At 40.6% G+C, this 1,015,582-nt stretch overlaps 1 protein-coding gene, 1 long non-coding RNA gene and 1 other non-coding gene across 3 annotated transcripts; 1 reads left to right on the top strand and 2 right to left on the bottom strand.

Annotated features, from left to right (window-relative positions):
* Positions 1-62,225: 62,225 nt before the first annotated feature.
* Positions 62,226-63,552, bottom strand: LOC137501880 (uncharacterized). Its single transcript, XR_011018668.1, has 3 exons — positions 63,218-63,552; positions 62,740-62,898; positions 62,226-62,452 (listed from the first exon to the last, which is right to left on the bottom strand). It is a non-coding gene; the product is annotated as an uncharacterized lncRNA (long non-coding RNA).
* A 4,047-nt stretch (positions 63,553-67,599) lies between these two features.
* Positions 67,600-910,234, top strand: LOC136859346 (peripheral plasma membrane protein CASK). The gene is made up of 10 exons (XM_067138692.2): positions 67,600-67,631; positions 68,128-68,240; positions 422,150-422,255; positions 525,670-525,747; positions 644,531-644,712; positions 822,357-822,532; positions 851,730-851,852; positions 861,717-861,906; positions 897,797-897,918; positions 910,013-910,234. Exons 1-10 carry the CDS (start codon positions 67,600-67,602, stop codon positions 910,232-910,234), a joined length of 1,344 nt encoding a protein of 447 aa, XP_066994793.2.
* On the bottom strand, positions 806,658-806,731 carry TRNAL-CAA (transfer RNA leucine (anticodon CAA)). Its single transcript has one exon. It is a non-coding gene; the product is annotated as a tRNA-Leu (tRNA).
* Positions 910,235-1,015,582: the final 105,348 nt, after the last annotated feature.

The following is a 1,015,582-nucleotide window of genomic DNA, read 5'->3' as shown; positions in this document are numbered from 1 at the left end:
ATTGATACGTGACGTGGCTCACGTACCTATAAGCTTCCACTCGGGAGGCAGTGGGTTGAAACTCCACTGCCGGCAGCCCTGAAGATAGTGTTGCGTGGTTTCCTATTTTTACACCATCCAAATGCTGGGGCTGCTCCTTAACTAGACCTGCCCGACCCCATCGTCGCCATAGGAACTGACTGTGTCGGTGCGATGTAAACCCAAAAGAAAAAAAATAATTTTCGTATTTATTCCATTCAAAAACCGTGTTCATATCTTGCAGTAATTTGTCCACTTCTTCTACAGACTCGGGTAAAGTAACTATGTCATAAGGAAATCTCAGTTTTGATTTTGTCTCCTGAACTGCGATTCTTTTCCGAGTTTCTGTTTTCTTTATATTATTCTATATAAACCTTAAAAAGTAGAGCGACAAACTTCAACCCTACCTCGCTCGTTTAAGGATATTTGTTTTTCTTCCATACTCATCGAAATGGTATACATTTTAAAATTTGAAGTTTTGAAATACTGAAGTGAAGGCGCGACACTGATAGAGTTCTATTATATGGTAGGCACAGGTGAAATATTTCAAGTGCACACATAAGGGTTTATATTCTTCCAGGAGTGAGAGAAAGCGAATCCTGAAGTAGTTAGAATATTGAGTTTTCATCCGTGATCTATATTTTAAAAGGAAGAAGGTGTTCTACGAATCAGATATGTCCTATCTGGAATTCAGACCGACCTTGTTGTAGGGGAGTGGACGTTTATGAATAAGCCAGTGTTAAGTCTATTTGACTTCCGTTTCCAAGTAGGAGAGTCGGTCTGTTTACTAAAACATGTAGGTCTTTGCTAAGGCCTTCGATGCGGTGTCTGTTGATTATGTACTGTGAAGTACCGTTCTCTACCTCGTTGTAATCTGCTTCAGCACTGTAGTATGATGTAACTTTAAGCCCCATCCTAGAATCCCCGTTACACAAATTCTCTCTCTTGCATTATGCGCATTATCCATTAATATTTAATTTATTCTGGCTCGTTCCTCTAATATGACCCATTAGGAACTACCAAACTCCACATTCAACCATTTGGACATTCTTTGGATATAACGGGTAGTCAAATGAAAACAAGCCACCCCCCAGAGCATTTTTTATCTCAAAAGTAATCACCAGAACTGTTAAGACATTTATCCTACCGGGTGATGAGACGGTCAGTCCCGTCCTCGAAACAGCTGACGGAACTGCATCTGTACTCGAACACATACGCCGTAGTCCGATGCAAACAGATGTCCACGAATTACTTTCTTCATCTCTAAAATATTTAAAAATCACACAGGTAGAGAGATCTAGGAGGTAGAGAGGTTGTTGAAAATGTTCGTACCCAAATCTCTGAAGCGTATTTCATGGCGAACGCTTCACTGTCTTTCTTTCCAACTGTCTTCATGTTCAGAAGAAGCTGACTGGTAAATTGATCTGGGATCACTTTGTGTTTCAGTTGAGACACCGCTGATGTTCTTCAGGGTCTTTCTGGCACGTCTGCTATTTAACTTCATGCCGAGGCTTTCGACAAGATTACACAATTTAGCTTTCTTTCCCTGTGCAGTTGCCACCATTAGTTCTCCCACTTCTGTAACTCCCACGTCGAAAGAGTATTTTTCATAAAGGCACTGGTACCTGTCGAGGAGTGGCTTCGAATCTCAATGCTCAGTTTATTCCGGCTCCTTCCTTTAATATGACCTATTAAGAACTACCAAACTCCAGATTCAGTGATTTGGACATCTTGGACATACTGGGTTCTACTTGGGACACTTCTTCTGATAATTTGTTCGATAAGAATAATGAAGTCATTGTAACTCGCAGGGCGTGCGGTTACAGCCTCAGCAGCTTCGTAAAGATCTGCAGCTAACTTCTTTCAATTAGCCTTCTTAAAATTGAATGCCCTTTGTAAATGTACTACTTCTGGTTTAACAGCTGCCTGCAACGTGCGCTGAATAGGCTTGTGTTGAGCTCGGGGTATTTAGGTCATCTGTGTACTTTTCGCACTGGGCTGCTATCCTTGATGTAACAAATGTATTACCTGGATTATTTCCTTCCTCTCCGTGGCACTGTTAAAGCGAGATGATAGTTTCGAGTTATGGATCAACAGTAAGTCCCTCGCGTCTGCCCAGGATTGAAGTCGGGTTTGTAGTGCTAATAAAATACGACAGTTGAAATTCTTACATATTTCAGATATTAACATTTTCTCAGTGTCGGATAATTCCTCAGTCCTAATTGAGATCATCATTAGGGTTGGTGTTAAAAAGGACCTTACCGAGCCCGATAGCTGCAATCTCTTAAGTGCGGCCAGTATACAGTATTCGGTAGATGGGTTCGAATCCCATTGTCGGCAGACCTGAAGATGTTTTCCCGTGGTTTCCCATTTTCAAATGCTGGGGCTGTACCTTAATTAAGGCCACGGCCGCTTCCTTCCCACTCCGAGATATTTCCTGTCCCATCGTCGCAATAAGACCTATCTGTGTCGGTGCGACGAAAATAAAAGAAAAAAGGACCTCATTGAGAACACACCTAGCTTTGACCTGGTATTGGGAGGATCAGCCGCAGGATTGCTCCAACGTTGCCCAGGGTACGCCCGATTGTAACTCTTCCTTCTCGTATGGTAAAAGCAATCTTCATGGAGGCTCATTCTGTGTACCCCACATTACCTTCTCATTTATATCCTTACTACTAGTTACATGCATATTCTCTGTTTTCACCATCTTTAAATATCTTTTACCACATTCTTCTGATATTTTACACAGCTTCTCTTTTCTCCCTCGTTTCTACTCTTTGTAAAGTTTAAGCATATCTTAAATAATCATCACTATCCAAATATTTGAGTACGATTTGCTATAGTTGTTGTTATATAAATTTTCTGTTAGTGAGTATACTCTTAAGTATTTATTACGGGCCGGCCTGACGCGCGTGCCGAGAGTGGCCGACTTGGGTTGTTCAAGATAAATTATCAGTGGGTGATAGAGAGGTTCCATATAGAACGTAAAAAATTCGATAATATAAATATCCTCAACGATATTAAATTATAAGATGAAGCAAATTTAGAAACATCGTACCCCAGCACGGGTATAAAAGGTTCTAGCGCAAGGTCACGTGAGACAGTATTTGAAAAAGGTGTTCCGCCTGATCAATTAAAAACAACAAATCCTACTATGTGTATACAATTTCTCTTGGTTATTTCAATCAAAAGTTGTTAATTTGCAATGCTGATTCAAATTTGCACATGTATTTTTATTGTTTGAGATGCCAGTTTATTGTGAACAGTGGTGCAGTACACATGCTTAAAATGCCTTCGCAGTATACAGTGTAATAGGGAAATACAACCTGTGACAATAAAGTTCGGTGAATGAAGTCAGAACGGTCGAACCGGCAACACTGGCGACACACAACGCTGCACCTGCTTAGCAGCAGGTTTTGACCACCTGCTCCCAACGTTGTTCAGTTGAGCATCGTGTGTGTGCCGTGTAAGACCAGTTTGACACAGTGCGTGCTTAGTGCGTTGGTTCTGAACCGCGAACAGGATCATGAACGACCAAAATATCAATGTACAGCTTTGTTTTAAGCTTGGCAAGACACCGAAAGAAACGCACGCGATGCTGGTACGTGTTTATGAAGATCAAGCACTGTCCTTGAAGTGTGTGTACGAGTGGTTCGCCCGTTTTCGAGGAGGCCGGGAAAGTGTTTGTGACAAACCCCGTAGCGGAAGACCGGCGACCGCTGTCAGTGACCAAAACATTGAGAAGGTGAGGACATTAATCATAGCGGATAGGGGATGAACTGCAGATTAACCGTGAATCCGTGCGACAAATCGTTACCCAGAAGTCAGGGAAAAGGAAAACGTGTTCTCTTCTTGTGCCACATCACTTGACTGACGATTAGAAGCAGGCACGTTTAGAAGCTTCACAGGATTTTGTGGAAACGGCGGGTGCGACACCGAATTTTTTGAGCTGTATTGTCACTGAGGATGGAACCTGGAGTCTCAGGTACGACCCTGAAGCGAAACGGCAAAGAATGGAATGGCGTTCTCCGGGATCCCCTCGTTGGAAAAAGGTCAGAGCCGAAAATTCATGCATCAAACTCGCTTTTAAAGAAAGAGGTTTGACGATATTCCTGACATCCAACGAAACGTGACGATGCATTTGAAAACGGTTCAAATTCCATTACAAGATTATATCTGTATTATTATTATTATTATTATTATTATTATTATTATTATTATTATTATTATTGTATCCGTCTTCTTCTTATTATTATTCAATACAATTCTGTAATGATTATCGCTTGCTTCATGATAGTTAATTTGTTATGTATGTATGTATGCGTGTGTAGATTAACATTAAATACGTGTAAAGTAGAGTTGCTGTATAGTATCAGATGTGGATGTATTCTGTGAAATAACTTTTGATATTGCAACATTGCACAATACTGCTAGCGTAACTGCCGAGTCATCGCTCGGTCATTGTGTGCATTTAGCGACGAGCTCATTTTTAGGATATACCTTGATCGCCTTGGGGCTTTTTAATAAAAACCTACAACACTTTGAGTTGGGTAGGCGTGACATCATAGTTATTTCTGGAGATTGCGTAGGTGTGTCAGCTAATGGCTATTTAAGCTAGCCGTATATTATAGTGTTAGTCATTTGAATGGAGAGGGCTCAGTCGGTCAGTCATATGGATGGAAACACTTGCCAAGGAGTGTTGTAGTGAAGTGGTAGTGGGGAGTCATTTGGAGTGAGGAGTTGAACGGAGAGACTTGCCATGAAGTTAGTGGGATACCGAGCCGTGCCGTACGGACTACTACTTAGATGATGGTAGTCAGTCATCTGGATGGAGAAGCAGTAATTACATGGATACTTAGTCGTCAGTCACCATATGAATTAAATATTCGGAGTGTGAATCTAAATTTAAGCCATGCTATATTTCGTCAGTGAAACAAAAAGGATACATCACCAAATTAGGCTTGAGACACCTACAGCAGACACCAACTCAAAGGAATACGTCGTAATTACACTCAAAGTGTTGATGGTACAGTCAAGTGAACAGTGAGAGATAATTTTTTGTAAAACTTTTAAGAGGAATTCATATTTAATGCCTAGTTTCTTTCACTTGTAATGTCATACTTTTATATTCTTATCTGTTTTATCGCAGCAAGTCTTACTATTTTTGACATAATTTAAAAAAAATTCGTTCAATATTAAATTAATTTATCGTTTTATTTCGTTGGTAGAATTAGAAAACCTCAAATTCAATGGGGAAACAAAACGACAATCTTATTTTCCTAGAACCTATATGTTACGCTGTCAAAAGTAAGCTTATTACCCTACACCCTACAGATATTCAAGACTCTCATTCTCTTATTGCTGCATTGAGTTGTAGCTGGCGACCATCAAATATTGTATGTGTAAGTAATCAGGTATGAACTGAGTGTGAGTACAAGGTCCGACGACTGAGAATTGTATTTCATGAATAATTTAATATTTTTAAGTTTAATTCAAGATTCTTCATCTATATGTTCGTTACATGTAGTTGTGACCTTATTAGTTACACACCATCCCAAAGGAAGTCTTCTTGCAGAATTTTTCCAGGACATGTATCGCCGATCTCAGCAGTGCATATTTATGGGAGGGGACTATTTCGAAGGACAGTAAGGTCACTGTCGTGCATTGTTCATCTATGTTGATAATACAGGACTATTCACCGAACTTTATTGTCACAGGTTGTATAATGACGAATGCAATAAGAGACGGGTGCAAGCTGCTGAAAGGTTAATTAGAGTTCCTAAATCTATTGCTGAACGAAATAGAGCATATCGGGAAGACTACGACTGAAGAAGCCAGAAAATAAACATCAAATTGATTCTTTCATTGGTTACGATAAGTTGTTCAATTGACCGTTAGCGACTATGACTTAACGGTTTGATAATAGGTGTGCCACTTCCATATCTTTATTGCATAACATTCATTAGTTTTATTTCCTTCTTTTATGGTTTAATTCTTTAATATTACCACCAACCACCAAACTGTCTTCATTTCCCTTTTAGTTCGGTCCTTTCATCGCATTTTTTACTTATTTTACAGAAATGTACTATTTTTCGCTTACATTTTGTTCTTATTGGGTGTCTTTCTGTACGCCTACCGTTCACTATTTAGTCCACCTTCTTACACAATCGCTTTGTCATCGTTTAGTTAAATTTATTTCCTGGTAATAATCCATTACTTCCAAACAGGTTAGCTCAGTGTGTTGCGGCACGGCCAGCTATGGTTGCTGGCTCTGTACTCGGGAGACAGGCGGGTTTGAATTCCCCGTCGGCCATCCTTGAAATGGTTCTTACCGAGCTCGATAGCTGCAGTCGTTTAAGTGCGGCCAGTGTCCAGTATTCGGGAGATAGTAGGTTCGAACCCCACTGTCGGCAGCCCTGATAATGGTTTTCTCTGGTTTCCCATTTTCACACCAGGCAAATGCTGGGGCTGTACCTTAATTAAGGCCACAGCCGCCACGTTCTTACCAATCCTAGCACTATCCCATCATCGCGCCCTCGAAAACAGTCGATATGTTTGTAAAACGTTAAACCACAAGCCAGAAAATAGTCTCTTTTTCGTGGGTAGATTGAAAATGTACGTTATGTTATTCTGCTTTATAGACTGTTATGATTTTCAGCGTTCAGTCTTCAGGCCTCTGTGGACAAACTATGCGCCTAATGTCTAATGTAATACCAATGAACATTAATATCGCTTTGTCGTAAGATCTGGAGAACAAAGTTACTGCCGAACGATTGGACAAGGTCTCTGTTTTCGTGCCACTTTTCATAAAGAGGATCATAGGGATTGTTCAAACTATCGCACAGTTGTTTAATTTGATATACCAGAAAGATATTGCTAAAAATCATGCAGAAATGCATTTCTGTAATTGTGAACTCCCAGAAGTACAAGGGACATGGGCCTGGAGGTCAAATCTCAAATATCAGGTGGATTATGGAAAAGGCCCATGAATACCAAGAAAGTTACATACCTGACCTTTTTGACTGTAGTCGAGTTGAATTTGTGGAAAATGAAAAGCTGTGGCAAAGTCTCACGCAGACAGGAGTCCCCGTACGTCTGGAGCATCTGATACTGTCAAGGCTGTACTCTATTTGGCTATATTGATTCAGGATCGGTAATGATGAAAGATATAAATAGATCTTAAGACCGGCCTTATTCAGTTTATATGCTGAATTGATAATGAGGAAATGGTGCTTAGAGGGTTCTGATATCGGTTTGAAAATTGGAGGCATAAACATGAACAACCTGCGTTATGCCGAATACACAACTCTGCTGGCCTCTGATTTTTAGAGTCAAAGCAGAAAACGAAAGGACAGGCCTATATCCAAATATCAATAAAATGAAAATCCTGACAGCAGTGTTGAATGACACCACTGCTATCAAAATCAGCAATGAAAGCATAGAAGACATCCAAGATGTCATCTTCTTTGGAGTAAGAATCACCATGACAGGGAATCCGGATCTGAAATAAAGCACAGCATAGTCCTTGGCCTCAATACAATGCGAAGTTTGAACAAGTTCTCGACAAGTAAAGACATTAGCATAGCCACAAAGTCTCACATAGTCACTGCCACTGTCTTCTCCATTACAAGCTATGACTGATACGGTGGTCGACGAAGAAAGTTCACCGAAGGAAGATAGACGTCTTCGAATTTCGGTGCTGGAGGATACTTCTGCGCTTTCCGTGGACCGTAAAAATTACGAATAGAGTTGTCCTTGACCATATCAGACCAAGTATGTGTCTGGAGGGAAAAATAACAGAACAGTGGCTCTCATATTACGACCCTGTAACGCCTGCTTGGTTACTGGAGTAATCAGTTATGCTAGGATCAGTCCGCAGCGAACGTAGACCAGGTCGCCAAAGAATTCGCTGGACTGACACCATCAAAGTAGACAGCAAGATGGGAGTGGAACAGATGAAAGAAGTAGTGCTAGGGAGAGCAACGTGGCGAATCATGATCCATAAAGTGTCCAAGAGCCGACATCGACTGAACGGATAGTGATAATGCTTGTCACACTAACGACTTTTATAGTTTTCTGAAACACCGACGTACCGGAAGTTCGTCCTATGGGAGTTTCTTTGTGTAGGTACCGATAATCCACCAAGGCTGGCGTACTTTAGTACCTTCAAATACTAACGGACTGAATGTTGAATGTGAGATGAGTAAATCGAATCACAGTTGACGAGTTATTGAATCAAACTGGTGAGAGGAGAACGATTTAATGGAATTGGATCAGCGAAAGATAGTGGTAGGGCACATTTTGAAACGCCGAGGTCTTGTTCAGTTGTTTTTTGAGGGAATGGGAATGGTAGAAGAAAGTACAAGACATGAATAAGACAAAGTGATTAGATTAGATTAGATGTAAGATCTTATAATCACGCAGAGGTGAAGCAGTCAGCACAGGGTAGTGCTGTATCAAGTTCGTTCCTTAACTGACGACCCAGGGAACAAATGTCAACCGATTGTGCCAGGATTCAGTACCGCTCGTTAGTATGGAAGGCGAGAGCCTGAACCAAGTCTGGAGCAGGACAGCCATGTAGCATCATCATTTGTTTCTCACGACGGCGGTCATAGTTTGAATCCGATCAGTGCATGTGGTATTTTTGAAATAAAATATTACGTCCGTATGGCTCGGATCCACGCAAAAATGGATGTCGCGTCACTATAATAACGACATCGACACCTCATGAAACTACAAGCTACCTTGCTTCCTGAAACAACTACGCTGTGCAGTCGGTCTCGTCCCGACTGTTGTCAGAGAAGACAGTCCGAGGCTATTTTAATCGTGTTGAGGATCGTGGCCATGTACGCTTATCGATCTTTTAACAGCTATGGTGCACAGGTGCGGACGAAATGGAGTAGGCAGAGGCGTTTGTGCTTCTTATTGTTCCCCTCTTCGTTACTTCTTAGCTGCAGTACTGCTGTGTGTTTTGAGCTTGCGTAATGTTTAAATGATAAATTTATATGACTTAAGGACTGTATTCTGACGTACTATGCATTTTCCTCTCTAATTAACACATTGGCATCATGCAATTCCTTTCGTAATCTTTACATTTTAACGTTCAAGACCTCTACCTTCTGTTCAAATTATCTATGGCAGCTCAATATCTTCAAGTGTGTGTTTCTCCCTGACGAATGCATAACATATGAATTTAGTTTGCACGATGACTTGTTGGCCCTTTTTCTTGTTATGAAAGATGTTTATGTTTAAGATAAAAGTAAAATGTCGTTCCACATCCATTCCTACGGTGATACCCCTTTATTTGATCTGCAATGCTTGTTCTTCCTTGTTCGTTATCAGATTCATACGAAAAGGTGTTGTTTACGGGAAGCCTTTCATCAACTCGGGTTATGTAACCTCCATTCTTGATAAATGTGCCTTTCAAGGTTGGCTATTTTTGTAAACGGTGTGTACATTCCTTGCGAAGATCTCTCCAGTGTGCTTGCGTATGAACTCGACTTCCAACCATGAAATAAACCAGTTGTTAACCGGCGACGAGAGCTAAATATATGACCTAAGAGGAAAAGGAATATGGGCTCCAAAGAACTCGGGAAGAGAGACGTCAGAAGTATTGACAACTCGTACAACCATGCAAACAATAGCACATATCACTCTCCACTATTGGAAGTGCCGATAGGACAAGCGCGCGCAAAGTAAACATGCCGTGTAATATGTGTGGATGTAACAGGGACACAGCTTGAATTCCTGGAAATGTTGCAAAAACACTGAGTTACCATTATTTGGTATGTGAAAATGTAAGAGAATTTCTAAATCAGCTTTAAGTTTCTAACTTCATCGTGCACTCTTCGGCCAAGAACTTCCCCTCACAAAATTGCAATTGAACATGGCCATTAAGGGATTAATGGTAGATTAATGAAAGCAATGAAAGACATTTATGTTGACAATTATTTGGCTACAATGAGAATTGGTGGTAGAATGACTTTAGGTTCTATATTTTCAGGGCTTAGACAAGGCTGTTATCTTGAACCTTTGTTGTTCATAGTTTACATGGATCATCTGCTGAAAGGTATAAAGTGTTGCTATTGGCTTTACGTTGCACTGACACAGATAGGTCTCATGGCGACGATGGGACAGGAAAAGGCTAGGAGTTGGAAGGAAGCGGCCGTGGTCTTAATTGAGGTACAGCCCCAGCATTTGCTTAGTGTGAAAATGGGAAACCACGGTAAACCATCTTCAGGGCTGCCGGCAGTGGGGTTCGAACCCACTATCTCCGAATACTGCATCCTGGCCGCACTTCAGCGACTGCAGCTATCGAGCTCGGTACCCTGCAATCTAATATCTTTGAACTTCTGATAGGTGAAGTGAGTATGATATGAAAATTAGCTTTTCCCAGGCTAAACAGATGTCGGTAGAGCAGAAACATCGGGAATGTCAGGTTGGGAATACAAAACTGGAACAGGAAGATAATTTCGAGTACCCTATTTGGGATGTGTATTCTATGATGGATGACAGTTTAGTAAGGCCCGGTTTCACAGTTTGAGTTTAAGCCGAAGCTTTAGTAAGCCACGCACGCCGCTTAAGCAAGGCTTACTCTTTGGCTTAAACACTACGAGTTTCACAGTACGGGGACCATGTGCAGCTTTACTAAGCTGGACACCTCCGAAGTTGGTAATGCTTGCGCATGCGCAATGATTCAATTCTCATCTTTGTTTACATCCGTAGCCTATGATTGATTGACTTGTAGGTTATACATCCTTTATCAGCCAAGATAATTTAGAAAAATGAACGGAAAATGTGATTCCAATAATAGTAACAAAAATCAAGTTTAAAAAAGGTCACTCGCCCGTCCTGCTGACGCGTATTACCACTACAGTCTAAAATGGCCATAACTTCTGAACCATTCATGCAAATAATGTCCTGACAAGGTTATTGTAATCCTTATAAAATACTGGAGGAGGTCAAACAATTTATTTCGATGAGGAATTCGAGGATAATATCGAAATATTTATTTAATGTTAAGGAGTTATTTTTTTTACCGCTGAGTACAGCATAAAATCGCTTCTAGAGGGCAAACGGTTGGAAATAGGTATATACCATCCCGGACTTTCTTGTAGAGGTTTCTATGCTCTACAGTTCGTACGCTTACACTTGGGGTCTATCGTTGGTGGTTCACGCAGCGTAAGCCAAGAAAGCAAGTGACCAACCGACATTTTTTCTCTTTGACTGTATATCGGAACACGGAAACTGTATTATTTCACGAGCCTCGAAATATATTCAGAAATATAAGTTATTTAATGTAATGTTATTGGTTTTACGTCCCACTAACTATGAATTTGAGCACCTTCACCACAGGACTGAGACAGGATCGAACCTGCCAAGTTGGGCTATAAGAAGGCCAGCGCTCTACCATCTGAACTGAATCTTTAGCTTAAACCTCAGTTTCATACAGCTTAAGCCAGTTACAGATAAGCTCGGCTTACCACTTGCACTCCCCACTGTGAAACTCGTCCAGAGTTTAAGCTCCCGCTTAAGCCCGATCCAAGGCTTAAGCGTATACTGTGAAACCGGGCCTAAGTGAGATTGAGTCAAGGTGCAGCAAAGTTAATGCACTGAGTTCGCAATCGCGATCAACAGTATTTTGTAAGAAAGAAGTCAGCTCCCGAATAAACTATCTTTACACTGATCTGTTTTCAGACCAAATTAGCTGTTCACGAGTGAAAGCTGGGTAACTCATTCATGAAAGCAGTGAGAATGATCGCTGGTACAAAACAGATCAGAACAATAACAGGAGAATACTCGGAGTGAGGAGATAAAGACTAAGTTAGGAATGAACCCGACAGATGAAGCTGTATGCATAAACCGGCTTCGGTGGTGTGGTCATGGCAGGCGAATGGAGTAGGATAGGTTACCTAGGAGAATAATGGATTCGATTGTGGGGGATAAGGAAAGTAGAGGGAGTCCAAGACGACTATGGTTAGACTCAGTTTCTAATGATTTAACGATAAGAGTTATGGAACTAAACGAGGTCAGAGAGATAGCTGCAAACAGGGGATTTTGGAGGCGTTTTGTAAATGCATAGAGGCTCACAGACTGAATGGTTAAAGGCATAACAGTTTAAAAGTATGTATGTATGTATGTATGTATGTATGTATGTATGTATGTATGTATGTATGTATGTATGTATGTATGTATGTATGTACTAGCAGTTACCCGCTGCTTCGCTCGCGCGGACTTCGTAATGTGATAAAAGTAATTGTTCCTCGGTACTGTACTAAGACATGTGAAAATACCAACAGTATAAAAACTATCACAGATATTTTCATTTAAGAAATATTTTCATTTTATATTTAAGAAATTGTGTTACGAGAAACTTCTATTACGCTCTCTCACAAGACTCTAACAGACACTTGAAGTGCGCCTGCGCTGTGAGTGAGTTTCTACATTGGTTGTTCCCCCTCCTGTCCCTTCCCCCTCCCTTCTCAAACGTAGTCTTGGTGGCTGGTTGCATCCAGCGTTAGACTCTCACTATGTATTTGTCGCTCTCTTGAGCAACTACTGGGAGGTTCCTTTCGAACCCAAGGCTTCTGGGTTGCGAACATCGGAGCGTAAGTCGTGAGTGAATGTTGTATGTGTGTGTATTGAGTGAGAGGTTAATGCTTGTGGCCGCGAATGTGTGTGTGCAAGTGGATTTGAGTTGTGCTTCTGTGTGTGCTGTGCTGTTTGGATTGGCCGGGTTCGTAGTCCAGGGGCCTATGGCCAGTTGAAGGCCGTTTCTTTTTCTTTATGTTAACGTTTAATATTACTTTCTAGTACTACTTGTTTCCATTATATTTTCTGGAGATAATAGATCTCCTGTTCTTTCTTGTACGTAAGAGGCCAATAGGAGTTTATTGGTTTACTTTTGAAAGAGTGCTTCAGTTATAATGTTGTACATATGTTGTTGTCAGTGAATAAAAGACAGATGGATTTACAGATGGAAAGCTCCCTCACCTCGGTCCACCTAGCTTCCTCTCTGGGAATGTTCCTATTTTCCTAGGCCCTTATGTTAGCACCTTCTCAAAACTCACCGAGAAATTGAGTTTCATTTACCCCAGAAACTCTTTGTAAACCGCATTTGTGGTATTGCCTTTTGGGGCTAAGATGGCCATGTGACATACTGTAGAACTGTACATGTGTGAAACAGTCTCAAGCCGAAAAAGTACATGTTTCTTTATTTTTAAAGCAGAATCCAAATACCTATTTCCACGTCTGTAATCTCGTCAGTTTTTGAGATATAAGTATCCCCATAAAAAGAATTCAACCGCCTTAGCAGTCCCCGCCAAGTTGATTTTTACCCGAAAATGCTTGTTTCTTTATTTTTAAAGGAGATTCCAAATACCATTTTTCACGTCTGTAACTTGTTCGGTTTTGAGATATAAGTATCCTCATAAAAGGTATTCAACCCAATTTTCACCTTTTTTTCACTCCCCTTAATGGGGTTTTCCGAAAACAAAAAAATGTGTTTCTTTATTTTTAAAACATAATCCAAATTCCAATTACTAGGTCTATAAACTTTTAAGTTTTTGAGATATAGATATGCTCATTTAAACAATTCACCCCCTTTTCACCCTACTTAGCGATGGATCCAAAAATCCTCTTTTGGTAAGCACCTACACTCTAATATAAATTTTCTTCTTCCTTTTCTACCGCTTTTCCCACACCTGTGGGCTCGCGGGTGCGAACTGGGTCGCATATGTGGATTTGGCCTTGTTTTACGATCGAATGCCCTTGCTGACGCCAATCCTATATGTAGGGATGTAATCACTATTGCGTATCTCTGTGGTGGTTGGTAGTGTAGTGCGTTGTCTGAATTTGAAGAGGAAGTGGTGGGACAAACACAAACACCCAGTCCCCGGGCGAGAAGAATTGATCAGAGGCGATTAAAATCCCCGATCCGGCCGGGAATCGAACCCGGGGCCATCTGGACCGAAGGCCTCAACGCTGACCATTCAGGCAATGAGTCAGACCGTTCTAATATAAATGTATCCCCAAAATTTCATTTCTTTATGTCCAGTAGTTTTGGCTGGACGATGATGAGTCAGTCAGTCGGTAATTTTATGTATATAGATGAATGAATATAAGTTATAAAAACATTAAATACATTGCTGCATATGACTTTGAGCCTGTCAGAGAATGACTGAATGGTAGCCTAGCCTGTATATGAGCACCCGAATGAGTGAATTAATGTTCCTTTTTTACCCTCATTTTCCCTTCACCCTGGTCAGATCGCGGTGCAAATTATGTGGCACAAGTTGATTTGGTTCTGTTTTACTGCCGGATGTCCTTCCTGATGCCAACTCTATGCGGAGTGGTCCATTCACTACTGTGTATTTCTGTGGTGGTTGGTAGTGTCTATAAACTTGTAAGTTTTTTGCGTTGCGTTGCGTTGTATGTGTATGAAGAGGAGTGCATTGGGATAAACACAAATACTCGGTCCTCGATTACCTATCCCAGCTGGGAATCAAACCCGGGGCCGTCTGAGCTGACCATTGAGCCAAGAAACTGGACGAATGAATTGCAATCGTTTGAATTAAATTTTCTTATCTAGGTAGACATCATCTCGTAAAGTATCCTGAATGAAATCATTGGGTTGACCTACTTTCAGACAGTTCTTATTGATATACTGTTCATACCGGTATTTGGTAAAAAAGAATTACGAAATGGTCAGAAGATTACTCTATACTCTCAGTGTATCAGTCAGGATTTCGGAAAGGAATGAGAACCATGATTACAAAACAATGGATAAATATTTAAAGAGGAAAGAAGATAGATTATATATTGCAGCAATAGACCTTCAAAACCTTAAGATTCGGCTGGCAGGCGGGCTGTCGTTGCGAATTTGGCTAGGGTTGGGATGTCAAGTAAAATGATAAAAGCCATAGAAGAACCATATGTAGGAGTGATATGCTCAATTAAAGTAAAGGGAGATCTAATGGTAAGCAAGATACATTCGAATATCGGACTTAGCAGGGATGTATATTATCACAAATATTGTTTTTACTTTTTATTAATGATGTAATGGACTGCAAGGGAAAGGAGGAAAGGACAAGCCCCTGCTTAAATAACGAAGAAATTCCTTGCCTAGTTTTCGCAGATGACATCTTTCTGCTCTCACTAATAACAGTCGGTATGCAGATCAGTCTTAAGAAAAGTGCTGAATATTACAAAGTATGGAATTTAAAATTTAAATCAAGAAAAGTAATGGTTTGTAAAATAGGAACTAAATTAAGTAGAAACGAAAGGCGGTGATGGTTAGAAGGTGCAGAATTTGTCAATAAATTAGAATATTTAGGAATTATAATAACATCATATGGGATGTGGAAGGGACAGATAAGACGTACCAAAATGAGGATTGGCCGCCTTATCAAGCACAAGGTCGTAATAGAGGAAGATGCCAAATATTGAATACAAGTTGCACAAAAATATTTTAAATGCTCTTGTGATACGAGCACTGTATGGAACAGACATATGGGGTATCGAAGTAAACAAAGAAGAATTATATGTAATAAGTAATAATTCTGTAAAATAATAATGAGTCTACTAGAATGCACAGCTAGAAGACTATGCGAAGTTATCAGCATCCAAGCAGATATAATTGAGCATATAATCAGATATAATAAGTAGTAAAATATTGGTTAAGATTAAGAAGGGGGAGTTGGGAGGGAAATATTTAACCTAGCATACCAACACCAGATGAAACACCTAGGTGACGGTTATTGGATGACGAAAGTGAAAAGAATACTGGGATAAAATGATGCACAGTAAAGAGAAGAGATTCATCAAAAAAGTAACGATCAGAGTGAAGAATAGGAAGAAACAGATGATTAGGGCAGAATGTGGGACTAAAAGAACAGAATCAGAATTTCGTGAAATTATTCAAAATATGTCAGTAAGGAAAGAAAGACTCCAAAATAGAGAACTAAGAGGTGTAGCGTGGTGACTAATGGGGATATATAAAAGAAAGGGGGCTGAGAGATAAATTATTGTTTGCTGTGTGGAGAAATAATGGAAGAGGCTCATCTGTTGAGAGCATGTAGGGGAACTGATGCACTTAGAATTAAATATTTTGGTGGTGAATACAAATTAAAAATAGAAAGAGAGAAGGAATTCTATAGAATAGCTAAATTGTTAAACAAAGAATGGATCACACCAGGACGAATAGCAAAGTTCGGTTTTTTTTTTAAAGAAGTATGTGACAGATGGAAATGAACAGAGATTAGCACTAACTAAAAGTATGAAAAGAAACCAAGAACAAAACCAACGTTTAGAATCATGGCTGTATTGTAAATGTAACTGTTAATGAATTCAATTGCATGTGGATCTGCTTAGCTTGCAATGGATGAACTGTATCTTACTCAGCTGCCAGAATTCCGTAGCTGTAGGTTGGGAATTCCCGGTGTCTATTGTAAACTGAGGAGAAATCTATTCGGACTCATAACAAACAAATACTCGTGCCAATTAATAGTAAAGGTAAGATACATGTTGTCCTAGACAATAAAACACTGTTAATGCCTAGGGCAAAAATAGATAGTTTATTTCTTTTTAAACTGCAATTTAAAAATCAGGTGGAAATAGTAATAAGGTGTAAGTGTAATGTTTAAGGTAGTAGTAGATATATTTAAATGTAGTAAAATTATGCATATACCAGAATAATATGAATTGCAATAACTGAATACTCTCTCCTCAGTTCCAGGCGATCCAGAACAAGGGGATGGGAGTATTCTAATCTATTCTATTATGTTGATAAGTTAAGTTAGGAATGAAATTTCCCTTTCTTAATACGCAACACTCGTTCTTGTTAATATAAAATACTAATAATAGTAAGCTTCAACTGCCGTGTTGCAAACGTTCTAAAGAAGTGCCATAAAGGCGGCCTGAATATCGATTTCGACATAGCAGCGAAAGCGGAATGCTACTACATGATTCATGTGGTTGAGTTCATTCAATCGGGTAATATTGATTGGGTTAGAAGAGAACTTTAATATGCCAACAAAAATGACAGAGTGCCAGGATATTTGACAACCCTTCAAAAATCGGCTACGTCAGCCGGCATCGAAACCTGCGAACTTATAAAATGTGAGGAGGCCGCCTGGAATACTGTAATATCATCGTTTAGAACTATGTTACATTGGAGGTTTATCAGTTCTCTTAGAAATCTGATTGGAATCTACTGAAAATTTACAGAAAATGTGTCATAAAACTGCCTAATTCAGACGACATCTTCGTCATTTCGAATCGTTGTCAAATTGTTTAAGGGCTTCACAGTAACTATCAGTGTTGCAAACGGACAAGTCACATGATTTTAAAGAAGAAAATTCTTCACAATCTTGCTCCTGTAATTACTTTTCTAACAATGGAAGTTCAGTCTTATAAAAAAGCAAGAATTGTATCCCACATAGCACCAACCAACACAACTTGTAATGAAACTTTTTAATCAATCTGTGTGATGGTAAACCAGCGTGTACGCTATTAAATCACTACAACCGCAGCGACCAAGAGTGGAGGTGCCATGGGCACTCACGGGGCTGCATCAGGGCTCCCTAGCCCTCAACGCTGTGTTGGAATGGCCTGACGCAACGTACACGCTCAAGCACCAAAATGTATATTTCTGCAAGTGTTGTCAATGTTTGCTGCGTCCTTGCTTTTGTCCAGAGTACCATTAACAAGTCATGTATCTACAGGAAGATACCTCCATTTTCTTTATGCATTCTCGTCAATATGCGCTTGGCAAGAAGAATGTGTTTCATAAGGATCTCTCAGGATCCGCAGTTGCAACACACACAGTGCTCTGCAGTTAAGCGTTGAGTACCCAGCGTCTCTAGCCCTCTGTTACTTAATCGATCAATAATATACATAGTTATTAGATAATATACCAGTTCATCGACTATGCCTAATGTCTAGGTTCAACTCTTTTAGATGAAAGAGTATTTCGATTCATATAAGTTTTAGTATTAAACATTTATGTGTAATATATTTTATAGACCAAATACATACATAGTTACGAATTGTCATCCATGTTGAAGATCGTGGATTCGATGACGTTTGTGGAAAATGCTGGAATCCTTTTGTTGGTAGATTTGCTAACACGGAAAGAAACTCAAGTGTGCCGACGTGGATGGCTCAGGCGGTAGAACGCTGGCCTTCTGAGATCAAGTTGGCGGGTTCGATCCCGGCTCAGTCCGGTGGTATTTGAAGGTGCTCAAATATATCAGCCTCGCGTCCAAAGATTTACCAGCACGTAAACGAACTCCTTCGGGACAAAATTCTGGCACTTTGGCGTCTCCGAAGACCGTTACAGTAGGTAGCGGAACGTAAGACGAGTCATATTATTTAGTGGTTGTAGCAGAGATGTTGTGGTATTTACTCATAATGAAGACTTTTAGCTGTAGTTTTTAACCACGAATTATTCTATTTCAGGCACCTGTATTGACATCTAACGTTCGCATTACAGAAAACTGAAGATGACTTTCAATAAAGTTGAAACTTGAGTACCTGACGTGGAAGAATTCGTCGTAAAAACTACATCTAAACCCCACTATTATTATTATTATTATTATTATTATTATTATTATTATTATTATTATTATTATTATTATTATTGTTGTTGTTGTTGTTGTTGTTACGGAGTTATCCGTGGTAGTTAGAGGTGAAAGAAGGTGCGGGCGGGAATAGGTCTCAACTTACGAAATTAAAGTTAATTTAAAACTTTAACAAAGGTTATATTTTCTTTTCAAAATCAACAGATGACAACAGATAACAAAGATGTAACAGGTATCAAGTAGCAGGTTAACAATTTAAGAATTTACAGAGCCCCAAGATTAATTTCTGAGCTCTCAGCTCACCACCACAATAGCTAAAGGGCAGAAAAACCCCTAAGTACGAGGCGCATTTGCTCCTAATTACCAAGTTAAGAGGAAAAGAGCAGACCCGCTCTCAATTTTACAAGCCTATCAAAGGCTACAACAACCTTCATTCCTAACTGCCCTTAAGGCACACATACAGTGAAACGGGGGTATCTTGTACCCAACCTACCGGGCCTTCACATGAAGAAAACACTCTCTTGGTTAATTAAATGGCCCAAAAAACCAAATTGACTGGAGGCGTAGCTTGCACTCCTACATGAAACTTCTTAAAACCTAGGTGGCACTCGGCCAGTTATACAGGGGCTAATCCCATACTATGGAGGTGACACGATAAGAAAACTTTATTACATTACGAAGAGAAGAAAAACGGTTATGAAAACGTAGTCACCTCAAAACAATATGAGTGGGAGCTTGAGAGGGTTACGCACTCTCTATCCCAATTTGTAGTTAAAGAGACGAAATTTTACCAAATGTCTATTAAATTTTAAAGATAGGTTACATGAGAAAAGTTTCGAACCTGCCCCGAGGGTTAAACTGCTCAGCTAGCAAGAAATAAAGTTATTAAACGGCCATTACCTAGTGGATGAACTTCTGCCCGAAGAAAGAGGCGCTTCCCGCCCCCTGCTATATATGTTCACACACTGCGAAAGATGTTACTGAAGTGACCCCGAGACAAGAAAATCAGCAGTTTATATACCCTCGTGGAACATTCGAGACCTTTCATGAATGAAAACAACCCGCCCACAAACTTTTATTGGCCGACAGCAAAAACTGATACACAAGACCTTATTGGTGGAAAATTAATTGCAGAAATTTACGATTGGCTAATTTCAAAACTGGCGGAAGGAAAGGATTATATAGCCAACCAACAAACCACAGAACAAAATTTAGTAAAAATAAAACTAAGGAATACAATATTTCTTCAGGAAAGTTCATTCCATTGCACCAGAGTGTGTTACCATAGTTTTGGGTAGCGACATCTGTTAGAGAATGTTCAAACTTCTTGATACGGAGCAAACAACCACAAATCAAAATAGACACAGTTCAGAACACTTCAAGATTACCAAATTTACAGTAGTGACATCTTCCGAGAAACCGTTGAGTTAATACAGTTATTAAAGTTCAGGGTTTCTCCTGTAGATAGGTTTCAACTGGCGCAATATTTGAATTCGCGGCGTGGAGGTGTACCGCCCGGTACAATTATTATTATTATTATTATTATTATTATTATTATTATTATTATTATTATTATTATTATTATTATTATCATAAACTCAAGTGGATCAAAATTCCCGTCTGAAGACGGTTGGTTGTTGGAGGAACGACGAATTTGTGTTAATAAAATGAGTTTCCTTATTTACTTAAATATAAAACAATTAATAAATTAAAGAAATACATTTACATTTCATTTTAAATTAATTAAGTAGTATATATAATTATTTCACTACAAATGTGATACGTTTTCGAACGCCGGGAATAGTGTGACCTGGAAAGCAAGTTTTAAGACACGAGAAGTAGACTTTTGAATTTCTCCTTTATTCTATACCTGACGTTTTGTTGCAGATGCCTGTAGTGATATGGTGCTAAACTTTTAAATCTGTATTGGTTGTGGAAGTTTCTTGAAAATTCACTGGCATGTGAGAACCATAGCTCACTGCTGATCTACTTCTCTGTTCCGACCGCAAACTCATTTCGAGTTAAACAGCGTGTTGTGAAGAAATATGGCTTTGTCTGTCTCGAGGCGTTCCGTTCGCTACTTACCTTGAATCACGTAGCACCGACAAAAGCTGCCGGCTCCCGAGGGGTACCGTATATTGCGGCCCAACCCACGTTCACACAAGGATTTTACAGATTTCTTGCAGGGAACACTGTTTTACAATACCAGAGTATTACTTTCGAAGGAACGTTCATTGGCCTACGTGAGATAATGAGCCGCAACGTTCATTGTAGTGAGCATTTAACTTTTTAAATGTTACAGAAATTATTATTTTCAGTTTAGTTTACCATTTGACTGCCAGTTGAAAGCTTAAATGAGTTTTCCATTGAATATGGAACACACGGCAAAAGCTATAAAGAACCCTCATTTATTTATTTATTTATTTATTTGTTTGTTTGTTTGTTTGTTTGTTTGTTTGTTTGTTTGTTTGTTTGTTTGTTTGTTTGTTTGTTTGTTTATTTGTTTCGGATCACCAATCTTTGGGGTACGTCATATCAATCACTTCTTAAATGCTTGTGCTCTTTTCTTCTCCCAGTAGCTCTTCATTCTAACTGATCTTCTCCTCCTTTCTTCCTCGTGATATCTGAATCGGTTTCCTGGTGTTTTTCTTAACGTGAAACCTCTTAGTTTTGTCTTTGGTCACGGTTTTGACTGTACCATTCTTTAACATGAGTTCGGTAATCTTAAGATCTCTCAGATCCTTTTCAACTTTCTTAAACCAAATGGGTTTAGCCTTTTTTTAGAAAAGTAGTCAAAGATCTGTTTAGTTAATGTCAGGATTCATTCGGAATATGTGTTCATAGAAATCAATCCTCCTTTTCCTCATGTTATCCGAGAGTCCCTCCGACTTTACGTAGAGGGATTCGTTTCTATAAAAAGCTTGTTTGTTATTTTGGAATTTGGGACCCATGATCTTTCTCAATATTTTCCTCTCCTCGATTTCCAATTTCTCCATTTGCCCTTTCCTCCCCATGACATGTTTCGTTCTACAAGAACATCCTCAGATTCTATCAAATCACTTAAAACATGCTTATATATGTACAGTATTGTTGTCGTTGTGTAAATGTACATGAGCATGTTTTAAGTGACTGCCCTTGAGGCGGTAGAGGTGGGATCCCTCGCTGAGTCCGAGGGAAAAACCGACCCTGGAGGGTAAACAGATTTTGAAAGAAAGAAAGAAGAAAAGGAAGGAAAGAATAGAAAAAACAACAAAAAATAATAAAATAGTTGATGTAATCTAAAAAATAAGTATTGAATCAAAAACATGACATTTAAAGAAAAAAAGGAAGAAAACTTCGGATTTGAACTCGGAAACTTCAGTTCCCAACGTCAATGCGCTAGCGACTAGGTCACGGAAACAAATCAGAAATATTTGCGGGAATAAGAGTACAAAAGTTTGAGGATAGATTTTGAATGTAAAATTTTGTACAAAATAAGGCCTATTGGCAAAAACGCTCGAAGAGGGCTAAAGTATTTCTTAATGAAGGGCAAATCCTCAAAATTTTAACAGTTTTCTAGAATACCACATGTCGACCTCCTCTTGTTAGTGCGGAGGTCAAATAATTCCACTCCTCCAGGGCCCTTTCGAGACCTGCATGAAGATGGCTTCGTTTGCTTTTGATGACTATTGTGTATGAAGTCATTTCTGTTAACTGCACGTGTTATAATAAGGATATTCTCGTCGTGAGGTTAATTTGGCTGGAATAATATTGCAATCATATTCCTTAATGTGTTTTTACAGTATGGTTACACTAAACGTGTACTTCGTAAGACGCCTTGTTTTCTGCGTTGTGCGATTGAAATCCTGCGTGAGACAAGACCTAGAGAGTAAGCCTAAATGTAATTAGAAGGAGCACATCTGCTAACATTGGGCTTATCTTAGATATTTTCTCATTTCCTTGGTGTTTTGCGCTGGAGCCTTCTTACTGGGAGGCAATAAAATATTCTGCGACAGCAGCCGGTACTTAAAACAGTCCCGGGTATTTATGCTGCCTCTCATGGGAGAGCCTCAAAGTTTACATAGCAATGTTCTCTCCGTGGTGTTGTATAACCTCATTCTAGAAACTCACATGTACGATACAATACTGTAAAGCACACACACACAGGCAGCAGTGGATTATGAACAGAAAACCCGACCCTTTTACATACTTAAGTACAACAGCCAAGTTTTCGTTCGTCCTAATTAAGAAGATATGCTACACATTTTCATCCGTTGAATTACTAACTGGTTTAATGACAGTTAAATGTAAGACGTGCCATCTCAGAGGCTCACCATTAATGAGGCGTTTATGACGGTCTCAAGTGACATATTTGGTGTTCGCTCGACAAAATTGAATCTTAGCCATAGACCCCCCAAGTGGATTCAGCTGATTTAAAGCATCATTTACGTTTACTCTGCGACTTTAACTAGTTGCTACATGCTAATTTTATTTTAGAGATTGTTATCGCCACAGAATTAGAATATTTCGGTAGTGCTTCACAAGACCAGCACACGACACACTCCCACAACGAACGCACAGTGCATCGAACAAGCTCTCCGTTTCGTAAACTAATGACGTCACACACACTCACTCATCTCGTTCTACGCCTGTCCACGTATTTTTGCGGCTGGGTGGCGCTCATCTCTGCGCATTCTCAGCCGACCCACAAAAGCACAATCGGGCAGACGCCTCGTTGGCTGTCGCCTCCCCGCCATGTCTTCTTCCTGTCTTGTCAAGAACGTGGACACCGCCTATTCCCCTGAAGCGATTCGTCAATGGCTTTGTCACTCAGGGGTCGCCGTTCGAGTGGTTCTCCGTCTTCAGGATGCTTCCTCTGGCCAGCCCTCACCAGATATTGTGGTCTTCTTCCACGACCCACAACTGGCCTATTATGCCGTCGTCCGTGGTGACCTCCTGCTCTTTGATCGCGGGTATCAAGCTCTTCCTACTGCTGACCATATTTTGCGACAATTGGCCTCCGATCCTGACTTCCCTCTCACTGTAACGGCTCCCCCCCCCCCCCTACTCCTCCCGTCACCCCTCTCACACCCCCACTGTCTACTACCACCACCACTGTTGTCACTACTTCTGTTCGTCTCTCCCCGTCTTCTTCCTCTGCCACTCTTACCTTCAGTCATCCCTCTCCCATCATGTCTACCCCACCCTCCTCCCTCTCTACGCCCGTTCCCAGTCCCGCCCTGCCCCCTCCGGAGCTCATGGATACCGCCACCACTGCCCAGCTGGCCTCTGCAACTGCGTCTGGCGATCCTGCGCCTGCTCCACCACCTACGTCTTTCAGCTGTGTTCTTCGTGGCGTTGACCCTGCTATTGCCGAACACGACCTCTTGCACGATCTTCACCAGGCAGGAGTTCCGGTACGGCGCGTCTTCCGCATCCTCAACGCTCAAGGCTCGACGTATATGGTTCGCCTTCAGCTGCCCACCACTGTAGTGTTGGCTACTGAATGCATGATTCGAAGCAGTGTATCGATTCATTCAAGTGTCCGAGTGAATCGATTCGCAGGAACGGCGAGCTCACGGCACACGATTCAGCTTACTCCCCGCGGACAGTGCTGAGTGGCGCACTCACTGGACGTTGACGGGGAGCCGAACTTCCGCTGCAGTGAGACAGTGAATCATGGCACACCGAAAGAATCGTGAACGAGCGCGGCTCAGTGAGACACATGATACACACGGCTCCTTATCGGCTCACTGGACACGCGGAGAGCCGAGCTTCCGCTGCAGCGAGACAGTGAATAATGGCACATCGAAAGAATCGTGAACGAGCGCGGCTCAATGAGACACATGATACACACGGCTCCTTATCGGCTCACTGGACACGCGGAGAGCCGAGCTTCCGCTACAGCGAAACATACAGTGAGCCATCGCACACGGAAAGAATCGTGAACGAGCCGGCTCAGTGAGACACAAGATACGCACGGCTCCTTATCGGCTCACTGCAGCGAGACATACAGTGAGCATGCTACACTGAAATAATCGTATGCTATAATGGACTCTCGAGCTCAGCTCATTTGAAAATAATACCCATTTGCGTTCACTGTCCTCTTCTTACAGGGAGGTTTAAATAATAGATGGATTTATTTGCAGTGTTAAAAAGGTAGTCACAACATAATTCTGAAGTAGCTAATAAGTAGGTAGGCTATTAGGTTATACTATTTATTAGTTTAATGAATCTTAGTATTATAACTTAGTTGACATTTGACATTTTTTTTTGGCTATTTTGTTTTACGTCGCACCGACACAGATATGTCTTATGGCGACGATGGGAGAGGAAAGGCCTAGGAAGTGGAAGGAAGCGGCCGTGGCCTTAATTAAGGTACAGCCCCGGCATTTACCTGGTGTGAAAATGGAAAACCACGGAAAACCATCTTCAGGGCTGCCGACAGTGGGGCTCGAACCCACTATCTCCCGATTACTGGATACTGGCCGCACTTAAGCGACTGCAGCTATCGAGCTTGGTCACATTTGACAATTAAACTCGACTCTAGCCTTCCCTATGACTATGAGTCATGCTCATGACCACTCAAAAGTACCTGTTTTATATTGGGAAGAACGGCTCAGTATTCTCTCAGTTCATATGTCACATCGTTGCACAAGACTTCAATCATATGTGGACAGACGCAATAACAGTATGTTGAATCAGAAAACCAGCGGGCTACTGTACATCTCGGGTAGCCTATACAAAATATAACGATTTAAAAAATCCTCAGCTGATAGAAAAATACTTTTTTTTTAAAATGACTGAGCGAGTTGTTATGCGGTGAATATCGCGTGGCTATACGCTTGCATTCGGGGGATGGTGGGTTCGAATCCCACCGTCGGCAGCCGTTAAGATGGTTTTTCCGTAGTTTCCCCATTTTCACACCAGGAAATGCTGGGACTGTACCTTAATTCAGGCCATGGCTGCTACCTTCCTAACCTTTCCCACCCTGCGTCGCCGGAAACCTTCGATGTATTAGAGTAACTAGCATTTTTTCTAAGAAAGGAGTTCATAGTATGAAGACCAGATGGCAGCTGCGAGCATTGAATGCTGTTGCTGCTGTCTTACCAGCACATACTACACAGATGCAGTAGGAGCGGTGACCAATGAGCCGTGAATCGGATCACTGTATCGATTCAGTAACGTGAACGGAATCAAATGAATCGATTCAGTAAAATGAATCGAATGTCCCATCACTACACCACTGAAGACGTCCACCGCCTGCTTACTGATGGCGTTCATCTTCACCGGCGAACCTATCGTGTGGAGCCTTCTCGTTCCCCTCCCCGCACCGTCCGCTCTCCTCCCCACCCCACCCTTTCTCGCTCACTCCCTCCACCGCCACCCACCCAACCGCCGCCTCCTTCCAGCCTCCCGCCTTTCTCTATCCTGGAAATTCTCCGTCTCCTTGCCACTTCCATCACTAACATCACCACCAACCTCTATTATCTCCTTCTCCAATCATACCCGTGTCCTTCTCCCTATACCTTCCCCCCCACCACCCTCCCCGTCCCACCACACTCAATGTAAATACTATTGTAGATATTCACTGTAACAATCTCTTTCTGTAATGCGTGCCCGAGATACGTTACTCTTAATAAAATTCTCCTCTCTTTCCCTCTTGTGTTCGCGGGGGTTTGCCTTCGCGGGGTTCTTTGGGGGGCCTCGCCCTGGGTCCCGGCTTGTTGTGATGGTGCCCTTACGCCAGATTCTTTAACTTTTTTTCTTTTCCGGTGTGTACGACACACACCTAAGTTCTTCAGTTTCTAACTCTTCCATTATTTTCCCGCTCTAAGGCCTAAGAGCTCCTTAGTAGAGCTGATGGCCCGCCCCTCCTTGCTTGAGGAGGGGAATGAAATAACTTGTTTAAGTAATTAAGTAACTAATGACTCACGGATCGAACCGCGCCTTAATGTTTTTTCACAGGCTACCGATATTCTTCATTCCTCTTGTATGAGTCTCTTATACTGCGAAGTGTATTTCCACCGGCAGGTTAAAAACTTTGTTAGGAAACTTCAGAATTGTGCCTACTTCGTCGAAGGCGGCAGAAAAATTAATTCTAGAGAAGATGAATACGACTACATTATATTATTCACCATCAGCTGTCTGTAAGTCCGGCTCCATGGCTGAATGGTTAGCGTGCTGGTCTTTGGTCACAGGGGTCCTGGGTTTGATTCCCGGCAGATTCGGGAATTTTAACCATCATTGGTTAATTTCGCTGGCACGGGGGCTGGGTGTATGTGTCGTCTTCATCATCATTTCATCCTCTTCAGGTCGCCTACGGGAGGCAAATCAAAAGACCTGCACCTGGTGAGCCGAACATGTTCTCGAACACTCCCGGCACTAAAAGCCATACGCCATTTTTAGCTATCTGTAACATAAATATTCTAAGATAGAACATGTTTTGCAGCCAGCCTTCATGTTGACAGAGGAACGTTCATGAACGTGAAACATGTATGCTTTGCGATGGACAGTTTGAAAACTCCTTGGGGATGTGTGTTCGATGTGCTACAAATGATCGCTTCTCATGTTTTTATAATCAGTACAACCCTATTCACGTAGCCTCCTCCTCCTCCTCCTCCTCATCATCATCATCATCATCCTACTCCTACTACTAGTACTACTACTGAACCCTTCCACATTCTTTCTAATATGTTCACACAACCATAGTTAGTGCTAAAGTTTACAGGCACTCTGTTTTCGTTTTTTCTACATACTTGATACAAAATGTCTATTCACTATATCATCATTTTGTACCGTAAAGTAGCAACCATGCCGAGCTCGATAGCTGCAGTCGCTTAAGTGCGGCCAGTATCCAGTATTCGGGAGATAGAAGGTTCGAACCCCACTGTCGGCAGCCCTGAAAATGGTTTTCCGTGGTTTCCCATTTTCACACCAGGAAAATGCTGGGGCTGTACCTTAATTAAGGCCACGGCCGCTTCCTTCCCACTCCCAGTCCTTCCCTGTCCCATCGTCGCCATAAGACTTATCTATGTCGGCGCGACGTAAAGCAACTAGAAAAATATGTAGCAACCTTCGCAATCATGAACATTGTTAAACGCATAAAGTGGACTGTGTTGATAATCTCGTTGTCTCAGTTGTAAATGGAAGACACGACTTACTTTTATTGCCCAGAAGAAATTACTTCTCGGACATCCTGTATTTTATTTGGAGAGTATGGGTTTGATTACAGTTCCTGACCGGAAATATCTCTAGGAGCGGGGACGAATATTCCTTGACCAGGACCCTTATGCGTACAGAAGCGTTGATGTGTTTATTGGATGTGAAAATTGAGTTACCGTGTTTGTGTTCTGTTTAACATGATTATTATGTGTACACGAGAGCACGGCATTGACCTGCTGCTGGTGTTGAATTCGTCACTTCTAAACCAGATTGGCTTCCATTCCGACTGCGAACATTAATGTGTGTTGTCAATTCTTTCCACCAGACTGCTTTAACACAGTGTTACAGGCTCAAATAGTAGAGCTCTGGTCTCCTAAGCTGCAATTGGTGGGCTCGATTCATACTGAGTGCCGTGTTATTTGTACACTCATGTTCTTAAAAACCAAAACACATTGAAAGACTAGAGATAGGAAGCTTACATTAACAAGACATGTGCATTAGTATGTTGTGAAGGAACGATTAGCATTTGAACCATATCGGTCCTCACGTTCAAGGTCCACATCGATATCTCGGCGCACCACTACCGACTGGTAGAATGTGCCTGCGGCTCTCGTTGTCGCTATAAACCGAAGTTAATGGATCAGTGTGACTTGAGCAGACGTGCAGATTGCCTCGCAGGCGTATGCGAGATCCCTACCGTCAAATGAGTGAGTTTGAAAGGAGGGCGCATTATTGGCATGAGAGAACATGGTGCATCCATCCGGAAAATTGCTACTCGTGTGGGACAAAGTGTGACGGCAGTGCAACGGGTGTGTACAGAATGGTTCACACGAGGCTGCACCACCCAGATTGCCCCCCCCCCCCTCCACCTCCACCCCGATAAGATCAACACCTCATCCGAATGGCATTGCCGGACACATTTGTGTCCTCCTCGGCTGTGGCGCAACAGTGGTATAGTGTAACACATCGTATACTATAGGAGTGACAGCCCGTCGCCGTTTATTACGGTCTGGGTTACCGGCGCGTCGTCCACATTTCCGCCTACCTTAGACTAATGTGTATAAACATGTTAGACTGCAGTGGTGTATGGAACGACGTCACAGGGAACAGGAATGGCAGCAGATAGTGTTTTCGGACGAATCCAGGCTCTGTTTGTTTGAAAATGATGGCCGCATTTTGGTTCGCCGCAGACAGGGGGAGACGCATCACATTGACTGCATTCGCACAAGTCATACAGCGCCAGCTCAAAGCCTTATGGTGTCGGGAGCTAACGGGTACAACCACAAATCACAGTTTGCGTTGCCTGTAAATGGCGCCGGAATGTGCGTGCGGAACACCATAGGTCTGTGTTCCATGTGCGAATTTCATTACCTGTGAGTAGTACCATGATGTGTGGAATACCGTGAGTCTACGCTACTTTTGATTAGTACCGCAACATGGCAAACACCATGGTTCTACTATCCGAGTGATAAGTACCATTATGAGGGGCCGATGACTTGGATTTTGGACCCCTCGTAATCTGCAGGCCTCCGGGCTGAGCAGCGGTCGCTTGGTAGGCCAAGGCCCTTCAAGGGCTGTAGTGCCATGGGGTTTGGTTTGGTTTGGTTAAATACTACAAGCATCATCGATTCAGTATTGTGCTATAGAAGCAGTCCCTAGGTCAGTAATACTATTGTTTTACGTCAGTTTCTGTGAATGTGGGGCATTGTGGGTCGGATCCACTTATTGTTTTAAATTCACATCCGTCCGTCCGTCCGTCCGTCCGTCCATCCATCCATCCATCCGTCCGTCCGTCCGTCCGTCCATCCTCACGTTTTGAATTCTGGTCAGTGGAGGATTTTGGACTTTTAATTTGTCATTAGATTTCATCTCATTTCGTACCATTATGGGCCGATGACCTAGATGTTAGGCCCCTTTAAACAATCATCGTCATCAGACACACAATAGGTTTTTAATTAGTATCAACAGAGGGTGAATCAGTATGAGTTTTACAGTACCCGTGATTGGTACCACTATATGCGGAACAACATATGCTTACGTTGTCTGTGATTAGTACGATTGTGGGAAACATCACGGGTCTGGGAGTTGCCTGTGATTAGTACCACTATATGAGCGACACTGTGGGTCTGCGATGCTTGTTAGTAGTACCCACTATGTCAGGAACACCACGGGATAGTAGGAGTCCCTGTGATTAGTACACCTATGTGAGGAACACCATGGGTTTGAGGTGCTTATGAGTGGCGCCGTAATGTGAGAAACACCGTAGGTCTGCGTTCCCTGTGCGTATTATATTACCTGTGAGTAGTACCACAATGTGCGGAACACCGTAAGTCTACATTACTCATGATTAGTACCGCTACATGAAAAATACCATAGTTCTTACTTTCCTAGCGATAAGCACATTGTGAGGGGCCGTTGACCTGGATTTTGGACCCCTTTAGACAACGAGCATTCATCGATTCAGGATTGTGCTTTCGAAGCAGCTCCTTGGTCAGTATATACTATTGTTTAAGATATTTTCTGAGAAGGTGGAGCATTACGGGTCGAATCTACTAATTGTTTTAAGTTCATAATCATTGTTCATCGCCTCTTTTTTTAAATTCTAGTCAGTGGATGAATTTTGGAATTATTTTTAACTTTCACTACTGTGAGATGGATCCGCTGATTATTTTAAATTCAAATTCATCCATTCATTCATCATCACGTTTTAAATTCTGGTCAGTGGATGAGTTATAGACTTTTAAATCATTACATTTCATCTCTTTTCGTACCATTAGGGGATGATGATCTAGATGTTAGGCCCCTATACACAACAGTCGTCTTCATCATCAAGGATCCGGACCAATTATATTATTATTATTATTATTACCATCTGTGGATTAGCGGTTGAGTGTCATCCTCAAGATCTCGGGTTCAAACCCGGTAGAGGTAGTCGGACTCTTGAAGGACGGAAAGAAGTCCATTCGGTACTCCATGTCGTTCGATGTCGACATATAAAAGATCTCTGGTAACACATTTGGTTTTGCACGACAAAATTATATCTCAGTCATAGATCGTCCAACAGAGATCCGTCTGGAAGACTACAAATGGATCTAGACAGTCCAAATGGCGTCAGATCAAAATGCCTGTACATGGTAGCTCAGGCCACAGATCAGTAATAATAATAATAATAATAATAATAATAATAATAATAATAATAATATTATCCATTTTTGTTGCTTAAAATTGTTGTAGAACACACAGTATTATTGTTATGGAAATCACCTCCGTGATTTTCTTCGTTAAGTTACATAGTGACATATTTACTGCCGTGACTACTTGCAATTACCGGGAGGAACTGGAGTAAATACTTTTTTCTATGAAAGCAATGTTTTTGTACAGCAGCTTTCCACCTCGTAGGATGTTTAAAGGGGAGAGGTGGTAGTGGACGAAGCATTCCTCTTACCAGCGATGATAAAAGCCGGTCCTATCGATTGTGTGGAGAGCCTTTCGCTAATATGAACCATTAAGCTAATGAAGTACTAGGTCTACGTTGTTAGACCAGTCGTTAGGAACCCAAGCTACACGGTCCAGTCTGATTCCATCCTCGCTTATTTCTGCTCATTGATCTTCGGTTATGGCGGTATTACTGTTGTCTCCATGGCGTACTAATAAGCTTATTGGACGATTAAGTAGGAACTGTGTTTTTCCGTCTCACTGAAACGCGTGTTGTAAAGTTATATCCTATCTGAGCCCTACGCGTATCGGTAATGCTAAGAGAGGATTACCTCCGTAATATATCTGACCTCGGATTGAATGCAGCGAGTCAGGAGAAAGTTCTTATCGGCCATTAGATTTGTGTTTGTTGGACGTCGGGGTCTAGACAAAGGCTTCCATCGCATCTTTATACATTTTCCTTTCTCATAATACTTGCGGGCATATCCGAGATGAGAAATGGAACATAATCGAATTGCGAGGTTGTCAAAACGAAATTATGGTATCGCGATATTAAAATTATCGTACACCAATATTTTTTCAACAAAACATAAAATGAAGAAAACAGGTCATTATGGTCTTCGAGCCTACCAAGACGACTGCTGCCCAGCCAGATAGCTTAGTGTCATATGATAAGATTTTTTCTATTTCCTTTACGTCGCACCGACACAGATAGGTCTTATGGCGACGATGGGACAGGAAAGGCCAAGGAATACGCTGGACGCGGCCGTGGCCTTAAGTAAGGTATATCCCCAGCATTTGCCTAGTGTGAAAATGGGAAACCACGGAAAACCATCTTCAGGGCTGCAGACAGTGGGATTCAAACCCACTAGCTCCCGGATGCGAGCTCACAGCTGCGCGCCCCTAACCGCACGGCCAATTTGCCCGGTATATATGATAAGATTAACAAATTCGGTGTTTCTCATATTTACCAGATATTGCCTCAGATTATCTCAAAAGAACTGAGTGAATTCCGTCAAGAGCAGGATCAAAAGGCTTGAACGAATTGGGTAATAGCACCCGAGGCCTCTGGGTAACAGATGGGGACTCTATCACTATATGAGATACATATGAGATCAAATTATTGTTTTCTTAAAGTTAGTTGTAGACGAAATAGTTTCGTTTGAATAGAAGTAGGTCTATGTATGATGTGGGCGTTCAGATCTCCATTGTCGTAAATGGTAGCCCAAATTATACTGAAGAGAGACTTGAGTGGCGGTATTTGTCCTATCCTCTGATCCTTTAAGATTAAGGTTCAAACGAAAGATTTGCTTTTTCCCCCTGAAAACTATCGCTCAAATCAGGAAATATCGTCGTGAGGGAAATAACATCTCCACTCACATGTTAGGACGAATTACTGCTCTAGTAGGGGTCAGACAAGGAGACGGCCTATCATCGATCCTCTTTAACATCGGTCTGGAAAAAAATCACGAGAACCTGGAAGGAAGCTTTGGAAGTGGAAGGAATGAAGGGAATACACCTTGTGAGGAAAGAAGAAAACATAGAAGTGAAATGTTTATATTTTGCTGTTGGTCTCGTCATCTTAGCCAATAGCCGAGAAGATGTCCAAAAAATGGTGGATAGTCTTCATGAAATCGCTGATAAAAACCGATCTTAGATTCTCCTATGAGAAGAAAGAGTACATGGAATACAGATATCAAGGAGAGAGAGACATGGAAGTGAAACATGGAACCATCATAACAACCAAGGATCAAATGTCTAGAAAAATGGACACAACGGTATAGGTTGAATGAAAAGGCAAATAAGGCAAGAGCTAGAGAACTGGAACTGGCCTACAGACTAACTCAGAACAGATACAACAGTCGAGCAATATTCTACAAGGCTAAACTTAGACACTACAGCACATTTCTTTATAGGAAGGGAAGTTAGGGATTGGAATAACTTACCAAGGGAGATGTTCAATAAAATTCCAATTTCTTTGCAATCATTTAAGAAAAGGCTAGGAAAACAACAGATAGGGAATTTGCCACGTGAGTGACTGTCCTAAATGCAGATCTTTAGTGATTGATTGATTGATTGATTGATTGATTGATTGATTGATTGATTGATTGATTGATTGATTGATTGATTGATTGATTGATTGATTGATTGATTGATTGATTGATTGATTGATTGATTGATTGATTGATTACTAAAATCAAACTGTCTCTAAGGTTCGGAGTGCCTTACCCTGAATAAGAAAGGAGAAGCGCAGGGGTAAGAATTAAAGAATGAAAGGAAAATCTGGAGAAAACGTCTAGGGCCACTAAGAGAATGCTGATGAGATATGGAAGAAATGAAATAGCGGGTACGCTGAAAATCACTGTCTCAATGCGGAAACTGAAGGTTGAAATTCTCTGGACACCTGTTGAGAATGGACGAGAATCGATTGACGTAAAAAATCTTTAAGTACATCACAGGACTGATCGCTACAACGAACTAGGTGGAGGAGATGAAGAAGGATGCTGAAGAAATTGGACTTACAGCAAATTGATCAGCAGCAGAAATGAGTTCAGAAACCGAATTGATGCCATCAAGACATTCGCAGAGAAGCCACCAAAGAAACGTAGGCCCAAACTGATAATATCCGAGGAGCAGGGAAAGGTCAGAAGTGAAGGAATGAAGAATTTCTAGGAAGAAGAAGAGATTGACCAGATAGCTTTAGGTTCTATGCAGTCCATAATTGGCGAAATTCGGATTTTAAAGAATATGTTCTAGCAGAGGTGGTACTGTAAATGCATGTTCGGTTCCTATGAAGGGACATGGCTTTAATTTCCCGTTAGGAAGACGAATTTGAAAACGAGACTTTCACTTCTGGATAGACGTATAACCTTGAGATACACTGAGCCTACACCAAAAATAAGTTCCTGGTTAATTCGCAGGAGTTAAAGCGTCCGGATATTGAGCTAACCGCTTTTGCCCATGTCATAGTTACGAGTTGTAGAAATCCCTACCTTTCACTCACCTTTTGTATGAAAAAGGTTTAAGCGCAGGTAGTTGTAATCATCCGCCGTATGTAGGCCTATTTCTTGGTATTTATACAATCCACCGTTTATCACCTAAGTTGAAAACATCTTCCCTGTAGTCCGATGGTAAGTTCTTGTGTAGGTACATGGCTTAATATTCCGGTACTGGTTGCTGACATACTAGCAATAAGCAGGTAATAATGAATGAACGCTGGCAACTGTACTATAAAATGCTCTGTGTTGATCATAAACTGGGTTGATGCTGCAAGAGACTAATCCTTGGCCGCGGTGCTCAACGACCACCGCTGTGTTTTGTGTTCGAAGGTTCGAGCCCCGTGCTGGTTTTTACTTATTTATGGGTGAGTATGAAAAGTAGCCTATATGTTTTCAAGAAATAAATCCTGTTAATGGAAGTATCCTACAATTTTGTAAATAATGCAGCTTTCTGGCAATTTGAAAATCTGTATTCTCGTAGAACTATGCTGGCTTAAAATCGTGAAGTGATACCATCAGTTTTTACAGCGTTGAAATGACGACTATCGTAGAAGTATGCAAAGCGATAAGCAAGAGAAAATCCAGTTATCCATTGCCTGGTCACTACAGTGGGCGAAGTAAGACGTCTCAGCCAAATTCGTACTACATTCTGTGGGTGTCGAAAGACACACAAAAGTTTTGCCTATTGTCTTAGATGAACATGCCACTCTGGTATATTCTGCCGAATAACTTGGAAACAATTTCTTCTGCTGACTACAGAACACAACGTACAGTCATAAATTGATCATCAAATTATGTGGTAGTCGCTCGTAATGCAGAATGCTAGACACAAACTCTGCATTCGTATGTTTGTGTCCATCTCTGCTCTGCTTGGTTTGTACAGTGCTTGAGATCTAACAGGAGTCGTAACTGCAGTTTTTTGTCACTCATCGAATAATTTATTGGGTGTATAATGTGAAACAGGAGGAGGCGACTAAAAAGGGCCCTGGGGGCTGTCGGAATGTAACAGCGCTGGAGAAGCAATTACGAGACGAAAGATTCCTGCTGCCATGGTAACGGAAATCATGTCGCCAGGAACGACCGTATACCTATTATTATATTTAGCGCTTTCTTGGTAATTATTCCCCGTATTTCATACATTGCTCTATTTAGAAAGATAAGTAAAGTTGGTATTATGTATTATGAAGCTTTGTTCTTCTTCCCAGCATTGTAAGATGTTCAATTAGAAAAATACATAGACAGTCAAAATATTTTTGAAATGACCGAATCTGAAATATTTACAGTAACCATGGTTATCAATGAGATATACATGAATGAGCAACTGAAAGTGTAAACGAGAAGCAGGTCTTCTTCGCACAAATCTGTGGCTTGGTTCTAAAAGGGCCAATGTCAAAAAACCTGTTTTTGTGCTATGAGCATTTGAAGTTTTGCTTATAGTTTTCGTATTCTTTTTTTCAACAACTAATTTTAAATAACTTTATAATGTCATGTTCCCATTCTCGTGGATCGACCAACAATACGAACACAGGACCTTGCAAAATTCAGCCAGTGTTGTGATTCTTACTGTGAACACTTATGTTCCTTTTATTTTCATGCGGCATGGACGAAATTTCGTAACGCGTAACGTTAACTTGTGGCTTTGTGTTCAATATTTTATTTAATAATATGGAGTATTGATTATAAATTAAATATAAAATTATAAATAATTTTCCACGTCACCTTGCAAATCATTAATATTTGACTCCTGCTGTGACTGTTTTGTTTGGTTGTGTGTGTATTGTTATGAAAAATGAGAGGTGTACTGCATATGGAGTTATGTGATATATATATGTACTGTTTACTACTTCAAGTAGTAAACAGTACACTAAGCTGTTAAAGTAGTGAACATTGTCCTCGGGTCCTGGATTAATTAAGCTGATGCAGAATTTATGATCTACTCTATGTGATATGTGTGTGTCGAAAAAGATTAACTTATGCAATATTGAAGATGGTCAAGGGTGCAGTTTACTTAAGCTGGGAATGCAGAGCCGCCATTTTAGGTGTAGATGGGTACTGAACCACAGTGCTGCATTTGGATGGAGAAGCAATTCAACAAGGTTCAGTCTGGTATTCACTGATTCATAGTCACTCAGATTATCCGTGTTTGCATTAGTCTGAAGCATATTTCCACCAATCAGAGACGATTTCTAATCAAAGAGTCCGGTAAATAGTTACAGTGCCGTAAAGTGTCATTTTCCGTACGTTTTTGAGTACGAAAAGAAGTCAGTTATGTCATAGTGAAAATGAAAGCCTACAATCTGTTTTCCAGTCCTTGACCGGGTCAGGGATGTAATGAATGAACTAGTTATAGGCTGTTATTACGATGGGGTCGCCACTCCCAAGGTGATTATTAATGACTGATAAATGGTATGAAATGAGTATGAAGAGTGTTGCTGGAATGAAAGATGACAGGGAAAACCGGAGTACCTGGAGAAAAACCTGTCCCGCCTCCGCTTTGTCCAGCACAAATCTCAGATTGAATGATCGAGATTTGAACCACGGTATCCAGCGGTGACAGGCCGACACACTGCTGTCTGAGCCACGGAGGCTACTTATGTCATAGTATGAAATAAAATTTGTGACTACTGGTAAGATCCAGGGTCTTGGCTCTTATTTGTTAACGAGTGCCAGTCATTGGGTTCAAAGAGCATTGAATGAAATTAATATTCAAACATTGCAGGGAAAGGGATATGATTACGTTTAAAAGCTCTTATCAAACTTTGAAACCATGTATATGTAATTTCATGCTTTAGATGGTCGCCAGCCATTGCGTTCAGTGAACTAACAGCGTTAAGAGGATAACTTAGTACGCTGATGTTAATACGTTTAAGGTAGGAATGGCAATTCATTGTCTGTTGTGCTAAACATCCTGCATGGTAGCATAGTGACAGAGGTCGTTCGCAAATCCATTTCTGTCCTTGTTCTTTGGACCTGGTGACAGATTCAGATTGAATTATAAGAAGAGTGCAGTCAGAACAACAGTGATGACATTACGAATGTGGTGTTCATTACTCCTGTTCCTGTCAAGCAGTCTCTTGGCGAAGTTAGCGAAGTTTGGATTGATATAGAGGCAGCCCATTAGAGAAACTTGCCGTCTTACCCTCTGTCACATCACAGACTTCTTACGAGTTGCTCAGCTTGTATAAAATATGCCTTTGTAGAGTTTGTGTATTTATCGGTTTCTTCCATTGTACAGTTTAGAAATAAATACACACTTCAAGGTACCGGTAATACTGAAAACGTAATTAATCTGCAGGGTGGAAAAAGGAATTTTTCAGTCTATTTGGCACATGACATTTCATCCCGGTGAATACTCATAGCTACCGAGCGAGTTGGCCGTGCGATTAGGGGCGCGCAGCTGTGAGCTGTGGGTTTGAACCCTACCGTCGGCAGCCCTGAAGATGGTTTTCTGTAATTTTCCATTTTCACACCAGGAAAATGCTGGGACTGTACCTTAATCAAAGCCACGGCCGCTACCTTCCCACTCGTAGCCCTTTCCTATCCCATCGTCGCAATAACACCTATATGTGTCGGTGCGTCGTTAAACCACTTGAAAGACAAATGAACATTTGGAATTATATTAGAGCTAAGGGAGCGTACGCGTAGTGGTATAAACGATATCAAACTCGAGCGATACATTCAATAATAAGTCGAGTACTAATGATCTATCGAAGATTTCATTGGAAGGGTGGCATCATTCAGTTACAGTCTTAAAGCAGTTCTGGACTAAGAAAAGCCTGTGCTTTAATATTGGAATTTATTCTGTGCTTCCTGTTCAGAAATCCAATCCTTTCACATCACTCTCTGATATTAAGTTCGTATTGCGTGTGATTATTGAATACAAACCTTTTGTGGTCCAGTTCCTAATTATGGTTGAATTATTGTGATTGGTACTGATATATTGCACGTAGACGAAAACACATATATGTAGAAAAACAGATATCGTGGAAGTTAACTCATTGATGATGAAATTATGTAACAGGATTTATATCTCATGCGCTCCCTATGCCTCTTTGTCGTAACATGTAAGCAATAACAGCACGTCTTTTCAGGATCCTTTGGCCGTAACCTTATGCGTTACCTCGCGCAATACGCTGAGTAATCGTGTTAAATTTTGTTAGGTGTTGATATAAGGAGGGGCTGCCTGGCCGAGGCGGTAAAGGCGATGGATAGGGGGCCCCTCATCGGCTTGCCGGCGGACTTGAGGGAAATAACATACCTCTCGTGGACCAAACATACAACCCCCTGTGGGTGGGGACTCAGACGAAGAATACACCCACGGTATCCCCTGCCTGTCGTAAGAGGCGGCTAAATGGGGCGACAAAGGGATGATCAACTTAGAACCATGCGACTACTTGTAATTAGTACCACCACGCGGGGAACACCGTGGGTCGCTTTTACTTGCGCGTAGTACCACTATGTCAGGTACAAAATAGGTTTGTGAATAGTAGAAAAATACTGCGTTGCCGGCTTTTACAGTACCTCTGGTTAGTACCACCATGGCTGAGCGACACCATGGTTCTGGCTCGCCTATGATTAGGAACACCACGGGGTAGTACGAGTCCTTGTGGTTAGTACACTTATGTGATGAACACCATAGGTTTGCGTTGCCTGTAAATGGCACCGCAATGTGCGAAACACCATAGGTCTGTATTACATGTGCGAATTTCATTACCTGTGAGTAGTTCCATAATGTGTGGAATACCGCGAGTCTACGCTACTTTTAATTAGTACCGCAACATGGCAAATACCATGGTTCTACTTTCCTAGCGATGTCCCCTTATGAGGGGCGGATGACTTGAATTTGTACCCCTTTAGACTATAAGCTTCATCGATTCAGTCTGGTGTTGGTTCTAGTCCGGTGTTTTACGCCAGTTTCTGTGAATGTGAGGCAATGCGGGTCTGTTCCACTGACTGTTTAAAATTCATATCCATCCATCCATTCATTCTTCGTCCTCATGTTTTGAATTCTGTTCACTGGATGATTTTGGACTTTTAATTTATCATCACTTTTCGTACCATTAGGGGCCGATGACCTAGATGTTAGGTCCCTTTAAACAACAATCATCACTACTATAACATTTCCGTTTTTCAAAGTACATTCGTAGGGAGGAAGCACAATGGCGGAAACAGCCATGTGCGGTCCATTTCCTGTTGTCGTTGTAGCTACTCCAACCACTACTCTTATACCTTCATATCTTCCACACAATATACATAACATTTGTTTGAGCGCCAGTTGCTTTTTAAGAAAAAACAACATAATTTGGTAGAGCATGCCTCTTATATCAATTATCTCAAGGCGCGAGGTGATAAACTCACACATCTGGCAATATACAAGGACTAGCGAATGTACCCGTGCTTCGCTACGGTATTCTACATTGTATTCGAATATCGAAGCAAATAGTGTACATGCAGTAAATAAGATTGTTTTAAAATTTCATGTCTCTTAGCGTTATCCGAGAAAGAGCATGGGGAGGTCCCCGTACGTTGTTTCCAATGTAAAGTGTTTGTTACGGATTTGTGATATAACGACAGGCTCACTTGCTTACTGCCATTCACAATCGAGGTGGGAAGTTTACATTATAATTGCAGGCCCCATTGCCTACTACGTGGACAGAATCGATTTGGGGAGTTTTCGTTAAAATGACAGCCCCCTTTCCTACTTCCAGACAGATTACAGTTGAGGAGTTCCTATTATAATGGCAGGCAATTACCCTACTATCACTCGAAATTGAGTTGTGCAGTTATCATTATAATGCCAGGCCCATTTTCCTACTGCCAGCCAGCTTACTGCCAGTCACACCAAGTTGGTGAGTTTCCATCAAAATAGCAGGCCACTATGCCTAATGCCAGTCACATTTTAGATGAGGACATTTCTTTATAATGGCGGGCACCCTTGTCTACTGCCAAACACAATCGGGTAGGGGAGTTTTGAACAAAACTGCATGCTCACTTGCCTTCTGCAAGTCAAATCGAGAAGTGAACTATTCATTACAATTGTAGGCCTTCCTTACTAATGACAGTTACACAGGAGTTGGAGAAGGAACCCTTTCCTACTGCCAGTCAAAGTCGGTGTGGGGAGTACTGATTACAATAGCAGACCCACCCTTTCTCAATCGCTACAAATCGACATCAGTGAATATATATAGATCGACATACGAAAGTATATGCGTGTTTACAATATTGAAGACATTCATTTACAGATTAACTGCTACTAAACGTACGTCATATCGACAAAGGATTATACCATAAGACACGCCGGATTTAGTGGCCTAAATGGCTGGTCCTATGATATGTCATCTATTCTTGGGTCAGATTGAGTTAGAAACGTGGAACAGGGTAAAGGTTTTGTAAGATTATCTCACATTACATTACTTTTCGGATAATTATGTGACAGCTACATACAGAGCATTTGGTTCACATATGGCTACTGGGTGGGCCAATTTTCGTGAAGAGTTTGATGATTCTGTATTTGATATAAGTAATTGAAAGTATGAATTATGCATGTGAAAATTCCAAATTGACTTAACATCGATTAATAGAGAAAAATCAAACGTAAAAGGGATACAGATACGGCAAAAGTCATAAGACCAAGGTTGTAGATCATTCCAAATTGAACGGAGATTGTGTAATGCGTTATGTGATAGGAATTACCGAAGGTCTGCACCATCATTAAAATTGCCTGCATATTTCGATATTCTTCGCGGATAAAAAGTGAAAAATTTAATGATCTTGGATGTTTTCCGTTCGTTACAGGCTTAAACGTATAATTTTGTCAAATTTCAATTATCTTCTTTTTCTTTTGGCAGATTATGCCGCAATCTGGATTTTGGGCGAGGCGGGTAAAAATTAGGACTTTCAGGAAACTAAACAAAAAATTATGGAGATGGTCATTATTACCCCTTAAACGGAAAGCTGTACGAAAATTTCGCCAAAATAGTCAGTGTAGAGGCACACAATCGTTACGATTTGATTTATATAGATAAGGAATCTGCTCCATGTAAAACACCTTTTGGGCTATGTCCGCTGGACTTAACCTGCAAAACTGATCATTCATGACATCTCCCTTATTAATCCTCCTGACGAAAAAATGCACATGAAAAAAAGGTTTAGAGGTGGAATTCCATCACGTTTGGTCGATTTCCAGTCAGGTTGGTCTTGTTCTGTATATATTGTGGAAGAGTAAAATCACCATTTCGATTCCCTATAAACCGCCAGTCCATTCCGGAACATGAAATGTTATTTACGTTTAAAACCTACCTTTGGACAGGTGGATGCTAAATATAATTTTTGGTTCGAATGTCTTCAGTAGTTTTCAAGTTGTAAGGAATACGCTTTACACGCACCCGCTCGTGAGTTAAGTCTCCCTGATTAAACCTCGTATCGAAATGATGCACATGAGAAAAAAGGTTTAGAAATTAATTTCTACCAAGGTAGGTAGATTTCCATTAAGTTTGGTTGTATATATTTTGTGGAAGTGAAAAATCACTGTTTCGGTCTCGTATAAACCCCCAGCCTGTTCAGGGATTTAGAAACAATATTTGCCCTAAAACCTATCAAGGACAGGTGTATTCTAAATATGAATCTTGGTGGAAATACATCCAGTAGTTTCTAGCACTCGCGTACATACGGCGTAATTAAGGAAGAAAATAATACATTTAAGAAAGTCGAAAGTAATAGAAAATGGATTATAACTGAGGAAAGGCGGATAACGACAAATGTGTAAATGCCAAGTTAATGTATTGGAAAATCAAATGCCCCTCAATAAATTATGCTAGTGTGAGTTATGGATATAATAAAGCGGTAACAGAGGAGAAATTTAGGTCCAGTGATTCTTAGGTAAACAAATAATAAGAAGATGACTAATGGTGTTATTACTTAATCTATTCGAGGGCGGTTATAACCTCCAAAGATATTCCGCCAATATCCCGCAGATAGGCCGTTTGACGCCTCAATTGCCTTCTACCCAAGGAACAACCACGAATTTGAAAGCATGATGAGGAAAATGGCAATACGTTACTTCCCTGCTGGCATGCAGTCAGAGACGTTGCCATGGTTACCTGTAGGTTCGTTGTCGGTCTGTTGGTCACTCAATGCAGAGCATGGTACCAGCAGAAAATTGTAAATTTCTCCGTCATGTGAAGAGTAAGGTAAATTATGAACAAAACGAAAGTTGTTTATAATGAAGAGACGTTTCACGTACGGTAAACGACGTTTACAGAAAATCGATAGTATAAGAGAAAATGGAGGAAAACCATTCTGGTTTTCCTATAAACGCCCCGTCTATTCAAAGATTTTAAAATGATATGCATATCGAAACCTTCCCCGGGATGAGTATACTCTAAATATGAAGTTTGGTTGAGATCTATCCAGCCGTTTCGACGTGATGGTGGAACAGACAGACAAACAGACAAACAGACACGAAAAGTAAAAACCACCGATTCGGTCTTGAGTTGACCTAAAACGGATAAATATCAGAAAAATTGGCAAAACAAAAGAAATTACAGGCAGCGGACCCCCTACAATTTTTTTATATAGATATGGATCAGGACAATATTAGATTACGGTTGCATTTCCACAATTGAGGATTGTACATAAACTGGAATCACTTATTATAATTAGAATAAAACTGAGTTTATGACTATAATTTACGTCACAATGAACAAGCATTGACGTCTTTTAATTTGACAAAAAATATATATAGGCTAGTGAGATTTGCGGTAATATTAAAAGGAAAATTTAATCTAAACAAAAAAAAACTTGAAATGAACTTGAGGTGAGATGTGATATCGCCGCTGATTACATTCTTCTTCATGTTATGAATGGATAACATGTCTGATGCTTTAATTACCTGATGTCTGCATACACCGCTGTTGAACTTGAAATTCCTGGGAAAACCTATGAGTTGAAGTCGGGAGCCGTCTGCTGTTATCTTCTTATATAACAAGGAGTTGGCCTACATACCATGTACGCGTGTAGAGAGCTCCAATGTAATTACGTCCACTCAATATATTATAAGAAATTGGAAAATATTATTGAAACATCTTGTGAAGTCCATCCTCACAAGAAGATGATGTTTCTTTATCAGCATAGTACCCGTCTCTGCTCGGATACAACCACCTCCTTGTAGACCTCCTTGATTATTACAAGACTTCTTCAAACACAACTCTTAGCTCTGACCATCACTCTAAGACCACTTCTTCCATTTTATACATCTGACTGATACATATGATCTGATAGATATGATTGATGTGATATCTCTCACCACCGTTGCTTCGACTTTTATAACCTCGCGATGACGACTCATCTCCCTACTCTCGGTCATCCCTTCCACCTCAACATACAGTAGCTGGCGAATACTGACACTTGGTCGCAATCACGTGCCCACGCACTGATGTCATCAGTCATGTGTCGTCTAAGCGTGCCCAAGCGGATTACAGAAGACTATATTGCATGCGTCACCGGGAAATCTACTTGCACATAACATTCTCAGTTAAACTTAGCCTCTATTGCAAAATACTCTGCCAACACATCTGGCTAGAGTTACAAGCCACAGAATGACTATATCAAACCAACAAATCTCACTTACTAATATACAGCATAATTACAAACATATTCACTTAACCTATGATTAAATACAATAATATGCGTGATACCTAATAATTACAGTCTAAATGATGAGAAACAGAATATAAAATCTCATAAATCGGTTTCATAATAATAATAATAATAATAATAATAATAATAATAATAATAATAATAATAATAATAATAATAATAATAATAATAATAATTATAATAATAATAATAATTGTACCAGGCGGTACACCTCCGCGCCGCTAATTCAAACTTTGCGCCAGTTGAAACTCCTCTACTGGAGGAAGCCTGAACTCTAACAACCATGTTAATTCTAAAGGTTATCAGAAGATGTCGCTATCTGTAAATTTTGAAGAGTTCTGAACTGTGGCTTTTTCGATTTATTTTTGTTTTCTCTGTAGTGAGAAGTGTGAATATTCTCTTCTAGATGGCACTACTGAAGAAATACAACGGTGCACCCTAGTGCGAAGTGAAAGAACTTTTTGTCAAGAATTTTAGTATGCATAAGTTTGTTCTTTGTTAAATTTCTTTCAGTCATTGTTTAGGTTGGCTGTATAACCCTTCTCTTTCCGCCAGTTTTGAATTCGACCAATGAGTAATTTTTGTAATTAATTTTCCACCAATCCTGGTTTTCTTCTTCAGTTTTAACTTGTAATGTTTTGGCCGTCCAATAAAATGCTTGTGGGCGGGTGTTATCATTCATGAAAGGTCTCGAATGTTCCGCGAGGGTATATAAACTGCTTATTTTTGGGTCTCTGCGCCACTTCAGTAACACCTATCATTGTGTAAATTATGTAGCAGGGGGCGGGAAGTTCCTCTTTCTTCGGGCAGCAGTTCTTCAATAAGGTAATGGCCTTCTAATAACTTCTTTTCTTGCTAGCTCAGCAGTTGAACTCTCGGGGCAGGTTCGTTACCTCTTACCATGTAACTTTCCTCTAAAATGTAAAAGACTCTTGGTATAAATTCTATCTCTTTAAACTACAAATTGGGATAGAGAGTGCCTAACCCTCTCGAGCTCCCTTCCATATTGTTTTTGAGGTGACTACGTTTTCTCAACCATTTTTCTTCGTTTCGTAATGTAATAAGTTTTCCTATCGTGTCACCTCTTTAGTATGGGATTAGCCCTTGCGTATGCGGCCTAGTGCCAAATAGGTTTTAAATAAAGTGTATTAGGAGTGCAAGGACGCCTCCTCTCAAGTTGGTATTTTGGAGGCCATGTAATTGTCCTGTTTCTTTATTGAGTAGGCCTCAGTAGGTTGGGTATTTTTACCCCTGTTTTCATGTGCTTGGAGGTAAACTTGAAGGTGAAGTTTGGTGTGGCCTTTGATAGGCTGGAACTTTGAGAGCGGGTTGCTCTTCCCAAAGAAATTGTTTCTGCGTGCCTCGAGGAGGCTTTACTGTGTAATTGGGAGCAAGAGCTCCTGGGCATGATTGGGGTTTTCTGCCCCTTTGTCAAACCTGGTATCTGGCTAAAGTTGGGCTAATTGCTCAAGAATTATGTGTCTGGCTCTCGGAGTTCAAATCCTGTAACGTTGTAATTGTACATGCTCGATTTGTTACTAGGCTACTGAGTACCTGGTATATTTGTTATTTCTTGATCTTAAAAAGAAAATATAACCTTGTTAAATTTTAAATTAACTTTAATTTCGTAGATTGAGACCTATTCATCCCAGCACCTTCTTTCACCTCTAACTACCACGGATAACTCCGTAACAACAACAATAATAATAATAATAATAATAATAATAATAATAATAATAATAATAATAATAATAATAATAATAATAATAATAATAAATACTGAATGGAATCTGTAACCCTGTTGTACGGTTACACTCTGCTTACTCGTAACTTTTAACTTTTGGACTCCAGTGTACATACAGGCAGAAATTACGAAAAATTAAAAAGTGCATTTCCTTGTTACTGTGGAAACGACCAATGCAGAAATGCCATTCTTTTTAAATCCTGAACAATGTACAGACAAAACTCTTATTTTATATATATATATAGATAGATAGATAGACAGCAGAAAACAGAAAATGAAAATAAGTAGTAGTAGTAGTAGTAGTAGTAGTTTTTGTTGTTGTTGTTGTTGTAATAGTAACCAAACCAGTGTGCGGAAAAGTGCGAACACGGAAATTTGTGAACACATCATTAAAGCGGAAATTCGCGCACACTAGGGATTATTACTACCTGACTAGAGTTTCCCAGGTCTTGGTAAGTATTTCGTTGCCGGAAATTTGCGAACACTATCTTCGAAAAAAGAAAAGAAACAAGACATGTAATGTAAGCGATTCCTGTAAATAATACAATTTTTAATCCATACAACTTATTGAAACTGATATCGATCGCACTGTCAAAGTGATAATTATCATCTTACCATTTTGGCGTGGTAAAAATCAGCCTTTATATGCTTCGTAATTTTTTCATACATTTGTTGTTTAAAATCGGCTGTTATAGGCTTCGTCATTTTTACATACGTGTATGTTTACATGTGGCTTACCGTAATTTAGCTTAATTTCTGATTATGGGAAATGGCTTTTAAGCAGGACCTAATGTCTCTTCACATACTTTTATGGTTTTTTCAATGCTGTCGTCCAGTTTCAAATACTTCTCTTTCTCTTCTTCCCTTCAGAATGTGTTTCTAACCTCAGTTTGTGTGTTCCGCTTCCTTCTTGAAACATTCCACCAGCATGTTGACTCTGGGGTGGGGGTTTCCAACGATAGTATTTAATTTGTTGTGCCATCCTTCTACAACATTCGTGGTTCTGTGTCTCTTCATTTTGTAGCCATGTATCCACAAAGTAGTCGAAAAACTCGGAGTTTTTGGTTGTCTGAAGCTTCCGCATGAATCTGGAGCCATCCGTCATCTGCGTCCTCCGGTTTCAAAAATGCCACTGCCGCACATATGGTGACGTGAAGCCTTAACTCTTCATTCTGACGGTATTCCTCTTGTAGACCCAGACTTTGAATTGTTCTCCATAAGCATTCCTTCATATGGGAGTGGCACCCACTCACTTGAGTTGAGGGAAAAATTTGATGTAGAGCCGATGTTGCAGCTGCCTCAAAATCGACATTGACTTTACTGGGACACAGCTGCGGAACTACTTCTTCAATAAGAAGGAACAGACGAATGTACGTTTCTTCTTATTAGGAAGTAGAGCAAATATCACAGTAAACATATTTGTTTCGTGAGGCCGGCCTCCTACGTCTGCGTGAACAATGTAGACTTGTGCAAACTGTTTGCTGCAACATCTAAATGTATCATCCATAAAAAAACAAAAAGAAGTGTAGATGTTAAACTTTCTTTTACTTTGTCTCCACTGAAAACTAGGATTCTTTCTTCTAGTCTGTCATCTACAAGAAGAAAACTGCTTCCATTGGCCATTTTCAAGACTTCTTCACTGAGAATAATGTCACCACGTTCTTTTCGTTAATTTCCACGCTCGTTACTCCGCTAATTTCGCAATGCCCTCTTCGACGATTCTGCGTGGGGCATTTTTGTCACAAAGTCATAACCTGAAACGACCATGTTGATTAATTAAAAATAATTCTTAAACCGACCTCGATAGCTGCAGTCGCTTAAGTGCGGCCAGTATCCAGTATTCGGGAGATAGTGGGTTCGAACATCACTGAAGATGGTTATTCGTGGTTTCCCATTTTCACACCAGGCAAATGCTTGGGCTGTACCTTAATTAAGGCCACGGCCGCTTCCTTCCCAGTTCTAGTCCTTTTCTGTCCCATCGTCCCCATAAGACCTATCTGTGTGGATGCGACATAAAGCCAATAGCAAAAAATAGCAAAGTATATTGTCTCAATCTTATTTTTCTCATTTCTGACCTTACGATGCATTTTTCAAAAAATCATATTAACCAATTTTGTAAAGCTTATTACGCTGTATAACTTTTGTTCAGTCAAAATTTGCATTGAAGTTCCATCTAAAGCTAAAAATCACAACAACAACAAAAAAAAAAACTTTTCGTCAAGAGAGTAGAAGAGCTCCAACAATTTTTCCGTATATACAGGCTATGCCAAGTAATAGTACCCTATATTAGTTGAAAATATATGAATTTTCGTAAATATAGGCCTACATTACGTATTCTTATTTATTGACTTGTAATATAATTTGTAATACAAAATTCATTCTTGCTTTATGTTATCATATGGCATATGTACTTTATATTAATAAAATATGAAAGTTATTGTAATATAAATAAGTACGTTTCTTTACTAACTTTTATTATGTAGGTTTCCTATTTCATCGATGTATATCTCACATAACTGTGTAGTTTCTCCTCGAGCCCTCTTCTTGTCATTACACACTTGCTTCTTCGCTTCTAGAGCGGCGTCATCAGGTGGTCCTCACAAATGTTCGGATACATAAAGTACTTTTTCATTCTTCCACCGCATCAATCCCTTACAGTTGCATGACTTTTGGCGTAAACATAGCCACGTACAACACGTGCTTTTGTTTCTCTATACTTCGGTACGCATAACCATTACAATAAGCGGAGGGCCTACCCCTGATCATGGTAATAATTTCCATACTCAATATTGCTTACGCTATGGTTAGAAGTAAAGTGAGCGTAAGTACTGGTATCACCCCGAACCGGTGGTGAAACCGGCCGCAGCGGAAATCCCCACTATTATTCCCATTAGTTACAAAACTACCTGGTAGATGGTCTTGACATGGTATGGGAGGTTGCAAATACAGTGTCAGTGTCAAAATCGGAAAGCTAATACAGGGTGGATGCGATTCTCAGATTCTCTGGATAGTGTTCGCATGTATTCGGCAACGAAATATTTACCAAGACCTGGGAAACTCTAGTAGGGTAGCAATAAACCCTAGTGTGCGCGAATTTCCGCTTTAATGATGTGTTCGCAAATTTCCGTATTCACACTTTTCCGGCATCCGTTATTCTTGGCTTTCTAGACCGGGGCCGCTATGTTATCTCACAGTCAGATAGCTCCTCAATTGTAATCATGTAGGCTGAGTGGACCTCCAATCAGCACTCAGATGCAGGTAAAATACCTGACCTAGCCGGGAATCGAAACCGGGGGCTCCGGGTAAGAGGCAGTCACACTACCTCTACACCGAGGGTCCAGCAGTAGTAGTATTCGGAGAAGAATAATTCGGTAATACCGAAGGTAGTCAAAGTAAGTGTACCTAAGCGTTATCACTCCTACCGGGTTCACTCGTGACAGTACCGCGAATTGTAAACCAGTCTGATATTCTTGAACGGGTTGTATTTAGCCTCAGGAATACAAGTAATTCGAAAAGTAAGTTAAAAGACGACTCTTGGCCATCCTACAAGTTAGGCCACGGCCTAGCCCCGAAACACTACAAAGGGCACCCAGTGCATCGGTACAGACATCGCAGTCTTAAAACCTATCAGTCTTATCTAGCAATTTGGCTGAAGGAACGACGTCAACAACAACAACAACAACAACAACAACAACAACAACAACAACAACAATCATTAAGTGTTCGTGGTTCATGTGTACTTGTCTATGAAAAGCTCCCTCTATGGATATCTCGTAGTGGTAGTGTGTCGGCCTCCTGATCCAAGATCGCGGGTTCAAGCCCAGCAGAGATAGTCGTATTTTTGAAGGACAGAACAAGTTTTTTCGACATTGCACGTCGTACGATGTTGCCATGTGAAAGATCTCTTGTGACACGCCTAGCGTTCACGCACCAAAGTTAACTAAAACTCAGTCATAGATCGCCCAAGAGAGATCCGGTTTAATCTGCATTTTTTTTTTTTTTTTTTACAATTTGTTTTACTTCACACCGACACACTTTGCCCGGTACTCTGCAATCTGATGGAGTAAAATTGAACCTTGAAATTTGACGCGCAGTTAACCTTTATGGTGTCAAATCAAAATGGCTGCACATGGTAACCTGAGGTCATGCGATTATTATTATTATTATTATTATTATTATTATTATTATTATTATTATTATTATTATTATTATTAATATGTTAAGATACAATGCATGTTCCCATTTTCTGTCTGACATTTTACCAAAAGGCGCTTTCATGTTACGTAACTACACGGAGGAATTCAAAGTTTTCCTTTCAATAATTTGGGATAGAAATAGCTCCGAAACAAACTATCTCACGGATATTATTTTCACTTCAATGCACGCATTATTACTAAGTTTCATAAGTATCAGATATGAGGTAGTCGCGGGGCTCCCGTGTGAGACTATCACTTCATTGATTGTGAGTTCTGCTTTTTAATGTAGAACATCTTGCAAGAAATGAAATCAAAATGTCAATTATGTCATTCGTGTCATTCTCAGGCTTATCCTGACGCACGGTTTCTTCCTAGACTAAACTTTTGTAATCAAAAGTTGTTGCATTGCGGTCTACTTTATTTTCTGTGCAACCTTTTGAATCACCCAGCGTGTATATTCAAGAGTAAGCGAGAAGGGTTTGAATAATCACTCAGTTGTCACGTTCATGTGACTGAAATGGGCTTGTATTCTGCGACTGTAGTGATATTCTGCCGCAGTTTGTCATTACTTGTACTAGACATAAGGGATGACTGCTGCTCTCTCTCAACGAAATTAATGGGACAGATTAACTAATTGCGGACTACCGGTCGGAACTTACGAGAACTTGCTAATGACGTTTCGGAAACATTCAGGGAAAATTTTGCTTTTGCCCATCCATCTTATCTTACAAAGTAATTTGTCGGCCGTATATCTGTAATCCAAGACGTTTGCTCTTCATCATTGGCCATTAGAAGTTGATAATAGTCGTTAGCAAGTGTTAATTTCGTTCAATTTGGTACTGAGGAAGATTTGCTTAATACGTTGTAACATTGCTCTCTTTGTTGTTCAGCCATTTAAACATTCACCCGACTAAATAGAGGTGAGGAGGCAATTTCTTACAAAATACTCCAGATATGTGAAAATAAATATTCTATGATTTGATGACTTGAATGATTTATCAAGTTAAAAATGTACGACGTCATCTATGACATCAAATCCTTAATCTCTTGAAGAGTGATATTAATGAGAAGAGGAGGAAATGGAGCATGATAAATAATAATATCCTTGATTCGTTTGCTAAGAATGGCCGCAGTTCTATTCTCTGTCAACGTAGTGAGATTTTCGAAGTAGGTAAAATGAAATGGACCGAGCTCGATAGCTGCAGTCGCTTAAATGCGGCCAGTATCCAGTATTAGAGAGATAGTGGGTTCGAATCCCACTGTCGGCAGCCCTGAAGATGGTTTTCCGTGGTTTCCCATTTTCACACCAGGAAAATGCTGGGGCTGTACCTTAATTAAGGCCACGGCCGCATCCTTCCCATTCCTAGGCTTTTCCTGTCCCATCGTCGCCATAAGACCTATTTGTGTGTCGGTGCGACGTAAAGCAGATAGCAAAAAAATAAATAAAAATGAAATGAAATGGCGTATGGCTTTTAGTGCCGAGAGTGTCCGAGGACATGTTCGGCTCGCCAGGTGCAGGTCTTTTCATTTGACTCCCGTAGGCGACCTGCGCATCGTGATGAGGATGAAATGATGATGAAGACGACATCTACACCCAGAACCCGTGCCAGCAAAATTAACCAATGATAGTTAAAATTCCCGACCCGGCAGGGAATCAAACCCGGGACCCCTATGGCCAGCACGCTAACCACTTAGCCATGGAGCCGAACTTCGAAGTAGGTGACTACGTGTGACTAATTTAAATTCCACCTAAAACCGTAAATGCGGTAACTTATGACATTTGATTAATGTTTTGGATACAAATTCAAAATTCCGTGCTTGGTGAGCTCTAACCCCTCCATTAGCAGTATTGAAGATGGTTTTTATCCATGGTTTCCCATTTTCATAACAGACACAAGCTAGGGCTGTATCTTAAATAAGGTAACGGTTCCTTCGTTCCCTGTCCTAGTCCTTTCCTACCTCCTTGTCGCCGTAAACCTATGTGAGTTACTGCGACGTTAAATCGCTTGTCGTAACTTCGCGTTCAGTTCACAGTTTGATTCAGTGTCAGGATGTCGAAACAATTAGAAACAAAATTTTCTCATCTGGAGTACATGGCCGTGGGGTTCCTTCGCCCTACACCAGGAATACCGCGTCAAGATGGTCGGATATTGAGCTAATCATTCTATTCCACTTAGCCGGTTCCGTGGTGTAAGGATGGCTTGCCTCCTCTTACCCGGAGGTCCCAGAGTCGATTCCCTGCCAGGTCATAGAGTTTTACCAGGATCTGCGGGCAGGTTCGAGTCCACTCAACTTACGTGATTATACAGTTGAGGAGCTATGTGATGGTGCCTAGAAAGCCAAGAATAACGGCCGAGAGGATTCGTCATGCCGACCACATGCTCCCTCGCAATCTGTACGTCTCCGGGCTGAGCAGCGCTTGTTTCGTAGGCGATGGCCTTTCGGGGCTTTAGTGGAACTCCAGCTTCTTAGCTGAATGGTCAGGGTCTGGACCTTCGGTTCAGATGGTCCTGATTTTGATTCCCAGCAAGGCTGAGGACTCTTTTCGTTCGGGAAGTGGTTGTCTGTGTTCGTCTTAATGCATTTCTCTTCATTTACATACAACACACTACACTACTTACCACCACATAAATACAAAATAGTGGACACCCTCACTATAGGATTAGCGTCGGTAAAGGCACCCGTCCATAAAACTGAACCAAAATAATATCAAGTGCCAACCCCAATAACTTGAGGCCAGGAAGGATAAGAATAAGAAGTTATTACATAAAGTGAAAGACTTTACCTACCACTCCTTTGCATTTTTATATCGTCGGAGTTCTTGAATTCTACAGTGTTCTCATTTTACGAGGAAACGCCCGACGGTCGACTTTCTTTCCCGCGATCGCAGCGTGCGAAGCTAGGCGGCGGGGAGCATGTCCCATTACTACCACAAATCAAGACATTTAGCAACTACAGAATCGAATTATATCTCGAATTTAAATATTATTAAAAATACTGTATATGCCTACAGGTTTATTTATTTACTTCACACACATTTGGAAAGGACCTCCTGCCGCAGTAAGACATGCCTCGCATAGTAATAACAAAGTATTTGCCATTTTCTGCTATTTTACTTCGGTAATGGATTATATTGCACGTCTTATTTCGACCTACAGTTCTTCTGTAGTACGGGAATTATTTCTGTAAACTATACCCATTAGAATTCTCCATAGATAATAATAACAGTAAGTTATGTCGGCTTATCTATGGGGTCATAAACCTGTACTAATTATTCGGTCGTCAAAAGCTGTATGTTAGGTTTGTCTATAGAATGAAGAGCGGTTTGGACTGCGGCACTGTCCTGTTGAAAATATCCATACTCATTATCTTCCTGCTTCAATTCATTAACAAATTAACGCAACATTGTTCTCACGTATACATCTGAATTCATGCGGTAATCGAAAGACGTAGGTTTAATTATCTACCGCGCTATTACCGCACATCATACGCCTATTGTAATCGGAAGGCTCTTCCTGTAAAATATGCAGATCCTCAAAACGCCACAATCGCACATTTTTACAATTTAGATGTCCAGAAAGATGGGCCCATGCCTCGTAAGATGTAACCATTAGCCGTGGATCCCAATTTCCATTGTGAACATTTTAACGAAACTGATTACAGAACCTTATTCTTGCGGCAAAATCTGTCTCGTGAAGTTCCTGCAAAATCTTATTTTATATCATCGAAATTTCAGCAGTCTGTTCTTTTTGTGAGCCGATCCCATGGATATGTTCGTTTCGCGCGCTGGACGATTAAGTGATTTTCTGGGACTTGCTTCTAACCAGGCCCGAATATTACCAAACTTATCTTCATAGAGAGCGTGTTTTTTCCACTTCCTATATACATTAAAATCTGAACTTGCTATACTATATGCCACTTTTTCATCATATTCAAAATGCAAGATTTTGTAGGAATGTTAGTCAGGATATCTAAGGATAAATCTCTGAACGATATGTTTTTTCAAGTAAATTTCCACCAATTAAATTCGTTGCTCTATCGAATATTTCATTTTCCAATCAGTATGGTTCATGATGTGGGTTACTGTAGTTACATCCTAGTTCGTGAACCATGGGCAACGGCTGAGTGGCCAAGTAAGTAGTCCTGAGAGTCGGGATACCAGTTGCTACGGAATGGGATTGGGCATCTCGGACATATTCTGATTCATGGCCTTCCTTGTGCTCAGGCGGCTAGGACTACAAAATCAACTGGTGCTCCCTAACCCGTTAGAGGAGAGATCCTCACTTGGACTATGTGTAAGTAGGGTAGCGTCCTGCTTCATGAATTTACCGAGCTCAGAACATTTTAAGCAAGCCTTGGACCTATGGTAGTAACGGAGTCCCACTCTCATTTGACAAGCGAGGGGACTCCTTGGAAACAACGTGGTGAACGAAATGGAATTCGATGGGGAGCTATCAATATTAATGGGGCTTATGGGAAAAAGAAAGTGGAACTGGCTAAGTCAGCAAAGAGGATGCATCTGGATGTGCTAAGAGTAAGTGACAGTCGGGTAAGGGGAGATAACGAGGAAGAGATAGGAGATAATAAAGTGTACTTGAAGGGGGTTAAAAAGGGAAGGGCAGAGTACGGGGTAGGGCTGTTCATCAAGAATACTGTTGCATGCAACATAGTTTCCGTTAGGCACGTAAACGAGCGAATGATGTGGGTAGATTCGGCATTTGGGGAATTAGGACGAGAATTGTCTCAGTGTGTTCACCATGTGAGGGTGCAGATGAGGATGAAATTGACAAGTTTTATGAAGCATTGAGTGACATCGTAATCAGGGTCAACAGAAAGGAAAGGATAGTGCTAATGGGCAATTTCCATGCGAGAGTTCGAAATAGAACTGAAGGATACGAAAGGGTGATTGGTAAACGTGGGGAAGTTATGGAAGCTAATGAGAATGGGAAGGAGGGTGCGATCAGTCGTTGAGAGGAATTTAGATGAAAACCAGCGTGGTTTTAGACCACAGAGAGGCTGTCAGGATCACATTTTCAGTATGCGCCATGTAATTGAAAAATGCTACGAGAGGAATAGACAGTTGTGTTTATGTTTCGTAGATCTAGAGAAAGCATATGACAGGGTACCGAGGGAAAAGAAGTTCACCATACTGGGGGACAATGGTATTAAGGGTAGATTATTAAAATCTATCAAAGACATTTATGTTGGCAATTGGGCTGCAGTGAGAATTGATGGTAGAATGAGTTCTTAGCTTAGGGTACTTACAGGGGTTAGACAAGGCTGTAATCTTTCACCTATGTTGTTCGTAGTTTACATGGATCATCTGCTGAAAGCTATAATGTGGCAGGGAGGGGTTTAATTAGGTGGAAATGTAGTAAGCAGTCTGGCATGTGCTGTTTACTAGGTCTTAATGGCAGATAGTGCCAAAAGCCTGCAGTCTACTATCTTGCAACTTGAAAATAGGTGCAGTGAGTATGATATGAAAATGAGCCTTTCAAAGACTAAATTGATGTCAGTAGGTAAGAAATTCAACAGAATTGAATGTCAGATTGGTGATACAAACTGGAACAGGTAGATAATTTCAAGTATTTAGGATTTATGTTCTCCCAGGGTGGTATTATATTGGGATTGAATCAAGATGTAGTAAAGCTAATGCAGTGAGCTCGCATTGGCGATCAACAGTGTTCCGTAAGACGGAAGTCAGCTCCCGGACCAAATTATCTTTACATCGGTCTGTGTTCAGACCAACTTTGCTTTACGGGAGCGAAAGCTGGGTGGAGTCAGGATATATTGTTCACAACTTAGATGTAACAGACATGAAAGTAGCGAGAATTATTGCTGGTACAAACAGGTGGGAACAGTGGCAGGAGGGTACTAGGAATGAGGAGATAAAGGCTAAGTTAGGAATGAACTCGATGGATGAAGCTATACGCATATGCCGCCTTCGGTGGTGGGGTCATATGAGGCGAATGTAGGAGGATAGGTTACCTAGGAGAATAATGGACACTCTTATGGAGGATAAGAGAAGTAGAGGGAGGCCAAGAGGACGATGGTTAGACTTAGTTTCTAACGATCTAAAGATAAGAGGTATAGAACTAAATGAGGCCACAGCACTAGTTGGTATGGTGATTTGTTCCGAGCTGTCCATGGAGAGGTGACGTGCAATGACATTTGTAGACGAATACATTTTAGTGGTGTTTGAAAAAAAAGGAACGATCAAAATATGAATATAACGTTGGATTTCAAGAGGACAAATTGGGGCAAATATTCGTTTATAGGAAGAGGAGTTAGAGATCAGAATAATTTGTCAAGGCAGATGTACTTTAAATTTCCAAATTATTTGCAATTATTTAAGAAAAGTCTAGGCAAACAAAAGATAGGGAATGTACCACCTTGGCGACTGCCCTATATGCAGATCAGTGGAGATTGATTGATTGATTGATTGATTGATTGATTGATTGATTGATTGATTGATTGATTGATTGATTGATTGATCGGGTATCGCAGCAGTGATCGAGAGTGACCGGGAGAACTTCGCCCATCCTTCACGGCCTGTGACGTAGTCACGTCACTGTAGTTGAATAGCATACGCTGTGCTCATCACCTGCCAGCCCGTACACTTACAGTGCTGGCCGCCCGCGGGACGGAATGCCCAGCGTGAGCACCTCTGTTTTACAGTAAGAGGAAGTGCAATTGTCAACACTAATCAAAGGAAAATAGAAGCACACATTGGGCATGAAAATGAAAGTCGCCCTTGGTTTCGCAAACCTAATAATGTCGGTGACAGTGAGGTCGAATAGGAAATATGAAAACAAGAAGCCTGGCGCAAATAAGTGGAAGCAATGTCAGACTCGGCTATGGTCCCCGTGGTTGATAACCTTTGCCCCCAGTATGATAGCCCCACTTAGTCGCCTCTTACGACAGGTGGGAGATACTGTGATATATTCTATGCCCCCAGCCATGGGGGGATTTATCAGAGGCAAAACAAACTGGATGGCGACGATTTGGAGACAATGTACACTATCTTTGCCATTTACATGGTAGAAATGCCACAACATGATCATGGCTACTGCAAGTAATTCCGATACAAGGAGGAATTCACGAACCAGTATGTTAGTGCGCATATCGTAGTCATTAGACATCCTACGAACTAGTTGGAGAAGTGAGAGGGTTGCTTAACTGAACTGCTTCCAATGATTGCGAGGCTTTCCTTCTGAGGGCTCCATTAAGTGTTAAATTATCCCTCTCTCAGCGAGAGCCAGGCAGTATTTCACGGCGACGCTAAATGGCATGAGCTGTCGGCTAAAAATGACCTTGACGGCGAGGGGTCTCCTGGAGACCATTTCTCACTACGACCCGTGCAACCCACGAGACACTTGACTCACTAAACGGACAAGAATCTGTCCAGAGCCCGCAGATGACGGCTGCAAAAGACAATAGAGAAATATTTGCATATTTTAAAAAACTTTATTCTCCATATCATATTTAAAAAAAACTTTATTCTCCATATCGGTACTTACAAAAATATTTTTTTCTGTTGAAAAGATCTGCTTTATTTCATTATTATTATTATTATTATTATTATTATTATTATTATTATTATTATTATTATTATTATTGCCGGGTTGACTGGCTCACACAGAGCCCACGTTGGCGGGTTCGATTCCTGCTCAGGCCGGTGATATTTGAAGGGGCTCATATGCAACAGCCTCGGGACGATAGATTTACCAGTGTGTAGAAAATGTCGTGCGGTACAAAATTGTCGAGTTTTAATCAATATTGTCGGGCAAACACAGAAAGTGTTCCTTAGATCTTTTACAAGTAACGAAATCGTAGTTCCGTCCTTCAGAAATCAGACTACCTCTGCTAGGTTTAAACGCACAGTCTTGAAATAATAATAATAATAATAATAATAATATTCTTAGGGGCCACACTTCGAGGCCATTTCCTCCAGTAATCATATTATTTCGTGGGATGTATTATTATTATTATTATTATTATTATTATTATTATTATTATTATTATTATTATTATTATTATTATTATTATTGAGGTCAAATTGATTAAACAAATGCCTCGTTTCCATAGATAACGGTATGCAGGAACCGAATATTTACATTCCTCCATCGCATTATATTTTTCACCTAAGTGATAAAAGGATAACGTGTTTTTGTTTATTTTACTGCAAATTAGTTCGTGATACTACGACAGCAATGGTACTACGCGTGCGCTTGTTTCCAGTGGAAGATTCCAGTATTTCAAATTTCCAGATTGTTCTGGGTGCCTGGTCCATTATTAATCAACTGCCAGCGTCTTCTAGAAGCTTCTAAACAAATCACCGGCGCTATTTGTTTTGTTCACTGTTCCACATTTTCACCGTTGCGCCGGCATTACTATCTGTCGCTTGCATTATTGCCGGCTGACCCGTACCCTTCATTGTTACAATATTTATATCGTGGTTGCGCCTGTGAAAACCGCTTTGGGGAAATGTTTCTGCTTAGAACATTGGCTTCTAAGCCCGCTGTCACACAGGGCATCGAACGATCAAGAGCGACCAACTGGCATCGAGTACTAACGACTAAATTCATTTACCTTGTCACACTGCTCATCGATCGAGAGGGATCGACTGCACGGAAACAGCTGATATTCCCGCCCAGTACCGTACAGGCTACAGACGTATTCATATTCACGGGAGAAAAAGAATGTGTTGTGAAAGCGATAATTCGGGTGGAAATATGATTCTAACCTATGAATATATTAGGAGAAAGGAAAGAACCAGACGATCGCAGTGGACGAGGTAAAGAGCCATGGAGAATTCCACCAAAGTGTGCCTTCGTTGTGGAATGACGAAGAAAAATTCAGGAACTAGTACCGAATGTTCATCAATAATTACGGTATAAGGAATTAGAGGAAAAAATGTAGTCACTAATAAATATCAGGCAAACAAATTACAGGAAAAGTATAAGTTCTGAGGAAAGGCTGACACTATCGTTAAATTCAATATTCACAACGATTTTTTTAGGTTTAAAGTCAGAAGTGATGTCCACCTCCGAAACAACTACTGTATATCCGTGGCAAAATATATCAAATAAAGGATTAGTGGCAGGTACATTTCTTTGCATTCTGTAGGATTCTAATAAAGTATTGATAAAAAAGGACTGAAAACGGTTATGTAGCCTACATCAATTTGAATTCATAATTTGAAGGTGCTACAATGACCAGTGGAAATATATTTATTTAGGCCTACAGGTTTCTGGACATTGGTGACTCATACAGATTTAGGATTGCTCACAATACATCAGTGGATTTGTTCTATTATATGTGATGCCATTCATAGAGCACTACAGCCAGAATTCTTGACAGGGTGAAAGTTCCAACAAAAGCCTCACAGCAGTGGCTCATTGTACTTCAAATATAAGACTAATACCATTTATGCTTATTTGTTTTAATGATGCTGGATCTTGGAGCATAGTTACTGTCTTTTCAAATGATATTTTGAGGTGTTTATTTGATGGAGGTTAACAGCTTTTTTTTCGATACCACTTGGTGAGATCCCACCTACCAAAACAATAGACATATCAAGAAATGCTTCCAGTCAAAATTTACATTACCTAATGTAGAAATAATGTGTCAAGTTTCATTACAATCCTGTAAATAATTTTGAAAGGAAAAAAAATGCACATATGCTCTGAATATTGTGAAAATGATAAAAGTATTGGAGTTCCTTACACTGTTTCTCTCCCTCATGATCCTCTGCAAATCTCTTGTTGCCTCTCCTCTTCTTTGTTATTGTGCCATGTTCAGAATAGTATCATATTGCTTTCATGACAAAGATGTTGCTGAATTTCTGTAGGCCTACTGTGTTTTGTGCAAAGAATCCAGGGCCATATCCAAACTTTGCAAGAATGACAATCCTGTCTTAATTTATATCATTGAAGACTACAGCAGCTTCAAAAGCAGCTAATTTTACCAAATGGCTGTGAAGAAAGGTTGTCTATGGACATCTCTTCCAAAGTAAATTCTCTTTGGGGTTCTGTGTATTCACATATGTGTACATTTCTTGAGGAGTTCAGGTGAGGCTAGTGCTCTACACTAGCTTAATAACTATAGGAAAAGCTTCTGGAATATTGTTCTAATAAGTTGGCAGTGTAATAGACTGATACTTGTCACAACTACATGTAAATTACACACAGCCGGGCTGAGTGGCTCAGACGGTTAAGGCGCTGGCCTTCTAACCCCAACTTGGCAGGTTCGATCCTGGCTCAGTCCGGTGGTATTTGAAGGTGCTCAAATACGACAGCCCCGTGTCGGTAGATTTACTGGCACGTAAAAGAACTCCTGCGGGACTAAATTCCGGTACCTCGGCGTCTCCGAAGACCTTTAAAAGTAGTTAGTGGGACGTAAAACAAATAACATTATTATTATTATTAAATTACACACAAGGTCTTGTTTATTACCCTCATCACTAAGCATAAAGTACTGTCCCCCCAAACTTCGCACTGGCAAGCTGCTCTAATTGCTCACTTGACAATAATAAACCAATTAATATAAATCCTGCACTTCCATCCAAGTTACTGGTAAACTCCTTGGTACAGAGTAACAACTTTTTCCGCAAAGGTCTGGTAGGACTCTCTTTCTTACCTCAACGTTGATTTTGCCTTTCTGTGTATTGTTCATATGTAACTTCTTTACTGATATGAACACTACCAAGCCTATCTATCCATCCTGAAATACTTTCCTTATGAATCAGTTCAAGGAAAATGAAAACTTTGCCTTCAATTTAACCCAAAATGAGAACCAAACACTGCAAAAAATAATAGGTGCTAATAACAAGCACCTTGCCTTCTATTTTTAGAAGTGAAGAGAGTGCCTTTCTAACAACTAAATACTATTGCCATCTACAGTAAAATGTTATTTAGGCCTGTTGCTCAGGTGGTAAATGATTTAATTTTGCTATATCTTACATTGCCTGTCAAAACTGTTTGTAAATACCAATTATATAAATTAATGTTTGACAGAGTAGGGTGTATGGGTCTTTTAAGATCTTGGATTGACTTACAGGGTAATTAATCTACTCAACCTTTCATTACAAGCATGTAACTGTCATATGGATATACTTTTTATAAATATGTACATGTTCTGCCATCATATCCCCTTAATATCACATCCCGCAAAATACAGTTTTTTTTTATGTTGTAGATTAAAATCTACAAAACTTTGGTAGAAACACCTGTCAAAATAGTTACAAATGAATTTTTCATCTTTGTTTTTCATTGTTTATATGGATCTACAGCACAAGAAATAAAATAATCGGTCTACCTTGATGCCCCCTGTAGGCCTATATGTTATTAATAAATTATAAGTACGGTGACAGACATGAAAGTAGTGATTGCTGGTGCAGACAGGTACCAATGGCAGGAGAGTACTTGGAATGAGGAGATAAAGGCTACCTAAGTTACAAAGGTATAAGGTGGCAGGGAGGGATTCTGTCAGGTATAACTCTAGTAAGAATTTTGTCCTATGCAAACGACTTGGTCTATTGAAACTGTGCAATCTAATATCTTGCAACTTCAAAAAGGATGCAATGAATATGACATGAAAATTAGTCGTTTCAATTCTAAAGTGATGGCAGTAGGGAAGAGTAGTAGAACTGAATGTCAGGTTGAGAATACAAAATTGGAACAGGTAGATAATTTCAAATAGGTATTTAGGATGTGTATTCTTCCAGGATGGCAGTCTAGTAGGCAACATTGAATATAGATGCAGTAAACCCAATGCAATGAGCTTGCAGTTGTGTTCAACAGTATTCTGTAAGAAGACAGTTAGCTCCTGGACAAAACTACTCATGTCTTTACACTGGTCTGGCTTCAGACCACCTGTGCTGTACATACCTAATGCAATGAGTTTGCAGTTGTGATCAACAGTATAGGTACCAAAAGAAGGAAGTCAGCTCTTGGACAGAACTATCAATACGCCGGTCTGGTTTCAGACCACCTGTGCTGTACAACTGCTTACTACATACACACAGAAGGGACCTACTACATGTATTTCAAAATACTCCTTTCCTTGTAAACCATACATGTTCTACCACATAAAATATACAAATTAAGATGTTGTAATAATGCTAATAATTTTAAAAAATTGGAGTTAAGGTTCTTTCCCATCAGGTGCTAATACACATAACTCACTGAGGATTCAAATAAATATTGATAGATAAGTATAACAAAAACTGATTTAATTAAAAAAGTAGAACATTTCTCAAGAACATAAATTTTATTTGATTCTTTCTTGATCTAACACTGTATACAACAGTTCCTGAATTTTAACTTTGAAAACCCTTCGACCTAGTACACTCATTCTTTCCATGTCATCACAAAGACACTAAAAATAACACTGATTACATTTTCTTTTCAGTTTTCAGTATCCTTTCTAAATATTCACTTAACACATCACTGTCACTTTCACATTTCTGTTTCTTTTATTTTTAACTGCTTGCAGAGCTGTTTGTAGAAGCAGAAGCCACTGGACTGGAAGTTGAAGTCCCTTCAGTAATTTCTGAACTGCAGGAGTTAGACCCCTCCAACACAAATTATTTCTGCTTCCTCCTCCTCTATTTCAGCTTGGTGAAAAGGCTCTCACACATCAGGTGCCACTTCCATAGATGTGTTTGTTACAGAACTGAAAAAAATGAACAACATATTAATGCAATTCTTCTAAATTGGAGCTATATTTTAGTCTGAACACAAGCCTTCTGCTTAAGAAATTGTTACTTTCAATAATTATTTTAGTAAGATGATTGTTAGGTTGGATTATATTATATTACTTTCAGTTATATCTGATAAATTAATGAACAGATGGGTGGAACTTATGGCCTACAGACTGAATCTTCCCCTCACTCTTTCACAACTATAACACTGGTCTGTAGTGTAGGCCTACTTTTAAAAATAAATATTACAGAATTGTACCTTTTTCCAGCAATGAAGAGTTCCAGAAAGTTGAGAGCATTGAAGTAGACCCATTTTATGTTTTCTGTACAGCAGAACCTGGGAGGAGAGGGAGGATGTTATCTCTCCAAGTTCGATATCCAGCCTTCAGAATTTGCCTTGTTTTGGCACAACTTTTTCCTGAAACAATGAATCAGAATATTGTGACAAAGAAAATATACATGTAGTAGGCCTACTTATGGCATAGGCCTACACTTATTTGTCATTAAAGCGAACAATGGTAGGCCTATTCATTTCATTAGGTACCGGTACGAGATGGAGGTTAGGAAAGCACTGCTTATGTTTTCCAAACATTTCTTCAATTAAGTTACAAGAATGATAATTACTAGTTCTCCTAGTATAACTTTTTTTTACCAATCTATTCCGTATAATATATTTTATCAATAAATAATCTAAGATAACACTATTCATAAGATAATCGTAAAAATATAATAATTACCAGTTTTTGTCCCAGTTCTCGACGCTATAGAATGCCATACAAAATTCACGGTCTCCCTATTACTATATCCAGGGAGTCTAGGATTATACACCACTTTGTTTTCATACACTAAGCAAATTAATGTTTCGATTTCATCAACAGATGACTATGTTGCGTCCGCCATCATCGAACGACTGCGACTGAAAAACGGACACGTTTGTTTTCACAAACCAGTCGATCTTCATCGCTCGTAGTTGATCGCTGACGATCGATGCTGTGTGACTGGTGCCACTGCCCTCTGTAGGTTTGTTTTCTTAGTCGGTTGATCGCAGTCGTTCGATCGAGCCTGTGTGACAGCCCCCTAAGGATGTCATCTACGGTTCAATATTGTGCGACGGTACTCGAAGAATTCTCGTTCTCAATGCGCTGCGGGTCAGTATTTATCCAATACATAGCGCTTTTTTGCAGGCGCAACGACGATATACTGTTTGTACTGTATGTAATCATGTAATTGTTAATTACGTTACAAGGGCCGACAGTGAGGTTTTACGTTTGAACCGAGATGCAAGGCGATGGGCGAGGGCTCACTTTTGGAACGAATACGTGAAACATATTCACCCTTGCAAAGTATACAATAATTTATTTTATACCACGATGAACAGTTGATACCATCCATTAAAGAATCGATATCGTTCAAGAATGAGTTGATTGATCTATTGACTCACGCACATGACGCAGTGTAGCCGTCTTGTAATGATCTATTTTATATGCATTGAAAAAGAGGTTTAGTTTAGTTTTGAGAACTTTTGGAATTCATACTATGTTAAGGATTCCTTCCTCCCTCTTTTTTTTATCCCACAGTGCTGTTTGTTCTTGGCCGGGATCCTGTAGAACACCTCTCTGTGTGCTGAAGCTCTGCTTAATGGATTCCAGTTGAATAGGTTCAGCACCATGGCAACAGCACGCGGATACTCAACCAAGCCAGAACAAACATGCGACAGCTCCGTTAACAGGTTTACTGCATCTGGGGGTAGCTTACTTAGGAACATAATCTTCACCTACTTTCGGTCTTCCAGACGGTGGTTTGATCCCTGGTAAAGCTGCAGTCGGGTCATTAATGTGTAGACCGGACGGTCTGGTTTAGTTCAGCACTTTGAAGCATGCTGACAAATAAGGCCACAGCTGCTACATTCCCACTCTTTGTTAAGCCATCGTCGTTGAAAATGCATGCGTTAGAGCGTTGTTAAACACACAGGAAAAATAAAAAATAAATTCCAGTCGTACATGAGAAACTTCTTCGTGGTACGAGTAATGTAGAAATAAGCTTGGATATGAGAAGTGGTGGATTCGTACCCCTCCGTGGACAGCCCTGGATGTGCATTTGCCGTTTTCACACCAGATGAACGTCGAGGATATACTAAAGCTATGATCGCTACCTTCTTCTGCGGATCCTACCGTAAAAGCTTTATTTCTGTTTGTTCTTTTCCATTTGTATTCTCTAGTCGCTTTATGCTTCCAAAATTTGTCAAATTTGTAATGTATTTCGTGTTTTTATTCGGCGGCGTTGCAATTGCTTAATGATCCTTCTATAATTCAATGGTTTTACAACTTTTACTACTACTATTATTATTATTCTGAGTTCCTGAGTTTCGCCGGTGTACCGTTACATTAGGCCAAAGTATTATCTAGCCCTAATGACACTATTGATCTCTTAACGTTCTTCAGGTCCGGATCCTTCGAGCCCGTATTCAGCACTTTCCTCATAGTGCACACCACTATAATCTGTAGCTCAACGTAGTTTGTCTTTGAGATTTAGCAGGTGAATTGCATAGTACTGTATATATTCCCGTTCCAGTACAGTTTCTACTTCTGATTATTGTAAACCGGTTGTGGATGTTACTGATGAGACCTCTGGCCAAACATATCCCCTGATGAATGACGCCAGTGTTATCATGCCGTTGTATCTACTCAGCAGGGTCTATTGTAAAGCAGCCACTTACGATGTGCCATGTATTTTCTCTGCCTACGTTACACATTTGGCAAAGGTCACTTGGAAGATCTTGGTCTTTGAGGATGTGCTTTTGGTAGTTCTTTGTAGCTACCACTTGGTCTTGTATGGCCACCATGAATCCTTGTGTTTCACCGAAAATGTTAACCACTTGCAATCACTTAACATGATTCATCAGTCAATATCTCGCTGGTTCAAGGAGGCCGGTTACCTATGTTGGAGCTATTTACGTTTTCACAGTGTCGTCGTCGATCTTGCTGTCTGGTGCGTCTGCTAGTCGGAGGGATGTGATGCGCACATCGATTTTACATACTGCACTATGCAACGTACTGTTTCCACTTCGTTCATGGGAATGTTGCTCTTTATTTCATGTTGCATCAACACAGACAGGTCTTATGGTGATGATGGGATAGGAAAGAGCTAAGATCAAACAGGCCTTATGAAGGTACAACCCGAGCGTTTGCTCGGCGCGAAGATTGTAAACCACGGAAAACCATCTTGAGGGCTGCTGACAGTGAGGTTTGAATCCATTATCTCCCGAGTGCAAGCTGACAGCGAACAGCGTAGCCATCTCGCTCGACAGTTCTTAGAAATACTTCCTCAGTAGAGTGATTTGCCTGTGATGGAAAATGGCAATGTCAGTCGCCTGTCTCCCATCTTACCTTCTAGGCAGCCGGGCTGAGTGGCTCAGGCGGTTGAGGCGCTGGCCTTCTGAGCCCAACTTGACAGGTTCGATCCTGGCTCAGACCGGTGGTATTTGAAGGTGCCCAGATACGTCAGCCTCGTGTCGGTTCATTTACTGCCACGTAAAAGAACTCCTGCGGGACTAAATTCCGGCCTCGGCGTCTCCGAAAACCGTACACGTAATTCGTGGAACACAAAAATCAATAACATTATTCCTTCTTAGCAGATGGAATCTTTCACTTTGGATGTCGGATCCAAAGTTTTATTATTTTCAATTTGCTTTACGTCGCGCCGGCTCGGATAGGTCTTATGGCGACGATGGGATCGGCAAGGGGTAGGAGCGGTATGGAAGCGACCGTGGACCTTAATTAAGGTACAGCCCCAGCATTGGAGTAAAATGGGAAACCACGGAAAACCAGCTATCTCCCGAATGCAAAGTGATAGTTACGTGATCCATACCACGCGGCTAATTGCTCCGTTTCTTCTTCTTCTTCTTCTTCTTCTTCTTCTTCTTCTTCTTCTCTGCTTAACATAACGTTTCTGCCTCTTAGGACCACGGTTAACACTTGTCAGCCTTTTTGGATTTCCAGCACAGTAGAGGTCTCGGTAATTCGAGGTGGATTGGACCGACACTACCTCAAAATATAGAAAAAACTCGGACTTGCGAAATAACATGAAAAAGTCTGTGTACATGACAAAATTCACTTATGTTAAACATTACAGCACAGTAGTTACGGAAAAGAACAGACACATTGCCTTACACTATAACTAATTGTTAAGAGTCATTGAATAAAATAAATCGGCATAAGTTAAACATTAGTGTACCTATTTCAGTAGTGATGAAAATAAAAACACTAATTTCGTTGTAATTAAATAATTGTCGAGTGTCTTCTGTTTTAACGAACTGCACCGTTTCCGAGCAGCGATGTCACGCCACCGTCTAAACGGCAGGTTTCCTGTCAGTGTCGGGCATAAAGGGCCCATAGACTTGCAATATTATTGCGCAAAATGGATTGCAATATATTGTTAGCTGCCCACAGACGTACAATATTACTGCACAACAATCGGGTTTGTGCAATAAATAGAATCGTGTGGAGATAATATTGTTGGTTGTGCAATATATTGTGCAAAGCGCTCGTAGACGTACAATATGCGTGGCAATATATAGGTAGTCCATGCCGCTATTTTGTTTGGTGAACACTCTTTTCTGTATCAGGAAGCCGCTTCACTTCCTTCCGAAAGTTTGTACGCAGAGAACTGATTTTTAAAAATAACTTCTTGCTTGCCAGCGTTCGGATATTTTTCGCGATATTTCTCAATAAGCACCTTGTTCTGTTCACCTTTTTTTTAACTCGATTACTGTAATCTTTGCTCTTAACGTCCCATAGAACCGGAAGGCCATGGTACACTCCGATAAAATCCAAAATAAACTTTTTCACCTTCTGTTTGTCTGCCATTACGATACGTTCTCCCCCACTTGCTGATACCAACTGGCGGGAGGACGGAATATTGCACAATATTGCCAACACACGGCACAGTATTTTGCTATTTGCGCAATATATTTCAAACTTTTTGATTTCGTACAATATATTGCACAACCCTTCAATATTAAATACACAATATCAATTATATTGCACAAACCCCGATATTGCGCAATAATATTGCACTTCTATGGGCCCCTTAACGCATAGCTGCCACTAGTGGGAGGGGCATGGTTAGGGGAGCTGCCAAACTGCGTTCAAGGTCAGTCCCCGTGTTTTGTGTTCAGCTTTCGCCTCGTAATAAGACGCTCGCACACTGAATATTGACGATTTATTATTTTTGTTAGTCAAATATTTCATCAGGGATTTATGGGAGTATCGAGCTATGGAGACTCAAAATAACGAGACTCTACTCCCTTATCTTGATGGAGAATGCAGTTCTTCGCTCTTCGGAACATTTTGCGACCGGTCGTCTTCTCACGCTGGATCCTTTATTTCGAGTATCCAGGTCCTGAGTTTATTTCTTTCTTGAACCAACGTCTCAGAGACATCGACCAGATCCTCCTCCACTGTGTTGAAAAGCTTCTGTACATACAGGATCAAAAATAGTTACAGTGGAAAGAAATCATATTATGGACTTGTGACATGGAGAAGTGTTTACCTGTATATATTTTCCGTCATAATATGCTTAATGTCGAGGATGTTATAGCTCTGTTACTGTTGTAACTACATTTTTTTTCTCTTTCTGCTTGTTCCAGAGGCCCGTTCAGCGTAGTACGGAGATGTCTGCACCGGCAGACACAACAGCAGTTCGCGGTGAAGATCGTGGATGTGGCCAAGTTTACATCGAGTCCAGGCCTCAGTACGTCAGGTAAGTGCATAACATGTACCACTCCAGACTAGAACGCCATCATATCGCGGCGCGCGCATCTTTAATACTTCAAGGCACAGAACCCCGCAGGTTACCGTTCGTCAACTGTTAGAAATACTGTATTTCTGCTGAATAATTACATAAGTATGACTGCATATGAAATGAGATCACCATTAAGTCTGAGATCATAGATGTACCGGTACCTACAAATGTGACTCAGCTTCAACACCGTCTTTGCTTTTTCGCCAGCTGCCAGGACTGTTGTGATGGATGTCCTGAGTTACACTCTAAATTTATGTCCAAATGTAACTGCTTTAGAGGATTGACTGCCAGCCTTGTGGCGTATGGGTAGCGTGTCTTTCTCTTACGTGAAAGCCCTCGGTTTGATCCCCGGCCAATCCAGTAATTAAATTTTGAACTGAAGGTTGAAACGGGGCTCAATATTTTCGTGAGTTTGAAGTAAGAAACTGCCTGATATGAGAGACAGCGGACTCTGTCGAGAAATACAGTGACTACGTGACTGCGATGTCTGTAGGTCATCTAGCTGGGCAACTATCGTCTTGGTAGGCTAACACCTTCAACGAAGCAGCAGCAGCAGAAGAAGAAGACCGTATATTCCAAAACAAATTATTTTCTCTTTCGTTTATAATATCGATACTGAAGAGCAAAGATAATCTTGTTGACTCTTACTTTCATGAAACTAGAAGTATTCTGATTCCTACGCGAGTAAACTCTTACAATGAATAATAGCATAGTGTACGTGATGTGATATCCGTCGAGATCAACTGGTATTTATATTGTTTATATATGCATAGCCGATAAGTACCTTCAATAATTGTTGACGAACAGTTCATTTCCAATACCGGTTAGCAACTGCACCGGACGGCACCAATTTTTAATCATACCAAAATATATCGTCACACACGTACACGATTATGCGTACGCACCGTTATCATCGTCAAAAAAATGTTTGTATATATACTCGTTCGGTGCCTTACTTACTAAAGCACGAGTCTAATAGAGTTATATAGGAATGTTTTAAGACTGGCACATATTCAACAAATTTAACCAGAAAAAAAAGTTTATGGATATACGAATTCGAAGAATGTGTTTGTACTCCTGCAGAGAGTTCATCCAGCTCCATACCGGCCGTCCAGCAGTTTTCATCTCTCTTGCACTTTATTGTAGCACAGAATTCTTTCCCGGAATATCTAAAGTTGGGCTGGAATTGTGATCTTCCTCGTCAGTGAATTCCACGCTTTTGTTCGTCAGAAATTGCCTTGGGAAATAATTTCATTCCTTGGAATAATTGAAGCCGAAATATGCGAAACACGTACTAGGTCCCTTCATAGTCTCATTGACTTGCTCCATAAATAAAAATTAATGATCGGCGTTACGAGAACTTCCTAGTTCACTCAGTTTACTTACCTTAGCATAAGCAAGTGCAAAAAGAAATGATACATAGGCCTACTTCAGGGTAATTACTGTACTCATCGATACTTAATTCTTTGCTCGCTATCAAGCTTCTTGGCCGAATGTTCAGCATACTGCCTTTCGGTTCAGATGGTGCTGGGTTCGATTCCCGACTGTGTCGAAAATTTTCAGTGCGTGTGGCTGTCCTCTGGCTCGGGGACTTGGTTTTTGTGTTCTTAATACACTTCTCTTTAATAATAGTAATTATGTGTGGCCTCCGGAGAGGTCTTGTGCAGGTTTTTCGAGTTGACGCCGTGCAGGCGACCTGAGTGTCTATGAGGATTGGGCCCTACCTAAGATTAATTCTAATGATGAAGACTGCACAAACACCCAGCCCCCAAGAGAAGAATCAACTAATGGAAGTTAAAATAATCGACCCAGCCGGGAATCGAATCCGAAACCCCTTGGACCAAAGCCCAGTATGCTAACAATGGAGCATACTTAACTATACGCCGAAAACATTGGATGTGTTAGTGGAATATTAAATCACCACCTCTTCAACTGTATACAGTAAACCTCATAATAACCACCACAGAAACACACAATTCGGAATGTATTCCTTCACATGGAGTTTTCGTCAAGAAGAGCATCCCGTCGTAAAAATGGGTCACATACAAATCAATTGCCGACCCCAATTAATTGATAAGAAGACCAGGAAGAAGGAAAAGAACAACAACAAGAATAAGAAGAAGTAGAAAATTATCTGCTGATGAACTTTCTCATAAGTGATCGAAAGTTAAGTGATTTATCGTTTGTACCCTACGATTTCGCTGTATTTATATTTTTGGGAATTCAAGGGATATATTTTGTACTATCAAATGTTCCAGTGCTACGCTACGCTATTCTCCATTGTATACGGATTTGTACGTAAATTACTGTACACGCAGTGAGAAAGATTTTATTAAATTGCATGTCTGTTAACGTTATCCGAAAAACACTACGGGTCGGTCCTATTACGTTGTTTCCAATGTGAGGTGCGCGTTGGGGAGTTTTGATTATGATGTCAGGCCATATTTCCTGCTGCCATTCACAATCGAGTTCGGGAGTTTATACTATAACTGTATGCTTACTTGCTTACTGCCATTCACAATCGAGTTGGGGAGTTTTCACTATAATGACATGCCCCTTTTCCTAATCCCAGTAACAATCCAGTTGGGGAGTTTTGATTATAGGGACAAACACACTTGCCTACCGCTAGTCATAATCGAGATTGCGAGTTTTGATTACAGTGGCAGGCCTCCTAGAGTACTATAAAATATGCGTGAAAAAAATAAAAACTTAACCTACAATCGAGAAATCTAAGGTATAAGTGATAGAGATACTACAAAAAGTCATAGAACCTAAGTTGTAGATCTCTCCGAATTGAGCCTCGAATGCACTGTTTTGTGATATGACTTACCGTTTAGAAAACAGTTACCTCCAAAAGAAGGTCTGCACCGTCATTAAAATTGCCACTATATTTCGATGTTATTCGCAGCCAAAAAAGTTACCCATTTGAACATCTTGGAATTTATCCGTCGGTTACAGGCTAAAATCAATCATTTCGCCAAATTTCAGTTTTCTAGCTCGTCTGACAAATGTGTTAACTACCTTTATTGGGGAGACTAAAAAATCGGACTTTCAGGAAACTGTTCAGCCCATGAAAACTACTGTATAGCTCATCGCTTTGGAATAATATACCCCACTGGGTGAAAGAAATGCTTACACTTGCGTTCTTATGCTGAGCCCTGAATTCCAAAACCGTTAGTGGGTTTGATCCTGCCTCAGTTCGATGGTATATGAAGAGGTATCGCTCGTGGGAAGCTGGAAATCTGCAAAGCTCGTATCGTTAGATCTACCTGTACATTAGTGAACTCTTGCCGCACAAAATATCCGGCTCCTCGGTGTCCTCCGAAAACTTCGGACGCAAAGCATCATTATTGAAAGCAGGCTCAGACGCCCTAGATTTTCAATGACCTCCTCTCTGCGAGAAAAGAAAAGCAGCTCGATTTGTTCTGGGTGATTTCCAACGAAAGAGTAGCGTTACAAAAATGTTGCAAAGTTTGGGCTGGGAAGACTTGGGAGAAAGGAGACGAGCTTCTCAACTAAGTGGTGTGTTCTGAGCTGCCAGTCGAGAGATGGCGTGGAGTGACATTAGTAGACGAATAGGTTTGAGTCGTGTTTTTAAAATTAGGAAAGATCACAATATGAAGATAAAGTTGGAATTCAAGAGGGCAAACTGGGGCAAATATTCATTCATAGTAAGGGGAGTTAGGGATTGGAATAATTTACTAAGAAGTTCAATTAATTTCCAATTTCTTTGCATTCATTTAAGGCAAGGCTAGGAAAACAACAGATACGGAATCTACCACCAGGGCGACTGCCCTAAGTGCGGATCAGTAGTGATTGATTGATTGTTTGTTTGTTTGATTGATTGATTGATTGATTGATTGATTGATTGATTGATTGATTGATTGATTGATTGATTGATTGATTGATTGATTGATTGATCTGAACCTGACCTGCTATCAGCATCGCTCCCCCAATGTTTTCCTAAACTGAGCACATTCAAACTGGCCTCAAGTTCAGAAGCATTCTCAGACGCCCTAGACGTGGACTGGTGTTTTCAGGCTTCGACTAAAGATTTTCCACGGGCATCTAGGTTTTTAGTTGCCATGGAAAGAGGCTCCACGTCTCAAAAGTGTCACAACCTACCCGCTGACTCTAAATAATTTCCAGTTAACGGTATGTTATGCCACTTACGAAATCATAGACTACGAAAGAAAAAAATGCGCAAAGGGAATAGTGCATTGTAACACTCAAAGGAACGAGAGTCCAGATTTTGGGATTCACACTCACATACATTTAGAGAAATTAAGAAAGAATATAAGACAGTTAAGAAAGTCGAAATTAATTGAGGACAGCCGGATAGGACAAATATGTAAATACCATGTGGATATATTGGAAAAATGAAATGTCCCTCACTAAATTGTGATGATATGAGTTACTGATTTAAGAAAGCGGCAACCCAGGATAAATTTAGACGCAGGCATTCTTAGGTAATCAGATAGGAAGATGACTTATGGTGTTATTACTTTAGCCTAAAGAAGCAGACGCAAGAAATTAAAGACGAAAACGGAAGTAAAAGAGAAATACAATTAAAATTATAGCAAATGTCAGAAAACACCTTGCGGTGTGAAATAATGGGTACACTCCGCGGTACTGTTGAAATATTAACAGCCACCCTTAGTACTATTCGAAAGCGACTGTAACCCACAAAGGTATTCCGAAAATATTCCGCAGAATGGCAGCTTGATGGCTCTCTGGCCTTCTAACCAACGAAAAACCACGAGTTTACAGGTGTGATGACGAAAATGGCGTTGCGTTACTTCACTGCTGGCAAGCAGCCAGAGACGTTGCCATGGAAACCGATAGTTTCATTGTCGGTCTGCGAGGGTGTCCAAAACTCAATGCAGAGCAGAGCATGATCCCGCAAAAAATAGTTATTTTCTCCTTCATTTGAAGAGTAAGCGAAATTATGTAGGTAAGAAAAATATTTAAAATGAAAGGACGTTTCATATATTGTGTACCGAGCTCGATAGCTGCAGTCGCTTAAGTGCAGCCAGTATCCAGTATTCGGGAGATAGTGGGTTCGAACCCCACTGTCGGCAGCACTGAAGATAGTTTTCCGTGGTTTCCCATTTTCACACCAGGCAAATGCTGGGGCTGTACCTTAATTAAGGCCACGGCCGCTTCCTTCCCACTCCTAGCCCCTTCCTGCCCCATCGTCGCCATAAGACCTATCTGTGTCATTGCAACGGAAAGCAACTTGTAAAAAAAAAAAAAAAAAAAAAGTGTAGAGATTTTACAGTGAGTCGATAGTGTATGAGAACATTTCAAAAACTCGTTTGATCTCCCTATAAACCCCAGTCTGTTGCATGATTCTTTAATCATGTGCATATGAAAACCTGCTCCTGGATGTGTAAACATGAAGTTTGGTCGAGATCTGTCCAGGCATTTCGCCTTGATGGTGCAAACGACAGTCAGTCAGACAGACAGACAGACAGACAGACAGACAGACAGACAGACAGACAGACAGACAGACAGACAGACAGACAGACAGACAGACAGACAGACAGACAGACAGACAGACAGACAGACAGACAAGCTAAGGACCACTGTTACGGTCTTGTGTTAACTTAAACTGGATAAATGTCTACGTCTACTGTAGACGCAGTTGCCAAATCATCTAAGGCACTCAATACTAGGAAAGAGTAAAAACTGAAAAAAAGTGGTTTGGCAACCTCTTCACACCAAACAAGGATCACTTAGAACTCGTTAACTTGGCAGGATGCACGGTGTGATTGACGGCTGGCTTCCAGCTCGCTTCCAGGAACCGAGGCCGTCATGTTTTGTCCCCCAGTACTACCTTACAAACTTTGATGATTAGGCCAACTACTCCAGGACCGAAAAATCACCTAATTAGCATGTCCGCATGGCTGTATCGAACAGACAGACTACGCAAGAGAACAGCAAGCAGGTCGAAAGTGGTACCTCTTGAGGAAGGGTGGTAATACAGTATCGGGAATACCAGACGGATCCAGTTCGAAGGGACGCTGTGTTCCCTACTGTTGAAAGTAAGAGTACTCTATGCGCAGGCGGAAAAATGATCGTCATTACCTCAGGGGGTCAAATCTGAAGGAAATCCTTAGGGAGATCATAGCGTAAGACGTAGTAGACAAAATGTCCCACTGGTGAAAAAAGAAAACTTCCATCACAATTATTATGATCATATTACTTACTTTTCCTGGGACATACACGAATGCAACAGTTCTGGGCAGTATCTTAAGAACTGCAAAATTAAGAAAAGATGATGTGACCATTGTATTTCTCGACAGTACTAAGGCGTTGGATATGTTAGGGCATCTCCATATCGAGAAAATCTGTAGAATCACCATTCAAACTAAAGCAAATAATAGTTCAGTTGCAAACAGGTAACTCGACTGTTATAGAAGCAAATAGGGAACGGTCTGCATCGATCCGACTTAGAAAAGGACTTATGCAAGGTGTGCCACTTTCACAACTCTATACAACTTAGCTACCGACTTCATATTGAATGAACTTTCGGAGCAGTCGATCTCCTCTTCAGGATTTCAGAAGCTCACTTGCATGGCGTTTGCAAACGACACCGTTAAAATAGCCAATAGCCAAGGACACGCCGTTGTACTAACTGGCATGGTTAACGAAGCGTTTAGAGAAATTGGGCTTCAGCTAAATCTGTCTAAATCAGTGGCTATAAATATTGTAAAGGAAAGGCTTACTTACTGTCGTTTGGTAATTGAAGAGAGTATCTTTTACTATTCGACACCTTGAACCGGACGAAAATATTCGATATTTGGGAGTCAACTTTCACGACAATATTATTTTCGATCATCGAAAAGTTATAAATGACCTAAAATGCAATATCGACAATTTAGCAAAGAGTCCTCTGTTAAAAGCAGAGCAAAAGTTCTTGGTTGTAAATCAGTTCATTTGCCCTATTATATACCCTCTGCAGAACGCTAATGCCACTAAAATTCCGCAGTCTTCCTTAATTCATGTCGACAGGATCGTGAGAAGCACAATGAAAGGAATTCTGTTACCTACAAACACGCCAGACAGAGCTCAATACTCTGCAAGAAAAATAAAGGGGCTTGGGCTCTGGTAGGCAGAATAGGCGGCGCCACTTCAACATCTTAATATCTGTCACTTACTAGAGAAGGCTGGTAATGTTTACATATCATCATTGCGCAATCTAATAGAAGGGAAAAAATAGTGTGTTCGGAGACTTGACCTAAGAAATGCAGATAACATTCAACTCTAATAACTTAGCGCAAGGATGTTAAGGGAAATGCTAAGGAAAAAAGAGTATACCAAATGGTGTGAATTAAGAACTCACGGTAAAGGAGCCGTCTCTATTAGGAATACACACCGGCTAACCGAGAGGTGCTCACGCTGGGCATTTCTTCCCGCGGGCACACAGCACCGTAAGGGTACGTCCAAGATGTACGCTGGTTTTCTGAGTCAGACAGTCAGCGCCGAGTCGGCATAAGTATATCCTTTGTTGCTAAGCGGGACTGGCCATAATGCACCTGCGCGCAGGAAGCCTGCGCACTGGTAGTCTGACTCAGATGTTTACCGGAATGATTAGTTCATTCTGGTTTCAGACAACCTGCCGCGCAGGCTGTTGATTTTCGTGTTGAGTGTGTTTGACATTAAAAAAAGAGTGTTTACTTACCTCAAGGTGACAACCAATCTCTCTTCCGGAAGAATAGGGGTTTTGTGGTAATTCGCCCAGTTCTTCGTAAGCCTGTGTTCAATTTTTAACAAAATAAAATGAAACGCATCCGAACTCATTCTGAAATATTCGAAAAATCTGTTTTCGTCGGCAGGTAACTGTAGAAAAAGGTGTTTGTACTTCCCGTAAATACTGTAGATCTTAATTCATTAATTGGATGTATATCACTTCTCATTCGTTTTAACTTGGTTGTAACATTGTCACTTAGCAGTAATAGAGCTGCAGCCTGTTCTCTTGTTAGTTCCATGCTACACTGATCAGTTGTATCTCATATCTTTTCTTTTGTGGCTGCTCTGTCTGCGCTGACAACCAGCTTTTTATCATGGTCACACCCCACCTGCCGCTCGGAGTCAGACAGTTCAGCGCCGACTGTCTGACTCAGACAACCAGTGCGCATCTTGGACGTACCCTAAGCGAGCTGGCAGGCAGGCGATGAGCGTATGCTATTCAGCCACAGTGACGTTATTGGTTACGTCACAGGCCGTGAAGGCTGGGCGAAGTTCTCCCAGTCACTCTCGATCGCTGCGGTGATACCCGAGTGTGAAATGGAGGCAAAACATAGTTAAAGGAGGGAAGAAATCTACGTCATTTGTAAGAAATAAGTTATTTATGTTCATTGCAATTACGTGTTTTGACCGGGTGCAATAACGAGTTAGGCCTACAACATCAGATATGTTTGTACTGTATTTAATGAATTACAATATTCACTGTTATATTTTAAGAGGTGCTTCAGAAACATGCCTAATGTAATACGGAGTTAAGATAGATAAGCTGTGGCTTGTGGTTGCTTGGGTTTAAATTATCTAACAAAATCACCAAGAATCCTATCATATTTACCAGGAATAACATTAGTTCGGTTATTTATTTGAAGGAATACTGTATATCGCTGGCCCCATGGTGTAGGGGTAGCGTGCCTATCTCTCGCCCGGAGACCCCGGGTTCGATTCCCGGCCAGGTCAGGGATTTTTCTCTCGACCTGAGGGCTGGTTCGAGGTCCACTCAGCCTATGTGATTAGAATTGAGGAGCTATCTGACAGTGAGATGGCGGCCCCGGTCTCGAAAGCCCAGAATAACGGCCGAGGGGATGCGTCGTGCTGACCACACGGCCCCTCGTAATCAGCAGGTCTTCGGGCTGAGCAGCGGTCGCTCGGCAGTCCAAGGCCCTTTCAAGGGCGTTAATTGCCGTGGGGTTTGGTTTTGATACTGTATATCCATTTAGTATATGCGTGTACATTGTTGTACTTTAATCTTGGATAGTAAATATATATGCCCTCACCCGTGATGAAACCCCCTCGCCTTTTAGAGGCTAGATATTATTTCCAGAAATTCTGTGAACAGGGAAAGTCACTTAACACTACACACTGTGTTCAACTTGTTGAATTATGTATATATGTTACGTTCTGCGGAATGAATATCATGAATTTTACTTTTTTGAAAATACTGTTATTCCCATCCGAGAAATAGTAAATCGTAGTTTGCACGCTTAATCCCTGTATCTTTGTAAATTGTAAAACAAAAATTATAACGTCTCAGTTTTCTTTGAATAAACAAATACGGCAAAAGAAAAGAAAACTGACTGTTTATATCGAACGCGGTTTAAATCAAACCGGAATATCTTGAAAACGTCTGTCTTCATGCGATTATAGCGTACTTTTTGTAATACTGCACCACATTCAGCATTTCGCTGAGTAGTGGAGGAGGGTTTTGTAGTCATAATTGCACGTCACTGCTCCCTTCCCTGCAAAGAGTGTTCGCTCTCTCGCTTGTTTATGACGTAAGCGTGCTACGTAAGCTACCCTCATTTACATCAGGCTAGCCTCAAGGGGCGGCCATCTAAATAACTCTGAACTAACCGATGGATCGACACCCTAAATGGACTCTCCGGGTCAGAGCGGAAATGCAATACAACGTGGTTCCTGTACGGGCCCTCCCTGGTGGTAGCCGGGATGGAGTCCACTGTAGACACAACATTGAGCCTGAAACTCTAGCTCATGTTCTTGGTTCATATCCACGGGGGACTTGTTTAGGAATGTTAGACACAACAGAATGAGATGTAAAATTGCAGCAGCACTCTCCCAGAAAGATTACGAAGAGGTGGCATGTGTTGTGGACGGTGGAAGCAACAGGAGAATAGATATAATCGCAATTGACCACAAGAAAAGGACTTTGAATATATTCTGGACCCCACCATTAGATTTGAGGTCGACTTCAGTCAGTCAGCAGAGGTAGACGCGGAGAAGCGAGCCATCTATAAACCAACCAGCAGCTACTTCAAAGAATCAATGGCAAGTCAATGAGTGTCTGAGATTTTGCTCAAATTGTTTTTAGGTTGGCTCTATGGCACTGTGTACTCACCAGCCACTAAATGGCACCGTTGTCTACGTCTGTGGTAGGTTTTAGCGTTATATGATCAGAACAGCTTGCATTGTTGCGACGTAAAGGTGGCCGCGCCACTCTCTGTTTGCAGCAAGGAAGAACAGCGTTCCGCAATCCGTTTTTGGTGGTCTGAGGGTGTACCAGGGGCGAAAATTCATAGGATACTTTCAGCACAATACGGGGACAATGTTTTACTAAAGTGAAGTGTTTACCAGTGAATTGACCGGTTTAAAAGAAGCCACACGAGCGTGAAGGATGAGGAAAGATCAGGGCATCCATCTGCAGCCGTAACTGATGCCAATATTGAACAAGTTCGTGATATGATCCTGGATAACAGACGAGTGACTGTTGATGACGTGGCAAACCATATGCACATTACCTAACCATGTTTCTGCATGTGAAATCATGCACAACAGCCTTAACGTTCCCAAAATCTGTTCGAGATAGGTTCGAAAACAACTAAATGAAGAGGAGAGGCGCAATCATGTGAGAATCTGTCAGCACCTATTGGGCCGTCATGCTAACGAAGGTGAAACATTTCTGAAACGGATCATCACTGGAGATGAAACATGGGTTCACCACTTCGAACCAGAGAGCAAACGTCAGAGCATGGAATGGAAGCATCCAAGCATCCCGGATCCCCAGTCAAAAAGAAATTCAAGAGTCAACCTTCTGTAGGAAAAGTGATGCTCAAAGTGTTTTGGGACTCTCAAGGGCCAATCCTGGAAAAAGGGGGAAACATTAAACAGTGAACGTTACTGTGATATGCTGGTAAACAATACGCAACAAATGCAGAGGTCGATTGTCGGAAGGAGGTCTTTTGTTGCTTGACAATGCGCGTCCACATACCGCCGCCAGCACCTCTCAGACTCTTAAGATGCTGCATTTCGAGGTGTTAGAGCATCCTGCGTACAGTCCCGATCTCGCCCCGCCGGATTAACATCTGTTTGGTCCACTTAAAAATGCTCTAAGAGACCGTCGATTCAGCTCCAATCAACAGGTGAAGGACGCGGTGCATACGTAGCTTGCTGCGCAACCAAAAACCTATTTCTGTGGCTTGGTTCTAAAAGGGCCAATGTCAAAAAACCTGTTTTTGAGCTATGAGCATTGAAGTTTTGCTTATAGTTTTCCATTTTTATTTCAACAACTAACTTTAAATAACTTTATACTTTCTTTGTGGAAGTCACCTTATTAAACGCTAATTTTTTCTATCGTATTCTTTAAAAATTGCCAGGTCTCTAATCTTTATTGGTAATCTAACATTATTGGCAAGGGCTTATTTAATTGAAAGTTAACTGTTCGTTTAGTACTTAACAGAGACATTGGCCCTTTTAACATGTTGCGAGCCAGGATACAATGCGTTTGTATCAGTTAATATCTCAATTTCGATTTTAAAAAATGGCATTGGCCCTTTTAGAACCAAGCCATAGATTTTTTGAAGAGGGTATCAGAAAGCTTGTGAAACGGTGGACCATGTGCATTGAAAAGCAGGGTGACTACGTTGAAAAATTATATCAATAAACTGTGTGTACTCTTCGTAATAAATTACAAAAATTGATTCCAGATACTTATTGAATTGCTCGCATATCCTGTATAAGGGTTGTAAAACTTTTCAACGGAGCAAAAGGAACCATATCAAAATTCTTAGTTGAGTTTTTCCAAAGTGTGGGCTTTCCCAAAAATCTATACAATGATTTAGCCGCCTTAGTCATTAAAGGCTCCATCCACATTTTTAGAAATCTCCTCTGTAGTATTGCATACGAGAAGGATTGACTCCAGAAATCTCTTTATGGTTAAACATACGTTCAATATTTTAGTGTTATGGTATACTTTCTCAGATTTAGACAGCCTGTCATTGTAGGAAGTGAAAAGTAATTTGTTTATACGCATTCCTCAACGTTTCACACCTTGGCGAGGAGTGTTCATTCCAGCAAGTGCTCTGAGTGGAGAGAGGTTGAAAGAACGTGTGATAATTGTAGTACTGTGTGTACATTTTTCGCGAAATTCACCGCTGATTTTGTGGCCGCACGGGAGATTCCGATTCAATTCGAATTGTTGCTCTGCTGATCGTATTAGCCGCGATCCCTGTCCGACAACGGCGTACATCAAGCTTAGAATCCCACGAGGATTTCTCGATACAGTGGATTAAATGTGAGAGCTGTAGTCTCAACGACTGTGCTAGAGTTTCATTTAGCTTCTCTGCATTCGTTATTTTAAATTTTGCTCCTAGCATAGATAATTTCTCCTGAATTACTACTCTCAGGAGATAGTGATCCTGTCAGTTGAATGTTACTTATGACTACATATTCCACCGCACGTAGCTTTTGAAATTACAAGTTGTAGCGAAACGCACTGGACTTTCAGCTAATTTAAACTTAGTAGTCATTTTAATTCACATTTACTACACATTATTAAGAGCTTTAGTGAAAATATCCCGACAGGACGTTCAAACTTGGTAATATTTTGATTAATAATATTTATTTTTTGTTTGTCTATCGGAAGGAATGTGTTCATTTATCCGGAAAATGTCCCCGCTCCGTACCTCATTTAAATGTATACAAGTCTTTGAAATTCTGTTTAGATTTCGTAGGATGTGTGGGACAGTCGCATAGCCAGGATCGGCCGATGGAGGGGTTGTAGTTACAGAGTGATGGTAGAACACAGTGAAGATGCATGTATGATTTGTCATTACAAGGACACAGATACAAGTGAATTACAGATCTGTCGGTTCTACAATATTATGTCTCTGTTTATTTAGTTTATTGTCAGTTTCCGTAGATGTTCTTTTTGTAAAAAATTCCATAGGGGGTGTCTAACCCTCATTACCCCCTCTCCGGCTACGCCGCTGTGTGTGGTTGACAGATAAAGGTGTATTTAACTCTTTTCAAATGGTAAAACACTTCATCATTGTATATTCAGTCCACAGACTGGTCTGTTGTCACAAAATGATGCCAAGCTGTACGGTTGTTGGAGCCTTTTTCATTGTTACGTAGATTTCCATTCCGGTATCTTCCGGGATTTGTTGTAGAAATATATATGCTGGTCTTCCTTGAGGTCGCTTTCCGTTAATGAGCCCTTCCACAATAAGTTTCATCAGCTGAGAATGGCGTAAACAAGAAAGACGTCTTTTTTGAATAATTTCTATCAGAGATCTCTTCCAATTTACTATGTGCAGTATCTCGGTATTTTTCACCCGCTCTGTCCACGAAACTTTAATGATCCTACGGGAACATCACATTTCTAAGGCCTTAAGATACTTTACACAAATTTTGTTTGTTGTCCATATTTCTGAGGTGTACTGTAGACGAGTCTTAGTTTGAGCAATACGGCTCTTCATCTCTGTCATACTCCTTCCATCCTCAGTTATTTCTTGGCCGAGATAGGTAAACGTTTGGACTTATTTCATTATGTCATTGTAGATTATCAAGTGGAGTTGTTTTGGTGATTGCGATATGGCCATGCATTTTGCCTTCGAGATGTTTATCTTCAATCCGTATCTTTCCACAGTGGATGTTATTCAAGAAATCATTGATTGATTGTAATGAAGATGCACTACCTGCTAGTAAGACCTGATCATATGCAAACTTTGTTATCCTGACGAATTTTCCATTTACATTTATACCCATATTTCATCCTTCTAGTGCTTCTTCCATCACCAGTTCATCAAAAGCATTGAACACTGCTGGTGAGACGGGACATCCCTGCCTTACACCCTTCTTGAAGGATACAGTGTTCGAATGGCCATTCTTTAGGAATACTACAGCTTTTTGAGGTAAGCTGGTCTTCCAAACCTATCTTGTGTTTTGACCACGATACAGATCCCAAATTAGAGAGGTAAGATGGTCTTGTGAAGTAGAGGGAACACATTATGTCAGGATACTCTATTGAAGGCCATTTCATAATCAATGAAACAAATGTACAAGGTTATTTCTGTCAATCATGCGTTCTGTTAGGATTCTCAACTAGACAATAGCATCTATCGTGCTCACAATCCGACGGAAACCAAACTAAGTTTCATTAAGGTAGTCATTTACTTTCCCTACCAGTCTTTTCTTTATCTTATTCAATAGGATCTTGGATGCATGCAGGATCAAGCTCATAGTTCTGAACATTTCGCATTTAGTTGCATTTAATTTCTTCGGAACTGGTATTATGACCGATTTACGAAATTCACACCACCCTGGCAAATTGCTTGACTGAGATCGTAGAGTAGATAGTTTAGCTCATCATTCGCTGCTTTAAGAAATTCAGTGATGTCACTGCCTCATTGAATTCCTGTTTAGTCACAGGTATAGATCGTTCTTATTGCTGATGTGAAAACACTGCAATAATAATAATAATAATTGTTCCGGGGTTTTTGTGGATCGCAGAGGGATAAGAAGCGCCACGGGTGAATTGGTGGACAATGAATTAACTAGAGCAGAAATTAACACACCAAATTTTGAAATTTTATTTCTTTCCCTTTTTTTCTAGTTTAAAACTTGATAAATAGAAAATCTGAATGAACAACAACAATATTAATGAGTTCGTCAGCTCTAGCAATAAGAAGGACTTAAAAGTCAGAAAATCAGGCACAAAATTTACAATTGTTAATAGTTTGGTTGATTTACATAGAAAAGAACGTTAGTGCTCTTGCCAGGTACAAAATTTTATAAGATCTAGAAAAGCTCCAGGAACATACACTTCGTAGGAGTGTGCGCTGCAACTATATCATAGTCCCGCCTCGCAGAGGCATCATATTTCTAATGGCACACTTAAAACCTATCGGTTGTCCTCAATTAACGTATATACACACTGTTGCCCCGATGTGGGCTTATCTATTGCTCAACAGTTAAATGTTTCACTGTTCCCAAAAGGGGACTAATACCAAAACAATTACCGACTAAACAGGGACATGATTTGCCCATACTAAATGGCCTTAATGTAAAAAGGAAAGGTTGAACATGATTGGCCATAAAACCAGGCTAGAAAGTGAAACACTTGCCCTCCTTATAGAAATAATTAAAACTCTAAGTAGGATTATGGCCCAATGATACATAGGCTGAACCTATTCTACACCGGGATGACTAAGTAAGAAATATTAATCCCAAACCTGATTAAATAAATTTAGAAGTTTTGAAAAACTGTAGTCACCCCGTGGCAAGTTGAGTGGGAACCTACAGAGAGTAATCACTCATTGTTCCCTTACATTACGTATTTTCCAGTAGAGAATAGGATAGAGTCCTCAGACTTGCGAAAATTCTACTTTTCAACCGCCAAATTTAGAAATTTTCATAAATAAAAGAGTTAGAAAACTTCCCCCAAACTATGCGCAGGAGCTATCACATAACTATGAAAATTCTGCCATTACCTTGAGTTGCTGGGCCTTCCTAACGCCGCCCGCGCCCCTGCCTCCTTGTTCTCGTGAATACACCCTCCTCACACTGGAGCTATTCAGATCATACGCCCCTAAAGCGCCCAGCTTTTATAGTATTTTTAGGGGAACTTTCCAGAATTCTTTACTGATAGGCTGGATTCCTGTACACTCCCCCCCCCCATTTTAATTGGCTAGAGAAAATATTTACAATTTTCTGATAGTTTGATTACTATTGAAGAAGGAACCAGCAGAAGCGTTGACAACTTTGACACACACACACACACACACACACACACACACACACACACACACACACACACACACACAAAATCCTCAAAACCTAAGGTTTCTCAACTGCAAAAATTAACATTTCTTTATACAATAATTAGAGTTCGTCTCGCTAGGGGTGCCAATTAAAACGCTGATAGAGACGTCTTATAGTTGAATACCAAAGTATCTTGTAGTACAGCAGTTCAAGTTTGTTTACACAGATGGCCTTATGGAAGGCTACTTTTGCTTTGTACAGAATCAGAAGTAAACTACGGCACTTAAAAAACCTCAGCATTGAAGTGTAAAGCAAATTGGGGGAGAAAATAGAAATTTTCTTTTTTGCGGGCTTGAGGGCTGAGGAATGCATTTACTTGCATTTAATAAATTTCCCCAGGCAACGAGGGGTACTAGTGTGCTGTCGTATCGCTCACAAAAACAATAGTAAAAATTAAAAGCCTTCGCGAAGAAAGTGGTAAAATTAAAATACGCTATAGAAAGAACAGATAAATAATAAAACCAAGCTCACATAAAACACATGGCTTTTTTCTATCAGTGCACGTTATGCCATGACGTATCGCTGCACACCACAACACCAAAATCTTCAGTACCGGGCGAGTTGGCCGAGCGCGTAGAGGCGCGCGGCTGTGAGCTTGCATCCGGGAGATAGTAGGTTCGAATCCCACTATCGGCAGCCCTGAAGATGGTTTTCCGTGGTTTCCCATTTTCACACCAGGCAAATGCTGGGGCTGTACCTTAATTAAGGCCACGACCGCTTCCTTCCAACTCCTAGGCCTTTCCTATCCCATCGTCGCCATAAGACCTATCTGTGTCGGTGCGACGTAAAGCCCCTAGCAAAAAAAAAAAAATCTTCAGTAACAACTTCTGTATAGTACGAAAATAATAGAACACTCACAAACGCTACGCAATGTATAACCAGCTCTCACTCAACACAAGACAAGTACGCACTGATTTGAAGCCTAAAAACACACACGGAATCAAATAAATATTGTAGATGACTTCACTACAGAAGTGAGCTGCCGGCGGTTCACAGAGTGAGGGACTACCCGATGCTTATAACAGAGCAGCACAGTAGAAGGAAAATGAAGGAAGGCAACGAAGCGACGGCTGTTCCTGCCACTGTGCATCCTCCCTACGAATATATTTATGAAAAAGAAAATGTTGTGTAGTTATTTTAATAACTCAGAGCAAAAATGCTTCATCCTTTTTATCTGTCTTTCATAATGCATTACAAAGTATAGTATAATATCCCGTAATCACGAGGAATTATGGGGTCTCAGAGGGGTGTGTGTTCACTCCTTGTAGGTCCATTGGAGCAGTACTGTTTTCTTTACGTGGAATGAGCTATAGGTAACGTATCCTCCTCCATTCGCCTCACATGACCCCACCACAGAAGCCGGTTTATGCGGACAGCGTCATCCATCGAGTTCATTCCTAACTTAGCCTTTATCTCCTCGTTCTCACTATCCTCCTGCCATTGTTCCCACCTGTTTGTATCAGCTATCATTCTCGCTACATTCATGTCTATTATTTCTAACTTATGAATAAGATATCCTGAGTCAACCCAGCTTTCGCTCCCGTAAAGCAAAGCTGGTCTAAAAACAGATCGATGTAAACATAGTTTCGTCTGGGAGCTGACTTCCTTCTTACAGAACACTGTTGATCGCAACTGTGAGCTCACTGCATTAACGTTACTACACGTTGATTCAATCTCGCTATATTACCATCCTGGGAGAACACACAACCTAAATACTTGAAATTATCTACCTGTTCCAGCTTTGTACCACCAATCTGACATTCCTTTCTGTTGAATTTCTTACCTACTGACATCAATTTAGTCTTTGAAAGGCTCATTTTCATACCATACTCATTGCACCTATTTTCAAGTTGCAAGATATTAGAATTCGGGCTTCGGCACAATCTGCCATTAAGACCAAGTCGTCAGCATAGCCATACTGCTTACTACATTTCTACGTAACTGAATCCCTCCCTGCCACTTTATACCTTTCAGCAGGTGATCCATGTGAACTACGAACAGCAAAGGTGAAAAATTACAGCCTTGTCTAACCTCTGTAAGTACCCTTAACCAAGAACTCGTTCTGCCATCAATTCTCAGTGCAGCCCAATTGTCAATCTAAATGTCTTTAATTGCTTTTAATAATCTACCTTTAATTCCATAGACTCTCAGTATGGCGAACATCTCTTCCCTCGGTACCCTGTCATATGCTTTCTCTAGATCTACGAAACATATACGCAACTGCCTATTCCTCTCGTAACACTTTTCAGTTACGTGCCGCATGCTAAAAATATAATCCTGACAGCCCTTGTGTGGTCTGAAACCACACTAGTTTTCATCCAACTTCCTCTCAACCACTGATCGACCCTCCCTTCCAAGATGCCAGTGAATACTTTGCCTGGTATACAAATCAATGAGATACCTCGATAGTTGTTGCAATCCTTCCTGTTCTCTTGCTTATAGACAGGTGCAATTACTGCTTTTGTCCAAACTAAAGGTACCTTACCAACATTCCATGCTAATCTTACTACTCTATGAAGCCATTTTATTCCTGCCTTCCCACTACACTTCACTATTTCAGGTCTAATTTCATTTAATCTATTCCTGCTGCTTTATGACAATGGAATTTATTTACCATCCTTTCCACTTCCTCAAGCGTAATTTCACTAACATCATTTTCTTCCTCCCCATGAGCTTGATTGTTCGCTACACCCCCAGGAAGATTTCCTTTTACGTTGAGAATATGTTCAAAACATTCCCTCCACCTGTCCGGTGATTCTCTAGCATCAATTATGAGTACACCTGAATTCCCCAAAATACTGTTTATATCCTCTCCCCCTCCCCCTCCCTCCTTCGTAAGATTCTTTACTACTGTCCAGAAAAGTTTCCCTGCTGCTTGACCTAGCCTTTCCAGGTTATTACCAAAATCTTCCCTCGACTTCTTTTTGGATTCAACAACTATTTGTTTCGCTCTGTTTCTTTCATCTACATACAGTTCCATGTCTGCATCGACGCTTGTTTGGAGCCATTTCTGATAAGCCTTGTTTTTACGTTTAAAAGATGCTCTCTCTTCATCATTCCACCAAGATGTTCGCTTTTTTCCGTCTTTACACGCAGTCGTTCCTAGGCATTCCCTTGCTGTTTCTACTACAGCATCCTTGTATGCCACCCATTCTCTTTCTATATCCTGAACCTGCGTACTGTCCACTGTTCGAAGCTTCACATTAATCATATTCATGTTCTTCTGTCTAATTTCCTCGTCCTGGAGATTGTCTACCCTTATTCGTTTCCAGACAGGTTTCACTTTCTCTATCCTTGGCCTAAAGATATAGGGTTCACTACAGATTAGATAGTGGTCTGTATCATCGAAAAATCCCCGAAAAACCCGTACATTCCTAATAGGCTTCCTGAATTCGAAGTCGGTTAGGATATAGTCTATTATGGATCTGGTAGCCCTAGCCTCCCATGTGAAGCGGTGAATAGCCTTATGCTTGAAGAATGTATTCGTAACTCTAAACCCATACTAGCACAGAAGTCCAGCAAACGCTTCCCATTACCATTAGATTCCATATCTTCCTCACTTTTACCAATCGCCATTTCGTATTCTTTAGTTCTATTTCCAACTCTCGCATTGAAATCGCCCATTATCACTATCCTTGATCCTGACTACAATGCTTCATAAAACTTGTCAACTATCCTCATCTGCACCCTCACATGGTGACTACACTGAGACAATTCTTGTCCTAATTCCTCCAACTGCCAAATCTACCCACATCATTCGCTCATTTTGGTGCCTAACAGAAAATATTTTCGTGCAATGGTGTTGCTGATAGACAGTCCTACCCCATACTCTGCCCTTCCCTTTTTAACACCCGTCATATACAATTTTATAATCTCCTATCTCTTCCTCGTTATCTCCCTTACCCAAATATCACTTACTCCTAGTACATCTACAAGCATCCTTTTTGCTGACTCAGCCAGTTCTACTTTCTTTCTTCCATAAGTCCCATAAATATTGATAGCTCTCCATCGAATTCCATTTCGTTCGCCAAGTTGTTTCCAAGGTGTCCCTCGCCTGTCAAATGGAAGTGGGACTCCGTTACTCCCATAGGTCCGAGGCTTTTTTAAAATGTTTTGAGCTCGGTAAATTCATGAAGCAGGGTTCTACCCTACTTACACAGAGTCCAAATGAGGATATCTCATCTAACGGGTTAGGGACCAACGGTGGATTGTATAGTCCTAGCCACTTGAGCACAAAGAGGGCTATGACTCAGAATATGTCCGAGATGCCCACTCCCATTCCATAGCAACTGGTTTCCCGACTCTCAGGACCACTTAATAGGCCACTCAGCCGTTGCCCATGGTTCACGAACTAGGTCGTGACTACAGGAACCCTCACCATGAACCATTAATAATAGTAATAATAATAATAATAATAATAATAATAATAATAATAATAATAATACGAAGAAAACTTAGATATATTTAATTCTGGCCACAGATATTTCGATTAGATTGACAAATATATTATCGGAAAAGTGTCGGAACTTCGTGAATCGGAATTTTGTGGAATTTTCCCTCACAGAATCATCCCGTGGTCATTGCAATTCGTCAAAGTAAGATTTTGTGAAAGTTTTGCCCGAGAGAGAACCACAAGGCAGACCTGTTGGAGTTCTGACAATGTGCGCTAAAGCTCCTGGGAATCCCACTGAAGTGCCTATAGGTACAGTAATTTCGGAACTCTCTCGATCTGGAGAAATATATTACACAAAAACTGAAGAACTGGTTGGGGATCACGACCATGACGGGATAAAGTCCATTTTACTTGATGAAAGGAATTCAGAGTGCCTCAGATTCGTTTCAGCATTGCGAACGATCAAATGTAACAGATATACAGGGAGAAAGAAAGAAAGAAAGAAAGAAAGAAAGAAAGAAAGAAAGAAGGTTGTATGTAATCTGAAAAATAAGAAATATGTATAGAATGATTCCTTAAATATCGAGATAGAGGCTGTGTTGGTTGGGTTACGTAGCTTTCAGCTTGCATTCTGGAGATAGTGGGTTCGAACCCCACTGTCGGCAGACCTGAAGATAGTTTTCCGTGGCTTGCCATTTTCACACCTGGCAAGTGCTGGGGCTATACCTTAATTAAGGCCACGGTCGCTTCCTTCCCACTCCTAGTCCTTTCCTATCACATCGCCGCCATAGGACCTATCTGTTTCGGTCCGACGTAAAACACATTGTAAAAAACAATCCTTAAGTGATGGATGACAGTAGACAGTTTTTTTTTTGCTAGTTGCTTTACGTCGCACCGATACAGATAGGTCTTATGGCGACGATGGGACAGGAAATGGCTAGGAGTGGGAAGGAAGCGGCCGTGGCCTTAATTAAGGTACACTCCCGGCATTTGCCTGGTGTGAAAATGGGAAACCACGGAAAACCATCTTCAGGGCTGCCGACAGTGGGGTTCGAACCTACTATCTCCCGAATACTGGATACTGGCCGCACTTAAGCAACTGCAGCTATCGAGTTCGGTACAATAGACAGTAGAACATTATCTGGTTATTCTAAGATCCCTTCAGTTGATATAGATCTTACGAGTTGTTGCATTTAAACACCTTCAAATGCCGCAGAACTAAGGCAGGATTGACCCTGCTATGTTGATAACAGGAAAAGGACGACTTCGATCTGTTCGTTCTTTCGAGAAGGATCATGACGTTTTCTATGTGAATGGTGAAGTCGTTATTATAAAATAAAATAAAAAATCCAGAGATTGCTATGTAGCCTACTTCCAGAAGTTAATGTGACTTTCTTTAATGCTATTTTATTTAGTCATATGGGGGTTGAACGTGTAGGCTAACTGCCCAACACGAGAAAGGAAGTCGAAGGCGTCGGACAAAAGTTAAAATGTAAACAAAATTAAGAATTTTTTCCTCCTCCTTCTTCTTCTTCCTTCTATTTATAGGAAGCAGGTATTCAACATACCTTCTACCTACTGATCTGCATAAATTATCATGGCACGTTTCAAATTGCCACCACTGAAATGATTTGCTCTGTTGCCTACTTCTCATATCGAATTGTTATTTTCGTTCCATCGACAAGAATGGTGCCGAAGAAGTAAGCATTCATTTTTATTCCTTAATTACATACCGCTAAGGAGTTTAAAGGACTTAGACTTTTTTTAAGAAAAGTTGGAAGCAGCCCTGCAGCCACGATCTTGCACAGAACACTTGCAACGTACTACGTAGATCAGGTAAGAGAACGAAATGAACACACTGATGCAATAAGAATCAGTAAGAAATCTGCAGGAAAGAAGCAGCAAACTGCGTATCAACATTGGCATTGGCAATCTTCCCGACAATGCCTCCAGATCGCAGATACAAGAATGTATGTACAGCACGTTGAAAATTAGGAGAGCTCTCAGGGTGCAGGAGTATAAACACTGATGTCAACGAAGTCAGAAATGGAGAGGTATTAGCCTCTTTAAAGAGTTCACCGATAGGATAACAGGGAGGATTTACTTGTACTGAAGAGAAAGATGCACAGAAAGACAGCAAACATCGCACCTGTACAAGGTGTTCCAGGCAGATCTAAGGGTGGTAACGATTGCAGTGGGTGCGTTGAGATAGAAATATTGGCTCACGTGGTAGGATAGTGAGATTACAGCCAGTGTGTAAGGAAATCAAGAAACCAAAGCATCTGGTCGTCTGTGGCTGGCACACTGCGGGAAAGAAGAAGTCCACGATCTTCCAACTGGCGGAGGAACTAGAAGAGCCGACATAAATATTTTCAAAACCTGCTGAGAAGAAGAACTTTATTCATGATCCGAATATAAAATTCGAAATCTATACAGAACAACCTCATGAAGTGGATGGAACCAGGCAAATGCTGGGGTTCTTCCTTAATTGAGGCAACGACCACTTCATTCCACTTCTAGGCCTTTCCTAATTCATCATCGCCATAAGACCTACCTTTGACGATGTGACATAAAGTAAGTTGTAAAACAAAAAAAATGTGGGCCATCGTCAAATATAATTAATTGGAAGATATCGATGTCAGCGGGCTCATGTTGGGAGTGAGAGGATTTATTCCCGAACTGCTGGTCAAAGGATAAGACGTTACGGTATACGAAATGCTGGGCTGAGTGGCTCAGACGGTTGAAGCGCTGGCCTTCTGACCCAACTTGGCAGGTTCGATCCTGGCTCAGTCCGGTGATATTACCGGGTGAGTTGGCCGTGCGGTTAGGGGGCGCAACAGCTGTGAGCTCACATGCGGGAGATAGTGGGTTCTAAACCCACTGTCGGCAGCCCTGAACATAGTTTTCCGTGGTTTCCCATTTTCACTCCAGGCAAATGCTGGGGCTGTACCTTAATTAAGGCCACGGCCGCTTCCTTCCTAATCCTAGCCCTTTCCTGTCCCATCGTCGCCATAAGACCTATCTGTGTCGGTGCGACGTTAAAAGAAATAGCATAAAAAATCCGGTACCGAGCTCGATAGCTGCAGTCGCTTACGTGCGGCCAGTATCCAGTATTCGGGAGATAGTAGGTTCGAATCCCACTGTCGGCAGCCCTGAAAATGGTTTTCCGTGGTTTCCCATTTTCACACCAGGCAAATGCTGGGGCTGTACCTTAATTAAGGCCACGGCTGCTTCCTTCCCACTCCTAGCCCTTTCCTGTCCCATCGTCGCCATAAGACCTATCTGTGTCGGTGCGACGTAAAGCAACTAGCAAAAAAAAAAAAAAAAAAAAAGAAATAAAAGTCCGGTGTTATTTGAAGGTGCTCAAATATGTCAGCCTCGTGTCGGTAGATTTACTGGCACGTAAAAGAATTCCTGCGGGACAAAATTCCTGCACCTCGGCGTCTCCGAAAAGCGTAAAAGTAGTTAGTGGAACGTAAACCAAGTAGCATTATTATTATATTATACGAAATGAAACAATCATTAACTGGGACATCCACACACTGAATGATTCAATATATATTCGAAACAGACTTTCAACGTATTAGGTCGTGTTACGTACATGTAGTACGTGTTGAAGAGATGTTAAGTACAGAACAAAAATGGCCAGCCGGACACCAGTGGGATCCGAACCCACAACCTCCCGATTTCGCATAGGTTGCTCTACCAATTGAGCTATGGTGGCCTAGGCCATCTTTGTTCTGTTTGAAAGGATCTGAGCTACAGGTCCGGCACTGCTGCTAGCACACTGTAGAGTGCGTTTAAGTCGCCCGTTGTGGGGCATGTCAATGACTATTGAATTTTCACGACCGCATTGTAATCGAAACAGACTTTCAACGTATTAGGTCGTGTTACGTACATGTAGTACGTGTTGAAGAGATGTTAAGTACAGAGCAACCGACGGGAAATCGGGAGTTGTGGGTTCGGATCCCACTGGTGTCCGGCTGGCCATTTTTGTTCTGTACTTAACATCTCTTCAACACGTACTACATGTAGGTAACACGACCTAATATGTTGAAAGTCTGTTTCGATTACAATGCGGTCGTGAAAATTCAATATTCATTCTATATATATCTTTTCCACATCTTAGAGACCTGTTAAGAGTATTCATTTCATCTGTAAGCATATTCGTATGAGGCGTGATCAAAAAGTTTCCGTTTGAGGGCGTTGCTGCAGCGGACATGCAACGTAGCGCGACTCCGATGCGGGTATATAAGAACGGACGTGTAGACAAAGGGATTAGTGTTGTAGTCGTGTCGTTCCGAGGTTCGTGAGTTAAATGCGGTGACGTGAACTATAGCGACGTTATTACCAAATGTGTCCAAACAGGACCAACGTGTTATTCTGTTCTGCCGAAGGACAAACACTGGTGGACATGCATCGGAGAATGAAGACTATGTATGGGGCAGCATATCTGTCGAAAAACCACCGTTGTGGAATGAACCACCAAGTTCCGTGCCGGTCGCGTTTCGGCACAAGACGCCGAAGGACAAACACTGGTGGACATGCATCGGAGAATGAAGACTGTGTATGGGGCAGCATAGCTGTCGAAAAACCACCGTTGTGGAATGAACCATCAAGTTCCGTGCCGGTCGCGTTTCGGCACAAGACGCCGGTTGATCTGAGAGGCCAGCCTCATACATTGCGGACAACAAGCGGGCGGTGACCTATTGTCCCGATCTCTCCCCATGCGATTATCATGCCTAGGTCCCCTCAAAAAGGCCTTGAAGGGTCGACGCTTTCTGCCGGCGAGGATGTGCAACGGGAGATTACGGGCTTCTTCACGCAGCAGAACACGGTGTTTTACCATAAGCCTGGTGTGTCGGTGGGATGAGTGCTCAAGTGTTCACGGCGATTTTGCTTGACTGGCATCCCGATTCAGGACCGTACGGCCGTCGAATGGAAACTTATTGATCGCCCCTTATATATTCGTGTAGCAGATATCAATGATGTATTTACGTCCTTTCCTTACCGATTTCGGAGCACTGTCACAAAGAAATTGATCGCTATTCTTTGTCCTTTTCGACATCCTCAAGAGTTTGAGAAAGTTAAAATTGCTCTTATAAACCACTTCTGTATTTGACCGCAGGTAAATTTTGAGTAGTTCTCACAAAAATGATCTACAGCCCACTGCAGGCTGTAACCGCTGTCAGCTGTAGCCACACTATATCCTTCCAAGATATGTGATGCTAGTTACGCGGTCTCTTGTTACGATTCTGTTAACCAAAATGACTGTATTTCCACATGTGAGTGGGCTTGTGATAACTGACCACTGTCTGTCCCTTGTGGCCCCAAACTCAATAATACAGTAACTTCATTACTGCAGTCGCTACCTGCTATCACACTCCGGACAGCTCGATATTCATTACTGGTACTGCTGCGTTAAATCGTACCTCGCTATCCCGTCCTCAGTACACGCTTATTTGTATTTCATAGCCTGCTACCTAATGACCTCCAAGTACTATTTGAAGCCGGGCTGAGTTGCTCAGACAGTTGAAGCGCTGGCCTTCTGACCCCAACTTGGCAGGTTCCATCCTGGTTCAGTCCGGTGGTATTTGAAGGTGCTCAGATATGTCAGCCTGGTGTCGGAAGATTTGCGGTCACATAAAAGAACTCCCACGGGACTAAATTCCGGCATCTCTGCGTCTCCCAAAACCGCAAAAGTAGTTAGTTTGACGTAAAAACAAATAACATTATTATTATTATTATTATTATTATTATTATTATTATTATTATTATTATTATTATTATTACCGAGCTCGATAGCTGCAGTCGCTTAAGTGCGGCCAGTATCCAGTATTCGGGAGATAGTAGGTTCGAACCCCACTGTCGGCAGCCCTGAAAATGGTTTTCCGTGGTTTCCCATTTTCACACCAGGCAAATGCTGGGGCTGTACCTTAATTAAGGCCACGGCCGCTTCCTTCCCGCTCCTAGCCCTTCCCTGTCCCATCGTCGCCATCAGACCTATCTGTGTCGGTGCGACGTAAAACAAGTAGCAAAAAAATATTATTATTATTATTATTATTATTATTATTATTATCAGGCCTATACTATTTGGACTGCAGCTGGTGGAAAAGTGTATTTTTGTATGAAAAATTAATGTATTCTCTTCAGTGATCCCCTAGAAGCAGTTAAATCAACCAACCAACTGTGACTGTTGATATTCTCAGCCGAGCCTGTCTTTTATCCGAAGGATCCGGTTCAATCCCAGCCAGACCAGGGTTTTTCACATGAGTATGAAGGCTGGTTTTAGGCCCATTCAGTCTACTTAAAAACAACTGATGAGCTATCTGATGGCGAGATAGCAGTCTCGGTCTAGAAGAAATAACGGTCGAGAGGATTCGTCGCGCTGACCATCTGCCATATGCAAGCCATCGGGCTAGGCAGCATTCGCTTGGTAGACCAAGATTAATCAGTGCTGATTTTCACTGTTGTTGTTGTTGTAATAATAGCCATGGGACCTCCAGTTTTACGTGGAATTGGAACCATAGGGACGCGGCTTTCATTTCAGAAATTCTTCATGCATTGGCTGAGACTCGTACCGCGGACGCCTCCCTTAGAATGTAGTGATGATATCACTCGCCTCTCACGCGCAGGTAAACCGATTTACTTGAACTTTAATGCGGGTGCTCTTCTAAGGACCTGTCTTTATAGTCACGCGCACATACCGTTAGCAGAAAAATCATTGAACGTTGTAGTCCGTCGTTCCTCGTAAACACGTAATAAACTCGGCCCTAAAAGCTACAAACTCAGTCACTTCATTCAAATGACTGAATAATAATTCATTTCAACTTCCGGCCATAACTTTTAGTGTTCCCTATTTTTAGTTCATATAATAAAATGGACTTTTCTGTCTGTCAACCCGTGATAAATTTTCAGTTGAAGTCAACTGGTTATCAGTTTGTTGAAATGTAAAAGCTCACGTTAGGTATAAATAAAACATACAATAATTAATAACACCATTTGCTTGGAAAGCCGGCCTCTTGGTGTAGGGATAGCGTGCCTGCCTCTTACCCGGAGGCCCCGGGTTCTATTCCCGTCCACGTCAGGGATTTTTACCTGGATCTGAGTGCTGGTTAAGGTCCACTCAGCCTATGTGAATAGAATTGAGGAGCTGTCTGACGTTGAGATTGCGGCCGCGGTCTAGAAAGCCAAGAATAAAGGCCGAGAGGATTCGTCATGTTGACCACAAGACACCTCGTAAAATGCAGGCCTTCGGGCTGAACAGTGGTCGCTTGGTACGAGGGTTAGGTTAGGTTATTTTCTTGGAAAAAAGGATGTGGAACTGAAGAATGTAAAATTTTAAATAAATAAATAAATAAATAAATAAATAAATAAATAAATTAAATACCACTAAGATGATAAAATGTACACTTTCATTAAGGGTAGAGTTTTAATTACTGCGTTGATGGGGTGAAAGTTCCTTTTGGGGATCATTGTAAGTATCTGGGTGTTAATATAAGGAAAGATCTTAATTGGGGTAATCACATAAATGGGATTGTAAATAAAGGATACAGATCTCTGCATATGGTTATGCGGGTGTTTAGGGGTTGTAGCAAGGATGTAAAGGAGAGAGCTTGGCCGGGCTGAGTGGCTCAGACGGTTGAGGCGCTGGCCTTCTGACCCCAACTTGGCAGGTTCGATCCTGGCTCAGTCCGGTGGTATTTGAAGGTGCTCAAATACGTCAGCCTCGTGTCGGTAGATTTACTGCCACGTAAAAGAACTCCTGAGGGACTAAATTTCGGCACCTCGGCGCCTCCGAAAACCGTAAAAGAGTAGTTAGTGGGACGTAAAGCGAATAGCATTATTATTATTATTATTATTATTATTATTATTATTATTATTATTAATAATAATAAGAAGAGGGCTCATAAATCTCTGGTAAGACCCCAACTAGAGTATGGTTCCAGTTTATGGGACCCTCACCAGGATTACTTGATTCAAGAACTGGAAAAAATCGAAAGAAAAGCAGCTCGATTTTTCTGGGTGATTTCCGATAAATAGCGTTACAAAAATGTTGCAAAGTTTGGGCTGGGAAGAACTGGGAGAAAGGAGACGAGCTGCTCGACTGAGTGGTATGTTCTGAGATGTCAGCGGAGAAATGGCGTGGAATGACATTAGTAGACGAATAAGTTTGAGTGGCGTCTTTAAAAGTAGGAAAGATCAAAATATGAAGAGAAAGTTGGAATACAAGAGGGCAATAATATTCATTTATAGGAAGGGGAGTTAGGGATTGGAATAACTTACCAAGGAAGATGTTCAAAAAAATTTCAAATGTCATTGAAATCATTTAAGAAAAGGCTAGGAAAACAATAGATAGGGAATTGCCACCTGGGCGACTGCCCTAAATGCAGATCAGAATTGATTGATTGATTGATTGATTGATTGATTGATTGATTGATTGATTGATTGATTGATTGATTGATTGATTGATTGATTGATTGAGAAAGAAAACGTTTCCTCCTTTATACTAAACAAGTGAAAAACCATCTCAGTACAGACCATGAAGGATACTGGAAGGACGGGCAGTAAAAGTTTCCACTAAATGTAAACTCGGCTCCAAAAAGCAATAGAGTAATTAGTCCTATGTTCGCTTTCTTTGCCTCCTGCTATTAACATGATACTCATTTCTAGTGTTGGTTGAGTTACACCCTCAGCCATATGCCTGTCTAATATTGAAAGTATCGTTTCAAAATTTTCCAAGTTCCTGAAGGGGAATTGAACCTGCGTTCTTCCAAGTGAATCGTGCAGGCCCCTAACACCATTTATTAACCATTTTTCAGAGCAAAATTTCGGCATTCCGACGTCTCTTGAACGTAATAATAGACGAAGTGACGTTATACACGTTTCATTATTATTATTATTATTATTATTATTATTATTATTTCGGAATTTACACTTTCAATAACGAATTCACTGCAAATAATTATAGCATACCTGGCTGGCATAAACCACAAAACATACTATTCCACATACTCAGTAATATTACCTTCGTTACCCTGCGGTTTCTGGTCTTTGCGGTCTTAAACTCTCTCTAAAGAGCTCGTGGATTTTGATCAAGATATCCGAACCACCACCACAATATAACACCCATATAATATTGCAGACATATTTAACGTCACTTCAAATATTGTAGCATTTAAGAGACGACGGAATACCGGAAATTTGCTCTAAAATGAGTACTATTTTTTTTTCCTGCTAGTTGTTTTACGTCGCATCGACGCAGATAGGTCTTACGGCGACGATGGGACAGGAAAGGGCTAGGAGTGGGAAGGAAGCGGCCATGGCCTTAATTATGGTACAGCCCCAGCATTTGCCTGGTGTGAAAATGGGAAACCACGGAAAACCATTTTCAGGGCTGCCGACAGTGGGGTTCGAACCTACTATCTCTCGTGTACTGGATACTGGCCGCACTTAAGCGACTGCAGCTATCGAGCTCAGTATTCACTCTATCAAAGTTGGTTTCTTGCATATTTAGAAAACCTGCATCGTATTTATATCAGTGGGTGAAATGTGTATAACTACGTAGCTGGTAATCAGTCTTTCAGTCATCGAGCTCGAAAGCTGCAGTCGCTTAAGTGCGGCCAGTATCCAGTATTCGGGAGATAGTAGGTTCGAACCCCACTGTCGGCAGCCCTGAAGATGGTTTTCCGTGGTTTTCCATTTTCACACCAGGCAAATGCTGGGGCTGTACCTTAAGTAAGGCCACGGCCGCTTCCTTCCAACTCCTAGGCCTTTCCTATCCCATCGTCGCCATAAGACCTATCTGTGTCGGTGCGACGTAAAGCCCCTAGCAAAAAAAAAATCTTTACTATGTACAATACCAAGTAAGTTGCATTATTACAATATACTAAGACTGTAAATGTTATATAATGGATCACAATCCAAGGAGAGGAAATCAAAGCCTTGAGATTTGCTGATGGTATTGTTGTTTTATCTGTGACTGCAGAAGATCTGGAGAAATTGCTGAATGGTATGGACAGAGTCTTGGAAAAGGAGTACAAGATGAAATAATAGTAATGGAGTGCATTCGAACGACGTCAGGTGATGCAGGAGTATTAGATTAGGAAACAATGTCTTAAAGGAAGTGCATGAATATTGTTACTTGGTTAGTAAAATAACTAACTGGCAGAAGTAAGTAGGACATAAAATACAGACTAGCACAAGCAAATAAGGTCTTTCTTAGGAAAAGACATCTGCTCACTTCGAACATTGATATGGGAATTAGAAAGATGTTTTTGAAGACTTTCGTCTGGAGCGTATGGAAGTGAAACATGAACGATAATTATCTGAGAAAGAAATAGGATAGAAGCTTTGGAAATGTGGTGTTACAGAAGAATGCTGAAGTTGAGATTGATAGATCGAATCACGAATGAAGAGATACCTAATTGGTGAGAGGAGATCGATTTGGCTAAATTTAATCAGAAGAAGAGATAGAATGATAGGACACATCTTAAGACACCCAGGACTTGTGCAGTTGGTTTTTGAGGGAAATGTAGGCGGTATGAAGGGTACGGGTAGGCCAAGGTATGAATATGACAACCAGATTAGAGTAGATGTGTAGGATGTAATAGTCACGTAGAAATGAAAAGTTTAGCACAGGATAGGGTGGCATGGTGAGCTGTATCAAACCAGTCTATGGACTGATTACTAAAACAACAACAACAACAACAACAACAACAACAACAACAACAACAATGGATATCGTATTAATAGCATTCAATTCTCCTTTTAAAACACGTACATTACTGCACATAAATTATACAGATTAATAACTAGCTGTAGTACCCGCCATTACTCGGATAGGTTTTTTGATTTTTACCTTTAAGATTTGTATTACCAGTTAGTTATCCGGTTCCATGGCTAAATGGTTGCCGTGCTGGTCTTTGGTCACAGGGGTCCCGGGTTCGATTCCCGGCAGGGTCGGGAATTTTAACCATCATTGGTTAATTTCCCTGGAACGGGGGCTGGGTGTATGTGTTGTCTTCATCATCATTTCATCCTCATCATCATTTCATCCTCATCACGACGTGCAGGTCGCTTACGGATGTCAAATCAAAAGACCTTCATCTGGCAAGCCGAACCCGTCCTGGGATCTCCCGGCACTAAAAGCCGTACGCCATTTCATTTTTCAGCAGTTAGTTATGTGCGAAGTGAATGTTTATAGCACCACTCAGCCTTGCGACACCAAAAGCGGTGGATTCAACATTAATCTCGGTCATTTTATACTACTTTTAAACCACTCTCAGCCCTCCGTTTCAATGGAGGATGAACGTGGACTTAAACAGTATCCAAAGCGTCAAAATTCGTATCAGCGACATTAATATAGGTTATTTTCCATCATTTTTACACGTCATCCCATCCCATTCCCCACCCCCAGCGGGGGCTGTGATGTTTCATCTCAATAGTATTTCTTACTAGATGGTCCTGTGTGTACCTTGTTTCGTTGAGAGCTATTTTTACATTCATTTTCACCACTTCTCAACCTCCATGCTGATTGCGGCTGAATTATGACTTAACCATGCAGATTGCCACAGTTCCACTCAGCTACCTAGTAAACAATGTATTCGACATTAATATCAGTCATTTTCGTTTATTTGTATATTTCACCACCTCCCCTAGGAATTGTAGTGGTGTTTTACTCAACACTATTTTTTTTTCAGATAGTAAGTCATGTGTACCAATTTTGCATGAGGACTATGCTGGAAGAAACACACATACATCGGTAATTTCGGTCATTTTGAACATTTTCTTTTCCACCCCTTCTCATCTCAATGTCCGATGGGAGCTGAACATCGACATCCGGAGTGTCATTATTCACCTCAGCAACTCCGAAAGCTATGGACTGTACATTAATATTTGTCATTGTCTATTATTTTTATATTTAACTCACCTTTCTGTGTTTTTTATAATTCATCCCCGATCCTAGGGATGCTAGGGGTATCTTACCCCCATAGCAATTTCTTCTATATTGTAAGTCATATGTGTACCAACTTTGGTTGATAGGTATGCTAGAACATACACACGTAAGTGCTTAAACTCGGTCACATTGGACATTTTCTTTCCATCACCCGTTTTCACCCCCCACCCCGTCCGACTGGGACTGAATTTTATCTTAAACGGTAACCATAGTGTCACAATTCATCTCAGCCACCCCGAAAACTATGGTTTAGACACAAATGTCGGTCATTTTCGGGTTAATTTTTACATTTCTCCCCTACTTTAGGGGCTAGGTGTCTCTTATCCCTAAGGTATTTTTCCAGATTGTAAGTCCAATTTAGATTGAGAGCTATGCTGGAGCATACATATATACGTCCATTATCTCAGTATTTTGGAAATTTTGCTTTTCACCTTTTCTCACCCCTATGCGAATGGAGGCTGAACTTGGATGTCTAAAATTTACGGAGCGTCACTATTAATTTCAGCGACACCGACAAGAATGTATTCGACACTATTTTCGATTATTCCTACATCTCACCCCCTCGTAAGGGTGCTAGGGTTGCCATACTTCCACGGAGTTTATCTCCCGATAGTAAGTACCAAGTACCAAGTTTGGTTGGTATCACTTCCGTAGTCCCGAAAAGTATGGATTCAACAATGATAGTGTCGTTTTTAATTATAAGTATATTTCGCCCTAGGGTTTCTAGGGTTGTCTTGCCCCCACAGTATCTTTTTCCAGATAGTAGGTAATATTTGTACCAAGTTCAGTTGACAGCTGTACTGGAACGTACAAACATCCATAATATCGGTCATTTGGATATTTTCTTTTCGTCACTCCGTCTCACTTGCCTGCAATTGGGGCTCAGCTTGGACTTAAATGGCATCTGGAGTAACACTATTCATTTCAATGACACCCAAAACTATGGATGTAACACTATTTTCGATAATTTTTATATTTCACATACTCCAGCACCTACCCCAAGAGGTGCTCAGAGGTTGTCGTTCCTCCACGCGGTTTATTTCCTGATAGTAAGTATATCAGGTTTGGTTGGAAGCGCTGCATTAGTCCCGAAAACTGGCGATTCGACACTATTATTGATGATGACGTTGATGCTTGTTGTTTAAAGGGGCCTAACGTCTTGGTCATCGGTCCCACACTATTTTTACCTCATATTTCATTATACATTTCACCTCCTCCACTAGTGGTTCTAGGAGTGTCTTTTGCTAAACAGAACTTCCTCCAGATAGTAAGTCATATTTGTATCAATTTTAGTTGATAACTACGCTGGAAGATACATAGACTACGTCCATTATCTCGGTCATGTTGGACAATTTTGTTTTCACCCTTTCTCAAACCCTTATACCAAGTGTCACTGAAAAATATGGATTTGACATTATTTTCGACTATTTGTATATCTCACACACTCCCCTTGGCACCCCCACAAAGGGGACTGAACTTGGCTTAAAATAATTCCGGATTGTCACTGTTCATCTCAGCGACCCGAAAAGTGTAGATTCGACATTATTTTCAATTATTTTTATATATCATGCCCATCGACCCCCCCCCCCCCCCACCCCAAAGGTGTCTGAACTTGGACTTCATAGTAATCCGAATTGTCAATATCCAATTCAGTGACCCCTAAAACTATGGAATCGACACTGTTTTCGATTATTTTATATATCACTCCCCCCAATTCCCCCTCACCCCCACCCAAAGGGGTCTGATCTTGGACTATTAAAAAATCCGGAGTGTCACTATTCATCTCAGCGACCCCGAAAAGTATGGATTCAACACTATTTTCGATTATTTTTATATCTCGCCCCTCTCGCCCCCTCGCCCCTAAGGGTGTTTTGGGTGTCTTACCCCCATGCGGTTTGTCTACTTATACTAAGTCATGTCATAAGCGTACCAAATTTGGTTGAAAGCGCTCGAGTGGTTTAGGACGAGATGTAATACATACCTGCATACATACCCATACATGCATAATTACCCACAAACAATGATATATATATATATATATATATATATATATATATATATATATATATATATATATATATATATATATATATATATATATATATATATAAACCCAATGGCACTACAGCCCTTGAAGGGCCTTGGCCTACCAAGCGACCGCTGCTCAGCCCGAAGGTCTGCAGATTACGAGGTGTTGTGTGGTCAGCACGACGAATCCTCTCGGCCGTTATTCTTGGCTTTCTAGACCGGGGCCGCTGAATTGAACTATGAATTGATACAGGACTAGATATTTCATACATATTTATCAGAAATGGATATCAGGTTATCACAATAAAAAGGAAATTGAGAAATGTTTTCACGTATCATTATTTCAAGTTTCACTTTCAGATTTAAAATTTAAAAATTAGTGAAATATTTTACAATTCTTTAGAAGTTAGGTCTCTTTCAGCGGCTGCACATCATCATAATCATCATCATCATCATCATCACCATCATCATCATCTGTGTCAGGTCTGTTTCGTTCGTTTCGTTTCGGACACCTTTTAATTACTCTATTTCGAGGATAGCTATATTTAACGTCAGTAAGTTGCACGACTCATGTATTCTCGCTGTTGACCGTGCGTGACTTACTATTGCTTTCTTTGTCGATGTATGAGGGTAATCCAGATTAATTCGTCTCAGGGATCTCTCTAACATATACTATCCCGCTTGGGGTTAGTTAACTTTTTCAGCAGGCTGATTGTAAAACCGGGTGCCTGTGGATTGATCTGTCTGCGTGTACTATTGATTAAAATGTCAGTTTATATGATGGATATGATAATTACTAGGAACGAGAATGTGGAATGTGTTATTAAATTTTACTTGTAGTTGATTTTCTTTTCAGCAAGTTGACCACAGCTCTTCACTGTGGCTTATTTCATTAACATTATTAATAACTAATATACCAATTTCTAAGATGATATGTAATATCCAAACAACGATTATAGATTTTTGAACGTAAATAAATAAATAAATAAATAAATAAAATAAATAAATAAATAAATAAATAAATAAATAAATAAATAAATAAATAGATAAATAGATAAATAAATAAATAAATAGATAAATAAATAAATAAATACATTTTGCAACACGATATTTTTGAACCCATTCAGTTGTAATTCACGAGTCTATGCTAAATCAAATGCTACCTCACCATATCATTAAAACACATATACAAAATAAATAGATAATTGAATCGGTTTTTTTTCAGAACGACATACAGTAGTATATGTAGGCTACGGTTTTCAGTTAGACTCAGATGCGAATATAGAATGAATAAACCCTTCATTTAATTAAGAAATGATTTATCTCGACTGTTTATTTATCTGCTAAACAGGGCTTCAAAGTGTTCGGTTATGTGCTAGCAGTCCCGTAGTTTATAATCGGCTTAGTGGCCTAGCAGTGGTCAATGTAAAGAAGGTTGGAGATCTAGGGAAACTTAAGGAGTGTACACGGGGTTAAGAAATCTTCTGTGAGAAGATATTCAACTGGCTCACTGCTAATACTGTACTTTTTCCTGTCTCTGATTTTGAAAAAAATTCTACAAAATTAATGAAATTTAATCGTGAAGATGGAGTATATACATCACTGCAAAGAAGACTGAACATCTCGTGAAGCTTAAGGATACTAATGAGTAGGGCCCGGAGTTTTAGGTGGCATAAACCTTCACTTTAGGTTTTTTGTATTCTTAAAATAGGTTATTTTAGGTTTTGCCACCAGGCAGCAATATTTTTTGGTTTTGGTACTTCTGTAAAATTTATTTATGTACTTATTTCACAAAAGTGTACATTGTCATATTCATAAAAATACACAGAGAATACGCTGTACTGTTTCCTTTGTAAGTTACTTTTTGGCATTGCAGTAAATAACAACGTACATACCCAAATTGTCTGGCGTAAATGATTTCCTGTTGTCACGTAACACATTCTTGTATGACGAAAAAGTTCTTTCAACGGAACATGACGTCGTTGAAGCGTAGTACATAGATGCTAATGCATTAGGTTGTAGGGGTAATTTTCCTGAATACTTTTCTCCCTGTAATACTGAATTGATGACTTCATATCTTCAAAAGCAGGATTGCGTTGAAGAATCTTCTGAAGCTTCGAAGAACATGCCACTCCCAATGGCCCAGGTATTTCTCTTCTGGGAACATTGCCAATGATATCCAGGGAATCTTTGAGTGGCAAGGTTGCACCTTCCAACTGGAGAATAGCTTCTGGTATAAAACAAAAATGTGTCTTAGTATATGATAGGGAAGCGACGAGGGTCGGGCACTCGAGCGATTTCTTGGCCTTTGCGATGCAGGAAGCTTCTGTTTCATCCAACTCATTGACAACATTTTAATTCCTTCTAGGTGCTCAGCATAGTAAATAGCAGCAGACAACCAAGTTCCCCAGCTGGTAAGTATCGGCTCAGGTGGAAGAGGTGTTGTTGGTAGTTTCTTTTTAAACAACTGTATTGGGGCTTTGAGGGAAACTTTCTTGACTGAAGAAACCACGCTGTTGACGTCACTTAAGTTGCTTCTAATCTCCTCCGCAAGGCGGTGCAAGCCGTGGGCCAAACACGTAACGTGTAGCATGCTCGGGTAGGAGGACTGTAGAACCTGCCGTGCCTTCAACATGTAAGCAGCACTGTCTGTCACTAACAAAAGGAACTTACTATCTTGATTCTCTGTTGGCCACAATATGCGTAAATCATCTCTCACAGCGCAGGCTATTGTGCTGTTGTTAGTTTGTTCTATTTCTTTACAAAGAATTAGATGAGCGTTACCTGGTTCATTTTGATCCAGCTTACCTCCTACCACATTCACAATGAAGCAACCGCAACTGTCAGATGTTTCATCGACAGAACACCAAATATAGTGATCGCCTATATCTTCCCTTATTTCATCTAATGTCTTCTGGTAAACAGGATGCAAATAATTCTTCCTTAAAGTCGATTCATTAGGTATACTGCGGCCGCTGATGTCTCCTAAGAATGTTTTCATGGTCAGGTTACTTAGCACGTTCCATGGGACGTTTGCAGGCACCAACGCCTGACATAGGCGAAAGTTAAAGTTATCTTCAGGCTTGCCAACTGTGGAAGAAATAAACGTTTGCTTACTGTTGCTGCTGTACTTATTTCTCCTCGCTACGCTAGCCATGTGGGCAGCTGCAGATTTATGCTACTCAAGATGGGATTTCTGCTCACATTTAACCTGAAATGAAGAATCCAAATCCTAAGTACTCTTTAGTGAGTTAGGGTATTGCGATGCAGGTTTTAGATAAGTTACGGGAAACTAACTTCTTTGGAGCATGCCTGACAGAAGACTACTCGACCGTCTGTAGTGAAGTGTCCATCTGTAGCAATCCATTTTCTCAATAAGTGCGATTTAGGCATTGTTTCGCTATACAGCAATTACGGTTAGAAAATACGGCAGGAACCAGTCACCACACACACTGCCGGCTCTACTCTCTATGGACGACTGGAGGCGAAACTGTTTACGTTCCTCCTGACCTTCTATCAGATGCATCAAGGAGCCATCAGATGTCACATATGTAGTGGAAAGCATGGGATGTGCTGCGTTTAACGGTAGTAACATGAACTATCTCCGTCCTACTGCTTGTAATTGCGGTGGAAATAACTTTGCAATGCAAGGAAAATGACATTCTTTATTTGAAGAAGGTAAAACAGCTATTTAGGTTATTTTAGGTGTCAACCATTCATTTAGGTCTTATTAGGTGCAATGAAATTCACATATTCTGCTCCAGGAAGTGTGAGACGAACAAATATATCCAAATTTGTGAATTAAATAGCGAGGAAAAAATAGGTTAAAACCTAAAAATCTAATGAGTTATTAAATCTTCTACATCATAGGTAGGGCGTCATTCTCACAGACGCGTAGGTCGCCTATGCGGCGTCAACTCGAAATCAATCAATCAATCAATCAATCAATCAATCAATCAATCAATCAATCAATCAATCAATCAATCAATCAATCAATCAATCAATCAATCAATCAATCAATCAATCAATATTGCTCTGCATTACGGGCAGTCGCCCAGGTGGCAAATTTCCTATCTGTCGTATTTCTATCCTTTTCTGTAATGATCGCAAATAATTTGGAAATTTATTGAACTTCTCCTTTAGTAAATTATTCCAATCCCTAACTCCCCTTCCTATAAACGAATATTCGCCCCAATTCGTCCTCTTGAATTCCAAATTTATCTTCATATTGTGATCTTTCCTACTTTTGGAAACACCACTCAAATTTATTCGTCTACTGATGTAATTCCACGCCATCCCTCTACTGACAGCTTGAAACATACCACTTAGTCGAGCACCTCGTCTCTTTTCTCCCAAACCGGGCGAGTTGGCCGTGCCGTTAGAGGAGCGCGGCTGTGAGCTTGCATCCGGGAAATAGTGGGTTCGAACCCCACTGTCGGAAGCACTGAAAATGGTTTTCCGTGGTTTCCCATTTTCACACCAGGCAAATGCTGGGGCTGTACCTTAATTAAGGCCACGGCCACTTCCTTCGCGTTCCCAGGTCTTTCCTATCCCTTCGTCGCCACAAGTCCTATCTGTGTCGGTGCGACGTAAAGCCAATAGCAAAGAAAAAGTAGCCTTTCTCCCAAGTCTCCCTGCCCAAAATTTGCAACATTTTTGTAACGCTATTCTTTTGACAGAAATCACCAAGAACAAATCGAGCTGCTTTTCTTTGGATTTTTCCACTTCTTGAATCAAAGAGTTCTGGTGAGGGTACGATACACTGGACCCATACTCTGGTTGGGGTCTTACCAGAGATTTACATGTCCTCTCCTTTACATCCTTACTATAACCCCTAAATACGCTGATAACTATGTGCAGTGATCTGTACCCTTTATTTACAATCCCATATATGTGATTACCCGAATTAAGATCCTTCCTTATATTAACACCGAGTTACTTTCAGTGATCACCATAAGGAACTTTCACCCCATCAACGCAGCAATTGAAACTGAGAGGGCATTTCCTATTTGTAAAACTCACAACCTGACTTTTAACCCCGTTCATCATCATACCATTGCCTACTGGATCTGCACCAGGCCTCTTCGGAGGCCACACGCCATGAAACAAAATTAACGTACGATATATACATGATTAGGAACGTTAAACATTATCATTAAACCATCAAGAACAGGAATGATGGGTTTTCTCTATTGGCAATTTTTTTTTCGAAATGATTTGTTTCGTGATGAAATATTACAACCTTCACAGTAACAAAGAATAAGAACTATTAAAAATGTTTAAAGTGACAAAGAAAACTGTAGGCAACCAAAACTACTTAATTGGATTTACCTTCCATATTGTTATTTTTTCATATGCTTTGTCGATTATCGAGCCTTTCACTTTCCCTATCTTGTCGCAGCTCGAAGGTAAACCTTCTTAGAAAGAAATGGATTTATGCTGAATCCCGCTTCGCCTCTTCTGCGCTCCGTTTACTCACAAAGTTTGTATGTAGTTACGCCGTCACGCTTAAATGATGTAGTTTCTTTTAAAAATAATATTTGCTTGCTTTCTGGAAAGTAAATATACATGTTAAAGTGATAGAGTAGTCAGTTTAGAAGTGCTGTCGAAAGGGCAGTATAACATGAAGCTCTTTGATCTTTTTTAGTATGTTTGATTTTAAAATGAACTCGACTCTGTGTATCTTCCGTACAGATACCTGCAAATTGTAACACAATAACAGCTGTCTGCCAGTTTGTTAAGGAGGTGTGATGAGTAAACGAGGGTAGTCAGTTAATGAGTGTTTAACGGAGGCGACGTTTAAGTGGTTCTTAGGACTTTGTTTACTGCTTGAACTATATTTGATACAGTAATTTTTGAAAGGGCCTTACTCGAAAACCTTAAGTTTTCAGGAGCAAAGACAAACATTCTGTGGGCGAGTGTATGGAATGTAACAGGATGGGCTATCCAATGTTGAAAGAACATAATAAAATGGATATATTTCCATTACTGCAGTTGCTAAGTGTTGCAATCTCTTTGACAAAATAAGTCCAAAATCTTGGAATAAGGTCCTTTCCTTGAGGAAGTAATTCATACGCATTGTCAAATTATGCTTTAGTAGTGTTTTAAGTTGCTTCTTTATTTATACATTGTCACAGTATTGGTTGTAACTCTAATCAAAGTATATACAAAATGGCTTCATTGATCATCATCATTATCATCACGATCATCATCAGCAGCCGCGTTACGTACAGGCCATTTCATCAAATCATCGTAGAAATATCTATATTCATGCGGAATATAATCAAGTAAACATTGAATGTCTTGCATTTTGTTGCTGTTAATAGCCACTCGGCCAGTGTAAGCCTTCTCAAAATTAAAAACAGTGGACACTCCCAGAAATAAAATATCGAATGTATGCTTCTGTAATCATTGTATGTATTCAGAAGCCACAACATCTGACTGTAACGTACTATGTTCAAAATGCATAAAGGAATATGGTTGAAACCTGACTTTCTGGCTTTTTGGAACATGTCTATCTTGTGATTCGTTCGACAACCCCCTTTTCCTATAGTATGTTGGCCACCACCTAGAGAAGTTGAAGATATCTTCAGTTTCTATTAGCTTTAGGGTGAACTTATGATATTTTGAAGCAATGGCAATCATTTCACAATATTCTTTCACCGTATACACTCTATAGGCTCTTCTGATTATACGTTTCACCATGGAAAATTTCCTATCACATACATTATATGAATGTCCACAAATCAGAAAAAAACTGTTCCATTTTATCAAAGCGTTTAGTGTCCACCAAAGATGCACACATTCGAATCATACAGTGATTCTTATTTTGCCCAACGCAACCGTCGGAAAACAAATGTAGCTTTTTGACATTTTCTGGTACATATTCTTTATAATCAAACAGTAAGGAGCACACTTAATTTGCTCCTTTCTTCGCAATGCCCTCATGGTATACATGCATTATAGACTCGTTACTCTTCATGTTATGGATACAAAATACATTTACACATACCTGCCCAAGATAAAATACATCCTGTATAGGCAGTTTTGGCAGTGGCAAGTTTTGCATGAAGTCAAAACAAATAGCAAGAATTGAATCACTATATTTGCATTCTTCTTTAGTAATTTTCATGAACTTGTAGAACTTTCCAGCTCGGCATTTGTGTACAACAAGCTCCGTAGCAGCTACTCTTTTAGCAGTATCATTCAACATAGGACTATTCATTTTTCATTTGAGTTCTTCGCATTTCATGCATGTGTCAACTAGTGGTGGACCGAATGACTGATTGAAATGTTTCCTGAAATATTTGGGATGTTTTGTTTGAAACAAGTCGTACATACCTTGAATTGTGAGCCTGAAGTCCAAATATCTAAATTCACGTGAGTACCTTGACTCTTGTACAGGAAATGACTCTATGTGATCATGAATGAGTTTCACGCGAGCAGGTGCCACAGCACGGTTCTTATTACCAATTCCCCGCATATCTCGTGGACTCATCTTCTGAAGCATTAATGACTGAAGTCTCCTTACCCTTTCCACTGTTATACCAAAGAGAGAAACGAAAGCCGTACGGCACACTGTACGTCGTTTAGTGTTTACTGGCACAAAAAATTCATAGGAAGACGTCTGTGACCATTTCCTAGTATACTCATCCCCCGTGGCCGTCCTACATATTGGTTTTGTACCAAGAAAACCGATTAAATATGCGTTCTGTTGATTTTTTGAGTTAAACTCGTTCAAGCGCTATAGTATATCAATTCAGTCATTTTCTGTGAGCTTCCCAAAACACTTGTCACGGCAACTAGAAAGAAGCAAAACGAATAAAACATTACTTTGTCACTCTACAGGGAGAATAATTTAAGTGTTCAGACTTCTGCTCGCATGCCGTGGGAAGTCCCGAGCTAGCGCCATATGGCTTCTGTTAACACTGGCGAGATAAGAAGTGTTCACTGCCAGCTCGCAGCTGTTTAGCACTCTGTCCCTCAGTTCGCTAGAAACTATTAGACTTTTAAAGTGTGTTGTGAGGTTATTATCACGATAGTTAAATACACTGTAGAGCAAATAATATTTTTGGTCGAGTGTTATTTGCACAAGAAGAAGAAATCAGTTAAAAGGTGCCTTCGAAAATTCCGTAGACAATTTCCCAGTGCGACAGTACCTTCAAAACGTTACGTGCATCAGGTCGTTTACAAGTGGCGTAGTACTGGTTCCGTAAGCAATAAGAAAAAGAAGCGAAGGAGAACAGCTCTCACACGGGAGAGGTTAGAACATATACAGGCAAGACACCAGGTCAGTACACATAAGTCAGTTCGGAGAGTAGCTCAGGAAAGTGGTATTTCACCTTCTTCATCACGTAATGCAACAAAATTGTTACATTTAAAATCTTATCAGACTCATTCAGTCCATACATACTGCCTACAGATTTCAATGCAAGAATACGATTTTGCAATTGGCTAATGAATAGTATCCACGACGGTATTGTGGATCCGAACTTTCTTTTTATGAGCGACGAAGCCTGGTTTCATTTGAGTGGATATGTCAGTTCACAGAACAATAGAATCTGGGATACAGACAACCCGCACATTTTACAGCCGAGACCTCTGCACGACGTGAAGGGGGGGGGGTGCGCTATCATTGCCCGACGAATTATCGGTCCGATATTTTTTCAGGACACGATTACTTCTGACCGTTATATTCACAACATTCTGGAACCATTTTTTGCTGAACTGACTGCTGTTTCCAGCAGGATAGTGCAACGGACCATACGCCTGATTTAAGCACATGTGATTTTTATCTATAGGGAAATCTTAAAGGAAAAGTTTACAGGAATAATCCTCGAACTGCAAAATAAGTAAAAACTGAAATTAGGAACATTGTGCGTTCTATTGTGTCCATGAACTGCAAAGTGTGTTTCGAAATCCCATTACAAGATGTGAAGCTTGCATTGCAGCTGAAGGAGAACACTTTCAGCATCGTCTGTAAATACTGGTGAGTCAGTTTAATTTCCTAGTTGCTTTATTTATTTATTTATGTATTTATTTATTACTGGCAAGTTCAGTTTAATTTCCTAGTTGTTTTTTTTATTTTTTTACTCATTTACTTATTTGTCCAGAGCATCTATGTAGCCGGTGAGTTCAGTTTCGTTTAGTTTCTATGGGCATAATCATGCCGCTTCTTTGAGCCGACTGTGTCTGCTTGTCATGGCGGGCACTACGCTCGCTGTCTCCGCTTCCCAGCGCGCCTAATCCTCGGTACTCCGCTCTGAATTTTCAAATTAATCATCCTGTATATTCAGATGCAATATGCACCCATAAAAGTAATAATATTTTGATACAGCTATGAAAGCATTGTACTGACCTGCATTGTTCACCGGTTTTTCTTTCTGCAACATCTTTTCCTTTACGGGTAGAATACTCATGACCTTTCACTCTTGCTGTTTTTATAACATTCTGTTCCTAATTTCCATCATTACGTTCACCTTTCTTTTCTTGGTACTCTCACTACGTTCCAACTCAATACTTGAGGACATTTTTTATCTCACAATACATGTTCAGAAATTACAACAGTTGAACTACGAAAAGCGAAACGTAACGCATAGTGCATTTGGTATTCGATAGATGGCATGCGATGATGTTCATCATTGAAAGGGCATTATTCCTGGAGTAAAGCCCTTTCAAAAATGACGTCACTATAACGAAGTTGCAAACACACACTTACAATGTGTGGAATAACGTCCTTTTAATGCAGAAAGATGTATTTATGTGTATAGACTCTGGTACCGTTCTTAACTCATTTTGTAAAATTTGGAATAAGGCCCCTTTAAAAATGACTGTATCATTTAGTTAAATTTTCGGCGAAATATACAGTGCACACTTTTAAAAATACGCAAGTACGTCTTTACTTTAATTGACCAAATTACTTGCGCATTGTGAATGCCAGCGGGTGATGGGATTCACCACTATAGCTAGAGTACACGTAGACTTCGCGGGTGGGGTGGTGGGCATGTAACTTCTAATTCCACCGTGGACCATCATTGGGATGTTTTTCCTTAGTCCCTCTCCATCATTTGTAACAGCTCTTCATGATGTCTCTCTTCAGCGAGTACTTGTGGCGGCATTTGTTCCGCATTATTTGTTTTGCGTACGCCAGATTTGATCTTCTTCTGCAATTCCTCCCTTCTACTTGCCCTATCCAGTTGTTTCTTCTCCAAGTTAGTATGCCCCATAGACATGGCTTCTCTCCGATCCTTTTCAAGTGTTTCTTCATTCCTTATGTTATCCACCCTTGATATTTCCAGCATCCAGCGCCACATCTTGAATGCTTCAGTCTGTCTCTTAACGGCCAAGTGTAAGGTGCAGCTGTCACTTCCATACAACAACAATATACTCCAAACAATTACTCTCACCATGCATATCCTAAGGCTGTATATTGATGTTGCTTGATGTGAAGAGCTTTCTTTTCTCATTGAATGCTGCTTTAACTTGACTGATGCGACTGTTCGTTTCTGTTGTACGTATTCTGTCGCCTGTTATTTTGCTGCTGAGGTTTGTGAACTTAGCACATTTTCCAGTTGTTCACCCCATAAAATACACTGCGCTACTGAGAAGGACCTTATAAAAAAGTACACGTAGGTATTTACTTTTGCAAATTCCTGTGCTGTACGGATGCCAACGAGTGTAGCTGTAGCTGAATAATAATAATAATAATAATAATAATAATAATAATAATAATAATAATAATAATAATCTAAAATTCCATCATAACAGAAGTATTTCGGCAGGTCTCGTGAAAATTTCACTAACTCGCGTCCATCTTATCACCGTCATTTCAGAGCATAATGTAACGTGCTCCAGTGACCGAAATCCTTCTCGTAGCCTCTTTCGGTATTTCCTGGAAGGGATGAATGAATCCAGCCGGGGACTTCCAGCCGGCCTGGGGATATGGCCGGCTTCTTCTTTTGTTGTATTTTCGTCTGGTTTACCCCGTTGGCTTTCTGGAATGCGAAACGAGAAAGTTCCATTTCTGGTCACACTCTGAACACCGATATAAAAAAGGAGGCTAGCCGCAAATTGAAGTTGGGGTGGGACAGCAGTAGTGGTGGCTGTCGTCTGAGCGATTGTGGGTAGTGTGTGTATCACCAGAGTTAGTATCAGCGTCAGTAGTGTTGGAGTGTTATTGTCGTCGTTGGAGCAATTGAACAGTTGCATTGCACGTCGTGGTTGTCGTCGCTGAGTCTATTGGAGAAGTACGTCGGAGAGTTATGTTCAAGTGCGGTCGCTGCTATTTAGTGGTGTTGTGTTGTTGTCATGCCGATTATATATGCTGCCATGTAAAACGATTGTATTAATAACGAACTTCCCTGGGTTCGAAGCAAGGAATGCTAATAGACTGTGTGTTCCAGGCTGCATGCGTGAAGCTGCTGAGTTGAGTGACTGAGCGTATGAAGCGAAGTGAAAGGTGAGCTATTAATCAAAATAAAGGATGGGTTCCCGTTCAAGGTAAAGACTGCCCAATTGAACACGTATTGTCAGCACTAAATAGTTTGTAAATAATCCATTCTGAAATATATTTGTGTATATATGTGTATGTCTAACTTAGATTAGAACAGTAAAACAGACTTATTCGTAACACTATCATTCAGCACATTGAGCTGTTCGTCTCTGAAGAAATATTGACCGAGCGAGTTGGCCGTGCGATTACGATCACGTAGCTATGAGCCTGCATTTGGGAGATGATGGTTTCGAATCCCATCGTCGTCAGCCTGAAGATGGTTTTCCGTGGTTTCCTATTTTCACACCGGGGGCTGTACCTTAATTAAGGCTACGGCCGCGTTCTCCCAATCCTAGCCATTTCCCATCCTTGCGTCACCGAAAACCTTCAGTGTGTTAGTGCGATGTTAAATCACTAGCAAAAAATAAAATGAAAAAATATTGATGTGCGCAAAGGTTTTCTCGTATTAGATACCGCCCCAAAAGTCGAATAATATATTCGTCGCATTTAATTATTTATGAACAGCAGAGTGCATACTCGCAGATTAATTGCATTAGCTATAAGTTAGCTGTAGGACACCTTAGAATATATATATATAACTGTAGGAACACTGCATTATCAAATAATTAACAGAAAACCCAGTAATATATCATAAGAGGTGAATTCTTGTGAGTTCTATGTTGGGTGTTCTTAAAATTGTAGGCACAGTCTGTAGGTAGTTAAATATTCTTATATGCGATGGACTTACACTAATGTTTTTTATTGGAACTCTAAGGGGACTTTAACGGGGAATAACCAGCTGCATGGTGCAGGAGTAGCGTGTCTAAATTTTATCCTAAGGTCATGACCTTCATCATAATCCTCCTCCTAATCATCATCATCACCTTCGTTGCGTTTTCTCATTTATGTGGGGTTGCCTTCTTACAATGTTTCCTCCACTTCAATCGATACATGGAGTCACAGGGGCTGTATTTTGTGAGCCACATGTCATTTCTCACACCCGGTCAAGCCAGCGTGTTTGAGGTCGCCGTCGAGGTCGGCGACCCTCCTCGTTCAGTTGAAGGGGAGTCTTTGCAACTAAGATTTCATTGCTACGGAGTACATGCCCATACCATGGCAGGCGTGATTCACGCGTTTTCTCTGTGAATGGGGAAACCTTGAATTTCTTTCACACATCATAGTTCCTGATATTGTCCAGTTGAGTCAAGCCATTGGACCATCGTAGCATCTTCATTTCCATTGCATGAAGTGCCCGTTCATGCTTCGATATTGTAGGCCAGCATTGAACTCCGTAAAATGTTCACCGGTCTGACCACTGTGTGTCCGAATTTAGATTTTAGATATAATAGAATTTTCTTATCGCCCAGGACTCCAGTAAATTGGTGCCATTTCATCCATGCAGCACTGACTCTTGTCTTGACATCGGGAATCGTACTGCAGTCCGAGGTGACGAATGACTCGAGGTATTTGAATGAGGACACTTTATTATGTTGAACCCTGCACACAGTGATTGTGCATCAGTTTGGTCTCCGCATTCTCGGTACTCCGTCTTCTTTAATTTCACCCTAAATTCTTCGAGACGTATCTTCCACTCTTGTATTTGCTGTTCGAGGCTCTTACGTGTCTCGTTAGCTAACACGACACCGTCAGCGTATAATACCGTCCACGGATGTCTCGCCTGGATGTCATTTGCAGTGACGTTCATGCAGAGCAATAGGAACTAGGCTGATTCTTGTTGGACACCAAAGTTGATTCGGAAGGTACCGGATATTCCGGCTGCACACCGTACTGAGCTTGTGGACTTGGGTACATAAGTTCTACCCAGTTGGTATAGGTTTCAGGTGCATTGTGTAGTCTCATTGCCAGTGAAATGAGATCATGTGGTATCCTTAGTGATGGGATAATCGAATACAAAATAATCGCTTATTCGATTCTTTCATTTTATTCGATTATCCTGTTGAACGCCTTTTCAACTCAAGAAAGGTCAAGTGAACGGTCTTCTCGTGGTGTCTTTCCGTCGATAGACAAAGGCGCCTGTTGTTCCGCTGTCTTTTTAACAAAACCGCACTGGTTAGATGAGCCAGTGTTACGTAGCTATAATAACCCTACGAGTCTCTTTAACTCGCTTTCGAACACTTTAGATTTTAAACATGTAAAATGCTCTGTTGAATGGCAGACTAACGTTATGGTCTGTATGGCTCTTGAAAGTTGTGCGCTTATCAAGATGACTGCTGCCCAGCCAGATAGCCTGCAGTTTTTGGAGTTGTACGTGATCAGCGCAACGACTTTTTATGCATATGTCTTAGCTTTCGTGACCGGGTCTGCAATCTCCCATATCGAAAGCGTCTCAGTTTACCGCATATGGCTGATTGAATTGCGCTCCATCCAAGGCTTAAATCCTTGGATGAGCTAGAGATCGAATCCGCGGCCTTGAGGGTAAGAGGCTGGAATATAGATCTTATACCCCAGGGTTGGCAGCACTAAGGTATTTTTCATTGTTCCAAGTGGTGGTGGTGGTGGTGGTGGTCGTCGTCGTCGTCGTCGTAGTAGTAGTAGTAGTAGTAGTAGTATTAGTAGTAGTAGCAGCAGCACCCATTTCCTCATTAAGAGGCCTTGGGCCTACCAAGCCGACAGCCGACCAGCCACGTGGCCTGCATATATTGGAATGTTACGTGATCAGCGCGATGGCATGCTCAGCCATATTGCTTTACGTACTTGAGCCGGTCTACTGCCTGTCACGTTAGAAAACTCCTTAATTATCTTGGGGAATTCAAATCGATCCTGAATGCGCTTTCCATATCGAAAACATCATGGAAACGGGGACTTAGTTCGTATTGAGTCTCAAAGTTGATCCTACTAGAAAGTGGAATCGAATCGTACTCAATACGGATATAGTATCATGGAAACGCGGAACGTATTGAAATCGATTTGAAAATGCTATGGATGCTCCGTTGTAGTTTGTTTATCGAGTGCTTCCTGTGAATTCGTTCCTGTTCAGTTGATTTCAGCTTACTGCTCCTTATATATTTTACCATCTGTGGACGCCGGAGGAGAGTATAACGTTATTGGAAATAACACGAGAAAAAGGAAATACACAACCTCTTCGACGGAAACTAATTTGCAAAAATTCTATATTCAGCACATGAAGCTAATTTGTGCAAAGCTATCCCAATTTTTCCTCAACAGACATTGGTTTGCTCACGAAAAACTTGTTTGATTTGAGGTGTGGTTCAAGACGCAGACATATGAACTTAAATGTCGAAGAACTCATCCAAAAGTTGTCTGACCAATCATCTTCTATGAAATAACGTTGTAGTATACGCTCCCACCAGGCCTTACTCCTTTCTTTTACCCAGTACCACCTTTTCTTCATATGTTTCATATGCTTTCTTTTGCTTAGCTTAGACTGAAGAAAAACCATATTCTGCGCCTGCTGCAGGAAGAATGCCGCTTCCCTCTGTCGCTCTAATCGTTCATTCCCCCATCTCTCAAATGAATGGATGAAATTTACGAAAACCTGATACACTATTAGGCATAATACCACAGTTTTGAAAGTCCATTGCTTTCGGGGGTTGTACGGGCTGTACAAAAAACAAGTTTGTATCACGGACTTTAAATTCCTTTGGTAATAATCCACGAGGACTTCTGTATTTCCTCTGCTTTGGTTAGGGTTGGCCGTTGCTGTCAAGCGCTACACGTCGGATTGTTCTCGTACGGCCTCGCGCGATCTCGTAATCTACGAGTGTCAAGACTATCGTATTCAAGTCGATCTGAATACGAATTGAATCTTACATGGAAACAGGTAAAATACTGAGTACGGAAAGCGTATTCAAATCGATTTCAATCCCCATGGAAACGTGGTATACTGTATATGTCGCGAGGCTGAGTGAGCCCCGTTCCAACCGCAGGTTAGGAATGAAAGTCTTGCTTGAACCGGAAATCGAATCTGGGGCCTCAGGGTATGAGGCTAAATGTTACGTTAATACCATGTGGTTGTCATTGAATGAGGCATTTCATCATTATTATTATTATTATTATTATTATTATTATTATTATTATTATTATTATTATTATTATTATTATTATTATTATTATTATTATTATTATTATTATTATTATTAATCGTTATGGCCACTAAGGACCGTGAGATCTCAACTGTTAGTCTTCTTGCGGGCCTACCAGGTTTTTTATCCTTTCGGAGTGTGCTTTCGTCCATGCATCAGAATGGATATGCTTCAGTCGAGTTGGGACTTCTTCATGAACCTTTCTAAGGGCCTGTACTACGACAGCCAGATAAAACTGCGGCTATAAAATTTATGTGGTAGTTTGCACATTTATCTAAAAGTTTGGTTGAAAACGCGTATACTACAATTTGCGTTTATGTGCAATCTGGGAGAATATTCTTCAAGTTTAGCTACTGTACGCGAACCTTTTCGTGATACCTGTGCTCCCTCGTGTTGCATCGGTAGACCTCGGTTATCTTCGAGATTCGTATTAGCAACCTTTGACGCACAAACTATGAATCGTCGTGAGACACTTTACGTACTAATACTGTTGTTGTTTACACAGCAAAGCCAAACTATAGAATTCATACTAGGAACAAGATTCGCATCGAGAAATGTTGTATAATTTTATATAATGTGTGTGACACAGTTGTTGGCTTGAGATAATAAAGGATAAGAAAAGTCCTATCGATCGATCATACTCTCGATTCAATTCAGATTTCATTCCCATTCAATTGGCAGTATAACCGGAAACGGGAGAGCTCCCTTCTTACTCCTCATCCCCGTAAAACCTGGTACCAAAGAAAGGTTCGCGTACTGTATGTCAAAGTTGGAGAGGCAGTTAACGCTGTTATCTGGAACGCTACTGTAAGAATCAAGATGGCTACAAATCAAGATAAATCTACATCTGCATGATGTCGTACGAAAAATAAGTTGTTGTAATGTAATCTATGTATATATTTATAAAATATAGCATGCTCCCTGTCCAGCTAACACAGAATTTTTAAAGATTTCCCAAGCTAGCAAGTTGTTGCTATTGACAATCGGACGAATCACGATTTCAACTGCATCATGCCGATGGGAGGCACCGTGTATGGCGCAGACCACATGAAACGATGGATCCCGCCTGCCTCGAAGGCGTGGTCAAGGGCGCTGGTGTCTCTGTTATGGTCTGGGGTGCATTTTCCTGATATGGAATGGGCCTCCTAGTTGTTCTGGAAGAGACTTTGAATGGTACGCGATATGTTGAGCAGCTCGGAGTCCATCTCCACCCACTTTTGGCCTTCCAGCGCCCAGACGGTTCTGCGGTGTTTCAAGATGATATCGCGCCGCCACATCGCTCCCACGTCGCCCGGGAATGGTTCCAGGAACATGCAGCGGAGGTCCAACGACTGCCATGGCCACCCAGGAACCCCGATATGAACCTTATTGAGCATATCTGGGATGTCCTGGAACGCAGGTTCCGTGCCATGGATCCTGCACCCACGAACAGACCAGCATTGGCGGCCGCTCTGCAAACGATTTGGTGTCAGCTGCGTCCAGAGGACTAGAAGGGACTTGTCGACTCACTTCCACGGCGTCTCACTGAAGTTCGCAGGGCCAGAGGAGGCCCCACATGCTATTAGGTGACTATCCCATGACATTTGCTAAGTCAGTGTATAAGTTGCTCGCAAGCAATTTTGCAGCGAGCTTCCTAGGTAACCGTAGTCGTTACGGCAGCATCAAACGATGTGGTTATTTATGGGTTCGCGTCCCAAGAGTCCAGCTTTTTTTACTTCCTAAATGTTAGTCGGTAGGGTACTAGAGGTGGTAGTACACATTTCCTAATCATTATAGTACGTGTCTATAGCTTGGGTTCTATTCCAAATCTATCCGCCACGTTTTCTTGGAAAAAAAGAAACTATCCACTTATTAAATTAGCAACAATAAATTGAATTAATAACAAAATCAATGATCCTTCGCTGCATACAGTGGCATTAATTACAAATATAAACGTTACTTTCGCCGTAACTCACATCCTCGAAAATAGTATTAGACCAGAAAATAATTATACCGTGTGGTATGAATTACTTGATAAGACACATAACCGTATTGCGTCCAGGTTACATTTTCAGTATTTTTATTTTCTACAACATTTTCTGAGTTTCATTTCATAGTTAATTCATTTTAACATTTCTTCGTATGTGTAGATTTCAGTCCTGGTTCTGATTTTGACCTGAACTTCGACATTACAGCTTATTAAGAGTCTAATATTGGACTCTTAGTAATACAATTGTAAAAGGAATAGCGATAAAGAAACGAAAACACCAGGGAACTCGTATACCATCACGCTAAATTGCACTGTATTTGCAGTAACTTTATTACCAACACTACATATTCCGTATAATAATACCGTCGTTAAAATCTGGTGGTAATTTAACTTCTAGTTCGCAAAACTGCAATCTACAGTCGTAGTGCGGGCCCTAAGTTTGTGTTTGAGTGGTGCTCGGAGTTGAATGACTGTTTCTGTGATTCCATCTATATATATAAAATAAGAGTTTTGTCTGTACATTGCTCAGAATTTGAAAATAATGGTATTTCTGTATCGGTCATGTCCATAGTAACAAGAAAATGCACTTTTTACTTTTCCGTAATTTCTGTCTGTCTGTCTGTCTGTCTGTCTGTCTGTCTGTCTGTCTGTCTGTATGTATGTATGTATGTATGTATGTATGTACACGCATCACGAGAAAACGGTTGAAGAGAATTTAATGAAAATCGGTATGTGAAGTCGGGGGATGAGCCTCTACAATCTAGGCTATAAATCATTTCACTCACGCTGAGTGAAATGGTAGTTTAGGGGAAGGCCTAAAATTGAGTTCTCAACTATTTATGTTATTAGTGGTCTAATGAAAATCGGTATGTGAAGTCGGGGGATCAGCCGCTACAATCTAGGCTATAAATCATTTTACTCACGCTGAGTGAAATGGTATTATGGTGTTATTAGTAGTCGTATTTGAAAGAAAATGGGTATGCAAAGTTAGGGAATAAATTGCTATAATGTAGGCTGTCAATAATTGTATTCACGCTGAGAAAAATGGTAGTTTAGGCGAAGGCCTAAAATTTAATTCTCAAATATTGTTGTTATTAGTAGTCCTATCTTGATGAAAATCGGTATGCAGAGTCAGGAAATAAGTCGCTATAGTCTAGGCTGTAAATGATTTTATTCACGCTGAGTGAAATGGTAGTTTAGGGGAAGGCCTAAAATGTAATTCTCAAATATTTCTTATTAGAAGTGTAGTCGATGAATGCTAGATAACTAAGGTTATATAGTATTAAATTTCCTATTATTCATGTCTTATACATTGTTACCGTACTGGCTATGATCACCAAGATATTCATGAATTTGAATTTTTGTTACTAAGTCCATATCAGCGCCAAGTAACGAGAAAATGGGTAAACAATATTTAATGAAAATCGGTATGTAAAGTCGGAGAATAAGAAACTACAGTTTACGGTATAAAATATTTTACAAATCACAGAGTCGAAAGAAAACTAAATGTGTAGGCCTACAATATAGAAAGCTCATAACACTGATCAACAATAACATTACATTGACCATTGTTTGTCGTGATGTGCTTTGTGTCTTCTGTTGCCCCTCATCTCCGGTAGATAGGATTACTGCTGCGTACAGAGTATTTTTATTTGATTTCCGTCGCACCGACATAGATAGGTTTTATGGCGACGATGGGATAGGAAAGGGCTAGGAGTGACTTAGGCCTTAATTAAGGTACAGGCCCAACATTTGACTGGTGTGAAATTGGGAAACCACGGAATACCATCTTCAGCGCTGCCGACAATAGGGTTCGAATCCACTATCTCTCGGATGCAAGCTCACAGCTGCGCACCGCTAACCACACGGTCAACTCGCCCAGTCGGACAGAGTGTAACAGCCTGCCTGAATACTGATGGGAAGTAGCTGGTGAGTTAGATAACTTTCTTCTTTAGCATGCCATTCCCCTAGTTTATAAATTTTCTGATACTATTGGTACGTAACACGCTGGATCATCATAGCATTTGGGCTATTCAATCCCTACTCTGAGGTACTGATTGGAATGAACAGTGTGCATATTTAGCGGAATAATGACAGATGAGTGTTCATGGCAATCTGCGGCCTGGTCATCCCAGCTCTGGAACTTTGGACTATTAGATTGGCACCGCAATCTAACCGCAGCACTGTTCGTTAAAAGTTATAAAACGTGCGGCTTTCCATTTGATCGAGTATTTTATATGAGAGCATTGCTTTTAATCGCTACATTCATACTTACGTTTTTGTAATGACCTATGTTGATTTCAATTAGGAAAACCACAAAGTCAGTCTTTCTGAGAATCCCGTAAGAAAGCACGGGTACATCAGCTAGTACTTTATGAGATTCTTATCGATCTCCACCAATCAAGGAGAAATCGTTTTGAGACGTCTCAGTAGGATAACAAACGTTTACAGATTCTTTCAGCTGGTAATCTTGAAGAGGTGAACGTAATCCTTTTCCGGTGTGGGGTATATTTCTAAGTTGCTCCAAAGTCTGTAAACACCATCTTTGAGGTTGGGACCAAGAATTTTTTGGATAATCCTTCTTTCCTTAATTGCCAGCTTTTCAAGTATGCTATGTGTTCGAAGCGTTAAACCTTCTGCTGCATATAATAATAATAATAATAATAATAATAATAATAATAATAATAATAATAATAATAATCCTTCTTACTACTAACCCTTCGGATACCCTTATCCAGTTCTTCGCCGAGCGATCCTTCGCACACAAACTCTGAGTGTTTTACGCGACACACAAGCAGAAAATTGCAACGTTACACTGAAGGAAGCTATTGGCACAAGAACGATTTGCCATGAAGCCATGGTTTCCCGCGAATACAATCGTTATTCTGAAATGCTTTGCGGAAACCATTAATCAGAACTAATGTATCGGTTGAATGGGTATGAGAGCGCCGCTTTTGCTCGGAACATAACGTGATGTACAGCCATAGATAATGTTTATTGTTTATATATTCCCCCTCCTAAGTTCTGAATCCCTGCTGACGACAAGGTGTGATTAATATTCAGCCTGTATTCTACATCTTGCGGCGCTGCAACAGGGGCTGTAATTCGCAGTAGGTATTTTTAGGTTGGTGGAATAAAGGGCAAAAGCAGCTTTCGGACATATTTGACTGTTTCAAATTCATTGTCTTACGTAACGCTTGGGGACACTATTATATTCGTATTTTTGGCATAGAATCAGTATCGGCAAATATTATTATTATTATTATTATTATTATTATTATTATTATTATTATTATTATTATTATTATTATTATTATTATTATTATTATTATATAGAAGAGCACTTATGAGATTATCAGCAAACTAATTTTGTCTTGTAAGGGAGCGTAGAATTCATACGTAGTATTCCGAACTGTCAGAAAAGGCGACTAACAGGGACCCTCAAGGGGTTTTCAAGTTGGAATTCTTGTTTTGCGACCACAAAGTCCCTAACTGAATCTGATATTTCTCCTTCTTATGTGCACTAGGTTGTTCACTTTTATCTTTCTGTCTCACTTACCTTGGTCAACTCTTGTGCTTTTTTTCAAATTTGTATTACGTCGCACCGACACAGGTAGGTCTTACCACGATGATGGGATAGGAAAGGGCTAGGAGTGGTAAGGAAGTGACCGTGGCCTTGATTAAGGTATAGCCCTAGCATTTGCCTGGTGTGAAAATGAGAATCGCTGACAGGTACTCGCTCGGTAACTGGTGTTCTCTTCAGTTACCAGTGGTAATAGGTTCCGGGGCCTAGGGAGCTATGCCATTTGTGTCCCCTTCCTTCCTTTGATCGAGACCTTTATTTCCTTCCTTTTTACACGTTTCCACTTTTAGTTCGAGAGACGATGAAATGTTTACCTTTTTGTACTTCTCCTTAAGACCACTAAATCACCAGCACCAAATGCATCATTATTTTTGTCTGTGGCGAAGTGGTATTTAATGTTGTGCTCTTGTCTGTTATTATTGAGTCTATTCTATGGGCTGCGTTTAAAAATTAAAGGTATTTCAGGAGGAAGAGTAAATATGTCAGAAGGCAGTAGTTTGGACTACTACGAGTAAAAATATCATATAAAAATGCGTTCAGTTTGGAATTATATGATACGCGTTAGACCCACCTTACAAAAATTTGTTTTTGTAAGATTGTTCTTATGCGTACCTTGCAAGTAGCTATAGTTCCACACACATTGGACGTATGTTTATAATATGACTATTTTTTACTTGAAATAGCCCATACTACTGCCTTTCGAAATATTTACTTTTCCTCTTGAAACACCCAGTATATCTCAGATATAACTTGGGCCATTTCCTCTTGATTTCCTTTTCATGGACTCCACCAAGGCTGAGTTCAAAACTCGACTGGAGGTTTAAGACCGGATGCTCATTTTCCTGCCTAAGTGAAGATTCACAGGAACTCACTGTAAAGTGAACGTGGGCTCTAGGGTTGGGACTCTAAAGAGTCTAGATAACTACGCAAGCACTCCTTCCTCCATTTATTCTTTAATAATAATATGGGAAGTGAACTCATGACATACTTGATCGATGCTTTGAGAGCAACCGACAATGATTGTTTAACACCGCTGAAACATCATATCCACGGTTACCTTGGCTAAAACGGATATTTTGAAGGGTACAGCATTAAAAATACCCACTGATAACTTTTCGATAACTGAACATATCACGACCTAGAGGAAACAATATATTTTGCTTATCTTGACTCCAGGCAGTTGTTAGACGAGATGATGAGCCTGAACTAGCACGTACTCTAGGTTAGGTAAACAATATACCTGCGTCCAAGACTTGCCCTAGATGTTCAGGGTGATAAGGAATGATTGTGGAGTGTTACTGAAGTGAGATTTATGGACTGTTTGAATTACTTTTCGTGATTAATTTTCACATGGAATCCCGTCTGGAAATTCTTCGGGACATGGTAAGTTCCGTTCCGAGATGGCAACTCACTATACAAAAAGTATTTTCCTTCCCATGTTGCGGAATTAAGACTGACTGTAACTTACTATGAAAATTGTATTTGGAACTGTATTCTTACAAACATGCCGGCTGAGTAGCTTATAGGGTAGAGCGCTGGTCTTCTGACTCCCAAGTAGGCCGATTCGAACTTGGTTCAGACCGGTGATATTTGAAGGTGCTCGCTATACTTACCCGTACTAAAAGAACGCCCGCATTGAAGGCCACTATGTTTACCATTCATCCACGCAGGTGGAATAATAATAATAATTGTTACGGAGATTTGGTGGACCGGCAGAGGTGAAAGAAGGTGCTGGGTGGAACAGGTCTCAATTACAAAATTAAAGTTAATTTAACATTTAATAAAGGTTATATTTTCTTTTCAAGATCAAGAAATAACAAGTACAACAGGCACCCAGTGCCATATCAACAAATTAAGAAAGTACAATTACAGTTTGTTACTAGATTTGGGCTTCGAGCCCCAGACTCACAACCCTTTGAGCAAAGAGCCCAACTTTACCTACATAAGGTTCAACAAAGGGGCAGGAAACCCCAATCATGCCAAGGAGCACTTGCTCCCAATTACCCAGTAAAGCCTCCTCGAGGCACACAGAAAATCTATTTTTAAGAAAGAGCAAACCCGCTCTCAAAATTCACGCCTATTCAAAGGCCACACCAAACTCCACCTTCAATCTGCCCTCCAGGCACACAAGAACAGGGGTAATAATACCTAACCTACTGAGGCCTATTCAGTAAAGAAACAGGTCAATTACATGGCCCAAGATTCTGAGTTGAATGGAGGCGTAACTTGCATTCCTAATACATTTTTAAAACCTATTTGGCACTAGGCCGCTTATGCAAGGGCTAATCTCATACTACGGAGGTGACACGATAAGAAAACTTAATTACATTAAGAAAGGAAGAAACGGTTGTGAAAACAAAGTCACCTCAAAACAATAGGAGTGGGAGCTCGAGAGGGTGTAGCACTCTCTATCCCAATTTATAGTTAAAAAGCCAAGATTTACCAAGTGTCTATTACATTTTTTTAGATAGGTTACATTAGAAAGGTTTCGAACCTGCCCCGCGGGCTAAACTGCTGAGCTAGCAAGAAATACAGTTATTAAACGGCCATTACCTTATGGATGAACTTCTGCCCGAAGAAAGAGGCGCTTCCCGCCCCCTGCTACATAATCACACTAGGAAAGATGTTACTGAAGTGGCCCGGAGACCAAAAAATCAGCAGTTTATAAACCCTCGTGGAACATTCGAGACCTTTCATGAATGATTACAACCCGCCCATAAAATGTTATTGGTCGGCAAAAGATTACAAGTCAAAACTGAAGAAGACATCTAGGATTGGTGGAAAATTAATTACAAAAATTACTCATTGGTCAAATTCAAAACTGGCGGAAAGAGAAGGGTTATACTGCCAACCCAAACAATGACTGAAAGAAATTTAACAAAGAACAAACTTATGAATACCAAATTTCTTCAAACAAAGTTCCTTCACTTCGTACTAGGGTGCACAATTGTAGTTCTTAAGTAGTGCCATCTAGAAGAGAATGTTCACACTTCTTACTACAGAGAAAACAAAAACAAATCGAAACCGACATAGTTCAGAACACTTCAAAATTTACAGTAAAGACATCTTCTGAGAAACCTTAGAATTAATGTGGTTGTTAAAGTTCAGGCTTTCTCCAGTAGAGGATTTTCAACTGGCGCAACGTTTGAATTAGCGGCGTGGAGGTGTACCGCCCGGTACAGACCTCCCCCCCCCCACAAAACAAAAGTCCTTCCAAGGGGTGACACAGAAGAACACCAAATTTTGTTTTAAACAAGGTCCAAGTTATGATGTTGATATAGAAATTAATTGCAGAAGGATTCACAAAAAAGTTTTCTTAAATTGGTTTGATCCAGTTTCAAAATTCTTTGTAGTAGCTTTTGATGAAATGTCTTTATGCTTGTAGTAGTTGAATTCAGAAAGAAAAATTTTTAATTCTGGAAAGGGGAAAAAAAAATTCTACGTCCACCTGATGTTGCAGTTGAGTCAAAAAGTGTAGTAATTGTGGATATGGAATGTCCATGTAGCTGGATAAGTACATTAGTTGCCTATTACTTTGATGGCGAGACCAGCCGCAGCAGCTTGTGTCCAGAGGAGGGCGCTCGGACCCCTCAAGTACCCTGAGATACCGCTCTCCCGCACTATGAGAGGGGTAGTGGTGGTGAAGCACGCCGCACACGTAACGATTATTTACAGGCGGCGGGCAGTTTGCAGGAGGTGCATCGCACATCAGCCTTGGCCGGGAGGAGGGCTCCGGCTCGCCGTACACTGGTTGACCTCACTGGAGTAGATCGGGCCCGTTCTCCACTACAGTAGCGGTACGGCGCCGCACGGCTGCGGGGGCACTGAAACATTAAGATCTCGGCGGCAGAATTTTGTTGGACCATAATGATTTTAGGGTACAGTCTTTGTGGTGAGGCTGAGGGGCCAGCGGCGTGGAGGTTTTTATTTCATTTTAATTAGCCACTGGCGTGTTTGAGCAGGAGACGGGAGCATGGTAATGGCCATGGCAAGGACAGGATAGCAGTTTAACTGGTCGGGGGAGGTTGTACAATGAATATTTTAATACAAGAAACCTAATTCAAGGGGCAGAAGGCCTAAAAATGAAACAAAAAAAATATATCCTTCCGAATTCTTTCAAAATGTAAAAAAAAAAAAAAAAAAAAAAAAAAAAACCGGCTAAGTTAGCGCGGAAGTCACACAGGTTTCACCTGCGACAGGTGAACCCTAAATACCCTCTCGGTGGCTGGATTGCTTAGTAATAAGGTAGCGGGTGTAAGGAAATCGAGAATAATACACGGCCCATGAAATCTGGGGGCAAGCTTGCCCGCGGGAACAAAATTCTTGATCATAGCGTGGTCGCCTACCTTCAAATGGGTGGGTCTCCGTCCACGATCATATCTTTCCCTAACCTTTTCATGGGACACTTTAAGATTGGCCTTAGCCTTCTTCCAAAGATCTTTAATGTTATCAGGATCTATTGTCTCAGGTAGAATATCATTCAGAGACCAAAGGTTAGAGAGCGGCGTGTTTGGAACAAACTTGAACATCAAAGAAGCTGGAGTAAATTTATGGGATTCATGAACCGCCGAATTCAAAGCAAAAGCTAACCAGTGCAGGGATGTGTCCCACCTAGAATGATCTTCATGATGATAGGCAATAAGAGCCGACCTCAGGTTACGATTGACCCGTTCAGCCAGGGATGGTTGAGGATAGTAAGCAGATGTTGTTACATGAGAAATAGATAGATCAAAACAAAATTTACGGAAAAGATTTGAAGTGAAAGCTTTAGCGTTGTCGGACACGATATATTGACAAGGACCAAAAGAAGCAAAGATAGAATTTAAACAGGAGATGGTGGACTGGGCGGTAGCCAGCTTAGTTGGAAATAACCATGAAAATCGGGTGAAGCCATCTACGCACACAAGGATAAACTTATTGGCATTCCCTTTTGACTGGGGAAAGGGTCTGACGTAGTCAATATAGAGTCGTTCCATGGGGCGCGACGCTTGATGAGAAGACAAAAGCCCTTGCTTAGTGGACATGGTGGGTTTACTAAGCCAACAAGATTTACAAGATTTTACCAATTCACGGATTTCTCCGTCCATACCCTTCCAGATGAACATTTCACGAATCTTTTCCCGGGTTTTGAAGATGCCTATATGCCCCCCTAATGGGGTTTCATGATAGTACTTGAAGATCATAGGTACAAGAACAGCTGGAACTACAACTTTCATTTTTTTATCATGCCTCGACGGGCAACATAAAACACCATTCCTCAATGCATAAGGGACGACATGTTCCCCAGAAGAAAGGGTTTCCATGATAGGGACCAGCGTCGGATCTTTCCGTTGATATTTTACAAGATCCCTAAACAACATGGGAGCATTAGTAAGAATAGCATTAACCTTGGGTAGTATGGACTCGGAAGGTGAAGAACTATCGACCAGTTCGTGGGTCTCTACATCATTGGAAAACATACGGCTTAGTCCGTCTGCCACAACATTTTCAGCACCTCCTATATGCCTAACGTCAAATTGGAAGGCAGAAATTCTAATGGCCCACCGGGCTATACGACCAGTACGACGCGGCCTAGCTAAGACCCAACTTAAGGCTTGGTTGTCTGTCTCCAAGTCGAATTTGACATGTTCCAGATAGAGACGGAACTTTTCTAAAGCAAATAAGACTGCCAAACCTTCGAGCTCATAGATGGAATACTTGGCTTCTTGAGCCGATAGAGTCCTAGAGGCATAGGCGATGGGACGCCTGCCTAGTTCAGTCTCTTGAAGAAGGACTGCCGCTACCGTGGACGACGACGCGTCGGTTTGGACGGTGAATTTCTTCGAGAAATCAGGCATAGCAAGAACAGGGGCATTACAGAGAGCTGATTTAAGATCTTCAAAAGCGGCTTGTTGAGAACGTCCCCACTCAAATTTGACGCCTTTCCTACGAAGAAGGTTCAAGGGCGCCGCTCAGTTAGCGAAATTTGGAATAAATTTCTTGAAGAAATTCACCATACCAATGAATCTGGCAATACCTTTGATGTCCTTGGGAGGTTTGAAATCACGGATGGCCTGTGTTCTGGAATGATCCACTGCGACACCATCGGGCGAGACAATATGCCCTAGGAATGACATGGAAGGCTTAGCGAAGGCTACCTTGGACAACTTCACAGTTAACCCAGCCTTACGAAGGCGATTGATAACTTCTTTCAGATGATCTAGATGTTCTTCGAAGGTCTCCGAAAAGACGACATCATCAAGATAGTGGTACAAGTACTCAAACTTAATGTCGGAGAAGACCCTGTCTAGTAGCCTCGTAAGCACAGCTGCTCCTGTGGGGAGCCCGAAAGGCACGCGGTTGTACTCATACAAATTCCAATCCGTGGCAAACGCTGTAAGATGTTTAGATTCTTCAGCCAGAGGAATTTGATTATAAGCCTGATTAAGATCCAAGATGGTAAAGAACTTAGCCTTTCGAAACCATGAAAAACAAGAGTGAAGGTCTGGAAGGGGCACAGATTGTAACACCACCTTCCGATAGAGGGCCCTATAATCAATCACAGGCCTGAAGCCACCTTGGGGTTTCGGGACTAGAAAAATAGGCGAAGAATACGCCGACTTAGAGGGCCGAATGATACCATCCTTTAGCATTTGATCGATGATTTCCTTCAAGGCTTTCATTTTAAGAGGAGACAGCCTATAAGGTGGAAAACGGACCGGAATCGAATTAGTAACCTCAATCTTGTATTCAATAAGGTCAGTAACACCAAGAGTATCAGAGAACACCTCTGAAAACGACTGACACAACTTACGAATACTGTCAGCCTGCTCCTCAGGTAGATGTCTAAGGTCTAACAACATCTCATCCTGGGTAGGCGAAATAGATGAACATGATACAGAACTACACTTTAACAAAGGGATTTTACAATTAGAAGCAAATTTGAATGTGCACGACCTGCTCTGGATGTCGAGCACTAGACCAGTAGAAGACATGAAATCCGCTCCCAATATAATGGGGCAAGACAAGTTCTTAGCCACAAACAGTCTAACTTTCCAAGTAAATTTAGAAATCCGAATTTTGGCTTATAAAAAACCTAAAATTTCTAGTGGAGAAGAATTAGCCGAAACATATTGAACTGAAGATGAGCAATAGTCAGGAAGTTTACAAACAGTTTTCAATTTGGAGTACCATTCAGCCGAAATAATAGAACACACACTGCCCGAATCTAATAAAGCTGTTACAGGTTCATTATTCAGTTCAATCTTAAGAAACGGAACAGGTGCGGGGGTATCCGCCGCAATCCTAAGGCATTCTTTAGGGCCTTCAAAAGCTAAATTCGAAAACTGAGTTTTCCTTGGGAATTCGGCAGTTTTACTTGGGGCTGAGCCTCGGAATGAAGAGTTGGTCGACTCAGCCGAAGCCACTAGTCATTTTTGATTGTTGTTGGAAGTTGCACCAGAAGTTGAGCAGGAGGGGGTACTGTTCGAATTTGGGCAATTCTTGGCGATATGGGAAAACGCGCCACATTTAAAACAACCTTGAGATGACCCAGCTCCATTCCTTGCCCTACTAGCTTTAATCAGCGGACACTTGTCCCGAAGATGGTCAGGCGACCCACAAGCATAACATTTACGGGCAGTGACGGTTCGGCGGGGTGGAGGCCGAAAATTACTAGAGGATGGAAGGGCTTCTTTCGCGACACGCAGAGTGTCCGCATACTTAACCCCTTCGGGTGATACAGTCAATGCTTCTAGCTCGGCAAAGGTTTGCGGGCGCGCCACAAAACACAAGTATGACCTGTACGATGGGGAAATGCCTTCCACAATGGCCTGTACAATCTGGTCTTCAGGAAAATGAAGAGCAAATACCCTGGTGTAAAATTTGATGTCCTGTATGGAGTCTGCCAGGTTTTCATCAAGTCGCTGCACTCTATAATTGTACTTTTGAATCAGAGATGACCTTGCACGAGCGGGAGTGAAATTTGCAAGAAGGTGTGCATGAAAGTCTTCAATCGATGACTGTTCAGCTATTGCCCTAACAATCTTGTCCGAGAGGATACCTATGGCATACGGATATATAATTTGGAAAATTTGCGAAGCAGAGAGGGAAAACACTAGAGCATGATCGTGGAACTCAACTAAAAACCTTAAGAAAGCAATGACATCGGTTGTGGAGTTAACAGAAAACTTTGAAATCCCTCTGAGTAACATAGCTAATGGATGGGGTAAACTGCTGAAACTAGGTGACATAGTAGAAAGGGGCTTAAGTGGCGGAGAAGCAGATTCCGAAGGTGCCCTATTTAACACAAAGGGTGGAATGGAAGTGCGACGATCGGACTCAGTTTCTAATGGGGCAGATGTTCGTTGGGTAGTCGCCTCAGTACTACATCCTTCCTCTTTAGAGGAATCCTCCACATTTACGATATTTACGACCATAGACTGGTCGACTTTGGGAATCGCAGATCCAGATAACAACTGACTAACTTTACTAGACATTTTGGACAAGTTTTCGGCAAGGGCACTAGCTTCCTTACCCTGAAGGTCATTTAACTTCAGAGACAATAGATCACACACCCTATTATAAAAGTGGTACAACCTGGCCTGTACTCTTTTGAGTTGATTAGGAGATGGATCACTTACTTCAAAAAAACTAACTACAGATGCTAGCTCAGTAGTATTATCATTGATCGTGGAGAGAGCGTCGTCAATCTCTTTCTCTCCCAAAGTTGGCATGGTAATCGGCAAATCAAGGGAATCTTTTAGCTTATTGGAATCGACTGCAACCGTGCCTCCAGATTGAACGTTCCTGAGAGATAGTTCATAAATTAATTCTTCTTTACGCAAATAGAAAGGATGGAGAACCTCGCGAGGGCCGGACATGATGACAGAATTTTTTTAGAAAAATCAAAAAAAAATTCCAGCAACTGAAAAAATTGTTAGAGTTCGAATTAAAAACAATGTTTAGCCGTCAAGAGGGGCTAAATTGAGACCCATTCAACCACGCTCTGCTGCCACTTGTTACGGAGATTTGGTGGACCGGCAGAGGTGAAAGAAGGTGCTGGGTGGTACAGGTCTCAATTACGAAATTAAAGTTAATTTAAAATTTAATAAAGGTTATATTTTCTTTTCAAGATCAAGAAATAACAAGTACAACAGGCACCCAGTGCCATATCAACAAATTAAGAAAGTACAATTACAGTTTGTTACTAGATTTGGGCTTCGAGCCCCAGACTCACAACCCTTTGAGCAAAGAGCCCAACTTTACCTATATACAAGGTTCAAAAAAGGTGCAGAAAACCCCAATCATGCCAAGGAGCACTTGCTCCCAATTACCCAGTAAAGCCTCCTCGAGGCACACAGAAAATCCACTTTTAAGAAAGAGCAAACCCGCTCTCAAAATTCACGCCTATTCAAAGGCCACACCAAACTCCACCTTCAATCTGCCCTCCAGGCACACAAGAACAGGGGTAATAATACCTAACCTACTGAGGCCTATTCAGTAAAGAAACAGGTCAATTACATGGCCGAAGATTCTGAGTTGAATGGAGGCGTAACTTGCATTCCTAATACATTTTTAAAACCTATTTGGCACTAGGCCGCTTATGCAAGGGCTAATCCCATACTACGGAGGTGACACGATAAGAAAACTTAATTACATTAAGAAAGGAAGAAACGGTTGTGAAAACAAAGTCACCTCAAAACAATAGGAGTGGGAGCTCGAGAGGGTGTAGCACTCTCTATCCCAATTTATAGTTAAAAAGCCAAGATTTACCAAGTGTCTATTACATTTTTTTAGATAGGTTACATTAGAAAGGTTTCGAACCTGCCCCGCGGGCTAAACTGCTGAGCTAGCAAGAAATACAGTTATTAAACGGCCATTACCTTATGGATGAACTTCTGCCCGAAGAAAGAGGCGCTTCCCGCCCCCTGCTACATAATCACACTAGGAAAGATGTTACTGAAGTGGCCCGGAGACCAAAAAATCAGCAGTTTATAAACCCTCGTGGAACATTCGAGACCTTTCATGAATGATTACAACCCGCCCATAAAATGTTATTGGTCGGCAAAAGATTACAAGTCAAAACTGAAGAAGACATCTAGGATTGGTGGAAAATTAATTACAAAAATTACTCATTGGTCAAATTCAAAACTGGCGGAAAGAGAAGGGTTATACTGCCAACCCAAACAATGACTGAAAGAAATTTAACAAAGAACAAACTTATGAATACCAAATTTCTTCAAAAAAAGTTCCTTCACTTCGTACTAGGGTGCACAATTATAGTTCTTAAGTAGTGCCATCTAGAAGAGAATGTTCACACTTCTTACTACAGAGAAAACAAAAACAAATCGAAACCGACATAGTTCAGAACACTTCAAAATTTACAGTAAAGACATCTTCTGAGAAACCTTAGAATTAATGTGGTTGTTAAAGTTCAGGCTTTCTCCAGTAGAGGATTTTCAACTGGCGCAACGTTTGAATTAGCGGCGTGGAGGTGTACCGCCCGGTACAATAATAATAATAATAATAATAATAATAATAATAATAATAATAATAATAATAATAATAATAATAATAATAATAAGAAGAAGAAGAAGAAGAAGAAGAAGAAATGTCATCAGAGACTTGGAAAAGGATATCACAGTCATGAAGATCGGGACTGGTGGAAACAAAATCAAAGTGAAATGCTTGGCTTTCGGAGATGACCTAGCTATCATCACTAAGAACAAGGAGGCAACTAGGTGTGCTATCGAGACATTCCACAGAATAGCATCACAGGCAGGCTTTCATATATCATTCGAGAAAACCAAGTAGCCTATGTGCAGAATTTTCAGCAAAAGTGCAAGAAAGATAAAATTAAAACGGCATATGGGAAAATTTCACAGGTATCTTTGTAAATACCTTGGAGAAATAATTATTCCTTCGGGATTAGAAAGTCTAACCAGTACAGAAAGGGTATCAAAACTTCAGAGGGCGTCTAGATTAACGTGAGATCACTAGAATAAACGAGTAATGTCACGTAATGCTAAATTGAAACATTACAAAACAGTTATCCTACCGGAAACTCTATATGTATCAGAAAACAACTTTACGAGATCATTCTAAACTTGAAGATATTGAACAACATGAATGTAAAATTTTTAGGACAATTTTCGGTCCCACACGGAATTGGATCAAAAGGCAAACTACAGACCTCTATAGTCACACAGATGGTTTCATCAGTACTGTAATACTGTACGGAGGAGACGTTTGCAGTTTTTTGACACATTTTTATTAGACTCACAAAAAGATTATTCAATGTAATAAATTCCCAGAACAGGAAAATAAATTGGCTGGAGCAAGCAACAAGAATAATAAATTTTATTGGCTTTAAGTCCCACTAACTTCTTTTACGGTTTTCGGCATTTAGTCCCGCTGGAGTTCTTTTAGGTACCAGTAAATCTGCCGAAACGGGGTTTACGTATTTGAGCACCTTCAAATAACACCGAACTGTGCCAGGATCGAACCCGCCAAGTTACGGGTCAGAAGGCCAGCGCCTCAACCTGGCGAGGAAGCAAGAGGAGTCCTGAATGAATGGAACAACAGGGAAGACATGAAAAATCGTGGTCTTCAGTACTTCATTGAGTAATCATACATTTGTGTTCAAAAACTAGCAGGGCTGGGCTGAGTGGCTCAGACGATTATAGCGCTGGCCTTCTAACCCCAACTTGGCAGATTCGATCCTGGCTCAGTCCGGTGGTATTTGAAGGTGCTCAAATACGACAGCCTCGTGTCGGTAGATTTACTGGCACGTAAAAGAACTCCTGCGGGACTAAATTCCGGCACCTCGGCGTCTCCGAAGACCGTAAAAGTAGTTAGTGGGACGTAAAGCAAATACCATTATTATTATTATTATTATTATTATTATTATTATTATTATTATTATTATTATTAAAAACTAGCAGAAGGATTGGTACAAAGTGGTTAGAAGAACGGAAGAGGCAACACAGTGAGTTCATGAAGATTTTTGGAAGAATAGGAAGGCGAAAGTCATCATGTCAATGAAAAAGTTCCAACGCATTCTATGAATGGACGTAAGAAAACAACGACAATAATAATAATAATAATAATAATAATAATAATAATAATAATAATAATAATAATAATAATAATAATAATAATAATAATAATAATTGAAGCTTTTGAATGTATCTGGTGGTACAAGAAAGTGATGTACAATCGCGATCACAAGAATTCCGGGTGGGAAAGGAAACAGGTTACGTTGGGCAAAGATTTTGGCCAACCCTAAGGGTGAAGGCGAAGTAACCAAGGCTACGTCACATGCGCTTGTCTTCCAGGTGTGGCTTGCGACGTTGCGCACTCAGACGTCACTCCCAACTCCATTTGTTTGGGAACTGATTACGGTAAGATGTTTAAATGGTTAAATATTCTGGCTATACTGGCTTTTCCTAATCAAGGAAAGCAATTAAGTAAGTGTAATTTAATTGCAATGAAGTGTGCACGATGTAATCCCACCCCAATATATGGCATTTCAATGTTTGATCAGCGCTGACAATAACTTCGTAGGAACGGTTTTCCAAACGCCCTTGCGTGTCTGATAATCATAATTATTTAATGCCAGGTTACTTTTACTTTGGTTTTTGAGGATTATTATTTTTGTTATTATTATTATTATTATTATTACACTTGAAGGAGCCGTATGGTTCTTCCCTTCATTGTTGAGGCAGTGGGACGTGTGGGCAGGCGCGGAAGCAAGTACCTTCCCCTCCGCGTGTGTTTCGTTTATGCTAGATATCCTCGTACTTTGTTTTCTCCACCTACCCTCACTCTTCAGATGTGTGCATGTGTTAACGCGTCTAATGGATGTGACCAATGAGAGAGAGTGTGTAAGCAGGTAGTGGGGGTTTCTGAGGGCTGTACCAATTTCTTGCTGAAATGAATATTTCTGGCCATGAGATGCTAAAGATTTCGAGTGTACGTGGTGAAATCAGTGTTCTGAATCTTAAGCTGGAAGCCACAGGTAAATGTTTGTTTTTGTAGTATTGCTATAACAGAAGGAAAATTTTAACTGTCCAGTGTAAGGTATTGTGGAAGAATTTTCATTTTCTTTGTATTAGCATAAAATCACGAAACTAGAAGTCAAACACATGGGTGTAAAAATGGCTGCAACCTACTAGCCTCGCAGACGGGTGTTCATTTGTCTAACAGCCGGTTCAACCATCTGCTCCTAAATTGGATGGCAGCTACGCGGGATATAAACTACCCAGGGGAGTAAATCACCTGGTACTTTGAATTGCTTGCTACTCTAAAAATAAAAACAGATTTAAAAAATATATATCATGAATGCTATAACTCTTTGTTTCTTAAGATCAGTCACTTTTCCCCGTCTTCACTTTCAGGTGCTTTCTTAGAGATTATTCATGAGTTAGTCTTCATCCACTCGTTTCGAGTACCTTCCTGCCATCGTTCGCACCTGTTTGTACCAGCAGCTGTAATAATAATAATAATAATAATAATAATAATAATAATAATAATAATAATAATAACGGTCGTCATCGTCACCATTATCGACAGCAGCAACTGCAACTGCTAGATAGAGTCGAATGTTTGTGGATCAGGAGATGAAGTGTAACATTGGAGTTCATGGTGTGGGCGACATCGCCGGTTAACTAAATGAGACTTGACACAATCGCGCCTTGATGTAATGAAGCAAATCACTTAAGCTAATAGAAGTGGGACAGAAAGAAACTTGCCGTCCCCTCTTCGCTCTTCTTGATACTAGAAGTGGACTTGTCAATGGAAGAGCTCATTAACGTCTTGCACGCGTTGTCTGATTGTTCAGTTACACCCATTCAGCGCGAGGGGTGTAGGACACTCTTACATTAACCTTTCCACATAATCATATTGACCGACTGAAAGAGCTTGGGTGTCTGCAACCCATCTCATACCCCAAGGAGGTCAGACTTGAAGGTTAAACAGGCATACTAGTTATTATTATTATTATTATTATTATTATTATTATTATTATTATTATTATTATTATTATTATTATTATTTCCACCTCCATAACTTAGTGGCCAGTGTCTTGGCCTTCGGGCCTCGGGGTCCCGAGATCAGTTTCCGGCCGGGTCGTGGGATTTTAATCGTTGATGGTTAATTCCTTTGGCTCAGGAACTGGGTTTTTTTACTGTCTCATACCTCAATCACTCTCACACAATACAAGCCACGGATGAGACTGAAACATAGAAATGAACGTAACAAACTTGATGTAGCCCGTACTAGGAGACTCATTACACTCAGTATACTGTATCTCACCAGATTTATAGGGTGTTTCCGTGGTGATGATACAGAATTTCATGAGTGGTGGAGAGAGATACATGTGTAAATTTGAGATAGCGGACAGAAACACCTCAGTCGTATCTTATACGCCAGAGCTGTTTTTTGTAGGTCGCAGGTTTGCCACCGCATGTGGGTTCAACATAATGCGTCGCCAACCTACTTTACACATGCTGTTAGAGAATTTTTTTTTTTTATCAGGCGTTCTCGGAAAAGTGGATAGGAAGAGGAGATCCTCTTGCATGGCCGCTCATTCGCCTAATCTGATCCCACTTGATTTCTTCTTGTGGAGTTATGGTAAGAGTCTTGTCTGCGAGACACTTTCATGGACTGACAAAGATCTCCTGACAAGAATCCTCACTGCTAGTGACATTGTTAGAACAACGCCAGAGATGTTGGACCGAATATGCCAGAACATATTGCGATCTTGTCAAAGCTGGGAGACGCTATTTTGAACAACTGTTGTTCATGTCTTCATAGCGTGTGCATGCATTGCAGGTAATAAAAAGGTATTAGATCTCCACACCAAGATTATTATATTATTAAAATTCCACGTTCGTAAGTATCCCAAAACAAATGTGGTTTATATCTCAAATATCACAGAAACTCAGATAGGTCTTATGGCGACGATGGGATAGGAGTGGGAAGGAAGCGGCTGTACATCCATAGCATTTGCCTGGTACGAAAAAGGGAAACCATGGAAAACCATCGTCAGGGCTGCCGACAGTGGGGTTCGAACCCACTATCTCCCGAATACTGGATACAGGCTTCACTTACGCGACTGTAGCTATCGCGCTCTGTTGTTTCTCATTCTCACACCAGGAAAATATTGGGGCTGTACCTTAGTTAAGACCTTTCCTATACCATCGTCGCCATAAGACCTATATGTGTCGATGCGACGTAAAAAAAGAAATAAGACAAACCGACCAATCCATTCAAGTGTTTTGCACCTCACAGTCTTCATCTTTCGGTAGATCTGGCGTTGAGATAATTGTTTTAAATATGCTGGAAGTATATTCCAACATCAGCAGATCGGCTGTAAACTCCTGACGATTAGATGATAGTGTTCCTGAGAACATGTTTTTTATGTGCATGCGAGATGGCTAGATAGAATGATTTAACATACACAAATAAATTATCAGAGTTTTTCACTACCGCAGTTTTTGTTCTCCCCATTATTATTCATTTCTCTATTTGGTTCTCCTTGTATTCTGCAAAATAATATTAAAATATTGGTCATATTCGATGTCCTTAACAGCTCCATGGCGTAGAGTATCTGCTTCTTACCCGTAAGCGCCGTGTTCGGTTACCAGCCAGGTCTGTTGAGCACAATGTCTTTAATATCATTAAAACTGCCACACAGCGTTTAGTTCGCATTCACAGTTTTACCTGTAATGCAAAATCTTTTCCACAGGTGAACGATGAAAATACATACATACATACATACATACATACATACATACATACATACATACATACATACATACATACATACATACATACATACATACATACATACATACATACATACATACATACATACATACATACATACATACATGGTTTCCCATTTTCACACCAGGCAAATGCTGGGGCTGTACCTTAATTAAGGCCACGGCCGCTTCCTTCCAACTCCTAGGCCTTTCCTATCCCATCGTCGCCATAAGACCTATCTGTGTCGGTGCGACGTCAAGCCCCTAGCAAAGAAAAAAAATATTGTGGTAAATGTTGCCTTTGGTTACTGAACCCAACTCGTCGAGTTGCTGGTTGTATACATACATACATACATACATACATACATACACACATACATCTTTATTATACTGTGAGCTGTTGTGCCTCTCAGTGTTCAGTCTGCAATCCTCTGTGAACTAAGCGCATCCGCAATCCTTTGCAAATAGCCCTGTGGCCTCATTTAGTTTTACACCTCTTATCCTATCATTGAATCATTAAATACTGTGTCTGACTGTCATCACCCTTGGTCGTCTTGTACTTCCCCTAGTCCGAGTCTGTTATTCTCTGAGGTAACCTATCTTCCTCCATTCACTTCCCATGACTCCACCGCCGAAGCTGGTTTATGCGTACAGCTTCAAATGGGAGTAAAATCTGTGCTAGAAATCGGGCTTACATTTAGGGGATTCAGAACAGTCTTTCGGAAGGCTTACTTCGTCTTGATGGCGGAAATTTAACTATCGGGTAAACACCGATTTTTTTCAGTGTAATATTCGTTCCATTCTTTTTTTAAATCGTCGTTATCAGCCTGTCATGACCCAAATATGTGGACATAGTTTATTTATCTCGGAGCATTGTTTCTGCAGATCGAAGGCTCTAATAGCCTTAACTCACCACGATTTTTCACTTAGTATCTTCGGTTGGAGTTGTGTTGACTTCAATTTCAGGGGAAAATTTGGACGATACAATTACATTCAAAATAATGACAGAACACATTCATGGTTTATTTTGAATTCATCGCCTTCCTTAGTTTAATTTCTGGAAGAATGGACTTCTGAATGTATCAACTGTACTTGCCAACGTTTCTTGGGCTGTTAATACTCTTATGTATTACATCTGCTTATTTAAATGACATGTTAATAAAAGGATCCTGGGACCTTAAAGTCGCTCGAAGACCAGTTTTATCTCTCTTTGGAAGAATACTTTTCGTTATATTCCTCGTCGTACTCAAATTAAAAGTTCTGCTGCAGAGTATGGCTTCTGTCTTCAATCACTACCGCTTCCTTTATTCACTGGACGAATATTCAATGAAAGTCTGTGGAGACGTAAGCACGGTGTATAGAACGAATGAGATTAAAGGGGAAACGCAAATGTGGAGGAAAGCAATTTATGGAGTGAATACCACGATAAAAGAATCAGACTTAATCCAGAAATGTTCTTGGTAGTTAAGTGTAACTTTATTTCACTGGCTTGTGAAGATCGTCGTTCATGTAAATGTTGAGAGGGAGAGGAGAACTTAGTTCTCAGTTGATTTTCTCGGTCCTCAGTCGTTTGAGGAACTTTAATACTGGCACCCTCAGGAATTTACTTCCCCTTCGAATCTAAAATACATAATTCATTCGGGGAGTTTTCTTTACAATTGCAGGCCCCCTTTCCTACTTCCAGACAGATTACATTTGAGGAGTTTTATTTTAATGGCAGGCACCTTCCCTACTGCCAATCAAAATTGAGTTGTGCTGCTATCATTATAATGACAGGCCACTTTTCCCACTGCCGGTCACCCTGAGCTGGCGAGTTTCCATTAAAATAGCAGGCCACTATGTCTAATGCCAGTCACATTTTAGATGGGTACATTTGTTTATAATGGCGGGCACCCTTGCCTACAAACAAACACAACCGGGTAGGGGAGTTTTGAGGAAAATTGCATACTCCTTGCCTTCTGCAAGTAAAATAGAGAAGGGAATTATTCATTACATTGGTGGGCCCTCCTTACTAATGCCAGTTACACAGGAGTTGGAGAAGGACCCCATTCCTACTGCCAGCCAAAATCGATTGCTACAGATCGACATCACTGAATATATTTAGATCGACATACGAAAGTATATGCATGTTTACCTTCATTTACAGATTAAATGCTGCTAAACGGTACGTCATATCGACAACCGGATTGTAACATAAGACGCCTTATTTAGCGGTCTAAATGTCTGGTCCTATGATATTTTCTCGTATCGTATCTCATCTGTTCATGAGTAAGATTGAGTTATAAACGCTGAATAGGATGAAATTTGGGTAAGATTTTCTCACAGTGCATTACTTTTCGGATAATTATGTGACAACTACAAACATAGCATTTGGGTTACATATGGCTACTGGGTGGGCCAATGTTCGTGTAGAATTTGATGGTTCAATCTTTCCTATAAGTGATTCAAAGTATGAATTATGCGTGTAAAAAGAGCATTACTTACTTACAATAGAGAAAAAGAGACAGGTCTAACGTATAAGGGGTAGAGATGCGACGAAATGTCATAGGATCAAAGCTGTAGATCACTCCAAATTGAACTGGAATTGTGCTATCCGTTTTGTGATAGCACTTACCGTTTAGCCACGAAATACCTCGATACGAAATGTAAATATCACGTACAACACCTTTTGGGCTATGTCCTCTAGACTTAGCGTGCAAAACCGACTGTTCATGATATCTGCCTTATTAATCCTGCTGTCGAAAAATGCACATGAGAAAAGTGTTTTGGAAATGGATTTCCTCTAAGGATGGCAGATTTTCATTAATTTTGGATATGCATATTTTGGGGGAGTGCAAACTCACGGTCTCGGTTTCGGAGAAACCTCCAGTAAATTTAGGTATCTATAAAAACAAAATCGTAAAGACTGTTTGTCTGTACATTGACTATTTTGGCGATATTTCCGTACAGTTACCCGTTTCAAGTGTAATAATGACAATCTGCATATTTTTTAGATTTGGTTTCCTGAAGGTCCTCATTTTTTTCTCCCCCAAAGCAAGATTGAGGCACGGTCTGCTAGACGAGCTAGAAAATTGAATTTTTGCAGAATTATATGTCATATCCTGTAATCGACAGAAAGCTTCCAAGATTTTTAAATATTTCATTTTTTAACCCCGAAAAATTTCGGAATATTGAGGCAATTTTAATGTCCGTGCAGACCTCCGTCTTGAGATATTTTGTGGCTAAACAGTAACTGACGATGATGATGATGATGCTTATTGTTTAAAGCGACCTAACATCGAACGTATCGGCCCCTATAAACTGTAAGTCTTATCACAAAACGGATGGAACAATCTCAGTTCAATTTGGAGTGATCTACAACTTTGGTCCTATGAGGTTTCGTCATATCTCTGTTCCTTATATGTTAGATTTGTCTCTATTTCTCGATTATACCTACCTTCTGCTCTTTGTACCCGTATAATTCGCAGTTCGAAAAGCACAATTATCTAATTGTACACGAACATTGACCTACACAGTATCCATACATGAGCCGAATTCTATGTTTGTAGCTGTCATATTAGTACCCAAAAGTAATGCACTGTGAGAAAATCTTACCCAAATTTCACCCAGTTCAACGTTTCTAACTCAATTTTACCCATAAATAGATGAGACAGGGGAAAGTATCTTAAGACCAGGCATTTAGACCGCTAAATGAGGCCTATTATGGTACAATCCGTTTGTCGATATGATGTATCGTTTAGCAGCAGTTAATCTGTAAATGAAGGTTTGCAGTATTGTAAACATGTATACAATTCATATGGCGATCTATATATATTCATTGAAGTCGATTTTTAGCGGTGAGGAAGGGTGTGTTTGCCATTATAATTAATATTTTAAATCGTTAATGACTCTCAGCAGGGGGGCGTCTCCTATTGCAATCATTACTCTCCACATCGACTTTGACTGGCAGTAGAAATGATATCCTTCTCCAACTCCTTTCTAACTAGGATTAGTAAGGACGGAGTACCATTGCAGTTAATAATTCTCTTCTCAATTTGACTGCCATAAGTCAAGGGAGCATGCAATTTCGTTGAAAACTCCCCTAACAGATTGTGTTTAGCAGTAGGCAAGTGTGCCCTCCATTATAAACATATTCACCCATCTAAAAAGTGACTGGCATTAGGCATAGTGGCCTTGCTATTATAACGGAAACTCACCAACTCGGTGTGACTGTCGTTAATAAAAGGGGTCTGTCATGATAACGATAACAGCACAAGTCAAGCTATTATAATAAAAACGGCTGAACTTGAATCTGTCTGGAAGTAGGAAAGGGCGTGTGCCGTTGTAAACTCCCCAAATCGATTGTGACCGCGCAGTAGGTAATAGGGCCTCCCATTATAATGAAAACTTACCTACACGTTTGTGAATGGCAGTAGGAAATTGAGCCTGCCTTTATCATAACAATTCCGCAACTCGCACTTTACATTGGAAACAGTGTATACGAACCTCTCCCTACCGTTTACGGATAACGCTAAGAGACATGCATATTAAAAAAACTTATTCACTTCATGTACAGTAATTTACTTCGATATCCGTACACACTGTAGAATACCTTAGCGAAGCACGGGTACATTTGCTAGTTCAGAAATAATATTGACCTTAAAGCCTACCCAAGGACAGGTGAATTCTAAATACCAAGTTTGGTAGAAATATATCCAGTAGTTTCAAGTTATAAGAACTCAGACAAACAGACACACAGACAGACTCCAAAGCTAAAAAGTATACAGATGTTCGTTATTACACCGGAAACTGTACGGGTATTTCGCCAAAATAGTCAATGTACAGACACACGATCGTTACGATGTTATTTATATAGATTATACATCTCTTTAGCTTTCGGACCGCTTGTTCTACAGTAAAACAGTACTTTTTATTCGAATGCATTTTGAACAAACTGAGAAAATATTTCTTTTGTGTTGGTAAAATTTATCGATTTCCAATTTCTCTTCCGATGGCAGTGAATACCGAGCAAACGAAGTTACAATATTCTCTGCTGCTTCTGTATGGTATATTGGATCCGTTATTCTTTTCATCTGTCTCTTCTTTTTCAGGATCCTCAAAATGTTTTGTAGTTAAATTTTGAATAACTCTCATCTTTTCACTTTATCCCACACGTGCCAAGATGCTGCCTGATCGCTGCCTTCCTGGGAAGGGAAGAGTCATCGCTGGTCAGTGATTGGTCCAACTGTCAATGCTGATTGTTTATTAGGGTAGGAATAATCATTTATTTCGGGCCAGATAGATCTGTGGTTATTCTCACCAGACAGAACGTTCCCTTTCTTGAGCAATCAGGTCGCTTATATTTGTAGTAAAATATGGGATAGTACCTCTTATTCTCTAACCTCTAATTGACAAATCAGGATGTCAGAAAATTTGAGCGAGAAGAAAATAGGTGAAGCATTATTTGATCTTGTAATGATGAAGAGGGGAATTCCTCGTGGTGGTATCATTGGACCTTTATGTTTTCTTATGTAGAGTGCACTAGCAAATGTACCCGTGCTTTACAACGGTATTCTGCATTGTTTACGGATATCGAAGTAAATTACTGTACATGCAGTGAATGAGATTTTTTAATTTGCATGCCGCTTAGCGTCATCCAGAAACAGCACGGGGAGGTTCTCATACGTTTTTCCAATGTAAAGTGCGAGTTGCGGAGTTGTGATGATAACGGCAGGCTCACTTGCCTACCGCCATTCACAATAGAATAAGAACGTATTCATTATAATTGGATGTTCCATTACCTACTGCGCGGTCACAATCGATTGTGGGAGTTTTCGTTAAAATGGCAGGCGCCCTTTCCTACTTCCAGACAGATTACAGTTGAGGAGCTTTTATTATAAAATAAGACACCTTCCCTACTGCCAGTCAAAATTGATTTTGCTGTTATCATTATAATTACAAGTCCCTTTTCTTAATGACAGTCACACCGAGTTGGTGAGTTTCCAGTATAATAGCAAGAACCGTATGCCTAATGCCAGTCACAGTTTCGATGGGTAAATTTGTTTATAATGGACGGCACACTTGTCTACTCCCAAACACAATCGGTTAAGGGAGTTATGAACAAAATTGCATGCTCCCTTGACTTCTGGCAGTCAAGTTGAGAAGTGAATTAATATTTACAATGGTAATCCCTCGTTACTAATGCTAGATATAAATGAGTTGGAAAAGTATCCCATTCCTACTGCCAGTCAAAGTCCATGGGGAGAGTATGATTACAATACCAGACGCCCTCCTGCTGAGAGTCACTATCGGTGTAAAATATTAATTATAATGGCAAACACACCCTTTCTACATCGCTACAAATCGGCTTCAATGAATATATATAGATCGGCATACGGTGTATATGCATGTTTACAATATTGCAAAACCTTCATTTACAGATTAATTGCTGCTAAACTATACATCATATCGGCAAACGGATTGTCCTACAAGACGCGTTATTTAGCGGTCTAAATGGCTGGTCTTACGATAGCATTACTTTTGGGTACTAATATGACACCTACAAACATAGAATTTGGCTCACGTATGGATACTGGGTGGGCCTTGCTCGTGTAGAATTACATGATTCTACCTTTCGTATAAGTGATTCGAACTACGAATTATAAGTGTACAAAGAGCAATATGTAGGTATAGTCGAGAAATAGAGACAAATGTAACATATAAGGAATAGCGATACTACGAAACTTCATAGGACAAAAGTTGTAGATCACTCCAAATTGAACTGAGATTGTGCCATCCATTTTGTGATACGACTTACGGTTTAGCTGCGAAATGCCTCGAAACAAAGGTCTGCACCGTCATTAAAATTGCCTAAATATTTTTCGGGGGTAAAAAATGAAGTAGATGGAAGCTTACCGTTGATTACAGGTTAAGACATGTAACTTTGCCAAATTTTAATTTTGTAGTCGTCTGGCAGATTGTTCTTCAATCGTGATTGGCGGAGGGGGTGGGAGTTAACAATTTAGGGCTATCAGGAAACTATAGCTAACAATTAGCTAGCAATAAATATTGCGCGCGAGAGAAGAATGTTGATTCAGAAAAAGCGAGCAGGAGCCCAGGCGGGTTAGTGGGAATACCCTGAGATTAAGCTAATGATGCCCACCCCTGCTGCAGTGACCGCAAATCTCCTGTGACTGCTGGGGAATTTCTGTGAGTGGTCACAAGTTTAACTCGGTGACCGCAAATGTCCGCGACCGCAAATAACTGGCAACCATATTGCTTTATCCTCACCCACTCGCCCTCTTTAATAGAAATTATTTGGCAAAAATACATTTTACATTGATTTCAAAGGCATTTTATGCAGTGCTACTGTCTTTGGAGGGGATCAAGGTGTTTTCTGCCCCCCCCCCCCCCCCAAATGATCTTATTGGGGCAGAGTGCCATTTCCTCCCCTCCCCTCCCCAAACATGCTCCTCCTAGATGCTGAGTCTCCTTACAACGTGGAGTTTGGTAGTCTTCGGAGACTGCTAAGGCGTTAAATCTGGAGAAGGTGGTAGATGGTTTTATATCAAGAAATGAGATTAGAAAGCGGGCATTCCTTCAGAGAACTACATTTCCAATCGAGACTGTCCAGGCGGTACATTTGGTGGTGGAGCTTTTCACATTTAGTATCATGAAATGCATAATATACAGTAATGGGACATTTATTAAGAATATATGAAATAATCACAAGTAAAACAATTAGAACTTTTTCATATAAAGGATGAACCGAAATTCGCGCACTCGGGCGTCGCAGCGCGACTTCTCACACGCCAACAATAAAAAAAGTCTCTCACAAAAGTTCGTCATGCGAGTATATCCGGCAGAAAAAGGACGTTGAAGAGTGGCCATCTGGCATCACTACAAACTCATGTAGGATAACTACCTCTGTCAGCACATTATGAGTAGTGCTGTACAGTTGGTGCAGTGGATAGAGTTTTGGGTTAGCATGCAGGAGGTCGAGGGGTCGATCCTGGGTTGAGGCGTATGTTTCTTATTTCGTAAATGTAGTCCAGGTGGTATGGTATGTGGCAACTTAATCGCCAACAGCGATTGCAGCGAGTCCTCTAGAAACCATCTGCACTTACATACTACGTTCCTAGAAATGGACGAACAATCGTTTTCATTGGCCAGCTTTAAAAGACGCCCTTTCCACATCGTGGGCGTGAATTTATTCGCCGTTGACGATTAAGATGCCAGATACCATACCATCTGGACTACATTTACGAAATAAAAAACACGCCTCAACCCAGGATCGACCCCTCGACCTCCTGCATGCTAACCCACAACTCTATCCACTGCACTAACTGTACAGCACGACTAATATTTGCTGACAGACGTAGTAGCCCTAAATGTGCTTACAGTGTTGCCAGATTGCCACTCTTGAACGTCCTTTTTTCTGCTGGATATACTCGCAGGACGAACTTTTGTGAGGGACATTTTGTTTATTGCTGGCATGTGAGGAGTCGCGCTGCGACACCCGAGTGCGCGAATGTCGGTTCATCCTTTATATGAAAAAGTTCTAATTGTTTTACTTGTGATTATTTCTGATAACCTCGTGCATGAAACATTCCTTCAAAATACTTATTTATGAATCAAGTTCCATGTTCCTGTTTACTTGTGAATATTATTCAAAACTCCGTACATAAGACTCGTTCAGAAATGTATTTGAGAAACAAGCTCTATTATTGTTCTGTATTTTTTCTGTTTGTTTGTGAATATTTTTATTATATAGGTAAAGGTAAGAGTGTATTCTATCCGAAGGTAGGTCCGAACCTCCGCAGAGGTGTCCCTGAGCTGGAGTTTACGTACGGTAGGATGGCCAATTCCTTTCCGCTCCTCCATTCCCTTACCCCCGCCCCAGCAGCGCGTGGCAACCCGTCCAAAACTTGACCACGCCCAATGATGCTTAACTTCGGAGATCTGACGGGATCCGGTGTTTCAACACGGCTACGGCCGTTAGCATTATATAGGAATGATTCCAATAATGGTTGTTCCTCATTTCACATGCCTGCGTTCATGTTAATGATGCCCCTCCAATAATTACCCGAAGTCGGTGCGCCTGATTTCATGGTATTTCAGCCGCACCGTCACTGTGAAAAACTGTATAAGGAGTCAGCTTGCTTTGAAAGAAAATTGGATACTGACTGGTAAAATAATCTAAAATGGTAAAACAAAAAATTCAAGCACTGGAGAAACTCATTAAAGACATCATTTGAAGTTGCCGTACCGGGCGAGTTGGTCGTGCGGTTAGAGGCGCGCGGCTGTGAGCTTGCATCTGGGAGATAGTGCGTTCGAACCCCACTGTCGGCAGCCCTGAAGATGGTTTTCCGTGGTTTCCCATTTTCACACCAGGCAAATGCTGGGACTGTGCCTTTATGTAGACCACGGCCGCTTCCTTCCAAATCCTAGGCCCTTCCTATCCCATCGTCGCCATAAGACCTATCTGTGTCAGTACGACGTAAAGCCACTAGCAAATAAAAATGAATTTGCCGTCATCAGCCGTCAATTTGTACTGAATGGATCAGTACCTCAGCCAGAGGGAACACCGTTTTTCAGTCGTCAGTGGCTGCTGTACACAAAATTTACTTTAATTTAATGAAAAGACGACCTGTGTGTAATTGGTGCTGTTATTAGTTTGTGTAAGACAAGAGGTAAGACTTCACTGCTTGGCATTCTTTATTGTCCCCGTGCTTGATTTAATTAAAACGGTTTACGCTAGAAAGCGTGGAACTCCTGCGGTATATTAGCCAGGCTCATAAAGTCTCCGAATAATAAAGAAAGAGAACACCATATCGGATATCGAAACTATAAGCAAACGGCCTCTTTGCTGTTCATGCAAAACACATATGGTGCAATCTAGTGCAACCTGGTGCCAAACGTAAAATAATTCGCTCACTTCTGCAATGAAGTATTGTCTCATTTTTCAGGTAAATTTTCAGTGACCGGTAATTTATGGATTAAATTTTAATCTCAATTCTTGACTCGAATTAAAAGTACAGAATGACATTTCACAACTGAAAACGATCTCAATTGTAGGAAAGCTTCAGAAGTCGTATTGGTGAAATGTCCTCATAAATATCCTGTCACGAATGAAACAGTGATTCGAATCCCGCTTATTCCCATATAACTTGGAGATAGATTAACCGTTTTCCTGCGTCTAAAGAAGCACAGGACAGTAGACCGAGGGTCAGCTATGTCCTAGGCAGATCTTGCAGGGGGCTTTATTCCAGTCTTCTTCTCCGAGTGGTATTACGATATTCGAGTTCATGGTGTTACAAGTTTTGCACTAGTCGGCTGGGTAGCACTTTTCACTAGGTATTCCTCTCTTCGTCTCCAAAATTATTAGATTAAATCCCGCCTTTTCATCGACATTTGACAATACGAAATGTAGGAGGCTGATATCAGTAGATATATTCGCACTTCAATGAACCCTCTCATGGTAAGTTTCCGGTACTCTAGAGTCCTGCATAACATTAATATATATATTCTAAAGAAATCAAACATTTTCTATCCCGTCATATCTTCGCCCTATTCTCTCACTGCCCTTCGGATAAGACAACCCCAGTATGTTGAAGGCTACCGATCTCAGTGGCGCAGTTTGTTGGGTGGGTAAATACGCTTTTCCGTGCAACCACGAATATTCGCCTGATGAAGCAGCGCTCTCGCTACTTTGCGATTTGGACCTACAAATTGTCCATCATGTGATTTTCTGTGATTTTATATTGGACTCCTCTTTCTCTTCATCATATTTATTCCAATATTGAAGTCATCATTTTCGAGTCTGTATCTCTGCGAAATCAGATACTGTAGTTACCAAATTGATTGACGTGCCAAATATACAGGACTGATCATTGATATCCCAAATCTTGAAGTTTCGAAAACTGTCTAATTTTAAAATGTATTTAGTTTTCTGACGAAAATTATAAGTGAATGTATTCAAATGCCTGAGACTAAAAACAATCCTTCAGACTGAACACAAAAGAAGAAGCAACAGCTACTAAGACCAAATTCGACATTAAAGAACTGTCGAGACTTCCCGTTCAAACAGCCATGTCAGTTTTCATTGCCAAACTACTGCTTGTCCTCACTTAAAGAATCGAGGTAACATAGGAGAAATGAAACATAAACGATCTCCACACCTTAGAAGCCGTGAAGGCGCACATGCTGAAAGATGCCATTGGTAGGTCCAAATATAAGCTCTCCAGATTGGTTTAAGAGCTTTGAAAGAAGACATTCGTGATTGAATACTTACGAATTAATTTTGACCTACCATGTGTAGAGCCCTGCACGGATGCGGATATCCACGAAGTTAGTGTCTTGGCGGATACAAATTGTATGGCAGTGCGGATAATTTTGCTGATAATTTCTAAATAATGAGGTTTATTAATTTTCACTCAGGTATACTCTTATTTTTGCTTGTGGCTAGGCTATCATTGACGGTGGTGTGGGAGAGTGGTGATATTATATGAAGAACCTTGAGACCATAAAGCCGTAAATCTGACCTAAGCCTAACTAGCTCCTGACCGCAATTAACTGAAGGAACAAAGGTCATTACGTCGGTAGTTGTCGCAAAAGAAAATCCATCATAAACCTGTGACTGTAGGGGTTCAGGTGCCAGGTGTCAGTCCTGTTGTATTATGTTAACGGATCGATCCGTTTCAGTACCTTGGGTGTAATATACTGTAGTTAAATACTTATACTATCTGCGGATAACCATTCGCGGGTGCGGAAATTATTTTGTATATCCGTGCAGGGCTGTAACCATGTGCAGTCTTACCGGGCGAGGCTACAACAAGAAAGAGCGGAAAAACGGAAGGGTATCTGGATGGATTTCTTATTCGATGGGGGTCATGACGAACCAGTCTTGGACAGATGCCGTGTTGTGAACTCACTGGCGGTGCATGGTCACCACTATAAACTGTGCAAAACAAAAGTGCACCACTAACCTGGCCTAACACTTTTTTTTCCATCGGATTATGGGATATTTCTCGTTTTCTGCACAGGTACGTCCTAGGCCAGGTTCGTTTTCCACTTTTGTACAGCCAATTCAATAAAAGAATACACTCACTCTTACTTCGTGCGCGCTCCATCGTATACAAAGTATATAAATGTTTCCTATGTTTGTTATAATTCGTACTAATCTTGTTCTTGTTGTATAACAATAGACGCTGATGGCAGGAATGTGATCTGAAATGTATGTATTTTATTTCAGGTAAGGAAACCTTGTCTCTAAATCGAGTATGACTACAACTGGTTCTGCAAGCTTATGCCAGTTTTTAATTAAATAAGGTAAGATAATCACTTAGTTACTTGTATTGCAGTGTAGTATTTCGTCTTAGACGGGATGGCATTCAAAACGGTGCATCCAAATATACATTTGCCAGTAAGATACTTGCTCCACCTGTCTACCTTGCCGACCCAAGGAGCTCAGCAAATTGGCAAAAAATAAGTCATGACTGTAGGAATTCCTTCATCATTTGCGCTGAATGAGATAAAATATAATAGTATATTGTGGAAGACAGCTAGGCTTAAATAACCGTAGTTCGATGTTAAGAGATTACCGAGTTATACCTAGATGTGTTTGTAAACTATACTCTTAACAGGGGTTGCTTTATTACCGGTCTCAGATAATAGAGCCCTGGTCTTTAGAATCAAAGCTGTTGATTTCGATTCCACCTCAGTCCGGGGGTATTTGAAGGTGTTCATATAGGCCAGCCTCGTTCGGTAGGTTTACTGGCTCATAAAATAACTCCAGCAGGACAAAATTCCGTATCTCGGCGTCCCCAAAATCCATAAGGGTAATTAGTGGAAATTAAATTATTATTATTATTAGTATTATTATTATTATTATTATTATTATTATTATTATTATTATTATTATTATTATTATTATTATTATTATTATTATTATTCAGCTCGAATACGAGTTAGTTTCCAATGGGATTTACTATTAAGATCGTCTTGTTGTTTTCCGGAATGTTACATTGCTTACATCACAGTTACTTTGTTATTAACATTGATGCTTTCACAGTCCGTACTTGTAGACCCCCAAAGAGTTTCACCTTCTTTTCTTGACACGGCATAAGCCCAAAAGCCCATATCATGTCTACAGTTACTTTATTGTGAATGTGAGCTGCTTTATATAGTTTTAGTAGTTATTCGTAATAGTTATTTTGATCATTTTATCAGTGTTCTCTAAGAGAGATGGCTACATTGTACAGGTCATGTAGTTGTGTGCTTGCATTGAAAAACCCCGCCGGTGAGAGCTTGAAGGCGATGTTCCATGGTTTCTCATTTTCAAACCAGGCAATTGCTGGAACTCGTACATTCACAGGCATACCTTTTTCGATCTCACCGTCGACGGAAACCTGTGCTAGAGCGACGTTAAACCGGTAGAAGAACAGGAGTAGACTGCATCGGAGAGGTTATATACGTGAATATATTTCCCGGAATGGAATTTTAACACACTCATATTTAGTAGTGCACCAGGATGGATGGCTGATTCCGTCTCTCATCAGATCGTCCAGACTATAATACATTTGTTGTGTAGTTTCAAGTTTATGGTGTCTTCACTGGAAAAGAGCGTACGCTTTCACAGTTGCTGATACCATGAACTATGAGTTGTTGCCCACCTCACACGAGCTGCCCTGTGGTGTGGTTTAAGAGGAGCTTTTGCTGCTGCCGCCTTGCTTGTTATCAGTCCTCCGTCGTACAGTTGATCTCGCACAGTTTTATCTGTCACAGTCACTCAAGTGGACTTCCGAGGATCTTGGTGGAACGAGGTGGTAGCGACAGTCGATCTACGGCGTGATGAAAGCAACGAATAGGCTACCGATCCTCTCTGCGAGTTGTTTTGCTTGATCGTTTCGGTCCATTGTCGATCAGAAACCATTTATGTCTCCCTGAACTTCTCCTAAACTCTGAAGACTTTACTATGATACATTCCAACAGACAATATGCAAAATTTTGAGCACTGCGTTATAAAGTTTTATGCATCTCTTTTCTTCAGACTAAGTATGGACCTAACAAGTGACCAATAAGCTCCAATTCGCCCTAGTTTTGTTGTATTATGCTACTGCAAGATCACCTTTTTATGTGGAGTGTAGTTTTCCAATCACGGCTTTCACGGACACAGGTCAGTAAATCAGGAAATGTACGCATCGATCAAGTGTATGACAAGAAATACTTTCGCCATGTCGATGTCTAATACGCACTTTTGCTATAGTATTTGTGCGATTAACGTGTGAGTTTGAATGTGTATTAAACCGAGTACTAACATCGTAGTCATATTACGATACGTCGTTCAGACTTGAGGCTAGTAAAACCCAGCCCACTAGCTCGTCGATCTATTACAGCTTGGCGATCTGCGCTCAGCGCAGCGGGTTGAATTAACTCCGACGATCTTACAATAAAGGCCGCTACACACGACCCAATCTGCTGGGCCCGATCTGCAGGGTCCCTGCAGATTGAGTGGTGTGTAGGTTTGTTGGGACCAGATTGGCCGACAAAACTCATGTTGGGTGGTTGGTCGGGCCGATCACACAATCTCCTAACTTACACTCCGGATGTCGGCCGATAAGCTATCAGTTGCCTCGTCGCCACCTAGCACGTGTGACGTGTGTCAGAGGGCAGTGAGCAGATTCAGTCAGATTAATAGTTCACTATACACAATAATATAGTTTAGATTAATTTAGTTTATAATTTTAGGTTAGTTTCTTCTCGTATTTTATACTCATACGTAATTTCAGAAATAAATACTCTTACATTATAAAAATATATATTTTAATCACGTATCCCTTCAGACTATTGAAAATAGCGCAAAATGTTTATGGAATGATTTTAGACAAAAGCTGTAGTAAACTCAAATGAAATGGCGTATGGCTTTTAGTGCCGGGAGATCCCAGGACGGGTTCGGCTTGCCAGGTGAAGGTCTTCTGATTTGACTCCCGTAAGTGACCTGCGCGTCGTGATGAGGATGAAATGATGATGAAGACAACACATACACCCAGCCCCCGTGCCAGGGAAATTAACCAATGATGGTTAAAATTCCAGCCCCTGCCGCGAATCGAACCCCTGTGACGAAAGGCCAGCACGCTAACCATTTAGCCATGGAGCCGGGCAAAAGCTGTGGTGACACGGCTGCACTAAATTGCAAATCTCTGTAAGTCGCTCAAGTAGCTAAAAATCTTAGAGTCACGATTAATCGCTCTTGAACACTCATACTTTCCCCCATTATAGTGTCTTGTTTCTTTATTAAAGGCGCCACCAGGTAGAGCAGATCAGTGAGAGTGTCGATATCCATTCGCAGAAAATTTCTAAAATCGAATGATTCTAGTTCTTTCATAATATTTGTATGACAATTTCTTTCTCTGTAATAACCACCTTTTAGCCCAATATTTTCTCTTTCGTATCGACTTCTCAATGATAAGGGAACAGGGAACTGGAAATCAAGTAGGGATGACATATAATTGTTAGTGTTGAACTGTAGAAGTATTGTAAAGAACGGAATAGAATTAATTTAATAGATATATATTTACCAGATATTGTAATAGGAGTTGAATCATGGCTGAGAAATGATATAATGGATGCTGAAATTTTCTCACGGCACTGGAGTGTGTATCGTAGAGATAGGATAGGAATGGTGGGAGGGGGAGTATTCATTCTGGTGAAAGAAGAATTTGTAAGCTACGAAAAAGTTAAAGATGAGACACATGCAATTCTAGGTGTAAGGCTCATTTCTAAAGATAAAAGACAACTTGATATATTTGGAGTGTACAGACCGGGAAAGCGTAGCACTGATGCGGATTGGGAATTATTTGATAGGATAGTCGGCTATGTGGGGAAACGACATGGAAAGAAATGTGATTGTAGCGGGAGATCTGAATTTGCCAGATGTCAATTGGGAAGGAAATGCGAACGACAGGAAGCATGACCAACAAATGGCAAATAAGTTAACATGGGAAGGACAGCTGATTCAGAAAGTGATGGAACCAACCAGAGGGAAAAATATCCTGGATGTGGTGCTGATAAAACCAGATGAGCTCTATAGTAAAACTGAATTAATGGATGGTATTAGTGATCATGAAGCTGTTTTTGTCGTAGTTAAAAATAAATGTGATAGAAAGGAAGGTCTTAAAAGTAGAACTATTAGGCACTGCCATATGGCTGATAAAGCAGGCATGAGGCAGTTTCTAAAAAGTAACTATGATCGGTGGAAAACGGTAAATAAAAATGTAAGCAGACTCTGTGATGTGTTTAAAGAAATTGTTGAGGAATGCGAAAACAGGCTTGTACCTTTAAGGGTGGTAAGGAATGGTAAGGACCCACCTTATTATAATAGAGAAATAAAGAGACTAAGAAGCAGGTGCAGACTGGAAAGAAAAAGAGTTAGAAATGGCTGTGGAAGTAAGGAGAAATTGAAGGAATTTACTAGAAAACTGAATCTAGCAAAGAAGGCAGCTAAGGATAACATGATGGCAAGGATAATTGGCAGTCATACAAATTTTAGTGAAAAATGGAAGGGTATGTATAGGTATTTCAAGGCAGAAACAGGTTCCAAGAAGGACATTCCAGGAATAATTAATGAACAAGGAGAGTGTGTATGTGAGGATCTTCAAAAGGCAGAAGTATTCAGTCAGCAGTATGTAAAGATTGTTGGTTTCAAGGATAATGTCCAGATAGAGGAGGAGACTAAGGCCAAAGAAGTAATAATATATATATGATAACAATGACATTTACAATAAGATACAACAGCTGAAAACTAGAAAAGCGGCTCGAATTGATCAGATTTCTGGGGATATACTGAAGAAAATGGGTTGGGATATAGTACCATATCTGAAGTACTTATTTGACTATTGTTTGGTCAGAGGAGCTATACCAGGTGAATGGAGAGTTGCTATAGTAAGCCCTGTGTATAAAGGAAAGGGTGATAGACATAAAGCTGAAAATTACAGGCCAGTAAGTTTGACGTGCATTGTATGTAAGCTTTGGGAAGGCATTCTTTCTGATTATATTAGACAAGTTTATGAAATTAATAACTGGTTCGATAGAAGGCAGTTCGGTTTTAGGGAAGGTTATTCCACTGAAGCTCAACTTGTAGGATTCCAGCAAGATATAGCAGATACCTTGGATTCTGGAGGTCAAATGGACTGTATCGCGAATGACCTGTCTAAAGCATTTGATAGGGTGGATCATGGGAGACTACTGGCAAAAATGAGTGCAATTGGACTAGACAAAAGAGTGACTGAATGGGTTGCTATATTTCTATAAAATAGATCTCAGAGAATTAGAGTAGGTGAAGCTTTATCTGACCCTGTAATAATTAAGAGGGGAATTCCTCAAGGCAGTATTATCGGACCTTTATGTTTTCTTATATATATAAATGATATGAGTAAAGGAGTGGAATCGGAGGTAAGGCTTTTTGCGGATGATGTTATTCTCTATAGAGTGATAAATAAGTTACAAGATTGTGAGTAACTGCAGCGTTACCTCGAAAATGTTGTGAGATGGACAGCAGGCAATGGTATGTTGATTAACGGGGTTAAAAGTCAGGTTGTGAGTTTCACAAATAGGAAAAGTCCTCTCAGTTTTAATTACTGCGTTGATGGGGTGAAAGTTCCTTTTGGGGATCATTGTAAGTATCTAGGTGTTAATATAAGGAAAGATCTTCATTGGGGTAGTCACATAAATGGGATTGTAAATAAAGGGTACAGATCTCTGCACATGGTTATGAGGGTGTTTAGGGGTTGTAGTAAGGATGTAAAGGAGAGGGCATATAAGTCTCTGGTAAGACCACAACTAGAGTATGGTTCCAGTGTATGGGACCCTCACCAGGATTAACTGATTCAAGAACTGGAAAAAATCCAAAGAAAAGCAGCTCGATTTGTTCTGGGTGATTTCCGACAAAAGAGTAGCGTTACAAAAATGTTGCTAAGTTTGGGTTGGGAGGAATTGAGAGAAAGAAGAAGAGCTGCTCGACTAAGTGATATGTTCCGAGCTGTCAGCGGAGAGATGGCGTGGAATGACATTAGTAGACGAATAAGTTTGAATGGCGTTTATAAAAGTAGGAAAGATCACAATATGAAGATAAAGTTGGAATTCAAGAAGACAAATTGGGGCAAATATTCATTTATAGGAAGGGGAGTTAGGGATTGGAATAACTTACCAAGGGAGACGTTCAATAAATTTCCAATTTCTTTGAAATCATTTAGGAAAAGGCTAGGAAAACAGCTGATAGGGAATCTGCCACCTGGGCGACTGCCCTAAATGCAAATCATTATTGATTGATTGATTGATTGATTGATTGATTGATTGATTGATTGATTGATTGATTGATTGATTGATTGATTGATTGATTGATTGAACAAAGTCAATGCAATTCCTGTTTTTTGAAATTTAGAAAATGAAGGAGCCATGATCACGCGTTTCCATGCCAGAGCGAGCCAGCCTACTGCAGATTGTGCCGTGTGGAGAGCAGCACCCGATTTTTACTACGCCAACTGCCTGCAGATCGGGCCCAGCAGATTGGGTCGTGTGTAGAGCAGCACCCGATTTACCGCGCCAACTATCCTGCAGATCGGGCCCAGCAGATTGGGTCGTGTGTAGAGGCCTTAAGCCAGCTCGCCTGGTACGATTCAACTCGCCGTAAGCAAATGGCGCGAGCTGTATGAACTCTATGAGCGAGTTGTTCGCCTCTCTGCTACCAGGAATTATTCCGGTAAGTGAACTCGTACTATCATCCCGAGGTGGTGCAGCTCTTTGCAGGCACACCCCCAATGAAGGTGAGCTGCATGTACGATTTTAACCACATACCAGCCCTCCTGCCATTCTTAAATCTCTGGCAGTACCGGGAATCGAACTCAGGCATCCGAGGACGGCAACTAATAATACTAACCGTTACGCTACTGATTACTATTATTCCGGTAATCGGGTAACAATAGAGTTGAAACAGCAAACGTGTTGCAAATGTAATAATTGTGGACAGGGGATCTTTCACCTTGGCAGGAAGGTGAGCACATAGAAAAGCGACAATTTCATCTCAAGAGGTACAGTAAGTATTACTCTGACACGACGACGACGACGACGACGACGACGACGACGATGATCAGCACTGAGTTCATCGGGCCGTACTATGCAGACTTAATAATAATAATAATAATAATAATAATAATAATAATAATAATAATAATAATAATAATAATAATAATAATAATAATAATAATGTGTCTGGTCTTAAGTCCCACTAACTGCTTTTCAAGGTTTTCGGAGACGCCGATGTGCCGGAATTTAGTCCCACAGTAATTCTTTTACGTGTCAGTAAATCTACAGACACGTAGCTTACGTATTTGAGCACCTTCAAATGCTATCGGGCTGAGCCAGGATCGAACCTGCCATGTTGGGGTCAGAAGGCCAGCGCCTCAACCGTCTGAGCCACTCAGCCTGGCACTATGCAGACTTCAAGCGAAAGGTGAACAGAGGGTAAGCTCTAATTTCTAATAAACTTTGCTAAATATCAGACTCCATGAGGACACGAAATGAATATATCAATATACTGTATGTATCGTTAAACGTAAATGCCTCTAAATACGGGAATACTTTAATATTAAAGGGAGTATAGAATGTGGTATTGGTAAAAATGCCAATTTTAGTTTTTTATGTAAAATCGTTACTTGGAGTTTTCTCTTTAATTTGATGTATATTTCATTGATTTTTGATGACCGAGCTTGATAGCTTCAGTCGCTTAAGTGCGGCCAGTATCCAGTATTCGGCAGATAGTAGGTTCGAACCCCACTGTCGACAGCCCTGTAAATGGTTTCCGTGGTTTCCCATTTTCACACCAGGCAAATGCTGGGGCTGTACCTTCATTAAGGCCACAGCCCCTTACTTCCCACTCCTAGACCCTCCCAGTCCTATCGTCGCCATAAGACCTATCAGTGTCAGTGCGACGTAAAGCAACTAGCAAAAAAAAAAAAATTGATGACTACAAATATTTATAAATTTAGAAAAAAAATCTGTTTCTGCACAAACCATTTCTCCAGATTTCATGAGCACTTTTCCAGTTAAGACAAGTTATCTCGCGAACTATTTATGCTAGAAGACATTAATTTATGTTGATAAAAAATAAATATTCTGCTGCATAAGTTGGCTACTTTGGTTGCTGCGATATCACTGGCTGTCTGGTTTTTATATGGTAAGAAACATGGCAGTATCCACGTTTTGTAAGTGGCATTACAATTTCAAGTGTGATTTCTTAAAAACTACATCTTTTTTGCGAATGCTTCTCATTTTCTTAGAAGATACTTAAGCTAGAGCTCTGAATTTTTTTACCTCTCATTAACAGCATTATTGGTTTTATCTGGATCTTCAATGGTAGAAAAATCAAACATAGTTTGATCATAAATGTGTTTTAAAATAAATAAATTAATAATTTAAGAACTTGATTTATAAATCCGCATCTTGATTTTTAATAAACCCAGAACGTAGATCAATAAATGCATTAAATATTAATCTATATCCTATCAACATTTCGTTTCGTTACCTTGGGCAGTTCGAGAGAAACCGGGATTTAAATCTGTTAAATTTAGCATTATAAGGATAGGCCTTTGATACTCCCCTTAATAAGGCCAGATCCTGCATATTCTTCTTGAGAAATGTGATATTAGAAAATATTATAAACATATTAGAGAATATATTAGAAATTTAAAATAGATTTTTTTCTAACAGTGTGTTATACAACTTAATGTGCATTAAATACGTCCTTACATGGATAGAATATTTATCCAAAGGCAATATTTCTAAACAGTTTATTTGTCTTGTTTCGGTCTTTGTTTGAACGGTACCAAGTTGTATTTCGAAGGTAAACCTTGCAAAGCATATATCTTAAACTTGTGAGTAAGTTTCTTACGTTTATTTTGGCAGAGTAGTCGTTATTCTGAGCTTATGATAATGATTCTGTAACTTTTCTTCGTGCGTCGTAAATAAGCTCCCTGTTTGTGAGACTGGGTTTGAAGAAGCTACGTAATATTCTCTACTCCTAAATTCACTTCACTGTTCTGAGAATATTACCTTTGTTCCAGTTATGGGCTATTTAATGGTAAGTTACATCTGTGGCAAACACTCAGAATGTGGAGATAATGTACGGTCGGATTTTTCAACTTTCAAAAAAATCTACCGCACTGCGATAAAAGAAACAGAACTCAGGAACACAGTCTGTAAGTAGCTCTGTAGCTTGCTACTTGCTCAGTTTGCAAATGTAATAATTATGGATTTTAAAGCTATGCCGTTGTCTGACAGTGTCATGTGTGAAGTAGTTCGTGTCATTGATGTAATGTGTCCATTATTTACTGTACAACGCAGAGACATTGGTTCATGAAACGTATTTTCGGTAGATGCATTAGTACTCATCTGCTCCATCAAATATGTGAATTTGTGTTTATTCCTGCAACGGTATTTCGGTTTAATGTTTTCATGTTTCCTGTAGTAGATTATATCAGACTTAACTACAGATCTTGCTTCGTAGAGAATTAATAATAATAATAATAATAATAATAATAATAAGCGTATGGCCTCAGCTACCGTGTACAGACATTTCGATTTGACGCCATCTGGCTGTCTGCTCGTCAATTTCGACGTTCCGTTTTACTCTAGGTCCGCTAGATGGCAGACAGAGTAAACCGAATCTCTCTTGGGCGTCTATGGCTGAGATTTAATTAATTTTGTCGGGTAAATACCAAATGTATCACCAGAGATCTTTTACATGCCGACATCGTACGACATGGAGTGTCGAATGGACTTTTTTCCGCCCTTCAAAAATCTGACTACCTCTGCCGGGTTTGAACCCGCTATCTTGGGATCCGGAGGCCGACACTCTACCACGGATCCACAGAGGTAGCTGTAGAGAATTGATTTCACGGTATGTATCATGTAAATTAGCACCTTAGCCCTGAATGTGATTTTCCATGGCTTCCCATTTTTCATCAAGCCATCGTCGCTACTTCCCCAGTCCTTACCCTTTGTCATTCCACCGTAGCCGGGAACCTGTACATTGTAGTGCGATGTTGAACGACCACCAAAGATTCTACTTAAATAATTTCTTAGCACGCCTCAGTAATTTTCATATTGTGAAAGCCAAGATTGATAAAAGTTGCGTACTGCTTCTTGCGTTTACCACCAGCAGACATGTTGCACTGAAATCAGCAGGCTAAATCTCAACAGAGGGTAGTAGTAGTAGTAGTAGTAGTAGTAGTAGTAGTAGTAGTAGTAGTATCAACCCTCGCTACAGTGCCACCGTCTCTTCCGTAATACTTCATGGCATAAAGCGGGGGTGGCAAAAAATGAAATTTCAATATTAGAGTACCATAATTATAAAGTAAACTTTTACGTCCTTTTATGAGGAGTATATGCTTAATGTCTAATAATACGAAGCGAATTTTTTGGAACACAATAACATATTGTTTAAACTGTATTAACTATTAAAGCATATACTGTATCGAGATATAAAAATAACAGTAGCTCATCTTTATTTTTTGCCGAAGAAGTATGTGATGGGTAACCGTCCCTTCTTATTTTAAAGCATCCACTGCACATCACTTTCCTGTACTACACTACCAACCACCACAGAAATACGCAATAGTGATTACATCCCTCCATATAGGGTTGGCGACAGGAAGGTCATCCGGCCGTAAAACAGGGCCAAATCCCCATATGTGTGACACTGTTCGCAACCGCGCCACAGATGTGTGAAAAGCGGTAGAAAAAGAAGAACATGAACCACTTCCGTGTCTCTCTAAATACAACCGTACTTGTTACCTGAGTTAGCATCAAACTTGTCTGACTCCAGCAGTTACTAATGATCGTTAAAGTTACTTCGTCCCATGACCACTTTATCATGAAAAGTGCATCCTTTAGTGAAGGGCTGATTGGTTTGTCTCCACTAATGCAATGCGGTTTCTAACCTGGTGTCGACGATAATGTGAAGCACTTTTAAAGTTGAGAATGAGAAACATGGAATTCTGGATGTAAGGCACATCTGTAAATAGGCAACTTCATGGTTTTGGGGTGTACGGACCTGGAAGGAGTGACGCTGACTCTGAATCGGAATTATTTAATTAATTAGATAATCAGCTAAGCGAAGAAGGCCCCAGAAAATAACGTGAATGTAGCGGTTGATCGTTCTTTACCAAATGTCAGATGGGAAAGTATCGCGAGTGTCCAACATAAAAGCAAGGCTCATGATACTACAACCCTGATGGGCCTGGGCCTACCAAGCAACCGAAAACCTGCAGATTACGAGGTGACACGTGGTCAGGGCGACGAATCCTCTCGGCAGATATTCCTGACTGTCTATACCGGGGCCACTAGCTTGCTGTCAGAGAGCTCTTCAGTTGTACTCACGTAGGCTGAGTGGAACTTGAATCAGGCATAAGATCGAAGCGCACGTCCCTGACCTGGCCGGGAACCGAAATCGGAACTTGGGAGTGAGAGTTTCGCTATCCCTAGACTGTGGGGCCGGCAAGTAGTTTCAGGGGATGATGATCTTGTTTTACCCTTCAGATGCGTCGTGAGATTATACTTTCGCCGTTATCTCGACGTATATTTACTCTGCCTGCCTACTTAACGTCCGGACGTCTTAGCAGTACAGTGAGAGTGTACTGAGAGTGCGAGTGCTGGCTGTAGCTGGTAGTCCAACAGGAGGTCAGGCCCGCAGCGTGTATTGATCTACAGTGTCGCGTCTACTGCTCTCTCTACCGTACTACGCGCTGCACGGAGCTGCGTTAATTAGTCATAGTAAACTACTTTTCTTAGCGAAACTTACAAACATAAACTTCCTGGGTCAGTTTCACCGTGGCATAGTGTGTTCGCCCCTAGCTAGAGATGAACTTGTCCATCCTATTACATAATACTAGTTGTATAAGTGTAGGGTCCACTGTTCTTTGCGAAACAAAAGTAACTTCGAAGATAACACGTGTTCGCTGTTTTGATTTCTTTAAACTTACCTTCATGATCATCATCATCATCATCATCATCATCATCATCATCATCATCATCATCATCATCTTCTTCTTCTTCTTCTTCTTCTTCTTCTTCATATTCTTCATCTGCTTCCTTCACTGCTTTTCGCACACTCTGGTGGAGTCGCGGGTGTAAACTGTGTCAGATATGGGGATTTAGCTCCGTTTTACGGGCATGTCCTCCCTGACGCCAACCCTTTATGGGTAATATAATCATTGCGTGTTTGTGTGGTGGATTGGTAGAGTGGTGTGCGTACATGGAATCGAACCCATGGCTCTCTGAAGCGAAGTCTTCGACACTGGCTATTCACCCAACAAGCCAGGCTATTTCTTTCAACTAATGGATAGCATGGGCCTTAATCCAACATACGTGAGGAGCAAGACTGTGTGTGAAGTGAGGGTTATTACCTTATTTAAATATATTGCTTTAATATAAATGGCATATGGCTACCAGAGAGGCCTGGTAGAGAACTTTCGAACTAAGGCCAATAGGCGGCCTGCACGTTTCTCCTATCTAGGATGAAGTCTAACGTTTAAGACGGCACACATATCTAGTCCCCAATCCAGAGGAACTAACCATTGAAGGTTAAAATCTCCGATCCGGCAGCAACTCGAACCCAGGACTCATTGGAACAAAGGCTAGCGTGACAACCAGTTAGCCATGCAGCAGGATAGGTGCTGTGTTGATAGACTACTCCTGGATTCACTGCTCCTAGGTCGAATCAAGAGTAATTTTCAGTCCCGACAAAATTTTCATTCCGGTTTGAACAGTTAATTTGCGAAGAACGGGAAATCTGCTTTCCTTCAAGTAACGTAGGCTACGTTAGCGTGCATATAGTGTCCGACAAATGGGGTTTGTGACAGATGGTATCGGTGGATTATTCGTGATATTCAGGGTCGTTCAGAGGGAATGATATCTGAGTAAGACTTAGTAATCAGTAAAAAGAAATGAGTCGAAATGGTAAGAAAGTTCTACGATTTAAGTAACTGTTCACTGTTTGTTACACCACCACCACCACCACCACCACCACCACCACCACCACCACCACCACTTATAATAATAATAATAATAATAATAATAATAATAATAATAATAATAATAATAATAATAATAATCAATACCTAGTTGTACTTTCTCTTTAAAAATCACCACAGGAAGAATACGTGCAGGAAAACCACTTATTCCAAGGAATTCGAGAATTCTGCAGGAAACTAGAGTAGCTGACTTTCATCTTCACTAATTATTCTGTTAACGCGAATGTATCTTTATGAACTACCGAGTATATGCTTAATGTCTTTCTAATTCATTTCATTATTAGTGTTTCTGGTGTAAGAATAGCAACTTTCGAGAATTTGATGACTTGTTTTGCAAAAGTAAATATTCTGCCACAAATTTCAGTCATGATTTTATCGTGTGCTAAAATTCTGGCTGTTGATTCAGTAACATTTGATACCACACCATCTACTGAGGGTTAGTAGTCGTCGTTACTAATTTCTTCCAAAAATCAGCGATTTCCACTTCTTTGGGTTTTGCGGGCGTATTTTTATGAAAGCGATGTATTTCGAAGAAGGGTCAAAGAGGAGAGTATTTAAATACAATTATGAATAATTGTTTGGCGAGATGCGTGTGGCTCCATCAGTTGAGGATAGCCGACCGCCCAGTCGAAATATCATAGTAACTGTATATTCGTTTATTGTTAGGCCGTTCCTGCTCGCCCAGTCTATTAATCGATTAAAAGCTTCCTGTAGTTGCCCATTGTTTTGGATATTAGAACCATATCATCGGCACATGTATACTTTTTCACCTGATCGATATTTACAGATTCTACTACATCGTGTGCGACGACATTAAACAGCATCGGGCTTATTAGATATGCCTGAAGGACTCCCACCGTTTGCAGAATGGACTTGCAGAATCCGAAAGGTGATACCGAGATATCTGAAATGATTTACGGTTGCAAACTTTGTCCTATGGAAATATACATTGTATTATTCCTTATTCGACATATCGAAAGTAGGTACACATTTTGCTGTCTTGTCCATTGCCGTTATTCTCAAACAACGAACAAAATGAGAAAGAGACATAACCATTAGACTTCTAGAATTTGTTTCGTCCAAATGACCAGTTCTCAGTATTAATAGCTACAGTAGATGTCGGTTGGCGGAAATTTCTCCATTTTTTAAATATTGGTTCGAACTTAGGGACTCTTCATAAAAGTATTATCGTTGTAAAGCAAAGCAAAGTCATCTCCGTACAGGCCATGAAGGCCCTTGGTGTGGTGGAAGGTAAAGGCTTCCACTGTTCGTAACCTCGGCACGTGATGGGGTAGAGTGGTTAGCTCTACGCCCGGCCGCCTTTGCCCCTAGGAATAACCTGGTACTCATTTTTTATGTAGGCTGAGTGAACCTCAGGGACATCTCGTTTCTTAAATTGTACGACTTCCTGACGGGATTCGAACCCTCGTCCTTCCGGGCGAACCGAGCCCGCCTTTACCGCCTCCGCTAGGCAGCCCCTATTATTGTTGTAGGTAGCGAAATAATATAATTTCTCATTCTCATTCGCTACATTTCCTAATCGAAGTGGACAGGAACACGGGAGAAATTGAGGTGATTTGAGCGGATGCCCTACAATCGCCCCTGTTTCGAATGTTTATACGCCTCTCGAAAATTATGAAAAGAAGTCATTTCGCTATAGTACGAACAACAGGAAGAATAACCGTTTAAGTTTTAAATAATTACGAATGAAGCGTTTTGTGGATAGTTGTTATGATGAGTTTGCAGAACGTGATGTTCATACTATGTTTTTAATTGTTTTTTTTTTTTGTTAAGAGGATAATTTTTAACCACGTCATATTAATATTCACAACTGTATATTACTCCCCAGTCTGAAACACGATTTAGTGTTTATATAATACAACGATGTGAAAACTAATCGTAGTAGAAAGTTTGGGCAGAATATTATGCTCCAATTAGACAATTACTAACCTAAATTTAAAGAGAGATATCATGTGCCTGGCGCTCAAGCCTGTTACCTATTCTAGTAACGGGTGTTAACGTGTATTCTCGGAGTTCAGATATGTTGTGCTGCCACTGAATGATGTAGAGTACATACTGCATTTATGGTAGCTCCGGACATAAATAAAAAAGGATGAGTGGTCAGATCTGAATACCTCAAGTCTGGCTGCCTTCGGTTGTGGTTCCATTTGCAGTCTCGGTGTGATTCAAGCCTCCAGTAGAAATGTTGCTATCGTGTTGCTGGGAGACAAAGATGTCTACTGGATGATCTCCTCACTTATTACTACGTACGATCGTGGGCGAGGGGTATCGTAATTCCTTCATGTTAGGTTGACCAAGATTCGATTCCTGGTTATGACCCGAATTTAAGGTTTTCATTTTCGGTTCAGAAATTTGATGCCACTCAGCTTGGGATCATAACTACGAATCTCACTTTCCATCATATTCAGAGTAGTTTTCCATTCCCTCCCCACCTCCTCCTGCCCTGATTTTTACAACAGGTGTATCTTGGGGTTGCGCCTTAATTAAGGCCATAACTTCTACCTAGTCACTTCTAGCCTTTTCCTATTCCAGCAAGACCGAAACACTAGTTCGTTAGTGCGACGTTAAACAGACACCTGAAAGGAACACCACAACCCCACAGTTTGGACAGATTTTACGCCAAACGATATGGGGATATTGACCACAATATCTCAGGCCCCGAACATGAAGCTGCTACAACAACAACATCAACAACAACAACAACAACAACGTGTTAAGACATAATCTTTGACTCGGTTTATAATCTTCTTGTGGCAGGCAGGTGAGTTAGTGCAAAAGTAAAGGTGTATTGCATTTAAATCGAGCCCACATTGCAATTTGTGTGGTTTGATTTTTCACAAAAATCTCAATGTCTCAATTCGTCGCATGTGTTCAATAAGGATTTCATCTCGTCGATTACAGTGCTGTAGTGGACTTTCAAGGAAGGTCGTGAATGAAGAAATTGCCCGAGATATGAACAAAGTCATTGTTCCACAGAGCTGATCGCAGTTGATTAGTGACTACGTATCAATCAACTGACTGAAGATGGGAGCATCAGTCAGGTTTGATTCACTCCATCAAGCGTGAACGTCTGTCTTGTGGGAGAGCTGGTAGTTATACTTATGTAATTATGATGCTGCAACCAAAGTCGTTAGCTGACCTAGAGCGTGTGAGTACTTCACTGTACACCTCTCCCTGACAATTGAATTGGTAGCTTTGCTTCTCAGTGGGTGAAGTACCTTATTTGACTGGATGTGGCGTTATTAGACTTGGATCTACAACTTTACGAAACCTTTCTTCCTCACTTTCTTTTCCAAATCGAACTCGTTGAAAGACATTATTGAGAAAATAATATGATTAACCACAAGGGATCAGAGAATGTCACAGACGTTACTCGAATGGATATTGTAATCCAACAGTGTCTGAAAACATAACTGGTGAAGTCTTATGTTATTTCAAATCGTGCCTTCAAACTGTAGAAAATGCTGAATATTATAATGAATAATAAATACATTTGAATAAATATTTATAGAATTTCTAGAAACAAAATGTGATTTTAATATAGAAAAAATTCGGGTAGGTAGAAATCATAACCTACTGTTAACAAACTGAATGTGTCGATTTTACATTTATTTCCAAAGAGAAAAGCATAATATTAAGGAATTTTGTTTGAAGCACTGAACCACACCCCTCCCTTACCGATATAATAAGACACGATATGATATACCCACATCGGGAGAAAATGAGGCCTGAAACGCGACTAGGAAAGGCCGAGACACAGCCCTGAACTGGAGATGTCCCTCGTTATCGGTGAACAAGGAAATGTAACTAACACTATACCAATAAAAATCAGAATGAAATTTACATGGGGTTTATTGATTAAATAAAATTCAAACAAAGGTCATAGCGAAAAAATCCAGTAATGAAAAGATGGTTTAAGGATTCAAACAACAGCATACTTTGTTGAAGAATTCTCTCAACATCATTAAGTGAGCGTGCCGTTATTACACTCCAAGATTAAAATTAAAATTGCCACATAGCTCACCTCCTCTAATAGAAACTTGGTACATCCTGTGGCATTATCACAATTTACACGGCACAATAAGGTCGTTTCTTTCACGAGATCCCTTTTTTATTCATAGTACTCGCGTGTTTACACGCCATTATTCACACAACAATAGTCTCATCTCATCAAAGCCTCCACGCATCAAGGAGAATAAAGGTAGCAAGAAGAACCAAAACGTTAGATAATAACATCCCATAGAACATCTCTGTACCAAAACTCAAAGATAAAAATCCCAAAGACCCAAAGGAATAAAGTAAACAAATATGGCGGCCTCACGGGCGAGCTATCGGCCAAGATTAAGACATACGCAGTATCGAGAATAACGCAGTATCGAGATAAAACACAAAACACACAACCAAGATCAAAAGTGAAAATACAACTGACCGATACGTCACCTTCGCACTCTTCTGACTCATGGACATGCACTCACACATTCATACATCTGCCGGCATGGGCAAGAAATATGAGCGGCAGCTCTATTTTAATAGTTTAACACCAGTCCACATAGTATAACTCACCTGGTCACAACAACGGGTCTCGCATCAAACAGCTAACAGCGTGCACAGTCCAAACCATTCAATAACGGGATCGGATAAATATTCCGTACTCAAGCCCATCGTGTCTAGCGCTCCGTAAGACTAGAATGGAGCTTCGAGTCGACACGGCGTGCTTATACGCATTGGATGTCAAAATACCATACGACGCAGTGCACATCAAAATCAGTTTGAGACCCAGTTACCACCATCGCATAATCTTAATAATAACAACATATACACATTCCATTCATTCTGTGGGCCGGAAGACGCGTATCAATCAGCAATAATTAAATCAAATGAATATCTCGGCGATAAAAGTAGAATCAGTACAAACAAGAATCAACGTACCTGGCATATGAATAATGAAATCAATAAGAAGTAAGCTAGAATAGAGTAAGTTTATATATGTTAAATAGCCATTTGAAACACAGGAAAGCTGCTCCCATTTGCGTGGCCTCCATTGTTAGTTCATCTCCCCAGAACAAAGCCAAGATTCTCTTCAAAGAGATAAAACTCCTAATCTCGTAAAAGCAACGATCTTCCTTGTTAATGACAGACAGTACTGCTCTCTCTGGTGCGTTGATACAAACATATAAGTTGTACGCACTGAGGCTGAATGAAGTCATTTACATACGAAAAACGTCAGATTAATAAACTTGCCTCATGAACTTCGTTTACATGCACTTTCAAACCTGCCTTAACACCTGCTTCGGTACGTCAGGGGTAGGTTGTCCGACTCATGATCCCAAGTTCGATCCGCCGATTTCTGAGGGGCTGCATCTGCTCGATTAAATTAACTCAGCTTTAAGATTACCCAGCAGAGCTTTCTTTCTCTACTAGATGGCTGCCAGTCAGAACGTCGATTTTCGTACGTATACCGCTGAAGTGGCAACCCGGTAGCTGAATCGGATTTTTTAAAAATCGTATGCCCTCCTTAGCAGCTCGATTGAACCATCTTAGCTGATGTGTTGGCCTTCTTCTCCTCCCAATATCTCTTCATCCTCTCGCTGAGTTTCTTCTTTCGTTCTTCTGTCCGAGTTATAGTGGCTCTGGTTTGTCTTCAAACTTTTGATTATCGAATTTGCTTCTGAATTTACATCTGCCATGTACTATGTCCTCCGAGATGTTGACTTCCTGTAGATCTGTTTCATTTTCACGAAGCCAGCTGTTATTGGTTTTAGATGAAAGGGCGAGGTAGACAATTCTTTTAGTTAGTCTTTTACTGTTCATTCTGATAATGTGTCCATAAAATAGTCTTTTCCGAAAAGTGTGAGATACCTTTTTTCAGAATGACAGTATATTTTCTGGGATGATTTTTTCCCTCCATATTCCCTCTACACAAACTGGGCCAAAAATTATCTTAACATTTTCCTTTTCAGTTTCTCTATGTCTTTGGTTAGAGAACCGCCACCAATGATTAAGGTTTCTGAAATATATAACGCTTCAGGTTTGATTACTGTATTATAGCGTGTAAGTTTTGCTTTCCGATATATTGATTTTTTTTATTGTACCAGCCAAGTGATCCTGTAAGCTTTCTGTAATTTGGAAATTCTCTCTTTATTTGCTCATTATTATTATTGTTTTATATAATGTATTTGTGCAAGTATCGCTAAAAAATACTACTTTTCCTTGGTTTTGAATATTTCAGAAATACAGTAGGTTTAAATTTACTCCATACGTCCACGGTATGTTATCCGTTTTATTAGTTCATTGTAACTCTCAGTCTTTTAATTATAAATCAACATATCCAAACATAAATCACACCCGATCGACTTACGGTAATAGACAGTACAGGGATCTGTTCATCGCGGCATCCCAAGCAATAACATTTTTTTACAAACGTGTAAACTTTGTCTTATATCAACCAAATTACGCCTTCATTTCTTCCTACACACTAGGAAGCGCATTATCGCAACATTCCGAAATTCTTCTTCCGATATCCATGGTTTTTTTAAGCTGATGTTTTGTGAATGCTATTTCACGGTGGGATATTGATATCTCCTTGCTAAATGTCTCAATTAATTATGCACCTTATCTGTATTTAAACCTCCGTACTTGCACTTATATACACATTTGTACGTATATACTGTATAACTTATAGAAGTAATTGTCAATAATTTTAAATCTGAATAAAATATTATCCTGATCTATGTATGCCACTTTCCTTAGAACTATTCTTTATTTTTGTGTTATTTTTCCAAATTGTTGTCATTGGAGTCCAACTCTGTTGCAGGCATAAATCTAATCAATCAAATCAGTCACTACTGATCTGCATTTAGGGCTCGCCCAGGTGCAGATTCCCTGTCTGTTTTTCCTAGTCTTTTCCTTAAATGATTTAAAAAAATTGGAAATTTATTGAACATTTTAGTTGGTAAGTTATTCCAATCCCTAACTCCCCTTCCTATAAACGAATATTTGCCCCAATTTTTCCTCTTGAATTCCAACTTTATCTTCGTATAGTGATCTTTCCTACTTTTAAAGACACCACTCAAACTTATTCGTCTACTAATGTCGTTCCACACCATCTCTCCACTGACAGCTCGGAACATACCGCTTAGTCAAGCAGCTCGTCTCCTTTCTCCCAGGTCTTCCCAGCCCATAACTAACTAAATAACTAAATAAATAATATTTTATTATATGGTATAAGTATGAATAGTTCTTTATAAAATATTTATACTCTCCTATGACAAGGAGGACTTAGAGCCATAGATCTAATGCACTAATATCCTCTAGGACTATAGGTGTTACCAAGAAGAAAATTGTACGAGTCTCTTTATCTTGAATTTGGAAACAATGTGCTGAATTGTCTGTATGGGCGCAGTGAAGTCTCAATGAGGAGATGGAATATTCCCTCACTTGTAAAGGGATTCAGCACAAATTCCATGAATACTGTCAAAAGCAGTTCATGTTTTCCTTCTAAAATCAAAACCAGGTGCAGAGCTGCTTGTACTTAAATAGGGAAGGAAATGAAGGCTGATGTTCAACCCTGTTCTTCTCCACTGGGTATCTGCGCCAAAATGGCTCTCTGTTAAGTACTAGGCATAATTAATTGGGAGATGTGTAGACTTTAGCCGGTTCTTATTGAGATCAGGGATGTCATCATGAATAGGAAGGTCTTAGTTTCGTTAGATCTACTTCTATGCTCGAGGACCTACATATTATGCCCCTTAAAGCAACAGTTGTCATTCTCATCATCATAATCATCATCTGTATTCTCCAATCAGAACATCTTTTCCACGTAGATGAGGTGTTCTGATATTGCTGAGGAATGGAAGCCAATAGGTAGGAATCGGTGTGATTAGGCCAGTCTTACGGAATTATGTTGGATGTTCACTAACCACAGAGAGGTGTTCATCAAACTGGGGCACGGTATTCAGCGTAATATATTCTTATACACGCTCGTGTTTTGATTACTTTTATGTTCCGCTTCCAAGCCACCTGTTGTGTATCAGTTTGTAAATCTTTAATTCGAAACCTCCGCAGCATCTGAAAAGTGAAATAAAAAGAATTTAGCTTTGCTGGATAATATTCAGTGCTTATTCATCAGAAATCTCATTACCACTTTGTGATGTGGTTTTCCCTGTCTGTCTAAAGCATCCTCGTGCGGTTAAGCTGAGTTTCTCTCCGTGGGAACTAGCTCACTTGAACGGTCGATAAGTACGTCGAGGAATGGGAGGTGTTTCGCTTTGTTGTGTAATCACCTTCCGTTCAAATTAGAGACTCTCGTCTTGTTGATGAGGAAAACTGTGAAATTGTGAGGAGCCTGATTAACTCTATGCCCTCTCTCACATAAGATATATTTATTTTCTCGCACCGCCACCAACTGAAATGTCCATACTTCGAGCGTTCGTCTTGAGTGTTGGCTATAACCACATGCCTCATGTTTAAACCACAGAAACATGTCATAAATTTGACACTCAAGTTATACATTTCGAAAATGTATCAAAAATAAGGTTCCTAGAGGGAAACCATAATTTAAATTCATCGATTGCAAATGAGGGGCTGCCTGGCCGAAGCGGTAAAGGCGTTCTCGGTTCGCTCGGAAGGACGTGGGTTATAATCCCCGACAGGAAGTCGTAAAATTTAAGAAACGATATTTCCACTTCCGGAGGTGCATATGGCTCTGAGGTTCACTCAGCCAACACCAAAAATGGGTACCAGGTTAATTCCTGGGGGCAAAGGCGGCCGGGCGTAAAGCTAACCACTCTACCCCATCACGTGCCGTGGTTAACAATGGTGGAAGCCTTTACCTTCCACTCCTCCAAGGGCCTTCATGGCCTGTACCGAGGTGACTTTGCTTTCGATTGCAAATGTTAAAATCATTTAAGCTCTTTAGGCTTTTCCAACCGTGAAATTACCAGCGTTTCGCCCCAGTGTAGCAGTGGGCTCATCAGTTGGAATGGTGCACCTTTCCAAGACGCTGGCGGCGAGTGCGCCGTTGAGACACCACTGCAAGTGAATAGCTGCAAATTGCTTGCTCCACTATGTCAGTATTGTCAGGACATAGCAGAAGTAACACACTGCTCCACAGGAAACCTTTCGCCGTAAATCGTACCAACAACACCAGAAGCCTGCTTTCAGGAAGGAGCTACTGGGAGACATTCGCTCTATATTCTAAGAGACCTATGTTCTTTAACCTGCCAGTAAATCCACTGACTCGGGCATCTCGTGTTTAGTTTCCACATATGTGTGAGAACGAGGCTTGAATACAGCTAAGGTATCTCTCACATGTCACGCGAGGGAAGTAAATGAATGGATCTATTTAGCCCACATTCTCTTATTGTACCTTGAGCAACAATAAAAGGATTAAACTGGCACGAGCTAATATCTGGTCAGTCACTCAGGAAATTAGCTTTCCTGGCCATCTCCTTTAACTTGTTTCAAGTCCTTAAACCCTCACGATCCAAGCAAGGCTTATACCGGCTCTTCTTTTACATTCTTTGTTCGGGTCTTCTCATCATAATGCTCATCACCTGCGGCCGATAACCACACAAATCATGGCTTCGCAAGTCTTCATCTAACTTATACTGCTGACGTAGAATATGATTTATTATTATTATTATTATTATTATTATTATTATTATTATTATTATTATTATTATTATTATTATGTGTTGCTCTAAGACAGGGCCTCTCAAATGCCCAAAATCTCACGCGTGCAAATCCAGGCGCAAGAGCTCCGTGCACTGTGCATCGTTTCCGCTCGGCTCGACTCGGACCAACGCTTCGTCTCTGGGCTACTTGGGTAAGCTCGGCTAAGCTCGCCTAAGGTCGGCTCTACTCGGCGCAACTCAGCTCGGATTTGGAGCGCTACGTAGCAAGTGTTGTAGAGGGTGACGGGGGGAGCGAGCGAGATAGGCGTGAGGAAAGAGAGAGTAAGCGCTATTGCTCCAAATCGAGGAGTGGGGGTCTGCACTCTGGTCAACCAAGCGAAGTCGTCTTTTGCACCGTGCACAGTGCATGCACCAGGCGCATGCACTCTGAGAGGCCCTGCTCTAAGACTCGGCCCCTGGACCTAGAAGAGCACACCAGGTTGAATGTCATTACCACACAACACTCCCACATGTCCGTAACAGAAATTTTCTATTTATGATTAGGGTAGTGATATGAGTTAATAATTCTTCGTGATACGGGAAGGATGTAGCATGTATACATTTTCTCTTCGACGGATGATATTAAGATGAGAAATGTTTAGAAACGGTGACAGGAAGATACCGGGACATTGTGTAACCTTAAGGATTGTTGGGACCAAGAGATGGAGATTACATTGAGAATAAATTAATGGTGTTCATGTTGACGAAAACTAGGCATTTTCTCTTTTTTTTTATAGGCGTAACGCTGAAAAACAGACTAATTTTATACTACATACTCTGTTGGAAATATATGAAGAGGAATCCTTAACTTTCATCAAAACATGCTAAAAGAACGCTGAAGTCTTAGTAATTTGTATTTAGTGATGGCTGCTTAGATTAGTATGGGTTGACCATGTGACCACAGTCAAGAAGTATTAGCGTGAATGAATAAGGAAAAAGAGCCGCTTAACACTATTAAGCAAAGGAAGCCGGAATACTTCGAGCGTATTGTGGAGAATGAACGAAAGGCCCAAACAGTCCAACTCGCCATTCAAGGAACGATCCTCGGAAAAAAACTGTCGAGGACGCTGCATGATCTCTTGATTGAGGGTATTACGACACGTGAACTTCACTTTCTATAGATAGGATTGTCTTCCTTCACAGCAAATACTCGATGTGTCAGCTCTATGAAACATCTACTGCAGCTCAGACGGTTACGACGAGTACTCTGTAATTAATGCCCTTCTTGAGAGAGAACGTTATTTTATTTAGTTAGGATACCTCGATAGCCAGCTAAATGGACTATTCCGTCAAAACCAACGATCCTGGAAAACTGTAATCGAGAAATTGGTGGGGGGTCCCCTATTGATGCACTCCATCGTGGGTTATATACATTTGTTGGGCCACAATTCAAGTATTGGGAACTTATTGGGAGAAAGAGCGCCAGCTGCGTGGCTCAGCTGGATAAAAGAGCCCCTTCTATGATATACATTGTGAGATCGAATCCTAGAGTAATTGATTGACATTCAAGAGTGTGTAAATATGAAATGATTGTCGGTACATTTACGAGATAAATAATAATGATAATAATATTAATAATACAGAATGAGTAAACAAAGGCTTAGTTATGAATGAACTTGATTGATGAAACGATGCCTGTAAACTGGCTTTGGTGGTGTGATCATGTGAGGCGAATGGCGGATAGGTTACCTTGAGAATAAGAGACCTAGCTGTGGAGGTTAACAGAAGCAGAGAGAAATTAAGGGGACGATGGTTGGACTTAGTTTTTAATGAACTAAAGAAGAAACGAGTGAAACTAAACGAGGCCACGGAGCTACAATAGAGGATTCCAAACTGAGCACTTAAAGGCGTAACAGTCTATAATGAAGATGTATGCACAGTATGTTATTATTATTATTATTATTACCGAGTGAGTTTCCTGCGAGGTTAGATTCACGTAGCTTTGAGCGTACATTCGGGAGGTCCCACCGCCGGCAGCCCTGAAGATGTATTTCCCATTTTGACACCAGGCTGTATTTTAATAAAAGGTTACGGCCTCTGCCTTCTCAGTCCTAGCGCTTTCCCATGCTTGAGTCGCCGGAAACCTTCAGTGTTTTAGTGAGGCGTTCAAGGACTAGCACAAAATAAAAATAAAATAAAAATATATGGTTACTCTCAGTTTTGGAGGATGAGAAGTAAAGAATGCTAATGTTGTTGTGAATGCTTGTGACCAAGTGGCGTGACTAACCTCACGTTCAACAGAGGGTGAAAACGTCGTGTATTTTCTTTTGATCAAAACTGTGACTGTGTTCCTCTCAGTGAGTCGACGAGAATTTCTCCTCTGACCTCGTTACGGAGTCTCTGAAGAGTAGTGATTGATGTGTTTGAGGATGACTCCAGGGATATCTTACACCATCTCGACAAGGCAAGTACCAAGCTCGATAGCTGCAGTCGCTTGGGTTCGAACCCCAACTGTCAGAAGCCCTGAAGATGATTTTCCGTGGTTTCCCATTTTCACACCAGGCAAATGCTGGGGCTGTACCTTAATTAAGGCCACGGCCGCTTCCTTCCCACTCCTGGCCCTTTCCTATCCCATCGTCGCCATAAGACCTATCTGCGTCGGTGCGACGTAAAGCAACTTGAAAAAAGAAAAAAGGACAAGGCAAGTGGTAGGATTCTTTCTTCTAGACTTTCCCGCTTGAATGTCTACGTATTTCTCTCTGATAATATGGAGATGCCAACAATTAGGGATAGTTTTCAATTGCAGGAAACTAACAAACTTAGCATCAGGAAACTCCGCTAAAACTACATCATACATTCTCGTAGATAATGAAACGTCTGCTCATAATACTTACAGATGTACTTCACTGTATACGAGTGAAAGCTGGGTGGGCGGTGAAATAGCGAGAATGGTTACAAACAGGGAGGTTTTCTTTACTTTTTGTTTTACGTCGCACCGACGACGATGGGAGAGGAAAGGGCTAGTAATGGGAAGGAAGCGTGCGTGGTCTTATTTAAGGTACAGGCCTGGTATGAAAATGGGAAACCACAGGAAACCATTTTCAGGGCTGCCGATAGTGGGGTTCGAACCCCCTATCTCCCGAATACAACATGAGGGACTAATTCAGGACAAAGGCTATCAGTAATGTAAGATAACTTTGTGGTAGAATTATTTGATGCTTTAAGGAGCAGAATATTAATAGTGCGAATAATGAAGATTTCTGCAAAAAATGTTTTGGTTAAAGAATAGATTATCGAAGATCTTACAGACATAAAATAGTGAGGTGACAAAGAAATAAGCAAGGCTCAAATAATTTGGAGAAAAGGGAGACTGTAGTCGTCAAAGCCTCCTGATATATACTCAACGCACCATATTGTCAACTAATACACCAATAATTAATTGTTGAATACTTTTCACGTCAAGAATACGTATTATACGTCCATAACACTGGATGCAGTTCACAAGTGTGGCATAGTTAGCGCTCGCAGCCCCATCAGAATATAGAAGAAGAAGGCCTTGTGTAGTATTTGTAAGGAACAACCTCCAGTGAGGGCAGAACGCGTCTGCAGTGTACTGGAAACTGTGTATTTGTTTGGAGTGTGAGTTGCAGAGTTGCCGAGAGTTGAGAGTTGATATAGTTATGCTCACCGGCATATCACAGAGTGAACATGAGTGTGTTTCAGCAAAATAAGAGTTCTACTTCGATGGGACAATTTATTTACTCGACCAGTTGCTGTGACAATATTTCTAATGCAGTCCAAGGAAGATTTAAAAAAATGACAACTTCATTGCAACGCCTCGTTTCCACAGATTTGAGAAGAGTAACATATAAACACCCAGTTTCAAAGATAAGGTAGTTAACTGCTTGAGATTAAAACCTTATGACCCGGCTGAACATGGAACGAATCCATCATCCGGGGACCTGCGATCCATGGCGCTGACCATTCAGCCACGTATGTGTGTGTGTATTTCTTCCAAAATCGTGCAGTGTGAGGATTGCAAATAGAAACCACACTCATGTACACTCTCTCCTGTTGTTACAGGAACAGTGTTTCACGTAGGTATAAGCCTAACCAGCTTTAATGGTAGAGGGTGAGACTTTCAATCATGTTATTTGTGATAATTCTGGATTTGATTCCCCATGTAATTTCACAAGTTAACCTCTTGCAAATTTATCATTCGCCCTGTGGAGGGTGTGTCATATTCACCATCACCAATGCTGCCTGATCTTCAGATGTATTGATTATGTAAGCTACCTCGGTGGTTCAGTAGAAGTGTGTCCGACTCATGATACCAAGTTTACGGGTTTGATCCCGGCTGAAGCAATCGATTTTGGAAGGTCCGTCAAAAATCTTGCCACTCCATGTCATTGAGGTTGACATGCTAAAGACCAGTAGTGCACTCATTGTTACCTGACAAAATTAAATCAACTCAGCCATAATACCCGTTCCAGTACAATTCCACTCTCGTTGCTAGATAGCAGCACAATCGAAATGTCAAAATTGGTAGGCAGGCCACCAAGATGACACCACTTCAGAAGGTTTGCACCACTGTAGCTGAGGCCATATTATTATTATTATTATTATTATTATTATTATTATTATTATTATTGGATCGCGCAGGTAGTTCTCAGAAACTCTTTTTAAGTTATTGCTGGGCACCAAATATCTAAAGTGAGGAATTTGACAAATATGTTTTATGCTGAGAGTGCTACTTTGATTTTCTTCCATGACTGTCACGTAACGTCACTTCATGCAAAATGTATGATGCAGTGCATACTCCGAGTTCATTGCTTCTTCTGATGGTATTCAGTGTAAAATCTATGGCTGTAAATTGGTAACCATTGCTTATACACCTCTGCTCAGCAGTGTTGCCTGTATGTCAGGCGCAAGAAGGTTTACTCCGTCACTACATTCCCACCACGATGAAAGAAAAACTTCATAGCGGATCATTGTCTTCAGAATAGCTTCTATATGACTTTCTTCGTGAGCTCGGAACAATCTATCAATCACAATCGTAGGGCATTTTTTGTACTCTGTAATAAAGAATGAGGAAACTGGTGAGTGCTGGAGAATTTTGTGCTAGTAAGCAGCGCTTTGCATTAAGTGTCTCATAAAAGGCTAAGATGACGCATCACTCAGTATGAATGACATTTCATAGCATACCTAATGAACGCTAAGCCAACCTCTTTCTATGTAATGAACCTTGTAATTCACCCTTACGTCGTAAGTGGCGACTTAAAGGGGAAGACTCCACGGTGGCTCTGAACTTGGAAGCTTGAAGTGTCAAGCACGGGAATCGTAGCTGAGTCTGTCATCGTTTTCACTTACATGTGCTAAGTTCCTCACTTTCTACATTCCTATCCGACCTACCTTGCTCAATTGTTGCTTGATTCTGACCCTAACTGTATTTCGTCTGCGAGACCTTTTAATTCCTTTTGCTGATATATTCATTCAGGCCGCTTCCTTCTTCGTCGATGAATGGATTTTAGAGGGAGTATTAATTTATCGTACTTCCCATTAAAACTGCCATCACCATTGCATAATCGTTTCTCTACTTAAAGTTATTTTAGAGGTTTTTGACAAACGTTATAGCAGAAAATCATTGCCAAATACCTAATATTTTATTATCTTTCTTTAAATCACCAGACCCACGGTCCAGGAGTAGCGAGCCTCTCTCTTAGCTGGGGACGTCGGGTTCGACTCCCGATCAGATTAGAGATTATTACCTGGAGCTGAGAGATGACTTTGAGGTCCCCTCGGCCTACATAAGGACAATTTAGGAGCTATCCGAGGTGATGCAGAGGCCCCGGTCCAGAACTCCGAGAATAACAGCCGAGAGGATTTGTCGTGCTGACCACGCGACACCGCGTAATCTGTAGGCCTTCGGGCTGAGCAACCCAAGTAACAATATACATCTGCTTCGTTTAAGGCTTAATTTCCTAATCTAGTAATCCCTGCACCACTTGACTTCGTTTTACTGCACTCCATGACTACGTTTTTTTGCTTTCTTTATTTTCATCTTTTACTCCTTCTCTAGGACTGTGTCCATAACATTCAGCAATATTTCCAGATCTCCTGCAGACTCAATAAAATAAATAACAATATCATCGGAAAATTTTGATTTCCTCTACTTCGATTGTGTTTCTCTTTCCAAATTCCTATCTGATTTCCTTTATTAACTCCTGTTCTATATTGGGTGGTCCACCAGCCCCTTTCGATCTAGTTTTATGCATCCCGTCGCTTTTACTACAAATCTGAAATACATCGGCCACTCTCCCTAAAACGGAGTACAATAACGAAATTTGTGGTTACGGGCTAGAAGACAGAAGGAAACGTGAGCGCCACTATTAATTCGTTATGGGTACCTTGATTGAAGTCTTAAAACGAGCACAGATACGAACACGTACCTTACAACAGGAGGTGCACACACAGACGAGGAACAGGTATAGTATAAAGCTGGGAACTGTGCGCTGCATGCTAGTCTCGCAGAAGCTCACATATCAAGTGTGCGGTGAGAAATGTCATAGATAGTGACAGTGCTAGAAGATTCTAATCCCACGCAAATATATATATATATATTACCGCCAATTGCCTGTGATGTGCTAAGGTTGCATGCTTAGTAGCTTCCAGAGACCGATTTGTTTACTTGCCCTGTAAAGGGCCGTATATATCGTGACATAGGGTATGGAGCTGGGTTGGACACAGGTCACAGGAAACCAGCGAGCTATGTTGTACATGTTCCAAGCTTCGTAGACCCGAGCCAGGGCAAAGTGAATCTGTTCTTGGAACGATAACAGCATCCAATGGCAGGTAGCTGCGTGAACTCTCTTCCTTCGAGGCAAGTCACAACACAACAGAAAGCTTATTCACTGCCTCAAGTTGTATTCCAGCGACGAGTATGTGGATATGTTACTCATCTGTGGAGAAGCTAGACAGAATGCATGCCATACTCAACACCTGTGTCAAGAACGCTATCCAGATAGACTACAGCTGACAGGCATCACATTTCGGAGTGTGGAAAGACGTCTTTTGGTTACTGCGTCTCTGGGAAGGACACGGCTGTTCCAAATCATCCCGTGACGTCTGCTCACAATGAAGAGGTTGTGTTGGACGCTGTCTGGCATTACCCTTACAATGGCAAACGGGCCATTGTTCAGGAGATGAATATCAGCCGGGCGTTTGTTATGCGGATATTGCGGTTTCACTCGTACCATCTGCACGAATACCAGGAACTCCACGGTCATGATTTCGAGAACCAGGTGGCGTTTTATCAATGGACCATAAAGCATGTGGACACTGTTCCTGCCCTTTTAACGATCATCTTATTTCCGGACGAAATGCTGTTCCACAACAACGGAACCGTTAATCACCGTAATATGCATTACTGAAGTGTGAATAATCACCATTGAGTGCGATAGGCAGATTTTCAGTTATTGTGGAGCGTGAACGTATGGTGTGGCATTGTGGGTGATCACCTCATTGGCACCCCCTTTCTTTGAGGGACCTCTGAGGGGAGAACGCTATCTGCGGTTTCTCCAAGATGAACTACCGCCGTTATTGGACCATGTGCCACTCCTTGGCTGTTGAAGAATTTGGTTTCAACATGACTGAGATCCACGTTTGACAGGAATATTAATATTTTCAGTATATATTGTCAATTTTAGTCTATAAATGGCTGAAGATGACCCGTATTGGGGTCGAAACCGGTACCAATGTGTAAGTAATTATATGACATATTGAACTGTATTGAATATATGGATCTACATTTTAATTTCTTATTAATATGAACGTTTGTCAATACGGATCATGCTGGGGCTGTACCTTAATTAAGGCCACGACCGCTTCCTTCCAACTCCTAGGCCTTTCCTATCCCATCGTCGCCATAAGACCTATCTGTGTCGGTGCAACGTAAAGCCCCTAGCAAAAAAAATACGGATCATGATGAAGTTTACATCCTACCATACTAAAGTTAACGAAGCAATGAAAACGGCCTATCGCTATTTAGAATAATGTTATTGTTTTAACGTCCCACTAACTACTTTTGAAGGTTTTAGGAGACGCCGAGGGGCCGGAATTTTGTCCCGAGGGAGTTCTTTTACGTGCCAGTAAATCTACCGAGATGAAGCTGACGTATTTGAGCACCTTCAAACCACCGGACTGATCCAGGATCGAACCTGCCAAGTTGGGGTCACAAGGCCAGCTCCTCAACCGTCTGAGCCACGCAGCCCGGCTATCGTTATTTAGGTCTAAAATCAAAGTAACTAAAATTGGCAAGGATATTGACATTTGCAATATATATTGTAATTTTTTGTTTATAAATGGCTTAAGATGACCCATAATGGGGTCGAAACCGGTACCAATGTATAAGTAATTGTATTACATCATATTCGATTGTATTGAATAGGTGGACCTTAATTTTAATTTCTTATTAATGTGTACTGTAAATATTATTAACTAGCTGTACTTCCCATCGCTTACAGGTAATTAAAGTGGACATACAGTACTTACAAGCATTAGGGTTGGCGGGAGAAGCTAATTAGATACCACACTGTTGACCTTGATCAGTAGAGGATGCTGATCACATAGTTTTGTACCTTGAAAAGCCATCGCCAGTTAAATCGTAATCATAGATTCTGGTCATTGATGGACTCAACTACACAATTTTTTAAAATATCTGTGTTATCATAACTCATACGGTAAAACTTTATGGGACATAAAATATTGAAAAGTAATTTTTTTTCAAGTTTGTTAAGTACAGGTTTTAGATTCTTATTATAATTATTATTTTCTAGTAGCCAATCTTGTCTTCCACTCGTGCTTTTCCTCCGACAGCTTATTCATCACCAGGCATGAGGAGCAGCGCAGGTCCCTGATGATCTGGATGATGTACTCCAGTCTGGGTCTGCCCTTCACATTGGAGCCGTCTACGGCGCCCTCCAATAGGGTGGCCACCTTCGTGAGCGGGTGGTGTTACATAGACAGGACACCTCTTTCATCCTGCGCAGGAAATCCTGATTGGAAATCTTGTCTACCCTCGATAATTAGAGGATCCTCTGGTAGTACGACGTCTCAACGGCATCAATTTTCTTCATTCCCGTTCATCCAACAGTACAGGTTTCACTGCCATAGAACAGTACGCTTCAAGCAAATGTCTTGAGAAGCTATTTCTTTAGGCCCGGATCGTCGTTGTTGGAAGTCGTTCTTGTTGAAGGCTGCCTTGGCTTGGTTGATCCTAGGTAGAATATCCACCATACTTCGGTTATCGGATATTATCCTCCTTCCTAGATGGGTAAAGTCATCCATGTTCTTTAATCTGTGTCCGCCCAGGACCACGGCGGCCTCAATCCCGTGCGTGCTCACCACGAGGGTCTTGGTCTTTTCCTTGGTTATGGTCATGTTGTATCTGATACTGAGTGCGGGCTTCCAAGTCAGTAAGCATGGATGTTGATTGCTCGTCAGTATCAGCCTGGACTGCTACGTCATTAGAACGGAATGTAATTCAACGGAGACAATCCGGCTTTTATGAAAAATATAATAATAATAATAATAATAATTATTATTATTATTATTATTAATATTAATATTATTATTATTATTATCTCCGTTATTATGCTTCGTGTGGTACAAACGCATGGAACATAAATGATAGGAAATTATATTTTTCGGAACTTTTATTATGTACAGTTTTTCGATATGGCTGATATTGATGGCGAAATTTGGTATTTCCTATTTCCCCTCGCGTAATATTGCTGCACTACTGTTAAATCAAATAATATATAGCTTAGGGCATGAGCAGTATATCCCCGAAGTTAAATATTGAGTTTCGAAAAATTATGTTAAGCCGTGTACTCGTGATGCCATAACAAAAACAAACAAAGATTGAAGTGAACCATCTTCGAGTTCTATATACCTAATCCTAGACGAAAAGGAAAAATGAGGCTAAGATATGTGTACAGAAAAAATTATAATTTTATATAGGCCTGTTGTATTTGTTGGTAAGTTGACGTGGTCCACGTCGGAAGAAGTTATGAATATTAACAGCATAGACCATGTAAGTAGACGAATGAAAAGCGTTATCATTCAAGGTTTTCAGCCTCTTTCTTTGAAGGCAGAATTTCAATAGCTGTTATTGGAGTGAGTCCCCCATCACCCGGCTTTTTCCTATCTAAATAATTTCGAATACCGTAATGTGTAGTTTGAAACATTCGTCTCATAAAAAATGCACGACTCTACAACGCAGTGCACTGTCGTGGCTTTATACTCAGAAGAATGAGCAGATGGATCGATCAGTTAGATAACAAAAAGTTCTGTTCGCATTTCTTTTCTTACCTTCCCTTTTTCACTTCGCCTCTGATGAAGGTGTGAAAGGTGAGGCTGTCAGCCAGTGACGCCTTCGATTGCTGCAAGAAATTGAGCAAGCAGGTTGATGTGATGGCTGAGAAGGATTTGATTAGTTTCCAGGAAGAAGAAATGTATTTGGCACTTCACTTAAAAACTTTTCTATTTTGTAACCTATCTCATCCTTTTTTCAATTAAAGAAGTAGATTTTAACGGCAAGTCTCAGGATATGGAGAATTATTCCGTCTATCACGAGTGCATTTTTCTCCTGCTTAAGGACAGGCCGTAGTCATTAGAAAGTATGGCATTTTCTATTTCTTTCAAAACTGCCTTTCAATAAAAGTAGCCGCACACTACTCAGTACACTCACTAACATAAATTTTATATCACCGCTATAACACATCTTAATAAATATTCGGATTGAAATGGTGATTTAAAATACAGAATAATATTCCTTTGAAACTTGATGCAGTAACACAACAAATACTCGAATACGACTGTGTCACGACTAAGTCCGCACGTTTTGACTTGGAATACGTACAGCGTGATATATGCTGTCTAAAGCGTGCCTCCATATCGGAAACGTCTCAACTGTACAAACGGTAGTCGTGGAGAAATCAGTCTCTCTGTGAATTCATCCAAAGGTGGTAAATCTGGTTTGACCGAACTCGATAGCTGCAGTCGCTTAAGTGCGCCCAGTATCCAGTATTCGGGAGATAGTAGGTTCGAACCCCACTGTCGGAAGCCCTGAAGATGGTTTTCCGTGGTTTCCCATTTTCACACCAGGCGAATGCTGGGTCTGTACCTTAATTAAGGCCACGGCCGCTTCCTTCCCACTTCTAACCCTTTCCTGTCCCATCGTCGCCTTAAGACCTACGTGTGTCGGTGCGACGTAAAGCAACTAGCAAAAAGAAAAAAATCTGGTTTGAGTTGATTATTTGACGCCATTTGATCTTGACAACGGTGAATTTTTCCAACAGAAAAATTACTACGGAAGTAACTGCACAACCTGAAACATTAGGCATTGTATTCCGGAACCACTTGTCGAAACTGGAGAATCACTTCGCCCGTGATTCGTTTGGAGTCATTCTGAAACCACAGACGGTGGCAAACGTCGCAAAGATATCCAGATTAATTGCTGTAGGATACTGCATTGAAATGTGTAGTTGATGATCACGGTTAATTTTGACACTTTAGTACTTCTATTATGATACTGAGACAATGGTTTCAGTGTGAAGATTTTGGCGGTGTTGATCCAGACTGGAGAAATGATGGTTTGTTATAAGGTGTTTGGCAAACTCCGACTCTGTGGGCTTACTAATGTGTAAATCCCACATCATTTCTACTACAACCATTAAATATCCCAAGCCTTAACTCATTCATTCTGAATCACCCCGTATATCCTGTTCTGCTGTGTTACTGTTATAGTCCTCCGTTTCTAAAACACCTTCGATGACATTATTGCTTTAAAATGCCATTTCGGAGTCGCCAAGTATGGTGAATATAGCAGTATCATCTGCACAGATTTGTATAAAGCTTTTCACTAAGGTTGCTTTTAGGCCGTTTACACATTTTAAAAGATGTTTAATTTAATCCTGGACGTTAGTGGCCTACTCTCTGCACCAAGCTCAGCCATGATTGACTAATGAGGCATTCTGTCCTAATTTTATTAGCGGTAAGGTGGTCAGTTCCTTTATGCTTCTCCTCTAGCCATCAGCACGTGAGTTGCAGCGTCCACGGGAACCGCTGTGCCAGCATGGCAAATACAGTACAGCAAAGCAAAGCAAAGCTGTTGCCATCCAGGACATAAAGACCCCCGGTTACTTTGTGAGATAGAGTGGTTAACCATGTGTCCGGTCGTACACATTTATGAAGTAAGCCGAGTGAACCCACGAGGCCACGTGCGTCTCCAGAAATAGAATTCTCGGTTCGAAATTTCTCGACTTCTGGACAGGGATTCAAACACACGTCCTTCCCATTTCGGCTAGTCGGCCCCTGCAATTATATAGGCTTAATATTAACTACTCTATCGAGTGCATCATTTTTCATATTATTAATTTTTTTAGACATTTTGTACCCCCTATCTCAATTTGAATCTGAGACTTTGGATGGTCAGGAGCTACGTATTTCCAGCACTGATGTAAGGATGAACTATGCCGCAGACCCTGTTCAAAAGACTGGTAGCATTCGAAATGTGGGTCTATTGGAGATTGTTACTTATATTTTAGAAAAATGAGTGAGAAATTCTGAGGTGATGGCTAGACTAGGAAAGAGAGGTGCTGTTTTCCATGTTTTTAGAAATGGATACTCGAATATTTCGGACACTGAAGTGAAACAATATGTTCAGCCTCTGCCAACTACCGTAATGATGCAGGATAAGATAGAAGACCGACGAAGACCAGACTGAAGAAGAACAATTTGGATGATAAAAACCTCAGGAACAGGTAGGGGCTGGTCGTCCCTCAGGGACTGGTAGGGCATGAGTATGGTTTCAATTTTACGCGTTGCAACCTCGAAAAAAGAGACTGCCATGATCACAAACTTTCGATGAAAAGGGCGCAAGAAGAAGAATAAGAAGAAGAAGGAGGAGGACATTTTTAAAGATATTCCCCAAGTATGTCACGTGGTTACGTCTCACCTCGACGTAACAAATCTTGCCTATTACTGGTTTCAGATGTGTAAATAAGAATAAGGTTAAGAATATAAAAATAACCCCGCATAGTCGAGCGTTTGGAAATCAATTACCACGTTGTTCGGCCCCTTAAAACATTGTTATCATCATCATCATCATCGATATTATCATTGAGTGTCTCAGAGATTCCTACCAAGCCAATAATCAAAGGCCTTTCTTCATACTACTTATTTTCAATACCGTGGATCAACTTCTTCTGAACATCCATTACCTGGTATGTCTTAATGAGTCTCACCTATTAGTATCCAGCTTGGTACTTTACTCATGTTAATCCCATTTCCATAATAACTTCCTAACCTTTCCCCACAATGATATTTTCTTGTGTAAGCTAGCACTATCCTTAGAGACTCACGATTAACATACAGTTATAGCGAGTAACGTATCCTCTGAGGATAATCATCGGAAACTTTGATCCCACATCGTCACGCCGTTACAGTAGATTGAACAGCCCACAGGTGAGCCCCACAATGCGTGTAGACATTATCCTATATAGTAGACCTGAGGGGCGAACTTCCATTCACAGCTATGTAAAGATATTGTAATCAGAACTCTACTTCAGCGAATTACACCAAGTTTTCCCAGAAATGTTACTGGTTTCTATCCTAAAGTATTTGTACTGTTGGATCTGTGCAGAACACGGATAAATTTGATTATTGGCACTGTGTCTGTGAGTGTAAAAAAATGGATCACTAGCAGCTCGATTTCCGTACTGCTAACACAACTGAAACCAAAAGTACGTATACGTTTGACTGCAAACTTGCTAGATATTAACATTAACCACTTACGTCATTCAGGAGTTATCACATCATATTAAAAGTGCGTACAATTCAAGGACACCAGCTCTAACAAAATCGAAGATTACAGTAGTATTGTACAGTGGAGTGGCTTACGCAAGTGGAGGGGTACCGGGTTTAATTCCCCCCTCCACTGAACATCCGAGCTGAAACATGAAACATCGAGGTCGATAGCTGCAGTTGCTTAAATGCGCCCAGTATCCAGTATTCGGGAGATAGTGAAAATGGTTTTCCGTTGTTTCCCATTTTCACACCAGCCAAATGCTGGGGCTGTACCTTGATTAAGGCCACGGCTGCTTCCTTCCCACTCCTAGCTCATTCCATCGTGTCGGTGTGACGTTAAACAACTTGTAAAAAAAGTAACATAAAACAATATACTGTATATTAATTATTATTAATTGAATCCCTTTCTTAATTTCTCATATTCAGAGTACACTCGCGGCTAGATATAATAATAGCCTAATGATAATAGTAATAATAATAATGGCGAGAAGATTGACAGACAACTTTCAAACTCTTGGCTGTCTATAGGAGAGTACGAAACGACATATTTCCAGACAACACATGCCACGAGCGTTCATTATCTCATTGTAAAGAGGAAGAGTTACTAACATCTCCATGTTGCACGACCAACAATTAATGTAGCTCTGAACTCCGCCTTGGTCGCATGTCGTGTGAAATTTCGGCTGATTCGTCCCAGTAGGTTGCACACATATACTTAAAGACCAAAATCAAATATTGAACATTTAAGAAAATTTTGGAGCGAAGAAGTGCCAAAAATTGGGTTTTTTTTTCGTAAGTTATCACGACATATCGTCGTGGCGCCTGCAAAAACCGCTATGTGACATATTTTAGCTTAGAACTTTGTCCAGTAAGGTTCAGTATTGTGTAATTTAAAAGATTTCTTGCTCGCATGATGTTTGTGCTGCGGGTCTGTATTACCACACAGCGGTTTTCGCAGGCGCAGTGACGATGTGTACAATACATGTCTTCAGTACTATCGAAAACGCATTCGAGAGAATGGAGCGGGTTTTCAGAATTTTAAAAATTTCCAAAATTACCAGTGTCGAGCATCGAGCGAGTTGGCCGTGCGGTTAGGGTCGCATAGGTGAGAGCTTGCATTCGGGAGATGGTGGGCCCGAATTCCACCGTCGGCATCCCTGAAGTTGGTTTTCCTTGATTTCTCATTTTCACACTAGCCAAATACTGGGGCTGTATCTGAATTAAGGTTGACAGCCGCTACCTTTCCAATCCTAGCCCTCTCCTATCCTTGCGTCTCCGAAAACCTTCGTTGTGTTAGTGCGACGTTAAACCAATAGCAAAAAGAAAACACAAAGACAAACAAAATGTCGAGCGTCATAATGCTTGAAGGGAGCGTCTCAGAGTTAAAGAGATGGAACGTCGTCAGACGAGTTCCGCGCTTCTGGACCTCCAGCCGAGCACATTTATTGCCCCACTGGTGGAGAATGATTTGGAACTCACGGTCTTGAATACATGTACATCTGTTTAGACTTCAGAAATAAACATTTCTTCAATAACGTTTCAAACCGAAACTGATTAGGTCATTTATTTTGACAATGATTCTTATCTTGCTGTGCGTATGTTATGTCTGTGATTGGACATAGCCCCATTCGAAAGTTTTTCGTGTATAATTCCTTTAATCATTGGGATGTCTTTATTTTCCTTCTTGAATCGCCTCGTCCTCTCTCTGGTATTGTATACCTTATTTTAAAGAAAGATGTCGACGGTAATACTGTAGATTCCCCTGATGTGGCGACCGGCTAGTTTGATGGAATATTTTACTTATACAAGTTTTGTTGCCCTGAACTTGTTTGTAATAATAAGGCAGACATTATGAGGTTTGAATTGTTCGATCCTGAGTTTTTGGGACTCTTGAGTGTGTAACGGCGAACGTATCGCGCTCGTGCAACAACAGGTTTTTTGAGTGTGTAACAGCGAACGTATCACGCTCGTGCAACAACGGTTTCTTCTTCTTCTTCTCCTCCTCCTTCTTCTTCTTCTTAATCTGTATGCCCTCCAGGGTTGGTTTTGCCCTCGGACTCAACGAAGGACCCCACCTCTACCGCCTCAAAGGCAGTGTCCTGGAACGTGAGACTTTGGATCGGTGGGATACAACTGGGGAGGAGGACCAGTGCCTCGCCCAGGTGGCCTCACCTATGCTGAACATGGGCCTTAATGGGGAATGGGAAGATTGGAAGGAATGGAGAAGGACGAGGGAAGGATGCGGCCGTTAGGTACCATCCCGGCATTTTCCTGGAAGGGAAATGGAAAACCAATTCCAGTATGGCTGAGGTGGGAATCGAATCCATGTCTCCTCATTTGATCTTCGGAGGTTGAGTGGATCCCGTTCCAGTCCTCGTACCACCTTTCAAATTTCGTAGCAGAGCCGATAATCAAACCCGGGTCTCCGGGAATGGCAGCTGATCATGCTAACCACTACACCACAGAGGCGGACGCAACAATAGGCCTACGAGTCAAAATTCAAAGAATAGAAGGCTCATATAGCCTATAAAGAAGAAAATGAGCCATACTAAAGTCGGCCCAGAATTATTTTCGGATTTATTTCAACTTTTAAGTGTGATCTTAGCATATTTTGATTCGATTATTTAGAGTAATTATAATACGTTCTGCTAAGTATTAATGTACTGTAACCTAATGAAAATGTTCATAGTATCTACGTTTGTGTGAATGTAAGTCTTAGTACAACGTATGTCACCGCTGTAACATCCTTCGCCTTGTAGGCGACAGGCTACAGCCGTTCCGTCGCCCACAGTTGCTGCAAGACGCACATATTACATTTGAGTGTCTCGGATATAATTCTAGCAAAGAAATAAACACATTGAAGTATACTGTATATTTCGACATGGGTTAGACCGCATTTTTTTGTCTTGCTTTCAACGTCGTATCTCGGCGTCGTCTTGGCTTTGACAATAGAAAAGTGACTGAAGTATGAGCGATATTTTATACGTCAAGTCAAGAACCACGGAAAATATTCTTCCCTCCTTCGGACACCTGTCACTCAGTTCTCTGACAGACTATTTCAGCTGCTGTTTGCTTACTACTGTGCTACCGTGCCACACTTTTGATACTGTATATCCTGCATTTATCCATCTTAAAAGTCTGATGGCTTAGAAATGAACCATCTCCGGTCCCGTGGTGATGAAAAATATTTTTCTTCTCCATACATTTTTGTTACCCATATTGTATAGTGGAAGCGGACAGTTACAGCTCTAATCCACTAGTGAACTTCGAAGACATCGGACAGCGAACCTTTCAAAAACTTCGGTGAAACGTTAGGAACTAACATGTCCCACTAGGACGCAGTATACAAACCTGGAAATTTTCTATTTAACTGCCCCGATGGATCAGTACTAGAGTGTCCGACTCATGATCCCCAAGTTCGCGCATTCGATCCCGGATGAGGTAGTGGATTTTTGAAGGACAGTCAAAATCTTGGTACTCTATGTAATTGTTGTTGGGATGTTGAATGTCTCTGGCAGCACACTCAGTGTTATCCGACAAAATTGGAATTAACTCGGTCGTAGTACACCTGTTCCAGTAGAATTCTGCTTCTGTTGTTAGATAGCAGCACAATCGGAATGTCGAAATTTGTAGGCAGACCGCCCAGATAGCATCACATAGTCCAAGTGCATAATGCACATTTACCTACTCCATGGGATTTTTTTTGTGAAGAGAAAGGTGCGACTATGTGGAATCGCTTTATCGTATGCTGCATAAAAGTCTAATAACGGGTATACTGTTGCTTCACGTCCGTAGGTTAAATCTTAAAAAGCCCTACACGCGACCCCTCGGTGGTGCTAAGGAAGCAACAACATTGGCTGCTGGACCTATCTTCTAAAGATCTCCCAGCAAATATGCAAACTGTACAAACTGTACTCAACGGCTCTTTTAACAGCCAATTGACTCGAAAGCTTGGACATGGTATTAAAATTTGCCAACTGAATATTGAAGGTATCAGTAGATCTAAGTGTGATGTTTTGTCAAAATTGCTACGTAATAATGACATTGATCTGGTACTCATTCAAGAAACACATGCTGCTACAGAAGATGAGCTAAGCAAGAGAGGGAAGATTTGTGGTTATAGTATTATTGGTACTACCTTTGACAATGTAAATAGTATTGCTACATATGCCCGTAACAACTTGGAGCAGGTTGAATTCATATCATCTAGTACAATTAATAATATTCATACTGTAACAATAAAACTGCAAGATGTAACCACCGTAAATATCTACAAACCTCCAGCCATCTGCTGGTCAACCCCAGCTCTTCCAGATGTAAGTCATCCAACTGTCTATGCTGGCGACTTCAACAGCCATCATGAAACTTGGAAATATGCAAGAAACGATGATTGCAGCATATCTTTAGTAGAATGGTCAGATGACCAAAATGTTCATCTCATATTTGATGCAAAAGACAAAGGCTCTTTTAGATCTGCTGCTTGGAAGCGAGAGTCCAACCCAGACCTCTGTTTCGTCACATGTGACTCTGTTGGCAACCCTCTACCCATGATGAGAGAAGTTTTGGGGGACTTCCCAAATAGTCAACACAGACCAATCTTCCTTGAGATGGGCCTCTCTGTTCCCTTAATTAGATCTTTCCCACGTCCACGCTGGAACTTTAAAAAGGCAAACTGGACGAAGTTCTCTGAAGAGCTGGACAAATGCGTCAGATGGATTCCGGCAACCAGCGAGAATTATCAGAGATTTGTAGGTCTTGTGAAATCTGTAGCCAAAAAGCACATCCCAAGAGGCTACAGGAAAGAATACGTTCCTGGATGGAGTGAACAGAGCGATGCCCTATACAAAGATTTCCTTGAAATAGGTGCCCATACGACTGGTGAGGAGCTATTACGGAGTCTGGATGAAAATCGTAGACAGAAATGGACAGAAACAGTTAGTAACTTGGATTTCTCTCATTCCAGTAGAGAAGCCTGGAGCCTATTGAGAAAACTTGGAGGAAGCTCGACGGTAGGTAGAGAGAAGTCAACTATCTCACCAAACAAAATAGCCTCCCATATTGTTTTAACTTCAGGGGTTACTAAAGATAAAACATACAAAAACAGTGAAAAAGAACCTAAGGATTCTTAAACGTACCTCTCCAACCTCTTCCGAGTACTCTGAAGCCTTCACGATCGATGAGGTTGATACAGCATTAAAGGATATGAAAGTTGGTAAGGCACCAGGTTTTGACGGAATATATCCTGAATTTATCGTAAAATGCGAGGAGGTGATTGACGTGCTTCTTTACCCACATACTTCAGACAGGTATTCTTCCTAAGGAGTTTAAGAAGACTAAAATCCTTGCCATATTGAAACCTGGCAACCCAAAAGATATCCACAAAGCTACAGACCAATCGCTCTCCTCAGTTTTTGCTATAAACTCCTTGAAAGACTACTATACAACAGATTTAGCATTGTAATTAATCAACATATTCCTATTGACCAAGCTGGTTTTAGGCAGAATCGTAGCTGTTGTGACCAAGTCTTTACACTCACAACATGCATTGAAGCAGGTTTTCAGCAACAGTTGAAAACCTCTGCTGTTTTTCTGGATCTTTCTGCTGCTTATGACACGGTTTGGAGAGAAGGGCTGCTGTATAAACTTCTTCAGGTATTACCATGCAAAACCGCGGTACAGTTATTTGGAAACGTGCTGAATAATAGACTCTTTCAGGTTGTTCTATGGAATAGGACTAGCGAGCTGAGAAGATTGAACAATGGTCTCCCTCAAGGATCAATCTTGGCTCCTCTCCTGTTCAATCTGTATATATCAGATTTGCCACCAACGAAATCTAGAAAATTTTGCTATGCTGATGATATTGCTTTAGCTACAAGTCATAGTAACCTGAAAGAAACGGAGGACATATTAACTGATGACCTTTCCATTCTTGGTGACTATTTTTGGAAATGGAGACTCCAACCAAACACCAGCAAAACTGAGGTGTCCTGCTTTCATCTAAATAATAAAATGGCAAACTGTACTCTCCAAGTATCTTTTAACGGTAAGGTCCTCAGACACAATAATTACCCAAGGTACTTAGGTATAACATTAGATTGGACACTCTCCTTCAGGCAACATCTAGTAAATACAGCAGCAAAGATTAGGAGCCGTAACAACATTCTGCAGAAGTTGTGTGGTACAACTTGGGGTACTTCTGCAACTACCTTGAGATGTTCTGCCCTTGGTTTAGTTTTCTCTGCGGCAGAATATTGTGCTCCTGTGTGGATCAACAGCTGCCATGTGAAACTTGTGGACACTCAACTCAACAACACAATGAGGATTATTTCAGGTGTAATAAGATCAACTCCTACCCACTGGCTTCCTGTCTTGAGCAACATCATGCCTCCTTCATTCCGTAGAGCACAAGCACTGTTGAGAGAATACTCCAAGATAAATGAGAACCCTGACTTGCCCATCCACTCCAGTATTCCTGACCTTCAGAGGAACCGGTTGAAATCTAGACATCCGCCAGTTAAGTTTGCTCAGAAGCTCACAGAAGACAACTTCAACCCCTATGCCCAATGGAAGGAAGATTGGATCTCAAAAACAGGTGAACATCTCTGGCCTTTCTTCCCACCTAATTCGAGGTCTGATCTCCCAAGTAGTACTTGGACCATCCTTTATAGGATTCGATGTGGTCATGGTGTCTGTGCTCCGTCCCTGTATAAATGGGGAAAGATACAATCCCCCGAGTGTGACTGTGGTGCTCCTTTTCAAACCATCGAACACATTGTAAAGGAGTGTAGCAGAAGAGCCTACTCTGGAGATTGGTTTGATTTTCTAGAGGCCAGTACAGAGGCTCTAGAATGGATAACATCTTTGGACATTAAAATATAATGTACTTGCTTTCCTGTTTCTGTATATATGCCATACGATAAATAAAAAAATGGTTCTGTTTATTTTTTAGAACGTTATCAACTCAAGATGGCCGCCATATGTGGCATTTATTCATTATATTAAGAATAACACCTTCCAGAGTGCTCATACGCAAAATGTACTTAGAACATTTACTGATGTCCATGATCCAACGAACAAATTTAGTCATATCAGTTTTGTCATATCTCTTACCGTTTGTGAGTTATACATCAGTTTACCTCCATGAAACATATTTATTAATCTACATTTATTGCCTAGACTCTATATTGCCCTGTTTGTCTGCATATCAATCATTGGTGAACAAGCCAACGAAAACATGAGGGTTTGCGTGCTTCTTCTCATAGAGAGTAGTCCAAAAACTGTTTCCACACAGGTAACGTGTATGGAAAGGTTGGAAAGTGACAACCGCCATTGTAGGTTCAGATTAAAAAGCTGTTGTCTCGTTCGACCTTGGTCTTTATAAACCAGTTTGTCATTTAGCATAGGCAAAACCATATCTCTCTAAAAATTGGGTGTTGAGACCAGGAGAATTGCACATACGAATGGCAATGCTAAGAGCAATACGTACAATTGTAGAAGGTACAGGACTTGAATATGCGTTATGTGTTTTATATGCTGATTCAGTAATGTCACAAATCCTGACAGGAAAGCATGTGATACGAGGAACTGAAGCGCATACAGCACTTCTGGTTGCTTTATTTAAGTGCTACACTGACTTATTTTCTACCCAAAATCAAGGTATAAAAGATTAATTTGGTAGGGAGAACAAAAATTGGATTGCTGCTCTGCAAACAGGCAACGTTACAGATATTAATTCAGTCCACAAACAGACTGATTTTGCTCTAAAGAACTTGAAAATTCTGTCTAATGTGGAAGAGTTTGATAATGCTGAAGGAGAGCACAATCTCTCCTTTAAAGTTGCTCGCCAATACATGGAAATGGTTGAGACTATGTTGAGTTACATACGATCTGTAAAAACTGATAATTGGGAGCTACATCTAGCTTCATTGGAAGATTTTGTCAGATACTTCTTTGCTCTTGATCTAAGAGATATAAGATTTAGCTAATATAAGGCAGATTAAAAAGACAAGCCGAAATCTCTGGGAAGATTTAATGAAAGAGAACTGGGTGGTAGTCAAGAGTAAGATACCATTTTGTGGCCTGGGTGCAGACGAGGTTCTAGAACACCAAAATGAAAGTAGCAAGATGTCTTGTAAATATTACCCAAAAGAGAAGTGCACTAACAAGGTTTTCTTAACCGCTCCTGAACTCTCAAGGCTAGCCACAGAAGCAAAAGCTTGACGGTAATGACAGAATAGTCTCATTTAAATCGTAACAATCTTTCTACGTCGGAGTCGAAACTCCAAATTTCTGACGTGACTACAGTGTTCAGTGCCCCGAATAATTCAGCGGACCCGATTTCATACGATGGTAACTACCTTATCAATATCAGCACAAGGGTTTTTTCAGCGAAGGCATTTAGATTGATGCAACAGGAATGTGAGCACTTGGGAAATAATTGTACGTGTCAGCTTCAAAACTGAGCGAATTGAGTCTGAATTAACGTATTTCTGGGCGAAAATAAAGCAAGTTTAATTAAAGTAGTGTAAATCTGCTTTCAAGACAGTATCAATAAAAGTGGGAGAAACAATTGTACAACCGGTAACCGTCTGTTTTCTAAAATATGAACTGCTTCCTCTCATGTACAATTTTATAAAGACTTAAACTGTAATTCGGGGATAGAGAGTGCGTTACCCTCTCGAATTCCCCTTCAATTTATCTTGAGGTGACTACGATTTTTTAACTGTTTCTCTTCCTGTAACGCATTAATTAACCTTTCTTTCTAGTCACCTCAGTAGTGTGGGATTAGCCTCTGCATCATCGGGCCACAAGCCCAAGTAGAGTTTTAAACTTGGTTTTCAAGGAGCGCAAGTGAACGCCTCCATACATTTTGAGTTTGATGATGATGATGCTTGCTGTTTAAAGGGGCCTAACATCGAAGGTAATCGGCCCCCATTTTGAGTTTGGGCCGGTAATTTAACCTGTTCTTCCTTTCCACGAAGACCCAGTGGTATGGGTACTAGATACCCCTGTGAAAACTAAATTGTAAATTGTAGGTTGTGCCTAGAGAGGCCACTCATTGAAAGGTTTTATGTAAAGTTGCCTTGAGTAGGCGTCTCCTTGGTTGAATTCGGAGAGCATGTATCTTCTGGTATTTGTGTAATATTGAGTGGTGCCATTAGAAAGGACGTAACTTGTTACTGTTGGAACCAAGTGCTCTTGAAAATTGTGTATTGGGAGATATCTCCCGTTATCTAACCTAACGCATTAGTGACGTTCTGAACTTGTAAATTTGGAGCTTGAAGCTCAAAAACATGTAAATTACCTATCCTTGGGTTTTCTATTCTAGAGTCAAAATTGTCATTGTGTATCGGATACATTGTTGTTTTCAGTAAATGAAGAATTGTTAACAGTTGATTTTCTGAAAAGAAATATAACCTTTATTTTAAAATTTTAAATTAATCTGTGACTTTCGTAGATAGACCCATTCCAGCCCGCACCTTCTTTCACCTCTCTGCGTTCCACAGATAACCCCGGAACAATTATTATTATTATTATTATTATTATTATTATTATTATTATTATTATTATTATTATTTTATAAATGATTTGCCGCCCGTATGTATTACAATAATATAGTTCCTTCATATTCACCCCCTAATGATTCTGTAATAGAACCTTGTTGTTTTCATATATAATGGCAAATATTTATATCACATGTATTTTGATGACACATGTCAACAAGTATATACTTAGAAACTACTGGACTAGTAGATCGGTGGAGACTGCCAACGGTCTGGGCTATGTTTTTCGTTGTCAAATTAGGTGGTTTAAAATCCTCTTTCGCGATAGATTTATAGATTTCACCGACAATATTTATGTGTCATTGATTTCGCCAATCCTTATATCAGTACGGCGTTTTAAAAACAGAAATATTTCCTTCTCGATCTCCATCTGAACCCTTGTTTCAGAGCCATTCACCTCCGTGCTCCAAATATATGTTGTAAAGAGGTTGTTACTGTATAATCCTCTTAAGGTATTATTGGACTGCTACAGAATCCTAGCGTTCTGGAATGTAGTTGCTGTTTTATAGATCACCATTATCTCCATCCTTGAAATATAGCTGATTGATTAACGGAGCTTTGAAATACTTTGCAGTTCTATTTTAATTATTACTATTGTTAAAAGTGAATAATGGTTTTCATTCATCTCTATTCAATGCTTCTTCATGCTTTCCCTCGTGCAGTGTAACTTCCAATCAATTAATTCACTCCACAGATATCGTAAGTTTTATTTTTTGTACTCTACATGAAAATACTTATTGCTGCAGTCTTGCGACTGCATTATGTTAATACATTACTATACAACAGAGGTGCTCACGCTGGGCATTCCGTCCCGCGGGCGCCCAGCACTGTACGTGGGCGGGCTGGCAGGCGATGAGCGCAGCGCATGCTGTTTAACTACAGTACGTTGCGGCTACGTCACAGGCCGTGAAGGATGGGCGAAGTTCTCCCGGACACTCTCGATCACTGCGGCGATACCCGAGTTTGAAACGGAGACAGAAAAATAATGAAAGAAAGAGGGCAGAAATCCACGCCATTTTCAATTTACTTTGTAAGAAAGTTACTTACGTTAATTGCAGTTTATGTATTTTGACCGGATACAATAAAAAGTTAGGCCTACAATTTCAAATATTTTTGTAACGTACGTAATGAATTACAATTTTCACTATTACATTTTAAGAGGTGCTTTAGAAACAGTTTTAATACAACCTGTGTCCGACTCGTTGGCTGAACGGTCAGCGTACTGGCCTTCGGTTCAGAGGGTCCCGGGTTCGATTCCCGGCCGGGTCGGGGATTTTAACCTTAATTGGTTAATTCCAATGGCGCGGGGGCTGGATGTGTGTGCTGTCTTAATCATTTCATCCTCATCACGACGCGCAGGTCACCTACGGGTGTCAAATAGAAAGACCTGCACCTGGCGAGCCGAACCCGTCCTGGGATATCCCGGCACTAAAAGCTATACGACATTTCAATACAACCTGTGACAATAAGGTTCGGTGAATAGTCCTGTACTATCAACATAGATGAACAATACACGACAGTGACCTTACTGTCTATCAGAATAGTCCCCTCCCATAACTACGCACTGCTGAGATCGGCGATACGTGTCCTGGCAACTTTGCAAGAAGGCTTTCTTTGGGATGGTGTTCAAAAGCCTCGTCACATTTCGTTGGATGTCAGGAATATCGTCAAATCTCTTTCTTTTCAAAGCGAGTTTGAGTCGTGGGAATAGGAAGAAGTCTGGAGGATTGAGATATGGTGAGTTCCGTTGAATGCTGCACAGTACATTGAAATCTTGACCCGTTTCATGAAACGTCTACGCAGGGTACGACCCCAGTACGCACAACAAGGTTTATGGTTTATGGTTCATGACAACACTCGACCACACACAGCAAATATCGTCAAACAGTTCATGGGAAAAAAGGGGGTGGTGCAACTTGAACATCCCCCATACTCGCCAGATCTTTTGGTCGTTCATATTCCTGTTCGCAGTTCAGAACCAATGCACTAAACACGCACTGTGTCAAACAGGTCTTACACGGCACACACACGATGCTCAACTGAACAACGTTGGGAGCAGGTGATCAAAACCTGCTGCTACGCAGGTGCAGCGTTGCGTGTCGCTAGTGTTGCCGGATCGACCCTTCTGACTTCATTCACCGAACTTTATTGTCACAGGTTGTATAATACGGAGTTAAGTTGGATAAGCTATTGCTTGTGGGTGTTTGGGTTTAAGTTTCCTGATAATCTCACCGACAATCCAATCATGCTTACCGGGAATAACATCAATTATGTTACTTATTTGAAGGCATACTATACATCTACCTTATAGATTTATTTACGTTGTTGCTGTGATTTAATCTTGGATAGTAAATATCTATGTCCTCACTCGTGATGAAACTCCCTCTCGCTATTTAGAGGCTAGCTAATTATCACCGGACGCCTGTTAAATTTTTAATACTATTTTCAGAAATTCAGTGAACAGGGAAAGTCACACAACACTACAACAGTGTGCAAAATAATTGTTGCATTTGTAATTATATTAATTTTTGGTTAACGAATAACATGACTTTTACTTCTTTTAAATGAAAGTACTATAATTCCAATGCAAGGAATTGTAAATCGTAGCTTGTATGCTTAAACCCTGGGTCACTTTTCTCTGAATGAATGAATGAATTAATTAATTAATATAAGAAAATAAAACTGAGTGTTTATATCGAGCGCAGTATAAATCAAACCGGAATATCTGAAAAGGCCAGCTTTTTGTTGCGATTATATTTATTTTAATGTATCCCAGTTAGCACTTCGGTGATTAGTGAGGGAGAGCTTCGTAATCACAATCGAACGTCAATGCTCCCTCGCTTTCCTGCAAAGTGTGTTCGCTCTCTCGCTTCACTGTGACGTATGCGTGTTACGTAAGCTGCTCGCACCTACGTCACGCCAGTCAGGCCGCACTGAGCAAGCCTCAACGGGCGCCCGGCTGAGCACCTCTGCTATACATTCGTCCTAAAACCACGAAAAATTGCTGTATGTATAACGGGCAATAAAGTGTCTCGCCAGTGTGAAAAGTTAACCAAAATGGACACAGGTGATTTCACTCAGACCGTTATTTTTGTCTTTCTCCATGAGTTAAATAGAAGAATAGGATTTGAACTCTCTTCGTTTCCGAATATTGTTTCCTGGGATAACCCTTCGTAATCCTCAAGTAGAGTTATAACTCTTCCCTGCTCTTTCGGTCCGAAGTAGTCAGCTATAGCAATCTAATTACAAACAATAATTAGAAGAGAAACATTATTGTAATTTTCTCACTTCTATTTCTAAATCAGTTACAAGGTGTTAAGTTTTATATTTTTCTTATTTTATGTTTAATTTTAGTTTGGGAGAAAGTAGTTTGTAGTGGTCTTACATAACTTGCAATTGAAAGGTTTTATAGTCGTCTCACTTTATATAGCCTATAGTTTAGAAATGTTCCCATCGGGCTGAGTGGTTCAGATGGTAGGGTTGCCCTTCGAACTGGCGGGTTATATTTCAGCTCAGACCGGTAATATTTCAAGCTGATCAAATACGCTAGCTTCATGTCGGTAGATTGACTGATAGGTAAAAGTCCTCCTGCGGAACTAAATTGTGTCTCCCTTGCATCTCCAAAAACCGCAAAAGTAGTTTGTGGGACGTAGAATCAATTATTATTATTATTATTATTATTATTATTATTATTATTATTATTATTATTATTATTATTGATGATCAAATTTGGATCAGATTTGGTGTTTTATACTCGCCTAAATTTATATATAACTTAATTTTAGTTTAAAAATTTATTTTATAATAATTTTTTACAGTTTTCAAATTTGGATTATGTGTTCTATAGTCGTCTTTATCTTCCAGAATATGCATTGATTAATTGATTAACGGAGATTGTCGTTTGTTTTATAAGTCCCAGAGCCCAGAGGAATTATCTAATATTCACCAACATTCACACATTGATTCATTACTCTCACTCGATGTGCGAAGAAAAGTTACGTCCGAATCCGATCTCAGAGAAAGCCCCGTCGGGGCCTCAAATTGCCGTGCAACTCTTAGCATTAACGGGGATAATTGTTCCTTTAATAATCCCAGAGGAGTTACCCAATATTCACAAAAATTCACACAGTGGTTCATTACATCCACTCCGTGCGAACAAAAGTTTCGTCGGGATCCGATTTCGGGGAGGGCTCCGTCGATACCACAAATAGCCATGCAACTGTTATCAAATCATGGCAGACTCCATGACGAAAGTTCCTGTCACCAGAATTTACACAGTGATTCATTAACCCCAACTTGATGAGCAAACAAACGTTTCATCTGGATCCGATCTCATAAAGGGTTCTGTCGGGGCCACAGTTGGCAACGAAACTGTTAGCAAATAATGGCAGACATGTTTTGATTGTTTCTATTTTTCTTGCCAACCTTTGTCTGGTGGGTTTATGTCCCGTAAATTTAATTCATATTGGAGTAAACCATGTTAAAGGTATTTTGAAGTCATTTTTAATCACCAAATTCTATAATATTTGACAGTACTACAGTTTGAAGTCGCTTTAGACTAATTGTGATGCCATAGTTTTCGTCCCCTGTTATCAGCTATACAGAGTATAACGAAAATGTACGGCAGGACACATTCCTTATACATAGATGAAGAAATTATGTTCTATGAACATGGGTCCGGAAATGCTTTGTTTCCATGTTACGCCTCATTGTCTCCAACTGATTAATCATTTGAAACACGCAAGGACAGAATGTACCAGCATACCACATGCAACTCTCTATTGTAGGAGATGTTCAATATGCCCTCCGTGACCTTTGATACATGCTTGCCAAGGTCGTACTGATCACTGGAACAGTTGATGTTACCTGTAAACGAGCAATGACGTAAGTACCATGGCAAGAGGGACATGTAAAACAAAACACAACACTGACAATGCACCTGCGATACTGACACCGTTACCAGATGTAACAAAGAGTGCATATTTCCCATGACTAATGAGTTGGAGAAAATGAGGTGTAACATGGAAACAAAGCGTTTTTGGACCCATGTTCATAAAACATCATTTCTTCGTCTACGTATAAGGAATGTGCCCTGAAATTTCTGCCGTACATACTTGTTACATCCTGTATATAACTTCTTGATTCTCATCATGGTGGTGCCACGCGGTCGCGGACGTGGTGGGTCCTAAAATAATCACGGGAAAACTTATCCTATCAGTAAACGTAACAGATATGTATTTGTCGATCACAGTCACAGCTGTCGATCCACCTCAGACATTCTTATCCGACACGTTGGAGGAAGATCAACTTTTCAGTCTCCACTGATGACTGTCAGAGTCTACACCTCAAATTGTGAGACGGTCTGCTTGATCATGCAAGAGATTACTCTCATGACTCTCCTCGGGGCGATATCGTGGTATTTGTGTACGGAAATATTCTTGAGTCTCAACGGCAGCGCGATCATTGTTCACACGATCCTCGTGCCCAAGAATAAGGACTGAGCTGAAATCAACCAGAAAGTCCTTTTATCCTAGCCCGGCGAGTCTTGCGAGTATCTCTCAGTTGAAAAGATCATCAGTGATGAGACTGGCGCCGAGCTTGAGTACCCGACGGAGTACCTGAACTCTATCGAGGCATCGGGTGTACCACTCCATCGTCTCCATCTATAGGTGAGTGCTATCGTCATTTTGATGTGGAACTTCAACACCACCAAGGGACTTACTTAGATAATCGCCCTCTGCTGAAACTGTGATGTTGACTGTCCAAAAGGAGGTAATAATCCCACGAGTCAAACTTACACCAATTAAAGGTCTCTTTCGATTCCAAGAGCGTTTGCAGTTTCCTCTCCTTCAGGTTTCCGCGATGACCATCAATCGCTCAGAGAGCCAGTCTCTTTCTCTGGTTGGCTTTTTTCTTCTCAAAGCCGGTATTCACGTACGGCCAGCTCTATCTCTATGTTGCCATGAGCCGCTCCCGTTTCTCGGATGGTGCACGACCTTTTATCGCCCAAGGGAAAAGACCAGGAAGTTGCCGAAAATGTGTTCCTTCCGAACCAAGAATGTGGTCTATCATGAAATCTTTCAATTACTTTGTACATATTAATTATTAATAAGAGATACGTAATTTATCTTTGTCATTTCGTGTTACTTTAATTTACTCAAATTTAATTTTTTAAACATTGATGCACATTAATAAAACCTCTCTGCTATATGACTTGAATTTAGAGCGTTTTAAAAAATTTCTTGCCGAAATCGGATATTGGTATACTAGTTAAGGTATTATGTTCATTCGGGGTAAGTTACTTCAGAACACTTTCAGTTTATTTAAATATTTTAAATTTGTATTGGATATTTTATTGTCGCTTATATATCACTTTTCATTATTTATCATACCATATTCCTTATTTTACGTTTCATAATTTCTTTGTGCACGTTTTAAACATGATATTGTTGCATTGTAGATAATTTTGTTGTGCATAAAAATGTTACCAAAATTGCTGATACCGGGCGAGTTGGCCGTGCGGTCAGGGGAGCTTGCATCCGGGAGATAGTGGGTTCGAATCTCACTGTCGGCAGCCCTGAAGATGGTTTTCCGTGGTTTCCTATTTTCACACCATACAAATGCTGGGGCTGTACCTTAATTAAAGCCACGGACGCTTCCTTCCAACTCCTAGGCCTTTCCTGTCCCATCGTCGCCATAAGACCTATCTGTGTTTAGCAAAAAAAAAAAAATGCCGATACATTATTAGTCGGTACTGTGACACTAATATTAGAAGTTGCTGAAGATACGTTATACCGTGCTTCTGGATGATACAGAAATAAATACAACAGTACACATACAATTTTCAGCTGGCACTTCACATAAAATACGTGAAAGAACTACTTGCTACTAGTATGTCTAAGTTCGTATATTTTAAACATCCCTTTGGTTTATGAAGATAAACCCTGCTTATGTTCTCCCTAGCTGTCGTTTCCTGTGAGGGAGAGCGACATATGTGTCCGGAATATGATAGTATGGCCATGTTGAACATGATTATGCCTTTCCAGGCCTATTCACTAGCAAGCTACGAGCGTCGGTTATAGACATCATAAATAGCTGCGCCCCTATGGTATAGTAAACCGCGACGTTGGTGGACTGTGGCGTAGCCGTCGGCTAGAATTGAATTAACCCGGTCATATCGTACTCTTTGTCGTACAGTGGTAAGAATGTCAGCCAGCCCAGTGGTGGTGTGACAGCGTTCATGCCTGGAGGCCCTGGGTTCTTTGACCAGTAATCCGCTGACCTTCTGAGCCCAACATGGCAGATTCTATCCTGGCTCAATTCGGTGGCATTTGAAGGTGCTCAAATATGTCAATCTTGTGTTGGTATATTTACTAACACGTAAAAGAACTCCTGCTGTTCAAAATGTCGTTTCCTATGCGTCTCCGAAAATCATAAAATTGTAGTTAGTGACACGTAAAACCAATAACATTATTATTATCTTTTATTAGTTAATCTAAGAATGTTAATCCTCATCTGAAGTTTGGAATGGGATTCACTCGGGCTCTTGACGTCACATGAGGGCAATCTGTTACGATGGCGCATGTTCAGTCAAATGGGCGGAGTAGTCAAGTTGAGCACGTGACATTCCAGTACCGTGTTGTACATTTTATTGTTTTCATTAAAGAAATAAATTTAATAAATTTATCTTGACGGAGTTCTGGATGAGTATCGACAAGGAATTTCCAACTTTGAGCCAGAAAACACAGGAGACTCTTATTCCTATCGCAGCACCTTACGTATGCAAGGGAAGCTTTTCTGCTGTAGCAGCAATTAAGTCAAGGTATCGCCTAAGACAAAATATTGCAAAACAATTGAAGAGTTGTCACTTTGATAAACTTAGTTGTTGAAAGCAGGCCTATAAGCAACGTTTTGGGTAAATCAGTTTAGCTCATATTAGACCCTAGGAAATCACTGGACGGATGGAAGAAAAAATTGAAAACCTGTTCAGTGTTAAAGGAAATATTCCTGATGAATATTTCAATCACAGATTTCCATGGAATGAGAGCAGTGGTGGTATTAAAATCACGCTTACCGGGCGAGTCGGCCGTGCGGTTAAGGGCACGCAGCTGTGAGCTTGCATCCGGGAGATAGTGGGTTCGAATCCCACTGTCGGCAGCCCTGAAGATGGTTTTCCGTGGTTTTCCATTTTCACACCTGACAAATGCTGGGGCTGTACCTTAATTAAGGCCACGGCCACTTCCTTCCAACTCCTAGAATTTTCCTATCCCATCGTCGCCATAAGACCTATCTGTGTCGGTGTGACGTACAGCCAATAGCAAAAAAAAATCACGCTGGCCAATATGGAAATAATAAATTGTGCCGTACAAGCCGGCCTCTGCGGTCTGCAGGTAGCGAGCCAGTTTCTTAACCGAGAGCTTCGCATTCGATTTTCGGCCAGGTTATGGATATTAATCTGAATTTGAGGGCTGGCGGAGGCCCGCTCAGGCTTCGTGAGATCAACTGAGGAGCTATCTGACGATAAGATCGTGGCCCAGGTGTATAAAACCAGGATTCGTCGTACTAACTACGCGTCGCCTCGTAATCTGCAGGCCGTCGGGCTGAACAGCGGTCGCTGGGTAGGTCAAGGCCCATCAGGGCTATTGCACCAGGTTTTATTAGGGCGATAAGGCAGCACGATTGTACATTACCACGTTGTTATACATCGACATTTGCAATGCATCTAGTATATTGCCTACACGGCACAGGTTGTGTAGTTGTAGGCTAAGGTAGTATCCCACCGTCCGTCGGCAGCCCTGAAGATGATTTTCTATGATTCACAATTTCACACCAGGAAATGTCTGCCTTGGGGCTGGGTATTTTAATAGTCTTAATACACACCTTTGTTTACCCAGAACACACTATTCTACCAACCACCACAGACATACGTGATAGTGAATACATCCTTCTACGTAGGATTGGCATCAGGAAGGGCATCCAGAAGCAAAACTTTGGTTCCACCCAAGATAACTGGGAGAAAGATCGAGCTGAATAGAAATAATAATAATAATAATAATAATAATAATAATAATAATAATAATAATAATAATAATAATAATAATAATAATAACCATCATCATCATCATAAGAAGAAGAAGAAGAAGAAGACCGAGCTCGATAGCTGCAGTCGTTTAAGTGCGGCCAGTATCCAGTATTCGGGAGATAGTAGGTTCGAACCCCACTATCGGCAGCCCTGAAGATGGTTTTCCGTGGTTTCCCATTTTCACACCAGGCAAATGCTGGGGCTGTACCTTAATTAAGGCCACGGCCGCTTCCTTCCCACTCCTAGCCCTTTCCTCTCCCGTCGTCGCCGTAAGACCTATCTGTGTCGGTGCGACGTAAAGCAGCTAGCAAAATAATAATAATAATAATAAGAAGAAGAAGACCTGTACTTTATCAGTTCCAGCTCATTGTCGAGCCACCTGTATATGTTGATGCAACATTGAAGTACTGAAGTATTCCCAAAAAGAAAAAGAGGAGCCGGACTGAGTGGCTCAGACGGTTGATGTGCTGGCCTTCTGACCCCAACTTGGCAGGTTCGATCCTGGCGTCAGTCCCGTAGTATTTGAAGGTATTCAAATACGTGAGTCTTGTGTCTGTAGATTTAATGGCACGCAAAAGAACTCCTGTGGGACTAAATTCCTGCACCTCGGCGTCTCCGAAAACCGTAGAAGGTAGTTAGTGGAACGTAAAAACAAATAACATGATTTATTAGAAACAGAGGAATTTCAGTGCACGCAAAATAAATTGGGAAGGTAGTGATGTCATATGGCAAGGGTTAAATGACTTTATGATGTACAGTATTGCATAACGAAATGTGATTATAATAGCATTTCTTGCTTGAACTATCTACGGAAATAGTCTCCCAATATCTTGATCTTGTCGAAAGGCCAAAAATCACAAGATATAACGTAACGAGTTCTCTCGATACAATGTCCGGCGTGCAGCTGCGAGTGACAGTGTCATTATAGTAACTTCGGTTTTTCTGCTGTGTCGTCTTCTATCTGAAAGACTCGTCTGAAGACGTAGACTTTTAGAAGTTGTATCTTGATAATTTTGCGCGCATGCCGCTCTATAGCATGCCATTTATCAACTTGTAATTCATCTTTGAATCATGTCACAAACCCTTCTTGCTCCAAAAACTCGATAACTGGTACTCATCTCACACAGTCACTGTCGAGTACGCAACACCCTTGTGTGGGCACACAAGTGGCTAATGATTGGTGGGACCGCCAACCTTGTGTGATCTTATTGCTTGGTTAATTACTTGGTACAGCTGTTGTGTATTAGTTCAATATTTGCGTCGTAAATGCCGTTGCTACAAGTGATGAATCCCTAACTTCCTGTGATTTATTGGAAAAAGTTTGGGAGAGTTAATTAGAATAAGTTTATTTTTTGCTAGTGGCTTTACGTCGCACCGACACAGATAGGTCTTATGGTGACGATGGGATACGAAAGCCCTAGGAGTTGGAAGGATGCGGCCGTGGCCTTAATTAAGGTTCAGCCCCAGCATTTGCCTCGTGTGAAAATGGGAAACCACGGAAACCATCTTCAGGGCTGCCGACAGTGGGATTCGAACCCACTATCTCCCGAATGCAAGCTCACAGCAGCGCGCCCCTAACCGCACGGCCAACTCGCCCGGTTTAGAAGTAGTTATTGATGTGATAGTGGCGAAGTAAGTTTGGGGAAGGTGGGTGGGGCTGCTATCTCACAGGGAAGAATCCTCCCATTTAGGCATTTGCTTGCGTGTGTGGGGTTTACCATGGAATTTAGTCACAAAGGGGGGATGCTGGGCAGTTAGTGGATGCAGCATTTTTGGTTTGGGAGTGGGTTAGGGCTTCGCGTCACTAGACCAGGGCGGGGGGCAGACTGTATCTATCCCATGAATCAGTTCGTCCCCAGACACCAGGGTATAGTGGATACTTACAGTAGTTGGGTCGGTAAGGGAAGGGGAGGATTTAGAAAGTAGTGTTACTAAAATTGACTGGAGGAGACTATGGTCGGGATGTATTGTAGACTGGATGATGTTTGGCAATTGGGCGAGGTTGGAGGTGAGACTTAAGAGTGGGTGGAGGGGTATTGTGCTTGGTATGGGCGTGGTTGTTGGTGGTGGTACGTGTGCTGTGCAATAATTGCCAGGGAATGAAGTGGCATGGCGCACCGTGCAAAGAATGTGGCGATAATTACCACCGCATCAGTTGCAGTGGGTGAAGGACCTGCTGGAAGCTGCAGAATGATTCACTTTAAGGCAATTATGACATTGGTTTGGCATGGGGTGTGCGTGTTTAGGGTTGAGCTGGAGTGGGCTAAGATGCGGCATTTTGTGTGCGGGAGGCCTGGGGTTTTATGGTCCCAGGTTCTGTTTGAGATACCCACCTCATACGCTCCAGTTTGTCCTATCAAACTCCCCTGCTCCTAGAACTGAAGTAATAGGTTCAGCATGTTTCAAAGTATTTCAAGTGATGAAAAACTGCGGTTAAAATTGATCTTGATTGTAGGACGATCACCGAACTTCAATGCGTTGTATTAAATTTTACGTTTGCCGTTTAATAATGAAATCTTGACAATGATTTGATTGGATGCCAAAGTCATATGGACTCTTGATTGGGGGAAATATGGAAAACATACACGCAGTATCAGACATGGCTGCATAAAATAATAGTTGTATTGCCAGTAATATGAATGGTGCTTGTGTGGTTTTGTTTTTCCTGCGCAAGTTGGTTGTAGGATGTTCGTTAAAATGTATTACTCGATAACAAATTTAGGATTCTAACACTAGTTCAGTCGGTAGAGAGAGATTGTACGTGTACACATTGGTTAACAGTAATGAGGAAATGTTTGTTGAAATATCAGCCAGCTGAGTGTTGGCTGCCATAATACGGCTGCTGGTTAATTTTCTTTTTTATTTGTGGAGATGCCTCTTCTATTGATGTAGCTGGTCATATTACTGGATGACTGCTCCTGACATTAGTGGTATTTAGATTTATGTAATCTTACTAACGATTTTAGATATATCCGCCCCCTTTACTTCGTTTATCTCCGTCCGTTTGTTAGATGCTCGCCTCCAATACTGAGTATTGCTACACCAAATCGCCACACAGTCGATGAGCATATAATAATAATAATAATAATAATAATAATAATAATAATAATAATAATAATAATAATAATAATAATAACTTAGGATGACACGTTCAATTCCGCGTTCGCCAATAGCTTTCAATGATTCTCTGCGTCGATAGACACTGTATTATCGAGCTGAAGGAGCTCACATGGGAGCGAAATTCTTGCTCATCTGCTTTTTAGAAGGCATTGCCAGATTTATAGACTTAATGTATTTGCAATACTCAACAGCTTGTTGTCTGGAATTCATATTTAACAAAGTAATACGAGTATGAACCATTAGGTTTCTTCAGTTTTAGCTGTATGTTTCTATGAATATGTTTTACTTTGTAAGTCGGGAATGTAATGATGCCGGTGTAACATATGTACAAGTTGGCATCGATCAGACATGTTAACATAGACCCTGCAGGGTACTAGATGTTCGTTACATGCGCTGGTTCCAAGATGAGAAATGAAAATGTCCTTGTTGATACGCGAAAGCGATACCCTTCACACAGCTTATAGTGTTTAATAAATGAAAGAAGAACGTCATTGTCAAATACAAGCTCTTCGGTGTAGAGTAGGCCAGAATTATTGTCATTCTGTATGATCATCACCTGGACAGTCCCGTAAAATTAAAAGCTTGCTTGCTTGCTTTGTCTGCTCTCACGGCTGTATAAAATTTCCTAGAATTCTTAAATGGTATGTGGTTTTTGTGTTTCCGCTTCTTTAACGTAGAAAAGAAAACATCTTCTTTTATAGAGATTATTTACAAACTCATTATTATTGGTTACATATAAATATGATTCTAATTTACATGGCGTAACGACTCAGAAAATATGACGCAAAATAAATTAAATGTTGTCCAAAAATTGCTTTGAAAAGACATTTTATTCATCATCCTACTTGCCATAGAAGACTGTTCGTCCTACGAAGAAAAACTGAACTGAATACATTTGCATCTTCCCCACACCAAAACAAGAAAACGTATTTAACCGAATTTCCACTTTACTATAGGAAAGGTGAAAAGGATTAAGTGAAAAAAAAAAGGAACTGTCAACGCTTGTCCTCTACAAAACAAATGCTTTCGCATTAACAGAGTTACTGACTGCTCAGTATTATTACGTTACCTGGGAACAGTGGAGTTTAAACCACTTAATGGAATGTTTGAGAGGGGTGAAGGGATATAGGCCAGGTCGACCAGCAGAAAACAGGACACATTCCTAACATTCTTTTGTCCTTTCTATTTTGACAACTTTCTGCTCGCGAAACTCGTTACCTTCAAAGTTCATTTAACCAGAAACTATTCCTATGTTAAGGAAATCCAGAATAACCACACAGAAACAAACTTACTTGGCATTATTAGCACAAAACATCTGAATTATACTTGAATAACTGCCAATACAAACTTAATATGACCAACAACGTGCATTTACTGTATATGAACAGTTTATATGACCGTGTTATGGTATGCACAAAAGCTATAAATGTGTTCAGTTAAACTTAAGTTTATAAAAAAATACCAGGATAAAATTATGACGTCATAGTAAGCCGAGATCTATATATAGAGGATTTTAGTGAGGACTATTGAATGGATTACTTTTAAAATAAATAGAAAATCAGCACATTTGATCACTCCTCGCACCGTTCGTTCTTGACTTTTAGAAAGTGACAACCAACACTACACTCCTAACACCACTCCAACTTCGGTAATCCGCTAAAGCAGGCTTTTGAGTTCCTTTCTTCAGTCCCTCACTTCAAAGAAAAAGAATCGGCTTATAGCCTCGAACTACTGGACTTACTTGTGTAAGCCTATTGTTTTGTTCTGTACTGAATGAGATTAAGGGATTTCTTATGTAAGACGCCTGTTAATAGATCAAATATAAAATACATCTTCGGAAGCATTTAAATATAATCCTAAATCTTTGAGGAACATACATTTAATGATGTACCTTTAAAATTCTCAAATTAGAGGAAGGAATGAAGGACGGACGGAGTAAAGAAAATGACAAAAAAAATCCGCCGACAACAAATGATCAAAATTGGACGTAATTTGGTAGACTTGCATATCAGCGCTGTGTGTGTAAATGTATAACGTTACAATGATCTGTAACGTCTAGAACAGCCACTGGTGCCACTGCGATTATAAGCGACTGTGTTATAACTTATAACTTACTAGTGTTAGTGGCTTTACTTTACAGAAGTAAAAATTAGACGATAAAGGCCGAAGGCACGGCCGACGTGTGTATGTGTGCTACATCAGCCTGTAAAACTGAAATAAGGAGAATTGCCATGCATGGATCTCATCTGCTCTATTTGTACCTTTGCCCTGTGCGTGCACCAGTTAGAAAAGTTAATTGATTGTATCAGTACTTATAAGATGATTAGTTCTTGTGACCATGTAGTTTCCAAGCTGTCCTCCCTGAATCCAAGATCATGAGTTCGGTGCTGAACACAAGATGGATGTACATGTATCCAAGTCGCATATGTCGGTCGGTATGTATGCACATTAGGTGACTAGTCGAAAATCTGTTTTCAATATTTCTGCCCAACTGCGGCTGCTGCTTGTTCTTTTTTTTTTTTTTTTTTACAAGCTGCTTTACGTCGCACCGACACAGATGGGACAGGAAAGGCCTAGGAATGGGAAGGAAGCGGCCGTGGCATTAATTAAACCACAAAAACCATCTTCAAGGCTGCCGACAATGGGATTCGAATCCACTATCTCCCGTTCACAAGCTCACAGCTATTATTATTATTATTATTATTATTATTATTATTATTATTATTATTATTCTTTCTTCGTTATGCCCGTTTACAGAGCGCTTTGGAACTTGTTAGCTTGTTGAAGGTTTTGCTTTCTTCTTCTCCTCCCAAAATCTCTTCATGAACTCGCTATGCTGTTTCTTGCGTTCTTCCGTCCATTGTTTCCCTGTGGTTCTTTTAGCCTTTTCCGTGAACGTGTGCTTTGCAACCAGATTTTCGAAAGCCTTGCGATCCCTGATGATATCTTCTGTGATGTTCATTTCTTTTAAGTCCTGCTTTATTTCCTCAAACCAGCTTATTTTGACCTTCTTTGAATTAATTATATCAAGCAGTTTTTTTGCATATCTAGTGTCGTCCATTCTACAGATGTGGCCATAGAATTTCAGTCGTCTCCTGCGTACGGTATTATTATTATTATTATTATTATTATTATTATTATTATTATTATTATTATCATCATCATCATTTTCACTATCATCGCTACATTTAAAGCTGTTCACAAGGATTGCATTTAAAGTTATGTACATTTTGAAGCACTCCTTGCTGACTGACACTGTTCTTAAGTGTCATTCGTCTGAAATATTTATGCACTCCTTCGCCAGTGATATGAGGAGAAGAACTATGGTAAAAACAAACGTATAACTCGCGATCGTTATCTCACAAGTTCGCCGTCAGTCCAAGGCCATATAAACCTTGCAGTATTCGTCTGAAATAAATCACCCTTTTCCCTCCACTCAGCATCTACTGATCAGGGAGAATTTTTGTATTATTGGATAGCGTATTTGCCTTTGCCCTTACGGTCTAATTCGCAACGTTCCTTATTCCATCAATATGCCCACCCTTTCTTTCTGATTACAACTTGGTACGTCCAGGAATTCAATGTTGATCAGTGCGATACTATGACTATTCGAGCCTGAATGTGGTTCTCCCCCGTTTTCCCGATCTCTCTACGCAAATTCTCTAATAGTATTTCATATTCAGGGACGCCTCTCTCAGACCGTAGCCACAAACAATTGCAGTTACGAATACTGTTACTGCCTACACAAAACACAGGTGATCGCGCAGTCTTATAACTCGGATCACCCCTTCCTTCTAAAGCGACCGCCAGCAGCATTACCACCATCAGGGTTGCCAGCTCCTCGAAAGTTCTTAGTAGAAAAAATACTTATTTATCAATATATTTATAATTTTAGTTTTAGTCTGGATACTGATAATTGTGCACATACTAAGCTACAATGAAGATTTATGAAATATCCCGTAACAACACAAAGTACATTATTTCTTAATTGTTAAGAAAACTGAACAATAAGATATACGTTTTGAGCGTAGCAAATGGGAAATATTTGTCTGTGTCATTACAGCCGAAATTGCATAAATACTTTAGTTTTACAGATTTTGTTTCTCTTGTTGAATCAGTTAAAATTCCATGCTTCGGTAGCAAAACACAATACAATAGCTATACAATAAATCAACCTAAAGCAATAGACCAAACCTCAATGTGTATTTATAACATTGCTGCGTTCACGGCCCGTATTTTTGGGCTTATGCCGTGTCAAGAAAACAAGGTGAAACTCTTTATGTTTCGCTGAGAACTTTTCTCCTCGTCTTCATAAGAAACTCTCGACTGTTTACGAGGAAGACTTCTACAATAATGAGGGTTTGAATTTAGACGTTAGTAATAGAAGTATAAATGGTACGTTCATTCGTCACCAGATGGTTCACCGTACGCAATACAGCGCTAGAATTTGAAGCGGAAACTGACGGTACCATCAGAATCGGTCTGGGAGGGGGTGGATAACTGGTATACGCACATATGAAAGTATGCCTCTGACACAAGCCTGGAATGAACCATCTGGTGATGAGGAACGTGTCACCTAGATTATATGGACTTCCTAAATTCCATAAAGAAGACGTTCCCCTCAGACTAATTGTTAGTGCGATAGGTTCTCTTACGTATGCTTTGGCTACAATACCTAAGCAAGTTGCTTCCGTCACATATAGGACGTACTGAATTAGGGACTCTCTGTACTTCACCAGGAAGTTGTCAACCATAACCCTTCAACCTAATGCACTTCTGGTGAGTTTCGATGTGGAGTCCTTGTTCACTAAAGTGCCTATTGACTCGGGCATGTCTCTCATTGAGCATCTATTCCCTGAGGACATCACTAAGCTATTTCACCACTGCATGACTTCGAGCTATTTCTTACGAGATGAGCAATTTTACGAACAGACTGATGGGAAGTCCGCCCTCGCCGGTAGTGACTAATTTCTTTATGGAGCATTTTTAGGAGGCTATTGCTTCGGCGCACGTCAAACCTACGGTTTGGTGGAGGTATATTGATGACATATTTGTGGTCTGGACAGCAGGTCCTGAGAAACTTCATGTATTTTTAAACCACTTAAATCACCAACATCCATCAATTAAATTAACTATCGAAATGGATTCGGACGGTTGCCTTCCTTTGTTGGATGTTCTAGTAAGAAAGAAACCGGACGGGTCCTTTGGACATACCGTCTATCGTAAGCCTATCCACACATCGCTATCTTCATGCAGATTCTTATCACCAGCCAGCACAAAAATAGGGCATTCTCACGACACTCGCCACGAGAATGACACGATTTTGTGAGCCACCAGATATCCTGGAGGAGATGGACACACTCAGAGTCAAGTTCAAGGGTAATGGATTCAACGATGTACAGATTAAGTCTTGCATGCAGAGGGACAACTAAGCAAAGCTCACAGAAAGAAAAGGTGAAGGGAACTGCCTACCTGCCTTACATCCACAAGACCACAGAGCGAATTGCCAAGGCCCTCCGCAAACACAATATAAAAACCGTGTTTGGCACCATCACCAAAACTGCTTACAGTTTAGGTAAAAGCAAGGGCAAATTATCCCTACTATTACACCACGGGGTGTACAAAATTCCCTGTACTTTCGGTAAAGTATACATTGGCCTAACATGCCGCTCCATTGTGACTCGAATCAAGGAACACCAAAGAAATATCCGTCTCAACCAGCCAGACAAATCAGCAATAGCTGAGCACGCCCTGTCGTCGGGTCATGATGTCGTGTTCCGAGATGTCCGAGCTCTTACCCACATTAGACACTACACATCCAGGATTATACGGGAAGCTGTAGAAATACGTACAAGTAGAAATCCTAACAATTTCAACAGGGGCACTAGCTATCAATTAAGTAATAAGTGGTTGCCAGCCGTTAAGGATTTAGGTAGGTTACGTTGGCGGTGGTGGTGGTGGTAGTGGTGATTATTGTTTTAAGAGGAAGTACAACTAGGCAACTATTCTCTATATAACACTAATCAGAGAGAAAAAATGGAAGGGATCCGACACTTCGAAAAATGAAGGCAGCGGCCAAAGGAAGACAAGTGCCACGAAGGACGTGGAAATGAAAAGCTCCCTAGGCCTCGAGTGCCCTAATGACGTCGGGGTCGGAAAAGAATAAGAGTTGACGAAGGGAGGTCGGATAGGATAGATGAAAGTGAGGAGCCTGATACAAGTAAGTGGAAGCAATGTCAGGAATTAGCTAAGGGCACCGTGGTCGCCAACCCACGCTCCCAAGTTAAGACAGCCCTGGGGCCCCTTTTAGTCAGTCGCCTCTTACGACAGGCACGGGATACCGAAGGTGTTATTCTGCAGCCGCCACCCACAGGGGGAGGTTACTTTCCTGTGCTTTCTCTATCGTTATTTCGTTTCGGTGTTTTCAAATTCGTTCGTTCTTCTTCACCAGATTTTTCATTCCAGGCTTGTGTCAGAGGCATACTTTCATATGTGTGTACACCACTTATACTCCCCTTCCCCTCCAGACCGATTCTGATGGAGCTGTCAGCTTCCGCTTCGAATGATAGCGCTGTACTGCTGTTACTAACGTTGCGAGTTGAGTAAATCACATGACTCTCAAACAACACGGGTCTGATTAGTGCCACCAGCAATCCAAGTGATTGGCCAGCTCACGTAAGGGATTGGAGATAGCTGGTTTTGAAACTGACAGCAAAATGCAGACGACCGGATTTGCAACGGAACTCCATTTTCCCAGGGCAAGATAAGCTACACAGACGCTTTTTCTGCAACGAAAGCCACTGCCAGGATATGTAGTAGTGGTTAAATGAAGATAACAAGCGAGACATGTCCCAATTTTATATTCTTGGAGAAGGCCACTTTTGCAATTAGGCAACTCAATTTTATCAGTAACTTGGTTCTTGTTAAAGTGTATAAAATAATTGGAACGGAATTAAACGTTATGCTTATCATTATAACTAACGCTTTTGAGGAGAGGGTACAGGTTGGCACATTTGAACGTCAGTACAGAATAAGCTGCAAGAGTTCTTACACATTGCCAGAGTAGTAAACATTACCACTGGGTGATGTTGACTTTTTTTTTTTTTTTTTTTTTTTTTTGCGATAAATACGCTTCGAGGTCAAGTGACGTGTTTAAAACGAAATGGTCCGAGCGATGATGATTTGTTTACTTAAAGCGAACGCAGCGTATTACTTTTTAATTCTTTCGAGCACAACTGATATAGCCTACACTCTGTATAACAGACTTTCGTTCCCAGTTAGACAATTTATTTATTTATTTATTTATTTATTTATTTATTTATTTATCAAACTGGCAAACTAGTGAAAGTGGCAAACTTGTCAAACTGCAGTTCTAAAGGAGGTCTAGATTTTACTATCTATATAAGATCTACCCTGTGCAAAGTCTCACATCTGCAGTTCGTTCTCTGTGGCACAGAGAGACTTAGCTACGCGGTTTGAGGCCTGCAGCTGTTAGCTTGTATTCGAAATATATATGTCCTATACCGTCGTCGACATACAGTAAGACCTATCTGAGTTCGTGCGACGTAAAACAGATAGTACCGGCTAAAAGAGTTTTGCATGGCCAACCATAAATATAAAAATGGAGTTAAAAGAGATATCAGAACTAGTTTCAGCTCTTCTGATTTGATAGTTACCGAGCTCGATAGCTGCAGTCGCTTAAGTGCGGCCGGTATCCAGTAATCGGGAGATAGTGGGTTCGAGACCCATTGTCGGCAGCCCTGAAGATGGTTTTCCGTGGTTTCCCATTTTCATACCAGGCAAATGGCGGGGCTGTACCTTAATTAAGGCCACGGCCACTTCCTTCCAATTCCTAGGCCTTTCCCATCCTATCGTCGCCGTAAGACATATCTGTCGGTGCGACGTAAAGCAGATAGAAAAAAAAAGATTTGATAGTTTGCACTTTCGCTAGTCTGCCTAATGGGGCATGATATAGTATTACAAACATTGTTCAGATACAACATAAGGAAAGAAAAACGAAAAGAAGAAAGTTGCAAATTAATTTCTAATAATAATGTATACATTGTAAATCCTGTAGAGCATGTGCCGCCCGTCGATGGCAAATAAACTTACATGTGGTTGAAGATTACTTACAAATATACTTGCTACGTGGAATTCATGTAGGGTGTAGCTTCAACATATTAAAGGCAGATAAAACGACACCAAGTTGAACTGAACTTTCAGTAACTAAATACAAACAATATAGCTATTAACAAGGGTCATATTTACAAACTATTAAGTAGGGTAGTTTTATTCTTTTTGAGATAGCTACCGGATCCTCATAGATTTCATGAATGTTGATATATTTATGAAACTATAAATGCGAACGTTATTTATACCATTCAGTTTTATTAATCCAGTGAATAATTTTTTTGAATTGAAATGAAATGAAGGAAATTATACTGTCTTTTTATTTTTTCAAAATAAGTAACACCTACAACTACTTGTATTTTTTACATTTTAAACAATTAGTTATAAACGTGCAAGGGATCCTAATTTACTCAATATACGTTTCGTGTAGTGCGCTTAGCCTTGAAAGAAACAAATATGTGGGACACATGCAAAGTAGTACTAAAATAAAAATTAAGATGTGTGCGTGTTTATTTGTACGTCTGATGGTTTTCGATCACGCCGAGGTAGCGGAATTTTGTTCCACAGGAGTAAATCTACTGACATGAAGCTGGCGTATTTGAGCACCTTCTAATACCACCGAACTGAACAAGGATCAAACCCGTCGGGCTAAGAATATCATCGCTTCTACAGTCTGAGTGTCCCAATCTGGGAAAGAACCTGTTCCTTCAATTCCAAGAGTCGTCTGATTCTTTACAATTGGCATTACGTCGCACTGGCACAGAAAGGTTTTATGGCGACGATGAGATAGGAAAGGGCTAGAAGTAGGAAGGAGACGACCGTGGCCTTAATTAAGGTACAGTCTCAACATGTGCCTGGTGTGTAAATGTGAAACCACGGAGAACCATCTTTAGGGCTCCCAACAGTGGGGTTCGAACACACTATCTCCCGAATGCAAGCTCATAGCTGCGCGGCCCTAAGCGCAGGGCCAACTCGCTCGGTCGACTGGTTCTGTTGGAAAGGATGTTCCATTGCTTTTTGGTACGTGAAATGTAAATAATCTCGTTCAGACTGAATTGGACAGTGTATTCCTCCAGAGAGATGCAGCAGCTCATGAATGTCCGACTCTTTTGATCGACTCCCAGTGGGGATCTGGAGTGAGAGAGCTAGCTGAACCCATCTTCAATACACAGGTCTGAGGTCCGACCAATTGTGTAATTCATCAGCCTGTGTGTTTGAGTGTTCTTTGTGATCTTTCAAGTGGTGTTAATGTACTGATGTTAAATATGATCCCTAATTTTAACGCGTCGGCATTATTAAACTGATAGAAAGGAAAGTAGTTGCTTAATGAAGTTTACTCCTCACGCTGAAATGTAAAAATCAGAGTATATCCTCGAGCGTAATACCGCACGAACGTGATTTAATCCCACTAAAACTAATACAGTCCAGTGAACGATTACGAGCGACATGGTGTGGTTTGACAGATACATTGTGATGAAAGCTGAATGAAAGAGAAGCAACGAATGTAGATTTCTCTACTGAATAAAAAAGGAATTTAGACATATCGGGAAGACTAAAATTTTCGCAAAATTCTGCCACTGTCGATACTCGGTGAATAAACAAATTTGTTTCTGTCAAATAGTACTCGTGTATGCCGGGGTTAGTGTCTCAGACGGTTGAGACGCTGGCCTTCTCATCCCAACTTCGCAGGTTCCATCCTGGCTCCGTCCGGTGGTATTTGAAGTTGCTCAAAGACGTCAGCCTCGTGTCGAGAGATTTGATGGCACGTAAAAGAACTCCTGCGGGACTAAATTCCGGAACGTCGGCGTCTCCGAAAACCGTAAAAGTAGTTAGTGGGACGTAAAACAAATAACATTATTAGCACTCGTGTATTTTCGTAGAGCGATCAGGTTCCATTCTTCTTCGTGTTCTTCTCCCACTTTTCCCACATCCTGAAGTAGTCTCAGGTGCGAATTCTTTCGCACATTTGAACTTGCCCCTGTTTGACGGTCGGATGACTTTCCTGACGCCTGCCCTCACTATTGCGTGGTTCTCTGGTGGTTGGCAGTGTTGTGTGAATATGAAGGGAAAGGTGATGGGACAAACACAAACACACAGTCCCCAAATAATCACACGCGATTAAAATACCTGATCCTGCCGGGAATCGAATCCAGCACCCTCTGAACCAAAGACCTTAACACTGAACAATCAGTCAAGGAGCTGGATAATACACGAGTGGCTCAGTGAGGTAGTCTTTAGTGTAGCCAGCTGCAGGCGTAATTTCAATTAGCTGCCGATTTTCCTAGGGATCTTGAAAGAGTTAATTTCCGTGGTACAAAGCTTAAGTTTCTAGTTGCCTGGAAGTGTCTCATTAATTCAGGTCTGTTCTCATTTTTTATTGGCGTATGGCTTACGAAGAGGCCTGGTGCAAGTTTATCGAATTGACAACCTATAGGCGACCTACGAGTCTGTAAGGATGAATTCTAATGATGAAGACGGCGCAAACACCCTGCTCCTGTGCCAAAGGAATTAATCCGCGACCCGACCGGGAATCGAACTCGGGAGCCCTTTGGCCAGAGGCCAGCGTGTTAATCTACTGTCATACATCGCTACACTTGGACTTCCGGTGAACCTCCTTAATACCTAACTCGAAACTTTCCTAAACATCTTCTTAAAATTTGATATCACAAATTAATTTGAACTTACAGGAATACTTTGCAAAAAGAATGTCGAAGGCACGGCCGCAAATGTTGACGTAGAATACATAGGCCTAGTGTGTGGTAGGCATTGTCGAATAAAGTATCTACTCAGTGCGGGTTAGCAATTCTCCTGTTAACATTTTATTTCTTAATTCTTAAAAAATTTCCGCATCTTCAAGCTTTTAGTTCCGAATCATTTTTCGACCATTTAGGCAGTAGGTGTTCTCAGTTGGGGGTTCAGTAGCGTGAAACTTGCCTCATGATGCTCATTCGCCTAAATTTGAGACGCTCTCAAAAAGCCTTTTGTTGCTCGACTTAGGTAATTGTAGATTTTTTTGAATTATGATAAGCCACTTTATCCTTTCAAATGCACTTTCTGTAATTGTGAATCTGTTTACTCTTCTGCGAATGAAATAATTGTTTCCCATTTATTTTTCCTACCTTAATCTATTTACCCTGCAGGGTTGGTGAGCAAGGGATACCACCTCTACTGCCTCAAGGGCAGTGTCCTTGAGTGTGGGAATTTGGATCGGGGGGATACCGCATGAGAGGAGGAACAGTGTACCTCGCCCAGGTGGCCTCACCCGCTATGCTGAACACGGGTCTCGAGGGGGATGTGAAGATCGGAAGGGATAGTCAAGGAAGATGGAAGGAAGCGATCGTGGCCTTGAGTTTGGTACCATCCCAGCATCTGCCTGAAGGAGAATTGGAAACCACGGAAAACGACTTCGAGGATGGCTAAGGTGGGAATCGAACCCACCTCTACTCAGTTGACTTCCAGAGGCTGAGTGAACCGGGTTCCAGTCCTCGTAGAACTTTCCAAATTTCGTGGCAGAGTCGGGAATCGAACCCGGGTCTCCGGGAGTAACAGCTAATCACACTAACCACTACACCACTGAGGCGGACTTCTCCATTTCTTCGCACAACAAATTTCTGAAATGTTCACTGTTTGATTGTGGTTTGCAATATAATTGTAGAACTCACTCAAATTAATCAAATTACACCTCACACGACATGCTACCACGAGGTAGTCCAGAGCTACACGGATTGTTAGCCGCGTTGCACGGTGATTTTAATAGCTGAATTTGGCGGTGCTGTTCCACTACTCGATTACCTCATACTGAGATCGGACTCTTATTGCCCTTCCTCTTTACAATAAGATACAGAACACTGTTGTCACTCGTGTTCTCTAGAAATTATTTCGATTTGAAAACTTTGATGTTTTTGTACTGCTCACCGGTCCAAATAGCCCCTGCAGTTCCGAAACTACAAACGTATTCTTCATTTTACAGAGTTTGCTGTTACTTACGTTAGCACTTGTTTCGAACGTACTCTTCCCCTCCAGGAGTTCGGGAATTTCCGATTTTTATATGGAGCTTAGGGAAATCAGATTCTCTGGTATCAGGTTTAAAGTACCTGCTGGGTGTGCCTCATTAATTGATGTGTAATATCATTTTTATAGCTACGTTCATACTTCGCTACACCTCGACATACAGTATTGTTTCCATGTATAAATTTGCAATCTTTTTGCCTACATTCCGATCATGAATTACTGCAATATTTCTGGTCGCCTCCAAGAAATGATAAGGGTTGCAGTGTGGTAGGGTGCAATTTGGTAAGGCTATCGCGTACCTATGGTGTGTATTACGGCAAATGGTTCATTTCCAGATGCATTGTGGGCAGTCTTGAAGATAATTTTCCGTGGTTTCACATTTTTACACCAGTCAAATGCTGGAGTTGTACCTTCCCAATCCTAGGCATGTCGTATCCTATCGTCGCCAGAAGACAACTGTCAGTCGGTGCGACGTAAAACAGATGGAAAAAGAAGTCCACAGTCTTACCCAGTTCGCACAAGAGTTTAGTTTTTAAAATGTCATTTTGTCATAAGAAGGGTCTGAACTAAGCAAGTAAGGAATTCAAAACATATTTTGAGCTCCAGAAAACGAACCAGTTAAATAAAGGACATTTTTTGAGGAGTTTGCTTTATTTTATTTTATTCTTCAAATTAAAGACAAAAGTGTTTTACCAACAACATTCAAATTATCAGCGCAATAGAACCAAGCTGTTGGGTTGTTTTTCCGTGTGAGTGTGCGGCGTTTCGCCCACAGCGCACCATTGGGCTCATCAGATGGAAAGCACCGCATACTCACACGCCCTAATAACTCAACAGCTTGGTTCTATTGCTGTATCTTTTATATGCGTCCGTAAAAGCGTTATTTGACAACTTTCAAATTATTGTAAATCTGTATTTAGAATAGGGCAATGGTTACATGACATCCTTGACTCAACATGTCTTTACCGAGCTCGATAGCTGCAGTCGCTTAAGTGCGGCCAGTATCCAGTATTCGGGAGATAGTGGGTTCGAATCCCACTGTCGGCAACCCTGAAGATGGTTTTCCGTGGTTTCCCATTTTCACACCAGGCAAATTCTGGGGCTGTACGTTAACTAAGGCCATGGACGCTTCCTTCCCATTCCTAGGCCTTTCAAGTCCCATCGTCGCCATAAGACATACCTGTGTCGGTGCGACGTAAAACAAATAGCAAAAAAAAAAGTAATGTCTTTAGAAATCGACTCTTTGAGTGACAGGAACTCGTCATGAATCACCCTGCTCAGTGTGAGATAAACATTTTGACGTATTTCATGTATGGCTTTATTCTAATTTATTTGGCCACAGGGATAATGGTTTCGGTTGCCTCAGGGTTTACAGGTGTGTCACTAGTGAGAAAGCTTAGAATCCTCTGCCTTGGAAATATTTGTGTAAGGAGAAAAGTACCCTTAAAATTTGCACATTACTTGATTTACAACACTTGAAAATAAGTTGATGTCATAACGTGTCTTGAACACGCACGCCGACACAGCTCTGCAATGCGGCAGGACGAAGTTCTGTACGCATCACGTCGGCACGCTATTCTGGTAGGAAATTACAAACGAGTGCAAGGTTGGAAATGGCGGCTCCTAGTCCTCGAAACCCGGAAGGGAGGTGGGTAATAGACTACACCTGACGGCTAGGAACAAAGGAACTCTGGATTTAATCCCCTCCAGAGCTGGAGCCCGCGTTTTGCTCTGCTCGAATGAGCTGCTACAACTCCGCATGAATATTGCCATTGTTCCAAAATTCAAGTAAGAACAGTAGCATGTTGTCAGAGGATCGCCCACTGTTTCAGTGATATTGTTAACTTTTTCGTTAATATTCCCGCGAAGAATTCTTCAGACAACAGCTAGCTCTCCTTATTCGTACTCCGCATTCATATCATAAGTTGATAGCTCTCACAGAGTAGGAAATGCACGAATAATGTTTTAGTTAGTAAGTTTGCCTTCATGGTCTGGCCTCTAGGGGTTAGGCCGTCAACCTCAGGTAACACAAGGGAGAAAAGAAGTGGTCATAAATCTTATTCCGGGTCATCTTAGAAGTAGTAATAATAATATTGTTTTCTTAGAAGTGAGTCACTTTAATTTATCACTTAAAGTCCATACGAATGCCGGATTATACCTTCGTTCTTATAAACGCATAACTTGTACCCGCGGATTCGCACGCATGGAAACTAATTTTGTGACCATTTGTAGAACTTACGAACGCTGAAATCTGCATCAACATTTGTTCAGGTCTTTCTTAAATGTCTTGCCTTTTTATTTATGGAAGTTGAAAGAAGAGATTAGGGATGTAGAGAAGTCATCAAATCATAGGAAATCTCTGAGAGTGAGCATAGTACTGACGCCTCTAGTGGTACACCACCCAACCAAGATCTCGAAATAAAATGGTTCTTGGGATGGATAAGGCAAAGCCTTGTCGCTGTAGCGACATCTGACGATCTTCTGCTAGCCTCTTCATGTTGCTATATGAACCACATTCCAGTTCACCGACAGAGTTCCTGATGTATGACATCCTTGATCGTCCCCTGGGTCTCTTTTCCAGTACCTTACCTCCAATGATGGTTTGGAGAAGAGTGTCACGTCCCCATACGTGTCCAAGGAACTTTGTTTTCCTCTTCTTTATCGTATTTAGTAAACATCAATCCTCATTTACGTTATTTAAAACAAAGTCATTTGTTTTTTAGAGGATTGTGGCGACGTTTAGTAAATTTACAGAGGCTTGCAGACTGGACGATGAAAGGCGTAACAGTCTTTAATGATTATGTATGTTGCTTTTTTATCTGTTCAACTTGTTTTTGTAATTCTTCTCCAAAACCACATTTCAGCAGCCTTAAGTTTTGTTCCTTCTTGTTTCCCTAATGTTCAGGTTTCGCACCTATACAGTAGCACACTCCCAACAAAGGGATTGAGAAACTATTTTCTGGTCTCCAAACTGAGATGGTTGCTTAGCAATACGTTTTTCTTATTTTGGAGGGCTTGTTTTGCTACCACTATTATTTTCTTGATTTCTGAAAGGGATCTGTTATCAGAGGTAATTACACTACCGAAATAGGAAAATTCTATGACTTGTTCTATCGGTGTGTTATTTAATTTGAAGTGTTTACTGCCTGTAGACGTCTTTTTGTCTATTATCATGAATTTTGTTTTCTTTATATTTATTTTTAGTTTAATTTGTTCTAAGGATTTGTTGAATGTTCTTAGCGTCTTACTCATATCCTTTTCAGAATTAGCTAAGAGAGCAATATCATCCGCAAAGTGGATACTGTGCACTTGAATACCATCAAAATTCACCCCTTTAGTGTGCTCTTTCATTTCTCTAACTGCATTTTCTATAAACAGGTTAAAGAGATATGGTAACAGCAGGCAGGTTTGTCGCACTCCTCTTCTAATGTTTGCTTCTCTTGTAGTACCATTAATATTAAATTCAGTGGTTTGAGCTTTATGTAGATTCAGAATAAGGTGCCTGTCTTTCCAGTGAAGTCCCACATTCCTCTTTACTTGAAAAAGCAGTTTCCACTCAACATTATCAAAGGCTTTTTCCAAGTCAATAAATGCTACATAAGTTTTCGTGTTGACTTCTATCCTTCCTTCCAGAATTTGACGTAATGCTAATATAGCCTCCCTAGTTCCTTTCTGTGTTCTAAAGCCATATTGATCCTTTTCCAATTTTTGTTATTTTTTCCTTCTAATTCTGTCTTTAATGATGATAAGTAAAATCTTAGAAACGTGAGAAATGATCGCTAATGTTCTATAATTCAAACAATGGTATGCATTTCCTTTTTTGGAGAGTGTAATTGTTCTACTTTTAATAAAATCAGTCGGTAAGGTTTCTTGTTGGTAGCATTCAGCAATCACTTCAAACAGACCATTTTTCATGGTATCATCATAGTTTTTCAAGAGTTCTGCTGGAATAGCATCCATACCAGTGGCTTTGTTCTGTTTTAGTGTAGAGTGTGCTGCATCGAACTCTGCTGTAGTGATGGGTGGTCCTCTGTCAACTTTTTGAACTGATTCCACATCCACCAAATATTCTTCAATATTGACAATATCTTATCCATCATATGTCTTCAAGGTATTCTTTCCATCGGTCACTAACATTTTCGATTTGAAAGAGCAGTTTTCCATCTTTATTTTTAACCACGTTGCTTTTAGTTCTTTTATTGTAGCCCAGATATTTTATCTTAAAGTACGCTTTATCAGAATACCCCTTCTTCAAGTCATTTTCGACTTCTCCACTTATGTCTTTAGCTAGTCGCAATTTCATTGTTATCAAGTTTTTAAATTCTTTGTATTGTTCATGTATTGTTCAAATTGCATTTTCCTTAACGTGTTCCTTTCTTCAATGAGCTCTAGAATTTTTGAAGTCATCCATGGTTTTCTTAGTTATAATTTTTCTCTACCGAGGACTTCTGTGGCAGCTATCCCTAGGCCACTTTTTATATCATCCTATCCCGAGTTATCTTTCTTCACTTTGGTAGCATTCTTGAATGTTTGTAACACACTAGAATCTTGAAGTTTAATTAGGCACCATTTCTTCTGTCTGAGTGTTTGGAACTTCTTGAATTTGACATCTCCTTTGGCTGTAACAAGAATGTGATCACTGTCGATTTCAGCACCTGGATAACTATTATTGGATTTCACTTGATTTCTGTGCCTCAGTTTAACCACTATATAGTCAAACTAAAAATGCCTACTTTAACATGGAACGGCATTACTGGCGCGTGAAATGGTACATAAACTGGTGTCACAAAAATACGTGTGGCGCAGGAGTTACCGTTGCCACGAATGTATGGAAATTAAATTCAAAAATCTCAGTGAAATAACAATAAGAAAGGACAAAATATCGCAACCATTGCACATGTGAAGGAATGACTTTTTAATCTACATGGCGAGTAGAAGACAAGGAATACCAAACACAACGGCAAAAGTGGACCTTTCGATTTGCCTTACGTCGCACCGGCACTGGTAGATCTTGTGACGATGATAGTATAGGAAAGGGCTAAGAGTGGGAAAGAAGCAGCCATGGTCCTAATTAAGGTCAGACCCAATATATTCCTGGTGTGAAAATGGAAAACCACGGAAAACCATCTTCAGAACTGCCGAATGCAACCTCACAGCTGCGTGACCCTAACCGCACGGCCAACTCGGTCGGTCAACAGAGGACTAGGTGTGGGATCAGTAGCCCTCAAAGGAAGTCACTGAACTGATTTTTCATTTCTCCCAGGGTGGCAGACGGTATTCTCGAGGTTAAGGATGTTATTTCTGAGCTCCGAATGAACGGCTTGTGATAAAACCACCTGTATGATCGATCTTTTTTAATACTGGCGAATTTAATGGAAATAGATTAGTAGTTTTTGCGTTTGTACAGTCCAAGCTGAACAAAAAACAGAAAAAATATTCGAAGATGATAAAAATGATACCGAGCTCGATAGCTGCAATAGTTTAAGTGCGGCCAGTATCCACTATTCGGGAGATAGTGGGTTCGAATCCCACTGTCGGCAGTCCACAAGACTTTACCATATTCAGATGATCAAAGTGTTGCCTAACACTAGGGAGAGGCTTCACTGATGTCACAGTAATAATAATAATAATAATAATAATAATAATAATAATAATAATAATAATAATAATAATAATAATAATAATAATAATAATAATAATAATAATAATAATAATAATAATAATAATGATAATAATAATAATTTCCTGAGCTAACGATTGGACGAGTTTTGACCTCCAAGCTGATGTACTATTACAGGAGTCACTGTATCACGAACGTAACGTAAAACTATTCTCCTGTCGTGGCGGCTAAGAGGTTCATGTTTGGCATCGAAAATGCTAAATCTTCAGTTTATGAGATCATCCTCGATCTGCCGTACCAATATAATTTTTTTGGGGAAAATCCGCTAGTCTCTTCTGTTTGTTACTGTTAATCTTTCCTCCCTTCACGTTGAAACTCCTTGTCAATACCACGCCGCCGAGAATCGTAAATGGAGCTTGTCATCCGTGACTCGGGGGGTTGCTTTTTTTCGTGACCGGTAATTAATTCACACCCGAGAAACAGCGAGGCTTCAGCGATTTCCCGATCATTAGAAGTTTTAATTTTTCGGTTCCCATCATATTAGCTCCCAGCATCACTGTAGTTCTTTACTTGCTAACCGTTCCTCGCAAACCACAAATGCCATATTGCACAGTTAATGTTGTACAAAATTCGAGTTAAAAAGTTTTTGTTTCAAGGGAGGAAATATGTGCTTCGAAAAATTGACCGAACTGATAAACTGGCGGGAAATTTAAGTTATGGAGGTTCGCGATCCCGGTTCGACTGTAGTTTTAAAGCACCTTAATCCAGGAAAATGTGAGTAAATTTTGAGAACTTATGAAATCCTGCAAGCTGATGAAATGTCATCCAACATATTAGTGATATGTTTTATTGCCTATTTCATTCCCACCGGGCGAGTTGGCCGTGCGTAGAGGCGCGCGGCTGTGAGCTTGCATCCGGGCGATAGTAGGTTCGAATCCCACTATCGGCAGCCCTGAAGATGGTTTTCCGTGGTTTCCCATTTTCACACCAGGCAAATGCTGGGGCTGTACCTTAATTAAGGCCACGTCCGCTTCCTTCCAACTCCTAGACCTTTCCTATCCCATCGTCGCCATAAGACCTATCTGTGTCGGTGCGACGTAAAGCCCCTAGCAAAAAAATATATATATTTTATTCCCCCCTCCCCTGAAGTGATCGGGGTAGGGATATTACGAAGTGTTCTAGTTGGTGCACGACGCAATAGTACTCCGTATTACAATTGATCTGCTGTGAATTGCTTTCTGCTCGCCGTTCAATCCCATTTTCCTCCTCCACTGTCGCTGGTGGCACAGCGCAGACAGATATTGGATAATGTGTGCAGTATAGCACGAATGTGTTACGCTCGGGAGAACTCTTTCGGAGAAAGCTTTTTCAGATTTTCACTCGTTTTTATATCCAGATATTACTGTACTGGTAGTTCATGTACAGTCGTGGAATGTAGCTCTTCATTACAAAGAATACTGAAAAATGAAATGGCGTATGGCTTTTAGTGCCGGGAGTGTCCGAGGACAAGCTCGGCTCTTCAGATGCAGGTCTTTCGATTTCACTCCCGTAGGCGACCTGCGTGTCTTGATGATGATGAAATGGTGATGAAGACGACACATACACCCAGTCCCCCTGCCAGCGAAATTAACCAATTATGGTTAAAATTCCCGACTCTGCCGGGAATCGAATCCGGGACCCCTGTGACCAAAGGCCAGCACGCTAACCATTTAGCCATGGAGTAAAGTATACTGTTTCCGTTCTTTCCAAGGGCCGATCTCAGTGATGTAGTCAGCTAGCCGTTCTCCTTCTGTTTCCAAGATAGCGAGTTCGATTTCTGAGTAAGTCGGCGACATTTGGGGGTGTTTAATCTCGACAAATTCGTGTCAATGGGGCAATTACTATCCCTCGATGTTTCTTAAAATATACACCAATTGGATACATTAAACAAATAACAGGACTGAGTGCCTCAGATGCCAAAACTCTGGTTTTCTAAGTCAGTGGTATTATGAAGTGCTCAGGTTATCCATCCGCGTGTCGGTGGATTAATCGGCACGTAACATTACTCCTGTAGTCGCACATACATACATACATACATACATACATACATACATACATACATACATACATACATACATACATACATACATACATACATACATACATACATACATACATACATACATACATACATATTCATTATATCCTCTGTGGAAGGGGCGATAGAATAACACTTGCGTATGCGCTGCCTGCTGTAAGAGGTGACTAGAAGGGGCCCTAAGGGCTTTTAAATTGGGAGCGTGGGTTGGCGGCCGTGGGCTCTTAGCTGAGGCCTGGCATTGCTTCCACTTATTTGTGCCAGACTCCCTCCGTTGGTCAACTCTTGTTCTTTTCCGACCCCGACGGTATCAGAGCACTCGAGGCCTATACAGAGTGATTTTCATTTTTACGCCCGGCCTTTGTCCTTCTTTGGCCAATATCTTCTTTTTTCGAAGTGTCGGATCTCTTCCATTTGTTTCTCTCGGATTAGTGTTATATAGAGGATGGTTGCCTAGTAGAACTTCCTCTTAAAACAGTAACCGGTTTGTTTTTCGTTTGTGTTCTTTTTGTAACTTGTTTAGTAATTTTCTATGGCTGATTTATAGCCTATATTATTATGATTTTCATTTGTAGTAGTAATTTTAAATTGTGTTCTGCTTATTAGTTTTCTTCTTACTGTTATTGTTACTATTGTTATTATTTTTGTTTGATGTATTTAAAGTTTAAATCCCGTATGTCATGAAGGAACGTAATTGGGCTCAGTCTGTGTACCTTCATACTGTCAAATAAATAAATAAATAAATAAATAAATAAATAAATAAATAAATAAATAAATAAATAAATAAGTAAATAAAAAAAAATAAATAAATAAATAAATAAATAATCACCACCATCATGCGTTTCATCGTTCAGTCAGCAAGTATCTGCGAATTAACTAATCGCCTCCACAACCCTCTACCGGCAACTACTGTACCTCTGTAACCTCGTGTAGTTCCACTCCTCTGATAATGAAATCATCAAAAACTGAGTCTAGCCATCGTCACCTTGGTGCCCCTTTATTTGGCCGACCGAGTCCATTATTCTCCTCTTCTCTTCACGTCACGTGACTCTACCGCCGAACTTATTTTATACGTACAGCTTCATCCATCTACTATACAGGCTGTAACAGTAAAGCAAAGTCATCTTCGTACAGGCCATTAACCTCGGCACTGGATGGGCTAGAGTGGTTATCTCTACGCTCAGCCGCCTTTGCCCCCAGGAATTAACCTGGTACTCATTTTTGGGGTAGGCTGAGTGAACCTCTGGGCCATTTGAACCTCCGTAAGTGGAAATCTCGTTTCTTAAATGTTACGACTTCCTGACGGGGATTCGAACCCACTTCCTTCCGGGCGAACTGAGCACGCCTTTACCGCCTCGGCCAGGCAGCGCCTCTGTAACAGTAAGGTACAACCAAACATTCAGGACACGTTCCTCACACGTAGAAGAAGAAAATATGTCATAATGACATGGGTCTGGAAACGCTTTTTTTCCATGTTACAACTCATCAACACACAGGAACACAGTAGGTACCAGTATAGCACATGAAACACTTTCTTACATGAAATGTTCAGGATGCCCACCGTTAGCATTGATACATTCATCAACCCATCATCGCACTGAATCCCAGATGCGTTGATGTATCCCTGGAGTATTTGCATATTGTCTCGTAGGTTCTCCGCAAGGGTTTTGTGTTCTATTTGTGTTGACATGCGACTCACTTCATTGCTTTACTACACGTAGCATCAACTGTTTAGTGTTCATTACGGACTTGAGAAGCACGTAACTGTTTTCTAGTGTTCATCATGTCCGACTCGTTGGCTGAATGGTCAGCGTACTGGCCTTCGGTACAGAGGGTCCCGGGTTCGATTCCCGGACGGGTCGGGGATTTTAACCTTCATTGGTTAATTCCAATGGCCCGGGGGCTGGGTGTTTGTGCTGTCCTCAACATCCCAGCAACTCACACACCACACATAACACTATCCTCCACCACAATAACACGCAGCTACCTACACATGGCAGATGCCGCCCACCCTCATCGGAGGGTCTGCCTTATAAGGGCTGCACTCGGCTAGAAATAGCCACACGAAATTATAATTATTATAGTGTTCATCATGAACTTGGTTTCTGGTACAGTGCAGTGGAAGGGTACACAAATTCGGAGTCGATGTATGGATTAGCATGCCGCTCAACGTTTGTATCGGGAGAGATTTCCAGAACGATGGTGCCCCGACGTCTTTTTCAAGGACGAGGAGATCGCAACTGGAGGAGGCAATTTTTCATGCAGTTGACGACGACCCTAATGTCAGCGTAAGGGTACGAACATACCGAAGATGCATCGCAGCTCGCGGTCGAGGTTTACGTCGCGGTCGATGGAGGGTGAACATACCGGGGAGGTTTACCTTTCAGTGTTCTGAGATGTGTTTACAGTGAGTGGACGTAATGTTTAGATCTTCCCGTTCAAGTTAAAGATAATTTATCCTCTATTGCTGAGCTTTTACAAGTATAGAGTATGTATTCAAAGCACAGTGGAGATAGTAATTCGTTGTGCATAAGCACACGATGGTGGTTACTTTCAAATCAGTCAGCCCACCAGTGGAATGCTCGTCCTATAAATCAAAGAAGGTAGGCGCTGGGGGAATATTACAACTTATTTGAAGAACTGAAACACCACCGGACAGATTCCATCCATACATGAGAATGTCCCTTGAGACGTTCTAATACATATACAACAACGTGGAATGAAAAATTGATACTGTGAAGTACAATAACTACCACATGAATACACACGCTGGCTCTGTGAACACCTGGATCAAGGGCACAGAAGAACGGGGGGATATATCACGTGATCTCAATCCGGACAAGCCAATCAGGAGCAAGCTACATCGATGCCTCCCGTTCTACAGCGACGAGAACACAAACTTTCTTGTTATCGCGCTAGACCTCCTGGTAAATCGTGATGCTGAATGGAAGCGAACATCTTTGACATGAACTGTTCCATTTAAAACTGCGTGTTTGTGTTATCAGGAGGTGACATCGAGGCATTGACCGCGGTGTAAACCGCGACCGCGAGCTGCGATGCATCTTCGGTATGTTCGTACCCTAACACAATTAACTGCAACTAAAAATGTTGACCGCACGACTGTTTGGCGAGTGTTACATGAGAACATTTACAGCGAGTGCACACACTGTCAGCAGCTGATTTTCTTGCATGAGTACACTTTTGCAAATTGTTTATCCAACAATGCGTCAACCCTGATTTTAGTGCAACTGTGCTCACGTTTCAACGTAATCAGATAGTAAATTTTCGCAGTCAGCGCGAATGGGCTGACGTGAATTATCACTCAACTGTTCAAGCACGTCATCAACGAACATTTTCTGTCAATGTTGCTGACTATTTGTTAGGGCCTCACGTTCCTTAACCCAGGCTCAATGGACAAACTTATCGTGCTTTTTTTATAGAGAATATTCTACCTGTTCTGCAAAAGATGTGCCCTTACAAGTGCGACCAAACGTGTACTTCATGGACTACTCCTCATTTCAGTGGTAATGTCCATCGGCGTCTAAATAACACATTCCGTGAGGGCCAATTCCCTGGCCTCCACAACTCTCCGGATCTTAACTCACTAGACTTTTACATGTAGGGGCATTTACAAGTTCTTGTGTATTGAACCCCGGTACAAGACGCAGAGAGTCTTCCTGCCCATATCGAAGGCTGCGAAACCATACGCAATACTCCAGGGATACATCAGGACATCCAGGATTCAATGATGACGGTTTGATGCATGAATGAATGCTAACGGAGGATATTTTGAACATTTCAGTTTTAATTTGGTATGCTGGTACGTTCTGTTCGTGTGTGTTTCCCATTAATAATATATTATGTAGAGTTACAGAAAATGACCGGGCGAGTTGGCCGTGCGCTTATGGGCGTGCAGCTGTGAGCTTGCATCCGAGAGATAGTGGGTTCGAGCCCCAATGTCGCCAACCCTTAAGATCGTTTTCCGTAGTTTCCCATGTTCACGCCAGGCAAATGCTGGGACTGTACATTAATTAAGGCAACGGCTGCTTCCTTCCCACTCCTAGACCTTTCCTATCCCATCGTTGCCATATGATCTATCTGTGTTGGTGTGACGTAAAATAAATTGTAAACAAAAAGTTACAGAAAGTTAGTTTTAACATGGAAATAAAGCGATTTCGGACCCATGCCCATATACCATGTTATTTGTCTACGCGTGAGGAATGCGTCCTTAAAGTTTGGCCTACCTTGCTGTTACATGCTGCATTGTCCGGCTCCATGGCTAAATGGTTAGCGTGCTGGTCTTTGGTCAAAGTGGCCCCGCGTTCGATTACCGGCAGGGTCTGGAATTTTAACCATCATTGGTTAATTTTGCTGGCACAAGAGCTGGGTGTACGTGTCGTCTTCATCATCATTTCATCCTCATCCCGACGCGCAGGTCGCCTATGGATGTCAACTCAAAAGACCTGCACCTGGCGAGCCGAACTTGTCCTCGGACACTCCCGGCATTAAAAGCCATACGCCATTTCTTTTCATTTACATGCTGCATTCTTAGCCTTTATCTCTTCAATTCAAAACAACCTCCTGTCATTCTTCCCACCTTTCTGAACAATCAATCATTCTCGCTACTTTCACATCTGTTATTTCTAACTTACGAACAAGATCGAACCCCAAACTTGAGTCTCGGAAGGATAGAACGCTACCTTCTGAGCTACGTCGTCCCGTGATTCAAGGTAGCTCGTCAGAAATAAATCCAGGAAATACTCCTAATGCAGTAAAACAAAATGTATGGTGTATTCTACTCTGGAAGTAGATGAATTTACTTCCATCTTGCCCTGTCTCTATCAATACATCGGCTAAACGCCCACCCTTAAACTCTCATTTCTGACGGAGATAGACATTGTGATGGCAATCGACTGAACTAGCAGACCATTAGTCTGCTTGCGATCTCCAGGAATAGTTGATTCGAATTAATCGAATTATCATTGGGCCTACCTAATTGAGATAGGGGTGCCTTACAAGGATAATTGCTGGACTCGCGCTGCGATTACTGATGAGGTGATATGGAACGCAATCATTACTTACTAAGATCGTCGGTCGAAAGGCAATTAGAGAGCTGTTTCAGCTTTAGCACACTCTCCTATGAGTAAGCGAACTGGTGTTGAACTAACAATATAGAGCTTGGCTTAGAACATGTGTTTAGTTCACTCCAGTACTCACATTTCTTGTTGCTCCTGTTTCCCTCTGTACTGATATCATGGCACACGTTGAAATCGGTTCGTTCTCACATTTATTTCTGTAAGATTTTTGTCACTGACTCAAATTCAAGTCTTTTCTTTTCTTTTCTTTTCTTTTCTTTTCCAATTTGCTTCACGTCGCACCGACATATGTAGGTCTTATGGTGACGATGGGATAGGAAAGGGTTCGAAGCAGGAAGGAAGCGTTCTTGACCTTAATTATAGTATAACCCTGAATGTACCTAGTGTGAATATAGGAAACCATGGAAAACAATCTTCAGAGCTGCTGACAGTCTGGTTCGAACCCACCATCTCCCATGTGCAAGCTGACAGGTGCGTGACCCAAACAGTACAGCCATTCGCTCGATCAAGTTACCTCTTTTTAGACAGAAACTTATACTACCTGTCATATTGACGGTCTTTAAATATGCCAGAATACGGTCGAAATGTCTGTACGATTACAAGCCTAGAGAGAGTTGACCGCACTTGAATATTGCTTTCCGTTGTTTCACCATTTTCAAACCAGGCAAATGCTAAGATTGTTCCTTAATTGGTTATGGAAACTCCTTTTCCAGTCCTTCACCTTTCCCATGCTTTCGTCGCCAAAATCCCGAGTTGGTGCGACGTTAAATTACTAGCAAGCGTACGAACAACGGACTCCTGAAGGCAAGGTATGCCCACGCGATACGAGTCTGTCGAACTGTTGTCAGCTCGTACGTTGATGTGCTGCAGGTACTCATTACAAAGGACAGTGAACAAGCAAAGGCTGAGAATCACTGGTCCTCCGTCTTCAATGGTTCGATAATCGGGTATGCACCGATAATTTAAATAGTGATATGAGTGTTGAGTCTCGGGGAGACAACTGAGAAGATAAAAAAGAAGTATTAGAATTCCTCTGTCAGCCATTCTGAAAATTAAAATGGAGTAGTGAGCTGACCCGAGTCTGGAATTGACTTCAGCTACTTTTGCCAGGTTCCTCTGTTTCATCTTTCGTATCTCGAAGGTGATCATTGTTTTAAGAGGAAGTACTACTGGGCAACCATCTTTTCTTAACACTAATTGGTGGGAAATGTAAGTGGTCCGATCGTTCGCAGGACGAGGGTATCGACGAAAGAAAGCGAAGGGTACAAAGGACGTGAAAACAAAACACCCCTGGACGTCGCATACATAGTACCACCGGGATAGGAGGATAACAACAGTTGACCAAGGTAGTTCAGGTAGGAAATATGAACGTCAGGAGGCTGTCATAAGTTAGCAGAAGGAATGCCATACTTAGTTAAATGCGCTGTGGTCGCCAACTCGCGGTTCCAATTTGAGAGCCCGCGGGATTACCTTTTTCAGTCTTTTCATATGACAGGTAGAGGAAAGCTTGGATATACGCACAGGGTGGCGGTAAGTATTGGTTTTTACAAGTTGTATTACGTCGCACAGACACAGATAGGTCTTATGGTGACGATGGGATAGGAAAGGGCTGGTCTTAATTAAGGTACTATTTGCCTGATGTGAAAATGGGAAACCACGTGAAACTATTTTCAGGGCTGCCGACGGTGGAGTTCGAACCAAGCATTATTTTAACGGGAAGTACGACTGAGTGGCCATCCTCTCTTGATACTAATACTTGTCCCATTACACGGAGTCTGCTTTCCCACTACGTCTCCTCCACAGGGCTCTGTTGTTGACGTCTTTGGGGTTGAGATCCACATCGCGCTTGTCATCCCTGGTATTATCCACCCACCTCTTTAGTGGTCTAGCACGGGAACCACGTCATCCGGTTCGATTTAGAGTGTTGTTTTGGCAACGGAATTGTCGTCTTTTTATCATGACGTGACGGTACAACAGGAGTAGGGCCCCTATTGCTTTCTCCACAATCACAGTCTTTGACGTACGGTGCCATTTGTTGCGTGTTCATAGCTAGTCAATCAAAGGGACCATCGCAGCATTTTCATCTCCATCGTATGGAGAGTCTGTCTCAGTTTTCTAGTCAAAGGTATATCCCGTAGAGGACTACTGGGCGCACCTTGTTTTATACATTTTTGCCTTCAGATATTCAGGCATCTTTTCCGACACAAAGAATATGTGAGCTGTCTCCAATTGAGGCATGCTGTATTGAATATCACCCTACCGAGCTCGATAGCTGCAGTCGCTTAAGTGCGGCCAGTATCCAGTATTCGGGAGATAGTAGGTTCGAACCCCACTGTCGGCAGCCCTGAAGATGGTTTTCCGTGGTTTCCCATTTTCACACTAGGCAAATGCTGGGGCTGTACCTTAATTAAGGCCACGGCCGCTTCCTTCCCACTCCTAGACCTTTCCCCTCCCATCGTCGCCATAAGACCTATCTCTGTCGGTGCGGCGTAAAAAAAAAAACAAAAAAATAATATCACCCGGGTGTCCAGGGTGTAATTGTTCGAGGATATTATTAGAGATTCAAGGTATTTGAACTCTGCAGTTTTCTTAAATCCCGGTCGTGGATTCTGATGGTACCACTGATTTGAAGACTGCTTTCCAGACATTTCGTCTTTTGAAGATTGAGACATTAATCAAAATTTAAAAAATCGAAGAGGTCGGACCCCTCGAAGAAGGTGGGCATCGACAGAAGAAAAGGATGGACCCTTAAGGGCGTGGAATGAGAAACTCTCCAGGCCTCAAAAATCTATGATCATCGAGTTCAGAAGAGAACAGGTGGTGATCAAAAATGGTCAGGTAGGAAAAATTAAAGCTGGCATGAGTAAGTGGAAGCAATATTAGACTCAGCTAGGGGCCCCGTGGTCGTTAATCGATGCAGCTAAGTTGATAGCCCTTGGGGGTCCCCATTTATTACCCTCTTACGACTGACTGTGGATACCGTGGATGTATTTCACCTCATCTCATATGAAGGCCTGCCCTGGAGAAGAGTGGGTACTTACAAGAAGAACATTTTTCTTGTTACTGTAGTCTGGACATTATTTCATGTTGCAAGAGTAGCTCTTGTATATAAGACTACTGCATGCTTGTATGTGTCCACATAAGGAATTGTGCACACGTTTGTTCCACATGGTTTGAAAACAGATCGATTCTTCGAGCTCACGCACAGCCAAGAGAACTTCCACGTCCTCGTTTAGGTTCACTGGTTTGTATCATACACCTAACTCTGCTTAGTTTTAGGAGCGATTGCAACTGCTGATTGATGGTACAACGTTTAGAATGCTTGAGAACGTATTGGCGGAAGGAATACAGAAGAGGTCTAGTCTCATAAAAATGTAATCAAACGGATCACGTTGATATTAAATCTGGTAGTACTGAAAACAGTGACTATAAAGTTAAAAACCCGTGAACTTTTCCTTTCTTCTTTCGCCGCTTTTCTCACATCCTCGATGCGATATATGTAGGACATGTCAGTTTTACGGCAGGATGCCCTTCCTGACGCCAATCTGCTGTACAGGGATGTATTCTGTAGTGGTTGGCAATGTGACGTGCTGTGTGTGAATGGAGAGAAGCGTATTAAGTCGAGCACAAACAGCCATCCCTCAGCCAAATTAATTAACCAGACACGGCTAAAATCCGTGACCCTGCTGGGAATCGAACCTAGGACCCGCTGAACCAAAGGCCTCAATGCTGACCATTCTACCATGTAGCCGGACCAACGGCAAACGTAAAAAAATCATGTTTTCGATTGGAAGAGATAAAATTCTTTCTTATTTAAATTTAGAAACGCAGAATTATCTTGGATCCTGCGTTTCTCTCTTCAAGCAAGGACAAACTGAGGATTACATTGACGGTTCGGGAGTCGTCTTCATCATGTTTATATACACATAATTTTCTCTCACACCAGATCAGAAAAGTAAGATCGTGCATAAACGATCACTACCTTATGGCCATGAATACATGTTATCTTGATAACAATCTCTATCTCTCGCCTTAACGAGGTGTTTAGACTCATATACTACACTCATTATTAAGTGAATCAGAGATAATTGGTAAGTAGCGTGTAGCGGTGGCGATGATGTGGCGTGGTATGGACTCCGCAAAGATATCTAAAATCACGTGAACTAGGTGGTTACAATCCCATTCGAAAGCGCCGAAATAAAAATCGAGGAAACACGGTTTGTAGAGTCAGTGACTTGTCCATTGCGCTGTCGTGTCAGAATATACCTCAGTTAACATAGAAGGACCCCGAATGTTTCTTAAAGTACTGAAACACCACACCCAAGCTGTAATAATGTGTTTTGTTCCACAGGCCGAAGCTACTAATTTAACTGTTTAATTAAATAGTTCACTAATAACAGTCCGACTCATTGGCTGAATGGTCAGCGTTGAGGCCTTCGGTTCAGAGGGTCCCGGGTTCGATTCCCGGCCAGGTCGGGGATTTTAATCGTGTTTGATTAATTCTTCTGGCTCGGGGACTGGGTGTTTGTGTTTGTTCCAACACTTTCCTCTTCATATTAGGACAACACACTACGCTACCAACCACCACAGAAACACGCAATACTGCTTACATCCTTCCATATACGGTTGGCGTCAGGAAGGGCATCCGACCGTAAAACAGGGCCAGACCCACATGTGCGACACACTTTGCTCCTGCTACCCCACAGGTGTGGGAAAAGCGGTAGAATAAGAAGAAGTTCACAAATAACACCTGAAGATTAACTTATTTATAATCCCAGCACGTCCCGAGTGTGTCTGCTCAATGTTCTCGCCATGAATGTATTTGTCTATTCTCCCCGGCCATTGTAGCGCAATGCCCAGACTTGCACACAACTAGAACAATTAACGTATGAGATAAAGAGTTGGTTGCGTATCGCAAACAAAACACAGAACAGCTTTCGTTTTTCCAATTGCTTTTATCATACGAGATGAGGGAGGTATTATCATAAAGCCATGCAAACAAGGCGAGCGCAAAGCAATGCCTTGGGAGGCAGAGATAAAAACAAACACAGCAAGCAGCACAGAGGAAAACTTCTGAGCAAACAAACTGTTCAGTCTTTCACACATTACAACGTAGAGAGCTGAAGACCAGAAGAGAATTTTGTGAATTTTTTAATACAAAGGTGGCTAGATTCAATTCTTGTTTCCTCTAACGGAGATTGTCTATAGCCGTGAAAGGAAGTTTTCTAACTAGCAGTTTCTTCCGGTTTAACGTCTCACTAACTCAGGTTTTGTTTGACGAATGGATAGGAAAGGGCTAGGAAAGGGCTAGGAATGGGAAGAGAGCGTCCGTGACCTCAGTTAAGATACAACCGCGGCACTTGTCTGGAATGAAAAGGGGGCAGAAAACCATTTTCAGGGATGCCAATGGTGCGTTTCGAGCCCACCATCTCGCGAATGCTTAACGTAGAGCTAAGTGGCTTATACAATGCAGCCAAATCGCTCGATTCGTGCGTTTTCACCATACGAGGAAAAATTACTTTGACATTCCGATTATCGTATCTTTCAAAACTTCCAAATATCTTGTACATAACAGAATTTTTGTAGATATGGCCGCTTCCGATCAATTACGTCTCGTTCATTCACTTTCATAATCTGAGATATAATAATGGAGATATTCACAAATTCAAATTTTTATTGCTATCCTCGTCTTAAAGGACTACTTTATAAGTGCCGCCTAGCATCAAGTAGAGTTTTCCCCTACCTTGTACCTTTTACTTCGTTGTACTGACCAGACGACACCTTAATCTGCAAGCCTTCGGGCTGAGCAGCGTTCGCTTGGTAGGCCAAGGCCCTTCAAGGGCTGTAGTGCCATGGGTTTTTTAAAAATAATAAAGCAGTGTAACTACGAACCCGGTAGTAATAACTCGAATGTACGTACAAAACACGAGTATACCTACACGCAGGCACAGAAATGGTGTCCCGACCTAAACAAAGTATGGCGTCCCTCACCCCCTCGCTTAACGCATTGCTGCAGGTAGACAGCCCGCTACAAGACGGTTGTAATTTAAATGGACACAGTGATGGATATATAGCAATACACACACACTGTGGCTTCAGCACTACCGGTTCACTCCCTTCCCCTACTTTTCGGTACTGGAGTGACTTTCAGTACTACCCCTTCACTCCCTCCGCTCCTTTCAGTTCTGGAGTGGGGCGGTGTTGATTATTTATGCCCGGACACCATTTCTGTGCTTGCGTGTACCAGTACTCACTGAACCGGAACAAAAATTTCGTTTATTATCCTGTAGATCCAAACCAAGGATAGTGGGTAACCGAGGACTATGCGTAAGTACCGCGGGACCACGCCGATTGGTTTGTTTCCATCTCTTCCAGTAGCAGGTTATAAGACGAACCCAGCAACGAGTAGAGTTTTACCATTCATTATAATACAATGGCATCGCCAGTGGAATAAAGAAAGCGTTAGTAATAAACTGAATGCTTACAAATCACTGGATATTTACCAGTACTAACTGAAAGGGCCCACAAATTTTGTTGCACATCGCGGGGATCGAACCGCGGCTCGTCAGTAACCGAATACTGAATACGAGCACCCCGGGATTAGGACAACTACTTGCTCATTATTATTATTATTATTATTATTATTATTATTATTATTATTATTATTATTATTATTATCATTATTATTATTATTATTATTATTATTATTCTTGTTTTCGAATGGGCCTACTATGGACCGCGTTAAGCATCATTCATTTACGGTTCTTCCTCTTTCGATCGGCCCAGTACTTCTTCATCCTTTCGGAGTGGGCTTCTTTACGTTCTCGTGACCAGTTGTTGCCGGTCCGTTTTTTGCTACTTTGATCTTGGAATCCCTTAATTTTGTTGATGATTTTTCTGTATTCCTGTCTGTTGTATACTACCTGCTGTTATTATTATTATTATTATTATTATTATTATTATTATTATTATTATTATTATATTACTGTTAACATTTACCCTTTTCTCTTAATATTATTATTGGTAGAATACAGTGTGCAGAGTGCTCTGTGTCACCTGGTATGGGCTAAATCAAGTTTGTTATTTTGATTTTTCTGTGGCAGTCCCATCCGTGCCTTTGACGATTTGGACCTGAGGTATGAGTACTACGAGTTTCACCATTCCTCGTGCAGCCATTCTCTGTGATGAACGGCGTGAAAGTATTATTCACAGGGTCGGTTAGTGTTTGAATCTATGTGCGCTTGGTAGACTGACATGTAACAACACCTCCTGGTTCAGTGAACAAAGTAACGGGAAACTTCTTCACTCCTCATTTCCCTAGCATGCCTCTTAAGTGATGCATAGGCTATCTATGATAAATGATGGTAGATCTGTTGAGGATTCAGCCTGCCTTTGGACTCAGGACTTAATGTAAACACATTATTATATGGAATTTTTATGTGGTTGTTACTAATAATGGGGTATTAGGTTAAGACTGGTTAAGCGTAAGAAATTGATTATATCCCTCACTTTGCCAGGATATATTCTCTTTTTTTTCAACAGAATATTATTTTCCTTTAAGATAGTAATCCCCGCTACTAGATATATCCCAGGATCTCAAATCTGTGCAGTGTGCAAGACATCGTTGGTAATATTGATGTTTGAAGACAAGAACACTGAGTAGCCGTTGCCTATTTGTTGGTCACTCAGGCAGCTCATCAATTATTCAGCTAATTAACCAAGGATATGGGTCATCTAACTAGCTGTCATACGGGTTAATCGCTCGTTCAGTAGGTTAGAAATTTGGCACACCATTGAGTCTAATGCGCAATTAGGCCGTGACAAGCCCCGTTCAAGTACTAATTGATTTTTAAGAGAATTTCTGTGGGTTTGGCAGACTGACTGGCCTACTGTAGATCATGAGGATGGTTTACGAAATCTTCTTGGGTATTGAATGTAACATGTCAATGTTGTGTCCGGCTCCTAGGCTGAACATTCACCGTAGTGGTCTTCAGTTAAGAGGGCCTTTGGTTTTATTTCCAGCTGGGCAGAGGAATTTAATCACACCCAATTCCCTTTTCTAGGACTGGGTGTTCGCATTTGCTTAAATACACATCTTTTAATTTACACACAATAAACCGCACTGCCTACCACGACAGATACTCGCGACAATCCACATCGTCCGGCCGTAATTGTGGGCCTAATCTACATGTAGTGCCGACATAATGCCGGCAGCATTTTCCTTACATCCTGGCTATTAATTTTCGGTAAATTCAACTACAGTGAGGTATAAATTAATTTTATTTTGACTGTAAATTATTTTATTGTTTTATCGAATATTCTGTTTAAGAATGCATCTCATAGTATACGCGTTTAAGAGTGGTCGTAGCAAATTAGAATATCAAATTTCCCTATTTTAATATTCTTCCCCTTTTGTACTGAGAACCTTATGCCAAGGCATACATACTATTTACTTTGTTACTTGAGAGCAGGGGGACACGTATTTCGTAATCTGGGATCTTACTCTGCTTTGCATGTTAATGAGAACGTTCATCCAAAACGCGCAAGCAAAACTCACTCTGTTTTATAGGACATAATAAAGCTTTTAGAGAGTCACAGCTCAGTAGTGTTGTGGTATTGCAGTAAAACCTGTGTAAGTTGATCATTTGGTTCCCGTCGACCAGGTCAATGTACAGAGGTGGTCATGTTAAAAAGTGTTTTCAGTGACCTGTGACCATGTTAATTATACAGGCCTAACTAATGAATAGATACTAAGAAGTACCATTTCTCCTTTGAATTATTATTATTATTATTATTATTATTATTATTATTATTATTATTATTATTATTATTATTATTATACTGCCAGTCAAAGTCGGTGTACTGATAACAATAGCAGACGCACCCTTTCTCGATCGCTCAAAATCGATATCATTGAATATATACAGATCGACATATGGAAGTATAAGCTTGTTTACAATATTGCAGATCTTCATTTACAGATTAACTGCTGCTAAACGGTACGTCATATCGAAAAAGTATGGTACCATAACACGCCGGATTTAGCGGCCTAAATGGCTGGCCCTATGATATCTCATCTATTCATGGGTCAGATTGAGTTAGAAATGTTGAAAAGGGTAAAATTTGTGTAAGATTATCTCACATTGCTTTACTTTTCGAATAGTTATGTTACAGCTACATGCATAGCATTTGGCTCACATAAGGCTACTGGGTGGGCCTATTTTCATGTAGAGTTTGATGATTCTATCTTTCCTATAAGTGATTCAAAGTATGAATTATGCATGTGAAAAGTTCAAATTTACTTAACATCGAGAAATAGAGAAAAATCAAGAGTAAAAGGGATACAGATACGACAAAAAGTCATAAGACCAAGATTGTAAGTCACTCCAAATTGAAAGGAGATTGTGCCATCCGGTATGTGATAATACTTCCCGAAGGACTGCACCATCATTAAAATTGCCTCCATATTTCGATATTCTTCGGGGATAAAAAGTGAAAAATGTGAAGATCTTGGAAGTTTTCCGTCCGTTACAGGCTAAAACGTATAAATTTGCCAGATTTCAATTTTCTTGTTCTTGTTCGTCTGGCAGATTATGCTGCAATCTGGATTTTGGGCGAGGAGGGTAAAAATTATGAATTTCAGGAAAATAAACAAAAAATATGCAGATGGTCATTATTATACCTTAAACGGAAAGCTGTATGAAAAATTCTCCAAAATAGTCAATGTACAGGCATACAGTCGTTAAGATTTTATTTATATAGATAGATACGGAATCTGCTCCACGTACACCTTTTGGTCTATGGCCACTGGACTTAACCTGTAAAACCGACCGTTCATGATATCTGCTTAATTAATCCTCCAGTCTAAAAATGCACATGAAAAGTTTTAGAAACGGATTTTCATCAAGTTTGGTCGATTTCCAGTCAGGTTGGTCTTGTACTTTATATATTGTGGAAGAGTAAAAACACCACTTCGGTTCCCTATAAACCGCCAGTCCATTCCGGGAACATGAAATGTTATTGACCTTTAAAACCTACCTTTGGACAGGTGGATGCTAAATACAAAGTTTGGTTCAAATATTTTCGGTAGTTTTCAAGTTGTAAGAAATACGCTTTCCACGCACCCGGAGTTAAGTCCGGTGGGACTTGTACCCAAAAATGGTCCCTTAATGATATCTCCGTTATTAATCCTCGTATCGAAATGATGCACATGACAAAAAGGTTTAGAAAGTAATTTCCATTAAGGCAGGTAGATTTCCATTAAGTTTGGTTGTGTATATCTTGTGGGAGTGCAAAACCACGGTGTTGGTTTCGCATAAACACCCAGTCAGTTCAGGGATTTAGAAACAATATTTACCTTAAAACCTACCCAAGGACAGGTTGATTCTCCATATCAAGTTTGGTGGAAATATATCCAGTAGTTTCCAAGTTATAGACAAACAGATAAACAGACAAACAAACAGACAGACACCAAAGCTAAAATATTTCAGATGGTCATTATTATACCTGAAACGGATAACTGTACGGAAATTTAGCCAAAATAGTCAATGTACAGACACACTCTAGAAGTGCAGACCATTATTTCGAGAGTTACTGCAATGAAACTGCGTGACATATCTACGAACGGACTTCATCATCAGACGCCTCTTTCAGTGCTCTACATGGTTGGTTCTATGACATCTTCTCGTATCTCCTATATTTTTGGGTTAGATTGAGTTACAGCCATTGAATGGGGTGAAATTTTGTTCAGTTTTCACATACTACTTAATATTCTTGACTCATGTGACAGCTAGAATCATAAAATCACATGGCCAATCGTCATGTCAATGTGCGTGCCGAATGTCGTGATTCTATATTTCCTTGAAGCGTGCCAAATGATAACTTATACGTGTAAAAGTACAGAATTAACTTGAAATCGAGAAATACAGCTCTATTTAACGTATGAGGAATATAAATAGACAAAAATTCATAGGACCAAAGTTGTAGATCTCTCCAAAATGAAAGGCGATTGTGCTTTCCGATTTTTGATACGACTTACCGATTAGCCACCAATTATCCCGAAACAGAGGTCTGCACCGCCGTTAAAATTGCATCCATATTTCGATATTTTCCGGAGCTAAAACATTTGCATAGCTTAGACTGTTTCCTCAAAGAAAAGATTGTCCAGCTTTCGGGATTAGCACTCGCATACATACGGAGTAATTAAAGAAAAAAATAATACAGTTAAGAAAGTTGAAATTAATAGAAAATGGATTATAACTGAGTACACCCAGATGACGGCAAATATGTAAATCCCAAGTGAATGTATTGGTAAATCAAATGTCGTTCAATAAATTATGCTTGTGTGAGTTCTGGATATAAGAATGCGGGAACAGAGGAGAAATTTAGGCGCAGGGATTCTTAGGTATACAGATAAGAAGATGACTAACGGTATTATTACTCAAGCTATTCGAGGACGGTTATAACCTCAACGATATTCCGCAAATATCCCGCAGAATGGCCGATTGCCGCCTCTCTTTCTTTCTACCCAAGGAACAACCACGAATTTAAAGGAATGATGAGGAAAATGGCAATACGTTACTTCCCTGCTAATAATAATTTCCTGTGGCTATTTCTATCCGAGTGCAGCCCTTGTAAGGCAGACCCTCCGATGAGGGTGGGCGGCATCTGCCGTGTGTAGGTAACTGCGTGTTATTGTGGTGGAGGATAGTGTTATGTGTGGTGTATGCGTTGCAAGGATGTTGGGGACAGCACAAACACCCAGCCCCCGGGCCATTGGAATTAACCAATGAAGGTTAAAATCCCCGACCCGGCCGGGAATCGAACCCGGGACTCTCTGAACCGAAGGCCAGTACGCTGATCATTCAGCCAACGAGTCGGACTTCCCTACTGGCAAGCAGTCAGAGACGTTGCCGTGGTAACCTGCAGGTTCATTGTCGGTCTGTTGATCACTCAATGCAGAGCATGATATCCGCAGAAAATAGTAAATTTCTCCGTCATTTGAAGAGTAAGGTAAATTATGAACATAACGAAAGTTGTTTATAATGAAGAAACGTTTCACATACGGTCCACGGAGTTTACAGAAAATCAATAGTATAAGAAAATGGAGAAAAACCGTTCTGGTTTTCCTATAAACTCCCCGTCTATTCAAAGGCATATCGAAACCTTCCTCGGGATGAGTATACTCTAAATATGAAGTTTGATTGAGATCTATCCAGCCGTTTCGACGTGATGGTGAAACAAACACATAAACAAACACGAAAAATAAAAACCACCGATTCGGTCTTGAGTTGACCTAAAACGGATAAATATCTGAAAATGTGGCAAAACAAACGAAATTACAGACAGCGGACTCCCTACAACTTTATTTATTTATATAGATATGATTTCCTCGTTTTGTAGTCTGAACACAGTTAAAACAGTTCTTTCGGGGCACTGTGTAATTGTTCATACATTTTCCGCCATCACTGTGTGTTAGAACTGGATTCTCTATTCTTTTTTCTCTTCCAGGGATTTTGCCGTCGTCATCACTGTGTTCTTCCTCCTTAGCGACACTTAGGCAAGGAACACCCTTGAGCTCGAACGCACTGAACAGCACTGAAACATGCTTGGAATATAAATAGTTCATTATAATAACGGTGGTCTGAATCATTCCCATGCAAAATGGTGCATTTTTCTTTAAGCTACATTTGAATAATCATCTATTCAAGTCCTGAGAAAGGAACTTGGGTAACGAAACGGAAAATAGCATCAATATAATTATGATATTCATTGCCTTTATTACTCGTATATTGTTGCATTTTCCATCATTATCGCAAACCCAGCACTTAAAGTAATTGTTGTTGTTTGAGTCATCAGTCCAAAGACGGGTTTGATGCAGCCCTCCATACCACCCTATCCTGTGCTAACCTTTTCATTTCTACGTAACTATTGCATCCTACATCTGCTCTAATCTACTTGTCATATTCATACCTTGCTCTACCCCTACCCTTCATACCAACTACACTTCCTTCAAAAACCAACTGAACAAGTCCTGGGTGTCTTAAGATGTGTCCTATCATTCTCTCTCTTCTTCTCGTCAAATTTAGCCAAATCGATCTCCTCTCCAATTCGATTCAGTATCTCTTCATTCGTGATTCGATCTATCCATCTCACCTTCAGCATTCATCTATAACACCACATTTCAAAAGCTTCTATTCTCTTTCTTTCTGAGCTAGTTATCGTCCATGTTTCACATCCATACAATGCCACGCTCCATACGAAAGTCTTCAAAAACATCTTTCTAATTCTTATATCGATGTTTGAAGTGAGCAAATTTCTTTTCTTAAGAAAGCTCTTCCTTGCGTGTGCTAGGCAGCATCTTATGTCCTCCTTACTTCTGCCATCGTTAGTTATTTTACTACCCAAGTAACAATATTCATCCACTTCCTTTAAGACCTCATTTCCTAATCTAATATTTCCTGCATTACCTGCCTTCGTTCGACTGCACTCCATTACTTTTGTTTTGGACTTATTTATTTTCATCTTGTACTCCTTACCCAAGACTTCGTCCATACCATTCAGCAGCTTCTCGAGATCCTCTGCAGTCTCAGATAAAATAACAATATCATCGGCAAATCTCAAGGTTTTGATTTCCTCTCCTTGGATTGTGATTCCCTTTCCAAATTCCCTTTGATTTCCTTTTCTGCCTGTTGTATGTAAACATTGAAAAGGAGGGGGGACAATCTGCAGCCTTGTCTCACTCCTTTCTGGATTGCTGCTTCTTTTTCAAAGCACTCGATTCTTATCACTGCAGACTGATTTTTATACATATTGTAGATAATTCTTCGTTCTCGGTATCTGATCCCTACCGTCTTCAGAATCATAAATAGCTTGGTCCAATCAACATTATCGAATGCCTTTTCTAGATCTACGAATGCCATGTACGTGGGCTTGTCCTTCTTGATTCGATCTTCTAAGGTCAGACGTAAAGTCAGGATTGCTTCACGTGTTCGTACATTTCTTCTGAAGCCAAATTGATCTTCTTCCAACTCAGCTTCAACCTGTTTTCCCATTCTTCTGTAAATAATACGTGTTAAATTTTTGCAGGCATGAGATACTAAACTAAAGATGCAGTAGTTTTCATATCTGTCAGCACCGGCTTTTTTGGGAATAGATATAACAACATTCTGCTGAAAATCGGATGGGACTTCTCCTGTCTCGTACTTCTTGCACACTAAATGGAATAACCTTGCCATGCTGGTTTCTCCTAAGGCAGTCAGTAATTCAGAGGGAATGTCATCAATTCCAGGTGCCTTGTTCCTATTTAGGTCACGTCAGCCCCTGGGAAAGTTTTGCACTCCAACACCTGGTTTCTGAATCTCTGCCTAATCATAATGGAGCCTCTTTGATACCTTCCCGTGTCTCCAGATCTCGTCCACGTATACAGCCGTGTTTGCGGTGTTTGAACCAAGTATTGGCAAGAACTAAATTATGATCGGTGCAGAATTCAACCAGCCGACTTCCTCTTTCGTTCCTTTGTCCCAATCCGAATTCTCCTACTGTATTACCTTCTCTTCCTTGGCCTACCACTGCATTCCAGTCTCCCATCACAATTACATTCTCGTCACCTTTTACATATTGTATTAAATCTTCTACCTCTTCATATATTCTTTCGATTTCCTCATCATCCGCTGAACTAGTAGGCATATAGACCTGCACTAATGTGGTGGGCATTGGTTTGGTGTCTATCTTGACGACAATAATTCTTTCACTATGCTGTTCGTAGTAGCTTACCCGCTGCCCTATTTTCTTATTCATTATTTTTTTTTTTAATTTTTTTTTTTGCTATTGGCTTTACGTCGCACCGACACAGATAGGTCTTATGGCGACGATTGGGACCGGAAAGGGCTAGGAGTGGGAAGGAAGCGGCCGTGGCCTTAATTAAGGTACAGCCCCAGCATTTGCCTGGTGTGAAAATGGGAAACCACGGAAAACCATTTTCAGGGCTGCCGATAGTGGGATTCGAACCTACTATCTCCCGGATGCAAGCTCACAGCCGCGCGCCTCTACGCGCACGGCCAACTCGCCCGGTCTTATTCATTATTAAGCCAACTCCTGCATTACCCCTGTTTGATTTTGTGTTGATAATTCGGTAGTCGCCTGACCAAAAATCCCGTTCTTCCTGCCAAAGTACTTCACTTATACCAACTACATCTAACTTTAGTCTATCCATCTCTCTTTTCAGATTCTCTAACCTACCAGTACGATTCAAACTTCTAACATTCCACGCTCCGACTCGCAGAATGTCAGTATCCTTCTTCCTGATGATCGCCCCCTCTCGTGTAGTCCCCACCCGGAGATCCGAATGGGGGACTAGTTTACCTCTGGAATATTTTACCCGGGAGGAAGCCACCATCAGTACATCATTCATACAGAGAGAGCTGCATGTCCTCGGGAGTTAGTTTCGGCTGTAGTTTCCCGTTGCTTTCATCCGTGTAGCAGTATCAACACAGCTAAGCCATGTTGAGTATTATTGCAAGGCCATATCAGTCAATCATGTAGACTGCCGCCCTTGCAACTTCCGAAAGGCTGCTACCCCCCATTCGATGAACCATTCCTTAGTCTGGTCTCTTAACAGATACCCATCTGATATGGTTGCACCTGCGGCTCGGCTATCTGATTCATTGGGACACGCAAGTCTCCATACCGCGGCAAGGTCACATGGTTCGCAGGGGAGTAAAGTAATTATGATACGCAAAACACGTCTATTACGTAGTCATCAAAGTGCAGGTGTGGTATCACAGTAAAGTGGTTAAAGCAAAGTGGAAAATAACAGTATGCCCATCTCACTAAAGTCACATTATTACATTCAACATCACTTTCGCATCCAAGCAGTCCAGAATCAAAAGCCACACTAATTACATGTTCAAACGATGATATGGGTATGTTAATGTCATAACGTACCTTTTGCCAAGCGTATTGCGCAGCTGCGACTTGCATTTGGGAGATAATGGGATTGAATCCCACCGTCGGCAGCCCTGAAGATTGTTTTCCCTGGTTTCTCGTTATCACACCAGGCAAACATTAACTAAAACCACGGCCGCTGCCTTCCCAATCCTATCCCTTTCTCATGCTTAACGTCGCCGTAAATTTCTGTGTGTTAATGCGACGTTAAACAAGTAGCTAATAAATAAATAAATAAATAAATAAATAAATAAATAAATAAATAAATAAATAAATAAATAAATAAATAAATAAACAAATAAATAAATAAATAAATAAATAAATAAATAAATAAATAATATGGAGTAAGTTACAGCTCGTAGGTATTTTCATTTAGCAAAATTCAGGCAGCCTACGTATCAGCTGTAACGTTCCGTTTTACTCTGCTATATGGCACAGAAACAGGAGCTGTAGTGGGCGATCTGCTTGTTGAGTACTTTCAATTAATTTTTGCCGAGTAAACACTAATAATAATTTACGGTTTTCGGAGACACCGAGGTGCCGGAATTTAGTCCCGCAGGAGTTCTTTTACGTGCCAGTAAATCTACCAGCACGGGGCTAACGTATTTGAGGACTTTCAAATACCCCCGGACTGAGCCAGGATCGAACCTGCCAAGTTAGGGTCGGAAGGCCAGCGCCTCAACCGTCTGAGCCACTCAGCCCGACGAGTAAACACTAAATGTATCATTATAGTTATCTTGCATGCCGACTCTGTATGATATGGAGTGCCAAATTGACTTGTTTCCACTCTTCAAAAATTCGATTTCTTTTTCCAGGTTTGAACCGACGATCTTGTGATGCGGAGATCGACATTTTAGTACTGGTCCTTGGAGACAGCTATTAAATGAAATTTATCTCTAAGTTCTGTGATACTATGGTAGAAAACTGAAGATACAAAACAGGGTGCTATTATATTGTCACGAATAAAACTCTCTTGTCTTCACAGTGGGTCTTCGGCTGGCAGGCTTTACCTGCAACGACGCGATCTTCCGCAAACGTAAGTGACAAGGCTCAGCTCTTACTTCACTGCACACACTTTAGAATCGCCTCAGACAACAGTTTCAAGTAGTCAGGTTCTAACACATGTCCGTTGGCTATCACAATACAAAACTGGTGTACAGTTGGCTCAGCTCCAGACAAGACCGATCACTCGTACAATCAACTCACATGACCGCTCCACATACCGAGTTCTCAGCTCATGACTCGTACGGTAACTGACTACTCTACAATCACCACAACAACACAACACCAACTACCTCTGTTCGAGGCTAACCTGCTTGTATGTGCCTGGTGATTAAGTTGTAGTATCTTCGGCGTGCGGCCAGCATACACGAGTATTCTAGTTTCGCCTTGCAGAAAGTTCACGGAGTCACCAGACGAAACGGACAATAGAAGCTGAGGTCGTCACCTGCCTTCAGGCCGGCAGTAAGCTTCCCAGCCTGACTCACTCATTCCTTCCAGGAACTTCCGAATGGGGCTTCCAGACAGCTGACGGTCGAATTACCACATAACAATATATCAGAATGAACAATAAAATACTGTAAGTGTGTGAGTGTACAGTAACTTTGGTTGCCTTTTTCTGAAGTAATTTAAACTAACACGTAGATAGGTACATGCAGGAGGCCTGCATTTCTACGTTCTCACTACCTGGGACCACCGTGCGGTTAGGAGCGCGCAGCTGTGAGCTCGCATCCGGGAGATAGTGGGTTCGAATCCTACTGTCGGCAGCCCTGAAAATGGTTTTCCGTGGTTTCCCATTTTCACACCAGGCAAATGCTGGGGCTGTACCTTAATTAAGGCCACGGTCGGCTCCTTCCCATTCCTAGGCCTTTCCTGTCCCATCGTCGCCATAAGACCTATCTGTGTTGGTGCGACGTAAAGCAACTAGCAAAAAAAAAAAAAAAAAAAAAAAACCTACCTGGGACCCATATTTCACAGACACCAAAGAAAATTAAGTGTGTGAGAATTTCGTTTTTATCGTCCGTTTACAAACGAAGCACATTAACTCAAAAATCTTACTTTGGAGAAAATAGGTTGAAGACTTGCACAGTCATTCATTACGAATGTCTCCTCTCAGAATAAGAATACGAATAGGGTTATTTCTCTTTAAAATTATGTGCTGGGTTTGTTTTCAGTGGCATGTAGCGGAAATTGCATTTGTTTTACTTGAATGAAATTTCTCTCGTGGGACTTAGCAGTAAAATGATAAATGGAAAGTTCAGTAATTAAAATGACCTCACCGGGCGAGTTGGCCGTGCGCGTAGAGGCGCGCGGCCGTGAGCTTGCATCCGGGAGATAGTAGGTTCGAATCCCACTATCGGCAGCCCTAAAGATGGTTTTCCGTGGTTTCCCATTTTCACACCAGGCAAATGCTGGGGCTGTACCTTAATTAAGGCCACGGCCGCTTCCTTCCAACTCCTAGGCTTTTCCCATCCCATCGTCGCCATAAGACCTATCTGTGTCGGTGCGACGTAAAGCCCATAGCAAAAAAAAAAAAATGACCTCGTTCGACTGAATGGATATCATCAGTAAATAAAGCAGGACGGATTACGTAGAGTGGTGTGAAAATGTAAAATACTCAAAAAATATGATAATATATTTCGATTGTAAACGCACGAGTACAGGTTGCTGTGCACTGACGATTAGAAGCGAGGTTTATGGTCTCCCGTACTTGAATCCAGAATCCTAACCTATTTTTATTTTTTTGATTACTACTAATGGCGTTAGACCTCGGAAGGCCATGCGGCCAGCATTTGATCCTAAACTTGTTCGTTCTGTTGATTGCAGGGAATCACCGAGCTATATTACGATCTGTCTCCTCTTTCCTCTCTCTTGCATTCGCTGTGATAATTGGGCCCGTTTTAACGCTGAGTGCCTCATCAGAACAGTGCAGGCAGCTGGGTTTAATATGCCATCCCATTGAACTGTAATGACTAACACTGGTTTTTATCAAAATGTTCTCTCTTATCTTTGATTGCTAGAACATGTGTGTTGATTGGTTTTTGTCTAATGTGAACTGTAAAAAAACTGTATTAGGGATACTTTATTTTTCATATTGTTCCGCTTTAGACCTCTAATGAACTGTTTGAAGGAATTGTCATTAACGATCTGTTGTACTGAACGTTTTAAAATTATAATTAAGAACTCCTAGAACTGATAGAAGGGACTGAATAAATACATTTTCAGACGGGGATGTACTGTATTATAAGTGGAACAACACTTCAATTTAGTTTAAGTTCATTAATTTTTTTTTTTTGCTTTACGTCGCACCGACACAGACATGTCTTATGGCGACGATGGGATAGGAAAGGCCTAGGAATTGGAAGGAAGCGGCCGTGGCCTTAATTAAGGTACAGCCCCGGCATTTGCCTGGTGTGAAAATGGGAAACCACGGAAAACCATCTTCAGGGCTGCCGACAGTGGGGCTCGAACCCACTATATCCCGATTACTGGATACTGGCAGCACTTAAGCGACTGCAGCTATCGAGCTCGGTAAAAGAAGAAATCATTAATAAAGTATTTACAAACGTAAAAATAAGCGTTCTTGCTTCTGGTTGTGTCGAAGATGTGCCTGGCCCGTGGCAATAGGCTACCATTTACCGTGTAGGACATCAACTCGTTGCTCTTGGGAACAGTCACTACTTGCTCCTAACGTGACAGCTGACTAGCGAGAAACAAAAACAAAACAAAAACGGAGCTGGAGCTGGTACTAGAAGTAACCAAAACCAAACCAAACCCAACCCCATGGCGCAACAGCCGCGGAGGGCTTTGGCCTACCAAGCGACCGCTGCTCAACTCGAAGGTCTGCAGATTACGAGGTGTCGTGTGGTCAGCACGACGAATCCTCTCGGCCGTTATTCCTGCCTTTCTAGACCGGAGCCGCTATCTCACCGGCAGTTAGCTCCTCAGTTGTAATCATGTAGGCTGAGTGGACCTCGAACCAGCCCTCAGGTAAGGTAAAATCCCTGACGTGGCCGGGAATCGAACCCGGGGTCTCCGGGTAAGAGACAAGCAGGCTACCCCTACACCACGGGGCCGGCACTTGAAGTAACCGCGTAGAGATAATACTAGCAGAGACGGATTCGTCTTTGTATGCTGTTATTATTTGTTCTTTCCTAAACTTTCTCCCAATCCTTTGGGGTCGACACTGATGTGGATTAAGACTAGTTTTACGGGTGGCACCAACCTTTTTTGGAAGGATGTTGATACTGCTGCGTATTTCTGTGGTGACAGGAAGTGTGATGTGTTTTGTAAATGAAGATGTGTGCTAAGAAGATCAGGGATACCCAGTCCCCGAACTAGGAAAATCAATACCGAGCGAGTTGGCCGTGCGGTTAGTGGTGCGCAGCTGTGAGCTTGCATTCGGGAGATAGTGGGCTCTAACCCTACTGTCAATAGCCCTGAAGATGGTTTTCCGTTTTTCCCATATTCACGCCAGGCAAATGCTGGGCCTGTATCTTAACTAAGGCCATAATTTCCTTCCCACTCCTAGCCGTTTCCTATAAGACCTGAGTCGATGCTACGTAAAACCAATAGAAAATAAGTAACTATTGCTGAAGAAGTCTCTGACTGTAACGAAAGAATAAAATAGCCTGATGTTGATGAAAAGAAAATAAGAAAAATCCAAGGAGCAGAAGAGGTCAGCTAGAGAGTTTCATGTACATGAATATTTGACAACACCTCAGAAACAGAAGCGTCACAAAGATGGTTCGCATATTCACTTGCTAATATTTGCTTGTGTGCATTTTTATGTCTGACGATAACATTTATTGTGTGTGCGCGCGCGTCTTTGCTCGGAGAAATTCTTTTCGTAAATATCCTTTAATGGCCTGTCGACTCTACACGTCACAGATTAAAAGTGGGCGTTTATATTCGCTGTCTATAGAACGTATATTTAACCAATCCTGTAGTTTCTCCATGCCTCCGGACTAAATTCGCAGAATATTCAAAGTATCCTTAAAACATTCATATCATTCACGAAGAATACAAACTTGCTGTTAGCAAAGAACAGCCAAAGCACCACAACTTATTTATCCTAACTATGGAGTGGAATTAAGAGAATTAAAGTAATGTAATGCAAATTTTGTATGATTGCATTTCTGTACTCTTAAAACAGATATACGAAACCAGAAGATGTGCATAAAAGGATACTATTTCAGCTATGTTATTGAGTAAACACTGATCATTGTGAAAGTTATCAGCAATCAAATTGTTATTCCTGTTACATTATGTGAAGGACTTTCGGCATTTTGGTACATATACCCATATATTTACAGTGGTGTCTGTAATATCTGTCAAATAAACTGTGTGGATGTAATGTTCTTTCTAGCGTATTTGTAGTGAATTGGGGACATTGGAAAGCAAGCGGCCGTTGTTATATTAGACAGCACCCCGCCAGGAGTTGAAATTAGAAATCAAGGTAATCAACTTTTAAGGTAACCGAACGTGGGGTTGTGATTCACATGTTTTCTCATTTGTGTTACACGGTGCTGAATATCGTGGATCCTTTTACCGAGGATTGAAAATGGCTCTTTGACCAGTTTGTGTATTTTACTATTCCTTAACCTACTGTAATCTTTAATCTAGGTAGGCCTACTTTACTTTCTGTCTCTCTATTATTATTATTATTATTATTATTATTATTATTATTATTATTATTATTATTATTATTATTATTGTTGTTGTTGTTGTTGTTGCATTGGGTTCACTAAGCCCACATCCGAAGTGTGGTAGGAATTACGTAAATTTCTAGGACCGAAGGCGTCCCACTTAATGCTGAGGTTATGAGTTGTAGCACCCCTGTAGTGTCCTTCAAGTTCTGCATTGAGACGATCATTTTGTGTTTATTTATCCATCATGAAGTGTTGAAATTCTTAGACTCTATGTAGACTTACAGTTCGTAATGTAGATGTTCATTGCTGCTTTTCTCGCTGCTTCTCATAAGGCATGTGATCTGGGGAGGGTGCCCTGAATATGAAACACGGGTGGGTGGGTATTTCATAATCTCCGGGTTTGGGGGAAAAAGTACATAAATTAAAAAATGCAACTTTTCAGGAGACACATTTTTCGCATTCCTACAATGAATGTACAGGAAGAAGGTGCACAGATAACTTATTAGTCTTCTTCAGACACAAATAATTTGTTTAAACACATGCTCAATGAAAGGAATGCTAGGTTTTGTAAAGAAATGGATAAGTTATTTTATTCCATTCGGTATATTTTACGTATAATGTTCTGTTATAACATTGAAAAGAACCTCAACAGTGTACACAAACGTTACTCTCAAGTAATTCTTATAATTGAGAGGAGCTACCAATCAAAACGTATAATGTCTACCTGTGGATAAAATCCAGTTTGATGCAGTTTCTGGCAGTATTTTTCGTACGCTACATGTTCTCGCATTCACGTTGTATATATATGTATATTATGACATTGAAATAACATTTTGAAAGTGAGCGGTTAAAACAAATTGCATTTTTTTCCACGCAGGTGACTGAATAAGAAAGTATAATGCCCACAAATGGCATATTTTCATTTTAGATGGTATCAGTGAAGCAGAAAGAATAACGTTGAGAAGTCAAAATTGAATGGAGTCAGTGATCAGGATGTTAAATGTAAAACAGAAATATATATATATTTAAAAAAATTATGAAAACTAAAATCAGCCAGTCTGGCCATTCTATCCGGTTGATTTCCTTCATTTTGTTTTAACTGAAAGGTATTCATGCACATATTTGTCATCAGGTACTATAAATCACTTCAGCCTTTCTCAAATTATTTGATTTTTCAATTTTTTTGTCTCTTTGAAGCAATCATATCTTTGGTTCTAACTGAGGTACGGAGTTCTTTTTGGCCTAAGAACACTCAGTGGATCAAGCTTTTTCGTTTCAGCTCTTAACTATTCAAATTGGTTGATTCTGAGGAAAGTTATGGGTGCACATTCAATTTCACGTCTCATTTCTTCAACTTTTTTTCATTAAAGCAATCATATCGTTTGTTCTGATTGAGTTACGCAGTTCGTTGTGGTCTACAAACACTCAGTGGGTCAAGCGCTTTCTTCTGAGGTAATAACTACTTAAATTGGTAGATTCCGAGAAAAGTTATGAGTACATTTGTCTCCATGACGAAGATCTTTGAAGGACTTTTTAACAGTTCGGCGCGTAGTGTTGTTCCAAGGAACGTTTAATTAAATTAAGGGTGTGATATACTTTCAAGTGTTATGTTGACATAATATTACATTCTATTACCACAGCAGATCATGTGCTTTATTCATTAACTCGAAACTATGCAAATACATCCGTGAGGATTGTAATGAACAACACCATACTTTGTACACTGCGGGCGGAGCCAGCGGGAAACTGCTCGTACATTATTACTTTGACGAGTCTTCTAAATAATTTACAACATTGACAAAAGATGCTCTCTGCAACTGACAGAACTGTTCTGCCATTATCAAGCAAGATAAAGGGAGAGAAAGGGGAAGATGCGAAGAAATTGCTCGGTTTTAGATTTGGTGAAAATTGGAAAGAAGAACAAGAGGTTAAGTTCTGTCATGGACTTTAGGGGTTCCATACTGCAGCATCACTCTGGAACATACTGAATGTGATTGTTGAAATGAAGAACCTGGACTGCATACAATGTAATAAATGTAGCCTATTCTAGACAATAATATTCTGCCTCTAACAAATTATTTTACTGAACCAGTCTTTTCAAATGAATTTTAGTCCTTGACCAAAAATTTGGTTTCCGATTGAGATAGCTAAAAATAAAATTTAGGAAACTCAATCGTCAAAAGTTACCAGTGTTTCGCCCAGAGTGCGGCATGGGCTCATCAGTTGGATACCGCACTTTTTCCAAGACACTGGCCGGCTAGAACGCCGGTAGCGACACCACTACAAGCCATACATGTGATAAGCACAATGCAGTGCCGACGTACTAGGGGAGAATTACATCTCCGCTTGCTATATTGCTCTCCCGGGCTAGCATGACCAAAAATATGGTTCCGATTGATGGCCTTTTGCCATTTGAATGCATTTCCGTTTTCATATTTGTTTCGCATCACAAGTGGGCCTTCGAGAAGTGCTGAAGACTACAAGAAATCATCTCGTTTCATTTCTACAACCGTAAATCTTGTACTGCTTGACCATATCAGCTGGTACGAGTCACGTGGATGGTACACTTGTTGCTCTGTTTTTTTAAAATTGTTATTCCTATTCTTTTGCTCCTCCTCCTTTATGTCAGTTACATAATGGTCTGAATCTACCTCCATGTGGCTGTGTCCAGGAACCATCAATTTGCGAACAGTGGTACTTGGTACTTCTTGCAGTACTTTGGTAAACATACCTATAACATGTGAATTAGTATTCATCTCCACATGTATCAGAATAAAGGTCCTTTCAAGATGTTTATATAAACAAGAGGCAACCTGATTGGACATCTCGTACTTCGAGCTTCTCTAAAGCTAGTTCCATCAGTTTATAGCCTTTTGAACACATTTTTCATACTGCCGCTTACAAAGACAGAATTACTTCTAGGAAGTAGAATTGGCGGGAAGATTACTCAGTATTGCCCGCTGTTAAGACTATGAATGTTCTATGACTGCAAATTTAGTCACTGTGTATACTACGCATTTTATATAAATAGCCTATTTATTTTTTAAGGGTAGTTCAGTAATTGCAGCCTAAATAATAATATTACAAAGAAGTGTAGTTCTTAAATAAACTGGAAAAATCACTTGAGTCACACAAGACTGGAGCAACATCGAAACGAAAAAATAAAATACAGTTACGTGATTTTTCAGGCAGCAAGAAAATTAACACTATAACATAGGCCTACGTTGACTTAAGCGGTTCTTCCCCCAACAAATCTGCACAGTTCTTCTTTTGTAAGAAGCCAGACTGTCAAATGTGATTTTACCACAGTGTGAGTGCGATGACATGGATGAAATAAACTAAAAATGAGACTTTTTGACTTACGTGCTTTCCCCCGCCAATGTATTGCTATGGTTTAACATCTCACAGACACTTCAAGTTTTCAACCACGATGGGATTGGAAATGGCTAGGGCCGGCAAGGAAGCGACCTGGTGTGGAAATAGAAAACAACGGAGGACCATTTCCAAGGCTGATATATATCGTATGGTTGTACAAGTGCACAAAAGTTTACAAATAATCAAATGGAAATATTCAAATTTGACAACCATTCCAGAGCACATGGTGTCACTTGGTGTAGAGTTTTCAGACCACCGTCAAATGCACGAAGTTGGCACTCTTAAACAATGTGTCGTATGGTTTGGTCCTCCACTCCACAGTCACAGGCAGCAGATGTACGGAAACCCCATTTCATTAAGGTGTGACCACACCTTCCTTGACCCGTTCTAATGCGGTTCAGCTTCGACCAGGTTTGGCGTGGTAGTTGGAATCCCTCTACCTTCTTTGTAGGATCTTCAACCAGGTGAGCATTGTTGGGTGGATGTTCGTTCCAACGTTGTTGCCACTTGTAGGTCATATTGAAAGAATTGATACCTTCTAAATCAACCCAGCGTGGCTTGCGTGATTTCAAACGTGTTGTTGGTGGATCATGCAGGGCATCATACAACGGAGAGTTCTTATGAGAGGTGATCTTCTTGAGCAAGCTTACCTTAGCTGCTTTCCTCCTTAGATTTGGTGGAGCCACTGTGTGGGAGTAGATCTAACAGTACCAATGATAACCCTCATGGTCTCACTGAGTTGCACATCAATCTTAGTGGTATGAGCGCTGTTTTCCCATACAGGGGCACAATATTCACCAGCAGAATACACAAGAGCGAGTGCAGCAGTAAGTACAGTATTAGCGTCTGCACCCCAGCTGCCTCCGGCAATCTTGGTGAGTAGATTCACTCTTGAGCCAAAGTTTCCTCGATAACTTGATGCACTGTTGTTTGAATGTCAAGAACCGATCCAGAGTGATTCCAAGATATATTGGTTTGTAGTTATGGGTACTTCGATTCCGTCAAAAGTCACATGTAGCTTCCTTTGGGCTTCTTTATTATTTAGATGGAATGCAGTAACCTCAGTCTTGTTTGGGAAGTCTCCATTTGTGGAAGTAATCATTCAGTTTCGCCAGATCACTAGTTAGAACATTCTCACAGTTCATGAAATCTTTACTCTGGATAATTATTGCTAGGTTGTCTGCATACTGGATTTTCATGGAATCTGTGTTGGGCATGTCATGGATATACAGGTTAAACAAAATGGGGGCCAGAATTGATCCCTGAGGTAGGGATCCTCCACCTGCTAGCTTGCCCATTCTGGAACACCTTAAAGCGCCTGTCAGAAAGCATGTTGTTTATTAAAAGTGCCAACTTTTGACATGGGATGATTTCAATAAATTTGGACATCAATCCCTCCCTCCATACAGTGTCGTAAGCTGCTGTAAGATCCACGAAAACTACAGTTGATTCGAGACCTCGTTGAAATCCAGCTTCTACTACAGTTGTCAATGTTAAGACCTGGTCGCAGCAACTCCGATGTTTCCTGTATGATCGGGATGATTTGATCAATGGCCTCTTGAATGCAATTTAGAATAAGACCAAGGCTGCTGATGGTGGGGCTTGGAGCTCACCATTTTCCGATTGAAAGTCTAAAGTCACACGACTCCAACATACCCCGTATAGAAATATATGTGTAAAACTGTGACTCGGAATGCTTGTTGATGTAAGGTCCCTCTGTTTTGGTCGAAAGAGCCTGCTCTTGGTACGTTGTAAGAGGCTGGGCTGTGCAAATATGTAGATTAATCTAAGTTATGTATGTATTATCCGATTGAGATTTTTTTTATGTAAAGTGTTAAAAACCCACGGTGGCCTATTTGCTCATTGAAAGAGATGTGGCCTCTGATGCGCAGGAGATGTTAATAAGGGGAGGTTCTGCTGTTAGAGGAATCCCTGCGATACTCATTTGGACAGCTGGCTGAATTGACGAGGAGCCCCCTGCATGATTTTAGTTTGAATGTCATTTCATCCATGTGGTTGGCTAATGCCTCAGTCATCTCCTTGTCAGTAGAATGATTGGTACGGTAGCCTTTCGAGCAGTACGGCGTTTACTGTATATTGGCTGATGATCTGGCCGTTTCTCGTATGGCCATGACATGTATGATCGAACTACACGACAAAGCACTATCGACTTTGCTTTACATCTGACTTTATGTTCGAACATTTGTTGATCACGTGTTTGAACTGCACTCTCCATTCGGTTTTGTCTCCAAAATAGGTCCTTTTTTTTCTAAACTTTCACTGTCATCTGTCACACACTGTATAAACGATGCTAGAAAGAATATCGGATATCGCTTTTCTTCTTGGTGTACTTTTATTCAGTGATGTTTTGTGTAAACAAAATTAAGATATCTGTCTCTTTTTATTTCCCATATTTTTTAAAACAAATAATCGTCGTTAGTCTGTTTGTTTGTTCATACGTAACCCGTGGCTGTTGCAGTCTAGTCTTGGAGGGAGTCCAGACATGTAACATATTTCAAACGTTATTTGTTAAGTACTCAGCCCGGAAGCTGGTTTGATCTCAACAGATCCGCCATCAGTTGTCATAGATGACCTAGTCATCACTGAAAAGGCGTACTAGGGAAATGAGGAGTGAGTTGGTTACCGTTACTTTCCTCGCCGAACCAGACGTTGTTATTACATACCAGTCTGCCAAGCCCCAAACCTCGTGGTGCTGCAGCCCTCATGGGCGTTGGCTTACCAATTGACTACTGCCTAGTACGAAGACTTGCAGATTAAGAGGTGTCACGTGGTCAGCACTAAGAATCCTCTCAGCGGTTATGCTTCGCTTCCTAAACCGGGCTCAAAGGGATAAAGAACTAATTTTCAGGACATTATTCTGATATTTTATGGTCTCTGTTCCTTGATTTTAAGTTACTGTTACTTTAAGCGAATATATTTAGCGTAGTTAGAAGCCAGTGCCAGCCACGGTTTCCTCCTAGCATCTTCTGTTCTGACTACTGACTAGGGTATATCATTTCTTTGTAAGTCCTTATCAGTGTGGTCACATGCACTGCGAGAGAAGGAGGGTTTTAATACTCACCATCAACCGTCATTAAATACTCGTCGTCTGAATGGACAGCGTACTGGCCTTCGGTTCAGAGGGTACCGGGTTCGATTCCCGGTCGGGTCGACGATTTGAACCTTAATTGGTTAATTTCAATGGCTCGGGGCTGGGTGTGTGTGTGTGGCGTATTCAACATTAGAAATCATCCTAGGTATGGCCCTCATCTTCACAGATATGCAGGTCGCCTAATAGGCCGTCTACTAGAAAAAGACCTGCACCAGGCCTCTTCGGAGGCCATACGCCATTTATTTTTAACGTCATTAAATGTTTCTTCCTTGGTTTCCCATTTCGTTTCTAGGTAAAAGCTTGATTGCCACTTCTCATAGATCATGGCTGCTTATTTCCCAGCAGGAGCCCCGTGAATTGTAAATATATCAATGTTCGCTGTAACAGTCGCATTAGGATATCGTTCACAGAATGTGCACAGCGCGGATGACGATCACGATGTTCCGTGTTCTTCCATCACCACCACCACCTTGTACAAATTCTGGGCAGCTAGAGCTCATACATCTTCAAGTCTATTCATACAACACTTCATTTATTCAGTGTAAAAGTATGTTAGAGGGATTTCCCTATACATATACTGTATATGTGTTAGATTGTCAAGCTCTTTGGCTGAATGGTCAGCAGAGTGGCGTTCGGTTCATTAGGTCCGGGTTCGATTCGCTGCTCGGTCGTTGGTTCTAACCACGCTTGGTTAATTACTCTAGCGCGGGGAACGGGTATTTGCGATCGTCTTAATACATATCTTCATTTAAAAACAACACATCACACTACTAACCAGGATAGAAACACGCAATAGGGTTGGGTTGCGTCGGGAAGGGCACCCGTCCGTAAAACAGGGCTTAATCCACATTAGTGCTCAACCAAGATAACTTGAAAAAGGACGGACAAGAAAATGAAAATTTATGTTGAAGTGAGGTGGTGATGGTGGTGATTATTGTTTTAAGAGTAAGTACAACTGGGCAACCATCCTCTATTAACATTAATCAGAGAGGAAAAATTGAAGGGGTCCGACCCTTCGACAAGTGAGAATATCGGTCAAAGAAAGACAAGGGGGCAGGAAGGGCGTGAAAATGAAAGATTCCCTAGACCTCGAAAGCTCCAATAGCGTCGAGATCGGAAAAGAACAAGAGTTGATCGAGGGAGATCGGATAGGATAGATGAAAGTGAGGAGCCTGGCAAAAGTAAGTCGAAGCAGTGCCAGAACTCAGCCAAGGGCCGTGTGGTCACCAACCCACGCTCCCAAATTAAAAGCCCTGGGGCCCCTTTTAGTCACCTCTTAATGACAGGCAGGGGATACCGTGAGTGTCATTCTATCGCCCCCTTCCACTGGGAGGTGTTAAAATGAGAAATGGTGGGCAGTTTTGCGTGATTTGTCTTGGCTATGTATAGTTTCTTGATACATTTCTTGATACGGGTTTACTTCATGTCACACCCGACATTGATAGACATTATTAGAGCGAGGTCAAATGTATCAGATTATTTTGCTACCTAGGCTCATCAGCGAATTATTTTATACCAGCAGATTGTGTGTTTGATAGTTTCTTTTTGTTCACCATTCGAGGTTGCCTCTGGTGACTTGAGGGAATTTCATTTATCCTGTTTTTTCTATTTTTTATACGTCCGTGATAGAAAACAAATCTTCAGTTCTTTGCCCTGTCGGGAAAATGAGTTTGCAGCTGCTCTGTGGAGTGCAGAGTGACGTTTAAATGCATGTAAACTGTTGCTAACAACTTGCTTTCTTTGTTGAGGTTTTATTGAATAGTTGTCACTGTGATAATTGAAGTGTATTGTTTAACAGCTCCCGACTGTACGGAGTAATTACTTTTTTAACTGTATAATGCTGTATTTGCATTTTATAGAAACAAACTTTGTTTGGGCTGTTCCACCTTGTGGAATTATGGGAGTACTGAACCAGTCCGTATATTGTTACTTGATGGTGGATGTTTAAATTCATTTTCCAATCGCTTTGATAGTCTAGTTACGTCCACTCGAAATTTGTTATGGTAAACATATTACTCATTGTGGTTGATAGAACACTATTCTCAGGTAGCAAAGTCAAGCCAATGAACGCTCCTGGAATAGTGGAAAGTAAAGGCTTCCACTATCCGTAATTGAAATTGAGTGGTTAGCTCTGTGGTTGGCCACCTTTTCATTGGGGAAATAATTTGGCACTCATTTTTAGCGTAGGCAGAGTGAACCTTAGGACTATGTTCCTCTTCAGAAGTGGAATTCTCGATTCTAATGTTTTCGACTTCCTGAGAGGGAACCGAACCCACGCCTTTCCGAGTGCACCGACTACGTCTTTACCACCTCGGCTAGACAGCGCCTGTTCTCAAATAGATCACAGGATGTTCATTACGGACGAATATATCAAGAATCAGTCTACTGCAATGTTTTGTGAGCATTACGAATTCGTGGAGGCATATCTAACGAATGAGCCTTAGAAACTAAATCAAATGAGGAAGTTAAGGTTTTTCAACATCTGACTCAGGGTGTAGAATAAGTGATCTTTTCCATTCCTTGGTTGACATTTACTTGCAGAGTGTATTGGATTTTTATGATTAGCTGAAATGTGCTGAATGCACCTTACGTTACACGATGTGGAAAAGGAACTAACTACTGTTGGGGCTTAAATCTGGAACTTTTCGAGTAGGAGTCATGATTAATCGTTAAGACTACTACAGCTTACTGAGATCCATAGATAGACACTTTATCTCTTACTGAAAATTTATTTCGGACATTTATACTTACTATTTAAGAACAGTATGTTTCTTTCTGAAATTTGAACTTTAGTACATTTTTCTTTCTTTTTTTTTTTTTTTTTTTTTGCTATTGGCTTTTTGTCGCACCAACACAGATAGGTCTTATGCCGACGATGGGATAGGAAAGGCCTAGGAATTAGAAGGAATCGACCGTGGCCTTATTTAAGGTACAGCCCCAGCATTTTTCTGGTGTGAAAATGGGAAACAACGGAAAACCATCTTCAGGGCTGCCGACAGTGAGATTCGAACCCACTATCTCCCGGATGCAAGCTCACCGCCGCACGCCCCTAACCGCATGACCAACTCGCCCGGTGGTACATTTCTTTGCAAAGACACTACCAAGATTAGCAATCACCGAAATGGATCATATTGATATACAGGGTGGTCAGAAACTAGGTGAACCGGGTATGTCAGCGTTAGAGGGTTGGCCATGCTGATAAATTACTTGAAAAAAAATAATTCGATACCTCGCACCGTTTTAATTTTATCTGCTGCTGGAGTTAGACAATGAGATCACTTCACGGGCGAGTTCAGACAGGCTTTGCACGACACTGTTGCAAAATCTGTCGTGCCATAAAAACAGCATGATAGCGCCAGTCGAAGAATAAAGCTTTGCCAGGGGAGGGGTTTGAATACAGACATCCGAGCTGAATGGATAGTGAGTTACGGTGACACTGGCTGAAACCAACTGTGTTTGTGTTTGATGCTGATTCCTCGGCATGGCTCTCATGCCGTTCTTAACTCACGTTCCTATTTAGCAACAGTGTCGCGCAAAGCCCATTTGAATTCGCCCACGAAGCCGTTTGATTGGCCAACTTCATCAGCTGATAAAATGATTAAGGTGCGAGGTATCGAATTATTTATTTCAAATTATTTATCAGCATGACCAACCCTCGAACGCTCATATACCCGGTTCACGTTCTTTCATTTTTTGCTATTTGCTTTACGTCGCACCGATACAGATAGGTCTTATGGCGACGATGGGATAGGAAAGGCCTAGGAGTTGGAAGAAAGCGGTAGTGGCCTTAATTAAGGTACAGTCCCAGCATTTGCCTGGTGTGAAAATGGGAAACCACGGCAAACCATCTTCACGATTGCCGACGGTGGGATTCGAACCTACTATCTCCCGGGTGCAAGCTCACAGCCGCGCGCCTCCAACCGCACGACCAACTCGCCCGGTCACGTTGTTTCTGACTACCCTGTATTTTATAGGGGGCATCCCCTAGGTGTGTGTTTCAGATGACCCTTGGTGTGAGTTTCAAGTGGTTATACACGCTGGATTGTAATTCCCGATAATAACGCGAGTGAAGTTCCCTGTTCAAGCCTTGGCAAGCTAAGGCCCAATAGGGGTTGTTCATGTCACGGATCACATACGAAGTTACGCAGGGTTATTGAGGTCGATGAGCCAAGTCCTAAATAAAGCAACAAGAACAATCCTTAGCTGCAGGATCGTTCACCACAATTCTGTGTTAGAAATGTTTTTAATTATTTTTTATAATGCGTCATTTCCATCCAAACGCAAACCTGTCATGAGCCTGAATATGAGTAAATCTAGGCCATGTCCGATGTTATGATAAAAGCGGTATTTCGCATTCATTCTGCTCAAACAGTTTTCCTTGACCTAATTAAGTTAGTGAAATAAAATAAATGTCAGGTGTCGTGCTAAATGAAGAAGAAAAGGGCAATTTTTATTTTGTTGTATTGCATTTTTAAACGTTGATTCTTTAATTCATGAATTCTGTCTCGTAAAATGCTCCGTCTATACACTTCACTCCCGCTACCACGCGTCTCCGTCTCCTCCCCCCACCCCCTCTCAGTCTCTCACACTCGGAGTTCGATTGGTATGACATGGCTCCTCTCAGACTCGTGAGGTCAGCTGACCGCGCTGGCTCCCCACTTGAAATATTACACATTTGATCTTTTATAGCCAACGGCCGTAGCCGTGTTAAAACACCGGATCCCGTGAGATCTCCGAAGTTAAGCAACATTGGGCGTGGTCAGGAGTTGGATGGGTTGCCACGCGCTGTTGGTGGGGGGTAAGGGAATGGAGGAGCGGAAAGTAACTAGCCACCCTACCGCACGTAAACTCCGGCTCAGGAACACCTCTGCGGAGGATCGGACCTGCCTTCGGGCAGAATAACCCTTACTTTACCTTACCTTACCTGATCTTTTATAAAACCCTTAAACAGCAAATCTTTTGTAAAATTTCAATAACTTTTTTCTTTAAGTTAATGATAATTGAAGCCTTAAATCCTTTCTCACTTGTACAACCAATTCTGTGAGTGGACATACGAGATGAAAACAGGTAATGCTCCACGCCTAGATTACACTCTCATATCCACGAAGTGCGCAGTCTGGTGTTCACACTCAACCTCATCCATACGTAAGATAGCTAATTAACTAACTAATTATTATTATTATTATTATTATTATTATTATTTTAATAACACATAGACAGTATTATCACACATAGAAAATAATATATTATCAATATTTAATACAAAGGATTCCGTGACCACCGCAGTCCATTCGCGGCTATGATCTAAAACAGAGGTTCTCGCGCTGGGCATATCGTCCCGTGGGTGTCAAGCACAGTGACGTTGCGGTTACGTCACAGGCCGTGAAGTTTGGGCGAAGTTCTCCCAGTCAGTCTCGATCATCGCGGCGATACTCGAGTTTGAAATGGACAAAAAATAACGAAAGAAAGAGGGCATAAATCTACGTAATTTTCAATTTACGCTGTATGGAATAACTGATTTATGTTTTTGACGTTTATGTATTTTGACCGGATACAATAATGAGTTAGGCTTACAACCTGTACGTAATGAATTATAATTGTCACTGTTATATTTTAAGAGGTGCTTATTTTAACATCTCTAATATAATACGGAGCTAAGGTGGATAAGCTGTGGCTTGTGGTTGCTGCTTGGGTTTAAATGATGTGATAACTCACCAACAATCCAGTCATGCTTACCGGGAATAGCACCAGTTATCAGTCAGATTATTTATTTGAAGACAATCTGTACATTTATTTGGTAGATACAATTACGTCGTTGTTGTAGTGTTATCTTGGATAGTAAATATCTGTGTTCTCACTCGTGATGAAACTCCCTTGCCATTTAGAGGCTAGCTATTATTATCGGACGCCGGATAAGATTTAGATGCTATTTTCAGAAATTCAGTGGACAGGTGAATTCACACATCCCGTACAAAATCAAGCAATAAACTTGTTGAATTATGTAAATATATTACGTTTTGCTGAAGGAATAACAGGAATTTTGTTCTTCTAAATGGAAATACTGCCACTTACATCCAGAGAATTGTACATCTGTATGCTTCAACTCTGCATCTTTGTAAATTGTAACACAAAAATTAGATCGTGTCAGTTCTCTTTGAATGTATAAGTATAAATATAAGAAAATAAAACTGACTGTTTATATCCAGCGCAATATAAATCAAACCGGAATATATTAAGAAGGTCGGTTTTCTGGCTATTATTATGTTTTGTTTTTAAAAATTATATACGGTACCGCAGTCAACCGCAGTGGAGGAGAGCTTCGAAGTGACAGTCGAACGTCACCGCTCCACATCCGTCTCAAGTGTGCCCGTTCTCTCGCTGCACTTGTGACGTATGCTTGCTACGTAAACTGCCCGCTGCACTGGGCTAGCCTCAGCGGAAGTCCAGCCGAGCACCTCTGATCTAACAGGACAATTGCCAAACTTCCTGAGCTGTATTACTTGGTTATTTAAACCGTGTTCACGCCTTCTCAAATCACCATCTTGTCAGTTCACCTCACGAAGCTGAATGGACCCCGTTTAGACACTTATATCAGGAGTAAAATCGGTGGATGAACAGGGACTTCTGGTTAAAAGACAGACACGCTACCCCTCCACTACTTAACTGGCGGTGATACTATAAATGTAGGTCCAACATAACAAAGATCCAAACTGGAAGATGGGCTGTTGATAAATCCTTCAATACACCCAAATATGCGTTGCAGTTTTTGCGTTGTTGAATTGATACGAAGGAAATCTACTGGAGGCAGACCTGAATTAACATAGTCGATGTCACCTAAAGGTACTCCGTAAGGGAGACTCTCCCCCCTTCACTGCTTAAGCATTTCCGGCTCCATGACAGATATATATTCTTCTAGACTTAAAAATAAATCCACAGAGCCCAAATTCACTCTAAGACACAATGAAACTAGCTTTGCAGCTAATCACAATGCTTATTGAGACGCACTGGAACTAAGCAAAAATCGAGGTGGGTGCAACTAAATTCACGTAATTACCCATTGTTAATTCAAAAACAACATATTTAAAAGAAATGAGCAACAAATTGGACTTATTACAGTTAAGCAATCTTGGTGGCTATATCGAACATTCCTGGTGATCGCTCCAGACACACTAGGGAGCACGATGAGCGCATCTCACTAACACCTTACTTAAGCAAAATACGCTGCAATTAGAATGTGTACTGAGTTACCATGATCGCTGTCTGAACAGAGGGAACTTACACTTCTAAAATTAAATCATGCCCGGTCTCAGAATCGATTTTAAACTACTCAACATTCGTAAGAGGAACGCCTAGACGCACCGGTGACAAAGCCAAACACCTCTCTGTTCTCCCCGCAGGGGAAGTGCAGAAGATGGGTAAACAGTGATCACAGGAGTATAGGCTTAGTGGTCAGTGTATTGGCCTTCTGGTCTCGGAGCCTTGGGTTTTATTGCACATGCAGTATTGTCGATCGAGCATCTTGCAGTTATCTTTTTAACTTTCATGAGGCATCAGTTTTCGTAATTGTAGAGGAACTAACTGTTGCCAGATTGCATTTTTTCGTATTGTTAGTCACTATTGGTGAATGCCGGAATGTAATGGTTTAATGTTCTCTTCTCTTTTAGGACTGCAATGCTAAGGAGGTAAGTAGAATTGTAACATGTACGATTAATGTATTCAATAACCAAATATAAGGGCCGATGACCAAGAAGTTTGGCCCTTTAAAAGTACAGTCGTCGTCATCTTCGTCATAATCGTCATCATCATCATCATCAATAACCTAGTTAGTCTAGGACAGAGGTGGGCGAGACTTGCGCTCCTGAGGCGCGCGAGGAGTGCAGCCACGTCCGGTTGGCGCTCTGGCTATCCTCGCCACTGCGATAATGGGTGGGACCGTGGGAGTGTGTGCGAGAGAGACGGGTGAATGCAGTGAGTCAGGATACCGGTATGCGAAAACATTATTAGTGATGAATTCGGACTGATGAAGCAACATCCGCACTTACATCCTTCGTATCCACGCACAAAAGACAAGAATAATATTACGTATTTTATAACAATACTTTGCATACAGACACATGTATTCCCTCATTTCATCAATTCAGAGAACACTGTGACCTGAACTGAGCGAGTTGGTCATGCGGTTAGGGGCGCGCAGCTATGAGTTTGGAATGGGGAGATAGTGGGTTCGATCCCCACTGTCGCCAGCCCTGAAGATGGTCTTTTGTGGTTTCCCATTTTCACACCAGGCAAATTCTGGGGCTGTACCTTAATTAAGGTCACGGCCGATTCCTTCCCACTCCTAGCCCTTTCCTGTTCCATCGTCACTATAAGACCTACCTGTGTCGGTGCGACGTAAAGCAGCTTGTAAAAAAATCGTGACCTGATGTGGCCCGTATGTTAGTTTGTTTACGTTTAGACTGTACAATGTGTCCTATGTTTGTAACACGGATTTGCGATACAGTCAGCAGTTCGGAACTGTGTGGGTTGAAGTCCGTTGTGAACCGGCACGTTGCCAGGACTTCCTCAATTCATAACAGAAAAGTAAATGCTTGCATAAATAGATGAGCTGAACATTGAAAGAGATTTAGCAGCTTGTCTTTGCAGTCAAGGATATTGCTGTTGGGGAAGTATTTTCTAAAAGTGGTGCAAATTTTGGGAGAACCTCTTTGAAAGTGGATTGGCTGACGAGCTAGCTGCTGTCGTACGGCTAGACTGCTAAACTTTCCCTCCTCATCTCCCGTCGACACCAAACCTGTACTGCGCTTGGCGCGCGCGGCTGGAGCGCTGTTTGGCCATGCATGATGTAGGATTATATCTTATAAATTTCACAAATAATGTACTCACGTACATTAAAATACTGTTTTCTGCAAGGTTGAGTTACTCAGACGAGCCCAAGATGGCGGGTTCGAACACGGCTCAGTCGGTTGGTATTTGAAGGTTCTCAGATTCGCCGGCCAAGTTCGATAGATTTACAATCACGTATACGGACTACTGCGGGACAAAATTGTAGGTCCTTGGTGTCTCCGAAAATCGTAAAAGTACTGTAGGTATTGGGACGTATTATTATTATTATTATTATTATTATTATTATTATTATTATTATTATTATTATTATTATTATTATTATTATTATTATTGTTGTTGTAATGGTAACTTTGGTAATGTTTGATGATTTTCATAAGTAACTCTTCAAGATGCCAGCAGTGATCGGTCTTACGACTTCCATATTTGTTCTTCAGGACCAATTTTCCACGATTTCCTCTATATAAATAATTTAATTTTAATTTTTCTCCCTTGTTGGATTGGAGTCTTCATTGGTCTCCTCTACGTGTCAGATTCAGTGTGTACCTGCTGTAAAACTTCACACTGTTGTTTCATACTCCACACAACTTAGCTGAAGGTGTTAAAAAGTGCGTATCATAACACTAGCTACAGTCCGAGCTCCTATCGCTGCAGTGGAGCACATTTATCATCATGTTGCAGGCTGTCAGAGCTTACTTGCGTGTGTGGTGGGTGGACGGCTGCCGGTCGCTGGGGAGCGATCACTTTTAATCCCCTATACTTGCTACCCGCATTCTCCATTAGCGCCATTCACTTAACACCGTCATTTTCCTTACCTCTTTGCGTCTTCTTCTTTTTTGTTCGTTTCTTCTATCTATACTCTTTCAGCGAACGGCTTTTGAAGAAGATATTCTCAATTTATAGGCTGTGTTAAGGAACACATTCTAAATTACAGAATAGGTAACTGACGTATGAATCCCGTCTACCTTTACTGAGTAACCAAATAAGCGAAGCTAGCTTCTAGAATCTAAGAAGATAAAAATTTACTTGATGTAGCTTTCATTAGGCTGGTTCCTTGGCTGAATGATCAGTGTCGAGGACTTCGTTTCAGAGGGTTCTGGATTCGATTCTCGGCCGGGGATTCTAGCCGGGTCTATTGAATTCCGCTGACTCGGGGATTGAGTGTTTTGTATGTGTACCAATGCATTCCTCCTACTAACCAGAAGAGAAACACGCAGTAGTGAACACATCCTTTCACGTACAGACGACGTTCGGAAGGGCATCCGGCCGTAAAACAGGGCTAAGTCGTCATAAGGTGCACAGTTCGCTCCTGCGACCCCACCAGAGTATTGAAAAAGTGAAAGAAGAAGATGCTTACATTAATCTTAAATAGAAGACTTACTACTTATCTTTGAGGATACTTTTTCGATGGTTATAGTACATTTAGGCTATCGTCCTTATCATCATTGTAGAGGATTAGGCACCAGGCACATTAAAGGTTAGGTCACTGGCCCCTTAAATGAGAAAGGAGGGGAGGCTGAGAATAACTGGCCATAAATGGCGGGAATATGAAATAATAATAATAATAATAATAATAATAATAATAATAATAATAATAATAATTGTTTACGTCCCACTAACTACTTTTACGGTTTTCGGAGACACACAATAATACAAAATTATATAACCATTATAAGTGTGTGGATAAATATACCAGTTAATAAATTATCTGCAGGATATCAAATGGTAGAATATTAATTTTCACAAGTTGGGAGAAGTTTTCTGCATTTATATAACGCCAGCTCCAGTATTTATCTAGAGAGAGCTCGAATTGCGTTTATTTTTACTATTTAACGAATAACTATTAAATAACTCGTGATAAAAAGTGCATAAATATTAAATGAACAAATATATATTGGCAATTAGTGCAGAGGAAAAACTTTCCGCACGGTAGTCTTTTATTTTTAATTTTTGGCCGCAGTCTACAAATATGTCGGCTGTCTGCTTCATCAGAATAATGCAGTTACGTAAATGTTTTATTGAAGACATCTGAGGGGTGATATGAGAGCAAAGAAGGTGTAAAATGTTCGGGTCCGTTATTCTAATGAATACAAAAGCAAGCGCACGTAGGTGCGATAATAATGTGGCAATAGGCAGCTACTGATTGGTTGAAGTTCCTAATATTATTATACTGGATTTTGGTCATTAGAGCCATGCGCTAAATAGTCCATAGCATTACCCTCTGTGGATCAGTGGTAGAGTGTCGGCCTGCAGATTCCAAGATCACGGATTCAAACCTGGCAGAGGTAGTCGGAGTTTTGAAGAGTGGAGAATGGTCCATTCACCATTCCATGCCGTACGATGTCGTCATGTTCTAAGTTCTCTGGTGACACATTTCTAGTTTTAGTTCTAGTTTACTCTGCCGGCTGGTAGTGAAACGGAACGTAGAAATTGACGCATAGGCAGCCTCGATAGCATCAAATTGAAATGGCTACACATAGCATCTGAGGCCATTCACCACATCGGAAGGTGGACAAGTTGAATATCAAATTTCAAGAATGATGATCACTCATATTTACAGCACGCGCGGCTCGGACGAACTGAAACATTATCTCACTGTCACCAGACGGCACCTCGCGACTTAGATTTTCAGTATACGTAATGTTGACATAAATATATCTTAATATGGCTGGGGATTATCTGGAAATTTGCGTTAAGAAATTACCGTCACAAAATATGTGCCGCAAGTGTAACCTAGCAACCGTCCAGGGTGTGATGTAATGTATGGATGGTTGGTCAGACAGTGTTACCTAGCAACCGTGTAGGCTGCCTTATGGCTTATGATAATCTGAAATTAGTAGCCATTGATGGATGGCCAAGACCGAGATACATATTTATGATAATTTGATTTTCGCAAATGGAAAAGTAGTTTCAGTTTTTCTTAGTACATATTATGATTTGTAAGTTCTCTTTATTCTGAACTAAGCAATTAATATTTTATTTCTCAATATAAATGTAGGTATTGGAGCATTGTCGAATCCCACTTCGCAGAAAGCGGAAATGTTTGAACACTGTGATAAGGAACAATAAGTATTCGAAAATTGTGGACCTCAAGTTATCAGATTAATAAGAATTATCAGTTTCCACTTCATTTGAACCATTCAGTCTTGAAAAGGAATCTTTGTATCTGGACACCATGGCTAAAGGAAGCTCTGTCATGCGGAGAACGAATTCTAGGCCTTCCTCTACGAACAGTTATCGTTACACAACTGATTTCCACCGATAACAAAGAGTAGTCCTATAATAAATTTCAGTCAACAACAAGAATAAAAATATCCATTCACGACAAATACCGTACTGACGGATTATCCTCCTTCAGTATTTACATATTTATTGGCGTCCGTATTTTGACAAATATTAATTTTAGAACTATGAATTGACTATATAAAATCGCCAGTACTCACTGCTATCACCTGACTGCTAATCGCAATAAAATGAGCAGCCATTTTATTTACTGTGCCAAATCTGTGAAGGGTTTTTCTTTTTTTTATGAATATCGTGAATATCGGACTAATTATATGAAACTAAATTGTAGACCTCAAGTTATCAGATTAATAAGAATTATCGGTTCCCACTTCATCTTCTTATTAACATCCAGTAGTTCATGCTACCGAGTTCTTGCAGTCCGTACTGCAGTAGCTTCCCTCCTTCCTTGTCTTACTGCTGCTCTTTTTTTCAATACAAACCACGAATTACGTGAAAGTGCTCTGATATGTATAAGTAAGTTGAAAGCTACTACCCTAAAGACTCTTTCTATGACAAACTCGTCACCGCCATGCCCTTCTCTCTCCTTCCTCAGAACTACGGTGAATCAGATTCCGGCTTGACTATGGTGACGGAACAATTCGGTTACCCATGCTAATATAACTTAGCGATGGTGGAGCAATTCTGTATTCACTATTGTATTCGTGCCCGCACGTTGCAAGCGCCTCTGTTACCAATGCAGTTATTGGTGGGTATATTAAAATCTACCTGCACAAAAGCGGCTTGTTAGCCATCTCGTTACGGCGGCTTCCTATGCAGCAACAAAGGATCGAATTGACAATGTGGCTTGCGACCTACCTAGACAGTCCAAGCATCTACACTAGGTCAATTGAAAGGCAGTAGTGTGAAGCAACGTCAACGTACCAAGGCTAGGTGGTCAGCTCAAACACAGATAGCATTATAGAGTAAATCAGAATCTGAAAACAGCCATTCTACGACTACATGGTGGAGTGGACCGTGTCAAGCGGCTTAGGGCCAGTATTATAATAGAGGTTTAAACTATTGGTTCAGTTTAAACTTCGGTTTATCTGTTAGTCGCTTATTATAAAAATAATCTTAAGTTTACCTAAAGATTAATTTTACTGCCACTCATCTACCGTTTAAACTCAAGTTTAAGAATACATAACCTTACAACATGGCAGAACAAATGGATCTCGAAGATGTTTTTGAGGTGTTTGAAGAAATACTAAGCGATGATGAAGTAGGGGTTCAAATTATTGCGGTTTTATGCCTCCGGTAGTATGTTCATTACAATGGGAAATTTCGGAGGAATTCATAAGGCCACTGTTTCACGGACTATATAAATATTTCTGTACTAATTGCACAAGTAATTGTATTTCCTTACAAGAAAAATTAGGACAACATTTATTGTTTTTATCCGCCATTTTACCCAGAAGTGGTAAACAAAACATTATCGATAGTCATCTTTTCGTGCAAGTCACTGCAAAACATTATAGACAGTCACCTTTTCTCGCAAGTCACTGCTACCAAGATAGTATATTTCCTTCCACACCTCAGTTTAACTTAGGCCGGCCATTATAAGACTCATCATCGGTTTAAACTCAAGTTACAGTTTAACTCAATCTTCATTTTAAACCTTCATTATAATACCGGCCCTTAGTAAGATCCACAAAACTGTACCTGTACATACAAGAAAATGCTAGGAAGAAGGGAAGTTATAGTACATGTTGACACATCTAACGTTCTGGAGACGAATTCAGTTGAAAGGTGGCTTATTCAGAAGAAGATTGTATTGGTCACTATTGCCTAATGTTCTTTAACTAAGAAATACTTATGGGAGCAGATGAATCTCGGGGAGATCTTACACAGCTAGTTTAACTTTTCAAAAGTCGTTTGGGAAGAACGAGGACGATTTATCGTCGAAAAGACTGAATTCTTGGAGTGTGAAGAGCAGAGTGAGCTGCCAATTAACTACGACTAGATCTTCTAAAACAACTTGGTTTAAATATTTTGAACCATTCATCCGTTGTCCGGCTCCTTAGCTAACCGATAAGAATGCTGACGTTCGGTCCAAAGGGTCTCGGACAGCTGGGTTGGAGATTTTAACCTTCATTAATTCAATCCCCTGGCTCGGGGACTGGGTGCTTTTGCCGCCTTCAACGTTATGTTTCATCCTAGGTAGGGCCCCTTCGTCATAGACATGCAGGTTGCCCGTGAACGTCAACTCGAAAGACCTGCACCAAGACTCTCCGGAGGTCATTCGTTATTATTATTATTATTGTTATTATTATTATTATTATTATTATTATTATTATTATTATTATTATTATTATTATTATTATTATTATTCCCTTTAGATTCTAATTCACACCCATATGCAGGGAAGATGGTCAGTCACTACTGATCTGCAATTAGGGCAGTCGCTTAGGTGGCAGATTCCCTATCTGATGTTTTCCTAGCCTTTTTTTAAAATGATTGCAAAGAAATTGGAAATGCACTGAGCATCTTTCTTGGTATTTTATTCCATTCTCTAACTCCCCTTCCTATAAACGAATATTTGCCCCAATTTGTCCTCTTGAATTCCACCTTTATCTTCACATTGTGATCTTTCCTACTTTTAAAGACACCACTTAAACTTATTCGTCTACTGATGTCCTCCCACGCCATCTCTCCACTGACAGCTCTGAACATACCACTTAGTCGAGAAGCTCGTCTCCTTTCTCGTCTTCCCAGCCCAAACTTCGCAACATTTTTGTAACGCTACTATTTTCTCGGAAATCACCCAGAACAAATCGAGCTGCTTTTCTTTTGGATTTTTTCCAGTTCTTGAATCAAGTAATACTGGTGAGGGTCCCATACTCTGGAACCATACTCTAGTTGGGATCTTACCAGAGACTTATATTCCCTCTCATTTACATCCTTACTACAACCCCTAAACACCTTCATAACAATTTGCAGAGATCTGTAACCTTTATTTACAATCGTATATATGTGATTACCCCAATGCAGATCTTTCCTTATATTAAGACCTAGGTACTTACAGTGATCTCCAAAAGGAACTTTCACCCCTTAAACGCAGGACTTTTCCTATTTGTGAATCTCACAACCTGACTTTTAACCCCGTTTACCATCATACCATTGCGTACTGTACATCTCACAACATTATCGAGGTCATTTTGCAGTTGCTCACAATCTTGTAACTTATGTATTACTCTGTACAGTATAACATCATCTGAAAAAAGTAGTCTCCAATGATCTACCCTATCGAATGCCTTAAATAGGTCAATCGGGATACAGTGCATTTGACCTCCTAAATCCAGGATATCTGCTATATCTTGCTGGAATCCTCCAAGTTGAGATTCAGTGGAATAACCTTTCCTAAACCCAAACTGCATGCTATCAAAGCACTTATTAATTTTGCAAACATGTCTAATATAATATAATCAGAAAGAATGCTTTCCCAAAGCTTACATGCAATGCATGTCAAACTGACTGGCCTGTCATTTTCAGCTTACGTCTATCACCCTTTCCTTTATAAACGAGGGCTACTATAGAAACTCTCCATTCATTTGGTATAGCTCCTTCATGCAAACAATAATCAAATAAGTACTTCAGATATGGTACTATATCCCAACGCATTGTTATCAGTATATCCCCCGAAACCTTATAAATTCCAGCTGCTTTTCTAGTTTTCAACTTTTGTATCTTACTGTTGCTAGTGGCTTTACGTCGCACCGACACAGATAGGTCTTACGGCGACGATGGGATAGGAAAGGCCCAGGAGTTGGAAGGAAGCGACCGTGGCCTCACCCGGTTATCTTATCGTAAATGGCATTGTTGTCAAAAGTTAATTTTAATACTACTTTTAAAGACCACTCAGACATATTCGTCTACTAATGTGATTCCACGCCGTCTCACCACTGACAGCTCAGAACATATCACTTAGTCAGTAACCTCATCTACTTTCTCCCAAGTCTTCCCAGCCCGAACTTTGCAACATTTTTGTATTGCTACTCTTTTATCGGAAAACACTCAGAACAAATCGGGCTGCTTTTCTTTCGATGTTCTTCAGTTCTTGAAACAAGAAATCCTGTAAATCTCGAATATTTGCCCCAACTTGTCCTCTTGAATTCCAACTTTATCTTCATATTGTAATTCTCGAATTGCTCCCTACTCCATTGTATGCTAACCCAACTTTCGATTCAAAATTGCTGCCTTCCTATAATCCGAGTTGGCCGTGCGGTCAGGGGCGCTGTGAGCTTGCATCCGGGAGATAGTGGGTTCGAATCCAACTGTCGGTAGCCCTGAAGGTGGTTTTCCGTGGTTTCCCATTTTCACGCCAGAAAAATGTTGGGGCTGTACCTTAATTAAGTCCACAGCCGCTTTCTTCCAACTCGTGGACCTTTCCTATCCCATCGTCGCCAAAAACTTTTTTTTGTCGGTGCGACGTAAAGCCGCTAGCCAAACTCTAGATGAATGCGCCACAATTTTGGTGTTTCAGAAATGGGAAGGGTAGGCCTGTGATGCGTAGGCCTTTTAGCTGAACGAATATATGGTTCATAACGGCTTCATTATACCCGAGATGTTTGTGATACGGACCTCCGGTCCGTTGAATAGTTCATCGGAATGGCATGAGGAGACTCTTCCAGTCGTCCAGTTAACAACGTTAAGTACTTTATTTATTAATCATTGAGTTTATTAGCTTGTAGACGAATTGGAAACAAATGCTAAAATCTGTTCATTATTAAGGGTAAAATTTATTTACATCTATCTTCCAGAGCTTTACAGTGGGGCAGTTTGTGTATTCCTTATGGCTATTTACACGTGTTTAATTCCCCCATTTTCCCAGAAGGTAAGCGCGGAGTAGGTTGATAGTGGAACCAGCTAGTGCTTCAAAGTCAGTGAGAACGAATGTAATACCGAGTTAAAGTTTGCCTACCTTCCGGGGGGAACTGTACAGCAGTATAAGGCACAATGTGCTAGGGGTTAGATTGAAGACAACTTGCCACAAAGGCATGTGAAATCTAGTGTTTCCCAGAACTAGGCTAGGTTTAGTGTAACTATGGACGGAATATGGGCACGGAGGGAAGATGTATTATTTCCACTGATATATTTCAAGTCTGTGTCTGGTGTTCAAGCAGCCCTTTTGCATAGCCAATTGATGAAGCAATCTTGAGATTTAATTACAGTCTCCTTTTTCAAAAATCTTGTTCAAAGGAGAGAATAGTTTACTAATAGGCCTCCCACCAAAAGGATTTACAAGTCGCATTGTATTCTCTCTCCCATCCTCTTCACCCTAACATGTACTACTTTCATCGCTTCGTTTTATTTTACGTGCACGGTTGAGGACAAACAGGAAGAACCCCACTCGCAAAGACAAGAGCGCTCATCATTCTGCCTGTACATGAAACATTTTCTGTACTGAAGGTGATGGAGTGAGTATTGTATGTGAAAGGTCTATTGACCACCCTGTTCAGGATAAATTTCCGGATTCTCTTAAAATGTATACCAATTGAAAATTATGACATATGTTTTGTTCCGTAAACCTCTTTGAGGAATAGTGAAAATAATTTTAGTTTCCCAATATAATGATTTTGTTAGTTGAAATGTAAACTAGTTGTAGATTTCAGGCAATCACTTGGCAGAACAGGTATGTTTTGAAAATCTACTCTGTGTGAAAGAAATATTTCTGATGAAGCGTTGAGCAACATACTTCATTGGGAGGTGAATGATCACAGGAGTGAAACGAACATGGTAAATTCACTGCAGTGTTGCAAAGCAGGACTGGACATAAATTAACCATTAATAGTGAAATAGGAATTATGGGGATAAAGTGGCTTCGTGGGATAATGATTTTTGCATAGGTTTTTGGGTAATGTACTTCCGAATTGGACGAAAGCAGTAACTGCACCAAGTTACACGTAAAGGAACTGGAAAGATTGCAACTACTATCGAGGTATTTCTTTGATCAGTGTATGAGGTTAAGTATACATAGGCATTTAAGAAAAGATGATGTCAGATTGGAGAATTGAGACGATTGCTGGGCTGTTAGAAACAGATATACAGTATGTGCTAAGTACTTTATGAATTGTGTGAGAGAACTAAACCGTTAGTCTTAGGTTCCGTATAGTCCGACTCGTTGGCTGAATGGTCAGAGGGTCCCGGGTTCGATTCCCGGCCGAGTCGGTGATTTTAACCTCCATGGTTTAATTCCAATGGCCCGGGGGCTGGGTCCTTGTGCTGTCCCCAACATCCTTGCAACTCACACACCACACATAACACTATCCTCACCACATTAACACGCGGTTATCTACACATGGCAGTTGCCGCCCACCCTCACCGGAGGGTCTGCCTAACTAGGGCTGCACTCGGCTAGAAATAGCCACACGAAATTATAGGTTCCGTATAGATAGATAGCAAATCAGAAATCACCAATAGAAAGTAATTGGACTATGGGTGGTAGATTACTACCGGCAAGCGGAGGCATTTATGTCGGCAGTCAGGCTGTAATGAGTTGATTGTAGAGTGACTTTGTGATTTGAAGTAGTAACAGGAGTTAGGCTACGCTGCAATAATCTACCGTATTGAGCTTGGGTTACATCAGCAGTTCTCAAACTGCGGTGCACGTACCCGTATTCTGAGAATTTTAGTAGGATACGCGAGCACCCTTCAAGGGAATACTTCAAGAAAAATTAAAATATGGAAAATAATACGAAGAAAGTTAAAAGTTCAGTAACGTATATAAGGAAGAGCGTGTTTTCATCCATCCGTATGAATAAGAACGTTATCTAATCCCTGTAAATACCTTGAACCAAGAACTCATTTTTTTTTTTTTTTTTTTTTTTTTTTGCTAGGGGCTTTACGTCGCACCGACACAGATAGGTCTTATGGCGACGATGGGATAGGAACGGCCTAGGAGTTGGAAGGAAGCGGCCGTGGCCTTAATTAAGGTACAGCCCCAGCATTTGCCTGGTGTGAAAATGGGAAACCACGGAAAACCATTTTCAGGGCTGCCGATAGTGGGATTCGAACCTACTATCTCCCGGATGCAAGCTCACAGCCGCGCGCCTCTACGCGCACGGCCAACTCGCCCGGTAGAACTCATTTTACCACCAATTCTCACTGTATTCCGATTGTCAACATAAATGCCTTTGATTGCTTTTACTGATCTACCCTTAATCCCATAATGCCTCAGTACGATTAAAACCTTTCCCCTCGGCACTCTGTCATGTCTTCTATAGATCTACGAAACATAACTGTCTATTCCTCTCGTAGCATTTTTCAATTACCTTGCATATATCAGATATGAAAGTTATTACTTCCGATGGCTCTGGGGTGGGGGTTTGTGCCGTCTTCACCATTAGAATTCATCATTGGCAGGGTTCCGTCCTCACAGACGCTCAGGTCATCTGTATGGCGTCAACTCGACAGACCTGCACGAGTCCTCTCCGGAGGCCACACGCCGTTAAAAGTGGACCAGTGGTCGAGTGGGTGTATTTAGCGTCACCCGGTCATATGTATTATAAAAATATAAATTACGGCGTTCATAATGTTACAAGTACTTCTTCCGACTTGGCAGCGCTGAGCAACCCATTCCACACCAAATTAATATTTGTTTTCTTTTTTGCTAGTGGCTTTACGTCGCACCGACACAGATAGGTCTTATGGCGACGATAGGATAGGAAAGGGCTAGGGGTTGGGAGGAATCGGCCGTGACCTTACAGTAATTAAGGTACAGCCTAGTGTGAAAATGGGAAACCACGGAAAACCATGTTCAGGGCTACCGACATTGGGATTCGAACCCACTATCTCCCGGATACAACCTCACAGCCACGCGCCCCTAACCGCACGGCCAACTCGCCCGGTAATTAATATTTTTATTAATGGCGAAAGAAGTCCGCATTTTGGAAACTTGTTTAGAACTACTTACATCTATGAGAAAGTGAAGGTTTATTACGAGCAGATGGCGTATTGTGGTTTTACGGAGTTTCAAATTCGGTACGTATCTGCATAAGGCCAAAAAAGAGGTTTATTTTACGTTACTATTAAAACAACTGAAACTCTGAATATGCAGAAGAAACCGTATATCGCCCGTAAACGCAGGAAGAATGCAGGTATCATTTGGCGTGAATAAGATTGAGATTGTTCCACCCTTTCGTCTTTTATTTGTTTTATTGTCGTTTAAATTTCAGTATCCATACTTTTGAATTTGACAGTGGACGACAGCACAATCGAAACGTTGAAATAGGTAGGAGACCATCTAGATGGCACCACCTCAAGGGATATGCTACTAATTAGTTGAGGACATCATCTTCTTCTTTCCCTACCGCTTTTCCCACACCTGTGGGGTCGCGGGTGCGAACTGCGTAGCACTTGTGGATTCGGCCCAGTTTTACGGACGGATGCCCTTCCTGACGCCAACCCTATGTAGAGGGATGTAATCACTATTGCATGTTTCTGCGGTGGTTGGTAGTGTAGTTTGTTGTGTGAATATGAAGAGGAGAGTGTTGGGACGGACACAAAAACCCAGTCTCCGAGCCAGAATAATTAATCAGAAGTGATTAAAATCCCAGACCCGGCCGGGAATCGAACTCAGGACCCTCTGAACCGAAGGCCAGTACGCTGACCATTGATCCAACGAGTCGGACAATTAGTTGAGGACGTATGATTAATTTTAATATCTGTTTGTCGTTCTGTCATTACGTATAAATGGAAATCGAATCGCAGACGATTATGCTATGAGTAAATTGTGTCTGCACAGAATTCTCCTTCGGCACAAAAATGAAAAAGAAATCAACTATCGACCGTTGACTGAAAATATGTAAGCTGTAGGTAACGTATCTGTGGACCTGAATTACTTGAAATCCTTTCGCATATTTCACTACGGTTCACTCATTCTGATAATAATTGCTTTACGAATATTGTTTGTGACTGCGCAACGAGAGCCAGCCAGCTTTGTGGGTAATTACACTTCCGCACACTGAACATAGCAAATCCCAGTGAAGCTCGGCATGAGATAATCATGTACGCATTGCTCATTGCATGTTGTAAAGTTATCTAACCGGGAAGGGGTGTACTCTCTTTTAACTGTTGCGTGAAGCAATTGGCTACATTCGTAGACGAGGATTTTTAGTTATTTGGGACGTTAATAGGTAATTTAAAAGTCTAGGCCTATAACAAGTCAAATAGTGTGAATGTTGGTGTAACTCCACACAGAATAGTTGTTTTGAGAGACGTGAATCAGTGGTATAAATATTTCAGCCAAGAGAGTAACACCTTAGCTAACTTATGGCTAAAAAGATGTATGTACAGTGTCTCTCATAAAAACCCAGACTGAACGCACGGTGTTTGTACTCTGCGCTACGGCAGCTGCCTCTGCCCAAATTAGATCGCGCGCGGCCGCCCTGCTCTAAGCATGTATACAATCTGATATGAAATCTTACCTTATAAAAGATGCTGGAAGTGTCGTGCTTCCTTGTATCTGGTAATAACATTCTGACTGACGGGAGTGAGTTCTGCCGCTGTAATGTTTCTGATATCATTCGAAATGTTTTCTTTCAGTTCATCCAATGTATGAGGATTTCTTAGACACACTTTCTTTTCCAGTTTATCCCACAAGTAAAAATCGCACACTGTTAGGTCTTGAGAACGAGGAGTTAACAGACCAGCACTTATCACTCTGTCTGCAAACGCTTTCAAGATTGTACGAAGGGAATCTTCTGCTGTATAAGCAGGGGCTGAATCTTGTTGAAACCACCCACACGATTTTTCTTCGTCCGTTCACTGATGGAAGAACGGTGTCAGAATGTCAACTTGGTACCTCTCTGTGCTTACTGACATCTCGAAAAAACAAAATAGGCCCAATTAATCGTCTTTCTATCATTATGAGGGACTTCATAATCACCATTATTATTTTGTGCACACCAATAGCGAGAGTTACGACTAAGGGGCGGATTTTAATCTTCGAAATATGAAAGCAAATATGACCCAAAAATCTTTAATATGTGACCGAAAAACGAATAAATATGACCTCACATTATAATTAATTAATTTAGGCCTATAAATGAACATTTGTCAGTTTTGTTTGTTACATTAAATTTCTGTTAATCATAAAGTTCTTTTTTTTAAATCTTCGATGTACCCGTGCTTCGCTACGGAATTCTACATTGTATGGAGAATTCTAGGTTAAGTAGTGTACAGGTTGTGATGAAGATTGTATTAAATTGCATAACCCTTAACGTTACCCTAGAAACGCGACAGGAAAGTCACCAAACGTCTTTTCTCATATGAAAACACTCATTCTCCACCTGCCTTTTTACATCCTCAGAAAGACTGTCTTAGTGGTTTTCCCAACTAAAATGAACATATGTCCTTACAATGACGTCAGTAAGAATGGCGCGATTAAAAGCAATGCTTTCGTATGAAATACACGATCAAATGAAAAACCGCACATAGGCCTATTCTCACCTTTACCGAACAGTACTACGCTGCCAAATTTACAGAGTTGGAATGACCAAGCCGCAGACAGCCGTGATCCGTGAACACTCTTCGTCTCTTTTCGTCTGGGCGATGATCGAGTAGTCGAAGAATCCAAGGGAAAAACCATGCCCTTTTACTAATCTACTTCCTGGGAGTACCCGATGAGTCGGAAAATCTCAATTCACCACACTGGCGGCGGAAAAATCTATGTGACTTGGAGGCAAATTTTTCCTCCAAGACGAAGGAGAAACCCCCTCTTCACTGCTAATTTGGAATAAAATGAATGTAGAATTTAATTAAAGTGAAGAGGAAAAAGCTTTTCTTAGGAAACGGCTCATTTCAGGGTTGAATTTTGAGTCATTTAGTGACTTGTCCTTCTATAATTTGGAATAGGTCAAAATTGATTTTTTTTTTTTTTTTTTTTTTTTTTTTTTGCTAGTTGCTTTACGTCCCACCGACACAGATAGGTCTTATGGCGACGATGGGTTAGGAAAGGTCAAGGAATTCGAAGGAAGCAGCCGTGGTCTTACTTAATGTACATCCCCAGCATTTGCCTGATGTGAAAATAGGAAACGACGGGAAACCATCTTCAGGGCTGCCGACATTGGGGTTCGAACCCACTATCTCCCGGATGCAAGCTCTCAGCTGCGCGCCCCTAACCGCACGACCTACTCGCCCGGTAATTGTAATTCTAGACCAGGTCATACTACTACTTCTACTACTACTAATACCACTAAGTGAGCCTCTGCCTTAAGTGTGCACACTGCACATTCAAAACAGCGCGTCAGAGTAGGGATCAAATAGCTGGAATAGTATGTTGAACCACTGCGTTACGTACCAGCAGTATCAGAAAATGTATGAACCAGAGGAATGGTATGCTAAATAAGAAAGTTTTTGCCATATTCGACGGTCTGACGACAGCAAACGGCAGAAGTCTTCAACTTACACCAATAATTTATCCTGTGCCATTTCCTGGCCATATCTATCTTTAACTGGTTCGCTTTTCGGACGAACTGCTTGCCCAAGTTTACTTATGTGTACTCATTGACTTCGGTGTCATGGCCGACTTTGACTTTTATTGTACACGCAAACTTAGCCCAAGGAGATCACAGATGTCGCCTTTGTCATCCTGTGATTTTACGACGTTTGTTCCCGATTTTGTCTATCTGGTTTTCTCCATGGCTCCTCCTCTAAGCTTTTTATCTTGGTGAAGGGTTATGGCGAGGTACACAATGTTTCTCCATGCTTGTTATTACAAGTGTTATTTTAAGCATTTTAAGACGTAAATGCTTTTAGTCTCGGAGATTTCCAACTGCTTTATTGCACGTATAAGAATGGCCTGATTAAGGTAATATAACTTCTATATTCTCGTGTTTGTCACCACGTGGCATTGTGGCTGGCCACTATTTCTTGCTCTACGTAGGTATTTTTTTTTTTAGTGGCCCGTCTTGTTCTTTCTGTTGTTGCCCATGTAACGTTATTTATATCAGCTGTGTTTTTCTTTGTGTCACACGGTACATTGATTTGTATCTTACTGTAATCGAGTGTCTGTATTGCGTGAATGAGCTCTGTTGCACCTTGGATGTGTGTTACGTCGATTTTATTCTACGGTTCATGTTGTGGAGGTCTCTATGTTGTTGCTCATATGCCAATGTGCTCTGCCATGTCCCCACTATGTGGCTATGTATCGGAAGGGCCTGTGCATGGGATGGTTTGTGCTGTTTTGGGATTTGATTTGTATATGAGAGACAAATTGGCGAAATCGGTGACATGATTTGGGCCTCCCATCTTGTGCGGGTTTGGCCTCGAATATTCGCGTGAGGCGTTATTTATGAACCGTTCTTCTACATTTTTAGGGTCCTTTTGACCATTGTTATCTTTTATGCGTTCCCTGTTCCTTGGACCCCTGTTTACCTATTGTGTGAGCGTTCGAATGTGAGATATGTTGGACGCATATCATATTGCCTAGTTGTGTCCTTCGTTCTTATCTTTGCATTTTGCTGGGCACTGGCATTTTTTAGGTGTGTGTATGTTCAATTAGCAACGCCTTTTTTATTCCTGACCCCGTTCGCCACGCTTACGCGTGCCTCCCTTTCCGTGATATTTGCTTCGGCCATATTTTAGTTTTCGTCTTTTTTTAGTTCGTTGGAAACCATTGTTGTGTGGCATCTCATCGAATCGCCGTTTGTAGCGATCGTCTTGTTGATATGGATATCAAATAATTTATTACTTTGGGCCGAGGTCTGCGTCGTGGATGTATTCTATTTTGTTCCTAAGGTAACATTTTCTTTTTTTTTATGTTATGAATAATTGTATTTTATAAATGGTTGAATTTTTTGGCTGGATCACATTATGGGTAGGAATGATGGTATGCCGATAGTGAATAGGTATGTATTGTTTCGGTGGCCATTCACTATCTTGATTTACTAATTATTGAATAAACCATTTTCTACTCGGCGTTATTATTGTAGGAGTAGGAGGGGTAGCCTGTTAAATTTTACCGTTTTGATTTAATAGGCTCGAGTTCAGTTCATGACTTCGACTCTGGTCATATTCGACCAGGTCCGCGCGAACATGATAAGTACGTATTTATTTATCGCCCCGTTACCCCTCGTTGATTTGAGCTTCCGATGATTTTTTGTTTTTCATTCTTCCTGATCTTCCTACCTGTGTATGTGTTGTGTTTTCCGGCTATTTATTCCTAGGTGCTCATCGTGCCCAGACCTGCCATGGGTATGCGAGAAGAAAAACATGGGGCTGGTCTAACACAACATATCGTATTCATCGTAGGCAACTACAGGATCGCATAGCGGGGTGCATTCCTAGCCATTAAATCTTCTACAAGAGTTATTTTTTTAATCTGGCTATGTACCCAGGATCGATATTCGAGCAACGTAAAGTTAATTTCAAGTGTGTTACCGCAGTTAATACAACACACTACCTGCCCTATACTTGCTACCATCAAGGAGGTCTGATATTTATAAGCATGGCTTAAGATAAACAATATTTTTTCTATCATCTCCCATTCAATTGTTGTAAGAGGTTTGATATTAGAAAAGTGGGTCGATATGACGTCTGTAATGTCCCTTTTAGCTTTCATAAGACTCTAGAACATGAAATATGTACTATTCCGTCGTGTAACTATGTCCTGTTTGAATTTATAAGCATCAAGGCCCTGTTCTTAGTTTTTATCACATAAGGGCTGTGTTTAAAATGTCCCCCTATTTTCCTGCATTTTGAAAGTAATGTTCCGATAGCTGCATCATTGATAACTTTATTTAAAAATAATAGAGCATGGGCTGCACCGAAAATTGTTGAACTTCGCTCTTTCAACTCCTATAGAACGATATTTCTTGCATTGTTAGTGCAAATGGCGACTATTTTATCTTCCAAACCCCATTCACGAACTACAGTACATCTTCAAACTCTTCAGTGCAGTTAGCGGCATTGTGCTTTTCTGTAACATGATTAACTTGTAATGTTTAATTACGATATTTTCCCAGTTTGAATCAATCCAGTGAGCTGTAACCCCCAAGTAGCTACGGTTAGATATGGAAGACCAAAACTCTCTGTGAGACTAACAAATTCTGCACGTTTGAATTCATCTAATAAATTTTACCTTTCTACTTCATACAACTTTTTTTAAATTTTTTTTTTAGGAGGAAGATGGTTTGTGTGAGAATTTTAAGCTTCCCGTAAAAACACTTCTAGACCATGATCAGAGACAATGCTAACCGGCCTACTATCCTGCACAATCCACTTCGCTGGTTAATTCGTAATTTCAGTTTCCTTCTTAGAGGACACAGGCTTCACTATAAGGTGCTCCAGTGTTGACTGACGAAGATGAACTAGTAGTGACATTGATAAACGCAGGTACAGTTTGGAAAAGATGAATATGTTTGTGATGATATAGAAGACTACTTGTACTTCCAGTATAATTGAACGATGTTCAGCATTGCCTACAAAACACTATCTTTCTGTCTGTCACCTTACCACAAGCTTTTAGTTTAAATCCGAAACTGTCTCCAAGTTTTCCTCACATCGGTTCATAAGCCATATTTTTACTGTCTCTATAACAGCCACACACGAACTGAGCATTAAGTTTTGACTTTTTCTACTGTTTCTTTCTGGCAATTGGTAGCTATCCTTTCGCACATTACGTGGAAATTCCTTAATGGCAGTCCCTTCTAGTACTTCGCCCTCCACCCATTATGCCGCCTGACTGTGTTTCGTAAAGGTTCGTAAATATACTACTGTAGCCTGTCCAGTATTTCCTTTCCAATAGTTTTAAAAACAATGGCCGTAACACTCGTTTCAGAAGAAAGCAATTAATGTGGTATCCTTTACCCTTCTGAAAGAAATACATAAGCATCTGCTTATTTTAATGACCTGTCAATCATACTGTATATTAGCTGAGGCTTGCACACCAAATGACAAATAATAATACTCTACACAGATTTTATGCCACGCAAAACAGTAGAATTTCCTTCACCACACTGAAATGTTAATCGGAGTTTTAGATTAATCGGTTCAATTAATCGATTAATTTGACGACTCTAATTATTATTATTATTATTATTATTATTATTATTGATCGGTTAATCGGGTTTTTAGATTAATCGGTTAATCGGTTCGATTAATCAATTCAGTCGGCAGCTCTATTATTATTATTATTATTATTATTATTATTATTATTATTATTATTATTATTATTATTATTATTATTATTATTATTATTATATGCCTCCTCCGCTGGCATGTCTTATGGTATATATAGTAGAACACAATGTGTTTCTTTCAATGAGCCTCTTTCGGTTTTTCTTTCTCCTTGACAGAATGAAAGTTACTGAGGTGTGAGCTATTCTAGTAATGTCATTCGTTATGCAGCCAGTCCCTGTTATAAATGGTGTCAAAATGTCGCTCCACAGTGTCGGTTGTTGCTCGGTGAGGAAAGCACCTCACTCCTCATTCCCCAAGCATGCCTACAGAACTTACGTTATTATTATTATTATTATTATTATTATTATTATTATTATTATTATTATTATTATTATTATTATTATTATTATTATTATTATTATTATTATTATTATTATTATTTCCGACTCGTTGGCTGAATGGTCAGCGAACTGGCCTTCGGTTCAGAGGGTCCCGGGTTCGATTCCCGGCCGGGTCGGGGATTTTAACCTTCATTGGTTAATTCCAACGGCCCGGGGGCTGGGTGTTTGTGCTGTTCCCAACATCCCTGCAACTCACACACCACACATAACAGTATCCTCCACCACAATAACACGCAGTTACCTACACATGGCAGATGCCGCCCACCCTCATCGGAGGGTCTGCCTTACAAGGGCTGCACTCGGCTAGAAATAGCCACACGAAAAAATTATTATTATTATTATTATTATTATTATTATTATTATTATTATTATTATTATTATTATTATTATTATTGTGCCCGTTCGCATCTCGTAGACGATTTACAAAATGGCGGCGTAGGAAGGTATGGCCCATGCGATCTATTAGAGGCAATGAACTTCTCGTTAATGCGGTATATAGAAGACCATGCACGTCTCGGAATGGACCGATATGGAAGCCACTAACGGACAGTAGAGGGTCAATTGGATTGTTTTACGAAAAAATATAGCAGCGGAGTAATTGTTAAAAAACTTAACTCTAAAAAATTTTCCAAGCCAAGCTTCACATCTGAAGATTATTCAAGATTTCTGAAGAAGATATTGACTATTTCATGATCGACGTTCAAAACAGACGAAATAATTCACCGGCGCACAGTATAAGAAGATCCAAGATATTACAAAAATAAGTAAAGTACGGTGAGCTACATCTGACTTGGATCCCGTGAGCAACCATTCTGCGATTGGCGAAGAAGGACTCACTGCATCTGAGGACCGATAACTTCGTACGGGCAGAAAATTATCTCTGTTGAGTTTAAAAAAGAACAAAAGTACATTTCGAATTTTGGAGAAAAAGGCTGTTACATAAATTAATATATATACGGAGAACTTATTTCCGACTGAAGAAAATGTCATCCCTAAGAATAAGAAATAGAACAATCGATTGGGATAGATTATTAAAGAAATGGAATATATCATGACTGATTTCTCCGCAGAAAGAATTTTCTTTGCTGTCTGCAGAATTGGAATGATGACTGCTTACTAAATCTACAAGATGGACTGAACTGGTGAAAGGTACCTTCCCAACCAGACGACCAGCCGATGATGGGAAGGCAACGGCCAATCAGACGACCAGCCGATGACCGGGAAGGCGATGTCCAACCTGAGATCCAGATCCTAACAGAGGGTCTAACCACATCCAAGCAATGGAGCGACAACCGGACCAAACATAACATCTAACGAGCTAAGTCTTTACATTTTCTAGTAGAGTAGTTTCTTTCTGTCTACACCCTCACTCTAACTTCGGCATGTGCTGATTAATTGGTGATATTTATGAATTAATTAAGAACGTGTGTGAATTAGAAAGTGATGTGCGAGATATTTAAGGCTATAACATAAGATGGAAGTGTAGAATTAGAGTTCTATTATATCATATACATGCTACCGCACTTGCTCACAAATAGTAGAAACTAGCATGAGTAAATGAAAGAAGTGTTTCTTGTGAAGATCTGATAGCAGTGAGTCTATACAAGTCGTGAAACTTCGATTGATCTCGTATTAGTTGTACAATGATTACGTCACGATTTACCTGCGCGGCAGACATGAATATATTTAAGTTACGTGCTCCTTACTTTATAGAAAGAGGGCATTGAACTTCGATTGCTGTTAAAATATAAGAGGTTATTGAAATGCGGTTATAATAAGGCAATTCTAAGATGTTTGGCATAGAGCTTTAAGATTAATCAGCGATATGTGTACGGTAATAAGTATGCCAGTGGTGTGATAATGTATATTGAAATGGTGTTATAATATGGTTATTTCTCGGAGTATATTAAGGAATATTTGAAATGCAGATGTTTTTTTATGTGCTGCGGTATGAAAAAGAATTGCTATTTGCTGAGGAAACGTTACGTTAGATTAACATGAGGTGAGTTCTGTGTCACATGGAAAGAGTACGTTAAAAGAGTGCACATCGCGCAGATGACCCATTTTAAGGTAAGATTGACATATAGTATGGTAGAATTATGAATCGTGACAGTTTTATCTGACATTGGTAAATGCTGTGTAGCATATACGAAAGAGTTCTTTAACATATGGTTTAACTATGCTCATGGCTAATTCTGCTTATGATATTCTTTGATGCGGTGACATATTTCAATATGAATGCGTATTAATTTCATTCTGTACTGACCATATGAATTGAGTAGCTCACATACATGAGAGATATTGTGTAATAGGAGATAGCCAAAGCACATCGAGCCGATGGTAGAGGTGTGTGTGGATCGGAAACTACCTAAACAGGTAGATAGATGATTTATTTCTTTTAACGCAGAGATGAATTAAGTTGAAGTTCTTAAAGAATATAATGAGTAGGAAAATGGTAAGCTACGAGCCGTATGTCGTAGGCTCTAGGGAGGTATTGTCTTAGCCCGTGAGTTGTTATTTAAGCGTATTCAAGAAGAAGGACCAAATAATCATAGTTCAGATTTATGAATGCAAACTTAGGAGAGCAGTTTTATGATTTCATATTCACGCTAGAGTTTATTTCGAGACATATAACCAAAGATATGCTCAGATTTAGATTCACAATCTGACTTTAACCCATTTAATTATTATTACGCTTCATTCTAGCAAACTAAACGTTTTTATCACACAGAATTGACTTAAATGTGGTGAGAATAATTAATGTAATTATCGTGACAGTATTCACATCAACTGACATAAGTATTTAAATGGAGACTGTGATTGCTCAGTGATCTATTGAATATAATTAGAGTAATTTAAACTCATTTCGGAACATGATTACGAATATAGATATAAATAATGAGTGTGAACTTGAACATTGAATGAGAATGAGCATGATTAGGAAGAGTACGAATGAGTGTAAATAGTTTAAAAATCTCAATTATTTTACTTTTATTTGAGCCAGCGCTGACTCTGATCCCTTATGCATACAGATTAACAAGCTTATACTACCCAGAATCCACATCAACTTTTTATTGAACGTTATTTTATTCCAGTAAATCTTGTTACCGTACATTATTTTTCTAGAAAGTGTCTGTGTTATGAATTCTTTTTGGTAACACCTACTTTATAAGTTAGCTGGTAAGTTAAGTAGACATAAGTAACTGAAGGATTTGATGAATGAAAGAGATTCTTTTTGAAGTTTTCGGCCGTTGGTACTTACTCGAGCGAATAGGTTCCCCAGTGATACGTGTCTCAGCAAACCGAGTCTCTTCCGAAACCACGTTAAAAACAAACATATGGAAAATCTCAGATTTTATGAGCGATAGATAGAATACCCTGAGAAGAAATTGAGCCACCGGGAGAATAGTGTGCTGACCGCATGACCGTGAGCACATTATTATTATTATTATTATTATTATTATTATTATTATTATTATTATTATTATTATTATTATTATTATCACGTCACTTTTCATTTCAAAAATAGGTCGTGCCTTGACCGCAATTCAAACCACGGCGATCTTGATGAGAAGCTAGTGACAACGAAGGGGCATTAAACCAATGACGTTATTATTTCACATAATATAATACATCGTCATTGGTGAATGCTGGGTACTTAGGTACTCGGTTTCGTTGGACACCACGATGACAAAAATGGCACAAAATATGACTCTCTTTATACAGATATGACAGAAAGTTCACTATGAATATGAATGTAAAATGCTCGGTCTCTCTGCCTCTTTCCCCAATAAAATTCGCTGCTAATACAGGTCAGATATTTCTTCAATAACGGATGGATTTATCGTGAAATGTTCAGGTTGTTTAATTCACTTGTTTCTGTGTAAATGCTGTATCTCCAGGGATCATTACTGATGAGACAATGCCAGTCGTTAACGAGACTCCAGCTAAGCTTGGCATTGCTTGCACTTACTTCCGCCTGGCTTCTCTCTCTTATCTGTCCTATCCAACGTCTCTCTTCGTTAACCAGTATTGGGAAATGTGTATACGGTATAATGACCCTTTTCCGTGTAGCGTTCAGCGATGAAAGAATAATTGTTAGGCATTGTCAGGGTCATGGTCATGCCGCAAAAATATGTGGACATGCTGTCAAGATATGTTACGCATAAGAAATACCACTTGTTGAATAACTATCGTGTCCCTCAGAACACGACCCCACTGCAAGTGACGAATTGTGTGCAATGCAAAAATCAGAATACGACCCCGCTGCAAGTGACGAATTGTGTGCAATGCAACAATTAGAATACGACCCCACTGCGAGTGACGAATTGTGTGCAATGCAACAATTAGAATACGACCCCACTGCAAGTGACGAATTGTGTGCAATGCAACAATCAGAATACCACCCCACTGCGAGTGACGAATTGTGTGCAATGCAACAATTAGAATACGACCCCACTGCAAGTGACGAATTGTGTGCAATGCAACAATTAGAATACGACCCCACTGCAAGTGACGAATTGTGTGCAATGCAACAATCAGAATACCACCCCACTGCGAGTGACGAATTGTGTGCAATGCAACAATTAGAATACGACCCCACTGCAAGTGACGAATTGTGTGCAATGCAACAATTAGAATACGACCCCACTGCAAGTGACGAATTGTGTGCAATGCAACAATCAGAATACGACCCCACTGCAAGTGACGAATTGTGTGCAATGCAACAATCAGAATACGACCCCACTGCAAGTGACGAATTGTGTGCAATGCAACAATCAGAATACGACCCCACTACAAGTGACGAATTGTGTGCAATGCAACAATTAGAATACGACCCCACTGCAAGTGACGAATTGTGTGCAATGCAACAATCAGAATACGACCCCACTGCAAGTGACGAATTGTGTGCAATGCAACAATCAGAATACGACCCCACTGCAAGTGACGAATTGTGTGCAATGCAACAATCAGAATACGACCCCACTGCGAGTGACGAATTGTGTGCAATGCAACAAACATCGCATGCCTGGCCTTACAAGAAAGACCATTACTACCACCGCAACGGAAGATAGTCTTGAGAATCACTATGATTCAACCGATTGTCAACATTGACATTATCAACGTCTGCAGATGAAATGCAGTCGAAAGTCTCGACTACACGATATCCGACGTGAGTGCTTCAGATAATAAAAGAACAACTGCCATAAATTTTCTGAGCCCTACGTGGCGTGGAAAAAGTACATGGTGACTTTGGATGAAGCTTACGTTTACCTGTCAAACTATGGCAAAACTCGCGATGTTGATGCACCTTGCGCTCCAATGATGGGCAAATATTCTACAGACATTAATCATTTCTTAAGTATTTGGTTATGCAGGGAAGTTGGTAATTCGTAGGGTTAAAACTGTGAATATTGTGTACTTCCGGATGTATATTATGGCTCCGATTTCCGAAATAGATGTAGACTACCGTATGTATACGGTTTGGACACCTAGACCGTTTGCAAGCACATGAGAAATTACCCAAACTCAAAGCAATATCATCCCTCCTATTTCACACCAAATGAAGATGGAAACCACCATCCATGCTCGCTCCTTTGTATGGACGATACTCTCATTCTTCAAAGAGTTGAAAATTTTCTTCCTTTCTCGTATAATTGAATATGATCTGTTAATCAGATTGATATTCTTTTTAACTACAATCATCATCATTATAGATGCCATAGTATCACACATTACCAGACAGTATTCGTCTAGTGAATAATGTCTACAGTAGAATTCCATGATCGAGCGAGTTGGCCGTGCGGTTAGGGTCGCGCAGTTTTGAGCTTGCATTCAGGAGATAGTGAGTTCAAACCCTGCTGTCGGCAGCCCTGAAGATTATTTTCCGTGGTTTACCATTTTCGCACCTGGCAAATGCTGGGGTTGTTTATTAATTAAGGCCACGGCCGCATCTTTCCCACCCCTAGCCCTTTCCTATCCCATCGTTGTAACAAGACCTATCTGTGTCGGTGCAACGTAAAGCAAATCTATATAAATAAAATCGTAACGACCATGTGTCTGTACATTGACTATTTTGGCGAAATTTCCGTACAGTTATCCGTTTCAGGTGTAATAATGACCATCGGCGTAATTTTTAGCTTTGGTGTCTGTTTGTCTGTCTGTCTGTTTGTCGGTTTGTCTGTCTTTCTATAACTTGAAAACTACTGGATATACTTCCACCAAACTTCATATTTAAAATCCACCTGTCCTTGGGTAGGTTTTAGGGCAAATATTGTTTCTAAATTTCTGAACTGTTTGGGGGTTTATACGAAACCGAAACCGTGATTTTGTACTCCCTCAATATATACACAACCAAACTTAATGGAAATCTACCTGCCTTAATCGAAATTAATTTCTAAACTTTTTCTCATGTGCATCATTTCGATACCAGGATTGATAACGGAGTTATCATTAACGGACCGTTTTTCGGTACAAGTCCCACCGGACTTAACGCAAGAGCGGGTGCGCGTAAAGCGTATTTTTTACAACTTGAAAACTACTGAAGATATTTGAACCAAACTTTATATTTAGCATCCACCTGTCCAAGGGTAGGATTTAAGGTCAATAGTGTTTCAAATTCCCGGAACGGACTGTGGTTTTATAGGGACCGAAATGGTGATTTTACTCTCCCACAATATATAAAGTACAAGACCAACTTGACTGGAAATCGATCAAACTTTTTGGGAATCCAATTATTTCTTTTTCTCACGTGCATTTTTCAACAGGAGGATTCATAAGGGTGATAACATGAAAGGTCGGTTTCTCAGGCTAAGTCTAGCGGACATAGCCCAAAAGGTGTTATACGTGGAGCAGATTCTTTATCTATCTACACAAATCATATCGTAACGACCGTGTGTCTGTGCATTGACTATGTTGGCGAAATATTCGTACAGCTTCCCGTTTAAGGGGTAATAATGATCATCTGCATATTTTTTAGCTATAGTTTCCTGGAAGTCCTAAATGTTACCCCCCTCGCTCAAAATCAAGATTGCCTCACAATCTGCCACACGAGCTGAACAATTGAAATTAAGCAAAATTACACGTTTTACCCGGTAACCTACGGAAAACTTCCAAGATCTTTAAATATTTCGCTATTTATGCCGAAGAATATCGAAATATGGGCAATTTAATGACGGTGCAGACCTTCGTTTCGAGATATTTCGCGGCTAAACGGTAAGTTCTATCACAAAACGGATGGCACAATCTTCGTTCAATTTCGAGTGATGTACAACTTTGGTCGTGTGATATTTTGTCGTCTCTCTCTCCCCCTTATAGCGTAGATTTGGCTGCATATTTCGACTGTTCGTAAATTTTGTGCTTTTTACACGTTTGTTACTTAGATTGACACACACATAAGAAAGATAGAGTCGTCGAATTTGGCGCGCACATTGACACGACCAATGGCTATATGCGAACCAAATTTCATGATTCTAGCTTCCACATAATTATGTGAAAAATAATGTTTGGTTTTTTGCTGCTGGCTTTACGTCGCACCGACACAGATATGCCTTATGACGACGATGGGACAGGAAAAGGCTAGGACTGGGAAGGAAGCAGCCGTGGCCTTAATTAAAGTACAGCCCCAACATTTTCCTGGTGTGAAAATGGGAAACTACGGAAAACCATCTTCAGGGCTGCCGATAGTGGGGTTCGAACCTACTATTTCCCGAATACTGGATACTGGCCGCACTTAAGCGACTGCAGCTATCGAACTGGGTGAAAAATAATGTAAAATGATAAAAATGTACCCAGATTTCACCCCATTCAAATAACGTAACTCAATCGAACCCATAAATATGTGGGATACGAGAAAATGTATTAACACCAAACATGTAGAGCGATAAAAGGGACGTCTGATTGGGCAAACCGTTTGTTGGTATGATGTACCGTTTAGGAGCAGTAAATCTCGAAATGAAGGTTTGTACTTACAAACGTGCCCATGCTTATTTGTCATCTATATAAATATAATCGTAACGACCGTCTGTCTGTACATTGACTATTTTGACGGAATTTCCGTACAGTTATCCGTTTCAGGTGTAATAATGACCCATCTGCATATTTCTTAGCTTTGGTGTCTGTCTGTCGGTTTGATTGTGTGAGTTTTTATAACTTGAAAACTACTGAATATATTTCTACCAAACTTGCTATTTAGAATTCACCTGTCCTTGTGTAGGTTTTAGGTCCAATATTATTTCTGAATACCTAAATTTACTGGGGGGTTTTCCGAAACCGGGACCATGATTTTGCACTTCCTCAAAATATGCACATCCGAAATTAATCGAAATCTACAATCCTTAATGGAAATCCATTTCTAAAACTTTTGTTCTCATGTGAATTTTTTGACAGGAGGATTAATAAGTGAGGTGGTATGAACGGTTGGTTTTGCAGGTTAAGTCCAGCGGACGTAGCCAAAAAGTGTTGTACGTGGAGAGATTCCTTATCTATCTATATAAATAAAATTGTAACGACTGTGTGTGCCTGTACATTGACTATTTTGGTGAAATTTTCGTACAGCTACCCGTTTGAGGGGTAATAATGATCATCTGCATATTTTTTGGTTTAATTTCCTGAAAGTCTAACTTTTTATCCTCCTCATCCAAAATCTAGATTGCAGCAAGTCTAACATTTTATCCTCCTCATCCAAAATCTAGATTGCAGCATGATCTGCCAGACGAGCAAGAAAATTGAAACTTGCCAAAATTATACGTTTCGGCCTGTAACGGACGAAAAACTTCCAAGATATTTACATTTTTCATATTTTATCCCCGAAGAATATCGAAATATGGAGACAATTTTAATGATGGTGCAGACCTTCGCTTCGAGGTATTTCGTGGGATAAACGGGAAGTTCTATCACATAACGGATGGCACAATCTTCGTTGAATTAAGAGTGATCTTCAACTTTGGTCTTATGACTTTTTGTCGTATCTGTATCGCTTATACGTTAGATTCGTCTCGATTTCTCGATTTTAAGTAAATTTAGACTTTTTACCTGCATAATTCATACTTTCAATCACTTACAGGAAAGATAGAATCATCAAACTCTACACGAACATTGGCCCACCAAATACCTATACGTGAGCCAAATGCTATGTCGCATAATTATCCGAAAAGTAATGCAATGTAAGATAATCTTATACAAATTTCAACCTATTCAACGTTTCTGACTCACTCTGACCCATGAATAGATGAGATGCGAGAAAATATCATAGGACCAGTCATTTATATCGGTAAATACTGCGCCTTACGGTACAATCCTTTGTCGATATGACGTACCGTTTAGCAGCAGTTAATCTGTAAATGAAGGTCTGCAATATTGTAAACATACATATACTTTCGTATGTCCATCTATATATATTCATTGATGTCGATTTGTAGCGATCGAGAAAGGGTGTGTCTGCTATTGTAATCAGTATTCCCTACACCGACTTCGAGTGGCAGTAGGAATGGGGTCCTTTTCCAACTCCTGTGTAACTGGCATTAGCAAGGAGGGCCTACCATTGTAATGAATAATTCACTTCTCGATTTGTCTTGCAGAAGGCAAGGGAGTATGCAGTTTTGTTCAAAAGTCCCCTACCCTATTGTGTTTGGCTCTAGGCCAGGGTGCCCGCCATTATAAACAAATGTTCCTATCTAAAATGTGACTAGCATTAGGCATAGTGGCCTGCTATTTTCATGGAAAATCACTCTGTGTGACTGGCAATAAGCTGGATGTCAGCAGGAAAAAGGGCTTGTCATTATAATGATAACTGCACAACTCAATTTTGACTGGTAGTAGGGAATTTGCCTAACATTATAATAAAAACTCCTCAACTGTAATCTGTCTGAAAGTAGGAAAGGGTCCTGCCATTGTAACTAGAACTTCCCAAATCGATTGTGACAGCGCAATAGGCAATGGGGCCTGCAATTATAATGTAAACTTGCCAACTCGATTGTGAATGGCAGTAGGCAAGTGAGCCTGCCGTTATCATCACAACTCCGCAACCCACACTTTACATTGGAAACGTCGTATGGGGACCTCCCCAAGCTATTTCTCGGATAAGGCTAAGAGACATGCAGTTTTAAAACAATCTCATTTAATGCACGCACAGTATTTATTTCAATATCCGTATACAATGTAGAATACCGTAGCGAAGCACGGGTGCATTTGCTAGTTGTACAAATAAAAATCCATGGGAACAATGAAAAGTGTGTCATCTGGGAGCTCTTATTCACGGTGTCAGTAAACACGAATGCTATTGAAATGATTCATAGCTCTTATAATAGGCCAAAAATTAAGCTCGTAAGAAGCAAAGTGAACTGGTTGCCTAATGAATGCTCCATTTCCATTCTTCTTCCATGTAACAAAGTTTTTCTGCGAATATACGGTATTGTAGTCACTACTATAGGCAAAAACCTCGGGCTATATAAATAAAATCTCGTGGTTACAGATACGTCCTTCGTGGAGTCTAACAAACGCAAATATTTGAAGGTAAACTGGACATAAATGATGATACCATTCTGATGTATATGCTATGTATTAAAAAATTAACCATGTACATAAATCTTGTGTCAGAAATCATGTAGGATATTAAAATACAGATATGGACTGCCAGCTTAGTCTGACAGGCAGCGTTATTGGCTACATTATATTTGATGAAGTGTGCTTAATATTAAAAAACAGAGATTATTATATAACGTATTGTTGTACATATTTCAGATTAAACTAGCCACGTATCCACTGCGTAACTGCAACATATCTATTCTACGGGAAGTGGAAACCCACCATTCAGAAGTGTGTGTTCACAAGTAGAACGTAATATGACCTGTATGGAAAATACCCTATAGAATCTAAATCTAATCTGTTTCTCTGTCTGGTGGTTGTTTTGACCTACAGTAAAGTGAATTGGGTTTGAATTTTTTGGCTCATTGCTTGGCATTTCGGATTAATAATCTAAATTGTTGTCTGCCTGGCAGTTTATTTTTTTTTTTTTGTTACTTCTTGTCAATTGAACTTAAAATTTGGCTTATATTCTATTTGTGAAAAAATGAAGACCGTATTAGGATGAGTTCGAAACATAAATAACCTAATGCCTTTGTTGATAGACCGACAGAGCTTATTTTAAGAGTATCGGTGTGACAAACACTACTAGTAAGTATAATGGAACTCCAAAACCACCTTTTAAGGCCCTAGCATGCACTATTTTGGAGGTACTTGTATAGCATCACGTCCAAATTAAATGTTTCATTCTCTCGTGAGGCATGGCGTAGTCGCAAATGGGGGAGAGGGTTTACATGATCTCGGTTGTGGTGGTGGTGGTGATTTTTGTTTTAAGAGGAAGTGTAATTAGTTAACGATCTTCGAAGGTGTCTACATCATCCAGGCTTCTCTGCTTGTTGGCCCTTTCTTGTCTTTCTTTTCCACTATTATGTTCATATGCTTTGCTTAATATTTGGCGTTCCAGTCTTCACAGGTTTGAGGACTAGAAATGTTGAGAGCAAGCAATGTACAATTGGCCGTGCGAGAAAATCTTGACTTTTTCTATCCGTATCCTATCGGTATGCCTTTGCTGGCAGGAGCTAGTGTTTACAGTGCAGTATGCCTTCTGGTATGGGCTAGAGCAATTTTGGTATTTTCATTGATCTGTCTCTGTCTTATCCTTGGCTCTGACAATATGAAAGTGACCGAGGTATGAGCGATGCTAGTAATGCCATTCCTTCTGCAGCCAGTCCCTGCTATGAATGGTGTGAAAATGTTGCTCATAGGGTCGGTTTGTGCATGCATTTCAGTGGGCTTGGCAGACTGATATGTAATAGTGGCTAGCAACTTCTGGCTTGGGGAGGAAAGCAACAGGAAACTACCTCACTCCTCATTTTCCTAGTACGCCTCTTCAGTGATGCCTAGGCCATCTATGACAGCTGATGGCGGAGCTCTTAAGGATCCAACCAGCCTTAGGGCTGAAGACTGAACATACATCCTATCGGTATTGAGCGTTTTGACTTGCGACTTATTTATGGACATAGCAGACACTTACAGGAAACCGAAGTCGCTTAAATTGGAACCGATAACTGGTAGGAATGGAGGGGGGGGGGGTATCTACAATCTCAACCCCTTCCAGTGCCTACTAAAATAATATCGGGCCCATGATATCCCTGTACAACTTCCTTAATTTTAACGTTAGGCGAGTACCGATGCACAATTTCGGTGTATTTAGGTTTCTTAACCCTTAAAAATATTATAGCCCTTCTTGTTTTTTTAACGTAATTTCATGTGCTTGCAGTAAAGGTGCAGAAATGAAATTGAGCAACTCAACTGAATAATGAACCGTATCGTTGTTGTCACGACCGAGTTATTTTTATTTCTATGCTATTTCGCACCGACTCAGATAGGTCTTACGCAACGATGGGATAGGCCAGGGCTAGGACTGGAAAGGAGCTGGCCATGGTCTTCATTAATATACAACTCCAGTATTTGCTTGGTGTGAAAATAGGAGACCACAAAAAACCACCTTCAGGGCTGGCGACAATGGGGTTCGAACCCACATCTCCCGAATGAAAGCTAACAACTACACGCCTCGAACCGCGTAGCCAACTAGCTTGGTATGACACAGTTTACATGTATTTTCCTTCTTCGCCAGGAATTCGCAACGCGAATTTGTCATTTATTTCCGCGAAACAGTCAATTTAGGCATCCTGAGACTGAAAGATGTTGGTCAATGACGGTGGAATGGTGAAATCACCAGAGCCCTGTAATATTCCATTTTCAGTTTACAGTAGTGCCTCGCTGAATTCCTTTTGCCCCTGTCCGCCTAGTTGAACAGATCTTGGTTGAACGAAAACATCTCTCAATGGATGGCCGCAATTAGGACAATAGTGCAGCTTACACTACGTCCGCTTTCATCCCACCTCCTGCAACTGGTCATATCTGACAGAAGTCTTCCGCGAACGGCACCCGGCGGTGAAAATTGCTGTGCTGGGTTCCAACGTCGTCGTCCGGTCAGTGTCGCCATAGCACGCATCGAACTGCTCGAATACTTTGATGGACCAATGTGTCAGTAGTTATCAGGATTTGTATAATCCAGACGAATGGCAAGGTAAAAGAGAGAGTAATCTGTCTCTCCAGCACTCTCTCTCTCTCTCTCTCTCTCTCTCACCTCCACCACCCGTAATGCAGAGTGAAGTTGTTTCACTCGATGAGGAGGTTACCTCCCGTAGATGCAGACGTCCGCTCACGGCCCTCTTTAGGACATTCGAATCGAGACCGTTAACCTTTCTTCTATGATGGAAATGTATGTGGTATAGAAAATAAGAATTTACTATTTATTATTCCTCCTTTCTTTGTTACAAGGGTTTTTTTTCTGTAAGATGAACACTAACAACGGTAGGGCGTAGGAAATTAATAATTACAAATCGTATTTCCATTATTCTTCGTCGTAGGATCAATTTGTACTGCGCAAAAGATCGGATATTTGTTCTGTATAGCATTTATCGATAGGATCAGTATTGATGGAGATATTTGAGAATGGTTGCTGGGCAGCATTTTCATTCTCACGATAGAGGTATTCCCTTCAGTGCTAACTTCTTTACAGTTGTGTACTGTCGTTCATTCTTGATATTCGTCATAAATTGTTTTCTTGGTTTTCCTTTTCTTTTGGCCTCCATATTTCCCTCCATCAGATTGGTGCACCCGGTTGAAGGTCTTAGCAGGTGACCCACGAATCTGTTCCTTCTACTTTCTAATCTTTTGACCAGCTGGTATTTTTCAATCAAACTTTTCAGCACTTCTTCATTGCTTACCCTGCGGCGCCAGCACCACATTTCTAAGGTCTAGATTTTCTTTTATCCCTGTCAAAGAGAATCCAGCTTTCTGATCCGTACAGTCCAACATTCCATACACATGTAATGTATTTCTTGCGAACATCTATGCTAGTTGTCTTAGATGTCAGCAATTATCCTTCCTAAAGCTTCCTTGGCTTGTGCTGTTCTGCTTCTTATTTCCTTTTCGTTCCTTCCATCAGATGAAATCAAGCTGTCAGGGTAAGGGAAATTTTTCACCTCTGGTAGATTTTCCCCATCCAACCCGACTACTACCTTCCCTGCTCCGTTTGTGGTACATTTTATTACTTATGTTTTATTCTTATTTATTTTCACTTTACATTTTTATTGTGCAAGTTATTTATTCAATAGTGATTATAAGTCAAACAATGGGTCTCCTGCCTATTGAAGAGGGTGAGATTAAATGGAACAGCGCATTCTCTTTCTCATAAATTATTCTGCAACTAGTATGGCCCCAATATAAATGGAGTCGAATTGGTGGTAAGTGGGAGGCAAGTAATATACCTCCTGAACAAATCGCACATTCTGTAGGTCTACAATATTAAGCTGGAGACCGTCTAGAGATGGATAGAATCTTGGCAAGTAGGCCTAGGTGGTGAGCAAGACCTCCCACACCATCAAATGACAAATGCAAGTAAAAAGAAAAACTACATCGCTGTTGTTCGTACATTTGAAGAAGATCCTGTCTGCACAGTCAGCAGTATGACTGAGGATTTTGAACTTTCGTACATTGAAAATATTGTTAGTGTTTGCGAATACTAATGTTATGTATTTTGTGCCAATAATAATGCATTGCTTTCCTTTCTTTACGGTAATTTAGATATCATTGTGTATTTTTTGATTATATAATTTGAAAGTCTCTGAAAGCAATGTTAAAAATATTGGCTGGCAGCTTAGGGTAGGCAGGATTATTGGCTACTGTAGCCAATATTTAATGCGTGTAATATTCAAATATCGCTGTAATAGGGGTGGAAACGATCTCAGTGATGTATTGATGCGTGAATTGTAGAGTGGGAAATCATAATGGGCTATATAGGCCTACTAAAATAAGTATTATGAAATGGAAGAGAAACAGTGTTACATTTTTCAGGCATAAACATTATATAAAATAAGAAATCAATCCGTATCTGTGCACACAGAATAAGTAAATCAAGCTAGTAACGTTTCTGTGCCACCTGGAGTATTTCTTTAGATTAAATATGTTTGGACACCGCTGAGGAACCTTTCCTCAGGATAAGTGTTGAGGTCCGTGTTGGTTTAGATATACAGCAAACTTCAGCATTTTAATCGTAAGTTTTGATCAGATATTCGTACATCAAGTTATAATTTTTATTTAACATATTTATCCACTGGAAATGAACATATGGGCGAATGAAACTCTATGGTACTGACATACGGATATGTTAAATATCATCCGTTGCTTGCAGACAGTACAACGCTAGTCCAGAATTGATTTTAATTTTAATTTCATTATGTTAATTATTTAGTTCGGTGTCCTGTGTTGGACAGGCATCTCTGAATATGAGTATAAAAGCAATCTAATAGTGGAACTAAACGCTACTCGTGCTTTTGACATGTTCATCAGCGTGCAGAAAACTGGCCCGTAGAGAAACGCGAAGTTAGGTTGATGTAATGTCTAACAGCCACGCCCTCTCCCAGTGTGAACCTCTTTCCTTCTCGTCCATGTTATAGCAACATGATTAACAAGTTACTTACATTCCCGGAAAGATGAACGGAGGTTAACACTGCTGATTAGTTGTTTATTGGTTTATGCTCTCGCTAAGGAAGTACTTTACTGTTAAAATACTGAAATAATAATAATAATAATAATAATAATAATAATAATAATAATAATAATAATAATAATAATAATAATAACTCATTCATTTAGCTACGGTTTGTATTCCTTCTTCGTTATTCAATAATCAGCGTACTAGTATTCGGTTTAGAGGGCCTTTGGTTCAATTCCCGGCCGGATCGAGGATTTTAACTGTGTATGGTTAATTCCTCTGGTTCAGGGACTGGGTGTTAGTCATATCAAGTGCAGACCCCAATAAACTGAGATTAAAGACATGAAGAAATCATTCATTGAAACATGTTTTGCTTTTTAACTTACTTCCCACCACGCCCTATACAGGATCGAGTCCATACTCAAATTACATTGGAATACTGCACGTACCCATATTTTCTCCAATCGTAGCAAACCATTAAGGAAAACTATTTCTGGATTCCTCTTCATTTTACACCAAATATAGCAGTGTTCATCGGTTTATTTCTCTTTACTGGGATTTCCTTCAAGTCATTCCTAAAGACCTGCAGTTTCGGCTGGGTGAAGTCTAATGTTAATTAGGACAACGTGGAAACCTTACGGAAGATAATGCACTATTGTGATGTAGGGACATGTGTTAACTAACTGCTAGCCCTTAAACTGGGTGACTGTGGGCAGCCCTGAAGGTAGTTTTCTGTGGCTTCCCAATTTCTCATCGGACGATTACTGGGGATGTGCCTTAATTAAGGCCTCAATCGCTTCCTTCCCACTCCTATCCCATCGTCACCATAAGACCTAGTAGACCACATTGTATATTATTATTAACAATAATAATGAGGGCATGATTAGCTCACTGGCTTACCTGCTAACCCACCTGGAAGGGTGAGGTTCGAATCCTGATCGATCCTTCGTCGATATTTTCATCTAAAATATCACGTGGCGTCAGAAAAGACATCCCGTCTTGAACCACCCCCTCCCCCAAAACAAAACAAAATAGGCCTCGGTTGCTCCAGCGACCCCAGAAATAACTGGGGTAAGCTGAAGAAAAGTTAAAAGTACTACTAATACTACTACTAATAATAACAGAACTAATATATCTAGCCGTACTGGGTGCAGTGGGATTAAGCGTAGATTATTAAAAACAATCGAAGGCATTTATGTTCGCAATTGGGCTGCAGTGAGAATTGACGGTGAAATGAGTTCTTGGTACAAGGTACTTACAGGTCTTAGACTAGGCTGTAATATTTCACCTTTCTTGTTCGTAGTCTGCAGGAATCATCTACTGAAATGTATAAAGTAGCAGGGTGGAATTCAGTTATGTCGGCTGGTGTCAATGAAAAAGCCTGCAATCTAATATCTTGGATCTTGAAAATATGTGCAGTGAGTGCGATATGAAAATTAACATTTGCAAGATTAAAGTGATGTCAGCAGGGAGTAAACCGAAGATTTTTTTTGCTAGGGGCTTTACGTCGCATCGACACAGATAGGTCTCATGGCGACGATGGGATAGGAAAGGCCTAGGAGTGGGAAGGAAGTGGCCGTGGCCTTAATTAAGGTACAGCCCCCAGCATTTGCTTGGTTTGAAAATGGGGAAACCACGGAAAACCATCTTCAGAGCTGCCGACAATGGGGTTCGAACCCACTATCTCACGAATACTGGATACTGGCCGCACTTAAGCGACTGCAGCTATCGAGCTCGGTTATTATTATTATTATTATTATTATTATTATTATTATTATTATTATTATTATTATTATTATTATATGTGAATAATTAACTGAATAAATAACTGAAATAAATGAATGAAGTAATAAAAATAATTAAACGAAATGTCCGCAGTGTGTGTTCCAGAGTTCACCAGAATGGATCCCTCTAATTTTAATAGAGCATGATAATTCTCTCTCACATGGCGTGTACATAAAGCTGCCTACTCTCATCATCGTCCTACACTCTTTGCTATATGTTGGATATAGATCGCCTATTCTAGCATTCCAGGCACCTAATAACAACATCCCATCTTCCCCATATCCCCCCCCCCCCAATGACACTTATTTCCAATAATAGATCCTCAAAAAAATTTCACTAGCGTATGTCGACCCCTTAGGGTGACGGTATAGGAAAGCCGAGCACACCTTCTTCTCTCTCACTTTCTCACTCCTCATATTAAATCTGATCCAGACCACATCTTCCATCTCATTTTCAATGTCTTCAATTCATTCACTAATTCCTTCCTTATTAAAACAACTATACCCCCCGGCGTCCTCCTTTCCTTTTCTATTTATACTTGACCACAAACCTCCTCCTCGTTATCACCTTCCCTATTTCTAACCACGTCTCTAACAGCTCCACAATATAGAAACCGTCTACTAATTTTATCATTTCCTCATTCCCCATCTTACTTAGCAAGCCTTCAAGCCTTTACAAAACGTATCTTCCAATCTAGTTATAAGGTTTCCTCCCTTATTTTTACCCCTCTCTGCCACATTACTTGATTTACTTCTTGTTATTATCGCCCTCTCACTTTCCACTTCCATTCCGTACTTCTTAGGCATTTTATGACGCTCTTTATCCATCTTTTCCTCCTAACCTTTATTTTCTTTCCCCACAGGTCTCTTAAACTCAAACTTCTTCCTCTATCCAAGGCCTCGCTTCTTCTTCTTCTTTCTTCTCTTGCTCCCTCACCTTTTCCATGCACGTGCACACTGTCGACGACACTCGCTGATTCTTCACTTTCCTCTACCACTAGAACCTGCTGACCTCTCATATCCGCTCCTGTGTTGTCGTGCCTTTTTCCTCTTCCTCTTTGTCTCCGCCCGTTGCCTCGTCATGGCCATCCGTTCGCTCTGCGACCTTCCTTTCACCTTTTCTCGTCACCAGACACCCTTCCAGTTTACGCTTTTCATCTATTTCCTGTAGTTTAGTCACAGACCAAGTTCTAGACCATCTTCCATTACCCAAAACAAGCTGTTGGCCTCTGATGTATATTCTCAGTCCTTGATTCTTGGCTATCGTTAGATACTTTCTTAGAATTCTAAAACTCTTACTTCCTTCACTCCCCATGTCTCTTTTCACCCACACTTTCTCACCCTGTAGATTTCCTGCGTTTCTCACCGCAAAATCGGCCATTAAGGTAGATAATAACCTCACCTTTATTTACGTATAACCTCTCACTTTTCCTACCCTTTCCAGATCGTCAATGTCCACTTCACTGCAATTAATCTTCATTTAATTTTGGATCACCTCCACCACCATGAACACTCTATCCACTTTATTCTCTTTCGCTCCCTCTTGAACACCATAGATAAATATACATTTCCTCGTACGCTCCTGACTACTAAATTGCTTCATCTTTCTTCAACTTAGCCACCTCCTCTTTCAAATTTTTCACCTTCTTCCTCAGTAGTACTATTTCTTCTGCATTACTTTTCACCTTGGACGTTGTCTCACCCATTTTTTCTTGAATCCACCTCTTCATATCATTTACCTCCTTCGATTGATCACTTATCATTTCCTTAATTTGGTCCATTTGGCAGACCTCTTTAACCACTTCCTTAACCACCTTCTTAATTGCTTCAATTGCATCCCAACCGATGACACCACTTGTCCTAGGGCCGGGATTCAATTCCACGTCCCCAATAACTAGTAGAACTGCCACCACTGCTGTCACAAATGCCACTTCCCTTATACTTTCCATAAAACCCTTGCTCTCAATTCTTCTTATTACTTTTCTCTTCATACTCCTCTGCCATCTTCCAATTACTGCTCGATATTGTTCAACTGAAATCCCCATGTCTGGACACTAACCACACAGCACATCCACTGTCACTGCTTGATTCAGCTCAACCAACACTTTATAGTTCCCCAAAAATTTTGAACATATCTCTTACAAACTACTAAATAAGCTTTCTTAATTTCTTTCTTCACATTAATTTGAACATATCTGTCACAAATTACTGGATAAATTTTATCCTTCTTTCCTTCTTTCTTCATCGCGTTTCTCACACTCAGACAGGATGGTGAGTGGACTTGGTCCAGTTTTACGCCCGGATGCTCTTTCTAATGCCTGGCCTAGTCAGCGCCACCTGGTTCAAACTGCGTCAGGTGACTGAAGGTTTTTGCGGTCCAGGGATGCCCCTACACCTAAAGTCAAAGGTAGGTGCATAGAACGGTATTGCCCCTGTGCTTGTCAGCAGCAGAGGAAAAGCATGAGCAGGTTCTGCGTGCTATGGAAATGGCAATGCTCCGATGGAGCCCTGGACTAACGCGTTTATACCACGCAAGGAACTATGCGATATTCGACGACGGCTGTGAGTCGGTCCAATTGCAGCGAAATTTATGGAAGGCAGGCTTAAATGGTATGGACACGTCGTTCGTAGCAGGGCGAGCTCCGTAGCGAGGACAGCCATGCTTCTGGAACCTCGGGGCCAGTGATTACGTGGTCGACTTAAAAACCGGTGGATGGATCGCTCAAAGGAGAACGTAGAATATGTAAACGGCATCCCAGAAGATGCCTTGCTTCGGTATAAATGAAGATGACAGACGGACCCCTCCACTGTGTGGGAAGACGATCCTCGCTAAATCCAACCCTACGTGGAGGTATGCATTAAGCTGTTTTGTGGCTCCGGGGTGATTTGTGTAAATCTAGAAGTATGTCATAACATCCGCCGGAGGGATTAACTAAATGCGGAGAAAATCTTTGGCCTTGCTGAGAGTCGGTCTCTGTCTAATCCGAAGGCCTACGATGACCATAAAGAAAAACTACCGAGTCTATAATATTCATGTATTTGTGAATAGCAAATCGTCACTAACGGCATGAATTGGATTCTATTTGATTCCTTCTCCCTTAGAGTGGATTTATGTTGTTGTTCGTAGTTGTATTACCTGTCTAGTTAAATTTTCCTAAACAGTAGGCTGAATGTTGATACCGAGCGAGTTGGCAGCGCAGTACGTGCCTATGAAGTTGTGAATTTGCATTTGTGACATGTTGGGTTCGAACTTAACCATCGGCAGACCTGAAGGTGGCTTTTCCATTTTCACACTAGTCAAATGCTAGGGCTGTACCTTAACTTTCTTCTTAGTTCTAGCTCTTTCCGGTCCTAACGTCGCCGAATACCTCTGACTAGGGCCAGAATTTATAAACACAATGAAACGGTAAAATAAACAGGCAAATAGGCAAAAAAAATTAAAAATAAGCATCAAAATAAGCTAAATATATACAGTAGATGAAAAGTCTGGTGAATTATTTGTTTGGTAGAACTCTTACCTTATTCAAGTCTGTTGCAGTATATAAGGATGTTTTTCCTGAGATTCTTTGGGTATGAAGCCCCTGCGTCAGTCAGTGAAGAACGATTTATACAGTGACGTTGTTTATCCGACGTCAAATGAAGTCACAGCCGCACAGTTCTTCTTCGGTGAATTCTTCTTCAGTATCTGTTTCTTCACGAGAATATTTTTTTTAGAAATGTAACACAGTGATTTGTAACTGTGACTTTTCAGTAATACCTGACTGAGCTTAAGGAATACATTTTTAACCACGCCGTGAGTTTCTGAAAACTTTGTTGCTGTTATTGTGTCTTTCAGAGAAAGTGAATATTGCAAGGAATGATTTCGAGCTTCCAACTGTGTTATATTTAGTAATCTGGAGAAACATCTATGGATGTAGTCGATCTTTTCCTTGTTGCCGTTTCGAGCAAAACATTCCTGAGCTGTGGCAGTGTTAGCAACATCTTCTCCATTTAAGAAATGCAAAACTGTTTTCTCTTCGCTGAAATGTTCCTCGTAGTATGATACAGCCTCTAACAACGAACCCCATCGAGCTAAAACAGGTTCAGGATGTAAAGCAGTAGTTGGAATCAGTTTAAACAAATTGAATTCGAATAGGTGACTTTAAAAACACTTTCTTCACGCTGAAGATAAGAAAGAATATGCAAGTCTTTGTACTTGGTTTCAACAGTTTCAATAAACAGTGAGCAAGGCACGTCAGATGAAATAGTTTAGGGTAACGAATTTTTAATCCAGCTCTTGCTTTAACACTATATGTAGCAGCATCACTGAGAAATAACAGTACATTGTCATGGCGTGCCCCTTCTGGCCACAAGAAAGCTAGCGAATCATGGACAAATTTTGCAACAATGGATTGAAATGAAATGGCGTATGGCTTTTAGTGCACGGAGATCCCAGGACGGGTTCGGCTCGCCAGGTGCAGGTCTTTTGATTTGACTCCCGTAGGCGACCTGCGCGTCGTGATGAGGATGAAATGATGATGAAGACAACACATACACCCAGCCCCCGTGCCAGGGAAATAAACCAAGCTGGACCCCTGTGACCAAAGGCCAGCACGCTAACCATTTAGCCATGGAGCCGGACAATGGAATGATTTACTCGGTCAAGTACTCATAGCACCAATTACGGCACTACACAAGCACTGTCTTGCTGCAACTGTGGTTTCATAATATAGGTATAGAAATCCGTACCTTTTTGGTGCTTCACTTTACCCCCCCCCCCCCCCACGAATATTAAAAATTATATGTTGAAAACACTCTGGGACATAAATTTTGCGCAATGTAGATTTTTCGGGTACCCCTTTGTGTAATTTTTCTAAACAATGCAGAAGCTACACATTTTTCAATTTCCACAACGGAATGTCGCAACTCACTAATGCTTAACACAAGTCTCTGGAAAATATATCACTTGAACTCCATTATTTACCTACATTACCTGCCCTGTATTCGCTCACAACATTCAGTTACTAAGCACGATAAAGATACTTGATATATGACAATGTAATTTTACTATTACGTTTGTTTGCCCCACTGAATCTCACTCACATCCATGTTCACTTGCACTCTTCCATTCACTTCAAACTTGCTTCTCTCGCTCGCTCACTCTCAGTCGAGAGATGGCGTGGAATGACATTAGTAGATGATTTATTTTCTATTTTTAACAATTTATATTACGTCGTGTCGACACAGAGAGGTCTAATGGCGACGATAAGATAGGAAAGTCTTAGGAGTGAGAAGGAAGCGGCCGTGGTCTTAATTAGGGTACAGCACCAGCATTTGCATGGTGTGAAAATAGGAAACCACGGAAAACCATCTTCAGGACTGCCGACAGTGGGACTCGAACCCACTATCTACCGGATGCAACTCACAGCTGCGCGCTCCTAACCGCACGGCCAACTCGCCCGGTACGAATAAGTTTGAGTGGTATCTTTAAAAGTAGGGAAGATCACAATATGAACGTAAAGTTGGAATTCAAGAGGACAAATAGGAGCAAATATTCGTTTGTATGCGTTAGGGATTGGAATAAATTAGCAAGAGAGATGTTTAATAAATTTCCAATTTTTTGCAGTTGTGTAAGAAAAGGCTAGAAAAAACAACAGATAGGGAATCTGCCACCTAGGTACTGCCCTAAATGCAGATCAGTAGTGATTGTTTGATTGATTGATTGATTGTCCGGCTCCATGGCTAAATGGTTAGCGTGCTGGCCTTTGGCCACAGGGGTCCCGGGTTCGATTGCCGTCAGGGTCGGGAATTTTAACCTTAATTGGTTAATTTCTCTGGTACGGAGTCTGGGTGTATGTGTCGTCTTCATCATTTCATCCTCATCATGACGCGCAGGTAGCCTACGGGTGTCAAATCAAAAGGCCTGCATCTGGCGAGCCGAACTTGTCCTCGGACACTCCCGGCACTAAAAGCCATACGCCATTTCATTTCATTGACTGATTGATTCAGTTGCTGACTTATCTTAGATTTCTTGTCAGCCCCTCCTTATGCCGTGTTGTATGAATATGCTGCACAATGATATACAGTATTTTTCTTTGAACAAACACTTTTTTTCACGAATCATACAATAATAATAATTTGCCGTCCTCACTAAAAATGTTACGTCCAAACTTGTTTACGTATTTGCGTAACAATGCTGATTGAATGGTTTTTGTGGGGTGGTATTCCGTAACTTGACTACAGCACCAATCACACTCACCTTGTTGTTAAACAACGCGTGAAGCCTTACTGCAACATTCCAGGCTGCATCAGGGTGGCCTAAACAGCTTACAGTTTAGAACTCGGAGATTCACCCAGCACGTGACAACATGCCGATACCCGCAGAAGAAACTTGGCGCGGAGGGAAATTCCAGCTTCTCTCCTAATATCAGTTACGCAGTAAAATTTCATAACATCGCGGGGCTTCCCATTTTTATACTCATACCGAATCTTTGCTTTTCTTTTACGCATTCGACGCAAGCCGATAAATAGGGAATCAGATGCCAATTGATAAATACGGCTAGGAATGAAATATATACTTTCCAAATGTAAATTAAAAAACGCATTTGAATTCAAAATCATAAACACGTAAGAACGTTTTCCCACGAAATAAGCATTTACAAGCACTATCATAGCTAAAAACGTATATCAAGGTGTGTCTTATGAAGCATGACCTTTCTCCTCACTTTTAGAAGTGTAAGAAAGAATATAGCTTAGAAATCCGCGCCTATTCTTATGAGTTCATGCAACGTTAAACCTAAAATAAAAGAACAACAAGTGTAGTTGGGTGAGCAGTTCCTTCCCATTCCTCTATACCCCCCAGCGTGCGACATGGCCATCAAACCTAGTAGCGACCTTACGTTTTCTTTAACTTCAACGAATACATCGTCGCTGTAGGGGCAGTGCCTCGTATCCCAAAATGTTCTTCCTACCCATTAAGACTCGTCACGCCTCGCAGCCACACATGGATATGCATTCCATCAGAACAATGATTGTGTTCATTTTCCTATGCTTACGTGTAAAGGACAATGCATTTTATTGTGTCGTACTGTAGGAATGCCGGCCCCGTGGTGTAGGGGTAGCGTGCCTGCCTCTTACTCGGAGGCTCCGGGTTCGATTCCCGGCCAGGACAGGTATTTTTAGCTGGACCTGAGGGCTGGTACGAGGTCCACTCAGCCTACGTGATTACAATTGAGGAGCTAGCTGACGGTGAGATAGCGGCCCCGGTCTAGAAAGCCAAAAATAACGGCTGAGAAGATTCGTCGTGCTGACCAAGGGCACCTCGTAATCTGCAGGCCTTCGGGCTGAACAGCGGTCGCTTGGTAGGCCAAGGCCCTTCATGGGCTGTAGTGCTATGAGGGTGGGGTGGGGTACTGTAGGAATGTACGTTCTCATGAAGTATCTAGGCACTCCTACAATATAATTAATTTAAAGTTCATTTTCCTTTACACACTAGCACAGGACAATGAACACAACGAATGTTGTTCTGATGGGCTGCATATCCATGTGTGGCTGGGAGGCGTGACCAGTCTTAAAGAGGATAATGGATATGAAGAGCATTGTGGTATACGAGGTTTTGCCGGTGCAGCGACGATATATACTCTGACGTTTCAACAGTTCCAAGCTAATTTATATGAATGCCATTAGGACGAACTTATATAAATAACTAAATAAATAAATAAATAAATAAATAAATAAATAAATAAATAAATAAATAAATAAATAAATAAATAAATACTTTTGTTTTATAATGCCCAGCCATGGGCGTTTCTCTTTTGAATTGAGGTACCATGTACAGTTTTGTCAGACACTCCCGCTGTCTCTTGGCATATTGGAGTTAATGCGACTGAGCTCCGATAGAGCTTCCCTGAGCGCGGTGTTGAGAGCCGATCCGTTCTCTATAGAGCCTTGATTCATTTCTTCCTTGGCTAGCAGCTGCTCTAGTGTCCCTTGCAGCTTCTTGCTGAGCCTCACTACTCTGTTCACTGCCTTGTCAACTCGTCCCTGTTCAGGTGTGCTGGAGCTCATGGCCGAGGGTTCCATCTCATGGAGCCGCTCTGCAACAAATCCTGACATACTTTGCCTGCTGCTCGTGAGAGGGCCCTCTTTACCGTTGTTCTGTGGTTCTGCTGTGTCGATCTTCACCACCCACTGCTTGATTTCAAGGGGAGTTCTTTGGACATTGTCACCTTCGGCGCTATATCCAGGTTTCATGCTGTAATTATCAAGTTTAACCCAATTGTCGTTTTGGTTTTTATCTGTCTTTCCAGTGTTTTCCTGCAAGCAAAATAAGAAATAATGTTAATGGACTTACAAGATTGACGCTGGTTCGGTCTAGCGGGTTGCGTTTAGCTGGTAGTGTAACAATTGTGTGGCTGGCTGGAAAACAGCTTAAGTGCAAGAACACAGTTATGGGTAAAATGAAATTGAAAGTTATGCCATTTTCCTACATTCCAATGGAATTGATTCAGATTTCTAAGTTATGACGTTCCAGCATTGTTTTATTTGGTATCCTAATGAAATGATTTCTCATCTAGCTACGACTAAGCGAAGGTAATTGGTAGATTTACTCTTAAGTCCTTAAGCGACAAAGTTGCGGAACACGTGTATCGCGACAAGTTCCAGGGATGCCCTGCGACATTTCTTCCGTGTTTGGGACTGTCGTGATACAAAAGTTGCATGTCGCAGGTCTCCCATTCGAAATGGGATACACGATACAAACGTTGCGCAATATCCCGCGACTTTCACGCTAGGTGTGTACTATCCTTTAGTCCATAGATCATAACAGTAAGGGCTACACTGACTCCAGATAAAGCGCTCACTTGCCATTGGGCGTGTGACTCACAGCGTGGGATATTTCATAAATGCGCGGTGTGACGTCACCGGGTGGGCGTTTTGAAAAATAGGCGTTACTTGCATTCGACACCAGGATTAATATTACAGGTGTGCCGACCTTGCACACCCAAGTTCGATGGCCGGATGAACCGCATAAGAGTACAAACGTAACCTTACAGGGTTGGATTAGACCCCTGGCTTTAACTGTCCTACTACGCAAGATGGCTGCTGTACATTGCTTTCAGTGGGGATACCTTTGGAGAGTTATCTCAGGGGCTTGCATCTTGTAACTTGGATTCGATCCCAGGCTAAACATAACTGCCCTAATAGGCAAGATAGCTGCCATACCTTACTATTATGGGGTGTAATTATGGAGGACTCCTTAAAGGTTTCTGGGCTGACTCAGAGCTATAAGCCTCTTTTGAGCGCTATGGAACCTCTTTTAGGTGCGATAGGACCTCTTTTGGGTGCAATAGGGCTTCGTTTCGGGACATTTAGGATTATGAGCTCTACGGGGCTTATTTTGGGCGTTATGGGGTTCTTATGGCTATGGGCGCTGTAGAGCTATTTCTGAGCGCTTGTGGGTGCTATAGAGCTTCTTTTGTGCACTATTGGACCTCCTTTGGGGGCTTTGGGACCTCTTTTGAGCGCTATGGGACTTTTATGGGTACTATAGGGCTTTTAGGGTGCTAGGGGCTTTTATGGGTACTACAGTACTTCCTTTCAACGCTTTTGGGTCTCGTTTGTTTGCTAGGGGGCTTCTTTTGGGATACTCCTCCTCAAAAGGGGCTCTATCGTCTTTCTCCTACTCCTAATAAGCGACTCAAACCTCTGCCTCCACCTCCGCATCTACCCCCTCCTCCTTCGCCTCCTACGCCTCCACCACTGCCTCTACCTCCGTCACTTCAAACTCCTACACCTCCTCCCCATTTGCACCTACTCCTCCGCCTATTCTCCTTACAAGGAGTTCTATCCTCCTCTTCTTCCTGACACAGGGCTCCATCTCTCTCCTCACACTCATATTTATTGAAGTAAAACGCGTGTGTCTGTGTGAGATACAGGGTAACTTGTCTGTGGACGTGTTTCTTAACGCTCTAAGCAAACTTTTGCGTTGATGTGCCTCGAAGTTTACCATTACGCGCGCCCCTATATTTTTGGTGACAGGAATACACAATTTCTGATTGTAACTTTCGAGCTTATAGATTTTAATTCTAGAGACTTCCATTAGCCTACAGCAGCTTTACATCACTTCTGTAAACCTTGTGTTCAAAACACACTCAAAACAACCGAGAAAGCTGTGTCGAACGCGCGAGGCAAGATGGTGGGGCATGCTTCTGCAGGATAGCTTTTTCCTTCTGGATATCCGTAAACGAATCATAAAGGTAATATTTTGAGGATAAAAGTTTGTAAGCCAATCAGGAAGTTAGAAAGTAGAAACTGCCATTAACATCCCTGCGAGGGTTGTAGTGAAGTGTATTAATGTACTCTAATACCCTCTGTGAGGGCTCCAACATCAACCGATCAACTTTACACAATGTACGTTAAATAAAATCTCAACTAAATTAACGAGTAATTTGTACGTAAACTATCATTATTGACATGTCAACTAGGTTTTCAAACTGGGATTATGAGTATGACTCTGAGGTCTACTCTCCCTTCGTAAAGGGTACCGCACAATGCAGTTATGTTTAGAAAATCAATAATAAATGTATAGTTAATAATAAACCATGTGGTGAACATGATCGGAGCACAACAAACTCGTAATTTTTTTAACTCCAGGTAGATTGAGGTCTAAAGGGTAGATAAATGGATGGTCAGCTGTGCAATGTACCCTAAAACATGGCAAGATCTTACAATTGAGTATGGGAGGGGAATGGCAGTCATTGAATTGTAACCTATCTAGAATCTTGAGAAATGAAAGCCAGCAGGCAAGATTAATTTTCTTTGCTAAATTTAGACACAATGAGGTGAGAAAATGAACAGAACGTAATAAAGCACGTAATACAAGGTCACGGAACGCCCCTGTGTGGACGCGGAGGAACAGACTCTAGGGTAACTCTCGCCTGTCGTAAAAGGTGACTAAATGAAGACCTCAAGACCTCTTAACTTGGGAGCGTGGATTAGCGACTGCAGGGTCTTGATCTGAATCCCCGCAGGATGAGGAGGCATGCTGGGAAAAAGGTGAAGAATCATGGTGGGCAGACTTAGAGTCGATACCAGACCAATAGGTCTTATAAATATATTAGTCTATACAAGTATTCGGCGTTAATAGGCGAGGCACTAGCCTTTAAAAGGAATTTCCCTAGCAGAGGGAATACAGCATAATTTATTAAAAAATAAAGAAGCAGAAGCTTCTAAAGCGAAGTCTCCAAGAGGTAGATCGAACCCTCAAGAGAAGAGTTCCATATCAAAAGGGCCTCGATCCCTGAACAGCAGTTCACAATTTACAGTTTACTGTGGCCTAATGGGCCTCGAATTCACATTAGATAATTTAATTCATGTTAGAACCTCTCTAGTTACATTCACCAGAACACGCCTTTCTGCACTTATAAGCATAAACTTCTTTTGCACGCACTACCCTTACTTTATAGGGGAGCCACACGAAAACGAATTGAAAGACCCAGAAACCAGAAGCCGAAGGCCATACTACACGGACAAGGAAAGGTCGAAAACAAAATGGAGGCTGAATCCAATCAAGCACTCCTATTATGAAACCTTACACGGCATAAGGCCCAGTGATGCAGACGATAAGCCATGCTACTTCGTGACTACGATGTGTATGTTCAGCCCGAAGGCTGGTTTGATCCTCTGCAGCGCTGCCAACAGCTGTAATAAATAGCCTAGGCATCACTGAAGAGGCATACTAGGAAAATGAGGAGTGAGGTAGTTTCCCGTTGCTTTCCTCACCGAGCCAGACGTTGCTGTTACATATCAGTCTGCCAAGCCCACTGAAATGCATGCACCAACCGACCCCATGAGCGATATTTTCACACCATTCATAACAGGGACTGGGTGCATAAGGAATGGTATTACTAGCATCACTCATACCTCAGTCACTTTCATATTGTCAAAGCCAAGGATGAGACTGAGACAGGTCAATGAAAGTAACAAATTTGATATAGCCCATACCAGAAGACACAGTGCACTGTAAACACTACATCTCGCCAGCAAAGGCACGGTGTTGAAACGTATACGCCCGAAAAGAAGATAAAGAAATTTAAAATTAGGAAAGTTTAGTCACCAGAAAACAAAGTGAATAAGGGAAACGAGAGTATACATCCGTGCGTCCTTATACTTTTCATAGTCCCCGAGTTATTTTTAATATTTTACATTAAGTCTGTAGACTGCCTAGAAAGCGTTACGTCCTAACAGAAATAAGTGAACTCTACATAAAAATGTGAGGAAACGTAGATCGATCTAACGTTAAATGCTAAGGGGGAACGCTGGAATCTTCCCTTTGCCACACGTAGAGAAAGTTTAAATAGTTTGTGATAATTCTGCTTTACCGTAAGCTGCCATCTCGGAGCCGAAGCTAGCCCCAACCTCATCATCCGGTCCCCAACTCAAAAACATCTGAAGGTGATCAGGTTAACAAGCCCCAAAACATGAACATTTCCCTACCAAGTTAATTACAGTCTAATCCACGAGGTAGCACTTAGAAACAACAGTTGAGACATCTAGTTAAGATACATAAAATTAAATTGACATCGTAGAATTCAAGCGGTCTACGTTAGTTAACGCTACTGACAGTTGATGAGCGGGAATTCAATTATTATTAAGAGTACAAAGACAGTAGAGGGAAAGAAGCGGCAGAGCCTAGGATACTGGACAAATTACCACACAAAGAACTTCAAATTTTGAATGTATTTCTAAATATTATTTTCGTTTCTCTCAAATGCAACAACAACAATAACGATTAGCATTGCGAATAAATATTAGAACGGATATAACAAAATTTTAACAATTTAAGCTTTAGAGCTTCATTACGATGTGGGAGAAGGAACTCCCATTTCACAGGACCAATTAGTCTTTACAAATGTTTGGTAACTAGGTTAAGAAGCATGCGCTTTCAATAATAAATTTTATTTTCCACAGGGTGATCAAACTTGCACAGATCGTCATGGCCTAATATCCATATCTGGGTACCTTTGAGTACACTTAAAAGCTATCGGCTTTTATACCATTTGACACTAGCTGCCTTTTAATTCAGATGGAAGCAACAACAGAACATATGGATCAGAGTGATCCAAAGGAAACAGGAGTAAAAGCTTATACTACATGGCCAAGAATCAGTAAACTTGAAGGTAAAATAGAAAAGGCAAAAATAAACTAGAATGACATGCTGAACCCATTCAAGCAATCCCTTGACATGACAGCAACAAAACCTAACGGGACAGAAGGCCCGATGACACACAGCTTAGGTTGTAATACATTGTGACTAAATGCGAAAGAAGGAGGAAAACTTAGTCACAGTATCACAAAAGGAACAAAGGAAACAAGGGTCCACATTCGTGCATCGTTAAGATATTACAGGACACCAGCTCAGGTGGTTACACTTCGAAGCAAGAAAGCTTACAACAGTACATTTTACAAATTAAGGAAAACCTAAATTTAAATAAGATAAACGCGGCTATACCCTAACCTTTGCACGCTAAAAGGAACAGGTGGTATCTTCCAGTCACCAAGCGCAAGTAGGTTCATATGATAGAGTAAGATTTTAGCCGCCTACCTTAGATGTTGCCCCAACTCGCCTGCAGCCTTATGTGAGGAGAACCTGATTGGTCGCCGCGCTCATCAAGATAGATACATAAGTTCCAAAGTTGCTCCTATTTATAAAGGCGAGCTGGGGGATGACTGGTTGGCAGAATTTGAAACACGGGACACTGAGAAACAGAAGACATGCGCTAGCTTGTGCCGACCCTCAACAGTTACAATATTCTACTAAACAGTCCCTAGGTGGCATCCGAAACCAGCATAGTAACATCAGTTAACAAACTTGAAAATCCTGTGGTCTTCTTAAAGCTCATACTGTCTCCGAAAGACTTCACCGCTCTCAGGCGTTTAGGGCAAGGTGTATATACACAGGTCAAGACAAGAATGTTATTCATGGAGCCGCCAGTTTGGGACTTAATTTGGGCGTTCCCTATATCATGTAGGTGAGTTCCGGATATTTAAAATGTATTTAAGAAGACAAAAGCTGTTAAAAGTAGTTTTATTTGCCTCGGAATACATGCAATTAACAGTTTTCCTATAACCTGTGAATTGTGAAATATGATAAGATATCCATTTTTTCATCGGTAAGAACGGGGGTTTCATATATTGTGAACAGTTGGAATGGAATTAAAAACAGACAATGACAAAATTATCATAATACATTTTTCGGTGTCTGCCTCTGTGGTGTAGTGGTTAGTGTGATTAACTGCCCCCCCCCCCCACAGAGGCCCGAGTTGGTTTCCCGCGTCTGCCACGAAATTTGAAAAGTGGTATGAGGACTGGAACGGGGTTCATTCAGTCTCGGGTGGCCGAATGAGTAGAGGGGTTTTGATTTCCACCTCAGCCATCCTCGACGTGGTTTCCGTGGTTTTCCACTTCTTCTCCAGGCAAACGCCGGATCGGTACCTAACTTAAGGCCACGGCCGCTTCCTTTCCCCTTGCTTGCCTATCCCTTCCACGCCCCTCCCCCCCCCACACAAGGCCCTTATTCAGCATAGCAGGTGAAGCGGCATGTGCGAGGTACTGGTCCTCCCTCCCAGTTTTATCCGCGACCAAATGTTCTACGCTCCAGGACACTGCCCTTGAGGCGGTAGAGATGCGATCCTTCGCTGAGTTCGGGGGAAAACCAACCGTGGAGGGTAAACGAGTTAAATAAATACTTTTTTCAGCGGTTAGGCCTAATTTAGGGTCCCTAAACATGAACAAAGTAATATAAATTGTCAAAGAAGTGTGCAATTTAATAAATTTAATAAATTAGCAGTACATATAGTTTAAAGCCTAAAACAACATTTTTTTTTGCTAGGGGCTTTACGTCGCACCGACACGATGGGATAGGATAGGACTAGGAGTTGGAAGGAAGCGGCCGTGGTCTTAATTAAGGTACAGCCCCAGCATTTGCCTGGTGTGAAAATGGGAAACCACGGAAAACCATCTTGAGGGCTGCCGACAGTGGGGTTCGAACCCCCTATCTCCCGGATGCAAGCTCACAGCCGCACGCCCTACGCTCACGGCCAACTCGCCCGGTAACAACATTATTACAGTCAACAATTTAGACTACCTACATTCCTAGCAAAAGAAAAATATGCAAATATTGGAAAACTACAAAACATTATAATAGTGTGTCCGCCTCCGTAGCGTATCAGTTAGTGTTATTAGCTTTCGTCCTCGGCGCCCGAGTTCGATTCCCGGTACTGCCAGAGATTTAAGAATGGCAGGAGGGCTGGTATATGGTTGAAATAGTACATGCAGCTCAACTCCATTGGGGGTATGGCTGGAAAAAGCGCTACACCGCTTCGGAATTACTGTTATTTTTAATTACACCTGCAATCATGTACGATAAGTATATTTTAGACTAATAGGCATGTCACCCTGCAAACTTAATTCGATGCAAGACGACATAATCAGCGTATTTCTCTTATCATTGAGATTGATGAGTAGGCTTACAACTTTCTGAGTAATAATTACAATATTTTCAATTATTATAATTAGGCATAAGTCATTTATTTTACCAATTTCATCTCCTATTGAAGACGGTCCTCTTTCCTTTCGGGCCTTCCCGACACACGAGAAAGATTTCGGGGGATTGGGAACGTCGAAGAGTGTAGGGATGCCATTCCATTTTAGCAGCTTCCTTCCATTTGCCCATCTGCCCTCTCTACTTCGAATTGACATTCCTCAAGATGAAGCTGTAGGAAAAGATTATAATCAAGATATAGTCAGTAAAATTAGTTTGATAGACAAGCTTTTTACAAAAGAAAATATGATAAAATTGCCGATTATTACATTTTTTTCTTTTAAATGTATACTAAACTCACACAGCTGTGAATGTTCTGTTGGCTGCCAAGTACTAAGTTAGCATTTCTGCACCCATTTTGCCTTCCTATTCTTAGCTGTCGGGAATCTAAATAATCTAGTCCCGTTAGATGAGAGACGTTTGCAATTTGGAGTGACACAATAACCCATTATAACTTTAATCTCACTGCATTGGATAACGCGCAGGCGACAGAAAGTAGATTTAAACTCAAAATGACCGCTGCCGCAAATAATTCCAGGAGCTTGACCAGACCTGTGTATATGGACCTTGGTTATTATTATTATTATTATTATTATTATTATTATTATTATTATTATTATTATTATTATTATTATTATTATATGAAGTAAGCATTAAACATATTAAAGATGCCGTCGTAACACTCGGCCTGAAAACATAAGTTACTCACCTTGTAGCTAGAGGTAGTGTGATGTAGTGTTGAACTGTAGAAGTATTGTAAGGAAAGGAATAGAATTAAGCAATTTAATAGATATTTACCAGATATTGTAATACGAGTTGAATCATGGCTGAGAAATGATATAATTGATGCAGAAATTTTCAAACGGAACTGGTATGTTTATCGTAGAGGTAGCATAGGAATGGTAGGAGGGGGTATTCATTCTGGAGAAAAATGATTTGTGGGCTACGAAAAAGTGAAAGATGACAAACATGAAATTCCAGGTGTAAGGCTCATCTCTAAAGATAATAGGCAACTTGATGTTTTTAGAGTGTACAGACCGGGAAAGTGTGGCGCGGACACTGATTCGGAATTTGATAAGATAACCAGCTATGTGGGGAACGATACAGAGAGGAACTTGATTGTAGCGGATGATCTCAGTTTACCAAATGTTAATTGGGAAGGTAATGCGAACGACAGGAAGCATAACCAACAAATGGCAAATAAGTTAATCTGGGAAGGACAGCTGAATCTGAAAGTGATGGAACCAACTAGAAGGAAGAATATCCTGGACGTGGTGTTGCTAAAACCAGATGAGCTCTATAGAGAAACCGAAGTAATTGATTACTGATCGCGAAGCTGTTTTTGTCATAGTTAAAAATAAATGTGACAGAAAGGAAGGTCGTAAAAGTAGGACTATTAGGCAGTACCATATGGTGATAAAACAGGCATGAGGGAGTTTTTAAAAACTATGATCGCTGGAAAACGGTAAATAAAAATGTAAACTAACTCAAGGATGGTTTTAAAACAGTTATTGAGGAATATAAAAACAGATGTGTTCTTATATAGGTGGTAAGGAATGGTAAACACCCACTATATCATAACAGAGAAGTAAAGAGACTAAGAAGGCTGAAAAGGCATAGTTAGAAATGGCTGCGGAAGTAAGGAGAAATTGACGGAACTTACTAGGATAAAAATCTAGCGAAGAAGTCAGCTAAGGACATCATAATGGCAAGCATAATTCATAGTCATATACATTTTTCTGAAAAATAGGAAGGTATGTATAAGTAATTAAAGGTAGAAACAGGTTCCAAGAAGGATATTCCAGGAATCATTAATGAACAAGGGGAGTGTGTATGCGAGGAACTTCAGAACGCACAAGTATTCAGTCAGCACTTCGTAAAGTGGTGGTGGTGGTGGTGATGATTATTGTTTTAAGAGGAAGTACAACTGGGCAACCATCCTCTATATAACACTAATCAGAGAGAAAAATGGAAGGGGTCCGATACTTCGAAAAATGAAGGTATCGGCCAAAGGAAGGCAAGCGCCACGAAGGGCGTGAAAATGAAAGGCTCCCTAGGCCTCCATACGTAATACCGTCGGGGTCGGAAAATAACACGAGTTGACCAAGGGAGGTCGGATAGGATAGATGAAAGTGAGGAGCCTGGCACAAGTAAGTGGAAGCAATGCCAGGACTCAGCTGAGGGCCCCGTGGTCACCAACGCACGCTCCAAATTTCAGATCCCCTGAGGCCCCTTTTAGTTGCCTCTTACGACAGGCAGGGTATACCATGTGCGTTATTCTAGCGCCCCCACCCACAGGGGGACAGCACTTTGTAAATATTGTTGGTTACAAAGATGAGGAAAAGCAGCTTGAACTGATAAGATTTCTAGCGATATACTAAAGACAATGAGTTGGGATATGGTACCATGTCTGAAGTACTTATTTGATTATTTTTTGCATGTAGGAGCTATACCAAATGAACGGAGAGTTGCTATAGTAGCCCCTGTGTATAAAGGAAAGGTTGATAGACAAAGCTGAAAATTACAGACCAGTCAGTTTGACATGCGATGCATGTAAGCGTTGGGAAAGTATTCTTTCTGATTATAATAGGCATGTTTGCGAAATCTGGTTCGATAGAAGGCAGTTCGGGGTAAGGAAAGGTTATTCCACTGAAGCTCAACATGTAGGATTCCAGCAAGATATAGCAGATATCTTGGATTCAGGAGGTCAGATGGACTTTATCGCGATTGACCTATCTAAGGCATTTGATAGGGTAGATCATGGGAGACTACTGGCAAAAATGAGGGCTATTGGACTAGACAAAAGAGTGACTGAATGAGCGGCTATATTTCTAGAAAATAAAACGCAGAGAATTAGAGTAGGTGGATCTTTATCTGATTTCGTATTCATTAAGAGGAAGTATTATTGAACCTTTATGTTTTATTTTATATACATGTACGAGTAAGGAAGTGGAAACAGAGAAAAGGCCTTTTGTGGATGATGTTATTCTGTATGAAGTAATAAATACGTTACAAGATTGTGAGCAACTGCAAAAAGACTTCGACAATGTTGTGAGATGGACAGTAGGCAATGGCATGATGATAAATGGGTTTTAAAGTCAGGTTAAGTGTTTCACTATTAGGAAAAGTCTTCCTAGTTTTTATTACTGCGTTGATGGGGTGAAAGTTACTTATTGGGATCACTCTAAGTACCTAGGTGTTAATATAAAGAAAGATATTCATTGGGGTAATTGCATAAATGGAATTGTAAATAAACGCTACAGGTCTCTACACATGGTTATGAGAGTATTTAGGGGCTGTAGAAGGGAAGTAAATGAGGGGGCATATAAGTCTCTGGTAGGACACCAACTAGAGTATGGTTCCAGTGTATGGGACCACAACCAGAATTACTTGATTCGAGTACTGGAAAACATCCAAAGAAATGCAGCTCGATTTGTTCTGGGTGATTTCCGACAAAAGAGTAGCGTTACAAAATGTTGCAAAATTTGTGCTGGGTAGACTTGGGAGAAATAGAACGAGCTGCTTGCTTAATTGGTATATTCCGAGCTGTCAGTGGAGAGACGGCGTGAAATGTAGGAGACGAATAAGTTTGAGTGGTGATTTCAAAAGTATGAAAGATCACAATATGAAGATAAAAGAACGAATTGAGGCTGACTTTCGTTTATGGATAGGAGAGTCCTGATTGGCACAAACATATAGCTTCATAATGTTACGGTACGATTCGTTTACCAAGATCCAGAAAAATAAAAGCTATCCATTATAGCTCGGCCCTGCCATCTTGTCTCACGTTTTCGGCACAGGTGTATCAGTACATTTATAGGGCGAGTTGGCCGCGCGGTTAGGGCCGCACAGTTGTGAGCTTGCATCTGGGAGATAGGGGGTTCTAGCCCCACTGTCAGCAGCTCTGAAGATGGTTTTCCGTAGTTTGCGATTTTTACACCATGCAAATGCTGGGGATATACCGTAATTAAGGCCATGGCTACTTCTTTTGCAATCCTAGGCCTTTCCTATTCCATCGTCGCCAAAAGACGTATCTGTGTCCTAAGTCAGTTGAAAAAAGCAGTAAAGGTTCGAGTGTGTTTTGAGCACGATGCTTTGATCTCTTGAGTGATGCAAAAACTACTGTTGGCAACTAGAAATCTGTAGAGTTCGTATCTGTATGCTGGAAAGTTAAAATAAAAAATTGAGTGTTCTTGTCACAAAACAAAAAATCACTCGTAAGGGTCAACTCGGAGGCTCGCGCAGCACGTCATCGCCGCAAGAGTTTGCTCTGAGCATTAAGAAACATGTGGTCAGACAAGTTATCTGTAACTTTTCCCGAAACACACACACACTCGCATGTTTTTCTTCAATAATACGAATGTGAGGGGAATGATAGAGCCCCTTGTGAGGAGTAGGAGGTGGAGGCTATGATGGATGAGGTGGAGCTGGAGGAGGTGCAAGAAACGGAGGAGGTGGAGTAGGTAAAGGAGGCGGAAGGGATAGAAGCATTACTTATTGGAGGTCTCGGTATGAGGATAAAGTCACTTATGAACAGAAGAAGGACGAGGCACCGGATAGAGCCCCTTGGGAGGAGCAGGATTATAGCACCCAAGATGTATCCCATAGTGCCCAAAAGTTTGTCCAACAGTGCCCATAACAGCCCCATAGACCCAAAAGTGGTCTGATAGTGCCCAAAATAAGCCCCGTAACGCCCAAAGAAGCTCTGTAACACCCAAAAGCGCTGAGACGAAGCTCTTTAGTGCTTGTAAGAGCCCCATAGCTCCCAAAGTAAACTCTGTAACCCTGATAAGAGTTGCGCCCAAACGAAGCCCTATAGCAACCAAAAGAGGTCCAATAGTTCCCAAAAGAAGTCCCACGGCCCCGAAGATAGGCCTATAGTCCTGCGTCAGCTCTGAGACCTTGAAATAGGCCTCCAGATTTACGCTCCGAAAGAGTAAGGTATAGCAACCATCTTGCGTAGTAGGACAGTGAAGTCTGGGACCGTATCCAAGTTGCAAGTTTTAAACTACTGAATAACTCTCCTGAGTTAACCTCTATAAGAGCAATGTATAGCAGCAATATTGCCTAGGTGGACAGTTTTGTTAAGCCTGTAATGTTAAGCTTTAATTTTATACGGTTAACCCGGGTATCGAACTTGGGTCTGTAAATTTCGACCCCGGTGAGGTTAAGCATGGAGTCGAATACAAGCCGCGCCTACTTTTGAAATCGCCCGCCCGGTGATGTCATACCCACATCACGTTGCACACTTTTCAAATCTGCCACGCTGCGATGTCACATGCCCAACAGTCAGTCAGTGCTGGATCTGGAATCGGTGTAGCCTGCCACTTAATGTTTGCTATTATATAAGATAATGGGAGGAAAATTGTATTAATATACTTTTAGTTTGTACCCTATTGTAAAATGTTATACACATATACATATAAATCATATTTGAAGGAAATCCTGTGGTGGTTCGTTTTAAGAGAATATACAAGAACGTAATGGGTAGAAAGCATTAATGATCCGGTACAATTAAAGTAACTGTTAAGTCAATATGAACTGCATACATTTTATTCGCAACAACAACAACAAAAATAAAACTATTGCATGCTATTATCATAAGGAAAGATACATATATCAACGTACGAACTTAACCTTTTCCAAACATGCTTGCCCACCAAAATGCAATGCAAAATACTTATGTAAATATACAACAACATTTCAGAGGAAGAACGAGTTTGAGACGAACATAGGCTCAGTTCTTTTTTTCTCCTTCTTATTCCACCACCGGTTAAAAACACTTAAATAACAACACGTTTCATGAGGCCTGATTTAGTCCTTGTAGTCTCCATTGTAAGGAGATTGAAGCATCAGAAATACCTTAACCTTTCGCCCGTAGGATTTGAATGATGTTAAGTAAGGGGAGTTGGTCTTGTAGAAATGCCATTTCTGCTGTAGCATCGGTGATAAATAATCATCCTATCCTGACCTTTCTTTCTAAAGAGTTTGCATGTGATCTGAAACATCCACAGACGGCAGCCACAGATTTAAGAATGGCAGGAGGTCTTGGTATGTAGTTGGAATGGTACATGCAGCTCATCTCCATTGAGGGTGTGCTTGAAAAGAGCTGTACCACGTCGGGATGAGGACACAAGTTTACTTTATTAAGCTTAAGTGCTAGTTTTCCTGGAATGTGTTGATAATCCCATCCTGGTCCAGGCGACCATGTTAAGACATTGTGAATTGTGTACTTCATTTAATTCACAACAACAGTTCTTTTATGTATCCAAGAATTTGATACTCTCGGATGAAGTTTATATAGTCCGTACGGAGACTTCCATGTGAGATGGAATTTCGTGTGCTGGGTTCTTTCCCGATAAAATGCCCCTCATTCAACGAGGTGAGGTTGTCATTTTTTTTTTTTTACACATACGGAGAACTAGGCCAAAATAATGGCACTATCGAGATTCAACAAAACCGGATTTCAAAAAATATTCTGCGAGATTCACTTAGTTGTTCTTTTCATCTAAGTGAGAGTACAATGTTTTCCAAAGTAGCAATTTTTTTCCGAAGAAACGAACAAGTTAACATCATCAACCAAGCATTAGGTTCTGAATAGCTTGAAAGATAACCAAATAATGTCAATTACCATTGACTTGATAGTATGTGATGACGCTATTGAAGTTAATAGAGCTGGTTTGTGTAGCGAAACGAGATTGGATCTACGGAAACTAGACAAAAATATCGTTCATGCGTAAATTCAGACGGGCTCAGCTTCAAGCAGAAAGTGTTTTATACCAAGAATATGTTTAGTACCTTTGAATGCGGGAATACCACTTGTTCTTAAATGGAGACAATTTCCTCTAAATTTAGCCTTCTCTGTCACAGTGAATAAGCCACCATGAGAAACTTCAAGGGTGGAATGAATCTCCCCGGTGTTTTGGACAGTTGTACATAGCTTTTTTTAAGAGTACTCAGGTCCATAGACTTCAAAGTAAAACTCCAAGCTAAACTGCACTCATATAGTATGTAAGGAAATACTATAACACCTGTTTGTTTTCATTCCATTCAAAAATTTGGGAATTGTAAAATTTATACTTTGTCTTCTTCTTCTTCTACTACTACCGCTTTTCCAAAATCTGTGGTGTCGCGGGTGCGAACTATGTCGCACATGCGGATTTGGCCCTGTTTTACGGACGAATGCCCTTCCCGACGATGGAGGGATGTAATCACTTTTGCGTGTTTCTGTGGTGGTTGGGAGTTTAGTGTGTTGTTTGATAATGAAGAGGAAAGTGTTGGAACAAACATAAACACCCAGTCCCCGGGTCTGAAGGGTTAATCAGACGCGATTAAAATCCCCGACCCGGCCGGGAATCGAACCCGGGACCCTCTGAACCGAAAGTCTTAACGCTGACTATTCAGCCAATGAGTCGGACAACATTTATACTCTAGTCTCCGTTCATTTTTCTTTGAAGCATTTTAACGTGCGATTAATAATAACGATGATACCCGCATTTTCACCTTTTCTTCTTTTACATTTTTCACTAACTTCCCAATACTCTGAAAACAACATAACACAACTTGTAGAAAATACAGTTTTTGATGATTGATGTCTCGTACCCGTGAGTGATAACCATACTATTTACAACAAACAAATGTAATGTGATATCGTGTGGCTTACGGAGATGCCTGGTTCAGATCCTTCTAGTTGACGTCTATGGGCGACCGGCGGGCCTGAGTGGTTGATCACCTCACAGAAAATCGCAAAACCCATCCATCATACTGCACGTCAGTGCAAAATATCTTGCAGCAGGAGCGGTGTTTGATTCATTCAATCGCTCGGGCTGGGAAGTTCTCTACTACCACTCGCCACACTCTCTTGATTTAAATCCCTGCGACTTCAACCTGACACCTAAGATGAAGGAACCACTGCGTGGTGTTCGTAGGAAATCGATCGCTCTCTTCGCACTAACCGGAGATTAAGCCGTGCCGGCGGTATCCAATGGTTCCCGTGTCTCCGGGAACACGTTGAACGCAGCGCTGGTGGCTACATCGAAGATCTGTAAAACCTAGAACCTTGTGTGTGTCTAGAAAGTTAATTATCACTACGAAAAATCAACCTATTTATATTCAGGGTGTATCAGAACTATTCCGACAAAAAAGCAGGTATGCACTTAGTGTTATTTTAAGAACGATGGTGTAATCGGATTGGCGGAGAAAATGTTTCTCTTCGAGAAAATAAGATTACTTCGTTATTTCCGGGCAGGCGGTTAATAGACGAAAATACCGTATTTTCTATGCCAGCCGTTGCCTGTTGCTGTGCGTCAGAGGAGAGAAGGGAGGGGAGGGGAAGTGGAAAGTGGGAGGCAGAGGTAATGCTCCGTGCGAATGCGCAAGTTTCTCGTTCGTTTCGCTTAGTCGCTTCCCAGCCCCAATAGGTAGTGTATCCTTTGTTCTTCAGAAATTTACTATGCTAACCCGGTAGAAAGAGAATATGAACTTGTACCAAGAATACGGGTGCATTTTTTACCGAACTCAGTAGCTGCAGTCGCTTAAGTGCGGCCAGTAATCAGTAAAAGCGTTAATACATTTATCCCACTGAGAGGCGAGACTATCAATTCCAGTTTTTTTAAAACGAGGTAGGTCACTGACAGATCCACAACCGCACTCACTCTTGCACTTCCTCGTCCGGATGGAACCAACATCCACAAATATCTTTCCTCAGGTATCCAAAAATGTGAAAACCACAAGGTGGAAGATCCGGGCTATATGGAGAATGTTGAAGTGTTTCCGAACCAAATCGCTGAGGCGTAGCCTTCACCAGATTGGAAGTATGGGGGCGAGTATTTTCATGCAATAGGATGACTCCATCCGATAGTAACCCAGGGCTTTTTTACTTTATGGCGCGTTGCAGTTTCTGCAAAGCCAGTGTTTAACACTACGGCTTACAGTACTTAGGTTGAGCTTACTTCTAGCTTAACATTACAAGTGGTAATAAAGTAAAGGCAAAACATAATTATCAACAGCTACAACAACAAGAGTACAACAATCAATTCCATGGAAATAAATTATTACAAGAAGTACAACTAGTTTAACATTCTAAATCCAAAATCATCCTATACAAATTCGCACATGACTATACTTTCTTACAGTTCAAATTGACGGACAAATGTTCCCTTTTCGCTGTTTGAAAGTATTTAAATTAATTCCTTGTCTAGAAGACATATAGGAGTACAGGTCAAGGCTGTATACTGTCACCAGTTTTCTTCAATACATGTGGCGAATATATCACAGAACAGGACTGGATGGATTGAATGGTGGATTTCCTGTTCGGAGAAAACAAATGAAGATACGACAGGGCTTTAAATAGGTCATGCGGATCAACACACAATAGACCAAAATGGCGACGGTCCATTGGGACGGCAAATTAATTGAAATCAACGCCTCGAAAGAAATAAAAATTGTTTCTCAACTTCCTTACCATGGAGCAAAAATGATAGCAACATCTATGATACAGAGATCATGACTCAGTAGAAGATCGACTTCTTTGAAAAGTGGTAGTTCTATTAGAGAAGAATGTTTCGTGTACCATGGACAGCCTTTCTCTTCAACATGTCCATGCTAAACATCAGCGCTAGGTTATCGGCAGTGTGTGAGCAAAGGATTATCCAACTCTTTGATCACATCTTGAAGACGTGGTGGAGAGGGCCTCGGAAGGCACATACTATTAGGAAATTTGCGAGGGAAGAGCTCTGGAAAGATTCCATAAAAATTACGACCAAGATGTCTCTCTTACAGGCAACTCTCCTAACAGAAAATCGCGAAGGTTAGTGACGGACGCAAAGAAATATCCTCAAAGATTACGATCCTCAGGATTGAGGGGAGAGAGAGAGAGAGAGAGAGAGAGAGAGAGAGAGAGATTCGTGTATTATACATTTCAATTTTATCATTTGGAGGCCTTGGGATGCAAATCAAGTTTAATGTTCGTGAAAATCGTGAATTAAATTCACCCGCGATCCCTGTTCAAGTAGGCTTGTTTGGCGAATAAAATGCAGGTCACTAAAACGTTGAATCAAATAGGGTTTATCTAGTGTGTTATGTGTACGAATGTGTTAACAGCAATAATTTAGGAAAATATAATGTTTTATGGACAGCTAAAATATTGATCCTTCATCGAGAAACTATTAGTAAAACCGTAAAAAAAGGGTCGTGTTACACCGAAAATGCCTGGTAATAAGAGGGTGAAAGTCAGCAAACTCGTTGACTTCGATTACTATTTAATTGCTCGTAAAAGGTGGGTTACCAACTGTTGGGGAACTGTTAAGCCATTTGGAAAGTGTTCACTTTCCGTATGAGAAAAAGTATATGACAGCTTCTAAAAAGAGCTTGGATTTTGTTTCTGAACTTTAAAGAAACAATAAACTCTAATGGAATCTGCAAGATAGTAATTTGGCCCAGTTAAAATGTTTGTTACGCTGTTATTAATGATGAATACGTTCCACCGAGCGAGATTGCCGTGAGGTAAGTCACGCAGTTAAGCTTGCATTCCGGAGATAGTGAGTTCGTACCCCTCTGTCGGCAGCCGTCGAGATGGTTTTCCGTTGTTTCACATTTTCACACCATACAAATGCTGGGACTGTGCATTAATTAAGGCTTCTGCCGCTTCCTTTCCACTCCTAGGGATTTCATATCCCATCGTTGCCATAAGACCTATCTGTGTCGGTGCGACGTAAGCCAAATCGTAAAAACATGAAGAGACTACCTTCTAATATGTCTCTGCTTTTGTTTTTGTTTCAGGTAAGTGATGGAATACTGGAGCACTGGAGTGATGTGCCGAAATCTGATAGAGGCAAGTGGATTAATTAAAGAACAGTTTGATAATTTTCTATACAAATACGTAAAATTATAAAATATCTACTCAAAATTATATTTCTTAGGATATTATATTTTACTCGTTTGATTCTGCAGATTGTATTCGTTTTTGTCCCCTTAAAGCGACAATCACTAGCACAAGACTTAATACGATGCTGTATCTTCTATTACGTTGCGTACCATTTGCTACTAAAAGAACTTATAATTTCATATAATCGAAACGGGTATAAGAGACAAATTATAAATTATTTTATAAATTTTGACATGAAACAGACTGCTATCGACCAAAATATTATGTGTATTAGAATTTGGAGTTGTTTATGAAATAAATAATAGGCCTACAGAAAATCCAATAATGCCATCATTGGCCTCGTTTCATTTTACATTAGGCCATGTAGGTTTAGAATTTTTCATTTATATTTTAATATTTTTGGTCCCAAGTGGAACGCAAAAAATGTGCCCGTTTTTAAACATGATTCAGCCACGCGTCAATTTAAGACATTGTTTTTCGAAAACCCGTCATCTGATCAAATTCAAATTATAACACAATATATATAGGGATGTTTTACACATTATTTACAAATTTCAAAAGTATGTGTTTCTATGAAGAAAAAAAATCAATTTTGTAACGTAACTTTTTCTTTGGTCAGGCTGTTTGGAAACTTACGTTCTTGGTCGTGTTATGATCTTTATATATCCAATAGTTATGCTGTATGACTGTGAAATACCTGAATGAATTCCATTTTTTTTGGTTTTTTAATAAGTTTGTAGCTGGCCGATGCAGCTAAAGTATTGCGACGTTGCCGCCCCATGCCACGCCTCGCTCTGAGTTGAATATGCTGATTAAAAGTTGCATGTACATTAACATTAGTTTTACCGTTTATTTAAAAGTTTCCTCCGGTATTTAATAATTACCTGTGATTATCATTGAAATAAGTGGTATTAAGAGGTCATGAAAAACATTTCCCATCAGCTTTCTTCATGAGTGCGTTTAAAAAATATATAAGAAAATTACTTGCCCAATAAGTACTTCCTTATAAGCTACAGAAAAAATACGTAGTTATAATAATAAGAATAATGCCGTAATAATGGCGTCACTAATTATGTACACTTTGTGGATTTCCACGGATCTCAGGAAGTTTGTGATTTCCAGTAACAGGATATGCGATCATTTCTATGAGGAATTATTTAATTTTCATTTTTAAGAACGTTATATTGTTCCCTTCTTCACTGGTAATTGACTGTATTATTTTCAGTGAGCTGACAGCAGCAGTACGCTACAAAAACCAAGCGCACGATTTTTAAAGTTGCTGTTGGAGGTCCAAAGCCCTCATGAAAAAAAGCTGATGGCAAGTGGCTTAATTCGGTAGTATTTTTAAGTTCTCAAATATGACAGCCTTGTCTTGGTAGATCTGCTTGTGAGTCAAAGAACTCCTGAGGGACAACATTCCGTTACCTGGGTCTCTCTAAGCACCGTATAAACAGTGATTTTCACGTAAAAATAGTTGTGCCATTAACTCTATTGGAGGAAGAGGTTATGTATTCTAACAACCTACATTACAGATACGAATGCACTAATTGTAGGCTACTCCTCCATGTAACAGCAGCAAAACCAAATCCAAATTTTTAACCGTTTATACCTGCCGACTTTCCGCCTCCGTCGTTTTCACTGGCATATGTCTAGGCTTAGCCTGTCACTGCAAGTAATCCCAATTCGGTTGGCGCTAGAGATACACTTCCATGTATTCTTTACCCTTCTCTTGCGTATTAGAAGAGTTCATCCACTAACCTTAGCATCGTTCGTGTTGGAGTTATTGTCGTCATCTAAGATAACTGACTTGGGGTTTTCTTCTGGCTGAGAGTTGAGCCACTTATTACACTTCTTCTTGTGGGGGTCATTGTTCGGCTCGCAGACATTTTTAGGCTTGCAGGGATTAGTACAAATAGGACGTCTAGGTGGACATTCGTTAGACGTTCTCTTTTTATGAGGGCGACCATAACTCTCCAACAGACAAAGGCACAGCAAAAATCCTGCAAGAATGATATGTTTCAGCTTTAATCCCATGGCCCGATGGTAACCTCATTAGACAAAACTTGTTGTCCTGGAAATGCTCAATAATGTTAATTCAGGCAGCAACGCTATTGCTATCCAAATAATGTTATTGTTGTCATTAGTTGCTCATGGTGATGGTGATTATGGTGATGATGATGATGATGATGATGGTGATACTTCTTCTCCCTCTCCTACTTCTTCTTCTGATTTAGTTTAATGCTTTCACGGCCTGTACTTATAGACATGATCATCTTTTGGGATTTTCCCGTGTCAGAGGAAGCAAAGATGGAAGAATTTTCTTTGACACCACTAAATCCCAGAAGATTATCATATCTACTGTTACTGTTTTAAGGTTAAGTGGGCCTTCGTGGGGCTTCTCCTAGATTATAACAACCATGGGTGTTATTCTACTACTCCCACCCACATGGGGTAAAATCTAAGACATTGAGTAGTAACCACCATATTAAAATTCAACATCGTATATCAAGCGATTTCAGAGGAATGGATATTTATGTCATCGGGCCTCACCCCCACCCTCAGTAAAAACCCCTTAGGGGTGTATTTTATAAGATCACTTTTTCTTTCAAATCCAATAGGAGCAACCATCATATGGAATTTCAACCTCGTAAGTCAAACGGTTTCAGAGAGATGGATATTTATGATTTCAGGCCTTATCATCCTGGTCAAAACACCGTGGGTGTGGATAATTTTGAGACCACTTGTTATTAGTCTAAGACATGTAGAACAACCATCGTGTGAAATTTCAAGGTCTTATGTTAAACGGTTTGAGAGAAATTAATATTGATTTCGTCATCTATACCCCTCCAGTCTTGTTCGGTGTTTCTTTATTTTTAATGGAGATTCAAAATACCAATTTTCACGTCTGTAACCTTCCGTTTTTTAGATATAAGTATTCTCATAAAACTATTTTCAACTCCTTCACCCCCCCCCCCAACCTAAAGTGGCCTTTTCGAAAACGTACGTTTTATTTTTAAAGGAAATTCCAAATAACAATTTTTCGTCTGTGACAACTTTAGTTTTTGAGATATAAGTATCCCCATACAAAGAATTCAAGTAATTTTGAATTCTTTCCAGTCCCCCCTTAAGTAGATATTCCGAAAGCAAAAGAATGCGCGTTTCTTTATTTTTATATGAGATTCCAAAATACCAATTTTCATGTCTGTAACATGTTACGTTTTTGAGATATACTGTAGATATACTGATTTTTATAATTCACCCCATTTGTCACACCTATTCACACCCTTAAGTGGATTTTCTAAAATCATGTACATATTTCATTATTTGAAAAGGAGATTCCAAATACCAATTTTTATATCTGTAACATCTTCAGTTGTTGAAATATAACTATCCTGATAAAAGGTATTCAACCACTTTTCACCTTTTTTCGCCCCCCTTAAGGGGATATTCCGAAGACAAAAAGAAATACGTGTTTCTTTATTTTTAAAGGAGATTCCAAGTACCCATTTTTACGCCTGTAAACGTAAAATTTTGAGATATAGATGTACTAATTTTTAAAATTCACCCCTCTTACACCCCCTTTAAGAAAGGAATATCTAAAAATCCATCCTTAGTGAGCACCTACACTGTAATGTAAATGTGTCCCCAAAATATTATTTCTTTATGTCCAGTAGTTTTGGCTCGGCGATGATGAATCAGTCAGTCAGTCAGTCAGTCAGTCAGTCAGTCAGTCAGTCAGTCAGTCAGTCAGTCAGTCATTCAGTCAGTCAGTCAGTCAGGACATGTTGTTTTATACATATTGATTGAAATATAATTTTTGTGCGATCCGACTTAGGTACATGTACAGTCGCTCAAAAAGTAAAATGATGCTTGGTATTGTATAACTTATTTGCATGTACACTTTTATAAAAATCAAATTAACCTATAGTTGCTGTGTTCGTTGTAGGAATTCACAGGATTTGAGTCCACGTGGGAGTGAGTTATATTTTGATAGTACATAAAATTAAGCCAGTTAAAATATTGTGATTGTATCCGCATTATTGTATAGTCTTGGGAAGAGCAAGTAAGCCGGCCTCCGGCCGCGAATGAAGTCACCGAATTAGGACGCCACCCGCTCGCTGCTGCAGCTACCAGTCAGAAACGAGCCAGGCGCGCAAAGCGAGCCCCCTCTGCCTGCACTCCGTTACCTTGCTGGCCTCACTGATGGTGCTAGAAATAACTAAAAGGTGAACCCAAAGCTTTCGGACACCAGAGGACCCTGGAAGTTCCTCCTGTCATGAAGTATCTGGAAGGACCGGCCTTCCTATTTAAGGCAGGCTGGACGAGCTCCAGTAGTTCAGTTCAGCTAGCAGTCGAGACGGTTCAGTTCTACCAGTGGTTCGGTTGAGTTCCGTCAGAGAGTGATTGCTGTGGAGCACTGGATTAGTCAGTGAACAATGACTACTGAATGCTGTTAGTGCTGTGTCGGCGAGTGCGCGACAGTGCAGCTGACGGGCAAGGAAAAGTGAATGAAGACTACCGTGAGTGTACGGGCAGTGTACTACGTACAGCGTTGTAAGACTGTGCTACGCGCGTGCAAGCTGTGAATTGCCTGACCGTGATGGTGTACAGTGAGTGTGATTGTTAAGTGCCCTACGGTTTAAGTGACTAAGAGACAATTGTGGCAGAGTACCAGTGTGATTATATCAGAGTGCTAAACTAGTGTGAGTGAATTATTATTAGTAGTAGTAGTAGGAGGAGGAGGAGGAGAGAGAGAGAGACAGACAGACAGACAGAGAAAGAGAGCGTGTGTGAACTGCTGTAATTGTGTGCCCGTGTAGTTGTATAAGCAATGATTAATTACTCTGTTAATCTTAGAGTCAACACTACGGTTTATATATCTCCCGCCTTCACGTCACAACTGCCGTCAGAAGCGAGACTTACTGTTAGCTTATGGACATCTCTAGAGACTAGCAAACCGGATAGCCAAACAGTTCTAGGCTCTTCTTAGTAAGATTTGCAAACTTAAATCCAGTCAAGATGAACTTAAGTCCAACTTGAATGTAAGATCACGAGTGAACTCTAATCTACCCTGGGCCAATTGAAATCGGAATTAAATGAAATTAAGGGTGGAAATATAAATGAGAACAGGAAGAGCGCTCTCTCAAAACAAAGTTAAGGAGTGGCATAATTCAATGCGTTAACGAACTGGTTGAAAAGCTGTTTAAAGCAAAGTCCAAGGTTGTGGAATGCGGAGTTTGAGACCAGAGGGAGCAATTGCGTGCACTAAGTGGAAGAGCGACGTCCATGGAGACTCGTCACCAGCAGTGACGCCAATTCTAGCATTACACAAGTGTAACCCCCATGTTACGGCGGGACTACTACAAGGAGGACGTTATGAGCCCAGTTCGAAACCGTCCAAATGCACAGAGCAGAGATATGTACGCCTGATCGCCGGGTTACGTGTGCAAACAGTGGAAGTATTACACAACCTCCAACCTGGAGCCACTTATGAGGAGATTGTGCTAGCGCTCGAACGTCTCTGCGGTGACCACCAGCAGGCAGCCGTCTACCGCATCGAGCTGAGGAAGAGGATCCAACGCGCCACTCAGACGCTGCAGAAAAAGCCACCGAGGTCGATTATCCCATAAGGGTCTGGACGGGCTACCTCATAATGGCATCCAGTGCGAGGTATCCTACATCTCTATCGATGAGCTTCGCAACCCCGAGATCCGTCAAAGGCTAATGCTTAGCGGGGAGCATACCGTCAGAGGGCCCTGACAATATCCGTGAGGAGGGTGGCAGTGAAGGGAACCGTTGCATCGTCACCAAGGATACGAGCCGACAAAGGCTAGGAAACACCGGAGACTTTTCCAGTAACAGCAGAGCGACGCACGCAACCACGGAGATGCTGAGGCCCCTGCGAGATCACCTGCTGGGGCGCAAACGCCTGCGGAAGAATTGTCGTGATAGTGGCACCCGATTAGAAAAACGAGTAAGGGCCGACACATAGAGGGATCTTCGGCTCCGTCTATACTATTGCCTCACTTCACGCTAAACATGGTCACCGAGCGGAGCGACGGCAGCTTGATCACCGTCGGGTTTCTCGTAGACAGGCCGCGCCCCGAGAACTGTACCCACTGTCAGAAAGCGGAGAGGAAGGGGAGCGATGTGGACGTCCGGGCCGTGAGTACCGTCACTGCTGAAGGCTGGAATTGAGCCGCCCTGAGGAGGGAGCAGCAGAATAATGAAAAACTCGGTCAGGTTCTGCGGGACTTCGAGTCAGGACATCGCCAAACGCAGCCCAACCTACAGGGCATACTGGGCCCAGTGGATATCTCGGAAGTTCAGCGATAGTGTGCTAACTTGCATATGGAACTTCACCGACGGCAAGAAGTATATTGCCCAGCTGATACGAGGAAAGAAGTTGTGGCCGAGTTGCATGCCGGCACCACTGTGTGCCTTCTGGGAGTCAACATGACATTAGACCATGTCCGACAGCGTTACTACTCGTTGTACCCACGAAACGACGTTGAGAGGACCTGCTAGATATGTGCCAGCTGCGCTGCGAGCCGAGACAAACATACTAGAAATAGGGGCCCTATGATGTAATAAAACGTCAGGGCACCCTTTGAGAGGATAGCCACCTATTTCTGGCGATGGACTACACCAAATGCCATAGATCTACGCCATCCCCAACGAAGAGGTATCGACTGTCACCGACGTCTTAGTGAAGGTGTTCTCCTGCTTCGGTGTACTGAGGGCACTGCACGGCGATCAGGGCTGGAACTCTAAGACAAGGTTGATGCAGGGGTTTTTACAACGTCCGAAAGTTCAAAAGACCCGTTAAGATGCTTCCCCACCCTAGTTGGATCGCATGGTGGAGTGCTACGTGAAAACAATCGAAGTGCACTTCAGGAAGGTGGTTACGGCGTACCAAGTGGTCTTGTATGAGAGGGTTCCATTATTTATAATGGCCTATTGAGCGTCCACTCAAGTGATGGCAGGCACGATACTTGGTCTTCGGGATGTTTGGATCGGCACCAGATCAGGTACAACCAGCGGCAGACTACGCGTGGTAGCTGATAGACCGGCTAAACGACATTCACGACTATCCCGGTAACATCTGAGTGTAACCAGCGGTAGAATGAAAACCCGCTAAGACCTTCTGGCGAACTCTGCGGCCTTCAGGTAGGTGACCTGGTTTGGCTGCAGTGTCCTGTGCGGAAGAAAGGTAAATCACCGAAGCTTCATTCGTTATGGGAGGATCCAAACGCTGTCGACACCAGGATCAATTACATCCTCTATAGTGTTCGGGGACCTCCCCGAGGGAAGATGATGGTTGTCCATCCGGATTGTCTGGTGCCGTATCATGGAGCAGCTCGGGACGAGCTGCTTTACGGAGGGAGCAGTATGATGGTGTCCGTCAATTTGTTGGGGAGAGCGAGATGGGTCGGCTCCGCCTGGGAATCGCCGAGTCACTACTTGACCCCTGCGGGGCCAACCAATCAGGAACGAGTCTGAAGTGCTTGGGCAGCCCCTTCTCGTCCTGGAGGCCTGCGACGGCACCATAGAAACCTGAAGGTAAACTAAGGTCTTTCCGAATCGAGAGAACTTCAGAGACCTCTTCTTTCGCGAAGTACATCGAGAGGCTGGACTCCCTATTTAAGGCGGACCTGACGAACTGGATTGTTCAATAGTGGTAACATTTACGAAGAAGCAGCATTATATTCCTCATGTACATATCGTTTAACCGTAATTCGTAATTATATCGAAGATCTTTTTTCATATATGCACATACAACTTATCATCGTAGGCATGTTATTCTCGTAATTAAATCACATTTCAGTTCATTCGAAGAACGCGATTCATATACATAACTTCAACATGTGCATCCTTAATCCCACGACGTATGCCTATTATTATTATTATTATTATTATTATTATTATTATTATTATTATTATTATTATTATTATTATTATTATTATTATTATTATTATTATTATAGTCACCACACCTGATTCTGTAAACCGATTTTTACATCCTATGCTGTACCCTATTTCATTTTTCCACAAATAATAACCTACCGTAGCTTAAATATTTAGTATTCCTTTCTCGATGAAATCTTACGCACTCTTAGCCTCGCTGATATCGGAAGATCTCTAGTACAATTATCGACCTCACGTTACATTTCTGAACACGAGCAAAGTAACACAGTCAAACATTATACATGAGATTGCTGTTTAAAAAACTTCGCATGAGTTCCAAATCTAACCATTTATAACGTAACTTAGCCTTTCAGTTATTCTGTGAAGATCGTAAGTTGCTTCTATTCCTACCAAAAAAAATTTATATCACGGGTTAACACCATCACATCATACGTGAACAATATCATATTCGCCGCTATTTATGACCTTACCAACTCCTTCAGATTATCACATTATACATCAACAATATCATTTTCGCCGCTATTTATGACCTTACCAACTCCTTCAGATTATTAATTTACATAGGCTAACTATGTTTCTGCCTATCCTAACATACATTTTGGGTTAACACGCAAACATTAACAACATTAAAATTCTGCATTGAGGAACCGTTCGTATATTAAGATAAATTTGGGAAAGTCCCTGGAAATTGAAAATATAACTCAGCCTCCAGCCATCCCTGCATTTTTGCCTCCACGGCATGCTTAATTACACATTATAAGCACTATGTCATTATTTTTGCTGATTACACATTCCATTGCTCCGGAACATCTGAAAATCGAACATAAACATTAATAAAATATGACACATGGTTTAACTAAACCACATTTTCTAGTATTCATGACACTCGCTTTAATATTGCGTCCCACAGATGTTTGAATGAACAATACATTTTACATTGGATTTAGCGCGCTCCATTTCGACGAATTCGATAATTACTGCACCAAATATTTCTGACTCCATGTCAGATGTGATAAATGCCAGTTATGATGATACTGCTCTTCAAATGTTCAAATGTTGCCCTAAATTTTCAAGGAAGACACCACTGCCACTGACAAAGTCCTCGACTGGTTTTTTTTTTTAGTTTTTTTTTTTTTAGCAAATTTAATAAAAGATGGTAGCCGTTTGCCTCACCAAATGTGGGCCGAATCTTCCTCTTCCCCTTCTATTACCATGAACGGCCGTGAACTCTTTCTTAGGAAGTAGGAGGAATAAAAATAGTAATACAAGCTTACACCCAGAGGAAGACCGTTCGTGTGCAAATAAGGAAATTCATTGAGGATCTTATCGGTCACGTGAGTACTAGTGACATTTCGAGACTCAACGTTCTAAATGAAACGCATTGTCCTAAAAATGCTTCTTTAGCCCAGTATTACCCTTTTATGATCAGCGATGTAAAATAATCCCATTTTATATCAAACTAGCTATCATATCCGTCGTTGATGGGTTACTCTTTGTATAAATGAGGCAGTAAAGTAACAGAACACCTCATCTAACAATAGTGTCCGCCTTCGTAGTGTATCGGTTAGTGTTATTAGCTGCCGTCCTCGGGGGCCTGGGTTATATTACTGGTACTACCAGAAATTTAAGAACGGCAGGAGGGCTGGTATAAGGTAGAAATGGTACATGGCAGATCACCTTCACTAGGGGTGTGCCTGAAAAGAGCTGCTCCACCTCGGGATGTGGGCACGAGTTTTTAGACGGTGTCAAATCGAAAGACCTGCTCCAGGCCTGTCCGGAGGCCACTCACCATTATTAACTAACAATAGTGAGTCAATGTAATGTTGATATGTTGTACGGACTTGAAACATTGTAGGCCATCACATTTTTTTCTTCGAGCTTGGTGATATTAGAGTAACCGCCGCACATACGACCCTCTTTTCTATCACTCCTCGAGTGATCATTTTTTTCTTCTCATTTCGGTAGTCATCTTTAATATCTTCCTTATCAATAGCGGCTAATGATTGAGTGGATTTGCAGCGTATTTAAACAATCACAATAATCGCCATCGTTATTAGCTACTTGATTACCATGACGACAGAACAATAAAGGATATCCCCATCAGCAATGCTCGCTGTTGATGGACTTGCTAATAAAGTCTTTAAATTCACTTGTCTATATTATTATAGCTCATAACTTTAGAATGTACGGGCCATAAAATACTATAAAGTGGATCTTCTCTAATTGTCGTTACAGGGTACGTGAATGACTCGTATCCATGAAATTTAATTATAATTTTTGTCCTACATGGAAGATAATAATGGCTTTTAAGGAATTTAAGAGTAAAATTAGCGGTAAATTAATAAATACGATTAGGGAATATATATATATATATATATATATACTTTGCTACATTACGACTATGAATTCTACTACGTCTTAGCGCTTCAGTGTGTCATTTGTTCATGTAACACTTTTGTGTGTGAAGTCTTTGCTAACCTAACTTCTTTGAACTTCTTTGCTTTGCTTGATATTACTTGGCGGGGCGAATTGTTGACTGTGCTCATAACTCATTATTTAATATAATTATTGGTGCAAGGATCATGCTATTTTTCTCTCAATAAAAATATTTTTTGTGTTATTTACGATATTCTTTTCACCTCCATTTTCCCGTGATAAAGTGAGCGAAGTGCTATGCCGCGGAGTGGCGAGTGACGAGTCAACGGGAGGCAGATAGCCTAAGCTGGGCGCGCCTGCCGGCCAACCGGTGAGAGAAACTCACTGTATATACAGAGTGAAGCGAAATTCGCGCACTCGGGCGTCGCAGCGCGACTCCTCACATGCCAGCAATACAAAAATGTCTCTCACAAATGTTCGTCCTGCGAGTATATCCGGGAGAAAAAGGTCGTTGAAGAGTGGCAATCTGGCAACACTGTAACCACATGTAAGGTAACTGCATCTGTCAGCACGTATTAGTCGTGCTGTACAGTTGGTGCAGTGGATAGAGTTTTGGGTTAGTATGCAGAAGGTCGAGGGTTCGATCTTGGGTTGAGGCGCGTCTTTTATTTGCTAATTTCCATCGGATATTACATTCTGTAACACAGTAAGACACCGTTTCTTAGGTCTCATGTACCCTACATTTACAAAATTTAGTAACGCTGAACACGTAACGCATACAGTAGATGAAGTGGTGCGAATAAATTCAAAGTCTTCAAAGTCTTTCAAAGCTGACCAATGAAAACGAATATTCGTCCATTTCTAGGATCGTAGTATGTAAGTGCAAATTGTTTCTAGAGGACCCGCTGCAATCGCTGTTGACGATTAAGATGCCAGATACCATACCACCTGGTCTACATTTACGAAATAAAAAACATACGCCTCAACCCAGGATCGACCCCTCGACCTCCTGCATGTTAACCCAAAACTCTACCCACTGCTCCAAATGTACAGCACGACTAATAACTGCTGACATAAGTAGTTACCTTACATGTGGTTACAGTGTTGCCAGATTGCCACTCTTCAACGACCTTTTCCTTCCGGATATACTCTCAGGACGAACGTTTGTGAGAGACATTTTTGTATTGCTGGCATGTGAGGAGTCGCGCTGCGACGCCCGAGCGCGCGAATTTCGCTTCACCCTGTATATAGGCCTCTATAGATTATGCATTCAACTGATGTACAACAATAATTTTAGGCGATCCTAAGTATGTACAAAATGGGAAGGAATTTGGTAATGGACAGGAGGCGTCTGGAATGAGGAAAATAGGAGCCGTCTGGTATTCATTGGTATTGACTTCTCCTAAGAGACTGACATATAGCACACGACTGTACCTTCCACAGTTAATTACAAATACGCATACGCATCCCACACTCACGCATGTCATTAACGAGGCTTCACGCTTAAAAAGTTTACGGGACAGACGACCCACGCACAGTGCGTAATTTCAGGAATCTAGCCGGCCAAACATCGTATCTCGGAAACTAATGGACCGATTTACATGAAACTTAGTATGTAACTGCTATTATTGGAGATAATTAAGTGTGTGGTCAATCAAGTACAAAGAACAAATTACTACGCCAGGAATATAATTAGTAATCTTTGTAATTTTAATCATTTTTCGTTATAGCTTTAAGAAATTAAATAGATGTTAATAGTGGGACATGCTGTTTAGAATGTTTAAAAACAGATATAGGAATACATGTACGGTACTTAGTTATTAGATGCAGTAACATCAGTAACTTCACTGTCATTATCTCCTTCGGCAGAACCAGATACAGGGGACTCAGTAAGTTGAGCACTTCTCGTGAAAGCGCAATCAACTTCCTCCTCCCTGATTTCCTCAATCTGGTAATGTAAGGGTCCTATGATATAAGCAGCCTATGGGAAAAGTCAGTATTTGTGTCCTTTCTGGAAGGTTTACTGTTATCTTTATTCTTGGTCTCCCGGGCTTCCACGGAGAGTTGTCCAATAGGTATAATACAGTGCATAATTACCTCATCTCCATGAACCAAGAGTTTGTGCAAAGTTATAGGCATGTAGTACGATTTGTATTTTTGTAAGTACAATTCTATAGTTTCCTTTAGTACATTCCAAATGTCACTTTATCAATGGCATACCCACAGAAAGAGTTTCTAAGATGACACGTAGATGGTTTATTAAATTTAGATCTACTCCAGTAATATCCGCAGAAGTGGAAGCCTCTCTGAAGAATCTTCTAGCGGTTTCCATCATTGGTATTGCCAGCACTTTGCTTCGGATATCAACCAATAGACCCGTTTCCTCCCTGAACCGAACCTGTATATTCTTCTTTCTTCAAACAGTTTCTTCTCCTCGGCATCTCTTATTTGCTATTTTCTTACGTCAAGTCTGTACGCTATATGTGAAAGGCATTCGAAACTTCAAATCCATGCATGAAGTGGTCATAACCTAAACTTAAGTGGTGTTGGGTTAATTACTCTTTCAGTCACTTCAGGAATATTATTCATCCCTTTGGGGGACGCGCCACATATCTAGCACCTTTGATAAGACTGATAGGAAGACAATGCACTGCAGTCTTTTCCTTCCACCACAGTGAAATGTAACCTCGTGTTCAACCGCCCTGTGAACCGCTGGCAGCTCACTACTGTGGTGAAGTCATCTACAGTATTTATGTATTGCGTGTGTATTTTAAGCTTTAAATCAGTGCGTAATTGTATTGTGTTGAATGAGAGTTATGCGATAAGCCTACGTGTACGATTTCTTTCTTCAATATTAATACTGTGATCTTTTATAGTCATCTGCAGTATATATTTACTGCATCTTTCTTCTAGTTTTTATTGTCTTAATACATTTATTAAATGCAATTAAATACATCCCCCGTTCCTCGAGCCCATACAATTATTTGTCTATTTTCTCCCTCAATTTGCCTTATATTTCATTACTGAGGTTTCTTATGTGTCGTAGTTTTCCTCTGATTCTGTACAAACCAGAAGTGGCCCCTGTAAACCCCGTGTCCACTTTAGTTCATAAAAATAATTTGTAGCTTAGTTTCTTCAGCTTTTTGTCTTGAACTTAAATACCGAATTTCACAAATTTATGTGCTGCCGTTTTCCCATGACGGCGTTGAGAAAAGCCGTTTTATATGGCAACCCTATTTCTTAACATGGAAGGAGCTGTAGTAGTGGCAGGCTCATCCTGACATTGCTATGATGCACGTCCTTCTGCAAGGCTGATTCTCTGGTCGAACCAACTTTTATTGTACTTCAGCAATTTGTCCCTTTTTCTACTATATTTTGTCCAGCGTGATCGAATTTTAGCACACAAAATACTGACAAACTTCCTTATTGACTTGGATATATCCTCGGAACAATCCTCAAAGCCTACATGTTCAATTACAACATTCGCAATATCTTCGTTCCGCTTATATTCGCTGCTGTTCCTCAACATCTTGAAAATCGACCTCCGGGTTACAGAGTACACGGCTTCTGAAAAAAATTACTCTCATGGTCGCGCCTGGTCGCAGCAAAAAGTCACAGTTTTCTATTCATTAAAGTATAGATAACTCCTCCAAATAATTTCATTGCGGAAATCAAAGGCAATCCATTTTGAAAGTCAGCTCAAATTTATATAATTAGATAGCTCTTGGACACCTTGTACCTGAACTTTAAGTGCATATTCCGGACAAAAATAAAGTAACTTTCAGAAAATGCTACATATTATATAAAATACGTACCTTCATTTAATGTAATCACATTGCAAGATAAAGAAATATTTAGTTCTGACGTCTTTACTGAGCCCTCACTACGCGCTCGCTTCGCCCGAATATGATGCCCTAACGGAGGAGAGCCACTTTAGGCCTTCGCTGAGATTAGATAATCAGACAGCGCGACTTTTCAGTACTTAACTACTGTACCCAAGAGTCTTATAAACACGACTCACAGAAAATGCGCACCGAAGACAAGGGCTGAAAATATTATTTTTGGCCGGCTGGATGCTAGAAATTACCCACTGTGCCACGGCGTTCAAAGCGCTTTACATGATGGCGTAATGACAGAGATGCCAAGGTTTATGCCATTTTTACAATCATGGTCAGAATGTTGTTTGGCTATATAATTTTCAGTGAGATGCTGTTATATCCGCCAAGAAAAATTCCGAAATTTCGAAATAACCTGCTTAATAATATTTCCATGTTTACTGAGCCAGAAGGTAGTAAGCACATCCCTTCATAATCACGGATACTGCAGTACTTTCAAGAAATGAAATCCAAATCTTTGAAGACATTCACATTTAACTACTGTATCACCTTTTAGATAAAAGAGAAAGTGTTTCAAAAAGAACAATAACATTCCACTTTGAGAAAATTAAAAGAACAAAGGGATGAGAGTAGCTCAGAGATTGGCAATATTGCATTAAGTTCACTTCTTATATCGGGAAACACGACATTAAATAGACGCTTAAAAGTCCTTTGTCTTCTTTGTGCTTTAAGAAGAATTTTAATATGTTTCGTAATTCCTCCAGGGTTTCTCACTTAGAAAGAAGCGTGTGTGGCTGCCACAAAGTCCCTGCGGAAATTGTCAGTACTTCTATATCCGCACATTAGACTTCCATCATTTGTTTCTTCGCTGACGACATCGGTTTTCGGCAACGCAATGTTAGGAAAGGGTTAGGATTGCGAAGGTAGTGACCGGGGCTTTAATTAACTTACATTGTGATGTGAACCAGCTTCAGGGCGCCAACGGTGGGACTCGAACCCGCCATCTCCCGAATGCAAGCTCACATCTACGCGACCCAGCTCTAATGATCGTGGTGATTGTTTTAAAATGAACTACAACTGGATAAACACCGTCCTTCAACGCAAATCAAAGGAAAATTTGGAAAAAGTCTGACCAAGAATAAGGGTATCGGCAAAAGAAAAGGACGATTAAGGACGTGAAAATGAAAGAAACCCCAATCCTCGTAAACCTAATAACGTCGTGGTCGGAAGAGAACTCAAGTTGACCAAAGAAGGATAAGGAGGGTGAAAGTGAGTAATCTGGCATAAGTGGAAGCAATGATATGGGGCCGTGGTCGCCAACCCACACTCCCTAGTTAGATCCCCTATGGTCGCTTCTTACGTCTGCGAGGTGATACCGCGGATGTATTCTACCGTTTCTTCCTCCTCCTCCTCCTCTACTACTACTACTACTACTACTACTACTACTACTACTACCGGACGAGTTGACCGTGCGGTCAGGGGCACGCGGCTGTGAGTTTGCATCTGGGAGATAGTGGGTTCGAATCACACTGTCGGCAGCCCTGAAGATGGTTTTCCGTTGTTTCCCATTTTCACTCCAGGCAAATGCTGGGGCTATACCTTAATTAAATCCATGGCCGCTTCCTTCCAACTCCTAGGCCTTTCCTATCCCATCGTCGCCATATCTGGCATAAGTGGAAGCAATGATATGGGGCCGTGGTCGCCAACCCACACTCCCTAGTTAGAGCCCCTATGGTTAACCCTTCTGGTCGCTTCTTACGTCTACGAGGTGATGCCGCGGATGTATTCTACCGTTTCCTCCTCCTCCTCCTATCTGTCGGTGCGACGTAAAGCATCTAGCACACACTACTACTACTACTACTACTACTACTACTACTACTACTACTACCGGGCGAGTTGACCGTGCGCTCAGGGGCACGCGGCTGTGAGCTTGCATCCGGGAGATTGTGGGTTCGAATCCCACTGTCGGCAGCCCCGAAGATGGTTGTCCGTGGTTTCCCATTTTCACACGAGGCAAATGCTGGGCTGTACCTTAATTAAGGCCACGGCCGCTTCCTTCCAATTCTTTGGCCTTTCCTATCCCATCGTCGTCATAAGACCTATCTGTGTCGGTGCGACGTAAAGCAAATAGCACATTACTACTATTACACAGATGTTTTCATTCTAGAGGGTGACGCCCTATCTCTGGCCAGGAGATGTGTTCTGGTCATTTACGTGCGAAGAAGACCGGAGGGGAGCGGCTGGCCTATAAAAGGATCTGCCCCACCATTCGCCTTAGCGAGCAGTACAGAAAGCCAAGGAAAACCATTCTCTGGACAGCTGACGGCGGGGCCACGAAAAGCCATGGCCACTATCAGCCGAAGCTACTCTGCTCGTTGTTGGAGTGTCTTGCATTTACCAACTCCTTAAGACAATGCAATTTTTTAATTTAAGTTTGCCGTAGTATAGGTGATAACGTAATAGATTCCCTGTGGTGGCACAGTTTCGATTCCCGGCTCTATCACGAATTTCATATTAAGTAGAGCCAGAGGTCCTGGGACGGCTTGTCACCAATGCGGCTGCTTGCTTGGTTCCTTAGGTGTTCGAACGGAGTACGCTGAGGCTCAGGTAACACAACTGAGTAGAGAAATGTGTTAACATACCTCTCTGGACCAACCTAGAATAACTTTTCCATGATTTCCTCACTGACTGTTTTAGAGTCTTCAGAGGCTGGGAAGCAGTTCTCACTTAGTGGTTATTTAGGGATAACTTATTTTGGAATAGTTTTACTGGCTAGACGACAACACCAGTGGACAACTCAGTTTATGATAGCACACTTTACAGGGAAATGTCTGTGGTTCCCTAGCCACATTGGTGTAGCGGGAAACGAGTTAGCTGATAGGGCTGCCAAGGAGGCGGTCACATTGCCCTCGCTGTCTTACAAGGTTCCAGCCAGTGATATTCATTCTCAGGTGAGACATTTGGTGTGTCCTATTGTGCTCTTTCAAATAAGCTGAGAACGGTCAAAGGAACTACGAAGGTATGGATGACTACCCTTCGCGTTTCTCGGAGAGAGGTAGTCGTATTATATCGTCTTCGGATCGGTCACAGTATAGAAAAGCACTCCCGATGTGTACTTGCGACGGTCATCTTACCGTAGTACACATCCTTAGGGAGTGCGACCTGGCTGATCTGCGCCGCAGTCTAAAACTTCGGACTACCATCTCCCTAATTCTACGAAAAGACGTGTGGTCAGTAGACCTTGCCATCCGTTTTATGAGAAATAGTGGCCTGAATTAGCCGGCCCCATGGTGTGGAGGTAACGTAACTGATTCTTACCCAGAAAATCCGGGTTCGATTCCCGGTCAGGTCAGGGAGTTTTAATTGGATCTTAGGGCTGGTTCGAGGTCCACTCAGCCTACGTGATTACAAGAGCTATCTGACGGTGAGATAGCGGCCCCGGCCTCGAATGCCAAGGAAAACGCCCGAGAGGATTCATCGTGCTAACCACATAACACCTCATAATTTGCAGGCCCTTGGACTGAGCGGCGGTCGCTTGGTAGGCCATGGCCCTTCATGCTGTTGTGCTATGAGATTTGGTTTGCTTCGAGTTACCTGTATGATCGTGTTTAAAAGTCAATTTTGTATTTGTTTTTAATTTTTATTTTATTTTTAACTCCTTTCTTATTCCATTAGTTCTGTTATAGTGTGCCCTCGTGAATTTTTAATGTGTTTTTAAACTTTTAATTTGCATGAAACATATAATTTCATTGCAAAGGCAATGCCTTATTCCATTTAAATATATCTTAATTCATTTTAAAACATAAAACAAGGCATTTGCTACTTAGATCCACTGATTATTTTAAATATGCATAAATAAAATCGTAACGACCGTGTGTCTGTACACTGACTATTTTGGGGAAATTTCCGTACAGTTATCGGTTTCATATTTTTTAGCTTTGGCGTCTGTTTGTTTGTTTGTTTGTTTGTTTGTTTGTGTGAGTTCTTATCACTTTAAAACTACTGGATATATTTCTACCAAACTTGATATTTAGAATACACCCGTCCTTGGGTAAGTTTTAGGGCCAATATTATTTCTGAATACCTAAATTTACTGGAAGTGTATACGAAACCGAAACAATAGGCTCCTCAGCTAGTGTCTGGAAGTAGGAAAGGAAGCCTGCCATTGTAACGAAAACTCCCCAAATCGATTGTGACCGAGCAGTAGGCAATGGGGCCCGCCATTATAGTGTCAAATTCGCAACTCGATTAGAATGGCAGTAGGCAGGTGAGCCCGCCGTTATCATCACAACTCTGCAACTCACACTTTACATTAGAAACAGACCGGGCGATTTGGCCGTGCGGTTAGGGTCGCGCAGATGTGAGCTTGCATCCGGGAGATAGTGGGTAAGAATCCCACTGTCGGCAGCCCTGAAGATGGTTCTGTATGGTTTCCCATTCTCACACCAGGCAAATGCTGGGGCTGTACCTTAATTAAGGCCACGACCGCTTACTTCTCACTCCTAGGCCTTTACTATCACATCGTCGCCACAAAACCTATCTGTGTCGGTGCGAAAAAAAAAAAAAGCAAGAAAAACATTGGAAACAGCGTATGGGGACTTGCTCGGATAAAGCTGAGAGACATGCAATTTAAAAGCATCTTATTCACTGCATGTACAGTAATTTACCTCGATATCCGTATGCAGTGTAGAATACCGTAGCGAAGCACGGGCATTTGCTAGTTTGTAATAATTTTCTTCATCATCGTCTTTTACATTCTAGCCAGTGGATAAATTTTAGTTGTTGTTACATTGTGTTTCATCTGGTACCAGTAGGGGCCGATGTCCTAGATTTTAGGACTCGTTAAATAACAGGCATCATTATCAGAGAAGTGCTATTCAGAGTTCAAAATTCAACTAATTTCTTTCTTTCCTTCCTTCATTCTTTCTTTCTTTCTTTCTTTCTTAATATGTTTACCCTCCACGGTTGGTTTTACCTTCGGACTGAGCGAGGGATCCCACCTCTACCGCCTCAAGGGCAGTGTCCTGGAGCTTCAGACTCTGGGTCGGTGGACACAACTAGGGCGAAGGACCACTGCTTCGCCCAGGCGGCCTCACCTGCTATGCTGAACACTGGCCGTCTGGAGGGGGGGGGGGGGTTGGCTGGGAAGATGAGAAGGGACAGACAAGGAAGAGGGAAGGAAGCGGCCGTGGCCTTAAGTTAGGTACCATCCCAACATTTGCCTGGAGGAGAAGTTAGAAACCACGGAGAACCACTTCGAGGATGGCTGAGGCGGGAATCGAACCCAGCTCTACTCATTTGACCTCCCGAGGCTGAGTGGACCACGTTCCAGCCCTCGTACCACTTTTCAATTTTCGTGGCACAGCCGGAAATCGAACTCGGGCCTCCAGGATTGGTGGCTAATCACACTAACCACTACACCACAGAGGCAGTTCAACTATTTTATTTAGCATAATCAACAAAATTTAATTCGTAAGAGAGCAGAACATTCTATTTTTAGCACTAGCCTGAAATACATACCGTACCCCATTATGAGTTGGTAGCTCGATTATTTTCGAGCTTTGTACTCGGTTTTCCCGATCGTAACTTACAACAAGAGCACCATGGGACTGCATGCTTTATCGCAATCGATATTTTAATTTAATATAATTGGTATTAGGAGCCTCCGTGGCTCAGACGGCAGCGCGTCGGCCTCTCACCGCTGGATACCGTGGTTCAAATCCCGTTCGCTCCATGTGAGATTTGTGCTGGACAAAGCGGAGGCGGGACAGGTTTTTCTCCGGTTACTCCGGTTTTTCCTGTCATCTTTCATTCCAGCAACACTCTCCATTCTCATTTCATAACATCTGTCAGTCATTAATAAATCACTTTGGGAGTGGCGACCCCATCGTACTAATAGCCTATATCTGCTTCATTCATTCCATCCCTGACCCGGTCAATGACTGGAAAACAGGTTGTAGGTTTTCATTTTCATAATTGGTATTCTGACATCCTAAGTAGAACAAGTAAAACAATTCTTTTACTTGGAAAGCATTGTCACTGAAGACAACAAATGTGCTTATGAAATAATAAAAGAAGATAGAACTGGTTAAATATGCTTTCCAAATCAAGAAATAAATTTGAACTAGCAGGCACATAAGCACTAGGGAAAGGGAGGCTTTTGAAAAGTCCTTCATTTATAGCGTATTATTGTATGGGTGTGAAAGCTGGACAGTTGGAAAAAGGAGAATGCTCGGCTAGAAGCAGTGGGGAGGGTGGATATGGAGGAGTATCAGGAATGGATGGGAAAGAGAGGCACAGGAAGACCGAGCAAATCATACTTCGGAGACCTGAAAAGCATGGTGAAGTACAGGAGCTACAAGGAAGTAAAGAGAGCTGTTCATCTCATGTTGATTGATAATGAAGTATTCTCTTATTAGATTTCCTTGTATCATTTAATATTATGTTTATTATTAATGCTAATATTTAGAACTATACCATAACGCATTTCACTGTTACAAGGGCCAGCCGGCTTTCTAGAACTATAGACAGGCTAAAACCAGGTTGCGTTACCAAAATTTTACCTGCTTCGTGAACAAATAATTCATAGCAGCGGTCCCTTTTCTAATTTCTTAATGTTTCTGGAACTTCCAAAATAATCAATCGTGGATATAATAGAATTAATTGTATTATTTTTAAACCACGAAGAGTTAAAGTTGACAGAGTTGGCCACACAGTAAAATAATTTAAATTATGTTATACATATAAATAAATAAATAAATAAATGAATAAATAAATAAATAAATAAATAAATAAATAAATAAATAAATAAATAAATAAATAAATAAATAAATAAATAAATAAATAAATAAATAAATAAATAAATAAATAAATAAATCTCTCCTTCTCTCCGTACATAGAGACTGGAAGCTACGAAAAACGATCTAAACATTTATCGAATTGTCTTGAAGTTGTCAAATGCACTGCCTCCTTTACAATTTATAAATGAGGTGGACGATTTCACGAAGAGCAGTTGATATAGTTATTAGAATGAATTCAATGCTATTTGCTGTCCGACTCGTTGGCTGAATGGTCAGCGTACTGGCCTTCGGTTCAGAGGGTCCCGGGTTCGATTCGCGGCCGGGTCGGGGATTTTAACCTTAATTGGTTATTTCCAATGGCCCGGGGGCTGGGTGTTTGTGCTGTCCCCAACATTCCTGCAACTCACACACCACACATAACACTATCCTCCACCACAATACCACGCAGTTACCTACACATGGCAGATGCCGCCCACCCTCATCGGAGGGTCTGCCTTACAAGGGCTGCACTCGGCTAGAAATAGCCACACGAAATTATTATTATAATGCTATTTGCTGGAAATATTGGGATATGAGGATAGAATGAGCCAGAAGTTTCCAGAGTAGCTTCATGACTTAAATACAATATAGTAATTTCGCATAATAGTGAACACGTAGACTAACTGGCTCCTTGGCTGAATAATCAGCGTACTGCCCTTCGACTCATAGGGCCCTGGATCGATTGTCGGGCAGGCCGGAGATTTCCACCGCGTATAGTTAAATACTTTGGTTCGGGAACTGGATGTTTGCAATAGTTTTAATACACATCTCCATGTACAAACAGCGCACCACACAACCAAATACCACAGAAACAAGCAATAGTGAATATATCCTTCCACTTGGCGTTAGCGTTAGAAATTTTCCTTTGTTAATCAAGCCATTTCTGAAAACTTTATTAAAAGTTTTATTAATAATTAACTTGGATCACATCATGATTTGAAAGGATTGTGACCGAGCTCGATAGCTGCAGTCGCTTATGTGCGGCCAGTATCGAGTATTCGGGAGATAGTAGGTTCGAACCCCACTGTCGGCAGCCCTGAAAATGGTTTTCCGTGGTTCCCATTTTCACACCAGGCAAATGCTGGGGCTGTACCTTAATTAAGGCCACGGCCGTTTCCTTCCCACTCCTAGCCCTTTCCTGTCCCATCGTCTCCATAAGACCTATCTGTGTCGGTACGACGTAAAGCAAGTAGAAAAAAAATTGAAAGGATTGTACCGCATTGCCGGAGTATCATTTTCACACACAATTTACTATCTGTGTACGAGGCTATTCAGTTTGTGCATGTGGGTATCGCAGTTAATTTTCCTCTTGGGATGTTCCTTTTATTCCGGGATGTGTTCTGCGTTAGTGGTTGCAGTATTCTGATTTAGTCCAGTAATTGTGATGTCGGTATAGCTGTCTCAGCAGAGTAATTTGTACGAAACGTACTGGAAGTCAAGCAAACAGACTGTGAAGAACAGCAGTTTTGACAAATGTACCGTATAAGGAATTTCCACGTTTCTTGATTCTGGCAGATCACTTGTCTTCAGCCTTATCCATTGAAAAGAGGGAGAAAATTGAATAGAATTCATTGATATTTCGCATATGGCTGAGGCTGGAAGGCACAATATATGTAGCGCCCAGATAAAATAGCATAGGAGTCCAAGGAAATACTAAATTAACATAACGGTGTGACGTAAAGCAACTAGCAAATAAAAAAAATGTACACAGACATGTACACACATACATAATAAACTGATATGTATTTCAGCGAACAGTCTGCAAGTCTCTGCGAATTAACGGTTCGTCTCCACAATTATATATTACCTACTAGTTATGTGGCCTCGTTTGGGTCGACAATTCTTACCACTAATTGATTAAAAACTCAGTCTATCCTCGTCGCCTTGGTCCTGCCCCACCCCCCTTATCCACCCTGGCCGAGTCTATTAGTAGTGTACTCGTATTTTGGACAGTTCGGCAGCCTCCTCACACCTTACCGGTTGCCGTTCCCTATGCTGTGACGTTACCGCGCGGGCGCAGTAGCTCGCATGGCAAGCGGGCGGAGAGATAGTGGACAGTGCTCGAGGTAGGACTTTCAAATCCCACATAAGATTTTTTTTAACAGCCAGTTGCCTGGGATGTGGTAATGTTGTATTATTGATACCTTCCAAGGACTGATTTTTTTTTTTTTGACCCTGTAAAAGACCGTATGTATCGTTGCTTTGGGTATGGTGCTGGGTTGGACGAGGTTGAGGAGATGGTGATCTGTGGCCAGTCAGCTACGTCGTATATGTTCCAAGCTTCATAGAGCACAGGTAGGGCGAAGTATGCCGCATTGGAACGATAACAACATGCTATGGCAGGTATGTAACTGCGCGAACTCCCCTTCTTCGAAGCAATTCACAACACACGTTTATTCACTGCCTCTGGATTGTATTCCAGCGACGAGTATGTGGATATGTTACTTTTCTATGGAGAAGCTAGACAGAATGCATACCAGGCAAACCGCCTGTACCAAGAACGCTATCCGGATAGAGGACAACCGACGGGCATGGCATTTTGGAGTTTGGAAAGACGCCTACAGGATACTGCATACCTGGGAAGAACACTGCCTGTTCGAGATCATCCCGTGACGTCTACTGACAATGAAGAGGTCGTGTTTGACGCTATCTGGCGTAACCCTCATACTAGCACACGGGCCATTGCACAGGAGACAAACATCAGCCGAGCGTCTGTTATGCGGATATTGCATACCCACCGGTTTCACCCGCACCATCTGCACTTACACCAGGAGCTCCACGGTCATTATTTCGATGACCCGGTGGCGTTCTGTCAATGGATCCTACAGCATGTAGACACTGATCCTGCTTTCCTAGCGACTCTCTTATTTACGGACGAAGCACGATTCCACAACAATGGAACCGTTAATCGCCATGATATGCATTACTGGAGCGTGGATAATCCCCATTGGATGCAACAGAGAGCTTTTCAGATACAGTGGGGCGTGAATGTATGGTGTGAAATCTTGGGTGATCACCTAATCGGTCCCCACTTCTTTGAGGGCCATCTGACCAGCCAGCGCTATCTGCGGTTTCTTCAAGATTACCACCGTTTCTGAAACATGCGCCACTCCTTGACCGCTGCAGTATGTGGTTTTAACATGACCACCGCACGCGGCGGTGGTCGTCCAGAACAATTTCCATGCAGAATGTCCTGATAAATGGATAGGAAGTGGAAGACCTATCCCCTGGATTTTTTTCTGTGGGGCCATATAAAACAACTGGTGTATGCACAGGAGCCGGTCATTCCTTGTCACCTTAGCCAACTCATCACCGAGGCATGCCGATCCGTTTCGCCAGAGATGTTGCAACGAGCTAGACGGTCCTTACAACATGACGCGCAGCTCTGTATCGACCACGGAGGTCGTCAGTTCGAGCAGGTACTGCGTTAAACGACGTGCATAACAGAAATCCTGTTACATGTTTCCTAGCCTTCATCAACCCATCTCCATACCAACGGCCCTTTTCAGGATTAAATAAACAAATCAGTCCTTGGAAGATATCAAGTATGCAACCTTACCACATCCCAGGCAACTGGCTGTTAAAAAACTGTGGGATTCGAACCTCCTACTTCGAGCACTGCACTATCACATATCTCCCCACCCGCTTGCCTTGTGAGCTACTGCGACACTTGACCTACGATGCCTACTTCCCAGCCTATACAGTATCGTTCTCCCGGACTGTGCGTCCACCTCGTGTTTTAAAGTATGTGTTCTGCGTATCTGTACATGTTTTACGGGTTCATTCGAGATACCCACAATGAATTAATATTGGCAGTCACGATTCCTTCTGTCTTCTAGCCCATAAACACACATCTCATTATATTACTTCGGTTTAAGGAGAGGGACCGTTGTCTTTCAGAATTGTGGTAAATGTGAAGGGATGCATAAAACTGGATCGCAAGGGGCTGGGGGACCAGGCGGTGTGCCCGAAGTTTCCAGATTTCTCTGTTTGATTATATTAAGTAGCTCGTTCTCTTTATTCTTTCGGCCGAATACGTATTGCTGGTCACATGGTCAAACCATATTCGATGTGACTGTTTATAAATCCACATTTCAAAGGCTTCCATCTACTTCTTTGACCTCTGGACGTTCTGGACACAACTCTCTACAATACGTCGTAGTATTTAACTATTCTGGTTTTCATATCAAGCGTTAGAACTTAATAATATTATTGGTTTTGGCGTCCCACTAACTACTGTTCCGGTTTTCGGAGATGCCGAGGTGCCGGAATTTTGTCCCGCAATAGTTCTTTAACGTGCCAGTAAATCTATCGACACGAAGCTGACGTATTTGAGCACCTTCAAATATCACCGGGATTGAGCTGGGATCGAACCCGCCAACTTGAGCTCAGAAGGCTAGCGCTCTACTGCCTCAGCTACCCAGCAGTGTTAGGTCTCATTTTCGTAAAGGTGGGTCTTGTTTTTTCTAATCTCATTCCGATCTCCGTCTGTTGTTCCCAGTCCCCATACAGGTAATTTCCCGGATACACGTGGATAATGTCTAGAGATCTTAAATCCTAGAATGAATATTGTCCATTGCCTTTAACGGTAAATTACATCTGTCTTTAGATTTTGGCGTAAAATACAACCCAAATCACTCGGGATTAAGCGGAAACTACCAAACTGGGGAATGGAAGCTAGAATATGTCCTTAAACGGAAAATTTCCAATCCTCCAAGAGGATCGTTTAGCAACATTTAAATCATCCTATACATTATTTAATCTGTGATGCTCGGACAGATACAGTGCATTCCTTCTTTCTAACTTTGTCTTGGGGATCAACTGCTGCTTATTTCATTGTTTCCAGATTCTCTCTTTGATTATATTAAGTAGCTCGTTCTGTTTATTCTTTCGCCTGAATACGTTTTGGTTGGTCACATGGTCAAACCATATTCTAAGTGACCGTCTATAAATCCAAATTGCAAAGGCTTCCATCTACTTCCTTGACCTCTGGTCAACGTCCAGGACACGACTCTCTACAATACGTCGTAGCATTTAACTATTCTGGTTTTCATATCAAACGTTTGGTCTTTATAATGTTATTGGTTTTGCGTCCCTCTAACTACTGTTCCCGTTTTCGGAGACGCCGAGGTGCCGTAATTTTGTCCCGCAAGAGTTTTTTAACGTCTGTATTAGTTGTTGGATTTTTCTTTAGACGGACTGGGTCGCCTTTCCACACTGTACTCCGCAAATACCTCTATCATATCATACCTGTGGTTCAGTAGTTTTCACTACGGAAAAAAGAAGAGCAGAAACTATTGAGTCTACATTGAAGACTTATCAAGATGTCATCAGAAGTTTAAGGGAGCTACGAGAACTCGCCCTAAGACAGAATAATTCGGATATGCTCGCTGTAATTTCCGACGCTGAAGTTTTAGTGGAAAGTCAAGCAATCAGGAATAAGACCACTGCAATTGAGAAAACTCTATATGACTGCTGGATAATTTATAGTGCAGAGTTCGACGATTTATTTGAATGCTCAGCGTACTGGTCTGCAGTTCAGAGGACCCCGGGTTCGATTCCTGGCCGGGCCCGAGATTTTAATCGCGTGTAGTTAATTCCTTTAAGTCGGGGGGCTTGGTGTTTGTGCTAATACGCATCAAATACAACATATCACACCACATCACCCCCATACAGTGTTTGCGTCAGGTAACTGGGAAAGAAGAGAGAATATTAAAGAACGTAGGCTATAATACGGCACCAGTAAGAAAATTCGCTTAGTGGCTACTCTACCAGTAAGAAAATTCGCCGAGTGGCTACTCTACCAGTAAGAAAACTCGCCGAGTGTCTACTCTACCGGTATGAAAAGTGATCAGATTACTGATAAGTCTAATTCTGGTCATACTTGATGCTTTCATCTATCTAGTGCGAATAAATGAATGTACTCTATTTTTTATCACATCTTCATTAAACGGAAGCCTGGTTTTAGCAGGAAAATGTCCTGATCTCTTGTGAATTTAAGACAGGTCTTACTTTTGTATCGTGTTATTAGAGTGTAGTGTTTATATTTAACGCTCTCAGTTCTAGTTGTGTCTCTGTTTTAGTCACATAATTGAACTATTTTCCACGCTACAGAGGCAAACCTTCTTAGATCATAATCACGATGTGAATGTCGTTTAAAAGGGCCCGAGAAAGTGCTAAAAGCAAGCGCGACGCTTTCTCTCAGCTGGCACTGTGCCCTGCACACGTACCCTTTAGCTCCTCGCTTCTCTTTGTTCCGACCCCAACATCTTAAATCATACAGGCAAACATTAGGGCTCTTGAAATTCTTACGTAGATTCCCGCACTTCCAGTAGAATACTTTAATCAAAGGGGTTTAAGATCTTTTCATCCAGTCGTGAAAATTGAGGCTTTTCATTTTTCATTTCGTAGCTATGTGCGAGGCATAATATTTGAATATTTCCAGGAGAATATTGTTAGGAACAAAACTCCATCTGTTTAAACACTAATTGATTTCAGTATGACCTAATAAATGCACACACACACACATATAAACACACAAAATTCTAACCAGCTGTGAATGGTCACATTTACTAAGTACTGTATATTTACAAATCTCTCTTCTGTACACACACCAGGGAATCCCGGCCGGCTGGAATTACCTGGGGACGGCTATAAACTTTACTTTCAATTTCCTAAGCCCAGTCACCTCATGCGGCAGCTGTGTGTAGACCGCTGGATCCGAACACGGGGCTACGGGCCAGTCGACACACGACGACTGTTCGTTGGTTGGACTCCACAGATAGACAACTCAACAGTATTAAACATCAGGACGATACTCACAACAGCGAACATTAACACAGGTCCACCTTCACACTCGCGATAGCGGCTTTCCTCGCTGGCTCACGGCGATCCTCAGTCCACAGGAATACACGAGCACACTGTTCTCTCAGATAGTACACGTCTTCCATTCTGTCATCTCCACCTACAAACTCGTCTCTCCGACCGCAACAACAGCTCCTGGTTCAGACCTGGTGGGACACTAGCGACAGCCAATACCTCTGTCGCCCTCAGCCCAGCCACCGAACCCTAACGCACTGAGTCTCTCACTGACTTCGTCACGGAGTCCAACACTAACCCCGAGTCCAGCACCGACTCCGAAACCAACACTGATTGACTGTCCGCGGCTAGCCTCCGTTTTTTAGCTCGGGTGATTTGACCCAGAAATTTCACGATGTCACTAAAGGCTGAATATTCTCGTTGCATCTCCAAGAAACTCACAGGTAAGTCGGCTGACGAGAACAATACACGGGAAGACCGGCCCCACCCCAGGTAGTCCGAGTCACTTGCCCCTTCCTGGAAGTACCGAAGGGGGCTACCACGTGGCTGGCACGTAACAACATTATACGAAGTACTCCAATATCTAATGCGTGTTTAAAGCTGATAACAAAGTCCGTATTTTTATGTACTATTGACCTATGAAATATGTAACAAAAAACTCAATATATGTACAAAATGTATAGTTTCACGGTCATTTTTGTGGGAAATCGTGGTACTGTACTTTTATTTTGAAGTTCATCAATCAAAATCTGTCTCAGTTGTTTCGGTCACCTTGTTTGATATCTCCTCCTGACGTCAGTGGCTCATTTATCCTTTAATTTGTCAGTCACCGAGCTCGATAGCTGCAGTATCTTAAATGCGGCCAGTATTCAGTATTCGGGAGATAGTGGTTTCGAAGCGCACTGTCGACAGCCCTAAAGATGGTTTTCCGTGGTTTTCCATTTCCACGCCAGGAAAATGCTGGGGCTGTACCTTAATTAAGGCAACGGTCACTTCCTTCCCACTCCTACCCGTACTTGTAAAAAAGTCAGTCTTACCATTAAATTCCTCGTGATACTCTTCTCGTATTTTACTGTTATATTTTCAGAAATTTCTAGGTGCTATGTTCGGCATTAGATTCTTTTTGAATCTCTGCTGTATAATATAGCCACTGAGCTCCTTTTGTGGTAAGCAATACCCTGTCTAAAGCTGTGCACCCTGTGAGAATGTCTGCACATGGCTATTATACCCGAGATGAAGAGTGGACCACACGAGAGCTAATCAGGTCGTAGGCTGCACAGCGGGTGTCTCAGCTGGGAACGCAGCTCGTTAGCCACTGTGCGGTCACTTCATTAGCACTAACGCCTCGCTGGTTCACTTTCTACGTGATTAACATGAAGGGTCGTTAGTTTGTATCTTCCTCTCTTTGGCAAGACCTATCGTTTAATGACAAGTACCAATGTTTATATTTTCTGGGGAAAATAAACTTTACGCTAGGAAATGATAATACTTTGGTTGTGAGCCGAGGCTACGCAGGTCATCAGTCCGAGGTGTTTGCTGTTTCTGTACGTTCTCTCTGTTAATATATTGTTCTGTGACGTCTCTTCTGACGCGTTTTATTCATTGGGAGTAAAATTGGAAAGTAAGTGGTCGTCGCTAGGGGAGGAGTGCCATTCGGGCACTCTCTTCTAATGAGGAAGACTTTTCAGAACAGTTCATGGAGAATCCGGCCCCACGTGTCCCTAGGCTAGATGAGATTCTTCCCCTGGACAGCAGTTCAACGAGTTGAGCTACCTTATTTCGTAAATAAATTTGATAGGAAATACCTGGATTTAAGTGGAAAACTTCTCGGTTTCATGTAAGATGTATAACGTAGAAAGTTATCATTTGCAGATTGTGTGTAACGTGCCAGATATTCCACTTAGCAAGTAAGATGACTTCAAAATCAAATCAAATCAAAATCTCTTTATTTGCAAACGAGGTGTCTACCTCGGTGGCAAATTGTACACTAAAATACATTATTGTCATGCACTAAGTATTAAATTAACATGAAGAAAATTTTCCTATAATACAATATTATACAATTTACGCTAACAATTTTTTTTTCTATTAAACACACAGTTCATCCTTAATAAATTTATATTGTTTACAAAATGCTACTTATAATATCTCCTGTACTACTTACAAATATAGTCAACTGATATACAGTATGTGGAATTGCTTCAAATGATACTATACAACTGGTATAAGATTAAAATTTACATTGCATTTATTTACTTTTTTTTACCCATTCTGGAACCTAAGTAGCATAACGACCTGCTGCGTCTTAACCAGAGCCCCTTTTGCCACCAATTTTCAGAGTTACTGAAGGGCCTTCACAGCTAGTAAAATATACTACTACTACTATTACTTTATAACCTATCATATTACATCTGTCCTGAAGATGGTTTTCTGCGGTTTCCCACTTTCACACCAGGCAAGTGCTGGGGCTGTACCTTAATTACAGCAACGCCCACTTACTTGTGACGCCTAGCTCTTTCCTATACCATCGTGTCGCCATAAGACCTATCTGTATCGGGGCGACGTAAAACAAATTGTAAAAAAAAAAACATGCGCCTATTCCAAGAACCATAGATTCAATTGTAATGAACATGTATTCACATAGATAATCAAGCTTGTTTCACAAGGCACCATGGTTAACATCTTGAAATTAGATGTATCTCACTGTTACCAACTGTGCTTACTCATTAATTTGTTAAACAGAATTAAAATATTCATGAAATGAAATACTCAATAGTCGAACTACGTACTCATACTAAGTGCTTGCCTGATTACTTACACATAAAATTGTTGATGGGCGCCTGCTACAAATATATGTAACGATAATAAAATGAAGGTTTTGAATATCTCTAGCGTGTGAAATAATAAGGTTACTTTGACAGCATAACATATAGGTTCTGGGAAAAAATACATTGAAGTTTGGTTTCCCCACTAAAATTTGAGGTTATTTAATCTACCATCGAAATAAAACAGTAAACTGTATCAGATACTGAACACCGAGCTCGATAGCTGCAGTAGCTTAAGTGCGGCCAGTATCCAGTATTCGGGTGATAGTAGGTTCGAATCCCACTGTCGGCAGCCCTGAAGATGGTTTTCCGTGGTTTCCCATTTTCACACCAGGCAAATGCTGGGGCTGTACCTTAATCAAGGCCACGGCCGCTTCCTTCCCACTCCTAGACCTTTCCTGTCCCATCGTCGCCATAAGACCTATCTGTGTCGGTGCGACGTAAAGCAACTAGCAAAAAATAAGATACTAAACAAAATATATTCTTTAAATGTTGACTTTAACGGGTGAGACCTTCTACGATAATTCAAAAGATCATACAGTATAAAACTCTGACATTATAACTAAAAGAAACCCTAGGCATTAAATTTGAAATCCTCTTGACCGGACATATAAAAGTTGTACAGGAAATGAATCCCTCACTGGTTCACTTAATTGTACCTTGAACAATTTTTGTGTTACTACGACGTATTCCTTTGAACTGGTATCAGCTGTAGGTATCTCAAATCGGATTTTTTGATGTATCCTTTTAGTTTCACAAATGGGATATAACACGGCTTGAAATTATATTCACACTTCACAGTCAACTTTACAAGTAATTCACTGATAACTGTTAGTCTGCATTACGACTACTCAATATTCGGCTGTCACCAAACTGACAAAAGAACTCGACCGAACAGATACATATACACGAAACACACTCCGAACATATAATCCATTTGATCACTGCTCTATCGTCAACTGACGGACTGACCAACTGTGGCCTCACTCTCCATACGACTGGCTATCTCACTGTTCACCATCCGTCTCCTTCCAATTTACTCCAGTTGACTTCATGGCCAACCTCTCCTTCCAACTGAACTGCGGCTATAGGATACACATCTATATATAGACACTAGTTGTCACACCCACGCCATCTCTCAAAGAGTACATGATGTCATTCCCACCCAGCTCTCAAGTGTTACAGACTGTGATGAAATAGTCCCAGGCAAAGTAAAAACACCCGGAATTATCTCATAGTCTAAATGCCTACAATGACAGAGCGATGACTCGACAGTTACTGTAACAGTATTCATCATATGTTGCAATGTTTTAAAAGTAGTATCACAAATACTATATCCATATCCGATGTCAGGCAGTAAGTCTCAATCTACATGGTTTTAATGCTAACACACACACAGTAAATTAAATTCAATAAAGCAAGCGATAATTAATTAATACATACCGAAATCAGATTCTAGAATTGAATCAAACAATAATAGTAGTGACAATTGTTCCGGGGTTGTCCGTGGAGCAGAAAGAGGTGAAAGAAGATGCTGGTGTTGAATGGGTCTAACTACGATATCAAAATTAGAATAACATTTTTAAATATAGATATTTCTTTTAGAATCTCAAACTTAAATTTTTCACTTGGTGAAATAATAAAGTGACAGTTACAAGTAGCAATCTTGAAACAAGAATAGGAAAACCCAAGATTAGAGAATTTTACAGATTTGGGTTTCATGCCCCAGGTTTACAAATTCTGAGATACCAGATCCAGTTTACAAAATTTTGCAACATCTTAATGTTTAGACAAGAACCAGAATATTCCAATTTAAGAGCACTTTGCTCCAACAACTTTACAGCCTTCTAGAGGCGCACCTCAATATTGCGGTTGAATTTAGAAAACACAGAAAAGAGCTCACATGGTCTCCAACTTTAACAGATTTCTTCCAGCCTACTCAAGGCGACATTACGTCACAGTCATACAATCTCTGGCCTCTCTAGGCACAATTTACAATAGAAATTACTTTTACACAGGGGTGTCTAGTACCCAGTCTACTGGACCTTCGTGGAAAAAGAATAACATGTTAAATTAATGGCCCGAACACAAAATGAATGGAGGCGTATACTTGCGCTCCTAGATAATGAATAAAATCCTAAAGGGACTCTCGGCCCGATGATACAGGGGCTAATCCGAAGCTACTAGGTGACTCGAATGAAGATTAATTTAATACATTGCAGGAAGGGAAAACAGTTACAAAATCGTAGTCACCTGAAACCAAGTTGAAGGGGAACTCGAGAGGGTAACGCAGTCTCTATCCCCGATTTACAGTTGAATACTTTATGAACTTTTACATTAGCCGAACGAAACTTTACATTTTAGACAAGGTTGTTTACATAGTTAGAATTTCGAACCTTCCCCTCGGATAAGTTTGCTGAGACAGCTAGAAAGATAGAATATTGGTGGCCATTACCCGGCGGTTGTTCTGCCTGCCGAAGAATGAGGCGCCCCGCCTCCTGTCTTAACACACACACTCAGTAAGGCGACGATCAATGAGCCAAGGCAGCCAGAAAAGCCTCAGCTTGTATACCCGAGGGGATTGTTCGAGAGGATTCTGGACTAATCCGGACACACCCTCTCAATTTTATTGGCAAATTCATTAAGTTACACTCAAAAAGCAACAAGAAGCCTGTAATGGTTGAAAACTAATTACAGACAAATGGTGATTGGTCAGATTCAAAAACTGGCGGAATAAGAGAGAAGTGTTGCAAACCTAGAATTATACAAAAAATAAATGAAAGTTGATTTACTACAGAAAACCTATAAACACAAAATTTCTTTCAATAAGACATTGTTCTTCCTTGCACCAGAATGCGTGACCTCCGTTTTTATAATGGCATCTATGGAGAAATGTCAAACTTCTTAATGTACAGCAAAACAAAACAAAATAATATAAATCCAATCAGTTTAGGAAACTTAGAAATGATAAACTCAATTATTCATTAGTGACATCTTCTGATTAATGTCCCAACTCCATGCAGTAGTAGTTTCACGTTTGTTGGATAGATAGAGTTCTTTAAGGCGCTTCTTTTGAATGAGCGGAGTTGAGGTATACCTCCCGCTACAATAATAATAATAATAATAATAATAATAATACAGAGATATATTTGTAACGGGATTTGAACCGTTACACAATATTATGAGTACATTTATAAGCCATAAGTCTTTAACAAAAGGTACATTTATGAGCTAATTACGAAGTATTAAAAAGGAGATGTCTTGGTTTCTAGTAAGGATGCCCATCAGGCAATTAAGTCAAAATCTCAAACCAGCATTCTGCTCCTCTGTGTTAAATTATTGTGGCGTCAAGCGGAAAGATTGAATCCAAAATATATTGCTTTTAAATTAATATTTTCTTCCGTAATTTCCAAAATAAAATACAAATATTTTGTGAATAGACCTTTCATTTAAGTAGATAGATTAGGATTACTGAACCCTACGTTTTACCTCAGCAAGTGACGAAGAACCCGAAACGACCGAAGAGACAGATCTCATGAAAATTGCTGACAGGCAAGGAAGGTAGGTATCCTTTATAGTGGCCCAAGGGTTCAATATCAGAGACTGTTGGATTTCTACTACCCGTTTTACGAATATCAATTTACATCATCTTTTGCCAACGTACATACATACATACATACATACATACATACATACATACATACATACATACATACCTCTTCATTATAGTGTGTTATGCCTTTCAAGTATCAGCCTGCAAGCCTCAGTAAATTTACAAAATTCCTCGTTTAGTTCTACGCCGTTTATATTTAATCATTACAAGCTGAGTCTAACCATTGTCGTTTTGGTCTCCCTCTAGTTCCTTCCATCTATGGACGAGTCCATTATTCTCCTGTGCAAACTATCCTGCTCCATTCCCTTCAAATGACCCATCATCCAAGCCGGTTTTTGCGTACAGCTTCATCAGTCGAGTTCATTAATAATTTAGCCTTTATTTCCTCGTTCTAGGGTCGTGGAGCTCTGAGCTTGTATTCGGAAGATAGTGGGTTCGAACCCCACTGTCACCAGCCGTTAATATGTTTCTCCCTAGTTTCCCATTTTCACACCAGGCAAATGTTTGGGATGTACCTTATTTATGACTATGCCCGCTTCCTTCCCACTCCTAGCCCTTTCCTTTCCCATCGCCGACATAAGACCCATCTGTGCCGGTGCGAAGGAAAACAAATTGAAAAAAAAAAACCTCTTTAACTCGTGCCATTGTTTCCACCTGTTTGTACCAGCGGTCATTCCCGCCACTTTCATGCCTGTTACTTTTAACGTATGCATAAGATATCCTGAGTTCAACCAGTTTCACTTCCCTAAAGCTAAGTTGGTCTGAAAACAGACCGGTGTAAAGATAGTTTCGTCCGGGAGCCGACTTCCTTTTTACAGAATACTGTTGATCTCAGCTGCGAGCTCACAACAGACTGTAGATTATCGCATTGTGTGCCTGGCTTTATCTTTTGGTACCTCGAATGAGTAACATAAATACATGAGATCTTATCGTGGGCTGAAATGCCTGGTATCGGTATATGTCTTTGTTTTACCACTTTATGTGGGTTGTTTGTTGTAATATATTGATAAGAATGTGAGACATGTAATTTGTAGGTGATCATGATTATTATTATTATTATTATTATTATTATTATAATAATAATTATTATTATTATTATCTTACACCATTTTATCGCCGTTGGTACTATTGAAATTATTTCCTGTTATTAACAGCACTTATTTTGTATAAGCTTCGAGTTGAAAGTTCAAAAAGGGGCTTAATTAATATAGAATTTAGATTTCTTTTAATAATCTCTTTACACTGTAACTAAAATGGAAATTGTATTTGACGCGTTTAATAATGTCATTAGTATCGTATGAAATCCATTCATTTAATATTGAAACTGAGCGTGAAATGTGTAATGAGATTATTGATACACGCTATTCCTACAATCAGACGCGTAATAAATGTATTTGCTGGTAGCTGTTCTGCCCCTGTCGTTGACATTGTTTTGAATACTGCGTTGGAAAATCGAGGTCTGCTTTAAAGATTGATGCCTGAGCTATGACGGCGGCTGTCAGTATACACATCGTTATTCATTCGGCTTTGTCTACCTCCTTCACTGAGACACTTTTGCGCCACGGCAAAGTCATGATTCATACTACTTAATAGAAAGGAAAGCCTTTTGTGTGAAAATATTGTGCAGAAGATAAGCTTGAAGTTTATTCTTCTTTTTCTGCCGTTCTTCCCACACCTGTGGGGTCGCGGGTGCGGACTGTGTCGTACAATTGGATTTGGTGCTGTTTTACGGCCGTATGCCCTTCCTGACACCACCCTTATATGGAGGGATGTAATCACTATTGGGTGTTTCTGTGGTGGTTGGTAGTGCATTGTGTTGTCTGAATACGAATAGGAAAATATTGGGACAAACTTAAACACCCAGTCCCCGGGCCATAAGAATTATTCAGAGGCGATAAAATTCCCGACCCGGCCGGGAATGGTAGCCGGTACCCTCTGAACCGATGGCCTCAACGCTGACAAGCTGCATTAACTACAGCGCCATTGAAACATTACGTGGATGACACATTTTCGATCTGGCCACACAGAAGGGAAACAAATGAATATTTGGAGCACTTAAATTCCATTAACAGTAAGATCAAGTTCACAATGGAAGTAGAAAATGAATGTAAATTACCCTTTCTTGATGTGTTAGTATACAAGAAGAATGATGGTACACTAGGCCACGCAATGTACAAGAAACCTACACATTCTGAAATATACCGTCATAAATCCTCGCATCACCACTCCTGCCAGAAAGCGCTCTCCTTCGAACGTTATTCACTAGGATGAAAAACGTTGCAGACCCAGATAACCGCTCGAGTGCATTAAGAGAACTGACAACATCCATGAAGTAAAACGGCTATATGTCAGGAGACATAGCACGAGCTGTGAAGATCAAGGAGCCTTACAGGGATAGTACCAACCAGGACTACAGTGAAAAGTATTCCTTACGTGGCAGGTATAACTGACAGAATAGGGCGCATTCTTAGGAAGTACAATATAATTCCAATTTTTACCACATATGGGAAGCTCAAAATAACAACAGGGAAGACGGCTTCAAGTTATCTGTTCCGTCTCGTGTTCGAGTTGTTTGCTCATGCCGAACGAGGCCTAGCTCTTCCCACAGTTAAAAAATGCACTTCGTTATCATTAAGTGCAAAGGGAAGGCCAACATATGTAAATTATATAACTAATTTATTCACTAAACAAATGACACTGTACAAAATATATACACATAGGATGCTGTGGTCCATATTGTAGCACACCAAACTCAACACATCTACTCACGGGTAGTTCATTCTCGTAACACTGACGCCGGCGAGACGCTTCACCTAGTCCCCCCCTTCCACGGGGGATGTAGCTGTCTGATTAGTGCTGCCCTCTGAGGGACAATTATACACATGGCGTTCCACAACCGCCCACCTAATTTATATACACATTACAAACATAAATATTATTAACAACAATAAAAATTAGCTCTCACACTGAAAATGTCAAATGTAAGAAAGAAGGGTTTAGCACATGAAAGATTACACATTTTCACTGTGTACAGTTCCAACCTCTTCTGGAAAGAGACAAAGTTTTGCAACTGGACGCTTGGAGGTCCCCTTGGGAGTGCGAATAGTGGAAACCCGCACCAAGCCGTCGTCCCCTGCTTGCGTATCTATCACGATCCCTGGCCGGAGTTCCACTAGTCCGCTGCTGGAGTTGGCACAGTTAGTCCCTTGACCGCTAATTTCAGACGTACTGCCTGCAGCGCTGAAGTAGCTGCCACCTGGACAGACGAGAACCTGACACTTCAAGTCAATCTGGCTCTGGGATGGTTGTGAGAGGTTCTCCAGTCGATCAGCTCTTGTTGCAGACCGAGTGCATTTCCAATGGTATATACTCCACTCAGAACATTATCAACTCACTTCGTAATGTTTCCGACGCTCTTGGATATTGCAGTGCACCATCGTTGGCAAGTTGTACCAGGCATCTCGTGGCTAAGAAAGTTGCTGCTGAGACGATAAGTGACAGTGAAAACTCGACAAATCTGGATGTGTTCATTCGGAGATGAACGCCATACAATGCGTTGTAGAGCCTGGTCGTCAGGATGAACTACAATTTTCCTGTACATTTTTGTTACATCTGCAGTGAAGGCATACTTGTGTGTTGTAAATCGTAAGATGATAGAGTACAAGTATTCTTGCACTGCAGGTCCTACCATCAAGATATCGTCCAGTGAGTAGTTATTAGTAGTTTTATCAGAGGCGTTGAAGACGACTCTGACTTTAGTGGTAGTGCTGGACTGCTTAATTACAGCATGATAAGGCAGGTAATATGTTGGCTTGTTGGTTTGCGTTGTCACAGGTTCCATGTGGTAAAGATCAGCATATTCCGTCATGAACTTGACATATTCCTCCTTAATGTCATGTTGGCGATGTAACCGCTGTTCATTTGATTGAGACAACGAGTGGCGTGTTTAAATGAATCCCCAAGTTGCTCATGATGTAGTTTAACCCTAAACCGGATAGGCTGGTGAATGAAATTCACGTATTTCATCTGTAGTTTTTAGTTCTTAAGTGCTACAGCCTTCGCGCTGCTAGTACCTTCCGGCGAAGTGTTATCGATACTCTCCGTGTAGCGGTATCGGTTCAGGAAGTTGTACGTGTCACGCTATTCGACCTTGACTCGCACGTGCCGTGATCTGGTGAACTTTCTTCACCACGCGCCCGGAATTGTATGTAAAATTGTACCTTAAACGTTCTTGGAGTTTCATTATTTTGACTATAGAGGAAACCAAAGTAATAATCTATTTTTATTGTAGGGCGGTTTATGAAGGATGAAGACATACAAACGCTGTTACGCCGCCATCGAACCCCGTAACTTGAACTGAGGAGGAGAGTGCTATACCTTCTGAACCACTTGACTTGACATTTACAAGAATGCATTGAGATATAGTTGCTGCAAAAAGTAAAAAAAAAAGAAATATGCTTGACCTTGGTGTTCTCAGTACCGAGCTATTTGGCTGCGCGGCACCTGACGGTGGTATTGTACCCATCTCCGGCATATAAGCGCATCATTTAAATAATTCGGCTTCACAACAAATATATGAATGGAGTTCTTGGTTGAGAACCTTCGGATGTAGCTGCCTGATTAGGGCTGCTCTCTGACGGACAAGCATGCACATAGCGTTCAACATTATCAAATACATGGAGACCTGTACTGCAGAAATACATGCATAACAACACCATGGCACAGCGGGACGCACTCAAGAAACTGTCGACAGAGGGCGGTGAATCAGTAACTTCCCTCACAACCACCACAGCCCAGCGCGACGATCCTTGAGTCCAGTTAATGGGGTAGGCCGTCAATATACGGTCATGACTTCCATGTTCTTTCGAAGAATTTCTTTGCTCACTGTCGGAGGCAGAACTTCACATGCCTTGATGAAGACCAGTGCAATTTGGCGGAAAGCTCGGCTTTATTAAATAAATATATATAGTCACTTTAATCTAGTTACAAGTTTATTTCTTTATGTTAAAAGTCTTCGATACCCTGATAATTTTGTGTAACGTACTGTACCACTGTACCGCTCAGCCTTCTGTAAATTGTAATGTAGGGTATTAAATTGAGTAAAGTTATCAGTGAATTTCTATTCGATTGCGTTGTAATTAATATACTGCACTACTTGTAATGGAATACGTTTTGTTATATCTGATAATATTGTCTGAATTGTTGTGTAACGACTTGCAGTCGTTACATTACGCCGCTTGCAATGGATTCAAGTTATATTTTGTGTGAATTCCTATGCAATTTATTTTAATTATTGTGTTACGCTGTTTATAGGTATATTCATATACTTTTAGTTTTTCTTCTCGTGTGTTTTTAAATTATTTAGTCCCTTACTACAGTCATAATGTAAATTCTTCCTTGTAATATTGTTCTTATTTTCAATTTTTGTTATTATGTAATGTATATTAATATAACCTATTTTTCAGTCTGTCGAACACAAAATACAAATTGAAGAATCAAAATAACATACCTGGAAAACAAACCATTTCATTAATAACAGAATGACATGTTTCGTTCTACAATTACAGCTTCAGATTCTATTAGAAGACTCTTTTATCATCCGTATTTACACTAGCGGAAAATGAAATCCCAACAGCAAGAAAAAGTTGTGCTAGGAGGCGTGTTTGCAAATCTGAAAGATGACGCCTGTTCATATTTGTGCGCTAGTCGACGAACAGTGATGCTAGTAGCGTCAGTGTGACCTTACAAAGCAAATTTCCTTTAAATATGGGCTGTACACTTCGAACGCGTTCTTCATCGTCCGATGTTGATTTTTTGAGGTAGTGTGAGTCAAACATGCCATTTAGGAGACGGAGAACCAGGCTTTGTAATACGGCTAGAAGAAGGTGGATATTGTTTCCGCGAATTTGCAGAAAGACTTCGCGGGGTTGTATTCATAGTGCATCGGTGTTGGCAACATGGTGACAGGAAGTCACTATCTCAAGAAGACCAGGATCCGGCCACTACGGACAGGGGAGACTGCCGTATTCGGTACATGGCTGTAGTCGACAGCATTGCACCTGCATCAGTCGTTAGACCTTCATTTGGTACCAGAGTAACACAGCGAACTGTAACAAATCGATTATTTGAGAAACAGCTTTGAACCAGACGCTCTGTAGCGTGATTGCTACTAACTCCGAATCATTGCCATCTGCGACTTCAGTTGTGTCAAGCTAGACCTCACTGAAGGGCGAAGTGGAGATCTGTTGTATTCTCAGAGGATAGCGGTTTCTGTTTTGGTGCCAGTGATAAGGAGGAGGCCATGTGAGCGTCTCCTGTGTGCGGCATCGGCCCACTGGTCTTGCACCAGGAGTTATGATCTGGGGAGCTATTTCCTTTCACAAGAGGAGTAGTTCGTCTTTATCCCAAGAACCTTGACAGCATTTTTGTACGCCAGTCCAGTGCTTGAAGCAGTTGTGCTGCCATTCATTCGTTGTATACAAGCGGGTGTTGTCCAACATGATGGTGCTCGTCCTCATACCGCTGCTGTCAACCAACATACTCTACAGAGTGTCGACCTTAGCCTGCGAAATCACCGGGATTTTCGCTCACTGAGCACGTATGGGACATTATGGGACTATAAATCCAGTGTCATCCAATACCATCGTTAACCGTTACCTATTTGACTGACCTAGTGCAAAAGGCGTGGAACTCCATCCCACAAAATGGCATACGGCACAATACATGCACGTTTTCATGCTTACATTCAAAATTGTGGCGACTAATGTATCACCATGTGACATATCTTGTTTGCGCATACTTGAAGCTGTGACGTGGAAACTGCCATCCAGTGACAATTGCTTAGCCTAAATTGCATTCCTTTAAATTGCTTCCTTCTTGGTGTTGGGATGTGACATTTCGCCAGTGTATGTACAAAATTGATTACGTGGCATAAACGTGCCTTCTCAACGTGCAAAAACGACCATAATTTGTTTTTGAACACCTGCTTTTTTGTACTTGTTCATGTCGCCTATTCTCAATCGTGACATGTTTACGGAGAATGAGTGTAGGGTATTTGTTGTATGCTTCCAGCAATTAATATTGTATGGAACTTAATTTGAATCAGTGGCGGTGGGCTCTCAGGAGCACATGAGCACGTGAACATCCAGTTCTAACGCATATTCTCGAATTCCTGGATACCGGTGATTCAAAATTGTTTCCTTTTTTTCGACCTGATTTAGTCAGTCAATCGAAATCATTCGACTTATATCGAAGCTTCGTTACACTGACAGCTGTTCGTTTCGAATGCCAGTGCCAGGGAGCACACTGGAGATTTTGCTACGAGCCTTAAGACTATACGCAGGCGCATGGAGATGACGTCATGGTTTATGTACAGATATCTCCATAAGCGAGGAGCACGGTAAGGAATGTGCCTTTCCGTCTACAACCACCCTCAAACAAGAGACAGTATTACAGTTGACCACAAGGGTCCACCACCTCCCCTGTTACTGTTGGCCACAGCTTGCAGAAGTTACTATTGCATTACATCGCCGGAAGATTTCGCTAGTAGCTAGTTCTGAACAGGTGTTCGTAATCACGGAACAGAAAGCTAGAGCCTCAGCCTCAGCCAAGGCCTAGCGACTCAGCCCAGCAGTCGTAATTTTCGTTTTCTTGTACACTCGCAGATTAGCCTCGGAAAAATGCAGCCTCGGTTATAAGGGTTCTACCATATTATGAGAAGAGAAGCAATCATACAAGGAACGTTTAGTGAAATGATTTATGTAAGTGATGTACTTATTTGCATTCAACTTTGGTATATTTGAGACGTGAACACAAATTTTGTTGTGAACCACTTGAAAATTTGGTCACGAGCCGCCACTGATTTGAATTATTATCAAAGTATAATTTACCTTCCACCTATATACGAACCCTGTAAATACCCACACTAAACATTATATTGTTACGTACCAGCCCTCTATCTACGCCCCCCCCCCCCCTCCTTGGTTTTTTGGAAGGAACTAATGAGTCAGCTGGGAGTTCCAAGCTTGAAGGCATAGCGATGGCCTCTCCTCTATTGTTCTCTTCGTCTTGTTTTTCTTGGACCTTCTGAAAGGCTTAACCAGAATGTTCCCATTCCGACCACACCCCGAAAAGTGTGGAACTTAATCACCTCGGAGTTAAAACAGGCTCGCCGCGAACAGGCAGTGTAGGAGAGTTGGACAGCAGTAGTGCCAGCTGTCGTCGTTGTTGGCGCGGTGGATGCCCTACCAGAGTCATTATCGATAAGTTGGAATGTTGTTGGGATACTGAATGGAGTACTGTGTGTGTATTGCCGCGGAGTAAGAGGGGAGTGCTGTGTATGTACCGACGTGGAGTCAGTGTGCGTAATAGTTGGTGTGAATAGAGTTTGAGCAGTGTTCATTATCATTGTTGTGAGGAGTAATATAGTACTGGTTAACACTGTTGAGTTTTCGCTGTCATGTGGCTGCTGTTTAGTTGTTAGCGTTGAGTAGTTCACTGCGTGGAGCAGTCACGTATACTGTGAATTAACTGAGTTAACTGTGTTCATTATGTGAGTGATCAGATACGTCTGGAGTCGAATCAAGGAACAGTCGTCGTGCGTCGTGATTTTTAATAGATTTGTGTTCGAATGTGTCTGCTTGCAACTGCTGTGGGGAGCCAAGTTAAAGTGAGGCCTGTCAATCAGGATTATCGCCCATCCCAGCTAGCCGGACTAACTGATGGGTGAGCATTAGAGACTTGCAAATAGACAGCAATTTGTAAAGTGGAGTCATTCATGGCCGAATATAGTTGTGTTTGTGTATTAATTGGGTCATATAACGTTAAATTTGATCAACAAAATAGACTGTTTTATTCGTAAGAATATCTATAGGTTATTTTTAAATAACTGTTAGGTCTCCAGTCAGCTGAAACTAATTTTGAATAAATACATTTATAAACTGTTTGAAAAATAAAACATATGGTATCAGAATTATGTCAGAATATAATTAAGTTGTTTCCTTTCCAGGTATGATTCTGTTACCATATCGATGGCTTTCTTTTAAAACCTCGCATGTCCCAATGATCTTTCTACCATTATAATTATTCCTTAAAATTGCTCCCGCCTCCCAGCCACATATTTATATACTGTCCATCACAATAATTTTCGTTGTGTTCATTTTCCTATGCTAATAGTAATGTGTAAAGGAAAATGCACTTTACCATGTCGTATTGTACAGATGTTGTTCGCATGGCGAATTTACGCGCTCCTACAGTATAATGTATGTAAAGTTCATTTTCGTTTGAATATTATCATAGGAAAATGAACACAACGGAAGTTATTCTGAGGGTTTGTATATAAATATATGACTGGGAGGCGTGACCAGTCTTAAGGAATATAATGGGTAGGAAGAGCATTGCGACATACGAGATTTTAAAAGAAAGTCGTCGATATGTTTTCTTTTTCAGGAAGTTTATAAATGTATTCATTCAAAGTTAATTTCGGTAGACTGAAAAACCTAACAGTTACAAATTAACTCAGTCTAAAGTGGAAAGAGATGGCTTCAATTATCACAAAACTATTTATAGGTTCAATTGTGTCTGAGAAAGTTGTTCGTCTTAGGAACGTACGCAATTCCATTGTCTTATTAATTTTTGAGCGAATGTACTGAACCCTTTTGGTCCACAAAGGTCATGGGTTCAGTACATTCAACCAAACAAAAATTGGCCGTTGCAGAAGATGACTTTCTTTCAAAATCCTCTCCTTTGAAATAAGATGGACATATTGTTCATTGAGCATATCGTATAACTTTTTCGACCACCGCCTATCCACAGTTTACGAATATTCTCGCCTTTCGAGAATGTATAAAATGAAATAATTATTTGCTGGCTAATTTTGGTGCGGTGGTCCGGCCCCTTGGCTAAATGGTTAGCGTGCTGGCCTTAGGTCACTGTGATCCCGAGTTCGATACCCGGCAGGGTCGGGAAATTTAACCGTCATTGGTTAATTCCGCTGGCAGCGGGGCTGGATGTATGTGTCGTCTTCATCATCATTCCATCCTAATTTCGACGGGCAGGTCGCATACGGGAGTCAAATCAAAAGACCTGCCCCTGGCGAGCCGAACATGTCCTCGGACACTCCGGACACTAAAAGCCATACGCCTTTTCATTTTCATTTTGTGCGGTTGAGTGTACATTGTACACGCATCATAAAAATCGTTATTTTACATAATCCTAGGATGTTCCTGTAGAATGACGCGTGTCGTTCTATTAGTATTAACATATTTTCACCTCTTTTTCTTTATTTTTCCTTTTCTTTTTAATGTTATTTGCTTTACGTCCCACTAACTACTTTTACGGTTTTCGGATACGCGAGGTACCGGAATTTTGTCCCGCGGTAGTTCTTTTACGTGCCAGTAAATCTACGGACACGAGGCTGACGTATTTGAGCATCTTCAAATACCACCGGACAGAGCCAGAATTGAGCCTGCCACTTTGCGGTCAGAAGGCCAGCGCCTCAATGGTCTGAACCACTCAGCCCGGCTTTTCTTTTTTGCTTGTTGGATCATTAGCCCGGAGGCTGCTAGGTTCCTGAATCAGTATCACCGGAGTTTGTGCACTTATAGGCAAACCGAAAAATAAAAATAAAAATAAAGACCTATGGCGACGCCAAATGGGAGGGAGATAGTTTGTCATTGTTTTCCTCGCTGGGCCAGAAAGTGCTATTGGAGGACGACTAACCCTATGGGTGACACCCTTAATAATACTCAGATTCAGAAGTGCTCGTAATGTCCTTACTGAGCATCATCCGTATCTCAACAGCTTCCGCATTGTCACAGCCGTGGATGAGACTGGGACTACATTTTGTTGTGGCCTGTGACGAGACATAGATGCGAAAGTACTTCATCCATCCAAAATGACAACGGGCGGAGGTATGCTATAGTGTTTCTTAAATTTGTTTTCCATTGTATGTTCCACAGACTGTAAAACTTAAAAGTTATATAAACTAAGTTGACACAGAAACGAATGGCTTCCGTTTTAACTAATATTTGTCTGCATTTAAATTACTTGCTGTGCTTCTGTAAGCAAACATTGCCACCGGGATATCTTCCAGTTGTATTCTGCATTTATTAATCATAAAGAACAGATATAATGTAATTTTCATTTTCATTTTTTTTCGGTTGAGTGTGCATTGTACACGTATCATAAAAATCGTTATTTTAAATAATCTTAGGATGTTCTTGTAGAATGACGCGTGTCGTTCTGTTAATATTAAAATGTTTTCACCTCTTTTTTATTTTTCCTTTTCTTTTTAATGCTACTTGCTTTACGTCCCACTAACTACTTTTACGGTTTTCGGATACGCGATGTGCCGGAATTTAGTCCCACAGAAGTTCCTTTACGTGCCAGTAAATCTACCGACACGAGGGTGACGTATTTGAGCAACTTCAAATACCACCGGACTCAGCCAGGATCGAATCTGCCAAGTTGAGATCAGAAGGCCAGCGCGTCAACCGTCTGAGCCACTCAGCCCGGCTAATCATAAAGAAACACAAGAGTGAACATCAGGTTTGACATAGCTTACCTTAAAGTGTCATATCACGATATTTCAAAAAACTTGGATTTCCTACTGAAATGAATAGGAGTAAACTGCGTGGAAGCAGTAAAATGTGGAAATGGTCTTCCAGTTTCCTGTGAGAGAGGACAGAAAAGTGGAAGTTATGGGATACGTTGGGGAGTCCTGGCGCCCTTTCGTAGCAAATTCTTAGCAGGACGCGTTAAGTGTTAGCAATTACTTTTGCACTCAACCTTTATGCAGCTGCCTGTATTCTGTAAAAATTAGGTGTGGGCATGTGGAATGAATATTAGTGTGCTGCTAAGAGTGAGTTCTTGTGCTCGACTTTGTTAATGAAATGTCTCCTGCCTTGAAGAAATAAACTCTTTACGGAGCTGAAACTGTGACTGTACCGTGGATTCTAATCCGAATCTCCCAATCTACCGACGATTGCATCAACCATTTAACAACAATAGTTACTTCACGACACCGTGATATGGAGACATATATCGGGCAACAACTTTTGATTTAGATAAGACCACTAAAGAAGACATCCTCCACAAAAAATTACCCGAAAATTCAATGAAGAACAAGAAATGCACTGATAACAAAAATCCGCGCCTTATACATTTTCATTAAAGAGTATTGTATCAACGTTCAGACTACGAGCTTGTGTGAATTAACAACGCGCCTACATAATTCTCTATTTACTACTAGCACAGTCTGCAATCCTCTACTAAATCGTTAAGCTTAGCGTTTAACTATCATCATCTTGGTCTCCCTCTGTTTCTCTTACCTTCCACAGCCGAGTCTATTATTTTCCTAAGTAACCGATCCTCATCCATTTACCTTATACAACCCCACAACCTTTATTTCTTCATTTTGAGTACCCTCCTGCCGTTGTTCCCACCTTCTTGAACCAGCAATCACTCTCGCTATTTTCATGTGTGTTATTTTCAGCTTGTGAATAAGATATCTAGTGTCCACCCAGCTTTCACTCGTGTACAGCAAAGTCGTTCTGAAGGCTGACTGATGTAAAGATAGTTTCGTCCGAGAGTTGACTTCATTCTTACTGAATTCCATTGATTTCAACTGCGAGTTCACTGCACTAGCTTTGCCGTACCGTAAATTAAAAGCAAATTCCTTCGGTATGGTAAACTACTAAGGTCGATCACAAACGTAACCAGTCTTGATCCATGCATATTGAAGCTCAAAGGTACAGAAATATGAACGTCCTGTATGCTTTAATAACCCGAGTGAGTTCGCTATTGATTTAAATGTGGTTAACTTTTCGTGATCAGAACAGTGACTCGTGTTTCATTTGCTGCTCATTGTACAAGTTAGTCGTCTTCTTTGTTCGTTTTATGAACTCAGAAATTGATTTCTTTGTGCAGTGTGATTTCTATCTTTTATAGACCACCTTCCTCTCCAGAGGCAGATGATTTTCGCACCATCTTATGGTGAATTCTTCATCATTCAACATGCAATCTGGACATTCCGCGTGCATTCTACAATATGAAAAAGTACTTTCCTGGCTGTAGAGACGGATGTGTTTCTCGTTAGATAAAGCAATGACTGTACGTACCTCAGGATTTCTTTGTGTAAAAATTTCTCTCTCTCCCACACACACGCACACATACATACACACACCACTGTAAAGAAGTTGAATGTGTGCCGCATCCAAGTTCAAGTTAAGGGAGAAGATTCTGGCGTGATTGTTCTAACTATACAGCATTGACCTTCTGAGCCAGAGTTGGAGGATTCGATCCCGGCTCAGTCCAATGATACTTGAAGGGGGTCAAATACACCAGCTTCATATCAGTGGATTTACCGGCACGCAAATTAAATATTGGGGGACACAATTCCTGTACGACGGCATCTTTGAAAACCTTCAAAATTAATTAATAGCGCTAAAACCAGCAACATTAGTCTGTGGATTTGGAAACAGTTACCTTTTACTGTGGGAAGAATAAGTTCATTCATTACTTCGCCTTTGAATGTCCTATCAAGGTAATTGAGTTGGCATAGAATCAAACTAAACAAAATACCATGGGAGATGAATCTTGATGGGGCATGGCCTAAAACGCGACCGTTGCTCAGGCCGAGGTTGCACAGATTGCGAGATGCCACATAGTCAGTGTGACGAATCCCCTCAGCCGGTATGACTTTCTAGACCAGGTCCACTATCTCACTGTCAGATAGCTCCTCAGTTGTAATCACGTAGGGTGAGTAGACCGTGAACCAGCCGTCAGACTCAGGTAACATTCACTGACCTGGTAGTCGAACTCGGTGTCTGCAGGCACGCTACCTCCTAGACAACGGGTCGGATACCGAAATGACAAACAAGTATATATTGGTGTTAATCCTGTAGCAGTTGAGTGGTTGAAGGAGGATTGCTAGGTCAGTGAATGTCATGAACTGACGTCTACGTTATTTACTTGTTTATCTTTTAACGTATTCTATATCAAACGTTAAATGAATAAAAATAAACAGCAGGGAAACCTTTCTGGAAAGCAGTAAAAAAATCTTACAAAGGGAAGTAAAAAGGAAATGTATAGTGTTCTGAGTAAATCAGGTGAACTCATAATCGATCGCAGGGAATCACTGGACGAGTGGAAGGAATATTTTGATAATCTTCTCAGCGTAGAAGGAAATATTTCTGGCGACGTCTCGAACAATCGAGCCCATGGAGAGAAGACAAGAGTGTTGGTGAAATTGCGCCTGAATAAGTAGAAAGAATGGTAATTAAACTGCATTGTCAAAAATCATCAGGAATTCATGAAATTAGACCTGAAATGGGAAGGCAGGGATTAAATAAGAGTAGCATGGAATGTTGTTAAGGTATCTTAACACTGCCATTATAGAAATGTAGTCTTTTCCAGTGCCTCCATAGTCAAGGGGAAAGATATTGACGAGTTAACTATAGAGAGTGGCCATGATCTACTCAGTATATAGCCGTCCCCTTTGTTAAAATTATTTGGTTTCACAGCAGGCAAATGCTGGGGCTGTCCCTTAACGCCACGGCCGCTTCTTTCCCATTCCTAGGCCTTTCCTATCCCATCGTCGCCATAAGACCTATCTTCGTCGGTGCGACGTAAAGCAAATAGCAAAAAAAAAAAAAAAAAAAAATTCTGGTGTTTAGCAATTTCTATCACCTCGCGAATGATTCTTGGTATACAATGTTTTTCGTTACAAATGACAGAAGTTGCATCAAAAATGATTTGATGGCCATTAGGTATGTATGGCATGTACGAAAATAATCTGTACACGTTGAATCTACATAACAGAAAATATGTACCTGTTGCCAATCAACAGATGGAAACGTGATCAGAGGCGCGTTCTCTGAACGAACAAACGTAAGGAAGTGCGCTATCAGTTTGCGACTCTGCTCCCAGGTCAGATTCGTGGAATGGATCGTGACCTGCCTACATCTTGAAGCGTCACTTTGTCATGTTCCTGGCCCAGACGGCTCTATAATGGTTTTCTGATGTATTGCGGTGACATAGCTACTGTATTTTTTTAAAAAAATATTTCCACTGAACATCTAGTACACCTGAAGTGTGTGACCGCTTAATGGGGCTTTAACAAATTTGTGATTAGCTTTCTCGGTGTCTCTTAGTTGTAAAGTGAGTTTTCGATTTGGTTCTTAACTTTGAGTGTATTTCAAGACAAGCTTAGTTATTCCCTAATAATAATAATAATAATAATAATAATAATAATAATAATAATAATAATAATAATAATAATAATAATAATAATCACAGAGGCTTGCAGACTGAACACTGAAAGACATAACGATCTATAATGATGTATGTATCCATGTATGAATAATAATCATAATAATAATAATAATAATAATAATAATAATAATAATAATAATAATAATAATAATAATAATAATAATAATAATAATTGTACCGGGCGGTACACCTCTACACCGTTTATTTAAAAGTTGCGCCAGTTGAAACTCCTCTTCTGGAGGAAGGTTGAACTTTATCTATTCTATTAATTCTCTACTTTCTCAGAAGATGTCACCACGTGGAAAATTTTGAGTTTTTGAACTGTGTCACTTTTGATGTGTTTTTGTTTCGCTTGAAGTAAGAAGTGTGAACTTTCTTTTCTAGAGGACACTACTGAAGATCAACAATAGTGCAACCTAGTGCGGAGTCAAAGAACTATTTTGTTGAAGAAATTTTTATTTCAAATGTTTGTTCTTTGCTAAATTTCTTTCTGTTATTGTTTAAGTTGGCTGTATACCCCTCTCTTTCCCCTTGTTTTGCATGTAGCCAATCCCGAATTTCTTAAATTAAATTCTATCCAATCAGATGTATCTTCCCCCAACTTGAATCGATTGCGGGGTCCTATCCAATAAAAACATTGTGGGCGGGTGTTTTCATTCCCCTAACGCCTAGAAACTTCCGCGAGAGTATTTAAACTGCTGATTTTGGGGTCTCCGGGCCACTTCTGTTCCATCTTTCAGTGTATTAAGTACATAGCAGGAGGCGGGAAGCGCCTCTTTCTTCTTCAGCCGTTCAACACCAGGTAATGGCCTATTAATAACTTCTTTTCTTGCTAGGTCGGCAGTTTAACACTCGCGGCGGGTTCGAAGCATTTCCATCATGTAACCTTCTCCTAAAAATGTAATTACTCTTTTCATCTTTTTCTTGTAAAGCTACATATTGGGATAGAGAGTGCTAACCCTCTCGAGCTCCCACTCACATTTGTTTTGAGGTGAACTTATTTTCTCAAACTATTCTTCGTTTATGTAATGTAAAGTGTTCTTCTCTAAGTCACCTCTGTAGTATGGGATTAGCCCTTGCGTTAGTGGCCCAGAGCCAGATTAGGTTTTAAAAACAAAGTGTATTAGGAGTGCAAGATCGCCTCCTCTCAAATTGTTATTTTAGAGGTCATGTAATCAACCTTCTTTTCATGTAATAGACCTCAGTAGGTTGGGTATTTTACCCCTGTGAAAACGTCCTTAGAGGACAGCTTGAAGGTAGAGTTTGGTGTGGCCTTGTGATAGGCTTACAATTTTGAGAGCGGATCGCTCTTTGAAATTTGTTTCTGTATGCCTCGTGCAGGCTTTATGTGTAATGTTTGGAGCCAGTGCTCCTGGGCATGAATGGGGCTTTCTGCCCCTTGGCTAAAATTTTTTTTGGAGTAAGGCGGGGCTGATTGCCCAAGAGTTATGAAGTAAGGGCACTGAGCCCGAATCCAGTAATATTGTACCTACATGTTTGCTACTCTGTACCTGTTATGATTGTTTTCTCTTGTTTTTGAAAAGAAAATATAACCTAGTTAAATTTTAAATTAATTTTACATTGCACGTTAAATTCGTAGCTTGAAACCCATTCACACCCGCACCTTCTTTCACCTCTACCTACCACGGATATCTCCGTAACAATAATAATAATAATAATAATAATAATAATAATGATAATTGTATGGTTTCGGAAACGTCGATGTGCTGGAGTCCTGTCTTTCAGAATTTATTTTGACTTTACTGACACGAGGCTAACGTAACTGAGTACTTTCACATACCACCGCACTGCACTTGTACCCTGTAGACTCACTTCTATCTTGTAAGCTATGCTATTATAGAATTTCAGAATTTTTTAAAACATACATTGTTACGCGCAAAAAATTGGGTTTTGTTTAGGATATAATAGCCTATTGACATTGTCGCTAAATTCGCACCAAGCCGGCCGCGGTTAGAATTCTGATCAATTCATGTGGGACTTTCGAAATAAGAAATCACGTAGTTCGCTACGGGCCACTGTACTAATCGGGCCTACATTTCTGTTTAAAGGAATTGAATCTCTTCTCTGATGTTACCCTCCTCAGTCCGTATGTAGCATATGCTCTACATGTGGTTTTCTTTACTTATAATAATACAAAACAATTTAAAGCAAAAATAATAATGGTAGGAAAGTCAACTCTGAGTCCTGATGTAGCATATATGCTACACGTCATAAAACAACTTTGTGAAACATACTACATTCTTTGGTGAATTTTGAAAATTTATTTGAGAAAACTATAATCCATCGAATGCAAAAACAAGCTCGGGACTGAAGAGGTTACATATTTAATGAACATTAAAACAAGTTCGTCGAGGATGTCGCTAAATGGTTCAATTAATACGTTAGTAGCACAGCAGGTAGATTGTTTATTAAACTGTTTTGCACGTATAGATGAAATTGGAAGTTTAATTGGTATTGTCAATAAAATGTTATCCTTGTTGAAGTACTGTTTGGATTGTGATTGCATTTTTGTCCATTTTGTTGCGCATTAACCTGAAAAATGAAAGCTGCAACTCCGGTGCAGTTGTGTAACAGGAGGCGAGAGAAGTGGTATCGTAATGTCTGTCAGAGAGAGCAATCACCTGCCATGACTGGTACCTCCCTACTTCCAAACTCGAATATTTTCCATTGTCATGGACAAAAATAGTAAGTATGAGCACATTTTCTCTCTGATACCATTTTCACAGAATGCGTAGTTGTCCATAAAATGATATCACACCTGGGGTATAATACCCTTGAGGGCTGTTGAATCAATATGTAGGTAACGAAGTGAGTGAAAACGCCCATGAACGCGCACATTTGAGCTCGCACTGCAGAATAGCGTAATTGAAGTTTACTGTTTTAACTTGTTGATCAATCATTTCCAAATACACTTCCGGTCTTTAAAATTGCAATACGATAAAAAAACAATCAAACAATATTTAAAAATATATGTTACATGGGAGAAATTATTAAACCTCAATTCGACGAATTGAAGCTATAGAAATTAGTTACTCGTCGAGCTAAAACTGATAGCAGTAACTGCTATTACACTGCACGCCGTAGTGGTGAAGAACCTTTGGATGTGCCAGTTATCTCTGTCAATGTGGTTTCGGCACATTAACATAGTTCATCTTCTGTAGCCTCACATTGTCCATGGTGTTTCAGTAGCGTCAAATATTGACGAAGCATTAGGCGCATTGAATACAGTATGCCACTTTCTTATTCATACACAGCCCGTTTCATTATATTCAGTTTAAGTTACTGAAATTATTAAATTATATTTTATGTAACGGACGTAACAGCGAGTTGTAAGCACCCACCGCACAAGTTATTTCCTGGCGCAAATAGTCTGTGTCGTTCGATAACCTTAAGCTCGGCGTAAGCAGTTGTGGAACGAAAATAGGTACATCTAGTAGCGTTCGTCTGCAACCTGTGAGAGTGCTGATAGAAATGGCCGAGGGGAAAGGAGCTTGGTTCGGAATAAAAACAAGTATAAATCTAGCATTTCGAGGACTCTCCCTAAGAAAAATAGGACTGATCGTGAAGATAATGCATGCCACAGTTCAGTATCTCGTAAATAAGTTTGTGTGTGAAGGATCGATGAAGAATGTACCAGGAAAACCCAAGCAAACAAAAATAGCTGTCAGTAAGAAGAACGACTAATTTTGAGTCAAGTTAAGTCCAACACCCACCTAAGTGTTCCTAAGCAGCGGGTATAACTGGAAGTTACTAATAGAAAGGAAATGTGTTCTGAGACGGTTCGCCGGGTATTACATAGACGTGGTCACAATGGCAGAGTACCAAGGAAGAGGTCCTATGTTAGTAAAAAGAACCATGTACAGTCCACACTTCGAAAACTTCCTTTAACTACGAGCAAGTGGACTGTACAGTCATTGTAACGTGTAACTGAAACATACTAAGTACACTGTTTTCTTGTTCTTTAAAACCAACAGCACTTCTACCAAAGGATTTAGTAACCTTTCTTAATGTTGTATTGGTTCCTTTTCCTAACTAGAATGACGTTTACAAACAGTCAAGTCAGTGGTGGCTAGTAACCACAATTTCTAAATTAGCTCTCAAACGGCTCGTTTGCGGACCCATGTTTACTAAGACTTTTTTGCTTCTGGTATAATGTGCTTACAGATGTTTCAATTTGCGCTGTTAATTATGTTACAGCCTGTAAGTGCATTTCGTCCAACCCTAGCATTCCGATACTTCATGTTTCTCCCGAAATCAAAGTCGATAACCTGCTGGTGAAGCTGCAGTATTCATCGGCGGGGTACATACAGGGTGTTTGGAAACAACATGAAGAGGATATATGAGCGTTCGTTGGCGCTATTCTACCAGATGATAATCCCTGCCCCCACATTTTACAAGTAATGCTTTAAATAAGTAATGCTTTATTTTACGTGGCAAGATTAAGACTTTCAGGCCTTCTCTTTCATCTAACCAGGCACATAAATATATATTACATTACAGTAACTAAATATATGTACAGTGTGATTACTGAGTATTAGCATATGGATAATAAAACAGTTTTTAAAGAGGAAACACGCTTCTGTGATTGTGCTGGGAAAATGCAACATCCTCTCAACGGCCCAGATCTTAATCATGGGATTTACACACCTTTGATGATCAGAAAGAGAGGCATCAGTTGCAACGGACAAGAACATGTACAGTGGCTCAAAAAAGAAAAGTGAGCATATGGTATTGTATAATTTTCTCGCAGATACACTTTGCTCAGAAACAATTGAACTTACATAATATTTGTTATGGGTATCCACAAGGTTTGTATTGTAACCGCAAATGCCGTACTTGGGCTAGAAGAGCATAAGGTTCAACGCAGGGCGTGTACGACAGAAATGGATTGCTACAGAGGAAGAGAGGTTTGTTGAAATAATGTCTGATTCAAGAAAACTGAGTTTATTAATAAAAGTTCAAATTTCATATCACCTCTGTACAGAAGAAATACTGGGAAGTGTCCTTTCCTTGTTCTACGGCTGGTGACGTTCCTTGAAATCCGGCTGCTGCTCTCGTACTACCATGGGTCCCCTCTCTGCACCATGGAACCACGATTTATCGCTCGATGGAAATTCTAGACGTTTTGGATGGTCTGAAATTTCTAGCAAGTCCAGACGGTCTAGAAGTTCTAGCAGTATGGACGTCGAGATTGGTCACGTATAAGATGAACTTGAATACACGTTGCCCTGGAAGTATTAATTTGTAAAGCGTCTTCTGCACAGATGAGACATAGATATAATAATGATCTTAAACAAGGTTTATAACACGCAGAAATCGTGCTCTCGAAGAATGAATCAGTAACTAGCACACGGTAGAATGTCGCTAGAATCTACCCCGTGTTCTGAGATTAATCATTTTAAGTGAATTCTATGTGGTCGAATGTCAATAAAATCGAACACGCAATTCAGTCTTACCATTTGAAAGGTAAGTAAGCGGAGTCGAATGTCAATAAAATGTCGCAAAAAATAATAACCACTTAAAACTATATGATAATGTAACTTCGTATTGCCGAATATCAATGAAATCGACCTATTAAGTTCGAAGAATGTGATACTTGGCGTAAGTTGAAGTTTTCGTATTTGACAAATATTCCTAAGTTTTTGCACAGTTTTTAAGGCAATCACTTTGATTGGATGGAAACGAAAATATTTTACTTGTGAAATTAGTCCAGTTCAGTTCACATGTGTTAATTGAAAATTAAATTGAAACTGACTCTGTTCGTTAACAGTCCTTGGTTCGATCACTCGTAAGATTGATAAATATAAGTTTAAATATACAGTTCGCCGTCTATCATCTACAAAAATACTTCCAAGTCTTTGAGAATTATTTACACACGAGAAAATTGCAAGTCCGGTGACGTAGTTACAGAGTTTAAGTTAACTTTATATTCAATCACTGTCAATGTTCGACACTTGAGAAATTCTAAGTCTTATAGCACTATTACATCAATGAAAACTGTCGAAATATTTCAATCACTTGACGAAATACAAGCACCGTTCAAAACTTATCACTGATCAGATCGTCTCATTCACTTTGGAATATGAGCACTTGGAAAATAAACACAAGTCTTCAAACACTCACTTGTAAATGTTAATGTTGGCGAAGCACAAGTTGTACATCCTTCGCCGTCCGACTGTTTGCAACACTTCAAGCAGCCACGGAGGTTTATTGCCTCTTGAAAATTGTGGACTAGCCAGGTGGACGAAAGCAAATCAGTGAGGTCTCACCTCGCGCTGCATGTGGATCAGCTTGTATTATTCTAGCGTCGATCCGCATTCTCCGGACATGCTTTACATCTCTCTTGAGACTTGAGTCAACAACCATGTACCCATACACGCCATTTTTCCTGCCACTACTGCTGCTATTACAAGCACCACCACTGCCACCATTGCCACCTATGGACAGTTAGCTGCAGACACCGCCGCCGTTGCTTTTCACACAGCACTGATGTCCAGCCATGCAGCTCCGAATTACGAAGCCCGCTTTCTACGTGTGACATCAGGTCATCATCCCTAAACCTCACGAGCACCATCTACGAGGAGGGTCACTCGACCAGCTCACAGAGAGGAACGAGCGCTACGTCGCCTGGCAGTGGATTCAGCACCAGCCCCAGCACCGCATTTGGCCACAGCAGACGAAACATCTCCTCCCATGGATACCGGAGTACAGCACTCTCCGCCGTCTACATCTACTACCGCCACCACTACCCCCACCAGCTCCCGGTTCGAATATTCCTCCATTTCCGGCACTAGACGACCGATCACCCACCTTCGTTTTCGGCAGCCAACCCCCATCTGGAACACATGCGTTTCTCCTCTCCAATCCTTCCCCAGAACTTCAGTCACTCCAAGCCATTTTCTCCTCGCTTCTCCACTACAACCTGCGCCGAGAAAACGTCACCGATATTTGGAAGACATAAAAAGGAATAGTCATCCAAATCAACGGAGAGACTGTAGCTAATCAAATCGGAGCAACCCCCTTCGGATCAAACGCCTCTCTTTAACCCCTTTCATCATCACCCATTCAACCCCCACGTACACAACCACGTTATAATCAGCTAAGCTATGTCATCCGTGGTATGGATCCTTCACTCGCAGAAGAAACGATTGTCGCCGAACCCAACGCGGAGCGAATACCAGCTCTGAGGGCCTTCCGCATCAGGAATGCGGCGGGGCCAACATTCATGGTGCGGATCATCCTACCAACACCTGCCGACGTGGACAGACTACTTGCCAGTGGTGTCTCAATCGATCGTCATCATCATAAAGTCGAGCCGTCCCGCGCTCCACCTCCACAGTCTCTCAGGTGTGAAAAATGTCTCCGTAATAATCAACAAACAAAAGCCCAGTGTAAAGCAAATCATCCCATCTGCGGGCATTAAACCCAACATCACTTCACCAACAAGTGCCCTAACACCCTTCAAACCCCCCGATGTAGAGCCCGTCCCGCACCTATCCCAAACCACACTGAATTAATAGCCCCCGTTCGCACTATCGACTCACCAACCACGCCAACTTGTTCACTATTTCCCCATCCTACAATTGAAGATCTGATCAGATTTGTAACAGTTTAATTGCTCAGTATCCACCCATAGAGTAGATCTCTAGTTCTCAACCATCTCCAGGCTGCAGCAAATCAGGCGCTCAATTTACTCTTCCTCACAACACATTCCGGTTTAAATACACATTTCAGCTTTACACCATTAGAAACTCTTGTATAACCCTTTTCATGGTATTTTCAGCCTCAGACACATATCCATTAACGCTATATATTTCCATGTTACATTGCCATGCACTAAGGACAACCAAATCAAGAATAAAATAGGGGTGTAAGTGCAATCAGAACCACGCAGTTACCTATCCTGTACATATATTCATAATCTAATATTTGTCATGTTTATCAGGCGTAGGACTATAAGGGGAAAAAAAATAGAAAAAGAGAGGATAAAAGTTACTCCTGAGACATTATACTCATGTTGAATGCATTTATCTACTCCTATATATCTACTTATGTACCTTTGTCTAAACAATATTGTAATCAATCATGAAATTCAATAAAACTTAGCCCAATGGCCATACATTCCTCTTCCATCTCCTTCATTTCTCACATCCTTTACCCAACTCAATCTTCCCGCACATCTCCCCAACCAGTCCGCATCTCTTGGTGAGAGAGGGGGCGTAACCCTCTAAGTGGCGCGCCCCACCCCTTCAGGGTGGGGAATGAAAAATTGTCAAGTAAGTAAGTAAGTAAGTAAGTAAGTAAGTAAGTACAAGTTGTATTATATCGCTCTCAGTTTGAGTAAAAATCTATCACCCACGAACTGGAATACCGAAGAAAGTTTATAAGGCTGGTTTCAACACCGTTGAGTTAAAGTTCCTAAACGCGAAGAAATTAAACTGTCACTCAACACTACATTGCGAGCTGACCGACCGGGTTCGACCGAAGTACTTGACACATTGATCTGCCTTGGGAATTAGCCCTCCTTATATATGCAAGTCGTGAAGATAGCAATAATTGTATTTCATTGAATATCTTCTTAAGCTTTCGTCGGATGTACACCAAACTTGGTGGAAATCGAGACAAAAACTTTGGTAACACGATGATGTTCTCATAATTTAATTATTGTCCTAAGGAAAGTTATTATATTCATAGACCATTTCGAATGTTCTCTGGCTGATACAGTCTTTCTGTCGCAAGATGAAGTAGGCTGTGACGTCATAAGCTCCACGTCCGCATACGGACTGCATGCTGCAGCTAGCTGTTGAGTTGGCGCGCAGCGCGTAATTCAAGTTCAAAGTGCGGGGACTATCTTGGAGCTGCGTTCCTGGTACAGTATCTACATGGGAGGTGAATTATATATGGATAATAATTGTGATAAAATATTAAATGTGTGAACCATAAAATGCCATGCGCTTTTTTTTTTAGTGGCTATACAATTGGATTTGGTGGTGGATCATAACCGTCCTTCATACTTCTACTAGAATAGCCGCCTTGTTTCCCATTGGGTTAAATGTTCCAATTGTTATAGAATTTACTTTTGAGGTACGACATCTTCAAAGACGGTTTCTGGTGGCTGACCCATTTTAATTTAACTACCCCTCATACATGTCATAAATCCATATCTGGGCCGGATCAAACTCCCAACTTCCTAGTCTGGCAGCTGAGTCAGTCACTTACATGAGAGTACCTTCTTTTTTCTCCTCCTTCCCCTTCGTCGTCTTCTTCTTCTCCTTCGTTAGCTACCGCTTTGCTCACACCCTGATGGCATTGCGTGTGCGAACAGTCGCACATGTGGACTTGACCTCCCCCCCCCCCCCACCTTTTTTACGACAGATTGTCCTTTCTGACACCATTCCTACGTGTAACGGTGTGTTCACTCTTTAGTGTTTGGGTCATGGTTGGCAGTGTGTTTTTTGTATACGAATGGTTATGTATTGAGATAAACAATTAGTACCCGAGCTAGAGGAATTAAACAGACGCCGCCAAAATCCCCGACCCGGCCCAGAATAGAACGAAGGCTTTCTGAACAGGAGCTTGCTAGATATAAAAGGAGCATTTATACCATTTAGTACCGTGTATCCAATGCCTTTGCTGGCAGCACCTAGTGTTTACAGTGCACCATGTTGTCTGGTATGGGCTAGAGCAATTTTGTTACTTTCATTGATCTGTCTCTGTCTTATCCTTGGCTTTGACAATAATGAAAGTGACTGAGGTATGAGCGATGCTAGTAATGCCATTCCTTCTGCAGCCAGTCCCTGCTATGAATGGTGTGAAAATGTTGCTCATAGGTTCGATGGGTGCATGCATTTTAGTGGGCTGGGCAGACTGATATGTAATTGCAACTTCTGGCTCGGTGAAGAAAGCAACGGGAAACTACCTCGCTCCTCATTTCCCTACTATGCCTCTTCAGTAATGCCCAGGCCATCTATGACAGCTGATGGGGGAGCTGTTGAGGATCCAACCAGCCTTAGGGCTGAAGACTGAACATACCTAATCCTGGTAATTAACTTTCATCGTAGATCTCCCTTAATGTTCTGCGTCACCCTGCAGAACACAGTAACATTCCGGACTATGTACCTTAACAAGCTGCAGCTTATCTTTTGCTGCAGCGTACTCATCTTTATTACATTCTTAAGACGAGCCCGTTTGTATACATACCGTATTCGTTTTCCCTTAGACCGTGATTACTTCGACCTTAAACTAGATTGCTTGATTGTGCTTGTGCTGCAACTCTGTGAGATCTCTCGTTGTCGCCTCAGAACAAGGAATAAGTAAGAAACAGCACACAAATCGATAGTGTACGGCTTGCTGAAATTCTTTGAAACAATTTCAGATGCGCGCCACCTTCCGGTAAGCTTCCTCTCTAGTTTCCACTTTGAGAGATACAGCGAACCGCTCGTTTGCTTCGTATTATCGACTTAAGATTTTCTTATTATTATTTCCACCGTCGTAGGACTTTTCACCCAGTGGTTTCCCATTTTCACACCAGGCAAATGCTGGGACTGTACCTTCATTAAGGCCACGGCCGTTTCCTTCCCACTCCTAGCCCTTTCCTGTCCCATCGTCCCCATAAGACCTATCTGTGTCGGTGCGACGTAAAGCAACTAGCAAAAAAAAAAAGGACTTTTCACCACCGGCTTTGGGCATATGAACTCGTTCAGGTAGGGTAATGAAACAAATGCCACTGGAATCCATCCCTGATAGAGGACAGCGGTAACTACCTGAACTAGGGAAACACGTATAAAGATTGATTTTGCACCGTCTCATCTCTGGATTATTGTGCGTGTTGCTGCATCAACACCAACGGTCATATTACTGCGGTGTGAAAAGCAACGGTAAACTACCACACTGCCTTATCAAGACAATTTCTGATGGATGTGAACCATATAGAAATTGATTTGTCTCTCAATCCGGCCGACAACTGGTGTAAAATCTGTGACTGGATACACGAAAGCAGGCGCTCTGGCCTCGTATGGGAAATATTCGACTGGGATGAGCAACGCCAATAGAAAACCATCTCTTCGTCGGCAAAGCAGAATCGGAACACGGCATATAAGACGGGTCTTGCGCCCTGGAAGCTCCAACTCGTTGAGACTGAAATAGAAAACCACATCTTACACTAGGTAAGATTGTCCGAGACACATTGGCGAGGCAATGGCTTCTACAACACGGTAAAGGGAAATACGATGCATTTTTCTGGAGCTGATTGTGAAAGTGCAGATGTTATTGCAGTTATTGACATCTGGCAAATCTACTGGAAGGCTGCTCTTGCATTAATGACAGGATTACTCACATAACACTGAGAACAACACCATGCAAACTTCATATCATTTAAGTGTACATCCTGACATATGCTGCCACCGAACATGACATCGAGAAATTCTGTCGAAAATTGAATGACTATGAAAAACATTCCAAGTAAGGAAATAAACTGTGGTTCTTGGGGATTCCAGTCGTAAGGTTGGAGAAACAACCACTCACAATGAGCTTAGACACATTGTTGGACCTTCCGCCACTGGGCAGCGAAGCTATTGTTGTGAAAGTTTGCTACAGTACTGCCCGGAGCATGAATTACGCCTAGCCGACACGCAATTTCAACATCATATCCGCAGACTGAACAATTGGTGTTCCCCTGATTATCTCTATAGTAATCACACTAATCTTATTCTGGAGAGCGAACGATGGAAATCGTCTGTCTAATGAAAAAACATATCCCGGTTCAGACTATGAAACAGACCACTAACTACTGTTGTTCATGGGCTTTAGGCTGACCTCAGAATGACACGCTGTATACATTTATTCACAGAAAAAGCTATTTTATTTTTTGATACTTTCATATTTCTGAGAAGAAAATAAATTAATAGTTCAGGGAGGCAGGTGTAGAAACTGTGAAGTTGAATGGGAATTAAGGAGAATGAGGGAACAGATAGCGATTTTGAGGGAGATAATAAGGCTTTTCACGGAGGACAGGAGTGAAGGTAGGTCTCCCTCAATCAAAGTACAGAGTGCGGATGGTAGCCAAGAAGGAGGTGAGGGAAGGGGAGAATTTGTGGAAGACAGATAGGCTAATGCTTTGAAGGGAAGGAAAATGAGGACCAAGGGTACTCATCAGGAAGTGAGTTCAGGAGAAGTATACCGGGCGAGTTGGCCGTGCGGTTATGGGTGCACGGGTCTGAGCTTGCATCCGGGAGATAGTGGGTTTGAGTCCCGCTGTCGGCAGCCCTGAAGATGGTCTTCCGTGGTTTCCTATTTTCACACCGGACTGTACCTTAATTAAGGCTACGGCCACTTCCTTCCAACACCTAGCCCTTTACTATCCCATCGTCGCCATAAGACGTATCTGTGTCGGTGCGACGTAAAGCCACTAGCAGGAGAAGTATCGGTGGAGAATCAGTATGAGCCACTGCGGGTAGAAAATCAGAGGGATGATGTGGAAAAGGATGTGTTACCAAAGAGGGGCGAGACAAGAGGAAAGAGAATGGTAGGAAAGGGAAACGTAGAGGATAGGAAGAGGAACATGGAACAGGATCGTGAGAGGGAGAGAAGGGGGAGGAAGTAAGTTCTGCAGCCGCCAGGAAAGTTCAGGGAGTCTTGGACTGGAGGGGATCTAATGAGGTGAGTGGGATTGAGTCCTTGGTCATGGGTGAAGTTAGTGGCAGGTTTGAAGGAACAGTGTGTGGAGGAGAGGGAACCAGGGTAGTGTGCTATTGGGAATAAGGTTAAAGCAGATGTTGAGGAAAGTAGAAGGGAAGGAGTAGACTAGGCAGAAGTTGGTAATTTTCCACGTTGGTACCAACAACTTACGGCAAGCAAGAAAAGGTGCTACTGGTTAAGACAGCGCGGGAGGAGTATGAGGGAGCATAGATTGATATCGTTGCGATAATGTGCAGAAGATACTGACTGGAGGGTAATCGGAGGTTTAAATGAGACAATAGAGTGGGCATGTGGGAAACTGAGAATGAAATTTGTAGATCCAAATGGCTGGATACGAGATAGGGATCTACGCTCAGATGACCTTCACTTCAACCGCAATGGTACACATAAGCTAGGGGGTTTGTTTAGAAGGGCAACAGAGAGGTACATGCAGGGAAACGGGGTGGACTAGGGAGCGGTGATGACGATATACGAAGCTGGAAGTCAAATAAGGACGAAATAAAATTGCCAGTGTTGACTTGTAGAAGTATTATAAAAATGTAAAAAAAGGAATAGAATTAAGTAATGTAATATATATACCAGATAATGTGATAGGAGTTGAATCATGGTTGGGAAGTGATATTATGAATTCGGACATTTTCTCACGGAACTGGAGTATATATAGCAGATGCAGGACAGGGACGATAGGAGGGGGAGTATTCATAGTGGTGAAAGACGAATTTGTAAGCTGCGAGAAAAGGATGAGAAACATGAAATTGTAGGTATAAGGATCATCTCTAAAGGTAATAGGCAGCTTCACATTTTTGGGGTGTACAGACCTGGAAAGGGTGACGTCTACGCAGAATTATTTGTTGAGATAATCGGCTATGTAGGCAACGACACAGAAAGAAACTTGATTGTAGTGGGTTATATTAATTTACCAAATGTTAACTGCAAGGATGATGGAAATGACGGAAAGCATGACCAGCGAATGGTGAATAAGTCAAGCTAGGAAGTACAACTGAATCATTGAGTGATGGAACCAACTAGAAGGGAAAATATTATAGACGTGGTGCTGATACAACCAGATAGACACTATAAACAAACTGAAGTGATAGATGGTCGGCCTATGAGTGATCACGAAGCTGTGTTTGTTGTAATTAAAGATAAGTGCCGTTGAAAGGAAGGTTGTAAAATTACCGCATGGTTAATAAGACAGGCGTGGAAGAGTTAAAAAAAAAGAGATATTATCAGTGGAACATTTTAAATAAAAATATAAACAGCCTATGGGATGGGTTTAAAGTGATTGCTGAGGAGTGTGAAAACATATACAGGGTGAACCGAAACTGGCGCACTCGGGCGTCGCAGTGCGACACCTCACATGCCAGCAATAAAAAAAATGTGTCTCACGAAAGTTCGTCCTGCGAGTATATCCGGAAGAAAAAGGACGTTGAAGAGTGGCAGTCTGGCAACACTGTAACCACATGTAGGGTAACTACCTATGTCAGCACATAGTACTCGTGCTATACCGTTGGTGGAGTGGATAGAGTTTTGTGTTAGCATGCAGGACTTCGAGGGGTCGATCCTGGGTTGAGGCGTATGTTTTTTATTTCGTAAATGTAGTCCAGGTGGTATGGTATGTGGCATCTTAATCGTCAACAGCGAATAAATTCACGCCCACGACAAGGAATGGGCTTCTTTCAAAGCTCACCAATGAAAACGATTGTTCGTCCATTTCCAGGATCGTAGTATGTAAGTGCAAATGGTTTCTAGAGGACCCGCTGCAATAGCTGCATGCTAACCCAAAACCCTATCCACTGCACCAACTGTACAGTACGACTAATATGTGCTGACAGAGGTAGTCACCGAACATCTGCTTACAGTGTTGCCAGATTGCCACTCTTCAACGTCCTTCTTCTGCCGGATATACTCGCAAGACGAACTTTTGTGAGATACATTTTGTTTATTGCTGGCATGTGAGGTGTCGCACTGCGACTCCCGAGTACGCGAATTTCGGTTGACCTTGTATGTACCGTTAAAGATGGCAATAAATTATAGAGAACCACTATATTATAAAAGAGAAGTAAATATTGAGAAGGAAGTGCAGATTAGGACGAAATAGAGTTAGGAATTGTTGTGAAAGTAATGAGAGATTGAAGGAAATTACTAGGAAATCGAATTTAGTAAAAACGTCAGCTAGGAGCATGATGGCAAACATAATTATCAGTCATATGAATTTTAGAGAAGGAAGGATAAGTATAGCGTCCGCTTCTGTGGTGTAGTGGTGAGTGTGATTATCTGCCACCCCCGGAGGCCCGGGTTCGACTCCCAGCTCTGCCACGAAATTTGAAAAGTGGTACGAGGGCTGGAACGGGGTCCACTCAGCCTCGGGAGGTCAACTGAGTAGATGTGGGTTCGATTCCCACCTCAGCCATCCTGGATGTGAGTTTCCGTGGTTTCCCACTTCTCCTCCAGGCAAATGCCGGGATGATACATAACTTAAGGGCATGGCCGCTTTCTTCCCTCTTCCTTATCTATCCCTTCCAATCTTCCCATCCCCCCGTAAGGCCCCTGTTCAGCATAGCAGGTGAGGACGCGTGGGCGAGGTGCTGGTCATCCTACCCAGTTGTATCCCCTGAGCCAGAGTCTAAAGCTCCAGGACACTGCCCTTGAGGCGGTAGAGTTGGTATCCCTCGCTGAGTCCGAGGGAAAAACCGACCCTGGAGAGTGCAGATTAAGAAGAAGAAGGATAACTATGGGTACTTTAAGGCAGAAACATGTTCCAGGAAGGACATTCTTCGGATCATTAATGGACAAGGCGAGTGAATATACATGAGCATTTACAGAAGGCAGAAGTAGGCTCTTATTCAGTCAGCGGTATGTTACGATAGTTGGTATAAGGATAATGTTCAGATAGAGGAGGTGACTGATACTGACCTATGATAATGGAGATATTTACAAAAATATACAACATTTTAAAGCTAGGAAAGCAGCTGGGATTCATAAGATTTTAGGGGATATACTAACGACACTGGGTTCGGATGTAGTGCAATGTCTGATATAGTTATTTGGTAACTGTATGCATGAAGGAACCGTAACAAACGAATGGGGAGTTGCAGTTGTAGCCCCATTGTACAAAGGAATGGGTGATAAACACAAAGCGGATAATTACAGGCTAGTCAGCTTCAGATGTGTTGCTTTCATGCTCTGGGAAAACATTTTCTGTTTATCAAACACGTTTCTGGAATTGTTTTGACTTTTGATAAAATGCAGTTCGGGTTTAGGAAAGATTATTCCAGTGAGGCTCAACTTGTAGAATTCCAGCAAGATTTGGCAGATATCTTAGATTCAGGAAATTAAATGGACTGTGTTGCTATTGACCTGTCCAAGGCTTTTGATTAGGTGCATTAACGAAGACTACTAACGAAGATCAGGGATTTTGGACTAGACAAAAGAGGGGTTGAATGGGCGGCTTAGTTTCTAGAAAACAAAACTCAGAGAATTAGAGTAGGCGAAGCATTATATGATCCTGTAGTGTTTAATAGGGGAATCCAGAAACATAGTATCATTGGACCTTTATCTCAAGACAGTGATAAGATGCTCGAACGCAGTTCAAACACGTGTATCCGATTTATATTTAAGATGCGATTATGATTCTCACATTTCACCTTAACATAGGGAGTTGTCATGGCTTCGTGTGTACGAGTGGCGCAATGCCATCCCTGCTGCATGGAGCTCTAAACTCAGATCTACCGAATTACTTTTCATCAAACTTTAATGACTTCTTCTCCTACCGTAACCGCAATACACGATCTAGCTCATTTTAAACTATATATCTCAGTCACTTCAGGGCTTACAACCGATGCTTCGTAATTACTGCCGCTAGGCTGTGGAATACCTTTCCTGCTAACGTTAGAGATTTGCGTTCTCGTAGGACATTTAAGATTGCTGAAATCACTTGCTGAGTGCTTCTAGCTGACTTGTATGACGACGGAAGTGTTAACGCGTGTGTGAATGAGCGTATTTTTATAAACATAAGAAATGTATTTGCTAGTTACAGGTTTTTACTGTATTTCCTTCTTTTATTATTACTGTTGTTAGTTTTATAATTATTATTATCTTCATTTACATTGCCATGTTGTACATTCTATAATTATTTCTATTATTACTTCCTCCATATTTGCTATTAGTACTATTATATTATTTTTCATGATCTGTTGTAATTTGTTTACATTCCTGTTACATAGTTTTTTAATGTTGTGCTTAAGTATAAGAGAGGGTTTTGAGCCCGAACTTCGCCCCGAGTAAAGATGAATTAATTAATTGCTTGCTTGCTAAGTAAAGAACTGTCCGGCTCCATGGCTAAATGGTTAGCGTTCTGGCCTTTGGTTACAGGGGTCCCGGGTTCGATTCTCGACAGGGTCGGGAATTTTAACCATAATTGGTTAATTCCCCTAGCACGGGGACTGGGTGTATGTGTCGTCTTCATCATCATTTCATCCTCATCACGACGCGCAGGTCGCCTACTGGAGTCAAATCGAAAGACCTGAACCTGGCGAGCCGAAGTCCTCGGACACATCCCGGCACTAAAAGCCATACGCCATTTCATTTCAGTAAAGAACTGAAATCACGGATAAGGTTTCTTAGTACTTAGGTGTTAATAATGAAGGATCTTCCTTGGGGTAATGCACGAGGTCGTAAATTAAAGTTATTTATCTCTTCATGTGGTAATGACGGTATTTAGGGTTTGTAGTAAAGATGTAAAAGAGACAGCATTTTAGTGTCTGATAAGATCCCAGTTAGAGTGTGGTTCCAGTGTATTACTTGATACGTGAACTGGAAATGATCCAAAGGAAAGCAACACGATTTATTCTGGGTGATTTCCGACGAAGGAAGAACGTTGGGAAAATGTTGCAAACTTTGAGCTGGTAAGACTTGGGAGTAAGGAGATGAGCTGTTCGACTAAGTGGTATGGTCAGAGTTGTCAATGGAGATATGGTGTGGATTGACGTAGTAGACGACAAAGCTTGAGTGGAGCTTTAAAATGGAGGAAATATCACATTATGTAGATAAAACGGGAATTCAACGAGACAAATTGGGACAAATATTCATTTATAGGAAGATGAATTAGGGACTGGAATAATTTAACAATTTCTTTGAAATAATTTAAGAAAATACTTGATAAACAGTTTATAGGGAATCTGCCACCTGCTGACAGCCATAAACGCATGGCCCTTTCAGTACCTCACAATTCCGGCGCTATAGCTTCACGAAGTTAAACTAAGCTCAGACTCGTATTGCCGGATACATTGGTCCGGCCTCTTTTACAATGAGGTATTGAACACTATCGTCGCACTTGTTATCTAGAAATTATTTCAATTTGAAAATGTTCATGTTTTGTAACGTCCCCAGCCCAGATACTGTTCCGAAACTATAGACGTAGTCTACGAGTACATACAAATTTATTTTTTAAACAGTTATTCATTTCATTGGTTCAGGATATGGGACAAAGGCATAACATTCAGATTACGGTATGTATCCTTCTAGTACCTTGGAATTGCACGTTGCCAATAAGAATATAGATTCTTTTTAGCCCTGAACAGTAGTTTATTTAGATGGATATAATTGTACTCTTGTTTTATTCACTTGACCCTTTTCAAAAAATGGTGATAATTAAGCGAAGTAGAGGATCCCGTTGAGAATTACTTGTTATGGAATAGAAAGAAAGCATTTGTTTCTATGAAACGTAGTGATAACTTATGGTTTCGCGACATCACTGATGTTTTGACCGTTTTGCTATGAGGTTGAGGATAAACAACGGGTTCTTGAAACTAATCTGTTCTCCTTCTCGGCTGGGATTCAGACATGCAAAATAATTTCTTTTGTTGAGCTCTGATTACAAACTACACTGCTCAAAAAAAGTTAGAGGGAGAACATTCTAAACACCTGCATTATTCCTTCAGGAAGGGTTGGAGTGAAACAAATATTTTATGTGGAAAATGAAACCTTTATTTAAGTGAAATGTACCTATCTCGTTCACTTCTTATCACAAATGTTGGTGCTATGACCAGAAATTCAATACAAAGTTGTAAACCAAAGTGGAAGGTCCTTCAATTAATTCACATAGAGCACATCAAGAAGCATTTCAATATCTGGTAGTCCTTCCATGCGCCCGTATTACTGCCCCACATCTTCGAGGAATGCTCCCGACAAGCTTGCGGACAGTTTCTTGAGGAATTTTGTCCCACTCTTCAATAAGGACCTCTGCAAGTTGTTGAAGAGTCAGAGGTGCTACAAGAGGGCCCAAAGTTGTATTTACAGCATATCCTATATATACTCAATGGGACTGAGGTCAGGAGTCAGAGCAGGCCAGTCTAATGTTTAAATGGTGAATTCCCGTAGAGTTTCCATGATGGCTGCTGCTGAATGAGCTCTCGCATTGTCGTGTTGCAGGATGAACTGGGGACCCATTACCACTGCAGTGGGCATAACATGATCCAGTACAATCTCGCCGATGTACCTCTGAACATTAAGTCAACCTCTGATTATCTGGAGGTCCGATTGGTCATAAATTGTGATGCAAGCCGGCACCATGACTGAGCCGCAGCCCAATCTGTCCATTTCCTGGACTGCTGCTTCATTATAACGTTCACCACGACGACAATATACACGTATACGTCCGTCGTACCGTGTTAGACGAAAGCGGGACTGGTCTGTAAACAATTCATTGCGCCAGTGACGCACCTGCCAGTTCCTATAGCCCTCAGCAAATCGAAGTCTATCTCTCTTGTGCCAAACAGTTAATGGAGGAACCTGATGAGGTCTTCTTGGTCTTGCCTCTCAGAGTCTGTTGCGTATTGTTTGGTCACTGACACTGCAACCAGTTGCTGCTCTTCCATCATTTTGTAGATCCCGGCAGTCGCAGAGCGCCGGTGGAGAGAACAATTCACTACATATCGGTCTTCTCTGGCCGATATTTTCCGTTTTCTCCCTTGCCCTTGCTTTTGTGTGTACGTACCAGTTTCACGAAATCGTTTCCAAACCCTACCAACAACAGATGAAGCCACATTCAACTCTGTAGACACTACACGAATAGCCAACCTTCCTGCAGCAATTTCACTGCCCGAACACAGTTTGCCTCATTGAGATACCTCATTTCGACTGATGAAACGTGCACAAAGAGTATAGAGACGTACACTTTACTTACACTCATTAGAAGACAGAGTGATACATTGCTTGTCCATTTCACTCTGAGGCATAGCACGATACATTTGAATACTGCCGCAAAACCATGGCTTTCCAACGAAATATGGAGGGTTCCTGTCTTTCTTAAAACACGTCGGAAGAATAAGAGTAACAGTATATATCTTCATTATGGACTACTTACATGGTACACACGATCACATTTTTATCACCCTAATTTTTTTGAGCAGTGTATTTCATTTATATTTCAGGATACAATCTCTTGATAACATAACAAAAATTACTATGGTAGACAAATACTTGCATTTCCGAAATTTGCGGATAATTTTTATCACGAAATCTTTCTCTCTTATATAGTTTTAAGCTTCTTCTGCGAATTAACTAAAAACCATTGGATTTTTTACCATCGAAAAGTTATCCGAGAAGATACGCCTCAGGAAACTAACAATTTTATTTTGCTTATTGCTGATAATGCATAAAGAAGATTATGTGTGATATTGCTTTTACCATAAATTGCTCCAATTCAGGGACTTAAATTTATTCAAAGTCATCCTCAGCCTTGTACATTAGACCTGTTGACATCAAACCTTCATACTGTAGAAGGCTGAGGATTCGTTTGAAAAAAAAAAAGAAAAAAGAAAAAAAACTCAAGTCCCGGAATTGGAGTCACTAAGTATTTAAAAGTACAAGTCTTACAAGTATATTGCCAAGTTAAGTAAACATAATATGATTTTGTATTTAGATTATATCATTTATCCTTTTTTAGAAAAAACTAGTAGCTCTTTCGCGTTTCTTTCACATCATTCTCTATTGCAATTTGAGTAGACGCTACATAAAAATACCTCTTACACTCAGTGGCAATTTGTGGATAGCAAATTCAATTCAGTTCGATTTAATTCATCCTTCATTTTTCTCTCCCACCCACCCACAAACGCGCGCGCGCGTTGTTTACCATGGAACAGCAGTGACATCTGCATCAACGCAAAAAGACATATAAATGGGCTTATTTTGTTTTGGGTGCCGAGCTGTAACGATTGCTGTCTTTAGAACTGACTAAGATATAATTCGTAAGCTTTCGACCGCAAGCTGCCCTTTTTTTCTCTTATTAGTGATCCCGCAATCAGGGCCGTCCCTCTTTTTCATCCCTTGAGAACTGCTGAAATCTTTTCGGCTACCTCTTCGGTAAAAAGGTCAAGTGGGCCATGTTGCTCTCCGTGATAGGCATTCCCTCGTGTGTTGGAGTTCACGAACTCACTGCACTGCAAGCGCTAGTCTTCTAAAGAGGTAATCTACTTCCCAATACGTGATATAATGCTGAATTTCTCTTACTTAAAAGAGAAGGAAGAACACATATTTGTATTAGTGATCCAGATTATATTTTAATTTTCATCTAATTACGCTCACCTTAAACTGTAATTATATTTCTCTTTCTACGACTAGTTGTGATGTGAAACTGAATGATCACTTGTCTTGTGTAACAAAGGTTATGGGCAAGTGCCGGGGTTGTACCTTAATTAAGGTCAAGGCCGCTTCCTTCCAATTCCTAAGCCTTTTCTATCCCATCGTCGCCATATGACATATCTGTGTCGGTGCGACGTAAAGCAAATAGCAAAAAAACCAAAAAAAACAAAACAAAAAAACAAAGGTTATGAGATCGAATCTCAGTACACTCAGTAGTATTTTAAGGAGCTTAAGGTCCATACTACTTTAGTTTTAGGAGTTACCGAAGTAATTTGACTGCCACGAGAATTTGAGGAACTGAAAAGGGATAAGCTCAAATACCATTCATAGCAAGGCACTAATTTATCGGACGCGATACAACAGCAAGTACTGTGTAATCAAACAAAGTGTGCGTCAAAAGAGAGAAAATTTGACTAACTGACCAAGGCAAGGAGAGCAGGCACGAGGAAAATGGGGTGAACCAGAGGTTCGTAGAAGAGTGTTTCAACTCAAACCACGTTGTTTTGAATAACCGCCAAGGAAATCTAAATACAAAGTAAAAGTTTCGAACATGTAGGGTTAGGTTACATCATGTTTATCACTGTAAATAAGCGTCCGGTTCCCCAAGTGGCTCAGAAAACCCCCCAGTGATCTGTGTGTTAATATAAGTGAGCTCTTGAATCTTCATGTACCAAAGACATATTGTGTAATATTCTGGATGTTTGTAGATTTTCTTTAGGTTATATATGACATAGTGACAAACTTGTTTCAGCCGGGCTGAGTGGCTCAGACGGTTAAGGCGCTGGCCTTCTAACCCCAATTTGGCAGGTTCGATCCTGGCTCAGTTCGGCGGTATTTGAAGGTGCTCAAATACGACAGCCCCGTGTCGGTAGATTTACTGGCACGTAAAAGAACTCCTGCGGGACTAAATTCCGGCACCTCGGCGTCTCTGAAGACCTCAAAAAGTAGTTAGTGGGACGTAAAACAAATAACATTATTAAAAATTTTAAACTTGTTTCAAGACTATTCTAGAACAGGTACTCAAAAAACTTCCCGATCTTATTATACCGGGTGGTACTTTTTTTTATTGGTAGTGGCTTTATGTCTCACCGACACAGATAGGTCTTGTGGCGACGATGGGAGGAAAGGCCTAGGAGTTGGAAAGAAGCGGTCGTAGTTTTAATTAAGGTAGAGCCCAGCATTTGCCTCGTGTGAAAGTGGGAAACCACAGAAAACCATCTTCAGGGCTGCCGACAGTGGGATTCGAACCCACTATCTGCCGGATGCAAGCTCTCAGCCGCGCGCCTCTAGCCGTACGGCCAACTCGCCCGGTCCGGGTGGTACAGCTTCCCCCTATTTTTTCCCGAACATATGCAACCAACTAGGAATTAAATGTCTCTTAGTTCTAACTTCCGCTACATCTTACGGCAATTTTATGTGGAGTTAGCCCGATACAGACTTTCCCGCACAAAGCAAAAATGGTACAAGAGGCAGTAAGTGAGGTCCATCTCAAAAACACTGTACTATTTTATGTAGAACGGAGTACAATATTCGAGTAATTTTTTATGAAATGTTACTGTACTGTAGATAGATACTGTAGATAGAGAATTGCGCACCTGATTGGTCCAAGAGGCCATTTTCTTTTGATAGAAAAGGGTGATCGCTGTATCATGGAAAACGTGATGGGTTAGGACCAAGGACGGACTTGTGTATTCACTGCCATAGTCTAATCACATCGAAATAGGTAGTAACGTGTTTTTCAGAATATTTTATCATTTATGACACGCAAATGCAGCACAGCAGATGTGATAGCATATGCCATGTAATTACTACCGTTAGAGCGTTCAAACAAGTTATAAAACTGGGCCATACGGCTATAACACATCAGTAACTTTTCGAAGCGAGAACTTTCGCTCTCCTCGTGAATACGGAGTTAAAAGGGGCTAACTTCCGCGCTGGAAGTGTCTGCGTGGAATTACGCATGGTACATGTACCTGGATAGGCTACCTGGAACAGAGAGGGTTGAAACCCTCCTTGTATCAAGTCTTTCTAAATTTTCATTTCGTACTCGCATAGGCATTCTCTACGAAAACTTGATTTTTCGAACTCTCATATGTTCTTCTAAGCAAGTTATAATAAATATCGCCACGTAAGCACGGACTATGGACAAATGCATTGTGAATATCACCTGAAACATTATGCAGGACTCATTCAACCAAGTAATAGGGAATGGTTCAACTATCTGGGCTTAAAAGAGACATGATTCTTTAGCTCAATGTGGTGTTTGTAGCAAGGTAGATCTTTCTGCAAATTCGAGTTCAGAACTTGTATAATACAACAGTTTTGAAGCGATAGCTTGGTTTATTCCATTAGTAGAGAGTTACAAGATCTGTCGCGTGGAGTGGCTACATGGTACAAATAACAACCACCATATGATCGTTTGAACGTATTCGGAGTTCAAACCTAGTTACGAGTTTTTCAGTTTTATTTTTATACTAGGTGTAGTACCCGGCGTTGCCCGGATAGTTCTTGAACGTTTACCATTAATAATTTTATTACCAGCTAGTTATGTGTGAAGTGATATTTTATAGAATTATTTTTTGAGAAGTTGATTTTACGACCTATTATGTAGGTTTAGAGTTATTTAGATGTGTTTGATTTCAAGTTTTAGTTTATTTAATTTTCGAGTAAATCTGTGTTATTGTGGAAGCTCGAATTAACTGGGACATATTTCATCCTGAAAAGAAAAAGTGGTAACTATATGTATTTTATCCAATGCGCTATAGATATGATTTCAGCTGTCACTGAGACTGTCACCAATCAACCTTGCGACCCAAGAAAAGCAGTGGATTCAACACTAATCTTTGTCATTTTACACTATGTACTTTTAAGCCCCTCTCAACGCCCAGTCTCAATTGAGGCTGAACGTGGACTTACAGACTGTATCCAGAGCGTTACAATTCCTCTCAGCGACACATAAGCAATGGATTCGACATTAATATCGGTTATTTTCCATAATTTTTACATGTCATTCCCCCCATTCCCTACCTGAAGCGGAGTTGGGATGTTTCATCTCCATGGTATTCTTTTTCCAGATGGTAAGACATATGTGTACGGAGATTCGTCGAGAGCTATTATGGAATATACCCACATACATCCATAATCACGGTTATTTTTACTTTGATTTCATCCCTTTTCAACCTCCATACTGATTGCAGCTGAAGTATGACGTAACCACCCAGAGTGTCACAGTTCAACTCAGCGACCTCGTAAACAATGTATTCGACATTAATATCAGTCATATTTATTTTTATATTTCACCCCCTTCCCTAGGTGTACTAGTGGTGTTATACACCAACAGTCTTTTTTTCAGATAGTAAGGTATATGTGTACCAATTTTATATGAAGGCTATGCTGGAAGGAACACACATCCATCCGTAATTTCGGTCAATTCAGACATTTTCTTTACTCCCCTTCTCATCTTCATACCGATTTCGGCTGAACATGAAATTCCATGCTATCCGGAGTGTCATTATTCACCTCAGCGACCCCGAAAACTATGGACTATACATTAATATTTGTCGTTATCTGTTATTTTTATATTCGACCCCCTCTTTCCGTGTTTTTCATAATTCACCCCCTCTCCCTCCGGATAATAAGTCATATGTGTGCCAAGTTTGGTTGAGAGATATGCTAGAACATACCAGTACATACATACGTCCTTAACTCGGTCACTTTGGATATTTTCCTTTCTTCACCCGTTCTCACCCCCGTGCCTATTGGGACTGTACTTTGTCTTAAATGGAATTCAGATTGTCACAGATCATCTAAGCGACCCCGAAAACTACGGATCCGGTGCAAATATAGTTTTACTGGTTTTTTTATATCTCCCCACTACTCTAGGCAAAGGGTTTCTTACGCCCATGGTATTTTTTTTCCAGATACTTGCATCAATTTTCGTTGAGAGCTACGCTGGAACAGATACACATATATCCATTATCATCCAGTTCCATTTTGGAAATTTTGTTTTTCACCATTTCTCACGCCCTATATATCCGGCCCCATGGCTAAGCGGTTAGCGTGCTGGCCTTTGGTTACATAGGTCCCGGGTTCGATTCCAAACAGGGTCGGGAATTTTAACCATTGTTGGTTAATTTCGCTGGCATGGAGACTGGGTGTGTGACGTCTTCATCATAATTTTATCCTCATCACGACGCGCAGGTCGCCTAAGGGAGTCAAATCACCTGCAGCTGGCGAACCGACCATGTCCTCGGACACTCCCGGCACTGAAAGCCATACGCCATTTCATTTTTTTACCCCTTATACGAAATGAGGTTGAACGTGGACTAACAAATGCGGATGTGTACCAAGTTTGGTTCAAATCGCTCCAGTAGTCCCGAAAAATATGGATTCGACACGATTATTAGTCGTTTTATTCGTATTTGTATTTCACCCCTTGTCCTAGAGTTTCTGAAGGTGTCTTGCCCCCACAGCATTTTTTACAAGTAGTAAGTACGCTAATATTTTCACCAAAGTAAGTTGACAGCTATGCTGGGAAATACACGCATAGGCCTAAAACCATAATCTCGGTCATTTTGGTCCATTTATTTTTTCACCCTTCCTCACTCTATGGCAAAAGGAACTAAACTTGTACTTTAAAAAAAGCTGAGTATCACTATTCATCCCAGCGACCCCGAAAACTATGGATTCGACACTATTTATGATTTTTATATCTCCCCCCTAAAGGGGGTAGGGGTGTCTTATCCTCACGCGGTTAGTCTCCTGATAGTAAGTCATACGTGTACCAAGTTTGATAGAAATCGCTCCAGTACTGAAAAGTATGGTTCGAGACTAATATCGGTCGTTTTTAGTTCCTGGGAGTTCTAGGGTTGTTTTGCCGCAACAGCATTTTTCATAGATAGTATTATTTATACCAAATTTAGTTGACAGCTGTGCTGGAAAATAGACACATACATCCAAAATCTCAGTCATTTTGGACATTTCATTTTTTCATTCTTTCTCATCCCCATGCCGGAGGGGGCTGAAATTCAATCGAAAAATATTCTAGAGTGTCAATGTTCATCTCAGTGACCCCTAAAACTTTGGATTCGACACTATTTTTGATTATTTTTATATCCCACTCCCTCCTCACCCCCGCACCAAAAAGGGGGCTGAACTTGGACTTATAAACAATCTGGTATGTGACTATTCATCTCAGCGACCCCAAAAACTATGGATTCGACACTATTTTTGATTATATTTATGTATCACTCCCCCTCGACCCCACCCCAAACTGGGCTGTACTTTGAATTTTAAAAATCCGTAGTGTCACTATTCATCTCAGCGACCCCAAAAACGATGGACTCGACACTATTTTCGATTATTTTTATATCCCACTCCCCCGTCGCACCCACCACAAAGGGACTGGACTTATAAAAAATCTGGAGTGTCACTATCCATCTCAGCGATCCAAAAAACGATGGATTCGTCACTATTTAGGAAAATGTTTATAACTCACTTCCCCCCTCGCGCCCCAACCCAAATGGACAGAATTTGGACTTACAAAAATTCTGGAGTGTCACTACGGTATTCGACACTTTCGATTATTTTTATATCTGACTCTCTTCGCCCTTCGCCCGTAAGGGTGCTTGGGGTGTCTTACCGCCACGCAGTTTGTCTCCTAATACTAAGTCGTAAGTGTACCAAGTATGGTTGAAATCACTCCATTGGTTTAGGAGGAGATGTAACACACACACACACACACACACACACACACACACACACACACACACACACACACACACACACACACACACACACACACACACACACACACACACACACACACACACACACACACACACACACACACACACACACACACACACACACACACACACACACACACACACACACACACACATAAAACAACATTTATACCGGGTTGTACAGCTGTCCCTATTTTTTTTTTCAAACATATGCAACCAGGTAGGAATTAAATGCCTCCTAATCTTATCTTGCGCAAAATCTTACAGAAATTTTATGTGCATTTAATCCGACATAGACTTCTCCGTACAATGCCAAAACGGTACAAGAGGCAGTAAGTGAAGCCCATCACACAGACACTGTACCATTTTATGTAGAGCGGGGTCCAATACTCCAGTCATTTTTACGAAATATTACTTTCTTGTACAAACCATAGCCACTCCTTTAGCTGTCGGTAGAGAATTGCGCACCTGATTGGTTCAAGAGGCCATTTTCTTTTGAGAGAAAAGGGTGGTCACTCTATCATAGTTAACGTGATAGGTTAGGACCAATTACAGCCATGTCAATTCACCGCCATTTTGTATAGTATGTGTATGTATGTTCAGTCTTCAGCCCTAAGACTGGTTGGATCCTCAACAGCTCCGCCATCAGCTGTCATAGATGGCCTAGGCATCACTGAAGAGGCGTACTAGGGAAATGAGGAGTGAGGTAGTTTCCCGTTGCTTTCCTCACCGGGCCAGAAGTTGCTATTACATATCAGTCTGCCAAGCCCACTGAAATGCATGCACCAACCAACCCTATGAGCAACATTTTCACACCATTCATAGCAGGGACTGGCTGCAGAAGGAATGGCATGACTAGTATCGCTCATACCTCAGTCACTTTCATATTGTCAAAGCCAAGGATAAGACAGAGACATATCAATGAAAGTAACAAAATTGCTCTAGCCTATACCAGAAGACATAGTGCAGCGTAAACAGTAGGTCCTGCCAGCAAAGGCATATTTTGTGTAGTTGATAGAAACGCGTTTTTCATAGTATTTTATAATCTATGGCACGCAAATTATGTGCAGCAGATGTGATAGCTTACGCCATATAATGACTATCAGTACAGCTTTCAATAAAGTCATAAAACTGGACCATAAGACTGCAACACGTCGGTAACTTTCGCTCTCCTCGTGAATACAGAGTTGTGGGAGGTAGACGTTCAAGAAGGAAGTAGCTGCGCGGAATTAAGCAAGTCAGATGTACGTGGATAAGCTGCAGGGAGCAGTGAGGGTTCGAAAACTTATTGAGTCATGCTTTCTTAACTTTTATTTTGTACACTTCTAGGCATCCTTTCCGAAGACTTGACTTTTCTGAAGTCTCAGATATTTTTCTAAGGAAGTTATAATAAACAGACATTATAATTATCGCCATGTAAGCACCGACTACGGACAAATTCATTGTGAATACCTCCTTAAACGTAACGCTGGAAACATTTAACCAAGTAATAGGTAAATACTCCACTCGTAGGCCCTAACTATCTGGTCGTAACTATCTGGGCTTAAGAGACATGATTCTTTAGCACGCTGTGGTGATTGCGGAAGGGTAGACCTATCTGCACACTCGAGTTCGTAACTTGTAACATACAAGATCAGTTTCGAGGCGATATCGTAGGTTATTCCATTAGTGCAGAGTTACGAGACCTATTTTTCGTTGCCTGGAATGGCTACATGGTACTAATCGCTGCCAGCATGTGATTTTTCCGACGGATTCACAGTTCGAATCTAGCTGTGAGCTTTTCATTTCTATCTGTATACGCTTAAGGCATTCGCAGTTAAGGTTTAACTTCCTAAAGTCTCAAAAGTCACGTTTCACCTTTAGAAAGAAAGCATTCATCAGGAAGGAATAAATAGGCCTACATGCGACTTTTATATGGCAAACGGCTCCAACAAATGAAGTGTACTGCTCGTATTGTCAGCATTCAACCTAACAATTGCGCACGTTTGACTCGAAGAACGACTGGACTTCCTGCGTAGGGCACATAAAACAGCACATAGTAATATTTACAGCAAAGTGCGGGTAGGTTCCACCACATACGCTGCAGCAAGCAAGAATGACTCATCTCTACCGTACTCAGATATGCATTGACGAAGGAGGTGGCCATTTTGAACATTTCCTTCATTAATCGAATGGTCGTGCACAAGTCCAATGCACCTTTGTCGGTAATAGCTTATTTTACTGCAAATAGCTCTTTTAAGATCTACTTAGAAATGAGCAGAACAGAGCACCTGCAACATGAGGACTGATTATGATTTAGATTTGTCTTCAACAACGCTACTCACACGCACATTTAACAACGAAATACAAAAATCGTCCTATATCGAACTCGAACCTCTGACTAACGAGCACCAATTTCTTTCTCTTACTTCAAGCACGCTCGGCTATCACGAGCTGTCGTTTGCCAGCGTTATATCAACACTACTTCTAGTCATTCTGCCATCATATTCTGTCATTCAGTGATATAGAATTTTCGCGATTCTTTACAATAATTCGCTATTGTTGTGTTAATATTGATTTCGTTGACACGAAAACCAGACATCGCTGGAAATAGCCAAGGTCAATGTTTTCAGGTTACGCTATAATCTGCGGGTCGTATAAAACTGAGTGAATATGGGCAGCTGTACTACTCGGTATATATACTAGCTGTAGTACCCGGCGTTGCTTGGATAGTTTTTGAATGTTTACCTTTAAGACTGGTATTACCAGTTAGTTATGGGTGAAGTGATTTTTATAACATTCCTTTTTGAGGTGTTGATTGATATTTACGATCCATTATGTAGTTTTTTATTTAGATGTGTTTGATTTCAAGTTTTAGATTATTTAATTTTTGAGTAAAACTTTGTCCTTGTGAAAGCTCGAATTGCCTGGAAGTGATACCTACAGTGGCTCAAAAAAGTATTGGTCTGTCCATAGCCGTGGTATGAACGGAACTCTATGGTACAAATAATGGTGCATATAATGGAATTATACATATGCAGATATGTAAGACAGTCAAATACATCAGTAGGTTGAATATAGAGCCAAGGAGATTCACGCTGTTTGCAAAATGACCATAATACAACGGCGTGCGTCATTACACGCCAAACAAGTATTGGTCTAGTACACAGTATCATCGTGATATCGTGCTGTCTGGTGCATCTGGCTTATTGTGTCTGTGCTGACACGGTGGAAGGTAATATTCAGCACTTTTTCCGTGTTCAGCTAACAGTGGGAAGGAAAATGAAAAAAAAACAGCCGTGGAAGAAAGGAGGATTGTAGTGCGACTATTTCAGGAAGATAAATCTTTCAAGGGTATAAGTGAAATTATTGGAAAAACTGTTACAACTGTTAAAACTGTTGTGTACAGGTACAAACAAACAAAGACAATAGAAAATAGACAAGGAAGTGGCCGTTCCTCAAAGTTATCAGTACAAGAAAAACGGCAAATTGTGCGTAAAGTGGCCCAAAATCCTCAGCTAAGTGCGCCGAAGATAGCAACTGTGTTACAACAAGATGTAGGAGTGCAAGTGTCATCTGAAACTATCTGAAATGTGCTACACGAAAGAGGATATGCGGGCAGAAGAGCCCTCAGAAAGCCGTACATCAGTAAGGCTAACAGAAAGAAGAGACTTACGTACGCTAAAGAGCACAGAAATGACAGCTATGAGGATTGGAAGACAGTCGTTTTTACTGATGAGAGTAAATTTACCCTCTTCAGGTCAGACAGACGAGTGACTATATGGAGGAAGACAAATTCTGAACTTGAAGAGAAGAACCTGACAGCTACTGTGAAACATGGAGGTGGTTCCCTGATGGTGTGGGGTTGCATGATTGCGAATGGTGTAGGTGAATTAGCCTTTATTGAAGGGACTATGGATCACAAAGCGTAAATTAACATCCTCAAGACATATTCCATCAAGTGTACAAAAATGGGACTCTCAGCAAAGTATACGTTTACTCAAGATAACGACCCCAAACACACAGCCCTGAAGACGAAGCTATGGCTGTTATATAATACACCGCGTTGGATGGAAACTCCACCACAATCTCCTGACATCAACCACATCGAGAATTTGTGACACTATTTGGAGCAAAACGTGAGAAAGCATGCAATATCAAACAAAGCTGACCTGAAAGAAGCCTTACTCACCGAACTTAATAACATACCACAGAAAACTACGGAAACCTTGGTACGATCGATGTCAAATAGGTTAGCTGAGATTATAAAGAGGAAAGAAGGACCTACCAAATACTGAAACGTTCAAGAAGGATAAAGAAATTGCGTTATGTTAATTCAGACCAATACATTTTTGGTGGCAAGTGAAAATGATTGTTTTAATTATATGGACATAGAAGAATTATGTTTTTCTTACAATGTACATGTTACACAAGATGATAAATAATCAGGGATTCTAGTATATGTCAATTTTTATAATCATTCCCTTAGATTCCTCGTACTCATATATAGCATATCTCGACAGACCAATACTTTTTTGAGCCATCGCGCTATAGAATTCAACTGTTATTGAGACTGACGCCACTCAGCATTGTGACCCCAAAAGAAGTGGATTCAACACTAATCTCGGTCATTTTAGACTATTTACATTTAATCCCATCTCAGGCCTCCATCTCAGCGGAGGCTGAACAAAGACTGAACGGTCACAATGAATCTCAGCGACAGATATACATTGGATTCGAAATATAGGTTATTTCCTTTTTTTCATTTCATCCCCTTCCAATCCCCAACCCCATCGGGGGCCGTGATGTTTCATCTCTATAGTAATTTTTCTTTTATGATAGTAAGCATATGCGTACCAAGTTTCTTAAGATCTGTTCTGGAACATGCCCAAATACATCCATAATCTCGGTTATTTTCACATTCATTTTCACCCCTTCTCCGCCTCCACACTGACTGCGGCTCAAATATGACTTAACCATGCAGAGTGTCACAGTTTAACTCAGCGACCTCGTAAACAATGTATTCAATTAATATCAGCCATTTCCATTTATTTTTATATTTCACCACCTGCCCTAGGAGTGCTGGGGGTGTTTTACCCCAACAGTACTTTTTTCAGTTAGTAAGTCATATGTGTACCAATTTTTTATGAAAGCTATGCTGGAAGATACACACTTACATCCGTAATTTCGGTCATTTTGAACATTTTCTCTTCCACCCTTTTCTTATCTCCATGCCGACGGGGGCTGACATGACATCCGGAGTGTCATTATTCACCTCTGTGACTGTACATTAATATTTGTCGTTGTCTATTATTTTTATATTTCACCCTTCTGTGTTTCTTATAACTCACCCTAGCCCCTTGAGTGCTAGGGATATCTTACCCCCATAGTAATTTCTGCTATATAGTAAGTGATGTGTGTACCAAGTCTGGTTGACAGGTATGCTAGAACATACACACACACGTCGTTAAACTCGGTCACTTTGAACATTTTCCTTTTTTCGCCCGTTCTCACGCCACTGCCGTTGGATCTGAACTTTATCTTAAACGGCAACCCGTGTCACAGTTGATCTCATCGACAACAGAAACTATGGATTTGACACAAATATTGGTCGTTTCCGGTTAATTTTTACATTTCTCCCCTACTTTAGGGGCTAGGGGTCTCTTAGTGTTCTCTTACCCCTAAGGTATTTTTTCCTGTTATAAGCCAATTTTGGTTGAAATCTATCCTGGAACATACACACATACGTCCAATATTTCGGTCTTTTTGGAAATTTTTATTTTCTCCTTTTCTCACCCATATGCGAAAGGAGCCTGATATGGACTTCTAAGAATCTAGAGCGTCACTATTCATCTCAGCGACGTCTAAAAGTGTGGATTCGACACTATTTTCGATTCTTTCTCTATCTCACCTCCTCGTAGTTGTGCTAGGGTTGTCATACTTCCACGCAGTTAGTCTCCTGATAGTAGATAATAAGTGTACCAAGTTTGGTTGAAATCTCTCCCGTAGTCCCGAAAAGTATGGATTCAACACTAATATCGGTCGTTTTTAGTTATAATTTTAAATCGCCCCTTCTCTAGGGCTTCTAGGGGTGTCTTGCTCCCACAGTATTTTTACAGATAGTGGGTATTTGTACCAAGTTCAGTTGACAGCTATACTGGAACGTACACACAAACGTCCATAATCTCGGTCATTTGTACATTTTATCTTCTTCATTCCTTCTCACCCGCCTGCCAACTGGGACTCATCTTGGACTTAATCGACATCCGGAGTGTCACTATATATTTCAGTGACCCCAGAAAACTATAAATGTGCCTCTATTTTCGATTATTTTTTTATCAAACCCCGTTCAACACCTACCCCTAGGGTGCTAAAGTTGTCATAACCCTATGATGTTTATCTCCTGATAGTAAATCATAATTGTACCAGGTTTGGTTAGAATCGCTCCAGTAGTCCCAAAAACGAATGATTCGACACTATTATTGTTCGTTATAAATATATATTTATTTCACATACACAGGCTACATCCAGTATCTCGGTCATTTTGGACAAATTATTTTCCACCCCTTCTCAACCCCTTATGCCAAAGGGGGTTAAACTTGGACTTTAACAAATACGAATGTCACTATTCATCTCAGCGACCTCGAAAAACTGTGGATTCGACACTATTTTCGATTATTTTTCTATATCAATCCCCCTCGCTCCCACCCTGCCCCTAAGGGTGCTGGGTATCTTACCCCCACGCAATTTGTCTCCTGATACTAAGTCACAAGTTTGGGTGAAATCGCTCCAATGGTTTAGGACGAGATGTCATACATACATACATACATACATACGTACATACATACATACATACATACATACATACATACATACATACATACATACATACATACATACATACATACATACATACATACATACATACATACATACATACATACATATATATAATGGCACTTACATACATATAGATTATATGCGTAAAAGCATTTGTATTTAACTTCCTTAAGTCTCAAGAGCCATTTTTCATCTTTACAGAGAAAGCGTAGATAAGAAAGGAATAATTAATAACGAGCGACTTCCATATGGCAAACGGCTATAACGAACTTCTTGTCTAGAAAGCCAAGAATAATGGCCGGGAGGATTCATCATGCTGACACCACGATAACTCATAATCTGCAGGCTTTCGGGCTGAGCAGCAGTCGCTTGGTAGGCCAAGGCCCTTTGGGGCTGTTGCGCCTTAGTTTCTCCCTACAACAAATGAAGCGCACTGCACTTATTGTCAACATTATGACACACCCTTTTAACCAAGCAACTGCGCACGATCGACTTGTAGGGCTGATAACAGACCACGTCGTATCTTTGCAGCCAATTGCGAACACCTAATATAGGGTTAGCGCAAAAGCAAATATTATGTATTCACGGGAGGATTGTGTGAATATTGTACTACTTTATGGGGAAGCAAGGCAGAATTTACGGGAAGCCAGACGCTTGTATCAAGAACGATTTCCTGAACGAAGGCTACCAGTTGCAGATACATTTCGATGTGTTGCAAGGTGGTTACGTGCAACGTGGTCATTTTATACATTACTCCCCGTTCGGAATGCTCCAGTAACATCTGAAACTAACGAAGAAGCTGTTTAAAACGCAATTGCGTACAACACGCATACAAGCTCACGGGCTATTGCAAATGAACTGAACATTAGTCATGGGTTTGTACTGCGCATATTGCACCGCCGTAAATTCCACCCCTACCATCAACAACGACATCAGGAACTTCACGGGGACGACTTTCAAAAACGGATAGAATTTTTGCAATGGATATTGCGAAGAGTTGAAGCGGGCGCGCATTTCTTAACTGACATTCTCTTTAGTGACGAATCCAAATTTCACAACAATGGAACTGTTAATCGTTACAACATCCATTACTGGAGCGTTGAAAAGCCTCACTGGATAAGTGGATCTCGATTTCAGGTACAATGAGGTGACAACGTGTGGTGCGAGATAATAGGTGACAAGATAATTGGATTATATTTCTTCAATGGAAACCTCACGGGACGACGCTATCCGCATTTTCTTCGATACCTCCACTGTTATTGGAAAATGTTCCTCTTATGACACGGTTAAGGATGTTGTTGCAGCAGGATGGAGCTCCTCGACACTGGTCATTGGCAGTACGGAAGCACTTGCATAAGACGTATCCTGAACGATGGATTGGACGAGGGGATCCTGTCACATGGCCGACTAAATCACCAGACCACATTCCACTGTTATTTTCCTCTGAGGTTATTTAATAAACGGGCCTATGAGCAGGAGCCAAAGAGACCTATTCATTTGCGGAGTCTCATCACTGAAGCCTTGGATAATTCAGCTTTCTTACAACATAGTATCAATACAAGATACCTGGAAGATTATACCGTGTGGTACAACTGCCCCTATTCACTCAGTTGTATGCAACCTAAATATTATAGTCTAACCTATTTTTTTTTGTATTTTTAGGTTAGACTATAATCTGTGGATTGCAGGTATCTTGTACTGATACTATGTTGTAAGAAAACAGAATTATCTAGAATTCTAGCCAGTATATATATGAGTGAGTTGTTCTGAGTTGTGAGAGGGTAGGTGTTCTTGTCATATTTCAGCTGTTTTGATACCACACGTTAGTGGATCGGAGGTGAGTTGTTATGGGGTTGTGCTGTTGATACTGCGTAGTGGCGGTGATTATTGTTTTAAGAGTAAGTACAACTAAGCAAGCATCCTCCTTTAACACTAATAATCAGAGGGGAAAAAACTGGGAGGGGTCGAACACTTCAAGAAAGGAACGTATCGGCCAAACAAAGACATGGACCACGATGGGTATGAAAATGAGAGACTCCTTAGGATTCGCTAATCTAATAACGTCGGAGTTGGAAAAAAGAGTTGCCCAAGGTTGGTTGTGCAGGAAAAATATATGTTAGGAGCCTGCATTGGTAAATAGAAGGGGCTCCGTGATTAACTCTCTTTTCAAGTAGAGAGCCCATTTTAGCTGTCTCTTACGACAGACAGGGGATACGGTGTATGTATTCGATACCTCCACTCACCCAGGGAATAGAACACAGGTCAATTAGAAAACGAATATTTTAATATTCGGAGGCGTATTACAGTCCCGAAGAAAATAGGGGACATTTATTAGACTTCTGCAGGAAATATGGGTGCTCTATTTTTTCACTGTTTCTCCAGATCGGTAATTTATTTCGTTTGTTGGTTTGAAGTTATTCCTTTTTTTTTTTACAATTCACTTCACGTCACACCGGTACAGATAGATATTATGGCGACGATGGGATAGGAAAGGGCTATGAGTGGGAAGGAATCTGCCGTGGGCTTAATTAAGGTACAGCCCCAGGATTTGCCACGTGTGAAAATGGGAATCCACGGAAAACCATCATCAGGGCTGCCGATAGTTGGGTTCGAACATAGTATCTTCCGAATGCAAGCTCACAGCTGCTTGCCCCTAACCGCGCGCCCAACTCGCCCGGTCCCTTATTTCTTACAAACCATGAGTAAATCACTTGGATAATGGCCTACTTTTGTCTAACTTATCGTCGTTCAATAAAACTCTGGAACTAGTTAGTGTGGCTGTCATTACGGAGTGGAGAGCACAGGTGTTGCGAAGTGCTTCTTACTTTCGATAATGAACATCTCGACACGAAATTAACCGTACACAGGCGAGGTGACTTGCTGTTTCTCTTAAATAGCTTCTCCTTCTTCATCGATAACCAGACTTTGTTTCGAGTGGTGTATATGATGATGTCTGTACTTTTTCTTAACCAGCCCTTGTTCTCGGGCAGCCTCTCTTTGACAGACTCTCGATTCGATTCGCAGGTCACTCAAAAATTGTACGGGATGTAATCTTCTTCTAAGGGTTTGCGACTGACTTTATTCAGTTTTGTCAGAGTAACTGAAGCAGAAGCAAGTAAGCAAGTTTTATGCGCGTCGATGTTGTGATCGTAGCCACCGGAACTCCATATTTACCTGGAATCCAAACGGCAGTGAGGTGACATTTCAATTAAAAGTTTCATATGCATTGGCTGGGATTCGAACCACGTCTACGTTGACGAGAAGCTAGTGACCATGTCACTTGGCTTTCATGCCCCCCAGTTCTGTTGAGAAGATGCTAACTGCTGATATGGGAGTCAGAGAACTCGGACGGAAAGTTAATAAATATGGCAGAGTAGTTCATTGTACTGACTGCGAGACACATACATATCGTGCCACGAGCTCATCATTTTGTGTGTGTTTTTATGGTGTGAATAATTTGATCTCTGAACTACTGAACAGGATAGTTTCTTCGTTCTCTCTCTCTCCTTAGGTGTGGTGGTGGAAAGTGGCTGAGTATAGGCATATAAATTCCTGCACACGTACGTGTGTGTGCCTCGGAAGTAAAGGGCACTATGTCACAAATATGCAGTTCTACAACAGGGCAAAGATAATGGTTTTTAGTGTTTGTTTCACTTGCCTGTTTTCTTTTCTTTTTCTTTACGAAAAGCTTCGAAAACTACTTTTACACAACAATAATGTTTCGACTTTTAAACATCATCTTCTCATATTTTGATTATTTCTTCTATTGGTTTTGTAAATATACTGAACTTGATGCCTTTTACCTCCAGCTGGCTAGCTTAGCTTACTTGATATTGCGCGTATGAGATAGTGTTTTGCACCCCAGAAAAGAGCGCAGAAAATACAGTTAATATATGTCAAAACATCAATTTCAGAAAAAGTGGACAGTGCCATTTACTTACTGTTCAAATACATATTCATTGTACCGAGCTCGATAGCTGCAGTCGCTTAAGTGCGGCCAGTATCCGGTAATCGGGAGATAGTGGGTTCGAGCCCCACTGTCGGCAGCCCTGAAGATGGTTTTCCGTGGTTTCCCATTTTCACACCAGGCAAATGCCGGGGCTGTACCTTAATTAAGGCCACGGCCGCTTACTTCCACTTCCCAGGCCTTTCCTATCCCATTGTCGCCGTAAGACATATCTGTGTCGGTGCGACGTAAAGCAAATAGCAAAAAATAAAAATAAAAAAATAAATAAATAGCATATTCATTGTGAACTGTTATGATTTTCCCTTGTAACGAGTAAAGGATAGTATAAATATTATATTGTAATCGTAAGCTAAAAATATAGTGTGAATACTTTAATAGCTTCATGGAGACTTATGCGGCTTATTATGTTCGCAAAGTGCATCGATGTGGACGATGGTATGTTTTGAAAATATCTTGTGAACTCTAGAAAATATTACTTGTTGGTGTAAAAGTTGACTATAAAGATATCCTCCTTCCTTTGTTTCTGTCCCTATTTATTTGTTTATTACTGTGATGATATCACTTCTAATACTTTTGCCCATGAATTCTGTTTCAGATTTGAAACGCGAAGCCACGATATGCCATATGTTGAAGCACCCGCACATCGTGGAGTTACTGGAGACGTACAGCTCCGAGGGCATGCTCTACATGGTCTTCGAGTAGTGAGTGTCGAATTATATCTGCCATATTATTTGAGTATATTTTCTGTATCGTAGTAATGTAGTTTTATCTACTTTTCAAAAAAGGGGTTAGCTTTCTCTATTTTTGAATTATACTGTATATGTATATGTTAACTGCAACAACCCTAGACCCATTTCAAAGAGTTCCAAACATTCACGATTTTGGCCGACACCACTCCACTTACGGAAAGAGACAAGTTCGTAGTGCTGCGAGCACTTAAAGTAAGTGAGCAAAAGATGCAGGTTTATCAGTTCAACAACGCTCCAACATTTCGAACACCTCGAGTTCTTCATTCTGACAGTAGCAGATAATAGTAGCGCATGGAAATCACAGTGATATCCAAAGTCAAGGAACATTCGAGAGGCATTTAAGATGTTAAGGACATACTTGCCTCGTGGATGAAAGACAAGAGTCAAAAAATTGATCTACGATTCTTCGGTTTGTTCATTTTATAAATAAGCGGTCCTTCCGCCGCGGTACGATAAATGCTCAGTCATTCAGCATTCGGTAGTATATCTTTCCGTATAGCACTTCATAAACATTTAACCCTCGGCACGTCGCGCCGCGGTCTTTTCGACCGCACGCATCCTTCTTTTATTACTCTGTCTTCGATTGTTACATAACAGATTTCTCCCTCCACCATATCTATCCCGCAACCTTCCTCTAGTGTTTATAGCCAGGTAGCGCTCCCTAATTGCTCTTCTGTTGTCACTGTGGATGTTTATGTAAGTGCGCGGTGCTTTCGACCGCGGGCGACTACTGCCGTTTGTTGAATTTGGTTCTAAACCTGGACGCGCAACTATTCGTATACACGAATTGTTTGACTGTTTACTTGTGTTGTGAGTGAAAATGGATTCCGAAGAAGTTGATAGGATAAACAAATTGATTGATGGTGTGGAAAAGGAAACAGAAAGACGAAGACTTCGTGTGCTACCTGCTCACTGTGTATATGCCGGGAGCACACTGTCTTCACCTGTCAAGCCTGCAGTATGGGGACATTAGGAGAAGATGAAGAAAATGAAGATGACCGTTTTATTATCTAAGGACACAGTCAGCTCATGAATATAATGAAGAATGACCAATAAATTGCCTTTAGTGAACAGTAAATGTCTAATTGCTGTCACCCTTCTATCTGTTGTAGTATTACTGTATAACAAAGACAAAGTCACCTCCGTACAGGCCATGAAAGCCCTTGGAAGAGTGGAAGGTAAAGGCTTCCACCATTGTTAACCGCGGCACGTGATGGGGTAGAGTGGTTAGTTCTACGTCCGGGCACCTTTGCCCCCAGGAATTAACTTGGTACTCATTTTAGGTGTAGACTGAGTGAACCTCAGGGCCATATGCACCTCCGGAAGTGGAAATATCGTTTCTTAAATTTTACGACTTCCTGACGGGGATTTGAGCCCACGTCCTTCCGGGCGAACCGAGCACGCCTTTACCGCCTCCGCCAGGCAGCCCCTATTGGACTGTATACCATATTTATATTGCTGTACGTTTGTACTGTACATATTTTTAATGATAGTTGTACATTACTCGTACGGTACATTGCACTATACTCCTTTTACCAGTTTACTTTTATGAATTCTGTGAATCTGTGTTCACCCCATTTCACTGTTTTTTGATGTGTTAAGTAGAACGTAACGTAATTGTATTATTTTAAAGCACTATTTAAATGTAAATAAGTATTATTTGTATTTTTAATGATGAAAATAGAGAGTAAAGAAAAATTTAGCAACATAACAAAAATAAATAGCAAATTGAAATACAAAAACGATATGGAACTCTTGCGCGGTCTTTTCCACCGCACGCGACGACTGACGTTACACTGCCTCGCGCGACGTCCCGAGGGTTAAGAAATCACGTGTAATTCCCGTTTCACAATCACACTTTGTGATGTTCTCTTCATTTGCGAGGAACGTCGGGTAGTCTGAACAAAAAATGGTAAACGGCGCATTTTCCTAGACCAATTTACCACAGTTCCCTTACATTTAGCACGGTGGACGTTCACAGAAGAGCTGTTTCTGACACGGTCGGTGCCCAAAAGAAGGATGCCTACACTTCCGTACAACAGCAACGTGTCTTCTATCCGCCCTACCTAGGCCCTACGATGACGTTTATGTTCATCTATATCTTGCTTCTTGTTTTGGCAGCGATCCGTTGATCTTAACTTCGCATCACGACTTCATTACTGAAATGTTTGGAACTACAATGCTGTCTTTATTTCTCTAGATAAAAGCTTGAGAGTTGAATTAATCTCTTTTACTTCGTCTCCTGAAGTTAATGTCCGCGAGCAATATCTCAAACCGGCTTGTACTACGCGAGTCGTGCGAAAACTGACGTCTAACAATCCCATTCTTTCCAACAAAATACCAAATGATCTAGTACAGTATATTTATACACATGAATTATCCGTTCATATTTTGCCGTTTCTTTGAATTACGACGAAAATTCCCCACATAGCTTCTAAATAATTAGTTTCTAAGTAGATTGTGCTATAACTTCAAAGATCTCTTATTAAACTTATCCATAACATTGAATTCCACATGGCCTGTTTGTAACACCATCGTATATCCGCCATGTCCTTGGACTTTTAATATGAAATATGAAAGGCACAGTATATTCTATGTCAAATACTACCACAGATTACGTAAATTATTTTCCTTTCTGATTTTGTTTTCCTTGGTCTATCCAGACGACATTCTGATTTTGGCTGGGAAAGAGGAGGATCTCCAACAAGCTCTTTCTGAATGGGCTTATGCCGTCCAGGACCGTGGGATAGAAATGAATGCGAGCAAAACCAAGGTCATGCAGTTCACCAAAGGAGAAAAAGTACAGCTTCAGACCAAGTGGAACAATGACGGTATTGAGCAAAGTAGTATACGTGGAGATTTCTGGGGCCACCACCGCCGCAGGCCCACTGCAGAGGCCTCCACCGCCACCACCGCCACCGGCCGTCCGCAGAGGCCTCCTCCTCCCGCGGGAAATTTGAATTCGTAAACAAAGCCATGTGCTTTTGACAGCTGTCAAGCGGCTATCTTTAAACAACAACGCATTGCTAACCTCAGTGCTGCCTTCTTGACGGCCTAAACCTCAGTGCTGTCATCTTTACGGCACTAAACCTTACTAGCGCGAGATTTGAATTTGTAAACAAAGCCACGTGCTTCTTTGACAGCCACGTGCTTTTTTGACAGCTGTCATCCACCATCTTGCATCGCTAACCTCGGTGCTGCCCTCTTTATGGTACAAAACCTTATCGTGGTGGTGGTGGGTAATTTAAAATCCACATGCTTTTTGACAGCTGCCATCCGCATCTTGCATCGCTAACCTCAGTGCTGCTATCTTAACGGCACACAACCTCAAGAACAACGCATCGCTAACCTCAGTGCTGCTCTCTTTATGGTACTAAACCTTATCGTGGTGGTGGTGGGCAATTTAAAATCCACATGCTTTTTTGACAGCTGTCATCCGCCATCTTTCATCGCAAACCTCAGTGATGCACTCTTTAGCTACTACCTTAGAAATGTGGTGGCGGCAGTTTGAAAAATTCCACATGCTTTTTGACAGCAGCCATCTTTAATCAACAGAGCATCGTGCTGCCATCTTTAGCTACGACCTTTGAAATGTGGTGGCGGCAATTTGAAAAATTCTATGTGCTTTTTTGACAAGCGGCCATCTTTAATCAGCAGAACACCGTGCTGCTATCTTTAATAACCACCTTTGAAATGTGGTGACGGGCAACTTCCACGTACTTTTTTGACAGCTGTCATCCGCCATCTTAGATCGCTAACCTTAGTGCTGCCCTCTTTGGCTACTTACCTTTGAAACGTGGTGGCAGACAATTTGAGGAATTCCACAACCTTAATGAAGCTATCTTTACGGTACTGCGGGTAATTTAAAATCCACGTACTTTTGACAGCTGTCATCTTCCATCTTGCATCGCAAACCTCAGTGCTGCCCTCTTTAACTACTACCTTTGAAATGTGGTGGTGGATATTTTGAAAAATTCTACGTGTTTTTGACAGCTGTCATCCGCTATCTTGCATCGCTTACCTCAGTTCTGCTATCTTTAAGGAACTGCGGGTAATTTGAAAAATCCACGTGCTTTTTGATAGCTGTCATCCACCATCTTGCATCGCTTACCTTAGTGCTGCTATCTTTACCGTACTAACCCTTATTGTGGTGATGGTGGGAAATTTAAAATCTACATGCTTTTTTGACAGCTGACATCTTTAATCAAGAGAGCACCGTGTTGCTATCTTTACAGTACTGCGGACAATTTGAAAAATTCCATCAGCTGTCATCCGCCATCTTTAATTAACAAAGCATCCGTACTGCTATCCTTAGCTACATACATTTAATATGTGGTGGCGGCAATTTGAAATTCTATCCAGCTGCCATCTTTAATCAACAGAGCACCGTGCTGCTATCTTTAGCTACTACTTTTGAATTGTGGTGGCGGATAATTTGAAAAAAATTCCTTTAGCTGTCATCATTAAGCAGTAAAACTTCAATGCATTTGCGAACCTAACCTCTCATCTACCATCTTGAAGGAAACTATCCTTACTTTACAACAAGATGCCCCTCCCGAAGCTAATTACTACTTAGAGGTTACCACACAAGACGGCGGCGGCTGTTATAGCCTCCTCTACCTCCTCCTCCACTGTCAAGGCATATCTTTATCGATTATGCATAGCTAAGGCGTGACTGTGCAGCGATAACATGATTGTGCATGTTTAGACTTGCGGATTACAAAAGAAACATAACATGACTAAAATCTGAACACATCAAAAAATGTTCTGAACACATGTTGAAGTTAACAACATCGAGTACAGTGTTCGATTCTAGTCTTGTTATGTTTCAATCTGATCTTCTTAGAACAAAGGTATCCCCTAACATGTTGTAAACATATGTTGTATCAAGTACAGTGTTCGATTCTAGTCTTAATCACTTATGTAGTGTTCAGAACACATCAGTCAATGTTCTGATCACATGTTGAGTTTAACGACATCGAGTACAGGGTTCGATTCTGGTCTTGTTATGTTTCAATCTAATCTTCTTAGAACAAAGGTATCCTCTGTTGTATCGAGTACAATGTTCGATGCTAGTCTTGATCACTTATTTAGTGTTTTGAACACATCAATCAATGTTCTGATCACATGTTGAATTTAACAACATCGAGTGCAGTGTTCAATTCTAGTCTTGTTATGTTTCAATCTGATTTTCTTAGAACAACGGTATCCCCTGACATGTTCTAAACACATATTGTATCGAGTACAGTGTTCGATTCTAGTCTTGATCACTTATTTCGTGTTTTGAACACACCAATCATTGTTCTAATCACATGTTGAAGTTAACAACAATGAGTACAGTGTTCAATTCTAATCTTGTTGTGTTTCAATCTTATCTTCTTGGAACAAAGGTACCCCCTGACATGTTCTAAACACATGTTGTATCGAGTACAGTGTTCGATTCTAGTCTTGATCACTTATTTAGTGTTCTCAACACATCAATCAATGTTCTAATCACATGTTGAAGTTAACAACATCAAGTACAGCGTTCGATTTTAGTCATGTTTTGTTTCTTTTGTAATCCGCAAGTCTGAACATGCACAATCATGTTATCGCTGCACAGTCACGCCTTAGCAATACATAATCGATAAAGCTATGCCTTGACAGAGGAGGAGGAGGAGTCTATAACAGCCGCCGCCGTCTTGTGTGGTAACCTCTAAGTTGTAATTAGCTTCGGGAGGGGCATCTTGTTGTAAAGTAAGGATAGTCTCCTTCAAGATGGTAGATGAGAGGTTAGGTTTGCAAATGTATTAAAGTTTTACTGTTTAATGATGACAGCTAACGGATTTTTGTTTTCAAATTATCCGCCACCACAATTCAAAAGTAATAGCTAAGGATAGCCGCACGGTGCTCTGTTGATTAAAGATGGCAGCTGGATAGAATTTCAAATTGCCTCCACCACATGTTAAATGTATGTAGCTAAAGATAGCAGCACGGTGGTTTGTTAATTGAAGATGGCGGATGACAGCTGATGGAATTTTTCGAATTGCCCGCAGTACTGTAAAGATAGCAACACGGTGCTCTCTTGATTAAAGATGTCAGCTGTCAAAAAAGCATGTAGATTTTAAATTTCCCACCACCACCACAATAAGGTTTAGTACGGTAAAGATAGCAGCACTAAGGTAAGCGATGCAAGATGGTGGATGACAGCTATCAAAAAGCGCGTGGATTTTTTCAAATTACCCGCAGTTCTGTAAAGATAGCAGCACTGAGGTAAGCGATGCAAGATGGCGGATGACAGCTGTAAAAAAAAGCACGTGGAAGTTGCCCGTCACCACATTTCAAAGGTGGTTATTAAAGATAGCAGCACGGTGCTCTGCTGATTAAAGATGGCAGCTTGTCAAAAAGGCACATAGAATTTTTCAAATTGCTGCCACCACATTTCAAAGGTCATAGCTAAAGAAGGGAGCACGATGCTCTGTTGATTAAAGATGGCTGCTGTCAAAAAGCATGTGGAATTTTTCAAATTGCCGCCATCACATTTCAAAGGTAGTAGCTAAAGAGTGCAGCACTGAGGTTTGCGATAAAAGATGGCGGATGATAGCTGTCAAAAAAGCACGTGGATTTTAAATTGCCCACCACCACCACGATAAGGTTTAGTACCGTAAAGACGGCAGCACTGAGGTTAGCGATGCGTTGTTCTTGAGGTTTTGTGCCGTTAAGATAGCAGCACTGAGGTTAGCGATGCAAGATGGCGGATGGCAGCTGTCAAAAAAGCATGTGGATTTTAAATTACCCACCACCACCACGATAAGGTTTTGTATCATAATGAGGGCAGCACTAAGGTTAGCGATGCAAGTTGGCGGATGACAGCTGTCAAGAAAGCACGTGGCTGTCAAAAAAGCACGTGGCTTTGTTTACAAATTCAAATCTCGCGCTAGTAAGGTTTAGTGCCGTAAAGATGACAGCACTGAGGTTTAGGCCCGTCAAGAAGGCAGCACTGAGGTTAGCGATGCGTTGCTGTTTAAAGAAAGCAGCTTGACAGTTGTCAAAAAACACGTGGCTTTGTTTGCAAATTTAAATCTCGCGCCAAAATTCAAATTTCCCGCGGGAGGAGGAGGCCTCTGCGGACGGCCGGTGGCGGTGGTGGCAGTGGAGGCCTCTGCGCTGTGCCTGCGGCCTTGGCGGCCGCCGAACTCTCCACTTATACCACAGAGCAAGTAGAACAAATTGAGTATCTGGGCACCATTTTTAGAGAGGATGGAAAATTCGAGCAGAAATAAACAACAAAATTAGAAAAACTAATCAAGTTTACTATGGGAGAAACAACACAATCATAGGGAAGAAAGAAATTATTAGAAACACAAAAATGCGGGTGTACCTGCCGTGTACCTACCAACCCTCCTGTGTGGTGCAGAGAGTTGGATAGTGCATAAAAAACTGGAGGGACGTTTGGTTTCCCACTGAGATATTTGCGGAAAGTTGCCGAGAAAACTCGGAGAGACCATATTAGAAATACCACAGTGAGAGATGAGCTTCAGCAGGAGCCAATAATAGAGGTCATTGGGCTGGAATGATCACCTAGACAGAATGGAAGATGAAAGGAAAGCGAAGCAGGTGTGGCGAGCCAGAGCAACAGGAAGAACAAAACGAGGGAGGCCACGGATTGAATGGGAGGAATACATCTTGGGACTGATCAGGAAGCGAGGGAAGACCCTTGGTGAGGTTCAGAGAAAGGCGCACGACAGAAAATCTTTAGTTACTGGCTGAAATGTCCCGACGCCTACCGGCACAATGGGAAAGAAGAAGAAGAAGAAGAAGGAGAAGATGATGATGATGATGATGATGATGATGATGATTTTGTTTTCACAAATTACATCATTTCCGCCCAAGAGATACTGTTATTTCAATCGAGTTGCAATATCCACTGACGAGTGATTACTGTACATTACAACACTGTTAACAGGTCGTGGGCTGGGAGAAACTTGCCTGCCTCTTACCCAGAGCCCCGCGTTCAGTTCCCGGCTTGTCCTGGACTGAGGTCTGGAACAGGTTTCACTCAGTCTGTTGAGACTGAAGACTTATCTTACATGAGAGGCCTCAGTCTGACCCGGTCATGGAAGCTAAGTAACGAGGATGTTATCACTAGGGACGGATGTTGTTGAAATGTCATACTTTTTCCCCTTTGCATTAGGACGTTGCTCGTAGTATAGCAATCCATTCTTCGATATAATAGACGATAATTGCGCGTTTCTATTTTTCATTCGTTTGCATTTTTGCCGATTTCGGATGATCAGCCATTATTTCAACTTTCAAAAAGGTTTTAGGTTATTATACAGCATTGTGAGAATTTTTAGATTTTAAAATGTTTATCTAATTTATGCATGTATTCTTTTTTCTTAGACTGATAATAGTCCACAAATGACAGCATAAAAATAACATTTTTATTATAATATCTTGCATGACCAAACGAACTGATCTGCAGTTATTGTAACTAAGAAGGGATCTATACCTGCGAGTATTGTGTGTCCAAGATATGTGTAGGAACACACTACAGAACTCTGATACGTAGGAAAGAGTATTTTCTAACGTGTCTCAAGCCCGAGGAATGCACCAGCTTTCGCACCTGCCCCTACAGTCAAACGTTCAAGCCCGCGTACCTCAAGGCCAAGAACGAATGGAAACGAAAAGGGATTAGAAACAAGTACAGTATTGTCCCCACCAAGTAGTTCTGTGCAAGAAAAACGCCAAAAGTGAAACCATCACAAAGTGTATGTTTAATTCAGCTAGTGAATTAATTTGGAAGATACGTGTTTAAAACAGGCAGGGGCAGTGCACCAGATCTACAAATAAAAAATTGGTAGATTTTACGTAAAGAAATCGGGAGTTTTAATGAAAATTGCAGTAATTTGTCGAGCACTGTAATGTTATAACTAAATTAAAGAATGCAATAGTCATTTGAAGTTATTATGAGAAAAGTATACCATTTCATGCACCTGTACACTCTGCCCCTCTATGTTTCTTCTTCTTCTTCTCTTCTTATAGATATAGTTATTTATCAAGCGTAGAAATTGTCCGCCAACTTTGAAATCATAGAAGGATGCATATTTTCTATTCTATATGCGGGTCGGTGATTTCCCATCGAATGATGCAGTCAAGCGTGAGTTTTGTGTTGTATAAGAGAGGGATTACGTAATTCGAGCCTAAGATTAATCTGGGGAAGTACCTTACGAGTGATGTTATCGATAACAGGCCACGCAGTGAGACGAGGAAAGAGTTATTCGGCACAAATATGTTATGCACCATTATTCATTATCATTCATTTTCCTTGAATCTGGATTAGAAGAAATTTCGGGAGATTGTTTGTTTTTTCGTTTTTTGGTGTGCTGCAAGAAAATCGGGAGGTCTCCTGAAATTTCGGGAGACGTGGAAATACTGGGCAGGCGTATTTTAATAAATTTTGCAGTGTTAAAGTGAGTGCGGAAAGGAAGTTTGTTGTACAGCACCATATTGCACAAGAAAAACATCTGAAACTGTAACGAGTGCAAAAAACTGAAGTATTCCGAGGTTCTTCGGTGATAAAGTGTTAGCACTACATCCATGAAGTCATTATGTCAATATTTATATATAGACTTCCAAGTAAATTAAGGGATCATTATTTATGTAAAAACAAAAGCTGTGCAGTGAATAGAACAGGGGTATACCTTTTTTACAACTTGCTTTAGGTCGCACCGACACAGACAGGTCTTATGGCGACGATGGGATAGGAAAGGCTTACGAGTGGGAAGGAATTGGCTGTAGATTTAATTAATTTGCCTGGTGTGAAAATGGGGAACCACGGAAAACCATCTTCAGGGCTGACGTCAGTGGGGCTCGAACCCACTATCTCCCAGATGCAGCTCATAGCTGCGTGCCCCTAACCGCACGGCCAATTCACCCGGTGAATAGGGGTATGTTACTTGTAAAACCGTTGCTAAACAGTCACCAGTATTCAGTTTGGTCAAATCTGTTACAGTCGATTTAAACTTATTTTATAGTGCTTTCCCATAAATTTGAAGGACTTTTCAGTGATTTCATAGGTCATCAACATCCGGCCCCTGTTTATCACATATGCTACGGATAGAGCCCGTCACGGATGCGGATATCTGCGAAGTTAGTGTCTTGGCGGATACAAACTGTATAGCAGTGCGGAAAATTTGCTGTTAATTTCTAAATAATGAAGTTCATTGATTTTCACTCGTGTATACTTTATTTTAGCTCGTGGTTTGGCGACCCTTGACAGTGGTATGCGGGAATGATGATATATAAAGAGCCTTGAGACCATAAAACCGTGAATCTGACCTAAGCCTAACTGGCTCCTGCCCGCATCTAATGGAAGGAAGGAACAATGGTCAATACATCGGTAGTTGTCGTAAGAGAAAATCTCTCATAAACCTGGGACTATGGGGATTGTGGCTTGGTGTATTATGTTAACAGATCTATCCGTTTCCGTACCTTGGGTGTAGCATACTGAAGTTAAATATTTACAATATCCGCGGATAAGCATTCGCGGATGCGGATGAAGGGAGTGCAGATGCGGAAAAATTTTGCACTCCAATATCAGGAGGCAAGTGTTGTCTTCGCAGGGTGTATATACCACGGGGTTTAGTATTAACAGCCTTGAAAGGAAAGTTCCACATTTTACGCTCGTCATGTGCCGCCCTAATAGAACGTGAACAATATCCGTATTCTTAATCGAATGTTGTGAATTCTGATGATATAGGAAGGTATACAATAGCTGATAATATCTTCCGTTGTTTGTAGAGAAGCGCATTGGAACGAGAATTGGAAAAAAGAGTTGTTTGTGAGTTTTTGCGAGTAATAATCGGAAAACTGTTCGTGAAAGAAGTAGTTCATTACCGGCAAGCAGCCGCAGGTGCGTTGGTTGTCGAAGGATCCGCTCCCTTGACAGCGTGATTCATTACGGGTGTACGCATTATAGTATCGCTTGATAATGATTCACTCTGACTCATACAGCTGTCACTGTACTGCCACAGCCCGGTAAATTTATCTCTCACCAATTTTCTTCTACCAAGAGAGTGGCTGCGCGGTTTGGATCAGGCAGCTGTCAGCTTGCATTCGGGAGATACTAGGTTCGAACCTCGCTATCTCGCCCTGAATATGTTTTACCGCGCTTTTCCACTTTCACACCAGGCAAATGCTGAGGCTGTGCTTTAATTGAGGCCACAGCCGCTTCCTTCCCACTCCTAACCATTTCCTGTCCCATCATTGTCATGAGATCTATTTGTGTCGGTGCGACGTAAGCTAATTGTTCTGTGAATTTATCACTTTTTTTGAAGCTCACCTGTTGGCCATGTTCGTGAAGGCGTGCAGTCTATATGGTCTGACACCGTCGTTAGCCGGTTCGAGTCCAGTTGGTCGAATAAACTGCCAATATCAGAATGTTGGCGGACAAGGTAGGACAGGTGGCGGTATAAAATTTCTAATCACTAGATCGTGTGCAAAAAGCCTGAATTATTTTCCAAACCTCTTCGTAGTGCTCACATGGAGTAAGGGCATATGACGCTGTTGATGGTGATTCGTCCGTCGGATGGAGACGTACAGCTTTGAGCAGTCCCTTGGTGCTATTCGATAGGAGTAGGCTTTGTGCCGGCACGTGGTTTCACCCTCCCTTCCTACTATCATATATCACGTCATTAATTTCAACTCATTAACTCCTCTGATGAGATTGACGTCAGAAAGGGCATCCGGTCGTAAAACGAAGATTCATCTCACTGTATACCAGACCCCGTAGAGAAACTGGACAAAGATTGTGCATACATTTCTTTTTTTAAAATAATCTTGGAAAATACTTGGACATATCATGGATAATACGTTCCATTTCTCTCTGAATTGCATGTTTAATAATAATAATAATAATAATAATAATAATAATAATAATAATAATGTCAGGCACCTGGAAGAATGACTCGGTCATGGAGGGTAAGAGAGTAGGAGACCAAGACGGCGGTGATTAGACTCAGTTTCTAATGACTTAAAGATAAGAGGTATGGAACTAACCGATGTCAGGTGTCGTTTAGAAAATTCATAGATGCTTTCAGATCGAACGCTCAAAGAGATGACGGTCGATATACACTCATGTTCTTAAAAAACAGAACACCTTGAAAGACTAGAGATTGGAAGTTCATATTCACAAAACATGTTCACTAGTATGTTTTGCGGAAACGATTAGCATTCCACTCACGTAGGTTCAGAATGTGTCCTCTTGTTTAGTAGGAACTGGGTTCTCCATGGGCACTGATAACTTGTTCCGTGCATGATGGTATCGACGCGTATAAGGCGCGTATGGCGACTTGGTGTATAGCCATCCGTGCTGCATTCACCTGGTTCCCCAGTTCATCGTTGGTGGTTGGTATTGGGTCTCAGCCCCGCACCCGTATTTTTCTTTTTGCCATATCCCTAACATATTCGATTGGCTACAAGTCCCGTGATCGGGCGGACCAGGGCAACAGTCTGACATCCTGTGACAACAAGAAGGCACGTGTTCGTTGCAGTAGCGGCGATTGGGAATTTAAAGTAGGGAGGCAAATTTTTTTGCAGACAACAAAGTACCGTACCCGGGTTTTTTGTATAGTGGTGAGGGGACGGGGATATATACACCAAAACTGAAAAAAACGTGAATATACAATTAAAAACCATTTAGTATTTAAATACACACTAAGAAACTAAAAGAAACTAACAGACACTAAAGAGACTGCCAGATTGACGAATGCGCGCGCCAAGCGGGTGAATCGTACTTCAGTGTACGGTATGGTCATAAATATAAAAATATCCCCTGCTACTCTTCCTCACAGAAGGTGCAAAGTGTCGACTACTTGCTGTCGCGCTATACAAATAGATTGACCACGACGAACGACATTTTATGCGTATTTCCGCTAATAATTTTGTTAATAATTAAATAACATTGAGGAAATAATTAGCTGATAAGAAAACAGGGCTTTTACAAATTGCTTGATTTAAAAACTCCTATAATACCCTGTTTCAGCCAGCTAATATGGAATAAAAATATAATATTTTCTCCACAAAGTTGGTTGGGGGGGGCGCCCCCTCTCCTCCCCCCCCCCCCCCAACAATCGCCGCTACTTTGTTCGTGTAGCAACATGTGCTCGCGCATTGTCCTGCTGAAATATGGCGTCTGGGGGTGTCGTGCAGAAAGAATTATGGCTACGGGTCGCAGGATGTCATTCACGTAGGTCAAACTGGTCACAGTGCCCTGGACACGCACCGACTGTGATTTGTGGTTGTACAATCGCGATCACAAGAACACTGGGTGGAAAAGGAAGCAGGTAACGTTTGGGCGAAGATTTTGGACAACCCTGTGGATGAAGGAGAAGTAACCAAGGCAATGTCACACTTGTTCGTCTTCTAGGAGGTGTGGCTTGCCATGTTGCGCACTCAGAGGCCACTCCCAACCCCATTTTTCGGGAACTGATTAAGATGTTTCTATTGTTGAACATCCTGCCTATACTGGCTTTTTCTAATCAAGGAAAATAATTAATCAACTGTAATTTAATTTCGATGGAGTGTGCGCGATGTAATCTCACTCCAATATATGGCATTTAATTGTTTGATCAGCGCTGATAATAACTTTATAGGAATGGTTTTCCAAACGCTCTTGCGTCACTGATAATCATAATTATTTAATGCCAGGTTTTTTACTTTGGTTTTTGAGGATAACAATTATTATTATTATTATTATTATTATTATTATTATTATTATTATTATTATTATTATTATTATTATTATAATTATTATAAGTAGTAGTAGTAGTAGTAGTAGTAAACAGGGCATATTTTGGAGAATATATGGGTCATTCTTTCTTAATGAAGTCATAGTCGAGACCGCTAACACTTCAGCCAGACCTCACACACAAGAATTACAAGGAAACTGGAGAATTTGACCCTCAATGAGCTGACATAAACATTACGTATTTTGCTTTGAAGGAGGCGTGTGGTTCCTACCTTCATTCCCCTCTCCCTTCATTGTCGAGCCAGTGGGACGTGTGGGCAGGTGGGGAAGCAAGTGTCTTCCCCTTCGCGTGTGTTTCGTTCATGCTAGATATCCTCGTTCATCGTTTTCTCCACCTCCCCTCACTCTTCATATGTGTGCATGTGTTAACGCGTCTAATGGTTGTGACCAATGAGAGAGTGTGTGTAAGCAGGTACTGGGTGGTTCTGAGGGGTGTACTGATTTCTTGGCTGAAATGAATATTTTTAGACACGAGATACTAAAGATTTCGAGTGTACCCAATAGCACCCCACACCACAAGAACTTGAGTTGGCGCTGTAAGTCGTGTGAGAATGCAGTCTATGTGATGCCTCTCCCCATGTCTACGGCGAACCTAAATGCGGGCGTCCTTTTGAAACATTCTTGTCCCCAGTGACGTCGTTCCATACACCAGTGCAGTCTAGCAATTTATGCACATTAGTCAAAGGCAAACGGAGAAGTGGACGACGCGTCGGTAACCCTGACCGTAATAAACGGCAACGGACTGTCACTCCTGACAGTGTACGATGTGTTACACTGTTCCACTGTTTCGCCAGAGCCGAGAAGGACGCAGATTTGTCCTGCAATGCCATTAGGATGAGATGCCGATCTAGGTGGTGCGACCAGATCCATCTCTCTTGTTCTAACGGCCTTCTGTGAACCATTCTGTAAACGCCCGTTGCACTCTCGACACTGGCAGCAATTTCCCAGATGTATGCATCACGTTCTCTCATGCTAGTAATGCACCCTCTTACAAACACATTCCTTTGACGGTTCGGTCCTCGCACACGTCTGCGAGGCATCCTGCACGTCTGCTCAAGTCGCACGGATCCATTACCTTCGGTTTATAGCGACAACGAGAGCCGTAGGCACATTTTTCCAGTCAGTGGAGGTGTACAGGGATATCGATGTGGACCTTGAACCTGAGGTCCGACATGGTTCAAATGGTAATCATTTCTTCAAAACATTCTAATGCACATGTCCTGTTAATATGAATTTCCTATCTCTAATCAATCTATTAAAAATCAATCAATACTGATCTGCATTTAGGGCGGTCGCCCAGCTGGCAGATTCCCTATCTATTGTTTTCCTAGCTTTTTCTTAAATGATTTCAAAGAAACTGGAAATTTATTGAACATCTCCCTTGGTAAGTTAATCCAATCCCTGACTCCCCTTCCTTTAAATGAATATTTGCCCCAATTTTTCCTCTTGAATTCCAACTTTATCTTCATATTGTGATCTTTCCTACTTTTAAAGATGCCACTCAAACTTATTTGTCTACCAGTATCATTTCACGCCATCTCTCCGCTGACAGCAAGGAACATACCACCTAGTCGAGCAGTTCCTCTTCTTTCTTCCAGTTCTTCCCAGCCCAAACTTTGCAACATTTTTGTAACGCTACTCTTTTGTCGAAAATCACCCAGAACAAATAGAGCTGCTTTTCTTTGGATTTTTCCAGTTCATGAATCAAGTAACCCTGGTGAGGGTCCCATACACTAGAACCATACTCTAGTTGGGGTCTTACCAGAGACTTATATGCCCTGTCCTTTACATCCTTACTACAACCCCAAAACACCCTCATAACCATATGCAAGAGATCTGTACCCTTTATTAACAATCCCATTTATGTGATTACCCCAATGAAGATCTTTCCTTATATTAAAACCTAGATAATTACAATGATCCCCAAAAGAAACTTTCACCCCATCAAAGCAGTAATTAAAACTGAGAGGACTTTTCCTATTTGTCTATTTGTGAAACTCACAACCTGACTTTTAACCCCGTTTATCATCATACCATTGCCTGCTGTCCATCTCACAACATTATCGAGGTCATGTTGCAGTTGCTCACAATCTTGTAACTTACTTATTACTCTATACAGAATAACATAATCTGCAAAAAGCCTTACCTCTGATTCCATTCCTTAACTCATATCACATATATATATATAAAAGAAAACACAAAGGTCCAATAATACTGCCGAGAGGAATTCCCATCTTAATTATTACAGGGTCAGATAAAGCTTCCCCTACTCTAATTTTCTGAGAGCTATTTTCTAGAAATATAGCAACCCATTCAGTCACTCTTTTGTCTAGTCCACTTGCACTCATTTTTGCCAATAGTCTCACATAATCCACCCTATCAAATGCTTTAGACAGGTCAATCGCGATACAGTCCTTTTGACCTCCTGAATCCAAGATATCTGCTCTATCCTAATGGAATCCTACAAGTTGAGCTTCAGTGGAATAACCTTTCTTAAAACCGAATTGCTTTCTATCGAACCAGTTATTAACTTCGCAAACATATCTAATATAATCATAAAGAATGCCTTCCCAAACCTTACATGCAACACATGTCAAACTTACTGGCCTGTAATTTTCAGCTTTATGTCTAATCACCCTTTCCTTTATACACAGGGGCTACTATAACAGCTCTCCATTCATTTGGTATAGTTCCTTCAACCAAACAAAAATCAAATAAGCACTTCAGATATGGTACTATATTCCAACCCATTGTCTTTAGTACATCCCCAGAACTCTTATCAATTTCCGCCCATTTTCTATTTTCAACTTTTGTATCTTATTGTAAATGTCATTGTTATCATATGTAAATTGTAATACTTCTTTAGCATTAGTATCCTCCTCTATCTGGACATTATCCTTGTAACCAACAATCTTTACATACTGATGACTATACATACTCTTCCATGTTTAACTAAAATTTCTATGACTGCCAATTATGCTTGCCATCATGTTAACCTTAGCTGCCTTCTTTCCTAGATTCAATTGCCTAGTAAGTTCCTTCAATTTCTCCTTACTTCCACAGCCATTTCTAACTTTATTTCTTTTCAATGTGTTGTGGTTTTTATGAACTAGAGTGTATAATAATAATAATAATAATAATAATAATAATAATAATAATAATAATAATAATAATAATAATAATAATAATAATAATAGCGATATATACTTGACGTTCTTTTAGTTAGTGTAAACTGTAAGAAATGTCGAAATACTGGAAATTTGCTCTGAAAAGTAGTTCTTTATATACCGGTAAATCTCCTGACATGTGTGTCTTAGACTTATTTTTAATAATCTGTTTTACGTCGCACCGACACAGATAGGTGTTATGGCGACGATAATTGGAAAGGCCTAGGAGTGGAAGGAAGCATCCGTGACCTTAGTTAAGGTACAGCCCCAGCATTTGCCTGGTGCGAAAATGGGAAACAACAGAAAACCATCTCCAGGGCTGCCGATAGTGGTGTTCGAATCCACTATCTCCTAGATGGGAGCTCACAGCTGTACGGCTCTAACCGCACGGCCAACTCGTCCGGTGTCTTAGATCTAAAGGAGTCTTAAATACATGTCAGAATTCGATTCCGCTACCATGAAGATTATTTCTGGTCAGGTCTTGTTACCTTCCGACGGCGTTTGGATTGCGACGGGTAGGGAGTCTTTCATTTTCCAGTTTGTCGTGGCGTTTCCATTGCTTTTGTCCCCGGCCGAGCAAGTTTGCCGTGCGGTTAGTAACGCGGAACTGTGAGTTTGCATTCGGGAGATAGTGGGTTCGAATCTTACTATCAGCAGCCTTGAAGATGGTTTTCCGTGATTTCTAGTTTTCACATCAAGCAAATGCGAGGGTTGTACCTTAGTTGAGGCCACGGTCGTTTTCTATCCCATCGTCGCCGTAAGACCTACCTGTGTCGGTGCGACAAAAAAGACCATGCCGCTGGTACCGTTATTGTTCGTCGCGATAGACCTCTTCCTCTCGCTCCTACTACTAGACTTAATAGGGCATGGCTATCTCGTTGCATTTTTCCGTTAAACAAATAACACCACTACTAACACGTCAGAAAACGTATCAACAATCAGCAGCTTCGATGATTGTCCAGTAATGTACAGTAATTCGAGAAAAAAATTAACCTTAAAAACCTACCTCACTTTTTCTTCACATATTGCTCTAAGAGTGTGTGCTGTTTACTTACTAGGAGTCTGGAAATGTATTGCATCATTAGCTATGCATCTGTTCATGTCTACAAATTGTCTGATAACATATTTTATTGTGTAACTGTAACTGTAATTATTTGAGCTATGTTTGGAGTACCTGCCCCGGATCTACCCTAGTACTATACCAACAATTTCCTTCAGTAACTTTTGAAATGGTTGAACGCAAACTACTCTTGTGAAAATTGAGTTGTCCTGTTCAACTTGAAAGAGGGGCTGTTAAACAGAGAAGTCCCAGTACCCGTTCGCTTACTTAAGAACCTTTGACTGGCATAAGAAAGCGAATATTGGATAATAATTCAAGCGGGTTTGAGCCATTCTCACGTAAGATGATATATTTACTCTCTATAACGAACAAACTCATGGCGCAACAGCCTGTTAGGGCCTTGACTTGCCAAGACGACTGCAAGAGTTCTTCAGATATTGCAGTAACGCGTATTCGACGAGACGACATCCTCAGCCGTATACTTGGCTTTCTTGACCGAGTTCATTACTTCTTGTATCAGCTAGGTCCTCACTTGTTTTGACGAGGTGAGTGATCACCGTTGCACCCTTCAGTCCAGAATTAAAAATCTTAGGTCTGGCGCGAATCGAACCCGAGCCTCTAGGTCAAGAGCCAGGCACGCTTTTCCTAGATTAACAAAGTCGCTAACATTCTTTACCGTACATAAAATGTTTGAGGCTTCTCTCTTCTATGATGCTATTCTGGGTCACTAAGTCTAGGCAGATACTATGTGCTTGATTTACATTTTATCTTGCGTGCGGTAGGCAGGTTTTGAGTTCAAACCCTATGCACGCGAAACTGGCATAGTTATCGCTTTTATCTCCACGCAAGCTAAGCCAAGTGGTATGCAAATTTTTAGTTCCCTCTGTAAAACTGCAAATGTTTATGGTTAATTTTAACAAATCTCCTGGTTCATTTTATTCTGGAACAATGCATGGGGGATTATTTTTATTTTGGTGATTATGCTAATGGTAGAAATCCTTATAGAAGAGATTAGCATTGTTATTTTCTTCTATAACCAGTACAAAGTTAATAACACCAATAAAAATACCACAAATCAGGTGCGTACAAATTAAATTGTAACCAATGTCCAGCGAGTTACATGGATCAGACTGGAAGAAACTTTTTTGTTAGATACAAAGAACACGTCAACGCCTCCAGACACAACAAATATTCCGCCATGAGTACCCATGTTGCAGAATCCAGCGACCCCTTCACTTCCATAGAACAGGAGTTAAAAATTATTTTCTTGAATAATAAGGGCAATTTACTCAAAATATTAGAAAACATTTTCATCAACAAGGACCAAAAATGCAATCCTGCCCACAATCTAAAATACATTTCGGAAACTGTAAATGTGCTTTTCGATTAATGAATCAATCAATTTCCCATTAACAAGCCTCACGACAATCCTTCAAGCACTCGCCCCCACCCCCCTCGCAATATATCCTTACTCCCCCCAAACTAGCTTTCATCACACACGGCCTCCTCGGTCCACATTCAATCAGCTTTAACACACGCATCGAGCCTCACCTCTCTGGTGCAGACGAGGTCGTACGTAGTGAGATGTGTCTTTTACTAGTTCAGTTCCACTTGTCAGTACAAGATGCCATCACCTTGCCTGCTTTTAACATCCGTAATAGTCCTTATTTTTCGTTCTAGGACTATTCAACTACGTCCCACTCTTCCTCCTTTCGTGCGCTTAAAGTCAAATATTCCGCCTGCCCTATAAAACTTATGAACAATACATCACAATCATCACGTCTACATAAGAAGAACTCGACCATCGACCACAAGTTATAATAGAATCATTGTGTTTGTTCACTAATTTTATCTTCCTCAAACAAGCAACTGGCCTCCACATTTTAAGAACATTCTTGAAATTATATAATGTATTTTAGCTTGACGTTTTCGGCATTCCGAAACGCATTTTAATGTGTATCAGTGTGTGACCTTGTCTATTTTACTTATAAGAATTTTCGCTGATGATGTCCAAAAACAAGGACGATACATGTCCCGAAACGTGTTAATGTATTTCTAATTAAATACAATTTCTTAGTATTGTAAAGGTGGAATCTTTGATTGTACCCTTATAAAGTATACTATCGACAATACAGGTTTTGCATTGAAATTCGTTTCATGCAGAGGAAGAAGATAAAGGAGAAGAAAATAATACTGTTACTGGCTTTACGTCTCACTAATTTTCCGGTTTTTGGAGACACCGAAGTGCCAGAATTTAGTCCCGCAGGAGTTCTTTTACTTGCCAGTAAATCTACCGACACGAGGCTGAAATGTTTTAGCACCTTCAAATACCACCGGACTGAGCCAGAATCGAACCTGCCAAGTTGGGGTCAGAAAGCCAACGCCTCAACTGTCTGAGCCACTCAGCTCGGTAGAAGAAGAAGAAGAAGAATGATATTGTTTAGGTAGTTGCAAATTACAGTACTGCTTGGTACACTGCAAACTGTTCGCATGTTAATTGGCAGCGAAATTTCTTAGGCACCAGACAGAAAATAAAAAATCATTTGCTTACCCCGTTTAAAATAAATAGTGATTAAAATGAAGTGAGAGATCGAACTACTAATCACATTCACTACTCTAGACATTTCATTTAATCGGCCCAAACGTACTAAGCGCCGAGCATTCCTTATTACGTAGTAGTGCAGCACACAAAGAACATAGCGGAGAAGATCTGGCGCCAAGACCGGCGAAAAGTGAAGGTTTAACTTGTCGTTGTAATGGTTACGAGCGATCACGAGATATAAGTCTATCGGACACTCATATTGATTCAAGTAAGTGTTCAGGTGTAACCGCTGCTTATAACCGCATCTAAACCTAATAATCTCCGTATTTAGATGCGATGGAGAGATAACAACAACAACAACAACAAAAACAACAGCAGCAAAAGGAAACAATACGTCTTAGGAACGAATTTTATTGTCGAGTTTTTGTAAATTCCACCAAATTAATGTTTTATACGTTGCTATTTTCAGAGTAGAAATAAATTCCGGAAATATTGTTTTTCTTCAGACTGGAATTCAGCAGTCACAATTTGAAAATATTAGGCGAGTACACATTTCTTTTTGTTGCATTGGCGACCAGTCACCTGAGATTTGTGCAGCCCTGCTTTAGGCCATACTTTTATCCTACCAACATTTTGCCAAAGTTTTATATGCGGGCTTAGAGTGTTGCGACTATTTTAGTTATATTGTGTGACAGCTGTATACCACCGTTTAAAACAATCATACAGTAGGTTCTTTGTTGCTATTTTTACTATTACTTTTATCAAATACACTATAGAGAATACGTGCCATTTTGCGAGATATCGCAAGACATTGATTGCCAGCGCACCTAGCGTGACGGCCTTGAAACTGGTGTAATAATGCACTATACACTACGAATTATGCCGAAAGTGTCAGGTTCCAAGTCGTCTTTAGTTAAAATGTGGTTACAGGAGTTTCCCCATTTCACATCAGATGGTAAAATTATATTGTGATGTTTGAAGCAAAGAAGTGAATGAAACTGGTTTTAGTTTTCCCCCTAACGAGTTATTATTAACTTAGAAAAATAAGCATGGTTATTAATTGATGCTTATTAAACTGAATAAAATTAAAATTGCCGGGAAAGTATTTTAGAACCTATTTGAGAGTCTGTTTTAGGGGGCTAAATTAATATTTTAACAGCTAAAAATCGAAGGTCGAGTAAGCACTATTGCAAGTTTCTGTGGTGATTGGAAGTGTAGTGTGTTGTCTGAATATGAAGAGAAAGATGTTGGAACAAACCCAAACACCCAGTCTCCGAGCGAGAAGAATTATTAGATGCGATTAAAATCCCCGATCCAGCAGGGAATCCAATCCGGGCTCTTCTGAAACGAAGGCCTCAACGCTGACCATTCAGCGAAGGATTCGGACAAAACGAAATCATTGTTCAGTTTCATTATTTCTATTAGTATTATCAATAAACTTTCGTAGTAGGACAAAGCAAAAATCAATATTAATTTCATTATTTCTGTCAGAATTAACATTCAACTTTCCTAGTAAAACAAAGCAAAAATCAATATTTACTTTCATTATTTCTATCATTTTTAACATGCAACTCCTGTAGTTTCAATCTTGCCACCTGATGTTTAAGCTCAGGCCGCCAGGTGCGCCACTGGTCAACATGTCTCTCAGTTTAGTACGGGAGATTACGGAAGTGTCAATTATTGTATATAGTGTATTTGCATTCATGTCGTACAAGTTGAAAACGGGATGGGACTGTGGACGAAGCAACCTTGTCCTTAATTAAGGTACAGCTCCAGCATTTGCCTGATGTGAACGTGGGAAATGACGGAAAAACATCTTGAGGGTTGCCGCCACAAGGACAAAGTATGTCGACTACACAGTATTTTGTCTTCTAAGTTACTGGTGAGTTTGTTAGTATGCCAGATAGAAATAACCACCACAAGGCCCAGGAATAAATTTGTAGTGAATTTAGGATATGGCATGATGTATGGTTCTTCAAATGTCATATAGATGATTGCGGAGTATGGTTACTGAACCTCGTATTGCGGCGTTAGTGATGTCGTGAAGTCGTGCCCGGTGGAGACCGAGATAATCCCATAGATGCACGAGAAATTTAGGGATTGTGCCTCGAGCTCCGATCATGAGCCCATGGACGGAAATATTGCCTAGGTGATATTTATCTTTATAGTAGTTTACGGTTGCCTGGTAAATCGACTATAGTAGTGATGAAGAGTATTTTGAATTTGAGTTTTTCATTCGAATGTAATACTTTCCTGTGCCTAGCGACAAAACAGTATGGACCTTTTAACCGAAAACAGACGTCTGCGTGTTAAAATGGATACTTACGCTAATGCTAGTATGTAACCTATTTGTGTTATCAATAAACTTATATTTAATGCTGACACGTAAGTATTTCGCACTGTAGTAAACACGATATTTTGAAATAAACTATTGGTTGTAATTTCATTTCCTATTCCGACGCCTATTTGTGTCAGATCGTATGTATGTATGCCCGTTGGCCCCATTTCTTGATACGATGTCGGGGGTGAGACGATATATATTTTCGGCCAGATGCCCTTCCTGTCGCCAACCTCAGATGAGATGCTAACGAAATGAACGATGAATGAAATCGATAAGGAGGTGGAATAAATCGGCTTTGGCATATACAGTCGAAACCGGTGATAACGACTCCTAAGGGACCGCCAATAAACTGTCATTATAGACGATACTCGCACAAATCGGTCATTTTTGGTTGTTGCTAAAGATGTCGTGTCTGTAAGTTTCAGGCTCCGCACTTGCACGGTTGATTAACAGAATAAAATGTTCAAAAAATGTGTAGCCTATTTTCAATACAGTATATGTGGACTGGAGCTCAGAGGAAATTTTCTTCTAATCTTTACACCTTAAATACAGCAATAATATGCCAGCAAAATATACAGTAATGAGCACAGAAAACTAGTATATAAGCGAGGGAAAAAGTGGCAACAATGGAAATTGACCAATAATGTCGCACACGGTCTTGGATAATAAATGAGATGTTCTCTTTGTCCTTCCAAATCGTAGACATCGCAGAGTATGTGATGCACTCAGTTCCTTCGCGATTCTGACGTTTGCTTCTCCATTTTTTAATTGCCATATTATACGTATATGTGTGATTTTTCTTCAATATTAAACACTTTCCTTTCTTTTGCGACATCTTCACAGCGATTCTTGCCTGGACTATTTTAACAGACAGACTGATTTGAAATCTACACTCTACCTTAAACAAGAGTTTGAAAATAAGCTGTACATTGTTATCAGCAATTTCCAAATACGTAACAAACACAAATTAATATTGGACGTTATAGCCGATATATTTCTCCGAAAAATACGTCATTTTGTATGGTATGTCGTAATAAGCGATGTCGTACTAAGCGATTTCTAATATACTCATTAAATAGGAATTAGACGGAACCGTTAGATTTCGCCGTTATATCCAATTCGTCGTTTAAAGTGATGTCTCAATAAACGGTTTCGATTGTATATTGCAACTGACCCGGAATTTGCCTGGAAGTGAAATCTAGTTCTGAGGGCAGCCGACAGTCTGAGTCGTTCGCCGTTGCGCGTTAACACGCACGGCCGTTCCGCTCGCTCCCATTGATGTGAGATCGACTGTTTTGAATACTCATTTTTAGAGAAGTTCGTTACCTGAAGATAAATGAGATTGGGCAAAAGTCGATAGTTTCTTGATGAAATAAATACAAGCATGTGACTTGTAGATACCGGTATATGAAAAGTAGAAATTCGAAAACAATATTTTTACATAATCCGTTCACCGCACTCTGTGTTTTGAGAAATATCAAATAATATGTTTTAAAAAACAAATTCTTAGATCCTACATGAGGGGTACAGATCGTAGGGACCTGCCTAATATGGCGGGTTCAACCCCGTCTTACCCCCCCCCCCCCTCCATGGCAGTACAGCCCTTGAAGGGCTTTGGCCTACCAAGCGACCGCTGTCCAGCCAGAAGGCCTGCAGATTACGAGGTGTCGTGAAGTCAGCACGACGAATCCTCCCGGCCGTTATTCTTGGCTTCCTAGACCGGGGCCGCTATCTCACCGTCAGATAGCTCCTCAATTCTAATCACGTAGCTGAGTGGACCTCGAACCAGCCCTCAGGTCTAGGTAAAAAATCCCTGACTTGGTCGGGAATTGAACCCGGGGCCTCCGGATAAGAGGCAGGCAAGCTACCCCTACACCACGGGGCTGGCTCGACCCCATCTTAGTCCAATCGTATTTGAAAGTGCTCAATTAGGCCAGACTTTTTTTTTTTTTTTTTTTTTTTTTACAATTTGCTTCACGTCGCACCGACAATGGTAGGTCTTATGGCGGCGGCGATGGGATTGGAAAGATCTAGGAGTGGGAAGGAAACGAACATGGTGTTAATTAAGCTACAGCCCCAGTATTTGCCTCGTGTGAAAATGGGAAACCACGGGAAACCATCTTCAGGGCAGCAGACAGTGGGGTTCGAACTCACTTTCTCCCGGATGCAAGCTCACAGCAGCGTGCCCCTAACCGCACGCCCAACTCGCCCAGTGGCAAATTTTCTGGCATGTAAAAGAACTATTACGGGATAAAACTTCCGGTACCTCGGTGTGGTCGCAAACCGTATAAAGCTCATTAGTGGGTCGTAGAACTGCATTATTATTATTATTATTATTATTATTATTATTATTATTATTATTATTATTATTATTAACGTGCCTGCCTCTTACCTGGAAGCCCCGAGTTTGATTCCTGGACAGTCCTGAAATTATAATTCTCTACTGAGGACTGGAACGGAGTTCACTCAACCTTGTGAGACCAGCTGAGTAGCTGTCTGATACGAGAGGCAGCTGACCCGGTCAAAAAGCAAGAAATGTGACTTTGGTTGTCATCACGCTGACTACGTGTCACTCCAGTACCTGGAGGTCATCTGGGTGGGTAAGAGCATCTAGGTAGGTGACTGTTGCGCCACAGGTTTGATTTTATTATTATTATTATTATTATTATTATTATTATTATTATTATTATTATTATTATTCAAAATAAAGGGGTCATTAAAAGATATGGCGTTGCATGTTATGTACAGTATGTGGTGTACTGAAAAGCGGAGCTGGACAGTGGGACCTGCAGCCAATACCATTAATGGGTTTTATGTTCAGAGGCCTGCGGTAGCCTACAGCACATAATGTGGTCTAAACATGCCGAGACTGACACGCACTGAGAAAGCCGACACTAGTTAACAATCCGCAACCATCGATAATCCATATGCTGTAATGCGATGCTTGAATCACTGCTGCATGTGCAGTTAAGACTGAACTACTAACACTGTTCAGGGGCGATTTCACCATCAGGTCACACGATTAATTAATTGCTCTCACCTTTATTTTCAATTCAGAGGTTAGCAACTTGACCGTAATACAGTAAAAACATACATACTGTAACTTGATATTTAATAACAATAATAATGTTATTGGCTTACATCCCACTAACTACTGTTCGGTTTTCGGAGACGCCGAGGTACCGGAATTTTGTCCCGCAGGGTTTCTTTTACGTGCCAGTAAATCTAGCGACACGAGGCTGACGCATTTGAGCACCTTCAAATATCACCGGACGGAGCCAGGATCGAACCTGCCAAAGTTGGGGTCAGAAGGCCAGCGCTTCAACCACTGAACCACTCAGCCCGGCAACTTTATATTTAGAGCGTACGTTACATCGACGCGTTATGTACGTTCGTAATTGGAGCACCCAACAACAAAGGAATTTCCTCAAAATGTGCACTTTAAGTCTCGCTGTTTTACATCGTCGGTGCCTTTTAAGGAGTGCGAAATTGGTTTTATGGATATGTTCTCTCTTGCTATTGGTTTTATGTCTCAGCGACTAAGACAGGTCTTATAGCGTTGATGAGATAGGACAGGGCTAGGTCTGGGAAGGAAGAAACCTTGACGTAAGTTACAGTCCCAGCATCTTTCTAATGTGGAAATGGAAAACTACGGAAAACCTTGGCTGCCGACAGAGGAGTTCGAGCCCACGATATCGCGAACGAAAGATCACAGTTACTTGACCCGAATCGGGCAACCGTCTCGCTCAGTCTGTCGGCGATGCGTTGTATAGAGAGGGCTAGATACAGATCGAGGTACAGCTGTAAGTGCTGTGCAGTACAAGCCACAGAGGGGGTACCAGCTATACCGAATGCATATGAATGGCTTTCAAGAAATTTCACCTCTCTCATGTGTACCACGCACATTTCCTTACCCGCCAAGATGTCTACAGAGTAGTACAGTTCCCATATCATCATCATCATCATCATGACAGGCATTCATGGTGAGTAAAATATTTTGTCTTCCTAGTGGATCAGTGTTGTGATTATTGGTTCTTAGATGGGTGAAGAAATCAATTATATAACAACGAGCTCTACCGTAGTGCTATGGATCTGATCTACCCAAAATAGCTTGTAAAACGCAGAAGACAGTTCCCTATAACTTCATCGTTCTTTTCTACGAGGAATTTATTGGACTCATCCCTTCTATGCTGTAGTCTAGAATGTTGTGGACCCCCGTAGGTAATAATAATGGCGTATGGCCTCCGGAGAGGCCTGGTGCAGGTCTTTTCCTGGTAGACGGCCTATTAGGCGACCTGCATGTCTGTGAAGATGAAGATGTGGACCCTACCTAGGGTGATTTCTAATGTTGAATACACCACACACACCCAGCCCCCGAGCCATTGGAATCAATCAATTAAGGTTAAAATCCCTGACCCGGCGGGAATCGAACCCGGGACCCTCTGAAACGAAGGCCTGTACGCTGACCATTCAGCCAACGAGTCGGACACCCCTGTAGGTAATACGTCACCACATCGACCAATGAAACGCTGCCAAGTTCTCGCACAATACTGTGATCAGATCCTTAATGTTTGTCATTATTTCATGGAGACACACTAAGCAATTATCAACATCTAAAGTCTAAACTACTAAATCTCGAATTTTAGAAGTTGCTCTTACAGTTGACATTGTCTTGAGATCCGTGAGAAGTAAACATTGACGTATAATGGAACAACTATTTCGTCAGTAGTTCAGTAAATAATAATAATAATAATAATAATAATAATAATAATAATAATAATAATAATAATAATAATAATAATAATAATAATAATAATAATAATAACGAGCGAGTTGGTGCTGCTCTAAAGACGGTTTTCCTCCGTCGTTTCCTATGTTCACACCAGGAATATGTTACGGTTGTGCCGTTTATTTGGCAAGAGCTTTCGTACTACCACAGCCATAATAATAAGACAGATTTCGGTGGATGCTACATTTTACTCTGGCCTGTACAAAGATACTGCATATATACGGCATTCATCAACAGATAGCAACAGGTGGAGATTTGTATATGTTATGAAGTACTTCACACTACTTTCCAAATTCTTTTGAAGTCACCAGTTGCAAATGATCAATTATTAAGGAATTTCTTAACTCTACAAGAGACTTACCAATGCACGACGTACGAGTATCCAAATTTTTTGTTTCCTCTGACTGTCCACTTTTTCGGAATATTTCTCTTTTCATTATCCTAGCAGTACGTGCCTACGGCAACAAGATGACTCTTGAACAAGTTAATATCTTCTGTGAAGAAATAGTATCTTTAATGTAAGTTACGAAGTCTGTCTGCAAATAATTCTTAATTTTCCAATTATTTCAGAAAGTGAGCTGACGCTTCAGGGATAACGCAATCAGCATTGATTTGTTGTAAAAGTATACTTGTTAATCTCTGAAACTTAGCTCATGTATTTCTCCGTGGTGGTTATTATTTTACGAGAAAGTGCAAATATACGTCCATCCTCACTCAACGCTAATTACAGGAAGAATGGAAGAGGTCCAATCATTTGAAGAATGAAAGTACTGGCAAAAGAAAAGAAAGGTCCACGGAGGGCGTGAAAATAAGACATAAAATACTTTCTAGGCCTTGTAAACCTAATACCATCGGGGTCGTAAGAGAAAAAAAAAAAACAATGAGAACGAGGGGAGGTCGAATAGGAAAGTTGAAGGTGAGGAATCTGGCACAAGTGGAACCAGCATCAAACTCAGCTAGGGGTCCTGTGGTCGTTCACTCACGAGCAAGTTGAGAGCTCCTGTGAATTCCCCTTCAGTTACCCCGTACAACAGGGAGTGCATACCGTGAATTTATTCCACCGTCCCCACCCATTTGAAGTCATTTTTTGTTGCCCATAATAGGTAAATATATCCTATGGGGTCTATTTCAAACAAGGCTGTAGTATCCAGAATACCAAGCAAATTTGCCACACAATTTGGGTCACCTAGATCTGAGTTTGCATTCGGGAGATGGTGGGTTGCAATGGCCACTGTCGGCTGCCCTGAATATGATTTTCCATGTTTTCCCATTTTTGCCAGGCAAATGTTGGGACTATAACTTACCTTAATTTAGGCCCCGGTCGCTTCCTTCCGAATCCTAGTCCTTTCCTATTCCATCGTCACCATAAGACCTGTCTGAGGTGGTGTGACGTAAAACAAATTTTAAAACAACTAGAATAACTGGGGTTGAAATTTTATCATTCACTGAAACAAGCCAGATAGTTTTTGTTCTTTATACAATTTTTGATCGAGGCCTTAATTAAGGTACAGCCCCCAAGCATTTGCCTTGTGTGAAAATGGGAAACCACAGAATACCATCTTCAGAGCTGCTGACAGTGGGGTTCGAAACCACTCACAGATAGTAACTATAATAAATGCTCTATTTGATTGTTTCCACACACTGCGATTAGAGCTTTGCTGTGCGTAGTGTAGAAGCCTAATGTATATGAAGTCTGTTTGTTGCCGAAGGAGTGTATATTTTCTCCCGCTGCGCGACAGACCGCAGCGACCACTGCAGTAAATCACATGCATTTTTGATGACGCTCTCTTTCCCTTGGGGCTAATGCTTTGTTCCATTTTGTCAGCAACCGACTGTAAACATTGGCTTGCCAACAGCTGACGAATCAGTTCCACATACAGATTTTTAGATCATAGGTTATATTTCTATATTTAGCCTTATTAATTTCAAAAGGACAAAACAACGTTAAAAATATCCAGCTTCGTGATTTTGGATTAGGGATGTTATGCCTCGTCGCTTCACGAATAGGCTATATACTGTATTTAGATTGATGCACACCGAGAATGTGGCCGCGCGGTTTGATTTTTTGTCACGTAGCTGTAATGTACTGTATTGTCCCTAGTTTAATAAAGTTTATCTGCAGGTATCTTGTAGTAGGTATAATATTTATATTTAACTTGCGTGTTCTTCGATAGACTGACGAGCTTTTAAGTTACGTTCATTGATGGCTGCTTAATTGATACCCGGTGTTCCTGTTGAAATTATTATGATTTTTACGTATTTCCACTGCTTCTCGTTTAATCATGGACCCGGGATAGCTGTTCCGTGTGGGTAAAAGTTCTGATGTCATGATGTCATGAACTGGCGATAGGGTGTGCTAAGCTATTGCTGATTTGTCTGACTCGTTCAGACGGATATTTCTTTGGTTCTCCTTGACACGATCATCAATGGCCCGGCATGTTTGGCCAGTGTATACCTTGCCGCAAGTACATGCAGTTTCGGACACCGCAGAGTGTAATAGTGGGGATAATTTGGACTTGCTTTTACTTAAATTGCGACCAATTTTCGTGACGGTGCCAATCATTGTTTTTATATTGTGCTTGCGGAGGATCCTGGCAGGTCGGTATGTAGTGTTGCCTACTGCAAGTCACAATCAGTTTGGGGAGTTTCCAGTATGATGCCAGTCACAATCTAGTTGGGCAGTTTTCATTATAATGGCAGACACTCACTCTCCACGTGCCATTTTACATCCACAGAAAGACTGGCTCAGTGGATTTCCCAAAGTCTTAAAGGATGCGCCAATGGACAGTAAACTAGGATGATAACAATACAAACGCAATAAAGCGGTTTTGAATACGTGTCTGCGTAAGAACAAATTCAAAGGTAAAATGATTAGTAATATTAATGTTTTAGTATTGGAATATATACACATGGGATGATTGGCCAGCATATGGATATTGTGTAAGATGGTTCCCTAAAGGAAAGCATGATTCCAAGACATATCGCTAAAATCTGTCGTAACAATTTGGAGAATGTTACGACTCAGGAAGGCTGCGATCGAGTGTTTTTCTGTTTTTGTTTCGTTATTTATTTAATGTGTTTAAGTTGCTTGCTAATCAAAGGCATTCAAAACCAGATAGACATACACGCGGTGCTAGTGTACTGTCCTCAAATTGAAGCGAAGTCAGTTGTATATAAATTGTACATGGTTACTGCGAAAAGTAAAGAGAAGGCGAGAGGTTGAGTGGGCGCCGTGAATCACACATGAGTGTGTGTAGCGGTTCTCGAATTAAATGGAACAGCTTCAGCCATATTGTGGCTTACTTTATTCGTTCGAAGTAAGGACATCACACACCAGCCCTCGAAAGTATGCGCCAAAACAGACACATTATGTTCATGAAAATTATTGAAGTTACGAAGAAAATTCATACAAACATTTTCCTACCGGGCAAGTTGGCCGTGCGGTTAGGGGCGCGCAGCTATGAGCTTGCATCCGGGAGATAGTTTGCAATCCTGAAGTTGGTTTTCCGTGGTTTTCCATTTTCACACCAGACACATGCTAGCTTAATTAAGGCCACGGCTGCTTCCTTCCCATTCCTAAGCCTTTTCTAACCCATCGTTGCCATAAGACCTGTCTGTGTCGGTGCGACGTAAAATAAAGAACAAAAACTTTTTGTGATAAATGGAATTTTAAGTACACCTGTTCTGCTACAGTGTTTACTAGGACTGACTGTTCTGGCAGCATATTCACTTTTATGGGTCCAAGACATACGTTTCTCTCTGACTTGCTTCACATTTTCTTCCGCTACATAGCCAACTTAAAAGACATGGTGATAGTAAGTAGCCTGTGTGTTAACCAAAGATATCAGCTATAAGCTTGCCAAATTTGACCTCCATCACTCAGGTAGATTTTACGTGAAAAATCACAGACAGGAAACTTCGAGATTTATTATTGCTGCTATTTTTGTTCAAATCACGGTTCTCACAGGAACCCTTTGAGATTCCGGGATGAAACGTAGCCTGTGTTACGCGGAATGATATTATCTTTCATATGGTGAAAGAAATATCAAAATCGGTGCAGTAGTTTCTGAGATTACCGAGCTCGATAGCTGCAGTCGCTTAAGTGCGGCCAGTATCCAGTAATCGGGAGATAATGGGTTCGAACTCCACTGTCGGCAGCCCTGAAGATGGTTTTCCGTAGTTTCCCATTTTCATACCAGGCAAATGCTGGGGCTGTACCTTAATTAAGGCCACGGTCGCTTCCTTCCCACTCCCAGCCCTTTCCTGTCCCATCGTCGCCATAGGACCTATCTGTGTCGGTGCGACGTAAGGCAACTAGCAAAAAAAAAAAAAAGTTTCTGAGATTACGCGTTGCATAAACTTACAGTCTCTCCTTATATATTAGCATGAATTCCTAATCACTGATTAATTTATTTCATGAACGATTGTAGTATTTTTGATTTGAGTGTACAAAAAAACACATGTTCATTAGTACTCACGAAATATCTGTACTAATTCAAATTTGATAACCTCTCGTCACATTACCGTTTATGTCGACTCATGAAATGAAATACTTGCATTCGTTTTGCTTCTAACGGAGATTTCCTGCTGCGCTGTTACATGATATATTCGATTGGACGACCTGACACACGCAGAATGGAGTAGTTTGTTCCTCATTTCATTTCACCAGACGGACAGAGAACTCTCGGGAGAATGAACGACGTTAGGGACGTTGTTTGTGGAGCTCTCAACTCCGTGTATCTAGAGCTGAGATTGTGTGAGGCTCTTCGTGTCTGCTCATGTCAACTTAAATTAATGTTCCTTTCTAAACAATAAGTGAGTGGACGTCGTGTTTTAACGCAAAAAGTTGCACTTCTTCGTACGCCCATTCAAGTACTGCTTGTCTGATGAGACAAATAATAATAATAATAATAATAATAATAATAATAATAATAATAATAATAATAATAATAATAATAATAAAGTCAAATGACGAAGGAAATATGCACATAAAATGTTGCATATCCTGTACGTCACAACTGTGTTGCCATCTTGGCCTTTCCTATGCAGACCAGAAATATTACTTTTTTTTTGGTAAATAAACTCACAACTGCACGTGCATATTTGTCGCAATTTCCTCATGAGCGACCGGCACGCTTTTGAAGTGGCCGCTTATGAGTCATTTGCTGTCGGTCAGCAGTCGATCCGGCTTAATGTTTGAGTCGCCAGACGTTAACGAGAATATTGCAGAGTGCAATGTCGACATGTGAACGTGTACGTATAGTCAAATTATGTCAAGTATGGTCAACAATTTCGGTTGCTCGACAGTTATGTCGTAATCAAAGTGAGCTGTTTTGAACATTTGACCGGTACAGGGAGACAGAAACTTGCCTCTCACAAGTTGTCCTAGGACTACGACTATAGTCGTTGATCGTTATATTCAAATTTCAGCTCGGAGGAACCCTGAATGCAATGCCACCATGTTGAATAAGGATTTTCGGACAGCCACAGTTCGCTGCGTTTCAACCCAAACTGTTAGAAACAGGTTTCGGGAGGCGCAACTTCACTCTCGACGCCCATGGCGAGGCCCAGCTCTCAAACCAAGACGACATGGGGCGCGGTATACAGTAGATGAGCCATGTCATGCCGAATGGTGTCTTCAGAATTGGCATAACGTTCTTTTCACCGATGATTATTGCATAAGCCTTGTTCCTGACGATCGTCGGTAACGTGTTTGGGTGCAATCTTGTTAGGCTTCACGTCTCACTCACCCTGCTCAGCACGTGCAGCAAGCGGGTGGTTCCATGATGTTTTGGGCAGTGTCATGGCTGCAGCGGAAACGTCCTCTGTGGGTAAACAACAGTACGGTATATTTTCAGCGCAATAGATAGTGACTGGGCGAACAACAATATGTCATCCTTTTAGGTTTATAGATAGTGACAGGGCGAACAACAGTACGGAATATTTTCTTCATACATAGTGACTGGGCGAACAACAGTACGGCATATGTTCAGCTCCATAGATAGTGACTGGGTGAACAACAATACGGCATACTTTAGGTCCATAGATAGTGACTGGGTGAACAACAATACGGCATACTTTAGGTCCACAAGTAGTGACTGGGTGAACAACAATACGGCATACTTTAGGTCCATGGATAGTGACTGGGTGAACAACAATACGGCATACTTTAGGTCCATGGATAGTGACTGGGTGAACAACAGTACGGCATACTTTAGGTCCATAGATAGTGACTGGGTGAAAAACAATACGGCATAATTTAGGTCCATATGTAATGACTGGGTGAACAACAATACGGCATACTTTAGGTCCATAGGTGGTGACTGGGCGAAAAGCAGTACGGTATATTTTCAGGTCCATAGATAGTGACTGGCCGAACAACAGTGCGGCATATTTTGGGTCCATAGATAGTGACTGGGCGAACAACAGTACGGAATATATTCTGCTCCATAGATAGTGACTGTCCGAACAAGAGTACGGCATATTTTCATGTCCGTAGATAGTGACTGAGCAAAAAACAGTACGGCGTATTTTAGGTCCACAGATAGTGTCTGGGCGAAAAGCAGTACGTCATATTTTCAGGTCCATAGATAGTTACTGGGCGAGCAACAGTATGGCATATTTTAGGTCCACAGATAGTGACGGGGTGAAAAGCAGTACGGCATATTAGGTCCACAGATAGTGACGGGGCGAAAAGCAGTGCGGCATACAGTATTTTAGATACATACATAGTGACTGGGCGAACAACAGTACGGCATATTTTCATGTCCGTAGATAGTGACTGAGCGAAAAACAGTACGGCGTGTATTAGGTCCACATATACTGACGGGGCGAAAAGCAGTACGGCGTATTTTAGGTCCATAGATAGTGACTGAGCGAAAAGCAGTACGGCATATTTTAGGTCCACAGATAGTAACGGGGCGAAAAGCAGTACTGCATATTAGGTCCACAGATAGTGACGGGGCGAAAAGCAGTGCGGCATATTTTAGGTCCATACATAGTGACTCGGCGAACAACAGTGCGACATATTTTCATGTCCCTAGATAGTGACTGACGAAACACAGTACGTCATATTTTAGGTCCATAGATAGTGGCTGGGCGAACAACAGTACGGCATATTTTAGGTCCACAGATAGTGACTGGGCGAAAAGCAGTACGGCATATTTTCAAACCCATAGATAGTGACTGATCGAAAAACAGTACGGCATATTTTAGGTCCATAGATAGTGACTGGGCGAACAACAGTACGTCATATTTTAGGTCCAAAATAGTGACTGGGCGAACAATAGTACGGCATATCTTCAGGTCCATAGATAGCATTTGACGTTGGTTAAATCCTAAGTTACGGAATATATCGGTATTCGGTAATTATTCGCCACTGAATTCGATATCACTGATGTCTCCCTAGTTGTTAGATATTCTGTCTTTTTGGTGTTAAGGCGAAAACCATACCTACCGAATGTGTCCTTCCAGGTTTCGGCCTGGTGTTGCAAATGATCATTGGATGTGCTGGTGTGCATGTCATCCTCCGCTAAGCGTAACTTCCATAGAACTTTGTGCGCTGTAGTCTCGAGTGTACGCGTCCATTACACAAATGAAGAGCAACGGTGACAAGGCTGAACATTTAAAGATAAAAATTTCATTGTTCCGTATTGAAAAGTATCACAGTTAAAATTGAAATGATAAATAAAGAGGTTCAACCTATTCAATACCAAAGAATAAGAAATGCAGTGATTACATTCTTATTTCTTACTAAGTAGAAGTATTACCGGTTTCGACGCTAGTTCAGGTCATCATCAGCCGATTAAAACATGAAAAACAATGCTTATGAAAAAGAAAATAAAAGATCAAGTTCACTGCGGATCAGTAGAAGAGGCGATATAAAAAATGACGGGGGTAGACACTGTAAAATTCAGAAGAAGTAAAATGTAAGTCACTTAAAAGAAACAGTGCGTAATTTTCTGAGCGGCAGTATGGCACACGCAGTGTTAGGCAAAGTCTTATAATGTTTATGAAAAGGCGGAGAACGGTTAAATGAGCTAGCTTGTATACACTGTTAGGCACAAAGTCATAACACAATCGAACACATATGAAGATCCATAGTCGTGCTGAAGCTGAAGATGAGTAGATTAATTGAAGTAACTTGCCAGCTCCTGGTGATCAGCGCGATATATTCAACATCAGGCAATGTGGTTTCAAACGCCAACGTAAAATGATGAATAGCTTAAAGATCGGCTGATGATGACCTGGTCTAGGGTCGAAACCGGTACCACTTCTACTTATTATTAAATAAGAATGTAATCACTGCATTTCTTATTCTTTGGTATTGAATAGGTTGAACCTCTTAAATTTATTATTTCAATTTTAACTGTAAGGCTGAACATTGATGAGCACCAACTTTGTTCAGAAAGTTTTCTGAACTAATAGTGGTGCATCGTATTCTAATACCGGTTTTAACATAAAGCATGTGAACCCATTTAATAAGTTATTCTGGAACTCCGTGATCTGGTATTGCACACTAAATTAAAATGTGTGGTATGCGATCGAAGGCTTTCTCAAGATCAAGAAAGGCCATGTGAATGGCCATTGAGTTGCACGGTTGAACACATCACTAGTACTCCCAGCAGGAGCAGTGAGGAGGTGTGGTGTTGTAATTCTGCCCAAAAGTGCTTCTCCCTTGCTTCCTCAAAGCCACTCTGAGAAGCGTACGCTGGGGACACGTAGACGTCACAGTGCCTGACTTCAGGAACCTGGCTTTGAAGATCTGTGAACGATTATAGCCTGTAATGTTCGTTATTCCATGGTGGATAAGTTTCAATGTCTCGCAACGTTTGCCTTTTCCAGCGCGTTTCCGTCACATTGTATATCGGCAATTTCGCGGTCTGTGTTCCAAAGTTTAGGATGGCAACACCAAGTGGTCTTTCTTTAGTTTGGGCTCGATTCTTCCAATGATTCCACCCATTAATCAGTAGCCTTCGCTGGATTATCACGATGGACAGGCGATACTTTCGCGCGTAGCTTCTCGGGGACGCCCTAGATTTATTCACAGTAGATGATAAAGCACATTCCATAGTTGATACCCAAAATGACCGATCAGTTCGTTCTGGGTGAGACGCTGTCTTTCTGTCAGGTTTTCTTAACCTTTGTGGAAGCCAGTCCCGAACCACGAGCCAGTGGTATACATCATGTGTATCCGCTCCTGTAGTGGCATTTACTTCACTGGAGAGCAATCAAATCCTAAGAAGGTTCATCTGCCCTAAGCAGTTGTCAGGTTATTTTCCGCCGCCCAACCCTGCATGGAGTCGGATGTGCGGCCTTTCTCTTTATCGTAGCAGGGTAATAAATAAATAAATAAATAAATAAATAAATAAATAAATAAATAAATAAATAAATAAATAAATAAATAAATAAATAAATATCAATTATATTATAATATATTGTAATATTCATTGTCATCGTGAACAACAATGGTCTTAGGACACATTCCTAAATTTTATTTGCTTTATTGATAACAACAAGGATTTGTTTACCAACACAATTGAACATGATAACATTAATTATTACAGTTGCTATTCATGACACATGTCATTTTGAATGTGTGTAGTTTGTAATGCAATATATATGAATTTTTTTAAATATTGAATATTATGTACTGTATACAGGAATGAGTCTCGATGATTTATCCAATATCGTAGATCGCATAACGTAATATGATAGCGTGGTAGGGAGAGTATGACATACAGTATATTTTAATTTGTTCCCTTCTATGGTCTCTATATAAATGCGTTATTAAATATCTTCGTCTGTAGTGTTAGCAATTCATCGCTAAAATTTAATGTAACATGAACAACAAATCGTACAAGTACTGTAACATATGATATCCAGCGGAACGGCTGCAGTGCGTATACAACGTAGTAACCACCGGTTAAATTCCCTTTCCTCACACATCAGCTTGTAGAATTCTTGCACACTTATCTAGGTGTAACAGTGGTGACGGAGTGAGCTAATAAGTGAAATTATTGTAACGTAGAGGTAGTGGACTTATTCTGAAATAAAACAATTTTAGGCGGTCTGCGTATTAACTTCGACATTCCAATTGCACCGTAATATAGTAACGAAAGTGAAATTCTTCCGAACGGCTTCCACTTCCAAGTGTCGGGCTGAGTAGCTTACATAGTAGAATGCTGGCCTTCTGAGTTCAAGTTGGCAGATTCGATCCTGGTTCAGTCCAATGGTATTTGAAGGTGCTCAGATACGCTAGCCTCTTGTCGGCAGATTTGCCGATACGTAAGAGAACTCCTGCGGATCAATATTCCGGCAACTGAGCGTCTCCGAAAACCGTAGGAGTTAGTGGGACGTAACACCAATATTATTATTATTCTTATTCTGAATATTTAATTTCGTCGTGAAGTCACTGAGTATGCTACTGCATATATTAAATATACCAACAGTTATGGCATTGATGGTTAATAGTTTTGTCTGGCCGTCAGAAATTACTGCTTCCACCGGAATCGAACGGACGATTAGGGGCTCATGAGTCGTACGCCACGTCTGATGTTCTGAGTCAGCTAATACAAATTATTAAATGTGCTTTTACTAAGAAATAGAAATCTAACAGTCAAATCATTTCCTAATTCCTGCCTCTAGCAACAAAAATGAACTTAACACTCTAATAATGCCCCTATTTGACTACTGTGGTGTTTATAACGACTTTAACTCATAGTTAGCTACTAGGCTACAGAAAAACAAAATTCCTTTATTCGTTTGATCTGCAGTGTGAAACCACGTCAACATATCACTCCATATCTGAACAAATTGTTTATGCTAAACCTACAATTGAGAAGGCAACTATATGCCCTGTATCTGTTGCAAACGCTAAGTATGTCTGCACTTCAGTGCCTACACTTCTACAGTTTGTCGCACCACGTTTGAGAGTCAGAGTATGCAGTCTGCGAGGTTCTTTTTATTTTTTATTATTATTTGCTTTACGTCGTACCGACACAGACAGGTCTTATGGCAACGAAGGGATAGGAAAGGCCTAGGAGTGGGAAGGAAGCGACCGTGGCCTTAGTTAAGGTACAGCCCCAGCATTTGCTTTGTGTGAAAATTGGAAAGCACGGAAAACCATTTTCAGGACTGCAAACAGTGGGTTTCGAACCCACTATCTCCTGGATGCAAGCTCACAGCAAGCGACCCTAAACACACGGTTAACTCGCCCGGTTTTAGAACGCGCTTCCTACATGAATCATCTGCACAAAAATTAACGTTGCTCAGCTTACATATTTTGGAAGAAATTTAACAAGTCTAACATATGATGCTTTGCTCATCATTAGCAGTATAATTTGGATATTCGTCATTCTTCCCACATGTATATACAAATACGTTACATCTCCCAGACATAATGAGGTAAGCCATTTGTTGGAAGAGTTTTTCTTGCTAGAGGCTTTACGTCGTACCGACACAGATAAGTCATATGGCGACGATCGGACAGGAAAGGTCTAGGTGTTGGAAGGAATCGGCCGTAGCCTTAATTAAGGTACAGTCCCAGCATCTGCCGGGTGTGAAAATGGGAAACCACGGAAAACCATCTTCAGGGCTGCCGACAGTGGGATTCGAACCCACTATCTCCCGGATGCAAGATCAGAGCCGCGCGCCTCTAACCGCACGGCCAACTCGCCCGGTTGGGAAGAGTTTGTGCGAAAAGACGATCCGTTTCACAAATATTGTTCTTTGAGCCCAGTAGCTCAGTGAATGCTGATCCGAAGCACACGTGCCCAATTTACTTGTTTGCTTGTTGTAAGTTTATTGTGAATAAAAAAATAATAAATAATGTCTATTTCTAGCCGAGTGCAGCCCTTGTAAGGCAGATCCTCCGGTGAGGGTGGGCGGCATCTGCCATGTGTAGATAAGCGCGTTATTGTGGTGGAGGATAGTGTTATGTGTGGTGTGTGAGTTGCACGGATATTGGGGACAGCACAGACACCCAGCCCCCAAGCCATTGGAATTAACCGATGAAGGCTAAAATCCCCGACCCAGTCGGGAACCGAACCCGGGACCCTATGAACCGGAGGCCAGTACGCTGACCATTCAGACAACGAGTCGGACATAAAAATAATATACAAAGTGTATCATTTATAAGTTTTAATTAGTTGGAAGTGGAAACGTCCATGCACTGCTCACACACAAAAAAGTATCACAACTTTGGTATGAACTAGCGTACACATATGCTGTTTCATATCCATGGTGCTCTGCAGGGTTGTTTTTTTAATCCCTTGGTGACGTTAATATGTTAGAATATTGAAGTCAACTACATAACCCGCTAGTCGTAGCAGTTATCTTTGTGACCGCACTCCAAACAGGAGTGGTTCGTGACATACGGCATGGTCTGTCAGTGCTGTGTGAGCTGACGCATTGGTAAGCAGCACAGGCAGGATAGGGCACAATACATGGGAAGGCATTTACCATCAGAAAAGGTCATGCGTGCAGTAACCCACATGCAGGAAGGACAAACGCACCGTATCGTGGCAGAGCGGCTCGGGGTGTCTCAATCAGTCAACTGTAGGTTGTGGCAGCGATATCAAGAGCTACACAATATCAAATGGTGACCTGATTTAGGGATAAAATGGAAAGCAACGCCGGCTGATGACTGATTTCTTCGTTTATAGGCCCTCCGAAATCGCCGCAGTACAGTCAGGTACCTACAAGGTGAGCTAATTAATACATTGGGACTGTCGTCAGTACACAGACAGTCCCCAGTAGACTAGGGGAAGATCAGCCCAATTCCAAGAGACCACTTAAAATGGCCCGGTTGACCGCTCATCACCCAGGATGCCATCTGCAGTTTGCACAACAGCATGTCAACTGGCAGCTCCGATACTGGACTCCAGTATTCTTTGCCGATGAATCCAGATTCCTGATATCTGGGTCAGATGGTCGTATTTGAGTCTGGCGACGTGAAGGAGAACGGAATTTGCATTTTAACGTGTAGGAAACAGTCACTTACAGTGGCGGATCAGCGATGGTTTGGGGAGGAATTTCTTTGAACCATAAAAATGACCTCGTAGTCATTCAAGGGTGATTGGCAGCTGTGCGCTACATTGAGGAAGTTCTGGAGAACCATGTAATACCGATCACAGACAATATTGGGCAACATTTCACATTAGTGCACGATGGAGCCAGTGCACATTCTGCTAGGGCCACCAGGGACTTCCTTGCAGCTGCTGGAATTCAAGTAATGGACTGGCCCGCATGTAGCCCCGACCTCAATTGTATCGAGAATCCGTGGGATCAACTTGGTAGACATACCCAGAATCGCCCACAGCAATCCCTCACACTCCAGGAGCTGACAGCAACATTATTGGAAGATTGGGCGCCACCCTCCAGGATGCAATCTGGAGGCTTATCAGAAGCATACCACGCCGGTGTGCTGCTGTGCTACGAGCCAGAAGACGGAACACAGAGTACTGAAAAGTGTTTAGTGTAAGTTTCCGTTTGCTTTTAGTTGCATTCTAGTGCAGTGACTTTCGGTTTTGGACCACTGTGTCTGTTTGTGACAATCAAGCGTAAACGTATTTTATTTCATTTATGGTTTCTGTACAACTATATGAACACGTTTTGGTTCTGTATAATCTACATCCGCAAAAGAAAGACACACAAAGTATTACACCCGACCAAACGTTTGATACTTTTTTTTGTAGGCGGTATATAGGCGATATGTGTGTGTGTGAGAGGGAGAGAGAGAGAGAGAGAGAGAGAGAGAGAGAGAGAGAGAGACTCGTAATTGTAAACAATTTGTGAACCAGACAAGTCTGTGTAATTTAACATAAAAAAGGAAAACCACTAAAGAGTGGCGACAAGAAATGTGTGTTAAACGTGTTTTCTAAATTTCGTGAAGAAAATCCTGGAAGTACTCTGGATGAAGTAACACGTGCAGTGGCCGATGTAACAGGTATTTCTAAGACGAGCATTTATCTTGATAGGAAAGAATTTAAGGTTGACACGAAACTGGTTACTACTAAGGAAACACGTAAAGCGATAAAGTTAAGCGAGAAATTGGACGGTTTAACGAAAGAATGTATCCGTAAAAAAAAATTTCGACAAAAGAATACTAACTCTTAATAAAATATTAGCTTCAGTTAATAGTAACGAAACATAGCCTACATTTTCTCGTGTAACTCTTCACAGGATTTTGAAAATTATGAACTTCATTTAAGTGTCTCGAAATCGCCAGTGGGCGCTTATTTAAAAGAATGAAATAGTGTTGTGGTGAAGAAGGTATTTTTCGTCAGGTTAAGAAATTTCGTGAAGAGGGTAGATCTATTTATTTCCTTGATGAAGCATGGGTAAATGCAGGGTAGGGCACACTACCACGAACATTTGGAAAGATGAAACTATAGAATCACCGAGCTCGATAGCTGCAGTCGCTTAATTGCGGCCAGTATCCAGTATTCGGGAGATAGTGGGTTCGAATCCTACTGTCTGCAGCCCTGAATATGGTTTTCCGTGGTTTCCCATTTTCACACCAGGCAAATGCTTGAGCTGTACCTTAAGGCCACGGCCGCTTCCTTCCCATTCCTAGTCCTTTCTCGTCACATCATCGCCATGAGACCTATCTGTGTCGGTGCAACGTGAAGCAGCTAGCAAAAAAACTATAGAATCTAGTAAAAATGGATTTCTTAGGGGATAATCGAGTGGGCTGAAATCTCTTTCTGTCAAGGGTAAACGGCTTATTGTTTTCCACATAGCAAATGAAAACGGTTTGCTCAAGCGAAACAAAAGATAAATGTTTTGGAACAGGTAGTACTTCAGAATACACGTGCTTTCTTCGACTCTCAAACATGGCGAGATCGACTGTAGGTAATAATTTTGTTTGGCTGTTGCTATGCCTGCTGCAGTCTTTGTAAGGCTGACTTCCGAATAGGTCTGCCTCGTTCTAGATGAAATAGAGTGAGTAGTGCTGGGTTATATGTCCTGGTTTTGTGTTGGGGTGTCGTGAGGCTCCGACCCCGCCTCGCAGCCCGTGGTGACCTACCTGTTTGGACAAATGACCGACAAGCGTATCCCCTTTCGGCACTGGTTACCCTGTCGCGGTCGTACCGAGACATCCCCGGCGCTAGACCACTGCCGTTCAAGCGCCACTGTCACCCCCGGTCCATGGCCGTCTGCAAGGCTTTCAAGGTGGAAATTCGATAAGCTACCAGTAGGTAGTCAGTGAGCAAACAGTTTGGCGCGCGGTCACGAGAGAATTTATCCTAGAAAGGGTAGTCTTGCAAACGCCCATGCGGATGGCCAGTCTTGCAAAAGCTCTTCCCAACGAAGCTACTTCGCATACCACCTTCAGATTACTGTATTATTGCAGTCAGCTCTTATAACCTTAAGGGCGGACCGCATAGGGAATGTGGTGCCGCACCATTGTTGTCACACAAGCCAAGTTCAGATATTAAATCTAATAACAATAATAATGGCGCGTGGCCTCCGAAGAGGCCTGGTGCAGGCGACCTGCGCGTCGATGAGGATGGGACCCTACTTATGACGATTTCTAATTACGATGTCGGCATATATACCCAGACCCTGACCCATCGGAATTAATCAAAAGGTTAAAATCCACGACCTGGCCGGGAATCGAACCCAGGACCCACTGGACCAAAGGCTACCTCGCTAACCGTTTAGCCATGGAGCCGGACATTAAACCTAATGACCAGGGATTACTGCAATATATTAAATCTCCCACAACATTTACGTCTGGTAGAGGCGAAACAAGGGATATGGCAAGCATCACATCTCGACACCTCTGTTCATCCGGAGGGTATTACCCGCAATATTTACATTGCGCTGCTGAATGTTTGACCAGTAACTAACGAATGACACAGGAGAGGGTATAAAAACCCTTTCCACTACCGAAAACTTAAAAGCTTCTCTTAAACAGCAATAGTGAGAAATAGAGTAATCTGAAATGAAGTAGAAATAAAGAAGCGCCGGTCGGGATAACTAGTGGTGGTAATAGTTACTGTTATGAGAAATACAATCGCAATCACAAGAATTCCGGGTGGAAAAGGGAACAGGTACCGTTTGGGCGAAGATTTTGGCCAACCTTGAGTAACCAAGTCAACGTCACATGTATTCGTCGTCCAGGAGGTGTGACCTGTCCCGCTATGCACTCAGAGGTCACTCCCAACACCATTTTCTCGGAAACTGATTACAATGTTTCTATGGTTAAATATTCTGGCTCTACTGGCTTCTCCTAATCAAGGAAAATAGTTAATTGACTGTAATTTACTTGTGAAAAAATGTGCACGATATAATCCCGCCCCAATACATGTGGCATTTAATTTTTTGATCAGCGCTGACAATAACTCCATAGGAACGGTTTTCCTAACAACTTTGCTATTAACAAAGTAATGAAGAACCATTCTTTCCGTTTTTCCCTAATTAGTTTCCTCCAATCATTTGAATTGCTAGAAAATTATTATTTTTATGGAAAACTATTGCATTGTTTAAGATTATACAAATACAATTATTTTCGTGTGCAGCAAGCGTTCATTTTATTTATTTAGATACATTTTTCTTACAAAATGCACTCCTTTGTTTCTTTTAAAACCGAGCTCGATAGCTGCAGTCGCTTAAGTGCGGCTAGTATCCAGTAATCGGGAGATAGTGGGTTCGAACCCCACTGTCGGCAGCCCTGAAGATGGTTTTCCGTGGTTTCCCATTTTCACACCAGGCCTATGCTGGGGCTGTACCTTAATTAAGACCACGGCCGCTTCCTTCCCATTCCTAGGCCTTTCCTATCCCATTGTCGCCATAAGACATATCTGTGTCGGTGCGACGTAAAGCAAATAGCAAAAATAAGTTTCTTTTACATTTTGCTGTGATATTATGAGAATATCTTATTTTTATTAACACCTACCATTATTTTTTTGGATTGTGAATAATATTCTTCATTTTCATGTCTTTAAATGTAAGCATGCTTCTGTCTTTTATTTCTATACAGCATTGTATCCCATTTCCCATAGTTATATTAAGAAAATCGAATGGTATAATATTTCAGTAAAAGGTTAGGCCCTAAATCTTTATATGAAACAGTTACCTTCTTTCATCTTAATTTTTTGCGTTCAAATTTGATATCCGTGTATATTGTAGTGCGAAGTATATTAATTCTTCTTTTGATAGTGTCCGCATGAGTATTAAAGTAGTTTAATTTAATAGGGCCAACACTGACGAAAATATGGGTCATTCTTTCTTACACTGGTTCAGCGCGATGATAATGAAGTCATGGTCGAGACCGCTATCATTTTAGCCAGCCTTCGCACACAAGAATGACAAAGAAGCTGGATAATTTGACCCTCAACGAGTTGATATACACAGCGCGTCTGTTGACTTCGAGGACTCCCCTCATTCCCCTCTCTCATCGTTGTCAAGCCAGGGGGGAAGTGCTGGCAGGTGGGGAGCAAGTATACGTACCTTCCCCTCGCGTGTTTCGTTCATGCTAGATATCCCGTATTCACTTTCTCCACCTCCCCTTTACTCTTCAGATGTGTGCATGTGTTACATCTCTAATGGATGTGACCAATGAGAGTGTGTAAGCAGCTACTGGGCAGTTCTAAGAGCTGAAATGAATATTTCTGGCCAGATGTACAACTAGGCTACCACCTCCTCCTATCGTACCTGTATTAAGGCCGCGTATCACGTGATCTACAGTCTGTGTCACCATGTTTGAAAGTCGGAGAATGCAACGTCTACGAGGTTTTGTTTCAGTAACGCACTCCCTATAGACTATGGACATCTGCACAAGCATTAATGTTGCTTGACTTACATAGTTTAGAAGAAATGTAACAAGCCTAACATGCGATGCTCTGTAAGAAATATAATAATTATGGATTTGATGTCGCAGTGTGTTTCTGTTCAAACAAGTAATACTTCAGTGAGTTTGTAAATTTTATTATCAACAAATACAGTACATCGCAGTTGGAAAATATCCCGGTGACAATAGTCACTTACGGCAGTGTGATGATAAAGTGAAGTTAAAACAACAACCAATTCCATGGAAAGAAAATATTACAGGAAATACTAATTAATCTTATCAGGCGCATTGTGACTGGCGTGATATTTGTGTGTGGCTAAACATTAGGCTGTCGTTACCTTCAGTCTCTTTACCAGAAACATCACAGCGGAAAATCGAATTGTTTTATCTCCTCTGTTCTTTAAAAAAAAATCGCCGGGCTGAATGGTTCAGACGGTTGAGGCGCTGGCCTTCTGGCCCCAGCTTGGCAGGTTCGATCCTGGCTCAGTCCGGTGGTATTTGAAGGTGCTCAAATACGTAAGCCTAGTGTCAGTAGATTTACTGGCACGTAAAGGAACTCTGCGGGGCTAAATTTCGGCACCTCGGCGTCTCCGAAAATCGTAAAAGTAGTTAGTGGGACGTAAAGCCAATAACATTATTTAATTAAAAAATTGTAATAATGAGGATTATTGCTCAGGCTAAATAGTCTAATGAACGAAAGCAAATGTTTTGGAACAGGTAGTATTTTAGAATATTCGTGCTTGCGATTGCTTTCTTCGACCCTTAGACATGGTGAGGCAGACAAGCAACCTGGCTTACCAAGCTTTCGGAGACTGGCCAACTAACCACCTGTTCTCATAACAGGGACATCCTGCCCATCCCTTACACACCGCCAAATAGTCCACCCACTTCTTCCCGGTAGGCGCCGGGGGCTGGAACTCGATTTCGGACGAGTTACGGAGTCTGACGACGGGCTGCTCGTTCAAAAACCGGAATAAGAAATATGTGCTATCTGTTTAGTTGGGACTGTTACTGCTGTCAAAATTATTATTACAACTACTGATGCCATTTATTATTAATAATAATAATGGCATCAATAATATCAAATTCCTAATAATTTGCTGTATATTATAGGTCTATTTGTTAATCTTGGTTTATTGTAGGAGAAGATCTCATAGCCTTAACTACGCCAATCAAAACAAGACATACAAATAAATAAATAAATAAATAAATAAATAAATAAATAAATAAATAAATAAATAAATAAATAAATAAATAAATAAATAAATAAATAAATGTCCGCCTCTGTGGTGTACTGGTTAGTGTGATTAGCTGCCACCCCCGGAGGCCCGGGTTCGATTCCCGGCTCTGCCACGAAATTTGAAAAGTGGCACGAGGGCTGGAACGGGGTCCACTCAGCCTCGTGAGGTCTACTGAGTAGAGGTGGATTCGATTCCTACCTCAGCCATCTTGGAAGTGGCTTTCCGTTGTTTCCCAATTCTCCTCCAGGCAAATGCCGGGATGGTACCTAAATTAAGGCCACGGCTGCTTCCTTCCCTCCTCCTTGTCTATCCCTTCCAATGTTGCCACCCCTCCCCCCGCAAGGCCCCTATTCAGCATAGCAGGTGAGGCCGCCTGGGCAAGGTACTGGTCATCCTCCTCAGTTGTATCCCCCAATCCAGAGTCTGAAGCTCCAGGACACTGCATTTGAGGTGGTAGAGGTGGGATCCGCCTACGAATAAAAGTCCTCGGGCGCTTCCTTCCCTGTCCAAGCCTTTTCTTCTCCCATCGTCGCCATTAGACCTATCTCTGTGGGTTTGACCTAAAACAAATAGAAGTAAAGATAATTTGACTAACTTTGTTAGATGCTTCTCCCGTTACTTTAAATCCCTGGGGTCGTGTTGGTTAGCGCATAGAGCTGACAGTTCTCCTGTTTCTTGTTCGAACGGACTAATAATTTAGATGAGTTACACGAAATAGCTCATAATCTGCAGGCCTATGGGCTGAGCAGCGGTCGCTGGGTAGGCCATGGCCCTTAGGGGCTGTTGCACCATGGGGTTTTGTTTGGTACACGAAATAAGTGCTATTTTCTAGTCTTGCGTGTCAAGTACTTCAGAGGAATATCTTAGAGTTGAACGCAATCTTGGAATTGAACCAGACTCAAAGAGCATGATTAATTATTAATCACATCAAGAACCCAGACACATACATTTCAGTTGTAACTAGGCACTACTCCGAATCTCGAAAGAAAATTACGAGAGACCCTAGAAATAAGAAAACACCCGAGTAAAATGAATTTAGAGAAGGTTATTCATGTAGCATTTCTTGGAAGCGAGTTATTAGTATGGAGGACAGAAGATGTGCAGTGATATGGCTGTAGTGAAGTATGCTCATTGTTACGCTGCATTGTGCGTCGAACCAAATACTTTAATACACCAATACCGGACAGCTCTATCTCAACAGCATTGAGTCGAGTGCGAACAGCGATGGTGGTGACATCTAGCGTGTTGGTGTGAACTGCATACTCGTCTATGCTACAGTTGAGAGGAATGCACTACACTCATTGGAAATATTTTTGTTAAAATAATAAATTGAATAATCATAATAATTAAGAATGTCATTTTAAAATATGAAATGCCTCTTTCATAAACCTCCAAACGAGCATTATGTTAGACGTGCCTTTCGCTATGTCTTGAAAATTAAAAGCAGCATTTGTTTGAGGATCCAACCATCCTCTGGGGGAAATATTTAACAACTACCTACTCTCTCCAGTTTTTTCTAGCCTGGCGAAGGACGTTGTATGGACTTAGGAAAGGCATCCGGCCGCAAAACTAGGCTATCACCAATCGTAAGTGGAGGGATATATATTCACTACCTCGTGTTTCTGTGGTTGTTTCTCGTGTGATGTGTTGTATATATTTGAAGATGCGTATGAATACGAACACAAACCCGCAGCCCCCGATCTACAGGAATTAACAGACACGAATAAAATCTCCGACTCAGTCGGGTCCTCTGAACCGAGGGCCAGTACGCTGACCTTTCCGTGGTGGTTATTTTTTAAGAGGAAGTACAACTGGCCATCCATCCTCTATTAACACTAATCAGAAGGGAAATGGAAGAGATCCAACACTCCGAAGAATGAAGGTATCATAAAAACGGGGGGCACGAAGCGCTAACCATTCAGCCAAAGCGCCAGAGCGGGCAGATAACTTAACAACATCCATGATTTATTACAATTTTGGAAAAGAGAAGCTGTAATTAAGGAGCAGGAGTTCTGATCCATTATCTTTACTTCTTTTTTTTTTTCTTCTTCTTCTTCTTCTTCTTCTTCTTCTTCTTCTTCTACTTCTTCTTCGATACGGCCGATCTTCCCGAATGCTACAGGAGAACTCAGCTCACGCTGCTCTCTCGTTTTTGCTGTACTTTGAATTTTCTGTTTTACCTCTGAAGACAGAAATACATAATATGTATAATACATTGGGGTTACGGTGAATGAACTAGGATGTTCTTGACAAAGAAGAAGTGTTCAGAATTTCCTAAAGTCTCTTTCACAAATTTATGCATGAAGCATTACCATACACACGTATTAAATTAGTTGGACTGGTGCTCAAGCCTATGCCTGTAATACACTGAAATAATTGTCTTGCCCGCTTCTGTGGTGTAGTGGTTCATGTCATTAGCTAATACCCCCGGAGGTCCGGGTTCGATTCCAGGCTCTGCCACGAAAATGAAAAGTGGTACGAGGGCTGGAACGGGGTCCTCTCAGTCTCGGGAGGTCAACTGAATAGAGGTGGGTTCGATTCCCACCTCAGCCATCCTGGAAGTGGCCATCCTTCTCCAGGCAAATGACGGGATGGTACCTAACTTAAGGCCACGGACACTTCGTTCCCTCTTCCTTGTCTATCCCTTCCAATCTTCCTATGCCCCCGCAAGGCCCCTGTTCAGCATAGCAGGTGAGGCCGCCTGGGCGAGGTACTGGTCATCCTCCCCAGTTATATCCCCCGACCCAGATTCTGAAGCTCCAAGACACTGCCCTTGAGGCGGTAGAGGTGGGATCCATGGCTGAGTCCGAGGGAAAAACCGACCCTGGAGGGTAAACAGATAAAGAAGAATTTTCTTACGCCGGGCTGAGTGGCTCAGACGGTTGATGCGATGGCCTTCTGATCCAAATTTGGCAGGTTCGATCCTGGCTCAGTCCGGTGGTATTAGAAGGTGCTCAAATACGTCAGCCTCGTGTAAGTAGATTTACTGGCATGTAAAAGAATTCCTGGGGGACTATATTCCGGCACCTCGGCGTCTCCGAAAACCGTAAAAGTACTTAGTGGGACGTAAAGAAAATTATTATTATTATTATTATTATTATTATTATTATTATTATTATTATTATTATTTTCTTACAGTAAAATGACTGGATTCGAAACCCATGGCCTTCAATTTTCAATTTCAAGACTACCGCGATAACCATTACGCTACAGGCCCACAAGTTTTTGTTTGTGAAATTTATGGTACTGTTTAACAATGTGGACCCTCAAGTTTGAGTATACTAGAGTTCCATATATGTTAATATTATTGTTTTTACGTCCCACTAACATTTCAGTAGAGTATTTGATTGATTTTCTTAATATAAGGGTCATAGAATGTAACCTCAACACAGATGCGAGGTCATAACTTTTTTAATACTTGCTGTCCTTATCAGTTCCCATGCCCATTAGCTTGTGGGTAATTTGTTCAGCGCATAACACTTTTCTTAGAATATAACTGCAATGTAAGATTATTTAGTGACAAACACTGATACATTATAAACAACACGGCAGTGCGCCAAGAATCATACAGATGACAATATGTTATTGAAGAGTTGGTCACACCAAGCCATGTAGGTAGCAGCACTATCGACTTTCTCACTGAAAACAGCAAGCTGTCCGGTATTATCATATTAAAGTATTTGGTCGAACACTTCATTGAAAAACCCCATCTCATTTTGATAGTGATTGAAAAACATATGGCGTATGGCTTTTATTGCCGGGAGTGTCCGAGGACAAGTTCGGCTCGCCAGACGCAGGTCTTTTGATTTGACGTCCGTTGGCGACCTGCGCGTCGTGATGGGGATGAAACGATGATGAAGACGACACGTACACCCGACATCCGTGCCAGCGAAATTAACCAATTATGGTTAAAATTCCCAACCCTGCCGGAAATTGAACTCTGGACCCCTGTGACCAAAGGCCAGCACGCTAACCACTTAGCCACGGGGGCCAGACATTGACTGAAGATACACGGAGATACGTCTCGACCATATCAATACTTGAAAGTACGTCAGGAAAGTAATCGTCTTTTATGTATTACAGCTGTGTATTGATAATACACACCGGGCGAGCTGGCCGTGCGCGTAGAGGCGCGCGGCTGTGAGCTTGCATCCGGGAGATAGTAGGTTCGAATCCCACTATGGCAGCCCTGAAGATGGTTTTCCGTGGTTTCCCATTTTCACACCAGGCAAATGCTGGGGCTGTACCTTAATTAAGGCCACGGCCGCTTCCTTCCAACTCCTAGGCCTTTCCTATCCCATCGTCGCCATAAGACCTATCTGTGTCGGTGCGACGTAAAGCCCCTAGCAAAAAAAAAAGAAAAAAGAAAAAACTTGATAATACACTGCTGTGCAAAACTTTAGGTTGAAAGTAACTTTCGCATGTTGTGTCACTGCAAAGTGATAGCTCGATGAAACTTGAACCATTCATAGGAACAACTGCTGCAGTATGGAACGGTAGGCAAATGAAAGGAATATGCGATGAGACAAACAGAAATTACAATTTTATACAGACACAGTAAATTACACGTAAGTCACTGCTACTCATGATGGTCCCCTGGACATCACAAGAGAAGGGACATGGTTTTTAAAAGGGTCTTTGATAACCACGGACAGCGATGCGTGCTCTACAACGTGTTCCCATGCTGGCCACATGATTGGAAAGGAGTTCTTGTGGTAGGGCGTTCCATTTCTCCACCAGCGCGGTTGACAACAGTTGGAGTACTATGGATGGTCGTACGTGCATGTGGCGTGCTGCAATACGTCTGCTCAACATGTCCCACGCGTGCTCGATGGGATTTAAGTCGGGAACGGCCAGACCAGTCCATTCGCCGAGTATCCTCTCGTTCTAAGAGCTCCCCCATCTACGCTGTTCGATGCGGTCGTGCATCTATAAAAATGAAGTCAGGGCCGAATGCAACCCCTGAAAATACGCACATGGGGAAGGAGTACACTGTCATAATAACGTTGACCCGTGAGTGTACCCCGTTCAAAGATTTGGAGGTCGGTACGCTCATGCAACATTATGCCTTCCTACACCATAGCACATCGATGACCAAAATGGTCATGTTCGACAATGTTCCTGAGTGCATTACATGTTCCCCCTCTCCCCAGATGAGGCACATGACCCCACTCCTCGTCGGTCCAGACCTCATGCTCTTGGAACCATCGCAAACGGTGCCGCCGATATGTGGGTGTTAACAGAATACAACGTAATGATCGTCGAGCAAACAAACCACCACCTTGCAAATGAAATGAAATGGCGTATGGCTTTTAGTGCCGGAAGTGTCCGAGGACATGTTCGGCTCGCCAGGTGCAGGTCTGTTTATTTGACGTCCGTAGGCGAGCTGCGCGTCGTGATGAGGATGAAATGATGAGGAAAACGACACATACACCCAGTCCCCGTGCCGGCGAAATTAACCAATGATGGTTAAAATTCCCGACCCTGCCGGGAATCGAACCCGGGACCCCTGTGACCAAAGGCCAGCACGCTAACCATTTATCCATGGAGCCGGACACCACCATGCAATCGCCGTGCCAATGTGGAGTGTGATATTGGGTGCCTTTCATTCCTGTTAAATGTGGTTTCAATTGCACCCGCTATTTGACATGAGTCTCTTTTTTACTGTTGCACAATATAGCGGTCATGTTCTACTGTAGTTGACCGTGGTCGACCACCTCCTCTCCCTCGGGCAGCAGTGCCTGTGATTCGAAATGTTCCATGCTCGTGAAACAATGCTGGGAGAAATACTCCTCACACTTCGTCCTTCTTCCAATTTCCCGATGAGTCTTGCCAGTGTGAAGTCATCTAAATGTTGTTTCCGGGCATGTTGCAATGAATAACACCACCACAGTGCACCGTAACAGCTCGTTGATTGACTAACACTGTCTTGTCCCGTTCGTTCAACTGCCTCGTTTGGTGGAGCCAGACCCATTTGGACCTCTCACCAGGTTTCTATGCTCGAGTGGGAAATTTCTGGCAACATGTTACCACACTTTCTTGCATTTCCACCGAGTAATTGATACGTTATATTGCTTTATCTATCTCGTTTTTGTTTTGCACAGCTTTGTATAGGTTCGATCCCCACTGTCGGCAGCCCTGAAGGTTTTCCGTGGTTTCCCATTTTCACGCCAGGTAAATGTTGGTGCTGTTCCTTAATTAAGGCCACGTCCGCTCCCTTCCCACTTCCCTTTCCTATTCCATCGTCTCCATAAGACTTATTTGTGTCGGCGCAACGTAAAGCCAATTATTAAAAAATCTATTTAGATAATCGTTTGATCAAATGCGTAATTTTATAGCTGTTTTCACCGACCATATTTGAGCTTTCCTACCAATGGTCATGCAGTTCGGAGCGTTCGAGTACAATTACTGTCTTTCCCTCGTGAGCTCAGTTAACTTGGGCTGAGGAGCCACTCAGCGCGGCCCTTGATAAAGATTATTGTAAACAAAAATTGTAGTGTAAATAGAACAAGGACTCAATCCAATCCGGATGAAATAGTATGGTAACGAAGGGAGGAGAAACTCACTTTACAAGATAAGAGAGGGGTACAAAGCAGTTTCCAGATTTTCTTCCGAATGAGGACTTGTTTCATTTTTTCGTGACTAAGAGGAGTTTGATATATTCTCCAATTGAATCTGTAAGTTTAGAAGGTCTAGTATTCTTGTGATAGCTTCAGGAGAAATTGATTGCTTCGTACGATGGCTGTTGCTTCGCACGCCTCGTCGATAGAGTGTGAGATTTGATTCTGTGCCGTCTTCATACAGCTTTGTTTCTTTCTTTCTTAACCTGTTTACCCTCCAGGGTTGGTTTTTCCTTCGAACTCAACGAGGGATCCCACCTCTACCGCCTCAAGGCCACTGTCCTGGAGCGTGAGACTTTGTGTCGAGGGATACACCTGGGGAGGGGGACCTGTACCTCGCCCAGGTGGCCTCACCTGCTATAGTAAACAGGGGTCTTGTGGGAGATGGGAAGATTGGAAAGGATAGAAAAGGAAGAGGGAAGGAAGGGGCCTTGGCCTTAAGTTAGGTACCATCCTGGCATTTGCTTGGAGAAGAAGTGGGGAACCACGGAAAATCACTTAGAGGATGGTTGAGGTGTGAATCGAACCACTTTCTACTCAGTTGACCTCCGAAGGCTGAGTGGACCCCGTTCCAGGCCTTGTACCACTTTTCGAATTTCGTGGTGGAGCCAGGAATCGATCCCGGACCTCCGGGGCTCAGCTAATCATGTGAGCCACTTTAGCAGAGATTTCCTACGGCTTACAGGGTAAAAACATCGCGTCGGGATGTTTCGCCAGTTCATTGACTCTAGCATTGATTGGGACTATTTTAATGTGGATTTACGCGAACGTCTATATTTATTTTAGATTATTCTAGATTAATTAGTGAAGAAATTGTCTCGTGGTAATTTCGAAATTGAATATAGAAAACAAGGTTGTATTCACACTCGTCTAGTTCCCGAGGCTGTTGGATGCATACCTCTTTGCTAGAACTCTAAAAATCAAATATATACCTAAATAATATAAATTAGTGAATCAGATTTCAATTACTAATTTACTAATTACTAATTTAAAAGACTAATCGACCGCTTGGCACTTCAGTGCTGATGAACCTTGGGCTATCAACCACTGCTCAGCCCGAAGGGCTGCAGATTACGAGGTGACACGTGGTCAGCCCGACGAATCCTCTCGGCCATTAGTCTTGACTTTCTAAATCATGGCCGCTATCTCACCTTTAGACAACTGCTCCATTGGTCCACGTAGGACGACTAGACCTCTAACTAGCCCTCAGATCCAGCTAAAAATCGCTAATCCGGCCGGTAATGAAACCCAGTGCCTTGAGTTGTGAGGTAGGTTCGCTACTCCGGAGATGCAGGGACATAATTTTGACACTTTTAACATGGACAGGACAGGACAGGACACTCCGATTCTCCTTAACTGAGAACCACCGCTGACATTATGCTGAGCAATCCGACGGTAAGCTTCTAGGTTACAAGAGCGCATTAATCTGAAAACATGGCACTCACATCAAGCAGACTAATGAGATTACATTTGATAAGTTGGTAATAATGGGGAAAGAGAATAAATTACTCGCAAAGTAACACGTGCCAGACTAGCTTGAGCTTACTTAACCAGTTCAACTTGATGTGGTGATTAAAATGTCGCGGGTGGAGGAACAAGGAACTTCAGATACGTCCATACCCGTGCTTAAAGGACTTTTTTAGCCTCTCGCAGGCAAATCAGATTCTACTCTCCCTCTCTCAATATTATTTATCTTACTACTAGTAAATACCTTGCGTAGACAGAGACAGAGCAGGCTTTACCACACCTTTCACTTTTATGTGATTAAGGGCCGTTTCAGCCATCTGCTGGTAAACTAGATGTCAGCTACGCGGGAGGTAAACTACCCGGGTGTGTAAATCAGCTGGTACTTCGGCATGCGTAAGCGCTATGTAGCTGCTATTTGGAGCTAGACCCGATACACAGATAGACAGATTTTCAGCGACTTCTCGCTTTCGATTGTAGTGCCGTCTACCGTTAGATGTATGAAGCTCATTTTGATTGTCTTATTTCCAGTGCTTGCATCTGCTGATTGTTATCACCAACAAATCTAATAAGGGGAGTCTGTAGAGTTATGGGCAACGATTTATGTCAAGTTTTCGTGAGGTTAATCTATGAGCTTCAAAATCAATACCTACTGTAATTGGACTTAAGATCTCGAAATTTTAATGTTTACATTTTCTTATGCCAGATATAAGCCGTCATGTAAGGCGCTTGCTCCAAAATAGAAAGTACGCAGGTTCCCTTTATCTTTTTAATTGAAATTCAAATTTCAAATTTATTTACGTTTCCTGTCGTTGTTCTTAAATCTCTTTTACTTACTTCAATATACGTATATACCCACATCATCCTTATGGACCTATTGCCTTTGAGCATTCTATCTGCAGGTTTCTGTGTTTTGACTAAGTATCTCCACGATCTTGCATTTGCAACTAGCTCTGTGACCTCATTAGTTTCACATGCTTCCACTTGTTGATAAATTTTTCATTCTAATGTTTTATGAAGATGAAGTTGGAAGATAAAGAACAAATGGGGGTAAATATCCATTTACAGAGAGAGGAATTCTGGAATGGAATATTTTATCTAGGGCAATGTTCGGCAGATTTCCGAGTTCTTTGAAATTGTTTACGAGAAGACCTGGGTAACATTCCTAAATGCAGATCATTGTTGACTGGAATTAGTCATAACATCACTTTGGGTGGTCTAGAGAGCGGTGATAAGGGTACAGGGATCTGGAAGTCAAGTAAGGATGACATGAAAATGTTAGTGTTGAACTGTAGAGGTATTGTAAAGAAAGGAATAGAATTAAGCAATGTAGTAAATATACATGTACCATATATTGTATTGTTAATAGGAGTTAAATCATTGATGAGTGGTGATATAGTGGACGCAGAAATGTTCTCACGAAACTGGAGTGTGTATCGTAGAGATAGGATAGGAATGGTAGGAAGGTGAGTACTCATTCTGGTGAAAGAAGAATTTGTAAGCTACGAAAAAGTTAAAGATAACAAACATGAAATTCTAGGTGTAAGGCTCATTTCTAAAGATAATAGACAACTTGATATCTTTGGAGTGTACAGACCGAGAAAGGGTAACGCTGATGCTGATTCAGAATTATTTGATAATAAAATTTGAGGTGTTATAGGGAGGTACATTCAGGGAAACGGTGTGGCCAAGGGAGCGGTGAAAAGGGAACAGGGAACTGGAAATCAAGTAGGAATGACATAAAAATATTAGTGCTGAACTGTAGAAGTACTGAAAAGAAAGGAATACAATTAATTTAACTGTAGATATTTACTTACCAGATATTGTAATAGAAGTTGAATCATGCCTGATAAATGATACAATGGATGCAGAAATTCTCTCCGGCTCTATGGCTAAATGGTTAGCGTGCTGGCCTTTGCTCACAGGGGTCCCGGGTTCGATTCCTGGCTGGGTCGGGAATTTTAACCATAATTGGTTAATTTCGCTGGCACGGGGGCGGGGTGTATGTTTCGTCTTCATCATCATTTCATCCTCATCATGACGCGCGGGTCGCCTACGGGCGTCAGATCGAAAGACCTGCATCTGGCGAGCCGAACATGTCCTCGGACACTTCCGGCACTAAAAGCCATACGCCACTACACTTCTCACGGAACTGGAGTGTGTATCATATAGATAGGATAGAAATAGTGGGAGGGGGAGTATTCATTCTGGTGAAAGAAGAATTTATAAGCTACGAAAAAGTTAAAAATAACAAGCACGAGATTCTATAGTGTAAGGCTCATTTCTAAAGAAAATAGGCAACTTGATGTCTTTGGACTGTAGAGGCCGGGAAAGGGTAGCACCGACGCTGATTCAGAAATATTTAATAAGAAAATTAGCTACATAGGAAACGATAAGGAAAGGAACGTGATTGTAGCGGGTGATCTCAATTGACCAAATATCAGTTGGGAAGGTAATGCGAATGACAGAAAGCATGACAAACAAATGGAAAATAAGTTAATATGGGAAGTGCATCTGATTCAGAAAGTAATGGAAACAGCTAGAGGGAAGAACATTCTGGATGTGGTACTGATAAAACCAGATGAGCTCTATAGATTAACCGAAGTAATAGATAGTATTAGTGATCACGGAGCTGTTTTTGTGGTAGTTAACAATAAATGTGAAAGAAAGGAAGATATTAAAATTAGGACTGTTAGGCAGCGCCATATGGCTGATAAAACAGGCATGGGGCAGTTTAAAAAAAGTAATAATGATCGGAGGTAAACGTTAAATAAAAATGTAAACAGACTCTGGGATGGATTTTAAGCAATTGTTGAGGAATGTGAAAATAAGTTTGTACCTTTAAAGGTGGTAAGGAAAGTAAAGATCCACCATATTATAACAGTGAAGTAAAGAGACTAAGAATGAGGTGCAGGTTGGAAAGAAATAGTTATAAATGGCTGTGGAAGTAAGGAGAAATTGAAGGAAATTAATATGAAATTGAATCTAGCAAAGAAGTCAGCTAAGGATAACATGATGGCAGGCATAATTGGCGGTCAATACAAATTTTAGTGAAAAATGGAAGAGTATGTATAGGTACTTTAAGGCAGAAACATGTCATAAGAAGGATATTCCAGGAATCATTAATGAACAAGGGGAGAGTTTATGTGAGGATCACAATACTGAACCCTTTGGTCCATACTGAAGGATACCTACCTTCTTACCTATCAGCAAAAGTTCATGATATCTATCTCTTGGGTCCTATCCCTTGGGTCGTATCGGGTTCTTCGTCACTTGCTGAGGTAAAGGTAGGGTTCAGTAATTCTAATCTATCTACTCAAATGAAAGGTTAGTTTAAACAAAGTTTCTATTTATTCAAGTAATTCCTGAAGCATTCATGATTTATCAACGGTATCATTTAACTCAATCGTGTCCACTGGACAATCATTTTTACATAGAAGGTCAGAACACTGGTGTGAGCCTTTGACGTAACTGCCTGATTGGCATTCTTACTAGAAACCTTTTTCTCAATTATTAATTAAAGAAAGGAAAGTCTGGAAATCCTTAAATTCGGCTTCCATGTGAGACTACATGTACCATCATAGTGATTCGTTATGGTCCAGACCTCGTAATTAAGGCAGTCCAATCGGTGTGTGCCACACAGTGGTTATACGGCATGGACCCTTAATTGAATCGATGTGACCTGCGACTATGTCATGGACCGACATCTAAACTTCTAACTTACTTTAAAGGCATTGTGGATGATGACCGCAAGGAAAATGATGCTACAGTGGCATATGGCCCTACTCTAAGTTACTGCGGTTGACGACCCCACGACCATCCAAGTTTCTAAGCTGAAAGCTAAACACAATTAAGTTACATTGGTTGATGACCAAAGTTTCCACTTTACTATCCCCAGCACATTTCTGCTCAATCAGTCAAAGTCAAATCATGCAACAACAACAATGATCACAATACTTCGTGGCAGTAAAATCCATTACCTTCGGATATGTCCCCATATTAATCATTACGTTAACATTTACATATACCCCAGAAAATAAACTACGATTTCCAGAATGCATCTCCAAGTTATTTCAAAAAGTGGTTTTCACTGAATTTAATAATTAAATAAATTTAAATGATTTAATGAAATCTTAACAACAAATTTTATTTCCACGGACGAATGGTTTCTTCACAAATTTCTACACAATGTGACGTAATTTTTTTTAATCATGTGATGTTTATCTCTTAATTCCGATAGCTGGAAAAGAACTATTACATCATTCATGTTCCGTTTTATATATTGTTTCATGACCTCACATTTTAAATCTAATCTAACCCTAGCCATTATTAACACTTGGATAACCCTAATAATTACGTACAAACCAAAGTAATTCACCGTATAATGTAAGCCAATTACGATGTCATATCTCGTCATATTGCCTGCTGCCATTTCTTGATGGATACAGTACTTTTGTATCCATCTCTTAGCACAGGCCAGAGTAAAGTGTAGCTTCCACCGAAGTCCCAGTCTCATCCGTGGCTGTGACAATATGGAAGCTGCTGGGGTATGTGTGGTGCTGAGTAATGACATTCAGAGCACGTCTAGTGCATCTGAGTGTTATGAAAGGTGTTGCTCATAGGGTCAGTCGTGCTGCAATAGCACTTTCTGACCCAGTGAGGAAAGCAATGGCAAAGTACCTCACTCCTCGTCTTGCCTAGTACACCTCATTTTGGTGCTGCCATTGGTTTTTGCGGTTTCCTTATAACCGCATAACTTTTGGTGGTGCTATTTGAGGATCCAACCAGCCTCTGGGCTGATGACCTAACAGACAGACATCTCGTCATAACACTTCACAAAGTTTGCACACCCCCTCACAGACAAACAATCGTCATTACCATCGCTCTATATTTGGACAACCCTGAAATTGGCTAACCTTACTCATTATACTCTAAGTTCGTGGTCTCAAATGTACATTACGATCTCAATTAAACAAATTTACAGTATCTAATAACACATACGTTATTCCCGGATGAAAATTTCGACCAAATCCAACATTTAACGTTATCCCCTGCCGAGAAATGCAATCTCAATTCAATGCGTAACACACACTGCATGTTCCGTTATTCGAGCGGTGAACCCCTATCAGCTGACGGCATTTCGCCCCAACCCTCGCTTGGCAGTGATATGAGACATCTGTTCGTTCTACCTGACTGGCCTCTCAGAATGCAACTATTAAACTCTGCCGACATAATTAAACAAATACGATATTTCTAACCAACAAAATGCACATATATTATACTTCAAAATGCCCACACTAATTGTACACGTCGCAAATTAATACCGGCATGGATTCTCTAATTCTACTTTCCATCCCCAAACATTATACGAAATCTTCCTCGGGCTTATGCCTGTCCCGGATTCACAAATTCCATCTCAACTCAATACGACAACTCTGAACTCTCGTCTCCGCTGGACAGCTCTCACTGAAAAACAAGACTGGAATCAAAATACTTGGAATCCACGACGCCTAATTCGTACAAATACCTTATTAATGAACACTTCGCATAATGATCTCGTATATTTCCAAAACTGGACTTTGCAAAGCGACTGTAAAATTCTACTCAATTTTTTTATTGTCAGTCAGACACAGTTTAAATGGGCCTAGAAAAACGTTTCACTCCGTGACCAAATTCATCACTCTATACTCTCACCCGATAGTGCGCTTCCACTCGATTGAAAATGGGTAACCATGGATTTCTTATATTATTTACGTCGAAAATTCAGACAGAAAAATTTTACGTCGAATGAACATCTTAATTTGACATCACAAAATATAGGCAATAAACACACGGAAATGACGATCTACATTGGACGCAATATCCCTTCGAAATCCTATTTAATGACCTTTTTACATCATCATACGGCACTCGCAAGACTTCAAAAATTTCTCCAAGTGGAAAATAAAACAGATGACCCTTTTTCGTCGTATTCTGACATTTACAAAAGCCGCATAGGGGCGACCAACTGCGTCGTATATACCCCCTTCAAATACATATAATTTAGGCATCATGAAACAAGATATAATAGGTGGTAAGATGGTAAGTCACATACCTTAAATCACGCCAGCATTCATCTTAGGGATCACCTGTGACCCTGGCATTTTGATTTAGCAATTTTTACATTTCTGACTGTACAGATCATTTTTTTCTTCCGGTTTCCTGGAAATAAAGCATGTAAAAAAAGAAAATGCCCTTCACTTGTCGTCCTTGTTGATCGCACACGACGGACTGTAATTATTTCCCGCACACGAATTACTTTGTTTATCAAATACAAATATATTCGGTACCTTGACCGCCCTTTTTGTACAATTATTTCCGCTCAAGAAAAACTATCTCCACATGGAGTCAAGACTCCAGCCACAATGGCAAAAATCTGTTGGTTGGACTTAGTCTACCTTTGTCGTTCGATTTTACAGAGCAGCTCAACCCTCTGTCTTCAGCCTCGTGATACAAAATGCATGGGGCTTCATTATGGCGTCCCTTCTTATTTATAGAAACTACTCCCTCTCTCCGGGCATCTCCCTTTGCCGCCAAGAAAATTTCCGTAACTTTTCTGACTTAACTGAACTGTAATTACAAGTGTTTTGAAGGTAACCACATACTTGCTACATTTCCGGCGGTAGTGTTCATGGACATTTAAAATTTATACATATTAAATTAGCTGGATAAATGACCTCATTTGATAGGCACTGTATTTTGTCGACTTGGGTACGCCATACACACGCGCTCTTCTGAAATAATCCACCGAAATGACTTAGATTCTTCCGCTGTCGACATGTGCGAATGACGTCACGTATCCCAGAGCGTGGGACAGAAGGTAGCCACCCCCTCGCCACGTGTCAACTCCGTGCTATCAAGAAATCGAAATTCTTATTCGAATTGACATTTTAATACATAATATTCTTAGGGCACAAAGGTCATGGGTTCAATACGAAGATAAAGAAGTATTCAGTCGGCAGTATGTAAAGATTATTGGTTACAAGGATAATGTCCAGATAGAGGAGGTGACTAATACTAAAGAAGTATTACAATGTACCTATGATAGCAATGACATTTACAGTAAGATACAAAAGTTGAAAACTAGAAAAATAGCTGGAATTGATAGGCTTTTGGGTGATATACTAAAGGAAATGGGTTGGGATATAGTACCATATCTGAAGTACTTATTTGATTATTGTTTGCATGAAGGAGCTATACCAAATGAATGGAGAGTTGCTATAGTAGCCCTTGTGTATAAAGGAAAGGGTGATATACATAAAGCTGAAAAATACAGGCCAGCCAGTTTGACATGCATTGCATGTAAGTTTTGGGAAAGCATTCATTCAGATCATATTAGACATGTTTGCGAAATTAATAACTGGTTTGATAGAAGGCAGTTTGTGTTTAGGAAATGTTATTCCACTGAATCTCAACTTGTAGGATTCCAGCAAAATATAGCAGATGTCCTGGATACAGGAATCATTTCATAGGGTAGATAATAGGAGACTACTGGCAAAAATGAGTGCAATTAGACTTGTTTCTAGAGAATATAACTCAGAGAATTAGAGAAGGCGAAGCTTTATCTGTCCCTGCAATAATTAAGAGGGGATTTCCTCAAGGCAGAATTATTGGACCTTTATTTTCTTATATACAGGGTGTTAGGTGTATACCTGCAGATATTTCTTCTAGCAATAGAGAACGATGTGACGAACCACTATATATCAAACTTTTAGTAATTCTCGGAAGTTATTTTCGAGAGCAAAGAGATACGATGTTTTTAGAATAGGTAGTATGCCTTGTTCTTGTGAATGAATAGCTTCCCTTTGAGAACAGGCGAGTCACGCGCCATGCGTGCCAAACTGGTTTCTGTTTATGTTTACGTACAACAGCTGAACGCTACCACGAGATGTTACGTAACATCCTTGTCAAACTGGTTTTATGTTTAAGAGCAACTGAGCTACGATAACAGCTGAAGGTGGCTACTACAGTAGCGTATGCCTTGTTACGTTACATTCTCGCCAGACTGGTTTCGTAGTTGTCAGTATTCAGTTTCCGTCTTAGGGGCTTCAGACAACCCTGGTCATACGGTTTCGGACCCTGGATGTACCGAATTCTCAGTGTTAATACTGGTTCATTTGCTGTTATGTCCTTTAAGGGATTGGGATACGTGTGGTCATCAGCCCCGTGGTCTAGTGAGTATGGAAATGACCTGAAAACCTGAATCAGTGAGGGACCTGTACGAGCGTGTGATATAATTATTGGTTGGTATAGGCGCGCCGGGACGTGAAATACAGTAGATCCCCGTTGTGCATTGCGTAAAGGTACAAGAAAGATGGCAGGTCCTTACGCCAACGAAAGCAGTTATGGGATGCCCAAATGAGTAGGATCGGAATTGAATTATCGAAACACATCGAACGTTTAGTTTCAAAGGAATATTGGACATGTTATACAACTAAATAAATTAAACGTACCTACATTTCGTGCCTCCTTCCGGGCTGACTTGCTCAGACGGTTGAGGTGCAGGCCTGTTGATTCCAACTTTACAGGTTCGGACCTGGCCCAGTCCGGTGGTATTTGAAGGTGCTCAAATACTGTAGGTCAGCCTCGTGTCGGCAGATTTTGTGGTACATAAAAAGAACTCGTGCGGGACTAAATTCGGGCACCTCAGCGTCTCAGAAAACCGTAGAAGTAGTTAGTGGGACGTAAAGCACTTAACGTTATTATTATTATTATTATTATTATTATTATTATTATTATTATTAGGTCATTAAAAGCTGAAATACGTGGAAGAAAATAGTAAAATATGCGTGGTTTAAGAGGAAACAAGATGAAATGTATGTCACGTGAGTTAGCGTCGTTCGCAGTAGTTACCTACAGATTACTATGCGTAAAACGAGAACCAGGTCAAGCTCGTGGGGATGAGTCAGCTGTAATCTCGTATTGTGTATAAACATCAAACATACACATCAATAAATATAAGAAACATAAACAAGGTTACACGTTAGAGACATGTAGCTATTAACCTGAACGCCAGGCCGACGGTCGCTTTCATGAGTACAGATGAGTTATCAAATTATACACAATCTACAGATGTCGAACTTATCTAAGAAGATTCCGCCACAACTATATTACATTTTACTATGATGGTGCTAATAACAAATCGCAGCAGCTATTGGCTTTACGTCGCACCTACACAGATAGGCCTTATGGCGACGATGGGACTGGAACGGGCTAGGACAGGGAAGGAAGCGGCCGTGGCCTTAATTAAGGTACAGCACCAGCATTTGCCTGATGTGAGAATGGGAAACCACGGAAAAACATCTTTTGGGCTGCCGAGAGTGGGGTTCGAACCCACTATCTCCCGAATAATGGATACTGGCCACACTGAAATGAAATGTCGTATGGCTTTTAGTGCCGGGAGTGTCCGAGGATAAGTTCGGCTCGCCAGATGCAGGTCTTTTGATTTGACTCCCGTAGGCGACCTGCGCGTCGTGATGAGGATGAAATGATGATGAAGATGGCACATACACCCAGTTCCCGTGCCAGGAAATTTAACCAATTAAGGTTCAATTTCCGACCCTCCCGGGAATCGAACACGGTACCCCTGTGACCAAAGGCCAGCACGCTAACCATTTAGCCATGGAGCCGGACTTAAGCGACTGCAGCTATCGAGCTCGGTAAATCGCAGCAGATTACGCTACAGCGTGTTGAGATGATGTCGGTAGAATACAGTATACCTGTTAAGACATAAGGCTGCAGTAGAAGAAGAGGAAGAAGAAGGTAACGAGAGCCACATAGTCAAGCAGCACACAGCTGAACAAAGTGCACATTAGTGACACAGACATAAGAGTGGCGTGGTCGCGGGAACTACAGTCGCATTCGTAACACTCTGTTGTAGAAAAATAATGAACTAATATACAGTACGGGCTCCGTAATTCCAGGTGGACGGTAACAAGACTATCTCGAATAGAAAAGTACGGATTTACGAACGTACACGAAAACGCCTGTGAACAACATAATGTACCTATGTTAAACATTACAGTACAACAGTTTAAAAAACAAAAACATACAGATTGCATTAAAAGAAATGTTAAACTTTCTTTTGTAAATTAAAAAAACACTCTAGGCAATCTTCTTAAGTTAAATGTTAACTTATAGTTCCTATTTCAGTAATGATGAATATAAAACGATTATTTTATTGAATATTTATACGTGACGACGACGACGATGATGATGATGATGATGATTGCTGCCTTAATGTCATCGGCCCTTAAAACGCAAAGTGTCCTCTGTTTTAACTCGTAGGGAATAAGAAATATAATATAAATTGCTGGAAGTCTTTCCCGATAGATTCATGAAGGGCGACCCGTGTTCTGTTCTGCCACACGATACACTAGCAGCATATAATGGTATTCGTGGTATTCATACACTGGCATTATTCAAATACTACTACTGATGCTACTTCTACGAAGTAACTCGCGTACTAGTACGGACGATAATTCGCATCTCTGACAGCTGTTATTCAGGTCAAGGTCAGACAGACCGGTTTCATGTAGGGGTGGGGAACCCGTCCAGCGACATCTCCGTCGCTAAGAACAGCAGACAACCGGCATGTGACAGGTCTAGTGCTTTTGTCGAACTGCTTACGTGGTATATTCTCTCACAGTGCGATTTCAATATCATGGTCTTTTGGGAGTCCAACTCGCCGTATGCAGAAACAACCCGTGTTGACGTGTACGTAAATAAAGTTTATTACGTCAACGAAAGAATGCATGGGATAGAATTTCAAAGTGAGTAGTATCGGAATGTCAAAACACATCGAACGTTTTACTTCATAAAGTAAGGGACATGTTATAAACATAAATTAATTAAACGTACCTTCCTTTCGTGCTTCCAACCGAAGAGAACATGTTTAAATGTAAATGAGAACCTTCTAGCTTACTGCTGATTTTGCAGTGCCTATTCAACGTATCAAAATAAACGTTGCCAGGCTGAGTGGCTCAGACGGTTCAAGCACTGGTTTCATGAACTTAGCAGGCTCGATCCTGGTTCAGTCCGCTGGTATTTGAAGGTGCTCAAATACGACCGCTTCTGATCGGTAGATTTACGGGCACGTTAAAGAATACCAGTGAGCAAAATTCCGACACCACGCGTCTCCATTGGCACGTGAAGATTTATTATTATTATTATTATTATTATTATTATTATTATTATTATTATTATTATTATTGGGCGAGTTGGCCGTGCGATTAGCTTGCATCCGTCGAAAAGCAACTAACAATATTATTATACAAACTGTGTTAGTCTATTATTACTGACTATTATGAAAATAAGAGTTAATCGCCCCACTCAAACTTCGTAGCTCGTAATCTGTCAGAAAACACTAAAGAAAATTGTGAACTTTTAACAGGTCCGAATTATTATTAATAATATAATTGCAGACATGTCTCAGAAATTACCGAAGCATGTACTTACAAATTGTTTTACGTCGCACCGACACAAATAGGTCTTACGGCGACAGTGGGAGAGAAAAGGGATACAAGTGGGAAGGAAGCGTTCGAAGTCTAATAAAGGTACAGTTCCAGCATTTCCCTGATGTGAAAATGGGAAACTACGGAAAACCATCTTCCCGGGTACCGACAGTGGAGTTCGAACCCACTATCACCAGAACACAAGCTCACAGCTGCGCGCCCCTAACCGCACGATCAACTTACTCTAAGCCCCAATGCCGGTCTGCGTAGCTCGGACGATAGAGCGCTGGTCTTCTGATCCCACCTTGGCAGGTTCGAAGGCGGCTCAGTTCGGTGGTATTTGAAGGTGCTGAAATACGCCAGTCTCGTGTCTGTGGATTTACTTGCATTTAAAAAAGTACTGCTTTACAAAATTCTGGCACTTCAGCGTCTTCGAAAACCGTGAAAATTAGTTAGTGGAACGTAAAGATAGTAGTAGTAGTAGTAGTAGTAGTAGTAGTAGTAGTAGTAGGAACATTATTATTACGGACGTTTTAATTAAACGGGTCCGTTACATTACCTATCGGCACTTACTGTCCGGTAATTAGCCTTCTGTCCACCTCTGTGGTATAGTGGTTAGTGTGATTAGCTGCCAACCCCCGGAGGCCCGTGTTCCATTCCCAGCTCCGCCACGAAATTTGAAAAGTGGTACGAGGGCTGGAACGGGGTCCACTAAGCCTCGGGAGGTCAAATGGGTAGAGATGGTTCGATTCCCACCTCAGCCATCCTGAAAGTGGTTTCCCGTGGTTTCGCACTTCTCCAGGCAAATGCCGGGATGGTACCTAACTTAAGGCCACGGCCGCTTCCTTTCCTCTTCCTTGTCTATCCCTTCCAATCTCCCCATTCCCCCGCAAGGCCTACACAAGACGCCTGTTCAGCATAGAAGGTGAGGCCGCCTGGGCGTGGTACTGGTCATTCACCCCAGTTGTATCCCCCGACCCAATGTCTCACGCTCCAGGACACTGCCCTTCAGGCGGTAGAGGTGGGATCCCTCGCTGAGTCCGAGGGAAAACCAACCCTGGAAGGTAAACAGATTAGGAAAAAGAAGAATAAGCCTTCTATTAGAAATGCCCGGCGGCAATTCCATAGTAGACCGAGCTCGATAGCTGCAGTTGCTTAACTGCGGCCAGTATCCAGTATTCGGGAGATAGCAGGTTCGAACCCCACTGTCGGCGGCCCTGAAGATAATTTTCCGTGTTTTCCCATTTTCACACCAGGCAAATGCTGGGGCTGTACCTTAATTAAGGCCACGGCCGCTTCCTTCCCACCCCTAGCCCTTTCCTGTCCCATCGCCGCCATAAGACCTATTTGTGTCGGTGCAACGTAAAGCATCTAGCAAAAGAAATCCACAGTAGCTATTGTTCCTTCGAGCAATGTTCACGCATGGTTGCAACTACGGTTTTTGAAATCTGTCTCATTAATAACAATATGACTGAATACTTACAGCCTTTTCTTTCAGTGTCCACCGTCCTTTCATTGACCTGAAAAGTTTATGAATAAGCATAGACAACTCGCATTGTCTATTGTCAGAAATTCATCGTAGACTGTCGCAATAGCAGCACAGAAATTTTGCGCTCATTTTTCATTTACTTATTAACTATTTCCTTTCATTTTGTCAGGTTGGATCACTGAGTAATGCCATTGACGTCTTATAAATCACACACAACTACACAATACTTTATTCGCACGTATGTGCTGGTGCGTATCTTCGAGGTCACTGTAAGGATCCTGTGTACATTTCACACAGAGTACCCTAGACCGGTTTTCGAGTACAGCAAGTGGCCTGGCACATGAGTCATCCTCGCCTACTTGCCAAGCCTTTAGGGGAAGTGCACAACAACATGTGTTGGCCTGCGATAAGAAACAGGTTCAACAAGCCCTAGACTCTGCTACTGTACTTCCACTACGCGTGGACAGAATGACGTAACCGGCATATCCTGCTACGGCCGTTCAAAACACATTAGGTCCTGAAATATTTGGCTCAGTTATGAGCAAACTAATAGGACAAGATAAAAAGTACATAGCATATATTGTGAGATGTCTTTTTCTTTGCCGACTAGCTTAATATCTGCACGTATACACCTAACACTCTGTATATCAATGGTACGTGTAATGAAGTGGAATCAGAGATAAGACTTTTTGCAGATGATGTTATTCTGTACATAGTATTAAGTAAGTTACAACATTGTGAGCAAGTGCAAAATGACCTAGATAATGTTTTGAGATGGACAGTAGGCAATGGTATGATGATAAACGGGGTTAAAAGTCAGGTTGTGAATTTCACAAATGGGAAAAGTCCTGTCAGTTTTAATTACTGCGTTGATGGGGTGAAACTTCCCTTTGGGAATCATTGTAAATACCTAGGTCTTAATGTAAGGAAAGATCTTCATTGGGGTAATCACATAAATATGATTGTAGATAAAGGGTACAGTTCTCTGCACATGGTTATGAGGGTATATAGGGATTGTAGTAAGGATTTAAAGGAGAGGGCATATAAGTCTCTGGTAAGACCCCAACTGGAGTATGGTTCCGGTGTGTGGGACGCTCTCCAGTATTACTTGATTCGAGAACTGGAAAAAATCCAAAGAAAAACAGCTCGATTTGTTCTGGGTGATTTCCGACAAAAGAGTAGCGTTACAAAAATGTTGTAAAGTTAGGACTGGGAAGACTTGGGAGAAAGGAGACGAGCTTCTCGACTAAGTGGTATGTTCCGAGCTGCTAGTCGAGAGATGGCGTGGAATGACAAGTAGATGAATAGGTTTGAATCGTGTTTTTAAAATTAAGAAAGATCACAATATGAAGATAAAGTTGGAATTCAAGAGGACACACTGGGGAAAATATTCGTTCATAGGAAGGGGAGTTAGGGATTGGAATAATTTACCAATTTCCAATTTCTTTGCACTCATTTAAGAAAAGGCTAGGAAAACAATAGATACGGAATCTACCATCTGGGCGACTGCCCTAAATGCAGATTAGTAGTGATTGATTGATTGATTGATTGATTGATTGATTGATTGATTGATTGATTGATTGATTGATTGATTGATTGATTGATTGATTGATTGATTGATTGATTGATTGATTGATTAGCACATACATAAAGCATTTTCCTAGTAGACATAATATTGTGATTAAACATTTCAACGATATATTATCCACGAAAAAAGAACGTATGAACAGAGGCAAGCAGTTGAAGAACCAGATAGGCCTAATGATGAAAGTAAAAGTACTCGGCGTAATGAATATTCTAACCTTCGTACCTGTTTATAGGAAGGGAGCGCCTTAGCCATTACGCTATGAGAACGCTTGAGATGGTGTAGGTACATTTATATTGAAAAATCTGGTGTCTGAAAACTGAAAAATTAACGTTCTAAAATTAAAGCTCACTTGAGCTGATTTCAGGGGCTACAAGGTCGAGGCGGTAGAGGCGTGCTCGGTTCGGCCGGAAGGATGTGGGTTCGAATCCCCGTCAGCAAGTCCTGAAATTTAAGAAACGAGATTTTCACTTCCGGAGCTGCACATGGCCCTGAGGTTCACTCAGTCTACACCAAAAATGAGTACCAGGTTAATTCCTGGGGGCAAAGGCGGCCGGGCATAGAGCTAACCACTCTACCCCATCAAGTGCCGAGGTTACGGATAGTGGAAGCCTTTACCTTCCACCCCTCCAAGGGCCTTCATAGCCTGTACGGAGATGACTTTGCTTTGAGATGATTTCCAAATAGGTTTTGATTTTGTATCCTTGTAGAGTTTCTTCGCAAAAGCTTGACATATAACGTGTGTTCCCGGTCCTTGAGGTTCGAAAGGCTGGTGTGACCGTTGAAACTCAAGGGAAGCATTCGTGTTTATAATCCTGCAATACAATACCGATGACTGTTAAGCTATCATGCTTTTATCAACATATTGATGATGATGATGCTAGTTGTTTAAAGGGGCCTAACATCGAAGGTCATCGGCCCTATCAACATATTAAGCTAATTTAAAATTTGTCGCCAAAAATACAACTAATAATTTTCAGCTCTCAAAACTTGCACGTCAGGTGAAATCGTAGTGGACTCTAGAAGTGGTCGATAAATTACGGGCCGGGTAACTACGATTTATGCTGCCGATAGCACTACGCATGTGGTCGTACGGAAATATTATTTTACGCAGAGGGCAAGTTACGCGCTATTTTATCAGTAGTTGATAGAAGCGACACTAACTTCAGTTTGGCCAGAATTAGAGGAATATTGACCTTCCTGGCATTAATTCCAGTTATCGGAGTCGGCACTTGATATGGATTTGGCTAAGTTTTACGGCGGTTGTTCTTTCTGATGCCAACTCTTGTATGTGGATGATGTATTCGCTATTGCGTGTTTCTGTTGTGGTTAGTAGTGTAGTGTGTTGTGCAGATATGAAGATAAGTGTATTGAGATCAACACTAACACTCAGTCTCCGAACCAGAGGAATTAACCATACGCATTTAAAATACTGGGTCTGGTCGGGAATCGAACCCGAGGTCTTCTGTATCGGTAGGCTAAAAGAAGAGGAATGTGTTAGTTTAATAATCATAACCTTCATTGATTTTTAAAAGCAAAACGAATTTAAATAAAGCAAAACAATAAAGGTTCTCCGCGCGAATTGGACGTGTGGTTATGGACGCGTTTGAACCCCACTGTCGGCAGCCATGAAGATGGGTTTCCGCGGTATCCTATTTTCACACCAGGCAAATGCTGGGGCTGTACCTTAATTAAGGCCATGGCCGCTCCCTTCCTACTCGTAGCCCTTTCCTATCCCATTGTCGCCATAAGACCTATCTGTGTCGGTGCGACGTAAAGCCAATTGTAAAAATAAAAGGACATACAGGTTGTGAAGGCTCCTGGATAGATGGAAGGTAAACGCTTCCAATATTCGTACCCTCGGCACTAAGTGAGGTAAAGTGGCTAACTTGATAACAGGCTACATTTACGCCCCATGAATTATGCTGGTACTTTTCTAGTCCAGGATGTCTGAATTTCCAGGGCTTTGTGTGTCTACTGAAGCGGAAGTAGTAGTAGTAGTTAGTCCCGTTTCCTGATACGGGGACGGGGATTAGTTGAGATGAAATTATGGCTTATTTACGGACGGATGTCCTTCCTGATGCCAATCTCAGTTCAGAAGCTAATGAAGATGTAGTGAATGGCAGGGAATGAAATATGATAAGAAGGTGAGAGGAATCGGTTGTGATCTGTGGCTAGGAACTGTCCCGGAATTTGCCCGGAAGTGAAAATAGGAATTCACAAAAGACCATGCCCAGAATAGCTAATGGTGGAGTTAGAATCCAGTAGTCCCCTGAATTCAGAGCTTAGCTCCATAGCCGTAGCGCGTTAAAACACATGGTCAGTCCGTTCGGTGAAAGACGAAGAATAACAGGTAAAATTTCACGTCATACTTTTCACCTTGTGGAAGCTCACCGGTCGCGGTACACGGATGTACCGCAGGCCACCGTTTGAAGTAAATCGTAGAACTGTTCACCACACTTTAAAAATGCAGTAACCGGTTGACCGAAACAGTGAAGATAATACGTGCTGATGAAAATAAACTAGATTCAATCTCGGCTTCGCAGGTAGAGGGACTGTTGAATGTCAAATATCAAAATTTGTTCTGGGAAAGGGTTTTAAAGGTGCGAAGTTGATAAAGTATCGGAGCGTGTTTCTGTTGGTGAAATTGATGGCGTTAATGTTGTTACAATACTCTGTTTAACTATCCACGTCTGACGTTCTGTGATGTGGAGCGATCGTTTCGCAGTAGGCCTATGAGGCGTTCTTTAGAGGTAATTGGCATGCATTTGTGATGGACAATTTGGAGATGACCTTTGCTGTTCAATGCAAGTCTGCGACTACTTTTAGCATCTAATCTTCCAGCGTGTGATTGGTGATGAACGAACTGGTACAAATTTTTCGAAGATAGTACGTATACGTTGTATATGCCATATTTAAACAAAACATTACTTTTTTGTAAATACCATAATATCTACTCTGGCACATCAGACATTAATATACCATATTGTACTTCTGTGCACACAGACATCCGTGGGCCTTAAGGAGCACGTTTGTGAGCACCACATTTTAATGCAGTACTTACCAATTCAACGCGAATAGGTATGTGATATTTAAAGAAAGAAAATATAAAACACTTTTAGGTTTTTAGCAAGTAAAAATAATTTTCACATTTTTAGCACATAAAGATCCGTTCTCTACGATCAGTGAAGTACCTCGATAGATGTTGCAATGCTTCCTATTTTATTGTAGGTATAATTACGGCAATTACGGCTTTCATCCGATCAGGAGATACCTTACTAGCATTCCATGCTGACCTAGGAAGACATTTCATCCTTGCCTTCCCACTATATTTCACATTTCAGGTGTAACTTCATCTGTTCCTGCTGCTCTATGACAATGGAGTTTATCTGCAATGCTTTCCACTATCTCAAGCTTAGTTTCACTAACATCATTGCTCTTATCCCCATGAGTTCGGTTGTTCGCCACGTCAACAGGTATATTTCCTATTACGCTGGGAAGATTTTCAGAATAGTATTCCCACCTGTCCCGTGATTTCCTAGGATCTACTATGAGTTCACATGATTTATCCAAAAGAATCGTCATATCCTTTTTCCCTCCCTTTCTTTGTTTACTACTGTCCATAAGGGTTTCTTTGTCGCTTGAAGAAGCCTTTTCAGGATATTACCGAAATCTTCCCACGACTTCGTCTTGGATTCAAAGGGTCAAAGATTAGAAAAGGGTGAGGGTGCCAAAATATGAAAAATGTGTTGTTGTTTTTTCGTGTAATAATGGTATTTATTAGTCATGCTGCATATTGTGGTAAATTTTTATATGCCTGAGGTCCTTACTTTAGTCGGTAGGAAGTTCAACAGGTAGGGTCACAGTCCAATGTGCCCAGCTGAATTTGGTGGGGATGGGTGAATGTGCCAGCGTCTCGCGCTGCAATTCTTCTATGCTGTCTATTGTGTCAGTGTGCAATCACTCCTGTATTTTCTAATCTCTGAGCCACTTAATTAAAGAAATGAAATTTACAGAAGCTAAATATTGTTATGTAATGTACCGGTTACGACCTGTACATAAGTATTTTTTGAGCATAAGTTTCGTTTATTTACCACGCGTAATGTTAAGAGCGCGGATGGTTTGTTTACAAGCAGCGAGGACCAGCTAGCGAAGTGTATGACGACTGTGAGCGGTGACGTAGCCACAGGGGCTAGCTAGGCCGCCCGCTCGTCTCAACACGTGTTGCCAGCCTTGACTGGTATTTTCTGGATTCCACGTCACTTGTTCTAGAGAGTTCGATGGAGAAAATTTGGAATCTCTATAATAATTGTGCTAGCGAGTCGAGCGATATGTCATCTTGTTTGGGATCACCTTAACGTCCCAATGCTCGAGTTTCAAGCAAATCCATCGAGGGATTCGGGAGATATTCAATCAAACCGTATTATGACGTAGACATCCCGGATTGAATAAAAAGGGGACCTACTGTAGCCTATTCACACAGTCTCAGCTGAGTAGTCAGCGAGGAAACTCCTGCTGCTGCTATCATCGTGGAACTCTGTCGTTATACAAGTGTGGGAGACGATTCTTCCAAGTTTTATAAAATGGACTCATTAGACTTCGAGTGTTTTCTAAGTGTTCAGGAAATGGACTTGTATTATTTACATGGGTTCGAGACCCGAATTCTTCTAAGTGTTCACTGAATATTATTTACGTGTCTTCGAAGTTGGAATTTTTCCAAGTATTAACTGAATGGACTTGTATTATTTATATGGGTTCGAGACCCGAATTCTTCTAAGTGTTCTCTGAATGGACTTGTATTATTTTCATGTGTTCAAGACCAGAACTTTTCTAAGTGTTCGTAAAATGGACTTGTGTTTTTTTTCGTGGAATATTTGCAACTGTTGAGGAACTCATTCTTCTAATAGACAGTGATTGATTAACATTGCTACTGATGAATTTTAACTTTTCAACGGCTTTGAACAAAGTTAGGATTTCACTTGCATTTACCCGAAGACTTGTACATTTGCCAGTGTTGGTTTAAAAGACTTATAAATTTCGTCAGTGAATTTATTTATGTGAATGGACTTGTGTTTTCGTCAGTGGTCACTCAAAGACTTTATGAGTTTCACCAGTGATTAACTTTAAATATATTCAGACTTCCAAGTGAAGGGACTTGTGTTTTATTTTCGTTCGAGTTTAGGCAAAGACTTGCACCTTCGCCAGTAATGAACTTTGAGTTTAACTATAATTTCACAAGAAGGGACTTGTATTTTTCGTTGCCAAACGTTATTCAGAGACGATTTTCTTAGTGATGAACTCTAAAATTATTAATACCACTCATATCATTTTAGGAGTGTTGGAAGTCTTGATGTACAATTTTCAAGATCTCTGCTTATAAGTTGATCATCCAAGGTTTTCATGGACTCAGTGCTACTAGTGACCTTGGGAACATCAATCCTCTCAGTCTCATTGGACTGAGGTAGTACGTGACTATCTACAACATCGCCTGGATCATCGGGGTTCAACCCGGGCCTCAGAGTTCGAGACATCTCTACTTGCCGTCAATCCAGACAGTCCAGCTGCCTCTGTCTGGAGTATCTGGAGTCCCTGAAATCCCTGGAGTCTTCTCAAACGTGCTTCAACCAGCTTGGCTTGGTGAGCTGGAGAACCCAAGCCATACTATTGGAATACGAGGAAGACAGTCCATTTCTACTTAGAGGTGATGTGCAAACTCATGACTTATTTGAATAAACTCATATACAATCAGAGTCAAAGTTTTTCTGTAGATAGGACCCTACCTCCTGTACCGAGCCCTAGCTACAATTAACCCAGTTTTTCACCCTGAGATCTCTATTTCGTGCCCCTTTAAAAATTTAATCTGAGAGTCGGGCTCTTTTACTGGTACAGTAATTACCGTATAAAATGTATTTGATGTAGTATACTTGCACTTCAAAGGCCGTAGGTAATCATTAATTCCTGGTCTACTTTGGTAGAGAAGGATGAAAGTGCCATTGTGTTCGGGAACTCTATTATTGGCGTTGCCTTGAAAATATGATTCTGGCACTTTCACCCTTTTCCATCTTTGATCCTCAGTTATTTGTTTCGCTCTGTTTCTTTAATCTGTGTACAATTCCCTGTATACACCAGTCTTTGTTTGGAAGCATTTCTGATACTCCTTCTTTTACGTTTACAAGCTGACCTTACTTCATCATTCCACCAAAATGTTCGCTTTTCTCCCATCCCTGCACAGAGTTGTTCCTAGGCATTCCCTTGCTGAGTTTACTACATCACTCCTGTATGCCACGCATTCTCTTTCTACACAGTTCAAAAATGTAGGGGAACATGTTTTTGAATGCATGCCATGCTCCACAAAACAATACCTCACACCCGGGTATATTACTAACTAAACCTTTATTCTTTACCGTTGAAGAATACAAAAGAAAATCGATGGATTCATTTTCAGAACACAAACGGAAATGTCCAAATAAGGGTGAAAATAAAGTGATAACAGTTATCCAGGGTGGATTTTTATCACAGTTGGAGAGCTTCAGTATGGTGTATGTACTCCACGAGCATTTATCACAGCTTGGCATCTATGTGGCATGCGCCGTATAAGTCGACGGAGGTCACGTTGCGGTATCAGGTCTCATTCTTCAATGAGAGCCTGTTCAAGGTCTTGGAGAGACTGTGGTGGAACAGGACGCCCACGAACATTTCTGTCAAGCCTATCCCACACATGCTCGATGGGATTAAGGTCGGGACTCGCTGGCCATTCTCTTGAATATCCAGTTCTGGTGATGCGCTCTAGATGAGCCCTGGCATTCTCGTGCATGAGTACGAATTCAGGGCCAACATCGTATGCAGCAACCTACACATGCTGTAGCAGTATCTGCTCGATGTGCCCCGCAGCCGTAAGATTACCTCGATCGACGACAAGATCCGTACGACCATCAATACAGATGCCACCGCACACCATCACAGAACCTTGTCCGAATCCGTCGCCTTCCTGGACAACATTTGGCATGTACTGCTCACCACGGCTTATTCGTACACATTGACTTCAATAACGCTGTGTCAAGGGAAATCTGCACTCGTCTATGAACAACACAGGTGTCCATTGGCGAAGTTGCCATTTGACGTGGGTACGGGCAAACAGAAGGCGAGCTGCGTGACGTTGCTGCGTTAAACGGGGCACTCGAACAGGACGTCTGGATCGTAAGGACACTTCTCTTAACCTGTTCCTTACTGTCTGGTCAGACACCGTGACTCCAGTGACCCTCCCGAGGTCTTGTTGCAGTTCTTTGGCAGTTGCTGAACGACGCCGCAACACACAGATGGTCAGGTATCAGTCATCCTGTGCGTCCACGACCTTGTCCAAACCTTCTTGTGAACTGGCCTGTCTCATTGTAGAGATTCCACAAGCGGTGAATAACTGACGGAGAGACATTGAGATCCACAGCAACACGACGAAAATTCCATCCTTCCTGGATCAAAGTGATGGCCCTTGCGACTTGAACCTCGTTAAGATGTCTCATTGGATGTGCTGGTTGACGTAAAATGTGCACGAATGACCGCAGTAGTCTGTGTTCCTCACAACGACACACGAACGCACCGCTATTCACTTTGTTTTGGGGGGTCACCTGACATTTTAATGCATGGCTACGCCTACAGATGGAGTATAACTTCGATTCAACATACCCTGAGTAGCTTAAGTCTCAAGGTATGCTGTACGACCGTTGGAACCCCATCTACCATTTAACGTTCACATACCAGACGTTACAAAACATGTTCCCCTAATTTTTTGAACTGGTGTGTATCCTGAACCTGCTTACTGTCTGTTGTTTGGAATTTTCATTAATCATATTCGTGTACTTTTAATTTTGTCGTCCTAGAGAGTTTCTACCCCTTATTCATCAACAGACAGATTTCCCTTTCTCTATCCTAGGTCTATAGATACTTAGTTCACTACAGATCAGAAAAAAATCAGATGAAAGAATCTCTGGAATATCCGCATATTCTTAACAGTTTCTGGAATTCTAAGTTGGTTACAATGTAGTCTACTATGCATCTGGTGCCTCTACCGTCGTATATGTAGCCTTATGCTTGAATAATATATTTGTAACTGCTAGTCCCATACTACACAGAAGTCCAGTAAACGATCCTCATTCCTATTAGCTTTCATATCTTCCCAACATTTATGTATCCTTCAATTCTGTTTCCAACTCTCACATTGAAATCACCCATTAGCACTATCCTAGCCTTGCTGCTGATCCTGACTACGGTGTCACTCAATACTCCATAAAACTTGTCAACTTCATCCTCATCTGCACCTTCATATGGTGAATACACTGAGATAATTCACGAACTAGGACGTGTTTACAATAACCGTAGCCACGTATGATTATTATTATTATTATTATTATTATTATTATTATTATTATTATTATTATTATTATCATCATCATCTTAAAACCGAAGTCATTGTGCTTCTCACATGGTGGTGTCTTAAACACGAATCCTAGAAATTCTGTGTGGAGTTTCATGTAACAAATCCTGTTTCCGCTATAGGGAACACGGCATGCAACTTGAAACTTGTCTTATCTTCAGAGTTGAAACATGAAACTATTTACAGTGTACTGCACTCTCCTTTCACATATGCCTGTTTCCCAGTAAGCTATGTAACAATAAACGTTCCCTTACCGCAATGACTAGTGAGTTATTGCCTTGTTGCGAAGCACAAACATATTGTCGACAGAGTATAATGACGCTGTCCTTTGTAAATGAACACAGAAAGTTTTAGAAATGGTTTCAGTTCAATTACAAACAACAGATCAACTCGTGTGTACAGTTCCCAACTGGAGGTGTAGTAATAAACCTCAAAGGACGTGCCTGTAATGAACCAAGTGGTAGTTAAACGTATTTACTAGCGGAGTTTGGGAACTTGCTGACAGAATCTCGTTAATTCTCCTGATGATGGAGGAGTAGCTCAGTGTGATTTGAATGAGCGAATACTAACGACTTTCACGTAATAGATGCTCCAGACTACTAAGGCTATGGTTTGACATATCTTAGGGGTATTACACATTATTATTGTAAATGTAATAACTTTGCAGTCAAAGTTTATATCTACTGTTTACTGGACCTATTAATATCACAAATACAGTTCTTTTCCCCTAGCGATTCATCGCCGCACCAACACGTGCTGTTAAATGGCTACTAGGTAGGTACAAGCCGTGTACTTAATTATAGCACAATTTTGGCATTTATACGAATAAGTAAAACCACGGAGTAAGCTGCCGTCTATAAGGCTGTAGATATTTGTGCGTGACAACGTGTATGCGTGGTGAGAGAAATGAAATTGTGTAGGTTTGCCAGAATCAGTTTGTTTGTCAGTGGCATGGAAACCATCCAGTATCGAGAGAAGATACGAGAAGTAGGATATGGAGCGCAATAAACTCACTTTGTGAGCTTCTTATTTATGTTTCTTGGGTATTGTATTAGTTAGTTTTTTTTAAAATAAAGCCTCTGTTCGTTTCAACCATATATTTTAATTCTAGGATCGTCTAAATTGATATACACACAATTCTATTCAACCATGAAAGATTACACTCCGGCAATTGCTGCCTATTTACAAGTTTCTCACAGCAGGACTCTAACTGTGCAGTCCTTTCCTGAACGTGCGATAATCCTCACTGAAAAGCTTCAACTTTCAGTTTCGCTCGCAAGCCCAGTCCCTTCACACACAACAGCTGCACGCAGATACGTAGGTTTGAACACAGGCCTGCTGACTCCCACAACACACGATGAATGTTCCTTGATTCGACTCCAGAGAAAGTTCAGTAATACACACAGTCAACACAGTAGTTTGCTTGGTCGCTCTACACAGTAAACTTCTGTATATCTGAACAGCGGTCACACAATAGGAACAACTCAACAGTGCTATCTAGCACTACAATATTCATTACAAAACGACAGTCAACACTGCTTCAATTCTAATCATACCGACTTCAAGGCAGTCTACAGTATACTACAGTGCACACACAGTACTCCAAGGCAGTACACAGACAGTACTCCCGTCAGTACACGACGGTACTCTGACTCTGGTGGGGCACTGACTGCAACCAGCACTAGCTGTCCAGCTCCAGTCATTCACTCCACGTCGGTTAGCCTACATTGCTCCGGCGAGTACTCTAAGACAGAACAGAAACGAAACTACGCTCCGACTCCGGTGGAACACTGGCGACAGTCAACACTACTGTCGCTGCAGTCCGACTACCGAACTGTTCGCGGCTAGCCTCGTTTTTATATCCTGATGATGGAGTGCAAGAAACTTCGGGGTTCGGCTAGAGACAGAACATTCGTCTTCCAGAACGTGTACCAGAAGAAGAGAAGGATAGAAGGGAGAGGCTGTCACGCTTCTCTCAGGCTGGGAGTTTTCAATTAACTCACTAATTTCTTCGAGGAAATACCGAAGGGAGCTACGAGAGGGCTGGTGCAGAGATTGCTGACAGAATTGCTCTGATCAAATCAGCTGTCGTATATTTATTCTGAACTAAAAATGAATTGTCGCAAGCAAGACGGATGACTAATTATTATATACAGTAGCCTATATAGCCCATATATTTCTGAACCGTTGCGAACTTACTTGACTGGTCGCGTAGACATACGGATGGTTAATTATGTACGGTAGCCCAAGCATGCGCTCCATATCATTCCGTACCATTTCTTTCCTAAGGGTCGTAACCGTTGTGTTACCACCACGTCCGGCTCAAAGAGAGCTATCTAATGGTATCCCACATCGGTGTGTGAGTGAATTGATATTTCGACAGTCAACTCGCTTATTTAGCTTATGACCTGCAAAGAAAATGTTAATTTGGTTATAAAGTCACTATGTGTATTTATATACATGTTTGTTCGTTATTGTACTACTTACTCTGTTTATTTACACATGAATTGACACCAGAGTTCGTCCGATGTGATGAGCTGTACTTTCGCTGCAGCGGTTCGAAGCGTATAGCACCATTCGGAATCAGAGTTTCGCGGCCTGACGCCTACAGCGCTAAAATATTGTTTCTATACAATGGTACATTTAAATTAAACGTGCCTTTTATTCTTAAAGATTAATTGCTGTGGACGCAAGGAGAAAATTTCGTCACTGGGCGAGTTGGCCGTGCGGTTAGGAGCGCGCAGCTGTGAGCTCGCATCTGGGAGATAGTGGGTTCGAACCTCACTGTCGGCAGCCCTGAAGATGGTTTTCCGTGGTTTCCCATTTTCACACCAGGCAAATGCTGGGGCTTTACCTTAATTAAGGCCACAGCCGCTTCCTTCCCATTCCTAGGCCTTTCCTATCCCATCATCACTATAAGACCTATCTGTGTCGGTGGGACGTTAAGCAAATAGCAAAAAAAAAAAAAAAAATTCTTCATGCTCATTTTCCGACCATAAATGGCTGAATTGTAAGACATTGTCATGAGAAAACACCATAATTGCGAAAGAAACTTCGCTTAGGAAACTAATTGCGTAATTCACACTTTACAAGGACAGAATGTGAAAAGTAGTGTCGTGCTAAGAGCTGGCAAGTCACGAAATGTGTCTATGGTTTTCTTCACACAATGCAGACCGCGCATGTTACGATGGTCTCGTGGAGTTCCTCTCCTTGATCACATAATCAGCCAGCCACATGGCCCTTCACAGGATGGAAGCTGTTCCCATTCACGACAAAATGTGAGAGGAGCGCCTGAGGTGGTCTAGCCGTGTCCTGTGAGCCTAGGACTTCAACGTCGAGGGCAAGTGACTACGCTGAAGACCAAGACAACAGTGGAAAGACACACTTTTCACCGACTTGAGATCTTTCAGCTTGAATCGAACGTTGTAAACGATCGTGTAAAATGGCGGCCATCGATTCAAAGAGAGGATCGCACGACTGTCCGGCTCCATGGCTAAATGGTTAGCGTGCTGGCTTTTGGTCACAGAGGTCCTGGGTTCGATTCCCGGCAGGGTCGACAATTTGAACAATTATTGGTTAATTTCGCTGGCACTGGGGCTGCGTGTGTGTATCGTTTTCATCATCATTTCATCCTCATCAAGACGTGCAAGTCGCGTACGGGCGTCAAATCAAAAGACCTGCATCTGGCGAGCCGAACTTGTCCTCGGACACTCCCGGCACTAAAAGTCATACGCCATTTAATTTCATCGCACGACTGTGGGAGAAGACTAAATCAAAGAAGTGCATACTGTGAAATAAAAGAAAAAATACTTATAAAGAAATCAATTGCTCAATTTACTCTCTCAATGCCCCAAATTTCTTTGAAGTGATGATAACTGTTTTTTTTTTTACAACGAAAGCAAATAAATAATAAACTATATGAATGCGCACACAGCAATAGAGAATGTAGCCAAAATCAGGCATGCTCTTTGTGGCGCAGTCGGATTGGCAGAGAAATGTGTCCTTCATTACTTGCGGGCGCGTGATTCAAATTGACCAACTCCCCGTATTAGCTGTGCCAGAACGCAAATCGCCGCCCACTGCTCTGGTTTAAGGAAGACCGAGCGAGTTGGCCGTGCGGTAAGGGTTGCGCAGCTGTGAGCTCGCATGCGGAAGATAGTGGGTTCGAATCCCACTGACGGCTGCCCTGAAGATGGTTTTCTGTGGTTTCCCATTTTCACACCAGACAAATGCTGGGGCTGTACCTTAATTAAGGCCACTTCCTTCCCATTCCTAGGCCGTTCCGGTCCCATCGTCGCCATAAGACCTATCTGCGTCGGTGCGACGTAAAGCCAATATTAAAAAAAATAATGAAGGGAGGGGAAGTGAGGTGTACGTTAAATAGAGACAGGGATAATGCTCTGCGTGAATGTACAAGTTTCTTCGTTCGACTTGCGCAGAATATTGTCATTGTCTCATACAGTCAATATCCACAGTTTGTTTACTAATTCAGCACACAGTACATCGAGTGGAAGAAGCTCTATAAAGGTTATGTGTGATGAACTCCCTTCTTCCAAGTAAAAAAAATAAAATAATAATAATGAAATGGCGTATGGCTTTTAGTACCGGGAGTGTCCGAGGACAAGTTTGGCACACCTGATGCAGATCTTTTGATTTGACTCATGTAGGCGACCTCCGCCTCGTGATGAGGATGGAGTGATGATGAAGACGACACATACACCCAGCTCCTGTGCCAGTGGAATTAACCAATTATGGTTAAAATTCCCGACCCTACCTGGAATCGAACCCGAGACCCCTGTGACCAGAGGCCAGCACGCTATCCAGTTATCCTTGGAGCTGCATTTCTTCCAAGTAGTATTTATTTACGTGAGAAAATGAAGACTTTCTTTGTATAGTTGGCAATTTATCGACTTTTTTTATTTATTTACATTTTCAGCCGTGCTGAATTTCAACAACCTTTGCCATTCAGTGTGGCTGACCAAACAAGAAAAAATCTACCACTGCTTTACAATAACCATAGTAGTCTTTCTTTCTTAATCCGTTTAACCTCCCGGACTCAGCGAGGGATCCCACCTCAAGGGCAGTGTCCTGGAGCGTAAGACTTTGGGTCGGGGTGATAAAACTGGGTCGCCCTGGAGACCTCACTTGCTATGATGAACAGGGGCCTTGTGGAGGGCCGCGAGGTGGTGGAAGATTTGAAAGGATAGATAAGGAATAGGGAAGGATGCGGCCGTGGCCTTATGTTAGGTACCATCCCGGCATTTGCCTGGAGGAGAAGTGGGAAACTACGAAAACCACTTCGAGGATGGCTGAGGAGGGAATCGGACACCCCTCTACTCAGTTGACCTCCCCAGGCTGAGTGGACCCCGTTCCAATCCTCGTGCAACTTTTCAAATTTCGTGGCAGAGATGGGAATCAAACTCTGGCCTCCGGGGGTGGCAGCTAATCACACTAACCAAGCATAACAGTGCAGTAGTATATTGTGTGTGTTTCTTTCTTATTTCTTTATTTTTCTACTTATATTTAGTGTGTCATCGCAATGAACGACAAGCAGTTGCGCTTTATGCACACTAATATCAAAATACATGAAATCCAGATTGCAGTATGTTCCAGAATGCAAAGACTAGACTACACCTGCATGATATTCTTCATTTGTCAACGTCCATTATTACACGTCAAAGGAATCCTAAGGAAATACAGTACATATGGTGAGAGAAGCTGTCGCCACATAACCTCATACCTCGTATAAGTACTAGAGCAGTGGCATGTACATTAGGAATACGACATATTAAAATGCATAGAATTATTAAATATACCCGCACTGGATCCTGTTCAAACGACATGTAACTCACCGCTTGTAACCAGATGGCAATGCCCGTTATGAAGCTTTCTGCAAATGGGTCGCGGAAAAATGAGTAGCGCACTTCTGGGCAGAAATTACATTGGTACTCTGATATCGTATATGTACGTATGTAGTGTATCGCGTTGTCATGGTTTACCAGGTTACTACGTGCAGTAGCAACAACAACAACCCAGCAGTGTAAACAAGCGTGCCAGATAGGATAACGAGAAGAGTGGCATTATGTGTGAAACAGTGAGGGGGCTAGTTTAAACATTCATTTTGATGAAATGTGCAACAATATTCATACGTATTGTGATTTTCCTTTCACGTCTCTTTCCATACAAAAGTGGCTACATGGTGCGGCAAAGTGGCTACATGGTGCGGCAACTCACCACACTGCGGACAGCATGTCTGGCAAGTGCGACAACCAAACGTGCTGCAGAGTATATACCTGAAACACCTAGTACATTTTCATTCATACTTATATATTTACTAGCAAATGTACCCGTGCTTCGCTACGGTATTCTACAATGTATACAGATATCGAAGTAAAATGCTGTACATGAAGTGAATAAAAAATTTAATTGCATGTATCTTGGCGTTATCCGAGAAAAAGCATAGGGAGGTCCGCAGACGTTGTTTCCAATGTAAAGTGCGAGTTGCAGAGTTGTGATGATAACGACAGGTCCACTTGTCTGTCGCAATTCACTATGCGTAACGTCAGTCATATTTTGATGGGTAAATTTGTTTATAATCGGGGGCACCTATATCTAATGATAAAGAGAATCAGGTAAAAGAGTTTTAAAAAATGCACGCTCCCTTGCCTTCTGCTAGTCAAATCAAGAAGGGAATTATACATTACAATGGTACACAGGCATTGGAGAACTACCCCATTCCTACTGCTAGTTAAGGTCGATGTGGGGAGTACTGATTACAACAGCAGACGCCCTTCTGCTGAGAGTCACTATTGACTTGTAAAGTATTAATTACAATGTAAGACACACCCCTTTCTAGATCGCTACAAATCGACATAAATTAATACATGTAGATCGACGTACGGAAGTATATGCATGTTCACCTTCGTTTACAGAATAACTGCTGCTAAACGGTGCATTCATATTGAAAAACGGATTGTATAAAAATACGACTCTGGCCTCATTTAGCTATCTAAATGGCTGGTCCTATGGTATTTCCTCGTATCTCATCTATGTAAAGGCAAGATTATTTTAGAACCGTTAAATAGGGTGAAATTTGTGTAAGATTTTCACACAGCGAATTACTTTTCAGATACTTATGCGATAGCTTCAAACATAGAATTTGGTTGGGTGGGCCAATATTCGTGTAGAATTTGACGATCCCATCTTTCCTATAAGTGAATCAAACCATCAATTAACGTGTACAAAGTGCAAAATTTAGGTAAATCCAGAAATAGAGCCAAACATAAGGGATAGAGATACAACAAAAAGTCATAGAATCAAAGTTGTAGATCACCGACTCAGATAGGTCTTATGGCGACGATGTGACAGGGAAGGGCTAGGAGTGGGAAGGAAACGGCCGTGGCCTTAATTAAGGTACAGCCATTTGCCTGGTGTGAAAATGGGAAACCACGGAAAACCATTTTCAGGGCTGCCGACAGTGGGGTTCTAACCTACTATCTCCCGAATACTGGATACTGGCCGCACTTAAGCGACTGCAGCTATCGAGCTCGGTAGTTTTAAGTTTCTAGGATGCTTGGAATGGTCTCATTAATTCACGTCTGTTTTCATTTTTATGCCTTAATTTATGTATGTATAGTACAGTATACAGGGTGAAGCGTAATTCGCGCACTCGGGCGTCGCAGTGCGACTCCTCACAGGCCAGCAATAAAAAAATGTATCTTACAAATTTTCGTCTTGCGCGTATATCCGGCAGAAAAACGACGTTGAAGAGTAGCAATCTGGCAACACTGTAACCACATGTAGGGTAACTACCTCTGTCAGCAGAAGTTAATCGTACTGTACAGTTAGTGCAGTGGATAGAGTTTTGGGTTAGCATGCAAGAGGTCGAGTGGTCGATCCTGGGTTGAGGCGTATGTTTTTTATTTCGTAAATGTAGTCCAGGTGGTATGGTATCTGGCATCTTAATCGTCAACAGCGATTGCAGTGGGTCCTCTAGAAATCATTTGCACTTACATACTACGATCCTAGAAATGGACGAACAATCGTTTTCATTGGTCAGCTTTGAAAGGCGCTCTTTCCACGTCGTGGGCCGTGAAACAAATAACATTACTATTATACATGTAGTATGTAAATGACAAGTAGATGTTGTGTTATTGTCCTGTGCTATCATGTTTAGCATATCGAAAGTGATATTGTTTGTGTAGTTATTCTGTCCTATGAGTGGTAATTTGTTTCAGCTGTCTATTTCTTATTCGTCTAACCAGGTATTTGTTGTTTCAGCGTTACAAAATGTTGTAAATGTAGGATACATGTGACCTCAGAAACGGTGTCTTACTGTATTACAGTATGTAATGTCAGATGGACATTAGCAAATAAAAATGCGCCTTAATCCAGGATCGAACCATCGACCTTTTGCATGGCAACCAAAAACTCTACCCACTGCACCAACTGTACCGCACGAAGAAAATGTGCTGACAGCGGTAGTTACCCTACATATGGTTACAGTGTTGCCAGATTGTTACTCTTCAATGTCCGTTTTCTACCGCATATACTCGCAAGACGAAAATTTGTGAGAGACATTTTTTTATTGCTGGCATATGAGGAGTCGCGCAGCGACGCCCGAGTGCGCGAATTACGCTTCACCCTGTATATAGATCGCGCCAAACTGACTTCTATTTATTAATATGGATTATATATTTCACCCGCTTCGAAGTGGTTCTAGGGGCGTCTTACTCCCACAGTGTGTTTTCCAGGTAGTAAGTCATACTTGAAAGTCATACTGGAACAAACACACGTCTATTACCTTGGGCATATTTGACAATTTATTTTTTCACCCTTTCTCATCCTCTATGCCAAAGAGGGGCATTTTGGACAATTTATTTTTTCACCCTTTCTCACCCTCTATACCAAAGGGGGGTGAAACTGGACTTTAAAAATCCGGAATGTTACTATTCATCTCAGCGACCCGGAAAACTATGGATTAGGCAGTATATTCGATTATTATTATTATATCTCATTCCCCTCCCCCCTAAAGGGGGTTAAACTTTGAGTTTAAAAAAACCGGGTCTTACTATTCATCTCAGCGACCCCGACAACTATGGATTCGACACTATTTTCGATTAATTTTATATATCATTCTCCCATCTCCCCCAACACGATGGGGGCTGAAATTGGACTTTAATAAATTCCGGAGTGTCACTATTTATCTCAGCGACCCCCAAAAATATTGAATCGACACTACATTCTATGATTTGTATATCTCAGCCACTCGCCCCCACCCCTAATGATCCTGGGGTGTATTACCACCACGTAGTTTGTCTCCTGATACTAAAATTCCGGAGTGTCACTATTCATCTCAACGACCCCGAAGACTACGTATTCGACAGTATTTTCTATTATTTCTATATATCAATCCCCCATCCCCCCCCCCAACGAAGAGGGCTGAACTTGGACATTAAAAATATCCGGAGTGTTGCTATTCATTTCAGGGAGCCCGAAAAGTATTGATTCGACACTACTTTCGATGATATATACGTCTCACCCCCTCGCCCCCCGCCCCTAAGCGTTCCTGGGGTGTCCTACCCCCACGTGTTTTTGTCTCCGGATACTAAAAATGCGAAGCGTACCATTCACCTCGGCGACCCCGAAAACTATGTATTCGACACTATTTTCGTATAATTTTATATATCACTCCCCCCTCGCCCCCCACCCCAAAGGGGGATAAACATAGACTTATAAAATATCCGGAGTCTCACTCTTCATCTCAGCGACCCCGACAACTATGGATTCGACACTCTTTTCGATTATTTTTATATATCACTCTCCCATCGCCCCCTACCACGAAGGGGGCTGAACTTGAAATTAAAAAAATTCCGGAGTGTGACTGTACATCTCAGCGACCACGAAAAGTATGGATTCAACACTACTTTTGATGATTTTTGTATCTGAGCCCCTTTGCCCCCCTGCCCCTAAGGTTTCTTGGGGTGTATTACCCCCACGTGGTTTGTCTTCTGATACTAAAAATCCGGAGTGTCATTATTCATCCCAGCGACCCCGAAAACTGTGGATTCGACACTATTTTCTATTATTTTTATATATTACTCCCCCATCGCCCCCCACCCCGAAAGTGGCTGAACTTGGACATTTGAAAATTCCGGAGTGTCACTAATCGTTTTAGCGAGCCCGAAAAGTATGTATTCGACACTACTTTCGATTATTTTAATATCTCACCCCCTCGCCCCCCGCCCCTAAGGTTTCCTGGGCTGTCTAACCCCCACGTGGTTTGTCTCCTGATACTAAAAGTCTGGACTGTACAATTCACCTCGGCGACCGCGAAAACTATATATTCGACACTATTTTCGTTTAATTTTATATATTACTCCCCCTTTGCCCCCACCCGAATGGGGACTGAACTTGGACTTTAAAAGAATCCAGAGTATCACTATTCATCCCAGCGACCCCGAAAAGTATGGATTCGACACTATTTTCGTTAATTTGTGTATCTGACCCCCTCACCCCTGCCCCTAAGGGTTCCTGTGCTGTCTTACCCCCACGTGGTTTATCTCTAGATACAAAAAATCTGAAGTGTACAATTCACCTCGGCGACCCCAAAAACTATGTATTCGACACCATTTTCGTTTGTTTTTATATATCACTCCCCCCCCCTCACCCCCACCCCAAAGGGGGCTCAACTTGGACTTTAAAAAACCCGGAGTGTCACTATTCATCTCAGCGACCCTGAAAAGTATGGATTCGACACTATTTTCGTTAATTTTTATATCTGACCCCCTTGCCCCCCCCGCCCCAAAGGTTTCCTTGGCTGTCTTATCCCCACGTGGTTTGTCTCCTGATACTAAAAATCCGGAGTGTACAATTCACCTCGACGACCCCGAAAACTATGTATTTGACACTATTTTCGTTTTATTTTATATATCAGTCCCCCCTCTCCCCCCACCCAAATGGGAGCAGAAATTTGACTTTTAAATCGGGAGTGTCACTATTCACCTCAGCGACCCCAAAAACTATGGATTCGACACTATTTTCGATTATTTTTTACCTGACCCCCCTAACCCCCACCTCTAAGGGGGTAGTTGTGGCTTACCCCCACAGTGCTCGTCTCCAGATAGCAAATAATATGTGTTCAAAATTTGATTGAAATTGTTCCAGTGGTTTAGGAGGAGATGTATCATTTACACACATACATTCATCATCAGTCCCCCCTCGCCCCCCACCCAAATGGGAGCAGAATTTTGACTTTTCAAAAATCGGGAGTGTCACTATTCACTTCAGCGACCCCAAAAACTATGGATTCGACACTATTTTCGATTATGTTTTTACGTGACCCTCCTAACCCCCCACCCCTAAGGGGGATAGTGGTGGCTTACCCCCACAGTGCTCGTCTCCAGATAGCAAATAATATGTGTTCAAAGTTTGATTGAAATTGCTCCAGTGGTTTAGGAGGACATGTGTCATTTACACACATACATTCATCATCAGTACCCCCTCGCCCCCCACCCAAATGGGAGCAGAATTTTGACTTTTAAAAAATCGGGAGTGTCACTATTCACCTCAGCGACCCCAAAAACTATGGATTTGACACTATTTTCGATTATTTTTTTACCTGACCCCCTTACCCCCCACTCCTAAGGGGGCTAGAGGCGGCTTACCCCCACAGTGCTCGTCTCCAGATGACAAATAATATGTGTTCAAAATTTGATTGAAATTGCTCCAGTGGTTTAGGGGGAGATGTGTCATTTACACACATACATCCATTTTTATATATAGTAAGATAAGATGTCTATTGAAATCCAATGGTGTGGTGTAGTGGTTAGTGTGATTAGCTGCCACCCCCGGGTGCTCGGGTTCAGTTCCCGGCTCTGCCACGAAATATGAAAAGTGGTACGAGGGCTGGAACCGGGTCCACTCAGCCTCGGGAGGTCAGCTGAGTAGAGGTGGGTTCGATTCCCACCTCAGCCATCCTTGAAGTGGTTTTCCGTGGTTTCTCACTTCTCCTCCAAGCAAATGACGGGATGGTACCTAACTTAATGCCACGGCCGCTTCCTTCCCTCTTCCTTGTCTATCCCTTCCAGTCTTCCGATTCCCCACAAGGCTCCTGTTCAGTATAACAGGTGAGGCTGCCTGGGCGAGGTACTGGTCAATCTCCCCAGTTGTAACCGACCCAAAGTCTCACGTTCCAGGACACTGCCCTTGAGGCGGTAGAGGTGGAATCCCTCGCTGAGTCCGAGGGAGAAACCAACGATGGAGGGTAAGCAGATCAGAAAGAAAGAAAGAAAGAAAGAAAGAAAGAAAGAAAGAAAGAAAGAAATCCAATGGAATGAATTATATTTTCTGTTTCTCTCTTATATTGTGCAATTGTGGTATCTTTCTCCGGTTTCTCTGGAATTCGGTACCCAAAATATTTTGCTAATCTATTGCTGACACTTCTCACTCTCTGATACGTTTTCTTCATCCAAGAAATATGTCTGGATTGTATTAATTTTTGAAAAGAAATCGACATATTAGCGTCTAATTTAGGACGGATCCTTTATTTAAAATGCTAGGAATTCATAATTTGCTTTTTTTTTTTTTTTTTTTTTTTGCTTGTGGCTTAAATTCGCAATAACTGATAGAAAGGTTTTTGGCAACACAAGGATGGAAAAGGACGATTGGAAAGATAGCGGCCGTGGCCTCAGTTAAGGAACAAATCCAGTATTTGTCTGGTGTTAAAATGAGAAATCACGGAAAACAATTTTCAGGGCTGCCGACGGTAGAATTTGAACTCAGCATCTCCCAAGTACAAGCTCACATATGTACGACCCGAGTTGTGCAGACAATTCACTTGGTCTCTCATAAATTGACTGATATTATTCAAGGCAGTATTAAACCTTTCTTTTTACAAGAACGTGATGATTTATACTTACGAGATAGGGCGGGGAATGTTCATCGGCAATACCCACCGGTCGTAGCTTGGCAAAATGTTCGAATGATACGTAATTTGTTCCAAGGTGCCTACTGTATCTTTATTCTACGATTAAATGATAACAGTTACATACGCTATGGCCGTTGTACAAACTACCCTGAGCATCAGACTGTTAGTTCAGTAAGTTACTCATAACAATTTCATCGTTATAATAATTAACGTTCCTTTAATTTGTATGACGTATCCCGCAGAATTAATTCAGTCCTATGAGTATCATCCGAGTGAGTATAGCAGCTGGATAGACGCTCGCTTCCTGCACATAATGATGTGACGTACATTATTATTTCTAGATTGTTCAGTATTAAGTTTAGTAGTTGGTTACATGTCAATGGGAAAAATGTACAAAAGTTGGTTATATTCGATTTTAAAAATTGTTTGGATTAACATCTTCCAACTGGGTGATTGGTCGTGCGGTTGGGGGCGCGCAGCTGCGAGCTTGCATCCGGGATATAGTGGGTTCGAACCCCACTGTCGGCAGCCCTGAAGATGGTTTTCCGTGGTTTCCAATTTTCACACTAGGCAAATGCTGGAGCTGTATCTTAATTAAGGCCACGGCCGCTTCCTTCCAACTCCTAGGCCTTTCTTATCCCATCGTCGCCAGAACACCTATCTTTTCGGTGCGACGAAAAGCAGATTGTAAAAAAAAAAATCATCTTCCAAACTTTTATCACCAGATGACAAAAATTCTTCAAACCATGTAAGAATATGTGGCACATGTCCCCAATTAAAAGTCGAATATTACTTCTATCAAAGAAAATGTATTAGAAAATAAGAACATCTTGAACCCTTTTATACCTCTTTGATGCCAGGAAGGGGACTTGGTCGTAAAACTCGCTACGAATATCCATATCACTTCATACCCGACCACTTAGAGTAACGGGACAAAGATAGGACATATGTACCTATCACTTATATTATTGAGATCATTCAATTGGTGATGGACCTGGCCGATCTATGCTGTAATCTAAATATATGTAACTCCGTGACCTTCATACTTCGAGACGACGATCAGTCTGGAGACCCCATCATCTGTTTTATGAATAATAGTGGTCTGTTTTAACGATTAGTTATTTAAACGATATTTGTTTGATACGTTTCGTTTATGTAAATCAAAACGTTTCCTCTGTTTAAATTTACTCTTTCTTCCTTTCTTAATCTGTTTACCCTGCAAGGTTGGTTTTTCCCTCGGACTCAGCGAGGGATCCCACCTCTACCGCCTCATGGGTAGTGTCCTGTAGTGTGAGACATTGGATCGCGGGATATAACTGGGGAGGATGACCAGTACCTCGCCCAGGCGGCCTCACCTGCTATGCTGAACAGGGGCCTAGGTGGGGGAAGGGAAGATCGGAAGGGATAGACAAGGAAGAGGGAAGGAAGCGGCCGTGGCCTTAAGTTACGTACCATCCCGGCATTTGCCTGGAGAAGAAGCGGGAAATCACGAGAAACCACTTCCAGGATGGCTGAGGTGGGAATCGAACCCACCTCTACTCAGTTGACATCCCGAGGCTGTGTGGACCCCGTTCCAGCCCTAGTACCACTTTTTCAAATATCGTGGTAGAGCCGGTAATCGAACCCGGGCCTCCGGGGGTGGCAGCTAATCACACTAATCACTACACCACAGAGGCGGACTAAATTATTTTACTCTTATTAAGTTTTATTATAAATATCAATATTACTGTCGCAATAATCATATAGTAGTACCATATTTTTATGGCACATGTGTTATTGTAGGGGCTGCCTGGCCGAAGCGGTAAAGGCGTGCTCGGTTCGCCTGGAAGGACGTGGGTTCGAATCCCCGCCAGGAAGTCGTGAAATTTAAGAAACGAGGTTTCCGGAGGTGCATATAGCCCTGAGGTTCACTCAGCCTACACCAGAAATGAGTACCAGGTTAATTCCTGGGAGCAAAGACGGCCGGGCGTAGAGCTAACCACTCAACCCCATCAAGTGCCGAGGTTACGGATAGTGGAAGCCTTTACCTCTCACCCCTCCAAGAGCCTTCATGGCCTGTACGGAGAGATGATGTGTTATTGAGCAGTTTTATCCATTCTTTTATTGAAAAGTAATTCATGGTAAGTGCCTCTGGCCATTTCATCATCTTATTCATATCCATGTTGTGTGCTAGTTTATTATGGTTATATTAATTTTTTACCATTAGCGTCCGAATAATTCGGTGTGTGTTTGTCCTCTTAAAATAATAATAATAATAATAATAATAATAATAATAATAATAATAATAATAATAATAATAATAATAATAATGTGTTGGTGACGCTTTTTGATTAGAATTACTCGTCACACTTATGTTTCATTTAGAAAAAATTCTAATTGTTAAAATGGATTATTTAAATTCACACTCAAGGAGACAATTAAATGTCGAGAGTATAAACATCAGTAGACAGATTTATACCCCATTTCACCTCCTGTCGCTCCTTGGGAATAGTCGTGTACTGTTCACACACAGCACTTGATAAATCCTCCCGCATCCAATAAACAAAGGAGTCGTGCCCTCAGGTTAAACCAATCACAGATCCGTGTGATTTAAGGCGACATAAAACCATTGGAGTTGAGTGACTTCTTGGGGAATGAAGTTCTCAGGGAAGGTCTTTTATCTTCTTGACTTGTCTCTAGAAGAAAGCAATTGCTTTATCCTCCCCATTTCCGTCCAGTGTAATGATTGGTGAACTCTGAACTCCTCTCACGATCACTTAACTTGTCTGGTATTTCAAAGCAAATACGTAGAATAGCACTGGGATATCCAGATAGACAGAAAGTTTGGTGAAATGTGCTATGTATTTTACATTGGTGATTCAGTAAGAAATATATCCAGATCCGTTAATGAGTGTGAAAATCTGTTCTCATATTCTTATATGGTATTAGCTTTTATCCGGCTTCACCCGCGTCAATTAGGTGTTGCAGATTTTAGCGATCATGTCATGTGAGTTTCGTAAATATTCGCCAAGTGGAATCAAGGCGTACCATATTAGGTGTTGGAGTGAAATGGTTTTGAATAAACCTTGACTGTCAAATGTTAGATGAAAAATTCTGGGAGGTAATACACCTAATACCGACTAATATACCGAGTGAGTTGGGCGTACTGTTAGGGTCGGGGAGCTGTGAGCATGCATTCGGGAGATATGAGTTCGAATCCCACCGTCGACAGCCCTGAAGATGGTTTCCCATTTTTACACCGGGAAAATCCTGGGACTGTACCTTAATTAAGGCCACTGCCACTACCTTCTCAGTCGTAGCCCTTTCCCATCCCTCCGTCACCTAATACCTTCATTGTGTTAGTGTGACGTCAAACAAGTGGCAAAAAAATCTAATATTAAAGTTACACTGCTGTTTCCCTTTGTTCGGGTTTGTTTATTTGTTAATTACGAATTAGTCGGTCCCGCTGTACACGGTGGTATGCCCGCTTCTTATCCAGAGGGCCTGAGTTTGATTCCTGGCCAGGTCAGAGAATTTTTCTTTCGAAGTCCTCTCAGCCTACGTATTTACAATCGAGGAGCTATCTGACGCTGAGATAGCGGTCCTGGTCTAGAAAGCTAAAAATAAAGGCCAAGAGGATTTGACGTGCCGACCACACGACACCTTGTAATCTGCAGTGCTTCCTGCTGAGTGCGGTCGCTTGGCAGGCCATGGCCTTTCGGGGCTGTTCGCGCCACGTGGTTTGGTTAATGAGGAATCATTATATTTGTTAAAATATAGAAGCTGGAATCGTATTATCTGCAGTTTATCGATATTAGCTTTTGTTCACGTCTCTACGTGAATGTAAATAATAATTCTGCCCCCAACATTTCTCTAAAATAAAGATTTGCTAACTAATTTGGCTTAAATGATCGAATACATGGACTGTTTATTGAGGGATTTATTATATACTTGTGGCCTAATGTACCTAATTTTCTGTAGATCATTTTATACTGTAGGCCTACTCTATAATTCCTCCATGGGTGGTTTGAGGATATCTTTAACGGTTTAGGCAGCGTTAAGCCGAGTCTGAGAATTATTTTTCCCGGATTTCTACAGGTAACAAGTATGAAAACTGTTGTTGTAGGCTACCTTATAAGGATCAATATGTAATCCCACGTAATTTTTCAATACTTAAGCGTGTATTTTGTGAATGACTTTAACGATTTAGGCAGTTACCCTAAGTCGAGAAAGTGTTCGATCTTTATCGGTTTAGGAAGCGTTAAAACGATCCTCCGGAATGTTTTTCCCGAATCTAATGCAGGGTTTCTGCTGTTTAAAAATATAAAATATCTTATTATGGACGACTGTTTAAAGTTTAAGGAACTCATAAACAATATGCTCCTTCTTTTCTCCGTGAGGTTATTAATAATAGAAATATCGATTCTAAATTTGTTCTTAAAATGAAACTGTAGTGGTTACCTCTGCCAGAACAACATCTTTAAATCAAGAGAATTCGATCGTGTACTTATTTTAATCACACAGGTATTTCTTTGGGGCACATCAGTATTCCAAACTGTACTCTTTACTCGCCAAATAAAGCTTTCACGGCCGAATACCCAACAAGGGACTGGGTTATTAATCCACGTGTGTGTAGTGTTTCGCTCCAGTCTTGCCATTTGGGCTCGTGAATTGGATTACAGATCGTCTACTACAACAACTACTAAATAGTTTTCATTCCTCATCTGAAGTAAGGGGGAGGTGGGCCTCTTAGAGGGTAACCCTGTCTCTCAGGCCGGGAGATTTTTTACGGTGAAGGAGAGGGTGAGGGAGATGGCGGCTGTGGCCTGTACTACGAATTGTCTCGGCATTCGTCTTAGTGCGGGAAAATGGAAAACCATGGAAAACCATTATCAGGGTAGCCGATGGTGTGGACCAGCCCATCTGCATCTCCCGAATACAGAGGCGTGAAGCCACGGTAGAGCTGTGGCCACCACTCTTCTGCTCGGTTGGTCGGTCGGAGTGCACAGCTTTGGCCATTTTTAGGTCGAAGCCTACTCTGCAATCACGGACCAGGTCGTCTGGTTGGTTAAAAGTTTTCATTCCGTGCAAGTTGGCCGTGCGGTTAGAGGCGCGCGGCTGTGAGCTTGCATTCGGGAGATAGTGGGTTCGAATCCCACTGTCGGCAGCCCTGAAGATGGTTTTCCGTGGTTTCCCATTTTCACACCAGGAAAATGCTGGGGATGTACCTTAATGAAGGCCACGGCCGCTTCCTTCCAACTCCTAGGCCTTTGCTATCCCATCGTCGCCATTCACCCTAGTTCAGGACAACGATAAACCACGGAAAAATATTCTCGGCACAGCCGACTGTTGGAACAAGCCCCTCCGCCTCCCGAGTGTAGTGCTGCAGGTCTAGCTAAACTAGCCACTATACAGCCAAAGCCTTCTCTACCCGGTGGCAGATTGTGTCAACAATCTCGCCGAGTTAGCAAATAAGGATTGCTAAACTGCTATGTGGGAATTGATTTTCCATTAACAAAAATGTGCCCTCCCCACGCAGGTAAAATGCCAACTAAGGCTTTCACGGCCACAGATCAAAAGTAACTGCGAGGTAATGGGTTATTAGGCCGTGTGTGTGTAACATTTTACCCCGTCAATTACAGTTTTTGGATCTGCGGCCACGAAAGCCCTATTTGGCGAGTGAAGTTAGTGTTCTAAAATAAAGTGCATGTGATATAACGTTTATAACATAAATGACATGTGAATACCGATGTAACATAAATATTTAAATATATAGTAAGAAAAATGCAACCCTCAATTTATGATTTTAGAAACGTCGATTTCTGTGTAAAAAAGCAACAACAAAGAAACAAGTAAATTAACGTTCTCTGTTACATTCAATGAGAGAAAAGTGATGGAGTAGAGAAGCAATCTCACATTGGAAAGGGAATAAAATGCATCGCCGGAAATACACGGCTACCTGAATTACCTGATCCGTACCCGATGTAACAGGTACCCGGGTATTACCGCTCCGGGTAACTGCCGTAAGGGGTACCTGGATACCTGGGTACTCAGTTTCTCGGGTCCCGTCACCAACATTCATGACAAACAAAGCATTATTCCACTGCGTCCTGTAACCAAAGTGGTAAGTCTTCAACACCAGCTAGATCAGAAGCGACTTATCAGAGCCGGAGATTACATCGTATTATGTGGCCAACTCCTTTCTACTCCTACCGAGCTCGATAGCTGCAGTCGCTTAAGTGCGGCCAGTATCCAGTATTCGGGAGATAGTAGGTTCGAACCCCACTGTCGACAGCCCTGAAGATGGTATTCCGTGGTTTCTCATTTTCACACCAGGCAAATGCTGGGGCTGTACCTTAATTAAGGCCACGGACGCTTCCTTCCCACTCCTAGCCCTTTCCTGTCCCATCGTCGCCATAAGACCTATCTGTGTCGGTGCGACGTAAAACAACTAGCAAAAGAAACCTTTCTACTCCTCTACTCAATAACATCTAGGCTACTCATCCAAGTGGTGTCCACGTCCATTGTTGCTTAACTTAGATTATTATTATTATTATTATTATTATTATTATTATTATTATCATTATTATTATTATTATAAGGTACGTGTAAAGTATCTGCCTAGTCAAGGGAGAAATAGTGAACTCGCTTCATCGTTTAATCCAAAAGGCAAGCAAAGATAAGAAAGCTAGCTTTTAGTTTTTTAATATATTTTTTGCTATTTGCTTTGGACACAGATAGGTCTTATGGCGATGATGGGATAGGAAAGGCCTAGGAGTGGGAAGGAGGTCGCCGTGGTCTTAATTAAGGTACAGCGCCGGCATTTGCCTGGTGTAAAAATGAGAAACCACGGAAAACCATCTTCAGGGCTACCGGCTGTGGAATTCGAACCCCTATCTCCCGGATGCAAGCTCACAGCTGCGCGATTCGAACCGCACGGCCAACTCGCCCGGTAGCTTGTAGTTTTAAGTGACTGTTGATTCCGTCTTCATAGCCACAAGACCTTCAGTTTGACGTGGTCCGAACCACAGAGACGTGACTTCTCATTTCAAACACGCATCGACTATAATTCGAACCATGGCCTTTTCGTAAGAAGCCGGTAGCGATGCCACTCAGATACATGCCCTCATTACCTGAAATATCATGGTTTCGATCCCCTTCAGCTTATCAAAAAAATTGAGAAATTAAACTTTCACTAACAAGCCTAAGACTTCGGTTTGATCTACCTCTTTGATTCTCGAACCTGAACCCATCAGAACAATAAAAGAACAAAGTAAAGGTTAAAAATGCTTCCAGCAAGAATTAACTTACACTTTGTCAGTGTTTGGAAACATTGGAAAATCTCTCAATCAAAGTACATATTTTGATGATAAATGGTTGACACTGTCATGTAAATGATTAGGTGATTGCGGATCGTGCTGTAGAGATGAATTGCTGGTATAGCGGTTGAAACTTACTCGTTATAGTGCTTAAATGCGAGATATTCGTGTCAATACTTTCACTAGCACGTTAAAGACATCCTTGTTCTGTGACATCTGCTAAATTCATTGGGATTAAAAGAACGTGAAACACATTAGAACGGTATTATTATTATTATTATTATTATTATTATTATTATTATTATTATTATTATTATTATGGTGGCTTATTGCATTTTCTTGAGGAAGCTTCCAGAGCCATTGTTCCTTGGATTTGGTGATAATTTCCTTCTTTGATAGGTATGGAAATATAGAGATCATGTTCATACAAATGCATGTAAAAAGTAAGGTAACGTCCCTGGAGGAGAGGAAGGTAAAGACTTAGGCCTACAGTATTCGTAACCACAGAAGCAGCAATAAGTGGGATAGGGTAGCACATAGGCTGACTGAAGACCATGGTATTTGTCCCTCCATATATAGAAGTTCCTTTTTCTCACTTGCTGGGTTTCCGTTTCCTTACGAGAAATTGGCACTACGACCTTCAGTGTGAATGGAGCGCATCTTTCCCACATCGCTAGCGAGCCCTTAACAAATTAATATGGCGATATTGATTTATAAAGATCTACATATTGAGGATGTTTGAAGATTTTCTGTACAGTACTGTCCCGTCAAATATGTGCTAAGAAAAAGAGACTGTTGTTGTTGTTGTATGTAAAGGTATTGAGGTGAAGAGTACCGAATGTGTTTGCTGAGTGTGCTTGTTAATTCCGTCATCATAGCCACAAGACCTTCAGTTTTATGTGGACCGAACCACAGCGACGTGACTTCTCATTTCAAACACGCATTGGCTATAATTCGAACCATGGCCTTTTTGTAAGAAGCCGGTAGCGGTATCACTCAGACATCATGCCCTCATCACCGGGAATCTCTGGTAAGGTGTGTCAATGTAGTGTTTGTATTGGTGTGTGTAACTGTAATTAATTTCTCCTGTTACATTTTCTCAAACCAATCTCATATTCATCACAGGACGAAAATCAAACTGCATTCAACTATAATAGATGAGAAGAGACACTCTGTATTTACGTACTACTGTGGATGAAAGTGAGAGAATGATACCAGGATGCTCAATGATAACCTGGACTTTATTCACAATTTTCATTTTGGGTTCTGACTTCACTCGTTGTCGATATTAGTCACCGGCTTATGGTAAATATTGTTGAGTTGGTGGCTTTTATTCATTTCATTGTTTCGTTCTCATTCAGAAATATTTTATGTTTGCTTCTCAAACTATGATTGACTTGGCAAATATGGGATTAACAGAGATGTGATGAAACTCAATATTCTGGGTCAGGAACTGCGGAAGTGCCGCAGTTGAATTTGAGTGTGTACACACGGTCGATGCATTTCCTTACGCCGCGCCGGTTCTGCTTGAGAATACATGATTATGTCATGAATCATACATTAGTTCCCTACTGTGAATTCAAAACTGTGACCGCGTGACAACCACTGCGAGGAAATAAAGAACTTCGCTTCTTGTTATTCCTTTCCTATATGTAACATGGTGTCTAACTTTATGGCTGAATGATCAGCGTATTTGTCTTCTAATCATGGCGCTCCGGGTTCGACTCCTGGCCAATTCACGGGATTTCAACGGCGTATGGTTTGTTCCATCCATGAGGTCCCTGAAAGTAACATTCTACACTAACACCCAGTTCACTTCCCCACAGCAGAGTCTATTCATTCTCGTCGGATGAGCTGTAGTAAAAGGACCACACCAGGTTATAATAGCTAGGCCTACACGAAATTATTATATAAACTAATGGAACGTTCAGACGTATTTTATGTATCTTCGAATTCATTTGACACTCTGGTAATCAGGAACATATACTTCTAAATTTACTGCAGACATCATACGTTCTGTTTATACCTTTCTCGTAATATAGACAGATGCAAGTCACATCTACACCTACCAAATCCACTCTAGATACACTTAACCCTATACTGCATATTATTTTTCGTTTTCATTTGGTGAAGAAAATTTCAAGCTTCAATGTTCAACTTACGTTCAGTATAGAGCTTGCACGACCATAGGTCGGTAATGTCTTTGAGGTTGAGCCAGAGGTACTCCTGAAGCCTGTGGTGATGTGATGGGGAGGGCCCACGTAAAATAAACGGTGGTTGGTACGCGTGGATGCTGACGGGGTGGAAGGAGTACCTTCTTTGGTTGTAGGCCTGTTTTGTCTTATGTTATGTGTAAAGAACAAAAACAAAACAAAGAAATAAGGCGTCACTGGTATATATCTTTAAATGACTGTACAGTTGAAGATGTGCCGTAAAACTACCTCTGTCCACAATCTGTATCCATTTATACAGGTGAAAAGTTGTATGTTGCCTGAGGGTACAGTATGCAGTAAAGGGTTAACGTATGTAAGTATAATATCGAGCTGATGCTTTTAAATTCGACTGATAACAGCCCCGTGTACAGTACATATAGAATGTTTGAAGTCTCGGTGTATTTAAGTTCGGACTTAGTAGGACTTCGCCACTGTAATATCGGCTTCCAGAATCGTTTAGCATTGGAATTCGGTTTCCATTGTCTTAAATGATATTGAGAGGACACAGACACAGCTTCAGTTCACTACTGACCTTTTAATGCTGGGAGCCGTTCCGTTGAAACGTTGGAACCCAAATGGGCACCGCTTACAAGCCCGGAAGATGCATTCTATAGGCTGAAAAACAAATACAGGGCAAAATTTCGAGAGTAGGTTGTTTATACGTGGGGAATATAAGAGAATATATCAACTTTGATCCGGGAATTCCCGCTTTCTTAGCTGACTTTCAAGTATGGTCTTAAGGTATTCAAACAGGGTTATTTTATGGAAGTATGACACACCTTGTTGCCTTTCTTTAAATCCAATATAAAAATGTCTATCCTTTGTCTACAGCTCTCGGTTCGTCATCGCATTGGCCCCCGAACAAACTCCGACATTTCCCACGGAGTTGTTATCTGATAGGCTTCACAGTTCACTCCCAGATGACTGATGTAGCGTTATTCAGTTCAACCAAAATACGAGGGTTGATGCAAAGTCATGATAACGGTTTTCTTATTTCCCGAACATGTACCACGCCAAACACGTAATACATTCATTTCAAAGCGCGTTACATGAACTTCATAATGTTATCGGCAGACGAGATATGGGTGCATCATTCCGACCGTAATCACTCTCCCTATGTCAGTCAAAATATGACACTTGGTTGGCCTCGTGTCATGTCATGTCAGTTGTCCGATGACAGGGGTGCGTAATGGAAGTAACAAAAAACTTCGACCTTATTCCCGAAGTGAAGTAGCTATTACGGCCGGGCTGAGTGGTTCAGACAGTTGAGGCGCTGCCTTTCTGACCCCAACTTGGCAGGTTCGATCCTGGCTCAGTCCGGTGGTATTTGAAGGTGCTCAAATACGTCAGCCTCGTGTTGTTAGATTTACTGGCACGTAAAAGAACTCCTGCGGGACTAAATTTCGGTACCTCGACGTCTCCGAAAACCGGAGAAGTGGTTAGTGGGACGTAATGCATATAACATTATTATTGGCTATTACGTGGAAAATGCAGTGTCTACAAAGAAGCATCGCACGAGCATTGCGGTGTGAGGTAGATAGAGCACATTGCCGAATCTCGTGCAGCCGATGGTATTTCCTGTGTTCCCCATCGTTGGCAACGAACCATGGACACACCGAGCTCGATAGCTGCAGTCGCTTAAGTGCGGCCAGTATCCAGTAATCGCGAGATAGTGGGTTCGAACCCCACTGTCGGCAGTCCTGAAGATGGTTTTCCGTGGTTTCCCATTTTCACACCAGGCAAATGCCGGGGCTGTACCTTAATTAAGGCCTCGGCCACTTCCTTACAATTCCTAGGCCTTTCCTCACCTATCGCCATAAGACCCATCTGTGTCGGTGTGACGTAAAGCAAATTGTAAAAGCATTTCAAAGCCAAAGATGAATCAGACAGATCAATGAAAGTAAAAAGGCAATGCCAGAGGACGGTAGGAACGGTAAACTCTGCATATCAGCAGAGTTGAATCTAGTCTTGACTACTCTCATAAAGACGGGCTTAACTACAGTTAGTAAGCCTGGTCAGTGGATAATAAAGATATAGACGGCTTTTTGAAACAGTCCACCTTGGTATAATCCAAATCCTGTTTGATCGGTTCGGTACGTGTAATTCCAACATTAAGGAAGTGATGCTTTTTTGTTTTCTTTCTTATCTAAAGGAGAAGGCAGGCAGTTATAAACAGTTTTCAAATTCAGCCCCGTAAAGCACTAGCAAGTAGGCTATATTAATCAACAGATAAGATAGATCTGATAAGATAGATCTGCTACTATAATGTTCTCTTGCTTCCAGTGTTTCTAAATGTTAATGGCAGGTAAAGTTGGGACGGCGAACGTATCGCCAGGCGGCAGCTTCCGATCGCAAAACTTGATCCGCCCTAGTGATAATGAGGGTTGTCAGCCGGTTTCTTTCCTCTTAACACAAGGGGCGCGTATAGCTTAAAAGGCAAGTGAGCACTGTCAAGGGCATGCTTGTCATATTTTACGGCCTCCACATCATTGCATGAAGATAAGTGAGAAGTTATACACTTCTCCAATATTGATTAATGACCCAAATATTACAAGAATTTCAAACAGCGAACAAAGCACGTGCGAAATGTCTGAGCTGAAAAACGAGACTGACGTCTATTGTAACAAGAGGTGCATTGGAAACAGAGCCGTGAGAATTCCCGCTGGGGAATGAGTACTTCCGTTTTAAAACCTATCACCTCATAAATCAACCCCTTCTGGGCAAGCGAGGGGTCAGGGTATCCAATGTATGCCGTTTTCTTTGCTGACGGCTGAGGATCGGTTGCCCGTCCCAACTATATTCAGTTTAAACCTAATGATATTTCTTTTTCGTCCCACTAAATGCTTTTACTGTTTTCGGGGACGCTGCAGTGCCAAACGTTTTGTCCCGTTGTCAAAAATGTCCGTACATCTATCGACACCAGGTTGATTTATTCGATCACCTTCACATACGATCGGACTGAGCTGGGATCGAACCCGCATCTGGTTTCAGGAAGCCAGCGCTTTACCGTCTGAGCCATTTATTATCATTATTATTATTATTATTATTATTATTATTATTATTATTATTAAATAATGAGTTGATTGCTTGTTTCATTTAAGATCACTTCTTTCTTTTCAGTATGGACGGCTCCGACCTGTGTTTCGAGGTTGTGCGACGCGCCACGGCAGGCTTCGTGTACAGCGAGGCGGTCGCCAGGTGAGTTATGAACCCTCACCCTTCTTGAGTTTTTACTATGTTATGTAGATATGTCACGTAGTAATCTTTCGTTTCAGGACGCATTTTACAGCTCTGTACGCAATAACAGACATTTTTATACCAAATATAATTGACAGTGTGATCATGATTCTGATGATCACTGTTTAGTGGAGCCTAACATCTAGGTCATCCACCCTGATGTATTTACAGTTGTGTCGTGATGATGATAACGATAATGATGATGGCGATTATGATGTTGATGATAGCAGTGGTGATGATGATGGTTCTAAGGGTCCTAAATACAAAGCCATTGGCCAACTATGGCATCCGTCTTGAAATTGTGAAGATTTGTAATCTTGAGGGCTTCCAAAACTCAGTTAGGTTTAGAATTTAGAATATTGTGTCATCTCAGTGTTTCATGTTCCCACTGTCTATTTCTTTCTCCAAGGTACGAATAAAAATCACATTATAACTTTTATGCTTTAGGGTAACCTAGAGGTGTGAGGTGTGTAAAAATACGTAGGCCTGTAGACTCACAGAAATTCATTTATAACAGATGGGGCTCGCTCAATATTTCGAAGTCTAGACTTCTTCAGAGCTTCCTGATCTAGCACTCTAGTCAATGAGTATTTAGAAGAACCAAACTCGAGTCCGCTGAACTGTCTATGCTGTCTGAGCAGACTGGGCAGCTCGGAAACTCAGAAGATCAAGTACCTCTCATTCATGGACATACTGTTGCCATATGCACTAGTTCTTGGCGTATCTTTATTGTACAGCCTTCTTTATTTATGCTGTAGGGACCGATGACCTAAATGTTAGGCCCCTTTAAACAACCATCATCATCATTTGTGCTGCCACAGCAAACCGAGTGACGGCTAATGTGTAAAGGATCTTGTCTCTTACAACTACCTGTTGTTCGTTTATATATTGGTTGCCGTCGCAAGTGACTGTACAAATCATGATCATTCCTTAAAGGATATAACTTAATAATATGATCACTCTAAGTTCAATATTGACATATACTGATAAACTTGAAAAGATAAAGGTATCTTATTATTTTCGGACTGTTTTGAAAAACAAAATATCAAAAACCTTTAGACTGAATTTATCTAATATGACCTTCAGCACTTATATCGTCTTTGCATTTATGCCGCTTGAAGTGTATTGAACGAGACCCTTCTTAAAATGGAAGCACTACTTCGCACAAATCACGTTGTATACATGTAATATGGACTTGAGCGTCTTTGTTACAGTTGAAAATTTCTCCCACACATTACATATGCCTGTCTCTTTTACTACATTGTGTATCCCGTCCCGGATTCCATTTTCCAATAAGCCATTTGCATTTCTTTACGCCATCACTGCATACAACACTCGTAATGAAGCAGAAACAAGGCAACAGCTCGCAGTTCGATCACTTACTGAGTGACTGAACAGCTGAGTGGTCTGGTCGTGCCTGTTACTGAGTTTCGCGTTTCAGGGCAGAAGTACGTGAGTGCCCACTGAAATAATGCTGAAACTTACCATAACATTTCTCACAATATCTATTATAACATGAAAGATAGAAATGCACCAATTTTACCATGCCAAGTCAAAATCCTTCTAATTCTAATGGATTGCAATTTATAGTATTTAGACTTCTAGTTTCTTGTAAAGATTGTTTTGAATATGAGAAAGTTTTCAAGGTCTTATTGAAACATGTCGTCATGTTGGTACAAATTACTACTGAAGTATTGGTACCACTGCTTCCAAATTATCACCACACATTCATAGATGTATGAAAGTCTCGAAACTCTAGAATTTTGGCATTTGAAATATATTTATGTCTTCTGTTATAAATTAAAATTTAATTTTAAAATATTGTAACTTTGAGCAACAAAAAAAGGTTTATAAAAACACAATTTAGAAGCAACATTAAAAATTCTAGAGTTTTAGTATCGCAGTACAGTCATACATGAGTGTGCAAAATTTCATATCTGTAGGTAGAATAGTTTAGAAGCAATGTGTACCAACATGACATGTTTCAATAAGACCTTGAAAAATTTATCATGTTAAAAAAATTCCTTACAAGAAACTAGAAGTCTAAATACTATAAACTGCAATCCATTAGAATCAGAAGGGCTTTGACTTGACATGGTAAAATTGGTGCATTTCTATCTTTCATGTTATAATAGATATTGTGAGAAATGTTAGGTTAAGTTTCAGCAATATTTCAGTGGGCGCTCGCGTACTTCTGCCCTTCACAGCACGTTGTTCAAAATTGATTGAGCAGCAATGAGTCTGGTTTGAGTCTGTCTAGACTCGTTTGTTTATATCTCTCTGTTCGTTCTAGCAACAGGCTCATTCACTGACCAAACTAGCCCTCTGTTCGTTCTAGAAACAGGCTCATTCACTGACCAAACTAGTACAGCATTGGAAGGGGAGAGGTATAATCTGACAGAATGAGCTCAGACTCGCTCAGATCACGGCCCTAGGCAAAACTGACGTATAGCAGCGGTCGCTTCGGAGACAGTCAATGTGGGTAGACCCTGTATTGTTGGCTGGAAGAGGAGGGGAAAATAACGAGCTACGGTTCTGCTGAAAAACATCAGCCCAATGTGTCGAAGAGTTTTCCTTGGGGGCTAAAACTTCATCGCTAACATTTATGAGTGTTTTGTATACTGACAATAAGTAACAGACAAATCGAACAACCATTAAGTAGGCTATATTAGACTGATTACCGTCATGTCCCTATGATGTAATTACAAGTCATTTCTCTCTAAGTCACCATCTTCTAAGTTATAGACCTAGTAAAGATCGCACTGTAGTCAATTCCCTTCATCTAAGAACATTCTTGCGTGTGTCTTGACTGTATGAGCTTGGAATCAATCCTGAAAATCCATCTAAACCCAGGCTTTTCTTACAAGTAAACGAAGTATGAGACATTTAACAGTTGCACTGTAATAATAATAATAATAATAATAATAATAATAAGAAGAAGAAGAAGAAGAAGAAGAAGAAGAAGAAGAGAATCTGCATGATCGATCTTTAATTAATTTCTTTTTTAGAATTTGTTTTACATCGCACCGACACAGAGAGGTCTTACGGCGACGATGGGATAGGAAAGAGCTAGGAGTAGGAGGGAAGCGGCCGTGAGGTTCGAACCCACTGTCTCCCGGATGCAAGCTCACAGCTGCGCGCCCCTAACCGCATAATTAATTCTAATTAGACTTTGTTCAGTCTCCTATTTCCAAAGTCAGTCTTAGAGATTTCTAAAATATATATTTTAAATATGTACCTGATCGATCATGGGGTATATTCAGCTTGCATTTCCTTCATATTTGTTCTGTGTAAACAATATCCAGCGAGACTGCGATGTATCACGACGTGTTAGAAACACCTCTGGGCTAGATTTTTCATTTCACTGTGTCCACGAGATTGCATTTCTGCTGAACCACTTTTGTTTGTTCTCTCTCGGTGTTTGTGTGACCTGGGTTTAATTCAATTTCGTGTTCCACAAGTCTACCCGGCATATTGAGTTCAGCTGGCCGGACTAGGCGCACTCATCGCTAGGGCTTCTCGGATTACGACCCGGATTTCAGTTTTCACTTCTTCACCGACATCTGTATCAATTGCGTACAGTGCGTTGTTTATGTGCGAAGAATCGTAAGTTAAATTTTGTAGAGAGAAGATAGTATTGGCTAGTCGTAGGTTTAAGTCCGTGGACCTGATAACTAGGTCCTAAGATCACAGGTACAAACCTGGCAGAGGTTGTTGGATTTCTAAGGGCGAAGGAAAGTCCTTTTGGCATTCCACGCTGTACAATGTTGACATGTAAAAATTCTCTAACACGGCGTTTACTCAACAAAAAACCGTTCGAGTTGGCCGTGCGGTTAGAAGCGCACAGCTGTGAGCTCGCATCCGGGAGATAGTGGGTTCGAACCCCACTGTCGGCAGCCCTGAGGATGGTTTTCCGTGGTTTCCCATTTTCACACCAGGCAAATGCTGGGGCTGTATCTTAATTAAGGCCACGGCCTCTTCCTTCCGATTCCTAGGCCTTTCCTGTTCCATCGTCGCCATAAGACCTATCTGTGTTGGCGCGACGTAAAGCACCTAGCAAAAAAAAACTACCCAACAAAATAAATTAAAGTTTAGCAATAGTGGCTCAATAGAGATTCTAGTTCATCTGTCAACTGGTAAAGTAAAATGGAACGTCGAAATTGACACGCAGGCAGCCTAATTGGCGTCAATTCATACGCCTGATCACGGTACCTCAAGCCGTGACCTGGGTTTAATTCAATTTCGTGTTCCACAAGTCTACCCGGCATATTGAGTTCAGCTGGCCGGACTAGGCGCACTCATCGCTAGGGCTATGATGGCCCTTGGAGGGGTGGAAGGTAAGGGCTTTCACTATCCATAACCTCGGCTCTTGATGGGGTAGAGTGGTTGACTCTACGCCTGACCGCCTTTGCCCCCAGGAATTATTATTATTATTATTATTATTATTATTATTATTATTATTATTATTATTATTATTATTATTATTATTATTATTATTATTATTATTATTATTATTATTATTATTATTTAAGGTGCTTCAGTTAAGTTGCCACATGTTTCAGCATAGTAGATGAGGAAACCTGTCTGACACTCAATAGATTCTCTTTCGTTTTTTAAATATTTTTTTAAATTTACAATTTGCTTTACGTCGCACCGACACGGATAGGTCTTATGGTGACAATGGAAGAGGGAAGGGCTAGGAGTGGGACGGAAGTGGCCGTGGCCTTAATTAAGGTAAAGCCCCAGCATTTGCCTGGTGTGAAATTGGGAAACCAAGGAAAACCATCTTTAGGGCTGCCGACAGTGGGATTTGAAAACATCTTCTCCCGAATGCAAGCTCATAGTTGCGCGACCCTAACCGCACGGTCAACTTGAATTGTCCAGAACCAGTCCACCCTGTATGTTTATCTTCACGTGTCAATTACTCCGAACATGCGAACATGTTCTGCCTGAAAACGAACCACCCAAACAATGGACAGCTTGGTGTGCTCTCGCTGGTTGAATACATGCCTCTTATACTCTTATCAGTTGTTCGTACTAATATTTTATTGGAGGCGTGACTTTCGCCAGGCAAGTATCATGCTTGTTACATGACAAGTACTTTTCTGGGGACTCTTCATACATGCCTCATGAAAAGCGACTGCAGCCCCATCGAAAGCGCGCTCAAAAAGGAAAGAACGCATGGTATTGTTGAAGTTCTTCGTATGTCGAACATTTTAAAACAAATTCAAGTCATCTCCGTACAAGCTATGAAGGCCCTTGGAGGGGTGGAAGGTAAGGGCTTTCACTATCCGTAACCTCGGCTCTTGATGGGGTAGAGTGGTTGACTCTACGCCTGACAGCCTTTGCCCCCAGGAATTAACCTAGTACTCATTTTTTGTGTAGGCTGAGTGAACCTCCAGGCCGTGTGCACCTCCGGAAGTGGAAATCTTGTTTCTTAAATGTTACGACTTCCTGAAGGGAATTCGAACCCACGTCCTTCCGGGTGAGAACATTTTAAAGATGTGCGCACATTTTTATGTCAACTAGCCAGTTCTTGCAAGGATCCCTAAATCTCTAAAATCAGTTATGTCAAACATTTCCAGTACAGTAAAGGAATTTTGGAAGGGAGGATGGTTGAAAGTAAGTTGGAAGAAAACAGTATGTTCGTAGGGATATGTCAAAGAGGCTTGTATTAGCGGTAAATGTTTGACTGTTCTTTTATAATTTTGGAGGAATTCGGAATAGATTCAAAGTCAATCAGTATAATCAGAGATGTTCTCATAGACATAAAATCGAAAGTGTAATTCATGGGAAAGATCTCAGGGAAATTTACAATTAACACTGCTGCCAGACAGGGGGATGCATTGTCCCCGAGTATTTTGACTGTGTCTTGAAAACGGTAATGAGAGTATCGAATAATACCTCAAAGAAAGAAGAATCGAGGGACTAAATTGAAAGGGGTTGGTATAAATTGTTTGGCCTTCGCTGACGATATTGCAATCCTTTTTGAGAATATACAAACAGCAGTTATCCAGGTAAATCTTTTGAAAGAAATTGCAGAGAAATTTGGACTTCAGGTACTTTATGAGAAGACCAAATTTATGACCCACGCTGGAAATTCACCTGCAGTGTTATGGAAAAATCAACAAGGAGAAAGTTTAAGTACTGTAGGCCTATTTGGGGGAAGTAATTCAAGTTAATGTTCTAGACAAAGAAGTAATTAAATCAAGTGCAAGGAGATTGGAACAAGCTTATTTACTGACCAAGGATACCTATAATAAGAAGAGTCTTTCCACCGCAACTAAAATCAGCCGCTGCAACACGCTAATTAAACCAAAAACATGTGGGGACCATTAAAGACTGAAAATGAGGAATTCAGACACAGGAAGAATGAATACAGCTATAAAAATAAAGGAACTGAAAGAATGTTGGAAACTGTCAAGGGAAGAAGAGTTAAGTTATTTGGTCACATAATGAGAATGGATTATGCCAGACTCACAAAACAATTTTTAATCATGTTTACGAGAGTAAGAATGGCAATCGGTGAATGCAAAGTTTAAAGAGAAATATGACCGAGTTGGGAATAACAGCACATACATAATACTGGACAGAACTACTTTTAGAAGATCGATGCAAAATTTCAAGGGTTCCCAGGAGAATGAAAAAAAGGAACAGGAACAGAATAACATCTAGATAAAAAAGATGATGAAAAAGCACAGTTAAATAATGAATAACAGTTAGAAAGCAAGAAAGGAACCAGGAAACAAACGGAAATGATTGCAGTGGGTTATCTTGCATGACCCTATGATAGCAAAAATCGAGATGATAATAATAATAATAATAATAATAATAATAATAATAATAATGCATTATTAACATCTCCATTAGTGTAGCTTGTACATTAAAAATGTATCAGATATAAATTATTGTAAACTTTTACAAGGTACATTTTTTAAAGAACTGATATTTTCGGAGATATTCGGAAGTTTGTGAAGAATATATTATCGCGAATATCTCCATTATTATTCCTCGTATGGTAAAAACGCATCGAACATAAAAGATCACAAATTACATATACAACTTTTCCAGAAGCCTCTGTGGCTCAGGAGGCAACGCGCCAGCCTCTCACCACTGGATACCGTGATTCAAATCCCGGTCACTCCATGTGAGATATGTGCTGGACAAAGCGGAGGCAGGACAGGTTTTTCTCCGGGTACTCCGGTTTTCCCTGTCATCTTTCATTCCAGCAACACTCTCCACTATCATTTCATCTGTCAGTCATTTATCATTGCCCTAGAGGAGTGCGACAGGCTTCGGCAGCCGGCACATTTCCTATCCTCGCCGCTAGATGGGGACTTCATTCATTAACTTTCCTGACCCGGTTGAATGACTGGAAACAGGCTGTGGATTTTCATTTTCACAACTTCTATTGTGTTTCGTTTTTCGATGCAGCTAATAACGTAGACATTTGACCATTTGACATTTGCTGTTTTTGTCACTTAAGATTGCTATTCCACTGTATGCTAATTAAATAATAGGCCTATATGTAATGTAGTGCACGCCTCCATCCTTCCCTAAACTTAGTTTCGAGAAAGCCTGTTTAACTGTCTCCCGTTATATTGTTACAAAAGAACGAACGAACAAACAAACAAAAAACGAACAAACAGAGAGAGAGAGAGACAAAAGTTAAACTGGGCTTGTTTTCGACTTTTTAATACCTAATACGGGATAAATAGGAAATAAGAGGCACAAATTTGAAGGATCTAGACAAGATTATAATTTCATAACGTAATGTCATCACGCTAAGTGCAATGATGTGGCCACTTGTGTACTTTGTGTTAATGTCTGTTTGTTTGGTTGGTTTTTGTCACTGAAGGACTCACTCGAATTTCTCTTAAATTTCAGCATGGAGTGTAATATCCTAATAGTTTGTAGCAGAAACAAAAAATGAATCTGCTATTATACTCTGTTTCAGCGTATGTTTTACTCGACACATGCAAGTTCATAATCCTCTTCAATGCCATTCCTCACGTAACGTTGTATGAACACATTAGGCAAATATTTGTTCAGTCTCTCCGGCTACTTCTCACTGCCCACCCATGTTTGATGGACCGTATTCGTGTGTTTCTTGCAAAGGTAAATATGTAAGCTGACGCTCCATTTGTTATAGTCTCTAAATATGTACTCACACAATTCTGTGTTGATCTTCGCGACAAGCGCTAAGCTGAAGGAATTGCTCAACGGACGTGTGGCTAAATATTTTAGCTTTGCTAGCCTTAACATTGATTTGAAATAACCTAACTAGTCCAGTGTTTGGTTATATTGAAGGCACAGATTTGTGTTCATTGAAGGTGTAGATTCTATCCTCATAGAGCCAGAAATATTCAAGAAATAATGAACTCCAATATATGTAGATTGAAGCTTCCATGGCCCGTATTAATAGGCATGATAATGCAGCTTTTGGGCTGTTGCAGTGTCAAGAAAAGAAACACAAAATCTACTTTGTTATGTCTAACTCCAATATAGTCTGCCTCAGTAGAATTACCTGCCATCCTCGGAGGTTTAAGTTCGATTTACTGTAACATTTACTAGAGGTAACATTGGCTGAATGGCTGATACGTGGTCAGGGGCGTACAATGCAGGCGGGCCCGTTACTTTAAGGGCCCGGCAGACTCCTAGCAAAAAATAAGGTATATCTAGCCCAGGCGCGGCAGAGCTGCAAAACCACCAGAATGAAAGATATAATATACAGCAGTGAGTGATCCCACCATTCATATCGTGTGTTGTTATCGAGCCAAAGATCGATATCCATTCAGATACTGGTGATCTGGTAACCTTATTTAGATCTGTGAACAACAGAACATTAGGAGAGCCACGGGAGAGCACACTCATCTACAGCTTTTTTTTTTTCTCGACAGGTGGCCTAGAGCCGCCCATGAGGTTTGTATGAACTGCACATCTTGTAGCACGACTGGCCTATTCGCGTGTATTGGAGGAGCTGTGTTGCTGAGACCATACAGTTAGTAAATAATGCACTAGAATTAGCACCGGCGCCACCATCTGCGAGAGAATCAATGCAGCAAGCAGAGCAAGTTTGGCATAAAGCTCCCTCCGCTATACTTATCACCTTATCAGTGTAAACAGAGAACTTTTAAAACTGTGTGGATATTGATATGGTTTAAAATTCTTACATATCAACATTCTCATGTACTACAGAAGAGTTGTGATGGGAGTAAGTATATTTCTCTATTTATTGTGTGAATGGCCAGGACTTAAGGATAATTATATCCAACGACCGAAAACACTCTCGTACGAAGCGAATGAGTGAGTTCTAAGGCATCCAAGTAATCATGAATATGTTTCTCCTTAATGGTAGTGAATTCTTCTGATAGTCATGAAAATGGAAACGGGAACCTTAGTAATCTCAGATCATGTTCCCCCTGCATTAAGAAATGAAAAAAGAAACCTTTCAACCTGTTTTCCAGGCAATGATTAATGACTGACAGATGAAGTGAAGCGATAGTAGAGAGTGTTACTGGAATGAAAGATGACAGGGAGAATTGGAGTACACGGATAAAAACTTGTCCCGCCTCCGTTTTGTCCAGCACAAATCTCAGATGGAGTGACCGGGGTTTGAACCACGGTATCCAGCGGTGCGAGGCCGGCGCGCTGCCGCCTGAGCCACGGAGGCTCCAATAAAAGATCCTACTCCCAAAGATGTATGCAGGTCTCGGAAACTCTGCAAATGAATGTGTCGATACTAGATCAACATTTTTATGATACGTGGAAGAAATACTTTTTTGAAGCTTCCTAATTGTTGCTTTTGTACAAGTCAGTTATTTATATCGCCGATGTCCGTCGAAATCGGAGTCTTACAAATTGAGATGTATGTTTACCTGTATTTTTTTCTCTAGATTTTTGGGAACTTGAAACTGGAGGGTCATGGAGTAAAGGGTTTCTGCAGGATTGGAGAACGGATGCACACGAGCTCAGGTGGCACTTCCCGTATGTAATACGAATTAAGATTTGTCTATTGCACTTACTACAATGGACTGGGCGTCACAGAGCAGAACTACCAACATAATTTAGCACGAGCCGCCACTGATCTATTCTAATGTCACTCTGCACGAGAATTACCGGAATGGTTTCGAAGAATCAGTCGAAGTATCATTAGTTTTTTACAATATGTACGTAGAGGATTTGCCACTTGGTTGTGTCTAGCTGTAGTTTATTGTGTCGAGTTTATCACAGCACAGCACATCTCTCGCAACACCGCGACACACTTCCCACAAAAAGCCTGCACCAAATTATTTTAAAATACTTACTGCAACAAAAATTGATACCAAAATATCATGTTTCAGTTGCAAAATGATACTTTCTTCATGTGTATTGCCACTGAGATCATATTGTGCACACATTTTGCTGAACATTTAACTTTTGTCACACACTTATTCGACAACAGTATATAATTCCAACCCCGTTTTGGACGAACTCTATTTGCGTAAAGTTAATAATAGGCTTATCGGTTGTGCGGTTTGATATTTTTCAAACTTTATTTGAACAGTTCTTTATTTAGTTCTGTTCATACACTTTTCTGTGTTGTAATCGAATTAATTATAACGGAGACTTCGCTATCGGTTACAGAGTATAGTTCTGTAGTTATTTTTCTTTTCACAGTTGGCTTTACGTCGGACGGACACATATAGGTCTTATAGCGACGATGGGATAGGAAAGGGCTAGGAGTGGGAAGGAAGAGGCCGTGGTCTTAATTAAGGTACAGCACCAGCTTTTGCTTGGTGTGGAAATGGGAAACAACGGAAAACCATCTTCAGGGCTGCTGACAGCGGGGTTCGACATTATCTCCCAAATGCCAGCTCATAGCTGCGTGCCCCTAAGCGCATGGACAACTCACTCGGTCTTTTGTTACTTAAAAAATGAAACCAAGTTAAGTCTAATCCGGGGGATAATGGGTTCGAACCCCACTGTCGGCAACCCTGAAGATGGTTTTCCGTGGTTTCCCATTTTCATACCAGGCAAATGCTGGGGCTGTACATTAATTAAGGCCACGGCCGCTTCCTTCCAACTCCTAGGCCTTTCCTATCCCATCGTCGCCATAAGACCTATCTGTGCCGGTGCGACGTAAAGCAAATAGCAAAAAAAAAAAAAAAAAATTGCTTAATCGTTTGCAGTTCAGTAGTTTAGCCGTAGTTTATCTTACAATAATGAATAATCCCTTTATTCATTTAACTTCTACCTTCTGTAATTAAGTGTATATTAATTATTCATACGGTTTACATTTATTTGAGAGGCCCCGAATTTTTATTTTGGCAGGCGGGCCCTTATAAAATTCGTTACGTCCCTGTACGTGGTTAAAACGATGCACATGAACAATAAAAAAATGTCACATCTCTGAAGACGTGAAATATAAGAGAAAGTCCACTTTGGCTATGCTCGACTTTGTACAGTCAGCTGGAGGCGTTTTGCAACGCGGCCCTCAGTTCTGACGCATTGTGTCAGTCGCTCTTACTCTACCCTCCCCCCCTCCTGGTAACATGCACTTGCATACACAATAATTATGAAATTGTAAATATATGACACCCTCCCGTGTAGCACAGTGGGTCGGCTGTAGGCTAAAAAATTTGTGCCTAGCTAGGTTCGAATCCCAGTCTGCACGATTTTTTTTTATCCCGGATGAATGCGCCGTGATGACGACAAGGAACGAACACAGCAGGGTCTGACATGGCAACATTATTCACACGTGTCAAGAGAACAAGTGCCGAGTCTCGTCCAACGCTCTATAGTACCTGAGATCTCTAGTGCTGAATCGGAACTTGGTATCAGGAACAGGTTCGCGTACTATACTTATACTTACCGCATTCGCGAGGCAGCGTTTTGGTATGGCGTTTCGCACTGGGGCACTGGTTTGAAGTGGATTTGTACTAGGGAAGAAGGCAACAGGTTAGTTCAAACTTCATGGAGAATCCGTTCTTGAACTCGTGGACCTCATGCAAGAGGCCAGTTTTCCGGCATGTCCATACACAGTGCGTAAGCGATGACGAGAAGCCGGACTCCATTGCAGAAAACCTGCCGCCAAAGAGTCTCTCTCCGATGAACAGATGATCGATCGGTGCACCTTTGCCGAGATTGCGTTACATTGTAATTGAGATCATGTGATCTTCTCTGACGAGACTCCTTTCAATTTAGCCGAGGTCGGGCCGATTCATGTTTACAGGCCACGGGGAATCAAATACGACAAAGTATACTGTACATAGCTCAGTGTTCACGCAATGGCCGCGTATGTGTTTCATTGGGGGTGGATAATATTTGATGGGGCTGCAGTGCTTCATCGCATACAGAAGACCACGAACCTGTGATCACGAAGAGGTGATACTCCCACGTGGCGCGTCCCAGGTGGCGGATAGGGGGGTCCTAACCGGCTTGCCGGCGGACTTGAGGGAAATAAAATACCTCTCGCGGACCAAACACACAACCCCCTGTGGGTGGGGGACGCCGACGAAGAATACACCCACGGTATCCCCTGCCTATCGTAAGAGGCGACTAAAAGAGGCGACCAAGGGATGATAGTCTTGGAATCATGAAACTACTTGTGATTAGTACCACCACGCGGAGAACATCATGGGTCGCTTTTACTTGCGCGTAGTACCACTAGATTAGGTACCAAATAGGTTTGTGATTAGTAGCACACAGGAGCACCGTGCGGTCGGCTTTTGCAGTACCTGTGATTAGTACCACCATATGAGCAGGACCATGGGATGATAGCTACCATGGTTCTGCCTTGCCTATGATTAGTACCCACTATATGAGGAACACCACGGGATAGTGGAAGGTCCCTGTGGTTAGTACTCTTATGTGATGAACACCATAGGTTTGCGTTGCCTGTAAATGGCGCCGCAAAGTGAGAAAAACATAGGTCTGTATTATATGTCGAATTTCATAACCTTTGAGTAGTACATTAATGTGTGGAATACCGCAAGTCTCTGCTACTTTTGATTACTACCGCAACCTGACAAATACCATGGTTCTACATTCCTAGGGATCAGTACCGTTATGAGGGGCCGATAACTTGGAATTTGGACCCCCTTTAGACTGCAAGCATCATCGTTTCAATGTTATGCTATAGCAGCAGTCCCTTGGTCAGTAATCCTATTCTTTTACGTCAGTTTGTGCGAATGTAAAGCATTGCGGGCCGCATCCACTGATTGTTTTAAATTCATGTCCATCCATTCTTTCTTCGTTCTCACGTTTTGAATTCTGGTCAGTGGAGAATTTTAGACTTTTAATTTGTCATTCCATTTCGTCTCATTTCGTACCATTAGGGGCCGATAACCTCGATGTTAGGCCCCTTTAAAGAACAATCATCATCATCATCGCATACAGAAGATGACCGTCTCACATCGTACCAGTATTTGGACATTCTGCAGAATATTATGGTTCCGAGTGTGAGAGAGAGCAGTCCAGATGAGGTAATGCAACCCGTACAAGACATTTCCCCGATCCACACGAGCGGTCATGTTCAGGGATGGTTTTTTGATCAGGACCCCATCGAATTGCTCAACTGGGTCTCTCGAACTCCAGGTTTGAACCCCATTCAACATGTGTGGGCAAAGTGGACTCACCATATAAAGAAACACTGGTCTCATCCTTCCCTTAGCGTTATGTTGGACTCATGGGAGGGGATCGCTCACCGTGATAAATACTTGAAAAAGCTTATTTAGTCAATGCCACATCGGCTCCGGCAAGTTGTTCAAGCCGATGGATACTGGACGAGGTATTAAAGTCACGTCTAAAACAGTCTTTTTCAGTACTACCATAATTAAAAGCACAGTGCCAGATTTCACAATAAAGAGAAATTCACGCGTATTTGATTAACGCAACACTAAAAGTAAAAAAAAAAAGAAGAAAGTATTGCCCAGAATATGACCCGATTCCTGGCTCACACCATGACAGGTGGGTATGCTTCCGCGGAGCTAGCTGAATTATTAATATTGTAAGGTTATTCCCCGCTGTGCAAGGCACGTAGCATATTTACACCTCGATAAGAGTCCCGTCTACTTCTGTGGTGTAGTGGTTAGTATGATTAGCTGCCACCCCCGGGGACCGGGTTCGATTCCCGGCTCTGCCACGAAATTTGAAAAGTGGTATGAGGGCTGGAACGGGGTCTACTCAGCCTCGGGAGTTCAGATGAGTAAAGAAAGAAAGAAAATGAATGAATGAATGAATAAATACATAAATAAATAAATAAATAAATAAATAAATAACTAAATAAATAAATAAATAAAAGAAACAGTCCTTCGAATGACCAGTGATATTAAACTACGCGCTCATTGCAAGCGTTCGGAGTGGAAATGATCTGTTAGTATGGTGCAGTTACACAATAGAGTAACAGTCGTGTAAAAAATGAAAATGACCATACCATATTAGAATACTGGATCCTCTGGTTTGATAACCTAGACGTTTTTTCCTACACTAACACTGACACGCCGTGCTTCACATCGAGCGTCACTTGTCCCACACTTCACGTATTTATTTAACTATTATGTCAGTTTCTCGTCCATATCATTGGATTATTTTATGTTATATACGGACAATTGCATTGTGTACTGATAGCCGCATTTCGTCAGGAACGTGTCGTTTAACAATAAGCGAGTTTCATCACGTTTTTTTTTTTTTTGTCGCCTCACCCGAGGACAACGATACCCGATATGGGACTTAAAATTTTTTTCGTGCCTCAGTTTTTCGTTGTTCTACTGTACATGCAACTTAACCTCATTGGGGATGTGCTCGAGAAGAGCTGCACTTCTCGAGGTATTGCTGTTTTCCACAGCCCCACGTTATTTCGTGGTCGCAACATAACTTTTACAACGATGCATTTCGTACAGTAAATGACAGACAATAAATATATCGATGAAAGCGTGTGAAAAAGATTTTGTGAGTGCTTCGTCACAATCCTTTACCCTACCAAAAAACAAAAAAATATCTCATTTGCTGGGTATTCCGTTGTGATACCAAACTCGTAATCATCCGCTGTACTCTACCTACAGTACGTAGTTCTTGTAAAAATTAACTTTTAACTATTGTACTCATGTTTTCAGTACATAATATCCGATTTCCCCCGGAGGAACAAATGACTGTGTACAATTGAACATACTTTATTAGAGCACTTATCTTTAGTGTGTTTAAAATGCAAATAATGTACAAACTGAACGTTAAAAACACACCCACGAAAACATTAGGAAGGTGAGATTCAATCTGTCAATCATGAGTTTGTGAAGTAGAGAGCTTACTCCTTCCTAGCTCTGCGCTTTCGTCGCGATGATAACAGTATCACGTGCTGGTCTTGTGAAGCACTCTGAATATACACAAGAACCTTGTTAATACGGATTAAGTGGGACCGGAACCGATTCGGATTATCGAAAATTTGGATAATCTGGAAAGAAACAAAAACCAAATACAGTACGGTACATGTTATATAATTTATTAACATAAGTTGTACAGTACCGGGCGAGTTGGCCGTGCTCGTAGAGGCGCGCGGCTGTGAGCTTGCATCCGGGAGATAGTAGGTTCGAATCCCACTATCGGCAGCCCTGAAGATGGTTTTCCGTGGTTTCCCATTTTCACACCAGGCAAATGCTGGGGCTGTACCTTAATTAAGGCCACGGCCGCTTCCTTCCAACTCCTAGGCCTTTCCCATCCCATCGTCGCCATAAGACCTATCTGTGTCGGTGCGACGTAAAGCCCCTAGCAAAAAAAAAAGTTGTACAGTAATACTTGTTTCAATTGCACAAAAAATATAAGAACACTTTTCTTACATGTACGACTCTGTTTTATGCAATAAAATAATGTGTAAAGTTTTTCTGTTTTACATATTTATAACGTTTGCGCGCAGCACGATCACGAAGACGTTTTACTAACATCAGTTCTGCCGGTGTGGTTTCAGTCTAGGATTCTAAATAGACCATCAGTTTGTTCAGCTGCATTGTTGCCTCCCCATGAGTAATTATTTCTTCTGATGAGCGCCGGTTTCATTTTTGAATTCACCATCAGTGAATTAGTAGTGGGTTGCATTCATAAGAGCGTGGGTTCGAATCCCACCTCGGCCGTCCTGGTAATAGTTTTCCACGGTTTTGCATTCTCAATTCCAGGCGAGTGCCGGGACGGTACTTTTGATAGACCGTGGCCGAATTACTTCCAATTCCTGCTTTTAACTATCCTTGGCGGAAAAGACCTCCAAGAAGAATCGACCCCGTAAAAGAAATATTGTACAAGTAAAAATAAATTTGTATTACTTTCGATCCGGGTAAACCGGAGATTCGGATTAATGAGGGCCGGATAAACGAGGTTCTTGTGCACTCAAATTCCTTTTTCTCGGAACTGGGTGTGAGTTGCACCTTGCAATATGAACCGGTGAAACTTCTTGCCATGGCTTCCATGCATATTTAAGATGAAATTGGTGGGGATGCGTTGACAAGGTCTTCTTCTAGATAATAAATCATAGTACACTCGGTATGGTGTAAGTTTACAGCTACAAGGCTCGTACCGTGTAGTCAACTTCCTCATTAAAAGGGCAAGTGCAAGGAATGTGTAACGTATGAACTCTTCTACGAGTGTGAGGCCACTTTGTTTCTCATTCCATCTCTTCCCGTGGATAGAAAGGAAGTTGGAGAGAAATTTTCAGTCCAACATTCAGAACGCATCGACTCTTTCTCACAATGCTTTTACACATTCGGCCGAGGTACTGTAGGTACACATACTCTAGTAGTGATATTTCAAACTGAGCAGACAACACTAAAAAATTAACAACGGTCATGGTCTTATCTGCTGTTACATTCTTACTGTCAAGAGGCATTGTTCCATTTAAGAAACATAAACTTTGAGGTAGAAAAACAATTTCTGATCAATTTTGGAAGCATTGTGTGGGCTGCATGTGTGTATCCCTCTCTGTGCTTCCATTATTTTGAAGCGGAGAAGGTGTATTACACATGGACCCGGACCTCCAGGAAGAAGTGGGTTGAATCCACACTTAATGACTAAACTTTGGTGTCTAATGCAATTTTCATTTTCTACTTACAGCTCTATGTGAAAATCTTCTTGTTGAAACAAAAATTGAGCTCTTTTCCTTAAGGCTTTCAGTTTGAATGAAGCTAACTAACATTTAACCTGCATTATTACGTTCGAGTATGGAAGTTCGCTAGTTTCATGCAGTTTATGAGCCCGTGAAGTTTTGTTGTTATTGACCTAATTAAAGGTTAATTTAAATTAACTTTGATCTTGTTCAACGCAGTTTGCTATGCATAACACTTTGCTTAGGCCACGTCCATACCTCAACGGCACAGTGACGCAGAGCACCTAATTATCTGAGCGTGGCGCCTTGAATCTATATTCAAGACAATAAAGCCTCGAAAACTATCCTCAAATGAGATTGTAAGCAACGAGTGTAAATTAAATCCATTATTTCATGTCGTCTAGACGTTTGGTTGCGTATTGTAATTACAGCTGCAACACCAAGATACTTCGAACAGTGATTATTTTGTATTTTTTCTCTAGGTTGGATCTCTATGCTCCATACTTTGCGCGTATTTAGCTCAGCTCTCACTGAAATTTTTGTAATACGTGAAGGTTGGAATCATATTGATGGTGTTTGTAATAATTGTTTATTAACTAAATACTTTCTGCAATCTACCTATGAAGGTTATTTGCATTGTATTACCATTTCGTGAAATTTTTGATTGTTTAAGAGAGCATCAATTTGAAACCTTTACCATTCCCGTAAGTTTAGACGATACAAGAAGTAAATTTTGTGCGAACGAGTTGGCTGCATGTTACGTGCCGTGCAGCTGTAATTTTGCGTTCGGTGGATGGGGGTTCGAACCCAAGCTCCCTTCTGGAAAGTGGTATTTTATTTCCAATTCTAAGATTCCGTTTTTTCTTCTTGCCCCAAACTCAATCCCCGTCTGACATTTTCGTAAAACTTCCTTCAGCTTACCCAGTTATGTCTGGGGTTGCTGGAGCAACCCTAGCTTATTTGGGTTGCCACTGAGGTTTAAGGTCGGATGGTCCTCCTGTGGCCTCGTCATTTTTAGGCGAAAATTCCACCTCAGGTTAACCTCAGCTGTCCGGTGGAAATCCAGAACCTAAGCCACGGCACTAATCATGCTATCATAGTATTTTTTAAATACGTGTGCATCAACAGAACTGTCCGGCTCCATGGCTAAATGGTTAGCGTGCTGGCCTTTGGTCACAGGGGTCCCGGCTTCGATTCCCGGCAGGGTTGGGAATTTTAACCATAATTTGTTAATTTCGCTGACGCGGGGGCTGGGTGTATGTGTCGTCTTCATCATCATTTTATCCTCATCTTGAGGCGCAGGTCGCCTATGGGAGTCAAATCAAAAGACCTGCATCTGGCGATCCGAACTTGCCCTCGGACACTCCCGGCACTAAAAGCCATACGCCATTTCATTTTCAATAGAACTAATATGTTGTGTGTACTCTTCAAATGCTTGCCTCATGCTTGCCTTCGTATGTACCTATACATGTCCAAAGTAGTTTCAGTTTACTTTTTATATGTCTATCTGTCTGTCTGTCTGATCATCTTCCTGTTTTCTGCCAGCTTGTTCGTTACGGCAAACGGGATTAGCTTTACAGGATTTTGTTTCGAAATTCGCTGTTTAAGTTCAGTGAAGGCCGGTTGGTGCACTAGGCTGTGTACACACATTAAAAAAGTTTTGCATCACCTCGGACTAAAGAGTTCCCAACTCTTTACAAACGAAAAGAGAGATGTACAGAGGTACCACATTTATTGCCCAGCAAAACAACAAATGAGAGCCTCTACAGCAATACAGCTTTACTTTCTCAATTTGAGTTACTGAATACAGAACATACCAGTGCTTTCAGTACCGAGTAGCATGTCTTCTTACGTTGATGCACGCCTGATTTCGTTTTTGCATACTGGCCACTAGTTCACCAAGGTAATATTGGTCCAAAATTGCCCCATTCCTCAATGTTAATTCGGCGCAGATCACGCAAAGCCTTCTTTAATTCATCTAAATCATGTCTGTTAGGGGTTGGACACATGGCTGCACTAGTCGAGCAATATCCTGATCACGAAGGAAATCATTAACGAGAACCGCACGGTGGATGCGCGCATTGTCGTCCATTAAGACAAATTATCTTTCAAAATGCTGGGTCGATGCGGTATTAATATGGGTCAGAGGATGATTTCGCTACAGCCGTGATACTGCCCTGCATATCTAGGAGTGGCGTGCGTTGGCCCTTACATAATGCCTCCTCAGAACATCATGGAACCGCCACTTTGCTGCATGTGCCATAGAAAGAGTGTGTGAGACGTGAAGTCTGAGCAGATTGCCCCAAACACATTGCCGATGATCTTCAGGAGACTCATCGGAAGAAAGGACTTTATGCCAGTTCTGGAGAGACCATTCAGTATAATATTAGGCCCATCTGTATCACCCGGCGGCCCTGGGTTCGATTTCCGGCAGGGTCAGCGGTTTTTAATTGTAAATGATTAATATCCATGGCCTGGGGACTGGGTGTTTGTGTCATCCTTAACGTTCCTTTCCTCACATTCAACACTTTACACTTCCGCCATTTACATAATACACGCAGGTTCCTCACATATGGTGCAAGTAGGGGCAAAAGATCTTCAAAGGTTGACGCCCCGAACAAATAGCATTAAAAAAAAGTCCATCTGTACCGCTTCCCATGATGTGCAGGTTTGAGAGCTGGGTCTCGCCACAGGCGTCGAGAATGAAGTTGTGCCTCATGCAACCTGTTCCTCAGACTGAATGGAAACGCGGTGGCCTGTGGCTGCCCGAATAACTTCTGAAATTCTGTTAACCGTACTGTTGGTTATAAATTGTTCTATGACCTGTAAGTGATGGGTAGTACCAAAAAAAAAAAAACCACGGCACTTACGCCCTTGAAAGGGCTTTGGCCTGCCTAGCGACCGCTGCTCAGCCCGAAGGCCTGCAAATTACGAGGGGCCGTGTGGTCAGCACGACGCATCCTCTCGGTCGTTATTCTGGGCTTTTGAGACCGGGGCCGCCATCTGACCGTCAGATAGTTCCTCAATTCTAATCACGTAGGCTGAGTGGACCTCGAACCAGCCCTCAGGTCGAGAGAAAAATTCCTGACCTGGGCGGGAATCGAACCCGGGGCCTCCGGAAGAGAGGCAGGCACGCTACTCCTACACCACGGATCCGGCGACGGGTAGTACAGCTAACCCATAATAAAATCTGAAACAACAAAGAAACAAACCAATAGCCCATGCAATTCACTAAGATGTCAGTTGAACAGTCAATTGGTCTATACATGTATGAAGACGTCCTCAACCGTATTGCTTGGTAGCCTACTCTGAACCGACTTCACTACCTTTCGTATCAAAAGTTCCTCCGTTGGTCTCATAAGGCTGAATGCATCCAGTTTGTCCTAATTTCAGAATTAAAATCCCCGGATGCAAGGGAATTAGAAGCCAGGGCCTCCAGGTAATAATAATAGTAATAACAGTAATCATAATAATAACGAGTTCAAATCGGAGTCAGGGTAGGGTGCAAAAGCCAAATTTTTGAAGTTAATTGCCTAGCTTTTGCAGATGAGCTTCCGGTTTTTCCGATTTCATAAACACAGCCATGAAACAGGGTTTTCAGCTTAAAACACAAGCAACGAAGACAGGTCTCCAGATCTATTTTGAGAAAACAAAACGTTTAATTAATATCAAGCTGGCACCCAGAGAGCTCACACTGCGACAAAACAAAATTATGCGAGTAGACAAGTTCATGTATATGGGAGAACTGATAACACCAAACTTGTCAGAGAAAGAAGCCTTTACATTATAGATGAAAAAAATGGAAATGGCGTACCATTTAACCAAGGGCGTCTAAAACGAAAGGTCCATATCTTTCAAAACAAAGCTCAGGCATTACTGCAGTGTGATCCGTCCAGAGGTCTTACACGCTTCAGAATGTCTTGCAGTGAACAAACAAACAAACAAACAAAAAAAAAGGCCTGAAAGGCCTGGTAGAGAAACTGGTGGCCAAAGAAAGGAAGATTTTGAGAAAGATCTTAGGTCCCGTCAAAGATATTGGGGAATACAGAAGACGGCATAACGACGAACTATTCACCCACGTAGAGAAGATTACCGATACCATCCGGAAAAGAAGAATACCTTTTATGGGCATGTGACACGAATGCACGAAGCAAGACCGACTAACCGCATCATTACCTTCTTTCAGCAGAAGAAAACCAAAGGGACTTGGTTCATTGAGGTCAATAGAGACCTTGAGGAAATGTGAATCACACGTGGTGGCATCCAGGAGAGTGTCCCACTTAAGAAGAAACTTCAAGCGTTCCAGGGTTTCTCAGACAAGCCAAAATTAAAAACAGGAAAGGCATGGACACAGAAGAGGAAAGAACGACACCGAGAACGCTTGCGGAAGTATTGGCCAGACATCAAAGTCAGGAGTAGCCACTTGAAATGACGTGGTCCAAAGTTGGCCGATACGGTATGAATGAATGAAAACGAATAATAATAATAATAATAATAATAATAATAATAATAATAATAATAATAATAATAATGATGATGATGTTTTACTCCCCACTAACTATTTTTGCGGTGTTTTTGCAGACGGTGTGGTGCCGGAATATTGTCCCGCAGGAATTCTTGTACTTGTCGGTATATCTTCCGACACGACGGTGGTGCATTCAAGCACCTTTATACCACCAGGCTGAGCCAAAATCTAACCCACCAACTTCGGCTTACAAGGCACTAACATCTAAGAAATTCAGCCTGACCTTCCGGAAAAGAGACAAATCACCCATGAACTGTGGAGTTTTAACATGAACGATAGTCTGATATGATAACGTGTCTTTAAGGCAAAATTTTAGCTTGATTTCCATAATATCGAAGTAAGTACCACCTCGGAGATATTAACGTCATCGGTTTGCTAGAGTGGGCTCGGGGTGTGATACCCTTTTTTGTTACAACCTGCAGAAAATTCAGGATCCTAAGCACTGTCATAAACTTCATAGCCACAGCCACTATAAAGGGTTCTAGAAATATTGCAAGGCATCATCAATATTCACTAACTAGCAAACGTACCCGTGCTTCGCTATGGTATTCTACATTGTATACTGTGCCCTATAATGTTTTTGATCCACGTCAGCAAATGCCGAATTCGAACCAAGAACATTATAGTTACCAATGCATCCAAGAAAAGATGTATATACGGCACATGTCTTACCTTACAGGCGTATCCACAATCCGCAGCTCAGTAGAACATGAATCAGGGTATCTGGGTAGAAAATGAGGGCATAAAAGATAACTTAGGTGGATACGAAATGATGCAGGGTAAGAGAAGAATCCTACCAAAAAATATCTAACCGAAAACATCGCTGCATTCAAAGTTTTACAATCAGGGATTTATTACATAAAAAATACTATTTACAAATATAAGAGCTTTCAAATGTGACTGGGGTAAAGATAATGTTGAGCCGATGACTACCAGTTCACTGCCTTCACGAAACAGCTTTGCTGTAACAAGCATGGTACAATTGTGTAAGTAATGAAATAAAGAGTCAATGGATCTGCTGAAATACACATCTAACAGTAATCTCCACATCATAAAATTTTACTATGCCTCGTACCATCGAACCCCGGTGCAAACAAATATAAACACATAATGTACAGTGCCCTGACCCGGTATCGATCCCTGGTCCAATGAAGAGCAAGGCGTTGAATATTCATAAAAAAAAACAATACAAAAAGGAACACAACCATCTTGTCCAGGGGTCAACATCAAACGGGCAAGCGTTAAAATAAAGCAGAACAAACAGAACTAAAATCTCTCCCTGCGTCAAAACATTAAGGTCGTCCTTTCCCCTCTACACACTCGACATGCTGCAGACAGCAATATAACCGAGTTTCAAGACTGTGACGTCGGGCACAACAACCCTCACCAGCAGTGCACTCGACAGGCGGCCGTCCACACAATTTATGAGCTCAGCTGACTGACTTGTAGCTCAGTGCTAAGAAACTTCGCTTTTCAAAGTACCTCACATAATCTGGCTGCTAAAAGCGCTCTCTTAAATACACATGGGCTACACGCCCTCATCTCAATGCCACAAGTAATACAACAAATCTCATTTCCGCCTCCAATGGGCTCATCCTTGGTAACACAAAGCCACAATTCAGTAAGCTATTATCACATGGCCATAATAAGGCACCTCATATGCGTCTAATACACTCTCAATCTGTGCTGGGGCTCTCTCATATCAATTCATACAGTCAGCTACATGCATAATGCCCACATCTCTCAAACATACGGACTCGCCCACCCTGTCAGTAAAGCTAGGTGAGTTACGGGGTAAATCCTGATCTCAAATACACAACCTACGTCTGCCGAGACATATGCCTAAACGCTACACAATAAACAGTGCCTGCCTGTCAGACTTACCTAACATGACCAAGGGAGTTCGACCTGACCCATGAAGATTACACGTACACTAATATAATACTATCGAAATGAAATACAATCACACCAACAAGGAATATACAACCTACTACCTACCCTAATGTACGGGGTTCGAGCTTGAGGCCTAGCTCTTTATTACCAAGAATTTTTCTACCATAAACTAACCTGTTGGCTGACGGCCCCCCTGTTCCTATCTAAATTTAAATGGCATGCTTGAAACAGAATTGGAAAGCTCTGACCTTATATGATTGATGACATGACGGAGCGGCCCTTCCTGTGGACCACTGAATTTACCACATCATGACAATCCGCGACGCTTGCAGCAGATACCGGTGGACGGCTGGAGCCATTCTATCTTGCGTGAATCCTTCTTGCACCTCCTTAGATGGTTGGAAGATGTCCCCTTCGATGTCGCGCTGATCAGGTACGCCCAACGTTCCTGGGTCGATTCCCGATGTCGTGCCGGCTTCAGCTCCCGTTGTGGCTTCCTCGCAATGATTATGTAGAAGCTCGTACTGGCTTGATGCAGGGGTAATTTCTTGCAGATTCAGTAGTGCTAGTTGTATGTGCAGCTCGAAGATAAAACGTTGTTCTAGGTGCCGACTCGCAGCATGACGACTTCGTTCAAGCAGCCTTACGGTCAGAGAATGAGCCTGACGTGCCAGACGGCCCTGCATTTATAATCAGGTTGGCGTAGCCACGCCGCTTGATCGCGTGTAGGATACGCGAGCCCGCAACTCGAAGTTTTCCCGCACAAAGCACGTCAAGTACCCTACTTAACGAATGCATTTATGATTACAGCCATATTGCATATCAAAATTCAGCATAAATTATGCAGGTTGCAATTCTTGTATCAGATCCAATGCATCTCTTTCGTAACCAGAGATATTAAATTAATTCCTTCTTCCCTCCGAAGGTTAGTTTGCCGCGATCCGGGGAGCGTCCCCAATCTTCATTAAGAGGCTTGGCTTGGGCCATAAATCCCTTTAATGAGGCTCTGGAAATTTTCATAATGATGGTCTAGCTCTCTTCCCACGAGAACGCTTCTTCTGGAATCTTTTATGAAATAAACTATAAGACAATGACTTCCTTGGTGGCCTCAGGTGATCCCAATATCTAATACTAAAATCTATACTATTGGTCCATGAACTGTATGGTTCAATACGGATATCGAAATTACTATACATGCAGTGATTTTTTAAAATTGCATGCGTCTTACCGTTATCCAGAAACAACAGGGGGAGGTTCTCATACGTTTTTTCAATGTAAAGTGCAAGTTGCGGAGTTGTGATGATAATGGCAGGCTCACTTGCTACTGGCATTCAAAATCGAGTAGGTAAGTTTTCATTATAATGGGAGTCCCCATTACCTATCGCGTGGTCACAATCGATTTGGGGAGTTTTCGTTACAATGGCAGGTGCTCTTTCTTATTTCCAGACATATTACAGTTGAGGAGTTTGTATTATAATAGCAGGCACCTTCCCTACTGCCAGTCAAAATTCACTTGTGCTGTTATCATTATAATGACAGGCCCCTTTTCTTAATGACAGTCACACCGAGTTGGTGAGTTTCTATTATAAAAACAAGGCCACTATGCCTAATGTCAGTCACTTTTTAGATTGGTAAATTTGTTTACAATGGCGGGCACACTTGCCTACTCCCAAACACAATCGGTTAGGGAAGTTTTGAACAAAATTGCATGCTCCCTTGACTTCTTCCAGTCAAATCAAGAAGGAATTACTAAATACAATGGTAGTCCCTGCTTACTAATGCTAGTTACGAAGGAGTTGGAGAAGGATTCCATTCCTACTGCCAGTCAAAGTCGATGTGGAGAGTAATGATTGCAATAGAAGACGCCCTCCTGCTGAGAGTCACGATCGATATAAAATATTAATTATAATACCAAACACACTCTTTCTACATCGCTACAAATCGACTTCAATGAATATATATGGATCGACATACGAAGTATATGCATGTTTACAATATTGCAAACCTTCATTCACAGTTTAACTGCTGCTAAACGATACATTATATTGACAAACGGATTGTACCAAAAGACGCCTCTTTAAGCGGTCTAAATGGCTGGCCTTAAGGTATTTTCTCCTCATCTATTTGTGGATAAAATTGAGTTAGAAACGATGAATAGGGTGAAATTTGAGTAAGGTTTTCTCACAGTGCATTACATGTGGGTACTAGTATGACAGCTACAAACATAGAATTTGGCTCACGTATGGATACTGGGTGGGGCAATGTTCATGTGGAATTAGATGATTCTATTTTTCGTATAAGTTTTTCGTACTACGAATTATACGTGTACAAAGAGCAAAATGTAGGTATAATCGAGAAATAGAGACAAATCTGACATATAAGGAATAGAGATACAACGAAACGTCATAGGACCAAAGTTGTAGATCACTCCAAATTGAACGGAGATTGTGCCATGCGATTTCGATATTCTTCGGGGGATAAGAAGTGACAAAATTTAAAGATCTTAGAAGTTTTCCGTCGGTTACAGACTAAGGCGTATAATTTTACCTGATTTCAATTTTCTAGCTTGTCTGGCAGATTTTACCGCAGTCTTGATTTTGGGCGAGGGGGGTAAAATTTAGGACTTTCAGGAAACTATAGCTAAAAAAAAAATATGCAGATGGTCATTAAAACTCCTTAAACGGATAGCTGCACGAAAATTTCGCCAAACTAGTTAATGCACAGACACACGGTCATTACGATTTTATTTACTGTATATAGATAGATAAGGAATCTGCTCCACGTACAACACCTTTTGGGCTATGTCCGCTGGACTTAGCCCGCAAAATCGACCGATCATGATATCTCCCTTATTACTCCTCTGGTCCAGAAAAGTGCACATGAGAAAAAAAGAATGTTTTAGAAAATATCCATCAAGTTTGGTCGATTTCCAGTTAAGTTGGTCTTGTATATATTGTGGGAGAGTGAAATCACTGTTTCCGTTCCCTATAAACCCCCAGTCCATTCCGGGAATTTGGCATGGTATGGACCTAAAAATTTACCTTTGGACAGGTGGATGCTAAATATGAAGTTTGGCTGAAATATCTTCAGTAGTTTTCAAGTTATAAGGATTACGCTTTACACGCACCCGCTCTTGAGTTATGTCCGGTGGGACTTGTACCGTAAAACGGCCCGTTAATGATATCTCCCTTATTAATCTTCGTATCGAAATGATGCACATGAGAAACAAGGTTTAGAAATTGATTTCCATTACGGCAGGTAGATTTCCATGAAGTGTGGTTGTGTATATTTTTTGTGAGTGGAAAAATCCCGGTGTCTGTTTCGTATCAACCCCTGGTCATTTCAGGGATTTAGAAACAATTTTGGCCCTAAAACCTACCCAAGGACAGGTGGATTATAAATATGAAGTTTGGTGGAAATATATCCAGTAATTTTCATGTTATAGACAAACAAATACAAACAAACAAACAAAAATCACCAAAGCTAAAACATATTCAGTCATTATTTCACCTGAAACGGATAACTGTACGGAAATTTCGCCAAAATAATCAATGTACAGACACATGGTCGTTACGATTTTATTTATATAGATTTACTTTCAGGGGCCTTTGATTACTGTCAATTTCGTTTTCTTCTCTCTCTATTTAATGAAATCCAACCAAACTCTAATCACCTTACAACTATGCCACACATTAAAAACATTTGAACCTCTAGGCATTTCAGGACGATATTTTCCGATTTCTTACTATCCACAATATGTTTCTGGTAGCCTACGTTTTGTTTGTAAGAGCCCTGTAAGTCAAGGATGCAATGCGGATAAAAAGAAAAAGAAAATAAGAGCGTTGAATTTGTCGAAAAGAAAAATGCCCCCAACATACCTGAAGCAAGGGGATTCGAAATGTATTCGGCAGTTTGTAAACAATATTGTTCTAACTAAACAAATCAATTAATCCGAAACTGTTCCTATATTCATACGTGCCTGGAAAAAGCCTTACGGACTATGCATGAAAAGTTCTTCATGTTACCGATTATAAGGATTTTCAACAAACTCTGGCTGGCACGAAATATTTGTATAACTCCTTCATTTACTACGCAGTGCAGTTAACTACACTTCTTTTTGGTTTGCAAATTAAAACGATTTTATGAAAACATCATGCGTAGATTATGCGTTCTTTTAACAATGGAGTTTCACATATATGAAAATGAAAAATAATGTTTATTTAGTGTGTAATATTAACCAATTTTACTTACTCAGTTTTAAAGGAACATCCACTTATCCCAAGTATCTACTATCAAGGGATTAAACTTGTCTTATACGTATTACATAACCCTTTACATTGTATACAGAATATAATTATTATTACTATTTTATTTTGGTAAACAGTGTTCAAATTGCACAAATGAATTAACTAAATATGTAATGTATAAATTGGCTTATGTTTTGCACTCAGAAGTTATACTGTGCCTCTATATTTTGTCCTATTAAATAACGTAGATAGCGGGTGTACTTAAAATTCGGTTTCCTAGAAAAAGCATCTAAGCATTTCCTTCGTAATTCTAACGTATTCCAGAAATAGATGGTTTTCTTTGTTTTACTATCATACTATCTCCTAAGTAGGCCATGTAGTGAAAGAAAATGTGAAGCAAGTCAGAGCAAAACGTACGCCTGGGACCCTTAAAAGTGAATTAGCTGCCGGAACGGTTAGTCTTATAAAATAGTGGAGAAGAGTTGGTGTACTTAAAATACGATTTACCAGAAAAACGTTTATATTAATTTTCTTCGGAATATCAGGGTGGTTCTCGCGTAAGGCAAAGAGCTATGCAGTTTTATTAAATCTTACAGTGAGTAGACTGTTTCGTATACAATTCTATATACGATGTAGAATTCCGTAGCGAAGCACGGGCACATCATCTAGTCCTTGAATACATCAACAAACAACAGTTAGCGACAGTCAGTGAGCATGAGGAGGGTGGAGTCACGTGAAACTAGGATTTAAGTCCAGGATCATGCAGCACGCTGATAATAAGCAGGAGGCTTCGTTACTGGACACGGCCGCTTTGGCTGGCATCATCAATAGGAACAGTCCGATGAGTGATTAATATTTTGGCAAATCCGATTAATTCCATTAATGAGCGAGTTGCATACAGAGTTGCTACTAACTAAGAGCGGAAACGCTAATCTGCTGTGAAATTTGACATAAGCTTGCTGTGCACAAAGGCTTTGGAATTGTGCCTGCAACTGTGTGGTACAGAACTTTTTCACTGCCGTCCATGTACATCGCTAGTAGGTAAAGGGGAGATTGATCTTTCATAACACTGGTCTAGAGAAAGAATGATCTTAGTGATGACTGATGAATGTTTAGGGAATGTTTAGGGATAAGATGTCAAGAAAAGCACTGGTTCATATTGGAAACAATAATGCAAATAAATGCTCAAAACTGTTTTGCCTGTATCTCCAAAGTAGTAAAATAAAGTTGTTTAGTTCTTGCAATCACCTGACGAAGCTTTGTCGTAGACTTTGGTATTGGCCGTACACTGTGAGATACAGCTAACTTCTTTTTGTTGGATTTGTTATTTCCGTTGCATCCATGTCACTGTCAATAGTTCATAGGTAATGAATGCGACGAACGGTGCTTCAGGGTCGGTTTCCGATACTACCGCTCCCTTTTCAAGCGCACACCGTCAAGCCATTTACATAAATAAATGATTTATGGATTGTATTATAATCCAGGATGTAGTCTAATACTGTAATATAAATTATTCTGGTTCACAGCTGAGCTTGGCGTGGGAGGGCGGAAATTAATCTCGGCTAATTTTTTGAAATGTATCTTTGAAACTGAAATTTATTTTAATTAGAGGAACAAAGGTCTTTTTGGCACAATCTTTCATTACATTTTTAACTAATGCATTAGTATTAGGTAATATTAGCAGTCCAGACCCATCTCCAGTGAGATATTTATATTTCACTATATCTCTTATCGATCAGTCTCATATTTGGCTCTACCGAGCTCGATAGCTGCAGTCACTTAAGTGCGGCCAGTATCCAGTATTCGGGAGATAGTAGGTTTGAGCCCCACTGTCGGCAGCCCTGAAAATGGTTTTCCGTGGTTTCCCATTTTCACACCAAGCAAATGCTGGGGCTGTACCTTAAGGCCACGGCCGCTTCCTTCCCACTCCTAGCCCTTTCCTGTCCCATCGTCGCCGTAAGACCTATCTGTGTCGGTGCGACGTAAAACAAGTAGCATCTTTGGCTCTAACAATATGAGTGATGCTAGTAATGTTATTCCTTATGCATCCCGTCCGTGTGAAGAATTATGTGTACTCAAGGATCGTGTCTATATTATTCAGACATTTTTTCAAGATTACCTACTTTATTATCGGTAAATCTTAGAGTCTTTATTTTCTTTTTTTGAACTGTGATGTGTTTCCAAAATGTGCCATTAATTTCCTTTGCCGTTCTATATGAACAGTGAATATCACGCGGGGGGGTTGGGGAGTGCGGGGGCAAACTATAGCCCTACTTCACTCTTTTTTGAATAACTGCTTCTCCCTCATTTATCACTGTAGTTGACCGACTGTATGGCTGTGTGATCAGCATCTTAGCCTTCGGTCCTCGGGGTCCCGGGCTCGATTCCCGGTTGGGGCAAATGCCACCAACCCTCTTCGGAGTGTTTGCATTTCAAGGGCTGCGCTGGGCTATCAATAGCCACGCGAAATTATTATTATTATTATTATTATTATTATTATTATTATTATTATTATTATTATTATTATTATTATTATTATTATTATTTTACCATCTGCATTACGTCGCACCGATGCAGATAGGTCTTATGGTGACGATGGGATAGGAAAGAGCTAGACGTGGGAAAGAAGCAACCATGACCGTAATTACGGTACAGCCACCATCTCTCGAATGAAAGCTGATAGTTACGTGATCCAAACCGCACAGCCACTTGCTCGGTATTATTATTATTATTATTATTATTATTATTATTATTATTATTATTATTATTTATCTAGCTTAATGTGTGTTAAAAATTCGTATATCATATCTCACTTCACTGATCGATTTCTGTGGATCAAATCGCAACTTTTCTCTCAAAAAGTAAAAGGACTCGTCCTTTTGTGCCGAGACAGGATATAGAGTTCCAGCTCTCTCAGACCATAGTTCCGATGAGACCTTTGCCTTATTCAGTTTCGAACAATGAGGCTGTAAATTACTATATCCTGGCTGTAACCAGCAGTCCATCGCAAAGAAAGCGACGCCGGCTCGTCGCGTTGCCTTAGTCTTGCCCAGAATATGAGGCGTCGATCGGAAGCGCTGCCAATATAAACTGCTTAGATAGTAGCGTATCTCACCGTGTAGCGCCCGGCGACCGACCAATTGTGTATCTTATGGGGTCTTCTTTCAAAGAGTAAAGAAATAGAACCTTTTGTTTTTAGGACGTTCTATTTTAACTCAGAAAGCTGTTTATAAACAAGAAGGTTGTATAAAAATAGCGTTTGTTAGCCTGAGGTGGGCGGGACTAGTAATATGCTCGTTGCGTTGTAAGCCTGCCTCAAAAATAAATGCACATCCTGTAGTTCTTTAGTACGTTGTCGTCCGTCCAAACAACATAAAGAAGTTGGTGGTGTTAAGAGGCTTTTTAGCATTCTGAAGATAACACAAACACATTTTTTGACCGTTTTAGCAATCTTTAGTTTTATTTTATGGTTTTATTATTTGAAAAGTGACGCTCATTTTATTTTATTCGATGCTGAAAAACGAGGTTTCCACTTTCGGAGGTGCATGTAGTCCCAAGGTTCACTCAGCCTACACCAAAATTTAGTACCAGATTAATTCCTGGGGGGCAAAGGTGGCAAAGCGAACCATTTTATCTCATCAAGTGTCGGCGTTACGGTTAGTGGAAGCCTTTACCTTCCACCCCTCCAAGGTCCTTCATGGCCTGTACGGAGATTATTGCTTTGCTAGTCCACACTGAAAGTTGGTTAAGTGTTGATGTAATTTGTTCAGTTTGTAATTCAGATACCAAATGGCCTTTGAATAATTATCGAGCAGGATGGCTGTGCAGTACGGACCGTGTCGGTGTAAACTTTCATTCGGAAGATAGTGGGTTCGAGCCCCACCGTCGGCAGCTCAGAAGATTATTTTCCGTTGTTCCCCAAGTTCACACTAAGCAAATGCTGGTGCTATACCTACATAGAGCCAGGGATGCTTACTTGTACGCCGTGGTCCAGCTGGATTCCTTACTTCCAACGTTTCGCTGGGTGGTCAGTACGGACTAAATGGTTGCCCAGTCCACTACTGACATTCGGGGCCCTTCAAAGTACCAGGAGCAGCTTCCAGTGAAATCTGGGAGCCAGCAACCCACTTGACATTTTAAAATTGTTTTGTATTGAACCCATGACCTTTGCGCCCTAAGAACATTATGCATAATGTAACAATTAAATTAAAAGTTGGATTCTTGATAGCATGGATTTGACACGTGACGAGTGGGTGATTACCTTCGGTTCCACGCTCTGGGGTACGTGACGTCAACCACACGTGTCGACGGCGGAAGAATCACAAGTCATTTTTATGAACTATTTCAAAGCGCGTGTACATGGCGTGACCACGCCAAGTCAAAAAAATATAGTGCCTATCAAAGGAGGTCAATCATCTCACAAATCGAACCCGTAAAAATTTTAAATGTCCGTGAACACTACCGCCAGAAATGTAGCAAGCATGTAGTCACTTTCAAAACTCTTGAAATTGCAGTTTAGGTAAGTCAGAAAATTTATAGAAATTTTCTTGGCGGCAAAGGGAGAGATCCGAAGAGAGGGGGTAACTGCTATAAATATGAAGGGACGCCATGACGAAGCTTCCTTCTCCGGCATTTGTGAAACAAAGCGGACGAAAAATTGTTGAGCTGCTCTGCGAAATCAAACCAACGAAAGTAGACTGAGTTCAACTGCAGATTTTAGCCATTGCGGCTAAGTCTTGACTCCATGAGGAGATAGTTTTCTTGAGTGAAATAATTGTACCAGATAGGACGGTCAAAGTACTGAATAAATTCTAATGTGATTAAGTAATTCGTGTGCGTAAATAACTATAGTCCATCGTGTGCGCTCAACAAACAAGTGAAGGGTATTTTTTTTATGCTTTATTCCAGGAAACCTGAAGAAAATTAATAATGAACTGTGAAGCCATGAATGTAAAAATGGCTAAATAAAATGCCAGGGTCACAGGTGAGCCCTATGACGAATACTGGCGTGACATGAGGTAGGTGACTTTCCATCTTACTACCTCTTATATCTTGTCTCGTGATTTCTTGTATTTGAATGGGGATATACGACGCAGTGGTCACCCCCGCTAAGTTTTGTAAATGTGAGAGTACGACTAAAAGAGTCATTTGTTTTATTTTCCACTTGGATAAAATGTTGAAGTCTTGCGAGGGCCGTATAATGTTGTAAAAGTTATTGAATAGGGTTCCGAAGTGATATCACGTCCAATGTAGATCGTCATCCGTGTGAGTGTACTGCCTGTATTTTGTGATGTCAAAGTAAGATGTTCATTCGACGTAAAATTCTTCTGTCTGCAATTTGACGTTAATAATAATAATCCATGGTTACTCATTTTCAATCGAGTGGAAGCGCGCTGTCGGGTGAGAACCTAGGGTGATGAATTTGGTCACGGAGAGAAACGTTTTTTTAATGCCCATTTTAAACTGTGTCTGACTGACAAATAAAAGATCTAGTAGAATGTTTCAGTCATTTCTCGTAAAAATCAAGTTATTAAATACGATATCATTTATGCGAAGTTATTCATGATTAATGCATTGTGCGATATTAGACGTCGGGATTTCTAGTAAGGATTTTATTCCAGTTCTTTGTCGATGATAATTGTGGAGCTGGGAAACAGAGGTTAGTTTTGTGAATCAGGTTGGACCTGTCATTGAAGCCGGGACACGGAAGCCCGAGGAATGTTTTATATGAGTTGAGATGAGATGTGCGAATCAGGTTAGAGTCCTGTCATTTGAAGCCGGGACATGATAGCCCGAGGAATATTTCATAATGTTGAGAATGGAAAGAAATTCATAGAAATCCATAGCGGTATAAATTGGCGACGCGTATAATTAGTGTGGGCATCTTGAAGCATAATCTGTGCATTTTGTTGGTTAGAATATCGTATTTGTTTAATTATGTCGGCAGAGTTTAAAAGGTGAGCATTTTGAGAAGCCAGTCAACTGGAACAAACAGGTGTTTCATGTAACTGCCAAGCGAGCTGGGGGTGAGAGGCCTCGGCTGAGCGGGGATGTAACGGGACAGTGGAGTTGAGATTGTACTGTAATTCTCGGCCAGGGGAAACGTTAATATGCTGGATTTAGTTGAAATTCATAGCCGGTAATGATCTAAGTATTGTGAAATACTGTAATTGGGGACGTAATGAACATTTGAAATCACGAACTTTGAGTATAAGGAACAGAGTAACCCAATTTCAGGGTTGTCCAAAATATAGAGCGATGGTCGTGATGATCGGTTTGTCTGTGAGGGGTGTGCAAAATTCATAATGGTAATGACGAGATATGACATCGTAATTATATGGCGAGTTGTTTGGTTTGTACGTAGATTATTAGGATATCCAAGTGTTAATAACGGTTAAGACTAGATTAGATTTTTAAGCGTGATATCACGAGACAGGATATATATAGCTGGACATGAATTATGTAAAATTCTTTTCCAGCCAGATAAACATCGCAATATTGAACTCACATCACAGCTGCGTAGAAATTTGTGAAGAAACCAGAGTCCGTGGAGATAAAATTTGTTGTTCGTTAATATTTCGTTAAAATTTAAATTTATTTAATTATTAAATTCAGTGAAACCGCATTTGAAATAACTTTAATCAAGCGAATAACTTGGAGATGCATTCTGGAAATTTTAGTTTGTTTCTGGGGAATATAAAAAAATAAAGTAACGATTAAGGGGACATATCCGAAGGAAATGGATTTTTCTGCCACTAAGTTTGTGAGCATTGCTATTGTTGTAATTATTGAACTTTGATTGATTTAGCAGTGAATGTGCTGGGGATAGGAAAGTGGAACTTTGGTCATCAACCGATGTAACTTAATTGTGTTTAGCCTTCAGCCTAGAAACTTGGATGGTCAGGGGGTCATCAATCTCAGTGACTTAGATTAGGGCCATATGCCATTGTAGCATCCTTTCCTTGCGGTCATCATCCACAATGACTTTAAAGTAACTTGGAAGATTAGATGTCGGTCCATGACATAGACGCAGGTCACATCGATTCAATTAAGGGTCCATGCCGTAGAACCACTGTGTGGCACACACCGATTGGACGGGCTTAATTATAACCAGAGTCCAGAGTTCGTGTGACGAGAGCTGGACCATAACGAATCACTATGATGGTACATGTGGTCTCACATGGAAGCCGAATTTAAGGATTTCCAGACTTTCCTTTCTTAAATGATTAATAATTGAGATAATGGTTTCTAGTAAGAATGCCCATCAGGCAGTTACGTTAAAGTCTCACACCAGTGTTCTGACGTTTATGTAAAAATGATTGTGGTGTCCAGTGGACACAATTGACTTCTATGATACCATTGACATGCTTCAGAAATTTCCTGAATAAATAGGAATCTTTTAACAGACCTTTCATTCCAGTAGATAGATTAGAATTAATGAACCCTACCTTTACCTCAGCAAGTGACGAAGAACCCGAAACGACCCAAGAGACAGATATCATGAACTTTGCTGATAGGTAAGGAAGGTAGGTATCCCTCAATATGGACCTAAAGGGTTCAGTATATTCATCGTGACACTGGCCGTGAAAGCCTAAGTTGTTATGGCAAACCTGAGTTTCTGACTGACATCTTTATGACAAGAGCATACTTCTAGTTTTTTTACAGGATGCTACAGTAAAAGCGTTAAAAAATTAAAAAGGAAATACGAGGTTCTGTACTGAACATTTTGAGATGGGGTCCTAAGATCTGAGAAGCCAGCTCAAGGTGATAAGGGTTTAAAAATGTGTATCACAGTTTCTATTACTGTTAATGTTTTTTGTATGGGTAATCATATGAGTTTCTGAGGTGTACTAATGGAGTAAGGACCGAGCTCGATAGCTGCAGTCGCTTAAGTGTGGCCAGTATCCAGTATTCGGGAGATAGAGGGTTCGAACCCCACTGTCGGCAGCCCTGAAGGTGGTTTTCCGTGGTTTCCCATTTTCACACCAGGCAAATGCTGGGGCTGTACCTTAATTAAGGCCACGGCCGCTTTCTTCCCATTCCTAGCCCTTTCCTGTCCCATCGTCGCCATAAGACCTATCTGTGTCGGTGCGACGTAAAACCAATAGCAAAAAAAAATGGAGTAAGGCTGGAGAAAGTTGTGAAATACCTTCCCTTCCCTTTCCTGAAATGATTATAGCACAACAATTAGTGTTTCCTTAATCATATCATGGTCATCCTACAATGCAGGTAAGGGCGACCAATTTATTTTTCCTTCGAGGACCACCTCCGTCGTTTACTCCTTTATGGTCAAACTCTGTCCTCTCCTGCATAAATTTTTGCAAGTATATATTGAAATTAATTATTTACATAATAGAAAAGTGGAAACAAATGTTGGGAGCCAGGAAAATAGACTTGAAACAAAATAAAATTGAAGTAAATTAATAATGATAGACCGACACCACAATTATGGTAAAAATCCTGAAGTCAGATTGTGCCGGACATTATTAAAATCCAACAGTGGATTTCGATCTAACCTCACCTGCACACGTAAAAGTGCTGTTAAGAAGAGCATAATAAACTTGTCTCATTTATTATAAATACAACTTATCTTTATTTATACCAGGAACAACAAAAAAGCGGCAAGTTCGCTCTGCTGTTTTACCTAACGCGTGACTAGAATCTTCGTGGTTGAGTAATACATTCAGAAAGAGAAATTAAAAATTAATACGTGAAGTTAGATAGATCGACGTAACAATTAAATTGAATGGTTCTAGGTTTTGCCAGATTTTCCACTTTTAAAATAAATAAATAAATAAATAAATAAATAAATAAATAAATAAATAAATAAATAAATAAATAAATAAATAAATAAATAAATAAATAAATAAATACTTTCCTTTCGTTGTCCCAGAACATCTCTTACCTTAACGCAATGTCTAGCTCCACCTGACCATGAAAGAAGGGACACGATCACAACGAACTCTGAACACACCACTGAATGTTTATCTAGTGAACTAAAGTATTATTCCTATTATTATTATTATTATTATTATTATTATTATTATTATTATTATTATTATTATTATTATTATTATTATTACGTCATTGTATGTGCATTCATGATACAGTACATATAGGCGTATAGTCGTACTCTTCTAACTGGGGGTTCCTGAATGTGTCGCTCGTAGAAGGGCTAACGTCTGCCCTCCAGAACAGTGCGCGAGAAGCCTTAATTCTTACTTCTGTGCTCTTGCGAATATCACAGAACTCCCAATTATCTGTGTAATTAGAATTTAACAACTAATCCAGATAGGAGAACTTTCTGGAAGTAGAATGAGCAAGTCAAGGGGATAGCACCCATTAATGAAGTAATGATAACGAATGCATGCTTGAACTCCCTTTGTGACGAAGGGATGAAGACCAAATGGTTGACAATAAATAACGTATACATGGTTGACCATGAAGGCCCTCACATCAACCCCTTATATAGCAATAATTAATTCATACCTCTGTGTTTGCATAGAATGTTCTATTAAGATAAATCGGAATAATATACGGAAACATTCAATTTTAAAAATAGGATCTTTTTATCCTCACAGCGTCTCTCGTGCATGTTGTTTCTAGCTCTTCTTCTTCTTCTTCTTTTCCTACCGCTTTTCCCACACCTGTGGGGTCGCGGGTGCGATCTGTGTCGCACATGTGGATTTGGCCCTGTTTTACGGCCGGATGCCGTTCCTGACGCCAACCCTATATGGAGGGATGTAATCACTATTGCGTGTTTCTGTGGTGGTTGGTAGTGTAGCGTGTTGTATGAATATGAAGAGGAGAGTGTTGGGACGGACACAAACACCCAGTCCCCGAGCCAGAAGAATTAATCAGAAGCGATTAAAATCCCCGACCCAGCCGGGAATCGAACCCGGGACCCTCTGAACCGAAGGTCAGTACGCTGACCATTCAGCCAACGAGTCGGACGTTGTTTCTAGCTCTACGCAGGTAGGAAACAAGGATCACCCTTATCTAACACTTCGAGACCAAATAACGTTAAACTTACGGACTAAATTACTCATAATATTATATATAGCTTATTTTATTTATGGAATACTAACTGTTGTAACTGCATAAGTAATGCCATCTGGTGGATATAAATGGAAGCGGAGGAAACAGAGCACATCTCAGCCAACAACAATGGTCAGTCATTGTAATGCAATTTTTTATAAGTTTCAGGGGGTTTAACATTGTAGGCCATCATATTTTGGTATCTTCCAGCTCGGCGATGTTAGGGTATTCGAAGCCCAGGCTTTAAACCTCGTCTACCCCTCCTCTATGATTCATTTTCCATTCTCGATTTTTCGAGTGATTCCTTCTTCACGTTTTTAGTCTCATTTCGATAGTTACCTTCTTTATCAATAGGGACTAATGAACACGATCACAAAAATACCACCATCATCGCCAGTTTGTTCGTTACCATGACGACGTATGGTTTCCACGTCAACGATGTTCACTGTGGATGGACTTGGCAATAAGAATCCAAATCTCCATTATTATAGCTCTCACGGTGATAATGTATCAGATATAAACGTTTATCAGTTGGCTATAATTTTTATTATGTATACCATTTAGATGGATCTAATATTAATTTCTGGAAACATTTTTAATTTTTGTGAGAAATGCAATAACTTTGAATATTTTAGCTATCATTCCTCGTACGGTAAAAACTCATGAAACATGAAAGGATAGTAAGGTCATTTTCTATAACTTTTATTATGTAGCTATTACCAATAGGACCAGTATTAACGGAGATATTACATAATTAATTTGTATATATTCGTCTAAACTACTATTTAACCCATCTTGAACAAAAAAGTATAGGCCTATAGCCTAGATAGTACCTTCTCCTCTGACCTTAAATACCATTTTCTTTATTATATTCTGCCATTTTCTTGTAATGTACATACATACATACATACAGACAGACAGACAGACAGACAGACAGACGGACGGACGGACGGACGGACGGACGGACATTTAAAAGTTGACGAATTTTTAAAAATTCTATCGAATAACTCTTATTTACTTACATCGATTGTGACATTCCATTCAGATTTTTGCTGTATGAAAACTATATATATATTGGAGGAAAGCGCAATAAGTACAAGAAGATACACACATCTTGTATGCTACATTGTCAGTGAAAATATGATAATCCACAGCCTGGTTCCAGTTATTCGACCGGGTCAGGAATTGAATGAATGAAGCCCCCATCTAGCGGCGAGGACAGGAATTGTGCCGGCTGCCGAAGCCTGTCGCACTGCTCTGGGGCAGTGATTAATGACTGACAAATGGAACGAAATGAAATGAAATGCTATTGAAGAGTGTTGCTGGAATGAAAGCTGACAGGAAAAACCGGAGTAGCAGAGTAAGAAAATAAAAAAGGAACCTGTCCCGTCTTCACTTTTGTCAGCACAAATCTCACATGGAGTTACCGGGATTTGAGCCACGAACCCAGCGGTGAGAGGCCGGCGCGCTGCTGCCCGAGTCACGGAGGCTTTGTTACATTCTCAGTTAATAGTACGATAGTGTACTGATTTTGTACATGACAAATACACAGCCCTATAACTACTTAATTAAGGTGGTTCACTTTCTCTGTCTCTTTCAGGTCTCTGGTTCTTCCTCATTGTACCCATGTGTGTCAACACGTTCTTCTATTTACGATGTTAGCGCCCTATTGCCTCATGCCACTGAAATGCAAGAATGACATAGAGAAAAAGACTGAAAACAATTCAAGTGATCACTTTTGCTTTCGAAGAGGTAGAGGAACAAGGGAAGCAGTCTTGAGTCTCCGTTTAATTATTGAGAAAATCCTTACAATATCGTTAAAAATGTCCTGAATGCTTTAATCGATATTAAAAAAGCTTTTGTTAATGTTAACTGGAAGGTTATTTTCAAAAGTTCTAAGAAATCCAAAAATTGATGGCAGAGATCGGAGAGTAACACATACACGGTATGAGAACCGGGCAACTGTCACTGGAAGAATCGAAGTCGAGGCAAAGATCTCGAAAAGGGTGTGGCAAGTTGTGGACTCTCACCCCCTCTTGTTCAACTTGTATACTGAAGAAGCTAATTAGGATTTTGCTAAAGCTACCAGGTGTGATATCAAGTTATATGGTGTGAAGTTTACCACAGTACTATTTACTGATGACATGGCTGTTATTGCTGGCTTTCGAGAGGCCTCAGAACTTCTAAACGTGAAGTAGAAGTACATCTTATAAATAAAGTTTTTGGGGGTCCGCTGTCTGTAATGTAATTTATTTCGCCAAATTTTGATATATTTATCCGTTTTAGGTCAACTCAAGATCGTATCAGTAGTTTTTAGTGCTTCTGTTTGTTTGTTTGTTTGTTTGTTTGTTTGTTCCACCATCACGGGTAAACGACCGAATAGATCTCGACCAATCTTTATATTTGTAATCTACTCATCCAGGAGCAGGTTTCGATATGCATATCATTTAAAAATCACTGAATAGAATGGAGGTTTACCAGAAGAGATTTCAATTTTCTCTTACACTACCGGTATTGATTATGTCTCGATCAAACATCATATTTAGAGTCTACTCATCCATGAGCAAGTTTCGATATGCGTATCGTTTAAAAATCACGTAGTAGATTGGGTTTTTATAGGAAGACCAGAAGTGTCCATTGAGGAATACTGCCTGGCGTTAACAGAACGAAGAATTAGTTATACGTCGGTAAAAGAAATACAGATTGTGTAGCAGAAATAGGAAAGAAGGTCAGATCAGCAACACAGATCAGAGACCACTGTTGAAGATTACAAATTCTTAAATGGAGATAGAGCAAGACAACAACACTCAAACACTCATTTCCAGAGTCAGAGGGATTAGCTGGAAGCGGCTAAAATCGTTGGCCGATTAAACCTGAAGTGAAGCCAACTGCGCTGACAATCCAGCCAATGAACGAGACATACAGTATTAAAAGTACAGTCAACACTCTTCAGTATCAATAACCATGCACAGTTACAATACATAGATATAACGTACATATAATTGGAGTCTACCATCGATTTTTAGTCCGGTCTAAAAAAATCTTATTGTCAAGCAGTTTGTAAAAGTCCCACGCTATGCCGTCAAGATTGTGAATTATCATAAGCTACATTTTTCACAGTACAATCAACAGTCAATTCGCAATATGTACCCGATAATTCTGAAAAACAATTGCATTGGTAGACTTTAGACATTTTCACTGGCTGGTTGACATCAATGTCAATAGATGAAACTTCCTGTCTTGCCGAGTTCTTTGGCCTTCCTCATGTTTGGTTCATAATACTGTACACGTGTTGTTTTTATAGATTCAGTGACCTCTCATTTTCCGACTCCAACAGCGAAAGCCTCGTTCTAGAGCATGAGGCAATGAAACTGAACTCGAGAGGAGATGGCATCTGTGTTAGCGAATATCCCTGCCTTGGAAGTTGAAGGATCTACTTCCAATTTCACCCGAGGATACGGAAATCCAATAACATAAGGGGATATTTATTTCGTTGTTCCAAACAGTTCGGTTTCCAGAGAGCCATACATGACAATGTAACGTTTCGGAGGATGAAGTTGCTGAACGGATTTATTTTGTTATGCCGATAGTTTTCGCTCTGCGTATATTGATGTAGAGAAATGTGTAATAATAGAAATAGCATTCTTAAATATCTTCCAATTGTACTCGCAAAACTGAAACATAAAGTGTCGTGCTGTAAAGAGGGCGTGTATTGCTGCTGAACACCTCTTCTCTTCTCTTCTCTTCTCTTCTCTTATCTTCACTTCTCTTCTCGTATAATTATTATTTTCGAATAATAATAATAATAATAATAATAATAATAATAATAATAATAATAATAATAATAATAATAATAATAATAATCCCATAGGAGTTTCTTATTTGTCGGTAGATATGCCGATATGTGACTTACGTATTTGAGCATCTTCAAATAACATCGGATTGAGCCGGGATAACCCTCCAGTTTAAACCCAGTAAGCCAATCTACTGTCTATGGAATAACATCGTAAAAGTAGTTAGTGGGACGTTAAACCATTATTATTATTATTATTATTATTATTATTATTATTATTATTATTATTATTATTATTATTATTATTAGAAGACCTATCTAATCTTATCTTACATTATTATTTATACATCCAATTTCATTGCATACGCAACATTTTGAAGATAAAACTACAGCACCTATGATGATGCGACATACTCACTCGATTCGTTATTAACTCAAGAATAATGCTCACAACTCGAAGAGTTTGTTTACAAATTTAAGCCTCGTGTCGGTAGATTTACTGGCACGTAAAAGAACTCCTGCGGGACTAAATTCAGGCACGTCGGCGTCTCTGAAAACCGTAAACGTAGTTAGTGGGACGTAAAGCCATTAGCATTAGAAATCTACGTACAAGCTATGAAGACCCTTGGAGGAGTGGAAGGTAAAAGCTTCCACTATCCATAACCTCGACGCTATGTAGGATAGAGGGATCAGCCACATGCCTGGTCTCATTTGCCCCCTCCCCCTCCCCGAATTAATCTGGTACTTTTTTGATCCAGCCTGAGTGAAACTCTGAGGTATGCGACTCAACAGTAGGAGAAAATTCGTTTTTAAATGTTTCGACTTCTTGACGGTGAATCGAACACACGTCCTTACGGCTGAACTGAGCATGCCTGTACTGCCTCGGCTCTATTATGCAATCATTTATTCATTGAAGCTTTATTGTTCCCTTCCCCCGGTAAATTACGATTAGAATGCATCCAAGTTATCCTCTGAGTCTACTGACACGAAAGGTGATTAAAGAAGTTACGTAATTTTACCAGTTATACTTGGTGCACATGCATTCTGGTAAGCGAACTGCGCCTGCAAAAACCAAGTAATCGAGTTTGCATATTTACGAGATTAGTGACACTGCGACCATAGCCATGGGACCTCCGTTTTACGTGGAATCTGAATCGAAAGGAGTGACTTTTAATTTCGAGAATTCCAAATGCTTTGGCCGGAATTCGAATCCAGTTGCCTTGCTGAAAAGCCAGGGACAGTATCACACGGCAATCGCATCTTACGAGATATACTTATTCTGGGTACATTTCTCCGTTATTGATCTCATATCAAAGCGGACCTTGTTTCTTTTTTCCCCTCTTTCTGCTATAATTTCGATAATAATGATAATGGCGTATGGCTCTTAGTGCCAGGCGTGTCCGAGGACAAGTGCGGCTCACCAGATGCAGGTCTTTTGATTTGACGATCATGGGCGATCTACGCGTCATGATGAGGATGCAATGACGATGAAAACGACTCATACACCCAGCCCCCGTGCCAGCAGAATTAACCAATGATGGTTTAAAATTCCCGACCCTGCCGGGAATCGAACCCAGGACCCCTGTGACCAAAGACTAGCACGCTAACCATTTAGACCTGGAGCCGGCCATAATTTCGATGCTTCCACATTGAGGTTAAATATACCTATACTATCTCTATTTCTTTCTAACTGAAACACCTGTGCCAAATAACCACGTAGAAACGCTTTAAAATGATAGATATCGTGATCCATCACGTAGTAGATTAGTAAATCTGTGGTTAGTAGTAGCTGAAAATAAATTCCAGTTTAATTCTATAATTTCAAAATTACTTCAGTGACTCTTTTTATTAGAACTGACATTTAATTTGTGGTGAAAAAACGTGCGTTCATGATTTAATTAACTTTCGTCATCCCTCTGGCTGCAGGGTGACGCGATCAATTATTTAGAACTACTTACGGAGCTACGTACTAATAATGCAGACCAAGAGATGGAGCCTGAAAGAAGTATTAATATATGGATCGTCCTCCATCGTGGACGAGATCAGTTGAGAGATTTGGAGTGTATAACGCTTTAACCAATATTTTAGTTTATCTTTTAGATAAGATGTGAGAATAAGTTATTCAGTCTGTTCGTTAGGTTCTGTTCCATTATTCACCAAAAATTTAGGTCGAGAAACCACGGAAGATCATTTTTAGATTGCTTGAGAATTTTAAAACACTTCTCTTGTCAGTAGTGCTTTCGTGATTCTGCACATTCTTTTTCAGAGACTCAGACCAATCTCAAATCTTGACAGATCCGGAAATGTGAACTCGAACAAAGTGAGAGGGATGAAAGTAGATTTTCTACTCTATGTACTCGCCATGTGGAGGTGTTTCTAATGCTTTGTTTTAATTCACTTTGTAATGATAACTGACTGGGAGATTTCATTGGGGAGATAATGGGTTCGAATCCCACCGTCGACAGTCCTGAAGATGGTCTGCCGAGCTCGATAGCTGCAGTCGCTTAAGTGCGATCAGTATCCAGTATTCGGGAGATAGTGGGTTCGAACCCCCACTGTCGGCAGCCCTGAAGATGGTTTTCCGTGGTTTCCCATTTTCACGACAGGCAAATCATGGGGCTGTACCTTAATTAAGGCCACGATCATCCTTGCATTGCCAATAGCTTAGTAGTGCGGATGGGGCCAGACTAACTCGCTCCTCCAGCTTTAGAATACCAGCATGGCGACCATCCCGCGACAATAGGTTCCTTCAGCCACGAACCTTTATGATAAAGAAACAATTCCTGATTAATGCAGAAGAAATTAAACTGTGCTGGTATACAAAATAGGTAGGACTATACAATGTTGGAAGTTCAGAACAATATACATAGACTAGTATTTAGACAAAATAATGCAGCTTTGGGCTTTTGCGATATCCAGAAAACAAGGAGAAATTCTTCGTGTTTCGCGGAGTCCAAACACGTCTGTCCACGTGGAAGACTACTCCATTTTTTCGTTATCATGTCTAATAATACGACTGTGAAAACATCAATTTAAATATGTATTTTATAAAAATAAATAACGTTACTGGCTTTACGTCCTACTAACTACTTTTACGGTTTTCGGAGAAGCCGAGGTGCCGGAATTAAGTTCCGCAGGAGTTCTTTTCCGCGCCAGTAAATCTACCAACACGAGGCTGACGTATTTGAGACCTTCAAATACCACCGGACTGAGCCAGGATCGAACCTGCCATGTTGGGGTCAGAAGGCTAGCGCCTCAACTGCCTGGGCCACTCAGCCCGGCATGTATTTTATCATGTTTCCAAACGATATATAATAAAATAATATATTACGAAATAAAGTAGAAGTTTGGATTGAGGGGTTGAGAGCTGGCAGAGAAAACAGGGATGCGACTTTAGCTTTACGATTCATACTAGAAAGAATAGAAATTACTACAGTTATTAATGTGCAAAAGGTTTCCATACTGTTCACGGGCAACTTATTTTCCAGTGGATAAAGAAATCAATTACGGACTACGAAACGGAAGTCTCATGTTTAATCTTTACGACGATCAAATGCAAATCAAATACAAAATAAATCAATGTAGGAAAGAGGCAGGTATCAGACGGGGATGGTCTCTGATTTCCCGACCTGTTCAATATGCGCATTAAGCAATTAGTGTTGGATACTGAGAGCCGGCCCCCGTGGTATAGGGGTAGCGTGCCTGCCTCTTACCCGGAGGCCCCGGGTTCGATTCCCGGCCAGGTCAGGGATTTTTACCTGGACCTGAGGGCTGGTTCGAGGTCCACTCAACCTGCGTGATTAGAATTGAGGAGCTATCTGACGGTGAGATAGCGGCCCCGGTCTAGAAAGCCAAGAATAACGGCCGAGAGGATTCGTCGTGTTGACCACACGACACCTCGTAATCTGCAGGCCTTCGGGCTGTACAGCGGTCGCTTGGTAGGCCAAGGCCCTTCAAGGGCTGTAGTGCCATGGGGTTTGGTTTGGTTTGGTTGGATACTGAGTGTATGTTTCGAAGCAGTGTATCGATTCATTCAACTGTCCGAGTGAATTGAATCACAGCAATGGCGAACTCACAGCACACGAGTCAGGTGACACGCAGCAGACAGTGCTGAGTGGCGCGCTCGCGAATCAGTGAGACACAACACACAATCGAAACTAGTGACGGGATATTCGATTCACTTTACTTAATCGATTCATTTGATTCCGTTCACGTTACTGAATCGATATAGTGATCAGATTCACGGCACATTAGAATCACCGCTCGTACTGCATCTGTGTAGTATGTACTGGTAAGACAACAGTAACAGCATTCAGTGCTCACTGGTGCCATCTGGTCTTCATACTATGAACTCTTTTCTTAGAAAAAATGCTAGTCACTCTAATACATTGAAGGTTTCCGGCGACGCAGGATGGGAAAGGTCTGCGATTAGGAAGGTAGCAGCCACGGCCTTAATTAAGGTACAGCCCAGCATTTCCTGGTGTGAAAATGGGGAAACTACGGAAAACCATCTTAACGGCTGCCGACGGTGGGATTCGAACCCACCATCCCTCGAATGCAAGCGCATATCTACGCGATACTAACCGCACGTCCAACTCGCTGAGTCATTTTTGGAAATATGTATTTTTCTTATCAGCAGAGGATTTTTTTAAATCGTCGTATTTTGTATAGGCTACCCGAGATACACAGTAACCCACTGGTTTTCTGATTCAACATACTGTTGGTTAAGTTAGGGCTCTCTAAGGAGTAGCTATGCTCGCCCGCCATTTTGGTTCATTCCTGCACAACGTTTTTTACTGTTCTCCACGCTAGAAAATAATGCTAAACCAACATACTATAAAAATACTCACTCTCATTATTACTCATACGGTTACGCAACAAAAATATTAGTATATTTCGTACATCATTGTGTAATTTTTACTCGGGACGGTGATTGTAAAAGCAAGGTCGTTGATAATTTGCCTTTTAACAGACAGACAAACAAACAAACAAACAAACAAACAAACAAACTAGGCATGTACTCTCACTTCAGAAATATTAGAAAAAAATAGGTTACTAATAAATCGGTTTATTATTAGTATTATTATTATTATTATATTGATAAGTAGAATAGGTTGTTCGTAAGCTATGCGCCGCGGTAGCGTCAAATGAAATTAGGGACACCGTGGTATTGATATAGGCTAGTGTCATTCTTAAATCGTGGCATTTGACGTGGTAATCGGTCAGTGTCGAAGATATATAAATTGTGATAGAAGATTTTGATACCATATGATCTCAGTCGGTATATCATACTTGCTTGAAATTGATTCAGCGCTATTTTCCATATTGTCGAAATCATAAGAAAAACATTCTTCGAACAAAAATAACGCTGACATGTGATGTAAGAAGACGAACACACCCAAGTAACTGGGATTCTTTATTTCTTTCTTCTAAAATGTAGTCCCTTTTCTTATTTACCAGTATTTAAAAAAAGACATTATGTGAAAAATAAACTTAATTTTTGGTGAGTGCTATGAATCTCATCAGGTTATGCAGTTGTAATGAACAGATATATTTAGTTTATTCAACCGAACATTCATGAAACAAGTGTTATGCTATTATAAATTACATCCAGGAAGAAAATAGGAATAGAGTAACTTTACCAGTCACTTGTAAGGGAGTGACCCACAAGCTGTAGAGAATATTGAAAATTTTTGACTTTGGTAAAGTCAACAGTACTTTTTTTCCTTTCTTTTTTTTTACAGAGATTCCTGTGGTTTGAGAAGTAGTATGATTTCTCAACACGACTCACCTTATTATACTTCAAATTGTTGCAACATTGGTTAACTTGCTCAGGCAGCACATTTAAAAAAATATGATATTTAAGTAATATTTTACAAATGTATTCTCTCCTTTTATTACAATATTTACAAAATAGTAACATTCGATTCCTTGTTTACACTTTTCTCTTATTTTTCGAACCAGTCCCAAACATTTTACCTTGTTTCCGTACACTCTTGTAAAAGTCCACAACAGCATAGGATCGAATTTTGAAGACGTGTCTGAAAACCTTTTCTTTTAAATTACAGCACGTTGGAGAACATGTACTAGTACATTTTTCATTCAAAATTTTCCCCGTTGCAAGATTTGCACCATTTTTCATTATATAATGCGTATAGTTCCTATAGAAGACCTCGCAGTTAGAAATTAATTTGGTTTCTTTAGACCACCCAAATTAAAAAATACGAATTTTTCAGAGCTTCATCCAGAAAGCTCATAGTTTAAAACCCGTTTGCATATAGGCCTACCACGGGTCTTGGTTTTCAATAATGCGTTTGCTGTACTACCACCAGTGTTAAACAAATTATGTTTGTCATGTGAAGTTAGTTTTGACAAATATTGTAAATGTGATGTTTGGATGTTGAACTCCTGTTGCTGGACTTCGGGGACAGAACCGAATACTGTACTGAATGATCAATGTGACTGAAGTAAGGGGAGTAGTAATGTCAGTGGGAGCTGGATGCAGTTTTCAGTCAGCAGTTGAAGTAGAAGGGGTAGCAGAGGCAGTGGTGGCATAATGCAGATCAGAAGGGAATCTAAACCACTTGTATCCCGCAGTAGAGACATTACTACAATTAGGTGCAGAACAACCCATCATTATGTAATAAATATCCTCACAAATTTAGCACTAGTCCATCCCTGTACGCGGTGATTAAAGCAATACGTTCAATGTGACGAAGCGAGCGCTCGTAGGAGAAACTAGAGTTTGATCACATTGCCCATTGCGCATGTATGAACCAAAATGGCGGCTAAGCGTACCCATCTTATAGAGCCTTAGGTTAAGTTATTGCGTCAGTCGGCTCACTTACTGTCCGCACATGACTGAAGTCTTGTGCAACGATGTGACATACGAACTGAGAGAATACTGAGTCGTTCTTCTCAATATAAAACAGGTACTACTGAATGGTCATGAGCATGACTCATAGTCATAGGGCAGGCTAGAGTCGAGTTTAATTAATTGTCAAATCTCAACTAACTTATAATACTAAAATTTATTAAACTAATAAACAGTATGACCTAATAGCCTACCTACTTACTAGCTACTATAGAATTATGTTTTGACTACCTTTTTAACACTGCAAATAAATCCATCTATTATTTGAACCTCCCTGTAAAAAGGGGACAGTGAATGCAAGTGAGTATTATTTTCAAATGAGCTGAGCTCGAGAGTCCATTATACGAAGCATACGATTCTTTTAGTGTACCATGGCTCTGTATGTAGACTATTGCTTCAGAGGAAGTTCGGCTCCCCGTCAACGTCCAGTGTACCGATAATGAACCGTGTGTATTTTGTGTCTCACTGAGCCGTGCTTACGCACGATTCTTTCGGTGTGCCATGATTCACTGTCTCGCTGTAGCGGAAGCTCGGCTCCCCGCCAACGTCCAGTGTCCCGCTAGTGAGCCGTGAGTGCACCACTCACCACTGTCCGCTGGGAGTAAGCTGAATCGTGTGCCGTGACCTCGCCGTTCCTGTGAATCGATTCACTCGGACACGTGAACGAATCGATACACTGCTTCGAATCATGCATTCAGTAGCCAACACTAATCGGAACACTGGACATTGGCGGGGAGCCGAACTTCCGCTGCAAGCAAGAGATAAAGAACCATGGCTCACTGAAAGATTCGTACACTTGTGGCTTTATTACGATTCTCGCTTTTAGCTCATTCGGAAATAATACATTCACTTGCATTTCCACTAGCAGGGAGGTTTAAATAATACTGTGGTTCGATTCATTTGCATTGTTATAAACGTAGTTAATTTACAATTCCAAAGTAGATAGACTGGATAGACTGGTAAAGGTTCTTCTATATATGTATTCTAATGAATCTTGACATTATAACTTAGATGACATTCGACAATGGATTCAGCTTAAAAACTATGACTATAAGTCATGGTTCATGGCCATGACCACTCAGAAATATCTGTTTTATATGAACTGCTTAGCATCCTCTCAGTTCGTATCTCGTATCATTGCACAAGACTTCTATCATCGAATCAGTAGATCACCGGTTGCAGGTGGACAGATAATTTATGTCTAATTCTGTTTTTTTTAAATGGAGTTGTCACTGGGGAGAGGGGGAGGGGAAGTCTTTGTGACATCAAAACTTGATTCGAAGAAGTGGCTGCAGAATCAATCTGAATCTACAGGCTGGATGACATGCGTAGGACAGCAGTTCATAGAATGACAACCAGATGAGAGCGGTGATGATGTTGCTGTTACCTACCAGTACACACAGATATCATTGGAACGATGACTTTAATGTGACGTGAACGGAATCAAATAAATCATTCGTTAAAATGAATCGAATATCCCATCACTATAAGCAGTCAGTATCATGAAGGCAAGATATCATGTTAGACGGGGAGAGAATACCTTGTATGAGGCTTGGAAATGGTACTGTAGCCATACCAGTGTCGTAAAAACCTTTGAATAGAATGCTAGATATACTGACAACATACGTAACAAAGAGTAGATCGAAAATAAGCGTCAAGAAAATCCGAAACTAATATTACGAATAGAAACTCCAAGAACAAAACAGGTGAATAAGTGATATTATCACAAAGGACATTTGAAGTAGGAATGAAATTAGGAGAAGGTTAACATTTAGCTAAAGTTATTTGGCAAACAAATTCAGTGCAGGGTGTTCATAGGTACCTGCAAGGGTGAATAGAGGACACTGTAGAAAGGAGAAAAAATAACCGAACCGTTTCCCAGATATAACGTTATCACGTTGTTCATGCTTTATGTTCCAGGCACCAGACTCCACATCTGATGTCAACAGCGTCTTTTATTTGTAGCTGTATTTGAAGCAGTTACCATGGCACATCGCACGTTTTATGACGAAGAGATGTTAAACGGCCGTTTCAAGTATGGACGTGCCACTGTGTGATGTACCATGACAACTAGCCCGCCTTATGGCAGTCATTGTTAAGGCATCAAGTCTGTATGGTCTGACACCGTGGTTATTCGGTTGGAGTCCCGTTAGTGGGAAAAAACATCACTGCCACAATGTTGGCCGGCAGGTGGCGGTACACAATTTCTAATCACTAGATTGGGTGGCCAAAACCTTAAGATACTTAAGCTTGAATGTTACTCAGAATTGCATTGTTGTCCAGGGAGTAGTTGCTTGTAAGCTGCATACGTGGATCAGTGAATCATGATCGTGCTTTGTTCTTGTGGAATTGCATAAGGGGGAAAGCCATCTCTCACAGGGAGGTCGCCCCGAACACAGCTAAAGAGAAACACTCTAGTGCTTACAGAACTGCATGTTATCTTCTGCTCACCACAATACTATGTTCTCCTTTTTAACGCTAAGGAGGACTGGAGATCTACCAGTTAAAGTTCCACATGAGTAACTATAATACATTCTTGAACAACCTTGATATTTCTATGAAATTCACACTGAATTGATAGGGTTATATACCGTGTTAAACAATTCGCTTTTTATCTTCCAAAATATGAAAACATGTAAACAAATGGCTTCAAAAATATTTAATTAGGACAATCAGACTGGACGTGGCCAAGACCCCTGTGTGTGTGTGTGTGTGTGTGTGTGTGTGTGTGTGTGTGTGTGTCTGTGTGTGTATGTGTGTGCGTGCGCGCGCGCGCGCGCGCGCAAATTGTGGGAAATGTTATAGTTCATTGTCACATGTCACTCTCTCTAATTTTAACCAAAGTGAAAATACAGTTTATTTTATTTCACAAAATTCTTTTTTTGTTCACCCTAAACAAAGAGCTCAGGAGCGTTCGTACTCGCGAGCAGCTTTTTTACTCCTATGACGAGAGCACCAAATGTTTGTAACTTAAAGTGCACCAGGTTGAGAACCATGGTGATGACTATCACTGTTGGTTCGATCCTCGCTCAGTCCATTGTTATTTGAAGGTACTCAAATATTCCAGTCTCGTATCGATAAATTTATCGCCATGTAAAGAACTTCTACGGAACAAAATTTTCGACACCTCGGTGTCTCCGAAAACAGTAAAAGTAGTTAGAGGGACGTAAAACTTATTTATTGCCCATGGCCTTACGACCAAGTTCACATGCAGGCGAAGTGCTTTTTAGCCAGCAGTTGTTACGGACGCTGAGTGATTATGTACGTTTACGAAATGCAAGGTTATATCCTCATAACATGCATCTGGAAGGTTTCATTGATTGACAGCACGGAAATATCCTACGGCATATGTGTATGTTGCATCATTATGCTGACTTAAACTGGCTGAGCTTGGAATAAACATGACTAGTTGATAACAGTACTCTATACTTCACTATAAAACCTTTAACGCATCGTACTGTGGCCGTTCTGTAATTGAGTAAAATGGCAGGAAATCTCAGGTCGTTGTGAATGAGTTTCCTTTTCTTTTCTTTTTTCTGGCCGGTCGTTATATCTGTGCAGCGACCAGAAATAGCGCCGGCTACTTTCAAACATTATCTTCGTGGTTTAGAATCCTGTGGGAATTTCCTTGCGATCTTGCTGATACGTATAAAAACTCCTAACATTTTGCTCATCTCGCTGTATTTCCACTCGTATGCTTAGCAATGACGTAAAAAATCCCCAACAGAATAATTTAGAAGCATTCTTCTCCGCCTTAATTACAGATGTGTAAAATTGTATAACCCTCGCCATGGGTGTATTTTTAGACGATAGCTGTACATCAGTCTCTGCGTTTGGTCTCCTGTGGTCTGGAGACCATAGAATACTTTCGCTTGTCGTAAGAGGCCACTAAAAGGGGCTGTCGACGTTGGAGAGTGGATTGTTGGTATTGGTCCCCTAGCTGGGTGTAGAGTTGTCTCTACTTGCTTATGTAAGATATTATAAGTAGAATTTTGTAAACAATATAAATTTATTAAGGATGATGTGTGTGTTTAATAGAACAAATTATTAGCGTAAATTGTATAATATTGTATTCTAGGAAAATTTTCTTCGTCTCTTGTTAATTTAAAATTTAGTGCTTGACAATAATGTATTTTAGTGTACCATTTGCCACCGAGGTAGACACCTCATTTGCAAATAAAGAGATTTTGATTTGATTTGATGTCAGTCTCCTCACTTTCATTTTCCTAACCGACCGCCCTTGGACAGCTCTTGTTTTCTTCCTACCCGATGGTATTGCGTTTGCAAGGTCTATGAAATCTTTCACTTTCAAGCCCTTAATGTCCCATCCCTTTCATTTCTCGATATCCCCACTCTTCGAATATGGTAGTGGTGGAAATCGTGGACATTATTGTTTTAAGATAAAGTGCACACCACTCTGCGAAGCGTTGAAGCTTTTCCATTTTTTCTTCGATTAGTGCATATGTATTTATTTAATTTCTTTATTTAATTAGCCCTGGAATTTGGAAAACAACTGACAGCCTTGATATAAGTCACCGTTCCTAAGTTATTCGAGTGATGGATATAATCTACTGTACGCCTACCTCACTTAAAATAGTTGTAGTAACTTTTTGTGTCTGGATCGAATGAATGAAAATCCACAGCCTGTTTCCAGTCATTCGACCGGGTCAGGAATGGAATGAATGAAGCCCCCATCTAGCGGCGAGGATAGGAATTGTGCCGGCTGCCGAAGCCTGTCGCACTCCTCTGGGGCAATGATTAATGAATGACAGATGAAGTGAAATGATATTGGAGTGTGTTGCTGGATAAAACATGACAGGGAAAACCGGAGTACCCGGAGAAAAACCTGGCCGACAGTCTACATTTAAATCATACATTAGGACTTTACATAAAATAAAACAATTTTGAAACCTTCCCCTCAAGCTATCTGCCGGAGCTCTCACATGTGATAATTCTGCCATTACCTTGCTTGCTGGGCTTTCCGAACGCCGATCTACGACCCCAGTCTCCTTAATACACACCGGAGCAACTAGAGCAATGAAGATGACAGTATGCCCTTAAAGTGCCAAGCTTTTATAGCTTCTCCTGCGGGAAGTTTTTCTCTGGATCGAATCAGTCAAATTTGCTTTCCTACTCCTTTCATATTTTGCGTCCAACTTGACTAATATTATTGAATTGACTAATTATCTGTTACGTTAGGGGTTCATCCTCTATGATCGATGTAGAGAAACCAAAGTAGCTGTTGTAAATGCAAGTGAGATTTTCGAAATGATAATGTAGCCTACTTCCCAGTGGTCGACATTCCACCGGAAACTTAAGGTCCTGTTGTCCGGGGCTTAAGATAAGTAAGTTACGTAAACCACTAAGCTTGCGCGTAGATGTGAGCTTGTATTCGGGAGATAGTGGGTTTGACCTCACCATCGGCAGCCCTGAAGATTGTTTTCCGTGGTTTACCATTTTCACAGCATGCAATTGCTGGGTATGTACCTTAATTAAGGCCACGGCCACTACTTTCGCAATCCTAGTCCTCCCCCATCCTTCGTCACCGAAAACCTTCGATGTTAGTGCGACGTTAAACAAGTAGGGAAACAATTAAGACTACAACCGATAGCTTCCTAACTTTCCAATACTAAGCGTTGCCAATAATGTTCTATACGTTATTGCGTCGTTAAATTGCTAGAAAAAAGTCATACTTGGTCGACCAAGCGCAGTGGTTTATATACCCATCCGGGAAGTAGGCTAAATGATCTGTCAAAATTCAAGAGTAAGAGTTTAAAGTAGTCGGTTCAAGATGAGGTACCAAATATTGTACTTCTTTTCCTGTGTTCCTGTAACTTGAAATGTCAGGACTTGCCACTGCTCTACATTGTGTTGCCTTCCTACATGTAAACAACCTTTGTAAGATAAGGTGATTAGTCTGTCCATTGTGCAGAAAATGAAAAACAGTGTTATGATGCAATACTAGCGGGTAAAAGAACAGAAACGTGGCGTGTTGGAGATTGTATCGTGGCTCCTTCGAAATAATTTATTCATGCAGCAAGGTAAGGTCAGTTGCGCTCGTTCTTCTGCGGGCTTGCTACTGATATCTAGCAGCTACTTCCTCATTGTAACAGGATGTTTAATGTTTTCAACACATAGCGGAAGAAACCATTTCATTTATTTTAGGATTGACTTAACGTTTTTCGAATGCAATCATCTCATGGTCCACAGGGAATATTTAGGACCTTGGGCCTGTCAAGAAGACTAGTTCCCTGTCAAATGGCTTGCCGACAACGGAGCTCACTTGGTCAGCGTAACACATTGCTCATCCGTATTGTTTGTCTTTCCTGGTCAGATTCCCTACCTCTTATATTAACAGCTCCCCAGTTGACTTCAAAGGCTGAGTGAACACTACTGCAATAATCAGAGCAGGATGACCAGGGACCTCGCAGTGAGTTCTGAGGTCTAAGACGCAAATCCTTCGCAACGCAGCGTTACCAACCGTACGGTTTGAACAGTACATTTGCGGTTTTCAACCTCCTGTGTACGGTGTACGGTTCGAATGTCAAACCGTATGCGTTATATACAGTGTTGCCAACTTAGCGGATTTTCCGCTAAATTTGGGGGAATTAGAAGGCTGTCGGCGGAGAAATATATCATTTAGCGGATAGCGGATTTTTTGGCGGAATTGTAGATTTATTATTGCGGAATTTTGTGTTTTATCCATTTTACAGTTTTTTAATTTGTACTCCAGTCTGTCTCCGAGCTATTCCGTATTTCTTGTCCGGAGCTAGCAGTCACATGAGGAAAACATTCTATCTGGATTTGATGTTATGAGATCATGGTATCATAAATTCGTAATGCGTGGGGAAATCCTTATCTCCTAGTTGACGAATGACGACAGATAATGAAACTGTGAGAGAGTAGCATTTATTTTATGCTATGAAGGAAGAATGTTTATGAACAGGCCTGTTCTGTGAGTGTTTTCCGTGGTTTCCCATTTTCACACCAGGCAAATGCCGAGGCTGTACCTTAACTAAGGCCATGGCCGCTTCCTTCCACTTCCTAGGCCTTTCCTCTCCCATCGTCGCCATAAGACATATCTGTGTCGGTGCGACGTAAAGCAAAATAGCAAAGCTGTTCTGTGAGTGGTCTTTGAGGTAGGGGATTGACCTAGTTTGCACCCGGCACTAAAACGCCTACAAGTTTTAGCTCGCCGGCTTCGAGGCAGGGGGTTAATCCCAGTGAAACTCACAGATCAGGTGAGTGCAGGCATTTACTTTTATTATTATTATTATTATTATTATTATTATTACTCATTATTTGAGATCGTATTTCTTGGGGGAATTTTAGCAATTTTTAGTAGTATTTAGCGGATCTTGAAAATATAAGTTGGCAACACTGGTTATATACGGTTCTGCGAAATTTTTAATTTGGAAATGTTCAGATTTTGTGTGCAAAATTATTTTTTCACCTGTTTGAACCCCCTGGACGTGTATGACGCGGGCTCCATTTCTACAGGGGATTCCCAAGCTTTGAATGTTGAGATTCACTTTTGAGCTGGTTTTAGATCAACCAATGAAGCGCCTGAATAGTCTGACAAGTGGGATTTTTCTGTCTCACTCTGCGGCCGGGATTACCCTACTTCAAACTCTATCAGCTGTGAATCTCGTAGTCGTATACAGTATTTGTTCTTGAATCAGCCTACACTGAACTCCATCAATCGTTTCTTAACCAGTGTGAAGTGTGGTGTAACATCAAATTTGTAATAGTGCACCGTCTAGTTGTAAATCTTATGGATAACGTGATTTCGTCAAACTTATGAATAATATTGTGAAGTACTTACAAATTATTTTGCGTGACAGTGTAACGGTTCAAATCCTGTTACATGTATTCATTTGCATTATTATTATTATTATTATTATTATTATTATTATTATTATTATTATTATTATTATTATTATTATTATTATTGTATCTATATTATTACTGATTAATACTGATTTTAGAATTGAATCAAACAACAACAATAATAATAATAATAATAATAGTAATATAGATGAATACTTGTAACGGGATTTGAACCGTTACAACAGTTCAGTGCTTCAATTTATTGTTGGTTAGCTTACTATGTATTAAGTATACATTACTTTCTTTGCGTTTATTATGAATGTTAAATAAGTAAAGTTGCGGTTAACTTCTGACTCGTTGGCTGAATGGTCAACGTACTGGCCTTCGGTTCAGAGGGTCCCGGGTTCGACTCCCGGCCTGGTCGGGGATTTTAACCTTCATTGGTTAATTCCAATGGCTCGGGGGCTGGGTGTTTGTGCTGTCCCCAAAATCCCTGCAACTCACACACCACACACAACACTATCCTCCACTACAAGAACACGCAGTTACCTGCATATGGTAGATGCCTCTCACCCTCATCGGAGGGTCTGCCTTACAAGGGCTTCACCCGGCTAGAAATAGCCACACGAAATTATTATTTACTTCTGATTCCAAAAATGAAGTTGGGTCTTCTACACCCAAGAGGTTAAACTACCTTTTAAAACACCCAGAAGGAAACAAAAGTACAGGCTGTCATGGGAGAATATAGACAGTTGCGTCCTGATCCAACATGTGAAGAAAGGACAAACTGTATATGTTGCATATTCTTACTTGTAGTAGTACGTTTCATATAAGTATTTCTATTTGATATTATTGCTACTTGCTATTATTGCACGCATTGTATTGAATTTTAGTGTGTTTGGGTGAATATTAGTACTGTACGGTTTTTCGATAAAGAGTACGGTTTGTTTTGAATTTCTGTACGGTTTTTCCAATTTTGGAGGTTGGCAACGCTGAGCGTGACAGTCATTTTGCTAATAATAAGTAGTCATGTTCCTTATGACCATAAATTTCGCACGTCGTAAATAATCGACAATAGACTCAAGTGAGGACTTTAAAAAAAATTAATCTGGACGTTAATTTGAAAGTTTATCTCTAACAGAGACTAGCATGCGTTTAGTTGAGTCCTCAGCCAGAAGGCTAGTTGGATCCCTTACAGCTCCTCCATTTGTCGTAGAGAGCCAAGGCATCACTATTAAGGAAATGGCAGAGCTAGTTGGCTGCGTGGTGTGTGCCACGTAATTAGCTTGCAGTCAGGAGATAGCGAGTTCGAAGCCAACGATCAGCAGCCCTGAAGATTTCTCGTGGTTTTCAGGCAAATGCTGGGCCTGGATCTCACTATCCTTCTTTCCCATTCCTAGTCCTTCCCGAAAACCTATCTCAGTGCTACGTGTAACCACTAGCAAAAAACAATATTAGAAAAATGAGGATTGTAGTAGTTTCCCGTTGCTGAACCTCATTAAGCCAGATCGTGTATGCTACTGTAATTACTTATCAGTAAACAGCAGACATTAGTCTGCCAATTCATAGAAGTCGTATGATGTTAACTCCATTCGAGTCTCCAGTCTTCGAGCAGTGCAAGATGATAGCCCTATCCTAGATGGGAGTTAACGCCCTTAACTGCGTATTTCCACAGATAAACTGTGTTTGATCGGTCCAACTTCCCATGAAACATTAACAACATCCACTGAACCCTCAGACATCGACTAAGAGTAACAAGAAAGGCCTTATCGGATCGGGAAATTGGGGCACAGCACTTCTTCAATTGAGAGTGCAAGGGAGAGTTGTGACAACTGAATGCGAATAGGGGAGCTAAGCGAGACACAGAATGAGTAACTAGAGAACATTTCGATCGTATACAAGCGGGATCATTCAGTATTTGCGGGATAAGCGAGAAATCTTTATTGTGTGTATGCTCTGAAATGGAATAGAACATAGCAGAAAAATTTGCACAAGTAATAGAATATTTTGGAATTCCTTTGCTCTGACGTAACAATACAGACCGCCAACAACGTCTATCATTCACCGTAATCGACCGGCAGTTCTGTTTGAGGCTGACAGATAAAGGAATGAAAATGACCTGTTATCGCTATCACATGCAAAGTGCTTCTCTTTGACGTAGATTTCGTCCGTCATTTCGATCCAGTACTGGGTCTTTCGGTGAAAGTCCTCATGTCCCACAAAAATGTGGCCTACACTAGACTCCATTCAATAACTTCAAAACTATTCAAACTAACAAAAATATAATAACTGACTTTAAAAGAGGAAGGTCCAAACAGTTTATCCAAATAGCTTTCAAAAGCAGATGGTACAATAGTGAAATGTGCGAGCATGCGCCATTTTGCGACGAAATCGGAGCTCGGAGCTGGAGGTAAAATTAATATAACTCGGGACTGTAATGTGATAGCACGTACTGAGAGGCGTCGTTGATTTTTTCTACGTGAGAATTATGGAAATGTGTAAACAGTGTTTATGGGTCAACGAGATTAAATGTGTGAATATTGTAAAATATACTATGTGAAAATTGTAAGAAAATTTCCGATATATCTCAGTAGGCTTATCTTAATTTAATAATGATGCTATTGGCTTTACGTCCCAATAACTTTTACGGTTTACGGAGACGCCGAGGTGCCTGAATTTAGTCCCACAGGAGTTATTTTACGTGCCAGTAAATCTACCGACACGAGGCTGACAGTCTGACGTATTTGAGCACCTTCAAACACCACCGGACTGAACCAGGATGGAACCTGCCAAGTTGGGGTCAGAAGGCCAGCGTCTCAACCGTTTGAGCCACTCAGCCCGGCAAATAGCTTAATTTAAGCAAAGTGTCAAAACAATAGAAATAATGAGTCAAAATTGATCTAGTCCAGGATGTTCGAGACTGGGCGTAAGAAAACCGAGGTGGCTTAGTGCCGCGACCTGCGACCAAGTAGGTCCTAACATACTGCTCCCGTCACGACTATGGAGATGGATAAGCCTGTAAACACCGAGAAGATGTTATCGGGTTGGAAATTATGTGATTTCATTTGCAAGAGGAGAGCCCAGTCTGAAAGGACTCCCTAACCTATTTTTTTTTTCTAATTGTTAACGTCGCACTAACACATCGGAGATTTTCGGCGACGGAATGACGGGAAAGGGCTAGAATTGGGAAGGTAGGGGCTGTGGTCTTAATTAAGGTATAGCCCCAGTATCTTCCTGGTGTGAATATTGGAAACCATGGAAACCATCTTCAAGGCTGCCGACGGTGGGATTTGAACCTACTATCTCCCGAATGCAAGCTGATAGCAGCGTGACCGTAACCGCCAACTCGCTCTCTGCTCATTCACGTGTTCTAACACCACTCTATAGATCTACGAAATGTATTCTACACTCAAAAGACCCGGGGGCTTTGACACAGCACCCACATTTTTTTTCTTTCTCTTTTCCCCTTTTGCTGTTGTGCGTCGGGGCCTTTTTCGTCACTATCAGTGCTCTGAATAAGAACTTTCACTCAAGTGGGACTTTAGCCACAGCGAGCTAGCTGGTTTGAGAAGCTGAGCCTACCGACCGGCTGTTTTCTGTTAGGAGTTGTCTCCCCTAGCCTTCGAAGGTAGTAGTAGTGTAGTAGGATTATCTCCTCTGCCAGTTCCACCGTACTGAATTCAACCTCCTTCGTCTTCGTCTTCATTGTAATCATGGCTTGAGGCTGTCGCATGTTGCCACCATCCGGACCAAGCTGGACTCAAGTATTTTTATGAGGTGTTGCTGCGCTGACTCACCTTTGACCAACCTGACTTGCTACATACTTCGGCGGGGTGACGCTAAGATCACCTCTTCAATACCAAAATACTACATAAAATAATATTTTCCTACATCTATCGCTTGATTTCTCACAATAACAACTTAACAAACAGATAATTTTGTTCGAAATTAAAGCCAACATTCTTGGTAGCTATTATTCCTATGGCAGCATCCAAATTTATTGGCAAAGCCAATCATTGGATTTGGGGGTGATAAACAGGAATTATTCTCAGCCTCTTTAAGCTTATCAGACTGTCATCCTCAAAGGAATGGACCAAAACAAATCATAGTTATAGAACACAACATCTGGTTTGTAGCCTATATTGAAAGGTCGCAATATTCCATGTAATTTTTGGATTCGCTGTTATGTTAATCCTGTTCTATATGCCAATAAATTGTACTGTTGCAGTATGCATGGTTTTTATTGATTAAATCTGGGTAAACACATTTTATCCTTTCCTAAACCCAACCCAGTAGCCTACTTTAGAACTCAGCATTATTATTATTATTATTGTTATTATTATTATTATTATTATTATTATTATTATTATTATTATTATTATTATTATTGTGAGAGTAGTAAGACCTCTCCCACCTCATCAACTATCAGTACTGTAATCAAAAAAGACTGCTTGACCTCAACCATATCACCGTCATTTTCTAGAACAATCACCTAGCTAGCCGTATGTATAGTTGTGAGTTTGAGCCATAAGTGTCATAACTCGGTTTGGGATTTTGTGAGCGTAACGTTAGTAGAGGCGGTCTCCCTCTGGAGGTCGGATGACGAGGTTGTGACTATCTGCGGCGTAGCTGTTACAGTGTAATGTCGGCAGAACTATCACCTGACTATGTGAAATTTATCTACGTATGCCAAAAGGGGGATTCGAACATTCCCGTCAGCTTGTAACCATCAGGTCGAGTTGCGTTTCCTTAAAATTTTAATGTAGGTTGTTCTTTCTGTTACGACTTTCAACGCAGGTTTCTAGGCAGTCTACAGTCTTATAAACACAAAACCACGGGGACTATGTGAAACATAAGAACGCACGAGTGTGTACCCTCGTTTATGGTATTCACTTTGTTTTCTGGTGACTAAGGAACTCTTACGTGTAAATTACGTACCTGATGTGTAAAATTGTAATCTTGGGTTCGATAACCACCCGACGTGTATGAAATTAAAACTGAGGGTTTGTACTCCCACTTGAAGTGTAAAACTTCTCAAATTGAGGGTTTGATTCCCCCTTCTGTAATTAATTTGTGAAGCTCTAGCTTCCTGGTGATATGGTCGATGGATCGAGATTGTGTTTCTTTCTTAAATATATGTGCAGATTGACCTGATGGTCTGATCAAGACTTGAAGTCTTATATAATGTACATTGGAGTTTCTCTCCTCAGTTAAAAAAAAAAATCTTTAGCTCTTGAACTTGTCTTCGTTGTTTCTAAAGTTGATAAATGATGTTTTCTTTGTTGTTGTTGTTATTTGTTGAAATGATTTCCAGTGAACCAAAGAAAATAATTAAAAACTTCTTCAAGAATTGATCTTTGGTTTATGCTTTGATAAGCCATGTATCCCTCACGCTCCTTTCCCTCTCTGGTCCACTGAAAAGACAGTAACAATTATTATTATTATTATTATTATTATTATTATTATTATTATTATTATTATTACTATTATTATTATTATTATTACTATTATTATTATTATTATTATTATTATTATTATTATTATTATTATTATTATTATTATTGTACCGGGCGGTACACCTCTACTCTGTTTATTTAAAAGTTGCGCCAGTTGAAACTCCTCTTCTGGAGGAAGGTTGAACTTTATCTATTCTATTAATTCTCTACTTTCTCAGAAGATGTCACCACGTGGAAAATTTTGAGTTTTTGAACTGTGTCACTTTTGATGTGTTTTTGTTTCGCTTGAAGTAAGAAGGGTGAACTTTCTCTTCTAGAGGACACTACTGAAGAATTACAATAGTGCAACCTAGTGCGAAATCAAAGAACTATTTTGTTGGAGAAATTTTTATTTCAAAAGTTTGTTTCTTGTTAAATTTCTTTCTGTTATTGTTTAAGTTGGCTGTATACCCCTCTTTTTCCCCTTAGTTTGGATCTAGCCAATCCCGAATTTCTTTAATTAATTTTCCACCAATAATGTGTTTCTTTTTCCTCTATGTAGGGGTTTCTTTTCCCGAACCAATAAAGATTTTGTGGGAGGGTGTTTTCTTTCCCCTAACGCCTAGAATCTTCCGCGAGAGGATATAAACTGCTGATTTTGGGGTCTCCGGGCCACTTCTGTTCCATCTTTCAGTGTATTAAGTACATTGCAGGAGGCGGGAAGCGCCTCTTTCCTCGGCAGCGATCTACTACCAGGTAATGGCCTATTAATATCTTCTTTTCTTGCTAGGTCGGCAGTTTAACTCTCGCGGCGGGTTCGAAGCGTTTTCCATCATGTAACCTTTTCCTAAAATGTAACTACTCTTTTCTTCTTTTCTTGTAAAGTTACATATTGGGATAGAGAGTGCTAACCCTCTCGAGCTCCCACTCACATTTGTTTTGAGGTGAACTTATTTTCTCAAACTTTTCTTCGTTTATGTAATGTAAAGTGTTCTTCTCTAAGTCACCTCTGTAGTATGGGATTAGCCCTTGCGTTAGTGGCCCAGAGCCAGATTAGGTTTTAAAAGCAAAGTGTATTAGGAGTGCAAGTTCGCCTCCTCTCAAGTTGTATTTTAGAGGTCATGTATTAATCTTTTCTCACCTAATAGACCTCAGTAGGTTGGGTATTTTACCCCTGTGTATATGTCCTTTGAGGACGACTTGAAAGTTGAGTTTGGTGTGGCCTGGGAGAGGCTTAACTTTAAGAGCGAGTGGCTCTTTTCTAAAACTGAGAGTTGTATGCCTCGAGGAGGCTTTGCTGTGTAATTTGGAGCAAGGGCTCCAGGGTTTGAGTGGGGTCTTCTGCCCCTTTTGTTGAAATTGGTATATCGTAAAGTTGAGCTAGTTGCTCAAGAATTGTGTTTTCAGGGCTCGAAGCCCAAATTCTTTAATCCCTGTAATTGTACATTTCAAGTTGTATTTCGGCTACTAAGTACCTGTTCTATTTGTTGTTACCTAATTTTGAAAAGAAAATATAACCTTGTTAAATTTTAAAATTTAATTTCTCTTTAGTAGCTTGAGACCTATTCACCACCCAGCACCTTCTTTCATGCTTAACTACCACAAAAACTCGGTAACAATTATTATTAATTCCTTGGGCAAGGATGGTTAGGCATAGAGCCAACTGGTCTATCTTCTTAGCTTCTGCTCCAACTTGGGGCTCCGTGATCCGTATAATGATGGATTTTGCGATTTTTTGCTCTTGAAATTATGCAAATTACACGGCACAACTCAGCTCCCAAGTAATCAATTACTTTTATTCGCAAGGTACTGTTGTAATGGAATATAAACATTGCAGGACAAATTTTAAATTTACAATAAGTTACAATTTGTGTCACACTTTATTGAATTTCTAAATATTTTACTCCTGCAAATGGTTTCCACAAATAGAGTAGTCTCAGTCAGTCTTTAATGAAAGAGCAGTTTGGGTTTATGGTCATATACAAACCCGGGAGAGCCTTCGTTTCATTCATGTTGCGGGTCTTTATGTCACTGATAAACAGATAAGAGCATACAATACATGAACCGTGGGGTAAACGTAAAACAATTTGTTAGCACAATAAAGGAAAATAAATTACGCTCGGTAGATTAAGAGCGTGTTTTAACCCTTAATTAAACCCCATGAACACACTCACAACCGCTCTAAGCTTATTCACTCCAGTAAAAAAAAAAGTCTCACTGAAACACCATCACTTTATCCTCATTTTATTAACTTCCCAAAAAATTTAGCAACATAAACCGTGACATATCGACAGGAGATAAGTTGTCGTCAGCCAAGTAAACTTGTGGCTTTGCGTGAGTGTCGACAGGTTGCATTCAGGATATAGTGGGTTCGATCCTCACCATGGGTAGACCTGAAGATGGTTTTCCGTGATAAATACAGGGGCAACACGGTCGCTTCCTACTCACTCCTTCCCTTTTCCTGTTCCATCGTCAACATAAGACCTGCCTATGTAGGTGCTGCGTAAAGAAAAAAGTGCGTATTAATGTAATCTTTTAATATTAGTGCAAACGAGAGAGCTGAAGGATTCGTGTACAGAATCACTCACTTTGTCATGCTATGGTCAACCTATAACAACTACAGGCGTGCAGCGATATACTGATCTTTTAAGTGGTCATTGGTCGGGGCATTGCATTCGATGCCTTCGATACACCACAATCATTTAAAACTGGAACGAAAATATGATATTCCTTAAGTATGTAAACGTTCTTTGACGGTAGATTGATTATATACCATTAAGTGTATGATGTCTTTGTGGATCGCCCTACAAAATTTCATTGGAATCGGTCCCGTCAAAAGCATACAGTTCCGTTGTGTTAGACCCCCAATGCAAACAAACCCACGTCCCTCCGGGTAAACCGAATAAGCCGCTACCGCCTCTGACAGGCACGCTTCTAAATAGTGAATGTGGGTACATAACTCGATGGGGTTACTCATTAATAAGGCCCGGATGTTGAGGACGTAAAGAATATTAAAAAATGCACTTAAAATGTTAAAAATGACTTTATTAAATGACCTAAAAATTAATGAAATTTACTATAAAATGTAAAAATATTCCACAGTTCTAGCCTTCAGGCAAGCAACTCAATGTTGAAAGTACCCCATGAGCTACGAATTTTAGGTAAATATAATACAATTTGAGAACATATTTTTCATTAATTCCTAAAAACTACAGTCCTTTTCTTTCTTTCTTAATCTGTTTTCCTTCCAGGGTTGGTTTTTCCTTCGGACTCAACCCAGAATCCCACCTCTGCTGCCTCAAGGGCAGTGTGCTGGAGTTTGAGACTTTGGGTTGGGGATACATCTGGGCAGGAGGACCAGTATCTCGGTCAAGCTGCCTCACCTGCTATGCTGAACAAGGGCCTTGTGGGAGGTTAGGAAGATTGGAAGGGACAGACAAGGAAGAGGGAAGGAAGCGACCGTGGCCTTACGTTAGGTACCATCCCGACATTTGCCCGGAGGAGAAGTAGGAAACCACGGAAAACCACTTCCAGAATGACCGAGGTGGAAATCGAACTCCACTCTACTCAGTTGACCTCCCGATGCTGGACACCGTTCCAGCCCTCGTACCACTTTTCAAATTTCGTGGCAGGGCCGGAAATCGAACCCGGATCTCCGAGGGTGGCAGCTAATCATCCTAACCACTACACTGCAGAGGCGGAGCAATCCTTTCCTTAATCATCGTTATTCAGGTTAGCAGTTTGCCTTTTTCTACCACTACGAGTGCTAATGAGAGTCAGTGCATTGTTTCACTTAAGGCCTTACAAATACATTCGGTATTGACATTTTTCGAAAAATCAAAAAACGCCTGAGCATATTGAACCAAGGAATTTATTGCAGAAAGAATTATGTAAATGATTTAATTTGGCTAGGACTTGAATCGAAAGGAAAACGAGTAAAGAAACAAAAGCGATTTTAGGCTGTTTTTTCGGAACTGCATTTAGGCCGGAAATGATTTCAGAAATTTGTGTTTTTAGTTTGATAGAGCGATCATAGATTCACAATTTAAAGCCTTTCCAGGACCTTTAGCTCTTCAAATTTCGGCACAGTTGAGGAAATTGCTTAATTGTACGTTTTTCCTAGTATGGGGCCCCTACTTTGTTAAGAAACTTTTCAGCATTAAAATGAGGTTCAAAACATTTAAAAACTCTTCAGAAAATAACAGGATATACACAAACTTACAAACAACCGCTACATGATATATCCTTTTTATTTGGAGGCTGATCGAAGACAAAGAATACACAAGACAACGAATTATGGTGGAAAAAGAAACAAGTCGAAAAGAACTCGAAATAATAAATGACGATTTTCAAAAATAAAGTCTACAAGAACGTTTTAAAACTGAAGGAACTACTTGAGAAGTTGATTTCCTAAAAAATATGTAAATATGATTCAGAAACAGAGACTCTAAAGAACAAGAATAAGACTACTTAATATTATACTGAAATGTTTTATTTTAATGTTTGTATAACTATTAGTTAAGGCTTTCGGATATAATTTCATAAAATAAAATGGTAACATGACGCCGGCCCCGTGGTGTAGGGGAAGCGTGCCTGCCTCTAGTCCTAGCCGCCTGAGCACAAGGAGGGCCATGACTCAGAATATGTCCGCGATGCCCACTCCCATTCCATAGCAACTGGTGTCCGACTTGTTGGCTGAACGGTCAGCGTACTGGCCTTCGGTTCAGAGGGTCCCGGGTTCGATTCCTGGCCAGGTCAGGGATTTTTCTCTCGACCTGAAGGCTGGTTCGAGGTCCACCTACGTGATTAGAATTGAGGAGCTACCTGACGGTGAGATAGCGGCCCCGGTCTCGAAAGCCCAGAATAACGGCCGAGAGGATGCGCCATGCTGACCACACGACCCCTCGTAATATGTAGGTCTCCGGGCTGAGCAGCGGTCGCTGGGCAGGCCAAGGCCCTTCAAAGGCTGTAGTGCCATGGGGTTTGGTTTGGTTTATGGTAACACGACAAAAGGGATAAAATGGCTTAAAGAGACAAAAATCTCCAAAATATTACCGAAAAATTCTCCCAAATCAAAGAAAATGCACTTGAAACACAAAACAACCAAGAAACAGCAAAATAAATGCAAATAAAGCGAAACAAAAAGGATATACTTACAATCGAGGTGCCACGAACAGAGTTTGTTTATATTGGAGCATTGCACTTGACCACTCAGTAAAAAGATGACATGGCATCATCATGTGGGCCCTACTCGCGAAAAAACGCCAATTAAATTGGCTCATTAATAAAATAAGACAGATAAGGGATTGCTACATCCAGTGAGATAATTCTCAATGTACAATGTGAAGGTCATGAACAGGGCTAGGGTTTATAAATGAAAAGAAAAGTTGCGGGTTAACTAACATTCGGAATATTGGTGACGTGGAATAGAGGAGGGAGGGTCTTTTGACAAAGTATCGTCAGGATATCATAAATTTGTTGACATTCCCTTCCAATTACTCCCTTACCTTCCCTGTGCGTTTCATCATCTTGAACTGTTTTCATTCCTCACCTAGGCGGCCATATAGAGGGTAACGTCCTCTCTCTAACCAATTCACGTGTTGATGATCTGGTGTTTGAAGTCCCGTTGTCGTGCTTTTGAAGGTTCCGGTGTATAAACCACTAACCTCGGTTGTGAAGATTCATGAGGGCTTGTTTATTACTCCAAGGATATTGATAGCGCTCCATCACTTCAGCATACAGTGGGCACGTAAACAAGGAAGGGACATTTTGCATTAATTAAAATTGTATTTCTAATTATTCTTTTTTCGTTGGAATGAGATGGCATCATGCCATAAATTCCACGGTGGACAAACCGGTCAAAATTTCAAGAAATGTACAACGACCAACAATATAGTCATGATTTAAAACCCGTTTTAGTATAAGGTTAGAAATAATTACAAAGTACATGTTTTTGTTACTCTCGATTCATTTAAAAGTAATTTATTGTAAATAAAGAAGAATTTAAAAAATAATTGCGAGATTATAGTATTTCAGCATGGGTCGTTTTCGACACCAGAATTCAGTTTGACGTTTACCGACATAACTGAGCGTGAAAAAAAAAATCACTTCCAAAGCACACCTTTATCGATAATTCGTCTCTGTTCCAACAGGATAATAAATGTGGTGTGTTAGAATTTTATCCTAACTGGAATGGATATCAAAACTGTCTTTCCGTAACCTCAAAAGAAGTTTTATACAGCACTTTCCGGAGCCTACATCCTTGGTACCATTTCTTGTAAATAATTATATCCATTCCGGAGTGTCCCTTTTGTATTAGTGAATGATCAGTAATGTGGACAAATGGAATTATATTAGAGAAATTAAATCCAAGTACTGTGGGTCGTATATGAGTACGCAGAAGTGAGAATTGTGGTCCCAACCAGCGTGTTTGGAAGCCAGAATGTTAATTCCCTGCTAGCGATGTCTTAACTGGTAAGCTTATGCGTTACAAGTTTTAAAACTCTTTGGCTGTTTTATTGTTGCCAAACTGATTATTTTTCTGATTATCACTTGAATGAAATAATTTATGGATGATCTAGAATTAATTTTAACACTGTACTGTAGACTGCTAAACCTGGCGTGTGTTATACTGCAAAATTCATAGCAAAGACAGATGTAGAAATGTTTTCACATGCGTAAGGTGAAGCAGGAACTGGAGGGGAGTGTGAAAGTTGCTCACAATCTTGCGACATATTACCTGCCATCTCTTGAAGCGAGAGATGGAAGCTGAAAGCACGAATAAATGAAAATAGAAGTACACTGGAGGGAAATTGTAATGGTGCACTTCGCCGCTGGCTAAGGAAGAACTCTCGGTTCAGTTGACGTTATCGATTATTTGCTGTACGCCGAGAAAGGAAACAATGTCATTTCTGTAAAACAGACATTCTTTATGTTTCTGTTCTCATTACATTTTCAAAGGTCAGAAAGAGGCTCCTGAATAACGAGATGAGATAACTGAACTGCCAAACAAAACAGATAGCGAAGGAAGATATTTTGTCATACACAAATTGAAGTCATGTGTTATGGGATATTTTTATTGCTTTTGAAGTCGTTATGTGTTTATAGTTGTATAGATCTCTGCAGATCGTTTCGAAAAAAAAGTTGAATGGTATCCGTTTTCATCTCTGTTATTTCGAACTAAGGCTGGTATAAGTTTCACACTTCAGTCCTTATTGTGAGTTAATGGCATTCAGAGCGTTTGGATCCATGGTACCATGCAGCTATAGGCTTGCATTCGGGAGATGATGGATCCGAACCCCACTGCGGGTAGCCCTGAAGCTGGTTTCTTAATTTGAGGCCATGGTCGCTTCCTTCGCAGTCCTAGCCCAGTCCCATTCCATAGTCGTAATAAGACATGTCTGAGTCGCTGGCACGTGAGACCAATGACAAAGAAACCAGTTCTTATGATAAATGCATACAAAGGAAAACTGTGACCCATAAACCTATCGCAGGCCTTAGCATATAAAGACGGCTGCTTCTCAGGTTTGTAAATATTAGAGTACCGCCATCATGACCGGGTTCGTTGTCTCTCATCTCTGACGGCTCGTCAATTGTCCTAATGCTGAGTGAACACCATTCCTGCTATTAGTCACATTTCTTCTTTGTTATGACCTTCGTCCGTAGGACATTTGCCCATCAACTATGTACAATGATTAAAATGTTACAGAAAATAGAAAGAAAAAATGGACAACAAGTTAAAAGATTTGTAAAATAACAGAAAGGACCTATAACAGAGCAACAAAGAAAGCAGAACACACTTGAAATAAAGACACTTCTTTCTTTAGACATTTACACCAGTTCTGGTCAAGTATGTTGCAAATGCACTCTACATATGTAAGTCTCAAGTTGCCAATAATAGCTGAATATGTGTGCGTAAGGGAACCCGAAGGTGCACAAGGGTAGCGAATAATTCTCTGAGAAAGGATACAGTTCTACTGCACTCGAAGATGATATGGTTCACATCTCCTGTGCTTCTTGCGCTACACGGACATTGTGCTGATTGGAGGACTCCAATCCTGTTGAGGTGAGTGGGGAATGAAGCATGGTTAAATCTCATCCGAATGATGGTAGTTACTTGGCGTCAGGCCCATCTGACTTCTTAATACCATGGTTTGTGTGGAATAGCTCGCTGAATGCAGGCATAGTATCGTCCTTTGTGTTGAGCTGTCCATTCAACATACGTTTTCCTTCTGCTAGTTATATAAACATCAGTACAGGGGAGGCGTAATGAAAGAAATAAGCCAGTGCGTGCGCCTTGTTTGACCAGACTGTCAACCGGATCATTGTATCGAAGTCCTGAGTGCCCCTTCAGCCATAAAAATGACACACATTTTCCGCGCGATTTCATGACAGACGATAATTCTAATATTTCATAGATGTAGGAGTGTGTTCCTATGTTTCCTCGAGGATGTCCCGATTTCTTAATAGCACTTTGAGAAACTGAAATTATCAGTATCTTATGAAAATTTCTTGATTGTGATTAATACAGTGCCTCCCGGATGGAGACAAGTTCAGCAGTGTAGATGAATGCTTCAACGGGAATAGAAAATAGACCATATTCCTGTGTTTGCACGCAAAAAAATGCAACACCAACGGAATCTGTCAACTTTGCACCGTCAGTATAAATGTGGATGTAATCTGACCAGGTAGATTCAATGAAATTAATTACGTGTTGATTTGGAGCCGGTTTTTCTGGTAGGTACCTCGGGACATATGTGGAAGCTGGAGATATCGAGCAGCAGTTAAACTGGAATGCCGAAATTGTGTGGGACTTGAAAGTCAAGGCTGTACAGAACTTCAGTTCTCTGAAACATTCTAGAAGTAGAGTTGATGTTCCATGATGTTCTCCATACTGGTTGTGCAGAAGGTGTAAGCTCTTGAATAACGGGCGATTCTCCAGACTAGAACGTTGAAAGGAGAAATTTTGTTGCCAGTAGTTTCCTTCTCAAGTGCAGGGGTAGTTCGACATGTGGAGCATTTGTAGGCGTTGACGACACAGCACCAAGACATACTCTGAGAGCCCGAAATTGCAGGACATTTAATTCCTCCATAACATACTTCGGAGCGTTGCTGTACAACATACTGCCATAGTTAGTAACGGTCCGTATGAAAGAGCGGAAAATAATTAGCAAAGAGGCGGGAGCAGCGTCCCACCAAGTGCGGGTTAAGAAACGAAGGACTTTCAGTGCACGCAGTGCCCGTGTCTGGATGTAAGGAATATGTCCACTCCAAGTGAGTTTGCTATCCAAATGCATCCCCAAGAGGCGGGCAGTAGTCAGATTTTAAGTCTTTAGACAGGTCACGAATCGAACTGGAGCCTCTGGCTAAGAAGCAGCCACACAGTCTCTTCATCACGAAGCTGGTGCTACGTGTATACGTGTGTACAAATTCGTAACTAAGACCAGCCTTAGATTGCAAGAGGGAAATGTATCATCCTTGTCTTCGTACGGACTTCAAAATACATCCGTGGTTTCTAATTTTAAGGCTAGCCTATGGTGAGATTCGAACCACTCGCCTCCCTAGTAAATAAATTTGGCTACACTGAATGGCGCCTGTATGTAACATTCCGTATCTGTATTATATTGGTGCCTAGCTCGCATATTCCTCATTCATGACACCCTTCTTATAAACTGGAATTTCACTGCACCCATTTGCCTGCTACGAGTAACAGTAGCCCTACAAGGGGTATGTGAGTTTCAGTCTAATTGGACTTATATCTCATTAGATCGATAGGGTCTTCTGACAGCCTTAAGAGGCTCGACAGGGTATGAGTGAGGACTGCTATAACTCTTCCAGACAAAAAAAGGTAAACATTTGAAATGTTCTAATTTTCTCCAAACTCTGCTTGCTCCTTTCCTAGCATAATATAAACACTAATTTATCGACAACGTGTGTATTGGTCAAATTCCCGTAGAAATTACGTTCTGCTCACTGGTTATGGACTGTTTCCTTCAAGTCAGATAATTGTAATTCTTTTGTTTACCATATCAAAGTATTCTAAATACTAGTTTGTCTCATCGTATGGAAAGGTCGTGCACCACAAATTGCAAATGTAAATGCCTATTCACTTCTCAAATACACGTGAAATACGAGAACAAAAGGCGAGGTGGAGTCCTGCGGCTAGGAAGGAAGCAGTGTAGGAGGAATACCATTCCACTCCGGTCTTTATGTGTACACCACATCGGTGCGAGTAGTTGTTTACGATTCTTAAAACAACTAATGTGCTCTCGTTTTTCTTTTTATGACGCTCACAAACCCCCACCCCCATCCTAGATTTTACTATTCGTTTTACGTGCACAGGCTCAGAGAAGTCTTACAGCAACCGATACGATAGGACAGAACAAGGAATAGGTGCAAAGCGATCATAGCTTTAATTAAGGTACAGCTCCGCATTTGCCTGGTGTGAAGATGGGAATCCACAGAATACCATCTTCAGGGCTGCCAACAGTGGGGTTCGAACCCACTATCTCCCGAATGCAAGTTGACAGCCACACCCTTTGAACCGCGTAGCCAACTCGCTCGGTGCCCTACATTGTAAGATGGCCTTCTAATGTTAAGAGCTATTCCCTTAGAATACATGCTGGTTACTGAATTTGTTATGCTCAGATGCGGTCGTACGTTGTATTAAAAGAATAGGAACTGCATAGCCCTAACCACAGCAATGAGTCTACCGTGATTAGTTTCTCAATTACATTACTTGAATTCCTTGTAAGGGTTTGCAGTATCTAATGTCAGAAAGTTCCTCATTTGACCTCGCGAGACGGAGTGAACTTTATTCCAGTCTTCAGCCGATAACTGGGCGAACTGGAAGTAGAACTCGGAACTTCCTGTGTAGTGGCAGACACTCGCGGGCTGGTGATGTACATTCGTGCCTGATATAAAAACAAACTCGTTTCCGAAATGGTGTCTTTCTCGAAAGTGATACCTGCGAATGAGTCTTCCGTAGAATTAAATTTACTGGGGAGGGAGGGAGAGAGAGAGTTGGGTGTGGTTAGAGTGAGAAGGGAATAGGGGGGGAGTAGAGGTGAAGGGGACGAAGCATTAACTTTCGTTGGGAGAGAGGGACTGTTGAACTTCCTTTCCGAGGTCTTTAAGCTGAACTGCCTTTTATTGACATTTGAACTCACATTTCATTTTGGGACGGGTCACTGAACGTGGATTAGCTAGGCTACAGGTTGTGCTGTGCTGGATCGAAGTTAGAAGTGGAGAGGTGGGGCAAGTCACAACTTATTAACTAGTAGCTGCTGTGAGCGCTGAAGAACAGCTCGGGACTTGTTGCGTGGTTGGTAATGTCTGGCAGCATCATGGTATAGGGTGGAATTTTGGAAACCATCACATTTTGCGCTCCCTCTCACAGCTATGTTATTGAATCGTCGAGAGTAACCTGTATTGTACTGTAATGAGTTGTACTGTTTCAAAATAGTAATCGGGAGATAGTCTTCACTTCTGGCACAAAAGGAATTGGAACATCTTGAAGGATTACTCGGGGAAACGGACGCTTACTTGTAGTTGTCATTAGATTTTGATGGCCAAGGAGGATTACTTTGGATTTTTAGGTTTCAGTTTCAGTCCGTGCACCGCAGACGAGTCACTAACAGCCTATAAATCAATATTTAATGTCTATATTTTCGTGAAGGTCTCGTGCTGTGGAGTCTATGTAGAGTTGAAGTTCGTCAGCGGATATATGGTATTTGCAACGCCATAGATTCGATGATATGCCATTAACAAAGATTGAGGAAAGAAGAGATTCCAGTACAGAGCCTTGAAGAATTTCTTTTACAGAGTTATCTGACCGTCAATAACCTTAGAGCGTTGCGCTGTTACTCGGAATACGCCTGTAACGCCAGCTGGAACACTTGCAGCACGACCAGTGTCCGTCCATTGTTTTATTATTTTCTTATTTATTATTTTATTTGTTATTATTATTATTATTATCATCATCACAATCTTTTCTCTGTTTCTACTCTGGCACAAGCAAACTGACTTTCCGTCCCATTAGTTCTTATCTTGTGTTCATTATTATTATTATTATCATTATTATTATTATTATTATTATTATTATTGTTTTTCGTCCGAAGTGAGGACATATTGTATTATGTGACAGTGTTTCCGTTTCGTTTTTCTGCAGTGCCACAAGCTAATGCGTGTGCTTCTAATTTCTGTTTGTTTTTCTCATTGCATTTATTCGTGCCGATTGACATTCTACCTGCGGCACGTTCTTTATTTACGTTATGTGGACTTGCTTAAGCTAGCAATTGGTGTTCTTGAACGTTATTCAACCGACTTTTCTTCCATATTCTTTATATTCCGTGTTGTCTTTCCTTTCTTTCTGCAATTTCGTCTGTTATTTGTAACAATATGTCAGTGCACGTTATATTCATTTCCTACTCGGTATCTTGTGAACTTGACTAGTGCAGTGCTTATGTTGTCCGTGCATTGACGCCGAATGGACTATCTAAACTCTTGCTCCAATACGCTACGATGCAAACATGCTTATCTTCGTTGTATATTCATAATTTTGTTATCCTATGTTGTACCTATCTGTATAACTGTGTATCCTAATTCGTTATCCTCCTACTTTTCCCCTACGTATGTCTATACATACCATTAACATTCGATTTTCTTTTACATGTATATATATTGTACACGGCCTAAGAGCTACTTAGTATAGCTGACGGCCCGCCTACCCATAGGGTAGGAATGAAATAACCTTCTGGAACACTTTGTTCACGGAAATGTTGAATGTGAACTCTTCCTACCTGAATATAGGCCTCCGTTCGTCTTCACACTGAATGCGGATCACGACCAAAAATGTCACGTGTAGTGCGTACTATCACAAAGTGCCACAAAGTGCTCACGGAGAGTTGGTTCATCATCAACAGCAGTCGAATACATGACAGATTTTACATTTCCCCAAAGGCAAGAGCCCAGGAGGCTTACGTAAGAAGAGCGCGATTGCCAAGTAAAGGTCGGATAACTCTGCACTTAGGTATTTCCGGACCTATATTGTCATACCCTTTTCTTTATTCTCTCCATATGAGGAATGCATTCCTGAAGTTTTGCGTTGATTTTTGGTACACCTGTACATGTCATCTTCGTTTACTGACTCGTAAAAGAACTCTTGCTGAACAAAATTCTGGCTCCTCTGAGTGTACGAAGACCGTAAGAGTAGTTTCAGGGAGATAGATCCAATAGCGTTATTATTCATCTTAATTCAAATATTACCGGGTGAGTTGGCCGTGCCCGTAGAGGCGCGCGCCTGTGAGCTTGCATCCGGGAGATAGAGGTTCGAATCCCACTATCGGCAGCCCTGAAAATGGTTTTCCGTGGTGTTCCATTTTCACACCAGGCAAATGCTGGGGCTGTACCTTAATTAAGGCCACGGCTGCTTCCTTCCAACTCCTAGGCCTTTCCTATCCCATCGTCGCCATAAGACCTATCTGTGTCGGTGCGACGTAAAACCCCTAGCAAAAAAAAAAAAAATCAAATATTAGTATTACAGCACAACACAACATAGCTCTGTTGTCTTTTGATTGCATCCTCTGCTAAGTATTAGGACCAACTGAAATTGTCGCTAGCTGGTGGGCAAATTAATAGTGTAACTTGAACGCACGTGAAGCACCATGCGGCAATATTAGAAAAGTTCCACGTATTTTAATTTCAACCCCAATGTAAATGTTTGCAGTAAGGAACTACATACCAATATCCCGAACGTACGGATCCTACATTGTATGTATGGCAGTGAGGTATGAGCTAGGTCATCAGTAGGTCTTCTGCATTATGACCATATCCTTTAAAAGAATATCACAACTGCCTCATGATGTTCGCATATTTGTGGACAACAGTGTATAAAACGATGCATTCATGCACATCCTCTTATAAAATTCTCTCTAGTATTTGAATGTCACAGGGTGAACTTTCTGCTTCGTGAGAAGTTCAAAGAAGAGAGCGGACGACGCGACTTCAGAAATAAATCAGTTTATAGTGAGAGGCAGAGTGTCGACTTGTACGACAAGAGTCTTCTTTATTTTAGTTCGAGAAGTGGCGTGAAACAGCTTTGCCTTAACGTTATTTGTCCTCTCACTACATTGTGAAATGTTCTTCTTTTGTATATCTTAATATTGTGTGCATAAATACCTTCGTCCTGTATGTAAGGTACCATTCCCATATTTTCCAGCAGCTGAAGTGGGAAATCATACTAAACCTTGCAAGAGACAGGGGTAGCCGGATAGATATACACCCCCTTTTCTCAAAGGCGGGGGATCGAATGCAGGAAAAAATGGTTCACATATGGGACTGTTTATGTGTAAGAGACTCGTGTTAGGAGGTTTACTAACGGATTAAATAGCACATGTGCAGGATAAAGTTTCTTAAAACCGAAGTAGTAGAAAGAGCCGATAGTTCATATTCTTGTTGAGAGTATTGCCGAAGATAGTGTGAGGTGGATGGGTATTTATTTTCTTAATTATTTATTTCTTCCGTTTCATTACTGAGAAATCATTGGTACCTGTTATAACTTTTATAGTTTGAAGACAATATGAGATTATTGTAATCAACAAAAATATTGTGAGATAAATTCATAATTTCATTTTTTCGTTATGCTTTGTTCATATTGGCAAACTTCAACTGAGGGAAGTTTACCGGGAGGTACACCTCAACTCCGCACTTTTAAAAGAAGCGCCTTAAGGAACTCTATCTATCAAACAAAACGTGAAACAGCTACGGCATGAAGTTGGGACATTGACCAAAGGAAGTCAGCATTGAATTATTGAGTAATTTTTTTAAAGTTGCCTAAACTGACTGGATTTATGTGTTTTGTTTGGGTTTACGTAAAGAAGTTTGAACTTTTCTTCATACATGTCATTACAAAAAAAAACTGAGGTAATGCACGCTGGTGCAAGGTAGAAGAATGAGTGATTTAAAGAAATTTTGTGTTTAGAGGTTTTCACAACTAAACTAACTTTCATTTATTTCCATATTTCAAGGATTGCAACACTTCTTTCTCATTCCGCCAGCTTTTGAATCTGGGCAATCAGGAATTTTCTGTAATTATTTTTCAACCAATAATAGCCTTCTTGTACCTTTTGAACTTGCCAATAAAAATGAGAGGGTGTGTCCGGATTTAGTCCAGAATCCTCTCGAATAATCCCCTCGGGTATATAAGCTGCGGGTTTTCCAGTTACCTTGTCTTATCGCCGAATTTCTGTGTGAGTGTGTGTTAAGACAGGAGACGGGGTGCCTCATTCTTCGCCAGGCAGTTCAACAGCCAAGGCAATGACCACCAGTCATCTTTTCCTGTAGCTACCTCCACAGAGTTACACGAGGGGAAGGATCTAAATTCTAATTATGTAACCACCTGTTTTTTAAAATGTAAACCTTCTTTCGGCTAATGTAAAATTTCATAAAGACTTAAATTGTAAATCGGGGATAGAGAGTGCGTTACCCTCTCAAGTTCCCCTTCAATTTAGCTTGAGGTGACTACGATTTTGTAACGGTTTCTCTTTTCTGTAAAGCATTAAATTAACCTTCATTCTAGTCACCTCGGTATGTATGGAGGCGTACCAGAAAATTAAGTATAAAAATTTTCTGGTACGCCTCCATACATTTTGTGTTCGGGCCAGTAATTTAACCTGTTCTTCTTTCCACGAAAGCCCAGTAGTTTGGGTAATAGATACCCCTGTGTAAAAATTGTAAATTATAGGTTGGGCCTAGAGAGGCCAGAAGTTTGTAAGATTTTTTTGTGTCATTGGGAGCGCAGTCTCCTTGGTTAAAGTTGGAGAGCATGCAAGCTCTTTTCTGAGATTGCTAATTTTACTGTAATATTGAAGGGTGCCTTTGGAAGTCCGTATTTGGAAACTTTGGAGCAAAGTGCTCTTGAATTGGGAGATTCTCCCCTCATCCACCTAAACACAACATTTGCGATGTTGTAATCTTGTAAATTTGGAGTTGGAAGCTTAGAACTTGTAATTTCCAATCTGCTATTTGTACCTGTAACCTTGTTATTTCACCTAGTGGACATTCAATATTTCTGTTATTGTGGTCCTTTGTAACTAAACGTAAACTGGTCTTGTTTATTCAGTCCTTAATAAATACGCACTATCTTATAAAAGATAACCAAACAACCCTCTCTAACAGTTCGTTGAAAAATGATATTACTATTATTATTATTATTATTATTATTATTATTATTATTATTATTATTATTATTATTATTATTATTATTAGCTGACCCTCGCCAGCTTCGCACGGGTGGCGTACATATTAAATATCTCCCGTACATACTACGTTACGTGACTCTCTGTCTGAGGCCAACCCATACATTTTCTTTGGAAGTAACACGTTACAGGGCCACAGAGTTTACCAGGAGAAAAACATTCAACGCTCAGTCCTAGACCTGTAACGTCTAGAGTGTGGCCCTATGCTTTATTAATGGTCATACTAAAACATTCTTTTACTGGAAATTGGAGCCTTTTAAACTAAAATGTTAGGTCGGGGGTTATCATTGTTATTTGAGAGATCAAAACAGTCTCACCGGCTCCACACCCAGTTAGGATCATGCACTCAAGTAGAATACGTTTTAACGATTTGATGAGCAATCTTGTACCATTGCAAAGTTTTAGTGTGAATAGATTGCGAAGCAATAATCAGTTTGAAGAGAGTAGTTCCTGGACGAGTCACAGAATTTAAAAATTCCTCTCTATCCAGGACAGTATCAACTGAGAATGTTCAGCAATGAATTACGATTCTACCATAGATTACACAATTATTAGAATTACGTGTTCTAATCACATTATGATATTGTTATGCATGCATGGTGTGATTTCTGAGCATACGCTCTTCTCTATCAGCAGACGTTTCTCTATCTCCTTGGGACCTAAATCTTTCACAATCTTGAGATAATCGTTTCGTTCCAGGGAAGTTTCCCTATCTTTCCGTAAAGACTGGTTTGCCCTTTTAGTCTCTAAAAAGTCTTCTCTCTCATCATAACTTTCATTATTGAGTAGTTAGCGTAGTCTTTTAGTATCTGCCGTGTTGTATCCCATATTAATACGTCGTCGAGGCATTATGAAATCGTAAAGGAAAAAACCCAACAACATTATCACACTCTACTCTATCTATATAATTGCTCAACTCGACCATTTACTGTACGGCTTAACAAAAAAAGGTGATTTTCAGTCTCTAAACCGTCTTCTCTTTCATCGTAACTTTAATTCCTGTATTAACACAATTGAAAGGAAACAAAACCAATGACTTTATCACAATCTACATTGTGTTGCTCAGCAAAATACAAAAACTCATATGATGCGATCTCGTATTATAGGCAGCGCGCCAGCGGTCAAATTCTAAACGGTTTTTTTTTTTTGCTAGTTGCTTTACGTCGCACCGACACAGATAGGTCTTATGGCGACGAAATTCTAAACTATACGACTTACTTGCTTGAGAAAAACCGTGACTTTCAGTCTTATAGGCAGCGCCTGTGGAACTTAAAGATAGCTGATAGCTCTGTAACCTAGGCAACGCTGAGAATAGGAAGTAGAGTGCACATCATTTTCGTGGTTTATATGGTAGGGTTGGAATACCGAACTGGATGACCGCATTCATTAGTTAATATATATCCGTTGATTTTTCAAGAAATGCAAGATTTTTCATATACTACTGAGATTATTTGGAAGATTTTGGTACAAGCCGCACCTTTTAACTCCCTCTGGTGTAAGAGCATGAGTTTTGTAAAACATACACGTTAATGTTTTTTATATATTATTATTATTATTATTATTATTATTATTATTATTATTATTATTATTATTATTATTATTATTATTATTATTATTATTATTACGCAACCGATCATTGAGTAGGGGTAGATAGGAGCCTGGTACAAGTGTCTGGGAACTGTATCAGTCTGAACAGAACCTCCTTGGTCACTATATACGATTTTCAAATTGTGAACCCCTAACCGATATTATTTCACGTCTCACTCCCGATTGGCTACGAGTCCGCCAGTTACTCTGCATCATAGGTGATACTGGGAGAAGGTTTGTGGAATAAGTGAGAATTCTTCCTCTGGAATTACGTAGTACCATTCTTAAGCATGATAAAGTTATATATGAAAATTAAGTGCTGGTATCTTTACGGTCATCGTCCATGTATGCAATTATAGGATTTTTGTGGCCACAAAATATATAATTACTCAGCACGAATTAAAAGTGAGAGGTCAAAATGGTTGTCCGTTATGAACAATAGCCGCGTAATTAGACTAGGTAAAAAAAATTGCGCCGAGCTTTTGTGCGGATAAAAATGGAATATTTATGCAAACTCGTTACGACAATGAATCGTGTATAAATTCTCCTTTAAGCTGTTGGTTTGATTTTATTGTTTATGCGTCATTGCAGATCGACCTAGAGAATACCATTAAATATTAACTGCTTCGACACAAGCGATGTTCGATCATTAATGTGCTGATTCAGTAATGGAATATTTGTCCCTTGTTGATAGGATTGCCTGATAACATTTTAATGCTCATCTGTAATTCACGGATCTTTATTGCTGGAGTTCATTCTCGAACCTGTCAACGTCGGTTGCAAGAAGTGTTACAACGCTGTTATTTTAGGCCAAAGAAAGCAGGTGCCAATTTAATCTGCATTATTTCTGTGACAGCTTTATCTCCGTACATTTAGCAGCACGTAGAATACTTTGTGAGTTACAAAATCTCGGTATCCGAGCGTTTCCGGAGGTGATCCGTAATGTGATATGTGATAATGTTATTATAAGCTAAATTTCCATCGTTGGTGTTGTATTGGACGTTTCGGGCTTGCCGGTGCATCTCCGTGTATTGGCAATATGTCTGAATGGGGTTTACTGAAACCATTCCTCCTGGGATATCCGTATCAATGCATTTATTTGAAGGAATATTATTCCAAAATGCGTCACAGAACTGTATCTGAAGTTCTATCTCAATATTTTTATGGAGTGAATATCGAAAGCCCTGTAACACAGACATAAGACGATTTTACGGTCCCTTAGTGGAACTAGCATGGATATATAAGTCTGCCTATTAATATGATGTGTTAATTTTCCTTCCATTAGATTATGTCAAACTGAGTGCTACTGAAATCGTTTGAGACAAATATCTTTCTTCATATCCCACTTACTGAACTGTTAATAATTTTTCTGTTGGATTATATTTCGTTTTGTTTTTCATAGTTGATATTACAGCATCCGTTTCATACAAGTATGGACCATCTGTATGTTAATACAAGCTATGGGATTCGGTCCGTGTAGCTGTAAATTTGGTTTCTAAATGTGGTGGTTCAAATCCAATCATTGGCAGCCCTGAATATAGTCTTGCATGGTTTCCCATTTTCACACCCACATTTTTCTAGTACAGCATCGCCCAAAACACATTCATGTTACTGCGATGTTAAGGTAAACAGAAACAACAAACAAACTGCCGTATTTGCCATGTCTTGAATATGTGTAGAATAAAACACGCAATCGCAGTGGTCCTGACTCGAGGACCGGTTAGTCAGTATCAAATGATAATTGTCGAGTAAACGCTTCTTACTACGCTTCAGAAATCCGGCTTCCACTGCTGGGTTTGAACTACCAATCACGGAATCCGAGGATCGACATTTTATCATTGATCCACGAAAAAACATCCAATGAATATTGATATGTATGAAGAGAAAAGCTTACTTACGGAACAGGGATCATGTTAAGTAATGTTTTGACAAAAAATTAATTGACAAAAGAAGTGAGTAACTCTCGTTTTGTGTAAAACAGCCTTCAGGCAGAAAGATGAAACATTGGAAAAACTAAGCATACATCTCGCACTTGGTGCTATTGTTCTCACCAACTAGTCCACGCAAACACAGTGTAAGTAAGGAGTTGGGTTACACAGTGAAGCTTTTTTTATATCACTATTTTTAGTTTCATTACTTGTCCAAAAATCCTCGATGTTTTGAGATGGATTCAGAGACCCTCTCTTATGTCCTTCTGTAGTAACTGTGTTGTAAGAAAATCAAAGCCAAAATGCCTTATGCAACACTGCGCAGTCATAAATGACCACCGAAGGTCGTCTATCTGCTACGGAGTGTCTGATGAAGTGAAATCACAAGAATATGTTTATCGACCATCATATTAAGTTGTATTGTTAACATATTATAGCATGATTAGTTAATGAAGAGCATTAAGTGGCGTATATCTAGGAATACTATTCCTGATCGTAGCCTGTGTTCCTTTTAGCATTGTATTACGATGTTTTTACCAGATCTTATTTTTTATTTTATCGCGTAAGATTGAGATAATTACCTTATCCAATAATGAACAGTACATTCAACCGCACAAAGAGTGGTCCGTCGCAGAATATGACTTTCTTTCGTAATCCTCTTCTTTGAAATAGAATGACCTTTATTGGTAGGATTCCAAGTACACTGACTGACAGAGCAAATGCAACACCAAGAAGGAGTGGTTCGAAAGGGATGAAAGTTGGGGAAAAAACAGAGACGGCACGGACGAATAATTGATGTTTATTTCAAACCGATATGCAGGTTACACAATGCGCACGGCATCGACTCAGTAGGATGTAGGACCACCGCGTGCGGCGATGCACGCAGAAACACGTCGAGGTACAGAGTCAATAAGAGTGCGGATGGTGTCCTGAGGGATGGTTCTCCATTCTCTGTCAACCATTTGCCACAGTTGGTCGTCCGTACGAGGCTGGGGCAGAGTTTGCAAACGGCGTCCAATGAGATCCCACACGTGTTCGATTGGTGAGAGATCCGGAGAGTACGCTGGCCACGGAAGCATCTGTACACCTCGTAGAGCCTGTTGGGAGATGCGAGCAGTGTGTGGGCGGGCATTATCCTGCTGAAACAGAGCATTGGGCAGCCCCTGAAGGTACGGGAGTGCCACCGGCCGCAGCACATGCTGCACGTAGCGGTGGGCATTTAACGTGCCATGAATACGCACTAGAGGTGACGTGGAATCATACGCAATAGCGCCCCAAACCATGATGTCGCGTTGTCTAGCGGTAGGGCGCTCCACAGTTACTGCCGGATTTGACCTTTCTCCACGCCGACGCCACACTCGTCTGCGGTGACTATCACTGACAGAACAGAAGCGTGACTCATCGGAGAACACGACGTTCCGCCATTCCCTCATCCAAGTCGCTCTAGCCCGGCACCATGCCAGGCGTGCACGTCTATGCTGTGGAGTCAATGGTAGTCTTCTGAGCGGACGCCGGGAGTGCAGGCCTCCTTCAACCAATCGACGGGAAATTGTTCTGGTCGATATTGGAACAGCCAGGGTGTCTTGCACATGCTGAAGAATGGCGGTTGACGTGGCGTGCGGGGCTGCCACCGCTTGGCGGCGGATGCGCCGATCCTCGCGTGCTGACGTCACTCGGGCTGCGCCTGGACCCCTCGCACGTGCCACATGTCCCTGCGCCAACCATCTTCGCCACAGGCGCTGCACCGTGGACACATCCCTATGGGTATCGGCTGCGATTTGACGAAGCGACCAACCTGCCCTTCTCAGCCCGATCACCATACCCCTCGTAAAGTCGTCTGTCTGCTGGAAATGCCTCCGTTGACGGCGGCCTGGCATTCTTAGCTATACACGTGTCCTGTGGCACACGACAACACGTTCTACAATGACTGTCGGCTGAGAAATCACGGTACGAAGTGGGCCATTCGCCAACGCCGTGTCCCATTTATCGTTCGCTACGTGCGCAGCACAGCAGCTTATTTCACATCATGAGCATACCTCAGTGACGTCAGTCTACCCTGCAATTGGCATAAAGTTCTGACCACTCCTTCTTGGTGTTGTATTTGCTCTGTCAGTCAGTGTATATTACAGTAGTGGTAGTACGAGGTCGAATCAAAAAGTAAGTTACAGTTCCAAGTTATGGCCATTTATGAGACCACCTACACATAGTCAACACGGCTATGACAATATACAATGTAAGTTCACTTTTCCACGTAGTCCTCAACAGATTGTAAACATTTATCGGAACGGTCAACCAAATTTTCGATTCCAGTTGCGTAGAAATCACCTCCAGTGTTATGTAACCACCTGGAGGCAACTGCTTTCACCTCCTCATCGTTTAGAAATTGTCGTATACCGAGATCCTTTTTTAGCTTACCGAACACATGATAATCGAATGGCGCTAATTACGGACTGTATGGAGGATTCTGCCATACCTCCCACTTGAATCGCTGCAGCAGTTGGAATGTTTAGCGACCCGTGTGAAGGTGTTGCGTTATCGTGCAACAGAATCACACCGGCGCTCAGTTTTCCCCGTCGCATTTCTTTAATTGCCTTACGCAACCGGTTCAACGTTTGACAATACGAAGCCGAGTTGATTGTCGTGCCTTTCGGCATAAATTCCACGTGCACCACACCCTCCATGTCAAAGATCACTGTCGCCATTACCTTTTCTGCTGAAGGATGGACCTTGACCTTCTTTCGTGATGGCGATGTGGTGTGCACCCATTCGACCGATGTTCTCTTTGTTTCGGGGGTGAAGTTGTTGACCCGCGTTTCATCCTCTGTGATGTTTCGCCGCAGAAACTCGTTGCCCTCCACAGAACACCGTGGAAAAAATGCCAGTGACGATCGGAAACTTTGTCCCTTGTGAACATCGGTGAGTAGACGTGGGGCCCATCTTTGACACAGTTTATGAAGTCCAGGGTGCTGGTGAGTAATGGAGAACACACTGCCATACCGAATGTTCAGCATGCTGGCAATTTACTACAGTGTTATGCTCCGATTCTCTATAATGATCCCATCCATGCGCTCAACATTTGCAACGGTACTGAGCGTTGCGGGCCTGCCTTCGCGATATTCGTCCGTTAGATCCGTGCGTCCGCCGTCAAATTGCTTTCAACACTTGACAATACCTGGGCGAGAAATTCCACACTCACCATATACATCAGTGATTTCACGATGAATGTCCGTGAAATTGAGCCGTTTAGCCCATAGAAATCTGATCGTTGCACGCACCTCCAATTTGGAGTGAACATCCACCATTCAGTCTAGCCCGTTCTGCACACACAACACAACGGGATACCACACCAGCCTTCCTATCGGACGTGTGAGCAGTTACTGTAGCTTGCTCCGCATTGGCAACGGTCACGACACACAGCGTGCTCACGCGGCGAGCTATTGTAACTAACTTCTTGATTATCCCTCGTAGTAGTGGTGGTGGTAGTAAATAATAATATTGTTAATAATAATAATAATAACAATAATAATAATCATTCACCTTATTTTGGAATTGTGACAAACTGTCCATTCTTTTTAGTTTACAGCTTATTAGAGGCGTCTGATGGAACCATTTTTTTAAAATCAAGCCAACTAAACAGTAGTACTTGTATAATATTATTCATATAGCGGGCCTAGTGGCCATGATTATTAAGGTGTCAAGTCTATATGGTCCGACAACGTGGTTAGCCGATTAGAGTCCCGTTGATCGAAAAAGTTTCGCCATCAAAATGCTGGTGGGCGGGTAGGAGACTTGGTGGTGTACAATTTATAATCACCATATTGCACTTCAAAACCCTGGATTCCATTCCAAACCTCTCCGCAGTGTTCATGCGAGCTAGCGCATATAACGCTGTTGATAGAGATTCGTCCGTCGGACGGAGACGTTAAGCCTTGAGTAGATCCCTTGGGGCTATTCGACAGGAGTAGGCTACGTGCCGGTACCGGCTTTCACCCTCTCACTTCCTACTATCATATATCACGACATTCATTTCAACACATTAGCTGATCTGATGAGATTGACGTCAGGAAGGCCATTCATCTCACTTCAAACCCAAACCCGTAGATAAACGGGGCAAGGGTTGGATACACACAATGTTTCATCAAAATCATTATTATTATTATTATTATTATTATTATTATTATTATTATTATTATTATTATTATTATTATTATTATTATTATTCCGTATGTTTAATACTACCGGATTCAGGTCTTGCAATGCAGACCCTGGGATGAGCGTGCGTGTCTTTTGAGGGGTATGGGAGATTACGTGTTGTTATAGTGGAGATTAGTGTTGTGTGTGTGGTATATGGATTGTAGTAATGTTGGGAAATGCATGAATATCCAATCCCCGAACTAAGGATTTACTATTAAATCCCACGAACCAGCCGTGAATCGAACCCAAAGGCCAGGATACCGACAATTCAGCCATGGAGCCAGACAGTGTTACAATATATTTTCGGAACAAAATCTGCGCGTAGCTTTAAAATAACTGAACGAGTTCGATAGCTGTACTTGCTTAAGTGCGGCTAGTATCCAGTATTCGGGAGATAGTGGGTTCGAACCCCACTGTCGGCAGCCCTGAAGATGGTTTTCCTTGGTTTCCCATTTTCACACCAGGCAAATGCTGGGCTGTTCCTTAATTAAGGCCACGGCCGCTTCCTTCTCACTCCTAGCCGTTTCCTGTCCCATCGTCGCCATAAGACCTATCCGTGTCGGTGCGACGTAAAGCAACTTGAAAAAAAAAAAAAAACTGTACAGACTTCCTTTGCAAACCAACCCGCCTAGAGGTATGTTTTCTGCATTCGTGTCCGATGCTATGTATCTCGGTGATTGAGAAGTAACTTCATCATATGCCTCCGTATATTTCTCCCAATGAATGATGAACTGCCTGTTATTATAGTTTTGGACTGATATAGATGTCTGATAGAACTAATTTTAAAATCAAGCTAACTAAATTGACATATATGTAATAATAATAATAATAATAATAATAATAATAATAATAATAATAATAATAATAATAATAATAATAATTTTAAAAACTGGGCAAACGCACACGGCATAACAACCACAAACTTGGTTCTATTCTTGTGGTTTTTAGATCTGCGGCCGTGAAAGCCATCTTTAGAAATAGTTTTTGCTACCCACTGACTCCGAAGTGCCGGAATTTATCCCGTAGTGATTCTTTCACTTGCTGGCAAATATGCTGACACAAGGCTGGCGCATTTGAGTATGTTCAAATTCTACCAGACTTGGCCTGGTTCGAACCCGCCAACTTAGAGTCAAGGGGCCACTTAGCCCGGCAGCTTGTCTCTTGCTGCCAAGAAATAATTGATTTTAAGGATTGTTCTTTACCATATATGATTTACTTCCGGAAAAACATGTTTTTCACTATGAGAGTAATTTCACTCAGGACTGCTCTCCGAAATATTGGTTCTTAATCTACATAAATAAAATTGTAGGGGGTCCGCTGTCTATAATTTCTTTTGTTTTGCCAATTTTTCAGATATTTATCCGTTTTAGGTCAACTCAAGACCGAATCGGTGGTTTTTACGTTTCGTGTCTGTTTGTTTGTCTGTTTGTCTGTGTGTCTGTTCCACCATCACGTCGAAACGGCTGGATAGATCTCAACCAAACTTCATATTTAGAGTATACTCATCCCGGGAAAGGTTTTGATATGCATATCATTTTAAAATCTTTGAATACTCGGGGGGGTTTATAGGAAAACCAGAATGGATTTTCCACCATCACGTCGAAACGGCTGGATAGATCTCAACCAAACTTCATATTTAGAGTATACTCATCCCGGGAAAGGTTTCGATATGCGCATCATTTTAAAATCTTTGAATAGACGGTAAAACCAGCATGGTTTTCCTCCATTTTCTCTTATACTATTGATTTTCTGTAAACTTCGTTTACCGTACGTGAAACGTCTCTTCATTATAAACAACTTTTGTTATGTTCATAATTTACCTTACTCTTCACATGACGGAGAAATTTACAATTTTCCGCTGGTATCATGCTCTGCATTGAGTGACCGACAGACCAACAACGGACATACAGGTTACCATGGCAACGTCTCTGACTGCATGCCAGCAGGGAAGTAACGTATTGCCATTTTCCTCATCATGCTTTTAAATTCGTGGTTGTTTCTTGGGTAGAAGGCAAGAGAGGCGTCAATCGGCCTATCTACGGGATATTGGCGGAATATCGTTGGATGTTATAACCGCCCTCGAATAGATTAAGTAATAACACCATTAGTCATCTTCTTATTATTCGTTTACCTAAGAATCACTGGACCTAAATTCCTCCTCTGTTACCGCTTTATTATATCCATAACTCACACTAGCATAATTTATTGAGGGGCATTTGATTCTCCAATACATTCACTTGGCATTTACATGTTTGTCGTTATCCGGCTGTCCTCAGTTATAATCCATTTTCTATTACTTTCAACTTTCTTAACTGTATTATTTTCTTCCTTAATTATGCCGTATGTACGCGAGTGCTACAAACTACTGGATGTATTTCCACCAAGACTCAAATTTAGAATACACCTGTCCTTGATAGGTTTTAGGGCAAATATTGTTTCTAAATCCCTGAACTGACTGGGAGTTTATGCGAAACCGAAACAGTGATTTTGCACTTCCACAAAATATACACAACCAAACTTAATGGAAATCTACCTACCTTGGTAGAAATTAATTTCTAAACCTTTTTTCTCATGTGCATCATTTCGATACGAGGATTAATAAGGGAGATATCATTAACGGACCGTTTTTCTGTACAAGTCCCATCGGACTTAACTCACGAGCGGGTGCGTGTAAAGCGTATTCCTTACAACTTGAAAACTACTGAAGACATTCGAACCAAAATTTATATTTAGCATCCACCTGTCCAAAGGTAGGTTTTAAACGTAAATAACATTTCATGTTCCGGAATGGACTATCGGTTTATAGGGAACACAAATGGTGATTTTACTCTTCCACAATATATACAGAAGAAGACCAACCTGAGTGGAAATCGACCAAACGTGATGGAATTCCACCTCTAAACCTTTTTTTTTCATGTGCATTTTTTCGTCAGAAGGATTAATAAGGGAGATATCATGAATGGTCACTTTTGCAGGTTAAGTCCAGCGGACATAGCCCAAAAGGTGTTTTACATGGAGCAGATTCCTTATCTATATAAATCAAATCATAACGACTGTGTGCCTCTACACTGACTATTTTGGCGAAATTTTCGTACAGCTTTCCGTTTAAGGGGTAATAATGACCATCTCCATAATTTTTGGTTTAGTTTCCTGAAAGTCCTAATTTTTACCCGCCTCGCCCAAAATCCAGATTGCGGCATAATCTGCAAGAAGAAAAAGAAGATAATTGAAATTTGACAAAATTGTACGTTTTAGCCTATAACGAACGGAAAACATCCTAGATCATTCAATTTTTCACTTTTTATCCCCGAAGAATATCGAAACATGCAGGCAATTTTAATGATGGTGCAGACCTTCGGAAATTCCTGTCACATAATGGATTGCACAATCTCCGTTCAATTTGGAATGATCTACAACCTTGGTCTTATGACTTTTTGCAGTATCTGTATCCCTTTTACGTTTCATTTTTCTCTATTAATCGATGTTAAGTCAATTTGGAATGTTCACATGCATAATTCATACTTTCAATTACTTATATGAAATACAGAATCATCATATTCTTCACGAAAATTGGCCCACCCAGTAGGCATGTGTGAGCCAACTGCTATGTATGTAACTGTCACATAATTATCCGAAAAGTAATGTAATGTGAGATAATCTTACAAAACCTTTACCCTGTTCCACGTTTCTAACTCAATCTGACCCAAGAATAGATGACATATCATAGGACCAGCCATTTAGGCCACTAAATCCGGCGTGTCTTATGGTATAATCCTGTACGTACGTTTAGTAGCAGTTAATCTGTAAATGAAGGTCTTCAATATTGTAAACACGCATATACTTTCGTATGTCGATCTATATATATTCAATGATGTCGATTTTTAGCGATCGAGAAAGGGTAGGTCTGATATTGTAATCAGTACTCTCCACACCGACTTTGACTCGCAGTAGGAAAGGGTTCCTTCTCCAACTCGAGTGTAACTGTCTTTAGTAAGGAAGGCCTACAATTGTAATGAATAGTTCCCTTCTCGATTTGACTTGCAGAAGGCAAGTGAGCATGCAGTTTTGTTTAAAACTCCCCTACCCGATTGTGTTTGGCAGTAGGCAAGGGTGCCCGCCATTGTAAAGAAATGTCCTCATCTAAAATGTGACTGGCATTATGCATAGTGGCCTGCTATTTTGATGGAAACTCACCAACTTGGTGTGACTGGCAGTAAGCTGGCTGGCAGTAGGAAAATGGGCCTGGCATTATAATGATTACTGCACAACTCAATTTCGAGTGATAGTAGGGTAATTGCCTACCATTATAATAGAAACTCCTCAACTGTAATCTGTCTGGAAGTAGGAAAGGGGGGCTGTCATTTTAACGAAAACTCCCCAAATCGATTCTGTCCGCGTAGTAGGCAATGGGGCCTGCAATTATACTGTAAACTTCCCAACTCGAATGTGAATGCCAGTAGGCAAGTGAGCCTGTCGTTATATCACAAATCCGTAACAAACACTTTACATTGGAAACAACGTAGGGGGACCTCCCCATGCTCTTTCTCGGATAACGCTAAGAGACATGCAATTTTAAAACAATCTTATTTACTGCATGTACACTATTTACTTCGATATTCGAATACAATGTAGAATACCGTAGCGAAGCACGGGTACATTCGCTAGTAGTACAATATATCCTTACTCATGCGGAATGGGAGATTATTTTTCTAGCAGTGCGAAATTTGGTTTGTTTGGTAACGCCGTGATCGTTATGCAACCAGGTGAATGCGATTGCTCACCACGTTGCGGTTTACACTTAGGACAGGTGGCCTTCCTTGCACACGAAGTACAGTACTATAATTCTGTCCGGCTCCATGGCTAAATGGTTAGCATGCTGGCTTGTGGTCACAGGGGTTCCGGGTTCGATTCCCAGCAGGGTCTGGATTTTAACTATCATTAGTTAATTTCGCTGTCACGGGGACTGGGTGTATGTGTCGTCTTAATCATCATTTCATCCTCATCACGACGCGCAGGTCGTCTGCGGGCATCAAAACAAAAGACCTGCACCTGGCAAGCCGAACATGTCCTCGGACACTCCCGGAACTAAAATCCATACGCCATTTCATTTACTGTAATTCCGTTAAAGCAGTTACCAGAATGTATTGTATTAACCGCATTAGTTTTTCACAACTCTGTCCTTCAACGCTGTTAGGCTGATCGATTAGCAATATAATCAGATTGATATTTCTGCATATGTCAGTTTAGGTCTTTTTTCCTGCCAACTGTTGTGCAGATGTTCGCTGTGTCCCACGCTTTATTATTTTAAAACGAGGTCATTAAGTAGTGGGCTGGTCATTTGATACCTTTCAACTGCTGTGACATAATCGTCAAAAGCTGCAAGTCACTTGATCTTTTTGATAATCTTGTGTAATCTTGCGCACAGTTGACTGAAATTCTCAGAAACATAAACATATTGGTGACGATAGGATTTTATCCAATGATTTACACGTAGTTCACTTAACGAAACAAAAGGACTTATTCCGGTTTTTTCGTTGTGTGTGTTTTCAAACTTTAGGTATTCCATTAATATGGTAGGTTTTCATATTGTAACGCTATATAGAATGGAGTCCGGATCCACAGCTAAATGTTTAGCATGCTGGCCTTTGGTCACAGGGGTCCCGGTTTCATTCCCTGCTGGGTCGGGAATTTTAACCATAACTGGTTAATTCCGCTGGCAGGTGGGCTGTGTGTATGTGTCATCTTCATCATAATTTCATCCTCATAACGACATGCAGGTCGCCTACGGGAGTCAAATCAAAAGACTTGCATCTGGTGTGCCGAACTTGCCCTTGGACACTCCCGGCACTAAAGGCCATACGCTATTTTATTTCATAAGGAATGGAAGCATTGTAGGAATAGGTTGTCACGTGGAATACGCGATCTGTTTAGAAGTCATAACTTTCAGTCTTGCCTTCTTTCAGTAAATATAATTACGTATGATTTTCACTCGGTCATCACATGGTCAATTCTCAGATTGATTGGGCAGGTGGCATTTTTAAAGGGGTGCACGTATTAAGTAAAACATAATATTAATCCCATCAGTTGTTTAGATAGCTGATATTTTTATGTACAAACTGACGTATTAAAGAAGATAGCAGTGTACCAGACTGACTTCTTAAATAATATCGCAGTGTTGGTCCTGATAGGATCGATCTCCATCTTAAGAAATCAAAGCAACCGCAACGACAAGAACAAATCATGATGAATACACAAAATTTTAACCAACAACTAAAAAAAGATTAAGTATGCTTTGTCTGATAGGAAACCAAATAACCTGGGAATTGTAGGGTGAATGCATCCTAGTTATCTCCATTACACTTCAATCTTGTGATAAAGTAGTTAGAACCTGAGAAAAGGAAACAAAAGGGATTAATGTCGTCAAGCTAGTTAAAGGTAAAATCCATATAAGATATTGGGCCTTCGCAGATGATCTGATAATTCTATCCAACAATAGGCAAAAAACAATTCAGTGCCGGAAAACCCCCATGCACTTGCATCTAAAAGTGGACTGGAAATTTCATATGCGAAAACCCGATATATGGAAGGATCTCCTCGATACTTACACTGAGTTTAGCAAAATCCCTGACATAAATAATTTCAAATACCTAGGGGAAATTATCCAACCATCCGGATTAAATCGGGAAGCAAGAATTTTTAAATTATAAAAAGGGTATATAATAATCATATGGAACGGGCACAAAAAAACAACATCTGGGAATGTTACATTAACACACTATAAGGCTGTTCAGTTGGTTTTTGAAGGAAGTGTAGGTGGTAAGAACGGTAGGGGTAGACCAAGGTATGAATATGACAAGCAGATTAGAGCAGATGTAGGATGCAATAGTTACGTAGAAATGAAAAGTTTAGCACAGGATAGGGTGACATGGAGAACTGCATCAAACCAGTCTATGGACTGATGACTCAAACAACAACAAGGCTTTAATTAAGCTTGAAGCATTGTACGCATCAGAAACCTTGATCATTGGTGGCAGTTCACTAACTAGAAAAACAAGAAATTAAAATCCTTACGAAAATCCAGACAATGGCACGGATAATAGTAATAATAATAATAATAATAATAATAATAATAATAATAATAATAATAATAATAATAATAATAATAATAATAATAATAATTGACAATTGAGAAAATTAGTGGAAAACAGCCAGAGATAGCAAACTCCACAATATCATACAAATATTCATTAACATAATCCTATTTGGTCTCATTTTATCTTGAACACCATACTCATCTGAGGCGTCAAGTTCACAAAAGAAAACAGCTTCTGAAAATAGGAACGTCTTTTCATTCTGCGCTCGTAAGTAGAACGCACAGCGGTTAGTAAGGTAAAAACAAAACACAATTAGAGACGACTGTCAGTTCCTTATCGCACAGCACATGCCGGTTAGTCTTATTTTACCCAGCCATGACTATGACGGCACATGAGTGGAAGAGAGCATGTTATTACTTCGGGCACAAATATATGCGCTTTACTGTAGATGGATCCCACTACAAGACTTGTGGGACTAAAGGATGTCATTAAACTAGCTCACAGTGTATTTGTGAGCTGTGTGGGTACATACGTTATAGGTACCGTATATTGTAATGCAGTTAACGACAGGAATCTCTAACCAAAATTTTAAAGAACTTCATTCGTAGGTCTGATGAATTCAGATGTAAACTGAGAAGTGTATACTGAATTCAGATATATTCTGAGAGAATGTGACTTAAAGGAGCTGCGTTCCTACTTTGGATCCTTGTTTCGTCGCTATGTAGTTAGGGAGTTCGCAGGCATACATAATAATGCATAATTTATCAATATGGACGCTTATTTCCCTTGCAAAAACTCAAACCTACTACGTAATGCTCCAAGGGAACATTGTTAATTCTTCTTTCTCGGGAATGCTGACAGTTGTGTATTCTAAAAAGTCCAGTATTTAAATTCTGGAGAACGGTCTCACGAGTTTTGTGTCCAAGCGGTGCGAATTATCTCTAAAACGTTTTTCATTAATGTCGGGATTCTCAGAATTTGGTAACGAACAAGATTTGGATGTTTCAGATCATTTATCAGTAGAGATGGGAATTATAGGCACGAATAGGTTAGAATGCAAATGTGTTTGAACAAGGCGCAAGTGTATGTTACCCGCATGACGGTTCTGCGGTGAGATTTGCATAAATATTATCGATCTGAATTATCATAACCCCTAAAATGTATGCAACTCCCCGACATATCTGTAGAGCGACTAGATATCACTTGCGCCTTGTTCAAATACGTTTGCATTCTAACCTGTTCGTGCCTATAATTCCCATCTCTATTTATCAGAAATTCCTTGCCGATTTCCGACTTACAAAACACTCCACCGTCGCTTGACCGAAAGTAGTGTCCTACATCAGTGAATAAAAGGAACCCTCCCGCGTCAACAACTGCTTGAAAAACAATCGAGTGGTGTCCTTTGTAATTGCAATACTAGATACAGATCCTTATACGGATGCGTTTCCCATCAACACATCCGACACAATCAGGGAAGTTCCACACTCGTTCTAAACAGGGACGTCTTCTCATTCTCCACATCTTTCCACTAGATAGGTTGAAGCACATTCCATACGCTTTTGCAAGTTTCCGTTACAACATAGCTGACTGTTGTGGCATCAATTATAAATTCGTCTTAAAAAGCTGCAATTGAATCTCCAGTAATTAAAAATCTGAAATAAAATAGAAATAATCCCATTTAGTTATTTGCACTTCAACTTTCTAACGGATTCCGTTCTTGCCTACGACTGATATCGTCCTTTCACTGTGCGTTGGTCTCTGTTGACTGTTGTCCTCTGCTATAGCCCGGTTCACACTACATCTGCCGGACTGTTCCGATCAAGACTTATCAAAAATCGCTTATATGAAATTCAAAGGAATCGTTCTCATTTCATGTTCCGAGCCGTGCCAGGAAATGTCAACTGACCATCTCATCGGTCTCTATCCGATCTGAGACCGGAACGGTTCGGCTTGGATCATCAATGACCATCTAGTGGGAACGCGTGAAGGACCAAGGGCAAAGAATCAACAGCATGCCGCTCTTCACTTTTTCGATATATACCCATGGACGACGTGAGTATCAAGAACTGTATGATTTCTCGCACATAAAAACAGCGACATGAACCACAAGTTGAAGCTGTGGTCCGAAATCTCCAAGAAAGTTGGATAAGGTAAGTAAACAAAAGATAAAATAATTGTTTCTACTATTAGCACTTCATTTTGAAATTGCTGAAGGACATAAAAATTATGTAAAACAAGACATAAGAACATATAAGAAAAGGGAGAGCTTGATCACTCATCAAAAGCAACCTCTATAGCTAGTAGCAGCTCATCAACTCCAGCAACATTCACTCAAAGTAATAAAAAACAATGAATGCAGGAAAATGCAACTGGTGTGGTGATGAAGCATGTTCTGGAAACAGAAAGAAGGAAAGAAAGGGACAACGATGAGATAGAACCCTTTTTTCGTCTACGAAGGGTACCTTCAGGAAATTTTTCAAATTCGATCGATTGGTAGCTAAGCAGCAAATCATTAACATTATAACAGATATTGAAGTAAAAAGAGGTCGACCACAACTTTTCTCTCAGTATATCCAACAGCAACCACATTCTCCTCCTTATTACCATTCCTCTTCAAGAACGCATTTGGACCACACATTTTCTACACCATCACCCATTTCACCACAGAAAAGGCTCACTTCACCATCGTTGACATCATCTCCCAATCCACAATTCATATCGCCGGTCTACCCACATAAAGAAAACCAAATTTCTGCCCGTTAGGATTCATCCGTTGGGCAACCGCCCGCCCCAGGGGACCTTATCCGTTCTAAAGCAGGATTTCAATAGAATCAGTGAAAATAGGCTACATATTTCAACAAGCCCTTTCCTTTACTGTATTTTTCAGTAATGTATTCATTAATATACTTTAATAAAGTTAATTTTTAGAGTTTGAAATGGCGTTTATCTAAATTCATCCATAATAATTCCTGTACAAAAGCATTTAGCTAACGTATCTTAAACATACAGCAAGTTTTTCAGCCGGCGTGATGCATTCTCGGGACGAAGTATTCATATAATGAATATGTGCTTCAATGAACCCCCAACAGCCACATAAAGTCATAATGCGACGTTTGGAAGTACTGGTAGAAAATTGATTCATCGTCAACGAACTCAGGAAATAAGGTGAAATTTTCTCCTTCTACTTTTCGCTTTATCAGCATTTGATGCACCCAGAACCTCCATCTGGGCCCATTCTCCTTTTCTTCATCCAAAATCAAGACAATTTTAATTAATTATTCGACTGAAGAAGGCATTTTAATTTTTGGTACTACTGTTTACTAGCGGACCTACTGAGATAGACTGAGCAGAACAGGGGGACCGAGGGTAGATCGGCTCGACCGCGGCACGTATAGTGTGAATCGGCCTGATGAACCCACGCCCGGATCATGACTTGCTCAGAACAGCCCGGCACATCTAGTGTGAACCGGGCTTATTTTGTTTAGGTCTGTGTTGACTAATTATCTTATCGTGTCGTATCTTATCTTATCTTATCTGAATAACTGGTTTGCGTTCTACATTATAATTATTAATTACTTTATTCACTCATTCGTTCATTGATATATTAATTATACAGACGGAAAAGACTGAAAAGTGTCAGGAGCCTACAATAGTAAGAAACTCTCTAAATGCTCTCTTGAATAATGCTAGGATAGATCCATAGTTTGTCTGTTCTGCAATAAAACTTATTTGGTAAGTAGCTCTGCTAGTAAAAGTAGGAAACACTATCACTCGCTATGCTACTACAGAGGAATGACGCCTCACTGCTACCGTAAGGAAGAGGATAAGATCTCACACGTTTTAGGCTCTTCTACAAGAAGCCTTGATGAAAGTTTCTGACGGACTGTTCTGTCGCAGACTACTTTGAAAAGCTGAACATAGATATTCTGTTGATGCGGCGTTGTGAGGCCTTAATTGTAATCAGATTTGAGACAGAGGTATGATCCTAGAGGGCAGTGCCATAAAGGGGGATAGATTTCATACGGGGAAAACAATGACCCTCTAACGGGATCAGTATCACAATTCAGAAATCATTTAATGATGATTGTGATGAGGATGATGGTTTTTAAGGGGACTAACATCAAGATCATCGGCTCCGAGAAATCTCTATATAAACATCTCTACCTTACATGCGTTGCGCCATGCAATCTCTGTCGGAATGTCCCATTTTAAGTCGGCAGGAGTGATTCCCAGAAAATTCTGATCAAATGCAACCGCACTGCCCTCTCTCCCTACGTGTTCAGTAAATACCATAAAAGAAAAACTGAAAAAACTGCTAATAAATATTTGAAGAACAAAATGAAAACGTAGTTTACACTGATTATCATGAACACCTGTCATTGGTTCGTATTTATTTATAAACTCCCTCCGGCAGAATGCTGATTTTAATAATCAATTACGTGTCAACTCCACATTATAAAAAGAGCTACACTGGATTTACAGTAGGTAATTATACTTTCACCCGAACAGTGATAATTTATTAACCTTCTCACTCGCAAGTTATTTTCAGCCTTATGCATATCCCCAACCAGTTTTTTCTGGATATTTCGATAAAGGTTGAAATAGGCTAAGAATACCTTGTATTTAAGAACAGTAATTACTGTATTACCTCCAGTATTTACTGAACAGACGTGGAACGAAAACATTAGCAGTAGTTTCCTCTTGGCTCTTTTATCAGAACTTGACAATGGCGAGATAAATGTCTTCGTCTTGTTTCACTGCAGCGTACCTTCACTATGTTCATAAAAGTCAGGTTCATCATAATTTCCTAAAACTTTTAAAATGTAATCTTCCTTCATGATTTCTTTACACTTATGCGCTTCCATCTCGTGTTTTAAATTTAATCTTGTTTTTACGTCTCGCCTACTACTTCCACAGTTTTTGGAGACGCCGAAGTGCCGGAATTTAGTACTGCAGAAGTTTTTACATACGAGTAGATCTACTAACACGAGGCTGGCATATTTGAGCACATTCAAATACCATCGGTTTAAGCAGCCAACATGAGCTGAGAGTACCAGTGGTCTACCGTCTGAGCTATCTAACCCGACCTATTCGAGTATATCACCTAATTAGATAGTCCTTAAATTAGTGATAGAATATCGGCCTCAAAATTCCAAGCTGCCAGTTTCAAACGCTGCAGACGAAGTTGGACTTTTCTCGGCACTCCGATGTCGAAAGGTCAAAGGTCTCTAGTGAAGCATTCAGCGTTTATCCGACAAAATTAATTAAACCTCATCGATAAGTCGTCCAGTAGATTTCCAATATATCTATAATCTGATGGAATAAAACAAAATTGGCCGACCTGAGTCGCTCAGACGGTAGAGCGCTGGGCCCAAGTTGCCGGTGGTATTAAAATATGCTCAAATATGTCAGCCGCGTGTTAACAGATTTACCGGCATGTTGAGCAACGTCTCCTAAAAACGTGGTACATAAAATCTGTAACATTATGATTATATATATGCGAATAAGCCCATTAAGACTATGCCAAGTACTTAGAGGCGTACATTTGCCTACCTCTGTGCCCATATTATTATTATTATTATTATTATTATTATTATTATTATTATTATTATTATTATTATTATTACACCGATTCCCACCTGTGGGGACGTTGGTGCGAATTGTACCGCACGTGTGAAATTGGTTCCATTTTACGGCTGGATGCTTTGTTTTGACGTCAATCTCATGTAGAGGAATGTATTCACTATTGGGTGTTTCTGCTTTGGTTGGATGTGTGGTGTATTTTCTGAATATGAAGATGAGTGTGTTGGGAGAAACACGAACTCCCAGTCTCCGGGAATCAAACCCGGGACCCTATGAACAGAAGGCCTCAACGCTGACCATTCATCTAAGGAGTCGATTATTATTATTATTATTATTATTATTATTATTATTATTATTATTATTATTATTAAAATGAGATTGGCACACAAGTACGTAGCCTAAATGGCGTAAAATTAAAATGCTTACACACAGTACCTGATATCATACGACTCTTAATATAATACCTGAGAAGTTTTCTTAGGTCTGTGTCTTCGCTATAAATCGGGTGTAATACAGAAGTGTTATATTACCATTCATCCCGATTGTGTAATAGGTTAAGTATACTTCACCGGTAACTCCACAAATAACTTCTACACATCAGTGAGAATCTTGTAAGTAGAAAATTACCAGTGCGGTAGTTTCACCTTCTATATCACGATGTTCCTTAATAAATGAGGCACTACCTCTAAGTTTCTTCATTGCTGCACGTTGTAGATCGTGGAAGTTACATTTTGGCGTAATGAATTAATTGAGATGTGCTGAAGAAACGTGAATTACCGGTAATATCATTTATACATGCTTCATGTCGGAAAAGCGTAAACATTAATTTCAAACTTCTCAAGTACGGTATATACTGGTACAGTAAAAAATAATGTATTAAGGTTAGTGTATAAAGTTGATATCTTTTATTCATGTCTCAATTTCTCAGGCACGCTGTGCAAGTCCCAGTAGGCGTGTGACATACGCGACGGCGGTAAGTACTTAAAACAGTACTCGTATCTCTACATTGTCACATACGGCGGGAGACAGATGCATATTTCACAGATATTCTCGCACTACGAGCAGCAAGCATTTATTCTTGATATATATTGCATGGGTGTTATGATAGCCTTCAGTTTCTGAAGCTGTTAACGGACGACATCCTTGCTCCTACCCCTTTGGCTGTTTTGCCCTTCTATGAGAGTTTTTAAAGAGTTTTACAGCTTCCTTTTTTCTTATTCTGGATAAATTTAGTGCTATTGATTGCCGGTAACACCTCTCCCATTCGACCTCCCTTTGACAACTTTTCTCGTCTTCCCACCCCAGTGGTATAGAGTGTGCAAGGCCGAAAGTGTCTTTCATTTTCACGTCCTTCGTCGCCCTTCCATTTCTTTTGCCGATCCTCTCATTCTTCGAAGGGTCAGACCTCTTCCATTTCTCGTCAGATTAGTACCGAGCGAGTTGGCCTTGCGGTTAGGGGCGCGCAGCTGTCAGCTTGCATTTGGGATATCGTGGGTTCGATCTCCACTGTCAGCAACCCTGAAGATGGTTTTTCGTGGTTTCCCATTTTCATACCAGGGAAATGCTGGGGATGTACCGTAATTGAGGCCACAGCTTCTTCTTTCCATTCTTAGCCCTTTCCTATCCCATCGTCGCCATAAGACCTACCTGTGTCGGTGCGACGTAAAGCAAAAAAGAAAACCTCTTCCATTTTTCCTCAGATTAGTCTTAAGGTAAAATAATTGCCTAGTTCATTTTCATATAAAACAGCTATCACCACCGCCACCAACTATATGCCGGAATTCTATGGTAACATGTACACGGAGAGGCAGCGGTGCCGCCATGCAAGTGGACTGGAGAAATGCTTGCTTTGTTCCCGAATGCTGAGATAGAGTGCGCGGACAGGTAGAGCTGCGAGCATGGCTAGTGGTAAGCGTACGGAATGAATGTTTAGTTTACGGGAGTTGTTCTTGTAGAGTGCACGTTATTAGCGTTTTTAGTGTTTCATTCCTACACTTATTGTTGTACATTATTTTATGTCATTTGTCACTATGGTGACCGATATTTTTAGCTGAGGCATTTCTCGTAAAGAAGAACTCATATGACAGAACCGTTCGCAAATTTCTACGTCATTTCCGTGTTGTCTGTGATTTTTATTTATGGAGAACTTTAAATCAGAAAGTGTACAAGGACAATCCACGTACTGATGAAGAACCGGAGAATGAAATCAGACGATTGATACGTGAAATTTCAGAGGCCGAGATACAACGAGTGTTTCACAGTATTTTTACACCAGTGCAACGGTTGTATCGAGAACGACGTCACTTTCAGCAGCTGCTGTGATGAAAGTTTAAAATCTACATTAATTTTCGACTTCATTCGTTATTAACTCTTACCTAATAATGTAAGCCTATCGTACTGAAACTAAACTTCTAACCGCTTGCTTCAGCTTACCGGTGAGTTTAACAATGGATTGCTGGCAGTCTTTTCCCCTGACGTTCCATGCATGGTGCAGTAACTTTTCGCTTCCTGTCTTTGTACTAACGAGGGAAGTACCCCGGCTCGAACGGCTAAAACTGACAGAAAGTGGGCTTAAAGTATACAGCTGTACCTATGTCAATAGCTATCAAGGGCATTCATCTGTAAAAGTACGTGTTACCGGGCGAGTTGGCCGTGCGCGTAGAGGCGCGCGGCTGTGAGCTTGCATCCGGGAGATAGTAGGTTCGAATCCCACTATCGGCAGCCCTGAAAATGGTTTTCCGTGGTTTCCCATTTTCACACCAGGCAAATGGTGGGGCTGTACCTTAATTAAGGCCACGGCCGCTTCCTTCCAACTCCTAAGCCTTTCCTATCCCATCGTCGCCATAAGACCTTATCTGTGTCGGTGCGACGTAAAGCCCATAGCAACAAAAAAAAAAGTACGTGTTCGGTCCCCAGCGCCATCTGACAGTCAGCGCACAGGCCGCGCTGCGTTGGAACTGTACACGCAATGCCTGTTAGTCAGTTGCAGTGTGTCTTAGTATAGTGCACGCACAAACGTCCGACATGAGTAGGTGGAAGCCAATCAAGCCTGTGAATGTTGGGAAGTTGCTGCGCGAAAAGGTACTCCGACGCTACACACTGGATAGTGAAGATGTAAGTGGAGTGGAGGATGGGTCATTTGCATGCATGTTATATATCATAACGCAGAAATACAATGGATCTGTAACAGAACTACATACCGACACATTGGAGAGTAATGGTGACTGTGTGGCGGACGGCGTAGAGGAAACAGCACTTGAGTCTGAGAGTTACAACCGAACCGACAATCCAGCAACGGGAGGAACTACTCGTGACAGTGATTTCGCTCCTTCACCCACAAAACCTGTACGAACAAGTATCATACGAAGTATTGATGACCGAAAATTGGGCAACATTTATGAGGATTATTATAATCGCGTTTACAATTCTTATCAGAAACTAATGAAGCGTTATAGCTGCATTAGGTCGAAATCAAACTGGAAGGTAATTTCAGATTATGTGACGCGCAAAAGGCAAGACCCAGGTCTGTTCAAGGGAAACAAAATATTCAAATTGAAGGCTTTAAAAGAGCCTGTAAAAGCACAATTTGACAGAGCTGGAGATAATGGATCAGTGGTCCACTACTGGCACATTCAAGCGTGGGCTCTGGAGACCGCTAGAGCAGTGTCTCTGGACAATTTTAAATCTTCGTTGCATTTTGTCAGGGCCTTCAAAGACGAATATAATATTTTGTCCAGACATATCACTATGTTCATGGTTCGCAAAGAGATTGAAGAAGAGCATGTTATTATACAAACAGCAGAAACATTTGTGGCAGACGTGAACATGTTTATTCAAGACGGGAATATAATGAAGGAATGCGTGCGGAATAGTGATCAGAGCCAATTTTTTATGAACTAATGTCTTCTGCAACATTTTCAAGCAGAAGGGGAAATCAACAGTTGGTCTGGTACAGTCTGTGCATAGTTACACAATTGATGTGGCTGTGTTGATGAATGGCAAATTAGCGAACTAGCTTTACATTTTGTTGCCATTAATGCTTTCACGGCCCGTACTTACAGACATGATAGTGTATAGGCTTTTCTCAATTTCTTCTGAGGACGCAGAGCACAGTTTTCTGCGAAACGTTAAGAATTTCACCTTATTTTCTTGAGACGGCATAAACCCAAACGCCTGGTACACTATCATGTCTATTGCTTTACATTTTCCTGCAGGAAAAGGGTGGTACGTTTGTTCCGCAGGTTGGAAAGAAACTGACAGCAATGTGTCCACGGAATATCCATGTTGAAGCGAGCAAAAGTGGAAAAATGACTAAAGCACATATGAAGAGCTTCTTTAATTCCGTCCTCGCTGAACATGTCGGTGAGAGAGGTCTATTACTTTGAGATTCCTGGTCAGGACACAAAGAATACAGAGTCATTGAAGAATGTTTTCCAAATAAAAATATTACATTAAAGATATTGCTACCAAAGACAACCAAATACTGTCAATCTCTGGATGTATATTCTTTTAGGCAATACAAGTCCTATGTCAGACCTTTTGTTGATTTTGTACGTTTGCAAATAGATACCACGCAGGCCATGTTACATGATCGATACTTCATCATCCGTCTTCACTCCGTTATCTACAACAAAATATTTGCGCCGAGATACAGACCTATGTTAACATAGGCTACGCATGGCAAAGAGCAGGTTATTATGTGGATGTTCCTGTCCCTTCGTTTGATAATGTGATCATCGTGGCATTTGAGTTCGGACTGTTGCAATGCGGGAACATTGTAAGTAATGTAGTATGTCTACATGTTGCCCTTGTTAAGTGTGCATACATTTCCGTTCCGCTGTGTTTTAATCACTTCATTGAAACTCCACATTTACACTTCGACGTCGAATAAAGGACAACACAGTATCTTCTATTGTGGGAAAGATGACTATGTCAATACGGTAGTACATGTGTTAAGAGTTCCTGTTGCAAGCACGTGTTTAGCCTTTTGCCAGGCGGTAGTGCACCACATCTGTTTTTTATTACTATAATGGTCCGAAGTGCCTGTTGCACGGTAGTTTCTGCTGCGAATTGTGTTTCTGCAATCTTTGTACGCCGTAACTTCCTAACATTGACTGTACACTAATGCGGGGTTTTACAGATAAATGCTCCTGATGGGTAGTAGAACAGACATATCTTCGTATGTTAAACGCACTTCCAGTTGGTTTTAGCCGTTCGATCTGGGGTACTTCCCTCGTAAGTGTCAGGGAAAGGAAGATGGGAATCGAAGCTCTTGAAGTTCATTCAGTGTAGTTTTCTGTTGAATATCCTGTGCTTAGAGGCTTGAATGGGTTTTTAAAAGTAGGCAAGATCGTAAAATGAAGATAAAGTTGGAACTAAATGGGACAAATTGGGGAAATATTCCTTTATAGGAAGAGGAATCATTTACCAAGGGAGATGTTTGGTAAATACCCAACTTCTTTGAAGTCGTTTACGAACAGTAAAGATAAAGAGCTGATAGGGAATCTGCCACCTGGACGACTGCCTAAATGCAGATCAGTGTTGATTGGTTGAAGGTGGTACATGTTACAAGATTATGCAGAAAACTTGCAATCAAAATACCTTGGAGCTTGAAAACAAGCGTAATGAGTATGCTCGCAAAATTAGCATATCCGATATTAAAGCAATACTACTTTGTAAGAAACTTGGAAGAATTGGGTCTCAAATAAGGAATACGGAACTGGAACTGATACAATATTTCAAGTGCTTGGGATGTAAGGTAATATGATTTAGACGAGCGGCCCAACTGCCTCGAAAGGAGTCCCACGACGAATTAATCACTTTTACGTCACAAAACCCACACTTCTTGGTGTCTAGTGGTCATGAAAAGTCATGATCTGTGGAAAACCGGATGCCAAATTTGTGCATGAATACAATACTCCCTTCACTCACATTGTCGTTAGAAAGTTAAAATATGAACTGAAACAAAGCAGAACAACCGCGGAGACTCCCACCTGATAAATAATGTTTACTTTTCCTCAGTTGTCTCTGGGTGGGAATTGTTGGTTCCCCTCCTAATTGTAATTTTTCTGATCACCTTAATCACCATAAGTGATTATCGGGAGAGTTCGCACACCATATAGGCTGTTTAGTTTACCCCTAAATCACCGTCCACTTCCGTAGCGTAACGGTTAGTGCTATTAGCTGCCGTCCTCGCGAGCCCGGCTTGGATTCCCGGTACTGCCGGAAATTTAAATCTGGCAGGAGGGCTGGTATGTGGTTGGAATGGTACATGCAGCTGGCCTCCATTGGGTGTGCCTGAGAAGATCTGCGCCACCTCGGGATGAGGCCACGAGTTTACTTCTTTTGCTGTCCACTTTATTTGGATAGATAACGCAAATAACAGCAAGGATGCTGGATAAACCCACTTTAGCTATTTTACCATCAAACAAGACTACTTGCTTCCGGTTCATTTTTACTTAAAACTGGCTTTCTGGTATTGCTAACGCTCTTACCGCGTACGAGGCAAATGTGTACTGACATTTATCTTTGATCTAGCGGACGTGTGTTTAATATTCTTTATTCGTATAGTACTATAATGTCGATAATATACATAATAATTAATTATTCCGTATTAATACTGCTTGTTGTTTAAAGGGGCGTAACATTTAAGGTCATAGGCCCCTGTAATAATAATAATAATATTAATAATAATAATAATAATAATAATACCGGGGATGCACCTTCTTCGGCCTGTTAAACTGCGCGCCTTCTATAAGGCCATCTTTGTTATCGAACTTGAACTAATGTTATACCAGATACTTGGGTTTTTAACCGGTAGATATCTCTGTCATCGGTTTTGTTGCTCCCTCCCAGCGGGTCGAACTCTAATTAATTTTGTAAGAAATTTGTGTTGCGACAGGTGGCAAATCTTTAGTTTTGAAGTTTGTTTTTTAATGTGTAAAAGTTGTCTACGCTCCTGCTGATTCCTTCTTCAATAGCTATCAACCAATCAGAAATGTTAAAATATTTTAATTAGCCAATTAAAATTTGGGGGGAGGGGGTGCTGAAATCCAGCCTATCTGTAAAGAGTTCTGGAAACTTCCCCTTGAAACAGTCTAAACGCTGGGTGCTTCATGGGCCGTATTGTCATGTTCATTGCTCCAATTTAGTGAGTGCGGCGTGTTTTTCGGGGGCAGGGGCCGCGGTCGGCGTACGGAAGGCCCAGCAACTCAAGGTAATGGCAGAATTTTCATAACATGTGATACGTCCGGCATATAGCTTGAGGCGAAGGTTTCAAACCTTTTTATTTTATGTACATTTCTATACCTGGTGGTTTAAATGTAGAATTTTCGGCCGCTCTGAGGACTTTGTTCTATTCCCTTTCGGGAAATATGTAATGTAAGGGAACAAAGAGTGATTTCCCTCTGTTGATTCCCATTTAACTTGGTGTGGGGTGACTAAAGTTTATAAAGCCTTAAAATTCTTAACTCTCTTTTAGGATTTAATGTTTCTCATTTAGTCACCCCGGCGTAGAATAGGCTTAGCCTCTGTATCATTGGGCCATAAGACCACGTAGGTTCTGAAATATTCTAGAAGAAGTGCGAGTGTTTCGTCTCCTAGCCTTTTGTTCATGGCCAATCATATTAAACCTTTCCTTTTACATTGAGGCCATTTAGTATGGGCACTCATTGCCCCTGTTTATTCGGTAATTGTTTATGGACTAGTGTGTAACAAACTGTTGAGCGATAAATAAGCCCACATCAGGGAACGATGTGTACATACTTTAATTAAGAACAATCTGCAGGTTATAAGTGCGCTATTAAAATCTGATGCCTCTGTGAGGCTGGACTATAATATAGTTGGAACCAAAACTCCCTTGTAGTGTGAACGATAGGAGCAAATAGAGCTTTTGTAAATTTTGTACCTGCCAAGAGCAATCCAGTTCTTTTCTGTCGAAATTTGTATATGTAATTCTCTCAAGTTGTTGGTGAAAAAATACTGTGAAAAGACTCTTTGTATCACCGCCTCTGAAATTTTACGTATCAATCGTCTGATTTCATTCTCCGGTTCTTCATCAGTACGTGGATTGTTCTTGTACACTTTCAGTTTTAGAGTTCCCCACAAATAAACATCACAGACAACACAGAAATGACGTAGAAATTCGCGAACGGTTCTGTCATATGATTTCTTCTTTACGAGAAATACCTCAGCTAAAAATATCGGCCACCATAGTGACAAATGACAAAAAATAGTACAATAATAAGTGTAGGAATGGAACACTAAAAACGGTAATAACGTGCACTCTACAAGAACAACACCCGTAAACTAAACATTCATTCCGTACGCTTACCACTAACCATGCTCGCAGCGCTACTTGTCCGCGCATCCTATCCCGGCTTGTTAGCTCCAACAACAATGACTGAGAGTCAAATAAATAATAATAATAATAATAATAATAATAATAATAATAATAATAATAATAATAATAATAATAATAATAATAAGTCACCACCTCATAAATCAGAAATCTCAAAATTATCCGTAAGATAGAGACTTTGACCTACATAACTACGACTGTGCTTCGTGTGCGAGTGGTTAGAGTTTTAAACCTGTAATAAATGCGTACTCTCTACGCCATTATGTCCTATTGCTGGGCGTTTCGGTGAACATTCTCTTATTAGTCTAGAAGAATACATTTCCAGAATATTCCCGTCGGGCATAAAAGCGATGGTTCTCTCGTTCAAGGGCGTCTTACAACAGTAATCTAACGATGATATACACATACGAAGAATACACAACTGGGTACAAACAGTCGCTGAGGCTGAATGAAACCTTTCTGCTGAACGAACACAAAAGGGAGCACGGTGCGAGCATCTTTCTTTGTTTTGTCAAAGGATTAACGTAGTTTCAGTTCACTTTAAAACTCATCTATTATTATTATTATTATTATTATTATTATTATTATTATTATTATTATGATTATTATTATTATTATTATTATTATTATTATTATTATTATTATTATTATTATTATTATTATTATAGGGGCAAAACATGGTACGGTCACATGCATGCATATCCAAAATTATTAATTCTTACGAGACAATCGTAACTCATTGAACTTATAGCGGTTAAAACGTATTGACGGCCATGTTAAAGTTGAGCGCTTAACTACACGGAAGTTGTGAGAGAACTCTATTTATTCACCGAGCTCGATAGCTGCAGTCGCTTAAGTGCGACCAGTATCCAGTATTTGGGAGATAGTAGGTTCGAACCCCACTGTCGGCAGCCCTGAAAATGGTTTTCCGTGGTTTCCCATTTTCACACCAGGCAAATGCTGGGGCTGTACCTTCCCACTCCTAGCCCTTCCCTGTCCCGTCCTCGCCACAAGACCTATCTGTGTCGGTGCGACGTAAAGCAACTAGCAAAAAATAAATAAATTAAATAAATAAATTATATGATCCTCAACAATGTTGACCCCGAAATGTATTTACAATGAAAAGCTGCAAGTATACCGTTCACTGTGTGAGCATTGTCTGGAGTAGAAGTGAATTCTCTGCTAAACCAATATACAGCATTGATCCTACAACGCAGACACTGAAACGGGGGCTGTAGGAAATCGAAACGTCGTAGACGGAAACAGCGGAATAGGAGCAGATCAGGAATCCATCCTCCTCCTGCTCACCCTGTAGGGGAAGGGTAGACAAGGAAAAACACAGATCTCAGGGGTGAAGGGGTTTCAGTACCCCAGATAGATGATCTGGGTGCAAGAAAATTTTATTTTATCTTTAGCAAGAAGCAGCCTGTTCTGACCGCTACCTTTTATGTTTTGGGTGCTATGAATAGAATAAAAAATTAACTTTAGGGATGTGACCTCACTAAATCCATGCGATGCGTTCTACTAACAAACCATTTGCACTGCCTACCATATACAACACATTCACTGAATTCGACGAAATTTAACGTATATTCATTCGACTTATTCAGGATCATCACAACTCATTTTGATTAATATACGCCACTGTATTTAAACAGCCACAACTGGTGACTGAAAATACTTTTCTTACCACCCCTGAAACCCCTATATCTTGCAACCACCATTACCAGCGCGTCATGAACAAGAATGTCTCGTAGTTTCAGGCAGAGGACAGCGATTCGCGGACTTGTAGACCTATTTAAACTGTTATCCGTCGTGTCAAGTGATCATGCTCATATATATCATGCGCATATGAGTCTCTGGTAAGACCCCAACTAGAGTATGGTTCCAGTGTATGCGACCCTCACCAGGATTACCTGATTCAAGAATTGGAAAAAATCCAAAGAAAAGCAGCTCGATTTGTTCTGGGTGATTTCCGACAAAAGAGTAGCGTTACAAAAATGTTGCAAAGTTTGGGTTGGGAGGAATTGAGAGAAAGAAGAACTGCTCGACTAAGTGGTATGTTCCGAGCTGTCAGCGGAGAGATGGCGTGGAATGACATTAGTAGACGAATAAGTTTGAATGGCGTTTATAAAAGTAAGAAAGATCACAATATGAAGATAAAGTTGGAATTCAAGAGGACAAATTGGGGCAAATATTCATATATAGGAAGGGGAGTTCGGGATTGGAATAACTTACCAAGGGAGACGTTCAATAAATTTCCAATTTCTTTGAAATCATTTAGGAAAAGGCTAGGAAAACAACAGATAGGGAATCTGCCACCTGGGCGACTGCCCTAAATGCAGATCAGGATTGATTGATTGATTGATTGATTGATTGATTGATTGATTGATTGATTGATTGATTGATTGATTGATTGATTGATTGATTGATTGATTGATTGATTGATTGATTGATTGATTGATTGATTGATTGATTGATTGATTGATTGATTGATTGATTGATTGATTGATTGATTGATTAGGTACCCAGTAATGGGAGGTCAAAGTAAAGACGTCACAATATTGCGGGGAAAGTATTATTTTCCCTCAGGGCCGTAACGAATGCGGTACGAGCCCGCCTGCCAAAATAAAAAATCGGGCCCCCTCAAATCAAATGTAAAAACCTACAAAACTAACTAGTAAAATTTAAATACTGCGGGTATAAGTAATGCAATATATTGCCAAGTTTTATAAATAAAAAGGGAATATTCGATATTGTTAGATTATTAAAAAATAATGTTTAATAGGTTTTATTAGGCTACCTCCATGGTTTAACGGCTGAGCTGTTGAATTGTCAACCATGCACCACTTACATATTCGTACTTAAAACATTAGTTTAATGTTTCAGTAACTACGGAACTATACTGTGTAAATCTCGGTTATAATAATTTTGTTCGATTACAACACAAAAAAAAAAACCGAACAAAAAGAAAGCAAAAAAATCAAATAAAGTTCGAAAAATATCAAACCGCACAACTGATAAGTCTAGCGTAATATTCATTTCAAGCAGAGAGTTCGTACGAAAATGAGTTGACACAACACAATAAACTGCTGCTAGATATCCTAGTCGTTTTCTGAATGGTCAGCGTACTGGCCTTCGGTTCAGAGGGTCCCGCGTTCGATTTCCGGCCTGGTCGGGGATTTTAACCTTCATTGGTTAATTCTAATGGCCCGGGGGCTGGGTGTTTGTGCTGTCCCCAACATCCCTGCAACTCACACAGTACACATAACACTATCCTCCACCACCACAACACGCAGTTATCTATACATGGTAGATGCCGCCCACCCTCATCGGAGGGTCTGCCTTACAAGGGCTGCACTCGGCTAGAAATAGCCACACGAAATTACTACTGCTGCTAGATGCAACGAAGTTTCAATTCCTCTGCGTACAAATTGTAAGAAAACAAATAAACTCTTTGGTTGATTCTACAAAACCTCCCTGATCATTTCCGTGCAGAGTAAAATTACGCTAGATATACTTTTTTTTTTTTGCAAGGAGTTCGCGGGCCCCCTTCAAGACCCGGGCCCGTCTACATTGCAGGCCCAAATGTTACACCCCTGTTTTCCCATCCACCGCTGACTTGGATTAACACTGCGGTGCGCGTTATGCTAAGAATTGATCTACCAACAAACGAGAGCAGATCTCTTGTTCTGCTTAGCCATGGCTATTGTGAAGTCAGAGTTGCCATATTGAGAAAAATTTCCTACGGACGAGGTAAAATTCGACAAAGTTAAAGAAATATGGGCAAAAAAAAGAAAAAATCGTAAAATGCCAAAAAAAAAAGTGAATGTTTTGACGTCACCACACCTTATTTATAAAAGTAGCATATGAAGGTATTTTAAATAATATATCGCCTATTTTTTTACAAGTCTAGATAAAATTAACTGGCCTGTTAATATGATGGTGATACTTCAACTACCGAGCTCGATAACTGCAGTCGCTTAAGTGCGGCCGGTATCCAGTATTCGGGAGATAGTGGGTTCGAACCCCACTGTTGGCAGCCCTGAAGATGGTTTTCCGTGGTTTCCCATTTTCACATCAGGCACATGTTGGGGCTGTAACTTAACGAAGGCCACGGTCGCTTCCTTCCCATTCCTAGTTCTTTCCAATCCCATCGTCGCCATAAGCCCTATCTGTGTCGGTGCGACGTAAAGCAAATACAAAAGAAATGAACTTACTTTATTTAATAGTATAGTAATATATTTTGATAAACCCTGTTTTGTTTGCGCGACAGTGTGGCCCGTGCCACAACAATCTGCTGTTATGCACCGTAATTATTGCACATGGGTATTATCTCATGTCACATGAATACCTTTTCGTTCGTTCGTTCATAGGGACTGTAGAGAGATCGTCACCAGTATTGGTGATTGTGGTGTTTATTCTTCATAGAACCAGTTCAGGAAGGGAGAAGTTCTTTCTTAGTGTGATAATGAATAAAGAAAAATGTACTCCTAAAAAGAAACGTATGGTGAGGGGTGACTTACTTCCAGAAGAAGTGGGGTAGCCGTGGAGGAAGAAGAGGTTTAAAGAAGAATGGGTTAGTGAAACGTTTAAGGGGTGATTAAAGCGAGTGCCAGAACTGGAAATATTTACAAGTTTAAATGTATAGCATGTAATGTCGGATTATCATGCGGCAAAAGTGAACTGCAGAACCATAGACAAGGTCAAAAACATAGTAAATTTGTCAAAGCGTTTTCTGCTACAACGCCAATCGGTGAATTTGTATCAAAAAGTAAAAAAATAAAAATAAAAAAGAAATCAAAAATTTTCTGAAACAGTTAAGGAAGCTGAAATTAAATTATCCGCTTTCATTTCTGAACACAACGTTGCGTTTCAAATTGTTCCCCTAATTATAGATGTTTTATTGATCTGTCGTATCGCTATACTTTATTCCAATATCATACCTTTGTGGAATCATTTGGATTTCATAATTTCAGAGTTGTGGGAAAAATCCGGTAGATCATGGAAATTTCAGCAATGTGACGGGAATTTCTACTTGGAGTATCTGGCAATACTGTGTCAATTCTGAGTAAGAGGCTATAAATACTGCTGTCTATCTGCAAAGGAACACATTCTACTTCGAATAGGCTATTAAAACTGGCTGATTATCATAACAGTTTCGATAGCATGTTACAACATGCGGTGGTTGATTAATTTTCAATCAGACTGTAGTTAACCATATCGATTAAAGTCAGTAGTTCCAGGGCATTCTAGTGTGGAAAGCATTCATGAATGTCAATGTGTACGAATGTGTATGTACACGGTTTTCCGAACGCTGCCATTCGCTCCCGTTGTTATTGATTGAATTACGCGCACACTGACCGAACAAGCTCTGCAAACTCATTTATTATTCGCATAGAATACAAATATGTCATGCTGCTGTACGTTGGAGATTTTTTTGCTTCCGTTTAAAGTTCGCCACTAATCAAAGGCAGCAGATATCTTTTAAATGAAATTTTATGTTCCATTTCGTGTAATTCAGATATATGCTGCTTTCAGAAGAGTCCCCGAATCGCCATTCACTTTTTGAAGTTATATGTCGTATTTGTGAATTGCTTGCCGGCAATTTTATTTGCAAATTACGGGGGTTTCAGAGGTGGTATATTCGTTACGAGTTGCAGCTCTTTATGTATGTGTTCGTTAAAATAAGTTCTGATGATCCTAAATACGACTAATGAAAATTCGTTACATTTCGTCGAATTCAGTTTGTGTGGTGTATACTGCATAGGGACATTCCATACAATTACTAATGTCACATCCCTAACTTGTATTTTTTATTCTAATTCTTGATATCCAAAATAGAATCTAGGTAATACAAGAGGCTTATTCTTGGTAATGATAAAACAGATTTTCTTAAACCCGTATGTTGTATTTGGGATATTGATCTATGTTTCTCCTCCCCTGCCTTTCCCCATGTATGGTGGGCAGGAGGAGGTTGGATTCCTGACCGGGTGCGCTAGTGTGGTCTTCTTCCGGTGGTTCTGCGTAAAAATTTGTAGCTCGTTTCCGTAGCTAGTTTCCTTCATCCTACTATTTCAGAGTCTGCACTATAGGATCGATGTAGTATTTGGGTTCATGAGAAAATTCGTTTCTGCTCCAGACAATGCTCACACAGCGCACATTCTAATTGCAGCTGTTAATCGTTAAAATATTTGAAGGTCAACATTTCTTAGAATGGGATTATATAATTTAAGTATATGTGTGTTATTGGTTGTAAGGGACTACATCGCGAAGGTGGTGATTTGGCCCATTGGATCCGAAATGGTGCATCTTAAGTTCAGCTGGAACGTTGCTCCAACCAATTTCATATTTCAGAGTATGAATTAAATATACTTGATGCATACAATGAATTTCATTGCAAAGCCCGTATTGTCGACAGTATAGGCTATCTTTTAAGGTAAAATCAAAGGTTCTACCTTCACAAAAAACAGGACGAAACATTTCACGACACTTTTCAATGTCACCCTTATTTTAGTATTGTAAAGGTGGAACCTTTGATTGTACACTTAAACAGTTCTATACACTTGCAACTTAAATGGGTTTAAGAAAGACGGAGATAAAATAAATAGAATAATATTCTTAACCTTATTATTTCATCTTTCGTTTTCTGTTTAATAGCCTCTCAAGTCTCTGGAAATAATGCTTGAGAGAGTACGGTAATGAATAACTCGGATTCTGTATTACAGACTTTAATAAATTTTCCCCCCCATAAGAAACGCCAGTATATCCATAAGGCGTTGTTCAACATTTGTGCAATTTCTTAGATGAGTATTTTGACGATGATTATTGTTTTGGAAGTCTAACATCTAGGTCATCGACCCTTGAGTATTTCTTATTTAACGATAAATGGTGACACATTTGATACAACGGAATTAAAAAGGATCTTCATTCTCAAATACAACTTTCCGTGCCCTCGTACTGTGGTTCTCTCAGTTTTTTCTTGTCACGTCTCACAATCCGTGGTTTAACCCGTACATTTGTTCCCTTTTGGTCTTGTTTCCTTTTTAGTAGTACACATATTGTAATCTATTGAACAGTTGAATACCTGCCGACAAAAACGTTTTAACCCTCACATTTCTAGAATGCTGGGTTTCCGTGCATAAACGATGTATGCGGTCAGAGTGAGGCATATAGGAAGTTATGTTGGCAAACATGCGCGTTAAGCGCCTTTTTTCTTTTGTTTAAATTTCGCCATGGGTCGTGCGGATGCAGAAACGTTGTATCCATGGAAGAGGAAAGTCGTGTGTCGCTAAATCCGAGTGTGTGCAACGATATAAATAGGGGACGAAAACGCAAAATGAAATATAGTAAATGGAACAGGAATGAAAAGGAATACAAGCGGAATTCGGGGCAACCATATTTGGCTCACAATAACAAATCACCGAGCTCGATAGCTGCAGTCGCTTAAGTGCGGCCAGTATCCAGTATTCGGGAGATAGTAGGTTCGAACCCCACTGTCGGCAGCCCTGAACATGGTTTTCCGTGGTTTCCCATTTTCACACCAGGCAAATGCTGGGGCTGTACCTTAATTAAAGCCACGGCCGCTTCCTTCCCACTCCTAGCCCCTCCTTGTCCCATCGTCACCATAAGACCTATGTGTGTCGGTGCGACGTATAGCAAAAAAAAAATCTGTGCCTGGGAAAATCCTTGCTGAACAGGCGGATGCAAAAACGTTGTAAGCCAATGTAAGAAAGTCAACGTGTTTAATGGGAGATTCATATGTTATATATTTAAATGCGTAATCAGAGTTTTTATTCTCGACTGTGTTATATACGTATATAATGTATTATATGTACTGTATATGCATATAAATATGTCTTGCTCCCTTTACAGATTGCTCATTGTATTCATTAAACGAGGTATTGCATGTATCTGCGAAAAAGAAAGCTAATCTGCAAGACATGTGTCGATACATCGTGAAAAATATCGAGGTTTTTATGTGAACCTAAAGACAAAGTGAAGTGACAATGTAATGTTTATTCATCATTGCAAAACATTCTCGCAACAATATTGCTGGTATTCAGTGAATTCTGTTAAACAATGGTAAGCTCTAACAATGGGTACTGCAAATTAGAAGCGTAGTTTTTGTTTCATTATTTTTATACAGAAAATAATATTAAAAGCTATAAATATTTTCAATAGTATAAACGTTGTAGCCCGCAAAAATATGCTACTTCCGTTATAGTTACAACTTTTTTTGCACGGACGTCCAACGATCATCTTAAAGTCGTACATTGTCAAACTTATTATGCACTAATAATTAGTGAACTCATTTAAACGAATTGTGAATGGCATAATAGGCATTCACAAACAATTCGCTTCTTTATTTGTTTTTCTTCTCTCCTGAAAAATTTGCATTTTGAGGGTTACAACATTTTTGCCGACAGGCATTCAACTAATAAACAACTAAACAAGTACATAATTGCCTTTAGACCATTTTTGCTGGACTTCCATAAAATATTTTATGTAATGTAGTGGTTCAGTGACTATGTATTATAATTTTCTATAAAAGTCAATTTGGTAAAATATTTTATAAAGGATCTTTGACAGCCGTAAGAAATTTATTTCATAGTTAGACCGTGTTGTCAACCTTAACAAGTTAAGAGTTCTTAATGATTGGGTAATTCCACCATTACAATACTATACTATTTCATTAGGAATAAAGTTGTATAGTATTGTATAGGATCTTTGACAAATTTATTTGATAGAGTGTGGGGTTGAAATATTTATAGCCGATTGTTGGTGCTTCGAATTTGTCACTACTGAAGTTAACATTGAGAAACCTGTGTTATATTACATCTGTTCTAAAACCCACCGACAACAATTCACTTGCACCTTAATCTCATGCTTTGCAGTCTTCCAGGCTAACTATCAAACTTTTTTTTTTGTCTCAAAAGTTCAAAACTTGCACGGAACATTTAAATTTGTTGTTAATTCCAATATTGACACCCAAAAGAAAACGTGCCTAAATGTAACAGTTAGTGCTCTGTTCCGGTGATAAAATGGTGATATTGATCCAGGTCTCAGGACCAACTTTATGGTTTGTCTGAATTGGCCGGGCATAAAGCGTCTCGACTTGCCGCAATAAACCCACCATGGATGTTTAGTGCTGGCGTTAGAAAATGCATGTGCAAGACTAACAATAGCTTGTAGGCCTTCAGTAGCAGGCTGACCAAACATAATCTAACTCAGTTACTCGAAGAAGTAACTGTGTGAATTTTATTGATATTGGGAAACTGCAGAAATAAAAGTTAACGTTCAAAATCAGCCGCTCAGTACTATTTATGACATACTAGCTATACCTACCAGTATTGACGGGTTAATCACAATGAATGTACACTAAGCGGAATATTGGAAAAATGGAATACTATTTTCGTGTTGCCTACTGTAGGGACTAAAGGGAATATGGCCCCTACCCATTATTCTTTACACTTCCACTGCAGGAAACACTGTCACATAGCATATTGATACAAATAAAAGGATGCGTAACTTCTTCGTTGCTGACACACGGAATTTTACGTGCTTACATGGTAGGCCAATTCCATATTAGGGGTGTTTGAAGTTCGTCATGTAATCTGTTGTTTCTTTGTGCACCACATTCGCCACTATGTCGCCGTGAGTAAAAACGAAGAGTGATGTAATGCTACTAACACGGGGGTATGCGACGTACAGTTAGCCGGGTGAAAAGCTGCTCGGCCTGAGGTCATGTCCTGCAACTCTGAGTCTAACCCTGTGACGGGGAACTGCAAACGGAAACTTGTAGACAATCTATGTTATTGCCATATGTGTGGAAGTGTGTGCTGTTGTTATTATTTGAATGAAGGTCTAGGATATGTGTTTTGGTATTCGAAATGAGATATAAGGACCTTAGAAAAAAACACGTTCCATCTACAAATAATCATAAAAACCATTATCGTAATCTAGCGAATTAATCCAGAACAGATAGCCTATGGGAGAAATACGGTTCAACCATAACAAGAAAAATGCCTCACACGAAATCTGGGCAGACATCTGAGATGGTTTGGACATGTTCTGCGAAAGAATGACCTATTACACCAAGCTTCCCGAACTGTATACTGTGTACCTACTTTTGTAACTACTCGTACTTCAAGAATTCATTTAAGATTGGTGGAAAAATGATATATTTTAAAAATGGAAAGCAACTTTCTTTATGCTCAAGGTGCTCAATCTTCATGCTGGGGTAAGAATATGAATTATTTCATATTTGACATCTGACATCAACGAGGAGCTCGCTAGGAGGTTGATATAACTTTTTTGGGAAGAGATGCGCTTGAGCACTCTTGGATAGTTTTTTTACCCAGACCGTAAGAAGATTTTCTCCCGTGTAATATAATTCTCTCTTACAGTTCTGAATTTACTCTGACAAAGCAAAGATGAATATTCAGTCCTTTTTTATTGATTTTCTTAATTAAGACGAAGAGGATGAATGTTCGCCTTGCTGCGATTTACATTAGACTGTTTTCTTCAACATCCAAGTAGGGTCTTCAGTCGTCAGTCAGTAGCCGCACTGTTAAAATATATCATTCGCTCAGCAGGTTAAGCGCAGAAGAAGGAAATAAAGAGAGACAGGATAAACAGATACCTTCTTCGGTGTTTGGCATATGCGAGAGACAAATTACAGGAAGACTACGTTTCACGAAGAATTTGCTCCAGTTCCTCAGAAGCTTTGTGGTCGGTCGAATGTTACTTTGGGAGCAATTTTTCCTAGACGGCGCTCATTGTTTTGAGCGGTAATAGGAGCTCGCTTTAGAGGTCCGAGGTCCATACATTTCCTATATATACAAGTAAAACCTTTCAGAGTTCAGTCTGCAATACTCTGTTTGCGAACTAAGCGTATACATAATGCATTTGACATTTAGCGCCACTTAAGACATGGCACTGCGGGAGGTCAGTATTCATTCGTCCGTCACTCTTTCATATCATGCACAATAAAATAAATGTAATTAAAAGCAAAATGTTGTGATGTATTATTGTTTACTGCAGTCTAAAGTAACGAATCGTAATCGGTATTTGTATAAGAATTGCTGTACGTAGAGGTGTTCTTCAGCAGAAGTGGAAGCTTATTGGTGAAAACATTACGGACTTGGCCATAGCTTAATGTGACAAAATCATTTTTCAACGGGACACATCCATTTTCACGTTACCCTTTCAATTTACCGAACAATTAGCGCAGTGTTGAATGAAATTACAGGAAACTCACTACATTTAAAGAGACTTAAAGTCCTTTAGCGCAGCTCATTAAACACAGATACACTTATTATTTATCTGGAAGGAACAGGCAAATTTATATTATCATATTTACCTGTATATTACAATAACGTAAAGAATTGAAACACTCCAACATTTATGATAAATGAGAAAATTAAAGAAACTGGTATGGAACGTTGTGCTTAGTATTCATTTCCTGGAATATATTTAACGATTTATTCGGACAACAGTGAAGCATCAAGACAACACAAAGTTTAAATACTCATCAAGACTGTTCCATGTACAAAGAATCATAAAAACCATTATCGTAATCTAGCGAATTAATCCAGAACATATAGCCTATACGAGAAATACGGTGCATTCATAACGAGAAAAATGCATCACACGAAATCATGCCGAAAATATCAAAAAACGAAGTGAATAGTATACCTTCAAACAGTATTTCAAACGCGTGATGTGTGAATTATTCTGTATGACTTCTTCCAAAAACAGTGTACTATGAAAGTTAGTCAGTTCCCTGTCGCTGGGACTAGTTTAATTCATTTCGTGTGATAGCGGGTTAACGCCAGGTGCTCTTCCCGATACCACTAGATTTTTCAGGTGAAAATTCCACCTTCTTTGGGCCCGAGCATCGATACTGAGAGTTTTTAAAATGGGGGTGTATATCATTAATAGACTACATAACAAACTGTTGCTTAAGTAACTTTAATGCACTCAGGAGCGTAAACTATAAAAATAAGAAATATGTATTATTATTATTTTCTTGTTTCAGCCATTACATGCGTCAGATCTTGGAGGCGCTCCGCTACTGCCACGAGAACGATATCATTCACCGAGATATCAAACCACATTGTGTTCTACTAGCCAGCAAGGAGAACTCCGCCCCTGTGAAGTTGGGTGGCTTCGGGGTGGCCATCCAGTTACCAGAGGGGCAGCTCATAAACGAAAATGGAGGTGAGTCTTGTAAACATACTGTACTCCATATCTTAGGAGTATATTTTCTTACTTTTAGAACTTTTCATGTTCAATTTCTGGAAATGTTTTTTTCTTGCACCCTGTGGTTTATAGAAGTTATTAATTAAGAGGCAGATATTTAAACACTAATTAGATTAGATTACAATCTTCATGAAGGATCCTTGAGGGCACTTCTGTTCTACCACAGTTCCATATAAAATGTAACTTGAGAGTCAGGGGTACTGAAGGCTGTAACGGTGCTATTTATGCAGGTTGATATACAGAAACGTTAACAGGTGAGGGAGTCTCAAACTGTCTTCAAGAAGATTAGACCCTCGTACCTGAAGAAAATGCCCCATAGATTAGTAATTATGTTTATTTTAGTTTTCATTTGTATAGTAGAAGTTGTAAAAAATATTAGTACCTTTCCGACTTAAGAATGAGAGCTGAAAGACCTGTAGGCAGTAGGAAATTTTCTCAAGCATTTTGAAAAGTGGAATAAATTAGTGGTGTACACATCTGTGTAATAATGTTCCCTAATATTGATATCGTAAGCCTTTTGAGCTCTCTTTGAAGATAATATTGTAAAAACATCAAAAAGAATCAAATTATTTTACACAACATGACTGACTGTTAAGTAGACTGGAGGTTGATCGGACCCTCAAATAGCACTCCTGAAGGTTGTTAACGGAAGTCGAAAGAACCATTGGCGGTACCATAATGAGATATTCTAGAGAAGCAAGACGAGAAGTGAGGTAGTTTCCCCTTGCTTTCTTTGATTGTGAGTCAGAATGTGCCGCTGCAGTGCCACTAACTCAAGTAATGCCTTTCACAGCATCCCTACGCACTAGTCTTGCTCTGAATTTCATCCATTATTCAGCACCATCCATACATCAATAGATTCTGTAATGCAAAAAAAAAAAAATCCTTTGGTGAAACATTCTTTGGTGGCTGTTTCCCGACCAGATGGCTGTAATGCTACGTGGTCAGAATAAATATCCTCAGCCGTATTGCCTGTCTTTCGTGACCGGATTCACTGCCTCTCATATTAATAGCTCCTCAGTGATCTCACGAGGTTTAGTGAACCCCGTTTCAGTACCACTGGCGTTCGAACCCCACTGTCGGCAGCCCTGAAAATGGTTTTCCGTGGTTTCCCATTTTCACACCAGGCGAATGCTGGGGCTGTACCTTAAGGCCACGGCTGCTTCCTTCCCACTCCTAGCCCTTTCCTGTCCCATCGTCGCCGTAAGACCTATCTGTGTCGGTGCGACGTAAAACAACTAGCAAAAAAAAAAAATGTACCACTGGCTGGGAATTGAATCTAACCTGGGGCCTCCAGTTAAGAGGGAGGGTCGAGCGAATTGGGCACGCGGTTTGGGTGACGTGGCCGTGAGATGGTGGGCTTCAACCCTACTGTCAGCTGCCCTGAAGATGGTTTCTCCACACTTTCTTATTTTCGCACATGGCAAATGTTCCTTAGCAACGGCCACGGTTGATTAGTTCCCAATCCTAGTACGGTCTTGCAAATGAAAAGTAAGAGGCAGGCACGCTAGAACATGGGGCTTGATCTTCCGTATTATCACAGCCGTAAATGAGACTGAGACTTCAGATGAAGATAAACTCTAAACTCCTTTTTTTTTTTTTTTACAATTTGTTTTACGTCGAACCCACACAGATAGGTCTTATGGCGACAATTGTATAGGAAAAGCCTAGGAGTAGGAAAGAAGCGGCCGTAGCCTTAATTAAGGTACAGCCCCTGCATTTGCCTGGTGTGAAAAAATGAAACCACGGAAAACCAATTTCAGGTCTGCCGACAGTGAGGTTCGAACCCACTATCTCCCGGATGCAAGTTTACAGCTGCGCTAAGAAGATTAATTTTACTCTGACCTATGGCAAGAGACAGACGCAAAAATACTGCATCCATCAAAAGACTGTAACAGACATGGCTGACTAGATAATTAATTTCATGTAATCAGCAGGTCTCTAGCGGGAAGTCGAATGCCCGTGGTCTGTACTTCTATACTTAATATCTGCAAACTTATCGCATCGTTTATATTTCCCCTTCCTAAGAGTACAACGAAGACGCCTGTACTTGCATATTTTTTCTCCCCTAACTGCTGAAGATAGTACCTGGAGATTATCGGTACTGGTATTAATCGAAAAGTCAATAATGTGTAGGAAATCAATCATGATTAAAACTTGCAGGGAAAAAAAACAACAACAACAAATAATTGCAGTACAATATAATACTGGCCACTGTTATAGGGTCTTGTTTTTATCAACACACTAAACCTACATAAGCACCAAGAATTGCATTAAACTTGAAATGGGTGATTGTAACTTCGATGTATGTGATTACAATGTCAGAAGAAAATAATAGTTTTTTGCGGAAAATAGAAGATTTGAAGGAGACTCTGGTATCCTGTGGGTCCACCTCTAGCTTGGACGAAAGGTGTGGTACGAGAGGGCATGAAGACATGTAGCTTTCGTATGTTATCATGCGGTATATCTGCCACTAGTTCTCTAGATCAGGGAGACGTGGAGTCGTCTCAAGAGGTACGCGAATTTATCGTACCTTCTGATTTCAGTGAGAATTTCAGAAAAGAGTTGAGCCTGCTCATTTTCAATACAAATTTGTTTTTATTCAGATATTTTGTCTACCACTGTCCAAAGTCCCCTTTCCTAACTATTCGTTATAAAATATGTCACTTTGTGACCTCCCATTGACTAGGCATGTAAAATGTTTACTTACGCTGCATTGCTCTTTTAACATGTTTTTTTTTCGAATCTTCATTCATTTCAATTTTCTAACGTACGTCCCTCGACAACGGGTACATGGAAAGACAAATTTTAAGACTCTTTTAGTATTTGGGTAGAATGCCGAGAGTAATGAACTTTCGATTTTGTTTAATGTCTCAACTGCCAGATAAAAGAGGAGACTCTTTTTGCCAGAAAAAAGTTGAAAATCTGAAACATAGTTTACAAGAAACTCCGCTTCAGTGTAAGGCAAAGTTTAAGCTAAATATGTGACGTCACACGCATGCTCTGTTATAAGATGGCGCTGTGTTGACTCACGCGCTCAGTTGGAGGTTAGATGTCGTTCTGAACACATCATGGTCAGTTGTACAGAATAACAAATTTAATGATGGTTGATTTCACTTTTACTCGTAATATTACTCCCGAACTCTTAAATTATGCCTCTTATTTCTCACATCACAGACCCATACTACACAGTGTTATCGCCCACAGTCCAAGCGTACCACATTCTATTGAATAAAATGTATTATCCACATAACATTTGTCATTTCTAATAAGTAAAATGTACGAAACCCTCCAAAACCTGAGGCCGTTACAATAGTGACAGCCAACCGCCAATTTTTAACAGTAGCAGTGTCTATAGGAGGGCCTCTCAAGGTGCATGCACCAGTGCACTGCGCGGTGCAGGTGTAAAAGACGACTTCGCTTGCTTGACCAGAGTCCAGACTCTCACTCCTCGATTTGGAGCAATAGCGCTGTATCTCTCTCTTTCCCCACGCCTGTCTCGCTCGCTCCGCCTGTCTCCCTCTTCCTTAGTTGCTCCGTAGCGCTCCAAATCCGAGCTGAGTTGAGTCGTACTTAGCCGAGTCGCCCCGAGACGAAGTGCTGGTCCGAGCCGAGCCGATTGGGACCGATGCACTGTGCAGAGGACCTCTGCGCCTCACTTTGCACGCGTGAAATTTTGGGCGTTTGAGACACCCTGTTCTATAGTACAAAAGTAATTGTTGCATCGTTGTTAGGCAATGGCAGGCTCGTAATTCCACTCACGAGAAAGCCTCGTTTCTTCATCTGTCTTGTGAAGGCTTGCTGCGTTGCCTGATAAGGGGGCAGCAGACTCTAATGGTCGAATAATTGAGCTATCGTTCAGAAATGAAAATGCCAGGAACAGTTCTCCGGTCATTGCTGATCGCTCAGTTTTGAACTTCTTCTGTAAACTTTACAAGGTTTCATTTGCCCAGCGACGATATACAGTATGTATATATAAACAAAGCAAAGTCGTTTCCGTACAGGCCATGAAGGCCCTTGGAGGGGTGGAAGGTAGAGTCTTCCGCTATCCGTAACCTCGGCATTTGATGGGGTAGAGTGGTTAAGGTCTACACCCGGCCGTGTTTGCCCCCAGGAATTAACCTGGTACTCAGTTTTGGTTAGGATGAGTAAACCTCAGGGCCATGTGCACCTCCGGAAGTGGAAATCTCGTTTCTTAAATTTCACGACTCCCTGACGGGGATTCAAACCCACGTCCTTCCGGGCGAACCGAGCACGCCCTCACCGCTTCGGCCAGGCAGCCCCTATACCGTATATATACAATACATTGTTGTTATTATTGGGGAACAGGATGCTGTAGCGGCTCAGCTGCTTGCCTGTCATCCCGACGACCGCGGTTTGATGCCTGGTGTTGTTGGGGATGTGACCTTAAATCCCCAGCCACAGCTCTTTTCACGCCTCAGTGTGTGCAGGCACCCTGAGCAAGCTCGACCAGCGCAGAAGAAGAAGGATATGATGATGATGATGATGATGTTAGTTAATATTAGTTGGTATCCAGCAACAATAATTTTGTTATTTCTAGTATAATCGGAATATACTCGTACCTCGGAGGTACGAAGGTAAAAGAATTGGATTTTGGGGCTACGACAATCAAAATATTCTACTACTGTAGATCATGTAAACTCCTGGATTGCTGAAGTTGCCACCCCAGATAGCTCTACACATGTTCGATGGGTGGCAGATCTGTCGACTGCGTAAGCCAAGGAAATGTGATAATGTTGCGGAGGCATTCCTGTGATACCCTTGCTCTGTGCCGTAAATCTGCTGGAAAATGTAAAGTGGAAGCCGTACTCAGAAGATGAACACGTATGGCCGCGGATGTCCTATACATAACGCTGTGCTGTTAGTGTCCTTCGTATCACTACTAGGGGTGACAGAATGTCGTATGTGATAGGCCCACAGATCTGCAGGTCAGTAGAGAGAGAGAGAGAGAGGGGGGGGGGGTGTTGTGTGGGTGTGTGGAGGAGGAGAGGGGTCACGACACAACAAAGTCCGGGTTGAGGAACTCACCAAGAGGCGTCCAGACACAAACGTGACCTTGTCTCAACCTGAATTCGTCATGAATTAATTTTGTGTGGCTATTTCTAGCCGGGTGCAGCCCAACGAGTCGGAATTCGTCATTGAAGACTGCCCAGTTCCAGTCCGTAGCAGCCTAGGTTTGTCCTTCACGGCAGCATTGTAAAGGGAGACGACGGTGGGTGGGTGGTGTCGACGACAGGGCACGTAATGGACGCCTCAGACTAAATTTCTTTCAGCCAAACGCCTGGAAATTGTTCAGGCAGACAAGGACCGGCTGGCTATGAAGTGGACATTTTTCTTTCCTCCCTCTGACGCTGCCTGACAATTTCTTGTAACCTGTCGCCGAAGTTGTTCGTACCTCGGCTCTCGGTAGTTTCGAGCTCCCAGCAGAGAGTGGTCGGCTAATTAAGTAATTTGAGTGCCAGTTTATTCTTTTGACGACATTGTCCCTACTAATTAACCGACAGATGAGCTGGTCCAGTAATTCTGTGAGAGGGAACCGCTTAGTTTCAGTGAGAAATGAACTTCATCTTCAACTTGTTGCCGTCTCTAATGTCTTGTTGTTTAAGCTTGTCAATTACAGCGCTTGCGGTCATCAATTGGGTTGAATGGGGTCGGCGTATCAGCAGCGATTCCTTAAAACATGTACGGTATGTGCTTGCGTATGATGCCACCCGATGGTGTATGTAAACAACAGTGTGGGTCTAAGCATGCCCCCGAGTTCAGTGTGTGTGAGAGCGTCACAAAATGGAAGTCAACAAGCAGGAGCAACGATCGTATATTAAAATAGCAGTTCTCCGCGGCAGAAATGCACGCAAATGCCATGCAGATCTGCGGGAAGCATTAGGTGTGCATGCCATGCCCTATAGAACAGTGGCGAGGTGGGTGGAGACGTTCAAACTGGGTAGAGTATCAACTGCCGATTTGCCTCGCCCAGGTCGTCCAGTATCCATGGAGAAAGGTGTACGGATAATGGTGATCGATCAGTGTTTATATGGAGAAAGGCTTTGGACTCTAGCAGAATTGCAAGAACATACAGCAATACCAACGGCAACAATACGGAACATTTTAGACAAGGACCTACAGATGCGTAAACTTTGTGCAAATTGGGTGCCACGTCACTTAACTGAGGTACAGAAGCGGACTCGTTACGAAACATGTCGCATTAAACTGGGGAGGTTTCAGCAAGAAGGACAAGCCATGTTGAATCGCATTATTGCAGTTGATGAAACATGGGCACGTGCTTATGAACCTGAACTGAAGAGACAGTCAAGTGAATGGCGTCGTCAGGGGTCACCACGGAGACACAAGGTTCGACAAAATCAGTCGCCCAATAAGATTATGGTAATCCTGGCATACGATATTCAAGGTTTTTCTTCTGCGTCATCCAGTGCGTGAGGGGGACACTGTCAATGAGGTTTATTACAAGTCCTTTTTTGTATCAATTGCGCAGTGCAGTGCGAACCAAGTGTCCAGATCATTTGGACAACGCCATAATCCTACACGATAACGCGACAGCTCACACAGCAGCCATCGTTCAGCGTCGCTTACAGGGGGGGGGGGGGATGGGAGGTTCTTCCACACCTACCTTATTCGCCTGATCTGAGCCCATGTGACTATGATCTAATCTCTAAAGTCAAGAAGCCATTACGTGGACAATGGTTTACTAACAAAGAGCATTAACAGGATTTCGGAGAGAGGTGTCACACGTTAGGGATACACACACAGCGAATGGTATTCAGCACCTGCCCCACCGCTGACAACGCACAGTGGAAACCTTGGGTGATTATTTCGGAGGTCTGTAACCAGTGGAGACCTGACTTTTGTACGTAGTCTTGTGTATTTGCTGTCTATACCGTAATAAAGCAATGTTTACAAATGGCCTGTGTTCTGTCACTTTCCTACGAGAATCTCCTGAAGACAGAATTTGTCTTCAGGCACTGTGCATAAGTACATGCCCTATATTTCCAAATGCATATCTTAGATTTTCCGTGTTGTCTCCTGTTCGCAAGAAAAAAAGTAGTTGCCATGACTTATGACTCGACCCTCGTGTATGTATTGTACCCATCCCGGGCATATCAGGGCAACAATTACATAATTCGGTTTCACAAACAGATGTATAAATGGAATTTTTGGATGAGAACCTTCAGAAGTCTTTTCCCGGGCTCGAAGTCTCGTCCTCCCTACTTTCATTGCGTCAACGGCTAGAGCTCAAAAGCATATGGGTAATGGAATGTTCGTAAGAGAAAATAGGCTCTACATAAAATATAACGAAAGTAGGGTTCTGTATAATTTGAGAGGAATACACTAATATTATTAAATGAGAAGAATCTTTGTTGAGAATATTTGCTAAACATTTTACTATACTGATAAAATCACTCGGTAAGTACATGAGATGATACCATATTACAACATATAAACAAAGAAATAATCAAGACTGAAGCATTAATTATATATAGTATGCCTTAACGTCCTTTTAGTTTATTCACAGTTGTAGTTGTTGCTTGGCATACCTTAAATCATTTTATTAATACGCACTGATACGTGGATTTATTTATCTGTAACAGTGATACTAAATGGCATATATTACTTTAATAGGCTGATCAAAAATGGCACCATAATGTTGAATCATATCGTTTATTAACTATCATGGATGTGGAATGTATGCATTCCACTAGTACATTTTCTTTTACACGCGAGATTGCATCGCTGTATATCAAACACATGGTCTATTTGACCACAACAATTACATATTACACTGAACACATACGCGTATCTTGGGTTTAACTAACAAATTATATTCAAAGTAAAATCAACCAACGCTGGTATCGAACCCATCACCGTAAAACACTTCGGGAATAATAAAACACGTACACACATTACATAGAAAAATATCAAATATGTAGCACACAATACATCTTGAAGATATGGCTTAATCAAGCCATAGTAGCAGGTTAAATCCATGGTTCCAACGTGAGTCGAGCCCAAGTACTTCAGCTTCCGAGGTAAAAAACTTGAAACTCCTATCGCGAGCTAATTTAATGCATACAGATGGGGAGGAATCCATCCTTCGCAAAATCATAAAATTACCCACGTTACTCATAACGTATCATTAGCATGGAATGGATACTGCATTGGCAAATGAAGGAAGGCTTGCAGGTAGACGCTAAGACTCTTGGAAACAACACAATCTCCCTCCAGACCGTGCAAATCCTTACATCACAAATCCGTCATTCTATGACAATAGCTGTGTGCCTTGCTCTGCGGCTACAAAAACATATCGTATTCTTTCTTTCTTTCTTTCTTTCTTTCTTTCTTTCTTTCTTTCTTTCTGTATTTCTTTTTCTTCTTTCTGTCATCTTGGCTCGTTCTCAAGTACGCATTCATTTGGGAGCCGCCACTTCTTATTATTTATTATCTGGCTAAATATTTTGCCTAATTCAATATATCATGACCGGGCGAGTTGGCCGTGCGCGTAGAGGCGCGCGGCTGAGAGCTTGCATCCGGGAGATAGTAGGTTCGAATCCCACTATCGGCAGCCCTGAAAATGGTTTTCCGTGGTTTCCCATTTTCACGCCAGGCAAATGCTGGGGCTGTACCTTAATTAAGGCCACGGCCGCTTCCTTCCAACTCCTAGGCCTTTCCTATCCCATCGTCGTCATAAGACCTATCTGTGTCGGTGCGACGTAAAGCCCTTAGCAAAAAATATATATATATATATATATATCATGACAGCTATAATTATTATAATCCTTTATCATTCCAACATCTCAAACATCTCACAATCTTCACCTTCCCACATCATACCACTGCATCCCAAATCCGTTCTATTAATTTACAGAGAAGACTCCATTCTCACAGGTTATTTAAATAATTCAATTTCACTCGCGTATCGATATAATTCACATATTACCTCGCTTTGAACATCTTCAATGATCATTTATTACTATATAGGCTTTATACATACCTGAATCACCTTGAAGCAAACATATAGTCTACATTCAAATTACTATGAAAATCTTTACCAGATAGTAACATTACGAAGAAATTATAAATTTAGCTAAAGCGCTATTCTTCTCAAAATATGTGCTTCATATGCACTAAGAATTTATGGCATCTATATACTAATTCATGCAAATAAGCCCACTAAAATATCAATGATTATTCTTGAATCACCAAGAAACCGTAATTAAAATAATTATCTTTTCCCAGTCACACGCGTATAGTGTACCCTACATTAAATATTATTTTCACATTTTAATATTTACAAAATAAAAATTACTACTGCATGCAAATCTCGTGATTGAATATATTCAAATTAAATATACTCATCGAATGCTGGGTATGGTTTGCTGTCATCTCGAGGTACACTTGAGATTTTACACCATCATGATGACTGCTCCTCTCTTTGATAGTCCTTGGTTCCTCTTCATCCTAACACGATGTGTGTCTCGAACTGTGGTCTTCTTAGTGGAGTCTCTGGACGTTCCCTGTAGAAATGACTGCAGGCACATAGGCGCGATTCTCGTAGGCTCCAGTTCTCGGGGTTCGATGATCACTCACGAACATACAGTACAGACGAAATTGGGAAAATCAGTTACTAAACACTGTTCATGTGCTTTCAAAGAATCTACTGGTGATTAGATCCACTAATAACTTTAAATAGATTAATCCAAATAGTGGCAAGTTCGTATAAATCACTATTCATTTCCCCATTAATCACACAGTCTAACTAATTATCACCACGAGTGTCCATGGAGTATGCAAACGCTAATTTTATCAGGAATAGTTATTTAATTTTACTGAACGCCACTCACTCTTAAAATGCTTTAGATCGGTCACTATTAATTACTGAACGTAATTAGCTGTCTCACTACTTCTAAACAAACTGATGCGTTTTCCCTTTCACTAATGATTGCATCATGAGCCGCAATTGACTGTCGTTGATATTTAAAAGATTAAATGTTGAGATAAGAGTTCTATTCATCACCACTGTACATTATCTTGTACCACACGGCTTATTTCGCGATATTTTACATCGCACTGATGTGTTTTTCTTCCTCGACACAACACTTCATACACTGATATCCATAGTTCACTCCTAACGTGTGAGTACTGCGGCTACACAAATTACAATGGGATACTGCATTTAAGTCCTGGTCTTATTTATAATATCTGGGCTGAGTGGTCGGGGAGGAGGTAGACCACGTCCCTGATCGAAATAAATCTCCGGTAAACGGAATCTTTCAGTGACAAGAAAGCAATCAAATTATAGCTCGTGACCCCTATTTTCTACTGATCTCATTTAAAATCAAAACGATCAGCGGGTCATTCACAATCTCAAAAACGTCCTTTTAGAAATTCACGCATCATGGTTCATCTCGCAAGACTTCGCACCTTTTTACCTCATGTTGCCTGATTTCGGCAGTCATCTTTAGTCTGCGTACCACTATATGACAGGCGTCATTAACGATCCACTATTAAAGTATTGCATTTATACGCATCAATATTAGCATTAAATACATCGGTTCGAATGAGACCTGACTCATAAATTTCCAGAGATTATCTCAGATGAAGGTCTTCTTCTTCTTCTTCCTTTCTTCCTCTTTTAGTTAATTATGGTGGCACCAATGAATGCGGTGTTGAATTAGTAAAGGATATTTATTTCTTGGGGGTTAACACACCTTAATTCAGCCCACCCTCCGACAACCTACATTTCCACGCGTAGCGTCATCTCTCCTCCTCGCTTGCACGAAAAGAGAGCGCGATTTCAAGGTTCAGCAGTAATGCGCTATCCTTTTCTCGATACAGCCCAGAAATCTGCTCCCTTCGGGCTGGCGTATCGCAAAACACATCCCGATTCGGGATGTAGACTGCTAATTACATTATATGTCGCAGAATGTTACGGAAAACGGCATATATGATTGACTAAACCTCCTAACATGCCTGTGGCAAGGTGATGAACGGTTGTAGTATATTATATATATGCTTTCCGTCGCACCGACAGAGGCAGATCTTTCGGTGACGATGTGACAGGAAGGGGTTAGGAGTGGGGAGGAAATGGCCGTGGCCTTAATTAAGATACAGCCCCAGCATTTGCGTGGCGTAGAAATGGGAAACCACGGAGAACCACCTTCAGGGCTGCCGGCAGTGGGGTTCAAACCCACTATCTCCCGAATACTAGATACTGGTCACACTTAAGCGAGTTCAGCTATCGAGTTGGGTAATAATAATAAATAGTCGAACTCCTGCAGACAAAATTCTAGGACCTCAGCGTCTCCTCATTCCTTATTTCGCTGGTATGCTTCTTCATTTCTACGTTAAGTGGAGAAAAAGTGAAGATATACGAATTCGCGAGACTTTGTCCAATAACTTGAAGTGGAAATGCAATGCCCTCAGTAATAAAATTATGGTTCGATCTTCCCTGAATTTACGGCACTATAGGGAAATAATATGACTTAATGCTCGTATTTTTCTTCTTTGTAGGTGGTTTAACATCGCGCTAATTCATACAAGATTTTTTACGACAGTGAGATAGGAACAGGAAAGTAGCATCTGTGGCATGGTTGATATTCAGAACTCATCTCTCGCATACAAAGTATGCGATCCATGTTACATACCCGGTTCTCTCAGTATTATGTAATATATTTCCTGGTTGCTTGCAATACAAAATCATTGGCCATGTCTCTCTCTCTCTCTCTCTCTCTCGTGTATCGGAAAGTACAGTAGAAGCGCTGGCTTTCTGAACCCAAGTTGGCGGGTTTGATCTGAACTCAATCGGGTGGTATTTAACGATACTGAAATAAGGTTGCTAAACAAAATTCTGGATCTCCGGAAACTATAAATTTAGCTAGTGGGACGTAAGATCAGTGTTTCTTTAATCTGTCTTGGTACTATTACACTGCTTGCTTCTACACTGATGCTAGACGAATAACAATACAATATCAAGAAACAATTTTAAATTTAATTTTATTATCCGTGTAACTTCCATGGTCTTATTTCCCCTCGGACTCTGTGAGGGATCCCACCTCTACAGCCTCAAGAGCGGTGTCCTGCAGCATGAGATTTTGGATCGGGAATAAAACTGGGTAGGAGGACCAGTACCTCACCCAGGTAGTCTTACCTGCTATGCTGAGCAGGGGGCGTTGTGGGGAGGAGGCGGGGTTGGAAATATAGGAAGGGATAGCCAAGGAAGAGGGCATGAAGCGGCCGTGGCCTTAAAATAGGTACCATCCCAGCTATTGCGTGAAGGATAAGTGAGAAACCACGGAAAAACACTTCGAGGATGGCTGAGGTGGGCCTCGAAACCCCTTTCCAGTCCTCGTACCACTTTTCAAATTTCATGATAGAGCCAGGAATCGAACCCGGGCCTCCAGTGAGCGGGGGGGCGGGGCTAATCACACTAACCACTACACTACAGAGGTGGACAATTTAGAATTATTGACCGATGATTTGGTTTACTTAGATGGATATTCACTTGACACATCGTGATATTCGAGTTCCTTACTTTGCGCGTAGGATTTTTTTGCTAGGCCACTGAATTTACGATCATCTATTTAGGTTCTGTACAATGCAAGAACTGTACGAAAGGCAGTTCATGCGGCAGCAAAAGAAAGTTACATTTTCTTATTTCATAATATAACTCTCATCTCCCCGTACCCAGTTCTGCGTGTTAATTATTTGTAAATGGTCGGCCTCTTGAACCCAAGGTCACGGTTTTCAAGTCCTACGGAGGTAGTCAAAATTTCAAGGCCAGGGAAAAGTCCTGCGTACTTCGAGTCATGTACTGTAGCTTTTAGCTTCCATTCGAGAGGTGATGGGCTCGAATCCCATCGTCGGCAGCCCGTGCTTGCCCATTTTCACATCAGGCCGCTTTCTTCCTAATCATATCCTTTTCCCATTCTTACAACATCGAAAACCTCCCATCTCTTAGTGTGGCCATGTTCATTCAACCACCCTTCCACATACTGTCAACATTCAAAAGATCTCTGGTTCCTCGACAAAATTAATTAAAACTCAGCAACAGGTCGCCCAACAGAGTACCTCTTCCTGTGCAATCTGGTGGAGCAAATCGGAACGTTATTATTACATCGCCCTCCGCCCTGCCGCTACTGCTCGCCTCGGCCACGAACATGGGGCTTTATATGAAGAAAAAATCGCCTGTACGGGAAAGAAAGTGGCGAAGCCGCCGGAGGCCGAAGGCAGGCCCGTTCCGATTAAGATGCCCACCGACCAGTGAAGAGGGGGGCCACTATCCCCCACCGGCCGGCGGACCACTCCCCCCTCCCCCGCATTGGGGCACACCGTTTCGTCCTTTATTTAATCAAATACATTTTTTGTGTATTAGAAACAACCACCACAAATGAAATCATAAAGCAATTATACATGATACAAAGTTTTAGCAAAGAATAACGGTAAGACTGAAAAGGCTAATAAGGACAGAATGCCACATATGCACCACGTGAAATCACAACGCCAAAGGGACACTGGAGAGTTCAGTTCATAACTGGGGTCCCTGAAGAACGTTCAGTCTTCAAGCATCTGTGAATTTATTAAACGTATCCACAATCATCTATTTGTAACTAACTCGGTGGTCTCGTTTAGTTCCATACCTCTTATTTAAATAATTAGAAACTGAGTCTAAACTTCGTCGTCTTGGTCTCCCTCTACTTCTCTCACCCTCTATGACCAAATCCATTATTGTCCTAGGAAGCCAGTCCTCCTTCAGTCGCCTCACGTGACCTCAAAACCGAAACCAGCTTATGCGTACAGCTTCATATCCTCGAGAAACCTCCTGCCATTGTTCTCAACTGTCTGTACCAGCGATCATATCTTTTTTAATTATATTTAAATGCTGTTTGTTCGGGGCGTCAACCTAGAAAGATCTTTTGTCACTACTTGCACCAAATGTGAGGAACCTGCGTGTTTTTTTAAATGGCGAAAGTGTAAAGTGTTGAACGTGAGGAAAAGAACGTTAAGGATGACACAAACACCCAGGCCCCAGGCCAGGGATATTAATCATTTACAATTAAAAACCCCTGAATCGAACCTGGGGCCGCCGGTTGACACCGCGGGACTGGACAATTATATCTCTTACTTTCATGCTTCTAACTTTTGAATAAAATGTCCTGAGTCCACTCACCTTTCTCTTCTGTAAAACAAAGTTGGCCTGAAAACAAACCGGTGTAAAGGTAGCTTCGTCCGAGAGCTGATTCTGGTGATCACAACTGCGAGCGAGCTTTGCTTTGCTGCACCTTGATTCAATCTTACTTACTATACTACCATCCTGGCAGAACACACACTCTAAATACTTGAAATGATCTACTTGTTCCAATTTTATATTTCCAGCCTGACATTCAATTCTCCTAGATTTCTTCCCTACTGCCATCACTGTAGTATTGGAAGTGCTAATTTTCGTACCATACTCATTGCACCTATGTTCTTTTTCCTCTTTTTGAATAAGTTACTTTACGTCGTACCGACACACATAGGTCTTATGGCGACGATGGGACAGGAAAGGCCTAGGAATGGGAAGGAAGCGGCCGTGGCCTTAATTAAGGTACAGCCCCAGCATTTGCCTGGTGTGAAAATTGGAAACCACGGAAAACCATCTTCAGGGCTGCCGACAGTGAACCCAGTATCTCTCGGATGCAAGCTCACAGCCGCGCACCTCAAACCGCACGGCCAACTCGCCCGGTGACTGGAAAGTTTGGTCAACATGTAAGCTATTTACTATTATAGTGTATCTTACGGGGGCCCCTGCAGGGAAATAAAATGGAAACCAAGTCATAAGATAATCTACGTCTGGGAGCCTTATAAGTGAATACCCTGCCTAAACGGTTAGTCCTATTAAATAAACGACCAAATGTACTTATATTACCTATAAAAATAACTATCTAAGCATTTCTGTAACGGAGCACAGGCACGTCATATAGTTGTCAATGTAAATGCCTTTGGTTGATTTGTATAATTTTACCCTTAATCCCACAATCCCGCAGTAGCGCTAACATCTTTTCCCTCGGTTCCCTGTACGATATGCCTTCTCTAGATGTACGGAACATAAACATAACTATCTATTCTTCTCGTAGCATTTTTCAGTTACCTGGCGCATACTGAAAATTTGATCCTGACAGCCACTCTGTGGTCTGAAACCACTCTGGTTCTCATCAAACATACTCATAACAACTGATCACACCCTCCATTCCAAAAGGCCAGTATACGAAATTGTACACTGTTTAACAGAGCTGAATATGAAGTTATAAAATTAAATCAAATTTGATAGCTCTTTGCCTTGCCCGAGAAACACCCTGATATTCCAGGATGATACATAGCCTATGTTACCCCATTATGATCTTTCAAATATTGAAAGAAATTTCAAAATCGACGCATGTATACTGATCAAGTAAATAGCTTGATAGTTGTTGCAGATATTGGAGAGCGTGATGAACCTTTTACGGACTGATTGGCATTTAGACCCCATGGTACTAAATAAATCCTCATTTTTGCACGTGGAACTGAGTTAATTCTGTTCCAAACCTGAGACTATTAAAAAATCCTTGTACGAATAGAAAACCGAGACAGATCATGTTATGAGAACACATCACATGATACTAATTTTCAATTTTCTCTGAAGGTCAGGAAGCAGACGAAGAACGCTCAGTAATTTTGCCACCTACAATATTACGGATTTATATTTTGATACAAACTGCTAAATGGAACTATTCATTCAAGGTAAAACGGTCCCTTCTTCTCTCTTATCTGTCGTGAGACGGTTAAAGAAACCGGAAGATTATTCAAACCGGGGCGAAACGTTACATACATATGGCCTAATAATCCAGACTGTTGGTGTTAATATTTATTATCTGCGACTGTGAAACCCTTAATTAGCATTGTAGCTTGATGAGGAGGACAAATGTTTGAATATGTAGGATCATTTCTCATTCAGCAGGTTAGCAATCCTTATTTGCTAACTCGGCAAGAACAGCCACTAGAATCAGAATTACTAGAAGAAGAAGAAGAAGAAGAAGAAGAAGAAGAAGTCAATGTAAATGCCTTTTGATTGATTGATTGATTGATTGATTGATTGATTGATTGATTGATTGATTGATTGATTGATTGATTGATTGATTGATTGATTGATTGATTGATTGATTGATTGATTGATTGATTGATTGATTGATTGATTGATTGATTGATTGATTGATTTGTATAATTTTACCCTTAATCCCACAATCACGTAGTAGCGCTAACATCTTTTCCCTCGGTTCCCTGTACCATATGCCTTCTCTAGATGAACGGAACATAAACATAACTATCTGCCAATTCCAAGCAGCGTCTTGGAAAGGCATGCCAGTCCAACTGATGAGCCGAAACGGCGCGACCGGGGCGAAACGCTGTTATTTTGTGATCTGCGGCCAGGGAAGTCTTACTTGGAATAATATAACTATGAAAATCTATTAGCAAAAAGTACCTATATTGGATAAATGCATGTCAGATTATAAGATACATATTTTATTACAGGGTATACAAAATTTGACAGTGATTCTTCAAGACAAGGGTTTGCTAAATATTTGTGTACATGAAACGCATAGCACTGCCCTGGCTACTCCGTAGACTGCCCGTCACTGGAATGTAGATCCATTGTACATTATATAATCCATCGTGTTTGAGTCAAAAGGACGGTAATATACGGCGCCATGCATAGCTAGCATAGTATCCTCATGTTCGAATTTCAAATAGGATTGAGCAAGCACTCAGCCTCAGGTAACAAATTGAGAAAGGTAAGTGGTTAAAATTCCACTATAGTCGTTGGCTACTTATTTGAATTCCAGTATAAAGCCGAATTCGTACATACTATATAGGACACAGTGGCATCCTTCCCGATTCTAGCCCCAATTGTTATAAATACAGAAACCAGACACCAATTCCGTCACAAGTTAGCGGACAGATTTTACTCACCAAAAGAACAAGGGGCTACTGGCGAAGATGTCCGATGCGTCTTGCATAAGATTGCAACAACAACAACAACAACAACAACAACGAAAGCTTGCTGAGTTTGATCTACCTTCACACCTACTGTTACCCTCCCTCACCGGTTAACGCCGTCAGCGTACTGGCCTTCGGTTCAGAGGGTCCCGGCTTCGAATCCCGGCCGGGTCGGGGATTTTAAAACCTTAATTGGTTAATTCCAATGGTACGGGGACTGGGTGTATGTGTTTTCTTCATCATAATTTCATCCTCATCACGACGCGCAGGTCGCCTACGGGAGTCAAATAGAAAGACCTGCACCTGGCGAGCCGAACCCTCTCTGGGATATCCCGGCATTAAAAGCCATACGACATTTCATTTCATTACCGGTTAACGCCGTATCTTCATTTCTACTCAGTTTCGATCTAAATGGTTTCTCTATCTCTATAGTCAGCCGTGAGGCTGGTTGGCAGCAGCTCTCCATTCTTCACGTTTCTCTGCTTTCCTTTTCAGTTCTTAGTAGGAGTCACATCTCATGTCATCTAATAGTTGCGTCATGTACTCTAATCTTGGTCGTCCTCTATAATTGTTTCCCTCAAATGGTTTAATATACGTTAATTCTGCAACTTCTCCTACAGTTTATAACCACCACACTTCCTTACCTCATTAATCTGTCCTTATAGTGCCTCTCGTCCTTCCTTCAACATGGTATTTTGACATAAAAGTATGTAATATATTCATCTGCTCCTTGTAACAACATAATATTTTGGGGTTCAACCATCCAGTCATTGTGGCTTGAATTTCCATATCTAAATGATTACGGATACATAGTATTATGCTTATTCATATTCATCATGTGCTGTTTAATTGTCTTTAAATTGTACAAATTTAGTGTAATTTAAAAAAAATTCACACAACTTCGCCCATACACAGGTTTTACAAGATCAGTTATTACAATTGTTCGATTTACCATATCTTTAAACGGAAAACATTACATGTAGGCTGTAAGCCAAGCTGCCTTTGGAACTGCGTGCTGTTGCACAATAAAAAAATGAATCGTACAAAGCAACCACCACAATGGCAAAAACATAGACACAGCCCATGATGATGATTAACGAACTCTTTACAACATTGGACCACAGTAACCATTTACTTCGGTGAAATGTACACTTCATCGGTGGAGTTAGTAAGATGTCATCTGACCTCCTGAATCTGAATGATCTGCTGTATCTTGCTGGAATCTTACAAATTGAGCCTCACCGGAATAACCTTTCCGAAACCCGAACTGCCTTCTATCTTCCCTGTAGGAATTTCGCAAACGTGTAAACGTAAATGGATAATGGAAAACAATGCTTTCGCAGAGTTTACATGCAACACATGTCAAACTGACTGGCCTGTAATTATCCGCTTTATGTTTATCGCGTGCTGCAGCACTTCTCCATTCATTTCTTATTGCTCCTTCGCGCAAACAGTAATCAAATATTTCATGTATGGCACAATATCCCAATCCATTGTCTCTAGTACACCCCCAGATATCTTATCAATCCCAGCTGTTTTCCTAGCTTTCAACTTTAGTACCTTTTAGTAAATATCTTTATTGTCATAAGTAAACTTCATTACGTAGCTAATATTAGTAACCTTCTCTTATCCTTATATACAGCTATCTTTAGATACTGATAACTGAATGCTTCTGCCTTCCAGAATTCCTCACGTATACACCCCTCTTGTTCATTAATGATCTCTGGAGGTGGTGGTGGTTATTGTCTTAGGAGGAAATATAATTTGGTAAACATCTCGTATTAACACTAATCAGAGGGGGGAAAATAGTCCGACATTTCGAAAAATGACAGTATCGGTAACAAAGGCCACGAAGGGCGTGAAAATGAAAAGATATCCTGTGCCTCGCAGCCTAATACTGTCGGGGTCGGAAAATAAGAAGAGTTGACCAAGGGAGGTCGGATAGGGTGGATGACAGTGAGGAGCCTGGCACAAGTAAATGGAAGCAATGCCAAGACTCAACTTAGAGTCGCATGGTAACCAACCCACGCTCCCAAGTTAAGAGTCCCTAGGGCCACTTTTAATCACCTCTTACGACAGGCAGAGGATACCATGGATATTAATCTACCGCCCCCAACCGCTGGGGGTTAATGATCCCTGGAATGTCCTTCTTGGACCCTGTTTCTGCCTTAAAGTACCTGTATCTACCCTTCTATTTTTCATTAAAATTCTTATGATTGCCATTGTTTGCCATTAGATATTCTTAGTAATAATAATAATATTATTTGCTTTACGTCCCACTAACTACTTTTATGGTTTTCGGAGACGCCGAGGTGCCGGAATTTAGTCTCACAGGAGTTCTTTTACGTGATAGTAAATCTACCGTCACGAGGCTGACGTATGTGAGCACCTTCAAATACCACCGGACTGAGCCAGGATCGAACCTCCAAGTTGAGGTCAGAAGGCCAGCGCCTTAACCGTCTGTGCCACTCAGCCTGGCTATGTAATTCTTAGCTGACGTCTTTATTAAATTCAGGTTGCTAGTAAGGTCCTTCAGTCTCTCCTTACTTCCACAACAATTCCTAACTCGATTTCTTTTTAACCTGCACCTGCGTCTTAATGTCTTTATTAGTATGTTATAATATAGTCCTTCCCATTCCTTACCACATTTAAAGGAACTTACTTATTTCCATAAATCAAACCCATAGGCTATTTACATTTTTATTTATCATTCTCCACTGATGAAAATGACCTTCCTTAAAAAAATGCCTCTCTATCAACCATATGGTATAGCCTAATTGTCCTACTTTTACAACCTTCCTTTCTACAGCATTTATTTTTAAGTGCGATTAAAACAGCTTCGTGATCATTTATACCACCCATCACGTCAGTTTCTCTATAGAGCTCAACTGATTTTATCAGCACTACGTGTAAAATATTTTCCTTTCTAGTTGGTCCGTCACTTTCTGATTCGGCTGTCCTTGCCAGATTGACTTATTTACCAGCCTCCAGGCTGAAGACTTAACAGACATACTGTCTGTCTGTCTGTCTGTCTGTCTGTCTGTCTGTCTGTCTGTCTGTCTGTCTGTCTGTCTGTCTGTCTGTCTGTCTGTCTGTCTGTCTGTCTGGTCATCAGCCCAGAGGCTGGTTGGATCCTCAAATAGCACCACCTAAAGTTACGTGGTTATAGAGAAACCGCAAAAACCGATAGCGCGCTACTAGGCAATTAAGAGTGAAGCAATTTATCTTTGCTTTATTTACGTGGATATTATCCAATTCGAATATAGGGTTAGGGAGGTAGTGAAACACCTACAGTTATAGGAATTTGTGGACGTACCGCAGCGCCGTCAGTGTTTCGAAGATCACTGCCAATGGGATCTTTCCTACTTTCCTTGAGAGGCATGTGCAGAGGAGGAGGTTCATTGTGGAGCATCACGCCACCAGGATCGAATGGCATAGTGGGGTCGTATGCCACTATGAAATACAGCACCCAAGGGAAACACATTATCACAGTCTTTATCTATGAAGTAAGGGATGAACACAATCAGAGTCTTATGTCCTTTATACACTGTATCTCTAAGAACGGGAACTTTAGAATCCTGATCTTTTCTTTTAACAATACGTCATAGGTGAAAGGGAGTCTATATTCCTACTCCTCGTTTAAACACGGCTCCAAATAGAAGGATATTTTCGTAGTCCTTTGTATTTGTCCTTCATAAACAGTCCCCTAAGAGAAAGATAATAGTTATTAGAGTCATCCTTTACATAAATATCCAGAGTAACAGAGCCCTACGTTCTCTTCCTTTACAAACAAGAAAAGTAGTATATCACAGTCTTTTAGCTTTATCCTCTAACAGAAGGCGAATTTTCGAATTCTACGTCTAAGGCGAGGAAAATTAGATTAGTATATAACTTACGTCTCTTTTAAATAGGACTCCCCAGTCCCCTAAATCATATCTGCAGAGAGGTAAATTAGGAAGACCTCTCCATTCATACAATTAATTTAATTCGAGAAAAAAAGAATTCTAATAATAGTACGAACTCTTTCAGTTGCTCTGAGCCTCGGTTAATTTATAAAGGCCATTGTTGGATGAGACTCCTAAACAGAATTCATAACATAATTTGTATGCAAATGAACTTCACCAAGAGGAAATCAGTCCAGAGCATTGTGAAAAAAATCCAGTTTAAGACTCCAAGAGGTAATTTTTATAACCCGAATTTGTATTTAATATACTCATAATTTTAATTATTGTCTCGTTACCAGTATTCGTGAAATGTACTCTTACGGCAGAAATGACTGAATCTTCCAGACTCCTTGTAAAAGCACTACATTGTACTAGCAGTTGTTTTCACTAGCTTTCTTTCATATTCAGTTATGTAATACTTCGAATTGAAATTATTTGTTTGCTCAATGTTCACGAGGTGCGACACTAAAAATCAGTTCGACGTTTCGTTCTCATTAACAGACCGTTCATTTAACAATACGTCATTTAAGAAGAAATAAAACTATAGTCTTACTTCTTCTGCCAACGGCCGTAGCCGTGTTGAAACACCGGATCCCGTGAGATCTCCGAAGTTAAGCAACATTGGGCGTGGTCAGGAGTTGGATTGCCACGCGCTGTTGGTGGGGAGGTAAGGGAATGGCGGAGCGGAAAGGAACTGGCCACCCTACCGCACGTAAGCTCCGGCTCAGGAACACCTCTGCGGAGGTCCGGACCTGCCTTCGGGCAGAATAACCCTTACCTAACCCTTACTTCTTCTCGTATGAACACGGTCTTAACGGAAAGGATCCGTTTTATTTGTCCGTCATAAACGGTCCTCTATGTCCGAATTCTTGGCTGAATGGTCAGCGTTGAGCCCTTCGGTTCAGAGGATCCCAGGTTTGATTCTCTGCCGGGATGGGGATTTTAATCGCCTTTGATTAATTATTCTGGCTAGGGGACTGGGTATTTGTGTTTGTCCCAACACTCTCTTCTTCTTATTCACACAACACACCACACCTCCACCACCAACCACCACAGAAACACGCAATAGTGATTACATCCCTCCACATAGGGTTAACGTCAGGAAGGGCATCCGGTTGTAAAATAGGGGCAAGTCCACTTTTGCGACACAGTTCGCAACCGCGACCTCACAGGTGTGGGAAGAGCGGTAAAAAGAAGAAGAAGAAGAAGAAGGAGCAGTCCTCTATATTATTAGAGTCACATGTTTATATGAGTTACATATCAAGGGTAAACAAAGCACCATGCTGACTGGTAGAGGTTGCCTCTGATTAGAGTGTAGTCACATAGCATGGGTTGTGTCAATTAGTTCGTAAAACCGTATCATGGAATGGTGACCGTTTCCAACCCCTGTAAGTTGACTGCAGTATTTCCAGTCCGGCATGATCATAATTCATCTAGATAACGCTAGGATATACTTTCATGTTATCCCACAACCTCATCGGGTCGAAGCTTAGCATCATTTACAAGACGGGGATTATGGAGAGTTCCAGTAAATGGTGTAGCCACCAAGTTCAGCAGGCACGAACGGAATCGAGTAGATTCTTTGTTTTATTGTTGCTATTGTTTTAACGTCACACTAACACATCGAAGGTTTCGGGGACGGAAGGATGGGAAAGGGCTAGGACTGGGAAGGTAGCGGCCGCAGTCTTAATTAAGCATTTGCGTGGTGTGAATTGTGGAGAGGGGTGCAGCAGATCCATTTGTACCGAAGATAAATAACACATTTGAAAACATTTCACTCCTAAGGTGTTTAAATGAGGGTTGTTCTGAAAACAAAAGAGATAAAATAACTATCATGTGAAATTTCAACTTCTTGCGTTTCGTAGGAATGTATACTTTCGTTTTCGGAGCTAACTCCCATTTAAATCCATTAGGGGTTCAATGTTTTCAAATATATCATGTTAAACATCTAGGGTATAAAATACATGTGAAATTTTGGATCTGTACATCGGACGATTTTGGAGGTATATATATATATGAGAGGGTTGGGGCAAAAGTCAATGCAACCATTTTCTTTCTTGCAGATATGTGAGTGGATCAAAAGATGCTATTTGCCGCGTGGAAACTATGCTCGCATAGTTTGTATTCACAACAACAGATAGCTCTGTGATTGCTGGTAGTAGCGCAGAGAGCGCTGTGAAATTAGTTGTGTGGCGAGCGTCGTGCGAGATGGAAGTAACCCGTGTTGAGCAGGGCGCATACATCGAAATAGCTATTCTCCGAGGGAGAAATGCGAGAGAATGTCTTAGTGAATTGGTGGAAGCCCTTGGGAATAATGCCCTCCCATACCGTGCAGTAGCATGGAGGATAGGGAAGTTTCAGCAAGGACGTGTAGCAACGCTCGGAACGACCTGTCCGTGTGCGGACGGGCGCGGCACGCGCCGTCATTGAGCAGCTGCTGGAGGAAACCAGACCATGGACGCTACTGGAGTTAGAGAGGGCAAGTGACATCGAGAAACGCACCACCCACAGGATATTGCGGACAGAGCTGCAACTGCGCAAAATCGCATCGCGGTGGGTACCTCATGCACTGACGGAAGTTCAGCGGTGCTAGATGGTCGGAGCATGTTGCATATCGCATCCATTATGTATGTCCTTATATGAAAGAACTAGCAAGATACCCGTGCTTCGCTACGGTATTATACTGAAATTTAGAATTGAATGCTAATTTTTTATATATAATCCGCCGAAATTTGCGATCTGATTTTTTCTAATAGATTACGGCAAGTTTCCTCCCATTTTTCAATCTTTCTTTCTAGTAATCAATTTCGTACTTCCCGGGCTAGGTCCAGGTATTCCACCCGGTCAGTTGGGTCCCTAAATCTTTGCCATCTTTTCCTATAAGCATTTTTAATATGGATAAAATCCTGAAGGAGATCCAGCGTGGTGTCGTCTTGGGTGCCTTGGCGATACTGAATCCGCGGCCGGACTGCATTCTTAGTCATTACCCGTCCAGGACCCGTTTCCAGCGCGGTCCGCACATTTGACGACGGTCCAGAACATTATTATTATTATTATTATTATTATTATTATTATTATTATTATTATTATTATTATTATTATTATTATTGTTACGGAGCTTTCCGTGGTAGGTAGAGGTGAAAGAAGGTGCGGGTGTGAACGGGTCTCAAGCTACGAAAGTAAAATTAATTTAAAATTTAACAAGGTTATATTTTCTTTTCAAAATAAGGAAATAACAAGCATGGCAGGTACAAAGTAGCAAGTCAAAAGGGTAGTTACAATATTTACAGGATTTGGGCTTCGCGCCCTGACTTCACAATGCTTGGGCAATCAGCTCAGTTTTACCCCAAACACAAGTTTCAACAGAGGGGCAGAAAACCCCATTCATGCCTAGGAGCCCTTGCTCCAAATTACACTGAAAAGCCTCCACGAGGCCTACAACACTCAATTTTCAAAAAGAGCCACTCGCTCTCAACTTTAAGCCTCTCAAAGGCCACACCAAACTCCACCTTCGAGTTTTCCTCACTGGACATAGACACAGGGGTAAAATACCCAACCTACTGAGGTCTATTAAATGAAAAGAAGGTTGATTACATGACCTCCAAAATAACAATTTGAGAGGAGGCGATCGGCACTCCTAATACACTTTGTTTTTAAAACCTAATTTGGCTCTTAGGCCACTGATGCAAGGGCTAATCCCATACTACGGAGGTGACTTTAGAAAAGAAACCAATTTACATAATGTTAAGGAAGAATAGGTTGAGAAAAAGTTCACCTCAAAACAATATGAGTGGGAGATCGAGAGGGTTAAGCACTCTCTATCCCAATACGTAGTTTAAAAGGTAAAATAGATACCAGATTCTTTACATTTTTAAGGAAGGTTACATAACGGAAAAACTTCGGACCCGCCCCGAGAGTTAAACTGCTGAGCTAGCAAAGAAAGAAGTTATTAATTGGCCATTACCTTGTTGTTGACCGCTGCCGAAGAAAGAGGCGCTTCCCGCCCCCTGCTATGTACTTTACACACTGAAAGATGGAACAGAAGTGGCGCAGAGACCCTAAAATCAGCAGTTTATATACTCTCGCGGAAGGTTCTAGGCGTTAGGGGAATGAGAACACCCGCCCACAATCACTTTATTGGAGAATAAAGAGAAACCCCTACACAAGATGAAGAAGAAACACATTATTGGTGGAAAATTAAGTTAAGAAATTCGGGATTGGCTGAATACAAAACAAGGAGAAAGAGAGGGGTATACAGCCAACTTAAACCATAACAGAAGGAAATTTAACAAGAAACAAAGTTTTGAAATAAAAATTTCTCCAAAGAACAGTTCTTTTTCTTCGCACTAGGGTGCACTATTGTAGTTCTTCAGTAGTGTCCTCTAGAAGAGAAAGTTCACACTTCTTACTTCAAGCAAAACAAAAATACATCAAAAATGACACAGTTCTAAAACTCCGAAATTTACAGGTAGTGACATCTTCTGAGAAAGTAGAAAATTAATACCGCCAATAAAGTTCAGGATTCCTCCAGCAGAGGAGTTTCAACTGGCGCACCTTTTGAATTAGCGGCGTGGAGGTGTACCGCCCGGTACAATTATTATTATTATTATTATTATTATTATTATTATTATTATTATTATTATTATTATTATTATTATTATATGTTCTGGACCCCACAGCAAGATGCAAGACCGCTACTTGGCGGTAAATTACATCTGCTGCCATTGTCATTGTTGAGAATGTGACCAGCACCATTGTGGCGCGTAGGCAAGTGTGCGGGATTTCTGGCGATACGAATGACATACTTCCGTGCATTATTGACCTTATTATAGAGGTGAACAATTGGAGGGTCAATCTCATTCTTATCGTTTATTTCAAATGTGTTTAAATTTTTATTTATATGCCAGGAGAATCTACTGTAATCTAAGAACGTTCTCCGAAGGAAAAGATGGCTCTTGAAAACGAACCCAGGAAAGATTAAAAATGATCGATTTATGATCAGAATAAGTACATCGAAGATCTACAGCCTGTTTCCAGTCATTCGACAGAGTCAGGAATGGAATGAATAAAGCACCCATCTAGCGGCGACAATAGGAATTGTGCCGGCTACCGAAACCTGTCGCACTCCTCTGGGGCAATGATTAATGAATGACAAATGAAATGAAATTATACTGGACAGTGTTACTGGAATGAATGATGACAGGGAAAACCGGAGTTTCCGGAGAAAAACCTGTCCCGCCTCTATTTTGTTAAGCACGAATGTCACATGGAGGGACGGGGATTTGAACCACGGAACCCCAGCTGTGAGAGGCCGGCACGCTGCCGCCTGAGCAACAGAGGCTCCTTATAAATACATTATTAAGAGTAAAATCTATTGGTCTCACTTACACCCCACCGCCGTTAAGTTCATTAACCCCCCCCCCCAAAAAAAAACTAAAAGAAGGCGTGTTTCTTTATGTTTAAAGGCGATTCCAAACACCAATGTTCACGTCTATTACCTTCAGTTTTGAAAGAAAGATAATTCACTTTTTTTCACTTTCACACTCCTCCTCCCCCCCCCCCCCAAGTGAATTTTCTGGCAAAAAATACTTCTTTAATAGTAAAGGATCTTCTAAATACCAATTATCACGACTCTAACTTCTTCAGTTTTTATTTATATGTCCTCATGAAAGGAATTTAATTCCTTTTTCACTCCCGCCCCCCAAGATGATCCCCCAAAACGGGTTTTTCTTTGTTTTTAAAGGAGAACCAAATATCAATTTTCATGCCTGTAGGCCCTAACAACTTTAGTTTTTATTAGATGTTAGTATTCTCATACAATTAAGTCAAGTAATTTTAAATTATTTCACCTCCTCCCCTCCCATTCATTGGATTTTCCGAGAATAGGTGTTTCTTAACTTTTAAAGCAGATTCCAAATATCAAATTTCATGTCTGTAACATCTTCATTTTTGAGGTAACAGTAGCCTAATTAAAAGAATTCAACATTTTCAGTGACTTTTACCACCACCCCCCCCCCCCCCACGTCCACCCAAGTGGTATTTCCGAAAACTAAAAATTCACGTTTCTTTATTTCTAATAGAGATAAAAAATACCATTTTTCACTTCTGTAACATGTTAAGTTTTTGAGATATACTGTATAAATTCTCATTTTAAAATTTCACCCCCTTTTTAGTTTCCCTTAAGAGGAGTTTCCAAAAACAAATCACCTATGTTTCTTTACATTTACAGGAGATTCCAAATACCTACTTTTTACGTCTGTAACATTCTACGTTTCTCAGATATTCTGTAGATGTAGTCTTTCAAAAAATTCACCCCAATTTGTCACTCCTGTTTAACCGCCATTAATTGGATTTTCCAAAAACAAAAAAATATGTGTTTCTTTATTTGAAAGGAGATCCCATATACAAATTTTCAGTTCTTTAATATCTTCAGTTTCTGAGGTATATGTATCCTCATTAAAGGCATTCACTCCATTATTAACCCTTTTAACCCCTCCTCTTGGGATTTACAGAAAAAAAAGTGTTCCTTTATTTTTTAAGCAGATTCTAAATATCAATTTTTACATGTGCAAACTTTTAAAGTTTTGAGATATAGATACACTCATTTTAAAAATCCAACCACTTTTCACCCCCCCCCCACTATTTGGATTTTCCAAAAGCAAACAAAAAAGTGTTTCTTTATCCTTAAAGGAGATCCCAAATACCAATTTTCAGGTCTGTAATATCTTCAGTTTCTGAGATCTAAGTATCCTCATTAAAGGCATTCAACCCCTGTTTCACCCCCTCCTATTGGGATTTTTCGAAAACAAAAAGTACATGTATTTTTATTTTTAAAGGAGATTCTAAATACAAATTTTTACATCTGTAAACTTTCAAAATTTTGAAAATTCACCCCCATTTTCACCCCCCATTATTTGGATTCTACAAAAACGAAAAAACACCTGTTTCTTTATTTTTAAAGTAGATCCCATATACCAATTTTCAGGTCTGTAATATCTTCAGGTTCTGAAATATAAGTAGCCTCATTAACGGCATTCAACCCTTTTTTCACCCTTTTCCACCCTTCCTACTGGGATTTTCCGAAAAACAAAAAAAAATAAGTGTTTCTTTATTTTTAATGAAGATTCGAAATACCAATTTTTACATCTGTATACTTTCAAAATTTTGAGATATAGATACGCTCATTTTAAAAATTCACCCCCCTTTTCACCCTCCCATTAATTGGATTTTCCAAAAACAAATATTACGTGTTTCTTAATTTTTAAAAGAGATCAAAAGTACCAATTTTCAGGTCTGTAATATCTTTAGTTTCTGAGATATAAGTACCGATATCTTGATTAAAGGCATTCAATCCCTTTTCACCCTTTTTCACCCCTCCTATTGGGATTTTCTGAAAACAAAAAAATACGTGTTTCCTTATTTTTAAAGATTGTAAATACCAATTTTTACATCTGTACGCTTCTAAAATTTTGAGATATAGATACCCTCATTTTAAAATTTTACCCCCCCTTTTCACCCCTTAGCGACGGAATATCCAAAAATCCTCTCTTAACGAGCACCTACATCTTAATATGAATGTATCCCCAAAATTTCATTTCTTTATGTCCACTAGTTTTGGCTCGGCGATGATGAATCAGTCAGGACAAGTTATTTTATATATATAGATATATTCATGTATTGTACGGAGTACTGTGGTTATCACTCCAGGCGTGCGATCTCTGATAACGTCTTGGGCTAGCGCTCGTAACAGCTGTTTCTCGTGCACCCAGAGCTGTGAGTCAGCTTGTGACCTGGTGTATCTGTATTACGTGACCTTAACAAGACCATTTATGGCAGTGTATTGCGCGGCTCGTAGACTATTCAGTTAGCTGCAGTCCCTTAAGTGCGGCCAGTATACAGTATTCTGGAGATAGTGGGCTCGAACTCCACTGTCGGCAGCCCTGAAGATGGTCTTCCGTGGTTTCCCAGTTTCACACTAGGCAAATGCTGGGGCTGTACATTACTTAAGGCCACGGCCGCTTCTTTTTGACTCCTAACCCTTTCCTGTCCCATCGTCACCATAAGACCTATCTGTTTCAGTGCGACGTAAAACTTCTTTATCTGCTTACCCTCCAAAGTCGGTTTTTCCCTCGGACTCAGCGAGGGATCTCACCTCTACCGCCTCAAGCGCAGTGTCCTGGAGCTTCAGACTCTGGGTTGGGGGATGAAACTGGGAAGAATGACCAGTGCCTCGCTCAGGCGACCTCACCTACTATGCCGTGGTCTTAAGTTAGGTACCATCCCGGCATTTGCCTGGAGGAGAAGTGGGAAACCACGGAAAACCACTTTTAGGATGGATAGGAGGGAATCGAACCCAGCTCTACTCAGCTGACCTCCCGAGGCTGAGTAGTCCCCGTTCCAACCCTCGCACCACTTTTCAAATTTCGTGGCAGAGCCGGGAATCGAACCCGGGCCTCCGAGGGTGGCAGCTAATCACACTAACCACTACACCACAGAGGCGGACTACGACGTAAAACAGCTTGTTAAAATACTATTGAATGCAGTGTGAACGGCCCCAATATCATAGGGAACCAGGCTTCCATTGTCATGCGATACGTGATTGTAGTCACGTGACGTAATAACAAACTCTGTATTGATTGTAAATGACATGAACTAACCACTGATCTGACAAACGTGATAAAAGACAAGACCGGGATTCGAACCCAAGCTCCATATTGTAAGCTCGTTTGCTAATCCCGCCGACTACTCACTAAACTACTAAAGCTGTTGTGATATTGTGTCGTGATTCACGTTACCACTTACATTCCGATACACGGTACGTTGTGGCAGTGTTTTCAGGTCATCCTTCACGTATGTTTTCAAATGCACCCGATTTTTTTTATTTTGCTGGATAAACTTCTGTCTTGGAGGTGGATAAGGAATCGCATAGTGTGCTCCGAGTGCGCCATTTTTTCTTCACTCTGTGTACTGCATTTCGGATACTTTCAATTACTTGACAAAGGATATTACATTTTACAATACGTGCAACCTCACTGCACTCGCATTACAGACTCAGAGAGTATTAATTAAAAATATTATATGAATTGGAGTTTCTCTTTTTCGGTTATTTTCCTATCAATTAATTTATTTTAGACAGATATCCAACAGACAAATGGCTCGAGATACATACGGAAAATGGCTACTGAAATTTCCAGCACGTCACAAAATTCGGTGGTAACGTTTCAAATTCCTCCAATTCCTTGAATACTCCTAATAAAGTTATTGCCTTTTACGTCCCATTAACTACTTTGTGCGGTTTACGGAGACGCAGAGATGCCGGAATTTTGTCCCATAGGAATTCTTTTATTTACCATTAAATCTACAGACACGTGGCTGACGTATTTTACCACCTTCAAATACCACCGGACTGAGCTTGGTTCGAACCTACCAAGTTTGGAGTCAGAAGGCTAGCGCTTCAACAGTCTAAGTCACTCAGCCCAGTTACTTGAACACTCAAGAGCGCTTCATTACAAACTATCGACCACGAATATTTTAAATCAGTGAGCACACCGCTTCCCTTATCTTACTGTAGAACAAGTTTGTAGAAAGCTGAAGATTGGCACAATTCAATATGTTACCTGGGACCAGATGAATTCAGCACAGTTCAATCGGAACAACATGATCACAGGCTCAGAGAACAAAGCGCCGCGGTGCGCTTTAGAACTCTGCACACGCTCTCGGAAACAAAAGCCCAGCTCACGCTGTTGAACACTCGCCCCAGATACTGTTAACATAATTCGAATGACTCCAGTGAGCAGTAAAAGAACCCTGCTCTTATCTCAGGCAATAACTATACAGTGACTAAATCTTCACCAAAATAAAATCGTAATTAGTTCAAATTAATAGAGATCGCGAACAAAACAAGTCACAATCGTCTTCTTCCTCGTAGCCTTTTCCCGATTACCTGGGTTCGGAGCTATATATGGAATAACCCCAGTTTTACGGCCGGATTTTCTACCCGACGCCAACAGTTTGTGGAAGAATGTTTAAAATAGGTCAGTGTAATAACCTTAATAAAAGCAATTTAAAAACCACGCTTATAGCGAAGGTGATTTAACAGTGACAAAATGGCAGACTAGGAATACCGTATATAAAATAATAATAATAATAATAATAATAATAATAATAATAATAATAATAATAATAATAATAATCGTATGGCCTCAGCTACCGTATGCAGACATTTCAATTTGACGCCATCTGGCTGTCTGCTCGTCAATTTCGACGTTCCGTTTTACTCTAGGCCTACTGGATGGCAGACCGTGTAAACCGAAACTCTCTCGGGCGTCTATGGCTGTGATTTAATGAATTTTGTCGGGTAAACACCAAATGTGTCACCAGAGATCTTTTACATGACGACATCGTACGGCATGGAGTGTCGAATGGACTTGTTCTCACCCTTCAAAAATCCGAATACCTCTGCCGGGTTTGAACCCGCTATCTTGGGATCCGGAGGCCGAAACTCTACCACTGATCCACAGAGGCAGATAATACCACAGTTCGGTCAGGTTAGCCATCTCCGTACCGGCCATGAAGGCCCTTGAAGGAGTGGAAGGTAAAGGGTTCCACTTTCCGTAACCTGGGCACTGAGTAGGATAGAGTACATAACCGTTTGTTCGGCCGCCTTTGCTCCCTGGTACCCAAATTTGGTGCAGGCTGAGTGAACTTCTGGGCCATGTGCCAGTCCAGAAGTGCAAATCTCGTTTCATAAATTTTTCGACTTCCTGAAAGGGAATGTAACCCGTATCCGTCCGGGTAAACCGAGCACGATCTGTTAAGCTCATGAGTAGTGTTTGGTTTTGTTTTTCATAATGATTACCGGTAAAAATAATCATTATAACTGTACTGTTACGACTTGTACGTACACTGACAAAAACAACACTCAGGAGTTATATTTCATACGTTTCCTAAAAACAGGGACATTAAAAGGGAAATCGGTTGTGGGAAATAAACGTAAAGACAACACAAATGTTCATAGTGCATGCGTATGTTCCATTCATTTCCTCCCTGATGACTATGAATGAGACTTAAAGAATGCACTTTTAGGGTTGCTGTTGAAGCAGAAGTTGAAACCAGTTGATATTCCTTCCTAACAGATACCTAAGTAGCAGTGAGAAAAGCTACCTACGGAAGAATTCAGTGTTAATAATAATAATAATAATAATAATAATAATAATAATAATAATAATAATAATAATAATAATAATAATAATAATAATAATATTATTATTATTATTATTTATTTATTTATTTATTTATTTATTTATTTATTTATTTATTTATTTATTTATTTATTTATTTATTTATTTATTTATTTATTTATTTATTTATTTATTTATTCGTTTCAGGAGTATACATTTTACATAGCATAATGGTACTTAATGACATACATATCAAATAGTGTCTGCCCAGAATTTTGCCAAATTACGGGCATTAGGTGTTGCAGCCATCAAGTCCTCTATTGTGCAACTTAAAGGACATTTACTACAGTTCATGAAATGGGCTGTGGTTTGGTCTTCACCACATTCACATTGTCTGGATGTGCCAGGAAAGCCCCACTTTACCCTATTGATTCTTGATCTACCAACCCCAATGCGAAGCCTGTTCAACGATTTCCATGTAGACCGATGTACCTCAAGTTCTAGAGGGAGATGTTCAATTAGTAGCATCCAACCAGCAAGTTGAGGATTTCTAGTTCTCCATAATCTCAACCTTGTGGATTGAGCAGATTCGTTTAAGTCTTCGGTTGTATTCAGGAAACTACTCCTACACCTCAATCTTCGGTGGACAGCTTCATATCCATTCAATGGGTGTGCACATGAGGCAAGTGCTTTAGTTCTCTCATTATGGATGCAACTTATCTTCTTATATCTGGTGGGGCGTTTCCAGCCAAACAGTAGATTCTATCTCGTGGAGTTGGTCTCAAGCAGCCAGTAATGAGTCGACATGTTTCATTTAGAGAAATGTCAACTTGTTTAGCATGACTTGATCTGTACCAAACAGGGCAAGCGTACTCTGCAGCGGAGTAACACAGAGCCAGGGCTGTAGTTCTCAACGTCTTTGGATGTGTACCCCATTTGGTTCCAGACAACTTGCGAAGGATGTTGTTTCTAGCCGACACTTTCTGCTTGGTGTTCATGCAGTGTTGTTTGTAGGTGAGAGCACGATCCAATGTTACACCTAGATATTTAGGTGTTGGGCAGTGATCTAGTTGAGTATCTTCCCATACTACCTGCAATTTCCTTGACGCCTTTAAATAGCAGGCACATACCTGAGTTTTAGATGGGTTAGACTTCAATGGGTTTCCTCTGTAGTAGTAGGATAGTTCAGAAAGAGCCTCTGATAACTTTTCTTCTACAACCTCAAAGCAGTTTGCTTGAGTAGCAATAGCTCGATCATCCGCTTATATGAAGCTTCTGGTGCCAACTGGAAGAGGTTGGTCATTCGTATAGATATTAAAGAGCATAGGGGCGAGAACACTGCCTTGTAGCAAACCATTCTTTTGTTTCCTCCATCGACTTTTCTGATCCTGAAATTCAACGAAGAACCTACGATTTTGGAGAAGATTGCAAATTACCTGAGTCATCTTGTAATCTTTTGTCATGTTGTATAATTTGCGCAACAGTATACGATGATTAACTGTATCATATGCAACAGATAAGTCGATAAAAGCCACCCCTGTGATTTTATGATTTTCATATCCATCTTCGATATACTGTGTCAGATGGAGGACCTGTGAAGTACAACTTTTACCTTTACGGAATCCTGCTTGCTCTGGGATTAGAAGTGGTTCAGTGATCACAGTAAGTCTTTCCAGGATCATTCGTTCTAGGATATTGTACAGATGACACAACAGTGAGGTAGGTCTATCATTTTTCGGATCATTTGGGTCTTTTCCTGGTTTGAGAATTGCGATTACTCTGGCTTTCCTCCACACACGTGGTAACTTGCAGATGTTTATACAGTTGTTGTACAGTTCTAGTAATCATTGTTTAGCAACAGGTCCAAATTGCTTAATTTGCTCAACACATGTTTCATCTAGGCCGGCAGCCTTACCATTCTTACACTGATTTATTACTCCGTTCAGCTCAGATAAAGTAAAAGGTTAAGTGATTGTATCTGTCTCCTGCTCATAATTCCTCTCAACTTCTTTATTCTGAAGCCGACATGGATTTGATGGTTGTCCATTTCGTAGTTGATGTGCTATTTGGTTTGCTGTGACACTGGAATGTGTTGAAGTTTTATTAGGATCACTACTGAGTCGTCAAAGTAATCGCCAAGCTTTTTGACTACTTCTACCCATGTCAATCTCTTCCATCAACCTTAACCACTGTGCCCGTTTTACTTCAGAAATAGAAGAAATTACTTGTTGTCCCATTGTGATGGTGTCATTGCTGAAAGGGTTTTCTTCGAAGAGTTTATGATACTCTGTTAGGAGGGCAGAGGTTTCTTGAGTTAGACCTTGTATGTAGTTTGTTCTACATCCTCTAGGGATTGTAGCTCTTGAACACCCCCTGATGATATAATTAAACTGTTCATATGCTTCTGGAATTGGATTGAGTGGTTTGATCTTCTAGTCCAGTAAGTTGGTGAATCTTTCCCAGTTAGCTTTCTTAAAATTATATCTCCTTTTAAAGTAGACCTCTTGAGGTCTAATGGCAGCTACCAGTTTACACATTATTGGGCGATGCTGTGCATTCGGAATAGGAGCACATACAGATTTACCACACTGATGTGCTATCTTTTCGCTCACAAATATTAAGTCTGGATTATAACCCCGCTTCCATCTACCACTGTTAAAAGAAGAAGGGAACTTGCTATCATGGATAAGAGACAGATGGTGTTCCTCAGCCCATTCTAAAACATTCTCACCACTCTCGTTGTCTTGTTCGTAACCCCAAATACTGCTATGGCTGTTGAAGTCTCCAATGAAGAAAGATACCTTCCAATCATCGAGATTGTTAGGTGGCATGAATGAGAATGTTACATTAGGAGGTTTATAGATGGAAACTATAACCGAATTACTCAATTCCACTGCGATCAATTCTATATCATTTTCTTCTGTAATTGATGTGGAGAGTATCTGGAGATCTGGCTTGACGAAGACTGCACTACCATATCGTCCATGCGGTCTTTCTGCTGCCAATTTCATAATAATAATAATAATAATAATAATAATAATAATAATAATAATAATAATAATAATAATAATAATAATAATAATAATAATAATAATTGTACCGGGAGGTACACCTCAACTCCGCTTATTCAAAATAAGCGCCTTAATGGACTCCTCTATCGAACAAAAGCTGAAACTGTTACTACCTGAATTTGCAACCTTAATCGGAAGATGTTACTACTGAAATATTAAGTAATTGTGTTATTGTGAAATTTCCTAAACTGATTGAATTTCTATTTGCTTTGTTTTGGACTCCTCTATCGAACAAAAGCTGAAACTGTTACTACCTGAATTTGCAATCTTAATCGGAAGATGTCACTACTGAAATATTAAGTAATTGTGTTATTGTGAAATTTCCTAAACTGATTGAATTTCTATTTGCTTTGTTTCGCTATACATCAAGAAGTTTGGGCATTTTTCCACAGATGGCACTACCAAACTCTGATCATGCACTCTGGTGCAAGGTGAAAGAACTTATAACTTAAAGGTTTCGTATTTCTAGATTTTCATAACTGAATCTATGTTAATTTATTTTTGGGTTGGCAACACTTCTAGTTCTTTCGCCAGTTTTGAATCTGGCCAATCATGAACTTTTGTAATTAATTTCCAACCAATCCCGCATTTCTTGTTCACTTTAAATTAACCAATAAAAACTGAGATGGTGTGTCCGGATTAGTCCTGAATTCTCTCGAACCTTCCCTGAGGGTATATAAGTTGCGGCCTTTCGAGTTTCCTTGTCTATTGATCGACGTCTTTCTGAGTATGTGTGTTAAGGCAGGAGGCGGGGCGCCTCTTTCTTCGTCTGGCAGAACATCCGCCAGGTAATGGCCACATAAATTCAATCTTTCTTGCTGTTTCCGCATTCTTATCCGAGGGGAAGGTCCGACTTTCTAACTATGTAACTGTTTTAATGTAAACTTCTTCCTGTTCATGTAAACGTTCATAAAGTATTTAACTGTAAATCGGGGATAGAGAGTGAGTCAGCCTGTCGAGCTCCACTTCATCTTGGTTTGAGGTGACCACGTTTTCGCAACCTTTCGTTCCTATAATATATTAAAGTTATTTCCATGCGAGCCACCTCAGTAGTTTGGGAGTAGCCCCAGTTTCATCGGCCGAGAGCCCTGTAGGTTTTTAAATTTTGATTATCTGGGAGCGCAGTGTACGCCTCCATTCAGTTTGTGTTCGGGCCGTTTAATTAACCTGTTCTTTTTTTCGCAAAAGCCCTGTAGGTTGGGTACTAGATACCCCTGTGTAAAACTATTTCAATTTGTAAGTCGTGCCTTGAGAGGCCAGAGGTCGTAAAATTTTGATGTTGCCTTGAGTAGGCTGGAAGAAACTGAGAGCCTGTTAGCTCTTTTCAAAGTTTTGTAATGGTGAAGGGTGCTTCTGGAAGGCTAGGTATTGTAATTTAGGGAGCAAGTGCTCTCAGATTAGGAGATTTCTGCCCTTGACTAAATTGTTCCTCATTTTGAATTGTACACTTGAGCTGGTAGCTCAGAAATTGTAAAACTAGGGGCTTGAAGCCCAAAATTGTTATTCTGAATCTTTGATTTTTCCAAGTCTCATTTCAAGACTGGCATTGTACCTGATTTTTCATTGTGATCACACCTACTACTGGAAATTTGTTTTGTTTTTTTTATATTGAAAGAAATATAACCTTTGTTAAAAGTTTAGTTCATTTCTTGATATTGTAGTTAGACCTCTTAAAGCCCGCACCTACTTTTACCTCTCTGCGTTCCACAGATACCCCGGAATAATAATAATAATAATAATAATAATAATAATAATAATAATAATAATGATAATAATAATTTAATATACCGGGTTAATTGGCCGTGCTGTTAGGGGCGCGCGGCTGTGAGCTTGCATCTGGGATATAGTGGGTTCGAATCCCACTGTCGGCAGCCCTGAAGATGGTTTTCCGTGGTTTCCCATTTTCATAGTAGGCAAATGCTGGGGCTGTAACTTAATTAGGCTACGAGCGCTTCCTTCCAAATCCTAGGCCTTTCGTATCCCATCGTCGCCATAAGACCTCTCTGTGTCGGTGCGACGTAAAGCCACTAGCAAAAAAATTTAATATAAGTGTCCTGATATTTATAATCGAAATCGACTATGAGGTCAATTTGAATGTGCTCGTGAAAATTCAATATCCACTGATATTTAGGCTATAGTTTTAATTCACTAATGAATTTTTTTATTAAATTGCCCTCCGGCCTGCCGCAACTACCCGCCTCGGTATGGATCCAGGGCTGTATATAGGAAAAAAACTCCACCACCGTGTACGAGAATGGAACAGGCGAAGTCGCGGTGGCCGAAGGGAAATGCGAGCAGGCCGTCCGGATGGAGGAGCCCACCGACCACCCCAGTTATGAACTCTCCAGTGTCCCCTTGGTGTTGTGTCGGCGGATCCCCCCAATCGGAGCGCACCGCTCCGTCTTTTATTTAATCAAATACAAATATTTTTGTGCTACAAACAACCACCACGAATGCAACCATAAAGCAATTATACATGAGAGAATGTTTTAGCAAAGAATAACAGTAATGTTGAAAAGGCTGATAAGATGCTTCGTAGGGTCTGAGCTGTGTTGGCCATCTTTAGATTATCAGGTAGTGAACTGGACGATGTTCGCTTTTGAGTATGCCGAGGTGCGGGTCTGTTTAGTGCAGTGTTGCCTGTACTGGTATGCACCACGAGAAATCACAACACCAAGGGGACACTGGAGAGTTCATAACTGGGGTCCCTGAAGAAGACAAGGAGTCCCGCGGTGAGATGGTGGTAGAGAGGCACGTCCTAAGTGGATGTTGTAGCTGCTGCCGCCCGGACTCCGTGACTGCCGCGGCCTCTACCACGGTGGGTGGGGCCAGGCGACAGAGGGAGGACATCATTCTTACCGCCGAGTCCAGTTGTATGGCGTAGCTCCATCCACGCATTAGAGCACAATGGAGGAGGGATGTACGAGTCATAAAGTACGACCATTGGTCAAGGTCCATGAACGGCCAATTGGAGAGTCCCCACAGGACCGACTGAACATCACGTTAATCCCATCCTATGGGGGTGGGGGTGGTACTAATATCAGCTGCGTTCCATATCAGGTAGTGGAAGGGCTTTGCCGTAAGTCACTGGAACGGGCTGTGCCATTGATAGCCCTCCTGTAGCTCCTCATGTTGTTGTTGGTGTTGCAGGGTTGCAAGGTTGCCCTGTTGACTGGATGTAGCTGAGGCGTTGTCCTCCTGATCGATCGTCATCTTGAATTGTTTCACTTCCTGTGGGAGCCCATCGTGACGAGCCTGGAGTTCCTGGACAGTCGTTAAGATGCTTCGTAGGGTCTGAGTTGTGTTTGCCATCTCTAGGTTATCAGGTAGTCAACTGGACGATGTTTGCTTTCGAGTATGCCGGGTTGCCGCTGTGTTTAGTGCACAGTTGCCTGTACTGGTAGCCTTGGATGCTCGTGTCTTCGTTTCTAGATAGCTTAACGTGGTCTGTTTCTGCGACATAATCACTCGTGACACATCTATTATTACATCGCAGCTCTCCAATGAGTTTGAAGTGCAGAGAGGGTTGAGGCAAGGCGATGCGATGTCAGTCACCCTGTTTAACCTGTATGGTGCACGTTATGCGACGAATACAACTGAACCCAGGGAGTGCCGTTTGCAACTTCGCGGACGAAGTTGTCCTGCTCGGGAGAAATGCGAACTATCTGATGGAAGCTCTGCAACATATGAGGGAGGGATCACAACATCTGGACTTGCAGATCGACAAGGACAAATCCAAGTACATCTGAACACCCGAGACAAAGCAAGATTTCACGGCATGAGAGGCCTGAAATATACAGGTGACATCTACGAGAGAATGGCGCAGTTGAGTACCTGGGTGCCCTCTTTACTCAGGACAACAAGGTCAGCGGGGAGATAAAGGCGAGGGTGGCAGCTGGGAATAGGTGTTACTTCGCCTTCCAGAAGTTATTGAACACAGAAGCGCTGTCCAGAAGATTGAAATTAATCGTGTACCGGGTTATAATCCGTCCAGTGGTGCTGTATGCGTGCGAGACGCGGACCGTAAACGAACGCGACAAGAACTTTCTGCAGATTTGGGAGAGAAAGATCTTGAGGAAGATCTTCGGCGCGGTTCGCGATCGAGAAGAGTGGTTCATCAGGACCAACGAAGAAGTGAAATCTACGAACTGTACGGTAAACTTGAGATAGTCCCAGAAGCTAAAATGAGGAGACTTACGTACAGCGGGCACGTCGTAAGGATGGACCAGAACCGAACAATAAAGAAGATCCTCAACCAGTATCTTGGCGGCCAATGAAGACCGGGAAGACCAAGGACAAGATGGCTGGAGAAGGAGAGCTCTGGACCGAAAGGGGTGGGCGAGTGGTATTGGAGCGGCGATGGCCATACATGGGCTGTAGTGAGTACAAAAAAACTCCGTTCCCTATGTATGTTATCAATGTAAATTTTAATTTTAATGTGTGAGAAAAGGGTCTTATTGCACTGAAAATATGTAATGCTAAAAACTGAGATGAAAGTATTTGAGTGAGAATTTTGACACAGCTAAAACAATTCCAGACAAAATACTCAGATCTAGGTGGCCATAACAGTAAAGAAAACTCTACCAATTCTGTTCCATAAGTCAGTGTAAACCACAGCCTTTTGTAACAAGATATTTTGAAAACAGAGGGGTTTAAATGCAGACATTTAAAATGGGTTAATTTCAACATAGTAATTTTAGAATGGGGTCGTAACTAGTAACCTATCAATTAGAAAACTCTTGAAATTTTTTTGGGATGACAATCTAATAATCTTCTTTTTATGTTCCCACATCCCTTAAATGAGAGAGCATTGGAGAGTAATATGAAAATGGGGTCCAGTGAGGTCTACGTCGTCTTTAACATAAGTGCGTCACATGTTCCTTGCTAGGGGAAATGGTAGCAGGCATAAAGCTACTATTCTGTTTTACTAACTACCAAAGTTACGGGCCTCTTGGCCTCGTGAGATGATTTTCCTTTACTTGAATGTTAGGGTGATCTAATTTACAAAGCAAGGTGAAGGAACACGTCTCTACTGTGTCCCATACTAAATTACGTTTTAATTGTCTCTCTGGTTGTCGGCCCCGTGATCTAGGGATGGCGAGTCTACCTCTTACTCGAAGGACCTAGGTTCTATTCCCGACTAGGTCATGGATTTTTACATGAATCTGAGGTCTGGTTCGAAGTTCACTCAGCCTACATGAGAAGAGTTGAGGAGTTATCTTAGTGAGATAGCGGCCCCGGTGAAGAAAGCCAGGAGAGGATTCGTCGCGCAGACCACACCTCATCTCGTAATCTGCAGGCCTTTGGGCTGAGCAGCGTTCGCTTGTTAAGTCAAGGTTCATTGGAGCTTTAGTGCCATAGTGGAGAGTATTCTTGAGTCCTCAGCCTGAAGGCTGGTTGAATCCTCAATAGCTCCACTGTCAGCTGTCATATAGCGCCAGCGTCTCCGAAAAAATCGTACTATAGAAAGGAGGAGTGTGGTAGTTTCCCTGTTGCTTTCCTCACCGAACCAGGAACGCTATTATACTGTATATCAGTCTGCCAAACCGTATGAAATATGGGTATATAACAACCGACCCGATGAGTAACACTTTCATGCCCCTCATAAGAGGTACTGGCTGCATAAGGAATGGAATTACTAGCATCGCTCATGAATCGTGTCACTTTCATATTGTTAAGGCAAAGGATGAGAATGTGACGGATAAATGAAAGTAATAATCTTGGTCTAACCTGTGCCAGAAGACGTAATGCTCTGTATTCCTTCCACACACGTATCTCATATAATTATTAATCATTGACACGCGGAAGGAATATTGAGAAATGGTCCGAATGTCTCAATACGGAGCTAAATGTCTATAGAATATGGTACTGCATATCCTTCTACTCTGTCAGTTATGCAATACGAAACATCCTTAGATCCGACATTTCTCAGGAAACTATTAAACCAATTGTATGCTAATGCATACAAAGACGTTTTCGGATGACACAGAATTAGTTCTTCACAGAATTTCTTGTTACTAGCGACTTATAATACTGCTGTACCAAACTCAATAATTGCTCTTTTTGATGATTCTGTTCACAGGCAACCCTGCGGAAATTGTTAAAGTATTCATGACTTACTAGCTTTTATATACCGTATCTTGGTGCTGAGTAAATCAGTTTATGATGCCTCTCTTTTTCCACAGCCAACACGACAGCTAAACAAAAGAGACACTTTGCAGGACTTCACATTTGACTTTTTCTCTTCTAAGAATAGGGTCTGAACGTAGTTTTTTAATAGCCACTTGTCACATGAATTTTGTATGTCGGTCCTCCACCACCCTGCTAATGTTTACACAGTGAGTAGTGCTATGGAAGCTTTTAGTCTGGAAATGTGCTGTACTCATTCTTATTACTTGAAACTAAACGGAAATTTTCTAGAGATCATGGAGTTAAATGCTCTATTCCAGGATGGTAATGACATTTTGAAATGATGCTGCCGAGGCGGTGGAAATGGAGGACACACGGAACAAGCAGTATATGCGTTAATATATGCCGTATTTATGTTCATATAGCGATATTCCTATAGATTATTCCTAGTAAAGAAAACACCCCCTCTTAGACACCCAAAATTCCTCGTAATTAAGGAATATTATAATGCACTTTGTATTGTATTATAAAAGAAAAAAAAGGATGAGGCATTTTTTGCCCTGTGGTATTAATATAAATATTGAAGGTTTTCTCTTTCATAAATACATTCAAGGAAGGAAGTTCAATGGCGGAAACAGCCATCGCTTTGTTGCCATCCTTCATTTTCCTTCTGTGTCGCTCTGGTACATGTAACGCGCGTAAACCGTTAATCTGTGAATCGTGGCAGATTATTACAATTGTAGGGAAGTCGCCTTTTAATGTGATGCGTATGCTTTTGCCCTTGTATCAGTCCGTTCTTTTCTTGTGTTCAGTGTATGATTAGCCTATGTGTGCGCTTTCCGTTTTTAATATTAACACAGTAATGTATTTACTCTATGAATGAGGAAGAATTTGCAAGTTATTTTCTTTCCCATCTTGAACTGAAAGCTGAGTTCACAAATTTATGTTCCGCTGTTTTCCCGTTATACTGTGAACGTCAAAAAAGCCTCTCTACCACCACCCCCTATACCCTAGAGTTCATGAATATCATTTTCAGCTTTCTTTTACCTCTTGTCTTTAACTTAAATACTGAGTTTCACCAATATATGTGTCACGACTTTCCCGTGATGCTGTTGCCATAAAAGCACTCGTTGACGTGAAACAAGATTACCTCACCGTGTAATAGTTCACTTCATATCACAGAATGTCCTCTCACGGCCATTGTATACCCCTCCGTAAATGATCCGTATGAACTATAAGGACCAAAGATTAGGCCTAAAGCTGTGTCTAATTTTCTTATAAAAGAGCGAATATTTTGTACATACACGAATTCGGCACCAACCCCAACAATTACGTGGTGTAACTAGTAAAGAAACACTGCTTTGAAGAGTGAGACGAGGCTTGTCTATAGTGTACAGGGATGCAAACTCATAAGTGTGTAGGTGGCTCCATTATTGCTTTGGACTGTGCACTTCAGACCGGAGGAAAAGGCATTACTTTCTTTGACCTTATGGAAATCCAACCAGCAAACCCAGATTTGACCGACTTTAATGATTACCGTACAGGCACATACATTGACAGAGAACATCCATCTGTCATCCCCTCGCACATATGGGCAGCCGATTCATCAACGTTGTGGCACACTACCAACGCGCGTGGATGTGTTCATTCCCAATTTAACGTCTCCTGCTCTTGCCCGCATCCAAATATTCCACTTAAAAAAAATACAGAGCGCACAGACAATTATATACAGTGCTCAAAACGGAAATAATCCAGAAAATAAAATAAAAACTAAATTATAACAAGCATTCGTAGAATGGTAGTCGTTGCAGCTTATGAATGGTGGGTGAAATGAACAGGATTCACTTTGTGAAGTGTGTTTCTTTTAGGTTAGCTGTTTAAGTCGTAGAGCTCAGGGTTTATTTAATGTTTGTTTTAATTTGTAAACACGGTAAATATGCCGTTTGTACGATAAATTTAAGTTTGAATAATTAATAGTTGTGGATGCAAAGTTTAAAATTAACATATCCTCACTCACATTAAATTTGCTACCGAGCGAGTTGGCCATGCGGTTAGAGCCGCGTCACTGTGAACTTGAATTCTGGGAATGGTGGGTTCGAATCCCACCGTCGGCAGCTCTGAAGATGGTTTTCCGTAGCTTTCTATTTTCGACCCAGGCAAGTTTTGAGGCTGTACTTAAATTAAGGCCACGTCCGATACCTTCCCAATCTTAGCCCTTTCTCATGCCTCCGTCCATGTGTTAGTGCGACGTAAACCCACTAGCAAATAAAAACGAAAATAAATGTGCTACGATAGGTGCAACCGTAAATACAGCAAGCAAGCTTGGGGTTCAATTCATGCAGTTTGGAGAGGGGTTACGAAAGGCTCGGGGCCGAATTCATGCTACCCCAGTGTGCTTACTCACGTATAACTTATGCAAATTTAAGTTCATTACGACTGTTACTGATCGCTAGAAACTTTCTACTCGCCCTGTTATAGAGAATGAGTATTGCAGTCTCATCTGAACTGCCGGCGGTGACGGCGAACCACTCGTCAGTCACATTTACCATGGGACTTCCGGTTGCGACTCCCATTAATTCCACAAACAGGAAACTAATTAGCTCATTGGTGTGTGTTCGTTCATCTATACCTCCCCCTCAACAGCTTGCCAAGCAAAGGCGTGGTTGATGAGAAATGGTTGTATCCACGGCCTATCCATTCACTGAATGAGCTATCTTCAACCACATTTGTTTAAGAGAAGAATGCTAAACAGGGATATATCATCTACAAATGTTATGGTTGGCATTATAATAATAATAATGAGAAGACCAAGTGCCAGAAATCTGTCCCAAATGAGATTTTACGTGCTGATAAATCTACCGAGACAAGGCTGGCGTACTCAGCAGACAGAACGCCGGACGCTAACAAGCAGTAGTTCCTGCCGTCTCCGAGTACAGTCTCATTTTGAACACGTAATACCTGCGCTTGTTACTGTTTACCAAACCACACATCCTTCGACTCACAATATATATATATATATATATATTGCTACTTTGCTTAACGTCGCCAAAATACATAAGAAATATTATATTGAATATAGGCCTACGCATACTTGCTGACCGGGCGAGTTGGCCGTGCGCGTAGAGGCGCGCGGCTGTGAGCTTACATCCGGGAGATAGTAGGTTCGAATCCCACTATCGGCAGCCCTGAAAATGGTTTTCCGTGATTTCCCATTTTCACACCAGGCAAATGCTGGGGCTGTACCTTAATCAAGGCCACGGCCGCTTCCTTCCAACTCCTAGACCTTTTCTATCCCATCGTCGCCATAAGACCTATCTGTGTCGGTGCGACGTAAAGCCCCTAGCAAAGAAAAAAAAAAGGTACTTGCTGATTGTAGAAATGCAAATTTCTTCTGAAGTTGGAAATACCATGGATTGTTAAATTATATTATATGCCAGTAAGAGTTGTAATTTTAATGCAAGCAGTACAGGTGAACGGCCACCCGGTATTGTCATACCTGGAGGCCCTGCATTCGATTCCCAGCCAGGTCAGGGATTTTTACCTGGATCTAAGGGTTGGTACGAGGTCCAGTCAGCCTATGTGATTACAGTTGAGGAGCTATCTCAGAATAATGCAGTGGGTCCGGTTTAGAAAGCCAAGAATTGCGGCCGAGAGGATTAGTCGTGCAGGTCTTCGTGCTGACCAGTAGTCGTAGTCACTTGTTAGGCCAAGGCTGACCAGAGCCGATGTGGCATGGGGTTTGTTTCTTCATTTTTACAGTCAATGTAAACGATGCATGAAAGGTCTCCTACAAGAGTCTCCAGTCACATATATTTCTATTTTCTGCAGACTGAATTCAAAGGAATCGGAAGTTTATACTGAAGAAGTATGTAACATTTACATCGGCCCAGACCAGTAGATTCATGATAAAAACAGGAATATGTTGTGTGAGTCATCAGATCATAGACTAGTTTGATGCAGATCTGTATGCCATCTATTTCTCTGTTAAGCTTTAATTAATACGCAGCTACCATGCCTTGGTGTACCTCTGCCCTTCTTACGCTACACTTCCTTCAAGAGCTAACTAAACAAGTCCTGCGCGTCTCTCTCCCTATCTTTCGTTAAATTTCACCAAAACCTCCTCCTCCCATCACCAAGTCGAATCAGTTTCTCTTCATTTGCGACCCGTTCTACTCATTTTACCTTCAGCATTCTTCTGTAACACCACATTGCAAAAGTTTATATCCTTTCTTTCTAAAACCCTTATTGCTTATATTTCACTTCGATGGCATTTTAGATCAAAACATTAACAGTAGTATATAATCCATCAAAAGGTAGCCATCTCCGTAGAGGTAATATCCCTTCAAGGAGTTGAAGACGAAGTCTTCCACTATCGGTTAAAACCGGCTCTAAGTGGGATAGAGTGGTTTGCTCTATTTATTGGGCGGCCTGATAATCAGGGAATTAACCTAGTACTCATTTCTAGTGTAAGTTGGGTGATCCCCAGTGTCACGTTACTCTCCGAAACTGTAAGGCACGCTTCTAAATGTTTCGGTTACCTTTCGAGTTCGAGTGAACCGAGCACATATTTATGGCCTCGCTAGGAAGCGCCTCTGTATAGCCCTGAATTGCCGAAATATTGATACATGTGACTCATGGACAAGATGAAAATGTTAATGGATGGATGGCTTCGAGGTTAGGCTTCTTAAGTCAGCAATCATCATCAAATTATTATTATTATTATTATTATTATTATTATTATTATTATTATTATTATTATTATTATTATTGTAATCCTGTTAGTAGCGAAATAATATTGATGATGATGAGTTGTTTTAAGGGGCCTAACATCGAAGGTTATCGGCCCGAAATAATATTACACCATACGCAGTATATATATATATATATACGATATTGAAGGAGTGGAAATTTTGATCAGGTTCGATCATTTTTAATACCAATCAACAGTATGTTCAGCCCAAAATTTGTGACATTTTTGGACCAGTCATTTAACGGTAGGCAATAGAACTAACATTAAGTCATAGCAGCTCAGAATGAGCATATAAATATCAATATGGAGATTACAAGTACAATATCGTCAAAATGAAGCGGGGAAAACAGTGCTTACTGATAGAAAACTATACGTTTAGCGAAATGAATCGACTACGACTACACCATGGTACTGTTCGTTCCCGATGGACAAATTGGAAGTGTAATTCGAATAATATGTGAACGAAATATCGTACGAAAAGAAACTGGGGGAAAACTAAACATCATCAGTTCATATTGCGTGAAATATCCAGAGAAAAATAACTTTATTGCAATATGTCAATTGTGTGGGCACAACTAAACGAGAGTAATATTGGGATTGTATTTTATTTTTGACAAATTTCAAAGGATTCACGGTTTAGTGACTACATTTTAAACCGTGCCGTGGACAGTCATAAACCGATCCTTTTAGTCCAGACGGTCTGTTTTTATTGCTCCAATCGAGTTTTCATTCCTGTTCCAAACAGGCGATAATTACTGAACAGTATGAACAAATGACCCCAACATCTTTGAATTATTCAAAGAATGTCTTCTTCTTTCCAACCTTTTCTCAAATTGCTTAGGATCGGCGCTGCATGTGGATTTGATTTAGTTTTACAACCAGATTCCTTTCTGACCCAACCCTATATGGAGAGAGGTATTCACTATTGCCTGTAACTGTGGTGGTTGATAGTATACTGTACTGTGTGTATATGACGAAAGACACAATCCCCACGCCAGAAGAATTAACCTGACGTTAAAATCCAATCTCTGGCCTGATCGAGAATCGAACTCGATATCTTCTGAACCGAAGGCCGCCACGCCGACCATTCAGCCCGAACAGGACAGAATTCCTCAGAGAAAATACAGTTTTCAATTAATAACGACTGTGATATGACGTAGAAATATTTAATATCCCTTCACTGTAAGAGACTATGTACGTCGTTTTCCACTGCTGAATCACGGACTTGTAGAAGTGATAAGGTATTCTCAACCCCTTGGCTGTTCCGCTGTAGGCCTACCTACATTGTATCACAGTGCCATAGTGACCTGATACAACTATGCGAAAAAAGCAGCGTGTTACAAGCTATGCAACACGTCGACTTCATTTACTCGTATTAATGGCCAAGAAGCTATATTTTTTATTTGTGCCGGAAGCTCACATTTAATTATTCAAATTCAATAACATCTAATTAAATGAAACATTCATCCAAAAGGCTTTCTCCTACTATCGATGTTGTCAATGTGTTCCCGGATAAGTTGTGTTAGTCGTTTAGTCGGTTCCGACTCCCCGTGACCCCATAGATTAAAGCATGCGATTTCCTTCTGTTCTGCACTATTTCCCGTAGACTTTCCAGATTGAGATCCATAACTTATTTGATGCCATCATCTCATCTGTTGTCACCCTCTTATCATTTTACCATCAGTCTTCCCCAGCATTAAGATCTTCTGTAGGGAATCATATCTTATCATAATATGATGAGAATTTTCAGTTTTTGTTTCAGTATTTGTCCTTCCAACGATCAGCCTGGGTTTATTTCCTGTAATATGGACTTATTAGATCTCTTTGCACTCCAAGGAACTGGGAGAAGTTTCTCCAAGACGATAGTTCTGTTGCGTATATTCTACGACGTTCAGCCTTTCTTATAGTACAGTTCTCGCTTCCATACTTTGCTACTGGCCTTTACTATCCGGATCTTTGTTCTTAAAAACACTGTTACCCCGGAAAAGCCTTTTGGCGTAAGGCTGTGCAGTTCACTTAAAATTTCCTCAACCATGTCGTACTTCTGCTTCGGTTATAACTATTTCTCTTATAATACAAATATTTTAACTCGTTTCCTCTGCTGAGCGACTTCCTTCATCCCAACAGCCAGCCTGGTGGCCATGGTCAGGGGTCAAGTCTGTACGGTCTAACACCGATTTCCGTCGGTGGAAAAAGAATTTACCATCAGAATTTCGACCGGCAGGGTAGGAGAGGTGGCGGCATACAGAGTCTAATTAGTAGATTATGTGCCAGAAGGCTGGATTCAATTCTAAACATCTTCGCTGTCGGTGGTGATTCGTCCGTCGGATGGGAAAGTTATGGGTGCTATTCGACAGCAGTAGGTTATGTGACGACAGCACGTTTCACCCTCTCCCTACCTCATTATCATCATTATTCCATATCTGGGCCCGCAGGTCGCCGATTGTCTTCCAGTACAGGATGTGTATCAAAAATATAAATGGTGAATATTGTAGATAAACTTAAATATTATAAACAAGTGGTCCGCCTATTCAATACAATTTATAATTTCTTATATTAGTACATGTTTCGTCCCCTAAGGGACATCATCAGCTATAATAATTTAACATTAATATATCAGCATACAAAATAGATATTATTAAAATTGGCAAGTCACATTAAAAAACATGGATGTATCTACGACCAATCGTTCATCAAGAAATACTTTAAATCAAGAGTGCTATTCACAACAGTGATCATTTAAGATTTTATAAAGCACAGCTGTTATTCCCAGGAACATTATCAAGAGTTTAATGGACAGTTCAACTCATTTTATCGATCATATGACATATAATTTTAACAAGATTTGCTAAGATTGTATTTTAGTGTCGTGTGCTTCTGTTCCTCCGCCTTGTACTAAAGGAAAATGGAACGCCGTAACTGACGCGCGGGCAGAATAAACGGCGTCAAATGAAAAATGTTTGCACCAGAGTATCTGAGATCATAGATTAATAATAATAATAATAATAATAATAATAATAATAATAATAATCCCACTAACTACTTTAACGATTTTTGGAGATACCAATGTGCCGGAATTCTGCCGCACATAAGTTCTTTATATCTCGGTAAATCTGTCGGGACGAAGCTGATGTATTTTAGCAGTTTCAAATATCTCCACTGAGGTGCGATTGAACCTGCCATCTTGGACTCAGAAAGCCATGACTGGGTTCTACGACCTGAGCCATTCGGCCCGGTGTATTATTATTATTATTATTATTATTATTATTATTATTATTATTATTATTATTATTACATACAAAATTAATTAAAACTCAGCCATAGGTCTCCCAACAGCACTAATATTAACATGAAATGCGAGCAGATACGGGTTGGAAGTTCGTTGAACGTGCATGGTGGTGGTGGTGGTGGTGGTGGTGGTGGTGGTGCTGGTGCTGGTAGTAGTGCAAGTACGATATATCCACCTCCTTTAATAATAATAATAATAATAATAATAATAATAATAATAATAATAATAATAATAATAATAATAATAATAATATACATCCTTTATTGAAATACTAAGGGAAAAGGATCGCCCAATTGGGCATTAATTCTTACTGCATTCATTAAAAGATGTTGTTCTTATATGGCACTTCGTTAGATGATACTTGGTACACTTTTGATTACATATCACACACATTAACTCGGACTGTGGAATGATTTATTGAACATACCTTATGGTGTAAACCATGAATGGCGAGTCTCACTGTTATATGCCTTTGATCTCGATTATCGCTGGCCCACATTCTGTCCATCATGGTGCCAGTATCGATCCCTCTTCTCTTTGCTAGTGTACACTCTAACAGTTGTATAGTTGGTCCTATAGATGGCAATGATAATTTCACCCTAAGGTCCTCTATGTGGAAGGATTCTTTTGCTAGGTCGTAAACTAATCCACCTCCTGTAAGCTATAATAAGATAAAATTATAGGTTACGTCCTTCGAAAAATGAAGGTATTGGCGGAAGAAGGGAATGGCTATGGAAGTCTTGAAAATGGGCTCCATATGCTTCTTGAAAGTAAAACAGTCGAGATCGAAAGAGAAGGCAAGTTGATCAAGAGAGGTTGGATGGAAAAGATGAAAGTGAGAGCCTTACACAAGCAAGTGTAAGCAAATCAAACTCAGGTGGATTTTCATAGTCGCCACTTCTTGTTTATTAAGGTAGCAGAAATACTGTAAATTGCCTGCCAAGGGCCTGGGTGGGTTTAATTCCAAACCTCTCCACGGTGTTCACATAAAGTGAGGGCTACTCATGGTGATTCTTCCGCCAGATAGTGACAAATCTTGAGCAGACTCCGTTTTTTTTTTTTTTTTTTTTTTTTCTTGCACAGTAGTGGGCTAACTGCTGACACCCGGTTTTACTCTAATCACACACACACACACAGAGAGAGAGAGAGAGAGAGAGAGCGTGCTGGTCGCCCATGAGCGTCAACTAGAAATATTGTACCAGGCGTTTACGAAGGCCACAACAGAGATACTGGCAAGAGGAAGAGTTCCACGTCAAAAATCTCAGCCTTATTCTCCAATTGTCATTTGTTTGAAGGACACTGCTACAAACGTTTGCAGACTTGTGGTTCTTTTATATTATTATTATTATTATTATTATTATTATTAATAATAATAATAATAAAGTTATTGGTTTACGTCTCACTAACTACTTTTAGGGTTTCCGGACACGCCGAGGTGCCGGAATTTAGTCCCGTAGGAGTTCTTTACGTACTAGTAAATCTACCGCCGGACTGAGCCAGGATCGAACCTGCTACGTTGGGGTCAGAAGGCCTCAACCGCTGGAGCCACTCAGCCCGGCTGGTTCTTTATCACCTCGCTTCTTGTCTAGTAGTTAATCTATGACTCAAATATTCTCCTTATTGTCAACGACAGCCATTACCTGCAATAATCCCATTAGTATCGGAATGCCATTTTTCATATTCAGTATCTCTTTCTTGTATGTATTGGTACCTCTGACACGAATAAATAAATAATCAGAATGCCAGTGAATATTCACCTCCCATGGTCTTAATTGCTTTTCAACTTTATTTCTTCTCCTCTTGTAGAATTTTATAAGCTATTCGTGATTTAGAATGTGACCGAATACTTTCATTCTTTGTCTTTCCAACTTTTACCACAGTTCACCTCTTTCTCATTTCTCAAACTTCTCCATTAGTAACTTTATTTTAAGAGTTCTCAAGCATGTTTTGAACAGAAAATACAGAAAGTTGTAAATGCTGTATCTTGAAACTTTCGCGGCCCTTACGTACGCTGTGAAATGCTCTTGAAATGTTATACATGATATAAATGTGTAAATACATGTCTCTCTTACTTCTGTGATTGAGATAAGCTAGTTAGGCTACAATTTGTTACTAAGTTCATTTGAACTGTATAGGCAATGATTCAGTGATAACCTTCGTCGGCGTCCTGCAAATAGCTCATATGTTTTCTGAACACCCCATTCCCTGCTGTCTGGGATTGCTGGAATAATATGTAGTAGCAAAATATTTCGAGCCAGGATTATAGCGCCAACATCCGGCTGCAAGACGCGGTGCCGCAAAATACACAGGTATGCTTTTTGCCTCTGAATACACTGCTCATATTGCTCTCTCTTTCTCTCTGTCTGCGCGAGGCACTAGAAATGGTATAACGAGTGCCTGTGGCATAAGCTGTATGATATCCTCGTTATGGGGGTACATGTTCACATTACGACACGCGGATCCATAGATCCATAAATCATAATATAGTAATTTGTGTAATACAGTAATATGATAAATTAGTGCAAATTTCAACGATGTACACTCAGGAGGAATCCAATTGGAAGGGAAAAACCTTAACAAAAAATCTCGATGAAACTATAAAGGTTAGCTGCAAGTTGGCGGGTTCGACCCCGGCTCAGTCCGGTGGTATTTAAAGGTGTAAAAATACGCCAGTCTCATGCCGAAATATTTACTGGCACGTTAAAGAACTCCTGCGGGATATAATTCCGGCACCTCGGCTTCCCCGAAAACCGTAGAAGTTGTTAGTGGAACTTAAAACTAATAATATTATTAAAGGTTAGCTGATTCAATTTCAATCATTTCACTCAATTGCCATGTATGTTTGATGTATGTATGATTGTTAGTTTTGACAAGTTCAGAATAATTTTGGAAATCATATCAGTCCGTCTGTTTATCAAGGTGAACAGCCTCCGAAGCACTGGAAACCGTTCGTCTTGATCCGAAATATTTATTTAGTGAAAGCTAGGGTTTTTCATATGAAACCTCACAGCAAATGCTGGAAATGTCGTCCTTACGCAGCTGAACAGGCACTGTACCGGGTAAACATATTTCGTTTGACACGATTTAGCTCGGCCACTGTTATGTTTCTTATTGCAATTCCTCCAGTGTGCATGGATTTGTACGGAACACTTTGTCCTTCAGGGTATCCCAAAAGTAAGCATCACAGATTATTAGATCCGTGGAGCGGGGAAGGCCATAAACCAGCACTAATATGTAATCACTCTATCTTCAAACGTGAAATATATGCGGAATCTTGTTGATACCAAGAATATGTGTTCTTACGTTTGCTTATTGAAAATAGTATGAGAATGGAATTTCGGTACCGCTCTCTATTTTAGCTGCAGTCGCTTAAGTGCGGCCAGTATCCAGTATTCGGGAGATAGTAGGTTCGAACCCCACTGTCGGCAGCCCTGAAAATGGTTTTCCGTGGTTTCCCATTTTCACACCAGGCAAATGCTGGGGCTGTACCTTAATTAAGGCCACGGCCGCCTCCTTCCCACTCCTAGCCCTTCCCTGCCACATCGTCGCTATAAGACCTATCTGTGTCGGTGCGACGTAAAGCACTAGCAAAAAAAAAAAAAAAACGCTCTCCATTTACTGTATCCTCGTACAAAATCGGGCCGATTATGCGAGTTGCATTAATAGCATACTAAACTCCGATTTTCCTCTGTACAATGTGGACTTTCAGACGACCAATAGCGTGTGTTGTGAGTTTTGATATATCCAGCTGGATGGAACCACGCCTTGTCTGTAATGACCACAAGGTGAGGGTCGATTGAACCTTAAGTCACTTATGACGGAAACCACTCGCAGTAAGGCAGGAAGCGAGCCAGACCCTCAGATGGGCCGCGGGTATGGGGGAAGCCAGGGAGGCTTGGCTCAGCCGCCCGCGAGCGTTCAGGGTTGTATACGGAAAACCCGATAGGTCTGTGTAAGGTATATTAGAGACTAGCTTTAGTCTGCCATTTCTCGTGCGCGCAAATTAATTTTGTTCCCCTTATCGAACTGAACACTCTATCAGAACTGAAGTCTCACAACAACATGTGTAGCGCACGGGTGTAATGAAATTAAGTTCAAAGATCTCAGTGAGGCAACAATCGCAAAGGAAAAAATCTCGCTGCCATTGTATATGTGATGGATGTAAAAGATCGTGTTTAATTCCAATGGCTTTGCATTCTGCACGGCGAACAGAAGACAACGTAACGTTAGGGTCTACAAGGCGTGCTGTGCAGGCAGGCCCGGGGTTTAAGGGCTACCCACAGACTTCTATTGAAATAAATAAATAAATAAATAAATAAATAAATAAATAAATAAATAAATAAATAAATAAATAAATTAACCCCAATGTCACTCTGAACAGGAAATGTGATATCACGTTGTTTTTGTTGAATGGGTTGAAAAAAAATATTTTTACAGTTCTGAAGTGGAAGGATTATCAGATGGTTGAATCTATCTGCAGTTATTACAATTGTATTGAGCCACGGACATCCTTGATAACATGAGCATCACAGTCTCTTTCAAAATGCTGTATGAAAGGTCGCTTTGACAACCTCTATAGCCGATTACAAAACTATTAGGTAGTAGTAGATAACAGTAAAAATTTCAAGATTTAGACATGGCGTTTTATCTGTTTCTAACTCTTCTTATAACTTTTTCTTCCACGGATGGTCGTTTTTGAAAGCAGAACATATAAAGGACTGCCTAAGAAATCGTACGACCCAATTCAGACAAAGTCCTCTCAGCCTTCTCAACATAGAGTATGATGTCAGTGGAAACATTAATACCTGTGAATCACAGAGAGCACGTCGCATAGTCTAGTTTCATTAGGCTCCTACGTCCAGCTCCATGGCTAAGTGGTTAGCGTGCTGGCCTTTGGTCCAATGGGTCCCAGGTTCCATTCCCGATCGGGGATTTAAACATTCATTGGTTAATTCCGATGGCTTGAGGGATGGGTGTGAGTGTGTGCCAGGTGCGTATCCAGGGGCTGCTACTTGGGGGTTAAAACCCCTCCCCGTGGAATTTTTACAAAAAAAGAAAATAAACAGAAACTAGCAATAAACTAAATAAACATTCAGAGACATAATTGCAGAACCAGCAGATCTGTAATTCACTTCTATCAGTGTCCTGAAAATGACAAGTCATTCATTCATGCACCTCCATTGTGTTCTACCATCATTTTGTAACTACGCCTGACACACACCATCGGCCGATCTGGCTACGTTACAGATGTGTGCCAACTTCAGAATTAGAATTCATCATAGCAAGGGCCCCATCCTCACAGTCGCGCTGGTCACCTCTACGGCCTCAACTCGAACGACCTACACCAGGACTCTTCCGAGGCTACCCGCCATTATTATTATTATTATTATTATTATTATTATTATTATTATTATTATTATACTGCAATGTGTGTAGAGTGAATTAAAAAATATAAAATCCAAAAATAGAAGCATAGGATATACTTATTTTTGTTGTATTTTAATCCCTATAAAATACGTAATTTTTGAAACAAAATCCACCCGTTAGTTTAATCTTACGGTAAGCTTTTATATTTTAAAGGGATTTAGACTGAATTAAAGTTTTTCTTGCATCTTCTGCAATAAGATTTGTATTAATGACAGATTTTACACATTCTCTTTGTGGAGGCCCAATTTTGTTTTCTGCAGGCGGGCCCGTGCCATATTCGACACGCCTCTGGCCGCTGTTTTTAGCAAGAAACCACTGTGGACCTGGGTGTGTTATCAATGGCCTTGTCTGTGTCTTTCAGGCTGAAAGACGGTAATTCCAGGCTAGTAATATCACTTATCAGTTCCTACTTAACGGAAGGGCATGGGGAATTCTGAATGCCTCTACTTTAATACTGGTTTGTTTAATGGAAAATGGATTAGCACTTTCTGCGTTTGTCCAATCCAAATTGAATGTCGGATACACAAAATTTTCACGAATTATAGATGTCGTTTCTGCGTCGTGTATACTATCAAACTTCTCAAAATTACGAGTACAACAAAAAAAAATCCGTGTATACTAACAAACCATAGGACCTATATTGTGTCGATGCGACGCAAAATGTATTTGATTTCACCTGAAGTTAGACTAGCGCCAGGCAACATTCTCACGAAAATCCGGCGGGAGAGTCTCTCCCCTGTCCCAACCCGTATTGTTCTTCTTAATTGCAAAAGCTTATGAATCTCTGTAGACAAATTGCTACAGTTATCAACAGAGATCTGCAAACTATTCTGCACTTAAGAAAACCCATACCACTAAACTGGCACATACAGGGAAAATTTGCCAGAAAACCCAGATCCTTAAATCAAGATCTAAGTACAACGATCTGGGTTCCAGGGAAGTTCTCAACTCATGAGTCAAATGTTACCCAATTGCAACAGACAAGTTTTAGGGAGGAATGAAGTAAACTGTCAGAGTGTAGTAAATAAACAATTAAAATTCGGTACATTGATGGAATGTTATGAGACTGGAGTGGCGATAGGAGTGGAATCGCGGTTGAGAGAAGGGGTGGGTAATAGAGAAGTATTTCCAGAAGGGTATACAGTCTACCGTAAAGACAGAGCACATAAAATGGGACGGCGGGGGGGGGGGTGTTTTTTCTGGTGAAGGAAACTTATTGTTCACATGAATGGTTTACCGATGAAAGGGATGAAAGATTAGGGATAAAATTAGTTTGTGATAATATGAAGGAGGTGGGAATTATAGGAACATATAGGCCTGGAAGAGAGGAAAGTGACACGGAAATATTTGAGAAAATAATAGATTATACTCATAAAAACAATAATGATGATATGGTAATAATTGGGGGAGATCTAAACTTGCCTGAAGTTGAATGGAATGGAGCTGCAAGTGAAGCCCATGAACAGAAGCTGGCAAATTAATTTGGGAGGGAGGATTTACAAAAGTAGTACAAGAACCGATTCGTCTCAATAACTTGCTAGATGTATTCTTGGTTAAACCACGGGAAATTGCTGATAAAACTGAGGTAATTGAAGGAATAGGTGACCATAAGGCTGTAATAATGGATGTAGGACTCGTACCAAAAATGCTTAATAAGAGGGTCACACAAGACAAGAAATTATACAGAAAAACTAAAGTTGATGAATTTGGGACTTACCTTAAATCACAATTCAGTTGTTGGATAAGTGAAGGGACTAATGTGGATACACTTTGGGCTAAATTTAAAGGAATCATTTGGGAAGGAGAGACGAGATGTGTACCTGTTAAGAAGGGTATTATTATACAAGGGAAATAAGAAAATTAAAACGAAAATTTAGAATAGTAAACAGGAAAATCAAAGAGGGCAGGGAGAATAGAGAAACTAGAAAACAGCTAATGAGGGAACTGAATAGAGTGAAAATGGAAGCAAAAGAGAATTATATGAATGGCATACTTCAAGAGGGTAATGACCACAAAGGGAAATGGAAAAAGCTGTATTCATATATTAGGAATCAAAAAGGAAAAGGAATCCAAATTCCTACAATGGTGGGAGAAAGGGGTGAACACTATTGAACAGATACTGATGATGATGATGCTATGGGCTTTACGTCGCACCGACACAGATAGGTCTTATGGCGACGATGGGATAGGAAAGGCCTAGGAGTTGGAAGGAAGCGGCCGTGGCCTTAATTAAGGTACAGCCCCAGCATTTACCTGGTGTGAAAATGGGAAACCACGGAAAACCATTTTCAGGGCTGCCGATAGTGGGATTCGAACAGATACTGAGAAAGCAAATCTATTTAGTAGGGAATTCAGAGATTCAGTACAAGATTGTCCGGAGATAGAAGATAGAGAGAAGGTGAGACACATAGGGAAACAAGAAGCTTCTCATTCACAAATGAAGATATTTTAAGAGAAATCGAACTGCTTCAGCAAGGAAAAGCAGAAGGAAGTGATCAAATTACTGGGGAGGAATTAAAGACAACGGGGTGATAGATAGTGCCTTATTTAAAATTTCTCTTTGACTATGTCATAAATAATAGTGTAATACCAAAGGAATGGAAGGAATCTATAATAATACCAATTTATAAAGGAAAGGGTGATAAAAAGAAACCAGAGAACTACAGACCAATCAGCCTGACCAGTATAGTTTGTAAAATACTGGAGAGTTTAATAGCAAAGTACATCAGAGGGATATGTGATGATAAAAATTGGTTCATGAGGAGCCAGTATGGATTTAGAAAGAAATTTTCTTGTGAGGCACAACTGGTGGGATTTCAGCAGGACATATCAGATCAGTTGAATTCTGGAGGCCAGTTAGATTGCATAGCCATAGATCTTTCCAAAGCCTTTGATAGAGTGGAACATGGAATATTAGTAACAAATTGGAGGGAATAGGATTGGATAAGAATTCTAAATTGAAGGGTTCAGAAAGTCAAAGTAGGAAATAATATATCACAGGAAGAGAAAGTTTGGAAGGGAATTGTACAGGGTAGTATAATCGGTCCGTTACTTTTCTTAATATACGCAAATGATTTAGGGAACAATATAACATCAGAAATAAGATTGTATGCACATGACATAATTGTTTATGGGGAAATAAATAACATTGAGGATTGTTCAGAATTACAAAGGGACCTTAAGAGTATCCAATAATGGGTTGAAGAAAATAATAATATTAAGGTTAATGGAGGCAAATCAACTGTTACAACATTTACAAACAGGAGCTTTAAAACTGAATTTGAATATACTTTGGATGAGGTAGTTATCCCAAAAGATGGCAAGTGCAAATACTTAGGTGTGAGATTTGAAAGTAATTTGCACTGGAAGGGTCATGTTGATGACATTGTTGGGAAAGCATACAGATCATTACATGTCGTAATGAGGCTACTTAAAGAATGCAACAAAGAATTAAAAGAAAAAAGTTATTTAAGTATGGCTCGCCCATTATTGAAATATGCAAACAGTGTTTGGGGTCCTCACCAAGAATACCTAATAGAAGAAATAGATAGTGTGCAGAGGAAAGCAGCAAGATTTGTAACAGGGGATTTCAGGAGAAGAAGTAGTGTATCAGAAATGTTAGAGGAACTTGGGTGGGAAACTTTAAGTAAGAGAAGGGAGAAAACTTGACTAATGGAATTATATAAAGCCTATACAGGAGAAGAAGCACGGGGAGAAATCCGTGAGAGGCTTCAGTTGGAAAAGAATGATATCGGCAGAACTGACCACAAGTATAAAATTATAAGGAATTTTAGCAGAAGCGATTGGGGTAAATTTTCATTCATTGGGAAGGGCGTGAAGGATTGGAACAGTTTACCAGGGGTAGTGCGACAATCAATCAATCAATACTGATCTGCATTTAGGGCGGTCGCCCAGGTGGCAGATTCCCTATCTGTTGCTTTCCTAACCTTTTCCTAAACGATTTCAAAGAAATTGGAAATTTATTGAACATTTCCCTTGGTAAGTTATTCCAATCCCTAACTCCCCTTCCTATAAATGAATATTTGCCCCAGTTTGTCCTCTTGAATTCCAACTTTATCTTCATATTGTGATCTTTCCTACTTTTATAAACGCCATTCAAACTTATTCGTCTACTAATGTCATTCCACGCCATCTCTCTGCTGACAGCTCGGAACATACCACATAGTCGAGCAGCTCTTCTTCTTTCTCTCAATTCTTCCCAACACAAACACTGCAACATTTTTGAAACGCTACTATTTTCTAGGAAATCACCCAGAACAAATCGAGCTGCTTTTCTTTGGAATTTTTCCAGTTCTTGAATCAGGTAATCCTGGTGAGAGTCCCATACACAGGAACCATACTCTAGTTGGGGTCTTACCAGAGACTTATATGCACTCTCCTTTACATCCTTACTACAACCCCTAAACACCCCCATAACCATGTGCAGAGATCTGTACCCTTTATTTACAATCCCATTTGTGTGATTACCCCATTGCAGATCTTTCCTTATATTAACACCTAGATACTTACAATGATCCCCAAAAGGAACTTTCACCCCATCAACGCAGTAATTAAAACTGAGAGGACTTTTCCTATTTGTGAAACTCACAACCTGACTTTTAACCCCATTTATCAATATACCATTGCCTGCTGTCCATCTCACAACATTTTCGAGGTCACGTTGCAGTTGCTCACAATCTTGTAACTTATTTATCACTCTATACAGAATAACATCATCCGAAAAAAACCTTACCTCCGATTCCACTCCTTTACTCATATCATTTATATATATAAGAAAACATAAAGGTCCGATAATACTGCCTTGAGGAGTTCCCCTCTTAATTATTACAGGGTCAGATAAAGCTTCACCTACTCTAATTCTCTGAGATCTATATAGAAATATAGCAACCCATTCAGTCACTCTTTTGTCTAGTCCAATTGCACTCATTTTTGCCAGTAGTCTCCCATGATCCACCCTATCAAATGCTTTAGACAGGTCAATAGCGATACAGTCAATTTGACCTCCAGAATCCAAGATATCTGCTATATCTTGCTGGAATCCTACAAGTTGACCTTCAGTGGAATAACCTTTCCTAAAACCGAATTGCTTTCTATCGAACCAGTTATTAATTTCACAAACATCTCTAATATAATCAGAAAGAATGCCTTCCCAAAGCTTACATACAATGCATGTCAAACTGACTGGCCTATAATTTTCAGCTTTATGTCTATCACCCTTTCCTTTACACACAGGGGCTACTATAGTAACTCTCCATTCATCTGGTATAGCTCCTCCGACCAAACAATAATCAAATAAGTGCTTCAGATATGGTACTATATCCCAACCCATTGTCTTTAGTATATCCCCAGAAATCTGATCAATTCCAGCCGCTTTTCTAGTTTTCAACTTTTGTATCTTACTGTAAATGTCATTGTTATCATATGTAAATTTTATTACTTCTTTGGCCTTAGTCTCCTCCTCTATCTCGACATCATCCTTGTAACCAACAATCTTTACATACTGCTGACTGAATACTTCTGCCTTTTGAAGATCCTCACATACACACTCCCCTTGTTCATTAATTATTCCTGGAATGTCCTGCTTGGAACCTGTTTCTGCCTTAAAATACCTATACATACCCTTCCATTTTTCACTAAAATTTGTATGACTGCCAATTATGCTTGCCATCATGTTATCCTTAGCTGCCTTCTTTGCTAGATTCAATTTTCTAGTAAGTTCCTTCAATTTCTCCTTACTTCCACAGCCATTTCTAACTCTATTTCTTTCCAGTCTGCACCTCCTTCTTAGTCTCTTTATTTCTCTATTATAATAAGGTGGGTCTTTACCATTCCTTACCGCCCTTAAAGGTACAAACCCTTTTTCGCATTCCTCAACAATTTCTTTAAACCCATCCCAGAGTCTGTTTACATTTTTATTTACCGTTTTCCACCGATCATAGTTACTTTTTAGAAACTGCCTCATGCCTGCTTTATCAGTCATATGGTACTGCCTAACAGTCCTACTTTTAAGACCTTCCTTTCTATCACATTTATTTTGAACTACCACAAAAACAGCTTCTTGAACACTAATACCATCTATGACTTCAGTTTCCCTATAGAGCTCATCTGGTTTTACCAGCACGACATCCGGGATATTTTTCCGTCTGGTTGGTTCCATCACTTTCTGAATCAGCTGTCCTTCCCATATTAACTTATTTGCCATTTGTTGGTCAAGCTTCCTGTCGTTCGCATTTCCTTCCCAATTGACATCTGGCAAATTCAGATCTCCCGCTACAATCACATTTCTTTCCATGGCGTTTCCCACATAGCTGACTATCCTGTCAAATAATTCCGAATCCGCGTCAGTGCTACCCTTTCCCGATCTGTACACTCCAAATATATCAAGTTGCCTACTATCTTTAGAAATGAGCCTTACACCTAGAATTTCATGTGTCTTATCTTTAACTTTTTCGTAACTTACAAATTCTTCTTTCACCCGAATGAACACTCCCCCTCCCACCATTCCTATCCTATCTCTACGATACAGACTCCAGTGCCGTGAGAAAATTTCTGCATCCATTATATCATTTCTCAGCCATGATTCAACTCCTATTACAATATCTGGTAAATATATATCTATTAAATTACTTAATTCTATTCCTTTCTTTACAATACTTCTACAGTTCAACGCTAACAATTTTATGTCATCCCTACTTGATTTCCAGTTCCCTGTCCCCTTATCACCGCTCCCTAGGCCATCCCGTTTCCCTGAATGTACCTCCCTATTACCCTTCCAAACAAATTTCCTAACTTATATGTACCACTGCGGTTTAAATAGCCATCCGAGCGCAGATCCCTATCTCCTACCCACCCATCAGGATCTAGAAATTTCACTCCCTGTTTCCCACATACCCACTCCATAGTCTCATTTAAATCCTCAATCACCCTCCAGTCAGTATCCCTCCTACACAGTATTCCACTAATAACAATCTCCGCTTTCTTAAACTTCACCCGTGCTGCATTTACGGTATCCCACACATCTCCAACTATGTTGGTACTTATATCAGCTTGCCTTACGTTGTTGGTACCAACGTGAAACACTACCACCTTCTCCTTCCCCTCCTTCCTCTCTTCTACTTTCCTCAACATCTGCCTCAACCTAATTCCTGGATAACATTCTACTCTGGTTCCCTTTCCTCCACACACTTTCCCCACGTGTCTAACGATGGAATCCCCCATGATCAGAGCCTCAACCTTACCCACCTCATTTGATCCCCTCCCCTCCTGGTCAGCCCTATCTTTCCTGATAGCTGCAGAAGCTACTTACTCCTCCCTTTTCTCCTTCCCATGACCCTGTTCCACCTGTCCTTTCCTATCCTCTACTCTACATTTCCCTTTCCTACCTTTTCCCTTCCTCCTACTTCCACACATCTCAGCAACAGTTCCCTGTCCCTCATCTTCCCTTTGTTGTTCTACCTGGAGTGACTCGTACCGATTTCGCACAGACACCTGTCCTGAATTCTGATCCTGAATAGAGCCCTTAGCCTGCAATCTCCTTCCCCTTAGAACATTAGACCACCTGTCTTCTACAACTCCTCCCTTTCCTTCCCCTCCCTCTTGTACACCTACTGTAACCTGTGCATTGTTTGAGGGAGTCCTATCTTCCTTCCTGTCTTCTGTGAGAATCCTAATCATCTCCCTCAAACTTTCCAACTCCTCCCTCATACCCCTCAATGCCTCACCACACCCACAATAAGTACACTCGCGCTCCTTAGCCATTCTTTACGGGGGGGGGGGGGGGGATTAAATTAAAAAATAAAATAACTTATTTAAAAAATAAATGAACGGAGGGATATATTGTCTGGGATAGTACACAACAATAAGGTAATTAATATACGAATACACTACAATACTACTTAGTCGTGCTCTATTTTTTTTTATTCTACAACCCCTAACAGGATAAAAACTGCTGCTAATTACTGAATATCGAAAGTAATACACAAGAACTACACAATTCCAAACTGCGATTAAGCCTATCCTAATTACAAGAACAGTATTTTAGTAAGAGTTTCTACGGATACCTCTACTACACCAGTACTACACAAATATTTTACAATAATAAAATAAGCACACTAAATTCTAATAGGATATTACTCGTATACTACTGTACAGTACACTACAGTAATTTTAATCTACTTTCAGACGTATCCTAATTACGATACCGGTACCGTACCGTATGTCACTACTAAGCACAACCGAAATGAAATTTGCAAGATGTACTGTACTCAAAGATTACCAACGAAGCTAAATGCTTAGACAAATTATTATTAGTATTACGGTCTAATAGATACACACGAAAGATAACACACGAATATAGCAGGCAAGATACGGCACTATCTAAATGTACTGTATCAATACTACACTACACTGCGTTTAGTTAAATGCTTAAGTATCGAAAGGTTTGCCGTACACGGAGAAAAACACGAATATAACTGGCAAGATACTATCTAATATATTATACCTTATCTTCACTACAATTCTACTGAAATGTGGTTATGTGATTATTACAGCTGGTGGATTACTATTATTTTCCCTACTCCACGGGACGGAGAATAAGTGTCCTTAATTAGGCCTACTGAAAAATATGAGGTTGTCTACAATAATTTCTCAAATATTTATATCAAAACTACTACTACTACTCCAGGGACTTGAACTGCAATTACTGGGATATAAGGGTTATTCTGCCCGAAGGCAGGTCCGAACCTCCGCAGAGGTGTTCCTGAGCCGGAGTTTACGTGCGGTAGGGTGGCCTTTCCGCTCCTCCATTCCCTTACCCCCCCTACCAACAGCGCGTGGCAACCCATCCAACTCCTGACCACGCCCAATGTTGCTTAACTTCGGAGATCTCACGGGACATGGCTACGGCCGTTGGCTATTGGGATATATGAACTTGATTATTATTAGCTAACCGCTCATAAATACTGAAAGATCGAGGGAGCGAAATATTAATTACGGATACTTTAACTACCTACTCACAAGTACAAATGAATGGAATACAAGATCAGCTGATTTTTATTTATATTTACTTGACTACACTACACCCTTTGTTCACTACTGTAGCCAACAATGCAATATTTGAATATGAGGAGCGACAATAATCAATAACAATACAACGACTGTTAACTATTACCGTGTAATCTCTTTAACTTCTTTTTAAATAGAAGTTTACATGCGTATCGTGTTTTTTAATGTAGTAAATTATTACCTTCGCGATAATTTGAACGGATATCTATGCGAAATACCGGAGAAGTTGCTGCAGAAGTTACGGTACTATTCCTTATAATAATCTGCCTTTGTAAGTATTGCACCCGTCCACCTCCCGAGTCCCAGACTAGCATTTATCTCAGGGGTGTCGGTTCATTATTTAAATCATCAAATATAAATATAACGGCATAATAGAACACGGGGATGAACGGAGCAACTTAAAATTAAAAGGGGGAAGGCTCGATTGTAACTTGAATTTAAGGACTCCATGATAGGACTAGGAAGTGACTGTTACTTTAAAAAGGGCATCATGTAACTACAATAAAAAGATTATGAGAGTGGTTTCCTTTGAAATAATTTGCCAGAAGGAGCGGTTTATTACGCCATTTGACGTATAAAACTTTGATACACGTGGCAACAATATTTGAATTTACACACATGTTACATATATAAATCACTTGCCATACCGCAAGTGGTATCAATATCTTGCTGCGTTGCTTCTGAAATAAAATGACATTTTGGAGGTATAATTTACGGATCGATTCCATTTGAATCGAACCGTTACTCAAGGATATAGCTTCCTTCTATCGGGAGCCCGAGCATAACCCATGTTACGGTCGGCTTCCCGATTTAACTAAGATGATGTACTCCGGCTATATACATTTTTCCGAGACCGGTACTCGGACTGGGTAATGTTTCTCGTGAAGTGCGAAAACTGGATTCCACGGACAGTTCCTATCTTACGATATCCAGCTGATGCCATACCAATGAAATAGCATTTACATTTTATTTACATGTGATCTGAATTGTCACCAGTTAGCCTCAGTAGACTACTGACACAGATGAGATAACGAGAAGCGGTGGGAAATACCGTGGCCATGGCCCCCCTCGCATCGCGAGCGAAGTAAACAAACACGCAAGTATGACTGTCACATCGTCCCGTACGGAAACCGTACAATAAAAAGATACCAAAAGACTCTAATATTATCATTCTCATTATTCAACATACGAATAGAGGGATATCGTCACCAAACAATTTAATCCACAAAATTATCATCCTCGAAATTATTATTATTATTATTATTATTATTATTATTATTCAACGGTTCCTGGCACTGTCACGTTTGATTAATATCATCATTATTATGCGGGATGCAAACACAAATGGTTATTACTGTTATTATTATTATATCCCTCTCGTGGTTATTATTATTATATCCCTCTCGTGGTTATTATTATTATTAATGAATAGGTGACCCAAGATATTATTATTATTCACGTCACTTAAAAAGGTTATTATCATTAATGAACCGGTCACTTACGCCAAAACATATATATTAAGATATCGGTGCAATTACAAACATTTCACTGATCAACCAACGACATCATTACAGTTATTATTATGACAATTATTATTAATCTGACCGCGATGATTTAACATCGTCCCACATTGTTATTATTATCGGTTGCATATTCTCAATTAGATTCCCGTTTAACATCGTTATCAACGCTCAATTAATTAAGGCGGTCCAATCCTTTATCTGCAATATTTATTATTATTATTATCACGACATCATGATTGTCCTCACACGTTATTACAATGAATACAATATACGACCATTTCTGTGGAATCTGAACTCTCATTATCCTTAGATCCGTTGTATCTCAACGAATAGCTGTACAGTCTATTTATTTCGTACATGCTGTCACGGGTTCGAATTCTACCCGCTGCGTAACTCAGTATTTCTCTGTGACACTGCCCGTACATTTTACACTCATATCAATATCCTAAGTGTCTCTCGTACGGAATTTATTTTCCTCTCTATCTCAATATTCCTCGATTCATTTATTTATTCCTCACAGAATTATCAACTGACTTATTTATTCATTTCGGACATCGTACGACCTTTTATTATCTGACTGCAAATTCTTTCACATTTTCTATCTCATTCGGATCTATGCCTTAGTTCATTCTCCACAAATAATCGTAACATCTTGAAATTATATTTACCAAAATTTGACAATCATGGTTTCGTAATATTAGCACTACATGTTCCGGCTAATGAATCGCAACTTCAAAACGCGACATTTATACGTAAAAAAAATTGGCCCGTAATTTAAACCACACGTTCATTAACATGTACGGATTATTAACACCGATCTACATTTCAATATTATTAATCGATCAAATTAAGTTATCACGCACTTTAATTCCGAATAAAAAAAAACGACATCCCGTCATTAAATGATTCCCAATAAACTCAACACTTGATCACATGAATTACATGAATTATTATTATCTCCAAATCGTATTAAAAAAAATATCTTCACAAAAAAAAGTTATATTATTTATTTATTATTATTATTAATATTTAAAAAAAATAACAATTTCGCCTGTAATACGGTAGTCCACTCTTATTATGTTTAACGCATAACCCCTTTTACAAATTCAATTTATTCTGGCACTAAACACTCCAGATATGATTTACTTGGAAATATTATATTAATCGCATCTCACAAATTTAACAACTTCACTTTGAAAATATGACCATATTAATTTCAACAAAACACACTTGGTATGGCGAAGCTGGATTTTCCTTCCATGTCATTAACTGGCTCGTTAAAATGACAAAACCTAAAAGCACATATCGGGTCTTATTTAACTAGCATAATCAAAATCAAATGTAAAGAAAATTATCGACTACAAAGAAAATATGAATGCATGCATGACTTAACGTACTACACTATATATACAAATTTACATCTCCAACAAACTGAATACATAAAAGACCCGATTATTTACATTATTATGATTTACTACTGTCCGTGCTACAAATTTAGGATGGAGTCGTTAAGCGACCCATCTTGTTACAGAAGGTAACCAAGTCTAATCAAATTATTCCCATTTTTCCCATCACGATAACATTTCCCAAATATATTTTACAGTTTAGTACTCATCTTAGTTATCGGTATTCCATTGCAGCTTTGCAGACGAGAGGCTTCATCCAGCCCCTCTCTGCGTTTTACTCCTCCATCCTTGATGGCGTAGTTTCACAAAAGATTTCCTGGCACATTATTATTTTACACTCATATCTTGATTACCACAAACCTTCACCATTTACTACGTTAACACTGTATGCTTTAATTTGGATACAACAAATTTCTATCCTAGACCCAAGAATTTAATATATTTACACTATTTAATCTTCGTCCACCTACCGCACAATGGACCTGGACACGTACGACGAGGTGTCAACTATTTCGCCCGTCGCGATACGCCCGATTTATACGGCATTCTTGACGTGTTCATTACATCGGTTCGGTATAGCTAAGTACAGGCTACTACTTCCTTAAAGTACTGTTCGTCACACAGTCTATTATGTACGTACTTATGGTGATATATTTTATACTACTCTCTTGCAGGGTAATTACTTTACGTCACTGATTATTCATAAATAACAAACACTATCCTACGTTAACTATTTCCAGATTTAACATGTTGCTTGAGCGCGATCACACTTTACAAACACTGGCGGATGCTCGCGCCATTAAATGACTGTACGTCCGTAGAATTCTAAGTTACCGGCGACCAACAGTTCAGCTCCCGATATTCAATTCACGTGTGCTGGCGACCGTCAATTCAGCTCCAACGATTCAAGACAAGTGGCTGGCGACCGTCAATTCAGCTCCGTATATATGGATGAAGCCTTTTTCCCGCGGATTTGTTGACGTCATGCCCCTTAGGGAGGGGGTGGATTTTTAATATCGGTACTTGCACTCCGAATTGGAAGTTAAAATTTACATCAAATTAATCCACTCCGCTAGCATATCTGCTGGATAAAATATGAACTCCAGGTGATCACAGATTTAGGAGATATGGATGGATTTCGCTCCTCACATTTCGCGCCTTTGTAAGCGTCCCTGACAACGTGGTCTTCTTTCAGCCAATGAGATTCAAGCTGTCCGGTTTCCAAGAAATCCAGTCTTCAATTTAATTAATTTGCCAATAAGTATTGATTATTTTTCCATGCGTGACATCTAATAAATTCATTACATCCATCCGCGTACTCATATTAATTTATTACTGAATACTTTTGTAATTACGAAACTATCTCATCCATCATTCCTTAAGATGGTATCACTGAGTCTCCCATCAAATTTTTACTATTGGCCGGCAAGCGGTCACGTGATTTAAATCTCCACCTGCTCGAACTTAGGCTAGCGAACGTACACTCAGCCGCTGTAATTTTCCATGAGGTCATGGAATTTCCGTCCTACCAAAAATATCCCAAGGTCTTACTCATGTGGTGAGTTTTCTTTGTATGATTCTCCCCCTTCCTCTTTCTGACCAAGACTTATTTGTGGACTCTGTATTTACTTGTACGCCAACTAATGATATTCCCTGCTGTGAAGTAGCTAAAAGTTGTCGGGTTGAGCTAATCCGTCAGGCTCCAGTCTGTCGTCCTTCCTTCGCTCTGATTTCGACATTACCTAAACGAAATATTTTCAAATACACTCCTCTGTATTTCAATAAATGTCTCATATTATTTTACCGATCAAATCATGATTGATTATGGGCCTAAGTCACTCGGGTTCATCTTCCTCTTGCCCAGGTAAAAAAAAATCTAGTGAGCATCATGAGATTTTTTTTTTATGATGTGTCCATATCATCACTATCATGATTTGACATCGGATCCTCTGTTCTGCGACGGCTATTGATTTCGTCTCTCAACATCTGGTTCCTGACCCTTAACTCCTCGTTCTGTCTTTCGATATCATGGATCACATTGACAAATTCCTGCACGTCGCTGTCTATCTCTCCACACTCTGGACATGGCCTTGCTTCAATTGGTGTATGGATTACTTGGACTTCTTCTTCCCTTCCGTCATCTTCTTCATCCTCTTCTTCGACATCATCTTCTTCCGGCTCGTCATCTGCTTCCTCTCGTTCATCCTCTGCTTCCAGTCACATCTCTTTGTTTCCTTGTCCCGAATCGAACGTCGGTGCATTCGGGTTCAAGTCGCTGCCACCTATCCTTGCTCTTTGGAATTGCAAGCTCTCCGCTCCTGTCGCTTCCTCATCACGGCCTCGATCATGGATCGCCTCCTTCCATTTTCTCTTGTTCAGCTCTTCTATATACCGCCTAGACTCTTGGTATCTGTCATCCTTCTCCTGACGAGATCCTCCCTGGTAATATCTCGGGTTCCCTTGATTCCTAGCTGGATACGGCCTGTAATTACTTCTCTGGCATCCACGGTATCCCCTGTCAGCTCGAAAGTTCCCTTGGTTGGTTTGCCGGTTGCCTTCCGCAAAATTCCTTGGTCTCGTCCATTGTCGCGGCTTCCACTCCGTATTATATGCTCGACGAGGTTCCGGATCCGTACTAGTTCCCTGGTTCTTCGTACTAGTGGTCTTCGGTTCGATTATCCGTTCGATATTATTCACCTGTTGGTCCCTGCTCCTAATTTGTCTTGGGTTTGAATGATGCGTTGTGAGGTCTAATTGACGTAATAAAGCCTCCGCATCGACAGCTGTCTGGACATTTGACGCTATCATCATTCGTTGGACCTCGAATGGCAATTGTTTTCCAATGGCGCTAATCAATTCTGTTTCGCTCATTGGATTATCAAGCTCCCGTAGCTTGTGAAATTGTGCCACAAAATAATCAGAGAATTTCGTGGGTGAAGATGTCGAATATCGTCTGGAGTATACTTCCAGCCTTAACTCCTGCTGTTCCTGAATACTCCAGAACTTTTGGAGAAAAGCCCGCCGAAATCCTTCAAAATCTTCAAAAGTATACAAGAAAGCCCTTAACCATACAGCTGGTGCTCCGTCTAGGAATTTCTCGACCGTTCGCAGTTGTCGCTCTACTGGTATCTTATTCTCATTTATATAACCGGCGATTTCCCGGATGAAACCTTTCGGGGTAATATGCCCACGGGCATCGAACTTTGGTGGCTTGTCATCAGACATCTTAATGACGTGTACCACCGATGTCGGGATAGCACTTGATGACGTAGACGACCCATCTCTGTTTTCAAACTTGAAACCGTGTGGATCAGCATGGGATAGGCCTCCTTTCTTATGAATCTCCTCGTTATCATGGGGTTCGTATTCGCGATATTGGAGGTTAAAATCTTGGCTAGACGCTGATGGTTCCAACCTAGCCTTCAACATCTCCAAGTCTTTTCGGATGTCATCCATTCCGTCGGGATTACAACTGGCTATTTCTTTTGTGCCGGAATTTTGCCCATTATACGCTTTGCATTGTTCTAATAGGCGAACTTCCGTGTCGGCAAATGATTGGCCCTGTTCGATTAGATCTTCCGTCCGCTGGAATAACGCTAAGTTTGCGTCTTCGCACTTAGTTATTCTCTGGCTACGGTCTTCTAAATTTACAGTTAGTTCTTCAACTTTGTTTTTCAGTCCTGCTACGATGACAAGTGTACGTGCGGCTTCCCCACGTAACTCGTTCATGCCCTTGTCATGCTTGTCCAAGGTGCCAGCTATCTGCGCGCATTTTTCTTCTACTTGTCCCCGGACGATGTCATTCTCCTTCCTACACTCATCCCGAATTTCCTCTATGTGTGATTCTATGTCTTTTCTGTCAGTTAATCGTAGAGCGGCGAGTTCCTTGACACTAGCGTTCAATTTTTCCTTAATTTCTGCGCGTTCCATTTGAGCCTCATCTCTAACGCGGTCAACCTTTTCATTAACGATGGTAATGTACGCATCCATGTGCACTTTTAATTCGTCTTTCGCGAAGTGACATGCTTCCTGGACTTGAGTTAATTTGTCCCTAAGTTCCTGTCCCATCGCTACGCTCGCGGCCTGAACTGCATCTATTTGTGCCTTGAGTTCTGTTTTATTAATTTCACACGCAGCCTGTACTCGGTCGATCTTATTCTCTAGTGAAACACTCGCGGCCTGTACTTGGTCGATTTTGTTTTCTAATGAAACACTATTAGCCTGTACTTGATCTATTTTGTTTTCTAATGAAACACTATTAACCTTCATTTGTTGAATAATTTCCTGTTTATCTGAAATCCTATCAGCTCGCAATTGTTCTGCAAGTTCATGTTTCATTGAAACACTATTTACAGCCAACGCTTGCATTAAGTCCTCTAACGTGAGAGCTTTCATCTCTCCCTGTCCTTCTACCACTATGTCCTGGGATCGCTCCCCACCGTCGTCAGACATTATAACTTTTCTTGAGAAAGCAAAAGGGCCGATCGGCCTCTCGCCTTGCTGCACACGAAGGAATACGCTATTGGGTCTAGGCCCTATCCTATGACATTATACCCCTACACTAACTTTCATTTAACAAAAAAAAATTTGACTATAAAACTTGTTTACATTTGCAGGTCATTCAACTTGAATGCTGGCTTGCGCCTAAGATTTCACAATAAACCGCTCCAATATAACAACAACAACAACATTAAAAACAACGATGAAGTTGGAAATCTCCTGCCCTGAAATACGTTAATTTTAATTTATACCATCTCAACCTCTTTTTAAATAATAACTTGAACTGGTGCTCAGTAATATTTTTACCATTTCAAGCCTTCTTAAACAACTGTTTATAATATTCATCTCATGTCCAATGACATTTAAATGGAGTCCTGAATAACAAAAAAATATTAAATTCCATATGGGAAAAAGAGAAACATCAAATCTTCGAGCTTATTGAATTTTGAATCATTGCCAAACTTGAAGAGATTAGCAATGGATTATATTAATACATTAGTCAAATCTAGCTCCGTTCGAAACTAACCTTACTCTAGCATGATATTACGTTACAAGTGAACACACACTTGACCGTGATGCGGTCATCAATTAATAAAAATCAAAAATTAAAAATATAAAATTTGGAAAAAAAAGTATAAAAATATAAAAATTGATTAGCAATAAAATTGGCCTCCTCTTTGCCGTTCTTAAAGCAACACTTTGCCGTTCTTAAAGCCCCACTTTGGGCCAGCCATTTTGCACCCGTCCACCTCCCGAGTCCCAGACTAGCATTTATCTCAGGGGTGTCGGTTCATTATTTAAATCATCAAATATAAATATAACGGCATAATAGAACACGGGGATGAACGGAGCAACTTAAAATTAAAAGGGGGAAGGCTCGATTGTAACTTGAATTTAAGGACTCCATGATAGGACTAGGAAGTGACTGTTACTTTAAAAAGGGCATCATGTAACTACAATAAAAAGATTATGAGAGTGGTTTCCTTTGAAATAATTTGCCAGAAGGAGCGGTTTATTACGCCATTTGACGTATAAAACTTTGATACACGTGGCAACAATATTTGAATTTACACACATGTTACATATATAAATCACTTGCCATACCGCAAGTGGTATCAATATCTTGCTGCGTTGCTTCTGAAATAAAATGACATTTTGGAGGTATAATTTACGGATCGATTCCATTTGAATCGAACCGTTACTCAAGGATATAGCTTCCTTCTATCGGGAGCCCGAGCATAACCCATGTTACGGTCGGCTTCCCGATTTAACTAAGATGATGTACTCCGGCTATATACATTTTTCCGAGACCGGTACTCGGACTGGGTAATGTTTCTCGTGAAGTGCGAAAACTGGATTCCACGGACAGTTCCTATCTTACGATATCCAGCTGATGCCATACCAATGAAATAGCATTTACATTTTATTTACATGTGATCTGAATTGTCACCAGTTAGCCTCAGTAGACTACTGACACAGATGAGATAACGAGAAGCGGTGGGAAATACCGTGGCCATGGCCCCCCTCGCATCGCGAGCGAAGTAAACAAACACGCAAGTATGACTGTCACATCGTCCCGTACGGAAACCGTACAATAAAAAGATACCAAAAGACTCTAATATTATCATTCTCATTATTCAACATACGAATAGAGGGATATCGTCACCAAACAATTTAATCCACAAAATTATCATCCTCGAAATTATTATTATTATTATTATTATTATTCAACGGTTCCTGGCACTGTCACGTTTGATTAATATCATCATTATTATGCGGGATGCAAACACAAATGGTTATTACTGTTATTATTATTATATCCCTCTCGTGGTTATTATTATTATATCCCTCTCGTGGTTATTATTATTATTAATGAATAGGTGACCCAAGATATTATTATTATTCACGTCACTTAAAAAGGTTATTATCATTAATGAACCGGTCACTTACGCCAAAACATATATATTAAGATATCGGTGCAATTACAAACATTTCACTGATCAACCAACGACATCATTACAGTTATTATTATGACAATTATTATTAATCTGACCGCGATGATTTAACATCGTCCCACATTGTTATTATTATCGGTTGCATATTCTCAATTAGATTCCCGTTTAATATCGTTATCAACGCTCAATTAATTAAGGCGGTCCAATCCTTTATCTGCAATATTTATTATTATTATTATCACGACATCATGATTGTCCTCACACGTTATTACAATGAATACAATATACGACCATTTCTGTGGAATCTGAACTCTCATTATCCTTAGATCCGTTGTATCTCAACGAATAGCTGTACAGTCTATTTATTTCGTACATGCTGTCACGGGTTCGAATTCTACCCGCTGCGTAACTCAGTATTTCTCTGTGACACTGCCCGTACATTTTACACTCATATCAATATCCTAAGTGTCTCTCGTACGGAATTTATTTTCCTCTCTATCTCAATATTCCTCGATTCATTTATTTATTCCTCACAGAATTATCAACTGACTTATTTATTCATTTCGGACATCGTACGACCTTTTATTATCTGACTGCAAATTCTTTCACATTTTCTATCTCATTCGGATCTATGCCTTAGTTCATTCTCCACAAATAATCGTAACATCTTGAAATTATATTTACCAAAATTTGACAATCATGGTTTCGTAATATTAGCACTACATGTTCCGGCTAATGAATCGCAACTTCAAAACGCGACATTTATACGTAAAAAAAAATTGGACCGTAATTTAAACCACACGTTCATTAACATGTACGGATTATTAACACCGATCTACATTTCAATATTATTAATCGATCAAATTAAGTTATCACGCACTTTAATTCCGAATAAAAAAAACGACATCCCGTCATTAAATGATTCCCAATAAACTCAACACTTGATCACATGAATTACATGAATTATTATTATCTCCAAATCGTATTAAAAAAAATATCTTCACAAAAAAAAGTTATATTTATTTATTATTATTATTAATATCTAAAAAAAAAATAATAATTTCGCCTGTAATACGGTAGTCCACTCTTATTATGTTTAACGCATAACCCCTTTTACAAATTCAATTTATTCTGGCACTAAACACTCCAGATATGATTTACTTGGAAATATTATATTAATCGCATCTCACAAATTTAACAACTTCACTTTGAAAATATGACCATATTAATTTCAACAAAACACACTTGGTATGGCGAAGCTGGATTTTCCTTCCATGTCATTAACTGGCTCGTTAAAATGACAAAACCTAAAAGCACATATCGGGTCTTATTTAACTAGCATAATCAAAATCAAATGTAAAGAAAATTATCGACTACAAAGAAAATATGAATGCATGCATGACTTAACGTACTACACTATATATACAAATTTACATCTCCAACAAACTGAATACATAAAAGACCCGATTATTTACATTATTATGATTTACTACTGTCCGTGCTACAAATTTAGGATGGAGTCGTTAAGCGACCCATCTTGTTACAGAAGGTAACCAAGTCTAATCAAATTATTCCCATTTTTCCCATCACGATAACATTTCCCAAATATATTTTACAGTTTAGTACTCATCTTAGTTATCGGTATTCCATTGCAGCTTTGCAGACGAGAGGCTTCATCCAGCCCCTCTCTGCGTTTTACTCCTCCATCCTTGATGGCGTAGTTTCACAAAAGATTTCCTGGCACATTATTATTTTACACTCATATCTTGATTACCACAAACCTTCACCATTTACTACGTTAACACTGTATGCTTTAATTTGGATACAACAAATTTCTATCCTAGACCCAAGAATTTAATATATTTACACTATTTAATCTTCGTCCACCTACCGCACAATGGACCTGGACACGTACGACGAGGTGTCAACTATTTCGCCCGTCGCGATACGCCCGATTTATACGGCATTCTTGACGTGTTCATTACATCGGTTCGGTATAGCTAAGTACAGGCTACTACTTCCTTAAAGTACTGTTCGTCACACAGTCTATTATGTACGTACTTATGGTGATATATTTTATACTACTCTCTTGCAGGGTAATTACTTTACGTCACTGATTATTCATAAATAACAAACACTATCCTACGTTAACTATTTCCAGATTTAACATGTTGCTTGAGCGCGATCACACTTTACAAACACTGGCGGATGCTCGCGCCATTAAATGACTGTACGTCCGTAGAATTCTAAGTTACCGGCGACCAACAGTTCAGCTCCCGATATTCAATTCACGTGTGCTGGCGACCGTCAATTCAGCTCCAACGATTCAAGACAAGTGGCTGGCGACCGTCAATTCAGCTCCGTATATATGGATGAAGCCTTTTTCCCGCGGATTTGTTGACGTCATGCCCCTTAGGGAGGGGGTGGATTTTTAATATCGGTACTTGCACTCCGAATTGGAAGTTAAAATTTACATCAAATTAATCCACTCCGCTAGCATATCTGCTGGATAAAATATGAACTCCAGGTGATCACAGATTTAGGAGATATGGATGGATTTCGCTCCTCACATTTCGCGCCTTTGTAAGCGTCCCTGACAACGTGGTCTTCTTTCAGCCAATGAGATTCAAGCTGTCCGGTTTCCAAGAAATCCAGTCTTCAATTTAATTAATTTGCCAATAAGTATTGATTATTTTTCCATGCGTGACATCTAATAAATTCATTACATCCATCCGCGTACTCATATTAATTTATTACTGAATACTTTTGTAATTACGAAACTATCTCATCCATCATTCCTTAAGATGGTATCACTGAGTCTCCCATCAAATTTTTACTATTGGCCGGCAAGCGGTCACGTGATTTAAATCTCCACCTGCTCGAACTTAGGCTAGCGAACGTACACTCAGCCGCTGTAATTTTCCATGAGGTCATGGAATTTCCGTCCTACCAAAAATATCCCAAGGTCTTACTCATGTGGTGAGTTTTCTTTGTATGATTCTCCCCCTTCCTCTTTCTGACCAAGACTTATTTGTGGACTCTGTATTTACTTGTACGCCAACTAATGATATTCCCTGCTGTGAAGTAGCTAAAAGTTGTCGGGTTGAGCTAATCCGTCAGGCTCCAGTCTGTCGTCCTTCCTTCGCTCTGATTTCGACATTACCTAAACGAAATATTTTCAAATACACTCCTCTGTATTTCAATAAATGTCTCATATTATTTTACCGATCAAATCATGATTGATTATGGGCCTAAGTCACTCGGGTTCATCTTCCTCTTGCCCAGGTAAAAAAAAATCTAGTGAGCATCATGAGATTTTTTTTTTATGATGTGTCCATATCATCACTATCATGATTTGACATCGGATCCTCTGTTCTGCGACGGCTATTGATTTCGTCTCTCAACATCTGGTTCCTGACCCTTAACTCCTCGTTCTGTCTTTCGATATCATGGATCACATTGACAAATTCCTGCACGTCGCTGTCTATCTCTCCACACTCTGGACATGGCCTTGCTTCAATTGGTGTATGGATTACTTGGACTTCTTCTTCCCTTCCGTCATCTTCTTCATCCTCTTCTTCGACATCATCTTCTTCCGGCTCGTCATCTGCTTCCTCTCGTTCATCCTCTGCTTCCAGTCACATCTCTTTGTTTCCTTGTCCCGAATCGAACGTCGGTGCATTCGGGTTCAAGTCGCTGCCACCTATCCTTGCTCTTTGGAATTGCAAGCTCTCCGCTCCTGTCGCTTCCTCATCACGGCCTCGATCATGGATCGCCTCCTTCCATTTTCTCTTGTTCAGCTCTTCTATATACCGCCTAGACTCTTGGTATCTGTCATCCTTCTCCTGACGAGATCCTCCCTGGTAATATCTCGGGTTCCCTTGATTCCTAGCTGGATACGGCCTGTAATTACTTCTCTGGCATCCACGGTATCCCCTGTCAGCTCGAAAGTTCCCTTGGTTGGTTTGCCGGTTGCCTTCCGCAAAATTCCTTGGTCTCGTCCATTGTCGCGGCTTCCACTCCGTATTATATGCTCGACGAGGTTCCGGATCCGTACTAGTTCCCTGGTTCTTCGTACTAGTGGTCTTCGGTTCGATTATCCGTTCGATATTATTCACCTGTTGGTCCCTGCTCCTAATTTGTCTTGGGTTTGAATGATGCGTTGTGAGGTCTAATTGACGTAATAAAGCCTCCGCATCGACAGCTGTCTGGACATTTGACGCTATCATCATTCGTTGGACCTCGAATGGCAATTGTTTTCCAATGGCGCTAATCAATTCTGTTTCGCTCATTGGATTATCAAGCTCCCGTAGCTTGTGAAATTGTGCCACAAAATAATCAGAGAATTTCGTGGGTGAAGATGTCGAATATCGTCTGGAGTATACTTCCAGCCTTAACTCCTGCTGTTCCTGAATACTCCAGAACTTTTGGAGAAAAGCCCGCCGAAATCCTTCAAAATCTTCAAAAGTATACAAGAAAGCCCTGAACCATACAGCTGGTGCTCCGTCTAGGAATTTCTCGACCGTTCGCAGTTGTCGCTCTACTAGTATCTTATTCTCATTTATATAACCGGCGATTTCCCGGATGAAACCTTTCGGGGTAATATGCCCACGGGCATCGAACTTTGGTGGCTTGTCATCAGACATCTTAATGACGTGTACCACCGATGTCGGGATAGCACTTGATGACGTAGACGACCCATCTCTGTTTTCAAACTTGAAACCGTGTGGATCAGCATGGGATAGGCCTCCTTTCTTATGAATCCCCTGGTTATCATGGGGTTCGTATTCGCGATATTGGAGGTTAAAATCTTGGCTAGACGCTGATGGTTCCAACCTAGCCTTCAACATCTCCAAGTCTTTTCGGATGTCATCCATTCCGTCGGGATTACAGCTGGCTATTTCTTTTGTGCCGGAATTTTGCCCATTATACGCCTTGCATTGTTCTAATAGGCGAACTTCCGTGTCGGCAAATGATTGGCCCTGTTCGATTAGATCTTCCGTCCGCTGGAATAACGCTAAGTTTGCGTCTTCGCACTTAGTTATTCTCTGGCTACGGTCTTCTAAATTTACAGTTAGTTCTTCAACTTTGTTTTTCAGTCCTGCTACGATGACAAGTGTACGTGCGGCTTCCCCACGTAACTCGTTCATGCCCTTGTCATGCTTGTCCAAGGTGCCAGCTATCTGCGCGCATTTTTCTTCTACTTGTCCCCGGACGATGTCATTCTCCTTCCTACACTCATCCCGAATTTCCTCTATGTGTGATTCTATGTCTTTTCTGTCAGTTAATCGTAGAGCGGCGAGTTCCTTGACACTAGCGTTCAATTTTTCCTTAATTTCTGCGCGTTCCATTTGAGCCTCATCTCTAACGCGGTCAACCTTTTCATTAACGATGGTAATGTACGCATCCATGTGCACTTTTAATTCGTCTTTCGCGAAGTGACATGCTTCCTGGACTTGAGTTAATTTGTCCCTAAGTTCCTGTCCCATCGCTACGCTCGCGGCCTGAACTGCATCTATTTGTGCCTTGAGTTCTGTTTTATTAATTTCACACGCAGCCTGTACTCGGTCGATCTTATTCTCTAGTGAAACACTCGCGGCCTGTACTTGGTCGATTTTGTTTTCTAATGAAACACTATTAGCCTGTACTTGATCTATTTTGTTTTCTAATGAAACACTATTAACCTTCATTTGTTGAATAATTTCCTGTTTATCTGAAATCCTATCAGCTCGCAATTGTTCTGCAAGTTCATGTTTCATTGAAACACTATTTACAGCCAACGCTTGCATTAAGTCCTCTAACGTGAGAGCTTTCATCTCTCCCTGTCCTTCTACCACTATGTCCTGGGATCGCTCCCCACCGTCGTCAGACATTATAACTTTTCTTGAGAAAGCAAAAGGGCCGATCGGCCTCTCGCCTTGCTGCACACGAAGGAATACGCTATTGGGTCTAGGCCCTATCCTATGACATTATACCCCTACACTAACTTTCATTTAACAAAAAAAAAATTTGACTATAAAACTTGTTTACATTTGCAGGTCATTCAACTTGAATGCTGGCTTGCGCCTAAGATTTCACAATAAACCGCTCCAATATAACAACAACAACAACATTAAAAACAACGATGAAGTTGGAAATCTCCTGCCCTGAAATACGTTAATTTTAATTTATACCATCTCAACCTCTTTTTAAATAATAACTTGAACTGGTGCTCAGTAATATTTTTACCATTTCAAGCCTTCTTAAACAACTGTTTATAATATTCATCTCATGTCCAATGACATTTAAATGGAGTCCTGAATAACAAAAAAATATTAAATTCCATATGGGAAAAAGAGAAACATCAAATCTTCGAGCTTATTGAATTTTGAATCATTGCCAAACTTGAAGAGATTAGCAATGGATTATATTAATACATTAGTCAAATCTAGCTCCGTTCGAAACTAACCTTACTCTAGCATGATATTACGTTACAAGTGAACACACACTTGACCGTGATGCGGCCATCAATTAATAAAAATCAAAAATTAAAAATATAAAATTTGGAAAAAAAAGTATAAAAATATAAAAATTGATTAGCAATAAAATTGGCCTCCTCTTTGCCGTTCTTAAAGCAACACTTTGCCGTTCTTAAAGCCCCACTTTGGGCCAGCCATTTTGCACCCGTCCACCTCCCGAGTCCCAGACTAGCATTTATCTCAGGGGTGTCGGTTCATTATTTAAATCATCAAATATAAATATAACGGCATAATAGAACACGGGGATGAACGGAGCAACTTAAAATTAAAAGGGGGAAGGCTCGATTGTAACTTGAATTTAAGGACTCCATGATAGGACTAGGAAGTGACTGTTACTTTAAAAAGGGCATCATCTAACTACAATAAAAAGATTATGAGAGTGGTTTCCTTTGAAATAATTTGCCAGAAGGAGCGGTTTATTACGCCATTTGACGTATAAAACTTTGATACACGTGGCAACAATATTTGAATTTACACACATGTTACATATATAAATCACTTGCCATACCGCAAGTGGTATCAATATCTTGCTGCGTTGCTTCTGAAATAAAATGACATTTTGGAGGTATAATTTACGGATCGATTCCATTTGAATCGAACCGTTACTCAAGGATATAGCTTCCTTCTATCGGGAGCCCGAGCATAACCCATGTTACGGTCGGCTTCCCGATTTAACTAAGATGATGTACTCCGGCTATATACATTTTTCCGAGACCGGTACTCGGACTGGGTAATGTTTCTCGTGAAGTGCGAAAACTGGATTCCACGGACAGTTCCTATCTTACGATATCCAGCTGATGCCATACCAATGAAATAGCATTTACATTTTATTTACATGTGATCTGAATTGTCACCAGTTAGCCTCAGTAGACTACTGACACAGATGAGATAACGAGAAGCGGTGGGAAATACCGTGGCCATGGCCCCCCTCGCATCGCGAGCGAAGTAAACAAACACGCAAGTATGACTGTCACATCGTCCCGTACGGAAACCGTACAATAAAAAGATACCAAAAGACTCTAATATTATCATTCTCATTATTCAACATACGAATAGAGGGATATCGTCACCAAACAATTTAATCCACAAAATTATCATCCTCGAAATTATTATTATTATTATTATTATTATTATTATTCAACGGTTCCTGGCACTGTCACGTTTGATTAATATCATCATTATTATGCGGGATGCAAACACAAATGGTTATTACTGTTATTATTATTATATCCCTCTCGTGGTTATTATTATTATATCCCTCTCGTGGTTATTATTATTATTAATGAATAGGTGACCCAAGATATTATTATTATTCACGTCACTTAAAAAGGTTATTATCATTAATGAACCGGTCACTTACGCCAAAACATATATATTAAGATATCGGTGCAATTACAAACATTTCACTGATCAACCAACGACATCATTACAGTTATTATTATGACAATTATTATTAATCTGACCGCGATGATTTAACATCGTCCCACATTGTTATTATTATCGGTTGCATATTCTCAATTAGATTCCCATTTAACATCGTTATCAACGCTCAATTAATTAAGGCGGTCCAATCCTTTATCTGCAATATTTATTATTATTATTATCACGACATCATGATTGTCCTCACACGTTATTACAATGAATACAATATACGACCATTTCTGTGGAATCTGAACTCTCATTATCCTTAGATCCGTTGTATCTCAACGAATAGCTGTACAGTCTATTTATTTCGTACATGCTGTCACGGGTTCGAATTCTACCCGCTGCGTAACTCAGTATTTCTCTGTGACACTGCCCGTACATTTTACACTCATATCAATATCCTAAGTGTCTCTCGTACGGAATTTATTTTCCTCTCTATCTCAATATTCCTCGATTCATTTATTTATTCCTCACAGAATTATCAACTGACTTATTTATTCATTTCGGACATCGTACGACCTTTTATTATCTGACTGCAAATTCTTTCACATTTTCTATCTCATTCGGATCTATGCCTTAGTTCATTCTCCACAAATAATCGTAACATCTTGAAATTATATTTACCAAAATTTGACAATCATGGTTTCGTAATATTAGCACTACATGTTCCGGCTAATGAATCGCAACTTCAAAACGCGACATTTATACGTAAAAAAAAATTGGACCGTAATTTAAACCACACGTTCATTAACATGTACGGATTATTAACACCGATCTACATTTCAATATTATTAATCGATCAAATTAAGTTATCACGCACTTTAATTCCGAATAAAAAAAACGACATCCCGTCATTAAATGATTCCCAATAAACTCAACACTTGATCACATGAATTACATGAATTATTATTATCTCCAAATCGTATTAAAAAAATATCTTCACAAAAAAAAGTTATATTATTTATTTATTATTATTATTAATATTTAAAAAAAATAATAATTTCGCCTGTAATACGGTAGTCCACTCTTATTATGTTTAACGCATAACCCCTTTTACAAATTCAATTTATTCTGGCACTAAACACTCCAGATATGATTTACTTGGAAATATTATATTAATCGCATCTCACAAATTTAACAACTTCACTTTGAAAATATGACCATATTAATTTCAACAAAACACACTTGGTATGGCGAAGCTGGATTTTCCTTCCATGTCATTAACTGGCTCGTTAAAATGACAAAACCTAAAAGCACATATCGGGTCTTATTTAACTAGCATAATCAAAATCAAATGTAAAGAAAATTATCGACTACAAAGAAAATATGAATGCATGCATGACTTAACGTACTACACTATATGTACAAATTTACATCTCCAACAAACTGAATACATAAAAGACCCGATTATTTACATTATTATGATTTACTACTGTCCGTGCTACAAATTTAGGATGGAGTCGTTAAGCGACCCATCTTGTTACAGAAGGTAACCAAGTCTAATCAAATTATTCCCATTTTTCCCATCACGATAACATTTCCCAAATATATTTTACAGTTTAGTACTCATCTTAGTTATCGGTATTCCATTGCAGCTTTGCAGACGAGAGGCTTCATCCAGCCCCTCTCTGCGTTTTACTCCTCCATCCTTGATGGCGTAGTTTCACAAAAGATTTCCTGGCACATTATTATTTTACACTCATATCTTGATTACCACAAACCTTCACCATTTACTACGTTAACACTGTATGCTTTAATTTGGATACAACAAATTTCTATCCTAGACCCAAGAATTTAATATATTTACACTATTTAATCTTCGTCCACCTACCGCACAATGGACCTGGACACGTACGACGAGGTGTCAACTATTTCGCCCGTCGCGATACGCCCGATTTATACGGCATTCTTGACGTGTTCATTACATCGGTTCGGTATAGCTAAGTACAGGCTACTACTTCCTTAAAGTACTGTTCGTCACACAGTCTATTATGTACGTACTTATGGTGATATATTTTATACTACTCTCTTGCAGGGTAATTACTTTACGTCACTGATTATTCATAAATAACAAACACTATCCTACGTTAACTATTTCCAGATTTAACATGTTGCTTGAGCGCGATCACACTTTACAAACACTGGCGGATGCTCGCGCCATTAAATGACTGTACGTCCGTAGAATTCTAAGTTACCGGCGACCAACAGTTCAGCTCCCGATATTCAATTCACGTGTGCTGGCGACCGTCAATTCAGCTCCAACGATTCAAGACAAGTGGCTGGCGACCGTCAATTCAGCTCCGTATATATGGATGAAGCCTTTTTCCCGCGGATTTGTTGACGTCATGCCCCTTAGGGAGGGGGTGGATTTTTAATATCGGTACTTGCACTCCGAATTGGAAGTTAAAATTTACATCAAATTAATCCACTCCGCTAGCATATCTGCTGGATAAAATATGAACTCCAGGTGATCACAGATTTAGGAGATATGGATGGATTTCGCTCCTCACATTTCGCGCCTTTGTAAGCGTCCCTGACAACGTGGTCTTCTTTCAGCCAATGAGATTCAAGCTGTCCGGTTTCCAAGAAATCCAGTCTTCAATTTAATTAATTTGCCAATAAGTATTGATTATTTTTCCATGCGTGACATCTAATAAATTCATTACATCCATCCGCGTACTCATATTAATTTATTACTGAATACTTTTGTAATTACGAAACTATCTCATCCATCATTCCTTAAGATGGTATCACTGAGTCTCCCATCAAATTTTTACTATTGGCCGGCAAGCGGTCACGTGATTTAAATCTCCACCTGCTCGAACTTAGGCTAGCGAACGTACACTCAGCCGCTGTAATTTTCCATGAGGTCATGGAATTTCCGTCCTACCAAAAATATCCCAAGGTCTTACTCATGTGGTGAGTTTTCTTTGTATGATTCTCCCCCTTCCTCTTTCTGACCAAGACTTATTTGTGGACTCTGTATTTACTTGTACGCCAACTAATGATATTCCCTGCTGTGAAGTAGCTAAAAGTTGTCGGGTTGAGCTAATCCGTCAGGCTCCAGTCTGTCGTCCTTCCTTCGCTCTGATTTCGACATTACCTAAACGAAATATTTTCAAATACACTCCTCTGTATTTCAATAAATGTCTCATATTATTTTACCGATCAAATCATGATTGATTATGGGCCTAAGTCACTCGGGTTCATCTTCCTCTTGCCCAGGTAAAAAAAAATCTAGTGAGCATCATGAGATTTTTTTTTTATGATGTGTCCATATCATCACTATCATGATTTGACATCGGATCCTCTGTTCTGCGACGGCTATTGATTTCGTCTCTCAACATCTGGTTCCTGACCCTTAACTCCTCGTTCTGTCTTTCGATATCATGGATCACATTGACAAATTCCTGCACGTCGCTGTCTATCTCTCCACACTCTGGACATGGCCTTGCTTCAATTGGTGTATGGATTACTTGGACTTCTTCTTCCCTTCCGTCATCTTCTTCATCCTCTTCTTCGACATCATCTTCTTCCGGCTCGTCATCTGCTTCCTCTCGTTCATCCTCTGCTTCCAGTCACATCTCTTTGTTTCCTTGTCCCGAATCGAACGTCGGTGCATTCGGGTTCAAGTCGCTGCCACCTATCCTTGCTCTTTGGAATTGCAAGCTCTCCGCTCCTGTCGCTTCCTCATCACGGCCTCGATCATGGATCGCCTCCTTCCATTTTCTCTTGTTCAGCTCTTCTATATACCGCCTAGACTCTTGGTATCTGTCATCCTTCTCCTGACGAGATCCTCCCTGGTAATATCTCGGGTTCCCTTGATTCCTAGCTGGATACGGCCTGTAATTACTTCTCTGGCATCCACGGTATCCCCTGTCAGCTCGAAAGTTCCCTTGGTTGGTTTGCCGGTTGCCTTCCGCAAAATTCCTTGGTCTCGTCCATTGTCGCGGCTTCCACTCCGTATTATATGCTCGACGAGGTTCCGGATCCGTACTAGTTCCCTGGTTCTTCGTACTAGTGGTCTTCGGTTCGATTATCCGTTCGATATTATTCACCTGTTGGTCCCTGCTCCTAATTTGTCTTGGGTTTGAATGATGCGTTGTGAGGTCTAATTGACGTAATAAAGCCTCCGCATCGACAGCTGTCTGGACATTTGACGCTATCATCATTCGTTGGACCTCGAATGGCAATTGTTTTCCAATGGCGCTAATCAATTCTGTTTCGCTCATTGGATTATCAAGCTCCCGTAGCTTGTGAAATTGTGCCACAAAATAATCAGAGAATTTCGTGGGTGAAGATGTCGAATATCGTCTGGAGTATACTTCCAGCCTTAACTCCTGCTGTTCCTGAATACTCCAGAACTTTTGGAGAAAAGCCCGCCGAAATCCTTCAAAATCTTCAAAAGTATACAAGAAAGCCCTGAACCATACAGCTGGTGCTCCGTCTAGGAATTTCTCGACCGTTCGCAGTTGTCGCTCTACTGGTATCTTATTATCATTTATATAACCGGCGATTTCCCGGATGAAACCTTTCGGGGTAATATGCCCACGGGCATCGAACTTTGGTGGCTTGTCATCAGACATCTTAATGACGTGTACCACCGATGTCGGGATAGCACTTGATGACGTAGACGACCCATCTCTGTTTTCAAACTTGAAACCGTGTGGATCAGCATGGGATAGGCCTCCTTTCTTATGAATCCCCTGGTTATCATGGGGTTCGTATTCGCGATATTGGAGGTTAAAATCTTGGCTAGACGCTGATGGTTCCAACCTAGCCTTCAACATCTCCAAGTCTTTTCGGATGTCATCCATTCCGTCGGGATTACAGCTGGCTATTTCTTTTGTGCCGGAATTTTGCCCATTATACGCCTTGCATTGTTCTAATAGGCGAACTTCCGTGTCGGCAAATGATTGGCCCTGTTCGATTAGATCTTCCGTCCGCTGGAATAACGCTAAGTTTGCGTCTTCGCACTTAGTTATTCTCTGGCTACGGTCTTCTAAATTTACAGTTAGTTCTTCAACTTTGTTTTTCAGTCCTGCTACGATGACAAGTGTACGTGCGGCTTCCCCACGTAACTCGTTCATGCCCTTGTCATGCTTGTCCAAGGTGCCAGCTATCTGCGCGCATTTTTCTTCTACTTGTCCCCGGACGATGTCATTCTCCTTCCTACACTCATCCCGAATTTCCTCTATGTGTGATTCTATGTCTTTTCTGTCAGTTAATCGTAGAGCGGCGAGTTCCTTGACACTAGCGTTCAATTTTTCCTTAATTTCTGCGCGTTCCATTTGAGCCTCATCTCTAACGCGGTCAACCTTTTCATTAACGATGGTAATGTACGCATCCATGTGCACTTTTAATTCGTCTTTCGCGAAGTGACATGCTTCCTGGACTTGAGTTAATTTGTCCCTAAGTTCCTGTCCCATCGCTACGCTCGCGGCCTGAACTGCATCTATTTGTGCCTTGAGTTCTGTTTTATTAATTTCACACGCAGCCTGTACTCGGTCGATCTTATTCTCTAGTGAAACACTCGCGGCCTGTACTTGGTCGATTTTGTTTTCTAATGAAACACTATTAGCCTGTACTTGATCTATTTTGTTTTCTAATGAAACACTATTAACCTTCATTTGTTGAATAATTTCCTGTTTATCTGAAATCCTATCAGCTCGCAATTGTTCTGCAAGTTCATGTTTCATTGAAACACTATTTACAGCCAACGCTTGCATTAAGTCCTCTAACGTGAGAGCTTTCATCTCTCCCTGTCCTTCTACCACTATGTCCTGGGATCGCTCCCCACCGTCGTCAGACATTATAACTTTTCTTGAGAAAGCAAAAGGGCCGATCGGCCTCTCGCCTTGCTGCACACGAAGGAATACGCTATTGGGTCTAGGCCCTATCCTATGACATTATACCCCTACACTAACTTTCATTTAACAAAAAAAAAATTTGACTATAAAACTTGTTTACATTTGCAGGTCATTCAACTTGAATGCTGGCTTGCGCCTAAGATTTCACAATAAACCGCTCCAATATAACAACAACAACAACATTAAAAACAACGATGAAGTTGGAAATCTCCTGCCCTGAAATACGTTAATTTTAATTTATACCATCTCAACCTCTTTTTAAATAATAACTTGAACTGGTGCTCAGTAATATTTTTACCATTTCAAGCCTTCTTAAACAACTGTTTATAATATTCATCTCATGTCCAATGACATTTAAATGGAGTCCTGAATAACAAAAAAATATTAAATTCCATATGGGAAAAAGAGAAACATCAAATCTTCGAGCTTATTGAATTTTGAATCATTGCCAAACTTGAAGAGATTAGCAATGGATTATATTAATACACTAGTCAAATCTAGCTCCGTTCGAAACTAACCTTACTCTAGCATGATATTACGTTACAAGTGAACACACACTTGACCGTGATGCGGTCATCAATTAATAAAAATCAAAAATTAAAAATATAAAATTTGGAAAAAAAAGTATAAAAATATAAAAATTGATTAGCAATAAAATTGGCCTCCTCTTTGCCGTTCTTAAAGCAACACTTTGCCGTTCTTAAAGCCCCACTTTGGGCCAGCCATTTTGCACCCGTCCACCTCCCGAGTCCCAGACTAGCATTTATCTCAGGGGTGTCGGTTCATTATTTAAATCATCAAATATAAATATAACGGCATAATAGAACACGGGGATGAACGGAGCAACTTAAAATTAAAAGGGGGAAGGCTCGATTGTAACTTGAATTTAAGGACTCCATGATAGGACTAGGAAGTGACTGTTACTTTAAAAAGGGCATCATCTAACTACAATAAAAAGATTATGAGAGTGGTTTCCTTTGAAATAATTTGCCAGAAGGAGCGGTTTATTACGCCATTTGACGTATAAAACTTTGATACACGTGGCAACAATATTTGAATTTACACACATGTTACATATATAAATCACTTGCCATACCGCAAGTGGTATCAATATCTTGCTGCGTTGCTTCTGAAATAAAATGACATTTTGGAGGTATAATTTACGGATCGATTCCATTTGAATCGAACCGTTACTCAAGGATATAGCTTCCTTCTATCGGGAGCCCGAGCATAACCCATGTTACGGTCGGCTTCCCGATTTAACTAAGATGATGTACTCCGGCTATATACATTTTTCCGAGACCGGTACTCGGACTGGGTAATGTTTCTCGTGAAGTGCGAAAACTGGATTCCACGGACAGTTCCTATCTTACGATATCCAGCTGATGCCATACCAATGAAATAGCATTTACATTTTATTTACATGTGATCTGAATTGTCACCAGTTAGCCTCAGTAGACTACTGACACAGATGAGATAACGAGAAGCGGTGGGAAATACCGTGGCCATGGCCCCCCTCGCATCGCGAGCGAAGTAAACAAACACGCAAGTATGACTGTCACATCGTCCCGTACGGAAACCGTACAATAAAAAGATACCAAAAGACTCTAATATTATCATTCTCATTATTCAACATACGAATAGAGGGATATCGTCACCAAACAATTTAATCCACAAAATTATCATCCTCGAAATTATTATTATTATTATTATTATTATTATTATTCAACGGTTCCTGGCACTGTCACGTTTGATTAATATCATCATTATTATGCGGGATGCAAACACAAATGGTTATTACTGTTATTATTATTATATCCCTCTCGTGGTTATTATTATTATATCCCTCTCGTGGTTATTATTATTATTAATGAATAGGTGACCCAAGATATTATTATTATTCACGTCACTTAAAAAGGTTATTATCATTAATGAACCGGTCACTTACGCCAAAACATATATATTAAGATATCGGTGCAATTACAAACATTTCACTGATCAACCAACGACATCATTACAGTTATTATTATGACAATTATTATTAATCTGACCGCGATGATTTAACATCGTCCCACATTGTTATTATTATCGGTTGCATATTCTCAATTAGATTCCCGTTTAACATCGTTATCAACGCTCAATTAATTAAGGCGGTCCAATCCTTTATCTGCAATATTTATTATTATTATTATCACGACATCATGATTGTCCTCACACGTTATTACAATGAATACAATATACGACCATTTCTGTGGAATCTGAACTCTCATTATCCTTAGATCCGTTGTATCTCAACGAATAGCTGTACAGTCTATTTATTTCGTACATGCTGTCACGGGTTCGAATTCTACCCGCTGCGTAACTCAGTATTTCTCTGTGACACTGCCCGTACATTTTACACTCATATCAATATCCTAAGTGTCTCTCGTACGGAATTTATTTTCCTCTCTATCTCAATATTCCTCGATTCATTTATTTATTCCTCACAGAATTATCAACTGACTTATTTATTCATTTCGGACATCGTACGACCTTTTATTATCTGACTGCAAATTCTTTCACATTTTCTATCTCATTCGGATCTATGCCTTAGTTCATTCTCCACAAATAATCGTAACATCTTGAAATTATATTTACCAAAATTTGACAATCATGGTTTCGTAATATTAGCACTACATGTTCCGGCTAATGAATCGCAACTTCAAAACGCGACATTTATACGTAAAAAAAAATTGGACCGTAATTTAAACCACACGTTCATTAACATGTACGGATTATTAACACCGATCTACATTTCAATATTATTAATCGATCAAATTAAGTTATCACGCACTTTAATTCCGAATAAAAAAAACGACATCCCGTCATTAAATGATTCCCAATAAACTCAACACTTGATCACATGAATTACATGAATTATTATTATCTCCAAATCGTATTAAAAAAATATCTTCACAAAAAAAGTTATATTATTTATTTATTATTATTATTAATATTTAAAAAAAATAATAATTTCGCCTGTAATACGGTAGTCCACTCTTATTATGTTTAACGCATAACCCCTTTTACAAATTCAATTTATTCTGGCACTAAACACTCCAGATATGATTTACTTGGAAATATTATATTAATCGCATCTCACAAATTTAACAACTTCACTTTGAAAATATGACCATATTAATTTCAACAAAACACATTTGGTATGGCGAAGCTGGATTTTCCTTCCATGTCATTAACTGGCTCGTTAAAATGACAAAACCTAAAAGCACATATCGGGTCTTATTTAACTAGCATAATCAAAATCAAATGTAAAGAAAATTATCGACTACAAAGAAAATATGAATGCATGCATGACTTAACGTACTACACTATATATACAAATTTACATCTCCAACAAACTGAATACATAAAAGACCCGATTATTTACATTATTATGATTTACTACTGTCCGTGCTACAAATTTAGGATGGAGTCGTTAAGCGACCCATCTTGTTACAGAAGGTAACCAAGTCTAATCAAATTATTCCCATTTTTCCCATCACGATAACATTTCCCAAATATATTTTACAGTTTAGTACTCATCTTAGTTATCGGTATTCCATTGCAGCTTTGCAGACGAGAGGCTTCATCCAGCCCCTCTCTGCGTTTTACTCCTCCATCCTTGATGGCGTAGTTTCACAAAAGATTTCCTGGCACATTATTATTTTACACTCATATCTTGATTACCACAAACCTTCACCATTTACTACGTTAACACTGTATGCTTTAATTTGGATACAACAAATTTCTATCCTAGACCCAAGAATTTAATATATTTACACTATTTAATCTTCGTCCACCTACCGCACAATGGACCTGGACACGTACGACGAGGTGTCAACTATTTCGCCCGTCGCGATACGCCCGATTTATACGGCATTCTTGACGTGTTCATTACATCGGTTCGGTATAGCTAAGTACAGGCTACTACTTCCTTAAAGTACTGTTCGTCACACAGTCTATTATGTACGTACTTATGGTGATATATTTTATACTACTCTCTTGCAGGGTAATTACTTTACGTCACTGATTATTCATAAATAACAAACACTATCCTACGTTAACTATTTCCAGATTTAACATGTTGCTTGAGCGCGATCACACTTTACAAACACTGGCGGATGCTCGCGCCATTAAATGACTGTACGTCCGTAGAATTCTAAGTTACCGGCGACCAACAGTTCAGCTCCCGATATTCAATTCACGTGTGCTGGCGACCGTCAATTCAGCTCCAACGATTCAAGACAAGTGGCTGGCGACCGTCAATTCAGCTCCGTATATATGGATGAAGCCTTTTTCCCGCGGATTTGTTGACGTCATGCCCCTTAGGGAGGGGGTGGATTTTTAATATCGGTACTTGCACTCCGAATTGGAAGTTAAAATTTACATCAAATTAATCCACTCCGCTAGCATATCTGCTGGATAAAATATGAACTCCAGGTGATTACAGATTTAGGAGATATGGATGGATTTCGCTCCTCACACTTCGCGCCTTTGTAAGCGTCCCTGACAACGTGGTCTTCTTTCAGCCAATGAGATTCAAGCTGTCCGGTTTCCAAGAAATCCAGTCTTCAATTTAATTAATTTGCCAATAAGTATTGATTATTTTTCCATGCGTGACATCTAATAAATTCATTACATCCATCCGCGTACTCATATTAATTTATTACTGAATACTTTTGTAATTACGCAACTATCTCATCCATCATTCCTTAAGATGGTATCACTGAGTCTCCCATCAAATTTTTACTATTGGCCGGCAAGCGGTCACGTGATTTAAATCTCCACCTGCTCGAACTTAGGCTAGCGAACGTACACTCAGCCGCTGTAATTTTCCATGAGGTCATGGAATTTCCGTCCTACCAAAAATATCCCAAGGTCTTACTCATGTGGTGAGTTTTCTTTGTATGATTCTCCCCCTTCCTCTTTCTGACCAAGACTTATTTGTGGACTCTGTATTTACTTGTACGCCAACTAATGATATTCCCTGCTGTGAAGTAGCTAAAAGTTGTCGGGTTGAGCTAATCCGTCAGGCTCCAGTCTGTCGTCCTTCCTTCGCTCTGATTTCGACATTACCTAAACGAAATATTTTCAAATACACTCCTCTGTATTTCAATAAATGTCTCATATTATTTTACCGATCAAATCATGATTGATTATGGGCCTAAGTCACTCGGGTTCAGTATATCCAACGAACCTACAGATATTTACAAATATTTGTAAAGTTAATATTATTACCTAAAGTATTTCCTAAACCTAAATTCGAAACAAGGTACACCTAGCTAGCCTACTTAACCTAGAAAACGTAATTTACCGAAGACCAACTGAATTACTTGTTACAAAATTTAAATAAATATCACTACTCCCAATTTCTACCAACAAGCACTAAACACCACTATATAAACAGCACTAAATGAATCAGATATACACAAAATTAAGCTATTTCAGTAGGTTTTCACTACTTTATCACTACAATAATTCAAGAGCTCTCTCAACAGCCAACCGTTCTCAAGCGCATCCTTTTCCAAAATCTGTACAGATATTCAAGAAGAGAATAAACATCAACAGAGAAAAATGAAATGTTAGAGGGCATTCGACCAGTGCAGGTTATTGTAAATAAAAAATGTGTGTGAATAAATGAATTCCATCCCCTGATCTATGGAGTTCGGACAGCCGAAGTAGGTGACTGCCTGTAGAGGTGAAGTACAGCGAGGACTTCGAGGGCCCTGGGACCGCTACGATAGCTGTGAAAGCCCTTAAGGAACTCTGAAAAGTGGTGGCAAAAGGGGCTCTGGTTAAGACGCAGCAGGTCTTAAAAAAATAAAAATAAAAATTAAAAAAATAATTGCAATATGAATTTTAATATTACACCAGTTGTATAGTATTATTTGAAGTAATTCCACATACTGTATATGAGTTGACTATATAAGTACAGGAGATATTATAAGTAGAATTTTGTAAACAATATAAATTTATTAAGGATGAGCTGTGTGTTTAATAGAAAAAATTGTATAATATTGTATTGTAGGAAAATTTTCTTCTTCTCCTGTTAATTTAAAATTTAGTGCTTGACAGTAATGCATTTTAGTGTACCATTTGCCATCGAGGAAGACACCTCATTTGGAAATAAAGAGATTTTGATTTGATTTTGACTTCATTTCTAATCAAAATGAGGTCACATGCTGACTCATCGAAACACGCAAGGAGCTATACCGTTCATGCACTTTGTGTAGAGAGATGGGGTGATGAGTAGCAGTAACAACTGACAATGATAGAGCTAGCAAGCCGGAAATTGGTCACTTTTAATATAAATTACATGGAGCTGCTGTTCACTGACTGAAATTAAAGTTGCTCAATATTGGGGAATCCGTCAACCGCAAATTGCCTATGACAAGCTGTGGCTTATATTTCTAACAAATGCATCTGGCTAGTAGAACAACAGATGATTTGTTGGCTTATACCCTAGCCACATCACTGAATTATCAGCATGGAGCATGGCTATTGCCTGTGGAGAAGGGCTTCATCTGTCGAAGCCCTCTTTTGCTACCGTTACCCAAGTATTTTACTAAAACTATCAAAGTATTGTATTATTTTATACATAATTATCAGTATTACATAATATAAATTTCATGTTATCTGCGTATTGTCACTTAATACGCATATGATCTTCAGAAGACATTTTCAACTGTCATGAACTTGTCATTTTAGCCCCAACGTAGTTTTAGCTTAACGTTTTCCTCTATGATACTTTTCTTAAAGTTTAAAATCTTTTCTCAAGTTTTAGCTGATGATGTCCAATATTCTAGGACGAAAAATGTACTAATCAATGTAAGTAAATTGAAGAAACTTGTATTATATTGGTAGGAACTTTGTGACTCTTACAAGCCCACAAATGTGAGTGATCAGGCATACTAATTTAAAGGGATTAATTTACGAAAACAAGCCTCGTGGAGCAGGAGAAGCACGTCTGTTACTCAGAGACTGCGAGTTCGATTCTTGGCTCATCGATAGATTTTAATTTTGCGCAGAGGACTATTAATCCAGCCACATGAGAACAACTGATTGTGAGGGATTTTTGATTTTTGAAGCAAAGGATTTGGTCAAGAAAGCCGAGCAATACGGCTGAATATGTCGTCATGGCACTACGTGGCACTATGCTTCAGCTAGAGTTTATATTTATTCCTTAATTCTTACAAAATATTGAGTAAAAGACTGAAATCACACATTTTACAGGTAGAGAATTAATATTATGGTAACGCGGTAGAAAATGTCTGGTACATATTAAACCTTCAATGCGTAATATAGCCCACAGTGACCAAACGCCTCAAAAAACCTTCAACACTTTTGATATTTTCCATCATGTTAACTCGTAGCTATGTGACATCTCCACTCACGTTGTAACAAATGTCTTGAACAGAAATTACATGCATTAACTTTTTACACTGTTAGCTGAAAAATAATTCTATATGAGTTGTGCATTGCTGGATTAAATTAATGTTACTGAGCTAGAACTTGGTATTTTTCTTGGCTGTCCTGTAATCCTCACATAATATAGTTATGTTAATTTTTTTACTAATTGTAATCTGGCGTGATAAGACAAAACATAATGAAGTCACTGATATTTATAAACAGTATGTAAATTTCAATAAAAGAGGAGAACTCTGTCTCTGTGACGTTTGATGACCGTTTCTCAACAATATTCACTGATATAAACGCTACCGTCACACTTCTGAGGTATGACCTGAACACCCACAACACTTCATGGGCTGATGGTCTTGCTGCTTGTTCCCTCAAAATAACAACTAACATGAAAACCTCATCCGAACGGCGGACCCAATACAAGCCTAATGCGGCCTTGTCTACTGTGCGGTCACAAACGATTTGAAGAGCTTTCGTTACAATGGCAGTTCCCCTTTCCTACATCCAGACACATTCGTGTACGGGAGGTTTGAAGACAATTGCATGCTCCCTTGCCTTCTGCCAGTCAAATCGAGAAGGAAATTATTCATTGCAATGGTAGGCCCTCTGTATTAATGGCAGTTATACGTGAGTTGGAGAAGGATCCCATTTCTAGTGCCAGTAAAAATCGATGTTGGGAGTCTTGACTACAATAGTAGATCCCCTCCTGCTGACAGTCACTATCGATTTGTGAAGTATTAATTATAATGGCAGGCACACCCCTTGAAGATCGCTACAGATTGACTTCAGTGAATATACATAGATAGTATATGCATGTTTACAATATTGCAGACCTTCATTTATAAATTAACTGCTGCTAAACGGTATATTATATCGACAAACAGATTCCATAATAAGACGCCTCCTTTAGCGGTCTAAATGGTTGATCCTGTGACATCTCCTGTATTTTTGGGTTAGATTGAGTTAGAAACTTTGATTAGAGAGAAATTTGGGTAAGGTTTTCACACACTGCATTACTTTTCGGATACATAAGTTACATGACAGCTAGAAACACAGAATTTGGCTCACATATGGCTACTGGGAGGGCCGATGTTCGTGCAGAATTTCATGATACTGTCTTTCGTATAAGTGAGTCAAACTATGAATTATACGTGTAAGAACACAAAATGTATGTACAATCGAGAAACAAAGTCAAATCTCACGCATAAAGGACAGATATACGAAAAAATGTCATACGACCAAAGTTTTAGATTACTTCCAAACTGAACCGAGATTGTGCCATCCGTATTGTGATACGACTTACCGTTTAGCCACGAAATACATCGAAACGAAGTTCTGACTGTCATTAAAATTGCCTTCATATTTCGATATTTTCAGGGGGGTAAAAAGTTAAAATTTTAGACATCTTGGAATTTTTGCGTCGATTACAGGCTAAAGCCTATAATTCTGACAAATTTCAATTTTCTAGCTCCTATGGCAGATTGTGCCGCCATCTTGATCTAGGGAAGAGGGGTAAAAATGAGGACTTTCAAGAAACGAAATCTGAAATATATGCAAATGGTCATTACTACACCTGGAAAGCATAACTGTACGAAAATTTCGCCAAAATAGTCAGTGTACAAACACACGGTCGTTAGATTTTATTTATATAGATAAGCATCATAAAAAAGTACTTTAACTCCTATTTTCTAAAACAAGAACTACGTGTTTTTATTTTCTGTTTTTAATGAATATTCCACATACCAATCTTTACGCTTGTAACGTCTTCAGTTTCTGAGATATCAAAATCCTAATAAAAAATTAACCGCTTTGCAGAACTTTTTGCCCCCTAAGTGTTTTTTCCGGAAATAAAAAAATACGTGTTTATTTTTAAACGAGATTCCAAATTCCAATTTTCATGCCTGTAACGTGTTCCGTTTTTGAGATGTAAGTATCCTCATAAAAGATATTCAACCTCTTTTTCACATTTTGTCACCCCCCTTAAGGAATTTTCAAAAAAAGAAATACATGTTTACTTATTTTGAAAGTAAGTTCCAAATACCAAATTTTACGTCTGCAAACTGTTAAGTTTTTGAGATATAGACGTTCCCATTTAAACAGTTAATCACCCTTTTCACCCTCTTAGCGAGGGAATATCCAAAAATCCTCTATTAGTGTATCCCCAAAATGTCATTTCTTTATGTCGAGTAGTTTTGGCTGGGCGTTGATTACAGTCAGTCGGAGTTAGCCTTTTATATAGAGAGACTAAATGCTTCAAAATCGTAAAGAAAGTCCAAGCCTACTGCAGATGAAAACAAGTAGTAAGGAGTGTCAAATAGAATTGAGGCGGCCGAGGGCCACAAGCACCAATCGAGTATGTCTACCTTTTTTTCTCCTGTGTAGCATATGGAGATAGATAATCCCGATACATATAACAAGATGTAATAGAGTTTCCGAGGATTGTACATTGTGTGACTTCACTACATTCGTTAGAGGAGAGTTCAGTTAAACAATTATCACTGAACTTCAACTCCCGTTATTTTCTTCTTTCTATTATCCACCCTACACCCACACAGGCTATTATACATGCAAAAGACGTGCGTCTCTAGCTTAGACATAACGCACGCCTATCTTTCATTATTGGCTGTAAAAGCCAAAGTACAGTTCGTTCGTGAAACCTAAATATTATTTTCAATTTTTTATCTATTTCCTATGTAAACAACATCATTATTCGCAGATTGTAGGCCTCTGTTGCATTGTATGCTGGATTGTGTAATAATATTTGTAGCTTCCATGCTACTCTTGTCTTCATGATCATACGTCCTTTGATTTATTCAATGTTAATTCGATCCCTCTACTGGAAGTTAAACTCATTTCGATACGAGTGAGAGCGAAGATCGTCAATGACATGTTGAACATACCACTGTATATGCGTTCAGTTCAGAGCTTTTTGTCAATTAGCATTTTAGAATTCGGGATAATGTGTGGGATAAAACTCGTTACTAATGATCATAAGGACTACCACCCGCACGAAGTTATCTATTTGTACAATACAGAATATGATCAGTGTGGTGCTACAAATTTATCACTGCACATATCATATCTCATGTATGAAAAGCTATAATAACAGGCAGGAAGAACTTCACTGCTGGTGATACGTAGATGATCAGTACGCCGCAGAATCGTGCTCGAGTGGAATAGTCACCATTTAGATCCATTTGTGCAGGGTCGCATTGTCGGAATGCACGAGCCCGGATAGTTGATCGTGATGCTATTTACGTTTTGCATTGACGCAGGACAATGTTATAAGGTCGCTATTGCTTTGATGTATCCGATGGTAATAACTGTCAGCTCCCTTGTCTCGCTGTCATATCATCGATATTACCTCCACCGGGCAAGCTGTAGCCCACGGCGAAAAGAAATCTGAAATATTAAACATAAAGCGTTTTACTATCTCCTCGATGCATATCTCAATCGTCAGTGGGTTTGTACTTCCGGTACATTCTTCCAAAAATAGTAAAAGAGCAATCAAATGTCCAAATAAAATCACTTGATAGATTTTTCGTTTTATCATCGCTCGTCTGTAAAATTCTACTCTTCATTCTTAAACACTTATTTGTTCTCTTTTATCATCCGGTTAGTTTCGTATAGAAACAAATTAAAATAATTCGAGGGGACGTTTCCTTTCAACGTCGCCTGCCCGCCGTTTCTATTCAGGGTCGGTAGAGTGCCCAAGCTCAGTTTTATTCTTGGCTAGGGTTTATGGCCGGATGCCCATTCTGTCGCCACACGCAGGTCGTATTGAAAATACCACCCTAAGTCGCAGAAATTTGAACCCGGAATAATCGGTTTGGGAGATGATTGGCTGGACCACTTTGCTAGCTCCCCACTCACAAGTCTCAAATCTCCTTCAGCTAATCCTGGTAAATTTTGTAATCACTGGGTCTGCCTTGGCCGGGTACTCTTCCTGACGCTTCGTCCTTTGTTTAGGTGAAAATTTCTCTTCTTAGTCTACCATTATTCAAACCTAGGCCATCTGAAAGGAAAGTCAGAGGCCAATTTTATGTGCTAATCATGGCTTCCCAGTCGCTCAGCACGTGCTGAGCTCAGTAGATGGAAACAAAAAATAAACAAAGAGGGTTGTTTAAATAAGCGACAAGGAATTTCAATGCAGGATACAAAAAGAGTATGAGCGATGACAAAAAATAAAAACAATCAATAACGTGAGGAGAAATACATACTTAGAATGTATGTTTAAAGGAAAACCGCAAATTAGTTGTGCCTTAAGAGCCTTGTCTGAAAATGTGAAAATAAATGTAAGGTTTCAATGAAAATCTACACAAGTAAAATAAATTTAAGATCTGTACTTTGATTTTAGTTCATATTAAGGGCATGAAACCAAAATTCTAAGAGATATAACTTTCCTTCCACTTCTGTGGTGTTATTCATTAGAAAACTTTTACATAGCTGATGTAGAAGACAGCATGGAACTAATTACCTACCGGTAACAGTGTTGTATGAAAATGTTACACCTGAATAGGAATTCCTGCTGATAGAAGAGATGAATTAGACCAATGGGTAGACTTTCCACCGGAAGATACCAATGTTTTCTTTCACGGTAATTTTAGTAATCGTGTCACCTATTCCTGGGGACAACTTGAATGAAGAGTAGTATCTCATTTGTACGTCTTGGAATGAAGTATGCTTTTCTGTATAGTTCCTAAGGACACTGTACTTACAAGGGGCTATTCAGAATTCAAAACGTTCCATTCAGTAGCTAATCACTTGAATTGAGGCCACCGTGCTACAACTTTCTACATTCAGTATGGTCTCTTCTTTCAGATATGTCAAAAAGTGCCTTTTCATAATACATAGGATTGTAGATTGTAGAAAATCTGGAATATATTCAACGTGTACAATTGAACACAAGGATTGCGACTTCTTAATCATTAAGCGAACCTGTTGAATTACAAGCCAATTATTGTTTCCGTTTGGGAGATATCAGCAGAAGTGGACCTTAATTTTTTTTTTTTTTTTGCGTTCAAATTCATGATATTCTAATCCTTGAATATTATCATTGGAATCTTTGGAAACTAAAAAGAATTAAAATGTCCGTGTTCATAAATTTAAACAATAAAATATGTTTTCCATATTTTCCATGAATTAGATTTTTAATAATAATAATGTTATTTGTTTTACGTCCCACTAACTACTCTTTTACGGTTTTCGGAGACGCCGAGGTGCCGGAATTTAGTCCCGCAGGAGTTCTTTTACGTGCCAGTAAATCTACCGACACGAGGCTGACGTATTTGAGCACCTTCAAATACCACCGGACTGAGCCAGGATCGAACCTGCCAAGTTGGGGGTCAGAAGGCCAGCGCCTTAACCGTCTGAGCCACTCAGCCCGGCGAATTAGATTTTACTAGTGCCAGTCAAACAATCAGCGTACCGTAGGATGGCTTGTTTGACTCTCGCCTAGAGACTAGAGTCAGATTCCTGGAGTATACACGTCCACCATCAAGACCCGTACTTTAGACTACTTTACGTTTTGCGATGTTAGTAAGTATTACCAAAAGCGAAAAAGTGCATATGTTTGAAGCTCGGATTACGATTTAAAATCTCAGTGGATCCGAAACCATTAATTAACTCATTTATGGTTAAGTGAAATACTCTATATGGTATATTATGAGTTAACAATTTAAGTTGGAAGCATTTGATAAACTTTTATTGCAAACGAAAGAAATATATCACCTAGCCCTATAAAATTACTGTGCATGCAATGCACACAGAGGAGCGAGGTCACCTGCGATAGGAGGAAGACGTAAATCTGTAACCACAGCGAAATAAATCATAAGTTTATGTTCTAAATTAATAACGAAGTTAATTTAATGCCAACCCACGTGCGGGTTTTCCTGTTCGTTATGACACTGGTGAAATATTTTCATCTGCCATGGAATAAATACAGGATTACATGCTTTGCTTGACCGATGATATCATGTCCGTTCCCAGGGAGAAAAGAGCAAGATAAATTGACAGGAATTAATCAACTTATCTCGGTTACAATTCATAGCGCAAGAACACATTTTCCGTTAAAACAACAGCATGATAATTTAATATTTATATTTCACGAGTGCATTATAGATTTTGAGCATATAAGGTCTATCGAGTACATGTATTGTGTACAAGAGAGATATTAATTCAGATTTAACTGTGAGTTTCCATTCGGGAGATGGTGGGTTTGAATCCCACCGCCGAGAGCCGTGGAGATGGTTTTCTGTGGTTTTCCATTTTCACACCAGACCTTACGTAAGGCCAAAGCCATAGTGCGACATTAAATCATTAGCAAAAACTAAAAATTAAAAAAGAACGTTTTCCTGAAATAAAATTTAAATTAGTACTAAGGATATTTTCTGTTATTTTAAGCCTATTACCTCTTCGGGATGAAAAAAGTATTTTACTAATTATTTCGTTTCAAACGCAAATATCCGAATTTCCGGGTGTCCTTCATGTAGGCTACTGTAGATCACAAGGGAGTTTCAGTGTTAACCCATATAAGCACTAACAATTTACTAATTTACTAATTTACTAATACTAGTTAACTATTGTATGTATGTTCAGTCTTCAGCCCTAAGGCTGGTTGGATCCTCAACAGCTCTGCCATCAGCTGTCATAGATGGCCTAGGCATCACTGAAGAGGCGTACTAGGGAAATGAGGAGTGAGGTAGTTTCCCGTTGCTTTCCTCACCGAGCCAGAAGTTGCTATTACGTATCAGTCTGCCAAGCCCACTGAAATGCATGCACCAACCGACCCTATGAGCAACATTTTCACACCATTCATAGCAGGGACTGGCTGCTTAAGGAATGGCATTACTAGCATCGCTCATACCTCAGTCGCTTTCATATTGTCAAAGCCAAGGATAAGACAGAGACAGATCAATGAAAGTAACAAAATTGCTCTAGCCCATACCAGAAGACATAATGCTCTGTAAACACTAGGTCCTGCCAGCAAAGGCACAGTTAACTATTATTGCGACTAATGCACTACAATTGGTATCCAAATGCTGCTCTGCGATTCCAAGGATATTTCCTCCATCAGGCAAGAGTTAGAGTTTATGCAATACGTTAGTAATTTTTATTTATTATCAATTACATTTTTGAGGCTATGTGAGAAGAAATGTTTACAATTTACATGTATTTCTATAAAACAGAGACGTCTATCCTTCCTTTGCATTTAAAAAAGCCACTCACAGGTTATCGGTTATTTACACGTAGGCCTGTTTCTCGAGACAACAATGAGCTGAAATAAAATACAAAGATTGGAAATATATCTATTAACACGAATAAGGTGGTGTCTTTGGCCTTTAAACAGACCGTCATGAAAATCTGGGTAAGTATACAACAAGAATGGTCAACCGAGTTGAAGAGGTGGATTCCAAACCCATCTGTCAAATTCTACTTTTTCAGTAGAGTAAAACCAAAAAACAAAATTGAAATAATGACTTTCTGCTTATAGCAAGAATTATATTTGTTTTACTACATTGACCATAACAGTGATACGCCATTGAAAAGTTTCGTATGTAGTTTTTATACTGGTGTCCTTCAATTTAAATAAGTTATTTTCATCCGGAAGATAGTGGAATCGAACCCAACTGTCGGCTGCTCTTAAGAGGGTTTTCCGTGGTTTCCCATTTTCACACCAGGCAAATGATGGGACTGTACCTTAATTAAGGCCACGGCCGCTTCCTTCCCATTCCTAGGCCTTTCCTGTCCCATCGTCGCCATAAGACCTATCTGTGTCTGTGCGACGTAAAGCAAATAGCAAAAACAAGTGTTATTTTTCAGAACTGCAGAGAGTAGAATAACTTAGTTGGATTTGGAGAAAATTTTAGTATTTGATTGATTGAAATACGGTGCATTGACTGAAGAAAGCATTCATATACTGTATTTACTAGTAAATACTAATATTGTTACATCTTAGTTGTAACAAGAAATTTTACATTTTCATGTTCGAAGAATATTACATTGCTCCTTTCAGTTTCATATAACGTTTTGTCTTTAACATAAGACTATGGGCCTAAAATAATACGCGCGAAACATTGCTAAATCAGTTTTGTTTATAGCTACTGTGCTTGTGCATCGCCTTGGTTGGGTTTGGAATATGACGACATTTGACTTAGTTGGATTCAGGAAAAATTATAGTTTTGACATTTTATATCACCATGACTAAGATGGATATGAAGTGCATTCTCTTGTTATAGTTGTGTATCATATATAGCGTAAGTAAAAGCCACGAAAAACTGTCAGCAGGTTTTAGTATCCACCTCTTCAATTATGCTGTTTCAGTACATAAGTATGAAGTATCTGCCCTCCTGTTGTGCTAACAATGATATACACTTCCAAATATCGAATTTTCAAACGATTTCAAGCAAGAATATTGAAAAATTGATATCAGATTTATTTCTCGTGAACATGTTCATATAATAATACTGTATGTGGAGGCGATGATTTTCAGTGAGTTTGTTCCACCGTAATTCGGAAATGGATGGAGATATTTCAATGACATTTTTGTACGTTTAGGAGCATTATTAACTTAAATAAAAAAGTCGAAAATAGGTTAACTCAATTTTTGTCTGCCTGAAGAAATATTTGTGTCAACATCACGACTGTATCGACAAATTGTACTTTGTAGAAGTTAAGTGAAATATAATTTCCAGCTGTCGGTTTTCCACACACTTTTACCTTATGAATAATAATACTGTCCGCCTCTGTGGTGTAGTGGTTAGCGTGATTAGCTGCCACCCCCGGAGGCCCGGGTTCGATTCCCGGCTCTGCCACGAAATTTGAAAAGTGGTATGAGGGCTGGAACGGGGTCCACTCAGCCTCGGGAGGTCAACTGAGTAGAGGTGGGTTCGATTCCCACCTCAGCCATCCTGGAAGTGGTTTTCTGTGGTTTCCCACTTCTCCTCCAGGCGAATGCCGGGATGGTACCTAACATAAGGCCACGGCCGCTTCCTTCCCTCTTCCTTGCCTATCCCTTCCAATCTTCCCATCCCTCCACAAGGCCCCTGTTCAGTATAGCAGGTGAGGCCGCCTGGGCGAGGTACTGGTCATACTCCCCAGTTGTATCCCCCGACCAAGAGTCTGCAGCTCCAGGACACTGCCCTTGAGGCGGTAGAGGTGGGATCCCTCGCTAAGTCCGAGGGAAAAACCGAACCTGGAGGGCAAACAGATGATGATGATGATGATGAATAATAATACTAATAATAAAGTACTAATAATAAGTACGGAGACGTTCATGATTGTTGCATTATTTCACAAGTTCCAGGATTTCTGAATACATTCGTTCAATATAAAGAGCGTGCATAGCAACAAAATTATAGAAAAATTAATCTTCAACCATTTACGTCTGATATATTCTTTGTAACAGCTATACTAGTACAAATAATCACGATTTTAGGTATTTACTTTCCACGTCCGTCGGCGACGAGTGTAACTGACGTGTAAATATTGTTCAGTCGTCATAATAACGAACTATGATGGTTTTGTGATTGCTGTTATAAGCTGAAAACTGCATGTTCATTACCAATTGTTTATTAGGAATATAATGAAGAACACTATCGAAATTAGAAGAAAGACATGAAGGAACGATCACTGAAAGAATGAGGAGAGAAATGAACCATAAAAGAGGGCGTTGGAAGCCCACATCTCGAATGCTTTAAAACTCAGCCGAAAGAAAAATGTTACGGCCTAAAGTGTCGTAAGTTCCTAAACTTATCTCCTGTAATGTTACACTAACTGTTGTTATTAGATGAGGTGTACTTTACCTCTCCTGCTGCCATTCATCTCGGCTAGATGGCATTACTGCTGCAATTGTACAAGAACTGCCCGGTCACCAACGGGTGTTACAGCTAGTTTATTATGAAGATAGCTGAGGTGCATGCAGTGAAGGACGTAAAGCAAGTCAGCAAGAAACGCTTGAACTTGACCTTTAGAAGTTCTGGTATTTTCAGTTATTGCAGATGGAGCAAAATCAAGTCCTGGTACGCTAAACTATGTGAAACGGCTGAGTGGACCAGTAAGTGGTCCTGAGAATCGGGATACCAGTTGCTATGGAATAGAAGTGGCATGTCGGACACATTCCGAGTCATAGACCTCCTTGTGCTCAGGCGGCTAAGAATTTACAATCCACCGACGGTCCCTAGCCCTTTAGAGGAGAGATTCTCATTGGGTCTATGTGTAGGCCTAAGTAAGGGTAGCATCCTGCTTCACAAAAATTTAACCGAGCACGTTCAGAACGTTTTAGGAAAGTCTCGGACCTATGGAACAAACAGAGTCCCACTTTCATTTGACAGGCGGGGGACTCCTTGAAGAAGTAAATATTCTTGTGTGGGGTTTTAACCTCCCACCTCGAGCATTGTCCACTATCACATATCTCTCCGCCCGCTTGCCATGTGAGCTATTGCGACACTTGACCTACGGCGCCCACTTCCCAGCCTGTACAGTATCGCGCTCACGGTCTGCGCGTCCACCTCTTGTTTTAAAGTACGTGTTCCTGCGTAACTGTACTCGTTTTACGAGTTCATTCGAGGTACCCATAATGAACTAATAGTGGCGCCCACGACTCTTGCTGTCTTCTAGTCCGTAAACACATATCTCGTTATATTACTCCGGTTTCGGGAGAGGGACCGATGTCTTTCAGAATTGTAGTAAATGTGAAGGGATGCATAAAACTGGATCGCAAGGTGCTGGTGGACCACCCGGTATACTTGTTTGTCGGTACAGAAATACCGCTAGAAGTTTGTAAAAATGTAATAGTCGCGAACTTCTCTTTTATTATTCCTCGTACGGTAAAAACACACTAAACAAAAAAGTATGGGAATTATTTTAACTTGTGACGTAAGTCACACTTGTTCGTTTCAGCTGATATTAACGGAAAAGTCTGACGTTTCCTGAATTGCTCCTTTCATATCGCCACGTCACTGTATAGTAATGTAGTCCATAACCCGATTATCCCTGAATATAAATACCGAGTATCAAGACTGATAGCCGCTTTCCCGTGATGTAACAAACAAATAAACAAACAAACAAACAAACAATCAAACAAACAAACAAACAAACAAACAAATCCCCCCGTAGGTCGTGGTGGTAGAATAACATCCACGGTAGCGCCTGCCTGTCGTAAGAGGTGACTAAAAGGGGCCACACGGTATCTTAACTTGGCTGCGAGGGTTGGCGACCACGGGGCCCTTACCCGAGTCCTGGCATTGCTTCCACTTACTTGTGTCATGTTCCCTACTTTCATCTATCCTATTCGACCTTCCTTGGTCAACTCTTGTTCTTTTCTGACACCGATGGTATTAGGTTCGCGAATACTAGATAATATCATTTCCATGCCCTTTGTGACCCTTATCTGTCTTTGGCCGATACCTTCATTTTTCGAAGAGTTGACACCTTTAAATTTTTCTTTCTGATTAGTGTTAATAGAAGATGGTTGCTCAATTATACTTCAAACACCATCATGAACAAACAAACAAACAAACAAACAAACAAACAAACAAACAAACAAACAAACAAACAAACAAACAAACAAACCAATGCATAGCTTAATCCGAGATAAAAGCGAAATTTGAGGCAAACAATTGAAGTGTACAAATTAAATTTGTAATTGTATTTATATAGATGATGATAACATCAGCCTGGCTCCTTGGTTGAATGTTCAGCCTACTGGCCTTCTGTTCAGAGGACCCCGAATTCGAATCCTGGCTGGAATGGTCATTTTTGTTTTGGTTAATTCGCCTAGCTCGGAGGCTGGGTGTTTGTGCTCGTCTTAATACACACCTTCAGCTACATGCAACACTTCACACTACAAACCACAAACCCTCTGTCCCATAGTAATTGTGCGGTACGTTTCCATTTGTTGTGCCACAATAATTGTCCGATGCGCATAATTTGACATTGGCATTTGCGTAGGGGGAAAATTAAACAAGGGAATAAGTCATACAACTTTATTACTCCAGGATCAGTACAAACTGGTGTCCGACTCGCTGGCTGAATGGTCAGCGTACTGGCCTTCTGTTCAGAGGGTCCCGGGTTCGATTCCCGGCCGGATTGGGGGTTTTAACCTTCATTGGTTAATTCGAGTGGCCCAGGGGCTTGGTGTTTGTGCTGTCCCCAACATCCCTGCAACTCAAATACCACACACAACACTATCCTGCACCACAATAACACGCAGTTACCTACACATGGCAGATGCCGCCCACCCTCACCGGAGGGTCTGCTTTATAAGGGCTGCACTCGGCTAGAAATAGCCACACGAAATTATTATTACTAGGGGAAGGGGGGGCAAGATGGGGACGCTAAGGAAAAAGTAGTTCAGGTGCATTATACATGTTGATAATATGTTCATAAATAGTTCCATTTTGTTGCGTCACTATCTGTTTCTCATTGTGCACTAAAATAGTTTTTGAAAAGTTAAACACAAAAACTCCACACACACAAAATCGTGCATACTACCAATGCCCCGTGTTGCCCCACACGGTTTCTTTGTCTCCACGGTGCTGCCACTGGCCTGGAAACTTGCATTCTTCAGTAAAAATTATACTAAAATTTGAATCTATTCCTATAACCATGAATTACTAATATCAACGTAAAGTATTACACCATAATAAACCATCATAAGGCTCGTAGTTGGCATAATGAGCAAGAATACAATTTAAATTCATTTTTATGGTAAAAATATATGGATTTTTAAATGACCGATTTTTTCGTGTGACCTCCTGAGAGGCCGTGTGCAGGTCTTTAAAGTCGACTCCCGTGGGCGACCTGCGCGTCGGGATGATAGATGGAATGGATGAAGATGAATGAAACTGGGCAAGGGTGTCGAAGGAAGTTGCCGTGGACTGTCAGAAGGTACCGTCCCAGCATTTGACCGGTGTTGAAAATGGGAAACCACGGAAAACCATTTCAAGAACGCCCGACGGTGAGGCTCGAACCCACGCGTCTACCGAGACAGCAGAGAGCTTGGCCCCATGACCTATCGCTGCGCTTTAGCCAGCATAGCCACTGCTGTCGGTAATGACTGATTTAGAACCCCACTACCCTTTGCACTCAGTATTTGGTCCCTTGGCCTATACCAGGGGGCATAATTTATAAAAATGAAATATGAATAGAAATTATATAAGTACCTATAGGGGAAATACTATTTATCCTAAAGGGCAAGATTAGGACTGGGGCAAGATGGGGACTAGGACAAGATGGGGACTGGGGCAAGACGGGGACGTCCCCATCTTGCCCCAAATGTTATACTGAGACTAACGGAATAAAACTATCTTCATTTATTTATGAATTTCCTCCACAAGCTCAATATATATACATTAAGGTACAGTCATGCCTTTGCTGGCAGGACGTAGTGTTTACAGTGCACTATGTCTTCTGGTATGGGCTAGAGCAATGTTGTTACTTTCATTGATCTGTCTCAGCTTTATCCTTGGCTTTGACAAGATGAAAGTGACTGAGGTATGAGTGATGCTAGTAATGCCATTCCTTATGCACCAGTCCCTGCTATGAATGGTGTGAAAATGTTGCTCATAGGGTCAGTTGGTGCATGCATTTCAGTGGGCTTGGCAGACTGATATGTAATAGCAACTTCTGGCTCAGTGAGGAAAGCAACGGGAAACTACCTCACTCCTCATTTCCCTAGTACACCTCTTCAGTGATGCCTAGGCCATTTATGACAGCTGATGGTGGAGCTGTTGAGGATCCAACCAGCCTTCGGGCTGAGGACTAAACATACATACAAGGTACAGTCTAATGGATAGTCTTCAAGAACAAATGTATTTCAATTCCAGCTTACCTCATCAAAGTCCAAAGGATACATATGTATAAGATCACAGGGGTTAGAAACAGTAAAAAGGCCACTCCAAGCATCCAGACAGCTCACACTGACTAGAAGTCGTACAAACTGTGTAACCTTCATCTGCCCTTCAAGATATTTCCATTTTCAGGCCAGTGGCAGCACCATGGAGACAAGGAAAACCCCACCCCGTCTTGCCCCGTGTCCCCATCTTGCCCCCCTTTCCCCTAGTACAAATTGGTCAGACAAATTATTTAAAAAAAGATCTAAATACAACTTTATTACTCCAGGAAAGGATATTTAGCGCCGCCGCAATTGAACGAACATTTAGCAGCTTTTGTAGTCTACGAGGAACAGCGAGCCCTTCTTATTTTGACTGACGAGACATCCGAGATGCAATTACAGCACACATGGATCCACTGACGTCCCTGTTGCTAAATTTGACACGCTGTTCTCGTCCTGACAAGAAATGCATCGGCCAGACCTATCGTAGCAGCTATCATCACTGATCTCCAACACAAACTCATATACCGCCTGCCGTTCTCTGTCCGTAATGTTCCTGAGTCACTACTGAGACTTATATTCTATTCTTTTTAAACGTACTCACTGTAGGATTATGCTCTACTAACGATTTCCAGCGTGCCTTGCTACATCGGTTTGCGTACAGTACCACACCGATGTGCTGAAAACCAACGCCCCCGTTTGGTAATCTTCTGGACAGTGTCTGCTGTTCCTCGCGATGCCACCTTTCTGCTTTGCACGACCTTGCGCCACCCACCTACTGCGCTTCACCACACCCGTGCGCATTATATCTGCCCCTTCGTCTATAATTACTGTAGGAAGGAGCACTTCCCTCCACATAGGTTTGGTATCGGGAAGGGCATCCGGCCGTATAACTGGGCTAATTTCATGCTATGTAGCGACCTCGGGAAAAGGCCAGAAATAAGAAAAGTGATGATGATGATGTTGATGATGTTGATGATGATGATATTGACTAGCGGTGCTACAATACTCTCTCTATGCTCTCCCGTCACTTCACGACATGAACGTTATCAATTTAACTCAGGGACTGAGTAATGTCATTTGCGGTAATCTCCTTGCATGCGAGACCTATTTCATTGTAATTCATCATACATATGCAGTGAACGTGTGCGATCAATGAACACAGGATGCTCAAATCTCTTTCTCTCTCAGTTCCATTCTCTTTGAAATGAATTAAAATGTGCAAATTACATGCATTTAAATGAAATCAGTGTCACAACATGACTGATTTATGGCCAACCTTTTCGAGTCCTGTATTCATTTCCTCATTGTGTGTTGTTAATCTTTGTCTTCGGTAACACTGAAAAATAATGATCAGGAGTTGAATGCTTTGGTTAGCAAATACTATTACATATTTTGTAAGACGTTATACTTTCCACAACGACATGCAATTAGTATTACTGATGTGTTGTTTATCAGTGAATACTAAATTTATCTTTAAATAGCTCCCTCGTCATCGTTACAGTAACTGCTCCATTTGGGAGCTCGCGAAGACTTGGTCATCAATTCTGTGTACGTACTGGGTATCGTAACGACGTGAACTTGACGTTTGTAATGAGGAAGCTCTGCTATCTTATTGTAGTGAGGGTGTTCAGAAATAATACTGTTGTGAGGGTGTTCAGATATCATACAGATACCCTCAGCTATCGTCGTAGGTACGTACGATGCAGAGATAAAATAGTATACTATATTAGTTAATATATATAGCTCAAGCATACATGTGGTAGTAGAAGCAGCACAATATAATAATAATAATAATAATAATAATAATAATAATAATAATAATAATAATAATAAAAATAATAATAATTTACGGCAGAATTCGCGCAGTGAGAAGGAATAGGACCAAGAGAAAGTGACAGGAACAAGAAAATCTCGAACTTAACAAAGTAAATAAGATATGTATTTAACAAATAATAAAAATAGTAAACATTTCTCAACAAGTTTAGTAAATCGCAGACAAGAGTTTGCTAAACTGAAATATATAGAGGAAACTTCGAAAGACAATGAAAATGTGCCACATTTATAATATAGATATTTAGATATATATCAAAACCGTATGAATAAGTATTAAGGGTACAATGAAGAATAATAAAAGTCGAAATAGAGGAAGCAACCTGAAAGAAGATGTGGAAAGAAGGGAAATGGAAAATGATGAGGATTAAATTAAGCTTTATCTCGTCCTTATACGGCAAATTCGATATTTTGCCTATATTAGCCTATTATTTTTATTTTTATATCTCCCCCAGTGCCCCCCACCTCGAATTGTTTTGAAAATAAAATACAGCCCATGTTACTCACTGGCAATGTGCATTTCTATAGGTGAAGTCATTTTTAAAATCGGTTCGGTAGTTTTTGATCTATTCGTTACAAACAAACAAATTTTTCCTCTTCATAATATTAGTATAGACAATGGTAGTTGCCCCTTACTAATACCAATTACACAGGAGTTAGAGAAGGATCCCATTCCTACTGCTAGTCAAAGTCGATATGGACGCCCTGTTGCTGAGAGTCACTATCGATTTGTAAAATATTCCTTATAAATGCAGACACACCCTTTCTACATCGCTACAAATCGACAAATCGACTTCAATGAATATATATAGATCGGTATACGAAGTATATGCATTTTTACAATATTGCAAACATTCATTTACAGATTAACTGCTGCTAAACGATACATCCTCTCGACAAACGGAAAACGCGTATTTAGAGCTGTAAATGGCTGGTCTTAAGATATTTTTCTTCTGTCTCATATCCTTACTGGTAACATTGAGTTGAGTTAGAAACGTTGATTAGGGTGAAATTTGTGTAAGGTTTTCACACAGTGCATTATTTTTTGGTACTAATATGACAGCTACAAATATAGAATTTGGATCTCGTATGAATACTGGGTGGGGCAATGTTCGTGTAGAATTAGATGATTCTACCTTTGATATAAGGGATTCTAACTACGAATTATACGTGTACAAAGAGCAAAATATAGGTATTATCGAGAAATAGGGACAAATCTAACATATAAGGAATAGAGATACGACGAAACGTCATAGGACCAACGTTGTAGATCACTCCAAATTCAATGGATATTATGCCATCCGTTTTGCGATAGGACTTGCCGTTTAGCCGCGAAATACCTCGAAACGGTCTTTACCGCCATTAAAATTGCCTCCATATTTCCATATTCTTCTAGGATATAAAGTGAACAATTTCAAGATCTTGGAAGTTTTCTGTCGGTTACCGGCTAAAATGCGTAATTTTCCCTAATTTCAATTTTCTGGATCGTCTAGCAGATTATTCCGCAATCTTTACTTTAGGCGAGGGGGGAAAACTTAGGACTTTGAGGAAATTAAAGCTAAAAAATGCGCAGATGATCGTTATTACCCCTTAAACGGATAGCTTACACAAATTCCGCCAAAATAGTCAATGCACAGACACACGGTCGTTACGATTTTATTTATATAGATAGACTAGTAGAAGTACCCGTCCTTTGTACGGGTTATCAGAAACTGGCTTTAGTTACTCATACTATCGGTGTGACTGACTTCATTAGATATTTGTATCACTGGTGTATTTACTTAAGTACGTAGGAATTATTTGTCATGTTTGGAATTATAGTGTATCTTCTTCTTCTTTTCTTCATGGGGCATGTAAATATTAGTTCCTAATTAGCGTCGATCTCTAAGATCTTTTGCTACCATGTTTTTCCTTCATTCCCACCTAGATATACCTGCTCCCTTCACAAAGCTGCAGGTTTAGTGTAAGTATATTTCCGCTAGATAGTACCGCAAATATAAATATTATTGAATCTATTTGTTTGATTCGACATTTCGTAACTATTACAAATGATCGAGGAAATACGCGATGCATAAAGGAAACTACTATAATTATCGAGAATTATCATTCTCATTACGCACATCATATAATGCATCTGAGTATAAATGTTGAGAAATTTTTTTCAAGTCATGGGCATACCATCTTGACAATTATGCACAGTATATAGGTTTTCATGGTTACAATGATCGTAAAAGTGGACCAGAATATCGGCACTAATAACATCAGTGATCCTACTACTCCTTTATTTCATAGAAAATAGTTTAAACTATAGGTAACAGACTCCGCAAAATGCTGAAACCTAAGTCAGTACGTAAAAACGGAGGTCCGTCGGCAACCGCTGGTCGCTGTACTAAGGAGATCTCCGGGGCTATTATTTTTATACTTCACTCCATTTCCATCCCCGCCCAAAGGAGTGCTATGAGCGTCTTACACAACAGTTTATTTTTTCCAGATAGTAAGTCATACGTGTATCAATTTTGGTTGGCAGCTGCTATACCCAAACGTACATGCATAATTTAGCTGCTGTAGAATCCTGGAGCTGACGTTGCCATGGTTACGGCCGTTCGTTTCTTTATCCGATTCCTAGAGCAGGGGTAGTATGGTTCCAATATCTCCATAACGGTTGGTTTTAGGGCCTCAATACTTGGTCTTCGGGGCCGAAGATTTTACCGAGTTTTGTTCTTTGCGTCAAGGGGCTTAAAATGAGCTTTGTCTCGTCCTTGCACGACAAATTCGATTTCGCCTATATTAGCCTATTATTTTAATATTTTTATATCTCCCGCCGTCGCCCCCCCCCCTCGAATTGTTTTGAAAATAAAATACAGCCCTTGTTACTCACTGGCAAAGTAGCTCTTATAGGTAAAGTAATTTTTAAAATCGATTCAGTAGTTTTTGAGTCTATCCGTTACAAACAAATATGCAAATTATTCCTCTTTGTAATATTAGTATAGAAGTATAGTTTACATCCCTACACATACGGTTGCCGTCAGGAAGGGCATCCAGTCGTAAAACAGGGTCAAATCCTCATGTGCGACACAGTTCGTAGCCGCAACCTCACAGGTGTGGGTAAAGCGATAGAAGAAGAAGAAGATACTTTTTTAAAAAGTTCACACGCATTTTTATTCTTTTCACCCCCTCAAGTGGATTTTCCAAAAATAATGTGTTCATTTTTAAAGAGATTCCAAGTGCCAATTTTAAAGTCTGTAACATCTTCATTTTTTGAGATATATGTATCCTCATATAAATAACTCAACTCCTTCCTCACTTCTTTTCACTCCCCCCCCCCTCCTAAGTGGAATTTATGAAAACGAATATTTGTGTTCTTTTATTTTTAAAGGGAATTCAAAATATCAATTTTCATGTCCGTAACTTGTTAGGTTTTTGTGATTTATTGTAGACTAGCAAATGTACCCGTGCTTCGCTACGGTATTCTACACTGTATTCGAATATCGAATTAAATACTGTACATACAGTAAATAAAATGTTTTAAAATGGCATGTCTCTTAGCGTCATCCGAGAAACAGCATAGGGAGGTTCCCAATACGGTGTTTCCAATGTAAAGTACTTGTTACGGATTTGTGATGATAACGGCAGGCTCACTTGCCTACTGCCATTCACAATCGAGTGTGGAAGTTTCCATTATAATTGCAGGCCTCATCGCCTACTGCGCTGTCACAATCGATTTGGGAGTTTTCGTTACAATGGCAGGCCCCCATTCCTACTTCCAGACAGATTACAGTTTTCATTAGAATGTTTGGCAACTTCCCTACTACCAGTCGAAATTGAGTTGTGCAGTTATAATTATAATGACAGGCCCCTTTTCCTACAGCCAGCCAGCTTACTACCAGTCACATCAAGTTGGTGAGTTTCCATCAAAATAGCAGACCACTATGCCTAATACCAGTCGCATTTTAGATGGATACATTTGTTTATAAGGGCGGATACCCTTGCCTACAGCCAAACACAATCGGGTAGGGGACTTTTAAACAACAATGCATGCTCCCTTGCCTTCTGCAAGTCAAATCGAGAGGTGAATTATTCACTACAATGGTAGGCCTTCCTTACTAATGCCAGTTACACAGGTGTTGGAGAAGGACCCCATTCTTACTGCCAGTCAAGGTCGGTGTGGGGAGTACTGATTACAATAGCAGACACACCATTTCTCGATCGCTACAACACGACATCAGTGAATGTATATAGGTCGACATACGAAAGTATATGCATGCTTAAAATATTGCAGACCTTCATTTACAGATTGACTGCTGCAAAACGGTACGTCATATCGGCAAAGGATTGTACCATAAGACGTCAGATTTAGCGGCCTAAATGGCTGGTCGTTTGATATCTGATCTATTCATGGGTCAGGCTGAGTTAGAAACGTTGAATAGGGTAAAATTCTTGTAAGATTATCTCACATTGCATTACTTTTCAGATAATTATATGACAGCTACATACATAGCATTTGGCTCACATATGACTACTGGGTGGGCCAATTTTCGTGTAGGGTTTGATGATTCTATCTTTCTTATAAGTGATTGAAAGTATGAATTATGCATGTGAAAAGTCCAAATTTACTTAACATCGAGAAATAGACAAAAATCAAACGTAAAAGGGATACAGATAGAACAAAAAGTCATAAGACCAAGGTTGTAGATCACTCCAAATTGAACGGAGATTGTGCCTTCCCTTATGTGATAGGACTTCGCGAAGATCTTCACCATCATTAAAATAGCCTCCATATTTCGATATTCTTCGGGGGAAAAAAGTGAAAAATTTTAAGCTCTTGGAAATGTTCTGTCCGTTACAGGCTAAAACGTATAATTTTGCCAAATTTCTGTTTTCTTGTTCGTCTGGCAGTTTATGCCGCAATGTGGATTTTGGGCGAGGAAGGTCAAAATTAGGACTTTCAGGAAACTAAACCAAAAAATTATGCAGATGGTTGTTATTATTACCCCTTAAACGCGTAGCTCTGCGAACACATTTCGCCAAAATAGTCAATGTACATGCACACAATCGTTAGGATTTTACTTATATAGATCAATAAGGAATCTACTCCACGTACAACACCTTTTGGTCTATGTCTGCGGGACTTACCCTGCGATACCGACCATTTATGATATCTCCCTTATTAATCTTTCTGTCGAGAAAATACACATGAAAAAAGTTTTAGAAATGGATTTCCAACAAATTTGGTCGATTTCCAGTCAGGTTGGTCATGTACTGTATATATTGTGGAAAAGTAAATTCACCATTTCGGTTCCCTATAAACCGCCAGTCCATTCCAGGAACAGGAAATGTTATTGACCTTTAAAATCTACCTTTGGAAAGGTGAATGCTAAATATAAAGTTTGGTTCAAATATCTTCAATAGTTTTCAAGTTGTAAGAAATACGCTCAACACGCGCCCGTTCAAGTCCGGTTAGTGATATCTCCCTTATAAACCCTCTTACCGAAATGATGCACATGAGAAAAAGGTTTACAAATTAATTTCCATTAAGGCAGGTAGATTTCTATTTTGATTGTGTACATTTTGAGGGAGTGCAAAATCACGGTTTCGGTTTTGTATAAACCCCCCACTCATATCATGGATTTAGAAACAGTATTTGCCCTGAAACCTACCCAAGGACAGGTGGATTCTACATATGAATTTTGGTGGAAATATATCCGGTAGTTTCCAAGTTATAGACAAACAGACAAACAGAAAAACAGACACCAAAGCTAAAAGTATGCAGATGGTCATTATTACACTTGAAACGGATAACTGTACAGAAATGTCGCCAAAATAGTCAATGTACAGACACACTCTAGAAGTGCAGACCTTTATTTCTAGAGTTACTGCTTTGAAACTCTGCGACATATTTGCAAACGGACCTCACCATCAGTCGCCTCTTTCAGTGTTCTACATGGTTGGTCCCATGACATCTTCTCGTATCTCGTATATTTATGGGTTAGATTGAGTTAGAATCTTTGGGTGTGAAATTTTGTACAGTTTTCGCATACTACTTTATATTTGTGATACTCATGTGACAGATAGAATCATAAAATTTGACTATCACATTGCCACTGGTCATGCCAATGTGCGTGCCGAATGTTATGATTCTATCTTTCCTATAAGTGTGCCAAATTAATGTTAACATATACATGTGAAAGTACAAAATTAACTTGAAATCGAGAAATACAGCTCTATTTAACGTATAAGGAATAGAAATACGATAAAAAGTCATAGGACCAAAGTTGTAGATCTCTCCAAAATAAAACGCGATTGTGCTTTCTGATTTGTGATAAGACTTACAGATTAGCCACCAATTATCCCGAAACGAATGTGTGCACCGTCGTTAAAATTGCATAAATATTTCGATATTTTCCGGGGCCGAAAGTTATACATTTGCGTAGCTTAGAATATTTCCTCAAAGGAAAGAGTGTCAAGCTTTCGGGATTAGCACTCGCATACATACGGTGTAATTAAGGAAGAAAATAATTCATTAAAGAAAGTTGAAACTAATAGAAAATGGATTAAAACTGAGGACAGCCGGATGACGACAAATATGTAAATACCAAGTGAATGTATTGGAAAATCAAATGCCCTTCAATAAATTATGCTGGTGTGAGTTATGGATGTAAGAAAGAGGTAACATAGGAGAAATTTAGGCGCAGGCATTCTTAGGTCAACAGATAAGATGACTAATGGTGTTATTACTTAAGCTATTCGAGGACGGTTATAAACTCCAACGATATTCCGCCAATATCCCGCAGAATGGCCGATTGACGCCCTCTCTTGCCTTCTACCCAAGGAACAACCATGAATTTAAAGGTATGATGAGGAAAATGGCAATACGTAACTTCCCTGCTGGCAAGCAGTCAGAGACGTTGCCATGGCAACCTGTACGTTCGTTGTCGGTCTGTCAGTCACACACGCAGACCATGATACCCGCAGAAAATAGTAAATTACTCCGTCATTTGAATATTAAAGTAAATTATGAACATAAGGAAAATTGTTTATAATGAAGAGACGTTTCACATACTGTCCACGGAGTTTACTGGAAATCAATAGTATAAGAGAAAATGGAGGAAAACCATTCTGGTTTTCCTATAAATCTTCGTCTAATCAAAGATTTTAAAATGAAATGCATATAGACACCTTCCTCGGGGCGAGTATACTCCAAATATGAAGTGTGGTTGAGATCTGTCCAGCCGTTTTGCCGTGATGGTGAAACAAACAAACAAACAAACAGACACGAAAAGTAAAAACCACCGATTCGGTCTTGAGTTGACCTAAAACGGATAAATATCTGAAAAATTGCCAAAACAAACGAAACTACAGACAGCGGACCCCCTACAACTTTATTTATAAGATAAGAAATCTGCTCCACTCACAACACGTTTTGGGCTATGTCCGCTGAACTTAGCCTGCAAAACCGACCGTTCATGATATATCCCTTACTAGCAAGATACCCGTGCTTCGCTACGGTATTATACTGAAATTTATAATTGAATGCTTATTTTTTTAGATATATAATCCGCCGAAATTCGCGATCTGACTCGTTCTCTGCGAGAATCCACCAAAATTCCCGATCTATTATTTTACGGCACGTTTCCTCCCATTTTTAAATCTTCCTTTCCAGCAATCGATTTCGTACTTCCCGGGTTAGGCTCAGGTATTCCTCCATGTCAGTTGGGTCCGTAAATCTTTGCCATCTTTTCCTATAATATTTTTAATACGGATATAATCCTTCAGGAGATCCGGCGTGCTGTCATACTGGGTGCCTTGGCGGCACTGAACCCGCGACCGGACTGCATTCTTAGTCATTACCCGTCCAGGAGCCGTTTCCATCGCGGTCCGCAATTTGACGACGGTCCGGAATATTATTATTATTATTATTATTACTATTATGTGTTGCTGGAATGGCTGATGACAGGGAAAACCGGAGTATCCGGAGAAAAACCTGTCCCGCCTCCGTTTTGTCCAGCACGAATGCCACATGGAGTGACCGGGATTTGAACCACGGAACCCAGCTGTGAGAGGCCGGCGCGCTGCCGCCTGAGCAACGGAGGATCCTTATAAGTACATTAATAACAGTAAAATCAATTGGTCTCACCTCCTTCTACACCCCCCGCCATTAAGTTTATTTACAACCCCTCCCCCCCCCGAAAAAGAATTAAAAGGATGCTTGTTTCTTTATATTTAAGGGAGATTCCAAACACCAATGTTCACGTCTATTACCTTCAGTTTTGAGATATAAGTATCCACATAAAAATAATTTACGTTTTTCACTTCATTTCACAATAATCTCTCCTCCCCCTAAATGAATTTTCCCGCAAAAAAATACTTGTTTCTTTAATAGTAAAGGATCTTCTAAATACCAATTATCACGACTCTAACTTCTTCAGTTTTTGATTTATGTGTCCTCATGAAAGGAATTCAACTCCTTTACACTCCCGCCCTCCAAGATGTTTTCCCCACCAAAACGCCTCTTTCTTTGTTTTTAAAGGAGAACCAAATACGAATTTTCACGTCTGTAACAACTTTAGTATTAGATGTATGTATTCTCATACAATTAAGTCAACTAATGTTTCAATTCTTCCCCCCCCCCCCCCTTCATTGGATTTTCCGAGAATACGTGTTTCTTTTTATTTTTAAAGCAGATTGCAAATATCAAATTTCACGTCTGTAACATCTTCATTTTTGAGATATCAGTAGCCTAATTAAAAGAATTCATCACCATTTTCAGTCACTTTTACCCCCCCCCCCGCCCTCCACCCAAGTGGTATTTCCGAAAACTAAAAATACACTTTTCTTTATGTTTAATACAGATAAAAAAAATTCCATTTTTCACTTCTGTAACATGTTAAGTTTTTTAGATATCCGTAAAAATTCTCATTTTAAAATTTCACCCCTTTGGGTTCCCCTTAAGTAGAGTTTCCAAAAACAAATAACCTATATTTCTTTACATTTACAGGAGATTTACACCCACTTTTTACGTCTGTAACATGTTACGATTCCAAGATATTCTGTAGATATAGTCTTTCAAAAAATTCACGCCAATTTGTCACTCCTGTTTAACCGCCAATAATTGGCTTTTCCAAAAACTAAAAAATACATGTTTCTTTATTTTTAAAGGAAATCCCATATGCGAATTATCAGTTCTGTAATATCTTTCGTTTCTGAGATATGTGTATCCTCATTAAAGGCATTCAACCCATTTTTCACCCTTTTACACCCCTCCTATTAGGACTTACTGGAAACAAAATATACGTGTTCCTTTATTTTTAGAGGAGATTCTAACCACCAATTTTTACATCTGTAAATTTTAAAGTTTTAAGATGTAGACACACTCATCTTAAAAAATTCACCCCCGTTTTCACCCCCCAATATTTGGATTTTCCAAAAACGAAAAAATACCTGTTTCTTTACTTTTAAAGTAGATCCAAAATACCAATTTTCAGGTCTGTAATATCTTCAGGTTCTGAAATATAAGTATCCTCATGAAAGGCATTCAACCCATTATTCACCCTTTTACACCCTTCCTATTGGGATTTTCCGAAAACAAAAGAATACGTGTTTCTTTATTTTTAAAGGAGATTCTAAATACCAATTTTTACATCTATAAACTTAAAACGTTTTGAGATATAGATACACTCATTTTAAAAAATCACCCCCTTTTCACGCCCCCCCATTAATTGTATTTTCCACAAACAAAAAATACGTGTTTATTTATTTTTAAAGGAGATCCCAAACACCAATTTTCAGGTCTGTAATATCTTCAGGTTCTGAAATATAAGTAGACTCATGAAATGCATTCGACCCCTTTTTCAACTTTTTCCACCCTTCCTATTAGGATTTTCCGAAAACAAAATATACGTGTTTCTTTATCTTTAATGGAGATTCTAAATACCTATTTTTACACCTATAACCTTTAAAAGTTTTGAGATATAGATACACTCATTTTAAAATATTACCCCTTTTTTACCCCCCTTAATTGGGTTTTGCAGAAACAAAAAAATACGTGTTTCTTTATTTTTAAAGGAGATCCCAAACACCAATTTTCAGGTCTATAATATCTTCAGTTTCTGAGATATAAGTAGCCTCATTAAAGGCATTCAACCCCTTTTTCACCCCTTTTCACACCTCCTATTGCGATTTTCCGAAAACAAAAAAAATACGTGTTTATTTTTAATGAAGATTCTAAATACCAATTTTTACATTTGCAAACTTTAAAAGTTTGGAGATATAGATTCACTAATTTTAAAAATTCACCCCCTTTTCACCCTCCCATTAATTAGATTTTCAAAAAACAAAAAAATACGTGTTTCTTTATTTTTAAAAAAGATCAAAAGTACCAATTTTCAGGTCTGTAATATCTTCAGTTTCTGAGATATAACTACCGGTATCCTGATTAAAGGCATTGAACACATTTTCCCCCATTTTCACCCTTTTTCACCCCTCCTATTGGGATTTTCTGAAAACAAAAAAATACGTGTTTCCTTATTTTCAAAGAAGATTCTAAATACCAATATTTACATTTGTAAACTTTTAAAGTTTTGAGATATAGGTGCACTCATTTTAAAACTTCACCCCCCCCCCCTTTTCACCCCCTTAGCAACGGAATATCCAAAAATCCTCTCTTAGCGAGCACCTACATCTTAATATGAATGTATCCCCAAAATTCCATTTCATTATGTCCAGTAGTTTTGGCTCGGCGATGATGAATCAGTCAGTCAGTCAGGACAAGCTATTATATATATATATAGATTAATCCTTCTGTCAAAAAATGCCCATGGGGGAAAAAGTTTTAGAAATGGATTTCCATCAAGTTTGGTCGATTTCCAGACAGGTTGCGTCTTGTACATATTGTGGGAGAGTAAGATCTCCTTTTCGGTTCCCTATAAATCCTCAGTCCATTCCGAAAACTTGAAATGGTATGGACCTTTAAACTTACCTTTAGATAGGTGGATGCTAAATATAAAGTTTGGTTGAAATATCTTCAGTAGTTTACAAGTTATAAGTAATACGCTTTACAGGTACCCGCTCTTGAGTTAAGTCCGGTGTGACTTACACCAAAAAACGGTCCGTTAATGATATCTCCCTTATTGACCCTCGTATCGAAACGATGAACATGAGATAAAACGGTTTAGAAATTGATTTCCATTAAGGCAGGTAGATTTCCAATATGTTTGGTTGAGTATATTTTGTGAGAGTGAAAAATCACGGTTTCGGTTTCGTATAAACCCCCAGTCATTTCAGATATTTAGAAACAATGTTGGCCCTAAAACGTGCCGAAGGACAGGTGGACTCTAAATGTGAAGTTTGCTGGAAATATATCCAGTAGTTTTCAAGGTATAGACAAACAGACAGACACCAAAGCTAAAAAATATGCAGGTGGTCATTATTACACCTGAAACGGATAACTGTACGGAACGGAAATTGTACCAAAATAGTCAATGTACAGACCCATGTTCGTTACGATTTTATTTGTATGGATTATAATTATTATTTCCTGTCCTAAATTATCTGAGATCAGCACTAATGTGGATCAAGCCCATCTTTATGTCCGGATTCAATTCCTGAGGACGGATATGTTCACTATTTTCTTTTTCTGTGGTAGTGTGATGTGTTGTCTGTGCATTAAGATGTATACCATCAAAGACACTTTCGAGCTATAGGAATTAACAACACGCTTCTAAAATTCTCAGTCCCACCATGAATCGAACTCGGTACCTATGAATCGAAGCACTTTCATCGAAGCACCGAGCAATTGCTCACTGTTATTATTAATCTCTCAGATGTCTTCGAATCATGCAAATTAAAATATGAGACAGATCAATGAGGGTTGTTCTTCTTCATTTTTTAACTTGTTTTACAGCATACCTACACAGACAGGTCTTACGGTGACGATGGGATAGGAAAGGCTTAGAACTAGGAAGGAAGCGGCCATGGCCTTATTTAAGGTACGACCCCATCATTTGTCTGGTGTGAAAATGGGAAACCACGGAGAACCACATTCAGAGCTGTCGACAGTGGGGTTCGAATCCTATGTCTCTCGGATGCAAGCTCACACCTGCGTGCCCCTAACCGCAAGGCCAACTCGTCCTGTTTTTAAAATTATTTTTATCTAGTGTTTTAACGTCACACTAACATATCGAAATATTTCAGCGACGCAAGGATGGGAGAGGGCTAGGACTGGAAAGGTAGTGCTCGTGGCATTAATTAAGGTACAGCCCGAGCTCTTGCCTGGTGAAAACGACGGAAAATCATCTTTAGGGCTGCCGGCGCTGAGATTTGATCCCACCATCTACCAAATGCAAGCTTACAGCTACTCCACCGTAATCGCACAACCACATCGCTCGGTCAATGAATGCGTTTTAATATTAATCGTAATATTATTTGTGTACCGTCCTTACTTCTGCCTTGAGAAACGCTGGAGTGTCAGAATTTTGTCCTACATGGGTTCCTTAGCGTTTTGCCTTTAAACACCTTCAGATATTGCCGACTTCTTCCGGTACTGAACTCGGAGGAAGTAGGCCTGTATCCCAGTCAGTGATTAGGGTTTTCCCATTTAATGCTGCTATGATTATTTTTTGGTAAACCTTGCAAGTTACATTTCGACTTTCGTACTTAAAGTGTTGTTACTATTGAATGACTGGTGGGAACATAAGTCACCAATCCCATATACTTCTGTGTGTGCAGAGTTTTATCTGATTTCATCCATGTTTACATTTTTTTTTATAGTGGCTTTACGTCGCACCGACACAGATAGGTCTTATGGCGACGATGTGATAGGAAAGGCCTAGGATTTGGAAGGAAGCGGCCGTGGCCTTAATTAAGGTAGAGCCCCAGCATTTGCCTGGTGTGAAAGTGGGAAACCATTGAAAACCATCTTCAGGGCTGCTTACTGTGGGATTCGAACCCACTATCTCTCGGATTCAAGCTCCCAGCCGCGCGCCACTAACAGCACGGCCAACCAACCCGGGGAGGGGGCTTAGCACTGAGATTATGCTTCGGAACTTGGAGTAATATATTCTGTCCTTGATCGTATAATGAAAGATGTCAGTGGTGGTAGACTACAACACGTATTTCGTTTCTGCTTTGTGCAGGTTCAGACTATATTAACTACCATGTAGCTTCGTAGAACCAGAGGTGAAGTCTACTTGCGGCAGGTTTCTGCTTTATTTAGGAGCGGTTAGATCAGATTTTACTGTAGTTCCCTCTACGTCTCCTTAGCTGAATGATCAGCGTAGGGTCCTTCGGTTCAGAAGGCGTGGGTTCGATTTCCATCTGTGCCCTGAGTCCAATGTGCGTCAGATCTTACGCTTGAAAGAGGAAACTGACTTCTTGATTATTAAGTTGAGTAACATGCAGAATGTTTATTTCCATCATGCAAAGCTTTCTTTGTAAAACTACAGCTGGTAACCATAAATATGAAAACTGTGAAGTAAGTGAACAACTGCCATTAATATTAAAACTATGAACTAAACACTAGAATGTGCCTACGATAATTGTAGGTCGAAATTTAATTAATATACTTAAAAACATTTATTAGAAAATATTATGCGAAAATGTATATTTCATGTTTGTGGTGACTTTCATCATCATCATCATCATCATCATCATCATCATCATCATCATCATCATCATCATTATCAAAACCATTAGTATCTCTACAGCTCCTTATGGGGCTGGGCTTCCCATAGGATCTTTCTTCAGGCTTCCTTACAGTGACTATATACCTAAGTAGATATTAATATAGTCATTGTAGGCTTCCCTATCCTCTCCTATCATTGATAACTGTCCACTAGTTCTGCATTCTTTTTTTAGTTTGTCAGCTTGCTACCGGTTGGTCAGAGTTTACTTACTTTTAGGTTTCTCTGTGGTAGATTCTTTACAGGGTGGAAATGTCGGTCCCAAACTTAGCTCCCGCCGGGCTGAGTGGCTCAGACTGTTGAGGCGCTGGCCTTCTGACCCCAACTTGGCAGGTTCGATCCTGGCTCAGTCCGGTGGTATTCGAAGGTGCTCAAATACGTCAGCCTCGTGTCGGTAGATTTACTGGCACGTAAACTCCTGCGGGACTAAATTCCGGCACCTCGGCGTCTCCGGAAACCGTAAAAATAGTTAGTGGGACGTAAAGAAAATAACATTAATTATTAATTAAACTTAGCTCCCAATATAGAGGACCAGAGACACTTCTGTCAGGGACACCTTTCATGTCCCCGGATACTCCCAGGACTAAAAACCATACGCTAAATAACCATACCTTAGACGAGTATATTCATTTTAGGGTGCCAGTATCCACCTTCATCCTACCCATTGTGGGCTAGGACTTCATTCAGATTTTAGACAGGAAATAGAGGGCACTGAGATCCCTTCAGAAACGAATATATTTGATTGTATTTGGACTGATGAAATAACTTCTGGTATTTCGAAAATTACGGCATGGAGCAAGTAAAGCGAAAAATCGCCAAAGGCACAATGCCAATAAGTCGCTATGTTTTGTTTGCTTTTATATCTCTGAAGTCTGTAGAAAGAAAGAGTTCACCGCAGTAAGCCGCGTGGAGGAGTCCAGGCCAAGTAAGTGAAATATACTGGATTCAAGGGTCTTTTAATTTCTATATATGTGTTTCAACGCAGCTCTCGTGTCTCCTTTCGCCGGAGTACGAGGTTCGTGATCGTTCTCCACTCAACAGATCCTGCCACAATAGTCTAATGGTAGTAAACACATTCAACTCATCAAATCCCAGTCTGTTCCCTTGCGACTATGAACAGACCAATAAGTTTCCGTTTTCATCACATATGTCTCACACATCCACCACCATAGTTTCAAGGAACTGTATTATTACCCAGCATGCATTATTACTTTACCGATCAAGCCAACATCATAACCCAAAATTAAGCCACCAGAACTGCGCAAATATGCACGACCTATATAAAAACTAAAAACTCGTACGTTGGTAACGCTGGCCATCTGAATGTCAAAATGTTGTCCAGCATTTTATATTTAAATATTATAAAAGACATGGACATCTTGGTCCTTAGCACTGAAGTGACGTACATCTCTCCTATCCTAGAATTTTATTCAGGAATGTTTCTTTAACATTAACCCTTTGCCATTTGTACTTTGAGTGAGTCACCATATTTTGAAAATTCTACTGATATCTTGCTTTGATCTAGCTCAATTTATGTTTATGAACTAAAGAGTTCTTACACAACTGTACATTTTTTAAGATAGGCACCGTTATTTTTTTTTGTAGCTAATCACACCAAGTTCAAGTTAAAACTGTTAACGTGCCTAACGGGCATGGTGCACTCTAGTTCACACCCTGCTCGAGTCTGATGTTTGTTATAAACTGATGAGGGATTTTTATCCATGTAATCTTAAATCAAGTTTCTTGGATGATTTCACTGTTACGAAGTACATTTTTATTAATTAAGTAGTTTGATTCTATTCCCGCGTACATTAGATCATGGCCTCGATCCGACCGAAATCACTGGGGAATATCTGATGCTTTTCAAAGTGTGGCAGTTCCAGTTCAGTCAGTCAATAAATCAATCATTCAACAATGATCTGAATTCACGAATTCTAATTCTCTCATAACAATGATTCTGATAATGATTCAGCAAATTGCTGTACGATATCTATTTCACTTCAGATAATCAACAGGAGAATCGATTTGAAGTTCTCTGGTGGCATATGCATTTTCGTATAAAGCACTTTAACACCCAAATAGTTGGCAACGTAAATTCGGACTGTAAGTGACAGTAAGTCAATATCAGTCGATACCTTTTCCTCTAATTTAACATTGTACATTTATCAATTTTTATAACCTCACTTTTAAAAACTTCAAAATGTACAGTAATTGATAAATTTACTAGGATAGGCACAAGCACAGAGTTTTGGCCTTATCAGAAAAAAATAGCTCATCAAATACACGGAAAACTTCGTCTCTACTGACAAATTTAACCTAGAATGTTTTAAGGCACCGTAATAAATTATTTGTTACTACGAAATCATCACGATGCACTAAGTACACTTGATCTGAATGTAGGTGCATCTGCTGTAATATGAACTACAGTACATCCAGGCATACAATTCGATTGGCATGTCCTAAAATATCAAAATAGTTTTAAAACCAGATTTCAATAAATAAATCACTACACTAACGTTTCCTAATCAAACCAAACCAACAGAAAGAACTAAACTGGTGCTTCGCACATGCTCGTGTTTGCATTTGAACAAACCGATCACGGCGTCATTTTAGCCAATATCGATAGCTGCATTAAGGTCTGATATATTGTATTTGGTCTTGGCTCATAGTTATCGAGAGCGTGCCTCGTCATATGGACAGCTGATCGTCAAAAGCTGTCTGTCAGATGTGTGTGAAGCGTTGCCCCAGCCGAAAGCAACTAATGGATATCATGTTAGCTCTTGAAAACATTGAAGCCCTTTAGGCCTTTTCAATCGTGAAATGACAACCTCTCAACGGCACACTAGCTGCCAGCGTCCTGGAAAGGTGTAGCATTCCAACTGAGGAGCCCACTGCTACACTGGGGCGAAGCGCTGGTAATTTCACCATTGAAAAGGCCTAAAGGACTGAAATAATTTCAACATGTGCAATCGATGAAATTAAATCGCCGTTTCCTTCTGGGAACTTAATTTTTTATGTGTTAACTCTTGTTCTGTTGGTTGAATATGCTGACGGGAATGATCAAAGAAAAGAATAGCAGATTTTGAGTTCACGGCATTATTTTTTCTAGATGAAACACCTAGATGATGATTATTGGGTATCGAAAGTGAAAAACATGCTAGACAGAATAGGAATGGGAGAATACTGGGATAAAGAAATGAACAGTAAAGAGAAGAGATTCATCAAGAAATTAACGATCAGAGTGAAGGACATAGAAAAACAGATTATTAGGGCAGAATGTGAAACCAAAAGAACTCTAACAGAATTTTGTGGAATTATTCGAAATATGTCAATAAGGAAAGAAAGACTCCCAAATAGAGAACTAAGAGGTGTGGTGTGGTGGTTAATGGGGATATATAAAAATAAGGGACTGAGAGGGAACAATAATGAAAATCTTTGTTTATTATGTGGAGAAATAATGGAAGAGGCTCATCTATTGAGAACATGTAAGGGAAATAACGCACTGAGAACTAAATATTTTGGTGATGAATATAAATTAAAAGTAGAAAGAGAGAATGAATGTTATACAATAGCAAAATTGTTAAATAAAGAATGGAGCACCCCAGTAAAAATAGCTAGGTTCTTCTGTATTTTAAGCATGTGGCAAAAATAAATAAAAAGTGATCAGCACTAACTAAAAGTACTGTTACTGTTAGTATGTAGGGGAACCGTTATAAGGTAACATGGTTCGATTGGTTAAGAAGGAGTAAGTTATAGTGACTGTGAGGATTTGATATGTAGGGTAAATTGGATTTAAAATGTATAGTGAATTTAGTTGTGAAGTGTGATTTTATTAGGGGTGATTATAGCTAAGCGGATTTAAGGATTAAGCTGCGAGGAGAGAGGAGTTGGCCGGGTGTTATCTGAAGTGATATCTCGAGTGATTATAAATTATGAAAGATGGTCTGGTTTGTAACGAGTATATAGAAATTACTAGGTGGTGGAGTGTGCTTGTTAATGGTTTCTTTTTTGAGATGTATAGTGAATTTAATAATTAAGGATGATTTTGAGGTCTGATTATACTTGAGTAGATTTGAACTATAATTGGAAGTGTTTGTAAATCGTATATGAGTTGTAAGGTGACGGAGTGGAGTTGTTATTGGTACAAGAGGTTGATCTGTTGGTGTGTGTCGGTATTTGAGTGATTGTAGCTAAGAGTGAGTATGGCCAAAGATGGTTAAATAATTTAATGTATGTGTAGAAAGAGGCGGACAGAAGGGAGATTATGTAGTGATTAAACGTGATTTTGATGGGTGTGATGATAGACAAGTCGACTTGAATTATATGAGTTGGTATTTTGAGTGATTGTTGATAAGAGTGAGAAGGGTCAAAGATGGGTGGATAATTGAATGTGAGCGAGTTGGTGGTATAGAGTAATTGAGTAGAAGAGTCGAAATAATTGTGAGATTAGGGTGGGTATATATTCAGTTGGTAAAGTTGGGTGGCCAAGCATGATCAATGTATTTCGTTGGTAATAAAAAGGGTGATGGTTAAAATTGATATGTGATTATGGTTAGTATAAACATAGTGTGATTGAAAGAGAGATGTAAAGGGAGCTAGTAACGCATAGTTGATAAACTACGGGTTTGGTAATATAGCAAGAAGTTAGGTAATGATCGTATAGTGAGTAATGAGAGGTAACATGAAAGCAGAACAATGCACAAAGTAGAAACATGAAGATAATCTCAGCAGTAATGTAACATGATGAGTGTACAACAAATGGTAGTGTCAAGAGAGGTAGAAGTGGAATGTTATGACTGGCTGTGTCAGTCAGGTGAGGTGAAGGACGGTGCTGTCCTCCATATGGGTGGCCTTGCGCCAGGGTGCCAGTGTGCCGTACTTTCTTATTTCATTGTAATTTTGCCATTTTAGTTTTACCTTTTTATGTTAAAAATAGTAATATAGAAATTGCTGCATTAAGTAAGCTAAGGAAGGGAAAGATATATGTTGTCCTAGACTATATAATATTGTTAACGTCTAGGACAAAATAAATTATATTTAGTTTGGTAATAGTACAATAATTGTGAGAGGGAAATGTAAGTCATGTATCGAAATTAATGAATTGCAATAAACGAATGCTCTCTCCCCAGTTCAAGGCGATCCGGAACTGGGAGACGGGAGTTATTCTATTCTGAAAATGAAAACCTACAACCTGTTTTCCAGTCATTGAGCGGGTCAGGGATGGAATGAATGAAGCAGATATAGGCTATTAGTACGATGGGGTCGCCACTCCCAAAGTGATTTATTAATGACTGATAGATGCTATGAAATCAGAATGGAGAGTGTTGCTGGAATGAAAGATGACAGGGAAAACCGGAGTACCCGGAGAAAAACCTGTCCCGCCTCCGCTTTGTCCAGCACAAATCTCACATGGAGTGACCGGGATTTGAACTACGGTATCCAGCGGTGAGAGGCCGACGCGCTGCCGTCTGAGCCACGGAGGCTCCTTCTATTCTATTCTATTCTATTCTATTCTATTCTATTCTATTCTATTCTATTCTATTCTACAATGTATTGCTATATAACTAATGACATATTTCCTATAGAAAAGTGTTTTTCATAAATTGAATAAGTTTTTCGCAATCAATTTTAACACAGCCCAGGTCAAACGTCTCTCAGAAAAGTGAATATCCGCAGAGGAAGCAAACACAATGTACCGCATGGGTTCGACACCCGAATACTTTACGAAGGTTACCGAAATTAAATTCCGGCGGGAGAAGCGGAAGAAATATTTTCGCCAAGCAACTTCCTCTTCTTCAACGCGGCGCGTTTCCCCTCCAGTAGATGTAAAGTGTGAAGCACTATTCTTTATCACACATCAAAATATTTTCTGCACCGCGTCCTCCTTCCGCTCTGGGTGAGCGTGGCTTCATTCATCGAGGTGTTGTCAACTCAGAAGATACGACTTTATGCTGCTGAAGTCGTATTATGTTGTCGTTACTAACGTAGAGTATGTTTATTTTGGAGGACCTATTTGGTCAAAAGTGAAACAAGAACATTGTTGTCAGTAGCCGTATAGCGCACGCGTGTACACTGCCGTGAGCAAAATTACCATAAACCAATGTTAATTACAGCTTCAGAGTGTTTATATTTTGCATGCTTCTTTGAACAATTTGTGTGCTTTAAACACGGTTACTGCAAATGACAATTGTCTATTATATTTTTTTTTTTTTTTTTTTTTGCTATTTGCTTTACGTCGCACCGACACAGATATGTCTTACGGCGACGATGGGAAAGGAAAGGCCTAGGAATTGGAAGGAAGCGGCCCTGGCCTTAATTAAGGTACAGCTCCGGCATTTGCCTGGTGTGAAAATGGGAAACCACGGAAAACCATCTTCAGGGCTGCCGACAGTGGGGCTCGAACCCACTATCTCCCGATTACTGGATACTGGCCGCACTTAAGCGACTGCAGCTATCGAGCTGGGTACAATAAACATTAATATATATAAAATAACTTGTCCTGACTGACTGACTGACTGACTGACTCATCATCGCCGAGCCAAAACTACTGGACATAAAGAAATGAAATTTTGGGAACACGTTCATATTAAGATGTAGGTGCTCGCTAAGAGAGGATTTTTGGATATTCCGTCGCCAAGGGGGTGAAAGGGGGGGGGATTTTAAAATGAAGTTATCTATATCTCAAAACGTTAAAAGTTTACAGATTTAAAAACTGGTATTTAGAATCTTCTTTACAAATAAGGAAACACGTATTTTTTTTTTTTTTTTTTTTTGTTTTCAGAAAGTCCCAACAGGAGGGGTGAAAAGGGTGAAAAGGGGATTGAATGCCTTTAATCAGGATACCGGTATTTATATCTTAGAAACTGAAGATATTACAGACCTGAAAATTGGTACTTTTGATCTATTTTTAAAACAAAGGAACACGTATTTTTTTGGAAAATCAATTAATAGGAGAGTGAAAAGGGGGGTGAATTTTTAAAATGAGTGTATATATATCAAAACTTTGAAAGTTTACAGATGTAAAAATTGGTATTTAGAATCTTCATTAAAAATAAACACGTATTCTTTGTTTTTAAAAATCCAATTAATGGGCGTGAAAAGGGGGTGAATTTTTAAAATGAGTGTATCTATATCTCAAAACTTTTAAAGTTTATAGATGTAAAAATTGGTATTTAGAATCTCCTTTAAAAATAAAGAACACGTATTTTTTTCTTTTCGGAAAATCCCAATAGGAAGGGTGGAAAAGGGGTGAAAAATGGGTTGAATGCCTTTAATGGGGATACTTATATCTCAGAAACTGAAGATATTACGGACCTGAAAATTGGTATTTGGGATATCCTTTAAATATAAAGATACACATATTTTTTTGTTTTTGGAAAATCCAATTAATGGGGGGTTGAAAAGGGGGGTGAATTTTTAAAATGAGCGCATATATATCTCAAAACTTTTAAAGTGTACAGATGTAAAAATTGGTATTTAGAACCCCTTTAAAAATAAAGAAACACTTTTTTGTTTTCGGAAAATCCCAATGTGAGGGGTGAAAAAGGGTGAAAAAGAGGTTGAATGCCTTAAATGAGGATACTTATATCTCAGAAATAGAAGATATTACAGACCTGATAATTGGTATTTGGGATCGCCTTTGAAAATAAAGAAACACGTATTTTTGTTTTTGGAAAATCTAATTAACGGGGGTTAAACAGGAGTGACAAATTGGGGTGAATTTTTAGAAAGACTATATCTACAGAATATCTCAGAAACGTAAAATGTTACAGACGTAAAAGATGGTATTTGGAATCTCCTGCTAAAGTAAAGAAACATAGGAGATTTGTTTTTGGAAACTCCACTTAAGGGGAACTAAAAAGGCGTAAAATTTTAAAATGAGCATTTCTACAGTATATCTCAAAAACTTAACATGTTACCGAGGTGAAAAATAGTACTTTTTATCTCTATTAAAAATGAAGAAACATGATTTTTTTTGTTTTCTGAAAAACCATTTGGGTGGAGAGGTTAAAGTGACTGAAAATGGGGTTCAAAAGCTGAAGACGTTACAGACGTGAAATTTGGTATTTGGAATTTCCTTTTAAAAATAAAGAAATACGTATTTTATTGTTTTCGGAAATCCACCTAAAGTGAGGAGGGAAATTGAAAAATTAGTTGAATTATTTGTATGAGGATACTATTAGCTCTTGCATCCGGGAGATAGTAGGTTCGAATCCCACTATCGGTAGCCCTAAAAATGGTTTTCCGTGGTTTCACATTTTCACACCAGGCAAATGCTGGGGCTGTACCTTAATTAAGGCCACGGCCGCTTCCTTCCAACTCCTAGGCCTTTCCTATCCCATCGTCGCCATAAGACCTATCTGTGTCGGTGCGACGTAAAGCCCCTAGCAAAAAAAATTACTATTATCTCAAAAACGAAATATTTTGCAGAGGTGAAAATTGGTATTTGGAATCTGCTTTAAAATTAAACAAACACGTATTCTCGGAAAATCCATTGTGGGGGGGAGAGGTCAAAAATTGAAAAATTAATTAAATTAATTGTATGAGGATACTTACATCTAATAAAAACTAAAGTTGTTACAGACGTAAAAATTGGTATTTGGATCCCCTTTAAAAACAGAAAAAAGCGTTTTTGGGCGAAAACATTTTGGGGGCGGGGGTGAAAAGGAGTTGATTTCCTTTTATGTGGACACACATCTCAAAAACTGAATATGTTAGAGTCGTGATAATTGGTATTTATAAGATCCTTTACTATAAAAGAGGCAAGATTTTTAACGGGAAATTCACTTAAGGGGGGGGGGGAAGTGTAAAAGGAAGTGAAAGAAAGTGAATTCTTTTTATGGGGATACTTATATCTCTGAAATGAAGGTAACAGACGTGAACATTGGTATTTGGAATCTCCTTTAAACATAAGGAAACACGCTTTCTTTTTGGGGGGGGCGGGGGGAGTGAATCAACTTAACGGCATTGGGGTGAAAAAGGAGTTGAGACCAATTGATTTTACTGTTCATAACGTACTTATTATGATCATAAACGGATCATTTTTAATCTTTCCTGGGTTCGTTTTCAAGAACCATCTTTTCCTTAGGAGTACATAAAGTTAGATTACAGTAGATTCTCCTGGCATATAAATAAAAATTTAAACACATTTGAAATAAACGATGTGAATGATATTGACCGTGCAATTGCTCACCTCCATAATAAGGTCAATAATTCAGGGAAGTATATCATTCGTGTCGCCAGAAATCTCGAGCACTTGCCTACGCGCGACGATGGTGCTGGTCACATTGTCAGCAATGGCAATGGCAGAGGATGTAATTTACCACCATGTAGCGGTCTTGCATCTTGCTGTGGGTTGCAGACCATCAATAATAATAATAATAATAATAATAATAATAATAATAATAATAATAATAATAATAATAATGTTCTGGACGGTCGTCAAAATGTGCGGACCGCACTGGAAACGGGTCCTGGCCGGGTAATGACTACGATTGCAGTCCGGCCGCGGGTTCAGTACCGCCAAGGTACCCAATACGACAATACGCCGGATCTCCTCAAGGATTTGATCCATATTAAAATGCTTAAAGGAAAAGGTGGCAAAGATGTAGGGACCCAGCTGGCCGGGTGGAATACCTGGGCTTAGCCCGGGAAGTACGAAATCGATTGCTGGAAAGAAAGATTGAAAAATGAGAGGAACTTTGCCGCAAACTCTCAGAAAACGAGTCAGATCACGAATTTTGGCGGGTTCTCTCAGAAAACGAGTTAGATCTCGAATTTCGGCGGATTCTATATAAAACGTTAAGCATTCAATTGTAAATTGAATTATAATACCGTAGCGAAGCACGGGTATCTTGTTAGTTATAAATATGTAGAACAGTAACGTCCGATCTTAATCCCTTGGTAATTGTTATTTGGGATAAGAGAAAGTTCCTTTAAAAATGAGTGAGTAAAGTCGGATGGTAAAATATTAAAAATGAATCTTTTATTTATGTAACTTACCTGATACCCACACTTTCCTTCCTCTTCCTCAATATCATACATATCTTTTGCTTAGGACAACAACCATCACTATCATCATTGTCTACGCACACATAAAAGCAAAAACTTAGAGGGCTGACGATCCTGTGCTCCTAGTGCATAAATGGATCAACAACAGTAAATATGTGCCAGAGTTGGCACCAACCCAGACAACTGTCCATCCGATATTTGTGGAGACCTTACTATATTTGATGATGTCACATTTATTGAAATGACGCACATGTACTGTACAGAAACTGATGTATTAATGAGCTGTTGTGTTGTTTATCCTTTGTGTGTCTGTATACAATGTTGAAAGTTGAAGTTCCTCTGGATATACTATACAGAGTAAAAGAATGCCGCCAATTGGAATGTCTCGGACCAGTCTTCCAAACGTCAGAATGATGTCCTGTTGTTCTTAATGGAGTCGAGTAGACCTCTAAGGAACTTCAGCTCTACTTTCAGCATTGGGTGTTCACTAACTTACGGCCATGTGCTTCTTCACAGAAGCCGTCGCCTGTGAGCCGAGGCCTAACCTCAGTCCCATGGGCCAGCTGTATCTGAAGGTGGATCGTGAGGGTAAGGGGAACTCCTAGTGTGCCAGCAACGTCTGCACTGCATCTGCACACAGTGTACTGTACTGCTTTGAGTGTCAGACTTGTCTGCACGGAGCACTGTTTCACCCTAGATACTGTAACTTGCACTCTTCTCGATGTACTTTATATTCGAAAATATGGTTTCTTCATTTGTCTTTATCACATGTGCGCGTTACTTTCTAAAGCAAATCAGTGATTCATATTTCTATCCAGGGTCTCCGAGAACTCGTAAATACGGCCTACATAATGTGGACGTAGAACGAACTAGAGTGGTGCTGACTGATGACTTTAGGAACAAAATGATAGGATCGTCATCCCTTCTCAACAGTAATCACACTAGGAGAAAGGAGGTATCGATTAAGGGAACAAGAGCATTGAATTCCATGAATAGTAACTATGTCATAAAGAATTATAAATAAATAGAAGAATCTCTAGACATCGCAAACGAATATCGTAGAAATGGGAAGAAAATAATAGGAAAATCATACGAGAAAGATGAGCAGAGAAGCCTCGTTCGAGTAAGCGGAAGCAACTCCAGTCTTATTTGGAGGCCCGTAGTCTCCATTCATGTTCACAATGTTTGAACCCCAGAAGTAAAACAGACTGTTTTATACGAACATTTACAATGTTACAGCAGCGCATTGCAATACCTTGAGGTTTACTTCACATTTTGTTTACGATTTCGTCATAGGCCTTATCACTATGGTACAGGCCATAAGAATTACTGGGTCGTGAAATGGTGGTGACTATTGTTTTAAGGGGAAGTACAACTAGGCATCCATCCCCTCTTAATACTAATCAGAAGTAAAAAAAGAAAGAAATTGATCGTTCTATGAGTGATATCATCGACAAAAGAAAGGGAAAGAGCCACGAAGAGCACGAAAATTAGATACTACGAAGAAGTAGCCAAAGTCATGTAGCCATTAACAAAATTACATTTGGAACGGGTAATAAAATCTGAACCTTGTTTAGAACGTCACAAGGAAGTTTTCTAGATGTATTTTACGTCATATTTGATTATACAATGCCAGATGTTCATCTAATTAATAAAATGTTGCGAATATTCTCACAATATTAATTTAATCTTGGAAGAGTATTCCAGTTATACATATTTTATTGTACTGGAACAAACAGAAGTTCATATGCTGAATGTCGTCGTGTATGTTTGGAGTTAGCTAACAAGTAATAAATGAATCATTCATTTTTCAGCTAACTTTTAATCAAAATCCCCATGAGTCATTCCGATAAATACACTAACTTCGGAATTTATACTTACATGAGAGGGAGTAATGAAAAATGTGAATAGATCCTACCATTATTCTTTGTAAAACCTTCATTTTCTCCATTTTTTTTTTTTTTGGAAAGTGAGGGTTAGACCGTTTTTGCGCACATATCTTCAATTGTTACCATTAACACGTCATAAAACTTAAAACATTTGCTGTATACTTATCTCCAAGTGATTTTGCTCCAGTTTGTCGGTTTCAGTGCTGCAGGAATGTAATTACTCCTACCTGAATACAGGCTCAGATTTAATCATTAATCGTCATCCTACTTGAAGTGTTTCACGATGGTGGAGTTCACATCTTACGAGTACAGTATCTGTCTCGTAGCGAAATTTGTAGTTACTCAGATATAATCCTCGAACTTTCATCCGATCAACACTGTATTCGAGACTTATTCTACATTGGCTATCAACATAGTGCAATTATCTTAGAAATCTCAGTATAGAACGGATCGACTTATTCATTAGTCTGTAATGAGTACAGTGATGAAATTTATGCTCAGTAAACATAACATCAACACTGATCTATGTCCCTAGACTGACTGATACTTTTTTCGGGTTAAATTATCTAATCATTGACTGCATCGGGAAATCTTATTTGTGTTATCTATTAAATGGTTGTGATTATTGTTTTAAGAGGAAGTACAACTAGGCAACCTTCCTCTGTTAACATTGATCGGAAGGAAGAAGAAAAGAGGTATCGGTGAAAGAAAGGGTTGGACCCCCAAGGGTGGGAAAATGAAAGACAGCATAGGCCTTGCTCACTGCAATCCGACGGGGTCGGAAGTGAACAAGAGTTGATAGGAAAGATGAAAACAAGTAGCCTAGCGCAAGTCAGTGAAGCAGTGCCTGACTTAGTTTGCTAAGGGGCCCCGCGGTCATCTTTCCACACTCCCAAGTTGAGATCCTCTTAGGAGTAACCTATTCTAGTCACCTCCTAGGAGAGGTTGCAGATACTATGACTGTGTTCCACTCCCTCGCCTCTGGGGAGTAAGTCAGTCGTCATTGCAGTTCAATAGTGGTCTTGGGTATGAACATCCCGCCCAGTTGGCCCACATTTGATTCCGACTCTGCCATGGATAATTTAAAACTTACGTAAGTCTAGGAAATGTCCGCTGTCGGCCAGATTCCGTAATTTTTTTCATTTCCAGGCAAGTTTAGTGATACTGAGACTGAAAAAGCGAGAGAGAGAGAAACAATCAAAACAAAAACAAACATACACACATAGTTTCTGTAACTTACATATTGTAATTAATACTTCAGATTATATAACTAAAATGCCTATTCCTTGGCTGGAATGATCTTGTGTTCAGAGGGCCCTGGATTTGGTTCCCGATCCGGTAATTTTGGCCGCGTCTAGTTAATTCCTATGGTTCGGGGGCTGGGTTTACGTTTTCGGCTTAATATGAATCTTTTACGTACAACGCGTAACACTACCGACCACCACACAAACACGCAATAATGAATTCATCCCTCCACGTAGTGTCGGCGTTAGTAAAGGCAATCCATAACTAGTGCCGACCACAAGTAATTGCGAAAAGGCCAGGTTGCGGGATTGAGGGATGCGTCTGAAGAGCAACATGCGAAGCCACGGAACATCTCGGTGGAAGAACGAGCAAGAAGAAGTCAAAGACTCAAGAATCTTTGGCGAGAGTGTAAAGAGAAGGGTATCAGTCTGCGTGACAGAAGGAAGATTGTGTAAACGTGGCCCACAGGTGGCCGTATCGATTAATAATAATAATAATAATAATAATAATAATAATAATAATAATAATTTCTGTATTAATCGGCTGCTCTGACATCTCCGAATGCACGTGAAAAATATCGCAAACTTGGCCACAACAAACTTAGACGAGTGGAACTAATAGTGATAATCTGCACGTCCTTCATTCACTTTCGTTTTGTCGTCCATTCAAGAATCTAATAATACGCTCACTTCTTCAATGATCTTCTGTTAACTGTTAGAATAGAAATAAAAATCAGCAGACCATAACTTCTGGTCAATATCAAGGCTATAATTTGTGTATCATAATGCAGACAGTATACTTCAACACTTGGTCTGAAGCCAACATCAACAGAGAGATCGTATTCCTAACACTAACTACACACAAGCTTGCACTTTTTTCTTTTTTCAAACGTTAGCCAGAAATATTGAGTGTGTGCTTTCTACCATGCGCTGTACTTGAATATTCCTCGTGAACGGATGAGTTCCTACAGACACAGCGAGTCTTCCTCCTCATAACTAGAAGACAGAGTCTCCACTTCAGGTTGCTACCATACTTAGTTCTGTGAGATTTTCTATGCAGTAGCCTACAATCTATTCTCAAACGTAAAGGCTGGGGTTTGAAAGTTGAGTACGGCCTGCAAAGTTCGACAGTTTGCAGTATTTAGTGGTCTGGCTCCATGGCTAAATTGTTAGCATGCTGGCCTTTGATGCAAGGGGTCCCGAGTTCGATCCCCGACTGAATCGGGTTTTTTTTTTGCTCGGGGGTTGGGTATTTGTGCCTTCTTCAGCATTATAATTCATCTTAGGGCTCCACCCTCACAGACGCAGACGCGCAGGTCGCCTATACGGCGTCAATTCGAAAGGCCTCTAGAAAAATGAAGCGAGGTACGTTTATTTTATTTTATTTCATTTTTTTTTTTTTTTACAATTTGCTTTACGTCGCACCGGCACAAATAGGTCTTATGGCAACGATAGGATAGGAAAATGCTAGGAGTGGGAAGGAAGCGACCTTGGCCGTAATTAGCCTAGTGTGTAAATGGAAAACCAGAGAAAACCATATTCAGGGCTGCCGACAGTGGGGTGCGAACCCACTATCTCCCGAATGCAAGCTGACAGCTACGTAACCCAAATCACGCAGTCACTCGTTCGGTCATATGGTTCTTCGTCGGTTTCCGAACATTATTGAACCGAAGAACAGGGCCCCTTAGAGTGCATGTGCCGGTGCATTGCGCGATGCAACGTGCGTAAGACGACTTCGCTAGGCTGATCAGAGTGCAGACCCTTCCCCCACTCCTCGAGTTGGTGAAATAGCGCTGTCTCTCTCTTTCCCTACGCCTGTCTCGCTCGCTCCACCTGTTTCCCCTTTCCCCACTCGCTCCGCAGGGCTGACCATCCGAGCCGAGTTGAGCCGAGTCGCTCCGAAACAGAATACTGGTCCGAACCTAGCCGCGTAGGACCGATGTACGGTGCACAGAACCTCTGCGCCTCGTTTTGCACGCGTGAGATTTTGGACGTTTGAGAGGCCCTGCTGTAAAAAGTTCATTTGTCACCAGACTCAGAAGTTCCATATTTCCTTAACGCTGTAAAAATTTAAAATATTGGTAGATGCAATGATTATTGTATTAAAAGGAAGTGCAATTTGGCAATTTTCTCCTATTAACTCTAATTAAAAGTGAAAAAGGAAGAGAAGGAGGAAGACGAAGGGAAGAATTGAGGATCAGGAGAAGGGCATGAAAGACCATGAAAACGAAAAACAACATATTTAGACCTCGCAAACCTAATAGCGTCGGGATCGGAAAAGAACAAGAGCTAACTAAGAGAGGTCGGATAAGAATGTTGAATGGAAGCTAGTCTAGGCTCATACAAAGGCCCCGTAGTCGCCAACCTACGCTCCCGAGTTGAGAGTCCCTGGAGGATGCCGTGGATGTTTTCTATGAATGTATCCAGAAAGGTAACGGTAATCAGACGAAATAGATCATAAAATTAATAACTCCCGACGACGTCATTGGATACTTTATATTGTACCAGGAAAAGTTGATTTCAAAGAGCATGAGGTCTTTCTGAGGGGTGCCTAGTCCTTAGAAGAGGGTACAGAGAGGGAGGATCGCAAGGCGAAATAATAGATATGATAACTTTCTTCCATTTATTCAATCTATGAAAATGTACACTATTATATCGCTGGATCATAGACATTTATTGGAAAATAAACCCCAATTCCAACAATAAAATATCGAAAAATTATGTTGATCATGAAAAGTCCAACTGAATAATGTCCTTTTCAATCAGTTATATCCATCATGACTTTCTTGATGTAAATTAATAAAGTGTGTTGTAAGTAATATTCCACTTCAACGAAATCCTAAAGTCCTTTCTCTTATCACTTGTGATTTCAGAGTATGTTTTCTACGTAAATTAAACAAAGTAAATTTTGTAATTCCTTCCCGTGAACAGCTCAAACCTTTTATATACACTTGAAATTAAATCAGATTTTTTTGGTATCAAGTTCTAAGTATTGTCCTATTTTACGTAATTTATTATACACCTTATGTGAATATTTCAGATTGAGAGTTTATGGTACGCTTTCTCTGAATTGAAATTTAAAAGTTCCAACAAGTGAGAACATACGATATTACGAGAGCACACTGTCTTCTAAAAGTCTGTCTTTACTTTTAAGTATTGTAAAGCGTTAATTTTCCAAGGTTATAAAATATTAATTAAGTCAGCTTTTGAATTGAGTTAATGTCATTCGTCAACAATGACACTAACTATAAGAGTTTTGTTGAAAGTCAGAATTATGTTTCTGAATAAAAAGACACTTATATCAGCTGAAATATGTCTTCTTGTTAAGCTCGAACTGTTGAATACTGCTCTGCAAGCAGCAATCTGGAACTCAGCTAACAGCAAGCATCACGATGTTCCATAGTACCACGTACAAGGAACTGCCCCTCATAGTACCAAGTCCACGTCCTGCGTTGATCTGTATCAAATCTCCGTCGATCTCCGTCGTTCTCCGTCGTCTTGCGTCACGATATCTCTTGTTAATAAAAGAGTGGCTTTAACACGAGAAAGTCCATATGACTAGGCCACTGAGAGAGTGCTCTATGTTAAACGTGCACCATTTGATTTGTGCTGTTAGAACTGATTATAACTGTCTCAGAAATAATCACCATTCATTGGATGAGAAATGTGTCGAAGCACTGTTTCTTTTCGTAAGCTGCGATAACTGGAAAATGATAAAACACATTTCTATGCATAGTTCATGTTTACACTCACTGCACACTGTTCGTCTTGTCAGAAATAACTCTCATTCGAAGCACAGTTTATCATGACTAATTTTTACAGCAAACAAATAAATAGCTCTCTCTCGTAATATATCGCAATGTTCCTTCTCACTGTCACAGGTCCTCAAGTATTCGTGTACGAATCCTGAAATTCACAATGTCACTGAATTATGAAATATGCGTAATGCACGTTGACTTAGCAAATGTCATGGGATAGTCACCTAATAGCGTGTGCGGCCTCCTCTGGCCCTGCGAACTGCAGTGAGACGCCGTGGAAGTGAGTCGACAAGACCCTGGTAGTCCTCTGGACGCAGCTGACACCAAATCGTTTGCAGAGCGGCCGCCAATACTGGTCTGTTCGTGGGTACAGGATCCATGGCACGGAGCCTGCTTTCCAGGACATCCCAGATATGCTCGATAGGATTCATATCTGGGCTCCTGGGTGGCCATGGCAGTCGCTGGACCTCCGCTGCATGCTCCTGGAACCATTCCCGGGCGACGTGGGAGCGATGTGGCGGCGCGTTATCATCTTCAAACCGCAGAACCGTCTGGACGCTGGAAGGCCAAAAAATGGGTGGAGATGGTCTCCGACCAGCTCAACATACCGCGTACCATTCAAAATCTCTTCCAGAACAACTAGGGGGCCCATTCCATACCAGGAAAATGCACCCCAGACCATAACAGAGACACCAGAGCCCTGGACCACACCTTCGAGGCAGGCGGGATCCATCGCTTCATGTGGTCTGCGCCATACACGGTGCCTCCCATCGGCATGGTGCAGTTGAAATCGTGATTCGTCCGACCCTATCACGTTGCGCCATTGTTCCAGTGTCCATCCCTGGTGACTGGTGACAAATGCGCGTCGTTGTGCCCGATGACGTTAGGTTAACAGTGGCACCCGTGTGCGGCGCCGGCTCTAATACCCCATAGAACCCATGTTCCTACGGATTGTCCACTGGGAGACGTGTGTTGCACGGCCTGAGTTGAATTGAGCCGTGATTTGTTGCACGGTTGCCCGTCTGTCACTATTGACAATCCGCCTCAGATGTCGCCGGTCACGGTCATCGAGGGTGGCTGGACGGCTAGTCATTCGTCTGTTGTGGACGGTGACACCCGCATTCAACCATTCACGATACACCCTGGACACGGTTGATCGTGTGAAGCTGAATTCCCGCACCACTTCCGAAATCACACTTCCCATTCGTCGAGCACCAACCACCATACCCCGTTCGAACGGTGTCGGCTCACGACGACGTTCCATGTTACAGCTGTCACATGCAGAGCCACTGTTCACAAGGTCTCCTATACAACTGCCGCTGGCACAGGGGGCGTTGTTGCGCAGATAACACACCTGCACAGCAGTACTCCGCTATCCCATGACATTTGCTCAGTCAGTGTATTACGGCGTATTTACTGTTCACTAAACAGTCTATCCACACGGGTTGTTTCAAATGGTGCAGTCTGTTACGATGATTAGCGAACAGTATTTATGCACAAGTTAAAGTGTTTTAGGCCCAAAATAGTCAATGTGTCGCGTACCTACACTCACGATGTTCTAGGATGAAACAGTTCAAGACCATTACAATTTAAAGTAGTCGTGCTAACTTCAAGTTTGTTAAAGTTATTTACACGAAAATCGAGATATTTGGTAAGTTCAAATATTGACGAAATATTACAAGTCTTAAGACTTCCATGTTATACACACGTTAATTTACGAGGTTCGAATATATCTGACGAATTGTAAGTCCAACAATTTATAAGTTACTCACTGGTGTTCACGTAAACTAAGTGTCAACTTCCTGTCGAAATTTATACAAGTATTACGACGTTCCGGCAGAGCGAACACTGAGTTCGACTTCACTTGCCGTGAGCAGCTGTGAAGGATTTGAACTGGTTTGCTACGGTATGGTCCGCTGCTTATATTCCGTAAGGCCAAGGTTACTCGCCACGTCACGAGGAGAAATGCGGCTTCTTTCTCGCTTATATCTCTTGAACGCCTTGATGGAATTTGTTTAGAATGACATGTGTTTGTCTTCGGAACACTAGCTACACGACGAGGTATGTCTCATTTCTGTATCTTCATCGGTTAAAAAGACATTTTTTCCAGTACATTCAAGAGAAAGACATCGCAAGTTCATCGCTCGTGACGTGTCCTGCTTGCCACGAGAAACTTCGTATCGAGCTCACATAAGATGTCGGGCACATGGACACATGTTACTGCCGTCCGTTTCCAAATATTCCGGCAACCTTGAAATAATGTACCTGGCTAAAACAGTTCCTGGTACAATATAGAACCTAACTGGTTCATCGAATGATGAAGAATGAAAGAATCAATGAGGCATCAACCTTTTACGGCTACATTCCGTCTCGGTGGTTCCGTGTGAAATTTGTACTGGACATATTAGAGGTGGATAGGTTTCTCTGGGATCTCCGCTTTCCCTTGATAACTCCATTCCAGTAAACGCCATTCTTACCAACAAAAATGGTCATCCGTCTGTCAGTGTGTAAAGTTGGTGACGTGTTCATTTGCCTGTCTTCTTTGCAAACGACCTTCTGCCTCACGGAGTGGCTGACCCAGTGCCCGGTTTTCTTTTAACAAATTTGTCCATTGCATCTTCTATGAGCTCTTTGTTCTGAACCTTTTCCATGGATAATGACTTTTCTGGGCTGACTTCTTGTTGACGTACAATATGCCCGATATGTTCTCGATGGGAGGTTAGTCCCTTGGGTACTAAAAAGTTCACTTAACTCTAGCAGATCGTTCTTTTCTCCATCCATAGCATCCTCCTATACACCCATATCTCGAAGGTATTTTGTACTTTTTCGCTCTTCCGCCTTAATTATTTACATTTATCCACAGAAATATATAAGAAAACTATAACTGATGGGTTCTCTAGTAACCTCATGTTGATGTGTCTGATTATAGCGCCGTCGTTCCAGGCGATATTGAGCTTGGACATACCATTTGTCTTCAGACTTCTCTGTCGTGTTTGTTCCGTTGGGTCACCGATTTTTCCAGCCATGGACCAAACTAAATAAATTTATTAACGTTATATGACGACAGCAGGCTTGTGTTTGAAAGTAATTCATCTCGATGTATCATCACGATCTTCTTCTAACCTTTATTAATTAAGGCAAGTATCACGCTCTCACATTCAACTCTCTCTAAAATGTATTTAAAGCTTCTGATTCCGCACAGCGTGTGTATGGTGTCGCTCCAAATTATGGATTTCCGATTCGTTGGTCTCCAGCTTCAGCTCCAACATTCCAAATATTTTCTGGTGATATATACACATATTTCGCTGAGATTCGAAATTATGATTCGTGACAGGTGATAGGTGGAGTTTCATACCTGACGTTATCACACAAAAATCAATATTTCTTCAATATACATCAAAAGTTATTTGGAACAGAGGTTCATATTACCATCTTATGATGGCAGAGTGTTCATTTCTAATTTACATTTTTAATGAAAGTGTTGTGATGTATCACCACCATCAGCATTATAATAACCAGTTCAAAGATTGCTTATTGGTTGTGTACAAAACCTCATTTGTTAAAGCCACAATATTGCCTTATTTTTTGGATCTACCTTAGTGGAGCGTTGAGTCATTCTTTGACCTGTTTTCAACATGTTAGGTTCGATCCTGGCTGAGGTCATTGGCAGTTAAGAATGTTCATCTGAGGTCAAATTTATTTGCTACCATCTCATTAAAGAACTCGTGTTTGAACAATACTTCGACGTCCAAGCGTTATTTAAACGTTGGAATTGACGTCAACGAATTATTATTTCTTGCTCAATTTGATGCTGCATATAATGGATTAAGTTATTAGTCTTAATTAGGTCTACATTTTTTTTTTGTGAATGTTTATCGTTCATATTTTCCATGCTTAGATTTACCAGTATTTTATGGTATCTCTTTTTGACCTTCTTGACACTGATTCCGTCACTGTATGAATGCACTACCCAGTTGGTTTCTAGAATTGCGTTACAATGTACAAATATTGCTGTAGTTTTTCTTACCCTCTTTGTCCACCTTGATTAGCTTTCCGGTTTCAGAGGAAAGAGAATGTGTATGTAAACTAAAGTTGTCTCGTTATAAGAGAGCAATGGTTACAGTGTCGAGACTGTTTAAAAAGTGAACAATGTATTGTATTCAGAACACAGTTCGTGTGATTGGAAGCATCAGAGCAGAAATTAAAGTATATGAACTGTAGACTGCGTTCAAAAGGACTCACCTCGCAGTTACAATATGAAATACAACAAGCCATCGTCGGAAATGATTTGTCTACCTCCGGTTGTATCGTTCTATTCTACTTCGTGACTCTTGCTAGTAGTATCTGTAACACTCCGTTTGAAAGGCTCTTAATCTCGTTCATTGCTGCCTCCAACTCTTGCCATGTTAATGCTAATACTTAGGATGCTGAATACAATTGTACCGAGCTCGATAGCTGCAGTCGTTTAAGTGCGGCCAGTATCCAGTATTCGGGAGATAGTAGGTTCGAACCCCACTGTCGGCAGCCCTGAAAATGGTTTTCCGTGGTTTCCCATTTTCACACCAGGCAAATGCTGGGGCTGTACCTTAATTAAGGCCACGGCCGCTTCCTTCCCACTCCTAGCCCTTCCCTGTCCCATCGTCGCCATAAGACCTATCTGTGTCGGTGCGACGTAAAGCAACTAGCAAAAAAAAAAAAAAAAAATACAATTGTTGCTTTATTTAGAAGCTAAGAAGCGTGTTATTCTCATTCCCTTTATGATTTCAGATAATCACTGTTGCCTAGATATACGTCTAAATCTAGTTGTTATTGTAAAATCTGTCTTAATTGTGGTGGTGATTTAAAACACAACTTTCTACTAGGTCATGCACGAAATATAACTTTAACCCTAAAGTAATTACTTAAGATCTGAATGAATAAAAATGTTATTAAGCACAGAATGGCATGTTTATTATTTATTCAAACGCATGGATACTCGAGTTTAAATTCGGTCAAAAACAACGGTTTGACCAATCTCTAACCTGATTACACTGAATTGTGACATGGTTCATTCTGCTTTTAGGTGGTTCATATTATTATTATTATTATTATTATTATTATTATTATTATTATTATGATTATTATTATGATTATTATTATTATTATTATTATTATTATTATTATTATTATTATTATTATTATTATTATTATGCATCTTCACTTGCCTTTGCTGGCGAGAAGTAGTGTTTACAGTGCACTATGTCTTCTGGTATGGGCTATATCAAATTTGTTACTTTCATTGACCTGTCTCAGTCTCATCCTTGGCTTTGACAATATGAAAGTGACTGAGGTATGAGTGATGCTAGTAATACCATTCCTTATGCAGCCAGTCCTTGTTATGAATGGTGTGAAAATATCGCTCATAGGGTCGATTGGTGCATGCATTTCAGTGGGCTTGGCAGTCTGATATGTAATAGCAACTGCTGGCTCGGTGAGGAAAGCAACGGGAAAATACCTCAATCCTCATTTCCCTAGTACGCCTCTTCAGTGAATCCTAGGCTATTTATGACAGATGTTGGCAGAGCTGCAGAGGATCAAACTAGCCTTCGAGCTGAATACCCAACAACAACATACATGCATCTTCACATCTGTAGATATTGTAATTAGAACAAAAAAATAATTTTGACCTTCTGTTGACATATCTCAAATATAAAATTATGTAAGATACAAACATGCCATTGAACCATGGTATAATTTTAAAATTACGTAGTCTTTAATGTTTTTTTTTTTTTGCTAGGGGCTTTACGTCGCACCGACACAGATAGGTCTTATGGCGACGATGGGATAGGAAAGGCCTAGGAGTTGGAAGGAAGCGGCCGTGGCCTTAATTAAGGTACAGCCCCAGCATTTGCCTGGTGTGAAAATGGGAAACCACGGAAAACCATCTTCAGGGCTGCCGATAGTGGGATTCGAACCTACTATCTCCCGATTACTGGATACTGGCCGCACTTAAGCGACAGTTCCCTAAGAAATACATATCATACTTGTGGAAGAGTTTTCTAAGCACCGGTAAGTCAGGTAAAATATGCATAAACATCGTCATGATTGCCGTAATGCTGTTTTCATAATCCGTATTTAACCTGACAACCCACATATCAAAGTGGGACATATATTGCTTATTACTATTTAATTCGCTTTTCTTTTCAAATTCGGCTGCTACAAGTGTACAGTTCCTAAACCCATCTGTGTATAGTAATATTTTCCAAAAAGGTATTTTATTTTGGTACGATTTTAGGACTCTGAAAATGCTCTCTCGATTGGGATTAGCTCAATACCACACGACTTTAAGTAGGGTCATTTTTTCGAAATTCTCACATCTGCCATCATTCTGTTCAAAATCTTCTTTTAAGAACAGACAAATAATTCATTTCACATTGTTAATGCAGTCACATCCTAGTTCGTGAACCACGGGAAATGCCTGAGTGGCCTAATAAATTGTCCTCAGAGTCGGGATACCAGTTGCTACGGAATGGGAGTGGGCATCTCGGACATATTCTGAGTCATGACCCTCCTTGTGCCCAGAACGACCAGGACTATACAATCCACCGGTGGTCCCTAATGCGTTAGATGAGAGATCCTCACTTGGACTATGTGTAAGTAAGGGTAGCAACCTGCTTCACAGAATTTTTCTAGCTCAGGACATTTTAAGCAAGCCTCGGACCTGCGAGAGTAACGGAGTCCCATTCCTATTTGACAGAAGAGGTCTCCTTGGAAACAGTTTGTCGAACGAATCGGAAGAAAGAAAGTAGAACTGGCTGAGTCAACAAAGAGGATGCATCTGGGTGTGCTAAGTGTAATGATATTCGGGTAAGGGGAGATAACGAGGAAGAGATAGGAGATTATGAAGTGTACTTTACGGGTGTTAAGAAGGGAAGGGCAGAGTGTGGGGTAGGACTGTTCATCAGAACACAGTTTCTGTAAGGCACGTAAATTAGCGAATGATGCTGGTAGATTTGGCAGTTGGAGGAATTAGGACGAGAATTGTCTCAGTGTATTCACCATATGAGGGTGCAGATGAGGATGAAGTCGGCACATTTTATGAAGCATTGAGTGACATCGTAGTCAGGATCAACAGCAAAGATAGAATAGTGCTAATGGGCGATTTCAATGCGAGAGATGGAACTCGAACTGAAGGGTACGAAAGGGTGATTGGTAAATGTGAGGAAGATATGGAAGGTAATAGGAAAGGGAAGCGTTTGCTGGACTTCTGTGCTGGTATGGGTTTAGCAGTTACGAATACAATCTTCAAGCATAAGACTATTCACCGCTATACATGGGAGGGTAGGGGCATCAGATCCATAATAGACTATATCATAACCGACTCTAAATTCAGGAAATCTGTCAGGAATGTGAGGATATTCCGAGGAGTTTTTGATGATACAGACTACTATCTGATATGTAGTGAACTAAGCTCTACGCCTGGCATAGACAAAGTGAAATATGTCTGTATATGGATAAGGGTGGAACATATCCAGAACGAGGAAATTAGACAGATTACTTGAATATGATTAGTGGAAAGTTCCATCCAGTTGACGGTAAGCAGGTTCAGGATATAGAAGGAAAATGGGTGGCATACAGGGATGCTGTAGTAGAAACAGCAGGGAGTGTCTGGGAACAACTCTGTGTAAGGATGGGAAAAGGCGAACATCTTGGTGGAACGATGAAGTGAGAGCAGCTTGTAAACGCAAAAGGAAGACATAGCAGAAATTGCTCCAAACAAGAGCTATGCAGACATGGAATTGTACGCAGATGAAAGAAACAGAGCGAAACAAATAGTTTTTGAATCCAAAGAGAAGCCGTGCGAAGATATTGGTAAAAACTTGGAAAGGCTAGTATAAGCAACTGGGAAACCTTTCTGGACAGTAATAAAGAATCTCAGAAATGGAGAGAAAAAGGAAATGAACAGTATTTTGGATAATTCCGTGAACTATAATAGACCCCAGCGAATCACTGGGAATATATTAAAAATCTTCTCTACGTAAAAGGAAATCTTCCTTATGATGTCGGGAATAACCGAGCTCATGGGGAGGAGGATAATTATGTTGGTAAATTACGCCTTAGGAAGTGGAAAGTTGGTAAATAAACTCCATTGTCATAAATCATCAGGAATATATGAAGTTAGACCTAAAATGGACAAGTATAGTGGGAAGGCAGGGATGCAATGCTTCATAGAGTAAGACTAGCATGAGTGTTGGTGAGGTACCTTGTGATTGAAAAAAAAAAAAAAAAAAAAACAGTAAGTGCACGTAAGCAAGGGAACATGAAGGATTGCAACAACTAGGCTATCGAGGTACCTCTCAGGAAAAGTATTCACTGGCATCGTGGAAGGGAGGGTGCGATCACTGGTTGAGAGGAAATGGGATGAAAACAAGTGTGGTTTCAAACCACAGAGGGGCTGTCAGGGTCATATTTTCAGTATGCGCCAGGTAATTGAAAAATGCTACGAGAGGAATATACAGTTATTATTTATTTAGCGTATGGCATAAAATAGTTGTGTTCATGTTTCGTAGATCTAGAGAAAGCATATGACAGGGTACCGTGAGAAACGACGTTCGGCGTACTGGTGGACTATGAAGTTTATTAAAATCAATCAAAGCCATTTATGTTGACAATTGGGGTGCAATGAGAATTGATGGTAGAATGAGTTCTTGGTTTAGAGTAGTTACAGGGGTTAGACAAGGCTGTAATCTTTCACCTTTCTTGGTCGTAGCTTGCATAGATCATTTGCTGAAGAGTATAAAGTGGCAGGGAGGGATTCAGTTTGGTGGAGATGCAGAAGCAGTCCGGCCTATGTTGACGACTTGGTATTAATGGCATATTGTGCCGAAAGCCTGCAGAATAATGTCTTGTAGCGTGAAAATAGGATGAATGAGTATGGTACGAAAATACGCCTTTCGAAGAATAAATTGATGTCAGTAGGTAAACTTCCAAGAGAATTGAATGTCACATTGGTGATACAAAGCTGGAACAGGAAGACAATTTCAAGTACCGGTATTTAGGATGTGTGTTCTCCCAGGTAGTATATTGAGATCGAATCAAGGTGTAGTAAAGCTAATGCAGTGAGCTCGCAGTTGCGATCAGCAGTATTCTGTAAGAAGGAAGTCAGCTCCCAGACGAAACTATCTTTACATCGGTCTGTTTTCAGACCAACTTTGCTTTACGGTAGCGAAAGCTGGGTGGACTCAGGATATCTTATTCGTAAGTTAGAAATAACAGACATGAAAGTAGCAAGAATGATTGTTGGTACAAACAGGTGGGAACAATGGCAGGAGGGTACTCGGAATGATGAGATACGGCTATGTTAGGAATGAACTCGATGGATTAAGCTGTGCGCATAAACCGGCTTCAGTGGTGGGGTCATGTCAGGCGAATGGAGGAGGATAGGTTACCTGGGAGAATAATGCACTCCGTTATGGAGGGTAAGAGAAGTAGAGGTAGACCAAGACAACGATGGTTAAACTCAGTTTCTAACAATTTAAGGATAAGAGGTATAGAACTATATGAGGCCACAGCACTATGTACAAATAGAGGATTATAGCGACGAGTAAATTCACAGAGGCTTGCAGACTGAACGCTGAAAGGTATAACGGTCTATAATGATGATGTATGTTTGTATGTATGTATGTATGTATGTATGTATGTATGTATGTATGTATGTATGTGATGTTTAATTGTGCAAAGATTATGTGGGATTGACCAATTAGATGGCAGTAATGTGTCTTTTACGCATACTGCGTCATTCGAATCGTGGCCATCCTGATGAAAATAATATGACATCTCGAATATATGACGCTTATCTAGTCCGTAAAAATAAATAAGGAGTTTTCTTCTGGCAGATAGGTGGATGTTTACTGACCATATTATACAAGCCTACAGTTCATAAAATGGAAGTAACTGATTCATTATATTTTAGCCTATATACGCTACGGTACTAACTCTAATTTCGATTTATAAGTTCACTAATATAATCATCACCATGTTGATTGTTTACTGTAATGCTATCTCAATTAATTTTATTGTCCCTTAATATGAGCATTTGCTCGTTGGGGCCTATCAAATAAAGAAATGTAGCCTACATACTGTTTCTGGGATGATATTTATAAGCAGATAAATAATACAATGTTAATTATAAACCATCATGCCTTCGGTATTTAAGTTTTACTCAATAAAATTCAGAAGATATTACATAGACACATAATAATAATAATAATAATAATAATAATAATAATAATAATAATAATAATAATAATCGTATGGACTCAGCTACTCTGTCTAGGCATGTTAATTTGAGCCATCAGGCTGCCTGTGCCTTAATATCGACGTACCTGATGGTGAAATTTTTTCGCCCAACGGGACTCGAACCAAATAACCACGGTGTAAGACCATGCAGACTTCAAGGCCTTAACGATAATTACCACCGTGCGGGCTGTTTTTCGGGTAAACACAAAATGTGCCACCAGATATTTTATATGCCGACATCGTACGACATCGAATGTCGAATGTATTTCCTTCCACCCTTAAAAATCTGACTACCTCTGCCGGGTTTGAACCGGCTACCTTGGGATCCAGATGCTGAAGGCGAGTGCCACAACCGTCTAAGCCACTCAGCCCGATATTGTAGTTCTCCTTCATCCATTACCTCACCTCAGACCACCATACATCTCCTGGCTAGAGAGAGAGTGTCACCTTCTAACTGGCCCGCTCCACTCCTGTGGGGTGGGGAATTATTATTTTTTTCTAGTGGCTTTACGTCGCACCGACACAGTTAGGTCATATGGAGACGATGGGATAGGAAAGGCCTAGGAATTGGAAGGAAGCGACCGTGACGGTGTGACGTAAAACAAATTGTAAAGAAAAATATAGTGAATTAAACTATGACCTGTAGGTTAGTGGGCAATGTTAACCGAATGTTCGCGTTGCTGACACAGAGGAACTACAGTCTGCTGGTCTCTTCTACCTCTGTATAGAGTCGCTTCTTTTCATCATTTGTTGAAATCGTTCTCTGTTGCTTACATATGTAAAGTTGTCCCTATAGAGATACGCTTGCGCATCGTGTGAATGATAGTGCCTACACTTGCCTATCCGCTCAGCTTTCCAGTTGTGTTTGGAACTACCTTATTTGACTTGAGTTAGTATTTTGTGATATGGAATCATGGGTAACTTTCAACGGCCGAGTATTCAAAATAAAATTTCGGTTTATTGAATAGCAATTTTCAACTTAACAATCAAAAATACTACTTTCATTTTTAATTAATTGTGTTTGATAATATTTGATTCAGTGAAAAGAATTATACATTTAAAAATGCGTACCTCTTTGCATTCAGATACCCATGCCTTATACAGTCACGATTATATTAGACTTCTGAACTAGACGACATTTCGTGGATCTACTTATCGCGTGCGCGAATTATATTGAATTACTTGTATGTCATTTATCTTAAGAGCTTTCGGCTCCATTGCTAAATGGTTAGCGTTTTAACCTTTGATCCAAAGTCCTCGGGGCTCGGTTCCCGGCTGGGTGCGGGATATTAACCTTTATTTGTTAATTCCGATGGCTCGGGGGCTGGGGTATGTATGCCGTCTTCAGCATTAAGATTCATCATAAGCAGGTCCCATCCTAACAGGCCCACCTATACGCGGCACGTCGAAAGATCTGAACCCGGCCTCTCCGGAGGCCACAAGCTATTATTATTATTATTATTATTATTATTATTAGTAGTAGTAGTAGTAGTAGTAGTATTGTACGACTCTTTCTTTCTTTCTTTCTTTCTTTTTTTCTTTCTTTCTTAATCTGCTTACCCTCCAGTGTTAGTGTTTCCCTCCGAATCAGCGAGGAATACCACCTCTACCACCTCAAGAGCAGTGTCCTGGAGCGTGCGACTTTCATTCAGGGGATACAACTGGGTAGGAGGACCAGTACATCGCCCAGACAGCCTCACCTGCTATATTGAACAGGGGCCTTATGGGGTGGGGATGATAAGATTAGAAGGGATAGACAAGGAAGAGGGAGGGAAGCGGCCGTTGCCTTAAGTTACTGTACGTACAATTCCGGCATTTGCCTGGAGGAGAAGTGGGAAACCACAGAAAACCACTTCGAGGATGGCTGAGGTGGAAATCAAACCCTTCTCTACTCAGTTGACATCCCGACGCTGAGTAGACCCCGTTCCAGCCCTCGTACCACTTTCCAAATTTTGTGGCAGAGCCGGTAATCGAACCCGGGCCTCTGGGGGTCACAGCTAATCACGCTAACCACTACACCACAGAGGTGGAGTTGTCCGACTCATTAACTGAAAGGTCAGCGTTGAGACCTTCGTTTCAAGGTTCGATTCCCGGCTGGGTTGGGGATTTTAATCGCGTTTGATTAACTCTTATGGCTCGGGGACCCAACACTTTCCTCTTCATATTCATACGATGCTCTACACTACCTACCACCACAGAAACACGCAATAGTGATTACATCTTCTATAAATGGTTGGTGTCAGGATGGGCATCCGGCGTAAAACAGGACCAAATTCACAAATTTGCACAGCTCGCACCCACGACCCCACAGAGGTGGGAAAAGTGATATAAGATTATTATTATTATTATTATTATTATTATTATTATTATTATTGTTCCGTAGTTTTCGTGGATCACAGAGGTGAAAGAAGGTTCGGGCAGGAATGGGTCTATCTACGATAGTCAAAAGTGAATTTAAAACTTTAAAATCCAGGTTATATTTCTTTTCAGATCTCAAATTTAAACAAACAATTTGCTAGGCAAAGAAAAAAAACAAGATTTCAGGTACAGAGCTAGTTTAGTACTAAATAGAAAAAAAAAAAAAAAAAAAAAAAAGGAAATTGTACACCAGCTTGGTTACAACTTGAGATTCAAACTCATAATTTACAAAGGTCCCAACAACACTACAGTTGCGTTGAAGCAGACAGACCAGGAGAGGGATCTCCCAATTTCTTTTACAGAAATTTAAATAACAATTTTCAAGAACACTTTGCTCCAAATAATAATAATGGCGTACGGCCTCCGGAGAGGCCTGGTCGGGTCTTTTTCTCGTAGGCGGCCTATTAGGCGACTTGCATGTCTGTGAATATGAGGGCCCTACCTAGGATGATTTCTAATTCTGAATACGTGACACACACCCAGCCCCCGAGCCATTGGAATTAACCAATTAAGGTTAAAATCCACGATCCGGCCGTGAATCAAACCCGGGACCCTCTGGTCCAAAGGCCAGTACGCTAACCATTTAGCCATGGAGACGGACTTTGCTCTAAAGGTTACAAGTTATGGCCTTCCAAAGGAACTATTCAATATTCACACCAATATATTTTACATTTGAAGAAAAAAGAGCCTCATTGCTCTATAATTCTACCGAGTAAGCGAAGCTCCCAACGCTTACAGCCTGATTAATGCAACCTTTAAGTTTACATTAGAGATTAGAGCTTCTTTGCTCAATAAAATTACATTTCTAGGCCTCTCTAGGCACAACCTACAATTTACAACACCATATCATTTGCATTTTCAGTTTACGCGGGGGTATCGAGTACCCATTCTACCAGGACTTCGTGATAATAACAGGTTCAATTACTGGCCCAAAAATCAAAATGTATAGAGGCGAGCACTTGCCCTTCTCGAAATCAGAAATTATAACCCTACTAGGGCTAGTGGCCCGATGCTGCAGAGGCAAACACCAAACTACTACTGAGGTGACTAGATGGACAAGTTAATTAACAATTTACAAAACAAAATCAGTTACAAAATCGTAGTCACCTCAAGATTAATTGAAGGGGAATTCGAGTGGGTAACGCTTTTTCTATCCCCGATTTACAGTTTAAGTCCTTAGGACTTACATTAAGGTTTTCATGAGAAAGAAGAACATTTTCATTTTAGGAAATTGACTGTTACATAGTTTGGAACCTTCCCCTCGAGTTTATCTTGCGGAGATACCTACAGAGATCAGAAAATGGTGGCCATTACCTGGGCTGGTGTTCTGCCTGCCGAAGAATGAGGAACCCCGCCTGCTCTCTTGATACACACATTCAGTAATACGACGATCAATAAGACAAGTTAGCTCGAAAAGGCGTCAGATTTTATACCCGAGAGGAAGGTTCAAGGAGGCTCTGGACTAAATCCGGACACACCCTCTTATTTTTATTGAATAGTCGAAAAGTTACAAGAAGCCTATGATTGGCTGAAAAATAAATACACAAAATTTCTGATTGGTCGGAAACCAACGCTGGCGGGATGCGTAAGAAGTGTTGCAAACCTTGAAGTATCAAAATAAGGAAAGTCACTTCAGTTCAGAAAACATATAAACACAAAATTTCTTCAAATTTCTAGTTATTCCACTTTGCACCAGAGTGCATGACCTCAGTTTTTGAATCGAGAAATCTATGGAGAAAAGTTCAAACTTCTTGAAATACTTGTTGCAAACACCAAAAAGACAAAAGAAATTCAGTCAGTTTATGAATCCTTAAAATAACACATTACTGTATCATTTTAGTAGTGACATCTGTTGACTAACGTCCCAAATTCTTGCACTAGTTGGTTCAATTTTTGTGTGATAGATAGCGTTCTTCAAGGCGCTTCATTTAAATGCGCAGGGTTGATGTGTACCTCCCGGTACAATTATTATTATTATTATTATTATTATTATTATTATTATTATTATTATTATTATTATTATTATTATTTTAAATCGTTATGCCCTACTTAGCAGCTCAATCGAATCATCTTAGGTGATGTGTTGGCCGCCTTCTCTCAAAATCTCTTCATCCTCTCGCTGAGTTTCCTTCGTTCTTCGGTCCAAGTTGTGGCTGTGGTGTTGGGTTTGTCTTCAAACTGTTGATTATCGATTCTTGGTTCTGAATTTACATCTCTCCTGTGCAATGTCTTCCGAGATGTTGATTTCCTGGAGATCTTTTTCAATTTCACGAAGCCAGGTGTTCTTGGTTTTAGATGAAAAGGCCTTGTTGAGAATTCTTTTGTAAGTCTGTTACTGTTCATTCTGATAATATTTCCATAATAGTCTTTTCCGAAAGGTGGGAGATTTTTTTTTTCAGAATGACAATATTTTTCTTGGGATGATTTTTTCCTCCATATTCCCTCTATACAAACTGGGCCAAAATTTCTCTTAAAATTTTCCTTTCCTGTTTCTCTATGTCTTTGGTAAGAGACCCGCCACCAATGATTAAGGTTTCTGAAGCATATACTGCTTCAGGTTCGATTACTGTATTAGAATATCTAATATTTGCTTTCCGAGATATTGATTTTTAATTGCAGGTGTCTGTTCCAAGTAATCCTGTAATCTTTCTTTAATTTGGAACTTCTTTCTTTACTTGCTTCGCGGTTTAAATCAGAGGGCTGAATAATTTATCCCAAACATTTGAATTGGTTCACCCGAAAGATTCTGCCGAATTTATTATAATATATTTTCCATCTAAGTATCGTGAAGCTCCTTCCATGTAGGCCTTTTGACTTTTCTCATACGAGATTTGAAGTCCCGTTTTGATGGCAATTTAATGTAATTTTTAAATGGAATGAATTGAATATTTCATTATTATTATTATTATTATTATTATTATTATTATTATTATTATTATTATTATTATTATTATTATTATTATTATTATTATTATTATTATTTCTTAAGAGAGTGATGAAACCTTTGTATGCCTTCTTCTACCAATAAAGTTCTGGAAGTTGACCAGTTAACCTAGTTCATTCAAAGAATTAATATTTTTGTAAAATCAGTTCCCTTTTCCTGCGTTATACTGAATGTCCCCAAATCACCGTCCAATTCTTGAATTCTATCTCGTAGCTGTGCATAGGGCGTAGATAATAATGGTTCCATCTCACAGGGGTTTCAGGGGTGGTAAAGGTTAAGTTCTCTGGAATAATCGATTAAAATTGTGGCTCTTTAAGTGTAGTGGTATGTGCTCGTCAGAATAAGTTGCGATGATCCTGAATACGACTAATGAAAATACGTTTAATTTAATCGAAATCATTGAATGTAGTGTATACTACAGAGAGTGCAAATGGCTTGTTAGGATAGAAAAATTCCATGGAATTGCTAATGTCCCTTAAAACTTATCACTTTCTTCACCTTACCCCACATACTTAAGGGGTCACTAGAGCCACCCAGGTTCATTTTACTAGGGTCTTTTAAGGCCCGCCATGACGTTACGTGACTTTTAGATAAAAATGTCAACCCAAGGTCGGCCGGGTTTCGAACCACAGCCTACCGTTTGTAAAGTCAACAGCTAAGCCACTGAGCTAATCAAGACCCCACTGTCAGATCCTTAATGTTTATTTTTTATATCCGAAATATAAAATCCAGGTAGTGGAAGAGCCCTCTTCTTGCTAAGGACAGCATAGATTTTTCTTGCAACTAGATCATCTGGAATATTGAAATATCATCTCCCCTGTGATCCGTGTATCCCCTCCTCTGCATTTACCCTGTAAGGTGAACAAGAGGAAGAAATTGGTTTGCAAACCCGGTGCACCAGTGTGCCTCTTCCGGAGTTTGCGGTTTCCTACAGTCGACCGTTTCAGAGTCTGCGCTGTAGGACATGAATTGATACAGAAATTTTGACTTAAGACTTCTGTTCCAGACAATGCTCACACAGCGTGCATTATAATTGCAGCTTTCTGTTGTTAATTTCAGTATGGGGCTTATAATGTAACCAAATAGTGTTAGTGGTTGTAAGGGAGACACTTGCACTGTGTTTACTTGGGTGTGTGAGTAAGCGAATGTACATTCATTCAAAAAGTAACTACGCTTTATTTTGCTTAACTGTATGTAGTTGGTAACCCCTCACTGTACCATTGTTGTGATTTTGGGGCGCTGTCGTTGTCCCCTGATGTTGTTTTGAGTGAAAAGTCTCACAACTCACGTATAGTGAAGTGGTCTACCTCCCACCATGATAGCGGCCAATGTTGTTTAACTGTTAGTCCGATGCGTTGCGAATATATCGTTAAAATTAATAATTTTGAAAGTTTCATCCGTCTCCGTTTTCCGCTTATTTCCAGTACAGCAGGAAGGTTTCCTCCACCCTAGCCAACTATTTGTACCATTGCTGTTTATTCTTCGTTTGGGTAATTTTCGTTGCCTTATTGTTGCAGGACGCTCTCGTACAAGAAGACCATCACTTTTATACCGACGGCAGTTTTTTTAAACGTATTGCTCGCGGTAAATAATACAACAATATTTCCCGAAACACCTAGAAATAGCTATCTGAAGATTTAAGAATCTGTAGACGGGAGCACTCGTAGACAAAGCACAGCTGCGGATATTAGATCCAAGTCTCTACCTTAGAGAGATTTGAGATGGCAGATTTGGTATTAATTATTTACCTAGTCCTTCCTTAAATCATTAACCAGATTTAGTACCATACAAATTAACAGTAATAAACATACGTCGGTTAGATCGGCTAAATGTTAGAACAAAGCAAAACAAAGCAAAGTCACCTCCGTACAGGCCATGAAGGCCCTTGGAGGAGTGGAAGGTAAAGGCTTCCACCATTATTAACCTCGGCACGTGATAGGGTAGAGTGGTTAGCTCTACGCCCGGCCGCCTTTGCCGCCAGGAATTAACGTGGTACTCATTTTTGGTGTAGGCTGAGTGAACCTCATGGCCATATGCACCTCCGGAAGTGGAAATCTCGTTTCTTAAATTTTACGACTTCCTGACGGGGGTTCGAATCCACGTCCTTCCGGGCAAACCGAGCACGCCTTTAACGCCTCGGCCAGGTAGCCCCTAAATGTTAGAACACCGGATAAAATTGCCATGTAGGCGGTGACAGTATTAGCAATACCAGAAAGCCAGTTTTAAATAAACGAACTGAAACGAAATCAATTGGTCTTACTTAATCTACACATTTAAAACCTTTACTAAAAACAGCTTTGAGAAATCCATCTGTCCGTTCTACTGGACCGGTTTACCTTATTTTTGTTTTATTCTCTCCGGAATGTGAATCATGAGACAATGATAGGTTTCTAAGTTCAGCCAACTTTGCGTAATCATAAAATAAAATAATCAAATGATCACATAAATAATTGCAGGCGAAGGCCTACCCTAACCCGCATATATGCTGTACTTAGCTGGTTGCTAAGCGACGAACACTTTAATTAATGTTCTGATATATGTGACTTTCATCGGAAGTAATGTCATTGCATGCAGCCATGTTTGATTACTGCCCGTCAAGCCAGAGAGTATACACTTCCTCTGATCACGGAAGAATACTATTCCCTGCTAAATACTCTTTGATTCTCTAACCTCTCCCAGATTCCAGGTATATTCAACAGATGACATAGAGTTCCGAATAACTTGCATGCTGCTAAGAGTAAAAGGTCTACGTACGAACAGACCCCATCAAGACACACGCCTTAGACGTTATCTGGGAACGCCTATCGAAGAATAATCTACCTAAGGCCATTAATCTTAAAAACGTTCTCTAGCCTGGCGAAAAAAGCTTCTTCGAGACTAACCTATGAGCCCACAAGACAATTGTTCTATATAGAAGAACTGCGGTTAAAAATACCATTGCTTTCTACGACACAATACCAAGCTTTACATCAAGAACTTCAGGATGAAAAAGCGAATATGTGGATACAATTTTATCAATCAGACGGCATGATGACGTCAGAATGGATGAATTCTGACTACGAACTGCGTCATACCATAACACGTTTCTTATTAATTGTTCACAAAACCATTGAAAAGGGCAGACAAAACAATATGACTACAACAGGCATATCAAGACGAGTTATCTGACCTATTTATAACGACTGTTGCGGAGCAGCGCGGGTTCTCTAGAGTAATGGTAAAATAGGTAAAGTATTATATCAGCGTCTTTGCCCATTCTTTAGGCTGTCATTTGAGTTGCATATTCGAACGAAGTGGACGGAGAATCGAGGACTTTCTGTTTATTAAGGAATTTATTGACGTATCAAAGTCTTGCGTACCAAGTAGATAATTCCATAATATTTCAATTTTTCTACCGGCATACTAGTTCTTCACCATTTTCCCCCTTGTTCGTATATCATGGATGTGGTCGCTACGGATACTTCACAGATATTACTTTTCCCTTGTTTCTGCTGTTTCTAATCGTTCACCTTTCCCGGTTTCGTATTTCTTCATTTTGTTAGGAAAATTCTTTGACAAACAAATATCATCATCATCATCATCATCATCATCATCATCATCATCATCATCATCATCATCATCATCATCATCATCATCATCATCATCATCATCATCATCATGTCCGGCTCCGAGGCAAAATAGTTAGCGTGCTGGCCTTTGGTCTAGTGGGTTCCGAGTTCGATTCCCGGACGGGTCGGGAATTTTAACCTTCGTTGGTTAATTTTAATGGTTCGGGGGCTGAGTATGTGTTCCGTATTCACCATTAGAATTTAACACAGGTAGGGCCCCATCCTCACAGATGCGCAGTTCGCCTATACGGCGTCACTTCAAAAGACCTGCACCAGGCCTCTCCGAAGGCCACACACCATTATTATTATTATTATTATTATTATTATTATTATTATTATTATTATTATTATTATTATTATTATTATAAGGGGATTCGAGGTCTCGACGTAACATAGGGTTCATCAGTCCTTGAATACAATAACTTTTTATGAAAGAGACTGGTGATTCAGCAATTAATTTTATCGTGTTCTAAATTCACTGACTTCAGCGTTTAATGTCTTCTAATATATAAAGTGTTATGAATAGTAATAGATAAATATTCAAATTTCAGGTAATTAAAGAAATAATACGTGTGTCTGTCTACCTTATGAAGTCGACATATTGTATTGACACATTTGATACTCACTGGCGGTAAACGGAGCCAAATTACTGCTATATTGTGTCATGGATGTGCATAAATAGTAATATAAATGAAGTAAAATTATGTTATCTGAGTGATAAAATAATTGCATTCGTCTGATGATATACAGCTGACCATAAGAGTCCAGCTATTGCTTTAAAATTATTACAAATTTTAGTGAAATTCAAATAGTACAATACCGCCAAATCAATTCGAAATAAGTGAAACATTCTCTACTACTTAAAACTACAAATGGTGATGCAAAATGTTCAGATTGTCCCTTATCGCATACACGATGGTATCATGCGGTTATTATGCAGAGAAACACAATTTTGACAGGATTCCACACACAAAATACATCTCTATGATTTGTCCGTGTTACCTATAGATATTAAATTGCGGTGTAATTTGCACAAATGATTTAATTCTTTTTGTTAGAATTTGGATTTCTTTATTTCTATTTTTGCTGTGATTATTTCAACATAAAGTACTCATATATTTTCGTTACCTCCAGATATTTCCAGGAAAATACTGAAGAGAAAGGGCATTTTCTTCGAAATCAGATGAAAAGTTTATACTAATAAAGTCGAACCTCGATATCTCACATCACCTCGGGAGCTGAATTTTATTCCGAGTTATCGAAATTCCGAGATACAGAGAATTTCTGCCTTTGAGGATTGCACATAATCGAATCACGTGTAACTACTTGTTGATACTGTAATAAATGTTATTTAACCATATAAAAACGAACTCTATTTTATCATTTTAATTACAGCACTTATTATAGCAAGTCGTTGAAGACAGAATACATACAGTAGAGGAACATAAACATACCTCCGTTTTCACCTTGGGAAAACCCGTTACTGTAGTTTCTGGTTTTCACTCTTAAGCTTCCTTTCTTCCACGTAATTTTCAACAACAGTTATTGCTGTAAAAATACCTACATTCGACTGACTCTGTGTTTAGGATCGAAGAATAGTTACTGCACTTAATTCCTCGTCTACTGACAGTCTAGGAGAGGCTTCATGCAGCTTCAACTGCCTATGGTCAACGCACCACGGGTGGACAGATAGCCACTATGTAAACATATCTATGTCTATGACTATTAATTTTCACGACCGCATTGTAATCGAAACCGACTTTCAACCTATTAGGTCGCGTTACGTACATTTAGTACGTGTTGAAGAGATGTTAACTACAGAACAAAAATGGCCAACCAGACACCAGTGGGATCCGAACCCACAACCTCCCGATTTTGCGTCGGTTGCTCTACCAATTGAGCTACGGTGGCCTAGGCCATCTTTGTTCTGTTGGAAAGGATCTAAGCTACAGGTCTGGTACTACTACCATCACATTGTAGAGTGCGTTTAAGTTCCCCGTTGAGGGCAATTAGGGAAACTGTTCTGCAAAGCGTGGTCTTTCTGTCATTCCACATCAGTGCTAACTCACCGCCCACTTCTGACATACAAGTAATAGCTGTCTTTCTACTGAACTACAGTCGAACCTAGATGTCTCGAACCTCCATTACTCAATTTTTCAGTATCTCGAAATAATTTCAATTTCCCTGCCGTCTCTTCAATTCTTCACGAGTATTTATTTCTCTATTACTCTATTACTCTATTACCCACATGATAATCTGAAAAGACGACGTTCTGTGAGATATAGATTTTTCCTATATTGACGAAGTGATAGGAAAAACTATGGGACTTACTGAGGTGAATAGCTTAAGGTCACAAAAATTTTATTTGCTTCTGTAATGCAATTTCTGCGGAGAGAGACATTTTTTTCGTAATGCTTACCACAATATTCTCCATAATCTTACCGGTATATCCCAAGAGTGCATTGTTCTTAATCTATCTGATATAATCCACTACGTTGAAACATATATTCGAACGGAGGAGAAAAACATTTCCACCTAAGTTACCTACCTTTAAATATTTCATTTAATATCTCTTGCAACCCAACCAATTTTGTGGAAAGGCGTGGTTCCGATTTATAATCAGAGAAACTTTGTGGTGTTTGGTGGATTAATTATACAGGGTGGTCGCGTGAACCGGGTGTATGAGCATTACAGCGTTGGTCACACTGATAAGTAATTTGAAAAAAGTAATTCGTCGATATCTCACTTCGTTGTCAGTTTATCAGCTGCTGAAGTTAGCCAACCAGATCGCTTCACGGGCGACTTCAGATGGGCTTTGCGAGGTGGTGTAGCTAAATCTGCACGTGGCTTATGACAGGCTTGATAGCGCCAATAGAAGAAATGAACTTCTCCAGGGGAGGACCTCCCTGCTGATAGGATAGCAAACACGCTACGGTGGCACTGACTGAAACTCACGGTGTGTTAGTGTTTGATGCTCATTTCTCAACCCGACCAAGCCACCTGCAGATTTAACAACACCGCCTCGTAAAGTCCATTTGAATTTGCCCGCGAAGCGATCTGATTGGCTAACTTCAGGAGCTGATAAAATGACAACGGTGCGAGATATTGACGGATTTTTAAAATTACTTATCAGTATGACCAACGCTGTAACGCTCATGTACCGGGTTCTCGTCGTTTCCGACCACTCTGTATAAAGAATGACAACAGTCTTGTTGAAGTTTAATTGCTAAGAGTGTGTGGTCAGAAATTAAATTATTACTGTATGTTGTCAATTTGAAGTGTTCGTTTGTGTGAAGTTTTTTGTTTTAGTATGTTTTACCATCAATATGGTATCTTGTTTTGCCAGATGCATGACACTGGAATGAACGGGATGTCTCGTTTGATGTGTTGTCTTGTGATGTGTTTGTTGTATTTGTGCGTTTGTATTTCACTCTTTTTTATTGTACTGTCACTTCTCTCCTTGTTTCTCTCTTTTAGCTTCTAATTCTAATAATGAGGAGGAGATTGAGGGGGCAGAGGCAACGGAATCCAATGGTATTTAGTAGACGTTTGGGTATTTCATATAGATCAGTAGAAATGTTTAATGTCAGTATTACAAGGGATGATTGGATAATAAGCATGCAAAGCCTCTAAATTCCAATACAGTAGGTTTTTGCTGGAAGAATACTTACTGCTTTACTGTCTCTTTAACAGCTTTTCTACTGCAGTTGCATATTTTAGAGGGCGCTACACACACACTATTTCCCAACATAGACTCTCGTCTGGTCGAGACATTTATACCAGTGCTTTACGAGATTCACGATGCTTGTCTCGTAGAAATCAGGTCCTAATGTCGAAGCCAGGTTCCTACCTCGTGCTGCATATCCTCATCTGAATGAAACCTGTGTCTTCCAAGATGTTTTCTCAAACGAGAAAGAGATGTGTGGGATGTTTGAGGGTGACCCGCTGCGTTCAGCATCACTGATCTCTTCCCACTGAGTGTGGTGGCCGTGCGGTTAGGGTCGTGCAGCTGTGAGCTTGCATTAGGCAGATAGTGGGTTTGTACCCCACTGTCGGTAGCTCTGAAGATGGTTTTCCGTGGTTCTCCAATTTCACACTAGGCAGTTGCTGGGGCTGTACCTTAATTAAGACCGCTGCCACTCCCTTTCCTTTCCTAGCCGTTTCCTATCTCGTCATCGCTATAATGTCGGTGCGACGTAAAGCAAATTATAAAAAATAAAATAAAAAATAGTCGAGCCCAGTTCGCCATATTGTTGCGATTCATGGCAGTTTCATCAAACACAGCGCCCATATCACCGTGGATTTTTGCCGGTGACACATCTGTCGCCCACAGGAATCGAATAACAGAACATACATCGTAACAAGTCCAGTTTTACTAGCGGGCCGCCATCTTTAAGAGCCACTCCAGTTTCAGCAACTGTACACATGTCGTTACAGGATTGCCAGCACAAGTAGCATCCCGCTCAGATACACAATTGCAGTAGAGGAGCTGTGAAAGGAAGGCATAATGAAGGAATAACCATTGCATTCTTATTTTTCGTTCAATTGGCTTAGCAAACTACCTGCTACTGCTGTTGCTTACTAGAATAAGGTATTAATTTATTTTATTGTTATACATGTTTCATACTAGATGTTTTATGTATATTATACTACTATAGAACAGTGTAATTATTCAGGTGAGTATTTTTGATGTTATTGTCTTGTATTGATGCGTTGTAAGTAAACCTTGACATGCTTAACTCCAAAGTGCATGGCAGTTGTGCAGTTGGTGTTGCTACGTAGTCTATTACACCTTCATTAACTTCGTTAGCCTATGTTACGTTCTGTTTTTTTTTTTTTTTTAAATACGATTTATTTTCTCTTAACTACATAAATTGCTGTGTAGTTATCCTTCTTAAAAATTTAAATAATGTAGCTGTTACTTCGTAAGCATGTTGATTACTTAAATTTCCTAGCGGTGATTTTTCAGGTGTTAGGCTTGTAAATGAACACACAATGGACAGTGCTGTGTCGTATATTCCATTTGGTACTTACAATTTAATTCCATTCTGTTTAATATTTTGTGTCATTGACCAAGCTTGCTTGTTGATATTTTATATTGTGTTGTTGTGGATATTATTATTATTATTATTATTATTATTATTATTATTATTATTATTATTATTATTATTATTATTATTATTTAGAAATATTTTTATTGCCGTACAGATTTTGCTCAGTAAGACAAAAAATCCAAACTGTTTAAGTTTCTGCAGTTTCTTACTGTTATAGACAGAAAGGTAAATCCTTAGATTACACTAAGTAGCCATGATTTTTCTGAATGTTACAAGGTGCTTGAATTATCAAATTTCGAGAGGTAAGTATGCCTTTGCTGGCGGGACCTAGTGTTTACACTGCACTAAGTCTTCTGGTATTGGCTAGAGCAATTTTGTTACTTTCATTGATCTGTCTCTGTCTTATCCTTGGCTTTGAAAAAATGAAAGTGACTGAGGTATGAGCGATGCTAGTAATGCCATTCCTTACGCAGCCAGTCCCTGCTATGAATGGTGTGAAACTGTTGCTCATAGGGTCGGTTGGTGCATGCATTTCCGTGGGCTTGGCAGACTGATATGTAATAGCAATTTCTGGCTCGGTGAGGAAAGCAACGGGAAACTACCTCACTCCTCATTTCCCTAGTACGCCTCTTCAGTGATGCCTAGGCCATCTATGACAGCTCATGGCGGAACTGTTGAGGATCCAACCAGCCTTCGGGCTGATGACTAAACATACATATGTATGTATGTATGTATGTATGTATGTATGTATGTATGTGTGTGTGTATGGGTTTTTTGGCGAGCGAGTTGTCTGTGCTGTTAAGGTTGCGCAGCTGTGAGCTTGCATTCGGAAGATAGTGGGTTCGAATCCCACCAGGAAAATGCTGGAGCTGTACCTTAAATATGGTCATAACCGCTTATTTCCCAATCCCATCCCTTCGACGCCAAAATCCTTCGATCTGTTAGTGCGGCGTTAAACAAGTAGCATTTTCTCCATCGTACCGGCACAGATAGGTCTTACGGCGACGATGGGATAGGAAATAACAAAGAATTGAAAGGAAATGACCATGGCCTGAATTCAGCTACAGCGCCAACATTTTCCTGGTGTGAAGATGGGAGACCATCTTTAGAGTTGTCGACAGTGAGGTTCGAACCCACTATCTCTCGAATGTAAGCTTATATCTAGGTGACTCAAAGCACGTAGTCACTCGCGCTATGTGTGTATCTATGTATGCACGTATGGTGGTGGTGATTATTGTTTTAAAAGGAAGTACAACTAGGCAGCCATCCTCTATTAACACTAATCAGAAGGAAAATGGAAGAGGACCGACACTTCAAAAAATGAAGATATCAGACAAAGAGAGGAAAGACCTCGAAGGACGTGAAAATTAACGTCTTCCCAGACCTCGCAAACCTAATAGGCCTTCTTTCAGGGTCAGAAAAGAACGAGAGTTGACCAAGGCAGGTCGGATAGGAAAGTTGAAAGCGAGGAGCTTGATACAAGTAAGTGGAATCAATGCCAGACTCAGCTAGGGGAACCGTGGTCGTCAAACGACGCTCCCAGTTTGAGAACCCATGGTCCCGCTTTTAGTCCCTTTTAGTTGCCTTTTACGACAGGCAGGAGATTCCGTGGATGTATTCTGCAGCTCCCACCCACAGGGGGGTACATATGTAGGCCTATGTATGTATGTATGTATGTATGTATGTATGTATGTATGTATGAAGGCTGCTTGGATCCTTAACAAATCCATCATCAGCTGTCCTAGATAACCTCGGCGTCACTGAGTTGTACTAGGGAAATGAGGAATGGGATAGTTTCCTTTGTTTTCTTTTTGCTCTGCTACCTCGATGTTGTAAACCGTACGGAAATAAAAGTAAGGGATTTCGTCTATCCCGTATTAAAATGAATGGTGCTCTTTGAACACGCTCATGGCTCAGTATGCGAAAATATAGTAGATTTGGGGAAACTACAGAGAAAATATCACTGGTCTTGTAATGTCACGGACAGATTGATGTTCAGTAATTTCTCATTCATTTCCGTTTGTTTGTTGTTCAAGAAATAGCTCTCATCAACACGACCATTCATAGTTTAATTTGCCATAAATGTAAGGTCTATTAGCCATTGCAAATTAACTGTGTTCGTAACACTTTATTCGCAGTTAAAATTCTAGCCTATTCTGTTCCTTCGCCTCTTATTTTGCAATAATAATATATCGAGCCTGAACTTCGACTTTTACCGAGCTCGATAGCTGCAGTCGCTTAAGTGCGGCCAGTATCCAGTAATCGGGAGATAGTGGGTTCGAGCCTCACTGTCGGCAGCCCTGACGATGGTTTTCCGTGGTTTCCCATTTTCACACCAGACAAATGCCGGGGCTGTACCTTAATTAAGGCCACGGCCGCTTCCTTCTACTTCATAGGCCTTTCCTATCCCATCGTCGCCAAAGACCTATCTGTGTCGGTGCGACGTAAAACAAATAGCAAAAAAAACTTCGACTTCTTCATATTTCCTAATACTCCGCGGTCGAATCCATTGCGGTCTCTAAGTAACTTTCGTCCCTCTATTCGTCAGGGAATTCAGCTGCGTCTGGTAATTACCTCTGGTTCGGAAACTGAGTGCTTCTGTTTGCCTCAGTACACACGTCTTCATGTACACAAAACACGATCAACCACCACAGAAACACGCAATAGTGAGTGTATCTCTTCTCATAGGGTTGATGTCAGTGTGGTGGTGGTGGTGGTGGTGGTAGTGGTTTGAACAGGAAGTACAACTGGGTAATTATCCTCACCCTCACCCTCAACCCCACCAGTGCGTAAGAAAGTAGCAGAACATGAATAATAATAATAATAATAATAATAATAATAATAATAATAATAATAATAATGCTATTTGCTTTGGGTCCCACTGACTGCTTTTACGGTTTTTGGAGACGCCAAGGTGCCGGAATTTAGTCCAGCAGGAGTTATTTTACGTGCCAGTAAATCTACTGACACAACTTGACGTATTTGAGCACCTTCAAATACCACCGGACTGAGCCAGGATCGAACCTGCCAAGTTCTGGTCAGAAGGCCAGCGCCTCAACCGTCTCATGAAGAATCGTTTACTAACACTTCAAGAAACCGTTCTTATGGAGCAAACTCTGCTTATGTAGATCTAGATACATCTGATTGTTGTACCTCCTAATTGTCCTTTAATCATGAAGAGGGATAAGATTCTTTTGGACTGGGCGAGTTGGCCGTGCGCGTAGAGGCGCGCGGCTGTGTGCTTGCATCCGGGAGATAGTAGGTTCGAATCCCACTATCGGCATTCCTGAAAATGGTTTTCCGTGGTTTCCCATTTTCACACCAGGCAAATGTACCTTAATTAAGGCCACGGTCGCTTCCTTCCAACTCCTAGGCCTTTCCTATCCCATCGTCGCCATAAGACCTATCTGTGTCGGTGCGACGTAAAGCCCCTAGCAAAAAAAAAAAAAAGATTCTTTTGGTGGAATGGGAGGCCAGTATAGGCCAGCTGGGCTGGGTGTTTCCGTCGTCAGGGAAAAAGGAGTGGTTTGTACCAGACCAGAGTTAGGATGATACAGAAGTAGGGCAGAATTTTTGCATTGCCTCATGAATTATTCTTTGGCATTGAGAATAAATTATCTTTCTTGCAGAGCGATAGTTTCTCGACTCCTTATAATATCTTGCAGCTGTACACTCAACCGCACAATAAATTGGCCTGCAAAGAAATATTTAATTTTATATATTCTCGAAACGCGAATATATTCGTAAAGTGTAGATAACCGCTAACCGAAGAGGTGCTACTTGGAATCTTACCACGTGCACAATATGTTCATCCCATTTCAAACAAGATGATTTTGAAAGAAAGTTGTCTTCTTTGTGCGTTGAGCGTACATTCGTTCAAAAAAAAAAAAAAAAAAAAAAAAAAAAAAAGACAGAAAAGGAGAGAAAGATCACGTGGTATTGCGTATGTTCCTTGGAAGTGCAATGTTCTCTGATACGTTTTAACCTATAGATGTAATGTCTGTTGTGGATATCTTGGATGGGTTTAGTCGTGGGAGGTGAATTATGTTTTGATAATAATTAAAAATAAGTCTGATATAATATTAAATGCGAGGAACATTCAATACTATGCGCTTATTCCTTTTTTTAGGGACTGTACATGTAACTTAAAAAGTTACAAATCCTCGCTACAGAACTGCTCGAGTACAGCAGAGTTACAAGACGACATAACACCGGCACGCTACAATGGGGAAAGTTCCAGCACTCAGCACATGGGAGCTATTGTGTATAACTAAAGTGGGCGGAGGCACGCCGGAAATAAGAATGTAGGAACTGCTTGTGTGTGTAAGGAAAACTTACCGCAAAGCCTGTGCTATTTTTATACGCGCCTGTGAGTTAATATTGCCAAATTTATGTTCCTGTACTCGTGCAAACTCTAACCTCGTTGATTCGAATACGTTTCATGTCCAGTTTCGGTACCGTATTTGGGCGGGTGATTTACAAAAACGCGGAAGTTTTAAAAGCATTGTGCTTTCTAGACAGTGCATGCGACGACAGTGTTCAATAACGCCAGTAATGAAGAGGAGACTACCGAGCAAGTTGGCCATGCGGTTAGGGTCGCACTACTCTCAGCTTGCATTCGGGAGATAGTGGGTCCAAACCCTACCGTCAGCAGCTCCGAAGATGGTTTTCCGTGGTTTTCCATTTTCACTCCGGGCAAATGCTGGTGTTGTACCTTGATTCAGGCCACGGCTGCTTCCTTCTCACTCCTAGCTCTTTCCTACCACATCGTCGCCATGAAACCTATCTCTGTCGGTGCGACGTGAAGCATTTTTTTAAAAATATTTTTTAGAGGAGACTCCACCGCCACATATCTTGCAGCGGGTGGAAGATCTGCAGGTAGCTGCAGAGTGGCGTAGTTTAAGGCAGTTGTAGCATTGTACAACAAGCATGGATCTGTATTTAGGTGTACGTGGCTTGGGAGTGGGTGTTTGTGTAGACTGTACGGCAGGGTGGTTCAAGTATGCGGCTTGATTCCTCCATCAAGAATTATAACCAGGGTGAACTGAAAGGTGTTATTTTAAGCTACTTTTATGAAATAATAATATACACCGGAGAGAATTATATCCCATCGGCTATAAAACTGATTACAGTCAGAAAAATAAAAATCTGATGTAAAATGAACAAGGTTCCCAAGGGAAATTACTCATCTCTCCAGATTAGGTAACACAGCAGCAGTTGGGGTTTGGGTTGAGCTTTCGCGTGTATGTTCAAAATATTTTGTAGTTCCATCAGTGAAAGCGGAAGGGATGGGGATATCACATAGTTTAGTGAGATATCGTATCACCTGATCATGTAGGCCATCTTCGCAAGTTTAGAGATGTCATATACATTGACGATAAAACATGACACGCTGAGGTATGCTGCAACAGGGGAAATCAGAGACTGTGGAGAAATTTTGAATCACAAATGCTCAACAAAGTTACCAAGTCCAGGAACTAAGATTCGTACCGGCTGACTATGCCGACTGCAGATAAGTTGATTAGGTGCTCGCTTCCTGTGCTGAAGTTTACAGAAGTGAAAAATATAACTGTTGACTGACATTTAAGGGTACTTACACCAAGGGACCCGTATCGATTGATTAACTAGCTCATAATTAGCCTCATTTTTAAAGCTAAATTCTGATCGTCCAATGATTATTTAAAGGCAATCTTCTTCTTCTTCTTCTTCTTCTTCTTCTTCTTCTTCTTCTTCTGTGGCTACTTTCACCCTTTATTGGTGTAGGTATTGGGGTGGATTCGTCCAGTTTTACGATCGGATTCCCTTCCTGACGCCAACACTACGTGGAGCGATGTATTGCATGTTACTGTGGTGGTTGGTAGTGTGGTGTGTTGTATGTATATGAAGAGAAGTGCATTAAAAGGAACACAAACACCAAGCCCTCAAGCTAGAGGAATTAACCTTACAGTTAAAATCCTCGGCCCGGCTAGGAATCGAACCCGAACCCCACTGTACCGAAGGCAAGGACGCTGAACATTCATTCTTGCAGCAAACAATTCTCTAAATACAGTAATTCAATGAATGCAAATAGCATGTCACGCACGTTTCCTTTCGGAATATTATGAGGAATATGTGTAAGGAGCTTGTAGGTTGTTGTTGTTGTTTTCTTTGTGATATTTACGCTACGTAGCATCGGAATAGACAGGTCATGACGACGATGGGATAGAAAAGAGTTAGGACTGGGAAGGAAGTGACCGTGACCTTATTAAGGTCAAACCCAAGCTAACATTTGCCTTGTGTGAAAATGGGAAATCACGGAAAACCATCTTCTGAGCTGTTGAATGTGCGATTAGAACACACTGTCTCCAAGACACAAACTGACAGCTACGTGACTCAAACCACGCAGCCTGTCGCTCTCTTTTCTACATTTAATAAGATTGTCTTCCGACTAGGAATATTCCTAATTGGCATGACGGTTAGGCCTGTGCAAATCAAACTCGGTGAAATTGGAGAACAGGGATATTTCCTAGATGTTCCTACCATTTCCTTTGTGCATTGAATTATATGAAAACGGAATTCAGTTAATAATAATAATAATAATAATAATAATAATTTCGTGTGGCTGTTTCTAGCCGGGTGCAGCCCTTGTAAGGCAGACCCTCCGATGAGGGTGGGCGGCATCTGCCATGTATAGGTAACTGCGTATTATTGTGGTGGGGGGTAGTGTTATGTGTGGTGTGAGTTGCAGAGATGTTGGGGGCAGCACAATCTCCCAATCCCCGAGCCAAGGGAATTAACCATTTAAGGTTAAAATCTCCGACCCGGCCTGGAATTAAACCCGGGACCCTCTGGACCAAAGGCTAGCATGCTGACCATTTAGCCATGGAGCCGGAATAATAATAATAAGCTGGGCTGAGTGGCTCAGACGGTTGAGGCGCTGGCCTTCTGACCCCAACTTGGCAGGTTCTATCCTGGCTCAGTCCGGTGGTATTTGAAGGTGCTCAGATACGTCAGCCTCGTGTCGGTAGATTTACTGGCACGTAAAAGCACTCCTGCGGGACTAAATTCCGGCACCTCGGCGTCTCAGAAAACCGTAAAAGAGTAGTTAGTGGGACGTAAAGCAAAAAACATTTGCGATGACTATTAAACTGTTGTACGTAGATATATAGACTAAGCAATATGCATAAAACCACTGTTTGTGTCTGTCCAACCATTATCCCTTTTCTTCATGGAGTCGGGTATGAAGTGAGATGAATCCTTGTACATAGTTTTTAGTATCGGTTGCCCTTCCTGACCTCAGTCACATCCGAGTAGATACTGAGGTGAAATGAATGACGTGATATATGATGGTGGAAAAGGGGAGGGTAAAATCCGGTGCCGGCACATGACCTGCTCCTGTCAACTAGCACCAAGGGGTCTGATCAAGACTTAACGTCTCCACCTGATGGACGAATCATTATCAACAGCGTCATATGCTCTCACTCCATATGAGCATTGCAGAGAGATTTGGAATGGAAATGGGTCTTTTTGCCCGGAATGTAGTGATTAGAAATTGTGTACCAGCACCTATCCTACCCTGCCGGTCAACATTCTGATGGCGAAATGTTTTCAGCACTGGGACTCAAACCGGCTAACCACGATTGAGGGATTGTTTGACCCACTTTGTTTACATTTTGACAAGCACCATCATACGACGAGTATGTTCAACTTCAATTCACCTACAATTCAAGGGGCAACTTTTTTTTTTCAAGTTGCTTTACGTCGCACCGACACAGATAGGTCTTATGGCGACGATGGGATAGGAAGGGGCTAGGAGTGGGAAAGAAGCAGCCGTGGCCTTAATTAAGGTACAGCTCCAGCATTTGCCTGGTGTGAAAATGGGAAACCACGGAAAACCATCTTCAGGGCTGCCGACAGTGGGGTTCGAACCTACTATCTCCCGAATACTGCATACTGACCGCACTTAGGCGACTGCAGCTATCGAGCTCGGTTGCAACTTATTTCAATAGGTGTTATGAATAGAAAATCCATTACTTAGTGTTGGATAAGAATGTTTTAGATGAATGTTCAACAGCGCGCAGTCCGGCCCCGCGGTGTACGGGGCAACGTGTCCGCCTGTCACCCGGCGGCCCCGGGTTCGATTGCCGGCCGTGTCAGGGTTTTTTAATTATAAATGATTAACATCCCTGGCCTGGGGACTGGGTGTTTTGTGTTGTCCTGAACGTTCCTTTCCCCACATTCAACACTTTACACTTCCGCCCTTTATATAATACACGCAGGTTCCTCACATATGGTCCAAGTAGGGTCAAAAGATCTCCATAGGTCAACGCCCCGAGCAAATAGCATTTTTAAAAAAAAACAGCTAGCAGACCAAGATATTAAATGTTTTATTTTGAGTTAATCCAAGAGATCAACGACGGTTTTAATACGAATTTTTAAAGTGCTTTTTTCAACAATAAGAACAACCATAACAACTATTAATGCTATTTAGGTAAGCATTATTAAGGAAGCTTTTTAGTGTGTGTGTGTTTTTTAAACATTTTTTTACGATTTTCTTTTTAGTGTAGATTAGGTAGATCTTAGAATATGAGATATTTTGTTTTATATATATACGAAGTATGTACGAATAATAATTTTGTAAACTAACGAATTTTATAACAAATATTGACAGGACGGACCCGAAAACTACCCGTGGTATTTTTCATGAGGACGTCATGAGGTTAGTTGCCGTGTATGCGTGCACCACTGGACCATTGGTCCCGAAACGTCCTGCCAGTGTGGTCAGAACGACCTAGTTGGGAGACTGATCGATACAACCATCCAGCTTCGCACATTCCAGTAATGTGCCCCCTCTCAAACTCTGATACCTGGGCGAAATATTTTCGATTGCGTCGTAGAAGCATCTCGAGTGGTGACGAACCGCTCATAGCCGAAAGGAACGTTCCACTGCGTACGAGTAGCCTCTGGGAGGATTTACATACGCCACGGGTAGCAGAACGTTCACGACCCATTGTGGCAAGACCTTCAACTACTCATGTCACTACCCTAATCATTTTTCTTTCTGCTTGAGTTGTAACTGCATGACAAGTTTTGCAGCGAAACGATACCTCCTTCGCGTGTAATTCTTTCCATTTCTTTAGTGTACTCGGGTCTGCGTGGCGACACTGGAGCCTAAAAGCTGTATGGGACATCCTACGTCAAGTTGGATTAAAATTGCAATAAATGAACTTGTTTTCCTATTTACGCAATTTTTTTTTTTTTGCTAGGGGCTTTACGTCGCACCGACACAGACAGGTCTTATGGCGACGATGGGATAGGAAAGGCCTAGGAGTTGGAAGGAAGCGGCCGTAGCCTTAATTAAGGTACAGCCCCAGCATTTGCCTGGTGTGAAAATGGGAAACCACGGAAAACCATCTTCAGGGCTGCCGATAGTGGGGCTCGAACCTACTATCTCCCGGATGCAAGCTCACAGCCGCGCGCCTCTACGCGCACGGCCAACTCGCCCGGTACGCAAAATTTTAATATAGATATATAAATGCTTCAAAATCAAGATTGTGGAAGTTATTTTCCTAACCGCAGGAGCACTCAAAGAAAATATCGTTAAATTTATCGTAATTATTATTCTCCGATAATTCCGAGATCCGCATTTTAGTTAGTCTTAGAGATAGAAAATTGTGAGGTTTCCACACATATACTATAATGTTAAAAAAAACCAAACCAAACCCCATGGCACTACAGCCCGTGAAGGGCCTTGGCCTACCAAGCGACCGCTGCTCAGCCCGAAGGCCTGCAGATTGCGAGGTGTCGTGTGGTCAGCACGACGAATCCTCTCGGCCGTTATTCTTGGCTTTCTTTACCGGGGCCGCTATCTCACCGTCAGAAGCTCCTCAATTCTAATCACGTAGGCTGAGTGGACCTCGAACCAGCCCTCAGGTCTAGGTAAAAATCCCTGTCCTGGCCGGGAATCGAACCCGGGGCCTCCGGGTAAGAGGCAGACACGCTACCCTTACACCACGGGGCCGGCACTATAATGTTTAACGATATGGAAATCATGAGTGTTGGTCACGATATTGTTGATATAATCATTAAAACTTTAATTTAAAATTTCGGTAATTGTATAAATATGCGTTGTCAAATTTACGGTGTCATTAATGATATACGAATAACAGATGAATAAAGAATTACTATTGGGATGGTGAGCTTGCACAAGAAGCACGTAAATGAGGTGCGTCGGTTACATTTCGTGTAGGGTTGCGCAACTTAAATGTTCGACACAGATTTGTGCATAGTACGATCTCGGGTGCACTAAACATCATAAAAATATCATTTTATATCTTGTGAAGAGCGTGTTGCGAAAGATGGCATTATTTGCAGCTGTGCTGTATTACCCTCAATACAATGAACTACAGCTACAGCAATTCCTCTACGTACATATTGTAAAAGAACAAACTATTTTGACTTATCGTACAAAACCGCCCTGATCATTCTCGTGTAGAGTGACTTTAAGCTAGATATACATTATTTTTATTTTTTGTGAGGAGTCTGCGGCGCGGCCCCTTAAAGGCTCGGGCTCGCCTGTATTGCAGGCCCTGCAGGTCTTAACGTTACTCCCCTGGTAGTCGTAACCTCGCAAAACATAGGAAAGCAGCCTATTTTGGTCGTATATTCCGAAATGACAAATACACCCTGATGCAATTAGTCATAGAAGGAAAGACAAAAGTGGAACGTGTGCGCGGCTAGAGAAGATTATCCTGGGAGCGGAGTCTCTGTCAGTGGTTCGATATCCACGATACGGAAGCCCTAACACGGAGAAGCGCAAATTATGAAAAAAATATTCAGTTCTGATCACCAACCTTCTATGAGGAGACGGTACCAGAAAAATAATAATAAGAAGAAGCACATGTATTTGAATTCCTGTGTGTTTAATGGCCCTTCATCTCCTATAGGTCTTTAAGTGACGCCGGAGTAGTAGATTTTACACTAAAAATAAGTTCTTTAATTTGCCAGGCAGATCCCATCCATTCTTAATATGAACCACCTGCGCCATGTTTGGACTCTTTACCTTTATATTCGGAAGCGAGGACTTAATTATGCATTTATTATTAGTATTATTTATTTATTTCATCTTCTTGTCCGTTTCACCTACTTTGGGGTACGATAAATCAATCAATGGTTAGTGAGTCTCTTTTCCTGCCCTCCCAGTACCTTTTCATCCTTTTAGCTTTTGCCTTCCTTCCTTCTTCAGAAATTCTTTATAGTCGTTTGGGCTTCACCTGTCCTGAAACCCCTTTATTTTATCTTTGGTTATTTTCTTCGCGGATCCATATACAAGCGTCTCTTCTGTAATTTGGAACTCTCGAAGGCCCTTCTCAGTTTCCTTAAACCAGTTCGGCTTGGTTTTCTTATTGCGGAAATAGTCGAAGATCCTTTTTATTAATCCTTTCCGGATCAATTCTTAGGATGTGCCTATAGAAGTCAATTCTCCTTTTCCTTATTGTGTCGGCAATCCTTTCTGTTTTCGTATACAGGGTTTCATTGCTGATGTGTGAAAGCTCGTTATTATGGGAACAAATCAATCAATCAATCAATCAATCAATCAATCAATACTGATCTGCATTTAGGGCATTCGCCCAGGTGGCAGATTCCCTATCTGTTGCTTTCCTAGCCTTTTCCTAAATGATTTCAAAGAAATTGGAAATTTATTGAACATCTCCCTTGGTAAGTTATTCCAATCCCTAACTCCCCTTCATATAAATGAATATTTACCCCAGTTTGTCCTCTTGAATTCCAACTTTATCTTCATATTGTGATCTTTCCTACTTTTATAAACGCCATTCAAACTTATTCGTCTACTAATGTCATTCCACGCTATCTCTCCGCTGACAGCTCGGAACATACCACTTAGTCGAGCAGCTCTTCTTCTTTCTCTCAATTCTTCCCAGCCCAAACATTGCAACATTTTCTAGAATTTTTCATAGTATTTATTTATTTATTTATTTATTTATTTATTTATTTAATGAATGCAAATGGAAACAGAAATTAACTTGCTCCCTAAAAGGGCAAGTTATTTTTGAATAAAATGTAACACATCCAACTACTGTAAGATGGCTGGTGTCACAGTCATTAATGCAAGAGTCGTGATGTCTGCGTCACTTCCAGAAACTTTACACTGCAAATAAGGGAACTTCCCCTTTCCTTTGAAATGGCAAAGCGACCAGTCATAATTAACTGTCTTTGTGATCAGTCAGGTAGGAGTACTTAGTAGTACTACTTAACGTAGCACAACATATTTGTTGAGATGGACATTGTATGGACCTAAAATAAACTGTACTGCAGCAGTCTTGCTATCTCGAAGTATGATTCTCTTCTTTCTCTTCTTCAGGTTCTGTCTTCTATACTTTTTTGTGTATATGTATGTGTGTTTTATCAGAATGCTCTGAACATCACATGTACTTCAAATAAATCTCTTCTTGTAGAATTGAGAATTATTATGGATGTTTTCAGGCCGCGTGGGAACGCCTCACTTTATGGCCCCCGAGGTAGTGAAGCGCCAACCGTACGGCAAGCCTGTAGATATCTGGTCGGCGGGTGTACTTCTACACATCCTCCTATCGGGCACACTACCCTTTCTAGGCACTCGAGAACGACTCTACGAGTGCATTTGTCGGGGGAAACTACACGTAAGTATACATCTTAAAATATGATTCATACTCTGATATCGGTTCTCGAGAGAACGATTCCAGTGCTTCCCAGGATAAGGTTTTCTATATTATTTGGTTCAAACCTCCAACAACCTTTTGACATTCGTAAATGGAATGTTGTTTCCCCATTCCCACTATATGGTGTGTTCAGGGAAAGATTCTTTTTTATTTGTCCGGTCCTTTGGCTGAATGGTCAGCGTACTGGTCTTCAGCTCAGATGGCCCCGGGTTCGATTCCCGTCGGGATTGGGGATTTTAACCGTGTCTGGTTAATTCCTCTAGCTCGGTGGCTGGGTGTTTTTGTTAGTCTTAATTCACATCTTCATTCACATACAACATATCATACTGGCGACCACCACAGAAACAAGGTAATATTTCCGTCTCCATAGGGTTGGTGTTGGGAAGGGCATCTGGACGTAAAGCAGGGATGAATCTACATGTATTGCTGAGAAAAGATCAAGAGAAAGAAGAAGAAAATAATTCTTTGCTATTTACGATAGGAAGTAAATTGACTTATTCCCAAGGTAAATCATAATATTTTTTAAGTTCAATTAGTAACAAACACTGGAGGTCATGGCATAACGCCTGAGTTTAATATAGCCATGTTATAATCTATGAATGGCGATTCTCCATGATGAATTTCTATTGTTTCGTCCACGAATAAGATATTGGATGTCAGATACTGTTTGTGTTGGATTTATTCAATTTGATTATGAAGATAATAAATCTGTTCTTTGTCATGTAGAATATAGCAGTCGGAAGACAAGCAATGGTCGAATTTACAAACACTGACTGTACATCATAGACACAGATACCAGTGTCATGTTTGTTAGTCTGACAGTGCATTGAGAACAAATGTTTTTATGAACACTCGGTACACATGCGATGTAAAACAAAACAGAAAAGATTCACCTTATCTTTATTCACTGGCAGTTGTACCAGTTTGTAGTAAATGCACTTAATATACTCCCCTCACGTTTTCAGTATAACTTTCCCTTAAACCCTGTATAAGTGAATACTTCGTGTATCACATCAGGCGAATGCTGGGGCTGTACCTTAATTAACGCCACGGCCGCTTCCTTGCCACTCCTATCCCTTTCATGTACCATCTTCGCCATAAGACCTATCTGTGTCGGTGCGACGTAAAGCCGATTGCAAAAAAAAAATCGTGTTTCACTAATCTTTTGGTTATTGCTATGAATCATGTGAAAATGTTCTTTAAACTACATTTCCTAATTAACCCCCTAGGTCGTTAGCAACAACAAAAAATACGACTATAAAACAGACCACTTCCCAAGAAATAATGCAATAATAGTGGAAGTGGAAAAAATGTACTGTTAATCTCCATCAAAGGTTGTGTCCTTCTGTTCGTTAATGTATTATCTGAGTCTGCAGAAGATTTGGAGAAATTGCTGAACGGTATGGACACGATCTGGGGGAAGAAGTACAAGACGAAAATTAATAAATCCAAAACAAAGGTAATGGAGTGCAGTCGAACAAAGTTGGGTGATGAGGAAATATTAGATTAGAAAATGAAGTCTTAAAGGAAGTAGATACATATTGTTACTTAGGTAGTAGAATGACTAATGATGTCAGGAGGACATAAAATGCAAACTGGCACAAGCAAGGAAGGCCTTTCTTAAGAAAATAAATTTGTTCATTTCGAACATTGATACGGGAAATAGAAGGACGTTTTTGAAGACTTTCGGCTGGAGCAGTGCATTGCATGGAAGTAAAATGTGGATGATAACTAGCTCAGACAAAATGAATAGAAGCTTTTCAAATGTGGTGTTACAGAAGAATAAGGTGAGATGGGTAGATCAAATCACGAATGAAGAGATACTGTATTGAATTGGTAAGAGGAGAACGACTTGGCGAAATTTGACCAGAAGGAAAACTGAATGGTAGGGCAAATCTTAAGACTTCTAGGACTTGTACAGTTTGTTTCTGAGGGAAGTGTAGGCGGGTAAAACGACAGGAGTATACCGAGGTGTGAATACGACAAACAGATTAGAATAGATATAGGATGTAGAAATGAAAAAGTCAGGGTGGCATGAAAAGCTGCATCAAACCCGTGTGTGGACTAATGGCCTAAACATCAACAGTGTTTGATATTCATATGTATTTTATGTACGTAAAATGTGTTTTTGTATATGCCATATAATATGATTTGTTTTTCAATGTGATATAACTGTACAATAATATCACCAGGTTTGATTATTTTATTAATACTATTACTGTTATTATTGCTAACATACACTGACTGACAGAGCAAATGCAACACCAAGAAGGAGTGGTTCGAAAGGGATGAAAGTTGGGGAAAAAACAGAGACGGCACGGACGAATAATTGATGTTTATTTCAAACCGATATGCAGGTTACACAATGCGCACGGCATCGACTCAGTAGGATGTAGGACCACCGCGAGCGGCGATGCACGCAGAAACACGTCGAGGTACAGAGTCAATAAGAGTGCGGATGGTGTCCTGAGGGATGGTTCTCCATTCTCTGTCAACTATTTGCCACAGTTGGTCGTCCGTACGAGGCTGGGGCAGAGTTTGCAAGCGGCGTCCAATGAGATCCCACACGTGTTCGATTGGTGAGAGATCCGGAGAGTACGCTGGCCACGGAAGCATCTGTACACCTCGTAGAGCCTGTTGGGAGATGCGAGCAGTGTGTGGGCGGGCATTATCCTGCTGAAACAGAGCATTGGGCAGGCCCTGAAGGTACGGGAGTGCCACCGGCCGCAGCACATGCTGCACGTAGCGGTGGGCATTTAACGTGCCTTGAATACGCACTAGAGGTGACGTGGAATCATACGCAATAGCGCCCCAAACCATGATGCCGCGTTGTCTAGCGGTAGGGCGCTCCACAGTTACTGCCGGATTTGACCTTTCTCCACGCCGACGCCACACTCGTCTGCGGTGACTATCACTGACAGAACAGAAGCGTGACTCATCGGAGAACACGACGTTCCGCCATTCCCTCATCCCCTCATCCAAGTCGCTCTAGCCCGGCACCATGCCAGGCGTGCACGTCTATGCTGTGGAGTCAATGGTAGTCTTCTGAGCGGACGCCGGGAGTGCAGGCCTCCTTCAACCAATCGACGGGAAATTGTTCTGGTCGATATTGGAACAGCCAGGGTGTCTTGCACATGCTGAAGAATGGCGGTTGACGTGGCGTGCGGGGCTGCCACCGCTTGGCGGCGGATGCGCCGATCCTCGCGTGCTGACGTCACTCGGGCTGCGCCTGGAACCCTCGCACGTGCCACATGTCCCTGCGCCAACCATCTTCGCCACAGGCGCTGCACCGTGGACACATCCCTATGGGTATCGGCTGCGATTTGACGAAGCGACCAACCTGCCCTTCTCAGCCCGATCACCATACCCCTCGTAAAGTCGTCTGTCTGCTGGAAATGCCTCCGTTGACGGCGGCCTGCATTCTTAGCTATACACGTGTCCTGTGGCACACGACAGCACGTTCTACAATGACTGTCGGCTGAGAAATCACGGTACGAAGTGGGCCATTCGCCAACGCCGTGTCCCATTTATCGTTCGCTGCGTGCGCAGCACAGCGGCGCATTTCACATCATGAGCATACCTCAGTGACCTCAGTCTACCCTGCAATTGGCATAAAGTTCTGTCCACTCCTTCTTGGTGTTGTATTTGCTCTGTCAGTCAGTGTATTTCTTTTCTTCATCATATTATCTTTCTTGCATCATTTAAATGTAGTTGTTACTATTAAGAGTGTTCTATGCTAAGACTGGTTTGAATATAATGGAGTACATGCTGTAGGCCTGCGTAACTTTGTCAGGTTAAATTAAACATCTTATCTTATCTTATCTTATCTTGTACAACACTCGTAAAATCCCACAGGGAAAATGAGCATAAACATGCATCGTATTATTCATGTTATCTTCGGTGCTTCGCTATGCACACGCGGCCCAGCAATGAGTGTCGGGTTAGCTTGGAGTTGCGAGGTCTCATGCAAACCGACCCCGGTGTTTGGAGTCACTGGAGTCGACACTCTCGATTCCAGGCTTAAATCGCGCACGTCCCTATCGTGGAATTCGATTCAGGATCTCCTGATGTAAGTTTGCTACCCCATGTCGATTCGCTGGATATTTTGGTCTTTCTATATAACCCTAGGCTGTTAATTGATTTTGAATAATAAATACCCAAGAACCCATTCCAGAGTTGTCGTATTGTAAATATGTTTTTTTGAAATACGCACGGGAATCATCAACTCACAAACTATTTGTATAACACATTCTATCGAAAATATTGCTTCGATCGTCAGTCAGTCATATTCAGTCTCAGTGGAATTAATGTAGTTATAAAGTAACTCGTTAAATTGTTTTACAGTGTGTAACTAATTTAGATTATGCTTAGTAAAGGCGGTTATGTAATGTACAGTTAAAGTATTCGTGAACTGCTGAAATAACTTCAAACCAACAAATTCTGAACAGGACGTCCCGAGTATTTTTGCCGGGTTTTTTTTTTTTGTGTATTGATTTCATCATCCAGTCAAATAGTTTGATACTATATCACGTTTTGACCTATTGAAAATCCCAAATTATTATTTTAAGACTAGCTAGTCAACATTGAACACATGATTTCTAAACAACCTCTGTCAGTAACATACACGGACAAAATATAATCTGAAACATTTTGTATTACTTTGTTCCGTAGGTGATATTGAATACCTTTTTTATGCTTTTTATGGGTCTACTTCTTGAATCAGTGCAAAAACATAGTTGCAATATATTTCTAGACGTTGAATGACTTTAATTTCTGTTATGGGGTTAGGTATTTGTTCATTGAATTGACGTTAGTTTCCAAAAGCTATTGATTGATTACTCTCATTGAATAGTAGGTCGGACAAGAATGACGTTTGTGTGTCGAATGGAAACGGTTACAGTAATTTGTATTGTATTCATGTAATGCTGTACGAGAGGTTACATCGATCAAGCAGATAATCACCCGTTGTATCTGTCATTAGTACTGTGTAATATAATTCATGCACAGTGCCGGATGGTGGATTCGAAATTTGAAGTGGCCAAGACATGATGACTAACAACACTGACAAGTTTTGTTGTCGAAATTCTTTGGACGACTGTAAGTATACATACATACATACATACATACATACATACATACATACATACATACATACATACATACATACATACATACATACATACATACATACATATCGGGTGTCCACAATTAAAGTTATGGTGTTCAACGCGGTACTTCACGGGCGGTAATGATCTTAGGTCTGAAATTTCGTAAATATGCTAACAAAGCAATGCTCCCGAAAGCTGTATAAGTTACCCGTAGCACTATTATGCTCTACCTATAAGCTACTAGAAAGACTGATCTGCAACAGAATTAGTCTGGCCATTTTCAAGATCGCCCTGCAGAACAAGCTGCTTTAGACCGGAACGAATTTGTGAGGGCCTAGTACTTGCTCTGACAACATTCATTGGAGCTGGATTTGAAGAGAAGCTAAACACTGGTGCAGTGATAATAGACCTTATGGCTGATTTTGACAATGTATGGAGGGATGGGATAATCTTTACGTTCCTAAAAACCTTACATTGCAAACATACTACAAATATAATCAATCACATGCTTTCAGATAGAATAAATCATGTTGTCATGAACAGTACCCCGAGAAAACCAAGAAGACTAAACAACGGAATTCCACAAGGTTCTATATAAGAACCCCTCTGCTATTCAGTGTTTATCTCGCAGACGTCCCAAGAAGAGTGGGAAAGCAACTTGTCTATGGCGATGATATCTACATAGCCACCCAATCACAAAATTTAACTGCCTTGAGGACACGTTAACGAAATATCCATGCTTCCTGACATTTTTATTTTCAAAAGTGGGGGCTGTCACCTAGCACAACCAAAACAGAAATATCTTGCTTTCGAGTAATACATTGGCACCATGTCAACATTTTAGCGCATAGTCCAAACCCAAAACATCTTGCTGTAACACTAACACATACAGTAAACCGCTCTCCAGAAACATCATCCTATCTAGGTTCTCTGGTAGCTCATGGGGATCAAGTGACAACTTTACGAACTCCTGCCCTAAGGCTGGTGTGTATAAAACCTGAATACTGCTCTTCCGGCTGGTAGATTAACAACCACACCATGAAAACTGACACCGTCCGGAATCAGACAATGCGGACAATGTGGTGTCACACAGTCAACCCCACTGCACTGGCTTCCTATCCTTAATCAGGTTCTTCTACGAGGTCTGAGCTGCATGAACTATCTTGTCCGAGTAGCAAATAAAATATATGCCAATAAATCACTTCCAATTATCCAACACATCCATAGAATCGCATCCAAAGACCCTCCTCTACCGCTGGATAAGAAACTGATGAAAGAAAATTATTCTTGTTTGCTTACCCGGAATGGAGAATAGACTGGCAAGGCCCCCGATGAACGGAGCCCGACCCTACACAGCCCCTGCCCAGATTTCATCTTCCGCGGAGTGTATTGACCCCGGTAAACAGGGCGCACACTGGACACGGCAGTAGTAGGGCTCTCCAATGCATTCTTGGGGACTACGGTCTTCTCCAAGCGGTGACTATGGAGAAGAATTCCTGACATTGTGACACATCACCTTCAGAAGCCCATATAAAGCTCTTTTCCGGAATTATCGAAGACCTTATGACAGAGTCAACAACGGCTAATCAGTAGCTGCAACAATTAGACTTCCTAGTTTAGTTCACTTTTATTTGTTAATTTATACATAGTTTGCTTCATTTTCGTTTTTTGTATTCTCGTTCTTATTTTCTGTATTTTACACATGTCTCTCCATGTCTATGTTTCTGTACATTTTAATATTTGTTTTGTAAATTATTCATTGCGTTTTACATCATGTTATTTCTCTCTCAATTTCTGCGTGGCTTAACTTGTACCATAAGCTTAACAAATAAATAAATAAATTAACAACTAAATAAATAAATAAATAAATAAATAAATAAATAAATAAATAAATAAATAAATAAATAAATAAATAAATAAATAAATAAATAATAAATAAAATGAATTTCTTTTTTTAAATAAACTGACGTCATTTTATTTCTTAACAAAACGATACTGAACTCAGGTTAAGCAACAAGTTACAGTCCATTCTCAGTTAATTACTGAAATTTCAGAGTTCTTTTGTAAGAGAAACAACGGCTAACTATTCTTGGATTGATGTATTTGGTAACATAATCAGCTGCGATTAGCACACGTGTCCTCCTTATTCGCGGAATCATATCTTAAGAGATGTTAGCGACCACAGCATCCAAATCGAAACAAGCTTTCCATTCTCTCACAAATCTTAATCAAATCTTGTTCTCCTCCGATGCCGGCGATCAGTCAGCCTAAGGACTCTCTCGTTTTCTCGCCCTTTGGAGCTGGATTCTCAATTATATTTTATACGTCGACAAAGCCATAGGTAATATATACCTAGTCATTAAATATATCTGTCCGACTCGTTGGCTGAATGATCAGCGTACTGGCCTTCGGTTCAAAGGGTCCCGGGTTCGATTCCCGGCCGGGTCGGGGATTTGAACCTTCATTGGTTAATTCCAGTGACTCGGGGGCTGGGTGTTTGTGCTGTCCCCAACATCCTTGCAACTCACACATAACACTGTCCTCCACCACATTACACGCAGTTACCTATACATGACAGATGCCACCCACCTTACAAGGGCTGCACTCGAAATTATTATTATTATTATTATTATTATTATTATTATTATTATTATTATTATTATTATTATTATTATTATTATTATTATCATTATTATATTGTTATTATTAAGTATATCTGATATTGTTCCCTCGTCAAGTCACGGTAATCCTCACCAATACTGGGTGCGTCCGTGTTAGGGTCCTCTAGGCCTCCTTCCAAATACAGCTCATTCCACCACCTTCGTACCTTCCAAAGAACAGAAATGTTCTTCCATTGTGAGTGTCCATCTACCATAACTCATTATATCTAATCTGATTTAAAAAATGATATGTTCAAGTCTTAACTCCCCATACATCTTACTGTCTGCCATAATCTTCCATTTTCCATTTCTTTTCTAGCGTTTCTATAATAGTTCAGTTTAATAATCCCACCGCGCCCAAGCTGGGTAGGGAGGTTCATTTCTAAAGTCTTCCATAATATTGTTGTATATAGGTTTGACTCCCTTAGCCCTCAAATATCCCCCTTCAGCATAAGACTGTGAATTATCTCTTTAGTTAATCCCTAGGATGAGGGAACAATAATGTACCAACTTCTCTCATACTAAAGGTCTTCCTCTCTACCGCAGGTATTCGTTAACCCTGGGATGGTCGCGATGCGTCTATAAGACTCGGGCGGACGTACTTGTACAGGCTGTAGGGTCTCGCAGACCCGGTGCGACCGTTGACGTTGGTCTTTGTTGTCAAACTTCGCATTGTTATTTTAGTACACTTTTTCTTCTATGTAACAATGGATGAAGCTAATTCTGGGTATAACTACCCTGTGCAAGCACCTGCCGCAGAAGTTCCCGGGAAAAGAAAGAGATGTAATTTCTGCCCAACAAACAAACACAGGAAGACATCCTTCATCTGCCCCAAGTGCCAACATTTCATTTGCAGAGAACATGGACAACTAGGCTGCAGAATGTGTATATAAACTGATTAAAGTGATGTTTCCCTGTACTTGGATGTGTTTCTAAAACTAATTTGATTTTGATTTTATGAATTATGACACATAATTCACACATAACTAAAAAAAATCCATATTTTACTACCAATAGTTCAAGTGTGAAATTCTCGAAAATATATTTCATTAAGACTGTGTTGAAAATAGATGAAAGTGTTGCTTTGTGCATGTAGATGCAGGAAAAGGTGAAAAAGAAAAAAAAAAAGGTGTAAAATACATTTTACTGTCACCATGTTTTCCCTTTCACAAGTTAACAGAAAACATTCAGTTTTTCAGTGCAATTATAAAAATACACTTTTTGGTTAAGAAACGGGATAGTGAAATATTGTAGTCATGTAAACTGCATTAAAATAAACGAAGTCATGTTCTATAATACTGTAGTTGGAAATAAAGTACAAAAATCTAATAGTAAAACACTGAGAAAAAATGGATTTGAGAGACCCGGTGCGACCATTAATAATGATAAAAACCCATGCGACCACTCCAGGGTTAAGGACTTCACCACATTGCCATAGAGTTTCAATGTATTTCGCTATGGTTCTAATTTCAATCAATCAATCAATCAATCAATCAATCAATCAATCAATCAATCAATCAATCAATCAATCAATCAATCAATCAATCAATCAATCAATCAATCAATCAATCAATCAATCAATCAATCAATCAATCACTACTGATCTGCATTTAAGGCACTCGCCCAGGTGACAGATTTCCCTATCTGTTGTTTTCCTAGCCTTTTCCTAAATGATTTCAAAGAAATTGGAAATTTATTGAACATTTCCCTTGGTAAGTTATTCCAATCCCTAACTCCCCTTCCTATAAATTAATATTTGTCCGAGTTTGTCCTCTTGAATTCCTACTTTATCTTCATATTGTGACCTTTCCTACTTTTATAAACGCCACTCAAACTTATTCGTCTACTAATGTCATTCCATGCCATCTCTCCTGACAGCTCGGAACATACCACTTAGTCCAGCAGCTCGTCTTCTTTCTCCCAATTTTTCCCAGCCCAAACTTTCTAACATTTTTGTAACGCTACTCTTTTGTCGGAAATCACCCAGAACAAATCGGGCTGATTTTCATTGGATTTTTTCCAGTACTTGAAGCAGGTGATCCTGGCGAGGATCCCATACTTTGGAACCATACTCTAGTTGGGGTCTTACCAGAGACTTGTATGCCCTCTCCTTTACATCCTTACTACAACCTCTAAAAACCCTCATAATCATTTGTGTGATTACCCCAATGAAGATCTTTCCATATATTAACAACTAGATACTTGCAATGATCCCCAAAAGAACTTTCATCCCATCGACGCAGTAATTAAAACTCAGAGGACTTTTCCTATTTGTGAAACTCACAACCTGACTTTAACCCCGTTTAAGAACATACCATTGCCTGCTGTCCATCTCACAACATTATCGAGGTCACGTTGCAGTTGCTCACAATCTTGTAACTTATTTATTACTCTGTACAGAGTAGCATCATCCGCAAAAAGCTTTACCTCTGATCCCACTCCTTTACTCATATCATTTGTATATATAAGAAAACATAAAGGTCCAATAATACTGCCCCGAGGAATTCCCCTCTTAATTAGTCTGCCAGCTCTCATGGTTTGGGGTTCTTGTTGGTTCTTCAGACCTAGCGCGGTTGTCTCGGAGCACACGCGTTCCCCCTACACGCCTTTACCTTCTTCCAAGTCTTATGCATATATACATTTTTGTGGACATGGAATACTTTCCTTATTCTTATAAAAGAACCAAGCTTTACCTTTAACGGACTATTACTCCTATAATTATAAGCACAGGAATGTGATTTGTACTTCGTAATGGATTCGAACCGTAGCCGCGTGGGTGGTAAGCTAGGAACATATTTTGAAGTATTTTGTATTGCCGTCTGTGTTCTACGTACATACATACATACATACATACATACATACATACATTCTCATTATAGACCGTTATATTTTTCAGCGTTCAGTCCGCAAGCCTCTGTGAATTTACTAAACGTCGCCACAATCCTCTATTTCCAACTAGTGCTGTAGCCTCATTTAGTTCTATACCTCTTATCTTTAAATCGTTAGGAACTGAGTCTAACCATCGTCGTCTTGGTCTCCCTCTAATCCTCTTACCCTCCATAACAGAGTCCATTCTTCTCCTAGGTAACCTATCGTCCTCCATTCGTCTCACATGACCCCACCACCGAAGACGGTTCCTGCGTACAGCTTCATCCATCGAGTTCATTCCTAACTTAGCCTATAACTGATCGTTCCGAATACCTTCCTGCCATTGTTCCCACCTGTTTGTAACAGCAATCATTCTTGCTACTTTCATGTCTGTTATTTCTAACTTGAATAAGATATCCTGAGACCACCCAGCTTTCGCTCCCGTAAAACAAATTTGGTCTGAAAACAGACCGATGTAAAGATAGTTTCGTCCGCCAGCTGACTTTCTTCGTACAAAACACTGCTGATCGCAACTGCGAGCTCACTGCATTAGCTTTACTACATCTTGATTCGATCTCACTTACTATATTGCCATCCTGGGAGAACACACAACCTAAGTACTTGAAATTATCTACCTGTTCCAGATTTGTAGCACCAATCTGACATTCATTTATGTTTAATTTCTTACCTACTGACATCAATTTATTTTTCGAGAGGCTAATGTTCATACCATACTCACTACACATATTTTCAAGTTCCATGATATTAGACTGCAGGCTTTCGGCACAATCTGCCATTCAAACCAAGTCGTCACCATAGGCCAGACTGCTTACTGCATTTCCACCTAACTGAATCCTTCCCTGCCACTTTATACCTTTCAGCAGATGATCCATGTAAAATACGAACAGCAAAGGTGAACGATTACAGCATTGTCTAACCCCTGTAAGTACCCTGAAACAAGAACTCGTTCTACCATCAATTCTCACTGCAGCTCAATTGTCAACATAAATGCCTTTGATAGATTTTAATAATCTACCCTTAATTCCATAGTCCCGCAGTATGGCGAACATCTTTTCCCTCTGTACCCTGTCAAATGCTTTCTGTAGATCTCCGAAACATGAACAAAACTGTTTATTCCTCTCGTAACATTTTTCAATTACCTGGCGCATACTGAAAACCTGATCCTGCCTTAAAACTACACAGGTTTTCATCCAACTTCCTCTCAACCACTGATCGCACCCTTCCTTCCAAGTTGCCAGTGAATACATTGTCTGGTATACAAATCAATGAGATACCTCGATAGTTGTTGCAATCCTTCTTGTTCCCTTGCTTATAGAGAGGTGCAGTTACTGCTTTTTTCAGTCTGAAGGTACCTTACCAACACTCCATGACAATCTTGCGACTCTATGAGCCTATTTCATCCCTTCCTTCCCACTATACTTCACATTTCAGGACTAATTTAATCTATTCCTGCTGCTTTATGACATTGATGTTTATGTACTTTCCTTTCTACTTCCTCATGCGTAATTTACCAACATAATTTTCTTCCTCCCCATGAGCTTTGTTGTCGCAACACCACTAGGAGGATTTTCAAAATTTTCCCTCCACCTGTCCAGTGATTCCCTGGGATCTATTATGAGTTCACCTGAATTACCCAAAACACCGTTCATTGCCATTTTCCTTCCCTTCTTAAGATTCTTTATTACTGTCCAGAAAGGTTTCCCTGCTGCTTGACCTAGCCTTTCCAGGTTATTACCAAAATATCCCCACGACTTCTTTTTGGATTCAACAACTATTTGTTTCGCTCTGTTTCTTTCATCTACGTACAATTCCCTGTCTGCATCGGCCGTTGTTTGTAACCATTTCTGATAAGCCTTCTTTTTACGTTTACAAGTTGCTCTCACTTCATCATTCCACCAAGATGTTCGCCTTTTCCCATCTTTACACACAGTTGTTCCTGGGTATTTCCTTGCTGTTTCTACTACAGCATCCCTGTATGCCACCCATTCTCTTTCTATGTTCTAAACCTGCTTACTGTTCACTATTCGAAACTTCTCCCTGATCAAATGCATGTACTTCTGTCTAATTTCCTTGTCCTGGAGATTTTCTACCTTTATTCGTTTGCAGACACATTTCACTTCTTCTATCCTAGCCCTACAGATACTTAGTTCATTACAGAGCAGATAGTGGTCTGTATCATCGAAAAAAATCCGGAAATCTCGTACATTCCTAACAGATTTCCTGAATTCGAAGTCTGTTAAGATGTAGTCTATTACGGATCTGGTACCTCTAGTCTCCCATGTGTAGCGGTGAATAGCCTTATGCTTGAAGAATGTATTCGTAATTGCTAAACCCATAATAGCACAAAAGCCCAGTAAACGCTTCCCATTCCCATTAGCTGCCATATCTTCCCCACGTTTACCAATCGCCCTTTCGTATCCTTCAGTTCTAGTTCCAACTCTCCCATTGAAGTTGCCCATTAGCACTATCCTATCCTTGCTGTTCACCCTGACTACAATGTCACTCAATGCTTCATAAAACTTGTCAACTTCATCCTCATCTGCACCCTCACATGGTGAATACACTGAGACAATTCTCCTCCTAATTCCTCCAACTGCCAAATCTACCCACATCATTCGCTCATTTACTTGCCTAACAGAAATTATGTTGCGTGCAATAGTATTCCTGATAAACAGTCCTACCCCATACTCTGCCCTACACTTTACAACCTCCAAGCTCTTCCTCGTTATCTCCCCTTACCCGAATATCACTTACTCCTAGTACATCCAGATGCATCCTCCTTACTGACTCAGCCAGTTCAACTTTCTTTCTTTCATAAGGCCCATTAATATTGATAGATCTCAATCGAATTCCATTTCGTTCGCTAAGTTGTTCCCAAGGAGTCCCTCACCTGTCAAATGAGAGTGGGTCTCCGTTACTCCCATAGGTCCGAGGCTTGATTAAAATGTTCTGAGCTCGGTAAATTCATTAAGCAGGATGCTACCCTACTTACACATAGTCTAAATGAGGATCTCTCCTCTAACGGGTTAGGGACCACCGGTTGATTGTATAGTCTTAGCCACCTGAGCACAAGGAGGGTCATGACTCAGAATATGTCCGAGATGCACACTCCCATTCCATAGCAACTGGTATCCCGACTCTCAGGACCACTTACTAGGCCACTCAGCCGTTGCCCATGGTTCACGAACTAGGACGTGACTACAGTAACCCACACCATGAAGTGTTCTAAACGTAATTTTAGTACATCTTCGGCTTTTTCTGTTATGGAAATGGCAAATCACGGAAAAGCATCTTCAAACACACACACACACCAACGCCACATCCACAGTGAAGTTACGGAATGTATACCATTTATCGTGAAGTGAGGAACTTCAGGATGCTTTCCACTCGTCTATATTTTCTTTAATTCGAACATTGATAATGTCTGCATTTGAACTCATAAATGGGCAAATGCAACCGCTGTAGAATCCACTTTTATGAACTGTATAGACAACATGTGTTCTGTAACAATTATTGAAGAATTTGCTGTGATATTCTGAAGGGCTAATTGATGCAAATATCTTAGCCGTTTCTTCTAATTTCAATTCAATTTTTGACCCCATATTTTATCCTTTCTCCTTACGTTCTTATAAATCCTCATTGGATAAATAATATAAAACGTAGAATGTCAATTAATTTCTCGGTGTCATTCTGACACACAAATTTCGCATGACAACGAAAAAGTAATCGTGCTCGAAGAGTTACCATATTACCCACTTATACCGGGGGCCACCCGTCGATAAGACCCTACCCCCAACCCTCATTCAGTTTTGCTAGATTCCCCAGTTTTTCAGTCTGCACAGTATAATGAGTTTCTTACGAAAACACATTGTATACATTAAAGTTGAAAACAAAACGCTTGAAGAAGTCTGTTCTGTTTTACGGAGTACTGCCTCAAGTTTGCATGAAAGGGCAGAAAACCATTTTGTTCTTTTGAAGGTAAAGAGCATTATTACTAATGTGAGGAAGATAATTTAGTTACGGTATTTCAGAATACTTGTAGGCCTGTGCTTTTTACCGGTGTAGTACTGCCATGACGAATAGAATACCTAGTGTGATCACTCCGCTCTCTTAACATTGTCGTTGGTGGCCCCGCCGGAGTGTGGCACTGCAGTCGCAACGCACCTGCTGAAACAATACGTGCACCAAATTGTCGACGAAGGTAATAGCGCGCGTGAAGTCGTGGTGATAATTTTAACGCCTATCGAGGTAATTTTGTTCGTTTCGATATTTTACAAAAGTCTCTATTAGTATCTGTGCAGTGCTTTGTTTGTGCAATAAACTAGTTTTCTATTATTTCGTGAAAATGTCGTACTGTTTCGTTCCTGGTTGTAAATTGGGTTATGGAAGGAAGTTTGGTGGTAGCCGAATTTTTATACCGCCAGAAGAAGATATGTTTTGCGAAATGGACGAATTCCGCGGAAAGGTAAGTAATTGTCAGCCAAAACCAGGATATGTGACCTGTATTTATCGGCAGGTTTATTTAACTTGTAAAGGCGGACTGTTTCGCTGGGAACAGTAAAAACGTTGAACATCTTAGTGTGATGTGGAAATTAAAACCAGGAGCGGTGCCTCATATTTTTCCTACTTTACCGAAATACCTATCCACTGACGTAAAATCGCGAAAGGCACCCTGTAGGAAAAAGTGTGAAGACAGTATAAAGAGAATAAGGAACAAGAATTACGATGTGAGTGAAGCAGTGATGGCAACAGTAAAATGAAATGTCGTATGGCTTTTAGTGCCGGGATATCCCAGGACGGGTTTGGCTCGCCAGGTACAGGTCTTTCTATTTGACACCCGTAGGTGACCTGTGCGTCGTGGTGATGATGATGATGATGATGATGAAGACAACACATACACCCAGCCCCCGTGCCATTGGAATTAACCAATTAAGGTTAAAATCCCCGACCCGGCCGGGAATCGAACCCGGGACCCTCTGAACGGAAGGCCAGTACGCTGACCGTTCAGCCAACGAATAGCAACAGTGAGCGGTAATGTTCAAAATGAGCCTAGTTGTAGTCAAATTCACGGCCAGTCTAGTTCTCTTATCGATGCCCAAAAGCCAATAGTGCCTCTCAAAAGGCGACTAAAGAATGCAACTCGTAATATAATGCGAGCTAAATGTCTCTTTCCCTAGTCAAAGCTAGGATTAATTTCCTACAGGGCCAGATTAAGAACATGATGATGCTTGTTGTTTAAAGGGGCCTAACAACTAGGTCATCGGCCCAGATTAATAACACGGAATGTTTAATGTTTTATGTGTTCTGTTTAAAAAGTATTTTATTAAAGTATGTAAGGCACAATACTGCTTTCGCTTTTCGTAATGTACCATTTTATAGCATGTGTTCTCTTATTAAAGTCCAAAGATATTTCATCGTGGGGACTGAGAATATTATTTACGACTCTCTGACAGAATTATTCGTAAGTGTGAGCAATTGGTTATTGTATTTAGTTAGTTACGTATCAGTGAAACCTCCACTAAAACAGCTGACCAAGTAACGCCGCTCTGCGGGAGCGCGCTTGAACTCGGTGGGTGATCTCACTAGGTATGCTCTTCGTCATGGTACTACTTTGCCATATCTGTACATAACGCTGAGAATATTTTATCTTCTAAATTTTCATTGGACGGACGAGCGAAATAACTTGACAGTTGAAAATGAAACATGTGTACAGTACTATGACAGTATTGTCTCTAAAAATAATCTTCTAGAAACGTCCAAGCCAGTAAAAAATTATGTAAAATAAAACCTTGCGGTATGACGATCTCCCGGTTCATCATTTTCAAATATAGTAACCCTAGCTGGAAGCGAACCTAAATTCTAGTGGCGGGTGGCGTATAAGGTCACAGGGTCACGTTCCCTCCCAATAAACACGAATATTTTAATTTTTGCTCCTCAATACATTATACAGAGGAGGATTCAGGTTTTAAGCTTATAAGGAAGGTGACTATTACTTCTAAACTGCGAAATCTGGCCTCAGGATAAAGCGTATAATTATACACAGTTCAAAAATTTAGGGGAACATGTTTTGTAACGTCTGGTATGTGATGGGGTTCCAGTGATCGTACAGCATACCTTGAGACCTTAACTACTCAGGGTATGTCAAATCAAAGTTATACTCCATCTGTAGGTGTAGCCATGCATTAAATTGTCAGGTGAACCCTAAAAAAGAAGTGAATAGTGGCGCGTCCCTGTGTCGTTGTGAGGTACACAGACTACTGCGCTCATTTGACCATGTTGTACGTAAACCAGCACATCCCAGAATACATCTTAACGAGGTTCAAGTCGCAAGGGCCCTCACTTTGATCCAGGAAGGATGGACTTTTCGTCGTGTTGCTGTGGATCTCAATGTCTGTCCGTCAGTTATTCAAAGCTTGTGGAATCGCTACAGTAAGACAGGCCAGTTCACAAGGAGAGTTTGACATGGTCGTGGACGCATGACAACCCCACAGGATGACCTATATCTGACCATCTGTTCGTTGCGGCGTCGTTCAGCAACCAGAGAATAACAAGACCTCAGGAGGGTCACTAGAGGTACGGTGTCTGACCAGATAGTAAGGAACAGGTGAAGAGAAGTCTACTTACGACGCAGACGTCCTGTTCGAGTGCCCCGTGTAACGCAGCAACATCGCGCAGCTCGCCTTCTGTTTGGCCGCACCCACGTCAAATGGCAACTTCGCCAGTGGAGACCTGTGTTGTTCACAGACGAGTTCAGATTTCCCCTGACACAACGTGGTGGACGTCAACGTGTATGGAGACGCCGTGGTGAGCAGTACATGCCAAATGTTGTCCAGGAAGGCGACCGATTCGGACAAGGTTCTGTGATGGTGTGGGGTGGCATCAGTATTGATGGCCGTATGAATCTTGTCGTCGTCCGTGGTAATCTTACCGCTGCGGGGTACATTGAGCAGATACTGCTACAGCATGTGTTGGTTGCTGCATACGGTGTTGGCCTTGAATTCGTACTCATGCATGACAATACCAAGGCTCATGTAGCGCGCATCACCAGAGCTGTCTTGCGAGAACTGGACATTCAAGAGATGGAATAGCCAGCTGTGAGTCTCGACCGTAATCCCATCGAGCATGTGTGGGATAGGCTTAAATAAGTGTTCGTGGGCGTCTTGTTCCACGACCGACTCTCATTCCACAGACTCTCCAAGACCTCGAACGGGGTCTCATTGAAGTATGGGACCTGATACCGCAACGTGACTTCCGTCGACTTATACGGAGCATGCCACGCAGGTGCCAACCTGTGATAAATGCTTGTGGAGGATGTACACCATACTGGAGCTCTCCAACTGTGATAAAAATCCACCCTAGAGGACTGTTATCACTTTGTTTTCGCCCCTATTTGGGCATTTCCTTTTGTGTTCTGAATATGAACGCGAATCCATTGATGTTCTTTTGTATATTTCAACGGTAAAGAATAAAGGATTAGTTGGTAATATACCTGGGTGTGAGGTATTGTTTTGTGGAGCATAGCATACGTTCAAAAACATGTTTCCCTCTTTTTTTTCTTCTTTTCTTTAACTGTGTATATATCAGCTCCCGGTCACAACCCCTATGTGACCGTAGAGCAGACGTTTAAAGTACATGGTCTCCAAACGTTGCCCCTGGTTATGCTTCTGGGGAAAAGCTTGCTGTAATGAGAAAGTCTCGGCCACTGCTGTAGCAACCAGTGATCGTGAAGTGTAGGAGATAATTCTCTGAAAAGAAAGATAAAAAGAAAGCTGCTCAGTTCACTGACTTGTATTTGCGAATGTGCTGTTGTTGAAAATAATTCTACAACCATACCAATGACTACTGTGGAAAGAGAAATATGTTTCTCTTTATTAAATAGAGTAACAGGGACACTGGCTATCAATTAAATAATACGTTGTTACCAGCCATTAAGGATGTACGTAGATAGTTCTCTTCCCTGTCCTATCTAAATATTGTTTCCTTTCGATGTTTTCCAAATTCGTACGTTCGTCATCGCGAGTTGGTTCATTCCAAGCTGTGTGTTATGTGTAAATGTCATACTTTCATAACGTGTGTACATCGGTTATGCACCTCCCCCTCCTCACACCTCACGTCATTGTCATCCTCTGGTTTTCTACACGTACTTTCTTTCCATTTTTCAGCTCTATTAAATTCTATCCTGATGTCTTTCGTTGCATTTTATTTTATTAGTTTCTCTATATTTTTTCTACCACATTCGTTCCTGTTTCTTCTGATGCCCTCTCTGATACCTCTCACGCACACACGGTGTGACAGAACATCTTAATATTGGAGCTTAATGTTGTCGTCAGCTGCCGCTTATAGCGCTGTGCCAGCACACAGCGAGCCACCTGGTGACGAACGAGCGTACTACTACAGCTCCAGCAGTAAAGCATTCTTAAATTCAAACCCTCATCATTGTAGAAACCTTCCTCGTAAACAGTCGAGATTTTCTTCTGAAGACGTGGAGCAAAGTTCTCTGCGAAACGTAAAGAGTTTCACCTTGTTTTCTCGACATGGCATAAGCCCAAAAGCCCATATCATGTCTACAAGATGGGCCGTGAAAGCGTCAATGTTAACATTATAATATACCGGGCGAGTTGTCCGTGCGGTTAGAGGCACGCGGCTGTGAGCTTGCATCCGGGAGATAGTGAGTTGGAATCCCACTGTCGGCAGCCCTGATGATGGTTTTCCGTGGTTTCCCATTTTCACACCAGGCAAATGCTGGGGCTGTACCTTAATTAAGGCCACGTCCGCTTCCTTCCAACTTCTAGGCCTTTCCTATCCCATCGTCACCATAAGACCTATCTGTGTCGGTGCGACGTAAAGCAACTAGCAAAAAAAAATTCTTGAGAAGTACAATGGGAGCTGAGAGGTAAAAATACGCAGGCTATTATCGAGAGATTCGCTATAGCTAAAGAAAGAAGACCGGGTGAGTTGACCATGCGGTTAGGGGCGCGCAGCTTTGAGTTTTCATCCAGGAGATAGTGGGTTCGAACCCCACTGTGCGCAGCCCTGAAGATGGTTTTCTGTGGTTTCACTTTTTCACACCAGGCAAATGCTGGGGCTGTACCTTCATTAAGGCTACGTCCGCTTCCTTGCCATTCCTAAGCCTTTCCTATCCCATCGTCGCCATAAAACCTATCTGTGTCGGTGCGACGTAAAGCGAATAGCAAATAAAAGAAAGAAGTGTGGATCTGATATAATATTTTTTTTTTTTTTGGCTAGTGGCTTTACGTCGCTCCGACACGGATAGGCGACGATGGGATAGGAAAGGCCTAGGAGTTGGAAGGAAGCGGCCGTGGCCATAACTAAGGTACAGTCCCAGCATGCGCCTGGTGTGAAAATGGGAAACTACGGAAAACCATCTTCAGGGCTGCCGACACTGGGATTCGAACCCACTATCTCCCGGATGCAAGCTCACAGCCACGCGCTCCTAACCGCAAGGCCAACTCGCCCGGTGACATAATAATTAATGATAAGGTAAAACCAGGTGTGTTTTGAGATATTGTATTTTAATATGTATACTTGCATGTGTAAATATGTCCGACCAATTCGGACTTAAGTTATCTATGTGTGTATTTGAACCCTTCCATATGAAACTTCACGAGCCGCCACTGCTAAATTCAAACTATGAACTCCCACTGAAGCCTGGACTGTAGTATCGCTCCAGTGTGGCCATCACATTCACATATAACGCAGCGTGCGCTGAGCCAGTGTCAATTTAGCAGAGCGGAAATCTCGTCATCGTTGCAAATGTTTCTCTTTGGAGTGAACGTGGAGAGTCCTTTTTAGACTACAGATGTGGCGGTTATTATTATTTTAAGAGGAAGTACTACTGGGCAACCGTCCTGTCTTAACACTGTTCACAAGGAAAATGGAAGAGGACCGACACTTCCAAAAATGAAGATATCGGCAAAGATATCACGAAGAACTTGAACATGTAAGACTCCCTAGGCCTCGCAAACGTAGTAGCGTCTGGGTTGGAAGAGAACAAAAGTTGATCGAGGGAGTTTGGATAGGAAAGATGGCGGTGTGTAAAGTAGTGTGGCACAACCGGGCGAGTTGGCCGTGCGCGTAGAGGCGCGCGGCTGTGAGCTTGCATCCGGGAGATAGTAGGTTCGAATCCCACTATCGGCAGCCCTGAAGATGGTTTTCCGTGGTTTCCCATTTTCACACCAGGCAAATGCTGGGGCTGTACCTTAATTAAGGCCACGGCCGCTTCCTTCCAACTCCTAGGCCTTTCCTATCCCATCGTCGCCATAAGACCTATCTGTGTCGGTGCGACGTAAAGCCCCTAGCAAAAAAAAAAAAAAAAAAAAGTGTGGCACAAGTCAGTGGAAGCAATGCCACACTCACGAGGGGGCATTCCCTACTCGTCACCACCGATTTCGCTCAAATTTATAGAACATGCAGGGCTTGCCTAGAAATGAAAGTACCCAAAGTGGGAACTCCAGATGGCCAAGCGTATAGATATTAAAAATAAAAATAGAAATGTTGACGCGGCTCTCGCACCGTATAAGCCACTTACGTTAATGCGTATTCCGAGCAGTTGTTGGCGTAGCGGTAAGAGCTCGGAGTAGTAATTCGATGGTTGTGGGTTTGACTCCCCTGTGGAGATTGGTTTTATCTGTCAACTTTTATATTATTCATTACGCAAAGAGGTGAATAATTCATTTTATTTATTTATTTATTTATTTATTTATTTATTTATTTATTTATTTATTTATTTATACTCTAAAGGCATAGAAATGGTAAAAAAAAAAAAAATGGGATTTCATTGTCATTGTCTACCTGCGCGAAGAATCTATTGTTTGTGTACAGCCGCCAGGAGCAACCTTCACTTGTCAAGTGAAAACGAATCTTGCACGAAACGACTGTTCACCTTTATGGCACAATCCCCAAGGAGGTGAGATAGCCAATAAAGGAGAAAAAATTCTGTTTGAACACGTTGGGAAAGTTCGGAACTCCAAATTTTCTACAACTGTGCGCGCATAAAAAAAAAATGACGTCCTATATGCCTTTTGCATATAAATAAAATAAATTAAAATAAATGAATACAGTAATATAAAAATTGAGAAAAATATTCTCTACTCGAGGAGTCGAACCCACGACCATCGAATTACCAGTCCGAGCTCTTACCGCTACGCCAACAACTGCTTGGGGTGCGCACTAACGTAAGTGGCTTAACGGTGCGAGAGCCGCGTCAACATTTTTATTTTTATTTTTATTTTTATTTTTATTTTTATTTTTATTTTTATTTTTATTTTTATTTTTATTTTTATTTTTATTTTTATTTTTATTTTTATTTTTATTTTTATTTTTATTTTTATTTTTATTTTTATTTTTATTTTCTACACGGTTGGCCATCTGGAGTTCCCACTTTGGGTACTTTCATTTCTAACCAAGCCCTGCACGTTCTATAAATTTGAGCGGAATCGGTGGTGACGATTAGGGAATGTCCCCTTGTCAGTTATGGCAATCGCGGTCACCGACCCACTCTCTCAAGTTCAGAACCACTGATCCCCCCCCCCTTTAGTTGCCTCTTAAGGCAGACAGGGGATACCGTGGATGGGCTATATTCTACTGCTCGCACCCACAGGGAGATATTAGACTGCAGATCAGGGATGATGGAAGTGTATTATACAGATCAGTCGGGGGTTACGGGCCGTTGCCACTCATGATTAGTACTCTATGACAAATGCCTCGATGGAGTGAATTGGCCTTGGTGTTAAGGGTGCGCAGCTGTGAGCTTTCATTGGGGAGACAGTGGGTTCGAACCCCACTGTCGGCAGCCCTGAAGATGGTTTCCCGTGGTTTCCCCATTTTCACACCAGGCAAAAGCTGGGTTTGTACCTTAATAAAGACCAAGACCTCTTCCTTCCCATTCCTAGACCTTTCCTATCCCATCATCGCCATAAGACCTATCTGTGTCGGTGCGAGTTGAAGAAAAAAGGTCGTACAGTGATACTCGGACTTTGATTTGCTAAACCATCTCTACTGATCAGGTGATGAGTATATAGCCTCCTTTAACCCTTGTGTAAAGACATGCATTTTCCAGAAATGATTGATCTCTATGATCAAATGTGCGGGCCATACAATTGCGGTAAAAAAAAACAGAGATGGCCGCTATGCTGAATGGAGCTTGTCCAAAATGGCTACATCATCCTTAGCCATAACCTAATATCAACAGGTCAAAGTTGAACAAATCTTGATGTGTTCTTATTGACATTATGAGAGCAATTGATGGTTCCATGGATTGAAACTATCCCTAAATCTATCAAGAGAGCACTTGCAGACCAGCTAGGCAAGGAAGTTCCAACTCAGAGCCCTTCTGGATCTCAAGGAAGATGTTCGAGATGTAAAGACGGCAAAACCAAAGTTTTATGTGGTGTTTGTAATAGGTCGGTATATCAGGAACACAAAGTGATCACCTGTAAGAGCTGCATTGGCTGAAATGTGTGAAATCAAACTCATTTCTGAAGAATACATTTCAGAACCTTCTTTTGCGACTACTATTTTTTGTATTTTATCTACTGACTATATATTAAAATAACGTGTATTATTTTGCATTAAATTGAAAATATAATGTTAGGTTTGTAACTTCAATATTTTAAAGGAAAGTTCAAAATATTTCGGCTCATTATATTTAAACGCCAAGTGGGGTTCGCACAGACCCCATCTTACTAATCCAGGGTTAAAGGGGGATATGGTATTGGCAGTGGCAGAGGCCAGGTCAGTCGCTTGTGAAACAGCCTTGATAACACAGCAGATTATTCGCGTGGCTGTTGGCTCCTACTCAAAACATTTAAGGCTAGACGTATGGTATAGGGTATTGGTTACTTTAATTTGTTAAGAAGTAGTTGCCTTTAGCGTTGTTCCTCGTGTCCTGCAGCTTAGTGCGGCTCATTTTACTGTTGTTCGAAACGCTCAATGAAAGCGCGAGGCTACTGGGCAGGCGTGAAACTGCCGTAGTATAGAGTTCTGGTAATGTCCTTTAAACCCGAGAGAGAGCAGCACATGCTTAGACAAGAAAGCGTGGGGGGAACCACGTGTCTCTGTGAACAGGTGGCGCGAAAGAGCACAATTCATTTAATGTTACGTCACTTGTTAATCTTTGACTTCGACAAGATTTACTCGGTGGTAACAGCTTAGTAACTTAAAAAGTAAATTAAAGCAAATCTTCGTTTTATGTCAAAAATTATGTTTATAGCATTACAAGATGTTGTAGAGCTCATTGTTAGTAATCACTACTTGAAACAGATCACTTTTGCTGCACCTAGCGAGTTGGCTGCGCGTCCTAGCGTCTCCGAAAATCATCTATGTGTTACTACGACTTTAAACCGCTTGTATATTCATTCGACATTAAGCTGCTTGCAAAATAGAAAAATATCAGTGGCATATGCTGGGATCAAGACGTGGGCTACTACTAGACTTAGGTTACCCCTTTTCGATAGTTGGTTTAGTGAACGTGAAGCCTGCAGCATTTTGAGCTGCAGCCAATAGCCAACGGTGAAGTCTGTTGTGTTGTGAAGGCAGCTTCACGAGTTACTGCTCTGGCCACTGCTACTGTCAATACTCAACACCTGATCAGTGGAGATGGAAGCCTAAGGTTTAGCAAATTAGAGACCAGTTTTGTGGCTAAATGGACAGAATGCTTGCATTTGGTCCGATGACCCCGGTTCAATTTTCAGAATCAAACCCCTCACACTATTAATTCCCCTGGCTTGGGGACTGGGTGTTTATGTCGTCTTCGCCATTCATTTTATCCTAAGCCTAAACAGATGCCATACACAATTATTATTATTATTATTATTATTATTATTATTATTATTATTATTATTATTATTATTATTATTACGTTAAATAAACATGTTGAATTTTACAGCGGTCGTACCCATCGTTCACTGGTTAATTAGCTTCCTCGGGAGATCAGTAAACGCCACATATTTTGGCAACATTGACTGTCATTTTCATTGTGTAGCCATTTGAGAGTTCAATATGCTTCAGGACTATTATTTCTCACCTTATTCTGTTTATAAGATCTTAGCGTTTTCCGCCGATCAAATTTTATGTCTGAAAGTGTACCAACAGATTTGAAACCCAAATCTAACGAGTAAGACGTAGAAAACTGGTCTCATACAAGAATGTCAGTTGCTGCATTCCCGTATGTTGTTGCTCGAACCATGTAGTGAGTCAATAGTCCGGTTCCGTAAGCGAGCGATGCAGGTAGTCTTGAACCAGGCTTTATCCGTCCTCTCGTTTTTGGTATGGGAATTTTACCTCCTGTAAAGTGGTTCATCAAGTGTTATTCATGTGGTGTTTATTTTGAGTGGAATTAACATTTTTGGCTGCACTCGATGATAAACGACAGCGTTTCCACAGTCTACAGCGGCCAGTGATCGACGACTTCCTAGTGTACTGCAACCGGTAGTTTGACAGGTAACAATAATTTTACTTGTTTCTTTTTTGTTACCTGTGACTCTTCCTTCTGTATTCACTGTGATGAATTATATAATTGTGTAATTATTACAATATTGCCGTATTTTCCGCCATCCATTTCGCCTCATGTTATCAGATCTGAAGGATATCGGTTTTGTGAGTAATGCGATAATAATAATTAATCATTTCGTGTGGCTATTTCTAGCCGGGTGCAGCCCTCCGATGAGGGTGGGCGGCACCTACCATGTGTAGGTAACTGCTTGTTAATGTGGTGGGGGATAGTGTTATGTGTCGTGTGTGAGTTACAGGGATGTTGGGGACAGCACAAACACCCAGCCCCCGGGCCACTGGAATTACTCAAGGTTAAAATCCCCGACCCGGCCGGGAATCGAACCCGGGACCCTCTGAACCGAAGGCCAGTACGCTGACCATTCAGCCAACGAGTCGGACAGTAATTCGATGATTGTTTGCTAGTCATCTACTAAATGGATACGATTGAAACAGCATACACCCTCATATTTGAGGATGAAAATTCAACAACCAGTGCTGAGTGGTCCAGACGGTAAATGCACTGGCCTTATGAGCCCAAGTTGGCTGGTTCATTTCAGGTGATATTTGAAGATACTCAAATACGTCAGCTTGGTATTGGCACATTAAAGAACTCCTGCGGGACAACATTTCGGCCCCTCGGCGTCTCGGAAAACAATAAAACGTAGTTAGCAGGACGAAAAGCTTATCTCGCCGAGTAATGCTGGCACCCCCCCTCCCAGAATGGTACCAAAGCCGTTATTATTATTATTATTATTATTATTATTATTATTATTATTATTATTATTATTATTATTATTATTATTATTATTATTATTCAGTTCGTTTTTGAAGGAAGTGTAGGTGGTAAGAACGGTAGGGGTAGACCAAGTTATGAACATGACAAGCAGATTAGAGCAGATGTAGGATGCAATAGTTACGTAGAAATGAAAAGGTTAGCACAGAATAGGGTGGAATGGAGAACTGCATCAAACCAGTCTATGGACTGATGACTCAAACAACATTATTATTATTATTATTATTATTATTATTATTATTATTATTATTATTATTATTATTATTATTATTATTATTATTAAGCATGCTGAGTTCTGCAGTATCACACAGAGGCCCTAACCTTCCTGGAGTAGGCACGACCTCAAGTTCTCTGTTGAACCATACAGCATTGCAGACCATGTTAAAAAAACAACATTAAAGTTAATAAACAGACTTAATTAGTAGTTTCAACATTTTTCGATGTTCTTTTTTCTATTAAAAAAATGTAAAAATACTGTAACCTCCCGTATGTGCGCGCATGAACAGTACCGGTATGTATGAGCGTGAGAGAGAACTTTTTATTATTGAAATGTGTGAGAATCGACTTACAAAGACTAGGTTAACTAAGACTTCAGCTACCGAGCGAGTTCGTTACGCGATTCTAGCGCGCGGCTGTTAGCTTGCATTCGAGTGATAGTGGGTTCGAACTCCGGTATAAATCAATCTGCATTTAGGGCAGTCGCGCAGGGAGCATATTCCTTATCTGTTCTTTCACTAGCCTTTTCTTAAATTATTTAATTTTCTTAAATCATATAAGAAAAGGGTAGGATAACAACAGATAGGGAATCTGACACCTGGGCGACTGCCCTAAATGCAGATCAGTATTGATTGATGGATTGATTTATGATTGCAAAGAAATTGGAAATTTATTGAACATCTCCTTTGGTAAGCTATTCCAGTATCGTCGTCATAAGACCTATATGTGATGAATATCGTTGCTTGCGTAGTAGAATTACTAGTGGGGGCAGAGTCCGGCCTCGCGGTGTAGGGGGCAACGCGTCCGCCTGTCACCCGGCGGCCCCGGGTTCGATTCCCGGCCGGGTCAGGGGTTTTTAATTATTTTTTTGCAATTGGCTTAACGTCGCACCGACACAGATAGGTCTTTTGGCGACGATGGGATAGGAAATGCCTAGGAGCGGGAAGAAAGCCGCCGTGGGCTTAATTAAGGCACTTGCCTGGTGTAAAATGGGAAAGCACGGAAAACCATCTTCAGGGCTGCCGACAGTGGGGCTCGAACTCACTATCTCCCGGATGCAAGCTCACAGCTGCGCGCCTCTAACCGCATAGCCAACTCGCCCGGTGTTTTTAATTGTAATGATTAATATCCTTGGCTTGGGGACTGGGTGTCTGTGACGTCATTAATCTTCCTTTCCTCACACACAACATTCCACACTACCACCATTCCAATTACACGCAGGTTCATACAATATGGTACCAGTAGGGGCAAAAGATCCACATGGGTCGGCGCCCCGAACAAATAGCATTCAAAAAATTGATGGCAGAAGTAAGGACATCAAATGCAAGCTAGCACAAACAAGGAAGGCCTCTCTTAAGAAAATAAATTTGCTCACTTCGAACATTGATATAGGAATTAGACGTTTTTGAAGACCTTCCTCTGGAGTGTGAATTGAACCAGTGTGAATCTGGTAATGGAAACTAGCTCAGAAAGAAAGAGATTAGAAGCTTTTGAAATGTGGTGTTACGGAAGAGTGTTGAAGGTTAGATGGGTAGATCAAATCAGGAATAAAGAGATACTGAATCGAACTGTTGAGAGGAGAACAATTTGGCGATATTTGACTAGAAGTAGGGATAGAATGATAGGACACATCAAGACTTCCAGGACTTGTTCAGTTAGGTTTTGAGAGAAGTGTGAGTGATAAAACGGCAGGGGTAGACCAAGGTATGAATATGACAAAGAGATTAGAATGGATCTAGGATGTAGTAGTTACGCAGAGATAAAAAGGTCAGCACAGGATATGGTTGCATGGAGAGCTGCATCAATTCAGTCATGAACTGTTGACCCATATATCATCATCATCATCATCATCATCATCATCATCATCATCATCATCATCATCAAGAACAACAACAACAACAACAACAACAACAACAACAACAACAACAACTAGTAAATGTGATTGGGAAAAGAAAACATAACTGGTCTTAAACTGTATTTTAAGATATATTTGCAACAAGTTTAATTGCACTGTTATGAAATTTAATACTTGTAAACTTATGTTAATTTATTAATTCTTTTATATTACACAACACGGTAAGCCTGCCAAAGATCTTGTGACGTTCCATGATATCAGCACTTCTAATGACTTTGATTACAGCCTTCTGACCCACTCTATACTGAAATTGAATGAAAACCTACAACCTGTTTTCCAGTCAGTGATTGGGTCAGGGATGGAACGATTGAAGACCACATCTTGCGGCGAGGATAAGAATCGTGCCGGCTGCCGAAGCCTGTCACACTCGTCTGGGCCAATTATTAATGAGTTGGGAGATGAAATGAAATGATAGTGGAGAGTGTTGCTGGAATGAAAGATGACAGGGAAAACCCGAATACCCGGAGAAAGCCTCTGCTTTGTCCAGCACAAATCTCATATTGAGTGACCGAGATTTGAACCATGGAACCCAGCGGTGAGAGGTCGACGTGCTGCCACATGATCCACGGAGGCACTCCACTCTATACTATGTTAGTTTCTTTCATCCTTAAATGTTTTTTTAGGCAAAGTGAAGCGTATGTCTCTTCTTTGTAACACTGTTAACCTGCATCCATACACACCGGACTGACAAGTCTGGTAATGGTATCTTGTCCCTCCCAAAGGGTATTGTCTTTCTTGTAATAATCCAATCAATTTTTACTGGCACGTGGGCTTTCCAGTCAGTCAACATGTGATAAATAAATTGGGCAAGTGTTCAATTTCAAAAGAATGGAAAATCTCATGCTAAATAGAAATACATCAAATTTATCACAATACTTGTTTAACCTTTATGGCGAAATTGTTCAACACACACCTCAACCATGCCTATTTTCCTTTTGCTATACCATTATCATAATTATAAATATAATAGTGAATATATAAATAATTACCAGTGTATTATCATTATGTACAATTCACTGTCAAGTACATTGTTTTCTTTTTAACAAAGATAAATTTTATGTTTCAGCTTGATTCACCGCAGTGGGAGTTCATCAGTGAAACAGCCAAAGATCTGGTCCAGAAGATGCTGACGGTGGACCAGACTCAAAGAATAACAATCCAAGAAATCCTTAACCATAGATGGCTTAGAGTACGTAGCGGCTCCTGCCTTGAAACTACGCTCACTGTAATTATTCCAGTATAGGCATGGACTAGAAACTGTTGTATATTAACAAATTTAACAGTCTGAGTGTGTGGAGTGATGACGCTGTTGCATGATCGTGTGCATATAACAAGAAAACACTGGCACTTCTTAGGTGCGAGAGGATGGGACACAGTATTTTGGTTAGGCAGTGTTATTATACATACCAGAGGAGAAGTTGGATCATGATCTGAGGGTTAAAATAGGATCTTCATTTCGTGTGAGCTTGGTTCTATTCCTGAAACTGCCGAATTTAAGACTGAGCAGAGAGAGCATTTAGGCTAAGGAAAAACAATTTAGAAAAGAAATTGGTTAAAATTCTTCTCTGTCGGTCATTCCAAAAGTGGTCACCCTGGTTTTACCCTTCTGCTCTACCTAAATCTCTGGATCATGCCCTCTACTCTACCCTAGTCTGAATCATTGATAAATAAAAAAATAAATAAACAAACAAATAAATACTGAACTGAACTACGGGAAAGCAGGTGTTCTAAAATAATTCCTTTTCGGGGAACGTGTATCTGTTTAAAGATTTCAAATACATCTAGCAGCAAAAAGCATAATTCTTCTGGAGTATTTTTTAAGACTGAGTGGTTAATTAATTTTGTCAGGTGGCCATTGATTGCACAATTGTGGGCCTTTAACATGTCAACAATTCTGGCATGGAGTAAATGGAATACATTTTATGCTAACTCAGCCGGAATCAAACTAGTCCACTGGGGGAGCATTAAATGTTACTATTTCTCTCTAATAATAATAATAATAATAATAATAATAATAATAATAATAATAATAATAATAATAATAATAATAATAATAATCGCATGACCCCAGGTACTGTTGAACAGTCCTTCTCTGTTAGATGATCTATTCTGAATTTAATTCTCTTCGTGCAGATTTTGTATGACACAGAGTGGAAATTAGACCTTCTCCTGCCCTTAAAAAATCTGACTGCATATATCGGGTTGATACATGTAATCTTGGAATCCAGAAGCCAACTCTTTACCGCTGATCCATGGAGGGAATTATACTTACAAAATAGTAGACAACACATCTACATAGCAGCATAGGTTATCAGAATTAACAAAATGCATGTGGGTGTTGACCTCGATGTCATGAACTCCTTATGTGAAGCATCAAAGTTGAATGGTTCTGTTATGAATCACGACCACAGACTACCCTGGTGTAGAATTTTTCTTGATTTTCCAGTCTTTCCCCAGTTTCATATTTGCTGTTCATACCAGTACAGGTACTGCAATAACCCCTTCTAGAGACACCATGACTTTGAAGTCAGCGGGAAGGACTTCGTGCGCTCGTGCCCCCAGGTTATTCTTATTCTAACTCCATTTTCATTACTATTACTCCTCGACAGTTCTTCACCCACTCCAGGGGATCCGAACTCGACAGCGTGAAGAGGCAACCACAAGGCACCTGACTGAGACTGGTATTGGTCCCACTTAATTACACCGAGGTCTTGATTTCCATCTTCCCTATCTGATTTTACTTGGTAAACTCTTGTTCTTTTCCAACTCCAATTGAGTTCATTTTACTAGGCCTAGGGACGCTTTCATTTTCACAACTTTCATAATCTTTTCTTTTAGTTTTCTAATTGCCTATAATATCATTCTTTGAGTCTGAATAATATTATAACAATCCCATTCTCCTCACTAAGGCAAATACCAGGAGAGTTCCTTTTATAGGCCATGGCCTGAGAGAGCGTCACCCTCTAGGAGGCACACTGTACCCCATCAAGGTATGAAATGAAACCTAAAAAGAAGTAAAAAAAGATATTTTAAAAATTAAGAACTTTATTATGTTAACGAATTAAATGTATTGAAGTGTTTCATGAACTTCTTCTTCAAACCTAATACATGCTCCTAATACCCACCACTTTAGAGGACTTCAGTTCTATTTGAAATAAATTTGATTGACTGTGACAGGTTACCTGACAGAGGAGCATGATTAGTTCAGTGGCAAAATTAATAACTGGTTCAATAGGAGGCAGTTCAGGTTTAGGAAAGGTTATTCCAATGAAGTTCAACTTGTAGGATTCCAGCAAGATATAGCAGATATATTGGATTCAAGAGGTCGAGAATTAGAGTAGCCGAGGCTTTATCTGACCCTGTAATAATTAAGAGGGAAATTCCTCAAGGCAGTACTTTTGGACCTTTATGTTTTCTTATATATATAAATGATACGAGTATAGAAGTGGAATCAGAGGTAAGACTGCTTTTTGCAGATGATGTTATTCTGTGTAGAATAATAAATAAGTTACAAGATTGTGAGCAACTGTAAAATGACCTCGATAATGTTGTGAGATGGACAGCAGGCAATGGTATGATGATAAACGGGTTAAAAGTCAGGTTGTGAGTTTCACAAATAGGAAAAATCCTCTCTGTTTTAATTACTGTGTTGATGGGGTGGAAGTTCCTTTTGAGGATCATTGTAAGTATCTAGGTGTTAATATAAGGAAATATCTTAATTGGGATAATCACATAAATGGGATTGTAAATAAAGGGTACAGATCTCTGCACATGCTTATGAAGGTGTTTAGGATGTAAAGGAGAGGCATATAAGTCTCTGGTAAGACCCCAACTAGAGTATGGTTCCAGTATATGGGACCCTCACCAGGATTACTTGATTCATGAACTGCAAAAATCCAAAGAAAAGCAGCTCGATTTTTTCTGGGTAATTTTTAACAAGAGAGTAGCATTACAAAAATGCTGCAGAGTTTGGGTATGGAAGACTTGGGAGAAAGAAGACGAGCTGCTTGACTAAGTGGTATATCTCACTAAGTATACAAAAGGAGTATTTCATTACCCCACCTATTCAATATAATTAATTCCACGGTTATGTGGTTAAATGAACATAGAAATTACTAGATTAAAGGGACGTGTTTCGCCCTTCTTTTATTGGGCATCATCAGCCTTATTTAATCTTAAAACAAGCTTTGGTTTGAGGACATTATCACTTATAAAAATTGAACTATTGATTTCTTAAAAGTAATGACACTGTAGAATAGTTATTATACAAAATAAAAATATTGAGACATAACATACACAACACATGCTGAAATTACTTTAAACAATTTAAAATGTTCGTCTAAAAAGAAAAGAATTTTGTGTCATATTAATTCTAAAAATAACACATGTCTGACACTGAAATGTATACTCTTCGTAAAAAGTTTGAACATACGCATCGCTTGGGGATCGGATAATCGAACCCAAGACTTCAGTAGACAAGAATGGTATGACAAATCGCAAAAGCTGAGGCTGAATTCTGTTTTTATGAAAAACCCACAAGCTAAAAATACTTGGCTAGAAAGAAGGCGAATGGGTTAAAGTTATCTTATCATGTTGAGTAAACAAAAATCATCAGTTTTTGAGTTTCACAAATAGGAAATGCAAGAAGAGATTGATATGTTGGTTAAAGTTGCTGCTGAGATGAATTTATCAGAGTATTTGAGGGGTTTGTATGACAGTCTTATGAAAATGTGGTCCCTCTTGAAGTTGTAGACATCCAAGCAAAAGAATGTGCTTACTCTGTAATGAAACTATAAACAAGCTTGACGGTGTATGATTAGATTGCGTGTGAATCCCTAAGAGTTATATGCTATGTAAAAGGGGTACTTACTCATTCACCATAAACTGTGTCCGTATTAATGTATCAGCAGCGTTAAGAGGAAGTACGTTGCATTTCAGAAACTTGCTCAAACTGGAGAGTTGATAATTATCATTGCTATCTATGGCCTGCAATACATCTACAATTTCACACTAACAATTTTATGAGGTCCTTATTTGTTTCCACCTCCGTATCTTCTCGTTACCACTCTCTAGTTTATCAGTGAAAAAGGCAGATATGTGAACCCTGCCTGCCATACCTTTGCCAACATTACAACATCACATTAAACAAATGGAAAGTTCATGGCTTACCCTTTGGAGCCAGAAGTGGCATAACTACCTTAGATCACCTGCAAAATACTGATGGAATTAGGTCTACCTGTTGCCATCCTCAGCAGCCTAATGTTACATGTTACACAGATTCTAAGTATTCTTCATCACCATACGTACTTTTAGCTCTCACTCAACTTTGGACAGTAGCCAGGATCAACCAATAGGGGAGTTTGTAGTTACAAATTAATGATAAAACCTAATGAAGGTGCTTGTGCATGTGTGGTGCATGCATGAATGTCATTATAAAGATACTGATACAAGTGAATTATGTTGATATTCAGATTGCAGTACAGTACACTTCAAAATCTTACATCAAAATACAGAACAAGAACAGTATGATCAAGGTCAACAATTTTACAGCGAACACTATGCTGATTACAATCTAAAATCTAAAATTTGAGGCTTCTTAGAAAATATATTCAAGAGATCTGTTGGTTTGACAGTTATGTCTCTGTGAATGTTCAAAAGAGCCAACCCAATGAGTCAACTTTCACTTGTTTATTGTCAGCTTCTGTTGATTTTGTTTTATATAAATTCCCTGCCTTTGGCTTTCAAGATTATCTTATTTGAAACATCAAAAATTTTGCATTGTATTAACATTATGTAACACATAATTTGGTGTTCTGGACCATTGTGGTCATCTGCAATACCAGGCAGATGAAAATTTATTTCCCTTGAACCAAAATATTAGCAATTATTTTTTTATAATCAATTGAGAATTCTACCTGCCAACTTCCTCTTTCATTCCTTTGTTCCAGACTATATTCTCCTGTTACTTTCCCTTCTCCTCCATCTCCAGTACACTATACTATCTTCCTGCATGTCCTTAAGAAATATACTTGTAGTTTTCTTATTGATTTCAATTATGCAGCCATATAAACCCAACTAAGCCTGCTGCCCTTGCAACTTCTGAAACATTTGCTGTATCTCCTTAAAAACAAATTTATACCCATCAAGTGCGGCCCATTTGATGTGGTTGCACCCATTGCTTGGCTATTTGCTTCACTGAGGTATGCAAACCTCCACTCTGTGGCTATACTTTATGGTAAATATGCATACCGGTAATACAGTACCGGTAGTAGTTCTTATTAAACATTACAAAGAACAGATGAATTACACGTGTACCAAGCTCGATAGCTGCAGTTGCTTAAGTGCGGCCAGTATCCAGTATTCGGGAGATAGTAGGTTCGAACCCCACCGTCGGCAGCCCTGAAAATGGTTTTCCGAGGTTTCCCATTTTCACACCAGGCTGTACCTTACTTAAGGCCATGGCCGCTTCCTTCCCACTCCTAGCCCTTCCCTGTCCCATCATCACCGTAAGACCTATCTGTGTTGGTGCGACGTAAAATAACTAGCAAAAAAAGAATTACACGTAGATGAAATAAAAGTCAAGAAAGGAGCATTTTTATTGATTGAAAAAACAAGTAACTGTAATAAAATGTGATATTTCTGGGTTTATGCTCTTTCCCTACGTCAACTTAGTTTAACATTCTTAGTATGGTACTGGTGCCACTGGAACAAATAATAATTGATTATATTTCTTATGTATGGTATTTTAAAAATGCATACTAGGTTATGTCTAGAATTCCAGAACACATGTGTCACTGGTTTGTCTGTTCAAATCCTAGTTAAACCGGGCGAGTTGGCCGTGCGCGTAGAGGCGCGCGGCTGTGAGCTTGCATCCGGGAGATAGTAGGTTCGAATCCCACTATCGGCAGCCCTGAAGATGGTTTTCCGTGGTTTCCCATTTTCACACCAGGCAAATGCTGGGGCTGTACCTTAATTAAGGCCACGGCCGCTTCCTTCCAACTCCTAGGCCTTTCCTATCCCATCGTCGCCATAAGACCTATCTGAGTCGGTGCGACGTAAAGCCCCTAGCAAAAAAAAAAAAAAAAAAAATCCTAGTTAATGCATGTAGTATTTTTCAACTGAAGAATTATGTAGAAATGGAGGTCCAATGGCCATGAAGACAGCATCATTGCTTACTTAAAATGATCTTGTTTGCTATTTTTTTTAAAGCATTTTAATATGAAACTGATGTTTAAAAAGAAATAACAGACATTACTTGCTATGATAAGGGTATTTCTGTGTGTTTTACTGCTCAGCTATTGAATACTGTGCCCTTAAATTGCAGTGCTTTGCTTGAGTGCAAAAACCTTTTGAAACTTGTTCTGCAAATCTGATCTGTCAGAATCCCTAGTAACACTCTAACTTGCAAAAGTATGTTTTAATCCATGCCTTTTAATTTTTCATCTTCCATTTCTTTTATACTAATTTGCTAACATTTACTTCAGATGGAAGTGTGTGGCTTTAGTGTGACTTATACTAATAAATGAACTTAACTAATATACTATAAGAAGGTGACTGTATGACACACACCAACATTTTCTCTTCAAACATAATTGTGTGTTAACATTAAAAACAGATACTGTGGGTTAAAATGACCCGTAGTACATGTAGATTTTAAGTGGGATAAAAGAGAGAAAGGAAATATTTTCTTTTTCATTTTTCCCTATAATTACTCATGTTTCCATTCTTAAGACTCAAGGAAAAAAAGTTCATCACTGTGCAGTCTGAATTCCATGAAATGAAAAGAAGTTTGTTTATTTTCTTCCTGCATATGGCAAAGACAAAATCGTTAGGGTAACAAAATTCCTATTTTAGGTAAGGCATTCATACTTTGTAATGTACAGTACTTTCTGTTCAACTCCATGGCTAAATGCTTAGCAAGCTAGCCATTGATCCAAGGGGTCCTGGGTTTGATTCCCGGCCAGGTCAGGGATTTTAACTTCCATTAGTTAACACTAGAATGCCCGATGGAGTCATTTTGACTCCTAGAGAGACATGCATACAAATAATAAACCTTTCTCATGTTACTTTGACTTATATTAGTAGGCAATCAGTGTGTAGAACGTAACACTGTAATGGCTTAGTTCATTATTATTTTGGATGACATTACACTGTTGTGTTTTAACACTAGAACCACTGCTGGGTCATTTCTGACCCAGCTCTTAGTTCTTTACTCTCTATACTCTGAAAAAGAAAAAAAAAATGTGTCAAGTGTACACAGCAAATGAATATACCAGTACCTGCACTGGATATTTTTTTGAAATGTAGTACTCATAATGTATTTCAATGTAGGATATTAACCATACAAATAAGGAATATGTGGACAATAGGATTTTTTTTTGCTAGTTGCTTTACGTCGCATCGACACAGATAGGTCTTATGGCGACGATGGGACAAGGAAGGGCTAGGAGTGGGAAGGAAGCAGCCGTGGCCTTGATTAAGGTACAGCCCCAGCATTTGCTTGGTGTGAAAATGGGAAACCACGGAAAACCATTTTCAGGGCTGCCAACAGTGGGGTTCGAACCTACTATCTCCCGAATACTGGATACTGGCCGCACTTAAGCGACTGCAGCTATCGAGCTCGGTGACAATAGGATTGCCTACTTCACTAACCACATTGAGTCCAGTTCTAAGGCGCTGCTCCTATGGCACTGCAAATGTGCAGTATAGCAAGAAAGGCTTCCATCTCCTCAATTTTTTGGAGACCATTCATCTGACATCAGTACACACGATGTACATTACGCTGCATATAGGTTATTTGCAGGAATGGCATTTCACACGATGCACATATTGAGAATACATAATATTCCTTGACTGTACACATGCTACAAATATTTATTTCCCTTTTGGCAGAAGATAGGGAAGAAAGAAATAACAGCTGGGTCACAAATAATCCAGCCGCAGTTCGAGTGTTAAAACCATGAAACATAAACTCTACTCAACAAAAGTCAACAAGAATGAAGATATAACACTTACTGTGTATCAAGGTAAGCAGAGAGTGAATGTGGTGCTTCTGAGCACACTCCACCCAGACGTAGACATTTCTGACAAGAAGAAAACACTCTCGTCAGTGACATAATATAACAAGACAAAGTATGGTGTCAAATACCACAAAAGGGACAAAGGTGGTGGCAGGTTCACTCTTTTCAGGACTTGTTAGATCTGGCTGCAATAAATGCTTGGATCCCTTTAGAGAATAATTAGAGAATATAACAAGATCACAATATCTGTGAAAGCTAGCTGAAAAGTTGGCAAGTGTTTGCATGAACAACAGAAGAGCTGTCCATATATCAAGTGAACAATCCAATGCTGGGTCATTGACAAAGTGCTATCAAGTCAAGGGAAGTTGCAAGAAGAATAGGGCAGTAGGAAAATGTACGGTACCACATGCAACGAAACCGTCTGTGGATCTTGCACTGACATCTGTACTAGGAAGTGCAAGAAATGCAATGATCTCTAGTTGTGTGTTGAACTGTTCATATGTATTTTATTCCTTTCACAGTACGTCGAAAAGTACAATCTATGCAAAAATGTTTACAACTAGAGTTCTATACCAAGTCACTGCTGTAACTCTTATTTTTAACACTTACATAAAATGGTTGCTCTTTATTTGATTTCTTGCATTTATCTTTTTCAAAACCATAGTTCGAATACCATTAAATGTCTTGACAAATGTTGCTAAAATGCCAAAACTACCAAAAATATAATTACACGACTTATAATTCCAGTTATGGTGCCCACAATTGTTTCAGAGACTGTATCCAAAAAATGTTTAAGTTAGGAAAAATTCATAAAAAACAGAAAAAGCAAAAGAATCATACTCATACAATCATGTAAACTGGGTTAAAATCAAGTACCATATGAAGTCTTAATTCTTGTGGCTTGGGGGCTGGGTGTTTGTGGCATCTTCAGCATTAGAATTCAGAATTCATCTTAGGTAGGACTCCATCCTCACAGAGGCGCAGTTCGTCGATACGGCATCAACTCAAAAGACCTGCACCAAGCCTCTCCAGAGGCACATGCCATTATAAGGTGCATTATAATGTTCTAATCAACTCATCTGAACAATTTTTAATCAGAATGTAATTGATTTAAAAGAGATGGCAAGCTGCAACAATTCCAATAAGGTCCAGTAAGAAGTTCAATGTCTGAAAAAAAGCAGAAGAGGGCAGATTTAACAGCAGTGTCTGTTCCTAAATGGACATCCTTCTACTTTGATCCCAATCCAAACAGATATGAGTTTTCAGATTTTGTCTTTGTGTTCATTAATTTTTAAAATATTAAAGTAATATTTGCCATTCTAAGCTTATAGCATAAGTAAATTATTTAGTCAAGTTAATTAGTTGTATAAATTTGTGATGAAACTTGATGTTAGCTTCTCTGTGTCTGTCTGTCTGTCTGTCTGTCTGTCTGTCTGTCTGTCTGTCTGTCTGTCTATCTGTCTGTCTGTCTGTCTGTCTGTCTGTCTGTCTGTCTGTCTGTCTGTCTGTCTGTCTGTCTGTCTTTGTCTGTCTATCTGTCTGGGAATGGTGCTGAAGGGATGTAGAATACAGTAATGTAGGATGGAACTGAAAGATATCCTAGCACTCAGAAAGAGTGTAGCATTCAAGGCGTTGAACAAAAGAAATTGGATAGTAAAATTAAAAAAAATAATCTTCTGGAAGTAGCCAAAAACAGTGCCAAAACCATCTCTGTCTCTGTGGTTTTAATCCAATCTTTTAAGCATAGGAAAGATGCAACAGTAGTTACTCACCAGTCTGTATTTGAAACTCTAGAAACTTTACCTTAAAAATATTTCATGGTGTTTTTATTCCATGCCTACATTTACACTTATGCCTTCCATATTCTGTTTATTTTAATGCTTGTGCTTTTATCAAGGATCAGGTTGCAAATATATCTCATTTTAAGAGAATTTATGTTCAAAGTTGAGCAGACTAATTTACTTAATTGAGGTCTGAGATTGTCTTGTGCTATATCACATTCCTGATGCTTTTGAAATTGTTATGCTTTCCAGGACAGAGACAAGGCTTCAACGAAAATTCATCTCACTGACACTGTAGAAGAAATGAAGAAGTTCAATGCCCGAAGAAAGCTGAAAGGGGCAGTTTTAGCAGCAGTGTCTTCTCCTAAATGGACATCCTTCTACTCAGATCCCAATAGTGATGGGTTTTCGGATTTTGGAGATGATGAGGTTACATCTTCGGGTGAGTGAATCCGGAATGATGGTAGGGAATATTGTAAATTTGACCTCTTCCTTAGGCCTTATGTTAAAGACTTGCCTCTTGGAATCTGAGAGATTTCATGGGTCTCTGATATATCATCCAATATGGTTGGTTAATCTTTGACCTACAAGAACGAAATGAAGATGCTATTAAGTAATAGAAAGGAAAAAAAAGTGATGAACCATGTTGTTTAGAGAAACATAGTAAGACTTGATAGAGTAAATATCATGGCAACCATGAAGAGTGGTAAAGCACTGGCTTTCTGAGCCCAAGATCCCAGTTCGGGTCCGTGGTAAATGAAGGTGTCCATAGATATACCCTACCCAAATTGATTGGCTGCCACATTTCCAAAGCTATGAACTCTACTCACAGGATTTCCTAGCAGTCAAACCCAAGTACCCTCTGTAACCATATGTCATCATGGTCTTCACAAAATGTAATTGCATTTTAAAACAAGCATTCAGTCTTCTTTCATCTTCTACCCTCAACCAAGATCTTCTCCTAAACAGCTTCACAATCACATTCAGGCATCCACCAAAGCTCAAAAAAAATTCTCACTTGCTATGAACTACACGAACCACCACTCACCATCAGGCTCTTTCCCATATGAACAAGATCTGTAGTGACCAAAAATATGGCTTCTGATTGAGATAGCTAAAATAAAATTCAGGAAACTCAAATCATCAAAAATTACCAGTGTTTCGCCCCAGTGCAGCATGGGCTCATCAGTGAGATATCGCAAAAAAAAAAAAAAATTCTCCCCTAGTACGTCGGCACTGCATTGTGCTTATCACATGTATAGCTTGCAGTGTTGTCGCTACCTGCGTGCCAGCCACCAGTGCCTTGGCGAGGTGTGGAAGGGGCGAAACACTGGTAATTTTTGACGATTGAGTTTCCTGAATTTTATTTAAGATCTGTAGTTTACATGTGTCCATCACCACTTTCACCAGTAGCATCACCAAGTACTGTATTACCTTATACAAGGTTGTCATGACTGCACTTCATCCAACATCATCTATCTGCTTCAATTTTTCAATCACAACTGATTTACATTTAGGGAAGTCACCCAGGTGGCAGATTTCCTATCAGGTTTTTTACCTAGTCTTTTCTTAAATAATTTCAAAGAATTTGGAAATACATTAAACATATCCCATGGTAAATTACTCCAATCTCTAACTCTTCTTCCTATAAATGAATATTTGCCCCAATTTGTCTTCTAGAATTCCAACTTTATCTCCTAATTTTAAAAACAATTCAAACTTATTCATCCCTAATGTCATTCCTCGCGTCTCTCCACTGACAGCTCAGAGCAAACTGCATAGTTAGCAGCTTGCCTCCTTTTTTGCAAGTCTTCCCAGCATAAACTGTGCAATGTTTTCGTAACACTAGTCTTTTATCAGAAATCACCCAGAATTTTTTCCAGTTCTTGAATCACGTAATTCTAATGGTGGTCCCAAACACTGGAACCATATTCTAATTGTAGTCTTACCAGAAACTTACATGCCCTCTCCTTTTAACCGTATGAAGGGATCTTTAACCTTTATTTACAATCTCATTTACGTGATTACCCCAACAAAGATCTTATCTTACATTAACCCTTAATTAGTCATGCATGGTTGTTTAGAGAACGTTTTTGGTAGCAAAGGTGTGTGTCAATATTATAATACTGCACCGAGATAGTCACAACTTTCACGTGAGATAGTTACGGGTGCCGAATTTTCTACTGTTATCGTTGCAATTACTGAGTATGATTTTGTTTCTAACATTTTTATGTTTCTTCCCTAACATCTTGATGTTAGTATTAGAACTCACGGTCAGTATGTTTTGTACTCCCTAACCTTCAGATTCTACATCTACAGTCGAAAGCCTCCCTCGGAAATTGAAATTGTAAGTCCAGCTGCTTGCCTGCATTTCTGACAGGCAAAAATCATCGGGTAAAGCCACAAGTGCACCTGGAAGATTCAGTTCTCTACCTACTTGAATATCAAGACAAGTGCTACATGTGTGATCTATCAAAAGTACATTTGCAAAGAGCATATAATGACGTACGGTGAAGTATGTGCTTCTGGCAGATGAGTATGACAGCCAGTGAACAATTAGCTCAATTCTATGAACAGTGTGTCCAACTCATTGGCTGAATGGTCAGCGTACTGACCTTCGGTTCAGAGGGTCCCGGGTTCGATTCCTGGCCGGGTCGGGGATTTTAACCTTCATTGGTTAATTCCAGTGGCCTGGGGGCTGGGTGTTTGTGCTGTCCCCAACATCCCTACAATTCACACACCACACATAACACTATCCTCCACCACAATAACACGCAGTTACCTACAAATGGCAGATGCCGCCCACACTCATCGGAGGGTCTGCCTTACAACGGCTGCACTCGGCTAGAAATAGCCGCACAAAATTATTTTTATTTTATGAACAGTGTATTGTATTCCTTTCATATTTCAAAACTAAGAAGGAATATGATCCAAACCATATTCTATGGCTCATGGGCCTACACCTACCAAGCTACTGCCACTAAGCCAGGAGGCCGGCAGAGTACAGTGTGATATGTGGTCAGCGCGATGAATCCTCTTGTCCATTATTCTTGGCTTTCTAGCCTGGGGGCACCATCTCACCTCAACTGTAATCACATAGACTGAGTGGACCTCGAAGCAGCCTTCACATCCAGATAAAAATCCCTAACCTGGCCAGGAAACAAATCCTGGACCTCCGGTTGAGAGGTACACAAGCTATCTCTACACTGTGTGGCTGGCTGAAGGAATATGATACCTAAATGATCCAACTATAGGAACTGGATATATTGATTAAGGAACATATATGCTAGGTCAAGGAAAAGTATGCCACATGTGCACGTGAACACAGAGTTAAAGTACATTCAGTAATTTCTGTTGATTGTATTTATCATATATGCTTAGTTTTTATGTTTGGTAAAGTCTTTCTTCTTTTAGAACAAAATCTATGTTTCATACCTGGTCCTTAAGACCATGCGCGACTAAAACAGTAAGGATGTTCGTGCATTTCGAATTATTTTGAAAGTATCAATTTAAAATTAGTGAATGGGAGAGTTTACTTCATTGAAATAACATTAACTAGGTACTTACAGTGATGCCCATGAGTAACTTTCACCCCATCAATGCAGTAATTAAAAGTGAGAAGAGTTTTCCTCTTGTGAAACTCACAACCTGAATTTCAACCTGTTTACCATAATACCACTGTTTGCTGTCCATTTCACAACAAAGTCGAGATCTTTTTGCAGTTACCTACAATTATTTATTAGATTATGCTGTACATCATCATCTACAAAAGTCCTTTCTCCGATTCCATTTCTTTACTCGTATTTATATAAGAAAACATAATGGTCCAATAATACTGCCTTGAGAAATTCCCCTCTTAATTATTACAGGATCATTTAATACTTCACCTACTTTAATTCTCTGAGTTCTATTTCTTAGGAATATACCCACCCACTGTCACTCTTTTGTCTTCTCCAATTCCACTCTTTTTTGTCAGTAGCCTCTCATGATATACCCTGTCAAAAGCCTTAGATAGACTTATCACCTCCTGAATGTAAAATATCTGCTATATCTTGCTGCAAACTTACAAGTTGAGCTTTAGTGGAATTGTCTTCTATCAAACCAGTTACTAATTTTGCAAACAAGTCTAAATATACCGTAATCAGAAAGAATGCTTTCCCAAATCTTACATGCAACACATGTCGAGCTGATTGGCCTGTAATTATCGGCTTTATGTTCATTCCTTTATACATAGGGGCTACTAGAACAACTCCCCAGTCATTCAGTAGTAGCTCTTACTTGAAAAAAGTAATCAAATAAGTACTTCAGGTATGATACTACAGTATATCCCAACCCGTTGTCTTTAGTGTAACTGCAGAAATCTTATCAATCCTATCTGTTTTTCTAGTTTTCAACTTTTTTCAATACTTCAATAGTATTAATCACCTCCTCTACCTGGATATTATCCTTGTAACCAGCAGTCTTTACATTCTGCTGACTGAATACTTCTGCCTTCTGTAAATCCTCATGTATACACTTATCACTTCTTTAATGTTTATTGGAATGTCCTTCTTGGAACCTGTTTCTGCCTTAAAGTACCTATATATGCTCTTCCATTTTCCCCTAAAATTCTTTTAATTGCCATTTGTGCTTGTTATCATCTTATCCTTAGATGCCTTCTTTGCTAGATTCAGTTTCTTTATTTCTTAGTGAGTTCCTTCAATTTCTCCTTACTTCCAAAGTCATTTCTAACTATTATTTGTTTCCAGCCTGAACCTCCTTCTTAGTCTCCTTACTTCTCTGTTATAATATACCTTATCTTCCATTCCTTATCACTTATGGTAGGTATTTATTTATTTGGCATATGCTGAATAATGACAACCTATAAACTATTTACACAACCAGTGAAAGATAACTACAAATAAATACAAATACTATTAGAGGTACATACCTGTTTTCATATTCCTGAACAATTGCTTTAAACCCATCACAAAAACTATTTACATTTTTATTTACCATTTTCCACCAATCATAATTATTTTTTATGAACTCTCTCATGTCTATCATATCAATCAAATGGTACTGCCAATTAGTCCTACTTTTACAGCCTTCCTTTTTATTACATTTATTCCTAACTATGACAAAAACAGCTTTGTGATTACTTACACCATCTATCACTTTAGTTTCTCTATACAGCTCATCTGGTTTTATTAACACCTCCTCCAGAATAGTCTTCTCTCTAGTTCGTTCCATCACTTTTGGATTCAGCTGTCCTCAGATGAAATTTTTTTACCATTTGTTGGTCATGCTTCCATATTGACATTTGGTAAATTGAGATCAGCCGCTACAGTCACTTTCCTTTCTGTGTTATTTCATACATAATGGATCTACAAATCAATGTGGACTCCGTCCAACATTCTACATTGCTTTTACTACAACTATAGTAACCAAAGAAATATGTAGCCATCACAGTGCCTGTGTAAATTTCAATACTTTGCCATTGTTAGCTCCAACGTCAAACTGGACAGTATCCTTATACCCAACTCTTTTAACATACTGCTGACTGAATACTTCTGCCTTCTATAACTTGTCCCATGTACACTTGCCTTGTCCATTAACAATCCCTGGAATATCCTTCCTGGAATCTGTTTCTGCCTTAAAGTACCTATATTTAACCTTCCATTTTTCCCTAAAATTAATTTTCCTGCCATTTATCTTTGCTATCATGTTATTCTTTGCTGACTTTTCATTTTTTTTGCTAAATAAATTTCCTAGGAAATTCTTTCAATCTCTCCTTACTTTTAAACAATTCATAACTCTATTTCTTTCCAACCTGCACCTCTTCCTTAATCTCCTTTTATCTCTCTTATAACATACCTTCAGTGGTACATACCTGTTTTTACACTCCTGAACTATTGCTTTAAACCTATCTCATTTCCATATTCTTGTTTAAAATTTTCTACTGATCATAAACTTCCCATTCCTCTTTTATCAGCCATATGGTATTGCTTAATAGTCCTTTTACAACCTTCCTTTCTAGCACATTTATTTTTAACTACAACAAATGCTGCTTCACGATTGCTGATACCAACTATCACTTCAGTTACTCTATAGAGAATATTAATATGGCAACGGCATTATATTCTAAGCCATTGTAAGCAAAAGCACAAACAAGTATAAATTGAAAGTTCACTTGAAGAAATCCTCTTTTCCTAATAGCCTATCTATTGAAGCACAGGCCAAGAATGGGATAACCAGGGCTGCTGAATTGGTTTGAAGCAAAACAAGCACTGTGATTGACAGGGTAGATGGGGTTGACAGGGCCTCAATCCACCAATGCTAACCACTACACCAGAAGGTCATCAGTTAGTATTTAAACCAGTGTCAATTTCATTTCATGATCGTGAATAGATTTGTGTTTTAGAAAATATTTCTTGTGAGACCCTCTTAATCCCTAAACAGATTTTCGAAACACTGCCCTTAATAGGCTGCATAAGAGGGGCTACCCAGGACAACCCCTAACTCGTAGCATCTCCCATTTGTCCTCCCCTGTGATGGTCCTACAATACAGTATTTCTTGTTTCTAAGGAGTGACAGCTTATTTTAGCTGCTGGTTTCTTACTAAAACAACCACGGATCACAGTGAATGCAAGATTAATTTTGGTACACGTTTAACGTCATACTAAAAACTGCAGCTTTTGTTGATGATGGGCAAGGGGAGGACCAGTAGTGGGAAAGTAGTGACTGTGACCTCAATTAAGGGTACATAGTGTGAAAATGGGAAATCGTGGAAAACCAATTTTAGCAGTGCCAGCTGTAAGGCTTGAACCCACCTTCTCCCAAAAGGAGGAGCATGTGATATTTTTGAAAAGGACAATCATATTGGTTCAGATTCCACATAAAACTATTCATACCGTGACTTATAATCACAACATTTAGAATCACTTAAAACTCCAAGCTCACTTGCTTTTATTATTTGTCTCTATTATGATTTTTATTTCTTATTCTATAATGCTTGAGACACTAAATGGCTTATATGGCTCAACATCTGGTACAGAATGTTGATTAAAATTGAAATATGTCTGTTTTCTGCAAATGAAAATGTTTTAAAGGTAGTGTACTATCAAAAATTGTTTAAACATTTTGAAAGAATCCAAAACATTTTTGTAGGTTTTCACATTCAGAGGAAATTATTATTACCCTTTGAGTATATTATTATTGTTTTATATGTTTCACTTTTAAGACTCATTAACAGTAACAATTTCTTTTAATAGTACTAAAGAAGATCAAAATGGGTCTGCTATGTATCACCAAGGAAGATGTTAATTAATTTAATTCTCAGGTGTGATTCAATTTTCAAATTTCACAATTTATTTTCATAACACTTTGGTGGCTCCTTCATTTCTAAAATGGTTAGACATTGGCCTTTAACGCTGGCCTTGGGTTCAAACCTGGTGACTGTATGTAAAATTTGTATTGGATAATGGTAGGTTGGACAGGCTTTCACCAGAATCTAGTTTCTCCATGTCCCTTTCATTCTAGTGATGCTCCATTTATTCATTAATCATCCCCACAGAGGTGTGTGATAAGCCTCCCCAGCCGGTACGTTCCTCTTCCTTGATGTTAGTTGAGACTTTCTCACCCATCCCAGTACTTCACAAGATTAGTGGTAGAATGTCTGTCACTGGATCATGGGTTCGAAACCAGCAGAAATAGTCAATTTCTCTTCTTCGTCCTGTCATTCTTCCAGTCTTATGTGGGGTCTGCCTTCATGCATTTTGCCTTCCATTTTATCCGGTCTTCAGCATCCATACGATGAACACTTGTAGCTCCCATGTTCTCCCTCAGACATTCCATCCATTGCTTTTCAGATCTACCTTGAGGCCGTTGTCCATTTGGGCTGAGTGTAACTGTTCGCTTTGCAATAGATTCTGCGTCAGCTCTGGCCACGTCGGTCTTTCCTCTCTTATTTTTTTTGTCAATCGGGGCAATTCTGAGTGTGTTCCTGAACTCATAGTTCTTGGTGGGTCTAGTCGCATGATTCCCACCATCCATCTAAATACATGCTTCTCCATTACGTGCAGAAGCTGCTTGCGTCTCTTTGTCGCCGGCCAACATTCCACCCCAACAGTATCACTGGGTGGATGACTTTGCGGTAGATCATCAATTTGGGATACAGCAGAATCCTACCGTCACAAAGGATGCCAGCCATGACCTGACGCCACTTCAACCAGGATGTGTTAACTCATGTTCGAGTAATTACAAGTGTGTCACTATCAGCTATCACATGGGAGCCAAGGTAATGGAATGCAGATGTCTTGGGTAGTGGATGTCATCGATCAATATTTTCCCATTTGTCTGGGTGCCACAATCCAAATGTTTCCAACCTTGTTTTCCACTGGTTAACCAATTCATTAAGCCTTTTTCGTGAGTTGTTAGCCAGCATAATGTCATCTGCATAGAGAAGGGTCAATGGATGGGGTGTTTGCAGGTCAGCGATTACTGTGTCCATGCCACAGGATGAACAGGAGTGGTGACAGGGTGGATCCTTAATGAACTCTCACTTGAATGTCAAATGGTGCTGTCAGGTGTGATTAGTTTCATTTTTCCATATTGATGGTTTTCAACTCGCAATTACAGAGTTTTTCTAACATTCCCACCTAGTCAACACTATTTATATTATAAAATTAATTTATTAACATCTAAATTACAGTACTAGTTTTGATCCATGGATCATCCTCAGTTGTTTACATTAACAATTAAAATAGTACAGTACATACAATTATTAAAAACCACTTCTTGAGTTTGTCAAATTATGTCTTAAAATCTAATAACCATCCATGTTTGTGTTGAATTAAAACACTCTTCTTGAATTTTATAAATTCGCTGTCTTAAAATCTAGTGAACTATTAGTTTAATTTTTTACACTGTCAGTTGAAGGTGTATAATTACTGTCATAAAAAAACATTTTCTTTGAGTTGTTGTTAAATAATACAGTCTTAAAATCTAATAAAACATCTGTTTCATTTCACTGATATCTCAATCTGTTGAATGGGGAACCATGAGTTCATCGGAACTATGTAATTGTGTTGCCTCAAAACACTCTTCTTGGATTTTTTAATTTACTATCCTAAAATCTAGTAGCCAACTGTTTAAATTATTCTTGTTGTGCTACATTAAAATTTCAAGAAATGGAGCTTCATGGAATTAGTTACACTAGTACAAATGTGTCTTATATTTGGGCTGCGCAAACTTAGTGTTGGAAAGTGGTTTATCAGCTGGTTGTTGTACTCTTGATTGTAAGGATTTGAGAGAACATCTTCAAATAGGTGGTCAATTGCATAATGAATATAGCCTTACTTGTGTGAAGCACCTTCTTGTAGAGTAAATTTGTTGTGTGATGTTCCCTCGTGTCCTCATGGGCCAATTCCCGGTGGCCTTATTGCTGATGGATTGATTTAAAATTCCGAGAAGAGTGTTTTGAGGCAACACAAGTACATAGTTCTGACAAACACATGGCTCCCCATTCAACAGGTACAGATGTCAGTGAAATGAAACAGACGTTTATTAGATTTTAAGACTGCATTATTTAACAAAAACTCATAGAAAATGATTTTTAATGACTGTGATTATACTCCTTCAATGGACAGTGTAACAAATTAAACTAATAGTTCACTAGATTTTAAGACAGCGAATTTATAAAATTCAAGAAGAGTGTTTTAATTTGATAGAAACCTGGACAGTTATTAGACTTTAAGATGTAATTTGACAATGATTGTGTGTACTATTTTAATTGTTAATGTAACTAACTGAGGATGATCCATGGTGGATAAAAACTAGTATTGTAATTTAGATGTTAATAAATTCATTTTATAACATAAATAGTACTGATTAGGTGGGAACATCAGAAAAACTCTATAATTGTGAGTTGAAATGGTGCTGTAATGCAAACTGTGCAGTGGACAGAGCTTGTAGAGTTTTGATGGAGGAGCTGAACTCAATGGACATATTTCTCTGGAACACCATGGTTATGGAGTGAATACCAGATGATTTCATCAGGGACCTGGTCAAATGCCTTTTCTAAATCTAGAGAGACCATATTGATTGTACCTCTCAGCCAGCAATCAGGCAACATGGATAGCATCTATTGTTCTGCAGCCTTTAATGAAGCCACATTGGTTTGATGAGACAGTAATGATGCTTCTTGGCATGCATCAATCACCCATTCAAAGATTTTCATGGTGAGTTGGAGGAGGAGAATTGGCAGTAAGTGGTGCAGATAATAATAGCACCCTTGCCTTTCCAGATTGGCATGGTGATAATGGTCTTTAATAAATTTGTTGCAGAATTTTGCTATAAATCGTGCCACTAAGGATATTGGTCATGCCATCCACTTCAAGGACAAACACTGCTAGCTCCTTCAATACCCATCAGATATACTTAGATGCTGGCATGAACACTTTATTGTCATTTGTAATTAGGATTTCCCACATCCAACTATCTTCATCCCATCAGGCCTGTCAAGGTTGCAGCTGCACTCTGCAATGGATTGACTGTGGAGATAGTTGGATGTAGGAAATCCTAATTAAAAATGATATTAAAGTATTGATGCCAGCATCTAAGTATATCTGCTGGGTATTGAAGGAGCTGTGCATGTTTGTCATTGATTTGGGTGCTATCACCAATAACCTTAGTGTCATGATGATGAGATCTGGTGATTCTATAGATAACATAGGTCCTCTGGGTTGATATAATCATTCAGTGGTCACAAAAGTCCTTGGGAGTTGCTGCTGTTCGTTCGGTGACAGATTTGAGTGCCCTATAACAGACCAGACAGGTGTCAGTGCATGTAGGTGATCTTCTTGGACTTTACTTCACTGTGCATTGGATCTTGTAATTCTACCCCCAGACTTGTTTGGCCATGAAAAACTTTCCTGGTTTCGTCACTCCTAGTATTCCTTTTGCTCTTGATTGAATTCATGCACAGATCTCGGCCCATAACTATAAATTTCCTTCATAAGGCAGTCAGTTTTCAGGACAGATGGTGTCCATTAGCACTGTTGCTTTGTCATAAATCTTCCACCACTTGATGCATTTTGTGGTCATACAATACACACTAAGTTGCCAAAATTCACGAGAAGGGGTGTCCCATTAGAAAATTTGCAGTGTATGACCCCTGAGCATTGTGGATATCTGCGGCGTAGTTGAGCAGTCTGTCACAGACAGCAGTGTTGTGAAGATGGCAACACGTCGCACGTTAACCGACTTTGAACACTGGATGATCATCGGTGCATGGCGCATGGGTCTTAGCATTGCAGAGATTACATGCTAATTCGGATTTCTGAGGTTAACAGTGTCAAGGGTGGATCTTCAATATCACAGAGAGAATGTTACCACCCGCATAAACTGCCGCATGGGAAGACCACAAATGTTTAGCGAACGGACATCACGTCGCCTCTGCAGGACCATACTGGGCACTTGACTGGTTACTGTGAGTCAGATCACCGCCCAGTTGAATGTTGGGAGTCAGGAACCCATTTCTACCCGGACTGTAAGGAGGTGACTGTACTGCATAGGCTTCACCAGCTGATGACCAATTCATATCCCTTTCCTGACACCCCGACACAGAGCTCAACGACAAGCCCATGAACATTGGCAATGGACCATGAAACAGTGGTTGTGTGTGGTATGGTCTAATGAATCCCAGTTCAAGTTGTATCGAGCTGATGGGCACGTAAGAGTGTGGCGTATGCCCCATGAAACTAGGGATCCTGCGTGTTAACAAGGTTGTGTCCAAGCAGGAGGGGTGGCTCAGTTCTGGTCTGGGCGGCGTTCTCATTGTCACAATTGGGCCCCATTTTCCAGCCGCAGGGAGCGCTGACAGGTGCATGTTATGTGGACATTCTTTCAGATCATCTGCATCCCTGTCTGGCCCTAGAGTACCCTGATGGAGATGTCATGTTTAAACTGGACAATGCACCCTGTTAGGTATGCAGGTGGTTAGAGGAGCACTTCAGTGAAGTTACAACCATGGATTGGCCCTCCAGATCCTCCGATCTTAAACCAACCGAGCATTTATGACGTCCTATTGATGCTGGTTTACGCTTCATGAACATCGCACCAACTATACAAGACCAATTGTGGATAGCAGTGCAAGATGTGTGGGTCGAGATCCCTCCAGAACGATTCCAACACCATGTAGTAGAGTCGATGCCTCGCTGTATTGCTGCCGTTTTGAGGGCTTGTGGAGGAGCAACTCATTATTAACATCACATTCATTGTCTTCTCATGACTTTTGGCCATTCAGTGTAAGAGTCTTATTATCCGTATTGATGATTCCTTAATTCACTATTTAAATTTGAAGGAGGGGATGTTCCACCTGATAAGTATGCAAAAATAAAAATTCAAATCTTATACACTAGTGTACTAGTACTGGTTGTGATCCTGAGATGCATAAATAATCCTTAAAAACTATAATAGAACTCTTCAAGGTAATTTAAAAGTATAAAATATCATAGTTTCTTGCTGTCCATAAAATGGTCAGAAGGTTTAATCTTGATATGCACTAAAAATTATAAAATGTCCTTCACAAATTATATAAGCATGTGTGCTTAAACTGTATGCAAGAAATATAATGGTTTTGCAGTATGCAGAGCTTAGATTTAGCAGATATGCAGTAGTTCATTACATTATGTTATGATGGTTGATCTGATGGAAAATCCTTTAGATGATATGAAGACTGATGGTTAACCCACCAGTGGTCGCTGTATGAGCAAAATGCTCATGGTCATTGAAAATTATCTGCTATTTTATATAGCATGTAGTTTCAAACTTGAGCCTTGATGTACCTTTGCACAGTGGTTTTAAGAGAAGGGCGGATGCATTGAAATGCACAGACATTTCAGCAGTGTATCTTCTTGCCCTTGTGAGTCCACATGTAACGTGCTAGGAGGGATATCTGTGACCTTGAGAGGGGACAGGGAGAGAGGAATTATCAGCAACCGTCAACAGTGAGCATTTTGCTCCACGCGTGACCAGTCACGTTGGCACTAATTTCTGTGTGTGTTATGGTTTTGCTATTGTTGTATGTTGTTTCATAGTTGAAACAGTTCTTTGCAACTTATTGTATTAATGTTGTGTAATTAGTGCATGATGAAGGCTTCAAGTCGTGACATTTTAGCTTGGTTTGATGAAATTCCTAGTGATCAACTCAAGGGCGAAAACAGTGGCTCGGACTGTGAAAGTGAACACAGTGAATATAATATGGATACTGAACAGTCTGAGACAGAAGAATGTGCTGAAGGAACCGTACCTGGAGAGCAATGTGTAGCTGGTGAAAACCTATGCTGAAGTTAAATGAGAATTTTGTGTTCAGTGACAATGTTTATATAGGGAAAGATAAGGTGACAAAGTGGGGCATACACCCACCAAGAAGATATCCATGCTCATGTACTTATGCTGCAAATATAGTGACTCATCCTCCTTGTGTAAAGTGCATTGTGAAAGATGCACAAACTATTTTAGAAAGTTGGGAATTGTTTTTTACAGATACAGTTATAAATGAGCACGTTACATGCATAAATAAATGTATGAAGGAAATGAGGGCCAGTTATTCATGTCCACGTGATTGTACGGATACACCTGTAGAAGAAATCTGTGGTCTTCTAGGATTGCTCTATATGTCAGGATTGAAAAAGGATCAGCATTTAAATGTACAAGGGATGATGGAACAGCCCCAGATTTTTTCTGTGCAGCAATGACAATGAGGCAATTCTATTTACTCCTTAGAGCTCTTAGGTTTGATGTTTTAGATACACGTGAACACAGAAAAATGACTGACAATTTGGCACTTATAAGTATTTTGGAGAGTTTGTGGCTAAATGCAAAAGCCATTACCAGATAGGGGAATACACAACAATCAACGAAATGCTGGAACCTTTTCAAGGTCTTTGCAATTTTAGGCCAAGAAACCTGCCAAGTATGGCATAAAAATTTATGCATTAGTAGATTCCAGAGTGTTTTATACTTCTAACATGGAGATCTACGCAGGTAAACAACTCGAAGGACCTTGACAACAAATCAAGCAGCGTGGTGAAATGACTCGTAACACCAATTGTCAACACTGGTCGCATTGTGACAATGGATAATTATTTTACATATGTTGAGCTGGCAGAAGATCTTCTGAAGAAGCAGAGACTAACTATAGTAGGAACTCTAAGAAAAAATAAGCCTCAGATCCTGCCTGGGTTGTTACATATGAAGAAGAGACCCCCATCCAGCAGTATGTTTGCGTATAGTGAAAAATGCCTTCTGACATCTTACATGCCAAAACCAAGTAGAATCGTCCTAATCCTTTCAACTATGCACAACACTGACACTATCGACGAAGAATCAGGCGATGCCAACAAACCTGAAGTTGTAACATTTTATAACTTGACAAAAGGGGGTGTTGATGTAGTAGATGAGATGAAGGCTACATATTCAGTGTCACGAATCAGTAACAGATGGCCACTAACAGTATTTTTCACACTAATGAATGTATTATCCATAAACAGCTACATCATTTTCAAACTGAATACAAGAACTCTGCTGGATCATTGTGCCTATCTGAAGAACTTAGCAATGGAACTTGTGAAACCCCATCTAGTTACAAGGGCTTCTATTCTTAATCTGTCACTAACACTTGTTCGGTAGGTCAAGTGCGTTGCTGGCATGACTGAGGAGGAAAGCATGCCACTTCCTGTGGAAGGAATGTGCAGTTTGTGCCCAAGAAGAAAAAATTGGCAGACAAAGAAAACTTGTTCCAAATACCGGCTGCCAATCTGCAATGAATTTACAAGTTTCACGTGTGTACGATGCGCAGGACCGGCAGAGGAAAATGATAACGAAAATTGTAAGTGAAGCAATACTAAGTGATGACTCTAGTTGACCTATCACTCACTGACAGGTTTAAGTTAACAAGTAAATAACGAGACCGTGAGCATTTTGCTCAACGCGCGACCACTCGCGTTGCTTTCATCCTGGTGACCACTGGCGGGTTAAAAATGAGAGATTGTTGTAGATTAAGGAATAGTCAAAATGTGCTATAGCTATTTCATATCTGGATTAAGTAAGTGGGAGAATGTCTGGAGAGAAAGAGAAATAAAGTTAAAGAATGGCGTTTCATATGGAAATCTGATTAGAAAGGATCAGTGTTTAAACTTACTCCCTCGGTTTTGTGTAATCTTGCTCCCAGCAGCTGTGTCTGTGCTGCACTGAGTGTTATCTACTGCTCAAGATGAGCCGTTGCATTCTGTGGTGGTAAAAGTTTGACAGGTGGGCGAAAGTGAACCTGAAATTCAAGAACGAGTATTCTACGCTGAGGAGTGATGTTGTCGGCTGATATCATTTTACAGACCATTACTAGCGATAAATCCTTCCTCTTCACCATCCAATAATAGATTTGTGACTTGTGCTGACCACCACTGCATGTGATAATGTGGAACAGGAATTTCTTTAAGAACATATTTACTCATGCCAAGTTGCATTTCAAGGTGCGTTCACCAGCTTTGTTAAACACGCCAAACCCAAATACACCATGTACTCCCTTGAGTAGCCAATATGGCCGTTGAGGTCTCCACTGGTTACCAAATGTTTGCGATCTGGCTGAGTAAAATGGAATATCAAAATTGACATGCAGGCAGGTTAGATTTCATCACCTCATTATGCCGACACCTGGTGCCTAATGTTCTTTTACAGTAGAACCTCACTAGTCTGAACTAATTGGGACCGAGACCAGTTTGGATTGGTGAACATTCAGATTACTGGGTTAATTCACTATTGAAATTTAACAAGCCTGAATAGGGCAGAAAATCATAAATTAATTCCAGTACAGTATTACATTATATTATGCAGTACTGTATACCGCCTTTGGATGTGGCAAGCCCATCATAGCAATAGCCTATATGGGTAAGGCAATTATGGTGCCTTGGAAAACGTTAGGGCGCCCCCTGCTAAAAGCGACGTGCAGCTCTTTGGGTGCTGGGGATACTGTGAGAAGTGGGCAACCAGCACCAAACTACATTAAGATTGCGAAAGTAAATGTCCTGACACTGATGGGAAAGTCAGAGGAACTGGTTGACTTCATGAAAGAAAAAGATATAGCCACACTTGGACTGTGTGACACCAAGAAGAGGGGTACAGGAGAGATTCCTCTGAAATAAGGATACAGGTTGTATCGCAGCGGAGGACTTGAAGCAAAAAATGGAGTAGCCATCATACTTAGAAAAGAAATCCAATTAAATGTGGAATCTACAAAATGCATCAGTGATAGGATGGTGGTGAGACTCCAGTTCGAAAATGGCATAAAAGATCTATTTCAATTGTATGCCCCACAAACGGGTTGCATAGATGAACATTTAGAGGACTTTTTAGAGGAAGTGGAGAGACAGATAGAAGATAAGGAAATGCTATTGATGGGAGATCTAAATGCACAAGTTGGAATGGAAAGACAAGGAAAGGAACATGTTGTAGGGCCCTTTGGATATGGAAATGTAAATCCTGAAGGCGAGCTGTTGGTAGATTTTTGCATAAGGAACCAAATAATTGGAAACACCTGGTTTAGGAAGAAGAACAGTCAGAAGATTACAAGGTATTGTTGGGGAGATAGATGAAGAAAGACCATGATTAATTATATAATCATCGAGAAAGAACACTGGAAGAACCTTTTAGATGTTACAGCCATGCCTGAAGAAGTCTTTGGTGGAGATTATAGAGTTGTGATAGGAAAACTGTAACTGGAAAAGATTAAAAAAAAAAAAAAAAACGCATTAAGAAGAGAGAAAGGAATTAAGGTATGGAAGTTGAAGGAGAAAAGCATACAAGAAGAATTTTTTTTCTGTTGCTAGGGGCTTTACGTCGCACCAACACAGATAGGTCTTATGGCAACGAAAAAGAATTTTAAAGGGAAATAATACTCTTGGTACCCAGAGCAGTGATGGGGAATGTTGAAGATGAATGGAAAAGATTTAAGGAAGCACTGGTTGGATGTGCAGAAAAGGTATGTGGTAGAACATCAGTAAATGTGAAAGACAAAGAGACACATTGGTGGAATGATAGGGTAAAGATTAAAGTGGAGGAAAATAAAATGGCATTGAAGGATGGAAAAAAAAGTAGAAGAAAATATGTGGAGGCAAAGAATTTGGCCAAGAAAGTAGTGGAGGAAGAAAAGAGGAAAAGCTGGGCATTATTCACACAGAAATAGAGATGATATGCAGGGAAGCAAGAAATTACTGTATGGTATCTGAAGAAACAAAAAGAGAGATTAAGTAAACACCAGATTTGTGAAGGATGAAGGCAGCACAATATTAACAAAGCCAGAAGAAATAAGAAATAGATAGAGTATTTTCAGAAGTTGCTGAACTTGAGAACTAATGGCAGTCATTCAACGGACCACCAGGAAAGGCAACTAGTTGATGAAGAAATTACAATGAATGAAACTGAAATGGCAGTAAGGAAGATGAAGAATGGAAAAACTGCTGGAATAGATGAAATTTCAGTGAAGATGATAAAGGCAGCTGGAGCTGGACATATGGAATTCTCAGGATTGTCTGGGAGAATAAGGTGGTCCCTGAGGATTGGCAAAAAGGAATAATCATTCCAATTTTCAAGAAAGGCGATAAGAAGGTATTGTGGAACTACAGGGGAATTACTCGGATATCCCATGTTGCTAAGATAATGGAGAGGATACTGGAACGTAGGATAAGGTTGATGGTTGAAAATCAGATACAGGAAAATCAGTTTGGTTTCAGAAGTGGAAGGTCAACGTAGAGCCCATTTTCATTTTAGACAACTAATCGAAAAGCAATGGGAGTATGGGAATGATATGGTGATTGACATTGAAAAGGCATATGACAGTGTCCTCAGGACTAAAGTTTGGGACAGTCTGGTGCAAAAAAGGAATTGGACAGGGATTAATAAAAATGATCATGGCATTGTGCAAGAAATATTGTAGTTGCATGCAAACACAAGTTGGTAGAACAAGCTGGTTCAAAATTACTAGTGGGCTGAGTCAGGGAAGCGTTCTATCATCAATCCTATTTACAATAATAATGGATGACATCATGAGAACAGCAAAAGTAACATATGGAGGAAGAGAAATGAACATGTTGTTATTTGCAGATGATATTGTGATTTGGGGAGAAGAGGACATGAATGTCCAAGAACAGTTGGATGTGGTGAATGGGAAGATCAAAGAATGTGGATTGAAAATAAGTGTAGAAAAGAGTAAAACTCTTATTATGTCTAGAGGAGAGAAAGAAGGGAAAGGTCAGATCAGACTCGCAGACAAGTACCTGGAAATAGTGGAGCCGTTCAAATACGTAGGGTGTGAATTAATGGAGAATGCTGGACTGGATGCTGAAATTAGTAAGAAGATTCAAGCTGGAAGCTGTTTCACTCATAGTGTAAGAAGTTATGGGACAAAGATGTGCCAAAGGAAGCAAAGGAAACTATGTACAAGATGTATTACATACCCATAACGACTTATGGAGCAGAAACTTGGACAATGACATAGAAGGATGAGAGTCAAATACAGGCAGCCAAATTGAAGTTATTGAGGAGTATGACACAGAAGGGTAGAAGAGACAAAATAAGGAATGAGAAAATCCGGGAAGAAATTGGAGTGGAAAAAAATGAATGATAGAATAGAGAAGAGCCGACTAAAATGGTTTGGGCACACAAAGTGAATGAGTGATGAAAGAATGCTAGAAAAGGTGATGGAAATGCAAATGCAAGGAAGGAGAGGCCGTGGATGGCTACGATTGAGATGGAAGGACACAATCCAATGCAGCATTAGAGAAATAAACCTGGACTGGGACACAGTGTTGGAGGAGTGGTGGAAAGACCAAAGAAAGTGGAGAGGAACTATGTTTGTCCCTACCCGGCTACAATTGGATAATGGGAAATGATGATGATGATGATGATGATGATGATGATATGCAGTACTGTATACCTATATTTATGTACTGTGCAAATAACAATACAGGACGGTACAGGACCAGCGCTATACTTTACTTCTTCTCGTACTATAATGATTGAAATTCTTTAAATAACGTTCCTTTTCACACATAATGATAATAAATAAACTAAACTAATATACCCATATTTTATTCAAATGTTATACTTTCATTCCTGCTAATTTCGGTGAGTTGTCACTTTCATGGGTACAACCCTGAGTTAAGCACCATTGGGTGTGGTCAAACATGGGATGGGGTACCTCGTCCAACCTACACTTAAATGATTATTTACTTCTACAACCACTTTAAAGCTGTTGGTAGTGTCCTTAAGAATGGACATATATATGAAATTAATTAAATTAAATCACCCACTATTAAATAAATCACCCACCTTTAAACAGTGGTAAATATCTTCTTATTTAAAGAAATTATGTGCCTAGGTAGAGGATCTCAATGAATGAAATGAGATTCCGTACCTCGGGATAACAAAACCTGGTTACAGGTCCAGGTCCTTTTTGTCTTTAAAATAGCTCTGAAAAATAAAATAAATATAATTAAAATGCATGTTGTTATATGTATATTCATTGACAGAAACAAACGAGAGAGTTATCGGTATCAACACTTCAGGCAGTGTCCGCCTCTGTAGCATAACGGTTAGTGTTATTAGCTGCCATCCTCGGGGGCAGGGGTTCGATTCCCAGTACTGCCAGAAATTTAGGGATGGCAGGAGGGCTACTCTGTGGTTAACATTGTACATGTAGCTCACTTCCATTGGCGGTGTGCCTGAAAAGAACTGCACCACCTTGGGATGAGGACATGAGTTTACTTTCTTTATATCAGACGGTCCAGTGTTGAAAATTAAAACCTAAAATTTCACATGCAGCACAAAAGACCACGCTTCAATCTAGGTTATTACGGCCTATGTCACGCAGTGTGACATCACCCCATGAGCATAAAAACCTATTTGAAAACAGTTGACTGCTTAACACTCACCCTCAGTCGCGTCATAAAGCTGCAGCTCGCGAAGGATCAGTGGACCTACTTCACCATGCCTTCCGTGATTTGCTTGAAGATGAAAAATAATTTTTGACATGCCTAATGGCATTATGCTTAAGGAATCATAACAAACTTTTTTTAAACCTTTCAGAAAAGGTAAACTGACAAATACAATGTGGGAATTACAAAGGAAAGCTATGAGGAAGGCTGATAGAGTACACAAAGTATAGTGCCGGTCTTGTTCAACAGCTAAGCAGACGGGCAGGCGCAGGGAGAAGGGGAACATGCCGTGGTGAACCAGAAGGAGGGTGTGGGGAGGAGTTGCAGAGATGTGGCACTAGGCAGGCAGTGTGCTGGCTTAGCATTGGCCAGCAGGTATTCATCGCTCTTCACGCGGAACATGAAATGTTGCAACTTTTAGGCCCCTTAGTTAACGCCCTAATGAATGTCGGCACCCAATATTGATGCTGACATCATTTTTACGTGTACCTCAATGTGTTTTCCAAGTTTCATCACGATTGGAGACTTAACCATTAGATGATATAGATGTTGCTTCCCATAGGCAGTCACCTAATTCTCATAAATTTTGGGGAGGGGGGCTATGAGCTCTGACACAACGTTCAATCACATCCCAGATGTGTTCAATCAGGTTAAGATCTGGCAAGTTGGGGGACCAGCACTTTAATTGCAACTTGCCACTGTGTTCCTGGAACCACTCCATCACACTCCCGGCCTTGTGACATGGTGCATTACCTTGTTGAAAAGTGCCACTGCTGTTGGGAAATATGATCAATATTTTGATGGGGTGTTAGTGGTCTGCAACCAGTGTACGATACTTCTCGGCCATCATGGTGCCTAGTACGAGCTCCACTGGACCCTTGGATGCCCACATGAATGTTCCCCAGAGCCGCCACCAACTTCTCTCCATCCCCATTCTACACATGGACAGCATACTCACTGATATTACATGCAGCATGCGCGTGTCTGACTAGCAGTAATTCCTCGTCAGGTGATGCTGCTATCCTGCTTCATCATGCTGATGGGAGGGTGCGTTTTTAAAATACACCATGTTTTAATGTGTTTAATGTGCTATATTTTTTAGTGTCTTATGATATGACCTATATTTTAATGTGTTTATGTACTTATGTCCATGCTCACTCAACAGGTTTTAGTTTATGATAACCATCACCATTTTTATCAGAGATATTTTAACGCAACATATTGCAATATATTTTACTTCCATTTTTCATTAGACATCCGGATGCTCTAACATTACATCTTTGTAATGTTGTCTAATGACTGTGCTAGCTGATGATGGCCAAGAAATGCTGAAACCGGTACTAATGCAATAATTCATTCACAATAAACAGTATTGATCAGTGGAACATTTTTCTTGTCTGTTACATTGAATCCAATCAATACGGAATATGAAACTTATAAATAATAATAGGTAGGAGGTCGGCATATATTCTATTCTTACAAGTTGTTTTACATCTCACCACACAGATAGGTCTTATAGTGATGATGGGACAGGAAAGGGCTAGGAGTGGGAAGGATGCGGCCATGGCCTTAATTAAGGTACAGCCTGGTGTGAAAATGAGAAACCACGGAAATCCATCTTCAGGACTGCCAACATTGGGGTTCGAACCCACAATATCCTGAATACTGGCCACACTTAAGCAACTGCAGCTATCAAGCTCAGTAAGTGGGATATATATGGTGTAATATAACATTGTATATTGTTGTTATCAAAATCATTGTTTTGCTTATCCATACTTATTCAGTACACAACATGGTAAACTTTTAGGTTTTCTGTTTACTGTAATAAAATCCACAGCCTGTTTCCAGTCATTCGACGGGGTCAGAAATGGAATGAATGAAGCCCCGTCTAGCGGCGAGGATAGGAAATGTGCCAGCTGCCGAAGCCTGTCGCACTCCTCTGGGCCATTGATAAATGACTGACAGATGAAATGAAATGTTAATGAAGAGTGTTGCTGGAATGAAAGATGACAGGGAAAACCGGAGTACCCAGAGAAAAACCTGTCCCACCTCCACTTTGTCCAGCACAAATCTCACATGGAGAGACCGGGATTTGAACCACGGTATCCAGTGGTGAGAGGCCGGCGCGCTGCCGCCTGAGCCACGGAGGCTCCCTCTGTTTACTGTGATCAAGTAATTATTCCTCATGGTTATCTGAAACCATTCATCATATGCAGTTGAAATTTTGCATGGAATGTTTGAATAAACTGTACTTCTTGTCCACCAAGGCTCACCTTGATATGGGGGTCGACTGGGAAGGGTGAGGGTGAATGACTGCTGTGCAAGGTAGTTGTGATTGGAATTCCACACAGTGAAAATTAAATTTTTTAAATGGAAAGTCATATTGGACTATTGTAGATTCCATATAAAACTGTAGGCTGTGTGGCTTATGACTTGCAATTAACAATCATTTGATACTACTCATTTGCTTGGTTACACACAGTAATGGTAGTGGATTTTGCCCCCATCTGCATTACGTGTAATACTTTTTCAGGAAGAAAATCATTAGTCAGAAACTGTTAACCTCACAGAGGGTTGTAAATGTCATGAGCCTTATGTTTAATTAGAGAAGAGACATTGTCAATTAAAGGGTAACAATATGAAGAATTATCAAAAGTGTACCTGTAACAGGAATGTTATCTCTGTTGGAGTAGTTTGGCTTAATGAGAATATAAGATTTAATTGTCTTTCAATGTTTCTTGAATATTGGGAGAGAAAAAACATACCTAGCTTAACATATATCCAAGACCATATTTCATATTTTATTTGGTGAGGGATAATGTTGGAAACAAAGTGATAATGGGAAACATTGATACACCATGCTAAACATGGGGAGGAAAGCTCCTAAAGAGCTTTACTGTCTACAATCTAGTCAGGTCCTAATCCAGTATCTAATTTGATGGCAGTTGTAGCCAGATCTTTTATTGTCTAAGGATGTTCTATTTTGAAAGTGACCAATGCTCTCCAAATGCAATATGACAAGAAATGCTCATTTAATACACCTTCTTCATTTTGTATGGATCATATTAGACTGTTACCAATTTATTTTAACTGGTCATCCTGAAATAAATCAACAATAATGCTAAAATATCAGAATATATCAGAATAGAAGAATTGGGTCCTTCTTAACAATTGACAGACTTTACACAACACGTTGAAGTATTATGCCATCATTAGCTTCAATTATGTGAGCGCAGGTAGTTCTTAGTAAATAGATGATGATGATGATGATGATATTTTATTTAGGCAATATGCTGTCGTTGGATTCCTTGTTAAAAAAGAAATATTTGCTGCTGAAATTCGCTACAGACTTCAGCATCATATGGAGAGTTTGTATTGGAGCTATTAGTGTCAGGAAGTGTGTGAAATATTTCAAGGATGGAAACGTGAACATTTAGGATCAGCATTGTATAGCAGTTGCATTTGAACTGTCTCCACTGAACACAACATGGAAAAAGTTGTCAGCATTGTTAAAGAAGACAGACGTGTCACTGTAGATACAGTTGCAGAAAACCTTGTGGTGCAATACAGGAAATGATCGCAAGACCTTTTTCAGATATATGAAAATGAAGTAAATAATTTTTTATTGTTTATTCTGATAGGGGATGAAACCTGTTTCCATCATTATGAACCAGAAACGAAATGGCAGACCTGACTGGCACTATTGAATTGGAATTCTCTGACAAAAAAAGAAGGCAAAGGCATGATGACCTAACACACAGAAGAATCAGTTGCAGTTACTGAAAATTTGAGCATTCTCAGTCCAAGCTTTTGGACAGTAGATTCCTTTACAAGACATATTCAGAAATTCTCTGATTGAATTTTGCTGGTTAGACCTTAAAATATTTGTAAACAGAAGTTACTAATTTCCTGCAATATATTATTTTGTTTTTTTCTTAAATGCTTAAAAGCATCTATCAAGGTTTGATACCCATACCTCTACACAGGACACATTAAGAAATTTTAAAATGTTCTTGTATACACTACTTACTAAAGAATACTAGAATATTTTTTAAAATATGGTATCTCAATGTATCTCCCTTGCACAGCAAGTGTTATGTTATTAACAAAGAAAACTTCCAGCATATTGTAGAATTTAGGTGGGAGTGTAAGTAAGTGTCAAATAAAATGAGGTGTAAAACTGAGTCCCACAGCAGCCCACTTCCTGGCAGTGTCAACCAATTCCATCATACTTTCTGCAACTGATCTTTCTATCTGTTAGATCATCAGCCCATAGGCCAGTTGCATCTTCAAATAGCACCACCAAGAAGTTATGCGGTTATCATGAAACCGCAAAAACCGATGGCAGTTCCAAAATGAGGCATACTAGGCAAGATGAGTAGTGACATAATTTGCCATTGCTTTCCTCACTGGGCTAGGAAGTGCTACTGCAGCATGACTGACTCTACAAGCAACACCTTTCATAACAAATGTCATATTGTCACAGCCATGGATGATACTAGAACTTCGGTGGAAGCTACAATTTGTTTTACAAGGTGCTTTACGGGGTGCAGACACAGATAGGTCTTATGGACGACAGTGGGATAGGAAAGGGCTAGGAGTGGGAAGGAAACGGCCATGGCCTTAATTAAGGTACAGCCCCAGCATTTACATGTTGTGAAACTGGAAATGGGAAACCACAGAAAACCATCTTCAGGGCTGAGAGTGAGGTTCGAACCCACCGCACAGCCAACTTGCTCGGTGAAGCTACATTTTGCTGTGGCCTGTGCCAAGAGATTGATGCCAAAATACGTATCCATCAAGAAATGGCAGCAGACAAAACTGATCTTTATATGATGTATTTGTGTGTTAATTTAAGTCCTGACTACGTTTAGAATTTGTTGCTGCCTAAGTGAATATAGGACATGGCCAGATGATTGGTGCGATTGAACCCTCATACCTACATTCAAGAAAGGAGCTCACTGATTGCAGCAACTATACGACAGTGGTACTGATCCCTCATGCTAGCAAGATTCTTCTTCACTTCATGAACAGGAGACTGAAAGCCTTCCTGCTGCCACAAATAGCCAAAGAGCAGAGTAGGTTCTGCCTGACAAGGGCAAGAAGGAACAGATGTTGAACATTCGACAGATTATGGAGATGTGCTTTGTGGACTACAGGAAGGAGTTCGACTCTGTGACATGGGAGCCTTTCCAGACATACTTCCAAATGTTGGAGTTCCAGATCACCTGACATGGCTAATTAAGGTACTTTATACTAACAACAGAACAAACTTATGAGTCAACAAAATGTTCTCCAGCACCTTCAAGATAAAAGCAGGAGTCAGCCAAAGATGCATTTTGTCTCCTATCCATTTCAACACCGAACACATCATGGGAAGGTTTTAGATAAATGGGAAGGTGGCTACAGTATGGCAGATAACTCAATCAGTGATCTGATATACACCAGTGACACTTCCATCATAACAAAAATTGCCAGGAAACTGGAGATAATTATGGATTTACTGACTAGAACAAGCAGAAAGCGTGCATGTGAGATCAATAAGAGCAAGTCAAAAGTCATGAACATGGACAGAGCAAACAACAACCTGCCACACATGAGCAGAATAGCTGGTTTTGGGGTGGAGGGAAGATTCATCTACCTGGGAACTCTAATCTCGAACAACAGAGGCTGCTCATGTGGTGACTTCCAAACTCAGCAAGATATGGAGGGATGGGACCGTCAGGAAGACACAAGACTGAACCTGGTAAATGCTCTGATATTTCCAATTGCTATGTATGCCACTGAGACATAGACTATTAAAACAGCTGACAGGAAGATGATAGAAGCACTGGAAATGTCTACCATCTAGTGCTTTGCAAATCTTGGACAGAATACTGGACCAATGCTTCGGTTCTAGAGGGGATCAAAGTCAAGGCCAGATTGATGGAAAAGGTTGACCGAGCCTTCTTAAGTTACATCAGTCATATTTCATGGAGGATGGAAGCCACAGAGAAGATGGTAGCAGAAGGGAAGGTTCCAGGAGGGAGACCTCAAGGGCAAGCACTGACGAGATGGGCTAATCGATAAGGTCACTTGTTGGAAAGTCTTTATTCAAGGATTCAAAATCAGGAAAGAGAGAGGTGAATACTGTAACTTTATACAATGTAGAGAGAGATTACAACCATTATAACATAACATTGTTGCAATGTTTGTAATGCCTGCGCAGTTTATAGTGTGCAGGATATATATGAATATGATATTAACATGGACAAGATACTTCTGAAATTCTTTCAAGGATATGAAGGCTGTTTGTTTTTCAACCTCCGATGGGCTATCACTAACAGTTTAGTAGTTGCATACTGTTTTTCCACATAATCGCCAAAATGATTTAGGCATTTGTCATATCATGCCACCAGCTCTCCGATGCCCTCTGCAAAGAAGTCTGCCACCATGATGTGTCTCGACAGCCTTCTGCTCCATAAAGTCCACCAACAAGACACCTTTACCCACCCAAAAAACAGCAGCCATTGTTTTCTTATTCCTTAGTGTCAGTTTAAGCTTTTTTGACTTGTTTGGAGAAGGATGCATCCATTGCTTAGACTCTTCTTTGGTTCTGGAGTGTCATACAGGACCCAAATTTCATCGCCAGTAATGATAGATTTTAAAAACTTTTCCCCTCACTATGGTAATGCATCAGAAACATTATGGCTGACGCCATTTGCTGAGTTTTGTGATCGTCAGTCAACATTGTAAGGACCCAATGTGAACAAAGTTTCCAGTATCCTAAGTGTTCAGTCACAGTTATGTATAGGGAAGACCTTGAAATGTCTGGGATTGCTGCAGAAAGTTTACTGATCATAAAGTTCCATTTGTGGCGTATAAACGAAGAACTTCAGGAGACTGTCGAGATGCACATTACCTCACCGGTTGCAGACTACTTTGCTGAGGGCATCGGAAAGCTGGTGTCACGATATGACAAATGCGTAAATAATTTTGGCGGTTATGTGGAAAAATAATTATGAAACTACTAAACTTCTAGTGATAAAATAATTTTGTGTCAGTGTGTCTTTTTTATAGACCGTCGGAGGTTGAAAAAACCAGCCCTCGTATATCAAGATAAATATTATGTGCATCAAAAATGTTGTTGGTTAGTTTTGTAACAGTAAATAAAGTAATCTGGAAGGGACAGAAGGGGCTGCCTGGCCGAGGCGGTAAAGGTGCACTCGGTTCGCCCGGAAGGACGTGGGTTTGAATCCCCGTCAGGAAGTTGTAAACTTTAATAAACGACATTTCCACTTCCGGAGGTGCATATGGCCTTGAGGTTCACTCAGCCTACACCAAAAATGAGTACCAGGTTAATTCCTGGGGGACAAAGGCGGCCGGGCATAGGGCTAACCACTCTACCCCATCATGTGCCGTGGTTAACAATGGTAAAAGCCTTTCCCTTCCACTCCTCCAAGGGCCTTCATGGCCTGTACGGATGTGACTTTGTCTTTGTTTTTGGAAGGGACAGAAAGTGATGGCACCAACTAAAGGGTAGTTCTATAGAGAAACTGAAGTGGTAGATGGTATAAGTGATCATAAGCTGTTTTAGTCAAGGTTGAAAATAAATATGATAGAATGGAAGGATGTAAAGTAGGACTATTAATGACCAATTGTTGAGAAGTGTGATACCAGGGTATACCTTTACATGTAATAAGGAGTAGAAAAGACCCCCTATATTATAGCAGAGAAATAAAGGGATTATTGAGGAGAAGCTGGTTAGAAAGAAGTGTATATCCCCAGAAATCTTATCAATCCCAGCTGCTTTTCTGGCTTTCAGCTTTTGTATCTTTTTGAAAACGTTCTTGTTATTATAGGCAAATCTCAGCACTTTACCAGTACCTATTGGTCACCTCCTCAACCTGGACATTATTCTTATATGCAACTACCTTTATATACAGCTGACTAAATACTTCTGCCTTCTGTAAGTCCTCGTATATACACTCTCCTCATTCATTAATGATCCCTGGAATGTCCCTCCTGGAACCTGTTTCTGTCAAGTATGGTAGGTATGTATACATATTCATCCATTTTTCTGTAAAATTCATATGATAGCCAGTTATGTTTGCCATCATGTTATCCTTAGCTGATTATTTTGCAAAATTCAAATTCCTAGTATGTTCCTTCAATCTTTAGTTACTTTCACAAACATTTCTAACTCTGTTTTTAACCAGCACCCCCTTCTTCATCTCTTTATAACTCTGTTTTAGTATAGTGGATTTTTCCCATTCCTTACCAGATTTGAAAGTACATAGGTACCTGTTTTCACACTCTTCAACAATTGCTTTTGACCCATCCCATATGCTGCATACATTTTTATTTACCATTTTCCACTGTTCATTATTAAAAAACAACCCCATGCCCATCATATCAATAATAATCCTACTTTCACAACCTTCCTTTCTGTCGCATTTATTATAACTACTATGCAACAAAAATAGCTTTGTGATCACTTATACCATCTATCACCTCAGTTTCTCTATAGAGCTCATCTGCTTTTATCATCATTTTTCTCTCCAGTAGGTTCCATCACTTTCTGACTTAGCTGTTCTTCCCAGATTAACTTATTCCTCACTTGTTGGTCATTCTTTGTCACCAAGATTTTATTCCATAAATAAACATCCTTTTCCTTAGTATTCTGCCACCGGGCGAGTTGGCCGTGCGCGTAGAGGCGCGAGGCTGTGAGCTTGCATCCGGAAGATAGTAGGTTCGAATCCCACTATCGGCAGCCCTGAAGATGGTTTTCCGTGGTTTCCCATTTTCACACCAGGCAAATGCTGGGGCTGTACCTTAATTAAGGCCACGGCCGCTTCCTTCCAACTCTTAGGCCTTTCCTATCCCATCGTCGCCATAAGACCTATCTGTGTCGGTGCAACGTAAAGCCCGTAGCAAAAAAAAGAAAGTATTCTGCCATGTACCTTCCTTAGTCCAACAAACATAAAGACAGTGTTCCATTCACCACAAAACATTTCTCAGCTACTTATCACATACTGAAACCTGGACTAGTTTGGAGCTGCACTGGTTTTTCTACCATTATATTCTACTCTCTTACTCTTGACATCGTATATTAATCAAAAATCAATAGTTGTTGCAATCCTTTCTTTTTTCTTCTTAGTATTAGTGTGATAATAACTTCATTCTGATCAGGAGGTAGGTACCCTTGTTCAAATACAATGTTTAATCAATAAATTTATGAAGCCGGTTTAGTCTTTCCTTGCTACTATACTGCCTATAGGTTTGAATCCCGGCCAGTGCATGTGGGATTGTTTAAAATGACAAGTCACATCCCTCTGATTGGGATTCCATTTAAATCCTAAGTTCCTGTGGCTAGGGTTACTGAGTTAACAAACACTTGTAACTATAAACTTCTGTAGTTTTAATGAAGGGGGAGGGGGGGCTTTGTTAGACATTGTAAATGAAGACTGGGTGATGAGGAATATGGTTTATAAGTTAGTTACCTGTTGCAAAATAATCCTAACCTATTGTATTGTATTTTATTTCATCCAACTGATCATACAGTGGTACGGGACATGTCAATAATCATATTTACAGTACCGGTAACAAAGCATAAAACAGTAATATACATGCGATGGGAAATAAAGAGAAATATACAATGTAGTAAAGAAGCACAGATAGAAAAAAAAGAGACAATGTATGAGTTATTTTTCGAGAGCTAAGAATTCTTCAATAGAATAAACACAATGGTTAGAAACAATTTTCTTAAATTTTGAACATGGTTTTATAATTTACTAGCTGATATACCCGTGCTTCGCTACGGAATTTTACATTGTATACAGAATTCTAAGTTAGGTAGTGTACGCGTTGTGAGCAAGATTGCATTAAATTGCATAGCTCTTAACATTAGCCTAGAAATGTGACGGGGAAGTCTCCAAACGTCTTTTCTCACATGAAGACTGAGTTAGAGAATTTTCATTGTAATGGTAGACCCGCTTGCCTACCATCAGCCACAATAAGGTTGGGGAGTTTTCGTTATAATTGTAGGCACTCACTCTCCACTTACATTTTTTACATCCTCAGAAAGACTGCCTTAGTGGTTTTCCCAACTGAAATGAACATACGTCATTACAATGACGTCTGTAGGAATGGTGCGATTAAATGCATTGCTTTCATATGAAATACTCGATCAAATAAAAAACCACAAATTTTCTCACTTTTAACGAACAGGACTACGCTGCCGATCTAACAGTCCAAAGTTCCAGAGTTGGAATGATAAAAGCCGCAAATAGCCGTGATCCGTGAACACTCTTCGTCTTTTTTCGGCGGGGAGGGCGTCGAATAGTGAAGACTCCTAGGGCAAAAACCATGCCCTTTTACTAATCTGTTTCCTAGGAGTACCCGATGAGTCTGAGAATCTTAATACACTACACTGGCGGCGGCAAATTTTTCCTCCAAGTCAGAGGAGAAACCCCTCTTCACTGCTAATTTGGAATAAAATGAATGTAGAATTTTATAAAAGTGAAGAGGAAAAAGCTTTTCTGAAGAAACTGCTCTTTTCAGGGTTGAATTTTGAGTTATTTAGTGAATTGTGGTGCTATAATTTGGAATCTGCCTAAATTGTAATTCTAGACCAGGCCATATTACTACTACGTGAGTCTCTGCCTAAGTGTGCACACTGCACATTCAAAACAGCGCGTCAGAGTAGGGATCGAGTAGCTGGAATACTATGATGAGCCAGGGTGTTACGTACCAGCTGTATCAAAAAATGTATGAACCAGAGGAATGGCATGCTAAAGAAGGAAGATTTCTAACTCCCCAGCTATTTCCCGCTAGCCCGCCAGTATTCAGTCGGACTGTTATACTCGGTACGCAGCAGTAATCCCATCTATCGGAGTTGAGAGACAACATAAGAGACAAAGAACATCACAACAAACAATGGTCAACGTAATGTTATTGTTGATCAATCTTATGCGTTTTCGATATTGTAGGCCTTCACATTTAGTTTTCTTCCGACTCTGAAATACCACTCTTACCATAGTCGGTACGGTAAAACTGAATAAAACATAAATGATCGGAAATTGCATCTTCTATAACTTTTGTTATGTAATACTTTTCGATAAGACCAATAAGATAGGTATTTAAAGATTACATTTTAGGTGCCTTCCCCTAAACTACAATTCCATCCAGGGTGAAAAAAATTGTTTCTAGTTTAGACTGCTGTTTCTTATTCCCCGACTCTGTATACCGATTTTCATTAAATTCTGTTGACCCATTTTCTCGTGGATCGGCGTTGATATGGACTTAGCAACAAAATTACAAATTCATCAATATCTGTGTTATCATAGCCGGTACGGTAAAAATGTATAAGACATAAATGGTCGTAAATTTAATTCTATATAACCTTGGTTATGCAGTATTTATCGATACGACCAATAATAATATAAATATTTGAGAATTAAATTTAAGGCCTACCCCTAAACTACCATTTCGCTCAGCGTGAATACAATTATTTATAGCCTTGATTGTAGTGGCTCATTCTCCGACTGTGCATACCAATTTTCATTGAGATAGGGCCAGTAAAAACGTAAATATTTAATAATTAAATTTTTGGCTTTCCCCTAAACTACCATTTCACTCAGCGTGAATAAAATTATTTATAGCTTATATTATAGCGACTTATTCACCGATTTTGCATACCATTTTTCATTAAGATAGGACCACTAATAACATAAATATTTGAAAATTAAAATTTTACGCCTTCCCCTAAACTACAATTTCTATTAGCGTGCATAACATTATTAATGGCCTAGATTGTAGCGACTTATTTCCCGACTTTGCGTACCTGTTTTCATTAAATTCTCTTTAGCCGTTTTCTAGTGATGCGTGTACATACAGACAGACAGACAGACAGACAGACAGACAGACAGACAGACAGACAGACATTACGGAAAGGTAAAAAGTGCATTTCCTTGTTACTGGGGACATGACCGATACAGAAATACCATTCTTTTTAAATTCTGAGCAATGTAAAGACAAAACTCTTATTTTATATATATAGATTATACAGATGTACTCCTGCATAATTCAAACTTGTTTCATAAAGCTTAGTTTTGTGTGATTCTGTGTGCAGACTGTGACTATTTCTAGTATTATACCTATGTACATCTGAGTTTATGGCCAAACTGATTACATTCTCTTTCATATATACAAGTGTTGGAAGGCAATGGTAAAATAGAATAAAGTTTAAAATATTTCTTGTAGCTTGTCCTCCTGCCTACACCGGCCATTTCTGTAATTATTTTCTTTTGTAACTTAAAGATGACTTATCTATATTGTGAATTACCTCAGTAAATGATTCCATAGGTCACCGTAGTATTGTATGGACATATGCAAAACACATTATTCGACAAGCCTCGAAATTAAAACTATTTTTCAAAGATATTATCATGAAATAAATTCTGGGGCCGATGACCTTCGATGTTAGGCCCCTTTAAACAACAAGCATCATCATCATCATCACGAAATAAATTCTACTAAGTTTTTTCCCTATAAACTCTGTATGTTTTTCCCAGGTTAATGATTCATCCATCCATAAGCCAAGAAACTTTGTTGATGACGAGTACTCAACTGTGGTCCCTCCAAATGATATTGGACAAATTTCTATACTTTGATTAATCTTATGGTGAAATCTAATCACAGACGTTTTCTATTTAGTTAAGAATAATTTATTATATACAAGCCAGCTTAGGATATTACTCACTATATTGCCTGCCTTTAATTCTAACTCTTCAAAACTTTCATCAGCTACAAAAACAGTAATATCATCTGCAAACAAAGTTAATTGCACTCCTTGCATATCGTCGACAATTTGGACTATATCATTGGTAAATACGAAAATTGCCAAAATACTAATTGTTTTTGCTAATTTTAATATAATAACAATATTATTGGTTTTACATTCTGGTAACTAATTTTACGGTTTTTGGAGACGCTAAGAAGCTTAGGAGTTCTTCAGCATGCCTGTAAATCTGGTACCAATAAGGAGCTGACATATTTGAGCACCTTCAAATATCACCAGCTTGAACAAGGATCGAACGTGCCAACTGTTGCTCAGAAAGCCAGTGCTGTAACCATGTGAGCCACTCTACCCAGCTTAGCTAAATTTCTCACCTACTATTACATGAAGTATCTCTCCCTTCATTTGACATGCAATATACTCACCTTCTTCAGTCTTCTGTAACATTATATTTCAGTACGGTACCGAGTAAGTGGCTGTGCGGTTGCATTCAGGTTGCATTCGGGAGATAGTGGGTTTGAACTCTGCTGTCGGCAGTCCTGAAGATGGCTTTCCGTGGTTTCCCATTTTCATACCATTTTTATACTGGGACTGTATCTTAATTAAGGGAATGGTCTCTTTCTTCCCATTCCTAGCCCTTTCCTATCCCATGGTCGCGATAAGATGTGTCTGTGCGACATAAGGCAGTTTGTAAAAATATATATTTCAGCGACCTTTTATTTATATTTTACTCTTTGACCATACACCTCCTTACTCTTCCTTTCCGAATACCTAACCATTTCGGAATATAATTCGAAAGCAAGCAAGCAAGCTTGTAGTTTTACGCTATTGTAGATATCGCGATAAAAGCCACAAGACTTCGGTTTTATGTGGAATTCAAAGCAGAGAGACAAGAATATTCGTTTCAAAAATCCCATATGAATAAGTTGAGGTTCGAACCAGAAAAAATGCAAAAATTAAAGAGGGCAGAAAAGAATACAGGCAATTAAAGAATGGAGTGGATAGAATGTGCAGGACAGCTAAGGAAGATTGGCTGAAGCAGAAGTGCAAGTATGTTGACGGGTGTATGGTTGTATGCCTAGTTGTACTTCCAATCACCACCACCACCATCATAGGAAAATTTAGATTCTGCATACAGGACAATCAAGGAAAACTTTGGGGAAAGGAAAACTAGCTGTATGAAAGCCACTTCTAGGGAAAGAAGGCAAGGCAGAAAGATGGCAGGAATGTATCCAAGAGCTATATCGAGGTAAAGACGTAGATGATATGGTTCTGGAACAAGAAGAGGCTGTTGATGCTGATGAAATGGGAAACCCAATTTTGAGGCCAGAATTTGACAGAGCTTTGAGAGACCTGAATAGGAACAAGGCACCTGGAATTGATGATATTCTCACTTAATTACTGACTGCCTTAGAAGAAACCAGCATGGCGAGGTTATTCCATTTAGTGTTAAGGTGTAGAAGAAGTGCCATCCGATTTACGGCAGAATGTTGTTATACGTATTTCCATGAAAGCCGGTGCCTACAAGTGTGAAAACTACCGTACCGTTAGTTTAGTATCTCAAGCTTGCAAAATTTTAACACGGTGTTATTTATAGAATAATGGAAAGACAAGTTGATACTGAGTTGGGAAAAGATCAACTTGGATTCAGAAGAAGTGTGGGAACACGTGAAGCAATTCTGGCTTTTCGTCTGACCTTAGAGGATCGAATTAAGGACAGGCCTACATACATAGCGTTCGTAGGTCTAGAGAAGGAATTCGATAATGTTGATTGGACCAAGCTATTTGAGTTTCTGAAGGTGATCGAGATCGGATACGAGAACGAAGAATTATCTACAATCTGTATAAATATCAGTCTGCAGTGATAAGAATCGAGGGCTTTGAAAAAGAAGCAGCAATCCAGGAAGGAGTGAGGCAAGGCTGCAGTTTGTTTCTCTTCATTGTCAACGTTTATATAGAACGAGGAGTAAAGGAAATCGAAGTGGAATTTGGAAGGGGATTCAGAATCCAAGGAGAGGAAATCAAAACCCTGAGATTTGCCGATGATGTTATTTTATCTGAGACTGCAGAGAATCTGAAGAAATTGCTGAATGGTTTGGACAGAGTCTTGGGTAAAAAGTACAAGATGAAAAGAAATAAGTTCAAAACAAAAGTAATGGCGTGCAGTCGAAGTCAGGCGGTACAGGAAATATTAGATTAGGAAATTAAGTCGTAGAGGAAGTAGATGAATATTGTTATCCGGGTAGTAAAATAATTAACGATGGCAGGAGTAAGGAGAACATAAAATTCAGACTAGCAAAAACAAGGAAGATCTTTCTTAAGAAAAGGAATTTGCTCACTTCGAACATTGATGAGGAATTAGAAAGATGTATTTGAAGACTTTCGTCTGGAGTGTGGCATTGTATGGAAGTGAAACATGGACGATAACTAGTTCAGAAAGAAAGAGAATAGAAGCTTTTGAAATGTGGTCTTAGAAAAAAATACTGAAGGTGACATAGATAGATCGAATCACGAGTGAAGAGAGAATCGAGTTGGTGAGAGGAGATCGATTTGGCTAAATTTGACCAGAAGAAGAGATAGAATGATAGAACACATCTTATGGCACCCAGGAGTTGTTTAGTTTGTTTCTTTAGCGAAGTGTAGGCGTTAGAAACGGTAGGGGTAGACAAGGGTATGGACATGACAAGCAGATTAGAGCATATGCAGGATGCAACAGTTACTTAGAAATGAAAAGGTTAGCACGGGATAGGGTGGGATGGAGAGTCTATGGACTGATATATTAAACAACAACAACAAGAATACCAAAAACCGATAACGATGAAGAGGTGGTTCTTCTTTTAAAAGTAAATCAAAAGAGGGTGCCAGCGTCTCTTAACATTAGTTGAAAGGAAATAATCAACCTATTCGATCTCTTGAAGGTTGAGGGCATATGATTACGAAGGCGACCTCTGTAGGCGGGAAATTGAAACACTGTACACATGTGAATTTTTTTTTCCGAATACGTATTCCCTTCTTGGATTACTTTACGTTTTACGCTGTTTTTGTCTCATCGTCAGATGTTACTGTACTACCTATGTAGCAATATTTGCAGTATTTACTTTTATCGCCGAGCTCAAAGGTCGGACGGTAGAGCGCTTGCTTCTGAGCCCAAGTTGATGGGTTCCATCCCGACTCAGCCCAGTGGTATTTGTGAATACCTGTGGGGCAGAATTCTGACACTTCGGCGACTCTGAAAACCATAAAAGTACCTAGTTCGTGAGACATGAAACCAATAACATTTTTTTTGTAAGATTTCATTTCCCTGACCTATTTTTAATATGACTCACCTAATTACAGTATATCATCGGCAAATCTTAGGAATTTAGTATCCTCTGACTCCTCTTCCAACTTACCCTTTGATTTGGATCTGCATCTGACACGTACATTAAGAAGGAGAATTTTTTTCTAAATATGCAAATAGTAGTAATTTTTCGTTACTTATAAATTCAGAAAAAGTACTTTCACAATATTTTTGTTTTAATTTATAGTGTAGTTTACCATATTACAATGAGCTGTGTTGTAAGGTGTGTTTTGTCTTCTTCAAGGAGCTGTGAGCCTGGTTCTTGACTCCCTGGATGACATTCAATGTCTCCAAGAAGCACCCCTCAATGACCGCGACTTCCTCCATTCCGTATTGGAAGATCGACAACTTCACGCCCTGCTGGAGGTGAGTACTGATTTTTATCTTTGCTTGTTTATCTTTGCCCCTAAGTAGAGTATGCAGCCAAATAAACAGCACTGAGATTACAAGCTTGGAGATACATCATTATAACATGCAAGGTAACGACGGTAATAGGTATCTATCTAACTGCGTCGGTAGAGAATGTATTCAAAATGTGCACCCTCACGTCTCACGCGTTGTTTATAACGGCCTTGTGTACCAGGTGTATGCATAAGTTTTTGCCGGTTTTTGTAGTAAAAAAACACGTAATTTTCAAGGAAAATTCATATTTTTTTTGTTTATTAAACATATTGACCATCGGCTTCTACACACTTCGCGCATCTTTCAGGTAAGTTATGAATACCATGCCAGAAAAACTGCTTCCCTTGCGGCAAACCATTCGTCAAGCCATTTTCCAACTTCCTTGAAATTGCTGAAGTGCTGCCCTGCGAATGTGGTGCCTCATTGATGAGAAGATGTTATAGTCAGATGGCGCTAGGTCGGGGCATTATGCCGGGTGCGGAAACATGTCCCATCCAAGCGATTTCAAGGTGTCTTTCAGTGGTTTTGCTATGTGAGGTGGCGCATTTTCGTGTAAGAAAATCACTTTGCTACGTCTTCTGGCCCATTCCGGTCGTCTTTCGATCAATGCGTGATTTAAATTAATCATCTGTTGGCAATAGCAGTGCGCATTAACGGTTTCGGCGGACTTCAAGAGTTCATAATATTATCTGCGCACTTTTTATCGATAGATTTGTGTACGGGTTTGAGGAGTAAGGAGGGAGCAATTCCGGTTCCAGTAGTACTGCCAACTGAATGGAAATGAAATCTGAATTGAATCGATAATATGATCGATCGACATGAATTTTGCTAAATCTTTGTTATCTTAAGCGACCAACTGTGTCACACACACTTTATATAACATTATATAACATTTCTCGATGCGAATCTTATTCCTAGAGTGAATTCTATAGTTTGGCTTTGCTGTGTAAATAACAACAGTACTAGTACGTAAGTGTACGCCAGATGTCGCACAGCGATGCATAAGCGATTCATAGTTTGTGTTTCAAAGGTTGTCAATACGAATCTCGAAGATTGCCGAGCTCGAACAATTCAGCACTATCCAGAAAAGGTGCGCAGATAATACACAATACCGCTCTAGTCCCACCAGACACAAGGCATGGTTGGTCTTCGTGTACAAGGAGCGTTGTCCGCAGAGAGCAGAGCGAGTTAGACGTCTCATTGTTGGTTACATTAAGCAAGAACACATCAGTGAACACTTACCACCGACTTCTCTGAGATATTAGTGTTTTGATTTAGTTAACTGTTAAGTTTAAAAGTAGTCATGCAAAATATTCGGAAAAACACATTGAAATGCTGTTTCCAGCGAAGTTATACAAGGTCTACAGCAACGGAAATACACACTTGGGTTTCTGAAACACTACAAGTAAACATCGACCACCTAGCAGCCCTCCAACTGGATGCCCCAGCTAATGCAGTATATATCAAGGTAATTTCATCAACCATTATGGAGAGAATATTACATACATTTGAAACAGGTTGCACACCCAAACTGTTTAGTAGGGAGACAGTATCGGTAATTATTGAAGCAGCTGGAATTGAGGCGAATATATTTCGTCTGTTTAATATTCACCCGAATTGCCCAATGAAAAAAATCAGAAATTATTTCACGAAATACGGCCATGTTAAAGATATTTATGATGAATCATGGTCTCAGTTCTTCCGTCTATCAGTTCCTAATGGTATTCGACAAATAAAAATTCAGTTAAACAGCAGATTCCATCCTTCGTAACCATAGAGGTGTACAGGGGACAAGTTACATATGAGGGACAACAAAAAATCTGTGCTGTATGCAACGCCCCGGATCACGTGCGCATTGTCTGTACCCGCCGAGCGGGCAATGTTTTCAGACAGCTAACATCACTTGTCACCCTATTCCACCCCTATGTACGCACAATAGCAACCGCTCTCCAATCTCACTTACAGTTGACGAATGGAACGTTTCCTAAACTCGTAAACAAGTCTAACACTGATGACTTCGCCACACTGAACTCACAACCGCAACCTGGGGAACAACTCGCACCTGAGAGCGGAATAGGTAGCACTGTTAATGCGCTAACAGACGAAACGCATTCGCTCACCACATCAGAACCCGCTTCAAGCCACGTACCACAACAAACTACAGACCAACACATGGAAGTTACAGAGCACCCAGATACACAAATCAAAGCAGATCATTCCACAATACACAAATATCCCTTGAATATTGAAAATACTGCCCAGTTAAGTAAAGAGCACGTCACACACAAGAACATTAAGCTGGTGGAGAAGTTAACACCCCCACGGTCGATACACTAACTGATCTATCAGAAGATTCCGATAGCTCTATAACAACCAAAATTCGCAAATGCCAATCGCAACAAGTTATTCCTAAAGACCCACGGTTATATAAGGGAAACACACCTTCAGCGAATTGAAATAAATCTAGTTCTACCAAAAGCGATACGACCAAGGACAAGCAAGGATCGCAGCGTAAAGAGAAGACCGATACTTGAAGAAATGGATGCTGTTAGTAGTTGCCAATTTTAGGAATAATTTCATTTCAGTTCATCAAGGTCTCCCTATGTTTTGTGTCTGCCATTTGCTCACGCTTTTCAGCCTTCTGGCCGTTGTGCTTAAGCACCAGCACACCATCTCTACTGATTCGATGATGATGATGATGATGATGATGATGATGCTTGTTGTTTAAAGGGGCCTAACATCGAGGTCATCGGTCCCTATGGTATGAAATGAGACGAAATGCAATTTAAAAGTACAAAATTCATCCACTGACCAGAATTCAAAACGTGATGATGAAGAATGAATTGATGAATATGAATTTAAAGCAATCAGTGGATCTGACTCGCAATGCCTCACAATTCCAGAAACAATATTACTGACCAAAGGACTGCATCCAAAGCACAATCCGAAATCGATGATGCTTGTCTAAAGGGGTTCAATATCCATGTCAATGGTCCCTCATAATAGCACTTATCGCTAATAAAGCAGAACCATAGTATTTCTCAAATTGCGGTACTAATCAAAGGTGGCGTAAACTCACGGTGTTCCAAACATCATGGTACCACTCACAAGTATTGTACATCGCACAGGTAACGCAGACCTCTGGTGTTTCTCACATAATGTCGCCACTCATAGGCAACGCAAACCCATAGTGTTCCCTACCTAGGTGTACTAATCACGGGCGCCGGTATTCCCATGATGTTCCTCACATAGTGGGTACTAAACATAGGCAACGAAGACCCACGGTGTCGCTCATATTGTGTTACTAACCGGAGGCAGCGTCCAGATCCGCGGTGTTACTCACAAGGGTACGACTCACGGGTATTGGAAACCCTCAGTGAACCCCGCTGGACTGCTACGAATCACAAAACTATTGAGAACCTAACAGAGTGGTACTACTCGCAAGTAAAAGCGACCCATGGTGTTCCCCGCGTGATAATACTAATTACAAGTAGTTTCATGGTTCTGAGTCAATCATCCCTTGGTCGCCCCTTTTAGTCTCCTCTTACGACAGGCAGGGGATACCGTGGGTGTATTCTTCATATGCGTTCCCCACCCACAGGGGGTAGTGTTTGGTCCGCGAGAGGTATTTTATTTCCCTCAAGTCCGCCGGCAAGCCGGTTAGGACCCCTATCCGCACCTGGGACGCGCCACGTGGGAGTATCACCTCTCCCCCTGCTACCTCTACTGATTCATTTCATCTTGACATTACTCATGTACAGAGTACATGTGCCGCCTACTTCCCACAGATGATTTTGCGTACCTTTGCTACGATAAACATCAGTGGCATTGTGAGCTTAACGAAGTGGTCACTCATTAAGAACTATCTTAGAGAGAGTGACATTGATATTGTATTCATGACTTTGGTGCACATCCAGTCGGTAGAGTGCTCTCCGCTCGCTATGAAACTTCGTACTCATTCATAGATACAGTCCATCAGGAGCGCGAAACAGACTAGAACGAGAAAAGGTTTTTCTAGAAGACCTCAACATTTATCTCACACAGAAAACGAATATTATACTTCAGGGCGATTTAAACTGCATCCTCCACCCGAAGGATCAAACCGGACCCAACATTAACAACTAGATAGCGCTCTCTGAACTAGTCCAGCAGCTCCGATTAAGAGACGCTTGAGAAATAAAAGAATGGAAATACATTGAATTCACACTTTTCCGCCACAATTCAGCATCCAGACTTGACAGAGTTTACCTCTCTTACTCAATTTTCATAATTACACACAGAATGTCCGTCATCCCAGTTTCTTTCTCTGACCTTCATACAGTACTCTTTCAATTACGTGTTGACACGCATGCCCCAGTGATAGGAAGAGGATATTGGAAGTTGAACAATAAACTTTTAAAGACTCCAGATGCTACAAAAGAATTTTACACGATGTGGAAACGAATAGTCGACAGGAAACAGAATTAATCCTCACAACTCCTCTGGTGGATTCATGCGGCTAAACCTGGCATACGGCGTTTTTTCCGAAATTTGCATTTTCATAAAGCTCTGGAACGAAAACACAGTCGTCAATTCTACGAACAAACCTTATATGACTAGAGTCGTGCGCAACAGCATGGACATTACGTACAGCATAAATTAACAGAAATTATTCATATACTCTGTCAGATGAAAGAACAAGATATACAGCGTGTACAGAGACGCACATGTATTCCTTCCTTAGAAGAAGACAAAAAGACGTCGTTTTACCACATTGCCAAAGAGAAGGGTAGAAGTAGGAAAACATTCATCTTAAAACTACAAACCATAGGGGGTTTCATTACAGGAATTGACAATATTATTCAAGTGGCAACCGATCATTTTGAACTTGCTTTTGCTCAGGGCTCCACCCAACAAAGCACATCAGCCCAAATCTCTTTACAACCTATCCATAAACAACTTTCTATAGATGAAATCCAGCGACTAGAGAGCGATATACAACAAGAGGAACTCTTACAAGCTGTTAACGACGCATGTTATAAAAAAAATCACCCGGCTCTGATGGCCTTTCTTACGAATTTTACAAATCTTATTGGCAATACAGAAAGGTCGACTTACTGTTACTTTTCGAAGAAATATTCACAAGTGAAAAACAGATGAACAATTTCACTGAAGGACTAATGGTGTTAGTACCTAAGATTAAGTCAACCAAACCCTTGTCGCATTACCGTCCACTAACTCTAATAAATACAGATTACAAGGTGTTCGCAAAAATTCTTGCCGGATGCTTGACTCACTTCACCTAGCAGCATTATGTGTTAAGTAACTCCAACATCATACATTGCCTCCCAAATCTACGTAATTTTGTGCTGCACATGTCATCTCAACCCAACAGACCTGCTGAACTCGTCAGCATAGACTTTCAGCAGGCCTTTGACCGCGTTAAATATTCTTATTTACGGACTGTTCTAAGAAGATTTGCTTTCCCAAACGGGATAATCACAACACTACGGAACTTATACAGCAATGCAACATTCAGACTACAAATTAATGGCTTCTCTCCAAAACAAATCGATTAGACAAGGTTGACCACTCTCCACAGTCCTCTTCGCCATCAGTGTAGATCCATTTATTAGGCAATTAACTTTGAAGCTTCCAGGAATACAACTAGGTTCAACTCCTTACAAGCGCACGTCTATGCGGACATCACTATTACCTTGACACAGCCCAAACAGCTAAAATACTTAAGAATGGCCATAGACGACTATCAGTAGCATTCTGGAGACAAAATTAATCCACACAAATATGTAGTACTACCATTTGGGCCCAGGCCTACACAAGATCAATGGATTCCCTCTGCCGAAACACATACAATCCTTGGAATAACATTTGCTGCGAAATTGACTCAAATGATTGGTGACAACTGGGGAAATTTGCTCAATGCAGTTCGCTCTGTCCTATTTGCTCAACACCTTAGAAACATTAATATACGTGAAAAGGTCTGGACAGTCAACACATTTGCACTCACAAGGGACCATCAATCAATGTTAAGAAAACTTAAAACTGATTTATACACCATCCGAAAGAGCACACTGAAATATGTAAAATTCTCGAGTATCGTATTCTATCGCGCATGTATATACGAGTTACAGGGCAGTAAAGATGTGGGGATGGGGGTCGTCAGTGTCCAATCGGTGTGAAGTTATTTTGAACTGCTGGCGCGATGTAAGTAAAAGCGGCCGAGAGAGAGAGAGAGAGAGAGAGAGAGAGAGAGAGTGAGTGAGTGAGTGAGTGAGTGAGTGAGTGAGTGATAGGATGGGGGGACAGCACTGTGAGTGCAATGAACCGTGCGTGTGAACGTTGTACACCTGTTAAACTACGTATTCATTTCTTTTAAGTCGTAACGCAGTAATCACAAAACTTGGAATTAATTCATGCGTCTTTTAAAGACACAATTAAATATAGTACTAACCTGCGGTTGTGTTGTAATCGCATGAGGGATAAAAATATTCAAGGTAAACATGTAAACACTGTATGTACGAGTATGTACTGATTAAACAATTACATACTCACCCATAATGTGCCAGTCGTCTTTAATCCCCTGTGAATGATAATGGAAATTAAGAAAAAATGTTCGAAACACAATAGCTTCGTGCACCAGTTACATTTGAGTAAAGACAGCTGATCACAATTATTATTGTCCTCCAAAAGGAATTCGCTAGTACCAGTTCCTTTTCTAATAAAATAGTCTGTGCTATTTTCAAAAGGTTCATTCGTGCTAATTAGGCCCGTTAATTTCCACCCATGACTATGTGACAAACGGAACATTCTTGATTGTAGATCAATGACATTCGTTTGATAATATTGTTGCGCTGCTGCAAGTTTACATCGATATTATTTAACAGAACGAAATCACAGATATGTCGGTCCATTGTTTTGAACATTCGGAAAAAATGCCTGTCTAACGGTTGTAATTCAAAAGTTGTTTTCCCTGGAATGATTTGCACTTTTTAAATGTTCTAGTTCATAGTTATTTAATGAAAGTACTTCATGTATTAAATGATTATCTTTGTGAGGCGCCCAGGAATCCAACAGTAAACTGTTCGATGGACCAGTGTGAGGTAAAAATTTCAACTCCAGAAATATACGGGAAAAGTTCAGTTGCCATTTCTCCAGATTTTGACCACTGCACAGTTAAATTAGTAGCTTTAAGCATACCCTGCTGGTTAGCTTTACCTGGTGGTTTTGATTCCTGCAGTAGGATAAACAGACAGGGAATGAGACATCCCATGAATTGGAATAATTGTGAATGAATGTGTCTGTGCGCTTTGTGATTGTGTAACACCACACACTGTCTTCTTACCACGGCAATCAAGTGTTCTCCCAGAATACGATTCTTTATTGGTGCCAGGCCGATCTGCATTATACACGTTGTCAGCACCATATTGGTCTATAAGCAATATTGTCTCTTTTCTCCAGAAATGCGGTATGTTGTTAGTAGTTTCATCACCTTCTTCTTCTTTTTTGTGTGACAAACTGCGTAATTTTTCGTGATCCTATTTAAAAATGCTGCTTGAAATTCCATACCCATGTTGCACTCGCTGACAAAGGTAAGTCAAGTGATTTGGCTTCTTCATGGGCTCATTTTTGTAAGTTCATATCGTGCACTATCAAGTTGTTTGCGCGAGTTTCCATAAATTTAGTAAACACCAAATCGTACAACTGCTTATATTTATCCTTGACTGTTAAACTAGAAGATTACTTGCCAATAGAATCCGCTTTTGCAATATCTTCCTTAAAACTGTACAACTGCGTCTCATGCTTCAATCGAAGATACCTGTTTTTCATAAAGCTCCATTATAAGTGAGGAAATATTTGCTTTGGTTTCCGTTTCTTTGGACTCAACCATATGAATCTTTCTTTCTTCTTCCAATGGCCATTCTACTCTCTTTTTTCCGGTATCTGTGGACCTTCTGATCTTGATTCCTGTTTTGGTGAAGGTGAAGTAGATTCTTCTCATGGAGATTCGTATTCGTCAGGTACAAGCACTGTTTCAGATACTGGTTCGTGTTCATTAATATCTGAAGTCTCTGTGTATATTATTTCTGCATCAGACTGTAATATATACACTAAATAGTGAAACAGTGTCTCATCTCCCTTGGTTAAAACGGTGAGTTGGAAATTCTTTTCTTTAAAGGGATTATATAACGAATTACACAATGCTGTCCGCTCACGTATCAATACGTGTTTCCAAGTACGGTGCTCTGCAGCCGATCACGTATAAATACGTGTTTGTGCAAGTCTGTCTTCTGATGCCATCTAACGGTTATTGAGGAACTATTTGGAGATAATCGTTGATGTGCCTAAATGGTAGAAAAACTACGCTTCTTTTAGTACTGGTTTTGCCCGTTTTAGTGCGTCAGTTGCATTTGTTTTTTCCTTCGAATATCTTCCGTGTATCCATCAATGCTAGTAAACATAAATGGCAGCCCCGGTAAACAAAAACAGTGGACTGACTCCTGGTGATATTATACATGAATTATAAGCTGATAATTTGTCATATGTTTCCCGTGATTGTGAGGAGAGTGAAGATGAATTGTCTAATGATAATTCTAGTGCTAGTGTCATGCATTTATGTGGAAGTGATGCGTTGAATGACACGTTTATTGCACCATGTGAGCAATGACCTGATGCTTCAGATAGCAAAGATGGTCTAGATTTCTCGTGGACGCCTGGCGTTAAAATTTCGCCGAGTGAACCTGAAAATATAGGTTGTGATTTCAAGTTGTTCATTTGTAATGATTTGTTGGCGTATATGGTGGAGGAATCAAGCAGATATCAATACCAGAATGAACCGAAATATAAAATCTCACCAAAAACTTTAAAGTGGACAGATATAACTGTGAATGAACATAAAATTATTAAATTATGATACCCTGCAATAACTCCATGTCTCTGCCAAAACCTTCCGGCCACAGGGGCCAGTTATACGTCAGATGGGACGGACAGCAATGTGTTAAGAGGGTTCATTTTTATAGGTAGAAGCTTACTTCGGAAAGACCCGTACACGATGCCTCACTGCGCTCACAGTGCTGTATCCCCCTCTAACCCCCCTCCTCAATCTCTCTCTCTCTCTTGTCCGCTTTTCCTTACATCGCGCCAGCAGTTCAAGATAACTTCACTCCGATTGGACACTGACGACCCCAACCCGCATATTTTTACCGCCCTGTAACTCGTATATACATGCACGATAGGATATAATATTCTAGGGTTTTACATATTTCTGTGTGCTCTTTCGGATGGTGTATAAATCGGGTTCACGTTTTCTTAACATTGATTGTTGGTCCCTTATCAGTAAACTACGTAGCGCAGATTTTACCTCCACCACCCCTAATAGTTAAGAAAATCTATCTAGCTATAGGTACTACCTTCGGAGAGGACAATGGTATAAAATCGCCAGAACACAATCGTACCACAGCATTAAGTGTGGAGGGTTAGACTAGTTTCTGTAGAAGCTAAATGCACTGCACTCGTCACGCGAAATATCAGATGGTGATTACTCTAAAACGGTTCTGAAAAATATTATCCGAAGTGTGTCCTTTCCCCATTTCCATCGTAATTTGCCACTGCATTTCAAACGGGTTTTGATCTTTATAGATAACCTTCCTCGAACTTTAACAGATCCAACTTCAGTTATAACAAAAACCTCACATATACCCATCTACAATACAGGCGACACTGGAAACTTATATGGAATAATATTGCTAATGAAGGGATTCCTCTTCAGTGGAAAGCAACCTTATATCTAACTATAAATGAAATTATACCAACAAAGGATAAGTTATTCTGACATGGACGGTCTGACTCTAATATATGTGAACATTGTCAACAGAGAGATACCTTAATACATCGTGTTAAGTCGTGTGTAAGTGCGGACATATGGGCGTCGTCGTTCGCAAAAATATGCAAAATACTTAAAATGACTCCAAATCCCATTTTAGAATATCGACTCATCAACATCCCGGCCACGGTCAACAACGCAGTTCCATGGCTAACTGCAGCAACCATTCACTTCATTATGGAACTTCGACGGAAACCAAGCAGTTGAACTTAAGAACATTTCAGCAATACGTACGGACAGAAAGATAGAAATGTAAGTGTAATACGAATATGTCACCAGGGTTTGGTTCATTCTTATACCAGTTTTAATTCATGGCGTAACAGTGTTTGAATATTGTAATTATCATATCAGTATAAGGCGCTAATGTGATACGGACTGCTTAATGAACTGACAATATAAAGTTAAAATGTGATCAGATCTTGTCATATTTTTGTTATCACAAGTAACCAGGACGATGCACTTTAGACAGTGTATCTCATCAGTTTTTTGTCCGACTCATTGGCTGAATGGTCAGTGTACTCACCTTCGGTTCAGAGCGTCCCGGGTTCGATTCCCTGCCGGGTCGGGTATTTTAATCTTCATTGGTTAATTCTAGTGGCTCGGGGGCTGGGTATTTGTGCTGTCCCCAACATCCCTGCAAGTCACACACCACACACAACACTATCCTCCACCACAATGACACGCAGTTACTTACACATGGCAGATGCCGCCCACCCTCGTCGGAGGGTCTGCCTTATAAGGGCTGCACCCGGCTAGAAATAGCCACACGGGATTATTATGTTTTGTATACATCATAGCCTACATATTTATTGTAAAAGGTTAATCTGGTAATAAACAAGCGAAAAAAAATATTTGGCCTTGGTGTTGAAGGACCGGCTTCGCCAGGTGACAGCCACGATTTTCTTCGCTTCGGGTTTTCAAAATAAATCCATTTTTCGTCACCAGTCACAATTCGGTACAGAAATGATTTTCTTTCGTGGCGTTGAAGCAGCATTTCACAAGTGACTTTGCGATTTTCCATTTGCATTTCATTCAAATCGTGTGAGACCCTTTTACCGAGTTTACTGACTTTCCTCATTGCTTGTAAACGTCTGCTGATTGTTCTATGTGACACATTTAATGCTTGTGCCAATGGCTGTTGAGTCAGTGTTGGATCATCATCCAGAGCGCACACTGTCTTTCACATTGGGGTCGGCACGTTTTAACTGTCGAAACCGTGTCTGGCATGTTCTAATCAATGGAACGTGTTCACCATATTTTTCTACCAACAAACGATGACTTTCCACAGACTTTTTCTTTTTAATAAATAAGAAAAGAAATGCGTGCCGCAAATGTTCTTTTTCAGGCACAAACGTCGATATGATCACTGAACGATACAACACAGACACTAGTGTTTGGAGGACTCAACTTTTGTGTTTTGGTAGGTTGATGTTAGACGAACAAACTGACGTATGTGTCAAATTCATACGCTGCGTACTGTTCGCTGGCGCCATCTCTTCCTAAAAACCGGAAAAGACATATGCATACGCCTGGTGGATTACGGTGTATCATAAATTACACTGAATTTAGGAAATCTGTTAGGAATTCTGGGAATTTGTTGATGGTAGAGACCATTATTTGATCTGTAGTGAACTAAGTATCTCTAGGTCTAGGATAGAGAAAGTAAAATCTGTCAGCCAAGCAAATAAGGGTAGAAAATCTCCAGGACGGGGAAATTAGACAGAAGTGCATGGATATGATTAGTGAAAAGTTCCGAAGAATTGTCAGTAAGCAGGTTCAGGATATAGATAAATAATGGGTGGCTTTCGAGGATTCTGTACCTAGTAGAAACAGCAAGGGAATGCCTAGGAACAACCGTGTGTAACGATGGGAAAAAGCTAACATCTTGGTTGAAAAATAAAGTGAGAGCAGCTTGTAAACGTAAAAAGAAGGCGTAACAGAAATTACTTCAAACAAGGACTGATACAGACATAAAAGTGTAGTGGTAAGGAACAGAGCGAAACAAATAGTTGTTGAATGCAGGAAGAAGTCGTGGGAAGATGTTGGTAATAACCTGGAAATGCTAGGTCAAGCAGCAGGGAAACCTTTCTGGACAGAAATAGAGAATCTTAGGAAGGGAGGGAAATAGTAAATGAATGGTGTTTTGCGTATGTCAAGTGAACTCATAATAAATTCCAGGGAATCGTTAGAGAGGTGGAAGGAAATCTTGAAGGATTTCTTGAAGATTTGTTTGTAACTGCTAATCCCGTACCAGCACAGAAGTTCACCAAACGCTTCCCATTCCTATTAGCGTCCACATCTTCCCCACATTTACCAAACTTTTTCAACGTAAGAGGAAATCTTCCAGGTGGCGTCGCGAACGACCGAGCTCATGCGGAGGAGGACAATGATGCTAAGTGAAATTACGCTTGAGGAAGTGGAAATTCCGTTGTCACAAAGCAGCAGGAATAGATGAAATCAGACCTGGAATGGTGAAATATAATGGGAAGGCTGGGTTGAAATGGCTTCATGGAGTAATAAGATTAGCATGGAGTATTAGTAACGTACCTTCTGATTAGACAAAAGCAGAAATTGCGCCTATCTGTAAGCAAGGGAACAGGAAGGATTGCAACAACTTTCGAGGTATGTCATTGATCAGTATACCTGGCAAGGTGTTCACTGGCATCTTGGAAGGGAGGATGCGATTAGTGTTTCAGAGTAAATTGGTGAAAACCAGTGTGGTTTCAGACCACAGATATGATGCTTGTTATTTGAAGGGGCCTACCATCCAGAGGCTATCAGGATCAGGTTGTCAGTACGCGCCGGGTAATTGAAAAATTCTATGAGAGCAATAGACAGTTATGTTTATGTTTCGTAGATGGACAGAAGGTTTATGACAGAGTACCGAGGAAAAAGATGTTCGCTGTACTGGGGGATTATGCGATGAAGAGTATATTATTAAAATCAGTCAGAGGCACTTATGTTGACAATTGGGCTGCAGTGAGAATTGAGTTCTTGGTTCAAGGTACTTACAGGGGTTAGACACGGCTGTAATTTCACCTTTGTTGTTCAAACAGTACTTTACATGGATCATCTGCTGAAAGTTGCTAATTGGCAGGGTGAAAATGTAGTAAGCAGTCTGGCCTATGCTGACGACTTGGTCATAATGGCAGATTGTGCCGAAAGCCTGCAAAATGGAACTTGAAAATAGGTGCAATAAATATGGTATGAAAATGAGCCTTTCTAAGACTAAAATGATGTCGGTAGGTAAGAAATCCAAGAGAACTGAATGTCAGATTGTGGATACCAAGATGTAACAGGTATATAATTTCAAGTATTCAGGATGTGTGTTCTTCCAGGATGGTAGTATATTAAGTGAATTGAACAAAAGTGCAGTAAAGTTCATGAGCTAGAAGTAAGAGACATGAAAGTAGCGAGAATGATTGCTGGTACAAACAGGTGGGAACAATGCAGAACGAAGAAATAAAGGCTAAGTTAGTAATGAACTCGATGGATGAAGTTGTACGCATAAACCGGCTTCGGTGGTAGGGTCATGTGCGACGAATGGAGGAGGATAGATTACCTAGGAGAATAATGGACTTTTATGGAGGGTAAGAGGAGTAGATGGGAGACCAAGACGACGGTGGGGCTTGAAGCTACTACCTCCGGAAGCTTATAGCTACAGTACTGAAACCCGTAGCCGGTTCATACGGTCGAGTAAACTAATAAACTGTATTGCATGTATTAGCATCTAGTATACAGTGAAATGACACGGAAGTCCAATGTCCAGAACTTGAACTTACTCCTCTGTTCGCTACCAACCAACATATAGCGTAATTGAAGTCGCTGCCAATTCAACAGTCGCGAAGTTCCATGAACTTCTGCTTTAATGCGGACGATGAACAAGCACCCAACTTGGGCAATTTAACGTTTTGTACAAGTTCTCTAATGAAATTCTGTGGCACTAAGGCTATTTGAACGTACTCTTCACAAATGAATATTGTTAACATCATTACGTGACAATACATCTGCGCATTTCGTTCAACATCAAATGTTGAAATGACATCCATCCTATGTAATTACTTATTACACATTATTATTATTGTTATTATTATTATTATTATTATTATTATTATTATTATTATTAACATGTCCAGCTTCTTGGATGAAAATTGATCTACACTAAAGCCATTTCATCATTTGATTTTTCCTAATATTCATCCCATCGTAATTTATGTACAGGCCATATATTGTTTATATCTTTAATTTACCCCCTTTAATAACTCATTATATTAATACAATTTCAGTCTAACTACTTTTCAGCTGCTTATTGTGGTATATTATTTAATCTTTCGTATCTTATTGATTTTTTAACAGTGGCAAGTGGTGGACCACCTATACTAAACCCCATTCCCCCCATTCTATTTTTCGAAACACTGACTACTACTTAGTTTATATACACTTTTCGTGCCTTATTTCCTTTTGTATCATTCGTCCGATCGACTTCCGTTATCCTACATATTCCAAAAATCGTTACCAAGCGGTCGAGGCGCGAAGCTGTTGACTTGCATTGAGTTGGTAGTGGGATCGAACACCACTGTCGGCAGCCCTAAAGATGGTTTTCTGTGGCTTCCTATTTCCACAACATTCTGTACCCTTCAGAGTTCTAGTCCTGTCCTTTCCCATCGTCACCATAGCACCTGTCCGAATTGGTGCGACGTAAAACAAATAGTAAAAAAAGGAATCCGTTATCAAGACTGTGCATTTGGAAGGGAAATATTAGCAGAGGAAACCTGACAATACCCTGACAATTCGTTATGTAAGAATGTATTCTAGTATGTAAGTAGGGTTCCTGATCTTAATCCCATATGGGTAAATGTGACAAAGACGGAACAATGATTCAGTACGTACTGAATCAGATCATTCTACACGCGATCACCCTTATTCGATATTATCATCGGTGTACCTATCTTTTCATTCATTAATTTCTGAATGCATTTCTCCATGTAATTACTGGATGAAAGTATATTCTTTTCTTGTCTTAATTCTCTCTACTTCTTGAGCTTGTGGAATTCACGAGTTGGAAGTGCATTGTATATGTTGTAAATATTCCACGCGCGTACGTATTAATGAGATCTCGATTGAAGCACATTTTCACTCCGGTTAGACAAATTTAGATACTGTTATGTTTTAAGAACATTTTGGCTATAAAGGAATGGAAGGAAAGGAGGAGGAAAACTCTCGCGGAAAAGCTTTGCTATGTTCTACACCCTTACGCGGGCAGTTACTCGAATGCGAATATTACCTAAAAGGGCTCGGTTTGAGACCTCGTCGAGACGGATATTTTGAGCCCAGATTGGAGGTGTTGACTTTACTCTTTCGAGACACACATCCGTGTAGGTCTAAAGTGCAGCAGAACATCGAAAAAAATCGTATCTCTTTTTCGATTTTATCTCCATTGTACGACTTCTCCTGGATAACCGATAACGTTTTCGGATTTCACGTAGCGATATATATGAACTTGATTTTTTTTTCTGAAATATTCCAGGAAATCGTATATTTCGCTGATCGACCTAGAGAACTTCGAGTGAGGTTTTCGAGTCCCGAATTTCGCGGCTCATTATTTCCGAATTGCTAATATGATTTCGACTTTCTTAGTGTCATCATGACCGTTCTACTTTCTGAGCATGTAACATTCCAGTACTCGAAAATCGGTTAACGACCACCAAGGAAAAGATGAGCCAAATCGCGTGAGACCAAAACACTGTTTCGTGTCGATTAAACCCGTTTCCGACGTTTTGATCGTGTCGCCGATTTTTCTGAAAATACACCTATCGGCTTCTTTTACGAAATATCTTTTTTTTTGTGTTTCCCGGAACACACCCTTTCTCGTTATATCTTTATAATTTGTACAAAACACAAAACTGAAAACGTGTCGAACACTTGAAATGCATGGGCCGACTTGCATTCTTGTCATGTGGACGAGTAGCGTTTCACGCCGACTGATTTAATAGATGGATTTCGTATCATGATTCTCACCGGTTCTTTTCTATCTATGAACGAAAAACACAATTTTCGTCTCCCGTTCGCTGGCAGTTACCGGGAGCCGTGGTGCCGGAACTGTCGCTCGTATCAAGAAACGGATACACTCAGGAAGCTTCCTTTTCTTTTCGAGAGGGACATTTTCGTTCCCATTATTTCTCACAAAATAAACAATACAAAAGAGGCGAAGTGCGAAAGGATCACACTGGATTACTGCTTGCGACTTATTCAGATAATTCAGATAATTCGTAAAATAAGGCGGAGATACAAATCTTCTGACATCCTTTTCCTTCCTTAGTCAGTCTCCCCCCCCCCCCCCCCCCCTTCTCTGTCCTCTGATCTGTCTTATTCTCCCGTTCCTCTTCTCCTTCTCGCTCTTATCTTTTAGAATTTGCGGTTTGCTTTTATCATATCCATAGTTATTCGATATCTTTAAGTACGAACCTAGCTCTTGGCATGTTTCAAAGAAAACGTCGAATTGCTTGATGTTCCTGTCCTACACTAAATATTTTTTGTTGTTTCACAAGTAAAGTATCAACGCTTTAAAAATTCGTGACATATTATTAATAATCCTCGACGAAAACGAAATCCGGTTATAAGAATATTGGATATTTTGAGAACCTAACCCGGGTTTTTGTCTGCAGATAATCCAATGTGCTATACACTCTGCTACCACTCATTGCTTTCCTATTTTTGAGACTCAGTATAGTTACTGCCCACACTCATGTGCGCTCACAGAATATTTTATATTCAAAATCAAAGTAATACTATAGACATTTTTTAAATTCATAAATTGTCCTGTTCTATCTGGACAGTTTAAAGGGCTTTAGCCCAAACTGCTCTTCGTAACTCCTCCTTGTTTGTGAGATATAGCTTAGTATCATTTATATACGGATGATGATAATGATTATTTAAGCTAATGGTTTAACCTCGCCCTAACACATCGAATGTTCTCGGCAATGCAAGGGAAGGTAGCGATCGTAGCCTGGTGTCTGGTATGAAAATAGGAAACCGTGGAAAACCTACCCGCGTAGTTTATAGCTACGTAATCGTACAACTCCCTCGATAATAATAATAATAATAATAATAATAATAATAATAATAATAATAATAATAATAATAATAATAATAATAATAATAATAATCCATCCTTCCACTCGAGCGTTGACAAACTTTTTTATACCTACAATGTCGGGTGTACAGTATATTAAAGACGTTTGGTGGCGCACTCAGTGTTATCCATCAATATTAACTTATTCGTAGGACCTCTGCTAGACAGAAGAAATAGGTGTAATAAATATGGTATGAAAATGAGCCTTTCTAAGACTAAAATGATGTCAGTAGGTAAGAAATCCAAGAGAATGTCAGATTGTAGATACAAAGATGTAACAGGTATATAATTTCAAGTATTTAGGATGTGTGTTCTTCCAGGATGGTAGTATAGTAAGTGAGATTGAATAAAAGTGCAGTAAAGTTCATGAGCTAGAAGTAAGAGACATGAAAGTAGCGAGAATGGGTGCTGGTACAAACAGGTGGGAACAATGCAGAACGATGGAAATAAAGCTGTTGTGTACGTTTTGTTTCACTCAGCGTTGCCAGATCTAAAAACCATTTTGGAAGATATGTGTCGAGAATTTCAGATAATTTAATCAAATTTTCGGAAGGTATTTACAAATATGTCAAATTGTCAATTTACGTTACTGGCAGGTAAATGATCATACAATTAACATTGACTGATAGAACTCAATAACTTTCTGAGAATCATCTTCTTTCTGATGATGACGATCCTTTCTTCTCTCTCTGCTTGCTCACATGCATGTGGTTTCTCCAAATAATACTTCTTAATAATTCGTAGAACCACCGCATCAAGTTCGAAATTCTAGCATCATTTTACTGTTCAATTGCCCCTTGGCATTATGTGGTAGGTCATGTCAGCTGTCATTTAAGAGTGCTTACGAAGCGAGAACCATTGGCACGTTAAAGATGCCATTCTCAAGGTAATATATCGGCATCGCACCCGAAATTCCCTCAATCCTGGAAGCAATTGAAGGGAAGTTAAGCACGTAATATTGTATTGATATGTAAAATACTTCTGCCTAGTAGCCTGTGTCTAGAAGATGAGTACGGGCAAGATCGGAATATTTCTACATAATTTCTTATTTTTTGGAATAGTTTGCAAAATAGGACGATCTTCCGAAAATTCGGACAATTTTGCTACACTGGTTTCACATCTTATGTGTTCTATGTATTTCAAAATAGGTTGTTTTAATGACGTATTCTTGCACTTGAATACATCTGCAGATAGTTTTATACTCGACTGAGTAGATGAGTCTTCTTCCGCTTATTATGAGAGCTAGGCCCTGTGGATCAAGTGAAATGTTGATCGGTTAACCAAATGCGTTTAATCGTGTAATCGGCAGAATAATAGAATTTTAATCGCATTAACATAGTGCAAGTTCAAGAAAAACCACTGGCATAATATAATTTTATAATCCGATATGCTATAAAGAAGAAGACATACGTTTATAACTTAAATTTAAACTAAAGCAGGATTTGTTATAAATAGGTCAGATAACTCGTCTTGATATGCCTGTCGTAGTCTGACCTTTTCAATGGTTTTATTAATTAATTGTGTAACTGTTCCACCTCGTCAAAACACTTGGGGAGATGAAAGTTATTATCTTGGGACACATGAATATTGACTAAACTATTTGTGGCTTGCCCGCAAATTGCCACGCAAATAGAAACAATTAACATTCCATGGTTCCCCATTTCTCTATGTAATGTTTGGGCGCCATGGTTACAGTTTTAAATAAAACTGTAAACCAAAGTTTATATTTACTAGCATAGAGACTTATACTTAGATCACAGGGGTAGGATTTTAAATAATTAACCATTAAGTATCGCTTAAGAAAGAAAATTAACGCAATATAAAATACAAATGAATTTATTATACAAAAAAAATGAGATGAATCGGAAAAGTTTGCTTAAAGCGTGGAGGAATTTAGAATTTAATTTACTGAATTTACTATTGCTTGCTTTATCTAATTGAAGCTCACCAATTACAGCTTTCGTTGACGTCATCTGGTTTCCGTGGTTACTCGTTCTCTTCTTCTCGATGTAGACTCTGCTGCATGGACATCCTTCCTTCCTTCTCTGATATGGTACGGGCTATCTGGACTAACGCTCCCTACTTGCCTAGTCTTTAAATTAGACATTGGCCCTATACTTGTAAGAGGAGAAAATTCACAGATATGATTTTTTCCATATTAGTAGAAATCTCAATCCAACTGAGCTATACTATTTATACGCGGTACAGACTTGTACCAAAATTCCATAGACTTGAACTAAACATAGTTCTTCGTCCACAATATTTACTGAATATCACACAAGCCGTAAGCTTATTTCGTTTCACGCAGATCCGATAACATTACCGCAACTAAGTACTGTATCGAAGCGATAACACATTGTACAAAACTACTTATGTCGCAGAGCGACCACACACTGTTTCAAAAATCAAATCACGTCGTACATAGTAGATGTTCACAGTAGAAGTACTAGTGATGGAGTATCTCGTAGTTAGGTTGTAAGGTTGTCAGCAGAAGTTGTACTTAGTTAGGTGCCGTTCTCTTCTCTTTTTTGTTTTCGGGGGGCCCCCCAAAGCCCGCTCCCCCCGCGTGACCATCGACCCAATCTACATGGCCTCCGACATGCTATTATTTCTAAGAAGAAGAAAGAGATAGCAGGGAGGAGTGGGAGGTGATACAAGGAGTATCTGCCGGTTTCCGAGTCAGAATCGCTACCACGGCAAGAGTTTGTGTTAGGTATATGGTGTTAAGTATGGTATTGAAGGGTCAGGGAAAAACCACATAGGCAGAAAGAAGAAAGAGCCTACATGTAAAACCTGACATCTTGTGATAGCACATGCAAGGATGTGGGCTGGATAAAGTCCAGAGGTTGTGTTAGTTAGGAATTGGTGTCATGGAATCATAACCATTTCCTTGCAATTTTTGTTATTATGGGGATCAGTCCTTCTTGTCACTGCCGGGTCCGCTCGGGTCTGCTAGCGTCTGGGCTTTGGGCCACAGGTTCGTCCCATTGTCCAGCAGCCAGCAGTCCCTGGAGCCAAGTCTCCTTTTGGAGAGGGGGGACTTAGAGCCAAGCCTTGGATGCAAGGGGCTATCTTCTTCCTCCTGTCGATGTCCCTCTATGCGGTGTTGTTGGAACACCCTTGTCACTGCAGATCTAAAACTAACTAAGGTTATTATTAACATGTATATACAAGTTCGCATTGGAGTGCCGGCTGTTTGCCTGCTCTCGTGTCCAGCGTTCAACCTAGATAGGAGTGAGATAACTTATTAAACTTATTAAACTGTTTATAGGGCGCGGGCGGTGTTCCGCTCCCATGTCTCTGTCGGGGGGCGGGGTGGATTGATACGTCCTTGGCCGTCTGGCTGCGTTGCCGTCGTCTTCTTAGGTTGTACTTTTTGTCAATCTTCCTCGCCTGGTCCCTGGGTCTAGGACAGCTGAAACATATGAGGCATATTTACATATTTACATAGGTGTCTGCAGTGTGTGGGTTTATGTGGTATATAGGTGTCAGCTTGGCGGGAGTGGGTTGGCTATCGGCCCCTCGCCCACCCAACCCTGTGGCTGAACAGAATGTGCTTCGGTGTAGGATACTTTTTGTACAGATCAACGTCGTAGCGTCCGATCCCGCTTATTAACGGGTTGATCTTATTACTCCATGACTTTCTGTACATGTTTAGTGTCTGTTTACGTATTTGGTGCCTTATTGAGCTGACTTTCGCAATACTGCGTAGTTGGCGTATTGGCGTGTCGTAAGGGAGTCTGGTCGCTGCTCGTAGGCATTTATTTTGTATTAATTCCAGCTTATCCAGGTTCGTCATTGCAGTGAACCCCCACGCTGGGGCTGCGTACATGATTATTGGTCTGATTAGGGCCTTATACATGTTTATGGCTACTTCCGTGTTAATACTGGACTTTTTGCTCAGTATAGGATATAGCTGGTTACGTCGTATGTGTGCTTTTCTTTGAATATCATTGATGTGGTGTAGCATGGTGAGCTTTCTGTCTAGGACTACTCCTAGGTATTTGACTTTGTCATGCCACACTGTATCTTCGTTGAAAAGCTTTAGCGCTTTTATGTTGACTGGTTTGCGTGTGAGTCTGTTCTTCTTAGTGAACAGCACTGCTTGGCACTTGTCAACATTGACCTTGATGCGCCATTTCGTTAGCCAAGGCTCGAGAGTTCTTAGTGCTACTTGTAGCTTCTTTCGAGCGCACGCTAGCTGTGGATGTTGAACTGTGATAGCGGTGTCCTCAGCGTAGAGGTGTGTGGTAGTGAGTTCTGTCGTAGGCATGTCGTTTGTATACAGGACGAAGAGGATTGGGCCGATAAGGGACCCTTGGGCTACGCCCGCTCTAATCCTGCGTGTACTTGACAGCGTGTTATGTACGTCTACTTTGAACTCTCGGCCCTCCAGATAAGATTTAATAAGTCATATATAGCCTGGGTGGAATTCGTGGTCTATTAGTTTCGCTAGTAGGCCTTCGTGCCAGACTTTGTCAAATGCTTTCTGGATATCAAGGAAAACCGTTCCTGTGTCTCTTCGTTTGTTGAGACCTATGGTGGCTTGTTCTATGAATCAAGTGAGCAGTTGTGGGGCAGAATGTGCGTTCCTAAAGCCAAACTGCTCGTTGCGAATTATACCTTTTTCCTTGATATGCCCTATTAACCTTTTCAGTAGTATTTTCTCGAATAATTTACTGAGGGCGTCCAGAAGGCTGATGGGCCTGTAGTTGTTGGGGTCTGACTTGTCTTTGCCTGGTTTTCCAAATACGAGGATCCCAGCCCTTTTCCATTGTTCAGGGTAATATTGGAGTCTGAACATTGCATTGAAGATGCTGGTAAGTAGTGTTAGGGCTTTGTGAGTTAATTTCTTAATTATGATATTCTGGATCTCGTCTGGGCCTGGCGCGTTCTTGGAGTTAAGATGACCCATAATCCACTTAATTTCGTGTATATTTGTCCTCTTAACCTCCGGCTTAGGTGCGTTTTCAAGGAATTCTGCTACCTTTGCCTCAGTTTGCCTGATGAAGGCTGGGTGCCGTTCTCGTGGTGAGAATCACTATATATCCGGGCTCACCCCCACTCTTGGTAACAGTTCAATCTCAAAACTCATATACAACGAAGTATCTGATTCGATAGATCGAAGCATCAACTCCTCTTCCCTCCTTCCTCGACAAGTCCAGAAGGCGTGGCGAAGATATAGCTGACCCTCTTGCAAGCCTCGCGCACGGGTCGCTGTTTACTAGCCTTGGTCATAAAATAAACCATGACTAACGCAAAATCCCAAGCTTCAAGAATAACCCTCCGTATACACAAACATGAGATGAAATGAAAACAACTATGTCTCAACATATTGACCGTATTTACAACATAATGAATTCTTATCCTACATATTATAATAATTTAAATAATAAAACGATGTTATTATATATACAATATGATTCCAAAAGGCCTTGATTACAAATGATTGACGTTGAATAAATATGTTATTATGAATAATTGCCGATGGCGGATAAAGTTGATATCAAATGATATCACTTAAAATGATATTATATTAAATTAGTAGGGCTGGAGAAGCCTGGACGGTTACAATTGTTATGTTATGCCGCAGTTCGTAGTCAGAATTCATCCATTCTGACATCTTCAAGCCGTCTGTTCGGTAAAAATCAATACATATATTCGCTTTTTTATCCTGCAGTTCTTGATGTTAAGCTTGGTATTGTGTCGCAGAAGGCAATGGTATTTTTAATCGCAGTTCTTCTATATAGAACGGATGTCTTGTGAGTTCGTAGATTAGTCTTGAAGGAGAGTTTTTTGCCAGGCAGAGAACTCTTTCTAATGTACCTAGGTTATCCTTCGATAGGTGTTTCCAGATAATGTCTAAGGAGTAGTGATGTGCGCGAGTGATGCTGGGAATCGCGGTACTCGACTCTTTCGAGTCCAGGCTCGGGCTCGTTTCGCTTGCGAAGACTCGATGACAGCATGACGTCACACGTTCGCTCTCTCGCCCGCTCTTGGTTGGATGGAGCATATGTACAAATGGTCGCCGAGGTTTTGTGGGATTGCGATAGACCGGTACGATATAAATATTCTTAATGAGTGAGCAAAATAAATAATCTTAATTTGATGATGACTTGCGAAAGATAATTCTACAACTATATACGCATAATAAAGTATGAAAATATCCGTTCACGGCGTCTCTCATCCACGCCACTGAATATGCCCTATATTCTAATAATGATAGCATAGCTTATCTGGCCTTCAGCCCAACTTGGCAGGTTCGATACTGGTTTAGTCCGGTGGTATTTGAATGTGCTCAGATACGTCAGCCTCGTGTCGGTAGAATTGCTGGCACATGAAAGAACTCCTGTGTGACTAAATTCCGGCACCTCGGCATCTCCGAAAACCATAAAAATGTACGTAGTTGGACGTAAAACTCATAACATTATTATTATTATTATTATTTAAAATCACTGTCACGGTGTCCGGCTCCATAGCTAAATGGTTAGGATGTTGGCTTTTGGTCACAGGAGTCCCGGGTTCGATTCCCGGCAGGATCGGGAATTTGAACCATCATTGGTTAATTTCCCTGGCACGGGGGCTGGGTGTATGTGTTGCTTCATCATCATTCCATCCTCATCATGACGCGCACGTCGCCTACGGGAGTCAAATCAAAAGACCTGCACCTGGCGAGCCGAACCCGTCTTGCGATCTCCCGGCGCTAAAAGCCATACGCCATTTCATATATTTTTTTTTTTTTCACTGTCACGGTATGCCTACAATCGCCCGAGGGGACAGGTGAATAGTTTATACTTACATCATACTTTCGGCAGATATAATGTAGGGTATTAAGATTAGGCGTCCAGAATATGATGTATGTACACGAAGAAAATCATTAGACAGAACGTCATTCTGTTCTAGCTAAACAATGAACGCAATGAACAAAATACACCCTCCGTTTTGACGTTTATCATTGCAACACATGACTGTGCAAAGGAACAAAACGGAGTGTAGTCTTTAGAAGTTGAGCGAAGGTCGAAGAATAGCGGCGGGAAGTAAGCAGTACCTTTTTGTATTTGCTTTACGTCGCACCGACACAGATAGGTCTTGCGGCGACGATGGGATAGGAAAGGCCTAGGAAGCGGAAGGGAGTGGCTGTGGCCTTAATTAAGGTACAGCCCGGCATTTTCCTGGTGTGAAAATGGGAACTCACGGAAAGCCATCTTCAGGGCTGCCGACAGTGGGATTCGAATCCACTATCTCCCGGATGCAAGCTCACAGCCGCACGCCCCTAACCGAACTGCGTGTTTCTGTGGTGATTTGTAGTGTAGTGTGTTGTGTGAATATGGAGAGGAGAGTGTTGGGACGGACACAAACACCCAGTCCCCGAGCCAGGAGAATTATTCAGAAGCGATTAAAATCCCCGAACCGGCCGGGAATCGAACGCGGGATCCTCTGATCCGAAGGCTAGTACTCTGACCGCTTCCTTCCCATTCCTAGACCTTTCCTATCCCATCGTCGCCAAAAGACTATCTGTGTCGGTGCGACGTAAAGCAAATAGAAAAAAATCCTGTTCGTCTTCGTTGGTTTCAATATTCAGTTTTCTCTTCTTGCTGCATGGTTTTACAAGAACTTGTACTCCGACTATTTCGCTCTCCGAAATTTTCCACACGGACTCTCGGTCCCTTCTTCCAATACATCTAAGATATCTAAATCTAGGATCGAGAGCGGTAGCTTTCTGGTATGTCTGTCCTAGCCATTAAATATTCAACAAGAGTCGACATCGGCGCGACTTAAAAATAATTTCAAGTGTGTTACTGTAAGGGAATTCAACACTATCTGTCACATATTTGCTACCAGCAAGATCTGGTATTTCTGAACATGGCTTAAGACATTTTTCTATCATCTCCCATTCAATTGTTGTTATAGGTCTGATGTTAGAAGAGTGGGTCGATATGACTTCTATAGTAATACCCCTTTTAGCTTTCATACGGCTCTCGAACATGATGTACGTGCTATTTCATGGAGTATCTATGTCCTGTTTCAATTTGCATGCGTCACTACCTTGTTCTTTAAGATTTTTATCAAGCTAATTTTCTAGGTAAGAACTGTGTGATGGCCCACTATTTTCCTGCACTTTGACAGTAGTTTCGATAGCAGCATCCTTGATAGATTTACTTAAACAATTGTAGAGTGTAGGTTGGGTACCGAAAATTGTCGTACTTTGCTCTTTCAACGGCATTGCGGGTTTCCTTAATTGCAATTTTGACTACGATATTTCCAATTTGAATCAATCCAGTGAGCTATAACCCCCAAGTAGTTACGGTTAGATATGGAAGGCCAAAAATACCCCATGAGGGTAACAAATTCTGCTTATTTCAGTTCATCTAATAATGTTGACCTTTCTGTCATACATTTTTTTTTAAATTATTACGGTGTCTCTAGTGGGAAGATGATGTGAAAATTAAGAGCTTCCCGTAAAACCTTTTCAAGACCAAGACACATTATTGACCGGCTTACTATCCTACGCAATCAACTTCACTAGTTTATTCGTAATTTCAGTTTTCTTATTAGAGGACACAGGCTTCACTATAAGGTGCTCTATCGTTGACTGAGAAGACGAACTTTTTTTTTTTTTTTTTTTTTTTTTGCAACTTGCTTTACGTCGCACCGTGGCCTTAATTAAGGTACAGCCCCAGCATTTGCCTGGTGTGAAAATGGTAAACCACGGTAGACCATCTTCAGGCCTGCCGACAGTGGGGTTCGATCCTACTCTCTCCCGAATACTGGATACTGGCCGCACTTAATAGACTGCAGCTATTGAGCTCGGTGAGAAGACGAACTGTTAGTGACACTGATATACGCAAATACACTACGGAAAGGATGAAGATGTTTGAGATGATTTTGAAGACTATTTGTACGTTCAGTATAAATGAACAATTTTCCTTATTTCTTACACAACACTGTTTTTTCTGTCTGTTACCTTAGTTTAAATCCGAAACTTTCACCAAGCTTTCCTCGCATCGGTCCATAAGCCATATTTGTAAGTAAAGTTCACAAACACTTAATGTGAATATATACTGTCTTCTGAATAACAAACACACACGAATTAATATTTTAAGTTGTCACTTTTTGTAGTGTATCTTTCTAGCAGTTGGTATCTGTTTATTCGCACATTACCTGAGAAGTCCTTAATGACAGTTCCTTCAAGTAACTTCCGCATATTGCGCCTGACTGTTTTTGGTAAATGTCCACAAATATTCTAAAATAGCCTGTCCGGTATTTCCTTTCCAACTGTTTGTAAAATCAGTGGTCCCACATAACCCTCGTTTTAGAAGAAAGCAATTAAGGACGTATTATTACCTTTACCTTTCTGAAGGAAGATTTGAACATTTTTAATGACCTGTCAATCATACAATAAGTGACTCTAGCACACCAAATGGCGAATAATAATATAATCCACAGGTTTTGTGCTACGCAAAACGGTTATTTATCCTTCATCATACTACAGTTTTAATCGGTTCGATTAATCGGTTAAAGTACATTGATTGGTTAATCGGAGTTTTAGATTAATAAGTTAATCGGTTCTATTAATCGATAAATCGACAGCTCTATTTATTATTATTATTATTATTATTATTATTATTATTATTATTAATTATTATTATTATTATTATTATTATTATTATTATTGCAGAAAGAATATTCGATTTTTAAAATCCCCGACTAATTCAGAGAATGAGCCTGGGTGCTTAATAACACCATGGAAACAAGTGAGGGTGAACAAAAGGAATCCATCCTTTGACGTCAGTTTATCTAGGTATTATTATTATTATTATTATTATTATTATTATTATTATAGAAAGAATATTCGGCTTTTAAAATCCCCCGACTAATTCAGAGAATGTGCCTGGGTGCTTAATAACACCATGGAAACAAGTGAGGGTGAAAATTAATTTTTTATCGAGGTAGGCCTACATAGCGGTATGTCTGGACTAAGGATGAAACTTTCTTCGATTGATTGTTGATTGATTGAATGCTTGATTGATTGTTGATTGATTGAATATATTCATGCGCTTTTATCCCACTCAGATAATTTTCCCTTATGAAAACGGAATTCCTCTTGGGACTCGTAAACTGCCAGGCTCGAAAATTTCCCTAGAGAGCGTGGACATAAGATTAAGAGTAAATAGAGATAGAGCATGTGCATATCTGGCATGTTGTGAGTTCTGGGAATTCTCTCTCTTCTGTAGTAACCAGGGGTTAACCTTTAAATACTTTGTGCTCTATAATAATGCTGCTGCTACTACTAATACTACTACTGTCCTCAGAGATCTAGTCGCAGACCGTCTGAAGTGGAGCCATAAGTGTCCTGTCTGCCATTCTCGACATTCTGATTGTGCTACTACCTCGCAAGGACAGCGGACGGACGGTGCCTTTGGCTGAGTGACACTCACAATCAGTGTGCCACGAGAGATCTTTAACATGCCAACAACAATGACATGGAGTGCCAAGATTTTTGGTCGCTATTAAAAAAAATTGAATCAGCCGAGATCGAACCCACGAACTTAGGATCATGAGTCGGATACACTGGAACTGATCCATCGAGGTAGCTTTTTGTGCCCTTTAAGGGAGAGTTACCATCGCAATATTTAATAATTATTAATTCTAAGAAATGAATTGTCTAGTTCAGTGAATTTTTATTATTACGTTAAATGATCCGCAGTAGGCGGATTTTATATATGCCTTATGGGGGTGGAGTGAGAATGGAGATGCACACAGAAAGGATTCTTCACAGGCTTGGGATAATAACGCAGCGTGTAATTGTCTCGTTCGTGCTTGATGAAGTGCAGCCCTCGTTCTACCTCGCCGTATTATGATAATGATTTAATTCAGTATTCGTTTTCTACTTACGCGTCTACGCCAGAGCTTCTTTTCATCTTGAAAATTACAGCCCTGTTGCAAATGTATACACTAAGCTTTGTCATCCTAACTTTGTTTTCGAGTTCTCTTCGAGGCTTTTTTGCGTAGAACCTATCGTGAATTCCTTTTTAAAATTTTCTCACTTAACTCAATCCCTCCCCTTTGATAACTTTACTCGGCTTTTAATCTCCTTTTACATGTTTTACTCACACCCGGCTTTCAGCTTAACGAGGCAGTGGGTGACATGAAAAAATGTTTCGTTCTTTCCTGCTGTTACCAGTTTTTTAAAAGTTAAACATTTCTTCAGGAAGATGATTTTGTTTGGTAGTGCGTAATACCACCATGGATTTTCAAAAATAATGCCTCCTTCTATGTTGTTCTCGTCTGAACAATGTAAATACCACAGCTACCTTTGTCAATCATGGTAGAAGATCGTGGAGTAAAATCTGGTAGAGGTACTCTGATTTCCAAAGTGAGAAAAAGGTCCATTCAACACTCCATGTCATACGATGTCGGAGACATATTTGGTGTTATCCGACAACATTAACCAAATTCAGGAAAAGGTAGTCCAACATTGTTTCCATTTCTTTAGCGTAAAATGGAACGTTGAAATTGTCACACAAAGAGCCAAAGTGGTGTAAAATCAAAATGTCTGCACTCAGTAACTTTTCTTCTTCTTCCGCTGGAGTCGCGGGTGCGAAATGTGTTGTACGTTTGGAATTGGGACTGTATTACGACCGGATGCCTTTCCCAACACCAACCTTGTATGGAGGGATATATTCACTACAGCATGTTTCTGCGGGGGTTGGTAGTGTGCTATCTTACGTAGTGTATAGAGTCTGAGTTACAGGAATGTTGGGGACAGCACAAACAACCAGTTCACGATCCAAGGGAGTTAACTGTGTAAGATTAAAATCCCTAGCTCCGCCGAGAATGGAACCCGGGACCTTCTTAACCGAAGGCCGCTACGCTGACCGTTCAGCCAAGGAGTCGTGCGTCCTAAAAAGATCAGTTAATCGGTATTTATTTATTTATTTATTTATTTATTTATTTATTTAACTAGGACTGTCAGTTCTAGGCATATAACGCTGCTGTTGATGCTTGCGTCGGATGGAGAAGTTAAGCCTAAAGCAAACCCCTTGGTGCTCATTGACATGAGTAGGCTGTTATGTCCCGGCATCGTGTTTCCCCCTCTCCCTTCCTACTCCCACACATCGTATCATTCATTTCATCTCACTCCTCTGATGAGGTCGACGTCAGGAAGGGCATCCGGTCGTAAAAACTCACTACGAATATTCATCTCACTTCATTTCCAACCCCGTAGAGAAACGGGACAAGGGTTAAACATACACAATGGGAGTGACAGTTCTTCTTGGTTCGCAGTCGACTTGCAGCAGCATCTTGCCCCACTAAGATGGCATTCGTCTTTTGCGGTGGTTGTCATCGATAACACGTTGTCATTATGTCAATTATAATTAAAGTATAATTAATAAGTATAATTAAGTATAATTAAAACAGGAATTCGAATAGGAATGCATTGTGCTAAACGTATGAAACTGATGGAGACACGCAACAGATCGCTCAGAAAGACAACTTCAACCTCAGAATTCTTTACATGAGGCCAGGCGTCTTTCGAAACGATGCACATTGGTTCCGTTACCAGTCTTTGGGACCCTACAGCAAAGCTGCAAAGAAATTTGTGCTGGACATGAAGTCCAACATCGAGACGCGTACTTGATCTCCGATGACTTCAACATACAGTAGATGCCAGCGACCCATAGTACACTTCAACTTCATGGCCGATGCGTTGGTCTTCGGTCTGAATCGTGTTAATTACCACTCCAATGACCCTTCACAACACTACCATCAAGTTTACATTCGTAAGCAGCATGTTGCCCCCCTGCGATAGCATTCGTCTCCTACGGTAGTTGTCATCGGCCACTTGCAAGTAAAATTATATTGAGTTGACTACCTTATGTGTCGTTCATTTCACCTTGGGACGTTACATTAAATCTCTGTGAGATAGTCCCTCATCTATTCGTATCTGTATTTTTTAAAATATATTACGTCACGTAAAATGGTTGAAGTTGAAATTCAGTATTGAAGCTGTGGGAAAGAATAATTTTAACCTAGGCTATAAATTAGCAGGATATAGTTCTAGATATTTCTGCAATAGTGAAACGATATTTGAAGCGGCACGCGAGGATTCATAGAGCTCAATAGTAGACAGCCATTGCTTATTTTTCTTAGTATTAAATTTGGACATTTCGTACAGTGTCTGGATATGTCTATAACGTAACTGGTTAGCTACTACGGTCAAATGCGGCAATAATGAAGTAGGCCTAGTAGAACGTTATGTCGAAGTTTGAATGGTTGCTGTCTGTACGACTAATTCCATTATGCATGGTACCTGGCGTTCTTTCAACTTGAACCAGCCGAGTTATTTTGCAATGCGGAATTCTGTGACTGCCGTATCTTGCGTTCAATACAAAGAGTAGGCATACATTCTGTGCTCTTGATAGGGTTGATATCTGACTTTCGTAGGAAACTTGCTGGGTTCAACTTGCCAAGAAGTTCGTTCTTCGTTGAACAGAATGCGGACCGGTCTTAGAAGATACAGTTTCTGGCTCCACAAGTGGGGAAAAATTTCCAGCCCTCTTTGCGACTGCGGTGACGTGCTCAGACAGTCCACCATGTTGTGGCCACTTCGGAGATTCCAGCGAGGATACCACGAACTTCATGCGGCAAGTGAAGAGGCAGTGAATTGGGTAAATTTATATAGTTTTAAGTGTATATATAATTATAGTTTCTCTGTACCCTTTATACGCCATACGAAATAAATAAAACCTAATACCAAGGAAGCATATCCTAAATTTGAGAATTCTAAGTAGTGAACAATTATATTTTAACCTTTATTGGAAAATACTATATAGTTTCGCCACAGCTGTTGTATCGTAGAAGGGATTGCCTGGCCGAGGCGGTAAAGGCGTCCTCTGTTTACCTGGAAGAACGTGGGTTCGATTCGCAATCAGGAAGTCCACATTGCAAAACAACTCAGTTGATTAAAGCGGATTAGTGTCGTATAGCACATTTGTAACAACTGGCAACGGTTTCAATTGTTTAATGAAATGAAATGGCGTATGGCTTTTAGTGCCAGGGGTATCAGAGGATAAGTTCGGCTCGCCAGGTGCAGATCTTTTGATTTGACGCCTGTAGGCCGACCTGCGCGTCGTGATAAGGATGAAGTGATGGTGAAGACGACATATACACCCAACCCCCGTGCCAGTGAAATTAACCAATGATGGTTAAAATTCCCGGCAGCGTCGAACCCGGGACCCCTGGGACCAAAGGCCAGCACGCTAACCATTTATCCGTGGAGCCGGACAAAGTAAACTCATGTCTTCATCCCGAGGTGGTGTAGCTCTTTTCAGGCACATCCCCAATGGAGGTGAGCTGCATGTACCATTCCAACCACATGCCAGCCCTCCTGCCATTTTTAAATATCTGGCACTACCGGGAATCGAACCCGGGCCCCCAAGGAGGCAGATAATAACACTAACCGTTACGATACAGACAGTTGTTTAATCTGATGCCATGTGTAAACATATGTATAACCATGGTTGAATACTAGGCTTACATGACCCTTCCCACCTCATACGCTACCACTGCGAAATTGTGCTGCTGGTGAAATAGCCTATACCCTTACCCTGGTGGTGTATCGTGAAGGGAATGTGATAATATAGCCTTAAGAACCTGCGGAGAGAAGGACCATATTACGTTTTAAGTGTTCCAGTCCCATGATGCCATCGCATTTTGAACCACTCATGCCTCAATATGTCCCTTCTTATCAACAACCACGCGCTATCGCTAGCCCTGTCCTTACATCACTTAATATAATCACCCCTGAATGTTTTCCGTCCAGAGCTCTGCCAATGGCAAAACAGTCAATGAATTTTCTGTCGCTGATTATCATCCTCTCCCTAAAAACAAGTGCCTATCTGTTGTGCCTGATGATGATCTATATCCTCCCTCCGGTTTGAAAAACAGTTCAAAAGTTCCATCATGCAATCAAAAACAAAGTGGAAAAGAGCGCCTCGCTAGATTTACCTACAGAATTAAGATAAAACACATAGAGAATCTGTCAAAAAATACTGAAAGAAATAGGGAGACTTTTAGGAAATACACTAAGAACACTCCTGAAATTAATCAAAAAGCTGTTAGGAGATTGATCCCGTGGATAACAAAATCTTTCTCGGGATTCAAGTACGACCGAAATACAGATTACAATAAAGGCATGGTTGTTGCACTTGACTAGAAAGTGGTGCCACGCAAAAGAAAGTGGAAAGAAGGAAGCCCCTTTTTATGTTGTAGGAAATGTAAGGTACGTCTCCCTCCTATTGAGGAGCCTCCTCGTCATCTAGACACCCTCCTTGCTCATGAACATTCTTTTTAGGTAAATTATGTTTTCAAATACCGTCCTTTGGAGCTAAGGAAGTACACAAGGGGAATTTCATGCCAACTTTTAAACTAAGTTTACCACAGAACAGGAAGTTTGGTACCTTCATCACAAGAAAAACACTCATTTTTACAAACATATTTTGTTGGCAATGTTGAAAAACAGTGGGAAATTCGGTTCAATATCTTCCCTATTGTGAAGCCTTCGTTAATTTTACAACTTCAACATCTTCTGCACAATTAAAATCCTTAGGTACGAAATTTTAAAACAGCATTGGAGAATGCCTCAGAAGGTCAAGAGTTTAAAATTGTGATTCATGTGGACCGAAAACCACCAGCTGAACATAGAGGTCGACATAACGCGCCTACAACGAGTAAGGTGGCTTTAGTAGTAATGGAACAGATGTTTGAAACGTGGGATATAGTTTTTCATAGCAGAGAAATGAATTGGTGCAGATCAGTGAAAATCACAGTGTTTTTGACACTCTTCAGTACCCTCTTATGTTCTGCCGTGGAGAAGATGGATGCTCCATCAGCATCCCCTAGCTTGATCCAAATTCTAAAGCCCATCTTAAGAAAACAGTTTCTGCCTCTGAATGTTTACTCTTATCAAATCATGGAAAGAGAGGGCCAAGAAAACTACATCTTACTCTGTCGTAGTCTCCTTAATCAGCGTTTGGTTGATTTGTTCGTCAAGGTAGAAACTGAAAGACTGAATTTCATTAGACACAACGAACGTAGCCTAAACTGCGACGTACACCTGTTGGATGCCATGTGTAAAGAAAATGGCCAGTTTCCTAATCTTGGTAAGATGGTTGTGCTACCTTCAAGACTTACTGGTGGGCCCTGTTACATGTACGAGCGGACTCCGTACGCTATGACATATCACACCTTGGGAAGAAGAAAATGTCATATATTTATATATATTTTTAATAGATTTGTACATTCATACATTGCAGTGCTCTCAGAAGTATCATTTTTGCATTTGTGGCTCTCTTCTTCCCAAGGTGCGTTATGTACGTCGGTTTGGTCGTTTTGATCTCTTCATCACATTTACACGTAACCCAAAGTGGACCGAGATACGAGAGTTATTAAATGTAACACACAATTCCCAAAGGCAGACTCGGTATTATTACTCGGGTTTTTCATGTAATAGTCACGAGGATGTGGTACAGGAGAAACAGTTTTCATCTCCCGCATTCCTTTGATTCCCTCCGACTACGGCTTCCTATTCGAACGACTACAATTTCCCGTTAAACTATGCTTCGCAATGGCAATAGACGAAGCTCAGGGTCAGTCTTTAAAAGTTGTTGGTGTGGTTTTAAGGAATGATTGTTTCTTCCTGTACCCTGCTCACGTTTAAGCTCTTCTGACAGCCTTGTGATACTGCACGTACAGGGACGAGCGAAAAATGTAGTTTACAAGGAATTTGTATAAAGAAACCTAACTTGACAACAACCACCTTGGACAACATAATTTGAACGGCAGTAGAATTCAGTTGTGACTGGCTGTAGGCAAAGAAACCTACCATTATAATCTAAACCCTCCAAGATGAATGTACCGGTAATAGGCAAGGGGACCTGCCATTTGAATGAAAACTTCCCTACCGGGACTTCGCATGAGAAACGACGTATGGTGGCCTCCCCTCGGTGCTTCTCGGATAACGCTAAGAGCAATGCAATCTAATAAAATATTACAACATGTAGGCTACAGTATTTCACCTAGAATTCCTTATACAATGTACAATCCCGTAGCGAAGCACGGGTACATGAACTAGTTTAAATGTATAACAAACTCCTGTTTCATATTAACGCCTCTAATAGCCCTTTCTTTTGCCGATACGTTCTTCCTTGAAGAGTGAGTCGTTTTAATCTTTCTCTGATGTGTAGAGTTTGGAGGGAATGATTATCTCCTTGTTTCGCCTTTAAAGGAATCAACCAGACCAGGGTAGTTATTATTATTCTTTATTCTTTATTTATTTATTTATTTATTTATTTATTTATTTATTTATTTATTTATTTATTTACAATTAAATAGGTGTTCGTACTGATAACAGTATCTGGTTTAATAACTGTGTAGTGGCTATTTTGTAGTCTGTGAGTTGACATCTTTCGTCTTGGCTTCTTTTCAATATAGTTTTTAGCAATGATTAATGAAGAGCGGGCTAGGACGGTAACAAAAGCCGACAGCAGCAACATCAGGTGGCTTGGTATGGTGGGGATAGAATGGGATGTGGGGGTGGATTGATCGTGAGCTGCTCCCGCCGAGCGTGTAGCAAGGAATCGCGCGCATTGGGGGCAAGTGAATGTCGGGTAATGGTTTCCTGGCGCGTGGTTGGCTGCCTGGTTCCCCGGCACCCATCACTCAGTTACCAACTCTTATTTGTTTGCCCATCAAATGAACCAGTACCATTCCTCTGCGATCGCTCATCCTTTTTATATCACGTGTACTACTAATCCTCGCGGGCACTTCATGAGAGTGTGTGTCAACTTCTGTCTACTGATTGGAGACTCGTGTGAACAAGGCGCTGTCGTTCGTATTTAGGAGACAGTCTTTTGTTTTGCCGCGCATGTGTGGTGACTGTGTTGCCAATCATTGGCTATTTCGGAAGTTAAACCCGCGATTGTTGTGTTAATAATATTACTGTTTCTAGTATACATTTGTTAAAATGTGCCGGTAACCAAGTTTGTTCACTTAAATTAAAAATAATTACCCGCTGCTAGACATTGTGTCGTATAACATAAATGGTGACTTTTGAAGAAATCATTTACTCATTGTGAAGCTGTTTTCAAATTTTTGAAATATTTACATTTTATCTCGCGTTGTATTAATTTTCACACAGCATCAAGTGATATCTAAAATTTTCAAAAAAAGTATAACTAACATTGCGGAAGCATTTAATGAGTGCGAGTGTTGTGCGAGGGGCCTTCTTTTTGATAGCGAATGTGATAATTGATGTAATGAACTGATTCACGAGTGATACTGGAAATGTATTGTCATTATTCCTGTTCGATAAAAGAAATGTGTACTGTCGAACTTAAACGAATAAAATTAAAATTACTTTCGCGGTAAATTCCCACATAATTGGATATTGAATTCTGTTAGTGATTGAAGTGAATCCATATTGCTCATTACAAGGGAAGTGTTAAAAATGGTGCTTCATTTATATCAACGTATTTTTATTGTCAACACATCATTGGCTATGGATATCCTCACTGTTGTAGGATTTCTGGTGAGTATAGGTAACATTCATATTTTGAAAAAAGTGACTTCTAACATAGTAATTATTGATTCAGGTTTATTACAAAACACAAATGAACTAAGCTCTATGTTCAAAAGAACTTGCAAATTTATATCACTCTGAATGCCAGCACCTAGTGGTCGAGTAATGTGGCGACTAGCTTGTTGAGCCTAACAACGCAGGCTCGATTACTGTCAAAATTAATGGATTTCTGGAGACAGAAAAGTGTATGTTCTTCATAACGGCAAAAATATCGTAGTATTCTAACCATTTTGTGACGAGGTTCTCGTTTTCGCTGCTAGGGATGCTGACTGTATGTAGTTAACTGCAAATACGTGGTTTGTTAACCCAGAATAGAAGGCTGAACGCAAGTCGCCGTGGTGGCGAGGAATCAAAAATTGCTTTTTCATTTATTATTATTATTATTATTATTATTATTATTATTATTATTATGGATACAATTTGATTTACGTCGCACCGACACAGATAGGTCTTACGACGACGATGGGATAGGAAAGGCCTAGGAGTGGGAAGGAGGCAACCGTGGCCTCAATTAAGGTACAGCCCCAGCATTGGTCTGGTGTGAAAATGGGAAACCACGGAAAACCTTCAGGGCTGCGACAGCGGGGATCGAACCCACTATCTCCCGGATGCAAGCTCACAGCTGCGCGCCCCTAACCGCACGGCCAATTCGCCCGGTATTATTATTATTATTATTATTATTATTATTATTATTATTATTATTATTATTATTATTATTATTATTATGCTAGTAGCTACCCCCATGTTGTTGCCTGTGCTTGCGTCTTAGTCGATAGCCCACGGTTCGATTCCCGGCCAGTCAAGGGATTTTAATTCCTGACTGAAGGCTATAACGGGGCTTATAAGTTATGATTTTCATTTCCGTGTTGACGTATAACTAATATAATAGGGTTTGAGGGATGTTCCAAAATTCAACACAATGTAAAATATTAAATTATTATTATTATTATTCTTGTTTCGTTTCGGCCAACTAAGAACCACATCATTTCAACTGTTTCCTTTGAGCTTAAATGTTGGTCCAGTATTCTTTCATTCGTAGACGGTGTAGCTCCTTTCGCTCTTTCGTCCATGCCTTTCCAGTTTTCTGCTTGGGCTTTGGTTGGGAACTCTGATGTTCTTGGAGTGTTTTCTTAAGTGGGTCACGCTCCTGGATATCTTCAAATGAGATCCCAATCTCCTGCAGATCTTTCTGTACCTCACTGAACCATGCCTCCTTTGACGTTTTCTCTTGGAGGAAAGTGGAAATGCGGTTGGTTAACCATGTTGACTTAATTCGGGCCATGTGTCCATAAAAACTAATCCTCCCTTTCCGCATCACGTCGGTTATTCTACACATGTGAGTACAACTCCTGGTTGTGCCGTCTTCTAAACTCGCCATTGTCTTTGACTGGACCTAAGATTTCCTTAGCCTCTGATTTCTGCATCATGCCTTTTTGTTCACGGCGAGACATTCCGCTGCATATAGAGCCTCTGGCCGGATATCAGTGCATTAGTGTTTGATTTTTGCATTCAGACATATAGATCTTTTGTTATAGATATTTTTAGTCTGATGGTAAGCCATTTCAATGTTATTCATGCGTGATGCAAGGGCTTCATTTCGGACATGTTAGGTTCCATCCATTCACCAAGATACCTAAATTTTTCAACCCGCTTGACTTTTCTGTGAGCCCCTTCTTCTTCTTCTTCTTCTTCTTCTTCTTCTTCTAGAAGTATATGTAAGGTCCTTACATTCAGGTTAGCCACAGCGACTAAGGCCGCTATTAGCCGTGGGCGACTAGTGGCGCAACTAGTTGCGCCACTAGTTGCCAGTGGTTTTAAGTACCGGGCGATCAGTGGCGCAACTTGTGAATACTTGCTCGGTTCATACCGGGGAATAGTCAGTTGAGAGAATGGCGTCCTACGAAGAACTTCTTCTTCTTGCTCTTCTATTAAAATGGAAAAAACGAAGGGTTAGGAAAGTGCGGAAACATCCTATATTTGTTTTTCGGCTGACTAGAGGATTATATTATACATTGTCTGACGATCTAAATGAGGATGATAGTAAATTTTTCAATTACATGCGCATGTCAAAGTCGTCATTTTGCGAACTGCTTAGCCACATAAAAGAAGAAATAATGGGAAACGACATAGGACTAAACAAGTGTTTCCCAGTTGAGCTGTAATTCACTAATAGAGCCATATAATGGATCAATGGTACTTGTAAATGTACACGATTATAGAATTTATATGGGCATTACATACTGTATTTCCATATAAGAGTAGTAAACGTTTTATAATACTCACACACCGGGCGAGTTGGCTGTGCGGTTAGGAGCGCGCAGCTATGAGCTTTCATCCGGGAGATATTGGGTTCGAATCCCAGAGTCGGCAGCCCTGAAGATGGTTTTCCGTCGTTTCCCATTTTCACACCAGGCAAATTCTGGGACTGTACCTTAATAAAGGCCACGGCCGCTTCCTTCCAACTCTTGACCCTTTCCTATCCCCTCGTCCCCATAAGACCTATCTGTGTCGGTGCGACGTAAAGCCACTAGCAAAAAAATATATATATAATACTCACCTGAAGTTCTTTAAAATGCTGTTCCAAGAATTCAGTGTTTTTATTTTGTCAATGTAGGCCTAAGCTTCAGTTCTGGAATCCCAAGTGACCGGTTTTCATTCTAAGTCAAAAATGGTCTTCATTATTTATTTGACTTTCAAATTATTTTGCCATCTCCTTCATTTGCTTTTGTAGTTTATTTGATGTCTCCATGTTCAATAAATAAACTATCACAATAAGTAAAATATTCACTCTGCCACAGCACGAGACCAAACAAGGTAAAGAAGAAAGATAATGGTTAGGTGGATCGCTGATTCAATTGCGTTCCATCGTCCGCATTACGTCAAGCTGGTGTGAGAACACGAACTTGAGTGACGTTTCCGTATGCGCGGAGAGGTACATCCGGCGACTATTGCGCCACTAGTCGCCCACGGCTAATAGGCTACATTTACTGCAATGCTCCGTCACGTAGTTGAGCAACTAAAAGTCGCCAGAGCAGTTGCCGGCTCAGATGACGGCCGGCAACTAGTTGCTCAGTTGCGCCACTAGTCGCCCGCGGCTAATAGGCTCCATTTGATCGAATGGTCCGTGACTCGCCAGAGCAACTAGTTGCGCCACTAGTCGCCCACGGCTAATAGCGGCCTAACTTGCGGTCATTAGCAGTTCGAGCGTGATGTCAGAGAGAGAGAGAGATCTGCTCCTTGCTCCGCTTCTGATCGCAGGAGAGCTTTCCAGCGGAGTTCAGGGTTTGAAATATGTTTTAATGATGCTTGTTTTTATAGGGCCTAACGTCTAGGTCATCGGTCCGCGATATTTTTAACCAAACGATTATTAGCTCGTTTGTCTTCTGTAGGCCTACTGCGTTTCTCCATATCTCGTACAATTTGTGACCACTGAGGTGTCGGTTCTGTAACACCATCTTATGACTCCGAATAATGCGTACTGTGATCTGTTCCTCCTATGTCTGTTTGGGGACCTAAGTGTGGAGAATACTTTCGTGTTTTTTTAGCCATCCAACCTGTAATGTAATTCAAACCTTATATAAAGTTAAGTCAAGTCGAACTCAGAATAGCATTCGAATAAGAAAGCTACTATTCACTACAGCACGAGTCGCTAACTCATATACCGGGTGAGTCCGCTGCGCCTGGCGTTTCTGCATTTAGATATCCCGACGAACGTCAGTGGGGTGATGGTCGATTTTCCTTTGCCGTATACCAAACTACAGTCACCTTTAAAGCACTTACTGCGTCATGACTACACGACTTTTGCAAAAACATTTATGCGACATATATTTACGCAATACATCAAACTGTCATGCGGTTATGTAAAATGTACGTGCCAGTTATAAGCTTTCGATTGGTTATGAAGTTATCGCTAAAAGCGATGCCATATTGATAAAAAAAGTGTGTGAGTTTGTGAAGCGGGACGTAGTTTTACATAAAGTAAGCTTTTTGATAAATAAGGGGCAACAGTCACCGTGTTGTAGTGGATTAACCACAGACGTGTTGACGCATGTTGCGTTGGTAGGTGAGTTCGAATCCCACGAGCGATAAATATTTTAATTCACATTTTAAACGTTGAAGATCAAATAAGAGGCCATTCGTGCCACATTCGACCAATAGCATGCATGCTGAATGTGTAGCGGCCTGACACTTGGTGTAGCCTAACATTCCTGGTCATTTCTTTGCTATGTATTCAACAGATGAGTATGTTGATATTGCGCCCTTCTCAAGGCGACAAATGCGGTGAACTTCTTCCTTCTTCTGTGCGCCGGCTGCTCCTGTAATAAATGACATTTAAATGATACTCACCGCTGCATGTAGACTCTTCTTCCTCAGTCGCGGACCGTCCGATGATATCCCCGAAGATAGGCCACACGTCGATCAGGGAGTGAGGAAATGAAAAGATGGGGTAAACTAACTATAAATGACGGTACCCAAAGACTGAATTAAAATTTAAATAACAAACTTTATTGAACAACGTGCAAAGTGCCAAAATCGAAAATAAACTGGTGAAAAACAAGCAAAGTGAAATGAAATAGAAATTAAGAAAATTAAAGATCTGCCTTACAATAACTCAATTATCTGCCTAATAAAACTGACTGAAGGTCAATCAAATTTTAAAATATTCCAGGTCATGTTGACACAGTCTTCAAGACGATGACGTGAATAAATTCAAAACTCTGGTCAGAAATACCACCTCATTTGAAATACTGAATTGTATTACGTAGAAAATGTCTCTCAAAATAAATTAATGTGGTTGAATAATTAATTAATTAGTTACGTCATCAAATGAACACTGACTCAGAGGTGTTTATCAAATCATTAACACATGTGACTCAGTTGGGAAACACCCAACTTTAAAATAATCGTGGACTGCACTAACCATGTGTAACACATAAGGAAAAATTCAAAGAAAACAGCCATGAACATCATACTTCATTTACCACGTAACCACTGCCACATTCAAAACTACTCGTGGTTGAAAAGGAAATTATTGACACATGAACCTGAGTGTTACAATCACTCATTTAATTATTTAAACTTCACTTGCATGACTGTGATAGCCTGGACCTCTTTAAAACATAAATAATGATTAGGCCAAGTGCCTCATGTTTACACTTCAAATGAAAGCGATCCTTGTACATTAAAATTTACTTAATTTGCCGCTGACTGAATTTCATTACGAACTCATAATTTGTGGTACCACCACTAGATGGAGGCAGACCCCATCTTATTTACCTCATTCATTGCGGCAGTTTTTTATACAACTGGTTTATTAAAGATCGCTTCATTCCTAATTAAAATGTAGTGGATTTTAAAGGTTTGGTAATTACTGAATGTCTGGTATGAGCATACCACTACTACTATGAAACTAATCGATGATCTCTTATCCTAACACATGAAATCTCATTTACATAATTAGACCTGTTAATGGAGAAACACTGCTCCAACAAAAGAAAATACGGAAATCAAAGCTAGCCTAACTACACCTATCTATTTACATCAAATCAAATGCAAATAATTCACGTATGATCCTACAAATAAACGGTAATAACAGGTACACAAAGAAAGAATAATAAACAAACAAATCTAGATCCCAACATCGCTGCCTGCTGAAATTAATAAGGATGAAATGCGCAAAATATCGGAGTCTAAATAAAATCTACCCCGCTACGAGTAGCAAAAATATTGTGAATTTGACGGCAACCTCAGACGACTAATGTCTGGCCATGACACTATTTAACCTTTATGATCAATAATTACTGCTATTTCATGTCATCCATGACTCTACATGACTATCAAAATGCACATTGATTCGTCGCTCTGCTCACATGTACTACGGCTAGCATAAACTGGCCTATTTGCCGAGCATCTACTTTCCCTGGAACTATTTGAAACAAAATACAGGCTTCTGCCTACAATCATAACCCATGTCGTTACGTATTTAACACTCTTGGTTAAATTATTCATCTCTCAATTCTATTTACTCATCATTATCCTCTACGTAGTACTTCATAATACGGCCTCGCTCGTATCCGGCGGGCGAGATATCTGTCGTGCACATCTCTATTTCTTACGACAGTTCATGACATGGTCCAAATATCACATTTCCATTATCAACGTAGATCATCAGGGATATTATTCACTTAGCTCGATCTCTAGATCATTCTCTGCTTCACTTGTTTACAAAATACCAGAGCTGACTCATCAGTGGCTTCCTGTCACTAACTGTTTACTAAAAAGATGACGAGATTGCCTCTCAAAACACAGCTATTGAAAAATGTGTAACCGCAACTACACAGAAATAAATACTCGCGTCCACCAAAATCGCCGCAAAAATACACGGTATAAGGACTACCGGAAACGGTCATCTGAATGATGATTCCACAACATAAAACAAACTAAATGCGCAAATAGCAAAATAAGCATTAAAATCAACAAGGCGGCATCTACAAAAATCACAACTTCAACAGAAAATATCACTCAAAACCAACGTTATAATAGCACGATGATTATTATTATTCAAAATCGGCATTTCACTCATTGAGATCTAATAATATAGCATCCTAAACTGTCGAAGTGACTTACTACAAATGAGCCATAATAATTATGCAAACACATCTACGTAAAGGAAGTGCGCAAATAACCCTAGCTAAAAGTGCAAAATAAATATTATTATTACTATTATTATTATTATTATTATTATATTATATGTGAATTATTTACAATCCTATCTAACAGTCTAAGCTACATTTGATCATCGATTAGTTCACAGTCCTACATATTCTATTTACACATTATTTTTTTGTTGCTCATACCTGGGTGCTGGAGGCATGTTGGATCACCCTCCGGGCTCCGTCATGATGAATTAGAATTCCATCTTGAAGCTGATGTGGTATTCCAAATTTTCACACACGCAAACTTGATACATTTTTATCATGGCGTTACACACGCTTACATTAACATAAACACTCGCATTTCCTAGCACTTCAGTGAAGATGATACCATAGCACTGCATAGACTCTTGACGTGAAGTCGAAAGTTTCCTCACCGCTACCTGCCTGAAGACACCTGCTGGTCTCCACACCGCTCTCAGTTTGTTTACATACAGCTTACCGGTTGTTCACCCCTTCGGAACATAACAGTTTGCTCAAGGTCTTTAACATTGCGGCCTTCCATTAATGAAAAGTCATTCTGCTCCCTGTCTGCTTTAACTAGTTTCTCCCCGAAAACATCTCGCTTGCCATAACAGTTTATTGTAAGTGGTAAAAGCAAGCTAATAGTGCAGTTTCCAATGATGTGGGGAAATTTATACTGATCGTCCTCCCAAAATGAAAGAATAAAATAGCTTTCCAACAAATGTCAAACTAGACGTGAATTAGAAAGGTTTTATGTAGTTACGTGTCGCAACATGTTCCATTGTCCCTCTCGGTTGGTAATGTGAGTTCTTTTAAGGCAAGTGTTGAAAAATATAGCTATTGCCTGTTATCTCTGCATAAGCTCAAAGTAAAGTAAAAGTTTGTTAAAGTGTTCATTTCTCCTGAAATATTACTCTCCCCAGTAAAATTACATGGCTCACTCGGAATGCCATCAAGTGTCTCTGATCGCTTTCTTACCAGACATAAGTAAAGTTCAAAGCTGACTAACTGAATTAGCTGACACACTCTAAACACAGTGAACTCACTAACACACAGTGAACACACACAGAAGAATCACCACTCTGGTCGCTGGTTTTTGTAATCAGTTCTCCCCCCACCTCGAAAATAGTTCTGTGGAAGGGATGTGGCGTAGTAATCTAGCACTTGGGAGCGCTTTATCATACATCCGTAGGTTAAAGCTTCAAAAATTATGTACAAAATCTTCCTAATTTCAGTCTGACTTACTTGTTATATTGCGTCGTGGGAAACGATCACAGGGTAATCCACACGACGACGCGCGTCACCGGCGTTATTTTCTTTCTGCGAATGGCTTCTTCCCGCCATGACAGTTAAATTCCTGGGCGATACTACTCTTGCGTGTAAAGTTAAATTTTATTAAAGCCAATAATTAATCACACCTTCGCATCGATAAATTTTCAAATATTATTAGGAAGTCAGGACACTGTTTTACACAACTCCTCCGGGCTTCAAATAGCGAAATACTGACTGTAGATTCCCGCTATGACAGGACATTCAAATTTGGAATTTTGTGATTGGCTGAGACTTTCGCGCTCTTCGCAGCATGGATGCTTCCATTTCCTCCCAAGGGTTGGTGGGTGTTATCGTTGTCTCCCTTGTCCTGCTAAGTAGGTCAAGCCTCAACGCGTGATTTTCTCGTGAGAACCAAGTAGAAAGTTGCCACTCCTAGGCGGTACCATAAAATTTATTGGACGCAGTACTCAGGGCCGGTCTATACGGTGTTCGTGCTCTAAGAGAAGTTTCGAGGATTTCCTTGCCGACTGACTGGCGCCAGAGTGATCCTTTGTGACTGCTGGCTTTCACATCCTACTGTAGTATTCGATATGCGAAATATTCAACTTTTAATTCATAAATTAATTACGTAAATTCGCTTATGGGTGCAATATGCTTCTCATCTACGGTGAAGCAAGACAGAACGCACAGGAAGCACAGCGCCTGTACCAGGAAAGGCTTCCACACAGACAACAACCAAACGCAAATACGTTTAGGAGGGTGGAGCGACGTTTGCGTACAACTTCGTCACTTTTCCGAACAGGTACTATTTGAGAGGCACCATTTATGTCCGGTGAAACTGATGTTTGGTCATTTTCCGAGAGAATCCTTACACGAGTACCCGGGCAGTAGCACATGAGGCCATCATCAGCTAGTCGTGCGTTGTAAGTATATTGCATTCGAGTTTTTTCCGTCCGTATCACCTGCAACTACATCAAGAACTCCACGGGCAAAATGACGAAGCTCGTGTTGATTTCTTTGCGTAGATACTGACGCAAGTGGCAAATGATCAGGCGTTTGTATCTCACATTTTATTTTCGGACGAAGCACGATTTCATAATAATGTCTCTGTGAATTGTTATAATATGCACTACTGGAGTGTTGAAATTCCCCATTGGGTAAGGCAGGCAGCATTTCAGGCCTGATGGGGAGTAAGTGTCTGGTGTGGTATACTGGGTGATCACCTAATTGGACCACATATCTTTGAGGATCATTTGACAGGAGCCCCGTGCCTACAATTTCTTCAAGACCAACTACCATTGCTGCTAGATGATGTGCCCCTGGGTGAGCGTGTAACCATGTGGTATCAACACGGTTGAGCTCCCCCTCACATGTCAGCAGATGTTCGCAACTACCTGAATGTTACACATCCCGGTCGATGGATAGGAAGGGGAGGACCTGTCATTTGGCCTGCTAGATCACCCGATTTGACGCCACTAGACTTCTTCCTATGGGGCTAGTTGAAGGATGTACTGCACGGAAATTCCTGAGAGCCTTCGAAACCTTATTATGGAAGCATATGAATATGTAACACCTACAATGCTACAAAGAGCCCGAATGGCAGTTCAACGGCGTGCTGAAACGTGTATTACTGCAGAAGCCCATCTATTCGAACACTTACTGCGCTAACAGGCTGTTGCTCAGTCAAGCGGATTCAAACCCCCAACCATTCTATCCTCGTCCAGCCCTGCTTATAAAACATCCACATAAGCACCCCTAAAGGCCTAGAACAGTACCAAAATAAATAAATTAATGAATGAATTAATTAAATTACCCACGACGTGATGGCATTTGGATACATTGGCTACATCGGATACATGCATTCTCGAAGTACAAAATGCGAATAAAATTTACAGGCTCAAGTGGGATTTGAACCCACCTACCAAACGCAGGTGTATTAACAGCGCTGCACTTAACCTATGACACCACGGCGTCTCCAGCGAGTAGGTTTCCAGAAAGCCTGCTAAATGGACTAGTACTTCCGCCCGCTTTAGAAATGCACGCACGTTTTCTATCAGTATGCCATCGCTTTTAGCGTTCATTTCATACCCTACTGAAAACTCATAATTGGCACATACTTTTTCTATAACCGTATGACAGTTTGATGCATTGTGTAAATGCCTATCGCATGCGGTACATGTTTTTGCAAAGGCAATGGTGCAGTGACTGATTAAAGGCAATTGTTGCTTCGTGTACGGCAAACGAGAGTAGACCACAATGGCACCAGTGACGTTCGGTAGGATGCCTAACAGAATAAAACGTCGACGTGGTATTACAGAAACTCTCACGTTAGTGTACAGACTCGAAGCGAGATTGGCGGCGGGTCTCTCCGTGTTGCCATAAACTGAGCGTAGCCGAATTCTTCTGAATGCAGAAACGTCTGTTGCAAACAATCTCTCATATATCAGTTTTGGGTAGATTGTGGTAAAGTTTATATTTGGAGTAGATTAGGTATTCTGGGAACGATAGTGTACATACGAGTGTATATACGAGAATTATTCGTTATCTAAGGGAAGATGGGCTGAAAATGAGACCATCATCTGGGCTCGAACTCGAATATCTCGCCCTCTAAAGGAAAGAGCGCGTCAGTCGTTCTGTCTCTACATATCCATGGAGTGGAGACGGTCATGTTTTAGGGAGTTTCTCGTAAAATGGCTGCATTAAAACAAGCTCCCTTTCACTTTGTTACTAATGCGTACACGAAGTTCAAAAGTCGTGAAGGGGTTATATGTGGACATGGAGTGAGACCATGATCTCAATAATTCAGCGAGAAAAGCTGTACGTAAGTTCTCGTATGCAAATAGACGAATGATTATCTTCTTTTTCTACAGCTTTTCCAGCATATGTGGGGTTGCGTGTGCGAACTGTGGATTTGGATCTGTTTTACAGCCGGATGCCCTTCCTGACGTCAACTCTATATGGAGGGTTTTAATCACTATTGCGTGTTTCTGTGATGGTTGTTAGTGTAGTGTGCTGTCTCAATATGAATAGGAAAGTGTTGAGACGAACACGAACACCCAGTCCCCGAGCCAGAAAAATTAATCACACGCTATTAAAATCCGCGACCCGGCCGGGAATCGAACCCGGGACCCTCTGAACCGAAGACCTCAACGCTGACCATTCAGCCAGGGAGTCTGACTTTTAGGCACCTGTGTGGATAGGAAGAGGGTATAAACTGGTTATTATTGTTTCAAAATAGGCGCAATGAAGTTAACGAAATACATCTGAACGAATACTGCACAAATAGAAAAAACAGAGTGTGTATATTTATATAGACTATACTAGCAAATGTGCCCGTACTTCGTTACGGTATTCTATATTGTATGCGGATTTCTACGTAAATTACTGTACACGCGATGATTGAGATTTTATTAAATTGCATGCCTCTTAGCGTTATCGAAGAAACGCCATGGGGAGGTCCCCATACTTTCTTTCCCGTGTAAGGTGCGAGTTATATAGCTGTGATAATAACGGCAGGCGCATTTGCCGACTGAAATTCACAATCGAGTTGGGAAGTATCATTATAATGGTAGTCCCCCGTGACTACTGCTGGTCACAATGGATTTGGGGAATTTTCGTTACAATGGCAGGCCACCTTTCCTACTTCCAGACGTATTCCATTTGAGGATCTTTCATTATAATGTCAGGTATCTTCCCTACTGCCAGTCAGAATTGAGTTATGCTGGTACCATTATAATTATAGACCCTTTTTCGTAATGCCAGTCAACTTATTGCCAGTCGCACGCGAGTTGGTGACTTTCGATTATAATAGCAGGCCGTTTTGCCTAATGCCAGTCACATTTTAAATGGGTAAACTTGTTTATAATGGCGGACACTCTTGCCTACTGACAGGCAGAAGATGGTTGGGAAGATTTGGACAAATTTGCATGATCCGTTGCCCCTCTGCTAGTGAAGCCGAGAAGGGAATTCTTCATTAAAATGGTAGGCTATACTTACTAATGCCAGATACACAGGAATTGGAGGACAACATTCCTACTGCCAGTTAAAGTAGATGTGGGGAGAAATGATTACAACTGGAGACACCCTCCTTCTGACAGTCACTACCAGTTTGTAAAGCATTAATAACAATGACAGACACACTCTTTATAGATCGCTACAGATGGATTTCAATACTTTAGTAAATATAGAACGATATACGAAGGTATATGCAGACATTCATTTACAGATTTACTGCTCCTATACAGTGCATCATATCGACAAACGGTTTGCGTCATCAGAAGCCCCTTTTATTTTTCTACATGTTTGGCTCTAAAACATTTTCTCGTACTGTATCTCCCATACTTACGGGTTAGAATGATTTAGAAAGTTTGAATAGTGTGAAATACGGGTACATTTTTAACACCTTACATTATTTTTTGCATACTTACATGCAAGCTAGAGTCATGAAATTTGGCTCGCTTATGGCGATCGGACTTGTTAATGTACATGCCAAATTCGATTACTCTAGCTTTACTATACGTGTGTCAAAGGATGAAATATAGTGTGAAAATCGCAAAATTTACCGACAATTGAGAAATGCAGTCACATCTAACGTGTAAGGGAGATACGACAAAACGTCACAGGACCAAAATTTTAGATCACTCCAAATTCAACGAAGATTGTGCCATCCGTTTGGTGATACGATTTACCCTTTAGCCACCAAATATCTCGAAAGGAAGGTCTGCACCGTCACTAAAATTGCCTCCAGATTTCGATATTTTTCGGGGGTAAAAAGTGAAAAAAATAAAAATCTCGGAATTTTCCTGTCGGTTATAGGCTAAAAGCTATAATTTTGCCGAATTTCAATTTCCTAGCTCGTCTGGCAGATTGTGCCGCCATTTTGATTTGGGGGAAGGGTGATAGCATTAGGAATTTCCTGTCAATTTTTAAGCCCACAAAAGTTGTAGGTTACCGCTGACTGCGTTCTTATGCTGAGCGCAAAATATGAAGGGACCCCCTAGTGTGCTCCTCTCAGGACATTTTAAGAATTTTCTGTTCCGGTCGTAACTGTAAAGAAAGGGAAGTCTTCAATGCCGATCAGATGGGTTCTTGGCAATTGACAAAATTCCTTACGACACTTTTTGGTTCCAGGCTTTACCGGGCGAGTTGGCCGTGCGGTCTGGGGCACGCGGCTGTGAGCTTGCATCCGGGAAATTGTGGGTTCGAATCCCACTGTTGGCAGCCCTGAAGATGGTTTTCCGTGGTTTCCCATTTTCACACCAGGCTGTACCTTATTTAAGACCACGGCCGCTTTCTTCCAACTCCTAGGCCTTTCCTATCTCGTCGTCACCATAAGACCTATCTGTGTCGGTGCGGCGTAAAGCCACGAGCAAAAAAAAAGAAGTTTCCAGGCTTGCCTCACAACTCACACATCCGCTATCTCGGCTGCTTGGCTAGCATCTTTATCTTAGATGTGTACCGTGGAAAATTTAATAACTATAAACAATTAATAATATTATGCTTGGGTTGGATCTTTATCTTAGATGCGTGCAGTGAAAACTGAATAATATAAAAGTAAATAATATTACTGCTTATTTTATGAAGTATGGGCGTGATCAAAAGATTCTCGATTGAGGGCGTTGCTGCAGCAGAAATGCAATGTAGCACGACTCTGATATGGGTATATAAGCACGGACTTGTAGCCAAAGTGATTAGTGTGGCAGTCGTGTCGTGCCGAGGTGCGTGCGTTAAATGCGGCCACGTGAAGTATGGCGACATTATTACCAAATGCGTTCAGACAGGAACAACGTGCTGTTATTCTGTTCTTGGCTGTCGAAGGACAGGCGGCGGTGGACATCAATCGGAGAATGAGACTGTGTATAGGACAACATGTCTGTCGAAAACCACCGTTGAGGAATGGTGCACCAAGTTCCGTATGGGTCGCGTTGCGACACAAAACACCGCTCGATCTGGGAGGCCAGCCTCATCCATTACGGACGACAACAACTCAAGTAGGAGACACCTGAGCACCCGCCCTATACAGTAGTCCTGATCTCTCCCCATGCGATTACAACGCCTTCGGTCCCCTCAAAATGGCCTATCGGACTAGGATGTGCAGCAGACGGTTACGGACTTCATCACGTACCAGGACACGGTGTTTTAACACACGGGGATCTTCAACCTGGTGTGTGCTTCAGTTCTCACGGCGAATTTTCCTGATTGGCATCCCGATTCAGGTCTGCACGGCCGTCCATTATGTACACGATTTAGAACGAAAAAAGCTTCTTATAGGCTCAGAAAGTAAAAATGTATGTCGTAACGTAGAATTAGATGCATTAGGCACTATAAAATTTCATCTGCTGTGACGGTAGTTACGGATAACTGTGGCCCTATCAAGCCTAAAACAGTACGTAAAGGCATAAAGATCCGATGTTAGTAATCAGTCATAGGGCTGGTCAGTTGCCCTGAGTTCCTTCTTAGCCATTTCAAATTTCAAATCGTTATTGCGTACGAAAACCGCTATGCGATAATATATTTTTGGAGAAATACTCGCAGCACATGTGTTATGAAGAGCGAGAATTCCTTGACAATATTCATACAATGTTGAACCTTAGATGACAGAACCTTACCTTCTAAAGTTCTGAATGAATATCCACAGCCTGTTTCCAGTCGTTTGACCGGGTCAGGAATGGAATGAATGAAGCCCCCTTCGAGTGGCGAGGATGGGAATTGTGCCGGCTGCCGAGGCCTGTCGCACTCCTCTGGGGCAATGATTAATGAATGATTAATGAAATGAAATGAGATTGGAGAGTGTTGCTGGAATGAAAGATGACAGGGAAAACCGGGGTGCCCGTAGAAAAAACTGTCCCACCTCCGATTTGTCCAGCACAAATCTCACATGGAGTGACCGGGATTTGAACCACGGAACCCAGCGGTGCGAGGCCGGCGCGCTGCCGCCTGAGCCATGGAGGCTTCAGTCTAAAGTTCTAAGCTATAATATTTCACATGGTTTCTGCAGGCGCAACGACGAAATGCTACATACATTCTGTTTGTGTTGAAAGAGCGTGTTTATATACGTTTGCGATTTTGTAGTAAGAGCACGTTTGGAGTTTGCAATGGAAATAGGTTGAAGTGTCGCGTATTGTACTCACTATGCCAGCCACGTGCTGAAAGAAAAGACTCGAGAGGGTTCATGATTCGAGCTCGATTACAGACAGCGCTAGGGAGCTGTACCGAATTTTATGTCCCGCGATCAACGTGCTTAATTACGGTTAAAACTAAGTGTTCCTATAAATTATGGACGGATTTTCTTCACAACTATTTGAGTTGTATTACGAAACCCGTGGATTGAAATCTCTTAATTAAATGCGTCTGTTCTTGATTTCTTTTGTTCAGTTCCGATTTTCCATAGCTTTCTGTGCCATAGAATTCCAGTTCTGCATCTCTCCGTTTCACTTCTCTTGAGCCCAACGATCAGTGCGCACATGAATTATGAAATCAACCCTTCAGTAGATACCACCTCGCAATGTGCGTCAACCGCAATATTGATACATTCATTTACCGAGCGAGTTGGCCATGCGGTTAGGGTCGCGCAGCTGTGAGCTTGCATTTGAGATGTACTGGGTACGAATCCCGCTGTTGGCAGCCCTGAAGATGGTTTTCCGTGGTTTTCCATTTTCACTCCAGGAAAATGCTAGGGATGTACTTTAATCAAGTCCACGTTCACTTCGTTCCCACTCTTAATTTGTCGTCGCCATAAGACCTATCTGTGCCGGTGGTACGTAAAAGAAAAAAAACCACCAGTCGTGAGCTGGTATTATATATTGACAAGTCCAGTAAATCAACAACTGAAAATTGCTGGAATTCTCTACAGTACCAACCGTTTGAAAATAGCATTAGAGATTTAGATCAGTGATTTTTACCTGGACCTGAGGGCTGGTTCGGGGTCCACTCAGGTTGCGTGATTAGATTAGAATTGAGGAGCTGTCTAATGGTGAGGTAGTGGCCCCGGTCTAGAAAGTCAAAGTAACGGCCGAGAAGAGTACTCGTGCTGACCACACGACACCTCGTAATCTACAGCCCTTCCGGCTTTGCAGCGGTCTCTTGACATGCCGAGGCCCTTCTGGGCTTTTGCGCCATGGGGTTTGGTTTGGTTTTTAGTTGTCTGCTTAACCGAGAGTGAAGCCTTCATTATATGTTGCGGAAACAATGTACTGTTGCCCATTGTGGAATTCTTCTTTAGCAATCCAGAGTGCAGTTCTTTCCAGTAAATGCGAAAATTATTCCTTATCACAAAAAGTACAATTTCAAAGACATGATAATAACACAGATTTTATTACAATATCCACAAGCAGGTGCACACAAGGTTGAAAGCCAGTCCTTATCAGTTCTCCAACACCAGCTACTAAAATCCAATGTTCCTTCATTAGGGCAGAAGGGACAGTGTCTTCCCATTGGACGAGGTCTGTTGTGAACAAAGTTCGATTGGAAGTTCCTTTCTCCCATAACGATCTCCACAGCGCTGTAGTAATATTCTCCCTCTTATTGCTATTCGTTTCATCCCACTTGACATTTTGCACTGCGTGCAAGGATCGATGTGACCTCACACACAACACTCGTATATGGAGAGTGCATTCGCAATATACTGTTTATACTGTACTCAGGGCTTAATTCATAACAAAAAAGTGGGGGCTCACCTTAAAATGTACTAGCCACCGGAACAAAACAGTAGTGAATTTGGCAGGCTTAGGAGTATCTCAGTTGCGCAGTTAGTTGTTGTAGATCTCAGGCATCCATGTCAAACGTTTAACTAAGAAAAAGTACTGGTAGATTTCGGAAACGATGCTTTTCATGGAGAAAGTTCGTAATACTTGTCAACTTCACCCTCTCACACGATGAACAGACTGAGACAGTTTTGGTCCTAATTACTCCAACTGTTAAATCTACCAACATCATTCGATACCCCCTAGATTTCCTACACTAAGGCCATGGTTGTGCACCGGGCGAGTTGGCCGTGCGGTTAGGGGGCGCGCAGCTATGAGATTTCAACCGGGAGATAGTGGGTTCGGATCCCACTCTCGGCAGCCCTGAAGATGGCATTCCGTTTTTTCCCATTTTCACACCAGACAAATGCTGGGACTGTACCTTAATTAATGGCACGGCCGCTTGCTTTCCGCGTAAAGCAAGTTGTAATTTTATTTATTTATTTATTTATTTATTTATTTATTTATTTATTTATTTATTTATTTATTTATTTATTTATTTATTTATTTATTTATTTATTTATTTATTTATTTATTTATTTATTTATTTATTTATTTATTTGAAGCCTCTGTGGCTCAGGTGGCAGTACGCCGCCCTCTCACCGCTGGATACCATGGTTAAAATGCCGGTCACTCCATGTGAGATTTGTGCTGGACAAAGCGGAGGCAGGACAGGTTTTTCTCCGGGTACTCTGGTTTTCGCTGTCATATTTCATTCCAGGAACACTCTCCATTAATATATATATATATTTTTTTGCTATTTGCTTCGCGTCGCACCGACACAGATATGTCTTATGGCGACGATGGGATAGGAAAGGCCTAGGAAGTGGAAGGAAGTGGCCGTGGGCTCAATTACGGTACAGCCCTGGCATTTGCCTGGTGTGAAAATGGGAAACCACGGAAAACCATCTTCAGGGCTGCCGACAGTGGGGCTGGAACACACTATCTCCCGATTACTGGATACTGGCCGCACTTTAGCGACTGCAGCTATCGAGCTCGGTAACATTTCATTTCATCTATTAGTAATTTATCATTGCCCCAAAGGAGTGCGACAGGCTTCGGCAGCCGGCACATTTCCTATCCTCGCCGCTAGATGGGGGCTTCACTAATTCCATTCCTGACCCGGTCGAATGACTGGAAACAGGCTGTTGATTTTCATTTATTTATGTATGTATTTATTTATTTAGCTTTTCAGCTCCCGGATGAAACTATCTTTACACTGGTCTGCTTTCAGATCAACTTTGCTGTATGGGAAAGCTGGATGGACTCATGATACCTTATTAATTTAAAAGTAATAGACATGAAAGCTGAGGGTACTCGGAATGAGGAAATAAAGGCTATGTTAGGAATGAACTTGATTGTTGAAGCCTTACGCTTAAACCAGCTTCGGTGGTGGGGGTTATGTGAGGCTAATGGAGGAGGATAGTTTACGTAGGAGACTGATGAATTCGTCATGCACGGTAAGAGAAGTAGAGGGAGACTCAGTTTCTACTGATTTAAAGATAAGGGGAATTGAACTAAACGCGGTCACAGTGCTAGTTACAAATAGTGGATTGTGGGGGCGTTTAATACATTCGGAGGCTTGCTTTCTGTGCTCTGAAAGGGATAGTCGTCACGAAGACATGTGTATTATTATTATTATTATTATTATTATTATTATTATTATTATTGTTGTTGTTGTTGTTGTTGTTGTTCCGGGGTTATCTGTGGAACGCAAAGGTGAAAGGTGCAGGCTGGAATGGGTCTATCTACGAGAGACAAAGGTTAATTTAAAACTTTAAAATAAAGGTTATATTTCTTTTCAGACATAAAATTTTAACAAAACTCTTCACTTGGTGAAAGAACAAGGTTTCAGGTACAATAGCAGCTTTGATACAAGAATAGAAAACCCAAGGATTGGTAATTTACAAATTTTGAGCTTCAAGCTCCTAATCTACAAGTGTCCAAAGTCGCTAATGTTACGTTTAGAGATATCTCTCAAGACACTATTTTCAAGAGCACTTTGCTCCAATAGTTACAAATTTACTGCCTTCCAAAGGCACCACTCCATATTTCACAACAATCTACAAATTCCACCAAGGTTACTGCGCTCCCAAGTCCTTACGGCCTACTCAAGGCAACTTTGCAGAATACCTTAGAATGTCTGGCCTCTCTAGGCACAACCTACAATTTACAATACCATATTCATTACCTTTTAGTTTACACAGGCGTATGTAGTACCCATTCTACAGGGCCTTCATGAAAAAGAACAGGTTAAATTACTGGCCCAAACTCAAAAACGTATGGAGGCGTACACTTGCGCTCCTTGAAAACCAATTTTTAGACCCTACTTGGGCTTGCGGCCCGATGATGCAGAGGCTAATCCCACACTACTGAAGTGATCAGAAGGACAAGTTAATTTATGATTTACAGGAGAAAAACAGTTACAAAATCGTAGTCACCTCAAGATAAATTGAAGGGGAGTTCGAGAGGGTAACGTACTCTCTATCTCCGATTTACAGTTTAAGTCGTTAGAAAATTTTACATGAGAAAGAAGAAAGTTAACGTTTTAGAAAACAGACAGTTACATAGTTAAAGATTAGAAGGTTTCCCTCGTGTCAGCTTGCCGAGATAACTACTTAGATGGAAAAAACTGTTGGCCATTACCTTAACTGATGTTCTGTCTGACGAAGATTGAGGCCCCCGCCTCCTGTCTTAACACACACACTCAGAAATTCGACGATCAATTAGACAAGTTAACTTGAAAAAGCAACAGAATTATACCCGAGAGGAGGGTTCGAGAAGGCTCTGGACTAAATCCGGACACACCCTCTCATGTTGTTGGTGGATAACATAGGTACAAGAAACGTTTGATTGGCTGAAAAATAAATAGAGAAAATTTATGATTGGTTAAAAACCAACGCTGGCGGGATGAGAAGGAAGTGTTACAAACCTTGAAGTATCAAAGTCAGTCAATTCGGTTGAGAAAACCTATAAACACCTTTAAATCTCTACTTATTCCACTTTGCACCAGAGTGCATGACCTCAGTTCTTTCATAGAGACATCTATGGAGAAACATACAAATTTCTTGAAAGTTGTTGTGGCAACCAGTGATACACCAGAACAAAACAAAGAAATTCCGTCAGTTTAGGAAACTTTAAAATAACACATTACTCTGTCATTTAGTAGTGATATCTTCTGATCAATGTCCCAACTTCATGCACTAGCTGTTTCAAGTTTTGTATGATAGATAGCGTTCCTTAAGGCGCTTCATTTAAATGCATGGGGATGAGGTGTACCTCCCGGTACAATTATTATTATTATTATTATTATTATTATTATTATTATTATTATTATTATTATTATTATTATTATTATTATTATTATCATTATTATTATTATTATTATTATTATTATTAAATCAATCACCGGAGTTGCACAACACATGACTGGAGGAGCAAGAGGGCATGTTCGGACTCTTACCTGCCTCTCGGAGCTCACGTCCCCACTACTCGCCTAAGTCTACGCTTACGTTGGACGTGAGAACCGACCCCATCAGACTCGGACCGACTGACCCGACCGTCGAAGGAAAAGAAACACTCACTCCTGGATTACAGTTCTTACTTTGCAGCTGACTGGTTAGTCTGGTCGACACGAATCACCTGATCACTTCCATCTTCGGTGAACCGATCAAACGTGTTTGAATTTTTCTCAGTATCTGACCAGACTTTACAGAACACATCAGGATAGTATGCAATAATTTTCTTGATTTCTAATAATATTATTGCTTTCTTGGTATGTAACTGGTATGTAATTTAGTGTATGATTTTTAAAATTATGGTCAAATGTTTAAAATTTTAACAGTTAGTAGGCCTATTCTCGTAATTTAATAGGAAACATGTTTTTACAAATTGTTTTACGTCGTACCGACACAAATAGGTCTTATGGCGGTGATAGGATAGAAAATGTTTGGGAGTGCGAAGGAAGCGGCCGTGGGCTTAAGGTACAGTTCTAGCATTTGCCGGGTGTGAAAATAGGAAACCACGGAAAACCATCTTCAGGGCTGCCAACAGTCGGGTTCGAACCCACTATCTCCCGAATACTGGATACTGGTCGCGCTTAAGCGACTCGAGCTACCGAGCTCGGTGAAACGTTTGTAAGGGCAAGCACGTTTTTTCTCTCTTCGGGCCATTCCTGCATACGAACTCGGTTTCTCCGCACAAAAATCAAGACAAACTTCAATAATAAAGTATGAGAAAGAACGCTTGATCCCGATCGAACAGAACTTTCAGTAAAGTAACTCCCGCTACTTTTATTAAAGATGCAGCTGTACCTTGAGTAGATATGAACCAACAAGCCTGAGCTTCAGAAACCAAGAAGGAAAAGTAGCCCACAGTGATATGGAGAACAGTCAGATCCTAGCAGACCATTTTGTAAAATTGTGAACCACCGTCCAAGAAATTTGACTACAATCAAATAGAACCAAATCCGAACTCAGAACCTCCAACTGTGGAAGAAGTCAGAAGCATCATGAAGACCTTGAAGAGCAATAAAGCACCTGGAAAATATGGGATTATAGCGGTTCTATGGAAATATGCCGATGATAGATCGATCGTTGAACTGACAAGAATCCTAAGCAACATTTGGGAAGAGGAGAAGCTGCCAGTTGGATGGATATCAGCGTCGATATACCTACTTCACATGAAAGGAGATAAGGCAGATGTTGATAATTACAGGGTAATATCAAATGAAGCCACAAATTGGTGAATATCAATGAGGTTTTAGAAAGGGCAGGTCATGTGCAGAACAGATCCTGAACCTAAAATTGATCATTGCAAACCACGAACAGAGAAACAAGAAATTTATGCTACGATTTCGTGGATAGAGAAATAATGATTCACATCCTAGAAGAAACGGGTCTAGATAGGAAGAGAAAAGAACTCATTAAACAGACGGTGACTGGCACAATATCCAAAGTCAAGTCAGACAGTTCCAATCGAAATCTTTTGGGATTCAAACAGGGGTCAGACAGGGATAGGGACAATCTTCCCTTCTGTTCAATTGTGTTCTTGACAAAGTGATTAGAGAGTGGCGCCGCAGAATGCAAGTAATAGGTGGAATACGAGTGGGATGCAAAAACAAAGGAATTGGAGTGGACAATCTAGCCCGTGCGGATGACATTGTGGTATTGTTAGAGTCAATAGACAAGACATAGGACCAAAATGACCCAAAATGACATACTCCAGGAATAGGCAAACAAGACAGGCCTGCGGATCTCCTCTGAGAAGACACAATACATGAGCAACATGAAAACAGCACCCAGATGGTTAACAGTTAAGAGAGAAAGGATTCAGAAAGTGGAGAAATTCAAATATCTGGAGGAGTGGATACACAATAACCTGTCAGAAAGAGAGGCACTGTTATCGAGAATCAACAAGATGAACTTGTCATATAGACTAACTATGAACACTTACAGCAAGAAGAATACCTCGATCAATGCAAAACTCGAACACTACCGGACAGTGACCCACCCGGGGGCTTTATACTCAGCTGAAAGTTTGAACCTAATAAAAACAGGATTGGTCAAGAAGTTGGAACTAGTGGAGAGAAAGATTCTGAGGAAGATACTGAGACTTCAAAAAACAGAGGATGGATCATAAAGAAAGAAAGGAAACCAAGAATTATATCTCAGGATGGAAGAAATCTCAGATACCATCCGGAAGAGAAGAGCCATGTTCTTCGGGTATATCTACAGAATGAACCCAGGAAGACTGACCAATCAGATAATAAGATTTTTTTGAGATAAGGAAAACTACAGTGCGCTGGTAGCAGGAGGTGAAGAAGCGCCTGGAGGAAACGGGAATACGAGGAACTGAAAACAGCAATAGGGATGCTTACAAGTCGAGGATCAAAGCCACGAAAAGGTTAAAGAAAAAGAGTGAAAGGATGGGCGAGGATTAAACCCCAGAAACAGATGAAGGTGAATTCGAATTAACATGGTCCATAGTCGGCGAAAACGAAAGAAGAATAATGTCGTCCGAATCACCCATTTTATGAAGAAGTTTATGAGCTGATTGGGCCTGGTCTGGCGTTCAATAACAGCGGAATGTGTCAGAACCGCACGTGACTCAGTCTGGACGGACTTCTCTGGTCGTCAGCTTCAAAGTATGGACGTATCGGGTCCCGTGTCCAATGTAAGTGTAAGCTAACTCGTAGTTGACCACTTTTCCTTCACTCATTCAGTCACTTACTCGTCACTCTGCTGTTTGTTTGTTTTCATTTCATTAGCAGTTACTGTACATTACCTTGCATTAAGGCGTTGTCTGATACAAGCTATCACTGCACTTCTTGCAGGCAGTGGTATTTGTCAAACCAGTATTTCCTCGTATCAAAATATATCCACACTTGATCCCGTATTATCACGCAAATAAACACTAAAATATAAATAGCATACCATTTACATTGTTTTTTACATATGAGCAGCGCACCTCTCCGTTACAGACGCCACCGGCGCGTTGTACAAATGTATTCTTGGGAAGGCTGAGCAAGTCAGCTTTGAATATCTTGCGGTACTCAGTGGTGGTTCCGAGCGTACTGTAAGAACTGCCTTTTTGTACATACCTGTCGTAAAATATTAGGTTTGTAAGCCTTCGTAAATATTCCTAACTTGTGGTCGGATGTACCACTATGGCTCCTATCTAAAAATTATTAAATACGGAGTCTAACTATTAAAATGAAGTTAGTGCGTCCACAAAAGTTCTTTGGCCGGACTGAGTGGCTCAGATGGTTGAGGCGCTGGCCTTTTGACCCCAACTTCGCAGGTTTGATCCTGGCTCAGTCCGGTAGTATTTGAAGGTGCTCAAAATACGTCAGCCTCGTGTCGGTAGATTTACTGGCACGTAAAACAACTCCTGCGGGAAATATTCACAGTGGTAGTTTTAGGAGACTCCTCAGTATAAAATGAGGGAAGACAGCAAAGATGGAAACTGTAGATAGAAACATACTGGGTATGAAATTAAATAATACACATTCTCCAACCTCATCTTCAGTCTATTCTTCCTGTATTTCTTAACCTGCTTTCGTTTGCTCCTGATGATTTTTTAAAACTGAAATTTCTCCTTTATCTGTCTGATAAACTTGATATTTTCTATTTATTATCCCACTGGTGAGAAATCATCACACTCCCGTGCAATTATGCGATATGAACTACTACTACTTCATTTTAATAGTGCATTTCGAGCCTTCTGAAGATGAACATGGGCACTATTTCATCAATGGAGCTGCGATCAGTTGAGTTCAAACCTCTCGTCATTATTAGAACAGTCGCGGTTCATTTCTGAGGAAGCGCGGTACAGTCTTCGGAAAATGTAAAGTCTCTTCCGCAGTTTCTCTATTTTATAGGACTTGAACTCAAAATAATATGTTTTTTATTATTCCTGGCCTTATTCCCAGTATATTGGGCTTATCACTTCATAGGAAGACAGGGGTAGGAAAGTCTGCTCCAAACATTTTAGTATGTACTATCTCACCATCTTATTGCAGCAGATGAGAAAAAATGTCGAATAATAATACATCTGAAGATTATTTCTGCATTACAACACTGTATTATTTTGCCTCTAAACAGCTCACGAACTAACTAGTCCCATGTTCAGTACAGAGTGAGGGAAAGTTCTCTTAAATTGATCACTGTCTGGTAAGAAGAAGAAGAAACCACAACAGTTTATGGCGAGAGAGCAATTAGTGAGCTCTTCACGGGACTTTCTGCGGCAATTCACATGATGTGCTGATTAGACGGAGGAAAAATGCCCTCTGTTCATGTATGATGTCGCTGAAGGCAGCTCTCGAGTGTCAAGCATCTTTCGTCTGGTTGCTGTTTCAATTCATGCTAAGGTTCTATAATGTAATCCGATTGCTACTGTTGTTTTGATAAATGAGTAGAGATTGCACAAGCACACTTGTTTTCATTGTCTGACTCGTTGACTGAATTTACAGCGTACTGGCCTTCGGTTCAGAGGGTCCCGGGTTCGATTCCTGGCTGGGCCGGGGATTTTAACCTTCATTGGTTAATTCCAGTGGCCCGGGTGCTGGGTGTTTGTGCTGTTCCCAACATCCCTGCAACTCACACACCACACATAACACTACCCTCCACCAGAAAGCACGCATTAACCTACAGATGGCAGATGCCGCCCACCCTTACAAGGGCTGCACTCGACTAGAAATAGCCACACGAAATTATTATTAGTTGTTTTCATTTGAAGCTGAAGTTTTCATGGATCGTCGAGGGGGCAAGAATAAAGCCGCAACATATTACAAGACCACGAATTCTTCACTAAATTACTGAAATGAACAATTTTGAATGATTATGCATACATACATACATACATACATACATACATACATACATACATACATGGTGTCTGAAAATAAACTGCTAAAAGCTCATCAGAAAATCGACAAATAAATATAAGTTCAATCGTGAGAAAATTCTGTGCTAGTCTATGCAGCGTGTGGCCGGCCAAGCTCCGTTGCTTGATAACCATGGCCAGTGCGCTACCGTAGCACACTGACGTGTCGCTCACTCTCATGCAACCTTGCTTGCAACGGCGGCGTAACATAGAACAGTATATGATCATCGTGCCCGGATAATATAACGTCTTTATTCCGATCATGCGCTACCGACAGGCGTACAAGGCTAACATCCTGGTAGTAAAACTGCTCCCGTTTTCGGGTGAGCACAATGCGTTCGTTTAATGAAGCATGTCGATAAATACAGTACATTTCGTGCATGTCTAAATTCACCACACTGCAAAATAATTCCTGAAATGACATACCCACATAACATAAATAAACATTGCGAGCATGGCCTGTGGTATCGACGAGTATCAATGACTAAGTTTAGAACGGAGTGTGCTAGGACTTAGACTAATAAAATTCTGTCTAACGTAGTTCCGTACATTATTATTGTGTTTTGAGGGGTGTTAATCAGAAATGTACACCACTATAAATGCCAAACATCTTCTTTACGCTATTTAGATTTTCTGACGTAACAGGCCGGGCTTTAGAGCTCGACTTTAAAATCCTTAAGCCATTTATGATATATGTTTAAGGAAAACTGATTTCTGTCAATTGTTTATGTATCGCACATACCATGTAATGGAATATTTTTGTAGTGTTTTTCACCCGGCGCAGAGCACAAGCGCTAAAACTTACAGGAAATGCTTTACATTTCTCCTTCCCGACGCCTCACTTATACACGCTTGCACAGAAATGGTGTCCCGACATAAACAATCAATACTGCCCCACTCCAGTCCTGAAAAAGAGGGGAGCGAGTTTTGAAAGCCAGTCCAGTATCGAAAAGGAGGAGAACGGAGTGAACAGGTAGTGGTGAAGGCACAGAGTGTGTATTGCTATGCATCCGCCACTGTGCCCATTTCAGTCACAACGAACTTGTAGCGGGATGTGTACTTGAAGCAATGCATTAAGGGAGGTGATGGGGGGGGGGCAAGCTTTGTTCATATCGGGACACTATTTCCTTGCATGCGTGTACACTCCCCTCTCCTACATGGGTTGAGTCACGCAATGGACTCTACTGTATTGGTTGCCAACTGCACAATGCATGTAAACTGCCTATATCGTGAGGCCCTCTGTCATGCACTCATGTTTGTACTCCGTTCACTAGTAAAAGTTCTAATCCTTTCTGCGTACCCCATGCATTTTCTTTTGGAATGTTAACACTCTTCACAGCTAAAGTTCTGGTTGCAAATTCAGTGCACTACGTCGCAGGACATACGGGATATGAACCAGTTACTCCTGGCGATTAACCAAATGGTTTATGAAATGTTGATGACGGATCCTCTCTTGCATTTATTATGCCTATACATTTTCCGTAACTTATTTTCAGACTCCCTTATATTCCGTTATCTAATATTTACTCATCTATCGGTAGCCGTTAAGTTACAACACAAGAAAGAACGCATTCGACAGACTCTATATGCATAAATCGTGGGAGAACAGCTGCAGATACGCATCTCGTTCAGTAGTCGCATTCCAGGGATGCAGCATGAAAAGGGAGGTCTGAGTGCTACTCTTATTTTCTGGAAGTGTTCACTCGTCGTTCATGTGCTCAGATCTTTAGCCTCGGTAAAAATGTGGCTTATTGAGACAGTGATGATAGTTCTTCTGAAACTTTGGATAGAATATGCCTACATTAATAGGAATGAATCCTTTTTTGGATTGAGAAGGCACAACCTCAAGATGTGAACGATTCCAGGGGTGTCATCTCACCATCGAATTAGAGGACTGGTATCTCATCGTTTGGCTATTTTGGATCGTACAGCCAAATTACAAGCTCTTGATGAAGATTTCGTATATATAGCAGAGCAACAAGTCTTTATACAGCCGGGCTGAGTGGCTCAGACGGTTAAGGCGCTAGCCTTCTAACCCCAACTTGGCAGATTCGATCCTGGCTCAGTCCGGTGGTATTTGAAGGTGCTTAAATACGACAGCCCCGTGTCGGTAAATTTACTGGCACGTAAAAGAACTCCTGCGGGACTAAATTTCGGCACCTCGGCGTCTCCGACGACCGTAAAAGTAGTTAGTGGGACGTAAAGCAAATAAGATTATTATTACTATTAGTCTTTATACACACGGTTGGATTCCGTGGTTTCTTTTCTTCTAGATCTGATTTGCTTCAGATACCTTTGAGTGCACACTACAGACGTCTACGGATGCAGTGGTATCTAGAATGTCGCCCATGGAAGGACAATTCAGAATAAGACAGTGATGATTGTCCTTCTGAGACTTTGGATGGAATGTTCCTACATTAATATGAATGCGTTCTTTTTTTTTTTGGGATTGAAGAGGCACAACCTCAAAGACTTTTACGAATACCTGTTCTGTATGCTTATTCTGTATGACATTATGATGCACTATCATGGTCGCGTCGATTCCTGACGGTACTCTGGGTGGATTATGCGTATATACATTTTTATACCGGATCGAAACTTGGTGATTTGGTATCCGTTGCTATTGGATTCCATTCTTGTTTCTGCCCATTATGCGTTATTTGAGCGATGATCAACCACTGTTACGACTTAAAGTGTTGGATTTTTTTTGTCTCCCATTAACTTTCAAGACCTATTTGGGCCCGTTAGCTACAAGTACAATGCGTGACTACATGTTGCAAATAATGTTCAATAAATCCAGGATAAATCCTTTGTATGCCTTTTCTTATATACTTCTATTGATGTTGGGATGGGAAAGGAAGCAGCTGCGGCTAGGCAAAATAACTTCTATCCTGGAATATGAATTACGTTTATATAGTACATGATGAAGGAATATCTCGATTTACTGACGGGAAATCCGAACTCGCCTACCTAGCGGTACCACGAGCGATCGTGTCTTTTATGCGCTGAGATTCCGTGGTTAGTGTTATAATACTTTATTATTATTAATGAACATGTCCTCGGACACTCCCGGCACTAAAAGCCATACGCCATTTCATTTCATTATTATTAATGTTATTTATAACTAGTTGAAGACTACCCGCTTCGTTGGGTACTTTTTTACATCCCTGGGGTTTTCTCTATATTATAATACAGAAGATGTGCATTAAATGGCCACCCTTTTTCTGTTTTTTCTTTATATTTATTATTTTTCTGGGTGCATAAACACCTTACTTACTGTGTTGTTTAATGAAACACATTCTTATTGAATTTGATGTTTTGGTGCCTGGCGCATGGGCAAACTGATTTTCTGTTCGTTCGACACGCCAGAAAGCAACGTAGAGCTGACCATGAGAGAAACAGGAATCCTTCAAATCCTTCAGTAGTGGAACGTTTGACTCTGAGCCTTACTAATAGTCATACTATAAGCTAATCTCACTGGATATTGTAATAGTTTGAAAAAATATATAAATCATTTTTTAATCAGCGGAATTCTCCTTTTTCTTTGCTGCTTAGGATTACTGCCTCAATGGTATTGTTAAGGAGCTAATTTAAGTATCTGCTTTAGATTCATGAATTACAGAAAATACTCACAGATGTACTCATGCAGCAAACTATTATGGTTCTGAGATCACCATACTCCTGCCAGATGAATCAAAGATGGTATATAAAACCAAGCAGTACACATCACAGCCTTTTAGGGTACATTCTCACTCCGATCTTTCCTGTACATCTCACTCATTTTAATACATTCAATGACGAGGTCAGCAAATTTCAAGCCCCACATCCCCCACACCATCCCAGTTACAAACACGCAACCCCTATAGTGCATGATGAGAGTCTCGAGGCTACTATCACATACAAACACCAGTGGTCTGCGATGTATAGTTGTGGTTGCAAGGTGAAATATACGGACAAAGACGTCTTTTTATATAGTCAGCGCATTCAAACCCCCCCCCCCCCCCGCACATCTCCCACACCACCACAGCTACCGACACACAACCACTATAGTGCACGATGGGAGACTTGAATTTCCTACTACACAAAAAAACCCAATGGGCTGCGATGGATAGTGGTGGCTGCAAGGTGAATTATACGAACACACACATCTATTTGTATATATATAGTCTGCCACTTTCAACCCCCATATATCCTACAACACCACAGCTACAAACACACAACCACTATATTGCACGATGGGAGACTCGAGGCTACTACCATACACAATCACCAGTGGTCAGAGATGGGAAATTGTGGCTTTAAGGTGAAACATAAGGAGAAACGCGTCTATGTTTATATATAGTTGGCCACTTTCAACCCTCACGTCTACCACACCACTACAGCTTACCGACGCGCAACAACTATAGTGCACCATGCGAGACTCGAGGCTATTGACGCACACAATCACCGGTGGTCTACGGTATATACGTAGTATGTCCGAAAAATACGTATAAAAGTTGAATAATGACTTTATTTGACAATTATTCAGGTATTACAATATGGTCTCCTTCAAAGTACTCTCCCTGAGACAAGATGCACTTATGCCAACGCCGTTTCCACTGTTGATAACATTGTTGAAAGACTTCAGTTGTGATGCTGTTCAGTTGCCGTGTCGTTTCTCCCTTGATGGCTTCCACATCACCCAAGTGCCGCCCCCGAAGCACCATTTTGCATTTCGGGAACAGGAAGAAGTCACAATGGGCTAAATCGGGTGAATAAGGCGGGTGGTCTGTCACGGTGATTGAGCTTAGGGCCAAAAACTCACGCACAACGAGCGACGTGTGAGCGGGCGCATTGTCGTGATGAAGGATCCACCTGCCCCCTTGTGCCAAATCCGGTCGAACTCGGGCCACACGAGCTCTGAGACTTGATGTTGATGCGCTGTTCCTCAATCAGAGAGAGCTCCATACCGACGGCAGGTGAAAACGGGTAACTTTCAACAAGCAGCCGCACACTGTTACTGACACGCAGAGCTCTCCGACTCGAATTGAGCGTTGAGAAGATTGGCGACAACAGCAGTGCCACCTGGCGGCGCCTCCACGATACGTGATACGTCACCCCGACGGATTTATACGTATTTTCCGGACACACTACGTAATTGTGGCTGAAAGGTGAAATATACGAACACACACGTCTATTTTTATATGTAGTTGGCCACTTTCAACCTCCATATCTACCACACCACCAGAGCTATTGACATGCAAGCACCATAGAGCACGATTGGAAACTCGAGGATACTACCCCACACAAACATCAGTAGTCTGCGGTGAGTAGTTTTGGCTGCAAGGTGAAATACACGGACGCACGCGTCTATTTTATATATGTAGTACACATGTAGTAATTCATAAACATTTCACATCCCAGCTCCACCCCAAGTGTATCACCGAAATGCTATAATGCACTGAACGTCGGCCATTTGTTGGTGTATGATAATGTCTATACGATGTATGGTGGGAAAAATATAGATTGACGAGTTCATTAATTATAATGACTATTGGGAAACATTCCATTACACAAAAGACGTTCATTTAGATACTATCTCTTAATTACCCCTTGTATCTTACCTCGTAGTAATAAGCAGTGAATTCAACCGCATGTCTTCATTTCAGAAAGGCATTGTATCGCACTGTGATACCACTTTGGTTTGAACCAAATGTAATGACGTATGTAGGAGGTTGAATTAATTATCGCGTTCAGATGTGGTGTAGCTTCCTTACTAACAATAGAGACAGGAGCGCCCTTGGGGTGGGAAACTTCTCTTAGTATTCGTGAGCTACATGCCTCTCAACTCTGCCCTTTTACATGAAATTAACTTCTCTTATTTCATAACCGTTTGAGTTCAGTGCAGGTTGCATTTGCGAACAACAGTTAATATTTACCCCTGGAAGTTATTATAGAGTGGTAATTAAATGCATGCTAACAAGTTATATGCGGTGAATACTAACCGTTTCTTTCTAATTACAGTCTGGACATGAGAATAAATGTTTACAGTTTGTAATTTCCTTATAAATTCGAAAACTACACCTGTAGTAATTCATAAACATTTCACATCCCAGCTCCACCCCAAGTGTATCACCGAAATGCTATAATGCACTGAACGCCGGCTATTTGTTGGTGTGTGTGATAATGTCTATACGATGTATGGTGGGAAAAATAGAAATTGCGTATGGCTTTTAGTGCCGGGAGTGTCCGAGGACAAGTTCGGCTCGCCAGATGCAGGTCTTTTGATTTGACTCCCGTAGGTGACCTACGCGTCGTGATGATTAAATGATGATGAAGACGATGCATACTCCCAGCCCCCGTGTCAGCGGAATTAACCAATTATGGTTAAGATTCCTGACCCTGCCGGGAATCGAACCCGGAACCCCTGTGACCAAAGGCCAGCACGCTAACCATTTAGCCATGGAGCCTATGGTGGGAAATGAGATTCAGATGATTCGACTTAATTAATTCAAACTACTCCGTAATGCGGTTGAACTAAGAGGTGAGAAAGCAGGATATGAATACGCTGTTCGTCGGTGGTATGAGAATTCCCATTTCGTGTTCATGAACATAAAAGATGGCGTTCTTCTCTTTTGGAAGAGGATATTTAGGCAATAATAGAGTTGGTGCTAATGTTCTTCAAAGGGCTTAATGAACTCCTTTATCCACATCATGTGCATCTAGAAGAATTTGCACGTGACTCTAAAACTTCTTATGTACACTGCCGGAAAAAACTTCAACGTCTTCAAGGGCTGTGTTTAGTGACACCAGGATATAATATGTGCATACTGAGGGGTTGTTGTGTTAGTTACGGATATCGGCGATCAGATGGCGCTCAGGAGGCCTGTCCGTGCGCGCTCTGTTTTGACTCTGCAGGTAGTAACTGTGCTGAGTTAGAGGTGAACAGTATTTGCAACATTCATTCTAGGGTACAACCATATCCCGCCAACGAGTACGTGCTGCTGTTGAACAACTGCAGCCATTTGAACGGAGTCGCATTTTGGGTCTGCGGGAAGCTGGATGGACGTATGGACGGATTGCTGCACATGTTTGGTCGCTGCTTTCAATAGTGGTCTCTGGATCATTCCCAAACGCGTAGATCAGGCTCCGGACGTTCACTTGTACAGACGCACGTCAAGATCGACGCATCGTGCGAGCACCGGTGGCCGGCCGAACATCATCCAGGAACGAAATCACATATTGCACCTTATGTGTCACCGAGGATCATTGCGATCCGTCTGCTTGCAGCAGGATTACGATCACCTGTGCCTGTGGCCAGGGTACCACTGACACCACGACACCGCCAAGCACGGCTACTCTGGTGTCATGAAAGCGTCAACTGGAGAGGGGAATGACGCTCTATTCAGTGACGAGAGTAGGTTCTGTCTGTATGTAAGTGATGGACGTACACGTATACGGCGTAGACCTGGTGAGCGGCCTATTCTATAGTGCATTCGCCCACGACACCCAGGTCCCACCCCAGGCTTCATGGCGTGGGGGCCATCAGTTACAACTCTCTGACATAGTTGGTGTTTCTGCACGGTAACGTAATCAGTGCCCGCTACATTGCACAAATTTTTGTCCCCGTTCTACTGCAATTTCTTCGAGAAGAAGGTGATGTGCTTTTTCAGCAGGCCAATGCACGTCTACATTGGGTTCAATTACCCGTCAGAAAGTCGAAAAATTTAAGAAATGAGATTTCAATTTCTGTAGGTGCACATGGCCCTGAGGTTCACTCAGCCTACACCAAAAATTGGGTGTCAGGTTATTTCCTGGGGGCAAAGGTGGCCGTGATACTAAGTGCCGCGGTTACGGATAGTGGAGGCATTAACCTTCCACTCCTCCTTGGGCCTTCAGAGCCTGTACGGGGATGACTTTGAAAGCACGTACACATACAGTTGCTGAGATGCAACGTGCTCTACGTGGTGTACAACAACTGCCCTGGCCAGCACGATCACCGGATCTCTCGCCATTTGAACACGTATGGGATATGATGAAGCGGGAACGAACGCGTTCTCCAGAGCCTGCAAGAACCATTGCCGAATTGCATCAAAATGTGCAAGATGCTTGGGACAGTCTATCGCAGAATGCCATTCAGCAACTTTATGATCGTTTGCATGTCTGCATTGCCGCCAGAGGGGTTACACTGTGTATTGATGCGACTGTTTGGGCTCTCTTTAATGTAACATGCGTGTTTCGTTCGGTCTGATTTTGTAATGATATACTCCTGCAATGATGTACTACAAGTCACATCGCTTGTGAATAAAATGAAATTGTCCTTAGGATGTTGCATGTTTTTTTTCCGGCAGTGTACATGTTTTGAAATCGATGTTGTGGTCGTTGAAGTTTGAGTTATATTATTTTCTTCGCCGAGTACCACATTTGGTCATCACAAGGCGGTGATACAGAACTAAATGCAAAGAACTCTTCTCCACAATTTCAAGACATATATTACAATTTAAACTGACACAGTATAGGAATATACAAAATAATGAACATCATAGCAGATTGCGACTATATTGTAAACTGCATATTTCAAAATGTAACAAGTGCCAGTATCACAGAAATCTTGCTACTCTCCAGTAATAAGAAAGACTTTATAGGAAAGGTAATATTAAACTGTATACCGGGTGATACTGTTGCCCCTATTCACTCAATTTTATGCAACCCGCAGATCATAGGCTAACGTAAAAATATTGATCTTGGCTGCTCACAACAATGTGTGGTTTTATTACGCTTTCTAAAATTTGTTTATTCTTGTCAACCAAATCATCATGAATGATAAAATACCGAATGATGGTAAAGAATCGTGAAAATTCTGTATCAAAGAAACGTCATGTACAGAGAATACTTTGGCTGAATAACTAGAAGTAGTATTAACATAAGAGCGATAAATGATAGCTCATGGTAGCCGAGCGTGTTGAAATTATAGTAGGAACTAGGTGCTCGTTAGTCGGAGGTTCGAGTTCGATGTGGGACGCATATTTTTATTTGGTTGTTAGTGTTCGTGTGAGTCGCGTTGTAGAAGACACATCTATATAATGATCAGTTCTCGTATTGCAGTTACTCTGATATGTTTGTTTATTAGTAGCTCTTAAAAGAGCTATGCGTAGTAAAGTAAGTTATTACCGACAGAGGTGCAATGGGCTTGTGTGTGGCCATTTGATTAATGAAGCAAATGTTCAAAATAACCACCCCCTTCGTTAATGCAAATCTGCGCACGGTGTAGGAGACGTTCTTGTTTGCTGCAACATATGTGATGGAAGCTGCCTGCAGGCTTCAATGATGGGCTGTCGTAAAAGGTTCCGGTTCTCTGGCTCCTGCTAATAGACTCTTTCCTTTAAACAACCCCAGAGGAAAAATCTAGAGGAGAAAGCCGGCCATGTGACAGGACCCCCTCGTCGAAAACATCGTCCAGGATATGTCCTGTGCACGTGGTTCCGTACTGCCAACGACCACTGTGGAGGAGCTCCATCCTGATCGAACGAAATCCTTAACCGTCTCCAGTAATAAGGAAACTTTGTAGGAAAGGAAATATTAAACTGTATACCGGGTGATACAGCTGCCCCTATTTACTCAATTTTATGCAACCCGCAGATCATAGCCTAACCTAACAATATTGGTCTTGGCTACTCTCAACAATGTCTAGTTTTATTCCACTTTCTATAATTCGTTTATTCTTGCCAACCAAATCATCATGAACGATAAAATACCGAATGATGGTAAAGAATCGTAGAAATTCTGTATCACCGAAACGTTATGTACAGAGAATACGATGGCTGGATGACTAGAAGTAGTATTAACTTAACAGCGGTAAATGACCGTGGTAGCCGAGCGGGAGGTCTTCACGAAGAAACTGGTGATCAGTCAAGTTTTCGTAAAGGATGCCTAGGCGAGTACATAAAATGAACATTAAGAAAGGCATGACTCAAGAAGGGTTTGAACCCTCACTGCTACAAGTAGGCTATCCAGGTTCATCTACCATGCATAATTCCGCGCAGCTTGGAAGTTAAACCCTTACAACTCGGTATTCACGAGGAGAGCGAAAGTTGTAGCTTCTAAAAGTTGCTGATGTTTTACAGCATTATGGCCCGGTTTTATGGCTTTATTGAACGCTCTGACTGTAGTAATTACATGGTGTAAGCTATCAAATTTGCTTGCCATGTGTGATAAAATCAGTTTCCATGTGATGAGACTGTACAAAATGGCGGTGAATTGACATGTCTGTTATTGGTCCTAACCTATTACATTTTCTGTGTTACCGTGACCACCCTTTTCTATCAAACGAAAATGGCTCCATGGACCAATCAGGTGCGCAATTCTCTACCGTCAGCTATAGGAGTGGCAATGGTTTGTGCAGTACAGTAACATTTCGTAAAAATGAATAGAGCATTTGACTTCACTCGACATAAAAATGATACAGTGTTTTTGAGATGGGCCTCACTTACTGTCTCTAGTACTGCTTTTGCATTGTGCTGTAGGATGTTGCGTAAGATACCACCCGGTAAAATTATTGGAACTTATAAACTTCTACAGCAAGAAATGAATATTCACAAAGTGAAATCTTCCAGCACCCATTAAACTCTTATTTCTGTCAACATCGAACCACAGCAAGTATGCGTCGTTCTCCACCTGTATATCAAGTCAAGTCAACTAAGATTATTTACTGTTTTTAATGGACTCGCGTCATATGCGTACATGCGTTTGTATTAACATTATATCAATTCGAAATATTTTAAAACGTGCCACATTCAGTGCCAAAATTGGTATATAAATTTATATTTTTAGCTGAAGATGGCCCAATTGGGTGGCCGGAGACACCGTGAACCGTGTATATGAGCGTTAGAGGGATGCTCAGACTGATACATGTTGTTGTTTGAGTCATCAGTCCATGGACTGGTTTGATGCAGCCCTCCATGTCACACTATCCTGTCCTAACCCTTTCATTTCTACATAACTACCACATCCTACATCTGCTGATATCAAACTCGTAATCGTCCGTTATAACTATTACCTACGTATTTATTGTAACGATTGACATTTAACAAGGTACTCATATTTTCAATACATAGAATCCTATTTCCCACAGAGAAGCAGATGAAAACACACACATACACACACACACACGCACGCACGCACGCACGCACACACGCACACACACACACACTAGTCAACCAATATCATTAATACATACTGCTGGCCTTATCTTTAATGTGCTTATAATGCAAATAACGTACAATCTGAACGTTAAAACAAGCTGCTCGAAAATTTTTCGGAGGCAAGATTCGATCCATGGAGCTTGTGAAGGAGAGAGCTGGTTGGTTGTGCTGGACGTTTGTTGTGTAAATGAATCCCTGATTGTCTTGTAAAGCGGTCTAGAAGTTTTTCAATTCCATTTTCTTGGAATTGGGTGAAGGTTGTGCTTTGCAATTTGAAATGGTCAAGTTTCTTACTATGGCCTGCGTGTATGTTGAAAATGCATCAACTCGATATCGGCACGTTGACAACGGCTCCTTGTAAGACACAGTTGATATTGCTTGCTTTACGCCATTTAATGTGCTAAATTATTCCAATGAATTTCCAAGAAAGTTAATTCTAATAACTGTTCAGTATCGTTGGTATACCTCTATCTTCATCTTACAGGTCTGGCTTGTGATACTAGGACAAATAATGATCAGCATGGAATATTTAACGCGCTCGCCTTCTGTGCTGAAGTTGTAGGCTCGAATACCAGCTAAGTTAATTGGTATTTAAGGATATATCAGAATATACTGGTGTGGTAAAGAACTCCCTTTCATGGCAACATTCGGACGTCCATTAAAACCGATAGTAGTTAAAAGGTAGAAGAAATTGTATTATTATTATTATTATTATTATTATTATTATTATTATTATTATTATTATTATTATTATTATTATTATTTATTAATTAATTCATTCATTCATTCACCTCGTTTGTGTGAACTATGGACCACCGTCATTTCAATTTGTCACCTTCTTCGGACTTCAACATTTGCCCAGTATTTTCTAATTCGTTCTCGATCTCCTTCCTTCTCTCCTGAGCCCATGCTTTTCACATTTTCTCTTCGGTATCTTTTTTTCGCAAACCTTGGCATTCTTGAACTTTCTCCTTGAGTGGGACACGCTCGAAGATGTCATTACGTGTGACCTTCAGTTCTTCGAGGTCTCTTTCTGCCTCAATCAATCAGACCCTTTTAGTTTTCTTGTTCTGACACTATCCAATCATGGTCAACTCATTTGCGTCACGTGTCCATAAAATGAAACCCTTCCTTTCACGAAGGTATCGGCTATTTTCTCCACATGACTGTACAGAACATTGTTATGCCGTCTTTTGTATTGGCCAGTTTCATTGACAGGGCCCAAGATTTTCTCAAAATCTTTCTTTGGCGTCAAGCTTTTTCAATCAGGCCTTTCTTTTACTTTGTGAGACGTTCCGTAGCATATAAAAAATCCGGTCGGATGGGTGCGTGGTCGAGGCGTACGGTACTTAGCAAGAACAGTGGGTGAGGCGTACAGCGCTTTTCGGATTCAAATGAGGAACTGATAACTGGAAAAGTCAGAAGCAGTAGTTCCCAGGACATTCCTTACCTTTCTAAGTACCAGTTAACATTTAAGATGACCGGGCTGAGTGGCTCAGATGGTTGAGGCGCTGGCCTTCTAACGCCAACATGGCAGGTTCGATCCTGGCTCAGTCCGGTGGTATTTGAAGGTACTGAAATATGTCAGCCTCGTGTCGGTAGATTTACGGGCACGTAAAAGACCTCCTGCGGGACAAAATTCCGGATCACCTGCGGGTGGGGGACGCACATGTAGAATACACCCGCGGTATCCCCTGCCTGTCGTAAGAGGCGACCAACAGGGCCCCAAGGGGCTCTCAACTTGGGAGTGTGGATTGGCGACCACGGGGCCCTTAGCTGAGTCTTGGCATTGCTTCCACTTACTTGTGCCAGGCTCCTCACTTTCGTCTATGCTATCCGACCTCCCTTGGTCAACTCTTGTTCTTTTCCGACCCCGGTGGTATTACTGTAGAGCATTCGACGCCTAGGGAGTCTTTCATTTTCACACCCTTCGTGGTCCTTGCCTTTCTTCGCCCGTTACTTCATTTTTCGAAGTGACGGATCCCTTCTTTCTTCTTCTCTTTCCTCTCTCTTTACCCCCTGTGGGTGATGGACGCAGACGAATAATACACCCACGTTATCCCCTGCCCGACATGAGGCGACTAAAAGGGGTGACCAAGGTGTGATTGAATTAGAACCATGAAAGTACTTTTGATTCGCACCATCACGCGGGGAACACCATGGGTTGCCTGTACTTGCGAGTAGTACCACTATCTTAGGTACGAAATAGGTTTGTGAATAGTAGCAGCAAAGAGTAGGTTCTCCTGTGGGTTTCCAGTACCCGTGCGTCGTACCCATTGAGCAACACCGCGGGTCTGGGCGTTGCCTGTAAGTTGTACCACTATATGTGCGACACCGTGGGTCTGCGTTGCCTGTTATTAGTACCCACTATGTGAGGAACACCACGGGGATACCGGCACCCGTGACTAGTACACCTAGGTGAGGAACCTCATCGGTGGTGAGTGGCGCCATTGTGTGAGAAACACCATAGGTCTGCGTTACCTTTACGAAGTACAATACTTGTGAGTAGTACCATCTTGTGTGGGACACTGTGAGTCTTCGCTACTTTTGATTAGTACCCCAACATGACAAATACCATGGTTCTACTTTATTCACAACATGTACCATTCTGAGGGGCCTTAGACCTGGATTTTGGACCCCTTTAGACATCAAGCATCTTCGATTAAGGATTGTGCTTTATAAGTGGTCCCTTGGTCAGTAATACTATTATTTATGACCTTTTTCTTGAGTCGGATTCACTGTTTTTATTTGTTTGTTTTTTGTTCTTTTTGGGTTCATGTCCATCCATTCGTTTTTCATGACATTCTTTCTTTATTTTGGTCAGTGGACGATTTTGAACTTTTTGTTGTCATTTCATTTCGTACCATTAGGGGCCGATGACCTCAATGTTAGGCCCCTTTAAACAACAAGCATCATCATCATCATCATCACCACCACCACCACCACCACCACCATCATCATCATCATCATCATCATCATCATCAAAATTCCGGCACCTCGGCGTCTCCGAAAACCGAAGTAGTTAGTGGGACGTAAAGCCAATAGCATTATTATTATTATTATTATTATTATTATTATTATTATTATTATTATTATTATTATTATTATTATTATTATTATTATTATTATTATTTAAGATGCAAGTTGGCAGTTTCGATCCCGGCTCAGTCTGGTGGTATTTGAGTATTCAAATACGCCAGCCTCGTGTCTGTAGATTTACTGGCACGTAAAAGACCTCCTATGGGACTAAATTTCGGCACCTCGGCATCTCCAAGAACTGTAAAGGTAGGTAGTGGGACGTAAAGCAAATAGCATTATTATTATTATTATTATTATTATTATTATTATTATTATTATTATTATTATTATTAAATGCAAGTATTCATATGGAGACACAGAGTATTTCCCTCTTCTGAATATATCCATACTGACATAGTTGATTGTACTGTAACCTACCGTAAGGAACCTTTTATAGTTATCTTTGTCTACTGTATCGATGAGTGTAAGATAGATTCTAAAAATAACTTACCTCGGCTTTAGGACAGGCTGTGTATGTTAAAAAGAGGCTGCCTGGCCGAGGCGGTAAAGGCGTGCTCGGTTTGTCCGGAAGGATGTGGGTTCGAATCCCCGTCAAGAAGTCGTAAAATTTAAGAAACAAGATTTCCACTTCCGGGGGTGCATATAGCCCTGAGGTTCACTCAGCCTACACCAAAAATGAGTACCAGGTTAATTCCTAGGGGCAAAGACGGCCGGGCGTAGAGCTAACCACCTCCACCCCATCACGTGCCGCGGTTAACAATGGTGGAAGCCTTTTCCTTCCATTCCTCCAAGGGGCCTTCATGGCCTGTACGGAGGTGACTTTGTCTTTGTCTTTGTGTCTGTTAAAACATAAGCGTGTTTAACAGTTCCGGAGAAACTCTTTGCCAAGTTGTTATACACTTAAAAATATAACATTCAGAATTTTTGTTTTGGACATATCAACGAAAATATCCTGTCAGTTTCATTTCAAACATAGTCATATTTATAAAGTTCAGTACGCAAAACCACTTGATGACCACGGCTCTCCTAGCTGAATCTGGCATTCCTTCCACTTACTTGTGTCAGGCCCCTCCCATTCGTATTTCCTATCTGCCCTCCCTTGGTCAACACTTGTTATCTTCCGACCCGACGGCATTTGGTTTGCGAGGCCAAGGAGTCTTCCACACCCATCGTTACACCTGATTTTCCATTTGCTGATACTTTCATTCTTCGAAGTGTTGTTAAAATGTAGTTAAAATCTAAAAATTTTATGTGATTAGTGTAAGAGACGGCCAAGAGCCCTAACTTCGCCACTTTATAAATAAATAAATAAATAAATAAATAAATAAATAAATAAATAAATAAATAAATAAATAAATAAATAAATAAATATCCTCGCGAAATTCTTTCGAGCGGATTTGGGAACGCCTTCAACTTCTGGAAGTGCGACTACGTGTGAAAGAATGCTCTTCATTCTTTAGTCTTTAATATATGGGTATTTACCGTATATACAGACAGCTGTTAAATGCCATATAGTGTTACTAATAAAAACTTCGGGTGGCTATTTCTAGCTTACTGCAGCCCTCGTAAGTCAGACTCTCCGATGAGGGTGGGCGGCATCTGTCACGTGTAGGTAACTGCGTGTTATTTTGGTGGAGGATAGTGTTATGTGTGGTGTGTGAGTTGCAGAGATGTTGGGCACAGGACAAACACCCAACCCCCGAGCCACTGGATTTAACCAATGAAGGTTAAAATCTCCAACCCGGCAAAGAATTGAACCCGGTACCCTCTGAACCGAAGGCCAGTACGCTGACCTTTCAACCAACGAGTCGGATATAGTGTTACTCAGACAGGAAGATCGTCGGTTGTGTTCAATTTCTTCTTCCTATTCTTATTACTGTTATGTGTTCCCTTCCCTGAGTGTCCGAGATTTCTCTAGCGACTCTTGCTACGCCTACAAGCGGGAGACCCCCTGCTCAGTTGATGCTCTACTTTTATATTTCTCCTCGTTTCCTAAAAGTCCTGTACTTTTCGTAAGTGGAGCTCCAACAATGAGCTGTGACTCAATACTTTTTGAGAGCTTCTTGGCTGGCTGTGCTCTACTTGGACACTGGACTATGATCTTATTTGCTACACACCATTGACGTGATTTTAGAACTCGTGGGTCTTCCTGACTGATTACATCACGTCCTCATGTTCCTTAATCTTATTGAAACTTCATTATTCCAATGCTGGATTATTATAATTACGTTTTACATATTTTTACGTTGTACTAGTGTTAATCCATTTACTTTAATGCAACTCAGCGACGCCATTTCTCCTGCGTTCTTTTATCGGGTTCGATCCTCGATTCTGTGGAAACAATGTATTAATCTTATTAGACTACTATTTTCAATTATTTATAATTTTACTTAAGTTTTAGTTTTCCACCCGACAAAGCTTGTGTTTACTCGCACACGCAGCCTTCACAGCCTTCCGGCGCGTCGAATTGCTGCTCCCCAATACGACCTCCACAGCGCAGTATTATTTCAGAACAGTTCACTTTACTACTAATAAGCCTCGTTGAACAGTCCTCTGACGGATTCCTTCCTTGAGAATGACTCTTCACTGACTTGCGATCGTCTTGTAATATTACTTATGTCCATTTGCCACTGACTCGCTCAAAACTGCTTGTTTTCACTCACCTATAGCTGCGGTCTTTGTATACCCTGCGTGAGATTTTCGTAGCTTCCATTTTCAAATCATTCTTGGCGCCTGCACCTTTGTAAATAAGATTTCAGCTTCTTCTAGAAGCTTCCTTATCGCGAGCCTCAACACTTTGCCGACAGTATTGCTTTGGCCGCCGCTGGCCCGCACACGTTGTCGCCGCCGCGTCGTCATTTTCGCCCTCAGCAGATTTGTAGACTACCACCGTTACCCCGCATTCACAACTTTCATTTTTACGTTGTTATTACATTCAACACAGTCACAAATAACATTCGAAGTATTTGGTATTTCTAAAAGTGAAATTTCGTGATAGAAATTCGAACCAGAATCGTGCCGGTTTTCTGGACGCTGTGATTCATGTTCGTCCGAATGATTATAGCTGAGTTTGAAAGTGAGGTTTCGGCTTATTCGTCTGTAGGATAAATACCTTTTGAAGTCGTTATTGATTCCAAATGCTTGGCCAGCAGAAGCTATGCTGCAATAATATTCTTATCGTCTTTCATACTGCAATGTATGTGTACTCCTTCAGTCCGTTTCTTGATACGGGTTCGGGGATGAGGTGATCTGATTGAATGCCCTTCCTGACGCCAATCTCAGTTGAGGAGCTGATGAAGATGAAATGAATGATGGCTAATTAACTTGGGTAAGGAGGTGGGAGGAATCTGTTGCAGTTTTTGAATAGGAACTGTCGCGGTATTTGCTTGGAATTGAAAATGGGAAACCACAGAAAACCATTCTGAGAACAGTTGACGAGGGGTTGGAATCCACGCGTCTTCCGAATGCAGAGGTTGGCTCCTTAGCCGTAACACGTTAATATGCACGGCCATTCCTCTCGGTTCTTTGATACTACAGTATCAGCAATAATTGCGTCTACTCCTGAAGAGCTATTGACTTCAAAGCCTTCATATATAAATCACACACATTATGATATACAAAGGACGTACAGGAATGTTTTAACATGGATATGTTTTTGGGCTGGAGATCTTCCGGAAACTGGGTCATAAATTTCCCGACACCATTGTAAATGCCTGGCCGAGGCGGTAAAGGGGTGCTCGGTTTGTCCGGAAGGACGTGGGTTCGAATCCCCGTCAGGAAGTCGTAACATTTAAGAAACGGGATTTCCACTTCCGGAGGTGCATATGGCCCTGAGGTTCACTCAGTCTATACCGGAAATGAGTACCAGGTTAATTCCTGGGGGCAAAGGCGGCCGGGCGTAGGGCTAACCACTCGACCCCATCAAGTGTCGTGGTTACGGATAGTGGAAGCCTTTACCTTCCACCCCTCCGAGGGCGTTCATGGCCTGTATGGAGATGACTTTGCTTTGCTATCTTAACAATGGCAACCGCTATTCGTTTATGTATTCTAGGTTAGTGGCGTCATCTTCTCACTGGGCGCTTTATTCCTGGAACTGAAAGCTTGAGAAAATCTCGTTTCAAGCGAACCCCGTTCTACTCCTCAGTCTAGAAATAAAATTCTTGAACTGGCCGGAAAACGAACACAAGGTCTTGGAATAAGAGGCAGGCATGCTACTACACTAAAGGGCTGTCTATTAATTTCTTAGTCAGTTTATCCTCCAGGTTTGGAGTTTTCCTGAGACTCAGCCAGGGATCCCACCTGTACCGCCTCAAGGGCAGTGTCCTGGGGCTTGAGACTTTGGGTCGGAAGATACACCTGGGAATGAGGACCAGCTTCTCTCCCAGACGGCCGCATCTGCTATGCTGAACAGGGGCTTTGTAGGGGGATGGAATGTTTGGAAAGGATAGACAAGGAAGAGGGAAGGAAGCGGCCGTGGCCTTAAGTTAGGTACCATCCCGGCATTTGCCCGAAGGAGAAGTGTGAAACCACGGAAATCCACTTCGAGGATGGCTGAGGTGGGAATCGAACCCCTCTCTACTCATTTGAGGCTGAGTGGACTCTGTTCCAGCCCTCGTACCACTTTTCAAATTTCGTGACAGAGCCGGGAATCGAACCCGGGACTCCGTGGGTGGCAGCTAATCACGCTAACCACTACACCACAGAGGCGGGCTGTTTAATAATAATAATAATAATAATAATAATAATAATAATAATAATAATAATAATAATAATAATACATGTACCGGCCGAGTTGGCCGTGCGCGTAGAGGCGCGCGGCTGTGAGCTTGCATCCGGGAGAGTAGGTTCGAATCCCACTATCGGCAGCCCTGAAGATGGTTTTCCGTGGTTTCCCATTTTCACACCAGGCAAATGCTGGGGCTGTACCTTAATTAAGGTTACGGCCGCTTCCTTCCAACTCCTAGGCCTTTCCTATCCCATCGTCGCCATAAGACCTATCTGTGTCGGTGCGACGTAAAGCCCCTAGCAAAAAAAAATAATACATGTTCGAGGTGTAGAATGTCTTTCATTTCCTGACAATTCATGAGCCTTATAATTCTTTTGTGGATTTTGTGAGATTTATCGGAAGTGTTTATCTCTCCTGTGGACGGAATCAAAGGATGCATTATATGTACCCGCTGCATGTCGTAAGAGGCTACTAAGAGGGGTACAAGCAAAAAATCTGCCCTCGCTCTCTCGTCTTCTAGGCCCAAAAGCATATCTATAATTCTATGCATTTCTCTGTACCAGGGAATATGTTCGAGTACGATTTTTATCGTGGGTTTGCAAGGATGTTGTGTTTTGAATTGTATGTCCCCCAGGCAATCAATACACAAGCGAAGGATTTATTGTTCATAGTCGTCCATGTAAGGTTGAAACTCCTGACTTCTTATTATAAATTTAATGAAACAAGGCACCCGAAAACTTTCCTTTATAAGTTAACAATCAGAGGGTCTTCGCCTCTCAGATTTTGTTCCCGGAGGCAATTCCATCCTTGGAAGTTCAACAAGAATGTGTACTCCCTTATAATACATACTCCAGTTTGTATCTTATAGAACGTTTTGAGATAACTGGAGAGAATCGTGGGGGATAAGTAATATTGTACAATAATTATGTTTAGGATGATTTGGAATTATCATTGTGTATTGCAGTGACATTTAATTTTTTCTGGTGGTAGTGGTGGTCAACTTTCGAGGGAAGGGGTATCAAGATTTTGACCGATGTATGCACGGAGCTAATTTTATGGTTATTTTTTCTTAGGGATATTTGAATGTTCAGACCGTTATAGAAACTTCAAGTTGTGTATGTTGCTTAAAGTGGTTCTTTTTTAGAATTTTAAGATGTATAGATGGTGAAAATAGAACAAAAGGAAGAAAAAAGACGAAGCGAAATAACAATTGTCATGTATGATTTTGTTTTCAAAGTTAACGATGATTTGGGGGACGGAGGTCGTAAGATGTCACTTACATTCACATACATGTAAATACGGACTATTATTTCTGTTTTACTATTTTTCTTGGTTAATAATTTATGAAGTCCATTAATATTCCGTTTGCGCAAATAAAAGCTCCATGATTGATCTTAATTGCATGCCACAATGGAGTCGACTCGAGCATAACAGACAGGATTTTATCATGCTGACCCGTAGTCCACAAAGTAAGACTATGAGGCTATAACTGTGGTGGAGATATTTATGCAGACTTTAAGCCAATTGGGAAGAGTAATCTTTATGTGAAAAGATGGCTTGTTCTCCTTCGGTCGATTTACTTGGAGAAGCATACACATTAACTAGTGAACATACAACTCTACATCGGTACACTATTGAGGCTCACTCTGCATAATGTAACAGGTGGCCTAGCACTTCACGCTTCTAGACATATTTTATTCAAGGCGTTCCGACGCCCGGGCGACGTGTCGTAGTACGCGCACTCTGTCGACAAAGCATTGAACAAGCTTTGTGTCTTGTCCCTCCTTGCTATAGCTAGTCAGCTCGCCTATCGGAGGACGCCGGAACTGTCGACACCATTCATTTCGGTGGAACCAGATTTGTCATTTACATTAAGGATGTTCATACCATAAGGAATGCTTTAATCACCACCCTCCCCCTCCCGCGAAGTTAAATACCGGTGGTGCGATAGAGTATTACATTTTGTCCTAAACTCTCTATATATAATTGAAATGTGCTTTCATTTTGATGATAATAATAAATAATAATAATAATATTAGTTTTATCTGGCTTCTTGGCTAACTAGTCATCGTAGTGGTTCAAAGGACCTCGGGTTTGATTCCTGACAGGGCTAAGAATTTTAACCAAGTTTAGTTATTTCTTCTGGTCCGGGGGCTTGTGGATAGTGTTCAACTTAATACACGTCTTTGCTTGCAGCACATCACACTACTAACCACCACAGAAACATGCGATATGAACGTGTATCACCACATTGGGTTGGAGTCGGGAAAGGTATCCGATCGTAAAAATGGGCTCCAATCCACATATAGTGCTGATTGCAAGTAGTTGGAAAAGTCCAGGAAAGAGAGGGATGTCATTAGTCTTTCATAATGTTTCTGTTTTTGAAATACGTTTAGGTAATATCAGTACCATTAGACCTACTCGACCAAAAATAGTAGGAAAACGATACTTAGTGACCCTAAATTACATCATTTGTTTCAAATAGAAGCTGTCGCCGCGGTCTAGGGGTAGTGAGCCTGCCTCTTACCCAAAGGCCTCGGGTTCGATCCCTTGGCGAGCCAGAGATTTTTCTGGATATGAAGGCTGGTTCAGAGGTCCACTCAGTGAACGTGGTAACAATTGAGAACCTGCCTGATGGCGAGACAGCGGCTCCGGTCTAGGAGGCCGAGAATAATGGCTGAGATGATTCGTCACACTGACCGCGCATCCCTTCGTAATTTGCAGGTCTTTGGGCTGGGAAGTGGCCGCTTGGTAGGCCAAGGTCCATCAGTGTTGTAGCACTATAGGGTTTGCTTGGTTTGTGCATCATCCGTAGAATGCTCACTAAAATATATCTGTGAACATACGGACATCATGTTTGCAGCTCCTTTTCTTGGTAAATAGCCAACTAAAGATACGATTCACGCTTAGTATATCTGTAGAAATTTAACTTAAACGTTTATAATGTCAGAGTCCGGCTTCTTGGCTAAAAGGTCAGTTTTTGAGGGGAACACCTGACATCGAAGAACGGATGTAGCGGTAAGCGTGGAGATCTCTAGGAATGCTTTGATAGAAGTCGAGAAGATTTTCGCGCGATTGACAATAGTTATCTCGGAATTAGCGGTCACTTCGTAGTGTTGTGGAACTTGCATTTGGTCGGCGGAGAGGGACGGGTTGTGACTGCTGTGAGGAAAGCAATGACGTAGCCGCAGATACAAACGTACCGCGAGAAGGAAATTTCGTTGAGTTTGCTCTGGGCAGCATGAGGACCATGTATCAGCGTGTTGTGTAAACTATCCTCGGATTTCTGGAATAACTCTATGAGATCTGTACTTGGCAAATTTTTTAAAATTCGTTGTATTGGGTGGAATTGCTATATTCCTTTTTTTCTAACTAGGACGGTTATTGATTTTTCTTCATAGCATCGTCGGGTTTTTCGTTTATGGATCCAACATAGTGTGGCAGTGTGCTTGAACTTTTCTTACTGCCGACGAAGGTAGAAGTTGATGTTAAGTCTTTCTGAACCATTTTTCGAAATGTTGGACGTTCATCTTTTTAATCTGAGCTACCTTTCCGGCCAACGAAAGAAAGTTCACCTCCTTCCAGGTATCCATCCTCACTTCCAGTGCGTAACGAAACGTTTTCCACCTCCAGATGGAGTACTGAAACCACCGTCCCTACTGACATGCTCGCGAGTGGTTGGCTGCGGACGGAGGAGGAAAGAACACGCCAACGTATCCCAAGTAAACTCCAGATCAACGGTTCAATACTACTACTACTACTAACGTGCCAGTAAATCTGATACGATGTTGGTGTATTTTGGCACCTTCAAATATCCCTGACCGAGCTCGACAGCTGCAGTCGCTTAAGTATCCATTTTTCGGGAGATAGTAGGTTCGAACCCCACTGTCGGCAGCCCTGAAGATGGTTTTCCGTGGTTTCCCATTTTCACACCAGGCTGTACCTTAACGCCACGACCGCTTCCTTTCCACTCCTAGCCCTTTCCTATCTCATCGTCGCCGTAACACCTATCTGTGTCGGTGCGACGTAAAACAAATTGTAATTTAAAAAAGAAATTTACCTGCTGCCATTTCAATTAAAGTACAGCCTTGGTATTAACTCGGTTTGAAACGGGAAACCACGGAAAACCATCAAATCAGTCAAATCGATCAACATTGATCTGCATTTGGTTGCCGCCCAGGTGGAGGATTCCCTGTCAGTGGTTTACCTAGTCTTTTCTTAAATTATTTCAAAGACCTTGGGAATTGATCAAATATTTCTATTGATAAATGATTGCAATTCCTAATTGCTCTTCCTATAAATGCGGATTGATATGGGTTGTCGATTGTGGTGTTCGAACCTATGATCTCGTGAATCGAAGCTTACAGCTACGACTCGTACTGTGTAGGTGACTCACACAGCGTGTTCGTTGTCTGGGTTATGCTATTATGAACCGTCCTTGAATTACGGTACGATACAGACACGTGGTGCATTGAGTTGATACTCTCCCATCTGCTGTATACCGCGGATGCTTCTAAGATAGGGATTGCTTCCTTTTGTCTGCGGTCTTTGTAGTTCTCTTCCTAAGTTACGTGAGTGATAAGACGACAAAAGAATGTGGGATGATGTGAAGTTCGATTTATATGAAGCAGTAACTTGAGATAATGTTCGTTGTTACTTATTCATGAAGTAATCTACACATAAAAAGGCTCACGTAAATGTATGTTACTTTATCTACTTAATAATTCATAACGCCGGTAGGTGTTGCATAAAGACGTTGAGAATTGAAGATATTGTACCGCATGACGTGGCGACGTAGAAACAGTTAAACTATAAATGTTCAATGGGGCTCGTGTCGGAGCTGTCAGACTCTTTCGCTGCATGGTCATCGTTGAGGCCTTCGGTTCAGAGGGTCCCGTGTTCGATCCCCGGTCGGGTCGGGGATTTCAATCGCTTCTAATTAATTCTTCTGTCTCAGGAACTGTGTATTTGTCTATGTCCCAACATCTTCCTATTCAGGCAACACACTACACTACCAGCCACCACAGGAACACGCAATAGTGATTACATTCCTCCGTATAGGGTTGGCGTCAGGAAGGGCATCCGGCCGTAAAACAGATCCACATCCACATGTGCGACACAGTTCGCACCCGCGACCCAAGCTCATGTGGAAACGTGTAGGAAGAACAAGAAGAGGTCATGTCGGAGCTATTTGGGGTCCACGGCATTAAAGCAAATTCGCTATCATGTTCCTTGAACCTGTTTAACATCTAGAAACAATATTAGCGCTAATATTCTATTTACTCGTCTTATGTTTATGAAAGAGTTCCCTCTGAATTACTCTCAAAATATTGGATGAGTCAATAATACAGTCCACCTCTGGCATATATAGATCCGAGAAAGTCATAGATATGCTTTCCATTTTCTTGGGATAATAACGAAGATATCGATACGATCTTTGTTAATAATGTTACTGGTTTTACGTCTTTCTAACTACATTGGTTTTTTGAGGTGACAATGTCGTACAACTGGGAAAGTGAGCATCACACAATTTTTTTTTCTCGGCACTGTGGCAGTTACTCTTCAAAGATAGCCAGTAAGTATATCTACACCGATGAGCCATTACAATATGACCACCTACCAAATATGATGTAGGACCATATTTTGCCACTCTGCGAGGCATCGATTCAGCGAGGTGGGGGGAAGGTATTCTGGGTTATCTGGTTCTACAAGCGCAGCAGCATGTCTTCCAGTTAGCGTACACTTGTGGGCAGTGGTGATGTATCACGAACCCGCTTCTCGAAGTCAAACCACAAATGTTCAATGGGGTTCATATCGGGGCTATTAGAAGGCCACGACATTAAAGCAAATTTACTATCATGTTCGTCGAACCAGTGCTGGTAGTGTGGTATGGCGTATTGTACTGCCGGAAGTGGCTGTCACTATCAAGAAATACTGTTGACATGATCGGATGTACTGGGTTCCCAATAACGTCCAGATACCTGATAGCTGTTGTGGATTGGTGTACCAGAACAATGGGCACCAGTGTGTCCCATGTAAACATTGCCCAGATCATCACACCACCTCTAGCAGCCTGTCTCCCCCCCGACCGTGCAACCACGTGTCATAGCTTTCACTGGAAATCGGCGTACGGTACTCTTGCTCGGCCATTGCCATGATGAACCAGCCATCTGGATTCATCGGACCACGCGACCTTTTCCCAATCATCTACAGTCCAGTGGCGATGATTTTGTGCCCACCTCATGTGCTGCTTTCGTTCAGCATTGGTGTTCGACTGGGTCATCGACTCCGAAGTCCTATGCGCAGTAGTGTTTGATGAACCGTGTGCTGGAAAACATTGGCCTGGTCATCACCGGGTCCCACGGTCGCTCGGAACAGTGCGCACAGTGAGTCATTGTCGACCCACGGCTGGACGACGCGTAGTTGATATAGTAGTGATGAGATATTCGATTCATTTTACTGAATCGATTCATTTGATTCCGTTCACGTTACTGAATTGATACAGTGATCCGATTCACGGCTCATTAGTCACCGCTCCTACTGCATCTGTGTAGTATGTACTCGTAAGACAGCAGCAACAGCATTCAGTGCTCGCAGCTGTCATCTGGTCTTCACACTGTGAACTCCTTTCTAAAAAAATGCTGTTCACTCTAATACATCGAACGTTTCCACATATGATTGAAGTCTTGTGCAACGATGTGACATATGGACTGAGAGAATACTGAGCCGTTCTTCCCAATATAAAACAGGTATTTTTGAGTGGTCATGAGCATGACTCATAGTCATAGGGCAGGCTAGAGTCGAGTTTAATTGTCAAATGTCAACTAAGTTATAATACTAACGTTCATCAAACTAATAAATAGTATAACCTAATAGCCTACCCACTTACTAGCTACTTCAGAATTATGTTTTGACTACCTTTTTAACACTACAAATAAATCCATCTATTATTTAAACCTCCCTGTAAGAAGAGGACAGTGAATGCAAGTGGGTATTATTTTCAAATGAGCTGAGCTTAAGAATCCATTATAGCACACGATTCTTTCACTGTACCTTGGCTCTGTATATATTGCTTCAGAGGAAGTTCTGCTCCCCGCCAATGTCCAGTGTACCGATAATGAACCGTGTGTGTATCTCGCTGATTCGCGACTGCGTACGATTCTTTCGGTGTGCCATGGCTCACTGTATGTCTCGCTGCAGCGGAAGCTCGGCTCTCCACCAGTGTCCAGTGTGCCGATAAGGAGCCGTGTGTATCTTGTGTCTCACTGAGCCGTGCTCGTTCACGATTCTTTCGATGTGCCATGATTCACTGTCTCGCTGCAGCGGAAGCTCGGCTCCCCGTCAATGTCCAGTGAGTGCGCCACTCAGCGCTGTCCGCTGGGAGTAAGCTGAATCGTGTGTCGTGAGCTCGCCGTTCCTGCGAATCGATTCACTCGGACACTTGAATGAATCGATACACTGCTTCGAATCATGCATTCAGTAGCCCATCGTTGCACTACTTTCGATGCGACCTCACAACAGCGGCACGGGAGCAACCCACTAGCTGTGCCCTTCCGTAGATGCTGTTATCAAGGCGCCGTGCTGTCACAATTTGCCCTCTGTCAAACGCGGAGATATCGGCCGCTTTTTCCTTTCTGGCGCCGGAGATATTCCTAATAACAAGGGCTGCCGTATATACACATACACTCACACTCCATGCTGCCACCATGTCACGCGTTAGTCTCTCCTCTCCAAGCGCAGCAAGTGTTCCCGGATTGGAATGGCCAAAATGCAGTAGCTCGTCGGTGCAGATGTACCATTGCATAGGTCTCTCATTGGACTAAACGCTTCATAGAAAATCTTATCGAGCTGACGTTACCAAGCCGCGGGGTTGGTTTGTTGGGGGGAGGGGGAGGGCGGGGAGTGTGCCGTGAACCATTGATTTCGATGGTTCAATACGTTTCGAACCGCTAGAGCGAATGAATGTCTCTCATCTAATCGGAGCAATTGCGAAGTTTTAAATGCCAAGTAAGTCACTTTTGACACGTTTTTGTTTTGTTTTGAACATTCTTGTTAGAATTACGTACGTGTTCGTGCTCCAGTATAAAACCGTGCAAAAAACATTTAATTCAGCTCGATTTACATATCTAGTCATTCTAACAATAATTTGAACACAAAAACAGAGAAGTGTTAAGAGTGACTTAAGTGGTGTTTACAAGAAAGGTCTTCAATTCTGGTGTCAATTTGTGCATAAACAAACAGACTAATGCAATAACCAACAAATTTAAATAACCAAAACACATAGTGAATTTATAACCAAAATAAACATTTTCTTTGCTGGTTATAAGCTAAATCGGCGATTTGACGGTTGAAGTATCAATTCCAACCCCTTGTGTAGGATATCAGTAATGAGCTCCCTTTACCACGAGAGTTGTCTTTAGAAACAAACTTATGTGGGATAGAAAATGTGAACATTTCTTAAGCCGGGCTGAGTGACTCAGATGGTTGAGGCGCTGGCCTTCTGAACCCGACATGGCAGGTTCGATCCTAGCTCACTCCGATGGTATTTGAAGGTGCTCAAATACGTCAGCCTCGTGTCGCTAGATTTACTGGCATGTAAAATAACTCCTGCGGGACTACTTTTCGGCACATCGGCGTCTCCAGAAACCGTAAAATTAGTGGTGCGTAAATCAAATTATTATTATTATTATTATTATTATTATTATTATTATTATTATACATTCTTAATTTGTCTCAAGACTTTCGAATGTTAATGTATATTCCGACCCATGACGTGTGTATCACTGCATGGACAGTATTACGCCAGACACAATGGTAACATTTCGATAGGTTTGGGGTAATTAGGACGGAAGTTACATGTTATACGAAAATTTGAAATTTTTCAAATATGTTGAAACATGCCCAGGTGATTATAACTAGTCGTCCGTGTCGTTAGGCGCTCATCCAGATAAGTAAGTTCACAATAAATTATATCATTAACGTAACAGCTTTAAAGATAAAATCAGTTAATCGGATTTATTTTTCATGTTGTTTATTGATGTAACAAATTGCCTTCTACGGGACCATTGGTGTCTTAGTTATCATCGGCCACTTCTAAATAAATAGGCTAAATGCCGGTGTGAGTGACTCGGACGGTTAAGCTGCTGGCTTTCAGAGCCCAAGTTGGTAGGTTCGATTTTGGCTCAGTGAGGTGGTTTTTGCAGGTGCCTGAATATACCCTCCCCTTGTCGGTAGATTTACTGGTACGTAAAAGTACTCCTGTGGGACAAAATTCCGGTACCTCAGCGTCTCTAAAAACTATAAAAGTACTTAGTGGGACGTAAGAGTCTTGTTATTATTATCATTATTAAAATAGTATTGAATTGACTATGGAACGTGTCCTTTATTTTGAACGAAGTCAAGTTTGCTCCGGGTGATGTCACGAAAACCTTGTCTCCACCCGTATTTTTAAAATAGAATTATACATATTTTTTCCACCAGCACAGCAGTGCCGATGTGGAGATATTAAGGAGTAGAGTCTACGTTCTGACTTATTCTGTACAACAGGACTTTTCATTCACTGGGGTGCACGTAATAATAATAATAATAATAATAATAATAATAATAATAATAATAATAATAATAATAATAATAATAATAATAATAATAATAATAATAAAGAAACATGCGTGCTAATATTGACTGTCCGGTTCCATGGCTAAATTGTTAGCGACCGGGCGAGTTGGCCGTGCGCGTAGAGGCGCGCGGCTGTGAGCTTGCATCCGGGAGATAGTAGGTTCGAATCCCACTATCGGCAGCCCTGAAGATGGTTTTCCGTGGTTTCCCATTTTCACACCAGGCAAATGCTGGGGCTGTACCTTAATTAAGGCCACGGCCGCTTCCTTCCAACTCCTAGGTCTTTCCTATCCCATCGTCGCCATAAGACCTATCTGTGTCGGTGCGACGTAAAGCCGCTAGCAAAAAAAAAAAAAAATTGTTAGCGTGCTGGCCTTTAGTCCAATGGGGCCAGAATTCGATTCCCGGTCGGGTCGAGGATTTTAACTCTCATTGGTTAATTCCTCTGGCTCCGGGTTGGGTGTTTTGCTTCATCACTAGAATTCATCTTACAAAGGGTCCCATTCTCAGAGACGCACAGGTCGCCTGTAGGGCGCCAACTCGGAAGACTTGCACCACGCCTTTCCGGAGGGCACACACGATTATTATTATTATTATTATTATTATTATTATTATTATTATTATTATTATTATTATTATTATTATTATTATTGACGGAATAGTTTTAAACATATTACCGTACATACGTAATTAGTGTGAAATTTGACACTGAAAGTTCAGGAATATCGGGCGTGTAACTGGAACAGGCTTTTCGTAACGCATCATCCAGGTGTGAATCTGTAAGGCAAGATCTGTTTTTTTAAATATATATTTTTGATTATATTCGTTGACGAGAACAAGACTTCGCATAGAACCAAACCTCGAATATCTTTTCAGAGCCAAACTATGATCCTTACGACATTTATTTATGTCCAGTGAAGCCCAGACATTATATTAATTACCAACGTTGTTGTAAGGAGTTAAAGCATTAAGATGAACTTGACTTCACCTTGCATCCGACATGTTACATGCAACAAGGAACGACGAGAAGGCTGAAAATCTGTCGCATTTATGTTAATTTGCAAGGAGGGTTTTAGAGTTTATTTACTTTATTTGCGAGTGGTTCAACGTCGAACTAACACGTCGAAGGTTTTCGGCGACGCAAGGATGGGAAAGGGCTGGGATTTGGGAGATAGTGCCCGGGGCACTAATTAAGGTGTGAAAATGGGAAACCACGGAAAACCATCCTCAGGGGGACTGCTGATAATGGGATTCGAACCCACCATTTCCCGAATGTAAACTCACAGTTGCGCGACGCTAACTGCGCTGCCAACTCGCTTGGTCAGAGCAAAGTATACTGACCGCCAGCTGCTCAGGAGAATACTCGTGAAGCGTGTATGGATTTATTTGAGGACATCAATATGTAGAAACAGATTTCGAATTTTGGCGCTCCTCAGTACTGAAGAAACGTTGACGCTAAGTATGGAATTTGATGACAATATATCACTTTGCTCGTAAGACGAAGGAGGTCTTCTCATAAATAAGAGCTAATTTAAAAATATTGTATCATTTATGTCGTTTTGCTGTCTTACATTTTGCAGACCTTAATTTTACCTATACGGGTGAGGCGCTGGCCTTCTGACCCCAACTTGGCAGGTTCGATCCTGGCTCAGTCCGGTGGTATTTTGGTATTTTAAGGTGCTCAAATACGTCAGCCTCGTGTCGGTAGATTTACTGGGACGTAAAAGAACTGCGGGACAAAATTCCGGCACCTCGTTGTCTCCAAAAACCGTAAAAGAGTAGTTAGTGGGACGTAAAGCAAATAACATTATTTATTAATTTTACCTATCACTAATTAATAGCCTATTGGTGCCACATACTATTTTTAATTAATATATTTTTTTTTCATATTTGTAAAGGACGAAGGAACGGCGCGGTTTGTTTGGCAGGTAGGCGCTGGAGTGGTAAATACAGCCCTAGCCGTTCACTTACTACGAAATATTGCTTTGCAAAAGAATGAGCCAACTGGTCAGCGTGAGGGCTTCCTCATCCGTGATAACTGCGACCAGCTTTGCTGTCTCCCATATTAGGTCGCTCCTCAGGGGGACTTAACGAGGCTGAACGAGCCCCATTCCAATCCTAAATCGGTGATTGAAATTCTTGCAGAAGGCAGGAATCGAACTGGAGTCCTCCGGGTAAGAGACTGATACAGTACTCAATTAACTTACTAAACACCAATTTTTTTTCTTGTTTAGATTTACTAATCGGACCATGTCTGTATAGTTTGTTTCAGAAATTGGCAAATTTTCATGTAAAAGATGACCTGTAGCACATAGCGGCCATAAAGGTTCTTGGCTGGCCAAGTCAACTGTTGTCCAAGCAGATGACCTACAGAGACATCCTTGGCTTCGTTGCCTGGTTTCTATGGCCAAGTCCCGTGCCTCTCATATCAAATAGCTCCCCTGTTACCATCTGAGTGAATCCTGTTCCTAGGGGATGTGATAGCCGAGTGGAATAGTCAATGAGTTCTTCCAAGGTGACAGTGGTTCGAATCACGACCAATGCAATGGAATTTTCGAAATGAAAAGTCACCCCCCTATGGTTAGAATTCTATGTAAAACTGACGTTACGTAGCTCTGCTCATAATATGAAAAATCGAGTACACGTACAAGCTCCAACACTCATTTCGGTATAAAAATCCTTGGACTAAGCGCAAATCGGACACGGGGTCTCTTTCACAATCCCTACCCCACGGGACTGTCTCAAATATTTATGAACTTAAATAAATATGTGTAAATGCGATACTTATAAAATTAGTAGGGAACAGCTATCGTGAATTATATCCATCGTTTTCAGTCAACCATTTTTAAGCCATTGAATGCAATATCGTGTTCAAACCATTTTATTATAGTTCACTATAGCGTCGGTAATGATAATGGTACAGCAAATTCTCAACAGCAGTGCAACATTACTGAGCCTGAACGAGCTAATACGATCGTAATAATTGAAACGTTCCTTTGCACAGCTCCGAGCACATTGTTGTCTGCTATCACAGATCGAAAATGTGTCTCCTGGTTGTGTGTAGGCCTATACTAAATCGGTCCCGATGTTGAGCTATGCGGCTGAATAGCTGTGAATAGCGGACGCATGGGCAATGGAGTCTACATTTGATATTGATTATTGTTGTAGGTACAAACCCTGCGGCGAGATGCTGTATGTATAATTGTTATTTTTACTCGCCTCTTCTATGAAGCCACTCATGCAGGCAGTTCTTGCTTTTCTACTATATTTTCTATATCTGTCAGCAATCGTCCATCCGTCAAATCAACAGTTGCTTACAAAACAATGTATTTTTTTTTTTTTTTTTTTTGCTTCTGAACTACACCACAGTGAATGCTAATGCGTACTGTACATTTAGGAAAACTGCTTTGTTCAGGAGTACTATTAATGAAAAAGGACATCATTATAATCAATCTGTAGAAGCTATCACTATGACCTCCAGCACATCGAGACCGAATTCTATATGTCAAACACAAACGAGGACTGGGAATCGAACACAAGTCGCTTGGAACTGAAGGCCACCACTAGTCATTCAGCTAAGGAGCTGGACAGCGCCACTAAATATAAGCAGATGAAAATTTCAGTTTAAAAAAAATTACAAGTAGGAAGTAGTATTATGGTGCACTATTGAATCGACTGCGTATCTGAATGAGAGGTTATTAAAAGGACAAGTAAAAAGTGGAATTCAGATTAATAATAATGTTATTGGTTTACGTCCCTCTAATTTCTTCTTACGGTTTTCTGAGATGCCGAGGTGGTGGAATTTTGTTCCGGAGGAGGTCTTCTACGTGCCCGTAAATCTGCCGTTACGAGGTTGACGTATCGCACTCGCCGGGCTCAGAAGGTCAGCACTCTACCGTCTGAGCTACTAGTCGGGCGGAATACACATTGAAGACAGACTTCAAGACAGCGAGACTGTAATCAGTTGGGGCGAGTTTTGCATTAATAATTTACAGAAGAAAGAAAATGGCTACGGAAAACTTCAAAAAATGTACGTGCAATGTGATGTGTTCCCCCTCCTCTTCATCTTCTTACATTTTACTGCGTTTCCAAGTCCGCATTTGGAATTGGTAAACGCTATTTAGGTCAGTCAAATACAGTATTGTGGTCCAGATGGGCGACCTTCGTATCTGCGGCTAGTGTGATCTGCCCGTGTTGCTTCGATCTTCCTCGAGGGTGATTTTTTCAAACTTTTTACAATTTGATTTTCGTCGCATAGACACAGATAGGTATTCCGGCGACGATGGGATAGTAAAGGGCTAGGAGGGGAAAGAAGCGACTCTGGCCTTAATTGAGGCACAGTCCCAATATTTGTCCGGCGTGAAAATGGGAAACCATGGAAATCAATCTTCAGGTCTGCCGGCAGTGGTGGTGTTTTTGTTTTTACAATTTGCTTTACATCGCACCGACACATTAAGGCCTTCTGGCAAGGGAAGAGGTAGAAAAGGGCTAGGAAGGGAAAGGAAGCGACTGTGGTCTTAATTAAGGTACAGTCCCAGCATTTGCCTGGTGTGGAAACAGGAAACCGTGGAGAACCATTTTCAGGGCTGCCGACAGTGGGGTTCGAACCCAGTATCTTCCGCATGCAAGTTCACAGCTGCGCGCCCCTAACCGCACGACCAACTTGCTCGGTATCGGTATTTCGTCATTAACCATGAGCCGGTTGGCACTGCGAGAGAGAGAGAGAGAGAGATAGGCTGTGCCCACAATACATGACCATATCGTTACGGTTGCTTTTCCTGCAATTTATCATTTATCGGCCGTCTACTTCCGGATGATATTGTGAGACTTGGTCAAGGAGAGAAACTCTCCTGAAGACCAATGTAACTTGCGCATCTCCATGGAATGTGATTATTTGATACTCGACGTGCTTGGTAATGGACTAACCCTCTGTTCCGTATAGTATTACCGGTTACATCATTGTTCGGTACACCTTTGATCTGAGGTGGACCGGCATCCGCTGATCGTATAATACTCCACTTACACTGTGTAGCCAAAAATCTCCGGACACCCATTTGAACGCGCTTTATGTGACGCCCGGCTATGCATCCGGGAGAATTTTGGCACAATGCATCAAAATCATGGACGTGTTTTCTACCAGAATGTGTCAACGTAGAGTATTGAGCGAGTTCGAACTAGGCATGCTTGTTAGGGCCTCACAAGTATGGGTGTTCTCCCAGAGGGATTTCACGGGAGTCACATGCGCTCAGGTCCACTGTTAGCGACGTTATTGTGAAGTGGAGAAGTCAGGGAAGCATTGAACTCAATCATCACTCTGGTAGGCCAGGACATTAACTGTTAGGGACCGCCGAACTCTAATAAAGCGTACTGTACGAATCAGTCGTCAGACCTCCATGTCAGCTATTGTACAAAACTTCCGTTGCAAGTCAGAGAGAGAGAGAGAGAGAGAGAGAGAGAGAGAGAGAGAGAGAGAGAGAGAGAGAGAGAGAGAGATCAGTGACAGAACAGTCCGTCGAGAGGCGATAGGACTCATTTTTCAGGGTCGTGCTGCAGCCCAGAAGCCACTAACTACACGAACGAATGAGGGGTGAAAACAACGCCATCATTGGTCTGTGGAGCAGTGGAAGAAGGTTTCGTGGAGTGACGATTCACGGTATATGTTGGAACACTCAGTTGGGCGTGTGTAAACATGGCGGATGGCTGGCGAAAAATATGTTTTGTTGATTTGAGAACTCTCTCGGTTGGTCATATGTGACAAAAATGCCAAACGAATTGAAAATTGATGCCTTTTGAAAGGAAATGGATCTATTTTATCGGATATTGTAAGTCAATTCAAGGGATCAGAGCTCTCTGTCCAGCTTTATCTTCAGTTATTTTTTCCAGATCTAAACAATTTTCATACATACTTCTTAGAATTATGCCTTAACATGTTTCCCTTTAGGAGCTGTTCGGGAATATTTCGATTTTTAAGGAGTATAACTATGGCTCCAATTTTTAGAATAATAATATTTGGAGGCAAACCATAATTCCAAGGAATTCAAGAATTGTGTAGGAAATTGAAGTAGCTAGCTTTCATCTTCAGTATTAATTTGTTGACGCTAGTGTAAGATTTTAAATAATTACCGGGTATAATACCAATGACTTTCAAATTAATTAAGAATGGCACCTTTCGAAAAAATGATATATTTCACAGAAATGAACGTTTTATTATAAATTTAAATTATGATAACATCACGTGCTAAAATTCTGGCTGGTAGATCAATAACATTTGATCCATCACCATCTACAGAGGGGCAGTCACCGTTACCGATTTCTTGCAAAACAAATTAACGAATTCCATTTCTTTTTGTGGTTTTGCTCGCATATTTATATGTGAGTTAAGTGGCGTATTTTGAAAAAAAGCGGTGCCTACTCCTCTTCTATCTCCCCTATCGTGATTGCTCCTCAGCGCTCTGACCGTTCCGGTGCTTGGTCTCGCCAGTAGGCGAGCGCATTCGCCAATCGGAATGCTACATTTTTATTTTATTTAAAAATATATGACAAGAAAATGTTATGCTTTTAAAGACACTAGGAAGATCTACAGGTCAAGAGCTTTCGTCAGAATGCCTTACGATGTCCATTGGCTCAGCGGTTACCTCAAAATCGATGTTAAAAGAATCAACATATTGTACAAATAATATTGATAATAATAATAATAATAATAATAATAATAATAATAATAATAATAATAATAATAATTTCATTGTTCTTGTATCCGTCAAACTATTTTTACTGTTTTCAGAGATGCCGAGGTGCCGGAATGTTGTCACACAGGAGTTCTTTTACGTGCATGTAAAACTATCAACATAAGGTTGGCGTATTTGAGCATCTTCAAATACTACCAGACTGAGCTGGAGTCGAACCAGCCAACTTGGGCTTATAACGCTTGCGCTTCTGCTGTTTGAGCCACTAAGCCCAGCATTGGTGACTTGAAGGTGATATTAAATGTCACTAGAACAACTCGCTGAATGTCATCGGCGTTACTACTTATCGTGGAACAGCCCACAAGTGGTCGTCACACACTCATATCAAAGTAGAATATGAGGTCAGTGATAGTAGGCGGATACCTTAATTACTATTATAAAGGGGGGCGACTGTCCATGATGATAGGAAGCAGATGTTTTGTATTTTAATAGACGATGGGTGTTCACGATGTATACATCAGTAAAGCTCATTCTGATGTGTTTGCTTATATATCAATGTGAATTACTTCGCTATTACAGAGGGAAATTGATTAGTGATTGGAGTTAAGCTGAGATACGAAATTAAGGTCTGAAACATTATTTGATTTATTTTGGCCTATTGAAATTCGTACTGTTACTCTCCAAAATTTATATATGCCTACATCAGTCGTTACTTCGCTCCCATACATCACTATAATTTTAATTGGTGTCCAGTTGTGTGTAGTAACTCGCGAATGGTGTAAACGCTCTGGCGATGTGATTAATGAAGACTAGAGAGAAATATGTTTAAAAGTCGATTGGCTGTGTAATGGTGGAGTACTTATAGAGGGTGTTAACATCATTTGCATCACAAGGCTGTCGCCGATTACATTTAGAAGACACTGGTAAGGTTTGTTTATCAGTGCAGCTAAGAATTTGGAAAGCATGGTCCAGCATGGTGCTTCCAGCCTCGAAAGTCGATTCGGCGGAGAATGAAAGAGCAAAAATTATGAACTGGTTATCTAATCGCATGTAGTCCTGGTTTTGGATGATCATCTGTGTTAAACTGAGATCTGACGTCTGGGGGCTGACTATATTGCCTCAACATTACTTTGAACGTATTTAAGCAGTTCTCCAAAGTCTGATTAGTTACATAATGATGTTATTGATTTCACGTCCCACTAACTAATTTTGGGATCTTCGAAGACACCAACGTACAGAAATTTTGCCTCACAGGATTTCTTTTACATGCCAGTAAATCTACCGACATGAGGCTGGTGTATTTTTAACAACTTCAAATACTCTTGGACTGAGCCAAGATCGAACCCGCAATCTTAAACTCAGAAGGCCAGCGCTAATTTGTCTGAACTACTCAGGCCAGCGGATTATTTGGTTAGAAGCCGTGATTTTCCGTGCCGAAAGAGTGACAACGTAAAAAAAAAAAAAATTCGTTCGAACTTGTGCAAAACTGAACTGAAATAAAAGACGTAACAAAACACACAATGATACGTGTCGTTGAACCATTTACTTACGAAGCGATAGTCACATGTTAACAATAAAACATGTAAAATATTTGTGTTGAGGATAACGTTCTTTAAAAACTGGTAATAATTTTTAGCGCTCAATTTAGTTTGAAATATTCCATGCCACCTTTCTCATATGAAAAGTCTTAATAATCATGGTTTAAGTTGAGTTGGCTACGTGGTTTGTGTCTCGTAACTGTGAGTTTGGATTCGGGAGATGGTGGAATCGAAACCCCACTGACGGCAGCCCTGAATATGATTTTCCATATTTTTCCGTTTTCACACCAGGAAAAAGTTGGGGCTCTACCTTAATGCCATGGTCGCTTCATTTCATTCATTTTCTAAGCTCCCTCTGTGGATCAGTGGTAGAGTGTCGGCCTCCGGATCCCAAGATAGCGGGTTCAAACCCGGCAGAGGTAGTCGGGTTTTTGAAGGGCGGAAAAAAGTCCAATCGACACTCCATGTCGTACGATGTCGGCATGTAAACGATCTCCGGTGACACATTTAGTGTTTACTCGACAAAATTCATTAAATCACAGCCATAGACGCCCAAGAGAGTTTCGGTTTACTTGGTCTGACATCTAGTGGGCCTAGAGTAAAACGGACCGTCGAAATTGACGAGCAGACAGCCAGATGGCGTCAACTTGAAATGTCTGCACACGGTAGCTGAGGCCATACGATTATTATTATTATTATTATTATTATTATTATTATTATTATTATTATCCATTTTCTATAAATGCAATTGATAAATTACTCTTTACTGTTTAGACGTTTGAATGTAAAATGTAACGTCTAAAGTTCGAGAATATTATGCCGTTGTTAAATTAAGTATCTTGAAAATTATTTTAAAAAGTATTCTAACGAATATTTTTTCATTTGAAAATTGTTCTGTGAATAATCAGCACAAATTAATAACAATATGTTTAAAATTGAATAGTATATAACAATTAGGTAAATACAACAGGTACGGTTATTGGTAGTGGTGTTGATGTTGATGTTGTTGAAACTGAGACAATCTGGAGCGGTTGCCGTGTTAAAATAGCGATAAGGATGAATCGTTACTTCTGTTAGAATGCTTGGCCGTATGGTAGCGGCTAAGTCTCCTAGAGTTAGCAAACTATCTGCAGTAACTCTTACAAGAGTACGATCGTTGTTCAACAAGTAGAAGTTTGCTGTTCAATTTATATGACTTAATGCCTTCAGACAGGGAATGAAAAATTCTTAGCGAACTCATGAGCACCAGGCACGTCTGGAACGAAAAGAAATAAAGACGTTGACATCGGTTGAGCGTCCATTTGGCGATAAATCAAGTTATCGGCGGACGTATTTTGTTGAGCAAACCCTGCAATGTGATTGGCTTGCTGCAATTCTTAGTCTCTCAGCATTACGTGCAGAGCAGCGCGACAAAAATGTGTGCCTATCGGTTGTAAAGATCACGTTGATACTGGGTTACTGCTTCTTTCACAAACTATGCAGGTAATCTTATTACAGAATTAGCTCAGTTTTTATGTTTGTCTTGTGCTATAGAGCTTGCACGTCAGCCTGCTTTGTTCTCTCGACTTCTGTGGAGATGAGAACGCGTGGGACTGCCTGTGAACACATTATGGAAATCTGAGTTGTTTGTCGCTACACCTAAAAGTGGTCTTTGGATTAAGGCGAGAATATTGAATGCTTATCCCTACTCTCTTTGAATAGATTCTAGGAACGAATCTTGTGTGATAAATAAGACACATTCGCAGTCCTTTCTCTAGTTCCCGCTCTGCTGCGGTATGGTATTAGATATGTGATGTTTATAGAGAGTCTTTCATTTTTTCTCCCTTTGAGGCGTACGTTTGCCTTTGCACACTAATTGAGGTATGGTGGCCTAACTCATCTTTGTTATGTTGGAAAGGATCTAGGCTACAGGTCTGGCTCTATCCTCTCTCCTCTACAACCCTTAGTTACTGCATGTTTTCGCATTCAAAAGTAGCCAAACTGCTGTGCAACTTATTTTTTCCTGCACTGTCTCTTCCAGACGTAGGAATGTCATTAGTTTCACAATGTGCAACTGCATCTTGTACCATGTCCTTATGATGCGCCCGTTTTGCGTGATTCCATAAATTTGACATTCCTCCACCTGTACAATAGATTTGATTGTAGTAGCGGATTATCTACCCGGCCTGCTAGTACAATACTGCCACGCTTGGGAGGACTTTCGTGGCATTATTTCTTCTTTCTTATTTCAAATATCGATAGAAAATATAGCGCAACAACTTTAAACAAAGATATGTGTATAAGGAAACATACAAATAGAACAGACGTCTCAGTCTGGAGTCTGAACAACAGCACAGTGTTGTTGCTAGTGTAGCCTGGCTGGAAGGTTTACTGAAGCACCCGTAGCCCTATACGGAATATTCGAGTTGAATCGGAGCTCCGCTGTGACGTCACGTAACCTCAAGAACCGAGTTACTCTTCAGTTCTACTGGCTCCGTCCCCACCACAAACCGCTAGGAAAAGAATCAGTGTCCTCTTCCCGTGATTGCTCGTCTGTTGTTTTCCCCTTCTCGCCGTTTCAACCCTTCCTCACCCTCCCTTCTTAGTATTGGACATTTCATATTGCATGAATGTAAGCTAACGTTTATGACCGGTTTTACTTTTAACAGAAATTTACATTTTCGAAACGTTCTCTTTTCAGCTTTCATGCTGAAACGCTTGTCTTCGAAGACATTCACTAGGGAACGACTGGATTACTATGACCAGTGTCAGAAACTGAGTAAATCTACTGGGTTTTATCAATTGGAGAGCCAAAGATGAAAGACTCTATTTCGATCCACAGTGGCCGTCGGTGACAATCTTTATCTGTGGGATAACCGGGCCAGAAGTAAACTGGTTTGCGTCCTAGTTTCTTGAACCCACGATCACAAGTTCGATCCCGGCCGGAGTCTGTGGATTTTTAAAGACGGCAAATCTTTTATGTTGCTATATAAAAAATCCTGATGAAAACATCAGGTGTTCAGTCGGCTAGATTATTTCAGGTTTCTTAAGAGTTTACTTAATGTTTCGCTTATCAACAGAACGTCGACATCGACAGGCAGGTCTTCCAGATCACGTCAACTCAGAAGGTTTGCATTTCAACAGCTGACACCATTATTATTATTATTATTATTATTATTATTATTATTATTATTATTATTATTATTATTATTATTATAACCGAGTCACCTGCTGTCACCCATTTACAAACATAAAAAAAGATCGGTGTACTTTCGTCTCTTGTTTTAGATTAATGCCACCATACTTGTGCCGGTCTTCACTGCCTTTTAGACAGACAAGGGAATACCGGGTGTCTTATAACCAGAGCTCAGATGTCTGTACCTATATACTTTAGAAACATGCATGCCCTTTGGCTTTTAAAACTACTAAAATATGACATAAAATCTTCGATAAATGACGGAAAATAAATTAAGTACAGTATTGTCCAAAAACTGCATAGAGGACCAGCAGCATACTGGCTATATTCCTAACATTTCTTTATACTTTCTCGTCTGACAAGTGATCGATAGCGAAACCCTTTATCTCCAAAATTCATTTAACCATAAAATATTGTTAAGGAAGGAAATCCAAAATTGACAAAAATCACTTGGCATTAGTGGAACAAAACGTGTGAGCATTTTTCGACGGAATACAAATTTTGGCATCGCGTTTCCAAACGCTGGAAATATGATTAATTTGACTTAAGTTTTTAAAAAGAAACAAGGATAAAAATATGACCCGTCTTAGAAATACAAACCGTACATGTTCTGTTTCTCTAGATAGGGTCTGCTGTACAGTCGTACGGTGATAATTACCAAAAAAGCTCATTGACAATGAAATGAATTTGCAACCAATACCAACTGAAATAATTGAAGTACTTCCTCGTCTAAACAATCTATTTTTTAAGTTACTGCTGAAACTGTTTTCTAAATTTCCTCATTATTCCAAATGTGTCTAATTGTAATCATCTGCTTGCTTATTAAGAATTGAATAGTATGTGAGGTATTTATTATTTTCGTATCTAATATGAATATACTAGCAAGATACCCGTGCTTCACTACGGGATTATACTGAAATTTATGACTGAGTGCTTAACGTTTTATATATAATCCGCCGAAATTCGCGATCTGACTCGTTTTCTGAGAGAATCCGCCAAAATTCACGATCTGACTCGTTCTCTGACAGATTACGGCAGAGTTCCTCCCATATTTCAATTTTTTTTTCCAGCAATCGATTTCGTACTTCCCAGCCTAGGTCCAAGTATTCCACCCGGTCAGTTGGGTCCCTAAATCTTTGCCATCTTTTCCTATAAGCATTTTTAATATGGATAAAATCCTTGAGGAGATCCGGCGTGGTGTCGTCTTGGGTGCCTTGGCGGTACTAAACCCGCGGCCGGACTGTATTCGTAGTCATTACCCGGCCAGGACCCGTTTCCAGCGTGGTCCGCACATTTTGACGACGGTCCACAAGAATATTATTATTATTATTATTATTATTATTATTATTATTATTATTATTATTATTGATGTTCAGGACCCCACAGCAAGATGCAAGACCGGTACTTGGCGGTAAATTACAGTACATCTGCTGCCATTTCCATTGCTGACTGTGTGACCAGCATCATTGTCGCGCGTATGCACGTGTGCGGGATTTCTGGCGATACGAATGATATACTTCCGTGCATTATTGACCTTATTATAGAGGTGAACAATTGCACCGTCAATATCATTCCTATCGTTTATTTCAAATGTGTTTAATTTTTTTATTTATATACCAGGAGAATCTATTTTAATCTAGGAACGTTCTCCAAAGCAAAAGATGGCTCTTGAAAACGAACACAGAAAATATTAAAAATGTTCGGTTTATGATCAGAATAAGTACATTGAAAAACCACAGCCTGTTTCCAATCGTTCGACCGCGTCAGGAATGGAATGAATGAAGCCCCTATCTAGCGGCGAGGATAGGAATTGTGTCGGCTGCCGAAGCCTGTCGCACTCCTCTTGGGCAATGATTAATTAATGACAAATTAAATGAAATGATATTGGAGAGTGTTGCTGGAATGAATGATGACAGGGAAAACCGGAGTACCCGGAGAAAAACCTGTCCCGCCTCCGCTTGTCCAGCACAAATCTCACATGGAGAGACCGGGATTTGAACCACGGAACCCATTGGCGAGAGGCCGGCGCGCTGCTGCCTAAGCCACAGAGGCTCCTATTAAGTACATTATGAACAGTAAAATCAATTGGTCTCAACTCCTTTTTCACCCCGCCGCCGTTAAGTTGATTTACTCCCCCCACCCCCACCCAAAAAAGTAAGGCGTATCTCTTTATGATTAAAGGAGATTCCAAATATCAATGTTCACGTCTGTTACCTTCAGTTTTGAGATGTAAGTACCTCATAAAAATAATTCACCTTTTTTCACTTCTTTTCACAATCCCCCACCCCCAAAGTGAATTTTTCGGCAAAAAAATTCTTGTTTCTTTAATAGTAAAGGATCTACTAAATACCAATTATCACGACTCTAGCATTTTCAATTTTTTGAGATATGTGACCTCATAAAAGGAATTCAACTCCTTTTCACTCCCGCCCCCCAAGATGATTTCCGCCCCCTCCCCCCAAACGCGTTCTTCTTTGTTTTTAAAGGAGATCCAAATGCCAATGTTCACGTCTGTAGCAACTTTAGTTGTTATTAGATGTAAGTTTCCTCATACAATTAATTCAATTAATGTTTCAATTATTTCACCTCCCCCCCCCCCAACCTTCATTGGATTTTCCAAGAATACGTTTCTTTTCTTTTGAAGCAGATTCCAAACACCAAATCTGTAACATCTTCAGTTTTTGAGAAATCAGCATCCTAATTAAAGGAATTCAACCCCAATTTCAGTCACTTTTACCCCCACCCACACAAGTTGTTTTACCGAAAACAAAAAATACACGTTTCTTTATTTTTAACGGAGATTAAAATACCATTTTTCACTTCTGTAACATGTTAAGTTTTCGAGAAATACTGTAGAAATTCTCATTTTAAAATTTCACCCGTTTTTTAGTTTCCCTTAAGTGAATTTTGCAAAAATAAATCACCTATTGTTCTTTACGTTTACAGGAGATTCCAAATACCAATTTTTACGTCTGTTTATGAGATATACTGTAGATATAGTCTTTCTAAAAATTCACCCCAATTTGTCACTCCTGTTTAACCCCATTAATTGGATTTTCCAAAAACAAAAAATACGTGTTTCTTTATTTTTAAAGGAGATCCTAGATACCAATTTTCAGCTCTGTAACATCTTCATTTTCTGAGATATAAGTATCCTCATTAAAGGCATTCAACCCCTTTTTCAACCCTTTTCACCCCTCCTACTGGGATTTTCCGAAAAAATACGTGTTTCTTTATTTTTAAAGGAGATTCTAAATACGAATTTTTACATCTGTAAACTTTCAAAGTTTTGAGATACAGTTACACTCATTTTAAAAATTAATCCCCCTCTTCATCCTCCCATTATTTGGATTTTTCAAAAACAAAAAAGATACGTGTTTCTTTATTTTTAAATGAGATACCAAACACCAATTTTCAGGTCTGTAATGTCTTCAGTTTCTGAGATATAAGTATCCTCATTAAAGATATTCAACCCATTTTTCACCCTTTTTCACCCCTCCTATTGGGATTTTCCGAAAACAAAAAAAATACGTTTCCTTATTTTTAAAGATGATTCTAAATACCAATTTTTACATCTGTAAACTTTTAAACTTTTGAGATATAGACACACTCATTTTAAAATTTCAGCCCCTTTTCACCCCCTTAGCGACGGAATATCCAAAAATCCTCTCTTAGCGACCACTTACATGTTAATACGAATGTATCCTCAAAATTTCATATCTTTATGTCCAGTAGTATTGGCTCGGCGATGATGAATCAGTCAGTCAGTCAGGACAAGTTACTTTATATATATAGATTTGAGGTATAAGAGTGCTATATATTAGAGTGACTTCGTATCACTCGATTCTTGTACACATTCAGAACGACATTATATACTGTGCATTACTCATACTGCTGTTTCATCTAACGGAGTCGTTGCATATGTGACAGAGAGTATAACAATATACCATAGACATTCTGAAGTAACAGAAATATCTCCTCTTTGCTAAGCCTCTTGTTGTTACCAATTTACCGGTTACTCACATACATGTGTGTTTGACTAAAGTTCTATTATCAGTTTGAAATGCACAATTCTTTACAGATTTCGTGTATTTGAGAATATAAGCTGAACGAGAAGAGTGAAGCTTCTCTAAGGGGGGAGAGAGTGGCTTCGACTGATAATTATGTTGAGACCTTGAAGTGTTGGGAAATAGAATGTACTTCAAGTTGTGGAGATGCAAGCATGAAATCCCTTTCTGGATGATCAGTCAGAGCACCGAATATGTTATCGTCTCTTTCCGGATTCTCAGCGAGCGCACATTTTCTATTGTGGATATATCGAGAAGCTAACCACTCTGTAAGACCTTTACTTTGTGGTCATTTGAGCACGTACGTAAACCAGCACATCCCATGAGACATCTTAACGAGGTTCAAGTCGCAAGGGCCGTCACTTTAATCCACGCCCGTAAACATACCAACAAGCAAAATAACACCTGCGGAAAAAAATACGGTTCCTTGGTGTCTCAGACAACCTCACCCTGGAGGACTGCTATCACTTTGTTTTCGCCCCTATTTGGACATTTCCGTTTGTGTTCTGAAAATGAATGGCGTCGTTCAGCAACTGTCAGAGAACTGCAACAAGTCACGGTTTCTTACCAGACAGTAAGGAACAGGTTAAGAGAAGTGTCCTTATGGCCCAGACGTGTTGTTCGAGTGCCCCGTTTAACGCAGTATTACTATATAGCTGTAAGCTTGGGTTCGGACCCCACCATTGAAACACCTGAAAATGGCTTTACGTGGTTTCCCGATTTCACATGAGGCAAATGCTGGGACCGTAAATAAAGGCCATGGTCGCTTACTTCTCACTCCTAGCTCTTTCCTATCCTATTGTTGTTATTTTGTATACTTCAACGGTAAACAATAAAGGTTTAGTTGGTAATATACCTGGGTGTGAAGTATTGTTTTGTAGAGCATGGCATACGTTCAAAAACATGTTCCCCTAATTTTTTGAACTGTGTATTTAGACATCACAATCGACAGGAATAATGACAAAGTATACAGAAAGCCCACTCACACGTCACACACTATTGAAAACGAGTCGAACCACCCATACACACACAAAATAGCAGGACTGAATACAATGATACACAGAGCTATTTCGATACCAGTCAGCAAACGGATTCCTTTTCTATTTTTTTTTTTTTTTTTTGCTAGTTGCTTTACGTCGCACTGACAATGTATGTTCAGAAAAGTTCAGTGCATGCTTAATTTTAAATTATGCCTAAATGGGACGTCAGGAAACAAGTAGGATATTTTGTTAACACACGAACCTTACTTATGATAACGACATATAACCCCACCCTCATCCTTCACCATCATCACGCCAGCCATTCAACATGCAGATTGAAAGTGTTGCAAGTTTGAATTAGTGTTTTATTATCTTACTAACTCAAATAAGTTTCCGGCGACGATGGAATAGGAGAGAATTAGGATTGGGAAGAAAGCGGCCGTGGCCTAAATTACTGTAAGGCACAGGCCCAGGATTCGCCAGATGTAATGAAAAATGACAAAAGACCATATTCATGGCTGCCGATGGTGGGGTTCGAACCCACCATCTCCCGAAATTGAGATTATAGCTATAAATTGCTTACCGTGCAGTTAGCTCGTCGATGCATTTTTATTGGCTACTGAATTTTTACTTGGCGGTTCACCTGTGATTGTGCTCAAGTGAAATAGTTGTAGGAGGTTTTCGCATTTAAACACTGCCAAACACTGGAACTGAATCTACTATTCTAGGAACAGGAGGACAGTAACTGACTGCGCCGCTGAGATTGGTGAATCTCTGCATGTGTCTGGATTCTCGAGCCATGTTAAGAAATAACATCCGTGTACTGGTATAATATTTTTTTTCTCTCTACTTAGGTAGAGGCATGATTTTTTCGCATTAACGATAAGCGCGACAAAAAATATTTTGAAGCGCTTTTGCGATATCTTTACGAATCATATGTTTCTGGTTAAGAAAATATGGATATTATGTTCGCGAATTAAAGCGATAAGGCCATTTTCGAAATTCAATTATTTCGCGATAAGCGCGATATTACAGCGAAATCTGTAGTGAATAACGAACTTGACATTTTGTTCCAAGATTATGTATGAAAAGAAAAGGAAGAGCGAAAAAAAGATTCATCAACAGTGCACCCGCTCCTTGCAGCGGTCAGTGCCAAGTTATCCTGGTAGCTCTTGATTTCTTCTCAGGGCATTCCATTTTCCGCTCATAAAATCTGTGATTTTATATTTAATTATTTTACGTGGTTTCGAATGAGAATTTGTCCGCTGGAATACGCACCACTGGAGTATCTACACGCACAGGTACGAACCAGTGACCAATAACTTCAAAGGGGATCTCTTTTCGCTTGTAGAACTAATCGATTGCTTATTTCTATGAAACTTATTAACTAACTTACAACTAGACGTTACCCGAACAGAAATTAAAACACAGTTACTTACTAAGAAAAAATATAAGATTATTTATTGACTAAAATAATGTTCGATATTAGATGAAGTGAAATCTGGGTAGTATTGATTGAGAATTAATTAATCATTGAAAGTCTAGAGTCAGCGCTGGCTCAAATAAAATAAAATAATTAAAGCATAAAAATGTTTACATTCTCTCATAACTAATATTCAAATTCATATTAATACATATCTCAATATTCGTAGCCATGTTCCGAAAAGTATTTCATTTTCACAAATTATACTCGAGATCACTGAGCAATCATGTAATCACATAAAAATACACATTGCGAATACTGTCCCGTTAATTATTAAAATTATCCTCACAACATATAAGTCGTCATGCAGAAATAAAATGAATAATTCGTTAACTTGAAAACGTAATAAAATTACATGGGAAAGATTTAGATTGTAAACGCAAATCTACTCATATTTTCATGTAATTATTTCCCAAATATATTCTTGTGCGAGTATTAAATTGTAAAAGTGTCCACCAACTTTCCATTCATAAATTATAATCATTCATAGATCTGGACTCTGATTATTTGGTCACATATTTCGAGTACTCACAAGTAACAACGTACGGGCTAAGACAATACCCCCCTAAAGCCTACGACATATGGCTCCTAACTAACCATTATTATATTCTTCATATTTAAAATACTCGAACAGAAATCATAATTGCATGAAAAGAAATAAACATCTAACTAAATTTTTCAAGTAGTTTCAAATCCACACACTCCTCTATTAATGGCTCAATGTGCTCTAGCGTTCTGCTCTATCTCAATATTTCATATGTATACGAGCTACTCAACTTGTATGGAAAGTATAGAATGAAATTATTGCGTATTATCCTGTAACGTCACCGCACCACGAAATATTAGATGTATACTAAGTCATGAGTCTAGTGAACTGTACATTAGAGCACTCTCTTATTCATAGTACCTGTTATTTACCAATGTCAGACATAAATATAACTGTCACGATACACTATTCTACCATAATGCATGTCTATCTTACCTTAAAATGGTCATCTGCGCGATGTTCTCACCTTGTCATATACTTTCAAATATGGCACAGAAACTCACCTTGTAATTCTAATATAACATTATCTCGTCGAATGGCAATTCTTACACTTCCCGTAGAACATAAACAAACCTCTATAGTTTAACTATTCATCAATATACTCCAATAAATAATCACATTTCAACACTATTCCAAAGACACTTTAACATAACACCGGCTTTCATATAGCCGTATGCATATAGCTATTACTCCCAAAACTATATGCTAAATATACTAGAATTGCCTTGTAAAAATACGTAGTCAATAACCTTTATCTTAACACCAGTAGTACGAGTTCAATGCCCTCTTTCTATGAAGAAAGGAATATTTAATTTGACAATAATCATCGTATCGCGCAGGTATTTCGTGACGTAATCTATATTCAGGTAAGCGAGATTAATCGAAATTTCACTAGTAAATTAGACTCATTGCTTCTAGGTATTCACAAGTAACACTTCCATCTTTTATCCAAACTAGTTTCCACTGTAAGTATTCAAGTGCGGTAACCTGTATATGTCATATTAGCATTCTAATTCTACACTTCCATTTTAAAATCTTAGATATCTCACACTTCACTTTATATTACACACGCGTTCTTGATTACTCCAAAAATATCACCAAATATTCAGCACATGCCAAGTTAGATTGAGGGTGCAGATTACAAGAAACTACTCTACTAAAGAAATGTATGGACTTAGCTCGTCAGTTGCTACATTTGGTCTGGTTGCTACTCCATCCTTCGGTTGCGGCTAGACCCTCAGATCGGATCTGGATCTCTGGTTGGATTGCACGCTCATGGTCATCAGCTGGTCACATGGCTCGCCGGTCCACTCCTTCTCGTCCGGTCTTTTGGCTGGGCGGTCCTCATCCACGTCATCATGTCCACTGGTTGGCCGGTCCAATCTTCCACAGCTGGTCATCTGGCTCGACGGTGCATATCCCCAGTTCAGTCCATCTTGTTAATTTAGCAGACAGTCATCGTTTTGAATCTGTAGACCACGAAATGAATTCCATTTGCGCAATAATTAGTCATGATATATTCCATATTTCAATTATTTATAAATATCGTCGAAGTTTTCTTTGCTCTGAAAATTTCTCCGTAAAATAGTTATTAGGTTTACTGCTTCGGTAGTTACTATCCTCTCGTACGAAGTTAACAATATTGTAGAATGGTGAATTCCTATTCCTTCGATCGTAGAGTGGCTCCTCACTAATCCAAGTCAACCATATATCACCAAAAATTATTTATTTATATATTTTTTTCGGCTCTTTTCTTAGCATACACCGGTGAATAATTTAATCGTATGCTATCGCTGATTATAAATAATCAATATTCTCCACAGTAGCCAAGATTATTCTTCAAATGTGTAGCTCCGCTCGTTTTTGCGTCTTGTTTCTGCGAATGTTATTTCTTGAGTATAATCTTAAACAATCCTTCCGCTGCTATATTTTTTTAAAACAATTCAAAATGAGCCTCTACTGTTCTGCAGTGTCTTCGAAAATTATCCGTTCCGTGACGTACATAGCCTCCTATACGTTGCATTAATATGAAGTTCATTGCCTTAGTAGATCGCATGGGCCATACCTTCCTACGCCGCCATTTTGTAGTTGGTCTTCGAGATGCGAACGGGCACAACAGGAAAGAAATATGTTATCATTAATGTTCTGGAAAATCTCCTTAAGACATGGCATCAAAGAAAAGGGGTTGGCTCCAGGTTTATGCCAAACGAAATGTTTGGAATGTTGTTCTTGTGGTAGCTGGTAATTCCACCCCGACCTGTCTCCTCACGGCATTGTGCAATCCTGGAATCCCTAATGACGTCTACAAGCAGCACAATTGACTGGTGTATTTCGGCTTCGTGGTCAGGTAAAATTAAGAAAGTGATCACAGACAGTAGCGAAGAAGGATATCCCGACAAGTGTTACGGTGCACAGCAGAGCTAAACAGTTTGCGAGTGAAGGTTTATACGTTTCGGTAAGCAACATTTTAATGTGTAATGTTCGTATCGAGTGGGAGAAAGAAGATACTATCTCAAAACAGTGTTTTAAAAATAAGGAACATTCAGAACGTAAATTCAGCACTCCAACAGTGAAACGGCAGGCAACAATAGAACTTTCATTAGATATGCAAAAGAAAGCTAAGAATGAAAAAAACAGAATTTATTCACGAAACAACAGCGATGCTACTCCAAGCCAACAGCCCGCTGGAGAAGGTAGACGACCCTACAGTCCGCAAATGGCTTTAGAAGTATGTACCAGGTATGTACAGTCTATCAATTAAGCCTCCAAAATCAACGATCATGATAGTAATTAAACCTTTAATGATTAATTTTAGAATTTCATTAAAGCGAAATTAAAGCGATACGGCAATATCTATTTCGCGAATTAAAGCGAAAATTAGTATCCTTCTCGCGAAATCGTTCAAAAATTAATGCGAAAAAATCATGCCTCTAGCCATAGGTGATATCGAAAGAGGAAGGATGCCATACTAATCTGTTCGCTGGTGTCCAGTGACTTAACACTGCACTTTGATTGAGGAATCCCTTCATAATTTAATGGTTTCCTTGACTTTCGGGTACTCTTGTATCAGTGTGATCAAATTAAAGATAATTTATTCCAGGCGGCCGGCAAGTAAAGTAGTAGGAACGCTGCGGATTAATCTCGTATTCAGTTGAAACTGTTTGTCCCGGTAGCCAAAGATTTACAGGATAAAGTTACCTATAGATTGAGAGTGGGATGCATTAAGCCGCTCTCCTCTCTCATGGAGAAAGGATAGATATGACCGAGCCGAAGGTAGATACTGAACTGTCCATTAATCGTCCCTAGGGCAACGTTTCAAGTTACGTGAAACTCAAGCAATGAAAAAGTTGGAGGTTATTCAGGCTTGGGTCAGTGAAGGAAGTTTTATATGTTTAAGGGTACAGTTCTTATATCTCTAATAGTGATAAATGGTTGTGGATGCAAATTAAGTAAAAGTTTATTCCCGTAATATGAAAGTATTTTTGAATAAATATGTAAAGTGGAGGGTGAACCTTCATAGTTTGTTCGCACTCCCTCTTTCCTAGTGTTTTTCTCCATCGTACATGGTTCTCTGTTCTGGTGTGCCGTCTCCATTTCTCGCAGTTGCTCGCATCTTCAGGATACTCATAGGCAGTTTGTATTTACTTCCCCGTGACCAGGATCCCACTGGGCTGAGATGGAGGGCTGAAATTTCTTGCCGAGTCCCTGCCGTAGATTGGGAAGCAAAATTTTTCCACTATTTTATTTATTTATTTATTTATTAATGTCTTTCTGTACATGGCGGGGCTCAGGCTATGAAGCCTGCTATTATGCCAAACCATGTAATTGTACACCTGTGTAAACAGAACATTATAACTACTTAAAATTAAAAAGAAGTTTAATATAATTTAAAATAAACGTGAAATCTAATTTAACTGAAAATTTAAAGTATCATAATTTGTTTTTAACATTTTAAAATGAATTTATGGTATTTACTGTTATTAAAACTATACCTCGAAAATTGTCAACTATAATGTTACTAATCTTACATTTACATTTTATTAATTTGACTTAATCTAACATTTGAGGGTACTTCTTGGAGTAAATTATTCTGATTGTAGATACAAGTTCCAGCACATTCTTTTGAATACCTTTAGGTTGCATATGTCCCTAATTTCAGCCGGGAGGGAATTCCAGGAACGTATGGTCCCCGGTACAAATGAGTTGTTATACATCCTACTGTGGTGAATGGGGATGGACAGCAGGGATCGTGTTGATGACCTTGCGGGTGTTCTACCTGAGGGAGAGAGGTAGCTGAAATCTATTTTCAGGTAGTCTGGTTTCCCTGTTCGCAGTATTATGTGCAGAAGAGAAACAGCATGGTGCTTGCGTCTATCGCATAATCTTAACCAGGACAGCTGATGGAGGAATGGGCTGATGTGGGAATGGAGCGGAACATTTAGAATGAATCGAATGCAGGCATTATGCGCCCGTTGAAGTTTGGATCCAAATGAACAACTTATGTTATTATAGACTACGTCACCATAATCAAATATTGGTAGAATTAGTCTTTGAACGAGCAGTTTCCTGGTTTTGACAGGAAGAAAGTCCCTCAGTTTGTGCAGTGAGTGTAATGAGCCGAATACACGTTGACAAATTTTTGTTACGAGCTCTGACCAACTTAAATACTTATCAAAAATTATTCCAAGGTTCTTAACGGAATCTTTCAGTGTTATAGGTGTTTCATTGATCTTGATAACCGGTATATTGATACTTTCTAACTTGGCATGCGCTTTTTTAGATCCTATTATGATGGATTGCGATTTTAATGGGTTTACCTTCAGGCAGTGGCCACTAGTCCATTCGTTAATGTTAAATAGGTCTTCGTTTAGTTTCATGGTTGCTTCTTGTATGTCATTCGGCTTGGTATGAATATACAATTGGATATCGTCAGCATATACGTGATATTTACAGTTCGTCAGTTGTTCTGATAGGTCATTCAACACAGAAGAACAGAAGCGGCGATAACACCCCACCCTGTGCTACCCCCATCTCAGTATTTAGCCATCTAGACATATTGTCTCCCACTGACACACATTGTTTACGTCCACTGAGATAGGAACGTACCCAGCATAATACATTATTAGAAAATTTCATCGCTTCTAATTTGGCTAGTAAAATGTCTTTGTTTACGCAGTCAAATGCTTTTGTAAGGTCGAGAAGAATTAGAATTGTCATTTGTCCGTTATCCATTGCTAGCTGAATGTCGTTAGTTACTTTTACCAATGCTGTGTTGGTACTGTGTTGGTACTAGCGATTACTGTTTAAATTTGGTTCAAAGATGTACAGTCGTCCTTAGTTGCGCAGTAAGTTAGTGATTCAGCTCCCATTCTCAAGATAGTGGATTCTGTCTCAGCGAAGGGTATTTTAATGGGTCAACTTCGTATCCTTGGCTTCCAGCACGTTAACGAACGCTTACAGTACACAATTCAGACACTCCGGCGTCTCTTGAGATTTTTAGCAACTGAAAGGATTTAAAACGGTTAACTTCATTACTTATTCTAAAGCAGGAAATGTTTGTTGATAAATAGTGGTCAACTAACTGATTATTAACAACACGGATGTCGGTTAATGAACAATGCCCCGCTCCATGTATCAAAATAAACGTGCATACGAGTTGAGGGACCTGATATTGTACAAATAAGATATTTGTACGTAGTATAACCTTTTGAAAGCCGGCCCCGTGGTGTAAGGGTGGCGTGCCTGCCTCTTACGTGGAGGCCCCGGGTTCGATTCCCGGACAGGTCAGGGATTTTTTACCTGGACCTGAGGGCTGGTTCGAGGTCCACTCAACCTACGTGATTAGAATTGAGGAGCTATCTGACGGTGAGATGGCGGCGCCGGTCTAGAAAGCCCAGAATAAAGGCCCAGAGAATTGTCGTGCTGACCACACGATACCTCGTAATCTGCAGGCCTTCGGGCTGAGCAGCGGTCGCTTGGTAGGCTAAGGCCCTTCATCGGCTGTGGTCCCATGGGGTTTGGTTTAGTTTTTATAACCTTTTGAAATAATTTCTATAGAATTCCCACGGATATATTTTTCCCCTGTCCATCAGTAATTTTTGCGAAGGTGAATATGCCGTTAAGGGTTTTTCAACTTACCAGTTGTGATGATCATGTAATTTCATCCACGTTTCATAGTAATGGAGAAAATAGTAACTACCTCTTTTGAGTGGACGGACAGTTGATTTCTTCTGGTATAAACTTATCATCTGACGGAACTATCAGACTGAAAGTTCAGCGCTTAGAGGCCCTAGCTCTGTAATACGAAACTTTTGCGTACAAGAAGGTTCAGAATCCACTGTCGGCCACTCTCGAAATAATTTTCCGTGTTTCCTGATTTAAATTCTAGAAAATGCTTGGTTGTCACTTTTGCCTTGGCCATACCGCTCATTTCCAGTCGTTCCCCCAATTAACAGCAAACAACAAACCAGTACATACACCATATCAGTAGTAGTAGTAGTAGTAGTAGTACAGTTAAATTTTACTTAATGTATGTCAAAACAACAAATAACTTTCTTTTTTTGTATAAAGTATAAAACCAAAGCAAACCCCATGGCACTACAGCCCTTAAAGGGCCTTGGCCTAGCAAGCGACCGTTGCTCAGCCCGAAGGCCTACATATTACGAGGTGTCGTGTGAACAGCACGACGAATCCTCTCGGCCGTTATTCTTGGCTTTCTAGACCGGGGCCGCCATCTCACCGTCAGATAGCTCCTCAATTCTAATCACGTAGGCTGAGTGGACCTCGGACCAGCCCTCAGGTCCAGGTAAAAGTCCCTGACCTGGCCGGGAATCGAACTCGGGGCCTCCGGGTAAGAGGCAGGCACGCTACCCCTACATCACGGAGCCGGCTGTATAAAGTATAAAGTGAAATTAATTTGCACGGAATCAACTTGTATTCATATTTTGTGTGTCTACCTCGTGCCTTTTTAAGGGCTTGAAATCAAGGTGTCATTGACTCGACAAGTTTTCTGAAATGAAATATACATGAATTTGTTACAATAATTGATACTAGATGGCACTTACATAATTGGAAGTTTTATCACACTCCGCCAGGTGTCTCTAGTTTGTCTTCCCTCCAATTTTCTATCAACTGTTGTTTGCTGAGGTGAAATGTGGGCATTTTCTGAAGAATTATGTGAAAGAGTAATTCTGTAAGTATCGGGACATTTTTTAAATATTTATTTATTGTGCTCTATCAGCATAAATAACAGCGACTTTTTGTTTGCATGGTTATTTATTTGGTTTCACAGATTATGGGAAATAGAAAAGACCTTTCTCCAAGGAAGCAGGGGATGGTTTTGGGACTCATTGCTGAAGTGTTCACGAACAGGGAAGTTGCTAGGAAATTATCAATCGACCACAAAATTTTGGGGAATATATTGAAGAAACAATCTGAAACTGGAAAGTCAAGTTTGAGGTACAAATGTGGTCGGAAGAGAATTGTCAGTCCAAGATTGTGCAGGGCAATAAAAATGATGGCAAACCAAGGCAGAAAACTGAGTTCAAGGCAGATTGCTTTAAGAATAAGCAGTTTTGGGACCTGGAATTCTCATCAAACAGTGTTAGGACACGTTTCTGATCTCAATCTGAAGAAGAAAAGCCTTCAAAGAAAGCTTTCTTAACAAAAAAGCATGTTGAAGAAATAAAAAGGCTTATCGATCTATAACAACACTGGACATCCGAGTACTGGAAGAGAGTGATTTCTTCGCATGAGAAGAAATTTAATGTGTATGGCAATGGCAGTGGTTTTAAATTGTGGATGGAGCCAGGAGAGGAATTAAAGAAAGATTGTGTAGTGAACGTGTAATGCTGTGGGGGGGTTGGGGGGCAATTACTGCTAAAGGAGTGGGAAGAATGAAGATTTGCGCAGATTCCATTACAGGTTTAAAATACTGTGATATCATTAAAATGAGGTATTAAATACAGCAAGGGATCATTTCAGTGGAGATAATATTCGACCTTTCATTTTCCAAGATGACAATGCTAGCTGTCACCGTGCCAGGCAGGGTTGTCTGGGAGTTAAATCAGGTCAATTTAACGGGCTATAAATATTTGGAACTATTTGTACGGTTCTATGGCTGAATAGTCAACGTACTGTCCTTTGTTTCAGAGGACCGTGGGTTCGACTTGGGAAGTGAGTGTTTATGTTCATAATAATACATTTCTCTTCATCTATACACAACTCGTCACCCTACTAAGCACCACAGGAAAAACGCAATTGTGAGCGCATCCCTTCAAGAATGTTGTCGTCAGGAAGGCCCCCGGCCATAAAACTGGGTAAAATTGACATCAAATAATGACTCTAGAAAAATGGGAAAAGGCAAAGGAGAAGAATAAATTATTTGATTTGTCATGTTGTTGTTATTCTTCTAACATCATCATCATCATCATCATCATCATCATCATCATCATAATCAGCAGCAACAACAACAACAACAACAACAACAACAACAACAACAACACAGATGTCAACATCCGTGAGAAAGGTGGGCTTAATATGCGCATTTTCTGACGCCATAATCTTTAAGCATGTTACCTAGAGCTACACAAAATAAGTTTTAAATTTGTCCATCGAAATCCTTTAAAAAATTCCATGATATCCGTTGATTGAGAATAATTCTAGCGAATAACACGTTATCGGAAATGAACCGTGTTTTAATCCGGAAATAAACTGTCAGCTTCTACTCTGAACTTCCATTTAGGGATTATGAAGCTATACTCCGCGGCTCGCAGCTTATTGAGAACTTATTTATTTTCAGCCCGGAGCTGTGTTGGGCATACTCTTGACGTTGTTCTAATTCACTTTTAGCTTACATTCACTCTATGAAAATAGGACTATGAGCTTATCTACATAAACAATAACATTAATTGGAAATATAATATGTTAAGTTATATATTATAAATCTTGAGTGGCTTAACGTCGCACTAACTCATACAAGGTTTTCTGCGAGAGAAGGTTGTGAAAGGGCTAGGGTTTGGAAAGTAATGGCCGTGACCTTAATTCGGGTTCAAAGCAGGTCCCACGGATTAGGGTTAGCGTGCCTGACTCTCACCCGGACGCCCCGAGTTCGATTCCCGATCTGGCCAGGGATTTTTACCTGAATGTGAGGTATGGTCCGAGGTCCACTCAGCCTACGTCATTGCTGCTGAGGAGCTTTCTGACGGAAATATAGCAGCCCCGGTCTAGAAAGCCAACAATAACAGCAGAGATGATTTGTCGTGCCAACTCACAACCGCTCATAATCTGCAGGCCTTCGGGATGAGCAGCGGTCGCTTGGTAGGCCAAGGCCCTTTTGGGTTGTTGCGCCATGGGGTTTGGTTTGGCTTAATTAGGGTTTCATCCCACAATGTACGTAGTGTGAAAATGTGAAACCATAGAAAATCATCTTCAGGCCTTCTGATGCTGATTCGAAGCTACCGTCTTCCGAATGTATCTCATAGCTACGCGAACTGAACCGCGCGACCAAGTCGGTCGGTGGAGAGAGACATTTGTGCTGGTAATGTAGTTTTAAGGGAAAATATTACTAGGCAACCATTTCCTCTTACCTCTAATCTGAAAGAAAATAGTCTTGGTCCGACTCATAAAAGAATAAAGGTATTGTGAAAGGAAAGGTTATGAAGGGTGTGAAAATAGAATATTTTAAGTTATATATTGTAAATCGTAGCCTTTGCTGGCGGTATCTAGTGTTTACAGTGCACTATGTCTTCTGGTATGGGCTACATCAATTTTGTTACTTTCATTGATCTGTCTGAGTCTTATCCTTGGCTTTGACAATACCAAAGTGACTGAGGTATGAACGATGCTTGTAATGCCATTCCTTATG

The sequence above is a fragment of the Anabrus simplex genome, chromosome 1 (genome assembly GCF_040414725.1).
Source record: "Anabrus simplex isolate iqAnaSimp1 chromosome 1, ASM4041472v1, whole genome shotgun sequence".
Classification (NCBI taxonomy): Eukaryota; Metazoa; Arthropoda; class Insecta; order Orthoptera; family Tettigoniidae; genus Anabrus; species Anabrus simplex.
Note: the sequence above shows the minus strand (reverse complement) of the source record. Positions and strands in the feature narration are given on the sequence as shown.

Excerpts from the sequence above, each read along its gene's own strand:
- LOC136859346 (XM_067138692.2), top strand. The coding sequence starts at position 67,600 with ATGGTTAGGGGAGCTGCCAAACTGCGTTCAAG. Across the intron at positions 67,632-68,127 it reads GCTGCCAAACTGCGTTCAAG|AGGCCCGTTCAGCGTAGTAC; the intron begins GTCAGTCCCCGT and ends TGCTTGTTCCAG. Across the intron at positions 644,713-822,356 it reads GCTCATAAACGAAAATGGAG|GCCGCGTGGGAACGCCTCAC; the intron begins GTGAGTCTTGTA and ends GGATGTTTTCAG.